Here is a 1,153,433-nt window from a genome sequence, read left to right as displayed (position 1 = left end):
GTCCTGGGTCTGTTCCAAGTCCTTTAAAAATATTAACCCATTTCTTCCCCACAGCAAACCTATGGTGTGAGTAGCAGTATTATGACAGCCACCTTTTTGCCTAAGAGAAAACTGTATCAACAAGAGCCCTCGCCTTTAGGGAGAGTCATCTAGCCCTTTAGGGGGCAGAGTCAGCCCTGGACAGCCTGGATCCAGCACCAAGCTCCCAACCACTGCTCCCCTCTGCCCCTCACAGACAGCAGCAAACCAGCAAACTACTTAGCGCCATGTGCCTGATACGTGTTCAATAAATGTGAGCTGTTACTGAGTTTTCCCTGATCTCTTGGAATCAGGGAGAGCTGAGGGAACAGTCAGTCACGGCCTTTTCTTCTGCCTGAAGCACAAAAGCAGCTTTCAAGAGCAGAGTCAGGAGTTCCCTGGTGGCCCAGAGGTTAAGGATCCACCACTATGGCTCAGACCCCTACTCTGTCTCGGGTTCGATCTATGGCCCCAGAACTTCTGCCTGCCTTGGGTGCAGCCAAAAAAGAAAAAAAACAAACAAAAAAAAAAAACAAAAAACAAAAAAACTGGGAAATAAATACAAGAAATTTTTTTTTTTTTTTTTTAAAGAGTGGAGTCAGGGAGTTACCCTTGTGGCTCAGCGGAAATGAATCTGACTAGTATCCATGAAGATTCAGGTTTGATCCCTGGCCTCACTCAGTGGGTTTAGGATCCGGCGTTGCCGTGAGCTGTGGTGTAGATTAAAGACGTGGCTCGGATCTGGCATTGCTCTGGCTGTGGTGTAGGCTGGCAGCTGCAGCTCTGATTAGACCCCTTGCCTGGGAACTTCCATATGCCACTTGTGGGGCCATAAAAAAAAAAAAAAGAGAGAGAGAGAGTGAGGGAGAGTGGAGTCGGAGTTTCCGCTGTGGCAAAAGGGGATCAGCAGCATCTTGGGAGCGTTGGAACGCAGGTTCAACCCCCAGCCCAGCACAGTGGGTTAAGGATCTGGTGTTGCTGCTGCCTCGGCTTAGGTCAAAACTGCAGGTTGGATCTGATCCCTGGCCCAGGAACTCCATGGGGCAGTCAAAAAAGAAAAAAAGAAAAAAAAATGGCATCAAAACCCCAAACCTGTGGACTTAACTTTCACTCCCTCTCCTGAGCTGACAGATTCTCAGCTGCAGGTTGGGAGACATTCTGCAAAAAGCAGGTGTGTCTTTCAAACTGCCAGGCCACCTCCACCCCTCCCCGCTGCCCTGGGCATAAATTAGGAAAATTGAGCCCATTGGGAAAGCTCTTAAGTTCCATTTCAATTCTGAAATAAAACTTCTGAACAGCCAGAAAAGGGGGGAAAAAAAAACACATAGGCTTTAGGAAGAACCCTCCTTCTTCTTCTTCTTTTTTTTTTTTTTTTTGTCTTTTGTCTTTTCGAGGGCAGCGCCTGTGGCATATGGAAGTTCCCAGGCTAGGGGTCTAATCGGAGCTGTAGCTGCCAGCCTACGCCAGAGCCACAGCAACGCGGGGTCCAAGTAATGTCTGCAACCTACACCACAGCTCACGGCAATGCCGGATCGTTAACCCACTGAGCAAGAGCAGGGATCGAACCCAAAACGTTATAGTTCCTAGTTGGATTCCTTAACCACTGCGCCACGACGGGAACTCCCCCCTCCTTCTTCTTGAGCATCCAATGAGATTACCTTTCCTACCAGCCATCAAACAACCCTTCCCCCCATCCCTCAGGGCCACTAAGGACCCCAGACTGCTCTGGTCAGGTGGGTCAGCACTGGGTCACCAGATGGAGAGGGAGTGAGAAAAGAACTGGGGAAGCCGGTGGCTCTGTTTTCTAGACTGCTCCCTCTGGAGGTGTCTGGGACTCTTCTGTGGGTGCAGAGGCTGTGCAGAACACACCCAGGCAAGCTGCCACTCCTGCTCATGCCCGCAACCACAGGATGATAACACAGAACCCCCTGTAACTGCTTCCTGTTCCAAAGTGCTAAGGACAGACTATGCATTGGGCAAGTACAGGTGCTGGATTAGTTGGTTGGTTGGCTTTGGTTGTAACCACGGCATATGGAAGTTCCTGGGCCAAGGATCAAACACCATAGCAGTGACAACACTAGATCTTTTAAATGCTAGGCCACCCGGGAACTTCCAGAAGCTGGGATTTGGGTCTGGCTGTCCCAATAGGATTGAGAGGACATGGAATTCTAACCATAGATCCAGCAAAGGGTGATGGGGGACCCCATACAGCTCAAAAGCCAGACACCCCTAGATTAAAAGCCTGGCTCAGTTATTTCCTAATTCAGCAGGACCCTTGGAAAGGGGGACAGAGATTCTGTCCTTATCTCCTCTTGGGGGTCCTATGCTTTGCACATAGCAGCCTCTCAATAAATATTGTTCAATGTATGAATAGATAGAAGACATTTCTCAGTGCTCTTCAACCAGCACTGGCTAATAAAAATATAATGAAATTATATGTAATTTTTAATTTTCTAAAAGCCACATTTTAAAAAATTAAAAAAAAACCTGAAATTAATTTTAATATATTTTATTTAATTTGATTTACCTAAACTATCTATCATCTTTTGACATGCAATCAAAGAAACTTTTTTTTTTTTTTTGTCTTTTTAGGGCCGCATCTTCAGCATATGGAAGTTTCCAGGCTAGGTAGGGGTCAAATCAGAGCTGTAGCCTCTGGCCTACACCACAGCCCACAGCAACGCTGGATCCTTAACCCACTGAGTGAGGCCAGGGGTCAAACCTGCATCCTCATGGATACTAGTCATATTCGTTTCTGCTGAGCTACGACGGGAACTCCAAGAAAAAAAATCTTAATGGGAAAAGAATCTGAAAAGGAATTGCTGTAGGAATACGCATAACTGAATTACTTTGCTGTACTCTTGAAAACAATGCAACATTGTAAATCAACTCCACTTCAAGAAAACTTTTTAAAAAATAAAAAAAAATCTTTTCAGGAGTACCCGTCGTGGCTCAGTGGTTAACAAATCTGACTGGGAACGATGAGGTTGCGGGTTCAATCCCTGGCCTTGCTCAGTGGGTTAAGGATCCGGCATTGCCGAAGCTGTGGTGTAGGTTGCAGAAGCGGCTGGGATCCCGTGTTGCTGTGGCTCTGGCGGAGGCCGGCAGCTGTAGCTCCAATTAGACCCCTAGCCTGGAACCTCCATATGCCGAGAGAGTGGCCCTAGAAAAGGCAAAAAGACAAAAAAAAATATATATATGTATATTTTTCCAGTTTTCTCAAAAAAAAAAAAAACCTTAATGGGAAAAGAATCTGAAAAAAAAATGGCTATACATATATGCATAACTGAATCACTTTGTTGTACACCTGAAACTAATATAACATGGTAAATCAACCCTACTACAACAAAACTTTAAAAAATGAAAAAAAAAATTCAGTTTTATCAAAAAAAACCAAAAACAAATTCTTAATGGGGAAAGAATCTGAAAAGGCTCAGCTCTATGTATAGTTATCATTGAATCACTTTGCTGTACACCTGAAACTAACACACATGGTAAGTCAACTCTACTCCAATAAAATTAAAAAAAAAAAAAACCTTACTAACTAGCCCTAACCTCCCATTAGTTTCCTCCATATATTCACCTTCCCACAATGTGCTGCCTCTAGAAGCACAAAGTCCTCTTCCTTTGTTTTATCACTTCTATACACAATGCCTGTCTTTTTTGTTAAGATGCTCTGTAAGCCCAAGTTCTTATCATTGAGCTCTTCCTCGTTCCAGTGCAGTGCACACACTCATCAACCTCTTTGCTTTTCTCTCCCTCCTCTGTCTTCTCTCTGTCTGGTTTTCAGCACTCCCTCCAATGAACCTAGACATCTGCCTTCACGTCCCAGCTGCTCCCGACCCCAGTCTGTGCACCCAGGTCTGAATGTTTAAGCGAGCCCACATAACGAGGGCTTTTTGTCTGATCCAACCTGTGTCTGCATTTCCAAAGAGCTTGCTTTATGACTTCCAAAGAGGTGCCTGTGTAGCTCAGTGAATTCTCTTCATTTGGAGCAATTTCATGAAAAAGTAGACATTTCTAATGCAACAGTGAGAATAGATCAGAGGGGACAAAGGCGAACGGCAGCCCACAGCTCTCTGTTCTCATTAGCTGAGCCTGTTCTGCAGCTTCCAAGAGGTCATTCGCTCCTGTTTGGTCCTGACTAATTTCCGTCTCTTCCCAATTGAAGAGAGTAGCCTGGGCTGTGGGTTATTACTTATCACTGAGGAGAAGTGAGACGGGAGAATGTCAGGCAGTTCGGACTTGGGGAGCAGAGAGAGAAGGATGCTATTTAATGCAAATTCAGGGATGCGGAAGAATTTCTCTCCCCACTATTTCTTCCCTGCTTCTTTGCTGGATTCGTATAGGGACCAGTTACTAACTGGCAAAAGAAGAAATATAAATAATCAACATCTTGAAAATGGTCAAATGATTGCCAACAAAAGCAGTCCATCATTTGTCATCTTCCAAACTGGCAATGATTATTGCTGCAATTGTCTTACTGAAGTGGCTCCGAGTAGGGGAGGGTGTGGGCAGAGAGAAATGACACCACACTGGCTGGTGGGTGTTTAAACATTAGAAACGATCTGGAGAGCAACTGGCGACTTTTAATTTTTTTATTTTATTTTATTACTTTTTTTGTCTTTTTATCTTTTCTAGGGCCACTCCCCGGGCATATAGAGGTTCCCAGGCTAGGGGTCCAATCGGAGCTGTAGCCACCGGCCTACACCAGAGCCACAGCAACTCCAGATACAAGCCCCGTCTGCGACCTACACCACAGCTCACGGCAACGCCAGATCCTTAACCCACTGAGCACGGCCAGGGATGGAACCCTCAACCTCATGGTTCCTAGTCAGATTCGTTAACCACTGAGCCACGATGGGAACTCCTGGCAATTTTTTAGAATGTGGATGAGCTTTCCCAAACATGGATTAACTACCAGAGAAAAGCAGACATAGAAAGAAAAGCAAGAACCAATAAAGGGGGAGTTCCCGTCGTGGCGCAGGTGTTAACGAATCTGACTAGGAACCATGAGGTTGTGGGTTCGATCCCTGGCCTTGCTCAGTGGGTTAAGGATCTGGCGTTGCCGTGAGCTGTGGTGTAGGTCACAGACGGGGCTTGGATCTGGCTTTGCTGTGGCTCTGGAGTAGGCCAGTGGCTACAATTCTGATTGGACCCCTAGCCTGGGAACCTTCATATGCCACAGGTGCGGTCCTAAAAGACAAAAATACCAAAACAAAAAATAATAGTAATAAGAGAGTCCATCTCATGGAAACATGACATACTTATTTTTTGAAATTTTACTGAAGTATAGTTGGTTTACAATGTTGTATTAATTTCTGATCTACTGCAAAGTAACTCAGGCTGCACCTTCAGCATATGGAAGTTTCCAGACTAAGCGTTGAATTGGAGCTGCAACTGCCAGCCTTTGCCACAGCCACAGCAACACTGGATCTCAGCCGCATCTGTGACATACACAGCTGCTCATGGAAACACCGGATCCTTAACCACTGAGCGAGGCCAGGGATCCGATCCACATCCTCGTGGATACTAGTCAGGTTCTTAACCCATTGAGCTACAATGGGAACTACAGTATATATATTCTTTTTCACATTCTTTTCCATTGTGGTTTATCACAGGATGTTGAATGTAGTTCCTTATACTATACAATAAGACTTTTTTTTTTTTTCTTTTTTGGCCTCACCTGCAACATGTGGAAATTCCCGGGCCAGGGATCAAATCTGAGCCACAGCTGCAACCTACACCACAGATGCAGCAATGCCGGATCCTTAACCCACTGCACCACAGTGGGAACTCCAGGATCTTGTTTCCCATCCTATATATAATAGTTGGCTTCTGTTAATCCCAAACACCCAATCCATCCCTCCCTCACCCTCTCCCCACTATACATGTCAAAAATACCCACCCTCGGGAGTTCTCATCGTGGCTCAGTAGAAACAAATTTGACTAGTAACCATGAGGATGCAGGTTCGATCCCTGGCCTTGCTCAGTGGGTTAAGGATCCAGCATTGCCATGCGCTATAATGTAGTTCGAAGATCCGGCATTGCTGTGGCTGTGGTTTAGGGTGGTAGCTGTAGCTCCAATTGGACCCCTAGCCTGGGAACCTCCATGTGCTGTGAGTGTGGCCTTAAAAAGCAAAACAAACAAAACAAAAACAGACTCCCCCACTGAACACATTACTGAAGATGTAAACTGTGGATGAAAATGAGGGTGAAAACCCCAAAGATGTGGGACCCAAGAAATAGCAGAAGCAACATAAGCATCTACTGGACAGAAAACAGAGGTACTGCTGCTGTAAGTGGAGGAGGCAGACATTCAAATTCAGCAGGAAGTCTGTGCTTCACTGGGAAATGTCTGCAAGAAAAATGGAGGGATTTATTTCAGGAAATGGAATGGGGAGAAAACTGGAAATTTTGGGTTTTATGATGTATGTGTACAGCTTTTTAAGTGTCCGTCATAGTTCAATAAAGTGTGTTTAAAAAATAAAGAAACGAAGGAGTTCCCTCTGTGGTGCAATGGGTTAAGGATTCACCATTGCTACAGCTGTGTCATAAGCTGTGGCAGAAAGGAAGGATGGAAGGAAGGAAGGAGAAAGAAAGAAAGAAGAAAGAAAGAAAAGAAAGAAAGAAAAGAAAGAAAAAGAAAGAAAGAAAGAAAGAAAGAAAGAAAGAAAGAAAGAAAGAAAGAAAGAAAGAAAGAAAGAAAGAAAGAAAGAAAGGAAGGAAGAAAAGAAAGAAAGAAAGAAAGAAAAGAAAAACAGGTATTCACATAAAAACTTGTATGTGAATGTTCATGGCAGCACTATTTACAATAGTCAAAAGGTGGAAGTAACCCAAATATTCATACACAGATAGAGAAAATGGCACAAAATGGAATGCTGTACAGTCATGAAAAGAAATCAGATTCTGACACATGCTACAACATGGACAAACCTTGCAAATCCGATACTAACCGAAGGAAGGCAGATTCAGAAGGACCCATAATGTATGATTCCATTTAAATGAAATGTCCAGAATGGGGAAAGCCATAGAGACAGAAGGTAAGTAGTTGTTGTTTGGGGCTGAGAAGAATGGGGAAGAGAAAGCCAAAGGTTATGGGGTTTCTTGGGGGATAATGAAGAGGTAATGCAATGGATTGTTGGGGTACATATACACAATGCAGTAGGACTCAGCCATAAAAAAGAATGAAATAATGCCATTGGCAGCAACATGGATGCACCTAGAGATTCTCCTACTTAGTGAATTAAGTCAGAAAAGAAAGACAGATACCATATGATATCACCTATATCTGGAATCTAATATATGGCACAAATGAACCATATAGAAATAGAAAAGAAATAGACTCACAAACATAGAGAACAGAGTTGTGGTTGTCAAGGGGGAGGGGGAGGGAGTGGGATGGACAGGGAGTTTGAGGTTAGTAGTTGCAAACTATTCCATTTAGAATGGATAGGAAATGGGGTCCTGCTGTACAGCACAGGGAACCATATCCATTGTCTTGGGATAGAACATGATGGGAAATAATATAAGAAAGGGAATGTATATAGATGTATGACTGGGTCACTTTGCCAGCAAAAATTGGCACAAAATCGAACATCAACTATACTTTTAAAAAAAATTTTTTTCAACTCAAAAAATGATTGTGGTGATTGTTGCACAACCCTGTGGATATACTGAAAACCACTGGATTGTACACTTTGAAAAACAGAAGAAGGAGTTCCCACTGTGAGGTAGTGGGTTAATGAGCCAGCTCATCTCTGAGCAGGCACTGGTTCAATTCCCAGTTAAGGGTCACTGGGTTAAGGATCCGGCATTGCCGCAGCTGTGGAGTTAGTTGGTCAAGGGTGGGCTCAGATTCAGTCCCTGGTGCAAGAATGTTAATGTACCAGGGGCGTGGCCAAAAAAGGAAAAGAAAGAAAGAAAAAAAAGGGAGGGAGGGAGGAAGGAAGAAAGAAAAAGAAAAAGAAGAAAACCTGATTGGCTCAGGGCACCTACTAGCTGGGTGGCCGCTAGCAAATTCCTCAGGGAATTTCATCCTCAGTTTGCATCAGCTGTAAAATGGGAAGATGCCCAGCTTCAATGTCACGGGGACGATGTTCTCGTTGAATGCAGGTCAAACACTTAGCCCAGCGCCCAGCTGGTCTAAACAACTCAGAGGATGTTATTAGGAAAATTCTTCATTTCAACAATGAGGAATCACTCGTGTGTCCTTTTTTAGTGGGTTAAGACCAGATAAGAAGACGCTGAGGTGGGCCTCGGGAATATAGCCATGTCTGCAGGCTGCGAATTTTCTTTGAGGATCTGTGTTCAGCAAATTCTACCATTTTGTCTTTGTTCCCGGAAAGAAAGATTGAAGGGGCCGTCCGTCCTGCGGGATCTGTCAGACATCGGTGCCTGGCTGGTGCAGGTTGACAAGTGAAGCCCGAGCCTGCTCTCCTTGTTTCCACGTTGCCGGGAGCTTGCAAAGGGGAATCGACTGCTGGTTGATGTTTCCATTTTTTTGCAAATGATCAAACTTTGGTGTCTCTGGAGAGGAGAAAAATCAACCTCAGCTCTGTGCACCCTTGGCCCATACTGTAAACTCCGGATCTTTTGATCAATCAAAAAGAGCTTTTCCATCAGTAACTATGGTTTTCTGCCTCTCCCTTGTGATGAGAATTACACTCCCTTTGGAGTGCTCTGCTTTTCCCATCAATATCACAGGCTGAGGTTTTCCCCCTTTCTTTAGTTCTGAAAATGATGAATCCAGCAACAGATGTAGTGATTTTCTACGATCTGACCACCTTTCACGGGACTAATAGCATTCACGTTGGCAAAATGCCATTGTGTCCTAGCCATGGAGATATTACTGAGTTCCTTTTCTTTTCTTTTCTTTTCTTTTCTTTCTTTCTTTTTTTTTTTTTTTTTTCTCTCCTTTTTCAGCCACACCCTCTGCATATGGAAGCTCCCAGGCCAGGGATTCAATCTGAGCCACAGCTGCAGCCTAGGCCACTGGATCCTTATCCCAGTGCCCCAGGCTAGCGATCAAACCAGCAACACCATCAAGACAAGCTGGATCATTAACCCACTGCGCCACAGTGGGCACTCTGATATTATCGTGTTCTATTATCAAGAAAGATCTGAGCGTGGCATGTAAATGATCCAGTTGTGAGAAGAGGTCACCCAAACTAGGGGAAAAGGTGTTCCCCTTGTGGCTCAACAGGTAAAGAACCCAACATAGTGTCTCTGAGGTTCCGGGTCCTATCATGGGCCTTGCTCAGTGGGTTAAGAATCCAGTGTTGCCACAAGCTACAGCGCAGGTGGCAGACACAGCTTGGATCCAGTGTTGCTGTGGCTGTGGTGTGGGCCGGCAGCTACAGCTCCTATTCGACCCCTCACCTGGGAACTTCCATATGCCGTGGGTACAGCCTGAAAAACAAGAAAACTAGGGAGGGGACCAGTGATGAACAAATGAAAGCCCAATATGATGGAGGATAACGTGAAAAAAAGAATGTATATATATATATATATGTGTGTGTGTGTGTGTGTGTGTATATATGTGTGTATGTATATGTATGTATGTATAATTGGCTCACTTTGCTGTACAACAGAAATTGACAGAACATTGTAAATCAACTATAACTTTAAAAATTAAAAAAAAAAAAAAAAGCAGATGAAAGCCCAGCAGTGCCCTCATACGTGGGCAAGATGACCTCACTGCTGAGGGCCTCACCCTGGCTCTCCTCCACCTGTATGTTATTACAGCCCAGTTTCTCCCTGAGAAGGAAGCTATTATGGAGTGAATTGTATGCACCTCCCACTCCACCCCCAAATCCATATATTGAGGCCTTAACTCCCTGTCTCTCAGAGTGTGGTTTTTGTCTTTTTTCTTTTCTTTTTAGGCCTACACCCAGATCCAAGCCACGTCTGCAACCTACACTACAGCTCACGGAAACACCAGCTCCTTAACCCACTGAGCGAGGCCAGGGATGGAATGACCATCTGCATGGATACTAGTCGGGTTCTTAGACCACTGAGCCACAAAGAGAACTCCTCTCAGAGTATCTTATTTCGAGATAGGACTTTTAAAGAGATGGAGTTAATGAGACTATTATGATGGCCCCTAATGCCATGTGACTGGTATCCTTAGAAGGAGAGAAAATTCCGTCACACAGAGACACCAGGAATGGGCGCAGAGAAAGGAGCCCCACCTGAAGACCAGGCAAGAAGGTTGCTGTCTGCAAACCAAGGAGGGAGGCCTCAGAAGAAGCCAAATCTGCCAAGACCTTGATCTTGGACATCCAGAACTAGAAAGAAATTAAGTTTCTTTGTTTACTTCTGCCAGCCTTTGGCATTTTTTTTTTTTATGGCAGCCATAGAAAATTAATGCAGGGGCCAACAGGGCATGCCCAGTGGGAGTTTGCCCCCCCAACCCCCAGTACCTGGACCCCAGGTTTCCCTGAACAGTGGCCCCAGGCCCACTTCCAGGCGAGCAAGGGCCTCTACTTGAGGCCAGCCTCCTAAGGGAGCACCATGGGACCTGTGTGCCTAGCCTCGGTCCAGGGGCAGCTGTCCACTGGGGGTCTGAGCAGAGGAAGCTTCCACAGGACAGGTGGCCACCTGTGTGCAGGTAAGTGCCCTGCAAGCTTGGGAGTGAGACATGGGAAGGAACAGGTGGGGGAGGACCAGGACCCTGGCTTTCTCTGTTAGGACACTTATCGAATGTTATTCCAAGGAATTTTTTTTTTTTTAATTGTATGGCCTCACCTGTGGCATATGGAAGTTCCCAGGCTAGGGGTCAAATCGGAGCTGCAGCTACTGACGTATGCCACAGCCACAGCAACATGGGATCCGAGCCACATCTTCAACCTACACCATAGCTTGCGGCAATGCCAGAATCTTAACCCACTGAGCAAGGACAGGGATGGAACCTGTATCCTCATGGATACTAGTCAGGTTCTTAACCCACTGAGCCACAATGGGAACTCCCAGGGAATCATAAGGCTATTCAGTCAAGCCTGGCTGTCTGGGTTGTCATGAAGGTATGGTGTCACAGTTGGGGGATGGCACACATCTTATTTAATATGAGCCTGATCAGTAACCTTTAAACACTCATGCATGCAATGTGGACGTCCATTAACCTTGCTCTGGGGCCCCACAAATGCTGGGGATGAGTCCAGCCCACATGGAAACAGAGCTGGGGACTCCTCTGGTCTTTGATGGCCACATTCTCATCCTCGTGATACTTAGGGAGGGTGGCGGGCAAGAAACAGCAGGTGAATTCTCTCCAGCCGCCTTTCCCATGCTCCTTAAAAGCAAGTCTGCCCACGGGATATTCGTCTTTCTCTGTCTGACTTACTTCATTATATGAGGAATCTAATTTTTTTAAATGACGTAAAGGGGAGTTCCTGTTGTGGCTCAATGGGTTAAGAACCTGACTAGTATCCATGAAGATAAAGGTTCCATCCCTGGTCTCCCTCAGTGGGTTTCGGATCCAGCGTTGCCACAAGCTGTGGTATATGTCACCGACACGACTCAGATCTGGCATTGCTGTGGCTGTGGTGTAAGCTGGCACCTGCCATTCCGATTCAACCCTAGCCCAGAAAACTCCTTATACCACAGGTGGGGTCATAAAAAAGGGAAAAAATGTACTAACAATGATACAAAAGAACTTATTCAGAAAACAGAAATAGACTCAAAGATTTCAAAATCAAACTTCCCAAAGAGGAAACATGGGGTTTGGGGGGGAGGGATAAATTAGGAGGCTAGGATTCACAGATACATACCACTATATATAAAACTGATAACCAGAGATCCTGTCGTGGCTCCGTGTTAACAAACCCGACTAGCATCCATGAAGATGTGGATTCGTTCCCTGGCCTCGCTCAGTGGGTTAAGGATCCAGCATTGCTATGAGCTGTGGTGTAGGTCACAGACGAGGCATGAATCCTGAGTTGCTGTGGCCGTGGTGTAGGCCGATGGCTACAGCTCCGATTCGACCCCTAGCCTGGGAACCTCCATATGCCGTGGGTACGGCTGTAAAAAGACAAAAGATAAATAAATTAATTAATTAATTAAATAGACAACCAACAAGGACCTGCTGAGGAGTCCAGGGAACTCCACTCAATACTCTGTAATAACCTATATGTGAAAAGATTCTGAAAAGGAATGGATGTGTGTATACCTATAGCCGATTCACTTGGCTGCACATCTGAAATTAACACACTGTGGTAAGTTAACTAGTCTCCCACTTCCATAAAGTTAAAAAAAAAAATCTACCCAACATCTTCAAGTTACAAGGGATATTTACTAAAAGCATATTTGGAAATACCAATCGACGATGGCCGACTCAGGGCCCCAAAGCGGGATTTCAGTCAAGGAAGTGAGTCTCGTTCCAAAGAATTGGCCTCTCCTCGTGATTGTCTGTGGTCGGCACTGTTAGCAAACCAGGTTTTCCACGGAAACAGCTTTCAGGTCCTGTGGCCCCATTCAGGTCCTTGTCATCCTCAGTGTCCACATTTTTATTTTATAAATATGTTCGTGTGTTCTAATTATTCGGAGGCTGCTACCTGCATAATTGCTGGCGCCATAAAAGAGTACAGTGTTTCCCGTTCCAAGTGTAACAAGTGCTTTTCTCCGAAACAAGTTCATCCATCCAAGTTCATAGACAGCCCCCAGATGCTCAAAATTCCTTTGCCTCTGCTTCTGGGTATCATCCAGCTGGTCTCCAGGGTAAGGCCACGGTTTCCTGGGGCTTCATTAAGGTTTTCCTTATGTAAGATGAGAGGACAGATTTATACTCTTTATATAAAGTTTATGAATGAGCTTCCCCCCCCCAGCAGAAATATTTACTGAACAAATGCCAAGGATAATACTGGAATCTGCTCAGTTATAAGCATAGGCTTCAGGGTCATATACTTATAATTCAGTTTTCTAAGAATCATAGAAACAGAAGGAGTAGGAACAATGAATTTCCCTTGGAAGCACAAACTTGAGCATAAATATTAAACTTTTGGTGAACTGGCAAAAATATAAATGAATTCCCAGATCTCACAGGGCTTTCCATCCATACCCCTGTGTGTGGAAAAGCAGCTTTCTTTTTTCTTTTCTCTCTCTCTTTATTTCTTTCTTTCTTTTTTTTTTTTTTTTTTTTTTTTTTTTTTTTTTTTTTTTTTGCTTTTTACTTTTTAGGGCCACATTGTAGCATATGGAAATTCCCAGGCTAGGGGGTCAAATTGGAGCTGCAGCTGCCAGCCTATGCCACAGCTCACAGCAACGGTAGATCCTTAACCCACTAACTGAGGCCAGGGATAGAACCCGCATCCTCATGGATACTAGTTGGGTTTGTTTCTGCTGAACCATAACGGGAACTCTGAAAACCAGCTTTGAAAGGAGATGTCTGAACTTAAAAAACGAAGCCAGATTTGGCTGCCTCCAAGGCAACTTTGGACCAGGAACAGCTTTGCCTGGGGTCCGATCCAAGCACAACTTCATTCACATACTCTTCAATGACACCGTGCCTCCTTCAGTCATTGCGTTCCAAAAGAAACATGATGATGTTACTAGCAGAGAGCTGGAAAATTGAGTAGGAGGGAAAACAAATAAGAAAAACAGAATTTAAAAAATCGAGCATCAAACAGAATAAGAAAGGAGACAAGGAGGGAAATATGAATGGGAAGTATGGGCTGATTTATGTAGTAGGCAAGAGTCTTTTGTGTCCAAGAAGTAAGAAATCCAACCTGAAATTAAGAAAGAAAAGGAGGGGAGTGACTAGATGAAAGTGAAAGTCCAGGAAGGAGTTCCCATTGTGGCTCAGCAGGCTAAGGACCTGACATTGCCTCCGTGAGGATAGAGGTTCCATCCCTGGCCTCACTCAGCCTTTTAAGGATCCAGTGTTGCTGCGAGCTGTGGCATAGGTCACAGAGGTAGTAGCTTGGATCCAGGGTTGCTGTGGCTGTGGAGTAAGTCAACAGCTGCAACTCTGATTCAGCCCCTAAGCTGGGAACTTCCATATAGCATGGGTAAAGCTGTAAAAAGAAGACAACAAAATGAAACTCCAGGAAGCTTCAGGCATAGCTGGATCCAGGTGTTCCTATGAAGTCTTCAGATTGTTGTCACTCTCTTGGACTCCCATTTCCGCCTTTCTCTGTACTACTCCACACTCAGGCAAGTAGAAAGAGGGCCACCAGGAGCATAGACTTGCTCTGTAACCTCACATTACCCTCAGTGAAAAGGACCATTCTTTTTGCCAGGCATTCAAACACTCAGAACTGAATCCCTTTAGACCATTGCACTACATGTCCATTTATCAAACCACCACTCTAGAGTATTCGATGCTCTAGTTAGCTGAGTCAAATGCCTACATCCAGAACCAAGGAAAACTCATAAACTGAAAGTGAACTCACTCCCTGAAAAATTATATGGTATTGTTACCAGTAGAGGAGGAAGTGGATGCAGGACTGGGAAAAGCTGAGATTAAGATGGTACAGCTTTGCTAAACAGCTTAGTACTCAGCACATCCATGCCTTTCAGGGGCCATGACAGGGCTCACCTGTGAAGCCAGCGCTGGTCAGGGACACCTTCTTCTGTGTTCAATTCCTCTGCCCAACCAGCACCCAAAGAATAGACACAGCTTTTTTTTTTTTTTTTTTTTTTTTCTTTTTATGGCCACACCTGTGGCATGTGGATGTTCCCAAGATAGGGGTCAAATCGGAGCTGCAGCTGCCGGCCTACACCACAGCCAATGCAACACCAGATCTGAGCTGCATCTGCAACCTATGCTGCAGCTTGCAGCACTGCTAGATCTTTAACCCACTGAGAGAGGCCAGGAATCGAACCTGCATCTTCATGGATACCAGTCAGGTTCTTAACCTGCTGAGCCACAATGGGAACTCCTGGACACAATTTTTAACATGTGCATCTCATTCACTCCTGGGCCTGTACTCCACACACTGACATTAAGAAAATGCTTGGGAGTTCCTGCTGTGGCTCAGTGGAAAGGAACCCAACAAGTATCCGTGAGGAAGCAGGTTTGATCCCAGGCCTCGCCTCGCTCAGTGGGTTAAGAATCCCACGTGGCTGTGGTTGTGGCCATGGTGTAGGCTGGCAGCTGTAACTACGATTTGACCCCTAGCCTGGGAACTTCCATATGCAGCACCTGCAGCCCTTAAAAAAGAAAGAAAGAAAGAAAGAAAATGCTTATGTGTCTGGAGAGAGGATTCAGAAGTTACTGGACAGAAGCAAACATCTGTTTTGTCATTTCTTTTTACCTTTGTTAGTCTTTTCATGGCTTTGACATGTTGTCTTTAAGAAAACGGCAAATCCCTCTTTTCTTCTTCCTTCTCTTCACCCCCACCCCACCACTCTGCTAGCCAAAGGTGCTAGGAAAAGATAAGAAGATCTTGGAGAGTGTATAAATACGTGGGGTTGGAGTAGACGGCTCCGGATGCTGTTGGATACATCAGGTGGGCATTCTGCCTTGTCCCTACGGGGCAACACGGAAAGAGCTGATAAAGTTGTGTTCAGACTTCATCAGAGCAGATAACAACCTCTCCAAAAAGAAAGTAAATCGATAGCAGTTGAAGGCTAGGTCTTCCTGGTTCGGAGACAGAAAATGTTAATAATGTTCTCCTCTCTGATTCCTGTTTACGTCTCTGCAGACAGTGGTGTGGAAGGGTTAGCAGAGGAAGTGGTGTGTTTAGAGAACAGTCCATCAGCCCCGTGGAGATGAGTCTATTTAAGGAGATATTTTCATTTACTGAAACAGCAGGACTCCAAGACACATTTTATACAGTGTTTCTGGAGGCATCAAAATGATAAAAAAAAAAAAAAATCAGGGCTAACTTCTCAGGGTTTTCCTTTGCAAATTTCACACACACACACACGCACACACACACACACACACACAATCCCAGGATCCCATATAGCACACCCCCTACAGAGCCATACAGCAACAAATAAGCAAAAGAAAACAGTCCAGCAGCCAAAAGTACTATTTTAAGACTAGCTTTGGTCTAGTGATCCTATCTATAAAACAGAAGCAGATCACGGCCAAGGAGAGCTGACTTGTGGTTGCTGGGGGAGATGGGGAGTGGGAGTGGGATGGGCAGGCAGTTTGGGGTTGGTGGAGGCAAACTGTTATGCTTGGAATGGATGGGCAATGGGGGTTCCTACTATACAGCACAAGGCACTGTGTATAATTGGGTCACTTCACTGTACAACAGGAACTGCAGAAACATTGTAAATCAACTGTACTTTAATTAAAAAATCAAAGCAAAGTAAATCAAAATCTCTAAAAAAACAAAAAGCAATAAAGGGTGTTTCCACTGTGGCTCAGCAGGTTGTCTGCTGGAGACCCCGGAAAGCTGGTGATGTAATCCTACACCAGGCAAAGGCCTAGGAATTGGGGGCTGATGGTCAGGAATTTACACTCCCCTGACTCCTGTCTAGGCCCTCGGCATGTTGAATGATGCCCCTGCATGCTGTAGAGGGAGATCTTGTTAGTGTCCAGATTCAAAGGCTCACCCTGTCCAGAGATGCCCTCACAGACATGCCCGGAAGTGTGGGCACCAGCTCCCTGCACATCCCTTAGCTCACTCAAAGGGACCCATAACATTAAGCATCCAAGGAGTTCCCTGGTGGCTCAGTGGGTTCAGGATCTGGCTCTGGCTATTGCTGTGGCGACAGTTCCATTCCTGGCCTGGAAATTTCCACATGCCCTGGGAGTGGCCAAAAAAACAAAAAATTTACCATCATAGTCATGAGGCCCACACTTTTTTTTTTAGGGCCACACCTGTAGTGCATGGAAGCTCCTGGGCTAGGGGTCAAATCAGACCTGCAACTGCAGGCCTACACCACAGCCACAGCAACACAGAATCAGAGCTGCATCTGTGATCTACACCACAGCTTGCAGAAATGCTAGATCCTTAACCCACTGAGTGAGGCCAGGGATCGAATCTGCATCTTCATAGACACTGTATCAGGTTCTCAAGCCATTGAGACAAAACAGGAACACCTGAGACCCATCCTTCTAAGTAAAATCAAGGTGAAGATAAGTAATTCTGTTTTTAGGCATGTGTTTAATTGCTAAAAATAGAGTATGAAGGCTGTGTCTAAAAGGTGAGGTGTGGGAGTTCCCATTGTGGCTCAGAGAGAACAAACCCAACTAGTATCCATGAAGATGCAGGTTCAATCCCTGGACCCAGTCATCAAGTGTCTGGCATTGCCACAAGCTGCAGTGTAGGTCGCAGATGCAGCTTAGATCCACGTTGCTGTGACTGTGGCATAGGCCGGCAGCTGCAGTTCCGATTTGACCGATTTGACCGAGCCTGGGCATTTCCACATGCCACACCCATGGCCCTAAAAAGCAATAAATAAATAAATAAAGTGAGGTGTGATTACAGATTTTCATAATGTTTTGCTACAATTTTTCCAGAGTATGGACATTCCCCAGCTCCAAAGTCTACTTTTACACATAAATCTTTTGTTTGATAATTTTCAGGAATTGGGCAAGAAAATGAGGAGGGGCTGCTGGGATGGGGTGCTAGAAGGTTCTAGAATTCAGGTCCACGTTTCCATCGGGTTCTTCAACTCTCTAGTTGTTTAATGTCAGTCAGAAAAACTTAGAGTTTGGGTTGTAATGAATGTGAATTTGAAATCTGTGAAAATGAGAAAACATAATGGGGCAACCATAAAATCTCAATAAAATTTCAATGATCAGCAAAAGTTAAAACAATGTGCGTCTCATAAATGGATCAAGAGTCATATAAATTGAAAGCCGTCAGAGAAAATCAGTCTCCACCTGGGTGCTGTCTACTGACGCATTTTGTTACCATTTTTTGCCAGGGAAACAGAGTTAGCCATCAACGTCAGCTAAGAATCTTAAATGAAATGTCAAGATACCCCAGACCTTCGGAAATGTATGTCTCCCCAAAGGGTAGTGTTCCTAAATTCAAATTCTTACAAAGTCTCAGAGGCAGCAATACCGGTGGTTAGCAAGCATTTCAAAAGGTACTCAAGGAGTTCCCATCATGGCGCAGTGGTTAACGAATCCGACTAGGAACCATGAGGTTGAGGGTTCGATCCCTGCCCTTGCTCAGTGGGTTAAGGATCCGGCGTTGCCTCGAGCTGTGGTGTAGGTTGCAGACACAGCTCGGATCCCTCGTTGCGGTGGCTCTGGCGTAGGCCAGTGGCTACAGCTCCGATTAGACCCCTAGCCTGGGAACCTCCATATGCCGCAGGAGTGGCCCTAGAGAAGGCAAAAGGCCAAAAAAAAAAAAAAAAAGAAAAAGGTACTCGACTCCCCCGAAGAGGCAGAAAATATGCAACTTAAACTATGTGGGGCTCCTCTAGATTGTCAAAGATGACAATTATGTGAAGGTCCCTACACCACTCTCAGCCTTGAAAATAAAACCTGGCAACATAGGATTTTCTTTTTATCATTCCATAATCATGTGTGAACATAGTCAAAAACATCAACATTGTCCCTATTGTAAAATGACCAAGCATCGCCCATCCTGGATAATACATGTCTGACTTGTCTCTATCAGTCACAGTTTTAGCCTCATTCTATCCGGATGGCCTTCTAGATAACACAGGAATTGTTTAAGTGAAGTGTAATCAATCCAACCAGCCTAGCAGAGGGTTGATTCCTGGAAGCTGAATGAAGAACCTGTGACCATCACTGTACCCTCTCTCTACTTTTTTGCAGGTGGAAAAAATTCAGTTGTAGAAGAAAGATTTGTTGCTGAGGGAGTGCCTATTGTGGCTCAGCTTTTATGAACCCGACCCATGTCCATGAGGTTGCTGGTTCGATCCCTGGCCTTGCTCAGTGGGTTAAGGATGCAGTGTTGCTGTGAGCTGTGGTGTAGGCTGCAGACGCGACTCTGATCTGGCATTGCAGTGGCTGTGGTGTAGGCTGGCGGCTGCAACTCTGATTCAACCCTGAGCCTCGGAATTTCTATATGCCACAAGGGCGGCCATAAAAAAAAAGAAGGAGAGAAAGATTTGTTATTGAAGTATCGTTGATTTACAATGTTTCAGGTGTACAGCAAAGTTATGTGTGTATGTGTATATATATATAAGAATATACAAGAATATTTTTTTCTCAGACTATTTTCCATTACAAATTACTGCAAGGTACTGAGTAGAGTTCCCTGTGCTCTGCAATAGGTCCTTGTTTATCTATGTATTCTTTTTTTTTTTTGGCTTTTTAGGGCTGCACCCATAGCATATGAAGGCTCCCAGGCTAGGGGTTGAATTAGAGCTGCAGCTGCCGGCCTACGCCACAGCCACAGCAATGCCAGATCCAAGCCGCATCTGCAACCTATACCACAGCTCTTGGCAATGCCAGATCGGATTCTTAACCTAGTGAGCGAGGCCAGAGATTGAACCCGTGTCCTCATGGATCCTAGTCCGTTTCATTAACTGCCGAGGCACAACGGAAACTTCATTTATTTTATATATAGTAGTATTAATCTCAAATTCTTAATTTATCCTTCTCCACTCCTTTTCCCTTTGGTAACCATAAGTTTGTTTTCTATGTCTGTGAGTTTATTTCTGTTTTGTAAATATGTTCACATCATTTTTTACACTCTGCGTATAGTGATATCATATGGTATTTGTCTTTGTCTGGCTTAGTTCACTTAGCATGATAATCTCTAGGTCCATCCATGTTGCTACAAATGGCATTGTTTCATTATTTTTTATGACTGAGTAGTATTCCATTGTATATATTTACCAGATCTTCTTCATCCATCCATCTATCTATCTATGGACATTTATGTTGTTTCCATGTCTTGGCTATTGTGAATAGTGCTGCATGTATCTTTTTACATTAAAGTTTTTGTCTTTTCCAGACATATGCCCAGAAGTGGGATTTCTGGATCATAAGTTAACTTTATTTTTAATTTTTAAAGGAACTTCCATACTGTTCAGGAAGATTTTTTAAAGCAGGACAAATAACTACATGAAGATTATAATTTCATTTTAGCAAAACTAATCACAATGGGTCCATATATAGCTAAAGCATGAAGGGAAGGTTTTAATCAATGCCAGTGGTTATCTCTTGGTGGGCTGATGTGGGGCAAGGTTATCATTTTCTACTTTATGTATTTTTTCATTTGGATTTTTTGTAGCAAGTATCATCTGAGAACAACAGCAACAAAAAATAAAGATAGGTGATGGGTTTGGGGTATTTCTTTCTCTCTCTTTTTCTCTTTTTAGTGCACTCTCTGCATATGGAAGTTTCCAGGCTAGGGTTTGAATTGAAGCCGGAGCTGCCAGCCTGTTACACCACAACCACAGCAACGCTGGATCTGAGCTGCACCCTCATGGATACTAGTCAGGTTCTTAACCTGCTGAGCCACAACAGGAACACTCATGGGGAGGTTTTAAATTTCGCAAATAAAACCCAGATCCCTCCAGCTCTTGGTCTTCCTATGTTCAGAGTCCTCAGCTGGACGGCACGTGTCTGAAACACCTTGCAAGGCAGTTTGTGAGGTTTAAAGGGATTCATACCCCCAGGCACTCGGCCAAGGGCAGCAGTAACCATCTCCCACCTCCCTCTGCTTCCCCCACACAGGTGTTCATCCTGAACACAACTTTGATTTTGGCAAATTGTCCGCAATTTGCCCCAATACCGCATCCCCATCATTCTCTTTCGAGATGTGTCCTTTTTGGCCCTAAACATCCTTCTCATAGATGTGAGTCAGATGCCTCCGTTAATCAGTTTGGCAAGTCACAGCACCGGTGACCGGTCAGTGCCGGAAACATCAAACAGTCCTCCAGGGGTCTGAAAAGGAAGACCGTCTCCGCCACGAGTCTGCCCTTCCGGAAACCAACATGCTCGGCGGACAGGCTCTGACCTTCACTTGCTTGCTCCGGGGCGGGGCGGGAAGATTCCTCAGGCTGAGCCCAGGGCTCCCGGTGTTGGCTCAGACGTGATTACATCCTACAACCCGGGTCTTATCCAGGTGACCCTCGGCTGGACCCTTCGCTCTTTCCCAGCTTGATAAAACGATGCCAAAAAAAGCCTTTCCCAATCCCACAGAGGAAAACAGATCACAGCCAAACCCACCACCACCACCAGTGAGTTTGGAAAATAAAGCACAGTTTTGTTTTGTTTTTTCCTTTAAATGCAAGACTTTGCCAAGTTTTATGGGGAAGCAGATCTAAGTAACCTCATAGATCATTCCCACCAGGGCCTCGGAAGGAAAGTAAATGCATGGGGGAGCCAGGACGGAGCTCGGCCTCCCAGGAATCTACATTTAGATGGAAAGGGATAAGCAGGCTTGGGGAACATTTTGCACCCGAGGCAAAACTGGTCTCATTACCAAGTAAGGAATTTTCCCTTGTCTTCCACTGTCAATTTTGTCAATGTGGCCAGAAGCAAAAGCAGACTTTTTGGGGTCGTTGTTATCCAACCACAAAAACACGTTGAAAGCCAAAGATATGAGGCTTGAGAAGGGAACAGTTGCCCCTTGAACTGGATGGTGTAGGGGGTGCAGGAGTGGCCTGCAGAGGTGGGCTGATTGGGATCTTACCCCGCCACCATGTGACAGCGACATCCGGAGATGCAGCTGGGCTCAAACAAGCTCCGGCTCAGCACTCTCCCCCCATCCTTTGCTCTTTTTTTTTTTTTTTTTTCCCTTGTCTTTTTGAGGGCCACCCAAAAGAGCCAGCCTTGCCGCCATCCTGACACTGGATGTTCAGCCTCCAGACTGTGAGGGAGGGAGTTTCCATTGTTCTGAGCCACTCTGACGGGTCCCTTGATATGGCAGCCCTGGGGGACTTATACAGCATGAATTCCAGAATTTTTTTAAAAAATTGTCAAATTCCAGAGTTCCCGTCGTGGCGCAGTGGTTAACAAACCCGACTAGGAACCATGAGGTTGCGGGTTTGATCCTTGGCCTTGTTCAGTGAGTTAAGGATCCAGCGTTGCCGTGAGCTGTGGTGTAGGTTGCAGACTCAGCTTGGATCCTGCGTTGCTGTGGCTCTGGCGTAGGCCGGCAGCTACAGCTCCAATTCGACCCCTAGCCTGGGAACCTCCATATGCCGCAGGAGTGGCCCAAGAAATGGCAAAAAGACAAAAACAAACAAAAAAAATTGTCAAATTCCTTACAACAAAGCACAAGGACAGGACTGGGGAGCCTGCCCAGGGACTGGAGGTGGAGGTGGGACGGGAGAAGAAAGACGGCCCCCAGGGCTCTGGAGAAGGCGTGCTGTCACACCCTCCCTCCCAGGCTCAGCTCGCCAGGGACTGGATGGCCAGCAAACCAGTGACCTTCATCATGATAACTACAGTGAAAGCCGCCGGCATGCTCCACTCTCCTCCCAGAACAGAGCCTTTTTTATTGTAGGAAAGGAAATATATAGTTTCTCATTTTAAAGGATTATGGGCCATGGATGCCTGCGTTCCGTATGTTAGGAGCGTATAAAAATGTTTGAGCGGTGGAAGTGAATAACTTGTGGTCTGCATGAGATAAAGTACTTTTACTTTTTAGGATAAAGCAGTTTGGCTTGAGGTGACAAAAAGATGTTAATGTTTGGGAGGGCTGCCATAGTTCCCTTGGTCAAGGACAATGGTTGGTCTCTGGGAGGTCATTTAACTACCTGATTGAGTCTTTGAGTGGAATCTTCACATGAGAACTTGGATGAACTTAGACATCCCAGGGAAAGGGACCTGTGTATCATTATTGTCATATGATACTCTGAGAGAGTGTCCCCAAGGTTGCCCATGAGTTGATCTGTGCACATGCATGCAAAACACACACACACACACACGCACATAAACTCACATGCACACAGACACGTGTGCACATGCATATACCTAGAGACATACATGCACGCATTTATACACAGAGACACACACACACACACACACACACACCTGACAGTCACGGTCCCTACACACATATGCAGATGCACACATATACGCATATACAGCATGAACTGTCATGTTCCCATTCACAGATATGCTGACATATGTGCACACAAACACATAGACGTGCTCACCCATACACAGGCACACACACACACGGCTCTCCCTACTTGGCCGCACACCCCCAGATCTCACCCCAGTTCAGTCTGCTGTGGTGTGACAGTCCCCTCAGGGGTCTGTTACTGGGGACCCCTGGTAAAATGTGGACTTCCTGAGACCCACTGCTGCTCTCTAGTGACTCTGTGGACATCCTCTTGGGGAAAAATCCCATGACATGACATTTCCAGATCCTAACAAATAATGGGGATTCTGCCCCCCCCCTCACCGGAGCCCTGCCCCTACCCCTGGGGAGGTGGGCAAGCAGGAACCTGCCAGTGCAGCTGGGAACCTGAAGATGGAAGGAGTTAGCAGAACGTCAGCCACTGCCCTTCAGTACAGAGAAGGCACCATTCTGACTCCCAGCAGAGTCTGCCTGGGAGATGAAGCCCCTCAGCCTTGGGGCGTAATTTAAAACAATTTTTTTCTAGCAGCTTTATGTGGAATCTCAGTTCCAGACCAAGGATTGAACCCGGACCACATGAGTAAAATCACCGAATCTTAACCACTAGACCACCACCAGGGAGCACCCCTGGTGGAGTAGTTCATGCTCCCTTTTCCATGACGTCTTCCTACCACAAGGGGGCCCTCACAACACCACCTTCTGTGGAGGTGAAGGTCACTGCAGAAAATCAACCACTGTGAGGTGAGCAATTCAGGGGTGTTTTCTTTTTTTTTTTTTTTTTTTTTTTTTGTATTCTTGGGGCTCCGGATATGGTTCCCTAGGTGATCGAGCTGTAACCACTGCCTACACCAGAGCCACCAACGCAATCCACCCGCCCCACCACCCACACCCACCCCTGAGCAACGACCCCCCCCCAGTCACCCACTCGCCCGGGATCAGGGTTTTCTAATGTGCCTCTTGGTGACATCACCTCTGTCAAGGTCCAAAGCAATTTCACCCCCTAAAAGAGAAGCCCTGTGCCCATCCGCCTTCACTCCCCAGTCCTGCCCCCCAGCCCCTTGTTACCCACCAGCTCGCTTTGTGTTCTACTCTGGACATTCCACATAAATGCAGTCATACATCATGTGGCCTTTTGTGTCTGGCTTCCTTCACTGAATATCAGTTTTGAGGTTCACCCATGTCGAACTCTGCACGAGTATTTCATTCCCCTTTATGTCCGAACAGTATTCCAGAGTATGGACATATCACCGTGTATTTATCCATTTATCCGCTGATGGACATCTGGGCTATTTTCAGCTTTTGGCTGTTGTGAATAGAGCTTTCATGAATATTGGTGTAATAGTGTTTTGTTTGAACACCTGTTTTCCATTCTTTCAGGTAGAAACCCAGGAATGGAATTGCTGGGGTTGTATGGCAATTCTGTTTAACTTTTTGAGGGCCTCCCTTTTATTAGTTTAAATGTTTAAGTAATTACATTGAACACAAATACACAACACTGGGAAAAAACAATACATTTTCAATGTATTATTAAATTATAATGTATATGAATTATGTTAAATAAGTCATAAAGTATTATACGAAGAACACCTTGGGAATTACCACGAATACTATACAACCCAGAAGCCCCCCTGTGTGTGCCGCCTGACTGTGTAGTGCCCCCGATCCCCTCATAATCCCATCTGTCCTTGAAAAGTTTGCCCTCAGAGTTCCTGCTGTGGTGAAATGGGATTGGTGGCACCTCTGCCGTGCTGGGACATAGGTTTGATCTCCAGCATGGCTCTTCAGGTTGGGGATGCAGTGCTGCCACAGCTGTGGAGTAGGTCACAAATGTGGCTCGGATCTGATCTCTGGTCTAGGAACTCCATATGCTGCGGGTGGCCAAAAGAAATAAGTTAATTAATAAAAGTAGCCCTATCTTGTCCATCACAGATAAATAAAGATGTGGTACATATACACAATGGACTACTCAGACATAGAAAAGAATGAAATAATAAAGAATAAAATAATGTCATTGGCAACAACATGGATGGACCTAGAGATGATCACCTAAGAAGTAAGTCAGAGAAAAACAAAACCCACATGATATCATTTCTATGTGGAATCTAAAACATGACACAAATGAACCTGCCTACAAAATAGAAAGAGATTCACAGACATAGAGAATAGGCTTGTGGTTGCCAAGGGGGAGGAGTGTGGGGACCCATGGCAGAAATGATGCCCCATGACTTCCAAATTTAGGTCTTAAAAAGAAGGAGTCCCTACTGTGCCGCAATGGGATCGGCCATGTCTTGTGAGAACTGAGACGCAGGTTTGATCCTCAGCTGGGCAGAGTGGGTTAAGGATCCAGTGTTGCCACAACTTCAGCTTAGGAGGCAACTGTGCTCGGATCCGATCCCTGGCCCAGAAACGCCATATGCCTCCAGGCAGCCAAGAAAAGAATACAGTTCCTGCCTGTCTATTTTAGGGCCACATTGTGGCATATGGAGTTTCCCAGGCTATGGATCCAACTGGAGCTGCAGCTGCCAGCCTACACCACAGCCACAGCAATTCGGGATCCAAGCCACATCTGCAACCTACACCACAGCCCATGGCAATGCCAAATCCTTAACCCACTGAGCAAGCCTACAGATTGAACCTGCAACCTCATGGTTCCTAGTTGGATTCGTTTCCGCTGTGCCACGATGGGAACTCCAAGAGATGCTCACTCTTAGGAAGACAGTTGCTTCACCAAACTGTAAGGAAGCCCAAACTGGTGCACGTGGATAGACCTAAGCAAGAGATTGACACAAAGACCACAGGGAGAGACCACATGATACACCCACATGGAGAGGTTCACGTGGAGCTTTTATTTTTTGCTTTTTAGAGCCACACCTGCTGCATATAGACGTTCCCAGGCTAAGGCTAGGGACTGAATCAGAAGTACGGCGCAGGTCTACACCATAGCCACAGCAACACTGGATCCTTAACCCACGGACCAGGGAGTGAAACCGTGTCCTCATGGATACTAGTTTGGGTTTGTTTCCACTGCATTACAAAGGGAACTCCATTTCTTTTTTTTTTTTTTTTTTTTTTCACATGGAGCTTTTTGAAAAAAATTTTATTGAAGCATTGAAGTTTACAATGTTGTGTTAATTTTAAGTTATAGCAAAGGGATTCAGTTATGCATAAAAATAAATTCTTTTTCAGATTCTCTTCCCATATAGGTCATTACAAGATACTGTACAGTTCCCTGTGCTATGCAGATGTCCTTGTTGTTTATCTAATTTATAGTTAGTAGTGTATATCTGTTAATTCTGAACTCCTAATTTATCCCTCACCCCCCTCTTCCCCTTTGGTAACCATAAATTTGTTTCCTTATGTCTGCGAGTCTATTTCTGTTTTGTAAAGAAGTCCATTTGTATCCTTTTTTAGGTTCCACATATAAGTGATATCATAAGTCTTTTTCTTTCTGAATTACTGCACTTAGTATGATCATCTATAGGTCCATTCATGTTGCTGCCAAGGGCATTATTTAGTTATTTTTCATGGCCAAGTAGTAGTCCATTGTGTATATGTACCACATCTTCTTTATCTTACCTGGAGCCTTAGTTGACCTCCCTCTGACTAGAATGGATTTTTTTTTTTTTTGGCTGCCCCAAGGCATATAAAACTCCCAGGCCGGGGATTAAACCCTTGCCCACAACAGCAGCTGAGCCACTGCAGTGATTCTTAACCTGCTGCACCACAAGGGAACTCCTAGAATGGATTCATATTTTCATTCCCAAACCAATCCTGTTGAGCAAAATGGGATTCTCATAACTGGTTTAAGGAAGCTTATGGCTCTGTGGAGGGATGGGCATTAACCCAGTAATGACAGGTTCTTTCCACAAGGCAGGTGGAGCGTTGAAGGAGGCCCCTTGGATACCTACTAGAGGGGAGGGGGCACCGAGGTCAGGCCGAGCTGGTCTTTGAAGGATAAGATGAATGATGGAGAAAGAAAGCATTCCAGGAGAACAGTGTAAGAGTGGGTTCTGCTGAGACTGTTTAAGGCAAAAACCTCCTAAACCTTCCTTACAGACGTGTAAGCGCCCATCCTTTTTCCTGACCAGCATTTTAAGATGTTTGCCCATGTTCAGCATTTTTCCACTTTGATCAGCTGTCCGCCGACTCCTCAGCTGTTTAAGTACCCAGAGAGTGGCACTTCCTTATCTATTAGCGTCCTCAGCAGGGCGACAGAATGTGTGAACCGGATTGAATTTCCCATCGGCCCTGAGCTTCCTCTTAGCCGCAGCCGGGGAGAGAAATCGATGTAGAGGTAATTAAGGATCATGTAGTATAGGGGAAATAATTACAGGGGGTGGGGTGAGACTCCAGATGGTAGTTCTCAGATGTTGTTTCTTGCCAGGTGATTCATCAGCAGCTCAAGACACGAAGATCCGTTTATAAGAAGGAAGAAAAGTGTTCTTGATACAACAATCAGCGCAATTAGAGATGGCACTGGAGGGGTCATTATTATAGGAAAGAAACCACCTTTCTTCACAGAAGGTGTGCAGGAAATTTCACAGGCTTTGTCGTTGGCTGTGAGGATGGCTGAACAGGGTGGGATTTAGAAATATTCAATACTGGAGTTCCCATTGTGGCTCAGAGGGTTAAGAACCCAACATAGGGTCCATGAGGATGCAAGTTCAATCCCTGGCCTTGCTCAGTGGGTTATGGATTCCGAGTTGCCGTGGCCGTGGTGTAGGCTGGCAGCTGCAACTCTGATTCAACCCCTGGGAACTTCCATATGCCAGCGGTGTGACTGTAAAAACAACAACAAAAAGAATATATACATGCATGTGTAAATGTGCATGTGTGTGCAGCATGCATGCATGAGTTGTTAGCCTATGAATTTGTGTATATGAATGTGTGCGTACATGTGTGTTCATTCAAGGATGTGTACATGTATACATGTGCGTGCATGAGTGTGTTTATGTGTTGAGTGCACGTGTCTGTGCATGCGTAAAGAGGCAGTTACTAAGCTCTGCCTATGGCAGCTCCTACTCGATGCAGAATCTGGAGACAAAGGGGGCTTTTATTTTACAGGCTCCGACAGCTGACGTGGCCAGAGCTGCCGCTGGTGGCCGCGGACCAAGCCCGGTCGCCCCCTCCACGGTGAGCCAGGCCACCCCTTTCTGCAGCAGCTGGACCATCGTCTCCGAGGAGATGGCTGAGCAGGCCTGGCATGTGGGTGTGCTAATCTGGCCCTGGCCAACTGCAGCAAGGCTGCCGGAATCATTGTTGCAAGCCCTGGAGTGAAGCAGCATAGAGAGCCCCCACTCTCCACCATCACAGCCCTGATCGTTGGAAACTGGAAGCTGAATGAGGCGTGCCTGCATCTGTGCTTTGGGGACAGGACTGGAGCCTGCGGACCCACAGCAAGAGATACCATTGACCAGAATGCCAAGACTAGTGCCGCCTCTCCTTTCTCCCAGGCATCCTGGAGGTGGCCTGGGGGGAAGGGGACACTCGGGCATTGCCCCAGCTTTGGCCCCTTGCCCCAACTGAAGGCCTGGGCCATGGGTAGCTGTATTCATGGAATTTTTTTTTTTTCTTTTTAGGGCTATAGCCATGGCATATGGAAGTTCCCAGGCTCGGGGTGGAATTTGAGCCACATCTGAGACCTACACCACAGCTTGAGGCAACGCCAGATCCTTAACCCACCGAGCAAGGCCAGGGATGGCACCTGTATCCTCACAGACACTATATTAGGTTCTTAACCCACTGAGCCACAACGGGAACTCCAAGTGGAATTTAATTTGATGGTTCCCTTTTGTCATTTGTCCGAGGTCATGGTTTTCCATTCGAGGCAATGACACAACTTATAGTCAAATAATCCTGTGATGACAGCAACTCCCCTCTCCTGCAAGCCAGGCTCTGATTCCTATCCCCATATTTAATTCTCCCCAGCAGCAGAGGCAGATGCGATTATTCTCATTATGCAACAGAGGCAACAAGCACAGAGAGAGGGATCTCTTTCCTCAGCTAGAAAGCCAAAGAGCAGGAAGTTTCCATCGTGGCTCAGGGGTAATGAATCTGACTAGTGTCCATGAGGATATGGGTTCCATCCGTGGCCTCAATCAGAGGGTTAATGATCCAGTGTTGCCGTGAGCTGTGTTGTAGGTCACAGACGTGGCTTGGATCCCACCTTGCTGTGGCTTTGGTGTAAGCCAGTGGTGGCTACAGCTCTGATTCGACCCCTAGCTGGGAACCTCCATATGCCGAGGGTGCAGCCCTAAAAACACAGAAAACCAAAAAAATAAAATAAAATAAAATAAAAAAAAACAAAAGAGCAGGATTCAATCCCAGGGAATCTGAAAATTTACTCCAACCAGTACTCTCCTCATTCTTATTTAGTCAGGAAAAAAGGATTGGTTTAAAGAAAAATAAGAGTCGTGGGTTGGAGGGAGTCCCCCAGCACGAGGTGGCCAAGTCCTCCCACCCCAGAACCTGTGAATGTGACCTTTTTTGGAGACAGGGTCTCAGCAGATGGAGTCAAGTTCAGATGAGGTCTTGCTGGACGAGGGTGGGCAAACTGTCTCCTGGGCTGAGCCTGTGCTCTGCCCGGCACCGTACTTGGCATTTTCTTTTTATGGCCGCACCCTCAGCATATGGAAGTTCCTGAGCCTGGGGTTGAATCTGAGCCACAGCTGCAGCAACATCGGATCCTTTAACCCACTGCACCAGGCCAGGAATTGAACCTGCACCTCCACAGTGACCTGCACTGCTGCAATCAGATTCTTAACCCACTGTGCCATGGCGAGAACTCCTAAAATCCTGTCTTGAGATCTATTTTCAGATGTAGAGATTTTAAAAATATGAAAATCTCCTCATCTGCCAATATTGAGTGCTTTGAATGATATTCTCCCAAATTCGCAGCTCCTTAGAACCATGGAATGTGACTTTGTTCAGAAATGGGGTCTCTGCAGATGTGAGCAAAGGATGAAAGTGAAATCCTACTGGGTGAGGGTGGCCCCCGATCCAGTGAGTGTCCTTGTAAGAGACAGGAAAGGATTCATAGAGACACAAGCAGAGGCCCTAGAAAGGCAGAGACAGAGGTTGGGGGAGGCAGCCGTGAGCCCCCAGGAGCTGGAAGAGGCAAGAGGGATCCTCCTCTGGGGTCTGTGGAAGAAACACAGCCCCGTGGGCCCCCTGATGCCAGCCTTGTGGCTTCCAGAACAATGAGGGAATTAATTCCATTTGTTTTAAGTCAGCGGCATTCTGTTACAGCAGCCCCAGGAAATGCAAACACTGGGTGAATTTTTTAAAAAATACCCTTCAAGCCGAACATGGTGGAGGCTCAGGACCTTAACCTACCCAGACCACCCCCTCCAGCCCTCAGGGAGGACCACCTCCGTGGAGCCAGCAAGCAGGTCTGGATGCGTGGAACCTGCAGGGGTAAACACGGGTCCCTGAAGAATCTCTTGCCTTAGGAGGTGTTTTTGCAGCTGAAGGAGGGGAGGGGAGACACGCACAAAGAACAGCCCAGGGATTTCCGTTCTTTGTTACCAGGCACTTTCCATCTTGGGAAAAGTCCAAGTGCAAATTAGAGGATTTGTCCGCTCCAGGGCCCTCAAGGAGCAGGTTCTCTTCTTCTTTGCTTTGGGAGTCCCTTGATCCCAGAGGGGTCTTTCTGGAAGGCTCCCAGCCTAGCTGCCACTGTTGCAAAGTGTCCTGGACACTTCTCCCCTTTTGCAAAACCCTCTTGGCTCCAGTAAGTGGGCCAGGGAGCCTCCAGCTTCTTGCCCTGAGTTTTCAGTCTCCACTGTGGGTGTGGGGTTGGGGAGGTAGGGTGGAGGTTGATGCATGGAGATCCACTCAGCACTCATCCTCACTCAGCAGGCCTGGGGAACAGGGAGTGACATAGTGGACAATGGAGGCCTGATGGATGGATCATCCCAGTGTCCCCAGGCAGACAGCTCTGAGATGCATCTCAGAAGGACCCACAGAATCCAGGGCCAGGCACTGCAGTGATGGCAACCAACTCATTTGACTTCTCTGTCACCTGCTTTCTCTTCTCCCAGGTTTCTCTTCCCCGGTCCCCTTTTCTGTTTTGGAATGCCACCCCAGGGAGATGTGGGCTCACAGACCTGGCTGTATTCTTGGAGCTGGCATACAAATCCATCGGAGGCTAAAAAACTGTACATGTGTGCTTTATCTCACAGGCAATGAGGTAACACTGGATCATATTACAAGAGAGGATCTCATGTTCAAGACAGTGAAATAAAGCTAAAGACAAATGCGACATATTCTATTATCTCTAATAAATTCTAGGTAGGTCTCAATACTTAGGCTGACCCCAAGAGGTTTGGGAAAAAAATGACTTGAGTCACTAGTTTCCATACAAGTATTTTGATGGGTTCTATTTTTCTTTTCTACACAGTTTTTAATTTTTCTTTCTTCTCTTCTCTCTCTCTCTTTATTTTTCTTTTTAGGGCTGCACCTGAGGCATATGGAAGTTTCCAGCCTAGGGGTAGAATTGGAGTGGAAGCTGAGGCCTAAGCCACAGCTATAGCCATACCAGATCAGAGCCACATCTACAACTTACACTGCAGCTTGTGGCAATGCCAGATACTTGACCCAATGAGTGAGGCCAGGGATCAAATTAGCATCCCCATGGATGCTAGTTGGATTCTTAACCCACTAAACCACAATGGGAATGCCACATTTTTAAATTTTTTTTGTCTTTTTGCTATTTCTTGGGCCGCTCCTGCGGCATATGGAGGTTCCCAGGCTAGGGGTCGAATCGGAGCTGTAGCCACAGGCCTACGCCAGAGCCACAGCAACGCAGGATCCGAGCCGCATCTGCGACCTACACCACAGCTCACAGCAACACCGGATCGTTAACCCACTGAGCAAGGGCAGGGACTGAACCCACAACCTCATGGTTCCTAGTCGGATTTGTTAACCACTGCGCCACGACGGTAACTCCCACATTTTTTAAAATTAAAATATAATTAATATATGAACTTGTGTAGGTTTAAGGGGTATATGTTGATTTGATATACATATACATTTGTATACTGCAACATGATCACCTCAACCCTTGTAGCATTGGTTAAAAACCTCAGTTTTTAACTAATTATCATTTCTTTTTTTGTGGTTGGGAGCCATTAAGATCTAGCCTCTTACCAACTCTGAAGTTTGTAATACAGTATTGTTGACTATAATTGATATGCTGTGCATTAGACCTTCAGGACATCTACTATCCCTGTGTATACCCTTAAACAATGTGATTTTTTTATCTGAGGCATTCAAGAAAATTTCTTGGCAGTTTTGGAAAATAGCCTGTAGTTCTATTTTCAGCCAATAGGTGGCAAGGCTAACAAGAAATGGTGCACAATTGCCAACAAGAGGGGCCAGGAGGACCACCCTGAGAAAAGGTTTAACTCCCAGTCTTGTCTGCATCCATTTGCCTCCTCACAGGGACATATGATATCCTCTCATCTTGTGCTGTTTTCCAATCATCCTTATGCTTTCTGCAAAGTTATTGTTTGCTTACATGTTTACTATGTCTTCTTGCTCATTGAAGACCCAAGTTCCAGGAGATGTGAGACTGTTGTGTTCACTGCTGCATTCCCCCCCCAGGTTTAAAACAGAGCTGGCAAACAACAGGTGCCTAAGGAGTGTTTGTTGAATGAATCCATGATTGGAGTGAATGAATGACTTCTGATCCATGTGAACAGGTTGCTTCTCCTTCTCTGACTTTGCTGTTTCCAAACGGCATCGTGCCTCAGGGTGAATGATGATTTGCACTTAACATGGTGTCCGGGACATTAGAAAACTGCTGAAACCTGTGGTTTGGTTTATGTCTTTGAAATATCTGAACCCTGAAGAGCAGTAAGCAAGAAGTCCTCTGGGTCTAACTAGCCTGGTTCGGGTTTAAAATTTAAGATGGCATGCATAAATCTACCCGGAGGCTTCTCCAGTCATCCCTGAAATGCGTCCATTCCTGCCCAGCTCCAGGAACGACAAATGGCTCGTACAGGAGGGAAGCTGTGAATCCCCGTGCACAAAGGTTGCTTGAGATAAATTACCTGTTTGCAATGACTCAAAGTGTCTGGGGATTTTGTGGGGCTGGCAGGGAGCACTGGGGATGCCACATCCTGGAAATGAACATGCCCTGAGTAGAGGGATGGAGTTGAGTTCACACAGCAGGGCTGGGGTTAAGGGTGAGGAGAGTCGGGCTGAGTCTTGCAACAGCAAGGGGCTCATGGTCCCTCCCTCCAACTTTAAAGTGAACAACTGAATCACTCTGCCTCTGCTTCATTCTCGGTTGTTCTTTTCTTAGGGCTGCACCTATGGCATATGGAAGTTCCCAGGGTAGGGGCTAACTTGGAGCTGCGGCTGCCAGACAATACCACAGCCAGAGCAATACCAGATTCGAGCTGTGTCTGTGACCTACACCACAGCTCACAGCAACACCAGATCCTTAATCCAGTGAGTGAGGCCAGGAATCGAATCTGCATCCTCATGGATACTAATCGGGTTCTTAACCTGCTGAGCCACAAGAGGAACTCTGTCCTCAATTCTTCTGACTCTGAATCTCCATATATAAGGACCCTTGTAATTCCAAAATCTCTCTCCATCATCCAAGATATTCTATCTCAAGATCCTTAATCACATCTTCATTTTTGTTTTGTTTTTTTGATTGACAATATTGTGCCAATTTCTGCTGCTCAGCAAAGTGACCCAGTCATACATTTATATACATTCTCTTTATATTATCTTTCATCATGTTCTATCCCAAGAGACTGGATATAGTTCCCTGTGCTGTACAGCAGGACCTCATTGCTTATCCATTCTAAATGGAATAGTTTGCATCTACCAACCCCAAACTCCCAGGCCATCCCACTCCCTACCCACCTGCTGTTTTTGTTTTTGCCTTTGTGGCTTTTTTTGTTTTTTTTTGGCTGTGTCCATTCCATGTGAAAGTTCACAGGCCAGGAATTGAACCCAAGCCACAGCAGTGACAACACCAGAACCTTAACTGACTGCCACCAGGGAACTTCCCATCTTCATCCTTGGCCACGTGAGGGAACATATTAATAGGTTACAGGGATCTGAACGTGACATCTCTAGGGACAAATGGTACTCATCTTCACACAAGGCTGAGCTGAATTTTAACCTGCAGTGAATAGAGGATGGAGAAAAAAACTCATGGTCCAGGCCGGCTCCCACGAAATAGCTTTGTTGAAGAGGCCACCTTAAGTGCAGGACCCTGAGCCCCATTTCTAAGTCCAGGGCCCAACCTTGACCCCTCTGTTCCAATCACTGGATGGCCGCTCACTTGTTCATTTAAATGAGGGGGACTTGGAGTTCCCATTGTGGCTCAGCAGTAATGAACTCAACTAGTATCTGTGAGGGCAAGGGTTCAATCCCTGGCCTCACTCAATGGGTTAAGGAACCGGTGCTGCCATGAGCTGTGGTGTAGGTCGTAGAGGCAGCTCAGATCTAGCATTGCTGTGGCTGTGGTGTAGGCTGGCAGCTGCAGCTCTGATTAGCCCCCTAGCCCGGGAACTTCCTTATGTTGTGGGTTCGGCCCTAAAAAGACAAAAAAATGAGGGAGGCCTTGTGGGTGACACATTCTTCCAGACCCAAGGCAGATAGCACCATCCATCTGGGAATGCCCTGGAAGAGACCAAGGTGAGCCTGCCCAGACCAGGAAGGCTAGCCCGGTTTGAGGCCAAAACAAGGGTAGCTCCCAGGGTGTGGTGGCTTCACGGTCACTAACACACTGGCAACCACACCTGCAAAGAGCATGAAGAGATCAAAGACTTAAGTCTGACATGCAGCCACGCTGACTTCGTCATTCCTTTGGGAAGCATCCGTGGGCTTTGATGGTTTCTGTGGCCTGGGCATGGGTGTCTGCCAGGTTTGGGGAGCTGTCCTTTGCAGTTTGGAGCAGGAGAAAAGCCTTATTAACGCTCAAGGGTCTTACTGATAAAGTTGTAAGATAGCTAGAGTGTACACTGTGATGATCTGGTACACCTCAATGAAACGCAACAATCAAAAACTCAAGGAGTTCCCGCTGCAGTGCAACGGAATGGGTGGCATCTCTGCAGCACCAGGATGAAGGTTTGATCCCTGGCCAGCCTAGTGGATTAAAGGATCCCGCATTGCCCCAGCTGTGGTGAAGGTCACATCTGTAGCTCGAATCTGATCCCTGGCCCAAGAACTCCATATGCCCCGGGGGCAGCCAAAACCAAAACAAACAAAAAACCCCCAAAGCCCACCCCCAATAAAATAACACAGGAGGCCCACCTCTTCATTAGGAAAACCCAGTGCCCTGCTGTGTGCTGTCTGGCCCTGCGCTGGCAGGTCCTAGGCCAGCCCCGGGGTGTGTGGCTGGTGTGGCCCCGACTTCGAACCTCAGTTCTGCCTTAAGGACATCACCTCATGGAGTTCCCTGGTGGCTCAGCAGGTTAAGGATCCAGTGTTGTCACCGCTATGGCTCAGATCACTGTGTGGCATGGGTTTGATCCCTGGCCAAGGAAATTCTGCATGCCAGAATGCAACCAAAAAAAAAAAAAAAAATCCGAAATAAATAAATAAAGGTATCAGTTCATAACAGCCCTTGAGTTCCTCTTTCCGGTTTCCCTGATGGATTTTAAACTGCGGTGTGAATGTGAGAAGGGGCTACAGAGAGGAGATGGGCTTCAGAGCAACACGGTTAATAAATGGTTACTTAGCATGCCTTCCTGGGCAGAGTCAAAGTTGAACTTGCAATTGCTATCAATGGCCTGCTGGAACTGTCTTGACTTCAGGGCATACTGGTGTTGAGAATGTAGAAAAATGTAAACCCTGGACCAAACACGACAAGGAAGCAAGGTAATGTGACCATCCTTGTTTTCTGGCCATGTGCCCTGCCCGGTGGCATAGATGGATGATCTGGGTACCGGGTTTTTGAAGGAAATTTGCATTCTTCCTAATCCCATTTTCTACAACAAACAAGTTTCGTTAATGTCCCCACTTATACCCATCAAGTAAATTTTACAGTAATACAGAGTATAAAAATTGATGTCTGAAATACTACATGATATTACTTCTCTCTGGAATCTAAAATAGGGCACAGATGAATCTATCTACAGAACAGAAACAGACTCATGGGGAACAGACTTGTGGTTGTCAAGGGGGAGGGGGAGGGAGTTGGGGGTTGGTAGATGCAAACTATTCCATTTAGAATGGATAAGCAATGAGGTCCTGCTGTACAGCACAGGGAAGTCTACCCAGTCCCTTGGGATAGAACACGATGGAAGATAATACAAGAATAGGAATGTATATCTATGTATGAGTGGCTCACTGTCATGCAGCAGGAATTGACACAACAGTGGAAATCAACTATACTTTAATAAAAATAAAATTAAAAATTTCATGCCTGCATCTGTGCCCCCAGTTTTGTTGGCTATTAGCACTGCCAGAACAGAGGGGAGTGACTTTAGTATTTTTACCAAAAACATGTGGAAACTATTTTGATTTATTATGGACTTCTCCTGGGACAACACACCAAGCTTCTCGCAGTGGCTTCAAAGTTCTGGGATTTTGACGGCCGTTCTGTCATTGTGACAGCAGAATGATGGCCCCACATCCGAACACCTGCAGCATGTGACTGTTACCTCGCGTGGCAGAGACAATGACATTTGATCACAGCTGACTCGGAGATGAGTGGTGACCCTGGACATCTGTGTGCGCCCAGTGTCAGCTCGAGAATCCTTCCAAGTGGAAGAAGGAGGCAGAGAAGGTCAGAGCCATGTGGGTAAGTCAATGGCTTTGCAGGTGGAGGGAGGGGACCCAGGCAACGGAGGTGGGACAGCCTCATGAGGCTGGAAAGGGCAAGAAGTCACCCCTGGAGCCTTCGGGGAGGAACGCAGACTTGCCAAGACCTCGACTGTGGCCCAGTGAGACCTTTAGGTTCCTAACCTGCAGGGCTCTGAGAGAACACGTCTGTTGTTTTCAGCCTCCATGCTGATGCATGTGGTGAGGGCAGCCTTGGCCAGCTGGCCAGCTGCTGGGTTCCTCGAGTTGGGTGAGAGGCAGTAGAAATGCCTTCTCTCCTGGGTCTGGAGGCCGGATGTCTGAGGTCAGGGTGTGGGGGGTCATGCTCCCTGCAGGGTCCAGGGACATTGAGTCCTGCCTCTCAGCCCCTGAGGCCAGCATCCTTGGCTTGTAGAAGCAGCATCCACTGCCTGCCTTTGTTGTCCCAAGTCTGTCCCCTGTGTGTCTCTGTGTCCAAATTTACCTCTTCTCACAAGGACACGGGATTTAGGGCCCCCTTCATAACCTTCCCTTCACTCAACTCCCATCTGCAAAGAGGCCACATTCAGAGGTTGGGGGTGGAGTCCATGCACCCCAGCACTGTGGTCACTGTGTCTTCGCCAGGACACACCTAAGAAGCAGATCTGTTCCCTCACAGCCTTGGGTCTGGGGGCCCGCCTGCCCATGCTGTGCAGTGTGGTGGTGGATACACAGCTTTTCCTCTGTCCTCTTTTCTCCGCCAAGTTTGTGGAGACCCCCATGACCACCACCACCACTACATGGGGGCCCCTCTGGGGAGGTTCAGGCACCTTCCATTGAGGAAGGGCCTTTGAAAACAACCCCAACCATTCTTCTCACTCACCAGACTGGAGCCTGGCCCCCGCTTCCCACCCTGGCAGCAAGAATGCCACTTTGGGATCCCACCAGTTTTCCGTGACCACAACATTCACTTTATGCAGATGCTGTGATTTCCTAAAACTTTCTCATTTCTTTCTTTCTTTTTTTTTTTTTTTGCTTTTCAGGCCCGCACCTGCAGCACGTGGAAGTTCCCTGGCTAGCAGTCAAATCAGAGCTGCAGCTGCCGGCCTACACCACAGCCACAGCAATGCCAGATCCTTAACCCACTGAGCAAGGCCAGGTTTTGAACCTGCATCCTCACAGAGACATCAGGTCCTGAGCCACAACAGGAACTCCAAGACACTGATTTATTTTCAAGAACAACTAATGGCCATCCTCTGAGCATGAGGGAAGAGTTAGGGAAGGATACGGAGAATTATGGGCAAGAGGTCCCATCAGCCCATCCACCTTCAACTCTGCCGCTGGAGTCCCAAGGTCAAGGCAAGGGCTTCACCCAGCATTTCTCACTGCTACTGGCTGCCTCTCCTCTGCTCCTGATCCAACCTGTTTTGCTGGGACTGAGAGTCACAGGAAAGTCATCCCAGCCCCAAGAAGAGAACATGCTTACTGTTGGGTCTCTAGGGTCTGGGAGGAGAAGTCCCTCAGGTCTGGTCTGCACACCTGTCAGCCCTGGTCTGGAGGAGGCACTAACATAGGTGCAGGTCCCTTTCAGCCAATTTGGAAATTAGCGAATGCTGAGTCTCCAGTGTTACCCAGCCTTTTCTGCATCTTGCACTGTTCACTTATCTAATGTGTCCTTGTTTCATAAAGCACCTTTTATGTATTATTTCCTCTAAAAGGCCTTGTTTCCCAAAGAGCGAGGTGTTACATGAACATTTAGAAGTACCTGCTCAAATGACTTCATTCTATTTGAGAACGTCCGTAAACTATCTGGCCGGTCTTAATAAGGGCGAATCACTCAGCGGTGCGCGGCCATTCCGGATTATTACAGCGCTTTGCTCCTCTTTAATGTGCTTCGAGTTCCAAGGGATGGGATTGTTTTGCACCAAGTTGAACAATTTGGTAATACTCAAGATCATCTGTTTTTTACGACCTAGAATTTAAAGAGGTTCACAAAAGGCCCAATGCGATTTTGAAAGGACTTGCCATTTGGGGACTTTGCAGGGTTGTGTAGTCCTGTTGTGCTTCCCCCACCTGCCAAGAAGCGCCCCCCTCCACCAAAATCAGAATGTTAAGGATGCAGGAGGCTCCACGGTCCCCCAAGCCGCGGCAAGTGAGGCAAGACTTGTGGATGGCAGATGCACCACAAAGTCCCCGTCAGAAGCCAAGAGGGTCGGGAGCTCCTGAGAAAGCTCGGCCTTGGTCCAAACCTGCTCTCTATGCCCTCACCCCTGATATTGTGCAGAAATGAAGTCCTATTCTATCTACCCCAGTGTCCTCCACTGGGGCACCAACATCTGCCTCAGGACAGACACTGGCTCAGGACACAATCTAAGTCCCAGGGCAGGCCTGAATTTTCATTAAAATTCCCACAACAGCACGTTGACTTGGGGTATTTATTTACTCCATTGCTGTCTAGTGCAATGGTGAGCCCAACTGCACACTTTCTAAATGCAGGGGAAAAGTTAAAAGGCTGCTGGTTCTTCTACTGACTTTTTTAAGAGTTTCCCCTTGAGAACAGAGGGTGTATCTGGCCTTCCAACTGGACTGATTCCAGCACCCATTCCCCTCCCGATGGTGGGGGGTGGGGGGTTGGGGGATGGACACAGAGGCTGGATGAGGCCCTGGCCCCCACCTGCTGTCCCCATGCGCCCGCACCGCATGGAGCCCAGGGAAGCGCCTGGCTCCCGAGAGGCCCTTTTCCCTTTTATGGCCAATTCCTTACAGAGAAAATGTATTTTCTGACAGCATGGGTTAATGGTTTTCAATATGCAATAGATCCTGAGGACAGAAACTCTATCTCCAGAGGATAATGTATTTCCTAGAGAAGTGCTTTTCACACCCCCACCCCCGCCTTTTTAACCCAAACTCACACCTTCAGCCCCTCTGAGAACTGGTGTTACACTGAGAGACATCTGTCTTCAATCTGTCTGAACCCCAACAGTCAAGATTTCCTTGTATTTTTCTGCAGTTTTTCTATACTTTGAATTACAAAAAAGAAGAAAAAAAGAAACCCCTAAAACGAGTAGGGTTTTGGGCTTGTTTTGTTTTCCCCAAATACAAAACTATATTTTAATACAGAATAGGTTCGAGAACCACTATCTCACAACACTGTAATAAATCAACTATACTTCAATAAAATACATTTTTAAAATAAAACATTTTTTAAAAAGAACCACTATCTCAGAAAACCAAAGAGCCGTGTCAGGAACAGGCGTTTTCCTGCGATTTTCCGTCAGTTCCCAACTCGGGACACTCCACACCTTCTTCATAACGGTTCAGGAACCCTCGAGACATCCATATGCTGATGCCAAACAACAATGACTGCACATATCTCGCAGAGGAGCAGTCAGTGGGTCTCAAATTTGAGGTGCTTTTCTATAACAGAGTTAAACCAAAAATATAGCAACAGATAAAGAATAGTTTATTAAACAAAATGAGAACCTCCACATACACATAAAATACCCCCACCAAAGTCGGTGAGCATCCAGAGTTCAAGTTCACATTATCACTTCCAACCACCTCCAACCACACCCATGCTGTTCAGAAGGGCTCTCTTTCCGACCCTGTGACAGGTTTCCAGGCTCAACAGTACAGAAACGGAATTATGCACAGGACTGACTCAGTAAGGCTTTGAACACACATTAGGGTGCTTTGCAGACTGAGATGGAACCTGTGGTCTTAAATATTGGATGAAATAGCACATTCTTAAGGAAACAACAAAAAAGCAATGTTAATAGTTTAAAAAATAAGTATTATTTGAAGCGGCAGATAAAATATATTCCGTACTGGTACCGGCTTGTACCAAGGAATCTGGCGCTGGCAAGATCTGTGGCTTGTGAAAGAAACCATAGGCATGACTTCTCTACAGGAGCTTTGCAGCATCTAACCACACTTTTACTTCTTAACAAACCCTCCCAGTCCTCAATATGAAGGTAAAAGAAGTAACTGAGATGGTCTTTTATGGAAAAGGAGATAATATTTGTGTTGTTTTTGCTTTCTGGCTGTGCTCATAGCCAAAAACTTCCTGGGCCAGGGATTAAACCTGCGCCATGACAGCGAGCTAAGCCACGGCAGTGACAATGCTGGGTCCTTAACCCACTGAGCCACCAGGGAACTCGAGATATCTGTTTAAAATACTGGATGCCAACCAGTATGGGCGTCATCTCCCGAGACTCTGCATCTGCGTCGGCAAGCATTTGTTGGAGAGGAAACTGGCTGCAGGATTTCCGGGTTCTTGAGTGGTGAGAAGCAATGCATGGCACATCTGCACTTCTGCTCCAGGAAGGCACTTACCTAGGTCACTGGGTAGAAAAGAAACCATCCAGGAATCATGCAAGTTTTAGGAAAGTTAGCCACTGGCGGCCACGTGAAATCCCGCCCACTCTCCGAGCTCCGGCAGCTCCTTCCCCTGGATTTGTTCGTCCAACAGACCTAATGGGTGCAGGAGCCTCAGGTCCTCCTGCCGGTGGGCATGCCGTTCGCTCTTGACCGCTGCCGGTCGTATTTCACAGAAACAATGAGGAAAAGCAGGAGGGTGGCTCCTTGAATAGCAGCCAGAAGAAAAAAATAATAGTTCAAATAGCAGCCATTGATGTTGCCTGGAGAAAAGGAAAGAAAAAGAAGCACAGAAGCTGCATTTAGAGAGAGATGTTGAAAGATTTTTACTTAACTTGGTTTCAACTAAGATCAGGGTGACTTTTAACTGTGGTTATTAAAAGAAAAGAAAAGAGTCCTATCTCTAATTCAAAATACAAGTGGGAGTTCCCGTCATGGTGCAGTGGTTCACGAATCCGACTAGGAGCCATGACCTTGCTCAGTGGGTTAAGGATCCGGCGTTGCCGTGAGCTGTGGTGTAGGTTGCAGACGCGGCTCGGGTCCAGCGTTGCTGTGGCTCTGGTGTAGGCCGGTGGCTATAGCTCCGATTCAGCCCCTAGCCTGGGAACCTCCATATGCCGCGGGAGCGGCCCAAGAAATAGCAAAAAAAAGACAAAAACAAAAACAAAATACACAAGTGTATTGTTTTCAAAGCTGCTGCAGAAACCACCACGAAGTCAGCTGAGTCTCAGCAGGGGCTCTGGGCTGGGGCCTCCTGCTCTACAAGTGCCTGTGTCTTTTGTAAAGCAGGTGCAATTCCCAAGGGAGTGACATGCCCACCTGTGCACACACTCGGGGGAACCACACATGGGCTGACAAGAGCTAAGTACAGATGCAAACTGGGGGACGGCGTAACCCCCTCAGAGGAAGTGACCACGAAACCAAAGACTTTAAGCCTGTCTAGGGAAAATGGGGAAAGTGAAAAAAATCACCTGTGCTCCTGCCACCAGGAACATGTCTATTTCCTTCCAATCTTTCCCCCTCAACCATCTTAAAGGAACTCCCTACATCCAGCTGTGCCGAGGGCAGGACTGAGGCTGCTGAGGGGGGCACATGGATGACAAAGAACACCTGCTTCCTTTACTCTAGGTTGGACCCTTCGTCCCCGGGTCTGGAGTCTGGACACCTGTCAGCATCACACCCCAGGCTGAGATGCCGCCGAGGCTCCTGCCTGATCACCTGACATGAAACACACTCCCAACTGCCATCACGAGCCAGGGCAGACAGCAGAGCACACTCAGCAGGAAGAGTGGGAGTGGAAGACAGAAGTTCGCCTTTTTTTTAAGAGCTGCGTTAAGTTCCCAGAATAGGGGTGGAACTGGGGCTACAGCTGCCAGCCTACATCACAGCCACAGCAACTCGGGATCCGAGCCGCAACCTATACCATAGCTCACAGCAACATCAGTTCCTTAACTCGTTGAGTGGGGCCAGGGATTGAACCTGCATCCTCATGGACACTAGTCAGGTTCTTAGCCTTCTGAGCCACAACAGGAACTCCCATTCTTTTTAATTAGTTAATTTAATGTTTTTTTTTAAACTTTTAAAAAATTATAGTTGATTTACAGTTGTGTCAATTTCTGCTGTACAGCATAGTGACCCAGCCATACATATATATATATACATTTTTTTCTCATAGTATCTTCCATAATGTTCTATCACAAGTGATAGTTCCCAATAAAACCCAAGGAGGCAGAGGCTAAGGTCAAGGAGCTCAACCAACAGGGTTCAAACCCAAGTGTCCTGGCTGCACAGTGGGAGGAAGACGGTGCCCCTGGACAGAGCTGCTGTGAGGGGGGAACACACAGGCAATGTACTTCCAGCACCTGGACACAAGGGGGCTGCTATTAGGGCCCCCACTTGACATGAACTGAGGCTTCCACTGCCACCCACCATGGCCACACTGCACGAGGCACAGGACGGTCTGGGACACGCAGAGCCACTCTGAGCATGCCACCTGGCTCCCTACAGGACAGTGCCACCACCGATTACACCACTGTATCACTGGATGAGGAGGGCTTCTGACATATTTCTAAACAGGGCAGCAGAGGGATGCACTGTGTCAGCAACATCTCTAAAGGAAGCTGGTGTCTTCTAGAGGGGAAAGCTGAACTTCAAAAGCATCTCCAGTTTATTTAAAACACCAGACTTCCTTTCCTGACAGTCTCCGTCAAGCTGGGTAACTCCAGAACTTCCTTCTCCTATATGAACATATGTACTCATTAGGATCAGATGTTTAACACTGCTTTGATTAATAAACAGAATACAATACACATGTTTGTATAATAAGTACTCACATGTCTCTCAAGAATTCTCACTCATTCGGGCTGTAGAAGACAATGATTTATATGGAAGAGATCCAGTTACACCTAGAATTTCCTACCAGAGTGGCTTACTTACTCAACAGATATTTATAAAATAATGGTTTGGCCCTTACTACATGCAGGGCTCTGCCCTGGACACAGGACCCCCTTCCTCCTCCGACTCCCCAATGGAGCTTGGTTCACTGGCGCTGCTGCAGTGCTGGTGGTGTTGGTGCCACGACGACAAGGCTGTTGTCAAAGCATAAATCATGCCATTCTACATGCCAACTCTGATGTGAGTCTCTCAGAATTAGAGAGTCATTTAAAACTTCCAAAGCGTAAAGCCAGCAGCCACACGACCGTATGCTGTGCTTTCCTTGCAGGCAGAGAAATGCACACTGCCCCTTGCCAGGGTGTCCTAGTTTGGGGTTAGGAGGGCACTCAGAATGGGCCCACCACCTAAAAGCGATCAATCACCCATACTTTCTTGGGCGTCTCCACAGACAGAAGGTACTTACACATGAAGACGGTAAACATTGGTTTTTTTCTACCCGAGTGAGACAGACACCGGGCCCCAAGACACAAGCACACGAGTCCACCAACATGTCCCAGAACATGCCCAGCTGCTTTATTCCCAAGCCTCAAACTGGAGACACCACAAACACCACCCACCGCAGTGCAGGTGAATGAGGGTTAGTTGTACAGGGACACTCCACAGAAGTCACATAGACCCAATCGCAGGGGAGACCCCGACAAGTGCTGAGGGAAAGGAGACCACAGCAGAGGACGAGATGCAGAAGGATCACTGAGCCGACTGCAGAACAGCTCATCTTGTGGGGGCCTGGGGGCTAAGAAAGGACCCAGGACACCTTCCCAATAGTTCTGTGTTTGGATCTGAATTAAGGAGACTGGCTGTGCACTAAGGTCAGTGCCCTTCATAGCAGGGCTGTGACCGCCAATCTAAATAAACAATCACAAAGCTGGGGAAAGGGGGAAACAATGAGGAGAATCTGGGTGCCTTTCCCTTTGGGGCTCTCCTGGAGCCTGACACACGTCCATCAGCTCCTCCTCCGCCTCCTCTACTGCAGCGAAACCAGGGCCTGGTGGGGGCAAGGCTGGCAGGAGCTCAGAACAGAGAAGCCATGGGGTCTGGGGTCAGAGTGGCAGCTCCTTCTACACAAGCAAGGACTCTGTGTGGGGGGAGCACCTGGTCCCATTCTCTTCCCAGATCCACCAGCCCCTAAACAGAGGGAGCAGACCCGCCATGTCCTCCTGCACCATGTCTTCATCTCATACCCAGGACACACGAGCTGGCAGGTAGGAGACTCACACGGCCCTCACTGCTGTGGCGAGGAGGCGACACCAGCATCCGGATAGGCAGCTGATCCAGAACACACAGCCAACAGAGAGTTCCCTTCTCACGAAAATAAGGTCAACAGTCAGAGTCCAGGTCCACATCTGTACATGCACCGGACACAGAAGTACCAAAAAGTGTAAAAACTGCCCATCAAAACTAAAGGACGCATGACAGGGAATCTACGAGTTACTGAGCCAGTCATGAGGGGTTACATCACTGGAAAGCAGAGAATGACAAAAGCCAATCAGTCCTTTATGATACATACATTTGCAAGTACAGCATAAACAAAGAAACAGAACCTGAGTCTTAAGAACTGCAAGGGCTTGGTCTCTGTAACAAGCCTCTCTCTGAAGGAGGTCTGTCCTGTACAGATAATGTGACACCAGGACCTCTGTGGAACCGGACATTACCCTCCAGGGGGCGGGGACAAGCAAAGCCCAGATCTGCTGCCCCCTCACCACAATGGCGAGGCTGCCCTACCACTTGCCCACACACCACTCACCCACACGGCTGGACCACAGCCTGACAGTGCCTGAGGCGGATCCTGGAAGTTACACAAGGACTCTATCTAAAGGCCTAAGCTCCACGCAGGACAGGAATTTCACCTGCATCATGGGGAGGCTTTTGGATTTCTGCCATTTCTGAGAAATGTCTAAGCTTTCATCAGAATGTTCAAAGGGATTTTCACCTGCAAGTGGCTTTCAGGGGATAGCAAATGTCACAGGACTGCACATCAAAAGCAACATGGTGGTTTTCACTGGTAAAATATACAAAGAAACTTCCATGTCCTGGGCCTGTTTAAAGGTATCCTAAATCTGCAAACCGCAGAGCTCTCATCTCCTGAGTGGTTTTGTTCAAGATGCCACCTACTGGTATCAGCTGTAAAATTCCACTCTGATCCATGGTGAGTAACATTTGCTTTTAAAAAGGCAGCTCATGGAGTTCCTGCCATGGCTCAGTGGTTAACGAATCCAACTATGAACCATGAGGTTTCGGGCCTTGGCCAGTGGGTTAAGGATCTGGCGTTGCCACGAGCTGTGTGTAGGTTGCAGACATGGCTCAGATCCCACATTGCTGTGGCCGGTGGCTACAGCTCTGATTCGATCCCTAGCCTGGGAACCTCCATATGCTGCGGGAGCGGCCCTAGAAATGGCAAAAAGACAAAAAAAAAAGTAAAAATAAATAAAAAAATAAAAAGGCAGCTTATTATCTATTTCTATGTAACAGAAAACTAAAAGGTACTGACAGGAGAATGAAAGGAAAAAAAAAAAAGAAACCACTTACGAAAAGGTAAATGAAAGGAAATACATATATAGATGTCCTTCACCTCATAAACATAGTGTTGGGCAGGAAGGTGGAGTCTGTTCACCAAACACACTCCGAGGAAACAGCAGCAGCAAAGCTGACCAGGTGTGGCCGAGGCTGAGGGCAGCTCCCAGTTCAGCCTGGTGACACCCAGCACACCCCACCCAGGTGTCCGCAGCCGGGGCCCCCGGCCCTGCTTATTTTCCAGGGGTGGGGGGCACTTACCAAAGTCCGTGTGGCTGCTCATCCACCCTATGGCCTTGAGGGACACCAGCGCCAGCAGCCCTGAGCCCACAAACGATCCAACACCAGAGAAGAAGAAGAACAGGCCCATGATGGCACTCTGCATGGACTTGGGGGCAGCCGAGTATGCAAATTCCAGGCCTGGAAAAGGAAAGCAGAGCATGGGGGTGGGGGGTGGGGGGCTCAGCCCCACCTGCTGAGGCCAGCACCCAGGGCCCTGCAGAATCTCTGGGGCAAGTCACTTCCAGCCCTCACACTGAAAGCAGCTGACTGTCGGAAAAAAAGAGGCAGGAGCAGCAAAAGCCCTCTAGTTCTCAGCTAACAGGAATCTGCAAACAAAGTGCTGTACTGCAGCAGGGAGAGCACTTAGGAACCCCGTCTTAGTGCCTCGCAGCGGCATCGGGAGCTCCGTGCATGAACTCAGTCATTGGTGAAATAACCAGACACGGAGATCTGTTCTACATGAAAGGCCATCCTGTTGATTTATTCCCTCCTCAAATGCGTCAGCCAACTTTGCATGGGTTCTGTGGGAGGTGGGGGGAGTTTGCATCACTGCCCACAGCCCGGTGGCTCCTGGTTATCACTCATTTTCTCCTCCCCTCACTCCCGGGAGCTGGACACAGGCCTGCACAGAATTTGCTTGTCCACAGGGCAGCACAGGGCCTCACGGAGAGGCAAGAGAGGCCTGTGCCAACATGTTTTAACATTAGGTTTGCTCCTTATAAATCTGAAGGCGAGAGCCGGGCTGTGCGGACACCCCGAGGCCTGGCTGCCTCACAGACTGCAGGGCCTGGTAGGAAGCGTCAGACCCAGCCCACCCCGTGGGCTCTTTCTTCTTCTTTCCTCTCCTGTGGAACTTCTACAGTAGTAGAGGAATTCCATGCTGACGTTTCTACTCCAAGAAAGGAACTCTCTGACCAGTTCAGACCCTGAACCACAGCGGCCCACCCAGAGCCGCTAAGTGCTGTGCTGCGCTGTCTTGACACAGCATCATGGAAGGGAATAGCACGGCCTTTACTACGCTGTGACGGGCCTGGGCTCAGATGCCCTGACAGGACCTGTACCTGAGATGCTCGCGAATATTTCACTGATGCCGATCAGCACGTACTGGGGCACCTGCCACCAGATGGGCAAGTCGGCCGCGTAGTAAACAACATTTCCAATGGTCTGGTTAATGGTTTTCTCCTTCACGAGGTCCAGTCTTTTGCTTTCCAAAATTCCTGAAATTCATAAGTAGGTCAGTAGAGCGTTTATTCATTAACATTCGCAATTAAACTAAAAAAGGAGATGCTTGGCACAAGGCATTTATTGATCATTCCGAGAAATACACAAAAGAATAATGGCCAATGGCCCAGCTTCCCCAAAGCCCCGACCTGAGGCACTTCCCCACTTCCAGCTCCATAAGGAGATGATTAAAAAGCAGGGGTCACTTCACACATGTTTCAGGGGGGCATTCTGCAGTGCCGTATAACAGGTGTTCAACACTTTAACATAATCCTCAAATATCTGAACTGCTCACCTAGACTCCTTTTGCTTCCTCTAAAATGAGGAGCAGGGGAAAGCTAAACAGCCCTGCAATAAAAAGATTAATCATGCTATTTACTTACCAGAAGTTAATACATTTTGAGATGCTTTTCCCTTCATGGGAACAGATTTAAGCTGATACACTGATTTATTATCATTACTATTACAACTACCATTGCTGCTAAGAATGCTGGCTTCCTTGGGTGGGCAGGCTTAACCTTATCAGCAAAGTACAGTAGCTCCCCCCCTTATCTGCGGGGGATATGTTCCCAGACCCCCAGTGGGTACCTGAAGCCAAGGATAGTACTGGTCCCTATAGACCCTATGCCTGTTCCTGCACACACGCTTCTGATAAAGTTTAATTTATAAGTCAGGCACAGTAAGAGATTAACAACAGTAACTAGTAATAGAAGAGAACTATAACAACATACTGTAATAAAGGTTATGTGAGTGTGGTCTCTAATATCTTACATCTAGTATCTTACATTAGATTGCGGTTAACCATGGGGTCGCCGAAACCATGGAAAGCAAACCAGAGATAAGGGATTGACTGTAAACCAGACCTCACAAACCACCTTCTGCTCTCAGCAGTGCCAAGATCTCACTGAATTATTGGTCATCTGTCACACAGGACAGAAGGACATGGCAAAATAGGCAAGATCGGAAACAGCTACTCTCTACAAAACAAAAAATAAGCAAATCAAAACAGAGTCTAAAACAATTTATAGGACCATGTCGTTAGGGTAAAGATGTCAATATGTTTTGTTTTTAAAGAATTATAATTGCCAATGAAATAATGGACCCTAATAGCTAACACACACACACACACACCTGTGTGTGTATGTGTTTAAGACATTATGAGAAGGACATGAGTCTGGGTAGAGGACAATGGAATATATATATTAAATATATTTCTTTTAAAACCTGAGTATGAAAAAGGACCCAGTAATGACTGACAGGGTAAAGGATAAATTCTATAATCTATACCCCAAAGCACATCTCAAATGAAATGTACAAACAGAGAAAATACAGCAAAGGACCAAGGTAGAGACCTCCTGGCTCATTTCCATGGGATAAACTGTATCTCCTCCCTGGGGGTGGGCCGAGGGGACCCAGCCTCACCCACTGTCCTCCGACTACAGAGGCTCGTAGACCCCAGTGTGCAGAGGAGTCCACGCAGAGACCCTGGCAGCTCTGGAAAGGGGAATTTGAGGCTTGGCTCAGCGGTTATCTTAGGGTGCTGGTGCTGGCAGTAAGAGCCTATCCACAAGTGACAGCTTTCCTCCCTGGCAGGCCAGCGGGCAGCACCACGGGACAATAGTACTAGCCTGGCTGGTGCACTGTCAAACACAGGATAAAGCGCTGCAGGCTTCCTCTGGGTCAGCCGAGGTCCCTGCTGCTCTGGCAGTTGCTCTCCTACAGGAAGATCACTGCACCAACCCTCCAGCTGGCAGGGCTCTGGTGCAATTCAAGTGCAAAGTCAGGTACAGAAATAGGGAAGAACCTGCTTAGTCTGTTTTGGGGGAATAAATACTGTGGAAAAGACTTCTGTCCTTCACAGGAAAGGCAAGAGAACAGTAAGAAGACACGTGGGGGAGTGGTGGTGGGGGAGTGGTGGTGGTGGAGTGGGGGGAGGTTACTGGTGGGGTCAATACACAGATTTAGTACCAGGAACAAAAAATACACTATTGACCTCTGGCAAGTTCTGGCAAAGAACAAAAGTAAATGGTTGCACAGGATCTGCTCTGTGCTCTTATTAGTTGAGAAAACACAGACTCTGAAGACTGACTCTGAAGGTGAAAAAGTAACCGAAATTAAGGGGTGCTAGAAAGGGGGACACAAATAAAGAGGGTCAAGCCCTAAGAGACAAGATGAGGAAACAAAGCTCCTCTTTGGCAGGACCACTGGAAGGACCTGGGGGTGTGAAGGGTGTGACCAACACTGCGGAGAACAGGGTGGAGGACTGAGCAGGTCCTGAGAAGCCGGTGGAGAACAACAGCCCCGGACGACAGCGGAGGCCCCTGAAGGGCCGGACAGCCCAAGGAGGCCACCCTCAGAGTGGATGATGGAGGCAACCAGGAGCATTACTGTGAATGAACTTAAAGGCAGGTGCTGGGAGAACCAACACAGCTCGAAGTGGGCCAGATTCTTCATTTAGACATAAACTCACATTGGGTCAGAAACAAAAAAAACCCAACAAGGTGGGTGAGATGAGGAAGTGAAGTGTGACACCAGCAAAGGACTCAGGGTTACCAAGAAGGGAGACGTGACAGCCAAAACACAGGGCAGGAGAGAGTCAAGAAAACGCATGAAGATAATGAAGGGCTCTCTGTGCCGATGCAACCCTGTGCCTGCAAGTGCCCAGGTGTCGTCTCATCCGTGCTCACAGTGAGGAAGCGCGGGAGCCAGCAGAGACGGGGACCCCAGAGGCATCAGCTGGGATCCAGTCAGGCCTGAGGGTCCCTCGTGTGTCACCTCCCAGGATAGTATTACTTCCGTGGATGGTGTGTGCCCTCCCTAGGGAGGACGTGAGCCTAAAGCTTCAGGAGTAAAACACTATCACCTGCAGGAAATACAAGTGAGAATCAGAGACACAACTGAGCAAGCAGACGCCAGGTTGCAGACTGAAGCCCTAAGGGCAGAGCTAGATTCTGAACCTCAAGGACACAAATATCCGTACCCTCACCAGGCTTCCATCTAGCACACCCACAATTTTTGAGGGGGTCTGGACAGGACTCGTGTCTCTGGTTCACCAGACCCTGCACAGGGGGCCATCGCCTGGACATACACCAGCCCTGGACCCCGTAACACTGGAGTCCAGGGCTCCTGTTACAAAGGAACTGACACAGCCGACAGCAGGACAACTATGAACCAGCCTACTCAGCATCTACACACATCCTTAAAAAAGTAATCCTGGCCAAAAAGGAAGCCTTGAAACATGATGTAGAATTTCAAAGCCACAATCTTTCCCAATTCCTCAGTTAAAGCTTTTCTTTTTCTTTTTGCTTTTTACGGCTGCACCTGAGGCATATAGAAGTTCCCAAGCTAGGGGTCCAATAGGAGCCACAGCTGCCAGCCTACACCATAGCCACAGCAAAGCCAGATCTGAGCCGCGTCTACAACCTACACCACAGCTCACAGCAACACCGGATCCTTAACCCACTGAGCAAGGCCAGCAATTGAACCCGCAACCTCATCATTCCTAGTCGGATTCATTTCCGATGTGCCACGACAGGAACTCCTAAAGCTTTTCATTAACAAACGGATAAACAAAAATACCAATACTATAAAATGAAAAACATTCTCTAAAATTACTCTTGGATCAAAAAGAATAAAAACAACAGTTTAAATAGTCTTAGAAAACACTACAGCATCAAAGTACATGGGCCTGTGACAAAGCAGCATAACAGGCAAGTCCATACTATTACAAATGGATTTCGCTACCAAACAGGAAAGAATAAATAGAAGTGAAGAATTTAACTCAAGAAAAAAGAAAAAAAGGAGTTCCCACCATGGTGCAGTGGGTTAAGAATCTGATTGCAACAGCTCAGGTAGATGAAGAGGTGTGAGTTTGATATCCAGCCAAGCACAGTGGGTTAAAGGATCTGGCATTGCTGCAGTTGTGGTGTAGGTGGCACCACCACAATTGCAGCTTGGATTCAATCCCTGGCTGGGAACTTCCATATTCCACAAGTGCAGAAGGAAGGAAGAAAGGGAGGGAGGGAAGAAGGAAGGGGAGAGGGAGAGAAAGAGAGAGAGAAAGATAGGAAAAAGGAAAAAAAAAATCACAAAACAAACCCAGAGTAATAGAGGCTAATGTCTTAACTCCTCATATAGAAAACAGAGAAATAATCAAATTCATAAATTCAAGAGATAGTTCCACGGAAAAAAAATCATAAAATATGTAATTTTCGCAAGCCTAAGGAAAAAAAAGAGCACATAAATAAATGAAACTAGAAATGAGGAAGGAAATGCAACAGATTTATTTAAAAGACTATTCCTATCTTCACAATAAAACAATTCTTCTAAAGCTCAATAAATGATTTACCAGGGACATTAAAAAGATAAAAAGCTTAAGTGAGTCAAGAAAAAAGAAGAATTTTACAAAGTTGAGAAAAAAGGTGGGAAAGTTATATTTCCTTTCAGAGAGGTAATGCACTCACACGATTTTCTAGGCAAAGACCTGGAACTTCCTGGGAGCCGAAAGAGAATTTTCATCCTGTTGAAAGACCTCCTGCCTTCAGAAATAGGGAATTTTACCAACCCTTGTGGTGAAGCTGTACAACCCTGACACCAGACTAGAGATGATGTGGCTGGACTCAAGGAAACAGCAGCAGATTCCAACCAACCATCAGAATCACCCTTTAAACAAACTGGGATTTATTTTAGAAATACAAGCACAGTTAAATACCAGAGATTAAAATACAAAAAAAGTGTAAGCAGCCAAAGGTGTGGGGTCAGGGTGGGGAGGCATATAATCCCCTTGGAAACCAAAATAAGATATATAAAAAAATTCAACATCCACTTCTGCCAAAAAACTCAGTAAACTTGAAATAAAGGTTAGGTATTTAATATTGTGACAAATACATATTTCAAACTAAGAGGTGACAGGAACTTGAGCAGCTGGAGATGCTCCCATAGAAGTCAGGGATAAAAAAAAAAAAGAGCATCCATTACCACAAATGGTTAACAGCTTCCGAGAAAGCATAGCAACACTGCCAAATACGGAGAAAGAGGGCGGTGTACCATGAAGAAGAGAAAGGAAAATATTTAATCTGAAGGTGATGGTGATCATTTAAAAATAATTCTTTTTTTTTCTTTTTTGAGACACACCTGCGGCACATGGAGGTTTCCAGGCTAGGAGTTGAATCGGAGTTGCAGCTGCTGGCCTACACCACAGCCACAGCAATGCAAATCCTTAACCCACTGAGTGAGGCCAGGGACCGAACCTGCATTCTCAAGGAGACAACACTAGGTCCTTGACCTGCTGAGCCATAGCGGGAACTCCATAAAAATAATTCACTGGAAACGAAGAATTTCTAAAAAGCTCAGATGTGAGAAACCAAAACTATTAAAAAGTAATTAGGAATAAACCTAACATAAAACATATAGGACCTAAATGAAGAAGTATATAAGACTTTGCAAGATGTCATAAATAAAATTAAAAGAAAAAGGAAAAATATTTCTAAGGTGAGATAAAATTTTAAGTATTAGCAATCTAACACATGTCAACATGAAAAACGCACTAGGCAACTAGGCACAGCACATGGTCTGTACAACAGAAGAGAATGTCTGACACATTTTGGGAAAAAGTCTTAAAGATCACTCACTGATAATATACATTCAAGATATACCATGTTATAAGCCTGAGGCTAAGAGAAGATTAAGAGAAAACAACCACAGCACTGACAAGGGCGCCATTAAGGTCAGACCCGGCACCGGCCCTCTGCTCTAGCACTTTTGCATGAGACCAGTATCATGCACAGACTGGAAGGGCGCACACAGCAATGTGTGAAATAAGGGCAAACTGGCATCAACTATCAGGAAGGGAGGACTGGTTTTTTAAATGATGGTGCATTCCAAAATAGAACACTATGTCATTGTTAAAACCTATAATTGAAATTTATAACTGAGACAGAAAATGGAATATATAAAGTACACAAAAGTAGGTTATAAACTATTGTTCTATTTCTGTTCTTTTTAAAGAGTAATTAAGCTATAACAAAATATTCTAGGAAGACATAAACACAGTTGTAGGAGATGGGAGGGTTAGGAATGAATTTAGGTCTCCTCTCACTTTTATCTATATATTTTTAATGATCATAGGATTGGCTCTGTGATAACAATTTAAAAAATTTGCTGTAGACCAGTGGTTCTTAACTCCTTTCTAATAAAAACTCTGACCCCAAAAAGGTACTCAGATGACCGTGCCTCCATTTCAGGATGCTCTCCCAAAGCTGGAGCAGGACTCCTGCCTAAAACTGCTGTGGCTGACAGAGCAGTTGTGGCACAGCCAAGTGAAGGGGTAGATGCAGGGCAGGTGGATGGGCACCATCAGCCTGGGGTCGTGGGCAGAGTTACCCATCTTCATGGATGATCACCCAGTCAGATACATATGTCAGAAAAGAACGCCTGATTTCACTTCTAGGGACTTCAACGTCACTGCAGTAAGTACCACAACAGTGAAAGTGAGAATCCTAAATATCACCCCAAAGGACTACAGACGAATGTTTGACACAGAAGGATATTCCAGTGTTTTTCTTTTTTAAAGCAGGTGACACACACACATACACACACACACACACATCATTCACAATTTTTCCTGTGCACTTGCAGAATGGAGGCAGAGGATTTCCTTGGGTGTAGAAATATGATGCTTAAATCTGTGTGTGGAGGGGGAGGGAGAGATGGCTTATCTGTATTTTTTTTTTTTTTTAACTTTCCTATACATAACAGGCATAGCTTTTTACTATACTCTTATGGTTTTGTTACATTTAGTTTTTCTTAAGCAGGCTCAAATCTGCTTACACAAGAGGGATTTCATTTTTTCAAAATCAGAAAAGGTGTTATATATTTATATGCACAGACACATGAACAGGATCAGATACACACCAACCCAGGAGCAAGTATCTCTGGGGAAATTACAGCTGATTTTTATTTTCTTCCTTATGTTTTGAAGGTTCCCTTTTCTCCAGTAAGCATCTATTACAGTAATAAGTTAGGAACACATACAATTTTCTTTTTTTTTTTTTTGCTTTTCAGGGCCGCACCCACAGCATACGGAGGTGGAACCAGGCTAGGGTTCAAATTGGAGCTACGGCTGCCGGCCTACACCGCAGCACAGCAACGCAGGATCTGAGCCGTGTCTTTGATCTACACCACAGCTCACGGCAACGCCAGATCCTTTACCTACTGAGTTGAGGCCAGGGATCGAACCACAACCTCATGGTTCCTAGTGGGATTCGTTTGCCCTGCGCCATGATGGGAACTCCCAAGAACACATACAATTTTTTAAGGGGAGAGGAGATCTATCAAATTATAGCACACTTCCTTTTTTCTCAAGCAGACTGGAAGAAAGCCCTTGGACCTGCCTGAATCTCATCTGAGAAACTTGAAGGAAAGAATTATCACCAGCAAGGATGGTCCTCAGTGGAGGATCCTGATTTATTACGGATGAATCAGGGAGCTAAAAGGCAAACAGTCTCTTTTCTATTAAAATTCTGGTTTGCTGTAATGATTTCAGGTCTCTTCAAAGTGCATTCATGTTCCAATTAGATGATATTCACTAGAGCTGGAAATGAATCTGCATGAAACACTGGTCACTGTTTACATTAGATTTAATTGTGCTTAAGTCAAGTTACAAGATATTTAAACTCTGAACCAATGACTGTGAAGCTCTTTCCCAATATCTGGTCACTGAGCAAAGAAAGCACCACCTGCGTGGGAGGTGCCTTCTATGTCTAAGCAGTCAATTCAGATGCTAAAATTCAGAGCAGCCTGGGGTGTACTAGTGCAAAGCGCTGGCACCGCCACCCGCCCCAGGAGCCTTGGCCACAACATGGCCCAACCCTGCTGAGCAAGCTCCCAGCTGCAGCTGCGGTACTGCCAGGACCTTTACTTGGCAGCACCGCCTGCCCAACTCTCGACCTCTGCCCCGAGTTTCCTGCATGAACAGGCACAGAAACCACAGGAATGGCCCTGGGGTCTCAGGGCTGCCCACAGAGGCCAATCAGCCCTTAGTGAAGCAGAGAGAGAAGATGGTAGCAAAGGAAGCCACACCCAGTCTGCTAGAAAATACCTGGGAAACTACGGCCCCCTTCTTTCCCACAGCGAGAGGATGAGGACCCCCTTCTGCACTGTGTGAGTGGCTGGTCCAGGGGCAGAGGGGCCCCCCAGTCCAAGAAGTGGGGGTGCTGAGGTCAAATCGAGCCCCACCTCCAGCATCACCACTGTGCCCTAGGGCGCCTGCCTGTCCCTGATCCTGCGTTCAGAGCCCTGCTGCAATCCGGCTCTTTGCCCTGACAGGTCTGCCCGTGTGCCACAGCCTGGGAGAGGGACGATCACACAGCAGGAACATAACAGAAACCTGCCACAGATATGACCTCCTTTTAATGACTTATTTGATCAAGAGAGGACGTGATTGGCTTCGAAGAAGTCCAAGCTCTGCAATATAGATTTCTTAAGCTTGAGGGCTCATTTCTTTAAATCTATTAAGTACTATCGCAGTACGTTCACTCTGGTGATAGTACATGAAGGCAGCTATGAGGCACCATCGGAGAACATTAAATTCTATCTCAGCAGCGCTTAACACTAAATTCCTCCTAACAGAGATGACATAATGGCGATTCTGGAATATCAGCTTTTCTCGTCTTATTACATAACTGAGCTATTTTATGGTTCAATAATTTTCAAATATTAATGAACGAAAGGCTCCAAAGCAAGGTAAGAAAGCCAGCAATACCTCGGCTTTATCAGCACAAGATACTGCAGATCTTATACTTCAGAATCAAAGAATTATGGAAACAGAATGGAGGCCCCCAAAGGATAATTCCCCTCGTGAGTGCTGGAGTGCTCAGGCAGTAGTTAGTTCTTAACCACTTTCTTTCTCTCTAGGGGATGGAGGCTGGTTATAAACCTGTATCTGATTAACAACAAAAACAAACTTTCTCTCCAGGAAAATGCACGTGAAATATTACATAAAAATGCAAAGAGTCTGGAGTATATAAAGCCAACTGGATGGACCAGACATTAAGAATCACAGCTGTGGAGTTCCCGTCGTGGCGCAGTGGTTAACGAATCCGACTAGGAACCATGAGGTTGCGGGTTCGGTCCCTGCCCTTGTTCAGTGGGTTAAGGATCCGGCGTTGCTGTGAGCTGTGGTGTAGGTTGCAGACGCGGCTCGGATCCTGCGTTGCTGTGGCTCTGGCGTAGGACGGTGGCTACAGTTCCAATTGGACCCCTAGCCTGGGAACCTCCATATGCCTCGGGAAGCGGCCCCGGAAAAAGGCAAAAAAGAAAAAAAAAAAAAATCACAGCTGTGAGGATCACAGAATACCTTTAATTTATAAAAATTCACCTATCCAGCAATCAACAGTTGTCTAAAATCTACATGGGTAAGAGGCAACAGGCCTCCTGTGATTTAACCCAAAGTCACTTTGTACTTCACTGGTTATATTCAGTTCTTAAAAAAAAAAAAAAAATTCATTAGGAAAAAACCTTTAAACTTCATATAACAAAAAACTAGAAAATGCACAACACTCAGGATCAAAATAACCCGTACTCATTCCCTTTTAAAGCACACAAGCTTCCTGAGTGACAGAGAGTGTAACGACCACATTCTCAATTACCCACAACTGCTGGGGTCACTTTTGAGCAGAGAGGAAAACGGCTTCTTACCTGCGGCAAAGGCAGAACACATCACAAAGAACATTCCAACAGCTATCCTTTTTAAAGATGAAGGGAGCAGGCCATTTCTTCTCAAGATGGGATCAACCAGTTTATCTTTTAAGGGAATTAACAGGAGGATAAGCACGGCATCGAACATCGTCAGCCAGGCTGCGGGAAACTAGAATTTTAAAACGCACAAGACACATGCTTACTTTTCTGCAGTGTCAGCAGTCACCTATTTGACAACTAACATCTACATGGGAAAAGTTTATTTGTAGGATAGTTCAGTATAACCTCCTAGGGAAAAAAAAGTCTGTCTCAAGACACTGGAACTGAGAAAACACTTTCTTTTTTCTTTCTTTTTTTTTTTCTTTTTGTCTTTTAGGGCTGCACCAGCGGCATATGGAGGTTCCCAGGGTAGGGGTCCAATCAGAGCTGTAGCCACCAGCCTATGCCAGAGCCACAGCAACGCAGGATCTGGGCCGCATCTGTGACCTACGCCACAGTTCACAGCAACGCCAGATCTGTAACCCACTGAGGGAGGCTAGGGATCGACCACCAGTACACCTGTACACCAGATGGGTTCGTTAACCACTGAGCCACAACAGGAACTCCAAGACTTTCATTTCTAAAGGGATGTGCATCTGTTTTTCTGTGCTTTCTTGCAGGGGCAGGAATCCAGTGAAATATTAATGTTTCATTGACAGTAGTCAACTTAATCTAGTGAATGACATAATCAATGGAAAAATAGTCTCTGAAAGAAGTAAAAATTCCATTTCATTAGGCATGTTATTATTATTATTTGTCTTTTTGCCATTTCTTGGGCCGTTCTCGCGGCATATGGAGGTTCCCAGGCTAGGGGTCGAATTGGAGCCACAGCCACCGGCCTATGCCAGAGCCACAGCAACATGGGATCCAAGCCGCGTTTGCAACCTACACCACAGCTCACAGCAAGGCCCAGATCCTTAACCCACTGAGCAAGGCCAGGGAACGAACCCACAACCTCATGGTTCCTAGTCAGATTCGTTAACCACTGTGCCACATCGGGAACTCCCTAGGCATGTTTTTAGTTCAAGCCAACTGCTATCATTCACCGAGGATCTGCAATTGGTACAAGGAATCCATTTGTTATGTAAACCCACAACAACAAATCTAAAATTCAGTTCAACCCTTCTCACCGTATGAGGATTGGTAGTAACGCTGGAAATTTCTGGAATCTTCAAATGAAGACTCTGTAAAACATACGTGGTCTGCATCTGGGTGTAAAAAGCAGTGTCGTTACATGAGCGCAGCTGTCACACACCTGCAGCCTGTCGCCCCTCCCCCAGACCACTCGGTGATGAGATGAGACTTGCAATGGTCACGTTTGGAAACAGGTGGGTCAATTACTTGGTCACCATAAAAGTCCTCCGGAGATCAAATTTGAAAAAGAAGTAACGCTTATCCCCATGAGAAACCAAATTAAAAGGCGGGGCCTGGAAAATCAGAAGCATCCCCCTTCTTAGCTTTGTTTTTTAAAAGGTTCTCAAAACATTTACATCAGCAAAATGAGTCCGCGACTAAAGACAAGATTCCAAGATCCTTGAGATTCATGGAAAAGAAAGCAGGGAACTCTGTGCACGGCAGTGACAGTCAAAACGAGTGCTGGGGTCACGTTTGTGGGGAGAGAGAGGAAATGAAACCTGTGTGTCACCACTCACTTGAAAATACACTGTCCAGTAAGGTATCAAAGCCAAGAAAACTGGGACAATCTTGACAAGAGCTTTCACATCTTCCACTTTATCTTCTGGGAATGGCCCTCCTCGAGACATCTTACATGAATCAAACAGACTGTTTTTAGAAGATTGCTGAAAGACTCCAATGCCTTCACTTTGGGAGACAAAATGAAGGAATTAGTTTTCTTCAACCCCCAGAAATCCGTTATTTGGTAACAAATTATGTTTGGAGGTAGGAAACCAGTTTGCAGTACTTAATCTGCTTAAACTTCATCCAATTACCTACGAACTGCACCCACCCAGCAGAGCCACCCAGATGTTCCCCAAGCCCGGAAGGCAGGAGGAAGGCGCTGCTGAAGGACGTCCAATCAGAGCCCGGCTGTGGCTACCACTGTTTGTTCCAGGCGAAAGATGGGTAGGACCACAGGTCGCCATCTGAAAGGTGGCTGACCTCACCCCTAGCTGTCACACTGGCCACCAGCCCCGCTGTGCTGAGGAAACCCTGACGCCTCCTCTGAGGCTGGTGACAACTACATCAGCTACATCACTGGATTGGCACTGGAAAAAAATACTGTGTTGGATTGTTTGGATTTTAAATTAGGTAACTTCTCAAATGTCAAGACTTGACAACCAACACAACTTGGTGACAAATCCGAGCTGGTTTTATTGCAGTGTGACTGGGAGGGAAAGAACCAAGAGGGGAAGAGGCAATACTCCTGGTGATGATGATAACTAGATGTTACCTGGGGACAGGTAACAGCATGTGCTCTCCCTCAACCCTGTAAGGCACTCACACTAGCCCCCTGCAAGGAGGAGGAAATCAGGGCACAGAGGGGGTAAGGAAGTGCCCAAGGTAATAAAGCCAGAGAGCTGGGGCAGGGATTTGACCCCAGACAGTCCTGGCTATAAAGCCTGAGGCGCTGACCACTGAAGGACACCTCCTCTCCCTCTGTTCCCACCCTCAGGCATCCCTCAGGCTCAGGCCTAAAGGTCCTGGCTCAGGAACTCTGGTCCTGGTTTCTGTACTGACAGCTTTGCCCTCTCGCTTACTCGGGGCCTGTTTCACTGCTTATAAAAAAGAACAGATCCCAGAGAGTAACTTCAAAATCTTTCCTAGCCCAAAACACCCTGAAGGAGAAGCATGCTCCTAGGGTCTTAGGGGTAAAATACAAAAGGAAAAAAAAAAAAAAAAAGTTTTAATTACACACCATTCTCTAAAGCCAGAAATACCAGAAGATAATTAATTACCATTAAGAATGCTTCCAGTTCTGGGACTTGGATACAAATGGTAGTTGTCTGTTTTCTAGTTCACAGACTCCTGTCCCATTTTACTGAGTTGCCACTATCGTAATTTTTGTCTTGTAACACTGACACTTTAAATCTGTCCTTTCAGAGTAAGGAAAACCAAAAAGATAAAAACTATAACTTAATATTTTAGCCAAATGTTGGACAGAAAAACTAAATTCCATTTAACAAACACTGAGTACCTACTACATGCCTACTTCTGTTCTAACTGGGCACTGAGGATACACAAAGAAGTAAAAAAAAAAAAAAAAAGCATTTCCTATCCTTATGTAGCTGAGTATAGCGGGGGAAAATAATCAGAAAAACACACTCAAAGTGAAACAGTGAATTTCAAAGTAATCTTCATAATTTAATTTGAAAACATTCACAGCTTATCCTTTTTCATTTTTATTTTTTTTGAGCAAAAATTAAATGTAAAGCCCCTGTACACCAAATACAAACTCCATCAGGGATTTACTACAACATACCACCCATGTTTCTCTAATACATTCAAATGTCAAATAACAAACTCATTTCACACACAGAATCATGTGCAGGGGTTGCTGGCTATATTGCTTATGTTTCATATCATTACAATATATTTAAAACTAAGGCAATACACATCTAAAACTTTTTCTAGCTCACACATATCGTTAGTGTATTATTCTGCAACATACAAGGGTCCAACATGGAGCCACGGTCACAAATGACAAAGCACACAGACAGGCACCTGGTAGGTTGATGCGCTTCAGCCCCAGGAGCCTGGGCTCCCAGACTGTCTGCAGAGGCTGTGTGCACAGGTGTGTACCTTCTCCTGGGAGGAGGGGCCATCAGTTCTCACATTCTCCACTCAAAGAGCTAAATATCTCAAAAAGGGTTTCAAACTATTTCCACTCACTCTGATGAACTGAACAGATTACACATGGATTTCATATCTAAAGTCAGCGTAAAATCATCTTCAAAACACAGATCAACCTAGACCAGACAGAAACTGGGACTAGGCTTGATGAAATCACTGCCATAAATAAGGGAACACCGAGTGATGCTCTGCTCCCTTACGCTTCTGGAGCTGACTTTCTGCAAAAGCATCCTCATCAGTGAGTTACATTACCTGGGCTCTTACTGAGGCCTCACAATGATCCTATGAGAAGGCTGCATGAAAAGGAAAAGAAGGCTTTGCAAGGCCATTAACCTGCCCAAGGTCACACAGCCCCAATCTTACGCATAAGGAAAGCAATTTGAGAATTCGCTAGACCAGCAACTTTTTTGCAAGCTGGTCCTTCTTAAATTGTGCCCCCAAAGACTTCCAAAAACAAGCCTAAAGGGAAACCAGATTCCTAAGTCCCAACTGTCTTCATCCTGCCACTTATCCACAAAGCCGTGGTGTCCTCCTGCAGAGGTGTCTACCAGGCACCACCCAGAAAGACACACTGAAACTTTAACAGTGTATTTTGCTAACGGGTATTCAATCTATAGGATAAACACCTAGGATCTGAAACCCTGATTTTGCCTAATTAAAATGAAGCCCTGGCAAAGAACTGGTGCCTGCTGCTGAGGCAACAAGGCTTCAATTTTTAAAAATCCTTTAGCCCACCATTTTCAGTTCTAAATTATGAATCTGAATGCCACCCAGACCCACCAGAATTCTAGGAGGTCACCAGGACAGTTAGGAGATCAGCTAGAATTCCACACAGGGACAGCTGAAGAAACCAGAGATGTTTAGCCTGGAGCCAAGGGGTAGGGCTGAAAGAGCTGTTTTGATACAGCTTCAAATCTACCACGTGGGGGAAACACAGACATCCATTAAGGCTCCAAGGACATAATTAAGACACATGCAGACAAGCCACAAGGAGGCAGATAGATGAGGGGTCAGCTTGCAAATAGTTCTGCGACTGGAGCTGTCCTCGCTGAGGCAAGAGGCCTCACGTGGCTGTCAGCGTCTAGCTCAGGGAGGCCTGGATCCAAATACTCCCTGAGAAGCTGGACTCCAAAGGGCCCACAACTTTTCTGGGATGATGGACATATGCTGACTCCCCACTGCACTATGGTCACACGATGGAATAAATCTGTCAGAATTCCCAGAAGTGGGGGAGTTCCCGTCGTGGCGCAGTGGTTAACGAATCTGACTAGGAACCATGAGGTTGCGGGTTCGGTCCCTGTGCTTGCTCAGTGGGTTAATGATCCGGCGTTGCCGTGAGCTGTGGTGTAGGTTGCAGACGCGGCTCGGATCCTGCGTTGCTGTGGTCTGGCATAGGCCGGTGGCTACAGCTCCGTTTCGACCCCTAGCCTGGGAACCTCCATATGCCGCGGGAGCGGCCCAAGAAATAGCAAAAAAAAAAAAAAAAAGACAAAAAAAGAATTCCCAGAAGTGTACAGCTACATATTAAGTCCTACTTGAGTAAGTAATGACCAAAAAACCCTGAGGTCTCTTCTTGAGCTAAGTTCCAGATTTGTCTTTATTAATCTGCATCTAGTTTGCCCAGGACTTCCCCGGGACCTGGGACTTTCAGCTTTAAAACCCCAGCTTGTGGCATACAGCACTAAAACTGAGAAGTCCCCCGCACATGGGATGCTGGGAGTTCCCTACCTGCATCTCACAACTCTGCTAGCATGTCCTCCTGTCAGAGAGCGGCTGATGTGACTGCTGGATGATGGGCTGGCGCTGACCTGCTCGGCTGTTAGTCCCAAGTGAGAGGCAGCAGCTTACTGCTTAAAGAGCACAGAGAGGCACCTACAAAGTAAGCAACTGCTTGCATTTTTCACTCAAATGACTGTCAAAGCAAAATAAGGAGTGTCATACTATCTTCAATGCTCCCAGTAAATTTCTGCCTTGATCATCATCACACAACAAGCAGCTGGGGAGTTTCCTTGTGGTGCAGTGGGCTGGGGATCTGGTGCTGTCACTGCAGCAGCTCAGGTCACTCTGTGGTGTGGGACTGATCCCTGGCCTGGGAACTTCCACATGCCTGGGGCAAGGCCCAGGATTGGCGGGGGGGAGGGGACAAAATTAAAAAAAACTAAGCAGTGGCGAGCCTTCATCTCAGCAGCAGTGACAGGAAGGCAATGAGCAGGTTAGAAATTAGAAGCACAAACTCGGGAGTGAGGCTGTGGTCATCTTTAGGATGGAGACGGCATTGGCACACCCGGCTCCTGGGGCTGCCGAGAGACATTGACACCTTAGTCCAGTGCTCCCCCCAACCCCACACATAGTAAGCACAGGATAGGCACAAGCCAGCACTCTATCTCTGGTGGTTGCCAAGTACCAGTGAAACAGCCTGTGATGTGAATAACACACTCACCCACTAGGACTGTGTTCTCTGACTCGTTTTTGGGGACGGCACGAATACAGCAGGATCTTGAACATGTCGGTGAAGGCACTGCCATCGGGAGGTTTAGTGATGAAGAAGGTCTGGCCGCAGAGGAAGACCATGAAAGCGACGCCGATACACACAGTAGGGATGACGTAGCCAGTGACAAAGCTGACGTTCTGCTGAATGTAGGCGATGCCTCCCAGCGAGACAATTGCTCCCAGGTTAATGCTCCAATAAAACCAGTTAAAAAATCTTCTCGCAGCTTCTGGACCTCGGTCTTTAACCTAAAATAACAGGAAGGAAAGGGCTTAAAAATGTGATCATCCTTGAGGATGAGAAACATTTGTGATGTTTTTATACATTACAAGCTATATTTTTATTTCAATTACTTCTGTCATCACAGACTTTAAAAAACTCAGCACATGGGAGTTCCCGACGTAGTGCAGTGGTTAACGAACCTGACTAGGAACCATGAGGTTGTGGGTTCAATCCCTGGCCTTGCTCAGTGGGTTAAGGATCTGGTGTTGCTGTGAGCTGTGGTGTAGGTTGCAGACGCGGCTCGGATCCTGCCTTGCTGTGGCTCCAGTGCAGGCCAGCGGCTACAGCTCCGATTCGACCCCTAGCCTGGGAACCTCCATATGCCGCAGGAGCAGCTCAAGAAAAGGCAAAAAGACAAAAAAAAAAAAAAACCCAAAAAAACTCAGCACTTGGATTTCCTGTTGTGGCGCAGTGGAAATGAATCCAACTAGGAACCATGAGGTTGCAGGTTCTACCCCTGGCCTCCACTCAGTGGGTTAAGGATCCAGCATTGCCACGAGCTGTAGCACAGGTCACAAATGCAGCTTGGATCTGAGGTTGCTGTGGCGTTAAGGCCAGCAGCTGTAGCTCTCATTGGACCCCTAGCCTGGGAATCTGCATATGCCATGGGTGGGGCCCTAAAAAGCAAAAAAAATAAAAAAAGAAACAGAGCACAATCAAGATGTCATTTACAGCTATATTCAAGGCAACTCTGACCAAAAAAAAAAAAAAAAAAAAAAAAAAATGTACCTTACACTTTTATTTACTACAGAGTACAGGTAGTGTTGCTCTTAACTACGCTTAAATCCCCCAAATGCTAGAGAGCCTCTCCACATAAGGCCTGTGGACTTCCTCCTGGGGAACCGCCTGGTTAGAGAACAAAGACTCTCAGGAGTTGCTGCCTTGGAACTTTTGTTCTCTCCTCGAGTGACAGGTTATGAAGAGGTTGGACAATTTGTTCCAGTAACAAAGATCTGAACTCTGATCCACATAGCAATCCCCTCTTCTAAGAAACAAAGGAGGTTTTTCAATGGAGGACCAAACAACCAATTACGAGACACTTATCTTCTTAGCAGTCGTATTATGGGATATGACACTTTAACCTCTACTTTTTAAGATTAAAGTACAGGTGTAAATATACAGTCGAAATTGTGCACCCTCCAAAAAAGATTCAACTGAAAATGATTAAACATGGCTATTGTGATGACAAGTAATATGCCTGGAGTAATGATCTGGTAACCACCGTCTCAGACTGAAAATCTGAATTTTTAAAAAAAACACACCTTCTAGGGAACTTAAACTTGACTTCCTTCCACCCATGTCAGGGAAGAGCAGAGGCCCAGAGCCAAATGCTGGCACAACTACTGAATCAACGATGTGTATGGAGCACGTCCTACATCTCTATTTCTAAGACAGACAGCTCTTCATGAGGACACAATGCGTTTAAATGTTACTAAAACGGACTCAAATATTCACGCTATCCTGGAAATAGACCAGAGAGAAGAAAAAACTGTAAGCAGATGAATGGTTACACAGAAAATATATATAACTAAAGATATAAAAAGAAGTAATGGGGGAGAGCAAGCTTAAAAGGGAAGAGGGAGATCCCAGTGTGGCTCAGCAGTAACGAATCAAACTAGTACCCATGAGGATGCGGGTTCAATCCCTGGCCTTATTCAGTGGGTTAAAGGATCTGGCATTGCTGTGGCTATGGCATAGGCCAGCAGCAGCAGCTCCAATTCAATCCCTAGCCTGGGAACTTCCATATGCTTCAGGTGCAGCCCTAAAAACAGCCAGTAAACACAGTATCTAAAATTACCACAGAGGAGTTCCCATCGTGGCTCAGTGGTTAACGAATCTGACTAGGAACCATGAGGTTGTGGGTTCAATCCCTGGCCTTGCTCAGTGGGTTAAGGATCCGGCGTTGCCCTGAGCTGTAGTGTAGGTGGCAGATGCGCCTTGGATCCCATGTTGCTGTGGCTCTGGTGTAGGCCAGCGGCTACAGCTCCGATTAGCCCCCTAGCCTGAGAACCTCCATATGCCGCAGGAGCGGCCGTAGAAAAAGGCGCGGGGGGGGGGGGAAGACAAAAAAAACAAATAAATAAAATAACCTCAGACAACTGAGGTATATTACGGCCCTTCCCATCGTCCACAGTGCACTACACAATTCCTGGCAGATTGGCAGTCAACTTCCTTGAACTTCTAAGTGTAATTCGCCATAATTACTTTAGAAACCTTAGCCTATTACTAAGGCCCTAAATAACCACCTACCAGTCATTTTTTGGAACAAATAGGAAGCTGGCTCCTATAAACTGTAGATCATATGCCTCCGTACCCTGGACTGGCACCTCCCTTCACGTCAGTCACATTACCTCACCACTGTGCGCTGGCCTGGTGCCCTACTCAGCCAAGGGTAAACAAGACTATCACGTGACCAGTCAGAAGACACAGCTGCCGTCAATTCAGAGGTACAACTAAAGGAACAGAACCCTGTGGCGTAAGTCAGTTAGTAAAAAATTCCTTAAAATGCAGGAGCGTGACCTTTTTTCTTCCAGAAAAAAAAAAAATGTATCTTTACTCTCTTTGTAGCCTAAGTTCCTCTTTCAGTTTGCTCTTTCAAATAGGAGTTGCATCCATTTAGAAAGACTGTGACCTTTGAGAAAGGTTAAGCCCTGGGGGGAAAGATGGGGCCGACATGATTTACATCAAAACACATCACCCTCGTAATCTTTGGTGTACGCTTTCTTTCAAAGGTCAGCTGAGGCCTCTTCAGAGCTGCATGGCCTGACCCCATTCACCTCTTACCCAGACTGTTTCCTAGAAGTCTTGTATCACAGACAGGCATGAGTGAGAGAAAAGCATAAAAAGTACCTTAAAAATGTTACTCAGTCATAAAAAAGAGTGAAACAATGCCATCTGCAGCAATATGGATGCACTACTGATTATCACACTACGTGAAGTAAGTCAGATAAGGACAAATACATCGCTTACATGTGGAATCTAAAAAATTATACAAGTGAAGTTATAGACATAGAAAACAAACTTATGGTTACCAAAGGGGAAAGAGGCGGGTAATAAATCAGCAGTTTGGGATTAACAGATACACACCACTATATATGAAGTAGGTAAACAGTAAGACCTACTGTCTAGCACAGGGAATTATCCTCAATACACTGTAATAATCTACAATGGAAAAGAATCTGAAAAAGAACCTACAGCCAAGTGTAACTGAATCACTTGGCTGTTCATCTGAAACTAACATTGGAAAATACTATACTTCAATTAAAAAATAACTATACTTCAATTTAAAAAATTCCTTAAAAACACAAACAGATATCATCAAACTCAGAAGGACCAGGAGATACCAAAAGAACAGGCCATCAGGCCTCATGCCCAGACCTCGGGCTCAGAGCATCAAGTTCCTGCACCCGGCACCCCTGGGGGCTGCCTCTGAAATCCCCCTCAAACACCAGTGGCACCTGGCACAGAGCAAGCACCCTGGCCTAACATTTCCCTTCTAAAATATTTTTCCCAGTGAGATACAATTCTTATACCAAAAAATTCACTCCTTTGAAATGTACAACCCAGTGGTGTTTGGGCTACCCACAGATGTACAACCGTCACCACTGTTTCCACATTTTCATCACACCAGCTTCCCTTCCCCCATCTCCTGACCCCCGACCCCTGAACCAATAATCTAGTCTTAACAGATCTACGAATTCTGGACATTTCATGTAAATGGAATCATATGATATTTGGTGTTTCACGCCTGGCATTTTTCAGTCAGCAGGATGTTTTCAAGGTTCATCCATATTGCAGCAAATATGGTACTTCACTCCTTTTTACTGCTGAAGGATGGTCCACTATATGGAGAGCACATGTGCTTATCCATGCATCCACTGATGGACATCTTTTTGGGGAGTGGGGCGCTCGCCCATGGCACACAGAAGTTCCCTGGTCAGGAGTTGGTATCGTGGCTCAGCATAAACAAACCTGACTAGCATCCATGAGGATGCACGTTTGATCCCTGGCTTTGCTCAGTGGGTTAAGGATCCAGTGAGGTGTGGGGTGGGTCACGACGCAGCTTGGATCTGGCATTGCTGTGGCTGTGGTGCAGGCCTGCGGCTGCAGCTCCAACTCAACCCCAAGACTGGGAACCTCCATATACCATGGTGTGACCCTAAAAAGACCAAAAAAAAAAAAAAAGTTCTCTGGCCAGGAATAGACCCCAAATCACAGAAGTGACAACGCCAGATCTCCAACCTGCTGTACCACCAGAGAACTCCTTCCAAATTTGTTATTTTAAAACAATCTTAAAGACAGAGAAAGTTGAAACAGTAAAGCACACAGTTCTACAGCCTTCATTTACATCCTCAGTTTTTTTTCTACATATATATGAAATATTCTTTTAGGCCTAACCATTTAAAAATAAGTTGCAGGAGTTTCCGTAGTGGTGGGCACAGCAGAAACAAATCCGACTAGAAACCACGAGGTTGTGGGTTCGATCCCTGGCCTTGCTCAGTGGGTTAAGGATCCGGCGTTGCCATGAGCTGTGTTGTAGGTCGCAGACATGGCTCAGATCTGGTGCAGGCTGGCAGCTACAGCTCTGATTGGACCTCTAGCCTGGGATTCTCCATATGCCGTGGGTGTGGCCCTAAAAAGGAAAAATGCAAAAAAAAAAAAAAAAAAAAAGTTGCAGCATCATGACATTTTACCCCAAAGATTTCACTGTGAATCTCCTAAAATAAGGCCATTCTTCTACATGACCACAAACAATCATCACATCTAAGAAAATTAACTTCAGTGCCACTTTACCTAATATGTAGTTTATGATCAAATTACCAGAGTTTCACTGTGGCTCAGAGGGTTAAGAACCCAGCATAGTCTCTATGAGGATGTGGGTTCAGTCCCTGGCCTTGTTCAGTGGGTTAAGGACCCAGTGTTGCTGCGAGCTATGGTGTAGGTAACAGATGCAAGTCAGAGCCAGTGTTGCTGTGGTTGGCAGCAACAGGTCTGATTCAACCTCTAGCCTGGGAACTTCCATAGGCCCCAGGTGCAGTGGTTAAAAAAAGGAAGGGAAAACGAAAAAACAGAAAAAAAAAATCAAATTATCCCAGTTGTTCTGAGAAATGGTTTTTAAAGAAGCTGGGCTCTAATCACAAAGCACTTGTTACATTTGGTTGTCAAATTTCTCTGACAGCTTTGAATCTGGAGTGGTCCTCCTTTCTCCACCCTAGTGTCCCCATTAGAAGAGATGAGGCCAATTCTCTTGCAGAAGAGCCCATCTCGTTTTCTTTTTCTTTTTTCTTTCTTTTTTTTTTTTTTTGTCTTTTGAGGGCCGCACTCGCAGCATATGGAGGTTCCCAGGCTAGGGGTCTAATCAGAGCCATAGGTGCCAGCCTAAGCCACAGCCACAACAATGCCAGATCTGAGCCACATCTGCAACCTATGCCACAGCTCATGGCAATGCCAGATCCTTAACCCACTGAGCAGGGGCAGGGATTGAACCCGCAACCTCATGGTTCCCAGTAGGATTTGTTTCCACTGAGCCACAACGGGAACTCCCCCATCTCGTTTTAATGTTCACATCTAATTACACATCAAGAGGGTATAAGTTCTATCGTGCATTCTAGATAACCTCCACATGATCACTTGTCTATTAAGGAGTATTAATTAATCACTTGTCTATTACACACTAGAGAGCATTAACTTTTAAGTCAGACTTTCCCAAACTCAGCTCCCCTACTCACTTGCTATCATCTTAGGCAGGTCAAACCCTCTAAACCTATTTACTGTAAAACAGGGACAATGAGGGGATAGAAATTGTTGCCAGGTTTAGATAAGACAGCCTAGGAAGAAGAGTTCCCTAGTGGCCTAGTGGGTTAAGGATCTAGAGTTGTCACTACTGTGGTGGGTTCGATCCCTGCCCCAGGAACTTTCACATGCTGTGGACGAATCCAAAAAAAAAAAAAAAAAAAGACAGCCTAGGAGGAGCACTTAACCCACTGACCTCAACACCCAGGGTGCACCTCAGTCCTGCGGCCTGGTCTTTAAAGATGGAGAACTGTACTCTCAGTCCAGTGCCTTCATAGTTGGTCCATGAGCTGAAGGCACCCTAGGGTACACCCATCTCAGTTCAGGTACCCATTACATCAGACCTGGACCCAAACCCTAGCATGACACACTCCTACAGGAGAACAAAATAAATCTCTTTTTGCACCTCTACTTCCTCATTTTAAAACATGGATATGATTCACCTGAGGTTCAAAATCAACTCAAGTATGAAAAGCACATTCCACAATGTAGAGGAAGATGTTAAGAATTCAGGACATTGGGCAACTATTATTTCCAACATCATTATAAGGTGTCACCTTACTGTAATAGGCTTACACAGATATGATTAAAGCTCAGATTCAAAGGTCAGGTTCTTGCATCCTGGCTCAGTCATGCAATAGCTCTGTAACTCTGGGCAAATGATTTAACCTCTCAAGCCTCCATTCCCTCATCTGTAAAATGGGCACAGTGACAGCAGAGGAGCCCTGTGAACTGACAAAGTAGGAGCCTGGATGCATGGTAAGCCCTCCAAAAATGTGCTCTATCAAATAGCTATTTAGGGCAAAGCCCCCTGTACCTCCATAACTCATCCTAAACCCACCATTTCACTCTATGTCCACTGCCCCCATCCTAGTCCCAATCTCTAATCTCTCAGCTGGCCAGTGCAACAGACTCTGATCTGATACACCTGCTGACAGCACCACCCATAGTCCCCAAACTTTTTCTGTGAAGGTGGTTTTCAATTTTAAGTGACAGTCTTGTCACAACTACTCAATTCTGCTATTATACTATGAAAGCATGCATGGCATAGCATAGCCGAGAGGTGACCAGGAATGTGCAGGGCTGTGTTCCAACAAAGCTTTATTCATGAACGATGAAATCTGAGTTTCCTAAGATTGTCATTTGTCACAAAAATATTCACTTTTCTCCAACCATCTGAACCATTTACTTTCTTCCAACCATAAAAACCAGTCTTATTCTTAGCTTGCTGGCCCTCCAAAAACAGGAAGTAGACCAGATTTGGCTGGCAGGCCACAGCTGCCAGGTCCCTGATACAGCTGCTTAATCTTTTAGAAACAGAAATAGGATCATATTACCCCCACTGCTCAAACCCCATAAAGGCTTCCTACTACATTCAAAACAGACCTCAAACTCACATAACCTCACATCATGCAGCCCCTTTCTGCCCCTCAGTTCCCACCTGTTTTTTGTTTGTCTTTTTAGGGCCGCACCCACGGCATATGCATGTTCCCAGGCTAGGGGTCTAATCAGAGCTGTAGCCGCTGGCCTACACCACAGCCACAGCAACTCCTGATCCTTGACCCGCTGAGCGAGGCCAGGGATCAAACCTGCAACCTCATGGTTCCCAGTCAGATTTGTTTCCGCTGCGCCACGACGGGAACTCCTGTTTTTAAGTATACTTGTCACATAAGTTTGAGGTGTACAATACGTGTTGACTTGACACATCTGTATTATTGATTGCAACACGACTGCCATTGTAGATGCTTTGACAACAACATGGGAGTCCCTCTCTTCCCGGCCCCAGGGCCTTTGCACTTGCGGACGCCCAGTCCCTCAACTCCAAAGGCTCCTCCGCAGGAAGGAAGTTACCTCGCTTTGCAGGCCCCCTCGCCAGAGCCCGCCGCACACTTTCCCCGGAGTGTTTGCGTTTCCGGGGCGACCCCGCCCCGCACCTGCTAGGGCCTCACCTGGTCGGCGCCAAAGGGAGTGATGTTGGCCTTGACAGCGCCCACGCCGAGGCCCACGAGCGCCAGCGCTGACAGAGCGGCGGGCGCGCAGTAGCGAGGGGGGGCGTCGGGACATGGCGGCGCAGAGCAGTTGCGGACGCGCGCAGGGCCGGGGACCCCGCAGAGCGCCGTGCGGGTCGAGGGTGCGGCCAGCAACGGGAAGGCCAGCATGCCAAGCAGGTAGAGTGCCAGGCTGAGCAGGATGGCGCGCGCCCGGCCGAGCCGCGCATCAGCCAGCCAGCCGCCGAATGGCGACACCAGATAGGTGAGGCCCATGAAGAGCAGCAGCGCCTGGCTGGCCTGCGCACCCTCCCAGTCGAACGGCGTGCCGTTAAGGAACAGCACTAGGTTGGCCGTGATGCCGTAGAAGGCGGCGCGCTCCAGCAGCTCCGTCAGCAGCACGGCAGCGCACGCCGCGCGCCGGCCCTCGAACGCCGCACGCCGTGCGCCCAGCAGCGGCGCCCGCTCGCCCCCGGCAGCCTCCATGCACCCACTAGCGAACCGCCAGCCCGATGTCCCAGCCGGGTTCTGCCGCCGCCACCGCCCTTCTCGCGAGACTTGCCCCGCCGGCCGCCTCGGCCCGCCCAACGAGCGTCCCTATTGGGCTGGCCAGCCGCAAAGCCGAACGGAACTTCCGGTTCCGATCCGGAAGCCCTCCCTCAGAGATGCCAGAGGGCGGGAGCGTGACCACAGAGAGGTTTTTAAAAGAGAAGTCAGAGGTGGGCGCTCTGAGGTTCCAAACTTGACTAGTGTATTCAGGCTGGCCCCTGCTCCCGCGCCCATCCTCCCGGTCCTCCTGCCCTGGAATGGGGTTTCTCTGTGCTCTGTTGACATTGGGAGCAGATGGTTCTTTGTAGGGTTTGTCCTGTACATTGTAGGATGGTTAATGGCAATCTTGGCCTCTCCTCTCCATTAAATGCAGGTTCTACCCCGCTCCCAGGGTGACAACCAAAACTGTCTCCAGGCATTCCCAAATGATCCCCACTCCCCCGCTCCAAGGAGCAAAATCGCCCGCAATGAAAATCGCAGTCTGAGGAAAAGCCAAGCTCAAAGCTGGTTTCCCTTAAGGATCGGCGTTGCTGTGAGCTGTGGTGTAGGTCGCAGATGCGGCTCGGATCCCGAGTTGTGAGGCTGTGGTGTAGGCCAGCGGCTACAGCTCCGAATGGACCCCTAGCCTGGGAACCTCCGTATGCCGGGGGTGCGGCCCTAGAAAAGACAAAAAGATAAAAAAAAGAAAAAAGAAAAAGAAAACTGGTTTCCTTGTCACATGGATGACCCGTGTCTTCTTTCAGCCTTCAACAGGAATGGTGACTCCTTGTAGGCATTTCTTGACCAAGTCCATCTAAAGTGGATCCCACGCCCATCCATTACCCTGTTTTAATCTCTCCATAGTATCTACCACTTTTTAAAATCTATTCCTTTGTTTTCCAGTTTTTACGTGGTCCCCACAGTTATAAGCTCCATGGCAGCAGGGTTCATGTGTGTCTTGTGCGTGGCACATGGTGGAGCAGAAGAGTGTCCTCCAGAAATGGCTCCCAGCATGGCTCCAGAAATTGGGACCCAGGGCTGCAATGATTCATGTGAAACCATTTCCTCCTCTTCCTCCATCCTTAACTCTAGCCAAAATCAGGATGGAACAGTTGCCTAGGAAGTGGGCTTGCTGGTAGGTCATCTGGGTAAGTATTCCCCCCTTAAAGGCTTGAAATTGGAGTTCCTGTCGTGGCACAGCAGAAAAGAATTAGACTAGGAATGGTGAGGTTGCAGGTTCGATCCCTGGCCTTGCTCAGTGGGTTAAGGATCCTGCATTACAGGGAGCTGTGGTGTAAGCCGCAGATGCGGCTTGGATCCTGTGTTGCTGTAGCTGTGGTGTAGGCCATCAACTACAGAAGGGCTGAAATCACATGGATTAACATGTTTATTTTTTAAAATGTTTAACATCCTCACTGGCTCCTAGCTCAATACTAGCACACACAGGCAGTAGATAAATATTTAATAAATATTTAATGAGGGAATCGTAAATATCAAAATAGGTCTTCCAGGAGTTCCCACAGTGGGTTAAGAATCAGACTGCAGTGGCTTTGGTCCCTGTGGAGGCCTGGATTCAACTCCCTCCCGCAGTGGGTTGAAGATCCTGCATGGCCACAGTCAGATTCAGTCCCTGGCCAGGGAACTTCTATATGCTGCAGGTGTAGCTGAAAAAGAAGAAAAAGCTGAGAGGACTGAGATTTTGTTTGTTTTATCCACTGCTATATTTCTAGAATACAGCACAGCACGTGCCCATGAGAGATATGTGTGGAATTAACTGAATAAATGAATGATTGAATATTTTTTGAATTGTAAATGATCCCAGGAGAACATCTTTATGTTCACCTAATTTTGTCTTGAGACTCCCGTGGTGTTCTATTGCATATATTATATCCTACTTTCACTTAAGATTCCTGCCCAGGATCACACATTGAGAAGACATTAGGACTTAGACTTGATGAATTCACTGGTGGCCTAGTGGTTTAATGATCTGGCATTGTCAGTGCTGTGGCTAGGGGCACTGCTGTGGCTCAGGTCCGATCCCTGACCCAGGAACCACATACCAAGCAGGTGTGGCCAAAGGAAAAAAAAAAAAAAGGCAAATTTGAGCAAAAGCCTCAACTAATTCTTTGGGCAGTGCTTCTTCCATACTCCAGCTGATAGGTAAGTCAGCAACTGAGTATCTGTCCTAGGACTGACAGTATGATACACTCAGGCAAAGAGCAGAATAACATTGGCATTAAACATGAAATGAAAATTAAGCCATCACCTTGAAGATCATGATGACTTGGTGCTGAAGCTCTGCCCCAAACAGAGGTGTGGTTTTGGATGACAGCAAGCTAACCCAACTGGATTTTCTCCAGTGTTTAAGAAGTATGAAGCCAGGAGTTTCCATTGTGGTTCAGTGGTTAACGAATCTGACTAGCATCCATAAGGAAGTGGGTTCGATCCCTGGCCTTGCTCAGTGGGTTGAGGATCCAGTGTTGCTGTGAGCTCTGAGGTAGGTCGCAGCCTGAAGCTTGGATTCTGCATTGCAGTGGCTGTGGTGTAGGCCAGCAGCTACAGCTCTGATTCGACCCCTAGCCTGGGAACTTCACATGCCTCAGATGCGGCACTTAAAAAAAGAAGAAGAAGTAGTATAAAGCCAGGTGTAAAGGGGGATGTGGGGGAGGGGAAGGAAGGCAGTCACAGAGCTCAGGATGTGCACCCAGGACTCCTGAGCACTTGTTTCTGGTATGAGGGAGGTCAGCTGTGCACCACCATCTCTGTTCCCCAGGGGGCTGCAAAGCAAATCCAGTGGGCAGAAGTGTTTTCATTTGGTTGCAGTGTTTGAAAGAAATGAGCCAAGAACCACATTTTGCAAGATTTCATTTGTATGAAACATGCAGCATAGGCAACTGTATATAGAGAGAATGCAGACCCGTATGTGATTGCCCTAGGCTGGGGGTTGGGGAGATTGGGGAGTGTTAAATGCATGAACCATGTGGTATGTGAATTCATTCTCAAAAAAAGCGTAATTGGAGTTGCCGTTGTGGTTCAGCAGTTTCAGAACCTGACTAGTGTTTGTGAGGATGCAGGTTCTATCCCTGGCCTTGCTCAGTGGATTAAGGATCTGGCATTGCCGGGAGCTGCAGCACAGGTCACAGATGCGGCTAGGATCCTAAATTGCTGTGGTTGTGGTGTAGGCTGGCAACTGCAGCTCTAATTCTACCCCTAGCCTGGGAACTTACATATGCTGCAGGTGCAGACAAAAAAAAAAAAAAAAAGCCACTACCAAAAAATATATAAATATACAGGCTAACAGTTAATAATTGGGGGGGGGGTTCACATATTTGGATGCCCTGCCATGTTTGAAAAGACAGAGGAGAGCCCTGGCCACACTGGGACTTAGGGCCGCCTGTGAAGCTAGTGACCATGTCCCCACTCCTGATTGAACCATGCCTCTGGTATTTGTTCCTTTACATATTATTTGCAGGTCACAGTGCCAAAGGGTTGGTTCTGTGACCTCTTTTGGTGAAAAGAATGTGGCAGAAGTGTCCCTGAGCCAGGTCTGGGCGTAAACCTTAAGATGTTCTGGCAGCTTCCACTTTTGTGCCTTGGGAGCCCTGAAGCAGCTCCCTTACTGGAGAAACCCTGTGTTGGGGGAGAGTCTGCAACTACACAGAGAGGGGTTCCCTGCACCCCAGCCTCTCAGCCAACATGCCCACTGAAGGAAAACTCACAAGTAACCACCAGCAAGACTAATAGGAAAAATTGCCCAGCTGAGGCTCAACCCAGACCAAAGAATCCTGAACAAATTAAATAGTCATGATTTGAAATCGCTAAGTCCTGAGGAGGTTTGTTAGGCAATATCAGATCATGAAAACATGCCTGCCTTCCCCCACAGCCATCATCTGCCAATACCAGGTACCTGCCCCTCCCTGTAAATGGGGCACAGGGATCCGTGGATCCCCAGGAAGCAGGTTCGATCCCCTTCCCGGCACAGTGGGTTAAAGGATCCAGCGTTGCTGCAGCTGTGGCACAGGACACAACTGCAGCTCAGATCTGATCCCTGGCCCAGGACCATCATATGCCAGGGGACGGCCAAAAAAAGGAACTTCCCTGGTGATCTAATGGTTAGGATTCCTGCACTTCACCGCTGCAGCCCGGGTTCAGTCCCTGGTCTGGGAACTGAGATCCCACATCAAGCTCTTACAGGCCAAAAAGAAGTAAAAGAAGAATCAGAGGACATTGGATAACAAAAGGTGATGAATCTGACATGGTTTAAGTGACTTTGTTGGCTTTTCTGGTTACTTTTAGCCCAAAACTACTGTGATTTGATCACAAAGTGGGAAAATAAAAAACAGAACTAATCTAGATTCCACTTTAAAAACCTTATTAGGAGGTCCCATCATGGCCCAGTGGTTAACAAATCCGACCAGGAACCATGAGGTTGTGGGTTCGATCCCTGGCCTTGCTCAGTGGGCTAAGGATCTGGCGTTGCTGTGAGCTGTGGTGTAGGTCACAGACGCGTCTCGGATCCCGTGTTGCTATGGCTCTGGCGTAGGCTGGTGGCTACAGCTCCGATTGGACCCCTAGCCTGGGAACCTCCATATGCCGTGGGAAGGGGCCCTAGAAAAGGCAAAAAAAAAAAAAAAAAAAAAGACATGGAGTTCCCGTCGTGGCGCAGTGGTTAACGAATCCGACTAGGAACCATGAGGTTGCGGGTTCGGTCCCTGCCCTTGCTCAGTGGGTTAACGATCCGGCGTTGCCCTGAGCTGTGGTGTAGGTTGCAGACGCGGCTCGGATCCCGCGTTGCTGTGGCTCTGGCGTAGGCCGGTGGCTACAGCTCCGATTCAACCCCTAGCCTGGGAACCTCCATATGCCGCATCAGCGGCCCAAGAAATAGCAACAATAACAACAACAACCAAAAAAAACCAAAAAAAACCCAAAAAAAATAATAATAATAACAAATAAAAAAAATAAAAAAGTAAAAAAAAAAAGTAAAAACCTTATTAGGTAAGTTGTTTGTAAGGATAAAATATTTATTCATTTTTAAAAAATAGAATTGAGGGCAACCTGATTTTTTTCCCCCCACACCTGGCCCAGTTCACTCTTAGAGTTTTCTGTCTGGTCCCTTCAGTCAGTGAGATTTTGCAGCCTGTGCACTGAGCCCCAGTGATTGTCTGGCTAAAGAATGGATGAGAATGGATGTACGTTGAATAACACCACTTTGTTGGGTTTACTTGTAATACATCTCCTGTTCCTAAAAGTAATCATAGGAGTCTCTCCCGTGCACTAAAATGATCAAATAAACGACCTAACTCAGATAGCAGGTAACATTGTCTTAGCAAGTTTTGTGGGTAGAGGACTTCCCGTTGTGGCTCAGCGGAAACAAATCCGACTAGCATCCATGAGGATGAGGGCTCGATTCCTGGCCTCAATCAGTAGGTCAGGGATCCAGCGTTGCCATGAGCTGTGGTGCAGGTCACAGATGCAGCTTGGATCTGGCATTGCTGTGTCTGTGGTGTAGGCCTGCAGCTGCAGCTCCGATTGAACCCCTAGCCTGGGAACTTCCATGTGCTGTGGGTGCAGCCTTAAAAAGAAAAAAAAAAAAGTTTCATGGTAGGAGTTCCCCAGTGGCTCAGCAGGTTAGGATCCAGCATTGTCATTACTGTGGCTTAGGTTGCTGTGGTGTGGATACAACCCCTGACCCTGAAACTTCTGTGTGGCAAAAAGAAACAGAAAAAAGAAAAGGTAGCTTTTTCCCCTCAAGGACCCTCTGGGAAAGAGGACCTTACTTCAAGGATGCTCCACAGTGTAAGCTGAAATTGGAAGTGCACCATTTGCCCAAAATTCAGGGCCCTTCCTTCCTGCTACCACCCTGTGCATTGCTTAGGGCAGAGCTCAGAGAAGATGATCTCTGACACAGGTACTAAGAAACCCTCTGAGGTTGAAGACATGTCAGGGGCTGCCTAATTTCCCTGATATTTTTAGGACATTTCTTCTTGTTTCACATCTGCATTGCTCACCCCTTGCAACCAGACAGTTTCAGCTTCCTCAAAACACTGGTTTGCAAGCAGTCATCATGGACTTTTTTGCACCTCCCCGAACGCCCCCCCATCACTCATTCAGTCAACAAACTGAATACCTTCCACATACGTCATGATGGCTCAGTGTCAGCACTCACAGCCAGTGCTTCTGCTTTTCTGGTTTCCCAGTTCCCTACAGAGGGACTCTTAGGCCCAGCTCATCTTTGTGCATCAGGCCATGGCATGAGTCATTATTAGCCTTATTAGAATCACAGGCCGTGTCATCGATCCTCAGGTACAGGGAGTTGTCAGAAATTCAATTTATTACAGGGCACCCTGGTTGCAACAGTTCTATCTGGCTGCAAATAATCTAGGTAGAAGTAGAAAATGGACTAAAAACAGAGGCAGTGAATGCAATGGAATAAAGTCTTATTTTCTTGAGTCCAAACCAAAGCTGTACCAGCCTGCTTTGTGTGGATTAAATCAGCTCTCCGAATGACTGGTGTTTTATGAAGGATGTGAGAGTGTGTGGCCAGAAGGATGGTTTTTGCTTTGACTTTTTTGGAAGCACCCACTTTATTTGATATTTGGAATAGCAACCTCTACTTCTTGCGTTTTTTCCCTGTTGGGGTTTTAACAACCCACAAGGCATCTGCAAAAGTCATGTATTCACTGAGAGAAGGGGGAGACAGAAGAGGGAATTAGAGAGTGAATGAAAGAAAATGGACTTCTGTTTCCTCCTATTTGAAGGACAAGATGTGAATAAAGTTGGGACCACACCTAATCATTCTCTTTTAAGGACCACTTTTGAAAATTCTTTAGAAATAGCTTAATTTAAATTGCAGTCATAAAATAGATAATTGGTAGTTACAAGCAAATTTATTTTTTAAATTAGATCTTCCAAGAAAGATCAATGGAGATGAATCCAAAGGACAAAAATTGAAGCACATACATAAAATAATTCAGCATATGATAATAAAGGCATGTCCAAGCTTTGAGGAAGAGAATGGATTATTCAGTAAATTCTGTTGAAATAAGTGACTACACGTGGGGAAAACAGTCTTCATATATTGTATCAACACAAATTCCAAAATAACATCATGGACAAATTGAAAAGATAAAAGCGTTCAGGGAAAAAAATGGGCAAATATAAAAATCTTAGGGAGGGGAGTGCTTTTCTAAGCCCAACACTCAAGCCATAAAGGAAAAGTTAATTGATTTGACTCCGTGAAGACCTAAAATTTATTGGTAGAAAAAAAAAAGAATAATTGCAGTTAACAGCAAACAAACTGGAAAAAATAGTTGAAATACATATAACAAGGTTATTGCCCTTGTTTTGTAGAGTTCCTCAGAATCTTGTGAAATTTGTTGGGTAAGCATCCAATAAATATAATGGGCAAAAAAAAAGGTTAAAAAAATTATATATAATGGGCAAAGTGTATGTCCAGGCAGCCCTTTGGGCCATCTCAGCATCTATTCCTCTTGTGACAGCACTTGTAATCAATGCTCCCTCTGAGGTAGGACAGGTTGGTCCCTTAGGCTAGGAGAGATCATGTGACCTAAGCCTATCCAATCAGTTGTAGTCCATTTATTGCACTACAATGATTGGCTTGAAGATGAACGTGAGACCCAAGTTAGTTTTAACCATGACTAGTTTAACCATGATATATTTTTTTTTGGCTCTGCGGAAGGCATGTGGATGTTCCTGAGCTGGGAAATGAACCTGTGCCACAGCGGTGACAACATAGGATCCTTAACCCACTGCACCACCAGGGCACTCCAAACACATTTCTCTTTTTGCTGGATTTGGAATTAGATATAAGCCTGGAGTTACTGGGGACCATCTTGTGAAACCCAAGAATTAAGCAACACAGAAGAAGGTTGAAATGAAGAAAGACCTTGTTTCAAAATGACATTTTCTAAGTCCTGGTTCTGACCCTTAAAGTTGCATTTTTTTCTTTTCCTAGACATTTCAGTTGTGTGCCCCAAAATTCTCACTGTAAACAAGTGTGACTGTCATTTGCGATTGAAAAAGTCCCAGTTAATACAAGCACTACATACACATGCATGCACAGAGAGAAAAGAAAAAACACAAATGCCCTTCATGAAAAAAAAAAATCACATTTCACCAATAATGTAAAAATGCAAAAAGAGGACGTTTTGTCACTTAAAGGAAAAATACCCAATGTTGGCAGTGGTTTGGGAGATGACTGCGTTTGCCAATGACCAAGGCAAAGTAAATTGCACAACTTTTCTGGAAGACAAGTAGTCATTTGCATCAAAACCACATTTGCTTACACTTTGTTCAATTCCACTTTTAGAAACTTAATAATGTGTGCAGAGGCTTAGCTATAAAATGTTCATTGCCATGTTGCTTAAAATAGCAAAAAGATTAGAAACAGCAAAGATGTACACTAAGAAGGCACTGATTAAATTAATTTACAGTGTTTGCATACACTGAAATATTATGTCTTTATTCACATGATACCGTAGAAATAGATTCTGAGAAGTATTGCTGATGTTACCGTATTAGTCTTCTGGGTCCTGTAACGAATGACCACCACTATAGTGGCTCAAACATCACCCACGTATGGCATATTACATCCTTCATGAGCAGCTCTGCATTGGGGAGTCTGGGCGGGGCTAACTGGGTTCTCTGCTTAGGGTCTAAGGATGCTTACGTCAAGGTGTGGGCGGGACTGAGATTTCAAGCTCTCTTACCAGCCTCAATACTTGTGGCCATGTCTGTTTTTTGGCGGGGGGAGTGGGGGTATATGGGAGTGCCCATTTCCTGCTGTTTGGCAGCTGGGGACGGCTCTCAGCCCCTAGTATCCGCCAGCCCTCCTTGCCATGTACCACCCTTATCCCCCAAACCAGCAAGAGAAGATCTCCCTGACATAAGACCTTCTCTCATACTTTGCATCTCTCCAGTATCAGGAAATGATCAGTCCCTTTAAGGAGACAGTTATTGGGTTTGATTCCCTCTGCAGGACCGCCGGTTCTTAAAGGTGACCGATTTGGGAATTTAATCACATTGGCAAACTCTCTTCACAGCATCACCCGGATGGATGTTTGATTGAACTGGGAGAAGGTGTAAAACAGGAGGTAGGAAATCTTGGGAGCCAAGTTAGAATTTTGCCTATCACAATTGAAAAAAGAGCAATTACCAAAAAAAAAAAAATATATATATATATAATATATATATATATATATATATAGAGAGAGAGAGAGGGAGAGAGAGAGAGAGAGGTTCCTATTTTTTTTGCTACTATCACAAATCTAAAGCAGAATAAAAATCAACAATGAAGTACTGAGTTCAAAGCAGAGCCAAGGAATCATAGTAAAGAATCTGCACTGCCTGTGTTACTTTGGGAGGTGTTATAACTTCTGTGTCTCAGTTTCCTCCTCTGCAAAATAGTGAGAACAGTAGTACCTACTTCCTAGGATTAGGATGAGATTGAGGACTAGGGCAGATCCTTAACCTACTGAGCCACCAGGGAACTCCCAAAGTATTAACGGTGCTTATCTCAAGGTAGCAGGATGCTGTGTGATTTTTAAATTCTGTTTTAATAATCTGTATGATTATATAACAAAACTTGGTTAGGTAATAAAAATAAATTGAAAAACTAAAAGAATAATTATGCGCCTCTGCAAACAACAGGTTGTTACTGAAAGCAGTTAAAATAACTTTGCTTTAGGAATTCCTGCTGTGGGGCAGTAGTTTAAGAATCCGACTCCAGCAGCTCAGGTCACTGCTGGAGGTGTGAGTTCTATCCCTGGCCTGGTGAAGTGGGTTAAGAGCTGCAGCTGTGGCGCAGGTCACAGCTGTGGCTTGGTTGGATTCAGTGCCTAGCCGGAGAACTTCCATATGTCATAACATTAAAAAACAAACAAACAAAAAACCTTCCCTTTAGTAAACCTCTGGTGAGCACAGAATTGGACTTGTGTCTCTTGCCTAATTAGAAATAGGAAGTCTTGGAGTTGTCCTGTGGCATGCAGGTTAAGGATTTGCTGGTGTTGCTGCAGCAGCCTGGGTCGCTGCTCTGGGGAGAATTCAATCCCTACACCAGGAACTTCCACATGTGGCAGGCACTGGAAAAAAGAAAAAAAATTAGGAAGCCTTTGCCTTATAACAGTACCAAATTCTGTCAGACTGTGTCTCTTTCAGCAATGAATCTTTGGGGTGAGCACATGTGTGCTGAAAGATTAAATGAGTCTGCCCATCCATCAGGCCAGCGGTGGAAATCAAAGGCCAGCTGCTTTGTATAAGTTCAAAGGGAAAAATCACTTAGTCCTGGTTGACTTCCTTTGTTCACTAAACAGCAGTACAAGGAACTAGTTAATTTTCACCAACAGCTGTTTTTTGTTGTTGTTGTTGTTGTTTTTTGGTTTGTTTGTTTTTTGCATTTGGTCACTTTCAAGTGCTTTCAATGAAAGCCAGGAAAAGGAAACATAACCAGTGCACTTAAATCACAATTCTGCATGTATCTTTTTTTAATGAACATCTCTCGCTGTTTCACACACAGAACATTTGTAGTTCTCAGTACTATGAGGAGGATGGATGGTCCAAAGACAGAAAACTGATGGAAACAAAGGAGAGTGGTTCACTTTATGTTAATGTCATGAAGAGAAAAAAAAAAAAAAGACAAAAAGATATGAAATGCTGGGGTTTATCACAGAGGCTTTTCTTTTCTTTTCTTTTTGGCTGTGCCCACAGCATGCAGAAGTTCCCAGCCCACGGATCAAACCCATGCCACGGCAGTGACCCTAGCCACAGTAGTGACAACATTGGATTCTCACCCCCTGAGCTACCAGGGAACTCCACAGAGCCGTTTCTAAAGTTGACACACCCAAGGTGCCCACCCTTGAAAACATTCTCACCTTCTTTGTCGTTCCTTTTTTGGCCACCCTGTGGCATATGGAACTCCCGGGCCAAGGATGAGATCCAAACTGCAATTGCCTCTGGTGGCAACCTTAACCTGCTGTGCCCGGTGGGGATTGAACCTGTGTCCCCGTGCTCCCAAGATGCTGCCAATTCCCATTGTTCCACAGTGGGAACATCCACTCTCACATTTGTACAGGGTATATAATAAAGTTTCATTTTCCCTGGTGCCAGGAACTAGAGAAATATTCTGAGCAAACACTATGATCAAAGAAAAAAGAAATTTTTGCTTTACATATGTTTTAAAAGCTTTATGTGAGAAGCATCTGGAGAAATCTCCTAAGTGATGCATGCAAACTTTTCTGTTCTGCCACCCCACTCAGTAATTATTTCTACATTATTCAATCATAACACATTTGTCTTTGTACCCTTTTATATTACCTACTTGGGAGAATCATAAAAGACCTCAGCCAAATGAACTAATTAACTATGATACTGTTTATAGTTCTCCTCATTTTACAAATGGGTAAACGGAAGCCATGAAAGGGTAAAGTAATGGGCCCCCAAAGATATGTCAGAATCACTTACCTCATGGAACAGGTGTATTCCAGAAAAATCAAATAAAAGTGAGTTTCAGCCTAGCAAATTCTATCACAGCAGCACTGACTTTCATTAAAAACGCAGGAATGCATTCTCATGGGAATAAGCCTACACAACAGAGCAGATTCAATGATTTCATTTAATTCAGCAAACATCTATTGAGTCCCTACCCTGTGCAGGACATTGTCCAGGGCAAGCAGAGGTTAGAGACTTGGGTGAACTCTGGACCTGGGTGATGGGAGGGGCTGACCACTCCCTAATCCTAAAATAGGCTGGGATCGGTCCAGATGGGTCAGAGAGCATGGAGGGAGGGGAGGTGGAGAACAGTCCCAGATGAGTCATGAGGTGAGGAGGGGGCGGAGCCTTCCTGCTGGACTGGAATATAATAGCTGGAGCTGCAGCTGTCACATTGCACCAAGAGGCCATCATTAAGAATGAAGGCCAGGAGTTTCTGCTGTGGCTCAGTGGTTAATGAATCCGACTAGGAACCATGAGGTTGCAGGTTCGATCCCTGGCCTTGCTCAGTGGGTTAAGGATTTGGCTTTGCCATGAGCTGTGGTATAGGTCACAGATTCGGCTTGGATCCTGTGTTGCTGTGGCTCTGGTGTAGGCTGGCGCCTATAGGTCTGATTTGACCCCTAGCCTGGGAACCTCCATGCCGAGGGAGTGGCCCTAGAAAAGGCAAAAAGACAAAAAAAAAAAAAAAAAAAAGAACGAAGGCCAAACACTATGATGGTGGTGTAGAAAGAGAGAATTCCCAGTCCCTGGTGACTATGGAGCCAAGATATAAGCTTCAACTTCTTCTAAAAACAGGAATACAGGTTGAACTCATATAGGAATTGAATTGTGCCTATGCCCACTGGAGAGCTCAGGTTCCATCTGTTAGACAAGGAGGCCACTTGACTTTAAATGCCATGGTGTGTCCTAAGCAAACCAAAAACCAAAGCTGTAAATGCCTCAAGGTTACGGAATGGAAACCTAAGGACAACCAATCACAAAGAACCAACTAGGCTTTAAGCTATAGCCAATCAATTATTTCCTTACTTTTCTTCTACCTTTTCTATAAAAAAGTCTCTCTTCAGCTCCCCTCTGTGGGGTGCTCCTAGCCACTTCCGGTTTGGTGCTGCCAAACTGGAATGATTTTTTTTTTTTCAAATTAACTTTTCAATATGCCACAGTTTATCTTTCAACTCTAAAGGTGGCAGCTGCTTCTTAGCCAGGTCAGCTTTGGGAATGATGGCCTAATATGGCCAGATCTCTCGTTTTTAGGAGATGTCAGAAATCCCTTGTGGTGGTACCCATGGGAGTGGGCAGTGGTCCTCCTGGTCCCTTTGGGTGTCCACCTGGCCTCCTCTGGTGGGAAGGACTCGTCAGTGACCCCTGGTGCTGCCCCCATGGAAGGGGAGCAGTGGCAACCTGGTCCCCATGTGAGCAATGCATTGCGCGCGCGCATGTGTGAGTGTGTGTGTGTGTGTGTGTGTTGCGGTGGGGGGACCTGTGGCCAACCCTGGTCCCTGTGGGAGGGGATTGTGGCCACCCTCCTCTCATATCAGAGGGAAGGGACCCGAAACCACCTCTGCTGCTGGTCCCCCTGGGAGCAGACCTGTGGCCACCCCAGGATCCTATGGGAGCAGACGCACGGCCACCCTGGGACCTCATGGGAGTCCATCCAGGGTCTCTTCTGGTTCCCAACGGGAGGTGACCCGAGGAAGCCCTGGAGCTGGTCCCCATGGAGGGGCCCCGCGCCCTGCACCACCACCTCCCTCAGACATCCCCGGGCACGCGCCCCCTCGCCTCCTCGCGCGTCCAGGACCCCGGCCCCGGAACCGGCGAGCGTGGGCGCGGCCTGGGGAGCGGCGGGCTCACTCAGGGAGCCCGGACGCCCGCCGCCCCTGCGCCCCAGTCCGCGTCCCCGCTCCGCCCCGGGCCCAGGCGCGGCAGGGCGGTGAATGGCCGGGCGGCGGCGGCGGCGGCGGCGGCATGCGGCTCCTGTTCTTGGCGGTGCTGCGGCGGCACACTGGCAACGCCGTCACGGCCCAGCGCATCCGGTAGGTGCCGCGGCGACCCGGGGGTACCCGGCGGGGACGCGGGGTAAGGTGTAGGGGAGCGGCCCAGCCTCCCCGGACCGCGCGCCCAAACGGACCGGCCGGCGGCGCGGGGAACCTGGGAAGCGCCGGTCGGCAAGGGGCGCGCGGGCCCAGCTCCGGCCCAGGTGCCTGGGCCCCGCCTGGCGCTCGGGTGCAGACGCGCCCCCCGAGGCCACTCGGCCGGTGATGCAGCTGGAGCCGGGGCGCTGGGAGGCAGCGCGGCGGAGGCTGCTCCGCGCTCATCGCTCACGTCTCCGCTGGACCGTCTTCATTGCTGCTTTCAAGAGATCCTGAGCGCCCTAGGTTTGGGGACTCAGCGACGAAACACCAAGTCGGGGCCTCAGGACTCGACATTCAGTGGAGGAGGGAGAGAATAAAAGCACATGGATATATGCAGTGATACCTATAGACATATCCATGTTGGCAAGAGGCAGCTTGTATGCATGTGCTATTTTAAGCAGGATGCTCCAGGGAGGCCTCTCTGTTATTATTATTAATTTTTATCTTATATTGGAGTTAGAGTTGCTTTACAATGTTGTTAGTTTCAGGTGCACAGCAAAGTGATTCAGTTATACATATAAATGTACCTATCCTTTTTCAGATTATTTTCTCTTATAGGTTCCTCAGAATATTGAGTATAGTTCCCTGTGCTCTACAGTAGGTCCTTGTCGATCATCTATTTTATATATAGTCATGTGTATATGTTAATCCCAAACTCCTAATTTATACCCCCAGACCTCCCTGTTAGAATGACATTTGCAAAGAATCTTGGGTGCCTGGTTTTGGGGGAAGGTTCCTTGAAGCTGGGGCATGGTGGGGGAGGGATAAATTAGGAGTCTGGGGGTGGGGTGGGGGTGCACCAAAATATCCAGGCGAGGATGCAGCAAAAGCACAGATCCAGTATTCCTGGATCCTGCCGTCCATAGAACCTTCTCCCTCTCCCTGCCTAGTTATCTTATACAGTTATCTTGTTTTCTAGATTCACTGCTCTAGGTTTTCTCTTCTCCTCCTTGGAATGTAAGCCCTCAGGGCAGGGAGGGAGCTGATGAGGGCATGACGTTTTCCTGGAACCTTTTTTTTTTTTTTTTTTTTAAACAAACTTTGTTTCAGGAAATTTCTCAATTGACATCCCCTCTGTGGGTCTGTCTCCTCATCATGGAAATGAGTAGTTGGGGCTACACTAGCCCTTTCATGTCCCTCCTCCAACATGTTAGTCCTAGAGATCATCATCAAGAGTGACCTTCAGGCTCCATCAGTCTTCTGAAGTTACCATTAGGTTTTTCCTTTGGGGATTGTCACTGTACGGGGTTATCTTAACATCTGAGTTAGCAACACAGCCGCCACTTATTTGGACATATGCAGCCAGGAAGGACTCTGTGGTCTCTGCCTTCATGAGGCGCATTTCAGTGGGTGAGAGAGACTTCGAGGGGGTGGGAGTGTGTCGGGGGGTAGCCAGAAATGAAGGAGGGGATTGGGGCTGTGGGTTTGATTTCAGAGAGACAGCAGTGGGTGATGGCTTGAAGCAAGATCTTCATTCTCTGCTCAGGAGTTGAACCTGAGTAGCCTGGATGAAAACCAGGACTCCTGGCCCCTAGTTAGGGGCTGAAAGCAGAATTGCCCTGATTCTTGCCCCCTGTTGAAGGTAAGAATGTTTCAAGGAGGCAAAGACTGTAAAAATAGGTGTAAAGTTTATTGTTAGAAACACAGTGCAACATGTGGGAGAGCATGAAATATCCAGTATTAGTCTATTTATCTAAGGCAGAAGTAAAGCAGTAATACACACCCAAAGGGGGAGTGAGGGTGCGGATATCCCCCTCAATGAGGAGCACGCCATAAAGGTGACTTAAACCAATTATATGGGGCATTTCTTCTGGGTCTTTGTCTTCCTTTGATCAATTAACTTGTTTTATCTTTCACAGACCCAGGGCCCTCCTGGATTTGTGTGTACATCTTTTGGCCAAGATGGATTCTAAAGCACAGCATGGTGGGAAGGTTATCTGGGCTTATTATGGCCTGGCCCCCCCTTCCCCCTTGTAGACCCAGAGAGGTTTCTCTGCACGTGTGTAGTTGGGGTCTCCCTGACCCTGAGGATGGGGAGTTCATGACCTCTTTGTTCTTCTGTCCAAGCAGGGCTCAGACCCTCTTTGGATCCTGTCATCACATTGTTTAACAAGGTCACAGAAGACAAGGACCAGTTATCTGCCTTGTGCCTTTTATTTCTATCTTGAAATTTAGACAGGTGGCTGGTTGTAAGTGTTTACCCTTGAGCTCATCTATCTCCTTCCTCAGGAAGTGTAAACAAGAGGATAGTCATACCTGTCTCCTGCCTCAAGAGGTGTAAATAAGAGGCTAGTTGCAAATGTCTGTCCTAGAGCCCATCTACCTCTGGCCTCAGGTTCAGAGGAGGGCTCTCTGGGGAGGTGACATTTAAGCAAAGGCCTCTGTGACAGAAGGAGGCAGGCACCCAGGGATCTGGAAGGTCCCAGGATGGAGTAACAGCAAGAACACAGCTCCTGGGGCAGGGAGGCTTGAGGGGTTTGAGAAACAGAAAGAAAGCCATGCTCTCCCGAATACAGCGGAGAAAGGAGGTCAGAGAGGGAGAGGCCAGGCCCAGTGAGCCTGTGCCACTAGTCTGTGCTTAGGAAATTAGCGATAACATCCATTATTTAACATTCTGCTTCTCACCTGAGCTGCACACCAGAGCCCAAGTCTTCCAGAGGCCTGCGCCGACCAAAGGGCCCCAAGCAGAACCAGGCAGGCCCTTCCAGGGACATTAAGCAGGGGTGCAGGGCCATTTGGTCACTTTGTTCTTTGTTTCCCTGGCTGTGCCTGAAACAGAATCAAGATTGTGCTTTGTGCTTTGGTCTCTCTTCAGAACCAGCCTTTCGTGGCCCTTTCTCTCAGGAAGGATTGCTAGGGTAGAGGGGGAGAAAAAGGAAAAAGCGGAAGTTGCTGGAAGACATCATCTGTCTTGTGAAAGCCTAGGTTCCTTGAGGAAATGATACTGGGCGTCCTGAAGGGGAGAGGAGGGAGGTTTCTATGGTGACAGACTTTCCTGGGAGCCAGTTGCCAAGAAGCGGTGAGAACCAGAGCATCTCCTCAAAGTTTCTCTGCAGAAGTCTCCTATGACCCCCAAGTGATTGTGGGAAGCCAGGGAGGGGAGACCCCCTCCCAAAATGAATAGGATGGAGGTTCCCATCACTCTAGTAGGGGAAGGTATCTGAGTTAGCTAAGTTAGATGTTCAAAAAGATGAAAGGGGAGTTACCATTGTGGCTCAGTGGGTTAAGGACGTGACATTGTCTCTGTAAAAATCCGGTATTCACCGATGCAGTTCAGATCTGGTGTTGCCATGGCTATGGCATAGGTCAAAACTGCAGCTCTGATTTGACCTTCCATGTGTCACAGACGCAGCCTTAAAAAAGAAGAAGAAAAGGGCCCATTCTTGCACACTCAAGCGTGTAGTTGTGAATTAACATCTGTTATGTAAGTAGTAATGCTGACGTGGGATAGGCATATCTATTAGGAACCTATAGAATGCTCTGGGAACATATAGGCAAGGGAGCCATCCCAGGCTAGAGATGGGAGAACCTTTCGGGTATCATAAGCTGATAGAAAAACGCAAGTTCCAGGAGTTCCTGTCGTGGCGCAGTGGTTAACAAATCCGACTAGGAACCTTGAGGTTGCGGGTTTGATCCCTGCCCTTGCTCAGTGGGTTAAGGATCCGGCGTTGCCTTGAGCTGTGGTGTAGGTTGCAGATGCGGCTCGGATCCTGCGTTGCTGCGCCTGTGGCATAGGCCCGCAGCTACGGCTCCGATTAGACCCCTAGCCTGGGAACCTCCATATGCCGCGTGAGCAGCCTAAGAAATGGCAAAAAGACAAAAAGGACAAAAAAAAAAAAAAAAAAGAAAGAAAGAAAGAAAGAAAAACGCAAGTTCTGAAACAGACTTCCTGCCTTCACTGGCTTAAAATCCTTAAGATTTATGCTACATAATCGCAGCTCAGACTGGCCTCATTGGCTTGTTATGAGAATCAAACATGAATTGGTACCTTGTCAAGGTTTCGAAACAGGTCTTAGTGCTTAGTATGTGACTGTTCATGAGAATATGAACTGTAGCAGTTGGCGAGGTGGGGAAAGGTCAATGTGAAGGTGGGTGACATGGGCAGAGGGGCAGCAAGTAGGATACAGACAAGAGCTTATCCCTCCTGAAACTGAGTTGTGTGGACTTAGTGTAGAATATTCGCCAGGGATGTTGTTAAATACCTTTTAGTGCAGAGGGCAGCCCCACAATAAAGATGAAAGAAACTCAAAATGTCAGTAGTGCTGGAGTTCCCGCTGTGGCTCAGCAGGTTAAGAACACGACATGGTATGCATGAGGATTTGAGTTCGATCCCTGGCCTCGCTCAGTGCATTCAAGATCCAGTGTTGCTGCAAGGTTGCAGATGCAGCTTGGATCTGCCATTGCTGTGGCTCTGGACTAGGCCAGAAGCTGCAGCTCTGATTCGATCCCTGGCCTGGGAACTTTCATATGCCCACAGGTATGGCCTTAAACAAGAAAATACTGTCAGTAGTACTGAAGCTTACAAACCCTACCCTTGGTGGAGTTAGCCGATGTGGCTGGAGATTAGACAGGACCCAAGTGACACAGGACCTGCAGGGATTTTTTTGTTTTTTTTTGTTGCCAATTTTTGTTTTTGGCATGTGGAAGTTTCTGGGCCAGAGATCGAACCCATGCCGCAGGAGCAAGTCACAGCAGTGACCATGCCAGATCCTTTAACCTCGAGGCCACCAGGAAACTCCAGGACCTGCAGTCTGGTGCCAGGAACAGAAGTAAACCATGCAACCCTATCACATTTATAGGTGATCAAAGATGGTTTGGGCTGCAGCATGAAGGATGGATTAGGAGGGTGGCAGAGGAGATGGTATTTGGAATTGACATATTTGAAAAGTAAAATTTTGGAGTTTCTGCTGTGGCACAGTGGGTTAAGAACCTGACTGCCACTGCAGAGGTGAGGGTTCAATCCCTGGCCTGGCAGAGTGGGTTAAAGGATTCAGCATTGCCACAACTGTGATGTAGGTTGAAAATGCAGTTTGGATTCATAATCTCTGGCCTGGGAACTAACACATGCTGCAAGTGAGGACATTAAAAAAAAAAAAAAAGTAAATACTATTTAGTAGTGTCTGTTGTCCTTTATTGAAGGGAAAACAACAGTAACAACAACTTCAACATCCTTTGTTCAAAGGAAAACAGTCTATGGACTGGGGGGAACAGGGCCTCCCAACCACCCTGTTGAAATCTGAGCTGTGCACGAATGCCAAATAGTAACCCCGAGACAGAGTTGGCGGAAACAGAAGAACTAGCTTGAACGGCCAGGCAAAGAGGGGACACAGCCGGCTTGTGCCTCATGGGCTGTGCCCACCTTGGAGGGGGTAGTGAGGAGTCTTATAGTCTTTGAGGAGCAGGGCGTGCTCAGCTCGTGGACTTTCTCCTGATTGGTGGGTGGTGAGGTCATTGGGAGTCAGCGTCATCAGCCTTCTGCTTCCAATTGGTCTGTGATCTACGTGATTGTGGGCAGTGTCCAGTTGACTTCTTCCACCCGGTGGGGCTTCTGCACCTGCCAAACAGCTCCAAGGACATGGCTCAGCATAGTATCTCTAGTCTTTGAAGAACTAACTGAGGATCCTTGACTTTGTTGAATGGCTAAATTATTATTACTATTTTCTTTTTTCTCTGTATTTTTTTTTTCACTTCTGATTACATCGTTTCTTTGACTAAGGTTTTCCTATAGATAAAAAGGCAGGGGGAAGACGTGGCGGGGGGCACCCTGGGAAGGCCTCCCAGGGTCCTGCTCGGTTACAAGCCTAGCGCACTTCTGAGGGATTTTGGGTGAGACTGAGTTGTACAGAGTCTTGGAAGCAGCAGCTTGGAAACAGGGCTGGCTAGGCCATGGGGATTTCGTTATAAGTAGCAGGTCCTGTTTTCCTGGGTCAGCACCCTAGCGCACGCGGAGCTGGGGTCTGTTACCCGTGTGTGTTCAGTTTCCTTGACAGGGAGGCCCGTCCCTATCACAGAGACTGACTTAGGTTGAGATTTGTGATGTCAGCCGGGCCATAGGCTGGCCTTTATTTTGTGGGTCCCTACCTAGGAATTAACTTCATTAGAAGTGAGGGAGGGAAAGACCCCCGTCACTTCCTTCACAATAGGGGGAAAAATATTGAGAGAATACCAACTGGGGAACATCGGGGTCTTTGTAGTAACTTTAGGCCCCTGCTGGTGTAGAAGTTTTTTAAAGATTTCCCGTTGTGCCTCGGTGGGTTACAAACCTGAACTAGTATCCATGAGGTTGCGGGTTCGATCCCTGGCCTCACTCAGTGGGTTAAGGATCTGGCGCTGCCGCAAGCTGGGGTGTAGGTTGCAGGTTCGGCTTGGCTCCCACATTGTTGTGGCTGTGGTGTAGACCTGCAGCTGTAGCTCTGATTTAACCCCTACCTAGCCTGGGAACTTCCATATGACCCAGGTGCTGCCCTGAAAAAGAATATATATATATATATATATATATATATATTTTTTTTTTTAGAAGGTGTAGGTAATGGAGAAGGCATTTTAGGGGGAAATTTGTCTGGGGCTGGATAACTAGAGGGTGACTGCTTTGATGTCTGTGTGGCCCCTTATCTCCTTTCGTATAATCAGTGTGCCCTGAGTAAGGTAATCTTACCTTTTTTTTTTTTTTAGGGCTGCACCCTCGGCACAGGCTATGGGTCTGGTCAGAGCTGTAGCCACCAGCCTCCACCACAGCCACAGCAACTCGGGATCCGAGCCGCGTCTGCAACCTACACCACAGCTCATAGCAACGCCAGATCTTTAACCCACTGAGCAAGGCCAGGGATCGAACCTGCATCCTCACAGATGCTAGTCAGATTCGTTACCACTGAGCCAGGACAGGAACTCCAAGGTAACCTTACCTTCTAACCCAGGAGCTGTTCACTAGAATTTTAAATATTCTAATCAGGGCCTACTCTCTGGGGTTTTCTCCTAAGTACTCCAAAATTCAGAGACTTACATCAAAGGTTTTGTTCACACATGCTATGGCACAGCATTTGGGAAAGAAGGAGCCATGTTTAGAGTGTGTGGTTGGCTGGCATGGTTACCTGGGCCCTCATGTGGACCTGAATTAGGGAGCCTGCTCTTCACAGCAGCCCTGCCGTCTTCGTCTCCATGTGCTCTCTGTCCCCACTGTGTCACTTGGCTCAGCTAGAAGCCAGAGTTTGGTCCAGCCAGGGCACCATGGTTCCCCACACACCTCTAACCCCTGAAAGACCCAGAAATCCTGAGGATCCTCTGAATGGGGCGAACGGCTTCAACTTGGTTCTCACAGTTAAAGGTAGAACTTTATTTATTTATCTCCTTTTTAGCTGCGCTTGAGGCAGGCAGGAGTCCCTGGGCCAAGGATCAAACTTGAGCCATAGCAGTGATAACACTGAATCCTGAACGGCTAGGTCACCAGGCAACTCCAAAGGTCGACATTTAAATTGCACAAGTAGGAGTTCCTGTCATGGCTCAGCAGTAATGAACCTGACTAGTATCCATGAGGATGCAGGTTTGACCCTTGGCCTCACTCAGTAGGTTAAAGGATCTGGTGTTACCATGAGCTGTGGTGTAGGTCGGATGCTGCTTGGATCCCACCTTGCTGTGGCTGTGGCATTGGCCAGCAGCTACAGCTCTGATTCGACCCCTAGCCTGAGAACCTCCATATGCCACAGCTTCAGCCCTAAAAAGCAAAAAAAAAAAAAAAAAAAAAAATCGCAAATGCTGGATTAAAAAACAAATTTCACCCTGGAGCTTTGGTGATGAAGTAACTGCAAGATCAGAGTTTCAAAGGGCACCTCCTATTAGGCTAAAATAAATAGCAGAGCTGAGCAGTTGGCCAGAAATCATCCACCTGCAAACCCAAAGGTGTTTACTCTCTGGCCATTTCCAGGGAAGGTTTTCTGACCCCAGCTGTGGATGATCAGACACTTGCTAGGTTGAGTCTTAAGTGCAGCTCTGCTAAGGATTCAGGGAAAGGCAGGAAGAGGGACGGGAAAGAAGAAGTAAGGATGTAGGTTTCCTGGGTCCCGAGTAGGGAGATCTGAGGGTCAGCACCGTCCTGGCACGAGCATCCTGGCACTGGAGTGGATGCAGATGTCCCCGTTTTGAGAGTGGGGACTTTGTCCAATGGATGTGAGGTGTGATTGCATGTTCTCCTCTCCCTCCATCCAGAACACCATGTGCAAGAGTTTTTATTTGAATGGGAAGCATTTTAGATAAGGAGGCCTGGTGGAAGCTCACTGGAAGGGAAAAAAATGAAGAAAGGCAAACATCATTGCACCCACTGTAACTCTGACTCTAGTGCCCAGCAACTGTCTGCTGGTGTAAGTCTGAATTCAGTTGTGAGCACCACGCATTTAGGAAGGAGAAAAGCCTCAGCCTTTTCAAGTCATCTCGTTTTTCTCTCTCTTTTATTTTTAAAAATTTTTAAAAGCTATTTTAATTTTTTGCTTTTTAGGGCCACACCCACAGCATATGGAGGTTCCCAGGCTGGGGTGCAATCAGAGTTACACCCACCGGCCTACACCACAGCCACAGCAACTCAGGATCCCAGCTGCGTCTTGCAACCTACATCACAGCCCACTGAGCAAGGCCAGGGATCGAACCTGTGTCCTCATGGATACTAGTCGGATACGATTCCTCTGAGCCACAATAGGAACCCTCTCTCTTTTTTTAAAAATCAGAGCTAATCCCATGACTTGTTCTGGAGTAACCAGGAAAAAACTTTTTTGGCGGGGGGGTTGGGTCCCTGAGGCATATGTAAGTTCTCAGGCCAGGGATTGAACCTGAGCTACAGCAGCAACCTGAGCCACAGCAGTGACAACACAGGATCCTTAACCCCTGGGCCACCAGGGAACTCCTCTAGTTTTTCTTTAGAAGATGTTGAGGAGGAGTTCCCGTTGTGGCGCAGTGGTTAACGAATCCGACTAGGAACCATGAGGTTGTGGGTTTGGTCCCTGCCCTTGCTCAGTGGGTTAAGGATCCAGCATTGCCGTGAGCTGTGGTGTAGGTTGCAGACGTGGCTCGGATCCCGAGTTGCTGGGCTCTGGCGTAGGCTGGCAGCTACAGCTCCAATTCGACCCCTAGCCTGGGAACCTCCATATGCCGTGGGAGCGGCCCAATAAATAGCAAAAAGACAAAAAAAAAAAAAAAAAAAGAAGATGCTGAGGAAACTGCACAGATACATTAGGTCAGTGGGAAGAGGCCATTTCCTTCCCCCTCCCCCAAAGAATAATTGTCAGTTACTGTTGTCATTCAGCAAATATTTATTATCCAGTATCTCCAGTGGGCACAGCTCTGGGAGGGCACTGTAAGGGGAGCTGGCAAGGGACTGGTGAACCTTGCAGAGGCCCGCAGTCATTCAGCCTCCAGATTTCTAGCACATCAGTCAATGCTAAGCCCTGTCATCCAAAAGCAGGTTCCAACCTTCCAGCACAAACATAAAATTGCACAGGTCTTTTTCTTTTCTTTTTTCTTTTCTTTCTTTCTTTTTTTTTTTTTTTTGTCTTTTTGCCTTTTCTTGAGCCGCTCCCGCGGCATATGGAGATTCCCAGGCTAGGGGTCAAATTGGAGCTGTAGCCGCCGGCCTACACCAGAGCCACAGCAACACAGGATCCGAACCGCGTCTGCGACCTACACCACAGCTCATGGCAATGCCAGACCCTTAACCCACTGAGCAAGGGCAGGGATCGAACCTGCAACCTCATGGTTCCTAGTCGGATTCGTTAACCACTGCGCCACGACGGGAACTCCTGCACAGGTCTTTTTAAATGAAATTTACTTATTTTTAATTTTTGGCTACAACCTGCAGTGACTTGATGTGGGAGCTCAGTTCCCAGAGCAGGGATTGGACCCAGGCCACAGAAGTGAAAGTGCCAAGGCCTAACCACTAGACCACCGGGGAACTCCCTACATGGATTATTTAATTACAAATATGATCAGCACTAGGAAGAAGTACAGGGGGGTAGGTCAAGGGACAGACCAAGTTCTTGGGGTCTGGGAGGCTCCACTGAGAAATAGCTTTTTCTTGCTCATTCAATTTTTTTTTATTGAGATATCATTCACATATCATAAAATTCCCCCTTTGAAAGCATCCAATTCAGTGGTTTTTAGTATATTCATAAAGTCATACAACCATCACCACTGTCACATTTCAGAACACTTTCAGCTGTCTCAAAAGACACCCCACACCCATTAGCTTCACCCCCACCTTCCCCTTTCCCCAGTTCTGGACAACCACTAATCTACTTTCTGTTCCCATGGATATGCCTGTTCTGAACATTTCACAGAAATGGAATCATATACTATGTGCTCCTTTTTGAGGACTTTGCATAATGTGTCAGTACTTAATTTTTTTATAGTTGGACAATATATTCCATGGTTGGGCATCATATTTTGCATGTCCATCCATCAGTTTGAAGGACATTTGGGTTGTTTCCACTTACTGTCTACTATGAATAGTAGTCGTTCACTTGGAACTTTTCCATGGGAGAAAAAACTTTTTAAGCTGGGACTTAAAACTTATGGGTTAGCTGAGTGAAGAGGGAGAGAGTTTGGGAACAGCATTCCCAGCCAAGGGACCAGTATGTGTGGAGCCCCTGAGGCAGGAAGGTGCTGGTGGAGTTGAGAAGCAGAGGCAGCCAAAGTGCTGAGATCCAGCAAATGAGAGCAGCTGGCCTGGCAGGTGGAAGCCTAATCCCATCATTGTCATGGTGAAGGTGCTGGATTGAATGCTAACAGGATTGTGGGGAGAGGGACTGAGGTGGCTGACACAGGAAGGAAAGGAGGGTATAGACTTCAAAACAATTTGGAAGGACCTGGGATGCAGCAGAGGGGAGAACATGTCAGCTATCTTTTTATTTTTTATTTTTTTCTTTTTAGGGTCACACTTGCTGCATGTGGAAGTTCCCAGGCTAGGGGTCAAATCAGAGCTGCAGCTGCAGGTCTACACAACAGCCACAGCAACACCAGATCCAAGCTGCATCTGCAACCTACACCACAGCTTGCAGCAACACTGGATCCTTAATCCACTGAGCAAGGCCAGGGATGGAACCCACATCCTCATGGATACTAGTCAGGTTCTTAACCTGCTGAGCCACAATGGGAACTCCAACATATATGATCTTGCACCTGCTTTTTGTTGCTGAGTGAGCAGTGGAGACTTGGGTCCACTTACCCAACATGCAGCAAAGCCCAGCTACTGATACCAGGTTGTGGTGAAGGAAAAGTACAGCATTTATTGCAGGGTGCCAGGCAAGGAGAGTGATAGCTCATGCTCAAAGGACATGAACCACCCCCCCGCCACAAATGGTTTTTTTCTTTTTTTTTCTCCTTAGAGCAGCACCTGTGGCATATGGAAGTTTCCGGGCTAGGAGTTAAATTGGAGCTGCAGCTGCCTGCCAACGCCACAGCCACAGCAATACCAGATCCAATCCATGTCTACACCACAGCTCATGGCAACCCCAGATCCTTAACCCACTGAGCAGGGCCAGGGATCAAACGTGAGTCCTCATGGCTACTAGTCATGTTCGTAACCTACTGAGCCATGATGGGAACTCTTAGGGAAGTGTTTTTAAAGGTAACATTTAGGGTGAGGGCTGCAGGGCACTTTCCTTTCTCCTGATGTGTTGCTGGTGAGGTAACAGGGTGATGTTCCAGGAATCTCAATCATTAGCCTTCAGTCTGGTCCAGGGCTTAGGCTCAGGGTGTAGTCACCATCCTCAGCTGGGTGGGAGGTCTTATTTCCTATAGAACAACTCGGAGGTACACATCAGATTGTCATCTCTGTCCCTTCTGGAGAATCTAGAGTTCTGTTTTATGGCTGAACTACTGTTTCTTGATTGCTTTTCCTCTGTTTCTGCATTCCTTCCTTCCTTAATTCGTAACTGCTTGAGTCTCTGCCCTTTGGGACTCAAGGCAGGTCTAGGAGACTAAAGCCTTTTTCTACAAATAAAAACTGGGGACACGGAGGGGCTGTGGGACCCTCTGAGGTCAGAGGACTGTTGCCTTGGAAGTGATGGAGGGGTATGGGGGAAAGATAACCAGCCATGGTCAGAGACTCAGGTGGCTTCTGAAGAGGTCGATGTGACAAGCGGATTTTATATACATGAACAAGAAAGGCTCTAAGCTGCTGGTCTGTAATCGTGGCAGAGATTTTCAGCCTTACATAATTGAAACCCCAACCCCAATCGGCCTGGACAATGAAGGGGATTTAGCAGCTTATCCTATAAAAAGTATGGAGGTGGGGCCGGCTTCAGGCTTGATTTTGCAGCTTAGACGGTAAGGACAGGTGTGCCCGCTCCCTGTTTCCCGGGTCTGATTCCTGTTCTGGTCAGGTTGGGCAGCCCCAGGTCCCAGAATTGCATACCTCAGGGTGGGAGTATGCATGAGCCTGGGGTTGGGGTAGGGGGTGGTTTGGGAAGAACTGCTTGGATCTCGGGGTTGGGAGTAACCTGCTCAAATGAGTGAAGGCACATTCAAGGCTACAGGAAGGGAGGATGTGAGAATGAATGCTGTGGAGCTAACTCATTTCAGAGTGGAAGCTTTGTTACTTACAAAGGAAAGGGGAAAAGCAGACCCCTGAACTTCTGAAGGCACCAGGGAATAACAAATGTTGTTGACATTGACAGAGCAAGAGATAAACTCGAGGGTGGTGGTTCAAACTGGGAAGTTGTTTTCTGTTTTGTCTTTATTTATTTATTTACTTTTGTCTTTTTAGGGCCGCACCCGCGGCATGTGGAGGTTCCCAGGGTAGGGGTCAAATGGGAGCTGTAGCTGCCAGCCTGCACCACAGCCACAGCAACACTGGATCCCAGCCGCATCTTCGACCTACTCCAAAGCTCATGGCAACTCCGGATCCTTAACCCACTGAATGAGGCCAAGGATTGAACCCGAATCCTCAAGGATACTGGTCAGATTCGGTTCTGCTGAGCCGATGATTTAACTCTGGGAAGTTTTTTTTCATAGAAATTCAGATACCTGGCTTCTCTTGGTGAATCGGTAGAACCGGCCCCTTTGAGAAGCATGTCTACGTGGTACCCACTGTCCAGAGCTCACATGTCCAATGCAGATATAAAGGGAGTCTGCGTGTGCTATTTAAAACTTTCTAGTAGTTGGAGTTCCCATCATATCTCAGCAGGTTAAGAACCTGACTATTATCTATGAGGATATGGGTTTGATCCTTGGCCTCAATCAGTGGGTTAAGGATCTCGTGTTGCCATTTAAAACCTTCTAGTAGTTGGAGTTCCCATCATATCTCAGCAGGTTAAGAACCTGACTATTATCCATGAGGATATGGGTTTGATCCTTGGCCTTGATCAGTGGGTTAAGGATCTGGCATTGCCATGAGCTGTGGTATTGGTTGCAGACATGGCTCAGATCTGGCGTGACTGAGGCATAGGTCAGCAGCTGTAGCTCTGATTCGAGCCCTAGCAAGGGAACTTCCATATGCCATGGGTGCAACCCTAAAGATACAAACAAACAAATAAGCCAAAAAACACCTTCTAGTAGTTACTTTAAGCAAAGCAGAAAGAAACAGATCAAATTAATTTTGATAATACATTCTCATGAAAAGAGTATGTCCAAATATCATTTTGACATGTCCTCAATGCAAAAGTTATAAGTGGGCTGTATGTATATTTTGCCCTTCGCACATCTCTGTTCAGACTTGTCACATTTCCGGTGCTCATTTAGCCCAGTTTGCCTTATTAGACAAAGCAGGACTAAGTTCTGCAGGTGGGACCCTTCCTCCCGTTTGGTGTAGGGCTCCTTCTGTCTTCTGGTCCCCACCCCCTCACCGCCCCCCGAATGCATTTATTTTTGTCAGTCTGAGCTCAGCAGACATTTAGGTTTGAGACGCTTCCTGATGCAGACACTTTGCCTGTTTCATCACTGTATTTTTTGCATTCTTTAATTTTTTTGTTTTTTAGGGCTGCACCTGCCACATATGGAAGTTCCCAGGCTAGGGGTTGAATTGGAGCTGCAGCTGCTGGCCTACACCACAGCCAAAACAACGCCAGATCCTTAACCCACTGAATGAGGCCAGGGATCAAACCCCTATCCACATGGATGCTAGTTGGCTTCTTAACCTGCTGAGCCACAATTCGAACTCCTTGCATTCTTTTGAAAAGAGTGATTTCCAGACCTAGAGAACACACTTGTGATTGCTGGGGTAGGCACAGAGGGAATGGGATGGACTGGGAGTTTGGGGTTATTAGATGCAAACTATTCCATTTAGAATGGATAAGCAATGAGGTCCTGCTGTACAGCACAGGCAGCTATATCCAACCACTGGGATAGACTATGGTGGAAAATAACATGAGAAAAAATGTGTGTATATGTATGACTGTGTCACATTGCTTTAGAGCAGAACTTGACAGGACATCATAAATCAACTGTACTTTAATAAGGAATAAATAAAGTAGTTCCCACTGTGGCGCAACAGGATTGGCTGCATCTTGGGGCATTGGGATGCAGGTTCAGATCCCTGACCTGGCACAGTGGGTTAAGGATCTTGAGTTGCTGCATAAGCGGCTTGAGTTGTAACTATGGCTTTGATCCAATTCTTGGCCTGGGAACTCCATATGCCAAGAGGTGGCCAAAAAACCTGCAAAAAAAAAAAAGAAAAGAAAAATAAATTAAAAAAATCCAAAAATAAAATAAAAAGAGAGATTTCAGAGTTCCCTGGTGGCTCAGCAGGTTAAGGACCTGGCGTTGTTACTGCTGTGGTTCTGGTCGCTGCTGTGGCATGGGTTTGATCCCTGGCCTAGGAACTTCTGTATTCAGAAGGCACAGCCAAAAAAATAATAATAATAATAAAATAAAAAAATCAAAAGAGTGATTTCATAGCAGTTATCTCTTAAGTATATGAATCCTGTAAAAATTGCATTCACAAGTAGATACGCTTTCCGGTTTACAAAATGCACCCACGGGAATAGTATGTGAGGTAACTCAGGTCCTGAAAATGTGTTATTATTCAATAAAGGCAAGTGGAGCCGTGTTCTCTCTAGTTTACCTTTCCGAAGGGGGGCTCAGGAGTTCATGCTGGCGGTCACACAAAGGCCTTCATCTTGCTGAGCTCCAGCACTTCAATACCAGGGTCTTTTTTTTTTTTTTAATCTACTTATTTATCTTACAGTTTCATTGAGAAATAATTGATGGACAGCACAGTAGAAGTTTAAGGTATACGTATACAGCATAATAATTTGACTTACATACATCACGAAATGATTAGCACAGTAAGTTTAGTGAACATCTGTCATCTCATGTAGAAACAAAAAGAAAGAAATAGAAAAACATTTTCTTCTTGTGATAAGAGTTCCCTAAAGCCTAAGAGTTCCCATGGTGGCTCAGTGGTAACAAACCCAACTAGTATCTATGAGGACGCAGGTTTGATTCCTGGCCTCCATCAGTGGGTTAAGGATCCAGTGTTTCGATGAGCTGTGGTGCAGGTCGCAGACAGGACTTGCATCTGACATTGCTGTGGCTGTGGCATAGGATTCAAATGAGACTCAGATCCCGAATTGCTATGGCTGTGACTTAGGCTGGCAGCTGCAGCTCCAGTTCAACCCCTCACCTGGGAACTTCCATATGCCAAGGGTGCAGCCCTAAAAATTAAAAAAAAAAGAAATCAAAAAGAAAAAAGCTTTTGATGATTTATGAGATCGTAAAGCTAGTGTCAAAATGCTCTTTGAAGATATGTTTAATGGGTCAAGGAGAAGCCATTGTCTGAACGTAACCACCCCTATTCCATATACCTTGCCCTCTTGATTCCATATCTGCCAGAAATCTCTCTGGTATGGGTTCCCTAAGTAAAATTCAACCTGTTTTTTTTCCATGCATCAACACATTTGTTTTTGGCTTCTCATTTCTCAGAGTTTGAAGGAGATGGAATAACAATTGTTCATCTATGCTCAGAAGCAGGTCACATTCTAATTTTTTTGTGTGCTGCATAAGTTTACGCTAAAGTGAGCTGATGCCTAGTGGTTTTTTTCCTGGTTCTGCTTAAGAGTTGCCATCAGCGTTTCCAAAGGAGGTGGGGGGTGGGGGTGGGGACAGGCGAACAAGGATTGGCCCGACAAGAACATTGGACATGATAAGATCAAGATACTCAATACGATTCCGTAGCTGAAGGCAACTCAAGTCTCAAGACCTTAGTTTTTCTTTCTTTTAAATAGGGACAGCTGCAGCAGTGTGCATTTAATTTACAGCACAGAGGAGAAAACAGAGAGAGAGAGAAATTTTATCATTCATTTGGCAGTGTAAGTGGTAATTCTATCATATTGTCCAGAGTGGATGCAGGCTTGAAGATCTGATTCTAACGTTTTTTTCTCAGGTCCTGAGTTCCCCTGTGGTTCCTATGATTTAAGCATGTTGGTCATTTTATGATCATTTTGCTTAAAGATTCCAGATCCTTCCTTCTTTTGTTTTTACTCTGAACATTAATATTGTCCCTAATTGTAAGCCAGCTAATTCAGCTGGTGTTCGGGTGGAGGATAACAGTCTTTATTATTGCTGGAGTTAAGGGGAAAAATGGCTGTGTTGGATTGGAACTTTGTACTGTAGTGCCTTTGTTACTGAATTGGCTGACCAATGCTTCGAAACTGTTGCTGCGACTGGAAACAGCACAAGCTTTACTCAGTGGTCAAAGAATGGAGAAGGGGGAACTTAGTTTGCAAATCAACTTCTCAGCCCAATTTGGGTAGAGACTTCAAATACGAAGGAGCGTAGGAGCGTCCAGGTACAAAGGAGGGAGTTGGAAAGAGTGGGAGGATTATTCATGAGTGATCTCAGAACAGGGGTGTGGTAGAGACCTGGTACAGAGGCAGCTCTCCTTTTCAGTCCTTGTAGGGGTTTTTCTGATTGTTGTCATGGCAACTGTCAACTGGTTGTGGTCGCGGTGCTAGTGAGTGTGCCATTTAGCTAATGTATTACACTGAGAGTGTAAAGAAACTCTTGGTCCACTAGAAGTCAAATCCTCTGCCACCTTGGATCTCATTGGCTCTAACTGGTTCCTGTTTGCTGTTGTTGTTTTTCTCTTTGCTGCTGCTTCCTGAAATAGATAAGAGTAATTGGTTTCTATTCAAGGAAGAGGCAGGGGTATGATTCTGGGGTACCAGCCCGTGTCTTCTTCTGGGTGACTTAAGAGATTTTTTTCAAGGGTAATTTTAAGTGTTCTTGATTGTCACCTGGGTGCTGTGTTTTGTTTTTTTTAAAATCTTTTTAGGGCCACACCTGCGGCATATGGAGGTTCCCAGGCTAGGGATCTAATCAGAGCTGTAGCCGCCGGTCTACACCACAGCCACTGCAACTTGGGATCCGAGCCGAGTTTTCGACCTACACCACAGCTCATGGTAACGCCAGATCCTTGACCCACTGAGCATGGCCAGGGATCAAACCCCAAACCTCATGGTTCCTAATCGGATTCGTTAACCACTGAGCCACGACGGGAACTCCTGGGTGCTGATTTTGTAATAGAAGCTGTAAGTACCAGGTGACTCCCTTTTCGTATAAGGGCAGCCCAGAGGGATTGTGGTAGAGACAGGCTCAGAGCACAATGGAAATATTGAGAGGATAGCTATGTTAGGGGCAAGGGCTATTCGATTTCAGTGAAGGAGGCTGGCACTGGGCATGGTCCGGCATGGTCATGGGGCTCAGAAGGTGTGATATGTTGGGCGTCCTATAGGCAGAAGGTCAGGACTGGAGCAGGACTATCAGGGTGGCAGGAGTGGGATATTCCTGGCTCTGGGGGGGATGCAGGCTATGAAGGGTGCTCTGTGCTCATCTTTGGACTTGATCCCAGAGACATATTCAGCCATTAGTTTATTTGGTAAGCAAGACAGATCCAGCCCCCATTCTCATGGGATTGGCAGTTGTGCTGGCTATCCCGAGCCATTTGAGGGTTTTATTCAATAGAGACCTAATTGGATTGGTTGTATATTCATACACATACACGTGCATGCACACACATGCACTCAGAAACCTGAAACAATTATTATTATTATTATTATTATTTGTCCTTTTTTTTGCTATTTCTTGGGCCGCTCCCGCGTCTGCAAACTACACCACAGCTCACAGCAACGCTGGATCGTTAACCCACTAAGCAAGGGCAGGGACCGAACCCGCAACCTCATGGTTCCTAGTCGGATTCGTTAACCGCGCCACAATGGGAACTCCCTCGAAACAATTATAAAAGATAATCTGTGCATCTGGTTAAAATAGCTAGCTGTGCAAAAGGATGTGTGATGAGAAGATAATCTTTCCTCTACCCTGGTCCCTGGTCATCTTTAGATAGAATTGAAAGGTTCCCAGGAGGATGGAGACAGGAGCCCCCCTCCCCCCGCCATCCCCCATCCCCTGCCCCGGCCCAACCTCCAAATGTGGCTGTTCACCTTGGAGATCTGCTGTGGACACCCTCTCCAGGAATGTGGAGGATGCTCAAGTTGGGGAGCAGGAAACAATGGCCTGCGGAAAACAACTGCCTGCATAGATTAACCTCCTACAAGGATTAACTGCCCTCTGTCCTGGGACTCGACCCCCTACCCCTCCCTTGACCTTCCCCTCCCCCTTCTTCATTTTTCCTGCCACAAGTTCCTGCCAGGAACTCCAAGCACAGATTCCCACCAGATCCTTTATAACCTCACAGTCAAGGTTGGCTCCTTCTTGAGCTCAGCCCGTGCCCCTCTGATGCCTTAGTAAATATCTCTGGCTTTGCCAACTTGGCCTTGAGCGTTCCTCCCTCGGCAAACCTAACAAGAATCATTGTTATTTATTTCTTACGTATCCTTCCAGAAATATTCTATACACACTTAATTCTCTTTCCGTTAACAATGTGTCTTGGAGTTCATTCTAAATTACTTCACAGCAATCTGCTTTCTTTTCTTGGCATCAGAACTTGGTGGCTTCATATGCGCCGTAATAGCACTGGTTCCCTATGAGGCACACAGAGGCTGGGTCGTCTTTCTGCTGCTTCACACTCAGCCTTAGTGCTTATTCTTGGGTGCATGTTTTTGCACTCATATCTACGTGTCTCTTTGGAATCAATTCCTAGAAGTGGATTTCTTTGGTTCCAGAGTTTGTGCATTTAAAATATGTTGCTCTTTTGCCCGCGGAAGAGGCTGTACCAGTTTCCCCGGTATAGAAATGTTTATTTCATGAAACCTTAGGCAGACTTTTTGATTTTACAAATAGTCTACCTTAAAAGGATGACCATAGTTGACCATCATTTGTTGTATTTAAAAGCTCAGTTAAAAAGCCCAATTGTAGTTTGGGGTCATCTGTCTTTGGTATGAACTAAACTTTTATGATGATCCCTATTTTTCAATTGGGTTGTTATGTTTTTTCCTTAAGTGATTTCTGAGCACTCTTCTGAGCACACATACACATATATATGTATACAAATATAGTCTTCTTAAGGCTGCACCCGTGGCATATGGAAGTTCCCAGGCTAAGGGTCAAATCGGGGCTGCTGCTGTCTGCCTACACCATAGCCACAGCAACACCAAATCCGAGCTGCTGTGTCTGTGCCCTACAGCACAGCTCATGGCAATGCTGGGTGCTTAACCCACTGAGCCACACGGGAACTCCTAATATTAACTTTTGCTTTAAATAATCCTTTGATTGATTTAACATTTTAACCACAGCAGCAACCTGTGCCCTTTTAATGTCTTTACCGCCTTTTTCTTTCTCCATTTATTTTTTGGCAAAGGGACCATCTAGAAGCTACAGGCCACGTGTGTATTCTGAAAGATGCCTTTGACTTTGGAAGTCCATCTGAAATCGCAAACTTCATCAAGGCTGAGAACCTTGAGGCGGCCGTGGCTCTTCATCTCTATAGAGGAGGCCGACTTGTGCAAGGTAAACCCTCTCTCTTTTCAAAGCTGCAACCCCAGAAATCATGAAAACCAGTGGGCGAGGGAGGGCTGCACTTTTTTTTTTAAATTAAAGAAAAGAAAAGAAAAGAAATCATGATAACCAGAGCACCTATAATGTCAACTTAAAACATAGATGAAACAATTTATCCCATTTATCCATCGCAAAAGTGGAAGGAACAACATCATCTTGCTCTTCTGACTAATGTTCTAAAATGATACAACTACGCCAGCTGAGAATGGATTTATCTATTTAATGATGTAGCTGTCTTTACATCATTAAGGGTATTATCCTGAATGTTTCTGATGTGTATTTCTTAACTCAAAGTATTATTTTCTTTCTTTTTTTCTTTTTTCTTTTTTTTGTCTTTTTAGGGCCACACATGTGGCATATGGAAGTTCCCAGGCTAGGGGTCGCATCAGAGCTACAGCTCCTGGTCTACACCACAGCCATAGCAACACAGGATCCGACCACAGCTCACGGCAATGCCGGATCCTTAACCCATTGATCAAGGCCAGGAATGGAACCTGGGTCCTCACGGATGCTAGTGAGATTTGTTTCCTCTGAGCCATGACAGGAACCCCTCAAAGTATAATTTTCAAAAGGTAAAAATTAAGACTCTTACAAAATACAGAAGTGAGCACAGGAGTTCCATGGTGGCTCAGGGGGTTAAGGATCCAGTGTTGTCACTGCTGTGGCACAGGTTCAATCCCTGGCCTGGCCTGGGAACTTCCACATGCAGCTGCCAAAAAAAAAAGGTGAGCACATAGGAAATGTTTTATTCAACTGATTTATTAATAAGGGAACCAAGATGCTAAAGTCAGTTTAAAGAGCATTTGAGGAAGTTCTTCTTGTGGCTCAGCAATAATGAGTCCGACTAGTATCCATGAGGATATGGGTTTGATCCTGGGCCTCGCTCAGTGGGTTAAGGATCTGGTGTTGCTGAGAGCTGTGGTGTAGGTTGCAGATGTGGCTTGGATTCCAATTTACTGTGGCTCTGGTGTAGGCCGGCAGCTGCAGCTCCGATTCAAACCCCTAGCCTGGGAACTTCCATATGCCACAGGTGAAGCCCTTAAAAGCAAAAATAAATAAATAAATTGAATAAATAGTATTTCAAGGACTGGGAGTTGAGTAGATGATTTAATAAAGAATATTAGAATTATGAAGTTCCTTGGTGGCCTAGCGGTTAAATGTTGTCAGTGCTGTAGCTCAAGTCACTGCTGTAGTGAGGATTTGATCCCTTGCCCAGAAACTTCTGCATGCTGCGGGTGTGGCCAAAAAAAAAATAATTTAAGATTAGGTTGCTAGGTTGGCTGCAGTACTGATGAATGACCAGTGGGGAAATCACCTGTAAACTTTGGGGCTATCTTTTTTTTTTTTTATGGTTGCACCTGTGGCATATGGACGTTCCTGGGCTAAGGGTCCAATCGGAGCTACAACTGCTGGCCTACGCCACAGCCACAGCAACGCTGGATCCTTAACCCACTGAGCGAGGCCAGGGATCTAACCCACAACCTCATGGTTCCTAGTTGGATTCGTTTCTGCTGCGCCATGACGGGAACTCCTACGGGAGAACTTTAAACAGTGCTTCCTTGGACCTTGGAAGGACTTGCATGTAATCATCCTCTTGGCTTTATCTATAATTTTTGGAGATTTCTTCCTTCCCCTCCAAGGCCAGTTTGACTTTGCTGAGCACAGCAGCCTCTCAGAGTGAAGGCAGGGCAGGTAATTCTGCTGTCCTTGAGCCTGAGTGTTTTTTTCCAAACATGAGTTAAATGACACCGTGGCAGTGGTAGCTTTTCAGAAGAGAGTATGTCACTTGAGGCCCCCAGTTATCTCCAGAAATCGTCATACCAGGATAAAACTTCACTCAGCACAATGTGTCACACTTCTGAAATTTTCAGATGTTTCATTGCTAAAGGTGACTTCCTGTTTCTCTTCATGGATCATACCTTGTTTAATCTCCCAGCTCTCGCTCCTGCTTTCTGCATCATGGGAAGTTGGGCCCCCTCTAGACGCTGTCTTCATATATGGACACATTCTGTTTCTATTCTGTTTTTTAGTTTTTAATTCTTCTTATTTATTTTTTATTGTTACTATTTTTTATAGCCACACCCATGGCATATGGAAGTTTCCAGGCTGGGGATTGACTCCGAGTTGCAACTGTGACCTATGCTGCAGCCAGGCAATGTAGGATCCTTAACCCAACTCTGGTGGGGCCAGGAATCGAACCTGAGCCTCTGCAGTGACCTGAGCCGATGCAGTTGGCTTCTTAACCCACTGTGCCACAGAAGAAACTCCTGTTTTTTTAAATTTAGGATGATACCTGCTGAATTCCCATTGTGGCTCAATGGGTTAAGAACCCAACTAGTATCCATGAAGATGTGCGTTCAATCCCTGGCTTCGCTCAGTGGGTTAAGGATCCAGCATTGCCATGAGCTGTGGTGTAGGTTGCAGACATGTCTCGAGTCTGGCGTTGCTGTGGTGTAGGCCGGTAGCTGCAGCTCCAATTTGACCCCTAGCCTGAGAACTTTCATATGCAGTGGGTGCAGCCCTAAAAAGACAAAAAAAAGATACATGCACATGATACAAAAACTACCCCCAGGGTAGAGTGAAATGTAAGCAAATGACATAGCACAAAGAGTCCATTTTTCTCCCACTTCTTGTCCCAACAGTCTAATTCTCATCCCCAGAGGCAACCGCAGTTACCATTTTCTTGGTTGCTCTCCCAGAAATATATCTCCTGTACTAGTTGTCTATTATTGCATAACAAATTGCTCCCTTCCCCTGCAGAGTCAGTAGCTGATAACAAACTCCGTAACAGTTTGCAAATATATCTTATAAACATCTTGCTATAGCAGGGGACTTCTGGAATTCTCAGGTCACAATTATGGAACCATTTGCCACAAACCCAGTGGCTTAAAACAGCACACAATTTATTATCCTTCAGTTGGGAGCATCAGAAAGCTGAAATAGGTCTCCCTAGGCTAAAATTAAGATGGTGCAGGGCTGTGTTCATTATAGGGAGTTCATGTTGGCAAGTCCATTTCCTTGACTTTTCCAGCTTCTGAAGGCACTCACGTTTCTTGGTCCAGGGCTCCTTTGCATCTTCAGAGTCAGCAATGGCCGGTCCAGTCCTTTTGACCTTGCTTCACTCTGGACTTCCTCCTATGCTTCCTTCTTCCACATTTAATGACCCTGTGGTGACATTGGGCCCACCTGATAATCCAGGTCATGTGCCCCCTTACCTATTTATTTATTTTTATGTAAAGAATTTTTTTTTTTTTTTTTTTTTTGCCACATCTGTGGCATGCGGAAATCCCCTGGCCAGTGATTGAACCTGCATCATAGCAGCTACCTAAGCCGCTGCAGTGACAATACCAGGTCCTTAACCTATTTGCACCACAAGGGAACTCTGTCCCCCTTTTTCTTCTTTTTTTAGTTTAAAGATTTATTTACAAACAACCATTGATTCTCTTCTTGGAATTCTGCAGGAATAAATCTAAATGCAAGAGTCAGTTCCAGGATTTTTTTTTTTTATTCCTCAGAATCAAAAAGTCATATTTTTTATCTATCCTGATTTGTATATGATAAATACAATTCGGTAATTGAATATTGCATATCATCATATAATATTTAGTAATAAAATAACTATTTGAATATTAATAAAGTAACTTTCATCTCATTCTCTTTAAAAATTTTATTTTTTTAAAGTAGAGTTGATTTGCAATGTTATGCCTATATCTTTGTTCTTTTTCAGCTGCCCCTTGGCATATGGAACTCCTGGACCAGGGCTCAGATCCGAGCTGCAGTCTCAACCTAAGCTGCCACTGCAGCAGCTCACTTAACCCACTGTGTCGGGGACTGAATCTGAGTCCCAGTGCTCCCGAGATGCCGCCGATCTTGTTTTGCCACAGCAGGAACCCCTCTTTTTTCTTCTTTTTAAAAAAATATTTTTTTACAAACTTTTCTGTTGAGGGCTGACTCTCAGTAGATTGCAGCGAGGGAGCTGCTCTGCTGCTGATGGTTTAGCACCAGGTTCTCAATGAACATGCAGTGATTTGGTGATTTGGTGTGTGACAGGTGAGGGAGCAGCCTCGTTTTCCAGCATGCCCTGTGCCAATTTCTGCTGTATAACAATGTGACCCAGTCATACATACATATATATATATACACACACACATTCTTTTTTTCATACTATCTTCCATTATGTTCTGTCACAAGAGATTTTGATATAGTTCCCAGGTCTCTGCAGTAGGACCTCATTGCTTATCCATTCTTTTTTTTTTGTCTTTTTTTGCTATTTCTTGGGCTTCTCCCGTGGCATATGGAGGTTCCCAGGCTAGGGGTCGAATCGGAGCTGTAGCCGCCGGCCTACACCAGAGCCACAGCAATGCAGGATCCGAGCTGCGTCTGCAACCTACACCACAGGTCACGGCAACACCGGATCGTTAACCCACTGAGCAAGGGCAGGGACTGAACCCGAAACCTCATGGTTCCTAGTTGGATTCGTTAACCACTGCGCCACGATGGGAACTCCTGCTTATCCATTCTAAATGTAAGTTTGCATCTACCAACCCCAAACTCCCAGTCCATCCCACTCCTCCCACCCCCTTTGTGAGGTTAGCTGATTTGCTACTTCGTTTCCACCCACCTTAATTTCCCTTGTCCATGTAACATATTCATATGTTCTAGGAATTAAGGATGAATGTCTTTCAGGGCCTTTATTCTACCAACCTAGACCTTCCTCTGTGGTTCCCCAAAGATTCATGTCCACCCCATGTACTACGATCATTCACTCTAGCTCAGTATCCCCCAAAGGTTAACCCCATGGCAGAAGGTGAATTCTCTATACCAGACAGGGGTATTTTATGCTTTTTGATATCTGTCTGGCTATACATATTTTTGGAAAAGCTCATATCTGGCCATAGTAAGAAATGCAAACCATGTAAAATGTTATAGAGAAAAGTAAGTTACTCTCCCTTCCCAGATCTGTTGTCTTCCAGGTTGTCTTGTCTAGAGCAGCCAGGTTTTTTCGTATATCTTTTGACAGATGTTCTGCGTACACAGAAATGCATGTTTTTCACTTTTATACACACATATTGTGTTCATCCAGAGGCACTTGATTTTTTTCCACTTAAAAAGTTTTTTTTAGGGAGTTCCCTGTTGGTGCAGTGGGTTAAGGATCTGTCATTGTCCCTGCTGTGGCTCAGGTCATTGCTGTGGCGAGTGTTCGATCCCTGGCCAGGGAACTTCCAAATGCCATGGGCGCAGCCAACAAATAAATAAGGAAGGAAGTAAATAAATAAATAAATAAATGTTTTAAAAGTTTCCATATGAGGTTTTTTTTTTTTTAATAATTTTTTTTTTATTTTCCCACTGTACAGCAAGGGGGTCAGGTTATCCTTACATGTATACATTACAATTACATTTTTCCCCCACCCTTTCTTCTGTTGCAACATGAGTATCTAGACAAAGTTCTCAATGCTATTCAGCAGGATCTCCTTGTAAATCTATTCTAAGTTGTGTCTGATAAGCCCAAGTTCCCGATCCCTCCCACTCCCTCCCCCATATGAGGTTTTTACTAACATCCTTTCTATACCTTTATGTGTTACCTGTGGGTTTAGTATCCAGAGGCTGAATTCTTTGTTTTTTTCCCCAATTTTATTGACGTGTACGTGATTTCCAATGTTGTGATCTTTTCTGCTGTACCAGAGACTGAATTCTTAGCAGTGAGAGCCAAAGAGGACTCACTCAAAGAGAAGATAGAATCTGCTCATGTGCATGACAAAACATTTCTAAGGCAAATAAAAAGAAAGATCAGGAGTTCCCATCGTGGGGCAGTGGAAACAAATCCAACTAGGAACAATGAAGTTGCAGGTTTGATCCTTGGCCTCTCTCAGTTGGTTAAGGATTTGGCATTGCTGTGAGCTGTGGTGTAGGTCCCAGATGCGGCTTGGATCCTGCATTGTTGTGGCTGTGGTGTGGCTACAGCTCTGATTGGACTCCTAGCCTGGGAATCTCCATATGCGGGTGCAGCCCTAAAAAGCAAAAAAAAAAAAAAAGGAAAGATCAGTACCTTATGGCTTAAATATTGCATCTTGGTAGAGACAGCTTGCTTGAGAAACCCCTATGTGAACTCAAGTCTCAAGTTAGATCTGGTCTATCTAGTGATTTCCTGGCCGTCATCTCTTTTAATTTTCTTTTTTTTCATGTCTTTTTGGGCTGCACCCACAGCATACGGAGGTTCCCAGGCTAGGGGTTGAATTGGAGTTGTAGCTGCCAGCCTACACCAAAGCAACATAGGATTGGAGCCGCATCTGTGATCTACACCACAGCTCGTAGCAATGCTGATCCTTAACCCACTGACCCAGGAATTGAACCTATATCCTCATGGACACAAGTCTGGTTCATTAACCACTCCACCACGATGCTAACTCCTCTTTTGAAATTTTTAGTTGACTTTTAAAGGTCCTTCTGGGGAGCCCTGTATGATGAGCATGTGGCTTAATTTAATTCGTGAACGCTCGGTGCCTCGTGAAATGACCAAGCCAGGGAGTGTACCTTCCATCAGCACAGTGGCCTTCACTCAGAATAAACATGCTCTTGACACATGCTCTTGACATGCACTTGACACGTGCAGTATCTCAGATATTTTTGGTTCCCATATATTTGTGGGCTCCATGATTTATCATTGCTGTTGTAGTGCACATTCCTTGGAGATGTAATCTCTTCCTCTTTCTCTTTGTTCCTCGCCCACATGGTGCCTGTTATTAAGATCAAACTTCAAAGCCCTCTTTTTCTGTCGTAAACACCAGTAGTTCCAGATTAACCCATTTTCCAGGAACAATAAGCTTGGCTTTAATAGATTGTGGCTGGCATGGGATGGGAGATAAATTAGAAGTTTGGGAGTAATAGATACATGCTGCTATATATAAAATAGATAACTATTTAAGACCTACTGTCTAGCATAGGGAACTGTATTCAATATCTTGTAATAACCTATAATGGAAAAGAATCGCAAAGAAATAGATTTATATATATGTGTGTGTTTTATATATATATATATGTATATATGAATCATTTTGCTGTATACCTAGAACTAGCACAATATTGTAAATCAACTATATTTCAAATTAAAAAATGGCTAAATTGAAAAAGAAAAATTTTGAGCGTCCGCCATGGCATAGTGGGTTGATGATCCGGATTGTCTCTTTGGAGGGGCTGGTTTGATCCCTGGCCCCATACAGTGGGTTAAGGATCCAGCATTGCTGTGACTGTAGCATAGGTCACAGCTCCAGCTTGGATTTAATCCCTAGCCCTGGAACTTCCATGTGCTGTGGGTGTAGTTGAAAAAGAAAAAAAAAAAAAAGGAAAAATTTAAAGCAAATTGATTGAAAATAGCCCTGCCTGGAGTTCCCTGGTGGCTCAGTGGGTTAAGGATCTGATGTCACTGCTGTGGCAAGGGCTTGATTCCTGGCCTGGGAATTTCCACATGCCTTGGGCACAGCCAAAAAAAAAAAAAAAAGTCCTGTGTAATGTGATTAACCCCATGTCATGTTCATAACAGTGATATACCTATTCTGTTCAGGAGAGTTAGATAAAATTATGCAAACAACAAAACATGCTCCATATATTCTGGGAACTTCGGCTATCATTGCTTTGTGGCAGTTAGGGAGGGCTGATTCCGAAGTTAAACTTGGCTTTGTTAATTATTCTGATTTTGCAGGTCATGGAATTCCTTTTGGAATCATCTTTGGTGGAACTGATTTAAATGAAGATGTTAACCACGGAGAAAAAAACAAAGTGATGGGAAAAGTCCTTGAAGAAGCCAGGTAATCCTTAAGAGAATTTCATAGGAGTTAAGCATTTAACCCTTTTGGATGAAATTCATTTCAACAAAGAGACAGGGGAAACCAATAGTTTGGGAGATTTACATCTTCCTCTATAAAGGCAATTTCATTCTTTGATTTCGTTTCATTTTTTTTCTTTCATTTGGCGCATTTTTATTTTGCCATGAGTAGTCCTTGTAAACAAGTGCTCGTGAATAGGTCTTTGACTCTAGTTAATATTGGGTGGACATTCCCAGAATGTTTTACGTGGTAGAAGAGACAGAATTCTTGCCAAGAGATAAGATGGATAAACTCAAGCTTTATTAGCACACAATCAGGGTCAGCTTTGCATCAGGTTTGCCCAAGTAGAATGTTTTTATTTTTCCAGTTTTATTGAGCTATAATTGACATGCAGCCCTGTATACCTTTAAGGTGTGTAGCATAATGATTTAACTTACATATGGCAGGAAGTGATTATCACAGTAAGTTTACTGAACATCCATCTTCTCATATAAACTCTTCAAGAAATAGACAAAAAATGTTTTTCCTTGTGATGAGAACTCTTAGGATTTTGACTTTTTTTTGTCTTTTTGTCTTTTGTTGTTGTTGTTGTTGCTATTTCTTGGGCCGCTCCTGCGGCATATGGAGGTTCCCAGGCTAGGGGTCGGATCGGAGCTGTAGCCTCTGGCCTACGCCAGAGCCACAGCAATGTGGGATCCGAGCCGCGTCTGCAACCTACACCACAGGTCACGGCAACGCCGGATCGTTAACCCACTGAGCAAGGGCAGGGACCGAACCCGCAACCTCATGGTTCCTAGTCGGATTCGTTAACCACTGCGCCACGACGGGAACTCCCAGGATTTTGATTTTGACTTTCATGTATTAATGTACATCAGTGTTCCTTATATGGATCATGTTGTACATTAGGTCCCTAGTACTGTTTATTTTATAACTGGAAGTTTGTACCTTTTGACCACCTTCAGGCAATTCCCCCTCTCCCCACTCCCTGCCTGTGTTAAACACAAATCTGATTTATTTTTCTATTTTAATTTTTTAAATTTTTTTTTGTCTTTTTGCTTTTTCTACACATATAAACACATTCTTTTTTCATATTATCTTCCATCATGTTCTATCCCAAAAGACTGGATATAGTTCCTGTGCTATACAGTAGGACCTCATTGCTTATCCATTCTAAATGCAATAATTTGATCTATTAACCCTTAACTGCACGTCCAGCCCACCCCCTCCCCCTCCCTAATCTTTGGTCTTTTTCTTTCTTTCATTTTTTTTTTTCTTTGAGTTTCTTTAGGGCCACACCTGAGCCATATGGAGGTTCCTAGGCCAGGGGTCCAATCGGAGCTCTAGCTGCCGGCCTGTGCCAGAGCCACAGGAACGAGGGATCCAAGCTGTGTCTGCGACCTACACCACAGCTCTTGGCAGCACTGAATCCTTAGCCCACTGAGTGAGGCCAGGGATCAAACCCACGTCCTCATGGATGCTAGCTGGGCTCATTAACCTCTGGCCCACGTTGGGAACTCCCCTGATCTTTTTCTATGAGTTTGTTTGTTTGGTTTTGAAGTATAATTCAACATCAATCCATGTTAGTTCCTGTTACACAACATAGTGGTTTGATATTTCTATACATTTCAAAATGATCACCACAATAAGTCAAGTTACCATATGTCATCATACAAAGATACTGCAGTTCTTTACTCCTTGTGCTGTATAGAGCAGTCTGTCTCTTTGATTATTTTAACTTGCGGATCTCTTAAGTGCAAACACCTTTCCCATTGCCCTATCTTTTTACTTCCCGCCTGCCACTTTTACTGTCTTTGACATTATATTTTATCTATCTATCTATTTATTTATTTATTTACAGTTGCACCTGCGACATATGGAAGTTCCCAGGCTATGGGTCCAGTCCAGCTTATGCTATAGCCACAGCAATGCCAGATTCGAGTCGCACCTGCGACCTTCACTGCAGCTGTGGCAATGCTAAATCCTTAACCTGAGTGAGGATCAGGTCTCTCCTTATGGGGAGACTATGTGGGGTCCTTAATCCACTGAGCCACAATGGGAACTCCTGGCATTGTATTTTCTATCTTTTGGTTTCATGCATCCCTTAACTACTTATTGTAGGATATGGATGATTTTTGCCAGATTTTGTTTTTTCACCTTCCAACTAGCTTTATACATGGCTGATTCACTGTCTTTACTGTATATTTGCCTTTACCAAATTTTGAGATTTTTTGCTTTTGTAATTTCCATATTACTAGTTGTGTCAAATAGAATCTCTCTCTCTCTCTTTTGTTTTTCTTTTTTAGGGCCGCACCCACGGCATATGGAGGTTCCCAGGCTAGGGGTCTAATCAGAGCTACAGCTGCCAGCCTACACCAGAGCCACAGCAATGCCAGATCAGAGCCGCGTCTGCTACCTACACTACAGCTCATGGCAACCCCGGATCCTTACCCCACTGAGTGAGGCCAGGGATCAAATGGCAACCTCATGGTTCCTAGTCGGATTTGTTTCTGCTGTGCCACGATGGAACTCCATCCTTTCTTTTCTTTTTTTTTTCTTTTAAGGCCTTACCTGCAGCATATGGATGTTCCCAAGCTAAGGGTCAAATCAGAGCTGCAGCTGCAGGCCTATGCCACAGCCACAGCAACATTGGATCTTTAACCTCTTGAGCAAGGCCAGGGATCAAATCCTCATAGATAATAGTCGGATTCATTTCCACTGTGCCACAATGAGAACTCCTGACATTACAAACTTCTGAGCTATACAGAAACCACTGTGAGAGGGGCCACTACGTGGGTTTCTCAAGGGGGTCTCTATGGGCATTGTGGGAGGACTGCCCTGCATATGCCTGACTCTGGACCTTACCCATCAGCAGCACCTGTCCAGGTACTGCAAAAATTGAACACGCCTTCCATATTTCTAGTGCTCAGGATGGGAGTAGTTATTGCCTCCCCGTTGAGAATCCATAGCTATACTTGCCAACCTTTTTCACGTTGAGGCATACTTAGAAAATGATAACATTTGCATAACATTATTTAGTGAACAGGAAGGCTTGGTGGAGGAAAAAAAATCACCCTATTTTCTCTATGTAACAATTACAGTGGTAATAATTAACATAATAATAGCAGCATACAAATTCTCTATGTTCATATAAAAATTGTGAAAAAAAGAGCTAATGAAATCCGTAGAACTACCATATGATCCAGCAATCCCACTCCTGGGCGTATATCTGGACAAAACTACAATTCAAAAAAATATATGCACCTGTATGTTCATAGCAGCACTATTCACAATAGCCAAGACATGGAAACAACATAATGGCCATCGACAGACAGTGGATAAAGATGTGGTACATGTATACAATGGAGTATTAGTCATTAAAAAAAGAATGAAATAATGCCATTTGCATGGATGCAACTAGAGATTCTCATACTAAGTGAATTAAGTCAGAAAGCGAAAGACCACTACCATATGACATCACTTCTGTGTGGAATCGAAAATATGGCACAAGTGAACCTATCTACAATATAGAAACAGACTCACAGACATAGAGAACAGACCCATGAGTGCCAAGGGGGGAGGGAGAAGGGAGTGGAATGAACTGGGAATTTGGTGTTAGTAGATGTAAACTATTCCATTTAGAATGAATAAACAACAGAGTCCTTCTGTATAACACAGGGAACTATATCCAGTCTCCTGGGATAAACCATGATAAAAAATGATTTACAAAAAATATATATATGACTGGGTCACTTTGCTGTACAGCAGAAATTGGCCCAACATCATTAATCGACTATGCTGTAATTAAAAAAAAACTTATGGTTATCAAAGGGAACAGGTGGTGGGGAGAGGGATGGACTAGGGGTTTGGGACTGGCATATGCATGCCATTATACGTGGAATGATTGACCAACAGGGAATTGCTTGCTATATAGCACAGGGAGCTCTACTTAGCATGCTTGCTTACCTATATGGGAAAAGAATCTGAAGAAGAATGGATGTGTGTGTATGTATCACTGAATCACTTTGCTGTACGGCAGAAATGATCACAACATGGTAACTCAACTGTACTTCAATAAAACTTAAAAATAAAAAAGGAGGAGGAGTTCCCATCATGGCTCTGTGGTTAACGAATCTGACTAGGAACCATGAGGTTTCGGGTTCTATCCCTGGCCTTGCTCAGTGGGTTAAGGATCCGACGTTGCCGTGAGCTGTGGTATAGGTCGAAGATGCAGCTCAGATCCTGCATTGCTGTGGCTGTGATGTAGGCCGGCAGCTGTTGCTCCAATTAGACCCCTAGCCTGGGAACCTCCATGTGCTGTGGGTGCGGCCCCAGAAAGGACAAAAAGACAAAAAAAAAAAAAAAAAAAAAAAAAAAAAAAAAAAAAAAAAAGAGGAAATCCTGCCATGTGCAACTATGGGGATGCGCCTGGGGCACATTTATGCTCAGGGCAAACAAGCTAGACACTGAAGGACAAAGACAGTGTGATTCCACTGATATGTGGGGGCTGAAACAGTCCAACTCACAGAAGCAAGAGCAGAATGACAGGGGCGGGGGTGCAGAGGGGAGATGGCACAGTCAAAAGGCACAAAGTTTATGCATAAAGAGGAATAGGTCCTAGAGCTCTCCTGCACAGCAGAGAGCCTACTGATAACAATTTGAGAAGGCAGTTTTTTTTGTTTTTGTTTGTTTTTTTGTACACCCGTGGCACTTGGAAGTTCCAGGGCCAGGGATGGAACCTATGCTCCAGAAGCGACCTGAGCCTTAAATCTTGCTCCTTAGCACTAGGGTTACCATCAGGTGGGCATTGCCTTTCAGGACCCTGCTTCTTCCTGAAAACTTCCTAGATAGATATAAGTGTGGCAATGCCACCTTTTAAAAATCAGGAGTACACTGTGTGTGTCTGTGTGTTTTACAATAAATAAAGGTATTGTAACAGTGTAGGCACACCTTGAAAGGTGATCTATCATTACAGGTTTTCTCCTTGTTGTTCTTGTACCCTAAACATTTATTACCTTTAGATTCCTGCAGTTTGTAATACACTGTCTTATAGAAAGAAAATAATTCTACTTGGGAGAAACAATATTGAGTGAATTCATTTTATGATATTATCATTAGCATTATTCTTTTCGTTGTTATTAAAATGCACATTGATTTTTATTTGGGGCTTATTGAGTGAAGTTATTGGGCAGGAAAGTTGCATGAATCATCGATTCCTTGTCCAACCCACTAGAGCACACTTTTCTAAAACAAGGCATTGAACTTGTTTAGCTTTAGAATGAGAGTTTCATTTTTAATCAAAAGATTTTAAATAGTTATATTTTACCTATAAGGTGTGTTTTGCAACTTTTTTAGTATTTAAAACTTTTTTTCCTTTATGGTATAGTATGCAAACTTATTTTGCCATCTGATTTTTGGCTTGTGAATGTTATAGTAAGTATTTGGTAATTACGAATATCATAATTAAATAAGGAGTATTTGAAATTTGTGGAAATAGTTTATTGAAGATGTTCACCTAGGTGTATATTAGAAAAACTTAGCATTGCCAAGCAAATGAACAAAAGAGGGTTTGTATGAAATGAATTGCATCACAAATACTTTCCCATTTATGACATCTGTAGTGCGTGATAGGTTAAACCTTGTGAAATTACTGTTTCGCAGGTCAGAAACAGTTGAATGTTGGTAATTTAGTATGGTTTTTGAGCTGTAGTGTTACTAAAGTCTTTTTTTTTTTTTATTTTTAGGGCCGCATATGGAGGTTCCCAGGCTAGGGGTTGAGTCAGAGCCATAGCTGCTGGCCTATGCCACAGCCATAGCAATGCAGGATCTGAGCCACATCTGTGACCTATACCACAGCTCAGGGCAATGCCAGATCCTTAAACCACTGAGCAAGGCCAGAAATCGAACCTGCGTCTTCATGGATCCTAGTCAGATTTGTTAACCGCTGAGCCATGACTGGAACTCCACTAAAGGTGTTTTTGACAAACAGAATTTTATGTCAAAGTAAGCAGTTTTGAAATGGCAATATTCAAGCACAGTGCAAAAGTGTTAGTTTTATATTTTTTTCCTAAGAAATGTGTTATTTTATTTATGTTTTTGTTTAGCACATTTTTTTTTCTTTTTCTTTTTTTTTGTCTTTTGTCTTTTTAGGGCTGTACTTGGGCATATGGAGGTTCCCAGGCTAGGGGTCCAATTGGATCTGCAGCTGCTGGCCTACACCACAGCCTCAGCAATGTGAGATCCGAGAAACTAACACAACATTGTAAATCAACTAGACCTCAATAAAAAAAAAAAATTCAAAGGTTAATTCTCTTTTTTTTAGGGCCGCACTTGTGGCAAATGAAGGTTCTCAGGCTAGGGGCCTAATGGGAGCTACACAGCCACAGCACCCTGGGATCTGAGCCACATCTGTGACCTCCACCACAGCTCACGGCAACACCAGATCCTTAACCCACCGAGCGAGGCCAGGGATCGAACCCGAGTCCTCATGGATGCTAGTCAGGTTTGTTAACCACTGAGCCACAGCGGGAAAGCCTGTTATTTTTTATTATTTTTTTTTTATTAAAGTATAGTTAATTTACAACGTTGTACTAATTTGTGCTGTATGGAAAAGTGACTTAGTTATACACATACATACATTCCTTTTTTTTTTTTTTTGGCCATGCTTGTGGCATATGGAAGATCCAAGGCCAGGGATCAAACCTGTGTCACAGCAGTGACAACACCAAGGCTTAACTCACTAGGCCAGTGGGGAAGTCCTATACATTCTTTTTAATATTCCTTTTCATTATGGTTTATCCCAGATTAGATATAGTTCCTGTGCTATACAGTAGGATTTCACTGTCCAGAGAAATGGGTTATTTATGGGGTTCCCTTGTGGCTCAGTAAGTTAAGAATCTGGCTTTGGGAGTTCCCGTCGTGGCTCAGTGGTTAACGAATCCGACTAGGAACCATGAGGTTGTGGGTTCGATCTCTGGCCTCGCTCAGTGGGTTAAGGATCTGGTGTTGCCGTGAGCTGTGGTGTAGGTTGCAGACGCGGCTCGGATCCCACGTTGCTGTGGCTCTGGTGTAGGCCAGCAGCTACAGCTCCGATTCGACCCCTAGCCTGGGAACCTCCACATGCCGTGGGAGCAGGCCTAGAAATGGCAAAAAGACAAAAAAAAAAAAAAAGGAGTTCCCATCGTGGCGCAGTGGTTAACGAATCTGACTAGGAACCATGAGGTTGCAGGTTCGGTCCCTGACCTTGCTCAGTGCGTTAACGATCTGGCGTTGCCGTGAGCTGTGGTGTAGGTTGCAGACGCGGCTCAGATCCTGCGTTGCTGTGGCTCTGGCGTAGGCTGGTGGCTACGGCTCCGATTAAACCCCTAGCCTGGGAACCTCCATATGCCACGGGAGTGGCCCAAGAAATAGCAAAAAAAGACAAAAAAAAAAAAAGAATCTGGCTTTGTCACTGTATCAGCTCAGGTCGCTTCTGTGGCTTGGGTTGGATTCCTGGCTCACGGAACTTTCAGCCAAAAAGAAAAAAAAAGTGTTATTTTGTTCATTTATTTATTTATCTTTTTAGGTTTGCACATATGACATATGGAAGTTCCCAGACTAGGAGTCTGATCATAGCTGCAGCTGCTGGCCTTCACTATAGCTATAGCCATCCCAAAGCCGAGCTGTATCTGCAGCCTACACCGCAGCTTGCAGCAATGCCAGATCTTTAATCCACTGAGTGGGACCAGGGATCAAACCCTCGTCCTCATGGGTACTAATTGGGTTTGTAACCCACTGAGCCACAGCGGGAACTCCAGGAATGTGTTATTTTAAATGTCCCTATTTTCGCAGGATCTTTAGGCTGGGAATCCTTAAAATGTGACCTGTTAGGTGGGTGTAAAGGCAAGGCCACTGTTTCTCTAGGGAGCAGCCACAAGAACAACCTCGGTGGCTCTGGAATAAATGATGTGTGTGCCAAAGTTAACTCAGGTTCACCCCCTGAACCTTTGATGAAAACCTTTTCAAGGCTCTCCTCCTTCCCTGTCATCTTAAACCAGTGCTGTAGCGATGGGTTTTTGTTTGTTTGTTTTGTTTTTTGCTTTTTAGGGCCACAGGTGTGGCATATGGAAGTTCCCAGGCTAGGGATCAAATCAGAGCTGCCGTTGTCAGTCTACACCACAGCCATAGCAACGTGGGATCTGAGCTGCATCTGTGACCTACAGCACAGCTCAGGGCAATGCTGGATCCCGAACAACTGAGTGAGGTCAGGGACTGAACTCGAATCTTTATGGATACTAGTTGGATTCGTTTCCGCTTCGCCACGGTGGGAACTGCTACACTGTTGTGTTAATTTCTGCTGTACAGCAAAGTGATTTAGTGTGTGTGATGTGTGTGTGTATGTTGTTTTTTAAAAATATTCTTTTCCATCATGGTTTATCATAGGACATGAATAGTGTTCTCTGAGCTATGCAGTAGTAGGACTTTGTTGTTTATCCAGTTTGTATCTGCTAACCCCAGCCTCCCAATCCATTCTTCTCCCCCTGCCCCCGACAACTACAAGTCTATTCTCTATGTCTGTGAGTCTGTTTCTGTTTGGTAGATAGGTTCATTTGTGTCATATTTTGGATTCCACATATAAGTGATGTTTTATTTGTCTTTCTCTGTCTGACTTCACTTGGTATGACAATTTCTCGTTCAATTTTGTTGTTTTTGAAAGTTTTAGGCTGTCAAATAGTTTTTTCACTGGCCACATGGGGTGCCCTAACGTCTTGCAGAAGTCCTGGTAGTGAGTGGTGATAGTACTAGTAGAAAATCATAATAGCAGGTGTTTATCAGGTGTTAAATGAACTAGGGACCTGGAACTGTGGCTGGGAGTTGACATGTGTGGTGTTATTTGTTTGATTCTTCCATTTCTCATTTTTGCCATTTCCCACAAAGACAGGTTTCTGCCCTCTCCTTGCAGTGGATATTTAGTTGCTTTTTCTTTCTTTTCACATCCTCATTTCTTGGACTAAAGTTGATGCCTTCGGAATACAGTCCATTTGTGTTTCTTGCCAGTGTTTAGGGGCATGGAGAGTGTCATGCCAGTAGTCTGAGCCCCCCTGGACTCAGATAGAAGGTCTGATGTGGTCTGTTCCTCCTCCCCCATGTTTATTTTATACCCCAGGGGTAGGGTTTCTTGGCTATGTTTGTGATTAGCGGATGGTTTGGAGATGGGGGGGCAGAAAGGGAAGTCTTGGAGAAGACAGAGACCAGGGAACATGAACTCCCCTTTCTAGGTCACACCAGTGGGGAGGAATCACCTGTTGATGGTTCTTTTCTGCAACATTTTTTTTTTTTTCTTTTTATGGCTGGGCTTGAGGCATAAGGAAGTTCCCTGGGCTCAGGGTCAAATCGGAGCTGCTGAGCCACATCTGTGACCTATGCCACAGCCTGCAGCAATGCTGAATCCTTAACTCACCGAGTGAGCCCAGGGATTGAACCCGAATCCTCATGGACACCATGCTGTGTTCTTAACCCACTAAAACCGTGACAGGAATTTTACAATTTTTACTGCACTGTTTGTGTGATGGCGATTTTGTATTTCCACTCCTATGACTATAAGGAAGAGCTATCTTCCTTCTGTTTGATCCCATTTACTTCCATTATTTATTTGCATCAACATGGACTCATGGTTATTTATTTTATTTCACCCTATGGGCCACCTATCACCCCTATGACTTATTTTTGGTGCCCAAATCATCCCAGTGGTGGCCATTGGAGATTTTTTTGGGGGGAGGCAGCCCCTCAGCATGTGGAAATTCCTGGGCAAGGCATCGAAGCCATGCCACAGCAGTGACCTGAGCCACAGTAGTAATGACACCGGATCCTTAAGATACTAAGCCCCAGCCACCAGGGAACTCTGGAAATGATTTGAGTTGACTCCCATATCCTTTCTTCAAGCACTTGCCATTTTTGAGCACTTTCTTCCTTTCTGGCCCCCTAAGATGTTCCTGGTTCATTCCATGTATACCTGGCCCCGCTTCTGGAAACAGCTGCTTCTCAGTGAATGGGGACGTTAACATTCCCAGTGAATGGGGACGTTTACATTCCTTAGCCACAAACATTCAGTAAATCTCTAATAATATAGTTTAGTTGTCCTTTGGTGAAACCAAAAGACAAGACTGCCTGCCCTTTAATATTAAGTTCCTTGGTTCTGTCTCACATCTTGTTTTCAGGTTTATCTGGGCTTCTTTTACCTTCTATGGGAAGAGCAAGAAAAATGGAAGTTGTGAGCTTCACCGGTTTATGTCCTGCATACACAATTTTACTTTGGGGGGGATGTGAATGGGGATGAAATCTCATGACCAATGACCACAACTAACACAGATTGATTGCACTGTAAATTTAGTTACTTTACCTGTCTCTCACAATTTGTTCCAAAGAGTTGTTTCACGGTGATGTTCACTGAATTCTGCCCTAATTGTTTTCATTATTTTTGCTCATGTTGCTAGATTTGCTGTTGCTTTCACGGAGTCCATGAAGGAAATGGCACAAACGCAGTGGGTATGTGTTCATTTTGTGTTATGGTCTGGACTGAGAACAGAACGTTCCCATCGACACTGCCCCTTGTGGCCACAATGGTGTATTACGTTTCCCAGATATTGATGTTTTTTTTTTTTATTTGCGTACTCCTCAGCCTTTAGTGATTTTCTTTTTGATGTTCTTACTGAAGAGCAAAAATAGCCCAATAGCCACATCTTTTAATGCTTTGTGTCTTTTCCTTTTATGTGCTGCTATTGGATGATTTACAGACGACGCTATAAATGTTACAGCAACCTCGTACACTTTGAGAGTAGCAATCCCTTAGGTGGCCCCGGTAGTTTCCTAGATTGAACTATTTGAAGAGCTTAAATAAGTAGAGGGCTTTGTAGCCTCACAAGTTAATGCACTTATTGACTTTTTAAAATTCATTACGAATTGGGGCCAGGGGAAATGAGCTGGCATGAGCCTGAGTCCTCCATGGGGAGTTCTGTAGAGGCATGGCAGAGCCAGTGTCTGCAAAACTAAAGGAAAAGCCAGCCCTGGGAGTTCCCGTCATGGCGCAGCAGAAACGAATCCGACTAGGAACCATGAGGTTGCGATTCAATCTCTGGCCTTGTTCAGTGGGTTAAGGATCCGGTGTTGCTGTGAGCTGTGGTGTAGGTCGAAGCAGTGGCTCGGATCCTGCATTGCTATGGCTGTGGTGTAGGCTGGCAGCTATAGCTCCAATTTGACCCCTAGCCTGGGAACTTCCATACGCCGTGGGTGTGGCCCTAATAAGCCAAAAAAAGAAAAAAAAGAATAAGGAAAAAGCCAACCCAAAGGTTGCTTTCCTCTGGCGGACCATAGGCCCTGGGCTATTTTCTCCAATGTTGAGCCCTGCAAGGAGCCTGTGCAATTAGCATTGCCGGCTCACTGCTGTGCATAGCACTTATGCCTTTGTCGTCTATAGGCATTATTCCTGTAGGTGGGAGTTTACAGGCTCTGCACATTCTTCATATATAGGCTTTCAGTTTGGAAACTCTAACATTTGCAATCAGCTGCAATGGGACAAGGACAAACACAGTCTTGTGTGGGGCTGGTGGACCTTTACCAAACCCCGGAGTACCATGTGCCTGTGAGCGTGAAGATTCACTGTGGCCAGGGTGTGCCTCTTTTTATTTTCCACATCAAACGCCCCAGGCGGAGTCAAGGGTGGATTTTTTTCTCAGTGCAATTTAATGAATGAAAAAACAGCAAGCTTCTTGGCTCCTGGTTTCATGTTTGTATCAGTTTGATGGTCCATCTGCCTTAAGGCAGTTATGTACACCAGTGGTTCTCAAAGGCCAGGGGTGTCCCAGGGCTCTTTTAGGATCTCTACAAAGTCAAATCTATTCTGGTGATAATGCTGAGATTCTTAAAGATGTTGTTAAAGGCCAAGGTCTCTTTCACCATGTGAAGAGCCGTGGTGAGGGAAACAGCGATGCCTTCAACCTCATGAAGGCAGGAAGAACCCCCATCTGCGCTAGGAGCCATCTATTATTTACTGCCATCTACTTGTCATAAGAAAAAAAGGATGTCCTTGATGAAGCAAAAACATTATTAATTTTATCAAATATTTACCTTGGAATGCATGGGTTTTTTACATTGACATCTATTTAACTTACAATGTGTTAATTTCAAGTGTACAGCAAAGTGATTCAGTTATTTATATAAATATATTCTTTTCAGATTCTTTTCTGTTACAAGTTTTTATGATGATGATGAATAATTGCATTACATTATTATATTATAATATTACAAAATTATTAATTTTATTAAGAATTAACCTTTGGAGTTCCTGTCATGGCGCAGCAGAAATGAATTGGCCTAGGAACCACGAGGTTGTGGATTCGATCCCTGGCCTCGCTCAGTGGGTTAAGGATCTGGCATTGCCGTGAGCTGTGGTGTAGGTCCCAGATGCGGCTCTGATCCCAGGTTGCTGTGGCTGTAGCGTAAGCCCGCAGCTGTAACTCCGATTAGACGCCTAGCCTGAGAACCTCCATATGCTGCAGGTGTGGCCCTAAAAAAAGCAAAAAAAAAAAGGAATTTGAATTTTTTTTTTTATCGAGGTCTGGTTGATTTACAATGTTGTGTTAGTTTCAGGTGTATCGCAAAGTTGTTCAATTGTACATATGAGTATGTATTCTTTTTCAGATTCTTTCCATTGAAGGCTTTTATTTTAATATATAATTGTTATTATATTCTAGTATTAGAAAATTATTAATTTTATCAAATATTAACCTGTGAATACATTTAAAACAATTTTTTAAATTTAATTTTTTGCCATGCCCTCTGCATGTTGAAGTTCAGGGCAGGGGTTGAACCCATGCCAAAGTTATGACCCTCGCCACTACAGTGACAGCACTGGACTTTTAACCCTGTGCCACAAGGGAACGCCTCATGGGTTTTTTTAAATTGAAGTGTGGTTTATTGACAATGTTGTGTTAATTTCAGGTATATAGCAAAATGATTCAACTATACATATCTCTATATATTCTTTTTCAGTCTCTTTTCCATTACAGATTGTTATTGTAATAATCATTACAATATATAATTATATGATATATATTATTATAAAATTATAAATTCTTTCAAATATTAACCTTTGGTTATGTGAAGTTTTTTTTTTTTTTTTTTTTTTTTAACGTTCCCTGTGATGAAGCAGGAAGCATGTGTATGCTCTTTCTGTTTCATCAGAATGCAGGATGGGGTTGTCTGGAACAAGGGGACGTTGCTGAGCATTGGAGGTGCCAACTCAGCCAGCCACTTCTTAAAATGATTTTTTTACGTGAAAGACTGGTAGACACACTACGGTGATTCAGACTTGGGCATTTGGCAGTCATTTTCTTAAAAATGAGTGAATTGAGCCAGTCTCTTCAAGAAAAACAACAGGCAGTATTTATTGCCAATGATAATGTTTGACTTTTCAGGCAAAAATTAGAATGTTGTAAGCCACCAGGAGGTTGGTAGCTTCCCCTTAGAAACTTTCCTGATGAGATCAGTGGTCGTGTTAACAAATGTGATTTTTTTCGGGAGGTGGGGGTTGCTATATAATGAAATAGTTTGACATTTGGAAGATCTGTATCACTCAGTGAACCAGTTTTTTCATGTGACTAATACATGGCATTACAGAATCACGCATAGGTAAAGATCCATTAAAGTGTAAGGTAGGCCCCTGGATTTGAATCTGTTAGGGTGTGATATAATTTCAGTTTCCATGTTGCAGTTAACCTTTAAAAAATTAGCATTTATTTTGGTGTCATATCCAAGACTAATACCTATAATGATCTGAAAAAGGCTGCTATTAAAATACTCTTCTCTTTTCTAACGGTATCAGCAAGAGGCAGGACTTTATACACTTCAGCCAGAACAACATAGGCAGACAGATTGAAGGGAGAAGTAAATACGAGAGTTCACCTTCTGCTAAGCCAGATAAAAGGCTTCTACCTATTGATGCATGTTTCGCCTCCATGATTTCCCTCTTTCCCTAACTTCTCCGTTTTCTAATTCTTAAAAAATTTGAGAAATTATAGTCTAGTTGGTTTACAATGTTGTGCCAATTTCTGCCAACCAGCAAAGTGACCCGGTCATATGTATCTACACCTTCCTCTTCTTACATCCTTTCCTTCACTTTTCTCCCCATGTGGCTGTGAGTTCTTTGAGGACAGGGCCAAACTGTGGTTCACTCCTGTATCCCCAGAGGCTATCACACTGCCTCACATTTTTTCCAATTGATATTGCCAGGAATGCATCCTTCTTTAGAACTTTTCTTTTTTTTCTTTTCTTTTTTTTTTTTTTTTGGCTGCCCTGAGGCATATGGAGTTCCCAGACCAGGGTCAGACCAAGCCACAGTTGTGACCTACGCTACAGCTGCGACAGTACCTGATCTTTAACCTATTATGCTATCAATGCCATTATGCCTCAGAGGGAACTCCTAGAACTTTTTATTACAGAAATGTCCAAGTATATACAAAAGTAGGAAGAATAGTAAGGTGAATTCCTTCCTGTGTGCCCATTACCTGCCTAACCATGCTTCAATCCATATTTAATCTACTCTCACCTCCCCTCCTACATACACACACTCTTGAAAAAAAATCATTCTTCTGTCTGTATTTAATCTATTCTCACTTTGCACCCCTCATTCTTAAATACATACACACACTTTTTCTTTTTTTCTGGAATATTTTTGAAGAATCACAGGAACCACCATATGATCCAGCAATTCCAGTCTGGGCATATATCTGGACAAAACTATAATTCAAAAAGATACATACCCCCTTATGTCCATAGCAGCACTATTCACAATAGCCAAGACATGGATACAACCTATCCTAATGTCCAGCGACAGAAGAATGGATTAAGAAGATGTTGTGTAGGAATCCTCATTGTGGATCAGCGAGTTATGAACCTGACTAGTACCCTGAGGATGTGGATTCCATCCTTGGCCTTGCTCAGTGGATTAAGGATCCCGAGTTGCCGTGAGCTGTGGTATAGGTCGCAGACATGGCTCACATCCAGCGTTGCTGTGGCTGTGGTATAGGCCAGCAGCTGCAGCTCTGATTCAACCCCTAGCCTGGGAACTTCCATATGCTGCAGGTTCGGCCCTAAAAGGCCAAAAAAAGATTTTTTTTTTCTTTTTTAGGGCTGCCCTTGTGTCCTAAGATAAGAAAGCTGCATGATGTGTACACCTGTTATGTTCTGGGTGGGCTTGACAGCAATGTGATACTGCCTAGTAGTATCCTGCAGGAAGGGTCATCTTCCAGCTCAGGGTTACATGGACCACTTACCTGTCACCCAGGAGGCCAGTCACACCACATCTACCCTAACCCTGGACTTGCCATCCTTGTTTGCAAGAAAGATTGTTTTCCAAATTTGATAACAAGGCATTTGGAGAAAAAACTAGAGAAGTCAGCAAAAATTCTTTGATCTGGGATGATGATGTCAGAGGCACTGTAATAAAAGCTCATAAAAGAAAGGATGAATTTATTTTTATAGTTCAGAGCGGTGAGGCTTAGTTGTTAAATTTGAATGTGAACCTGTTTTTTTTTTTTAATACAGCTTTTTGTACTTTTTTTTTTGGTGGATGATTTTTCAATGAAGTCAGCTCCATATCTTTAGTTGATTAGTTTTTGCAGATAAAAATGATGTAGAAATAATATAAAGATGTTGTTCAGCCATATTTATGTAGTTCTTTGAGATGGATTTTTGTGGAGAGACTGCTTGTAATCAAGTGTTCTGAACAGTGATACAGTTTTTGAGTAATTGAGTTTTGTTCTTCATTATTGAGCTACCGGCAAACAAAACAAAGCAAAACAAAAATAAAAGGGAGTTCCCTGGTGGCTCAGTGGGTTAAGGATCTGCCATTGTCACTATTGTGGTTCTGGTTACAGCTGTGGTGTGGATTTGATCACTGGCCCAGGAACTTCTGCATACCATGGGTGTGGCCAAAAACAAAACAAAACAAATCAAACTGCCAGTTTTTGTTTCTAATTCTGTATTCTTTATTTTTGATGAGCAGGTTTGGCTCAGGTAGTAGTTTAGTTAATCTTACCTAATTATTATCAAACCAGAATCAAATTCCAGTAATCCCAAATTTATGGCCTTTGCTTCTTATTGCTTTTGTGATTTCATGTAGCATCTATGTAGATAAATCTATGTAGTTTTTGAGCATAAAAGCTGGCTTAAAACTTGTGTTTTCTCCAACTTGATTTATTTAAAAACAGACACACGGAGTTCTATTGTGGCTCAGTGGGTTAAGAACACGACATAGTATTCATGAGGATGTGGGTTCGATACTTGGCCTCAGTCAGTGGGTTAAGGATCCAGCATTGCTGCAAGCTGTGGCATAGATTGCAATGAGGCTTGGATCTGGCATGGTTGTGGCTGTGGCGTAGACCTCAGCTGCAGCTCTGATTTGACCCCTAGTCTGGGGACTTCCAATAGTTGCAGCTGCAGCAGTAAAAATAAAAAACAATAAAAATAAAAAAATAAAAACACAGGGACGCTCCCGATACCAGTATTTTTAACAGAAATACAAGGCAACCTACAAAGGTGAGCCATGGATATAATTTAAAATTTTTTAGTAGCCACATTTTTAAAAGTAGAACAAGGAAAATCAGTTTTTAAAAATATATGTGTGTATATATATATAAATATATATATATTTTTTAGGCCCAGACCCATGGCATATGGAGGGTACCAGGCTAGGGGTTGAATCCGAGCTGCTGCTGCCAGCCTATACCACAGCCACAGTAACATCAGATCCGAGTTGTGTCTGCAACCTACACCACAGCTCACAGCAACGCTGGATCCTTAACACACTGAGTGAGGCCAGGTATCAAACCTGCATCCTCATGGATGTTTTTTCTTCTGAGCCATGATGGGAATTCCTATACATATATTTTAAATTCACCTTCTGGAGTTAGCCAGTCTGCAAAGGATAAGGGTAAGGGTACTGTCCCCAGGACTGCCCCCACTTCTGACACCAACTGCAAGTTTGGGAGTCCCCACAAACACCCTCAAGTATGAGAATGTGCCTGAAGGACTGAAAACCAACTCGGAGTTATTATGTTCATGGTTGTGGTTTATTACTAGGAAAGGATACAGACTAAAACCAGCCAAAGGTAGAGACACCATTGCCCTCTCCCTGGGGGGAACCAAGACATTTAACCCTTTGGTTTTCGAACTTTGATCACTTTAACCTCCAGTTACTGATCTGAGCACAGAGTTTTGCCAGCCCGGGAAGCTTATCCAAGCTTAGTGTCCAAAGTTTTGTTTGGTTTTTAATTTTATTGGAATAGAGGTGATTTACAATGTTGAGTAAGTTTCAGGTGTACAGCAAAGTAAAACAGTTACACATATACTTATAATGTTGTGTTAGTTTCAGGTGTTCAGATTTGCTTCCCATATAGTGTCTGAAGTTTTTACTGGGCTTTTTATGTAGGATTGAGTGATGGTTTGATTGATTGTCAGCATGGTTGAATCCAGTTTCCAGATGGATTGATACCACTAGACATATTTTATGCAGCATATGGAAGTTCCCAGGTTAGGGGTCAAATCGGAGATACAGTGCCACAGCCACACTAGATCCGAGCTGCTTCTCTGATCTACACTGCAGCTTGCGGCAACACCAGATCTTTATTCCACTAAACAAGGCCAAGGATCGAACCTGCCTCCTCATGGGTTCTTAACTGGCTGAGTCACAGTGGAAACTCCATTGTATTATAGTAATTTAAAACTGGTCTAGGAGTTGTCTTGTAGTGCAGTGGGTTAAGGATCCGGCATTATCACTGCTGCAGCTCGGGTCAGTGCTGTGGCATAGATTTGATCCCTGGCCAGGGAACTTCCACATGTCACAAGCAAACAAAACCAAACCAAAGCTAATTCAAATAAGACTTTTAATTTCTTACTACAGTGTGTAATAGCCATTCAGAATGCAAAGGTGGGCACTTCTAATTCTAGTCCACATTTAGAGTGTTTTCTCTAAATTCACCAGATTTTTACCAGAATATGTAACTATTTCACCAAAATAATTAAAAGCAGATTAGGTATATGTATATCTTAATTGAAGGCTTTTCTCTCTGCAGAAGTACTGATTATTGTTTAACTTGTCTCCATTGGGTTCAAAACCCCACAGGCCTATGCAAAATTTAATTGCACTGTTGACACGCTTTTTTCTATTAAGTACTCACTCAGCTAAGGGGACTTTTTCTAAATTCAAATATTTGTTTATGAGCTATTTTAAAAAAAATCTTGGGTTTGAATAAATAGTGCATGACATGGTTTATCTAGTTCAGAAAAGCACAGTGGTAACCAACACAGTACATGGGTACACTTTGCTGAGGTCACTGCTAAGCTAAGCTTCCTGGTATTGTTACTTTTATTTATTTTATATTTTTTATTTTATGGCCCCACCTGCAGCATATGGAAGTTCCTGGTCCAAGGATTGAATCTGAGCCGCAGCTGTGACCTTCAGCAACACTGGATCCTTAACCCACTGCATTTGCACCTAACTGGGGGTTGAACCTGTGTCCTCCCCAGGAACTCAAACCGCTGCAGCAGGATTTTTTTTTTTTTTTTTTTTTTTTGTCTTTTGTCTTTTTAGGGCTGCATCTGCGGCATATGGAAGTTCCCAGGGTAGGGGTCTAATCGGAGCTGTAGTTGCCGACCTACACCACAGCTCATGGCAACGCTGGATCCTTAACCCACTGAGCAAGGCCAGGGATTGAACCCGCAACCTCATGGTTCCTAGACAGATTCATTTCCACTGTGCCACCATGGGAACTCCAATGGGTTTTTTGTTTTTTGTTTTTTGTTTTTTGTCTTGCAGTAGGATTCTGAATCCACTCTGCCAAGGCAGGAACTCCTGTTACTTTTCAGTGATGATGATGATGATGATGATGATGATTGAAACTTGGAAACTTTGGAGTCATTGCCTTTTTAAACCTCATTGATCTACCTTGGGTTTGCACGTGTTAAAGAAAAATAACTTTCTGGAGTTCCTGTTGTGGCTCAGTGGATTAAGAACCTGATATAGCTTCCGTGAGGATATGGGTTCAATCCCTGGCCTTGCTCAGTGGATTAAGGATCCTGCATTGCCACAGCCTCGGCATAGGTTCCAGATGAGGTTCAGATCCAGTGTTGCTGTGGCTGTGGGGTAGCCTGACATCTGCAGCTCCAATGACCCCTAGCCTGGGAACATCCATATGCTGCAGGTGCTGCCATCAAAAGATAAGAAAAAGAAAAAAAAAACTTTCTGGAAGCAGTTGTGTTAGGCAATACTAATGTGTAATTTTACTTTTCGTGGTGTACATCTACTCAGCAAAGGTCTGTCGAACATTGAAATGCAGAAAGCAAGTCATTTCATTGGCAGTCACGTGTGGTTGGTGGCACAGGTGAGCTCTTAAGGCCAGTGCAGGTGTCAGTGTTCTTCTATGCTGAAATGACCTACTTACCCCGGAATTGCTGAAGTACACTGTCCCCCTCAATTACTTACCATTGCTGCTGCTGCTTCCTGCATGGCCCATTGCTCTCGGCTCCTCTCCGGAAATCATGTTGACAGGGGTAGGAGCTGCACAGACTGCCTCTTTATTTAATTTTTATTGAAGTAGACTGGGTTTACAGTGTTGCGAGACTGCATCTTTTATTATAGTTGCTTCTGTAATGGAAACTGTACAACACACGGGTCCTCTGTTTCATCTTTGGACTCCTTAGTCTGTAGGCTGGCCCTTCCCCACAAATCCCCTGTAAGAGAAACTCCAGGGATTGATTGAATCCTAGGAAGCTAATCATTTTTAATAACTTCTAGTAAGATGGGCTTTCTTAGGACATTTCTTCTTGGTTTTTTTTTTTTTAATTTTTTTACTTTTTATCTTTTTTACGGATGCACCCAAGGCATATGGAGGTTCCTAGGCTAGGGGCGAATTGGAGCTATAGCCGCTTGCCTACACCACAGCCACAGCAACGCAGGATCTGAGCCACATCTGCAACCTACACCACAGCTCACAGCAATGCTGGATCCTTAACCCACTGAGTGAGGCCAGGGATTGAACCTGTGTCCTCATGGATGCTAGTCAGTTTCGTTTCCACTGAGCCACGATGAGAACTCCCAGACATTTCTTGATAGGACTGCAAATGTGCTTTGTGTTTTTTTCCCTCCATGAGATAACTGGAAATTGAAACGTTTCACAGGAACTCAAAGGATGGAAAACTCATCAATTCCAGAGAACACAGATTCTCAGTTACCCTTTCCTATGACCTGGGGCACAAACTTCTGGAAATATTTGGAAGCCCTGCTTCTCGTTCATACAGTCACTAAGGCAGAGGAAGCTTTTGAATAGAATCACCAATCAGGAGTTCCTGTCATGGCACAGTAGAAGTGAATCCGACTAGGAACCATGGGGCTGTGGGTTCGATCCCTGGCCTTGCTCAGTGGGTTAAGGATCTGGCGTTACTGTGAGCTGTGGTGTAGGTTGCAGATGTGGCTCAGGTCTGGCATTGCTGTGGCTCTGGCATAGGCTGGCAGCAACAGCTCCAAAGAGACCCCTAGCCTGGGAACCTCCATATGCCGCCAGTGTGGCCCTAAAAGGACAAAAGACATAAAAACAAACAAACAAACAAACAAAAAAAAACCAGCAATCATTCCATGTTATCTGCTCCATAGATTTTGTTTGTTCATTTATCTTTTTTGGCCACCCTGCAGCATATGGACTTCCCGGAGATCAGATCTGAGCCATAGTTGCCACACTGTGCCGGGCTGGGGATTGAACTTGTGTCCTGGCACTGCAGAGATGCCACAGTGATCCCATTGCACCACAGCAGGAACTCCCTCCATAGATTTAACTACTTTAAAAAAGTCTTTCTGGGAATTTTCACATTGGCATTTGTTTCTTGAGTCGCTGGATTAGATTAAGTGTTACCCGCGATCCCTCGATTTAGCCCAGGGTTTTTTCTGTTTGCTTGGTTGTTTAGTTTCATCTTTATGGACTTGCTCCACATCCTATCCCATAGAACAAGATCCCAATTCAGTTTTTGGAGTTCCTATTCATCTCATTTGTGGATTTTTTTTTTTTCCATTTTCTTGAAACATCTCTGTCTCATCCAATTGCAGGAAGTCAGTGGCCCAGTTGTGCCCCCTGCCTTGTTATGTTTTGAGCATTATTTTCTTTCCTTGCTTAAAAACATATTTCTAAGGAGAAAGAGAAAAGGGAGAAAAGAAGAGATCCATGTCCTCTGAAAAGTTCCCAAATTTCTCTGTGTTTTGTGACGTACTTTGAGAGCTTTATATTTATGGGCCATGATTTCTTTTAAGCGATTTGTCACTATTTTCAAAGGATGTTTAACAAAGCCATCCTTGGATGTTGTCCTGTCATTTCAAAATTAAAGTTAGTATTTGTGCCACCCATAGAGGGTGAAATTGTGCATCGATTTAAAAAAATAATACTTATTGTGGTTTCCACTTGCGGAAAATTTAATGTCAGGGGGTTATCTTAATCAAAGAATGGGAAATCTTTTTGTTGTTACCATCTGTCTGCTGCTCCATTATAAAGCATAAATGAACATTTGGGTCTGTTGCAAAGTCACATATATTAATAGGCGTCTAACCAACAGAGCACTGGCTTTTTATATACGGTAGTGGGTCGAATTGTCATGGGTTCTCATAGACTTTAAAAATGGAGAATCCTGGAGTTCCTGTTGTGGCTCAGTGGTAACAAACCCGACTAATACCCATGAGAACTAGGGTTCAATCCCTGGCCTCGCTCAGTGGGTTAAGGATCCAGCGTTGCTGAGATTTGTGGCGTAGGTCTATAGGTTGCCGACGGCTCTGGCATTGCTGTGGCTGTGGTGCAGGCTGGCAGCTGCAGCTCCAATTCGACCCCTAGCCTGGGAACCTCCATATGCTGTGGGTGTGGCCCTAAAAAGACACACACCAAAAAATGGAGAATCCTTCTTCACCCATCCTGCCTGTATACACACACACACACACACACACACACACACACACACACACACACAGAGTCTTCTTTTTCATTTTATGCATCAGCGAGCTAATCTTGCGAGGGGAATGATATATGTAAGGGCTTTGAATCATGCTATGCCAAGGCAAGTGAAACAACAATAAATACTGAGCAACAAAAGCTAATTTGTATTTAGAACATTTTAATATAGAAAATGATTTCGAAATCAATACAAGCCCATTGGTATTTGCCATATCTCTTTTCTTAAAATGATTAAAAATAACCCAGGTTCAGATTTCTTTTATACTGTGACTCTCTTTTCTTGATTTGCTTGGGTAAGATCTTTGAATACAGCTTACGACACATTTCAAATGTCTGTCTAGGACTTGATACTTATATTTTTGAGGGTTTCAATAGATTTGGGGGGGAATAATCCTCAGAGATAGGTAAAGATGAGCAGATAAATCCAGACATTTCCACACGGAGTCAATTTATTCTGTTTATAGAGTTGAGATACCCATTTAATGAATTAAGTTTGGTTTGTGCCCAAAGGAATATTCTTGAAAGGAGTGTTTGAGGTTTATATATTTCTGATTACATGGCATAGTTCTAATGCTAACAGTCACAAGACTCTAAACTCCATTTTGCCTGACCTTCATGAATTGAATTTGTATAGAATTATATTGAATCTATTTTTGTCAAACACTTATATTAACTTTAAAGTTAAAATGCCATCCAGGTATATATGTATTTTTTGCTTTTTTTTTTTTTTTTTTTTTACGTCCAGGTATATTTTTGATGGTGCTTCAATGTCCTTTTTATAGACATTTTTTGAGCCAATGTTTTCAGCTTACGGCTGGTTAGGCTGGTTAAAGAAGAGGTGCCCTTAGCTTGCGCTGCAGTCCAATACAATTTCTTCAGTTTTCCGGTGAAATTATAATTAAACTAAATGAATATTTTAGGGCTTTGAGCTTCAATTTCTAATTCCAAATGGTTGCCATCAGCCATTTCCCCCCACGAAAGTTAACATCTCTTTTAACTAGTAAAGAAGCGATTTTTGAAGCTTTTTGTGGGGGGGGGGAGGCTTGCTATTTTAAGGGCATTTTACTTATTTATTTGTTTTTTTTTAAGTGAAAGTTCAGCATTGGACCATCCCATAGGATATTTTTTTTTCCCACTGTACAGCAAGGGGGTCAGGTTATCCTTACATGTATACATTACAATTACAGTTTTTCCCCCACCCTTTCTTCTGTTGCAACATGAGTATCTAGACTTAGTTCTCAATGCTACTCAGCAGGATCTCCTTGTAAATCTATTCTAAGTTGTGTCTGATAAGCCCAAGCTCCCGATCCCTCCCACTCCCTCCCCCTCCCATCAGGCAGCCACAAGTCTCTTCAAGTCCATGATTTTCTTTTCTGAGGAGATGTTCATTTGTGCTGGATATTAGATTCCAGTTATAAGTGATATCATATGGTATTTGTCTTTGTCTTTCTGGCTCATTTCACTCAGGATGAGATTCTCTAGCTCCATCCATGTTGCTGCAAATGGCATTATGTCATTCTTTTTTATGGCTGAGTAGTATTCCATTGTGTATATATACACCACATCTTCCGAATCCAATCATCTGTCAATGGACATTTGGGTTGTTTCCGTGTCCTGGCTATTGTGAATAGTGCTGCAATGAACATGCGGGTGCACGTGTCTCTTTTAAGTAGAGTTTTGTCCGGATAGATGCCCAAGAGTGGGATTGCGGGGTCATATGGATGTTCTATGTATAGATTTCTAAGGTGTCTCCAAACTGTTCTCCATAGTGGCTGTACCAGTTTACATTCCCACCAACAGTGCAGGAGGGTTCCCTTTTCTCCACAGCCCCTCCAACACTTGTTATTTGTGGATTTATTGATGATGGCCATTCTGACTGGTGTGAGGTGGTATCTCATGGTAGTTTTGATTTGCATTTCTCTAATAATCAGCGATGTTGAGCATTTTTTCATGTGTTTGCCGGCCATCTGTATATCTTCTTTGGAGAAATGTCTATTCAGGTCTTTTGCCCATTTTTCCATTGATTGATTGGCTTTTTTGCTGTTGGGTTGTATAAGTTGTTTATATATTCTAGAGATTAAGTCCTTGTCAGTTGCATCATTTGAAATGATTTTCTCCCATTCTGTAAGTTGTCTTTTTGTTTTCTTTTGGTTTCCTTTGCTGTGCAAAAGCTTTTCAGTTTGATGAGGTCCCATGGGTTTATTTTTGCTCTAGTTTCTATTGCTTTGGGAGACTGACCTGAGAAAATATTCATGATGTTGATGTCAGAGAGTGTTTTGTCTATGTTTTCTTCTAGGAGTTTGAAAAAAACTACTTGAACTGATTAATAAATTCAGCAAAGTAGCAGGATATAAGATTAACATTCAGAAGTCAACTGCATTTCTGTATACCAGCAATGAAATATTAGAAAAGGAATACAAAAATATGATACCTTTTAAAATTGCACCTCACAAAATCAAATACCTCGGAATACACCTGACCAAAGAGGTAAAGGACCTATATGCCGAGAACTATAAAACTTTAATCAAAGAAATCAAAGAAGATGTAAAGAAATGGAAAGATATTCCATGTTCCTGGATTAGAAAAATCAATATTGTAAAAATGGCCATACTACCCAAAGCAATCTACAGATTCAATGCAATCCCTATCAAATTACCCATGACATTTTTCACAGAACTAGAACAAACAATCCAAAAATTTATATGGAACAACAAAAGACCCAGAATCACCAAAGCAATCCTGAGAAACAAAAACCAAGCAGGGGGCATAACTTTTCCAGACTTCAAGAAATATTACAAAGTCACAGTCATCCAAACAGTGTGGTACTGGTATCAAAACAGACAGACAGACCAATGGAACAGAATAGAGAACCCGGAAATAAACCCTGATGCCTATGGTCAATTAATCTTTGACAAGGGAGGCAAGAACATAAAATGGGAAAAAGAAAGTCTATTCAGCAAGCATTGCTGGGAAACCTGGACAGCTGAGTGCAAAGCAATGAAACTAGATCACACCCTCACACCATGCACCAAAATAAACTCAAAATGGCTGAAAGATTTAAGGGCATTTTGAAAGGGAATGCATTCCAGCTCTATGGTGACTTGAGGAGGGTACTTATGTCTTTCAGTGGCCTCAGGTGCTTCTGACGGTTAATATAAAATGTAATTCGGAAGTTCCTGCTATGGCTCAGTGGTAACGAACCTGAGTAGTAGCCATGAGGACGCGGGTTCAATCCCTACCCTCACTCAGTGGGTTAAGGATCTGGCATTGCTGTGAGCTGTGGTATAAGTCACAGATGCAGCTTGGATCCCACATTGCTATGGTTGTGGTGTAGACCAGCAGCTGCAGCTCCAATTTGCCCCTTAGCCTGGGAACTTCCATATGCCGCAAGTGCGGCCCTCAAAAAAAAAAAAAAAAAAAAAAAAAAAAAAAAGTTAACTCTAAAGTCAAAAGCAAAACCAGAGCAAGACTCAGGTCTTTGTACCAGCTTGCATTCAGCAGTCCTCGGATGGTGGGTTTCTGCCCCTCCCACAACATTCCCATCCACCAGGCAGAAGGCAGAGGACCTCCCTCTTCCCCCCATCCATCCCTTGGTGGGACTGCTTCACCTCTAGGTTGTTCCCCAAAACATAAAACTGATTCCAGGTTGCAGGTTATAGTGGATCGGCTGACCACACGCAATACACAGGCTCCCGGTCACCCTAAGGACCACCCGGAGCCCTCCCCACACATTCAAGTAGAGAGAGCGAGGAGGTGAGTTTTCTGTGCTGGCCACTCATTTCAATGCATGGAGCTGATATTTAGGTTACCTGGCCAAAAGAGGCCCCTTTTCAGACTTTTTTTTTTTTTTTTTAAATCAAAATGACCATAGCTTTTTATCACTCTCGAGAAATTCAGCACCAACTTGAACCTGCCGCCATGTCAACAGTGGATTTTTCACTCTGCTCCACCGTTGGGTCCAAACCTGATTTTAAAAGTATATATGACACCACTTCAAAATGACCCCAAGAAATGGATTCATTTTCTCTCTAGTAGTTTTGTGAAGTTCCACCAAAAAACACCACTAGGAATAGTAAGTTTATATCTGGGGACAGGTATCTAGATTAGTCATGCAGGTGTCACTGTGTCCCTTGATGTGAAAGAGGCATTTGGGGAGGTCCTTATAGGGTTCTTGAGACCAAGCCACTCATATCCTGGAAGAATCTGTCTCCTGGGCCTCTTCTCTTGTTTTGCAGCATTTGGGTACCCCTCCTCCTGCTCCATTCCCATCTTTCCTTTCCCTCTTTCTCCTCCATCTTCCTTTCTTCTTCTTCCTTCTCCTCTGTCTCCACCTCACCTCCTCCTTTTCTTCCTCCTCCTCATCTCCTTTCCTCCTCCCTCCTCCCCATCCCCTCCTCCCCTTCCCTCTTGTCCTTTCTTCTCCAAAGTTGGGGGGGGGTGTTCTCTCTCTATTTAAGCATTTGTTTCCCCAAAACTTCTACCTTCAGCTTCAGCTCCGGATGTGCACCTGATGGGCTCCATCCCTGGCATGTTCTCTGAGCTTCAGAATTTTTCTGCTAACATTGTTACTAGAAATTTGTAACATTGCATTATGCCTGATTTAAGGGACATCTTTCTTTGTGCTTCTTACCTTAGAGATGCTGTATTTTTAATGGGCTACCCCCCATTAAAAGCAGAAGTGACTCTTTGCTCTTACAAAGTAACTAGTCTGTGAGTGGCTGTATAGATGATTCTTTGCAATGTCTTCCAAGAGGATTTTTTTTTAATGGCCTTCATTTTATTTCTAAAAAGCAATGGTAATGGATTGTCCAGTTGACTTCTTTTTTTTTTTGTTGTTGTTCTTTCTTCCCTCTTTTCCAAAGCCACACGCTAGGGGTAAGATCTATGTCCAGAATCAAGGTAAGAATTTTTAAGTATACTTGAAAAAAATAGGAGTATTTATCTTTTAGAGACATGTACTGAAATATTGAAGCATTTGTTTCCCCAAATAATAATAAGATGTCTGGGATTCAGTTAAAAATAGCAGAATAGGTACACTTTTGTTTTCTAACACGAAGATAAAAGGTAAATAGGAGAACATTATAAAGAGTAATTTAGGAGTTCCTGTAATGGCTCAGCAGATTAACAATCCAACTAGTAGCCATGAGGATGTGAGTTCAATCCCTGCCTGGCCTTGCTCAGTGGGTTAAGGATCTGGTATTCCTGCAAGCTACGGTGTAGGTCACAGATGCAGCTCTGATCTGGCGTGGCTGTGGCTGTGGCATAGGCCTCAGCTTCAGCTCTGGTCAGAGCCCTAGCCTGGGAGCTTCCATGTGCTGCAGGTGCGACTGTACAAAAAATAAAAATAAAAAAGTAAAAGTGTAATTTAAAATACAGTCACTTAACAGAAGTACACATACCACCAATATCAGTGGTATGTTGACAAAAGGAAAAAGATGAACTTCATTTAAGTTGAATTGAGTTGGGGGCACCCAGGACCCTCTGCCTCCATCTCCAGCCCTTCTTGCCCTCCCTCCCCTAGTCCTGCCCCGTGGTGGCCTCCAACATCCTTTCTTGAGACCCTGAGCTTCTCCTAAACCCAGATAGCAAAACCATGGACCCACATGGTAGAAATCAGGGAAACAGTGGTTCCAAAGAACACAGCTCACTCCAAGCTGAGGTGAGAACCAGTGCTGAACCCAGGGCCACGAGTTCAAGGCCACCTTATCCAGGTCATGTTGCTGAGGTATAAATGTGCTATGGGTATGTGTAAATGGGTCACCATGCTGTACGGTAGAGAAAAAAAGTAATGTATTGGGGAAATAAAAAAATGAAAAAAAAATAAAAATAAATGTGCTAGTGGTTCCCAGGATGCTTATAGCAGCAGAATCACTCATTGAATACACTCTTTTGTGGAGCCCCCATTTAAAAAAAGCTGCGCTGACTCAGAATGTATAAAAGGGGGAAGAGTCAGGGCAGCCTGAGGGTTGGACCACCCATGCATCTGCCGTGGCCTGGTTTAGAGCCACTGAAAACGCTGGTGCAGCAGGAAAAACATAGGCTTTGATGCTGCATTTGGGGCACAGCCTCTCCCACCCACACACTGAGTCATGTCAGACCCCGATTAACCTCTGTGCATGTCAGTTTTCAGCCGGATGAATTGGAGGAATCAACCAGCTTAATAGGACTTAGGCTTTTTGGGGACCATCCCCACTCTCCATTCCAGAGGCTGTCCAGGGCAGGTGTGGGTAAGCACTCCTTACCTAGCTGGCATCGTACCAGTCACTGTGAACGGCAAGCTCAGAGGTGCCTTGAAGAGGTGGTTAGATGATGTGATTTACATGCTATAAAATTTCAGTTCTTTTCTGCTCTCAAGAGAATCCATTTTTTTTTTGACTTTTTAAAAATTAAAGTATAGTTGGAGTTCCCGTTGTGGTTCAGTGGTTAACGAATCCGACCAGGAACCATGAGGTTGCAGGTTCGATCCCTGCCCTTGCTCAGTGGGTTAAGGATCCGGCATTGCCGTGAGCTGTGGTGTAGGTTGCAGATGCGGCTTGGATCCTGAGTTGCTGTGGCTCTGGTGTAGGCCGTCGGCTACAGCTCCAATTAGACCCCTAGCCTGGGAACCTCCATATGCTGCAGGAGTGGCCCAAGAAATGGCAAAAAGACAAAAAAATAAATAATGGTAATAAAGTATAGTTTATATACAATGTTGTGCCAATTTCTGCTGTACAGCAGAGTGACCTAGGGATGCACATACACACATTCTTTTTCTCATATCATCTTCCATCACGGTCTATCCCTGTGCTGTACAGTAGGACCTCATTGCTTATCCATTCTAAATGGGATAGTTTGCGTCTACTAACCCCACCCTCTCAGCCCATCCCACCTCCTCCCCCTTCAAGAGAATCCGTTCAATGTTGCCTCTAGGCTTTCAGACTCTTAAAATGTTCATTTTTTTTTCAGAGAAAAATGACTTACAATGTTTTATGCATTTCTGCCAGCAAAGTGATTCAATTATATGTATATAAACATTCTTTTTAATATTCTTTTCCATTATGATTCACCTCAGGATAATGGATCATATTTCCCGGTGCTCTATCATAGGACCTTGCTATTTATCCCTGCCATGAGATGAGGCATTTTAAATACAGACATAATTTCTGTGTGATTTTTATTAGAGCTTAGTTGGGAATGGTTCAGACACCTCTCACCCAAATGCATTTTTTAGGAACTAGGAACGCAAACTTTCTGTGACCTGGGGACAGTCTGTCCCAGTAACAGAAGCTGGGGGTGAAAGTGATGGATCTCTTCTCCATGGGCGCCCTTTAAGCCTCATGGGCTTGGAGGGATCAAGGAGAATTCAGCCAGATCCTCAGACTGTTGAGTTCTTTACAAGAACTGAGCATGACGGTTATTTAAATGTCAACGGAAAAAAACGGGTTCTGTCTCAACAACACGAACTTTCTCCTCTCTTCCCTTTGGCCCAGGAATTGCAACCGTGCCGAACGCCACCTTTAATTGGAACACCTTTCTTCAGCATTCAGGTAAGAGGTGAAATCCTCTGGTAGGATTTTTTTTTTTTAATGATTTTTGTTTTTTCCATGATAGATGGTGTACAGTGTTCTGTCAGTTTTCTCCTGTACAGCTTCGGTAGAATTTTGATTCAAGTGCATCTTGTCAACATGTGTTAGTCCCTTGCTAGGCTCCCGTGGTTTGGAAGAAGAGGCTGTCAGGGTCAAAGAAGTGGACTCTTTTGGCAGAACAAGGGGAGGGGGCCAGGTACCATTAAAACAAACTTTGTTTTTCCCTGTGGTGACATCAGCGGTGTCATCCTTGGGAGGAATTGCGGCTGGGATGCAGGAGGAAGAGTAGTGCCAGCCTTTTTTTTCTTCCTTTTTTTTTTGGCCACATGCCACCAGAGCCACGGCTGCAGCAGTGCCCATCCTTAACCCACTGTGTTGCAGCGGGAACTCCACAATAGCCTTTCTGATGCTGCTTTTTTTTGGATAAACCTCCCTGATGTGTAGTATCATGTCATGTCTGTTCTTATTAAGGATGCCAATCTCCTGTGTTCATTTGATGTTACTTTATTAACTACACACATAAGTGACCATTGTAAAAAAAAAAGAAGAAAACAGAGGTCAGACTAAGAAACAAGGGTTAAACCACTTGAAATTTCAGCACCAAAAAGGAAAGACTATTAGTATTTTGATGTATCTTTCTCAAAAATTTTACATATATATATAAATGCTTGTTATATACTTATATATAAAAATATACTTATATATTCTTGTGTGACGTCTTTTTTTAATTTTTTGTCTCTTTTTTTAGGGCCACACCTTTGGGATATGGAAGTTCCCAGGCTAGGGGTCAATTGGAACTACAGCTACCGGCCTACACCACAGCCACAACAACGCAGGATCCGAGCCTTGTTTTCAGCCTACACCACAGCTCATAGCAATGCCAGATCCTTAACCCACTGAGCAAGGCCAGGGATTAAACCTGAGTCCTCATGGATACTAGTTGGGTTCTTTAACCACTGAGCCATGATGGGAACTCCTGCGTGGTATCTTTAAGTGTAAAAAGTTCAGCTGTGTGCAAATGAAGCCCGTAAGTGTATGCCATTTGGGATTATAGCTGCCTTAGAGGCTGATCAGCCCAGTCATTCCAGTAAAGATGCTGGAACACCTCACATTGTCTCAGCAAATGCAATTCGAGGCCTAAGAATTCATCTGTTTTAACCTGAGATGTTTTTCCCTAGAGACAACAAGCACATTAGGGGGAGTTGAAGTTACAGGTCCTTCTTGGAAACTTCAGAGAAAAAACCTGAAAATGCAAAATCAGTGTCCCGCCCACGGCAGACAGGAGAACACCCCTGGCCCCTTTTCACTCCCCAAACTTCAAGCAGAACCTCCGCCACGTACTCTGTGTCAGCCTTGGGTTCCTCTGAAAAGAAGAAATTTCCCAGCGTTTGATTAGAAATAATTTCCCAAGTGTTTTCCATCAACCTCAGCAGCCACGGCAGAGCCACTGTCCGCGTTACAAATGAAGCCACGCCGTCCGCCTGCTTTATCATGTCAGAAAGTGTGCGCTGTTATTCAGAGCCAGTGGGCCCATCTTAAGTGGCCTGTTGTAAGGTTATTCCATCTTCCGTCTATCACAGGTCGCCAAGGCGGTGTAACTAAGATTCATAATTTCCAAAAGGAGAGTGATTTGTCATCAAGTCCTCTAGCCTTGTGGTTGCTTGTTCCATCCGTCTTATGGTGGCGTGATTAACGGAACAGCCTGGAGATGTAAAATACTCCATAGGCAGCGCTCCCTCCGGAGATCTTCTTGGCTGCAGTTTAATCTTAATGTGTGCAATTAGAAGCTGTAAACGTATGCAGAATATATGGGCTTTGGGGAGCTAGGGTTGTGACGCCGGCAGCCGGCTCACTTAGATGATGGCTCTGGGGTTAGATGGAGAATTCATGGGCCCTCTGGGTTTTATGATCAGGCGTCTGTTCTCATTTGTATGGCTGTTCGTCTTGGTCGTGTTACAGACTCCAGAGACGGCCTGTCTGCTATCTCACCCCGGGCTCTGGAGCATTCGACACCTGTGATTGTGGTGTGTCATTTCCACTTGGAGCTGGAAATGGTGAAAACAGAACTTACAGTGAATTTGATGCAAACCATTACTGATCAAACACTCACCCTCTGGAGTCTTAGGAATTGTTAACCTTGAAATCAAGGGAGGGTAGTTGATTAGTTCCCAGGGTTTATAGTCTTTTTTTGGCCATGCCCGTGGCATGCAGAAATTCCCAGGCCAGGGATCGAACCTGCCCCACAGCAGTGACAATGCCAGATCCTTAACCTGCTGAGCCACCAAGGAACTCCCAGCACCTTCTTGGGTTTTTTTTTTGGGGGGGGTGCCTTTTTTTTTTTTTTTTTTTTTTTTTTTCAGCTGCGCCTGTGGCATATGGAAGTTCCCAGGCCAGGGGTTGAATCAGTGCTGTAGCTGGGGCCTGTGCCACAGTCATGGCAACACCAGATCTGAGCCCCATCTGTGACCTAAGCCACAGCTTGCAGCAATGCCCAATCCTTAACCCACTGATTGAGGCCAGGGATTGAAACTTCATCCTCACAGAGACAATATCAGGTCCTTAATCTGCTGAGCCATAACAGAAACTCCATTTTTTTTATTTCTGCTTTATTTCTATTTTCATTGTTTATTTAATTCTCTCTCTCTCTTTTGATTTTTAGGGCCACACTTGCTACATATGGAAGTTCCCAGGCTAGGGGCTGAATTGGAATTGGAGCTGCTGCCCTACACCACAGCCATAGCAACTCAGGATCTGAGCTGTGTCTGTGACCTACGGCACTGATGGATCCTGAACCCAACTGTCAAGGCCAGGGATCAAACCCACATTCTCATGGATGCTAGTCAGATTTGTTTCTGCTGTGCCACAATGGGAACTCCCCTCTCTCTTTTTTAAAATTCTGTCTGTATTTTTATATGGAAACTCTACTATGCAAAACTCAGATGGTCGTATTTTTCTTCCTCAGGCTATTCCTAGGAAAACTCACTTGTTTTTCGTAAGGAAAATTAATCTTATTAGGGCCTTCGATTCTTTCACAGCAACCCCCCCATCAGATTTCTCAGCTAAAATTCACTAAGTCTAATCACTCATCAGAAGTCCTTGAATTCTTTCCTCCTTATAATAACACGTGAAAAAATAAATAAATAAACAGAGCTCCTGGAATAGAAAACGGCAAAGAAAGTGGCTTAAAGGAGGATTGGGTTTCTATTCTTGCACCAGCTGATGAGTCACTTAGAAGATTAGGGCATGTGATGCTTAGTCTGTTGGGACCGCTATGGTGCCAGACCACAGAAATGACACATTTTGTTTGGAAGATTAAAAATACCATCCTCCAGGCAACGGTGATGTCGGGAAGACATGCAAACAAATGTGTTTGTAAAGGATGAGTTCAACCTTGGCTCGTATGAATCCCGGATATTAGAGGAAAAGTAAAGAGAAGAAAGATAAGTTTGGGCTTCAAATGAGGAAATGAAATCCACTAAACAAATTAGGTAGGGACCTGCCTCACCTCCAAACCTCTACAGGCTGGTCTCTGGCAGTTCTTTTTAAAAATCTGAGTGTGGAGTTCCCTGGTGGTGCAGCGGGTTAAAAACCCAGCTAGTATCTATGAGGACGCGGGTTTAAGGATCAGCGTTGCTGCAAGCTTCGATGTAGGTCACAGATTTGGCTCTGATCCAGTGTTGCTATGGCTGTGGTGTAGGCTGGCAGCTGCAGTTCTGATTCAGCCTCTAACCTGGGAACTTATGCTTTTTGTGTAGCAGATCTAATATTCTTTAGAACTGTACTGTGTATGTGTGTGTCTGTGGGTCTATGTGTATAAATACTTTTGTTTTGGAGCTCCCTGGTAGTCTAGTGGTTAAGAATCGGGTGTGGTCACTGTTGTGGCTGGGGTCGCTGCTGTGGCACAGATCCCTGTTGGAGGAACTTCTGCATGCCAGGGGTGAGGCCAAACAAACAACCCCCACACCACTTACATCTCACATACGGGGTTGCAATATAAATGTTTACTGTAAATTATGGTCGGAACATTCTAAAGATCAATGCTGTAATTTATGGATTATTCCCTCCCATGATTGGCTTTCGTAAGGGTTCTGGGGTGGAGGTTCATCCAGGGCACTTTTCTCCAGCTTTACCAAACCAGAAGGCCAAGAGGTTTTCTGAAACTGCTTTGTCAGAGGAGCTAACATGTGTCAAATCAGAGTAAAAGAGTAAAGTCAGTTTCCAACACCTGTCCTGATCACAGAGCACAGTAATGAGTTAGATCCAGTCTTTTTACTGAAACATCACATAATTTTTTTTTTTTTTTCCCTTTTAGGGCTGCACATGCAGCATATGGAAATTCCCAGGCTAGGGGTCCAATTGGAGCTACAGCTTCTGGCCCATGCCACAGCCACAGCAATGTGGGATCTGAGCCTCATCTGCAACCTACACCATAGCTCAGGGCAAGGCCAGATCCTTAACCAACTGAGTGAGGCCAGGAATCGAACCTGCATCCTCATGGATACTAATCGGATTTGTTTCCACTGCACCACAATGGCAACTCCCACGTAGATTCTTAAAATAGTGCTTTCTTTGGGTGCTGCCTTTGGGTACCATCTTTGTGTTGGCTTTGGTTTTGTATTTACTGTTTTCAATTCAGTAATATCTATTCTCTGATTTCCTCTTCTTTTTGGTGCTTTTGTGGTTTCTCTTACCTTTTCCCCATCTTTTTCTATTGTTGAGTGGCTATTCCATGTATCATGTACATCATAAGGATGGAGTAAGGGATGTTACCTCCTCACTGCTTCACACCTGGAGACACATAACATCTGCTTCTTCCATCCCTGGTGATTTTTTTTTTTTTTTTTGTCTGCACCTGTGGCATATGGAAATTCTGGGCCAGGGATTGGACCCCCCTTCACAGCAACCCGAGCCACTGCAGTCAGATTCTTAACCCACTGTGTCACAGTGGGAACTCCAAGTGTGCTCTGTTATTAAGGAAAGTGGGTCAGCCTAGAGTCTAGGGCTGGGGAAACTGGTTCCACCTCTTGCCAAGAGGGACCATGAAGAAGGTGGTTATCCACAACTGGTCTAACATAACAGCTTTCAATATGGCAAACCAAAACCTTTTATGTATCTGTGGACATGTTTACATTAAATGCATGCCCCTGTACATGTGTGTACATATATATGGACACAAGAGGGCATTCCTATATAAACCACCTTTCCAGTTTCATAAAGAAAATATTCTTCCTAGCTGAAATTGCATCGAAATCTTTTTGAGAACCCATAGCTCACGTTTCAGTAATAACTGGGACTATATTCTGTTGCCCCATCCTTCTGCATTGCAGCAGAAGCATCTTCATGTTTATTAGGTCAAGTTCAGCTCAGATTGACCCACCAGAAGGAACAGTTAGTTCACGCAGTGAAATGAAGACAAAGGTTAGGCATGGGAGCAGTGGACTGAGAGGTCAGAGCCGAGTGTCCATGGGGTCTTTGTTACTGAGTTATCAAGCCAAGTCCTTTCCATTGACATACCCTGAACTCTTCTGTTGCAGAGATTAACCAAAGTGCTGACAGTCTACACGTGTTTCTCCTGATCTGTGGACTCAGACAAGTGAAAGACCCTCTCTACTTGGTGGAGGCATTCTCGGGTATGTTTCCTACTGGGATCCTTTGGATGTGGAATTCCACCGGGGTCCCTGTCTCCCCATCTCTCTCCTTAGGACTTTGAGTTTTTCTCCTCTTTTGCACATTAGCAGGACTGTTTCTGGATTGTTACTTTGGAAACAACCAGAAAAATAGTCACACTGTGTAGTAATTCCAGTTGTTTCTTACTTTCCTGTGTCCTCAGCTTCAGAGGAAATTGTAAAAAAGAGCCAATAATTAGGAGGCTAAAATACTTTTATCTGGAAATATTTCATACATGCCAATTTGTATGATGCATTTAGAATTTTGTTGCATTTCTTAAGTTAATCTATAGACTCTTCAGTATATTTGAAAGTCCATATTGAGTCATGATGGCATATCCATCCTAATCACATAATCAATTGGACATCTGGATAATGTGTAACATTCTAGTTGAAAAATTTTTTTGGCTGCTCCTGCAGCAATACAGAAATTCCTGGGCCAGGGATCAAACCCATGCCATAGCAGCAACCCAAGCCACAGCAGTGGCAATGCCATATCCTTTAACCACTAGGCCACCAGGAAACTACTAGAAAAAAATTTTTTCCTTAAAATCATAAAATGTCCAATATTTTTATTTAGCGTAAATATAACTTGGGAACTCTGTTCAACGTCCTGTGATAAACCATAGGGGAAAAGAATATGAAAAAGATGCAAATATCTGGATAACTGAATCACTTTGCTATACAGCAAAAATTAACACAATGCTGTAAATCAACTATACTCCAATCAAATAAATTAAAAAATAAATATAAGTTGATGAATATGAATGAATGATATGAAATAATTCATGTTGTAGTGTATTTAATATTAAACTGAATTACGTTTTGAGTTGTGACTTAAAACCCTTGTAAAGGTTTTTTCTTTCTTCTTCCTCTTGAAGAATGGCATCAGGAAGAGCCCAACGTTTACATGGTAATCGTCGGTCCTGAAGTAAGTTGATCTGCATTGATCTCCTCTCTGTTTTCCTCTTCATTCTTTTAATGTATTTCCCAAAATTAGTTTGTGTTACTCTTCTAACCAATTTTCTTTCTTTCTTAAGTCAAATAAGGTCTACTCGCTTAAAAAATAAGGTCTATTGATTTAAAGGAAATGAACACCAGACTAAGGTTAAAGATGATGAGGCTTTCTAAGTCCTTACAATTAATTCATTCCTACAAAGGCTAACTAATGAATTCTTACAGGAATACAGAAGAGTCACATAAAGAAAGTTTGTCTAGAGAGTTCTTATTGTGGCTCAGCAGATTAAGAACCTGACATCGTGTCCATGAGGATATGGGTTCGATCTGTGGCCTTGCTCAGTGGATTGAGGATCCAGCATTGCTGCAAGCTGCGGCATAGGTTGCAGATGAGACTTGGATCTTATGTTGCTGTGGCTGTGGTGCAGGCCAGGAGCCGCAGCTCTAATTTAACCCCTAACCTGGGAACTTCCATATGCCACAGGTGTGGCCCTAAATAAGTAAAAGAAATGCTGAGAACTAATTCAGTAACCACAACTATGTGTGTACATACTCTCTCCCCCCACCACTCTCTTTCTCTCTCTCTTTGCCTCATCGGCCCTAAAAAATGCATCTCTGTTTTCTTTTTTGTAACTTCCAGAGGAAGGCAGTTCTCAGTAGTCTTGAACAAGGGCTGTCATGATTGCCTGATGGGGATCAGGGAACAGATGGGGGCTTGAGCCGGATGAAGCAAAGCAATTTTTCAGGGACCGTGGAAAGGCATGCCTTGGGAAGCTTTAATGCTTTCACAATTTCTACCAGCCCTGCCTCCCTTTCTCCAAGCTAGTCTAATAAACCTGTGATACACCTAAGGACAGGATGCTTGCTGGGCAAATACAGGTCCAGGACAAGTCTCCTGAACCTCCCACCCCCAAGGCCCCCACGGGAGCATTTCCAGAGCTGCATCCAATGGCCGCCGAGTTAGTTTGCTTGTGTAGAATCAAGAACACAAAGCCGCAAGAGAATGAATGAGTGAAAGAGTAGCCGGGAAAGGGAGCTCTTGAGTGAAGAGCTGTGAAGGGTTATGATCTGAGAGTTGCTAGTCCTTACATTCATTGACATGAATTATTAATAATTCTCAAGCACAACTTCCACGAGGCGCTCCGCTGCTCTGCTATCTATAATTAAAAACCCTCTAAGAAATGGGGAAAGGCCTCTTTGGGCTGCAAAATCACCACTTAGCAAAACTAGTTGTAAGCACCTGGCCCTGGGCCACGGGCACACTCAGCCCAGAGCTTTAAGAGATTTGCTCGCTTCTCCTCAGCCGACAAGTGAGACCGGATCTTCCAGATCTAAATCTCCCTGCAGTAATGTAGACAGATATCTTCTCAGGTTTGCACGGACCTGAGTGCAGAAGCAAAGGCTTTGGACTTGGACTCATTTTTTCTTTTCCTTTTTAAGGCTGCACCCGCAGCCTATGAAAGTTCCCAGGCCGGGGGTTGAATTGGAGCTGCAACTGCTGGCCTACACCACAGACACAGCAATACCAGATCTGAGCTGTGTCTATGATCTACAGTGTAGCTCACAGTAACGCTGGGCCCTTAACCCACTGAGCAACGTCATGGATCGAAGCCACATCCTTAAGGATACTATGTCAGGTTCTTAACCTGCTGAGCCACAATGGAAACTACAATGATCTGAAGTTTGGAAATCACTGACTTGGGCCATGCTGGATGGTACGTGTGTATGTGTGACCACTAAATGTATTCCCTCTTGAAAACCAGTGCATTGGCTCCATCCTCCATGAAATTCCCTGCCCAGATCTTGGCCTGGGTCAAATATGCTTCTTCTGACCACTCAATGTAAACAAGCTCTTCCCTATCATCATTATAAGACTTCCAAACATCTCTCAATTTTCAGTGTCAAGAATTCAATTTACTATCACCTTGGAACAGAGAACTAGAAGAAGACTGAACTGATTTTACACTTGAACTTGAGTATTTGCTACAGTGTTACAGGTTAATAGGCTGATCGTTTGGAAATGGATTTGAGAACTGTGTCAGAGGTCAAATGTTTGAACACATTAAAACTCACCTTTCAATCCTTATCTCTTAGAAGAGATTAAACACCCCGAGCACTACCATTATTTTTGACATCTGATGTGGGTACACGCTTCTTCCATTCATTTCTTTCTTTGCTAAGTGCTAAGCTCAATGACTGAATAAATTCTGTACATCTAAATTATACACTTTGGGAAGGCTGTCGCTTTTCCAGGTCACGTGCAGGGCCTCTTAGGACAAAATTGCATTGACTTGGTTAGTTAATATGTCTAGCGGACAAGCTGAGTCTGTTATTAGGGAATAATCACAGTGTAGACAGAGTCTTGTGCATTTCTCTCCATAGAGCCTGGTCCCACAGGAGAGCCCAGCAAAGAAGCTACACAGCTCAGCCAGTGGCCCCTGCCAGCAGCCTCAGACCAACTTCAGCCTGTAACTGAACAGGACCCCAAGGGGTTCCTGGGAACAAAAGCCTTTCTGTGTCCCCATTTCTTGTTCTTAGGAAATGGGCCTCATTCAGCCACTATGACCTTGCCTGAGCTCCAAGGGGCAGGTTCAGACAGTTGCTGATCAGAGAAGGGAGGGGAGGCAGAGACCAGGGAGGAGCAGTCAAGCAACAATAGAGCAGCCCTGGGGCAGGATCCTGGATCCTTCTCAAGGAGACACATAATGTTGTAGGCATCTTAAACACCTAAGAGAAAAGTGATATTCCTTATGTTTCTTTTAGAGATGAATACTTTAAAACTGGACAGCTTCAAGCCCTTCCTTGTGCTTCTCCCTGGCTTAATTGCACCCTAAACACAATCACCCATAAGCTAAAGACGAGGCACCCTGAGCACAACTGCCTGTGGGTGAAAGATGATTAGCACATGAAGGTTTACAGGAACTTTCCTAGTTGGTTCTCATCTCTGATCCACATGCCCTTTCGCAAGTACTGTTACTCTAGGCAATAACCCAGAAGACCACCGTCATGATCATGCTGAGATCTCCTGACTCCAGCTCTGATGACTGAGATTCCCCCAAAGGAAGAAGAATGCACATTTGTCTTGATGCTGATTCCTATCTGAAAACCTGTTTTTCTCCTTTTTACTATAAAACTCTTCACAATTCTTTCCAATGGGGGACACAGTCCTTAAGCCATTAGCCTGCTGTGACCCCCTTTGCCTGGCAAAGCAGTAAAGCTATTTTTTTTTTTTTTCTCTTTACCCAAAACTCTGTCTCTGAGTTTCAGTTGGGCACCAGCAGATAGAGGCTGAATTTCGGCCACAAGCCCAAGGACATTTATTAGGAGATTATAGGAGCTACTAAGAGAACTGTGGGAGAGGTTGCAGACCAGGTCAGGACTGCATCTTCATGGTCTCCGGACCATCACCGTCAGGGTCCACGGTCCAGCATGGGTTACGTCTGCCGTATTGTAAGGAGTGGACCAGACACCTGATTCCACTTCCACCAGACCCCATCCAGTGAGGGGAGGGGAGGAAGACCCCTCCCCCAGAGGAAGCAGAACAGGTGAAATGGAAGCTGAACAGTCAAAGCAAAAAAATCGATGATCACGGCATATTCAGATTCCCTATTTGTTTTTTTATGAATGATCAAACAAGAACTGAAGACTTTTATAGGTCACTTAATGGAAATAAATTGGCCATTATGTTTGGTATCTGGCATTTATTCATTGCATTTCCTTTAGGGAAATGGAAAGAATGCTCTTAGCAGTGAAAATGATGCTCGGCTGTAATTTAGTGCAGTAATTATCCCTTATGGCGTTATCCTTTATGGATATATTGACGTTTATGAGCAAAACTTCAAGAGGACGCTTGGATATCTTCATTTACTTCCTGTTCATTTGCATGAACAATATGTATATATGTACATACATATGTACATGTATGAATACCTATGTATGTATATGTATGTATGTATGTATGTATGTATATTGTCAAGAAGGAAGAAATTTTCCTCATCCTTTCTGGGTTCTTCTGTCTGGTCTGAGAATTAAATTGACACGAGACAGATGAACAGGAGAAAAATCAAACATCAGTTTTTTTCCCTCGTGGCATAGGTAGGTTCCCAGTCTAGGGGTTGAGTCAGAGCTGCAGGCCTATACCACAGCCACAGCAATGTGGGATCTGAGCCGCATCTGCAACCTACACCACAGCTCACAGCAACGCCAGATCCTTGACTCACTGAGCAAGGTCAGGATACAAACCTGCATTCTTATGGATCCTAGTTGGGTTTGTAACTACTGAGCCATGATGGTTACTCCCTCAAACATCAGTTTAATCACAGATATACATAGCAAGAGACCCAGGAAAACTGAACAACTCTCCAAAATGGATGAGATCCTCAACTTAAATACCATCTTCAGCTAAAGACAAAAGAGGATGTTGGGGGTAGGGGTTTGGGACCTCAAAGGGGAGGAACAAATTTCACATGGAAACAGAAAGTAAATGGTTAGTAAGCAAATGTTTGCTCCTCCAGACAGAGACTATGGGACCTGGAGAGGAATTTTTTTTTTTTTTGCTTTTTTTTTTGGCTGAAATTCCCAGGCCAGGGATCAAACCCATGCTGTAGCAGCCACCTAAGCCACAGCAGTGACAATGCTGGCTCCTTAACCCACTGAACCACCAGGAAGCTCCAGAGATGAAAGTAATAAACAGACCTTGCTGGGTTCCCTCTGTCCACAGTCATAGCTCCCTTCCTGGACCAGCTCCTTGATCTACATTCTTTTAGGCAGTTAGGGGAGGTCAGAGGTTCTTCCTGAGTCTTTTGGGCTTTGATTGTTTATAGCTGGAAATAATAAAAAATAATAATCTGCATGCCAGAGAGACATTTTGGGGTGGCAAATTTTGCTCTCCCATTATCTATATAATCCATCATCTATCTTTATCTCTCTCTCTATCCCCTTATTCCTTCCTTCAAGAAATGCTTATCAGGGCCACATGTGGTGGATACGTGGATACATAGCAGTGAGTAGAATAGATGGCCCCTGCTCGCAGGGAGCCTGCAGTTGGGTTAGGAAGATAGATGGGGACAAATAATGCCAGGCTGGAGGTGTGTCTGTCAGGACAGGGGAGCCCTTGGGGCTGGGGTGTATACAGCATTCACGTCTGTTCCTAGTGGGTCCCGTGGCTCAGCTCAGAAGGCACTTCGCACACTCTTCTTTTTTTAATTTAATTTTTATTTTATATTGGAGTATAGTTGATTTACAGTGTTGTGTTAGTTTCAGGTGTACACCAAGGTGATTTGGTTATATGTATACGCATATCCATTCCTTTTCAAATTCTTTTCCCATATAGGTTATTATGGAATATTGAGTGGAGTTCCCTGTGCTGTACTGTAGGGCCGTGTTGTTTCTCTCTCTCTCTCTCTTTTTTTTTTTTTTGTTTTTCTTTCTTTTTTTTTCAGGCCTCACCCACGGCATATGGAGGTTCCCAGGCTAGGGGTCAAATCAGAGTTATAGCTGCTGGTCTACACCACAGCCACAGCAATGCCAGATCTGAGCCACTTCTGCAGTTTACACCACAGCTCACGGCAATGCCAGATCCTTAACCCACTGAGCGAGCCCAGGGATGAAACCCGCATCCTCATGGATACTAGTCAGGTTCATTACCACTGAGGCACAGTGGGAACTCCTTTTTTTTTTTTTTTTTTCATTTTGGGTGCCCCGTGGCATATGGAGTTCCCGGGCTAGGGATCAGATCCTGTCCTTTTATATATAGCAGTGTGTATGTGTTAACCCCAACCTACTAATTTATCCCTCCCCCTGCTGCCCTCATCTTTTGAATATGATTGCTCTGCTTTGCAATTGGCCTTTACCTCTCTACCAACCATTTACAAAATAGTAGGGTGCATGTTCTCAGGTTGCTTGAAAAAAGTGGTGATACTGTGTATGCTTTATTTTTCAGACACCACACCTGTGTTTCCTTTTGTGGTCATTCTTAGCAAGGGCATTTCAAAAGTGAGATCTCTGTGCTCCCAGGAAATCAACCTGCTCCTCCATTACTGCTCACTGCTGGCAAGTTAGTTAACACCTTTGGACCAAGATCACATCATCGGTATGAGGCAGAGGATAGTCCTGCATGGCCCAGGAGTAGAGTGGTTGAGAGCCAGCTGGGTGCACTTCACCTCTATGGGCCTCAGTTTCCCCATCTGTAAAGTAGACGGACTAAGGAACTGCTGCTCGTGAGGCCAAAATGAGTGCACTGTTGCACAGTACCGGGTTTGTAGGAGGCATCCTATGGGCTTTACATGAAAGAACTTTCTGTGCTGATGTTGACATGGTAGGATTCTGTTTTAGCTGCAGGATGGTTTGAGTTAGGCATTGGTTTTCTATTAAAGCTTCTTTGATTTCTCAGTCCGGCCATTCTTGGCAAAGCGTGTAGTTTCTGCTTACAGCGGTGTGTGGAGTGGGGGCATTTGCTGGTACTCTTTGATAAGCAGCGTGGTAGGAACATTCAGTGTGAGCATGACAGGCTTAATGACTTTCCACGATAATTTCTTATATCAAAGATGATTTTCCTTAAGCCTGGGAGTGGAGACAATATATTTTGCTAGAAAATAAATAAGCTCAGACAGGGGAAACGAGAATTTCTTCTTTGCTGCTTGCGGTGCTTTTGCTTTTTAAAATTTCATAACATGGGCTCTCACTAAATAAAAATAGCTACCCTTCTTTTTATTTTCTTTATCTTGTGTTTTGTTCCCCTTGGCTTCACTAAGAGATTCGAAAATGAACTGATGCGGAAGGTAAACCCTGGAAAGCTTAATGCGGTTTGTACTTTCAGCTTGAGAGTTGCTGTTATTCCTTCAGTGAAATTTTAGTTAAAGGGTTAGCTGTTTCAGCTGTCTTGTACAATTTGTTTTTTTCCCCCTTGATGAATTCTTTTCCTCTAGATAGGTAATCATGAGAGCAGAAATGTGTTAGTACCATTAAAAACAGGAGGAATTTCTAACTAAAACGTATCATTAAGTAAAACATGTATGTCAGGAGTTCCCGCTGTGGCACAGTGGATTAAAAATCCAACTACCATGGCTCGCATCACTTCAGAGGTGCAGGTTCGAGCCCAGATGGGGTGCAGTGGGTTAAAGGATCTGGTATTGCTACAGCTGCAGTATAGGTCTCAGTGGTGGCTCAGATTTGATCCCTGGCCTGGGAAGTTCCATATGCCATGGGTGCAGCCATAAAAACAAAACAGCATATGTCAAACTGAATATGTCGTGCCAAAAGAGGGCTTGCATTAGACTGTTTACCTTTTGTGATGGTGTCACCAAAGTGGGGTCTAGCTGCTTGCCACTTGAAAGCTGATACTGGAGAGCGGGGCTGGTGGAAAGGAAAGTTTATTTTGGAGTGCAGCATCCGGGGTGGGGCTTGGGGGTTGGGGAAAGGACTTCTAAAGGCCAACTCCCCATTGTCAGTCAGTGGGCAGGAGCTTTTAAAGGGGGCTTTCAGGGGTGCAAAGGTGGAGGGAGGAGGCTCCATGCAGAAACAGCACAGTCAGCTCTGACTCTGATCTTGAAGCTGGTCATGTGGTGATCTGATCAACATCACCTTGACTGTTTTAAGTACAGTTGATCTCCAGTTTCAGGATGAGTTTGTTCCAGTTCCCTGGAATTGTGGCAGTTTATGTCCTGGCTGCAGTCTGGTCAACATGTAGTTAAGTTCTTCCACCTGGCGGGGAGGGGGTTTCTGTATCTGTAAGACAGCTCACAGGGTGTGGCTCGGAATATGATCTACAGCCCTTGAGGAGGAACCAAAGGTCCTTGACTTTTGCTTAGTGGCTTAAACTATTATTATTTGGTCTCATTTGACTGTTTTACTTTGCTTCTGCACTTTCTCACTTTTCTGATTAAACTTATTCTTTTGAGTAAAGTTTTTCTACAGACAAAAGGCAGATGGAGGATGTGGGGGGAGGATCATAGGGTCCTGCTCTGTTTCAACCTCCCCTTTCCTTTGATGCTCCTCAGTCTTGAGGGACAGGTACAGAACAAGAAAGGGAATAAAGTCTTGGATAAAGAGGTTGATCATAAACTTGGCAGAGGAACTTGGGTTTAGTTCCATCTCTGTTCCAATTTTCCCCACCTCTTTGAGGGAATGGAACGGCGATGGCTCTGGTTACTTCCTGCTGAAATGGGGCATGGTTCTGCCTAATTTGGGGAATGGACATGAAGTTGGAAATAATCTCGAGTTCCAAGCTTAGTGGCAATATTTTGTATTATGAAAAACATTATCTCTCTCTTTGATCACTTTGTCATATAATACGTGGGCAAACATTAGAAAATTAGTAGATGTATTGCAATGAGAATAATCTTCTAAACACACCTTTGTGAGAGTTGCCCTTGTGGCTCAGCAGTAGCAAACCTGACTAGTAACCATGAGAATGTGTGTTTGATCCCTTGCCCCGCTCAGTGGGTTAGGGGTCAGGCATTGCCACAAGCTGAGGCATAGGCTGCAGATGTGGCTTGGATCTGGCATTGCTATGGTTGTGGCATAGGCTGGCAGCTGCAGCTCCAGTTGGACCCTTAGCCTGGGAACTTCCATATGCTGCACCTGCAGCCCTAAAACAAAACAAAACAACCAGAGATGTATCTTTGTGTTATTCTCTGAATTTTTTTTTCTTTGTTTTTTTTGCCATTTCTTGGGCCGCTCTCATGGCATATGGAGGTTCCCGGGCTAGAGTCTAATCGGAGCTGTAGCCACCGGCCTACACCAGAGCCACAGCAACGCGGGATCCTTAACCCACTGAGCAAGGCCAGGGATCGAATCCGCAAGCTCATGGTTCCTAGTCGGATTCGTTAACCACTGCGCCACGATGGGAACTCTTGAATTTTTTTTTCTTTAATGGTGAAAGGAGATGTACAATATATGTTTAATAGTCCACCAACAGGCTGCTTTGATTAGCCTAAAATCCGCATTAAATCATGTGTAAGCCAGAATGACTTCCCATTCTTCAATATGGGAAAAATATCTTCCCTCCTTTTCTCCTTTTAACTGCAAATCTGACCATAGGAAGCATTGATAATAAATATATTTTTCCTACCTTGCCAGAGGGGTGCCTGCTCTGGGTCCATTCATGTCCCTCTGTGCTAGACTTACTTTTTGTTTCCATATTGGCCCAATTGTTCACGTTGGGGGAAATTCATCAGACATAACAAACAAGTACAGAGGTGGGTTGATGGGGAAACATTTTATAGGCTCTACACTTTATCCGTTGTATCCAGTTGTCACACAAATATTGCACATGCACTTCAAGCAGTCAACTTAAAGCCAGAAAATGCAAACTAGTGTATATCTAGGATGGATAAATAAGGTCCTACCGTAGCGCACTGGGAACTGGAGTCAGTTCCAGTGTTCAACCGTAATGGAAAAGAATATGATGTAAATCAACTGTACTTTTTTAAAAAAAAGATACTTAGTCACATTACCCCCCAGATTTGTGCATTTTATTCAGACCCGCTTCTAAAGGAGCCTTTGAAATAGAGGTTCTTAATATGAAATTCAACCTAGGGGAACTGCTGATTTCTCACTGTCTTTAACCAGGGAAAGAAAATAATGGGCCCCATTTTGGATATAAATTGTTGGCTTTGTTCAGTAGGGGCTGAGAATCTGCGGGTAAACCTGGATGGCTGACACTTTAATCAGTTCATTAGTTTTGTATTCAGGGGCATTTTTTGGAAATACCAAACATAAATATTCTGAAAACTTCAAAAAAAAAAAGAAAAGAATGTGAACAATAATGTACATTTATGTATGCATAACTTAATCCCTTTGCCCTGTACCAGAAAGGGACACAACATTGTCAATCAACTATACTTGAATAAAATAAATTTTTTAAAAGGAAGAGTGCGCCCTCTACTGGAGGGGTGAAGAAATGCATTGTTACAGGCCTGTAGGGGCTCTGGGCTCTGGGCTCTGGGCTCTGGGCTCTGGGCTCTGGGTTCTGGGTTATGGACGGGGGTGGGGGGACTGACTCTGGCACACACGCTGTCACAAGTCCACTGAGTTTCTGATTGGCAGATGATCCTTCCAGGGTCTGGGGAAGAAATTGCTCAGAACTTCCAGACAGATCTGCACCTCCAGAGCACAGCTATCCGTGTTCGGCAAAACACAAATGAAGCCCGTTTGGTTGTCCTTTTGGAAGACAGCAGCCTGTGTATGATCTACACCAGATTTGTAACAGATTTGCTAGAGGACATCCAGCCTTCACCCTGAGTACACATGCTTAAGACAACAAAGATGGGAAACATTTCTTTTTTGGGGGGGTCCTTAGGGCTGCACCCATGACATATGGAAGTTCCCAGGCTAGGGGTCGAATCAAAGCTGCATCTACTGGCCTACGCCACAGCCACAGCAACACCAGATCTGAGCCACGTCTGCAACCTACACCACAGCTCACAGCAACGCCAGATCCTTAACCCTCTGAGCAAGGCCAGGGATCGAACCCATGTCCTCATGGACACTAGTCAGGTACTACCACTGAGCCACAATGGAAACTTCCAAGGGAAATTTTCATTCTTTAAACAAAGAAAAAATTCTCTTCTTGTTTGATAGCTCCGAACATTAGATCCCCCAACCCTACCCCATGGAGTCAAAAAGTACCTAAGTGTGTGGAAAAATAAGGGGCAGAAATCAGAGACTGACTGTTTTTTCTGTTTTCATTTGTGTATGAATTTTTAATATAAAAGCAGAGACATTAGGACAGGTCAGAATGTTTTGACAAACAAGTTTCAGAAGTTGAATTTTATGAAAGTTATAGAGAAACCTGTTAAAATATTCTGGATTTTCTTTTTTCTTTTCTTTTTTTTTTGGCCACACCTGCAGCATGCTGAAGTTCCCGGGCCAGGGATCAAAACCCATGCCACAGCAGTAACTAGAGCCACAGCAGTGACAGTGCCAGATCTTAACCCACTGTGCCACAAGGGCGTGCTTGGATTTTCTTGAAACAAATACATTTCTTTTTTTTTAAAAAAAATTTTTTATTGGAGTTCCCATTGCGGCGCAGTGGGTTAAGAATCCAACTGTAGTGGCTGGATTCTGGCCCAGCTCAGTGGGTTAAAGGATTTGGCATTGCTGCACCTGCAGGGTAGGTCACAGCTGTGGCTCAGATTCAGTCCCTGGCCTCCAGATGCCTTGTTTGCAGCCATAAAAAACGAAATCTTATTGAGATATAGCTGATTTACAACATTGTGTTAGTTTCAGGTGTATAAGAAAGTGATTCAGTTATACACACACATATATTATTTTTTAGATTCTTTTTCACGATAGATGATTACAAGATATTGAGTAGCATTTCCTGCGCTATACAGTAGGACCTTGTTGTTTGTCTCTCTTATACATAGTAGGGTGTATCTGTTAATCCCAGATTCCTAATTTATCTCCCACCCCCTTTTCCTCTTTGGTAACCATAAGTTTATTTTCTGGGTCTGTGAGTCTGTTTCTGTTTTGTAAGTAAGTTCATTGTATCATTTTTTTTTTTTTTTTAGATTCCAGGTATAAGCAATATCATATCAAGCAATAGCAAGTAAATTTCTTATTGATGGCAACTAAATAGTGTTTGCAGCATCTTTATTGTACAGCAGATTCCATACATTCATAGCACTTTTCTGAGGTGGCCTACATGCAAGTATATGTGCTTGATTGGGTCTTGTCTTTTGTGCTGTTCCTGCAAGTTTGCTATTAAAGTACGGTAAACTAGAGTTCCCGTCGTGGCACAGTGGAAACGAATCTGACTAGGAACCATGAGGTTGCAGGTTCTATCCCTGGCCTCACTCAGCAGGTTAAGGATCCAGCCTTACCGTGAGCCGTGGTGTAGGTCGCAGATATGGCTCAGGTCTGGCGTTGCTGTGGCATAAGCCAGCAGCTACAGCTCCGATTAGACCCCTAGCCTGGGAACCTCTATGTGCCTCGGGTATGGCCCCAAAACAAAGACAAAAGACAAAAATAAATTTAAAAAAATACAGTGAACCATAAAAAAATTGGGAATAACAAATTTCCTTATGTATCCACATTTACGGTGTTAACCTTCGTAGTGATGTGGTAGTAACTTCAGGGATGTCAGTGAGCTTTGTGTTACCAGCTCCTTGAGATGCCACTGCTAAGAGTCATTTGAAGGATTTGGGGTTCAGCACATGTGCCTGTAAACACACACACACACACACACACACACACACACACACACACACACACACACAGCATTTCCTTGCCAAACAAAACCAAAATGAAGTTCTGGAAAACAGTTATTTCAGTTCGCAAAATAAGCTCTAAGGATGTCATCATATTCATTACACTCACTTGGTTTGTCATTCTAATACCTACTGGTAGAGTGCGAATGAGAAGAGAAATTGAATCTGCTTTCACTTCTAAGCTCATCTTCAGTAACAGGATGAGCCGGCAGACACTGTATTAGTAAAATGTGTTCACACCCTCACCTGCCTCTGTCTTGAAGATGGGTTTAGAATTCTGTGTCACGCTTGCATAAATTTGAGACTATTTGCTCAGTTATTTTAAAATTGTATTCATTGTTAATAAAACCAGTGGAGGGATGGTGCAGGCAAAACCAGTCCACTGGTTGTTGTGTTGAAGAGTTTGCAGTTGGATGAACTAGATGTCATAAAATATATGCTGCAGCTTCCTAAGTAGGCTTATACAAACCCTGTGAAAAGTATCCCTGAAGTTTCCCTTGGTACTGATATGAGTACATTTACCTAAGAAGTGGTCATTTTGTGCCAAGAGTTGTTAGAGTATGGTTTCTGGTTCAGAAACAAGTTCTATTCCTCTGTGGATACAGTGGTTACCTTCATGTGTCCAGATGTCTTTCTCCTGCTGAGATGTCTGGCAGTGTCATTGGGAAAGTATACATTTGAGATTAGGTGTATAGGTATTTTTGTATTTGTGGTGCAATCTGCAGTCTTGTTCTTTCTATTTTTATTTTTATTCTTTTTGTCTTTTTGCCTTTTCTAGGGCTGCTCCCGAGGCATATGGAGGTTCCCAAGGCTAGGGATCTAATTGGAGCTGTAGCTGCCAGCCTACACCACAGCCACAGCAATACCAGATCTGAGCCACATCTGTGACCTACACCACAGCTCACGGCAATGCCAGGTCCTTAACCCACTGAGCAAGGCCAGGGATTGAACCTGCAACCTCTTGGTTCCTAGTCAGATTCGTTAACCACTGTGCCACAACGGGAACTCCTCTCTTACTCTTTCTAGAAGAGTTTTGTTGTTGTTGTTGTTTGGTGGGCTGGTTGGTTTTGATTTGTAGGGCTGCACCTTTGGAATAGTGAAGTTCCCAGGCTAGGGGTCCAATTGGAGCCGTGTCTGTGACCTACAGCACAGCAATGTCAGATCCTTAACCACTAAGCAAGGCCCAGGATCAAACCGGCATCCTCATGCATCCTAGTCGGGTTCATAACCCACTGAGTCCCAAGGCGATCTCCCTTTAGAAGGGTTTTGATTTTTTTCTTTTGCTAGGCAATCCTCTTGAGACTTCCATTCATTTCTGGCTTTTCCTGAAATTCATCTTTGTCTCTCTTCAGGTCGATCCAGTGTTCACAAGGGAAGTCAAAGCCAAAGTCAAGAGGTAAGTACAGGGAGTGAACCAGCAATTTGCAGGAGAGGTGGTCTAGTGTGACCTATAAATGAACCCAGTTCCCAGCACTGAGTGTCCCAGGCTCTGTTCCCAGAGCTCAGTTCCTCCTTTAATCACCTGATGACCCTGTGAGATCCTCGGCGCTGTGGCCTTCCCCTTGCACAGTCCTGGGAACAGAGGCCTTTCCCTGGACAGTGGCAACCCTGACACTCATGCAGCCTCTCTAGTTCAGGGAAATGCCCAGGAAACCCGTTGTCATGTCAGGTTATAATCATCACTGATCGTGTTGGCCAAAACTGAAAAGACTTAAACTATCTGCCAGTGAGGGTGAAAATCGCTGCCAGCCCCTTGGAAAGCAATTTGTCAGGGTATTTGTTATCTGTTGCCTTTGTCTTCCAGCCAGAGACTCACCAAAGCTGGCTTACACACACAGGGCCTTAACTGCTCACTAAAAAAAAATAAATAGGAGTTCCCATCGTGGCTCAGTGGAAACGAATCCGACTAGGAACCATGAGGTTGTAGGTTCCATCCCTGGCCTCCTTCAATGGGTTAAGGATCCGGTGTTGCTGTGAGCTGTGGTGTAGGTCGCAGACGCGGCTCGGATCTGGCATTGCTGTAGCTCTGGCATAGGCCGGCAGCAACAGCTCTGATTAGACCCCTGGCCTGGGAACCTCCATATGCCGTGGGTGTGGGCTTAAGGAAAAAAAAAAAAAATCTGGGAGTTCCCATCGTGGCACAGTGGTTAACGAATCCGACTAGGAACCATGAGGTCGCGGGTTCGGTCCCTGCCCTTGCTCAGTGGGTTAACGGTCCGGCGTTGCTGTGAGCTGTGGTGTAGGTTGCAGACGCGGCTCGGATCCCGCGTTGCTGTGGCTCTGGCGTAGGCCGGTGGCTACAGCTCCCATTCAACCCCTAGCCTGGGAACCTCCATATGCCGTGGGAGCGGCCCAAGAAATAGCAACGACAAAAAGACAAAAAAAAAAAAAAAAAAAAAAAAATCTGAAGGGGAGTTCCTGTTATGGCTCAGCAGGTTACAAACCTGACTAGTAATCCATGAGGATGTGGGATCAATCCCTGGTCTCGCTCCATGAGTTAAGGATCCCGTGTTGCTGTGAGCTATGGTGTAGGCCAGCAGCTGCAGCTCCAATTCAACCCCTAGTCTGGAAGCTTCCATATGCTGCAAGTGCAGCCCTAAAAAGCCAAAAAAAGACAAAGAAAAAGAAAAATCAAGAGACTGGGAGAGAGGCTGGGGGACAGGGAAGAATGTCTTTATTGTTGGGTGAAAAAAATAAAACAAGACAAAACCTCTGTGACCAAGTGTTGGGCACATGGGTATCGGTTGAATTATTCTCTCGATATTACTATTTCCATTTCCAAAGTGATGCCTTTGCCTCTATTTTACGTCTATAATTCTCTCTCGTAGTATCTTTTAAAAAGTATTTGAAAGAAGGTTGAGTTATTAGAAAGATTTGTTTCTAAATCAGATGGAGAAAAATGGTGAGAGCCATATCTCTGACTTCCAGTGTCTGAGAAATGTGTGTCTTCTTTGTCAGATGGATTCAGAATGAAAGCAGACTTGTGAATAGGCCTCCTCCCTCTCTTATCACGGAGGAAATGGAATAGATTCCCAGCCTTGTAAGGTTTTCTGTATTGAACCCTTTATCGTGAGTTCCTGTTGTGGCTTGGTGGTCGATGAACCCAACTAGTATCCATGAGGTGGGTTTGATCCCTGGCCTCGCTCAGTGGGTAAAGGATCCAGCGTTGCTGTGAGCTGTGGTGTAGGTCACAGAAATGGCTTGGATCTGGTGTTGCCGTGGCTGTGGTGCAGGCCAGCACCTGCAGCTCTGATTTGACCCCTAGCCTGGGAACCTCCATATACCTCAGGTGCAGCCCTAAAAAGACAAAAAGACCAAAAAAAACCAAAACAAAACTCTGAGCCAAAGCAGTGACAAATGCCAGATCCTTAACCTGCTGAGCCACCAGGGAACTCTCAATAATGCTTCTTCTTTTTCTTTCACAGCTGCATCTTCAGCATATGGAAGTTCCTGGGGCAGGGGTCAAATCAGAGCTGCAGCTGCCAGTGTACGCCACAGCCACAGCAACACAGGATCTAAGCCGCATCTGTGACCTATGCTGCAGCTTGCAGCAATGCCAGATCCTTAACCCACTGAGTGAAGCCAGGGATCAAACTCGAATGGACACTACATTGGGTCCTTAACCTACTGAGCCACAATGGGAACTCCTTCCTATTTGATCCAGAATGTTTCTCCAAATTTGTCTTTCCTTCCCCCAGCCCCTGCTCTCCATAAGATCCCCAGCCATGGACACGCTGCTCTGTGTCGTTTCAGGACTCCTGGAGTCCGATTGATTGGGGAGATGGCCCAGGAAGATCTCCACGCTGTTGTGAAGAACTGCTTTGCGGTGGTCAACAGCTCCGTGTCCGAAGGCATGTCAGCCGCAATCCTGGAGGTAGTGATGGAACTCTTGTCCTGAAAAGTGGAAATAGGAACTTGCCTGTCACCCCCTTTTTTATTTATGGAGGGGACCTCCTCCAGGCTCAGAGAGCTTTCTTCAGTTCAACAGTTACGCTTTTTTTTTTCTTTTTTGGGCCACCCTGCAGTATATGAAGTTCCCGGGCTGGGGATCAGATCCAAGCCACAGCTGTGACCTACGCTGCTGCCATGGCAACACTGGAGCCTTAACCCACTGTTCCTGTGCTGGGTGGGGGATTGAACCTGTGTCCCAGTGCTCCAGAGATACCGCTAATCCCATTGCACCACTGCGGGAACTCCCCAAAGTAGTTTTGAAGTTCTATTTGTGACTTCAAAATGCTCTTTTCTTTCTCATTGCCATTTCTCCCTGCCTGCTACAAAATGGAATAAAGCTAGAATTGTGTTGCCTCACTGACCCACCAAGTAGCTTCCGTGGAGAGGTGGCTGAGGCTATGAAAGTTCGGGACATAGGATGAAGGTATGTTTTGTAGGAAGCCTCCTTTTGTCTCAGTGTCTCCTCCCTCTTTTCATCATGTCTAGGATCCCAGAATTTAGGGGATAAGGAAGGGCTGGGAGTTCCCTGGTGGCTCAGCTAGTTAAGAATCTGGCATTATCACTGCTGCGGCTCGGGTTCGATACCTGGGGACTTCCATGTGCCGCGGGTATGGCAAAAAAAAAAAAAAAAATGAAGAAGAGAAGGAAGCCTTTGGCTGTTGATCTTCCAAGTCTTTGAAGCACATTTCACATCCCCTTTCTCACAACACTAGGGTCTTACTTCAGGGTCTAGTTAGAGCAATGCTATTATTTTAAGCCTAAGTGTTTGCAATATCCATTTATTCCTTTGGACACTAGTTCAATTTACTGGCCAAAGGTACAATTTGTGAACCTCAGTATTTTGGAGATTGTGGTCAATGAAGCAGGAAAAAAAATAATCCTCCCTGGATTTCCTGTTGTGGCTCTGTGGTAATGAACCTGAATAGCATCCATGAGGACTCGGATTCAATCCCTGGCCCCACTCACTGGGTTAAGGATCCAGCATTGCCGTGAGCTGTGGTGTAGGGTCACAGACATGGCTCAGATCTGGTGTTGCTGTGGCTGTGATATAGGCCAGCAGCTGCAGCTCCCATTTGACCCCTAGCCTGGGAACATTCATACACCATGGGTGCAGCTCTAAAAAGACAAAAAAATTCTCCCTAAATTTAAGCATGAATGATGTCATATGCATGATATTTTCCATTACTGTGGCATCACTTAAAAAAGCAAACATGAGTTCCCTGGCAGCCTATTGGTTAAGGATCTGGTATGGTCACTGCTGTGGTACAGGTTCAATCCCTGGCCTGGGAATTTCTGCATGCCACAGGTGTGGCCCAGAAACAAACAAAAAATTTAAAGAAAAAAAAAAAAACAACAAAGAAAGCCAAAACCAAAACCAAAATAATATGGGCTGGGATAGAAGCTATATAGCTACGCCTGTAATTCCAGTTTTCAAAGCACAGCGTGGTATTCCTCTTTAGATATTCCTCTAGACAAGTGTCAACAGCTTCATCGGTCTATGGCTGTTTAATGATTGGCTTTAATCTCCATTGTGGTTTAAAAATCAGCTTTCGACTGTAGTCGCTGGAGAGATGCATTTTGCTCTCTATATTAACTTTAAAAATGTACATCCCTGCAGCACTCATCCTCAAGCTTTTGCTGAATCGCTCCTTTGTATGTAAATACCCCCTCCCACCACCACCACTGCTGCAACTTCTTGAGAAAAGGTAAAGTCGAATTCGGGGAATGATTTTTATAACCAGCACACACAGCGTTTCATTGCAGATGAAGTGCTGTCAAATCTCATTTACTTCAAAGGAAAGGCAGCTGTTAGCAATTCTGTCTGCCTTCAAATGTCGCCGCCGTGTTCCTTTTGAAAAACTCCAAACTAACCTTTGGGCTGAGGGTTTGGAATGAAACTGAGTTTCGAGGAGTCATCAAGGGTGGATGTCTTTAGAGTCAATTCACATGACCAAAGTGGTTAATCACGGAATATGTGCCTGTCGCTTTTGAAGGAAGGACTCTTTTGACCTTTCAGAATTCGCTTTGTTTTGTCGTGGAAGCATGTCGGAATTGTAACTGAAAGTGCAACCTCTGTACACCAGACCAATGAAGTCTCAGAGACAGAGTTTTGGGGAAGAGAAAGAACAGCTTTCTTGCTCTGCCAGGCCAAGGAGGACTCAGCAGGCTAATGCCTTAAACCCGTGTCCTGTTCCGAGAGCGCAGATAGCAAGGGGTTTTATAGGTTTAGCTCAGAGACAGATTATTGATGAAGGTGTCTATACGATTCTTCAGCTGTAGGTCATTTCAGAGTCGTCAAATCCAGCATCAGTTGGTCTGGTGATGGTTTCTGGTTGTCTTCGGGGTGATAGTTCCTTGACCTTCTCTCTGGAATGAAGATGGCTTAAGGGGAAGGGGTGTTAGGGAGTGTTTCAATTACAAAAGAAAATGCTAGATTCAATGTAACTCTAACTGGAAATTAACCATTAGTAAAAGAAAGCGATTAATCAAGGAAGAGATCTTTGTGAAAAGCCAGACACTAGGTGCAATGTAACTCTTAACTAGAAAGTAAATATTAGTAACAAGTTAGTGCTCTAAGGCAGGACACAACGTCATGGAGACTGATTCAACTAGGTTTTAGCTGTAGCAGTATTTCCTAATCCTTAACTCTTGAGTCAGCTTTTTGAGACTGCGGGGAGGCCTGGGAGCCTAAAGAAAAGGCCTTTTACTTCAGAACATAAAGATATAGGGTCTGGTACACGGTGCGGGGAGGGAGCTGGGGGGAGGTAAAGTCTTCTTCAAGTTGCAGGACAGTCTTTGTGCAGCCAGGAGCTGTGCCCACAATGCCATGGGCCTCCCCGTCAGGAAACGCCCTAACCCCCACGGTGGGAGGTCTGAACGCACAGACCACTTGGAGCAACCGCATCCCCACCTGACAGGCAGTGACCGTGGTGCTGGACACACCCTCAGTCAATGCCAGGAAAATGCAAGCAGACCTCTCTGCAAGGAAATCTGGACCCCAGAGGTTACAACCCAGGGTGTGCCTCCAAATTCCGTCTGAAGCTTGAAACATCAGTACAGGTGACCGAGCCCTTCAAAAATCCTCTTGCCTGTGTTGGTGAGGCTGCACCTCTGAAGGCTGTTCTGTGGTATAGACTAGGGGCCAACTATACTGGAAACCTAAAGATAGTGGACCAGCGATGAAGTTTTTCTTTTTTTTTTAGGGCTGAACCTGTGGCATATGGAAGTTCCTGGGCTTGGGGTTGAATTGGAGCTGCAGTTGCACCCTACACCACAGCCATGGCAAGGCCAGATCCTTAATGCTCTGAATGACACCAGGGATCAAACCTGCATCTTCATGGATGCTAGTCAGGTTCTTGACCTGCTGAGCCACAACGGGGACTCTAACAAAGGTTTTTAAAAAGGTTGAATATGACATTTCCATCCCCCTGATGAAAGGTCGCAAAGCTCACTGGGGGCCACACGAGTCCATGGACTGCAGACTCAGCCGGGGCTTAGCTCTGATGCCTCCTCTTCAGAGTCCCAAAGCCGGCCCCTGATCCCGGCTCTGAGTGCCTCTCTGCCCCAAGTGCCTCCCCCACTGACACCCCCATTCCTTGTTCACGACCAGCAGGAGTTCAGGGGAATTCAGAGGGTGCGGCTCCAAACAGTCTCACCCAAGACCTCAGCCAGGACCGGCTTCCCAGTGCCATTGTGTTCTGGGGCTCTGTCTTTCTTGAAGACACAGTTTGTTTTGAAAGAGGTGATTTCACACCTGAAGAAAGGGAGCTGAGAATCAACCATGCGATTCCTGAATGCCGTGTCTTGGCTGTATGAAAATAGCATTTTCGGGTCCTTATTCTTAAGATGACTCTTTTCTGTTTTCTTTGTTCTCATTTCTTTGTCTTTTATTGAAGTACAGTTGATTTACAATGTTGTGTTAGTTTCCGGTGTGTAGCAAATTAATAACAATGGAAGGTCCTGCTCTTTGCCCTCTGAGATGGGAGCAGGAAAATCACAACTTGGAGATGTTCTGTGACCATGAAACGCCGACATGAGAACCCGTGCTGTCTTGGAAAGGCAGCTGTGCAGCTGAGATTGAGCAGGAGGGCTCCAGTCCCAGGGGCGAGCCAGCTCCTCTACTTTCTCTGATGGTGGGGACAGAATAATCTTGGGGGGGGGAGGAGGAGGGGTGTCCACACTCCCCCAACCTTATCTAAGACCCGGATCTCAAACTCAACATGCACTGGGGAAGATGGAGGTGACACAGAACCAGGGAACCAGGTGAGCTCACCAAGAAAACTGCTAATGATAAGATGGCCAGCGTGGACCACTGACTTAACACGTCATGGTCCATGCACTCGAGTTGGAAAAAGAATTTTGCAGCACAGCCACATGAAGAGAAGGAAAAGTTGATTGAGATAAGAGATGCTGCTGGCGCAGTGGGACAACTTCTTGATAATCAGGGAGAGCCAACCCTCCAGAGAAAGAAGTTTATTGACATGAGAGATTCTGCTGGCACCGTGGAACGACCTCCTGCTGATCAGGGAGAGCCTATACCGAGCATGTGGTCCTGTCTGTTTTTATAGCCCAGAGGAGAGGTCTCAGGATATACCTGCTGACCTACTGATTGGTTAAGGAAAGAGGTGTCTTAATGGTACACTTGCTGGTTGGTTGGAGGCATATGAGGGCCCTGCAGGCTCGAGGCAAGGAGTGGGCCACATGCCTTTCCTAGTAGGGATAGGAAGGAGCAGGCCAGGTTGCTCAAGGTTGGGGAAGGGGCATTACAGTAAGACGGGTGGGGTGATATGGGTCTGGTCATTCTTGTCTCGGCCAGAGGCTTTGCGTTCTATCTCCTTGAGGGGGCCTTGAAGTCCCACATTACAATTTATTTATGTCCAGGTGTTTCTAGAACATTTACTCCACACGTATTGGTTGAACACCTGCTGTGTGTCACGCACATGGCTCTGGGCACTTGGCCATTGGTGGCATCCATGCCATGTGAAACCTTGAGTGTCACAAAGCTCCCCATCATAGTGACTGAGACTGGGTAATTTTACATGTCTGAGAACTCAGTGTCACCTATTTCTTTCTTTCTTTCTTTCTTTTTTTTTTTTTGTCTTTTCTGGGGCCGTTCCCGCAGCATATGGAGGTTCCCAGGCTAGGGGTATAATTGGAGCTGTAGCCACCGGCCTACACCACAGCCACAGCAATACCAGATCTGAGCCGTGTCTGTGACCTACACCACAGCTCATGGCAACGGCAGATCCTTAACCCACTGAGTGAGGCCAGGGACTGACCCCGCAACCTCATAGTTCCTAGTTGGATTCGTTAACCACTGAGCCACGATGGGAACTCCAATGTCACCCCTTTTGTATGAATTGAAATTAGTACCATCTGCAGAATCATAGCACCTAGAACAATCCTTGTACAGAGCAAGAGCCGGATGATTGGTTTGCTGATAATGCCCCTCAGGGCTGCCTCCGGACACCAGACTGTCACCTGCTGAAGACACCTGTCACATAAAAGCTGGGTTGGCCCCTGTGAAAGTAACCACAGGAGATTCGGTGTAGGGAGTAGAAGTAGACGTCAGAAGAGCTGGCCTAATGCTCTACTTTTCTAGGCCTTGCTCCCCCAAACTGAGGAGAGGGCCAGAAAAATGCCCCCTTCCTGGCAGGTGAGGTCAACCTTGCCTGCCCTGCTTTGGGGTATCTTTTTTTCAGCAACACCAGATCCTTAACCCACTGAGTGAGGCCAGGGATTGAACCTGAGTCCTCATGGATACTAGTTGAGTTCATTACTGATGAGTTGCAATGGGAACTCCTGGAGCATCTTTTTGAGGCCTCGATCCCAGGTCGTGCTATGGGGCGCCCTGTGCTGGCTGATCCCAGCCCTTTGAGACTAGAGACTGCTTAGTAAATAATCAGAATGATTAACCGTGTTGCTCCTTGCTGTTCTATGCCTGTCAAAGGGGTGTGTGTGGTCCCAGTGGCATTCGTACAGCTAGTGCTGGAAGCACATTACTCATCAGGGAAGGTAATGACAGTAATTAAAAAGGCAGGGAGTTCCCGTTGTGGCTCGGGGTTAAGAACCCAACATAGTATCTTGCTCAGTGGGTTTAGGATCCTGTATTGCTTCAAGCTGTATCGTAGGTCGCAGATGTGTCTCAGATCTGGTGTTGCTGTGGCTGTGGTGTAGGTTGAAGCTGCAGCTCCAGTTATACCCCTAGCCTGGGAACTTCCATATGTGGCCATAAAAATAAAAACAAAAAGCCAAAAATGTATACTCTGCCATGGAAGAAGAGTCAACCAAACACTTTGAGAGAGGGATTCTTTGTTATGTTGCAGTGGCAATGTCAGACAGACCATTACAGTATATAGTTTTCCAGGACTTGCAAATATAATCAATCATTAAAATTCAGTATGTAGTTGCAAAATCCGGGGTTTGGATTGCGGTATCATTTTCAGCAAGCTCTTTGGGTATTTTTGTGTGGTGCCAGAGGTCCAGTTAACATAAGAAGTTTGGAGTTCCCTGGTGGCTCATTAACATAAGTTTGGGAGTTCCCATTGTAGTTCAGTGGGTTAAGAACCCATCACAGTGTCTGTGAGGATGCAGGTTTGATCTCGGGCCTCACTCAGTAGGTTAAGGATCCAGCATTACCACAAGCTGCAGCATAGGTTGCAGATGCAACTCGGATCTGTCAAAGGGGTGTGTGTGGTCCCGGTGGCATTCGTACAGCTAGTGCTGGAAGCACATTACTTATCAGGGAAGGTGTGGCTGTGGTGTAGGCCAGCAGCTGACATGATCTCTAATGCAGAAACTTCTATATGCCACAGGTGCAGCCATAAAAAAAAATCATTAGAAGTTTGGAGTTCCCTGGTGGATCAGTGGGTTAAGGAATCGGCATTGTCACTGCTGTGGCGTGAGTCACTAACGTGATGTGGGTTCAATCCCTGGCCCGGAACAGCCAAAAATCCGCCTCCCCCAAACTCCAGAATTATTCTCCCGGAAATTGACTTATCCCACCACAGAAGCTCTTAAAATGACTGCCCACCTGTCTCCTTCCTTCTGTACACCCTTTTAGGCAATGGATTTGGAAGTCCCCGTGTTGGCGAGGAACATCCCGGGGAACGCCGCAGTGGTGACGCACGAAGTTACAGGATTGTTGTTTTCCGACCCTCAGGTAAAGGAGAGTGATATCCGTGTTCAGCTGGTCTGGGTTATTTTCTTCTGCATGTCCTTCGGAGTCTGTGACCTGCCTCTTTGTGATTAGCTCTTGGGGTTCCCTTTATAATCAGTAGATACCTGTGTGAAGCACGCTTGTCACAGGGGCAGCCGCCCGGATGTGTGATCCAAAGAAACCTGGGCACGTCCAAGAAACCAGAGGCCTGGGTTCTGTTTCTGATGCCACTGGTGGTGATTATCATGACCTTGACCTTGAGCAAGTCACTTCCCCTTTGAGATGCTTGGCTTTCTGGTTTCAGAATGCGGGTACTCTTCAGATACAATCCTGCACTTCTAGAACACCTGCTGGTGTTCAGAAGACTGTCACATATCTGATCCTTTGTGGTCCCCTCGAAACAACATACCGAAGAGGCAGAGTAGTTGAGTGTACTTGAAATTAAATAAAGGTCAGTGCAGCTGACAGTGGGCACAGCTGGTGGAGCCGTGTCACCAGGGGCACATGTGTGTGAAGGGATCCCGGTCACAAAGTGCTGAGGGTCCAAGGATGTGCCTGTCCTTGAACCTTGGGACCCTGTGCAGGGTGTGTGGCCTTGGCCTGAGTCTCCAAGCTCTATTTTCTCCTCTGGACCCATGAAGGGAATTATAACTCTGATCTTAGAGGAGAGACGTGGGTGGAAGGAGCTGACATGCAGAGCTGAGCAGTGGGCACAGCGATGGTCAGGGCCCTGGGTACCCATTATCACCAAAAGGAGAAGCGTTGCTGCTGCCTATGGCTTGTTTTAGGCGGCAGCAATAAAGAATCTTAAAGAATTCCCTGGAGTTCCCATCGTGGCGCAGTGGTTAACGAATCCGACTAGGAACCATGAGGTTGCGGGTTCGGTCCCTGCCCTTGCTCAGTGGGTTAACGATCCGGCGTTGCCGTGAGCTGTGGTGTAGGTTGCAGACGCGGCTTGGATCCTGCGTTGCTGTGGCTCTGGCGTAGGCCGGTGGCTACAGCTCCGATTCAACCCCTAGCCTGGGAACCTCCATATGCCGCGGGAGCGGCCCAAAAGAAATAGCAACAACAACAAAGAGACAAAAGACAAAAAAAAAAAAAAAAAAAAAAAAAGAGAATTCCCTGGTGGCTCAGCAGGTTAAGGATCTGGCATTGTCACTGCTATGGCTCAGGTTGACCCCTGGCCCAGGAACTTCCACATGCCTTGGGTATGGCCAAAAAAAAAAAATAAAAATAAAAAATAAAAATAAAAAAAAAAAATAAAAAAAAATTTTGGGAGTTTCCATCATGGCTCAATGGTTAAAGAATCCGACTAGGAACCGTGAGGTTTTGGGTTCGATCCCTGCCCTTGCTCAGTGGGTTAAGGATCTGGTGTTGCCATGAGCTGTGGTGTAGGTTGCAGATGCAGCTTGGATCCTGCATGGCTGTGGCTGTGGTGTAGGCCGGTGGCTACAACTCCGATTAGACCCCTAGCCTGGGAACCTCCACATGCCGTGGGAGCGGCACTAGGAAAGGCAAAAAGACAAGAAAAAAAATTTTTTTTTTCCATCCTTTGTTTTTTAAGTTTTTTTTTTTTTTTTTTGGTCTTTTTGCCATTTCTTGGGCTGCTCCTGCGGCATATGGAGGTTCCCAGGCTAGGGGTCCAATCGGAGCTGTAGCCACCGGCCTATACCAGAGCCACAGCAATGCAGGATCCGAGCCGCATCTGCGACCTGCACCACAGCTCACGGCAATGCCGGATCGTTAACCCACTGAGCAAGGGCAGGGACCGAACCTGCAACCTCATGGTTCCTAGTCAGATTCATTAACCACTGTGCCACAACGGGAACTCCATGTTCTTTAAGTCTTTAGATATAAAAATTAGGTTCTAGGATTTCCCTTGTGGTACAGCAGGTTAAGGATCCCAAGTCATTACTGCTGTGGCTCAGGTTCGATCCCTGGATGGGAAACTTCCACAAGCCGCCAGTGTGGCCAAAAAGTAAGTAAGTACAAATGGGGTTCTACTCACCATCATCTTTATTAAGGCACATGCACATGCTGAAATGCAGGGTTTATACTTACAAGCTGCGGTCAACTCAAATATTTGAAATGTCCATGTCTCACATTTCCTCTGGCAGGTGTTTCATCCCAGACTTTCTCCCTGTCCCTTAGTATAAATTATGGGTCACCTCGTTTGACTGCCTGCCTATCCCAGAGTCAACACAAGCAAGATGGGAGTCAGCTTCACTGGACAGGGGTGGGAGGGGGAATGGATTGAAGGAGTCAGGCTGTGCTACCTACAAGGTCCTGTGTGGTTTGCCTTTCTTTAAATAGTAACATCTAAAAGCCAAAACAATACCAGGGCACCACGTACATGGTTGTTCCTTGCTGATGCTCCAGACAAAGGTGTATTGCTTTTTACCACGTTCCACGTCTCTCAAAATCAACACCAGCCAAGCTACAGGTCATAGAATATGGTTTCCACGCGGGCAAAGAGATTTTATTCTCATCTCCCCAAACACAATGTCTATTTATTTTATAGCTCAATTTCAGAGCACTACAATTTTATCACTGAGTGTCTGTATAGCCATCACTTATAAATGGGTATATCAGCCCCACACTGGAATGAGAGCCGTTTGGCTCCCCTGATTTCATTGCATGTTTCTTGTAAGATATTCCTTTTAATATTTGCAAATAACTCTCCTATCTCTGACACATCCAAGTCATCTCTGCCGATTGCCGGCTTCTTATGAAGGTATCAGACACAGCCTCGCAGCTCCCACAAAGTTAAGGTGTGGGTTTATTTTGATTCCAAGGCTTTAACATTAGTTTTACAAAGAATGTTAAAAAAATAGAACACTCTTAGTTTCTTGGGAGCAGGAGTGGCGGGGAGGGTGCATTTTCGACACACTTTGAGAAAGTGCGCTAGACACGGATATCACACATGGCTTTGTTTTATAGTTGTGATCAGACTCAATCTAGCACAGAGTTGGAGCTGTTGCTTCAAAAACAAATATGCAGTTTAGATAAGTCACTGAGTGGGCTTACAGTCGTCTGGCTCTGGAGCTCAGGTGAAATTACCACTGGTTGTTTTCCAGCGTTTGCAAGACTAATTTCAAATGTATATTCAAATATGTATTTGGAGTGGCATCTCATTTATTAAGAAGGGACTTCCATGCCAGGATGTAATATAGATAGATTCATAGATATATCTATAGATACATACATACATACATACATTGATTAGATAGATGAATAGATGGATGGATGGATAGATTGATGGGTGGGTGGATGGATAGATGCATGGACAGATGGATTAATAGGTAGATAGATATTCATACATACATACATACATACATAGGTTAGATAGATACATGGATGGATGGATGGATAGATGGATTGAATGATAGATACATGGATACATAGATTAGATCCATAGATATAAATGTGGATTTCTATATGTCTGTATCTGTATCTATCTATATAATGTATACGTAACTTTTTTTTAACCACAAATGCTGTTCACATCCTTCTAAATCAGTAGTCAGTAGTTCTGCTCGCTTGCTTTTTTAAAAATTTTATGGCCATACCCAAGTCATATGGACATTCCAGGTCAGGGATTGAATCTGAGCCACAGCTGTGGCAACATGGGATCCTTTTACCCACTGCACTGGGCCAGGGATAAAACCTGCACCTCCACAGCGACTTAAGCCACTTTAGTAGGGTACCTAACCCACTGCACCACAGTGGGAATGCCCTGCTTTCATTTTTATTCCCTTATTGAGACAATACAAGGTAGACTGTACATTTCACACCCGCCCTCTCATTTCCTTTCCAAAATGGAAAATGAGTTTTACACAGGTTTTGCCTAAAGGCTATGAATGGTTGTCAAAGTGCCTCCTTTATCCCTTGGTTTCTTTTGCGGACCTGTCTCTAAAACAAAACCGATGGTGCAGCAGACATGTGACTTTCCCCTGCAAACATAGCCTTTTCTCATATTCTTTGATCCTCAGCATTGGGCGGTGTTTTCTGACCACCAGGGCCCTGGGCTCCTGCTCTCCCCTTCCTGGTCCTCAGGCTGCACAGGGAGTGTTCCTGGTGCTCACTTAGTTAGGGCATCACATCCGTCGCCTTTCAGGGTGGAGGATGCTGCGGGCACATGGGGTGCCTGGAGCGCAAGCTCGCCTCCCTTTGACCGGTCTGTTAGGGATCTGCAGCAGGTTCTGTGTGCAAACCAAGCCTCCCAAAGTCCCTGCACTAGCACATGTCTGGCCTCTGAAGGTAAAAGATGATACATCAGCTGTTGCAACCTTAATATGCTAATCAGTGTAGATGGCAGAAGCAAGGTCTTTAGGGAAGAGGTGCATGACAGGCAAACGTGAGCGAGGATCGAGTGGAGGGAATAGAAAAGGAGAAGCCCATTTGAACGTGGCTTGTGCTGGGCCAGGTGGTAGAAGCAATGGTGAAGGAGGGAGGGGGTGAACCGCGCATTCAGGAGACCATGCGCCCTCAGGAAGGAGGTGGCCCTGCTTAGCGCCCCCTGCAGGAACTGCGCATTCCCTCCAAGATCTGAGAGCAGCCCCCCAACCTCTCTGTAGCCAGGAAGAGAAAGGTGATCTTGGTCCCATGACCACAAGCAGCTAGATTTTGGCACCAACCCCATGTGCACTTAAAAAAGGGCCCCGAGCCCATCTTGTAAGATGCTGGTCTGAGGAACCAGCTCAACCAAGCCTGGGGTTCTGACTTATAGAAACCAGGAGACGATAAACACGTGCGTACCCCAAATGTACTCTTAAGTGCGTGGTGGTTAGCTCTGCCCCAAGAGGGAGCTAGGACTGGGAGGAAGGCAAGAGAAGATTTTTTTTTTTTGGTCTTTTTAGGGCCAGGCATATGGAAGTTCCCAGGGGTCAAATCAGAGCGACAGCTGTCGGCATACGCCACAGCCACAGCAATGCCAGATCTGAGCTGCGTCTACAATCTACACCAGAGCTCACGACAATGCTGGATCCTTAACCCACTGAGTGAGGCCAGGGATCAAACCCACATCCTTGTGGATACTAGTTGGGTACGTGACCTTCTGAGCCACAGTGGGAACTCTCCAAGGGAAGATATTAAGGGGAGCCAGTGGAGCTTCTGCAGAGGATGGAGATTTGCAGGTTTTTTTTTTTTAACTTAGTTTTATTGAGATAGAGTTGACTTGGGATGTTGTATTAATTTCAGGTGTACAGCAAAGTGGGTCAGTCATACGTACACATACATCCTCTCTTTTTTCCCATACAGGCTATTCCAAACTATTGAGTAGATTTTCCTGGGCTCTACAATAGGTTCTCATGAATCATCTCTTTTCTACAGTAGTGTGTATATGTTATTTCCACCCTCCCAATTCTTTGCTCCCCAACCCTGAGCTTTTCAGCTCTGGCAGAGGCAGGCTGTCTAGAAAGAGAACGGTTTTGGGTAACTGATGCATCCCATTTGAGATGATGGACGGCATCCAAGGGGATGCCATGGGGTCTTGCTGGGTCTTATACATGTGTCTCTTTTCCCGAAATCCCTGCTCTTGTGTTTCACTCTTCTGGGAGCAGCTGGAAAGATGAATCCATGGTGCAGTTTGATGGGGGGAGCAAGAGACATATATAGCCAACTGCTAAGCACAGGGAGGGACTGGTGATGCCCCTGCTGAGATGCTCCAGTGGAAAGTCCAAGCTTTCACAATAGTCACCAAGCTGGCCTGACCCAGCCCCTGCCTCCCACTCAGTAGACCGTCTCTGTTTCTCCATCTGAAGTGTCTTCCTGGGCTCTTCCTCGGGCTGGATGCTTCTCCTTGGGTGGGTCTCGGTTTGGTGGCTCCTGCTCCATGAGACCTTCCTGATTCCTGTGGAAGATCAGGGAGAAAAAAATCCACGTTTTTCCCTTTTAGTTCCTCCATGGCTTTGATCGCTGTGCCGCTTTGACACACTCAGATGCTTAGACCTGTACTTGTTCCTTCATGGCCGCCTTTCTTCCCCACCCAGTCCCACCTTCATCCCGCTAAAGCGCAGGTCCACACAGGCATTGTCTTCAGCTGTAAATTCAAGATGCCTCCTCTTCAGGATTCTGTGTTGCACATCCCACTGCCCTAGCACCCACAACAGTACCTGGTGCCAAGTGTTTTTTGGCAGATGAACCCAGCTCAGGGAGCTCCCACTGTGGCTCAGTGGGTTAAGGACCCAATGTTGTCTCTGTGAGGATGCAGGTTCAAGGATCTGGCATTTGCCCTAAGCTGTGGTGTAGGCCACAGATGTAGATCAGATCGGGCGTTGCTGTGACTGTGGTGTAGACCAGCAGCTGCAGTTCCGATTCAACCCCTAGCCTGGGAACTCCCCTATGCCACAGGTGCGCCCTAAAAAGACAAAAAAAAAAAAGAGACTATGTCATTTTAAAACGTTGATAGTGTTTTAATGTTCGGAAGAAGCAAAGAAGGTTGGAGAATGCTGAGCCTCCAAACTTCTGTTCTGGCAGAGCTGTGCTTAGATCTTGAGTTTTACCCTTGATCATCTGAGTCGTCCTGGACATGTTTTTCCTTCTTCTGCTCATTCCTTCATCCATGGGGTGGAGATGGTGATGCTCCCCTTTGGGCAATAACAGCAAGCGCGTGGGGCGGAGTCTCATCCTTGGCCTTGCAGCTGACACTCGGCCTCTGTCCACCAAGGCCAAGTAGAAATCCGGAGACAGAGTTTTGGGTAAAAGAGAAAGAAATGGCTTTTATTGCTTTGCCAGGCAAAGGAGGCCATAGCAGCCTAGTGCCTTAAAGACTGTGCCCTCCCTTGGGAAGAACTTCAGGGAGTTTTATAGCAAAAAGAGGTTCAGAATAAGAATCAGAGTTGAGAGCAAATATGCTTTCTTCTTTCTTTGGGGGAATATTAGTTATCCAGGTTGGGGGTCACAAGCGTGGTCTCCCGTTGTGGAGCAGAAGTTCCTGTTGTGGCTCCTGACTGGTATCCATGAGGATGCAGGTCCAATCCTTGGCCTTGCTCAGTCGGTTAAGGATTGTCAATGCCATAAGCTGTGGCATAGGTCGCAGATGGGGCTCGGATCCCGCATTGCTGAAGTTGCAGTGTATCAGCCCCTAGCCTGGGAACTTCCGTGCGCCGTAGGTATGGCCCTAAAAAAAACAAAACCAAAAAAATGACAAAAAAAGAACCCAACTTGCAAAAAGGACATAATGATCAGTGATTAGGGCATCTAGGAAAGTCCCTGAAAAAAACATCTTGTGCTTATAATCTTTGACACACAGGCAGTTTTGCTCAGGGGTCTTAATCTGTAGCTCATGGCTGATTGTGTTTAGGGTTCAGTTAAGCCAGAGAGAAGCACAAGGAAGGACCCTAAGCTATTCAGTTTTGAACTAGTCATTTCTAATAGAAGCGTAAAGAATGTGAGTTTTCTCTTAGGTGTAGGACGGGCCTGCCTCAGCCTCAGGGGAAAGCTGCAGTGACACAGAATCATAGTCTGTCCCTTAGGTGCCGGATAGTCTGCCAAGCTCCTAGGTCTAAGCCCTGGAATCACCATCAGTACAGTGAAACATTCTCCTTGTGGCATTTGGCCAACATTATGCAAATATCATCTCTCCCCCCCTCCTTCTTTTCGTTTTATTAGTTAAAACCATTTTTAAACTTTTTAATCAAACATTTAGAATTCCCAGATGTTAAATGCACCTATGATGTGTAAGCCCCCAGCTAGCCCCTCCAAAATGTAAATTCTCCAATTCAGGGACATCCAGGACTGATTGGATTTCCAGTTAAGCCCAAAGGAGACGCTGGTGTGAATTACATTGGAAGTGAGTCTTAAACATTTATTTGCATTGTTACTGGTAATTATGCTGGGATGTTGCTGCAAATGATGCAGACCTGTGATGAGGCGCGTGGCTGGTATTTGTTAGGGAACAGGCGAGAGATCTATGGGAGATAGCATTTTCTAACAGCAACATTGAAAGAAAATAAAAAAACAGATGAAATTCATATTGGAATTCCTGTTGTGGCTCAGTGGTTAATGAATCCAACTAGGAACCATGAGGTTGCGGGTTCTATCCCTGACCTTGCTCTGTGGGTTACGGATCTGGCGTTGCCGTGAGCTGTGGTGTAGGTTGCAGATGCAGCTCGGATCCCATGGTGCTGTGGCTGTGGCGTAGGTGGCGGCTACAGCTCCGATTAGACCCCTGCCTGGGAACCTCCATATGCCCCAGGAGCAGCCCTAGAAAAGACAAAAAGACAAAAAAAAAAAAAAAAGGAATCCATATCAATGATATATTTTATTTAGCTCTGTCTATCCAGATCCCACCTGTATTTTACATACTAGCTCATCTCAATCTGGAGATTAAATTTATATCCAAATTTGATTTGCATTGAGACTCTATACCTTGGCTTTGCAATACTTGAATGGAGCACCAGTTTTAAAATTTAAATTTAAGTCCATTCAAATGAATAATTAAATATGCATTCCTGGCACTCTGGCCTCATTCAGTGCCCCGGGGTGGAGTGGAGGGGAGTTGTTCTGGGAAGGGAAGGGGGTGTGGGTCTGGGCAGGGCTGACACCCCAAGAGGGTCCCAGCCGGGCCTCCTCTTTGTACTGGCACTGTGGTAGGGACCTTGATCATTTCTCATGGTAATCCTCCCAGGGAAACCTACGAAAGTGTTACCCTAATGATCCCAGAGAGGGTAAGGCCTTTGCCTGAGGAAGCTCAGCTGGAGGGGCAGGGCAGGAACTTGAACCCACAGCTCTATTGCAGAGCCCAACTCTGTCTCTGTCTTTCCTTCTTTCTCCAACTCTGTTTTTCCCCCAAGAGCTTTTGCACACGACTCCCAGTGTGGCTGCCTCTGCCTCTGTGTCTCTCCTTCTCTGTCTCTGTCTCTCCCTTTCTCTGTCTCCCTCTCTCTGTCTTTGTGTGTGTCTCTCTTTTTTCTCCATCTGTCTCTGTGTCTGTCTCTCCCCCTCTGTCTCTGGGTCCTTCTTTCTCTGTCTCTGTTTCTTTTGTTTCTTTCTCTCTTCCTCTCTCTGTGTCTCTCTCTCTCTGTCTCTGTCTCTCCCTTTGTCTCTGTCTCTCCATCTGTATCTCTCCCTTTCTGTCTCTCTCTGTGTCTCTTTCTCTCCCCCTCTGTGTGTCTCCCCATCTTTCTCTCCCCCTCTCTGTGTGTCTGTCTTTCCTTCTGCCTCTATCTCTCCCTTTGTGTCTGTCTCTCCCTCTCTGTCTGTGTGTCTTTCTCTCTGTCTCTATCTACCCCTCTCTGTCCCTGTTTCTCTATCTCCCCTTCTGTATTTCTTCTATGTCTCCCTCTGTTTCTGTGTCTCTCCCTCCCTCCCCTCCTCTCTTGTTTTGGGGAGAAGGGGACACTTCCCCAAGATCATCCCCTGGAAGGACTCTGCTCACCACTGTTTTGCCGGATCCCTGGGGAGAACGGACGTCTTCCTTAGGCCCAGTCCTGCTTGGCTTCATTGCCCGAGGCCTGGTCCCTGGGTCAGAATGATCCAGGTGCTGGGCGGTGAGGGGGGGAGACACCTAAGGTGGGCACAGTGCTGAGCAGCCTGGGAGCCTGGGTGAGGTGAGGACGTGGACAGAGCCACAAGATGGGGCTCACTGCTCAGGAAAGCCCAGACCAGGCCAGGGATGGACCACAAATCAGGGCTGTAGTGTGAGGCCTGTCCCTGCTCTGGCTCCTGTGTTCCCAGGCCAGCAGGCTGCATCTGGAAGTCTCTTAAAACAGGACGAAGAGAGGACAGTTTTTCTTCCAATTGCAGATTCCTCAGCCACGTTCACAGGGCAGGAGACAGCGTCTCAGACTTGACCTTCTGGCCTGACCTCTCGGGCTGTGTTGCTTGTTCCCTGAACACCTGGCCGCACACCCTCTCAGCCTGGGAACAAGCATGGTGTACTTTGTTGTTTTTTTTTTTTCTTGAAAGTGAGAATTTTTAATTACTTCAATTCTATTCAGTTTAAGGGCTTGAACCATCCATAATGAATATGACAGAATAGATAGGTGCTTTAGGAGGGTTCATTGTATTTTGAAATCTCTGCAACCTGAAATAGAATGTGAAGAGTTCCCATTGTGGCTCAGTGAGTTAAGAACCTTCGAGCATTCATGAGGATGCAGGTTTGATCCCTGGCCTTGCTCGGTGAGTTAAGGATCCAGTGTTGCCACAAGTTGTGGTGTAGGTCACAGATGCAGCTCCTATTCGACGCCTAGCCTAGGAACTTCCATATGCCGCAAGTGTAGGCCTAAAGAAAGAAAGAAAGAGAATTTGAAATTAAAAACCAACTGATTTTATTTTGGAGGCTTGCAATTAGGAGGGTGGCCTGAGAGACCCAGCCAGACCACACTGAAGGGACCCTCCCAACCCAGCACTGCTGGCCATCCCCTGCCCATCACTCTGTGAGTCTGTCCCTCTTCCTGGCGGCCTGAGGGCACCTGGTGGACTCTTCTGTTGACTAGATGTCAGGGCAGCCAGTGAGGTCCCCAGCCTGCTCCAGGAACCAGCCCTGGAGGTGCATTTAATATCCTGAAGCTCAGAGCATAGAGATGTTGGTGACTTCTTAGCACTTGCAGAATTCAGGCAAGTGGCCTGTGCAAGATCCTTTGGGGTCTGTAGCTGCCAGGGTGATGCTATAGGAGAAGGTGTGGGACCTGGGTGCTGGCTCAGGCCTCCTCCTGGGGCCTCCTGCCTCCATCTGGGGAGGCACCACTCTTCTGGGCTCTGTCTCCAAAAGTAATGGAGTTCCTGCTGTGGCTTAAGAATCCAGTGTTGTCTCCGAGGTGGCTAGTGTTCGATTTCCACCCTGGCACAGTGGGTTAAGGATCTGGCTTCACTGTAGGTCCTGTGACCTGAGCCGCCGCAGTGACAACGTGGGATCCTTAACCACTAAGCCACCAGGGAACTCCAGATCCTTCCTGTTCTTAGTCATCTCACTGTCTAGACCAGGATGAGTCAATTTCCCATCTTTTTTATTAAAAATAATTTTATATGTATAGTTTTTATAGAAAAGTTAACAACATAAAAAATGAAAATGAAATTAAAAAATATCCAGAGTGGAGATCCCCATTGTGACTCAGAAGGTTAAGAACCTTACCAGTGTCCATGAGGATGTGGGTTCAATCCCTGGCCTCACTCAGTGGGTTAAGGTTCTGGTGCTGCTGCAAGCTGTGGCATAGGTCACGGATATGTCTCAAAGCCTGTGTTGCTGTGTCTGTGGTGTAGGCCGGCAGTTGCAGCTCCAATTCACTTCTGGCCTAAGAACATCCATAGGCTGCAGGTTTGGCCTTAAAAAGAAAAAAAATTATCCAGAGTGTACCATTTGGAGACTCATCTGATGTTTTCAAGACCTTTCTTTTCAGGACAGGTACACAGATGACCTGTCCCTTTTGTCCCAGAAATGAATAGTCCCTTGGTTCATAACACATGTCATCAGCTACTCTCTATCCGCTGTCACAGATCTTGGCCTCAGCAGAGGTGGGAAATCCATCTTGGTTCTTGGTCTCAGAGACGTAGAGATAGTAAAACCTTTATCCCCTGTCCCACCCGGCGTTTACACATGACAGGTAGAAGGTTTTGGTCAGAGCAGACTGTTATTCGGAGGAGGATGACAGTGCCATGATCTTGATGACTGAGTTATTTGTCACCGAGGAATTCTTTTTTTTTTTTTTTTTTTTTTTTTTGGCTTTTTGCCATTTCTAGGGCCGCTCGTGTGGCATATGGAGGTTCCCAGGCTAGGGGTCGAATCAGAGCTGTAGCCATCCGCTTACACCAGAGCCATAGCAACGCAGGATCCGAGCCGTGTCTGCGACCTACACCACAGCTCACGGCAACGCCAGATCCTTAACCCTTGAGCGAGGCCAGGGATCGAACCCACAACCTCATGGTTCCTAGTCGGATTCGTTAACCACTGCGCCACGACAGGACCTCCACCAAGGAATTCTTGTGTTTTATTCCGGCCCTTCCCGCAGCTGGCTGCCATGGAGTTCTTGGGGCCAGAAGGGACAAGTGGCAGCCAAGGCTGGCAAGAAGGAGAGCTCTGCCCACCATGCAAGTTGGGCGGGTCCATGGACATCCATGAGGACAGGGACAGTGGCTATCAGCCAAGGCTCTGGCTTGTAAAATCTCACAGAGGTGGTGTATGGAGTCCGATTGTGGGTTTGGAGGCTGTGGCAGTCATGAGGCCTCTGCAGGAGCGTCTGATCAGGAGGCTTTGAAGATGCTGGGGTTGGACTTTGCCTGGACTCAGAGGTGACCGTCTCTAGATGTTCTCTCCATGGCTTCGCTGAAGTCAGCTTTCCTTGGCTGACACTGCCCATTTGTGTCATGTTCCTGCCAGCTCCCCAGAGAGCATGACTAGGATGACTTAAGTGCAGGTTTACATGCTCATTTCTTGCAGGTTTTGTTGTTTCCCTCTGACTTTTTGTGGCTGGTGACCCTGTGACTGCAGCTCATGTGACCATGGGAACCGCCCCCCCAGAGCCACCTCTTCTCTCCAAGCCTTTCCTCTCTTTCTTCCCTTTCCTTCCTGATGTCCTCTTTGTCCCTGCCTTCCATGCATGCCAGGGTAGCAAGAGCAATTTGCTGGCAGCTCATGTATTTGAAATGATGCTCTGATAAGAACCTGGGAGGCAAGAAAGCCAGAAACAGAATCATCGCTATCCTTGCTTTTAGCTTAATCGGTGGTTCCCAAATCTTATTGATCTCTGTGGTCGCTTTGTGGGTTTGCTTTATTCTCCTGGGAAGCAGCCAAGCCTGGTGGAGAAGGATGTTAGCTCTGGGGCTGCACCGTCTGAGTTTAATTCCCATTTCTTCCACTTATGGCTCTGTTACCTTGGGAAGGTTCCTGGACCTCTCTGTGCTCCCATTTCTTTCTCTCTGAAAAGGAATCACAGTGATGGCACAGCCCCTGGCCCCTTCTCTGCAATTCCAAAATCCACAAAGCCCTAATTTTATTTTTAGTAAGTTGGGTGCCAAAAACTCACTTAGCAGCAAACTTGGATCTGAGCTGATGTGAAGTTATTCATGGCTTTGTTTATCCTGCTTGGCGGGACAATTCACACATTTGATTCAGGAGATCCGGTGCGTTTTTTGTGGGGTGCTGCCTTAAACCACACATCCTTAACATATGGAGGGCATATGTTACTAAAAGGGCACATAAACCACGCTATTAAAAACCCCCAAATCAGGGAGTTCCCATCACGGCTCAGTGGAAACAAATCTGACTGGTATGCATGAGGACGCAGGTTCGATTCCTGGCCTTTCTCAGTGGGTTAAGGATCTGGCATTGCCGTGAACTGTGGCGTAGTTTGCAAATGCGGCTCAGATCCCGAGCTGCTATGGCTGTGGCATATGCTGGCCTAAAAAGACAAATAAATAAATAAATAAATAAATAACCCCCCCAAATCTGGTTAGTAGATGCAAACTATTACATTTAGACTGGATAAGCAATGAGGTCCTACTACAGCACAGGGAACTCTATCCAGTCTCTTGGGATAGAACATGATGGAAGATAAGATGAGAAAAATAATATATATATATATATATATGTATATATATGAATGACTAGGTCACTTGGCTGTATAGCAGAAATTGGTGCAACATTGTGAATCAGCTATACTTTAATAAAAAATGAAAACAAAGCAAAACAAAACAAAAAAAAACCCCAAAGCCTGGATTCTAAAACATGGCCTGTTACCTGGGCATCATCTTGATAAATGTTTAGCTGTTGTTACTGTAAAATTCTGGCTAGTTCTGTCCCCCGAGGGAGGCTCTCAGCCAAAGACCAGCTGTCCTCAATGAGAAGTTAAAGAACAGGTTGGCGCCTCACTGAGGTTTTCTCCTTTTTTTGGGGGCGGCGCACTCATGGCATATGGAGGTTCCCAGGGTAGGGGTCACATTGGAGCTACAGCTGCTGGCCTAACCACAGCCACAGCAATGCCAGATCCTAGCCGTGTCTGTGACCCACACTACAGCTCCTGGCAATGCTGGATCCTTAACCCACTGATCGAGGCCAGGGATCGAACCCTCAACCTCATGGTTTCTAGTCGGATTCCACCGCACCACGATGGGAACTCTGAGGCTTTCTCTTTGACTCAACCAGGCACAAAGGAGAATTGAAAGGGGGTTCACTTTTTCACCAAGTGGTCCATGGTCATTCACTTCCCATTTCCTACTACCTCTCATGGGCCACCCAAGAATGTCAGTCTAGATCTGCTGGATTAGGGGACCCAGTCTGCGAGCTGGCTTGTGGGAGGTGAGTTCATGAATTGTCCCAGAGAAGGACCTAAGCTTGTGGTGTGTGTGAACAGGATCCACAGCTAGACTCTGTAGTGACCAGACTTGGAGTGGACAGCTGGAATGAAACATTCAGACTCCCAGCTGCCACCATTCATGGCCACAGGTCATGGTCAGAGGCCCTGGGTTAAGTATCAGCTCAGACTGCTGCGGAGGCCTGGCTTCAATCCCTGGCCCAGCATGGAAGGTTAAAGGATCTGGCTTTGCCATTGTGACAAAGGTCACAGCTGTGGCTCAAATTCAGTCCCTGGCCTGGGAACTTCCATATGCTGCGAGTGCAGCTATAAAAACCAACAAAAGAAACCAAGAAAAAAAGAAATGATCCATGCACCCCAGTGTTCCTAGCAGCACTATTCACAATACCCAAGATATGGAAACAACCTAAATGTCCATCAATGGAGGAATGGGTAAAGAAGCTGTGGTATAATGCAATATTATTCAGCCATAAAACAGAAGGAAGTAATGTCATTTGCTGCAACATGGATGGACTAGAGATTATCATACTAAGTGAATAAGCCAGGCAGAGGAAAACAAATATCATGTAGTATCACTGATGTGTGGAATCTAAAAAAATGATGCAAATGAACTTATTTACAAAACAGAAATAGACTCACAGACATAGAAAACAAACTTACAGTTACTAAAGGGAAGGTTAGGGAGGGTTAAATTAGGAGTTTGGGACTAGCAGATAGATACTACCGTGTATAAAATAAACAACAAGGACCTACTGTATACCACAGGGAACTGTATTCAATATCCTGTGATAAATCATAATGGGAAAGAATATGCAAAAGAATGTATGTATGTGTATAACTGAAGCCCTTTGTTGTACAGCAAAAACTAACACAACGTTGTAAATCAACTATACTTCAGTTAAAAAAAGAAGATGGGCTGAAGCTTTATGCCGAGGAATTCCCAGACTGTTTGCACATCCTTCTGAGTGGTCCTCCCTTTATCCAACAGCAGGAGTTATCAGGATGCAGATGGTTGAGATTATTGTGTGACCCTGTTACATACACATCACTGTGAACGGTGGCATTTGCCCCTAGCTTCAGACTCGACCAGCAAATGGTGTTGTAAGAAAAATAGGACTGATGCCTGCATGTCACTCTTCAGATGGATCTTGAAGCATGTTCTCACACCTTGCAGTTGTCCGTAAGATGAATCTGTTCTCTGTGCCCTATATTCTCTGGCCAGATAACTTGTGTAGAACAGAGTTGGCACAGTGGTCTGTCTTAGACCAGAGTTTTTCACAGCATGACTCTCCCGAATTGCCTGGGGGAACTGTTAGAAAATATACATGTGGGCCATTCTGCCGTGGTGCAGAGGGTTAAGAATCTGACTACAGTGGCTCTGGTCGCTGTGGAGGTGCAGGTTTGATCCTCGGCCCTGGTGCATTGGATTAAAGGATCCTGTGTAGGTTATAGCTGCAGCTCAGATTCAATCCCTGGCCCTAGAACTTCTATATGCCATGGGTGCAGCCACAGAAAAAAAAAAAAAAGCAGGAATTCCTGCTGTGGCTCAGCAGTAATGAACCCGACTGGTATCCATCAGGTTGTGGGTTCTATCCCTGGCTGAGGTCAATGGGTTAGGGATCCAGCATTGCCATGAGCTGTGGTGTAGGTTGCAGATGTGGCTTGGATCGGCGTTGCTGTGGCTGTGGTGTAGGCTGGAGGCTACAGCTCCAATTTGACCCCTAGCCTAGGAACTTCCATATGCAGTAGGTGTGGCTCTAAAAAAAAAAAGAAAAGAAAAAGCAAGAAAAGAAAATACACATGTGTTATGGAATGAATGTTTGTGCCTCCAGCCACTCACCCCAAATTCCTCTGTTGAAATTTGAACCTCTACAGTTATGGAATTAGGAGGCGGGACCTCTGGGAATTCAATGGGCTATGAAGCTGGAGCCCTCACAAATGGGATTAGGGCCCCAATAAAAGAGACCCTCGAATCTGCCAGCACCTTGATCTTGGACTTCCAGCCTCCAGGACCGTGAGGAATAAATGTCTGCTGTTTATAACCGCCCAGTCTGCGGTGTTTTGTTATAGCAGCTCAAACAGACTAAGACAGCATTCTGCCCCCCACCACCTCCCCAGTCAGAATCTGACAGCAAAGTCTGAGGACCAGAGGCACAGACTAAGCCTTAATTACCCCCAGGGTCCCAGGCATCAAAGCCCGAGGAAAACCAAGATCTTAACAACAGCACATCTGTCCATTTTCAGAAACCTTCCCGTCCACTTCTCCCATCAGTAGCTGGTGGTATTTGAGGCATCTGGAGAAGCAGCTTCAGGGCTGTTTAATGGAATATACATCCCAAGCCTGAAATGCAGAGTTTTTACGTTTCACTTCTCCTGGAAGAATACGTCTCACTCCCAGAAGAATGAGTGCAGCAGGCTTCAAAACCACCCCACATTCAGTCTGCCGGCTCCCTGCTGTGTTCTCTCTGCATGAGGGGCTTTTTTCTCACTGAGGGGTTCCCCTGCCCTGTGGCTTTCAGGGGACACAATGGCGGGAAGGATCCCAACAGGAGTTTAAACATCCAACCTGTGAGACTGACACTGCATCTCATCCCTAGGATCTGGCTGGTGCCTTAGGGAGACAAGGTCAATCCAAAGGATTCAGTGAGGAAAACAAATTTTTTACTTGAAATATAGTTGATTTATTAGTTTCTGGTGTACAACTTAGGGATTTTATATATATATATATATATATATATATGTATATATATATACATATATATATATATATATATATGTATATATATATTCTTTTTTTGAGGTTATGCTTTATTTAAAATTACTAAAAAGGAGCTCCCTGCTGTGGTGCCGTGGGTTAAGGATTTGGTGTTGCTGCAGCAGCTATGGTGTAGGTTGCAGTTCCTGCCGGATTCGATCCCTCGCCTGGGAACTTCCATATGCCTCAGGTGTGGCCAAAAAAGAAAAATTAAAAAAAAAACAAAAGCAATAAAGTGACTATAGAATATTGGCTACATTTCCTGTGCAGTATAATATATCCCGGTAACTTATTTATTTTACACGTAACAATTTGTGCCTCTTCTGCCTTACCCCTGTCTTGCCTCTCTCCTCTCCCCACTGGTGACCACTGGTTTGATTGCTATGTCTGAGTCTGTTTGTTTTGTTATATTTATGCCTCTGTTTTATGCCTAGTCCACAGATAAGGGATAATTTACAGCTTTTGTCTCTCTCTGTCTGACATTTCTCCATGAGAAGTTTTTCCACAAGCAAAGACCACTGTGAAAATGGTCAACTACTAATTCGATAATTGTGAAAACAAAACTATGCTCTTTTGCATGAATTGTTTTTTGTGTGTGTTTTTCGTTTTAGAAATCTATAACCTAAACCAGAGCTTGCACACACGTCTTTTAAGATATGGAATCCCAGTACTTGGTTTCTCTTTTATTGTTTTTGAGTGTGTACTCCTGAATGCTTTATAACTTATCGAGAATATTTTTCCAGGAGTTCCCGTTGTGGCTCAGTGGGTTAAGAACCTGACTAGTACCCATGAAGATACAGGTTCTATCCCTGGACTTGCTCAGTGGGTTAAGGATCCAGCATTGCTGCAAGCTGCGATGTGGGTCACAGATGTAGCTTCGATCCCAAGTTGCTGTGAGCTGTGGTGTAGACTGGCAGCTATAGCTCTGATTTAACCCCTAGTCCCTGGAACTTACATAGGCTACAGGAGCAGCTGTAAAAGGAAGAAAAAAAATTTTGATTGCAAGAGTCTGAGTTCCTGTCGTGGCTCAGTGGTTTAACGAATCTGACTAGGAACCATGAGGTTGCATGTTCGATCCCTGGCCTTGCTCAGTGGGTTAAGGATCTGTGTTGCCATGAGCTGTGGTGTAGGTTGCAGACGTGGCTTATATCCCGTGTCGCTGTAGCTGTGGTGTAGGCTGGCAGCGCAACAGCTCTGATTAGACCCCTAGCCTGGAACCTCCATATGCCCTGGGTGCGGCCCTAGAAAAGACAAAAAGACAAAAAAAAAAAGAAAGAGTTGATCATCACATCATGCAAGGCCCTCGAGGAGGAGAGCCTTCCCACAGTCAGTGCTTGGCCATCAGATGATGAGTGTCCTGGCAAGATCTGCAGCTGATGTTTTGATATTGGCTGGGATGATGATGAACCAGCATTTGTCCTTGTTTCCTGGAGATCTTGCCACAGCATTCACTACACGGTCCACTGGCTGAGCCTCACACATCTGGTCACTGGTCTGCCCAGCAGGCTCTCGTCTTCCAGGAGGCTAACTCTGCCTCCTTTATGCAGTGGCGTCAGGGGTCCAAGATGGTAAGAGTAGGAGCTCTGAGACCTTTTGAAGCTTTGCTTGGAAGTCAAAGTACATCACTTCCGACCTATCCTGTGGGTCAAAACCAGTTCTGGGACGAGCTCAGATTCAGGAGATGGGGAAATAGATGTCCTTCCTGGGAGGAGCAGGCGGGTCCTATTGCCAAGAGACCTGCACATCCTGTTGCAAGGATGGTGGGACCGGGCCACCATCTTGCACCCAGTTGAATGGCAGCCTGGGTCAACGCTCTCTTCTCATTATCCGCAGATTTTCTAGTTGTAGGTGACATTCCATTGATCCCATAAATAATTTCAGAGGATTGCTTTAGTTGTCATGACAGGAGCTGTTTTAGCCCAGAAGGAAAGCATCCCAGGGCCTCAGGAGGGGAGTGACTCTTAACCATTCAGGAGTGGGTTTTTCCTTTTCTTGTCTTTCTTTTCTTTCAGCCACACATCCAGCATTTATTATGCCAAGGCCAAGTGCTTCTACGCCTCACCCAAATCTCTCTTCCTATATTGAACTTGGTGTTTTTTGCTTCATCTTCCATGCAGAGAGAGAGAGAAAAAAAGTGTGCCTTCTTACATCCCTTTTCTTGGAAACTATCATTCAGGATTCTGCTGTAAAATGGCCATGCATTCTGTTGAAATCATAAGCAGAGGGGCTGGGTTTTAGCCAAAGCCTTTGCATCAGATAAATCCAAAATGTGACCAGCATCATAAAAAAATGGACCAGAGCTCTAAGCCTCTCGAATAATTTTAATAAGAATGTTGTTCTCCTCTGAGTTGGAATAAATATGTTGTATTTTTATTATAAAAAGAATACCAATTCACTATAAAGTATGTACAGAATACATAAACATATAATTCCACTCTCTTGTAAATATTGCTATTTATATTGCCAGCTATAAAAATCATTCAACGTTTAATTAACAATAATTTTGAAAGTATGTGGATGTTCCTTTTAAAAAGCAAAGCTTTGTATATTAATCTCAGGCACTGTTGCTTTATTGGAATTTATACAGGTTGGAGAATCACACTCAAAATGATAGCAATGCTGAACTGGGCTCTGCCCCAAGGTCTTTTTATTAACTCATTGAATCTTCTCGACACTGTACAAAACAAGTAGTGGCATTATCCCTTATTTAAAGATGAGGAAACCGTGGCCCAGAGATGTTACAAAATGTACCTAGCCTCGCTCCTTTGAAAGGCAGGGTGTAAATTTAAATGCGGGCCCCCTGGCTGGTGAACCCTGCCTTGACCTCTGTGCAAGCATAATAAAAAAAGCATGTTCCCCTCCTCCCTCTGCATACTCTTTCACCATCAAAATAATTTTAGTTAGTTCCAGTCATGAAGGACTTTGATGTGAAAAAATGCTCAGCAGGGCTGCTTTCTCCACACATCCGTGTCTGTGAGCACCAATAAATATTGAGTAGAGTTCCTGTTGTGGCGCAGTGGTATGGGCTGTGACTCTGGAACGCTGGGATGGGGTTCAGTCCCTGGCCCTGCAGAGTGGGTGAAGGATTTGGCGTTGCCGCAGCTGCAGCCAAAATCTGATCTCTGGCCTGGGAACTCTATAAGCTGAGGGGCAACCAAAAAAAAAAAAAAAACCAATATAGCAGACATCATCCTTCTGAGGCTGAGTGACAGAAGAAACGTCTAGAAAATCTTGGCGCGTTACATTCCTTCTCCCTCCCTTCACCCCATGGAGTCAGGGGCAGGGCTGGACTCACCCATCCATTGCCCCCTGCTCCTTTGGAGATGATCAGTGTGGGGCTTAGAGAGGTTAGCCAGCTTGTCTAAAGCCACACAGCTAAGTCACGTCTCAAAGGATTTGAACCCGGCTCCAAACCAGTGAAAGCCGGGCACTTTCCACTCCACCAGGTAATTCGAAGGCACACTGCATGTGCAGAGTGGACAAAGGAACCAACACAATGGAAAACAAACTGGGCAATGGTAGTATTGTCTAAAGTGTAGGAACTCAGATTCTGGAATAAGACCCAAATTCATATCTCAGCTGATATCCATAAAGCAAGAAAGAAGTGGTGAATCTAGGAATCACTGTAAGAGATAGCAGGTCTGGGCAATCTAGGGAAGAAAGATGGAAGAAGCATCATCGGTGACTTCAGTATTTTTCCATGGATGTTCACCCTAGTATGTGTGTGTGTCTGCATGTGCATGTGTATAATTTTTTACTCAATCCTAATATTTGGGTTAACTCACATCCCTCCCAAAGGCCACTTTCTCCAGAATAAGGGAGGTGAGGGACCAGGATGGAACAAGACACAGGCTTTGGGATGCGTTTGCTACCCCCCTTCCCCAGTCACTTATGTCTGTGTCTCCTCCACCTCCTTCCTGGCAGGAGTTTGTTCGGCTGGCAAAGAGACTGGTCAGTGACCCTGCGTTGGAAAAGGAAATAGTGGCCAATGCAAGGGAGTATGTGAGAGAGCATCACTCATGGCAGGTGGAGAGAAACACCTACAGGCACCTCATCAGGACCCTGCAGAGAAGCATTGAAGACTAAGGGCGCCCACCTGGTGCTGTCCTATGTCCAGCCCTGGGTGCATACCCAGGGGATAGAGCTCTGGGCAGCGGGACCGTCCAGTACAAACCACTGGGATGGCAGATCTTCCAGTCCTAACATAGTCCATCCAACTTGTGCTTCCGGGTAACACCCCTGATGTGTGCCCAGATCCGCCCTTCTCCTGGAGATGCAGAAGCTCGCTGACTCCCTGGGGGGTGGGGGCAGGATAACTGGTTTTAGGGGCAATCAGGAAGAGAGCTGCTTTAGGACTTCCTTGGGACAGTAAGGGCTTATTTGTAAGGTGTCCCTGTGTAGGCATCTCTCCCCTGTCCTGGGATGACCTGGAACCCGTCACTGTCCAGAGAGCAAAAGCAAAAACATGGCAGCCAAGAGAGGTCCTGGTAGCGATTTTAACATGAGACTGACTCTGCAGCAAATCTGGGGCCCCAAAAGATTCGGGATGGGCCCCCAGGCTGGCTTCTGAAGCACTGGATACAGCACTCTGCATTGAGTCCTCCGAATCCTCCATCAGGTAACTCAAGGAGAGTAAGGAGTTCTCTAGATAAGTAGGTGGATCCCATCCCGCAGAGGCTCCACCCACCTCCTGGTTGAACTTGGGTTGAGAACTGGTTGGAAGACGGCCTGGGAGATACTGGAGCCAGCCCTGAGGGTCCGGCATCAGAGATCCAGCATCGGGGACCCACGGGTGAATGTCCACCTGGTCATCAGCCTCCAGCCCATCTCAAGACCCACACTCAGTCCTGCAACCTTATCCAACAAGTGGGGGAGGGGTTGGAATTTAACCAAGTGTCAGCATCCCTGGGACATCCTGGCTGCAGTGTGCAAGGTCCCCCAAACCCCGTGTTTGTTTTTCTGAGTGGCAGTATTTGCTTCTGCTGGATCCTGGAGTCTCTGCTTCCTGGTGGACTTTCCATTCCAACAACTAGGGATGAAATGTTCTGATTCTCTTTTGAGGTGGGAAGCTAGGGGGTCCAGAAGGATGGGGCCCAGAGCCCACCGTGGGAAGTGTTTCCTTAAGGTGTGTTCTGAAGACCCCAGAGGCAGGAGGAGGGACCCATGGCAGCTTTGCCACGGGCTTTGCAACATTGGATTTTTTAAAATTTCCAGCCATCCTTTTTTAAAATACACAGCCAGACCTACATCTTATTTGTAAAAGAACAAACCTCAGATTGTAATATTTTAAACTCTGATGACTTAGGGACCCGGAACAGCACATTTGTAGATTCTGTTCCCGTCACTTCCTGTTCCGTTCTGCGCCTTCATCTCAGAACACGGTCCCTTCCCAGAGGCAGTTCCCTGGAACCTGCAGATGGTCTTCCGCCCAGGATTCACAATCCTGCTAAGAATACCCCTCACTGTCTCCCACCCTCTATTTTTAACATCTGAGAGTCACCAAGGTCAGGGCTCCCCTGTGGCCACAGCGAGGAAAGGGAGGTAAAAGCCGTCCAAATCCTGGGAGACAGCTCCGTCTATCAGGAGTCAGCATTGCCAACCTACGAAAAGGCCCATGTTGGCCTGGGTACCAAGCAGTGATGCTGCGGTTGATAAAATGCCCATGGCTGGGGAAGCCCTGCTCTCTTCCTGGTTGAATGACATTGTACGTGCTCTGCCGTTCTCTACTTCAATCTCATTCATTTATGTCTTTATGGAAACACACCCAGGCCGCCTGCCCTTTGGGGAAGGGCATGTTTTTAAATGAATAAAGTGTCACCGTCCACGGTACAGAAAGATCCCTGTGTGTTCCTATCGTGAGCTTCAGTCTGCAGAAGAAACAGACAGCACCCCCCCTCCCATCCTCGAGCTTGAAAAGGAGGTACACTGGAGCATCTAATGAAGAAGGGTTTAAAATGCAATTGCTATCTTAATACCAAAGTATAGACTTAAAAAAATGCTTTTCTATAAATGTTCAAGGTGCTCTCAGTTTCATACTCGGTTAACTTTATGTTTAAACATTTTGCTTATCGTTTCCAATTTGCTGATGTACAGGTTTGGATGACTTAAAGAGTCAGTTTCCGGAGAGAGCTAAGATACCGTAACCTTCACATCAGAGGGAAAATGCAGCTAATGTAGCAGAGTGTTACCCTGCAAAGTGGCAGCGCTCACACCTGCTTATTATCATGTGATGAGCTTGTGCTTAACAGCTTCTGCTGGAATAGCCCTTCTCACCACTTCCTCATGCTCTCACAGTGAAGTTAAGTATGACAGCATTGGGTTTTTTTTTTTTTGCTTTGTTTTGTTTTATTTGTCTTTTTATGGCCCCACCCTGGGCTTATGAAAGTATTTAGGCTAGGAGTCAAACTGGAGCTGCAGCTGCCAGCCTACACCACAGCCACAGCAATGCCAGGTCCAAGCTGCATCTGCAACCTACACCACAGCTCATGGCAACGCCAGATCCTTAGCCCTCTGAATGAGACCAGGGATTGAATCCTCCCCGTTGTGGGTACTAGTCAGGTTCGTTATCACTGAGCCACAGTGGGAACTCCCAAGACAGCATTGTTTTGATCTGAAAGGTTCATCATATATTTTCAGGTTTCCAAGAGCAGACAGTGTAGGTTTTCCGTCCAGCCAGACACCCTGTGCACACAGCAGACCTGGCATGTGCTGATGGCTGCTCTTACCGTGTTCAATTAAGGATGAGATCTTGGGGAGTTCCCTGGTGTCTTAGCAGTTAAGGTCTGGTGTTTTCACTGCTATTGCACAGGTTCCATCCCTGGCCTGGGATCTTGTGCATGCCACAGATTTGCCCCCCTGCCCAAAAAAGGATGCAATTTGGAAAATGTTTGCACTCTCAGCTGGCATTGTGGTTTCAAGTGCTCACTGCATTTCTATGTCATCCTGGGTAATATTTGGCACAGGCAAAAAACTCTTCCTTGAAGTTTATTTTTGGTACTTGACCTTGCAATTCCTTTATTGCTGCCCACTAGGGGACCTAGGGGACAGGGAGTGTTAGTTCTTGTCTTCTCCCTCTTCTCTCTCCCTGTTCTCCCCCTCCCCACTTCTTATATATATATTTTTTTAATGGCTTCACCTGTGTAGAGAAGCTCCCAGGCTAGGGGTCGAATCGGAGATGCATCTGAGAACCACACCACAGCTTGCAGCAACACCAGATCCTTAACGCACTGAGTGAGGCCAGGGATCGAACCTGCATCCTCTCAGAGATTAGTGAGGTTCTTAACCACCTGTGGCATATGGAAGTTCACAGGCTAGGGGTCAGATCAGAGCTGCAGGTACTGACCTACACCACAGCCACAGCAATGCAGCATCCGAGCCAGGTCTGCTACCTATACCACAGCTCACGGCAATGCCAGATCCCCAACCTGCTGAGAAAAGCCAGGGATCAAACCCACATCTTCATGGATACTAGCTGGATTAGTTTCCGCTACACTACAACGGGAACTCCTAGAAAACCCTGCATCTTTTGCAAGGTTTGCAATTTTATTTTTTAGCTGATTTACCTTGTGTTGGCATTTAAACACTTTGAACATGGAACAGTCATTAAAGGGGGGTCAGCTTTATACTGGTGTGGTGATTGGGAGGGTATTGATTAGGATTAACATTTGGATATGAATGACAGAAAATCCAAAATAACAGTGGCTTCAGCAGAAGACAAACACATTTTTTCCTCTGTCACGTAAAGAGATTAACAAGGCACATGTGGTATTTTGGGGGGTAAGGGACTCAGACCCCTCCGTCTTCAGTATGTGACCATCTTTACCTCATGGTGTAAGATGAGGCTGCCCAAGCTCTGCCATCACACCCAAATCCCAAGCTGCAGGGAGAGGGTAGGGGGAACAAAGATATTTCTTCTCCCTTTCAGGATAATTCTTGTTTCTACTTACATACAGTGTCCATACCCAGTTGCAAGGAAAGCTTAGGAATGCAGGCTTTTCTCCCAGCAGCCCTGTGCCCAGTTAAAAACTATGGGTCTATTATCAAAAGAGGAGAGAAGACCTATTAGGAACAACCTGCAGTGCAGTAGCCATCGTGATAAACTAGTTTAAGATTTCGTAGTGGTTACAGCCGTACTACATCTTAGGCATCACTGAAGACCTTTTAATGCCAAGAGAAGTGTTTTCTGCAAGGTTCTCATTAAGCGTTGAAGGCCGTCCCGACCAGCCCACCTTGTCTCCCCAAGGTCTCATTTGTATACAAGCCCTTACCCAGCGCCATATATTGATTCGGACTTCAACCCCTGCAGCTTCTAAATGAAAAACTCAAGAGTCAAAGGGTACACAGTTTCCCATCTGAATCTCCTCAAGTGTTTCCTGGGTTAGGTGACACACAATCCTGGAACACACAATGAAATGAAGCCTACTGACTCTCTGTCTGTAGTGCTGCCCTTCAGGGTGTCCTCCTGGTTGCCCGGAATGAGGAAGCCCTGCAGTGCTCATGCTGGAACGTCTTGGGAAATAGAAATCATCTGGGAAATGACCTGCGAGTTAGAGTTTGACTGAAGAGAAGCAAGAATTTGCATGAAAAAAACAAGATGTGCCTGGTGTCTAGGTTCTAAAAATAGCATTTAGAGCAAAGGTCTTGCAGGGTCAAAATTAGTCGAGATGACTCCCCACAAGCATAGCATGTTTGTTTGTGTGTTTATAGCCCCGCTCAATCAGTCACCTTCACAGGCAAACATTAGAACTAGGAAACGAGATTAAAGAACATCACCCTCTGAATATCTGGTTATCACATGGTTCTGATTTTCTTTTCTCTTTTTTTAAAAATTGCATTTGCTTTATAATGTTGTGTTAATTTCTGCTGTACACCAAAGTGATTCAGTTGTCCACATACATGCATCCATTCCCATATAGGTTATCGCGGAACAGTGGGTAGAGCTCCCTGTGTTATTCAGCAGGTGCCCCATTCCGTATACCATGGTGTGCATATGCCAGTCCCAAACCCCCAGTCTCTCCCTTCCCCCAACCCTGGCTCTGATTTTAGATATAAATTTATTTATTTATTTATTTATTTATTTTGTCTTTTGTCTTTTGTTGTTGTTGTTGTTGTTGCTATTTCTTGGGCCGCTCCCGCGGCATATGGAGGTTCCCAGGCTAGGGGTTGAATCGGAGCTGTAGCCACAGCAATGCGGGATCCGAGCCACATCTGCAACCTACACCACAGCTCACGGCAACGCCGGATCGTTAACCCACTGAGCGAGGGCAGGGACCGAACCCACAACCTCATGGTTCCTAGTCGGATTTGTTAACCACTGCGCCACGACGGGAACTCCTAGATATAAATTTAATCCCTAGCAGGAAGCAAGAAACACTCTCTAGTTCCCAGTGGGATTTGCGTCATTTTGTTTTCATATTATCTAGCTATTTACTCAGTGAATAGTTCTTTTTTTTTTTTTTAATTGAAGTATAGTTGTGAGTTCCTATTGTGGCTCAGCAGTAACGAATCCAACTAGTATCCATGAAGATGTGGGTTTGATCCCTCACCTCCATCAGTGGGTTAAGGATTCTGAGTTGCTGTGGCTGTGGCATAGGCTGGCAGCTGCAGCTCTGATTTGACCCCTAGCCTGGAAACTTCCATGTGCCACAGATGCAGCCCTGTAAAGCAAAATAATAAACAAACAAATAAATAAATACATTGAAATACAGTCAATGTACAATACTGTATACAAGTTACAGGTGTATAATATAGTAATTCACACTTTCATTTTGGTCTTTTTTTAGGCCACATCCATGGCATATGGAGGTTCCTAGGTGTCAAATTGGAGCTGTAGCCACCAGCCTACACTGTAGCCACAGCAACGCCAGATCCTTAACCCACTGAGCGAGGCCAGGGATCAAACCTGCGTTCTCATGGATGCTAGTCAGATTTGTTTCTGCTGAGTCATGATGGGAACTCCATGATTCACACCTTTTAAAGGTTATACTTCATTTGAGGTTATTCTAAAATGTTGGCTATATTTCCTGTACTGTGCCCTATATCCTTTTAATTTATTTCATACCTAATAATTTGTACCTCTAATTTCCTCACCCTTATATTGCCCCTCTCCTCACTCATAACCACGGGTTTTTTCTCCATATCTGTGGGTCTGCTTCTTTTTGTTCTATTCACTAGTTTGTTGTATTTTTTAGATTCCCCATAGAAGTGCCATCATACAGTATTTGTCTTTGTCTGACTTATTTCACTTATTGTAATGCCCTCCAAATCCATCCTGCTGCAAATGGCAAAATTCCAATCTTTTTCTGTGGCAGAATAGTATTCTGTTGTGTATATGTACCACATCTTCTTCATCCATTCATCATTAGATTTCACATATAAGCAATATCATATGGTATTCGTCTTTGTCTGGCTTACTTCACTTAGTGTGATAATCTCTAGGTCCACTGATGTTGCTCCAAGTGGCATTATTTCATTCTTTTTTATGGCTAAATAGTATTCCATTATATATATGTACCACAACTTCTTTATCCATTCATCCATGGGTAGACACTTAGGCCGTCCCCGTATCATAAGCCAGTCTTTCCTGCAGTAGTTGAGGCAGGCACTGCTCTCTGGCATGGATACAGCAGGCAACACTCTCAGCCCTCATGGGGGTCTTTCCTAGTGGGCTTCACTGTTTGCACAGACCTGGATAGAAGCTATTGCAGGCAGTCAATGAGAGTAGAGCCAACCCTCAGGAAGGGGTTGGGGTCAAAAATCAGTGGGAACACGATCCACAGGGCTGTTACTCCCCCAGAGTTAGAATGAAATCCATACCCAAGGCTACAGGCAATTTCAAAGAGAATCTTAATAGATTATAAAAGAACTTCTGGGAAAAAAATGAATACAAAAACAGCTGTGTGTGGGGGGAGTGTCAGTTAAAAAAAATGACTTCATCTTTATCTGTGGCCACAGTCTATTTTGAAGAGATGATTTTATAATCTACTTCTTTCTTCAAACTCTTAAATAGTCCTGAAAAATCTAGGCTGAGAGAAATATCTCTCCCCCAAATTACACAATTCTGCTAAATTACAAAAGCATTCTCCTTAGGGAAAAAAATTAACTTTGTGATGCCTTTTTCCATAGAAGCCCTTAAAAATCACTCTATGAACTCTAGAAAGCTTCAGCTATTAGGAGAGTCATGCTTCATTTAAAGTGGATTTTCTTCTTTAGCATCTAATATAAAAATATGCTAAGTATTTTCCCCAAAATCAGAGGTTAATAACCAGACATTTGCAAGAAGCTGGAGAGTGAAGAGCCAAGTTATCTTAGGAGACCAACTTTTTGACTTGGTGTTTGGTGAAATTCCTCCATTTTAGAAATAGCTGGAAAAACAGTTCATAGAATCCAGAGATCTGCTAGATTTCTGCTTGCTCAGAAGTCTTGCATCTCTGTGTTACTGAGTCCAAGCTTGTACTGCTTGCCATACAACAGGCCCAAAACAATGAGATTTGGGGGCAAGGAATCGTGACTCTATTCAGAATGCCGGAAGACGGAGAAGGTGGTGGACTAGTGTCCCAAAGACCCCTCTTATATTAATTAGAATTCAGACTTTGTACTAAAAAGGGAGGGGTGTGCCTGGTTGCTGTAAACTTCTTGGTGCAGGAATCCTTTGTTCTTGCAGCGTTGCCTGTATGTCAGGTCAGGATGTTCCTATAAACCTCCAACGAGACAAATGTCATTCTCCATTCTGCAATTTTTTATCTCTATATGAATGGAAAAGCACTAACTCTTTAACCTTGAGGTTGGGCACTCCTGTACATTTCGGGCTCCAGGCAGCCTTTCAGGTGCTTTTACTTAAGGAGCAAGGCCAGTATGACTAAGCATAGGCAACAGAGCACAGGGGTTAGAGCTAAAGGAATAGATCCAAAGCGGTGTCAACTTAAAAAAATACACACAATGTAGGGAGTTCCCATCGTGGCTCAATGGAAACGAACCCGACTAGCACCCATGAAGATGCAGGTTCCATCCCTGGCCTTGCTCTGTGGGTTAAGGGTATGGCATTTCTGTGACCTGTGGTGTAGGTTGCAGATGTGGCTCAGATCTGGGGTTTCTGTGTCTGTGCTGTAGGCCAGCAGCTACAGCTCGGATTCGACCCCTGGCCTGGGAACTTCCATATGCCATGGGGGCCGCCCTAAAAAGATCAAAAAAAAAAAAAAAAAAAAAGAGCATAACTTAAAAGTTGAGAGTTAAGTTTTATTTGGGGCAAAATGGGACTATAGCCCAGGAGGCAGCATTTTAGAAAGCTCTGAGATACTGCGCCAAAGAGGAAGGGGGAAAGGTCATTATATTTGTGACTTTGGCGAAGGGGGAGGTTCACGCAACTGAAGACAGCACGAACGGCCTGAACCCAGCCAGAAATGGGACTTGATCCACGTGCCGGGACTTGAACCCGGCCTAAACTCAGATTGGGACTTAAAGCACAGTTTTAAATTAGAATCATTCACCCTGTGTCTGGACTCACTGGGGCTCTGGTTCTTCAAGTCTCTGCGCAGAAGGAATTCAGCAAGAGACAAAGTGATAGGCAAGAAATAGATTTATTAGAATAGGACACTTGTGAGAGATGCAAGGAGGATCCAGTGGGCTATAGTTTTATCCTCCGAGGGGAGTGGAGGTCGGAAAAGCCCCCCTTTTCCTCTCTAGGAGCATCAGCTCCTCCTTGGTATCTGGTAAGATGTGTATTCAGATCTACAGAAGGGCAGTCCTCAAACTCCTGCCCTTGATCTGAATCTGAATGCAGCCCTCATCCCATTCCCCAGCCAATCACCTGAGGCAATTCTCACACCTCCAATAGTCAAGCAAGCCTGCCTTGTGCTGATGGCTTTCTTGAACCGTTATTAACTTAACAGTGATCTCCCAATGTCCCCTAAGTTTCCCTCTTCGTCTATGGTCCTTTATTGGGACTTCTACAACTACCTGTGCCTACTCCATCCCTATCACAACCAAGCATACATTTTAAGGAAAGTTGCTTCCGAGGAGATGCAAGAATCAGGCTCATAAAATCTCCTGAAAATCTCTAACTATCTGAGATCTGTTCTGCCAGTTTTCCCAGAGCACAGAGGGCCTGACTCCTGGTCTCCACCCTGAGCTCTTTTCAGGGGGTGTTGAGGGTCCAGCAGCTGCAGTGGCTCATGATTCAATCCGTGTAGCAGCCAATGGCCAGGGCCAGTCTCTGGTTTACAAAGGGGTCAGGTTTGTTCTTCTCTGTTTCATCTGTACTTTTTTTTTTTTTTTTTTTTTTTTTTGGTCTTTTTGCCATTTCTTGGGCCACTCCTGTGGCATATGGAGGTTCCCAGGCTAGGGGTCAAATTGGAGTCATAGCCACCGGCCTACACCAGAGCCACAGCAATGAGGGATCTGAGCCGCTTCTGCAACCTACACCACAGCTCACGGCAACGCTGGATCCTTAACCCACTGAACAAGGCCAGGGATCAAACCTGCAACCTCATGGTTCCCAGTCAGATTCATTCACCACTGTGCCAAGACAGGAACTCTTCACCTGTATTTTTTCTATCCTATCTCTCCCAAGGTCTAAATGCATTTAGATCAGTGGGCATATAAACAACAATAATACATGAGGTGATTGAAAAAGCAGCTGCGTTTATGATTTGAAATGGTGTCATTACTCCAATTCTGTCAGTAATCACAAACATTAATTGGACACACTCTCTGTGTGCCAAGCACAGTGATCCCCATGGGCAACCTTGAACTTTACCTGAGCCCTGCCTGATCTGAAGTTTGGCCCTTGCAATCCGCCTCTTACATAGAGTAAAATATGAGCCACTGCAGCTACGAACCTGCAGCACCCAGAGCTCAGGGGAGAGACCAGGAGTGACGCACTCTGTGTTCTAGAAAAACTGGAAGAACAGGTCTTCGGATAGTCAAGATATTTTCAGGAGAAGATATTATGTGCCCAATTCCATTTTTTGTTGTTGTTGTTTTTTTGTTTGTTTGTTTGTTTTTCTGTCATTTCTCGGGCTGATCCTGAGGCATTATGGAGGTTCTCAGGCTAGGGGTCCAGTCGGAGCTGTAGCCTCCGGTCTACACCAGAGCCACAGCAACACAGGATCCGAGCTATGTCTGCAACCTACACCGCAGCTCACAGCAACGCCGGATCCTTAACCCACTGAGCAAGGCCAGGGATCGAACCCGCAACCTCATGGTTCCTAGTCGGATTCGTTAACCACTGAGCCACAGTAGGAACTCCCTATGTGCCCAATTCTTGCATCTCCTCATATCTAGAAAAACATTAAAATCCTTCATGGTGATGTCTGCTCCTTGTGACTGACACTAACCTTCAGCAGATCAGCAACAAGCTTTTGTAAAATGTGTGTGCATTGTAAGATGCGTGTGTGCTGCATGCACCTCCCCCTCCCCCCTATTGTATCCTGATATTCCCCCTTTTCCTCCTTGGGTGGTATTTCAGCCTGGTCTATGGTTAAGGATAAGGACGTCACTGCCCTCTGTAAATGCAGTCACCTCCAAGGAGGAGAGCCAGTGAGTCCTGCAGGCTATGAAAACTCAGGATCCTGGCTCTTATAGCAGAGGAGCATATCAAAGGAAGGATTTCAGCGAGCCCAGGCCTCTTTTGGTCCTGCTCCCTGCCCTTTGTTGCAAAAACTCCTATATATCCTAGCTGCCCCCTCACTGCCTTGGAGCGGTTTCTTGGGGCTACCTGCGTTGCTTAAGTCCTAATTTCACCCCAAATAAAAACTTAACTCTCAACTTTCCCATTGTGGATATTTTTAGTCGACACCTGTGTTCCTGGCAAACAGCAAAGGTTAAGAAATTCCCCCACCAGAGTTGTGGCTCATTGGGTTAAGAACTTGACCTAGTGTCTATGAAGATGCAGGTTTGATTCTTGGCCTCACTCAGTGGACTAAGGATCCAGCGTTGCTCCAAGCTGCAGCATGGGTCACAGAGGCGACTTCGATCTGGCATTGCTGTGGCTGTGGTGTAGACCTGGAGCTGCAGCTCCATACCACCCCTAGCCCAGGAACTTCCATATGCTACAGGTGCAGCCATAAAAAGAAAAACAAATTAAAAGAAAAAAAATCCCCTTATCACTTTTATGTTCCAGGAAATGGTTTATTGCTAAGGACCTCCCTTCCCCACATGACTTAGGTGAACTCAGGGAGGCCCCCATGTGGAGCTCTCTTTCCCCAGGCTCTGGTCCAGCCTCAGCCTGAGCCAGCAGCCAGCCCATCCATAACAGTCCCCACCGCCATCCAATAGGCTGGCCCAGGACACAGCATTCTCCCACCCATCCCACTTACCCACACCTGGCTCTCACTAGCCTGGTTTACTCCACCCTATAAAACAGAAACCCACTTTGCCTAAACCCGTGAGATGCTTGCAGACCTTATTGTCAGGTCGTCTCCATGGCAAGAGTCCCCAAGAATCCTTTTCCACAAAATCTCTCTTTACTAAGGATTTGTTTCTTACGTGACAGTGCCTTATCTGCAATGTCGCCGTCAATCCTCACAACAGCCCCACAATTTTGCAGGTAGGGAGACTGGTCCTGAGTCGCAGAAGGTATACTCAGCTGGGCTGTGTTGACTTAAAAATTATGCACAACCTAAATGTTGAGCTTAAGTTTTATTGGGGGCAAAATGAGGATGATAGCCTGGGAGGCAGCATCTCAGAGAGCTCTGAGAAACCATTCCGGAGAGGTAGGGGCAAGGCCAGTGTATATGTCATTTTGGTGAAGGGGGAGGTACATGCAACCCACATTTTACAGAAGGTTGCAGCTAATCTCCCAAAGGTTATACTGCTCACGAGGAGCCATCTACCTCCTTAAGTACTGAATCATGAACTGCTGCAACTGCTCACTCTCCACGGCCTCTGCAAGCATTCAAGGTGGAGATCAGGAGTGATGTGCTCTAGGCTCTGGGAAAACTGGCAGAACAGGTCTTCAGAGAGTTAGAGATTTTCAAGAGAAAATTTTATGAGCTCAATTCTTGTACCTCCTCGTATCTAGAAAAATCCTTCATGGTGATGGATGTCTGCTCCTCATTACCAGCAGGGACCTTCACCAGATTAGCAGCCATCAGAGTTCCCGCTGTGGCTCAGTGGGTTAAGGACCCAACATAATCTCCATGAGGGTGTGTGTTCAACCCCCGGCCTTACTCAGTGGGTTAAGGGACTGGTGTTGCCACAAGCTGTGGCAGATGCGGCTCAGATCTGGTGTTGCCGTGGCTGTGGCATAGGCCTCAGCTGCATTTCCAATTTGACTCCTAGCCCGGGAACATCCATATGCCGCATAGGCAACCCTAAAAAGAAATAAAAAATAAAAAAAAAAAAAGAGAGAGAGAGAGAGAGACTAGCAGCAATCTTCTGCAAAATGTGAGCCTCCCCCTTCACCAAAATCACCCTCCCCCTGCCTCTTGGGAATGGTTTTTCCGAGCTCTCTGAGATGCTGCCTCCCTAGCTATAGTCCTTATTTTGCCGCACCCCCCCCCCCCCGCCAAAGTTAACTCACAACTTTCATGTTGTACTTTTAAATTTTTTTTATTTTTTATTTTTTGTCTTTTTGCCATTTCTAGGGCCGCACCCATGGCGTATGGAGGTTCACAGGCTGGGGGTCTAATCAGAGCTATAGCCGCCGGCCTACACTACAGCCACAGCAACGTGGGATCTGAGCCACATCTGCGACCTACACCACAGCTCATGGCAATGCCAGATCCTTAACCCACTGAGCAAGGGCAGGGATTGGTTCCTAGTAAGATTCGTTAACCACTGAGCCATGTACTTTTTTTTTTTAGAAGACTCCCTCCAACACTACGTATGACTGTCTCCATATTCCATGCACTTAGCTGTCAGCTATACTCTGAGGAATTTATTTTTGTTTGTTTGTTTGTTTTTTGCTTTTTTCAGGGCTGCACCTGCAGTGTATGGAAGTTTCCAGGCTAGGGGGTGAATCAGAGCTACAGCTGCTGGCCTACACCACAGCTCACAGCAACTCAGGATCCATAACTCACTGAGCAAGGCCAGGAATTAAACCCACATCCTCATGGATACCAGTCAGGTTCATAACCCCCTGAGCCACAATGGGAACTCCCTCTACTCTGAGGAATTTAGTTCGCACCTGAGTTAGACAAGTGTTCAGCCCAAGTCAAAAGGAACTGAAAAGGATTAGAATATGCAACCCAGAGTACCCGATGTGGTGCAGCAGAAACGAATCTGACTAGGAACCATGAGGTTTTGGGTTCGATCCCTGCCCTTGCTTAGTGGGTTATGGATCTGGCGTTGCTGTGAGCTGTGGTGTAGGTTGCAGACGTGGCTCGGATCCCGTGTTGCTGTGGCTGTGGCGTAGGCTGGCGGCTACAGCTCCGATTAAACCCCTAGCCTGGGAACCTCCATATGCTGTGGGTGTGGCCCTAAAAAGACATTAAAAAAAAAAAAAAGAATATGCAACCCCAAATATGGATTATTTTGAGGTCAGTACCAAGATGGGCCATAAACAAACTTTACTAAGTAACTCTTATCTTTCATTAGTTCCCCTTCTATTTCCCTTCCCACACTTTATTACCCTTAAAATCTCAAAACCTTTTTCCTTTATCTTGTCACTTTGAAACAGGAGGGAAGGGGGCAGGGCACAACCCTTGAAAGAATGACCTAGTCCTAGAGAATGTGACAAACTGGTTAGAACCAACTAGGTCCACGATGGTGGGTGATTTGACTTCCAGTGGAACTTGAACTTCATCATATGCTCCCTGTCACACAGTAGCGGAATGACACTCCCACAGGCGCCAGGACAGTTCTGCGATCGACTATAAAAGGCCAAATGTGAGTGGTGACCCAATTCCTGGAAACCTCATCCTTTCCCTGAAATAGCTGGAAACATCCTCCCGCTCATTAGCCAATGAAATTGCCCCGCCCATAATAACTCACCGCTGCCCATTTCGGGGCCCACAGTGTGTCTGGAGTGTTTCTCCCCGGGCCACCCTCTCACCTTCTGAGGTGGCCCACACTTTGTCTCTCAATAAATCTACTTTTTACCTTATGACTTTGCCTCTCACTCAGTTCCTTCTGCGCTGAGGCATAAAGACCCTGAGCTTCAGTAAGTCCTGGCAGCAGGTGTGTGATTTTAATAAAAAGACTATGGGTTCAAGTCCCAGTCTGAGTTTTGGCCAGGTTAGGGTCCCAGCACAGGGGTTCAAGTCTCAAACTGAAGTGTATGGTTTCGACTTCCCCACAAAGGAGAATTTTGGCAAAAGGGTAAGTAAGCCTCCAGGTCTCACTATCTCCATAGGGTTTTCCTTTCATTTCTGTGAGGCTCCATCTGCATATGAAACAAACTTTTTTGTTAGGTTTGCCAAGGGAGAAACATTCAAGGCCAGGTTGGTAAAGCCAGAGAGATTTACTAAGGCATCAGAGGGGCACGGGCTGAGATCCAGATGGGGCGAGCCATGACTGTTAGGAGGTGCTAGGCTTATAAAGGATCTGGTGGGAATCTGTGCTTGGAGTTCCTGGCAGGAACTTGTGGCAGAAACGATGAAGAAGGAGGAGGAGGGGAAGGTCAAGGGAGGGGTAGGGGGTCGAGTCCCAGGACAGAGGGCAGTTAATCCTTGTAGGAGGTTAATCTATGCAGGCAGTTGTCTTCCGCAGGCAGCTGTTTCCCGCTGCCCAACTTGAGCATCCAGATTCCGGGAGAGGGTGTCCACAGCAGGTCTCCAAGGTGAACAGCCACTTTTGGGGGGTGGCAGGGCCCATCTCTGTCCTCCTGGGGACCTATCACTTTTCCTCCTTTTTTTTGGTTTGTTCATTTTTTGTTTTTTTAGGGCCATAACTGCAGCATATGGAGGTTCCCAGGCCAGGGGTCGAATCCAAGCTACAGCTGCTGGCCTATACCACAGCCAGCAATGCTAGATCCAAGCTGTGTCTGCGACCTACACCACAGCTCATGGCAACGCCAGATCCTTAACACACCGAGTGAGGCCAGGGATTGAACCTGCATCCTCACGGATACCAGTCGGGCTTGTTACCACTGAGCCACACGGGAACTTCCTTTTCTTTTTTTCTTTTTAGGGCCTAGTGCAGCATATGGAAGTTTCCACTCTAGGGGTCCAATCAGAGCTGCACCTGCTGGCCTACACCATAGCCATAAGCAACGTCAGATCCGAGCCTGGGCTATGACCTATATCACAGCTTGCGGCAATGCTAGATCCTTAACTGACTGAACGAGGCCAGGGATGGAACCTGCATCCTTATGATGCCGGAAAGATGATGCCACTTCTGGGTTCTTGTTCACGGCGGTTGAAGAATGAACTCCACAAACACACAGGCAGCAAACAAGTAAAATTTTTATTAAAGGAAAGCAGATAGCTCCCAGGGTTCCTGGGAGGGGGAGAAGCGCCCCCCCTTTCTCTATTGTCCTATAGAGGTTTTTATCTCTTAAAGGTGGGGAGAGGCATCAAAGTGGGGTCCAGAGAGATGTGGTCTTCTCCCATTAGCCTTATTCAGTTACCCATATCAGTCCTAGTCCAATAGGGTCCTAGGGGTGGAAATATCCCATAAGTCTCAGTTTCTTTGCCCTTTTCTTACCATAAACTGAGTCACAGGGGGTTAGGGATTAATGTCTGTCTGGGCACAGGTACACTCCCTGTAGTAAACAAGGCCCGTGGGGATGTTACTCCCTGGAGCTCTTAAGCCACAAGTGTTAATCAATGGCCATATCAAAGAAGGCATCAAAGCCCGGGCTCCTACACTGATTACCTGAGTTAATATTCTGCCTCACTTATGGATACTAGTTGGGTTCTTAACCTGCTGAGCCACATCAGGAACTCCCGCCTTTTCCTTCTGTTCATCTGGCTTCCATCAGTTAGACATGCAGGGTCCTGGCTCCTGAACCAAAGGGGGAAGAGAGAAAGATTTTCCCCTACATAAGTTTTAACATCAGCACATTTATTTTCAATGAATAACATAGAAAAATTGTTCTTTGTTGAGAAGTAGAACCCAAGGGGATTTTGATCAATTGTTCTTAAATACAGTGAGACTATTGGCTGCTTATAGAGTGTGTTTCAGTGTTCCAGGAAAACTGTTCTTTGGGTAACCTCATAAGCTATGATGCTGCCTTTGTGTGATTTTTTTTTCTTCTATTTTTTGGTGTCAGAGTAATATACTTTTAGATTAACTAAGTGTATATTTTCACATGCGCACACACAGATGCACACTTAGCTTAGTTCTTGATGAAAATTAGACCATTTCAAGCTGATCGCCTTTTGGGGCTGGAGATGGGCATTGCCAGATTAAATTCAGATATAAAAGAGTCAGATTCTTGGCTTTGAGTTCATGAGGGAGAAAACAACTGTCTCGAAAACCAAGGCTTCTGAATTGCAAACAGGTTTTTTGTTTTTTTGGCTTTTTTTTTTTTTTTTTTAAGAGAAAGAGAAAAGGTTCTGCTGGTCAAAACACAAGGTCTAGACTGTGTATCAGAAGCCAAGTCTTGGAGGATCTGAGGTGAAAGGTCTGTGCTTTAATTATCAGATTGGGAAGAAAATAGGCCCTGAACGTTGGCCCAGGCTTGGAGCTGGTGGTGGTGAGGGTGTTGGGGCGGGAAAAGGGTTGGGAGCAAAGCCTGGAGCACAGATGCTGGTGGAGCAGGATGCGTCTGCCCCACCTCTTCCTTCTGCCCAGCTTGGGATGAAGAAATGCAGGAATCTGGGAATGGGGGCACATAAGGCCCCCTCCTCTGGAGCTTTGGCAGGACAGTGGGCCCCTGAACTCCATCCTGGGCCCCAGTGGGGAGGAAGCTGTGATGGTGTATGGCGCCTGTTCTAAAATACAGTGTGTTGGGGAGTTCCCGTCATGGCGCAGCAGACACGAATCCGAGTAGGAACCATGAGGTTGCGGGTTCGATCCCCTGCCCCGTTAAGCGGGGTTAAGGATCCGGAGTTGCTGTGAGCTGTGGGGTAGGTTGCAGACATGGCTCAGATCCCGAGTTGCTGTGGCTCTGGCGTAGGCCAGTGGCTATAGATCCTATTAGACCCCTAGCCTGGGAACCTGCATATGCCCATGTGTGGCCCTAAAAAGCAATAAATAAATAAATAAATAAATAAATTAAATAAAATACAATGTGTTAGGAATTCCCATTGTGGTGCAGTGAAAATGAACCTGACTAGTATCCATGAGGATGTGGGTTCAATCCCTGGCCTCGCTCAGTGGGTTAAGGATCTGGCGTTGCCATGAGCTGTGGTGTAGATAGCAGATGTGGCTTGGATCCTGCGTTGCTGTGGCTGTGGTATAGGCTGGCAATGGTAGCTCCAGTTCAACCCCTAGCCTGGGAACTTCCATATGCCGCAGGTGCAGCCCTAAAAAGCAAACAATAAAATAAAGTAAAATACATTGTGTTAATAGGTAGTTTGAGGTGTAGTAAAGCAACAAGTCTGCATGTCCAATGCACAGTGAGGCCAAATAAACCTAAGCGTGGGAGTTGGGAACAGAGTAAGATTTATTGCAGGTCCATGCAAGGAGATGGGTGGCTTGCGCCCCCAAAAAGCTTGAATTATGCCCCCCCCCCAATTTTCTTTGAATTTTAAATAACTACATGGTTGGGAGGAGTCACAGGACGTGTGGTCGGCTTGTGCACAGTTCTCTGATTGGCTGATGGCAAGGTCACAGGGTGCGTCACAGGGGTTAACGTTATCAGTCCTTAGGCTCTAGAAGGCCTGAGGGCTATGAGCTCAAGGTCATCAAGTAGTTAATTTCTCCCCTGTGGTAGTGGGTTTAGCATCTGTAAAACAACCTGGGAAATGTGCACCAGATACTGTTAACTTCAGAGGGAGCTTGGTTACGTTGGGCCTCCAGGGAACTCCTTAGCTGCTACTGAAAAGATACTCTTTTACTGTTCCTGGGAGGAGGGGGCACACAAGCACAGCGCATAGAGGATTATGGGGGATGGGGTGGGTGGGGGGATCCCGTGGGTGGGGGGATCCCCATGGCTTGAGGAAGTTCCCTTGACCACATACACCTTTCCACATGTAATACAAACTTCTTGCTTGAGAGAATATGCATATCGTCTTATATGTTTTATGGCCTCCCACTTGGAAAAAATGATAGAGGTGTCAACTTAAAAAAAATGCACAAAGAATTATGAGTTGTTTTATTTTCTTTTTAAAATATTTATTTATTTGTCTTTTTAGGGCTACGTCCATGGCATATGGAGGTTCCCAGGCTACGGGTCAAATCGGAGGTGCAGCTGCCAGCCTACGCCACAGCCACAGCAATGCAGGATCCGAGCTGCATCTGTGACCTACACCACAGCTCACAGTAATGCTGGATCCTTAACCCACTGAGCAAGGCCAGGGATCGAACCTGCGTCCTCATGGATACTAGTTAGGTTCATTTCCACTGAGCCACGATGGGAACTCTCTTTTTCTTTTTTTAAAAAAGGTTTTATTTTTTACTTTTTAAAATTATAGTTGACTAACAATATTCTGCAAATTTCTGCTGTACAGCAAAGTGACCCAGTTATACATACACACACGTATGTATAACTGGGTCACATGTATGTATATATACATGTATGAATGTATATGTGTGTCTATATATACACACATTCTTTTTCTCACATTATCCTCCACCATGTTCTACCGCAAGGCTGTACAGCAGGATGAGTTAAGTTGTATTTGGGGCGAAATGAGGATTGGGGCCCAGGAGAAGCCTCTCAAAGAGCTTTGAGGGACTGCTCCAAAGAGGAAAGGTGGGAGGTCAGTGTACACGGGATTTTGGTGAAGGAGGTACTTGCCATCAAGCACACATTTTGGCAGAAGGTTGCCGCTGGTTGCCAGCAGTGATGTCTCTGTTAATTTTTTTTTAAATTTTAAATTTTTTAAAAATTTTGTTTTCTTGGAGTTCCCATCGTGGCTCAGTGGTTAATGAATCCGACTAGGAACCATGAGGTTGAGGGTTCGATCCCTGCCCTTGCTCAGTGGGTTAATGATCCGGCGTTGCCGTGAGCTGTGGTGTAGGTTGCAGACACGGCTCGGATCCTGCGTTGCTGTGGCTCTGGCGTAGGCTGGTGGCTACAGCTCCGATTAGACCCCTAGCCTGGGAACCTCCATATGCCGCGAGAGCGGCCCAAGAAATAGCAAAAAGACAAAAAAAAAAAAAAAAAAAAAAATTTGTTTTCTTTTTATGGAAATTCCCAGGCTAGGGGTGGAATCAGAGTTGCAGCTGAGCCCTATGCCACAGCCATGCTAAATTCTTAACCCACTGAGCAAGGCCAGGTATCAAACCTGTGACCTCATGGATACTATTGTCAGGTTCTTAACCTGCTGAGCCATGATGGGAACTCCTGTCCTATCTCTTTAACTCTTTTTGCCAGGGCTTCCCTCCCCACCTTTATTCACAACTACCCAGGACACGCAGGTGCATTTGTATCGAGTCAGCTGTTTTGTCGTTTCCACTCTGATAATTGTTCCCATGGCCCCCAACCCACGGGCATGAGTCATATCACGAATAAAGTTTTCAAGGTGTTAAAAACATAATTCTACGAATGAGACTATGTCAGGTTTCATTGAACACATTTATAAGAGAACTGGTGGGAAATCAAAGCCAGTTGAATGGACTTGAAAAGTTGATATCTATGCAGTCAGTGAAATCCTAAAACCTGCGAAATAGGATCAGGTGAAACCATAGTTATTGTGGCTTTCTTCTCTAAATCCTGTGCATTGCAATTTGACAAAAACTGCTTTTAATCTCTGAAGGTTTGGATTTGCAATGTGTGTGAGTCCTCATCAGTTACACACACACACAAAATCTCTTCCTCACATCCTTCCTCTGGCCACAATTAGTTGGTCCAGGAATGAACATTTGATCCAGGATAGGCAATCAGAATCTTTCCCTGAGAATTATGAGCTGGAAAAAGAGAAAAATGCAACAAATGTTAGAGAGAAAAGTGGAATGTGAAATGAGGAGAGAGGAAAAAAGAGTTTTAAGGCATTCAATTTCCAGATTCAGGTTGTTCCTGCTCTCCTTCTTGCCCTTTGGTTTAAAGTGACACTCCTTTTCTTGAAAATAAATTATCTTTTTTGCTTATGTTAGTTTGATTTGGATTGCAATGAAAAATGCAAAGATCTGGGCTGCTTGGAAGTCTGCAAAATCATTAGTCCAGGGCTAAAAGGTCAAGTTTAAGAGTAACTTTTTTTTTTTTTTTTTTTTTTTTGGCCACCCAGTGGCACATGGAGTCCCTGGGCCAGGCATCAGATCCAAGAGATGAAGTTGCTGCCCACAATGCTGGATCCTTAATCCCCTGAGCTGGGCCAGGGATGGAACCTGGGCCTCAGAGCTCCAGAGACTCCCCTGATCCTGTTGTGCTAGAGCAGAAACTCCAAGTTTAAGAGCTCTAAGCTTAGGTCCAGTCTTTGGAAGGCTACTGAGTTTCCTTGATTTGTGGCAGGATCACTCCCGTTGCTGCCTCCTTCACACGGCATCCTCTGTGTCTTTGTGTTTTAGGAGTTGAATCATATCCCTCCAGATTCATATGTCGAAGCCCTAACTCTCCTTGTGACTGTATTTGAAGCTAAGGCATACAGGGAAATGATTAAGTAAAAATCATTTGCATGGGACCCTACTGTAATAGGACTGGGGTCCAAAGAAGACGAAGAGGAGATACCAGAAACCTCTTTTGCTCCCAACATGCCCAGAGGAAAGGCCATGGGAGGACACGGCCAGAAGACGGCCATCTGCCAGCCAGAAAGAGAGCCCTCACCAGAAACCAAGCCTGGTGGTACCTTCACCTTGGACTCCCCACATCCAGAACTGGGAAAATAAATGTGTCTTGTGTAGGTCACCCCATCTGGTATTTTATTATGGCAGCCTGAACAGACAGATGTACTGTGTCTTCTTTTCTCTCTTCTAAAAGGACACTCCTTGTTGGATTTGGAGCTCACCCTTATCCAGGGTGATATCATCTTGAGATTCTCACCTTAATTATATTTACAAAGATGCTTGGTCCAATAGGGTCATGTTCCAGGCTTTCAGGTGGACAGACCTTTGGGAGCCCAATTCAACCTACCCCAACCAGCATATATAATGTTTAGCCAGTTTAAGACTGCCATGTATAAGCCGATGATGGGCTTCCATGTTTATAGACTGTCATGGGCGTGGCACGATCTGGATGCGTGCCACGCATGTGACCTCCTGCACAGACACACACAACTCTCTGTGAATGTGGGTTCTTTAGGCAGCCAGCCACAATGCTGTTAGGAGGGCGGCTGGGTCAATACATGGGGAGTAGGGCAGTGGACACCAAATCCTGCAAGATCAATCAGAGTGCTTGCTCTCAGCCACGTGGAATTAGCAGGCTGGTCCTATGGAAAGGAGGACATCAAAGCTTCTGCTAAAGATGTGACATTTTAAACATCATCAAACAATCATGTACTGCTCCCATGAGTGTCACTGGTGCAAATTTTCTTTAGGACAATTTGGTGAGTTTTTTTTTGTTTTTTGTTTTTTGTTTTTTTTTGCTTTATAGAGCCATACCCGTGGCATATGGAGATTCCCAGACTAGGGGTTGAATCGGAGCTACAGCTGCTGATCTACGCCACAGACAGCAACACCAGATCTGAGCCGCATCCGTGATCTACACCGCAGCTCACGGCAATACCAGATCCTTAACCCACTGAGCGAGGCCAGGGATTGAACCTGCAACTTCATGGTTCCTAGTCGGATTTGTTTCTGCTGTGCCACAATGGGAACTCCCAATTTGGTTTTATATATGTTTATATAAGTATATGCACATATGGTGCAGCACAGAGCACACAGATCATTAACACTGTATTGATTCATTCATTACTTAGCGCTAAGTATATATATATATATATACACACACATAAATATAAATATATATTTCACAGATTTATATGATTTATAAATTATTAGTATGTTTTATGAATCTATTCATAAACTTAAATATAGGCATTAATAATTTATAAGTAATATAATGAAAAATTACCTATAATTAAAAACTAATTTATAAATTTTCTTGGAGTTCCTGTGGTGGCTCAGTCGTTCGAGTCCGACTAGGAACCATGAGAGTATGGATTTAATCCCTGGCCTCACTCAGTGTGTTAAGGATCTGGCGTTGCCATGAGCTGTGGTGTAGATTGCAGACATGGCTCAGATCTGTTGTTGTGGCTGTGGTGTAGGCCATCAGCTATAGCTCCGATTAGACCTCTAGCCTGGGGACCTCCATATGCTGCAGGTGCAGCCCTAGAAAAGACAAAAAAAAAAACCACCTAATTTATATATAATATAAAGCTATAAAGATAAAAATTTTATCTACAATTATTTATAAATAACCAAATACAAACATAAACAATTATTTAAGTATTTTATTCATTGTAGTAAAAATCATCTATGGACAAAAAATTTTGTTATCTATAATGATATATAAAATATATTTTATTTATAAAATATAGTATGTATTATATATACATTTTGTGTATATAAAACCAAATACATAACATAATCTTTGATTTAGCAATCTCACTTCCAGAAATTTATCCCAAAGGCATAGTCAAGGATGATTAAAAGCTTATGTGAAAGAAAATGCTTTTGTGAAGAGTAAATCCATCACAGTGTTAATTATAATGGTCAAATATTTCAAACAATGCAAATATTCACAAATAACTGATCTCTTAATTAAGCTATTATATGGTTTTAACATGAACTAGTGTTCAGCCTTCAGAAATTATAGTGTAAATGCCTTGACAAGGAAACAGAGTCCCCATAGCAGGTGGAAGATGATCTCAGTCATATCAAAACTTCTGCATACAGGAGTTTCCATTGTGACTCAACAGTAATGAATCTGACGAGTAGCCAGGAGGATGCGGGTTCAATCTCTGGCCTTGCTCAGTGGGTTAAGGATCTGGCACTGCCGTGGCTGTGGTGTAGACTAGCAGCTATAGTTCCAGTTCGATCCCTAGCTTGAGAACTTACATATTCTGCACTTGCAGCCCTAAAAAGAAAAACAAAAACTTATGCATATATATTCATAACCAAGAATTTGTAATGGTTCACACACACACACACACACACACACACATGCATGTGTGCACACACAGGTATTTGAGTGATGAGCTTATGGGAACATTAATTTCCTTATGCATTTTTTTCTGTGGCTTTTACATTTCCCAAAATGAACATATATTATTTTCTATAGGTGAAAAATGATATTTAAAAAATAACAATAAAGGACATGAAGCAGGAAAAATAACTACTAAGCCCTGATCTCTCCATCCCTCAGTGTCTGTTTCTAGAGTTCCTGTTAGGCCCAAATCCTAACATGAGAGGCTGAGGTGTTATTTCTGCAATGAAGTAGTTGAGGGCAGGCCAGGAAGTGAAGGGCATCTTCCTCTCTTTTTCCTAGAAGTCTCACTGGAGCTGTCTCTTCAAAAGAGAGTCTTAAAAATCTTCGTGAAAAATGAAAACCATATTTCGTTTAAGTATTTCACAGGCTTCTGGCTTAAGGCTGTGTTTTGGCTTCTTGGATGTAGTTAATAGAATGAGAGCGAAGGAGAAATTGGACACGGATGTAGAGCACACTTCAAACACAGTGCTGGAGGCTGGACGGTTGAAATGTTTATGTCACACGCTGACCAGCACCTGGCTTTGATCTTCGAGGGTACTAAGTACGAGATTTGGAGTCGCTTTCTAGTCAAATATGGCATGATGTGTCAAGGATTGATACAGCCAATGTACTTGTCAAACTATCTTTAATAAGTACGGGAGTTCCAGAGTTCCTGATGTGGCTCAGCGGGTTAAGAACTGGACCAGTATCCATGAGGATGTGGGTTCGATTTCTGGCCTTGCTCTGTGGGTTAAGGATCCGGCATTGCCGTGAGCTGTGGTGTAGGTCACAGATGCGGCTCGGATCCAGTATTGCTGTGGCCATGGTGTAGGCAGGCAGCTACAGCTCTGATATGACCCCTAGCCTGGGAACTTCCATATGCCACAGATGTGGCCCTAAAAAAGACAAAACAAACAAACAAAAACAAAAAACACAAAACAAACCAAAACAAAACAAAAAGCAAAGAATCAGAGTTCCTGCTGAGGTGCAGCGGGTTAAGGATCTGGCATTGTCACTGCTGTGGCTTGAGTCGCTTCTATGGCGCAGGTTCCATCTCTGGCCTGGGAAACTTCTACATATGGCGGGCGCAGCCAAAAAAAGAGAAGAGTAAATAAGAGTTTTATTTAAGCCAATCTGAGGACTAGCCTGGAAGCCCGCTTCCCAGGTTACTCTGAGAAATTACTCTGGAGTATCATGGTTTCCAGCACAGTTTTCTGTCGTGTTAGAACAAAGAACACTACACAAGTCAGGGACACATTTTTAAGGAAAAAAAACCCAACAGATCAGCACACACACAGCAAGTCAGGATGGCCTTGTCACCTGGGAAGGGAGTCTTCTCACCAGAGGACCTACCCTAGCCACACGGGAAGAGACATTTAATTTTTATTTTTAACATAGAGCATCTTTATTTTGGATCGATGTGTTCTTTTCTCTAGTAATTAAAGCAGATGGATCGTGTATGGTTGATAGGCCACAAACAGGCTATTTTACTAGCATAAAATCCAAGTTAACCCATGGAATAAGCCAGAATGTCTTCCCTTCACAGTGCTTGAAGCTTTCCTTGATCACCTTTTTTTTTTTTTTTTTTTCTTTTTACAGTGGCACCTGAGGCACATGGAAGTTCCTGAGACACATGGAAGTTCCTGAGCCAGGGGTCAAATCTAAGCCGCATCTGTGACCTATGCCACAGGGTTCCTTAACAGCAACGCCGGATCCTTAACCCACTGAGAGAGGCCAGGGATCACACTTGCATCCTCATGGATACTGGTCAGGTTCTTAACCCCCTGAGCCACGACAGGAACTCCTGATCATACTTCTTAATTGAAATGAGCCGTTACCGTGACTGTCAGCTAATCAGCCGTGTCAAGTCCACCTAAGACCCTACCCATCCTAACGTTTGGTAGCAGGTGTGCTTGGTGGATTAATTGCAGGTATTTGGGACATCAGCATCAATTCAAAGGTGGCCCAAGTCACCTAAAGATTTAATGGTCGGCCCAGGAGTGCTGAATTAGCCAAATGCAGATGCTTTCTGAACCATGAGAGCTAATCATTCATCATTTCATAACCTCAGCTACTAGAATTTGAAACCTCCAAAAAAAATAAGAGCCCTTATTTTTCCTGATGGAAGGCAGTAGCGGTGAATGACACCAAAAAAGAAAATCGCCCTCTTTCTAGATGAGCGATTTATAATACAGGTCAGCTTGGAAAGCACGTAACGAATACCTTGTTATAATTGGATGCAAAAGCGTCATCCATTCTGAGCTTGCTGGCTCTGCCTCTGGGTGAGTCTCCCTAATGGGTGATCGGTGAAGCTCAACCCACAAGGCTGCAGTTGGGGGAAATCTTTTTTTTTTTTTTTGGCTTATCTTTTTTCACCCCTAATATTTCTATGAAAAAATGAAGAAACCCTTTGTCAAAGGCTTGTCACAGGCCATGGAGGCTTCCATGTGGAAACCAACTATTTAATGCCTCAGTGGGAATCGAGAATTTGTCATTAAGTTGTCCAGTGTAATTTCATCATTCTGGGAAGTATTTCTCTTTCTTCTGTTCTTTTGGGTTGGACAGAAGCCAGCAGCTAGAAAGAAGGCAGCTCTATCTAGGTCCTCTACTGCCCGGTTAGGGCAAAATTCCTGAAGCACGTTCTTCAGATCCATTATGTAGCCCTTTGCTCTCAGCTGATTCACGTGTGTGTTTTTCCATGATGTGTTCTTTCACAGTGGACATTGCTTATTCCCTCCAACTAACAGTCCATTCTGATCCCATCTGAGTTTGCCTCAAATGGGGTTCGTGCATTCATCTATCGTCGGTTCACTCAACAAATAATTTGTGGCCATTTATTAAGGCAACGGATCCAGAAAGATATTGTTAGGACTGATAGTCTTCTCAGTAAATGGTGATGGAAAATTCAGGGCATATTTTTGTATATACCTAAGAGTTAACTTGTATATCCTGTAGTATTGTTTCATTGAGTCCTTTTATCCACACAATGAGACATGAGTTACTATGATGCCCCATTGTGCAGATCAAGAAACTGAGGCACCTGGACATTGAGTTGGGCTCGCAGAGGTGCAGTCTGCAGACCACAATCTCAGTGGTGGCTCCATGCTTGCCATGCTTTTTCTTGGTAGGATTGGAGAGGCCAAGTTGAGCACTGATTAAGAAGTGTCCGGGAGGAGACGGGATTAAGATGGCAGAATAGAAGGACTGGAGCTCAACTTCTCTCCTAAAAACAACAAAATTCACAACTAAAGACTGAGCACACTTCACCAAAATGGACTGGAAACCTTAAAAAAGATACCCTACTCCAGAAGAAAAAGAGGAGGCCACATCAAGAGGTAGGAGGGGTGATTTCGTGATATAAACAACACCATACCTCCTGGGTGGGAAGCTCCACAGACTGGAAACTAACTGGTTCACAGAGACTCACCGACAGGAGTGAGAGTTCTGAGCCACACATCAAACTCTCATGTGTGGGGATCTGGCACAGGGAGAAAGAGCCCTGGAGCATTTGGCATTGAAGGCCAGTGGGGCTTGTGTGCAAGAGCTCCACGGGACTGGGGGAAATGGAGACCCCATTCTTAAAAGGCACACACAGACAACCCAGGTGGGATCACAGCCCCACCCCTCAGTAAACAGGCTACCTAAAGACCCCTCAGGCACACAGCTGCCTCTAATCCCATCCAGAGACTAAGCCCCACCCACGAGAGGGATTAGAATCAGCTCTTCCTACCAGGGGGCAGGCATCAGCCCCTCCCATCAGGAAGCCTACACCAAGCCCCCATACTGACTTCAGCCACAGGGGGGCAGACATCAGAAGTAAGAGAGGCTACAACTCTATTATCTGTAAGAAGGTCACCACACCAAAAACCTATAAAAATGAAAAGGCAGAGGACTATAACTCAGATGAGGGAGAAAGAAAAAACCCCAGAAAAACAGCTAAGCCATGAGGAGATTCTCAGCCTCCAGGAAAAAGACTTTAGACTGTTGATGCTGAAGAAGATACAAGACATTGGAAATAAACTGGAGGCAAAGATGGATAACTTACAGGAAACACTGACAAAGAGATACAAGATATAAAACTTAAACAAGAAGAGGTGCAAAATATAATAAATGAAATAAAAAATTCACTAGAAGCAGAATACAGGAGAATACAGGAGGCAGAAGAACGAATAAGGAGGTGGAGGACAGATTAGTGAAATTACTGATGCAGAACAGAAAAGAGAAAAAAGATTGAAAACAAATGAAGAGAGTCTCAGAGAACTCTGGGACAATGTGAAACGCACCAACATCTGTATTATAGGGTGCCAGAAGGAGAAGAGAGAGAGAAGGAGACAGAAAAAATATTCCAAGAGATAATAGCCGAAATTTCCTAACATGGAAAAGGAATCACTCACTCAAATCCAGGAAGCAACGAGTACCATACAAAATAAACCCAAGGAGGAACACCCCAGACACATACTAATCAAACTGACCAAAATTAAAGACAAAGAGAAAATCTTGAAAGCAGCTAGGGAAAAGAAACAAATAACATACAAGGGAACCCCGATAAGGCTATCAGCAGATTTTTCAACAGAAATTCTGCAGGCCAGAAGGGAGTGGCATGATATACTCAACGTGATGAAAGGAAAAAACCTCCAACCAAGATTACTCTACCCAGCAAGGCTCTCCTTCAGATTTGAAGGAGAAATCAAAACCTTCTCAGATAAGCAAAGCGGAGAGAATTCAGCAACACTAAACCAGCCTTACAACAAATACTAAAGGAACTTCTATAGACAGAAAAGAACAGGAGAAGAAGGAAAGGAAAAAGAGCAGCAAAAACAAATCCAAAGCAATTAACAAAATGGCAATAAGAACATACATATCAATAATTACCTTAAATGTGAATGGACTAAATGCCCCAACCAAAAGACATAGACTGGCTGAATGGATACAAAACAAGACCCATATATATGCTGTCTTCAAGAGACCCACTTCACTTCTAGGGACACATACAAATTGAAAGTGAGAGGATGGGAGAAAATATTTCATGCAAACGGGGATCAAAAGAAAGCTGGAGTAGCAATACTCATATCAGACAAAAAGACTTTAAAATGAAGAATATTTTCAGGGACAAAGAAGGACATTACATAATGATCATAGGATCAATCCAAGAAATGTTATAACAATTTTAAATATCTACGCACCCAACACAGGTTCACCACAATATATAAGGCAACTGCTAACAACCTTAAAAGGAGAAATTGACAATAACACAAGCATAGTGGGGGACTTTAACACCCCACTTACAGCAATGGACAGATCAACCAGACAGAAAATCAATAAGGAAAGACAGGCCCTGAATGAAACATTAAACCAGATGGACTTAATAGATATTTATAGGACATTCCATCCAAAAGCAACAGAATACACATTCTTATCAAGTGCACATGGAACATAGTGAAAGATTGACCATATCCTGGGCTACAAATCCAACCTCAGTAACTTTAAGAAAATTGAAATCATAGCAAGCATCTTTTCCGACCACAATGCTATACAACTGGAAATCAACAACAAGAAAAAAACTGCAAAAAACACAAACACGTGGAGACTCAACAACATGCTACTAAACAACCAATGGATCACTGAAGAAATCCAACAGGAAATTAGAAAATACCTAGCAGCAAATGACAACGAAGATACGACACTCCAAAACCCATGGGATGCAGCAAAAGCTGTTCTAAGAGGAAAGTTTATAACAATACAAGCCCACCTCAGGAAACAAGAAAAAGCCCAAATAAACAAGCTAACTTTACATCTAAAGCAGCTTGAGAGGGAAGAACAGACAAGACCTAAAGTTAGTAGAAGGAAAGAAATCATAAAGATCAGAGCAGAAATCAATGAAATAGAAACAAGGAAAACCATAGAAAAGATCAATGAAACGAAAAGCTGGTTCTTTGAAAAGATCAACAAAATTGATAAACCTCTAGCCAGACTTATCAAGCAAAAAAGAGGACTCAAATCAATAAAACTAGATATGAAAAAGGAGAAGTAACAGCGGACACCACAGAAATACAAAGGATCATAAGAGACTACTATATGCAACTATATGCCAATAAAACGGAAAACCTAGAAGAAATGGACAAATTCTTAGAAAAGTACAATCTGGGAGTTCCCGTCGTGGCGCAGTGGTTAACGAATCCGACTAGGAACCATGAGGTTGAGGGTTTGGTCCCTGCCCTTGCTCAGTGGGTTAACTATCCGGCGTTGCCGTGAGCTGTCGTGTAGGTCACAGACGCGGCTCGGATCCCGTGTTGCTGTGGCTCTGGTGTAGGCCGGCGGCTACAGCTCCGATTCAACCCCTAGCCTGGGAACCTCCATATGCCATGGGAGCAGCCCAAAGAAATAGCAAAAAGACAAAAAAAAAAAAAAAAAAAAAGAAAAGTACAATCTTCCAAGACTAAACCAAGATGAAATAGAAAAGATGAATGGACCCATCACAAGAACTGAAATGGAAACTGTGATTAAAAAACTTCCAACAAACAAAAGTCCAGGACCAGATGGCTTCACAGGCGAATTCTATCAAACATTTAGAGAAGAGCTAACACCTTTCCTTCTGAAACTATTTCAAAAAATTGCAGAAGAAGGGATACTCCCAAACTCATTCTATGAGGCCACCGTCACCCTGGTACCAAAACCAGACAAAGACTCCACAAAAAAAGAAAACTACAGGCCAATATCACTGATGAATATCGATCCAAAAATCCTCAACAAAATACTAGCAAACCGCATCCAACAATACATTAAAAGGATTGTACAACATGATCAAGTGGGATTTATCCCAGGGATGCAAGCGTTCTTCAATATCTGCAAATCCATCCGTGTGATACACCACATTCACAAACTGAAGAATAAAAACCATACGATCCTCTCAATAGATGCGGAAAAAGCCTTTGACAAAATCCAACACCCATTTCTGATAAAAACCCTTCAGAAAGTGGGCATAATGGGAACCTACCTCAACATGATAAAGGCCATATATGACAAACCCACAGCGAACATCATTCTCAATGGTGAAAAGCTGAAAGAGTTCCCGCTGATATCAGGAACAAGACAAGGATGTCCACTCTCGCCACTACTCTTCAACATAGTTCTGGAAGTCCTAGCCACAGCAATCAGAGAAGTAAAGGAAATAAAAGGAATCCAAATTGGAAAGGAAGAAGTAAAACTATCCCTATTTGCAGATGACATGATACTATACCTAGAGAATCCTAAAGACTACCAGAAAACTGTTAGAGCTTATCCGTGAATTTGGCAAAGTTGCAGGATACAAAATCAATACACAGAAATGGACAGCGTTTCTATATACTAACAATGAAAAAGCAGAAAAGGAAATTAGGGAAGCAACCCCGTTTACCATTGAATCCAAAAGAATAAAATACCTAGGAATAAACCTACCTAAAGAAACAAAAGACCTGTACTCTGAAAACTACAAGCCACTGATGAAAGAAATCAAAGATGACACAAATAGATGGAAAGATATACCATGCTCGTGGATTGGAAGAGTTAATATTATCAAAATGACTATACTATCCAAAGCAATCTACAGATTCAATGCAATCCCTATCAAATTACCAAGGACATTTTTCACAGAACTTGAACAAAATATTTTAAAGTTTGTTTGGAATCACAAAAGACCCAGAATAGCCAAAGACATCCTGAAAAAGAAACATGGAGCTGGAGGAATCAGGCTCCCAGACTTCAGACTATACTACAAAGCAACAGTCATCAAAACTGCATGGTACTGGCACAAAGACAGACATATAGATCAGTGGAACAGGACAGAAAGCCCAGAATTAAACCCATGCACTTACAGCCAACTAATCTATGACAAAGGAAGCAAGACTATACAATGGAGAAAGGACAGCTTGTTCAATAAGTGGTGCTGGGAAAACTGGACAGCCACATGGAAAAGAATGAAATTAGAACACTCCCTAACACCATACACAAAAATAAACTCCAAATGGATTAAAGACCTAGATATAAGACCAGACACTATCAAACTCCTAGAGGAAAACATAGGCCAAACACTCTCTGACAAAAACGACAGCAACATCTTCTCAGATCCACCTATCAGAGTATTGACAATAAAAAGAAAAATAAACAAATGGGACCTACTCAAACTTCAAAGTTTCTGCACAGCAAAGGAAACCCTAAACAACACAAAAAGACAACCCACAGAATGGGAAAAAATCTTTGCAAATGAATCGACTGACAAGGGATTAAACTCCAAGATTTATAAACACCTTCTGCAGCTCCATACCAAAAAAACAAACAACCCCATCCAAAAATGGGTGGAAGATCTAAACAGACAGTTCTCCAAAAAAGACATACAGATGGCCAAAAAACACATGAAAAGATGTTCAGCGTCACTCATTATTAGAGAAATGCAGATCAAAACCACTCTGAGGTACCACCTTACACCAGCCAGAATGGCCATCATCCAAAAGTCTACAAACAATAAGTGCTGGAGAGGGTGTGGAGAAAAAGGAACCCTAGAACACTGTTGGTGGGATTGTCAATTGGTGAAACCACTGTGGAAAGCAGTATGGAGATTCCTCAGAAAACTAAACATAGAACTCCCATTTGATCCAGCAATCCCACTCCTGGGCATCTATCCAGAGAAAACCACGACTCTCAAAGACATATGTACTCCAATGTTCATTGCAGCACTATTTACAATAGCCAAGACATGGAAACAACCTAAATGTCCATTGACAGAGGAGTGGATCAAGGAGATGTGGTACATGTACACAATGGAATATTACTCAGCCATCAAAAAGAACGAAATACCAGCATTTTTAGCAACATGGATGGACCTAGAAACTATCATGCTGAGTGAAGTCAGCCATACAATGAGACACCAACATCAAATGCTTTCACTGACATGTGGAATCTGAAAAAAGGGCTGATAGAACTTCTTTGCAGAACAGATGCTGACTCACAGACAATGAAGAAGTGTCCGGGAGTTCCTACTGTGGCTCAGTGGTAATGAACCCAGCCAGAATCCATGAGGACGCAGGTTCAGTCCCTGGCCCCACTCAGTGCATAAAGATCTGACATTGCTAAGAGCTACAGTGTAGGTCACAGATACAGCTTGGATCTCACATTGCTGTGCCTGTGGCTGTGGCATAGACCTGCAGCTGCAACTCCAATTGGACCCCTAGCCTGGGAATTTCCACATGCCCCAAGTGCAGGCCTAAAAAGCAAAACAAACAAAACCTTACAGCATAATGTCTTCAAATCTCTCCCTCTGACCTCTGTCTCTGCCTTCATATCTCTCACTATGACACTCTGTCTTCCTCTTATAAGAATTGGTAATGACATTGAGTGCCCCTGGATAATCCAGGGGCATCTCCTCATCTCTGAATCCTTAACTGAATCACATTTGCAAAGTCTCCGTGGCTGTGGAAGGTCACATAACCACAGGCTCCAGAAATTAGGATGTGGGCATCTTTGAGAGGGGTCATGTTTTATTTACCACATCTAATTCATGAGTTGGAGCAGGTAGGGGAGAGAAGCATAGAACTAAGCTGAATAATCCACATTCCTGGCTTCTACAAATCCACTTATTCCAGGTCTGAGCTGTGAATGGGCTTTTTTTTGGGGGGGGGGTCTTTTTAGGGCTGTACCCTTGACATGTGAAAGTTCCCAGGCATATGAAAATCACAGCTGCAGCTGCCAGCCTATGCTGTAGCCATAGCAACATAGGATATGAGCCTTGTCTGTGACCTACACAACAGCTCATGGCAACGTTGGATCCCTGACGCACTGAACGAGGTCAGGGCTTGAACCCACATCCTCACAGATGCTAGTTGGATTCATTTTCCCTGAACCACAACAGGAACTCTCTGAATGGGGTTTTTTGAGAATCAAGTTGCAAAGTGATCAGTTATTTTCTACTCAATGAACGTTTATTAAATCCTACAGTGCATCTCATGTATGATATCTTGCACTCAGTAGGTTCTTAGTAAGATTTTGTGGAATTTATGAGTGATATTTGTTATAGCTTGTGCTTCCATTGCTCCTCCTTTGTTCCAGGCCCTGGAGTATGTGGATGTGTATATATGTGTGTGTGTGTGTGTGTGTGTGTGTGTGTGTGTGTGTGTGTGTGTGAATATATTATATATAATACATATACTCTTTCTAGGCAGAAGGTAGTAAAAGCTTCCTATGGAGGGTTGTGGGGTTAATATATATTACTGAACTTCCATTTTAACTCATCCTGTTCACTTTTCCCCATTATTTTCAAGAGGTGTTATCTAGAGAATTAACTCCCAATAGTGTTGGGCTTCTCATTTCAGCTTCCTTAGATGACTATTTCCCTGGGAATAGGAGCAAAGATGGAAATTGGGTCTGAACAGTTGGGATGTACCAGATGTCAGCGAACCATTTCCACTCCATAGCTCTTCTGAAAGCCTAATGGTTGTTTTTCCACACTTTGTCTTTCATGAAAACAATCAGCAATGATTTAGGAGAGGAGCCCAAAAGGAGGAGGTAGTGGGGCTGCCAAAGTAGCTTCAGTGTCTTGCCAATGCATTCATCAAGAGTCTATTTCTCGGAGTTCCTGTTGTGGTGCAGCAGAAACAAATCTGACTAGGAACCAGGAGGTTGCGGGTTCGATCCCTGGCCTCACTCAGTGGGTTAAGGATCCAGTGTTGCCGTGAGCTGTGGTGTAGGCCAGCAGCTGTAGCTCTGATTCGACCCTTAGCCTGGGACTCTCCATATGCCATGGGTGTGGCCCTAAAAGTCAAAAAAAAAAAAAAGTGTCTATTTCTCTACCCCTGGGTGGGAGACAATCTGGCCTTTGGACTTGCTTTGGTGAATAGAAGGCAAGGGAACCAGTGTCTTTTTTTGGGGGGGTTAATATCTTTTATTTTTCCCTCTCTTGATACCCATATGCAATCAACCACAATCTACCAACTCTTATTCTAAACTATCTCAAAAATGCATTCATGTTTCCCCATGTCCACTGTCCTTTATTTCAGGCTACCATGATCTCTTGCCTGAATTGTTCGATATATTCTTTTTTTTTTTTTTTTTCTTTTTTTCTTTTTAGGGCCGTACCCGAGGCATATGGAAATTCCCAAGCTAGGGGTTGAATCGGAGCTACAGCTGCTGGCCTACACCACAGCTCCTGGCAACAATGGATCCTTAACCCACCGAGCAAGGCCAAGGTTCGAATCTGCATCCTCATGGATACTAGTCAGATTAATTACTGCTGAGCCACAATAGGAACTCCTCAACATATTTTTATATGTTAAGTATCTAATGCTGCCCTTCTGAACTACCTTTTTTCACATGGAAATCAGCAAGGTTTTTCTATAATGAAAAAGATGTGGGTTCTGTCCACAGCTTTAGCCCTTCATTGGTTTTCTCATTTACTCCCAGGTTAATAATCAATACATTTATAGGAAATCATAATTATAATAGCATTTAATTGGTTTAAAAATTTTTTTAAATTTGGAGTTCCCTTTGTGGCACAGCAGAAACAAAGCTGACTAGGAACCATGAGGTTGTGGATTCAATCCCTGGCCTCACTCAGTGAGTTAAGGATCTGGTGTTGCCTTGAGCTGTGGTGTAGGTCGCAGACACAGCTCAGATCTGGCGTTGCTGTGGCTGTGGCGTAGGCCAGCAGCTGTAGCTCCGATTAGACCCCTAGGCTGGGAACCTCCATGTGCCGCTGGTGTGGCCCTAAAAGGACAAAAGACAAAAAAAAGAAATTTTTAAAATTATAGTTGATTTACAATGTCCTGTCAATTTCTGCTGTACAGTAGACTGACCCAGTTTTACATATATATATACATTCTTTTTCTCACATTATCCTCCATCATGGGGAACCAGTGTCTTAAGGGTCCTTAGTCTGGACCCAAAAAGTGTTGGATGCTGCTGATCATCTTCTTAGAAACCTGCTGAACTGCTCCATAAATAGGCCCAGACTAGCTGGCTGGAGGAAGAGAGCCTTTCGGGGGCAGAGAAGAGCTATTCCAGCTGAGGCCACACTAGACGATTCAGCCTACAGCTGACTGGAGAGTTGACCACAGGGACATGGGTAAGCTCAGCCACCATCACGGAGCATGGCTTAGATCAGTGGAAGCACAGATTTCTGAGCAATAGTTACAATAATTAATACACTGTTGTAATAAATTATAATTTATAACTATATCATATGTTCCAATTAATAAAAACAATACATGGAGTTCCTTCCGTGTTGCAGTGGGTTAAGAATTTGACTGCAGGGAGTTACCCTTGTGGCTCAGCAGTAATGAACCCAGCTAGTATCCATGAGGACGCAGGTTTGATCCCTGGCCTTGCTCGGTGGATTAAGGATCTGATCTGGCTTTGCTGTAAGCTGTGGTGTAGGTGGCAGACGTGGCTCGGATCCCGTGTTGCTGTGGTGTAAGCTAGCAGCTATAGCTCCGATTAGACCCCTAGCCTTGGATTTTCCATATGCTGCAGGTATGGCCCTAAAAAGACAAAAAAGAATCTGACTGCAGCCGCTCAGGTCGCCGCAGAGGCACGGGTTTGATCCCTGGCAGTGGGTTGAATGATCTGGTGTTGCCACAGTTTCTACCTAGGTTGTAGCTGTGGCTTTGGATTCAATCCCTAATCCAGGAACTTCCATGTACTGCAGATGTGGCCATAAAAAAAGCCCAGAAAACCAGTATAGGATAATGAAAAATAAGCCACTTTCATTCTAAGTCACTGACGCTTGCTGTGGTGCTTAATGCAATAATAGATTTTTTAAAAAAGAGAGAAAGAGTAAACTTGAGATTTTCAGGGTGGATCAAAAGAATCACAAAGATGTTGGCAATATGTGGGTCAGCCTTTTCCACAGTTTCAACCATATTGTCTTTAACTAGTTCTTTATTTTTCCCATTATAGTTTTTCACTGGATGTTGATTATAATTTCCTGTGCTAACAGTAGAATCTTGTTGTTTATCCATTCTACATGTAATAGTTTGGATCTATTAATCCCAAACTCCCAATCCATCCCACTCTCCCCGCTTCCCCCGGGTAACCGCAAGTCTATTCTCTATGTCTGTGAGTCTGATTCTGTTTCATAAAATGTTCATTTGTGTCGTATTTTTATTTTTTATTTTATTTTTTTGTCTTTTTAGGGCCATGCCTGCAGCACATGGAGGTTCCCAAGTTAGGGGTTGAATCGGACCTGTAGCTGCTGGCCTACACCACAGTCACAGCAATGCCAGATCTGAGCTGTGTCTGCGACCTACACCAAAACTCACAGCAGTGCCTGATCCTTAACCCTTTGAGCGAGGCCAGGGATCGAACCTGAGTCCTCATGGATGCTAGTCAGATTCGTTCCACTGAGCCACAACAGGAACTCCTGTGTTGTATTTTTAAATTTCACATATAAGTGACATCATTTGGTATTTGTCTTTCTCTTTTTTACTTAGTTCACTTAGTATGAAAAATCTCTAGTTCCATCCATGTTGCTGCAAATGCGTTATTTTGTTCTCTGTTTGTTTTTTGTCTCTTTAGGGATGCACCTGCAGCATATGGAGGTTCCCAGGCTAAAGATCGAATCGGAGTTACAGCTGCCAGCCTATGCCAGAGTCACAGCAATGCCAGATCCGAGCTGCATCTTCGACCTACACCACAACTCATGGCAATGCCAGATCCTTAACCACTGAGCGAGGCCAGGATCGAACCTGCAACCTCATGGTTCCTAGTTTCTGCTGTGCCGTGACAGGAACTCCATGTTTTGTTCTTTTTAACAGTTGAGTAATATTCCACTATGTGTGTATACCACATCTTCTTAATCCATTCCTCTCTCAATGGACACTTGGGTTGCTTCTATGTCTTGCTGTTGTGAATAGTGCTGCAATGAACATAGAGGGTGCATGTATCTTTTTGGATTAGAGTTTTTTTCCAGATATATGCCCAGGAGTGGAATTGCTGGATCATATGGCAACTCTATTTTTAGTTTGACTTAATTAGTTCTAATTCAGAGGTGGTAATGTGATGATACAGTTATTAAAACCAAACTGACCCAATACTTTAAAACAGAAACATCTCAGGGAGTCCTAGTGGTTAGGACTCAGCACTTTAACACTGCTGCCAGGTTCAAACCCTGATCTGGGAATTGAGATCCTCCATCAAGTTGCTACACATTGCGGAAAAAAAAAAATTGAGATGTTTCATAAAGAAATCCTAATTTTTATCTCTTTCTGGAAAACAAAATGCCTTTCGATAGTGAATATGCCTTTACCAAGGGCAGCAACATGCCGCTGTGATTCTCGGCTGCTGCTTCTGTAAGCTGCTTGCACACTTGCCTCCTCACAACCTGGTTCTGATTCCTGTGGTCAGCTGCAGTGTTGAAAAGGAAATTGGATCATGTCAAAATATTGGGTTCTTGCTCCTGGCCCACTTCGCTCATTTAAGGTTGTGCATTTTGTAGCCAGACTGCTTCATCCTGGAGCCCTAGGTCTGCCATTTTCTAGCTGTACTAGTAGACACTGCTCAATCTCTTTATGCCTCGGTTTCCTCATCTGTAAAATGGGGATATGAAGGTAACCCACTTCACAGGTTTGTTGTGAAACTCAAATAACTCCTTTTTTTTTTCTTTTTTCCTTATAGGGCCTTACCTATGGCATATGGAAGTTTCCAGGCTAGGGGTCAAATCAGAGCTGCAGCTGCCAGCCTATACCATAACCATGGCAACTTGGGATCCAAGTCATATATGCAACCTACACTGCAGCTCATGGCAACACCCAGTCCTTAACCCACTGAGCAAGGCCAGGAATCAAACTGGTATCCTGATGGATACTATCAGGTTCTTAACCCAATGAGCCACAACTGGAACTCCTCAAATAACTTCTGACATGCAAAGTGATTTGTCCGGTGCCTGGCACCTTGAGGGCGTTATGTAAAAGTCTGCTCTTGTTATCCTTGTGATGTTCATTATTTTCTGTTTCCTGCAAGGCCCCGTAGGTATGTGAGTTTTCAACTTCTGCTCGGATTCCCTTTTACTGTTTGATTCTTACCCTGTGCTGTGACTCAACACCAGGGAAAAGAAAGGACAGCAGTTTGGAATACAGATTTGGAACATTGTAGGATTCTTTTTTTTTTTTTTTTTTTTTTTTTTGTCTTTTTGCCTTTTCTAGGGCCACACCTGTGGCACATGGAGGTTCCTAAGCTAGGGGTCTAATCGGAGCTGTAGCCACCGGCCTACACCAGAGCCACAGCAACACGGGATCCGAGCCGTGTCTGTGACCTACACCACAGCTCACGGCAACGCTGGATCCTTAACCCACTGAGCAAGGCCAGGGATCAAACCCACAACCTCATGGTTCCTAGTCGGCTTCGTTAACCACTGAGCCATGATGGGAATTCCCTGTAAGAGTCTTAATATATATAAGTTTTCAATTCTCTGTGGAGGTGTCTCATGGACTCCATGGCAGGAAATTTTGAAGGGCGATTTGGCGGAAAATATTGAAAGCAAAGATAAGATACCTTATGACTAGGAAATTCCTCTCCTTAAAAGCCACCCTAGCCCCACTCTCATGGTGGGTGCACAGTCAGGCTAGCATTTGTGCAAGAGTGATGATTTTTTAAATTAATTTAACTTAAAAAATGAACCCAAAATAAAATTGGCTTCCTTTCTGTGTAGAGTTCCATGAATTTTAGCAAAGTATGGATGCATGGAATTAAAACCAGGATCGGGATGCAGAAAATTCCTTGAGTTTTCCTTTAAAACCACATCCTCCCTCTCCAATCCCTTATCTCTGGCGACCACTGTTCTCCAATGATACAGCTTTTTTGGAAGATATCGTAGACATGGACTTGCACATACACCACATAAACTTTTGAAATTTTTAAAGTTTTTTCTTCTTCCTTCCTTCCTCTCCTTCTTTCTTTGATTCTAGCTGTGGCATGTGGAAGTTCCTGGGCCAGGGATCAAACCCTAGCGATAGTAGCAACCCAAGCCACTGCAGTGACAATGCTGGATCCTTAATCCACTGTGCCACCAGGGAACTCCTCTGTCATTATTTTTAATAATGCAAAACTGAAACTAATCTAAAAGTATACCTATAGGGGAATATTTAAATAAACAGTGCATATATCCAATGAAATACCATGAAGCAGTTAAAAAATATAATAGATCTATTTGGGCTAACATTGATAGAATTCCATGACATACTGCAGTGTAAAACATTGCCACAGTACATATTTAGCATATTATCCATTTATGCTAATCCGCTTCCCCATAGATAGGTTCTATGTAAAAAAAGAGCCAAAGGATGAAAAGGAAAGACACCAAGCAGATAACAAGGGCATCTGAGAAGGCTGAAGTCCTATTCCCCATCCTCATCCTGTCCCCTACCCCCCACTGCCTCCACCTCCATCCGCAGCTCTGGGGCCATGTTGAATATTTCCAGTTCTCACAAATTTTGTGGTAGAGCTTGCCAACATGGTATCTGTTGATCCCTGTCATTCTCATCATTGTGTAGTTCCCTCCCACATAGACTAGGTCGAACCCATAGAACCATCTCAAGGTTCCAGCTGGGAAAGACCCAGAAGTTTCTCAGCCCCTTCACCTGACTATTGGTCAGCCTTAGCTTTGTCATATGGTCTCTACAGGACTGCCTCCAGAACCAGCAGTCCAAGAAAGAGAGTCCTAAAGATGGACGCCGATGTCTTTTTATACCCTAAGCCTGGAAGTGACATTACATCCCTTCCGCTACATTCTATCGGTTAGAATGGAGTTGCTAAATCCAGTTCACAAGTAAAGGGGGGGACCACCTAGGCATGGGCACCAGAAGGCAGGGATCACTGGGGGCATTAGAGACTGTGGTCTTAACGGTCACAGAGACCAACGTACATGACCCAAAGCATCTTTCTGCAGTCATTTCTTTTAGAAGCATTCAGAATGTACTGTGGTTTAGAAAGCAGTACTTTATTTGTTTATTTATTTATTTATTTTAGGGTCTCACCTGTAGCATATGGAATTTCCCAGGCTAGGGGTCGAATTGGAGCTGCAGTTGAGGGCTATGCCGCAGTCACAGCAACACCAGATCTGAGCTACATCTGCAAGCTTTACTGCAGCTCACAGCAATGCTGGATCCTTAACCCAGTGAGTAAGGTCAGGGGTCAAACCTGCCTCCTCATGGATAATAGGTAGGTTCTTAACCCACTAAGCCACAACAGAAATTCCTGTTTGCTTGTTTTAAGATTTAACTCCTGGAGTTCCCTGGTAGCTCAGGAGGTTAAGGATCCAGTGTATTCACTGCTATGGCTCTGGTTGCTGCTGTGGCATGCCTGGCCCAGGAATTTTTGCATGCCTTGGCATCGCCAAAAATTCCACTCCTTAAATAAGCAATACATTCACATGGTACCAAAATCATAACCCCTGTGCCCCTTCCTCCCTTCACCCCCAAACTGGTCATTATTTTATGAATTACTGTGTATTGTTACAGAGCATCTTCTTGCAAGCAGAAGCAACTACAGAATGTATACATAGTTTTCCCACTTTTTAATACAAATAGTTGTCCACTGTACACAGTGTTTTGTGACTTGCTTTTTTTCCCCACTGAAATGTGTGTCTACCTCAGTGCACATTTTTCTCTTTCAATTTTTTTTTAGATGTGCAGCATTTGATTATATACTTTGTTGGATAGTGTAATGTAATTTACCCAACAAGTCCCTTCCTGATGGCCATATGGGTTGTTTTCAGTCTTTTGCTGTTACAGAAATAATGCAGCAGTCAACAATCTTATTTACATGCATTCCTGCATGTGCACATATATGGGTGGGCTGTATTCATGGGTCAAAGTTTGTGCATTTGTAGTTTTGATGAACATTGCCAAATGCATCCATATGGAGCTTGTATCAGTTTACATTTTCACCGTCTCTGGAGAAGCGTCTGCCTCCCGCAGCTTCAACAACACAGCATGTTGCCGTGCTTTGGGATTTGTGCCAATCTGCTAGGTTAAAACATGGTATTTCAATCTGCTTCTAATCTATACTTGTGATCCTATGGAGTCATGTTGAACCTTTTTCCATATGTTTGTGAGTAGTTTTTTTTTTTCCCCTTTCTGTGAACTGTCTGTTCACAAATGGCATTTTCCAGTCTCTGTGTTTTCCCGTACCAGGTCTTGAATTAGACTGCCTTTACTTCACTGCAGTTGGGGGTTCCCTCAAAACCACTCTCAAGCTCATGATTCACTAGAATAATTCCCAGAAGTCAGCAAAACTCTTCTACTCATGGTTGTGGTTTATTACAATGAATCAGCAGATAGATGATACATATAAATTAGATACAAAGTTAAAGGGCATATCATGTGTAAGTTGGGTCAACTTAGAGGATGAGTATTTCAACAAGGGCTCTTCAGGGGATTTCCTAGGTGATCCAGTTGAAGACACCTAGAATTTGAGTAGGGGGAACGTGGCATCAGGGCTATGGTATTGGTTAGGCTGGGTTAACTGATGTAAACAGTGGCTAATAGAGTTTGTTTCTTGTTCTTGTTTGGGGAATGTGTATAGTGGGTATCCTTCCACATAGTGACTCAGGGATCCAGGTTCTTTCCATCTTGTGGCTCTGCCCTCCTCTGGGGCTTTTTCATTCAGCTGGTGGATGGAGAAATAGAGAGATCATATCCAGAGGGTTTTGATGCTCCAGGCCTTAATTGGTGCATATCACTTCCACCCACCTTCCACTGACCAAATCTCAGTTATTTGCTTTTTTATTCTTCATTTATTTTATTGGAGTATAGTTGATTTACAATGTTGTCTTGATTTCTGCTATATAGCAAAGTGATTCAGTTTTATGTATACATAAATTCTTTTCCATTACAGTTTATCGCCTTTTTTTTTTTTTTTTTTTTTTTTTTTTTTGCTTTTTAGGGCTGCACTTGCAGCATATGGAAGTTCCCAGCTAGGGGTTGAATCAGAGCTGAAACTGTCAGTCTACACCATAGCCACATCAATGCCAGATCCAAGCTTTGTCTGTGACTTACACTACAGCTCATAGCAACACTGGATCCTTAACCCACTGAGTGAGGCCAGGGATCAAACCTCCAACCTCATGGATACTAGTCTGGTTCATTTCTGCTGAGCCATAATAGGAACTCCCGATTTATCGCTTTTGAATATAGTTCCCTGTGCTATACAGTGGGACCTTGTTTATCCATCTTATATATACTGATTTTCATCTGCTAATCCCAAACTCCCAATCCAACCCTCTACCACCCCCACCAATGCCAACTTGGCAACCACATGTCTTTTCTCGAAGTCTGTGAGTCTGTTTCTCTTTCATAGATAAGTTCATTTGTATCATTTTTTTAAGAGTCTATATATAAGTGATATCATATGGTATTTGTCTTTCTGACTTACTTCTCTTAATATGATAATCTCTAGGTCCATCCATGTTGCTGCAAATGACATTATTTCATTCTTTTTTATTTTTTAGGGCCATACCCAGGGCATATGGATGTTCCCAGGCCAGCGGTCCAATTGGAGCTCTAGTCGCTGGCCTTTTCCAGAGCCACAGCAACGCGGGATCCGAGCTGCGTCTGTGACCCACACCACACCTCAGGGCAACACCGGATCTTTAACCCACTGAGCAAGGTCAGGGATCGAACCTGCAACCTCATGGTTCCTAGTCAGATTCATTAACCACTGAGCCACGATGGGAACTCCTATTTCATTCTTTTTTTATGGTGGAGTAATATTTCTTTATATAATATATATATATAAGGAGGATATATCACATCTTCTTTATCCATTCATCTGTCAGTGGTCATTTAGGTTATTTCCATATTTTGGCAATGGTAAATAGTGCTGCTATGAATATAGAGGTGCATGTATCTTTCTGAATTATAGTTTTGTCTGGACATATGCCCAGGAGTGGGATTGACGCATCATATGGCAGCCTTATGCTTAGTTTTTTTGAGAAACCTCCATACTATTCTCCATGGTGTCAGGTATTTGCTTTATTTAACTGCAAGGGACACTGGGAAATTCAGTTTAGCTGTGTTCCCAAGGGGAAAGGAAATTGGGTTTTGGTGAACCCTCAGCAGCATCTGCTACCGCCACTGAACTCAACAGCTTTATCTTCTTGCTATTCCCTCACTGCTGGGTAAGACTGAGTTCACCTAAGCTTGCTAGCATCGGAAGCTTGGTGTGAGGTCAAGGAGGATAATGACACAGGAGGAATAAAGGCACTTCCAAGCAGGAGGCAGCCAGGCAGCCAGGCAGGTTTCCTGACGAACTAGCAAATGCTGGCTCCGGAGTCTTTACTGGGTCACCTGGAAGTGCATTGCTTGCCACGAAAACTGTTGCTAAGTATTTTTAGCAAGACCAAAAGTTCCCTGAAGCATCATAATTATCTCAGCTGGAGATGTCAGGAGAGTTTACAGTTAAAGAAGGAGCTGGCCTTCCACAAGCCTGATAATAAGGTATCCTCCATGCTGTTTTTATAGCTTCAGGACAGAATTCCCACAGCTGCCTTTACATATGGACTGTGGACTCAATTGTCCTTGGGGGAGCCAAAGAGACATCATTTCTCTTCAGGAGAGCAGGGAAGTTATCCTGACCCACACAGCTCACACCTCAGGAAGGAAGAAAATAAATCAGGACTCTGTGGACAATCTTCCCTCATTAGGCCCGGCTCTGATGAGACCCTGTGCGTCTGGCTGGTCTGAAGGCTTTGTTCACTGGCTGGCTTCTGTAGAAGTACAAGACAACTGAGGTTATACAAGAGAGCTTTCTCAAGAAAATACCTGGAAATAACCCTGCCTAAAGAGAGAAAAGACTTATACTCTGAAAACTATAAGACACTAATGAAAGAAATCAAAGACAACACTGAAACAGATGGAAAGATATACCATGCTCTTGGATTGGAAGACTCAATATTATCAAAATGACTATACTACCCAAGGCAATCTGCAGATTCAGTGCAATCTCTGTCAGATTACCAAGGACATTCTTCACAGAACTAAAACAGAATTTATTTTTTATTTATTATTATTATTATTATTTTTTGTCTTTTTGCCATTTCTAGGGCCGCTCCCATAGCTTATGGAGGTTCCCAGGCTAGGGGTCTAATCAGAGCTGTAGCTACCACCCTACGCCAGAGCCACAGCAGCATGGGATCTGAGCCATGTCTGCAACCTACACCACAGCTCATGGCAATGCTGGATCCTTAACCCACTGAGCAAGGCCAGGGATTGAACCTGCAACCTCATGGTTCCTAGTCAGATTTGTTAATCACTGAGCCACAATGGGAACTCCCCTAGAACAGAATATTTTAAAACTTGTATGGAAACACAAGAGATCCCTAATAGCCAAAGAAATATTGAAAACGAAAAACAGAAATGAAGAAATCAGGCTCCCTGACTTCAAACAATATTATAAAGCTACCGTTATCAAACAGTATGGTACTGTTTCTGTTTTCAAAACAGAAATATAGATCAATGGAACAGAGATAAACTCAAGCACCTATGGCCAGCTAATCTATGACAAAGGAGGCAAGAATATGCAGTGGAGGAGAGACAGCCTCTTCAATAAGTGGTGCTGGGAAAATTGGACAGCCCCATGTAAAAGAATGAAATCAGAACACTCTCTAACATCACACACAAAGATAAACTCAAAAAGGATGAAAGGTCTAAACATAAGGCCATTTACTGTAAAACTCCTAGAGGAAATCACAGGCAGAACGTTCTTTGACCTAAATCACAGTAACGTCTTGTTTGATACACCTCCTACAATAATGACAATAAAAACAGAAATAAGTCCAGGGGACCCAATTAAACTCAAAAGCTTTTGCACCGCAAAGGAAACCATTAAAAACACAAAAAGACAAGAGAGCTTTCTCAGAAACAGGGGCTCATCTGAAGAGCAATCGAATCTGAGAGTTTGGATCCTGGAGAAGGAAGTTGCCTGTTGGAATGAATGGGCTGAGGGAGGGAAGGTTGATTGTGACAATCAAGAGAGTATGTTTGGGGCCAGATCGCTTGGATTTGAGGTCAGATCCTGCCAATGACAAGCTGTGTAACTGTGGGCAAATTTCTTCACCTCTCTGTGCCCCTGTTACCTCTTAGGTAAAGAGGAGGTAACAGGGGCACAGAAGTAAGTCTTCAACTGGCCAGCTGAGGCTGATTGTTTTTCAGGAACACATGACCCCCAGGTCTCAGAGACTTGCAACCACTGAGGTTTATTTCAGGCTCATATCATATATCCATGATGAGAGAGAATGGCCCTTAGCTGAGAGGCTGCTGCTCATGTGGCCAAAGAAGAAGAAAGGTGAGGGCCGTTCAATGGCACATAGACCTTCTTCTGGGAAGTAACAGAGGGCACTTATGCTCATATCCCATTGGCTAAAGCAAGTCATTTTTTATGCATGAAGTCGGTGGGGCCACAGATGGGATCCTCCCACAGAAACTGGTCCTTCAGGGAGGAGCAGGAGTGAGTATTTTATTTTATTTTACTTTATTTTATTTTAGTGTTTTTTCTTTTTAAAAAATTTTCAAAAAATTATAGTTGATTCTCAATGTTGTGCCAATTTCTGCAGTACAGCAAACTGTACATATATATACACACACACATTCTTTTTCTCATATTATCATCCATCATGATCTATCCCAAGAGACTGGATATAGTTCCCTGTGCTTTATAGCAGGACATCATTGCTTATCCATTCTAAATATAATAGTTTGATCTACTAACCCCCAACTCCCAGTCCATCCCACTCCCTCCTCCTAGGAATGAGTATTTTAAACAACTACACCACCTACCACAGGTCCACAATCCTTTATCCAGATCCTTTGGTGCTCGGTTGAACTTCAAGATTTAATGATTTTGGAATTTTTCTCTCTCGCTCTCTCACACACACAGCCTACCTATCTATCTGTATATATAATACATACTCTCTAATATATAATATATATTATTTATAATAATAATATACATTGCATAATATATAGTATAGAATGTATACTATGTAAATATATAAACATATATTAATACTATATATAATTATTGAATAATATATTATACTTATGTAAGTGTTTAGTAGTAGCATATTCATATATTAAATATATTATCTTTATAATATATATTATAGATTACATAAATGTTTGTACATATGTACTTATCTTTGTATCTGCTACATACACACTTTCTCTCTTCCCCGTAATATAATATATATAACATACTCTATATAGAGATACATGCTTCTCTCTTTCCCTGTGATCTATCTCTCTATCTATTACTTACCTATGTATCTATTATCTATCATCTATCTGTTATCTATTACCTACGTATCTAGTATCTGTTACCTATCATTTAACAGTTATCTATCTATTATCTATCTATGTATCTATTATCTATCTAGAAGCTAGGGAGGATAAATGGTTTTTGGTCCTTTTTGGCGGGGGTGGGGGGGAGCTGCACCCACAGCACATGGAGGTTCCCAGGCTAGGGGTTGAATCAGAGCTGTAGCCACAGCCACAGCAATGTGGGATCCGAGCCGTGTCTGCAAGCTACACTGTAGCTCATGGCAACGCTGGATCCTTAACCCATTGAGCAAGGCCAGGGATCGAACCTGTGTCCTCATGGATACTTGTCAGATTCGTTTCTGCTGAGTCACGACGGGAACTCCAGGATAAATGTATATATAATGCTATCCACCTCTGGAGTAGCACCCCATAATAAAATTTTTTAATATGCAGCAAAACATGTAAAACAGTTACAGGAAGTGGGCTCCATGAGAACTTTGTATGGTTCCTCATTAATGACTAGCAATAGTTTTGCTACAAACCTATGAAAACCATTTCTGGGTCTTGGAGATTTGATTTTGGATTTTATGCTGCAGCCAGGTTCAATACCTGGTCTGGGAACGGAGATTCCACATCAAGCTGCTTCACACTGTGGCCAAAAAAAAAAAAAAAAAAAAAAAAAAGGATTTAGCAGTGATTGTCCCAAAATATTCTTTCCCTTTAAGATGTGACCATGGGAGTTCCCGTCGTGGCGCAGTGGTTAACGAATCCGACTAGGAACCATGAGGTTGCGGGTTTGGTCCCTGCCCTTGCTCAGTGGGTTAACGATCCGGCGTTGCCGTGAGCTGTGGTGTAGGTTGCAGACGCGGCTCGGATCCTGCGTTGCTGTGGCTCTGGCGTAGGCTGGCGGCCACAGCTCCGATTCGACCCCTAGCTTGGGAACCTCCATATGCCGCAAGAGCGGCCCAAGAAATAGCAAAAAGACAAAAAAAAAAAAAAAAAAAAAAAAAAAGATGTGACCATGACCAAAGGCTGCTATAAAGTATTCAGAATACGTGTCTGCCTGGGATGTTGTCGGGTGGGGAATCTATGGACTATGACAGATTTAAGGAGCCAAGTACATACAAGTGTAAACTGTGTGTCTGGTGGCTCCACACAGAGGTACCAAATGAGATCACTGGGAGAAATATTTTTGGCTGTCCAGTCATGGACCTTATTGTCCCTCCATTAAAAAAAAAATCAGCCCAAATTAGTTTCTGTTGCTTATACTAGAGGATGCTGACCAAAAAAAAGAAAAAAAAAAATGGAGTAAAAAATCATTCTTTTAAAAAATTTTCGTCTCATTCTATAATTTTTCTTTTTTTTTGGTTACACACCCATGACATGCAGAAGTTCCCAGGGCCAGGGATTGAACCTATGCCACAGCAGTGACCTGAGCCATAGCAGTGACAATGCCAGACCCTTAACCCTCTACACTACCAGGGAACTCTCTCACTCTATTAATTTAAAAAATTGTGATAAATATGTATACCGTAATATTTATCACTTAACCATTCATAAGTGTACAACTCCTTGGCATTACATACATTCACAACATTGCGCAACCATCACCACAGTCTACACCCCAAAAGTTTCATTATCCCCAACAAAAACTCTGAACCCATTAAAAAATAATTCTCCACTCCTCCCTCCCTGCAGCCCCTGGTAACTCTGATTCTACTTTCTGTTCTGTGAATTTGCCTCTTCTGGGTACTTTGTAGCAGTGGAATCATACGATACTTCTCCTTCTGTTATCTGGATTTTTCTATGAAGCACAATGTTTTCAAGTCCACCAATGTTGTGGTAGAATACCAAATTTGCATTCTTTTTAATGGCTGCATAATGTTTTGCTACACATTCATCTCTTGATGGACATTTGGGCTGTTTCCGCTTTTTTATTTTATTTTATTTTATTTTTTTATTACTCAAATGAATTTATCACATCTGTAGTTGTATAATGATCATAACGATCTGATTGTTTCCACTTTTTGAGTGTTGGGAATAATGCTTCTGGGATCTCCGGTACACAATAACTGTGGCGTCTCTGCTTTCAATTCTTCAAAATCATTCTGGCTGATTCCTTACAAAGGCACTGTGCTAAAAAACTTCACAACACACACACACACCTTACACACTCTCTCTCTCGGAGAAAAACAGATTGCACATATTTTCTTATTTCTCTTACTGAACAGGTGTTGATGAATCTGCTGAAGTTAATTATCTCTACTTTTCTTTGGCGTTCTTCTAAACCATTAGTTTTCCAGCAAAGCCCTTTCATTACTTCTGGAAAACGTTATGCTCACGTGTGACTAGGGACCTCAACAAACTCCCTTCCTTCCTGCTACCTTTCCCAATGAAAGCTTACCAGTCCCGTCTGCCACCTCTCCAAGCCTTACTGAGTCATGATGGCCCATCTTACTGAATCAGGTCAAAAACAATGGATTAAAACCACTTTTTCCTGGGAGTCCCATCGTGGTGCAGAGGATACTAGTATCCATGAGGATTCGGGTTTGATCCCTGGCCTCGCTCAGTGGGTCAGTGATCTGGGGTTGGTATGAGCTGTGGTGTAGGTTGCAGACACAGCTCTGATCCCCCACTGCTGTTGCTGTGGTGTAAGCTGGCATCCATAGCTCCGATTCCATCTCAGCTTGAGAACTTCCATATGCTGCAAGTGTTGCCCTAAAAAAGCAAAATAAATAAAATTTTTAAAAAGAAACAAATAAACAAACAAATAAAACCACTCTTTCCTGGAAACACATTTGCATCCACCTAGGACCTGAAATAACTTAAAGCAATGTCAGAGTTTCTGTTGTGGCTCAGCTGCAAGTTGTGACGTAGGTCACAGAGGCAGCTCGGTTCTGGTGTTGGTGTGGCTGTGGTGTAAGCCTGCTCCTGTATCTCTGATTCAACCCCTGGCCTGGGAACTTTTGTGTGCTGCAAGTGTGGACCTAAAAAGGAAAAAAAAAAAAAAAAAAAAAAAAAAAAAGCAATGTTGACTGCAGGCAATTCTGGCATCTAAGCTCCCCAGATGGAGAGAAGGATAATTTGAGTTAAGGACTTTCCTGGCTTAGGAAGCCACCTTGTCACAGTTGACCATCCCTGGGGCTGTCAGTTTTACAGGAAGAAAGACCTGTCTGTTCTCAGCCCCAAAGTCTGCTCCCACCCCTAGCTCTGGTCAGCTGCTGTCATCTGCTTTGCCTACAGATGCTGAGAGAGAAGCTGTTTCTCACAGCCCCTCTCTCCCACTGACAGCCAGAAAATCCACTGAAAGGTCATTTTTGTTTTTGTGTGATGTGACATTTTTTCAGCCAGTTAATGACAAACTGGGGAATTGAAGTGTGCTGGGCTGTGATGCTCAGATCCGGGGAAGACATATGGCTTATATGGGAACCTTGAACTTTGGTGAATGAGCAGGACTCTTCTTCTGCACGCACATGCGAGCGCACACGCACACGGACACACACAAACAGCCAGCTGGGCTCTGAGAGTCACAGCTGGTAGCACGCGGGTGTCAGCTGGTCCTCCCCAAGGTGGGTATTTTGTTTTCCTCTAGAAGTTTCCCTTTCTTTCTTTCTTTCTTTCTTTCTTTCTTTCTTTCTTTCTTTCTTTCTTTCTTTCTTTCCTTTCTTTCTTTCTTCCTTCCTTCCTTCCTTCCTTCCTCCCTCTCTCTCTCTTTCTATCTATCTTTCTTTCTTTCTGCTTTTTAGAGCCACACTTACAACATATGGAAGTTCCCAGGCCAGGGGTCAAATCAGATCTTCAGCTGCCAGCCTACATCACAGCCACAGCAGCCGGATCTGTAACCCACCGAGCAAGGCCAGGGATTGAACCCACATCCCCATGGATACTAGTCAGGTTCATTACTGCTGGGCCACAACGGGAACTCCTAGAAGTTTATTTTAAGTTGCCTTGGTACCTGGTATGGAGACCAGCACATTCTGAAGCAGAGCTTGTATTCTCTGCCTATAAAGCGGGGAGGGGAGTGGGAGAGGCCCCTTTGGGTCCATTCTTGCTCTCCCCTCCACAGCCCGTGCTGCACACAGCACTCAGCACTGTCTTGTATGAGTTGCAAACAAGTCTGTGGCCCATCTGCACCTCTCAGCTTCTCGTACTGAGAATAAAATTCCCACCTCCTAACCCAGCCACCAAGCCCCTGCCTCCACATGTCCCCACATCCTCCCTGCCCCCCTCAGCCCTCTGGCCTTCCTCCTGTCACCTTGGCCAGCGTGCACCTCTCTCCTTTGATAACCTTTGATAACCAGAGGGCCCACCCCCCGCCAATGCCCCAAGCCTGGTTCAAATGTCACATCATTATCCACCTTTTCCAAAGAGCTGGTAATCAGGACTGCACTGTATCACCCAGTTTTATCAACTTCCTGCCAATTGTCACTGTCTGAAATGACCTAGTCTATTGACTGCTTTCCTTGCTAACTGTTTGTACCCAACTACACTGCTTAAAACAAGAGCACCGAAATGGGAATCCACTGCCTTTTTTTTCTTTTTTTTCCTTTTTGGCCATGCCCACAGCATGTGGCATTCCCATTGTGGCTCAGCGGGTTAAGAACCCGACATCATATCCATGAGAATGCAGGTTTGCTCCCTGGCCAGTGGGGACCTACTGTAGAGCACAGGGAACTCTACCCAATATCCTGGGATAATCCATGTGGGAAAGGAATCTGAGAGGGAATGGATGTGTGTCCATGTCTAATTCAGTCCTTGTGCTGTACAGCAGAAATTAGCACAAGATCATAAATCAAATATACTTCAATAAAACTTGAAAAAATATAATTTAAAAAATGAGGGAGGAGGTTTCTCTAGAGCAGCCTATAGTGCTACTGGGAGAGAGAAGAAGTTCTCACGTTTTACCCTAAAATGGAGATCAATAAGAAAGCACTTTGCACCATCAACAGTTCAGCAGTGATATCTCTCCATCTTCTTTGCTTTTTTTTTTTTTAATTTTTTTTTTTTAGGGCTGCACCTGTGGCATATGGAGGTTCCCATATGGAGCTGTAGCCGCTGGCCTACACCAGAGCCAGAGCACTGCCAGATCCGAGCCACGTCTGTGACCTACACTGCGGCTCACGGCAATGCTGGATCCTTAACCCACTGTGAGGGGCCAGGGATCAAACCTGTGTCCTCATGGATACTGGTCAGATTCATTCCTGCTGAGCCACGATGGGAACTCCATATCTCTCAGTCCTCTTTGATTTGCTTCTCTTTTTGTTTGCCACTGCCCGCTGCCACTCAGGCATGTGCATGTACATGCATGTACACACGCACACGTGCATGTACATCCTCTCATCACCAAGACAACACGGGGGAAGTGTTGTCAGAAAAGCTTGCAACTGTTAAGTTTCAAGGTGCTAGATTTTACTTTATTTATTTTATCTTATTAATTTAATTTATTTTTTTTGTCTTTTTGTCTTTTTGTCTTTTTGTCTTTTTAGGGCCGCACCCTCAGCACATGGAGGTTCCCAGGCTAGGGGTCTAATCGGAGCTGTACCTGCCGGCCTACACTACAGCCATAGAAACTCGGGATCTGAACTGTGTCTGCGATCCACACCACAGCTCACGGCAGCGCCAGATCCTTAACTCACTGAGCGAGGGCAGGGATCAAACCCGCAACCTCATGGTTCCTAGTTGGATTCGTTTCCATGGCGCCACAATGGGAACTCCATATTTTCTTATTTTTATAATTTAAATTTAATTTAATTTTATTTTTTGGCCATGCCCACGGCATGTGGGTGTTCCCAGGCCAAGGACTGAACCTGAGCCATAGCCATAATCAGAGCCACAGCAGTGATGATGCTGGATCCTTAAATTGCTGAGCCACCAGGGAGCCCCTCCAGATACCAGATTTTAGTTTGGCAAGTAGAACCCCTGGTGCGTTGCTTTTCTTTGAGCTTAAATACCACCCAGAACATGAGAGGAAAGCTTTTTATTTTTATTTTATTTTTTGCTTTTTAGGGCTGCACCTGTGGCAAATGGAGGTTCCCAGGCTAGGGTTCGAATCAGAGCTGCAGTTACCGGCCTACACCACAGCCACAGCAATGCAGGATCCGAGCCGCATCTGGCAACACCAGATCCTTAACCCACTGAGGGAGGCCGGAGATTGAACCTGAAACCTCATGGTTCCTAGTCGGATTCGTTTCTGCTATACCACAGCAGGAACTCCAAGGAAAGCTTTTTCAGTCTGTCCTGTCTTTCACCCCCACAGAGAGCTCTTCTTTACTCCCACACTTGATTCTTGCCTATTGTGGGGTGAATAAGTACCCCCCCACCCTCACCAAGTCATGTCCACCCAGAACTTAGAATATGCCTTATTTGGACATAGGGTCGTTACAGCTGCCATTATTAAGAATCTTGAGATGAGAACAGTTTTCCTGCACAGTTCTGGAAAAATATTGATTAAACCCTTTGCAAGTCTTATTTAATCTAAGACTACTGTTCTCTGAAGTTCACATTGGCCAGAGCAATTTTTTTTCCCCTTTATGGCTATGCCTGTGGCATATGGAAGTTCCTGTGCTAGAGACTGAATAGGAGCTGCAGCTGAGGCCAACACGTGTTCTTAACCTGCTGAGCCACAATGGGAGCTCCAGAGTAAATATTTTCAACAGACTTTTTATAACATCTTTTTAAAAATAATTTTAAAATTATGATTGATTTAAAAGGTTCTGTCAATTTCTGCTGTCCAGCAAAGTGACCCAGTCATACATACATGTGTATATATACACACACACATTTTTTTCTTACATTATCCTCCATCATGTTCCATCACAAGTGGTTAGATTATATAGTTCCCTGTGCTATACAGCAGGATCCCATTGCCCATCCATTCCAAATGCAACAGTTTTCATTTGCTAACCCCAGATTCCTGATCCATCCCATTCCCTTCCCCTCCCCCCTGGCAAACACGAGTCTGTCCTACAAGTCCATGATCTTTCCTGTTTTGTGGATAGATCATTTGTGCCATATTTTAGACTCCACATATAAGTGATATCATATGGTGTCTGTCTTTCTCTTTCCAACTTACTTCACTCAGTATGAGAATCTCTAGCTTCATACATGTTGCTGCAAATGGCATTGTTTTGTCCTTTTTTGTAGCTGAGTAGTATTCCATTGTATATATGCACCACATCGTCCTAATCCATTTATCTGTCAATGGGCATTTAGGTTGTTTCACGTCTTGGTTATTGTGAATAGTGCTACAATGAATATACATGTGCATGTATATTCAAAGGGCATTTAGGTTGTTTCACGTCTTGGTTATTGTGAATAGTGCTGCAATGAATATACATGTGCATGCATCTTTTTCAATGAAAGTTTTGTATGGATATATGCCCAGGAGTGGGATTGCTGGGTCATATGGAAGTTCTATATTTCCTTTTTTGACACATTTCCATACTGTTTTGCATAGTGGTTGTACCAATTTACATTCCCACCAACAGTGTAGGAGGGTTCCCTTTTCTCCACATCCTCTCCAGCATTTCTTATTTGTTGACTTGTTAATGATGGCTACTCTAACTGGTGTGAGGTGGTACCTCACTGTAGTTTTGATTTGCATTTCTCTAATAATTTGTGATATTGGGCATTTTTTTCATGTGCCTGCTGGCCATCTGTATAGTCTTCTTTGGAGAAATGTCTCTTCTCACTAGATGCAGGAAAAGCTTTTGACAAAATTCAACACCTATTCCTGATTAAAAAAACAACTCTCATGACAAACATCATTCTCAATGGTGAAAAATTGAAAGTATTTCCACTAAGATCAGGTATAAGACAAGGATGTCTTCTTTCACCATTGTTATTCAACATAGTCTTGGAAGTCCTATCCATGGCATTTGGAGAAGAAAAAGAAATAAAAGGAATCCAGGAGTTCCCGTCATGACGCAGTGGTTAATGAATCCAAAGGAACCATGAAGTTGTGGGTTCCATCCCTGGCCTTGCTCAGCGGGTTAAGGATCTGGTGTTGCTGTGAGCTGTGGTGTAGGTTGCAGATGCGGCTTGATCCCGGGCTTGGATCCTGCTGTAGCTGTGGTGCAGGCTGGCGGCTATGGCTCCGATTAGACCCCTGGCCTGGGAACCTCCATATGCCATGGGAAGTAGCCCTAAAAAAAGGCAAAAAGACAAAAAAAAAAAAAAGAAAGAAAGAAAAAAGAAATAAAAGGAATCCAAATTGAAAAAGAAGTAAAACGATCACTGTTTGCAGGTGAGATGATTCTATATCTAGAAAATCCTAAGACATTACCAGAAAACTATTAGAGCTCATCAATAAATTTGGTAAAGTTGCAGGATACAAAATTAATACAAGAAGTTGATTGCATTTCTATGTACTAACAATGAAAGATCAGAAAGAGAAATTAGGGGAACCATCCTATTTACCATTGCATCAAAAAAATAAAATACCTAGGAATAAACCTACCTAAAGAGACAAAAGACTTGTATTCTGAAAACTATAAGACACTGATGAAAGAAATCAAAGAAGAAACAAATAGATGGAAAAATATACCATGTTCTTGTATTGGAAGAATCAATAGAATCAAAATGACAATATTACATAAGCCAATCTGCAGATTCAATACAATCCCTAGCAAATTACCAATGACACTTTTTTACAGAACTAGAACAAAGTATTTTAAAATTTGTATTGAAACACAAAAGACCTTGAATAGCTAAAGCAATATTTAAAAAATGGAACCGAAGGAATCAGGCTCCCTGACTTCAGACTCTACTACAAAGCTATAGTCATCAAAACAGTACAGTACTGGCACAAAACCAGAAATACGTATCAGTGAAACAGGATAGAAAGCCCAGAAATAAGCCCAAACACCTATGGCTAATTAATCTATGTCAAAGGAGGTAAGAACATACAGTGGAAGAAAGATAGTCTCTTCAATACACGGCACTGTGAAAACTGGGCAACTGCATGTAAGAGAATGAAATTAGAATGTTTTCTAACACCTTACACAAAAAATAAACTCGAAATGGATTAAAGATCTGGCCTAAATGTAAGGCCAGATACTATAAAACTCCTAGAGGAAAACATAGGCAGAACACTCTTGGACATAAAGCACAGCAACATCTTGTTTGATCCACCGTCCAGCACAAAGACAATAAAGACGCAAATAAACCAATGGGACCTAATTAAACTCAAAAGCTTCTGCACAGCAAAGGAACCATTAAAAGAAAAGACATCCCACAAAATGGAAGAAAATTTTTGCAAATGACTCCACCGACAAAGGTTTAGTCTGAAAAATATACAAACAACTCATACAACTCAATAACATAAAAAACAAACAATGCAATTGAAAAATGGGCAGAAGACCTAAACAGACAGTTTTATAACATCTTAAGAGTCTCACAGTTATAGAATTTTCTCCCTAGTTGGTATTTCCTGATGCCATAGAGAGGCAGTTTAATCTCATTGATAACTTGTCTCCAAGCTATATTTTCAGGAAGATTTGCTTCAGGAAAGCATTCCAGCAGACTTTTAATTCCATCTGCAGAGTGTGACTTCTTGTTATAACCTCCTGGGTTGATTTATATCATCTCTAAAACATTAGGGGGCTCATCTTTTGGGGTTCATCCAAGGTTCTTTGGTTGCCAGTCACAGAAATTGATTTTGACTAATTCCCCTCCCCCAGGTAAGCTCTCTTATTTTTTTAATTAATTGAAATATAGTTATTTGCAATGTTGTGTTAGTTTCAGTTATAAAGCAAAGTGATTCAGTTATACACACACACACACACACACACACACACACACACACACACACCCTTTTTTTTTCCTTTTTACATGCACTCTCTTGGCATATGGAAGTTTCCGGGCTAAGGGTCAACTCAGAGCTGCATCTGCTGACCTACTCCACAGGCACAACAACACCAGATCTGAGCTGCATTTACAGGCTTTGGGTTCCTAAACAAAAGCCTAAGGAAAATCTTGGCATTGCTGGGGCTGTGAAAAATAGAAAGTCCGAAAAAAGGAGAATTTCTAAAACATTACAGTAAATATAGGGGGAATTTTCAGTTCTACAGAAACACAAAAACTCTGGGAAGTAATAATACTTTACTAGAAGTTGAAAAAAAAAGAGTGGGATTATGCTGTAACTTCTTTTTTTTAAAGGCCGGGCCTTTGGCATATGGAAGTTCCGAATCAGACTGCAGCGTCAAGCCTATGTCACAGCCATGGCAACACACCAGATCCAAGCTTCACCTGAGTCCCAGGCTGCAGCTTGCAGCAACGCCTGATCCTTTTTTTTTTTTTTGGTCTTTTTAGGGCCACAGCCACAGCATATGGAGGTTCCCAGGCTAGGGAGTCAAATTGGATCTGTAGCCGCTGGTCTACACCATAGCCACAGCAACAGAGGATCCAAGCCACGTCTGCGACCTACACCATCGCTCACAGCAACACTGGATCCTTAACCTACTGAGCGAAGCCAGGGATCAAACCCACATTCTCAGGAAGACAACATCAGGTCCTTAACCTGCTGAGCCACATCAGGAACTCCTATCTATTCTTTTTTGATTTAAAGAGAAAACAGCCTTGGAGTTCCCGTCATGGCGCAGTGGTTAACGAATCTGACTAGGATCCATGAGGATGCAAGTTCGATCCCTGGCCTTGCTCAGTGGGTTAAGGATCTGGCGTTGCCATGAGCTGTGATGTGGGTTACAGACGTGGCTCGGATCCCGAGTTGCTGTGGCTCTGGAGTAGGCTGATTAGACCCCTAGCCTGGGAACCTCCATATGCCTCGGGAGCGGCTCAGGAAAAGGCAAAAAGACAAAACAAAACAAAACAAAAACTAACAACAAAAAAGAGAGAAAACAGCCTTTAGTAGAAGGTAATTGTGGTGTCTTAGAAAATAGAAAATTAGACTGAAAACTAGACTTAAAATAGACAGGAAAAGACCAAGGCATCAGAATAGGCATGGGGTGCAGAAACTGTGGATAGCAGCAGGTGGACATCCCTGGAGTGGAGGAGATCCAGGCATGTTGATTGAGAGCTCCACCAGGCTGCATCCAGTAACTGTCTCTTCTAAAGCCAATTTGCCATGGCGTCATCAGGGAAAGGGTGACACCAAGACAGCTAAGCCACGTGACCACCATGCCCTCCCTCTCTTGATGGACGCAGTGGTTGTATACAAAATATTTAATAACTAGGAATTTCCACTGTGGCTCAGTGGGTTAAGGATCTGGCTTGTCTCTCTGGTGGTGCTTGTTCGATCTCTAGCCTGGGAACTTCCATATGCCACAGTTGCAGCCAAAAAAAAAAAAAAAAAAGAGAGAGAGAGAGAGAGAGAAAGAAAGGAAGAAAGGAAGCAAAGAGAGAGAAAATTTTAAAAAATTTAATAACTAGTAAGGGGAGTTCCCATTTGTGGTTCAACAGGTTAAGGACTGACTAGTATCCATGAGGATGCAGGTTTGATCCCTGGCCTTGCCCCATAGGTTAAGGATCCAGCATTGCTGCAAGCTGTGGCATAGATTACAGAGACTGCTCAGATTTGGTGTTGCTGTGGCTGTGGTGTAGGCCTACAGTTGCAGCTCCAATTTGACCCCTAGCCTGGGAGCTTCCATAAACCACAGATGCGGCTGTAAAAAAAAAAAAAAGAAAGAAAGAAAAAGAAAAAGAAAAGAAAGAAAAGATCACCTCGTAGGGACATTAATACCTAGTAGAATCACTGACCAATCAGAGTTGACCTGGTTGTAAACACTTGGGATAGCCCTGCGGGGGTGCAACAGAGAACTTCACACAATTTCATTATTACAGAACTTTTTCTCAGAGTTCCCTGGTGGCTCGTCAGGTTGAGGAGCCAGTGTTGTCACTGCTGTGGCCTGGGTTCCATCCCTGGTCCAGGAAGTTCTGCATGCTGTGGGCATGGCCAAAAAAATTTCCTTTTCCCGGAAAGCTGGAAAAGTAAAAATAAACACACACTAGTTTCTTGTTTGCATCTCCTTCCTTCTCTGTATATTCATCTCTAGATAATTTCAGAGCCAGTGTGTCTAGTGTCTAATGAGATGAGCCCTGGGTTGGGAATTCTGACATTCTGTCAACTCATCTTCTTAAATCATATCTTGTTTCATCTAAGGTCTCAGGATTCCCATTGTAAAACTGGGGTAATTGACCTTTAAATCTAATTGAACTCAACAAAATGTCTTTTTTTGTTGTTGTTGTTGTTTGTTTTTTAGGGGCGCACCAGCGCCATATGGAAGTTCCCAGGCTAGGGGTCAAATTGGAGCTGCAGCCGCCAGCCTGTGCCACAGCCACAGCAACACCAGATCCAAGCCACATCTGCAACCTACACCGCAGCTCACAGCAACACGAGTTCCTCATCCCACTGATTGAGGCCAGGTATTGAACCCGCATCCTCATGAATACTAGTCAGATTCGTTTCCGCTGCACCATAACGGGAACTCCCAAAATATCTTAAAATCCTATTCACCTGGCTTCTCTTGGCAACGAGTGACAAAGTCATTAGCTGTAAAATAAATAAGTAAAAGCAACGCTCCCTGAATGAGATAGCCGCTCAGCTTTCAGCTGTTTCCTTAGATTAAACAGCAAGATCGCCTAGAACTTGAAGATTTCTGTCTCGTATGTGGATGAAAGTTAAAAGTACACACTCTCACTGCTGCGTGTTAGCATCTCTGCTGTCAGAGCACACTTTCCTGGAGAACCCTTCCCCTCCACAAAAAGGAAAGACAGCGCCAAAGCAGGTCTCTTTTCGTCGTGAAGGATAGCAATTTAATTGCCTCAGCCATTTAGAAACCCAACCACTGATAGTTCTCTAATGAAATGTTTCATGCGATTTGGTGCCTTTGAGGGGAGAAAAGAAAAACGCTTGTCCCGATCTATAAATCACGTTAAATAATTTCTGTTCCTTTTGAAGGAAACTTTTGTCACCCTCTGTGTGTTATATTATCTGCATGAAGCAGACACTGGCAGAGGGGGAAGAAAATGACAGGACACTCTAAGCAAATGTAATCAAGTAGTTCCCAATATTGTATCAAAATAAATGAAGTGAATAACACCAGAGCCCTTTCTTGGGTCTCTTTTTGCAACAATAACCATTGTGCGAACCATACACCAGAGGTGATGCAGATGGATGGTTGAGCTTGAAGGCGCCGTGGTAACGTATGAAATCCCGGGAAACAATAGCCAGCTTCAACTGCTGTATTTAATTTCAGCAATTCTTTGCATCCAGGAACTGGGAAGAACTAAGAAGAGAGGGGAGAAGAACTGTAGCCCTTTCGAACCACGTTTTTTCTTTAGATTCCATCAAATAGCTGCAGGTAGGTTCTTGGGTTTTAACTCTTCTGGATCTGCTGGTGGGACTTCTGTTGTCTGTGGCAAGAACATCGTTCAGAAGTTAGTGGTTCCCTGTTGGGGTGGACCTTTGTCATCCTTTGAATGTCCCTTTAGGAAAGCCCTCACTGTATGTGGGTCTCCGCTCAAGCTGAAAAAGTGAGATTCCATCTCTGACAGCTAGGGGTCAGCACATGGCCTGGGCTTGGCCAAGGGGATTCTTCTTTTTATTTTTATTTTTTTAAACCTTATTTATTTATTTATTTTACTTTAAAAAAAAAACTCAAATGAATTTATCACATATGTAATTGTATAATGATCATAACAATCTGATTTCACAGGATTTCCATCCCACAGCCCAAGCACATCCCCCCACCCCCCAAACTGTCTCCTCCGGAGACCATAAGTTTTTCAATGTCTGTGAGTCAGCATCTGTTCTGCAAAGAAGTTCAGTCTGTCTTTTTTTCAGATTCCACATGTCAGTGAAAGCATTGGATGTTGGTGTCTCATTGTATGGCTGAGTTCACTTAGCATGATAGTTTCTAGGTCTATCCATGCTGCAAAAAATGCTGGTATTTCGTTCTTTTTAATGGCTGAGTAATATTCCATTGTGTATATGTACCAGGGGATTCTTCTTTTTAAAATTTATTTTATTGTTATTAAGTTATAGTCGATTTACAGTATTTCTTCAAGTTCTCTTGTACAGCAGAGTGATCCAATCACACACAAAGGCATTCTTTCTGTAAGAATTCTTTTTTTTTTTTTTTTGGTCTTTTTAGGGCTGCACTTGTGGCATATGGAAGTTGCCAGGCAAGGAGTCAAATCAGAGCTTTGGCCTTCAGCATACACCACAGTCACAGAAACGCCAGATCTGAGCCTACATCATGGCTCATAGCAACGCTGTATCCTGAACCCACTGAGCAAGGCCAGGAATCGAACCTTCGTTCTTATGGATACTAGTCGGGTTCATTACCACTGAGCCACAATGGGAACTCCCAAGAATTCTGATTCTTGAGTAACAAATGCAGGGTGGCTGGGGCTATAGGAGGTCACACTTGTAGCAGGAATATAAGTGGCTTGTGTCACCTTTGCTGTGATAGTCAATATCTGGCTCTTAGTAATTCCTTTGGTTCCTGCTCTGTTTTCATGCTTTTAATCCCCTTTTATTCTCTGAGTCCTGATATTTTTGCAATAATAAGTCCATTTCTGTTGCTTGCAACCAAGAAAACAGACTGTCTCCAATAAGCTTCTTAGAAGAAAATTTCACCTTTTTTTTTTTTTTTCCTTTGGGGGAAAAAGAGGTTAAGGACCACATTCCACTGCCTCTCTCAAATGATAAAACTGCCCACACTCAAGATGATGCCAGACAATTAGGCAGATCGGGAAAGCCTCTTACTGCGTGGCCCTAGGGATGCTGGTTTTTTGGCTGGAAAGGTTGAGTTTGGCGTTCCCATGGGTTCCCTCTGCACCCTCTCCAAACAAGGTACCTGAGAGCAGTTCCCCTTCCCTATTGCCAGTTCCCTCTTGCCAGGATTTAGATAGCACTGTGGCTAGAAATATTGTTAATTTGGAAATAACAGAGACGGCTTTTGCTGCTTTTAGCATCTCATCTGGCAGTGTGTGACCTCTGTAAAGATGCTGGCTATACTTGCTGTGCCTGGTCCCTCTCCAGCCTTGCAGTGTTAAGATTCCTCTGTCCAAGGATGCCAGTATGTAGTTATATCACGACCTGGCATATGTGTTAGTTTCTCATTTTTATACAGTCAGTGGACAACACAGTAAAATGCCTCAAATTTTATTCAAAATGGCCTGTGAAATGTGGGAGGTGTGTCTTATTCAAAGCTGTCTTTGAAATCAGAGAAGGCAAAGTTCCCATCATGGCTCAGCAGGGTAAGGACCTGGCACAGTGCCTGTGATGCAGGTTCAATCCCTGACCTCGCTCAGTGGGTTAAGGATACGACGCTTCCATGAGCTGTGGCGTAGGTTGCAGATGCAGCTCAGATCTGGCGTGGCTGTGGCTGTGGTGCAGGACAGCAGCTGCAGTTCTGATTGGACCCCTAGCCTGGGAACTTACATATGCTGCAGGTGCAGCCCCCCCCAAAAAAAAATCAAGAAAGACAATTGTGGGATAGCTTCAGAGTAGCATAGCCAGGGACGCAAGAGGATTGGGTTCCTGCAATGCTGGACAAACAGAATGCCACTGCCAACATTTCCCTTGGGGAAGGAGGAGCCTCTTAGAGTATCACCCTGCAAGTCCTCTGGAATCCATTCATAAAGATATAGCCTTTGCATTTACTGCAGAATTTGTAACTTGTGTAAGATTCATACATCCAATTACTCCTTCCCTCTCCCACCCCAAGCTTCAGCCTCTGTTCTTTGTGGGATGGCTTAAGCTGTATCTAGCTAACTTTTCCCCAGGTATATCTTTTTTGGCTTGGCCGACATCACTCTAATCTTGCAGATTTGGAAATACAACCCAGTTACTCTCACGTGATATTGACTCAGATTCCTCCTCTGCAGAGCAAGTGGAAATAGCAGGTCTCACGTCTGAACCTTCACCTATTTTTTATTCTTTTTTATTTTCCATTGGGTGGGTAAGCACCCGGACAAGCCTATCCTACTGCTTCTACCTTGTTGCAGTAACAACCAAGTTGAGTGAGTTCTGGGCTCAACCTTGTATCATAAATGCGTGATCGCCAGCCCAACCCAGTTAACAGATTGAGAAGCTACAATTAATATGAGAGCTTTTTGCACAGGGCATTTCATCTACAGACATAACTCACAAGGAACACGCATTGTTTTCCACTAAGGTGAACTCAGCTGAATCACTGAGAAGTTATGGCCTCACCGGGACAGACTTGAAAACAAAAAATTGAAGAAGAAATTAGTGAGTCTTATCGGTAGTAGACATACACAGATGGAAGCTGGGATTGCCACCTTGAGTTGCTGTATGTGTGCTAAGTGTGTCTATGTGTGTGTGTGAACGAGTGTTTTGTGTGTGCAAACACACCACATGTAGCTATAAAACAGCGATTAAGAATGCAGGCTGTTGTAATTCCCTCTGTGGTGCAGTGGGTTAATATTCTGACCACAGCAGCTCCAGTTGCTGCAGAGACACAGGGTCAATCCCTAGACCAGGAATTTCCATGTGCTGTGAGTGTGGCCACTAAAGAAAAAAAGAATGCAGGTTCTTGAGGCAGCCTGTCTAATTTCATATCCTGGGTCTGCTGCTCATGAGCTGTATGATCTTGGGCAAGTACCAAGGAACTCAGCCCCCACCCCCCATTTGTTCTGTTTCCATGTATCTGTTTTTGTTTGGTTTGGTTTGGTTGGTTTTGTTTTTAGATTCCATATAGAAGGGAGACAGTGGTATTTGTCTTTCTCTGACATTGCACTCCAGTATTACCCTCTAGATTCATCCATATTGTCACAAATGGCAAGATTTCATAAATTTTTTTTGTTTTTATTTTTATTTTTTTTAGGGCCGTACCTTGGCATATGGAAGTTCCCAGGCTAGGGGTTGAATGAGAGCTACAGCTGCCAGCCTACACCACAGCCACAGCAACGCAGGATTTGAATCACATCTGTGACCTACACCACAGCTCATGGCAATGCTGGAAACTTAACCCACTGAGTGAGGCCAGGGATCAAACCTGGGTCCTCATGGATACTGGCTGGGTTGGTAACCTGCTGAGCCACAATGGGAACTGCCTAGACATTAACTCCTTATTGGATATATGACTTGCAAATATCTTCTCCCTTCCATAGGCTGACTTTTTGTTTTGCTGTGCAAAAAGCTTTTAAGTTTGACGTAATCTCCCTTGTTTATTTTTGCTTTCGCTTCTCTTGCCTGAGGAGACATATCCGAAGAAATATTGCTAAGACCAATGTTTTCTTCTAGGAGTTTTATGGTTTCAGGTGTAATATTTAAGTCTTTAATCCATGTTGTGTTTATTTTTATTTATTTAGTTTACTGATGTATAGTTGATTTACAATATTATGCTGGTTTTACGTGTACAACAGAGAGATTCAGGGTTTTCTGCAGATTATATGCCATTAGAGGTGAAGATATTTAGGTATAAGTCCCTATGCTATACAGTAAATCCTTTTTGCTTATCTATTTTATGTATAGCAGTTTCCATCTGTTCATCCCCTACTCCTAAATTATCCCTCCATTCCTGCCTTTTCCCTTTGGTAACCCTTTTTTCCTATGTCTGTGAGTCTCTTTCTATTTTGTACATAGATACACTTGTATTATTTTTAGATTCCATAGATAAGTGGTATCATATTTTATCTGTCTTTCTATGTCTGACATTTCAGTAAGCCTACTATTCTCTAGGTCCATCCACATTGCTGCAAATGGCAGCATTTCCTTCTTTTTTATGGCTAATATTGCATTATGTATGTGGTGTTTATTTTTGTATATTGTGTGAGAAAGTAGTCCAATTTGATTCTTTTACACATAGCTGTTCATTTCCCCCCACTCCATCTATTAAAGAGGTTGTCCTTTTTTCATTGTATATTCTTGCCTCCTTGGACATAGATTAATTGACCATATAGGGAGTTCCTGTCATGGCTCGGTGGTTAACGAATCCGACTAGGAACCATGAGGTTGCAGGTTTGATCCCTGGCCTTGCTCAGTGGGTTGGGGATCTGGTGTTGCCGTGAGCTGTGGTTTGGGTTGCAGCTGAGGCTCAGATCCCGCGTTGCTCTGTCTCTGGCGTAGGCTGTGGTGTAGACCGGCAGCTGCAGCTCCGATTAGACCCTAGCCTGGGAACCTCCATATGCCACGGTAGCGGCCCTAGAAAATGGCAAAAAAGACCAAAAAAAAAAAATGACCATATAAGTGGTGATTTAGTTACTGGTTTCTTCTGTATCACCCCAATAACATAGTTTTCGACTGAATGTATATCTGATCTAGTCTTTGCATCTGCATGTTTGACTTAACAATGGCACATAGAGTATTCCATACTATGTAGAGACATCCTTCATTCTTTTTAGTCATTTGCATAAACTCCAGTGCATGCAGCTGTCCCTGATGTGAGATGTGATGTAGGCACTCCTGCTAGAGTGATGTCATGCTGATGAACAGGGGGTAGGCAGCTCAGCCAACACCCAAGTTGATTTTTCCAAAGCCACTCATCATGATAACACCCCCTTGATGGCTGTGTTGGCACAGTGGCCAACATCTTTCCCAGAGTCACCTCTTCTGATGATGATGGGAAGGGATTCCTGGGATCCTGTGGTGATTTCTTTTTTTCTTTTATTTTTTTGCTTTTCAGGGCCACACCTGTAAGATATGTAAGTTCCCAAGCTAGGGGTCGAATTGGAGCTACAGCCGCTGGCCTACACCATAGCCACAGCAACACCAGATCTGAGCTCTGTCTGCGACCTACACCACAGCTCACGGAAATACCAGATCCTTAACCCACTGAGCAAGGCCAGGGATTGAACTGAATCCTCATGAATACTAGTCAGATTCATTTCTCCCGCACCACGATGGGAACTACCTGTGGTGATTTCATATGTCCAGGGAACACCCCATGGACCCTGTATAACCATGGAGCCTATAGGATCCTTTGGGACAATAGGAAGCCACACTGATTCTAGAGAGTAAGGAATCATCCTGGTTCCTTACCAAGGTATATCTGTCAGTTACTGCTGTGTAACACAAGCACAAAATCCCATTGCTTAATTGATAAATATTTCTTTAGCCCATGCGTCTGTGCATTGGCTGGACATTTCTTCTGGTCTTGGGTGGGCTTACTGATGTTTCTATATCAGTTGGTGAGTCAGCCATTAGATTGACTCTGCTGATTTTGACCAGGCTTTCTGGCATCCGGGATCTTGACTAGGACAACTGGATTTCCCCTACTGCTCTACATGGCTCATTCTCCGGCGGGCTTGTTGATGGGGAGGCAGAGTTTTAAGGAGTGAGTGGAAGAAGGGCTCTTGAGCCCTGGGAGTGGGACAGGCACAGAGTTGCTTCCACCATATTTTGTGGGCTAAAGCAAGTGACCAGACTAGCTCAAACAGTAAAGGTGGGGAAATACACTCTACCTCTTGAGAGGAAGAGCTGCAAAGTCATTGAAAATGGTGTGCACATAGGGAAGAGAACTGGAGCTCCCTTTTGTAATCAGTGCATCACTCCCGTAGAGTATATTGTCCCAGAAGCCTGGAGACACTTACGGGTCAATAAAAGGCCTTGGAAGCCGGTACTGAACTTGGGGTCTGAGAAGCTGGTCCTAACCCAGAGAGCCAGACACTATAGCCAACTCCCTGTTGATGGACATCTGGATCATTTCCAGTGTTTGGTCACTACAAAGACCCCTGCGAGAAATATCCTTATGCCTCCTTCTGTCTCTGTGCAAATGTGCAGGTCCAGTTGTAGGAAAAATTAGTTTGCTTTTGAAACGGCAGAAATGCATCTGGGGGACTCGAGGAGCTCTGGTTCTTTATATCTCAGCATAGAAAGAATTCAGCGAGAGGCAAATTGATAGATAAGTTATTTATTAGAATTTGACACTTGTGAGGTTGACACATGGGCAGGCTAGGCTAAGAACTTAGTGGTTACAGTTTTATAATCAGAGGAAAAATGGGGAGAGGAGAAGACCACCTTTTTCCTCATTCTTAAGTGGACATCAAGCTTCCATCATCAGCTTCTCCACGTCGGGCAGGAGAGTTTTCTTGTCCCTACGTGGTCAAACTGGGACCATCATGGCGCCACGGAAATGAGCAAAAAGGCAGTAACATACAAAAATATGGAAAATCATCTCAGGTTTCGGCATAACGTCACCTTTCCCTATATTTTTGTTTTTAGCATGCTCAAGGAATCATCAACTTGCTGACCTCACTAGGCAGGATGTGGGTTCATTCCACCATTGTTTTATTGTTTGGGAGTGTGTCTCATGCTTCTGTTGCCTGGCTTTGTTGCTAAGCAAGCCTACTTGGTTTTGATCTTAAGCAAGCCCTCTTTTTGTTTGTTTGTTTGTATGTTTGTTTTTGCTTTTAAGGGCTGCACCTGTGGCCTATGGAGGTTCCCAGGCTAGGGGTCCAATTAGAGCTTCAGCTGCTGGCCTGCACCACAGCCACAGCAACGCAGAATCCGAGCGGCATCTGCAACCTATACCACAGCTCACGGCAATGCCAATCCTTAACTCACAGAGCGAGGCCAGGGATTGCACCCGCATCCTCAGGGATCCTAGTTGGGTTCATAACCAACTGAGCCACAGTGGGAGCTCCAAGCCTGCTTTCTTTTTTCTTTTTTTTTGGGGGGGGGCTTTTTGCCATTTCTTGGGCTGCTCCTGCGGCACATGGAGGTTCCCAGGCTAGGGGTCTAATCGGAGCTGTAGCCGCTGGCCTACGCCAGAGCCGCAGCAATGCCAGATCCAAGCTGCGTCTGCCACAGCTCACAGCAACGCCGGATCTTTAACCCACTGAGCAAGGTCATGGATCGAACCTGCAACCTCGTGGTTCCTAGTCGGATTCGTTAACCACTGAGCCATGATGGGAACTCTACAAGCTTACTTTCTTGAGTGATCATTAACATACAAGGATCTCCCATACTTTTTTTTTTTTTAAACTTACAGTCCCCTAGTAGGATTCACTATTTAATCACCTACTTTGGCCTTTTACTCTGTCCCTATCACTTCAAAGAGAGACTCCTTCTTATTTTTTTTTTTTTTTGGCTGGGGATGGGGGGAGCCCTGGGCAAGGCATCTAAATAACTGCGTGCAAGAACGGAGCTCCTTGAAAACAGAGCTCCTGCTGCTAGAGGCTGATTTATCAATGGAGGCAGCAGCAGCCAGTCTCTGTACCGGAAACAGTGTATAAGCTCTTAAGTCCTTGTGTTTTGAAGGAAGAGGCTTTTCCTTTAGCCTCCCAGGCCTCCCTTCGGTCTCAAAAGGCTGACTGGAGAGTGAATGATGAGGAAATATTGTTACAGCTCAAAACCAGTTAAAACCGTCTCCATGATGTTACCTCCTGCCGTGGCTCACTCACCACCTCTACCTGGCTTTTCACAAATGATTTCTTCCTTGCTTCCTTGCTCTCTTTTACTAATGGTTACTTTCTGGTTAAAGTTAATGGCACCTGGTGTTTTCTTTTCCTTTGAAACACTCCCCACACTCCCTTCCTTTTGTGAGTAACCTTCACTGCAGAGAGAAGGTCAAGGTGCAATAACCCCAAAGACCACCAGAAACTGTCACCCGACCCCCTGACTCTGGCCTCGATGACTTTGACATGATCTATGGAGGGAGAAGAATGCAGGACCCTAATCTCATCAACAGCCCTGTTTTTTCACGCTAAATCTATAAAAAACGTCTTGCTATCCCCTCTCGGGGGAGGACACAGCTTTGAGGCATTATCCTGCTGTGGCCTCCGTTGCCTGGCAGAGCAATAAAGCTGTTCTTTCTGCTTCATCCCAGAGTCTGTGTCTCTGAGACTGCACTGGTGCCGATGTATGGAGGCTGGTTTCGGCTATAGCCCAGCCCTGCTCACACCCCTCCCCAGCACTCAGCTTTGCTCTTCCCTGGAGTATTCCACTGAGTGCTCCTCCTGAGTATCCCTCGGCCGTGCACACAGAGCCAAGGGCTGCATTAAATCAGATCTCTGCTGAACGGCTCAGTAATGCAGAGCATCCTGAATCCAGCGTGCAGGCCAGCACTGCTGTAGAAGGGGAACATTCTCTGCCCATCTCTGACCTTGGAAACCCACCCCACGCCTGCAGGTGAATGCCAAATGCTAAGAGAAGAGCAATTGTTCAGGGCTGGAAGGAGGGAGGACAGCAGAGAGTCATAAATGCTTATTAATGGCTAGAGGGGATGGAGGCTGGGATTTCTGGCATGAAAATAAAAGGGCAGAGAGCAAAGTTAAAGAATCGGGTATAAAATCTCAGAGTTGGACTGTCTGGTTCTCAAACCTGGCTACACATTGGCATCAACTGAGGAAGCTTTTAAAAATACAGACTCCTGGAGTTCCCAATGTGGCTCAGCAGTGATGAACCCAACTAGTATCCATGAGAATGCAGGTTCAGATCCCTGGTCCTGCTCAGAGAGTTACAGGTTCCAGTGTTGTCATGAGCTGTGGTGTAGGCTGGCAGCTGTAGCTCCGATTCAACCCCTAGCCTGGGAGCTTCCATATGCCGCAAGTACAGCCCTAAAAAGCAAACAAACAAACAAATGAAATAATGCCATTTGCATCAACCAGAGACATCATACTAAGTGAAGTCAGTCAGAGAGAGGAAGACAAATACCGTGTGATATCACTTATATGTGGAATCTAAAATATGACACAAACGAACCTATCTGCAGAACAGAAACAGACTCACAGACATGGCGAACAGACTTGTGGTTGCCAAGTGTAGGGGCATTGGGAGAGAGATGCATTGGGAGGCAGGGTTTAGCAGATGTAAGCTGTGATACCTAGAGGATAAACAACAAGCTCCTACTGTAGATCACAGGAACTCTATCCAATGGCCTGTGATCAACAATGGAAAAGAATATTTTAAGGAAAGACTGTATAGCCGTATGACTGAATGAATTTGCTGTACAGCAGAAATTAATACAACATGGTCAATCAACCATACTTTAATAAAAGGAAAAAACTTAAAAAACCCCCACAAGGAGTTCCCGCCGTGGCTCAGTGGTTAAGGAATCCAAATAGGAACCATGAGGTCGCGGGTTCAATCCCTGGCCTTGCTCAGTGGGTTAAGGATCCGGCGTTGCCATGAGCTGTGGTATAGATCGCAGACACAGCTCTGATCCTGAGTTGCTGTGGCTCTGGCGTAGGCCAACGGCTACAGCTCTGATTAAACCCCTAGCCTGGGAACCTCCTTATGCTGCGGGTGTGGCCCTAGAAAAGGCAAAAAGACAAAATAAATAAACAAACAAACAAACCCTGCAAACTCCTAGGCCCTGCTCCAGGCCTAACAAAACTCCTTGGGAGGTGGGCCTTTCAAGCCATATTCTGTAAAATGTCTGCAGGTGGATTTTAGGAGAGTCTGACATGGTCAGCTGCAAGCCACCCCTCATCATCCAGGAAAGATGGAATGAGTGCTGTTCACAACCATGATGAGGGCTGACTGCACCCAGGCAGTGGGCATTATTTCATCATGTCTCCTCCCAACCCTGGCTATATGTGCCATTATACATTTTGTTCTTTTTAGGGCTGCACCTGTGGCATATGAAAGTTCAGGCTTGGGGTCACATCAGAGCTGCAGTTGCTGACCTACACCACAGCCACAGCAATGCCAAATATACAACAGACACCACCTGATTCTTAACTCACTGAGTGAGGCCAGGGATCAAACCTACATCCTCACGGACACTATGTCGGGTTCTTAGCCCACTGAGCCACAACGGGAACTCCTATATGTGCAGTTTTATTCCCATTTTCCACGGAAGACAACTGAAGTTTATAGGGAGGAAATGAACGAAGGCCCATAGCTGGGTACCGAGTGGTAAAGGCCAGGGATGCTGTAAAATATACATGATACACAGGACCTCCTCCTTCCCTAATAAAGAATAATCCAGCATCAAAATAGTGCAGGGGGTGGGGGTGAGAAAGGATGTAATAAATACCTCTATTTTCTTTTTCCTACAAGCTTAACTTGTACCACAATACAGGACTTTATCCAAACATAGGGCATCAAACATCCCCAAAATACTGTGGTTAGATACCATCCTGGGAAACCAGGTAGACCCTTTTATTATCAGGAAGCATAATAGAAAGGACAATTTTTTTGAGATAAGATGTTTGATGGCAGGCAAGAAACGGACTCTCATGAATACAAGCAAAACATAACTTCCCAGAAGGCCACAGAATCCCTGGGGAAATGGGAAGCAGGAGCGACAAAAATAGTCCCAAGTAGGAACAATTTGATGAGTAGCTCCTCATAGTGAAACTGAGCCGGGCCCTGTGGGCTCCTGGGCACACAAGCCTTTCTGTTCTCCCATGTCTTGTTTTTAGGGAATAAACTTCAGCCTCTATGACCTTCCCTGAGTTCCAAAGGGCAGGTTCAAACAGTTGCTGATCAGGGAAGGGAGGGGATGAAGAGACCAGGGAGGGGCAGTCAAGAGACCATAGTGTAGGAGTTCCACAAACAAATCCGACTAGAAACCAAGAGGTTGTGGGTTCGATCCCTGGCCTTGCTCAGTGTGTTAAGGATCTGGTGTTGCCGTGAGCTGTGGTGTAGGTTGCAGATGCGGCTCGGATCTCGTGTTGCTGTGGCTGTGGTGTAGACCGGCCAATTTGACCCCTAGCCTGGGAACCTCCATATGCCACAGGTGCGGCCCTAAAAAGACAAAAAAAAAAAAAAAAGGAAGAGAGAGAGACAATAGTGCAGTCTTTGGGCAGGCAGGGTTCTGGTTCCCCCTCAAGGGATACATATAACAATATCTTTGAGAACTAAACCCCCAACAAATAGATAAGGTTAATGAACATTCTTCATTCTGGAAAGAAGACCACCAGACCACTGAACACCAGCTTTGAAAACAATGCAAGCTTGTCTCTACCGGATCCTTATCTGTGGTCCTATTTTTCATTCCAAAAACTATAAAACCACCTCTCAATCTCTCCTAAGGGAGGCACAGTCTTTGAGGCATTAGCCTGCTGTGACCCTCCTTTGTCTGGCAAAGCAATAAAGTTATTTTTTCTCCTTCACCCAAAACTCTGTCTCTGCATTTCCGTTCGGCACCTGTGAGCAGAGCCAAATTCCAGCAATATTGGGAAGGGTGTATTTCATCTGCTTATTCCTTCCTTTGAGAGTTCATGGCCCTTGAGTGCTGGTTAACCAGGCTTAGCTGTGAGCTCACCTGCTGGATAGGCTATGCAGGACTCTCCAGATGGCCTCTGATATCCGTGGAGAAGGATGGATGTACTGTAACGCCTGCCTGTACTGTCCCACCAAGAAGGAACTCAGTGGAGTGAGGTAATTGTAAAGGAACTTGGGGTGGCAGTAGGAGATGGTGCTGAGTGTGCTTGTTGCCTTAATCCGTGATCACTGGTGTACAAGTGAGGAGAAGAGATTCAGCCTCTGGCTTTGCCACTTACTAGCCATGTGACTCTGAGAAAATCCCTTTGCAGGGGTGGGGGGTGGGGCGAGGACAGCGTGAAGGCTAGAATCTCCAATAATCCACATCCTCCCAAAGTCACTCAGATCCACTCAAGCAGGTGTATAAGATGATTGACAGCTGCTGGTAGCAGATTACCATCCTTGCCAAGATCTATGTATTGACACCAATAGCTCAGGCTAGTTGAGTGTCCAATGATACATCCAAAAAGAAAGAAAAAAAAATTTTTTTTCTGAGGCATGTGAAGTTCCCAGGCCAGGGAACAGATCCAAGCTGCAGATGCAACCTACACCACAGCTGCAGCAATGCCAGATCCTTCAACTCACTGTGCCGGCCAGGGATTGAATCTGTGTCCTGGTGCTTCAGAAAAGCCACCCATCCTGTTGCACCCACAGTGGGAACTCTAAGATGGGAAATTTTATTTGCACATATTGACTTTGTTGCAGGGATCTCAGGGGCAGCGAGTTGGACTGGGAATTATCTTCGAAGGCTTCATATACTTGGAGTTCCCTTGTGGCTCAGCAGGTTAAGGATCTGGCATTGTCACTGCTGTGGTGCAGGCGTGATCCCTGGTCTGGGAAATTCTGCATGCCGCCGTGGGCATGGCCAAAAAAAAAAAAAAAGCCTTCATAAGCTTGAAAGCATCTCAAAAGTTGAAAGAAACAGACTGGGGTCTGCTGTAATGAATAACCCATCCAGCCATAAAGAGGCATCATGCCTTTATCCCATTCTGTATGTCCTGAATTTGAACCACTGATACTCAAGTGTCTGACGAGAGGGGACCAGGGCCAGGAGCAGGCAGGCTGATTTGCTTCAGTCCATTGCCCGCAGGGCTTAGCACCTAACTTCAGAGAAGCTTATCTTTCTTCTCAGGGTGGGGTGGGGTGGGGCTCTAGGACTGAATAAGCAGGGAGAGCCCATGGCTGATATTGGTGGATCTTCTCTGCTCTCTGTCCATTCCCCTCTCTTACGGCAAGAAGAAAGCTCCCCTATCTTTCCCATGAGGATGATGCCACCATCAGCCTTGGCCATGGGATTTGAAGGGGGGTGACTCTACTCTCCTGCTGAGGAGGTGGGGAGAGGGTTGAAGTCTTTCACATCAAAGACTTCCATTATCCCCCGGTCATAAGATGATTGGATAGAGAGTGGGCATTTAACTCAGGTCAGGTCCACGGCTCCATTTCTGAGTTGTTCGAACCATTGGGAAAGATAGGATCCCTTTCCTCGGTAGTTTTCTGAACTGCTGGGTGTAAGCTCATTAACGGGGGAAGGCATTTTTGTTGCTACTTGGAAGACAGCCTCCTGGAGAAGGTGGGAGTAACTGGCCTCCAAGACGGCCTCCCCTGTGACTCTTTTTTTTTTTTTTTTTTTTGCTTTTTAGGGCTGCACCCACAGCATATGGAAGTTCCAAGGCCAGGGGTCCAATGGGGGCTGTAGCTGCTGGCCCACACCACAGCCACAGCAACACAGGATCCAAGCCACATCTGTGACCTACACCACAGCTCATGGCCACTATGGATCCCCAACCCACTGAGTGAGGCCAGGGATAGAACCCACATCCTCATGGATACTAGTTGCATTTGTTTCCACTGAGCCACAATGGGAACTCCTCCCCATGACTCGTGGCTCCTGCCATTAAGGGTCATGTGTGGTTCCCTCCCTTACGGAATAGGACAAGGCTGTATAACGAATAGGATAGTGGAAATGACATTATGTGACTCCCAGCTTGGGTCCTAAAGACAGCACAGCTTCCTTCTTGCTGTCTCTGGAGTCCCTGGCTCTGGGGGAAGCTGCTGCCATGTTGTGAGGTCACTCAAGCAGCCTTTAGCAAGGAGGCTGTTGGCACTAACATGCAGACAAGCGAGTGAGCTTGTATGGTCAAGAAGCATATCATGCAGCACCAGGTGCCCACAGTCCCAGCAAATCTCTGATGCAGTCTTACAAGTGATGGGGAGCCAATATCACCCAGGCAAGCCACTGCCAGATTTCTGACCTTCTGAACATTCATTGATTTAAACTGCTAAGGTTTGGGGTAATTTGTTTTGCAGCCATGACTATCTAACACACGTTATTAGCTTGCACTGTGTCTCATCACCCAGCCCTAGGACATATGGATTTTTTTTTTCAACGTATCATGACACAATTCTTCCAAATGGAGGGGTCCTGGAGATGAATCTCACCGCATCAAATTCTCATTAAAACCCTTTCTCCCTGACACGGTGGTTTGGTTTCTGTCTGTTTCCCTGGAGGAGAGAGTCAGTCCTGAAGTCCTAGAAACAAGGTGGAGCAGGTAGTGGGTTCTTAAGGCCACTGAGTCATTCATTAACCCATGCTCTCTCTTTCTCTCTTTTATTTTTTATTATTATTGTTTTTATTTTTAGGACTACACCCTCGGCACATGGAAGTTCCCAGACTAGGTGTCCAATCAGAGCTGCGGCTGCCAGCCTATGCCACAGCTCACAGCAACACTGGATCCTTAATGCACTGAACGAGACCAGGGATCAAACCTGAGTCCTCATGGTTACTAGTCAGATTCATCACTGCTGAGCCACAGTGGGAACTCCTCTTTCTCTTTTTTTGAACCATAATTATTTTCAAATATCTTAAGGAGAACAGTAAAGTTTTGCATATTCCTTGAGGCTTTTTAAAAACTAGGAGGATTGAGATTTTGTTTATTATTTTTGGAGAGAAATACAATGTGGGAAGGCTTCTCATTTGTAGGTGCCTGAGCTCTGCCCCCAGGGCCCCTCCAGGCTCAGTGTCTGTCCTCTCCATGGTAAATCACAGGTGACAGTCACATCTGGGGAGAACAGCCCATGGGAACACAGAGATTCACACTGAGAGCAGTAAGGGGAGCTTGGGACAGCCTCCAGAGCAGCAGCGGGTGACAGGGCAAGGGACTTGTCCCCTTCAGCACAGAGGGAGCCCAGAATCACCCTGAAGAGTGGAAATGGATGTTTCCCTTTGGGGCCATGGAGATTTGGGACAACTTGAAATATCAGTGGGATATCAAGCTTCATCTGGCGCCTTGATAGATAGTCTTGGGCTTACATTTTCCTAAAATGGTGGGGAAAAAAGAAGAGGCAAAAGGAAAGCAAGGATCTCATCTTCCAGGACCTCGGTCTACTCACTGGGGAGTCAAGAACTCCACTTCCTCCAGGGTCCGTGTTTTCTCTACCGGCTGTGGCACTCCCTCACGTTTTTTGCCGTTGTTGTTTGTTTTTTTCTTTCTCTTTTTTTGTCTTTTGTCTTTTTAGGGCCACACACGTGGCACATGTAAGTTTCCAGGCTAGGGGTTGAATCGGAGCTACACCTGCCAGCCTCCACCACAGCCGCAGCCACAGCAACTTGGGATCTGAGCCACATCTGTGACCTACACCACAGCTCTCGGCAACACTGGATCTTTAACCTACTGAGCGAGGCCAGGGATCGGACCCACGTCCTCATGGATACTAGTTGGTTTTGTTAACCGCTGAGCCATGACGGGAACTCCTCCCTCACCGTTCTAAGGCTGAAATTCCCTGATGTGTCTTGAGAGATGGACACAAGGTTCAAATAGGGCTGGATGGAGACCGAGACCTCTGATAACGCGCTTCCCTGTAGATATGGGGTTAGAGTGTTCATGGGATGAAAGAGAGGCAGGGCCAAGTTCACAGCCAAAGGCAATGCCACCCAGAAGTGTCCCCAAGGAGCCTCCACGTCCAGTTCAAGATGACCACCTTCATAGAGGGCTACTGATGTCCTCATTTCAACAGCTCTTTCTGCATCCACCCCAAGAAGAGCTCGCTACTTGGTGAAGGTCCCGTGGATAACCTTACAAGGTCACTCCAGCTGTCGTTTTTTGTGTATGTTTGTTTGCTTGTTGTTTTTGTTTTCTTTTTATGGCTATACCTGTAGCATATGGAAGTTCCCAGGCTAGGGGTCACTCGGAGCTGCAGCTGCAGGCCTATTGCACAGCCACGTGGGATCTGAGGCGCATCTGTGACCTATGCTGCAGCTTGTGGCAAGGCTGGATCCTTAACCCACTGAGCAAGGCCAGGGATCAAACCTGAATCCTCAGGGAGACGACATCAGATTCTTAACCTGCTGAGCCACAACAGGAATGCCTCACTCCAGCCATCTTAATGGGGTAGCTGGCCTTCTCATGTAATAACCTTGCCTGCACAAAGCTTTGCATCTTGAAACAAAAAGCACAGACTCCAGCCAATGAAATGGGCCTTAGCTGGGGTCCAAGGGCAGGAAGTGGCAGCCAGGAAGGGAGAGTTTCCAGGGCTCGATTATAAAAAGGTGGTGCTCTCAGAGAGCAGCCATGGCCACCAACGAACCAGGGGTGTGGGGTCCATGGAGACCCCTCCAGGCAGGGCCACCATGATGTTGTCAAAATATGGTAGTGCAGGAGTTCACATTATGAGTCAGAGGGTAAAGAACCCAACCAGTATCCATGAGGATGCGGGTTTGATCCCTGGCCTCGCTCAGTGAGTTAAGGATCCCATGTTGCTATGGCTGTGGCTTAGGCTGGCAGCTGCAGGTCTGATTGGACCCCTAGCCTGGGAACTTCCATATGCCACAGGTGCAGCCATAAAAATAAAAAAAATGTGGTGCAGGCTAAGATGTGTCACTTAGCCAGGAGACATTCTGTCCATATTACAGGTGATACAATTGAGGCTGGCTTGTGTCAGTTCCCTGTGTTACCGTATCCGATCTTAGCACCTTGAAACTCTTCCATCACTAATGAGGAGACACAGAAAGCTTTGAGCAACCTCAGCTTTCCACTGAGCTGCTGAGCCCATACCGAGGTCGAAGCCTGGAAGTCCACCCACATCTGCCACTCATAGGCACAGATGTTGGAACAGAGTTCAGTCCTGCTCTTTCCCGACCTTAAGAGGCTTAGCGCATCTCTGAAGCTGGAACAGGAGCTGGGAGGCACAGCTGATTGGAAACGAGCTCCTCAGAACCACAGCACCCACAGCCGCACTTTGAGTTCTGTACTTCAAAGGGTAGACTGGGGAGTTCCTGTTGTGGCTCAGTGATTCAAATCCAATTAGTATCCATGAGGATGTGGGTTCGATCCCTAGCCTCGCTCAGTGGGTTAAGGATCTGGCGTTGCTGGGGCTGTGGTATAGGCCAGCAGCTATAAGCTCCGATTTGACCCCTAGCCTGGGAACTTCCATCTGCTGCAGGTGTGGCCCCAGAAAGCAAAAAGAAAAAGGGTAGTTTGGGAGCAGGGCCATAAGTGGAGCTGGGAGGACTGGCCAGCACAAAGGCCTTTGGGAACACCAGGCTTCTGGGTGACACTGTCACAGACAGAGCAAAGCTGGCTGACGAATTAGCTCCCACCAGCTATAAGGCTGGCCCCAGAAAGTCCCTGGTCAATTTCCTCAGGTTGGTAAAAAGAATCACAGTTAGGCCTCAAGAGACCTCTTGGCTCTCAAGATGCTGAGTTTGTTCCGCTCCTTCAGGCCAAGTTCACGTGGGCAATCAAGTCATGCAGATCCTTAAAGGGGAAAAGGCACCTGGTTTGGCGTGCATCTGGTTCCCCTTGCCTCCGAGTTCTGGCCTTCACAGGAAGGTCTGCCCTCAGGAATCCCGTCATTCAATAAACCAGCATCGACTGAACAACTACTGTAGCCATCAACGCAGTTATGGTCACTGATGAACGCAAGTAGCAGTTAGTGAACAGGAGGAAGGTCTCTTTCTTGTCAGGAAGGGTCTGTGAGGGTCCCATCCTCTCTGGGCCCCAAACCTCCCAGGGTGGCTCAGGGACCTAGGCTCCCTTTAACGTGTGGGACCACACGTCAACATGTGGCTTCCTGGTCACCAAGTTGGGATCAGAGGGATTATGAAGAATTCACGACATTTGTCGTTGACCCCCTCTCTTGGTGGTGGTTTTTTTTTGGGGGGGGGTGCCGCACTAGAGTCATATGGAAGTTCCCAGGCTCGGGGTGGAATCGGAGCTACAGCTGCCGGTCTACACCACAGCCACAGCAACACCAGATGTGAGTCACATCTGCGACCTACACCACAGCTCATGGCAAATGCTGGATCCTTAACCCACTGAGCGAGGGTGGGGATGGAACACACATGCTCATGGATACCAGTCCGGCTCATTACCTGCTGAGCCACAATGGGAACTCCTCGACCGCCCCCCTTTGGAGTAACACCAGTCATTACTTTTCACACTTATTGCCAGAACTCATCATGTGAACTTCCAAGTGAACTGCAAGCAGGCTGGGAAAAGTACTGAGCATGACTGTCTCAGCCCCCACTCCCTCATGTCCAAAAGCCCACAAGTACTTGGGGGCTCAAGATAAAGAAAGGAGCCCCCTTCCTTTCCTGGGGAGATGAAAAAGCCAGGGAAATATCTTTGTCAGTAGATGCTGGACATACTGATTTTATGGAACATAGTTGGCAGGATTCCAGCTATAGTGAACCCCTCCACCCAGTGGGGTTGGTCTGGGAAGAAGAGGAATATTTAATTCTAACCATGCTTCACTCACAGGGGGCTGGACCTTGTGGGTAAGCCAGCCAAGTCTCTATAGAAATAGAGGAGAAGAGGTATTGTCTTCTATGCCCTCTTGAAGTCAGGATTTGGTTGCAACTGACTATTTTTATCTTCCCTGAGGTGACCAAATCTGAAGACTTGTCTATTGGCCCAGGGGAAGATGCTGGGGTCACAACAATATGGTGGTGCAACTAGATTATATATATAGACATATATATAATATATATATGTATGTATAAAGTCCTCTGGAAACAATTAAGTTTATTTCATGGTTCCCACTAAGTGGCCAATTTAATTTATTAGACTCTGCCTTCCACTCACGTTGTGTAAGCTATTCATTGTCCGTCTGCCTGCCCATCAATCCTTCCAAAAATCTATCTATTCTTCCATCCATCCATCCAGTCATCCATCCATCCATTCAGGCATTCATCCAATCATCCATCTATCCATCCATCATCCATCCATCCAAACATCTATCCATTTAAGCACTCATCAAGTCATCTAATCATCCTCTATCTGTCCATCATCCATCCGTCCAAACATATATCCATCCAAACATCCATCCATCCAAGCATCTATTCATCCATCCATCTGCTCATCCATCCAAATATACATTCATCTGTTCAAGCACTTATCCAAGCATCTAATCATCTTCTATCTATCCATCCATCATCCATCCAAACATCTTATCATCCATCCATCCATCCACTCATCCATTCAAATATACACCCATCCATTCAAGCACTCATTCAAGCATCAAATCATCCTCCATCCATCCATCCATTTATCAAAACAAATACTTGTTGACTGCTGACTCTTGCTGGACATGGCTCTAGTCAAGGGGTATATAGCAGAGGACAACTAAGACTAGATCCTTACTCTTCTGGAACTTATAGTCTACTAGACAATCAACAAGAAAGGAAATATTTAGAAAGGACCATACCAGAGTTCTCTAGGAGCTATGACGACTATGAGATGGAAGGATAAGAGAAGGAGGGACTTGAATGGGAGGGGTGTGAGGCTACTCTAAGGTGTTCAGATAGCCTCCCTGAGGAAGGGAGATATGAGCTAAGACCTGAGTCATGAGGGGGAGTCAAACCAGGGACAACATGGGAGAATAGAACTCAAGAAATGACAGACAAAGAGGGCAAAACTTTGAGGTGGGAATGGATCTGTTTTGTTAGAAGAACAAACAGAAGGGAACCAGTGAGGTTGGAGTTAGTGAGCAAGAAGGGCTGCAGCAGGAACTGAGGGTGGAGTACAGGGCAGATCTGTATCACACTGGGCTTATAAGACCATGGTCCTCAGTCCAGATTTCACTCTAGGATTTATGGGCATCTACTGGAGGGTTTTAAGTCCAGGAGTGACATGATTTGAATTATGTTTTTAAAAGGTCGCCCCATTAAGTTTCATTTAGCAAACATTGACTGTCTACTTAGTAGATTCATCTAAGAGCCATGAAATGCTCTGGAGGCAGGGAGAGCAAAGGAGAGAAAGACAGAAGCTTTTAAATTTATAAAACAAACATTGGCCATAGTGCTTTGAATCCATTAGCATAAATGGCACATCTGACTTGATGGAACATCATGGAAAATTGACCATGAGAAATTTAAAGTCCAGCTGCCCTAGAAAGAGGTAGTGACACAGAGAGTCTGATGACCCACAGGACTCTCAGGGGGACCCAGCCAGAGAGAGATGGATGGGTTTCAAGGTGGACTTATGCAGGTTATTTTCTCTTCTTCAGCATGACCCTCAATTTTCTGGGGTCCTTTCTATACAGTTCCAGAATCTTCCCGGATGTCCAGAAAGCAAAGTTTATGGGGCTGGGATGGTGGGGAAACTAGGAAAAGGCAATGAAGGGAGCAGGGGGACCCATTGCTTTGCAGGACCAACATCCATTTTTAAGGCAAAATATCTTGTTTTTCCCTTGAAGTCTGTCCCTTCTCTCTCTGTGTCCCCACGGTGCAAGTGAACACTGATCTGCCTCCACAGGCTCTAGGATTGGAAGGAAACATCTGTGATCAAGGCCTGGACCATTACATCTCCTTGCAACAGATTTGATTTATGTTCAGTTTGTGGCTCCAGCTGTCCAATTAGATCATTTGAGAGACTTTTCCTGATAGTGTCAAGACACTTATTATCTTTACTCTGAGAGTCCTTGCTGTGAAACTACCAAGGCTAGGGCTTCCAGAGGCCACTGTATGGAAAAGTTTTGCCCGAGCCTGAAGTCAAATAGGCAAATGCTGGTCAAGAGTAGGAGAGAGGAAGAGATAGAACCTGGATCCAACCATTCCTGAGGCCAGTTCACCTCCACTTGTTCGGTCCTATGCAATTAATTCTGTCCTTCTGAAGTCCTATTAGATGACACTTTTAAAAGCCACTTACAATGAAAAGATGTTCTCCAATGCAAACATCAAGACAGCACTCCTTCCCATCCAGGGGGACTACTTCCTTCCTGGAGTGGGTAGAATTGGGTCCCTTGAAAGGTGTGTCAAAATCTTAACCTCTGAATCCTAATAAGGTGACTCTGACCTTGTCCGGAAAGAACATCTTTGCAGATACTATCAAGTCCTGATGAGGCCATACTGGAGTAGAGTGGGCCCTAATCCAGTGACTGGCGTCCTTACGAAAAGAGGGAAAATTTAGACCCAGAGACACACAGGAAGAGGCAGCGATGGGAGGGATGCGTCTGAGAGCCAAAGCATTCCAAAGGTTGCCAGCAACCAGCAGAAGCCGGGGAAGAAGCATGGCCCAGATTTTCCTTTGCAGCCAAGGGAAGAACCAACTCTATTAACACCTTCCTGAATAAAATCAAAGGTTATTGATTTTGGACTTCTATCCTCCAGAATGGTGAAGAGGATAAATTCCAGTGCCTTTATGCCCCCAGTTTGTGTCACTTTACAACGGTCGCTCCAGGAAGCCAATGCACCTCCCAAATGACAGCCTCAGGACACCTTCAATTATCCTCTCTACAACCTTCCAACACACAGAGGAGTGTTTAACCCCATTTACACATCTCCTGGGGCCAGATGTAGGGAAAGTATATGATAGAGAACTTGAGGGGAAGGCCTTTGGGCCAGGCAGGGGTCACACTTATATCTGGACCTCTGGCCACCACGCTCCACCCCCACCCCCACCCCCACCCCAACCATCACCCCTCAGTCACAGCCTTGCTAATCCTCGCCATCAATGACCCAATGACCCCTGGACTGGAGGACCTGAGCCATCACAAGGGAGCACCCTTGGATCAACTGCATCCCTGCCAGGACCCCTAGGGCTGCTGCCACAGCAGAGTGGGGGGTTGGGGAGGGACTGGTGAGGCCCTAATGGTAGAATCTTGGGAAGCGACACATGGGGTAATTAATTCCCAGTTCTGAGATTCCCAGAAGGAAAGAGATAAATGACTCACTTGCACTCCCAGGGGATCCTAGCACAGCCTCATTTGTAAAGTGGGTGTGAAACTGAGGGCAAGGCAAGGCTTTTTCCAGATCAGACACATATTCCTGGAACCCTCATACCCTGATCGGTCCATTGAGCATTCAGTGGCCCTTGAAACTGTGTACAAGCTGCCGGGTCCTTGTGCTTTAAGAAAAAGGCTCTTCCTTAGCCTCCCTGCAGTCTCAAACGGCTGACTCGAGTGTGAATGATGAGGAAATATGGATACAGCTAAAAACTAGTTAAAACTGTCTCCATGTTACGTTCTGCATTGGTCCCCTCACTGACTCTACCCGGATTTTCACAAATGGTTTCTTCCTTGCTTCATTGCTCTCTTTTACTAATGCTGGCTTTCTGGTTAGTTACATGGCACCTGGTGTTTTCTTTCCCTTTGAAACACTCCCCACACCCCCTTCCTTTTGCGAGCCATCTTCAGGGCAGAGAGAAGGTCAAAGTTCTATAATCCCGAGGCCACCAGAAACTGTCACCGACCCCCTGATTCTGGCCTTGATGACTTTGAAATGATCTACAGAGGGAGAAGAATGCAGGACCCTAATCCTTATCAACAGCCCTGTTTTCTCAAGCTAAACCCATAAAACCTCTTGCCATCCTCTCTCAGGAGCAGACAGTTTTGAGGGGTTAGCCTGCTATGGCCTCCTTTGCCTGGCAAAGCAATAAAGCTGTTCTTTCTGCTTCACCCTAACCGCTGTCTCTGAGATTTCATTGGTGCTGGCATGCAGAAGTCAGTTTTGGCTACACCCTCCGTCTGCTCACCAGTTCCGCTGTCCAAGACCTCGGTCAGAGGCAAGTGTTTTGGGTCTAGCTGTGCCCCTCAACCTCACACGTTGAAGTCCTAACGCCCAGTACTAGATATGATCTTGTTTGAAAAGAGGGTCTTTTTGGCTCCTTCTAGCTAAGATGATATCATGCTGGAGTAGGGTGGGCGCAGATCCAAATGGCAGGGCGTTTATACAAAAGGGGGAAATTTGGACACTGGGCACAAACACATCACATGGAAAACGCCATCCCATGGACACATCACATGGACACTGGACACATACACATTACGTGGGGGCGGAGATGGGGTGGAGCGTCTGCAGGACAAGGAACAACAAGGGTGTTCCACCAGGAGCCGGGAGGGGCTGGAACAGTCTCCCTCAGAGCCTCAGAAGGAACCACCACCTTATCGGACTTCCAGCCTCCAGCTTGAGACAGCATATGTCTGCTGTTCTGTAGTCCTCAGTCTGTGGGACTTCCTTACGAAAATGAATGTAGCTGGTGAAGGATCACTCAAGTCCGGGGCACTGAAAGCCGCAGGAAGCCATGGCCTCCACTGGGGGGCGCTGGTGATCCTGGTTCCCATGGGCTGGCGGGGTCTGATCTTAGTCAACAGGACTGGAACTTGCTGCCTCCTGCCCTGCAGGGGCTGAAAATGAGGGAGCAGGCCAGGCTAAGAGAAATCAAGCAGCATCACTTATTTTTTTCCCATTCCCAAAGACACGCTGTTGAAATATCAGTTTACTAAGATCTTCATATGTCTTTCCTGGCTCCTGGGTGCAGAGATCGTATTAGGGGTTGTGATGAACACATCTTCGGTTCTGATTTTTTTTTTTTTTTTGCTTTTTAGGGCCACACCCGTGGCACATGGAGGTTCCCAGGCTAGGGGTCTAATTGGAGCTGTAGCCGCCGGCCTACACCAGATCCGAGCCGCATCTGCAACCTACACCACAGCTCATGGCAATGCCAGATCCTTAACCTACTGAGCGAGGTGAGGGATCGAACCCACATCCTCATGGATCCTAGTCAGGTTCGTTAACCGCTGAGCCATGAAGGGAACGCCATCAGTTGTGATCTTTAGACAACATTTTATATTTTCCTGGGAGATGCAGAGGCTCTCTCTTCCATACAACAATATACTTCTCCTAGTTTTGTCTGGAGAACACACAGTTTCCTCCATCTCTGTTTTCTGCCCTTTGGGGTAGGGACATGGCTGGGGAGAAATATTTCGCTATTATAAGAAAAACGGTGAGGCAGTGGCAAAATGAAATTTGCACTCCTGAGTTGGGGAGATGATCTGGGTGTGGGGGGGCTCTCAGGGACCTTGGGCCGTATGGGGGGGCACTCCCATCCTGCCTGGAGGCAACAGCAGCAACCCACAGGGTCCCATTAGGGCCAAGTTGGATTGTAAGCCTCTTTTTGCCGGAGCATCTGAAACTTTTTTTCCTCTTTTTAGGGCCACTCCTTCAGCATATGGGAGTTCCCAGGCTAGGGGTTGAAACAGAGCTACAGTTTCTGGCCTACACCACAGCCACAGCAGCACAGGACCCAAGCCACGTCTGCGACCTACAGCACAGGTCATGGAAATGCTGGATCCTTAACGCACTGATCGAGGACAGGGATCGAACCCATGTCTTCATGGATACTAGTTGGGTTTGTTACCACTGGGCCATGATGGGAACTCCCAAAGAGCGTCTGAATTTTTGAGAGAAGACAGGCATCCAGGGTTTCTAGGTGAAACAGCCAACGTGTTCAATGTTTACTCCATCTTTGTCTGTTCTGTAACCCATCTTCATACAATTTATGACTATCTGCAAATTATCTTGTCTGCTCTTTATCTCCTTCCCCCCTCCCCCTCCACTGGAGGTAAGCTCTTTAAGAGTAAGCACAGGTCTGCCCTATTTACTGATGTTCACCTCCAGTGTTTTCCATAGTTCCTAGCATACAGTAGATGTTTAATAAATACTGGTTGAAAAAGCGAATGATCCATCACTTGATACTCTGCACAAAGATGAGGATTTCATGCAACCTCCTTTTCTGGGGAATCATCTGGGGATTTGATTAATAGAGGAATCTAAAAATCAACTTTTTTTTTTTTCTTAAACTCAGCCCAGAATCACCCTGGGTACATACCTGCCTCAGGAAGCTGACATCTGAATGTACCAGCGAGAGCCAAAGAAATGACAGAGCCCTTTTCCTCTCTGAAGCCCAAAGGGAGGCTGGAATGTTCACTCGCCTGCCATGCTTCTCACTTACCGCCGTCCGTCAGCAGGCTTTTAGCAGAGAATTGCATGTGTGATTTATTTGCAAATCCTTTCAGGTCCTGCAGGAGAGATACTTAGTATACAACATACTCTGTCATCATGTGTCAACATCGCCTCAATGCAGAGAGCAGTGAGCTCTGAATTACATGATGTAATTGGATTGTGCTGGGATCCTTAAATCTGCATTTTCATTTACCCAAAGCCGCAGCTTTGGAGTCATTTGCTGTGGACGCCAGGTCCCCTGGGGGGAGGGGGGGGGTCAGTGTGTTAGAAAGACAAAGGACAGCCATAAAGCCCCGGAAGGCAAACTTTATATTTACAGTCAGTAAGTTTATAAATATATATTACATTCTTACAATCTACAATACATTCTGCACGCAGAGGGACTGGAGACGGGGCAGCGGCTGTGAGATTCAACGGAATATCAGGCGGGAAAGAGTGAATGAAATGGGGGGGGGCGCTGAAAGGAAAGGATTATCATTGAAAAGGGGTGACAGCTTAATCACCCTGCCAGACAGAGAAACTCAACTTGGGGATGGCAGCAGGCGGCTTATGGTAGCTGGAATCCCAGTCTTTGAGCAAACTTACAGCACCGTAGTTTGGGTGACGAGAGTGCTGAGATTCAGGGTAAACTGGTGGCATTGACACCCTTGATCTAAGGAGAATTCAATTATATACAGAAAGAGAGGCACAGAGAGGAGAGACAGAGGAAGCAGAGAGGTTCAGAGAACACAGACACACAGAGGAAGAGAAATTGGAAAAGAAATCAAAAGAGCAGAGAGATAGGAGAAGATACATAGGAGGGAAAATACACACACACACACACACACACACACACACACACACACACTTCAACAGGATGGCTTCCTCTGGGTAACTTCTCCCTTGACCGAAATTCTCAAAACCAGACCTGCTTGGCAATGGTTCCACCATCATTTTCTGCTTTGGAATGAGTGTGGCAAGGGAGTAAGAACCTTCATTTCTCCCCACTTCTGATATATATATATATATATATTTTTTTTTTAAAACAGCTGCACCTGCAGGATATGGAAGTTCCCAGGCCAGGGGCTGAATCAGAGCTGCAGCTGCAGACCTATGCCACAGCCACAGCCACACCAGATCGCAGCCACATCTTCGATCTACACAGAGGCTTGTGGCAACGCCTGATCCTTAACCCACTGAGCGAGGCCAGGGATCAAGCCTGCATCCTCATGGACACTATGTTGGGATCTTAACCCGCTGAGCCACAACAGGCATTCCCCTACCTCTGTTTTCATAAGGCTTCGCAGCATATGAGTGATTTTGGAGATATTCAAGGGTCCTTCTGATTTTAAGCAACATTAACCCTTTGAGGGCTGACATGAGGACCAAACGCTGGCATAACCCAACCCTCCTCCCTGTTCGGCAGCCCCTGGGCCCCCTCCACCTCTCCAAGGTGGAAAAGAAGCCTCGCATTCCACCCACACGGAGCAGGGACAGGCTTCCCCGCCGGGCCCATCTCATCACACACCCCAAGTCCCACCCTCTATCCTCTGCTTGGAGACTCAGCCTGGTCTCCTTAGCCTTGAGCAGCCGACTGGATGGGACTGTGACAGGCCCATCCCCCAAACAGGCCTCTCCTCTCTCTGGAAGAGCAAAGGGGCACGGGCGTTCCTTGGGGCCGAATTCACCGTGAGTGCTGCTGACCCTCAAAGACCAGCCTCTTCAAAGAAAGACACGTGTGGAGGTCACCCACTGGGCCCTCAGTGTAGCCTGTCACCTTGTGGTTGTCACAGAGGCCACAGTGGAAGAGACCCAATGAATGCTGGCTGACACTGCCCCCCCCAGCCCCGCCCACAAGTGACCAACGACTTTTGGAAAGGCGGCGATGCAGGGGATGTGTACAAATGTGAACACTGTTATTTTGCTTAAAAAAAAAAAAAAAAAAAGCAAGCCTGGTTCTTTGAACTCATTTGAAACACTGTACCCAGGACCCCTCGTTTACACACAACAAGAGATGCTCTGAATGGCTCAGAGGGGTTGTGTGTGTGTCTGTGTGTGTGCGTGTGCGTGCGTGCGTGCGCGCGCGTTTGACCTTAGAATCTAGTTACAAATATATTGGTGGCTTATCTGCCCGCTGGTTCCCTTTCAGTCCTTGTCGGCAACTGCCTGGGTTTGTCAAGAACCTGGGCTTGCCTGGACCCAGTCTTGAGAGGACCCATGCCTCCTGAGAGCTGCGGGCTGTGCTGGACTCCGCCTCTGCTCATGCTCACAGCGGGATGTAGGGCACCAGTTGCAAGGACCACTTCTCATCTCTCTGCTTCTGCACAACCTGAGTCTGGTTTTGCACCTGCAGTCTGCAGCGCTGACTCTGGCAGCTGCATGGCTTTGACCATATCCAAACTGATTAGAGATGGGGGGAGAGACTGTTCTTTCTGGAAGCTCTCCAAAGCTTGGTGATTCAGAACTCATTTTGCTTTCAAGTTTTTAAAAAAATCTTGCCATGCATGATGATAAACCTCTCAACACAGACCAAGACACTGTACCCTGCAATGTGGACCTCGATCGAGTCCCACTTGAGGCCTCCCTCTTGGAGCTAAGGTCATTTTCTGGGGCTCTGTGGATAATATCAGCCTTATCTTCTCCTTTTTTTTTTTTTTGCTTTTTTTTGGTCATGCCTATGGTATGCGGAAGTTCCCAGGCCAGGGATTGAACCCTCACCAACAACAGCGACCCTCAGCTGCAGCAGTGGCCACACCAGCTCCTTAACCCACTGAGCCACCAGGGAGCTCCTTGTCCTGTCTTTTTCTTTCCCCCACTGGGGAATGCCACATGTCCCCAAATTAAAGGCCGAAAGGTGAGTGAGAACCAAGGTGCGTGAACGCCCCCGGCTTACACAGCCTCGTGTAAACCTTCCACGTAGCCGCATGACTCTCGACACTCCCCAGGGTCCAGATCCTGGTGGACCCAGTTCATGGTATCCTCCCGACTTGTGGCTATAGAGTTCACGGTGGAGCACCCGTCCTCCGAGGAGATGGTGGTGAAAGTGGTGAACTTCACTCTTTTCCTTTTGGAGGTAGGGGACGTGGGGGGCTCGCTCTTCTGATCCTTCCCATCCGTGAGGGTGGAGCCTGACATTTTGAACAGTTGTCCATTGATGCTCTTTTGGGAACCCGCGCTGAGAAGGTACTTACTTTCTTCAAAATCCATGCCCCTGTCGATGGCGGTGATCTGCTCCTCTTGGGAGGAGGCGAAGTTGATGTGATTCTCCAAGAGTTCGGTCCGGTGGCTCAGTCCAACCCAGTCGTGCGAGTGACTCATACCTTCCTGTTCTTCGAAGGGCACCTGTTTGTGCCTGTACTTAAAGGCAAAGGTCGCGCAGTTTATTAGGAAGACCAGAATGGCCAGGCAGAAGACACCCAACAGGGCGTACATCCCGATTTCCAAGTCGCTCAGCCCCTTGGATGCCTGCGTGGGGTCTTCCGTTTCCCCGTTGCTTCTGGTCAGGTCCACCTGGGCTGGGAAGCTGGTGAGGTCAAAGGGCATGGTTTGCAAATGGCTGTCATCATCCAAAAGGCTCTCCTGGCCCTGGTTCTTCTGGAAGGTGGACTTCTCTGTTGTGGAGGCCCTTCCTTCCATGAGGCCCATGGACGAACTGCCAAAGTACTGGCCCTCGGGACTCCCCCACTCTTGCAAGGGTTTGGGGGGTCTTCTGTTGCTGATGTTATTATCCGGGTGAACTCCCGCCCCCGAGTGTCTGCTGTCACTGGTGTTGGAGTTGGCGTCGTTTTGGCCAAATTTAACGTGGATGTTGGCGGTCCCCACAGCCAGCACGCTCTTCCGCTTGGATTTCTGGCACGATTCACAAATAACCATTTCGACCTTGACCAGAGCTCCCTGTCCTTCGGCTTCGGCAGTGATGATAGGCCACTTGAACTTGGGGTCTTGGTGGATGGAGACCACCTTCTCATCCAGGGATGTGGCCATCAGCGAGAAGTCTTTTGCATCGTAAATATCCAAGGGGGTGACAGAACCATCACTGAACTGGACCCAGCAACTGATGGCTGCCTCCTATTGAAGAGAAAGAAGTAAGTTCATCAAAATGGGTCAAAAGATTACAAAGTCTCAGTAAAGTAAGCACTCTGCAGCAAAATTAATACTGCAAGAACAAAGGAAAATGGTTTAAGCAGTGTAGAAATAAGAGATAAGAAGTACTAAGGGAGGGAGCTCCCCCTGTGGTGCAGTGGGTTAAGAATCCAGCTGCAGAGACTTGGGTTGCTGCAGAGACTTGGGTTGCTGCAGAGGCACGGGTTTGATCCCCAGCATGGTGCAGTGGGTTAAAGGATCTGGCGTTGCCATAGCTGTGGCACAATTGCAGCTGTGGCTCAGATTCAGTCCCTGGACTGGGAACTTCTATATGCTGCAGGTGCGGCCATAAAATTTTTTAAAAATTAAAAAAAAAAAAAAAGTAACAAGGGGAAAAAAAACAAGGGAGTTCCCTGGTGGTTCAGTAGGTTAAACATCCAGCATTGTCACTGCTGTGCCTTGGGTCATTGCAATGGTGCAAGTTCTATCCCTGGCCTGGGAAAATCCTCATGCCAGGAGCTTAGCTAAAAAAAAAAAAAAAAAAAAAAAAAAAGTGCTAAGGGTACGAAAGAAAAATTAAGTCTTGTAAAGAAGCCAAAGAAAACTACAACAGTGAAATGACAATGACAAATCAGGACCAGGAATAAAAACCCCTTAATAACATTTGCTTTCTTTCCCGAGGTGTTGAAAAAAGATGGGTTCTTTCTGTGGTGCAGGATCTACTTCTGCACAGTAATAAATTGCACGTCAAAGGAGATTTACTGGTTAGTGGGATCATTTACAAGTGTTACACGTCTAAATGAAAGCTATTTATTACATTATTTTTAAGTTGCTTTAATACCGAGCCTCCCTGTATTACTCACAACACCGATTAAGGTCCCTTGTTTAGGCAAGGGCGCCCCAGAGGAGCTGTCAGCTGTGGTTGTGTTGGCCCTGCCACATCTGCATCTGGGAATAGGTTTGTGTTGGCTTGAGACACGGTCTTGGCTTGGAGGCCAGGAATAAAACCACCCAGCCAGAGGGAGGAAGCTCATCGCTGGGAAAATCTTTGTCTTTCCATCCCCCTTTTAACACATTGGGGGAAACTGGGAGACGAAAGAGTGGCCAGCGCCAGGGTTGTGTACATTTCAATATCTTGTCTTTTTTGTTGCTTTCTTTTCTTTTCTCTTCTTTTCTTTCCTTTTCCCTTCCTTTTCCTTTCCTTTCCTTTTTTCTTTTCTTTTCTCTCCCTTTCTCCCTATTTCTTTCCTTCCTTCCTTTTCTCTTTTCTTTTTCCTTCATTCCTTCCTCTTTCTTCCTTTTTTCTCTTTCCTTTTTTCTTTTCTTTTCCTTCCCTTCTTTCTTCCTTTCTTCCTTCCTTTCTTTCTTTCTTTCTTTCTTTCTTTCTTTCTTTCTTTCTTTCTTTCTTTCTTTCTTTCTTTCTTTCCTTCCTTCCTTCCTTTTCTTTCTTTCTTTTCTTTCCTTCCTTCCTTTTCTTTTCTCCTTTCTTTTTCCTCCCTTCCTTCCTCTCTCTCTCTCTCTTGCTTTCTTCCTTCTTTTCTTTTCTTGGCTGCACCTGTGGTATATGAAAGTTTCTGGGCCAGGGGCCAAATCAGAATTGCAGCTGCTAGCCTCCACCACAGTCACAAACAGCAATGTCAGATCCAAGCTGCATCTGTGACCTACACCGCAGCTTGTGGCAATACCAGATCCTTAACCCACTAAGCAAGGCCGGGGATTAACCTGCATCCTCATGGAGACAATGTTGGGTTCTAAACCTGCTGAGCCACCATAGGAACGCCTCAAATGCTTTCTAATGCAAACCTTTGTACCAAAGACCATAGTAAAGGGGCAAAGGATTAGGTGACAGCTAGCAGGGGTGCATCTGGCATTGGGTATGGGCTGGGAAAGTGGCAAGCCTCCATGTGTCTTCTGGCTTGAATGTAGTTGCAGCCTCAGCAGGTGCAAGAGGGGGCCCAGATGGGCCTGGGGAGAGAGCTTCCAGGAGGGGCTCCTGACCTATAGGGGAAGCTGCCTCAAAATTCCCTACACGGGCTGCAGACCCTCCTGCAGCCCCACGGAAGGATGGTCCCATCTCAGGGGGAGTAGGAATGAAGAGCCTGAGCCTCCTATCCTTGGTGGTTAAGCTCTACATTCCTTCTACGGAACAATGTTTATCCACCTCTGATGATGGAGGAGAGGAGAGAACATTTGGAGAGTGTCCTTCAGACAGTGCCCATTGTATCAACATACAAGCACTCACAATGACATGTACATATACACACCACACACGTACACACAACACACGTACATAACACAAACATACACACAAACATTCCACACGCACTCTTTCAACACATGCTGGATTCAAATAAAGAGAAAAATGTCACACCTGGTGTGTGATGCCCCCCATGTGTGACCTTACTGATGTGTGACCTCACTTAATGTGCGACCTCACCTGATGTGACCCACCTGATGTGTGACCTTCACCTAATTTGTCACCCACCTGATGTCACCCACCTGTTGTGTGACCCCTCCTAATACATGACCCCTTCCCTACAGTGCCACAGGCCCCACCCCCACACCTGTTTGGGCCTTTGCAGAAGTTCCTGAGCCACTGCAGTGGCGAAGATGGCTCTGTTGCTCCCTGGGCTGAGCTGAAGGGAGAGGGACAGCCCTGTCACCAGTTGGACCCCGAGGTCTGTGATTGTCACCTTCTCGTCCAGCACAGTGATGGTCTTCTCAGCCAAGATGGCATCTGACAGAGGTGACAGGATCTGAAAGGCAGAAGTGACAGAGAGGAAAAGCCTCCTCTTTTATTCCAGAAATCCCTCCAGTGGCATGAAAGATGGCTCCATGAAAAAGAGGGAACAGAGACAGACAGACAAGTCAGAAAGAGCAAGGATGGGTCTTGCCCACTTATGCCTTCTTCTTCTTTTATTTTTTAATTGTCTTTTGTCCCTTTAGGGATGCCCCCATGGCATATGGAGGTTCCCAGGCCAGGGGTCCAATCAGAGCCACAGCTGCCAGCCCATACCAGAGCCACAGCAACGCCAGATCCGAGCCATGTCAGCGACCTACGCCACAGCTCACGGCAACGCCAGATCCTCAACCCACCAAGCAAGGCCAGGTATCGAACCCACAACCCCATGGCTCCCAGTCAGACTTGTTCCACTGCGCCATGATGGAAACTCCTTTTTTTTTTTTTTTTTTTGTCTTTTGGGGGCAGCACCCACAGCATATGGAGGTTCCCAGGCTAGGGGTCAAATCACCACAGCCACAGCAACAAAGGATCTGAGCTGCATCTGCGACCTGCACACCACAGCTCATGGCAACGCCAGATCCTTAACCTGCTGAGTGGTGCCAGGGATCGAACCTGCAACCTCGTGGTTCCCTGTCAGATTTGTTTTCCTGTGCTACGATGGGAGCACCTTGCCTTCTTCTAAAAGATACAGCTTGCTTGTGAAAATATAATACTTTTTTTTTTTTTTTTTTTTTTTGCATGTAGAAGTTCCAGGGCCAGGGATCAAACCTGAGCCACAGCAGTGACAATACTAGATCCATAACCCACTGGCCTACCAGGGAACTCTGAAAATCTAGTGCATTTTTAACCATTTAGGAAGATGAGGTTAGGAGTAGATAGGGTAGTGCTTGGTGCCACAGCCCTAGCCTACAAACAAACTCCCTCACCCATCATGCACCACCTCAGTCCTTGAGAGGAAAAAAAAAATCACATTTTCCTTCATTTGAGCACCATCTGGATGATTCTTCCACAGCATGGATCATTTGTCCTATTACTTAGTGTGCCTTCTGTGTCAAACTATCTTACTTAAATAATTTCTTTTTAAAAACCTCATAGCATCAAAGAAAAATGGTTTCAGAATGCTAGCTATCTATTTCTAGATTTCTCTCTTATAACATAATCCTCAATTACCAGCTGCTCTCAAAGAAGAGTCACTTGGAGTTCCTGTCATGGCTCAGCAGTAGCAAACCCACTAGGATCCATGAGGATTCGGGTTTGATTCCTGGCCTTGTTCAGTGGGTTAGGATCCAGCATTGCTGTGAGCTGCAGAGTAGGTTGCAGATGCAGCTCGGATCTTGCTTTGCCGTGGCTATGGTGCGGGCTGGCAGCCACAGCTCCGATTTGAGCCCTAGCCTGGAAAGCTTCTATATGCTGAGGGTGTGGCCCTAAAAAAGCACAAAACGAAACGAAACGAAACAAACAAACAAACAAAAACAAAAAAGAAGAAGAGACGCTTGGCCCATGCACCACCTAAAGCATCTTGTGTGTCACCAGGAATTAGCGCTCCACACTCTGGGGAATGTGGAGCAGTGAGGTGAGGTCACATATCAGATGACACTCAGCTGCACTTTGGAACGTCAGCTTGCATCCCCTGATAAACTCATCAGTGAGTCCCACCACTGACGCCAGTGTCCCAAAGTCTCCTTTGTCTCTGGATGCCTGTGATGCTCTGGGGAATGAAATTCAAGTTTAATTTAGACCCTGAGGAGGAAATCCTGCTTTGGAAAACATCTATGAAATCATCTCTCCCTCCAGCTTGCCCCTCACCCAAGTTACAGAGGGCTGATTTAGGCTCCTTCCACCCCACCCTCTGCCCATGAATCCTTAACCTTCTGGGTAAAATGGCTTTCTTGTCCTAGTTGTGGGCAATATTTGTGAAGACGTATGTCACGCTAATTTTCCCTGGACTCATTCAATTCCTTTATCAAAGCCCCATATTTCTATCCAAAGACCCTTTTCAATTTCTAAGTCTAGTTAGGACAATTTGAATTGCATGAAGTATGAAATCTGAGTCCCTAGAAGAAAGCAGACAAGGGAATTTATAACTCAGGAAGGCTCAGTGAGAATAAAAGGGAAAAACTAGGGGTCTCAGATACCCCAATAGGACCATTTCCATGTTTCATGCAATAGGGAGCTATGCCACCCCCCCGGGCATCTATCTAGAGAAACCCATAACTCCAAAGATCCATGCACTCCAATGTTCATGGCAGCACTATTCACTTCACTCCAAGACATGGAAGCAATCAAGTGGCCATCAACAGAGGAGTGGATAAAGAAGATGTGGCACATATATACAATGGAATATTACTCAGCCATAAAAAGAATGAAATAATGCCATTTGCAGCAACATGGGTGGAACTAGAGATTATCCCACCAAATGAAGTAAGTCAGTCAGAGAAAGACAAATATATGATATCATTTATATAGAGAATCTAACAAATGATAAAATGAACTTCTTTACAAAACAGAAATATATTCACAGACATAGAGAGCAAACTTACAGTTACCAAAGGGGAAAGGGGGGAAGAGATAAATTAGGAGTTTGGGATTAACATATACATACAACTATGTATAAAATAGATAACCACAAGGTCCTACTATATAGCACAAGGAACTTGGAATTTTTTAGTAACCTCTAAGGGAAAGAATCTGAAAAAAATACTTATATTTACATAAATAATTATATAATTATATGTATAATTATATATTGCATAGATAATATTCAGTTAATATTATATATATTCAGTTAATTATATAACTGAATTACTTTGCTGTACACCTGAAATTAACACAACATTGTCTATCAACTAGATTTCATAAAAATTTTTTATAAATGGCTATTGTTCTAAGTGATGACAAACAGCTGGTTCTCATCTGGGTGGAGATGAGGCAAGGATACAGAAAGTCTTTGCCACCGTGGCGGGGGTGGTTCCTTACCTGAAGGGTGGTCATCCCAAGCTCCTGGCCAATCAGGACTTGCCCCCCCTGCAGCTTGGCGATCCGGGGCTCCTCCACCTGCATGAAGTCATTTACCAGCTCCGTGATGTCCACCTGCCAGTCCGAGCCCAGCAGGTGGGCCAGGTGTGCCCCAGGCTCAGCCGCCTCGGCCACAAACTGAGTCAAGACTCGCACCATGGCATGCTGGTACTGAAGAGTGCAGCCCCGGCCCCTTCTCTCGTCTTCGTCCTCTTCCTCACTGTCCCGAGCTGGCCTGTCAAAGGGTCGGTTCAGTTTACCAGATGCTGATTTGAGGGGTCAGTAGTCAAGGGTGAAGCATGGGAGGGGCTGCAAAGGGTGAGTGGGCATGATCCCTGCCTTCGGAGAGTCCACAGCCCCAGGCGGGCTCAGACAGACATGCAGGGGTCATGTTGAGAATCTCTGACCACTGGTATGGCCTGAGTACTGACCAGTCCAAAGGGACTGGCTTGGTCAGCAAAGCTCTCAGATGTCCCCAACGATCCCCACCTCCAGATTCAATTTGCAAAATTCCTTCTTTTTGCATATGAGCTGGACCTAGGAAGTTTCTTCCAATGAACGATCACAGCAAAAGTGACAGGATGCCGCTTTCAAGATTTGGTTTTCAAAGACTGTGACTTCTGTCTTGGTCAGCACTCTTTTCTTGGTTCTTCTCTCTTGCTTGCCAGTGATGAAGCCAGCGGCTACGTGGTGGGTGGCCCCATGGGGACATCCTATGGCTGGAAACTATGCTGCCTCTGGCCAACAGCCAACGTGGAACTGGAGCCCTCAGCTCAACAGCCAATGAGGAAATGCAGCTCTCAGCTCACTAGCCACTGAGAACTGGGGCCCTCACCTCAACAGCCAACTAGGAAGTGGGGCGCTAATCTCCGCAGCCCGTGAGGAGCTGAGGCCCGATAACATGCACCTGAACTTGGATGCAAATCCTTCCGCACCTGAGCTTGGAGGTAAGACCCCTGCTCCAGCTGACAACTGGATTGCAGCCTGTGAGAAACCCAGCTAATCCTCGCCTGGATTCCAGATCTAGAGAAACTGTGAGATAACACATGCTATTCTTTTAAGCCCCTTGATTTGGTGATAAGCCATTAAATTATGTAGCAATAGATAATTAATATAATCGGGCTATGGATGACTAGTAGAGCCTATAAACCAGGGCACAAAGGAGGTGAGTGTTTAACTCAAGGTAAGCCTCTAAGTAATAATAAGTGTAGAAAGGGCAAGGATGATTTGACCAGGAGGCAGATGTTAGTTTCTCCCCACATCTGAAGAGTTAGGTGCTGTTGGCCCTTCCCAGCAGCACCACTGTTTCCATCAGAACAGTGGCTCCCCTGTCAAACTCACTCTGTTTCCATGATCTTTCCCTGGAAGAAACTTCCTAGGTCCAGCTCATATGCAGAAGAGAAGGGATTTTGCAAAGTGAATCTGGAGGTGGGGATCGTTGGGGACATCTGAGAGCTTTGCTGACCAAGCCAGTCCCTTCAGACTGGTCGGTACTCAGGCCATACCAGCGATCAGAGATTCTCAGCATGACATCCCTGCCATAGCCCAGCTGAGCAGCACCTAGGATGTCCAAGATCAGTTGCAGCCAATTCTTGGCTGAGTCTTTTCCTGCAACTGCCTACCCTCTTAAATCCATTCTCCCAACCCAACACCCGAAACCCCAGTGGTTCGGAAAAGGGTCATCACTGAAACCATCTTCCAACTGGACAGGGGATCTTAACCTTCATTCCTGAAGCCACAGGGGTCACAAGAACTAAAAGAGGTGGGTTGCAAGGGAAGGAATGTAAAAGTTATCCTTCAGATGGGTACCAATTCTCCAGTACCTGCCAAGTACCCAGACCCCAGGACTATTTCCTTGTCTAATGCTGCCCATGCTCATTTTTGACTTTTTATGGGTGACTTGGATACGATTCCTTAAGCAGGGGTTTCTCTGAGATGATGAAGTCTCTGGACAAAGAGCCCAAGCTCTTACAACTCTGTACCCGATGCCCATTTATTTGCCTGATGTGGATGGTGGGGACTTGTCACTCCATCAAACACTGTCAGAGTGATGTGCCAGGTGCACAGGTACAGAGCTTCAGGTTTCATCTCCCCAAGGGAAGGCGATCTCTGAGCTCCTGGGCAGGGGACACAGAAAGACTGCCCAGATCAGGCAGCATCTGTTCAGATGTCTCTCTGGTGGACCTCTGTGCCCTTCCAGAATCAGTCCTCCCCTCTCCTGGTATTGATCCATTGGTTCAGACAGGGTTGACCTCTTTCTCTAGCTCTTCTGGCTCCAGCCAGGAACTGTGGCTAAAGCCTAGCCAGCCAATCAGTGTATTCTATCTCCTCCCCCACCCCCACTTGCCCTGCTTCCCCCTCCCCTCCCCCCCTCCTCCCTCCCTCCTTCTCACCCTCCTCCTCCCCCTCATCTTCTTCCTCCCCCTCCCTCTGTCCTCCTCCCTTCTTCCTCCACCCTCCTCCTCCTCTCCCCTACCCCCTTCTCTTCCTCCTCTTTCCCTCCTCTCCCTCTCCCGACTCCCTCCACCTCCCCTCCAGTGATTAGATCAGGGATAGGCACACAACCCAAATGAGGATAAGCCAGGACTCTTGCAGGAATTACTGGGGAAGAGAGGATGAAATTCTGTAGTCACAGAGAAGACAGAGAGAAAGTCCAGAACCTCATGAGAAAAAGCCTGATGCAAACTGGAGCTGAGAGGGGGAAAGAGAGATGCTGAACCCCTGGAACCAGCCATGCCTGAAGTTAGCTACCCTGTGCATTTCCACCTTTAGCCCAAGCGCACTTGACTTGGGTTCTGCTATGAGCCTTGACCAACACACCCACCTCTTGTTGGAGATGATGGGGACCCTCCAGCCCTTGATCTGGTTGAGCTCGGTGTCCGAGACCTCGATCTGTAGGGGCAGCCGAGGCACCCACACCGTCATCTCCAGAGGACTGCTTAGGTGCTGGTAGGTGAAGTGAACCATCGCGTTCACCTTGCCTTTCATTTCTTTCCCATTGACGAAGACATAGTCACATCTGTCAGAAACCTGAGAGGAAGAGAGACAGGGGCATGGGGATGCCTGAGTTTTTATCATATCCCAAAAGAAAAGCAGAGGAGGAATGGGAAGTGTTGTGGCTTTTGGGGGGTCCTAATGTAGACCCTTTTTTTTTCCTTTTTAGGGCTTCACATGCAGCATATGAAGTTCCCAGGCTAGGAGTTGAATTGGAGCTGCAGCCACCAGCCTACATTACAGCTACAGCAACACCAGATCCTAAACTCACTGAGCAAGGCCAGGGATCAAATCCGCATCCTCATGGATACTAGTTTGGTTCTTAACACAATGAGTCACAAGGGGAACTCCTGGTTTTTGCTTTCTGATGACATTTTGGGAGACATGTTTCTACAATATTTTCTTAGCTTCTCGGTTTCTATTTTCTATGCTAAAAACTCCATCTTGTTCTGCTTTGCTTTACCCCATATTCCTGCTTGAAACACAGTGGCAGTGCTGGTAAATGACTTAAGCTTAAGAACAAAGACCAAAGGCATAAGTTATTCATGTGGTCAGCTGAATGAGGACATAATGCATTGGTCTAGGCATGCCGGACCTGGTCTAGGCATGCCAGACCTGAGTAGATTGGCACGCCCTTTGCACAGCATGATATGTCCTGTTAAAATAAGAGAAGGAGGAACCTCGAGGCCCCAAGTGGTTTATGAGGGGTCATTAGCAGAACATGCATCAGCAAGGAGAACGAGGCGCAAACCTAGGCACACAGGGTTGCCACAGATAGGCATGCTGTTTGCAGAAGCACAATGATGATTTAGATGCTATGCGTAGATGCACAGATAGCTGATGCCAAGCTTCCTCAATGCTAATGACTGTTAAATGCCTAAAGGTCAGAATAAAAGCTTAACCAGATACCGGCTATATGACTTTTAAAATAATAATAATAATAATAATAATAATAATAATAATAATAAACTATACCCTGCACCTATAGCTTCCTCCTCACTTGACCTAATCCCAAAGAGCACAATAAAAGCAATGTGGTTTCTTGAGGTGGGGCTCTTGGTCCCTGAGACCTTAAGTTCCCCGGTTCCCACCTTTAATTAAGATAAATGTCTCTGTGTCTTGTTTTATGTTAACTTTTTTCTTAAGTTTCACAGCACCCGTTCTTCAGCCCTCACCTGCTGAGCTGGTCTCGGCAACGACAAATGCCAAGGAGCCCCCACTGCCACCACTCTTGGGATCTCTGCCTGGCTGGGTGCACTCATCCCCACTTACTGCAGGTGCTTTGCTGACAATTTATACTGTACCTCTTCTGGAGGACCACCCCTAGGTGATGGAGCTGTACCTGCAGTTACTGGGGTGCTAGGTACCTCCCCCCCCCCGTGCTGTGATGAGTTCTGGTTTGCCTCAAGAAGGGGTGAACTGTGTGTAGAGTTCACGACCCAGAGCTCCTCTGGGGATTAGCCAAGCTTCAATTTCATCTGAAAGGGTCCTGCCTCATCTTCTCCCCGTTTCCTGCATCCTGCTTCCCTCACTCCCAACAGATGTCTCCTGAGAAAGTCCTCAGTGAACCATGTGCTGACACCCTCCCATCTCCACTGTGTGGGCAGATGCTGAGCTTCCTTCCTCATGGTTCCTCGGAACTTCTCCATGGGATTCTCCCCGCCTGCCCGCTGCCATGGCAACCAGCTCAATAGCACCTCCCAGTGGTTTCTCTTCCATTCAGCTATCCTGTCCTGCCTCCCAGGCCCTCCCTCTGCTTCCTGGCATCACTTCCCAGATACACCAGCTGCCCTCAAGTCCATGTATCAGGCTTTGCTTTCCAGAGAATCCAGACACATTAACCCAGGCACCTGTTAGCTCAGTCCATCCTCAGAGCAACCCGAGGATTGAGCATTCCCGTTAACCTCATATTCCAAATGAGGAAACTGAGCATCCAGGAGCTTGTCTATGGTGCCCCTGCCCAGGCAGGGCCAGCCATGGTTCGGCCCTGGGGTCTGGCTCTGGAATCTACATTCTCAATTAGTGCCTGTGTATGAGACTGCTCCTCTCTACTGACGTTTGAGAGAAGAGCCAAGTTCAAAGCAAGGACCATTGTTGCCTTGCCTCTGGTTCCTGGCTCTCCAGCAGAGCTCGTGCTCATCCTCAACAAGAATGGGGGCAAAGGGAGTTTCTGTTGTGGCTCAGCGGGTTAAGAACCTGACTAGGAGCCATAAGGATGTGGGTTGGATCCCTGGCCTTGCTCCATAGGTTAAAGGATCTGGCGTTGCCATGAGCTGTGGTGTAGGTCAAAGATGTGGCTCAGATCTGGCGTTGTTGTGGCTGTGGTGTAGGACAGCAGCCGCAGCTCTGATTCAACCCCTACCTGGGAACTTCCATATGCTGCAGGTGCAGCCATAAAAAGAAGGAAAAAAAAAAAAAAAAAGAATGGGGCAAATCCTTGGGGCTGTGTAGTCAAAAGAATGATGATCCCTAAAGGGATCAGGTCCTAATCCCTGGAACTGGTACTGTTATCTTATTTGGGCCCAAAAAGGACTTTGAAGGTAAGATTAAGACTCTTGGGGTGGACAGATTATCTTAGATTATTCGGGTGGGCCCTGAATGTGAGCCGAATGTCCTTATGGGAGAGAAGCATAGGGAGATTCAAGTGCCATGGCAGAGGATGGCTATGTGTCACCAAGGCAGGATGACACGTTCCAGGCTTTGAGGACAGAGGGAGGGGACAAGGACCCCAGGGCACGCATCTCTAAGAGCCAGAAGAGGCAGGAGCATTCTCTCCTAGAGCCTCAGGAGGAAGTGAGGCGCACTGCCACCCTGGGAAACTGATGTTGGACTTCTGGCCTCTGGAACCGTGGGAAAATGAAGTGTGGTTTCAAGCTACCCCATCTGTGGTCCTTACTCCCAGCAGCCACCAGGGGGCGCAGAGAGGTGGAGGAGGATGGACACAGAGGCCGTGAGGGTGCCCTCCTTGTTCTGGGGCCTGGCTGGTTGAACTCAGGGTGGGGGGTAGGCAGGAGCGAGCTGCTGGGTTTATTGAGCATCTACCTTGTGCCCGGCCGAGCGGCTGAGCATGTCACATATGTGACCCCTGTTGGTGGTCACAACAACCCAGGAGGCAGGGGCCATTGCTGTCACTTCACAGAGGATCAACCTGGGGTCTGATACATTAAGGAACATTTCCCCAAGGCCAAACACAGCTGCAAAGCGGCCAAGACCAGACTCAACCCATCAGCCCCCAGCTGCCTCCCTCTCTGGCACGGGCCTCACTCCTGCCCTAATGCTCTCCCGAAGTCTGTCTTAAAGGATGCAAAACCTCCCTCCAGCACTTAGAAGGGCATGAAAAAAAGCAAGGCAGAAATTACTAGGTTGTTCGAACGTTTAAAAAAGAATTGCTGAGGCGTTCTCGCTATGGTGCAGTGGGTTAAGCATCTCACTGCATCGGCTCAGGTCGCTGTGGAGGTGCCAGGATTGCCGGCCAGGTTTAGTGGGTTAAGGTTCTGGTGTTGTCTCAGCTGTGGTGTAGGTCACATAGTCTGCACTACGGTTTGGATTCAATCCCTGGCCTGGGAACTTCCATACGCCACGGGTGTGGCCATTAAAAAAAAGGGAGTTCCTGTTGTGGTGCAATGGAGTCAAAAGTGTCTCTGCAGTGGCAGGGATGCAGGGTGGATGCCTGGCCCGGTGCAGTGGGTTTACGGATCCAGTGTTGCTGAACTGTGGTGTAGTTTGCAGCTATGGTTCAGATTTGATCCCTGGCCCGAGAACTTCTTTACACTGTGGGGCAGCCAAAAAAGAAAAAAGATTATAGGGAGTTGCTATCATGGTCCATCGGAAATGAATCTGACTAGCATCCATGAGGACACGGGTTTGATCCCTGACCTTGTGCAGTGGGTTAAGGATCTGGCATTGCTGTGAGCTGGGATATAGGTGGGTCACAGACGAGGCTTGGATTTAAATTGCTGTGGCTGTGGCCAGCAGCTACAGCTCTGATTTGACTCCTAGCCTGGGAACCTCTATGTGCCGTGGGGAGGCCCTAGAAAGCAAAAAAAAAAAAAAAAAAAAGATCATTGATGACAGCCTCTTATATCTTCCTGGTGAGGCAGCAGGGGTGCAGCACACCCAGAGGGGTGCCAGGAGGGTTGGCGTCCAGTGCATTGTCAGTATCTTGGAGGGATATGCGGACCTGGGTCCATGTATGAGCTGCAGGTGTCTAAGCGTCTGCCAGCAGCAGAAATACTTAAATTTGACTGCAAAGCAGGATGGAACCTGCCTGGGTGGCTTTATTATAATTTGTGTCGTGGCGACAGTCCTTTCTTCAGGGCTGGTGAGTCTTGAATCTTAGGCTTTTTCTTTTTTTTTTTTAAGGGCCGCACCTGTGGCACACGGAAGTTTCTGGGCTAGGGGTCGAATCAGAGCTATAGCTGCCGGCCTAGCCACAGCCACAGCAATGCCAGATCTGAGCTGCCACTTCGACCTACGCCAGAGCTTGTGGCAATGCCAGGTCCTTAACCCACTGAGTGAGGCCAGGGATCAAACCCACATCCTCACAGAGACGAGGCCAGATCCTTAACCTGCTGAGCCATGATTGGAACTCTGGCTTTTTCTTTTCAAGTCTTTCAGTTCTGAATTAGGCTGAATTGTCACAGATAATCGAGAGAGAGGGAATGAAAAGGGAAATACTGATAGGACTTGCTTTCAGAAAAAGAAGCTGTTTCATGATTTTTAGCTTTCTGGACCCTCTTGTCAAACAAGGCGCCTGGTGATTGTCGTGGGCAGGCTTGCCCCCTTACTCCTGCTGAAAGAGGCAGATGCCAGGTGTGCTAGGCATAGTCCTGAGTTTAAAACTAAGTCTTCGTGCATTTTGTTTTCTGTTTTGGAACTCTGTTTTTCTCCTCAAGGTACTAAGAAAAAGTGGGAGCTAGACATTGGTGAAAAGTGGGAGGAAGGAAAGCAGAGGGAGAGCAGGGCTTGACACCTAAGCAGTGTCATCTTAGCGGAAATACGTGGAGGCAGCTGACGCCAGGGACTCGGAATAGCTATGCTGTGTCCACTGAGCAGAGAACTGAGATGGAGAAGCTGCTGTTGATGCTGCTGATGGTGGTGATTATGGTGCTGCTGCTGACGCTGGTGGTGGTAGTGGCAGGGGTGATACTGGTAATGATGGTGGGGGTGGGAGTGGTGGTGACAGTGGTGTGTGTTTGTGTGTGTGTGTGTGTATTTATATCAGGTAATAAGAACAGCAAGTGCATTTGCTAATGTCTAGCCCCAGTCCTGCTGTTCATGCTTTGTGAGTGGAGGCATCAACCCTGTTTGCCAACCACATCTGGTTCTTCTCTGGTGACATAGTAGGACTGTCCTTCTAGCTCACCTGTCATTGGACAAGAATTGCTGGTCTTTTTCTTTTTTTTTCTTTTTGGCTGTGCCCATGACATGCAGAAGTTCCTAGACCAGGGATTGAACCTGCACCACAGCCATGACAACGCTGGATCTTTAGCTGCTAGTCCACCAGCGAACTCCCAGGGATTGCCTGTCTTGACAGGGAGCTGTGAACAAGAGCGAGAGATGGCACCTCCTTGCGGGAACATTGAATTTCCTATGCGGGACCTTCCAGAGGTCCCTCTTCCCCTACCATGGGGACTGGCAATGGGGCAGGCAGTGGCTACCTGGCCAGCCTGGCCTCCTGAGTGCCTGTGACAAACACAACCCCCCAAAAAAGCCTCAAGGACAGGCGACATGGGTGACAGATACACCTTTCTTGTTCAAAGTCACTAATGTGTAGGATGATCCATTACCTCATGTTGGTGGAGATAATTCTGACGGCACCAACATGCACGGACATAGTCTGATTACTGAATTGATAAAAATAGAACCACAAGTCTGTTCTCTACGCCTGTGAGTCTGTTTCTGTTCTGTAGATAGGTTCATATGTGTCGTATTTTAGATTTCACATGTAAACGATACCACATGGTATTTTTCTCTGTCTGACTTACTTCACTCAGTATGATCATCTCTAGGTCCATCCATGTTGCTGCAAATGGCATGATTTCATACTTCAATAAAATAAATTAAAAAAATTAGAATGTACCGAATTCATGGATTTAGCAGGCTAGGGCCGGGTGAATAAGATATATGAGGACAGGTAAGATAATGAGGAAGATGGGAAGATCCTAATTCTTGCAAACACAAAACGAGTCCAGAATGTAATTGGGGTCTGCAAAGGAATGGGCGGGGTGGGGGCAGAGGTCTCTGCCCTAAGCCGTCCACACACAGATCATCCGTGAATGCCAGCTCTTGGAACCTCCCTGCCTCATGCTCATGACCTTAGAAATGACTAAAACTGCACACAAGCAAAATAAATAAAAGTCAAGGAAGAAAGATGCACTGCCTTGCAGGCTGCACTTTGGAAGAGGGTTGAGGCGAAGCTGGAGAAGGATTTGAGTAGAATATAAAGACTGAGGGCTCCTGCGGCAAAGACTTTGGTGATAAGTAATGGGTTTCACTGAGCCTAGGTGCCGGGGAGGTCGGGGGCATGACACCTGCCTGGGGGCACTGATGCTCCTGAATCGGGTGCTTTTGAGACTCTGGTCCCCCAGGGACCTGCGTGTTACCATCCTTACATGGAGGGGACTCCAGCCTGGGAGCCGTCAGGAGCTTGCACTGTGGGTTGTGGCTTAGCCTGGCTGCTGCAAGTTGTGGCTGCCACTGCCTTGTGAGTGCTCCTGGTCTCCTGCTGCTTCCAAATACTTTGGAGTCTGTTCAGAGGAAGCAGCAGGAGGGGAGAGGAGAGGGGAGGGGGAAGAAGAGGGAGAGGAGGAAGAGAGGGAGGGGAAGGGAGAGGGGAAAGGAGGAAGAGGGAGGAGGGGGAAGAGAAGGGGAAGGAGGGGGGAAGGAGGGGAAGAGAAGGAGGAGGTGGAGGGAAAAGAGAAGGAGGAAGGAGGGGGTAGAGGAGGGGGGGAGGGGGAGGGAACTTTGGAAACTTCCCTTGGCTGGTGGGAACTGCTTCACTGGAGATTCCTGATCCCTGGAACCCATCAACGGCATCTTCTACAGAAAAAGCTTTTTTGTGGAGTTCCGGTTGTGGCTCAGTGGTTAACGAATCCGACTAGGAACCAGGAGGTTTCGGGTTTGATCCCTGCCCTTGCTCAGTGGGGTTAAGGATCCGGCGTTGCCATGAGCTGCAGTGTAGGTTGCAGACGCGGCTTGGATCCCATGTTGCTGAGGCTCTGGTGTAGGCCGGTGGCTACAGCTCCAATTCGACCCCTAGCCTGGGAACTTCCATGTGCAGCGGGAGCAGCCCAAGAAATGGCAAAAAGCCAAAAAAAAAAAAAAAAAAAAAAGAAAGAAAAAGCGTTTTTGTGGATGCAATGAAGTTCAGGATTTTGAGATGAGATCCTCCTGATTATGGGCCCCAAATGCCAGCCCAGTGTCCATATCCTTCCAGGAGAGGCAGAGGGAGCCTGGACAGTAAAAGAAGAGCTGGCCACATGGAGAGGAGGCAGGTCAGGCAGACGTGAGGCGGTCACAAGCCAAGGAATGCTGACTGCCAGGAGCCGCCGGAACAGTCCCTCTAGAGCCCCTGACAGAGAGCGACATCAGCCTTCTGGCCTCCAGGACACCGAGAGAAGGCATTTCTGTGGTTTTAAGACCCTGAGCCTGTGGTCACTTTTGACAGTGGCCACAGGAACCTGATATGCCATGCTGGCCCCCCTCTCCCTCTGCTCTGTCCTGCTCCCTCGCTCTCACCCCCTTTCTTCCCAGGGGAGGGTCTTCTTTCTACAACGAATCTCAGGCACACGGTGCCTGATCTCCTGACTTAAAACTGATTGACCTTCAGCCTGCTCCCCCAAGGGCAGACTTGGGCCCTGACCGCATCCTGGGTGTCTGTCCAGGACAGATGAGGTGACACGTATTCCTGCAAGAGCCAATGGGGCAGATCCAGCCCTTCATCCATCTACCCCTCCATCTCCCCTGCCATTGCATTTGAGTGTTAAACATTATTCACTCCCTGGAGTTCTTGATGTGGCACAGTGGTTAATGAATCTGACTAGGAATCATGAGGTTGCAGGTTTGATCCCTGGCCTTGCTCAGTGGGTTAAGGATCTGGCATTGCCATGAGCTGTGGTGTAAGGTATAGATGAGGCTCAGATCCCGAGTTGGTGTGGCTCTGGCGTAGGCTGGTGGCTACAGCTCTGATTAGAACCCTAGCCTGGGAACCTCCATATGCCATAGGGGTGGCCCTAGAAAAGGCAAAAAAACAAAACAAAAAAAATTACACACTCCCTCAAAGAGAGGAAGCAGAGAAATGGGACTGTCTAGGTGAGCTGACAAGACCTGTTCATTCCCTCTTGTTAAAATACAACTGACTGTACACATCTGGTAATTTATTAACTACCACTTTACAGTGCTGAAGGTTTGAAGGAGGGATCTATGAAAACCCTTGAACCCCTTTTGTAATCCATTTCCAGCTGGCTGTACTGTTCCATGATGGGGATGTAGTTAATGTGTCTGCCTCCAGTGTGCATAACCCAGCACTTAGGTGAATTTAATGCCATTTCCTTCTTTTCTGTTTAAATGCTGTATGAGTTTAAATCTTATTTAAATATCACCAACATTCATGGTAAAATTTATGTTCTTCTGATACTTTTCTCTTTCCTATTTTTTTCCCCCAAGAGTGAGAGCTAAGGATATTAAAATTCCATCCCCCTTCCCTTTAAATTTGGCAAAAGGAGACAGCTTGCAGGAATATTTGCATCTGATTCTCAAGCTAGGTATCACTTCCTTGAGATGAGTCTTTATCTCATCAAAAATGATACCGTTAATAATAGCGGTAATGAGAAAAGCAGCAGCTAATATTTATTAAGTGTTTGCTATATGCCATGCGCTTTGCTAGCTATCATTTCATTTAATCCTCACAATAAGTCTATTAGGAATGTGCCATTACTCCAAGTTTCAGAAGAGAAAACGAGGCACGGTGTCCTATCACCATGGCAGACATATTACACTGGGTTCATTCATTGGAAGAGAATTTACAAAGCTCATTGCACCAGGCTAATTTATTGGGAGATGACATTACCTACCTCAGTGGTATCTGTTAATATAAAATAGACACTTTTATGTCAAGAGAAAAGCAAGTTTTATAACACAGTGGAGGAGGAAGAGCCGAGGCAGGGATCCACGGATGTGCCACAGGGGTCCTAAGGCTGATACTGAGGTTGATGGAGATGCCAGGTGTGCAGAGAGCTTAAGAGCTAACTTGAGGAATTCCTTTGTGGCTCAGCTGATTAAGGATCTGGCATTGTCACTGCTGTGACATGGGTTCGACCCCTGGCCTGGGACCTTCTATATGGCATGGGCACAGCCAAAAAAAAAAAAAAAAAAAAAAAAAAAAAAAGCAATGAGGTCCTGCTGTATAGCAGAGAGAACTATATCCAATCTCTTGGGATAGAACATGAAAGAAGAGAATAATGATAAAAGGAATGTATATATGTATGTATGACTGGGTCACTTTGCAATACAGAAGAAATTGACACAATATAGTAAATCAACTCTACTTTAACAAAAAAAAAAAAAAAGAGCTGACTTGAGCATCAGTTGACTCTTTTGCAGGCTGCACTGTGTCCCCCTAGATTTATATAATGAAGCCTAAACCCCAGGACCTCAGAAAGTGACTTCATCAGGACACGGGGTCTTTACAAAGCCTGTTCCATTAAAAGGAGGCCGTTCAGGTGGAAAGGGATTAGGACACAGGCAGAGTCTTCTGGGTGCTCATGGGCTGCGGAAGACCATGTGAGGACACAGCGAAAAACACAGGGCAGAAACCTGCCCTGCTGACACCTCAATCTTGGACTTCCAGCCTCTAGGATGTGAGACCACCTCCTGTGGTCTAAACCCCCTGGTCTGTATTATCTTGTTATGGCATCCTTAACAGACTGATAGAGCCTTCAAGCCAATCTCTAGAGATTGTTTTCCTACTTGAGGAAGAAATGGCCAGCTTGAATGAAGGGGAGGTTAGCAGGTAGCACAGGGGACAGCTGGCTTCCAGGGTGGAGGGAGGAGCTTCATCTATTGGTGACCATTAAAGCCAGAATTGGGGACTTCTATTACCTGGTACCTTTCCAAAGGTCCAAATGCAAGGACTAGTTTCATTCCGACAGCATCCCCAAGGCAAGGAATTATTGTGATACCCACGGTACAGATAAGAAAACTTAATCCCAATGAGATGAGATGAGTTTAAGTTTGCACAGCTAGAAAGTATTAGATCTGTGATTTGAATCCAAGCCATGCTGGCTCTGGAGGTGGCCCTCCTGCTCCTTACATGAGATGATGTGATCATGAGAAGCAGATGCCAGGACAGAAGTTTAATTAGGCAGTGACATCTTTGAAGGAATAAGGATGGGCAGTAAGGCTCTCATATCAGATGCAGACCCGACGACATTTCTCCCAGCTCAATTGAGTGGCTCAGAGCCAAGAGCAGATGCCCAGTGGAGAAGCCCTGCTTTGGTGAAAATGGCCAGACCCTCATACCCTTGTCTTAGCATCTGGGACTCCCCCAAGAAGTGACTCAACTTGAAACTGAGGGGACCCAAGGAGCTAAAAAATAGCTGAGGATGTTGGCTACCAATGCTCCTTGAGGCAGAGCAGAGAGTGTTATTGAACTGAACTTGGGTCTGATCACCCAACGCAAAGAAAAGTCAATCTACTGACCCCAGGTTGCGGTGAAGGAGAGCACAGAGTTTATTGCAGATACCAAACAAGGAGAACAGGCAGCTTGTGTCAAAAGACTCGAACTCTCCGATGGCTTTTAGGAAAGGGATTTTATTTTTATTTTTTCCTTTTCAGGGCTGCAGCTGGGGCATATGGAAGTCCCCAGGCTAGGGGTCTAATTGGAGCTGCAGCTGCCAGCCTACACCACAGTCACGGTTATGCAGGATCTGAGGCACATCTGTGACCTGCATTAGAATTTGCAGCAACAGCAGATCCTTAACCAACCCACTGAGTGAGGCCAGTGACTGAACCCAAATCCTCAGGGACACTGAGTCGGGTTCTTAACCTGCTGAGCCACAAAAGGAACTCCTAGGGAAGGAGTTAAAAAGCAATATTGGGGGTGAAATTTGCAGGGTACCTGATCAGCTCATGGATTGTTTGGTGATGAAGTAACAGGATGATTTTTGAGGAATTTCAATAATTGGTGGTCAGCATGCAGTCAACTTCCTCCACCTGGTGAGGGTTTTAGTAAGGACATGGCTCAGGATATTATCTATAGCCCCCTGAGAAGGAATTAAAGGTCCTTGGCTTTGTTTAATGCCTAAACCATTATTATTTTGTCTTGCTTGACTGTTTTCCTTCGCTTCTATATTTTTTTTCCGTCTCTGATTAAATTTGCTCTTTGGAACTCAGGGAAGGGCTAGGAGGCTAAAGCTTTTCTACAAACAAGAGACAGGGGATACTGCGGGGTCTGCCCCCAGGAAGGCCCTGCAGAGTCTTGCTAGGTTTCAAGAACCTTTTTTATAAGGAGCAGATGGGACCCCTTCCGTGTCACCACAATGGGCTTCTTTTTTATGACACTGAACAGGGCTATTCTGGTGTCTTTAGAATCATCTATACTAGATAGCCTATTTTTTTTTTCTCCTCCAGAAACCTAAATTTAAGTTCCCAAGAAGCTCCGTTATTTTAAAATCAAAACAACATTTTTACACCACCCTCTATTCCCACTTTCATTCTCTCCTTGGTCAGAAGGAATAACACATTCAATGAACATTCTCTCTTAGTTCTTCAAATTATCCACCCCAAGGCCTGGGTCACAAGATCACCGTTGTCTTATCAGAGTTGCCATTCAGCATTCTGTCAGAAAAGACTTTTAATAATGACCAATCCAAGCAGCTCCTGCCCCAGGCCAGCCTCAGCACTATTATCATCTGGGGCCGGATACTTCTTTGCTGCAAAGAGCTGTTCTGGGCACAGTAAGGGGTTTAGCAGCATCCCTGGTCTCCACCCACTAGATGCCAACCTTCCCTCCAGCTGTGACAACAAAACTTGTCTCCGGAGAAAAGGGTACCTTTCTACACTGTTGGTGGGAATGTAAACTGGTACAACCACTATGGAAAACAGTATGGAGGTCCCTCAGAAAACTAAATATAAAACTACCATATGATCCAGCAATCCCACTTCTGGGCATATGTCTGGACAAAACTTTCATTCAAAAAGATACATGCCCCCCTACGTTCACTGCAGCACTATTCACAATAGCCAATACATGGAAACAACCTAAATATGTCCATCAACAGATGAATGGATTAAGACGATGTGGTACATGTACACAATGGAATACTACTTGGCCATAAAAAGAACAAAATAATTCCATTTGCAGCAACATGGATGGAACTAGAGATTCTCATACTAAGTGAAATAGGTCAGAAAGAGAAAGAAAAATACTATATGATATCACTTATGTCTGGAATCTAATGTGTGGCACAAATGAACCTGTCTACAGGAAGGAAACAAACTCATGGACATGGAGAACAGACTTGTGGTTGCCAATGGGAAAGGGGAGGGAGTGGGGTGGACTGGGAGTGCGGGGTTAGTAGATGCAAACTAATGCATTTGGAGTGGATAAGCAATAAGATCCCGCTGTATAGAATAGGGAACTATACATCCAATCCAATACACACACACACACCCCCCCCACACACACCCACACATATGTATGTATAACTGGGTCACTTTGCTGCTGTACATCAGAAATTGACAGAACATTGTAAATCAGCTATAATAATAATAATAAAACAAAAACTTGTTTCCACACATTGTCAAACGTCCCCTGGGCTGCAAAGTCACCCTCACTTAAGACTGTTGGGAATCATTTCTTAAATGGTTTTTTTGAAGAGCACAAAATCCTCTGCCCCACCTGGTAGAACTATCTCCATTTTACAAAGGAGGGAACTATGTCAATGAAGATGCATTTACATATTTCCATCTTTGGCTTTTGAAAACCATGCAGTGATGAGTGTCCTTGTGCATAATCCCCGTGCTCTAATGCAGGTTTTACATATGGAGAAGCATGCCCTGAGGATTCTACCATCTCCTTTTGCTCTTCCCAGCAGTCCTGTGAGGCTAGTGTGATGACATTGCCTTTTTCAGGGGTTGAGAACTTTAAGACTCAAAAAAATGAAAGAACGTGGCAAACTGTATTTTCAAAGGTGGCCACCACTATCTCTCCCAGCTCACGTGTTCTTTCTCCATGGGGGCCTTGCCATGTCCCATTGAAGAGGTGGAGCTTTACTTCCTCTCCTTGAATCTGGATTGGCCTCAAGGACCAAGAGAATGCAATGCAAGTGGCCACCTGTGATGTCTGACACCAGATTGTGAGAAGCCTTCCACCTGGGATTCTTGGAACTCTTGCCCTTAAGATACCCCCTCTCAGAACCCATGTGCAATGTCCTAGGAAGTCCAGGCCAGAGGGAAGGTCGCCTGTGGACCCTCCAGTCGACAGCTCACACTGGGCTCCGAGCTAACCACATACATCTGTTGCCATGTGCATGGGTGCGCCATCTTGGATGTCAGCACAGTTCAGTGTTCAGATAACTCCTTCCAGGCACCTCCCTGATGGCAACAACATGAGGTCATCAAATGGAAACTGCCTCACTGGGCCCAGTCAACCCACAGCACTGTGGTTTGTTGTGCAAACCAAAACAAGAAAATACACTTGGAAAATGTAAAGCTGACCTTGAACCAATTCTCTGTTCTCAGGCCCTAGGATGGGCATCAGCCTAGCTCCAGGCTTGGCTGTGTCGCCTGCCCTAAGGGAGCCCTCTTTCTGGGCTCTCATGGGGGTGTCTCAGGAGTGCAGCATCCTTGTCCCAGTTTCCCATTCCCTACCTGTTCAGCACTTTGCTTCACCACATCCCCCTTTGTGCCAGAAATTCTAGATGATTTGGGGCCCTCATTACTAAATAGTACAAATCAAGGACACGACATTTCTACAGTCTGTGCTAGGTCTTGGAAAGGAGTCTGGGGAAGGGAAGGGACCTCAAGCTTAAGATGCATTGGTTTCATGACAGCTCTGCCTCCGGGTAAGAATGATTACTATCCCCAATTTATAGATGGGGAAATCGAGACATGGTTTATTTGTCTTGAACATATTTATGTCAGCCAGAAGATGACAGAGCCAGACCTCTGTCCCTGGAAGACTAATAATCTGTCAACACTGAGTCACATCCCCTCAAGGCAATGGTCATCTGAGAAGTGACTTTCCCTGGGCAATGGTTTGCTGGTAAATGTAACCACCAGCTCTCTGTAAAATAAAGACGAGCCTCATTTAAAGCATGTTTTAATAGAAATGCTCCTAATTTCATGCTACCAACTTAAAGTCACTGAATGCAGATTTGGGAAGAGACAAGCAAAACTGGGTCCTGCTGGCTGCTACAAGCCACTTCCACTCTCCTACCATTCCTAGGATTCTCCTGTTCACAGGGTCCCCACCATCCCCTGTTGTCTCGTCACCAGCCCTTGGATTTGCAACCTCTGAAAAGGCAGAATTGCCAGAGGGAGAGAATCAGTGATGCAAGCAGCCTCCAAACCCAGATGAGAGAATTGTCTGAGGGAGGAAGTCCTCACGGCCATGAAGAATCACACACGTTTTCCAATGTCAGCCACTACATCGCAGATATGGGATCCGACCCAAAGGTTTTCCCGGCCCTGGCATCCTTGCTCATTTCATTACTTCATGCTGTTTTTCTCCCTAAGCCAGAGCAGCGCAATCCCTCCATCCATTTATCAGGAAAGTGATACTCCAGGGAGAACAGCATTTGTACTGATAGTGAGAAATTGGAGGAAATATGCTGACTGCAATCCAAGTCCTTTGGCAACTTTCTGGTTATAAATGAGAATGAGTAAATACAAAAGATGCCTACAAAAATACAGGGAAAGAACTGGTTTTCTGGTTGTGATTCATAAACCGCATGCACCCTCCCACGCAGGTGATGAAGTCTGTGGATCAAGGTAGCTGCCCTCCCCCTCCCAAGGCATATGGAAATTTCTGGACCAGGGATTGAATGGAAGCTGCAGCTACAGCAATGCCTGATCCTTTAACCTATTGCACCAGCCAGGATCGAACCCTCGCCTCAGCAGGGACCTGAGCTGCTGCAGTTGGATTCTTAACCCACTGCACCACAGCGGGAACTCCCAGCCTGCCCGTTAATAACTAGACTTTAAGAATCAATTCCTTTTCACTTAAAAAAAACTTTGTGCTACTATCAGAGATGGAAAACTATCATCACTATGTGTAAATGGAACTAACTCCTTTTAAATAAGGGCAATGAAACCACATTTGGGTTAGAAGAAACCAGTAGAACTTGTTCAGAATTTCTACAGGGCAGTGAGACTCTTCTGGCCTGAAGGGGCCTGTGCATGTTTTTCCTTCTGGATAAATCCCAAGGTTGTCTAGGGTCATTAGGCTCTGGATCCAGATGTTCTGGTTTTACATTATTCCAGCTCCTTCACTCACTGGCTGTGTGACCTTGGGCAAATCACTTAACCTCTCTGTGCCTTGATTCCCTTATCTGCGAAATGGGGGTAGGATAATAGTACCGGCTTCATGGCTTGAGTAAATGAGTGAATATATGGGCAGTCTGAGGCTTCTGCATGCATACAGCAGACACTCAATAAAGCTATCGACCACTCTCTACCTTACAGTCTAGAAAGGTAGAGATGAGGGCAGCAGAATAGATGCACAGCAGCCGTGAGGAGCACTGTTCAGATCCCCCTTCATTGGGAACCACCATAAGGAATGTCTTTGCTGACAGCTTCTGCCTTACATGGCCCCCAGCATCTGCCAGCCAGTGTCCGAGCATGGTGACAGCAAAAGGTGGTCATTTCCACCTAGTGTAAGCTTTCCGTCTGCTCAACTGCTAGAGGATTCTGAGCTTTGCTGCAGGCAGGGTCCTCCTGTCTTCTCTTTGTCCCCACCCTTCTCCTTTCACAGGGATCAGACCCACATCACATTCTGAAGCTCGCCCTGCTAACTCCCACTCCCTCTCTACTTTATTCTTTCCTCTGATTAGTCTCTTGCACATCTAGCTCTGCCTGATCCTGAAGATGCACACTGACGCTGAGGGTGACCCACATGTTGGGATCAGTGAGCCAGGGCCAAGGGAGGAAACTGAAAATGCTATTACTTCTTCCACCCTTATTTAGAAAATCCACCATTAGTGATTCATTCCTTTGGCGATGGAGGTGTTGGTTCCTGTTAACCACAAAGAGCCACACACACATTAATCTTTAAAAATATTTTTTACCTCATTTTTCTTTTTGGTTGTAAATATAGCATACATACAAATGGATATTAAACACATAAATAAGGTTCTAGGAATAATGATTACACATACTAATATATCACTGAGGCATGAAGTAACTACTCCAGAAGCACTGTGAATACAATACTGCAATAACAATGCCCTCCTTTTCAGTCTTATCAGAAGTTCCTCAGTAAGAAGAGAAGAGGCAGAGAGATCCTGACGGGAACAGGATGCAATGCCTACTCCCTGACTCTGCCCTGTATTTCCCTGTTGGCACAGACCACCTGGGGGCCATGTTGCCCTAGCGGGCCTGTGACCCTTCTTCTGAATGACATCGTTCCTAGCTGGACATGCACCCTGGGCTGCAGACATGACACAGGTAGAGAAAGCGGTGAACAGGTCCTCTGCCTACTGATGTGGAGGGATCCAGGATGGATCCTGAAATGAGGAAAGCAAGAGAGCCAGGGCTGCTACATGCTCAATGCCCTGACTGGCTGATAGATCACTGAAAATCTCCTCGACTGGTTTCTAGATCGTCACTGCTCTCAGTCTCCATGTGGCCTCTGCCACCTTCAGGACCCCTGGGGACCCCTCCCACAGAGCAAGGAAGGGGTTTCTATCTTGGAATCACTCCTGAGGACCCAGCATATAGAAGTCTGTGAAACAGAGCATTCCCGCTGTATCACAACAGGATCAATGGCATCTCTGGAGCACTGGGATGTAGGTTCAATCCCTGGCCCCAATACAGCGGGTTAAAGGGTCTGGTGTTGCCACAGCTGTGGCATAGTATGGCTTGTACCTGATCCCTGGCCTGCGAACTCTATATGCCTTGGGGTGGCCAATACATACATACATACATACATACATACATAAATGTTAAAAAGTGCGTGGTCAAAAGAAATAAGCTATCAGCCAGGCAAAGACATGGAGAAACCTTAAGTGCATGTTCCTAAGTGAAAGAAGCTGATCTGAAAAGGCTACGCAATGTTTGATTCCAACTCTACGACATTCTGGGAAAGGCAAAACTCTGGAGGCAGCAAAAAAAATCAGGGGTTAGGAGGGAGGGATAACTAAACAGAGCACAGAGGATTTTTCGGGCAGTGAAACTATTCTGTATGATGCTATGATGGTGGATACATGTCATCATGCTTTGATCAAAATCCATGGAGGCACAACACAGAAGTTTCACCAAGGGTGAACTCAAGAAAATAAAATAATGCTATTTGCAGCCACATGGGTGAACCTAGAGATGATCATACAAAGTGACATAAATCAGACAAATGTCACATGATGTCACTTATATGTGGAATCTAAAATATGACACAAGTGAACTTATCTACAAAACAGGAACAGACTCACAGACATAGAGAACAGACGTGTGGTTGCCAAGGGCGGGGGTGGGGAGGAATGGCTTGGGAGCACAGGGAACTCTATCCAATCCCCTGTAATAAACCATAGTGGAAAAGAATATAAAAAATAATACACATGTATAACTAAATTGCTTTGCTGTACACTTGAAACTAATACAATGTTGTATATCAATTCTACTCCAATAAAAAAAAAAGAAAGGAAACTATGGGCTTTAGTTATTAATGAAGTATCAAAACTCGTTCAAAACCCCCTAATGTTTATTATAGTATTTTCTTTTTTTAAAATTATAGTTGATTTACTATGTTGGGTCAATTTCCACTGTACAGCAAAGTGACCCAGTTTATAGTATTTTCTATATTCCAAGCACTAAGTGCTTTCCATGTTTTATGTAATCTCCATGACAATACAAGGAGGGAAGTATTGTTATCATGACTGTGTCTTTGAGAGAGGAAACTAAGACATCAAATGGCCCAGGTTATAGCTGGTAGGAACCCAAGGATGCTGGTTTGTGACGCTGCACCTTCAGACATTCTTGCCTGTCATACTTCAATACAGAAAACACCAGTTTGGGAGTTTCCTGGTGGCCTGGAGGTTAAGTATCTGGTGCTGTCACTTCTGTGACTCAGGTTTGATCCCTGGCCTGGGAACTTTCGCATGCCATGGGCATGGTCAAAAAGCTTAAAAAATTTTTTTAAAAAGAAAACACCAGTTAGCTTGCAAATTAACAGCCTAACTTCAGCCTCCATTACCATGAAAAGAAATATTTCTATAATAAGTACAGGTTTCCTTTCAACAGTTTTTTAAAATTCATAAAGCTTTGTCATATGTTAGAAACATTTCAGATTGCCTGCCTTTTAAGTCTGAATACCTCATTGGAGATTTTCTTTTCAACTGTTAATTATCTGGGGGCATAAAAGTGGGACATTGATAGGGGTTTCTGGTGGAAGATTTTATGAGAAAAAGAATGTATGTACATGTATAACTGGGTCATTTGTTGTACAGCAGAAATTGACACAACATTGTAAATCAACTATAATTAAAAAAAAAAAAAAGAAGTCAGGAGTTCCCATTGTAGCTCAGTGGTAATAAATCTGACTAGTACCCATGAAGAGGCAGGTTTGATCCCTGGCCTCAATCAGTGGGTTAAAGATCCGGTGTTGCTGTGGCTGTGGTGTAGACCAGCAGCTGCGGCTCTGATTTGACCCCCAGCCTGGGAATTTCCATATGCCTTGAATGCAGCCCTCGGAAGACAGAAAAAAAAAGTCAGAGGCATTTGAGGTGTAACATAAGCCCCGCCCCCTCCTAGCCTGAGCTCCCCCTGCTCTGCAAGCCTGAAAGTAACCATCATGGCCAGTCTCTTGTGCATCCTTCTAGAAGAGTCTGTGTATGGACAAGCATTTTAAGTACATATTTTCTTGTTAAAAAAAAAAATATGATGGGGAGTTCCCATTGTGGATCAGCAGGTTAAGAACCCGACTAGTAACTATGATGATTTAGGTGCGATCCCTGGCCTTGCTCATTGGGTTAAGGATCTGGTGTTGCTGTGAGCTGCGGTGTAGGTCACAGATGCGGCTCGGATCCCACATTGCTGTGGCTGTGGTGTAGGCCTACAACTGCAGCTCTGATTTGATCCCTAGCCTGAGAACTTCCATCTGCCATGGGTGTGGCACTAAAAACCAAAAAAAAAAAAAAAAAAATTAAATTAAAAAAAAATAATAAAATAAAAGCAAAAGGAAAAAAAAAAATGATGGCCAACATTCTATGGTCTACACTTTTTCCTTAAAAATATAGCTTGTGGGCAGTTCTAAATCCTTGTCAGTAAATTTCAGGTTTCTAGTGATCGAAAGTCTAAGAATCAGGAAGTTCCCTTGTGGCACAGCAGGTTAAGGATCTGGATTTGCCACAGCCGCAGGCTACAACTGTGGCGTGGGTTAGATCCCTGGACCAGGAACATCCACATGCTATGATGGGTGTGGCCAAAAAAAAAAAAAGTCTAAGAATTAAAGTGAAACTTTGGAAGATGATGCTACACCACAGCTCCTGGCAACGCCAGATCCTTAACCCACTGATTGAGGCCAGGGATCGAACACACACCCTCATGATTACTAGTCGGGGTTCGTTACTGCTGAGCCACAGGGGAACCAAAAACAGAAAAGAAAAAAACATACAGTTCAATGGTTTATAGTATATTCCCAGCTGCACAATCATTGATTGTTTTATGCTATGTTTGCCTATTTTGGCTGTCAGGGTTTTGTTTTTTTTAAATATTTTAAATTTTATTGAAGTCTAGTTGCTGTACAGTATTACATGTCAGAGGACTACAATAGTGATTCACAACTTTAAAAAGTTATACTTCATTTATAGTTATAAAATATTTGCTACATTCCATGTATTGTATAATATATCCTTGTAGCTTATTTTCTACTTAATTGTTTGTAACTCTTAATCCCCTACCCTTATATGGCCCCTCCCATTTCTCTTTCTCCACTGGTAACCACTAGTTCGTTCTCTGTATCTGTGAGCCTGCTTCTTTTTTGTTTTATTCACTAGTTTGTTGCATTTTTTAGATTGCACATATAAGTGATATCATACAGTATTTGTCTTTCTCTGTCTGGTTTGTTTCACTTAGCATAATGCCCTCCAGGTCCATCCATGCTGCTGCAAGTATGTTGCCCCTGTTTTCAAGCATATTCTATGAGCTGTTCCATGACAAGAGACTGACTCCAATGATTACAGGAGATGCTGAGGGGGCCCCTAGGAGAGGACAAATTAAAACAGCTGGTAGAATTCCAGCTTGGAGGCCAAGACCTGGAAATGGTGTCTCTTGACCAGATTTTATATGAAGGAATGAAGTTGCCAAGTCTGGAGATGCTAGAATTAGGGGCCCCTCAGAGCCTGAAAAAGGTCAATCGAATCAATGAAATTAACCTCTCCTAGACCTGACACTGGCTAGAGTGATGAACAGGGTACACAGGGTCAAAGGAATTCATTTATCCAAAATTTTTTTTTTATGGCTGCATCTGTGCATATGGAATTTCCCAGGCCTGGGACTGAATCCAAGTCACAGCTGCAACCTATACCACAGCTGCAACAGTGCTGGATCCTTAACCCTCTGTACTACCCAGAATGGAACCCATACCTCAGCTTTGACCTGAGACACTGCAGCTCGATTCTTAACACACTGTGCCACACCAGGAACTCCTATCCAACAAATGTTTCATGAGCACTTTGGGGGGCCAGGTACTGCCCTCGATGTCAGAGATAAAGCAGTAGATGGTAGAGATCAAATTTCTGATTTCAAGCAGCAGATGGTCCCATTGGGGGCAAAGTTGTGCATTCAGATAATGGTAGGATCTGACAATGAAGTAGAATCCCAGGCTATGGAGGGATGAGGGGGAGGGTGCTGGAGGGAGGGGAGGGAGGCAGCAGTGGGAGGCAATGTTTTAGCAGACACCTGAATCTAAAGTCCTGGGTTGGACCCTCAGAAGACTTTAGCTGAGGGTATTTTGAAAAAAAGCAAGTATAAAAGTCGGACAATAGAAACAAGCATGAATCTTGGAGAGATAAAACAAATGCAGGACATGATGGCTGAAGTCGAAGGGAGAAGAGCAATGTGGGTGAGAGGAGATTGGTGGGGCCAGATCATACAAGGACTGGAAGGTTAAGGTGAGGAGGTTAGCTTTCATTAAAAGCATTGCATAAAGCCATTAGGATGCTAGCTGCATGGGAACGATAAGGTCTGATTTACATTTTTGGCCACGGCCATGGCACATGTTAGTTCTCAGGGCCAGAGATGGAACCCAAGCCCACAGCAGCAACGTGAGACACAGCAGTGACAACGTCAGATCCTTAACCCACTGAGCTACCAGGGAACTCCTGATTTACATTTTTAAGGAGCCACTCTGGCTACTTGGTGAGAGTTGGATTGTGGGGAACAAGGTCTGAAGGCAATGTTCACAGGTGGATGCTTATGTCAGTGCATGAATATTTGAAGAGAAGAGGATTTTCAAGGAATCAGAATACTACCCCGAGATTAACTGCAAAGGGAAAAAAGCAAATTCACCGTGGAGAAACCCGGCTGGCATCATCTTAGCCACGGAATCAAAGGTAACGTCACCAGGAAGAAATCATGTTGGCTATCACATCACATCGCATGACTTCTGGGCTGTGCTCACCAGAAAACATAACCTCCATTTAATTGGGAGAAAATATCAGACAGAACTAAACTGAGAAACACTCTGTAACATATTTAACTGGGACTCTTCCAAAATGCCAAGGTTGTGAAAAATGTGGAGGGACGAAGGGATTGTCCACAGTGCTCACCTGGCCCCAGGAGGACCAGTTCCACCCACACCCCTGACCTCCAGTTCTCACCTATATGCAAAGAACTTCCGTTTCAAAGAAAAGTTGAGTCGTAACTTACCGCCTGAATGTGCACACATCTTAACTATCCAACTCAGTGAGTGTCTGCACATGCGCACACCTGTACAGCCCTCCAAACTCCAGACCACCTGTAACCCTCCCAAATCTCCCTCATCCCTCTATCACTCCCCCACTATGAACCATTATTTTGGCCTTCCTTCCCATGGAGGAGTTTCACACCTTCTAGAACTCCATAGAGAAGAAATGGTACTGCATGTCCTCTCTTCTTTCCAGCTTCATCAGCTCACCTTTAGGCTTGTGAGCTGTGCCCATGCTCACTGTTCTTGCTGTGCAACGTTTCACTGTATGAACGCACAATTGTGTGTTTATCTGTCCTCCTGTTGATGGGCGTTAGCTCCTTTCCAGCTTTGGGCATCACACATGATGTGGTTGTGAACATTCTTGAACACAGCTTTTTTTAATCATCTTTTTTTAATTAGAAATTTTTTACTTGGGGTGTAGTTGCTTTACGATGTCGTGTTAGTTTTAGGTGTACAGAAAAGTGATTCAGTTATACATACTTTTACATACATACATATATATTATAGATAATATATATGTTCTTTTTCTGATTCTTTTCCCTTATAGGTCATTACAAGATATTAAATATAGTTCCCTGGGCCATAGGGTACATCTTTGTTGTTTATCTCTTTTATATACAGTAATGTGTGTATGTTAATCCCAAACTCCTAATTTATCCCTCTGTTCCTTTCCCCTTTGGTAAGCAGGAGTTTGTTTTCTATGTCTGTGAGTCTGTTTATGTATTGCGAAGAAGGTCATTTGCATCTTTTTTTTTTTTTTAGATTCCACATATAAGAGATAGCATATTTGTTTTTTTCTGACCGACTTAGCCATAAAAAAGAACGAAATAATGCCATTTGTAGCAACATGGATGGACTGAAAGTTGATCCTACTAAGTGAAGTAAATAGTATATAATTTGTGATGATGCCTGCCTTCATTTTTCTTGGGTGGATTTGCTTGGTTTCGGATAGACCTATGTTTCATCACCAGCACTTCCTCTTCTTTCTTGGCCAATACACTCAGTTTCTGCTCTGGTGCTGGCTATTAATGTCATTACATTTTCCCATCTCCTTACGATTACGTGGCCGCGGCTGTAACACATCCTAAGAAGAGGACAAGAGAATGGACTGTTTACCTTTGGGATGAAGCACATCCTGAGAAGCCCTGGAGGGCGAGGATGCCTGGCATGTATGAGGGATGCTTCATGCTTTTCTGTTGGTTCCCAGAGAGAGATAAGGTGACGTGTTCCTGGACGTATGCTCATTTCCAGAGGGACTATGCATGTGATATTTGAAAAATCTAGATCCTCTGGGACAGTGTGTCCTATAGAAACTGTATCAGAGAAGTTGAGGGCTACATTGTGGAAACTCATCCCTTTCACCCTTCCAGAATTTAGCAAGAAACTAGCTCAGCGGGTCTGAGTTATGCCAACACAAGAATACGATTCTTCCAGTGCAGGGCTCCTTAATCTCTCTGTGATACAGAAAGATATTTTTTTTTCTTTTAATTCCCAGTCTAGCACAGACTAACACCTTTTGTAAAGTACAATAAAACTCCGTCTGGAGGATGTGATGATGTTGAGCTGCTATAAGCCTTTCTAGACCCCCATCCTTAACTTCTGTACCTGTCTCACTGAGTATTTTTAGCAGAGAGTGTGTGGATCTGTGCTGGTCCCTGGACCACCCTGAGCTCACAGTGTTGCGACATGATGCTCTGCTTGGCCAGAACTTTCCTCTTGAAACATTATCGACATGGTGTTCCTTGCCCCTCCCAATCTTCTGCAAATTGACACAGTGTACAGAGGTAGGTCACCTCCTGGAGGACATGCGCAACAAGCAAGTCCTTTTTGTGAGATATGGGGAGCTTGGGGCATTGCATGCATCGAAAAATTTCCCTTTACTTTTGCTCAACTCATCCCAAGAAGTACATGGGCTTTAAAAGTAACCTGGACCAGACATACATATAGAATCTTGAAATGCACTGATATTAATATCTACAAGCTCTCTCTATATTTATATCTATATAACCATATTCATATAAATATTTTTGGTATCTATATGGTGGCATTCCAGAGCCAATTAAAAGATCTTTGTACTCAGCTATAAAAAAGAATGAAATAAGGTCATCTGCAGCAACACAGATGGACCTAAGTGAAGTAAGTCAGAGATGGACAAGTACCATATGATATCACTTATACATGGAATCTAAAAAATGATACAAATGAACTTCTTTGTAATACAGAAACAGACTCACAGACACAGAAAACAAACTCATGCTTACCAAAGGGGAAAGGAGGGGACAGGGATAAATTGGGAGTTTGGGATTCACAGATACCCACTACTGTATATAAAAGAGATAAACAACAAGGACCTACTATATGTCATGGAGAAATATTTAATATCTTGTAATAACCTATAATGGAAAAGAATCTGAAAAAGAATATATATGTGTGTATATATATGTATATATAGTTTTAAACTTTACTCAAATTGAATTTATAATCCCTATGACTTTCCTACATATAAATAACAAAAGGGTGCAGTAAAATTAGCGAATACTAAAATATACTGATAATTTGTTCATTCTCAGTCTGTGGTTATATGTATGTGAGTCACTTCGTCGTACACCTGATTTCTAACACATTGATAGAACTCCTCTTCAATAAAGAATTCTTTCGGTGGTTCTGAGACCTCAAGGACATGGCTTTCTCTCTGGTGACTCCACTTTTTTCTTCTCCAGCAAGGTCCTGTCTGCAGTTTTTGGTTCCCAGACCTCTCCCCCAGCAAAGTTCCTGAAGCACTTAAACACACAGAAAGGAAGGACGGGTGTAAGAAGCAATGAGAAAAGCAGTGAGAGAAGCGGCGAGAAAGTGGTTTTCTTTCCTCTTAGTTTAATGAGTGTGGATCACATCTCCTGTTCAGGAGCCCACTCAAGGCTGCAAGCATCCTAGCAGTATGTAAGGGATTTGGCTATTTGAAGAACAAAAATATACCAGCGCTATTGGGGGGCGTGGGGTGAAAGGTATGGGAATAACTGTCACGATATGTACGCATTTGGCAGGGATTTCGATTAGGGATCGAATCAGTGTTCCTTGAATGGACACAGGGATCTACTTGAATGTGTTTTTCAAGAGTCTGTTAAAATGAGCTAGAGCACAGAGTTTATCTTAGTAGCTCTGGAATTTTAAATGAACAAAGAGCTTTCCTCTTCCTTATTAGCATCAGGCAATTACGAGAGGGGGCCAAGTTCTACAAGAAAGGAGATGGCCTTAGTGCTAACAGAGCTGTCATTGGGATGCTGAAATGCTGAGAGTCAGGAAGAAGGTGTTACATTTGTGGCGATCTGGGGCATGGGATGCCCTACAATTGGGGGTGACATCGAAGGGGTACAGAGTCTGCAGTCCGCACAAGCTGCAGAGAAACATTTAGAGGAAAAACATTTGGTGCCAAGAACTGGCACACTGGCCCATCCAGCAGAGGCCAAGAGAGAGAAGGATGCATAAAATGAATGAACACACTGGCATTAAGGCTGTCCTATACTATTCACGAAAAGTACCAAAGCATGCATTTCTTTGATGAAGTTTTTTTTTTAATTTTTAAAATTACAGTTGATTTACGATATTCTGTCAAATTCTGTTGTATTAAAATGTGTAATGGACTTTTTTTTTTTCTTCTTTTTACAGCCTCACCTGGAGTATATGCAAATTCCCAGGTTAGGGGCAGCCAGATCTTTAACCCAGTGAGCAACTTGATTAAGTTTTTGATGTTTCCCATCGCTTACATCCAAAGAACACTTTTTCCCCTCACCCTACGATCTTTCAGAGAAAGATGGGAGCAGGGTGTGGAGCCTCACACAAACCAACGTCTCCTGTCTCCTCCTGCCAAATGCCTCGCCGGCCCCAAATCCAAATAACCTCAGAGCAGCTGAGGCTAATTTCACGGCCATGGCTGAGACTGGACAGAAGTCAGCGATGGGGATGCTTGACCAGGCCCTGTGGCTTTGGCAGGTCTGGAAGTTTCCCCAAGAGCCACATTTTGGTCCTTGCTTGTGTACAGATGAAAGCAAATAAGCCAAATGCCCAAGAAAATCAGCCACTGAGAGATGTATAAATAGCTGGTACTCCAAGCATTTGCTAAGCACTGGGGCTTTTGAAAACGCTCCTCTTTCTCTTTTACCCTAGATTTTTGGCCAGAAAGCAGAAGGCCACAAATCCTCTCCCTCAAGCCAAGAAAGAAGCAACAGATTTAACCACAGCCAGATTGTTGCCTAGTTGGTGCGTCCACGTTTCTGAATGAAGATGTCTGGCTGAGCAGGAGGGAGAGTAAGGACGGCTGGCACTTTTTTTTGGGGGGGGGGCCACACCCACAGCATTTGGAAGTTCTCAGGGCCAGGGATCGAGCCTACGCCACAGCAGTGAACTGAGCCACAGCAGTGACGATGCTGGATCATTAAGTCGCAGTGCCACAAGGGAACTCCTGGAAGGCTGGCACTTTGTAGTGGACACTTCTTATATCCTGTCCCACATGTGTTCTAACCTTGGAGGTTGTAGCAGGAGTCAGCATCCTGCAGGGGTAGCCCAGAGGCTACAGTGTCTGAAGAATGATATGTCAAGCACGGGGGCGGGGCGTGGAAAGTGAGGCAAGGTGGTCGGGAGGAAGTTCTGGGGAGGGGCCGCTTGCTAAAGAATTGGCAAGTAGGGAGTTCCTGTAGTGGCTCAGTGAAACGAATCTGGCTAGTATCCATGAGGATGCAGGTTCGATCCCTGGCCTTGCTCAGTGGGTTAAGGATCTGGCGTTGCCATGAGCTGTGGTGTAGGTCACAGACTTGCCTCCATTCTGGTGCTGCTGTGGCTGTGGCTGGCAGCTGTAGCTCCGATTTGAGCCCTATCCTGGGAACTTCCATATGCCACAGGCATGGCCCTAAATAAATAAATAAGTAAATAAATAATTGGCAAGTGCTGACTGTCAGTGAACAAATGCATGCTATAGAAATCAGCAAGAACATCACACCTGATGTTATCCTGGATGTGTGCTTAGATGCTCACTTAAACTCAGATTGCTGGGCTGAACCCACAAAACGGTTCTCTACCCATTAGAATCTTGGGGGAGTGGTTTAAAAATGTCAGTTCTTGGTACAACCACTATGGAAAACAGTATGGAAATTCCTCAGAAAACTACATATGGAATTACCATATGATCCAGCAGTCCCACTGCTGAGCATATATTCAGACAAAACTTTAATTCAGAAAGATTCATGCACCCCTATGTTCATAGCAGCACTATTTGCAATAGCCAACACATGGAAACAATGTAAATGTCCATTGACAGATGAATGGATTAAGAAAATGAGGCACATACACACAATGGAATACTACTCAGCCATAAAAAAAAACAAAATAATTCCATTTGCAGCAACATGGATAGAACTAGAGATTCTCATGCTAAGTGAAGTATGTCAGAAAGAGATAAATACCATATGATATCTCATTTGTGGAATCTAAAATGTGGCACAGGTGATCCTATCTACAGAACAGAAACAGATCAGGGACATGGAGAATAGACTTGTGGTTGCCAAGGGGGAGGAGGGAGAGGGAGGGACTGGGAGTTTGAGGTTGGTAGATGCAAACTATTAAGTTTAGAATGGATAAGCAATAGGGTCCTACTATACAGGGCCGGGAACTATGTATAGTCTCTTGGGGTTGAGCATGATGGCAGATGGTATGAGGAAGGGAATGTGTATATATATATGTATAACTGGGTCACTATGCTATACAGCAGAAGTTGACACAACACTGTAAATCGTCTACACTCTAAAAGAAGAAATAAACCAATAGAAATTTAACATGGAAAAAAATGCCAGTTCCCAGGACCCATGCTCAGAGTTTCTGATCCAACTGGACAATATTGCCCGGGCATCAGCATTTTAACAGCCCCTGAGGTGTTTTTATGTGCAGCTGGGCTGACACCAGCCACCCAAACACCCATTTGGTTGATTTATGTGGAAGATCATGACGCACAGATTACAAAAATACTCATGAAAAATCTAAAAGGAAATCATGTCCTTTACATGCAGTTTCATAGGTACATAGTCATGTAAATCACATATGTGATTGCATTTGAATGTATGTGCTCACACACAAGCACATGTGAGGTATTCTATATTTCAGAGCATTTTCCAGATCGGGGTAGGGGGGGTCTACAGGTGGCTGCTTTTGGAGAAGACCTATGTACAAGACACTCCTAAAAATAGCAGGTCATGAACAGGTATAAGAATCTAGCGTATTCAGAGTTCCCATTGTGGATCAGTACAATGGGAACCTGACTAGTATCCATGAGGATGCGTGTTGGATCCCTGGTCTTGCTCGGTGGGTTAAGGTGGTTCAAGGTTGCCTTGAACTGCAGCATTGGTCACAGATGTGGCTTGGATCAGAGACTGCTGTGGCTATGCTGTAGGCTGGCAGCTCTGATTTGACCCCTAGCCCAGAAACTTCCATATGCGGCAGGTGTGGCCCTAAAAAGAAAGGAAAAAAAAAAAATCCAGCATACTCAAAATAGGTTTAGTGAAAAAATCATGAAAAAGGGGTTGTCAAGCAATGCTGATGACTTTATGCTTAAATACCATGCAGCTCTATTTTCCTGAATTTCTGCAGAGACCATTAGACCCCAACAACTCATTCTAATGATTAAATTCCTTTTAAGAGCACACAGTCTTTGCTCTTGGACACTTTCAATGAAATAACCAAAATTAAAAGCAAATATTTTCTTAATATTTTCAAACTTTTGTAGGAGGACAAATACTAAACTTTTAGTTCAAGGCTTCACTTGAATGATTTCAAATTTAGCCAGCCCAAATGGTTGAAATCAAGACGGCAACGATTCATGGGTACAAAGCAATTGTCCTCTGTTTACAAGAGTTAAATTCTAAGTTTTATCCTGCTCTTCACTCTCGTTTTTATTTGCAATGAGTAATTTAAAAAGCATGTTTAAGGGAAAGAAAGCTGGTGCAATCATTTGCTCTTAAAGAAATGTTTTCTTTAAAAATGTGTCAGGAATTCATAAAATAGAAAAGATACATGTATATGTATATGCGAATATATACATGTCCATATAAAATATATAACATCATATACACATAATATACATATAATAAAATACATATTATGTATTATAAATTATATCTACTGTGTATATCATCATATAATGTAATAATATATCCTCTCTATATATGATATATGTGAACTTTATACATCTTAAGTTCCTAAATTTATAAGATTCTGTCTTAAGGAAATAGGAACGTAGTTCTCATACTTAGTAGAATTCTTAAGCAGTTAAATTAGGAATAAGTGTTTCTCTGGTTAAACTAAAAGCAACGATTTCTGTTTTCAAAGACCTTTAACAAAGAGACAAAGAGGAGGTTTTTCTCAAGTCCCCCTGGAGGTTGCAGCCAAATCGACAGATCATTGGGAACCCAGGTTGTGTTCTTCGCTGTTACACATGAGATTCAGGGTTGTGCTATTGGCCTTTATGAGGCATATTTCCAGGGGCCAAAGGAGACTCTGAGCTCAGCAGGGCAGACAGGTGTTGTTTGTGGTTAATAGCCTGACCTTTGGTGATGGACAGACTGGCCCGCTATTGCCATTTGCTATGGGCTGCTGTTGGGCACTTAGGCGAAGACCTAAATGCTTCCTCTCATGGACATATCTTTCATTATCCCACTTCTTCTGGGGGTAGAGCCCATCCTACAGGTGGTATAAGTCTTGGCTGGGGACCGTCACAACACCAGGCCATGGTGACTCGTCCAAGGAGGTACCCTAAACCCAACTGGACCAATCAGAGTCCTGTCATATTTTGCTTCAAAGTAAAGTCTATGAAGAGATATTCTTTCATCCTCCCTGGTCATGGGTCCCCCTGGTGGTGAAATACATGGAATTGCTTGTGGCCACGCTCCCGTGGTGTGGGAGAAGTTTGTTGGGTGTGGGAAGAAATCATTCGAACACAGATAGGAAAGACCTGCCAAGATGGAGAGGCTGGAGACTGAGGACAGTTCCTCTGTCTTTTCCAATTGCTCATGACCTTGAAAGTTCTGGGAGTATTGTTCAATGATTTAGGAGAAGTCCCTTGATTTGCATATGTCTGGTGTTTTCTCATGATTTAATTGAGGTTATGCATTTGGGATGTGCCTTTCTCCTGGGGACATTAGCACTACTTTGAAGCTCTGTTTGAAAACCCTGTACCTATAATTTCCAAATGAAACCTATCATCACCACCACCATCAACACCACTGCCATCACAATCCCCACCTTTCATGATTGCCAACCCTGCGCCAGGTACTGTATGAATTACTTCACAGTCACAGACTCATTAGCTCTCATGAAAATCTGATATGATAGGTACTATTACTACCCTCATGTGCCAAGCGAGAAACTAAGAGCCAGGGAACCTAAGTAGCTTGCTCAAGTAATTAGGTTACACCTTGAATCCAAGTTTCAGTGACTGTATGTCCCATGCTATATTCACTCCTCCTTGAATCTGATGTTCACCCCTTTCTGCCCTTACAGTGTTCAGGGTTGCAATGTGTCTACCTTTCTAAACCCCCCTGAAGGTGCTCATGGTTATGTGGTACCTTTTGGACAACGGGTAATAAGCTGATAGGTTCTGGGAATGCTTTGCTTTCCCGATATAGTCTGTGCCCCCTCCTGCTTCATTCTTTTTCCTGCTTGGAATGTAGATCTGTGGCTGGAAGTATGGCAGCCGTCTTGTGACCATGAGGTAACAGACCTGAGCAAGAAAACCAACATGCTAAAGATGGTGCTGCAAGAGGAAAGAAAGAGGCTGGTCTCTTGTTATCATTGCTGAACAGCTACAACAGCTCTGGATTCCTACCTCGGGACTCCTTGTCACAAGTCCAATCACAAAAGCAGAATTTTGTTTTTGTTTTTGTATATGTTGCTATTGTCAGATCCCCATGACTTTTAGCCATGTGTGATCTTAATTGATCCCCATGCACAAATACAACTTCCTTCTGTTTAAGGCATGCTAGTTTCTAAACATTTTTCTAAAACTTTCAGTTTAGTTTGGAGGTCACCGATGTCAATGGCTACAGAGGGTATATAACAGAATATAAATAATAACATAAATAAATGATTTAGGTATGAACTAGAAAGCTTCCTCCCATGCAGAAGAAGGGAAGCTGTTGGATTATCTGACCTTTGCCTTGTAAAAAAGGTGGTGGTGGAAGGGGTCAGTGCTGCCAGATACTTCATTTTCTTTTCTTTCTTTTCTTTTTGGTCTTTTTGCCTTTTCTTGGGCTGCTCCCGAGGCATATGGAGGTTCCCAGGCTAGGGGTCGAATTGGAGCTGTAGCCACCAGCCTACGCCAGAGCCACAGCAACATGGGATCTGAGCCGCGTCTGCAAACTACACCACAACTCACGGCAACGCTGCACCCCTAACCCGCTGAGCAAGGCCAGGGATCGAACCCGCAACCTCATGGCTCCTAGTCGGATTCGTTAACCACTGAGCCACGACGGGAACTCCAGGTACTTCATTTTCTAAGAGAAGCTATAAATCCTATTTTTAATTTTATTTTTAATTGACGTATAGTTGATTTATAATATTGTATTAGTTCCAGGTGTATAGCAAAGTGATTCAGTATATACACACATATACATGTGCATATGTATGTATGCATATATATACACATGTATATATATGTATATATATTCTTTTTCAGATTATTTTCCTTTATAGGTTATTACAAAATATTGAGCATAGTTCCCTGTGCTCCACAACAGGTCTTTGTTGGTTATTTTTTTTTTTTAATGGCTGCACTTGGGGCATCTGGAAGTTTCTGGGCTGGGAATTGAATTGGAGCTGCAACTGCAGCTTATGCCATAGCCATAGCAACAGCAACACCGGATCTGAGCTGCATCTGCGAACTATGCTTCACTTTGCAGCAATGCTGGATCCTTAACCCACTGAGCAAGGCCAGGGATTGAACCCGCATCCTTACAGACACTGTGTTGGGTTCTTAACCCACTGAGCCACAGTGGGAACTCCTTATCTATTTTATATATAGTAGTATGTATGTATTAACCTCAAACTCCTAATTTAGTAGTAGCCATAATTTTGTTTTCTATGTCTGTGGGTCTATATAAACCTAGCTTTCACATAAATTTTAATGTAACCATTCCAGATTTTAAAATCTTGGCCACTATTCAAAAACTTTAAGGCCAAAGCCAATGCATATATTGGCAACACAGGATCCAAGGACCTCCAATGGGCAAACTCTGACTTAGAATAAAAAACTGACATCATGGTATCTATTTATTTTAGGGATATAGGAGAAGAAAAATGCTGCAAGAAATCAGGCTGGAACTTTTTGATCTTTGAACCAGCAATAAAAACAAACAGCAAAAACAAGTTGACAAATACAATCTTCTCACATGGCGATCGTTCATCAACCCAGAAGCTGGAAACCATGAAATATTGTGGCATGAAGCCCATTTCTCCAGCCTTTGCTGTGTCTCTAGTTGTAGCACCCACACCAATGACCCAGCCTTCATGCTGATGACAAATGGCTGCCCCCAGACTTAACCTTGGATGCTGCTTTCTAGTGCTGGAAATAGCAGCCCTGACTATTTCAGTAAGAGCCCATTAAAATCCTCCCCTTGCCCAAACACTGTAATTTTTTTTTTGCAATATTACTTGAAGCCTGCAAGAAGCAGGAAAGATGAGTCCCAGCGAACAGTTAGGAAAACAGAGAGGGAAAAAATATCAATTCTCCAAGATCCTGCCAGAGCATGTTTGATGTTGCCTGGAGCAAAAGATGGGCAGCATGACCATCAAGTTCCTTCTCTTTCCGCTAGAATTTCTGGCTTCAAAGAAAGTGTGTGTGTGTGTGTGTGTGTGTGTGTGCACGCACATGCGTGTGCACATGCGTGTGTTGGGAGATATGAATGGGTTTTGAGTTGCTGTTACATGCAGTGTTGGGTTTCAGACCCTTCAACCACCATGGTTAGAACGGCCAGCTAACCAATCAGATACAGGCTGTAAACCCTCAGTTCAGGGCCATCCTGCCCAGTATTTACCTTGGACATGACGGACACAAAGGGGCAAAGACAGCAGGAGAGAAAGCAAGCTCATTTACCCAGCCCATTACATTTGCCACTGGTAGGTAACCACACAAAACCACATTTCAAATCTCTCTGCAGCAATTGTTGCCTGGTCCAATAAACAACTGGTTATTCTGAACTTTATAAGCACCTATTTTAGTTTTTTTTTTTTTTTTTTTTTTTACATGTGGCTTCTGGAAGTTCCCGAGCCAGGGGTCAAATTGGAGATGCAGCTGTCGGCCTACACCATAGCCACAGCAACACTGGATCCGAGCCGCACCTGCAACCTTGGGCAATGCTGGAACCTTAACCAACCGAGTGAGGCCAGGAATTGAGCCCACATCCTCATGGATACTATGTCACATCCTTTACCTGCTGAGCCATGATGGGAACTCCTATTTTTCCATATATTTTAAAGTCTGTAGGGATGTATGTGTTTTTCAAAACTGCCATGAGCTTTTCCTTCTTTTTTGTTTATCTGGGTATTATCTCCATACAATAAAATTCAACAATACTAAGCATATGGTTGGATAGATTTTGCTATTTGCATACAATCGTGTGACCACCACACACTCAGGATGCAGAATAATTCTTCATCCTATGAGTTTCCTCAGGTCCCTTCCCCTGGCCAGAAGCAACTACTCATTAACTTCCTGTCATTACTGGTACAGGTACACCCCCCCCACCCCCGGCACCTCGCCCAGAAATTCATACAAACACAATTTTACAGCATGGAATCCTTTATGTTTACTTCTTTCATGTACCATCATGTTTTTGAGATTTATCCTTACGTTTGCCTGGGACAATAAGTTCACTCCTGAAGTTGCTGCCATGGCTCAGTGGTAACGGACCTGACTGGTATACATGAGGACGCAGGTTCGATCCCTGGCCTTGCTCAGTGGGTTAAGGATCCAGCACTGCTATGAGCTGTGGTGTAGGTCACAGATGTGGTTCAGATGCCACAATGTTGTGGCTGTGGTTGTGGCCAGCAGCTGCAGCTCTGATTTGACCCCTAGCCTGGGAACTTCCATATGCGGCAGGTGTGGCCCTAAATATATGTATAGTTCACTCTTTCTGACTGCTGAAAGGCATTCCCTTGTATGTGTATACAATTTTTTTTTTGTCTTTTTAGGGCTGCACCGCGGCATATGGAAGTTCCCAGGATAGGGGTCTAATTGGAGCTACAGCTGCTGGCCCACACCACAGTCACAGCAATGCAGGATCTGAGCCTCATCTGTGACTTACACCACAGCTCACGGCAAAGCTGGATCTTTAACCCACTGAGCGAGTCCAGGGATGGAGCCTGCGTCCTCATGGATACTAGCTGGGTTCATTAACCACTGAGCCATGATGGGAACTCCAGGTGTGTACAATTTTTTTTTTTTATCCAGTCACCTTTCATTGGGCTTATGGGCTGCTTCCAGGTATTGGCTTTTATAGATAATACTGCAAACCTCGCATTTCAGCTTGATTTCTTAGCATGACACATCACACTGATAACCTTGCACTTCTCACTTACAAATATATAAATAGAGGGGTGGAAATAACTTTGCTTTAAACAAGCTCGACATCAGTATCACTGAAACTATGACAGCTCCAAGAACGTCCTGCCCTCAATTTGGATTCGTGATCCTTCTCATGTTCGATGGCCAGGGTGCTTAGATGGGAAATCATTCATTCGGCCAACAGATGTTGAAGCACTTAGAACGTCAAGTTCTGTTCCAGAATTCGGGGACACAACTGTGAATTAGACAGACAAGGTTCTCTTCTTTTGGAGATTACAATTTAAAATAGGGGGTGGGGAGTTCCTGTCGTGGCTCAGCAGAGATGAATCTGACTAGTATCCATGAGGATGCAGGTTCGATCCCTGGTCTCGCTCAGTGGCTTAAGGATCCAGCATTGCCATGAACTGTGGTGTAGGTCGCAGACATTGCTAGTATCCCACGCTGCTATGGTTGTGGCATTGGCCAGAGAATACAGCTCCAATTCAACCCCTAGACTGAGAAGCTCCATATGCTAGAGGTGTGGCTCTAAAAAGACAAAAATAAAATAAAATAAAATAAAATAGGGGGTGGGAGTATCACACTAAGTGAAGTTAAGCCAAAAAGAGAACAAATACCATATGATATGACTTATACGTGGAATCTAAAATATGGAACAATGAACCTAGCTACGGAACGGAAACAGACACACAGACCTGGAGAACAGACTTGTGGTTGCCAAGGGGGAGAGGGAGGGAGTGGGATGGCCTGGGAGTTTGGGGTTAGTAGATACAAACTATTCCACTCAGAATGGGTAAGCAATGAAGTCCTGCTATACAGCACAGGGAACTCTATCCAGTCTCTTGAGATAGACCAGGATGGAAGATACTATGAGAAAAAGAATGTATGTATATGTATGACTGGGTCACTTTGGTTTTTTTTTTTTTGTCTTTCTACCTTTTCTAGGGCTGCTCCTGTGGTGGCATATGGAGGTTCTCAGGCTGGAGTCGAATTGGAGCTGTAGCCGCCGGCCTATGCCACAGCCACAGCACCGCCAGATCCGAGCTGTGTCTGCGACCTCCACTACAGCTCACGGCAACGCTAGATCCTTAACCCACTGAGCAAGGCCAGGGATCGAACCCGCAACCTCATAGTTCCTAGTCGGGTTCGTTAACCACTGTGCCACGACGGGAACTCCTGACTGGGTCACTTTGATGTGCACCAGAAGTTGACACAACACTGTACATCAACTATACTCTAATAAATTTTTTTTTAAAGGATACAATTCTCTATTCTGCAAGTCTTGAACCAGAGACAGGTGGGGTGGCCCATTCAACCCACAAGAACAAATGGGTTATTCTCTCTGTTCCCCATCCCCACCCCCCAAAAAAGAAAGCTCACAGGGAACAGCCAGGCAGAACCAACAACCCTATATTGATAAAAACTGCGGAAATCAGAAGAAATAACAAGTTTGAATTCTGAGTCCGTGGTAGCACATGCCGATAAAAATCTTTTTTTAAAACAGAATTCCTCTACTTTGACACTGCTCTTATTTTTCCCTTGAAAACTTGAATGAAGCCCTTCAGAAGAGAAGTGATCAGGAGACGGGGTTGAATGGCCCCATGACCCTGCCCACTTTGGCGCTCCCAGAGGAAATTCCCCAGACCGTGAATCTGGAGCTGCCTTGTGACAGCTGAGCAGTGCCCTGATCTATTATTTAGCATTTTTCTTGCTGGACCCTTATCTACTCAAAGAGCTGATCAGTGGCCTGAGGACTAAGAGGATACCTTCTTGCCATTCCCTACTTCTAGTACAGAGGCTTCCCTGAAGAATCTCAATTAATGAAGAAGAAAGGTGGGAAGACAGGAAAAGAGTGAGGGAGGCAGGGATGAACCAGGGGAAGGATGAGCCTTAAAACTCAAGAGCAGGGAGTTCCCTTCCTGGCGCGGTGGTGAATGAATACGCCTAGGATCCACGAGGATGCGAGTTCAATCCCTGACCTCGTTCAGTGAAGGATCGGGCGTCGCTGTGGCTGTGGTGTAGGCCGGCAGCTGTAGTCCAATTGGACTCCTAGCCTGGGAATTTCCAGATGCCACAAGTGCAGCCCTAAAAAGCAAAACAAACAAACAAACAAACACAAAAACTCAAGAGCAAGCAGAACATGGAAAATACACACCAGGAGTCACATGCTTGTTGCTCTGTGGTTGAGGTTACGCTAAGGGCCCCTCATCACTCACATCCCCCAATATCCAGATCCTTGGGCAGTCTCTTTCCACACTGGCTCTGGGCTTTGTGCCAAAATGATGATTTTCCAACTCGCTCTGGCAAATGTAACATCAACAAGCATGACACAAAATTCTGCTAGGTGCCTGCCCTTTAGGAAATCAGGTGCCATGTGAGGGAACCCCCCCCTCCCCCCGCGCTGGTCAAGTGGAGAAGGCTGGTGCAGGGGAACTGAGGAGCCCAGTGGACAGCCTAGCTGACTGGCAGACCTGTGAGGGAAGCTTCTGGGACCATTCAGCCCTGTGGAGGACTGCAGCTACTTGTGTGATCAGAGCAGAGATAAGCCCAAATGGCAGTCATACAAGTATTTACATACAAATGATCATTAAGTGAAGGCACTCTGGCTTTTACAATAGATAATGGATACACACTCCATTAGCAACCATCTAAGGCAGTATATGTTTATTTACATACATATCTACACATGTGTGAACTATTTATATGCCTGTATTAGCCTATACATGTATAGGTTGAAACACAGTATTCATATGTAAGCACGTAGAACCAAAATGAAAGGTATAAGAAACAAGACTTGGAGTTCCCATGGTGGCTCAGCAGTAACAAACCCAACTAGGATCCATAAGGATGCGGATTCTATCCCTGGTCTTGCTCAGTGGGTTAAAAATCTGGTGCTGCCGTGAGCTGTGATGTAGGTAGCAGATGTGTTTCAGATCTGGTGTTGCTGTGGCTGTGGTGTAAGCTGGCAGCTGCAGCTCTGATTTGACCCCTAGTCTGGTAACTTCCATAAGCTGTAGGTGTGGCCCTAAAAAAATAAAATAAACAAGTCTTGCTTTTGCTACATGTCATGCATGATAATATTTCCTCTTCCTGTTCCTTTCCTTTCATGCCATTCTTTCTCTTGTTCCCTCTCATCTTCTCTTTCTAACTAATACTGCTTAATAACCCACTAAATTGATTGCACAACCAGCTAATGGCTTGTTACTCACGGTTCAAATCCCTGACCCAGAAAAGAGGTTTTTAACTTGGATGAGGAGGGAGGGGTTGCGGGGACGAATTTCCAGAGGTAGTTCCTTAAATGTATGAGAAGCCTTCTCAGTGCAAGCAGACTTGTGCATTTTCCAGGAGAGGGCCCCAGATTTCATCATATTTAAAGAACACACCACTGATCCTGGGAGTCTCCCGGGTACCCTGCCTAGGTGATGTCATCCACAGTCACATTGCCACCAAGCTGACAGCGATAACCCTGAATACCCATCTCCAACCCTGAGCTCTGGACTCAAAGCCAACAGGATTCTTGATGTTTCCACCCAGAGGTCTCAAAGGCACCCAAACTGATGAGCTTCCAAGCCTTTTCCATTTTTTTTTTTTTTTTACTGTGTGAAATAGTTTTTTTTAGAATTTACATTTTAATTTTTTTAACAAGGGAAATGATGGTATTTATTCCCATTGATAGTTTCTGTTAATTAAAACTATATATACAAAAAGACAACCCACAGAATGGGAGAAAATCTTTGCAAGTGAGTCAACTGACAAGGGATTAATCTCCAAAATTTATAAACACCTTCTGCAGCTCCATATCAAAAAAACAACAACCCCATCCAAAAATGGGCAGAAGATCTTAACAGACAGTTCTCCAAAGAAGACATACGGATGGCCAAAAAACACATGAAAAGATGTTCAACATCACTCATTATTAGAGAAATGCAAATCAAAACCATGATGAGGTACCACCTTACACCAGCCAGAATGACCATCATCCAAAATCTACAAACAATAAGTGCTGGAGAGGGGGTGGAGAAAAAGGAACCCTAGTATACTGTTGGTGGGATTATAAATTGGTGCAACCACTGTGGAAAGCAGTATGGAGATTCCCCAGAAAACTAAACTAGAACTCCCATTTGATCCAGCAATCCCGCTCCTGGGCATCTATCCAGAGAAAACCATGACTCGCAAAGACACATGTACTCCAATGTTCATTGCAGCACTATTTGCAATAGCCAAGACATGGAAACAACCTCAAATGTCCATCCACAGAGGAGTGGATCAAGGAGATGTGGTACATATACACAATGGAATATTACTCAGCCATTAAAAGGAACGAAATACCAGCATTTTTAGCAACATGGATGGACCTAGAAATTATCATGCTAAGTGAAGTCAGCTGTACAATGAGACACCAACATCAAATGCTTTCACTGACATGTGGAATCTGAAAAAAGGACTGACTGAACTTTGCAGAACAGATGCTGACTCACAGACATTGAAAAACCTATGGTCTCTGGAGGAGACAGTTTGGGGGGTGGGGGGATATGCTTGAGTTATGGGATGGAAATCCTGTGAAACTGGATTGTTATGATCATTATACAACTGCAGATGTGATAAATTCATTTGAGTAATAAAAAAACTATGTATATGTTACTTTTTAAAAATGATTTTTTTCCATTATAGATGGTTTACAGTGTTCTGTCAATTTTCTACTGTACAGCAGGGCGACCCAGTCACACATACATAATACATTCTTTTTTCTCACATTATCGTGCTCCATCACAAGTGACTAGATATAGTTCCCAGGGCTACATAGCAGGATCTCATTGCTTATCCATTCCAAAGGCAATAGTTTGCATCTATGAACCCCAAATTCCCAGTCCATCCCACTCCCTCTCCTTCCCCCTTGGCAACCACAAGTCTGTTCTCCATGTCCATGATTTTCTTTTCTGTGGAAGGGTTCATTGGTGCCATATATTAGATCCCAGATATAAGTGACATCATTTTTTTTTAGAATTTAATAGAATTAACACTTTCCCTTTCATTTACACTATCATAAATTACAAAGCTTTGCTCACATCACAAAATAAAACCACTTCTCAATAATATTTTGGACAGTAACAAGAATTACATAAGCCACAACCAATAGATCTGTAGTTGGGAAGAACAGTAACAGACTAGGCAGACCCACTGGAACCCCTGTGTACCAACGGCCCTTGAGATTTTCCAGGATGACAGTTGTATGTTCTCTGCCTCAAACCAGCTCTTTCCTACAAAAGCCAGAAGCCTGGGAAGGCACTGTTTGGTTGTCTGTTTGTTTTGGCCACATTCACGTCATGCAGAGGTTCCCAGGCCAGGGCTCAAACCTGAACCACAGCAGTGACAACCCAAGATCATTAGCCCTCTAGGCCACCAGGGAACTGCAGTGGAAAGGCACCTGCAGCATATGGAGGTTCCCAGGCTAGGGGTCAAAACAGAGCTGCAGCTGCTGGCCTACACCAGAGCCATGGCAGTGACAGATCTGAGCTACATGTTCGACCAACACTGCAGCTCATGGCAATGCCAGATCCTTAACCCACTGAGCAAGGCCAGGGGTTGAACCCGCATCCTCATGGATACTAGCTGGATTCTTAACCTGCCGAGCCACAACAGGAACAGGGAAGGTTTCTCGATGCTTCCTCATCAACCACTAAATCAGTCACTCACACTGTGTTCATTTTATTGATGGTATTTCCTAGACATCTTCAAATCCCTTCTTCCTAGTAGCCTTTCTACAACTTCCCGCGTTCCAATTCTCATTATCTGTCCACTGGATTGTCACCATCCCCATCAACTAATTAGAATGTCATTTCTATTTGTCAGATCCATTTTCTCTCAGGGGCACCAAAGTGGTCTTCCCTGTCTTGACATCATTCACTGAACCTACGTTAATTACCCAAACACCATCCACATTACAGAATAACAGATGATAGAAACTCCTGTGTGTGGGCAAATGGCAGGTTACCATGTGGCCCCAGCTCACCTGGACAACTTAATCCACATATACCCCCCCCCATACTTTATAGCAACATTTCCCTCAATAGGCCATGTTCACAAATCTGCAATGCTCTTCCCTGCATAGCCAGCTCGCAAACTTTTACACATCCTGCTGTGAATAAGGGAAGGATGGCTGTCTTTTCTTTTTTTTCTTTTTATAGCTGCACCTGCAACATATGAAAGTTCTTGGGCTAGGGTTCGAATGGGAGCTGCAGCAGAGGCCTACACCACAGCCACAGTGACACAGGATCTGAGTCACATCTGTGACCTATGCTGCAGCTTATGGCAACACAGGATCCTTAACCCACTGAGCAAGGCCAGGGATCGAACCCACATCCTCATGAATACTAGCTGGATTCTTTTTTTTTTTTTTGTCTTTTTGCCATTTCTTGGGCCGCTCCCGCGGCATATGGAGGTTCCCAGGCTAGGGGTCTAATTGGAGCCGTAGCTGCCAGCCTACCCCAGAGCCACAGCAACGCAGGATCCGAGCCGCGTCTGCGACCTACACCACAGCTCATGGCAATGCCGGATCGTTAACCCACTGAGAAAGGGCAGGGATCGAATCCGCAACCTCGTGGTTCCTAGTCAGATTTGTTTCCACTGCACCATGACAGGAACTCACTAGCTGGATTCTTAACCTCCTGAGCCACAATAGAAACTCCCCTACTAGTTGTTTCTACCTTTGACTTTTCTGTGCTTTTTGTTAATGACTCTCACTGGCTGATGTAGTGAGGCATTTTCATACTTCTAAACAAATACAGTAAATATACCATCTGAAAAATGAATAGGTGCTTTTCAGAACCACTAAATCAGAAGGAAGGTGGCTTTTCTAAGAACCCCAAGCTCAGCTGGTGGTAGCAGCCACAGTAAAACCATGAGTTCTTGGGGACCCCCTCATGTCATCTGAGAGTCAGTGATAGAGGCAGAGGAAACAGGTGGAGTTTATTGGAAAGACTCAGGGGATGGGGGTTGGTGGTCCTGCATCTTTACCTGTGTGCCCTGGAAGATGCTGGCTCTTATTTCATGGTAATCATTTCATGGACTGGAATGCGACATGGGAAATGCATTTTGCAGGCGTGGGTGAAAGTGGGAGATTCAGAACGTTTACTAAGACCATTCAGAACCTTTACTGAGTTTCTGGTTATTCTTTCATTGTTAAAGTTTTCTTGAATTTATAATTAATCATATTTAAAATGCATGATCTGGTCACGTTTCATCGCCTCTTTTTTGACAACCGAGAACAGCCTAAGAGATTGCTGAGTGGACCACAGACCGCATTTTGAGATATTCTGGGGATGCAGTGAAGGGGAGTGAGAGAGAGAGAGGGTGCCGGCAGGATTATAGTTCAGTAGAATAATAGACAGGCAGCTACCAGCATCTAGAGGGCCATGTGTATCATTCAAATTCAAGTTCTGCCTTCCTTCACATTTTTAGAAACCGTGGAAAATATCCTCAAGTTTTCAAATTTTGCAATTTATATTAGGGAGCTGGGATGAGATGACACAGATTTATTCATTAATTCAACAAATATTGACTATTTAGCATCCAAGAGGGTTGAAGATTTACTGAGTTGCGTCAAAGATGGATCCTGATTTTGGGTACTGTTTCTTCAACACTTGGCATCCTCGGATCATGTAATGGATGTCTGTGTGTAAAGCACAAATTCATAAATAAAGCATATTTTAAAACAATAATAATGATACTTATGTCCCTAAGAGGATTGTATTTCTGATATTTCCCAGCAATGTCTTTGAGTCAATGACAGACGGCTTGCACCTTAAGCCATTTGTCCCACTCATCCACTTGGTTACTTTTCTCTGTCTCTGCCTCTCTCTCCCTCTCTCCCTCCCCCCCTTCCTCCCTCCCTCCTTCCCTCCCTCCCTCTGTCCTCCTTGTGTTCCTCTCTCCTTCCTCCCTCCTCCCTGTCCTTCCTTCCTTCTTCCCTACTTCCTTCCTTCTTCTCTCCTTCCTTCTTTCTTCTTCTTGGCTCATCAGGGGCAGCAGCTAGAATTTGCTTGATCCTAACAGTTCTGGATGTTGGAAATGACCACAGACCCAGAGCATTTTGTGTGGCTTTTAATCGCCAAGTATTTCTTAAGAGTTACATAAATTCCTGCCCGTTTTCCAGACATCTCCTGAAAGGACACGTCCCCAGTGTGTCCGTGATCACATTTACACTTTCCTGGTATTCCAGAGTCAAGGTCAGGAAGCATAGTGTTGACCACAAGACAGTGAAGAGAATATGAAGTCATCTAACCTTTCTTTCTCATGCATGCGGAGATCAGCATACACACCGAGAGCTGTTTTGTATGAAATGCACACATCAATGATTTCTTACATTTGTAAAATAAAATATTTGCAAGAATACACAGATACAAGTAATTGCTCTTCCACACAGAAAGCAATCTGATAAAGGAACTTACCAATAGTGCATCACACTCTCTCTCTCCAAGCAGATCTGGCATTCAATTTGCACCTGAATTTGCAAGCTTCTTAGAGCTAGTGTGATACGTATTCATTTTATGCTACAAGGAATACATATGTCTTTGAGGATAATTATGTAGTTCTGTTTCCTTTACCTATAACCATGATGCTAGTTTGGTATAAAAAGCATTATGTTGCTCTGGTTGTAATAGGTTGATTAGAGGTACTTCTTTTGAAATGTTGCAACCATTTCCATGGCTTCCTGTCAGTTTAATAAAATCCAATTTTCGGGGAGTCATTATCATTCTTACTAGTTACTCTTATCTTTTTCATGAAAGTGCATCAGATTTTCAGATTCACTGGCCTCAGTACGTTCAGATCTGCACTTGGGATTTGCTCACTCTTTACATTAATATTGTCATTCTAGATAAAATTCTAGCATTACTATTTTAATCACTAAGTTTAACCTATGCAGTCACTGACCTATTTTTATGAACTCGGAATATGGTGCCAATAGACTAGAGACAATGCACCTTGAAAATCTAACAAATGCAAATGAAACACACATATTATATAAAAATACATTAGCTGATATTAATTCCATCCTGATGACTGAATAGTCACTGGAAATAAAACCCCAGACCATCTGGTCTTTGCAATGTCATCATAACTTGAAATTTTTAATGATTATTAAGAACACAATGTGGTTTCTTTGATAATCACGATTCATCTTATATTTAAAATTTATGACACATGTCATTCCATTGCTTTTTCCTCTGCAGGTGTCAAAGCACTTACTAGATGGCCAGATGTAACTTAAGAAGAGTGGAATTCATAGTATCATGAGTCAATGGCAATGTAGTTCAGTTTGACTGGGGAAATACACCTTGACAGGTGAATGGTGACAAGACGGAGAAAAAGTCAGTGGGCAGGCTGGGAAGTGCCTTGGTACCAGAGGGTGATAAGTAGGGCTTATAATTTAGTGACTTGGAGAGAGTAAAACTGGGCACCCAGGAAGGAGTTCCCATTGTGGCTCAGCAGATTAAGAACCAGACATATTCTCTGTGAGGATGCGGGTTGGATCCCTGGCCTCGCTCAGTGGGTTAAGAATCCAGTGTGGGATGAAGATGCGACTTGGATCCAGTGTTGCTGTGGCTGTGCTGTAGGTGCAGCTATGGGTCCAATTCAACACCCCTAGCCTGGGGACTTCCATATGCCACAGGTATGGCCCTAAAAAGAACAAAAAAACTGGGCATCCAGTGATGATGTAGGGGGTTGCTATAGAAATTCAGTGGAGAGGTGATGGTGGCCTGGCCAAGGAGAGAAGAGGACAGCTTGAAAATATATTAAGGAAGATGTGTTTCAGATGCTAGACTTAGTGGCTGACTCCCAGTGAACAAGCCCATGGATCTGTTTTGCAGGCCTGAGAAAGCAACAGGAAGAAAAGGGAGGAATTGGGAAAGACTCTTGCTTTTGGAACAGAAAACTCAAGTGGATAAAGAGGATTTTGAGGGAAAGTGACGCTTTTGATTCTGGACATCTTGAGCTCAAGTGGTCCACGGCACGAGTGCTCTGGCAGGTGGAACAGACATGAGCCCAGAACACACGATGGGATTGGAATTCCTATTTGAGGATTGTCAGTTGGTGTGGCATTGTATCCATGTGCATTTCATATGGTTACGTGAAACCACAGAAATGGGCGGGATCCCTCAGAGTGAGTGGCATCACAAGAAACGAATAGGCAGAGGATGCAGCATCTACCTTTAAGTCACCAACTAAAGAACGTCACTTGTCAGCTGTCTCTACAGGATTGGCCCATTGCCACTGTGGCCACTGAGCTTCAACACACCCTGAAAGGAGTCTAGGGCACAGAGATCTGGAAGGGGGCCCTCTGAGTTCTGGGAAAAACTGGTAGGATAGGCCTTCAGATGGTTAGGTATTTTCAGGAGCCATTTTTTAATGAACCTGGATTCTTGCATCTTCCCATAGTTAGAAGAGCACTAAAACCATCAACTAGGACTTCCTTCTGACCGCAAGCAACTTTCTACCAAGACATGGGCTTGGTTGCAGGAAACCCCTTTGCCAAAATCACATCTATACTGACCTTCCCCCTTACCTATTTGGAGCAGTTCCTCAGAGCTCTCTGAGAGGCTGTCTCCTGGGCTGTAGTCCTCAGTAGGGCACTGAATAAACCTGACTCACAGCCTTCACAGTGTGTATTTAAAAATCTTTTTAATTAAAGCTTTTCATTAAATTTTTATAGTTGATTTACAATATTGTATCAATTTCTGCTGTACAGCAAAGTGACCCAATCGTGTGTGTGTGTGTGTGTGTGTGTGTGTGTGTTCCCTTTCTTACATTGTCTTCCATCATGGTCTATCCCAAGAGACTAGATATAGTTCCCTGTGCTGTACAGCAGTACCTCATTGCTTATCCATTCTAAATGGAATAGTTTGATGTACTAACCATAAACTCCCAGTCCATCCCACTCCCTCCCCCCGCCCCTTTGGCAACCACGGATCTGTTCTCCATACCTTATGTATCTTTTTTAAGTTGACAAAGTCTTGGCCAGAAGGACAGGAGCCATATGAAGAAACAGGAGAAAAACTGAAAGAATGCATCATGGAATTTCAAGAAAGAGAGTTTTTCAAGGAAGAAAGAGAGGTCAATTTGGTCAAAAGTTGCTGAGACGTCAAGTAGGTTGAGGATGGAAAACTTACCTTTCTTTTTAATAGCAAGTATGTGGTTCTGGGACCCTGGCAAGAGCATTTTTAGCCCAACAACATGATAAACGATGATGGGTTGGGGGCTGAGAGTGAACAGAGGGTCAGAGATGACCTGGTGAGCGCAGATGATGTCTTCAAGATGTTAAGCCCTGAAAAAGCCTGAAACTGGCCACTAGCTGGAGGGAGCACTCTGTATAGAATCCTCCCCCCCCCTTAATGTAAAAGGAATGTAAACATGTTGATGTCTGGGGAAGAAACCCGTTGAGAGAGAGATGTGACATGCAGAATGGAAAAGGGAAAGCTGAAAAGACAAGGAGAGTTGGGATTTATAGAAAATGGGTTCAGCTATGATTCCCTGCAGAGAAAGGCCACCTCATCCACAGAGACAGGAAGGAGAGAAGGTGGAATGACCAGAGACGCAAGTAAGTGGGGTTTCTTGGGAGTTTTTTCATTTTTGTGTTTTGTTTTTTTAGGGAACCTGCAGGATATGGAAGTTCCCGGGGCAGGGGTCAAATCAGAGCTGTAGCTGCTGGCCGACACCACAGCCACAGCAACTGCCTCAGTGACCTATGCCGCAGCTCATGGCAACACCGGATCCTTAACCCACTGAGTGAGGCCAAGGATCGAACCTGCATCCTCATGGGTACTAGTTGGATTATTAACTCGCTGAGCCAAAACAGGTGCTCTGCAGGTGTATGTTTTGATCTGACTCTTTCTGACTTCTCTGTGAAGTAAGGACTGAGATGCTGGCTGGCCCGGGGTGAGGGGGAGGAGGAGGTGGCAGAAGCAGACCAGGAGGACATGGGGCAAGTGTAAACTACCCGCTGTTGAATGTGGAGTGATGTGCTTGTTTGGCAGAGATGAGCTCTGATTTGAGGAATCTGGGACCTTCATCCATTAAACCATGTATCATGGTCGATTGTGTTTTTGAAGGAATCTGCTTCGCCCCTGAGGCAGTTCCTGGTAAATATGTCTTTGTATCTGTTGTTTCAGTCTACACCACAGCCACTGTATCCTATCTGAGTTACAGAATTCCCATTCCTCCTGGGGAACCACCTCTCTCCCACTCTCAGGCCATGTTGTTCAAATCAATCAGCTTAGGAACAGCATGCATCCAGGTCTAACCAGCCAATCAATCCCATTCTGTCTGGTCACACTGATTGGTTCAGAGACGGGCAAGTAACCCAAAATGCACCAATAAGACTCAGTTCTGGGATTTATTTTGAATGACTAGAGAGAAGAATGTCTCTGTTGTGTTGCTGACAGTTGGATCATGTCACTGAACCACTCTGCTTGAGGATAAAGCAGCCAGAGCTGATAGATGGCTAGAGACTGATCCTGATGACAGTGTTTGAACCCCTATATCAAGCTATACCTGATGTCAGAAGCATCCCTGGACTTTTCAGTTACACAAGCTAACAATTCCCTTTGGGGTTAAGTTTCCTGACCTTCTCTACAAAAGAGTTCTGGCTACGACAGAAGAACATGGATGATGGATTTGGACAGGGAAAGGAAAGTTCTTAGTGGCTACTCAAAAAAGAAAGCAAATAGGATTTGACGACTGACTGAATAGGAGAAATGGAGAGAGAGGCGTTTTCCAGTGTGAGTGACTGGAAGGATGGTGAGGCCACTTAGAGAAAATGCAGGTCACAAGTTGAGGGAGATGACAGGTTTGGTTTTAGATGAACTCATCTGAGGTGAGGTCGGGTCCCTGTGGGCAGAAAAATCCATGCCAACATGGCTTTGAGAATTCAGGGCATGTAGGCTTTAATGTAAAAAATTGGTTCATTTCTCTTAGAAATGAGAAGTGAAGCTGCAGGAATGGATCAGTCATCTGAGAGAGGGAGAGAGGGAGAGAGGGAAAGGAATAAAGTGGAAGATAGGACCATGTGAGATGCCTGATTTGGGAGATGAATGGATGGATGCAGAGTAGCCACAGAGGCAGGTGGGAAACCAGGAGCCCTGGGAAGTTGAAGGATGGGAATGGAGCAGATGTTATGAGAGGAAGAGATATTTTACCAACAACACTCAGAAAGATGGGAGAAGACAGGGGGTTGGGGTGATCTGTGGTGGGAACAGGGCAAGGAAAATATGTGGAATCTAACAAAAATGATACAAAGGAAATTATACTAAAAAAACTATAAACAAACTCAAAGATTTCTAAGTCAAACTTAGGGTCACCAAAGGGGTAACCATGGAGAGAGGATACATTAGGAGGATGGGATTAACTCATACCTTCTACTATATATACAAAAGATAACTAATAAGGACCTACTGCAGAGCACAGGGAAGTCTATTCCATACTCTGTAATAACCTATTATGTGCACACGTACATATGCATATGTATGTGTATATGTATAACTGATTCACTTTGCTGTACACCTGGAACTCATATGACATTGTAAATCAACTATACCTCCACACAATTAAAAAAAAAAAAAAAGACTGTAAAGGGCCGAGGAAAGGGACCCAGGCTGAAGTGAAGAGCAGAGGGCACTTGTGTTATGGGATCAGAGGGGCAGGTGCACGTAGTCCTGATGTTAAACAGCTGCAGGCAACTAAAAAGTGGCACAGATTGAAGACAAAATCCAACATGTGTAGAGGCCATCTGTTGTTTCTTTTATTCCCCCGGCTTTATTGAGATGTGATTGACTTACAACATTGGGTAAGTTCAAGGTGTAGAGCGTGATGATTCAATATACGTTTATGTTGCAAAATGATGACCACAAAGAGGTTACCATCTCCACCAACTCGGCTCACGTAGTTATCTTTTCTTTCTGAAGTAAGGAGCTTTAAGAACTATGCGCTTGGCAACATACAAGTATACCATACATTAGTGGTACATTGGTGGTTACAGCCACCAGGCAACATACGTGTACATACTGTGTATATATTGTGTACTTGTATGTTGCCAAGAGTGTGGTTCTTGATCCAGAACTTATCAGTCTTATGACTAGAAGTTTGTACCTTTGGTTCAACATCTCTCCACCCACCCGCTACCCCACGGCTCCTGGCAACCACCAGTCCACTGTGTGTTTCTATGCATTCATTTTTTTTTTTTTTTAGATTACACATACAAGTGACATCTTATAGTATTTACCTTTAACTGATTTATTCCACTTAGAATAATGCCCTCAAGATTCATTAATGTTTCACAAATGGCAGGATTTCCTTCTTTTTATGACTAAATAATATTCCACTGTGTATATATATATTATATATATACAATATATACTATGTGTATATATATTATATATATACAATACACACTATATATACTATAGTATATATATAGTATATATACTATATATTTGCCTAATACCTCACATTTATTTTATATTATATATACAGTATATACTATATATACACACACAATCGCTCTCTTTTGTTTTATATTATATATATGCAAGATATACTATATAGTGTATATACTATATCTATATCTATTTATCTCTCTTTATATAAACACACACACAATTTCTCTCATTTATTTATCTCTTCATGATCCAGGGACACTTAGGTTGTTTCCAGGTCTAGGCTATTGTGAGTAGTGCTGCTATAAACATGGGGGTGCAAATATGTCTTTGAGACAATCCTTTCCTTTCCTGAACTCATTGTAAAATGCACCTTTATTCCTTATGCTTTAAAGAATACGGAAAACAAAAGTAAACAGAAGCATTTAACTAAACACCTTAGGCTTTTAGAATAGACTTAGAAATATCGAAATCCAGAATTTTCTTTATCTTCTATTTTTTTTATTTTTTCTTTTTAGGCCCTCACCCGCAGCATATGGGGGTCTACACCACAGCCATAGCCATGCCGGATCCAAGCTGCATCTGTGACCTATGCCAGATCCTTTAATCCACTGAGCGAGGCCAGGGATTGAATCTACCTCCTCATGGATACTAGTTGGGTTCTTAACCTCCTGGGAGCCACAATGCCAACTCCAAAATCTAGAATTTTCTGGTGAGCCACACTTTCTGCAGATATTTAGCATGAGTACTGATTAATCCCAAGGCGCTATTTCAGAAGCTGGGAAAAGTTTATAATAGATCCTTTTTATGTTAAAACAAAGGCAAGTATATAACAGCTCACTGCTAAACCAATCCTTTATGTGTTTGCAGTAATTTTGGAATCTCTTACATAACTGTTAATATATAAGAAGTTACATCATAACCCCATTCTTTTCTTTCAACTTCCAGTAAAGTATTATTACTTCCTAGAACTTGCTGGGCTTCTGCAGAGCTAAGAGGTTCTCCCTCCGTTTACCTTATCATTTTGGACCATTCCACTTTTCTTTCTGACTTTTTATTTTTCATAGCCCCAGCAACGCCAAAGTTTTTGTTAGGACTTTGTTTAGGAACCTAAAGCTTTGAGAAGATTCTGAGAAGAAAATTTCTTCTCCCATCAAGCACTCAAACCCACTTCCTTTTCGTAGCTAAATCCTGAATCCCTGATTCATAAATGTCTTTTTGTATCTATCTACGACCTGGATCCATTCCCACCTGGCAGCCAGACTAACATGTTGGCTGGCCTTTGTTCCAAGTAATTGGTACTTTGGCCATTCTGGATCATGAACTGTTTTGAATACTAGCTCTCCCGTGTAGGAAAAAAACAACCCCCTTTTCTCTCTCCTCAGGCCCTGGAACTAGGAACTGATGCTTCCTTCTTGAAAAACAGTTGGAATAGACAGGAAACACCTAAATGCCTCTCATTAAGAAACAGATTAAATCAATTGTGATGCATCCACACCACGGAATACTATGAGGTGATTACAACAGAATGAGGCTATGTATTTGTGATACACACCTATGTGTGATTTATCAAAAGAAATATATATTTGGATCACGGGCCCCCAAAACTTTGGAATTTCCTCAGCTATAAGAACAACAGGAGCATCTTTTGTTATAATATTTGGTCTCCTTTCCTCAGTTCCTCAAAACAGCTTCAGAGCCATAAAGATAAAATGGGTATCTCATTATTCATAACAAGCCCCTTTCAACCTCAACAGGGTTTGTGCTAACAAGGTGACTTTTGGAAATCCCCTAAAGATGGGGAGCTGGTTGCCAGGGGAACAAACCCTGAATGGAACTTTCAGTCCAACATCTCTGGTGTCCTGGAGCAAGAGGTAAGGGGGCTGAAGGTTGAATCAATCACCATGGCCAATGGTTTAATCAAATTATGGTTATGTAATGATACCTCTATAAAAGTCCCAAAAGGATGGGGTTCAGAGACCTTCCAGGATGAGGGATCAGAACCCATCTGCATGTCACCTAAACTTCACAAGGACAGAATCCTTTTTTGAGGACCCTGCCTTACATATCTCTTCCTGTGGCTGTTGATTTGTATTATTTATTTATTCATTCGTTTGTTTTCTCTTTAGGGCCGCAACTACAGCATATGGAAGTTCCCAGGCTAGGGGTCAAATTGGAGCTGCAGCTGCCAGCCTACACCACAGACATAGCACAGTGGGATCCGAGATGGGTCTGCAACCTACTCCACAGCTTATGGAAACTCTGGATCTTTAACCCACCAGGGATGGAACCCATATCCTCACAGACACTGTGTTGGGTATTCTTAACCCACTGAGCCTCAACAGGAACTACTGATTCATATCCTTTAAAATACTTTGTAATAAACCAGTAATCTAGTGATAAAACTGATTTCCTGAGCTCTGTGAGCCATGCTAACAAATTAGTTGAACCCAAGCAATAGGTGTAGGAATTTCTGTTTGAGAGACAGTTGATCAAAAGGACAGGTGGCAACCTGGACTTGCAATTGGTGTCTGAAGTGGGATGTGGGTGCCTTGCGGGACTGAGCCCTTCACCTGTGGGATCTGATACTGTCTCCAGGTAGATAGAGCCGGGGTTGAGTTGAACAGTAGGACACCCAGCTGGAATTGCTTGTTGGTGGGCAGCCCATCCCATCCCCTTCCCACAACACAAACACACTGGATTTAGTTCCCAAACTTTTAGTACACTAATCTGGTATGATCTCTGAGTTTTAGGGTTAAATGGAAAAAGCAAGGTGCAGGACCATGTATCAAAGGTACATTCTGTGTATCAAAAATGAGTATGTTGGGGGCAGTTCCTGTTGTGGCTCAGGTTACCTGACCTGACTAGTACCCATGAGGATGAGGGATGGATCCCTGGTCTGGATCAGTGGGTTAAGGACCCAGTATTGTCATCAGCTGCTGTGTAAGTCGCAGAGGTGGTTTGGATCCCGTGTTGCTGTGCTGTGGCTGTGGCCAGCAGCTATAGTTCTGATTCAACCCTTACCCTGGGAACTCCCATGTGCAGGTGTAGCCCCCCCTGTCCCCCAAAAAAGGAGTATGGATAGATATGCAGAGGTGTAGAATTGTATCCAAGCAGGACCTTATGAGACCTTCCCAGAATAGACCTCCACCCATGTCCTCCACCTGCCTTTTGTCTGTAGGAAAACTTCAGTCAAAAAAAAATTAATATAATAAACTTAATCAGAGAAGTGAGAAAATGCAGAGATAAAGGAAAATAATCAATCAAGACAAAATAATCATAATTTAGCCATTTAACAAAGTCAAGAACCTTGAGGACTATAGACACTATTCTGAGCTTTTGAGCTATTCTGCAGATACTGAAACCCTCACCAGGTGGAAGAGGTCAACTGGATGCTGCCCACAAGCATGAAGACCCCCAGACAGGTTGGAACCAGAAGGCTGATGACGCTGGCTCCCAATTATATCACCACCAACCAATCAGAAGAAAGTCCACGAGCTGCTGTAGAGCACAGAGAATTCTACCCAATATTCTGTGATCATCTATGTGGGAAGAGAATCTGAAAGAGAATGGATGTGTGTATATGTATAACTTTGTGGTATAGCAGAAATTATCGCAACCTTGTAAATCACCTATACTTCAAAAAAAAAAACTTTTAAAAATGAAAAAAAGAAGATGTAAACCCCTAAGTGGAAAAAAGCATAATTTACATTCCAAATATTTGAAAATGTTACTAATTATTAGAGAAATGCAAATGCAAACCACAATGAGGTATCACCTCACACCAGTAGAATGGCCATCATCAAAGAATTTTACAAATAATAAATGCTAGAGAGGGTGCAGAGAAAAGGGAACCTGACTACACTGTTAGTAGGAGTGTAAGTTGGTACAAGGACTATGGAAAACTGCATGGCGGTTCCTCAAAAAGCTAAACATAGGACTACCATATGATCCAACGATCCCACTCCTGGGCATCTATCCAGAGAAAACTCTAGTTTTGAAAAGATCCATGCACTCCAATGTTCACAGCAGCACTATTCACAATAGCCAAGACATGGAAGCATCCTAAATATCCATCAACAGAGAAACGGATAAAGAAGATGTGGTACATATACGCAATGGAGTATATTACTCAGCCATAAAAAAAGAATGAAATAATGCCATTTATAGCAACATGGATGATCCTAGAGATGATCATAATAAGTGAAGTAAGTCAGACAAGAGAAAGACATCATAGGATATCACTTATATGTGAAACCTAAAAAAAAAATGATACCAAGACCTTATTTATAAAACAGAAGCAGGCTCACAGACTTCGAAAACAAACTTATGGCTACCAAAGGGGACCCTATGGGGGAGGGATGGACCAGGGGGTTGGGACTGGCATGTGCACACTATTGTATACGGAATGGATGGTCAAAGGGGACCTGTCGTACAGCAGAGGGAATTCTACTCAATATTCTGTAATAACCTGTATGGGAAAAGGATCTGAAAAAGGATGGATATGTGGGTATGTGTAACCGAATCACTTTGTTGTACAGCAGGAATTAACATAATATTGTAAATCAACTCTACTTCAAGAAAATAAAAGACCCCCCAAATGTCAGTCTCCAATCTCCAAACTGTTTCACCTTTTCTCATGCAGTGTGTTACCAGCACTCGATTCGTTCTCGTCCCCTCCTTCCAGACCATGCCTTGTCGCTGGAGTGAAAAATGGTGGCAGGGCAGACCATGCAAGGTGGAGGGGGTACAGGCTGACTTTTTGTCCCCCAACAGCTATTCAAGTGGTTTCCTAAATCCATAAACAATATCCTGAACCCATCTTCTCTCTCCATCCCTCTGCTCGGCAAAGGTGAGCTTGAAGGACCATGGAAATGGTCATCAAATTAGGCCAGCCTCTCTTAGGTCCTCAAGTAGGAGCCACAGCCCCCCTTGAGGATGACCTGCCTTGCTGTACCAGAATCTCACCATTCTGAAAATGGACAAGTAGGAAGCATCTGTAAGCGGGTAAGAAACACGTTTGTGCTGTCCCAAAGCAGGGCCCTATGACACCTCTTTGGTACTAGGGAAGAGGGAGATTCTAAAAAATCGTATGCGGGTATTGAATGACCCAAAGAGGGGGATTTCTCAGGAGTACACAGCTGGTCTGCCCTGGCGATTCAGGATGAGGACAAAAGCCTAAGTTTTGCTGGCGAGTGTGCGGTCTCACCTGAAATGCTATGCTTTGGAGAATAATGGTTTTAGTTTTAGACTGAATTGTGTGTCATCCTCCAACCCCAATTCTTAGGCTAATGTCCTAACCTCCAGTGTATTTGGAGATTGGTCCTTTAAAGAAGTAATTAAGGTCATAAATGTGGGACCTACTCCAATAGGACTGGTGTCCTTAGAAGAGAAGGAAGAGACACCAGGGTGCCCTCTTTCTCTCTCCCTCCTTCCCTCCTTCTGTCCCTCTCTCGCTCCCTCCCTCCCTCCCTTCTTGCATGCACAGAGAGAAGGCCATGTGTGAGGACACAGCCCCCTGCAACACAAGAAGAGAGATACTGGAAAACACCCTTGATGGCACCTTGATCTCAGACATTCAGCCTTCAGGATGGTGAGAAAATAAATTTCTGTTGCGTAAGGTGTCCAATCTGTGTTTTTTTGCAATGCTAGCCAGGGGAGGCTAATGCAGTGAACAGGTGAAGTGAGAGAATGTTGATCTTGGCATCCATGGGGCATTGTGCACACCTGGGACCTGGGCTGGCAAGGTCTCCACCCCATCATCAACCACGTGGCCGTTAGACTCTGTACATCCAGTCCGCAATAGTGACACCCCATGGCTGCAGGCTGCAATGGCAGCTGTGAATCTGTTATCTGGTGCTCTGCATGGGGGGGCTTAAAAACCTCCCCCTGACTTCCCTCTACCCCCCACCTTCCTTGTTCTCTGCAAGCCCCTGTAGTTCTTAGACAATGCGCAAGTGGGTGGCCATTGAAAGGAAGATTTTAGACATCCTGATAATAAGGCAGGTGTGTGCTTAAGAAATTAGTTTGCAACAATACAAGAGGTAATTAATTGTATTTGTGTCCAAGTTGGTGAAGCATTTCATGAGATAACAATGCTAAAGCAGCTGCAGCAGTTATTGTTTTAAATAGCATTTTAATTTCTTCTTCCTACATCTGAGCAACAGCTACTACGAATTCAATGAGCTTTGGGAATGTACCGTGGGTAGTTTTTCTCTTTCTGCCTCTCTGGGTACATTTGCTGCTCTTCCCTGCCCCTGGGCTACCCCAGGAAGCTGATTTCCATGGATTAGATCAACAGATCTCCTTCCCCCACTGAGATTCTGGGCTGGGTTGGCCCAAAGGAAGACAGGGACAGGAAATCAGACCAGGAGCAGGGAAAGTTCAGGGCTTTTATTCCTCCACCTCTTGCTGATTGACACCTGCTGCCTCTAAGTTCCTTGTGCATAGCTTCTCCTGGGGTTATGACCTTGGGGTTCAGCCCCTGCTCCCTCTCCCTGCCTCCCACCTTAGGGCCAAGGAAGCTAGGGGCTTCCTCTGGTTACTCTTTCCTGGTTCTTTGTCATGTCTGCCCATGCCTCTGAAAATGCCCTTCGTTCAATTCTTTTCAGTCCCCTCCACCAGTTTCCTGCTAACCCCAAGTCATAAAGGACAATCGACTCCTTATTTTTCACTCTAGTTCAACCATCTTTACTCCTTTGTCTGCTTCACCTGAAATTGCAATCTACTCTGCAGGAAAGAGAAGCGTGTAGGTGGATTGCTGGATGGAAATGCATACCGAGTGTCTGTCTGCCCTTTCTCCAAGGGTGTGATTAATGTCATGATGCATGGCCTCCTGTGCCCTCCCTGGCTGGGACCAAGGACCTTAACACTCTGACCTTCTCCAGCAACCCAGCTTGTTTCCCAGGGGGCTGCTTGATTAATACGCAAAATCCTCAGGAAGAACCCACGACGCATGCCTGGAGTCTGGAGGCTGACAAGAGATTATTCTAGCCCCTGGCTTTGTGCTCACAAGGACCACATTCCCTGGTCAGCCAGTGGCAAGAACTAGACATGAGGCATCTGCTCTGAACCAGGTCAAGCATTAATGTCCCTGTTGCCCAACAGCTCTGTAACTCGCCAGGTGGCTCCTTCGCTGTGAGGAGCTTCAACTATGCACCCACTGCAGTTAAAGGGGCTAAACATTTTTTTTTTTTTTTTTAGGGTCACACTCACAGCATAGGAAAGTTCCCAAGTTAGGGGTCAAATTGGAGCTGTAGCAGCCAGCCTCTGCCACAGCCACAGCAATATGAAATCCAAACTGCATCTGCAACCTAACTACAGCTCAGGGCGATGCTGGATCCTTCACCCACTGAGCGAGGCCAGGGATCAAACCCATGTCCTCATGGATACCACTGTACCACCACAGTAACTCCCCTAAATGCATCTTTTAAATATTGCTGGAATGTTGTCAAGAATGTGAAGCCAGTGGAACTCAGATTTGGTGGATGGGAAGTCTGGCTGTTTCTAATTATATAAATCAAATCACATACCTAGCTATGACCCAGAAATTATTTTTTTCTTTTTAGGGCTGTACCTGTGGAATGTGGAAGTTCCCAAGCTAGGGATCAAAGCAGAGCTGCATCTGCCAGTCTACACCACTCACAGCAATGCCAGATCTGAGCTGCATCTGTGACCTATGCTGCAGCTTGCAGCAAAGCTGGATCCTTAACCCACTGAGCAAGGCCAGGGATCAAACCAGCATCCTCACGGATACTAGTTGTGTTCTTAACCTGCTGAGCCACAATGGGAACACCTGACCCAGAAATTTTACTCATGTTTACAGGAAAGCAATGAAAATATATAAAGGCTTAGGTATGAATGTTCCTATCGGCACTGACATGAGCTATAATCTAGAAGCATCTTAGGTATCCATCAGCGGGAAAACACACGGACTAATAGTGGCATATCCCTACAATGGAAAACTACACAGCAATTAGAAGGAAAAATGATCATTTCACACAATACCATGAATGAGTCTCAAAAATATTGCATTAAATGAAAAAAGTCTTCCAGACTTTATGTAAATGGATGATTCCATTTATAAGAAAGGTTGAGGCAGGCAAACAAATCTACTGAAAAAAATTTCAGAATGGTGGTTGCTTCTGAAGAGGGCTGGAGTTGCCTGGAAAAGGGGATGGAGAAACTTTCTTGAAGAGTGGAAATGTTCTGGAGTTCCCATTATGGCTCAGTGGGTTAAGAGACTGATTAGTTTCCATGAGGCTGTGGGTTCAATCCCTTGCTTGCTCAGTGGGCTAAGGATCCATTGCTGCCGCAAGTCGCAGCATAGGTTGTGGTTGTGGCTCGGACCTGGTATTGCCATGACTGTGGCATAGGCCAGCAGCTGCACTGCCAATTCAGTCCCTAGCCTGGGAACTTCCATATGCCCCAGGTGCAGCCCTTTAAAAAAAAAAAAAAAAAAAAAAAAGAGCAAGAGAGAGAGAGGAGCGGGGGGAATGTTCTGTCTTGACCGGTGTTTAGGGCACACAGGTATTTCTCAAAATCTATCACCTTGGACTGTTAAGATTTGTGAATTTCATGCAGTAGAAATTTCACTGAAACGTATGAACTGAAAACAAATATTGAACTCTAGTTAATGTACCGAAGTGTCCAAAGGTGAGGTGTACTGATGTCTACAACTAACCTTGAAATATACAAAGAAATATATCAGCAGCTACAGGTATAGACAGACAGAAGAAGTGTGATAAAGTAAGTACAGCACAATATTTTTTTTTCTTTTTATGGCCACATCTGTGGCATATGGAAATTCCCAGGCTAGGGGTTGAATAGGACCTGCAACTGCCAGCCACAGTCACATCCACAGCCATAGCCAAGCCAGATCTGAACCACATCTGAAACCTACACCACAGCTAGTGGCAACACTGGATCCTTAACCCACTGAATGAGGCCAATGATTGAACCTGCATCTTCATGGAGACTATATCAGGTCCTTAACATGCAGAGCCACAATGGGAAATCCCATAGCAAAATATTAATTGCAAAAACTAGACTTTTCCTGACCTGGTTCCTCCAACACAGTTCTCTATATGTACTCCTCCTACCTTCAAAATGGAAAGTGACTGATGTCACAGATGCAGATTTGGCCATGGGCAGGGCAAGGTCATATCCTTTTTTTTTTTTCCCCTGCAGAAGATACGCATCTTAAAACCAAAGCATTATAGGGAGTTCCCTGGTGGCTTAGTAGGTTAAGGATTCAGTGTTGTCACTCCTGTGGCTTGGGTTACTGCTGTGGTACAGGTTTGATCCCTGAACTAGAAACTGCATGTAACTGGCGCAGCCAAACAAACAAACCAAAAACCCAAAGCATTATAGAACGTTAAATAGTGACAACAAGAAAGCCATTCCAGAGAGTCCTGAATTATTCTGACTAGACTTTCCCTAGGTTGTTTCTCTTGATGGAAATAAAAGGAAAAAAAAAAAAATCCCCAAACTGATGCCTGCTTGACCACTGGCAGCATCAAGTACTGCCCTGGGATGCATAATTTATGATCTGATTTCCTTAGAAGAATCATCCTACAGAGTCCTGGTAACTTGACAACAGCTAAAACTAATATCTAAAACCAAAAGATGATGCTCTGTATTATGGATGGAATATTTGTATTCTTCCAAAATGCATGTGTGGAAGCCCTGCCCTAAATGGGATGGTATTAATGAGGCTTTAGAAGGTGATTAGGTTTCGATGAGGTCATGAGAATAGGGACCCTGTGATGGTACCCATGGTCTTATAATAAAGGAAGATTGGCAGAGTCACATTGAGGTATATGGAATGATTGGCCAGTGGGGACCTGCTGTAGAGCACAGGGACCTCTACCCACTATTCCGTGATCATCTATGTGGGAAAAGAACCTGAAGGAGAATGAATGTGTGTCCAGGTAAAACTGAGTCTTTGTTGTATAACAGAAATTATCACAACCCTGTGAATCAACTATACTTCAATAAAGCTTTAAATATATACATATATGTGAAAAAAATAAGAGGCCAGCGCTCTTGCCTTTTCTCCCGCAGGTGAGGTCCACTAGCCAAGAAGAGAGCTCTCACCAGGAACTGAATCTTTCAGGGCTTTGATTTTGGACTTGCCAGCCTCCAGAATGGTGAGAAATAAATGTCTGTTGTTTAAGCCTCCAGGTGTTTACAGCATTTTTTTTTTTTTTTTTGTCTTTTTAATGTTTCTTTGGACCACTCCCGTGGCATATGGAGATTCCCAGGCTAGGGGTCCAATCGGAGCTGTAGCTGCCAGCCTACGCCAGAGCCACAGCAACACGGGATCCGAGCCGCGTCTGCAACCTACACCACAGCTCACGGCAACGCCGGATCCTTAACCCACTGAGCAAGGGCAGGGACCGAACCCACAACCTCATGGTTCCTAGTCGGATTCGTTAACCACTGCGCCACGACGGGAACTCTGACAGCATATTTTTTTTTTTTTTTTTCTTTTTAGGGCCATACCTGCAGCACATGGATATCCTCAGGCTAGGGGTTGAATCGGGGCTGCAGCTGCTGGCTTATACCACAGCCACAGCAACCAATGCCTGATACTTAACCCACTGAGTGAGACCAGGGATTCAACCCACATCCTCATGGATACTAGCCAGGTTCTTGACCTGCTGAGCCACAGTGGGAACTCCTATAGTATTTTGTTATAGCAGCCAGAGGTGATTAAAACACTCATGATATTATTCATAGTGATCATTAATTTTATAGCTTACCATGTGCTGGACACTGATCATACTTACATGCATTATTTTAAAAATATGTATTACATGTTTATTAAGGGTACAACTTTTATGTGAAATTTACATTTTTATGAAAAAATAAAAATATTTACACAATTATGTAAGATTTGCCTTGTTCTAATTACAACTCAAAGTTATAAATAACAATTCTTAAAAACTGTTTATAAATTCTTGTTAAAGAGGCAGCTACAAAGTTTATCACCTAAGCAAGAACCAGCTTGCTAAATACATTTCCCATTGAACACCTATTGGTCTTTTTTATACCATTAATGGATTTTTAAATGAAAAAAAATCAATATAAACTCACATGACGTCAAAATTATAACTTGCACCCAATACAAATTTATGTGTCAACATTTGGTATGAAACCTGTGGTAATTAAATAAGAGCAGAAGTTTAATCACTTCACTATTTTGGACATTTTTAGGTAAAAATTGATTAAAAACAAACATGGTGAATATCATGGTATCTGATTTTATACATATTATTTTAATTCTCACAGCTACCATTTGAAAGCAAGGCTATTCTTATCACTATTTTAAGAGTGATAAAAAGTAGGTTCCATGAGGTTATGTGAGTAGCCTAGTTACAACGTGAATAATTAGGGGGCTAGGACTTGATAACCAGTTTTTAGGATTTTAAACCAGGCATCAGAAACTCAAATGGCTGCAGAGCTCAGGCAGGAAAAAATACCCCGTGGGCTTTGTGTAAAAGGGAACACCTGAAGGGACCCTTCACTCTCACCTGATTCAGTGGTGGGGTTAAATAGGGGCTGGTGGGGACTGTGGCAAAATGGAAGCTCCACCACCCACCCCTCTTGTGCTTAAAGGGCCAAGTCTATTTCAGTTCCAGCTTACTTTGATAGGCATGAATGTAAGCTGGGGTTGCAGGCTTTTTGATATCTTAAGTGAAGACCAAACCTAGATTCTAACTGAATACCTAAATAAATACTTAAATATCAGCAATCAATTCACCATTAAAATGCTATAAATTAGCTGTTGTGTGACTGCTAAAATATAATATTAAAATATAGAAACAAACAATAACAAAAAATGAAACCTTATTCCTGAGCGGAAAGTGGAAAGTCTGGTGTGAACCCCTGGATGTAACAATTTCATCAATGGCCAGATCTTTCTGGTCCTATGCAAAGGACCACTTTTGGGAGGCAGCAGTCAACGGCAGAGACACAGTGCTGCTTCTTGGGATTGTTCCACGCAATTCTTACGAATATTCTTAAAGCAATCTCAGGAACCCTGTATGTTCCCTGGTCAGCAGACTTGCTGGGTCAGTGGCTCCCCCATCACACAGTGGGAGGGACCCAGTAAACTCAGCATCTTATGAGATCAGTGGCTGGCTCTCCTCAGCAGGAGAGGCAGCAAAGTCACCAGCTACCAGGCAGTTAGCTTCCCTGACAACTTCTATAAATAGCTGGCATCTAAAACCAGACTGATAGTATCCAGGTTGTTTCTGGTCTACCAGCTGACAAGGTTGCTTCCCACCTACCAGGTAAAAAGCAGTAGTGGCAGCAGGGGTCAGGGCCCCTCTGCAGGTATCCACCTGCCCTTGGTCTCAGCACATCTCTCTGTGGAAAGATGAAAGGTGGGGGGAACTTGCCTTCTCTTGCTTCCTGAACACATACGGCGTGACATGGCGGAATTTGCTTTAACCCACTTTGTATGATAGTGGACATAACTTAGGTCTATAGGGTGTGTGTCTTTGTAATATTAGAATGATCTAATTTTGTTTTTTTAAATTTGTTTTATTGAGCAGTTGATTTAAAATGTTGGGTTAACTTCTGCTGTACAGGAAAGTGACTCAGTTATACACATATAAATACACGCTCTTTCATAGTCTATTATTATTATTATTATTATTTGTCTTTTTAGGGCCGCACCTGAGGCATATGGAGGTTCCCAGGCTAGGGGTCTAATCTGAGTTGTAGTCTCTGGCCTATGCCACAGCCACAGCAACACAGCATCCGAGCTGCATCTGTGACTTACACCACAGCTCACGGCAATGCTGGATCCTTAATCCACTGAGCAAGGCCAGGGATCGAACCCTCATCCTCATGGATACTAGTCAGAGATCACTAACCACTGAGCCATGATAAGAACTCCTCTTTTCTATTATAGTTGCTGCGTAGGATATTGACTAGAGTTCCGTGTGGTCTACAGTAGGACCTTGTTGTTTGTCCCTTCTATATTCAATAATTTGTATCTGCTAATCTCAAACTCCCACTCCCTCCCCCTCTCCCCTTGGCAGCCACAAGTCTGTTCTCTATGTCTGTGAGTTTGTTTCTGTTTTGTAGGTAAGTTCATCTGTGCCATATTTGAAATCCCAGATATAAGTGATATCATATGGTATTTGTCTTTCTCTTTCCGACTTACTTCACTGCGTATGATCATCTCTAGGTCCATCCAAGTTGCTGCAAATAGCATAAAATAATGTAAGTTTAAATTGAACAGCAGTTTGACAAATTTGGAACCAACCCAGGCTCTACATTTGGCGTTTCTAAGATATGAGAGCTCAAGGAAGTGAGCTCCAATATCATAGAATTACCTTGACCCAGAAGACCACAGAGGCTGCTGTGAGCACCTGGGCTAGTGCACTGTGTGAGGATGGATGGAGTGAACCTTCCAGAAGAAGCAGCCTATCCAAAGGAAAAAAAAAAAGTCTTTGTCCCCTGGTTTCCAAAACAATCAAGCTTCTTGCAAAAGGTGAAAATGAGAGCCAAATTCACAGAGATGAAATGACAGAGCTAATAGAAGAAAAAGTAGCAAGTTGGGATGATTCCTGGAAAAATATATTCTCTTTTGAAAAAAAGTTAAGGTATTAGCAGTGGAAAATGACAGCTCTTTCTACAAAATATAACTGTGATTTCTCAACAGAAAGAAAAGTTCCCATAACAGGTTTTTACTTCGGGGGCTTTGTTCAGGCTTCTCATTTCATCTTCTCCCCCCATCCTTTTTCTCCTCAATAATAGTTTATTGACATATAATTCACATACCATAAACACAACCCTTTTAAAATGTTCAGTGAAGCAGTTTTGAGTATCTTTAGGGTTGTGCAACCATCACGTCCAATTTTCATCACCCCAAATAGAAACCCCAGACCCATTAGGAGTCACTCCTCTTTTCCCCTACCCCTCAGCCCTGGGCAATCAATAATCTATTTTCAATCTCTATGGATTTGCCTCTTCTAGATAATTCACATAAACAGAATCCTACAACATGTGGCTCATCATGTCTGTTGTCCTGCACTTAAGAAAATGTTTTCAGGTTCACTTATGTGGTAATATCCCTAGAGCCATCTCAGGCTTCTCCAGCCTTGGCACCGCTGACATTTGGGGCTGGGGGATTCTTTGTTCCCTGGTGCTGTCCCTTGTATAGTAGGTTGTTTAGCACCATCCCTGTTGTCTTCTCAGTAGATGCTAGCAGCATTCCCTCCCATTTTTGGTGGCAACCAAAAATGTCCCAGATATTGGCACATGTCCCTTGGGGGGAGGAATCACCTCTGGTTGAGAACCACTGATCTAACCCAACCTCTTCTCAAAGCTGCCACCCCTGCCTCCCATTACCATTTTTTTTTTACTTTTTAGGGCTGCACCTGAAGCATATGGAAGTTCCCAGGCTAAGGGTCGAATTGGAGCTGCAGCTGTAGGTCTACACCACAGCCACAGCAATGCAGGATCCAAGCCACATCTGTGAAGTATGCTGCAGCTCATGGCAATGTTGGATCCTTAACCCAAAGACTGAGGCCAGGGATTGAACCTACATCCTCATGGACACTATGTCGGGTTCTTTTTCTTTTCTTTTTTTTTTTTTTTGTCTTTTGCTATTTCTTGGGCCGCTCCCGCGGCATATGGAGGTTCCCAGGCTAGGGGTCGAATCGGAGCTGTAGCCGCTGGCCTACCCCAGAGCCACAGCAACGCGGGATCCGAGCCGCGTCTGCAACCTACACCACAGCTCATGGCAACGCCGGATCCTTAACCCACTGAGCAAGGGCAGGGACCGAACCCGCAACCTCATGGGTCGGATCGTTAACCACTGAGCCACAACGGGAACTCCTATATCGGGTTCTTAACCCACTGAGCCACAATAGAACTCCTCCCATTGCCATTTAAATAAATAAAATTCAGGAGGTTCATTTACTTCCTGACATCCCAGTTAGCTAGTGGCCAAAAGAGGGACCAGAATCCTAGCACTTGATACCTACTTTTTTTTTAGCAATCTACCTTTCACATTTAACTGACTGAAATCAGGCTGCTTTTTACCCAAAGAGCATGTTTCCTAAAGCAGTGGTTTTTAAACTTCACCATGCACCAAGTTATCTGAAGGGCTTGTTAAAATACAGATTGCTGGTCACTACCCTCAGTGTTTTTGATTTGGTAGGTCTGGGAGAGGGGGGCAAGAATTTACGTCTCTATTTAGTTCCCAGGTATTGCTGATGCTGCTAGTCTGGGGATCCCACTTTGAGAACCATCATCTGAAAGTAAGCCCATACTACCCTTTATTATGACTAAGACTCTCAAACACAAATATCTGCTGTGGTAGCCAGGCAGGAGATATAACTTTGAGTCATGGTGGTATAAGGATGGCTGGAGCTGTGGCAGCCATTCTGTGACAGTGAGTATAAAGCTGAGAGACACATTGGAAGCCATGTCGGAGCCCTGATATCAAGGACTGCTGACACAACTACCTCTGGAATTGGCAACCTCTGGGCTTCTTGTCTTATAGAGTAGATCATAACTCCTATTATTAACTATTTTCAGTCAATCGTTCTGTTATTTTTATCTGATAGCATCCTGCAAGGTACATTGCCATCTTAGAATGTAACTCAAGAGAATTACTTCATCAATTTTTTTGTTTATCTCTGTATTTCCATCCTCTAGAAGTGGGTTTAACATGGAGAGGGGATTCAAGATGTATTTATTGAATGAATAAATGAATCAATGAATGAATTTACTGCTGCAACCCTTCTCAAGCTTCAGTCATTTATCTATACCATCTTCATGATTTTTGCCACATATCTTAACACCCCTTCTACGGTTAATATTTTTCACAAAAATACCCTTAACCTTCTTCTAAGCAAAATATATGCAAGCCCAGTTTTGACATGTTATTTATATTTTTCCAACAGATTAAAGGAAACACACAAATATTGCATTTCAAAAGTGTCTGTCCATGTACCACCTAGAATCCCTAAGTTAGCTATGGGTGGTTATGGTCATGTCCACAAGTCAGGATGCCCTGCTGGACTACAGCTATTCTGCAATTGAATCCGGGGTGGCCTGACTTTTTCTTGAATAATCATGACATCTCCAAATCCCTTTCTCATTTAGAACTGCTCCTAGATGCTAGTAGACCTGCTAGGTCATGGGTGAGGCCATGAAGGAAGGTGAGATCAGGGGTGAGACCATGAAGAGAGACTGCTCCCAAATGCTCTTATCATATGCAAATGGTGAATAAATAAAAGATAATGACTTCTGAGGCCAGCAGAGTGGATGCTCCAGGCAATAGATAATTTAACAGATTTAGGGTAAGGATTGCGGTATAGAGAGCAAGCACATAAGCCCAGTAAATATTTGTTGCTATAAAATTAATAAATCTTGCCTCCTCCAAAAGTCTCCAAAATGGACCGTGTTTTAAGGAAAACCTACGCTGAGATGAAGGACCTGATCCTTGGTGCCTCTGGACATTTTTTTTTTTTTAATGTGGTACCTAAAAATTGCAAAAAGGATGTTCCCTAATGAGACATTATTTCTTGGACCAGCTCAAGCTGCCTTTTTCTAGGGCTGATTCTTTTTGTCCAAAACCTGCTTATGTCTCACCAGAGATTTCAGCCTGGGGGACTCTTCACCCTCATGAGCAGATGATCTTTTCAACCCCTGCAGTTTCTGACTCTCATATTGCATTAAACCAATCTTCTTTTGTGATTTCTATTTCTGCCAACGTTCAATTCTACCACCTTCTCCTTCCCACAGCCTCAATTTCCTCTCCAATTCTCTTTGTCCTGATAATACCATTTTTGTAGCTAAGTCATAGGCTGTCACTTTGCATTTATGAACCGAGACCTAAATGTGCTGATTATTTGTATGAATGTCCATAATGATGAATGCCTTGATTGAATCTCTAGAAAGGGGGCCTTAACTTCTACTTAATGGACTGTCCCCACCCTACTCCACCAAATGCTCAGCTTTTTAACAATCCACCTGTGTGGAACAGGTGCTGATAATCTGTCATTCTTTTTCAGGGTGTTCAGATATTGTGAATAAAGGCAAGCCTGCCTCCCAATTGCTTGACTTTCAGAATAATTTTAAGTTGTGGTTCAAGAGAAGAGAGAAATGCACATCTATGTTAATAAAAATTGGACCCAAATGAACTCAGCCTGGCTCTCTATAAATATGCATCCAAAGTCAAAATTAGGCCATCTGACAAAATGATGCTCTGTTTTTCCAAGGGGGATGCAGCATGATGTCCTGATCCCAGCATGTGATACCCGGAGACAGGTTTTGATGTCATCTCCTCCTTGTCCATTTGATATCAGGATCTCATTTAATGTTAGGTATTTCATACACACTACTGTCTGTAAAATAGACCAGTAATGGGAAACTAAGGCATAGCACAGGGAAAATGATATGGGAAAAGAATTTGAAAAGGAATGGTTATGTGTATATGCATAATGGATTCACTTTGCTGCATACCTGAAACTAACACAACATTGTAAGTCAACTATACTCCAATAAAATTAAAAAAAAAACACTACATATTTCAGTTTCCTTATCTGCCTTACCAGTTTTTGCAACTGTGGAGACTATCAGAACCTTGTTCAGAAACATGTCAAGGGCTCTATAAATGAAATCATCGTAATAAGGCAAGACCATCTTGCTGCTGTACTTACCACGTGTCCTTAGTTTGCAAAATTTATTGCTGTTGCAAACGCAATGGTGCTTTGTCTACCTAACTTCCTGGAATTAGTATCCTTTGTTTTCCAGGATGGTTTTGATCATGCCCAAGAACCTTCTGGTTTTTCACAGGACTGAATCTCAAAGAGCAGTTACGATGGAAGACGCAATGTTTTGCAGAGCCTAACTCTCCTTTGCAAACACCTTAGAGCAGCATCCTGCAGGAGCTGGAGACTGTCTCAGAGTAATTCTAACAAGATCACACCTGCTCCCAGCTCTTGAATGGGTCACCATTTCTTCGGTTAAGGACCGTATCCAGTGAAGGGCTTGTGGCAGGGACCATACTAGGTACTGTCAAAAGCTAGTGCAGAAAGCTGCTTGCATCCTGAGAAGTATCTGGGGTGGAAGGTGATGGGAGAAGAGGAGATCCTGGCTCCTTTCTCACATGGCCACAAGGGAGATCCCCCACGCATGGAAGGTGGGTGAAATCTCTTTCTCTCTCTCTCTGTCTATCTATAGGCTGCACCTGTGACATTTAGAAGTTCCCAGGCCAGGGACTGAATCTGCAGCTTCTATCTATGTCACAGATGCAGCAACACCAGATCCTTAACCCACTGCGCCAGGGAATGAACCCACGCCACAGCAGTGACCTGACCGCTGCAGAGACAATGCTGGCTCTTTAATCTGCTGTGCCATGGCAGGAACTCCACTCATTATTTGATTATGATTTCTCTCCCTAAGCTCAGGTATGCACTTGACTTTCCAGGACAAATTCACACACAATGTAGCTTCACATGTGGGTTCAGATGCAGCCACCACAGGGCTTGCCCCAGGTGCTCTTTGGGACTTAGAACTGTAACTTCGGAATTTCAGAAACTCATCCCACCTCCTGGCAAGGCCATGGGAGAATGTGGGCCTCCAGGAGACACGTAAATATTAGCGGCACCGTCTTTTGTTCTTTGTGCCAGAGTGGTGCCTTCTGCAGCTTGCCTTCTCCTAGCCACTTGGCCTGGATGCTTCTCTCCACAACCTGGCAGAGAACACATTTCTTAACATTAAGGGGCCTTACCATCTGTTTTGAGACTTTTGCGGTGGCCTCAGAGAGAGCCTGAAACATCCCACGGTCAGTAATTAGCTTTGCCCAAGGGTAGCCATGTTGGCAGGCCTGGCACCACTCATCACAGGTGTGAGGACAGAGTTTAGGGACCAGCTTCCCAGAAATAAGACGGATTCCCCTTGACACGCGTCTTATTCATTGCCAGGTCCCAGCTGTGACGAAGCAAAGCACCAGGCACGGAGGTGTATTTAACCTGAGATCAAAAGCTGCCATTTGGGAAATAGTCAAACATGCTGGAAGGGAAAAATGCCAATATGGCCAAGGAGAGCCCTCAGTGGTATTGCCCGAACTTCTCATCTAGACCCTTCTCGTTAATGTGGGGCGTGGTTTGGACATTCCTTACTGACAAAGGTGCCCCTAGGCCTGAAATATATCTTGTTGGCAAAATCACAATTGGCAAGACTTCATTCTCAGGAAATTGGGAATTATGGAATAAAAGGAACAAAATGACGTTAAATACTTATAATGGAATCACAAATAAGGGTTACTCTCACTTGTGAGTTGGGTTTTAAATCAACGAATTCATTCATTAAAAGAAATATTTGGAATTCCTCTTGTGGCTCAGTGGTAACAAACCCGACTGGGATCCATGAGGATGCAGGTTCGATCCCTGGCCTTGCTCAGTGGATTAAGGATCTGGCTTTGCCGTGAGCTGTGGTATAGGTCGCAGACACGGCTGCAATCCCGCATTGCTATGGCTATGGTGTAGGCCAGCAGATGTAGCTCCAATTTGACTCCTAGCCCGGGAACTTCCATATGCCACAGGGCCGGCCCTAAAAAGCAAAAAAACAAACAAAACAAAAAAACACAAATATTTTTTGAAAGCCTGACGAGAAATGTCCCCATATGGGCTCAATCAGTCAATATAACACAGAAAAATCCCTGTTCTTATGGGGCATATATTTTACTGAGGGCAGACAGAGAATACATAATCAATATGATAAATTAGTATATTACATAGTAAATGGGAAAGTGATACCCAATGTGGAAAAATGGACCAGAGTAAGGAAGATTGAGAGTCTTAAGTGATTTAAAATAAGATGAGTAACATAGGCTTCCTTGAGGTGATATTTGAGCAGAGACTAAGAGAGGGTGAAATAATGAGAGTTGCCAAAATGACTGTTGAAAGCCTTTAAATTGCTTTGAAAAAAAAATTACAAGGTATGGTCAAATGAAAAACTGGTTGCATGCTCTTTCCATGCAGGTGCATTTGCCACTGGGCTTTGCTGATGCCCCCACCATCATAACATCTTTTTCCTCCCCCCCTTGAACCTGGGTTTGCTCCCATGGCTGCTTTGGCCGTGGGACATTAGCAAAGGTGAAATAAGCAAAGGTTTTGAAAGCATGTGGGCGGTGGGGCGTTCTGCTTGGCTATCCCTACAACCATAGGACCACGGTGGGCATAGCTGGGACTAGCCAGCCTGAAGATAAAAGGCATAACCCCAACAAGTCACACCCACATCTGAGCGGAATGCCAGACCATGGACCCTCCTGCCTCAGATGAGCAGCCAGGTGTCTGCACCCCTGCAGACATCAGCTGAGCTGGACCTGGCGGTTCAAAGAAAAAGTGCCTTTGGCCACACAGGTGGGGATGAGCAAAATGTGGATCCTGGAGGTAGATGGAAAAACCATCAGCAGGAGGAGCGGGATAGATAAGGAGCCAGCAAAAAGGGCATGGTTCCAACAATGACTCAGAAAATCGAAGCCCGAGATTTTAATTTCCCCGTGGCGGGGAAGGGTGGTACCTCTGGTGGGGACCCCTTTTCGAGACGATAAAGCAGCTGGCTTCTCAGGGTGCAGTGCGACAGCTGTAAGGAGTGCCCAGATTCTCTGCTTTGGGAGCCAAGACACGGGGGGCACGGTAGTGGGGAGAGTCCCTGTTGTCATTCTTTGCGGGAGACAAGGAAGCTGGCGTGATTCTCCCTAGCCGTTTCGGATCTGAAGATGTGGAGGGACATGGGTGTCCCTTCCTTTATTGCCATCCTACCCAGGCCACTGAGCAGCTCAGGCTTGCAGAAACCGTAGCTTCTCTCTGTATGCCTAGGAGGCAAACCAACCCACCAGGAACTGTGCAGTTTCTCAGGGGCTTTAGAGTGCTCAAGAAGGAAGCTGCTGAAGCATGAACATGAGTCTGATGAAGACAGGGCAGCTTTTCTGTTGCCACCATCCCCCAGGATAGGGCACCAGGGAGGTCAGGGCACTGTCATAAAATGAAAGAATCTGGACCACTGGAAACCAGCCACTGTCTCTAGACCACTGTCCAGTCAGCACGATTCAACAGATGTCCAGTTTACTCTTAAGCGGCACAAATGGGAGGAGGAAGAGGCAGTCTATACTTAATTTTCTCCACGCTCTCCAGACGTTCCCTCGGTAATGAATCTATTCCCATGGCTTCAATGGCTAACTTATGTGAACACCACTCCAGCTGGACACGGCCAGCCCACACTTCTTTGATGAGCACCCTGACTCACACTGGGTGCCTGTATATGCATCTATTTACTTGTTCTCATGCTCATTCAGCTATTCATTGATGGATGTATTCAATCTTCACATCCTGAGTACCAACTGGGTGCCCGGCACTGTTCTAGGCATTCAGAAGATGAGGAATCCAGGAGTGCCCGTTGTGGCTCAGTGGTAATGAACCCAACTAGTATCTATGAGGACATGGGTTTGATCCCTGACCTTGCTCAGTGGGTTAAGGATCTGGCGTTGCCCCAAGGCCTGTGGAGTTCCCAGGCCAGGGATCTGATCCCAGCCACAATTTGCCACCTATGCTGCCACCATGGCAACTGCTGGATCCTTAATCCACTGTGCCAGGATGGGGATGGAACTTGCATCCTGGTGCTGCAGAGATGCCCCCCATCCTGTTGTACCACAGCTGGAACTCCTAGATTTTTTTTTTTCTAGTGGGATGAGAAGACACTAGAGGACTTCAACAGAGAGTAGACATGATTTGATGGAGCTGAGGGGATCACAGAAGAAAATATGACGATCCAGACGATGGATATTGCAGTTATCCTGGTAAAAGATGCCAGTGGCTGGTTTCAGGTCTTGTTGCAGTGCAGGATGGGGTATGTGAACAGATACAGGAAATGCAGTGGGCACCCCATCCTCATTATAAACAGGCTAAGTTTATTTTCTCTCCAAATTTCTTCCTTCTCTTGCCTCAAGCTCAGGTACCACTATTCTCCTTTGAAAATTCTGGAAGCCCTTTCAAATTCCTTCTCCTCCTTCATTTCCAACACCCAATCCAAGCTTGTGGACCCCATCTCAAATAAAGCCTCTAAAATGTCTTTTTCTCTGTATCCCAACTTTATCATGTCTTTCCCTGACAATCGCAATGACTTCCAAACTGGTCTCCCTGCCTCTGGTTTCTCACTTTGATTGATTCTCCAATATCAGAGAGATTTTTTTCTGAAATGGAAGTCTCGAGACGCCCTTCCATTTCTGAAATCCATTCAAAGACTCCCATCACTGTAGGACAAAGCCTGAACCTTGGCGTGGCCCACACAGGGCTCCCTAGATGGTCCTGTCCCATCTTGTGACCAACCTGCCAGGCATAGAGTCCAGGCTGTTTTTGCCTCTCTGTTTTAGTAAAACCTATTCTCTTTGCCTAGGATGAATTTCCTCTAAACCACATCCTGGGTGAGACCCCATTTAATCTCAGATGCTTCAACTTCAAAGACATCCTCTGACCTTCCTCTTCCTCTGTGGGGCTATGACTAATCCCATCCTGCATGTATCCGCTACTCTCCATTCAATTTTCTATCCTCTCCCATATCATATGGTATTGCATTGACAGGCAAAACTGTTTTTCTTTTGGTGCGCAGATTTCTCTGTTTCCTACTGCCACCAGGTGTTTTATTCATCTCAGTGTCCCCAGCATCTAGTAAAGGGCCTGACACACATCAAACACAGAAGATAGGCAGCGGGAGGGACACGAAAAGGTACGAAGAATTAACCTGCCACCAAGATGAATGAAATGTGGAGCAATAGTCATTGACCTTCCTGTTGGACGGTGCATCTTGCAACTAGAACACATGTAAGACCCAAAGCATCCACACCTGCCGTAGTCAGAGTTCTCTAGAGAAACAGAACCAGTGGGATGTTTGAGTATGTGTCTGTGTTTGTACACATGTATTTATACACATAAAACTATAGATATCTGTGTCAGATGTCTATACCTGATATAGGGTCTGTATCAGATACTTTGCTATATCTATGTATCTATGGACCTATATCTTCATTTTCACTCTCTCTACATATATCTATACCTTTATATCTACATATTTGTACATATATTTGGCAAAGATGTAGACATAGATATAGAGATATTAGCTATACCGATAGAAATATAGCAAAGTATCTGATATAGTCCCTACATCAGATATGCAGATCTCATACAGGTAGATATATCTATTGATGTCAATATCTATCTATCTATCTAGAGAGATTTTGAGGAATTGGCTCATGAAGTTGTGGAGGCTGGTAGAACCAAAGTCTGGTGACCCAGGAGAGAGTTAATGCTGCAGTCTGAGTCCCAAGGAAGTCTGCTGGCAGGATTCTGTCTTCCTTGGGAAAGGTCAGCCTTTTAGCTATAGAGACCTTCACCTAATTAGACGAGGTCCGTCAATGTTATAGAAGGCAATCTCTTCATTCAAAATCTGCTGATTTCAATGTTGCTCTCACCTTAAAAGTAACTTCACAGAAACAGATACAATAACTGTGCCATCGACTGCTTGGGTACTGCGGCCTAGCCAAACTGACACACAAACTTCACCATCACATAAGGGGATGAGATCACCCCCTTGTTTGATTACATCCTGCTGAGCAACACACCATCCCAAAGCTTAGTGGATAAAGCAACAAACATTTACTGTTTCTCAATGTCATGTGGGTTGGCTGGAGTCCATTCAGGTGGCCTTCTGCTGGCCTCCATTGGGGTTCTCATGGGGTTTAGTTAGATGGCAGCATGGCCAGGAGGTTGAGACTCCCCTCTCTCCATGAGGCTACATTAAGCTTTGTCATGGCAGCTGGATTTAAGAGCCAGTGTTCTAGGAGCCAGCCCGTGTATGCACTTATCAAGCCTCAGGTTGCATCACTCTTGTTGAAATCTCATTGGTCAAACCCACCACATGGCCAAGGCCAGCATCCATATGGGAGGGGGCTACATGAGGGTATAAACACCAGGATGGTTAGCTGGGAACATCCAGAGTAACAGTCAACCATGCTGTCAAGGCTAGGATAAGCCAGAGGGGCACGTCACAGGTGGAAGTGGTACCATCTTTGGACGCCCCCTGGATGGAGAACTTCCTGTCACTGGCTTCTAGCCAATGAAAGCGTTCTGTGGCCAAAGGCCTTTCCAGTCTTACAGTCCATTAAGAGCTTACTCATTTTTTCCTGTACCCCCAGGTATATTTCCATTTCCACAGCACTGAATTTCATGGATTACAGAACTTCTAGAATGGACCTTGGGATATTTTAGGGCTGAGGTTGCCTATGGATGGCTTTTCAGCCACATTTGGCTCATGAACTTTTTTTTTTTTTTTAATATGTATCTGCTGCCACTATTTTAAAAAATGAGAGACTTTACTTTCAAATGATGAATGTATAAACAAAACATGGCATGCCTAGATGATGGAATATTATCTGGCCCTAAAAAGGAATGAAGTTCTAACCATACATGCTTGTATCATGCTACAATATGGATGAATCTTGAAAGCACGATGCTAAGGGAAAGAAGTTAGTTGCAAAAATCCCACATACCTTATGATTCCATTTATATGCAATATTCAGAGGAGGAAAATCTACAGAGAAAGAAAGTTGCCTGAGGCTGGAGGCAGGGATGGGAAAATGGGAAGGATGCTAGTTAAAGGGCACAGAGTTCTTCTGAGAGCAAAGAAAGTGTTCAAAAATTCATTGTGGTGGTGGTTTCCTAGCTCTGTGAATGTCCCTAAGACACGGAATTGGACACTTTAAATGGGTGAATTGTACGGTGTATGAATTATATCTCAATAAAGCTATTACCACACAAAAAAAGGGGGGGAGAGATTTTAACTAAAAGTCTAGGTGTCTGGTTTCTCTTGAAGAGATAGCTCTGGCAGTCCTGGCTCAGGCAAAATCCATTCTAAGAAGACACTTGTGGAGTTCCCATTGTGGCTCCGCAATAATGAATCCAACTAGTGTCCATGAGGATGCAGGTTCAATCCTTGGCTTCTCTTAGCAGGTTAAAGATCCCACTTAACAAGCTGCAACATAGGTCACAGATGTGGCTCAGATCCTGCATTGCTGTGGCTGTGGTATAGGTTTGCAGCTGCAGCTCCGATTTGACCCCTGGCCTGGGAACTTCCATATGCTGCAGGTGCAGCCCTAAAAAGCAAAAGAAAAAAAGAAAGAGAGAGAGGAGTCCGTCAAGGTGGCTAAGATGTTGGCAAGGTCACCTGTGGCAGGCAGGACAATGTGTCCCCAAGAATGTCAACATCCTGGTCCCTGGAAGCTGTGTGTGTTGGGTTACACAGCAAAGGGAAATGCGGCTGTAGGGGTTCAATGCTGTCATCAGCTGACTGTGAGACAGGGAGATCATCCTGGATTATTCAGGTGGGCCCAGCTGAGTCAGAGGGCCCTTAGAAGTGAGAGATGGAGGCAGAAAAAGAGAATCAGAGGGAGGTATGACCTTGGAAAGAGACCAGTCAGAAATGCAATCCTGCTGGCTTTCCAGGTGGAGGAAGGGGCCACAGACCAGAAGCTGAGGGCAGCCTTTATTTATTTACTTTTTAAAGGCAGATTTAATTTTTTTTTCTTATTTTCTTTTTAGGGCCACACCTCTGGCATATGAAGTTCCCAAGCTAGGGGTTGAATCAGAGCTGCAGCTGCTGGCCTACCCCACAGCCACAGCAACCCAAGATCTGAGCCGGATCTGCAGCCTATGCTGCAGCTTGCGGCAACACTGGATCCTTAGCCCAACAAGGGACGCCAGGGATTGAACTGGCATCCTCATGGATGACAGTCAGTTTCTTAACCTGCTGAGCCACAATGAGAACTCAAGATTTTTAATTTTTAGTGGGACCGTCTTTGAGGTTTTAGTCAACACCTCCTGCCTTGTGCATTTACACACATATTCCCCGAGGATGGTGGAAAGTTTAAAACAAAACAAAATAAGCTTTTTAAAAGCATTCACCTAAAGCAAACATTATAAGCCTCAGATTCTGTCCCTGAAGGAAGACAGGATTTCAATAGTTCTGAGACTGCTCTTTTCTCTGCCCCATTTGTACCATCTCTGAAACCAGGACACATGTTACAATCAACAGTGCCAGCCTTGGGTCACGTTTTAGCTGTAGCATCTTTCTTTCTTGGTGGTATTTGAAATCGATGTAAAAATCAATGATGGATGAAATCAGATGAAGTATGAACACTGATTTATTCTTTCACACTTATAAGCATTATGAAGACATTATTTTATTTAATTTTCTTCTAGCTTATCATTTTGTTATTACAGCTATTGCAATCTTTTCTGGTTTTACGAGTTTTGCTTTTCATTCAGAGACAAAACTGGATTAACCTCTGGTTTCAATACTAAACCTGTTTTTTGCTAGTCCCCCCCCCGGCTTTGTTGCCATAAACTTGACATAGAACATTGTATAGGTTTAAGGCGTGCTCCATGATGATCTGATACATGTGTATATCGTGACATGACTACCGTGATTAGGTTAGTTAACACCTCCACCATGTCACTGATGATGATGATGAGTTTATTTGTACTGAGAACCTTTAAGACCTAGTCTCGAAAAGAAAAAAAAAAAAAAAAAAAAGGAGTTCCCATTGTGGTTCAGTGGGTTAAGAATTCGACATAGTGTCCAACATAGGGTCCGTGAGTATGTAGGTTTGATCCCTGGTTTCGCTCAGTGGGTTAAGGATCTAGCACTGCTGCAAACTGTGGCACAGGCTGCAGATGTGACTTGGATCCCCTCTTGCTGTGGATGCAGAGTAGGCTGGCATCTGCAGCAAGGATTCGACCCCCTGGCCTGGGGAACTTTCATATGGTGCAGGTGTGGCCCTAAAAAGAAAACAATAAAAACAACCCCCCCTGCAAAACAAAGATCTATTTTCCTAGCACCTTTCAAGTGTATAATACAATATTACTATTTTTTCTATGTGATGTACAGCTTTATTGGGGGGTCTTTTTTTAAATAAAAAAATTAAATTGGAGTTAATTTACAGTGACTCAGGAATAGAGCAAAGTGATTCGGTTTATATATATATATTTTTTTCTTTTTCAGATGCTTTTCCACTATAGATTATTATAAGGTATTGAGTATAGTTCTGTGCTACACAGTAGGTCCATGTTGTATGTGTGTATAATATAGTATTATTTTTAAAGATTTTTATTTTTTCTACTATAGTTGATTTTCAATGTTCTGTCAATTTCTGCTGTACAGCAAAGTGACCCAGTCTCATACACACACACACACACACACACACACACTTTTCCTCACATTATCCTGTATCATGTTCCATCACAAGTGACTAGATATGGTTCCCTGTGCTATACAGTGGGATCTCATTGCTTATCCACTCCAAATGCAATAGTTTGCATCTGCCAACCCCAAACTCCCAGTCCATCCCACTCTCTCTCTGACTCCTTGGCAACCACAAGTCTGTTCTCCAAGTTCTTTCCTGTAGGTAGTTTCATTTGTGTCATATATTGGATTCCAGATATAAGTGATATCATATGGTATTTGTCTTTCTCTTTCTGCCTTACTTCACTTAGTATGAGAATCTCTAGTTCCATCTATAATACAGTATTATTAACTGTAATCCTCAAGCTGACATTAGCTCCCTAGGACTTACTCATCTTATAACTGAAAGTGTGGATAATTTCTTTAGAATATGGGAAAATCAAGGAATAGATTTTCCATTAGAAACAGCCCCAAAGAATGCAGCCCCATTGACCCCTTGATTTCTGCCCAGTGAGATCCACCTTGGCCCTCTAATCTATAAAGCTGTAATGTAATTAATATGGGTTGTTTTAAGCTGATAAATTTGTGTATTTTTTCACAACAGCAATGGAAAACGCATATAGATTTCAAGGGAGTTCAAGCAGCCTGTCGTTGGCTGTCTATTCTCCGCAGCAGCCAGGGAGCTCCTGCCACCTTCAGACAGGTGGCCTCCCTCCTCTGGTCCCACCTCCCCACCCCATCATATAAAGGTATGGTCCTTGCCTCCCCACAGGCCTTCCCCACCCTCCCAGCTCTTCCCCTGATGCTGCCTCGTGCTCAGGCTCTCCAGCAGTGCCCTGTCCCTCCCACACACCTGGGCTTCCACCTCCAGGCCTGCCCTCCCTCTGCTCCCATGGACGTGCTGGCTCAGCCTCTAGATCTGGACCCACAGTCACCCTTTCAGGAAGTGTACACACTTATATATGCACACACATACACCTTGCTGAAAAGGCACAAAGGGAGGAAATATGATATGTATATGAAACTATTATACAGGAGAGAGGACATACATACTACACATATATAGGATAAATATAGACTATCTATAAATGAAAATAGGATAGAGGACATATACACTACATATACATATGTATATATAGGTTGAATATATACTATAGATATGAAAATAGGATATTTATGTATGTGAAACTATTATATAGGATAGAGGACATATACCCTACACAAATGTAGGCTAAATATAGACTATATGTATTAAAATCAGATTTTTATAAATGAAACTATTATTTAGGATAGAGACATATACACTACACATATAAGGGATAAATACAATATATAAGAAAATAGGATATTTATATATGTGAAATATTATATAAGATATAGGAGATATATATATATATACACAATATATATGATATAATATATATGAAGAGACTGTATAGGAAAACACATGAATATAGGATATACAGAACAGTGAAAATATTTATTTTCCTCCTCTATAAAGGACACTGCATATGAAACTTTCTATACAATACAGACAGATTATATATAATATACATATCTATATGTAATAATGTATGTACTATATAAATAAGTAATATGTAAATAGGATATTTACATATATATTCTATTTTTTGCCTCCATGGAGGAAACTATATGTGAAAATATGTGTGTGTGTATATATACATATATTATATACCCATATATATTAAAAATATACAGCATATATAGCTGTCTGTACATGAAACTATATATTATAGGTTATGTAAGATAAACAAATAAATATGTCCCCTACTTTCCTCCTCTGTAAACTGTATATATGACACTATATTTGAGAAGAAATAAATATAAGATATGAGATACATATATGTGAAAATAGGATTTTCTGTCTTCCTTCTTGAACCACGAGGGCAGGGACTTTGCTTTCCTTACAACTAAATCTACAGCATCTGAACCATGCCTTCTATGCATTGAAAACTCAGTAAGTATTTGTTGAATGTTTTATGTTTATAATTAAGCTTTTCATTAGACTAATTAAAAGCATTTCACCATGGTTTTAATTTTGAATTCTATATGGGAGGTTCTATAATATCTTATTTTTTTCACTTTTTTGTTTTTGGGTTTTTTTTTTTTTCTTCTTTTTAAGGCCACAATGACAGCATATGGAAGTTCCCAGGCTAGGGGTCTAATCAGAGCTGCAGCTGCCAGCCTACACCACAGCCACAGCAATGCCAGATCTGAGCTGCATCTGCGACCTACACCACAGCTCAAGGCAACACTACATCTGTAAACGACTGAGCAAGGCCAGGAATCAAACCCTCATCCTCATGGATGCTAGTTGGGTTCTTAACCTGCTGAGCCACAAGGGGAATTCCTATAATATCTTCTGAACTTTAGATCTCTAGGGTCTTAATCTGACTCTGTTAAAAAAATAATAAATAAAAAAAAAAGTATTTCCGTGTATGGGGTGGCTGAATGCTCATCTCTGGGCTTTCCCAATACCTGAGTTTTACCTGGGCTGGGTTGCTACTGTTTCCCATGGCCTGACTTGTGTCTAGGCCCAGTGGGGAGGCCTTATCTGGGCTGGATCTCTGGACCCTCCACTCACTTAATTTGTTGTGAGAAATGTTGCCCAGAGATTGGAGGGTCCAAAGAGGGTCTGCATTTGGGATTTGAACCACACTGATTCTCTTCCTTGACTGTGACCACTGCCTCCAAAGTGAGAAACTCAACTCACTAGGTTTACTGGAAGGGCCCTAAGCTGGGTTTTTGCCTTGGTCACAAATACTGATTATAATCCTGGTACTTTGTCTCTCTCTCTCTCTTCTTGGCTCAAAGACTATTTCCCTTGGGGGAAAGCCAGCAGAAGCTTCTGAAACTAACATTAAAATAAAGATTCTGTGTCAAGACAGAAATGCTCAGTGCCAGGCCCTGAAAGGCAAACAATGAAAAAGAAAAAAAAAACAACTTCGATTAAGTATAATCTTAAGTTTTGAATTCTACATGTATATTTTTGCTGTCCTTCTGCCTCCCCTGTTAAATTTTAATTCTATAGATGCAGAAGATAGGGATGTGCTGTTGGGTTGGTACTAATTATCTACTGATGGCTTCGTTAATGAGAGTTTCTGATGTACGTTGGGGTTTGAATCGCAGCAGGTATGTTATACCTTCAGATATGTTTTAAATGTGATGTGTGAGCTGGTAGCTGCATGCCTCATTTAACCACCAGTGGAGGTTTGAATCCTAAATCATCATGCAAAACACTACTGTCCTTATGCTGAGTTTCAAAAGAACAATGCAGTGACATGCACCCTGTACATGACACACAGCATTTAAATGCCTGAGCATTGAGTCAGAGAATATAAAAGGACTTATAATCTATACCGCATGCCTTAATGCACCTGTTGTGAACATGTTTTTCTTCTTCCTATAACAATGTACTTGTAGTCACAGAATTATAAGTCAAAGAAATAATTTCCATCACAGAAATGGAGGAGAATTAGCCAGACTCACCCTTATATGCCTGTCAGAATACTGGAAGGTACCGTGCCTGCAATTTGGGCTTCTGCCACCAGGTGGTGTCCGTCAAGAAACGTTGGTTCATAAGCATCTGACTGCACATGTGCACAGGTGCTTCTTGGTATCCAGCAAGCAATACATCCCCAATCCAAATTTACACAAAGTATGAGTATTAACAAAAAGGCAAGTTAAGGGAAAATATCATGGGAGGTAAATGGAGGATCTAATACTTTATGCTTCACTGCATGTTTATCACTATTCAACACAAATCTGGGTTTATTTTACCATTAATTCATGCCACAAACTGTTTTTTTGCCCGTGCCCATGGCATTCTGAAGTTCCCAGGCCAGGGACTGAACCCGCGCCACAACAGGGACCTGAGCGGTAGCAGTGAAAACGCTGGATCCTTGCCCCACTGTGCCACCAGGGAACTCCCACAAACATTTACTTAAGTAGCCACACTGTGCCAGAACTTCCATTAAGTCCAAGAACACAGAAAGGAGTCAGACAAGTCCCTAGTCTTGAATTTCTCCAAGTCTATAAATAACTGAGGATGACCATATTCTAAGCACAGTACAGCCACATTTAATCTAAGAGTTAAGGTCTAAAGTAAGGTGCATTCGGAGTTCCCTGGTGGCTCAGTGGGTTAAGGATCTGGCATTGTCACTGCAGTGGCTTGGATCACTGCTATGGTGTGGGTTTGATCCCTGGCACATGCTGCAAGCATGGTCAAAAAAAAAAATGTGCATTCATCTAGAATGAAACTTACTTTTGAAAATCTTTTAAATTGGGGCTTTTTGGACCACAAATGTATTGTTTGACTTCTGAAGTCTTGACATTTGTCATTTTGATCTTTAGCGTCTTGGAAGTAACAGTATATAATCCTCCAGCACAGTCTAATTGCCTGCTCAGAGTCTGAGAAAGAAACACCCAGCCCATGGCTTCTTGTTACCATTTAAGCTGCCAAAGGATCCTAATTAGCTGTCACAGTTCCTTCATGTAGGAAACAGAAAATATGGAGGAGTAGCAATGAGGCTGGATCCCTCTTCTCCTGACCTTGCCTTTACATCCAAGATATTATCTCTACAGCCATTATCATCACACCTTTACTCTTTTCCGAACTGCACTAACAGAGCTATTTTAATGCAATTCTGTTACCATCCAGCCACTCAATATCCATCAACAATTGGAACTCCTGCACGTTTTCCCCTAGTCCTAGAGAAAGTTCCCACCCACTGTCCTTGAAATGATCTTGCTTGTTTATATGAAGGTGCAGGAAAATCCTACTGCACAATGAATATATAGGGGTCTCCTCACCCCAAAGAGGATAATGCTGTTCTGGGTTGTTTACTGATTTTTTTCCTACTGAAGAGAAGTTTCCCTTGGATAGTATAATCTTCCATGTCACAACTGAGGATGGAGCTCTTCCTCCCCATCACTTTGTGACTTTATAGACAAGACCCTTCCTCTCAACAGCTATTGATAGAGCAGCAGGCATTGTTCTAGGCACTGGGAAATCAGTATTTGTTGAAGCAATATGCCCTTGGCTTCCTGGGGGTGGACAATGAACAGATAAGCGAGGTCATGGTGATAAGTTTCAAGAATAAAAATAAATCAGAGAAAGGGGATGGGAAGCGATGGAGGTGTTGCAGGTCTGTGGAGGTCTTGAGGCAGGAGCATGCCTGCAAGGTTCCAGGAATCTCCAGAAGGCAGTATAATTGGAGGGACTGTCAGGAAATGAGGTCAGCTGGTGAGGATGCAGGAAGTAGGATGGGGAGATTGGATGGTGTTGGTGGCAACTGCAAGGAATTTTATTTTGAGGGAGATTGGAAGGCCACAGGAAGATCTTGAGTGGGGAAGTGATGTGACTCACATTTTTAAAGGAATACTTTCACTGCTGAGTTGAGAATAGATTTGGGGGTGGAAGACAAAGCTGAAAGCAGTAAGGTAGGGAAGCTTGTGTGGAAAGTTCATTTTACCTTCCAACTTTGACCCCACTTGCTAAGTCCTAAATTAAACCTGGAAAGATTTTTGTGCGTATATTCCTGAAATGAAGAATGTGGCTACAAGGCACGTTTATACTGTAAATATCTATACCTACTTATAAAACAAATGTGTAAGTGATCAAATTGGCTCTAATAGATTGATCTCCCAATGCAACAGGAGTCAAAGGCATCATAAGAATGTTATATTCATTTTACGACTAAAGAGACTCAGGAACGGAACAGAGAATTTAATTATATAGAGCCAGCTCTCATTTACAAATATCAGAGCCAGGCTTTAAATCCAGGCAGTTTGACACAAATCCCAAACTCTCAAACACCATGTGTACTCTTTTCTTACAGCACTAGTCAGGTAGGATGCAGCATTGGCTGCACCTTAGATCAGACGTGCTCCTTAGTTTGTTGCAGTCCCCACCACTCCCTATTGTCTTTGGGCATTTAAGTCATTGTGTGGATCTTGTATTCTGGGTTTGTGATCCCTGGTCTAAATGTTCTCCAAGATCCTTTACATAAATTCTATGTAAGTGAGGTGACACGGAGAAGATACGTGGTTTCTTTCAAGGTCAGAGATGACAAAGAGGTTTCATCTCTTACACCCATGATGGATGGTGTTGAGAGGGATTACCAGGAGTGTCTGAGCATAATCAAAAGATGTGCTGTATTCGACTGGTGATGTCTGCCATAGGTCTGGTGCTTGTAGGGAGTATCTTGTGTGAGATATATTTGCTGATGCTCCTCTCAGTTAACCCAGGCTAAAAGGTAAGGTTGGCTTGCCCTCTCTGTCCCACTTTGTCCCATTTTCCCTGGCTTCCTCATGTTCCCAGGAGACAGGATCTCTGTCTGTCCTGATTTCGACTATCAAAGAGGAAAGTGATCCAAGCAAGTTCATTCTGACAAAATTTCCGGGAATGGGAATAGATTGTCTCTCCCAGAAGTATTTTTACTTTGACAAAGGAGTGCAGGGAGAATTACTAATTAACTCAGTGGCATGAAGTTTTCTTAGAGGGATTGCATGCATCCATACAGGGAGGAGTTATTTCTGGCTGGGAGTGTGGGCTTCCTGTATGCCATGGTAAATAATCACCCATGAAAAGAAAGGCTTCTCAGAGTTCTTGAACAGAGGTGGGCAATTTTTTTCTGTAGAGAAATGGACGGTAAGTATTCTTGGCTGTGTGGACCATGTAATCCCTCTTACAGTTACTCAACTCTACTGTGGCAGTGCAGAAGTAACCATGCATGTGGAGTTCCCTGGTTGCTCAGTGGCTTAAGGATCCTGCCTTGTCACTGCTGTGGCTTGGGTCACTGCTGTGGAGTGGCTTCCATCCCTATCCTGGGAATATCTGCATGCTTCACGGATGGCCAAAAAAGAAAAAAAAAGTAGCCACGGAGGAGTTCCCCTTGTGGCTCAGCAGTGACAAACCCAACTAGTATCCATGAGGATGCAGATTCAATCCTTGGCCTTGCTTAGCAGGTTAAGGATCTGGTATTGCCACGAGCTGTGGTGCAGGTTGCAGATGTGGCTTGGATTTCATATTGCTGTGGCTGTGGCCAGCAGCTGCAGCTCCGATTCAATCCCTAGTCTGGGAATTTCCATATGCCATGGGTGTGTCCCTAAAAGAAAAAAAAAAAGTAGCCATGGACAAAGGACAATCATAAATGGATGAATATCCTCAACTTGTTACCATGGCAGCCATAGTTTGCCAACCCCTGTCCTAAATGATGAGTGATGGAAGCAAAAACAAAACAGGCCCTGGAAATGAGTACCATCCTCGTTTCAGAGGATGTGTTAAAATTCTGTGTGTTCATAATGGCATTATTCACAACAGCCAAAAGGTGGAAGCAACCCAAGTGTCCATCAATGGATGGTGGAAAAACAAGGTGGTCTGTCCATAAAATGGAATATGATTCAGCCTTGAAAAGGAAGGAAAATCTGACCCAAGCTACAGTATGGATGAACCTCGAGGATGTTATGATCAGCGAAATAAGCCAGACGCTAAGGACAAATATCATATGGCTCCACTTATATGCAGTACCTGGAGCAGTAAAATTCATAGAGACGAGAGTTGAATAGAAGCTACCAGGGGCAGGGGGAAGCGGTGATCAGTGCTTAATGGGTACAGAATTTCAGCTCTGCAAGATGAAGAGAGTTCTGGAGATGGATGGGGGTGACGACTGCCCTAAAATGTGGATGGCTTAACACTACTGTCCTGTACATTTAGAAATAGTTAAGATGATAATCGTATGTAATATGTATTTTGCCACAGTTTAAAAAGAACCTCTTGGTGCCTCGATTTCCTCATCCGAAATATAAAGATAAAAATAATACTATTTCAGGAAGTTGTGAGGATTAAGGAAATGCTCACCGGCTGTGTAATGAACACCCAACACTTACAGAATCATTGGTATTTCTAGTATTATTATTAGTATAATACTTCTCTTTACATCATCTCTGCACCAGGAGTCTAGACCTACTAATAATTCTGAAAGGATGCTTGGATGCTTTATATATTAGAAACTGGATAGGTGGATAGAGAGGAAGAGAATTAGGATCTAAAAGCCAGGTCTCTGTATGAGGAAGAGAAATTTGTTTTCTATAAACTAAAACGTTTATACCCAATCAAGCAATAAAAAATTTCTGACATTAGGAAGTCGAGTTCAGAGAAGGAACACCATTACTTGGTGTCCAGACAGGATGCTATGATAAGAAGAAATAGCACCAGGAGTTCTTGTGGCACAGTGGGGTAAGAATCTGATTGCAGTGGCTCAGGTTGCTGTGGAGGCACAGGTTTGATCCTCTACCCAGTATACTGGGTTAAAGGATCTGGTGTTGATGCAGCTGTGGTAGAGGTTACAGCTGTGGCTTGGATTCAGTCCCTGGCCCAGGAACCTCCATGTGCTGTGGGTGTGGCCATGAAGAAAAGAACAGCACCAGATATATGGGCAGAGTTGATGCAGTACACCCTACAGGCTTTTTTTCTGCCTCCGATGGATGCTTCATTTGCATCCAGTAAGGCCTGGGTCTCCAATGATGGCCAGGGGACAGATATGGGTCCCGTCCGTGCTTCCAGCATCTGGCTTCATCCCCCTCTGTAGCTACAGATTCTATTCCAGTATGAGAGGTTTATTTGAAAAATAACCACCCATTTGCATATAGATGGACTGAAGAAGGGGTCTATTGAGAGACTGAGTCCAACACTCCTGCTGAACAAAAGCACTCAAGAGATAGGTCATTAGCGAATACACAGCGATACACAGTGCATCTTGTGTATCAGCACCTGAAAGGCGTCCACTCATACTTGGAGGACCTGCTTCCGGGAGCTGTTCCCTGGCAAGTGACACAGGAAAAGTCCCCCAAAGAGGCAGCGGGGATGATTGAGAAGGCATTATTCCGGCAACTTCCTGATTCCTTGGCTGGGTATTTAAGAAGCCACTGGGCCAACCTCTCGGGGCGGGGATGAAAATGCTGATCTGCAGTAAAAGATCAGCAGACTGAGAAAGAAAAAGGGACGCAGATGGCTCAGGGAGGTGACATTGGTGAAAACCTTCCCATTCAGGGAACTCCGAGACACTTCAGGACATTGAAAGCGCAAGGGTAACATGATAAAAGCTGATCTTAACTTAGAAAGGAATATGAATTCATCAAGACATAGAAAAGATACCATGCAAAGAAGTCAAGCACTGTTCAAACGATTGTTATCATGATTTAAAAAAAGATGATTTAATTTCCCCAAAAAAAGGACTCAGGAAGGTGCTCCCTCCCTGTGGCTTTCTCTTTGGCGAGCCATCTCCCCACCCCCACCATCCCCTTTCCCTGTGAACAAGGCCACCCAAGGACAAGCCGGAGCCTGAACCCCAGAGGGAGGCCATTCCTGCTTCTCCTCTTTTCCCCTGGTGGTTAAGAGTCTCACTCCAGCCCTGAAATCACCCTCCTCCCCCTGGGGCTATCTGCTGCTGCTGCAAGAACACCTCCACCTTGATCAGTCTCTGGAGAGCGTGCCAGGCTTGAGTAAGCCCAGTTTTCCATGGGTGGGTCTCTGCTGGAGAAGCAGGGTGGTCCCGATGCTGTGGGATCTTATAAGATGAGGAAGCAGGCTCGTTGAGTTCTGCTGTGCTGAGCAGGGGTTAACCTCACTTCACCGGCCTCAGAGGATGTTTCTCTGATTTGGGGGAGACCCTTCTTTGTTGAGGAGCTGTTCGTGAATACTTTAAAAACCACACAGCAGGCATTCCCATCGTACGTAGCTCAGTGGTTAACGAACCCAACTAGTATCCAAGAGGACACCGGTTCGATCCCTGGCCTTGCTCAGTGGGTTAAGGGTTTGGCACTGCTATGAACTGTGGTGTAGGTTGCAGATGCGGCTTGGATCCTGCATTGCTGTGGCGTAGGCCAGCTGCTACAGCTCTGATTGGACCCCTAACCTGGGAACTTCCATATGCCAGGGGTGCGGCCCTAAAAAGACAATAAACAAACAAAAACCACACAGCCAAAAGGGAACCTTCCTACACTGTTGGTGGGAATGTAAATTGGTGCATCCACTATGGAGGACAGTATGGACGTTCCTTAAAAAAAAACCTGAATGTAGAACTACCATATTATCCAGCAATCCCACTCCTGAGCATATATCCAGAGAAAACTCTAGTTTGAAAAGGTACCTATACCCCAATGTTTACAGCAGCACTATTCACAATAGCCAAGACATGGAAGCAACCTAAGAGCCCAGTGACAGATGAATAGGTAAAGAAGATGTAGCATATAAATACAATGGCGTATACTACTCAGCCATTAAAAAGAATGAAATCATGCCATTTGCAGCAACATGGATGGACCTAGAGATGATCGTACTAAGTGAAGTAAGTCAGACACAGAAAGACAAATATCATAGGATATCACGTATACGTAGATTCTTAAAAAAAAGAATGCTACAAATGAACTTCTTTACAGAACAAAAACAGACTTATAGACATAGAAAACAAACTTGTGGTTACCAAAGGGGAAACGGGGTGGGGATAATTTAGGAGTGTGGGATTAACAGCTACACACTACTATATATAAAACAGATTAAAAAGCAAGGACCTACTACTGTATAGCAGAGGGAACTCTATTCAATACCTTCTAATAAACTATAAGGAAAACGAACCTGAAAAAGAATATGTATATATGTATATATAACGGAATCACTTTGCTACACACAAGAAACTAATACAGCATGGTAAATCAACTGTACTGCAATTAAAAAAAGAAACACTCAGCAAGCATTTCAGGAGTGATACTTGAACCCATGCCCATCTTTGCGGTGTATGAAGTGCACTTGGCTTTGCTTCCAGAGGGCAGATTTTTGGGGGGTCTTAAGGGGTCCCTAATCTCCATAGCTCTGTCAGTCCTAAGTGGCTGCAGGGGTGTATGCTGCTTCTGCTGTTGGGAGCCCACAGCCGGACTCTGTGGTAAAAGCACACCGAACTCCCCTGGGGGCCCCCTCCTCCCTCTCTGTTTAGTTTAAGTGCTTTAGGGTGATGTAGGCTTTGGGCAATCCTGAGCTTCAAGGATAAGGCAGTTCTGAGGCTCTATTATGCTCCCACAAGGGCAGCCTCTGTGAGAATGAAATTCATCCAGAAGAAAGTGCCTATAGATGAGGGGTTGGGGGGAGAGAGGGAAAGAGAGAAAGAAAGAGTTCTGGTCTCTTTTGATGTTCTGAATTAAAAGCCCCCATAAACTAGCCTGGACTAAAGCTTTCACTTATATTAGCCACACTTTAAAAAAAAAAACTTATGTCAGTGCGGGTGGGATTTCCTGTTATTTCCAACCCCTAAGAATCACAACTGATATTCGCACCAACATCTGAAATGCATCTGGGAGGGATCTGCTGCCTTCTTAACAGCGCAGCATCCTGGGGGCCCAAGGTAACCATGCCTTCATGTAATTTACAATTCAGTGAGCCTGAGTTCTCCAGTGGATTTCCTGAGAGGGAGTTTTGATATGGATGGAGGAGAATGGGAGAGTGTCCTGGGCCTCTGGTTGGGGAAGGAAGAGAAAGCAAATAAAAATAAAAAGATCGGCGGGGGGGGGGGGGGCAGGCTTTAAAGGCAGACCTGCTGCTCAGAGATGTCCCAGGAGCCTTGGAACAGGTGATTGAGAAGCTTCTCCAAGGATCCATGGGCTTTCTTCCTCAAGGGCTTCCAAATGACACCAAAACATTATCTACACCAAGTGATTCTCTTTTGACATCTGTGATTCACTGAGCAACACGGTGACAGCTGTGTAGGCTCTGGGTTTTGATTTTTAAGTTGTACACCGGGTGGTGAGGCCTGGGGATGGCTGTGAAACCGAATGCAGGGAGCTTTTCCAACTTTTCTTGCATCTCTGCATTTCTGACGGTGATTTCCTGACTCCCAAGATGACTCAAGTCATTCTGAACTCTTTAGGGCACGGATATAAATGTGGACTTGTTGGGTAATTGGCATTATAAATCTCACACAAATTGCTCTGCAGTTTGTGCAGATTGGCCCGTGTTTCAGGGGTGGTGGGATTCAAGCGCTCCAACACTCTCATAAAGGCTTGGTTTTTCTGCGTAGTGGTTCTGGCTTCCTCTGTTGTTTTTAACTCCCTGGAAGGCTCCTTTCTCAAGATGGAACCTGGTAACTCCACCACATCCTCTCAAAGATAGGGAATAAGAACAAAAGGAGAGAAAACAACTTCTCTTGCAGGAGTTATGGCCAGGTCTCAAGATTGCCTCTCCTTGGCTAGGATTGGATACTATGTTTCTCCCTGAGCCAATGGCAGTGCCTGGAGGGATGCAGTGCTTTGATTGGCCACACTAGGTCATGTGACCACTGGAAGCTGGGGTGGACACAATGCCATTTAAATTACATGGATTTAAAATAAATGTGTCATGGGTGTGAAACAGCAGTGTGGGACTAAGGTGTAATATCTTTGTATGGTGACAGATCCTAACTAGACTTAGGGTGAATGTGCTTTGGAATATACAGAAATATCAATTCACAACATTGTGTAACAGGACTTCACATAGTGTTGTAGGTCAATTATACTCCCCAGCCAAACTCATAGGAAAAGAGATTAGATTTGTGGTTACCAGAAGCAAGGAGTGGTGGTAGGTGAAATTGGATGAAGGGAGTCAAAAGGTACCAACTCCTAGTTAGAAGATAAGTAAGTAAAAGGGATATAACACACAACATGATAAATATAATTAACACTGCTGTATGTAAGAGAGTAAATCCTAAGAGTCTTCATCATATGGAAAAAAATTCTATTTCTTTAATTATATGTCTATATGAAGAGATGGATGATCACTACAAAACGTATTGTAATAATCGTTTCATGTAAATCTAATCATTATGCTGTACACCTTAAACATAGACAGGGCTGTACTGTCAATCATATTCCAATAAATCTGCAAGAAAAAAGCAAAATAAATTTAGAAAATTTAAAGTTTTTGAAAAGAAGGAAAACATTTGCATGAATTTACTGCAAAGACATAGTTATAGCTATCTGAGAAAAGGCAAATGGAAGCCAGAGAGACAAGGCATAAATGTCCACTCTGGGAATCAGCAGTGCTTCCCTAAAAGCTGTATAACCAGGAAGAAACTTAGAATGGATGATACACCTAGTTCATAACAAATAACCAACAAAGAGATTTTTCTGGAGTATAAAATGACATGCATGACATTGCAAAGCTGAAGCTAATACAAGTTCCAGTAGTAGACCTCCTGAGGGGGAATTTGTAGTTTTGAGATCTTTCTGTAGGTTCCCCTTCACAGTTTCCCTAGTGCTTTCCTGGGGCCAGGATGTAGAGGGTGCTCAATAAATGATACACTGGGTCAGACTGCATATGATTTCAGAGATAAGAAACAGCAACGTGGGGCAGACTCATCACAGATGACTTCATGGAGGAAGCACATTTTCAGCTGCATCTTAAAAGGTAGGAACATCTTGGATGGACCAGAGCCCAGGATCCCTCACGCCTCTGTCCCACTATCTTACTTTGGAGTCTCTTGAAAGCAGAGCCTGAGACAAGGATTAAGTGCAGGCAGGAAAGTGATTCTTGGCAGCAGAGGAGAGGAAAGTAAGGATGACAAGGAAAGGAAGGGGGAACAAAGGTAAAAGATATGTTGTCCATTTGGTTGCCCCTGGAGTACCTGGGACTCAGCCCTGCCTCTGAGGAACTGGTGGAAGGCACAGACTTTCAGAAGGGATGGAGACGGTGGCGACCATGTTGGTTGAGGGTTACCCCTGCATATGCTAACTCCCCAGAAGGGTTGAGAAAGCTCTCCCAGCTTTCAGAACATCCCCAGGACAGATAAACCAAGAAACTCACCAGACCCTAGAGGTGGGACACTGCCAAAGCACAATGCAGGAACTGTCTATCTCAGTCACAGCTGAAATCACAGGGGACCAAGGGAATGTGGCCACATGGCACAAGGAACATCCCTGACCACCTCCCTTCCCACAGCCATTTCTTCTGCCTACCTTGCCCTTGCATGTCTTTTGTTTGGGGCCACACTTGCAGTATACAGAAATCCCTGGGTCAAGGATCACACCCAAGGCACAGCAGTAACTAGAGACACAGCAGTGACAACACCAGATTCTTACCCACTGATCTACCAGGGAACTCTCCTTTCATGTGTGTATGTGTGTTTTTTGTTTTTTTTTTTTTCTTTGTCAGTCACCTCTATGGCAGGTGGAAGTTCCCAGGCCAGGGATCAAATCCACACTGGAGCTGCAATGAGACCTATGCCACAATTGCAGCAACGCCAGATCCTTAAGCTACTGTGCCACAGCAGAACTCCCTCCCCTTTTATGTGTTTTTCTGGCTGCCTGGATGTATGTTCATCCTTCAGGCCTTAATTTAAACATTTCCCCCGAGAACCCTTCCATGATTCAATTCTGCATTTTCTCTTCACTGTTCCTTATTAATTACTGTGCATTTATTCACTCCACAAACATCTGTTGAGTACCTACTGCATGCCTAGCAGATGGGGATACAGCAGCAAATGAAGGGGACCAAGGTAGCCCTGCCATCATGGAACTTATATCTTGGTAAGACAGTCTGACAATCAATAACATGAACATTTCAAATATAGAACATATTTGAAAATATATAAATGCACAATGTAGAAATAGATAGACTATAATATAGATAACACAGAGGAATAAATAAGATGGATAAGGAGTAAGCAGGGATTGGGAAAGGCAAGGCTGTGGGTAGGTGTGAAAATTTGACAAATGTGGCTCAGGGAAGGCTCTGGAGAGAAGAGAAAGGGAAAGCGAGCAGGGCAGATACCCGGGGGGGGGAGAGTTAGAAGATGGGAGGGGGGAGGGGTCTGAGCCTTTAGAGGAAAAGCAAAAACTCCAGTGTGTCTGGGACAGAGGTAGCAAGCGGAGCGGGAACATAGTAAGAGTAAGGTGTGGAGGCAGGCGTGGCCGGCTGGGCTGTGTTTCCCGTGTCCTTGGGAACACTCTGGCTTTTCCTTTAAGACGGGAGGGAAGCCAAGTGGCTGCTTTTGAGCTGAGGAATGACATCAGCAGGCTTATCCTTGGATCATCCCAGCTGCTGCACTGAAAATCAGAAGCAGGTGGGCAAAGGTGGGCGGCCCCTGGGGGAAACCAGCAAAGAGGTCATCGCCTTGACCGAGGAGCGTTATAGTGGCTTGGGCTGGGGTGGTGGCAGGACATCATGGGAAAGGGTGGGGTCCTGGGTGTCTTCCAAAGGCACTGCCAACAGGATGTGCTAAAGGACTGGATTGGGGGGAGAGAATGAGAAATCAGGGATGAGACAAGATACGGGTCTGAGCCACTGGAGGGATGGATGTGCCACACAATGACGTGAAGGAGCTTCCGGAATAAGTGGACTTCGGGGTGTTATGTAACGTGTCACACAGCTCTGTCATTTTCCCACATCCCTGCTTTCTCTCAGAGCAACGAAGGACTACAGGGAGGAGTCTCTAACTTGAGGTCCTGACATCTGAAATGGGACCTAGCCCTCAGTGGAGATTCAAGCTGCATTTGTCCACTGCCTTCCTGTGGGTGGAAATGCTCCCTGGGGTTCACGTGGGGCAGAGAGATCTGGGGGGCCCTGTGCAAAATGGGCAGGGAGGCTGGGCTCTGACTTGTCCTGGGACCACGAGGATGGGAGTCCCCTTTCTCAGCCCCACCAGCCGCCCTGCACCCCTCGCTATCCTGGGGCATTTGCTGGGAGGCTGGCCCAGGGGATGCACGCCATGCCTTTGCTTCCAGTGTGGATGGTGGCAGCAGAGTGACAAGCTTCTTTCCTCTCTAAGTTGCCTGGCAGAGCAAACTCAGAGTCCCAGAGGGCCTTTGTTTTGGATGGTTTTTGCATTCAATTTAAAACCAGAAAGAAGAAGCCAGAGAGAAAGAAGGGGTCCTTGGCATTAAAATGAGGAACGGCAAGAGCTAGTCACCTCATCCCTAAGTCACAGAGAACTCCACAGGCTGGCTAGAGGGGTAGAGAATGGTTTCTTCTCTTTGTCCGCTGGCCCATGCTGGGAGTCAAAGCTGGGTATAACTGTATACTTTTTTTTTTTCCCTTCTTTTTAGGGCTGCACCTGCGGCACATGGAAGTTCCCAGGCTAGGGGTCAAATCAAAGCTGCAGCTGCTGGTCTACACCACAGCCACAGCAACGAGAGGTCCGAGCTGCATCTGTGACCTACACCACAGTTTACGGCAATGCTGGATCCTTAACCCACTGAGTGAGGCCCGGGATTGAACCTGTGTCCTCATGGATACTAGTCAGGATTGAAACCTATTGAGCCACAATGGGAACTCGAGTAATTGTATACTTTGTACCCCTGCTTTTATACAAACGCTTTGTACTATGGCATCACCTAAGAGCGTCACAGCATACTCATCCACCTGACTTCTTTTTTTTTTTTTTTTTTGCTTTTTTTAGGGCCACACCCATGGCATATGGCGGTTCCCAGGCTAGGGTGCAATCAGAGCTACAGCTGCTGGCCTACACCACAACCACAGCAATGCCAGATCTGAGCCTCGTCTGCGACCTACACCACAGCTCATGGCAATGCTGGATCCTTAACCCATTGAGCAAGGTCAGGGATCAAACCTGCAACCTCATGGTTCCTAGTTGGATTAGTTTCCACTGCACCATGACAAGAACTCCTCATCCACCCAACTTCTGATGCCCCTTCCCCCCTTCCCAGCCTGGCAGTGGGGGGACAGTCACCTCCATTAGGGTGGAGGTCCCTCATCTCACCGCCAGCTCCCCAGCGGTGGGGAAGAGGCCACAAGCATTTGAAAACTCGGGCAGTCAGGGGCCTTCATAGACCAGGACTGCTCCCCACAGCAGTTTCTCATCCTGTCCCATTCCTGGGCAGGGAATGAAGTGACAGGATAACCAGAGCGGGATGGGGGGGTGCCCCCTGGGGACTCCTGTGTCCCAGCCACTCGATAAATATGGATGCTGACATGACAGCGGATTTCTGCGGGGACCCGGCGGTATCAACTTGCCTTAATGACATCATCATCAGACGATCGGCACTGCACAGACTGGAGCAGGTCTGCCACGGTGCCGTCCTCCTCCACGGCGACCACCTTCACCGGCACGGCCACCGTCTTCCCCGTGAGGATGGCCGTGTTCAGGATTTCTGCCTCCTGGAAGACCAAACACACCCTTCCGTCACATCCCTTCCCACCTGCAGAGTGCCTTCCCCAGCCTCCCAGCAAAGAACTCCACCCCTACCCAGGCTCCAAACCTGGTGTTCAGAGAATGTTCTGCCTTCCCCCGGACTTCCGCAGGGAGAAAGTGATGGGGAAGGGACATTGTATTGGAGGGCAAAGGATTAGATGTATCTTTGTGGGTTTTTTTTAATGGCCACACCCATAGCACATGGAATCTTCCCAGCCAGGGGTTGAATCTGAGCCGCAGCTGTGACCTATGCTGCAGCTGCGGCAACACCAGCTCCTTTAACCCACTGCACCGGGCCAGGGTTGGAACCCTTGCCTCCACATCGACCTGAGCCACTGCAATCAGATTCTTGAGCCACTGTGCACAGCGGGAACTCTGAGCAGATTTATCACGAATACTGTGTTTGACAGACCTCAGCCAGTGCCAGGAACTGTCTTGAGCACTTTACAAATATGGACCTGTTAGCTTTCACAGCATCCCAACATGCATCAGTATTAGATCCATTTTGTGGATGGCACAGAAAGGTTTTGTCACCTCCCCAAGGTCACACAGCTAGGAAATCGTGAATCTGGGAGTTGAACCCAGGAAGTTCAACTCCTGAGTCCATGGGTTTGCCATTCCAACTGGCTGAAATTCATACACAATGATTCCAAAGTAAGTAGCCAACTGCTGGCCAGAGGAGCAAGGTGTTTAGTTAGTACTAATACCAGAGTTGGGGGGTGGGAGGACAGGTGGAGGCTGGGACAAACCTTCGCCCTGTACTCTGTCACGCCAGCTTTTTTTCATTTCCTGTCAGTTTTCCAGGCTGGGTCCTGACCTTGTCTGGAATGCGAGAATGGCCTCGATGACACGCCCACAGCCCCACCAATGTGACACACATGTGCACAGCATACACACACACATCCACATACCCAGACATGCATTAATTACGTCCTTCAGAGCTCAGCTCAAAATATGTGTCCTTCGAGATGTACCCATCTGCTTGAGTGATTTGCTTTCAGAGCCCAGAAAATGACAGCCCCTCAGAGCCCAGGAAAGAAAATCATGGCCTCTCCTTTGGGGCACCTGACACAGTTGTTATTTTATTGTTACTTGTAGGTATTCAGTCCTTTTGTTCCCCTTCTAGACTGTGGGCCCCATGGGCCGCACCTGCTTTCTGCTCCCCAGGACCTTGCCCAGGGCCTGTGGAAGGAATGGAGAAGGACCCAGCAAGGGAGGAACTGGAGTCTGCATCACGACATCGTCATCACAATCACCACCATCATTAGAGTTCCCGTCGTGGCTCAGTGGTTAACGAATCCAACTAGGAACCATGAGGTTGCCGGTTCGATCCCTGGCCTTGCTCAGTGGGTTAAGGATCCGGCGTTGCCGTGAGCTGTGGTGTAGGTTGCAGACGAGGCTCGGATCTGGCATTGCTATGGCTGTGGCACAGGCCAGCAGCTGTAGCTCTGATTAGACCCCTGGCCTGGGAACCTCCCTATGCCTCAGGTGCAGCTCTAAAAAGACCGAAAACAAAACAAAACAAAACAATCACCACCAAGATCAGCACCACCACCACCATCATCACATCACATCATCTCCTTGCTCTGTATCTCAGTCCTCTGTGCATGAATCCCTTCTCCCCTTTTATCTTATTTTTTAAACTTGAATTCTAGGGAGTTCCTATTGTGGCTCAGCGGGTTAAGAACCTGACTAGTATCCATGAGCAGGCAGGTTTGATCTCTGGCCCTGCGCAGTGGGTTAAGGATCCAGCGGCATTGCTATGAGCTACACGTAGGTCTGCAGCTACAGCTCCCATTTGACTCCTTGCCCAGGAACTTCCAGAGGCCACAAGTACAGCCCTAAAAAGACACAAATAAATAAATAAGTAAATAAATAAATAAATAAATAAAATTGAAGTCTAGTTGATTTATTATATGTTAGTTTCAGGCATACAGCAAAGTGATTCGGTGACACATACACATATACCCATTCTTTTTCAGATTCCTTTCCATTATAGGTTACTGCAGAATGCTGAGCAGAGTTCTCTGTGCTCTATAGTAGGTCCTTGTTAGTCATCTATTTTATATATAGTCGTGTGTATATGTTAATCCCAAACTTCTAATTTAAACCTCCCTCCCCCCTTCTCCTTTGGAAATCATAGTTTATTCTCTTTTTAAAAATAATAACTACTTTATTTTATTTATGTTTTTGTCATGCCCGCAGCCTGTGAAAGGTCCAGGGCCTGGGGTCGAATCCGAGCCACAGCAGTGACAACCTGAGGAGCTGCCAGGAAACTCCCATAATTTGTTTTCAATGTCTGTGAGTCTGTTTCCGTTTTATAAACAAATTCATTTGTATCATTTGATTGATTCCACATAGAAGCATTATCATATGTTATCCGTCTGCATTCCTGGATTCCTCAAGGCAATCTTCCTTGACGCTGAGCCATAACCCTTACCCTGCACCCCTCCCCCCAGGGCGCCCAGGCCTTCTTCTCTTATCCTTATCCTCTTGTGGTTTGTGAACTGGCACAGTCCTGGGGGATCAGCGAAGCCCATTTCTCAGATGGAAAACTCTGGACCCCAAGAAGCAAGAATCTCACTCCTCTCTGCAGGGATTGACTCCTTGAAACAGAGATCAAAGTCCCCATATAACTGGCCGTCTCCGTATAACAGCACTTCCAAGGTCTAGCCCAGGACATTCTTGGTTCAGTCCTCACCCTGCACACGCCAGCCATGTTCCCAAGAGGTGTGTGTCAGCACACACTTGGAGCATCCTCTGCACGTCTGAACCTGTACGGCTAGCCTTGGTATGGCCACAACCAAACGTCTGCGCGGGCACGAGGAGCTGGCTGGGGAGGCTTTAACATCCCTTAGAGACAGGCTTGCAAAGATGCCTGTTAATTCGATTTTCATGTGAAATCGCAAACGCCTGTTTAGCCGCACGCGCGCCAGAAGAAGGCATAGAAGTTTATCATCTTAAAATTACATAACCACTTTCCTTATGTTAACTTTCTATTTCTTACATAAGATCTTACTTTTCCTTTATAGGACTAGGTTCATTTTATAATTAGCTCATTTGGTGTAGCCTTTGAATATGATTATATATAAATAGACATATATATACACATATACACACATATATATATATATATATGGTTTCATTATTTTATTTCTAAAAGGCAAGACTACAGTTTGTAGCGTTCTTGAATTTCAAAGACTACGCCTCATACTTTCTGAAAATTTGCCTAGGCCTGTCTGAAAATATACCTAGGCCTCCAAATGACCCATTGCTTAGGCACTATTTTTTTCTCTCCTGTGGGTTCTGAGCCTGATTTCATTTTACTTTGAGTATGAACATAGTAAAAGAAAGAAGGAGCCAAGTCAGAATGTGGTGCTACTTCCCGATGCCTCTGGGGAGAAAAAAGGCCAGGCATATTTTTCTACTCGAAAGGGCAGAGATCAAGAGGAACGATTCACACTTTGGGAAGAAGTGGGAAAAGGCATTTTTAAACTCTCAGGCCCAAACTGGCCCATCTCAAGGGGAAAAACAAAAAACAGACTAGAGAATGAGCATGCTGATACAAATTTCGGGGAAAACAATTTTGCACACCTGTGATAGAAAAGAAAAGAGGCTGTCTGCGCCAACAGTGAAACTCAAAAGGCCTTTAAGCATCTGCACATTCAGGTCAGCATCCTAGGAGATGATGCTGAGATAACCAATGGGCAGCTGTGAGCCTGTAGGTATGGGGTGTTTTCTTAGCCTGTGAACAGAACGCAGCATTCTGCCTGCAGAGCCTTGGTGGGGATTAGTGACTGAGCTTTCAGGTGTGATACTTCCCTGCCTTCTTAGTGTTTCCAATTCTTTTTGTTTGTTTGTTTGTTTTTTTGTTTTTTAGGGCCACACTTGCAGCATATGGAAGTTCCCAGGCTAGGGGTCAAATCAGAGCTGCTGGCCTACACCACAGCCACAGCAACGCCAGATCTGAGCCGCGTCTGTGACCTACACAACAGCTCATGGCAGCATCAGATCCTTAACCCACTGAGCAAGCCAGGGATCAAACCCGAGTCTTCATAGATACTAGTCGGGTTCATTAACTGCTGAGCCACAACGAGAATTCCCCATGTCGAGTTCTTAACCGTCTGAGCCACAATGGGAACTCCAAAAAACTTTTTTTTTTTTTCCAAAACCTTTCTCAACATAATAAACTATGGATATGTTTTCATGGAGTTACACACATAATTACCTTATTTGGGGACAGTTTCACGGAATTTCATTGTATGGGTATAACACAATTCATTGAACCAATCCTCATGGATAGATGTTTAGGTAATTTTCACTCTTAGGAGAAGCATTGCTGCCAATGAGAGGGGCAGGCATCTCCTGAGAAAGCGCTGTTGTGGTTCCGATTGGTAGCCCCAGGCTCGCCTTCTGCCTCCTGGACACTGTTCCTGCCAGCAAGGCCTTCCTGCGAATGTGCCAACACAGCTGTGGAACTGCAGGCTGGCACCAGAGGCCAGGAGGAGGCAGAAAGGGAGACGAGAAACTGACTGTGGCCCTGGGAAAAGAGACAACCTCATAAGTGAGGCCATCCATCCTTTTCTTGGAATCTAACTCATTATCGTCTATTGTAAGGAAAGAATAACTGTCCTCATTTTGCTGGAGAAATGCTGACCCATGTCTTAGTTTCAAAAGCCCCCAGAAATAGAGGCTGGGACTAGGATGCAAGGGCCATTTATCTGGGAGGTGCAGGAGACATCCGTAGGGAGTTGGGAAGTGATCTGGGGAAAAAGAGGCAGGCAGTGAATGGGTATGTCCTGCCATGGACCACAGAGGGGCTGGAGCTTAATCCTGGAGGTTGATTTCTATCATGAAATACACCACATATACTATTTTTTATTTTATTTTATTTATTTTTTCTGTTTTTAGAGCTGCACCCGCAGCATATGAAAGTTCCCAGCCAAGGGGTCAAAACTAGTTGAGTTTGTTACTGCTGAGCCACAACGGGAACTCCCACTGTGTAGTTTATGTATTTAAGTATGCTGAAATGTATGAGTGTATATTTCCCCATGGGGAAATGATCTAAAATACACTCCTAAAAATAATTCCACGGAGGGGCGAGGGAGCTGGGGAATTTATACAGCAGCTCCTAGGGGCTGACCATTCTGTGGCAGGTGCCTCCTGCTGCGTGTGCAGGTAAACAGCCTCCTACTGTCCCAGAGAAAGTCCTGGCAGACAGGAGCACTTGGCATTGGTCTGGAGCACCCAGCCATGGCAGGGTGCAAGGGAAATGCATACAGTGCTGACAGTCTGCTGTGACTTAGGTGTGAAATAATTTGTCATACGGAGGTCTGGCGGCTTGGAACCCACACGAGAGTGTTTGTTTGTTTTTAAAAATGTTTCCTCATGCTTCGAGTATCTTGGTTTTCTTTCTGAGCACAGTCATTTATTCACAGGCAGTCTTGAAAATTAATTTTCCGACAGAGGCACAGAGGAGAGGAAATGATGGATACAGGAAAATATTTTATGAGAGGGGGGCTTTCTAAAAACACATCAAAAACAGAAACAGACTCACAGACATAGAAAACAAACTTATGGTTACCAAAGGGAGAAAGGGGGGAGGGATAAAATAGGAGTTTGGGATTAGCATGCACACACTATATAAAAGAGGTAAACAACAAGGACCTACTGTAAAGCACAGGGAACTATATTTGATATCTTGTAATAACCTATAATGAAAAAGAATCTGAAAAAATATACACACACATATAATGTAGATTTATGTATATATGTATAGGTACACACACACACACACACACACACACACACACACACATATCCCGTATATGAAATAGTTAATCAATAGCACAGGGAACTCTACTCAATATTCTATAATATAATAACCAAAATCAGGAAAGCATCTAAAAGAGAATGGATATATGTATATGTACATGAATCACTTTGCTGTACACCTGAAATGAACACAACAATGAAAATCAACTACACTTCAGTAAAGAAAACTTAAAAAACACATCAAGAGGCAGATCTGTGTGTTGGAGACAGTTTGTAGCTCACTAGCGTCCATCCTGCCTTCCTGCCTACCTAACAAAATGTCAACTGTGAGGCTGTAAAATGCCCGGTTGAAATGCTTGCATTTTTTTTCTTTTGGCTGCCCTTAATCTGTGACACACTTCTAGTGCATGAGATATAAATGGCAGTCACTGGGTGAAGCTTCCAGAAAAGTCTGTTTGAAAAATAAAAGCAGATTCTCAGGGGTGTTTTGCATCTTCCCTTATTTCCTGCCCACTATGCATCGATGATGCTGGAGCTGGGGCTGTATCTCATATCCCTGAACTTGGAGGATGCTGTTGAGGGCCACATGGTCCAGGGATGTACCACGGGAAGCTGTGTGGGACCTGTGGGTTCCAATCCCACCTCGGACACCACCCACTGGGTGACCTTGGGCAAAATTTACTGAGCTCTGGATGCCTCCATTTTTTCAACTATAAAATGAGGATCACAGAGCCCACCTCTTGCCTTGGCCCTAGGTTTAGGTGGGTTAATAACTGCAGAATGTTTGGAGTTCCCATCGTGGCGCAGTGGTTAACGAATCTGACTAGGAACCATGAGGTTGCGGGTTCTATCCTTGGCCTTGCTCAGTGGGTTAAGGATCCGGCATTGCTGTGAGCTGTGGTGTAGGTTGTAGTCTCGGCTCAGAACCCGCGTTGCTATGGCTCTGGTGTAGGCCGGCGGCTACAGCTCCGATTAGACCCCTAGCCTGGGAACCTCCATATGCTGCAGGAGAGGCCATAGAAAAGGCAAAAAGATTAAAAAAAAAAAAGAAAAGAAAGAAAAGAGAGTCTTTGCAGATATAATTCGTTAACATGGGTTAGAGTAAGTCCTAATGCAATGACTGGCATCTTCATAGGAAGAGAAAACACAGTCAAAGGCACAGGGGAGGTGGCCCTGTGAAGTCGGAGGCAGAGATGGGGAGGAAGCAGGTACCAGCCCAGGAGCCTCAAAGGTGCCAGCACCACCAGAGGCTGGAAGAGGCAGGAAGGATCCTTGCTGAGAGCCTTCAGAGGGAGCGTGGTCCTGTCAACACGTTGACTTTGGACTTGGGGATTGCTGAACTGTGGGAATTCCATTGTTTCAAGCCACCACATATGGTCCAGCAGCCCCAGGAAACCAGTACAAAGACTGAGCCCCAAATAGAAGCAGCTTGGGTGCTAGCTGCCCCAGAACACAAAGATTGGACAGCTCCCTCCAAACATATCTGGAGAGAAGACTAATATCCTGCCCACTTCCTGTGTGTGTGTGTGTGTGTGTGTGTGTGTGTGTGTGTGTGTCCTGTTACTCTCAGAAAATCACAATCCTATCTGACACCACCTAGAAGGAAGAAATCCTGATCAGTATCCACAGGTCTTAGGCTGAAGCGAGTAACTTAAACTGTTTACTACCCCTAATAAGAAGAAAACAATTTTTGGAGTTCCCGTCGTGGCGCAGTGGTTAACGAATCCGACTAGGAACCATGAGGTTGAGGGTTCGGTCCCTGCCCTTGCTCAGTGGGTTAACGATCCAGTGTTGCCGTGAGCTGTGGTGTAGGTTGCAGACGCGGCTCGGATCCCGCGTTGCTGTGGCTCTGGTGTAGGCCAGTGGCTGCAGCTCCGATTCGACCCCTAGCCTGGGAACCTCCATATGCCGCGGGAGCGGCCCAAAGAAATAGCAAAAAGACAAAAAAAAAAAAAAAAAAAAAAGAAGAAAACAATTTTTACTTTCTTCTTCTACAGCTGCACCTGCAGCATACAGAAGTTCCCAAGCTAGGGATCAAATCAGAGCTGCTGCCACTGGCCTACACCACAGCCACAGCAACACTGGATCCGAGCCACATCTGCAACCTACACCATAGCTTGTGGCAATGGTGGATCCTTAAGCCACCGAGCGAGGCCAGGGATCGAACCTGCATCCTTGTGAATATTAGCTGAGTTCTTAACCGGCTGAGCCACAACGGGAACTCCAGAAGAAAACAATTTTTGGCCTTCAACATTATTGTGAGTTTTGGAGATTATTTTATTTATTTATTTTGACTGGACCCAGGGCATGTGGAAGTTCTCAGGCCAGGGATGGAACCCCAGCCATAGCAGTGACCTGAGCCATAGCAGTGACAATGCTGGATCCTTAACCCACTGAGCCGCCAGGGAACTCCTTTTGGAAATTATTTTAATATGTGGTTCTGAAATGTTAAACTCCAGGAACAAGGTTGTAACAGAATACATGCAGTGTCAAATGCATCCACTGTTCCCTCTCTAAACAAAAGCATTGCAGATGAAGCTTCAAGCATCCCACAGAAAGAGGGCAGGGAAGGCAACGTCCTATAAAACAAAGGAAATGGAGCCCAGATGGAAGCTCCTCTTTGGGTGGTAATGTGGGAAGCGTGGCGTGGGGTGGGCATTTGGGAAAGCTGGTGGCTCCCCAGGTCTCAGCAGTACCAGCCCCAGCCCCTTCTCTCCGAGCAGGGTGTTTCCCATCTTTTAACTCCATGAGAGAGAAATTTGAAAGATGGGCGTTTTGTGGAGGTGGCAATAAAAGTGAACTGCACACTCAGCCCGATTTGACTTGGATTTTACAAAGATAGCGTTTCCTACTTGGGGGGGGTGGTAATGAGGACAGAAGAAGAGAGTCTAAACTCTCCAGCAGATAGGATTTGAGTGATGTATTAAAGACAAGTTCCTTCTAATAGTTTTAAAGGAAAATAATGAGTTCCTGGGATGACAGCCTTTGTTTTGTCCTGCTCCCAACTCCTTCCTCATAACTGGATACCTGTTTTTCCTTTGGAGAAAGCATCTCTTCTCCTTAGAACTGAAAATCATGATAACCTTCCAACCAACCCTGGGCCGGAGAAATTATAATAGTCAGGATCTCTCTCTCTCTCTCTCTCTTTTTTTTTTTTTTTTTAGGGCCACACCCATGGCGTGTGAAAGTTCCCAGGCTAGGGCTTGAATTGGAGCTGCAGCTGCCAGCCTACACCACAGCCACAGCAACAGCAACAGGATTAAAGCTGCATCTGCGACCTACACCACAGCTCTCAGCAACACCGGATCCCTAACCCACTGAGAGAGGCCAGGGATTGAACCCGCATCCTCATGCATGCTAGTTGGGTTCAATACCACTGAGCCACGACAGGAACTCCACAGTCACGCCCTCTTACCCTGGGATTTGAATTTCATTTAAGAAGAGAGGCAAGAATCAAGAATGCTTGGGTTTTGTTGGTTTCACTGGTGGCACCTGGAAAAATCTAGGTTGTCCTGTTCTCTGTATTTCCACTAAGTTTTCTGTCTTTTAAGCTATTTTATCCATTCTTTGTATTCATTTAATAAATTGGGTTTTTTTGTTTGTTTTGTTTTTTGTCTTTTTAGGGCCGAACCTATGACATATGGAAGTTCCCCAGGCTAAGGGTTGAATCAGAACTGCAGCTGCCAGCCTACACCACAGCCACAGCAATGCCGGATCCTTAACCCACTGAGTGGGGCCAGGGATCAAATCTGCATCCTCATGGATACTAATCAGGTCCATTAATGATGAGCCATGATGGGAATTCCCTAAATTCTTCTGCAGAGGCCTGGCCTCCAAGGATTAGCTGACTGAAGGCTGGAAACATGGGTATAAACTCTACACCTGGGCACAGGCTCCCAGGATGTAAGAAGAGCCCTGGGCCAATCCCTGGGAAGTTGTTCGAATGACTCAAAGTGGGACCAGGTCAGGGATGTGCCCAGGGGAAGGGCACCAGACAAAGGATGTGACAGCAGCTCCAGAAATGGCCCCAGGTGTTCCAAAGTTGCCCTCATGTTGAGAGAGAAATTCCCCATGACAAACTCTGGGACAGGGAGCTCCCAATGTGGCTCGGCAGAAATGAACCCAACTAGTATCCATAAGGATGTAGATTTGATCTCAGGCTTTGCCCAGTGGTTTAAGGATCTGGTGTTGCTGCGAACTGTGTTGTAGCTTGTAAACACAGCTTGGATCTGGCTTGGCTATGGCTGTGGTGCAGGCCTGCAATTGTGACTGATTCCCAGCCGGGGAATGTCCATATGCCGAGATGCAGCCCTAAAACAAACAAAGAAACAAACAAAAACTCTGGGATGAGTATTTCACTTAATTTTTGAAAAATGAAACATACCTGGACTTTCTCATTGACATGGAGCTATGTGGCCAGAAATCACACTAATTTAAATAGCAAGTTTCAGAAGGAATGCTTCTTCACTTGTCTGCATATCATCATCCTTGGAGAGACTAAAATACCCACTTAATGAGACCATATCAAATGCTCCACTGAAGCAAAGACCCAAACATGATGGTGAACCTACAGGTCATCAGGATATGAGGGATTCATACACCCTGAATCAGGGACCCACAGTAAGAGAACTGACACCATCTCAGGAGCTGACATTGCACTTTTGGGACCACAGCTTATTTCTGTGGTCCCAAAAGAATTTTTTTTTTTTTTTTTTTTTTTTTTTTTTTGCAGCATGCGGAAATTCCAGGCCAGGGACTGAACCCAAGCCACAGCACAGACCTGAGCCATGGCAGTGACAATGCAAGATCCTGAACCCAGTAAGCTGCCAGGGACCTGGGAGCACAGTTTAGATCACCCTACGAGTTGCAACATTCTTACTCCTTGCTGATACTTCTGCAATTTTCCATAGTGTTAATAGGTACTCAATTTCTTACCATATTTACCCATTCTTCAAGATATCGTAGGAATTCCCATCTTGGCTCAGCAGTAATGAACCTGACTAATATCCATGAGGATGTGGCTTTGATCACGGCCTCCTTCAATGAGTTAAGGATCCTATGTGCCATGAACTTCAGCATATGTCACAGAGGCAGCTCAAATCCAGCGTTGCTGTGGCTGTGGTGTAGGCCAGCAGCTGCAGCTCCGATTCAACCCCTAGCCTGGGAACTTCCATATGCTGCAGGTATAGCCCTAAAAAGATAAATAAATAAATAAGGTATCTTGGAAACAACGTTCAGTCTTGAGAAATAGTGTGTGGGCCAAAGATCTTAGTTGCAGATGACAGAATCCACTATAGCTCATTTCACCTGGAAGGGATTTGCCCAGTGTGGACAGAGCCCTGCATTGTTGACAGGGTTGAAGGAATAGACTCCAGCCCACCTCCCAAGATCAACACCCGGAGCCACACTTTGGGCCCACCATGGACTTCTGTCATGAGTAAGAAGCTGACATATCAGGCAGATGATTCTAGAATCTCAGGGCCTCTTTCCGAATCTCAGGCAGCCAAATGTAGGCCCACATACTTCCTCTTCCTCACGCTGGAAACAATATTGCAGGTGCATTCAACTGGCAGAGATTAAAACACAAGCCTAAACCCTCACACATTTTGCTCTCTCTCAGGGGAGGCTGCATAAGGTAGATTTTTGGAATTTACCTAGAGAAGATGAGATTTACACCACAGGGAGCTCTAAGAATGCAAAAAGCATACCTTTGGGGCAGATACAAATGATGGTTTTCCTACTATATATGTCAACACTACATGCGATGGTATTTTTCTGATGTTAAAATACAAGAAGGCATATTCTGTTAAGTCTGCTAATTCTCTTAAGTTTGATCTTATTGGCATTATTCACCCTCTGCTCTTGATGCCCCTCCAGCGACGCAAACAAATAGTATCTTATGATTCTTTGTCCATGGCAGGCTGAATTCTAGGACACCAAATGTCAAAGGGATATAGGAAGAGAGAATTTAGTTTTCATACTAAAATAAATACACCGCTGAGTTAAAAACAGATGCCCAGATCAGGTACCAAAAAATGATTTTTCCCCTTCCTGCTAAAATATATCATATCCAAAATAACATTTAAAATATGGTGGAGGGACCCTGAAACACTGGTATGGCATGGGTACCAGTCCATCAGAAGAGATGCCTGGTTCATCAGCCTGGACATCGGTGAGTATACCATGCAGGTGAATTTCAGCTTATGCCAAAAAAGGGAAGTCTCAGAAAATACGCCATTTGCTTCCTGTATTTTCCCTATTTTCTACCCCTGGGTTCACATGACTTATGGTTACATGTGAACTTATAGCCACTAAAATGTGAAGGTCAGTGTGGTTTGCCATCTCTGGGTTGAGGCTGTAAAGCTTTCACGCACAATGACCCATTCTTTCTCATCACCTGCCCAGGTCACTGAGGAGGCTGCATGTTCCAGATGGGGCAGCTCCACGATGGCAGCTCCACCCAAGTCAGCGTATGGTGAAGAGCTTCCTGCTGACCCATATAGGACATGAAGCAGGAGTCATTAAAATGCTTTCCTGTCTTAGAGCAATGAGATGTTAGAGATACTCGTTACTGCAGTATAACCTAACACATCCTAATGATGTGACTAATACACAATATATCCCAACTTCAGTTTCAAAAAATGTCTATGTCTATTTGTTGAGTTCTGGACTGTGCCCCAAGCCAAACTCGATTGCTCAGCTATGAAAATTTAACACTGATGGGTGACTGGCCCTCTACCTCCTGGTTAGCTGCCCTGATTTCTGTTGAAATGAGCTTGGGCAGACCCTGCCCAAGTCAGTGCAGGGTCTTAACATCCTTGCTGCTGTGTTCTTCCTCAATGCGATTCCTTCTTAAATCTTTTCAATTCATTCGCCAACAAAGAAAGAATAGTGACTCATCACTCAGTCTTTGTTTCCTGCTTGTTTGGTGGAGCTCTGTTATTCCAGCCCCACACCCCCACCCCACGCCCCACACCCCCACTGACTACTAAACACGCCAATTCATACCACATTAAACGGAGGGCCATGAAATGACCAGAGCCCTCTCCATGGACGCCAATACTCCATCTCATTGGCAATAATGCTGCATCACTGTAAATACCTTTTGTGCTTCTTTTAATAAGCAGAAGCATCCATCAATGTGGTAGCTGTGCTGCACACAAATATGTAAACCTCTTTGTCTCTTTAAGGTACATCTTCCCTTGGGTTTAATGGCTGTGGCATGATAGGAAGAATTATTTTAGCAGCCATAGGGCGGTAAAATAATATTATCCCCCCTCCCATAGGAAGCAGCAAAAGCCATCCATATTACAGCCTGCTCACACCTCTTACCAGTTAGGTTGTCTTCTGGATGCCATTGAGACACAAATCCAATACATGGTGCATTTACTTTTTTATGTGAGTGTAAAAATCTTATAGAGGTGTTCCTGTTGTGGCATAGCAATAATGAACTGACTAGTATCAATGAGGTTGCAGGTTTGATCCCTGGCCTAGCTCAGTGGGTTAAGGGTCCAGCATTGCCATGAGCAGTGGTATAGGTCAGAAATGTGGCTTGGATCCCGCATTGCTGTGGCTGTAGCTATGGTGTAGGCTGGCAGCTGCAGCTCCAACTGGACCCTCAGCCTGAGAACTTCCATATGCTATGGGCGTGGCCCTAAAAAAAAAAAGAAAAGAAATACATAAAAATCTTATTGAGGTCACACAATCTTGTTGTTAAAATATTACGTTTGTGGAAGGGTTTATCATAAAATACCACTAAAAGCCATCCCACCCATTTTTGTTCTCCTCAAGCCATCACTTCTATCTCTTCTACTATGTTATGAAGGCTTTTCCCCATATATCTAAATATTTCAATAATACACTCTCTTAGACATTCTTGATATAGGAAGTTCAAATACTATCTACTGATTTGGGGCATGATAGATAAAAATTTCTCCCTTCATGGTCTCTTCTGTCCCATTCAATACAATTAGATTCCCATTTTGGTTCTCCTATTGGCTATCTTTTAAATTTTAAGCAAACATAAATCAAGAGATAACATGTTGATTCCCAAGTGGATTAAAAGTATGCCTGTGCAGGAGTTCCCACTGTGGGTGCAATGGGTTAAGGATCTGGCACTGCCACAGCTGCAGCTCAGATTCAATCCCTGGCCTGGGAACTTCCATATGCTGTGGGTGTGGCTGAAAAAAGAAAAAAAGAAAAAAGTATGTCTGTGCAGTTTTTGCCCCTCTTCTTATGCAGAGGTGGAGTCTTGGGGCCCTCCCCTTCCAGACAGGTTGGCCTTAGTGACTCACGCCCAAGGCTTAGAGTGTAGTGGAAGAAATGCCCTGTGGTTTCAGAGGCTCCATCATCAAGACAACATAGCTCCCACCTAGTTTTCTTCCTGGGGATGTTTGTTCTTGGAAAGCAGCTGCCATATTGTGAGGAATCCCAAGCCACATGGGGATGCTACGTCATGTAAGTGGTCTGGCCAACAGCTGAAATCTAGCACTGAGCCATCAGATACATCATTGAAGAAGCCTTTTAGGGGACCCTCCCAGCTGAGCAGGAGCCAGCTAGCTGAGTCCCATCGACTCCCAGAACCATGACAGAGAGCAACATAAATGACCCTCACCGAGTGATGCCACAACATGCACTTTCTTATGCATCCAGAGGTAACTGAGACCCCCTCACACACACACACACTTTATGAGACTATTAGCACAGCTTAACCACCCCTTCCGCTCTTTCCACCGCTACGCTGACCTCCCAATTTTTCTCATTTCTCACTTTTCCTTTAATCCTCTCAAGGTTGATGATAGCTACATTGTGTCTGGAAATATAATGAAAACTTCTGTGCTTTGTACAAAGTTTGAAAGTTGCAAACTGGTAATGGATCTATTATACTCATACAAATACTGTTCACGGTGGAGCAGAGGTTCTTCCGCTAGACACTATTGATTTTGGGGGCTGGAAAAGTCTTTGTTCTCTGACTAGTCTGTGCACTTTATCTGTTTAGCAGCATCCCTGGACTCAGCACAGGAGATGCCAGTATCTTCCTTCTGTTGTGATGACTGAAAGTGTCTCGACTTCACCCAATGTCATCCCATTTGAGAACCACCATGGGAGAGCTGACAAATGTAGGACCCACTTCCTTTCCTCCTAATGTTTATGGACGCTGGTGTTCCTGACTGCCGGTCGCTTCTTCGGCTTTTCACAATTTGTCTTTATTGTAACTTAACTGTTGTCAAGCGCTTTACTGACCTCTCCACTCTCCTGGAAAGTCTTCCCAGTGGAACTTTCCATGCTTCTGTTCCCACATTTGTGTTCTCCAAGCCTACCTCATAGATGCAATTTGGAGACTTTATTAGCTCCAGAGTCTAAGAAATATATGCACCAAAGGATGGGAACATTTTTTTGAATGCTAAAGTCAGAGGGAGGGAAATCCTTGATTTTCTTTATGTCAGCAGCAATTACAAAGTCTACTGTGTGCAGGGTTTTGTGTAACCAGAACCGGCTGTCTGCTGTAAATGTAAGCAGAATACAAATACATTTTAAAAATCACATTTTTTTGTGCTAGTGGAAACTCGCTATTAAAAATGATTCTAGGAGTTCCCACTGTGGTGCAAAAGGATAGGCAGCATCTTGGGAGTGCTGGGATGCAGGTTTGATCCCCAGCCCTGTACCATGGGTTAAGGATCCAGCGTTGCTGCAGCTGTGGCTCAAGTTGAAACTGTGGCTTATGTCTGATCCCTGGCCTGGGAACTCCATATGCGGCAGGGTGGCCAAAAAATAAAAATAAAATAATAAAATAAAAATTAAAATGATTCTAAAATGGAAGATCCAAGCCCAGTTCAAATGCTACAACTTTCTTAATCTCTCCAGGTAGAACTAATCACTGTGTTATTATGTATAGTTTTATTATGGCTATTATAGAAAATAAATTATACATGGAGACAGGAGGGCATAGAGCATAGGGTGAAGAAGCTAGACATCCTGGATTTGAACTCCACTTTCCGTATGTACTAGCACTGTGTCTCTAGGCAAACTAGTGCCTGTACTGTGTCTCAGTTTCCTCATCTGTACAATGGAGCTTACAAATGTTCCCATGATATTGGGTTGATGTGAGGATTTTATGTGGGAAATCAGAATTACTGTACTTGGAACCGTGACCGGCTTGTGCCAAACAAAAATACATGCTAGCCATCTCTGGGCAAAACTCTAATTTGAAAAGATACATGTACCACAATGTTCATCGCAGCACTATTCACAAGAGCCAAAACATGGGAAAAATCTAAATATCCATTGATAGAAGACTGGATAAAGGATATGTAATATATACACACACTGGAATATGAGTCATAAAAAAGAATGGAATAATGCCATTTGCAGCAACAAGGGTGGACTTAGAAATGATCATACTAAGTGAAGTAAGTCAGAGAGAGAAAAATATTGTATCACTTATATGTGGAATTTTAAAATAACACAAAAGAACTTACTACAAAACTGAAACAGACTCACAGAGAACAAACATGTGGTTGCCAAAGGGATGAGGGAGTTGGGGGAAGGATGGAATGGGAGGTTGGGGTTAGCAGATGCAAACTAGTATGCATAGGATGGATAAACAACAAGGTCCTACTGTAGAGCACAGGGAACTCTAGTCAATACCCTGGAATAAACCACAATGGAAAATAGTAAGAAAAATGCTATGATCATCCACTCTGCCCGACCCCTTCCAGCCATGACTTGCATCCTGGGAACAGGAGAAAGGGAGCCTGGTTTGAAGGATTTGAGCCCCAGCTTTACACAGCTAGGTGACTTTGGGCACTTCATGTAAGATGTCGGGGAGGGGGGCAAGTTTTCTCATCTTAAAAGAAGATTTAAATGAGCTAAGGTAGAAACCTGGCCCAGGCTCTGGACTCAGGCCTCCTGGGTTTAAATCCCAGCTTTGCTTTGTCCTAGTGGTGTGAATTTGCAAGTTAGTTAAATTCTCTGCACCTTGTTTCTCTCATCTGGGAACAAGATGCTAAACAGTATCTCTCTCAGAAAGTTCTTATGCGGAGCAAAGGAGTTAACGCCTTCAAAGTGTGAAAACAGTGCACGACATTATTAATTTTTCAATAGGTAGTTATTATTAGTAGAATCATGTGATACACACCATGACTTATACATATTCAATACATTCTTGGCAACTGATAAAGCAAGAAAGGGAGGGAGGGAGAGAGGGTGGGATAAGAGTGGAAAAAGACAAAAAAAGCCATGACCTTCAGGGAACTCATGCTCATTGGCTAAGACCACAGAGGCAGGAATTCGAAGTTCCCTCAGTTGCTCTCAGGACCCACAGCACCTCCAGGTGGGAGCATCTTTTTTTTTTTTTTTTTTTCTTCTGCTTTTTAGGGCTGCACTTGCGGCAGGCACCTGGACGTTCCAAGCTGGGGTCGAATCGGAGCTACAGCTGCTGGCCTACACCACAGTCACAACAATGCCAGATCCAAGCTGAGTCTGTGACCTACACCACAGCTCACAGCAATGCCGGATCCCTAACCCACTGAGCGAAGCCAGGGACCAAACCTCATGGTTCCTAGTCGGATTCGATTCCACTGTGCCAGAATGGGAACTCCAGCGGGAGCATCTTTATGGCACTGATAGTAACTCTAGGATTAAAGATCTAATTTTCACACGCAGGCTCATGGAGCCTAAGTCAACAACATTGCTTGGTGCTCACCAAGGACAATGATCTATTTCAACGCTGAAGGAAATTTTTAGAAAAGTAGATTTGGGAGTTCCCGTCGTGGCTCAGTGGTTAACAAATCCGACTAGGAACCATGAGGTTGCAGGTTCGATCCCTGGCCTTGCTCAGTGGGTTAAGGATCTAGCGTTGTGGTGAGCCGTGTTGCAGGTTGCAGACGTGGCTCGGATCCCGCGTTGCTATGGCTGTGGTGTAGGCTGGTGGCTGCAGCTCCAATTCAACCCCTAGCCTGGGAACCTTCATATGCCACAGGAGCAGCCCAAGAAATGGCAAAAGGACAAAAAAAAAAAAAAAAAAAAAAAAAAAGAGTAGATTTGGAAGATTCTAGACTGTATTTTACCAGTGGTTGGAGGAGTTGTCAAGGACCATGTTGACTGCTCACAGGCATCTCAAGGGGTGTGGCCATTCTCATGCAGGTGGCTCTTGCCCTGAGTGGCGAAGGTATCTCCATCCAGACAAACATCCACTAAATGTGGTGCCTCAAGGCATGGTATCAAAGCCCTAGTTTCAACATGGGGCCCCAGAGGTGACGGATGGTAAAACCTGGAGAACCAGGGTCTCACACTGGATTGAAAGTGGGCAGTTCTAGCTCCAGCTAAGGGTTGCCTTGTAGGGACGTGGACCCAGGTCTGCACACTTCCTGATTTTTTTCGAGAGAAACCAAGAATCAATATTTTTATGTGGTTTTTCCGTTTGACTCTCCTTTGGTGAAAACCCCTGGGAAAGCCCAAACAAAGCATGTTTACAGGTTTTGATGACTCTGGGTTCCAATTTCTGATTTCTATCCTAGGAGATAATAATCTCCCCTAACAGGGAAGTCCCTTAAGGGTGAAAAGGGAGATTTTGAACTCTACTTGTTTGCAATCACCAGCAAGGCCAGGATTTTCCCAGGACCCCGATTCCTCTCTCAGGGTCACCCGAGACCCCTGCTGTCTGGGAATAAGGTCTCCTTTATTCTGGGCCACCTAAAGAAATCCCCTAGTGTCACAAAAGCACTGCTTGATTTTGCATTCTTAATTTCAAATCTTATTTAGCATCAAGTTTCAGAATTAAGAAGCTAAGTGACAGGTGTTTAATTAACTCCTTAAGCTGATTAGACAGCATTACCAAAATCCCCTCTAGGAGGAATGTATAACTGGAGGGAGAGCCCAGGGCCGTGTTTTGGCCCCTGTGAGGATTCTATAAGATGCTAAGCTGATTGGCCAAGCATTCTTGATGTCTTTATGGATGTGGTCAAATACAGGGTTTTTTTTTTTTTTTTTTTTTTTTTTTTTTTCCTTTCTTTTTTGGCTGCCCCAGGGCACATGGAGTTTGGGCCAGGGATCAGATCTGGGCTGCAGTTGCAACCTATGCCACAGCTGTGGCAACGGTGGATCCTTTAACCCACTGTACGGGGCCAGGTGTTTGAACCTGTGGTCGCGGTGCTACAGAGATGCCACAGATCCCATTGCCTGTGCCACAGTGAGAAATCCTAGATTTTTATGTATTATATTAACTGTTACAGAAGACTCCAAATCTAACAGTCACACAAACTTCTTTAGATCTGCTAAACAAACAGGCCCTGCATTGAAAAAAAAAAGAAAGAAAACAGACTTGATGGGGGGCTGGGGTTGTCCTCAAAACGCACTTTATGACGTGGAGCAAACCCAAGGGTTTAGTTGTGTTATGTTAGGAGAAGGATGTGGATTAACCCTTGGTCCTTACATAATGGGCTGTGTATCCTCCTCCGGATGCAGAAGACAAAGGCATATGAACAAGTTTAAGACTTTAAGCCAATTTTATCCTTAGGATTTCTGTTTTTTCAAGAGGAACATCCGTGAAAGAGAGGAAATCACAATTTCTTCCTGACTGTAAATGTCAGATGTCAGTCTGAGGCTGGCTAGGCATCTCAGCACTGGAGAAAGGATTCAAGATGATGAATTCCCTTCCCCTCCTTCTTCCTGCCACCCCCCCTTGCACCGTGCTTTTTTTTTTTTTTTTTTTTTTTCCCACTGTACAGCAAGGGGGTCAGGTTATCCTTACATGTATACATTGCAATTACAGTTTTTTCCCCCACCCTTTCTTCTGTTGCAACATGAGTATCTAGACATAGTTCTCAATGCTATTCAGCAGGATCTTCTTGTAAATCTATTCTAAGTTGTGTCGGGAGCTTGGGCTTATCTATCACCCGTGCTTTTTAATCCTTGTCTGGGCAACACTGAGCAGATGGCAAGAAAACACAGAGAGAAGGGAATGTCAAAGATCTTGCAGGCCGAAAGAGAGGCCAAGAGAATAAACTCCCATTTGCTTACATTTTTAGCTATTTATTTAATTGTTAAATTACTATTCTTTTTTTGGCCACTCCCACAACATATGGAAGTTCCTGGGCACCACCGCAGTGACCTGTGCCAGATCCTTAACCTACGAAGCCACCAGGGAACTCCTTGCCAAACCTTTTTAGAAATAGAAGTTTAACTTTTTTTTGTCTTTTTAGGCCTGCACCTGTGGCAGATGAAAGTTTCCAGGTTAGGAATCGAATAGGACCTACAGCTGTGGGCCTATGCCACAGCAATGCAGAATCTGAGCCTTATCTGTGACCTACATTGCAGCTTGAAGCAACAATGGATCTTTAACCCAGGGAGCAAACATGCATCCTCATGGATACTAGTCAGGTTCATAACCCACTGAATAACAACAGTAACTCCCATCATTTTTTTTTTTTTAAAGCAAGCTTCTCTTTGGATCAGATTATAAATCCAGGGATTCACTGCCCTCCTGGATGAGAAAATTCTGACACATGACAAAAATGCCATTGAGTACACTCAACACCTAACAAAGATTGACAACTCTGGATGTTGGTGAGGGTTCTTATAAGAAATTTAAACTTCATTTAGAACCTCCAAAAGGCAATTACATGAAATTCGGCATGAATATTTAATGTATGTCTGATGACAGAATCCTCTTGATACCCTTAAGTACTGGCTCTTAGAAACTGGGGGAGGTATTTGTTTTTGGGTTTTTGTTTTGTTTTGTTTTTTGTCTTTGTAGGGCCGCACCCATGGCATTTGGAAGTCCCCAGGCTATGGGTCAAATCAGAGCTGCAGCTGCCAGCCACAGTCACAGCCACAGCCATGGCAACTCAGGATCTGAGTCAAGTGTCTGCGACCTACACCATAGCTCATGGCAACACTGGATCCCCGACCTCCTGAGTGAGCCCAGGGATCGAACACGAATCCTCATGGATGCTAGTCGGATTCGTTTCTGCTGCACCACAACGGGAGCTCCCTGGGGGAGTGTTGCCTGTAGCCTGGAACTCAACCAGCTGCCGGACCCTCTTCCCTATCACTACAGCAAAAGGCATGTCAAACTGTCAAAGGCGACAGAATTTTCCACAGGCTGGGAGAAGCCGCTTGGTTTTCTGAAACTAAGGAATTAATTTGTAGGAGGAAAAGACATCCAAAATTAAGAAACATGAAAGAGCTGCTCCCAGACTTTGTGGAACGGAATGGGTGCACCCCAAAGTAGGGATTCGTTAGAATCTCCACCCTCGGGGGTTATTGTTGCAGTCCACTGGTAACGAAACTGCCTAGCATCCATGAGGACGAGGGTTCTATCCATGGCCCACCTCAGGGGGTTAGGGATCCAGAGGGACTGTAAGTGGTTCTGAGTGCTTCTGTGACCTTCGAGCCACAGAGATCTCAGCCAGACTTATTGGTGGGGCTTGGAGCCCAGCCTTGATTATCTATGCTAATGAGGATTCAATGATACTGCTAATTTGAAATGGTGTAACGTCCAAAAGTCATTTGCAGTTTGGCCCCCGGAACGCAGTATGTGCTTTTGCTTTTTTGTACCAGACAACTTAATTATGTTTTTCTTAGGCTAATGTAACAATGAATTTGCTTGTCTTGAGCCTAAACTAATTAGGAAGCGGGGGGGGACACAATTAACATCCTTCTGAGAGGCAGGGGAAAGTCTATCTGGGATTTTAAATTGGCCACAGTCACCCAAGCATGGGCTTCAGCCCCATAAGGTCCTGGCCATGGAAATGCTTTCCAGGCATCTCCTTTTCTTTCTTGGTGGTGGTAGTGGCCGGTGTTACCTTTGAAAGGGACAAAATTAGCATTCTCTGCTGCTCCCCCTGCCTGAGCCTTTAGATCCCTCAGTCTCCTCTAGGTCTGTAAGCTTCTGATTCTATGATTCCTGGGGGCGGCTGTCCTAATGTCAGAAAGACAGATGAAAGTCACAGGGGCATAACACAAATGATAATTCCAGACCCTCTGTGGTCAAGCTCTGTCATCAAGCCTCATGGACACCGGTTTTACCCTCAACCTGTCAGAGAATACAGAGAAACGCGTGTTTGAGCAAAGCAGTTCCATTTATCAGGGTATCTGTGGGGCCACGTTGCCGTGGAAGACCAGACTCTAGAAGGTGAGGTCATCCAGTCCTGGGGTTTTCCCATTCTGTTCATTTCCAGATTTCCATCTCCAGTTCTGACTGTTCCCATGAGCTCCCGACAAAGGTGCTCCCTGTGGATGGGACCTCTCCAACCAGGGAGTCTCAGACTCTTCTGGGTCCAACATGGAACTTCTGATAACCTCCCTCGAACCTGCTCCTCTTTCAGTGTTCTTCTTTGTTTCTTTTGGTTTTTTGGCCACACCCACTTCATGCAGAAGTTCCTGGGCCAGAGGTGATATGAAGCAGAGCCCTGTGGGGCTCCTAGGCAAAAAATCCTTTCTTTTTTCTTTTTCTTTTTCTTTTGATCCTGGGCCAGGATCAGATCTGAGCTGCAGCTGTGACCTAAGCCGCAGCTATGGCAATTCTGGATCTTTAACCCCCTGTGCCAGGTCAGAAATTGAACCTGCATCCCAGCACTCCCAAGATGCTGCAGATTCTGTAGTACCCCAGTGGGAACTCCAAAAGAGCCTTTCTGTGTTCCTCATCCTGTAGGAAACAGGTTTCATTCAGCCTCCATGAGCTTCCCCAAGTTCCAAAGGACAGGTTCAAACAGTTGCTAATCAGGGAAGGGAGGGGATGAAGAGACCAGGGCGGGGCAGTCAAGAGACAATAGTGCAGGGGAGTTCCCGTCGTGGCGCAGTGGTTAACGAATCCGACTAGAAACCATGAGGTTGTGGGTTCGGTCCCTGCCCTTGCTCAGTGGGTTACGGATCTGGCGTTGCCGTGAGCTGTGGTGTAGGTTGCAGATGTGGCTCGGATCTGATGTTGCTGTGGCTCTGGTGTAGGCCGGTAGCTACAGCTCCAATTAGACCCCTAGCCTGGGAACCTCCATATGCCACGGGAGTGGCCCAAGAAATAGCAAAAAAGACAAAAAAAAAAAAAAAAAAAAGAGAGACAATAGTGCAGCCTTGGGGCAGGGTCCTGGTTCTTCCTCAAGGTATCTGCATCGCAAATTTTTTAGCTCTTCTGCAGAACTAATACCTCCAATGAATGGAAGAGGTAACTACTCAATGAAGACTTCATTCCAGAAAGAAGGAGGACCACTAGAACCAGTCCTGGGGCCACTAAACAGCAGCTTCGAAGAAGAACGAAAGCTTGTATCTATCCTGATCCTTATCTGTGGCCCTATTTTCCACTCCCCAAACTAGAAAACCACTTCCTATTCTCTTCCAAAGAAGAGCAGCACAGTCTTTAGCACATTAGCCTGCTGTGGCCTTCCATGTTTGGCAAAGAAATAAAGCTATTTTTTTTCTCCTTTGCCCAAAACTCTGTCTCTGCATTTCCATTTGGCACCGATGGACAGAGGCCGAGTTTTGGCAACAAGGATTGAACCCAAGCCACAGTGGTGACAAAGCTAGATCCTTAATCGGCTGAGCCACATGGGAACTCTCTCTTTTGGTGCTCTGAATAGTAAATTGTGCCACTGGGCACCTGGTCACTCCAGCCAGAACCTCAAGAGTCATCATTCATTTCTTCTTTAGCTCAGCCTCCATGGCACCTCCATCCATGATGCACTGGCCATGGGAATGCTTGTTAGTCCTGTCCCAACACGTTCTGCCAACCCAGCCACCTCCTTCCACCTCCACTGACATCACCTTAAATGTGAAAAAGCCTCCGAAACCCCCCATATAGTTTATTTTACTCTATCAGTGCAAACTTTGTCATGCTCAAAAATCATGTTTTCCCCTATGATTTTATTGCCTTTTCAACCACTTCAGAATACAAGTTCCAGAAAGGCAGGGCTTTTGTGTGGCTCCATACTCAGTCCAGACCTAACTGTGGGACTTCAAGTCCCCTTCGAGGAGATAGAACTCAAAACCTCTGGCCAATACAAGAATGGCCAGACCCTTATCATTGCCCCACACAAATGATTGTAATGCCCCCTCCCCCACCCTGAGCAAACTGGCCAGCTCCTTCCTGCCCCTACTAGGAAAGGTATGTGACCCACTCCTCACCCTGCCCCTATAGGGCCCTTATATGTCCCCAGCAAGTGTATTGTAAGACCCCTCTTTCCCCAGCCAATGAGCAGGTCAGCAGGTGTATCCTGAGACCTCTCCTCTCCCTGGGCTACAAAAACAGACATGACCAGATGCTCGGGGTCCACTGTGATCATCAGGAAGTTCTCCCACTATGCTAGCAGCATCTCTTATCTCGATAAACTTATCTTGCATCTCTTATCTCAGTAAACTTATCTTTTTTTTCCAGCCTGCTCTGAGTCTGGAAAACTCTTTTTCCAACCTGCACCCACAGACCAGGACACTAACTTTAGGACGCAAGTGGCACTTATGCTTCAGACTACTGAGGGTCATCTGTTTAATGCCAGACTCATCAGCATTCCTCCAACTGGTGTCCAAGTCCATCCCATCCACGTCCATCTTCAGCAGACTCTCTGCATTTTACCCATGTTCTCTTTGATACTTTGTTCTCCAGTAAGAGCTAAATATACTCTTGGTGTATCCCTGTAGTAATCTCTAGCTCGCCACACTGACCAGCTGGAATTGGAGAATCTTGTCCCATCCATAGGGCTTGAAGTGAAAGAGGAATCACATGTGTAAGGCAAGCAGACTATCTCATTCGAGCAAGAACAGAAGGCAATGATGCTTCCTTGGCTGGGATCTCCACACTGTCACCACCTTGGGTGCCATTATTATCATGATTTTTTTATTTAATTAAGCTGGCCTTAGGCAGAAGTGTTCTAATGGATGGGCAGCCAAAGAAGCATCTGCCATTGATTAGTACAGCTGGTTGGAGCATGCTGTTAATGAGTCCAAGGCCATGGGTCAATGCCCACCTGGCTGCAGGTTTGCTCAAAATTAGCAGATTGCGATGGTAACCCTAAGTCTGGCCAACAGCTTAATATGTACAAGAGAAAGAATGGACACATCAGAGCCAACCATCCTTTTTTTTTTTTTTTTTTTTTTTACAACATGTGGAAGCTCCCAGGCCAAGGATGGAAGATGTGCCACAGCAGCAACCAGAGCTGCTGCAGTGACAACTTGGGATCCTGAACCTGCTGAGCCACCAAGGAATTCTGGGAGACAAATCACCTTGTCTTCCTAAGGCACTGGGATATCCAAGGTTTGGTCCAGAGCACTGATTCTCAAAGGCTACAAAGGATGGTCCTGCAGAGAAAAATACCAATGCCAGGAACCCACCTCAAACCAATTATATCACCATCTCCAGGGAGTGGGACCCAGTTATCATTACATTTTTTTTAAAACATCTTCATCAGTGATCTCTAACCTGACAGTCCTCAAACTTTGTTGCCCATTGGAATCACCTGGGGAGATTAAATAGTACCGATGCTAGATGCTCTGGGATTCTGATTTAATTGGGATGGGTTGCAGTTTGGACCTTAGGAGTTTTCAAATCTCCCCAGTGATTCACCTATGCAAAGCCAATGTTGTGACCATCACTTTGTCCACAAAGGATGGTCACTTTCCTTAGTGATTCAAAAGCACCCTCCACTCTGTCGGATCTAGAAAACACGTGTGCACACCAACTTGGCCTAAGACAAATGACTGAACACAGAGGGCAATCAGCAAACCCAGGTGAGGCAGAAGGTTTACTGCTCAATGTTTAAGGAATATTAAAAGAGAGTGATGGTGCCATAAAGTAAACACAGAAGCAAGGGAGGTCAGCTGGGCGAGGAGCTAAATCCAGGAACAACCACGTGGCCTCTGACTTGCCTGGAGGACAGCCATCTGGTCCAGAGATTCCAAGCTGCAGTCCAGGGGATGCAGGATATCCCAGGCAGGGCACAAGCTTCTGGCTCTAGCTCTTCTTTCACATTTCCACTCCAATATCCTCTTCCATTCCAATTTCATTGCCTCCAAGGCTCCTCTTCTCAGAATGATCTCCTATTGGTTGCCTGGGGCTCCCAGCTCACAACTACCTCCCCAATCCTTCCCCATTATGACTGCCTCTGATTTTTATACATATTTAGTGGTTTTAATATATGTGGTTTATTGCACCCGCTTGATATACGTATTTAGTTTTAAGTTTTAATTTATTAAATTAAATGTTATTGGCATTCTTGCTGTGGCTCAGCTGGTTAAAAACCCGACTTGGTGTCCGTGAGGATGTGGGTTCGATTCTCGGCCTCGATCAGTGGGTTAAGGATCTGGTGTTGCCACAAGCTGTGGGTCTCAGATGCAGCTCAGATCCCACATTGCTGTGGCTGTGGGCATAGGCCTGAAGCTGCAGCTCCAATTCATCCCCTAGCTGGGGAACTTCTATATGCCACAGGTGTGGCCCTAGAAAGAAAAAATAAAGGAAAAAGAAAAATGATCGAATAATTAAGATGAATAATTTAAACTTTTAAAATTATCTATCTCCAACTCAGATTTTTTTCTTTTTCTTTCTTTTTTCTTTTTTGGCTGCACCTGCAGTATGTGAAAGTTCCCTGGCCAGGGATGGAACCCATGATAGCAGTAACCAGAGCCACAGCAGTGACAACATCAGATCCTTAACCCACTGAGTCACAAGGGAATTCCCTACTCTGGACTTAAGATGTATGAGCATAAGGATCATGTGTGTTTTGTTCACTGCTCTGATCCCATGAAACTGAGCAGGGCATGTGTGATTCCTGGGCACAAAAGCCTTTGTGTTCCCCGTTTCTTGTCTGTAGGGAATTAACTTCAGCCTCACGAGTTCCCTGAGTTCCAAAGGGTGGGTTCAAACAGTTGCTCATCAAGGAAGGGAGGGGATGCAGAGACCAGGGAGGGGCAGTCAAGAGACAATAGTGCAGCCTTGGGGCAGGGTCCTGGTTCCCCCTCAAGGGGTACACAGAACAAGATCTTTTGAGTTCTCCTGCAGAACTAAAACTCTCACCAAGTGGAAGATATACTACTTGATGAAGCCTTCTTCATTCCAGAAAGGAGGACCACCAGATTTGGTCCTGAGGCCACTAAACACCAACTTTGAAGAATGCAAGCTCACATCTACTGTGATCCTTATCCGTGGCCCTATTTTCCACTCCGAAACTATAAGGCCACCTCCTATTCTCTCCCAAGGGAGGGCACAGCCTTTAAGGCATTAGCCTGCTGTGACCTTCCTTTGCCGGGCAGAGCAATAAATGCTATCTTTTTCTCCTTCACCTCCAAACTCTCTCTGTGTTTCTATTCGGCACTGGTGGACAGAGGCTGCGTTTCAGCAACACCATCACATGATGTAGTGACACACAGCGCTGACTTTCAATCATCCTTGAATGACTGGATGGATGGATGTTACTGAAGTTTCTAGAAAAAAAGGTTCTTTTCTTTCCTAGAGTTATTCTTCTTTTTCATACTCAAACCCCCCAAATGGCAATTTATCTTTTAAAAGTTATGTCCTGCTAGAGTGGCTCCGAAAGCTCTTATATCCTAGCTCATTATAGGATATATTTTTGGTGAAAGCAGGATTGATTCTACGAAATATGCTTCCTAGGATATTGGAGAAACTCTGAAGCAAACAGGGTGATAAATACCATTGCAACTTGGGAGAATAAACTGAAATTGCAAACTGATATCCTTAAATTATTTTTTAACATGATTGGGTCTCAATATTTCCAAGGGTCAAAGGATTAAAATAAAAACAGCCAACCATGTATTTAAAAAAATCACAACCATGCTAATTTGGGGTCTAAATGCTCTAAGCAAAACAGAAAGAAAGCAAATTCCATCAAATATCAATCTTTAAGGAGGGCTGTAAAGACTACTTTGTTTCCTAACCCTGAAATCCCTTTGTGCATAAATACAGGTTTTGAAATGTAAATTCTACTCTGCCTGTGGTAAAATAGAACTTTAGGAATTTGGTCATTGAGAAGAATTTGTAGGAGTTCCTGTTGTGGCTCAGTGGTTAACGAACCGACTAGTAGAAGAACCCGACTAGTATCTACTATCACTAGTATCCCTGAGGACGAAGGTTTGATCCCTGGCCTCCCTCTGTGGGTTAAGGATCCAGCGTTGCCATGAGCTGTGCTGTGGGCCAGCAGCTGCTGCTATAATTCTACCCCTAGCCCAGGAATTTCCATATGCCACTAAATATAGAAAAAAAAAAAAAAAAAAAAAAAAAAGGAAAAGAAGAATTTGTAAAATGACTGTAGGAGAAAAAAAACATAGTTTTTTTATTGCAATGCAGGAGGGTGATGAGGAAATTAAAAAAAATGGAAATTAAAATAAGGAAAAACCATGAAGACTATGCTGCTGGTCATTTGCAAATCTAGGAAGGTTTGGAAATGGGGTCTCCAAGAAGCCGTTCTGAAGAGGCATGATAATGCCTTGTGATAATATTTTTTGAAAAAAAGGCAGGTCAAGGCTTCCAAGCCTTTCTCATTGTAGGCTCTGTGGCAACTGTTAAACAGCTAATCTTTCCCAACTGGTTCCAAGAGAATTTATGTTAATGTCTATTCTGTGCTCAAGAAAATAAATCTGGGCTTGACTTGGGCTTTCAAAGCCAGTGCCGTGAAAAATCTACATTTCTCCGAAATGTGATTTATAATGACCCGCAGTCCTGTTCTCACCTGCCCCAAACACAAAACCAGTATTTCTTCTCTGCCTCTTGACCAGAATGCAGTACATTTCATGAGATTTCCTATTTTATCTACATGTCTTTAAAACACCACAGGCCCACAGTATCACAGATCCATAAAGAGTGCCAATAGTAATGACTTCTGGTGTTAATTGGATAGGTTTTTAATAACTGATAGAAATATAAGTCCTATTTTTGTGGGTGAGTATAATGGTTTTTATTCACAAAGGCAATCTATGGGAGTGAAATCCATTATCTTAAAAGTATTTTGATAAGGATAAATCTATGTAGAAAGGGCTATGCATCTTGCCTGCAATTGTTAAACTCCATTAAACATGCTTAATAATTAGTTGGCCGAAGAAGCTCATTAGATGTACATTAAATGTGTATTTAAGGCATATTTGAGACACTTCATTAAGAGTGACACAGTAAGCTTTACTGAATAACTTTGAAAAAAATTCTAGTCAAATTAAAACTTGAAATTATGCTCACTCTTACTCTTTCTTTGAGAATAGAATATTGCCTTGAATTCCTTTTTTTTTTTTCTTTTCTTGATGGAGCAGTGTCGGCCACCATGCATATTTTAATTTTTTAATTTTTATTTTTTATGGGCCAACCATATAACATATGGAAGTTCCCGGGGCCAAGGATTGAATCTGAGCTATAGCTGTGGCAATGCAGGATCATTTAACCACTTTGATCTGGCCAGGATTTGAACCCATGCCTCCGCAGCAACACTCAGCAGTGACAATGCTGGATCCTTAACCCAATGTGCTGCAAGAGAACTCCGAGGCATTATTTTTTGAGTCCCTTTGATGTCTCTGTGTGGCTATAGTATTGGAGTAATCTTGGTCTCATAACGTAAATGGTAATACTGTTTCTAATTTTCCAAAGAGATTGTGTAGGATTGGGATGGTTTAATTTTTTTAAATTAAACACCTTCCTTGAGGTATATTTGTTATGTAGTCAGCCAGACATATTTAAAGGTAAGTATTTAAGGAGTTCCCACTGTGGTTCAGTGGGTTAAGGATCTGACACTGATGCAGCTGTGGTCATGGATGCAGATGTAGCTTGGATTGGATCCCTGGCTTGGGAAATTCCACATGCCACTGGTACAGCCGATAATTAAATGTTTATATGTAGACACCAGTGCCACCTCCACTACAATCCATGTAATAAACATATTCATCAGCCTCAAAATTTCCTTGTGACCCTTGGTCAGCCTTGCTTCCTTACCCCCCTGCTATATCCTCTCTTCCGCATCCTGTCTCCTGGCAAGAATGATCTGCTCTCTGCCACTGCAGATTCGTTGGCATTTTCTAGACTTTTATATCAATGGAAGCATTGATAAGTATTGTTGTAACTACAACCAAGTTTGAGAAAACCTGTACTGAGGGTTGAACTGAGACCCACCCCTGCCGCCCCACAGAAGCTATGTTCCAATCCTAATCCTCAGTATCTGTGAATCTGATTGGGAAAGAGGGGGTCTCTGAATACATAAGTGAGCCGCAATGACCTCCTAGTGAATGAGGGTGGACCCTGATCCAATGGCTGGTATCCTTATAATAAAAGGGAAATTTGGACACTGATGCAGAAAGGGGGGGGGGTGCCATGTGATCTCCAAGGCAGAGATCGGAGTAACACATCTAGAAGCCAAAGGATGCCAAGGATTTCAGCCACTAGGTGCTAGGGAGAGGCCAGGAAGGCAGCTTGCCTAGAGCCTCAGGGAGCATGGTCCCATGGACACCTTGATTCAGACTTCTGCTTCTGGAACAGTGAGAGAGTAATTTTCTGTTGTTTTAAGCCATCCAAGCATGTGCTCATTGGTCAAGGCAGCCTGAAGTCACTAATACACTTCATTTGGAACAACTGCCATTTCGGCCCCCTGGGTGTGGACCCAGATTTCCTGAACATATTCCTTCTCAACTCTCAACAGTTTAACAACATTGGTCTTCTCTTGAGGCAGGAGATAGCTGGGCTCCAGGATATTTATTTATTTATTGTCTTTTTGCCTTTTCTAGGGCTGCTCCTGCGGCATATGGAGGTTCCCAGTCTAGGGGTCTAATCGGAGCTGTAGCCACCAGCCTACACCATGGCCACAGCAATGTGAGATCCGAGCCGTGTCTGTGACCTACACCACAGCTCACGGCAATGCCGGATCCTTAACCCACTGAGCAAGGGCAGGGACCAAACCCACAACCTCATGGTTCCTAGTCGGATTCATTAACCACTGCGCCACAATGGGAACTCCCAGAACAGACATTTAAAACGAGCCACTGTCTATACTTCAGGATAGAAGTAACAACAGACACAGGGCAAGTAACTGGGACCTGTTTTCTGCAAACTTGTTAAACAACAGAAATGACAGGGGAAGAGACGGGCTGAGCCCTGCTTGGGCAAAAGATCAAGAGGTCACTTATTTCCTATCCTCAGGGTCAGGGAGACTCCCAAATGCACATGCACAGAAAGACCTCTCTGGGTCAGAAAGGGCGAGAGTGCCATTGCATAGTAACTTCTGTTAACCATTCCAGAATCTTTTGCTCCGGAATCCATCTTGGCCAAAAGATGCAAACGCCTGTGGGGGAGGGTCCTGGGTTGGTCAGGATAATTGGCCAAAGAATGACAAAGACCGAAAAGAACCGTCCTATGTAAGGAATTTAAATCACCTCTCTTGTGAGTTCCTTATGGGGGGGGGACGCCCACACCCTCCCTCCTCCTTTGGGTGTGTATTACCGCCTTGCTTCTGCCTTGGATAAATAGACGACTTCTCTGGGTGCGCTCCGCTCCACACGTTGTATTTCTTTGTACCAGTTTTCACAGTCTTTGCCTCCTTGAAACAGTCTTGCTTTCAATGGGGAGCCAGAATCAGGGCAATTCTGCTTTTAGCTTCTAGCTAGTCTAGAGGCTAGGAGTCCTGCTTTTCACCCAGGCTGCCCAGGTTCAACTCCTGAGCAGAGAATGAAGATCTCGATTCAAGCCACCACTCACGGCTCTCTCTCCAAAATAGACTCTTGGCAAGGAAAAGGGAGAAATGGCTGTTAGGTCAGCCATCAGGGGTGTCTGCCTCCCCATCCAAAAAGGTGGACATCCATTCTTTGGCATTAGAGATAAAAGTTAACAGCATTATTGCACAACATTTGGAAAATACATATGTGCATAAAGAAGAAAATAGACAGAAAAGAAAAGAAAAGAAAAAAATACCTACACACACATATATGTGTGTGTGTATAATAGGAAAAAAATAGACATAAGCAGGAAGCCCACCACCCAGACAGAATCACTATTAAAGTGTCATTGCATAACCTCCAGGACTTTTCCCAGTATCTCCGTATATTTGTTTGTTTTATGTATAAAATGACTCCCTAGCTTGCTTGTATCACCGTGGATATCTCTCACTTCCTATTGTGATGCTAATGTTAACATTTGCTTGATCCTGGTCCAGTAAATTGTTTTGAATTTCCCCCAGGGTAGTGATGCTTATGATGCTCAAGCAGACATTACATCACGGAGGGGCTGAGGTAGCTGAGACGCGGTCACTTCTCAGAACATTTGTGGTGAATGAATAAGAAATTCAGAATTGTCCCAAATAAGAATGCATCCATCTAGACATTATAATGCTTCTAAACTACAACGTCAAGAGGCAGAAGAATGAGGGAAGTGCCAGCACGCAGAAGAGCTTCTTGATTTAAAAAAGCTTTGTGATTTTGAGCATCGAATGCACCTGTGTCATCATTATATTTTTATGGATATTTTCTCCCCCAGACTGAACTCTTCAAGTCGAGGCACTTGGCCTTGCTGATGTTTGTACTAATGCTCAATTGCTAGGGTACTGTCCTCAAGTTTACCATGTGCATACCTAAGCTGATGAACTTCTCCCATGAACTTGGTCCACTTCAGTTTTTCTCATCTTAAAGATGGGCATGACCTTCTCTCCATGTTCCGACTCTCAGCCTGGGAAGCTTGCAGACTGCTCTTCAACCTCCCTGTCCATCCATCACTGTCCTCCAGCCAGAAAACTCCTTCCTATCTGTGGGTTCCCCATGGCCCTGCCCTTCACCATCCCTGGCCCCCAAACCAACTTCACTCCTTGCCTTTGCTCTTGGAACAGCCCAGCAAAAACTTCCTTGACCTGGCCCACAAGGTTCTGGGTGATACAGCCATGTGCACCCTCTTCCTATACAATTTATGACACTCTGTTCTCCAGCCAGAGTCCTGCTCCCTGCATCTCTGCATAATGCTCCTTCTTGCCCCAGATTCTGTGCAGGTGCTACTCCCTCCACCTGATACACTGTCCTACCCCTGTGAACCCAGTTCCCTCCGATCCACCCTTTTGATCTCTAAGTACCACTTCCTTGGAGAAAGTTCCTCCACCTTCTCTTAATAAGCCAACCACGGTACTGTAGCTCTTCTGGCATGTTCTAGCTCTACTGCATAGCACTTGTCAGAGATAAATGGTTGTATTTATTTGTGTAATTATTCGATTAAGATCTCTCTTGCTCACCCGATTCTGTGCTCCCCGGGGGCAGAGAACATGTGTGTTTCGTTTTTATTTTCTGCTCCTCACGGAGTGCATGGAAAACAGCAGATGACCAAAAGTATTTCCTGAATGGATGAGGCATAGAAGGTGCCAATAATTATAAAGATGAATGCACGGAGGAGTTCCCGTTGTGGCGTAGCAGAAACAAATCCGACTAGGAACCATGAGGTTGTAAGTTTGATCCCTGGCCTTGCTCAGTGGGTTAAGGATCTGGCATTGCCGTGAGCTGTGGTGTAGGTTGCAGATGCGGCTCAGATCCTGTGTTGCTGTGGCTGTGGCTGTGGCCGGCAGCTGTAACTCCTAGCCTGGAACTTCCATATGCCTCGAGTGCGGCCCTTTTAGCAAAGCAAAAAAAAAAAAAAAAAAAAAAAAAAGTGAATGCATGGAGGGAGAATGACCAAACTTGTTTAAGGAGAGAGAAAAAAAAAAAAACAATCTGTTCTGAAGGGGACAGAGAGAAAGAGAGAGGGAGGGAAGAATAGAGAGAGGGAGAGATACTTTGAAGACTGATTCACTGATCCCAGGCATTTGGTCAAGGGGTGCTTTGCGACATCCATTCCTAGTGTTCGAATGGGTCTCAGGTGGGACACTAGAGTCCATCAATCAAAATGTCATTCCAGAAAACATCTGTCCTCCCTGTTCTTTTCTATCTCTGGAGAATGGGTCTTTACAGTGTTCCTATTGACCAGGTCTAGAGTTCAATCCTCCCTCATTCAAAAAGGTTTCCTTACGTCTAATCACTTTGCTGGTTATCCTATGTGAGGAGTAGGGTTTTGGAAGCTTATTATTTTTGGGGAAATACCTATGCATGCAGAAAGGATATAGAAGGAAGTCCCTGGCAGCCTAGCCATTAAAGATCCAATATTGTCACTGCTATGGTGCAGGTTTGATCCCTGGCCAGGGAACTTCCTCATGCTGTGGGTGCAGCCAAAACAATAAAAGGGGGTATAGAATGTGTGTAATATGGATACATGGATAGAAAGAGAATGTTTTTAGGTCCACTTATATTTTTTGCTTCAAAATCTGTCTCACTTGAGAGTTATATAGACACAGGGTCATTCCTTTGGCTACGATTGGCTTGGTATATAATTTTCCAGCCTTCTACTTTCTTTCTGTGCCCTTCCTTTTTAGATGTGTATGTGTGTTTAATAAAAGCATACAGCTGAAGTACTATATTTTTTAAGTTTAGTCTGACAATCTTGGTCTTTGAATTGCAGAGTTTAACTCATTTTCATTGGTTACCATTACCTTTATATCTGAATTATTTATTTTGTGCCGTATATATTTTGTGCTTTGTATTTGTCCAGGCTTTTAAAATTTGACCTCTTTTAAAATTTTATTTCTTCTCATCTTGTCTCTCTCTCTCTCTTTTTTTTTTTTTTTTTTTCAGTTTTTGGCTTCGTGTTTTGGCTGTTATTTTCTCCCTTCTTTTGATTTTTCCTCCTCATCTATTTTCTCGACCCTCATCCTCCCCCCGCCACTTTCAGTAATTACTCCAGAGATTTGATTTTATTTTTAATGGTCCATCGATTTGTTCTTTAATCATTTAATTGTTATTGAGCTGTGACAAAATGCCAGAGAGCAGGAGTGTGAAAGTGAAGAGAGCATCCTTGAGGAAGTATGGTCCAGTGAGAGAGGCAATAATTTTAAATCAGGGTCCACAAGAGCAGCCTGAGGGCTGGCTTTCCTCTATCTCGTGAATGGAAAGCACTCTTCATGGAAGGCAAAATCTAGACTCTGCTTCATGATTGTGTTCAAAACCAATGGTTGGATTTAGCCCTCCAGCACTGCAAGTCAAAGCAAAGCAAAGCAAGCACATGCATGCACACGCACATATTCTCGCACATACAGGCTTTGGCTACCTCTAATCAGAAGAGATAAACCATTATGCAAGTCACTAAATGCTTTTTTGAATGTGATGTAAGCATATGGCAGTTTCTAGTTGTAGTTAAAAATCGCTTTTACTTGCTCACAGCTTTTCCTCTTGGTAATTCCTCTTCCTTCCTTCCTTCCTTCCTTCCTTTCTTTCCTTTGCTTCTTAGGGCTGCAGGTGAGGCATATGGAAGTTCCCAGGCTAGGGGTCGAATCAGAGCTGCAGCTGCAGCCTACACCACAACCACAGCAACACGAGACCTGAGTCATGTCTACGACCTACACCACAGCTCATGGCAACTCTGGGATCCTTAACCCATTGAGCAAGGCCAGGGATCGAACCTGCATCCTCATGAATACCATTTGGATTCGTTTCTGCTTCACCACGACGGGAACTCCAGTGGTAGGTATTTCTGATTCAGTTTTACAGATGAGGACTTGAGAGTGTGGTAGTCAGGGGATTTGGACCCAAGATTTACAAACAAATCTGGCACTCTTTCTACGTCAACTGAAAAAAGAAATAGCACAACCTAAAAGTTGAGAGTTATGTTTTATTTGGTGGACAAATCTAAGAATGGAAGCCTGGGACAGCGCATCTCAGATAACTCTGAGGGACCTCTCTGAAGAGGCAAGGGGGGAACTGAGAGGTAGGAGTTTTTGAAACAAGGACCAGGTAGTCAGAACATCAAAAGATTTCTGTTAATTACTGAAAACCAGTCATCTCAAGTTAGGCATTTAGCACTTTTCTATGTATGAGAACATACAAGAGTTTGGGCTCACCGAAACCATTCCTTTTGTGAACTGGAGCCTTGCACCTGCCATCTGCCTCTATACAGATTGAATCATGAGCCACTGCAGCTGCCGATCCTCAAAGCCCCCTGAAAGGAGCTCAGGGTGGAGACCAGGAGTCAGGCCCTCTGTGCTATGGGAAAACTGGCTTCAGATAGTTGGAGATTTTTAGGAGAAGATATTATGAGCCCAAGTCTTACATCTCCTTGTATGTAGAAAAACACAAACATCCTTCATGGTGACGTCTGCTCCTCGTGACTGGCAGTGACCTTCATAAGACCAGCAGTAACCTTCTGCAAAATGTGTGCTTGGGGAGTTCCCACTGTGGCTCAGCGGTAACAAATCTGACTAGTATCCATGAGGATGCAGGTTTGATCCCTGGCCTTGCTCAGTGGGGTAAGGATCTGGTGTTGCTGTGGCTGTGGTGTAGGCAGGAAGCTGCAGCTCTGATTTGACCCCTAGCCTGGGAACTTCCATGCGCCATGGGTGCGGCCCCTAAAAAGAAAAAAAAAAAAATGTGTGCTTGGTTGCATGTACCTGTCCTTTCACCGAAATCACATATGTACTGACCTTCCCCCTGACTCTTGGGAGCACTATCTCAGAGCTCTCTGAAATGCCACCTCCTGGGCTATAGTCCTCTCTGCCCCCAAATAAAACTTAACTCTCAACTTTCAGGTTATGCATATTTTTAAGTAGACATTTTGTTATGTACCTTAGCTATCTGGGGCCAGAATCCTGCTTTTCTCCATCCTGCACCAAGGTTGGGGGTCCGGCTGCAGCAGGTGACTGCTAGATGGTGGGCGTCCTGTTTCTATCCTGAGTTCCCTCGGGGTTTGCCCTTGGGGTGGCTGTAATGTGATGGCTTGATGGCTGCACTCATTCACACTGCCCTGCAGTGACTGGATAAATACAATTTGCACTCATGACATATTTCGGTGATATTTGTCTTGTCCTTTTTTTTTTTTTTTTTTTTTTTTTTACTGCCGCGCCTGTGGCATTTATTAGTTCCCAGGGGTTGAAGTGGAGCTGCAGCTGCCAGCCTATGCCACAGCCATGGTAACACCAGATCTGTGACCTACGCCACAGCTTTTGGCAATGCTGGATTCTTAACCCACTGAGAGAGGCCAGGGATCAAACCTGCATCCTCATGGACACAATATCGGGTTCTTAACCTGCTGATACACAGTGGAAGCTCCAATATTTGCCTTGTTGTTTGTAGGTTGTAAATGTTTCTGTGGATTAGAAGCCCTGAGTGGGGGGAAGGAAGGTTGCAAAAGCTGGTTAACCTGGTTCTACTTTTCGCACATGCATGCAGCTGCTGAACCAAGACAATTTTGCGGCCCAGATGGGAACAGCTGGAAAGAGTGCCACCTTCGGCTGATTTCTTTGTCAACACAGAGCTGCACCTCCAGGTATTTTCTGAGTCCCATCATTATCATCGGGCGAGATTTGATTTCAATTCTTGTAAAGGTGAGGTTAATGCAAGGCAAATTTGATTCTTTAATGGGATTTTCTTTAGCATGAATGAGAAATATAAAATGTCAATATCAAATAGCAAATTATTCTTGATTAATTTTAAATGGGTTTTACCAACAACCGATTGACTACATCTTAGATAATTGCTTCTATGACTCCCGCATCTTGGAATTTTGATTAACTGTTGAAATGTTCTGTTTTGACTGATTTCGTTTTCTTGAGTAAACGAAGCAGGTAACTGGCTTAGGTTTACATCTGGAATCTTAACACCTCTCAGGGGATGCAGTGGGGGGGACTCCTATGTCATAGGCACTTTTCTCATAAGGATAGGGACAGCTGTGAGCAGGGAGGGAAGTCACAGAAAGTGACTGCCACTGACCATGAAACAAAGGATAAACACTTCACGTGTCTGCGTGCATTTTGACTTGATCGTATAGAAACTAGAAAGGGGCAAGGAATGCATTGGAAACTAGAAAAAAATGAAGAGGGCACACTTAGGAAGGTTGATTTATAACACCAGAAAGTCAAAATCTAAAGAGCAGCTTTAGGAGTTCCCGCTGTGGCTAAGTAGGTTAAGGACCCGATGTTGTCTATGGGAGGATGTGAGTTCGATCCTTGGCCTCTTTCAGTGGATTAAAGAGCAGGCGTAGGTCACATGCGGATGCAGCTTGGATCCAGCATTGCTGTGGCTCTGGGCGAAGCTGGCAGCTGCAGCTCGGATCAGACCTCTAGTCTGGGAACCTCCATATGTATGACCATAAACAAACAAACAAAAAATAATAAAATTAAAAAATGCAGAGTTGTTGAAAAATACTCCATTGTCTGCATGTGTCTTAGTGCATTTATTCACCTTCCAAAGAACATCTTGGTTGCTTCCAACTGGGGGTCAATTACATGAATAAAATGACAATAAACGCGCAGTTCATTTGTATTATATTAGAGAACATTTTTCTGATTAAAGAGAGTTCTTGCCGTTGGTTGATTTCTGATGTCAGTTGATAAATTAGTAACTTTTACTCCCTGTATTTTTAGGGGGTTATGTGGTGTGTTTGTAAAGGACAGTGACAGCAGATGACGTGGGAGATAGGGCATGGCTGTGGGCTACAAAGCAAGCAGCAGGCAAAGTGGTAGAGAGAGAAGGAAATTGATACAATAAAGAACAATATGTGAAAACCGGCCTTCCAGAAGCCAGACCCGGCCCACAGATGACTTCTGTTTGCCGGCCTGGTGTTTAAAGAAAGAAAAAAAAAAGCAGAGTTGCTTGCCAGCCTTTAAAAATCAGGAAGTTCCAGAGTGCTACAGCAGGATCAGCCAAGTCTCTGCAGCACCAGGACGCAGGTTCGATACTCGGCCTTGCACAGTGGATTAAGGATCTGGCATAGGTCACAACTGTGACCTAGTGATCCCTGGCCTGGGAGTTCCATATTCCTCTGGGTGGTCCAAAAAGAAAAGAAAAGAAAAAGGAAGAAAGAAAGAAAAAAAAATCAGGAGGTTTCACAGAAAACTACAGAACTATGGCTTTTTTGGGGGGAAAAACTGGAAAAACTGCCAATTGTGCCAGGACATTTGATTGAGTTGAGAGGCAGCTGCCCTCCCCCATAGCCAGAATGTGTATTGGCTGGTCCATCATATTTCCTGCCTGGCCCTCTTCATACTTACGCTGGCTCCTATAGGCATTTTTTTTTTTTTTTTGGTCTTTTTAGGGGCACACTCGCAGCATATGGAGGTTCCCAGGCTAGGGGTCAAATTGGAGCTGCAGCTGCTGGCCTACACCACAGCCACAGCAACACCAGATCTGAGTTGATCTACACTGCAGCTCATGGCAAGCCTAGATCCTTAACCTACTGGGCGAGGCCAGGGATGGAACCCAAATCCTCGTGGTTACCAGTCAGGTTAGTTACCGCTGAGTCACAACAGGAGCTAAGTTTTTTATCTCACCGAACAGATTACCATGTTCACAAAGAAGTCTCTCAATGCAAAGATTGTAAAGCAATTTAAGTTCTTTTCGAGGAAAGACACAAAAGCAGAAAGGATGGTGCACTGCGGCAGAAGCATCAAGCCTGCTTTTTCTTTTCAACATACAAACCAAAGCTGATAGAAAAAGCAACAGAAGCCAATGGAAAGAGCGGAGATCATAGCTTGACTAGGTCACAGATGAGACTGTATGCCATGGGGTTAAAAGTTCTCATGCCCTACACAGGAGATGTCTACATTGCTATATTCATTTGAGAAGGTTAATATTCTATTTTCTTTTTTCTTCTTCTTTTTTTTTTTTTGGCCACACCCATGGCATGCAGAAATTCCCAGGCCAGGGATCGAACCCAAGGTGCAGTAGCAACCCAAGCCACTCTGCAGTGAAAATGCTGGGCCCTTAACCCACTAAGCCACCAGGGAACTCCCTCCATTTTCTAATAACATGGGAATAAGCATTTTCTAAAAATATTATTAGAGTTGGTTTAGTTAAAATAGTCACTAGCTCTCAGGAAAATTCCCTCCTCACCATCTCAAATCAAAGTGAAGGGGTGGGGACTGTGGTAACATTAGGTGAGTCTGCGTGGCTAGAAGAATGTCACTGAGGAGTTCCCGTTGTGACTCAGTGGGTTAAGAACCTGATATACTGTCTCTGAGAATGCAAGTTCCATCCCTGGCCTCGATCGGTGGGTTAAGGATCTGGCATTGCAGAAAGCTGTGGTGTAGGTTCATGTTGCTGTGGTGTAGGCCAGAGGGTACAGCTCTGATTCGACCCCTAGCCTGAGAACTTCCTTATGCTACATGAGTGGCCCTAAAAAAAGAAAAACTGTCACTGAAATTGGAGGTTTCCAGCCTCCAAGAGAAGTTTTTCAGGATACAAACTTGAAAGAATAAGAAACAAGTGCTTTGAAGCCACAAAGTTCCAAGCCAGCAGTGACATCTTAATAGATAAATAAGATCACATTGATTGAATATTGATGTAGCGGTAACATAAAATCGAAGTCAAATCTATAATTATTCTCGAGCCTGAGATCATGGAGCTAAACTTCTGCCAGTCTATTTGCAAAGAAGGGCAAAGTGTTTGCAGATAAAATTACAATAGCTAATCATTCTAATCAGATTTGACTTGTGATTTCGAGACAGAGGATGAACTGCTTCTTTTTTTCTTTTTAGGGCCACAGCCAAGGCACATGGAAGTTCCCAGATTAGGGGTCGAATCGTATCTACAGCCACTGGCCTACAGCACAGCCCCAGCAATGCGGGATCCGAGCCACATCTGTGACCTATACCACAGCTCACAGCAATACCGGATCCTTAACTCACTGAGTGAGGCCAGGGATTGAACCCACATCCTCAAGGATACTAGTTGTGTTTGTTTCCACTGAGCCACAACGGGAACTCCCGAAGGATGAACTGTTGAGGGAACCCCATGGGTTGAAATGTTTGCTGGAGCAAAGAGCATTCATTCACTTCACGCTGACACTGTGTCATTGATGCTGGATCTCCCCATCAAAGCTGTGGCAGAACTCAATACAGTCCTCTGATCTCACACCAATTAATTCAGCTATCACGAAAGGGTGCAGTAGACACTCTCAACATTATAAAATAGCAAAGTGATTCCTCCTTGAAAAATTAGAAGATAATTCTAATAGATTAATTTCAAAATTGAATTCAAAATCTCATTGTGGTACGGCATAGAAATTGCTGTAAGTGCTAACTGAGGACCACATAAATTGATATTTACCGCCACACCAAGGACTTAAAACTAATGAGAGCAGATTTTTTTAAAAATTAAAATATCTGTTTTAAATTTTCTTTTCAGACAGATGGATTATTATAAAAGCTACTCAACTCTAATCCACGATGCTAGAAGACAGCTCATTAAGGGTAATAAAATCATGTAGGATCATGCTTTGTCATGTTTCAGGATACTGAATGGGTACTGAATTAAATTTAAAGACCATGTTTATTAGAGAATGGACTTGGGGCAGCCAAGGGGGAGGGAGAAGGGCAGGGAGTAGGACGGACTGGGAGTTTGGGGTTGGTAGATGCGAACTATTCTGTTTAAAATGGATAAGCAGTGAGGTCCTATTGTACAGCACAGGGAACCATATCCAGTCTCTTGAGATAGACCAGGATGGAAGATAAATTGAGAAAAAGAATGTGTATATATGTATGACTGGATCATTTTGCTGTATAGCAGAAATTGGCCCAACATTGTAAATCAACTATACTTTATTTTTTAAAAAAGTAAAAGAAAAATCATGTTTATAATCAGTGCTTCCTGAGGATGTCCTATAATGCTTTCCAAATCTTTGACTCCCTAAAGTACCCTGTCACATCCGGTATCTAGCAGTTGCTTCAAGAAGGTCTTCTTAGGAGTTCCCATCGTGGCAGCAGAAATGAACGCAACTAGTATTCCTGAGGACACAGGTTGGATCCCTGGCCTTGCTCAGTGGGTTAAGTAAGGATCTGGTGTTGCTGTTGCTGTGGCTGTGGCACAGGCCGGCAGTTGCAGCTCTAATTTGACTCCTAGCTTGAGAACTTCCATATGCCGCAGGTGCAGCCCTAAAAAGCCAAAAAAAAAAAAAAAAAAAAAAAGTCTTCTTAGTACTTAGAACTACCTGCATTTATGATGTCCTTGTATTAGTTTTCTCATTATCTGACTTGCCCACTCCCACCAGGTGGTGCCAACAAGAAGAGGCTGGAGAGTACACCTGTGAAGGGATGGAAGGCAGCTGCTATACCCAGAGGCTGCCCTATGACAGGGGTGTGGCTGTGGTCCTGGCTGCCCAGTCTCCTTCTAGCTGCCTCCACTGACTTTCTTCCACATCCCTTTCTAGATGGAATCCCCCTCTCCTCGGGGGTGGCCTGGATGGTGACTGGGATGGAGACCCTTGGCCCTACTGGCTTCTGGTTTGGTTCCTTGATGGGTTCAGCCAATGGGAAGAGCCAGAGAAGATCCAACAGAAGGAAGTTAGCACCTGGTCCTCCAGCTTGAAGGGTGTCCCCTGATGGCTCCATGCATTTTACTGAAGGTCTCAGTAGCTCTATATGAGCCTTCTCCACACCACCCTCTCTTGTCTCCTAGTCTTGGTAATTAATTTTTCCTTCACCCAGTCAGGCCTCACAGCTCTGCTATCACTGCCCTTATCACACCTTTCAAATATCTTCCCTAAGGGCTTTGTTAAATTTGCCTCAAATTCTCCTAATGTGAGTAAGCCATCTTTTTTTCTTCTGGGACCCCAAAGAATTCACTGTCTATATGCTAAATGTGGTTCTAGGGTTCTCCCCATGATTCTTTGAGCCATCAGCAACCTTTAACCTAAATTCTCTTCTGTCTTTATCAGCCAAGGTAAGTATCTGTTGCAACTGAGAGCCCTGAGGGACACAGCGATTAGTCACTACACATGGCACATGACCCTGGCCCATCGTACCTGCACCCGTTATGGGGACTGGCACACAGTAGGAACTGAGCATATGTTTGTTGAATAACTGAAGAATGTGGCCAATGAAAGAGACTGATGGATGGTTCAAGAAATATCACAATGATATGCAATGCATTCAGGGACCTTTAGAGTAATGCCCCTGGAAAGTCCTCGATTTATTTCATTGCTCAAAATATTCTTGGAAAATGATGTAACTGATAAGGGTTTAATTTCCAAAATACACAAACATTTCACACAGCTCCAAAACAAACAAAAAAACTCAATCAAGAATGGGCAGAAGACCTAAATAGACATTTCTCCAAAGAAGACATACAGACAGCACATGAAAAGATGCTCAACATTGCTAACTAGGAGACAAATGCAAATCAAACTAAATGAGGTATCACTTCACATTGGTCAGAATGACCATCACCAAAAACTATACAAATAATAAGTGGAGAAAAAAGAGACCCTCCTATATTGTTGGTAGGAATGTAAGTGTATGAACAGTTTGGAAGTTCCTTGAAAACTAAAAATAGATCCAGCAATCCCACTCCCAGGCATACAACTGAAGAAAAATCTAATTTGAAAAGATACAGGCACCCCTATGCTCATGGCAACACTATTTACAATAGCCAAGACATGGAAGTAACCTAAATGTCTACTGATAGATGAATGGATAAAGAAGATGTGGTACATACATACAATGGGCTATTACTCAGTCATAAAAAGAATGAAATATTGCCATTTTCAGCAACATGGATGGAACTAGAGACGATCATGCTAAGTGAGGTAAGTTAGAAAGAGAAAGACATATTATGTCATATCACTTATCTATGATAATCTAAAAAATGATACAAATGAACAGACTCACAGACATAGAAAACAAACTTAGCGTTACCAAAGGGAAAAAAGGTGGGGGAGGGATAAATTAGGAGTTTCAGATGAGCAGATACAAACTACTATATATAAAAAAGATAAACGACAAGGACCTACTGTACAGCACAGGAAACTATATTCAATATCTTGTAATAAAGTATAATGGAAAAAAATCTGAAATGGAATCACTTTGCTGTACACCAGAAACTAACACAACACTGTAAATCAACTAAACTTCAGTAAAAAAGAATTCTTGGAAACTCTTCCTTTGGAATTACCTTTAGAGTAAAACGGTTCACGACTTGTGTAAATTGCATGGAGAGAAGTGCTTATTTCAATTTGCTCAACAGCATGAATCCTTCTCGAGTCCCATCCTCCTGCACCTCAGACAAGTGTTTGAGGCAGACAGAGCACTTCTGTGCCGAGTGAATAAGAAAAGCCAGGAGGTCCCAGAGCTACTCTTAGATTAATGGTCCCTCTTAGACCAAATGTCTATTCATGCTTAATGCAGTGAGTGATTCATTCATTTTCTCTATGGAGTGATTTAAAATGATTTAATGACAGAGATGCCCACATTTCTCAAGAGCACCTGGGACATGTGTGGGCTGGTGCTAGTGGCTGACCAGTCCTCCAAAGACAAGAATACAAGCCCGACCAGGGTCGGGCTCTGGGCTTTTGGGGGCTGTTCCAAAAGAGGAAACAGTGTGAGAGGGTGGGAGAGTGTGAGATACGAACTCAGAGTATTTCCACCCCAGATTTCCTAGTACAAAGAATTGTATTTTACACAAGAGGTAGTTTACGTCAGCAGGTGCATAAGGTAAAACTGTGTGTAACCAAAGTTGCCCATGAATTTCAACTACCATGGTTTAATGTGTGCAGCCCTGCACAGCCATTCTTATGCACACTGATGTTGGATGCACTGAGCAAGACCAAAGGAAGAAGTGGAAAGGCAACTCCCATGTGGATCCTTAATAATCGAAACTCCTCTGTCTTGAGGTTAAACATCAAATCCCTTTCATGGATGAGAGATAGATAAATAATTCTTTTTTTTTTGTCTTTTTAGGGCCAAGCTCCACAACATATGGAGGTTCCCAGGCTAGGGGTCAATTGGAGCTGTAGCCACTGGTCTACACCATAGCCACAGCAATGCCAGATCCAAGCCACATCTGAGACCTACACCACAGCTCACGGCAACGCCAGGTCTGTAATCCAATGAGTGAGGCCAGGGATCGAACTTGCATCCTCATGGGATCCTAGCTTCCACTGAGTCATGACAGGAACTCCTGGATAAATAATTCTTAAGCATGCCTGCTTGTCCTCAGTCCTGCAGGAAGTCCTTCATTTTACCTTATATCAAGCCTCTAAAAATTTACATTTTTTCTTGAAGACTAAACGAGATATAGAGGCTACATGTGGTATTAAAGTGTTAAGTTCAGAATTTTTGGCACAGACTCTGGCCTTCGCTCTCCCCTTTTTCTGGGACACAAGGCTGGACTACATTTCCCAGCTTCCCTTGCTGCTAGGTGTGGTCATGTGACTCAGAATTGCCAATGGATTGAGATGGAATAATGGAGAGCAAGTGTGCCTGTTCTGGGTTCTTCATTGACTTGTGTGCCTGGACCTCAGAAGCCATGACTCCATGGAGATGGCAGAGCCACAAGGTAGAAGGAACCTGGGCCCCTAAATCATTTTTTAGAATAAGAGCATCTTGGTAGCTGTTAAGTGTAACCCTGTACTTTTATGTGAGATAATTATGGTTGAGCCACTGCATTGGGGGCCTTACTCATTATAGCAGTTTAGTCTACTTAAGTAATAAAAAGTGGTCAAATCATTCACATGTTCATACTACATCCATATGATGAGTAGAGCCGAGACTCAGATGCCTATATTTCAAAGTTACAAAAATCTTAGAAGACAAGGGGATGGTTTAGAAAGGAACATAGGAAAATCATAATGTGGACAGAATTATTTGTCCAAAAGCAAGGGACTGGGTGTGGGATTTGCTCCTCCCCCTGAGATGGAAGGGCTGTATCCCTGGATGCCAGTGGGGGGAGGCGGGGGGATGCAGAGGGGTGGGGGTGGGGATGGGGCACCAAGACAGAAGATGATTTTTTTTTTTTTTGGCTCTGCCTGCAGCATGTGGAAGTTCTTGGGCCAGGGAGTGAACCCGGGCCACAGCAGTGATCCAAGCCACTGCAGTGACAATGCTGGATCCTTAGCCCACTGTGCCACAAGGGAACTCTAGCCAAGATGATTTTTGCCTCCACCTCTGGGGAAGCAGTGGGAATCCACAGAAGCGACTGGTGGTGAAGCTGGGCAGATAAGACCACGGGTCACCTTCCGGAAAGATTCCAGGTTCCCAAGCATTGCCAGGAAACCTCAAAGAGACCTCAGTTCATACAGCCGGGGTGACTGAGGCAATGGCTGCCCAGCAGGGACCAGACTGGGTGGGGATCTGAGAACCTGACGGACCCACCCTGCCCAAAGTCCTGGTACTATGAGCTCATTCACCACAACCTTTAAACGACCTCAGAATCAAACAAAATGACACTGGGGTTAATTTTCCTGCTGAATCGTAAATAATGGGGTCTTGGAAAAGTAATTAAGTTGAGTTACAGCAAAACAAAGAAATAAATATTTCTTGACTAACTGAGCCTGTCCACTGAGATTTATACCCACTAAAGTCAGGTTTTGGATGTTGAACAAAACAGAGAACTCAGGTCTCCTGGCCACAAGTGAAACCAAGCAGGCCCTGTGGGCCCCTGGGCACACAAGGCTTTCTGTGTCTCCCATTTTTTGTTTTTATGAAATAAGCTTCAGCCTCCATGACCTTCCCTGAGTTCCAAAGGACAGGATCAAATACTTCCTAATCAGGCAAAGGAGGGGATGCAGAGACAAGGGGGAGCAGTCAAGCAACAACAGTCTAGGAGTTCCCGTTGTGGCTCAGTGGGTTAAGAATCCAACTAGTATCCATGAGGATGCGGCTTCAACCCCTGGCTTTGCTCAATGGGTTAAGGATCTGCATTGCCACAAGCTGCAGCATAGGTCACAGATGTGGCTCGGATCCTGGGTTGCTGGGGTGTAGACTGGCAGCTGCAGCTCCGATGTGACCCCTAGCCTGGGAACTTCCATATGCCACAGATGTGACCCTAAAAAGTATAAAAGAAAAAAAAAAAGAAAAAGAAAAAGAAAAAGAAACAATAGGACAGCCTTGGGGCAGGGTTTTGTTTCCTCCTCAAGGAATGTTCATAATGAGATCTTTGAGCTTTTCTGCAGAACTAAAACTCCCACCAAATGGAAGATGTTAACTACTTGATGAAGCCGTCATTCCAGAAAGTAAGTCACTGTACAATACTCTCAACGACCACCAAAACCAGTCCTGGGACTGCCGGACATCCGCCTTTTTGGTTTTTTTTGTGGGTGGGGCGGAATGCCCGTGGCATGTGGAAGTTCCTGGGCCGATCAAAACTACGCCACAGCAGTGACCTGAGTCCCTCCAGTGACAACACCAGATCCTTAACCTGCTGGGCCACCAGGGAACTCCAAATGATGCTGATAGGTATGGAGCAGGATAGTTACACAAGTAGGCATGGAAGTCTCAGTACGGGACCACAGATTGAGAGGGAAACCTAGGCAGACCACGGTAAGTTAATGACTCCTCAAGAAAGCCATCCGAACGTTGTGGAACAAAGAAGCTTTGCTTAACCTTAAAATCATAAGTAAAAGCACAAGATACACCTCTGGTCTTTAAGTGAAAGATAGTATGAGGCCTGCATTCAAGTCGAGCATGGTAATGACCCTTAGGACCACGGGGAGAAATTTAAGGGAAAGATGACATTCCAAAATAGGAGACCCTCATTTTGCGGAAATCTGAGATGATGCAACACCATCTGGCATCTGTCACCATCCCTCTGCTAATGTGAATAAGCACCATGACAGCCCAAGTTTGACCTCATAGGGTCAAATACTCTAATTTGAAGGAGGAGCTATTGATGTGAGCCTCACGTCCACAGAAAGAATGAGGAAGGCGGTGGGCTTTTCCCCTCCCCACTTTCCTTGGATGATAAAAGTGTAGCCAACCTGATCCTGGGGGCAGAGCCTCCTCACCTGCCCACCTGCATTTCTCAGAAGCCTCCTAGCTTAATAAATCGATTTCTTGCCTATCACCGTGTCTCTCTCTGAGTTCCTTCTGTGCTGAGACACAAAGAGCCTGAGCCTCAGGAAGTCCAGACACCAGGTGAGTGATTCTAATTAAAAAACCAAAACGTGGGTTCAAGTCCCACTCTGGGTTTAGACTGGGTTCGAGGCAGAGGTGTTGCAGTTTCAACACCAGCCCAAAGCTCTGTCTCCAGGTTTCTATTCAGCACCAGTGGACAGAGGTTGAGTTTTGGCAACAGGACTGAGTTTTCTGTTCCGTGTCTCAGCTGAACTCAGCCGCCTGTGAGGGGTGGGCGTCTTGCAAAGCAAGGAGAAGGCACTGGAAGAAAGCGCAGGTTCAGCGGGCTCCATCCTGGTGCAATCTGGGGGCTGCCTCTTTTGTTTTCACTTCTCTTTGTGGGAGGAGGGGGGACCTACTTTCCTGCTAACTCAAAGACGCCCAGCTGAGTGGATATGCTTCCAGGTGCGATGGGATCTGGTTATTCTTCCCACAGCAATAATTAGGAAGAGAAATAAAGGCACAGTTGTGAAAAATTAATTTCCTTCTGAAGAAGTTTGAATCGAAAAATCTCTTTGAAAGGAACTGGGAGTCAGTGGGCAAAAAATGAAAGCTCAAAACAAACCCCAACTTCCTCCCAGTCTCTCAGAAGGGGTGGGATTTTGGGAGGCTGACTTTCTTGGCAGAAGCAGAGGAACTGCTGTAGCCATAAGGCCAGTTATTATTTCATTGTGGGAGGTCTGGTGCCAGAAAGAACTGAAGGCTCGAATTCTTTGGCCAGAACATCTTCATTGGGTCGGGAATTTGTGGGAAACTCCCCAAGGTGGGAGTTGCCTGTAATCAAAATTGAGGAGGGTTATTAAAATGATGCCTGTGGAGTTCCTGTTGTGGCTCAGGAGGTTAAGAACCTGACATAGTGTCTGTGAGGATGTGGGTTCCGTTCCTGGCCTCACTCAGTGGGTTAAGGATCCAGCGTTGCTGTTGCTGTGGTGTCGGCTGTAGCTGCAGTTCCAATTCAACCCCTAGCCCAGGAACATCCACAGGCTGCAGGTGTGGATATAAAAAGAAAAAGAAAATAGTGCCTGTGCTTCAGAGCATCCCTTAGAAGGATAGAGAGTTTAAATAGGAGCATGGGTTAGGTGGCCTAGGTTCAATCCCCAGCTCTGCTGCTTACTGAATTGGTGACTTTGGCAAATTAATCACTCTCTGATTAATTTCTCAGGTCCCTCAATCAAATGGGAGTAAATAAGAGTATCTAAATTGTACAGCTGCAGGGAGGATTCAATTAGATCATGTCTGTAAAGAGCTTATTGCAGGGCCTGGAGCATTCAAAGGACTCAATAAATGTTATGGGGTTTTGTTTTTCCTAAGAGGGGCACACAAGTCACAGGCAAGGCTCTTCTGACCATTTCTAGAATAGGCGCTACCCAGGGACACTTCTGTGAGTCTCCTTTCTCATTCTTCCCCACCATCTGCATCTTCTTCAGGTTTACTCATATCTTTATTTATGTTAACCAGGTTGCGGTCCAGTCTTTCTAGCCTTAAAGTCTCACCTCTCCTTCTACCCTGTCCATGGGCAGTGGTCAGAACTCTTTGGTTGCAAGCCACAGAAAACTCAACTCAAGCCTAATCTGAAAGGGAATTTATTGTTTTTATAACTGATACATTCAGGAAGGCTTGATCCAGGGGCTCAAACTGTGTCTCCCTGTAGGGACCTGATTCACCCCATCTCAAAGTGAGGGCTTGATAGAGTTGTAAGAATTAGCAAATAAAAATACTGAATTTCAGGAGTTCCCGTCGTGGCTCAGTGGTTAACAAATCCAATTAGGAACCATGAGGTTTCAGGTTCAATCCCTGGCCTTGCTCAGTGGGTTAAGGATCCGGCGTTGCTGTGAGCTGTGGTGTAGGTCGAAAATGCGGCTTGGATCCTGCATTGCTGTGGCTCTGGCATAGGCTGGTGCTACAGCTCCTATTAGACCCCTAGCCTGGGAACCTCCATATGCCACAGGAGTGGCCCTAGAAAAAGCAAAAAGACAAAAAAATAAAAAACTTAAAAAAATAAAAATACTGAATTTCAGATAAATATTTTTTTTTTAGTAAAATTATGTTCAACTATTATATAGGATATACCTATACTAAAAATTACTTGTTTATCTGGCAATCTTTTGGCTTTATTGGTCCTAAGTTTCTAAGAGATGCCAGTGGATTTAAATCTAGGAGGACTGAACTTGAACTTGAAGTACTGGGGCCATTCTGACACTACATGGTATTGTCTGAGAATGGAGCCAGCCCAAGAGATGGAGAGAAAAGCAGACCCTAGAGACCTTGTTTGAGTTCCTGGATCCAGCCACACCTGAAGTCAGTGCTCAAGGACTGTCCTATTACATGTTATTTACATGAGATGTAGAGTTTACATGAGCCTTTTCTGCCTGAGCCATTTAGGACTAGGTTATCTACCTCTTGCAACAATTTAGAGAGGATGCACTGCCCGCACTGTTTCAATAGGACACTTTTCCCTGTAGAGCTGGACGCATGCATTTGCATTATATTTCAATCCCTTCTGGATGACTGATCTTGGGCAGTCATTTAAACTCTCTGAGCTTCAGTATCCCCATTTATAAAGCTGGGCTAGATCCCACCTAATTTAGAGAGTTGTTTTAAGGATTCAATGAAGCCATCTGTATAATCAGACAGTACATATATGAGCCATAGTCAGAACACCCTATCAAAGATAATTATTATTATTAGCAACATCATTGTTAATAGTAATTGGAGTATCAAACATGCGTGTATATAGGGTGATTCTATTCTTGATCTTTCCTGCCAAAGTGGAAAAGAAAGGCACGTTCCATGCCTATAAGTTGCTCATCCTCAAACCATGGAATAAATCATTCCTGATATATTTTGGCTTATAGACAGCCATTGGGAGTAATCATTTCTGAATGGCGAAGTTATGGGACAGTCCTAAATGAGTTCCGATTGACATCTGCAAGGGAAGGATAATGGTCCCGGCCATGTGTTCACTCTTTGCCTTTGTGCCAAAAGACAATCAATTTGCTACTCAGTCACGGAAGATAAGTTGCCTACTTCATATGCATTCATTTGTCCAATTTTTCATTTTCTTACGGAATGTTTCTGGGCACCCATTATCCACCCAGCACGGTCCTGGGCTTGAATGGCATTGGACATGGATCACCGACTTTCAAAGAATTTAGAGTGAGAGGAAAGGACAGCAAGTCAGCAAACAAATGGGTCAATGGGATCATTCAGAGAACGATGAGTGCTGTAAAGTAAATAAATAAGGCAATAAGATAATGTGTGTCTTTGGTCCAGTTTTCTAGAAGCAGAGCCTGAGGTGGGGATTTGGAATGTGTGCCTTATCGTGGGAGCAAACACCTATCATGAGGGAAACATGAGCAAGAAGGTGTCTCTGGTGGAGCCCAGGCTTGGGAGAGCCTCCTGCGCCCCTGGAGCATCAATCACTCAGCATGAATCACATATCTGCCTATCATTGGCTCCGGGCTGCCCTCGGACCACTGCCTCCCAGGTGAAGCGCTTTTCGACATGAAGGGTCATTCTCCAGAGCAGGCAGGAAGCCAACACTGACCGCTGGGGGGCTTAGGCTGAGTGCCACCAGCATCCCCACCATGAGTGCTTTAAGTTAGTCTCATCAGCATCCTTGCATTGGCTGTGTGTGAGATGCCCCAAAGGAAAAGAACCATGACAAGATCTCAGGAGTATGGAAAACAGTATGGAGGTTCCACAAAAAACTAAAAACAGAAGTACCATATGATCTTGCAATCCACTCCTAGGCTTAAGTCTGGTGAGAACTCTAATTTGAAAAGATACACACACCAGATGTTCATAGCAGCACTGTTTTTTTTTTTTTTTTCTTCTTTCTTTAGGGTCTCTCCTGTGGCATATGGAAGTTTCCACGTCTGTGACCTACAGCTCACGGTGATGCAGGATCCTTAACCCAATGAGTGAGGCTAGGGATCAAACCCATGTCCTCATGTATACCAGTCTGGTTCATTTCCACTGAGCCACCATGGGAACTCAATCGAAGTCCTATTCACAATAGGCCGAACATGGAAGCAACCTAAGTGTCCATCCACAGAGGGAGTGATTTCAACATACGAATTTGAAGATGCCATTCAGTCCACTCCAGGATAGTAGAGCATATTTTCTTAATGATACAAATGAGAGAAACTGATGACTTGAGAGAGAGAAGGAACTCTCAGGTGAACATGTCCTTAGGCAGGTAAGCAGGGATGGGTCCAGGGGGGCCAGCACAGGGGCTGATCTTTTCTCGGAACTTTCTGTAGCTGAAACATCCCCTCCAGAGCTTACCCTTGCATATTTCTGCCTGTCATGGCTGCTCATGTACTATTTGTGTAAAGGATGCACCGAATAAAGCAGAGTTTCAGCTAATTTCTTATGGTAATATCCTTGATCAAGGCAAAAGACCTTAATTGAATACGCAATTAGCTTTGAAAATATTAGAGCACAGAAAGGCATAACAATGAATGTTCTAATTATTCTTCCCTGCCAGAAGCATCAGCTGTTTTGGTCTTTGACAGGAACCTTATCACCCTCATAGCTCCTCGATTTCTACTGAATTCCAGGCATGCTACAGGTACAAGGCAGATGTTCCAAACACAAGTGTCTCCTGAGTTGGGAAGGTAGGGATGGGGTCAATAACCACAGAGAGAGTAAAAGTCGCGGAATTCTGGAATGTGTGTACTGCGACTAAAGAAACTGCAGGCGTGGTGGAAGAACATGGGTTCAGGGCTACCTGACTGGCCTTTCAGAAAAAGGCAACAGGACCTGGGAAAAAACACGAGTGTTTCCTCACTGATATGACCTTAGAGGCTCCAGTTTGCAACCTCTGGCCTGGTGTACCCTGCCCCTTCCAGAGGCTCATGGTCTGTGTGGAGAATGGTGGGATGGTTGGCAAAGTCCCTGCCTGAGGGGCAGGACCAAAGGACAATGGTGACCCATCCTTGTGTTCTGGGTACCTCATCCTCCAGGCTCGTCCCACCCTCCCCACTCTCCTCAGAACCTGGAGGCTGCCCAGCATGGCTCTCCAGGGCTCCTTGGCCTTGGGTTTCCATTTGGGTCAGTCCAATGGGGAGCTCTAGCAACAGCCCAGAGAGAAGGCACAAAGGAAATCTGAGATCTCCTTCCCCATGCCCCTCAGCACCTACTCTCACAGGGTCTCTGTGGGCTGGCCATGTCCTCTGTCCAAGGCCACTGCTGCTGCCCAGTGGCCCTCTCCACATGGTATCTCTCTGGGTTAGACTTCTGCACCCTCTACTTATTTCCTGAGATGTACAGGGGAATGGCTTTTTGCCATTACTAATCCTGACATGCTACACTGTGCTTTGTTGTTGTTTTTTTAGAATTTTAAAAAATTGAAGTATAGTTTTACAATGATTTACAATGTTTTATAAGTTACTGATGCATAGCAAAGTGATTCAGTTATCTATTATCTATCTATCTATCATATATATACCTATCTGTCTATCTATCTATGCACCTATCTATATTCCTTTTTTTGGGGCTGCACCAGTGGCATATGGAAGTTCCCAGGCCAGGGGTAGAATCAGGGCTACAGCTGCCAGCCTACACTTCAGCCACAGCAATGTCAGATCTGAGCTGCACCTGCAACCTACAACATAGCTCATGGCAACGCCAGATCCTTAACCCACTGAGTGAGGCCAGGGATTGAACCCACATCCTCATAGATACTAGTCAGGTTCTTAACTCAGTGGGAACTCCTGTTCCCTCTTCTAACTGTACTTTTTCCTGATCCTTCATAACGGGCTCTTCCATCTGACTCCGATCTCAGTGTATGTCAGGGTGAAACTTCCAGAGCCTCTGGCCCAAGGGGGTCTGTCCCACTGCATTACCCTGTGTCCTTTCCTGTACAGTGTTTATTCTGATATTCACCCCCCTCCCTTTGTCCTCCCTCCCCTCCTTCCTTTGGATGTTTGCTCCACTCGACCGTCAAGTTATACGAAAGCAGGGGTTTTGCCAACTTTGGGCTCTGTGCCATCTATCAGCCTACAACAGTGTTTCCTATGTGGCAGATACTCAATTAATATTTGTTGAGTGAATGTATGCATGAATGGACTTGTTCAGTGGTCATGTGGCAGGCAGAACCGGGAGATGGGTTATTAGGACAGGATGACTGCAGCAGAGGGGGAAGAGAGAAGCCTGGCAACTACATACTTAACAGAATCCCCAGGGCCCCTTGCTCTCGGCTCTGCTCTGCTTCAGCTCCTTTCCCCTCAGTCCCACTGGCAGGCTGGTCCTTTGTGTTTCATTATTGGGTCAGAGTTAGGTGGGGTTTCCTCTGAGCAGAGACTAGATCTAATTTTCATGCTGTATGCAGAAGCCAGCATCATGTTAGTGACAGTGCCAGAACAACAAGGGCTTCAGCTACTGCCACTCAGTGATGGATAGGATGTGACCAGGATCCTCCGAAAGGGAGGGCAGAGGCATGAACTCGGGGTGCCATCTGATGAGTGAGTGACAATGACAGCTGGACCAGAATGGGAAAACCCAGCAATCCAGTAGGGAAAAGCCAAGGAAGACAGGAAAGGGTCTCAGAGGAATCTGATACGTTCTGCCTTTTCAGAGTCGCAATTTGTTAAGTCTGGATTCTTGGTGCCCGTGTCCTGCATGCAGACAAAATTATGCTGGTTCTTCCTTTGTTCTTTTCTCATTTTCTTTCCCAGCAATGATTTATCATCTACGCCTCTGCCAGAAAGGTAACTGTTGTCAAGAGCAGGTTCCTGTCACCACAGCTAAATAACCAGGACCAGAATCTGGGCCTGTCTGGCCTGGTTACCATAGAAACCACCTAGAACACAGGGTACCACCTGAGTTTAAATTCTCAGACTGAAGAGTCAAGAAGGACTTCTGGAAAAGGAAGGTATTTGGACAATCTAGCCAAGAACTGTTTGCAGCATTAAGCAAGCCGGCGCTAGTCTGCATGTGTCATCCTATCACATGTTCCCCGTGAAAACAAAGCTTTGAGATGTACCCTACTTAAATGCCATGAGAATCACGTCTAGACAAATCTCCATCAAGTGACAGGATATGAAATGCAACTGCATATGTGGAAGGTTTCCCTTGATCTTTGGAAGTGCCTTAAGGTCCTCCACAGTCAAAATCCCACATTGCTGGCGGGTGAGCGTGTGTATCAAGAGAATGGGCGTGTGAGGCAGCTTATGGCTCAAGGCAAGTCGGAAAAATATGTATGTTTTGTTTCACTGTGCAAGCGAGGTTCTAAAGAGTTCCGTTAACAAAAGGCTGAGCCGCTTTCAAATTAGCTCTCAACTTGCGAGTTGGTCACACGTCAAAACATGAGCATCCCTTCGGAATTCATCACAGATAATTACGGTCATGTCAAGGTTTAACTTGCACTTGAAAACTGGTTGTTGTTGAGTATCTCAGTAGCATCTGTGGGCCTGGCTTTCTGATAGGCAGGAAGGTTTTTGCATCCATGGCAGCAGTTCCCCACGACAGCTGCCTCAAAGGCTTCATTCTAAAGACCATGTAAAGGACTAATGCTTGTTGTGTTTTACAACACCCCAGACATTCGTTCACATGTTTTTTTGTTGTTGTTTGGTCGATTTGTTTGTTTGTTTGTTTTTGGAATTTTGGAGTGATTTTCCCTAAAGCTGTAGCTTTTAAGTCCTGTTTGTTTGTTTACGGCTGCTCTCGTGGCATACGGAAGTTCCTGGGCCAGGGATTGAATCCCAGTGGCAGCTGCAAACCTACACCACAGCCCTGGCAAGACCAGATTCTTTTTTTAATCTTTTCTCTTTTTCTTTTCAGGGCTGCGCAGACTAGGGGTTCAGTTGGAGGCACAGCCTACAGCCACAGCAACACTGGATCCGAGCTGCATCTGGGACCTACACCAAAGCTGTGGCAACACCGGATCCTTAACCCGCTGATCGAGCCCAGAGATTGAACCCAATCCTCAGGGATACCAGTCGGGTTCTTAACCTACTGAGCCATAATGGGGACTCCAACTCTAGATCTTTTAACCCACTGCATCTACTGCACTCGCCCAGAGACTGAATCCACACCTCTGCAGTCGGATTCTTAGTTGTATTCTTAACCCATTGCACCACAGTGGGAACTCCCTTGAGTCCTTTTTGTGAAGGTGATTTGGAAAAAAAAAAAAAAAAGACCAAGTCATGTTTAGCTGGGGTTGACTGATGCTGGCAGGGAAAAGAAGACCAAAACAAACAAACAAAAATAAAGCAGAGAACTGGCTCTTGATAGATTGGGGAGCTCCCTTTAGTGGGTTTTCAAGAAGACTGTTATTCTTAGCTTTTAACTTTTTTTTTTTTTTTTCATTTTAGGACTACACATGCAGCATGTGGAAGTTCCCAGGCTAGGGGTTAAATTGAAGCTGCAGTCGAAGGCCTCCACCACAGCCACAGCAACATCAGATCCGAGCCATGGCTGGCGACCTACACCACGGCTCTCAGCAATGCCAGATCCTTAACCCACTGAGCAAGGCCAGTGATGGAACCTGAGTTCTCATGGATACTAGCTGGATTGTTTCCACTGAGCCATGACGGAAACTCCTATTCTCAGCTGTGTAACACCAAAGCTAAATAAAAGCAGGCAAAGAGTCTTCCTGCAGTGGTCTCACTGGAAAAATTATACCTCTTCAGTGATAGGAGAAATCTCATGAAGATTTTTCATCCTCAAAGTTGGGGTGGTTGAATGCCAGGTACTTAAACATTTCAAGGGTGACAGTAAAATAGAGCAGGACCCTGTGGGTCCTTCCCAGCTCCACTACCCTGCCATGTCCTCCACCTGCCTTTTGTCTGTAGAAAAACTATTCGAAGAATAAGTTTAATCAGAGAAGTGAGAAAATGCAGAGGCAAAGGAGAACAATCAAACAGGGCAAAACAATAATAGTTTAGCAAAGTCAAGGACCTTTAGTTCCTCCTCGAGGGCTATAGATCATATTCGAGCATGTCCTGTGAGCTGTCTCATAGATACTGAAACCCCACCAGGTGGAAGAAGTTAACTACATGATGACCAGACTGCAGCCAGGACATAAGCTGCCACAATTCTGAGAACTGGCCTCAAGGAAATGGGAAAAAAACCAACCCTGGAGCTGAAGATGCCTCACACAGGAGGTTAAGGTTCTAAAACTGCCTCCGCTGCAGTGGAGGTTGCAACTGCGGCTCAGATCTGATCCCTGGCCCAGGAACTCCATATGCTGTGGGGCAGCCAAAAATAAATAAATAAATAAATAGAAGGGAGGGGGACTTCCTGTGGTGTCTCAGAGGGTTAAGAACTTGACTAGTATCCAGGAGGATGTGGGTTTGATCCCTGGCCTTGCTCTGTGGATTAAGGATGTAGCATTGCTGCAATTGGTGGCATAGGTCGAAGATGTAGCTTGGATCTGGTGTGGTGTGGCTGTGGCTGTGGCGTAGGCTGGCAGCTGCAGCTCCGATTCAACCCCTAGCCTGGGAACTTCCACAAGCTGCAGGTGTGGCCCTAAAAAATAGAAGAGTTGGCCTTTGGACAGGAGTCTACCTTCCCCATTATCAGTTGCCTCCAAAATAAGGCAAACTTTCCTTTCCACCAGCATTACCTCTTTATTGGCTTTAGAGTAGGGAGCAGCCAGATCCCCTCTTTCAGTAACAATAGGACGTGAAAGCAAAGGACACCCAAGCCACAGAGCCCTTGGCTCTTCCAAGGAGGGTCCTTGGGGCACCAGAAGTAACACCTTCTGCAGCTTGTTAGGAATGCAGAGTCCCAGGCTCACTCTAGACCAATGCAGTCATAGTCTTCATTGTAACCAGATCGCCAGGTCATCTGTGTGCACATCAGATCTAAGAAGTTCTTCTCCAACGAGGCAGGGGACCAGGTCACCAAACGGGTCACCAAAAACCTTGACCATAACATCACAGGCTTGCCTCCCAGCCTCCTTAGGTGAATGCATGAGAAACATGATTAATTATTAAATCTGTAATTGGAACTTGACACATTTTAACTCTGGGGTCCCATGGTGTTCCACACAAATGGGACATTTCTTTACTCTGGAGACACAGCCCTGCTCTGAAGCCTGTGTGCATCTGACTCGAATCCCAGATTCCCGATGTCTTTATTTTGCAGGTTATGGATACGGGGAGAGCAGACCTAGACCTATTTATTTATTTATTTATTTATTTAGGGCCACTGCTGCAGCATGTAGAAGTTCCCAGCAGCTTGAGGCATCACCCAATCTTTAACCTACTAAGCCAGGCCAGGGATAGAACCCGCATCCTCACAGACCCTATGTTGGCTTCTTAACCTCCTGAGCCACAAGGGGAACTCCAGCAGAGCTAATTTAACCACATCCTGCACTTACCACAGTAAAGAACAGACAGTTCCTTTCATGTGGATCCTGTCCTGGTGAAATAGAGAGAATGAACAGATTTCCTCTAAAAATAGGGGGTTGGGCATGAATGTTGAAAGGGATGGGGGCTGCTTTGTTGCCACTGCCTCTCCAATCCAGGGGAATACTTTTACTTAAAACTGTGGGCTCTTAGAGTTCCCACTGTGGCTCAGAGGAAACGCATCTGACTAGCAACCATGAGAAGGCAGGTTCCATCCCTGGCTTCACTCAGTGGGTTAAGGGTCCGGGGTTGCCAAGAGCTGTGGTGTAGGTCACAGATGTGGCTCGGATCCTACATTGCTGTGGTGTAGGCCGGTAGCTGTAGCTTGGATTCAACTCCTAGCCTGGGAACCTCCATATGCCGAAAGTATGGGCCTAAAAAGACAAAACAAACAAACAAACTGTGTTTTAAACTTATAGAACACAGGACAGAGTCGATCTAATAGAAGATGCCATTGCACTGGAATTCTTGGGTCCAGAGTTAATCAGAGGGTGGCCCTGGGGGAGGTTAGTGCATGCATATAGCATGAAAGTGACAAGCCGTAGGCAGCAAGGCTCCACCTCAATGCTCTCTCAGTGGTTCTGAGGATGCTACAGAGTTGATGTCACTTTGATGCTGTGTGACTTGACCATTTTTCCAATGTGGCCAAGCCCCTCTCCATCTTTTTCTTTCTTTCTTTCTTTCTTTTTTTTTTTCCTTTTAACATAGACCAAGAGGCCTCTTCCTGGCAAAGAGATGCACTGGGATTGTTTGTTTCTAATAGAGCTCTTTTTACAGTTACTTTATTGCAAGCAACAGAGCAATAAAAGTGATATAAGGTATCTGGAAAAACACATTTATTAAATGAAAAGTTGAGTCTGTTTGAAGAAGAGCAGGAAGCTGTTAGCAGAAGCAGGAACACAGAAAAATCCCCAAATCGGGCAGGTTGTACTTGAATGACTGAAATTGGGGCAATGCTGCTGTAATTTAAGCAATACTGTGTTTATCCCATTATTTAGTATCAGTTTATTTCGGTGCCACTTGCCAGCTTTGAAAAGAAGCTAAAAAAGTGCAAACCCATGTGCTCAGAAAACTCAGACCCCATGTCGAGTTGAGTTCCCAAAATAAACAAATCAAAGGATTATTCCCCAAATAAATCATTCCAGAGGGACACAGGGCAGCTCAAGCACCCCAGGGGATGGGAGGACCCAGAGATCAAGGTCGGGGGAGGTGTGTTCCATCTTTGTTCGTGCTGCCACCGTTTTCAGAGTCCTCCCGGGTCGCAGGTCCCTTGTGAGTCACTGAAGCCATGCTTGAGATCAGAGAACTTTCCTGCCCCGGAAGAGACGGTCTTCGAGGGTGTGAGGTTAACTGCTGAAGGGATTGTTCAGACTCTGTCCATTTAGGAAAAGCAAGTCTCCATCACTCACTGATCATTCCTCCATGCAAAATTTCTCTTGGTATTATTAGCCAAAGATAAAATGTTTGCTACCCAAGGCACCGTTTTGTTGAATAGCAGCTTTTAGGGGGAACTCAGTCACTGGCGACTCCGAGAACCAAACCGTCCAACTATGGGGAATGTGCACATTTTTTTTTTTAAGAGATAGCTTTCAAGGACACTGACGATAAATCTATGAAAAGAGAGCTACTTACAAGCCAGGGATTTATGGAATTTGCCAGTTATTTATGTCTTTGCTTTTGTCAATAGCACTACGATTTGCTGTTGGTACTGAATTAGCCACTGACCTAAATCCTAGCAAGTGATCAAAATCTGTTTCTCAGATCAAGTCGTGCAGGAGTGTGATACATTTATCAGAGCCAGGCACGCGGCCACTCCATAGAGGAGGACTGTTTGCATCTTCTTTCAGCTTCAGACAAAGCGGGGAATCAGGGATAAATCATAACCCACTTACGCTGAGAGTTTTCAACAATTACTAAGCGCTCATGGTTTAACAAGTACAATAACAGAATCACTGTCTCTTGGTTTCCTGCAAACTTTTGAAGGATAATGACGCCCCATTTGTTTACCTAATGCATAACCCCGAGAATTACTGACAAGGCCAATGTGATTTATTGTTCTCACATTACGCAAAGGGTTCTGGGTAAGATCATGCCTCATTATGCAAAATCAAAAACCATTGCTGTTCACTTGGATGAATTGCAATGTGTCACTGCCAGGTGCCCTTGGTGACTGGCAGTGCTGTTTGTCAGCGTCCCTCTGCCTAAGAGTTCAAGGCAAGACTGCGAGGCAAGCATTGTCTTTTGCCAGGAGATGCCAATGTGGACCAAAGGCTGGGGTTCCAAAGTCAGCTTGAATAGAGCAGCACCTTCTCTGCTTAATTATAAAAAGGTGAACTTAAGGTCTTAGAACACGAAAGGGAGAGAAAAAGGAGGGTGTGTATAAAACAAAAACTTTAGAAACAAGCCTGGCTTTCTCCCCCTTTTTTAAAATTTTCACTTTTCTTAAGGGCACACCTGCAGCATATGGAAGTTCCCGGGCTAGGGGTCAAATCGGAGCTGCTGCTGCCAGCCTGCACCACAGCCGTGGCTATGCATCTGAGCCGCAGCTGCAACCTATGCCACAGCTTGCCACAATGCTGGACCTTTAACCCACTGAGTGAGGCCAGGGATTGAACGTGCATCCTCACAGACACTATGTTGGGTTCTTAACCCACTGAGCCACAATGAGAATTCCTCTCCCTTTATTCTATTTTTCTGGCTAGAGGGGTTTGGTCTTGTGTGTCTGTGAGTCTCTTTTAAAAAAGAGATTTATTCTTCACCACCAACCCAAATCTTAGCAGGATCTGTGTCAGATTGGAGCTTCTTTGTTACTTTGAAATATTTGATATTAAAAAATGTTCTATTTGATTAGCGATCTACTCAGATTATCACAAGAAACTTCAACATTCAATTTGTCAAGGGGAAAAAAGGAGGTAGTTTCAACTATTGTAAATGTTTGAATGCTTGTAAAAAATGATTTAAACATGTCTTTTTATCACCTACTCACCAATGCTATCAAGAATTTGAAAAGCTCATTAAAAAAGATTTGATGTGGCCATTTCAAGAATAAAACCAGATATGTAAATGTTATGCTCAGGCGTGCAAGCTAAAGTTTCTCATTAAGAGATGCAAAAGGTTGTATTTAGGAGCTACAAGCAAATTCAGTACCTAATGTTTTTCTTTTTCTTTGTTTTTTCTTTTTATGGCACACCTGGAGGATATGGAAGTTCTTGTGCTAGAAGGTGAAGCAGAGTTGCAGCTGCAGCCTACACCACAGCCACAGCAACGCCAGATCCGAGTGGCATCTGCCACCTACACCACAGCTCATGGCAACACCGGATCCTTAACCCATTGAGTGGGGCCAGGGATCAAACCTGCATCCTCAAGGACACTATGTCCAGTTCTTAACATGCTGAGCCACAACGAGAACTCAATGTTTTTCTTGATTGCTTCTGTTTTGTTTTTCTTATCATAACCACATAATTATAATAAATACATTACTTATTCAGGGACCTTTGTGGATGCTCTAGAGACTTTCTCAATCCCCGCAGGGCTGCTCCAGTTTGTAAGGATATAAAGCTTGGGACAAGCTGACCCCAAGGATGATTCCCTAAGGGTGAGAACTCCCGTCTCCTAATATCATTTGGCAGGGAGCGAGTCTTCAGTATGTGAAAGTTCCTGGGCCAAGGATCAAGCTGAATCACAGCAGCAACCTGAGCCACCGCAGTGACAACACTGTATCCTTGACCTGCTGAGCCAACAGGGAAATCCACATCATCTTTTAAAATAATAAATATTTTCCAAAATGGAGCAAGTTGTCCATGCCCATGACACTTGTCCTGTCTTCTGCAAATGTCTCTGTATTTCTTGTTACCCTCTAGACCATTCAGGGCTGGCTAGTAGGACTTCATGGTAGATTTCTTTGAAGGCAGGAAAGCATATAACCCTCTCCTGAGCCGCTGCAGTGACAACCCACTGAGCTGCCAGGGAACTTCGACCCTCTTCTTTTTGTACAAAGAATCCCAGCCACAGTGAAAGATCAGAGAACTCAGGAACAGATGAGGGCAGTAGGAGGATTGGGGCCAACAACAGGGCCCCCTCAAGGCAGACCTGGTCTTGGGCCAGCTTGAGTCTTAATGGCTTACCCCTTGCACACCCCTCACCCCTCCAAGCTCTCAGCTGACATACAGGCCATCACGGCACATTTACTTGAGTTCCCTATGGCTTCTATGAGTTCAACACAGCAGCAAACTCATAGCACAGTGATGGACATCATATGAGTGATGACTCAGAGCTGGGGAAGGGGGATTCAGGGACCATCATTCCTGGGAATGACCCAATGGACACATGTGGCCTTGATCGCTCCTGGGACCTGCTGCTATGTTACTGCTGGCTGAGTGGAAAAGGTCATGAAAAACTGGGGGAGGAAGGAGTTCCTGCTGTGGCACAGTGGGTTAAGAATCTGACTGCAGCAGGTGAAGAACCTGACTATAGCGACTTGGGTCGCTGTGGGGGCATGGGTTTGATCCCTGGCTTGCTGCAGTGGGTTAAAAGTCGCAGCTGCAGCTCAGATTCAGTCCCTGGTTTGGGAAATTCCATATACTGCAGGTGGGGCTTAAAAAAAAATGATTCCCTTGGAGTTCCCACTGTGGCTCAGCAGCTTAAGAATCTGACTAGTATCCATGAGGATATAGGTTCGAACCTGGCTTCACTCAGTAAGCTAAGGATCTGGCATTGCTGCAAGCTTCAGTGTAGGTCACAGATGGGGCTCAGATCCCGAGTTGCTGTGGCTGTGGTATAGATTGGCAGCTGCAGCACTGATTCTATCCCTAGCCTGGGAATTTCCATACGCTGCAGGTGTGGCCCTAAGAAAAAAAAATGGGGGAGGAAGTCTTCAAAGAAGGGAACGGATTAGTTCAGAAGGGAGCAATCATGCTTTCACTCCAGGCCAAGCACTCAAAGACTCCTACTCAAACCCAGTCTTTCATCTGGGTCCCAGCCATGCTTGGAGAGGAGAGGGCAACACTTGACATTCAGGGTCAAGTAGTCCTTCAACTGCGTTTAGAGTCCTCTTTAGGAAGGAGGAGAACTAATGCTATTTGAAAAAGGCACCTGTAGCACCAAGGGCTTATGTGGCCTTTGGCTCTGGGAGGAATAAAGAGAACTTGACTTTTAAAAGGACTATGCTTTCCCCCCTTCAAAGAAATCTACCTGGAGTCCTACTACCCAGCCCTGAATGGTCCAGAGGGTAAAAAGTAATGCAGAGACATTAGCAGAAGACAGGATAAGTGTCATAGGCATAAACAACTTGCTCCATTTTGGACAATATTCATTTAGACCTCATTTTGTTGTTGCTGTTTAGACCAGAGGACTCTCACAAATGCCTGATAGAGCCAAAAATAGAGTGGAATGGGCCAGTCCTGTGGCCAGCTGGAAAATGCAGTGTATGAATGGAAAACTGGCTATTAACAAGCAGGGTTCCCACCTGTACATCAGCTTCTCATTTAACAAGAGGACTCAGACAACCAGAATTGACATAAAATTTGCTGATGTGAAGTTTAATTTCTTATTTTAGAAAAAAAAAATCCCTGTGAGTAAGTAATCAAGATGCCCATCAATAGGAGAATGGATAAAGAAGTGTGGTAAATAATGAAATGTTATTCAGTGCTAAAAAGAAATGAGCTATCAAGCCACAACAAGACCTGGAGGCACCTCAAATGCATATTACTAGGTGAAAGGAGGAATCTGAAAAGGCTACATACTGCTATATGTATGATTTCAGCTATATGACATGGAAAAGGCAAAAGTGTGGAGATGAGAAAGATGGAAAGGTTGCCAGAGGTGGATGGAGTGGGAGGGATGAATAGGCACAGCCCAGAGGATGCTTAAGGCAGTGAAAATCCTCCACAAGAGGAGTTCCCGTCATGGCGCGGTGGTTAACAAATCCGCTAGGAACCATGAGGTTGTGGGTTCGATCCCTGGCCTTGCTCAGTGGGTTAAGGATCCGGCATTGCCGTGAGCTGTGGTGTACGTTGCAGATGCGGCTTGGATCCCACGTTACTGGGGCTCTGGTGTAGGCCGGTGGCTACAGTTCCAATTCAACCCCTAACCTGGGAACCTCCATATGCTGTGGGAAGTGGCCCTAGAAAAGGCAAAAAGACAAAAAAAAAAAAAAAAAAACCTCCATAAGAGACCATAATCATGGATACATTTCATTATACATTTGTCCAAACCCACAGAAGGCACAACATACACACGAACCCTAATATAAACTATGGGCTTATGGATTTCTGGTGACGATGGATGTCCATGTAGGTCATCAATCTAAGAAATGTACTATTTGGGGGGAATGTTGAGCGTGGGGGTTATGTATATGTAGGAGCAGGGGCTGAGGGGGAATCTCTGTTCCTTCCATTTGGCTCTGAACATAAAATTGCTCTTAAAAAATAGTCAGAAAAAAAAAAGGTCCTATGTAGCCCAAGCACAACATACCGACTCATGGGGACACCTATCTGCAGATGTTGATTCAAAGGGAGAAGTCATTATCATCTAATTAGTGCTGAAGTAAGACAGTTAAGAAAACTAGGATTTTCTCTTGTGGGGATCATGGTCAGTACTTAAAACTTGGTGAACTCAACAGCACATTATGTAAGTGTAAATCTAATGGACCTTGGCAAAATAATAAATGTTGTGGCACGAGATTTTTTTCCACTTTTTTTGCTTCCTAAAGAAACTCTGAGGAATGAAGACTTCTGTTCTCATTTAGTAGATAATTGCCCAAGAAGTTCCAGCCATTTGTGAAACATCCTTGCTAAAGTGGCAAACCTGGAACAGAAATTGTAATCACATTTCACGTTGCTTGAAAAAAAGGTCTGAGAATTCCCCAATGGCTACAGTCTTGAATATTTGATTCCTTCATCTTTTTTTTTTTTTCCCCTATAGGAAAACCACAAACCCAGAAAATCTTTTAGCAAGAGATTAAATAATGAATTAAAGCCAATTCTTCAAGGGCGTTAAGTTGCTGGGAATCCCACCGTCTTAAAAGATGGCGCGTTTGGCCTCATGCGTCAAAACGGAGAAATCCTGAAAACCATTTTCTGTCCATCCTTCCCCAAGGCCCTGCCACACAACTTGGAAAAATCGCTAAGTGTACAGGCCTCAAAGGATGAGCTCATTTTTTTACTCAGCTGCATCCATTCACTTCTAAGCGACACGACTTCATAAAGGACAGAGTCAGATAATTCTATTGTTTCTGAAGTCAAGTACGTTAATGTAGCCTGAATTAATTTTCTCAGTGTTAAAGTGCAAACTGGGCTCATAAAAGTGACACATTGACTTTTCTAGAGACTAATGTGCGGCTTATGAGGAATGGCGGCGTAAATGAAAATTAGCCTCAAGACAATGTTAATTATCCTCTATCCATTAGGAGGAGGGGAATTGAATTACTCATTTTACAGCAAAGAAAACCCTGCTGGCTTCATAAAGTGAAACTATAGTATTTAATGTTCTAATTAAGGCTAACAGTGTAGTTGTACACAGAGAAGAGAAAGTGAAATACGCATAGTATAGTCAAGATGCCAACTGTGAGTGCCATCTTGTTGAGTTCTTTTGACACCCTCATCATCCCTCTGATTTTTTTTTTTTATTATAGTTGATTTAGAAGTTCCCACTGTGGCTCAATGGGTTAAGAACCTGACTAGTATCCGTAAGGATGCGGGTTTGATCTCTCGCCTCCCTCAGTGGGTTTAAGGATCCAGCATTGTCACAAGCTGCAGCATAGGTCAAATCTGGCATTGCTGTGGTGTAGGCTGGCAGCTGCAGCTCCAATTCAATCCCTAGCCTGGGAACTTCCATATATTGCAGGTATGGCCCTAAAAAGAAAAAAAAAGTGTATTTGATTTATAATGTTATGCCAATTTCTGCTGTACAGAAAACTGACCCAGTCATACATAGATATACAATCCTTTCTTAAATTATTTTTCATCATGTTCTATCCTAAGAGACTGGATATAATTCCCTGCTGTATAGTAGACGTCATTGCTTATCCATTCTAAATGGAATAGTTTGTATCTACTAATACCAGATTCCCAGTCCATCCCATCCCTCACCCCCACTCTGATTTGTAAGTAATGATGTGAGCTATTTCATAAAAGGCATTCAAGACAGGTCCTGTGATGGGAGTCACAGCCATCACACACACAGTGACTCTAGGAACAGACCAAGCTGGCACATGGTTGTTCATATAGTTTAAACCAAGAGCATTGTGTTTACAGTAGAATCCTAATATGGCATTTGTCTTTTCAAAAACAACAAACCCTGAAAATCAAATTTTGAATTTTGAATTATGAATTCATGAATTTGAATTATGAATTTTTTACACCAACCAGATATTTCCAAGTCCAAGTCCCTACTCTGCTGGAGAACTTGAGAAATCAGTTGGGAGGGGTTCATGCCAAGGCTTCTTGGGCCTATGTACTGACTCCCCCCCAATGGCGTGACCCTGAATTTTGTTGCTGGAGAGGCATTTGGCAGAATTTGGAATACGTGGCTCATCTAGACTATAGACTCATTGAGAACGGAAAGAAGTTTCTTGATGCCCCACTGGTTCACCATAGCACTCACATGTACCCAATTATCTTCCACTTCCAGATACTTGGGACCATTAAGCCCCTATTCCAACCTTGAACCTGCTCTGGAGGTTGGCTAATAGCTCACAGCACAGGAATCCCCTGAGAACTGCTAATAGCTCACAGCACAGGAATCCCCTGAGAACTGCCTTTGGCGATGGGATCTGTCTCTCCTGGTATTATCTGGAAGGTTCTGAAAGCCACTGAAAACCACCCCAAACCACTATCCATGCCTGACTGATAGGTATGGGATTCCAAGGCCTCTCCAATGAAATAAACTCAAAGAGTCTCAGGGTGTCAATGTTGCCAGGATGAAAATTACCAGATTTTCATTGCCCCTTTGGTCCCATTGCAATTGTTAGAAAGTTTTTGAGCCCCTTCTGAGCAACCTGGCCTACTTCACTCCTGCCCCATATAAAGAGAGGTATTAGGCCCACTCCTCTCTCTGACCCTATAGGAAAGAATACATCCCCAAGCAATCAGCAAATGTACTCTAAAGACCTCGCCCCCTCCTTTGTTCCTGGTCTATAAAAACAGATGAAGAACTCCTGAGCATCAGGAAGTCATCCCACTGTGCTAGCAGCACTTCTTATCCAATAAAATCGTCTTTCTCTTCATCCTGCTCTGAGTCTGGAAATTCTTTTCCAATCTGTGGCAGACCACAACAATAGGGAAGACAAAAGACCGTCTTCCTTGCTCAAGGGGGCTCTGCACAGAGTTCCTGCTGTGGCTCAGCAGCTTAAGAACCTGACTAGTGTCCATGAGGATGCACGTTCGATCCTTCGCCTCACTCAGTGGGTTAAGGATCCAGCGGTACCACAAGCTGCAGTGTAGGTCACAGAGACAGCTCGGATCTAATGCTGCTGTGGTTGTGATGTAGGCCTGCAGCTGTAGCTCCATTCAGCCCCTAGCCCGGGAAGTTCCATATGCTGTCAGTGCACCCTAAAAAGCAAAAAAGTAAAAAATTAAAAAAAATTGTCTTGAGATTCAGTTCTACGTTGGTGCACAGAGGCTGAGTTTTGGCAACACCTGGAGGTTGGTGACTTCCTTTGAGCACAATGTATGACTTGACAATAAGAGCTCATGGAAATTTTTTCTCCTTTTTATGGCCACACCTGCAGTGTGTGAAAGTTCCTGGGCCAGGGGCTCAATCGGAATTGCAACTGCTGGCCTTCGCCACAGCCACAGCCATGCAGGATCCAAGCCACATCTGGGACCTACACTACATCTGCTTTTAGCAATGCCAGATTCTTAACCCATTGAGCGAGGCCAGGGATCAAACCCGCATCCTCATGGGCACTATGTCAGGTTTTTAACCCACTGAGCCACAATGGGAACTCCAGTCCATGGAGTTTATACTGGAGCCTGGAGAGGTGTGAGTTCAGACTTGCAATCACCTGTGATGTAGGTAGAATGCAGAAAAAATGAAAATCAAGAATTAGAAAATGAGATAAATTTACCTTTCTTTTTTTCTTTGTCTTTTTAGGGCCACACCCATGGCATATGGAGGTCCCAGGCTAGGGGTCCAATTGGAGCTGTAGCCACCAGCCTACACCACAGCCACAGGAATGGTCTGTGACCCACACCACAGCTCACGGTGACGCTGGATCCTTAACCCAGTGAGTGAGGCCAGGGATCAAACCGTGTCCTTGTGGATGCTAGTCGGGTTTGTTGTGGATGCTAGTCAGGTTCGTTAACCACTGAGCCATGAAGGGAACTCCCTAAATTTACATTTCTTGTCTAGCTATGTTATTGGGATGATAGTTATACCCGGTAGGCTTCGAAAGCATTTCAGATCACGATAACCCATTGGCTGCTAGGGCCCCAGAGCACAAGCAGTGAAAGAAAAATATCTAAACTATGAAGACCCGGGCTGGGGTTGCCTTTCCATCAGTGAGGCCCAATGAAAACGCCTTGGTCAGTCTTGTGGGTATAATGTTAACATTCCGGGGAACGTGTGTCTGAATGTGTGAGTTTCCTGAGCGCAAGACAAAAAATATCCTTGATTCTCAGGTCTTTTCAGAAGCTCTATTGACAGAGTAGCAGAGAGGAATTGTCAGGCAGGAGCTGACAGCTGTAGATCTATCATTCTCTTAATCATTCACCCAGGCATTCATGAATCAAACGGCTGTTTACTGGGTACCCGCTATAAATTAGATATTCTTATCAGCTTTAGGCATTTACCAGTGATAACAGCAGAAAGGGAATCCCTCTCATAGAGATTACATTCTAGGGGAGAGGAAAGACAATACATCAATATATTATCAATATATATAATTTTAGTGATAGTGCTCTGAAAACGATCATCTGTATTTCCTATGTGCCGCACTCTCATGAGTGTTTTATAGGATTCACTCAGTCATGATGGAAACCTCATGAGATACATGAAACTTGTCCTAATTTTTAATATTTTTTATTTTTTTTATTTTTTAGGGCCGCACTTATGGAAGTTTCCAGGCTAGGGGTCGAATCACAGCTGCCAGCCTTTGCCACAGCCACGGCAATGCAGGATCCAATTGCAACTCACACCGCAGACTACAGCAATGCCAGATCCTTAACCCACTGAGCAGGGCCAGGGATTGAACCTGCATCCTCATGGATACTAGTTGGGTTCTAAATCCACTGAGCGACAACAGGAGCTCCCGGTTGTTGTTCTAATTTAATCAAAGCAGAAATGGAGGGGCAGTGAGGTAAGAGATCTGCCCAAGGTCATCATTAGGAAGTGGTGGAACGTAGTTTGCAATCCAGATGGTGTAGTTTCAGGGTCCACTTGACTGGTAGGCTGGAACCAGCCTGGCATTATATGGTGATCATATTATAGATCTGCCTCGCTGCACTGTTACACTGCTACACACTCAGCAGGACAGGACAGTGTCGCAGAGGGAACCAAATGATGGAGTCAGACAGGGAGGACCTCTTCAGATAAGAAGAGCCTGTCCAAGGAGAGGACCTGCAATCTGGAATCTAAACCATGCCAGAGAAGTAACCTTTGAGCTATCACCCCGCTGTCTTCCAGGTGACATCGAAAGGAAAATACTCCAGGCAAAGGAAATATCAAATCAAAACCCCCTAACATGGGCATGAGCTTGGCATCTTAGCAGAATGGGAAAAGAGGGCTTCACACCAATGCTTCTCTACAATGAGAAAGTTCTCAGTAATGGACCCATTCCTCCCCCAAACTATAGGAATCTCGCACCTTTACCTTCTTGGACACAATAGGGATTTATGTGGTTCATGTGTTTGATCTGAATCATGCACCTCATGCACTTTCTTTATTTTGGCTGAGCCCATGGCTTGTGGAAGTTCTTGGGCCAGGAATCAAGCCAAAGCCACAGCAATGGTAATGCTGAATCTTTAACCGCTAGGCAACCATAGAACTCCCCTCTTGGTGTGCTAGAAATCTTTCCAAATTGTCCAAGTTAATCACTTTTCCTCCTGCGGCATATGGAAGTTCCCAGGCTAGGGGCCGAATCAGAGCTGCAGCTGCCAGCCTATGCCACAGCCACAGCAAGGCAGGATCCCAGCAGCATCTGTGACCTACACCACAGCTCATGGCAACGCTGGATCCTTAACCCACTCGAGGCCAGGGATCAAACATGCATCCTCATGGATATAAGTTGGATTTGTTTCTGCTGAGCCACAATGGGAACTCCCTCCTCTTATTTCTTAAATGGGATTATCGTGGTTGCATACACATAAAAAAAATACCTTCAACTAGAGATGTTTTTCCTAAAGTTACTGAATGATTTTCAAAATATCTCTTTGATGGAAAGACTGACCAACAGGGAATTGCTACAGAGCACAGGGAACTCTACCCAATATTTTGTGATCATCTAGATAGGAAAAGAAACTGAAAGAGAATGAATGTGTGTGTATATATGTAACAGAATCACTTTGTTGTACAGCAGAAATTAACACAACCTTGCAAATCAATTTTACTTCAATAAAACTTAAAAAAAAAGAAGAAGAAAAAATATCTCTTTGAAAAGGGAATTGTTCCTCATTTCCCAAGAAGGAGAGAGAATGCTAGTGGCCACAGGAGGTTAACTGGCTGGGCTTCTGTACTCCAAAACTCTCAGGCCACTTAACCAGATGAGGATAATAGTTACTCCAATGATGGAGATCTCCTTTCCAAACAATTCATGCTCCTTCAATGATATCATACCTTGGGGGTTACTGAGTCTTCAAAGGCAGCACCCCCCCCCCAGAAATTCCTCATCTCTCTGTACATACACGTGGTGGAGGAGGAACTACTTTATCCCCATGCTCCCAACCTGAATATGAACTTGCCCTGTGATTTTTTTATTTTTTATTTTTTTGCTTTATAGGGCCACACTTGCAGCATATGGAAGTTCCCAGGCTAGGGGTCCAATCGGAGCTGTAGCTGCCAGCCTGCACCACAGCCACAGCAACGCTGGATCTTAGCTGAGTCTGCTACCTATACCAGAGCTCATGGCAACACCAGATCCTTAACCCACTGAATGAGGGTAGGGATTAAATCCGCATCCTCATGGATCCTAGTCAGGCTTGCTACTGCTGGGCCACAATGGATGTGTTGATAGTACAATGTGTTGACCAATAGAATGTGTTGACATGACATGTGAGGCCATAAGAAGATGAGCAGCTCTGCTTCCTTTTTCTTGAAACTCAGCTCTAAATGCCCCCACCCAGCACCCAGCCACCACGCAGTGAGAAGCCCTGGTCAGGGAAAGGACGTGAAGGAGAACTGAAGGCTGTGCAACACAGCCATGACTCAGCTGGATGTCATGTGACATCCAGGCGTGCAAGTGACATTTCAGTCTAATCCAGCACTTGGATGAACGAGCCCTCACCTACATCACTTAAAGCAGAAAACCCACTCAGTTTGTCCCGATCATCTTACAGAGCCACGAGAGATCAGAAAACAGCTGTTGTTTGAAGGCATTCAGCCACAGAGAGCTAAAACAACCCCTTAATGTCAAATGCTGTGTCTGAACAGACAGAAGGCTGAGGGTTCTCTGAGCTTGAAAACCATGGCTTCCACCATGCAGGCATCCAGGTCAGAAAGCAATGGAACATAGACTTGACCTCTTAATTCCACTGCTATGTGGACACCCCAAGGAACGGACAACGGACAATCAAACAAATCTATGCCCATGCATGTTCATGGCAGCACAATTCACAACAGTCACAAATGCCCATCAGAAGATGAATGGATTAGCAAGATGAGATCCATCCATACAATGGAATATGATTCCCATCAAAAGGGTATGAAGTACTGACAGGTGCTCCAATGTAGATGGACCTCAAAGACATCACACTAAGTGAAAGAAGTTGCCTACCCTCTGATTCTATTTCTATGAAATGGTCATAATAGACAATTCCTTTGAGACAGCATGCAGATTGGTGAGAGAAGGGAGTGGAGAGAAACTACTTCCTGGGCATGGGGTTGCCCTTTGGGATGGTGGAAGTGTTTTGGAAGTCCATAGACATGGTTGTACACCATTGTGACCGCAACTGAAACTGTTCACTTAAATGGTTAATTTTATGCCATTTCAATTTCACCTCCATAAATTATTTTTAGAAGCAGTTCTATTACCTTCATGCCACTAAGGCAGTATCCTTTTTCTATACTGTTTTATCGGGGTATAGTTGATTAATAGCATTGTGCTAATTTCAGGGGTATATCATATGCATATGATTCAGTTATACATATACATATATCCCTTCTTTTTTAGATTCTTTTCCCATAGAGTTTATTACAGAATTATTTTTGGGTGTCTTTTTTAGGGCTGCACCCGTGCCATACGGAGGTTTCCAGGCTAGGGGTCACATCGGCAATGCAGCTGCCACCCACAGCCACAGCCACAGTAACTGGGATCCGAGACGAGTCTGCAACCTACACCACAGCTCATGAGCGAGGCCAGGGATCGAACCCGCATCCTCATGGATACTGGTCCGGTTGGTTAAACACTGGGCCATGATGGGAATTCCTATTGCAGAATATTGAGCAGAGTTCCCTGGGTGATACAGTAGGTCCTTGTTGGTTATCTATTTCATATATGGTTGTGTGTATGTGTTAACCCAAACTCCTAATTTCTCCCTCTCCCCTACATTTCCCCTTTGGTAAGCACACATTTGATTTCGAGATATGTATGTTTCTGTTTTGTAAATAAATTTGTTTGTATCATTTTTACAGATGACCCACACATAAGTGATATCATATGGTATTTGTCTTTCTCTGTCTGACTTAACTTCACTTAGTAGAATCATCTCTAGGTCCATCCATGTTGCTATAAGACAGTATCCTTAAGTGGCGACATGGCCCTTTGTAGAGGAGGATCTGTTATATCTCAGATGGGGACGTAATGAAGGAACAGAGCAACAGTCCATCAGTGGAAAAGTACCTTTCTGATTCCAGAAACTGGAAAAGCAACCCCAGGTCACGACTCTTTGGTATATGACATAGCTAGAGAAGAATATGTTATCATAAAAGAGAAATGATTGAAATTTACTTTCATCTTAATGTCCCCAAATAAGTTTCTATTTTGATATGGTGTAGCCACTTATATTTAAATCAAGTTGCCTAAAATATAGGTGTGAAAAGTACCTTCTTTCTCCTTCCATCATTATAAAAAAATGTCACCTCAGTCTAACTCACTTTTCCTACACCAGTGATAGTCTCCCTTCTGCTTGTCAGAGAGACTTCTAATCTAGATTTTTCTTTAGCCATAGTTTGTTGTAGAAATGATGTAACTTTACTAACGACATCTCACAGTTTCATATTTCTATTTATTCAGACAAGATCTTTTTTTTAAAGATGCTTTTTTTTAGGAAAAAAAAAAAAAACCTATGTTATGAAAGCCTCTGATTTTCTTCTTGCTAACCAGAGAGGTTTATTTTAAATGAACAGTTTATGGAAGGCTGTGGCCACCAAGCCCTGAGTCCAATTACGGAGAGAAGGGTTCTTTAGTTTGGGATTCATTAGGAGGAGAAGTCAAACTAAAAATAAGATAACTAGAGTCAGAGTTTCAGACACACCAGCTTGCCACAAGCCACTTTAGATCATTATACAGGGAAAACAGCTGAGGACAAACCCAGAGAGAGTGCAGAACCCAAAATATCTATGTGGGCCATGGTGTGTCACTTGCAGTGGTGAATACAATTTGGAAAACTTGTCACCATGGCCATATTTGAAGCCGTCCTGATCTTCTTATAGATCAGCTGAGATAGTTTTTAGTGACAAGGAGTGTGGATAATCTACTGGGAATGTGACCAGGAGACAGGCTTGAAGGAGTACCTTGTGGGGTTATTTTTAAGAGTGAAAAGTTGGAAGCACAAGACGTTGTTAAATAAATAGAGGGCTCAGCACACAAAGCAGTGCTACGGTGATGGCAACAAGGTTGCATGATTAGCACATGGCACCCTCCACCTGGGCACAGAGAACAGAAACTTTCTCCTTCCTCCTATTCTTATGCTGGGAGCTGGCAATGGGGAATGAAAGCAGAGGGTAAGACATTGTTTCTGTTCAGTAGTGGCAAAGAGCAAGTGTATGCCCCTAGGACCCTGGTCATGGAGCCTAAATAACATCGCCAATAAAAGGAAGCTTGGAGAAACGGCAGATCGCAGTCTTGGTGACATGAATAGCACAAGATGAGCCTGGGACCTCTTCTGGTGGTGGAAAATTTAGAAAGTGTTTAAAAAAGGCGGTGGTGGGGGGAGCTGGTGGTATTCTGAAAGGATAGAGGACTAACTGGAAGCATTTAATTAATTAATTTATGTATTTATTAGGGCTGCACCTGCAGCGCATGGAAGTTCCTGGGCTAAGGGTCAAATTGGAGCTGCAGCTGCCAGCCTACACCACAGCCACAGCAACACAGGATCTCAGTTGCAAGTGCCACCTACACCACAGCTTGTGGCAATGCCAGATCCTTAACCCACTGAGTGAGGCCAGGGATTGAACCTGCATCCTTATGGATACTAGTTGGGTTCTTAACTGGCTGAGCCACGATGGGAACTCCTATTTTTTAAGATTTTATTTTTAAAATTTTATTTATTTATTTATTTCGGCCATGGTGTGTGGCAGCTTGATGTGGGATCTTAGTTCCCAGACCAGGGATTGAGCCTGGGATGCAGTGGTAAAAGCCACAGGAATCCGAATCACGAGACCTCTAGGGTACTCCCTGGAAGCATTTTAAATGGATAAATATGGGATCATTTGAGCAAGAAAATAAACAATGACAAAGAGGATTACATTTCACAAAAGAAAAGAACTATCCAGGAGTCCATACCTGATGTAAACACATAATTGAATAAATTGTATTTAATAAATTAATAACAGTTAATACATTGAATTAATTGCAATTGCAATTAATAAACAAAGGAGGAATGATGGGAATAGAAAATCTGCAGGAGCAAACACTACCATGATGATTGTTTCAGAGCAGAATTATTAAAGGATGCTACCATTTGTGGGCAAAGTCTGACAATTAATAGGATATTGACATAGTCTCAAAGTATCTCCATAGTTATCTAACGCAGAGGGGAAAACAGAAATGTCACAGTTGATAAATCTGGCAGATGCCATCTTAACCAAAGGCCTCAAGCTACAACCTCACCTGGAACGGCATATAATGACATGATCTACCTACCAAGACAGCACATTGAGAAAGGCACGGCATACTTTCCATGGTCATTCATGCCAAAAAAAGCATGTCCTGAATTCAGTTACAAGGAAACATTAGCCAAACCCAAAGTGAGGCACACTTCACAAAATAATTGGCCTGGACTCATTAAAAATGGCAAGGTCATGAAAAACTAAGACAGAATAAGGAACTACCCCAAGCAGGCCAGAAAATGGCATTAATGGAACAACTGGTGGAATTCAAATAGGTCTGTATTTATTCATCATTCTGGATCCATGTTTATTTCCTGGTGTTGCTCATTACCATGTGGTTATGTAACATGTTCACATTTAGGGAAGTTTATTTTTGCAATATATATATATATATATATATATACCATATATATATAATACATATATGTGACAATATAACCATATTTATTTCAGTAATGCAAGGATTATTTACTCTCAGAAAGTGTATAGTATTGAATCAATATACCCCAAAAAATCGACTGTATTTTTGATAGATTTGATATACCTTTCAAAGGCATTTGAAATAAATCCACATCACTTTTTTTTTTTTTTTTTTTTTTTTTGGTCTTTTTGCCTTTTCTAGGGCGTCTCCCGCGGCATATGAGGTTCCCAGGCTAGGGGTCGAATCGGAGCTGTAGCTGCCAGCCTACGCCAGAGCCACAGCAATGCAGGATCCAACCTGCGTCTGTTTAACCCACTGAGCGAGGCCAGGGATCGAACCTGAAACCTCATGGTTCCTAGTCAGATTCGTTAACCACTGAGCCACGACGGGAACTTCCCACATCACTTTCTGATGACAATTCTAAACTAAGACTAACACATTTTCTTGATATGCTTAAGAGGTTTTTTTTTTTTCCCCAAAAAAGCAATCAGACCATAGTTAAGTAAAACCCAGCTGTATTTCCACTGAAGTTTGCTCTTATATTCTTTTTTAAAATTGAAGTATAGTTGATTTACATGTCATGTTAATTTCAGGTGTACAGCACACCAATGAATACATAGGGGAAACAGAATAATCTACATATTATACCTACATATAATGTATATATGTGTGTGTATGTATATGTATATATTTATTCTTCTCCAGATTCTCTTCCTTTATAGGATATTATAAAATATTGAATATAGTTCTCCATTTGCAACATATTTTTAAGCCTAAACTTCTTTCAAAATAAAAAGTGACCAAATAACCATGTGTTTGTTTCCTCCAACCGACTCTTTCCTTTCCACGTTATTCCTGGAAACCATGCATTGAGGTGGAAGCATCACGATGTGGAAAAAGCTTGGTTCCCTGAGTCACTGGATGAAAAAGCTCCTTGCAAGCTGATGTTAACTCTGCATGACTGAGACATAAGTTTTTGCTGTGCTAGGACTTTGTGCTTTCAAGGAACACTTGTTACTGTAATATAACCTACCTCATTCTGATTAACTTAACTGTATGACAGCTGACAGGAATAGCTGATCCTACGTGGAGAGGCCTGGGAAGATCTCTAGAAACACAGCTGATTAAGAAGAAAGGAAGTTGTAAAACAATCGCTTCCAGATGACAGTTACTATGCTGAGATAAAATCTCAGAAATTCATTATACAGGTGTCACCTGTGCATGAATCTGTAGGTAAAGGAAATGTGGATGAATGTGTAGAAAATGAGTATGTTTTACAAGTGCATGGATGTGTATATAACCTTCCAAGACAGAAGAAGGTTGAGAAGGACACACAATTGAATCCATGGTAATTCTGGATGAGGAAGAAGGCATCAGAAGGTAGGATGTGGTTCCCCACTGTAGTGCATTGGGTTAAGGATGTGGTGTTGTTGCAGCTGTGGCAGGTGCAGCTTGGATTTGATCCCTGGCTGGGGAACTTCTATGTGCTTCAGGTGTGGCAGAAAAAAAAAAAAAAGAATGCAGAATGGGAATCTTATCTATAATATTTAAAATATGATAATATATTCAGAAATCATTTTTGTAATTAAAATTCACCATAAAAGTGGGCAGTCTGTTAAGTTGTTGACCTCCACGAAATGATTTGTAAACCCATGGCAAAGATGCATTTTCATTACAGACATCATTAATCTGGTAGAGCCAGACTCTCTATTTCCTGTATAATAAAGTTGCATTTTCCCAGAAGATTAAGTCTCAGAGTCAGAGCTAAAGGCAGAAATTGCATGAAATGTATTACTCTTAAAATTTTCCTTAAATTGTCCATAAAGTACAGTGTAGATGGTCCCACCCCCACCCCAGCCAATGTTAAGTATACGATCCCTATTAGTCAATGGGGAAAGATTATACAAAAGACAGAGTCTCTGTTAAGAAAAGCCCAGTGAAGTGAAGCTGGGCTTCATTGCAAAGGAAAGTTGGGCTGTAATTACTTTAACTTACTATCTTTAGAAATGAACCCCAGAAAGATGAAACTTCATTATTTTACTGAATTCTCCAACAATGGACACATCTATTAACGTGTCTTAAACCAGAGACACGAAACATTAAAAACGAAGTAGAAGAAATGATACATGGATGTTTTTCCAGCCACACCACCAATTATCCTTGGTAGAGATGGACCTAGAGAAATGCAAGTAGAACCATTTAAGGAGTCCAGTTGGAATTACCGTGGGTTATAAAGACATTAATATTATTATTATTATTATTTTGGGGGGGTGACGCACCTGTGGCATATGGAAGCTCCCAGGCTAGGGGATGAAGTGGAGCCCCATCTGCTACCTACACTATAGTTTGTAGCAATGCTGGATCCTTAACCCACCGAGGGAGGCCAGGGATCAAACATACATCCCCACAGAGACTGTGTTGGTTCTTAACCCTCTGAGCCACAACAGGAACTCCCATAAAAGACATTATTTTTAATAATATACAATATAATTAAGACCACTGCAGATATACCCATGACTAATTATGCCACAGTGTGGGATGAGCTGTGTGAATAAAAAGTAGAGAAGAAAGCAAAAGAAGGAGAGAAAAATCTGTTCCTGGCTTTTTTGATTTCCAAAAGTCTACACTGGAATAGAAGAAAAATACAGCCAATGTTGAGATTAGAAGGAATACTCTGTAAGTAATAGCAAGGGTCCTTTACTTTCCTGAATTTGCTTTTTCAACCTAAAAGGAGGGGATGATGGGAAGAGGCAGGTTGGGTGGTTTTGCATCGAGTCTTGGGCTTCAAGCTAAGCAGAGATAGGGTCCAAGAGCAGAAAAGCTACCCTGTTACTTGCTCCCTGAGATGAGGTCCCAGGGGCAGGGAGAGTCTCCAGAGAGATAGTTTGCCTGAGATGTCACAAATTGGATGCAGTCAGATGTCCCCATCTGTATATGCTTTGGAAACCTACCTTGGATCATCCCACAATGTCAACAGCCCAACAAGAAAAGGGGTGGTGGGACAGATGGAATTCCCGGGCCGGGGATTGGATCCGAGACCTAGTTGCCACCTACCCTGCAGCTGCGCCAATGCCAGAGCCTTAACCTACTGTGCCAGGCTGGGAATTGAACCTGTGTCCCAGTGCTCCCTAGACGCAGCCACCGATCCTGTTTCCCCACAGCAGGAACTGACATTAGAGTTTCAGCAACTAGCCTAGCAGAAAGCTGAAAGAAATTGAGTCATAGAAAAGTAATAAAAATACTTATTTTGCCTCCTTAAGTTTATAGCTTGGGACACTATTTGCATGGAAGGATCATGAACATTTATGTCACTGGAATAGGATGAATTACATGGACTCACGTTCAGTGTTTCTACCATGATTCATAAGACACTTCGAGATGCTGAAACACCTGGAATACCCGTTATGGGTATGGGGAGTCAATGGCTGGCAGATCATTATGTCTGTTCCCTAATCTGGAAAACAAGGTCACTAGATGAGCTATTTTAGAAAATGAAACAGTGCAATGAAGATGATCATAAAATCATCCATCATCTGCCCTGGGTTAGTAATGTGGGGTTTCAAACAAGGAACGATCATGGGGAGGCATTTCACCTGGGTGTGTGAAGACATTTAGAAAAGCCCCTCCCCAGAGTTCCCTGGTGGTGCAGTGCATTAAGGATCTGCGGTCGTCACCGCTGTGGCTCCGGTTTGATTCCTGGCCCTAGAACGTCCGCATGCCACAGGTGCAGCCACAAATAAATAAGTAAATGAACAAATAAATAAACAAGGAGGTTGCTGGTGTGTCAGGGGGTTTGGGATCCAGCACCACCACTGCTGCAGCTTGGGAAACTGCTATGGCTCAGGTTCATCCCTAGCCTGGGAACTTCTGTATGCTGTGGATGCAGTCAAAAACAAACAAATGGGGGAGGGGGAAGAGGTGGGATGGACTGGGAGTTTGGGGTTAGAAGATGCAAACTACTGCATTTGGCATGGATAAGCAAGAGATCTGCTGTAAAGCTCAAAGAACTATATCCAATCACTTGTGAAAGAACATGACGGAAGATAATGTGAGAAAAAGAATGTACATTCATAAGGAATGTATATATATATACATTCATATATGACAGGGTCACTTTGCTTTAGAGCAGAAATGACAGAACATTGTAAATCAACTATAATAGAAAAAATAAAAATCTTACCAAAACCAAATAAATAAATAAACATAGCATTTAGAAGTGTCCCCTGCTCTGTAGGGCTCCACCCTGCCCCTCGGCAGGGCCAGAGCCCTTCTCACTAACCTTATCCAGACAGCCAATCTTCAGTCTCACAGTGGGATAGTGAGGGCTTGGTGGACAGGTGACATTAGCAAGGGCTGTGGGGGAAGGGGGGAGGATAGCTCTGGAAGGGCTGAGTGGTTCTTATATATGATTTCAACCTGTCTTCCTGTTTTCAGGTCCCCCTCACACTGCTTTCCAAGATAGCTGGAACCTCCAAGTGCTAAGCATTTTTATTCCACCCCCCCTTAATCAATATATTCCTTCCACCCTCTGCAAATGGTAGCTACTTCTGGTCTGCTCCTTCAGTTACCACCTGACGGTCTTCTTTCCACCTTCCAATATTTCATTGAAATATCTTTTGACTGTTTACCTTTCTCTTCAGTGTGATGAAAAAAATAATTTCTCACTGTTGCAATGGTTCATCTTCTGTATCAGCTTGGTTGGGCTACCAGTCAAACCTGGGCTGTTGTCTGGTGAGACTGTGAGAATTAACCAGGTGAGGGTCACCCAGCACAGTTACATGAGTAACTGATACAAATTCAAAATTTTTTTTTTGGCCTCAACCTCAGCATGTGGCAGTTCCAGGGCCAGGGATCAAACCCAGGCCGTAGCAGTGACCTGAGCCACAGCAGTGACAATGCTGGATCCTTAACCTGCTATGCCATGAGGGCACTCTTAAATTCCTTAGTCCAGCTCTCTTACCCGCCCTCCAAAGGCCATGCTGGGTGGTCCTGGCCTGGTGAAATCTCACAGTGGGGACAAGGCAAGGTATTCACTATAGAAAATAGAAAGCAACTTTGCATCATGCAACCATGGCAGGGGTTTATAGGAAAGATGCCAGGGATGGACACAAGGATTGAAAGGACAACTGAGAACGCAGGTGTTCAGAAGGACGAGATCTCTTACATGCAGGGGATGCACAGTAGCGGGATTCCTGGATCTGTTGTTGCTGAGATTTTCTTTTCAAGTTGAAAATTCTGGGAGAGAATCTGATGGGTTCAGCCTGCCTGGGGTGTGTCCATGCCTCAATTGCTCAGCTGAGGACAGGGCACGGTAACTGGATGAAACATATTCCCATTGGAATCCTGCATCAGTCTGGATAAGCTAGGATCTGCAGAAAAAACAAGCAGCCCCATTGTCTGGTGCTTTAATGAAGATTTTCTTCTCCCCAACACCATTCACCTGTCACCGGATGGGCTCTCCCTATTCTGGGAACCAGACTATAAAGGGGGGGGCATGTCAGACGTCATATAAGACATCATCAGACATAAAGCCAGAAAGACTGGGCTGGAGGTTTCTGAATGGGTAATTCAAGATTCTTTGGCAAGAATGAGTCCAACAGCCCTACCAGTTGCAAGGGGCAAAGGAAAGGTAGGTCCACAGTGGAAGTGGAGAGTAATGGAAACATTTGGCGAACAATGTTAATTAATACCACAACACCTGGGAGCCTTGGATAGGGTCATTTCCCATGGAAGATGAAAGAAGTACCAAGATGCAAACTATTCCACACAGAATGGATAAACAACAAGGTCCTACTGTAGAGCACAGGGAACTCTGTCCAATAGCTTGAGATAAACTGTAACGGAAAAGAACATAAAAAAGAATAGGGATGTATATTTATATGTAAGTATGCAAACATATTCTTTTTATATTATATATTTACATCTAAAACATATATGTATATATAACTGAATCACTTTGCTGTACAGCAGAAATTAATACAACATCACAAATCAACTATACTTCAGCAAAATAAATTATTCTGTATTAAAATAAGTGCCAAGTGGACCAAATGATCCATGGCTATTGCAGCAACAAGAGGCTTGAGGAAGATCAATGTAGCTCAGACTTCTAGAGCTCAGGTAAACCTATAGCTTATCAGGTTACATTTCTACTTTTAATCAACGGCAGAGCTGGGGCCAGACCCTAGGTAACTGTCAGGCTAAAGTTCCCCTGCATATGGGCTCATTATCACATGTCCAGTATGCCTAGTTTCAGCATGGGGCTTAAAAAAGATATGAGCATTGCAAGGTAACTGGTGGAGTTGTTGCCTTTCAAACCAATTCTTCCAAGTTGAGGAGGCATCAGACCCTCAACTGTCCTTCACGGAGCCAACTTCATTCTACTTTCAGGCCCTGTGCTTCGGAAAGAAGTCCAGATGTAGATACGAGACTCTAGTGTGGCCCACCAGTGACAAGTGGTGAAGGAACAATTTCTGAATGAGTTGATAACAGCCAATAAAGGGTCATGAGATATTGCCTGAGGCTCTTGGGAGATGGGTCTATGGGGACTGTGAGTGGTAAAAATAATGTGAACTTGGAGATGCAGGGGTCAGTCTGTGAAGGCTGACATGACAAACACAGGGGAATCCGGCTAAATGAGAGAGCAAAACTGGCCCTGATCCTACTGTTTAAGGTCCTGGATCAAGCCATACTGAAATCTATTTACAGACTTTTTCTTACAGAAGTTAACAAATACCTCTTTTCTGTTTCACACACTTGAACTGGGTTTTCTGCCACTTGCAACAAAGAGTTTTAAGTTTCACACTGGACAGATGTTTTTCCAAGGCACATTTTGGTACAAAACCGCAGAAAGAATCATTTTCAGAGAGTGAGGCAGCTCAGAAAATGTTATACATGTGACAACTCATGAGTCTCCCCCACCCCACCTCTCATTAAAACTGGACTTAGTGAAGAATCAACATTTTAAAAAGAAACTCTCGGAACATGCAGACATTATTAATAATAAAATATCATTTCACTTCTTCATTGGCAGTAGATTTAATTCACTGCTGAGACAAAAGGGAAGCAGGCACTACATCTTTCTCAGATGTCCTTCAGGATGTTCTCATAGTGGTGGTAAAGAGGAAGCTATCATTTCTATCAACCTTTTGTGCTGTAAAGTTAAACAGATTCTTCAATGAGCCATCCAGGCTTGCCTGTTCTCTATCCGCTAAATCATTTTCATAGGCAAGCTTCAAACCTCAAGCACCTTCTGGTGCTTTCAAAATCTGAAATTAGTCAAACACACAAAGATAACTCGAGTGCTTTAAAGGTTGACAAAAAAAAAGAGGTGCAAAAATGAAGAAAAAAAAATAAAACCTCACACCTTTCAATTTTTTTTGAGTCTCTGCACATTTGGAGCTTGGGCACCAAGAAGATGCATAGAAGAATGACTGTTTTAATGGGCCTATCAAAACGTACCGGGGTGCCAACTAATTTTAGAGGTGACGCTGAATACTTGAGCAGCTACTTAATAAAGATGCAAGAGTGTGCGGTGTGCGTCCATACCCCCAAGGCCAATCAATGCTCAGAGAAGCTATTAACCCGCAGAACAAGGCATGCCGCCAGGCAGTTATCCTATAAAAGGAGACAAGTCTGAGAGAGTCATAAAAATGGGGATGTCATTGACCCATTCAAGTAAAAAGACATTTCAGTAGTTGGGTAGCCAGGGCTAGAGATGGCAAAACAGGGTTACCGATCATCACTGGGGACCTGCCAAACTTCAGAGCTCATACCCATGCAGTCACCCATTTAAGGACCTGTGTCCATCTCCTGTTGCTGCTGGAACCCAACAGCACAAGCCTGGTGGCTCAGCACAGAGCCAATGGATTCTCTTTCGCTTTTGCAAGTCCCCCAGGAGAAAAGCAAGGTGTCAGGAAGGTATGTCCTTCTGGAGGCTGCAGGGGAGAATCTGTCCCCTGGCCTTGCCAAAAGCCTAGAAGCTGCCAGCACTCCATGGCTTGTGGCCCCTTCCAGCTTCACTCCAATCTGTCACCTCTCTCCAACCTCCTTGGAAAAATCCTCCCATGCATGTCCTCCTGTGGCCAATTCTCCCTCTGCTTTTCTCTTACATCAGGGCATCCGTGGTCACATCCTTAGGGAGGATGAGGGCAGCCTCCTCATTTCACAGCCTTGACTACAAAGCCTGTGGTTTTGCAAAGCCTCCTTGGCCTATATGACATCCCCAGGTTCCAGAATTAAAGATGTGGCATCTTGGGGGCTATTATTTATCCCATGCAGTCTTTTAATTTTCTTTTTAGGACCACACTTGAGGCATGTGGAAATTCCCAGGCTAGGAGTCGAATCAGGACTACAGCTGCTGGTCTATGCACAGCCACAGCAACGCCAGATCCTGGCCGAATCTGCAACTTGTGCCCCAAGCCGCATCTGCAACCTATGCTGCAGCTTGTAGCAACAGTGGATCCTTAACCCACTGGCCAGGGATTGAACCAGCATCCTTGGGGACACTATGTGGGGTTCTTATTGTTGCTGAGCAACAATAGGAACTCCCACACAGTTTTGAAAGCAGATGATGAAAGCAAAGCGCAAACTCCCATTCCAGGAAGGACTATCCCATTAGAGCAAACACTGGGTTTTGCTGTCAATAATTCAAGCTTCTTGCTACTGTTCAACTTTTCTCAGAGTTTGGTTTCTTAGGTCTTCGGATTATAAAAGTCTGAATCCTCTTCCCGATGTTTGTATCCAGTACATCCTTGTATAGAGCTGAGTGTGTGCGTGTGTGTGTGTGTGTGTGTGTGTGTGTGTGTATTGGGGGGTGGGGGTCCTGGCACTGTCCTACCCTCCATCTCCCCTTCTTTACCTCTTAACATTTATGCAGTCAATTTTTTTTTTTCTTTTTACAGCTGCACTTGCAGCATATGGAAGTTCCCAGGCCAGGGGTCGAATTAAAGCTACATCTGCAACCTACACTGCAGCCATGGCAACACCAGCTCGGAGCCATATCTGTGACCTACACTGCAGCTTGCAGCAAAGCCAGATATCAGACCTACTGAGCAAGGCCAGGGATTGAACCCACATCCTCAGAGAGACAACATCGGTCCTTAACCCACTGAGTCACAATGGGAACTCCTATGCAGTAAATGTTGAGCAAAGATCCTTTGGGGAATGTTTAAAGAAAATAAACTCATACAGGACATTGAAGGGTCCACAGTAATTTACCTCCTCATCAAACTTGCTAGCATTGACATTCTTCTTATTTTCCAGATTGGGAACCAATGACCAGTTGGGTTAGAATCTAGCCCTTCACTTTCATCCAGAGCAGAAACAGCAGTGGTCACAGCCACCCCACAGCAGAGCGGCTAACACTTAGTGAACATACCTGTTGTATTAAGCATGGTTCTAAGGGGCTTTTATGTATCATTTAATTAAATCTCCCCTCCTCCCCAAGCTCAGTGGGTGGGTATCACTGCCTCATTTAGCAAAGGAGGAAACTGAGGTCTGGGGAGATTAAATTGAATTAAATACCCAACACCAAGAGGGAGTAAATGGTAGATACAGAATTACTGTCACTACAATCTGATTTCCAGGCTCCACCTCTACGCGCCATATTCTATTATCTCAGACAATGATGTCGGTGGGAAGAAACATAATATTTTAGGCAGATACATAGTTAAAGACTTCCAAAGCACCAAAAGACCCAGAGGGTTCTCAATTTTTTTCCCCCCTTTTTCCTTTTTGGCTGTCCCAGTGCATATGGACTTCCCAGGCCAGGGATCAGAGCCTATTTACACTACACTTGCAGCTGGATCCTTAACCCACTGTGCCTGGTGGGGATGGAACCTGCATCCCAGCTCCAGAGGCTCTGCAATCCTGTTGGACCACAGCAGGAACTCCTCAATTCTTTTCTACCTCCTATCTGCAGCATTATCTAAAGGGCATTAACTGTAGCCACTGTGAATCCTAGCAGATTTCCAGGCTCCAAAGACTTTGCTTAAGAAAAGTCAGGAGTTATCCATATTCATAAGCGGCGTCTGCCACACTTCCTACAGGGCGGGGGCTGGGTGTGCCTCTGAAGGGCTCTGCCTTGGTTAGCCAGCAGCGTAGGATGCAAAGCATTTATTCTCAGCATTTCTGATGTGAGGGTCCGCTCATATGTTCCCCTTCAGGCTGTGGGTCATCTGGCTCAGAAGGACCCCAGGACTTAGCTCCAGATGGGGCTCAGATTGGCTCCACAGGGCTTTCCTTCTTCCGGGACCACCAGACCCCATGGCACATTTTTCTCATAATTAAGGCAGAAGCACAAGAGGGCAAACCTGGCCACGTAAACCCGTTCTAAAACCTGCTCCGCCTACCTCCACTACATCACCTTGGCCAAAGCAGGTCACATGGCTAAGCTCAAAGTCAGTGGGGGAGAAGGTGAACTCCACTCGCCAGGAAGGCAGGGGTACAGCTATAAGTATAGGATGGAGAGCTGGGATCCCAGTGCGATCTCCCACAGGCTGTCCCTTCTAGTTTGGTTTTCCTGACAGTGATTCCCTCACTTGTACACTGCTTTGATGGAGGAGGAACCAAAAAATAATACCCAATGTCCCCTACCCGACTTACAAGTTCTTGTGCCTAATTCCTTCCTTCCACTCCTCCAAGACATTGAATCCATCACCAAGCATCAAGCATCAATGTTACCACTTGCATGCCACCCTCTTCTTTGTTTTCACTGACAGCAGCCCACTGGATCATCACCCATTTCTCAGAGCTCTGAAGCAGTGTCACTGATGCTATATGTTCCCTCTGTCTTCACACACTGGCTGGGGTAATCTTTGAAAGTGTAAACTCCGAATCTTACTGCTCTGCATGTAGGATAAAATTCCCATTCCAGGTCATGCCCTAAAAGACCCCATCTCCTCCAAGGCCCAGCCAACCTCTCTCGCTTCATCTTGGTACAGTCCCCCACCTGGACTTCATGTCCCAGAGCATACCTGGGTCTTCCAATTTGTGGTTAAAACTTGCTGTTCTCATTGTCTGGTGCCTGGTGACCCTCTTGGTGGATAATCTGTGTTGGTCCTTCTTTTTTTTTTTTTTTTGCTTTTTATGAATGTCTTAGAGGCTAATAGAAGATCCCAGGCCAGGGGCTGAATCAGAGCTGCAGTTGCAGCTCTATGCCACAGCCACAGCAATCAATGAGGGATCCTTAACTCATGGAGTGAGACCAGGGATCAAACCCAGAGCCTCATGGATAATAGTTGGATCCTTGACCCGCTGAACCACAACAGGAACTTCCTGGTCCTTCTTGATATCCAGGTCTAACTAGGTCACCTACAGAAGGGCACACCCTCCCCACGTCCACCAGGAACTAAACTGCTCTTATTTATTTCACTTGGGCAATGCCAGCATCCTCTTCATAAAGGAATTTAAGAGCAAGGACTGTAATAGCCCAGTTCAGCACTGTACCCCTTGACTGCCCATTTCCATGATGTCCTGGTTTCTTCTTGTTCAAATTTGTGCCACTATATTTTGCATTTATAATCCTTTGGTATTATATTCTTTTATAGATTTGCTCTTTTATAAATGATGTGTAGTTTCCTACCATCCTCCCTTCTGGAATGCCTATGACATCTGGATGCCTCTGGTGCAATATAAGCACAGCACCAGCTTATATTAATGGCTCCTTCCATATTGTGTTGAATTTAAAAATGAGCAAACAAGACATCTGAACAAGAAACTCGCATGTGCTCCAGAAAGCTGGAGAAAGTGATGTTTTGTAGAGAAATACTGCTAAGGATCCGAGTTGCTAATCAACCTCAGCACATCTCTGGTATTTGGGAAGCTTGAAAGTTTCAGAGTCCAAGGGCTACTGTCTGTCCTGGGGCTGAGCCAGCCTCCAAAGACCAGGAGGTCAAGTTATGTGTTAGTTACAAAGTCAAGGTAAAAGAACCAGGCATGAATGTCTGTAAGTGATGTATTGCAACATCACTTGGGATCTGAGCTCTGGAGCTAGCAACATCACTTGGGATTCTGAGTTAGAATCTGGACAAGTTTCTTAACCTTTTGTAACCTCAGTCTCGCCATCATTAAAATGGGGATGCTATTAGTACCTACCTCCCAGGTTATCGTGAAGATGAAATGGGTCAGTGCATGCAAAGCCCTTGCGAGCGGGGCTTGGTACATAGAAAGCAATCCATCTGGGGTGGCTATTATTAGTATAAATAAATATTAATTTGGACCAAATTGGAGATACAAAGCGGGGAAAGAGAGAGAGGAAGAAAGTCATAATTAGAGCTGTTAAATAACACTTGTTATAATTTCCCCATGGTGCCTGCTCAAAATAAGGTCTTCTGTAAATGCCACTTCAAATCTCAGAGCTCAGCAGCTCACCCACTAGCCAGCTGTCGGAGAGTGGGTTTAACTCATGGAAATGGTTTGGTTCAGCCATTTTTTTTTCTCTGATAATGTTATCTCAGGGTTACCCAGTAGAAAAGTTACACTGCTTATTATAACCACAGTACCCACAAGTCCTGGAAATTTACATAACACCTTGGTTACCAAAAGCTTAAAAAGCACATCTAAGTGATGCAGTTCTGTCTATTTTCACAACATCCATGCAAAATTAAGAGAGTTTGACAATGGGAGTCCCCGTTGTGGCTCAGAGAGCTAAGAACTCAGCTAATCTCTATGAGGATGCAGGTTCGATCCCTGCCCTCACTCAGTGTGTCAAGGATCCGGCGTTGCCATGAGCTGTGGTGTAGGTCACAGATGTGGCTCGGATCTGGTGTTGCTATGGCTGTCATGTAGGCTGGCAGCTGCAGCTATGATTCAACCCCTAGCCTGGGACGTTCCATATACTGTGGGTACGGCCCTAAAAAGCGGAACAAAAAAAAAAAAAAAAAAAAAAGGTCTGAAAACCAATGTCAGCATAGCAACACTTCCAGAATTTACCCAACTTTACATTTTGTTTAAACTTACATTTCACCTCTTTCCAAACAAAAAAAGAAAAATAATAAAAAGAAGGAACTGGAAATATATTTAATACAAGTTAAATATCCCAAACTGCATTCCATGGAACAATTATAGACAGCAGTGATCGTGACTTGGGAAAAATCCATTGGCAAATAGGATTCCAAGGTGAAGAAAATCTGGGGGAAACAGTATCTTAATCCTCCCTCATGCAGAAAATGATCCTTATTTACGGTTCTGAGTGGCCCTACCTCAGAGAAGCCTGCTAACTTTGGTTCAGCCCAGCACTTTGCCTTCCTGGCAAAGCATTTCCTAAAATACAAAATCAATAACATCCAGAGCGTCCGTGTGCCAGGGAGCATCTGTTTATGAAATGCTGATTTGAGGGAATCATGGTGCAGAGAAAAACGAGGATGAGAATGAGAAATCCAGGGTCAGGCAGTGCACCTGAGTCCAGACCGTCGCCATCTCTGCATCCAGCTACCGCAGGCCAGCCGCAAACGTGGCTGTCAGCATCTTCCTGGCCAAAGGAAAGGTAGGAATACAAGTGGACCTAAGGATCAGCTAATGAACACTAGGTAAATCTGGAAACAGGTAGTTTGGAGGGGTTTAGTGAGCTTTTAACCTGGACTTCTTCAAATATTCTAAGATTTGAAATAAAGAAGGAACACAGGACAGTGAGCAAAGACTACCCTGGATTTTTTTTCCCCCTAAGTAAATTTAGCTATTCCAAATGCAACTTGTGACATTCATAGAGGTACTATTTAAAATTGTTTTAAAATTAGTGCCACTAGTTTGAAAATGGAGTTTATATGTTAATGTAGAAAGATTTCAGAGAGTTTCTAAGAGAAGTAGAGAGAAACTCAAAAACACCATGGAAAAGATAGAGTTTATATAAATGACAGCAACTATAAGGTCCCTATCGTGCACCTAATAGAGAGCGGGCATTCAGAAAATTATTATTAGTTATTATTACTGATACTGAAAAAAGACATCAGTGGAAACACCACAGCTTAAGCTTCAAGGTTGTACTTTGTTGGTACTTCAAGCCTAGAGACTCTTTTTAGCAACGAACCTATGATTTATGTGAAGGTCATAACCTTAGCTCTTCTTCCTGTTTCTCAGACATCCCCACACTTACATATTCAAAACTAAATTATTTCCAACAACAAAAAACCAAACAACCCAATCCAAAAATGTGTAGAAGACCTAAATAGATATTCCTCCAAAGAAGGCCTATAGATGGCCAGTAGGTATATACAAAAAAAAAAGGTTAACATCACAAATTATTAGAGAAATGCAAACCCAAACTACAATGAGGTACCACCTCACACTGGTCAGAATGGCCATCATTAACAAAGTTTAAAAATAACAAATGCTGGAGAGGGTGTGGAGAAAAGGGAACCTTCCTTCACCGTTGGTGGGAATGTAAATTGGTACAACCACTATGAAGGGCAGTATGGAGGGCCTTAAAAAACTAAATATAGAACTGCCATATGATCCAGCAATCCCGTTCCTGAGTATATTTCCAGACAAAACTTTCATTGAAAAAGATCCATGCACCCCTATGTTCACTGCAGCACTATTCACAATAGCCAAGACATGGAAACAACCTGCCTAAATGTCCATTGACTGGAGAATGGATTAAAGATGTGGTACATATAAACAATAAATGCATATATTTATTGTAAAAAATAAATTAAAAATCCATAAAAAAGAATGAAATAATGCCATTTGCAGCAACCTGGATGCAACTGGAGATTCTCATACTAAGTGAAGTAAGTCAGAAAGAGAAAGACAAATACCATATGATATCACTTTTATGTGGAATCTAAAATAGAGCACAAATGAATGTATCTACAAAACAGAAACAGACTCACAGACTTAAGAGAACAGACTTGTGGTGGCCAAGGGGGAGGGGGAGGGAGAGGGATGGACCGGGAGTTTTGGGTTGGTAAATGAAAACTGTTACATTTAGAATGGATACACTAGAGGTCCTGCTGTATGGCACAGGGAGCTCCAATCACTTAGGATCGAACATGATAGAAGATAGTATGAGAAAAAGAATATGTGTGTACGTGTGTGTGTGTATGCACACATACTCATATATATAAGACTGGGTCACTATCCTGTACAGCAGAAATTGACAGAACACTGTAAATCAACTAAATTCTAACAAAATAAATAAGTAAAATACATTTACATGTGGGAAAAAAACCCTAAACATTTCATTTCTCCTTGAACCATTCCATTCCCTTCTTCACCTCTTCAGTTTACAGCAAGTGCCTCCCTCTTTCCATTTGTTTGAAGTCAGACACAGACATATCAGGATCCTCTTCTTTCTCTCCATGCCCACATGACCACCCACCAGCGCATCTCCACAGCTCTTCCTCACCAGTATAGCCTCACAAGTCTTGACTCCACCCCCTCTCACTGCCCCTCCCCCTTCCATCCTTTCTTAGCCGGATGCTGCAAAGTCCTCTGAAAGTAGTCTTGCCACCTCCATCTCTCCTCTCCTCCCATACAATCTCCACTCCCAAAGTACTTAAAAACAATAAAATATATTTAAAATTTTATCTCACTGACATCCCCAAATTCTAACCATTGCACTTGGACTTAAATCTAGACACCCTCTTCAAACTCACCTTGAGACATTTTTCTCTGACTCCTTATCTTATGGCCACCCTGGCCACTTTGAGTCCTTTTTTGTCTTAGAGCCCACTTGCAGAAGGCTCCTTCCATCGGCAGCGCCCGCATCCCCTGCATTTTGCATAACCGACATCTCTTTACTCTGTAAGTCTCAGTTTAAACACCACCTCCTTAGAGCTGACCTTCCGTGATCTTCCAAACCATGTGTCCCTCCCTTCCCCAATCCTTAATTCTCTATAATGATTATTCTGTTTGATATTTTATAGCACATTGTTTCATAGTGCAGTTTTTATTTATTTATTTACCTGTTATCTGTCTCCTACATCTTTACTGCTAGAGTGGGATCTGTCTGTTTTTGTTTATTTTATTTACCAAACTTTTCACTTATCTGATACATTCAAGGCACACACACACACATATTAATATGTACACATACATAGTATATACATATACATACAAAATATATACATATATGCATACATACATATACATACAATATGTATACATATATACATGTGTGTATATATATGTGTGTCTGTATATTTATATAGAGAGTAGAATCTATGCCTGATTGAATGAATGAGGAAAACTCCACAAAAGATTCTTTATGAAAAAGGGATGTAATTCGAATGTATGATACATTTTGTAAACAATTTGCAAAACATCCATGAAAGGACGATTCATTAACTAATTCCCTTTCACTTTTTCTGCCACAGAACCGCTTTGGCCAACATATCAAAATACAGGCAGGGTTTGCTGTCCATCATTTCCCTTAAAAATAATCAATGACCCCTTGCCTTGTTTAGAAATCCTAAATTGATTATAGCAGCAAAATGAAATGATACTTCAGAAAGAGCAAAATACCTCTTAGTTAATTCTCAAATGAATAATAATACACAATAAATGGCCTATGGCATTTAGATGGAAGACGGATTTATTACCTAGGCTTTGGGAAAAGAAAGAGCAGTCGTAATTCAGCCATTCTTTCTGGACCAATCCCAGGTACACATGAGCAGAGAATATTCAATGGAATAAAAATGTCCTAGGTAAGGGGTCTCTTTTCTGCCAGGAAGAGGTCAATAGCAGAGCCTGGGTGGATATTGATCGAGTCACCATTTTAGATGTTAATCTAAATGACATTCTTAGAGGTTCTATAAGAGAAGTAGGTAACCGTAGCTTCTAGTAAAAAATCCAAAGGGAAGCTATACAAAAGCATGAAGCAATGTTATCTGGAGCCATGAGGATGGACCTGGAAATGATCACATTAAGTAAGTCAGAGAGAGAAAGACAAATACCGTATGATATCACTTATGTGAGGGAATCTAAAATATGACTCAGTGGAGAGTTCCAGCTGTGGCTAAGCGAGTTATGAACCTGACTGGTATCCATGAAGATATGGCTTTTCGCTCAGTGGGTTAGGATCTGACATTGCTGTGACTGTGGTGTAGGCTGGTGGCTATAGCTCTGATTCGATCCCTAGCCTGGGAACTTCCATATGCTGCGGGATTAAGAGATGCACACTACTATCTACAAAATAGATAAACAAGGACCTACTGTACAGCACGGGGAACTCTACTCAATACCTTGTTATAACCTATAATGGAAAAGAATCTGAAAAAGTATGTATATGTTTATATGTGTGTGTGTGTGTGTATATATATATATGCACACAGATATATACAAAATACATAATATATATACAAAACTTATACAAAAATAAAAGAATTTTTAAACCTTACCTACATCTTTTTTTAAAAAATTAAGTAATGATAGTATTCAGAAAACATACAAAAAAACCAAAATCGCAAGAAAAGTACTGAAGGGGTAAGCTGCTTATGTTAGGGGAGAGCCAGAGAGACTCTGTCTTGAAGGCACACAAGATGCTCTTCACAGCCTCGGCCGACCCATCCATTGAAGAGATGTTTAACTCTCCATCTCTCTGTGTCACGTGTGTAACTTCCTGAACGAACACATTCACAAGCCCACCAAGTAGCATGGCTGTCAACAGCGGAATCCATCATCCATATCTTCGCTAAAGAGGGAGCTCTTTCGAGGTCCCCCATTATATCTTTCCCCTGGTTCTTTTTGAAAGCTGAGTTGATTTTTAATGTTCCTTTTATGGTTGCTGGTGACATTTTTGTTGCTGCTGTTAAACGCAGAGGAAACAAATTGTCCAATTACCTATCTAATTAGTAGTTCAGTAATTACTTTATCACTACTTAGGCACCAAATTATCTAAACAGCTTTTGTTCCAAGATTTGTCTGTACAGTCCTCTTGGATTTGTCTCTTTAACATACTTTTGGCCTTATCTTTTTCCTCTCCTTAATGGTACCCTGGGGTGGGTGGAGTTCTTAGGGATGAAAGTTGGCTTGAGACTGGTGAGTTAAGTGGTTAAAGATGCTAACGCAGATGATGGCCCAATTTCTTTTTCTTTTTTTTTTCTTTTCATGGAAGCACCTGCAGCATATGGAAGTTTCAGGGCTAAGGACTGAATTGAAGCTGCAGCTATGGCCTATGCCACAGCCATGGCAATATATCTGAGATACTTCTGCAGCCTGTGCCACAGCTTCTGGCAATGCTGGATCCTTAACCCACTGAGCAACGCCAGGGATCAAACCCACATCCTCATGGACACTATGTTGGGTTCCTAACCTGCTGAGCCACAGTGGGAACGCTGGATAGTCTATTTTCAAAAGCAACCCCAGTCTGACCATCTAGAGGAGAGCTGGGCTTAATGCAGGCCCATGAACTGTGTTCTTCTCCTTGGCTTATATTTGCTAATTTGCCCACACACATTAAGAGGACAGAGAGTCTTATAGACTGAACAATGAAGATGTGCTCAGTGAAGCTCTCATTGCAAAAAGAAACACAGGGCATTTCAAACTCACTGGAGGTTAAGAGGTGGTAAAACCAGATAATCAAGAAATCCTGCAGAAAAAAAAAAAAAAAAAGTGAAGCTAGATCTCAGAAAACGCTAAGAAAACTGCCCCTAAAATCTAGATCCGAATCATCCTTTACAGCTGGAAAGTTCCCACGGGCCATCTGGCTGAGCTGGAAGTGGCCAGTGGGAAAAAGTCACTTGTCACCAAGCAGGGTTTCAGAAGGAAGCTAGATTTCTAAAAATTTTGAGAAAAGAGAAAAAAAAAAGTTATATGGACAGAAAATCTTGATGAGATCCGGCCAAGGGGGAAAAGTGAAATTCTGACTTCACTAAAGCAAATGATTGCCAGAGGAAGAAAAGTCTAAACCCTCAGGGAAGGGACAGCCAAGAGGTGTGTGGTGAGAAGTGGGGTTTTTTTTGAGGGAGGATTCCTAGGGATTCAGGCAGAAAAGAGGAGGCAGAATTGCTACCACACCACAGTAGGTTATTCACACCACAGCTCTGCTCCCTCATTTTCCATTTTGCAGATATATTTATCTAGGACCATGGCCTGAGGTTCAACTTTACCATCCATCCATGTGTGGGATCAAAGTTTTACATTTTCTTGCCTTCGGGAACACAGATGTGTCTCAGATCCTGCATCCCCCTTCAGAGGGCAAGTAACGTTTCTGCATATTCTTACTGAACTCTGATGGTTAACAATTACAAGAACCTTCTAGCCATATGACATTCAGTAACTTGTTTTCTTTCCACTAGTCTCAGTTTTCCCATCTGAAAAATGGCCATGATGCCTTTCATGTTATTGAAAAGCATAAATAAGGAGTTCTGGAGTTCCCATTCTGGCTCAGTGGGTTATGAACCCAACATATTCTCTGTGAGGATGCAGGTTCAATCCCTGGCCTCGCTCGATGGATTAAGTATCCAGAGTTTCTGCAAGCTGCAGCGTAAGTCAAAGATGTGGCTCCTATTTGGTGTTCCCTGCACTACCTGTTGCTCATATCTGGTTGTGGCACAGGCCTGCAGTTGCAGCTCCAATTCTACCCTTACCCCAGGCACTTCCATATGCTGCATGTGAGGCTTTAAAAAAAAAAGTAGGTTCTGTAAAGAGTCTACATGACAAGTCAGATAACAAAATAATTACCTAGGTACTCAATAAAGAAGACAATCTGTTTCTTTTGTGGTATTGAGCTCTCTGCTCAGTAATTGTATGTTTATTAATATCCCCCAATGCCAGTACAACAAAGAGAATTTCTTTAAATCAAGGACAGATTTTTCCAGAAAGACACGGGACCTGAGTTCCATCATATACCTTCATTTATACGCTCGAAGGTTAAATTTGCCACGTGCCTCGTATCTCAGAAATGAGCTCAACATCCCCCCCCCTTTTTTAAAAAGATGAATCTGTTGGACACAGTAAGAGGTAGGTAATACCCAACCCTCTTACATTCCTTAAAAGAATTAACTGGCTGATCACACACTTTTAATATGGAAATGCAAGATTTATGGATAGAACTCTCAGATCTCTGGTAACATGCTTAGAAAAACCCTTTTTCTTAATCATTCCATGGCTTTTCCATATGTTATCTTATTATACTTGCATATCACTACGAAGTCATAAGAACCAATAGCCTCCATTTCCATTTAAAAATTGTCAGGAAAACAGATCTACATGGAACACGTAGAGCTGTTTAAATACTTCCTTCCCCCACAGTTCATTACTGACAAGTTTAGGACAAATCAGTTCTGTTAAAAAAGTCACTTTGGCTGTAACTACCACATCCCTCAGGCAGTAATTTTGAAGAATTCTGCCGCAGGGCAGTCACTCTGCTGTTTTATGGTACAGCTATCTTTTTACATAGGACATAAAAAAGCCCCTTCTTCCTATTACTGTCAATATCTTTCATGTTTTTACAATTAAAAAAGCTGAAGTAGTTAGCTTTTCCCATCATACTGATCTAGTCATAATATACTTTTTTTTTTCTTTTTACGGCTGTACCTACAGTATATGCAAGTTCCCATGCTGGGGTCGGAGCTGAAGGCCTAAGCCAGAGCCACAGCAACACTGGATCGGAGCCATATTGGTAACTAACCTATACCATAAATTATGGAAACTCTGGATCCTTAACTTGATGAGCAAGGCCAGGGATCAAACCTTCATCCTCATGGATACTAACTGGGTTCTTTTTTTTCTTTTAAGGGCTGCACTAGTGGCATATGGAGGTTCCAGGCTAGGGGTCTAATCGGAGCTACAGCTGCTGACCTACACCACAGCCACAGCAATGCAGCGTCCGAGCCACATCTGTGACCTACACCACAGCTCATGGCAACACTGGATCCTTAACCCACTGATCGAGCCCAGGGATCAAACCTGCAACCTCATGGTCCCTAGTCAGATTTGTTTCCACTGCGCCATGATGGGAACTCCACTAGTCGGGTTCTTAACCCACTGAGCCACAGTGGGAAATCACTAATCATGATATTCTTTGACACACACAGTCATTCTATTAGTAGAAAAGCAGATACACATCCACTTGCTATGGCCTTGGGGATTAATACTAGGCCTTCTGAACATATTCCAAACAGAGAAATAAACAACATGCAGCATTAGATGAATTAATAAACCAAAGATTTGCTACCAGTGAGCCATAGAGAATTAAATTGAGTCTAAAGAAGAGTGCTGATTTTTTACAAAAATGTGATTAGAGGTAGTTTAGACTCGAGTTTAAGACTGTCAAATTACTCTGGCACATGTTGGTTAAAATCCTTTTGGGATTAACCTATACACACTACTGTATATAAAATAGATAGGAAGTTCCCTTGTGGTGCATCGGGTTAAGGATTCAGCATTGGCACAGCTGTGGTGCAGCTCACAACTCTGTCCTGCGTCAGTTCCTGGCCTGGGAACTTCCAAGTGCCGGGGGTGTGGCCAAAAAAATAAAAATAAAGTAGATAATCAACAAGGCCCTACTGTATAGCACAGGGAACTCTACTTAATATTCTGCAACAACCAATATGGAGAAAGAACTTGCAAGAGAATGGATATGTGTATATGAAGCACTTGGGTGTATACCTGAAACCAACACAAGGATGGTACATCAATTATACTCCAATGTAAAATGAAAACTTAAACAACTATTTATTTATTTATTCCTTTTTAGGGCCACGTCTGAGGCATATATGGAAGTTCCCAGGCTAAGGGTTGAATCAGAGCTACAGCTGCCGGCCTACATCACAGCCACAGCAACGCCAGATCCAAGACTTGTCTGCAGCCTACACCACAGCTCACATCAATGCTGGATCCTTACCCCACTGAGGGAGGTCAGGGATTGAACCCAAATCTCTATGGAAACAAGTCAGGTACTTAACCTGGTGAGCCACAATGGGAACTCCTATTTTGATTTTTCAAGCACCTTTTCTATAGGAAGTTTGTCATTGTTGTTGAAGGTTTTAAGATTGGCTTGGCAAATGATGTGAGAGGCAGTTATCACCTTTTACTCGAAACCCTATGCAATCACATTTGTTCTGTATTTTTCTGCTGGGGATTTTTCTAAGTAACCCCCATAGAGGTTCGTGTTCCCGTTCCTTCTTCTCTCCTTCCCATTAGAAACCTGGTTTTATCCAAGTATCCCTCCATACCTATGTTGCTGAAATTCGGCCTCTGTCTGCCGATGCCAAGTTGAACTCAGAGACAGAGTTTTGGGTAAAGGAGGAAAAAAATAGCTTTATTGCTCTGCCAGGCAAAGAGGGGGTCACAGCAGGGAATGCCCTAAAGACTGTATCCCCCAATGGAAGGAACTGCTAGGAGTTTTATAGTAAAAAAGAAAAACAGGTTTTCAGATAGGAATCAGCTTTGGGACAGACACGCATTCTTTCTTTGGGGGAATCTTAGTCCTCAAAGCTGGAGTCGGGAGATCTCAGCATGATCTTGGTGGTGGTCTTCTGGGTTATTGCCTAGAGTAACAGTACTTGCGAAAAGGGAACATTGATCAGAGATGAGAACAAACTAAGAAAGTTCCTGAAAACCATCATGTGCTAATCATCTTTCACCCACAGGCAACTGTGTTCAGGGTGCCTCGTCTTTAGCTTACGGGGGATTGTGTTTAGGATGCAATTAAGCCAGGGAGAAGGACAAGGAAGGACTCTAAGCTGTTCAGTTTTGAAGTATTCATTTCTAAAAGAAGCATAAGGAATATCACTTTTCTCTTAGGCATATTAGGGGTCCCTTGAGAGGGAACCAGGATCCTGCCCCAAGGCTGCACTACTGTCTCTGGACTGCCTCTCCCTAGTCTATGCATCCCCTCCCTTCCCTGATCAGCAACTGTCTGAACCTGTCCCTTGGAACTCAGGGAAGGTCATGGTGGCTGAATGAGGCCCGTTTCCTAAGAACAAGAAACAGGGGACACAGAAAGATTTCTGTGCCCAGGAGCCCCACAGGGCCCTGCTTGGTTACACTTAGAGCCCACACTTAAAGCCTATGGATTCAGGAAAGGCTGATGCCATCCGCCATTCCAGCCAAGCCTCTCGGTTGTGATGAGGTTAGGAAGGCTGCCTTAGGCTTTTCAGAGTTTCTGGTAATGGATTTGTGGCAAGGGATGACCTGGTCTGGCAAGGACTGATTAAGAGGATGGATTTCCATTGAAGAGCTGGAAGAGAGCCATTCTTTCTCTGGTTGAATGTAGACAAGAGTCCCTTTGCCCCAGTGGTAGATGATAACCATAAAGGGAGCATGGAGGCAAGACCAAGCGGCAGCAGAGGTGGACCGCTGGCTCCTGATAAATGCCATAATAAAATCCTTAGGGATCCCACCATCCGCTCTTCACAAGCTGCAGGCCCAGGAAAGCTGGTGGCGTTAAGTCCTGTCTGAGTCTGAAAGCTGGTGCTTTAAGTCCCAGTCTGAGAGCAGGATGAGCTGAGATGTCCCAGCTTATGCAGGGAGGTGGGGGAAGAGGGGCACATTTCTTCCTTTTCTTAGCATACAATATTTTTGGCTCCACCTGCAGAAGTTCCCATGCCAGGGATTGAACCTGTGCCATAGCAGCAACCTGAGCTGCAGCAGTGACAATGATGGATCCTTAACCTGCTGAGTCACCAGGGAACTCCAGCATATAATATTAATATAATATAATGTAAGCTGAGAAAAGGAGAGTAATAACATATATAATGAGATATTTCTATCTCTCCAAATATATATATGTATTATAATATACATTTCTTTCTTTTTTTTTTTTTTTTTTGGTCTTTTTTGCTATTTCTTTTGGGCCTCTCCTGTGGCATATGGAGGTTCCCAGGCTAGGGGTCTTATCGGAGCTGTAGCCGCTGGCCTACGCCAGAGCCACAGCAACTCGGGATCCGAGCCGCGTCTGCAACCTACACCACAGCTCACGGCAACGCCGGATCGTTAACCCACTGAGCAAGGGCAGGGACCGAACCCGCAACCTCATGGTTCCTAGTCGGATTCGTTAACCACTGCGCCACGACGGGAACTCCTATAATATACATTTCTATTAAACGGTTTTATTTCTCTGGAGAACCCTGACTAATACAGGAGGATAGGAAGGCATAGGGGAGAGAGGGGAGAGAGAAGAGAAAGAGAGGAAAATATAGTCTCTTTGGGGAGTTCCCATTGTGGAGGAGCAGAAACAAATCCAACTAGTATCCGTGAGGATGCGGGTTTGATCCCTGGCCTCGCTCAGTGGGTTAAGGATCTGGCGTTGCTGTGAGCTGTGGTGTAGGTCTCAGATGTGGCTCTGATCCCATGTTACTGTGGCTGTGGGTGTAGGCCGGCAGCTGCAGCTCTGAGTCGACATCTAGCTTAGGAATTTCCACATGCCACAGGTGTGGCCCTAAAAAAGAAAAAAAAAAAGAAAAAAAAAAAAGATAGTCTTTTTTACTAAAGGAAGAGCAGGGAAGCAATGTCTTCATCATTTGCATTCATAATCTCCTCTACGAAGCAAAAGAGAAACTGAGTTGAAGGATAAATCAATCATGTTTGCTTAGGCTCAATGTAATGGATAACTTAGCCCCACAACTGAAAAAGACTGGTTTATATCAACTGAAGTGTTTTTTTTTTTTTTAATACCAAACCATAGGTTTTTTTCTTTTCCAACTTGCCCATATTGTAAATGTCTCATTCTGCATTTACCACCCGTCACACAAAGATGAATAAAGAGCTTGTGGAACTGTTATTTAAAATGGAGTTTTCTTCAACTTTACACCAACTCAAATTTCAACAGCTATTGAAATTTCCAGTGTTCTTAGCAGCTGTCAAGAAAATAATGTTCTTTGTTGATACTTTCTGAGTTAAAGAACACTGGGAAAATAGTTAAGTCTCATTTTGTGACAATAAATTTTAATGTCCTCTTTGAAAAAAATTTTTTTGGGGGGCCATGCCTGAGGCATGCAGAAGTTCCTGGGCCAGGGAATGAACCCACACCACAGTAGTGACAACACCATGTCCTTAACTGCTAGACCACCAGGGAACTCCTCACAAATTTTAATAAAAATTTTGTCTCATTATGACCAGTACGTAGTTACCAACATGTTTATATTTAAGTTCTTCACGATTTATTTGAAATGGGAGTTCTCTACTTCTCCATATACTTAATTTTTTTAAATTTATATTTTTAATCGATAGCTTGATTTTGCTTTTTAGGGTTGCACCCGCAGCATTTGGAGGTTCCCAGGCTAGGGGTCTAATCAGAGCTACAGCTGCTGGCCTACGTCACAGCAATGCAGGATCTGAGCCGAGTCTGCGACCCACACCATAGCTCACGGCAATGCCATAACCTTAACCCACTGAGCGAGGCCAGGGATTGAACCCACAATCCTCATTGTCAGATTCGTTGCCACTGCGCCACGATGGAAACTCCTCCATATGCTTTACAACCAACACTGGTGAATGCTGATCAGCTTCTTATCTAAGATAAACATCGTCTCAGAGAAAGAAACTAAGGTTCCCTGGAGATTGACTTATTTGGGGCTGTTCTTCATCTGCTACTCTATTACACAACATCTGCATTTTAAAGTCTTGAGTTCTGGAGTTCTTGTCGTGGTGCAGTGGTTAATGAATCTGACTAGGAACCATGAGGTTGCAGGTTCGATCCCTGGCCTTGCTCAGTGGGTTAAGGATCTGGTGTTGCCGTGAGCTGTGGTATAGGTCGCAGACATGGCTAGGGTTCCGCGTTGCTGTGGCTCTGGCGTAGGCTGGAGGCTGCAGCTCCAATCAGGCCCCTAGTCTGGGAACCTCCATATGCCGTGGGAGCAGCCCTAGAAAAGACAAAAAAATAAAATTAAATAAAAATTAAAAAAAAAAATAAATAAAGTCTTGAGTTCTTATTAAAAAGACAATACATGCTTCATTCATGTCTTGACAATACTTGTGTATGGTGCAAGTCACCAGGTTGTGCAGGAGTTCAGTAGTCAGACATCTGCATTCTCAATCTTGTCTATGAGTTTGCACGCTTCTTTGCAGAGCATACCGGAGAAATCCATGAGCGTTCCCCTTTACTGGGCAAAATAAAAGCACAGTGGGGAGTTCCCGTCGTGGCGCAGTGGTTAACGAATCCGACTAGGAACCATGAGGTTGTGGGTTCGGTCCCTGCCCTTGCTCAGTGGGTTAACGATCTGGCGTTGCCATGAGCTGTGGTGTGGGTTGCAGACACGGCTCGGATCCCGAGTTGCTGTGGCTCTGGTGTAGGCCAGTGGCTACAGCTCCGATTCAACTCCTAGCCTGGGAACCTCCATATGCCGCGGGAACGGCCCAAAGAAATAGCAAAAAGACCAAAACAAAACAAAACAAAACAAAACAAAAAACAGTGGAATTCACTAGCACCCTTTGCAGCATTCATTTCTTTCTTCTCCCCTTAACAGCTACAGATATTTCTTTGCGGAATTATTTCTTTTCCCTTGGATTGGGAAAAATGAGGATGTGGGGCCTGCATAGTCGACAACATTTTGCTACTGAGAGGGGAATCTGCCTGAGGGTGAAGCAGGTTCTTGGTTGAGAATATGAAGGAGTTTCAGGGAAGCAGATCTTGAGTAATATCTGGAGTAAAACTGGTTTGAAACCAGCCTTTGGATCTTGAGGCTGTCTGTGTCTGGAGGACATGGCTGATTACTCAGAACATCTGGTCTACCCATTTCCTTAGTACTAGAGGCTCAATTTTATTTATTTATTTTTATTATTTTTATTTGAAGAATAGTTGATCTACAATATTGTGTTAGTTTCTGCTGTACAGCAAAGTGATATATATATATATACATATATATGTCATACACACACACATATATATACACACATTCTTTTTAAAAAATATTCTTTCCCATTATGGTTTATCATAGAACATTGACTGTAGTTCTCTTGCTATACAGTAGGACTTTGTTGTTTATCCCCTCTGTGTATAAAAGCTTATACCTACTAACTCCAATCTCCCACTCCACCCCTCCCCCAACCCCCTTCCCTTGGCAACCACAAGTCGGTTCTCCTTGCCCATGAATCTGTTTCTGTTTCATAGGCAAGTTCATTTGTGTCATATTTTAGATTCCACATATAAGTGATATCATATGATATTTGTCTTTCTCTTTCTGACTTACTTCACTTAGTATGAGAATCTCCAGTTGTATCCGTGTTGCTGCACATGGCATTATTTCATTATTTCTTGTATCTGAATAGTATTCCATTGGGTATATGTACCATGCTTTCTTTATCCATTCCTTTGTTGATGGGCATTTAGGTTGTCTCTGTGTCTTGGCTATTGTGAACAGTGCTATGAACACAGGGGCACATGTGTCTTTTGGAAATGTAGTTTTGTCCGGATATATGCCCAGGAGTGGGACTGCTGGATCATATGGTAGCTCTAACCTTAGCTTTCTGAGGAACCTCCATACTCTTTCCCATAGTGGTAGAGTCTCAATTTTATTCACATGCAGACTGGCTGTACTGCACACTCCTAGAGTTGTACTATGACGCAGCCCTCTTTAGCAGCCTCTGCACTCAGCCCAAAGACTTTGTTTCCCAGCACTTTGAGGTACGATCACGCGATTATGTCCTGACCAATAAGATGTAGGCAGAAGTGTAGGGGGAGGCTCCCAGGAAGCCAGGCTCCTATCAGGCGAATATTTGGTTCCTTTCCTACTTCCTCTTTAAGTCTATCACTCATACTTGATGGATGGAGCTTCACTAACCATTCTGGATCAGGAGGTGATTTGAGAATGGAGTCTCAAGGGAAGAAAGACACAACTGGTGGATCCTGGGTCCCTGATAGATGGCGAAGCCACCATGTTTGTCTCGGAGTGCCTACCTCTAGACTTCTCTCCTATGCAAAAGTGATAAACTTCCATTGCTGTTAAAGTGGTTGTGTTCTGAGGTCTCTTTAACATAGTCAAGTGAATCCCATTTTACACAGTGGGCCAATACATTCTTATTTCTGCATACATCAGTTTGGATTGAATTTGAAAATGTCCTAAAAGATTCACTGCTTTCATTCTGCACCTGCCTAACAGGTCAGCTAAGGCTTCCTGTATAGAACTTAGCCATTATTCATTACTTCTTTGTTTTCTTATTTTTTTCATTGACATATAGTTGATTTACAAGGTTGTGTTTGTTTCGGGTCTGCAGCAAAGTGATTCAGTGATACATATATACACATAACTATATAACCTACTATTTAAAATGTTGTAAGTTTTTTGAGTCATCTAATGCTTACAGAACATTCAAAGTTATTTTTCCTTAATTTCTTGGAAAGAAAAAAATTTTTAACAGCTGCACCTATGGCATATGGAAGTTCTTGGGAGCTGCAGCAGCTGGCCTATGCCACGGTCACGGCAACGCAGGATCTGAGTTGCATCTGCAACCTACACTGCAATTTGTGGCAATGCCAGATCCTTAACCCACTGAGCAAGGCCGGGGATCAAATCCACAACCTCAAGGACACTATGTCCGGTTCTTAACCCACTGAGGCACAATGGGAACTCCATTCCATTTCTTGGAAAACTTGTACAGGAAGAATATGGCAAAAAACAGCAACTGCTTCAATATTTTATGCTCATATCCCCAAATGTACCTTTTTTTCTCATTGTTGTTGCTACTAATAGCAACAAGAATGTTATGGTGCAGCCACTAAGTGCAGACACTGTGCCACATGTTTTACTTTGACTCATTAAATTTTAGGTTGCCCCATGAGGTAAAATTCCATTATTTATCCCCATTTTACAAGTAAGAAGAATGTGGTGCAAAGAGGTAATTTAAATGGCATAAGGTCCACACAGTTATAAACGCTCAAGCCTGGGATATTAATTCCGCTCCATCTGATGCTTTCTACACCAGCATTATGTTTATGGAGCTTCTCCTGTGGGTCGGACACTGGTCTAAATGATAGAAATACAGCATGAACCTCACTGGCAATGCCCCTATTTTGGTGTTTGTAGGCTGAACAATGTCCCTCTGTGAAATGTTAGGTATCCAAAGTACCACGGAGAATGAAAAATGAAGATAAGGAGATGAGAATGAAGGAGCCATCTCTTCTGATAGGGTGATTGGTTGGGAAAAGCCTTTCCGATGAAGTTGGGATTTATGGACCATGATCTTGACCACAGGCTATAGACCACCAAGCTGTGACCCTAACGTAAGCCAGGTGGAGCTGTATGGTATCTTAAACCACTTGGGTCCTGAGAGTTTTCCAAAATTTTGAGTTGGGTTTGGGTGGTCTCTCTTGTGAGAAAGAGAACACATTGCACAAATATGAGAAACCACGGTGGGCTTAGCAGTTGGTGTAAATGCCTGAAATGCCTATGGATCACTCAGGCGAGCCTGCTTTTCTGCGAGGTGTTTTCACCTTCTGGCAAATGCTGCCAAGGTTCAGAGGTCTTGGAGAAAGCCAGCCTTTAGAAAATGATTCAAGAGGCAAGGGAAGGTGGCCTAAGCTCATTGGATCTGGGATTTAGAGGCAAGCATACTCTTTTTTTTTTTTTTTTTTTTTTTTTTTTTTTTGTCTTTTTGCCATTTCTAGGGCCACTCCCACGGCATGTGGAGGTTCCCAGGCTAGGAGTCGAATCGGAGCTGCAGCTGCTGCCTACACCACAGCCATAGCAATGCAAGATCTGAGCTGCATCTGCAACCTACACCACAGCAGGTTACGAACCAGACCCAGTATCCATGAGGACGCAGGTTCGATCCCTGGTCTTGCTCAATAGGTTAAGGATCTGGCGTTGCTGTGGCTGTGGCAAGGCCAGGAGCTGTAGCTCGGATTCTACCCCTAGCCTGGGAAACCTCCATACACCGTGGGTGTGGCCCTAAAAAGAATAAATATCTTGAGTGTGGGGGATCTCCCAGGACTCTGAAAAGAGGGAAGGCATTTATTTGACTGTAAATGTCAAACCATCAGAAGAGTTTGTTCAAGAGGGAAATTTAACAAGTACAGGGCTGAGCTGTCTATACTGAGATGCTGAGAGCATAATCAAGCCTCAGACTACCTGTGCTGGCTAACGCGGACCTCCCTGGAGTGGAGTACAGTGGGAAAGGTTTCCCTGTTTGCTGTGGAAAATACACTCTTCTAGTGATCATTTTACTTTTTTTTTTAAGGGCCACACATGCAGCATATGGAGGTTTCCAGGCCAGGTGTCAGATTCGAGCTGCAGCTGCTGGCCTACCCTACAGCCTCAGCAATGCCCGATCCGAGCCGTGTCTGTGACCTACACCACAGCTCACGACAATGCTGGATCCTTAACCCACTGAGGTAGCCCAGGGATTGAACCAGAGTCCTCATGGATACAGTCAGTATTGTTACCACTGAGCTACAACAGGAATTCCATCATGGTCGTTTTTAAGTTTGTTTTTCTTGTTAGAGAAGCCTTCGTTCAAGGTGATCCAGCTTTATATCATGATTGGACCACACAGGAAGGATGTGCTCAGCCCCCTGAAAGGAGAAACTGAGACAAAGACGAGAAAAGGTTAGGTCCACTTTAGGCCAGGGATGGGCAAATTACGGGCTGTCATTTTTGTATAGCCTGCTGCTAAGAATAGTTTTTATGTTTGGGAGAAAAAAATAGCTTTTACATTTGGACAAAAATCAAAAGAAGCACGCTTTTTTGGGTGACACATGTATATTATATAAAATTCAAATTTCAATGCCCAGAAATAGTTCTACTGGAACCCAGCCACGCCCTTTTGCTTACTTGTTCTGGCTGCTTTTGAGCCACAAAAGTGGGCCTAGGTGGTTGTGATGGGGACTGCAAGACCTGCAAACCTGCAAATATTTACTATCCATGCCCCCACAGAAAAGAGTTGCTGCTGCCACTGTTTTCAGCCCCATTTGAGATATTGCTCCTTTTATATAACAAATTAAGTAGGGCTGACTTTATTACCCTGAAATAAAAACCATAATGAATATAATCTACCAACACACATGCTTAAAGAAAATCAGTATTATGTCTTAGGTGGCTTTTGAATTATAAAAGGAGCAATAGAAGCAAATCATTTATAATGAAATAATAGGTATTTCAATGCATGCATTTGGGCGCAGGAACTATACAACAAAACATAATAGTGCATTCAGATACTTTCGCCTAATTGTAGGAGGATGTGAATGAGATAACCATCAGCGTAGATGGACATGAATGCTTGTTATTTGTAACACAAACTCCACAACTGGTATTACGGCTGTTCTTTGACCAGAATGACAGGAACTGATGTTACTGATAGAGTAACATGGCCATTTAGAAACTGTGGCATGGAGTCCCCATTGTGGCTCAGTGGGTCAAGAATCCAACTAGTATCCACGAGAGTGTGGGTTCAATCCCTGGTCTCACTCAGTAGGTTAAGGATCTGGCATTGCCCAAGCTGAAGCATAGGTCACAGAAGCGGCTTGAATCTGGTGTTGCTGTGGTTGTGGTGTAGGCTGGCAGCTGAAGCCCCAATTTGGCCCCTAGCCTGGGAGCTTCCATTTGCTGCAAGTTCAGCCCTGAAAACAAAGAAAGAAAGAGGGAAAGAAAGGAAGGAAGGAGGGAGGGAGGGAGGGAGGAAGGAAGGAAAGAAGGAAAGAGAGAAAGAGAGAAAGGAAGAAAGGAAGAAAGGAAGAAAGGAAGGAAGGAAGGAAGAAAGAAAGAAAGAAAGAAAGAAAGAAAGAAAGAAAGAAAGAAAGAAAGAAAGAAAGAAAGAAAGAAAGAAAGACAGACAGACAGACTGTGGCCCATGAGGGAGGGAAGGAGGGGGATCAAAATCCAACCTTTATCCATTCGCCTATCGATGGACACTTAGGTTGCTTCTTCCACGTCTTGGCTAGTAAATAGGGCTGCTATGAACATTAGGGTGCAGGTATCTTCAGATTCTAGTTTTCTCTGGATATATGCCTCGGAGTGGGACTGAGGATCATATGGTAGTTCTATTTTTTAATTTTTAAAGGAACCTCTATCCTATTCTCCATAGTGGTTGGATATGGAATATTATTCAGCCATAAAGAAGAATAAAACAATGCCATTTGCAGCAACATGGGTGGACCTAGAGATTATCTTACTAAGTGAAGTAAGCGAGACAAAGACAAATATCATATATTGCTCATATGTGGACTCTTAAAAAAAGATACAAGTGGACTTATTTACAAAACAGAAATAGATCCATAGACATAGAAAACAAACTTATGGTTACCAAAGGGGAAAGAAGGAGTGAAGGATAAATTAAGAGTTTTAAATTAACACATGTACACTACTATATATAAAATAGATAACAAACAAGGACCTACATTCGTAATAACCTACAAGGGAAAAAAGAATCTGAAAATGAATATAACTGAATCACTGTGCTATACATGTGAAACTAATACAACATTATAAATACATTATATTTCAATAAAAACAAACAAACAAACAAAAAAAACAAATCGACTCCACCAACCTTTCTCTTCAACCCATGGCCAATCTCCCAATGCCTTCCAATGTCTGGGCCCAACCAGAATCCAGGGAACAAGGCAGTCTGTTTGAGGCAATCCATTCAGGAAAAACTCAAGGGGCACAGCTCAGGGTGCAGAAGACTGGAGGGTGGGTCTATGAAGCATGTGGAGAATGTGCAGACCACCAACTCAGAAAGTAGCATGACAGCCACCCTCAGATTCCCAAGCCCAAACTTCAACACCTTACTGTCTCATTTGAGAGCCAGTAGCTCATATGGCTAGTTAAAGTTAAATTAATTAGATTACATAAAAAATTCAGTTCCTTGGGGATACTAGTCACCTTTCCAGAACTCAATAACCACATGTGGCCATGGCCACCATATTGGATATTTCTGATTACAGAATATTTATGTCATCTCAGAAAATTCTGTTGGATGGTACTGTCTAATCAGATAATGGGTCTGATAAAAGGTTTCATGAAACAGACCAGAGGACTAGATACAAAGTCAAAAGTTCCAAATGAGCAAGGCAAAGGGCACAGACAAAGCACTCTTCCCCAAGGTCCATGTCAGCCTAGGACCATCCTACCAGCGGCGAGGCAAGCTCTTGGGTGGCTGGGTGGCTTTTGAGTTCTGTTGAGGAATCATGCTGATCTTCAGGAGTTGGCTGCTTGCCTACTTTTTCTTGATGGCCATGAATTTGGTTAGGTTTTCATTTACTTTCACTACATTTTTAGCCATGTGCTGAATGACCTTCATTCTCTGTGTATCCAGAGTAGGAGCTGTGTTAAGCTATCTCTCCCAGGAGTTCCCGTTGTGGCTCAGCAGGTTAAGAGCCCAACACAGTGTTCATGAAGATGCGGGTTCAATCCCTGGCCTCACTCAGTGGGTTAAGGATCTGGTGTTGCCTTAAGCTACAGCATAAGTCGCAGAGGTAGCTCAGAACTGGTGTTGCCATGGCTGTGGCGTAGGCTTCAGCTGAAGCTCCAATTCAACCCCTAGCCTGGGATTCCATATGCTGCAGGTGAGGCCATAAAAACAGAAGGAAAACACATTCCTTGTCCTATCTATAAGCAGGTTCTGGTGGCTCTACTTAGAAAGGACATCCTGAGACCTTCCATTTGTCTTCTACATTGCCATCATCCTAGTCCAAGTTCTCATCCCTTTCCCCCGGACCATTAAAGTAGCCCCCAATGTGATCTTTCCATTTCCATTGTTAGCCCCTCCCCAAAATCTGTTCCCCTCCAAAATGGATTCCTTCCTTGGGGTTCAGAGCGGTATTTCAAAGTAAATCCTGAATCAAAGGAGATTTAGAAATCTTACTGCACATAATATGGCAGGCAAGGGTCTACCTCATTCAGTGCCTGCCTGCTCTTACCTCATCCTCCCATCTCACTATTTCCCCAGCATCACTGGACCTTCTCCCTTCTAAAGCACACCGAGCTGGCCCTGCTTTAGGCTCTGGCATCCACCTTCCCTTTGTCCGGAAAGCCAGCGCATCTCAGATCTCTCCACATGGGATCCTTCTTGACATTTGGCTCAGCGCAAATGTCACCTCAGCAGAGACAACCCAGTCTCAAAGAGTTCACCCAGCTGGTCCTTCTTCTCAACATCCTATTTCCTTCCAAACATAGACCAACTTCAAATTCATCATGCTCAATTATTTATTTATTTATTACTTATTTACCAGCCACCTCCTTTGAGTGGGATGTGAGCTCTGTTAGCACCTCTACACAAAAGCACGTAAGGGGAACTCAGAAAAATGTCTCGTAAAAGGGCTGCCTCATTGTAGTGTCTACAGAATGAGTTACATCACGAGAACTTGTTTCACCGAGAGCGACTTGTTGTACCATCGCTGGTAATAACCACACAATGAACCACAATAGCAATAAGTCTCCTGACCTGTTTAAGTGTCGTGTACCTTTAAAAGCACTGAGGAGCAGCGCTGCTGTCTCATTATAAATCACCTCTGGAGAGAACAACTCATTAGGGAACATCAAAGACAGCCGAGTGGGCTGAAAAAGAAAAGGCAGTGGCTTTGTACGTAATAAATAATTCATTTTCGGATGACTTTTCCTATTTCAGAAAGACTTCTCAATTTCAGATTTTCACGAGCGTGCTTTCTGGCATTTGCATTTCCCAAAGATCTTTTTGCCTCTCTAGGTGATCAACAGCCTTAATTCTGTTTTCACTTAGGAGGGTTGGTACAGTGGACTGATTGCAAGCATGGACTCTGGAGCCCATCTATCTTGAAGCTGATTCCAGCTCAGCTTCTCAGCTGAATCACTTGGGGCCATTCTTTAAAGACAGTGTGATTTCAACCCACCTGTGAAATGGGGATAAGAATCATAGCAATGTCCGCGGGTCTCTGTTAAAATGGAATGGGATAGTATCTATAAGGAGGGACCTAGAGCCATACCTGGTACGTACTAAAGTCAGTATGGTGTCTTTGCTACAGATGCTCTTTAGGGGGGCCGCGGCCACTCGGCAGATGCATAAGGCAAGACTGCGTCTTGGAGCAGAGATTTTTCTCAAGGGCTGTTGGAGCATCTTAATTTGCACTTGGTTGAGAAAGTATAAAAATGAAAGCAGTAGTGTGTTATCCAATGTGACTGCATTTTCAAAAAGTCTGAGTGCAAAACAACAGAGGGTAGCTGGCATATTAATTAACAGCCTGACACGGGGAAAGGATATCGAAGAAAGTCAAATAAAAAAGAGTCCAGAGTCTTCCAGCAGAAATGATCACAACCTGATAAATCAACCATACTTCAATAAAACTTGAAAAAATGAAGAAAAAAAAAAAGAGCCAAGAGTTTGCTTTTATGTCAAAAACCACAAGAAATTTCATTCTGGGAGCCAGGAAAGATGACTTCCTTCCACAATTTGCGGGTCTTTTCTCAAGTTCTGATCTTGGAAGGGGACCGTCATGGAACATGACCTGTGCTAATGACACAATGGATGGGGCATGAAGCAGCCTGGGTGACCTAGCTTCATAGACACAGCTGTATGCATTCCAGTGGGTGATAATACTGTTCTCTGGGCTTCTCCTGTGGGTGTCACCATGCCTTCTGCTGGCTGTACAAAGATGAAGGGGACATGGTTTGATGACAATCACAGTGTTGGGAGCTGATAAGCAAGGCAAGATGAGTGTGCCAGGAGATTAAGACCCAAAGGTTCTAAATATTTGGGGAAGGAGCGGTGGATGAACAGGAACCGTCACTTCATTTAAGAAGAGAAAATGTGTTCCATCGAGGAAAGTGTATTTAAGAGGCATTTATTTCATCAGAAGTTTCACAATAGTAAATTACATGGTTATGAAAATGTGGATGAGTTTTGTCTCTGACGTTTACAGAAATGGAACATCTACTGAATACTAGACTTAGGGGAACATGTCCGGATCTGTAAGATTTAAGAAGATGCAAATGAGACAAGGAGGGAAGAGGTTATTTGATGATTGCTTTCTTGACATCCCAAGAATTAGAGAAGAAAGAACTTAGGATTTGGTCAAGTAAAGGAAGAATCTGGCGAATTCTAAACTGTTGGGCTCAGACCTGCCATTGTCTGTGTTAGAGGAGCCATTAACTCAAGATCATGACAAGAAGGAAGGCTTTTGAATTGGACATAAATGGTAAGTCAGCAGTGGTGCCACGGAGTCGAGGAGTAGATCTTGGAGATCAGAAAGATCCGAATCAAACAACAAGAATAGGGTTCAAATAATAAGATGACAGAAGGAAGGACCTGGAAAGTCCATAAAGAGACATCCTGAGCTGAGATCTTCCTATGCATCTTGGGTACAGCTTTGGCCCATTTTGGCTTCCAGTGGTGTTGATCTCAACCAGCAAAAAATAACTCAAAATGGTCTGAATCTCTCAACTTGACTGCGGGCAAGGAAATCACTGGGAAGACAGAACAGAAGGGTCAAGGAGAATTGCATTTGGCTGTGAAGATCCAGGAGGACTCCCTGGAGGAGGTGGCACAAGAGATGGGCTCTACAGAGAATTCTCAGCAGGATCTGTGCTCCCGTCAGTGTCGGGTGAAGAGAGGCTTGAAATATATCAAATGGCACTTGACAAAGAGCACATGGCACATCAAACTCTTTGATTTTGATTAAATACAGTGTGAGTGCTTTCTCAAGCATCTGCTGGACTGGGTCTGGCAGACACTTCTATACTGTTCTTTTTTATTTTTATTTTTTGCCCTTTTTTAGGGCCACACCCATGGCATATGGAAGTTCCCAGGCTAGGGGTCAAATCGGAGCCTCAGCCACCGGGCTATGCCACAGCCACATGGGATCAGAGCCACATCTGCAACCTACAGCACAGCTTGCAAGGCCAGGGACAGAACCCACATCCTCATGGACACTAGTTGGGTTCTTAACCCACTGAGCCACAATTAGAACTCCCACTTCTGCACTCTTATGTGACCTTATGTCAATACCATGACATGTCACCGTCACCAAGTCATTTAGGATGAGAGACACAGCAAAATGAGGAACTGCTCAGAAATCCAATACCAGAGGAGAGCGTATCCTTATAGTCCATAGCAGAGCTGGGTCAGTCCAGTCCATCTCACCCTTAGAACAGTAGCCACTGTTCTGGTACCCAATGGCCATGGGTACCAGAAACGAATGAAACAAATGAAAACACGTTTGTTTTATTTTAAGATAAAGAGCACACTTTCATATGTTTTAAAGCCACTACGGCACTCAAACTGATGAACATCAGTATCATCATCTCTGAATCCTGGAGGAAACTTAAAGCACTGTTTACACCAAAATTCAGGAGGCAGGAAGGAGAGAAGAATGATGAAGAGCCTTGAGAAACTGGGGGCTCCCCCACCCCAGAAGGAGGTGTTCCGACTCTTCTAGGAAATGCAAACACGGCTCCCAGAATCTGACACTGGCATGCAGTTACAGATATGCACTGATTAGATTAATGGTAATGCTTATTTAATAACCTTTGCCTCAGAATTTTCTCCCGAAGGATGAAAAAAAATTGATTTACCTATGAGATACTAAGGTATCATTTTCCAAACAGAAAAAAAAGAATAATGTAATAAAAATCATAGAGATACATGAACAGATTAAAAAAGAGAGAGAGAGATGTCAGGAAAAAATATGCAAAATATTGAGGAACAAATCAATGTCTTTTGGAAAACTAGCTTTGAATGGAAGTGTTTAACCGCATGTCATTTCAAAGCTTTCCTGGGGGTGGAATTCTACATCCCACAAAGAATGGAGGGGCCAGGTGTGTCCCTCCAAGTTGATCTCAAATCCCTAATAAGAGTATAAGGAATCACAGCTACATTTACTTTTAGCATTATTTTCTGAAGATTATAGGCCTACCTATTCAAATGTGCCATGTGTGCATATTCTCATATTTCATTTTAGAAGAACACATAGAACAAACATGTTTTTTCCCTCTTGGTTATAATTAGGGGGAGAGGGAATTCCTGTTGTGATGCAGTGGAATCAAATCCTATTAGTATCCATGAGGATGTGGGTTTGATCCCTGGCCTTGCTCAGTGAGTTAAGGATCCAGTGTTGTTGTGAGCTGTGGTGTCAACTGCAGCTCCAGTTCCACCTCTAGCCTGGGAATGTCCATATGGCATGAGTACAGCCCTAAAAAGCAAAAAATAAGTAAATCAATCAATCAATCAATCAATAGGAATTCCTGTAGTTGTGCAGCGGAAGTGAATCTGACTAGGAACCATGAGGTTGCGGGCTTGATCCCTGGCCTTGCTCAGTGGGTTAAGGATCTGGTGTTGCCGTGAGCTGTGGTGGAGGTCGCAGACTCGGCTTGGATCTGGTGTTGCTGTGGCTGTGGCATAGACCAGCAGCAACAGCTGTGATTAGACCCCTAGCCTGGGAACCTCCATATGCCGCGAGTGCCTCTAAAAAAGAGACAAAAGACAAAATAATAATACTAATAATTAGGGGGAGAGGAAGGGCTTCCATTATGGAAAGGACCAATAGATCTGACTACATTAAAATTAAACAAATATCCCCAAACTTCGGCATGGCTAAAATATACGATCAGTGACATCCAAGGGCAGATGTTAAGTTGGGGAGAATGTACCAGCTGTATGTCAGTCAAAATGCTAGTGTCAATTAACACATGAAAATAGAAAGCAGAAGGTGGTTTCCAAGGGCTGGGAGGAGGGGGAGAGGGCAACACTGTTCAGTGGGTATAGTTTCAGGGTTGCCAGATAAAAACAGCTGGAGCCCTGTTGCACAACAATGTTAATATATTTAACTCTAATACACTGTACAGGTAAAAGTGATCAAGACAGCACATTTGATGTCACAGGGTTTTTTTACCCATAATAAAAAATATTTTAAGACAAAGTAAGAAGTTGCCCTTCCAATAGGAAAAAAACAAAAAAACAAAACAAAACAAAACAAAAAAACGGGCTAAGAACAAATGTTTAAGAAGGCCATTTAGAACAATGTAAACAAAAAAGGGCAAATCAAAGCAACCCAGATAACATTTTGGCTTAAACTGTCTCTTCTTTTCATGTTAATATTCTGGGTTGGTGAAGTTGCAGGGAAATGGGTATCATTATACACAGCGGGTAGAAGAGTAAATTGGTTCAACTTTCCGGAAGGCAGTTTGGTGACTGTTATCAAAAAAATGTGACAGTGTTACAAGTGCTTTGATTCACAGCCTTTGATTCACATTTATCTCTAAAGATTTCTCTTGGGGAGTTCATCAGAGATGTGTGCAAAGGTTGGAGGGGAGGGGCAACCATGTCAACCCTGGGCTCTTTTATTGCAGGGAATCTTTTTTTTTTTTTTTTTTTTTTTTTTTGTCTTTTGTCTTTTTGTTGTTGTTGTTGTTGCTATTTCTTGGGCCGCTCCCGCGGCATATGGAGGTTCCCAGGCTAGGGGTTGAATCGGAGCTGTAGCCACCGGCCTATGCCAGAGCCACAGCAACGCGGGATCCGAGCCGCATCTGCAACCTACACCACAGCTCATGGCAACCCACTGAGCAAGGGCAGGGATCGAACCCGCAACCTCATGGTTCCTAGTCGGATTCGTTAACCACTGCGCCACGACGGGAACTCCTATTGCAGGGAATCTTAAACATGTAAAGTTTGTGTGGGGGTGTCAGGAAGACATATGGGCATTTGGGGGTTGGGTCCAAAACTAGGACTCATCTTTTTTCTCCCATCTTTGCTTCACACCTATATCTAATGTGTTGAAAAGTCCTATCACCTACCCACTATGATGACACCTGTATCTAATGCACTGAGAAACCCTATCACCTATCTGCTATGACGTATCTTAAGATGACCTATCTCTCCATTTCTCGACTGGGATTATGGGGGTCCCCTGGGCTGATCCAGGTTAGCCTTGGTGGTCCCCCACACGTGTTCACTCCTTCCTTCTTCCACCACAACATGTCTATAGCAGAACACATGGCCTCCTGGGATAAAGCTTGCTATCCCAGCTTCCCTTGCAGCTAGACTAGACATGGTCACTCTGCTGAGTTCCTGGGCTGATGGGATTCAGAGAAAGGCCATGCCCTGCATGGAGATGAGCACACCTTCCCACCATACCCTTGTCCTACTGCTGTTGGCTGCCACAATATTTATGGTTATTATTAATTCGGGGCCATGAGGATGAGCTTAGGATCTTTAGGGTCTCTTGGCAACAAGACAAAAGGATGTCTTACCCCCAGAGCCACCCAATAAGGCTACTCACATTTAGAGAGGAGATAAGCAGATGCCAAGCTTCTTAGGTCAGGGTTATTTACAGCAGCGTGAGCATAATCCCTCACCTTCCCCGATGCCCCCTCACCCTCCCAAATCCACTCTCAGCAGTCAACCTGAGTGCTCTTCTAAAAGGAGACATCAGTGCAGTGGGGACCATGCTGAAAGCCTTCCAGAGGCTCCCCATCACACATAAAGATCCAACTCCTCCACACCAGGTTACAAGCCCCCAAGCGACCCTGATCACAGCTTGAGTATTCTCTCCTCATGGCCTCATCATGGTCCATGTGACCTGGCCTTCCTACTGCCTCATTAACATTGCAAGAATGTGTAACATAAGGAATTCCCGTTGTGGCTCAGAAGGTTAAGAACCTGATCTAGGAGATCCCGCTGTGGTGCAACATGACTGGCAGCACCTTGGGAGCGGTGGGACATGGATCCAATCCCTGGCCTGGCACAGTGGGTTAAGGATCCAGTGTTGCTACAGCTGTAGCTTAGTTCTCAGCTTGGCTCGGTTCTGATCCCTGGCCTGGGAACTCCATAGGCCAAAAAAAAGAACCCGACATCATGTCTGTGAGGATGTGGGTTTGATCCCTGGCCTCAGTCAGTGGGTGAAGGATCTGGGGTGGCTGTAGCTGCGGTGTAGGCCTGTAGCTGCAGCTCTGATTCAACCCCTAGCTTGGGAATTTTCATATGCCACAGGTGCAGCCTTAAAAAGAAAAAAAAAAAAGAATGTGTAACATAAATGAGTAGATACACAGATGCCTTGATATCAGAGCTCTTAGAACATCTCTCAATGACTGTATAGGGAACAAAACCAAAACAGAAATGAAATGGCAAAAGGTCTATTTCAAGAAGGGAACTCCCTTAAAAATGACAAAAATTCTTTTACCCATCAAGTCAAAGGTGAAATAAAATGACTTTCTCTGGAAAAGGGACCCAGAGCATTCCAGATACAAAAGACCAGAGGTCAGGACTCTAAAGACTTTACTCTTAGTTCCATAGAGGATTAGTAAAAACTCATTGGACCAAATGTGTTTTAATGCAATTCATTCATTTAGGTTCAACGATCAGCGAGCATCCCCTTATGTTCAGAGCAGCACTATTCACAATAGCCAAGACATGGAAGCAACCTAAGTGTCCATCAACAGAGGAATGGATAAAGAGGATGTGGTGCATATATACAATGGAGTATTACTCAGCCATAAAAGAGAATGAACACCATTTGCAGCAACATGGGTTCTATAAAATACAGTTAACAAATGAATATAATAAAAATAGAAGCAGACTCTCAGACCCCCCCCCCCCACAACTTACCTCTGGGGAGAGGTAGGGGATGGGCAATATAGGGGTGGGAGCGGGAGGAACAAAGTATTGGGTGTAAGATAAGCTCAAGGATGTAGTATACAACACGGGGACTATTTTGTAGTAACTGTAAATGGAAAGCAAACTTTAAAATTGTATTTAAAAACAAGAGACAACCTACACAATGGGAGAAAATAGTTTCAAATGATGCAATGGACAAGGGCTTAATCTTTAGGATATACAAGCAACTTATACAATGCGACAGCAAAAAAGCCAACCACCCAATGGAAAAATGTGCAAAAGATCTGAATACACCATTCTCTAAGGAAGATATACAGATGGCCAACAAGCACATGAAAAAATGCTCAACATCTCTGATTATTAGAGAAATGCAAATCAAAACTACCATGAGATAACCACCTCATACCAGTCAGAACGGCCATCATTAATAAGTCCACAAATAACAAGTGCTGGAGGGGGTGTGGAGAAAAGGGAACCCTCCTGCACTGTTGGTGGGAATGTAAGCTGGTACAGCCACTATGGAGAACAGTATGGAGGTACCTTAGAAATCTATACATAGAACTACCATATGACCCAGCAGTCCCACTCTTGGGCATATATCCAGACAAAACCTTCCTTAAAAGAGACACATGCACCCGCATGTTCACTGCAGCACTATTCACAATAGCCAGGACATGGAAACAACCTACATGTCCATCGACAGTCAATTGGATTAGGAAGATGTGGTATATATACACAATGGAATACTATTTATCCTTAAAAAAGAACAAAATAATGCCATTTGCAGCAACATGGATGGAACTAGAGACTCTCATACTGAGTAAAATAAGCCAGAAAGAGAAAGATAAATACCATATGATATCACTTATAACTGGAATCTAATATACAGCGCAAATGAACCTTTCCACAGAAAAGAAAATCATGGACTTGGAGAATAGACTTGTGGCTGCCTGGGGGGAGAGGGAGGGATTGGGAGCTTGGGGTTAAAGGATGCAAACTATTGCTCTTGGAATGGATTTTCAATGAGATCCTGCTGTGTAGCATTGAGAACTATGTTTAGATACTCACATTACAACACAACAATGGGAGGAAAAAGCACATATACATGTGTGTGTAACTTGGTCCCCATGCTGTACAGTGGAAAAAAAATAAATTTAAAAAACGAACAACAATGACAACAACAAAAAACCGGTGAGTACCGATGCAGTGCCTAGCACTCTTCTTATCTCGGAAAAATGGGGGCCTGGATGATTCTCTTTCATGAAAGAATTTACAGCATAATTGCCAGGTATTGTTTATCCTTTGCATTCAGTAATTAAGTAATCGTAATAGAAGCTCTTATATTTGACTGTACTGGGCACTCTTACAAGCCCTCTTGAATTCTCATTGTATCCTTACATCAACCTTATAAGTATTACACCCTTTATAGATGAGGAAACTGAGGCATGGTGAAGTTAATAGGGGAAACTAAGATATAGGTATATGATTTTTGCCTCCTAGGAGGTTCATAAAGACTAATATAGAATGGAAAACACCCAAGGGCCGCGATCAGGGACCTCTCTGAGCTGGGATGTGTTTCCTCAAGTGAAAATGGAGAAGGATTGGTGCAAATACTGCTCTCTGCCTTGCAATATCTAATCTCCTGCTTCCGTGTAACAGAACAATGCGCCATGCTAAAGAATAAGCCAGATCTATCAGTTTTTCTTCCAACTAAGTATAGCCACATGTCCGAGTCCTTGTCAATTGGATAGGACCAGAAATATTATGTTGGATTCTTGTAAAGACTTCTTGAAAGGGAAAAGGAATGAACCCAGTTTGATCTTCCGCATCTGCCACTTTTTCTGGGCTTCAGAATGTGGATATGCTGGGTGGCATTCCAGCAGCCACCTTGGACCAGGAGGTAACCAGGAGGATGGAATCCATGCCCTCGACTGCTGAAGCGGTGATAACGATGGTGCTGAGTCTCAGATAGCAAGGGGCACCATACCACCCCTAGACCACCAACCTTGGGGTTCTTTTACATGAAAGAAGAAGAAACACACTTATGTTAAAGTTACTAATGGCTGCGGGAGGGTGGAGTGAGTGGGGAAGGCACTTTTGCTTTTAGCCAAATGCAACTCCTAACTGATAAGAGCATCTACTAGGTCTTAGCAGAGATTCTTTGTAGCTCCCCTATTATGCACTCTCTACACTACATGTATCATAGAAAGATGATGTGTCATAGTCCGAAAGGTGATGTAAGGAGAGAATGACGGGGTTTGGAACAGGTAACAGGCGCTCAGGGACAGACAAGGCAGGAGAGATCCTGAGTGCCAGAAACCAAACAGACCAACACTGAGCTAAGCCAATAGAAGCCGCCCAGTGTTTTGCTAAAAGCTCATCAGACTAAAGGTGCTGAAAAGGACACATTCAAATAATTACTTATTACAGACAAGTGGTCCTGCCATCCCCAGTAATAGAAACACTAATAGCCTAAACGAAGGTGTGCTCCTGTCACCCATGAAATAATGTACCAGGGGAGGCTCCATGCTTTTAAATAAAAGAAAGAGTTAATAAGAGCCCTGATCAACTGCAGGACCCCAGCACCTTTACATTTCCTAATGAACAGCATAATAACTAACTTCTGTTCACTAGGCAACAGTCTGTGTTGCCTTGTATTGAAAGATTGATTCCTGATGTCCTTTTACCACCCCGTAATCACACTTGTCAATAGTTCCTAATAGATGGTGAAGGGGAGACACCAGGCTGTCAACGGATAGGTCAACCCATCCTTCACTCTGGGCAGAAAAAGTACTTTTGCAACAGGAGAAATCTCAAATTCCTGTCAGCCAACTCAAAGGCTCAAGCATTTGCATTGTGAAAATTCTCATGAAGAAAATGCATTACTCTTTTGTAGAGAGACCACAGGGGTTGGGGGGGGGAGGCGGAGCTAGACAGGGCCTTGGTGTGTTTTCAGTGAACCTAGGTGATTAGTCTTCCCAGGCAAAGTATTCTGCTGCTTAGCAACCAGGAGGCGGCTCCTTTTGAGGATGAAAACCCATCTCTGTTTCACAAATCCCAGGAAACACATGCACAGACTTAAAGTCCTAAATCTTTTAGATGACAAGTTATATAAATAGATGGCCTATGAATAGATTATAGTTAACTCTTTCCTAAATAGGTTTGATTTTTTTTTTTTAAATTAGCTCCAAAAGGAACAAGCTGATGTTTCACGTTAAAAAAACATTGATGGCTTTTCTTGAATCAGTACCTCTTTAAGAATTCAGAATCTGGCTAGGCTTTCCTGCATGGCAAACATTGGCTGGTGCCTTTTCACTGGGGAAGTGTTTGTCAAGTCACATTTCACCCATATACTTGATTTGTTTTGGTCTCTGCCAGTGTATGTATTTGACATCCTTGAATAGTCTCCCGTGTGTCATACAAACACTGTGATTAAACTGTCGGCACTTTTCACATAGTAGAAGACCCAAATCTAACGCCTGGATTTGGATTATTTTCTAAACAATACCTTAAGAATAAAGGCTATTTAGAAAATAATGTCTTTATTTAATTATATTTTTATGCTAAAGATATTATTTTAAAAACTTTTTTTAAAATTTAAGAATTGGCGATTTGCAGGAACTTCATGGTTCTGGGCTCACTGGCATTTCCCCACCATGTTTGGGTCATGGGTCATGGTGTGGTGCCTTGCCTTTGCCCAAGGTCTGTATTAACAGCCCAGGGCAGGGACATTCTTACCATGGCCAGTGGGACGATACCAATCAGGTCCTTTTGACTCACGTAGATCTTGGATACGCCCAAGTCAGATGTGATTCCTCCTGGATATTCAACCTGCCAGGTGACAAGCTGTGTGGCTGGTGGGTCACTGGGCTCTTCAATTTCTACATCGATCTGCATGACTTCATAGGAGGAGCCATCCACCCTGCAGAGAAAGAGGGAACAGCTTTGAGGACTCAGGTGGGTGTGCACAGCAGGTAACTGACTATTTCACATGTGTGTTCTCATCATCCCTGTGAAGAGCTTGTCAGAGACACGATCCCCAATGTCCATCTACAGAGGACTGGATAAAGAAGACGTGGTACATACATACAGTGAAATATTACTCAGTCACAAAAAGAACAGAATAATGCAATTGGCAGCGACATGGATGGACCTAGAGATTCTCATACTAAGTGGAGTCAGAGAAAGCCAAACATCATATGATATCACTTATATGTGGAATCTAAAAACAATGATACAAATAAACTTATTTACAAAATAAAAATAGTCTCACAGACATAGAAAACAAACATGTGGTTACCAAAGGGGAAAGGGGGTTGGGAGAGATAAATTAGGAGTTTGGGGTTAACAGATACACACTACTATATGTAGAATAGAAAAGCAACAAGGATTTACTAGGATTTACTGTATAGCACAGGGAACTATATTCATTATCTTGTAAAAACTATAATGGAAAATACTATCTATATCTATACTTATCTATCCATCTATCTATCAACTGAATCACTTTGCTGTATGCCTGAAACTATCATGACCTTGTAAATCAACTATGCTTTGATTTTTAAAAACAAAGAAAAGACATAGAACATGATGGAAGATAGTATGAGAAAAAGAATACAAACACACACACACACACACACACGTATGCCTGGGTCACTATGCTATATGGCAGAAACTGGCACAACATTGTAGATCAATTATACTTTTATTTTGGAGTTCCCATGGTGGCTCAGCAGGTTAAGAACCACCTAATATCCATGAGGATGTGGGTTCAATCCCTGGCCTCACTCAGTGGGTTAAGGATCTGGAGTGCCCCAAGCTGTGCCATTGCTGTGGCTGCAGTGCAGGACGGCAGCTACAGCTCTGATTCAACCCCTAGCCACAGGTGCAGCTGTAAAAAAAAAAAAAAAAAAAAAAACCAAACCCCCAAAACTATAATTTAAAAAAAGAAAAGAAAAGAAACGCCATCTCCAGAGAATAAACTACCTTTAACAAGATTCTCAGCCTTGGCTTGGCCATGAACACCTTCACTCAAGCTTCTCAACTTCTATTTTTTGTGAGCTGCTGAGAGTCCCCAGGACAGGTGTTTGTGGATAATTACAGGAAATGGTGATTGAATTTCCTAAATGCTTTCTTCCCTGTGCTCCATCTAGGAGGATAGGCTTCTTTCCTTCCCTCCCAGAAATCTCTATGCTGCCTGTATTGGACTTTCCAAAGCCACAGTCTATTCAAGTCAGGTGCACAGGATTTTAAAGGTGTCTGAGGGTGAGGTGGCTTTTTTATGTGGGGGGGCAGGGGTGACACAGAATTGCAGAGAATCCTAGGTGAGGCACGAGGGGGGGATCCACACTGATAAGCAAGGGGAAGTAGTCAGATGTTATTTGGAAACTGGAGTGATTATGAAAATGATTAGTTTTTAGATATTCTGGGTTTTCTATAAACATGTATCTGGAAATAAAGCCAAGTTAGAGTACCAGGATTATTAAAAAAATTTTTTTCCCCAGGCTAAGAGTCAAATTGGAGCTGCAGCTGCCAGCCTACGCCACAGCCACAGCAATGTGGGATCCAAGCTGCATCTGTGTGACCTATGCTGCAGCTTGCAGCTACTCCAGATCTTTAACCCACTGAGCGAGGCCAGGGATTGAACCCACATCCTCACAGACACTATGTCAGGTTCTTAACCTGCTGAACCACATCAGGAACTCTCTCAGGATGATTTTTGCAGCTAATTTTGTTTGCTTAATTTCCTGGCTATCTCTTTTTCTTTTTCTTCGTCAGCTTTTATAAAATGTCTGTTCTTCTCAGTGAAAGGTGAGGAGTTCCCATTGTTGCTCAGCAGGTTACGAACCTGATACAGTATCCATGAGGATATGAGTTCTATCCGTGGCCTCACTTAGTGTGTTAAGGATCCAGTGTTGCTGTGGCTGTGGTGTAGGCCAGCAGCTCCAATTCGACCCCTAATCCGGGAACTTCTATAAGCTGCCGGTGCAACCGTAAAAAGAAAAGGAGAAAAAGGGACAGGTGAAAAAAAGACAGGTGTCATGTCAGCCAGTCCCTGAGGGAAGTGAGGAACTGCAGGTGAGGCAGGGAGGAGAGAGATTTTCTAACCCTTGGTGACCAAAGCAACTTCTGCCTATCACATCCATCTCTAGAGATCTGAATTTCACATTGTTGAAATCATCTCTGACTCTGGCATTTAGGAGGATAAGGCTTGGCCTTTTTCTGTATGACAAAGCTATTGAAACATCTTTATCATACCATCAAACCCAAGGAAATTTATTGATCAGACGCTCAGAGATAAATGGTGAGGATCCCGAGAAGCTTCTTTCTTTCTTTTTTTTTTTTTTGAATACTGACATATAGCTGACAACAATATTGAGTGAGCTTCAGGTGTACAGCAAAGTGATTCAGGTATTAGATTTTTCAGAATCTTTCAGATACTTTTCCATTGTAGGTTATTACAAGGTATCTAAAATAGTTCCCTGTGCTCTACAGTAGATCTTTGTTGGTTGTCTACTACCTGGAGATCCATTTATTTATTTATTTATTTATTTATTTTCCTTTTTAGTGCTGCACCAGTGGCATATGAGATTTCTCAGGCCAGGGGCTGAATCAGAACTGTATCTGCTGGTCTACACAGCAGCCACAGCAGCACCAGATCCAAGCCGCGTCTGTGACCTACATCACAGCTCATGGCAATGCTGGATCCTTAACCCACTGAATAGGGCCAGGGATAGAACCCACAACCTTGTGGTTCCTAGTTGGGTTCATTAACTGCTGAGCCACAAAGGGAAACTCTGGGAGATTCCTTCTTAAAGTAAGAGACGAAGCGGAATACTAGCATGTCAGGGGTGACCAGAGTCAAAGGAGGAAGGGAGGGAAGAAGGGAAGGGGAAGGGAAGGAGGAAGAAAGGGAGGGAGGAAGGAAACAGGAAGAGGAGAAAGAGGAGGAGCAAGAGGAGGAAGGCAAGAAACAGAGGAGGAAATGAGAACAGCCCAAAGAGGGAAGCCCAGGTTACAGAGGCTATGCCTCTGCACAAGCTGCAACCTCTTGCACAGAACAGGAGTAGCTACACTGGGCTGTGACCCATGACTAGAACAAAATGGAGAAACAGCAGCTGTGATAAGAACTGGAAACAGAATCATGTCAGTGCCTGTGGACTGAACCACTCTCTGAGCTTCCTTTTCCTAAGACACATGCTGTTGTCTTTTTGGAATTTGGAACTGGGGTTTCCACAATTTAGAAAACTTGGGCTTGAGATGCTAGAATGCATCTTTGCCTTTGTATATTTTAAACATTATTTTATTGAAGCATAGTTGATTTAAAGTGTTGTGTTCATTTCTGCTGTATAGCAAAGTGATTCAGTTGTACATATATTTCATTTTCTTTTCCATTGTGGTTTATCACAGGATACTGAATAGAGTTCCCTGTATGACCTTGTTGTTAATCCACCCTATATATAATAGTTTGTATCCGCTAATCACAAACTCCCAATCCATTCCTCTCCCCCTTCCCCTTGGCAACAAGAAGTCTGTTCTCTGTGTTTGTGAGTCTGTTTCTGTTTCACAGATAAATTCATTTGTGTCATATTTTAGATTCCACATAGAAGTGACATCTATCATATGATATTTGTCTTTGGCTTATTTAACTTAGTATGATCATCTCCAGGTCCATGCATGTGGCTACAAATGGCATTATTTCATTCTTTTTTATGGCTGAGTAGTATTCCATTGTATATATGTACCACATCCTCTTTATCCATTCTTCTGTGGGTGAACACTTAGGTTGTTTCCATGTGTTGGCTGTTGTGAATAGTTCTGGTATGAACAGTGGGGTGCATGTATCTTTCTGAATTAGAGTTTTGTCTGGATAGATACCCAGGAGTGGGATTGCTGGATCATATGGCAATTCCATTTTCAGCTTTTTGAGGACCTCCATACTGTTTTCCATTTTGTTTTTATATTTGGGGTTTGCAATAATTTTGTTATTACTTTCTCATTCATAAAATGGGATCATCCTTCTTTTGGCTGTCCTGAGACTTGCCTTCTATGTTAAGTCACAAGGAAAGGGAGATTGACAGAATAGCACTGGTAAATGCTGAATTCAGAAATTCAGTGCTACAATGAAGGTGTCTGGGAATCCCTTCAGAGCTGTAATTCCTCACCTGCAGTTACATGACCCTACTCCATACCTTACACCATTCTCTACGCCCATTTCCTTGCAGATGCCAGAACCGCAAGCAAACTGAACAATCATGGTTTCACCAGGATATAGGACTTTTTGAATCCCCACATTCCCACATTGTACTTATGGAGCTCACGTTATCAGAAACACTTTTATAAACATCTCTCCATCTATTCACATTCTTCCCATTCTGCAAGACCTCCCTATAACAACATCAGCAATGACTTTTTAAGTGCTCTATTTACTTCATCTAATTTTACTCCTTCAATAACCTTACATAGTTGTCCATTTACATGTGATCTCTTTTCCCTTAGATCCCTCGCCTGGCCAAGATGTAAAGGAAACACAGTCTCCTTTGAGCTGATTTTCCTCTTTGATGTGCTGATGAAAACCCTCTAAATTGGGAATTCTTCACCTCTTGGTCACAGCCAACTTTAGGAAGGTTGTGTATCCTGAAATTGTGTTTTTCTTGGGCTTCTCAAGATTTCTGATGCAGGAATTCCCCTTGTGGCTCACTGGAAATGAACTCGACTAGTCTCCATGAGGATGCAGGTTCGATCCCTGGCCTCGCTCAGTGGTTTAAGGATCGGACTTGCCATGAGCTGTGGTGTGGGCTGCACATACAGCTTGGATCTGGCATTGCTGTGGCTGTGTGGTGTAGGCTGACAGCTGCAGCTTCGCTATGACACCTATCCTAGAACATGCTGTACCTGCAGCCCTAAAAAGAAAAAAAAAAAATCTGATACAGTAGAGTGCGACCGTGTTCCTAGCAGTTTCCTCTGTAAATTCTGCATATGGTGATCTAACTTTGGAATAACTCATCCTGTGTGTCTTGGCGAGGTAGTGGAAATTTGGATTTTAATACCTTTTTGTAAATATTTAGCACTTGAGAGCTTCCAGAACTCTTGCATGTTTGGCAATATTTATCACTTCTTCATGTTTAACTGGAAAGCCATGGACTGTACCTTTGCAAGTTTGAGAGTCAGCATATTAGACTAAAAAGAGTAGCCATGCTTATCTGGTTCCAAGTGTGCCCAGCGCAGAGGGTAACATCTGGTATTCATCAGAAGGGAATCTACTAGGTTATAGGAGATAAATACAGTAGCCTAAATAGAAATTTATAAAATATGTCTACATATTTGTACTCCACCTTGCCCAGGCATTAGAATTGCCTGGAGGAATTTTACAAATAATACCAATAACAGGCACCATTCACACAGATTTCTGATTGTTCCTGACTGGGGCCAGGCACTTGTTTTTTCTATGTCTATCTGTCTGTCTTCTTCCTTCCTTTCTTCTTTCTTTCTTTCCTTCTTTCTTTTCTTTCTTTCTTCCTCTCTCCCTTCCTTTCTTTTTTCTTTCTTTCTCTCTTCTTTCTCCCTTCTTTCTCCCTCTTTTCCTTCCCTCCCTCCCTCCTTCCTTTTCTTTCTCTCTTCCTTCCTTCCTCCCTCCCTCTCTTTGTCTCTTCCTTCCTTCTTTCCTTCATAATCTTTCTTTCTCTCGCTCTCTTTTATTTTGTGTTTCTTTCTTTTTCATCCAGGTGATTTTATTATGCAGCCAGGGTTGTGAACGATTGCATTAGAGGGCTATAAAAAAATTAATCATGTGGCTATCAGTGCTCTTAGAAGTATTCCGTATATAAAAGTATTAGAAATAGTATGTACTATGCAGATTTAGGAAATATGATCAGCAAAATCTGTAAAGATACAGGCAAATGAAGAAAAATAAAAATTCAGGGATTTTGATGTCCATGAATATGAGAGTGAGGAGGGACAAGAACAGAGTTCCAGCCAAGGGGTCTGGGGTCTGGATAAGCATAAAGCATTCAGATGCCATTTCTGGTGGCCCTATACACAGCCCTACCCACCCAGGCTCCCTCCACTGCTCCCCCCATAGGCAAGTCAAATAATTAGCAATACAGATCTGGGCAACACTTGATGTGTGAGCTTGATTTGGAAGGCAGCACTGCTGTTGAGTGCTGTTGAGTTTGGGCAGGGTTTGCAAGGAAAACAGTGCAGTCGCCCAAGGAGAGGCTCAATGGGGATCTTACTTACAGACCTGAGACCCCTCAGGGCATGGAGGTACCTGCAGCTTTGGCTTCTCCCACTTCTGTGGCTGCTACTGGCACAGGGAAACCGAGAAGCCCTCTTCCTGCCCTGTCTTGCTTGCAGGTGTCCTTTGTATGGACAACAGACATGGAAGCAGAGGAGGGAGTGCAGCCTCCCGTGGGCCCCTACTGACTGGTTCCACACTTGTAGGTTTGGAGGCTTATTTTATTTTATTTTAGTCTTTTTAGGGCAGCACGTATAGCATATGGAAGTTTCCAGGCCAGAGTTGAATCGGAGCTGCAGCTGTCAGCCTACACTACAGCCACAGCAACTCGGCATCTGAGCCGCATCAGTAATCTATGCTGCCTCTTGCGTCAACGCCAGATCCTTATCCCACTGAGCAAGGCCAGGGATCAAACCCGCATCCTCATGGATACTAGTCAGGTTCTTAACCTGCTGGGGCACTACAACTCTTTTAGTAACCTGTCCTCTTTCACAGAGAGGATAAATAACGTGGCCTTGATTTGAAGAGCTCTTCTCATTTTCCAATAACTTTCCCCTTTGTGCACTGGCTTCAAAAATCTAAGCCTCTGAGCTAAGCCACAAAGATATACTGTGGAGTGCAGGGAATTAGATGCATTATCTTGTAACAGCCTATAATGGAATATAACCTGCAAAAATACTGAATCACTATGCTCTACACTTGACACTAACACAATATTGTAAATCAACTATAGTTTAACAATAAAAAAAAATCTAGGCTTTTTTCACACAGAAGTTCTTCCTTTAAACAAAGACACATGGTTGGAGACATAGCCAGAGGCTTCCTCCAATTTCAGGAAAATAAAATGCCCTTTCAGGAAACAAAGACTGTGGGTCATCGCAAGCACAGGCAGTAATCACATCCTCTGGGGCCACAACTCAGGAACCCAAGAAAGAAAACTAAACATGAGGCTTTGCAGAACCACCTCAGTGCATCCCAGGGCCGAAAAAAAAAAAAAAAAAAGAAAGAAAGAAAGTATTGTATTATTTGGGGATTGGCATGCTTCTTCTTTTTTCCAGAGTGATGGAACAAGTAACCTTCATTGTATATTTTTAATGTGCTAGGTGCTATTTTAAGAGGTTTTTATGTCTTATGCCTATAATCTTCACAGTATTTCAATAAATCACTGCTATTTACTCCTAGCTTGTAGACAAGAAACTTGGGCTCAAGGAGGTAAACTGTTTGTCTAGTAACCAGCTACAGAGTGAAGGAGCCAGGAGGTCTGACTACAGAATGCCCATTCATTAAAAACAAATGAACAAACAAACAAACTTATTTTGGAGTTCCCATTGTGGCTCAGTGGGTTATGAACTTGACTAGTATCCATGAAGATGCAGGTTTGATCCCTGGCCTTGAGCAGTGGGTTAAGGAGCTGGCTGTGGTGAGCTGTGGTGTAGATTGCAGACACCGCTCAGATCCTGAGTTGCTGTGGCTGTGGTGTAGGCCTGCAGCTGCAGTTCCGATTTGACCCCTAGCCTGGGAACTTCCGTATGCTATGGGTGCAGCCATAAAAAGCAAAAATAAACAAAAAACAACTACAACAAAAAAAATCCAGCTAATTTTATTGAAGTATAGTTGATTCAAAATGTTGTGTTAATTTCTACTGTATAGCAAAGTGATTCAATTACATATATATGAAATAAATATATATATGTTCTTTTTTATATATTTCCATTATGGTTTATTACAAGATATTAAATATAGTTTCCTGCGCTATATAATAGGACTTCATTTTTTTATCTATCTTATACATACTAATTTGCATCTTCTAACCACAAACCTCCAATTCATCCTTCCCCCACCATCCCCTTCCCATTGGCAACCACAAGTCTGTTCTCTATGTCTCTGAGTCTGTTTCTGTCTTGTAAATAAGTTCACTTGTGTCATATCTGGATTCCGCATATAAGTGATATCACATGATATTTGTCTTTCTCTTTCTGGCTTACTTCACTTAGTATGACCATCTCTAGTTCCACTCATGTTGCTGCAAATGCAGAATGTTCACTTTTTTTTTTTGCTTTTTAGGGCCACACCTACAGCATATGGACATTCCCAGTCTAAGGGTCGAATTGGAGCTGCAGCTGCCCGCCCACACCACAGCCACAGTAACACCAGATCTGAGCCATACACTATAGCTCATGGCAACACCGGATCCTTAACCCACTGAGCAAGGCCAGGGATTGAACCCAAGTCCTCATGGATACTTAGGTTCATTTTTGCTGAGCCACAATGGGAACTCCTGCAGAATGCTCACTCTTGATCACAGGGTTATAAACCCCACCTCTTTTTTCAGAGCAAGGACCAGCATGCTTATTAGCAATGAAGATCATTAAAGACCCTTCTCATCCCCCAGTGGAAACACTGGTCAAGACACTACACAGGGCTTATTCGAAACCCAGAAACGATGTTTCAAGTGAATTCTGCACAAGCAGAGCTAAGACATTTTCGTGACAAGATGCTTTGAGATTAGCTTGCCTTTAGATTCTACTGCCAACACTTAAAGTTCCACGATGTGTCTATAAATCAAATTAGGGATGTGGAAACAAGAGCATTAGATACAGAAGCCTACCATTCCTTTGGAGAGATGAGAAAGTGTGTAGACATGGACCTGCTAGCAGTAGTATAGCTCAAAGCTAAGTATTTGAGATATAAGTCAATGCATCTTAAAACTACCTGTATTTCTTTTCCCGATTATAAGGCCAACATATAATGGTAGGTCCTTAAAAAAGCATGCCAATGATCAGGCTGCATTTTGCAACCACCCATGTGGGCAACTGGCTTCCACCTCCAGCGTGAGTGTTGGAGGCTAAGCGGGCAGGGTAGGTGGGGGGACGCAGGGAGTGCAATTCCATTTCCAGCTAAGCCATACCATTTTTCTACATGGTACTCAAAAAGACAAAAGGGCAAAATTTCTGGAAACAAAGCTAGAAAGAGGGTGAAGGTACTAAGTGAAGGGCCATGCCCTTGGGAAACAGTTTGAGATGTATTCCAAAAACCTCATATGCTTTCTAGAGATCCTGGGAAAGAGAGCCAGTTCTTAAAGGCGGCACAAAAGGCAACTGACAAATGCTATGTGGAAGATTCTAGCAATGAAAGAGAAACAAGGGATGAGTGAAGGGGCGGCGGCGGTGGGGGGGGCGCAGGTCTGGTACTGAGCCTTCCTCGCTCCACTCAGAGGAATCCTCGTGACCAAGCCAACATTGGTCTGCAATGGCGTTTTGGAAATTTGCATCAGACACAGACAAAACTGATGTCTACCAAATGCAGGAGTCCTCCTTTCCTCCCCCTCCCTTCACATCTTATTTTCAAGATTAAAATAAGGATAGATTTCAAATAAATGGTTTCTTTTAAGACCAGATCACAGGAATAAAGTTTTTCATTAGTGACATCTTTTTTCCCCCCCTAACATCCTCATTAGCATTTTCAGGATAAAAACCTTTCACTATGAACTAAAACATATGATCACTTTAATGTATGTATTCTAATGGGATCTTTTTTTTTTTTTTGGTTGCTATAAATTTTCTCATGTCATTTGTTTCCACCTTATCATATACTCTGAGGTCTGGTCATGGGGGTTGTTCTGGAGAAGAAAATGTAAAAGTTGAAGCTTGAACCAAATCATGCTGCATTTTTTTCCTTTTATTTCGGTGCTCCATTGCTCTCCATCCCAATATTTCATTCATTCAAGAGATATTTCTGGAATTCTTGTTATTTGCTGGATGCTCTTCTGGGAGATGCAGATACAAAGGTTAGCTTAGAAAGCTGGAGACCTAGTGGTGGCCCAAACTACGCTGATTCTGAGCATCCTTTTCCACCATTACATGGCAGGACATCCTTTTGGTAGCTTGACATGGACTGGGGGAGGTAGGCATTTATACCATGGAAATTGGCAACTGCTGTAGTGCAGGGTTTTCTCCACCCCACCCCCCCAAGGCAGATGGTTGAACATACTTGCTCTTCTCAAGCATATAGTTTAGTGGGGAAGATGGACACTGAATAAATTACCACATCTACAATTGTAAATGGACAACTGTAAGAAGAGGTGAGAAGCAGATGTAGCTGGGGAGATGAGGGCTATGTTAGAGGACCCTCGTGTTGTCAAGGAGACAAAGACGCATTTCTTGGGGCAGCAAGCCTTGGGCTGTATTCCCTTTACTGGATAGTTATCAGGAAGAAGGAACTGCACATATAGATGCCCTTTTCTTGGAGGGAGCAGGATGGGTTGAAGGAAACAAAAGAAATCAGTTTGGCTGGGAACTGCAGAGAGGCTGGAATTGAGATGCAGATTGGGGGTGGGTAGAGGGACACCATGCAAGTCCTTGTAGCCACATTCACAGCTGGTTTTTGTCAGAGTCAGCAAATGATAGCTGGTAGGTCAAATCCAGCCATAGCTTGTCTAGGCATAGATCCTAAGCTGAAAGCAGCTTTTACATTTTTTAACCATTGTCAAGAAAGAAAGAAAAAAAGAATATGCATGCTAGAAAGCAAATGGCCTGTAAAGCTGATATTTACTATCTCCTTACAGGAAAAGCTTACAAATCTCTGCTCTTTATCATGAGAGAAATGGGAAATTATTAAACCTTTAAAAAAAACAACAAACTGACCTTGATTGCAATATGTAAATGCTTGGAAATAGTGTCACTATAAGACAGCGTGAGGTGGTCAAATATTTATTCCTACCGATGAAAAAAAATAAATTGGATATAAGAGTTGATCTAAGACTGAATTAAGAAGAGCAGGAAATGAAAGAATACAAGATGTAGGTGCAACTCTCGAATAAAAACTGCAACTAGAATAAGAATTCATAGGCTTAACTTATTTGTATAAGACTAAGAGAAGGACAGAATGACTTTGAGCTAGGAATGATAGGGATAGGTCTCAAGTCAAATTATAGACGGCTGTAGTGGCGGGGGGTAAAGGTGGAATTCTTTCAGATGAGTTATGAATCCTGCAAAAATATCTGCAGAACATTTGAATTTCAAACCCAGTAAAGGACATTCTTCACCATGTGTCATCCTGGGCCCTGTCCTACAAGTGCCAAAAGCCAACCCCAATTACGATGACAGTCAAACCACACCCAACAATCTCTAAAGAGAAGCCTAGACTGCTGTGTGTGTTTAATCCTTTGTCTCATTTATCTGTTCTTAGAGGGTCCTTCTCTGAACCAGGTGGGGCTCAGAACTGGTCATTGCCTTTCTTTCTTCCAGCCTCACACCCTGTTTTTAGCCCCAAGATCCTCCGTGTAAAAGGAAGAGTGCAAGGTCAGTGGGGATGAAAGTGGGGGGTGGATGGAACAAAAGGAGGAATTCTGCTGAGGCCTCTGGATGCAGAAAGGGGTGGGGGCAGGCAGTGGATACTTACTTTTTTCACAGTGGGGGGATGGGACAAGCTCCCCTGAAGCTGGTGACCACACCCACCCTCCATCTGACTGCTCAGTTCAGTTTCTTGACCTGGGCATGCTGGGTGGGTGGGCAGTGGAGATGCTTTAGGGGAGTTTTCCAGGTCAGTCCACCAATGGGCAGAGGTCAGGATAGGCTGCCCTAAGGAAGTCAACCCACAAAGGGCTGAGGTCGACCCTGGAAACACGGCCACCACCTTCTTGGCCGAGCACTTCCTCATCCCTCACCTGGATGTCTCCCACTGCGACTTGGGCTTTTGCCTTCCTTGTTCTTTTTTTTTTTTTTTTTTTTTTTTCCCACTGTACAGCAAGGGGGTCAGGTTATCCTTAGATGTATACATTGCAATTACAGTTTTTTCCCCCACCCTTTCTTCTGTTGCAACATGAGTATCTAGACATAGTTCTCATGCCTTCCTTGTTCTGATGACAAAAGTGGCACGTGGAGTCTGCATTTCAGCACATAGCTCCTTCCTAGATAGGTCCACTGCTGGATCCCTGATGGAGGGGATCCTAGGGGTCAAGCAGTCAATCCATGAATGAGTTTGTCCTTGACTAGAAACACAGATGCAGTTTCGGTCATCTTCAAGGCGTCCTGGGGCACACCAGGACATTGCCACATGCAGAAGCAGCCTGAGAGTCCTACCCATCTAAGTGGGAGTCCACCTGAGCATTCTCAGCAAAAGGTGAAGGGTCTGAAAACATCATGATGGCTACGGTGTTGGGAACAGATCAGAGCTGGACCAGAGAATAGCAGGCAGAAGTTCAAATCAAATAAGGCTGTAGGAGATACTCACTGGAGCTTGGGTGGGCAGTGGAAGAATTTGTAGTAGCGATGCACTACTGTATATACATGTATATATGAACTTGTGTTTTGATTTTTTTTTTTCTTTTTAGGGCCACACTGTGGCATATGGAAGGTCCCGGCTAGGGGTATAATTGGAGCTGCAGCTGCAGACCTACTCCACAGCCATGCAACACGGATCCAAGCCACATCTGTGACCTATGCTGCAGCTTGTGGCAACGACGGATCTTTAACCCACTGAGTGAAGCCAGGGATTGAACCCACATCCTCAAAGAGACAGCTTTGGGTTCTTAACCCACTGAGCCACAACAGGAACTCCTGTTTGATTTTTTAAAGCTCCTGTTGGTAGAGTTACCATCTTCCTGTCCAGCGACTGTCTTCACTGGTTACTATCTATGACTGCAGATTTGCAAGAAAACGAACACAACATAAATGTATTCACTGCTCCTATAACCACAAAGACACCAAAGTGTTTATAAAGATCATCTTTCCCCGCAGCAAGGAAAGGTAAATAAAGAAACAGAAATCAGGGGAGACATTTGAAGAAATATAGAGGCTCCTTGTATCTGAATAAGGAGTATGTGATGTACCCTGGGTAGAACCCTAGACCTCATTCAATGATGTCTCCTTACTCAGCATTTGCATCCTAAATGTCCATCATAAACGCCATTGTTTTTTTTTTTGTTTGTTTTGTTTTTTTTGTCTTTTGTCTTTTTGTTGTTGTTGTTGCTATTTCTTGGCCGCTCCGCGGCATATGGAGGTTCCCAGGCTTGTCGAATCGGAGCTGTAGCCACCGGCCTACGCCAGAGCCACGGCAACGCGGGATCCGAGCCGCGTCTGCAACCTACACCACAGCTCACGGCAACGCCGGATCGTTAACCCACTGAGCAAGGGCAGGGACCAAACCCGCAACCTCATGGTTCCTAGTCGGATTCGTTAACCACTGCGCCACGACGGGAACTCCATAAATGCCATTGTTATGCAAACTGTTAGATATGCGACATGGATAAACAGCAAGGACCTACTGTATAGCACAGGGAACTATATTCAATATCCTGCGATAAATTATAATAGAAAAGAATACAAAAAGGAATGTATATATGTATGACTACTTTGCTGCACAGCAGAAATTAATGTTGTAAATCAACTATACTTCAATAAGAAAGTAGAAAAAAAGACTGAAGTTTAAAAAAATTATCGTGGATTGCTATTTGTGTACAGAATGTAAGCACATGCAAATGCCACGCAAATTAACCGTCAAGGGATATTTCTAATCTTTGAAAAGAGGTCATATTTTATGAAATCCACCAATGGAATCTTGGAGAGAACTTCTGGAAGTACTTGATTCACATATGAAATGACTGACAAATGGTGGACATAGCCGAGTTAAACACGCTAGTGTTTAGAAAGGAGAGAAATCAACAGAGATGATGACAATTCAGGAACTTCAAACACATGTGAGGTGACTCACAAAAGCACAAGATAAGCACTTTGAGAAACGTTGATGAAGACCTAGATGACTTTTTCAAAACTGATCAAAACCGAAAGTTTTTTTTTTCCTCCCCTCTGAAAGACTACCTCTGTCACCCAATCAATACTGGTTGCAGACTTTATCAGAGAGTAAGAACATCATTCTAATGATAGCTTTGGCTTATTTAAGGTGAAATAACCTGATCGTCTCTGTCTTAAGCTTCATTTATAAATGGTAAGTTCCAAATCAAACTCATTTGTAACCACTTGTATTACGACATTTTAACCTCTCTTCTACATAGATTGACTTCAAATGATTTTGTAAAGAGTATTATCCTCAGCTAGTGAGAACTTCCAACATTCATAGTAAAAGAGAGATGGGGCTGAAGTGGGAGGGCTGAAGCATCAGAAACCACCAAGGGCTTCAGGCTCATAGACAGGACAGAAAGGGGATATTCTATTTCAAAGTGAGACGCTCTCGGAACGATGCTGGAATTGCCACCCCTCACTCGCCCCCATCAGAAAGTGTTTTCCACATGTGTACTGGCCCTTCTGCTGCAGACAAACAGATAAAGAAAAATAAAGCCAACTCTTTCATCTCCACCTCATGACATTCTCTTAAAACTCATTCACTTGGAGAAATATTTTAATTCATAGATTTCTTTCGTTAGGAGTTTTTTAAACTGAAAAAAAATACAACTTGTATGCTGCCAAAGACACATTAGCAACTTTGCCAGGGCTGCCGCTGTTCAAGATCACATCTTGTCTGCATAAACAGGTAACGGGGACACCATCAACTCCTCTGCTCAGCATCTGATGAAAAGAAACCCTAGATGCGTCTTGGACAGAACGCACAAAATCATAATGCAGTGGGGACTTGGTGAGCAAGCCAATTATGTACAATTAGCTCCTGGTTATCTCAATATCTCCTCTCTGGGGACTGGAAAGAGGGTCTGTCTTTGAAGCACCAGCTCAGCATATTACTCTCCAAATTTGACAAGTGTACATGACACAGAGTTTTGCCCTAGACTTTGCTCTTGACAATTTTTTTAATTTAAAAATTTCCTCTGCGATTTCCTGTCTAGCACAGGAGACTCTACACAATATGTTTAATAAGCTATAATGGAAAAGAATCTGAAAAGACTATATATACTACAGTTCAGTAAAAAAAAATCAGTATTTCGAAACATCAAAAAATTTCCTTAACTCCTCCACTTTTATGTATGTATGTATTTTTATTGATGCATAGTTGGTTTACAATGGTGCGTTAGTTTCAGATGTACAGCAAAGTGATTCAGTTATACATTTAAATATATAACCTATATAATATATATATATTCTTTTTAAGATTCTTTTCTCACATAGGTTATTATAAAATATTGAGTATAGGTCTCTGTGCTATATAGTAAGTCCTTGTTTATCTATTTTATCTATAATAGTGTATATCTGTTACTCCCAAATTACTAATTTATCCTTCCCTCCCCTTCCTATTTGGTAATCTTAAGTTTGTTTTCTATGACTGTGAGGCTGTTTCTATTTTGTGAATAAGTTCATTGGCATCATATTTTAGATTCCACATGTAAGTGACATGTGGTATTTGTCTTTCTCTGTCTTACTTAGTATAATCACCTCTAGGTCCATCCATGTTGCTGCAAATGGCATGATTTCAATCTTATTATGGCTGAGTAGTATTCCATTATATATATGTACCACACTTCTTCATCCATTCCTCTGTCAGTGGAAACTTAGACTGTTTCCAAACGTTGGTTATTGTAAATAGTGCTGCTATGAACATTGAGGCATGGATCTTTTCGAGTTATGGTTTTCACCAGGAGTGGGATTGCTGGATCACGTGGTAGTTCTATTTTTAGTTTTTTGTTTTTTTTTTTTTTAAGGAAATGCCATATTGTTCTCCATAGTGGTTATACCCATTGACATTCCCACTAACAATGCAGGAGGGTTCCCTTTTCTCCTATGTATTTATTTATTTACTTTTTAAGAGAGAATAGAATGAGAAGACATCCTCTAATAAGACTCCATTGGAGTTCCCGTCGTGGCGCAGTGGTTAACGAATCCGACTAGGAACCGTGAGGTTGTGGGTTTGATCCCTGACCTTGCTCTGTGGGTTAAGGATCCGGCGTTGCCGTGATCTGTGGTGTAGGTTGCAGATGCAGCTCGGATCCCGCGTTGCTGTGGCTCTGGCGTAGGCTGGCGGCTACAGCTCTGATTAGACCCCTATCCTGGGAACCTCCATATGCCGTGGGAGGGGCCCAAGAAATGGCAGAAGGACAAAAAAAAAAAAAAAAGACTCCATCTTAGCAGACTACGTCAGCAGACAGGTCAAAGGAAGACAGTTTGGGATGACATTCTGTGTGTCTTGACAAGGGTTTTTTGGTACCTCAGCAAAGGGAGGCACTATGGCTTACAGGTGATCACCAAAGAACTATCTCCAATGGGAAGGTGAGGTTGCTGCCCTAAACATCCAACCCTGAAAGCTAAATTGCATGTGATATCTTGAAGACAAAAATCTAACATCGTCAGCTTGATCCTGGAATAAACGGCAAACAAAGATGAATTTTCTCTATCTAGTGGTGACAGAGACTTAGATTTTAGATTTTCAACTTCAGCCGAATTGCTCTCGGTTCATGTGAAAATTCAAACAGGATTATTAGTAGATAGAGATGATCTGTGCTAGCTCTCCCAGTGGTTTTTCACAACTCCCGCCTGACATGACAAAGGAAATGCTGAGAGGCTCAGATGTATTATTCTTCTGCAATAAAAAAAATCAAATATATATCTAGTTCATTCCTCCTGGGAAAGGGATGATTCTGTTTCTTTAGGCTTAGCTGTTAGGCTCCCACCTACACGAGCCATACCATATCCCGTGATCAATACATAAATGTGCTTCAGCCCTCAAGTGCTCCAGGTCTGAGGCTAAAGAATTAATTTGCTGGTTAAGGTTAATGGAATGTCAATGAATTTCTTGGTATAAATGTCAATACATTCAGTTAAGCTTCATGATTTAAATATAATTAAAGATAAACTTTAAGTCAATGTTGCCTTTCTGGTTTGGGGCATGATGGGTAATTTTGCGAAAATTGCACAAAGCTGCTGGGAAGGAAAATTTCATTAAGATGTTTGTTTTTCTCATACAAGTGGTTAGATGTGTTTGTTACCGGTTTCATGTAAGGAAATAGAAATTACTGCCCCTTATTTTATCGAAGGCTTCAAACATCCACCTATTAACCTTACAGTTCAGGTCACTGCCAAAGAGATTTTACAGCGTGAAAGTTTATCTGGGTTTCGTGAACATTCTTGACATGAGAGAGTAGCTATTAGCAATGAAACATGGTGGTTGAGAGAATGGATTTTGGAGTATATGACACCCAGTACTGGATCCTGATTATGTCACTAGTTATCTACCACTTAATCTACTACTATTTTAAGCTACTACTTATCTACTATTTAGTCTCCTCAAGCCTCAAGTTTCTCAATTATAAAATAGTAGATAATCACAACCATTTCTGTACAAATGATCCCATTTAATCATCTCCAGCGCTAGAACTGCCTCATACATCTGTGCAGGCTGTGCACTGCTCAACTCAGACACATCACACAGACTATGTGAAAGGTGCCCCTAGAATTGTTCAGTGGGTCATCTACACAATGTACTCAGAGGGCTGAAGACCGTACAAAGAGATGGATGTTATTACTGTAAATTACCTATTTTCGTATCTCTTTCTCCTAGCAGAAAGTGAATGTTTGGAGGACAGAAAGTATTCCTTTCCCACCCTCTTATTCCCCTTCCTTCCCTCCCTCTTTCCCTTCCTCCTTTCTTTTCTTTCTTCCTTAATTCTTTCTTTCCTTTCTTCTTTCCTTTGTTCCTTCCCTCCTTCTTTGCTTTTGTCTATCTTTCCTTCCTTCCTTCCTCCCTCTGTCTCTTCTGTCTTTCATTTCTTTCCTTTTAACTATTTATTTTACTCAAACTTTATAGGCCCCCATAGATTCTAGGTTCTTAGTAGATGAGTATTCAATTAGGTAGTGATTCAATAACCATGTGACCAATGCTGGATTTACTCAAAATCCATTGCCCCTTCCTCCTCACCAGTTCAATCTGTTTGAGGTAGAAATACCTGCTCCCTGTGAACAAAAATTAACTCACTGGGAAGATAGGTCATGTGTATATTTCTGGCCAAGGAGATACAAGCAGAAATCTATTTTGTGGAGCTTCCAGGAAACAAGATTTTCCTCTGATAGAGAGGTGGAGTTTCAGACAGCAGATGATTTTAACCTTCCCTCCCTTCTCTTTCCTGCCTGGGATACTGATGTGATATCTGAAGGTGCAGCTGCCATCTTATGAAATTGAGGTGGCAGAGCAGGAAGATAGAAGGAGACCCCACTGCACCATTTAACCATATACCAGCCACAGAGTACCTACCTACATTTTCCCCTTGTTTGGGATACACAAACCTCAATGTTTTAAAGGTACTTACATTTGGGCTTTGGTTACCTGCAGCTGAATGCCATCCTAACAGTACAGAGAAGGTGTATACTTCTCGTCGTGTGTATTGAGGTGTCTGTGTGAAGGTCTGCTGGGATACAGGAAAAGAAATGTTTGCTTTGCGGACAGAATGTGACAATCAGAATGCCCACTGCCCATCTCCTTAATCAATGACCTACTTTAAAAAAATCTAACTTGATAAAAATTATCTGTTTTTCGTGCTTTTTTTTAAATTTAAAAATCAGTCCTGCTGTTGTAGCAATTCTGTGTGTGTGTGTGTGTGTGTGTGTGTGTGTGTGTTTTAAGGACGCACTTGTGGCATATGGAAGTTCCCAGGCTAGGGGTCGAATCGGAGCTGCAGCTGCCGGCTTACACCACAGCCACAAAAACACAGGATCCAAGTCGAAATCTGCGACCTCCACCACAGCTCACCAAAATACCAGATCCTTAACTTACTGAGCAGGGCCGGGGATCAAACACCCATCCTCATGGAGCCTAGTGGGGTTCATTACCGCTGAGCCACAACAGGAACTCCCTGTTCTAGCAATTCTATATCTGAGTCTGTTCAGGTTAATGAGGCCAGAAACTGATGGAATTTAGCTGATGGCACACTATTCTAATCCCCTCTAGAATGCTGGAGAACACAATCGCAAGATTACATGACCAGATTTAAATACTCACAGGTAGCCGGCTCTGATCCACAGGAGCCAGTAATCTCCTGTCATTTATTCTTTAAAACAGCCCGCCTAGCTGTTGAGAGGTAACTTGGGGCAGATCTAAACAGTTAGGGCTCTCTCTGCCAGAAGAGTAATTTGCAAAGATCGCCGCATGATAAAAGTGACTTGAGGCAGGACAACTGAATTTACCAGCAGCAAAGAGCATAGCCGAAGGCATGAACAGTCATCTTAAGCTACAAGCAGGGAAAGAGAGGGGAAGAGTTTCTCTTAAAAAGAGATTAAAGCCAGGTGAGATCAAGCAATTTTAGCATCCTTGTAAACTCTCTTTATCTTTGATACGTATAAGGACATAGTACTGAGAAAGAGATTTCCAGTTTCAAACACCGCCAAGGCCAAGCAGGTCCCAGAATAAGGAATGCAGCCTGGTGGAGGAAAGCAGCAGCTTCAAGGACTGTCACAAACCACAGAAGATTCTTGAAAAAAATGCAGTACTGGCAGATCTTCAGATACTTTTATTTATTTATTTGTCTTTAAGGCCACACCTGTGGCATATGGAGGTTCCCAGGCTAGGGGTCTAATCGGAGCTACGGCTGCCAGCCTATGCCATAGACACAGCCATGCGGGAACTGAGCTGAGTCTGCGACCTACAACACAGCTCATGGCAACGCCGGATCCTTAACCCACCAAGTGAGGCCAGGGATCAAACCCGCAACCTCATGGTTCCTAGTTGGATTCGTTTCTGCGACACCATGAGGGGAACTCCTCCTCAGATACTTTTAAAAAGAAAAAAAATTTTAAAAGACATTCATCCATTTTTAAAATCTGAAAGCTCCTGATTATTACACATTGACAATTAATTCCAAATTTCTGAGAACCACCATGTAGGCCAAACAAATATGTTTTCGGACCAGGTTTGGCAGAAATGTTTTGCATGGCTTCAAGGAAACTTAAGAGACTGGATGTTTCATCCTTTACTGCCATGAAGCTGTGACAATGATAAAGGTTTCTGGAGAATCCTTTTGATTTTTGACATCCATGGTTTATGAGCCGAGCTGGCCTGTGTGGTGCTGTATGAATTAGTTCATTGCCCCTTCTCTCTAGACTGATAGCTCATGCCAGACACGTCATTTGGCAAGAGGCATAAAGTTGGGGTTCAGAACCCTTTGCATGAAGATGAGCTTGAATATCAGCCATGTCCATAAGGGGCCTCCATTAGGTCTTAATCTTAGTGTATAAGGTATATTCTCTTTTCTCCAGAATGTATGTATGAGTCCACTTTTCTTCATAATGACTTCACAAAATAAAGTAACACTGACCATCAGACCTTTAAAGTGATGATTTTGATGATGATGACAAAGGTGATGATAAAGATGAAGATGATGGTGATTATGGTGGTGATAATGACAGCAGTGATTGGGGTGATGAAGGTAGTGATTATAAAGATGATGGTGATGGCGGTGAGAGTATTGATGATGGTGGTGATGATGATGATGGTGACGATGGTGATGATGATGATGGTGATGGTGGTGATGATGGTAATGATGATGGTGATGACGATGATGATGATGGTGGTGATGGTGATGGTGATGATGATGGTGATGATGGTGATGGCGATGACGATGATGATGATGGTGGTGATGGTGACGATGGTGATGATGATGATGATAATGATGGTGATGGTGGTGATGGTGACGATGGTGATGATGATGATGATGATGATGGTGGTGATGGTGATGGTGACAATGGTGATGATGATGATGATGATAATGAGTGGGGAATTGATCAGAAAAGGAAAACTTGGAGTTCCCGTCATGGCTCAGTGGTTAACAAACCCGACTAGCATCCATGAGGATGTAGGTTTGATCCTTGGCCTTGCTCCGGGGGTTAAGGATCCGGTGTTGCCGTGAGCTGTGGTGTAGGTTGCAGACAGAGGCTTGGATCCCGCATTGCTGTGGCTCTGGCGTGGGCCAGCAGCTACAGCTCTGATCTGACTCCTAGCCTGGGAACCTCCATATGCCACGGGTGCAACCCTAAAAAGACATTAAAAAAAAAAAAAAGAAAAAGAAAAAAGAAAGAAAGAAAAGAAATGGAAAACTCCTGAAGTCTATACATATCTGTACTTGTCTGCTAAACGTAGTACAGTGTTGTGGGGGTATCAGAAGACCACAACTCAACCGCCCCCCCCATTTCCTTGTCACATCATGATCACGACTGAGAGGGCGCTTGCTGTTGGGCCAACATACACTCGGCAGCCCCAGATCCTGACTATACCAACATGCTTGTTTCCGTGGTAGTTACTGTGTGGGCCAGTATTCATTGGTCAGTCCCAGCTTATGACACTGTGTATCCCTCAGTTGTTAAGAAAAAAGAAGGGGCTGTTGCAGTCAGCCTCTGGCCAGCCCTGGGCAGCAGGGAAGGTTTGCTGCTGCCTTTGGACGGGGGTCACGAGTGAAGACCACGGGGCCTGTAGCAAAGAATGCATTCCTGCCGTTTATCTTTTTCTCTATCACATCCCCAGTATTCCTTTCAGCTAAGAACCAGTGTGGTCAGCTAAATAATGACCCCCTAAAGATATCCACATCCTAATCCACAGAACCTGTAAATGCTACCTTATATGGCAAAAAAGACTTTGGAGCTGTGATTAAGTTAAGGCTCTTGAGATGAAGAGATTATCCTGGATTATCCAGCTGGACTCTAAATATCATTACACGTGCCCCCGTAAGAGGGAGATTTTGCCACAGGCCATGTGACAATGACAGAAACAGAAATTGGAGGGGTGAGCTTTGAGGATGGAAGGACGGGTGAGACCCCAAGGAACAGAGCTAGGTTCTAGAAGCCCAAAACGACAAGGAAACATTCTCCACCAGCCTGTCCAGAGGAGCCTAGGCCTGGTGACATCCAGAGAAAATTATTTCAGACTCCTGACTTGCAGTGAGCGAATGAATTTATCTTGCTTTTTTTTTTTTTTTTTCCTCCCCTTTTTGGCTGCCCTGTAGCATATGGATTTCCCGGTTCAGGGATTAGATCCAAGCTGAAATTGCGACCTATGCCACTACTGTCGAATATCACAAAATTCATGTGTTAAAACCAAGCCCCTGATGGGATGGTATTAGGAGGTGGGAAACAGGGGGAAGTGATTAGGTTCTGGGGATAGAGCCCCTGGGAATGGGTTCATGCCCTTCTAAAAGACCCACTCTGTGAGGATACAAACAAGATAGCCACCTGTGAACCAGGAGGAGAATCCTCACCAGACACTGAATATACCAGTGCCTGGATCTTAGACTTCCCGTGTCCCCATCAGTGAAAGAGAAACATGTGTGGTTTGAGCTACCCAGACTACGCTATTTTGTTATAGCAGCCTGAGTGGACTAGGACACTAAGTTTCTTTTAATAGGGATACGTGCGTCTGAATGCTAAGTGTTTGTAATAGGCATTGAGGAAAGGGACTTTATGACTTTCATGAACAAATTGTTCTAGCCTAATTTATTACCCCAACACCACCCCATGTTTAGAAGAGGCCTACTCAGGACTTCCTGTCATGGCGCAACGGTTAACAAATACGACTAGGAACCACGGGGTTGCGGGTTCAATCCCTGGCCTTGCTCAGTGGGTTAAGGATCCAGCGTTGCCATGAGCTGTGGCTTAGGCCAGTGGCTACAGCTCGGATTAGACCCCTAGCCTGGGAACCTCCATAAGGCACGGGTGCAGCTCTAGAAGAGACAAAAACAAAACAAAACAAAACAAAAAAAGCCCTATTCCAATCATAACATATTTATTTATTTATTTATTTATTTATTTATTTTTATGGCGGCACCTGCAGTATATGGTAATTCCTGGGCCAGGGGTCAAATTGGGGCTGCAGCTGCTGCCTTCACCACAGCAACGCCAGATCCGGGCCTCATCTGTGACCTATACTGCAGCTTGTGGGTATGCTGAATTCTTAACCCAATCAGCAAGTCCAGCGATCAGACCTGCATCCTCACAGAGACATGTCGAGTCCTTAACCAGATGAGCTACAAAAGGAACTTCGTAATACTTGTATTTAAATGATGAAAGTTTGGGCTTCATTAAAAAAGAGAAACAGATTAGGACCTTGCTCTGAGCATCATGAATACACACACACACACACACACACACACACACGTACACATACATTTTAAAAGCAGGTAGGAAATTTCTTTTTTAAATTAAAAAAAAATTATTATAGTTGATTTACAATGTTCTGCCAATTTCTGCTGTACAGTAAAGTGATCCTGTTATACATATATATGCATTCTTTTTCTCACGTTATCCTCCATCGTGTTTCATTATGAGTGATTAGATATAGTTCCAGAAGTTTCTTGGCATGTAAATAAACACTTATTTTCTGGGAGTTCCCTGGTGCTGCAGTGATTAAGGATCCGATGTTGTCATTGCTGTGGCTCTGGTTGCTGCTATGGTGTGGGTTCTGTCCCTGGGAACTTCCATATGGCAAAAAAGTAAAAGAAAAGAAAAAAAGAAAAAAAGCCTGCTTCCTATTTTCTGTTGATGTCACATGGGTCACAGTTATGTTAACTCTATAAGGCAAAGAGCCGGCTCATCCTTAAGGACTTCGAGGTATAAAATAAGCCAAGCCACCTGAGGATTAGGGTGGGGTAACATTTTTTAAAAAAATTAACTTATTTTCCTTCTTCCTTTCCTCTCTGAGTTCAGGCAGAGAGGCTAGGTGGTGCTGAGTGCTTCTGGGAAGCCAGAAAACGTGGAGTTTTTCAAATGTCCAGGATCTAAGGGAAATACCAAATTCATAAATAAATAAAGAGAGGAAAATCTCAAAGACTGTGTAAGAGAACAGTCCAACAAGCTTTCCTTCCAGGCAGTGGGGGCTGCTGAAGCAGAACATCACAGATGGGGCGGCTTCAGCAATAGAAACCTATTTCTCATGGTTCTGGAGACGGGCAGTCCCAGCTCAGGTCTGGTTCAGGTGAGAGCCCACGTCTTGGCTTCCAGACGGCTGCCTTTCCTCCGTGTCCACATGGGGTACAGAGAGATATTGCTCTCCTTTTTCTTATAAGGAAAGTAATCCTATCAGATTAGGGCTCCACTCTAATGACCTCATTTAACCTTCATTACCACCTAAGAGCCGGGTCTCCAAATAGTCACACGGCGGGTAAGGGCTTCAACGTGAATTCTGGCGAGGGAGACACAATTCTGTCCATAGCAAATGCCTTGGGCTGGGAGTGGAAGGGGATTCAGGGACAGTAGGAAGAAGAGGTCTCGAGGTGAGAAGCAAGAGCCAGTGCTGAGGAGAACAGGCAGAGGGGGAACAGAGGCACAGAACAGACTTGCAGCCTGGTTTTGAGAAAACCGAGGCAAACATGGATGCAAGACCTTTGCTGGGCATTTTCATGTTGCCTGTGAGTATTTCCTTTTGGGGACTGCAGCTCAGAGGCGGGTGAGGGACAGCAGGAAGGACACTAATTTTTGCCCCAAGACGGCAGAATACAGTCTGGCTTATGCTGCTGAAACTCAGCCTCCGTCCACAGGTGCCAAATAGAAATGCAGAGAGTTTGGGATAAAGGAGAAAAAATAGCTTTATTGCTTTGCCAGGCAAAGGAGGGTCACAGCAGGCTAATGCCTTAAAGACTGTGCCCTCCCCTGGGAGAGCTTAGGAAGTGGTTTTCTGGTTTGGGAGCAGAAAATAGGACCACAGATCAGGATCAGGATAGATGCAAGCTTTCATTCTTCTTCAAAGTTGGTGTTTAGTGGCCCCAGGACTGGTTCTGGTGGTCCTCCTCTCTGGTATTCCTTTGTTGGGGGCTTTAGTTCTGCAGAAGATATTGCTGTGTATATTCCTTGAGCAGGAACCTGGACCTTGTCCCAAGGCTGCACTATTGTCTCTTGACTGCCTAGGACCCCACAGGGCTCTGCTCTGTTTCATTTACTCAAGGTAAACAACCCATTGACCCAACAATAGTTCAGAAAGTTGGTAGGGCAGCAGGAAGCATAATGCTTCAAAAACTACTTGGCTGGGGCTTCAGGTCACCCCTTGGGGAACCAGGAAAATGTACCCTAGCTCCAGGAAACATCACGATGACCCCCACCTGGCGCTTTCCCTACCTGGGGAGACCTACCCTACTCCAGCCACTTAGAAAAGCCATGCCCTTGTGCATGGCTGACCAGAGGGATTCTCAAAGTGCCGTGACCCAATGCACAGCTTCTTTTTTACCTCTTATCATTTCTGCCAGAACAAATCCAACAGTCACAGACCACTTTATGTAAAGAAGATGATAAACCAACATCAAATATGTTATGCTCATCCTTATACTAATTCAATAAATTATTCAGTACAGCAGTCAGTAAACACAGAGCAATTTACAAATAGCCCAATCACGAGAGATTGTGATTCAGGCAACACATCTGTAGTTGTGTCTACATGGCAGACTCAAAGTTGGTGTCATTTTAGGACAGAGTTTTATGATGCTGGCTACATGTTGGGGATTACCTGCATTACGAGGTAATATGGATGCTGAAATGCCATCTCCCATTGAGTTTGATTCAATTCGTCTGGGGTGTGTACTGGGCATGCCTTTGGGTTAAAAAATTACCTTGCATGATTCAAATATAAAGTCATGATTGAGAACCACCATTTGTGAGTGCAAGGAAATTGCTTGGGGCAGTTAATCGGATTTGGGGAGGAACTGAGGAGAGACCATTTAAATCAATATCCTCACCTGCACAGCATAGTAAAATCATTTGGATCAGTTGAATCCTCTGGTGAATAGAAGGTCAGTGTCTCCCTTTCCCCATTCCTTCCTCCCCCACTTCCTAATAGTAAGTTCCCCAAAGCCTCCCCAGGAAAATTTATGCATCCAACTCTCTTGCTTAGAGTCCATTTCAGGGGAACCCTATCTAAGAGAAAAGCTCTGAAGAATACATGACGAAGGGAAGGGAAGAGACAGAGCTTCCACTTTTGATACGGTAGGCACAGAAGGTGTTACGGGCTGAATTCTATCCCCTCAATATTCATATATGGAAGTCCTACCCTCTCCAGTACTTCAGAATGTTACTCTTTGGGGAGATATGGTCTTTAAAGAAGTCATTAAGCTTGAACAAGGATTTTGGGCTGGGCTCTAATCCAAAATGACTGGTGTCCTTCTAAAATGAGAAGACTGGGAAACAGACATACACAGACACCCTGTGAGGACGGAGCGAGAAATGGGCCCGCTACAAGCCAAGAAGGGAGGCTTCAGAAGAAATCAACCCTTGAGCTCAAATTTCTAGCCTCTAGAACTATGAGAAGATTACTTCCTGTTGTTGAAGCCTCCCAGTCTGTGATCATCTGCAGTGCTGGCCCAAGCAAACTAATACAGAAGACTTCTCTGGGAACTGGCCATTTCAAACAAGTCGTAATTCAAGAGAGGGGTGAGCCATGGGGACGTCTTGGAGAAGAGCATTCCAGGAAAGAGAAGAGAAAATGCATTAAGCTCTCAACCGGCATTGAAAAATGTTAAAAGAAATGGTAAAATACACATTATTCTTCCTAATTGTTGAGATATTGCCAAGGGCAAGGTCTGCCATATTGCACAATATCCCTTGTCTGGGATCAACAAAAAGGCATCTACTCAGTCAGGTCTTGTTGCCAAGAGAAATCATGCATCTCCCGAGTAACTGGTTTGGCTCTATTTTGTGGTTACTTTGAATCTTTTACTTGATTGCATTCTTTGGTCTGCTGACCACTAAGACTTTTGGAAAGAAACCTCTGTTCTACCCTCTTGCAAGTGTGCAGAACCTCATGGTGTGAATTCCCACTATGAATCCTCACTTGACTGTTCTGCTTCTATCCATGTTTCCCTTTTATGTGGACCCCCTAATTATTTTATTTTTCTCCTCTACAGTTCACTAGGGTAAACAAAGCCACTTCAAGTCATTTGTGGAATGAAGTAGATATGAACTATGAAGTATTCCTAGTGTTGCTATGTTCAAAATATGGTCTTTGTCTTCAAAGTCAATACATCACATTATTTTGTAATCTTGTCAGTTTCTGCTACTATGGGACAATGCCCTGAAATATTTGCGCACACATCTTTTCATGACATTTAATAATCACCGTACCTCTTTTCTTTCTGAAGTCACATCAAAATGGTCACTTCCCCAAAGTGAAACTTTAAAATATAGTGAAGAACAATTAGGTGTCCTGTGGCTCAAAGGGTATTTTAATTAAAAGCTGTGAAGGTATTTTAAAGGAGAGAACAAGGCACATCATACGTCCAGTTCTGTAGAGGTAGGTAAGTCCAGGCTTTGAGGCTACCCTCAATGTCTAACAGGGATATTCCAAAGTTGATCAAAGCAACTTTACTTTCAGTGATCCAGCACTTTGGGAACGGTTCTGCTACTCAGCACCGTGGAAGCTAATTGAAAGCTGTGGTCAGGCTGTATTCTGAAACACAGACACTTTCAAAGCTCTCAATAGCTAAGAGTAGATTTCTCAGGAGCTAATCAAAGGTTTGGAGTTGGCGGGGGTGGGGGAACCTGAGACAAATAATTTCAAGGCAGCTGAAAGCTAAAGAGCTTTGGCTGAAAGAGAAAATTAAATAATGGGATCTCTCCATGCTTTGCTAGCTCCTTCTCAGGGCTGTCTTCCCTGAAGCAGAACAGGCCAGCTCTAAATGGAAGAATGCCGCCCCCATTCCCCATTCAGCTACTTACAGCATCCCATTTTCTAGCTATCGAGGCTTGGTGTACGGTGGCAGTGCCAAGCTATTTTAAAATGTAGCCATCAGCACCATTATTGCTTTCTGTACTTTTCCAGTGAGAACTCGGATGCCATTGGAAAGCTCAGCCTCCACAAGTGGCAGAGGTTGAGGGAGTAAATTTTGAAATAAATGTCTTAAGGAGCTTCAGAGACAGAAACAAATATAAGCTCTGAGTGTTATTTTCAATCACCAACATGATTTTGGATGTTGTCAGGAGCTAATCGCCTGGGAAAACTGGAGCACTTCATCAAATAGGTCTCTTGAGACTATGCTTTTAATTCTATCAATGGATTACATTTAATGAACCTGATTATGGGTAATAAACATGGAAATGTGTGATCCTGGGGAGGGCTTTCATTCTAACATGGGATTTAATGTTGTGGAAATACTCTTTCAGTCCTGTTTCAGCGTCTTATCTTATATGGTCACAGCTCCACTGTCAATTAGACACACACACATACAGACAAGCATAGGTGATTATATTACAGGTTTGATCATTTGTACTCAATGAGAATAGAAGGAAAGGAAGACCCTTTGTAGAGGTTTTAGAGCTGCACCTGTTGTGCAGGTGGCAGGAATCATTAAAGGTGAATCAGTGAATGAATGAATGAAAGAATGAATGAAACTGTGATAAAGATGTCTCTTTTCACCATCAGGCATTTAGATTGATAACTGGGAAATACATATAATTTGAAAAGCTACATACATCCCAATGTTCACTGCAGCACTATTTACAACAGCCAAGACATGGAAGCCACTTAAATGTCCATTGACAGATGAATGGATAAGGAAGATGTGTAAAGAAGATACACACACACAAACACACACACACAATGGAACATTACTCAGCCATAAAGAGAATGAAATAATGCCATTTGCAGCAACATGGTTGGGCCTAGAGATGATCCTACTACGTAGAGTAAGTCTGACCAAGAAAGACAAACATCGTGTGATATTGCTTATACGTGGAATCTAAAAAAAAATTAAAAAAAGATAAAAATAAACTTATTTATGAAGCAGAAATAGACCCATAGACATAGAAAACAAACATGATTATCAGAGGGGAAGGGGGGAGGGATAAATTAGGAGTTTGGGATTAACACACTCTCACTATTATATCTGAGAGAGATAATCAACAAGGACTAAGTACGACAACAAGTACAACAGAAGGAACTACATTCAGTATCTTGTAATGATCTATAATGGAAAAGAATCTGAAAAATACATATATAAATGAATCACGTTGCTGTACACCTGAAACGAATACAACATTGCAAATCAACTATACTTTAATTTTAAAAAAATAGGTGGGAAATACAACTGCTAAAACTGTGATTTAATCACAAACCTACATTATCAGAACAACTGTGGTGGTAATTAAAAATGCCCAGTTGCCAGCATTCCTCTCCTGGTATAGTTGTGTTTTGATTTAAAAAAAAATGCCGCAAAAATGTGTTTTATGAAAGGTAACTGACAACAAGTTTTTCCACTTAAATTGAGATGTTACAGAAGGAGAAATATTTGCATATAGACACAGCCCATGAGCCCTGCTGAACTTTATAGTTTATTTCCTTGCAGTGCACGTACTAAACCAAAGTTACCCTAACGTTGCTTTATGAGATCTTTATGTTTGTTTTCTTCTCTCTCTCTTTTTTTTTAAAAGCCCCAACTGGGGCATATGGAAGTTCCCAGGTCAGGTTTTGAATCCGAGCTGCAGTTGCAACTTAGACCACAGCTGCAGCAATGCCAGATCCTTTAACCCACTGCACCCAGCCAGGGATCAGACCCACACTTCAGCAGTGACCTGAGCTGCGGCTGTCAGATTCTTAACCTACTGCACCACAGCGGGTACTCCAAGATCTCTATCTTTATAGTATTCCCAAGACCCCCAAAATAGCAGGTTCCTTGAAGAGACACACCTAGCAGGTTCCTTGAAGAGACACTTCTTCATTTCATGAGTTCTAAGTGCCCTTTTCTCCTCTTTAACATTCTAACCTCTTTGAAATAGGCAAGATGATCTTGTCTTTGTGAATGTGTGAACTTGCTTGTTTCATGGGTGGTATACCTGGACAAACGCCACTCTCCCCAGTTTTTAGTCAACAACCCACTTTGAGAGACAGTTGAGGAAAGAACATGAGTCCTGGTTGTGGTTCAAAAACCTTTCATTGACATCAGCTGCAAATATCAAGAAAGTATTAAAATCAAGTATTGACATGGAGTTCCCATTGTGGCTCATAGGGTTAAGAACATCACACAGTGTCCATGAGAATATGGGTTCAATCCCTGGCCTTGCTCAGTGGGTTGAGGATCCAGTGTTGCTGTGAGCTGTGGTGTAGGTCACAGATGCAGCTCGGATCTCCTCATGGCTGCGGCTGTGGCATAGGCCAGCAGCTGCAGCTCCAATTTGACCCCTAGCTTGGGAACTAGCCACAGGTGGGGTGTAAAAAAAAAAAATATGCTTGCCTCTTGAAGGTGAGAGAGTGGTACTCTTGAAAAATGGGGCTATTGGTAACTCAGAGTTGATGTGATTCAAAGAAGTCAGGCTAAATAGGAGTAGGTTAGAAATGCCATAGTCAATTTATTTTGCCTTATCTTGCTTTATGTGATTAAAACCTGAATCCAGGAGTTCCTGTCATGACTCAGTGGTTAACAAATCTTACTAGGAACCATGAGGTTGCAGGTTCGATCCCTGGCCTCTCTCTGTGGGTTAAGGATCCGCCATTGCCGTGAGCTATGGTGTAGGTCACAGACTCGGCTGGGTTCCTGAGTTGCCGTGGCTGTGGTGTAGGCCGGCGGCTACAGCTCCGATTAGACCCCTAGCCTGGGAACTTCCATATGCTGCAGGAGTGGCCCTAGAAAAGTCAAAAAGACAAAAATAAAATAAAATAAAATAAAATAAAACGCCTGAATCCAAATGAGTCTAAAAGAGATCTCTCATTTAACATAAAAAATTATGAAGAAGAAGATGTCATCCCTTAAATGGCATAGCTTTTTTTCATGGCAATCAACATATTAAAACATTTTACAATCTGAGGCCCTTTGGCTCTAATAGAATATGGTAACAACAACATCCACTTATATGAGGATGCAATTAATAAAGTACATTTTATTTTATTTTATTTTTGGCCACTCCCAAAGGACAAAGAAGATTTCAGACAAGGTATCAAACCCATGCCACAGCAGTAATCTGAGCTGCTGCAGTGACAACACCAGACCCTTAACCCACTGTGCCTCAAGGGAACACCCTGAGATGCATTTAAAAAAAAATACTAGACAAATATGTAATAAACTGGTAATTACCTTGAGGATTTACTTAGCAGGCAAACATATAAAGCAGAGAAGAAAAGTTTCCATTTCTTACAGGAAATATATATTTTTTTTTGTCTTTTTTTTTGCTATTTCTTTGGGCCGCTTCCGCGGCATATGGAGGTTCCAGGCTAGGGGTCGAATCCGAGCTGTAGCCCCCGGCCTACACCAGAGCCACAGCAACTCGGGATCCGAGCCGCGTCGGCGACCTACACCACAGCTCACGGCAACACCGGATCGTTAACCCACTGAGCAAGGGCAGGGACCGAACCCGCAACCTCATGGTTCCTAGTCGGATTCGCTAACCACTGCGCCATGACGGGAACTCCAGGAAATATTTTTAAATGTTCAATACACATTTATGGTACTAACAATTATTAGGTTTTTTTTTCTTTTTGGCCATGCCCCTGGCATGTGGAAGTTTCCAGGCCAGGGACTGAACCTGTATCACAGTAGTGATCCAAGCCACAACCGTGACAATGCCAGATCCTTCACCACTTGGACACCAGAGAACACCAGACAATTAAGTATTTTTCATTTATATTTATATTGATATAATTGTAGTTTCATGTATTAAAAGAAATAATAAAGACCCACTTTACCCAGTTTCTCCCAATGATAATATCTGTGCAATCTCACAATCAGGATCCTTTTTTTTTGTTTTGTTTTGTTTTACTTTTTAGGGCCGCACCTGCAGCATATGGAGGTTCCCAGGCTAGGGGTCAAATTGGAGCAATAGCTGCCGGCCACAGCCACAGCCACAGCAACTTCAGATCCGAGCCGTGTCTGTGACCTGCACCACAGCTCATGGCAACGCCTGATCCTTAGCCCACTGAGCGAGGTCAGGGATCGAACCAGCATCCTCATGGATACTAGTCAGATTTTTTTCCTCTGAGCCACAGCAGGAACTCCTCACCATCAGGATCTCGGCATCGATATGGTCCACTGGCCTTATCCAGTTTCCCAGGTTTGTACTCATTTGTGTGTTTTGTATATTTGGTTCTCTATAATCACAAGCATTGGTTGTGTATCCATCACCACAGCTCCAGTACTGAGCAATGCATCTTTCATGTCGCCCTTTCATGACTACACCCACTTCCTTCCTGCCTCCCAAACCCCCATCCTTAATCCCTGGCAACCACTCTTTTGTTCCCCATATCTAAAATGTTATCACTTCAAAAATGTTATATAAATGGAATCATAAAGCATGTAACCTTTTAGGATAGGATTTTTCTCCCACCGAGCCTAAGTTTCTGAAGATCCTTCCAAGTTATTGCATGTACTAATAGTTCATTCCTTTTTATTGCTAAATTGTTTTTTGACAAAGAAAATGGATATTGAATCCTTTGAGGATTGTTTGGAGTGGGTATTTAGATAAGTATATAAAGACCGTCATTTGTACAATCTTCCTAAAAGGTAGAGGTGAGCTTCAAGCTCAGCAGTGGCAACTTTGATATAAATCACTGCAGCCATTTGATCACTCCTGTGAAGTGATAAAAGGGGTGGGAGATACAGCTGAAGCTCACAGGTAGTTCCAGAAGCTTATAGTATTCAAAATCACCCTTTCAACACGTGCATTTTCCTTTTACAACAAAGTTATTTCTAAATATGACTATGCCTTTCGGTATTTGATTTCTGGTTTCTTTCCTCCTACAGACTCATGGATATATAGACAGAGAGTGATAAAGTTGCCCCGAAAACCTCGCAAAGGAGGGAGACTGGGCTCCAGAATGGCTCACAAAAGGATAATCTGCCTTTGAGAAGATTGGGACTCACTTCGATCCTTTCAAATAATCAACCGACTCAGAATTACCGCCTTTCATTGCAATTAGGTTTGGAACATCCTCTCTGTTTTTTTTTTTTTTTTTTTTTTTTAAGAATTTATTTAACAAACTCTTCTAGAGTGTCTGTTGCCATTTCTGAGGCAGTTTTCATTTTTTTCTTTTTTTGATGATTCCTATTGTGCATATGAGGAAATAGAAACCCAGCACGGTTATAAGAGTTTCCCACATTTTGTGGCTTTTAACTGAAAACCCAGTATCTGATTCCAGGCAGTCTGACTCTGGAGTTGCACCAACTCTTTTTTAATTGTTTAAACTTTTCTTTCTTTCTTTCTTTCTTTCTTTCTTTCTTCCTTCCTTCCTTCCTTCCTTCCTTCCTTCCTTCCTTCCTTCCTTTCTCTTTTCTTTTCTTTTCTTGTCTTTTGTCCTTTTAGGGCCGCACCTGCGGCATATGGAGGTTCCCAGGCTAGGGGTGTAATCGGAGCTATTGCTCCGCCACAGCCACAGCCACAGCCACAGCAACAGCCACAGCTACTGCCACAGCAACTCGGGATCCGAGCTACGTCTTCGACCTGCACCACAGCTCACGGCAATGCCAGATCCTTAACCCACTGAGCGAAGCCAGGGATCGAACCCGCAACCTCATGGTTCCTAGTCGGATTCGTTTCCGCTGCACCGTGATGGGAACTCCAAAACTTTTCTTATTTTTTTAAAAAACTTTTTGACTGCACCTATGGCATGCAAAGTTCCCAGGCCGGGAGTCAAACCCACGCCACAGCAGTGACCCAAGCCACAGCAGTGACAATGCTGGATCTGCTGAGCCACCAGGGGACTCCAAATTGCTTAAACCTTTCATTGAAGTATATGCTCCCGACAGGAAAGTCCACATGGTATATGTGCAGAGCTTGACAAATCTTCACAAAATGAATTTGTCTTGTAATTAGTCACTGGATCTAATAATGGTAAATCAACAACATCCTAGGAGTTCCTTTCCAGATACTGCCTTTTCACCTAACAGTAGCTATTTATCTGGCTTCTCAAAGCATTGATTAGTTTTGCCTGTTGTGGTACTTGATGTAAATGGAATTACACAAAGTGTACTCTCCTATGTCTGGTTCTTTTCATTTAATATGAGCTCATCCATATTGTTGAGAACAACTGTGCGTCATTCATTGTCAGAGCAGTATTGTATTCCACTGTGTGAATGAATTGGAATTTATCCATTCTACTCCTGAAGAGTATCTGAGTTGTTCACCACTTGTGCCCATGTTCTATGAACATTCTAGCACATATCTTTTAGAAACCTATATGTGCTCCTTTCTTTGGCAGTATAATTCACCCAGGGCTGTAATGTTGGATCAGAATCCATAATTTTAAACACCATCATGTTCTCAGGTTCAAGTATGATGAAAGACTATGAAATTTTAGTAACAATTGGAATTTCCATCCAGCTACTGAAAAAGTACTTAGGCATTAAAATATTTGGGAGTCAATTTAAATATCAAACCCTCCCACTTCTATCTGGTCATCGAACATCAACTCAGAAGCTGGTTTATAAGACTCTTTCTTTGAAATTTACCACCTTTCAAGCCACAGTCATCTTAATGGAGATTAGAACATCTGATCACAATTTTTTGAGCACTTAAATTCCTTCCAGTCCATTAAGCTGACAAGGGGTACTCAATTACCAAGTATTACTATAATCATTACTGGAAAAACGTCTTGAGGCAATACTTACAGTAGAGAGACTTGCTCCAGCAAAAATAATAATCATTTTCTGTCTATCAGATCGAAAGGCAGTGCTGGACCCCAGATCTCTCTAACAGAGCAGTTACAGATAAGGGGGCCTATGAAGTGGAAAAGTGCAGCCTACCCACCGCTGCAATTCTGATAGCAGAAAACATAAAGTCCTAAATCTCAAGTGTAAATGAAAATATTGACTCAATTGAGCCAGAAAGAAGAGAAGAGAGACCCTAATTATTAACGCTGAGAAGGGCTAATAACTAGAAATCATTACTTTTTCATGATTGCATGCATCATTTTCATCATAGGCGAAAATGCTAACCAAGGTCAATTTTTACACCATGGCATCTTGAGTTTGTCAACCTTGCATGGAACTTAGAACCTGGCCTCTTTCCATGATATGCAGTATTTTCTGAAGGAGTAAAATGTGAGAATTGGGAGGAAAACATTTTTACAACTCGGTCTGTTCTGAGAGCCAGGGGTCCAAGGACAGAAGAAATCTTAGTTTTCTTTTATGGCTGTTAGTGCTGTTGGAGTCAGATTCCCCTTTTGGTAGAATTATCATTACATCTATAATTTCCTTTTTTAAAAAAAGTTTGGTGTATAGTTGACTTACAGTGTTGTGCTAGTTTTGGGTGTACTGCAAAGTGAATCAGTTGTACATACACATATATCCTTTCTTTATCAGATTCTTTTCCCATATAAGCCACCACAGAATACTGAGTAGATTTCCTTGTGCTACACAGTAGATCCTTGATACTTATCTATTTTACATACAGTAGTGTTTATATGCCAATTCTAACCTCTCAATTTGTCCCTTCCCCCCAAATTTCCTCTTTGCTAACCATAAGTTTAGTTTTGTAATCTTTGAGTCTGTTTCTATTTCATGAACAACTTCTTCTGTATAATTTTTTCTTAGACTCCACATATTAGTGATCTTATATGGTTTTGCCTTTGTCTCACTTACCTCACTTAGTATGATAATGTCTAGGTCCATCCATGTTGCTGCAAATGGCATTATTTTATTCTTTTTTTTTTTTTTTCGTCTTTTTAGGGCCACACCTACGGCATATGGAGGTTCCCAGGCTAGGGGTCTAATCGGAGCTGTAGTTGCCGACCTACACCACAGCCACAGCAACACCAGATCCTAGCTGAGTCTGTGACCTACACCACAGCTCATGGCAATGCCAGATCCTTAACCCACTGAGCAAGGCCAGGGATTGAGTCCACAACCTTATGGTTCCTAGTCGGATTCGTTTCCCCTGCACCAAGATGGGAATTCCTATTTTGTTCTTTTTTTTACAGCTGAGTAACATTCCACTGTATATATGTACCACATCTTCATACAGATTGAATATGAAGGGATGGAAGACGATATCCCATGCAAATAGAAGTCAAAAGAAAGCTGGAGTGGCAATTCTCAGACAAAACAGACATTAAAATATAGAATGTTCTGGGGTTAATAGATGCAAGCTATTGCATTCGGAATGATATGCAATGAGATCCTGCTGTACAGCACTGGGAACTATATCTAGTCACTTGTGATGGAGCATGATGGAGGATAATCTAAGAAAAAGAATGTATATATGTGTGTGTGTGTGTGACTGGGTCAATTTGCTGTACAGTAGGAAATTGACAGAACACTGTAAACCAACTATAATGGAAAAAATGAAAATCACTAAAAAATATTGAATGTTAGGAAGTTCCTAACACAGGGTTAAGGATGTGGCATTGCCACAGCTGTGGTGCAGGTCACAAATGCAGCAGAGTTTGATCCCCGGCCCAAAAACTTCCATATGCCACAGGTGTGGCCAAAAAATAAAAATAAAGAGTGTTACAAGAGACAAACAAGGACACTAAATGATAATCAAGGAATCAATTCAAGAAGAAGATCTAGCAACTATAAATGTATATGCAACCAATATAGGAGCACCTCAATATATAAGGTAACTACCAATAGCCATAAAAGGAGAAACTGACAATAACACAATAATAGTGGGGGTTTTAACACCCCCCCTTACATTAATGGACAGATCATCCAGACAGAAAATCAATAAAGAAACACAGGCCTTAAATGACATTAGACCAGACAGATTTAATTATTTATAATTTCTTGTTTGTGATTTCTGTTGCGCTGGGTTTAGTTTCCTTGGACAGAACCCCCCCCCCTTTTTTTTTAATTTGGGCTGTTAATGACATTGGGATACCTAAAAGACAGTCTAGACTGAGTTCCTAGCTTCTGGGAATAATTACCAAAGCCACATCACAGAACTCGACCATCAAGGAGCTACTACCTCACCCCAATCAGAGAGCTGTCAAGTCAGCAGGCTACCAGCCAAACCACTTGCCTCCCTTGACCTGCCAGCTCCAGGCTGCACCAGCAACAGAAGGAGCCCCATGCCTTGCCACTCTCACGATATGATCCAGTTCCAAATCCAAATTTGCAAGAGTGCATCTGATTGGCAACCTGCATCACACCCAGAAATCCTCACTGCAAGACCATCTGGAAATGCAGTTCTCAGTAGCTCCCCAAAAGGGCAGAATGCAAACCAAGCCCACCAGCCCGCATCGTGTAGCATTTAGGAATATTATCAATAGAAACTTGGATGAGACCATTTTATCACCTCATGTCAACTCTATACTTTTAAATCTTCAGTCAACTTTATAGACAAACTTGGCTGAGGTTAAGATTTCCATTATTCAGAACAGTGGTTCTCTGCCTTCACTGTGCATCAGATTCATACAGACACCCCGAAAAAAATGCAGAGAGCTGGGTCCCAACTCCCCAGATCCCAGAGATTTTGAGTCACTCAGTCTAGGTGGCTGAGGATACCCTTAGATAATTCTCATATGCAGCCAGAGGTGAGCAACACTGGATTTGAAGATACTGTGATTACCCTGGTATCTTATGAAAACCTCTGGTATCTTATGAAAACCATCGAATTTCACGGATGTAGAAGATTATCATCAGGCTCAGGACCACATGGCAAGTAAAGATGACACACACAAACACAAAATAAAAGAGAGACTGGAGAACATGCTCCAACCACTCCTACAGCACAGGCTTACCACGAGAAACAAGAAGGTGCGGCCAAAGAGTTGCATTAAAATTGTTTCAGGGGGAGTTTGATGAGTAAAACCTTATGTATAAAAGAAAGATGAAAATGAACAGTCACAGCTAGCAAGTCAATGACAGAAAATTTAAAAGAGCTTATTGAAACTTTAAGAGTGAGTTAAACAATACAAAACAAACAATGAAAAACAGACAAAAGACAGCTGGCCACAAATTGCATCACAATAGGATGGGATCCACAAAGCTGTCTAGGGGTAAATCTCCAAGAAATTAACATTCAGGAGGACTCCTGGGGATTTAGACCATGGTTTTGTCTTTCCTGTAGATAAAACTGTCTCAAAATTCAAGGTTATACCTGGGTTCCCAGAAAACAAATGAAACAATGACAATTGGCTTTCCTGGCTCTATTTTTACATAAAGGGTCTGCCCCAGGTTATCAATCCACTTCTTCCTCAAGGACAAAACCTGGCTGCTTACTCAATGTGTGGTCCAGAGACCAGCATCTCTTAGAACTGGCTGGAAAGAACACTCTCACGCCCACCTCAGACCTCCTATATCAGAATCTGTTTTTTAACCCCGTCTCCAGGTGATTGATATGAACATGACAGTCTTAGAAACCCCGGGGAAAAAATTTCCTATATCCCCTACTACATTAGGCTATAAGTGTTTTTGTTTCTATTTTATTTAATTTTTATTTAATTTTTTTTTTTTAAGAGCCGCACCTGTGGCATATAGAGGTTCCTAGGCTAGGGGTCTAATCGGAGCTGTAGATGCCGGCCTACACCACAGTCACAGCAATGCCAGATCCAAGCTGTGTCCACGACCTACATCACAGCTCATGGCGACGCCGGATCCTTAACCCACTGAGCGAAGCCAGGGATCGAACCCGCAACCTCACGGTTCCTAGTCAGATTTGTTTCTGCTGTGCCACATCAGGAACTCTCCAGTGAACATTTTAAATGGTTGAAGTGCTTCTTAAACTTATTGGATTATAGATTTATTGGGACATTCAGGGAAAAATAGTTTTGTACCTTGGTTATTCCCAGTGACCTGAAAATAAACAGCTTATTCATTCACCTCCTGCTTACCAATATGGCTCAGTAGTTGATCTCTTACTGTCTGGTTGGTTTTTTTTAAGAGAACAAGACTGCAATTTCCCTTTTCTTTAAATATGCAGCAAGAATTAGTTGGAAACACAAATCAAGTCTCCCATGCACTGACAGGAGAGTTAGGAGTCAAGATTAACTGCTAAAAATGTCTCTCCATCTTATCTTCAGGTTTAATAATTTAGAGCTTGAATTGTTTGCTCAGAAGGCAAACAATATCTTCTGTTGCATATTTTATGACTGTGTATTAGAGAGAGCAGCGGGCCAGCAGACAAACCACTGGTGCACACTTAACGGACTCCCTGGAGAAAGAAACTGTATTAGGAAAGAAGAGGAAGAGGCTGGGATCAACCCTGACATGCGCCCGCGCAGAGGCTGGGAGAGGAGCAGCACAGCAGAGTGAGCCTTAGAACCTCTTAATTAATTTCCACCGGAGACAGGCCACTTTGTGGCGTACACGGTTCCCTGGTTGTTCCCGCAAGCGCCCAACTCTGATATTCTCGTTACCAACTGGCCAATTAGGATGACACTTCCCTGAAAATTCACTGTGGCTCATTCCTGTGTGATCAAAGCTTCATGGGATGCATGCAGCCAGAAGCCCTCCTTAGGTCAGACTATCTGACAGTGGGAATGGAACATGCTCCTGCCCAACTATGGAAACTGTAACCAAAGCATCAAGCGACTGTCTGTTCCCCAGGGCTGCAGACACTAACCCTGACCCTAACCCCAACATGAATGCTAATACTAATCTTGACCCTAAAAGGGACACTAACATTACTACTAACCCTGACCTTAAACTGCAAAACTAAGTCTGACCCTAACTCTAATAGTAATACTAATACTCACCCTGTCCTTGAACCTAATCCTAACCCTGACACTAAACCTAAGGCTAATATTAATATGGACCCTGACCCTACACCTAACACTAATAGTAATACTCATCCTGACCCTAACTGTAACACTAATACGGATACTCACCCTGACACTAACCCAAAGACTAATACTCACCCTGACCTTAACCCCAACATGAATACTGACTGGGATCAACCCTATTAGTACTAATACTAATACTCACCCTGACACTAACCCTAATACTGACTCTGACAATAATACTACCAATACCGACCCTGACCCTAACCCTAACAGTAATACTCATTCTAACCCTGATCCTAAATCTAACACTAATTCTAACCCTGACCCCAAATCTAGAGCTAATGCTAATGCCGACCCTGGTCTAATCCTAACACTAATACTAATACTAACCCCGACTCTAACACTGATATTAATTCCAACCCTGATGCAAAACCTAACACTAACACTACTGCTGACTCTGACCTAACCCTAACTCTAACCCTGACCCTAACTCTAACAGTAATACTAATTTTCACCCTGACCCTAATTCCAACACTGATACGAATACTGACCTCAAACCAAACACTAACACTAATGCTAGCCCTAATACTGACCTCATCTTAACCGTCAACACTAATACCAATGCTAACAGTAACCACAGCACTAACATAATGCAGTTACTACCACTAACTCTGATACTTCCACAGATATTAACCCTAATACTAAGAGCAATATTAATACTAGCACTCCCACTAACCCCAACCCTCACACTAATAGTAACACTACCCTTAACGCTAACATGAATACAAATACCAACCCTGACTAGCCCTGACCCTAACTCTAGCAGTAATACTAACCCTAATATGAACCTTAACCTAAGCCTACCACTAATACAACTAACACTGACTCTAACCCTGACCCTAACCCCAATACTAATGCCAATGTTAATACTGTTCTAGGTTCATACTAATATGAATAATAATACCATAGTAACACTGATACTAATACTAGTCTATAAATAAAATAACAAGAGCTAAGATACATCGAACATTTACTATGTGTTCTAAGCTCTAGGGTACTTACTCATTCAATTCCTAAAAACCTCTTTGAAGTAGGGAGATTACCACGTCCAGGGATGGGTGAAGAAACTGAAGCAGAGAGTGGCCAGGCTCCTTGTCCAAGGTCAAAATCTGATGAAGAGCTAATATTTGAGAACAGGCAATCTCAGACTTGAGGGGGAATTTCAGGTGTGAACGCCACCCATAGGTTTCTGGGAAATGCCATATGGAGACCATTGCTATAGCGAGCACTGGGACCTCCTTCTACAGCATAAGGACCCTGCCTTCCACATCTGAACCTCACCACTGGTTGCGATGCTGAAGGACCAGCTGGGGAGGAAAATGATTGTGTGACACTGGTTATCAGCACTGGTGTGGATGCACGGATGGCTCTGTACTTTCCTACACCAAGAAACTGTCTTTTAAATTAAAGTATAGCTGATTTAAAATGTTGTGCCAATTTCTGCTGTATAGCATAGTGACCCAGTCATACATATACACACATTCCCTTTCTTATATTATCATACATCGTGGTCTATCCCAAGGGATGGGACATATAGTTTCCTGTGCTATACAGTAGGACCTTACTGCTTATCCATTCTAAATGGAATAGTTTGCTTCTACAAACTCCCTGTCCATCCCACTCCTTCCCCCCTCCCCCTTGGCAATCATAAGTCTATTCTCTATGTCTGTGAGTCTGTTTCTGTTCTGTAGATAAGTTCATTTGTGCCATATTTTAGACTCCATGTACAAGTGATATCATGTGGTATTTCTCTTTCTGACTTACTTCACTTCGTATGAGAATCTCTAGTTGCATCCACGTTGCTGCCAATGGCATTATTCCATTCTTTTTTATGGCTGAGTAGTATTCCAACTTTTCTAGAGTGTAGTCTACACCAGAGGCAAACAAACTATAGCCTACGGCCAAGTCAGGCCTATCTCTGTTTTTGTACATAAAGTTTTACTGGAATGCAGCCTCCCCACCTAGTCACAGATTATCTATGGCTCTTTAGAGTCACCATGACTGAGATGAGTAGTGGTCATTAAACAAAAGAGTTTTACTCTCCGACCGTTTTCCAGTCTACAGTTCCCTCCTGGACATCCATACCCCTTCACTCCCTCTTTCCCCATGACAATCTGGAGTCCACATCACTGATCAGAAACAGGTTTCCAGTATTTCTGAAGCTTCTAGGAAGCTGTGGATAAAAGGCACGGACAAGTCAACTCAAAGTGGTGTCAACCACAAAGACGGCATTATTGCTTTTTGTAACAAAATGTTCCATTTGATCCTGGCCTCAGATAGAGACAGGACCAGAGGTTCGGGATGACCTCTGGTCTCTACATGGCTGAGCCATGAGTCAGGGCAATTCTCTATAGGAGAACCCAGGTGGGTTCGGATGCTGGTAGACAACCGATACAGTTGTCTAGTATCACCTTCTATTTGCTGATTTCCAAGTACTGTTCTTGGTCTCCATGCTGCTTCTTCCTGGTGACTGTGCAAACCCCAGTTCTCTCCATCTTGTCACCTGATCTTAGCTGCGTCAAATCGAGAGTAGAACACACTGAGGATGTAGATGCAGGAGCCAGACTGGGGCCTTATCCCAACTCCATACTACGAGTGGGGTGTTGAGAAAATTACTTAAATTCTCCACATCTTCATTCATTTGTAAAATGTGGTTCCTAATATTACCTATCTCATAGGATTTGTGTGATTTTTGTTTAATACCTGCTAATACTCATACACATATATGCACTATATATATAGTACATTGTAAGTTCTATATCTCTCAATTATTGTGTCTGTTGATTAATAAGATCATTATTCTTTCCATGGCTACCTTTTTCCCCTTACCCAGAGAAAGTTAATCCCAAGGTTCTGCCATTAGCATGCTTCTTGTAACTTCACTATTTTCCTTAAGTCAACTCACTTCTACTTGAAGAATGACACAATAATGACATGATAATGAAATGATTGGCACATGACATGTGCTGGCAATACACCTGTTCTAATATTTTGATGCATTATCTAAGCTGTTGACAAAGCCCTCCCCACAAAGGGATTTTCTCAAAACAAGATCCCCAGGTCAGCTGCATAAGAGTCACCAGGAATTTGTCAGAAACAAATCCTTGGGCCCGTAACCACATATACCAAATCAGAAACTCTGGGTGGGGCTCACGATCTTTGCTGTAACAAGGCACACCCCCAATTTTCACCCCTTAGGTGTATTTGATGCACATAAAATTGGAAGACCATTGTGATGTGTTAACCCTATTTGAGAACATACACACTGTTGTACCAAGTGTGACAAAATGAAATGCTTATAAGGCCCGGACAGGTAGTTCAAGGGAAGAGACTGGGCCAAAAAATAGTAAGACAAGGTGGATGACTCATAGCACTCCCCTCCATGTTGAGATAAGCATCAGAGGGAGGGATGTGGTTACCTGGAGGTGAACCCCACCTGAAGACAGCAATCTCTACTCATCTCCAATCTATGTTACAGATGTCTTTGACTTTTCAAAATGCTAGAAGCCCAGATGGTTAGGTAAAAGCACTTGAGTTTTCAAATAAGACGTGTAAATAATTTTCATTTAAACAGGGTTCAAACCCCATCCTATGGGAGAATCACAGAGTTATCTGTAGGACAGGTTCAGCCCAATGGCTATGAGTTTCTGATTTCTGGTCTAGAAGGTGAAATTTCCTGGAAAAACGGCTTTGTTGCTTGCAGCATCTTTGCCCAGTGTGTGTGACTGCAGAGGCACAGAATGGTGTCCATTGACTAAATGAATGAATTTTAGTATATGTGCTGCCGAAGTGAGCACTGAATGAATGAATGAATGAATGAGTAAACCAACATGGGCACTGTCCAGCTCTTTGTTAAAAATGTCAATCAACCTTGGAGTTCCCATCGTGGCTCAGTGGTTAACGAATCCGACTAGGAACCATGAGGTTGTGGGTTCGATCCCTGGCCTTGCTCAGTGGGTTAAGGATCCGGCGTTGCTGTGAGCTGTGGTGTAGGTTGCAGACGTGGCTTGGATCCCAAATTGCTGTGGCTCTGGTGTAGGCCGGCAGCTACAGCTCCGATTGGACCCCTAGCCTGGGAGCCTCCATATGCCGCGGGAGTGGCCCTAGAAAAGGCAAAAAGACCAAAAAAAAAAAAAAAAAAAAGTCAATCAACCTTGGTGTGCCAATTTGTTTTGATTGGTTAAAATTTAGATGCAATGACGACCTAGGGAATTTTTCCCATATCTCTTTCCAGGATGGCAGAGGCTGTGTCTGAAGAGTGGCTAAGAGTATGTTAAGTAGTTTTTGAAGACATGCTTAACCTTCTTCCAGTTTGGATGGCATGAGGCCACACTGCAGCCTTAATGTTCTGGTTGCTTCGTGGGGAGCAAAGTTCACGTAGCTGCCTTAGGCTGCTTCTCAGAAACTTGGCTCAGTTGAAAATGACTATTTTACCGGTCCGAGGAAATTTTCAAAAGCCGTTCTGGACAAGTCTTGAGTGACTTGGCTCTGCTGAAGATAAATAGATTTAGCTAGCTGAACACCTCAGCCAGCAACTCATGGCAAACTGAAGGGGCTTCCCTCTTACATCCATCACTCAGAAATGCCCATCACAACCCACAGTGACACATGGACATGGAAAGGATAAAGCAATGCTCCCCAAGTACTGACCATGGTTGGGCTCTTCCCCAGAACTCAGTCATACCCGCCAGGCTTCTCCAAAGAGATATCCACCTCCTGACCAAGCAGAAATATTTTTCTTGACAGTATCATCATTGAAATTCATATTTAAATCAGCAACAAAGCTTTTCATCACCACTACTTCCTCCTTAACAAGGCAGAATTACAAATTGAATTCAACAGCTTCCATCGCAGAGCAGCTTCATGGTGTTGCACATTTTTCAGTAACAAGCCAAGAAGCCTAAGCCATTGATCAAACTCTGTAATCTCAGAATGAGGGGCGGGGGGAGGAAAAAGAAAACTGACCCCTGAGCTGGGAGTTGCAGCTATTACTGTCCGTTACAGTTTCTGCCAAGAAACATGAAGAGATTTTATCCTTGCTGGCTGCTGCTTCTTTCAATACATTTTTGTAAGAACTGGGAATACAACCCTGAGCATGAAAGGAGGTCATTAGGATGGCCTGCTAGGCTGCAATACCACCCAGAAACTCAAGGATTGGAACCGATTGGTCCACAGAACTACTGAGATCGGTTGGCTTAGGAATGACAATAAGTGTTTTTCTCACTCTTCCCTAACTAAAGAAACAGCTAGATCTTGGAGGGCCTGCATTGTTTCTTGGAAACTTTCATGGGCAGTTCTTGGGATAAAAGACCCCTACATCTGGGCCCTCCTAGAGCTGGGGGGAGTCAGAAGGGGTATCTTGAGAAAAGGAGTTTAGAAGCAGGGATAGGAGTTCCCATTGTGGCTCAGTGGGTTAAGGACTCAACATATCTCTGTGAGGATGCAGGTTCAATGCCTGGCCTCTCTCAGTGGGTTAAGGATCTGGTGTTGCCACAAGCTGTGGTGTAAGTCACAGACGAGGCTCAGATCTGGTGTTGCTGTGGTTGTGACATAGGCTGGCAGCTGCAGCTCCAATTTGACCCCTGGCCTGGGAAACTACATATGCCATAGGTTTGGCTGTAGAAAGAAAAACAAAAACAAAAACAAAAAACCCAAGAAGAAGGGGTGGGGTAAGTGGCACAGCAGTGCAGCATCTGAAGACAATCTGGGCTTGGTGCCTCTGATAGGCTAAACTGTGTACATAAGATGCCCCCAATACACTCAACGACATGTCACATCATACCAGCTGGAAATACAATACTGAAAGGACTGCATATTATGATTGCACATATATGAAATGTCCAGAAAAGGCAAATCTCTAGACAGAAAGTATGTATATAGCTGCTTGGGGCTGGTGGTGGGAAGAGAGAGTGACTGCAAAGATAGTGATGTTTTGAGGGTGATGGAAGTGTTTTAACATTGGATTATGGTGTTGGTTACACAACTCTGTAAATATGCCTAAAGTCAATGAATGGTACACTCAAAATAAGGGAACTTTGGAGTTCCCTGGTGGGCTAGCAGTTAAGGTTCTGGAATTGTCACTGCAGCAGTTTGGGTCACTGCTATAGCATGGGTTCAATCTCTGGCCCAAGAACTTCCACATGCCCTGGGCACAGCCAAAAAAAAAAAAAAAAAAAAAAAAAAACCAACCAACCAACCAACCAACCAACCAACCAACCAACCAAACAAACAAACAAACCTACAGGGGAACTTCATGAAATGTAAGTTATACATCTATTAAGCTCTGTAAAAACCATGACACTAAGGACTCTGTCATCCATCCACTGAGTTCTATGGAAGCACCCCTCCAAATGTATGGGTACCCCCAAATCATTTAAATGTTTCTAACCATTAAGAAAACTGTAAGGCTCAAAATGGAAATTACCTTTTATTATGAAACATTACAGGTACCATTTTCTACCCATTAGGTGGGTACAGACTGTGATGTCTGACAATAAGAACGGGAGCAAGAATTAGGGAACACTATTCTAGTGTAAGGCTGGTGGGGTGTTGAGCTGCTAAAGCCACTTGGGAGAGGAATTTGGCTGTATGTGGTATAACAGAAAACATTCATGACCTAGTCTAAAAACACTCTAGTGTATATGAAACTCTTTTTCTTTTCTTCCTTCCTTCCTTCCTTTTTTTCCTTTTCTTATTTTTTTTTTTTTTTTTTACTGTCACACCTGCCACTTATGGAAATTCTCAGGCTAGGGGTCAAATCAGAGCTGCAGTTACAGGCTACACCACAACCACAGCAACACCGGATCCAAGCTCTATCTGCAGCCTACACAGCTTGTGGCAATGCCTGATCCTTAACCCACTGAGCAAGGCCAGGGATCAAACCTGCATCTTCACGGACACTGTGTCAGTCATAACCCTGATCCACAATGGGAACTCCTGAAACTCTTTTTCATGCACTCATGGCGATATGCACAAAGATGTCCATTGCAATAATGCTGATCCCGGTGAAAAAAACTACAAAAATATCCCAATAAGCAACCATGCAAAGAAGGACATATTTTTAGAGTGAAATATTATTTAATAGTTAAAAATAACCAGATGCATGTAGATACAGTATATTTATATGTGCATATGAATATATATTCACATGTATGTGAATGTGGGCATGCATTAACCTCAAGAAAAACATTCGGGTGAAGAAAAAATTGCCAAATGATATATATGTTCAGCATCATTATTCGTGTAAAATGAAAATAAACACACATTGATGTAAAATTTCAAGATGTGCAGCAAACCAAGGGCGGAAGTGCATCATGGGACAGTGGGGAATGGGATGAGACTGGAGGAGGCAGTTTGGGCAGAAACTGCTAATTATTTCCCACATTTCGTTTCCTTTCTTACTTTTAATAACAGGAATCTCTGATTCATGACTTGAGCTTATCACCTGTTATAGCCATTTGCATCATACCAGGTGGCTGGGGTGGACATGTGGCAAATGTGTGTCCACTGGGAAGATGAGAAAAACTCATTTGTGCAGTACCCAGGTCACATCCCTAAGTGAAATTTGCTTGTTGGCTGCCTGTTCTTTCCCTTTCCTACTAACGAAAATGAAAGAAGGACTTGATGGGGCTGGACCATTTATGTCCATGTGGACAATGGCACCATTCTAGAAAATAAGACAATAAAAGGGGCCTGGGTCTTGGACAACCTTTAGAATGGACCTGCCTTCCTTATCCTGGTGACTTGGCAGCTTGGATTTCTGTAGGAGAGATGAATCAATCTCTTACCTTCTTTACATTGTTAATGATTCTTTCTTTTACTTTTTTGGCCATGCACTCGGCATGTGGAAGTTCCTGAGTCAGAGATCGGACCTGGACCACAGCAGCAACCTGAGCCACTGCAGTAACAATGCTGGATCCTTCCCCTGCTGAACCACAAACGAACTCCACTGATGATTCTTTCTTTTTATTGAAAAAAATTTTTTTAACTTTTTTAAATTTTAGTCTTTTTAGGTCTGCACCTATGGCATAAGGAGGTTCCCAGGCTAGGGGTCTAATCGGAGCTATAGCAGCTGACCTATGCCACAGCCACAGCCATGCTAGGTCCAAGCCATGTCTGTGACCTACACCACAGTTCATGGCAACATGGGATCCTTAATCCACTGGCAAGGCCAGGGATCAAACCTGCCACATGGAACTAGTCAGATTCATTTCCACTGAGCCACAACAGGACCCCCTAAAAATATTTTTTTCAAGTGTACTTGGTTTACAATGTTGTATCAATTTCTGCTGTACAGAAAAGTGACCTGGTCATATATGCATATACATTCTTTTTCACCTATTATCTTCCATCATTGTCTATCCTAAGATTGGATATAGTTCCCTATTGTATAGCAGTACTTCATTCCAAATGTAATAGCTTACATCTACTTTATAATCCCAAACTCCCCTTCCATCCCGCTCCCTTCTTAAAGAACCTGTACTCAACACTCTACACAAGGTTGCATGTAAGGATGAATTATATCTGAACATTTCAATTTCTTAACAAATCCAAGAGCAAATATGATAAAACCATATTGTTCATTATTACAGCGGTAAGACATGGCTACACAGTAATTTCTATGTCTGTGTTAGTTTTTGTGCTTTCCTGAAACTTTTAAATTTATCCAAGAAAATATAAAGACTGTCGACATCGCTTGGGTACCCCAAGCTGTGACTTAAGATCTTTTCCACAAGGGATCTATTATATCACATAAACACACTTATTTGGTTTGCAGGTGGATTTATTTATTTAATATCTCATATGTTCTCCCAAGTCCTGGGCAAAGAATAACCCCATTCTTAACCTTCTAGGAATACTGACACTTTGCTCCAAGTTCTTCAGTGCCCAGGTCTCTGCAGAGCCCACCGTCCACTTTCAGCATCTCACATCACACAGTGCATCTCAGTGCAGAAAACGCAATGGATGTTTACGAACCTCTTCAAATGGCCTTTTCTAATGTTCTACTTTGCCCTGTGAGGTTTCGGAGGAGTCTTGGTGGTCTGCGAGATGGAGCTGGTCATGCCTATTGCTCACCAAGTGTGTGGCTGCCACTGAGGGTCAGAAGAACAAGGGTCTTTATGATCACTATGGGTTGGCTGAGTGGTTTTCCCATCGACAAATAAATCTACTATTCTAACTCTGACAACATTTTTCATTCCCCCAATGGCTTAGATTGGAAAGCAAAGCTTCATAGTGACATCCAGTCTTGAGGAGTCACCTCTGCTCTAGCTACATGGAGATCTATTTTGGTCCATCTCTGGCTGTGGAACCAGCAATCTTCCAAGAAAGCAAAAGTTAACCCATAGACAAAGAGTTTTCAGACTCTTGCCACCAGGGCTTGTATTTAGGGCCAATGCTTTGGTTCCTCCATGTGAACACCCTGGAGAAAGAGTGTATATAGTACCTGAAAGTCACAGGGGATGAGAGGAGAGAAGCTTGGAGAACCTTGTACCCTAGGAGTTATAATGGGGACCCAGAATGCAGACTAGAGCAAAGGCCAAGTTCAGGATTATTGGGGACAAATGCTTAAGGCCAAATCTCCAGAAGTATTATCCAGATGCAGATGCATTAGTCAACAGAGTATCTTTTCAGTTTGAACTTGTAATTAACTGATGCTGGGAAGTCTAGTTCTGCCAATGGGATAACGTGGTCCACGTCCCTCTTTAGATGCAGAGGCACCTGGGCTCTGTCGGCCATGAAATCAATTCATTCTGTATCTCCAAGATCCAATAAATGAACCTCAGGGTCCAATCCACTCAACACTGATGTTTTCAAATCAGGATGATGGAGAGGGAGCTGTATAATTTGCAGTTTCTGGAAGAAAAATTCTTGGGGAAAATATATAATCCCAACGCCAAGTTAAATAAGTAATATTTTTTGCATTAACTCTCAGTTGTTCCCTTTGAGTGGGAAAACTACCAAGATCTTTGTGGGAAAAAAGTGTGAGTCACAGCATGTTGGTCATTTAGAAATTATTCAATGAAGGAAAAGTATTGCATGATTTATCATGATGTGATTTCCCAAATGTGAACAAAGTTCAGTGCATGTGTGAAGTCTCCTTAGGGCTTTTCCCCATCTATAGACCTTGGGTGTTATTTCTCCTATCTCCAGTGCACCCCTGAGGTTTTTACTGAACACCACTGTCAGTTTAGTTTTTCAGCACCGAATCTGGCCATGATGAAGCCGTGTGATTTAAGGCTGTAGAATGAATGATCTCATTCTGACACTGTTGCTGCTCCACCATCACAATTCATTTATGGGGAAACAGTGAAAAGGCTCAGGATTCAGTAGAGCCCTAGAGGAAACATAAAAGCAATGGTTGCTGGGCCACCCAGGCTACCAGTGTTCTAAGATATGCTTTACACACTCTAACCCATTTAATCCTCATCTGGACCATATAAAGTAGGAAGGCTATTATTCTGCACTTCACAGAAGAGCAGGTGGGGGCACAGAGAGGCTAAGCAACCTCTCCTAGGTCACACAGGTAATGAGCTGGGATTGGAGCCTGGCCTTCCAGCTCAAATCTGTGTACCTTCCCTCCACTCCTCAACCTCTTCTTTTCCAGCCTCCTTACCCGCACAGTCCTGCACCCTCTGGACACACTTTCATGTTTAAGGATGGGAGCTGACCCATCAAAGTCAGCCTGTGCAATGACACCCTTCCTCGCCTCTCTCTCTCTTTTCTTTCGAATTTTTTTTTTCTTTTTAGTGCTGCACCTGTGGCATATGGAAGTTGCCAGGCTAGGGATCAAATCAGAGCTGCAGCTGCAGGCCTACACCACAGCCACAGCAATGCTAGATCCAAGCCACGTCTGTGACTTTCACTGCAGCTCACAGCAATGCTGATCCTTACTTAACCCACTGATGGAGGCCATGGAACCCGAGTCCTCATGGATACAAGTCAGGTTCTTAATTCACTGAGCCACAATGGGAACTTCAGCACTTCTTCTCTTGATGCATCCACTGGCCCTGTGATGCTGGGTGCCGGAACTGGAGGACCACCATGGGAAGCAGACAGAGGGCAAGGAGTTAATGGAGAAGCGCAGCCACAGAGGCTCCATTTCCATCCATTTCTACAACCCAATGTGTCTGTGTCCAAGGACAGAAAGCAAGTGCCCCAGGCTGCCTGGGGGGAAATGTGCATCTACCAGTCTGCTTTTCCCTTTCTGCATTTCCCATCTACTTTTGGAACTTGTGAGGACTTCTTTTTTTTTGGCTGTGCCCATAGCATGCAGAAGTTTCAGGGCCAGGGATTGAACCTGCACTACAGCTGGGACCCCAAGCCACAGCAGTGACAATGTCATATCCTTAACCCATTGAGCCACAAGGGAACTCCTAGCATTTGTTTTTTTGTTGATGATCTGGAGAATGACAAAGAAAGATGGAAAACTCTTTGGAGAGCTTCGTTGTCCTACAACTTTCCTAGAAACCTGCCTCTAAGACTTTATAAGAGAAATCACGTTCACATGGTCTCTAGAATCCTACATTCATCTGAGCCTGTACAGCTCTGGGTCAATGACATTTCCATTAGGGACCAAAAGGAAGATGGTAGAATTGCCATTGTAGCTCAGTGGGTTAAGAATCCAGCTATTATCCATGAGGACGTGGGGTTCGATCCCTGGCCTCGCTCAGTGGGTTAAGGATCCCGAATTGCTGTGGCCATGGTGTAGGCTGGTAGCTGCAGTTCCCATTCAAACCCTAGCCTAAGAATTTCCATATGCCTCAGGTACGGCCCTAAAAAAGAAAGAAAAAGAAAACAAAAGGAAGATGGGCTGTAACTGCCCTTCCAAGTGCCTCTGATGAGATGCCCAGGAGGTATGGTCACTGCCCACCACAGGGGTCTATGAGACCTCCTCACCCAGGTATTCACAGGAAATGTTAAAGCTCAACTCATCAACATGACTCAGCCTTTTAGTTCAAGGATGGGATGCGGTGCATCTATTTCTTTTCTTTCTTTCTTTCTTTCTTTTTTTATTTTTAGGGCCACACCTGTGCCATATGGAAGTTCCCAGGCTAAGGATCTAATTGGAGCTACAGCTGCTGGTCTACACCACAGCAACAGCGATGTGGGAATTGAGCCATGTCTGGGACCTACACCATGGCTCAAGGCAATGCCGGATCCTCAACCCATGAAGCAAGGCCAGGGATCAAACCTGCATCCTCATGGATAGCAGTCAGGTTTGTTACTGATGAGACACAGTAGGAATTCCCATCTATTTCATTTTTGACTGATGGAGTAGAAAAAGTCTTTCTTTCCCATTAGTCATGGTGCTACGAAGATGGGTGGGGAGTCTGGTCGGACAGGTGGTGAAGAGGAGAGAGACTGAGGCTCTGGTCCTGCGGGGATTTCTCTCAGCATCAGCCTTCTTACTGAATGTCCACTTACATACATTGATGAATTCTCCTTTGTCTTACGGGATTGTATTGTGTTTTCAGCCATGGCTTATCAAAGAAGACCCATCCAATAGAATTATTTACTATGATAATGGTAGGCCCTTCAACTGTTCCAACTCAGTGCTAAAGACAAATTATTAAAGGACTTCATTATAAATAAATAATAGTCTTCACTGAGAAGGCCTTTCGAAGCCACCTCAGGACCCAAAGGTAAAGTTCCCATGGCTTATGCAAGTCTATTGCTTGTTACCAAAGACATGTCAGGCAAGGGGACTGCTACTGAGTCTCAGTGAAATGAGAAGTTTCATCTAGAATGCTGAAAAGTAGCAAGTGGCTTTAGAAAATTCTCCTAGGGGTGCTCCTGTTGTGGCACAGCGGAAACAAACCCAACTAGTATTCGTGAGGATGCAGGTTCAATCCCCGGCTACGCTCAGTGGGTTAAGGATTCAGTGTTGCTGAGAGCAGTGGTGTAGGTCACAGATGCAGCTCAGATCCCACGTTGTTGTGGCTGTGGTGTAGGCCGGCAGCTGCAGCTCCAATTCAACCCCTGGCCTGGGAACTTCCATATGCAGAAGGTGTAGCTCTAGAAAAAAAGAAAATATTCCCAGGGATGTCTCTCTTAGGAAGATCTAGAGACATCCTTTAGAACACACACATCTCCCTGAAAAAAGACAGTGTAGCAAGGACTAAACTCACAAAACAGATGTTCAGAGTGACTGCAAAGCATTCACAAGAGGTGAGCAGTCTCAAATAGGGAAACCACATTAATGAATTTTAAACAGATTTTGATCTGCGAAAATTCAGCTCACACATAACTTTTGAGGAACACATCTGTTGTGGAAAGTGCAATGCACTTGCAGTAGGGAAAAAAAGAAATCAGGCAAAAGCAAGGACCCAGCTGAACAATTTCTCCGTGTTCATTTACGTGGCCAATTACCATCTCCGGGGTTCTACTGTGTATCAGGCACAGGGTAGTAGCAACTGCAGATACAGAGGAAAGTAAGAGAGATAAGTCCTCTGCTATAGGCCTTGAGTGACGAAAGCTTAATTTTTTTGTTTGTTTGTTTTTACACAGCCGCACCTGCAGCATATGGAAGTTCCCAGGTTAAGGGGCAAATCGGACATGTAGCTATGGTTTACTCCACAATCATAGCAACTCGGGATCTGAGGCTCATCTGTGACTTATGCCACAGCTTGCTGCAATGCTGGAACTTTAACCCACTGCGTGAGGCCAGGGATTGAACCCATGTCCTCACAGACCCTATGTCAGGTTCTTAACCCACTGAGCCACAATAGGAACTCATAAAAAACTATTTTAAACCTCACAAAAGAGAAACAGACTCAAAGATTTTGAAATCAGGGAGTTTCCGTTGTGGCTCAGTGGTTAACGAATCCGACTAGGAACCATGAGGTTGTGGGTTCGATCCCTGGCCTTGCTTAGCGGGTTAAGGATCCGGCATTGCTGTGAGCTGTGGTGTAGGTTGCAGACTCAACTCAGATCCTGCATTTCTGTGGCTCTGGCACTGGCTGATGGCTACAGCTCTGATTGGACCCCCAGCCTGGGAACCTCCATGTGCTGTGGGAAGCGGCCCTAGAAAAGGCAAAAAGACAAAAAAAAAAAAAAAAAAAAAAAAAAAAAAAAAAAAAGAAAGAAAGAAAAGATTTTGAAATCAAATTTCTAGCCAAAAAAAAAAACTTACAAAACAAAAATCCCCCTAAATTCAGGAGATCCCACTATGGTGCAGTGGCTTATGAATCTGGCTGCAGTGGCTCAGGTCGCTGTGCAGGCACGGGTTCAATCCCCAGCCCAGTGCAATGGGTTAAAAGACCCAGCATTTCCGCAACTGTGGCGCAGGTCACAACTGCCCTTCGAATTGGATCCCTGGCCCTGGAACTTCCATATGCTGCAGGTGTGGCCAAAAAAAAAAAAGAAACTAGATTCATGATGATGGTACCTGTTATAAAGTGGATGAAGAGTAACGAGGATATTAATTAGGAAGTTTGAAGTTTGGTCAGGAAAGGCTCTTTGTAAGGTCAAGTTCAAGCAAAAGATCTGAATGAAGTGAGAGAGGTCGCTAAGGGATGTCAAAGAGAAGCATGTTCCAGGTCGGCAGGGGGGAGGGCAGAAGCAAAGGCCCTAAGGTTGGCATCTGCTGAGTGTGTTTGGGAGATGAAGCCAGCGAGAAAATGACCCAAAAGGTGTATGGCTTTTCTCCTGGATCAAGATTTTGGATTTTATTCTGAGTCACATAGGAAGTTGCTGGAAGTTCTTTAGCAGAGAGGCTATTGGACTCACATGTTGAAAAGAGCATTTTTACAGAGAAAGACAGATATCATATGATATCACTTCTATGTGATAAATAAAAATGATACAAATGAACTGATTTAGAAATAGAAACAGACTCATAGATTTCTAAAACAAATTTATGGTTACCGAAGGAGAAACGGGGGTGGAGATAAATTAGAAGTTTGGGATTAACACATACACAAGACTATACATAAAAGAGATAATCAATAAGGACCTGGAATATAGCATAGACCATTCTACTCAATGTTCTGTAATAACCTGTATGCGAAAAGAATCTGAAAAAGAATGGATATATGTATATGTATAATTGATTCACTCTGCTGTATACCTGAAACTAACACAACATTGTTAGTCAACTGTAACAAACCCAAAATATACATACAACCTATAATTTAATGCAGTAAAATCCAGATTTTTTTTTTTTTGACTGCACCTATGGCATGTGAAAGTTCCCAGGCCAGGAATCGGACCCGTACCACAGTAGAAATCAGAGCCATAGCAATGACAATGCCAGATCATTAACTGCTAGGCCACCAGGAAACTCTGACTGTTTAAATGTTAAAAAAGAGTATCTTTTAAAAATGTAAAGATGGATGTAATATAGGAATAAAGACATACAACCTAATCATGGGACCATGGTATGGATGTTAATTAAATGGGGACATGTCTTCATGTATACCTTCACGAAATTTTTTTTGCTTTAATTTATTTCAAAAAAGTTTGTTAGACTATAGCATAGTTGAATTACAGCATTGTATCCATTTCTGCTATACAGTCTACTGACAGATGAATGGATTAAGAAGATGTGGTACATATATACAATGGAATACTACTCAGCCATAAAAAATAAACTAGTGCTATTTGAAGCACCATGGATGCAACTACAGATTCTCATACTAAGTGAAGTAAGTCAGAAAGGCAAAGACAGATACCAAGTGATATCATTTATATGTTGTATCTAAAATATGGGACAAATGAACCTACCCATATCATTTTGATTTTTGGAAAATTTAATGTTATGGAAAACTCCCAGACATATGGGAACCTCCCTGGCTTCCAGGGCTGAAGACCAGGCTGTAGGGCTGAGGGCAGAAGCAAGGAGTGATGTTGGGAGGAGCTGGCAAAGTGGCCAGATTCAGAATTTCTTCTGGAGAGTAGACCCAACTGCATTTGTGGACGGGTCCAGGTAGGTCTTGGGTTGGAAGGAAAGAAATCAAGGATGGCTCCTTCAAAGCCAGTCCTGTTTCTGTAAGAAGACGAATCCCTTTCCCCACCCACCACCCTCCCATGGATGATCACTTGTAGGGGTAGAGACTTCCCTTGAATCATTAAAAAGGAGAAAGAATGAGAGAAGAGAGAGGAAACAAGAGTCTATCAAAGATATCAGATCTTTTTCTTTAGTATTTTGTTGTTGTTGTTCTGAAAGAGAAATTTTAAGTTCCTACTCATTTTTTAGATAATGGTGCATTAGGCAAGTTAAACCCAATTCACTGATTCACTTAGAAACCCCATGAAAAACAGAAATAGCCTTCTTTATCAATATATAAATTGATATATATATATATCAATTTCACGCTGTCATTACTACAGCAGAGTATTTGTGTTTTTTAGAGTAATTCAACTTTAGCTTCACAACCTATACTTTTTTTTTTTTCTTTTTATGACTGCACCTTGGAACCCCTAGCCTAGTTCCCAAGCCAGGGGTTGAATCGGAGCGTCATGCCTACACCACAGCCACAGCAACACCGGATCCAAGCTGCATCTGCGACCTACATCACAGCTTGCAGCAGCCCTAGATCCTTAATCCACTGAGTGAAGCCAGGGATGGAATCTGCATCCTCACAGACACTCTGTCAGGTTCTTCTTAACCCACCGGACCATGATGGGAACTCCACAACCTATACTTTTTGAAAACAGTGCCTATTCATATACTTTAACCAAAGGTAAATTAGAAACAACGTTTCTTAAGCAGACTACATGCACATATATACAAGTATTTATATATACACATACAAACAGGTATGTACATGCATGTGCACATATGCGTGCAAATGTTTTGCATGTGCTAATGCATACAGGCATGTTTATGCACGCACCATACACATACACCACACACTGGGCACACATATGAACTTTCAGTGATGACATGGCAGAGACTGGGTTTTCTCATATGACCCATGGGTTGTGTGTTGTATAATCAGACTCTTGCCTGAATGGCAGCCTACACCCCAGTCACCCCAAACTATACCATAAGCAACCTACCCTCCCTGGAGTAGCTCTTTCAGATAGAGACACAGAATATTTGACTTCTGTGTCCAGCCTATTAATTTTTCTCCTTGCCTTGTTTTTCTCTGCCTCCAACACACCCTGCATATTAATGACAACATTTTCTTTTAACAAAAGAAATGATCCCTATTAGATAAAGCAAAGGTTCCTTAAGCAAAGAAAAAAGGGTACAGGAAAAGGCGAGTTTTCCAAGTTTTCCTTGCCTTGAAGTGACTTTATTTGTTTATTTATTTAGGTTACACCCAAATGACATGGGGAAATTCCCGGGCCAGGGATCAAATCCACATCCCGGCAGTGACCCTAGCCACAGCCGTAATAACGCTACATCCTTAACCCTCTGAGCCACCAGGGAACTCTAACTCTTCTTAAAATAGGGTCCAACATTTCAAAATCAACAATGAAAATATTTTTTTGCTATCTATGGTAAACACACCCCGTTTTTCATTTTTTTTTTTTTGGGTCTTTTTGCCTTTTCGAGGGCCGCTGCTGCAGCATGTGGATGTTCCCAGGCTAGGGGTCTAATCAGAGCTGTAGCCGCTGGACTACTCCAGAGCCACAGCAATGCAGGATCCAAGTCACATCTGCAACCTACACCACAGCTCACAGCAATGCTGGATCCTTAACCCACTGAGTGAGGCCAGGGATTGAACCCGCAACCTCACAGTTCCTAGTTGGATTCGTTAACCACTGAGCCATGACGGGAACTCCCCGTTTTTCATTTTTAAAGGTTTTATTGAAGTATAGTTGGTTGACAATGTTGTACCCATACTCTGCTATTCAGCAAAGTTGACCCAGTTATACATTCTTTTTCTTACATTATCTTCTATCAAGGAGGTTGGATTAAGCCCTGATTTATGAAGCTAAAGTTATTCAAATAAGTGTGCATCACATCATTTCAGCAAAATTTAGGTTCCAATTGCAACTATGGACCAATTCTTAGGAGAAACAAAGAATGCAAGTTAACACATTTTCTAATTAACGCAATTTATACAGAGGTTAAAATGTTAATTTGTTAACTATAAACCTTTAAGATGCAACACGACAATTGTAACTTACTTTGCCATTTCTTCATTGGAAAGAATCATGGAATCCATGAAAATGAGAAGTGGCTTCAGCCTCTATCAATCTCCAAAAAGCTCAGAGAAAAAAGGCATACGGTGGAACTTCATATATTTATTTTATTAGAAACGGGTAATAAAAGTCCTAAACAACCATGGTGGAGTGATTTCAAATGTCACCATTAATAGATGGTAAATTATTAAAATATGCAAGTCCGTGATTGGATTTTAAAGATCTGTGCCCTTGATCTATCTTGCTCAGAGAAACCTTTGCTGGCAACCCAACCATTTAATGTGGCATCCTCCTCTCCTCAGCCATTATGCCTCACCACACGCTGTTTTATTCTTACCATCGTTCTTATCTATAAGATAAGCATCTCCATCCTTTGTCCACATATTACATCTTGGCTTGCTTTCTTTCTCTTCCTTTCTTTTTTTTTTTTTTTTCTTCTTAGCTTGGCACCTACAGCATGTGGAAGTTTCCAGGCTAGGGGTCAAATCAGAGCTGCAGCTGCCGGCCTAAACTACAGCCACAGCAACTCGGGATCCGAGTAGCATCTTCAGCCAACACCGCAGCTTGTGGCAACAATGGACACTTAACCCACTGAGTGAGGCCAGGGATCAAACCTGCATCCTCGTGGACATGGGGTCGGGTTCTTAACCCGTTGAGCCACAATAGGAACTCCTTGGCTTTCTTGCTTACTGCTAGCATTAGGATAGTGCCTGACATGATATACACTCACTGAATATGATTTTTTTTCCACTAACCACTCCTTTATCAGCATCATGTAGGTATAAGCATGTAGCATGTAATTTATTCGGAATCTGTGTCTTCCTTCATCACTTCTCTTTTATGAAATATTTTGGCTCTTTAGAGTATTTGTTCTTCTGGATGAATTTGAGAATGATTTTGTTATTTTTCTGCACACCCGGTTAGGATTTTAATGAGCGTAATATTGCATTTATCAATTAATTGGTGGCCAATCAACCACTTTTTGAGATCAGCTTTTTTTTACCATCTAGGAATATGGAATGCTATTCCAATTACTTAAGGCTTGTTTCTTATCCCTATGCTGAGTTTGGGAATTTTCTCCATATTGTTGCCAAACAAAGGCTTGAGTTTATTCTTGGGTAGTTTACATTTTTACTCAAGGCTGCTTAATACTACTGAGAGATGTTCAGAAGAAAAATATTAAAGTATGCCCTGGGTCACTGGCTCCAAATGTTTTTGGGTCATGGATTTCTTTGAGAAAATGATAAAGTTTATGACATTTATAAGGTCTCTGTACATATGAGTATATGCATGTGGGCCTATGTTTACACATATGCCTGCATATCATACTGGGTCTGAGATTCTTGGGTTCCATGACCATAAGTGAAGTAAACCTGCAACAACTTTTCTTTTTCTTTTTAGGGCTGCACCTATAGCATATGGAAGTTTCTGGCTAGGGGTTGAATAGGAGCCGCAGCTACCGGCCTATGCTACAGCCACAACAATGCCAGATCTGAACCACATCTTCGACCTAGACCAAAGCTTGTGGCAATGCCAGATCCTTAAGCCACTGATCAAGACCAGGGATCAAACTCACATCTTCACCTAGACGTCAGGTCCTTAACCTACTGAGGCACAATGGAAACTCCCTGTAACGACTTTTTAAGTAGAGAAATTCTTTTTTTTTTTTTTTTTTTTTTTGTCTTTTTAGGGCTGCACCCGTGGCATATGGAGGTTCCCAGGCTAGGGGTCTAATTGGAGCTGTGGCTGCCGGCCTACACCACAGCCACAGCAATGCAGGATCCAAGCTGCATCTGCGACCTACACCACAGCTCACAGCAACACTGGATCCTTAACCCACTGAGTGAGGCTAAGGATTGAACACGCAACCTCATGGTTCCGTGTCAGATTCATTTCCGCTGAGCCACAACAGGAGCTCCTAAGTAGAGAAATTGATACACATTCAGAAAGAAATTCTTTTTTATTTAATGTGATCATTATGTACATATGTCTGTATTCAAACTTACTTATGTCTCTTTTGGGAAGTAGAAAGTGTGACATTCTCTCATACACACATTATAATACCTCCCATGCACTCACACACGTGTGCACACACATGCACTCACGCACAGGCACACATGTGAGTGCACCCAGGTCCAGATGAGGACAAGCAAGGCAGTATGAACATTTTACCAAGTCTTCTCAGAGAGCACATAAAAAAAATTTTTTTTTGAGGGCCACACCCATGGCATATGGAAGTTCCCAGGCTAAGGGTCAAATCAGAGCTGTAGCTGCTAGCCTATACTACAGCCACAGCCACGCAGGATCCAAGCTGCATTTGCGACCTACATACATCACAGCTCATGGCAACACCGGATTCTTAACCCACTGAGCAAGGCCAGGGATTGAACCTGAGGCCTCATGGATGCTAGTCGGGTTTACTAACCATTGAGCCATGATGGGAACTCCCACATAAAAGCTTTCTTGGTCTTTAATCATTTCTGTTCCAGCCACAAAGCCACCATGGGAGAAGATATTTCATCCCGTGAATACCAAGAACCTGTCGGGTGAACCCCTTGTGTAAATTGTGAATGGCCACCTTCAGCAAAATTTTGGGAAGCTAATTTGTCATCCACGTTATGGAACTCCCCTATGTGGTTTTAACTTCCGTAAAATAAACAGAAGCATTTCTTTACATATGGAGTGTGAAAGCACTGGGTGCCTAGAAATAGTAAATACACATATTTGAAAACTATGTGATTTCATATTTAGATGTTACAGGGCTCAGACTGTGGAGCTTAATAGTGCATATAGAATAGTAAACTGCATTCATTCAATTTGATAAATGCACAAAAACACAACCCAGATGTCTGAATGGTCTGGAAAGTGGAGCATGTTTTTAAAAGCAGAGACAAGCATTAGAGGGTTGAAAACTGTTAACCTTGGGAAGGCTCGGGAATGCTGGTAATCTGGGAACCTGGGATTCTTTTAGAAGAACTCTTTGTATTTTTATACATTTTTATTTTTGAATACTTTTTTTTTCTTTTCATTTTTTTTTTCAGCCAGCCTGCTGCATGCAGAAATTCTAGAGCCAGGGATCAAACCCACTGCAAGAGTGACCCAAGCCACAGCAATAACGATGCAGGATCCTTAATTCACTGAGCCACCAGGGAACTCTTATTTTTAAATACTCTTCCTAATGAACATGCAAATAATAAAATCATCATCAGAAACAGACTCACAGACCTTGAAAAACGTATGGTTACCAAAGGGGACAGGTGGAAGGGGAGGAATTTACTGGGGGTTTGGGATTGGCATATGCACACTGAGGTATATGCAATGACTGGCCAATGGGAACCTGCTGTAGAGTACAGGGAACTCTACCCAATACTCTATGTTAGTCTATGTGGGAAAAGACTCTGAAAGAGAATGAACATGTGAATGAGCATAACTAAATCACTTTGTTGTACAGTGGAAATTATCACAACATGGTGAATCAACTATACTTCAACACAATTTTTAAAAAATCCATAATCATCAATAAGCAATAAAGTAATTTCCACTTGGAGAGAAAAAAGCAAACTATCATAAGATACGAAAATTCATGTGAATGGACTAGATTAATCTTAGGGGAAAAAATCTCTATATAATTAGATCATTGGCCAATATTACCTGGATGGAGCCAGATATAATTGCATCACTCTTGTTTTCTCAGGATACAGCCCTTAATTTTAGGTTACCCACCACCCACACACAAGCTGACCTACCAGTTGACTATATTGTGCTTCCAGATGCTATGAGTTCTTGACAAAATTCCAGGACTGTCATCCTGGGAATGGCTTGACAATAGTAAAGGGTGCACAGCAGTCCAAACCCAAGCCCAGTGTGAGTGGAAGTGCATTTGGAAAGAACTGATGTTGGCATGGCTGCTTTTAAAAGCACCCTTTCAGAGTTCCCATTGTGGCTTAGTGTCCCCAGCTTAGTGTCCGTGAGGATGTGGGTTTGATCCCTGGCCTCCCTCAGTGGGTTAAGGATCAGGCAATGCTGCAAGCTGTGGTGTAGGTCACAAATACGGCTCACATCTGATATTGCTGTGGCTGTGGCATAGGCCAGCAGCTGCAGCTCCGATTCAGCCCCTAGCCTGGGAACTTCCATATGCTGCAGGTACAGCCCTAAAAAGTAAAAGGGGAAAAAAAAATCACCCTTTCTGCACTCAGATATCTCACTTGAAACACTGGGTTTCGGTTAATAAAGATGCCAGTGAATATGTTGTGATTAATTAAAGGCAGGATGCCTTTATCCTTTCCTTTCCTATGGACTGACTGTCCCTTTATGGGATTTTGTGTTCTCTGTACTCTGATGACCTAGTGGGATCACCTATCATGCTTGTTTTCAGACAACGATACTGAGGTGTGCATTGTCTTTGTAACTCACCTCAAATACAAGTTGATTCTCTCATTTTCCCAGTGAAACTATTTCTCCAAAGTATTTTCCACCTAATTGGATATATCTACTTTTTTTTTTCTTTTTTGGCTGCCCCATGGCATATGGAGTTCCTGGGCCAGGGATCAGATCTGAGCCACAGTTGTGACCTAGGCCACAGCTGCAGCAACACCAGATCCTTTAACCCACTGTGCCGGAGATCAAAATTGTGACCTGGCATTGCAGAGATGCTGTTGATCCTATTGTGCCACAGCAGGGACTCCAGGCTATGTCTATATTTATATCTATATCTACAGGATATTTATAAGCCTTTAAGGATATAAGTAAACTCCTCAAATACTCAATTATACAAACATCTTTAAAATCACACAATTTTATATGCAGATTTTAATTTTAACCTTTAAAATTACTCAATTTTAATATTTAATTTATAATTGAAAATTTGAATTACAATTTAATTAATTTTTAATTTAATATTCAAAATGTAACATATTAAAACTGTATCACTGTGATATCTTGATTTAGAAATGTGTATTTTTTCCTGTGCTGAAATTTTATAATTTTGTACCAACTCTCCACATGTCTTTGCAACATAGCTGTCTTTGTCACAGACATTTTTAAGTGATTCAGTATTTTTATAGACTATACTCCATTTAAAGTTGTTAGAAAATATTGGCTATATTCTCTGTGCTATAGAATATATCCTTGTAGCTTATTTATTTCATACATAGTAGGTTGAACCTCTGAATCCCCTACCCCTATCATGACCCTCCCTCTTCCCTCTGCCCACTGGTAACCACTAGTTTCTTTCTTTATAAAGCTGTTTTTGTTTTGTTGTATTCATTCCTTTGTTTCATTTTTTTTTTTTAGATTACACCTATAAGTGATAATTCGTCTGTGTGATTTACTTCACTAAGCCTAAAACCCTCCAGGTGTATCATCCTTGCTGCTGCAAGTAACAAAATTTCCTTTTTATGACTGAGTAGTATTCCATTACGTCTATGTATATGTGTGTTTGTGTGTATGTGCATACTCTCTCATCTGCCAGACATCGTTTTTTTCTTTCCTTTTTTAAAAAAAGATTTTTAGAGTATAGTTGATTTATAGCACTGTGCCAATTTCTGCTGAACAGCAAAGTGACCCAGTCATACATATACATATATGTATGTACGTATGTATACAGTCATGCATATACATATGTGTATGCATGTATGTATACACATTCCCTTTCTCAAATAATCTCCCGTCATGTTCTATCCCAAGAGGCTGGTACATAGTTCCCTGTGCTGTAGAGTAGGACTTGTTTATCCATTCTAAATGGAATACTTTGCATCTACTAACCCCAAACTCCCAGTCCAACTCCCCGCTTCCTCCTTGGAAGCCACAAGTCTATTCTCTATGTCTGTGTCTGCCTGCCTGCCTGCCTTCCTTCCTTCCTTTCTTTCTTTTTCTTCCTTTCTTCCTTTCTCCCTTTCTCTCTCTCTCTCTTTCTTTCTTTCGTCTTTCTGCCTTTTCTAGGGCTGCTCCCGCGGCATATGGAGGTTCCCAGGCTAGGGGTCCAATCAGAGCTGTAGCCACTGGCCTACGCCAGAGCCACAGCAATGCAGGATCTGAACCACGTCTGCAACCTATACCACAGCTCACGGCAATGCCGGATCCCTAACCCACTGAGCAAGGCCAGGGATCGAACCTGCAACCTCATGGTTCCTAGTCAGATTCGTTAACCACCGAGCCACGATGGGAACTCCTGTGTCTTTCTTTTTTAAAATTAAAGTATAGTTGATTTGCAATGTTGTGTCGGATTTTATTTATTCATTTATTTATTTATTTATTGGCTGAACCCATGGCTTGTGGAAGTTCCCAGGCCAGGGACTGAATCTGGGCCGGAGCTGCCACCTACGCCAGTTGCAGCGATGCTGGATCCTTAACCCACTGTGGCACAGTGGGAACCCCCAGATATCATTTTTTAACCACAGCTTTTTAACCACCATTTTTCAGAGCTGTCACCCCCATGGAGGTTGTTTGAGGACACATGTAACCACTTACGATGTAAATTTTGCTCCCATTGTGAGAACTCATCCATGTAATATTTGAACAGTTGACGTCCTCATTTATCCTGTAGGTGCAGGTACATGAACCTTAAAAAGGAACCACTTACTGTATTGCTTTTTAGATTAAATCTTCTAAGTCCTGTTTGCAACCATGAAGTCATTTCCTTCGAAATATTAATTTGTTACATTCATCTCTCCCCTTGTCTCTCCAATTATTGTAAAATCAGTTCTGTTTTAAGCTCTATAAACTTCTAAAACCAGCATTGGCTGAGTGAGGTTGAGCAGATATGTCTTCCCCAGATGGTTACTAGCAAGTAAACAGGAGGGTTTCAGAGGCTCCCCCCTTTCCAGAACTCTGGCCATAATGCCACTAAGCAGTATTTCTTTTGAAAATCTTTGTGTTCACAGGCACACAGAGCTACAGTGTTTTTCCCATAAGCAATCATGTTTAGCACAATATGATCCTTGATTTTCACCTTGACTGCCGTCTCAGAGCAATACACTTAAAACCAATCATTTTGGTATGTGTCCAAAAATTAAATGTCATGTAAGAAACATCTTAAGGACTTCAGTGAAAGAACCCTCCCTCTTTTCTGAAGTATGATGCTAAGGGAAAAAATGCATATATTGTTCATGTAAGTGGCAGACACCTGAATTAACCCAAGATTTTTGACTCCAAAAGTTTTGCTTTCCTAATCATACAGCCACGAGCTATCCAAGCACTCGAAAATGTGGCCAGTTCAACTGAGGGACAGAATTTTTAGTTTTATTTCTTTTTAGCTTAAACAGCCACAGGTGACCGGGGTGTCCTTACTGGACAGTGTCAGAGTTCACGTCTATGTAACCATTCATGAGAAGCAAGAAAACAAAGACCACATGCAATTTAAAATACCTGGTTGATTCTGCCCCTGAATTTAGTGAATTCCTCTATTTTGGTGAAATGGCTCTCACACTAGCTTTCTGCCAGCGCTTAGGGAGCCATAAGCTCTCTGAGGTTCCGAGGGACACACAGCCCCTCGGCTGTCACTACACCTGCCATCATACTCTCCCCCTCCCACAAAGACCTCGACCTTCCCTCCTCCCAGAGCCCCATCCTCAGAATTTCTCTGTTGTGTGTTCATAATCTTTTCACTTCCTTTCTATGTTTTAAATGATAGCTTGGCAGGGAAGGATGTAAATATGTTTGCATAATTGTCTCCTTAAACTAGATTTTTTTTTTCTTTTTTGGCCACCCCATATGTGGCATATGCAAGTTCCGAGGCCAGGGACTGAATCAAAGCTGCAGCTTCAACTTACACCACAGCTGCGGCAAGGCCGGATCCTAACTCACTGTGCTGCACTGGAGATCGAACCAGCAATGCCACAGAGACAAGCCAGATCATTAGCCCACTGCACCACATGGGGAACTCCTCCTTTAACTAGATTTAACAAACGAGAAGTTAACTGAACAATAATACTCACATCCAAGCATCTACTTTTGTTTATTTGTTTTGAAAACCAGTTTTTAATCAATAATCTGAATTGGAACAATTAGCCAAAATATCAGAAAACCTCATTTCAAAGAGTCTAAATATAGACATATATATGTGTATCTATCTATATATATATAGCTTCAGTTTTATACTTAAAAATAAATAAATTTAATATACATACAAAGTGTACAAGTATGACAGAATATCATATACATAAAACTTCAAATTTATATTTAAAATATAAATATATTTAATGTACATATAGTGTACATATATATGACAGAATATCATATGTGTGTGTGTATATATACAGACAATCAGATACTATGGTAAAGACTGTAATGGTTTTAGATGGTGAGCTAAAATTTACAAAAACACTCATTGCTTTTGCAGAGTATGAATTCTTGTTTTTAGGAAAATAAAGTATGACTTGGTTCTCGCCTCAAAGCATGAACAGCTTGAATAAATTGACTTGTTCATTCAGGAACCCTCTGTGGATGGCATTGCGAGTCGCCTCTCCAAAATTCATATCCCCTTTTCTCCTTTATTGTAAGAACCTCCCTTTGGCTTAGCTTGGCAGTGATCCAAGCCTTCACAAACCCAAACAACGACTCCCCTTGCTTTTAGGGAGGCCAGGGCACAGTTCTGCCTAGTATTGCAAATGCAGAAGTCAGCTGGGGATCCTGAAAACACTTTGCTTTCCTGCTCTAAGTGTCACCCCTGCCTTGTTCCTCCTTCAAAGAAGGGAAAAAGAGCTGTCTCAAATCCAAGAGGGAGAAAACCACGCTTTGGGGATGGAACAGTGGAAATATGGACATGGAAAATAGTGAGGAGATGATGCCTTAGACCCGGACAGTCTTCATCTGCACTAAATTATTTTTTTCTTTTCTTTTTATGCCACACCTATGGCATATGTAAGTTTCCAGGCTAGGGGTTGAATTGGAGCTACAGCTGCCAGCCTGCACCACAGACACAGCAACTTGGGATCCGAGCTGCATCTGTGACCTACACCACAGCTCACAGCAATGCTGGATCCTTCACCCACTGATCAAAGCCAGGGAACAAATCTGCATCCTCAAGGACTCTATGTCAGGTTCTTAACCCGCTGAGCCACAATGGGAATGCCTAGGTGAAAATTTTTTTATTGAGAAAAATATAATCCTCTATCGGGTTAAATGGGTTTAATGACAGTAGTCCAGTTACTGCCACACAGATTCAAACAATACCTAATCAATGCACATTTCTGGATATTTAATATTACTCTCTTGAGACTGAAAATGTCCACAGAAATTTTCTCTGCCATTTCCTACAGTTTGGGCATAAAAAACTCATTTGAGAGGACGGGGTAGATTTTCACTCCCTAGAGAAATATAATAGACTATATTGGAAAAAAATGATGCTTTTTCAGCAAGCATCATTCTAGAACCTTCTGACTTTGGAAGATGAAAATACATCCCCAAGGTTTCAAGTTCCACACATATTTGTTGCACGCCAAATGTTTTGCTAAGTGCAAAACCAAGAGGAAACTCTTAGCTTGATCTTGGAGAGATCACATGCTGTCTATTCTGAGAGAGAGACAATTAAATAAGATTGTAAATACTGTGATAGGGGTTTGGGCTAGTGATCTATCGAAATACAAAAGAAGGAGTAATTATTCCTTCTGTGAAGTATACAAATGAAGTATTAGGAACATCTTAGCTGAGCATGAATTCAGCACATCTTCTACTCCACATGCACTCCCAAAATATTTTCTAAATGGAATTAAAACATTTCACTATACCTCTCACGAGAACACAACCCACACACTTCGAGGGCCCTGGCACTGCGATGCTTTATTGTAAAGAATCACTATCAAGTCACTACATCTGAACTTGTGTGCCTGGCTGACTCCTACTCAGCCTGCATCTGAAAGCCTTCCTGAATCTTGTACCATAAATTACTTACTCTTTGTCCTGACACCAAACACCTTTTCCTCTTAGCATTTACTACCATTTGAAGTGTAGTGTTTGCTCTGTGTTTATTTCTCATGTCTGCTATTCAAACAATACTGGAACCTTCCCCAGGGAAGGGAATGGATCTTTGGCCCCTTATTTTTCCCTAGCATACAGAACACACTCAACAACCATGTAAGAGAATGAATTTCAGAGTTACTGTGAACATGTGATAGCAATTTTTTAAATTTTACATTAAGAAGTCATGTCTTCCTTTTCAAAGAGAAGGTCTGGTGTGACATAGAGACTGATCATGATAGAGAAATGTCAAGACAGAAAGGGAGTTCTATCTTTATAATTTGAATAATATCTTATACACAGGTGAGTAGACATGGAGAACTCATTTTCTGCAGGAGACTAGATGTACTTCCCAATACTGCCTCTGACCCAGAAGAGCTGTGACTCAGGAGACACCTGCTGAACCAGCTTTAAAGTGTAAATGCCACTCTGGAAAGCAGGGTCCCCCTGGGCACCTGGCCTGCAGTCCTCACATTAATGTCTAGGTGGCGCCATAGGAGCCAGCTCTTTTGCAATGACATTCTGTTCACCAGTCAAGTCACAAAGAGCACAAGCCAAGACATGGAAACAACCTAAATGTCCATCGACACATGAATGGATTAAGAAGATGTGGTACATATATACACAATGGAATACTACTCAGCTATATAAAAGAAGAAATAATACCACTTGCAGTAACATGGTTACAACTAGAGATTCTCACACTAAGTGAAGTAAGTCAGAAAGAAAAAGACAAATATCATATAATATCACTTATATGTGGAATTTTTAAAACAGGGCACAAGTGAACCTATCTACAAAAGAGACTCACAGACATAGAGAACAGACCTGTGGTTGACAAGGAGGAGCGGGGAGGGAGTGGGAGGGACTGGGATTTTGGGGTTAGTAGATGCAAACTGCTCCATTTAGAATGGATAAGCAATGAGGTCCTTCTGTACAGCACAGGGAACTCTAGCCAGTCTCCTGTGATAGACCATGATGGAAGATGATATGAGAAAACAAAGGTGTGTGTGTGTGTGTGTGTGTGTGTGTGTGTGATATGTGATATGTAAGGTTGTGTGTGTGTGTGTGTGTGTGTGTGTGTGTGATATGTATGATCCCTGGCCTCACTCAGTGAGTGTAGTATCTGGCATTGCCATGAGCTGTGGGGTAGGTCACAGAGGAGGCTTGGATCCTGCCTCGCTGTGGCTGTGGTGTAGACTGGCAGCTGTAGCTCAGATTCAACCCCTAGCCTGGGAACTTCTATATGCCTTGGGAGAAGAAGAAGAAAGAAGAAAGAAGAAGGAAGAAAGAAGAAAGAAGAAGGAAGAAAGAAGAAAGAAGAAGAAGAGGAAGAAGAGGAAGAGGAAGAGGAAGAAGAAGAAGAAGGTTCTGAGTTCATGAAAACTCGGGGAAAGTGTGTGGTTAGTTATGATGCCTAATATGTGACTAGAGAGGAGAAAACTAGCTTGAATATCATCCCTGGCTAAAAGCGTAGGGCCAAGATGCTGTATATTATACTCTTTGACTCTCACAAACAACATTCTGCAGCTCATTTTAAATGGTTACAGATTGGGAGGGGGGGAATGTCTGGGTCACCGGCATTTTCGGGAAGACCTGTCAACAACCGCCACACATACTCTTGTCACTGACAGGCTCTCCTAGCTTCTACATGAATGCTGACAGGTTCCAAACCATCTCTAAAATAGCCCAGCATTAAGTTCCCTCTGCCCAGCATCACGGCAGACCTGTGAAATAAATGAAGAAAACAGCAGGGGAAAAAATTCGAGCCAACAGGACAGCCAGCACAATAGAAAGAAAACTATTTCTTTTGCTGGATTGTTGGTGAGTTCTCTCTCCGACCTCAAGTCCTGCTGGAAGTCACAAAGACGGATGATTAATCCCTGCTGCCAAAGATCTGTCATCACCAGTGGCAAAAAGGTGAAGGAGAAAGCCCCCCAGCGGTCACACCTGTTTCTGCCTCCCTCCAAAGTCTGTCTCCAACTAAGCCAAAACACTGTAACTGTAACTTCCAATATTTTTTATTTTTTTCTGAGGACGGACACAGGATACCCAGTATTAACCTACTAACTGGTGAAAGATTCCAGGCATGTTTTTACATTTCCATGGTTCATTACCTAAGGTGTCTGATGTGGGTTTCGGGTATATATATATATGTATATATATATATATATATATTTTTTTTTTTTTTTTGGCTTTTTAGGGCCACACCTGCAGCATATGGAAGTTCCCAGGCTAGGTGCTGAATCGGAGCTGAAGCTGCAAGCCCATGCCACAGGCACAACCAACACGAGATCTGAGCCACGTCTGTGACCTATGCCGAAGCTTGCAGCAATGCCGGATCCTTAACCCACTGAGTGAGGCCACGGATGGAACTGGCATCCTCACGGACACCATGTCAGGTTCTTAACCCGCTGAGCCACAAGGGGAACAAAAGTTTGGGGTATACACTCTTCATCTAGTTAAGAACATTCTCATCCATTCCTATAATTTGAGCTATTTGTGTATCTATTTTAAAAATCAAGAAATGGCATTCAATTTTGAGACATCTTTTTTTTTTTTTCTTTTTAGGGCTGGACCTGTGGCCTATGGAAGTTCCCAGGCTAGGGGCTGAATCAGAGCTGCAGCTGCCAGCCTACGCCATGGCTCATGTCAATGCTGGATTCCTGACCCATTGATGGAGGCCAGGGATTGAACCCTCAGCTTCATGAACACTAGTCGGGTTCGTTACTGCTGAGCCACAATGGGGAACTCCTCAATTTTGAGATATCTAATTTAGATGTCTATGCAACATCCATTGAGATGATCCTGTGTTTTTTCATTTATTCTGCTAACCAGTTACATGGCAAGAGAATCCCCTGGTTCTCATTGGGTGAGATTTTGCCTCCCAGAGGGCATTTGGCAATTTCTGGAGATATTTTTGATTGTCCTATCTGATGGAGGAGGGTGCAGTGACACCTCGTGGGTAGAGACCAGAAATGCCACTAAAAATCCTACAGTGCACCGGACAGCATGATCCCCACCTCTCGACGAGGAATTATTGACTCCAAAGGGCCAACAGTGCTGAGACTCACACAGCTGTCTCAATAGATTCCTAACGCTGACCCTGAGGTCCTAATGAGTTACATTCCAAGATCATCTCTACTTGGTCATATCTTTAATACACTGTTGGGTTTGATTTACTAATATTTTATGTGGGACTTGTGCACCTACGTTGATAAGTGATGTGACATGTAATTTTCTTTGTTTTTCAGCTATGGTGCAATGTTGGCATCAAGGGTAGAGCTAGACTCATAGAAGAGTTGGGAATCTTTTCTCCTAAAATTTATTTATTTATTTTTTTACTTAACGTGTAGCACAGCTCCCTCCTATGGTGTGTGTTTCTATGAATTTGGACAAGAGCATGGGGTGATGTGACCATCACAACAGTAATGACACAGGACAGTTCCATCAGCATCCCCTACCCCCAAATTCCCTTGGGGATGCTCTTGTCCTGCCCCTTCACAGTCAAATCCTCCCTCAACTAACCTAGTCCCCTCATTTCCTCCTTCCCTCCTTCCTCATCTTCTCTTTCTCACTCCTTCCTTCCTTCTTTCCTTTCTTACTCTTTCTTTCTTCATTTGTCCTTCTTTCTTCCTTCCTCCTTTCTCTTTCTTTCTTTCCTTCTGTCCTTCCTCCCTCCCTCTCTTTCTCTCCTCCCTTCCCTTCTCCGTCTTTCTTCAATTCTTTTTCTCTCCCCTTCCTTCCTTTCTTCTTCCCTCTTTCTTTCTCTCTCCTTCCTTCCTCCCTCCCTTCCTTCCTCTTTTTCCTATATTTTTCATTTTAAAATTAATTTCTGCTCATTGCAATTAATCTTTAACCTTATTGCCATGTTAAAAATTCTTTCTTTCCTACCTCCCTACTGGCATAATGGTAATATTTAAGAGCATATTTACATCTCTAGAGTATTAACATATTTACAGCCTATGTAAGAGGCAGAAATTAAGAGTCATATCATTTAAAAAGTTGGTCAAAGTCATCAGAAACAGAACCAAAAGAGGGAGGCAGGGTTGCTCTATCACTGTGGGCAAATGTTGCCCATTCACTTCATGGGAGGAGAGTGTGGACAATGGATAAGACAAAGACAAACAACAAGACACGAAAGCATTCGCAGAGGGTACCAGCAGACAAGTCACAAAAGAGAAGCTGCCAAAGGCCAGGGAACATCTGGAAAATGCTTTTCCTCATTAGCAGTCAAGTACATGCAAAATAAAATCACAAAGATAACATTTTCTCTCATCAGATTGGCAAGAAATAAGCGAACATCTATGTCTGTAGAGGTGATTGGTAAATAAGTGCTTTGACAAAACGTTGTCAGACAAAGGAATTGCTTCCACATTCTGAAAATTAATCTGGCCATGTCTGTTATCATAAAAAAACTCACATAGTCTGTGGCCCATAAATCACACTTGGGAATCTACCTACAGGAATAAAGTCACTAGGAGGTAAGGATGTGTGCAGAATTATTCCTACTGACAAAAATACCGGCAAGAGGCTAACCAGTCAAGAGGGGAATGAATGGTTGAGTCTGTTATGGTAAAATTATTCTTTTTATGATAATGCCCTTTTTACAATTCAATGAATCTTATTATATTTATAGTTGTACAGCCATCACCACAACCTAATTTTAGAACATTTCCATCCCATATATATATGTGTGTGTGTGTATACACACATTAATACATACATCATATATATATATATATAAAATGCCTTTTTATAAAAAAAGAATTCAGGGAGTTCCCATTCTGACTCAGCAGGTTACAAACCTAACTAGCATCCATGGGGATGTGGGTTCCACTGCTGGACTCACTCAGTGAGTTAAGGATCCAGTGTTGCCATGGCTGTGGTGTAGGCCAGCAGCTGCAGCTTTGATTTGACCTCTAGCCTGGGAACTTCCACATGCTGCATGTGTATAGCCCTAAAAAGCAAAAGAAATAAGGGGGGGGCGGGTTCATTACATATGTATTGATCCGGGAAAATATGCAGAACACACCTTTAGGTAAAAAATTTATCAATCCCTGAATGAAAAAATATGCACACAAATACAAACACTCATTTAGACAAGTGTGGCTGACATTTTAAGTCAGAAATGATCATTTGAGGATTTCCATTCTTTGATTTTCCTCTCCAGCCTGTAAATTCCCAAAGGGCTCCACAAATCAGCACCCAACTAAGGGTGAAAATAAGACACAGTGGACTAACATGATTGAGTGCATTGCAAATCTTTGCACTGGTGACCATCACTGTACTGGCCCTGTCTTGTCAGGGGAAATACAGTCTCTTCTACAGCATTTTGGTGACATTCTCATCAGGGGACCTGATTCTTCGAGAGCTGGCTTGGCAAATGGATTTGACTTTAAGAAACAAATGTGGGTGATGGGTAGCGGCAGCCAGGAGCCATGTTAATGCTTGATGAACGAGCACCATGATTAATTACTGAAGCCTTCCACGGTGAGGAAGGGGACCATGAATGAAAGTCTGCCGACTGCCAACCTAGTTCCGGATGCTGCTCAAGACAGGTGTTTTGCGATAGGAAATGGAAGCCCTTGTGCCCATCACTGGAAGGAACTAGTACCCTAAAGTGGCAGATGCATAATGTTTTCATAAATGAATATTAACTTCTAATAGTATTGACAGTAATATGGGTTGACTTGAAAGAGAAAGATGTCACAACTTTTGACAAGGAAAACCCACGGCATCCTAATTTTTTAACAATACATTTTCCGAGGAGAGCAATTTAGGGCATGAAATTCAATTCATTAAAGCCAAACAAATCAAAAGTCTAATATTTCCTACAACTCCTCTCAGCCTCATCGGTAGATCATCAGGGCAGCTTTGGCTGAGAAAATATTTGCCCTTTTTAGAAAATTACATTTAAAATGGTTGAACCTTTAAAAAAAATCATCTCCAACAAGATATACTATTTTCTACAAGGATTTTATATGTTTGGAACTCATGACAGTTGGATGATGATAATGATGATGAGAATGGAATTTAGGAGCATCTCTGTGCGTGGATGATTTATGTTCCAAAAACCTACTTATAAGGGCTTTTTTTTGGTTTGTACCTAAGGTGAGTCTATGACAAAACTTCCACAAGCAGGGTTTCCACTGTTGTCACCATGAAGTTTCCCCGAGAAAGTCACAGCTTTCTCCCGAATTCACTCCAAGAAGATAGGTGTTAAATATTGGGGCTGACTGTCCAGTAGAACACAATGTCTTCCACCCCATCATCTTCTCCTTGCCTTGCCCTGATTTTGGTTTAGCAAAGGCCACCTCTTATATGGTATACTCTTTAACCTTCAGAATTCATCCTGTTTTCTAATGACTCATCTCAAAAATACATGAAGAATTCTTCACTTTAAAACTGCTTTCCAGGAGTTCCCATCGTGGCTCAGTGGTCAATGAATCCGACTAGGAACCACGAGGTTATGGGTTTGATCCCTGGCCTCACTCAGTGGGTTAAGGATCTGGCGTTGCTGTGATCTGTGGTATGGGTCACGGACACAGCTCAGATCCCACATTGCTGTGGTGGTGGTGAAGGCTGGCAGCTGCAGCTCCGATGAGAGCCCTAGCCTGAGAACCTCCATATGCCACGGGTGCGACCCTAGAAAAGACAAAAAAAGGCTAAAATAAAATAAAATAAAACTGCTTTCAGCTTTAAAATATTTTACTGAAGTACATTTTAAATAGTATTGAGTTCAACCATTGCTGGCATACATGTCAATTGTTTTAATTACATTTACCAAGGTGTGCAACCATGCAACCATCATCATAGATCAATTTGAGGTTAGTTCCATCATCTTGCAAGATCCCTCATGCCCAGAGACAGTTAATCTCCCTTTCTACCATAAGCCCCTGGCAACCACTAATCTACCTTCTGTCTCTGTAGATTTGCCTTCTCTGGCTATTTCATATAAATGGGATCATGCCATATGTAGCCTTGTGTCTGCTTCTTTCACTTAGGATAAAGGTTTTGAGGTTCAGCTATGGTGCAGTACATAGCAACACGCCATTCCTGTTTATTGCATCATTTCTTTGTATGAATGAATATACCACATTGTACTTATCCACTCACTGGCTGATAGACATTTGTGCTATTTCCAATCGTTAATAAATGGTGCTAAAATCATTCAGGTGCAGACTTGTGGTTGCCAAGAAGGAGGGTAGGGACAGGAGTTTGGGGTTAGTAGAAGCAAACTATAGCATTTGGGGTGGATATGCAATGAGATCCAGCTGTACAGCACAGGGAACTATATCCAATCACTTGTGATGGAACATGATGGAGAATAATGTGAAAAAAAGAATGCGTGTGTGTATATACATATATATAGCAAAAAAATTTTAAAAAATCATTCATGTGCAAGTCTTTGTGAGGATGTGTGATTTCATTTCTCTTTGTCTAGTGGTAAAATTGCTGGGTTGCATGGTTAATTTAGGTTTAGCATTTTAAGAGAAAGATTTCCAAAGTTGCTTCATTCCTACCAGCAGGATAGGAGAGCTTCTGTTTTCCACAAGCAGCTTGTATGGTAGGTTTTTTTCAGTCCCTCTATTTGTTTCATCATAATAGGAGCTTTTACATTCCAGTTGTTTTTACTCTGACATTATAAGATTAAGATAATACACCCCAATGTCTGTGGTAGCACTATTTACAATTGCCAAGGTGTGGAAGAAACTCAAGTGCCCATCAACAGACAACTGGATTAAGACATTTTATACACACACACACACACACACACACACACACACACACACACACACACACAATGGAATGTTACTTAGCTATAAAAAGAACAAAATAATGCCACTTGCAGCATGGATGGATTTAGAGAATATTATGCTTAGTGTAATAAACCAAAGACAAATATGATATCACTTATATGTAGAATCTAAAAAATAATACAAATGAATCCACATGCAAAACAGAAATAGACTCACAGACATAGAAAACAAATTTGTGGTTACCAAAGGGGAGAGGGAAGGAGAGAGAGGCAAAATAAGGGAGTGGGGTTAACAGAATCAAATTACTATACATAAAATAGATCAGCAATAAGACTTCCCATATAGCAGAGAACTCTACCCATTACCTTGTAATAACCCATAATGGAATCTAATCTGCAAAAATACTGAATCACTATGCTGTACACCTAAAGCGAACACAATATTGTAAGGCAACTATACCTCAATAAAACACTAATCTCTCTCTCTTTTTTTCTTTTTAGGCCGCACTCTTGGCATATGGAAGTTCCCGGGCCAGGCATCAAACCTAAGCTGCAGCTGCAACCCATGCCACAGCTGTGGCAATGCCAGATCCTTAACCCACTGCATCACAGCGGGAACTCAAAAAGAAAATTAACCTCTTTTGGCCAACACTTTGGAAACACAACCTGCAGATGTCTAATGAACATGATGGTCAAGAATAAAATGACCACTCACCCTCCCTGATACATCTTAACCACACCCTTCTTTCTGAAGTAGAACTGTGTTCCTCTTTATGCAGTCAACAATTAGGAGTGATTCTGTGATACTGACACAAGGGACAGTATGCGGTATTCATAGCTGACACTTATTGAACTTTTTCCAAAACCAGGCACCTACTGGGGTCATTTCCACCTTATTGTGTATAATTGATAAAGATTCAGGGAAGCAGCTTCAACTGTCTCCATCTCTAGGCTTGAAGACTAATGTTTGGAAAAGTTGAGTAGATTCCTCGGGGCCATGCAGGCAGCAAAGGACCGAATGAGCTGACATGTGAACCCCTGCTTGTTCCATCAGGGCTTTTTTCATCAGATCTTTGGGAGGATGGAGTGATAGTTGGCACACATTTGAGGAAGAATAGGATACTGCTGTGCATAATGCACAGATTTTCAAGGGCCCGTGAAACTGGCAGCAGAGAGATACCCATCTCTCCATCTAGATCCACTGAAGGTCACTGTTAGACCAGACATTGTGTTCAGGTGCCTGTAACTATATCCAGAGGTGCGATTCATTTTGCTCAAACAGTAGCAAGTCTAGAAGCAGGTACTCCAGCTTTGCTCCATGAGGTACCCTTCCTGGTGCCTGGATGGCTTTCATGCTATGACTGCCTTATGGTCACACGACGGCTGCACCACCTCCCTCCATCTAACAATATAATTCAGGAAGGGAGACTACGAAGAAGAAAACAACAAGGAGAAAGGAGTCTCCCTGAGCCTGGAAGTAAAACCTTTCCAGAAACCTCTTGGGAGCTGTTTCATATGATCCCACGTACTTTTCTGACCCCTTCTACAAGCAGAAGAGGCTCAGAAATGTAGTCTTAGAGCTGGGATGGTTATTCCTCAGGCACAGTCAGGATTCTGTAATAAGAAGGAGGCAAGATGGAGGGTGGGGAAGGCAGTGAGCAATAGTGGCCCCATTAATGTCTAAATGTCTCACTGTACTGAGATGCTAAAAGACAACCTCTTCAATCCTGTCTTAAATAGTTAAAATATTGGAAGAATTTGCTGAGCATGAAATTCTAAATTATAATAATAATGACAGCAGCAGTAGTTAACACATGGCACTTACCCTTGACTAGGTACTCTTCTAAGTGTTTTACATATATTGATGGTGAAATCCCACAGCAATCACATGATCAAAGTCTATCATCACCACCATTATTCAAATGGGGAAACCGAGGCACAGAGAGGTTGGGTAATTTGCCCCAAGCCGCACAGTCAGGAGACAGCCTGTCTCGAACATGCGTGTTTCATTCATCCAGACCCATGGCCTCTCACAGGCAGAACATATGGTCTCCACCAGGGACCCACAACCTTTTAAAAGATGCATGACCTTGGGTAAGTCACCTTTCTCATGCTGAGGCTTGTGAAATGTGGGTGATGACACAAACCTCAGAGGATGTTTGTGAGTAATAAATGAAATCTTCTCCCGGAAGCATGCATACTGAAAATCCTCGCCTTATCAGTGCTTTTTGCTGAAATGTTTACCATCTGGGCAGATGTGAATCTCATGCAGGGTCAGAACAAAGATGTGTGGATGGTAAGAGATAAGGAGACAGACAATCTAGGCGGTAAATTTGCAAGGTCTGGCAGAGGATAAGAAGGCTCTATCATTTCTTCTCTTGTTCAGAATATGAAGTCTGTCAGCAGGTTTAGAACCTAAGCAGTATCCAGGAGGATGCAGGTTCAATCCGTAGCCTCCCTCAGTGGGTTAAGCATCCGGTGTTGCCATAAGCTGCAGTGTAGGTTGCAAATGGGACTCGGAACCTGTGTTGCTGTGGCTGTGGTGTGGGCTGGCAGCTGCAGCTCCAATTCGACCCCTAGTCTGGAAGCTTCCATATATCACGGGAGTGAAGGATGGAAGGGAGGAAGGAGAGATAAGAAAGAATATGAGGCCTAATATTCAGGAAGCATTCTGTGCTTTTAGTTTGATCCTGGTCATTTTGACTCACTATGCATCCCCATTTTTGTCAGAAAAAATGTAAAATTAAGATGTACTTTAAAAGAATAATTGCATTTCTGGAAGAAAGTCAATCCTGTAAATTTCCTACAGGAGAAAAACAAAATTATGGGTCTTAGGATACTGCAATGCAATAGATATTTAAGTCTTTGATTTTACTTCAAGAGGTATTTTCACTTTAATTGCTGTATTAACAGATTTCTCAGGGATTAAGTCCCGCTGAGCTGATCCCAACCTCTCTTTCCCATCTTATTTCTGCTCTTATGGCTGTGTTTTCAATTCTCTCTAGGATTAATGCACATTTTTGGATGGGGCATTTAAGCTTCTGTAAAAATGTATTCACACCAGTAAATGTTTTCACCCACCTGATAAACAGAAACACAAAAATCCATGGCAGGAAGAGTGAACGCAGGAACCAAAAAAGCAAAAGCAGAAACACAAAAAAGAGAAAACCGAGAACATGGAAGGTTAAATGTGACATAATCAGGTTTAAGAAATCAGTTTTGGAGTTCCCGTTGTGGATCAGTGGTTAACAAATCTGACTAGGAACCATGAGGTTGCGGGTTCGGTCCCTGGCCTCGCTCAGTGAGTTGAGGATCTGACGTGAGCTGTGGTGTGGGTCGCAGATGTGGCTTGGATCTGGTGTTTCTGTGGTTGTGGTGTAGGCTGGCAGCTACAGCTTGGATTCGACCCCTAGCCTGGGAAGCTCCATATGCCGGGGTGTGGCCCTAGAAAAGACAAAAAAAAAAAAAAAAAAAAAAGAAAAAAGAAAGAAATCAGTTTCTTTTATGTGAATTTATAAATCAATTTTTAAATTGAGTAATTCAGTGTCCAGATGTGCTTTACAGATATGTCACAGACAACAGCATCTTATTTACAGAACATTAAAACACCTTACCTTTGAAACAAAAGCAAAAGCAAAAGCGGAAAAAAAAAAAAGGCCCTTCAGGACCCGAGTGTGAAATTTAAATGATGAAAAGCAAAGAGGGGAAGCCTTCAAATTTGCATTTATCTATTTTGTGAAATGTTGTGGTTCATGCGATCCATGTTCAAGAATTCTTAACATGTGTTATTATTTGGATGAGGGATCTCATTGCTTATATATGACAGAGAGGGTTCAAACAGAAAATCTGATTTTTATTTATTTTTTTTAGCCCTAGGACAAAAGCTAGTTTTCTTTGGCAGAGAAACAGATTAGCCATGGTCCGTTCTCAATTTTACATATTCATAGAGGCTGAAATACAACAATATTTTGCCAAAAAAAAAAAAAAGCCCAACTCAAAACCAAACGAGAAAAGGAAAAAAAAAATATTGAGCTTCAGGTGGCATTGTGCTTGTTATGCAAATGCATGACTTGGACCTTTTCTCAAGGGAACAGCTCTTACTTTTTATCAACTCACCCTCACTCCTTAAGAATGCACTTGATCTCTACTTGCATCCATGTTGCCATCAATGGCCTTATTTCGTTCTTTTTTAGGGATGAGTAATACTCCTTTGTGTGTATGGACCACATCTTTTTAACCTATTCCTTTGTTAATGGATGTGTGTGTTGTTTCCATGTCTTGGCTATTGTGACGAAGAGCAATGAACATAGGGGTGCACCTGTCTCTTTGAATTACAGTTTTGTCTGGATATATGCCCAGGAGTGTGATTGCTGGATCATATGGTATAGATTCTCATACTAAGTGAAGTCAGAAATAGAAAGACAAATAACTTATATCATTTATATGTGGCATCGAAAGTATGGCACAAACGAACCTATCTACAAAACAGAAAAAGACTCACAGACACAGACAACGGACTTGTGGTTGCCAAGGGGGAGGGAGGAGGGAGTGGGATGGACGGGGAGTTTGGGGTTGGTAAATACAAACTATTACATTTAGAATGAAAAACTACAAGGTCCTACTGTACAGCACAGGGAACGCTACCCAGTCTCTTGGGATAGAACATGATGGAAGATTATATAAGAAAAAGAATGCATTATTTATATATGAATGACTGGGTCACTTTGCTGTGCAGCAGAAAGTGGCCCAACATTGTAAATCAACTATAATAAAAAAATAAACAGAAACAAGAAAAGAAAAAGAACACATTTGATGAGAACACTGAATTCCTTTTACCACTTAGGGGAGGGGACAGAAAAGTGGCATCAGCAATGGCTGGAGGTTTTCCTTTGGAAACACACGTCTCCTTGGGAATAGCTGAAGCAGAGTGAATGTTGCCTCTTAATTGTAATGTAGTTCAAAATCACTTATGGGGAATCTCTTAGGCTGGTCTGACCGAGTCTTTGGGAACTGTGCCCTAATTTCTACGGGGAGATGAGTTAGATGGGCCAGTTCTGTCAGTTGGGGTACAGCTGTCATTCACCAAACCCCCCTCCCAGAGGGGAGGAGAAAGGCGGTTAATAGATGGGATTACTTTACAAAACTGGCCCCAGGCTGGCATTCAGGAACAACTCCAAGGACAAGCTCTGGGAAGAGGACCACCTAGCGAGAGGCTGCTGCCTTTGCTAATTAAAAATCTGGAAATTTAGGAAACACTGTCCCACCAGTGCTCCTGGAACACGCTTCACTATCGCTGGGGAGTTCTGTTGGATCCAGAACTAAGTCTATACCAGGAGAATGATGCCTTTTGTGCCTTTTGACGGTGTTTCCCAGGATCTGGTTGACAGATCCTTCATCAGCAAGATCCTGGCTGCCAGGGAGGAGGGGCAGTATGGCTTTTAGTTTTTCCTTCTTTAAAGTCTCAGAGGATGTTGAGTGAGCCAGCTGACCATTTCTACCCCATCTGGTTTTAAATCCACTTCTGCACTTTGTCTGTTGGACAGCCCTAGGCAGCACTCAGCTTTAGTTTGCTCATCTGTAAATAGGGAGAAAAGTCATCCTTCTCATAGGGTTGATGGTGAGAATTAAAAAAAATCTCTATACGAGTTCCCTGGTGGCAGAGTGGATTAAGGATCCGGCTTGTCACATGGTTGACACTGCTGTGGCTTGGCTCCCTGCTGTGGCTCAGGTTCGATCCCTGGCCCGGAACTTCTGCTGTGGGTGTGGCCAAAAAATGGTTAGGAGAGTATATTTAAGAGGAAAAAAAAAGAATCCCTGTAAAATCCTGGACAACTTTCTTTTCTTTTCTTTTTTTTTAGGGCAGTACCTGCAGCATATGTAAGTTCCTGAGCTAGGGGTCGAATTGAAGGTGAAGCTGCTGGCATACAACACAGTCACAGTGACATCAGATCCGAGCAGCGTCTGCGACCCCCACCACACTTTGTGGCCATTTGGGATCCTTAATCCACTGAGGGAGGCCAGGGATCAAACCCAAATCCTCATGGAAACTATGTCAGGGTCTTAACCCTCTGAGCCACAACAGGAACTCCTCCCAGGTAACTTTCAAACACAATAAATGTTGGTTTTCCGTGACTCCCCTGACCTTTCCTGTGGGTACAATTCCCCAGTTGCCAACAAGGGCAGTCTATGAGATGGTGACTCATGGAAAGGAAAATGCACTGGTGTCGGCTCCTTGAGCTTGGGGAGGTATGTGGGGAATTGCCAAGGGGAACGCAGGAGATAGGCTTGCTTCTCATTAGGCTGAATACCTAGGCAGGCTCTGGCTGGGCTTTGGGATGCATGCTTGGTGGAGGAACCTGGCCTGTGATTAAGTGTCAGTGCTGGCCAGCGGGTCAGTCCCAGGAGCTCAAGCTCACCTGCTTCTGCCTTATTTTGGGGAGCTACCAAGGAGGGGAGCTGGAGCTGCACATTGTTATGACTGTGAGAGGGATGGATGCTCCCCACCTCTATCTCACTGGGTCCTCGCAACATCCCCTTGTGGGGGCTACTGTCCTCAGCCCCTATTTGTGGAAAAGGACACTGAGTTTCCGAAAGATTCAGCTACCTATCCAACAATCCCAGTGGCTGGGTGAAGAGTTGGCACTTTCACACTTCAGCCTGCTGTCTTCCTGGATTTCCCAAAGAATTCTTCCTCTTGGCTTCAGATTTTCCAGAAAGCCAACTTTCTGCCTGTTTACCTCTCCCAAGAGATACAGGGCAATGACACATCTGTCACATCTGGGCTGCGAGCCTGAGAACCCAGCTGCCTGGAGCATCTCTCGTCATCTCCAGAACCGTGGGTCTGGAAGTCCTTTTGGGTATTGGGTTTCAACCTCTGGACCCTGCTTTACAAACCAGAGCCAGGTCCCAAATGCATTTTACCACCTTTATCCCTCCAGCTCTGGTCCAAGCCTCAGTCACCTCCCTATTGGACAATTATGAGAGCCTAACTGGCCATCCTGGTCCACCCTGACTCTACAATTTTCTTTCTTTCTTTTTTTTTTTTTTTGCATTTTAGGGCCACGCCATTGGCATATGGAGGTTCCCAGGCTAAGGGTCCAATAGGAGTTGCAGCTGCTACACCACAGCCACAGCAACATCAGATCTGAGCCACCTCTGCGAACTAGACCACAGCTCATGGCAACGCCAGATCCTTAACCCACTGAGTGAGGCCAGGAATTGAACCCGAAACCTCATGGACACTAGTCGGGTTCGTTACTGCTGAACCACAACAGGAACTGAGAAAACACTTCTTACAAGAGCATAGATAGATACCTCTCGCTGACACTAAGAGTATATACTCTATGACTCCATTTATGTGATATTCAATAACTAGCTTATGGGGAGAGAGATCAGAGTGACTCTTCCCCTCCAGTGAAGGTGGGTCCTGGCACGGACGGGCCAGAGCATGTGTTGGGATGATGGAATGGGTCTGCTTTTAGATAAGGAGGGTTGGGGACCTGTCTGCATATGTAACATTTCATCACAGTGGACACTTAAGACTTACAGGTTTCCTGAATATGTTAGAACTTGATAATTTTTAAAAATCTGTATCATACCACCAGTCAATTAGGTGTTGAACAGAAATAAACTGTCATCAAAGATTAACTCAGGAGTTCCCGTTGTGACTCAGCAGGTTAAGTACCTGACTAGTATCGATAAAGATAGAGGTTTGATCCCTGGCCTCGATCAGTGGGTTAAAGGATCTGGCTTATGCTGCAAGCTGCTGTGTAGGTTGCAGACACAGCTCAGATCTGGCGTTGCTGTGGCTGTGGTGTAGGCTGGCAGCTCCAGCTCCAATTGTACCCCTAGCCTGGGAACTTCCATATGCCGCAGGTGCAACCAGGGGGAAAAAAAGTTAACTCAAACATAATATCGCAGAGCAGTATGTGTTTTCAGAATCAGTTTACTTGACAGTTCATGTACAGAAAGCTTGCCATATGGAATCCCCTTTGAAATTTGTTTGTTTGTTTTAATTGCAATTCTCAACAAATCGCTTTTGCCATAGCTTCTGGTCACTAGTTCCTCATCCCAAATCCCCAGATCTTATGCCTGGCGGAGGATTAAAAAGAGACCAAATGGTTACAGGATTCATGACTTGCTTTCAAGGCTTTCCTCCTAGAAACAACGCTGCAGGAAGTTATGTGGAAAGGACACCGAAGCAGCACTTGGGACTTTGGGGATTACTGAATACGAGGGAGTTAATATTAAATATCTGAAACTGGAAATGCACAAAGTTAATCAGGTTTACCTTCAGGAGCAGGTTCCTTTCTCTGGGGGCTCTGTAAAGCAGTAAGGGAGCTTCTGTTTGGAACATTTATCCCCATCTGGTAACAGAAAAATCCCTCTAAGAATAAGGTCAATCCAAACGCCTGATGGACAGTGCTCTGTTTGCATGAATCACCATGTTTTTTTGGATTGGTTTTGTTTTTCAACATCATCTCCACTCCCTGCCTTTTCTTCTTTATCAGCTTTCTCGCCACCATTCATGCATAAGCAAGTCTATCCTGTTCTTAATGTTCAGCCTCAGGGCAGACACAGACTGTTTTCCAGGCACTGGCATTTTAAAAAGTGTGATAGATTATTCTACAATTTTCAAAGGCCTGATGGCCCTCGCTGCAGTAGGATTCTGCTTTCCCACCGATGGATGTCAGGCTTGGACATGTGATTTGCTTGAACCCAGGACATGCGAGCAGAACTGACAGGGACACTTGTGGGCAGCAGCTTGAAGAGTTACAATGCAGTTCCAAGATCTCTCCTTTCGCCAGGACACACCTGTCCTGGATAACAGTGGCTCCTTTGTTTTTCTCCCAGAATGCAAAAGAGATGGCCCAAAGCTAAATGTCACCACACATGGGCTGGCAGGGAGGGCAACAATCAAGCTTTGGTGGGTACGAGCCTGAGACCTCATGGTCACCTGTTACCTAAGCTGACTTTTACAAAATATAGATGTCCTGGGAAACGGGAAACATCAGGTGCCTATAGAAGTGATGGATTTTGGAGCATCCATGATAACATGAGTGGAGTTTCCTGTCCTCAAGACAAAAATGCTTATACATAGACATTTTCAAATAAATGTATGAGGTAGATGTTGGAAAGGAAAAGCAAGGACTGAGTCGAGATTGCGGATGTCTGAACAGAATGGCCACATCTGTCTCCCTAAGTCTCGGGGAGAGAAGGTCGTAGACAATGAAGGGATTTAGGGCAGAAGAGCCAAGGAGAATGTGATTCATCTCTCAAATAGAAGTAGGAACACAGGAGTTCCCGCTGTGGCTCAGTGGTAAAGAATCCGAGTAGTATCAGCGAGGATGTGGGTTCGATCCCTGGCCTCGCTCAGCGAGGTAAGGATCCGGTGGTGTAGTGAGCTGTGGTGTAGCTCACAGACTCAGCTGGGATCCTGAGGTGCCATGGCTATGACTGTGGCTGGCAGCTGTAGCTCTGATTTGACCCCTAGCCTGGGAACTTCCTTATGCTGCGGGTGTGCCCCTCCCCCCTGGAAAAAAACCCAGAAGAGAAAGTAAGAGCCCAGAGAGGAAATGATTGTGTGGTGTAAAGAGGCAAAGGGCTCCAACTACAGAGGTGGGGAGGGGAGTTGGTCCAGATGCAGTGATGTAAAGGCATAATGATAAATCTCTCACATGTCCCATAGAAGCACAGGGGTCCCTAAGAGGCACCTCCATGCACATAAGACTTGAAGGTGACTATAGAGGGAAAGATTCATGATGGAAAAAAAAAAAACCAGGGCATACCCACACCTGAAGCCCAGGCAGAACTTAGGCATCTCAAGGAGATGTCAGGTGGCTAAATGGTGGCCAAATCCAGATTTCTCTTGAACCCTTGGCAACTGGGCATCACTCAAAACGTCCATGCAATTGTGCAAAAAACTGGAAGCCGGGATCGGCAGAGTGAGGATGTGAGTGAACTTGAGGTGAATGAGATGGACGTGCCTTCATCCCACAGAAGGAAAGTTTCAAATAAATATTAAGCTCAACTATAGGAGTTCCCACTATGGCACAGTGGGTTAAGAATCAGACTGAAGCAGCTCAGGATGCTGCAGAAGTGCAGGTTTAATCCCCAACCGTGTGCAGTTGGTCAAAAGACCCAGCATTGCTGCAGCTGTGGTATAGGTTGCAGCTGCAGCTCAGATTTGATCCCTATCCTGGGAACTTCCATATGCCATAGGGAGAGCCATTAAAAAAAAAAAAAGATCAACTATAGAAAAGTAACATTAGGTCTTGCTCATATAAGTTTTTATATTTGAATTTGTAGCCATCACTATTCTATTCACCAATCATCTTTTACGTCTTCATTAATCTAGCTTTGATTAGTGATTTTATGGATATAGAGTCCAGTCAGGAAAACACAGATTTTGTCTGGCGTTTCATGGTGAATTTAATCCAGGGGACTAGTTTAAAAGAAGTTGGATGGTCGTGAAGCTGTCCAAAATTATATGAACTTATCTATATACATAATAGATTTCAATAAAAACTTAAAAAGGTATCAGCTATAATGGAAAAAAAATCATTACATAAAACATAAATTAATTAAAATTAAAAATAAAAAGTAGGAAACAAACAAACAAACAAAAAAGGTATCAGAAGAACCAAAAATCATAAGGCAACCTAGGGGTCAGTGATCACAGGAAATAACCCACATCTCTAGGGATGGAGGCAACTAAGAGGACGTGGTCTTACCAGTGCCAGAAACTGAAGCCACCTGATAGGAGCATGGCGGAAGCCCTTTGGTATGAGATGGAGCTACAGGGGAGGCATGACCACTGAGTGAGATGCTGCCCAAAGCAGGGGGGAGCAGGGAGAGAGGAGGATAGATAGATGATAGACAGACAGATAGATAGATAGATAGATAGATAGATAGATAGATAGATAGATAGATAGATAGATATGTATGTATGTATGTATCATACATACATACTCTGGGTTCTCCTTCTTCCCTGCTTTCAAATCTCCTAATTTTACCTGCAATCAGTGTGCAAAAGGGAGCCTGAGAAACAGAATTTGGAGCAATCCATGCTTTGTGATTGGGAGTAGAACAGGGAAAGTGTAAAGGAGGGGTCTGTGAGAAACTTGCCAGAAATGGCTGGTTCTATATCAGCCCAAATAACTAGCTCAGTCATTCTTGGGAGAGAGCTCCATGCTTCCATGTTAAGCAGAAATGATCCTGGACTTGGGGGCGGGGTGGGAGTCCCCAGACTCTTCCCTTTCCCTGCTATGTAGCCCTACAAAAGTCACTGAGCATTTCTCCCATACTGAGGGATACAAGCCAGGACACACAAAGCTGAGAGAGAGTGGTGGGGTCTCTTGGTTATCCACCGAATTCCCCTGCCTTTCTGTTGGTGCCTGTTGAGTGTCATGGATGGATTTGGAACAAGAAGCTGGAAATGGCTGGGGTTTCAAAGCACAGTGGAACACCAAACACACAGTCATGGTTGATGATGCCAGCATGCATACCCAATGTGGTTCGTGTCACATTTAGATAAGCCTGGGGGCTTTCCTTCCTTGAACACTGTCCAAACAAGGACAAGGAATGAGTTACATGCATTCGTGACCCAAAGTCCTTCCAACCCTGACCTTTACTCATCTTGGTGTATGACAAGAGACAGCCTTGTGGATGCTGTGGGATGCTGCCACTTCCAGATGAAGGCAATGGGGGTGGACAACATCTGAGATCGCCCCCAGAAGATGGGAGGTCACCTCTCCTGGGGTCATGCTCCCTCCAGGGTCAGGGTGGATACAAGTTCTGGTACTGTGGTTTCACCCCAGCCCCAGAGCTCCCACTGAGATGGGCTGAGACCTTTGTGGAAACCACATTGGATATGGCCAGTCCTGCTTCCTCTGTAAGCTTTTCCCAAGGACACGCCCCAAACACTTCCTGCACACATGGATGTCCATCTCAGAGCCTGTTTCTCCAGAAACCCTGCCTGAGAGAAGTATGCATTTCAGCCATGAGACCCTCAAGGTTATCCACCTCTTCCAATGTCTCCCACACCTCAAAGTCTCCCTAAATCTGAGGGCACGGCAGAACTGTCGGATTTGAATTGATACACCCCATTCTGATACCATCCAGAGCCGTTTCACATGCTCTCAGATCTGATGATAAATATGGAAAGATAAAAGGGAAGCTTGGTGAGCAATGACGCATCGCCAGGATTAGACACCCAGGTGTCCTTGGACACTGTCTCTCATGGTCTCCCTCCCTTCTGCTTCCTTGTCTTGTCCTCACTCTGCCTACGCCTCTTCCCCCACTCCCTCTCTAGACATTCATTCTATTTCCCTTCTCCCTCATCTCTTTTCCTCTTCCCTCCGTCCCCACTGCAGTTAACACTTAATTTCCCTTTTCTAGCTCACAGCTTCTCTCTTCTCCTTGAGAGGTGCCCTCCGCTACCATTAGTCCACGTAGTCTAGAAGCCATGTAATGCTTTCCTCCTCACATCCAGAAATGAGCATATCAACCAGGCATCGTCAGGAAATACATTTCATGTTCTTTGTCCACCATGATGCTTTCAGCTTGACCATTTGACCCAAATGACTACAATGATCTGAGTCCAGAGTTTTTTTTTTTTCTTTTTTTTTTTTCTGAACTGACACAGGAAAGATGCTCGTTTTTTAAGACTCCAAAGTACTAGGATCTAAACCTCCAGTTTCCAAAGGCCATCTTCTCACTGTCTGAGGTGTTTGCCTGAGACTGAAGCAACCCAGAGGAAAGAGGAGACAAAGGTGGGAAGAGGTTAAACTATGTCCTCACATGAACTACTGGATCCAGCTATATCTGAAGGTTTCCCACCCCAGATTTTTCAGTTTATGAGTCAATCAATTGCCTACTAGGCCTAAATTGACATGGATCCCAGGTGCTGAGTTTGCCTTTCACAGACACAAACTGACAATTTCTTTATTTCTCTTCTCATCTCCCTGACACTGGGAAAGTGACTCTATGGCACATAAGGCCCTGAATGCAGGCTCCATTTGCTTTTTCAAAGACTATTCAAAACCCAGCCCTTTCTCCACTTAAGGTCCTGGAGTTCATACAGATCAATCACAGCAAAACTCACAGCATAGCCTACATGGGGCATTTTTACTCCCTTGTTCCAGTAATGTTACTGGAATAAATATCTGTAGGGGAATCAAGGAAGCAGGATTGGGCAGAGTGAAAAATCAAATTGTGATGCAGCCTTATGGAGGCTGTCCCCATATGGAACTTGGGTGGGCTTTTTAGGGTTCCTCCAAACTGAAACCAGGGCCTCAGCCTTCATATAGCTGTGCCTTCCAGTCACTGGACAGGAAAGGAGCTGGACCTTGGATGCTACTCAGGACAAATCCAGAAAAGGGGCTAAGTTGGTAGGTACTGGCTGCCCTCGCCCTCTCCTAGCAGCTGGTAGGGGAAGAATCTCAGGGGTGGAGCATAAGATCTGGGGGTGCACCAAGACACCCCCCACTGGTGCACTGAGTTCTGAGGACATAGAGAATGGGAGATCTTGGAGAGAATATGGCATGACTTGGCCAGTCCTTCTACCCCTAATTCCCAGGACTGCAGGATGGCTGCTTTAACTTGGCCCAGTGTGACTTCCAGGGGCTCCCTCTAGAGCTCTGCACCATAGCTGCCCTGCTGATTCCCATGCAGAAACGACTTAGCTGTTCATTACAAGCTATCTATTGAGAATCCAAATCTCAGATGTGGGAGGTATGGCAGTGAGGGAGGGAGACAAGATCCTTGCCCTCATATGGAATAAGACATTCAATCAGCCCACGAATGAACCGATGTATTTATATTAATTGATGCTCAATGTCTGCCTTTTACATGAACATTTCTCAGCTCTCTGCCCTTACAGAGCCCAGTCCTTCCCTGCCTTTGAGCAGCAATAAAATACCCAGGGCATCCTTGTTACACAGGCTGCGGCTGAGGCAGGTGCTGCATGAAACTGATGAAAAGGACTTGCAAGTTGCTGTCCATGGTATCTTTAGGCTTTGTTTTTTTCACAATTTCTCCTTCTTTTACCTTAAGAAGGAAAACGCTGGATGGGGGGTGGGAGGGGCAGGTGAGTTCTTTATTAGAAATAGCAATTGCCCCTTTAAAGTTTTAATAGGGCATTAACTGTCTCTAGGAAAGAAATGCCTCAGAGTTTGAGCATATGATTAGCACACAGCAAAGTTCCCAAGTGGACTGCACTTGGCATTATTTAACTATCATTTTGAATCTAAAATAGGCTAATCTGCAGAGATAAAAACCTGCTGCTCCAGGATCCCAGGTACTGAGTTTGCCCTTCACAGACACAAACTGACAATTTCCTTATTTCTCTTCTCATCTCCCTGACACTGGGAAAGTGACTCTATGGCACCTAAGGCCCTGAACGAAGGCTCCATTTACTTTTTTCAAAGACTATTCAAAACCCAGCCCTTTCTCCAATTTTATCTTTTCTTTCAAGAGTTATTTTTAGCTCAGTAAATAGTCTGGCTCAGGGATTTTTCTGCTTCAGTCATTCTGGAATGTGATGTTTGCTCGACTGCAGGCAACCAGCACTCTTATGCAAACTTAGTATTGTATTATATGGACTTGCTTTCTTGACTTAAATACATTCATTTGGAAAGGAAGCTTTATCGCACGACTATTAAAGGGAAACTGTGTCATTTACCATAAAGAGGAGGCAGTCATAAACACAACCGAGGAGAAAATAAACAACACGATTAATTCTAACTGTATACTGTTGCCTGCCAAAGACTCTGCCTCTGACTTGCACTTCACTGTGAAGAATGAAGGATGCAAATATTGGGATTTAAAGACATCCTAGTATGAATGGATTAAAAAGTTGTGAGATATCTATACATCTATATATATATATATACATAGATATAATGGAATATTACTCTACCATAAAAAAGAATGAAATATGTCATCTGCAGCAACATGGATGGATCTAGAGATGATCATACTAAGTGAAGTAAGCCAGACAAAGACAAATACCACATAATATCACTGATATGTGGAATCTAGTAAAGATTATACAAATGAACTTATTTACAAAACAGAAACAAACAGAGAAGACAAACTTATGGTTACCAAAGGGGACAGAGGGGTGGGGGAGAGATGGAGAATGGGATTAACATATATATACTACTAAATATAAAATAGACAAACAACAAGGGCCTACTATATAGGATAGAGATATATAATCAGTACTTTGTAATAACCCACAAGGGAAAAAAATCTGAAAAAGAACATTAAAAAAGAATATATATTTGGACACTTATAACCATATTGCAATTAAATAAATTAAGACATTCTGGGAGTTCCTGCTGTGAAAAAGTGGGCTGAGAATCAGTGCTCTGGTCACTGCAGAGGTGTGGGTTTGAGTCCCAGCCCAGTGCAGTGGGTGAAAGGATCTGTGTTGTTACAGCTGCAGCATAGGTTGCAGCTGTGACTTGGATTGAATCTCTGACCAGGGAACTTCATATGCCTTGGGCGTGGCCAGGAAAGGAATAAAGAAAGAAAGGAAGAAAGGAAGAAAGGAAGAAAGGAAGAAAGAAAGAAAGAAAGAAAGAAAGAAAGAAAGAAAGAAGAAAGAAAGAAAGGAAGGAAAGAAGAAGAGAGAGAAAGGAAGGAAGGAAAGAAGGAAGGAAGGGAGAAAGAAAGAAAGACCTCCCACTATCAAATAGAGCCTTTCTCCATGAGGAAATCCACATGGTTGGAAAAGAAGTGAAAAGAGGTTCACTCTGTTGCCATGTGAACCACTGTTATCCACAGCTGTGTCTGTGTACCAGCGACACGAGCTCACTGTCTTCCAGGGAGCACTTTGGCAGCTTCAGCTCTCTAGATTTACAATAAAGTAAACACACGGTTGCTCATTTGGTGATGTGGAAACAGCACCAGGGCTAGAACATCTTGGTTCCTTGTCTCTGCCACTCTCTGGCTGTGTGAAGCTACCCAACCACCTTGCCTGTCTAGGGACCACTCATCTGAGCTGGAATACTCTGGAAGGCTGGCTGCCAGCAAACCGTGAGCTCCTGGAAGATGAGAACAAGTCCACTGATACCTCCAGGATAGGCATTGAAAGAGATGAGGTCAGACATGGAAGACAAACTTATGGCTGTCAAAGGGGAAAAGGGGAGGGAGGGATAAATTAGGAGTTTGGAATTAACAGATACACATTCCTATGTATAAAATAGATAATCAGAGAAAGACAGATATCATGGGAGATCATTAATATGTGGAATCTAATAAAAATGACACAAGAGAATTTATTCACAAAATAGAAACAAACTCAAAGATTTCGAAACAAAATTTATGGTTGCCAAAGGGGAAACAGCGGTGGGAGGGATAAATTAGGAGGGTGGGATTAACATATACACACTACTGTATATAACATAGATAACAAGAACCTACCATAGAGCACAGGGAAATCTACTCAATACTGTGTAATAATCTACATGGGAAAAGAATAGATATATGGATAAAGATATGATTCACTTTGGTATACCCGAAACTAACACAAAATTATAAGTCAACTGTACTCCAAAATGTTTAACAAAATTTAAAAAAATCTTACAAACTGTCACATTTAGAATGGATAAACAACGAGATCCTGCTGTAGGGCAGAAGGATCTATATCCAGTCTCTTGAGATAGAACATGATGGAGGATAATATAAGACAGGGAATGTGTATACACACACACACACACACACACACACGACTGGGTCACCATGTTGTACAGCAGAAATTGACAAAACTATAAATCAACTATACTTTAATAAAAATAGATAAATAAAAATATCTAATTTTTTAAAAATAGAAACTTTAAAAATTAAAAATAATTAAAAAATTTAAAAAAATGGATATCCAACAAGGACCTACCATATGGTGCAGGGAATTATATTCAAGATCTTGTAATAAGCTATAACAGAAAAAAACCTGAAAAAGAGTAGATTTAGATATCTATGCACATCTGAATCATCTTGCTGTACACCTGAAACTAACACAACATTGTAAATCAATTGTACTTTCATTAAAAGTAAATAAAGGGGGAAACTGCAATGGCTTATAACAACAAAAACAGACACAAGATCTGCAGAACTTTCAGTAAAATAGTTGGCACATTGTAGGTACTCAATGAACTTATGTGGAAAAAAGGAATAAAAACATTCTTTGCCCCAGGCACTGACATAGTAATCTTTTGATTCTCCACAATTATACAAAAGAGTGTTCATTCCATGTATTTTACAGATGAGGAAATGGAGGCTCACTTTGGTTAAGTAACTTCTTTAAAGGACATAATGGTATATGATGAGGTATCTATGCTTTTAAACTTTTTTGTTTTGAAACACTTCCAGGCTACAGGAAAATCAGAGGGAATGACCTACTGAAATCTGTACACCTTCCACATGCATATAAATGGTGGTTGGTGCTTTGCCATATTTGCTTCACCGCATGCAGAAAGGCGAGAGAGTACTTAGAAGTAACAGAGCAGTTTGTTATTAATTCCTACCCTATGCTCACTGCCCGAGACAGAATGTTTGTGTCCTCTCCCCAAAAAAAATTCACATGTTGAAACGAGATGCCCAAGGTGATGGTGTCAGAAGGTGGGGTCTTTTGGAGGTGATGAGGTCAGGAGGGTGGAGCCCCCAGGAATGGGATTAGCGCCCTTAGAAAAGAGGCCTGAGAACTCCCTCTCCCCTTCCACCATGTGTAGACATGGCAAGATGTTGGCTGTGCCACCCTGAAAAAGGCTGTCACCAGATTCACCCTCCCTGAACCTCGATCTTGAACTTCCAGCCTCTAGACTTGTGAGAACTATATTTCCATCCTTTTAAGCCACTGAGTCTGTGGTACTTTGCTAGAGCAGCCCAAACAGACAAAGCTACAATTTGACATGGTGCCAGGAACACATCACAAATCAAGTATTTTCAATGGACCAAAGGTAAGAAAGAAAATTAAAAAAAAAAAAAAAAACAGAAAGATAAGGTGCCTTGGTAGTCCATCTCATCATTAGTATCCCATAAAATAGTGGTGAAGATTTTGGAGCTTTCTCTACCGGCAGGCTGACTGCCTCCTTTTTATTGTCTGATAAATGAGATTTCATTGTCCACAATGGGAATGGAGTTTGGTTGGGGTTGGCAGCAGGGGGGTGGGGGGAGAGTGTAAGAAAGAGCATGACCATTGGCGTTGGGAGATCCAAGGCTCAAATTCCAGGTCAGTCACTTGATTACTCTTGGGTCTTCATCTATTAAACAGTCGCAATTTTAAGAAGTCAACTTCGGAGTTCTGTCGTGGCTTAGCAGTAAGGAAGCAGACTAGTATCCATGAGGTTGCAGGTTCGATCCCTGGCCTCACTCAGTGGGTTAAGGATCTAGTGTTGCCATGAGCTGTGGTGTAAGTCACAGATGTGATTCAGATCCTGCGTTGCTGTGGCTGTGGTGTAGGCTGGCGGCTACAGCTCTTATTTGACCCCTAGCCTGAGAACTTGCAATATGCCATGGGTGAGGCCCTAAAAAGACCAAAAAAAAAAAAAAAAGTCAACTTCATCAAAATGCTTGGAGAATAAGTTAGTTGATGACAATGCCTAACAATGTCCAGTGTTAAATTAAGGAGGAATTGACCAGTCCAACTTCTAATGACCATGCAGAGGTAGGTAAGACGGCAGGGTGACTTTCCATCACAACCACTGGGGTGTCTGGGGTTTAGAAGAAGGCTCTGAGGTGTAACACATCTTTTACACACTCAGATTTTGTTGGGAAAGCAAGTGTTATGGGATCCTGTGGTCCCAATCAGCATGCTAAGCATGGAACATTCCTTAGATGAAGGCCAGGTGCTGCGTGTGTTGCTTGATGCAGCCTCTTCTTCCATTTCAGGAGGAACCTTCCCACTGTTCCAGGCACACAGTGAACCTCACCGTATCTGCCCAGCAAGTGGTCCTATAGCACTTGGCCAGCCCCACCAGTATCCCCGCCGAGCTTGGGCAGGAAGGAGTTCTCCATCTGCAGCATGAGAAGCATGCCTGCAGAATCTTGCTGGATATGGACCACTGGGGAGGACCTGTCACTTTTCCTTTATGTGAGGCAAGTGTTGTGCTAAACTGGTGCCTCGTGTGATGAACCCTCCTTGGCATCTCCAAGCCTGGAGAAGAAGCAGTGGTCCCAGGTCTGTGCATCATGACCCTGATCTTGGTCCTCTATGTGGTGGGAGGCCACACTTGAGGTTGGCAGGTGGATCTTCCTGCCTCCCCCTGGCCATTCTAGACCCCAACACAGGTCTTGTGGAATCTCAGCATGCATATTGTTACTTATACAAATGCAGCTTTTAAAAAATTTAAATGATTTTTATTTTTTCCATTATAGCTGGTTTACGGTGTTCTATCAATTTTCTTCTGTACAGCAAGGTGGCCCAGTCAGACATACATGTATACATTCTTTTTTTCTTGCATTCTCATGCTCCATCATAAGTGACTAGATATAGTTCCCAGTGCTATACAGCAGGATCTCATTGCTTATCCATTCCAAAGGCAATAGGTCACATACATTAACCCCAAATTCCCAATCCATCCCACTCCTTCTCCCTCCCACTTGGCAAACACAAGTCTGTTCTCCATGTCCATGATTTTCTTTTCTGTGGAAAGGTCCATTTGTACCAAATATTAGGTTCCAGATATAAGTGATATCATATGGTACAAATGCAGCTTTGAAGGGTGTTGACAACCAGGCTGCCCATCCCTCCAGCTGGTCAGCACCTTGGAGAGGTATGAGTTTGGACTATGCTGTCTTCTAGAAACTCACAATGTGAAAAGTCTTGGCACGAAAAGTAGGAGTCTAGGCTTTGGAAATTTATATTTTCCTCCAGCACAGCCCTCAGTGTCTGCCAGCGAGCCACTTCCTTGGGTATTCCAATGAAGCAAAGAAATACTCCCGAGACAGAAACTGCACTCTTCTCAGGGCTGGCAGATACACGGATATGTCTGATTTGTTCAAAGTGGGTAATATTGGTCTTGTGGTGAGGGATTTTCAAAAATGACTTTGACGTTAAGTGATTTTCAATAATGCTTTGATCTCAGTCTGATCCTTATGTAAGTTAAGATTCCAGGTATGATTTTTAAGTAGAAGAGAAGTGCACTCCTATCAGAAAAGGAAAAAGAAAAAAACAAGCAGCACTATGTTTTGAAAAATTATTGACGATAATGCGCTGATAGTAGCATCAACAGGAAAACCAGCACTTATAAGCTCGTCTGTTTCTCTGCAACACGCAGGTACTAGGGCTCATTAAAGAAATCACCTGGCATCCAGATAGGTGTTTCTGCACTGGGAAGTTTCCAGAACTTTTTTTTTTATCAGAGTGGAGTTGATTCACAGTGTTGTGTCAATTTCTGCTGTACAGCATAGAGACCCATATGAATGACTGGATCACTTTTTCTCATACTGTCTTCCATCGTGTTCTACCCCTGGGAGACTGGAATAGCTCCCTGGTGCTGTCACTAGGACCTCATTGCTTATCCATTCTGAATGTAATAGTTTGCATCTACCAACCCCAAACTCCCAGGCCATCCCACTCCCTCCTCCTACCCCTTGACCACCACAAATCTGTTCTCTATGTTTGTGAGTCTGTTTCTGTTTTGTAGATAGGTTAATCTGTGCCATATTTTAGATTCCACATATGAGTGATAGCATATGGTATTTGTCTTTCTCTTTCTGACTTACTTCACTTAGTATGATAAGCTGTAGTTACATCCATGTTGCTGCAAATGGCATTATTTTGTTCTTTTTAATGGCCGAGTAGTATTCCACTATGTATATGGACCACATCTTCTTAACTTCTTATCAAGGCTCCGTGGCTCTCTGGCAAATGTGTCTGGCTTCTGCTTCCTGATGCACTGAAATTCAAATCATGGTCCACAGATGCTCTGTGCTTCAGGAATCCTCACTGCCTGCGTTTCCTACAGAGTGACTGAAGCTCCTCAGCGTTGTCAAGGAAAACAAAATACACAGAGGCTGGCGAGGAGGTCTTCATAAATATACATCAGAAAAATCTGCCAGAATTTACCCAGCTGGCAACACAAAACTCTGATAAACAGGCATTAATCATGGCAGAAGCATTGTTAAAACTCAGATCCGCATGACTGCATAGCTGCACCCCAATTTAGGCATCTTGTTTCCTGGAGTAAAGTTTTTGCTGCATATCGGGGGCCAGCAGAGGGAACATTCATTATAGCCCCTACGGAACTCACATAGAGGTTTGAGTGACAATCACAGGGTCATAAAGCGAGTAAATAATGAAATGTTCAGAAAGAAGGGGACATTATACTGATTACCCAGCAAAACTATGATGCAAATATACATCCGGCCAAAGAATCAACTTTAAGAATGAAGCCAAAGTAAAGTGAATTAATTAAAGATGTCAAAAGTCAGGCATGTGGCTACAGAGCTTTGTAACTGTCTCCATGGGACCTGTCCAGTGGGGTTTTTTCTTGTGCAACAGGAAATCCAGATAATGGACAGTCAGGACTAGACAGGAGCTCTCTCTCTCTCTCTCTTTTTTTTTTGGCCCACACCTGCGGCAAATGGAAGTTCCCAGGCTCGGGGGATTCAATTGGAGCGACAGCTGCCAGCCTATGCCACAGCCACAGCAACTCAGGATCTGAGCCATGTCCTCGACCTACACCACAGCTCACGGCCACACCTGATCCTCTCACCCACGGAGCAAGGCCAGGGATCAAAACCCGCATCCTCATGGATACTAGCTAGGTTGGTAACCTGCTGAGCCATAATGGGAACTCCCCGTCCGCACTGACTCTTCAGAATGATGTCCCCTGCCTCCTCAGCGGCAGAGAAGCCTGGGAGGGTGGTTTCACCTAGAACACGGCTCCCTCACACCAACAGCGGGGAGGAAGGGCAGAATCAATATTAGGCAGACAAATTGCCATCTGCCATAGTGATACAGGAGCTGGAACAAACAGTTCATCTTGAATCTGGGATCCTGGAGGTCAGTTTAAAGAGATGAAATCCTATCTCCCACAGCTCTGGCGAAGGTTTCCCTTTGCTCATTTCCTCCAAGACACGGCCCGGGAACCATGATGGATGATCCCTCTGCACCATCGTATTTGGATCGTTTTTCAGAGCAGCGAGGAGAATTATTGGATTCTGCCTGAAGTGGCGGGCGGGGGGTGTGGGGACTGTGGGGAACAGCTCCTGCTTGGGGAGGGGGAGAGGCGTGCAGGCCGTGGGGAGAAATTCTCTGGGTTCATTGTGAGGAAACGCGTCAATGGACGTGGCTTGACAGATGGACAGCCAAAGTCTTCAAACTCGCTTTCTTATCGATAAACCTCGAAGCCAGCCCTAAAGGGAAGGAGGCTGCGACACCGTCTCCATTCACCACGGCATGCTGGTCACGTTCCTTCCTCTTGCTTTTAGTGGATACTGACTTAACTCTTGTCGGGTTATGATCTTCATTGCAACCCAGGGGCCCAAGCCTGCAATTGCGTTGCCAGCCACCGTCCGGGAAAACAAAACGGTGTGCAAGTGGACCGAAGCATTATTGTATCAGCAGCCTCCTGGGAATCCATAAGTTGATCATCTTTCTTTTTAAACCTTGATTGATCCATGGCTTCTGAATATTTTTAAAAAGAAAGAAAGGGAGGAGGGAGGGACGGGGAGGGGAGGGAGAGAAATCTATTCCCTGCCTATTTGCTAACTTAGGCTTTGTCCCCTATGACACCCACCTGGCGCAACCTTTTAACCAGGAAACAGTGTAGACAGGCTTTTGCAACATTGTAGGATTATCTTGGTATTCTAGCTCTTAGAACAAACCCAGGCATACTGCAGAGGATCTAAAAAAAAAAAAAATCTTTGCAGACTAAGTGAGAGTCCATATCTGTTTTCCCCCCACCTCTTGGCTCTGCGTGTGTTGTCCTTTGCCTGGAATTCCCTCCCACAATATCCCATCCTTTCTAAACACATGTTGTGTTCAAAGAAAGGGTTAAAACTGCTTCTTCCGATTGGACAGGACCCTTTCTAATAATAATTCATTTTCATCCCAGTTGAAGGCAAATAATAGACACCTCGAACTAACTAAAGCCAACAATAATTTATAGAAGGATGTATTCACAGGCAATAAGATAGTCTAGTGGCGGCTGGACTTGGGGGTTCTAACCAGGATGAGGCTCAGGTGTTTTTTGGGGGTTATTGTCTAGCTTTCTTGGGGCATCACCGATGAAGAAAGTCATCATGAAGCGTACAACGTGGTGATTCCTCCAGCTGTGGCCTGGGCTGTCTTCTCTGTGACTTCACTCTGGCCCCTGGACCAGCCCCGGGAGGCTCCAGGCTTCCATGTTCAGTGCCTGGAAGCCCAGGGCATTGGGATCGGCTCTTCCTGGATCACCTCCCAAGAGTGCAGAACTGAGTCCCATCTTGTCTCCTGGACTTGGCTTGGGTCCTACATCCACTCTGAAACTCGTCACTGTCACTACTGTGTATCTCTGTGTGTCTGTGTGTATATGTCTGTGTGTATCTGTGTGTGTCTATATGTAACTGTGTGAATCTGTGTGCATGTGTATCTGTGTGTGTGCATGTGTGTACCTGTATGTCTGTGTATATGTGTCTGCATATATGTGTGTGTCTGTGTATCTGTGCATCTGTGTCTAGGTGTGAATCTATGTCTATGTTTGTATCTCTCTGTGTCTCTGTGTATCTGTGTGTGCACACGTGTGACTGTATGTACCTTATGTATGTATATGTCTGTATATATGTGTGTGTCTGTATCTGTGTTATGTGTGTCTGTGCAGGTATCTCTGTGTGCGTCTGTGTTTATGTGTGTGTACCTGACTGAGTTTGTGTGTCTGTGTGTGTCTATGTCTATATGTGTGTATCTGTGGCTGTGGGTATCTGTGTCTGTCTGTGCGTTTGATGCTGTTTGCATTCCGCTTGTTCTCCTTTCTCCCCTTGGAAGCAGCATCCTGTCAGTTACTCCTCAACTGCACAAGATGACAGTAAAGGAGGTCTGGCTGGAGTTCTAGTTCTAAAACAGATACTAAAGAGCAACTCTAACAGTCCCTCTCCAATACTGCCCGTGCTGCACTTTGTATTATAAATCTCTGTATAGTTCGATTATCCTTCAGGCCAGAACATAATTTCTTGAGGTCACACTCTGTGTCTTTGAGCTTCGTTTCCTGCCAGCGCTAAACAGGGCTCATGACTGTTATGCATTTCACCGAATGACGGTTTTGAGCATTACTATGACTAGTGAGCAAGAAGAGTCAACCCTTCCTGAGCTGTGGAATAAGAGACATTAAATTACGATGAGTGTTGAAAACACACTCTGGAGTTTTGGAAAAGATTAGACTCCAGGAGTAGGGCTCTGGGTATAAGGCATCTCTTCAACACCTAGTGTTCTGTTCCCCATGTGGGTGGAGCAGTGGGCGTGGTGAGGGCTGTGGACGTGGGAAGCAAAGCCAACAGGAACAATATCTGGGAAGCACTCAAAGTAGGCTGCTGCGAAAACCTTTCCTGGTGAGAACATCGTATATGGGTGTGCACTTGACTTTAAGGTGTCTTCCAGCTGGTGGATGAAGGGGTTCTGAGACGGTTGATCAAAGGCAGTCTAGACACAAGGATACTCCAATAGCAAGTGAAAAATGTCTTTACCAAGATGCAAGACCAAAGGATCCTTCAGTTGATGTGTTAGACAAGCTTAGGACACATTGCACTGCCTCTTAAAAATGGTAAGAGCTTTCTCCCCAGAAATCACTTCTTCAGTCACGACCTTAGCCAAGGATGATATGGTCTAAGAAGGAGCTGATTCTCCCACAAGATGGTGTACTTCCCGTCTCTCTCTCCTCCCTTCTCTTCAGTTTGTCAACACTTTGTTCTGAGCCACTGTCTGCAATTATCATTGCAATCCAAGATAGGTGCCAGCCTGTCCGCTTGTTTGTTTTCCTCCAAGAACTCCATGGTTGCAAGCACTGGGATGACTTCCATCTCTAATGCATGACCATCAAAGTTGAGTGCAAGGATTTCCCATCTCTAATGCATGACCATCAAAGTTGAGTGCAAGAAATCCAGCTCATTAACAGTAGGCCTTTAGAGATTTTGAAAAGACTCCAAAAGACAAAGAGCACTCATAACCCAGCTCCATTGCCTGGAATCACAAGGCAACATGTCAAAAGTAAACAGATGTGCGTATAGGTGACCAAAAGCTCAGAGGGTCCATCAATTAATATCATCAAGGGTCTGGGCTCTGGCTGCAGATTCCAAGAGGGAAACTGCATTTATCCAATAAACATGTATTTGGGTTCTGGTAGGTTCTAGAATGATGTGCAGGGTAGTCAAGGATAAGCATATAAAGCCATGGGGATATAACCCACAGAGGGCTGAGGCTCGTGACTCTATAGAGCAGTAAGAGTGAGCAAAGCTTGGGTGGTTAACTTCTTGGCTTCAAACCCAACTCCAGCACTACAAAGCTGTGCATCCTTGGACAGAGTAATTAACCTTTTGGAGCCTTCATTTTCCCAACTTTAACTGAGGATAATCACAGCCATTTGTCTCACAGGTTTTTTGTTGTTGTTGTTGTTGTTTTGCTTTGTCTTATCTTGTTTCGCTAGTACTACAGGAGATAATATGAATGACTGAGTTGCTGCTTTAAAGATTTCAGATTTGAGGTGGAAGCTGACTTCAGCAATGTGATTACAATACATTGTGATAAGAAACATACTGAGTAGAAAGGTCAGGAAAGAGAGGACAAATGGTTTCAGGGGAGGGGGCTAGGGAAGGTTTAGTAAGGTGTGCATCATTTCCTTGGGTCTTAATTATTTCTAGGAATTTTCCATGGGGAGAAAAGATGAAGGGAGCTGCAGGCAGAAATCAGAGCACATGCAAAGCCACTGTATGTCCCGGAAGAGGTTGGATGCACAGCTGCAGCTTAAAGATCAGGAAGCTGTGGCTCAGGAGAAGATGCTGGTGAGGTGGGTTTCAAGCTCCTTGTAAGGACCCTGCCTGATGCAGAAAGGAGACTGAACTTGTCTTCTGGGGAGCAGGCAGGTTTTAGTTCTGAGTGACACAGTGGCTATGTTTTCCGGGGAGGACAGCTCCACTCTTTGTGTGTTGAAGGGACTCACAAGGAGGAGCAGAAGCAGACAAGGAGATGATTTAAGAGCCCATTGCAATCATCCAGGCAGGACAATGTGGGAGGTGAAGAGTTCAAGAGATGCTTGGTAGATGGGACACACAGAACCACATGATTTGATCAGATGTGCCAAAAGGACATTGCAGAAGTTAAGAGAAAAACCTCCAGACTGAAAAACCACCTGCTTCAGATCTTGATTTTTTTCCCCTAATCACTCGGTGTGTTTATATGGTTATGCCTGCTGACACTGTTTCCTCTTTTCTAAACTGGAGATCATTTGAGTGACCCTTGTTTAGGACCACCATAATGATAAAATAAAAGAACACACAAAAGCTGTTAGCATACAGTTGGATACATGGGAAGCATTCAGTAAAGGATAGTGGCTGTTATCACTGACTTTATTACTGTCATCATTATAATGATCGAAATGATGCTGGAAGAGAAGGAAACACACTGAGGTCTGAGTTCTCCCCATGCCTGGTTAGCTGTCCCAGTGGTCCTCTGGCTGAGATCCCAATCCCAGCATCTTCCCTTCTTTCCAATCACTGACCCCCAGGGCCTGCCAGAAATTTCCTGGGGCAAATGGAGCTGGCTTTCCAGATGGCCCTCCTGCTGCAGATAAAATATACTCCTCAGAGTTCTCTGGTGATGCATCAGGTTAAGGACCTGGCATTGTCACTGCAGTGGCTTGGGTCAGTGTTGTGGTGAGGGTTAGATCCCTGGCACAGGAACTTCTGCATGCTGTGGGTGTGGCCAAAAAAACCTCACGAATAGTCTTGTGCACAAAATCAAAACTTTGTGTTCGCCACTGAAAAATAAAGTTGCTTATAGTTTTGTCTGGATATATGATTCAAAAAGATACATGCATCCCTATGTTCATAGCAGTACTATTCGCAATAGCCAAGACATGGAAAGAAACTAAATGTCCATCGACAGATGAATGGATTAAGAAGATGTGGTACATATGTACAATGCAATACTACTCAGTCATAAAAAGAAAGACATAATGCCATTGGCAGCAACATGGATGTAACTAGAGATTCTCTTAGTAAAAGTGAAGTAAGTCAGAGAAAGACAAATACCATATGATATCACTTATATGTGGAATCTAAAATATGGCACAAATGAACCTATCTACAAAACAGAAACAGACTCACAGACATAAAGAACAGACTTGTGGTTGCCAAGGGGGAGGAGAAAGGGAGTGGGATGGATGGGGAGTTTGGGGTTAATAGATGCAAACTATTCTATTTAGAATGGATAAGCAATGAGGTCCTGCTATACAGCACAGGGAACTATATCCAATCTCCTAGAACAGAGCACGACAGAAGATAATATAAGAAAAGGAATATATATATGGCTGGGTCACTATGCTATACAGCAGAAATAGGTACATTTAATTTTTTTTTTTTAATGTTAAAAAAGGAGAAAAGGAAAAATGAAGTGGCAGGGCAACCAAACATTTTCTTTTTAGCTGTAAACAAAGGCTTTGCCATCTTTCATCACCTTCGTCACCTTTATCAATAAATGATCCATACAGCTGAGTTTTCTCTATTTATATCTCCCCTTACCTACCCATCTGCCACCCCAGATTCACTCCCTTCCTTCTGTTCGTCTCTGGGACCCCGCGGGGCTCCACTCCCAGGATCCCTTATTTTCTGGCTTTTGTTTGGTTTTGGACAAAGGATAGAAGAAGAGAGGAGAAGGGGTGTTTATTCTCCAATTCTTCCCTGATCCATTGCCTGATTTCTAACAGGAGCTGCACCTCACCCTCTGCGGCGAGAGCCCTTATCCATGGACCCTTCCTCCAGGGGTCCAGCCTGACCTGCACTCTGATGGGATCTTTTCCTCCCTCTGTCCTCCAGACCCTGGGGGGTGAGAGCCTCCTGCTGCTGGTCATCACTTACTGGGTCTTTCTTACTGCCTCCACCTCAGTCCATGATCTCCCCTTATCTCTCCCGCCACACCCTCCCTGCATATCTCCTCTGCTTCCTGCTGAGACCTCAGCTGTAACAATACAGGGGGCAAAAGCTCAACAGGGCTGGTTAGTCTTTGGGTATAAGCCCTCCCTCTCCACTGCAAAGGATACTAAGTGAAGTAAGCCAGAAAGAGAAAGACAAATACCGTATGATATCGCTTATATGTGGCATCTAAAACATGGCACAAACGAACCTATCTTCAAAACAGAAAGAGACTTACAGACGTAGAGAACAGACTTGTAGTTGCCAAGGTGGGGGGTGGGAGAGGGATGGACGGGGAGTTTGAGGTTAGTAGATGCAAACTATTCCATTTAGAACTGATATGCAATGAGGTCCTGCTGTACAGCACAGGGAACTATGTCCAATCTCTTGGGACAGAACATGATGGGAGATAATATGAGAAGAAGAGTGTCTGTGTATGTATGACTGGGTCACTATGCTGCACAGCAGAAATTGACACACCACTGTAAATCGACTATACTCTATTTTTTTTTTTAAGTACAACAAAAAAATAATGGTGTTGCTATTTCACAAGCTAGTATTTGCCTCATTTCTGAGCAAGAAGAAGTCTGTGTTTTCCTTTGTTCTTTTTATTTTCAAGACAGGGTTTGAGTCCAGGGAAAATGATACCAGGAGATGCCAGCTATATTCATTACAATTTTCTGCCTTTTCTATTCAAAGACTTTCTGAAGTGGTTTAATCAGATACCTCTGATAAGGATAATTACACAGCGAGCCTTGGGCATCACACAGAGAAAGAAATGGAACTGAGAGAAGTGCTAATGAAACGCATTCCCAAGGGGATTTGAACTCACAGCCTTCCAACCAGTAGTGAGACATTTCGGGGCAAAGGCAACAGGCTAAACAATGGGGTTCAGAAGGAACACTGTTCAGGTGCTAAATGATTGCCCAGAGACGCCCACGGCAGTCTTGACATTCAGCAGACACCACCTGCAGTAAGACTGGAATTGACCACACATACACATTGACTCTCTCCTTTTTTTTTTTTTTTTTTTTTTTTTTTTTTTGAGCTGCCCTCACGGCATATGGAAGTTTCCAGGCTAGGGGTCGAAGGTCGAATTGGAGCTACAGCTGCCGGCCTACCATAGCCACAGCAAAATAGGTTCCAAGCTGCATCTGTCACCTACATCACAGCTCATGGCAATGCCAGATCCTTAACCCACTGAGCAAGGCCAGGGATCGAACCCACGTCCTCAAGGACACTGGTCTGGTTCATTATGCTAAGCCATGACACGAATTCCTGACTCTCTACTTCTGACACAATTTCACCCAGTGAAGTGGAAAGAGATGACCCCCAGCTCAGGGCTGGTAGGTAGGACCCACTGAGTCATGGACCTGGAAGCTGGAAGGCGGATCAGAAGCAGAGATCTCCCCTCTCTCCCTTTCCACAGAAAAGGGCAAGACATTTTTCTCAATTATCAAGAAAGAGCCTAAGGCTAGTGTTTGCTGTCTGAGGTTTGGGACATCAGAAGTTTCCTCACGATTAGGACATGAGGGCCCTGTGCTCAGCAGATTTTCATGACACCAGAAACACCTCCTTGCTGAAGGTGTTCCCTGAAGATCTTCAGTGACTTCCCCTTCACCTCTGGGTGACATCCTGCTGGGTGGATGTCCTGGGGCAGCCCAGGGAAGCATGCAGAAATCAGGACAGGCTGTGGACCAACCATCCTGTTGGTGTCTATAAAAGGGGCCCTTCTGTGCTCAAGACAGCATCTGTTTTGCTCAATGACTGGTATCAGAACACTCTTTCCTAGTTTGCAATGCTTTGTTTTTGCCCACTTTAAAAGATGGGTCATGTTAATTTACTCATGGAGCCATCAGATGTTTATTGAGAGCCTATAACTTGCTGGGAGCCGTTCTTGCTGCTGATGTGAGGTGGTGGACAAGGCAGACAAGTCCTTGTCTCACGAAGGTTCCATGCAGGTGGATGACACAGACCATAAGCAAGATGATTTCTGTTTGTGATAGGAATATATATGCTACAAAATGTTAATTGTATGGCTAGAGATTTTCTAGAGTACAAGTTAAAAGCAGGACTGCATCCAGGCTGGTATTCTGCATTCTGGAGCAATGTGAATATTTGGCACTTGAAAAAGAGAAATGGAAATTCTTGGAATGCTCAGAGGATTTTGGAAATCATAGGTTATTCTTAAAATAGTCTAGCACTCTTCACATTCTTTACTCATTGTCATGGGTAAATAAAGTGTGTCTCATAAGTATTTGATTTAGTTGCATTTACAAATAACAGCCCAGAGTGAATATTCCAACACTAGAAAATACCAGCAAACATTTTGGGGTAGTAACCCTAAGATTTCATAACAAGGTTAATGGCAATCACAGAACTGGGTACTGAAACCACCACCTGAAGGACTGACTTTATTTCGAAGATGTATTATTTCTTGATATATCATCTCAAGGGTTGATATAAAGTACACTGTGAGTATAAGCACATTGTCATTCCTTTTATTAGCAATCATGACTCATTGTTCACAGAAAACAGGGCCATCAGAGACATTGTAAGGGACACAGCTACAAGCAAGACTCATTGGATCACAGGGGTTTCACTCCTACACACTGTGGCCTCCCCAAATATCCACCTTGTCCCCCAGTGACTCTTGGTGTTTCTGCCTTTTTTTTTTCCTTGACTTTGATGGATTTGTCTGAAATTGTTGTTGTTATTGTTGTTTTAATGGTTGTACAACACATGGAAGTTCCTGGGCCAGGGACTGAATTGGAGCTGCAGCTGCGACCTGTGTCACAGCTGGCAACACTGAATCCTTTAACCCACTGCTCCAGACTGTGGATAGAACCCATGCCTCTACAGTGATCTGAGACTCTGGAGTAGAATTCTTAACCCACTGTGCAATAGTGGGAACTCCCTCCCCAAGGCTTTTCTTCTAAGGGTAGTCCTCAAGCTGAAGAGGTAGGAGAAAAGAGAAATTCACCAAGTGGGAACTAAATCTCTGGAGTGAGACCACTGCAGGGGCAGCTCGTTTTGAAAGTTTAAAGAGAGGGACGAGGGAGAGGTACTGATTAAAGAAGTGCATCCCGCTGGAGGAGAGAGAAAGAGAGATATGCACAGACAGAGAGACTGATGGAAGGAGGCAGAGATAGAAAAACAGAGGGGGGGCACAGGGAGGAAATCCACAAGAAAGGAAGGAGGCTTGATTTTCATCTTAAAATGAACAATGACTTTTAAAAATTGAAATGGTATCACAGACCAGAAAAAAAAAAGTGTTACAGTCTGAGTTGTAATTTTCACATTTGTATGATTGAAGTAAAATGGTGCTTAGGACGGGGTTTTATGGCTGCACTTGCAAAGGAAATTATTATGAAATCTATGTGGTTAATAAACACTCTCCCAGCCCTCTGACTATTGTGGGGGTCGAAGCATAACACACCCAATTAATTTTACAACGGCACTAAATATCTCTCTTTGTTAGACAGAAATTGCCTGCACAAACAAGCCTCCAGCAATTAAATTTTGGCTTCCCTTGGGATACGGTAATAAAGAATTCTTTTGTCCAATTAGCAATTTCAATCTGATTATAAACGGGACTTTGAGAACCAGAGGTCAAGGCAATAGAGAATTAACCCATTGGATTCCAAGCCCTTGATGGAATGAGACATATAGTTCCTACCTTATCCATCTTGTGTCCACTGTATGAGAACGGAGGTCTTGGCAAAGACAGAGGCAGGCTCTATCGCCTTTAATTCGCAGAACCCAACCCAGGAATTCTCGAAGCCCGTGGCACGCCCCAAAGATCTCACACTAATAAACATTTGAAATTCTTATATTAAGAAATCTGGGAGTTCCCATTGTGACGCAATGGAAACAAACCCAACTAGTATCCATGAGGATATGGGTTCAATCCCTGGCCTCGTTCAGTGGGTTGGGGATCCAGCGTTGCTGTGAGCTGCACTGTAGGTCACAGACGAAGCTTGGATCTGGCATTGCCGTGGCTGTGTTGTAGGCCAGCAGATGTAGCTCTGATTTGACCCCTAGCCTGGGAACTTCCATATGCTGTGGGTACAGCCTTAAGAAAAAGAAAGAAAGAAAGAAAGAGAGAGAGAGAGAGAGAGAAAGAGAGAAAGAGAGAAAGAGAGAAAGAGAGAAAGAAAGAAAGAAAGAAAGAAAGAAAGAAAGAAAGAAAGAAAGAAAGAAAGAAAGAAAGAAAGAAAGAAAGAGAAATCTGATTCAAGGGACACACAAAAGGACATTGGGTCCAGCCAACATCACTTGTTCCTGAGATGCTGTCAGTCAGATTGTTTTGGACAAGAGCTCTGAATGGGGAGACTGTCCTTCTTGGGATGAAATTCTGGTTTTTCCTCCTACCAGCCTTGGAGTCAGCATCTCCACTTAACATCTGAATGAACTTGGTCAAGTTGTCTAACCCCTGTTAGCCCCATTTTACTCTTTTAAAAGGTGGGGCTATGCACAGTTTCTATGTCACTGGATTGATGTCAACAGTGATTGACACAATGCAAGTACACTGCTTAGCACAACTCCTAGCACAGAGAAAGCGCTGCACAAATAACAAATCTCTGTTACTAAGAATACTTTCACTATCATTTTCTACATGCCCAATTCAATCAAATGACAAAGGCTGTCATGTCTGGTGTCTCATTCAAAGTCACTGGAAAGTTGGGCAGGTGTAGCAGTGCTTGGTTGAGTAGCTGTTTTCTTTTCATATAATAATTTATTTCTCTGCACCTCAATGAATCATTCCTTCTTATGGTAGCTGTTAGGAATCTTCTACTATCTACGACAGCACTTGACAATCACTTTCATTCATTAACTCACTCCCTCAATGAACACTTATTCAATACATTCTCTGAGGAAAGCAATGCTCTGTAGGTATTTCAGAGGTCAACTGGGAATCCTGGACAGTTTTCCTGCCAGGATGATTATGTGTATTTCCGCAACTCACTACGCATGCTCTTATTTGTGCTCATTTCCTTAGCCTGGAATGCTTAGTCCCTTGTGGCCTGTGTAGGAAGCTCCTATTCATTCTTCAACAGTCTGCTCCAATGTCACCACCTCCAAGAAGTCAGTTCAGATAGATCTAGGGTGGCATGAAAAAAGTAGATTCTCTGAAGTGCCTACAGAGCTACTTTGCACTGCTGTAATCTTGTATATCTCTCCCTTTAGTTGGATCATAGGCCCTTAAAAAGGTAGGAACCATTCTTAGTGCCAAATAGGGAATCTGAAAGATACTTCATTAAAATGTATATTAAATGAATATTTGAGAATAAAATTTTAAATACGCATCCACAATTCCAATCCAGCCAAGAAAATAAGTACTACTACTTTTATAAGTACTTGAATGGAAAAGTCAGTAAGCAACTCTGGCTTAGACCAAAAAAAAAAAAAAAGGATTATATTTCTGGGAAATTAAAATAGTGGGTCTTGAGCCAGACCTGGCTGAATCCAGAGTTTAAACTTTGTCGTCAGGACAAGCTTTTCACCCCACTTTTCTCCATCTCAAAGATGGTAATGGGCAGTTCCAGGCTTAAGTGATATCAGTGCCATACCCTTCCTAGAAACAGAGCTATTTTCCTAACAACTCTTGCCAAAGTCCTGGGATAGAATCTCATTGGCCATGCTTGAGTCATATGACCACCCCCAACCAATCACTGTGGCCCAGGGGATGGGCTGTTCTGATTGGCTTGGGCTGGGTTACTTGTCTGTACCTGTGAGAGGGAGCAGGTTCCCATCACACAGTCAAGGTGTATTAGGGGAAGAAGAGAAAGAGATGATGGGCATCCAGAAGAGCAGACCTCCTCTTTATGAATCTTGTTGAGAAAATGAGATGCATCATAGGAATTTGGAAATGATAACAGGGCAGGCATGGAGGGATCAAGGTGTTTGTACTTGGCCTTCGAACCAGGAAGAATTTAGTTTTTGAGGAAACTCCATACTGGTTTCCATAATGGTTGTACCCATTTATACTCCCACCAACAGTGTAGGAGGGCTCTCTTTTCTCCCCACCTTCTCCAGCATTTATTGTTTGTAGACTTTTTGATGATAGTCATTCTGTCTGGTGTGTAAGGTGGTACCTCATAGTGGTTTTGATTTGCACTTCTCTATTAATTGGCAATTAATTGAGCATTTTTTCGTGTTTTCTGGCCATCTGTTTGTCTTCTCTGGAGAAATGTCTATTTAGATCTGCACATTTTTGGATTGGGTTGTTTGGTTTTTTTTTTTTTTATATTGAACTGTTTGAGTTGTTTGTATATTTTGGAGATTAATCCCTTGTCAAATGCCTCATTCACAAATATCTCCCCCCTATTCTGTAGTTTGTTTTTTGTTTTGCTTATGGTTTCCTTTGCTGTGCAAAGACTTTTAAGTTTAATTAGGTCCCATTTGTTTATTTTTGTTTTTATTTTCATTACTCTAGGAGGAGATATTGTTGTAGTTTATGTCAGAGAGTGTTCGGCTTATGTTTTCCTCTAAGAGTTTTGTAGTATCTGATTTTACATTTAGGTCTTTCATCCATTTTGAGTTTATTTTTATGTATGGTGTTAGAGAATTTCATTCTTTTAAATGTAGCTGTCCAGTTTTCTGAGCAGCACTTATTGAAGAGACTCTTTTCTCTGTAGTATATTCTTGCCTCTTTTGACATGTATTAGTTGACCATAGGTGTGAAACCAGGAGGAATTTAGACACATAGACAGGAATTTTATGGGAAGGCACAGCAGGATGACACATCTAGTTTGGAAATCCACTTTAGAACAAGCTCCCAAAAGGCCTCCGGTGCTGGACTGCAGGAGATGTAATGCTGTCAGAAGCCAGTGGAGCTTTTCCATTGGAAGGATGCTGGACCCGATTCTTGCTTTAGGAAGACCCATTGGGCAGCTGAGTATGAAGTGCCCTGGGTGAGCGTGAAGAGAGGGTTTCAGTCATCCAGGTAACAGATAAGGAGGGTCAGGTGTTCTAAGAAGAACACGAAGGGGGACAAAAGAATTCAGGAGCAGCTAGGAAGGGATGGTGGCTTCTGAGGTAGTTTTTCCACCCAAGCCAGCTCCTCTCTTCAGCCACTAGGCATCTGGGGATATCACTGGAGAGACAAAGCAAAGACCTTTTCAAGGACTATTCTTACTAGGCATGACCCACAACTGCATCTTTTTTGGGCTTCTGCCTCCAGCAGGTTACTCTCTCTTTCTTTTGTCCTTTTTTTCCTGTATTTTGTTTAGTTTTGTTTTTTTTAGGGCCGCACCCACAGCATATGGAAGTTCCTGGGCTAGGGGTCAAATCAGAGCTGCAGCTGCCAACATACACCACATCTCATGGCAACGCTGGATCCTTAACCCACTGAGCAAGGCCAGGGATCGAACCTGCATCCTCATGGATACTAGCTGGGTTCATGACAGATGAGCCACAATGGCAGCTCACAACCTTTTCTTTCTTTTATTGGAGGGAAAGAGGGTGGTGAGCCAGGAAGGGGAGTTCCATCCCACTCTGACCCTGAGTGAGGCTGCTGTTGGCTGATTCCTCTGCACCATGATGAATGGAGACATAGAAGGCAGAAAACCATGTCCCTGGGGCCCTTCCTGGATGCACACACATTAGCTCTCATTACTGCAAAGGAGATGTAGAAGCCACTGATGCAAATATGACCGCTGCATCACGCCTGCATTCACAGGACAATGAAACAGATAGAACTTGTCCCCACCTCCCAGCATCTCCCCAGCCTCCAGAGACCTCCAGTCAACAGATTTTGGTTTTTGTTTTGGCTTTCCAAAAAATGCAAGTCCTTAAGCCTTAATCCAAAATGCAAGTCTATTCATAAATATTTTCCCAATTGTATGTCGGTGATTACACTTCTTTGAAACTCCCCTTGGCAGCTTCTCTTTCTCTCTTCACACTTCATAAAACAATATTTTACGTATTGTATTTTGCATTCTGTTCTTCCCCCCGACAGCCGTATATTTCTAATTACTCCAAGGCAAGGGTACGTGCTGCATTTTATTTTGCTTTATCTTTATGATGAGATAAATCAATTTTAATGTTACGCCTTTAAAATCTGGCTTCTTCCAGATGGAAACAGATGTTTTGCTTTCTTGACGGTGTGTGTTTTAATGGGGCGTTCTCTGAAAGAGGCCCACGTGGGAAGGCAGGCCACTTAAGCTCTCGTCTCTAAGACTGAGCTTCAAGCCTGCATGTCACCTAACACATTAAGACAATCAGAGAACAAAACTTTTCTTCCCTGAATTAATAAAGAAAAGTGGCCTGAAAATAAGGGAACTTAGGATCAAAACAAAACAAAACAAAAAAAGAGCTCAGTTGAATGCTGTAAAGATAGAAGAGACTGTATCCTTTTTATTATTATCATTATTATTTTTTTTCTTTCCCTTTTAGGGCTGCACCTGTGTGTGGCACATGGAAGTTCTCAAGTTAGGGGTCGAATCAGAGCTGCAGCTGCCAGCCTACACTACAGCCACGGCAATACTGGATCCTTTTTTTTTTTTTGCCTTTTCTTGGGCGGCTCCCACGGCATATGGAGGTTCCCAGGCTAGGGATCTAATCGGAGCTGTGGCCGCCGGCCTACACCACAGCCACAGCAATGCAGGATCCGAGCCACGTCTGCAACCTACACCACAGCTCACGGTAACGCTGGATCCTTAACCCACTGAGCAAGGCCAGGGACTGAACACACAACCTCATGGTTCTTAGTCGGATTCGTTAACCACTGCGCCACGACGGGAACTCCAAAATTGAATCCTTAGCCCTGTGAGTGGGGCCAGGGATTAAACCCACATCCTCATGGACACTACATGGGTTTCTTAACCCACTGAGCCACAACAGGAACTCCCTTTTTAAATTTTTTTAATTTTTGTTTTTATTTCAGAGTAATGTATGGTAATTGTAGAAAATTAGGCAAGTGCAAATAAGTAAAAAGAAGAAACAAGAATCAGCCACAAATATAGGGTGTGTGTACTTTTTTTTTTTTTAACTGTAAAATAATTTGGGTGTGTCCTTTTATACTCGAAACTATGTACATGTGTAATCTATCTGCATACCTGTCTATCACCTACTTCTCCGGAAATATTGTCAGACTATATATACTGTTGGATATACATATATATCTTTTTTCATCAAACAATATATCATAAATATCTTCAGAAGATTTACTTTCAAGTAGTTCTTTTCCACCTTCCCCTTTTGAGAATGATTTGACAGCTCTTTAATACTGTACCTTCATTTATTTTTTTGCTTTTTGCTTTTTAGGGCTGTGCATGCAGCATATGAAAGTTCCCAGGCTAGGGGTCAAATCAGAGCTGCAGCTGCCAGCCTAGACCACAGCCACAGCAACTTGGGATCCGAGCCATGTCTACAACCTACACCAAAGCGCACAGCAATGCCAGATCCCAGACACATTGAGCGAGGCCAGGGATTGAACCCATGTCCTCATGGATACTCGTTGGGTTCATTCCCGCTGAGTCACAATGGGAACTCCCCTTAATTTATTTTGAATTATTTATTTATTTATTTATTTGGTCGCACCTATGTCATGTGGAAGTTCCTGGGCCAGGAATCAAATTCACACCACAGCATCGACCCAAGCCACCGCAATGACAATATCGGATTCTTAACCGGCAGCATGACAAGGGAATTCTGATGTGATCTGATATGATCTTTTTAAAATGTTTTTTCAGCAGCCTCATACTAAGTTCAATTGGTTTACAGAGAATTTTAAGAGAAAGTGGCAAGGCAGGCAACGAAAGCAGAAGCAAAATTACAAAGGCAGATGTGTTAACTGGAACCAAAGTAATATTTTTTTAAATTTTTTCTCCTGATTTTTAAATAAAAACAAAGCACTCCAATTCCTAACTTGTCTCAGAGCTCTTGTGACTTATATTTCAATTCAACTTCAATTATTCATAAATTGGTATTGTAATTGCATGCCTGTGGGTGAACACGGGCCTGCATTTTCACAGAATGATTGCTTTTTAGATATTTATTGCATGTTTCATCCATAAAAGACTATGTAGATCCTAAGAGAAAGCCAGATTGCTACTTTTTTTGTCTTCCATTAGTGTAGCAGGCATTTATTCGTTGCCTCAAATCAAGAGATTAAAAATGTCTGTCTTGACGAATGGATAAGGAAGATATGTATATATATACACAATGGAATATTACTCAGTCATAATAAAGAACGAACTAATGCCTTTTGCAGCAACATGGGTGGATCTAGAGATATCACACTAAGTGAAGTAAGTCAGACAGAGAAAGACAAATATCATATGATATACCTTATATGTATAATTTTTAAAGTGATACAAATAAACTTATATACAAATCAGAAATGGTCCCACAGATACAGAAAACAAAGTTAGGGCTACCAAAGGGGAAAAGAGGGGGAGGGTTAAGTTAGGAGTTTGGAATAAACATGTACATACTACTACAGTTAGTTAGATAACTAACAAGGACCCAGGGTACAGCACAGGGAACTCTATTCAATATTTTTAATAACCCCAAAGGGAAAAGAATCCAAAAAAAGAACACACTCACACATATAACTGAATCACATTGCTGTACACTTGAATCTAATAGAACATTGTAAATCAACTATATTTCGATTTTAAAAAGTCTTATCTTTTCTCATTGCTATGCATGCAAGACTTTTTTGCTTTTGAGTCTACAAGTTCTTAAAACATTTAGGGGGATAACACGTGATAAGATTTCTTAAAATGTGTCCCCACCACCCCCCGGAAGCTCGTTAGAAATTCAATTTGTCCAGACCTGTCGAATCACAAATTCAGAGAGGGGGCCCAGCAATCTGTAGTTTAGCAAGCCCTCTAGGTGACTCTGGTAAGTGTTAAAATTGGAGAGCTACTCCTGCAGAGTAACTGAGAAATTAAAAAAAAAAATTCAAAAGGTCTAATAAGAGAAGAGAATGTTCATTCCATTCACCACCCAAGGAATCACTGATCACCTATTCAGTTCAAGACATACGACCTTGCCTACCCCAGGGGGGCACAGAGAGTGAGAATAATGCTCATCATGATTGCTGGTGGAGTACATCTCTGGCTTTCTGACAAAGTCAAATGGAATGACCCTTGGATGCTTCTAAAATTCACTGCAATGCCTTCAGATTACAAAGTGCCAAACACTGCGGGCTTCCCCACTGGGGCAAGCCTGTGTTAAAGGGAAATAAGATGTTCCCCTCAAGAAGCTGAGTGGACAAACTTCAACCTGAGTCTTTGATTTTGTCATTTGCCACCTCTGTCAAAGATCAAACCCACAGAAACACCTCTAAAGTGGAATCACAGAAAATGTTTTGCCAGGTGATGCTAAGAAATGGGAAACTGAATTTCCCGGCCCCCACTGGAAGCAAAGATAACCTGTGTGAATTGCTTGCTCCCCTTCTCACTGGGGTCATATTCCCCTTCAAGCCTTTATAAGAACTGCTCAGAGGAAAAGGTATTGACTGCGTAATTTTGATGAGGGATGGAGGGTGGCTGCCTGGCCTGTGTATCGTATGTGAATCAACCTGGAATCTATAGATGGAAAGATATTGGGTTGATCAATCTTTATTCCTAGGCCATCAAGCAAGGTAGCATCTTCAGCTCTCTCCAGAGACAGCTCATAAAATGGGGGTATTGATCAAGGGGTCTAAATTTGTAGGTTAGACTATAAAAGCAATTTGTTTTTGTGGAATGGTCATATAAGATGAAGGCATTGGGGGTTATTAACTTCAAAAACAATTCCTCTGAGTAACTTGGCAAGGCTTTGAAGAGGGTTTCTTTGTGAAGTTACCAAGCAGTTTTCAAGTATTTTTATGTGTGTGTGTGTGTGTTTAAATTATTTCAGGTGATTGAAGCACCTACCAACAGGTCTGGAAGTGTAATTCATACAGAAGATATTTTGTGATCTTCTGAATGACATGAACTGGCATTTATTTAGGGTTCCCTACTTTGTGTCAGGCATATAAAGGGGGCTTTGCTTATGATTCCCAATTTAATATATCCTCCTGATAACAGTCTGTGGGAGGGGGAGGTATGTGGTGTTTTGTTCTTATTCTTCAGATGAGGGAATTATTGATCACAGCAGTGAAGGCACATGCTCAAGGACATACAGCTAGTAAGTCAAGGATGGACTCAGAGCTGTTCATCTCTCAGCCCTATATTCCTTAAGGGGGTTGCAAGTGGAAACTGTACAGGGAGGGTTCCAGGGCACAGCACAGCATGCAATGAATGATGGCCGCAATTCTAGACATAAGCTTCTGCCCCCAGAGATGGACATTTACTAAACCAGTTGCTCTTTCAAGAGCCTAAAACTGGTCCATAAGTTCTCTCCGTGCCTTTTGTTCCTACAAAAGCAGGGGAAGGCTGTCATTTGTTAGGAGCATTTTTAGGTAACCAAGGGTGTGTGTAAGTCAATAAATGACCAGAGAGCTAGCCTGCAGGTTGGAAGAAAGAGGAAGGATGTAATAGAGGTAACAGAACATGAGGACCCAGAGAGACTCAGAGATTTGAGAAAGGAGGTATCTGAGAATGTTCTCGACCTCTGAGAGCTCATCATACCTCTTCCACCCATTTTTTTTTCTTTGTCTTTTTGTGTTTTTAGGGCAGCACCCACAGCATATGGAGGATTCCAGGCTAGGGGCTGAATGGAAGCTGTAGCCGTCGGCCTACGCCACAGCTACAGCAATGCCAGATGCAAGCCGAGTCTGTGACCTGCACCACAGCTCATAGCAATGCTGGATCCTTAAGCCACTGAGAGAGGCCAGGGATCAAAACTGCATCCTCATGGATACTAAGCAGGTTTGTAACCCACTGAGCCATGATGGGAACTCCCCACTACTTTTTAAGTATCTGGATGTTTTTCATAAATCCTTCATAATATAAGCAAGCATTCACAAGTTTCTCCTTATGATTAAATATCCACTTAACTAGGATGTAAGCTACTGTCCAGATCAAATACCCACTTAATTAGGATATAAACTACAGTCTAGATCAAAAACCCACTTAAGTAGGATGTAAGCTACAGTCTACATCAAATACACACTTACTTAGGATATAAGCTACAGTCCAGATCAACTATCCACTTAACTAGAATGTAAGCTCCAGTCTAGATGAAATATCCACTTAACTAGGATGTAAGCTATAGTCCAGATCAAATGCCCAGTTAACTAGGATGTAAGCTACGGCCTAGACCAACATGTATAATTATAAACTGAGTAACTGCTATTAACAGATTGAGTCTTGAGACAGAGAATACCAGGGGGACCCATTAGTTAGGTGATCAAGAAAGATGACATTAACTTAGATGAAAAGAGTAAGCAGTGAGGGGCTGGGAAGCAGTGAGGCGCTGGCACTGATGAAGGTCCTGGAGCAGAAATGGCTTGGAATTTCAGGAACCTCAAGGAAAGCCACTGTGACTGGACTTTTGCAGAAGATGAGAAGGTGGTATGCTGGAGTGAGGTAAGAGTCTCTCATCTTGCATCCCTGTGTTTAGTCATCCTGTGTTTACTACTCTTCACACAGAAGGAAGGACCTACAGGAACAGGCTTCTTTCCACAAACTGCTTCCTCAATTCAGGGAAGACAGGAAAACACACACACACACACACACACACACACACACACACACACACACAAGACACAGAGTCGGAAACTAATGGGGTCAGACCTTCTTGAGAAAAACAGACTTGTATTTAATTGGGCCACGGCAGTATTTTCAAGGCCCCCTCTTCATGACAAATATTTTGTTTTGTCCTCTTTCATTTCTAAAATGAAATTCACAGATAATATGATTATCTGCATCCATAATTCAAAAGAAATGTAATGACTTAACCATGATGTGATTACTGGAAAGTGGTTTCTAATGAGACACTCCACTGTGAAGACGCACCCTGTGACTACTGTGAAAGGCACAATGAAGACGTCAAAGGCGTTTGCCTTTTGAAGGGATATCATGCATGCGACACTGTGTAGAGTCACAGAATTCTCTGGAAAGTTGAATGGCTTTTGAAAAAGTTCTGAACTCAACGGAATGCAATTGTGTTTTGATTTGCCCAGTGATTGCATCCTCAAAAGTTGGTGTATATTAAAGCTATGCAAAATACAGTGTATTTATATACTGAATGGCAACAAGTACCAAGGTCAAACACTTATAAGGAGGCTTTCCTATTTACCATCACCATTGTCCTCTAGGGCATTTGAAAATTGTATGTACACACAGAACTCAATTCTTTTTAGGAGGGACAGGCTCCAAGGCTGTAGGACATTAAACATCCCTGGGTTTTGTCCACTAAACACTAGTGACAGATCCCAGCAAGGGCATCAGCCAAAAATAACACTTCCCATACATTAATAAATGTCCCCTAGGCGTGTGTGTGTGTCTGTGTGTGTGTGTGTCTGTGTGTGTATCTCTGCATATATTCAGTGGGAAGGATTGTTATGGAAATTTGGGGGGGGTGTTGCTTTGGGTTGGGGATCACCATTCTGAGAAATAGCTGCCTATGACTAGAATGAAGAGCAAGTGAGGATGACTTCCCAAATTGTACACCCACATTTAAATATATTTGTGTACCCATCAAGGAAAAAGAAAAGAAACATGATGAATGGAAGGTTATATTCCTGAAAGGGAAAATTCATCATTTCAAAGACGTCTGTCCCGCAGCCCCCTCCATTAATTAATCTATAAATTCATTACAATCCCAATCCACATAGGAAGAGTATTTATTAGGAGATTCTCCAAGACGATTTTTTTTTAATTTGCTTTTTAGGGCTGCACAGCAGCATATGGAGGTTCCCAGGCTAGGGGGTCGAATTGGAGCTGCAGCTGCTGGCCTACACCACAGCCACAGTGATGTAAGATCTGAGCCATGTCTTCGACCTACACCACAGCTCACGGCAATGCTGGATCCTTAACCCACTGGGCGACGCCAGGGATTGAACCCACATCCTCATGGATGCTAGTCGGGTTCGTTAACCGCTGAGCCACAACGGGAACTCCTCCAAGATGATTTTTAAATCCACCTGAAGGAAGAATCTGCAACATTAACCTCCAAGACTTGGCAAACGGTGAACCATTATGAAGGAAGTGTGATACCTACTATAAAACACAAGTACCAAGTTCACACTATTAAAAGAATGTGATGTTTGTTCAGTGGGTGGCGGGGGGAGGTGGTGGAGGATAAAACAGAAAATGGAGTCCAGAAAAAGATGGATTGGATTCAGATATAGAGCTTTAGTACACAACAAAGTTGGACATTTCAGATCAGCAGAAGAATTAAGACCATTTTTTTCAGTAAATGGTCCTAGAACGTTTGGATATCCACAGCACAACTGGTCGAGGGGACTCTTTAAAGTGTCTCTGAGTTCAAATAGAAAAAGTAAGAAAATGCAAACCAAAGGATTATATAAACATGGTTACTGTAAACACAATGAGTACAATAATGGTAGACTACAATAGTAGATTCCATGCCAAGAATGACCCCTCTTCTCCAAATAAGCCGATGTTGGAATTCAGGATGAAAAGCAACATGATGACTAAAGGTTGCAGTGTTCTGACTTTCTTTCTTTCTCCCTTTATTTCCTTCTCTCTTTCTTCCTTTTCTATTTTTTTTTTCTTTTTGCTTTTTAGGGCCACACTTGCTGCAAATGAAAGTTCCCAGGCTACTGGTCAAACCAGAGCTGCAAAGGCCAGTCTATGCCACAGCAACTCAGGATCCGAGCCACATCTGTGACCTACACAGAAGCTCACGGCAATGCCGGATCCTTAACCCACTGATGGAGGCCAGGGATTGAATCCGAATCCTCATGGATACTAGTTGGGTTCACTGTCACTGAGCCACAATGGGAACTCATCATTTTTTCAGTAAATACTCAAATTTCCTCTCAAAAAGAAATTAATTAACTAATTTATTCATTTGTGGATCCAGTGCACAAACACCAAATTAACTCCCAAAGTGCCGTCTCTTTGACTGTGGGAGCCCCCCCCGCCACTTTGCTTAGGTAACAGAACTGCTCTGATGCCCAGAACCTGGCCCAGGTTACCATGACCTTCATCTTCCCATCACTAACTGGGGCCAGTGGATGGCACTTGCCACTCAGTTTGATGCTAAAGCTCAACATTCTCTAAATTAATGAAGAGCACATCTCTGCGCTTACCATGGTGAAAGACGGCCAGGACCAGTTTCTCAGCCTGGACATTTGGGTCCCGATAATTCTTTGTTTTGCGAAGCCATCCTTCACATTGTGAGGTGTTTAGCAGCAGCCCTGGCCTCTACCCATTCGCTGTCAGAAGTAAACCTGTCTCCTATCAAAAATGTCTCCAGAATCAGTCATATCTACCCAGGCTGAAAACCACTGATGGAAGACATGATGTTGGACTTCTCTTGGTCGTCATATGAAAAGAAGGTAGCAGACTCTTCAGCTGCCCTAGGGTACCTCCTGCACTTTATAAGCTTGGCGTACAGAAATCATCTATGTTAACTCTCATGCATGCCCCAGGCCCAAATGGAGAGGCCCAGAAAGAGACCGAAAAACCAGCAAGATTTTCTAAGTCTTGCCTTTTCCTCACTAGATCTTTGACTTCATTCCAAAAATATCACCTCTTTTAAAAAATTTTTTATTGTAGTTGATTTATAATGTTCTGTCCACTTATGCTATACAGCAAAGTGACCCAGTAAGACACACACACAAATATATATATATTCTTTTCTCATATAATCTTCCATCATGTTCTATCCCAAGTGATTGTATGTATATCTCCTCCTCTTAAACCTTGCCTCTTAAACCTTCAAGGTCTAAGGATGGAGAGAATCAGGTGAAAAAAATATATTCGACCAAACTGACAAGGCTGGGGCTAGAAGTACTTTTTTGTCTGCAGTGTGGTTCAGAACATGCAGGCAAGTATTTCATTTGGAACTAGATCGAGGCACCCAGTGGTGTCTCTCCAGTCCACATGGCAAACCTCCTTCAGTTTGCTGAAAGAATCTCCCTCTCTGTTTCAAAATTAGCCAGGTAGGTAGCTGCTTCCAAAATATCTTGTTAAATGGGCAAATATCAGAGGCTGGTAAATGCTCTTAGACTCCCCCCCCCCACCCTGAACCCTGAAATCCAAGAGAGAGGGTATAGGATGCTGACTTCAAACTTTAGAATCTGATGGCGTTCCCTTGTCAAGTGCAGTGTTAAACATCTGGCATTGCAGAGACAGATCACAGACATGGAGAACAGACTTGTGGTTGCCAAGAGAGGTGGGGGAGTCGGGTAGACAGGGTTGGTTGAGTAGACGCAAACTATTCCATTTAGAATGGATAAGCAATGAGGTCCTGCTGTACAGCACAAGGAACTCTATCCAGTCTCTTGGATATAAAATGATGGAAGATCGTATGAGAAAAAGAATGTATGTATGAATGGGTCACTCTGCTGTACAGCAGGAATTGACATACCACTGTAAATCAACTATACCCTAACAAAAATGAAATGAAATAAAAGATCTGGCATTGTCATCGTTGTGGCCCATGTTACTACCCTGGCACAGGTTCGATCCCTGGCCTGGAAACTTCCACATGTCATGGGTGCAGAAAAAAAAAAAAAAAAAAAAAAAAAAAAAAAAAAAAATTCAGAATCTGAGCTTCATGAAGTTTTCTTTGAATGAAGCTACAATAAAATATGACTCCCTGACTCTTTTTTTTTTTTTCCTTAAGGATTTGGCATTATGTCCTCTCAACCTCACAATGACTTAAAATGTGTTAGAAATGCACAAAGAAAGCTACGCATATGGATGAGGACATTCTCACTGAGCACACTTAATTGTCCCCTCCTCTCTGCTCTGCAGGATTTCCAGGGCACGAACTTTTGCTTTACATCTGGTTTGATGGGATCATCTCAACAACTCAGCATTGAGATGAAACTCTTTCAGATAAGGGAGTTCTTTTAATCGCCTTTGAATCCCCAGCAACCAATAAAGTAGGTGAAGTGAATTTTTAGATGTTTTAGAAAATTTTATTAAAGCATAGCTGATTTACAGTGTTGTGTTAATTTCTTCTGTACGGAAAAGTAACACAGTTACACTTACACACACACACACACACACACACACACACACACACACACGGTCTTATTCATATTTTTTTCTGCTATGGCTTGTCACATGATATTGAATGTAGTTCCCTATGCTATAAAGAACTTTGTTGATTATCTATCCTATATATAATAGTTTGTATCTGCTGATCCCAAACTCTCAATCCTTCCTTCTCCCACTCCCCTCCACCTTGGCAACCACAAGTCTGTTCTCTATGTAAGTTTTTGTTTTGTAGACATGTTAATTTGTATCTTATTTTAGATTCCACATATAAGTGTTGTCATATGGTGTTTGTCTTTCTCTGTCTGACTTACTTCACTTAGTATGATAATCTCTAGGTCTATTCATGTTGCAAATGGCATTATTTCATTCCTTTTTATGGCTGCATAATATTCCATTGTGTGTGTGTGTGTGTGTGTGTGTGTGTGTGTGTGTGTGTGTGTGTGTGTGTGTGTATACTACATCTTCTTTATCCATTCATCTCTTGATGAACATTTAGGATGCTTCCATGTCTTGGCTATTGTAAACAGTGCTGCTATGAACATTACAGTGCAGGTATCTTCAAATTATGGTTTTCGCTGGATAGATGCCCAGGAGTAGGATTACTGGATCATATGGCAACTCTACTGTTAGTTTTTTAAGGAACTTCCACATTGTCCTCCTTGTGCATATTCTTGTAGACCACAGTGGAGACTTTGCCTCTGACCCTGAGTGATGTGAGGCAGCATCAGGGATCTGGAGTAGAGGAGGGACATGATCTGATTTCAACAGCATCCTTCTGGCTACTGTTTGAAACTGCAGGGGGCCACGAAGGAAGGAGACTAGCCAGGAGGCTCCTATATTCATCTAGTGGGAGATGCTCTGTGCACCAGCCAAATCCTCTAAGGGTCCCTAGCAGAGGTCTGAGAGTTGCTGCCCAATAGAACTTTCTGCGACAGAAATGTTCTCTGATATATGATCATCACATCCTGATCGCATCTTTGCAATCTCACATTCCAACACTTCTTTCAGGTCAGGGGGTGGAGATTGTGGATTTCCAGCGTCTAGATAAATCTGTGGCAAAATTTAGAAAATGGAATAATGCTATGTGTTGGCGAGATCATGGGGAAAGTGGACCTGCCCTGCAGAGCAAGCTGGATGGACTTGCTGGAATGAAGCAGACACACTTCCTCCACCTTGGCAAGCCACTTCTGAGACACACCTGGAAGGATGCTCATGCAGGTGTATGTGTGAGGCTTCGGGTGCAGCAGGGCTCTGGAGCCTGCCTGGTGCCCTCCATGGGGAACGGGCAAGCAGAATGTGGTCCATGAGCTCTATGGACTATTATCCAACAGGCAGAGTTAACTCACCAGAAATACACACAGCAGTGCGGGTGGACTGTAAAATTACAGCTTGTCATGATTAAGGTAAGAATCAGAAGAGGGTCTAGGCTACATTTGAAGTCAAGAGATCTAAAACAGGTGGTTCCTACTGAACCAGGACCCAAAGAAGAGCTTCATACCCAAAAAGATTCCATGAAACTATATGACAACAACCTTTATATAAAAGGAGAAAATGATGAAAAAAGCTCACAGAAGGAGAAATTCAATGGACTGACAAAGGAGTGAGAAGATTCTCAATCTTAGTCATGGTAAAGGAAATGAAAACTCTAGGTGGGAAAAGAATCTGAAAGAGAATGGATGTGTGTGTATACATAACACTTTGTTGTACAGCAGAAATGATCTCAATGCTGTCAATCAATTCTACGTCAATAAAACCTTAAAAAATGAAAAAAAACTTTAAAAAATGAAAAAAGAAATCTTGCCACAGCTCTTAAAAAGATAGCAGTTTTCACCTAAAACACTGTCAAATTTTAAAAATCAACATTTAGTCTGTGCATCAATTTAGGAAATGAGCTCTCATATGTTGCTGGTGATAATGTTAATGGCCACACCTTTGGGGAAGGTGATTTGACTGATGTCGACTAAGATGAAAACCGCATATATCCTTTGACCTAGTAAGACTGCTTTTCGGTGGCCCCTGATGAACCATTTCTCCCAGTAGTCACAAAATTCTGTACTCACCCCCTGCAACATACACACACGGATGCTGGACTTGACCATGAACTTGCTTTGGCCAATGGGACTGGAGGAAGTGACATATGCAGAGGCTCAGATCACTCCCTCTTGGAAACCTGAGACCACCATGTCGTCAGAAACTTCAGCTAGAAGTTCCCATGATGGCTCAGTGGTAACAAACCTGACTAGTATCCATGAAAATGTGGTTCGATCCCTGGCCTCACTCAGTGGGTTAAGGATCTGGCATTGTCATGAGCCGTAGCGTAGGTGGTAGATTTGGCTCAGATCTTACATTGCAATGACTGTGGTGTAGGCTGGCAGCTACAGCTCCAATTCGACTGCTAGCCTGGGAGCTTCCATATGACTCAGGGGCAGCCCTAAAAAGACCAAAAAAAAAAAAAAAAAAAAAAAAAGAAAGAAAGAAAGAAAGAAAGAAAAAGAAACTCCAGCTGCATTAGGAGATCTAAAGAGCCCAGGTGACCAACCAGAATGAGGTCCCAGGCCCACAATCTTAGCAGAGCTGTGTCAGCCAAACCCTAGCCATTCAAACAATCCCAGCTAAGACCTTGGATGTCAAGGAGCAGAACTGAACCATCTCCTCCATGGCTGTATCATTACTGCAGCGAGTGGAGTGATGAACACTAGAGGCCACCAGGGTGTCCACCCACAGGGGAATGATGGACGGATTGCACTGCATCCATCCTGCAGACGCATGTGTGAGGACCACAGTGAGAAAAACCTACACCTGCCCACCTAAACACATACCCTCCTAGCATAAGGGAAAATGTAAACAGCAGCCTCGTGAATGATCTCAGTTTTAGAAAAAGACGTTTAAACCCTTAAATAAATGAGAAAGAAATGTGTGTGGGAGCAGGAAAAAAAGTGGAAGACAGCGCTGGGTGGTTGACACTCATTATTTCAGGAGGATGGGAGGGAGAATGTGGCGAGGTGATTATTGACTTTTTAAATGTGTTTTTAAAGTAATGCACTCATTACACACACTACTCCAGTAATTAAAGAAAATCTAATGAGAAAAATGAGAGTGCAAGACAGTTTTTTTTTTAAAGATCAGCATCTGAAAAAATCAACATCAAAAAGTGCAGAGAGTAAAGCTGAGAGCGCCTGCAAGAGGTTCTCTCACTAATTTTAAAGGCAACATCATTTCTTGTTTGTTTTGCCAGCCTTAGGTTCATATTAATTCTTTTTTTTTTTTTTTTTTTTTTTTTTTTTGGCTTTTTGCCTTTTTCTTGGGCCGCTCCTGCAGCATATGGAGGTTCTCAGTCTAGGAGTCGAATCGGAGCTGTAGTCACCAGCCTACACCAGAGCCACAGCAACACGGGATCCAAGCCGCATTTGTGATCTACACCACAGCTCACAGCAACGCCGGATCCTTAACCCACTGAGCAAGGCCAGGGATTGAACCCGAAACCTCATGGTTCCTAGTCGGATTCATTAACCACTGTGCCATGTCGGGATCTCCATGGTTCACATTAATTCTGCGAAAATTTTCAGTAGCCTTTTTCTACCTGGGTTTTCAAGACTCATTTAATATGATTATCTGGCATTCTTCCTACCAAGTTCCATTGGAAAGTGCAAATATCTGGTTTTATTTCTGGGAACATGCTTATCCTGTGTGTGTGTCTGAGTGTGCCTGTGTCTGTGTATCTGTGTGTTGCAAGAGGTAAGCTAAACGATCGCACCTTCAAAAATTCCTTTTGCTCTGGAATTCGAATGACCTGAAACCTGAAAATAGATCTTGTTTTCTACACATCATACTCATTAAACAAATGGTCAAAAAATGCTGCTGTCAAATACCTGTCGTTGTGTTTCTTCTTTGAGAGAAACTTTTGCATGCATAATAGAATCTGGACAAATTCATGACAGTATGCTTGACTTTTCCCTTCTTTTGTCTAACCCTGTGGTTCTCAACTTTGCCGTCCCATCAGAATCTTCCAGAAGGCTCCAGAATACGCATGCCCAGGTCCCACCCAGAGATTTTAAATTTGGACGAAGCTTGAACATGAGGATATAAGATGCAAACCTCAGGTGATTTTAATCTGCACCCAGTGCTGAGAAACATTGGTTTCACAATGAGTATGAGCAATAGCCATTCTCAATGAACACAACACATTCTTTTTTTTTTTTTCCTGTTTTTTTAGGGCTGCACTGCGGCATATGGAGGTTCCCAGGCTAGAGGTCGAATTGGAGCTGCAGCTGCTGGCCTACACCACAGCCACAGCCAACACTAGATCCGAGCCATGTCTTCGACCTACACCACAGCTCACGGCAATGCTGGATCCTAAACCCACTGGGTGAGGCCAGGGATTGAACCCACATCTTCATGGATGCTAATCGGGTTCGTTAACCGCTGAGCCACAACAGGAACTCCTGAACACAACACGTTCTTAATTCTTTTGAAGCAGTGACACATGGGATTATATTTCATTTGGTTTTAATATGAACTGCACTTCATGGAAGTTATGTTGTTTGAAAGTAAATAAAAGAAACATCATTTCATTAAAAAATTCTGGAGTTCCCATTGTGGCTCAATGGGTTAGGAACCTGACCAGTATCCATGAGGATGTGAGTTGGATCCCTGGTCTCACTCAATGGGTTGAGGATCTGGCATTGCCATGAGCTGCGGTGTAGGTTGCAGACGCAGCTTGGATCCTGCGTTGCTGTGGCTGTGGTGTAGGCCAACAGCTGCAGCTCCCATTTGACGCCTAGCCTGGGAACTTCCAAATGCTGTGGGTGTGGCCCTAAAATGCAAAAAAAAATAAAAAAATAAAAATAAAAATTCTGCTAACCAGGAACATCCTTTAGAGAAAGCACAAGCCCTGTGCGAATGCAAGAGGCTTTCAGAGGCTGGCCTGTGTGTCTCCATGTCAAAATACTAAGCTCTGCTTGATACCAACATAAGATATAATGTTCAGAACACAGCGCTATAATTAGGTGGTGTTTCATAGCTCTGTTGTAAGATCTTTTCCAAGGCTGTAGCATTTCATTCACAAAATTCCTTTGGAAGGCATGAAAATAGCTACATTTCTCTATGATTTTTTTTTCTAATTTAGTTTGTACCTGCCAAAATATATGTGGACAAACTCAATTTTTTAAAAATGTATTTTATGGACCTACATTAATTTATGATGTTGTGCTAATTTCTGCTGTACAGCTAAGTGATGCAGTTACATGCATATATACATAATTTTTCATATTTTTTCAATTATGGTTTATCTCAAGATATTGAATACAGTTCCTTCTGCTTTACAGTAGGACCTTGTTTATTCATCCTATAGATAATAGTTTGCATGTGCTAATATCAAATTTCCAATCCAGTCCTCCCCTACTTGGCAATTACAAGTCTGTTCTCAGGACAAGCTCCCTTTAAAATTATGAACTTTTCTGAATTATATTTAGTCAGTTCTTTGTTTATTATTATTATTATTTGATGTTTACAGCTGCACCTGCAGCATATGGAAGTTTCTAAGTTAGGCGTTGAATCAGAGCAGCAGCTGGCAGCCTACACCACAGCCATAGCAACACAAGATCCGAGCTGCATCTGTGACCTACACCACAGCTCATGGCAATGCTGGATCCTTAACCCACTAACGGAGGCCAGGAATTGAACCTGCAGCCTTCAGGGACACTATGTCAGGTTCTTAACCCACTGTGCCACAACGGGAACCCTCAGTTCTTTATTTTTAAAACTATTTTTGAGCACTAGATTTACTCTCTCAAATGCTATTAAATTCTTCACCTGGACCATCGACTTCTCCAGAGAACAGGAAGTTTATGTTCACAGTGCTGGGCACATGACCAGGTAATTAAATGTCTGCTTCCCTGGCTCATATTTTTGCTTGGCAATTTTGTTTGCTATAAAATATCATCCCATGCGCTAGAAAGGTCGCAAAGATTCTGGCATATTGGAGGAAAAGTCATAAGCTCTCTGGGGGTTTCATAAGTAGTATATTGACCCTACAAGTGGCGAGACAGACTTTGCCTTGCTGCTCTTCTCCAAAGTCCCGTGTTCTCTTGCAACCCTTGTGTCTTCATCAGCCCAGAAGACTGTAACCAGGTACCGCAGACTGGGTAGCTTCTAAACTATAGACATTGGTTTCTTACAATCCTGGAGGCTGGAAGTCTCAGATCTGGGTACCAGTGTGGTTGGGACCTGGTGAGAGCCCCCTTCTAGATTGAAGCCTTCTAGATGTGTCCTCTCATGGCTGAAAGAGAGGTCTCTGGCCTCCTCTTATAAGGGCACGAATCCCATTCGTGGAGGCTCCAACCTCATGAACTAATCATCGTCCAAATGCCCCACCTTCCAACACCATCATACTGGGGATTTTGACAATGGCTTCTGGGGCGGGGGACCCAAACATTCAACCCCTAACATTCTGACATGGGGGAGAAATGGAATCCACTCTCTCCTCTGCTTTCTGCCCCCAGGTTCTGAGAAATTTAGAGGCTAGTTAGTATTCTCAGCTCCTTTACCCAGTGCTTTCAATGAAATCTTTGAGGAAGTTTAAGCACTAAAATCACCCCTATACACAGCTTTCTTCTATGTATTAGAAATAGCTGGGAAGTTTCCATTGTGGCTCAGTGGGATAAGAACCCAACATAGTATCCATGAGGATACAGATTTGATCTCTGGGCTCGCTCAGTGGGTTAAGGATCCGGTGTTGGCATGGCTATGGTGTAGGATGGCAGCTGCAGCTCTAATTTGACCCCTAGCCTGGGAACTTCCATATGCCACAGGTGCAGCCCTAAAAAGAAGAAAGAAAGCAAACATAGCTGGCGTGTATGGGAAAGAATCTCATAAGAATTCAAAAGATTTGGGTTTTGAAAATGTGACAATAATAATGACAAGTACCACTGGCTGGGCTCTTGCTAAGTTACAAGTAAGGGTGCTTCTGGCCCCAGACCCTATGTTTTCATTGTTCAATCACTGGGGCTTTTATTAGTCTACTAAGGTCACTTTAATAAAATACTGCAGACCAGGTATTGTAAACAAGACAAAACTATTTCCTCACAGTTCTGGAGGCTAGAAATCCAAGATCAAGGTGTCCTGAGGTTTGATTCCTCCTGAGGCTTCTCTCCTGAGCTTGCGGGTGGATACCCTCTCGCCGTGTCCTCACATGGCCTTTACTCTGTCTGTAATGTGCCCCTGGTGTTTCTTCTTTTCATATTAAAGTATATTTGATTTACAATGTCGTGCCAACTTCTGCTGTGCAGCAAAGTGACTAAGTCCTACATATATATGTATACACATATATATTCTTCTCTTTACATACTATCTTCCATCATGTTCCACCCAAGGAGAATGGATATAGTTCCCTATGCTGTACAGCAGGACCTCATTGCTTATCCATTCTAAATGTAGTAATTTGCATCTACTAACCCCAAACTCCTCAGTCCCTCCCACTCCCCTTTGGCAACTATGAGTCTGTTCTCTATGTCTGTGAGTCTCTTTCTGTTTTGTAGATAGGTTCATTTGTGCCTTATTTTAGAATCCATATATAAATGATATCACATGGTCTTTGTTTTTCTCTGTGTGACTTACTTTACTCAGTATGATAATTTCTAGTTGCATCCATGTGTTGCTGCAAATGACATTATTTCATCCTTTTTTATGGCTGAGTAGTATCCCATTGTATATATGTACCACATCTTTATTCATTCATCTGTTCATGGACATTTAGGTTGTTTCCATGTCTTGGCTATTGTGAAGAGTGCTGCAATGGATACAGGGGTACATGTATATTTTTGAATCATAGTTTTGTCCAGATATATGCCCAGGAGGGGGATTAAATCTATGGTAGTTCCAGATTTAATTTTCCAAGGAAACTCCATAACGTTTTCCATAATGATCGTATCAATTTACATTCCCACTAATGGTGTAGGAGGGTTCCCTTTTCTCCATACCCTCTCCAGCATTTGTTATTTGTGGACTTATTATTGATGGCCATTCTGACTGGTATGAGGTGGTACCTCATTGTAGCTTTCCCAGATGTGTTTTTAAAAGACCCTGTTTTGTCTCTCCCCAAAGAGGATCACCTGGAACTTGTGACTCCTTTATAGACCATATTCTGGGAACCCAGGTACATTAAGACCACGAGATAAGTATGTGAGTGTTCAATTTGGAAGGTCACCCCAAGAACGAATGCAGAGGACTATGGGAGTTAGAGGGGAAGGAGGCCAATATATGGTGTGTCACAGGGCATGGGAATCACTGTGGGCAATTCCACTGGGGAACCCCTTAGAACTCGCCCCAGAAAACCCAACATACATGAGTCAGGGAGCAGAGTGGAAGCAGCTCTTGGTGGCATTAACCAACCCCCACCAACACGTCCAGCCTGCCCCACAGATGAGCTGAATGGACCCAAACCATCAAAAAAAAAAAAAAAAAAAAAAAGAAAAAGAAAAAAAGGAAAGTCACATGCAATTGCATTTGGCAGCTGTGAGGTCAGCTTCCAGGGAGGGCAGTGGGGCTACATGTCAGGCATTGTCAGCATCTTCCAGTGGGTGACCCTCAGATGTGTTGTCCCAATGGACCGAGGCCACTTCCATGTCTGCACACCCCTCCTCCCTGAGTCCAGCCTCCTGAGAATGGACCCACACTGCCTGCATGTTGACAGCTGGACCCGAGGGGTGGCCAGGGGGCAGGAAGCTCTTTGCAAAGGGTCCCAGAGGACTATCCAAATGCCTGTGTGTGCCCCTCGTGGTTGGCGAGGCAATAACAGGGGGAAGATGGCCCAGGCTGGTTGTCCCATGGGAGGCAGATCTGAAGGCTCAAGTCCAATTCCAGATTCTAACTTGGCATCTCAGGTATAGTTGTCATAGTGGGAGGACCGAACATCTTTTATTTATCAGTTTGTTAGCTCGATTTACAGCACTTGAGCACTGAGACATATGTTGTCTGCAGCAGATGCTATGGGCCCCCCTCCCCCATTCCCTGGGCTTCCCCACTCAGGTGTGCTCAGCCCGACTTCCAACTGCCAAATCTGCTTCTCTGTGCCTCAGGGCTTCTGGTTGCTGTTGGCGTCTGCTTTGCTGGCAGCACAGCAGGCAGAGCATGCAGATGAACAAGGCTTCAGGGAGCAACTTTCAAGAGAAGACCGATGGGTGTTGGAAGAGACATACCCTTGGGTTCCTCTCCCTGGGGTGGGCGTGTTCAGAGTTTCGCCATCAGGGGGGAGGCTGCAGTCATCCATGGGAGTGATGATGTCTTTTATTGGCTCTATTCCCTTCCCTGTCTTACTTCCTGGTGTTTTCCTTCATGTTCACAACAATATCTGCACCCCAGCGCTAGTCTCAGCACCTGCTCTGGGGAGAATCCAAACCAAGATGGCGCATGGGCCTCCATTGGTGCATTTGTCCCAGGCCTACAAATGGGAGGGGTGGGCCTCATGTGTCCACTTTGTCCCACTCATCCTACTCCTCCCCTTCAGCCAAATGGAGAAGGTTATGATGATCTGCATTTGAAAAGGCTACGCACGTGAAAGTCATTTGCTCAAAGTCCCAAACTAAGAGCTACGATAATAATAAAAAATGCTTATGACCTCAGTCTGTCCCTTTCTTGCTGCTGAGCATCCCTGTGCAGGTGGCATCTAGCGCTCATGATGGGGAATGATGGGAATGATGGGAAAGTCATATTCTCCAGACATATTTACTGGGTTGTTGCTAAGGTCCAGGGAGATATTCACAGCAAGAGATCAAATATAAACCAGGCACTCTAAACCATGCAATGGATGTCAGGATTATTTTGTGTACACTGCCATAATCTCAGGACCAAAGAATTGGGCTCCCACTGCATCTCTACTTGCTTCTCAATTTCTTATTTCAGGAGTTCCCGTCGTGGCTAAGCGGTTAACAAACCCGACTAGTATCCAAGAGGTCACAGGTTCGATCTCTGGCCTTGCTCAGTGGGTTAAGGATCTGGCGTTGCTGTGAGCTGTGGTGTAGGTCACAGATGCCGTTCGGATCCCATGTGGCTGTGGCTGTGGCATACGCTGGCAGCTACAGCTCCAACTGGACTCCCAGCCTGGGAATCTCCACATGCCGTTGGTGCGGCCCTAAAAAAACAAAAAACAAAATTTTCTTATTTCATCCTTCCTTTCCTCCCTTCCTTCCTTTCTGTGGACTGAGTGATAAGAATGAGGACTTCTTATTTTATGAAAATAAAAATTATTTTGAAGGAGGAATTTTTCTTCTAGAAGCAAGGGAAAAATAATAAGACAAAATTTTCTCCTTCAATGTCCTTCCTTCTCAGGGTCACTTCAGCTCAACAAATACTAAGGTCTTTACTCTGGACTCAGTGCTGTGTCAGAACCATGGAATCATCTGACATTGGACTTCCTACTCAAAGCGTCTACAGGGTCTTGGGAATGCATGTCATCTTTAATCAATGTCTACTGGGTCTCAAACAGTGTTTGAGGCACTGAGAGAAAACAAAGGTATACTGTGGTGCTATCTTATTTAAAATAAAATAAGTATATGCATCATATATGCATATGCATCACTCTCTGGCCCTATGGTATTGTTAATTGCAGCTGTAAATGTTATTTGGCCTTGGCTTTTAAAAGAGGCCATTTTTTACAAGTTTTATTCCTAGGAGATCATTTGAGGGAAACGGAAATTATTCTAGTAGAACATAATTATCTTTTTTAAAACTTTCATTATTTTCAAAAAAACATACAGTGTTTCTAAATAGTAGATGAGTTCATAATTACAGATATGCAAGCGGATTTTTTTTTCTTTTTAGGAATTTCCCAGGTTAGGGGCTCAATGAGAGCTACAGCTGCCAGACCACGTCACAGCCACACCAATGCAGGATCCAAGCATCGTCTGAAACCTACACCACAGCTCACAGCAACGCCCCATCCCCGACCCACTGAACAAGGCTGGGATCAAACCCACATCCTTGTGGCTACTAGTCAGATTTGTTTCCCCTGCGCCGCAACAGAAACTCCCCCACTTCAATTTTTTAAATGCGTTATTTTATTTAATAGCTAACGCCTGGGCACAATACATATTTAATAGGCCATAAACAGGTGGTTTTATTTAGCCTAAAGTTCAAGTTAAATCATGTGGAAGCCAGACTGACTTATCCATACCCCAATATGTGAAAATGTCTTCCATCGATAGTTTGTCATGTCTGACAGATTATCAAGTTAAAAAACTTCCTGGATTTAGTTAGGAGTTTCTTTTCTTTTTCTGTCTTTCTTTCTTTCTTTTTGAGTTAAAATTAGTAAGAAAAATTAGCAAGCGTCAGTTTCAAGCCAATTAAGAATAGTTCTGGTTCCCAATGCAGTACTTGGAAACTGACTGATTATGAAATACTTCCTGGGAGACACATCTTCTTGCCCACAGAGTTCGCTGAGAAGCAATTAATTTTTATTTTAAGAAAACATGAGAGAGCTTTTCCATACAAAGAGATCATGAAAGAAATTTGTCCATAAAGTGATAAAACATAAGTACACTTAGTTGTATAGCAGAGAACATCTAATTATATACTATATCATTAAATGCACTATAATAGAATCACAACTGGTTCAGAGAATATAACTCTACGCAGCCCCCGGTTTTCTACATCATGTTGCACAATCATTACTTAATACGACTTGTAATTATTTTTCTTCTTTTTTACGTTCACACCTGCACCATATGGAAGTTCCCGAGCTCGGGGTCAAATCGGAGCTGCAGCTGCAACCTATGCCACAGTCACAGCAACACTGGATCAGAGCAGTAGCTTTGACCTATGCCAAAGCTTGCAGCAATGCCAGATCCTTAGCCCACGGAGCGAGACCAGGGATCAAACCCACATCCTCATGGAAACTATGTCAGATTAACTGGTTGAGCCACAATGGGAACTCCCATCTTGTAATTTTCTTTCTGCCACTTTACTCATCGGGAGGCCTTTTTTCCTCAGATGGCCAGAGGAAATGCAATGTATACACAAGACAAAGGTGACTTTGCCCTTTCATGTAATGACAGCCCCATTTTCGGCCATGACACCCTACATGTTGGGGGCAGGGTGGTTATCCATTTCCCATTTACATAACTGAGGGTAGAGGCTGCCCTACCCTCAGTTGTATACATGTGCCACGAACCAAGCCTGGGCAGTTGGGCCTGTCCGTACCCTAAGGCTCAAAGGGACACATGGCCCAATCCAGACCAGAAAGGCGCACATCTAGAACTTTTGCCGGGACCGTTTGAGAGTTAGCAACCCCCTTTTTCCCTGAGATTATTATCTATGCAATAATCAGCTGGCGCCTCCTGGAAATAACGAAGCTGATGTGAAGACTGCTGAGTCCAGTGGTGGGAAAGCCACGCCCTCATGACACCATTTGTGTCCACGTACCCAGCTGTACCTGAAGCTACATGTTATGTACTTCCAGGTCCTTGAGCCAATAAATGTGCTTTCTCTCTCTCTCTCTCCTCTCTCTCATTTTGTTTTTGTTTGTTTAATTTTGAGCTGGGGTTCTACAACTTGCAAAGAGTTCAAATTAATGCAGCAGTGAATGGAAAAATATTTTCTTATAGCTACCATTACTAAGAGTCTATTATATGATAAGCATCTCAAACTTGGTAATGAATAAGCCCACGTGAATATCCAAAACAGTATCAAGGATGATCGCAGTTAACATTTAGTAGGTGTTTGCTGTATGCTGGGCAGTACTCTAAGTAATTTTCATGGTTGGAATAGTAATAGATCCATATTGTTGAAACATTCAAGCAGCAAAAACTGGCACACAGTTAAAAGTAAGTCTCCTCACTCTCCAGGCTTCATTCCTCACTTCTCTTCCTTAGAGTCAATAAGATAGCCAGTTACTCTGTAACCTCTCAGGAACAGTCTATATAAATCAATGTGCATTATCATAAAATGCACAGATCCGTGATGTGAGGGTGTGCTCATTTTCAACACAACAACAACATCTAAAGTGAACTGACTGGTTATCATGTACTAGGTACAAATTTAAACACATGACACTTATTATCTTATTTCATTCTCATGATACTTGCAACGTGAGTCATCCTATGAGGAAGATGAGGCATAGATAAATCAGGGAAACCAAGAAGACGGCCGCCTTCAGAGCACGAAGTCTAAGCAGCCACCCTGATCTGTGGAAGTGTTAGGGGATCGATCAATAACATCGCAGTTCTCCGCCCGAGTTTGCAAGAAATTAAGGACTGAAACTTGGCTCCTGCCAACTTGTGATCAGGGTAAGGTTGCAGGACACGGCTCAGGAACACCATCCGGGGGCACTGTAAAATCTTCCCTTCCCACTCAGAGAAAAGGGAATGCACATGCACCGATGGTGGGAATGTCAACTGGGGCAGCCACGAGAGAAAACACCATGGAGGTTCCTTGAAAAACTAAAAATAGAATTACCACCTGTCTCAGCAATGCCACTCTTGGGTATATACATCTGAAGAAAATGAAAACACAGAATCAAAAAGGTACATGCATCCCCATGTTCCTAGTAGCATATTTACAATAGCCAAGGCATGGAAACAATGCCAGTGGCCATCAATGGACAACTGGATTAAGAGGATGTATGTGTGTATACATGCAATTTAAAAAAAGTACGATAAATGGCAGCAAATAGACAGATCTAGAGAATGTTATGTGTAGGGAAATAAGTCAGAGAAAGACATATACTATATGTTATCACTTATATGTAGAATCTAAAAACTGATACAAATGGAGGTGTACACAAAACAGAAACAGATTCACAGACAGAGAAAACAAGCTTGTGGTTACCAAAGGGGAGAGGGCTGAGCAAATTAGGGACACAGGGTTAATAGATACAAACTCCTCAGTATAAAATCAACAAGCCATAAGGATTTACTGCACAGCACAAGGAATTATATGCTCAGTATCTTACAATAACCTATAATGGAACATCATCTGCAAAAATACTGAATCACTATGCTCTACTACATACAATACTGTAAATCAACTATGCTTCCATAAAACCTACACCTCCATGGAGTTCCCATCGTGGCTCAGCAGTAATGACACCGACTCGTATCCATGAGGATGTGGGTTCGATCCCTGGTCCTGCTCAGTAGGTTAAGGATCCAACGTTGCCGTGAGCTGTGGTGCAGTTTGCAGACATGGCTTGGACCTCGAGTTGCTGTAGCTGTGGTGTAGGTCAGCAGCTGTAGCTCTGATTCAAAGCCTAGCCTGGGAACTCCCATACGCCACAGGTTTGGCCCTAAAAAGCCGAAAGAAAAATCTTCCCCTCTTTGTCCCACTCCCACCATCCAGTCTAGAGTTTGAGGCAGACCACCTGCTAGAAAGTTAGCATCAACAGATGCAAACCCATCCAAACTCCCTGCCTCACACAGTTGGGAGTGGAGAGGAAAATGAAGAGACAAAATCCCCATGGTTCAGGCATTTAAAAGAAACTTGAATTTAGGTGGCAAATTGGGTGGATGTCACCTGCCTAGTCAATAAGAGGCCAGGAATGCTCCTCTACTGCCTGTATATGGGTCCAGGATGGGCAAGGGACTCATGTTTTCTTTAGCATCTTTATTCAGTTTATGGGGAATTAAAGATCAGAGGAGTTAAGGAAAAACAGATAAGGTCACACAGCTAAGTGTCAGGGCTGGAAAATCTCTGGCTCCAGACTGTCTGTGCCTTCATTGCCCTAAGACACACTGCATGGAAACGCAGGGGCTGCCTACCTGTCGGCACACCTTTTCTTTTGAACACAACTCATGCATCCACTTTTCTTAACATTGCAAGCACAGGCCTGCCCTGTCAAGAGGATATGTTAATGACTTGTTTACACTTGCATATTAAGAAATGTACAAAGCAGTATACATCAACTTATATGCCATAGATTTTTTTGGCTTTCATCACTGGCATTGCCTCAATTTTTATCCCTGTGCCTCTGCTGGTTTGGATAATATTTTATTGTAGAACACTTACCCTCTCCCTTTAAAAGAAAAAAAAAGGCCAAAGATCGGCATGTCTCTCCTCAGCCTGTCCAATATTTTCCCATCAGGAAATCACATCGGATGTCTGAGGCCTGGCCTCTTTCCTTCCTCACTCTCTCCCTCGCTTTCTCCCAGCTTCAAGCATTCCAGCCTCCTGCTGATTCTTGGACACTTCAGTGGTATCTCCTGCACTCAAGAGTGGCTGTCCGGTGTCTAAAACAAGTGCTTGGCCCAGGGTACATGCTCAGAAATTATCAGCTGGACGAATGGGCAAGAATTTCCAGGTGAGGTAATGAGCATCCATAAAGGCCTAGCATTTGAGGTGAGCATGGCGAATGGGAAGAAAGAGATCTGAATGGCCTCCTCTAGAGAAAGGGAGTGGGCAGAGGTGGGCTTAAGTATATTTTGAAAAGCCTCATTTTCTTAACCAAGGGGTAAGGAATTTCGCCATAAAATAACATACATTGTTAGCTCGTCAAATCAGATTCGCACAAAAAAAGAGCTCAGAGCCCTTAGCACGTTTAACCAGTAATTTCAAGGATGCAAATAGTTGCTGGACATGGGCCAGGTGGGAACATGTGTCCCAGAAGGACAACGGGGGCAGACATCCAGATCTTTCTCCTCACTTGGAGCACAGCTGGCCCAGCTTAACCTCTGAGGTCTCCAAGTGGTGTGTACACAATGCATGTCCCTTAGAAGAAAGCTGGCTGTCACCAAGCATCTCTGTTTTATATGCAGACGGTCACACAGCTGACGTGCTCTTCCTGTGAGCCATAACTCAGAACTCCACTGATTCCAGGTTTATGTGGACAAAGAATGGCTCCTGCCATTTTGATAAACAAGACATGGCGGCTGTCAAGTCACCCTTGCCACCCCTGACGGGAATTCAGGATGGAGAAAAGCAGGCCCTAGGTAGTTAAGGTACATATCAAAGGAATCATTTCAATAAGCCCAGACTCTTGCATCTTCCCATATAAAGAAAAGTATTAAAAGCATTACCTTGAGAGGTTTGTTTTTTGTGATTAGCAGTAATCTTTTGATGTTTGACTACATTTTTCCCCCCAACGAAACTCCTATATATCCTGGCTCCTCCCTGACCTCTTTGGAGCAGTTCCTCCGAGCAGTTTGGGAGTCTGTTTCCCAAATTTAAGTCCTCAGTAAGATCCCCCCAAAAAACATAATTCTCAACCTTTCAGTTGTGCTTTTCTCTTTCAGTCAATATTTACAATGAGCAATCTTGGGCTAAAACATTACTAAGATAAGGACACCCCTGCCAGCTGATTGCCAGGAGGCCTGTCATTATCTGAATAGGTCAACTGAACCTGGGTGGGGGTTCTGGCCTGGACCAGACGGCCTGTCTCAGCCATGGAGATTCTTTTCTCACTTGCATTTGCACTGCCAATAAGGAAACAACGCCAAGACTGGAACAGCACAAACTTTACTCAGGGTCAACGAATGGAGAAGTGGGACTGAAAATCAACTTCTCAACCCAACTAGGGCAGAAACATCTATAGATCTTTTTAATCTGATGGGTGCTGGGGTTGTTTCCATGTCTTGACTATTGTAAATATGCTGCAAGGAACATTTGGTGCATGTTATCTTTTTGATTTAGTGTTTTCAGTTACTTCGGATGTATACTCAAGAGTGGCACTGCTGAGTCATATGGTAATTCTATTTTTAATTATTTGAGGAACCTCCATGCTGTTTTCCATGCATCTCCATGTATGTGTATGCACGCACACACACACACACACGCACGCACGCACGCACACGCGCGCGCGCGCGCGCGTGCGCACAGGTCAAGGGTAAAAGGGAGGGATTGAGAAAGACTAGGAAGTACATTCATGACTTATCCAAGACCAAAGATGTGGTCTGGACCCAGAACTGATGCAACTTTCCCTTTCAGTCCTCAAATGAGCTTTTCTGGTTGCTGTCATGGCAACTGTCTTGGCACTGGTGGGTGTGTCACTGCTAAAGCATTACAATGGGCGTATAATAAGGCTCAAGGTTCAAGGGAAGTCAAATCTGCAGTCCTCTTGGACCTCACTGGTTCTAACCAGTTCTTGTTTATCTCTTTGCTGCTCCCTCCTAAAACTTAGATCAGAGGAATTGGTTTCTATTTGAGGAAGGGGCAGGGGTGTGATCCTGGGGCAACAGCCTTGGTAAAAGCGGACAGGAGGTGAGACAGAATCAGCGGCCTTCCTTCTTTCTGGAGGTGTTTCCACCCTCTCTGCTACCCTGAGGGAAAGACTGTGGACTGGCTGGTTAAGTCTTTCTCAAACCAGAAAGTGATGGAGAGCTTTAAAGGGCTTTAAATTGGGAGTGACACGTGACAACGATGAGCCTGTCTTTGTATTAAGGAGTTGCTTCTGATCACCACCCAAAGAGAGGAGCCTGGTTTAACACCCTTGAGGTGAGGCCCATGGCTCAGGTTTCTTTGAACCTCATTCCACCTGGGATAGAGTGGCCCACCACTCCACAAATGTTTTTTGATGTGATACCAAAATAAAGAGGAGTTTCATTTTGACATTTACCAATAAGATTTGATACACAGAAAAACACAGTAAGGAGGGCATCAAGAAATTCACCAGGCAAAAAAAAAAAAAATTTCACCATGAACACAAAAAGAACAATACACAGCCTTTTTTTTTTTTTTTTTTTTGCAAGAGATTTGTCTGGAGGCTCTGACTAAATTGTTTCATTCACCACCACACCCATCACACATGGTATAATAAATCCATACAATTAATATTTTCTTGAATGAATTTATTGAGTAACTACAAAATAGAAAAAAATCTAAGCTGTTGAGGAGAGCTGCTATATTTAGAAATGCACATGGGGGGGCAGGAATAAGATATATATAAGATATATATATGTATATATATATATATACACACACATATTCAGAGAACATGACTAAATCGTTTAGGAGAGACTCTTAAAAATCAGGAAAGACATTCCAAACTGGTTTTATCAAGTGATAGAAAAAAATATCACTAATGATGACAAGACTGTTTGGTTGAAGAAAGTGTTTGGCTGACTCAGTCTGGACCCCCTGATGTGTAAAGAGTAAGGGTTTAAGCAGATCACAAAGGAGGAAATTACACTAGTCAACGTGGGAAATGATGTTGGCATGAATAATAATCAAGGTAAGGATATATTCTGGAAACGTTCCAAAGATGACAATAGGCAACTCCCCAGCCAGAAATATTCACGTGGGAAGAAAAGAAAATATGGGTCTCAGAAGTAATAATATTATTATATTTCCCAATTGCAACGAATAGTGTGGGGGACGGTCAGAACCACCAGTAGGAGAGGAAGAAGAAAATCCCAAAGGTTTCAATGGCTTTCTCAAGATGAACACATGCATTGACCAAAACTGGATGTAGAAGACTATTGAAAACCATGGTGTAATGATTATTTTCTATTTGCCTCCCCTCCTGCTCAAGGTTCATTCTCCACCTCCTGTGAACCCAGGGGCTGACTCTGATGGATGGCATCCCCGGGTCCCATCAGGGTCTCCCTTGGCCTTTAGCTTCCAATGGGTTCGCCAATGGGACTTCCAGGCCTGAGACTAAAAAACAGGAGGATAGGCTTGGGTTTTCTTTCCCACTCCTCTGCTGGATTCCAGATTGTAGATGGTGGCTGTATTTCTTCAAAAGTCTAGTTTGTGACACGTGGGCCCTTATCTGGCTCCTGACATTTTTTTTTTTTTTTTTTAGGGCTGGACCTGCAGCATATGGAAGTTCTCAGGCTAGAGGTCGAAGTGGAGCTGCAGCTGCAGGACAATGTCACAGTCATAGCACCTCTGGTTCTGAGCTGAATCTGTAATGTATGCCAAAGCTGGCATCAACACAGGATCCTTAACCCACTGAGTGAAGCCAGGGATCAAATCCTTATCTTCATGGATCGTAGTCAGGTTCTTAACCCACTGAGCCACAATGGGTACTCTGGAGACCCCCCCTCTTACTGAGCCCAGGAACTCTATTCTCTCTTCCCTTGTCAACTCAGGCCAAGAGATAATTATGGTTTTCTACTCTTGGGGTCTCCAGGGCACCAACAATGCCATTACTTATCTTAATCCTGCTCACATCTCACTCTTCACCAAAGTCTCTCCATTCTAACCATCTGGAGTTTCCTGCTGGAACCCTGGCTCATACAAAACACTTCAGATGATCTCCTAAGGTATTTGAATAAATGGAGAATTCCAGAATGACCCAGGAGTGTCAAATGGCAGGGAATACAGGGAAGAAACCAACTGTCCACTGGCTTTCAGAAAGTATTAGAAAATTCCCTTCTTTAAGGCTCTTTCTTCTTATTGAGCCACACACAATACAAATTTCCTAGGCTATCTTGTTGTTTTTTCCCCTCTGAACAGTGAAAATTAAGGAGATAAAAAAGAGAAATCACATTAATACCATTCCCCCATGGTTCTTCTTTCCATGTGAACCCAGAGAGAAAAGAGGACATTAGAAGCCCAGTAATAAAATGCTGCTGTGGCGTCTCAGGGGGATAAATATTTTCAGGCCCCAACAGAATGCATAACTGCAGGGGCATCCTATCAGCTTCAAGAGGAGACACAGCCTTCCAACATCTTGAGGTCTAGAAACAATGCTAATTGCAATCTCCCACCTCTTTCTCCCTCTCTGAACCTTATTGGTTGGCCTGGCTCAGAATGCAGAGTTTGGGGTACTTAGCAACCCCAATACACCTTTAGGCAGATGAAATATTCAACTCAATCACAGCAAAGTCTCTATTGCACATCTCTTGTTTGCCTTTACTGGTTAAGGTTCTTTGGTAGCAAGGAAGAGAATTTGATTCAAAGTTATGTAAGATGATGTAAGATAATATAAGAAAGGGAATGTTTGTGTATATATATATATATATATATACACACACACAAACACATAAATATATATAATATATATATGACTGTGTCACTGTACCGTACAGCAGAAATTGGCACAACATTGTAAATCAACTGTATTTTAATAAGAAATTTAAAAAAATTTTTAAAAACCAAAGTTATGTAAGAAGAAAGAAGTCACATAGGAGGATACAGAACCATCCTATGGACTCTAAGGCTAGGATATACCAGGACTCAAAAAAGAATTGAAATTAACAGCCCATACAGCCAGGGCTCTCTCTCTCCTCACCTCTGCTGCCCCTCAGGCATCACTTTCATTCTCTCTCTATTCTCTATCATCATCTTGTTTCTTTGCCTTTGAAAAATATGCCTGCCAAATATAGTACATTGCCAGCTTGCCTCTATCCATTCATTCATTTAAAATATTTATAGATCCTGGAGTTTCCGTTGTGGCGCAGAAGGGATGAATCCCACTAGTACCCATGAGGATGTGAGTTCAATCCCTGGCCTTGCTCATGGCAACACCAGATCCTTAACCACTGAGTGAGGCAAGGGGTTGAACCCCGTCCTCGTGGATACTAGTCGGGTTTGTTATTGCTGAGCCGTGACGGGAACTCTGGGAAGAGTTATTTTGGTCACTGTGCTGTCTTTGATGTTTCCCCCACAGTGAGTCAAAAGCCACATGAGACCCAAGTGGGGAAGCAACTCATGTGACCTCATCTGTCCCCTTGTTTCCGACTCCCCGCTTGGAGGAAAGAGATCACGCCAGCCACTTGATGCTTGTACTGGGTTGCATGGACCACCAACAGCTGTGAAGTCTGCCTCTCTCTCCTTGTTGCTGTTAAAAGAGGTAAAACACAACCAGAAGACATGGGGTGGGGTCTGCCCCAGACACAGTGAGACATTTAAATGCCTAGTCCAAATTTTTTTTTTTTTTTTTTTTTTTTTTTGGTCTTTTTAGGGCCATATGCACAGCACATGGAAGCTCCCAGGCTAGGGGTCAAATCAGAGCTGTGGCTTCTGGTCACACCACAGCCACAGAAATGCAGGATCTAAGCCACACCTGTGACCTGCATCACAGCTCACGGCAACACTGGATCCTTAACTTCCTGAGTGAGGCCAGGGATCGAACCCACATCCTTATGGATACTAGCCAGGTTTGTTACTGCTAAGCCACAACCTTTAATGAAGAAAATATGCTGTTACATATACATATGCTCAACCTCACCCACAATGCCCCCACTTTGCCTCTCTCCCGGCTCCAGATGGACAAAGAGAACTTCTCTCATGGTTCCCCAGGCACATGTGTCCTGAAAGCAGCTTTTGCCCCTTTCCTGTTTGCCCATTTCTGTTCCCCTCTAACCTTAAAAGAGATTAATTACAGGAATGAGATCTCTGGGCAGTATAACCTAACTCCTGAGTTATGCTCTTCTGAATGCACACCATGCCTTGTCTAACCTGTTGATTCTGTCCCTAGATTAAAAAAAGTAAGAATTAAGAATTAAGCAGTTAGTGAGTTCCCTGAGGCTTGATCCCTGGCCTCGCTCAGTGGGTTAAGGATCTAGTGTTGCCACTATCTGTGATGTAGGCTTGGAACTGGTGTTGCTGTGGCTGTTGTGTAGGTCACAACTGCAGCTCCAATTCCACCCCTAGCATGGTGACTTTCATATGCTACAGGAGCAGCCCTAAAAAGACAAAACCAAAAACCGAAAAATTAAGCAGTTAGAAAATGACTAGCTCTGGACCCTCAACAGCCCCCTTAGCGATTCTACAGGCAGATCACATGGGCAAGGTACCATCTGAAGAGAGAGCCAGCCATTCTGCCCACAATGGAAGAGGATACAGACGTCAACCTCCTGCTTCAATGATTCACTGAGATTTCTCCCCCCACCCTTTCCCTTTAAAAACTGTCACCACTGAGCAGTATCTTCAGAGTTGGTCTCAGGACACAGGTCCACGTTCTCGCCGGATTGCTGGCTTTCCCAATTAAAGCATCCTTCCTTTACTGACACTTGCCTCTCAAATGACTGCCTTTTGAGCAGCAAGCAACCAAACCTGAGTTCAGGAACACCACCTGCTCCTGAGCTGGCTCCTTCTTGACAGAAAACTGGACATTCAGCTCCTGAATGGCCGCTGTGATCTGAATGCTTAATTGTGTTTGTGTTGTGATGCATCCCATTTCCTGCACTGATGACCCTGGTCCTTTGGGGGCATCTGATCAAACATCCCAGAGGGCCATAGTGAGAGTTTTACGACAATACCAATGCTTTACAAGCAAACTGGGCAAGTAAAAGAGTTCCGCTTCAAAACATGGTTAATTTCCATCATGACTGCATTTGTTTCTTTCCTGTTTTCTCCCTATAGTTTCCCCTGTAAATGAGGGTACAATTTAAGCATCTTTGGTCTACCCCAAAGCACAACTCTGTTAATAAAGAACAGAACCTCGAAATTGCAACTTCAAAGTAAAATTCAATTTCTGGCTACAGGAAGAGGTGCAAAACGAAATAAAGCTTCCAGGATTAAGGGGAAATTCATACTTAAAATGACAACCAAAGCCAAAATCATTTCACCGAGATGGAAAGACTTAAGATCTATCTCCTCCGATTAGAAAAACAAGGCTGGGAGGAGAAATGGAGGTTTACTTAGACAGTCCGAAAATACAATCTCACGTCTCATGATTTCCGAGGCTGCTAAGAAAAGTAGCTTGGGGAACCACCCTGCAATTTCTCTTCTGAAAAAAAAAATCTGATTATATCAGAGAGACGTGTGCATTTCTCATTTAAAAATTTTCTAAAACGATCAGCCTTCCAGAATATCCTCAAAGCAATACATGGAAAGAACTATCAAAAGCTTGCAGCAGATTCTAAATTCAACTAAGACGACTTCCCAAATGGGCGCTGGTGAGAATAACTGCGTTGAACATCCTGAGACCTGAGTTCTGACGATGCAGGCTCAGAACCATTTTTTCTCCATCTGTGAAATGTATGTCTCGGACCAAACAATCTCTACTCCCAATTTCTGTGATTTTCTTAATTCAAGTGATGTTGGGGACCACTGGGGAGCTTGAGTGTCAAGTTATTGGGTCATGAGTTCTCAATTTGGCAAAAGATGTGAAATCAGAGAATAACAGATGTTCACATACTCCCCATTTGAAGCCACAGGTCAAATAAGGACAGAGTCCCCATCGTGGCTCAGCGGAAATGAATTTTGACTAGCATCCATGAGGACGCAGGTTCAATACCTGGCCTTGCTCAGTGGGTCAATGATCCTGTTTTGCCTTGAGCTGTGCTGTAGGTCACAGATCTGGTGTTGCTGTGGTTGTGGTGCAGGCTGGCAGCTGCAGCTCCGATTTGACCCCTAGCCTGGGAACCTCCATATACCACGGGGGTGGTCTAAAAAGACAAAAAACAAAACAAATAAGAAGATACTCAGAGAGCACCCTCCCAAAGACATAAAACTTTTGATATACGCAGTATCCATATTTAGAAGCCGAGTAATCTCAAGCTCTCTATATTTAGTCCTTTTAGATAAACGCTTTTACACAGTGGCTGGAACTAGAAGCTCTTCTTCTTGTGCCATTTTTTGCAATTCTGAGACATATATTATAAAATTTGAAAAAATTTTTTGGCCACACCTAGGGCATGTGAACATTCACAGGCAAGGGATCAAATCCATGCCACAACAGTGACAATGCCAGATCCTTAACCTGCCAAGCCACCAGGGAACTCCCAAAATTTGAAAATTTTACGCTAACAGTAATAGTCAGAACTGCAACCTAGTGTATAAGGCAGGTCTGCCAACGGGAGAAACCCAGATGTGACTGGTTTTAGCAAATAGACATTCTTGGCTCATGTATGTGACAAGCCTAGGGAGAACACCGCCTTCAGGCAGAGCTGGATCTAGGTGTAAAACATGGCCATAAGACATATGGGCTTCGCCTTCAATTGGATGCTTTTCTTCTGTGCATACTCTTCTCAGGCAGAGTTATACCACATTATGGCAAGTTAACCACCAAGTTTGCATCCTACAATTCCAGGCAGTAAGAGCAGAAAGAAAAAAAAAAAAAAGCTTATTTCCCATGAAGATCCTAGGATTGATATTCATTGGGTCCACATATCTGTCTCTCACTTATCTATGGACCTACCTGTACATGTGTCCAGGGGAATTAGCTAGATTTGGACCACATCACTGACTCCTCTAGGGTTGGAGGATGGAGTTGGCTGTACCCCAAGCAAATGAACTGAGAATTGGGGAGGACTGGTCCCAATCTTACTTAATTATATTCTTGTTTGTTTTTTGGCCACAGGGAAGTTCCTGGGCCGGGGATCAAACCCGCACCACAGCAGTGACAATGCTGGATTCTTAATCACTAAAGCCATGAAAAAACTCCCTTAGTTGTGTGTTAGTCTGTCTATTTCTGCTACAATATAAACTCCATGAGGGCAGGAAACCTTGTTGGTCTTATTTACCAGTGAATCCTATAATACCAACATCACATAGTAGGTGCAAAAGAAAGAATTCATGAATGAATGAAAAGGAGACTGGATAATAGTAAGCAGAAAGCAATAGAAGTCCAAGACCCTAGGAAAATTCTTATGTAACTTCATGATAATTAGGGAGTATCTGTTCGCAGTCAATATATCTGAAACTCGAGAGTGATTTTATGTTTAGAATTTTCCAACTGCCTTCATGTTTGTGTGTCACATGCAGACCCTACAAAGGAAGTCTATAAAGATTCCTCACATCTGGAGAAGGAGATAAAAATCCAAAATAGCTGGAGTTCCTGTTGTGCCGCAGTAGGTTAAAAATCTGACTGCAGTGGCTTGGGTCTCTAAGGAGGCTCAGGTTCTATCCCTGGCCCAGCCCAGTTGGTTAAAGGATCTGGCATTGCTGGGGCTTTGGTGCAGGTCACAGCTGGGGATCAGATTCAATCCCTGGCCCAGGAACTTCCATATGCCATGGGTGTGGCCATGAAAAAAAAAAAAAAAAAAAAAAAACCGGAGTTCTCATCATGGCTCAGTGGTTAACGAACCTGACTAGTATCCATGAGGTCATAAGTTTGATCCCTGGCCTCGCTCAGTGGGTTAAGGATCCGGCATTGCTGTGACCTGTGGCGTAGGTTGCAGATGCGGCTTGGATCCTGAATTGCTGTAGCTGTGGTGTAGGCCGGCAGCTGCAGCTCCGATTCAGGATATACACAACCTTTATGATTCAGTTTAAATGGCCCCATTTCTGGGAGTCTCTGATCTCCTGGGAATTTCCATATGCCATAGGTGCAGCCCTAAAAAGACAAAAGACACACACACACACAAAAAAAAATCCAAAAAAGCAATATATCTTCACTACTAAGTATAAAATAAACAACACAGACCTACAGTATAGCATCATGAACTGTATTCAATGTCTTGTAATAACCTATAATGGAAAAGAATATGAATATATATATATATATATACACACACACAGATAACTGAATTACTTTGCTGTACACATGAAGCTAACACAGCATTGTATATTAATTATATTTCAATTAAAAATGGTTTAAGAAAATCCAGAACAGCAAAAGAACTATGGACAGAGCCTTACAGGAACAAAGAGAGAGAGAGACAGATGGTCTCATCTTTGTTCAAGGGTCTGGAGATCAGAGACTCCCAGAAATGGGGCCATTTAAACTGAATCATAAAGGCTGTGTATATTTGAATAGGCAGAGAAAGGAGGGAAGGACATAGCAGACAAAGGAAACAGCATATGTAAAGGCACAGAGGATTTTTTTTTTAAATCATAAATATTTTGTTCACATATTTTAAATCTGGGAACTGCAGCTGTATTACAGATTGCATTTCACATCACCAGAACTTAGCCCAAACAGGGCATCTGTCTCCTGAGTGAGAGTCAGGATCATCTGTAAAGTCAACTTTTTAAAAAACATAGTTAATCAATCCTAACAATACTAGGAGATATGGGTAAGGAAAGATGAGATACACGGAGTTCCCATTGTGGCTCAGTGGTTAACAAATCCGACTAGGAACCATGAGGTTGCAGGTTTGATTCCTGGCTTCGCTCAGTGGGTTAAGGATCTGGCACTACTGTGAGCTGTGGTGTAAGGTCTCAGAGGAGGCTTGGATCTGGCATTGCTGTGGCTGTGGTGTAGACTGGCAGCTGTAGTTCTGATTGGACCCCTAGGCTGGGAATCTCCATGTGCCATGGGTGTGGCTCTAGAAAAGACAAAAAGAAAAAAAAGTAAAGAAAGATGGGAGACAGTCAAAAAGATGGACCCAAGCTTCCGGAATGTTTTTTTTTCTCTTTGCACCCAAGATTCCAGTAGGTGGTCCTTATTTTCCCTCTGTTTTGAAACAGAATGATCCAGATTCCCTTTGTCCTCCTCTTTTTTTTTTTTCTTTTTTTCTTTTTAGGGCCGTGCCGACCCTGAGGCATATGGAGGTTCCCGGGCTAGGGGTTGGATCAGAGCTGCAGCTGCCAGCCTACACCACAGCTCATGGCAATGCCAGATCCTTAACCCACTGATAGAGGCCAGGGATCAACCCTGCATCCTCATGGATACTAGTTGGGTTTGTAACTTCCTGAGCCACAACAGGACCCTCCCTCCTCCTCCTTCTTGTTCTCCTTCCCTTCCTCCTTCAAAATCTGAGCCCTTATCTGACTGTTCTCTTATCTCTCTGGAGCTCCAAAGCTTCTACACCCACTGCAAATTCATCTAAAAGCCCAGACTCTGACATTTAACGCTGCACCACTATGACCCGTTCCTCTCTAGCTCTTTCTGGAGCCATATTCTATTTGTTCCAATGCCAGTGGGCATGGTGGCCTTCATGCTGCCCCTGCTCTGTGAACTCTTAAATATGCAATACAACCCACCAGCCTGTGAATGACTGTTCTACCCTCTCCTCTGAGAGGATGGGAGCAGCCGTGATGCCTCTTATTTAATTTGGAACCAGCAAGTGGTGATGATGGCATCTGTGGACCAAACATGCTGACCAGACAGACAGACAGAAGCTAGCAGCATCCTTAAGCATTTTGGTTATAATATACAACAGTCTTTCTGCTTTTTAAAATGCTATATTGTAGGTGAAGGTAATACTTTGAATCACTTTTTGCAAGGGTTGGCGTGGAAGGAATATTTGATTTAAAAAACATAAAAACTAGGAATATTTGAGGAGGGAATCAATTCAGTCCAATGACAATGATGACACTTAAGCACTGCCTATGCGCAGACTAGAGCCCTGAATAAAGCAAGGCAGGAACGAAAAAAGGGAATGGACATTGAGTAAGCTTTTCTTCTCCTTCTCCTTCTTCTTCTGCCAAACCTGTGGCATATGGAAGTTCCCAGGCCAGGAATCGAACCTGAGCTACAGCTGCAGCCTACACCACAGCTGCCACAATGCTGGATCCTTAACCCAATGTGCCTGGCTAGGGAATGAACCAGCACTGCCACAGAGACAAGTCGGATCACTAACCTAACTGCACCACAGCTCGAAATCCAGTACATTTTTATTTGAAAATAATTCTCTCCTCCTCTCCACACCCCTTCCTCTTCTTCAGTCTCCTCCTTTTCACTATTAAGAAATATTACAGAAGTGCAGGAGCCAGTTCGAATTCTAGATCTAGAAATTCCTAGCACTGGGACCTTGGCAAGGTTGCTTCATTTATTGGCTGATGTGTTCTCTATTGTAAAAAAAGGAAATAAGATTATCTATTCTGCAGGAATTGTTTTAGAAATGAGAGGAGATGCTGTATATATCAAATTGCCTGTAAATGCATACCCAGAACCACATATACCAAAGAAGCTAAGGGTCTTAAGAAAAGACCCATGGGGTGTAAGCAGGCTCAGGTACACCTCAGAGATGCAGCAGGTTGAGTTTCAAACCACCACAATAAAGCAAATACTACAGTAAAGTGAATCACAACTATGTTTTGGTTTCCCAGTGCATATAAAAGTTACCTTTACACTATACTGCAGCATTATGTCTTAAAACAACAATGTACCTACCTAAATTTAAAATGCTTTATTGCTAAAAAGGTCTACCCATCTTCTGAGCCTTCAGTGAATTGTAATCTTTTCTTTTTTCTTTTTTGTTAAGGCTGCACCTGCAGCCTATGGAAGTTCCCAGGCAAGGGGTGGAATCACAGCTGCAGCTTCAGTCTACACCACAGCCACAGCAATACCAGATCCAAGTCAAATCTGCGACCTACACCATAGCTTGTGGCAACGCCGGATCCTTAACTCACTGAGTGAGGCCAGGGATCAAACCCGCATCCTCAGGGACACTATGTCAGGTTCTTAACCTGCTGAGCCACGATGGAAACTCCTTGCAAATCAAAATATTTCTGTGATTGTTGCATGACAGATCATGGATCACAGATCACGTAACAGACACAACCATAATGAAAAGGCTTGAAATATTGGGCGAATTACCAAAAATGTGACTGAGAGACACAAAGTGAGCCAAGGTTGTTGGAAAAATGGCACCGGGAGACTTGCTCAATGCAGAGTTGCCACCAACTTTCATTTGTGAAAAACACATCTGTGAGGTGCAACAAAGCAAAGCTCAATAGGAGTTCCCATTGTGGTGCAGTGGTTAATGAATCCAACTAGGAACCATGAGGTTGTGGGTTCGATCCCTGGCCTTGCTCAGTGGGTTAAGGATCCGGCGTTGCCGTGAGTTGTGGTGTGGGTCACAGACGCGGTTCGGATCCCGCATTGCTGTGGCTCTGGCGTAGGCTGGCAGCTACAGCTCCGATTCAACCCCTAGCCTGGGAACCTCCATGTGCTGCGGGAGTGGCCCAAGAAATAGCAAAAAGACAAAAAAAAAAAAAAAAAAAAAAAAAAAAAGCAAGGCTCAATAAAACGAGGTCTGCCAGTGATTAAAAATGAGGGGTGGGTCCTGGGCCTTGGGGTGGTATATGGAGGCAAACCTGATTGTGATTCCTCGTATAAAGAGCACCCACGTCACTCTCACTGATTGTAGCTGCAGCCCAGCAGACCCAGTGCTGGAGATTATAGCGAATTGCATGAGAAACAAAGGTCTGCATTCTGGATGTAAAATTTTTCAATTCTAAAGCCCAGTGTGGGCGAAATAAAACATACACGGGGAGCCCTGATCTGGCCTTCGGTTCACCAGATTGTCACCCTTGATTACACAGATATTGTTTATTGAAGCTACCGCTTTGGGCAATCAGACCAATTGAATGAGTCAGGATCTCCCCGCCTCCCATACAGAAATGTATAAAGCTGCAGGAGCTCAAACTCTTGGAGGCAGTTTTACTTTCTTTTTTAAAATTTTTTTATTAAAGTATAGTTGATTTACAAGGTTCCTTCAATTCCTGAGGCCATTTTCGAGGACTTGGTTTCTCCTACCCCTCGCCAGAAGGCCATTTGAAACCCTTGGAAGGTCAAATGAGGCCACAGTTCAATGTTAATTTACTTTTCAATGAAATGTATTGAAGTACAATTTGCCTATAATGCCAGGCACCCACTTGCAGCCTAGAGCTGGCTGAATTTTGACAAATGTATAGAGTCATGTATCCACAATCAAGTTAGAGAAAATATCCATCAATGCAAAGAGTCCCTCGGGAATCTATGGAGTCAATTCCCAACCTCTCCTCTGCCCTAGGGAACCCCTAACAGACTTAGATTTGCCATTTATTGAATTTCGTATAAATGGAACAGTACACTCTATACTCATTTGTTGCTGGCTTCTTTTACTCAGCAAAGTGGTTTGGGGATGTATCCATATTGTGTGTGTCAGGATTTTGTTCCTTTCATTTTTTTTTTAATTAGAGTAGAGTTGATTCACAATGTTGTGCCAATTTCTGTTGTACAGCAAAGTGACCCAGTCATACGTATATATATATATATATATATATATACAAATTCCCTTTTTGTGTGTGTGTGTGTGTGTGTGTGTGTGTGTGTGTGTGTGTTTAGGGCCGCACCCGCAGCATATGGAGGTTCCCAGGCTAGGGGTTTAATCGGAGCTACAACTGCCGGCCTCCACCAGAGCCACAGCAACGCCAGATCTGAGTCTCATCTGCAAACTACACCACAGCTCATAGTAACACCAGATCCTTTACCCACTGAGTGAGGCCAGGGATCAAACCCGCGACCTCATGGTTGCTGGTCGGATTCATTTCCGCTGCGCCATGATGGAACTCCAAATTCCCTTTCTTATATTATCTTCCATCATGTTCTATCCCAAGAGACTGGATAGAGTTCCCTGTGCTGTACAGTAGGACCTCAGTGCTTATTCTTTTAATTTTTGAGTCTTATTCCATTTACAGATACATGGAAGTGTGTTCATCACCACACCTGATGGTGGACCCTGGAGTTATTGGGAATAAAGCTGTGGTGAATAGGTTAAGTTTAAGTCTATCCATCTTTTTAAATCCATCCATTCTAGGCGATGTGTAGAGATACCTCACTGTAGTTTAAACCTGTGTTTCTTTGATAACTAATAGTGTTGAATATCTTGTCATGTGTTTATTTACCCTCTGCCTATCTTATTTTGTGAAACCTCTGTTGAAATGTTTTGCCCATTTTTTAAAAATTGGGTCATTTATCTTCTCTTTTGTATACCAGTCCTTTGTCAGCAATATGATTTGCCAGTATTTTCTCCCAGTGTGTGAACTCAGTTTTAATATTGAAAAGCATATTCTATATTTTATCTAGGGTTTCCGCACCCATCACTTCATTTCATCCTTAGGAAGAAAGTGGCCAAGGCAAGAAGAGACAGGTTGTCTCTTAATTTTTCAGACAAAGAAAATAAGAGAAGAAAATGACTTATTCTATGTCACACAGCTGAACAGCTGTGACAGTTGACAACTATCAGACCATTAGTTAGATGTGCAGTGGTTTTAACCACCTCAGAATTCATTCACTGAAATGTAAGCAATGTGAAAAAGGAAAATGTTATGCTTTTTTGTTTTCCTGATATATCTCCAGGGCTTAGAAAATGTACCTGGCACACAGCAGCCGCTGCAATAGTTACTGACTAAATTCCTCTCTTATCATAAGAAGACTATGGTCGGACGGATAGAAAATAGCCTCTCACACAACCTTTCTGTGTTTCACCCAAGGAATGGCTATTCTGCTCTCTCCATCATGCGACCTAAATCCCAGCCACAGAGATTGGTCCAGAGAGAGGCACACGACCAAGCCTGGAACAATCAGAGGAAACCCCAGGAGTTCTGGAGGAATTAACCCGAGAAACGCTTTACCACACCTTTCCTGCTGGATTGGGAAATGGGAATGCTGAGCTGTGGGAACTGCTGGAACCAGTTTGCCTTGAAGAGAGGTGACCTCTCTGAAACCACACACAGCACAAAAGTGCCAAGTGACAGAAAGACATTCAGTACTGATGCCATCTTTGAAACTGCACCTCCAGATTGGGTAACCAAACAGCAGTGAGTATTTATCCTCCTCATGTTCTCTGAGGTCAGAGATTTCGGAGCAGCGTAGTTGTGTTGTTTTGGCTCAGGGCCTCTCCTGAGGCTGCCATCAGGCTGCAGCCGGGGCTGTGGGCATCCGAAAGCTTGACGGGGGCTGGAGGATTTGCTTCTGAGGTGGCTCAGGCACAAGGCTGGTGGGTCGGTGTTGGCCGTGGCAGGAGCCCTGGCGTTCAACCCCATAGGACCTCTCCATGGGTTACTTGAGTTCCACTTGCCATGGCAGCCGGCTGGCTTGTCCCAGAGTGAACATTTCCACAAAGAGCAAAGCAGACGTGGTGACGTCATTGACAATCTAGTTTCAATCACTCTGCAATGCTGTGGTCATTAGAGGCGAGTAACTAAGTCTGACCCACACATAAAGGGAGGGATCTTAGACTCCCATCTTTTTTTTTTTTTTTTTTTTTTCCTTCTTTCTTTGACCACGCCTGTGGTGTGTGGAAGTTCCTTTGCCAGGGATCAAACTCATGCCATAGCAGTGACCTGAGCTTTTTAAAGCACAATGCCAGATCCCTTGCACCACAAGGGAACTCTTAGACTGCATCTTTAGAAGGGAGGAAGATCAAAGAATTTCTAGACCCTCTTTTTTTTTTTTTTTCAGTCTTTTTAGGGCTGTACCTGTGGCATATAGAGGCTCCCAGGCTAGCTAGGGGTCAAATCGGAGCTGTAGCCACTGGCCTATGCCACAGCCACACCAGATCCAAGCCACATCTGCGACCTACACTACAGCTCACAGCAACACCAGATCCTTAGCCCACTGAGAGAGGCCAGGGACCGAACCTGTGTCCTCATGGATACTAGTCCGATTTGTTTCCACTGAGCCACAATGGGAACTCCTCTAGACCTATTTTTAAAATGTATTTTATTGAAGTATAGTTGATTTACAAGGCTGTGTTAATTTCTGCTGTACGGCAAAGCTATTCAATGATACATATGTGTTATTTTTCAGATTCTCTTCCATTATGGTTGATCACAGGCTATGGGACACAGTTCTCTGTGTTGTATAGCAGGACCTTCTTGTTCATCCATTCTATATATACTCGTTTACATCTGTGAACCCCAAACTCCCAGTCTCTCCTGCCTCCACCCCCTCCTCCAGGCAACTGCAAGTCTGTTTCTAGACATATTTTGAAACCACCACAGCAGTTATACTTGAAGGTCTACAGTCAAGACTTTTTTGTTTCATGAGCTCCTAATGCTACCACCGTCACCACGACCACCACTCTCTCCATCAAATCTCCTAGTTTATTTTTTTTTCTGTGTGCTTTGAGTAAACTAGCTGGATCGGGGCTTTCTGGTCTTTTTCAGAAGAAAAAGAGAATTCAGCTGATAGAGAAATCAGAAATGCCTTCTTCTCACTCTAAATGTAGTGTTCCGTCTGACACACCACAGCTGTCAAATTACAGTCTGATTTCTGACACTGAAGGGCTAGATTTTTACGTTTGTATCGAACAGCACGGCTTCTTGGAAAAAAAAAAAAAACCCATAGTAAGTGCATACACCTCTCATCTTGCTTACCTCAACGAAATGACGTGATTAATCTGTGTCTGCCAGCTGCATGAATGTGCAGGGACTGTGTTTTATTCTCTTTGCCTCCCCCCGCCCCCGTGCCTAGCCCAGTGCCAGCTGCAAATGAGAAGCGTAATATGCATTTGCAGAACAGGACAGACCTCACTGAATTTAAGTGCTTGAAATGAATGTTAGTATTTAAGGTGGTTAGAATTCTGTTTTATGACGCATTCTTTATTTCTTTTATAAAAAATTTTTATTAAAGTATAGTTGATTTACAATGTTCTGTCAACTTCTGCTGGAAAGCAAAGTGACCCAGTCTCATATATATATATATATATATATATATATATATATATATGTATGTATGTATGTATGTATATGTATATATGTATATGTATATATATTCCTGTTCTCATATTGTCTTCCATCATGTTCTAGCACAAGTGATTGAATATAGTTCCCTGTGCTATACAATAGGACCTCATTGCTTAGCCACTTTGAATGTAATAGTTTGTATCTACTAATCCCAAACTCCCAGTCTATTCCATTCCCTCCCCATCCCCTTTGACAACCACAAGTCTGTTCTCTATGTCTGTGAGTCTGTGTCTGTTTTGGAGACAGGTTCATCTGTGCCACGTTTTAGATTCCACATGTAAGTGATATCCTATGGTATTCGTCTTTCTCTTTCTGAACGTACTTAGTATGAGACTCTCTAGTTGCATTATGATGCCATCTTTTAATAGCTATGATTTGTTGGAAGCTGGAGCTCTCCACCAGGAATGCGACCCTCCATTTGCAGCCCTGATCTCACAGGAAAATATGGTCCGGTGTAAAACAATACCCTCCATGATTAGGGATGCTCCAGAAGGTCCACTGATGGCAAACGAGGTCTGCCCATTAGTCATTCAGAAAGACTCATTTAATCACAGTCTTCCAGTATCAACTGCTGCTTTACACCAAGAAAGCCTCTTTCCAAAGAACATCAACTCTTGCTTCTCCTCAGAACCCCAATTCAGCATGTTCAGAAATCAGAATTGACCCCATTGGCCCTGTAGACCCAATCCTACCTACTTTAATTTTAACTTACTTATCTCTTTACCAAGATGCCCATCAGTGCTTCCAGGAGGAAGCCAGGTGACCACACACATAACTCTCCCCAGAAGTCACAACTCTGTGTCTCATTGCCATGTGTCTCTGTGTCTCATTTCTCATTTCAGTCAATTGGTTTTCAGCTTTTTATGGTCCTTTAAACTCATGTCAGGATAGAAGTTTTGTACCCACAGCTCCCTTCACATACTAGTTACAAATAATGACTATGAATGAATGAATGAGTGAAGAGTCCGAGAAACACAACTGATATTTTTTTTGCCTTGCTTTTTTTTTCTTTTCTTTTTGGCTGCCCTGCCGCATATGGAGTTCCCAGGCCAAGGATCAGCTCTGAGCCACGGCTGTGACCTATGTCGCAGCTGCAACAACACCAGATCCCTAACCCAGAGATTGAACCTGTGTCCCAATGCTCCAGAGACACTGCTGATCCTGTTGTGCCACAGCAGAAATGCCACATGATTGAAATTTGATATCTGAAACTGTAATTGGCCTTACAAAGTCGTGGAGTGCCTTCTGCTACTAAATATGACAATGAGACACGAATCAGGCCAAGTGCCTTTTCATGCATCAAGTTCTTCCACCCTCAGGACCCCTAAAGGCTTGTCACTATTATATCCATGTCACAGAGGACACTGAAGATGTTGGCCACAGTGCAGATTGGGGGTCACAGATCTTGGCCAATGCCACACAGCTGACAGGTGCCAGGGCATGGACCCTTGAATCCTCATTACCACTCACTTCGCCACTAAGCTTTCCTATCTCCAGGGGCCTGACTTGAGTCAAAGGATCTTTAAGGACAGCATGGCAGCAAAGAGCTCAAGCTTGGGACCCGTCACCCTTGGGTTCGAAACCCATTCTACCATGACTGCAGGACTGAACACAAGGGAAGTGCACTAGATTCCTGTTGCTACTGTAAATGACCTCAACCTTAGGGGCCTAAGCCATACACATCTACTCTTTTAAAGTTCTGGAGATCAGACGTCTGAGGTCAAGGGTCAGCTGGGCTGCTTCTTTCTGGAGACCTCAGAGGAAAGTCCATTGCCTTGCCTGGTTCAGCTTTTAGAGGTTGCCTTCATTGCTCGACTCCCTGCCCCTTTTTGGAAGCCATCAAATCTGATTCCATTGTCACCTCACTACTTCTCTCTACTCCCTTCTCTGTGGAAGGACCACTGTAGCCACACTGGGTCTATCAGGATAACTCAGGAAAGTCTCCCTCTCGAAAGATCCCTAATGTAACCACATCTGCAAAGTCCTTTTACCCTGTAAGGTCACCTCTTCACAGAATCCAGGAATTAGGACATAGATAGAGTCTGTGGAGAGGGACTGGGGGAGGCGTAATTCGGCCTACTCCAGGGAGTCATTTGGGTTACCTAGATTTTGCTGGGTCTCTGTTTCATGATCCATAAAATGGGGATGCAGTTTGTGCCTTTAATGTTAGGAGAAGGAATCAAACGAGTCAAATGTAGAGTCGTTGTAAGAAAACACTTAGATGATGCTGGAACATGTTCATCTCTTAATAAGTGGAAGATCTTAGCTGTCAAATTACTGCTTGCAGGTGTCCAAAAGTAGCCATTATACTGGAAGGGAAAGGGGCTAATGTGAGGTCCTGAGAAGGTCTAAAAATGGAGAAGGAGTTCCCGTCATGGCACAGCGGAAATGAATCCAACTAGGAACCATGAGGTTGTGGGTTCGATCCCTGGCCTCACTCAGTGGCTTAAGGATCCAGCGTTGCCGCGAGCTGTGGTGGAGGCTGCAGACTCAGCTCGGATCCCGTGTCACTGTGGGTGTGGTGTAGGCTGGTGGTTGCGGCTCCGATTAGACCCCTAGTACCCTGGGAACCTCCACATGCCATGGATGCAGCCCCCCCCAAAAAATAAAAATAAAAATGGAGGAGAGGAGGGGGGGATAAAGATGGCAAAGTTAGGGTCAGAGGGACCACAAATGCCCACTCAGGGTAGGGTAGAGCTGAGGGTCATCCTCAAGGGTTTCAAGCCGTTTCATTGCCTTAGGTTCAAACAGCACCTGACAATAAATACTAAATGAAATGTTCCTTGCCCATGCAAAATTCAATTCACATCTTCTCATAAATCCTGCCTAAGGCTTCTGCGACAATTTCTTAGGCTCGTAACCCCATCACAAGGTCACTCTGAAATTAGTTTGGAGGCAGTTTTCTCTGCAGCAGGCATGGGTGAATAAGGAATGGGGGAAATTACGCTTGGATTTGTGTAAATATAAATATATATATATTTGTGTTTTAAGAAGAAAATTCAACTTCTGATACCATCGTGTGAATCAGAACTTGTTGATTTTCCTTATTTTTAAATAACTTTGATACACACACACACACACACACACACACACACACACATCCTAAGAGTATTATGTTAGAGATCAAGTCTAATTTATCTTACTGAAAGACTGGCAACACCCATGATATTTCATAAGCACTGCAGATATTTTCATTATTCCAATCCAAAGTGAATTTAGCTGCATGCACTTAACTGTAAACATGCCTAAAAAATGTACAATGTATATAATTGCTCAGATAGTCAGAAGGCAATCATTTTTCAAAGACAGTTCTTTATCCTAGGAGAGTAAACAATTTCATGAATACCTTGACAGCTCCCGTCAGGCTGACCCTGATTTTCATCTTGAAGGAAATATGTGTATTGCTCTATGGCAAGTTTAAAATAACAATAGAAGAATGAAAACTTCTGGATTTTTTTTGTAATGAATAAAAGTAATATATGCTTATTATAGAGATTAGTAAATGTCAACAAACGAAAGGCAGACTTTAAGATCCACAGGAACAGATAGCCTGTTTTAACTTTGAACCCATGTATGACAGAATACCCAGCACATGCTAGGTTCTCAAATAAAGTGTATGGTTTGGGTTCAGAAGAAAATAACTATCACTCATCATCTCACTGTGATGAGACGGTTCATGTTTAGCCTTTTGACTGTGTTGTATGTGTGTGAACATACCAGTCAATTGAGAGCATTTCTTCCTCCCAGTAAATCTTTAAAATAGCATTTTCTTGGCCCTGTCACACTCTGCTATGTGAATACGCTCAAGTTTTTTAATCACCTCCCTATCCTTACCTACTTAGGGTATTCCAAAATTTTTATTATTAATTAAAGTGTCGGAGTTCCCATCGTGGTTCCCATCATGCTAGCAAACCTGACTAGCATCCATGATGACTTGAGTTCGATCCCTGGCCTTGCTCCGTGGGTTAAGGATCTGGTGTTGCCATGAGCTGTGGTGTAGGTCACAGATGCGGCTCGGATCCCGCATTACTGTGGCTCTGACAAAGGCCGGCAGCTACAGTTCCCACTGGAGCCCCTAGTCTGGGAACTTCCATATGCCATAGGTGCAGCCCTAAAAAGACAAAAACAAAACAAAACAAAAAAAAAAGTGTGAAGATCATGCTTGGGATATTTCTAATTCATTATTTAAGATAAGTTCCTAGAATATAGGACCAAAAGGTTATTAAACATTTTAACAAGTCTTGACACATAGAGATATATTGCTTTTCTGTATGGGAGGTTCTATGAAGACTTTCTGGGTTTTTGGGGTTTTTTTTACAATTATATTCATGCGAAGTTGTACTAAAATATACTGATTTTAAATGTAGCATAGAGAGGCACAGGCTTGGACATGTTACAAATATTTGGACCCTTAATTATGTTTCACTCTGTTTCAAGAGACCTGAACTTTTTTAAAGGAAGGAGTTATTGATCTGGTATCCATGGAGATGGAATTCAGAGGTCTTTGATGGAAAAATGCCTATTTACATTTTAATTTATTTATTATTTTAGGCTTGAACTGAAATTTAGCCTATCCTTCGAAAATGAATATAGGAACAGCCAGATTAGTGGTGACAAGGATCTCCACCAGTAGAAGTCACAGTGATCTTCATGTCATATTGCATTTGTGACAGAGACTTGGAAATACAGCCTGCCCTTAACACTTTTTTTTGAAATCACAGTATTTATCAGACATGCTGAGAGGCTTCCTTCTCAGGGTTTTATGAAGGAAGCATGTATGTCCTGTCACAATGAAAAATATTTTGGAAAGTACATTTCAATATAATCCCATTCCTCCCTATTCTTAAGAATTTTATTTTATGAAACTGAAAACATTATTCTGAGAAAAGATTCCTGTGCATCAGAGAGCTGCCAATATGGTCGATGGCACCAAAAAATGAGACGGACCCCTGATTTAAAGACAGCAATGGAACAATCAGGATAAAACAAGCTTCCTGGGTAACACACACAGTGCAAATTGTAAAGGGCTCTCGGAATGTGTGTACCACATGCCACTGTAACTACACAAGAGTGTCAGCCTATACCTAACACGATTTTGAGTGCTTACGCAGGCTAAATACTAGATAACACATACGAAACAAGTAACACTATTCCATCTTTCCTTCAGTCCTTTTGATTCCCTTAAGGACAAAGCCCTCAGTTTGGTGCAGAGCTGTCTTTAATATAGGCAGACCTTGGCGATGTTTCAGGTTCAGTTCCAGAACACTGTAAGAAAGTGGGTAATAAAGCAAGCTACATGAATTTTTAGGTTTCACAGTGCATATAAAACAATGAGGAGGGACCCTGTTAAGTATAAACATAACTAGTCTATGATGTGTGCCATAGCATTATGTTGAAAAAAAATTACACACTTGAATTAAAAATTACTTTCTTGCTAAAAAAGCCACGCACCCCAATGTTCACTACAGCACTATTCACAATAGCAAAGTTATGGAAGCAACCTAAATGTCCATTGACAGATGAATGGATTAAGAAGATGTGGTACATATATACAATGGAATAGTACTCAGCCATTAAAAAATAAAATAACGCCATTTGCAACAATGTGCGTGGACCTAAAGATGATCATACGAAGTGAAATAAGTCAAGACAGAGGAAGACAAATCCCATATGACATCACTTATATGTGGAATCTCAGATATGGCACTAATGAACCTGTCTACAAAACAGAAACAGACTTTGAGACATACAGAACAAATTTATGGTCACCAAACAGTGAAGGGGGAGAGATAAATTAGGGGTTTGGAATTAGCATATATACAATACTATATATAAAATAAACAAGGCCCTACTGTCGGAACACAGTAGGGAGCTCTACTCCATATCTTGTAATAACCTATAATGGAAAAGAATCTGAAAATATATATATACGTGTATGTGTGTGGATACACACATACAGCAATGTCCACCTGCAATTCAATAATATTAACTTCTCTCATTGTTTGAATTTCAGTTAACTTCTGGATCCAAGTTATCCTGGTTATCTGTTTTGGACAAAATAAGCTCCCTTTTAATATATTTACTTACATTTAAGAATGTAAGAATTTAAAGAAGTAGGCAGGTAATCCTGCAGGCTAAGGAGAGATTCGGTAAAAATTGTGAAAACAATATGTTAACATCAGAACTTTGGGAAACCTGGACCAATCTCAACCATAGTTATTTGGAGGTGTTCCATTGTGGCTCAGTGGGTTAAGAACCCAATATAGTGTCCATGAGGATGTAGGTTCAATCCCTGGCTTCGGTCAGAGGATTAAGGATCTGGCATTGCTGCAAGCTGTGGCATAGATTACAGATGTAGCTCAGAACTGGTGCTTCTGTGGTTGTGCTGAGGCTGGCAGCTACAGGGCCGATTCAACCCCTAGCCAGGGAACTTCCACATGCTGCAGGCGCAGCTATAAAAAAAAGTAATTTGGATACAAAGGCTGAACACAATACAGAACAATGAGATATTTACTGAGTAACTCCTATGCATTATATACTCGCTAGGTGCTGTGGGTGATTTAAAAAATGTGAATAAAATCCACGAATTAACTGGAGGAATGGTGTATACATTCAAGAACACAAGCTGATGTGAACCTAAATAAGTGAGCAGAATCTGATGAGAGACCTTAAGAGAGCTAGATTTATGGTAAGGGTGGAATAAATGTACAGAGATGGTTAAAGAAAATTGGGGCTGATCAGAGACCGTGGAGAAGCTGTAGCTGGTGCTTTAACAATGACAGTCTGGTGGAGCAGGAAAGGAGGAGAGACAGCACTCTGAGTAAGGAAGGGACAGAAGCAAAGTGAAGAATTAGGTCGTGAAAAGGGGTCCATGGTCCATTGGTGCCATGGTCCTCCCCCGCCCCCGTGTCCTCCACCTACCTCTGGTCTATAGAAAAACTTTAGCCAAAGAGTAAGTTTAATCAGAGAAGTGAGAAAACACACACACAGAAAAAGGAAAAGGAAAGCAGTCAGACAAGACCAAATAATAATAGTTTAACCACTAAACAAAGTCAAGGCCTTCAGTTCCTCCTCCAGGGCTATATATCATGTTGAACCGCAACCTGTGAGCTGTCTTATAGAGACGGAAGCCCCCACCAGGTGGAAGAAGTTAACTCCGTGATGACCAGATTATAGCCAGGACATAAACTGCCGCAATTCTGAGACCTGGCCTCAAAGAAATGGGAACAAGCTGACCCTGGAACTGAAGAGGAACTGTTCTTATAACAATCAAGATGACGCTGATCAGACCACACCATGACCGACTTCAAGAAGACTGGCGGAGCTGACTGTGCTGTTCTGCGCACAGCCCCCTCCTTCCACCTGTACACCCCTGAAATTCCCCTTTAAAAGCTCTTGCCCACTGACTGTCAGGGGAGGAGTCAGCCCTCGTACACAAGTCTGCCCTCTCCCCCAGAAACTGGCCTCCAAAATAAAGCAGACTTGCCTTTCCACCCATCTTGTCTCTCGACTATTGGCTTTAGAGCAGCAAGCAGTCAAACCCCATTTTTGGTAGCAATAGTTACTAATACAATAAATGAGGTTGGGATTTGAACCTGGAAAGTCTGGTCCTGACTCTCATTAGGGTAAGAGGTAAGACGGAACATATCAAATTTGTGGCAGCCTTGAATTTGGGCACAGTGATTTGACTTAAACTTTGTAGGTACCTGGGGATTTACTGAATGTGATTTTCTTGCCTTTCTACTGTGAATATTAGCAGCTGCTTTAATATTGGAAAAGAGAATTCTGAGTGGAGAAAACCTGGTTTACTGAAACAATGGTCTTGTAAATTACCAAGTAATGGGAAGTAACTTTTTTACCTTTTGAAATTATAATCTATCTTCCTTTCCTCCCTCCCTCCCTCCCTTCTTTCCTTGCCACAGGTATGGCATATGGCAGTTCCCAGGCTAGGGGTCCAATCAGAGCTACAGCTGCTGGCCTACACCACAGCCACAGCAAAGTGGGATCCAAGCTGCATCGTGCCCCACACCACTGCTTGTGGCAACACTGTATCCTTAACCCACTGAGAAAGGCCAGGGATTGAACCTGCATCCTCATGGATACTGGTTGGGTTCGTTTCTGCCTTGCCATGATGGGAGGTCCTGAATTTGTAATGTTTTAAAAAATTTATTTTATTGAACTATAGTTGGTTTACAATGTGTTAATTTCTGCTGTAAGGCAAAGTGATTCAGTTATACATATTATATATCATATTATATATACATACATTTCTTTTTCATATTCGTTTCCATTATGGTTTACTATGGGATAATGAATGTAGTTCCCTGTGCCATATACAGTGGGACCTTGCTATTTATCCATTCCATACATTATAGTGTGCATCGGAGTTTCCGTCGTGGCTCAGTAGAAACGAATCTGACTAGTATCCATGAGGACACTGGTTCAATCCCTGGCCTTGCTCAGTGGGTTAAGGATATGGTGTTGCCATGAGCTGTGGTGTGGGTCATAAATGCGGCATGGATCCCACTTTGCTGTGGCTTTGGTGTAGGCCAGCAGTTGTAGCTATTCTCCATATCTATGAGTCTGTTTCTGCCTCACATATAAGTTTACAAGGAAAGTGCTGAGTGGTTATAGACAAACACAAAACCCATGACCAAAGCCAATGTCAAATGAATTCATATGTTGAGAAAGTCCCATGTGATTTCTGCACATCTTTTCTTTTATTATTTTTTAAGTAAAGTATAGCTGATTTACAATATTGTGCCAATTTCTGCTGTACCCAGTGACACAGTTATACATACATATATATTCACTTGCTTATATCATCTCCCATCATGGTCTATCACAAGAGACTGGATAGAGTTCCTTGTGCTATACAGTAAGACCTCATTGCTTATTCATTCTAAATGGAATAGTTTGCATCTACCAATCCCAAACTCCCTGTCCATCCCACTCCCTCCCCATCAGCAACCACAGTATATTCTCTATGTCTGTGAGTCTTTTTTTTTTTTTTGCTTTTTTTAGGGCTGCACCCAAGGCACATGGAAGTTCCCAGACTACGAGTCAAATCAGAGCTACAGCTGCCGGCTTAGGCCATAGCCACAGCAACAATGCAGGGTCCAAGATGCATCTGCAAATTACACCGCAGCTCACAGCAACACTGGATCCCTTACCCAGCAACACTGGATCCCTTACCCACTGAGCGAGGCCAAGGATCGAACCTACGTCCTCATGGATATTAGTTGGATCCGTTTCCTCCGAGCCACAATAGGAACTCTAAGTCTGTGAGTCTGTTTCTGTTTTGTAGATAGGTTCATTTGTGCCACATTTTAGATTCCACATATAAGTGATATTGTATGGTATTTGTCTTTCTGACTTATTTCGCCTAATATTGTTAAAATGGCCATAATACCCAAAGCAACCTACAGATTTAAAGTGATCCCTATCAAACCGCCCATGACAGTTTTCACAGAACCAGAACAAATAACGCAAAAAATTTATATGGAACCATAAAAGACCCAGAACTGCCAAAGCAAACCTAGAGGAAAGAGAAAACAAAAACAAAAACAGGAGGTGTAACTGTCCTGGACTGCTGACAATATTACCAAGCGACAGTAATCAAGACAGTGTGGGACTGGTACAAAAACAGACATATGGATCAATGGAACAGAATAGAGAGTCAAGAAATAAACCCATATATCTATAGTCTATTGATCTTTGACAAAAGAGGCAAGAATATAAAACGGGAAAAAGACAGTCTCTTTAGCAAGTGGTTCAGGGAAAACTGGACAGCTGCATGTAAATCGATATCTGCACATTGTGAAGTTGATCCTAACACAGTTACATTCTCTATAGCTAATCTGGTCCACAACTGAATAAGAAAAAAATATTTTTCCCTCTGGTATATTTCAGACTTCAGATTATAGGAAAGCGATCACTGACCTTGTAATGTGAGTTGAGGTCATCCTTAACATCTTATTACTATGGTATAAAAACTGGATCTGCCCTTATGACAAAGATGAATGATGTAGAGTCCCCTGCATTTATTGATTGGCATCTTCTGTTTAAAGAAATAAACCTCTTCAGAATAGTAAGCTGAAGAAAGCTTTTAATGCTGCCTGTAATTAGAATGGCTGATCTGTGGGTCGTTTCTTCTCCTGATGATAACAGAGCATTTAAATGGAAGGGTTCCTTTGAGAGAAAGTTCTTAAAACTTATAAAAGAGCAAGTTTATATAAAAATAAAAGGAAAATAAATTCAGAAAGAATTCAAGTCATCTGGCGCCTGATAACTTAATGGATCCCAGTGAGGAACAGAAAATCAATTAATTTAAAATGAGATCTAGGGAACTGTGTCCAATCTCTCGGGATAGAATATGATGGAAGACATTGTAAGAAAAAGAATGTATATATGTGTATGACTGGGTTACCATGCTGTACAGGAGAAACTGACACAACACTGTAAATCAACTATACTTTAATGAAAATAATATAATAAAATGAGATCTAAAACTGTATTGATAGTCACCCCTCAGTATCTGTGGGGATTCATTCCCACCCCACCCCAATACTACAATCCAAGATGCTCAAGTCTCTTTAGTGCAGTATTTGCATATAATCACGCACATCATCCTATATATTTTAAATCATCTATGGATTAATTATAATACCTAAAACAATGTAAATGTTATGTAAATAGTTGTAAATGCTAGGTAAATAGTTGTATGAGAGCAACTTCAAGTTTTGTTTTTTGGAACTTTCTGGAACTTTTTTAAATTTTAATTTATTTTTTATCAACTATATAGTTGATTTACAGTTGATTTACTTTTAGGTGTACATCAAAGTGAATCAGTCATATATATAAATATATCTATTCTTTTTTCTCATATAGGTTATTACAAACCATTGAGTAGATTTTCCTGTGCTCTACAGTAGGTTCTAATTAATCATCTATTTTATACAGTAGTGTGTAATGTTATTCCCACCCTTTCAATTCTTCCCTTCCCCCAATGGTTTCGCCTATGGTAACCATATATCCAGAGAAAACCACAATTTGAAAAGACACATGCACCCAATGTTTATTGCAGCACCATCTACAGCAGCCAAGACATGGAAATAACATAAATGTCCACCAACAGAGGAGTGAAAATGGCGTTCCCGTCGTGGCTCAGTGGTTAACAAATCCAACTAGAAACCATGAGGTTGCAGGTTTGATCCCTAGCATCGCTCAGTGGGTTAAGGATCTGGTGTTGCCATGAGCTGTGGTGTAGGTCACAGACGTGGCTCGGATCTGGCCTTGCTGTGGCTCTGGTGTAGGCTGGCAGCTATAGCTCCGATTAGACCCCCTAGCCTGGGAACCTTCATATGCCATGGATGCGGCCCTAGAAAAGACAAAAACAAAAGCAAAAAACAAAAAACAGAGGAGTGAATAAAAAAGATGTGGTGCATATACACAGTGGAATATTACTTAGTCATAAAAAAGAATGAAATAATGTCATTTGCAGCTATATGGCTGGACCCAGAGATTATCATACTGCATGAAGTAAGTTGGACAGAGAAAGACAAACATCACATAATATCACTTATATGTGGAATCTAAAAAAATGATGAAAGGAACTTATTTTGAAAACAGAAACAAACTTTCAGATTTAAAAACCACTCATGGAATTTTTTTGAAAAAAATATTTTCAATCTGCTATTGCTTGGATTTGTAAATATGGAAGTTGCAAATATGGAGAACCTACTATCAGTGGGCCCAGAGAATATGTCATCTCATGCGACTGGCTCCTTACACTAAGTATAATATTTCTGAGCTTTGTCCACATTTTTTCACAGATCAGTAGGGTGGTTCCTTTTCATCGCTGCATACTATTCCATTGCTAAAATGTAGCACTTTTTAAAATCCATTCACCAATTGATTGATATTTGGGTTATTTCCAGCTTAGGCTATTATGGCGAAGGAACCATTATGGATTCAGAAAAGGGACAAGTAGTTGCCTGGAACTAGGGAAGAAGTGGGAATTCACAGCAAACGGATTAAAAGGGACTTTTCCCACAGATGGAAGTGTTCTCAAAAGAGATAGAGGTGAGGAGTTCCCATCATGGCACAGTGGTTAACAAATCTGACTAGGAACCATGAGGTTGCAGGTTCGATCCCTGGCCTTGCTCAGTGGGTTAAGGATCCGGCATTGCTGTGAGCTGTGGCGTAGGTCGAAGACACAGCTCGGATCCTGAGTTGTTCTGGCTCTGGCCTAGGCCAGCGGCTACAGCTCTGATTAGACCCCTAGCCTGGGAACCTCCATATGTCACGGGGGCAGCCCTAGGAAAGGTAAAAAGACAAAAAAAAAAAAAAAAAAAAAAAAAAAAAAAAGAGAGAGAGAGAGAAGTAATAGCTGAACAACAAAACGAATTTTCTATATTTATTTTTTGCTTTTTAGGGCCACACCCATGGCATATGGAAATTCCCAGTCTAGAGGCTGAATTGGAGTTACACCTGCCAGCCTACGCCACAGCCACAGCAGTGCAGGATCTGAGCCATGTCTGCACTCTACACCACAGCTCATGGCAACTCAGGATCCTTAACCCACTGAGTGAGGCCAGGGATTGAACCTGCATCTTCATGGATACTAGTTGGATTCATTTCCACTGCACCACAATGGAAATTCCCAAAATAAATTTTCTAAAACTCATTTAACTGCATACTTAAAATTGGCGAATTTTATGTTATATAATTTATAACTCAAAACCTGTAACAAATAAAAGAACTCTAAGTAGGAGTATAAAGTTCCTTGCCCTCATTGTTAATTTCTCCGACTACATCTAAGTTCAAGTACCATTCCTAAGAGAGAAAGTCCACGAGGCTAACTGCGGACAAAATCAATCACCAGGGTTAAAAGACTAAGAAATCACCAAAGAAACTTCTTGAACTACCTGGCACACAGCATGGAAGATGACAACTGTCAGAGAAAGGCACTTTTAGAAACGACAGAAAATCCAAAATAGGTACACTTAAAAATAAAATAAGACATCCCAACCAAGAGAACAATAATCAGAGTGAAATTTTTAGAACATAAGAAACAAGATGATAGTTTTCACAGTTGGACTGTAAATAATGCTTCTTTGGATGGATTCCATAATTTTCTTTTCTTTTTCTTTTTCTTTTTTATTTTTTTACTATCCATGAAATACTGTTATCTTTCTAAACCGCTCCCCAAGCACTCTTCAAGAAACAGATAATCCAAATACGGCATTTGCTCCATCAAGCTAAGCACACCAGGGAAATCAGGTAATTTCAGCATGTTTGGTAGGATGCTTACAGCAAAGATGGTCATGGGGAATGAAGACACAGATCAGAGATTCTGGAAGCCTGTATAACTCAACTCTAAAAATAACTTTTTCAAAGAATGTCACCTGTCACTGTCAAAAACATCCAAGGTATGCAGAAATCTGTGCACCTGCTTTTACAATGGACACTCATCAAAACAAATATCTTTAAAAGCAAAAACAAAAGCTCCTGACCTTTGTATTTTTTTCTTTTTTGAAAAATTTGTTTTGTAATTGAAGTATAGTTGATTTGAATATTGTGTTAATTCCTGCTATAGAGCAAAGTGATTCAGTTATACATACGTGTGTGTCTTCTTTTTTATATTCTTTTCCATTATGGTTTATCATAGGGCATTGAACATAGTTCTCTGTACCATACAGTAGGTCCTTGTTGTTTAGCCCTTGCATGTATAATAGTTTACATCTGTTAAACCCAACCTCCCATTCCATCCCTCTCCCAAACCCCTCCTCCTTGGCAACCACAAGTCTGTTCTCCATGTCTATGAATCTGTTTCTGTCGTGTAGATGGGTTCATCTGTGTCATATTTTAGATTCCACATGTAAGTGATATCATACGGTATTTGTCTTTCTCTGACTTATTTCACTTAGTATGAGAATCTCTAGTTCCATCCATGTTGCTGCAAATGGCAGTATTTCATTTTTTTAATGGATGAGTAATATTCCATTGTCTATATGTGCCACATCTTCTTTATCCATTCCTCTGTAGATGGACATTTAGGTTGCTTCTGTGCCTTGGCTATAGTGAACAGCACTGCTATGAACATAGGGGTGCATGTATCTTTTTGAATTATAGTTTTTAATGACCCTTTTAAAATAAAAAATAATTTATATTTTTATAATTATAATTTATATTTATAATTTATACATTTTTAATTTATATATTTATAATTTATACTTTGCATTGTGCATATATATTATGCATATATATTTATAATAGGCATGATACAGATAAGTTAAAGATATGAGTATGGATATAAATCTAGAGGAAAAAAATATACAAATATATAGGTAGCGAGTTAGATACAGATGGAATTTTTTTCTGTAGGGCGTTTCCTGTTGTTGTTTTCCACGTTTGGAATGGAGGACACCAAGGGCTCTGCACACATGGCTGTAAACACACACACATACACTCAGGTGCACACATACATATTCATTGACGTTTCAAGCTCAGAAATTTGGATAAAGACAAAGAGCAGCTCATGTTTTTCGCAATGGATGTTACGTGTCACATCAGATACTTCTGCTACTGCAGACATTTTTGGTAATTCCAGTGAATGAAGAGGCAATATGACAATGGGTTGGTAGGGCTCTACGAAATCACAAACCCACAACAACCACACATTAGCTATGATCTACAACACCACAGTGTGTTTATGAAGTAATTTTGATGAACAGCAGCAAGTGGCATAAGATAATTATTGTTTCTATTAGATTATTATTTATGCCACGTTTGTTACTTCTGTAGCTCTGGCAGAAAAGCCAGTCAATGTTTTAGTATTATTGCAGTGCTCTGGAGATCCTATGGAAAGCAAAGGAAATTTCCCCAGTAAAGACGTGCAACAGTAACTCACTGCTGTTACCCACTGAAAGTGGGTGTTAAATAATTTAATTCTAAATTTGGTACTCTGCTTGGAAATGGGAGATGTTAAATACCAAATATATGGATGCCATAAAAGTAAAGCAACACAAGGGTAAATTAAGGCAAACCTCACACTGCCCCGGGCTACCATATAATGGGATTGGATTAGCGTCAGAAAGTGGTAAAGGAGTCAGCCCCAGGTATCATTTCCTAGGGAGTCAGGCTCATAATTCCCTGAACCTGTAATATCATGTGTTTGAATTATCGCTGCCTCCTCTCTTAGCCTATATGTTGCTAATGGAAGCGAGACAAATAAGCTTACATCTCCCCCTCGGAACACAACTTGGTGCTGTTTCAGGAAGATTTTTTTGGCCACGCCCACTGCATGCAGAAGTCCCCGGGCCAGGGGTGGAACCCATGCCACAGCAGTGACAATGCCAGATTCTTAACTGCTAGGCCACCAGGGAACTCCTTTAGGAAGTTGTTTTTGTTTTTCAGTTTTTTTTTTTTCTTTTTAGGGCTGCACCAGTGGCATATGGAGGTTCCTAGGGGAGGGGTCGAATCAGAGTTGCAGCTGCCGGCCTACACCACAGCTCATGGCAACACCGGATCTTTACCCCACTGAGCGAAGCCAGGGATCGAACCTGAAACCTCATGGTTACTAGTTGGATTCATTTCCACTGAGCCCCAAAGGGAACTCCATTCTTTAGGAAGATTTTTAAAGCCCTTTCCTCCACCATGACTGACCTACATCCTTGCACACTGTCCTTTGGGTTGTGGCTCAAATGTTGGTCTTTTAAGTAGCAGCCATCTCTCATCCCATTAAATCTGTATTAATTTAAAAATGTGTAAAAATCCACATTTTTCTGTGGGTCTCTTCTTAGAATTACCTGGATGGTATCACACTGCATATGTTGTTAGTCAAGTTTCCCACTCCCCTGAAGATTACATTTTCAAACTACTGTTGATAAACATTAGTAATTATAGGTAGGCAGTTCTTCATAATTGCTGCGTAAGTTTCAATTATATGAATTACCATTTTTAAATCAATTCACCTTTTGATGGGTATACAGATTGCTTTCAACAGTTAGCTATTATTTTAAATGCGGAATGAACACTCTTGTACACATCTCTTCATATCCATGGCTACGCTTTTATCTGGAGTGGATGTACCCACAACTGTGATTTCAGGATCATATGGGTGCAAGTTTTTGTTGTTGTTGTTTGTTTGTTTGTTTGTTTGTTTTAAACAGCCGTACCTATAGCATATGGAAGTTCCAAATCTAGGGATCTAATGGGCGCTGCAGCCACAGGCCTATGCCACTGCAGTGGCAACACCAGATCTGAGCTACATCTTCGACCTACGCCACAACTTGTGGCAACACTGGACCCTTAACCCAGTGGGCGAGTCCAGGGATGGAACTCGCATCCTCATGGACCCTACGTTGGGTCCTTAACCCAGTGAGGAGCATTGGAAACTCATGGATGCACGTTTGGAAAGTCATTAGCTAGGTATTGACAATTCTCTTCCCAAAGTATACGAACCACTTTGAACCACTTTATAATTCCCCCAACGCTGTGTGAGGATTCTGCGTTTTCCCTCATTCTCAGAAGAACCTGTTATTACTTGCATCTTTTTTTTTTTTTTTTTTTTGCCAATATGATTAGGAGAAATGACATCTCCTAGTAAGGGAAATAATACCTTGGTCTACTGTATCTCTAATGCAGAAGTTATTAAAACAAACTTGAATGGAAATGATCCTGACAGAGTCAAAACTTAAAACACAATGGGAAAACTTTGTTCATACCCAATACAGGCTCTACATACAACTGATGTAATTCACCTGGTTCTCTGGGAAATTTTCCACTAGGCTATGGAAATAAAGTCTAATCTTTCATGATTTAGGAGGCCTTGGGTGTAGGGGGCATATTACTACACAGTCATTTTAACAATCTAAGAATGATTAATAGGTGGGATTTCTTTAACTGGCACTCTGGATTATTTCCAAGTGTGTCTGTTCACATGTAGGATTAGATGAGAGTCTCATCATAGTCCAGCCAAGGTGGACACTATTAGGCTGATATTACAGAATAGGATGTTTTAACCTCTTATTCCCTGTCTGGTGAAATTCGAGGTGGCCAGCATTAAAATGAGAAATGAATATTAGATTTCCTGAATCTTACGCCCATGTCCTTTCTTGTAAAAGAATCATCATTCAGATGATAATATGTATGTCTATTATAATCCATAAGAGCCAATGATAAAGATACTGGAAGCATTTAAGGCATCAAAAAAAAAATCCCATTGGTCACAGGAAAGACATAACATTTTGATAACTTTATACCATTGTCTCAGGGTTTTTTTTTGTTTTGTTTATTTGTTTGTTTTGGTTTTGCTTTTTAGGGCCATATCGGAGACAATTGGAAGTTCCCAAGCTAAGGGTTAAATCGGAGCCTCACATACCGGTCTACACCACAGTCACAGCAACATGGGATCCGAGCTGCATCGGCGAACTACACCACAGCTCATGGCAATGCCGGATTCCCGACCCACCAAGTAAGGCCAGGGATCAACCCCACATCCTTATGGATACTAGTCAGATTCATTTCCACTGGACCACAATGGGAACTCCCTGTCTCAGGTTTTGCTGTTGCTAAACTCAGGTTCTGGATGTCAGTAGAGCTGAACTGTCTCGTCGAAGACAGATTGCTAGAAAATGCCTCTAATCAAATTATTACATTAATTAAAAAAACTTCAAGATCTTTTTTTTCCCCATCACTTACTCTGTCATCTTGACACAGTCAAGCAGCAATAAACTGCAATCACTAAAGCCGCTTTCTAAAGCAAATCAGAACATGGTTAAACAATCTATAATATCTCCATTACGAGTAACTTTTGCCTGAAATAAACAAAACGAAAAGGGCCAGATCTTTCTGACTTCAAATTTAGTCAAGTCAGCAGATGAAGAAAGCATCCCCAAATTGTCAGTATTCCACTCAGCAATTACAAGGACAGATGTCCAGGACTCAATTAAACCGTTTTCCCAGCCGAAGTGCATTACAACTTTCTTTGGTTTGCTTTCCCTATCTTATCTCTTCCTAGTTTTTTTTTTTTTTTTTTTAAAAGCCATGTTCACAACGGGAATTTTCAGATATACATATTGAGCAAATGAAGGCGATATTACGCATCACAAGTAATATCACCATCTGGGGATGAGCATGGCCAACATCCTGATGGAACATCTCCTCAATTTTCCCTGCCCTCTATTTATAAGCCGAATTGGCGTTATCGTGTAAGCTCTTTTGTGTTCAAGTGATGTATAACAGATTTATTAAGATATGAGTCAAAGGCTATAAAAGTCACCATCCATCTCAACGTTTACCCATCGTGGTTTTTAGCTTCTTTGCAGAATTGAACAGCCATCACCACTAACTTATTTTGAAACAGTTGTATTACTTCCCAAAGAAATTCCATATCCATTACCAGAATATCTCCATTCTCCCCTCCCCAGGCAACCACTAATCTACTTTTTTGTGTCTAAGAATTTGCCTCTTCTGGGAGTTACTGTTGTGGCTTAGCAGGTTAAGGACCCAACATACTGTCCATGAGGATGCGGGTTCAACCCCTCATGGGTTGAGGATCCAGCATTGCCATGACCTGTGGTGTAGGTCACAGATGCAGCTCAGATCCAGTGTTGCTGTGGCTGTGGTGTAGACCCTAGCTGTAGCTCTGCTTTGACTCCTAGCCCAGGAACTTCCATATGCCATGGGTGCAGGTGTAAAAAAAAAAAAAAAAAGAAAAGCCTCTTTTGGACGTTGCATATAAATAGAATCATACAATGCGTGGTCATTTACATCTGGCTTATTTTTCATAGTACAATGATTTTAAGGTTCATCTGTGTGGTGGTACCTATTAGCACTTCTTCCCTGTTTATGGCTGAATAATATTCCAGTGCATGGAGTATCACAAGTTTATCCACTCATCTTTTGGTTGTCATGACAACCACTACTGTGAACACGTGTGTACAATGTCTTTGAGTGGACATTTGCTTTCAGTTCTCTTGAGGGTAGAACTAGTGGGACCTTATTGATGACCAGGTAATCTCTACCTGTTCATATAGTCCTTCTTTCCATATACTCTTGCTTGACTGGTTTTCAAGGATTTCCCTTTCTTACTTTCACTTCTTTCTCAGTCTCTCCTCCGAAGTTTCTCCTCCTAAAGTTTTTTCTCAACTTCACTGATTTCATTTTCTACAGCAGCAAATCCAATAGCCATTATATTTCTCACCTTTTCCCCATCTTTCTTATCTCAGACGGCTTCTCAGCCTTGCTGGTTTCATTTTTCTTTGACGATACTGTGCTTATGTTGAATCTGAGAACACTGATGAATGTTTAAAATCATCTCTACTGAATGAGTGTTTAAAAGCATCTCTACTGAACCCTAACCCTAACCCTAACACTAACCCTAATGAATTCTGTTTGTCTCTGATTTTTAAGAATTTTTCTCCAATTCTTAAGACGATATTTTCCTAAGTCTATGGGTTTTCTGCCTATTTGAGCACCTGCTTCAAAGGTGCACTCCTTGCCCACTAAGTGCCTTTTATTGTTACCAGTCCAGAGAAGGAATCTTGCTGCCTTTGACATGTTCATAGCCATCTGTATCACCCACTCCTGTAGATTTTTAGGAGACAGTCTTGATTTTTTTTGTTTAATGCCTGGGTCTCCCTCGCTCACATTCTTGGTCCTTTACTTTTTAAGGCACAATTGAGACTGGTGATCTTTGCATCCTCCTTCAACCCAGTCCTGCACCTTACACAAACACTTCTCTCTGTGTCTAACACATGCATGATAACGTTGCTAGTGCACTGCTAATGTGAGTCTTCACACCCTTATCATATTTCACTGGAGATGTCCACAGAAACCGGGTAGAATGAGATAGGTACCATTCTCTTTCCTTCATCCCATTAGAAATCCCACAATGTACTGTTTATTCTTTTTTTTTTTTTTTTGTCTTTTTGTCTTTTCTAGGGCTGTTCCCTCCCTCGGCATGTGGAGGTTCCCAGGCTAGGGGTCTAATCGGAGCCACAGCTGCCGGCCTCCACCAGAGCCACAGCAATGCCAGATCCGAGCCATGCCTGCGACCTACACCACAGCTCATGATCCTTAACCCACTGAGCGAGGCCAAGGACCGAACCCGCAACCTCATGGTTCCTAGTCGGATCCGTTAACCACTGCGCCATGACGGGAACTCCTGTTTATTCTTTATAAATTGCTAAGATAGAGGTTTCTGATTGCCCAGGCTGTCCAGTCTGCTCTTCTATTTTTGGAACAGAAAATGGATTCTGAGCTAAGCACATGGTTGCCTGTAATCAATGATGTTTCCTACTTTTCTTTGAAGTCTGGTGTGGCCATGTGATTAAGTCCTGACCAGTGAGAGGCAAAGGAGTATGGGGGGCTGGCATGAGCGTCTAAGAAAGTTGCTTAAAGGGAGATCTGGTAGAGAAGGCCCTTTTCTGTCAGTTTTCTTTAGCCTGCAATACAGATGTGATGGCTAGCACTCCAGCAGCCATCTTAATCCATGAGGATGAAAGCCATGCAGTAATACAGTGTTGAAGAAAAATAGGTGCCCAGGACCCTGATGATGCTGAGGAGCTGCCATACCAGCCATGGGCCTGCCTACAGTGGGGCTTCTACTATGTGACAGAGAAATAGACTTTCAATTTGTTTAAGTCATTCTAATTGGTTAAGTCACTCTTATTAAATAATCAAACCCAACCCTAACAAATATAGTATAAGGTGGATTTCTCAATGCCGGCATATTCTAACTTTGAACATACATTCACATTTGTGATCACATCCATATATATTTGAAATATTATTTTTTATTTATGGTACCTCATGTGATTCAATTATATTTGTTTTAAAATGAAACATATTGTAAGGGGGAAGAACAAATCTGTCTCTATGTTGGATCTGTTTCTTTTACTTTAACCTCTGTATTTCATTGCTTTTCCTACAAATTAAGAAAGTCGCCTACAGCCTGAAATATACAGGATAGCCCAGGCCAAACACTCTGACCTTAAAGGTATAACACTTTTGCATTCATATAGAGATAAAAAGTTGCAGAAAGAGTAGCATTTGTCTTTTTTGGAGGTTTTCAGGAATGTGGTGATCTGACCTAGGTGGACAGCTGCAAGAACAATGGATTCCAGCACCAAGAAGTTTGCAACAACCCACCACATCCCCTCCCCTTTTACTAGAAAAACTGCCTGAATTCTCTAAGTCAGGTGAGATGGTTCTTTAGGACATTCATCTACCACCTTCTTGGTCTGCTGCCTTTCTGAATGAAGTCATCGTTCCTTGTGCTGACAACTCGTTTCTTGATCTATTGGCCTATTGTGTGGTGCGTAGTAGGAGCTTGAACTCTGTAACAAAATTACCTACAATAAATGGAAATTCAATCTCGCATGATGTAAACAGATGATAATCATGAAAAAAGATTAACTACGTCCTCCTGCTTGTCTACAATCTATTAGCAAAGGATGGAGACTTTAAAGATATATTAGTCTCTAAAAGAGATGAATTTCTCTTCAATCAGAAGTCTTGCTGGAGAACTGGAAAGCACATAAGTTTCTGTTCATTCAAGTTTATTTGACCCCATTTCTTTGTATGGCCTAAAGTCATTTAAATAGCAACTGTGGCAAACTGGAAAACACTCATCTAGGCAGAGAAGAGCAAAGATATAAAAAGCACATGGCTTTTGTTACACATTGACTAAGTTTACATAGTGCTAGAGTGAGCAAGATTCGGAAAATGCCAAGTGGAATTTGACGGATGGAGCATAATTAGTTATTCTGCTTCTGTTCCGTAATATTTCCCTGCCATGCTTAGTCAAAACAGATCTGATAGCTGTGGATAACATTCATATGTTAATACTGGGATGATGAGGTTTTCGGCAACCGAACTTCTTCAAAAGAAGGATGGATGTATTTCAACTTAGATAAGAGGTCTTCACTCGCTCCTGTGGAGTTCATCACTAGCATGCGTGTCTCCTTAATCCATAAAATTACACCTGTCACAGTGCCTTAACTTCATTAACGCAACTTTGTGATCCATGGTGAATTATTAGCAAGACAAAATCCATAACTCTCAAGCTAATTAAGACTCCCTCCTTTGCATTCCGATGATCTGATTCTTGACTTGTAAGAATAACTGAAAAGCATTCAAAGAGAGTAGGAAGACTGTATAAAGCAAAATAGCTGCTGAAGCAAAACCTACTAATATTAAAACATCTACTCCATAATATGTCCTCCAATTAGCCTTTAAAGAAAGAGAAAAAGAGCTCCTCTTGGTCCACTCATTAACCCAAAGAGCAGAGCATGATTTTTCTTTATTTAATTCCATAAAGACAGAAAGGAAATAAAAAATTCTGAAGTGAGGATAAAAGTTGAACCTATAAATGAATATATCATATTCCAGAAAGTCTATTTTAACCGTGTATATAATATTAAATGGTAATACATGCACATAGTAAAAAAATTCATAGTCCAAATGGCTCACAGTAAAAAAGTAATTTACATGCAGTCTTCTCCCCCGACTTCCCAGCTCCTCCCAGTAGAAATCACAGTTGCCAGTCCTTCTGCTCAAAAAGTCTCCTTCTCTGCACTTTCCCCAAATGGGGCTTCAATATAGATGCTGTTATGCACCTTATGTTTTTGAACAGGTGTGTCAGAGACAACTTAATACGTGTATGTATGGGTTTGCATCATAATGTATATAGTATATATAATGGAACAGAGATATAGTCTAATTCTAGAATATCATTAAGCAAATATTTATGGAGATCCCCCTGTGTACCAGATGCGACTCTAGGGGCTGGAAACAGCTGCAAACCAGACAGACATGGTTTCCCAACTAAAAGAGCTTACATTCTATAGCTTCCAAATTAAGCAAATGCTTCCTGGCAGTGTAGAACTGGATTAAAAAAAAAAAAAGAATAAAGCTCTGCATCAACACATATATGTGTATATAAATCACATAAAATAATACATGTACATATATGTACATTTTAAATGCCCATATCATATGTGTTCTATATATACATACACAGGCAAACACTGTATATGCACATCCATATATAATATTCCACATACACACATAACATTACATATGTAGGCATATTTACATGCATTTATGTAGTCTATGTGTGCATGTACCATTTTTTCCATCATCTGGACCCATAGTAGGAAGTAGAAAACCGAAATCAGAATTCACAAAGGGATTAGGAATATTCTCCTTAGTGAATCGCGTTATGATATCAGATCTTTGAAGGAGTAGCTTGATATTCCATTCAGAGTACTTGTTTCTTAAAGAAGATGATGCAGATGAAAGGGAGAAAATTATAAGCACCGTACATTTTTATGTTTTGAGATATGTTCTGGAGCTGTTGAGTTTCTGATTTATTTAAGGACGTGTTAAAACCCCTGGGAGAGCCTGCCTTATTTGATCCATAAAAAGTCAGCTTACACCTAACCCCCTAACAGTACCCTTGAAAAGTTTCCTGACTTCTCCATGCTCAAGATGAACTGAATGCATTCTTAGCCAGACATCCAATAAAATGTCTCAAATTCTTCAAATCGCTTTGAATTTCGCACATAACACCACAATCACTATTGCTAATTTACAGAGTAGAAAGAAGAGAACAAGAGGGGAAAAAAAAAGCACATTGGTTGAGATTCTTACTCCAAATCTCCACCCACCCCCCACCTCCACCCTGCCTTTCTGGTAAAGAATAAAATACCTGCCTACCCATGTATCTATCTACCTACCTACCTGCCTACCTATCTATCCTTTCTAATTTTTACTAACTTCGTAACACAAAGGAAACCTTTAATTGAGGTAGCATCTTATTTCCCAAGCCATGTCACTGGCACAGACACCTTTGGATGCGTGTTTATTTTTAAGCAAATGAAGGCACTCCGCATGATGCACCATTGCTATATAAACATGTAGGGCAGAACTCAGATATAGATTGCTTCTTTTCCCCTCTTATTGGCTCTACTAGCAAATCTTTAAGGAAAAAAGTCTTAGAAACACTGGTCACCAAAGGAAAGGCACAATGCCAGAGCTTGACAATTGATAACCCAAACCCTGGTGCACCCACATGAGACAAAGGAGCACATAGAGAAGTCCAGGTCACGCCACCCCCAAATTGGTGTCAAACACACTTTGGAAATAACCATTAGCTGAGATCCACAACCTCTGTATTAGAATAAGTAATGCCAAATAAAGATATTTTCCAAACATTGAGCTCTGACGTTTAAAAAGACAGACTCCTGAAATAAGGTTCAATCCTGGAATTGATCCATGCATTAGTGTTTCAATTGCCGATAACATAAGGAGCAAAAAGCAACCAACCTGGAGTTCCTGTTGTGGCTCTGCAGTAACAAACTTGACTAGGATCCATGAGGATGTGGGTTCGAACCCTGGCCTTGCTTAGTGCGTTGAGCTCAGTGCCTTGAGCTGTGGTATAGGTCAAAGACACAGCTCAGAACTTATGTTGCTGAGGCTGCAGCATAGGCCAACAGCTGCAGCTCCGCTTGGACCTCTTGCCTGGGAACGTCATTGCCATGGGTGCAGACTTAAAAAGACCAAAAAAAAAGGCAACCAACCTAAAAGCGACAAAGACAGGTGACTAGACTAGAAATCCTCTGGAGCCACACATATGAGGGTTCAAAAAACAGAAATACATCAAGAACCACTGAGTTTCCGAGTCTCTCTGCCCAGCTGTGAAATGGACTATTTCTCACTTGGTGGGCACCAGACACAGAGGCACAATTTCCTACAGCTGCAAAGCAGATCGTTCACTGGACTGTCAGACAATGGCCACCTGCAAATACAATCCATGTATTTCATTTAAATCTATTCAGCAACTGTGGAAGGTTCCTTCGTGCGCCGAGAGACCACCCAACTCTTGTTTGTAACATTTGCAAAACAGGCCATGTTAATCAGAGCTGCCCAGTCTTTTCATTTGACCCAATCATAGGGACCAGAAAGAGGGTGTGCTGCCACACGACATCATTTGTAGACAAATTCCCTCTGCGTGGAGTTGTCCCTGCAGGTGATCAGGAGCTGTGCTGGGATTTTAAGTAGGTCCACTGTGAGTAATAGCCCACCTCTTCCAAATAAGGGAGTCTGTCCATCTTACCTCGAAAGCACTAATGCGACAGACCACACACCCCCAAGTGCAAACCGCAGCGAACAGGGTTGTTAGCAAATCTGGAGGAAAAGCAGGCCACCGTCGCAGCTAATCTGAATATACTGCAGGCCATTGGGACTCACCGGTTTTCTGAGCCAGCAGATTTCTTCTGACACATGATGACAGCTGGCGTGTACTTCCCCGTGTAATCCGTGCTCTCCTTGACCTCCCACATGGAAGGGCTGCTGGCTCTCACCCCAATGATGTTCATGCCTTTCATCACCTTTGCCCTGTTGGAGACAGCAAGCGTACAGCTGAGACGGCTCTGGACACCCCCAGGTTACCACTGCTGCTGCTGGGAACACAGGGGACTTAATGGCACACTGTCGCCTAGCAGGTGGATGCTCATGTTTAATAGAATTTGATCACATATTTGCAATCACCTACCAGTCCATCCGTCCTAATTTTTTCCCCAGTTATTCCTTCCTTTAAAAGAGGAGCTCGAAATAGTTCACTGACATAGGCAAGCATGAGTGACATAAAGAAATAAGGTTACGCTAGCGGATGGCTTTAATTAAAAAAAGAATTACCTGAATACCATTAGACTGTTGAAGCTAGAAAGAGGACATTCATCAAAACTGTAAAAGTACTTTGAAAACAAAGTTATAGTCACCAAAGGGGAGAGGTGGGTGGAGAGATAGACTGGGGGTTTGGAACTGACATATGCACACTGTGTATATGGAATGACTGGCCAACGGGGGACCTGCTGTATAGCCCAGGGAACTCTACCCAAAATCCTGTGACCATCTACATGGGAAGAAATTCTGAAAAAGAACGGATGTGTGTACAGGTGTAACTGAATCTTTCTGTGGTCCAGCAGAAAAGATCACAACACGGTAAGTCAACTCTACTTCAATAAGCCTTTCAACATGGAAAAAACTGCAAAAGTAAAATTAAAAATAACAATGCACATCCCTGGAATGTCTTTTCCATGCCAGGCACTGATAGACCCTAAATCAGTATTCTCTCATCTGATTTCCTAGGCAATGTTCCAAGTTCAAAAGGGAGAGGCTGCAGCTCAGACAGGATCAGGAATCACGACGGTTCATAGGCAAAGAGAGATGCTGATAGGCACGCGAATCGGTCTGGTTTCTACCTCTGTGCTCTTCCTGCTACCCCATCACTGTCATTGTCATCACCACCACCAGGACCATCACCCCATCACCACCACTATCATTATCGATTACTTACCACGGATCAGGCACTCTTCCAAGTACGTTACAGTTCTCTCCCGTTTCCCTCTCACCCACGCCCTCTGAGCTCAGTAACATCTTCATTTTCACTGAGAGGCTGAGCAACCCAGGGAGCAGACACCTCATGAGCAGATGACCCAGGATTTGAAATGGCTCCTGATCACCATACCAGGTGAACCAAGCTCGGCGCTCTCCTTGGCATCACATAAAACTTTCTGTGCCGAAGCCACGTATTTGATCCCGCTCACATCCTTTGTTACCCAATGCTGGTCAGGACCTGTCGCGAGATCTAACATCTGCTCAGATGTTAGGCAAAGAGAACTTTGCCCAAGCAAAGTGTGCCCTCCATCACAGACTTTGCTTATTATTTCTATCCTCCATCCACGCCTGCCAACCTTCCTTCCTTCCTTCCTCCCTCCCTCCCTTCTTGGAAAAAGACGGATGATATGCTCATAGGCTTTTTTCCCAAGATATCAGAGAAGCCAGATGCTAGAGGCAGCAGGATGCACAGCAGAACTGGTTTCCTCGTATGTCTTATTTTTCTCTCAGGGATTTCAAGTGAAAAAAAAAAAACTACATGGGATGGAAAGGATAGAGTACAACGACAAGTGTCAGGACATGGCCAACAGTCAGAGGTACAAACTGCTGGGACAAGTTCTGCTTCCCATTGCGTTTTCTTTTCTTAGTCCCTTGAGGAAAATATAAAGGATTTGGAAGCAAGAATGCTAGGGGACAGATGGGGCAGGTGGATGGGTGGCCAGGTGGGAGAGTGGCAGCCTCTGTCCCCAGATTTACAACGGTAGTACCTGTATGAACACAGAGGCAAGGAGGTGGGTCCTGAGTCTCCATCTTTAAAATCTTGTTCTTATCATCAGAGGAGATGAGCCAGACCACCCCCTGCTATTAGGAGTAGGGAGAGAGGAAAAGATGATGCTTTTAGGACTAGGGCTTGGAGAGGAAAGGAGATGTCTGCAAGCATTAGGGATGCTATTTCCCATGGAAACAACTTTTAAAAAATACTGGAGAGTTCCTGTCGTGGCACAGTGGAAATGAATCCAACTAGGAACCATGAGGCTTTGGGTTTGATCCTTGGCCTCGCCCAGTAGGTTAAGGACCTGGAGTTTCCATGAGCTGTGGTGTAGGTTGCAGACACGGCTCAGAACTGGTGTTACTGTGGCTGTGGTGTAGGCCAGCAGCTATAGCTCTGATTAGGCCCCTAGCCTGGGAACCTCCATATGCCATGACTGCGGCCCTAAAAAGCATAAGCAAAAAAATATTGGGCAATAGCCAAGACATGGAAGCAACCTAAGTGTCCACCAGCAGAGGATGGAATAAAGAAGATGTGGTGAATACACGTACAATGGAATATTAATCAGTCATCAAAAAGAATGAAATAATGCCATTCATTGGTAGCAACATGGATGGACCTAGAGATGATCATACTGAGTAAAGTTAGATGAAGACTAATATCATAGGATATCATTTCTATGTGGAATCTAATAAAAATGATACAAAATAACTTATTTGTGAAACAGAAACAAACAGAATTTCAAAATCAAAGTTATGGTCACCAAAGGGGGAACCATGGAGGTGGAGGGATAAATTAGGTTGGGATTAACATGCTACTATATATAAAATAGATGACTAGCAAGGACTGGCTGTATAGCACAGGGAACTCTACTCAATATTCCAAAATAATCTACATGGGAAAAAAAGAATGGCTATATGTACACGTATAACTGAATCACTTTGCTGGGCATCTGAAACTAATACAACATTGTAAGTCAACTGTATTCCAATAAGTTTTTTTTTCCATAAAAATAAAAGCATATTGTGCAGAAAAGAGTGAACATAGTAAGTCTGAGATTGCCATCGATAAAGGCAGGCTTGCAAAGCTGGTCCTGGACTGGCACGTGGGAACTTGGATTTCAGGAAGGTTCCCCCAAGTCCCTAATAAGAGAAGTTCTCTGAGCCTACCTTTTTTTTTTTTTTTTTTTGGCTTTTTAGGGCTGCATCTGTGGCATATGGACGGACGTTCCCAGACTAGGGATCGAATCAGAGCTACAGCTACCGGCCTACACCACAGCCACAGCGATGCAGGATCCGAGCTTTGTCTGTGACCTACACCACAGCTCAAAGCAATGCTGGATCCCCATTAAGCAAGGCCAGGGTTCAAACCCGCAACCTCATGTATACTAGTCAGATTCATTTCCGCTGAGCCATGATGGGAACTCCTGAGCCTAAACTTTTGTACAAACAATATAGTTTATGCCGGACACCTGCTCTCTTTCTGGTGGCCTGGAATTTCAGTGCCTGCCAGGCAGACGGTGCCTAGGGCTCCCCAGTAAAAACTCTTAGCCCCCAGGCTCAGTGAGTTTTCCGGGAAGACAACAGTTCACACGTGTTGTCACAACACTTGCTGGAAGAATCAAGTGGCTTTTCCCTTGTGCTTGGTTCCCCCAGACTCTGCTCCATGTGCCTTTTCCCTTGGCTGAATTTGCTTTCCGTCCTTTAGGTGCAATCAATCTTACCCATGAATCTGACTCTACACCGAGCCCTAGGAGTTTTCCTAATAAGTCATCAAACCCAGGGATGGTCTTGGGGACCCCAAAATATGCTGGTTTGACAGGTCTACCAAGAGAAGAGGTATCACTTTTCACATATGACCCTCGTCCCACCCAGTGCTAAAGTTGGCATTTTTAGAAGGCGAACGCCCTGTATAGCATTGTTTCTAGAGGAAAAAAATTAAAATATTTCCTGTTATAAATAATCCTCACCCAAGCTAACATCTTGAATGCTGTCATTTATAAAGTGGGAATTGCAGGCACAGGCCAGAAACCACCTAAACTTCTGGACACTTGTGCTATGCCCTCCGCCTTGCAGGGACTCATTCTAATTGTAAGAAAGCAAGATGGGTGATTAAAAAAAAAAAAAAAGAGTTCAATTCCCTATGGACAGCTGCTATCATATTAAAATGAATTCTAAGGGCTGTCCCAATTACTGTGCAGTGGAATTTTATTGAATCAAATTGACTTTAAATAAATAGGTCATCAACCTGGATTTGGCAATCTTTTTATTAATAGATACTGGTGCCTAGGCCTTTTCTGATATAGAATGGGCTCCTATTTTTCCTAAATTTTCTTCATAGCGAGGTCATTTGGAGTTCAGGTAATGTTTGTCCACTGAATCATTTTAAAGGTCTTAGGAAAGAACATGGTTGCTTATTTAACCCACAAAGTACCCACTGTCTGTTGCTAAAAATTCTACTGCAACTACATGAAGCTATAATTGACAGCATTATTTCAAAGGAGAGATTCTTTCTGAAATTTAGTGCAGGGCACCCGGAAATTACCTTTTGTAGGCCTAGGATATGTTCCATTAGAGAAGACACATTTCTATAGCATATTTCAGATGTTCTGAACTGGGTAAGGGGATCTTTGTGCAAGAGTCATCACTGAATAGAGTGTGTACATCGAGAATGAATGTGTGCAAGAAACTGGCTGGTTATTTCTCAGAGGCACATCTATGGAGTATACTGAGTGAGGTTTGTATTTGGGTTAATAATTTTGAAACACTTATCTCAGGACTCTAAGTGGCAGTGTTTTGGAGCCATTAAGATAATCCTTGGAACACGTGGAACTTGGCTTCGCTGGGTCTGAACCAAATGCAAATTCTTTCTTTTGTTTATGATAACTGAGTTATTACATTCATTAGTGGAAGTTTTATAACCTACTTGTGGTTCAATAAATACAGGTTACACTGGCAGCTTCATTACACAGAGATAAACATAGCACTTGATTTCCAAAGACATTTGCTATATATTTATACTTAATAATATATCTACCACAGTGATTGAGAAAAAAGGCATAATTTTCCCCCCATAGAATGCATATACACTGTGGCTTGGAATAAATAAACACAGCTAGGCTTAAGAGTAAGTAAGTTTTTAAATCAGAGCAGAACTATAGTACACACACATATACACATATGTAGACATATACACACATGTACACATATAAACATATACACAAATATACAGACATATACATACATACATATATACCTCTATGGGCATGTATATGCAATAGCCACACATATATGCACATGTACACACATATATACACATAGGCATATATGCACACACATAAACACACACCTATATATGCACATTTACACATACCTATACAAACATATGTACACGGACATGTATATGCACACACATAAACACATAATGCACTCATATACATGCATACACACATATACATATATCTACATATAGATATTCGTATACATATATGTGTACGTACATGCATATGTGTGTGCATGTATGTAGTCCAAGTACATTATCCAGTAACAAGTGAAACAGCCAGCAACCTGGGACCAGAACCATGGTATACATCTGTTATATCTGTTCCCCATATCCAATCTCTCCTATTCTGGGTAACAGAAGGATGCAACGCACTTACAAGCACTGTGGAGTTGGTTAGTGGCATCCTTCCCAACTAGCTAATGGAAACCTCTTTCCCCACTGGTTCACCATCCAACGAAACTCCTTTGGGTCAAAACAAAGCTGTTTCAAATTCCTTCCCGTCTCCTCACTTGTCTTCTCTCATTAACGGTGGGAAAGAATAGGTACGTTCTGTTTTCTCTTATGCAGTAACTACACTGTGATATTTCGCAATCACTCATTGCTTCTAATTTCTATTTGACCAGGACCAATTTATGACTGTACCACTTTATGGCAGTATGCTTCTCACCTGTGCTGCATAGCATACAACATTTCATTTAAGGACCATGTTCAGCCCTCTCTTTATATGTTGGCCCTGCCCCAGCCAACAATTATTTTAATGTGCTTGTACATGATATTATTAGCAGTTCATTGCTAATCGTGTCCTACTTTCCCCTTCCTGTGACAATGAGTCCCCTTCCTATCACCGGAATGACTTTGCTAAGTCTCTCGGTCATCGTTTAGGACTAACCACTGAAACTAACAGTGCTACAGAACAGCTGATCTTAGCTAAAGTAAGAGTCTAAATTGAAAGGTTCTAAATACTTTAAAAAAAAAATCAGGCACTCATAGCAGTAAATTATTTTTTAGATTTCAACCTTAATACAGGTATATTTATTTATCAGATTTACACTTGGACTATAAATCACACACAAAATATTAAAAGATGAGGTTCCAAATAAACATGTCAAGAAGTCCTATTTTTTCCATTGCTTCCATGAAACATTTTGCATAACCCTCGCAGCACCTCCCCCCCCCACTTAAAGAGAACTGCTCAAAATTGCTGGAACCGTTAGTTCTCAAGCATTGGATGGATAAACTCAATGAGCAAAAGTCATGTGACAAGGAAGCAGGTAAATGGATATTAACAAGAAGCTTAAACTCTACTGCCAGCTCTGTGAGTTTCTACCTTTATGAGTATGAAGGAATCTCTTTTCAAGGACCATTTAGAGGGTAAAGTTAAATTTAGAAAGAAGGCCAGTCACTTGAAGATGAGCCATTTTTCATGGCTTCTATTGGGAGGCACTGCAAGTGCTAGAGGGGCACAGGACGTGGGCAGCTCATACCGGCTGTCAAAGGCACCATCCTTGGGAGATTAAAGAGCAGAAGATCAAATACAGAGAGAAGTTAGTTCACACCTGAAGGGTGGGCACCAAGGCTCCTGGAAGAGCCAAGAGTGGAGGAAGAGGAGGCGTGGCCTCCGGGATGCAGGACCCACAGCCAGTCAGGTGGGAGGGAGGCGGGCACTTTTCAGTCATTGGCTGATTAATTGAACATTCAAAGGCCCTGGCGGTGGAAATGATGTCATTCCTCTTAAAGTGCCAACTAAACTAGGGTTTGAAGTCGCAAACTGTGAGCACAGACCGGGTGTTGCCAAATCTTTACAACATCGAAGGGAGGACAGAAATTCTCAGTTTTATGTGAAATCCTACACATTTAAAAAACTGCCCTGGGGAAGCAAAGCGATTGAGGATTGGAAACAGCCCAGCGTCATCAGTTTGTGACTTCTGTTAGCTGGAATGTAGAAAGATCCATCCATGCTGAATGAGTCAATGAATCAATGATTCAATCAGGGATGTGAAGGCGTCATGCGCAAGTGTCATGTTACCAGGGGTGTGGTGGGGGTGTAACTGGGATATCCAAGGGCATTAAAACACGCCTGTCCCCTGCATGCACATAGGCATGCTCATGCACACGCACACACACACCCACACCCACACAAACACACATGATGTGATGATAGCTTGATCACTTTTTTTTTTCCCAATTAAGGGATTGGAATATGCTCATTGCGGAAAAAGACTAATGCACAAAGATATAAGGAAAAAAGTAAAAATCATCTGAACTTCCTTCACACTGAACCTAAATCATCAAAGTTTTTGTCATTATCCTTCTATGTACTGGTTTATTCACAACCGTGGACAACGTCACCTGCCATTTCAGTAAACAAAGGATGCTGAGGCCATCAAGCCATCAGCCACTGCAGCAGCCCAGGATGGTGTACACTGAGGAAATTCAAGAAGAAAAATAGGAGTTTCCCTCATGGCTCAGCAGAAACAAATCTTACAGCATCCACTAGGACGCAGGTTTGATCCCTGGCCTTGTTCAGCGGGTTAAGGATCCGGCGTTGCCATGAGCTGAGGTATAGGTTGCAGACAAGGCTTGGATGCCACGTTGCTGTTGCTGTGGTGTAGGCCAGCGGCTACAGCTCCGACTTGACCGCTAGCCTGGGAGCCTCCATATGCCAAGAATGTAGCCCTAAAAAAAGACACACAAAAAAAGAAGAAAAACAGACTACCCTTCCCACACTGTTAAGGTGCATATCAAAGGAATGATTTCAATGAGCCCAGACTCCTGCATCTTCCCACACATAAAAAGGCACTAAAATCATTAACTTGGGATGTCTGTTTGTGTGTTTAGCTATGATCTTCTGATGTTCACATTTTTTCCCCCAGCAAAAACTCCTATCTATCCCAGCTTCTCCCTGATCTCTTTGGAAGAGTCCCTCAGACTGAATCAGTGTGTTCGTGGGAGGTAGAGGATAGAGATTCAAACTCCACATAGGTCTAAGACATCTCAGATTTCACCAAGTTACTCATCTCAGCAGAGCCAGCAAGATGAAGATTTGCAGGACAGCAAGTCTGGACGGCCTTCCGACTAGTGTCTGGGGACACGAGGCTCCCTTCCCCGTTCCCAGGGCACCGAGATGCATTGGGTGCTGGAATGTGTCTGTTTCCCAGGGTTTGGGATAAGACCTAATTTTACTGTCTGTTATGAGCCCCAACCCTCTAATTTCACTACGGCACATAATAGAACTGGATTGCTGTTTTCTCCAGGCTTCAAGGTTACTGCTGTCTTAGAGGGATGGTTTAAATACACGCCTTTAATTAAGGAAAACATTCTAAATCAAAAGCAGAACTGTGCTTAAGAAACATTTTCAGGGACCATGTTTTGAGGGGTTGTTACTTTTTTATTGAAGGGTAGCTGATTTGCAATGTTGTGTTCGTTTCTGGTGTATAGGAAAGTGATTCAGTTATACAGATATGTATACTTTTTAATATTCTTTTCCATTATGGTTTGTCTCAGGATATCGAATGTAGTTCCCTGTGCTCTACAGTAGGACCTTGTTGTTTGTCCATTCCATATGTATTGCCTAACTGAGGGGGTATTACTTTTTAATTAACACTTTTTTTTCATTGAAATTGATCAAATAACATGTTGGTAAATATTCATGTATTACAAATAGGGATACCTGAAAAGTTTCACTGCAAAACTCTTATTCTCCTACGTCCCCCCAGTTTAGTGCCCGTTTTCTGGGAGATAACACAGAAATGTAAATTTTTACAAAATACCAGTGGGAGTTCCTGCTGTTGCCCAGTGGGTTAAGAATCTGACTGCAGTGGCTCTGGCCACTGCTCAGGTGTAGGTTCAATCCCCGCCTGGTGCAGTGGGTTAAGGGACTTGGTGTTTCCACATCTGCAGCATAGGTTGCAGCTGCAGCTTGGATTTGATGCCTAGCCTAGGAACTTCTATATGCCGCAGGTGTGGCCCTAAAATTAAATATATTCATATACCAATGGCAACCCACTGTACACACTTTTATGCACCTTATATATGCATAAAAACCATATCTCATAGCATGTCTCTTTCAGCATTTATAGATCTGTTTCATTCTTATTTTACAACTGCATTACTATTCCGGTGTATAAATATATTTGAACAAAATCTAACTGCCTGTGGCCCATGCGAATGGACGCACAGGTGGTTTCCAATCTTGGCTCCTACAATCAGTGCTTCTGAGAATTTCCATACATGCATAGTTTTGTATGCACACAAGCATGTCTACAGTATAAACTCCTAAAAGAGAAATTACCAAGCCAAAAGAGATTGCTCATGTTCAATTTTGATAGAACTTGCGAAATTACCACTCAGAGACTCTACCAATGTGTGCCTTCACTAAGAGTGTCTTAATCACAGCAGATCTGATAAATATAAATAGTATTTCATTAAGTCAAAGGGGTGTGGACTACTTTTCCATCTACCTATAACCATTTAAACTGGTCTTCACATCCTTTATCCATTTCTCTATTGCTTTGATGGCCTTGCTTTTAAGGTTTACCAGAAAATTGATTAGTAAGGAAATCAATCCCTTGATCCATTTGGAATTTATTTTAGTGTGAGAAGTGAGTGAAAGAGAGAGCCAGCTTAATTTTTTCCCCACATGGAAAATCCATGCACTATTTATTCAATGATTCACCCAGTACCTGTTAATTTAAAACGCCATCTTTACTATGCACTCATGAATTTAGGCTGATTTTTTGGCCTCTTCATGTGCTTTTATTAATCTCTCTGCCTTCTCTTGCATCAGTACCCAAAAGTTTTATTATTTACTTATTTATTTAGCTTTTTAAAAATTTTTTTAGGGCTGCAACCAGGGCATATGGAGGTTCCCAGGCTAGGGGTCCTCTCTGAGCTACAGCTGCCGGCCTAGGCCACAGCCACAGCAACACCAGATCCGAGCCCCATCTTCAACTTACACCACAGCTCACCACATCGCCAGATTCCCAGCCCACTGGGCGACCCCAGGGATCAAACCCACAACCTCATGGTTCCTAGTCGGATTCTTCTCCGCTGCGCCATGACGGGAACTCCAGTACCCAAATGTTTTAAACACCATAGCTTGGGACATTTTATTATCTAGTAGGGCTATCTCCTTCTTATTTCCCCCCTTTCTTCAGGAATATCTTGATGCGTATTTCAAAGAAAATCATTTCCGTCAGCACATTTTCAAAGGTAGGCTTTCAGTTTTCAGGAAAAGGAAAGAAAAAAGGTGCCCCGACAGTAAAACTCACACATTATCAATCAGTTATGGCGGACGAAGGCCAAAAGTAGAAGTTATAGCTTTTGGAAAAATAATTTCGAGTGTGTAGTCACGAGGTCCAGTGTGACTGCTGGATCCAGACAAGACCCTGGCTGCTTCACACACAAGGTTCTTTATGACCATGAGAGCCTTCTGCAGATTCGTGGTTTGCCTTGGAAGTGTGTCCATGTGTCAGATGGGGTCAGCCTCAGCCAATCAGCACTCTTCTTCCTTTCCGTCACAGTGGTCTGGTCCAATCAGACTGAAGGGCTCAGCAATTTTCCCAGAGCTCCAAGAAAAGATAGCCTTTACTTCTCTAGTTCCTCACCAGAGTCTTGGGAGGATGTGAGATGTGAACTATTGAGATGTGAAGGGACAAAGCTGGACGTGAGCCTGGGAACCTGGCAGAGAGAGATGGAGTCTGGCTGATCTTGGAGTCCTGACTCCAACAGTTAAAATATAATATAGTATGATAGAGTGGAGATCAGACCTGAAGATTGCCCAAGTAGACAAAAACATGTAGTTCTATCAGCAAATGAAATGCAGCGACTTTCATGAATGTGAGCAAAAGTGAACTTACGCTTTCTTCTTGTAAGTGCCTCACACAAAAGAAAGTTAAGTCATCTTCCTAAAAGTGGTATAAGATAATCACTTTGAACTGACCCCCTGCCATCTGGGAACCCCCATGGTAAAAACCAATCATTGCAAAGGTTAAACTATCCTCACGTTCACAACAAGCCATCTTGTACCGTCATGCCTCTGAGCTTCACATTCACCTGGAATTTGAAAGCTCTCAGTTGGAAAACTGCTCCTACATGCACGATAAACTCTTACTAAATACTATTCGATTGAGCTGGTGGTTTTAATTTGCTATTTCTGGATTTTTGACCCAACCAGGTCGAAACAAGATCTACGTTTGTCTGCCTGTTACCACTTGCCCATTAGTTACCACAGGTCCAGTCTCCCACTGATCCACATTTTAAATTTTGTTTTAATCATTTTAGGTTTGGGGCTTTTTTACATTTTCATTTTTACTTTTTTTCAAAAAATATAAGAACACTTTTGAGATCTACTCGTCAACACATTTTTAAGGGCACAGCGGGGTATTGTATTCATTATGTCTGCAAAGACTCAATTTTCCAAGTAAGTTGCATCCACAGTAACTGGGGGTTAGGAATTTGGGGGGAACAGAACTCAATGCACAGCAAGGTCATTTCAGTGGGTTCCCTGCAAACTCAAGCCTTTTATCACTGCAATTCCACCCAAACATGATGGACAATTAAAATGTGTTCTAAACAATACTCGTCTACTAAAAATGGACTAGAAAGCATCCTGTGAATAAGTTTTGGTGAAAGTATCTCTGCCTAAAACCTAAATGTTGAAACATCACTTCTTCAAAATTAATAAACTTTATATTTTAGAGCAATTGTAGGTTCACAGCAAAACTGAGTGGAAAGTATGGAGCTTTCCCATGTACCCCCTTGAACCCCCATCACACACACCACACCCAACCTCCCCCACTACCAACATCCCACAGTGCAGTGGAAGGACCTAAACCCACACATCAGCATTATCACGTCTCTTACTGGGTTTCTGGAGGGAAAGCATCTTGTCTGGACAATGGTATCCTTCAGCAAAAGCTGTTCTAGAGACAAGTTATAGCTCCATTTTACAGATGAAGACCCTGAAGCACAGAGAAGTTGGGCAAGTTACTTAAGGTCACACAGCTAACAAATGGTAAGAGCCCTTCTCTTACCCACTCTGTTCTATTGTGACTCTTCTATCCCTGTAGGATGCCTTTTGGGTAACTTGACAGTCCCTGCCCTCAGCTATCTCCCCTGACCCTCTAAGGGCACATGGGGACTTGATATGTGGAAACCTGTGTGTGCCTCACAATTACAATCAGGCTGACATCAATTTAGACCTTACTTCATCAAACGCTGATGATGAAGTCATTATGTAATCAACCCATGAAGCGGTCTCCTTCCAGAACCCAAGTTACGTGCTAGCAGAGGCCCTTCTGAACTTGGAGTTGCCCATGACTTTTCTGGCAGCTCACCCTCTTGCTACTGCTTTTGGACCCTTTCTTCTTTCCAAGATCCCTCAAACCCTTGTTTATGTCCTCAGAGGTGGGATCTGGCTTTTTTACATCCTCTTCTCTGCCTCCCGGCCCCTGCAGTTCAACACGATCTATGGATTTAATTTGTCAGACCTCCCTGGTGCTATGTTAAAAAGGGAGTGGGGTAAGGAAGATTTTCAAGAGAATCTGTTCTCCCTCCCTAAAACCTGGCTTTCCAAGGGACTATCTCTCTGAGCACAAGAGAATCCCATTTTGGAAATCAGAACCTGAATATAGACCCTTTTTATTCTTTTGACTTCTAGCTGTACAACCCTACCCCACAGACACCAGCAGATGGCGCCACATTGACTCTTCAAGCTCCTCCCTGAATTCCACAGCCGTCACTTCCCCTCACATTTTATTGGACAAAGCAAGTCAGGTGACCATATCTGTGTCAAGGTGGGCATGGGAAGAGTTGGTTTTATCCTCTGCTCTCCCTAGGCAAGCAGATCCCTTGAATCTACATCACAGCTGTAGCAATGCCTCATCCTTTAACCCACTGTGCTGGGCAGGGATCAAAACTGCATCTATCTCTGCAGTGACCTGAGACCTGCAGTTCGATTCTTAGCCCACTGCACCCAGTGGGGAACTCCTTTCCTATATTTTTATTTTAAAAAAGTCCTGATAGAGAAACCTGTTGACTTTGTGGCCTCAGGAGTGGAGGGTGAGGGCTCAATCCCTCTGCTTTCGCAACTGGGAAGTGAGGTTTCTTGAACAAGGGAGGCTCAGGGTTCCTCCTCTCTGATACCCCTTGAAGATGATTCCTTCCTGCTGTAACTCCTGAGACTCTTGAGTGACACCAAAGCAGAACCCTCGGAGGCACCCTCTGAACTAGCTCCTCTGTTGACACAGCGTCGTGGCCCTTCACAGCCTACATGCTGTCACACGGGTATTTGTCAGCAGCCAGCTGTTCCACTTTCTACAACACTTAAGTAACAATTTCACAGCCATTACCAGCCCACAATAATGACACCAGCTGAAAGCTAAGTGCTAAGCTGGTTGTAAACTACAAAGAAAACCCAGGGAGGTGAAGACAGACACTTTGGTAAATAAGAAGGGACAGCTTGTACCTTTGTAACGGGTGGATTTAAATCTCCATTTGGCTTCTCTTTCATCACCTCAGTCCACCTGGTGTTTAGCAGATATGGGAGATCGTGTTTTCCCAAGACCACCCATCGGCACCTCTCTCCTGTCCCTCCCGCCCTCCTACACTGGGACCTTGTCTCTCAAGGAGGAAGCCTTGTGCCTAGGGTGAAAGAGATGCTATGAGATGTGTGGACTGAGTTATAAAAGGGTAATCAGCTTCCCATGGTCTTCCCGTGATGCTGACCCACCCCTGCGCAGTGCGAGGCCACCATGCTGTGAGGCAGCCCCACTGATAAGGCCACATGCTGAGACTCTGGCTGACAAGCCCCCCTGAGGTCCCGGCAAGAGCTGGCATCCACCACCAGACATGTTTGCAGTGAGCCTGCAGAGGATTCCTGCCATCGGTGTACCTGTCACCTCTTTCAAGCCTTCCCAGCTGAAGCCCCAAGCAGAAACATTTACTCCAGATATGCTGCTTCCCAATTTCTGAATCACAGAATCCAAGAACATAAGAAAATCCTTGTTTTTTAGAGCATGAAGTTTGTTATGTAGCAAGCGAAAATGCAACAACAATGTTCTGATGTAAAACTGTCCTTGGTTTCCACTGGGGGCTAGGCTCTGCCTGGGAAGGTGGGACTCTTCCAGCAAAGGATACATGGAAGCTCACTGGCTGAATTTAGCCTCTACATCTCCAGCCTGGCATACCTTTATGTCATTTGGATCACTGAGCCAAAAAATCTTTAAAAAATCCACACCATTGGCTTGTCTTGAAACACAGGACAGTAATACTTGATCTGCTGCCTTACACACCAAGCAGCTGAGGCTGCCAGCTGTCCACAGTACAGGTGTTCTTCAGTTTTCTCTGGTCTTCACCATTCCCTAGTGCATCTCCAAACACAAACATCTCCCTTACGCCCAACCTGAATTAATTCACTCCGCACCTGCCTGTCCCATGAAGGCGGTTGAGTCTGGGACCCCTGCTTTTGCTCTTGGAATTAACAAAGGGTCCAAAGTTGCTTGTGGGTCAGTAACCACAGAGCCTAATAGTTTAATACAGTCCTGTGACATTCAACAACAAAGAGAACGCAACAGCTGGTATTTTGGTTGAGGTGATGAATATATTACCGGAGAGATAGCAGTAACATATATGGGCAGAAACAAAGTCCTTGGAAAGTCTTTGTTCAGGGATTAGTGAGGTTTCTCTCCAGCTCTAAATTCCTTCCCATAATATTAGAAAAGAGTATGTCTGTGGAGGCCTGAGAGTAAATGAATGAACAGTGTTCTGAAAGAAACAGCAAAGTCACGAAGAAGGTGCACCGAGGTGTTCCATGGGTAACTTCCAACCAAACCACTTCAAGGCATATAGATGGGCAAGTGAGAGATTGAATTTGCAACAGCAAAGTCATACTGCAATTGTGTTTTCTCCTATGTTAAATTTTACCTACCTGACCATTTAACCATCTGTCTGTCTTACTATCATGTTCTATGTATCTACCTGTGTATCTATGTGTCTGTCTATCTCCAACCTATCAATCATCTATCTTTAGCTATCTGTCTGTGTGTCTATCTATATATCATCTTTCCCTTCTAGCTTCACACATACTCTTTAATTAACACTCTCTTTTCTGAGTCAAAAATCCTGATGACTTGCCCATCTATTACAACCTTCTCTTTGCCATCCCTTAGACAGAGACCTAGAAAATGGGACTTGTGTTGGCTTTGACATTGCCCAGCAAGTAACTCTGCTTTGCAGGGAAGAGAAGCCTGGAGACCTGCTTCCAGGAGGAATCTAACCAGCACTCCCATAGGAGGTTAATGGTGCATGAGATGGGCGACATTTGAGTCCAATGTCCAAAAATTTCTCAAGAATGTGAGCTCCAGCTCAGTCAGACCCTCAAGTCACCACTCTCATGTTGCTGAGATATTGAGGGCCTGGTCTCCTCTGATGCTTTCTCCCTATTCCTGATTGAGCTCTAGTCACTTGAATAATTATCTCCTCTAGCCCTACTGTGACTTAAAACTTCCAGCCTTCCAAGCTGTATAGTCTCCCCAGCTATGTTACTGTCCCTCTCAGTGCTTCCAAAACATCAAATAACCTGCCAATTTTTAGGCTGCAAACAAGGACAATAAGAATGGCATCACATCCCTAAAACCATCACAATGTCTTCTTGTCCACATTGGAAACAGAAGTGGATTATACAGAACTTAGGTCTTAGGTGACCTCATTGTTTACCATGGCATTGACATAGCTGTAGCAGCTAGATTGAATGCATAAGAATACATTAAACCTACAATAGAATGTATTTGAAGTTAAGGATGTCCTAATGAAAAGAGAGGTCTGTTCCAGCAGTACCTTTCAAAGAACAAGCCTCCGGGTGGCATGAACCTGGGGTGTGCAGCCGCAGAATTACCCAGGATTAATCTCTTAGCAGGACGGTAACTTGAGAAGAGTTCATTGTCTACTGGGCAGAATAAGTGTCAGGCCTTGTGAAATATACACACAAAAAAGCTGGGGAAATAGCAGACATTATTTCAAAGACATTAATCTGTAAAAGGACATAGAGAGTTATCAGAAGAAAAAAAAAGTTTTTGGACCTTTGAAAATGTATTTTGTAGTTCATATTTTATTTATATTTCAAATTAATTAGCAGAAGAATGTGGCCATTTTGAGCTGTCAGTGCCCAGGACTTTTTTTTTTTTTTTTCTTTTTATGGCTGCACCTGCAGCATATGGAAGTTCCCAGGCCAGGGGTTGAACTGGAGCTGGAGCTGCAGCTGCAGCGTATGTCATAGCTATGGCAACAATGGATCCTTAACCCACTGAGTAAGGACAGGGATCGAATCCACATCCTCATGGAGACTATATCAGGTTCTTTTTTTTTTTGTTAATGCCTCTCTTTTTTAAAAATTAATTAATTAATTAATTTAAATTATGCAAATGAATTTATCATATCTGTAGTTGTATAATGATCATAACAATCTGATTTCACAGGATTTCCATCCCACAGCCCAAGTACATCCCCCTGCCCCCCAAACTGTCTCCTCCAGAGACCCTAAGTTTTTCAATGTCTGTGACTCAGCATCTGTTGTGTATATCAGGTTCTTAACCCACTGCAACAACTGAAACTAGAGTGCCTAGGACTTTTAAAGTCCTCCTGACTCCAAATCTACTTCATATCTCCCCTAGACTCTGAGTAAAGTGAAAGCCAAAAGTAAAAATAAAGAAAATAAACTTGTTTATAATATATAAGTGAACAGGTTTTCTTTTTTTTTTTTAATTGAAGTATAGTTGGTTTACAATGTTCTGTTAGTTTCAGGTGTACAGCAAAATGATTCATATATATATATATATATATGATATATATATATATGATATATATCATATATATATATATATATATATATCAGATTCTTACAGGTTATTACCAAATGTGGAGTATAGCTCCCTGTGCTACAGAATAGGCCTTTGTCATTTATCTATTTTATTTATAATAGTTTGTATACGAACAGATTTTCTGACATTGCAGTTTTACTTATTTATGCTCCTCCCTGTAGATACTACGGACCAAACTATAGATATGTATAAGAAAGCTGGAAAACTGTGTCCAATTTTGAGAGTTAAATCTTAGGCGACTGGGTTACAAGTGATTTACATTTTCTGCTTTGTATTTTCTCCACTGAGACACCAGTTTTCTATCATGAATATGCATGAATTCCTTAGTAAGACAAAGTTGAGACGATGTCACATGGAGTTTTACATTTCCTTTTCGCCTTCATTCCTTGCATATCCAATTGGCCCGAGTGCAGCCTTGAGGAATGTGCAAAGCATCGAGGAAAACATGCATTTGTTTTCGGAGGTATTAATCCTCTAACGTAAACCTCTAGAGCCGTCCATCCCACCCATCACTTGTCCCTGTATCACGAAAGTGGGAAGAAAAGTGGTCTCGGCCACTAGGGCTACCAACACCTGACCGCCTGGCACTTAATTTGCATTGGGCTGCAAAGAGGTCCATGAGATTCTCCGCCCCCCCGGCCCCTGATCAGTCCAAGCCCCTCCAAATCGTGACATATCACTCATCACAATGGAGGTACCTCTGGTGTCCTCCTCTCTCAATGGAGTGGGGCTTCATCTTCTGAAGGTGCCAAGGTGAGAAACACAAGGTTGTCTTTGTGGTGGTTAAGAACTGCTGGAAAGAGCTCGCATGCTACTGTAACAGGTGGCCCTTCTTTTAAGGCAGCTAATGGAAATAATCTCACAATTTTACCTGGACCTGTTTTACATCTGATGGCCCAGGAACCTAGTTGCCTTGCTTGCATAGTCTTGGAAAATGTACTGTCCAGAAAGGTACCCCCTGGTCCTGTGAATCTATTTAAATTTAAAATAGTAAAGATAAGGGAGTTCCCTGGTGGCTCAGGGGGTTAAGGAGCTGGTGTCGTCACTGCTATGGCTCGGGGTTGATCCCTGGCCTGGGAACTTGTGCCTGCCATGGGCGTGGCCAAGAGTAAAGATAAAATAAAATACGTTCAGTTCCTTAGTGCTGTAGCCACAACTTGAGAATGTAATAGCCATATGCAGATAAGGGCTTTGCTGTCGGGCAGGGCAGGTATAGAAAATCATCCTAGAAAATTTCCTGCAATGCTCTAGGATAATTTTTACAAAACTATGCATCCCCAGGTACATTTTAAAGTTGACATTTGAAACTTTCCTTCCTCAGCAGCAAAGGTTGAAATTTTCAGTATATTGTAACTATTGACATTTTAAAATTAAACTGTTATGTCATTCTTTTAAAAGTAGTCACTGGAATCCAAATACCATGGTGATTTGACACCCACCATTATTTGCTTTCAAAAAGTACACAGACAACCCCTTCTTTACCAGACTTGAATTTTATATTTCTCTTTTTTCTCTTTTAGCTTGCGTATCTATTTTTTTCATCTCACAGCATTTTACTCTGTGTTCTATTTTTATGTCTGAAAGTCTTATTGATCACTCTGTCATGCTTCTCTGCAACAAATATATGTATGCTACATTCAAATTTATTTTTCCCTGTGTCCATAAGTCTCTAAATGTGGTTTTTAAAATTCCAGATAGAGATGCATTACAATTCTGTTCAGTATACCCTTAAGAAAAAAAATATGTATAACTTTGAGAGAATAATTATTCAACATAAGGTAGTGAAAGATGATCAGAAATGCATTAATTAATAACGGGAGGAGGGTCACGTAGTCAGGAGAGTCTACGTTATGCTAATGTAGCAAATAACCTTGACTTTTCCTGGCTCAAAGTCACAGATTTATTTTTTGCTCAGATTTGACATTCTATTTGGATAGGCAGGCATTCAGACTGATGGAACCCATATTATGTGGGTGCCATCACTGCCTGGCGCTTCAGAGTTTTCCAACCCAAGGAAAAGCATGAGATATCACCGCATGTCTCACACATGCTTCTACGTGGAAGTAACATACGTCATTTTGGCCAAACCAAGTCACATGAGCACAGCCTATTTCCTGGAACCAGGGAAATGCAACCCTCCTCTAGGGCCCCACCTGGGTAGAAAAACTGAAGCAACTCGAGACTATTGCGAGTGGAAGACATTTAATATGAGGATGCAAAAACTACTGGCAAGCCAGAAGTAAGGGCTGGGAGGCCCCTTCTAACCATTTCCACCATGTGCTGCCCCAAAGTGGATGATGTCCAGCATTAGCTCCCCAGATGCTGCAAATCTCAACCATCCCAGAGAAATCACAGGAGAACAATGCCTCATCTTTGCTACTTTTCACATCCTCAGGCCTCCCTTGGCAGACTCTAACCCAGAACCACAGGGGCAAAGGGAGTCTGGGGAGGGGTGGGTGCAGATTTCTGCCCTGAGATGCAATAAGTATCAAGTGAGGCAAACTGATAACAGATATTCTAGTTTGGGAAACTTCTTCCCCAGTTAGGACATGTCAGTGGATCATGAGACATCTTTCACGTATTGCAGGAATGAGACGGGATCAGCCTCCATGCCAGTCCTTCATCTCAATATTCTAGATGTGGTCCAGGGCTCGGTTACAGCAGCATCCCTCATTTCTCTCAACTCTTCATAGGAGAAAGATGACATCACCATCCATCATCAGAAAGAATGTGTAAAGATCTGACTATTTGATCAGGTCCTCCTTTTTCTGCTTTGTTGAGAGCAAAGAATTAGAGACTCTGTGGTTGACAAAGGGATTTGTTATCTCATCATTAGAGTAATCTGCTTTCTCAAAGGCACCGACATCACTAAATTGTCTGCAGGTTGTCAGCCCACAGCTTTTTCCTACCAGAGCCATCTATCACTGTGAGATCTTAGATGGGTGAGCAGAACAAATAAGAAGCTGACTACTTTGATGGGTGCTTTCTTGGCAGCTTAACTTTAGGAAAGACAATAGAAGGAAGTAGAGAGCTCAGAAAAACAGATTCTCTTAAAATGACTTAAATCTATAGACTCCTTGAATAGCTTGGCATGACACTAGACATACAGTGCCCCAGTTTGAAGACCCCACAATTTTTTTAAGTATAGTTGACTTACAATGGTGTGCCGATTTCTGCTGTACAACAAAGTGACCCAGTGACGCATTATATACACACACACACACACACATTCTTTCTAGATACATTCTATATACATTTATACATACATATACAATATATATACACTATATATATATATGTATATATATATACACACACACACACACATTCTTTTTCTTATATTATCTTCCACCATGTTCTAACCCAAGAGATTGGCTATAGTGCCCCATGCTATACAGCAGGACCTCACTGCTTACCCATTCTTTATGGAATAGTTTTCATCTACCAACCCCAATTCCCAGTCCATCCCACTCCCTCCCCTCTCCCCCTTGGCAACCATGAGTCTGTTCTCTATGGAAGACCTTTACAATTAAAAAAAATTTTTTTCAGTCCAAAAGGGACATAGAGTTCAGGGAGATGAATAATCACAACATGACCCACCAACACACCACTGAACACACCAGATATTTTTTTTTTTTTCCAGAAGCTACAAAGACTATGGGTTTTCTGCATGTGCAATATTTCCTATGACTTGAGAGGTTACATGAGAGACTAGATAGGAAATCTATTTTAATTTCATTTGTCTTCACCTAACATGCAGAGGCTACTATTTAACCTAGATTTCCTCTTCCTCCCTAAATCAGAAGTGTTTATTAATAGTCTTTCTACCTTGGGCTTTCTGTTGGAAGACACATTGAAAAAGTCAACAGAACAGATTCTTTGATGTCAAGCCCACCTTAAGACTTCCATTTCTCTATATTTTTTTGATGTAGAAAGAACAGGCATAACCACATTTTCTGTCATCGTGTGAAACCAATCTAAATCCAAAAAACACAAGGAAAATTTTCATACCAGAAATCTACTGGTAAAATAAGAAAAGACACAGGCACTGGCTTTAAGGAAAATGAGAAGTGTGAAGTGGAGGGAAATGAACATGTGTGGAGGCCAGAGAAAAGTATAAACACTAAAAGAAGGTGGATCTGGGTTCAACAGGAAGAGGGTCAGAGCACTCAAAGCTAACTGAAGCTTAGGGGGGCAAACTTAGGAGGTGCAGTGGCAAGAAAGATTTTCCATTATCCCTGATGATCCATTGATGAACACTGCACGAAAGAGTGAGGGTCTTACGTGATACATTTAAAACACTTAAGATGCATCATCCATGTGCCTGGCACTTGTTAACTGTTAGGGATATAGCAGAGCAAAAACAGTTCTAGTTCATACTCTTATGGCGCTTATCACCTAAGCGGGAATGAATCGGTCAGGTTAACGCATGATATGCTGCAGTAACAAATAACATCTATGAAAGAAACAGCATGTGTTTATTTCTCATTTGTTCACTTGCTCACCTGGAGGCAGTGACTTCCTTGCTCAGGGAAGGCCAAGAAAGGCTGTATGATCTAGAATGCTGCTGGCCCTCCACAGGAGAAGAAAAGATGGAAGTTTTTTCATGACAGGTTTTACTTGAATTCACCTCAGAGTGGCATGTCCCTTTTGCTTATTTATCCTTAGAAAAAATCATATAGCATACCTAGCTTCTCGATGATGGAGAAATAGAACTCACATCTCTTCCTAGGGTGGATATCCGTGGATGGTAGCCATGGCCAATAAAGAGGGACAGATGATAAGCACATGGTAGTATGATGACAGGTCATGGTGAGTGTGATGAAGTCTAAGGCACCAGAAGAAAGTAAATAAGGGGTCTAAAGGAGGTTGAAGGATTCAAAGAGTGCCTCTCCAATGGGCAGACGCTTAATTTGGGATGGAAAGGACCAAATAGGTTAAGAATCTAAAAATCCTGTCCCACTTTGAGTCAATGACCTATCATTCTAACTAGACCAGGAGTGTTCATCCTGCCTAATTCAGGATGAACACTCTGAACCACCCATCCAACCAATGTCTGTGCACCTACTATGTGAAGATCATTCCCAATACCTGTGCATGAAAGCCCAGTCATCCTCCCTGCCCATTCTGTGATTCACTGGAGACAGACAGCAAGGCTACTTTCTCCAGAACTAATCTCATTTATGGAACACTAGGCATGGAATCAGTGCTGTTCTTCATAGAAGGCGGCTCAGTTTCTTCATGTCACACTAACAGTTTCACTGATGGAAAATCCGCAGCAGACAAGAACCAGGAGTCCCTGAGATACTGCTGGAGTTGGAATAATTTACGGAGGGCAGTCTAGCACAGCATAAGCTATTTAAAGCTGCATAATATACCCACAGACTCTTATTAAGGGCTGGGGTTTTCAACCCTATGAGACATAAACTAGTTATCGTTATGCATCACCATGAAAGCAGATTAAAATTAAATCAATTTGTTTATCTCTGGATTCTCTGCCCAATTAAGAGTTGGGAAAGAAAAGCATTCCAACCGGATACCAGGACAACCCTCATTCAAATCAAAATATTGAAGATAAAAATCCCAGGAGGTTTCAGAGCTGAATTTAATCATCAAAAGGGGTTGGGTCTCAGTTGGGTCTCAGCATTTCAATGGTTAGTGCTTTGGGTTAGAGCTGGAATTCTGGGACACCGTCTACTTGAATGGAAAAGGTAGATGAACAGTTTCTACATAAAATAATTCAGACCATAAGTGCATTTCTCTCCAGAAATAGAAATGCCACTTAATTCTGATGGCTTTTGTGTGTGTGTATATATTTTTTTTCAAGTATACATAAATATACGCTTGAAAATGTATACATACATTTCTTGAAAAATATTTTACAGTGAAACAGTGAAACATTTGGTAGAATATTCTATGTGCTTATTGCTAAATTCAGAAGATTTATGGAGGACTTCGGCTTCAACTAACCAAGGATCTCCTCGAAGCTCCAAGTATCGGAATCAAAGGCCCCTGCCTCTGAGAGTGGATAATCTGATACAGCTTGATTTTCTTTTCTTTTCTTTTTTATTAAAGTGTAGTTGATTTACAGTGTTGTGTCAATTTCTGCTTATGGCTTGATTTTCAACTGCACGATCCAAGTCCAGGTAATTCTTGGAGTGCCAAATCATGTGTTTGGAAGGTGACATTCAATATAGCAATGTTTCCATAACAGAATGTAGTAGATTGGGAGCATTATCTATTCTCGGCCAAAAAGAAAATGCTGCTACAGACCAATTAACCCAATTTAAAGAGCCCTCCCTACTAGCCAGCAACCCTACTTTTCATCAAGTCAGTGAAGAAATCACTCAGACAGATAATCAGACACAAGAGAACAGATTAGAGAACAGGCTGGCACAGAGAAACTGTGAGCAAGCCCTGAGTCCCCCATACCTCTGGAATCTGGTGGCGTAGTAGGAATCCTCATCCTAGCTGAAGGAAGACCTGGATTCCAGCTTAAGACAGTCTTCCACTAGCTCTTTTTTCTTGGACAATGAGCCTGATAATCTCCCTGAACCTCAGTGTTCTCTTTTGAGATAACCCACCTTCAGGGTTATCTCAAGTTATTCTAAAGAATCAGCAAGACCCATGCATGTACAAACCTTAACCATGGCATTCTCTGCTGTCCCCCCAATTACCCCACACTTCCAGATGTGTGTCAAAAGGCCTATGGTCTTTCTTGGTCTAGAGTATTCTTCAGCCTTTTCCTCACCTGGATAAATATTATGCTTCCTTTGTGACTGTTTTTAGAAAGTCCTCTAATGAAGTCATTCCTGATTTACTTTTGTTTTGTTTTATTTTGTTTTCTTTTTAAGTAGCATCTGCAGCATGTGGAACTTCCCAGGCAAGGGGTTGAATTGGAGCTGTAGCTGCTGGCCTACACCACAGCCACAGCCAACACCAGATGCAAGCTACATTGGTCACCTATGCAACACCCTGGCGCAAGGCCAAATCCTTAACCTACAGAGCAAGACCAGGGATTGAACTAATATCCTCATGGACACTATATCAGGTTCTTAACCCACTGAGCCACAATGGCAATGCCCTGCTTTTTTTTTGAGCAAGTCAGATAAACCAGGCCTGTACTCCAGCAGCACTCTGTAAATATTTGTATTATGGTACCTACAACTTTGCCTGTAATTGACATGAAATCAATATGTAATTTATCATATTAAATAGCAAGCTCCTTTACCCATGGACTTTTCATCAAGATGGCTTTCTGTATTGTAGGTGCTCAATTAATAGGGCGACATCACATATATTATTTTGGAGGGTGCTTCCATTTACCATAGTTACAAATGGATGCTAAAATTATCTTCGCTGAAATCAGAAATTTTTCAAGAGTCAGAAACATGTTGGAGGAGTTCTCCTCATGGCGCAGTTGAAACTAATCCAACTAGGAGCCATGAGGTTGCAGGTTCAGTCCTTGGCCTCAATCAGTGGGTTATGGATCTGGTGTTGCCATGAACTGTGGTGTAGGTCACAGTCATGGCTCGAATCCTGTGTTGCTGTGGCTGTGGTGTAGGTTGGCAGCTGCAGCTGCTATTGGACCCCTAGCCTGGGCACTTCCATATGCCGAGGGTGCAGCCCTAAAAAAAAATTAAAAAGGCCAAAAAAAAAAAAAAAAAAAAGAGAGAGAGAGAGAGAGAGAATAACTGCAAGATACAACTTCCCCAAATACCATCTAAACATACAATATTTCTCTGTTCTCTCCACTACTCTGTCCATCTCTATAAAACTTCCAAGACCTTGTTTAAGGACCATGGTGATATAAATTTCTACCTTCCTAACAGGTTGACATAAATGTCCACTTTTCCAGAATGCACACAGCTTTTGTTTGTTCTCTGACATTTATTTTTGATCCTCAGTGCTTTGGTTCTGCTTACGGGTTTACCTGGGCATAGCTAAAGGTATATCGAGATGCTTTTTTCTCGTCCTTCTTTCTTTTATCCCCATCTTAAGCTCTCTTGAGGGGTAGAGGGAAGAGTGTGCTACAGAGACAGAGAATCGGTCAGCATGATAGACCAGTTACCCTACGAGGAAGCTGATAAGAGAGATGTTCATTTTTCTGATAGATATCTCAGTTTTGTAAAATCTGAAGGACTTAAGCCTCCTCTTGCACTGAACTGTCATAGATCCAATCAAGTTGTCCTTTCACGGTGAATTCAGGACCCTGGGGGCAGAAGAGCCTAAATGGAAAGAGAGGTAGGATTGTCAGGGAGCGAAGAGAGAAGGTTAACAAAGAGCGGAGACATGAAACCTTTATCTGAATGCCCACCTGAGAGGGAGCCTTGGATCCAGGGGCAAGAATAATTAAATCGTTTTTGAGGAATAATAATAAATTTCAATTTTAAATAATAATCCAAGGATTTTTAACAATGGGTACATTACCAAAACCAGTCAGAATAGCCATGAATTCTTCTTGAGCTGTTCCTGACCTGGGATGGGGGCGGGGGGGGGGGGGTGGGGGTGGAGTGGGGGGTGGAGCAGGGTTGGGAGGGACGAAGTAAAAGGAAATGAAACCAAAGACAGAATCAAATCCTTGGCCAGTCTGATAGGAAGTAGACACCTATTTTTGAAGATTATGAGAGCTACTTCTACACACGGCAGTATTTCAGCTTTACTGCCAGAAAACAGACCACAAGGAACTTAATATAACAGCCTAAGGTATTTCACAGGATTTTCACTTACCTTGCCCAGAGAATCTGGTATAGACAACAATTTAGCAATTATCTAGTCAACCTGCCTCATTTTTATTTATTTATTTTTTTCTTTCTATGGTGCATCTATGGCATGTGGAAGTTCCCAGGATAGGGGTTGAATTGGACCTGCAGTTGTGACCTAAGCCACAGCAACAGCAATGCCAGATCCAAGTCACATCTGCAACCCACACTGGCTTGCTGCAGTGCCAGATCCTTAACTGCCTAGCAAGGCCAGGGATCGACCCCGCACTCTCACGGATACCAGCTGGGTTCTTAACCTGCTGAGCCACAATGGGAACTCTCTTATTTTATTTTTATTTTATTCTTTTTTCTTTTTTTCTTTTTTTTTTTTTTCTTTTTTTTGGCTGCCCTGAGGCATATGGAAATTCCTGGACCAGGGATCAAATCCTCTGGAGCTGCAACCTAGACCACAGCTGCAGCAGTGCCAGATCCTTAACCCCCTGTGGTAGGCTGGGGATCAAACCCATGTCTCTGCCACTGCGGAGACACCATCCAGCCTGTTGCACCAAATCAGGAACTCCTTTTTTCCACTTTTTCAAGTTTTATGGAACCTGCCTTATTTTTCAGATGAGAAGGAGACAGAGGTAAAGTAAAATTGCCCAGTCAGGGGCAGCTCTGGTCTTAGGATCTGACTCTCCTTGACTTGCTGAACTGATGAAAATAAAACCAGGTTTTGGGGGATGTGTCATGTGACACAGTTCCTCCTTAGCACGTGGGAGAAAGCTGCCTAGGACCTGCATAAGAAGGCTGTGGTCAGAGGATCTGACAGAGTTTACAGACTAAAATGAACCTATCACAACAGCCCGGCGCCTCGGGGAAGGACAGGGCTTGAAGCATTTGGGCCCAGGTCATCCTCTGAGCTCCTCAAGAACTCTGTGCACAAAATGCCCATAGCCTCCTTGGACATCTGCTATTTTGCCACTCAACCTGCTTTGACTCTTCTTTTGTTAAAGCAGCGCAGTGCAGTTTTGTTCCTCCACAGAACATCGTCATCTCCACTCTCCAGCCCTGTGGCTTGGGTGGAAATGACTAGTTACCAGAGGGTTTCTTTCTTATTTTTTCTTTTTCTTTTTTTTTTTTTTTTGTGACAACATGAATGGATTTTGTTGGGGGTGGGTGCGCACTAACTGCATATGGAAGTTCCCAGGCTAGGGGTTGAGTCAGAGCTGCAGCTGCCAGGCTGCACCACAGCCATGGCAACACCAGATCTGAGCCACATATGTGACCTACACTTCAGCTTTTGGCAACACTGGAACCTTAATCCACTGATCAAGGCCAGGGATCGAACCTGCATTCTCACAGACGCTATGTAAGGTTCTTAACCTGCTGAACCACAGTGGGAACTCCTCTTTTTTTTTTTTTTTTTTTAATGCACAATGCTCAGTTTTTTAAAAGTATAGTTGATTTACAACAAGAGGGACTTTTTTTTTTTTTTCCTGTCTTTTTAGGGCTGCACCTGTGGTACATGGAAGTTCCCAGGCCAGGGACTGAATCAGAGCTGCAGGTGCCAGCCTAAAGAACAGCCACAGCCATGCAAGATTCAAGCCGAGTCTGAAACATACACCACAGCTCCCAGCAATGCCAGATCCTCAACACACTGAGTGAGGCCGGGGATCAACCTGAGTCCTCATGGACGATAGTCAGGTTCATTACTGCTGAGCCATAATGGGAACGCCACAGGAGGGTTTCTTGATGGCTCACACCAGTGATTCTCAAAGTATAGCCTGGGAAGCCCTGGGGAACCCCCAAAATGCTTCCAGGGAAACTGCAAAATCCAAACTGTTTTCATGATCAAACCAAGAGGCTATTCAAATTTTTGTACGATGTTGTCATTCCCACTAACAGTGCAAAGGCAACAGTGAGTAAAGTTGTTGTCACCTTAGCACAAATCAGGGCAATGAAATCAACCTGATCTCTAGTAATGATATTTTTCACTGTCACACACTCACAAAGTAAAAAAGTGCCAGTTTTACCGAAGGTTACCTTTTAAAAAAATTTTTTTAATTTCTTTATATATATATTTTTTCTACTGCATAGCATGGTGACCCAGTTATTTTTTAATTGAAATTCAGTTGATTTATAATGTTGAGTTAGTTTCAGGTGCCCAGCAAAATGATCCAGTTATACATATATTTATATATATGTATATAAGTATAAATATACATAAATACATATATAAATATACTCTTTTTTAGATTATTTTCCATCATAGATTATTATAAAATACTGAGTGTAGTTTCCCATGCTAGACAGTGGGTCTTTGTTGGTTACCTATTTTATATACAGTAGTGTGTATCTATTAATCCCAGACTCCTAATTTATCCTCCCCCTCCTTTCACCTTTGGTAAAGGATATCCTTGCTGGAACAGTAAAAAATGATTTTTATTAAATATGCGTCCTTGAATACATGTCTTTTTAATTGTCTAATGTGACAAAAACATATAAACTTGTACTACATCCTGAGTCCTCATGGCTTTGTTGGGGAAACCTATGCATGTTATTCTTTGAGCTTCGAGCTGAGCTGACTACTTTTTCGCCTGAAGCATCATTTTCACTTAAAAAGAAAAAACTAGCAAACTATGGGTATTCAATTTAGTTCACTGACAAACAAGAATGAACAAAAAGTGAGCCTGCCACTTCAAGAAAAACATCTGACCAGATTGGTTACCCGTGATAATTAGAGCTTGCAAGCAAAAAGTAGAATATTTGGAAAACTGGTATATTCTGAACGCTTCTCAATGGTTGCAGGCTTTTTCTGATGAGATTGGTACCGCTGTTCAAAAGAAGATGCGGGTTTCGATATTGTGTGATGAAATGGGTCATCATTTGAAAGCTGTCCATAGCCAGGGAATCCGTATTTTCCACATAACCAATGGAGAATGTTGTCAGTCACACTTAGGTAAGGGAGTCACTCAAAAGTTTCAGTATCCACACTGCAACCAAAAGAAGCTACATCACAAGTTTCGGCGTAGCATTATTAAAACATTCCTTTCTTAAGTTTGGGGTTGGTAGATGCAAACTATTCCATTCAGAATGGATGAGCAATGAGGTCCTACTGCACAGCACAGGGAATTCTATCCAGTCTCTTGGGATAGACCATGATGGGAGATAATATGAGATAAAGAATGTATATACATATGTATGACTGATTGGGTCACTATGCTGTACAACAGAATTTGCCACAACACTGTAAATCAATGATACTTTAATAAAAAATAAAATATTCTTCTCTTTTTGTTTTTTTTGTTTGTTTGTTCAGCATATGGAGGTTCCCAGGCTAGGGGTCGAATTGGAGCTGTAGCTGCCGGCCTACACCAGAGCCACAGCAGCGCAGGATCTGAACTGCGTCTGCCACTACACCACGGCTCACAGCAACAAACACTGGATCCTTATCCCACTGAGCGAAGCCAGGGATTGAACCTGCATCCTCATGGATGCTAGTCATATTCTTTAACCACTGAGCCACAATGGGAACTCCGTTTTCTCTTTTCTAATTACATATATACCTGTGAAATCAAACTATGCCTATACTTCAGTAAAAATAATACTATCACCACAGACTGAATTCAGGAGTCAATATGAGTATCCAGCCCTCATCTGTGAAGCCAGACATTTAAAAACTTTGCAAAAAAAATGGAAAACAGTTGCCTTTCTCATGAATTTTATTTTGGCTTGAGAAGCTATAATTGTATTTCATAAAAATGATACCATTATTTTATTGTGTGGTGGCTTTACAGTGGTTTGTTAAATTTTTTTTCCTTAGGGCTATAAGCTCAGCATATAGAAATTCCCAGGTTAGGGTTCTAATCGAAGCTACAGCTGCTGGCCTAAGCCACAGCAACAGTAACTCTGGATCTGAGCCATGTCTGTGCCCTACACCACAGCTCATGGCAATGCCAGATCCTTAACCCACTGAGCAAGGCCAGGGATCAAATCTATATCCTCATGGATACTAGTTGGGTTTGTTACTGCTGAACCACAGTGGGAATTCCTACAGTGGTTTGCTTAAAACAAATCCACAAAGCCACATTTTTTTGTGTTCCTCAGTTTTAATTTCTAAAAAAATAAGTATTAATGGGTATAGCCTAAATGAACAAACTTCTTGGGAGTCCTTGATAATTTTATTTTATTTTATTTTATTTTTTTTTGTCTTTTTGCCATTTTTCTTGGGCCGCTCCCGCGGCATATGGAGGTTCCCAGGCTAGGGGTCCAATCGGAGCTGTAGCCACTGGCCTACGCCAGAGCCACAGCAACGCGGGATCCGAGCTGCGTCTGCAACCTACACCACAGCTCACGGCAACGCCGGATCTTTAACCCACTGAGTAAGGGCAGGGACCGAACCCGCAACCTCATGGTTCCTAGTCGGATTCGTTAACCACTGCGCCACGACGGGAACTCCTCCTTGATAATTTTAAAGAGGGTGCAGGGAACCAGAGCAAAAAGCTTGAGACCTTTAAGCACGTTAGGAGATCTCAACGTCTGCATATTGCAGGTAGCCTTTCAGGGATGTACCTGTGACCTGAAGAGAGAAAGAGTTAAGATGGTGTTCTTTTTGGATGCAAACTGTGGTATTTGGAATGGATGTGCACAGGGAACTCTGTGTGACTGGGTCATTTTGCTGTACGAAAGAAACTGAAGAAACACTGTACAGCAACTATACCTTAAAAAAAAAAAAAAAGATGCTATTTGGGAGTTTGCGTTGTGACTCATGGGGTTAAGAATCCAACATGGCATCCCTGAGGATATGGGTTCAGTCCCTGGCCTCGCTCAGTGGGTTAAGGATCTGGCATTGCTGTAAGCTGTGGTGTAGGTCTCAGACGCAGCTGAGATCTGGCACTGCTGTGGCTGTGGCCTAGGCAGGCAGCTGCAGCTCCAATTCGACCCCTAGCCTGGGAACGTCCATATGCTGCAGGGTGTGGCAGTAAAAAGAAAAAAAAAAAAAAAAAAAAAAGATGATGTTCTGGTATGTTCTAAAGAGCAAAGAATTAATTTTATCCCCCACTAGGGCTTCCAGTAGGGGTTTGTTATGGGAACTTCAAGGGGAAAGCCTACAGTTGCTTGGGTGCTTCACCGAGAATCTGGAACAGCCAAGTCCAAAAGCAGAGTTCTTGGGGATATTGTTTGAAAGGCTGAATTGAACCTCTCTAAAAGTTTCTTGCATTTGGAATTTTCAAGTTCACAGGGCATATATTGTATTTACTGTGCAATCAGTTTAAGCATTTTCTATCACTTGCGACCAGACCCTAACTTACACAACTACCCTGGGTGACAGCTTACACTCAACAGCCAATGGTTCGGGGCACTGACACATTAACGTCCCTTCTGCTAGAACGCGGGGAGAGTCTTATTTCTTGGCAAGCAGACACATCCTCAAAGTACACATAAAGCATTATTTTATGACATAATTTTCTGATTGTTTGTTGGACATTAACTTTGATCACATTGATACCATTATATCTGAAGGTATCTGTTGTACTGAAAAACCTCAGGAGTTCACGTTCTGGCTCAGTGGTAACAAACCTAACTAGTATCCACGAGGATGCAGGTTCGATCCCTGGCCTTACTCCGTGGGGTTAAGCATCTGGCATTGCCTTGAACTGTGGTGTAGATCACAGACACGGCTAGAATCCTGCGCTGCTGTGGCTGTAGTGTAGGCCGGCAGATGCAGTTTCGATTCAGCCTCTAGCCTGGGAACTTCCATTTGCCAAGGGTGCAGCCCTAGAAAAAATTGAAAAAAGTTAAAATAAGAAAAATCTCAAATCAAACTGTTTCCTTCCCTAAGAAGTCCCACCGCACATCTACAGAAAGGCAGATCATTTTCTAAAATATTTGTTTCCAAAAAAAAAAAAAAATTCTCAGGAATTCCCATGCGGCTCGGGGCTTAAGGATCCAGCATTGCCACTGCAGCAGCTTCGGTCACTGCTGTGATGCAGCCAAAAAAAAAAAAAAAAAAAAAAATCCTTCGAACACATTAAGCAATGCATTAAGCAGTAGAAACTTATGTTTCTTTCATTATTTTATTGTATTTCATATTAGTTATGTAAATATATTATTATTACTGTTATAGTAGCAGAATCTTAAGTTATATTTGTATCTCTAATCTGTTATCTTATGTTTAAAGAGAATCTGAATGCTTTTTGTTTTCTTTTCCAGGTTATTCAATAGAAATGAAAACAAAGCAGGTACACGTTGACCTGTAGACTTCGAGAGTAACTGCTTCCACAGGTCAGGAAGATATACAACTTTCTTATAAATAAGGACGCACTATCCACTCCTAAAGCAGTGGTTCTCAAACCCTGGCACACACTAAAGGTATCACATCACAGAAGGCTGGGTCCCACTGTCAGAGACTCTGACTCAGGAAGGCTGATCACCTGCCTCCATTGCCAGGTGATCCTGAAGCTGCTGGCCCAGGGGCCACACTTTAAGAACCACCGTCCCAGAGTAACAGAGAGTGACATGGCCCAGGTAGTTTTTAGCCATTAAAGCTTCTAACAGCTAGATGTGAAAACATGAGAGCAGTAAGAACATTTGATGTAGGGGACAAGCATCTTCATTCAATAACCAGATCAATAAGATTTCACATGGATGGTCTTCTGATTATAAAATAATGGCAATCATCTGACTGTGATCAATTTACCTATCCTGCCAGCAGCACTGCAAGTGCAAAAAGGACCGACTGTATAGCATAGGGAAAAATACTCAATATCTTGTAATAACCTAAAGTGGAAAAGAATCTGAAAAAGAATATGTATAACTAAATTTCTTTGCTGTACACCTGAAACTAACACTAAATCAACTGTACTATAATTTTTTTTTTTGGTCTTTTTTTAGGGCCACACGCTCAGCATATGGAAATTCCCAGACTAGGAGTCGAATCAGAGCTATAGCTGCCAGCCTACTCCACAGTCACAGCAACAAGGGATCTGAGTCACATCTGTGACCTACACCACAGCTCACAGCAATGTGGGATCCTTAACCCACTAGTGAGGCTAGGAATGGAACCTGTGTCCTCATGAATATTAGCTGGGTTCATTACCACTATGCCACAATGAGAACTCCTTTTTTATTTTTATTAGGGCTGCAGCTGAGGTACATATATTTCATTGTTTTAAAAAAAAAACCCACAAATTAAACTAATAAAAAGAGAAAAGTGATTCATGGAGTTGCCACTATGGTACAGTGGGTTAAGGGCCCAGCATTGCTGCAGCTGCAGCTGTGGCAGAGGTGGCAGCTTCGGCTCAGATTCAATCCCAGCAGGGAATTTCCATATGCCTTGAGTTTGGCCAAAAAAGAAAAAAAAAAAAAAGTAATTTAAAACATTATGTGATTATCCCATTGTTAAAAGAGCATAGAAAATCACAGCAATTGATAATTGTATGATTGCGTCTTTTTCTCTCTCAAAATATTTTCTTTACTCTTGTTAATGCCCATCCCAACTTTTCAGAAGTTTACTAAACTTCATATTGAACAAAGAAAAAAAAAAAAAGTCCATAGAAAGCAGAGGTTGAAAGAGAAGTGAAGGTAAACTTGGATATCTGTGGACCATTTCATTACACAGGTACAAACAATAGAAAATAGTTTGCAGATCAGTATTACAGTATAACACTTGCGACCAGCCATAGCAATTATACAGATGTCACCATCTTTTTAGTTTCTTTTTACGGCCGCACCTGAAGCATATGGAAGTTCCCAGGCTAGGGGTCAAATAGGAACTGCAGCTGAAGCCTACACCACAGCCACAGCAACACCGGATCCAAGCCACATCTGCAACCTATGCCTCGGCTTGCAGCAATGCCAGATCTGTAACCCACTGAGCAAGGCCAGGGTTGGAACCTTCATCCTCGTGGAGAAAATGTCAGGTTCTTAACCCACTGAGCCTCAACGGAAACTCCCATCTCCCAGATTTGATCAGTGATTTCCATGCTGGCAGATACTCTCCTGTGGGCTCAATGCTCTAGGAAGTGTGAGGTGACAGAGACATGAATGTGCATAAAAGCCTTTTTCCTCTGTATTATACTGTAGAATGAAAATAGTTTAGTATTCAAAAATTTAAATACAGGTTTATTTGACTTTCCAGAACCACATTTGTATTGCTCAAGGCTGTACAACATGCCAATTTCTGGGACACCCATCAAAGCTGAACCTGCAGGCTTTCCAAGAAATGGCTTCCTATCACCAAGCTCCCCTGTGAGATGGCTGGCTGCTGGAAACTGAGATCTGGGAACAAAACTCAAGGTCAATTATCAACCAGTTGCTGCTACCATATTGGGAGGAGGGACCTTTTGATGCTCACATTTGGGTTTTCGTAGTCAGCGGATGGAAGTTTACACTGAGCACTTTTAATTAAAGTGGACCTAGCTTACGTCAGCTCTAAATCCCTGTAAAGCAGTTGGTGTGTGATTTTTTTTCCTGGATGGCAAATAAAGCCAGCTGTTTCTTCAACTCTAAAGGAAGGAGCAGGGTGACAGAATACATTTTTAATATGTTTCTGTTGGCTAAATAAAGCCACCCAGAAATGACTTAGTAGTGACAAGGGTAGGACCAGAAGACCAAAGCAACAGGAGTACATCCGTTAGGATGCTTTGGCTTGAAGTAACAAAAGACCAGCTATCCATTGCTTAGATAAATAAGGGGTTTATCATCTTGCAAATCAAGGGGAAGAGCAGTATCAGGGTTGATTCATTTTGCAGCCCAGGTAAGACTCATCTTTTCCACCATCTACGCCTGTGGGTTTCTTCTTAAAGTTTCAAGATGACTATGGTACCTCCAAGTATCTCAAGGGGGCGCAATGACATCTGTCTTATTTTAGTTTTGTCTAAAAATATACTTCGAGGCAACACTCATTGAACCCGCATCCTAGGGAGCTCCTGTCGTGGTTAACGAATCCAACTAGGAACCATGAGGTTGTGGGTTTGATCCCTGGCCTTGCTCAGTGGGTTAAGGATCCAGCGTTGCCACGAACTGTGGTGTAGGTCGAAGACGTGGCGTGGATCCCATGTTGCAGTGGCTGTGGTGTAGGCCAGGGGCTGCAGCTCCGATTAGACCCCTAGCCTGGGAACCTCCCTGTGCTGTGAGTGTGGCCCTAGAAAAGGCAAAAAAAAAAAAAAGACAAAAAAAAAGAACTCGTGTCCTCATGGATGCTAGTCGGGTTCATTAACCACTGAGCCACAACAGGAACTCCCTCCAGGTACATTATTAAGTCAGCTATTACATGAAACTTTAGGTAATCCTGCTGGGAACCCAGAGTGAAACACACAGCCCTGGCACAGATATTGAATATGGTGGCTACCCCTGGAAGTACTAATTCTACAGCAGTTCTGGTCCCCAGAGGGATGGGCAAAGTAAGCACTAATGGCCAAAATGGTCCCCAGATGAGGAAGTGAAGATGCTGGCTGCTGATGTTGGATGAGAGTGTACCAAAACAATAAGAGCAAAGAAATGTGGTCCAGGCACCAACAGGACCTGTTAAAACATCCATCAGATTAAGAAGGTGTGTCACCTATACACAACAGAATACTACTTAGCCATAAAAAATGAAATAATACCATGGGCAACTACATGGATGCAGCTAGGGATTCTCATACTAAATGAAGTAAATCAGAAAGAGAAGGACAAATACCACATGATATCACTTACATGTGGAATCTAAAATATGGCACAAATGAACCTATCTGCAGAACAGAAACAGACTCATGGACATGGAGAACAGGCTTGTGGTTGCCAAGGAGTAGGGGGAGGAAGTCGGATGGATTGGGAATTTGGGATTAGTAGATGCAAACTATTACGTTCAGAATGGGTAAGCAATGAGGTCTTGCTATGTAACACAGGGATCTATATCCAGTCTCTTGGGATAGACCATGATGGAAGATAACACAAAAAAGAGAATGTATGTATAATATGTGTGACTGGGTCACTTTGCTGTGCAGCAGAAATTGTTACAACATTGTAAATCAACTATTCTTTAACACAAAATTTAAAAAAAAATCCATCAGAGATGAAAAATGTTCCCTCCCACAGGCTTTACAGTTGAGGTGGCTGGTGATTATACTCTTGATATTGTGAAAGGGAAAACCCCTTCTCACAAGTGTCTCAGGTCACATGCTCAAACTGCACCCATCATGGCAAGGACAGCCAGATCACTGAGGCTGGCTTACCAAACCATGAGGGAACCTTGGGGCTGGAAGGGGGCCTACTCCCCTGGGGCAAGGCAACAGAGAGAATGCCCACAGAGATGACCAGGGTTCTGCAGTCACCAAGGAGAAAGGACAGAAGGGCTAATGTCAGATTTCCATCGTGTTTGCATTACACGATGTTAGGGAGGATTTCATTCCTTTTTTTTTTTTTTTTTTTTCTTTTGGCCATACCAGCAACATATGGAAGTTCCTGGGCCCGGGATTGAATCCGATCTAAGCCCCAGCTACAACCTATGCCACAGCTGCAGCAATGCCAAGATTTCATTCCACTGAAACGTAATCAGAGGAGAAGACATCTTCTCTGTCTCCAGATGGACACTGTTAAATAGAAACTTAATTCCTACTACAGGGTGGCCAAAACTCCCTATGGAAGCTTGAAGTTATTTGCAGATTACTCTTCATTTTCCACTCAAATATTAATTTAAAATTTAAAAACTATGTGGAGAACAGAAGGGGGAGATGTTTATACATTGGGAAGCAGATACACCCCAGAGCACTCATAAACCATTAATTCCTGACATCATTTTCCCTACGGTTGTTTCTTCGACATTAACTTTGATCATATCGACACCATTATATGTGAAAGCATCTGTTGTATTGAAAAACCTCACATCAAATTGTTCTCTTCCCTATGAAGTCCCACTGCACATCTGCAGAAAGGCAGCTCATTTCCTTAAAAAATCTGTCTAAAAAAAAAAATCTTTCAAACATATTAAGCAATGCATTAAGCAACAGAAAAATCTTATATTTGTTTCACTATTTCATTGTATTTTACATTTATTATATTACTATGTTATTGTTAATATTTTTTTTTTTTGTCTTTTTTCTGGGGCCGCACCTGCGGCACATGGAGATTCCCAGGCTAGGGGTCGAATCGGAGTTGTAGCCACCGGCCTACACCACAGCCACAGCAGCGCAGGATCCGAGCCTCGTCTGTGATCTACACCACAGCTCATGGCAATGCCAGATCCTTGACCCACTGAGCAAGGCCAAGGATGGAACCCACAACCTCATGGTTCCTAGTCGGATTCGTTAACCACTGAGCCATGATGGGAACTCCTATTGTTAATATTAATATTAACATAACCTTGTGTTATTTTATTTGCATCACCAATCTGGGAGTAGCTTGCATAAGAATTTAGTGGTCATTTGGGAGTTCCCGCTGTGGTGCGGTGGGTTAAGAACCTGACTGTAGCAGTTCGGGTCACTGTAGAGTCATGGATTTGATCCCTGACTGGGTGCGGTGGGGTTAAGGATACAGTGTTGCTGCAGTTGCAACATAGATCGTAGCTGCGGCTCCCCTGAAACTTTCATAAGCCAAGGATACGACCAAATACAAATGGAATTTAGTGGTCAATTTGAACAATGGCCAATGACAAAGCTCATCTCTGTAAATCTAGGGAGTGACCGTTTAGAAGTAAACTGATCCCATTCTTAATCTGATATTTCGAATGGAAAAGGAGGGTACTACCCACCACCCCAGAGAAGGGAGAAAGGCACTGCCAATAAGGAGAAACTTGAGAAAACAGGTGACCCCTCACTACAGATTTTAGATAGTACAAATCAAGAGAATTCACTCCTATTATTGGGAGATGAAGATGTCAGTCAAGAAACACAACAGCTGGGAGTTCCTGTTGTGGCTCAGTGGTAATGAATCAGACTAGAATCCATGAGGACGTGGGTTTGATCCCTGGCCTCACTCAGTGGGTGAAGGATCTGGCATTGCCATGAGCTGTGGTGTAGGAAGGCAATTGCAGCTGATTAGACTGCTAGCCTGGGAACTTCCATATGCTGCAGTGCAGCCTTAAAAAGCAAAGCAAAAAAAAAAAAAAAAAAAAAAAGGCAAAATGAAACACAATAGCTAAAAGCAATAGGCCGTCCCTGTGGATTATGTAGATGGGTTTGGTCAAAATGACTTTCTGGCCCAAGACAGAGCCACCCAGCCCAGGGTGCCTGTCAGCAAATCAAAACTTAAGCAACTTTCACATCTCTGTAAACGCTCCCTTTAAACTAGATATGCAGTATATCCAGACAGCCAATCAAGAAATGCCAAGGCAACTTGGGTTTTCTCGCCCCAAACAAGGGTGAGTCTGTGGCCCCAGGCAACTGATATCTTCTGTTATTCTCTCTCTCTTTTTTTTCTCTTTATTCTTGATCCTATAAAAGCTTCCTGGAGTTCCTGCTGTGGCGTGGTGGGTTAAGAATCCGATGGCAGTGGCTCAGGTCACTGCAGATGTGCAGGTTTGATCTCCGGCCCAGTACAGTGGGTTAAAAGATCCTACATAGGTCACATCTGCAGCTCAGATTCAATCTCTGGCCAGGGAACTTCCATGTGCCATGGGCTTGGCCATAAGAAGAACCAGAACCAGAAGAAGAGTAAGAACAAGAAAAAAGTTCTTGCCTTCCACCTCGTTTTCAGTTCTCTGAAAGGAGACTGTCCACTTCATGAACTGTTAACTAAAATTTGCTTGCGTCACTTAAATTGCCTTCTTTTTTTTTTTTTTGCTATTTCTTGGGCCGCTCCCGCGGCACATGGAGGTTCCCAGGCTAGGGGTCGAATCGGAGCTGTAGCCACCGGCCTACACCAGAGCCACAGCAACGCGGGTTCTGAGCCGAGACTACAACCTACACCACAGCTCACAGCAACGCCGGATCGTTAACCCACTGAGCAAGGCCAGGGACCAAACCCGCAACCTCATGGTTCCTAGTCGGATTCGTTCACCACTGCCCCACAACGGGAACTCCTAAATTGCCTTCTTTAATCATTTTTTTTAACAAAGTATAAGAGGAAGAGGTAGACAAGGAGACATGTCCTGGAGCTGCTCCCTCCAGCTGCACAGAACCTAGAATACTAAACTCAGCTCTACTGGAGACAACACCAGCCATGGACCACAGTGAGCCTAGGTGCTCCTCTCATAGTCACCCCAGAGTGTCACCCACACTGACTCAGACAGGGGGGACACAGTTATATTTTCCATGAACTTGAATTCTGTGAATTCAAGCCTTGCTGTACTCACAATATTTGAAAGAGCATTGAACTGATTTGACACAATGATGTGGGGCTGGAGGGTACAAGGACGGACCTGAACAGACAAGCAGGGTGTCCCAGACGGTGTCTGCAGATTGGAATGGGAAGGTGCGTGGAATCTGGGAAGACACTTATGGATTGAGGGCAGAGGGCTCTGTTGATGAACTGGTGGTACCCACAGGGAGACTTCCACTGGGAAATACTCTTCCTGGGATTCTGGGGAAAGCCAGTTTGGAAAGCCCGTCAAAGTGTTTTCTAAATTAGTCTGATGGCCTCAAGAGAGCAAAGCAGCTCCATGGGGGGTGGGAAGTCCTGGAATAACTTAATATCCAGGGTGACAGCTTGGAGACACCACACCTCTATGGGGTGGCTGGTTCTTATTAGGGGCTGATGCTTCAGCCAGCAAGCCAGAGTCATTACCATAAGGAATAGTCCACAGCATGGCTGGGGATGATGAAGGGCCGGAGAGCACTGAGGTGTGCAATTCTAGAGAGAACTAAGCCTGAAGCTTCTGTTTTCCTATGTGGAACCAGAAAAGCCTGACCGGAGGAAAGGGAGAGGCTTGATGTTGTCACTGCCCCAGTCACCTTTATCAAGAACCTAGTAGCTTCAACTTAATGGAGTACCCACCATGTGCAATTCATATGTCAGGATCAGCAACATTATATTTCACTTTCACAATGACAGCCTAGTCCTTGTCAACTCTGTTTGTAACTCAGGAAGCTGTGATGGCTGAGGCTGAGTGGCCAGCCCAGAGGAGACTAGCCCCCTTTAGTAAGTGGAAGAGGGGGCATTTCCCTGTAGGTGTCTCTGACACCAATATCTGAAGTCCACATTCTTCACCTACGTGTTTAAAAATAAAACTATGGATCATGACAGTTTGGAGGGTGTGTTATGAATTTCCCTTCTTCAAATATTCATCGTAGCTTTCCTTTTAATTGTCCCAAATGGAAACAGGCCAGCTGTTCCAAGAGGAGCATGGATAAACAGTTGATGGTACTTTCAAACAATGAAAAATTACCGAGTGATAAAAGTACAGATATACAGAACTGTGGATGAATCTCAAAATATTATTCTGAGTCAGGGAAGCATTCCTCATGCAAGAGTGTGTGTGGTGTGGTTCCAATTATAAGACACTCGAGATGACACAAATGTGATCTGTGACGGAAAAACATAAAACAAGGATAGAGTCTAGTAGGGTAGGGATGGGACTGACCAGGAAGGAACTTTGTGGGGCGATGGTAATTATCTCTCTCTCTCTCTCTTTTTTTTTTTGTTTTTTGTTTTTTGTTTTGCTTTTTTGGGCCACACCTGCAGCATATGGAAGTTCCCAAGCTAGGGATCCAATCAGAACTGCAGCTGCCAGCCTAGACCATAGACACACCAATGCGGGATCCAAGCCAAATCTGTGACCTAGGACACAGCAAACGGCAATGCAGGATCCCCAACCCACTGAGTGAGGGCAGGGATCGAATCTGCATCCTCATGGATACTAGTCAGAGTCATTGCTGTTGAAGCACAATGGCAACTCCAAATCTCAGAGACTTAAAAAAAAAAAAAAAATCTAACAAGAGGCAAAGACTCTATACACACCGGAATTTGGATTTCTGTTTTTCTGGGGAGGGAACATGAACAGGGGTGGCAGCTGTGTGCAGAGGAAAACACATTACGGAATATGATGACGACCATTCCTTGTCTCACAGGACAGGGGTGAGACGTTATTGATGCCCTTTTGAGTGAGGAGGAAGCGGAAGCTCATAGGAGGAAAGTGATATGTCCAAACACACAGCAACTCAGCCTTTGAGTTAGCATGGAAATCTAAGAATCTGGTCCGGGGTTCTCTCCCATATTTTGGAAATCTGAGGTTCACCATATCCCTCAGAGTTTTCAGATTTCAAATGACAGATGACGGGATCCAAAATGAGGCAAATGAAAAAGAACTCCAACTAAGGAAATGGCCAGATCAAGAAGGAGAGAAGAGAGGAAGATGCTTGATGCCAGAGAAGGCAAGATACAAATGCCAACATTCCACCAAGTGTAGCCGCCTCCATGCAGATGCAGCCAGAAACACAGGGGAGCCAAAACTCTACAGCAAGCAGCTCATTTCCTCATTACATCTGCAGGAGGTACAGTTTAAGTCTAAAGCATTCTCTTTGCCACCCAGAGTGTGCAAGGAGACTTTTTCAGAAGAACTGGGAAAAAAAAAAAAAAAAAAAAAAAAACTATAACATTTAGAATGGATGAGGAATAAGGTCCTACTGTACAGCCCAGGGAACTATATCCAGTCTCTTGGGATAGAACATGATGGAAGATAATATAAGAAAAGGAATGTGTGTGTATATTTACGCGTGTGTGTGTGTGTGTGTGTGTGTGTGTGTGTGTGACTGGCTCATTTTGCTGTACAGCAGAAATTGGCTCAACATTGTAAATCAAGTATACTTTAATAAAAAAAATTTTTTTAAGAAGAACTAGTTGTTGAGATGGAGATGCCCAGCTTCCCAGACCATTTTCATCACATGAGCATGGTTAATGGTCCCCGGCATTATTAAGGCTCCCCAACGGCTATTCATTGAAACTAGTCAATGCTCTTAGCTTTCCTGCCAGTGCTGGCAACCTTGCCCTAAATTAGTGACTAGAATAATTCTTTATGGTCAAAAGTGAGATGATTACAGGAGCTGGTTGGTGATACAAAGGGGCTGAAGAGCTGGACAAACTGAAAAAATGCACAGATTGCTAAAGCCAACTGGTTGGCGCCAACAAAATATGGATGTAGTATTGTCTGATCTGCTTTTCCAATGAAAGAAAAAATCCAGTCTTACATGAAATCTGTACATGCATCAGAGATTAGTTCAAAGACACACACCTGTAGGTATACTTGAACATTTTCTGGCCAACTGTCCCATGTGTGGGTCAATGTCAACCCAAGGACCTGTGCGTGCAAACTGTCATCTCTTCTTGAGAAACATGTCATATACACTCTGTGAGACTTAGTTGTCTTCACAATGACACTACCTCACAAACCAAACCACAAAGCAGCAGCTCAAAACAACAGTCATTTTTCTCGAATGTTGCCTGAGGGTCTTTCGCAATGATTTTTTTAATCAATTTTTCTTAATTTATTATTGAAACAGCCTTGCAGAATGAGCTCCCTGAAAAGAGCAACCCTGTCCTCTTACCACCGTAGGCTCATTATCTAGAACAGCACTTAGTAGTAGGTGCTGAATATTTGTTGAAAAACGAAATACGTACATGCCTCTGTGATTTTAAGTACAAATTTTTTTTCCCCAGGGAAAAATACATTTTCAGCATAAATGCTGATCCCATCCCATTTTCTCCCCCTTTTAAAGGGAGAAACACTGAATTTACTAACAGCGCTATCGCAAGAGGAAACAGGAATGATGTCAACATTTACCTTCTTTCACACGTTCTGAACGTTTACAGAGAATTTTTCCCAGCAGAGGTATTTTAGCCGAAACTGCTCCAAAAAGAAAGTCTAGGATGAAGTCTGAGATGAGTGGTTGCCTTTGACAGCATGATCTCCAGGTTTGGACTGAGGAACAGAGACATGAGGGGGAGAGTGAGCATGCGGTGTGTTATCAGATTGACCATCAAAGAGACAGTGGTTGCCAGACCAGGGGACCTTCTGGAAGACCTCATGGGGTCAGGGCAAAGCCATCGCTGGAGAGAAGAACAGGGAAGGATTGATGTGTTGGCTCCAGCCCTGTGGTCATTCAAGCGTTTCCCATGAGACACTTCCTCTCCCACATTTCCGAGAACCGTGCACCTGAATGCCAAGTGGTCCCTTCAAGGAGAAAAACTTTGAGGTAGAAAGTAGTACACATACACACTACATGCCTGAACTTAGAAATGGTCAGATTGCGCCTGGATGGATCCAGGCGAAGCCTGTGCCGAACTGATCCTCATGTCCGTGCCTGGAATGAGTTGAACTTGGCAGGACTGGAAGTAGTGCCCCAAAGGTATCCAATCCACAAATGCCTTGTGCTATAAAATGAACGTCCCCTAAATAAAATATTGGGGGGAGGTTTGGAGGAAACTAGGATAATCTTTTTTGTAATATAATGATTATTTTTTTGTTTTCATTATAGTCAGTTTACAATGTTCTGTTAATTTTGTACTCTACAGCAAGGTGACCCAGTTACACATACAAGTATACATTCTTTTTTCTCACATTATCATGCTCCATCGTAAGTGAATAGACAGTTCCCAGAGCTACACAGCAGGATCTCATTGCTTATCTATAATCTTTGATTAATTTTTTTTTTTTTTTTTTTTTTTGCTTTTTAGGGCTACACCTGCAGCATATGGAAGTTTCCAGGCTAGGGGGTCAAATCAGAGCTGTAGCTGCCGGCCTACACCACAGCCACAGCCACGCCAGATCCTTACCCCACTGAGTGAGGCCAGGGATCAAACCCACATCCTCATGGGTACTAGGCGGATTCGTTTCCAATGCACCTCAACAGGAACTCCCAGGATAATCTTAATTTAGAAGTAGAAGTCTACATATTTCCGAGCATCATCTTACAAATCTCAAAAATATGAATACCGGAGTTTCCGTTGTGGCTCCCATTGTGGTTCAGGTTAAAGAACCCGACTAGTATCTGTGAGGATGCAGGTCTGATCCCTTGCCTCGCTCAGCAGGTTAAGGATCTGGCATTGCTGAAAACTGCAGCATAGGTCACAGATGAGGCTCGGATCTAGTGTTGCTGCGGCTGTGGAGCAGGCCTGTAGCTGCAGCTCTAATTCCACCCCTAGCCTGGGAACGTCCATATGCCACAAGTGCGGCTGTAAAAAGAAGAAAGAAAATCACTAAGATTCTGGAAAGACTCCCAGTTTGTCTCAACCTTTTTGCTGTTAGTGTAAATTAGACTGACACAGACCATCACTGATGTTCAAACATTTCAAATTATGGGCAGGATCCCGGTGTGAAAAATCACCTGTAAACTGGCAGTAGATAGACAATGGACTGATGTTCTAAGGATTGATGTTGCTAACAAGAGATGGTTCCAGATTTCTCGAGCTGGGTCATTCCTCAGTGCACTCTGACAACATTTGTAGCTAATCACAAACTTTGCTTTAACATCAGTTCTCGGCCATTCCCGGTACCCAGGACGGCATGGGAAGGGACGACCTGGACAAAAGCATCTCTGCTGATGGAAGAACATCAGCCAGGTAGAGCTGCCCAAAGCAAGTGCTAGTATTGGCTGAGTTATGCCAAAAGGCTCATACTTGCTTTAGATGGAGTAGTGAGACAGCCCTCTCTGAAAAGAAATCAAGCTCAGACCAAAAGACTAGAAAGAACCAGCCAGGTTGCAGAATGGGGCAAAGAACATGACAGCTTTGCCACACTTTTACCAATACTTTGAGTTTTCTCATTTAACAATGTGTTTCCCGAGTCAATAACCCACAGGGGGGAAAAATGGTAGTTGTCTTTGTTTTGTTACTCTTTTTTCATTATTGGTTCAACAGACCATCCTTGCACATTTTCTCTGTTGTAAATAAACATTTCATTTTCCGAAACTCAATAGCTTTTATTCAATGTGGAGAATTAAATTTTCGTATAGCTTTGAATAAACATGGCATAAAGGTTAGAATGTTTAAAGCACACACAAAAGCAAGAACTAATAAATAATTAGTTGATAAAAATTTATCCTAAATTTTTTCTTTCTCTCTTTTTTCTTTATATAGCTACACCTGTGGCATATGGAGGTTCCAGGCCAGGGGTCTAAAGGAGTTGCAGCTGCCAACCTACACCACAGCCATGGCCACACCGGATCCGAGCTGCATCTATAATCTATGCTGCAGCTTGCCAAAATGTCAGATCCTTAACCAACCTCTTGAGGCCAGGGATCGAACCCACACCCTCATAAACACTATCTCAGGTTCTTAATCTGCTGGGCCACAATGGGAACTCCCTTTTTGCATTTTTTAAATTTGTATTGAAGTAGAGTTGATTTACAATGTTGCGATGATTTCTGCTGTACAACAGAGTGAGTCGGTTGTTTGAGTAGACACATTCATTCCTTTTTTGAGTTTTGACTGAAGGAGCATGTAGCAAGAAATTCAGATTGTCAAAAAGGTGCAAAGGAGAAAAATAAAACTCTTTTCTCTTCTGCCAATCTTCAGATGCAACTTCTATTTCTAGTTTATTATTAACTAAGCGAGAGCTTTCTCACATCTTTTTTTTTTTCACTTAATAACATACCTTAGAGATTGATTCAGATCAGTCGAGTTATACACTGATGCTTTTCCCCTTTCTGCACACTAACCCATTTTTAAGGCAGACCACCATTTACCGAAGGAGTTCTTTTTAAATAAGCATTCAGTTGCCTTTGAAAGTGTAAATGATGCTACAGTGAGTGTCCCTGTAGAGAAGCTTTGCTCGAGTAGGCTACAGGCTGTGTCCCTAACAATGGGATTTCTGAGTGAACAAGGGTGTTTCTTTGAAAAATACTAATGGATGTCAAATTGTCCTTCAACATGATGGTACCAATTTCAAGTCCCAAAAACCAGGTGAAGAGAGCCTTCTTTAGTACACGATGGTCAACACTTTTCTTTATCCAGAACTTGGATCCTTTAACTGTTGGATGAAAATCGACATAGTTTTTCTGAGTTAAGTACCTGTTCGATGCTTTAAGCTGTTTTGTAGATTATTATTAAATTTTTTTCTTCTGTCAGATGACTATTTTTTTAATATTTGACAGAAGTGGCATTTTATTTTATTTTTTATAATGATTTTTATTTTTTCTGTTATAGCTGACTTACAGTGTTGTGTCAATTTTCTACTGTATAGCAAGGTGACCCAGTTACACATACATGTATAATACACTCTTTTTTCATAAGTGACTAGAAACGGTTCCTAGTCCTAAGCAGCAGGATCTCCTTGGTTATCCATTCCAAAGGCAATAGTCTGCATCTATTAACCCCAAGTTCCCAATCCATACCGCTCCCTCCCCCTCTCTCTTGGCAACTACAAGTCTGTTCTCCAAAAAAATATGGAACACTTCACGAATTTGCCTGTCATCCTTGCACCGGGGCCATGCCAATCTTCTCTGTATCGTTCCAATTTTAGTATATGTGATGCCGAAGCGAGCACTGTTTTTTTTTATATTGAATTGTTAGTGGTTTTCTTACTGATATTTTAGCTAATATTTAGTTCTTAATAATGAAATCAGCCCTTTCATCTCATATTTGCATGTGACAGTCACTTGAATGCACTCAGTTAAAGGTTATGATCACCTCACTCAAGCCCATTCTGCAGCCCTTCTGATTTACAAGTTTTATGTCAAGAGTCAGCCAGTTATGAATCAATGGGTCAAATCCATCTGACCACCCACCTTTTTAAATTTTTAAACATTTATTTACTTATTTATTTACTTACTTGTCTTTTTATGGCCTCATTCAGGGCATATGGAGGTTCCCAGGCTAGGGGTCAAATCAGAGCTACAGTGGCCAGCCTACACCAGAGCCAGAGCAACACCAGATCTAAGCCTTGTCTGCAACCTACACCTCAGCTCATGGCAATGCCAGATCCTTAACCCACTGAGCGAGGTCAGGGATCGAACCTGCGTCCTCATGGATGCTAGTCGGGTTCACTAACCACTGAGCCACGACGGGAACTCCCCATTTATTTCTTTATTTATTTGGAGTTTTTTTAGGACCCCACCCACGGCATATGGAAGTTCCCAGGCTAGGGGTTGAATCAGAGCTGCAGTTGCCCGTCTCTGCCACAGCAAAGTGGGATCCAAGCCACCTCTGCAACCTACACCACATCTCTCTGCAACACTGGATCCTTAACCCATTGATCGAGGCCTGAGATCAAACCCACATCCTCATGGATATTAGTTGGATTCAATTTCCCTGAGCCACTAATCGAACTCCCCTTACCTCCCGCCCCCCCCCCCCAGCTTTTTTTAAAATGGCAGCACCTGCAACAGATCAAGTTCCCAGTCAGGGACTGGATCCGAGCCACCATTGCAACCTAATCCAGGGATCAAACCTGCACCTCCACAGCGACCCAAGCCACTGCAGTTGGATTCTTAACCCACTACACAACATTAGAAACTGCTGAACACCTGTCTTTTGACAGCCTGGAAACTAAATTTTTTTAGTATTACCTTTTTTAATGCTTGAAGAAAATCAAAAGAAGAGAAATACTTCAGGACATATGTCATTCAAATTGAAACATCCATCAATAAAGTTTTATTGGAATGATAGCCACGTCTGTTCCCGTGTTGTCTCCAGCTGCTTTCCTGCTACAAGCACAGAGTTAAATAGCTGCCATGTAGACCGTATGGCTCCCAAAGCCTAAAAAGTATGGCTTTCTGGCCTTTTACAGTGTATATTACTGGAGAGAGGAATATAAAAGTGAGCTTGGTACTTTTTCTAGTTGAGTAGGAATTGTAGATAGACTCAGTTTCAAAACGTTTCTAGGGAGACATTACCTATTGGTCAAGCTGAAGACAAATGATAAAACTCATCGCCACCCAGGTCTAGGATTAACTCTTTCTGTCCTTTCTTTTCATTGTTCTAGAAATTTTCATACATGGAAAGTTTTAAAATAATCTGTTTTGAGACAAACCTGAACGTGTGTTAAAACACAGTATAGTCATCTTGCAGGAAATCTCCTATTGACTTAAATACAAAGTCTTCCAATTAACTTTCTCACTTTTATTTTATTTTAATTTTTTGTCTTTTCTGTCTTTTTAGGGCCGCTCCTGCGGCATATGGAGGTTCCCAGGCTAGGGGCCTAATAGGAGCTGTAGCTGCCGGCCTATGCCAGAGCCACAGCAATGCCAGATCCGAGCCGCGTCTGCGACCTACACCACAGCTTTCTCACTTTTAGATGTCTTTCTTCCTCAGGATGTTCCCCTAACTTACCAAGATGAAAATTTTCTTTGATTAAGGACATTTTTTTTCTTTTTTTCCTTTTCAGGGCCCCACCCACGGCATATGGAAGTCTAGGGGTCTAATCAGAGCTGCAGCCGCCAGCCTACACCACAGCCACGGCAACACAAGATCTGAGCCACATCTGCGGCCTATACTGAAGCTCGAGGCAATGCTAGATACTTAACCCACAGCAACATGGGATCTGAGCTGCATCTGCAGTGGTTTGTGGCAGTGCCAGATCCTTAACTTCCTAAGCAAGGCCAGAGATCAAACCCACCTCCTCACAGAGACAACGTCAGGTTCTTAACCCACTGAGCCACATTAGGAACTCTGATTAAGGAAATATTTGTGAGGAAGAAATCCGTCTTATTCACCACAATCTGAAGATATTTTCAGAAATCTAGATTTTTAAAAAAAAAAAAGTTTTGTCTTCTGATGTGCAACTAAGGGTCTTTTTCAATGGATGTTTTCCAAAATAATATTTTTACTTTGATATTAGAAAAGGAACTGTCCACAGTGACAAAACATAAGATCTACCATCTCTGAATCTCTGCCATTGAAACAAACACAACGGGGAATTCCCGTTGTGGCTCAATGGGTTAGGGACTCGACTAGTATCCATGAGGACGTGAGTTCGATCCCCAGCCTCATCAGTGGGTTAAAGATCCAGTGTTGCCACGAGCTATGGTGTGGGTCACAGACGCAGCTAGGATGCCGCGTTGCTGTGGCTGTGGCGCAGGCCAGCAGCTGTAGCTCTGATTTGACCCCTAGCCTGGGACCCTCCATATGCTGCAGGTGCAGCCCTAAAAAGGCGAAGGAAGGAAGAGAGGGAGGGAAGGAGGAAGGGAGGATGGAAGGAGGAGAGAAAGAAAGAAAAGAAATAGACACAATGGATTCAATATTTTAAACAAATGTCTGGAAAAGAGGTAATAAAATGCCACAGACCTATGAATTTAATGCACTTTCCGTGTAGGCTGCCATTAGTATATTGAGATGTGAATCCTCACCTGGTTACTCTGATTATTACCATCTAGACACTGTTTCACAGCAATTTACTCTATGTGAAGAGGAAAAGCAACACACATCATTCAGGTACTTTCTCACCTCTATCACCTTCCCAACCCACAGGAAAGGTTTCCTCAAGAAACAGTTTTTACATTGCTTTTTAAAATTCTATTAGCGTTTTCTCTTCCTCTCTGAGAAAGACATTTTCTGCTCCTTCGGACAAAGCTTGCTCCCTGTCACTGAGTTATGTAGAAATAATATCTTTACAATGGCAAAATGGAAGACTGTCACAGGTTTTTAACCTTACTGTTTAAGAGAATAATGAACAGTTTAATATTTTTAACTTTGAGATTTTGTGATTGTTTTAAGGAAGTGTCTGGAATAATGGATCTTTTTGTTTTTTGGGTTTTTTTTTTTTTTTTTTTTGTCTTTTCTAGGGCTGCACCCACAGCATATGGAGGTTCCCAGGCTAAGGGTCAAATCAGAGCTACAGCTGCAGGCCTACGCCAGAGCCACAGCAACGCCAGATCCGAGCCGTATCTGCTACCTACACCACAGCTCATGGCAACACCGAATCCTTAACCCACTGATCGAGGCCAGGGATCGAACCTGCAACCTCATGGTTCCTAGTTGGATTCGTTAACCACCGAGCCATGATGGGAACTCCCGGAATAATGCATCTTAAAGGAGAATGAAGAAACTTTGAAAAGCATCCTTCCATGGGCTCCCATCAAGTAAAATTTCAGAAAAAAAAAATTTCCAAAAAGAACTGGCAGAGAAGCACCTTATTAGAAACAACAAAAATACTTTTATTCCCTGTTATCAAGTCTTATATCTTTCCTCTCTTCATGAACTCACTATAGTGAACCATGAATACTGGCATCTTGTCGGATTTGGTTATTGGTGATTCAGGAACTAGTTTAGGCGTTGTATTCACATTCATATTTATTGTTTTACTGATACTCCAATATGTTTAGCTTAGGGAAATTTGTCTGTATTTTTAAAATTCCAAGGATAGTTTTGGTATTGTTCCTGAAATGAGTCTATGGTACATGAAATTACTGTTTATCAATAACCTTCCACTCGCTCCACAGAAGAGGCATACTTTGCACCTTATTGATCATTGACCTTGGCTACATGAAGTCCTCCAGCCTCATGTGGATGGAGGCCGCTTCCCCATCCCCTGCCTTTGGGCTCTGCCATGTGATGGGCTTTAACCAATGGGCTGTGAGCAGGTGTGATGTAAGCAGGCCTGAAACAGGTTGTGGTGACTGGGAGCCATGAGGCTTGGCTCCAAGCTATAAGTTGGGTTCACTGCCTTGATTCAAATGATGTTCAAAGACTGGAATGTTCCAGGAGACCATAGGAAAGGTCAAGGCTTTCTCCAGTCATCCAATATTTATCATGAGATAGTTAATGGTGAAAAGAAAGAGTAGCTCTGAATCTCTGGGTAAGCTCCACAAAGAGAAAAGCAAGGGCCTCCCATTCCATGAGTGGAAGGAGAGTGAGAACAGAGCTGGAGTATTCAGAACCAAATCCTGGCTCTGAGCTGGAGGTTTGAGAGAACTTGTGAAATTATTGCAGGTGCGTCCATTTCCACACCTGGAAAATGGTGAAAGTAATAATACCTGCTTAATAAATGGATCTGAGGATGAAATACATTGATGCAAATAAAATGATTAGAATGGGGTTGGCATTGAATGCACGCTTAATAAAGAGCAGCTTTGTTGTTATCATTATGAATTAGAGGCTTAATTAGTCATCCAAGAGGACTTCACCTATATTAAAGGAACGTGTGTGAACATTTGAGTAGCAGAGAAGTTTAAACACGATTTCAATAAGATGCATGAAAAGGCTTATATGCTCCTAATACGAGTGGAATATTTGAACACCAACTGCAGTCTGCTTGAAAAAAAGAGTCAAAGGTAATAAAGACACACTGCCATGCCCGTGTCTTGCATGTGGTGGGGGTGACGTTCCGAGAGAGAAAGAAAACACATCCTTATGCTCTCGAACCAATTGGTTTGTTCTGGACCACTATTCAGGCATCTGCAAACAAGATGAGCAGTTTTTCAAAACACTGAAAGTGGAGCAAACACATGGCAGGCAGCCAGCTCTGCTATGTGTTGGACAGACATTAGGCCATGTGTCCCTGTGCATGATTTATCTCGAGGAAGGCATCTGCAGGAATGACTGACACGTCATAATCTGCCCCCAGTGACTCTTCAGATGCGCAAAAGTGACGCCCGATGCACGGGGTGATTGGCTGGCATGGATTTCCACCTTTGATTTCTTTCTATTCCATTACATCATTATGAGCACAGGCTAAATGTCCCCAGAATTCTTTCCCAAGGGACTGCAGATGAAGATTTTGGAAGTTTTCATTTTCAAACTAGCAGCATCTGGAGGAAAAGGTAAATGACATACAGATGTTGATGTCCCCTGCCCCATGAAAATAGAAATGTAATGCATTTCCAATCCAAATGCCGATGAGATTGTATGTGTGGGGGGGTGTAGAGACTATTTTGATAATTTTATTTAATAAATGTATTTGCATAAGAAAAGCCAAGACTATTTAGGGGGAAAAAAAAGACATAAAAGAAAAATATTCCCTGCGGTATGTCAAAATGTACCGGAAAATTATGATAATAGTAATTAAGAGAGAATTGTGTTGAAATAAGGATAAATAGTTCTTTGGAACAAAACGGGGCATCTAGGACCAGAGCCGTGTATGCACTGATCTAGGGTAGAGCTACTGGTGTATGTGCACCATACCTTCTTCTCTCCTCGTACCTACAAGATGAACAAAATTCTCAAGCTCCCTTGCAATTCCGCTGGGAACATGCAACTGGGTTTTGCCTATGGAACATGGTGGAAGCCACCTAAGGCGTGCCTAGGCTTAGCACTTTTGCCTTCAACCCTCCAGCCCATTTCTGTTCCATAGCATCCTCCTTGAAGGCCATCTCTTCGTCTCCTGCAAATGGCATGACTTCAACATAGGCAGGTGTCCCGTGACCAACCTCAGACTGTGCTGCACGTTGCAAACACAAGTTTATTGTGTCATGCTGACGATTTGATTTTCAAAGCTTCTGGGCTACAAGACCACGCCATTGCCTATCTTGACTGATACAGATATAAAACATGTAATAAAGAGCACGATAGCATTTACCATGAATAAGGAAAGAATAGATGACTCAAGAGATGGTGTTCAAATAATTAGCCGTCCCTTTGAAAATGAGACAATGTGAGATAGAAACGGACGACCAATCACAAAAATTAATTCCGTTGGTTTCACGCAATAGAAATGTATTCATTCCTCCCAGTGCCGTCAGAGAGAGGTCTAACGACCACGAAACACGTTGGAAAATGCTAGTTAAATGTCAAATTAAAAATACAGATTTTACTTATTTATTTGGCTGTGCCCGCAGCATGCGAAAGTTCCTGGACCAGGGATCAAACCCGAGCCACAGCAGTGACAACCCCAAATTCTTAACCATTAGGTCACCACGGGGCATTGCTGCAGGCTTCAGTGTAGGTCACAGATGCGGTTCTGATACCGCATTGCTGTGGCTGCGGCACAGGCAGATTCAAAACCTAGCCGGGAATTTCTATAAGCTACAGGAGTGGCCCTAAAAAGAAAAAAAAAAAAAAAAGAAAGAAAGAAAGACAAAGTAACTAGAAAGAAAAAAAACATATATGCAAGGGGTCAGGAACTCTCATCCGTGGTGTATTAGTCTCCTGTTGCTGCTGTAAAAAAATAACCACAAACTCTGTGGCTTACACAACACAAATTGGCCATCGCACAGCTCTGGAGGTCAGAAGTCCAAAATCAGTCTCAGTAAGTTAAGAGAAAGGTTGCATTCTTTTTGGAAGGGCTAGGAGAAAACCCATTTCCTTGCCTTTCCTAGAAGCTAGAGGCACCTCATCCCTTGGCTTGTGGCCTCATATCACTTTGACCTCTACTCCTCTCATGACCTCTCCTTCTCTGACCTCTCTGCCTCCCTTTCATAAGGGACCTTGTCTTTTTAAGCATCCACTCCATAATTCAGGATAATTTTCCATCTCAACATCCTTGATCATTATTCAAAATAGCCAAGAACTGGAAACAACCTAAATGTCCACTGACAGGTGACTGGATTAAGAAGATATAGTACATGTACACAATGGAATACTATTCAGCCATAAAAATGACAAAAATAATGCCATTGGCAGCAACATGGCTGCAATTAGAAGATCTCATATGAAGTAAAGTAAGTCAGGAAAAGAAAGACAAATATTATATGATATCACTTATGGGTGGAAACTAAATGTAGCACAGATGGACCAATCTGCAGAACAGAAAAAGACTCACAGACATGGAGCACAGAATCGTGGTTGCCAAAAAGGAAGGGGAGGGAGTGGGATGGACAGGGAGTTTTGGTATTAGTAGATGCCAACTATTCCACTTAGAATGGATAAGCAATGAGGTCCTGCTGTAGAGCACAGGGAATTGTGTCTAGTCTCTTGGGACAGACCAGGATAGGGGATGATGCGAGAAAGGGAATACACACACACACACACACACACACACACACACACACACACATATTTACATGTATATATGAATGACTGGGTCACTTGGCCGTACAGCATAAATTGACGCAATATTGTAAATCAATTACACTTTAAATAAAAATACCAAAAAAAATACACACACAAGAAAAATCCTTGATCACATCCGCAAAGTCTCTTTCACCACCTAAGGTAACATATTCCCAGGTTCCAGAGATGAGGACATGGCAACCTTAGCACTGCTGTTTCTCAACTTACACAGTAGGCTAGATTCACTCACTAAGTGGCCAACACGACACACATGTGCTCTAGAAAAATTCAAAAATCTTAGGCTCTTGAAACCAGAATCACTTAACAAATACTCACAATTAAAAATGCTAAGTTTGCAGTAACAGGGTATCTACCCTGGTACAAACATAAGCACTTTAAGGTAAATAAAAGAAATGGAAGAGGAAGTTCCCATCATGGCTCAGTGGTTAACAAATTCGACTAATAAATATATATATATATTTTTTTTTTTTTTGGTCTTTTTGCCTTTTCTAGAGCTGCTCCCACGCCATATGGAGGTTCCCAGGCCAGGGGTCTAATTGGAGCTGTAGCCGCTGGCCTACGCCAGAGCCACAGCAACGTGGGATCTGAGCTGCATCTGCAACCTACACCACAGCTCAAGGCAACACCGGATCCTTAACCCACTGAACAAGGCCAGGGATCAAACCTGCAACCTCATGGTTCCTAGTCAGATTCATTAACCACTGCGCCACGATGGGAACTCCGATTTCATATATTTTTATTTATTTTATTTATTTTTGGACCAATTTGTTTTTAAGAATATACACTTGTATACATATATTTTATATACCTATAATGTATGAGTTTTATTTTATTTTTTAATTGAAGTATTGTTGATTTACAATGTTGTGTTAGTTTCTGGTGTATAGCAAAGTGATTCAGTTTATATATGTATATATATAAAATCTAAATCAGTTTATATATGTATATATATAAAACCTAAAAATTTTTTAGGTTCTTTTCCATTATTATTTGTTATATTTGTTATATTCCATTATATTGAATATAGTTCACAGTACTATATAGTAAATCCTTTTTGTTTACCTATTTTATAAATAGCATGTATCTGTTAATCCTAAAGTCTTAATTATCTACCCCCACCTTTCCCCTTTGGTAACCATAAGTTTGTTTTCTATGTCTATGAAGCTATTTCTGGTTTTGTAGATAAGTTCATTTTTATCACTTTTTTATATATCCCACATATAAGTGATATCATATGATATTTGTCTTTATCTGTCATACTTACTTCACTTAGTATGAATATCTCTCATCAATTAGTTGCTGCAAATGGCATTATTTCATTCTCTCTTCTGGCTACTAGTCCATGGTATATAGGTACCACAACTTCTTTATCCATTCCTCTGTCAATGGACATTTAGCTTGTTTGCTTATTTTGGCTCTTGTGAATAGTGCTGCTATGAACACTGTGGTGCATGGATCTTTCTGCATTCGAGTTTTCTCCAGAAGTTCTTTATCTTGGGGAAGGGACAGGGAGGAACTGGTACCTGGCTACAGATGCAAGAACAAATGCTCCAGACATAAAGATAAACATGGATGTCTGGCTGTGCTTTTTCTCTATGTCCTTTCTAAGTCTAGATCCTTATACTGACTTCTGCAATTAACTACCACCGCAGGGGAAGAAAAGTGAAACAGATAATATACATTCTTCAGGACAGACTCTGATTTCCAGGTGGTTCTTCTGGGCAGGTGGAACAGGCTAATATTTATGGCTGATTAAGTAAATTTACTGCCATAGGCCTGCAGTGAGCAGAGAATGACCACATCTCAACATAAAAAAAAAACATTTATTCCACTCTACCAATAGGACTTAGCCCACTAAGCAGTGAATCTTCTGCTGCAAGACAAGTGTGGTGCCACGAATTTCACCTCCTGAATTGTCCCCCTGGAACTTTACAGCACATTTCTCTTTTTTATTTTATTTTATCTTTGTCTTTTTAGGGCCGCACCCACAGCATATGGAGGTTCCCAGGTTAGGGGTCCAATCAGAGCTGCAGCTGCAGGTCTACACTGCAGCCACAGCAACGCGGGATCCGAGCTGCCTCTGTGAACTACACCACAGCTCATGGCAACACTGGATCCTTAACCCTCTGAGCAAGGCCAGGGATCGAACTCATATCCTCATGGAAACTAGTTGGGTTCATTACTAATGAGCCACAACAGGAACTTCGCATTTCTCTTTTTTAAATTTCACTGTTTTTAGTCCTTGAGACGACATTCAATGTTGCCCTTTTGTCTTTCTGCTTCTACCCTTTCAAATACATTATCTTCATGTTCCCTTTTAGATACCACTTAGCCACGAGACACATATTTATTTGGTTTAATCTTCTTTCGTAAATCAACTTCTTCAGAATCTTGAGTAATATGCTATTCTTTTTTATTTTGGCTGCACCCATGGCACACAGGTGTTCCTGGGCCAGGACTCAAACCCAGGCAACAGCAGTGACTGACCCATTGCAGTGACAACAGTGAACCTGCTGAGCCACCAGGGAATTTCTCTTCTTTTCATTTTTAATTATTTTTTTCCTTCCTCTACAAACCCCTTCCAATTTGTGTGTGGTTCTCTGATAATAAGGGGTCAGGAATGAAATGCATTTTTCCAGCTTCTCCTTCTTTGGTGAGGCTGAGATGAGCACACCCTTACCCATAGCTCTTTGCCACAGATCCCAAGACACCAAGAAATGCCAGATCAGGGAGTTCCCACTGTGCCTCAGCACTAACAAACCCGACTAGCATCCATGAGGTTGTGGGTTCCATCCTTGGCCTCGCTCAGTGGGTTAAGCATCCAGTGTTGCTGTGAGCTGTGGTGCAGGTCGAAGACATGGCCCCAATCCTGCATTGCTGTGGCTTTGGTGTAGGCCAGCAGCTGTAGCTCCAATTCAACCCCTAGCCTGAGAACTTCCATATGCCATGGGTACAGCCTTAAAACGGCAAAAGAAAGAAGGAAGGAAGGAAGGAAGGAGGAAGGAAGGAAGGAAGGAAGGAAGGAAGGAAGGAAGGAAGGGAGGAAGGAAGGGAGGAAGGAAGGAAGGAAAGAAGGAAAGAGAAAGAAATGCCAGATCAGGATGGTCCCTTTTCTGATACAGCCACCATGGAAATTGATCTCTTCAGTACCCAGACACCCTGAAGTCCCTTTGAAAGCACACGAGGCCCTTGTCCCTTCCAATCACCCATTTTGCACATCACCATTCTCACAGGTACCCTTTAAGGTGCAAATTTTTCTACATGCTGTTTCCCTTTTTTGGCTCCTCTTTCTCTTAATTCTTGCCAGAGTCTGGCAGGAGGTCCAAAGGAGATGACAAGACATTTTACTACCGTTCCTCTTAGCTGGCTGGGTGAAGGACAGATGAGGATTGGATTTACTTAGGGAAGAGTTTCAGGGGCTGCAGGGGAGACAGTTATGGTGACTTCCTTAAAAGAGCAGTTCATTTCTCACCCTGTGTGAGCGACCTAGCACTCAGGGGATTGTTCAGTGGTGATGGGGTTTGGGGTCCTTATAGCTGCATGCCCCTTACTGTTGTGTCCAGGCCAGCTCCCTTCCACATCCTCATTCTAACCAGCACAAAGGAGGCAGCAAGTCTTGTGGGCTTATCTCCTTTTTATGGCACTTTTAAAAAAATATTATTGGAGTAGAGTTGACTTACAATATTGTGGTAGTTTCAGGTGTACAATAAAGTGATTCAGTTATACATAGACATACATCCATTCTTTTTTTCAGATTCTTTTCCCTTAAAGGTTATTCCTGCCCCCTACAGTAGGTCTTTGTTACTTATCTATTTTATATACAGTAGTGTGTACATGTTAATCCCAAACTCCTAATTTATCCCTCCCCCCAACATTTCCAGTTAAGTTTGGTTTCAAAATATGTGAGTCTGTTTCTATTTTGTGAACAAGTTCTTGTGAGTTCTTTTTTTTTCTCTCTCTCTCTTTTTAGGGCCGTACCTGCCATACATGGAAGCTTCCAGGCTAGGAGTCGAATCGGAGCTGCAGCTGGAGGCCTACACCACAGCCATAGCAACACTGGATCCAAGCCACATCTGTCCACTATACAGCCATCTGTGGCAACACCAGATCCTTAACTCACTGAACGAGGCCAGGCATCTAACCCACATCCTCAAGGACACTATGTTCAGGTTCTTAACCCACTGAGCCACAGATGGGGACTCCTGAGTAGGTTCTTTTGTTTTTATCATTTTCTATGGCATAATTTGAAAACTGTATACGTGGTCTCCACCACACGGCACATGGCATCACCCAGCAAAAAGGGAAGTTAAAACATCCAGTTTTTATCATGGGGGTCAGGTGACCAGGAGACGTTGTGGTTGTGTGATGAGGAGGAGGAAGAAGAAAAACAAAGACTATTAAGGATAACTAGGAATCCCAAGAATCCACAAGGGGGGTCCGGGTGAGATACCTTCAGATCAACAGGAAGGGAGGGAGAGGTAAACAAACTCTGAAGAGCAGGGGAAAGCTCTGGAAGGAAGTTGAGGGGAAGAAACATTGGTGAAGGTCCTGGCACATGAGCTTCTCCCCTTGGCATTCTACAAGTTCCTGATTCACCTGGAAATGACAACATTACGTATCTGCTCCAGGTCTTCTTTCTGAGGATGGCTGTAGTGGGGCAAGTCCTACAGCATGCATCCTGTATAGCACAAAACATCACCATGTGGCAGCATCAGCTAGAAAATCATGCTTGGGGAGTGGCTTAACAAGAAATGAACATGTGGGGCATTTTGCTAGATTACGATACATCAAGAATGCTCTAATCAAGAACAGCATTCATGTGAAATAGAATTAATGCCATCATTCAATCAGCATTTGGAATAAGATTGGTTTTGGATATTGGTTTTGCGTTTGCTGAACTAGGATGAGGCCATAAAGGTGTTTATCAAGTGTCTAGTAGTCTAGTATGAGACAGCCACTGAAGGTAAAATGAAGTCATCCTCAAGGATACTGTCAGGTTCTTAACCAACTGAGCCACAACAGGAACTCCTGATCAGCTTTCTAGATGGAACAGGACATAGTGAGAAAAAGTAAAAGGCATTCTCAAATTACAGGCCATTAAAATATTACTCTTGCCTATCCCAAGTCCAATGAAATTAGTCTTTCTTTGGAATTTCCCATTTTATGGGTTAACCCAATCATCCTACAGAATTTGGAAATACCTTTCCTTTGACCCAACTTCTAAGATGTTATTAGGCAGATATGTTTCCAGAGGTCTGAAATGATGTATATACAAGAACATTCTACAGTATTATGTGAAATGAAGACTGGAAACAAGCTAAATATCCAACAGCAGGGGACCGATTACATTCATCATGGTACATCTGCCCAACAAAACACCATGCACCCATTAAAAAAAAGGAGCCAGCTCCATATGTTCTAATATGGAACTTTCTCTATCTTTTTGTCTTGTTGTTGTTGTTGTTCTGCTGCATATGGAGGTGCCCAGACAAGGGGTCGAATTGGAGCTACAGCTGCAGGCCTATGTCACAGCCACAGCCACGGTGGATTCAAGCCATATCTTCAAACTACACCACAGCTCTTGGCAATGCTGGATCCTTAACCCACTGAGTGAGGCCAGGGATTGAACCCTCAACCTCATGGATATGAGTCAGGTTCATTACCACTGAGCCATGACAGGAACTCCATTCTTAATGGACACATAGCAAGATGCAGAACTGTGTTTCATGTATATCCATGAAGACAGAACAAGGATTATACAATAGAGTTGACCCTGGAACAATGCAAAAGTTCCATACAGTCAAAAATCTGCAGATAACTTAGTGAATCCTCCATATCCACAGTCCCTCTACAACCTTGGATTCAGCCAACCACTGCATAGCACTGTAGTATTTCCTATTGAAAAATTCCACATATAAGTGGATCCATGCAGTTCAAATCCATGTTGTTCAAGGGGCAACTGTATGCACCATGATATCATTTTCTGTCATCCATATATATAATAAGGATCATATGTAGGTAAAAGCAGAGGTCTCAAAGGAGATCAGGGGAAAAGAGACAGCTCAGAAACTGAGTTGTTGGGAGACATTAGAAAGAAGATTATTTTAATAGCACATGTCTTTGTACTTTGTAATTTTTTTATGTACATATATTGCCTATGCAATAATGATGATGGTAAGGAGGAGGATGGGGAAGAGATGGAGGGGGGATGAAAGCCAGAATACACTCCTAAACAATCATACTAAGTGAAGTTGCTCAGGAAGGGAAAGACAACATCATATGTCACTTACATGTGGCATCTTAAAAAAGGATATGAGTGAACTTATTTGCAGAACAGAAACAGACTCATCAACTTTGAAAACAAACTTATGGTAACCCAAAGGGGTAGAGGGGAGGGATGGACTGGTGGTTTTGTCCTGGCATGTGCACACTGTGGTATTTGGAATGATGATTGGTCAATGGGGACCTGCTGTAGAGCACAGGGAACTCTACCCAATATTCTGTGATTATCTATATGGGAAAAGAAACTGAAAGAGAACAGATGTGTGTTTATCTATAACTGAATCACTTTGCTGTACAGCAGAAATTATCGCAACTTTGTAAGTCAACCACACTCCAATAAAACTTTAACAAGTGAAAAAAGAAAAGAAAGCCAGAACACATTCCTAAACTGATGTGACATCAGTTGTCAAGAAGTATATGGAGCCCTTTGAGGTTTTGGTCTCTTGAACACTTCTTCCCACAGGCAGGATACACATTTCATACGACTAATCACTATGAGAAAAGCTCAACTGGTTAGAAACAAGGGTACATATTGGGTCAAGGATATTAAATGCTTGAACTGTCTCCTGTTCTGTCTTGCAACGCAGAGGCTGGCAGGACCCCAGGCTGCCCAATGATGGTGAAGGAAGATTTCCTTAACAACACGCTGGTCAAACTACACCAACTTAGGGAAAGACGATGAAAATGCCACATGACCCCAGATATTTTATTACACCATAAAAATTCCATTACCAGCAAGGGAGAAAGGGGAGTAACACTGGTCACGTACGTTGGCTGAATTCAAGCGTGTTTTAATACACATCAATGAAATAAATCGGGTCTCAGACACTTGAAAGTCGGGAAAGGCTTTGGCTGATTTTTAATGGATGGCAAAGTGGATGAGTGGCAGGCGGGAGGATGGGGCAAAGGCTGAGTGAACAGGAAAAATACTGATGCCAAACACTAACCAACTGTGGATTTGGCTTTGGGGAAAGACCAGCAATTGTCATCAAGGAATTAAGGGCAACTTCTGAGGGGAAGATTTTTTTTTTTTCCCTTTACTTGTTCCACAGTCAATATTGTAGGCTAAAACAAACTACCATAGTGCTGAATCTAAAGGCTATACTTTCTAACTTAACTTATCAGGAGTATAAGTTAAGTACAGCTGTGATCAAATATCATAGGGAACGCCTCTGCTTAACATGGAAATTTCCAAAATATAAGTGCTGTACAGCTTCCAGGGGTTTTTAAGCTTGTATGATTTACTGTTCATCAGAGCTTTTCTTTGCCCCCGACCTTGCACCCATCACCCTGCTCTCAAGGCACCTCCTATTATGTCTCTATCATTTTATGTCAGATGAAGAAAAATCCGTAGTGGCCCCATTTTGACAGATTTCCAAGGCATCCTGCCAAAAACAAGGAGCTTGTTTCTGGGCTCTCGTGGTTCGTGGTTAAGCCACGAGGATGTAAGGTCATGTCCTTTTGACCTGTGGATACCCTAAGGAATCAGCAATGGCTTAATACCACACACACAGAGCACTTCATAGGGCTTCCCCCGTGGTACTCAGAAGTGGTTTTAAAAGCTTTTCTAAGCGGATTCAGCTTAGTCACCCATAAGCCACCTGGCCTCATTTGAGACAATGATCCGCTTCTAGGTGATTTGTACGTTTAAGGTTCATCAAGAGATTTTCTTGACAGTTGTCGGCTAGACCACCAGCTAAACCAACGTTAATGTCCACAGCCAAGGGAAATTAATATGCTGTTTCCTAACTGACCTGGAGAAGCGATGGTCAAGAGAGGTTCTCGACCAGGTGACACAGCAAGCTGCCTTCAGTTGTCACTAGAATAAGTGTAAGAAGGGACCTATCACTTACGATAGTAAGCTGACATATAAAGAAATTTGCAAGTATGACATCCAATCAAAAACTGGCTAGGAGTTCCCCTTGTGGTTCAGTGAGTTAAGGACCCAGCTAGTATCCATGAGGATGTCGGTTCAATCCCTGGCCTCGCTCAGTGGGTTAAGGAACCGGTGTTGCCGTGAGCTGTGCTGTAGGTCGGCAGCTGCAGCTCCTATTCAACCCTAGCCTGGGAACTTGCATATGCCATGGGTGCAGCCCTAAAAAGAAAAAAAAAAAAAATTGGCTACAATAGTTTTCCACTAAGATTAGAGAAGGTGCATAGTCAGACACAATCTCGGCAAACATCTTCAAACTTGCACCAATGTCTTCAGAATTTTCCTAAACCCTGTGGAAGTTCTTTCTGGACTGTACACCCAACCTTTTCACACTGAGGTCTCACATTTGCTTCTATTCTTGTAAGGTCCTTGGAGCAGATTCCTTGCCTTCCTAGTATATCATGTCTTCCACCTCAAACACGTACATGTGTACACAGTACAAACATAACTGACACTTGCTGAAAAGCTTTCGATACCTGGACTGCTGCTCAGATTGTGGACATACTGCTTCCTAAGGCTCTCAGAACAGAAGCAATGTAAATTTACCTTATTCAATAGACTCGGGATCTGTAATCAGAGACGGGGAGAGCTGAAAGCAAATTCTGAAGCCGTACACGATAATGGCTTCTTTTTACAGATAAAGAAAGGAAGGCTGGAGAGAATGAACATTGCTCCTAGATACAGATCATGTGAACAGCGGACCCTGGATGAGAAACCTGAACTCCTAATTAATTCACAGTGAAATCACACAATACGCAAACATGGATGTGAATAGAAGCTGACATTTAAGCTTGTCATTAATTCAACAACGCAACATCAAGTGCCTGCTTTGTACCTATGCTGTTTCAGATCCTGAGGGTAGATTTACGGATCTTATACTCTAGGGATGCGGGCAGTGCACAGGTAGACAAGATCAGCTTTAGGAAATAAAATGCAGTGACGTAACGAGGATGCCTACGGTCGACACTACTTCAGAGAGGGACCACCTCTGGGGGGCACTTCAGATGAACTGAGAGGAAGGAGTCGGCAAAGACGGCAGTTTGACTTCGACATACTGGACTCAATTAATTCTTCACTTGTCCCAGGATTCACGACCTTTGCCATATGACTTCACAGCTCCTCCCGTGAAAGGAGCGGGGCCACTTCTCCACCCCTCAACCCTGAATTCAGCCCATGGGACACAGTTTGGTCAACAGAATGAGGCGTGCATGACTTTGAACCTGTCCCCAAGAAGTCTGGGGCCACAAGTAGCGGGGTCCTTCCTACTGTACAGTACAGGAAACTGTGCACAGTCTCTTGGGTTAGAACATGATGGAAGACAGTATGACAAAAAATGTATATATGTGTATGTATGGCTGGATCACTTTGCTGTACAGAAGAAATTGAAGGAACATTGTAAATCAACTAGTCTTTAACAATTTTTTTTAAAGAAACGATGGTTTGTTTGGGCTTATCTGCATTAAAATGTTTTATTTTTTAATTTTTTTATTATGGTTGATTTACAGCGTTCTGTCAATTTCGGCTGTGCAGAAAAGTTACAGTTATACATATATATGCAACTCTTTTTCTCACATTATCCTCCATCATGTTCCATCGCAAGATATAGTTAGTTCCCTGTGCTGTACAGCAGGATCTTAGGCCACACCTCTGGCATGTGGGAGTTCCGAGGCTAGAGGCTGAACCAGAGCTACAGCTGCTGGCCTACATCACAACCACAGCAACACAGGATCCAAACCTCACATACACTACAGCAGGGCCAGGGATCGAACCTGCATCCTCATGGATACTAGTCAGAGTCATTTTTGCTGTGCCACAGCAGGAACTCCTACATTAAAGCATTTTAATTGAAATCTTTTTCAACCAGTAATTTTTGACTGGTCCAGGTAAAAATAATCAATATTTTTCATTTGCATTATCCTTTATATTTTTCAAATTTCTTCAATGTATGTCCATCTCATTTGGACCTTAAAACATTCCCATAAAATATGCAAATAAAGTATTATTACTGTCAAAAAAAAAAAAAAGAAGTCTGGGGCATGTCCATCTTTGGCTGCGGCCATGGGAACATCCCTGGGCAGGTGGCTGACACCAGGAGCAAGCTGAGAGGCAGGCAGAGAAAGGCCAGCTCCCAATGAGCCGACTGGCTGCAGATGTGTGAGTGAGCCCAGCCTAGAGAGACCAGCAGAGTCACCAAGTCCAGGCTAGCCTGCATCACCCCATCTCCAGCTAACCCCCAACTATCAAGTGACATCAGATCGATAGAAAGGCTGACTCCCTTGTGCTGCCCATCTTTGGGGGGGCGGAGTGCCATATGGAACCCTGTGCAGCCACAGCTCACTGATATCCTAGGGAGGAATTTGCAAACTGACTTCAAATCCTCTAAGGAAGATACAGGTCAGATGTGAAGGATCAGAAAGGCATCCAGTGTGACTGAGCAGCTCATTCTCAATGTGTGACAGCTGGCAGAACATGGTTCCAAACAAGCAAGAAGGGCTAGATTGAGGGTGGCCCTGTGGGACGCGGTGGAGATGTTATCATGACTACGATGGAAGAACACTGGAAAGTCATAAAACAAGGAACTGACACCACCTGTTCATCTTGTTGATAGGTAATTAACGCTGTAGGGCAAAGGACACATGGAGGTGAGAAGAGAGGCAGGTAGATAAAATGAGGCTATTCCAATAGTTGTCATGAAACCATATAGTTCTTTGTGTTCCTGAAGAAGTATATTATACATGGGATATATGTGTGCATATGTGCAGGTGTTATAGCATACATATATATGTAAATACATGTGTACATGTATATATGTGTGTATACAGCATATATGCATACTATATATACGTATAACCAGACTTAATTATATGACATATCATACATATCACATATATATGTACATGTCTCTATATATCTCTGTATCTATTTATCCTTCTCTCTCTCTCTCTCTCTCTCTCTTTTAGTAGATTAGAAGAGTTGTATTGAGTACACTGCTAATGGAAGGAGTTCTCCTACCAACTGTGGTCGGAGTTCTGCTCTGGAGTAGTGGTTTGGGCTCTTTTTACAAGGAAATGAAACATGGTTCTTCTGTCTCTCTATCCACCTAATAATGGGTAATATTTTCAAGATAGTGGACCACAGTTGCCCTGATATCAACCAAAGGAATATTAAAAAGAAGAGCAAGATGATACAGCCCAAGTTATTTGCATAAATTGGTCATCAGAACGTTATGAAGTATTTTCTCAGGTACTGAAATGTTAAAAAGGTACCTTCTGAAATAAAATATAGCCCGATCTCCTGCAATGAACACCCAGTATTTACATAACACAGAGCTGCAGCACTTCCCAGGGTGATAAGTCAAATGATTTTACAAAGAGCAATGTTCCATCAGAATTCCCCAGAAGCAAATAACACATCCACACAGCACAGGTAGGAATGTCCCCTGAGAAAGCAGAATTACCTCTCAACCCATTCTATAAGCACAGGTCCCCTCAGGCAGCCCAAGGATGAAAATGTCATTCCCCTAAGAGAAACATGGAAAATTTATTTTAAAAATAGAAATGACTACTGGAGTTGCCTGGTGGCTCATTAAGTTAAGAATCTGGTGTGTTGTCACTGCTGTGGTACAAGTTTGATCTCTGGCCTGGGAACTTCTAAATGCTGGGAGTGCAGCCAAAAAATAAAATAAAATAAAAATGTATAGCTGAGAAATCCAAATATCATGTTCAGATTCTCATCTGCATTTCAACTATGATGTAGCTTTTAGAACTTGTAGCTACATTGGCTGAACCATTCACTGCAGATCACAGAATACCCCAAAGATGAGCCTGCCATTATCGATGGACTAATCATTTCCCACTGAGCTTTGCTTGGTGGAGGAGCTCAAACAGTCCTATAATCCTCCCCCGACCCCACCCCTGAATTCAAACTGGATGTGCTTTATTGGGGCAGGGGTGGTGCTGGATCCATTCAAACATGAGTTTGTTTGTTTGTTTTAAATGCCATCTGAATAGGCTGGAAGCCTATTGGAATTCCTTTGAAAGCAGTGAGGAATCTGAGGAATCGAGAAGATGGTCAAAGGTAGGAACCCAGCCATGATGTTCTTTGCAAAAAAACAAAACAAAACAAAACAAAAAAAAAAAAACTACAATGAAATTCTATCACAAATAGACATCATGTACATTTGAGAGGGGTAGAATCCTGGCACACTGCAAGCCAGATTCCTAGGGCAGATTCTTAAGAAACACTGGAGTGTTTTCACACATTTCATTTTCCATAAGGAACATTCATCCTACATGATGGGGATGCTCTTTATTCCTTCCTGGGCTGTGAAGGAGCATAATGAACCTTAGAATGACACTCAGGAGGGGCTGCAAGAGAGCTGGAAAGACAGACAGGCTACTGGTCAACCTCCCAGTCTGACATTGACATCTGAGCAAAGCACTGGGATCCTGGTTTTTCCTCACCCCACATAGAATCATCATTCTCTTCCTCTCAGCAATATGTTTCTACCTCTATAGCAAAACTGAAAATAGATGTTCTATGTGTTTGTATTTTCTATTGATGCTATAGTTCTAGCTTTGCATTGGCAATCATGGCAGAAAATAAGCAAGAAATGGTATAATCATGATACATACAAGCTGAAGGAATACCACCAAGAGAAGAAAAATAAAAACAACAACGAAAAAAAAATTTTGCATGGAAAAGTCACAGCTTACAAAACAACTGCAATGATTTCTAAATCATGTTGGTAATGAATATTGGATATTAGCTGTACTGCCTTCCAAGAATCTGTTCCATCTTAATCTGATGTCAGAAGCTATATGTCCACCTCTTCTTCATCCAAATTCCATGTGGGTTGGTGAGTTACTTCTATCCCAAGCTAAGCTGGGCATTAGACTGAGGCCTGGCCAGTCATACCATTTGATAGCCTTGCATCATATCTGACTCACAGATGGATACTTGATGTGATCGAACCAGCCACAGAAAGTCCCTGGGCTTCTGGGGAGTATTCTCTCTCCCCTAAGATTGCTCAGGGACAGAATGCGGGCTTGGAGTTTCTGGAAGCCACATTTTCAACAAGGACAGGAACCAGTGGAGAACAGAAAACAGGGCTGAGAAATAGAGAAAGATTTACTGCCATTGGCTCTGTTTTAATCCTAGAACCAGCCATGCATGAAGGGGGGCCACCCTTGGAATTCCCAGTTTTATAAACCAATAAATTTCTCATTCTGCCTAATCTGGTTTCAGTAGGGTTTCTGTCCCTTGCAATTAATGCATTCACAACTGATATGTTTTGGTGCGTGTATTTGCAATTCTTTGTTTATAATCTCGGGCAGAAGTAATAATACCTATGTGACTTGGAATTATAGAAGCTTTAAATATCAGTGAGAATAACACCTTCATACAAAAAAATCCCTCCCAGTGAAACAGAAAAGAATTTAAATCCAAAACATGAGTACCCATATCACATAATTTGTCTCATCAGTTAGAATGTATCATTGCTCCGAAGTTGCCACATTTTAAACATAACCTCAGAACCATGAAAAAAAAGTTTCACTGTCATGGATTAGCAGAATTCATGTATTTTATAATTCATGCACTTTAAATGTTCCATCCATATCTTGTGAATGTTTTCATGATCCCTTGTATTGAATGGAATCACAATTATTTATTTCTGGTCTCTCCACTGGAATCTATTTACGCTTGTAACTTCAGTACCGAGGACAGTGCCGGACAAAGGCTATGCTAGGTCAGCAGAATGGCGGTAAGGGCCAATTGATAACATGAAAAGCCATTACGGAGAATGACGAAAGGTGAAAGATGGGCAGCCCGTCTCCAACTATTACAATTACACTGTAGTTTAAGACTATGCAAACATTTACCCATATCTTAACATCCCATCTTCCCATAAACAGGGGAAACAAAAACCAAAGTCTGATACCAAGACATATTAGTGTAGTTATCAATGATCTCTTTATATTTTTCTTCTAAAGGAAAGAGCAGGAATGCTTGGCATACCACTGGCTTATATAAACAAAGGGAGGAGACAATGATAACCTGAAAAGTATGAGAAAAAATAAGAAAAAAATAATTGAAGACTAGGGAAAAAAAAAACATAGGAGGGGGAAAGGGAAGTCAAGATAAAATCATAGGTTGATACCAGTCACCTCCCATGACATCAACGTTGTGACCTAGTTTCTGCATTTCTGTGGACCTACTATTGATTTCAGTCACATGGGCATATGCCATTTTTGATTCAGAACCTCGCAGATGTCATCATTTCCAGACCTGACCCAACTGTCTAGCCTCTGGTAATTGTTTTCAGTTGAATTAGGAAAGAAAAGATGCATTCAAATCACTATAAAGCAGCTAACCAATTGGAAAATGACAGATAGGGGGGAAAAAAAAGAAACACCTCCCTCCCTCATGCCTGAGGCATTATCATACTTAGATGCTGAAGCATGAGATTTAATTATCATTATCATTATCTAAGCTTGACTAGCTGCAAATGAATTCCAAGTTCCAGGTACCCAGTCAAGGCACAAAATTAAGATGCTGTTAGCAGACTTAATATTAAACAATACAAATGCATACCTTCCTAAGAAAACAGTTCTAATTAAAACAGCCTTGCCCTTGGGGGAGAAAGGCTGGTGCATACATGGAGATGTGAGATATCAATTTTAGAACAAAGATATATTTCCCCCACTGGAGTGACCTATCCAGATATTAATTTTAATTTTTTTCTTTTCAGAGTGTAGATATTTATAAAGATGAATCATTTACCCTTAAAATAGACTAGAGATATAAATCCAAGATGACCTTGATAGGGCTCACTCTTAAGGTTCTCATCATCGGTCCCCTTTCAGATTTCCTTCCCACATACTTTGTAGTCTGTGCTCCGCTCTATTGCACACAAAAACACATCAGTGTGTCACAGAAGACTTAAACATGATGGATGTGATTATAAAAATGATGTGCACTTGTGGAGACATTCTTTTTCTCACAGCATTGTCGATTTCCTCTCTTACCAGTTCATCCCTAAAAGCGTGTGTACAAAATACACAGTAAGAGGCAAGTGGAGAAGGACCCAGATGCCTTGTTTTGAATCCTCAACATTCTATGAAGGTTCTATAGTCTCTCTTATATCCAAGGGAACAAAAAGGACCTTGTCTCATCTTCTCCTTGATTGACCCTTGGATCTCAGGGCTAGAAAACTCACTAGTTTCTCTTGCGATAACTTCACGCCTCCTACACAGTCTTTCAATGATGATGGGCAATTAGGGCTTCATAGATAATATCTGCAGTTAGGGAGAAAATGTGCTGATTAGCAAACTCTCCTTTGGAATCCTGGATAGTCACATTTCCTATGGTAACTTAATAGACAGGCAATGGGATTTTTTATCCATCCTTGTTTTAATGGATCAGAATTCTTGGATGCTGCAACAGCAGCCATATTGGAACTGCAAGGGCCAGATAAACAGGCTAAGTTGCTCAGAAGCCAGAAACAAGGCAGCCAGGAAAAAAGGCTCAACTCTACCAGAAAACTGTTGTAGCAACAATACCACAGCAGATGCTATGAGTTCTGTGCAGCTGTCTGTGCTAAGGACTGAATGACACACACGCCAACAAAGCTGAGTAGGAAGGACTAGACCCTCAGCCAGAGTGTTTGATGATTTCTCCACACAGGGCCACCTGCCCTTGTATTTCCCTCCTCCCTCTCAGTCTTGTGAGTGGTATCTTCTTGGCACAACAAGTTACAGATGGAACCCCAGCTAATAAGGTCTTTGGGAAATGTCATTTTACTTGACAATAGTATAAAAGGAAAGATGGAAGGGAGATGGAGTGGTTAGGGATGGAGTCGATCCATAGATGCCTCCACAGACTTTCTTGAGTAAAACCTGGAGAAATGGAGGAAAATGGCCAAGAAGATGTAGAAGGATGAGACAGGTCAGTCACATCTAGGTAAAGAGACCCTAAGATAGCTTCTGAATTTGTCACAGGCCCATAGCCATGTGGGAAAGCTGCTAAAATATGCCTCTATCCATGAGATGGTATGGATAACTCAATTACCAACTCAGACAGAAGCTTGGAGAGAAACAGAGTAAGAACATAGCTTTGATGGGAGAGGATGCACAGCCAAGGACCAGGCTTAAGAAGATGGACCCATGACCATACTACACCCTACATCACTCCAACCCGAGACAGGCACTACACAACTGCCTGAAACTTAAGAAAAGACTTTTTGGAAAAGGAAAAGAGAACACAGAACTGACCATAGTGAATGACCTGTGACTGATTGAGATGAATTTTATGCCACTTGGGTAAAAAGCAGGGGCAAGAAAGAGAAATTACATTAAATTTGGAGGAATACAACTGCATTTCTTACACACTTTAGTTTATCATCTGACAGAAGCAACCTCTACAAAAATCCTTGGTGTGTAGTTTCACACTCAGGATGCAGCCTTATTCCAAAGAATGAAAAGCAAGTAACTACCACTGTACCCTTGTATTTCCCACGAGCATTTATTATGCTTTTTTGTGATCACTGATTTCCTTGTCTCTTTTGAAAATGAAGACAGAGACTTTTGTCCTCACCTCTGTGTCTCCAGTGCTAACATAGCTCCTGGCTTTTTGATCAGGTACTGAAATAGAGGAGGTCCCCAATTTTTTCCTGAACAAGAATTCACTAGAACAACCCAGCAAACTCAGTAAAATTGTTATGCTTAAGGTTATGGTGTATGACAGTAAAAGGGCACAGATTAAAATCAGCAAAGAGGAAAGATGCACAAGGTCGGGATCCAGCAGAGACCAGATGTAGGACTTGCTGTGGTCCTCTCCCAGCAGAGCCGAGCAGACAGTGCCTACCTGTCCCATCAGTGATATGGGATATTATGTAAGGAGCACTGCCAACCAGGGACACTCACCCAAAACTTGGTGACCAGAGATTTTATTGGAGTTTGGTCCTCTAGACATGGCTGGCCACCTGCCTGGCTGATTTTAGTTCCCAGCTGGTCCAAAGATGGAGTTGTTGTTTTTCGGATCATGGGCCCCTCTATAAATCATACTGTTGACACTGACTATCTGGCATGGCCCAAGGTCCCCAGGTAAACAAAGCCTCTTCTCAGGTAGCAAATTCCAAGGGCATAAAGATTAACTCCCTTACCCCATCCCCAGAACCTGGGGACCAAGGACCAAAACTGTCCTCTGGTAAGGTTAATCTTTTAGGGCACAATTCAATGTTTGTTGAATAAATAGGATGGCTGATGAAGGCAGAAAGGAAGGGAGGGAGGGAGGGTGGGAGGGAGGAGGAAGAGGGGAGGAATGAAGACCAATTCCAAAATAAATTAAATAAGCAATTTAAGTGCTTGCTCACCTTTATTTGTGAACATGGAGATTTCATACAGGCTCTCCCCTACAACTCTCAAAAGATGTAGAGGCTGCTTACGGAGTTGTTCATGGCAGGAATTCAACTTTTAATTCCACCCATCAGCTTATAACATACTTTTCATGGCTGGAATCCCACCGCCCAAGTGTACCGTACCAGATAATGATACCCAGCCCCCAGGGGATGTGCTGACTAGGGTGGAGGAGGCTGACAGATGAGGAGTTGTTTCTGCTAGATTCTGTGAAATATTGATTGCTATGGGGGAAACAGATAACATACCACAAGAACAGAATGATCACTCCGGCGTTTAAACGAAAATCACTGTGAAGGAACAGTGAAGGGTGTTTTAAGGGGTTTTAATTCAGCCCTCCTGACCCTGCAGCAGCAGAAATAAGAACGCTGATGTTTATTCACTTGAAACACCCTGGCTTTCCACTTAACAGACCAGAGAAGTTGGCAAAGGCTAACCAAAGGCTGGCTCTTCTGCAGGGGGTGGGCTGTGACGCCCGGCTGAGGAGACTAAAAGTGCTCTTTCCAAACCCATCTTCACTCCATTCAGGTCTAGAGTTGTTTTTCCTCTGCAAAGAAGGGGGAGCCTAAATATGTCCATGATGGATAAAGGTTCAGATGTCACTAGAAACAGTAAGAAAGCCATGAGGCAGGACAGCTCTAAAGCTCACATCTGACCAATGACAGACACTGTTAAGGAGAGACCAGTTTGTTCACTGGATGGAAATGCCATCGATGTGCTTTTTAAAAACCTGTTCTGAGTGTCCTTTTTAGTGACTCTGATTCTGGGGGTGGGGTGGAGGGGGAAATGCTGAGTTTACAGGTAAAGAACAAAACTACATGCCCTGGAGAAAAACAAGTGACTCCTGTTAATGGATTAAACCCAAAATATCAAAGTCAATGTACTGACCCATCAGTTCCCGTCTTTCTCCCTCTCTGGGCATCATCCTTACTCTTTCTCATTCCACAGTTTCCAAACAACTCTTGCCCTACTTTGGCTGCAAAGAAACCTACTGGAGAAGTGTTTCTCAAAGTTCAAGGGTACCCAACCACATGGTGGGCTTGTTAAAGCGCAGATTGCTGGATCCTACCCACAAATTTTCCAACTGGAGTAGGTGTGTGTTGGGACCTCCAAATTTTCTTTCTTTTTTTTTTTTTTTTTTTTTGCATTTTAGGGCCACACTTGTAGAATATGGAAGTTCCTAGGCTCAGGGGCAAATCAGAGCTGCAGCTGCCAGCCACAGCCACAGCCACAGCAATGCAGGATCCGAGCCACATCTATGACCTATACTGCAGCTCACGGCAACACCGGATCCTCAACCCATTGAGCAAGGCCAGGGATCGAACCCACATCCTCCTGGATACTAGTCGGGTTTGTTACCACTGAGTCATGATGGGAACTCCTTTTTTTTTTTTTTTCTTTGCTTTAAAATGAGTCTGTGTTGACCAGCCTTGAAACTTCATCATCATGAAAAGAGTTTGTCACAAGGAGTTTTATAGAAACATACAAACCAAACCCCTTTGGGCAGAGTTCAGAAATCAGTAGGTTTCTGACTTTGAATAAGTTACCTCACCTCTGAGTCTGAATAACAAGGAAAATAACACAGGATTTAAATCTCATTGAGCAAGTGCTCTTGGATGAATGGATAAACAAGATGTGCGATTTACAAATGATGGACTACTATTCAGTCGTAAAAAGAAAGGAAATTCTGCAGTGGGCAAAGAATCTGACTGCAGTGTCTTGGGTTGCTACAGAGGCTGGGGTTTGATCCCCAACCTGGCCCAGTGGGGTAAAGGATCTGGCATTGCTGCAGCTGCGGTGTAGGTTGTAGCTGTGGCTTGGATTCCACTGCTGGCCTGGGAACTTCCATATGGCTCGGGTGGCCATTAAAAAAAAAACAAAAACAGAGTGAAGGAAGGAAGAGAGGAAGGGAGGGAGGGATGAAAGAAGTAAGAAAGGCAGAAAGGAAGGAAATTCGGACATAGGCTACAACATGAATGAAACTTCAAATCAGTATACGAGAGAAATAAGCCAGACCCTAAAGGACAAATTGTATGGTTCCACTTACATGAGGTCCCTAAGAGCAGTCACATTCATAGGAACAGAAAATAGAACGGTGGTTGCCAGGGGAAAGAACAAATGAAGAATTATTGTTTAATGGGTACAGAGTCACCCTTTGGGGTGATGAAAATGTTCTGGAAATGGACAGTAGTGATGATTGCCTAACAGTGTGAAAGTGCCTTATGACACTACACTGTACATTTAAAAACAGTTAAAATGGTCAGTTTTATGCAAAGTCTATTTTATCACAATAAAAAACTTGGTGAATTCAATGAGAAGAGGCATGTGATGAGCCAGCATTCAAGAGGTAACAGGTGGAGCTCCTGTTGTCATTGCGCAGTGGAAATGAATATGACTAGTAACCATGAGGTTGCGGGTTCGATCCCTGACCTCACTCAGTAGGTTAAGGATCCAGCGTTGCCATGAGCTGTGGTGTAAGTTGCAAAAGCGGCTCAGATCTGATGTTGCTGTGGCTGTGGCTGTGGCTGTGGTCAGCAGTTATAGATCTGATTCAACCTCTAGTCTGAGAACCTCCACATGCCACAGGTGTAGCCCTAAAAAGCCAAAAAAAAAAAAAAAAAGAAAAAAAGAAAAGAAAAAAAGAAAAAAGAAAAAGAAAGAAACATGTAACGCCAATTCCTCTAAACAGCTTCACCAACAATATCCCCTGATATATTAATGGATCCTGTTACAATAAAAATCTCCCACTTCTATTCCTTCTTTGTCATCTAACTCAATAAAACATTAAAACAACTCAAAACACCCGAGTGTTTTTTTTGGGGTTTTTTTGTTTGTTTGTTTGTTTGTTTGTGTTAATGGCTGCACAGGCTGCATATGGAAATTCCTGGGTTAGAGAGAGAATCCAAGCTACAGCTTTGCCTACGTATGCCACGGCTGCAGCAATGCTGGATCTTGAACCCACTGCATTGGGCCAGGGTCAAACCCAGGCCTCTATATTGACCCGAGCTGCTACAATCAGATTCTTAACTCACTGTGCCACAGCCAGAACTCCCTGAGTATCTTTTTCAATTTTTTTTTTTTTAATTTTTATTTTTGGCCATACCCACAGCATGTGGAAATTCCCAGGCCAAGGATGGAATGCAAGCCACAGCAGCAAACGTGAGCCACAACAATGACAATGCAGGATCCTTAGCCCCCTGTGCCACAAGAGAACTTTTGAAGGTCTTTTTTTTAGACATTGAGCTATATCCTGGAGGCTTGGGGAGTCTGTGGAAGGTGCTCTGAGAAGCTAACATCTAGCCAATCAGAAGGGAACAAACAGTTCTGCTCCCTTCTGTCCACAGGTACATACCCAGCATCACTTAAAATCTCAAATGTGTGAATTGGCGGTGGCAGGCGGGGGGGAAGGGAGAACGGTGGTGCTGTATTCCTGGGGTTGCAAGCAGGTAGGCAATTGATGGTGCTAACAGGAAAACAAAAAACAAAAAAGCAACAACAAAAAAAAACCTATTAGAAGGCAGCTCTGTTCGTCCATGAGGGAATTACAAATGTGTTCTTAGGACACGTTAGGAAATAAACAGCACATAATCAGAGGGATTTACAGGGTGATTAGGCTAAGTACCCACAAAAGAGCGTTAGTGTGACACTGCACTAATGTTCTGATAACAGACTTAAGAAGAGGCACTGGTCCAGAGGCCCCCCAGGGAAAAGCTGCATTCACCTAGATCCAGGCAGAATGGCAATGCTCATTAATCCCCAATCTCCCCATCTCAGCTGCACCCCTGATGACATTCCAGGAGTCAAAATCTGTGGCAGAATTCAAAGCAAGATTGCTTGTAAAGTATTAGAGGATTCCCCGCTCTCTCTCCCCCTCCCTCTCCCTCCTTCTTTTTCTCTCTCCCCCTTCTCTTTCCCCCTCTCCTCTCCCTCCCCTCCCCTCCCCCCTCCTCCTCCCCCCACCTCTCTCTGCATTTACCATGAATCAGATACTGTCTAAAGCTTCCTAAGTACTTTATATCATCCTTACAACACCCCTGAGCTAGACACTATTACTCTCTAGATTTCACTTCAAAGGAAACTCAGGCCTGCAGAGGAAGAATCCCTTGCTGGATCAAGACCACAGAGCTGGTGTATTTTTAGGGTAATGAACATCAACTGTCCTCACACTTGACGCCCTGACAGGGCTATCCTATCTGGGAGGGAGTCTCTGGCTGTAATCGATATTTGCTCCTGGGTTTGCATCCTGGCAGGGTTTCCTCTCCATTATCCTCCATGTACATCTGAAATGAACTTGACCAACTTGGAGAGCCGCACAACTTTCAAAGCCTGTTCCTTATTCCGGGAAGCTTGGGGGCCCGAGGTTTATTTTAAGCCCAACACAACAGAACTTTCGTTCTCGCTTCACACTAGGTCCGACGTGTGTTGACTGGAGCTCTCCTCCATCTGGTGATTCAACGACTCAGGCTCCCTCCATCCTGTGATGCCAGCCTAGCAACACATGGCTTTCAAGTTCATTCCATCGTGGGAAGAGAAGGATGGAGGAGGCACATGGATGCTGAATTCCCTGGACCACTGTGCCTGGGATCTGAGGTGATGTGCTATTTACTTCACATCCCTACCTGCCAGAACTCAGTCCCACGGCCCCACATCAGATCACGAGGGAGGCTGGGGATGTAGGGAGGCACGTGGACCTCGGATGGGTACAGTCATCTCAGCAATATCTAAGATGCAGAAAAGCCAGCATCTAACCCAGGTCATATGGCTGCAGAACCAATGCTCTTAGACATTAAGCAGTTAGTGGTGTTCTTGGGTACAAACAGCAGAAATAGGTCTTGAGTGGCTTAACCAAAGATGCACATATTTTTGTTTGTTTTTTTCTCATATAACAGAAGATCCAGAAACAAGCTATTTCTGTGATAATTTCAATAGCTCAGTGATGTCAGGGCCAGACCGCATCAGTCCAGCTGTGAAAAGGCTGGAAAGACAGGTAAAAGCTTCGTCACAAGTTGCCTGGATTAACCAGAGTTCGGAAGCAGAGGACCCAGGCTGCAAAGAACCCACAACGTCACGTCGGGTACGGTCTGAGAACAGACTGAGACCTGACATCCACGCTTGTGGGGCCTGGCCCACAGGGGAGTACCAATGGGATGAAGCAGGGACAGGGTACCAGCTGCTCTGGCATTCTGGAAACTTCCACTTTTAAGGCTAACCCGGCAAATGAATGGTGGAAAGATGAAAAGAATCTGTGAAAAGCTTCTAGATCCCAGACTTGGGGGAGCAAGGTTCATTTACAGAAAGTCACTCACCATTCCAGTCATCGCTGCCGCCAGGCCTCAGATCTTCCCTTCACCCTCCTATAAGCCCTTCTCCATCTATGGCTTTGGGAAAAGATGGGCTTCATTTCAAATCTCAGGTCTGACACATCCTGACACCTCCCAGCTACGTGGCCTTGGCAAGTCCCTTTATTTCCCTGGGTGTTAACATCCCAGCCTGTAATAAAAACTATACCTACTTTGTAGTGTTGTTATGAGGACGGCAGGCAATGAAGGGAACCAGCCCCAAACAGTGCCTGCAGGTGGCTTTTTTTTTTTTTTTCTTTCTTCCTTTTTAAGGCTGCACCTGATACATATGAAAGTTCCCAGGCTAGGGGTCTAGTTAAAGATGCAGCTGCCAGCCTACGCCACAGCCACAGCAACTCCAGATCCGAGCCACATCTGCGACCTACACCACAGCTCATGGTAACACCGGATCCTTAACCTGCTAAAGGGGGCCAGGAATTGAACCCGCATCCTCATGGATACTAGTTGAGTTCTTAACCTGCTGAGCAACAACAGGAACTCCCCAGGAGGTGATTTTTAAATGAGAGAAAAAAATTCAAAAGGCTGCAAGTAGGAAAGATACGAGTGCCAAGGTCTTTTTCCACTCAGTTTTTCCAAGATCAGGCTCACCTGTTAGACTCTGGACCCGTAAATATCTAAAACTATTTTAAAATAAATAAAACAAAAATAGCAGTGCCCTGGTGGCCTAGCAATTAAGGATCCAGCTTGTAAATGCTGTTGTGGCACAGGTTCGATACCTGGCCCAGGAAATTCCACATGCCACAGGTGTGGCAAAAAATAAATAAATAAAAGGAAAAATAATAATAATCAAGCTTTAGACATCTTAAAAACACTGACGGCAAACTAAACTCTATCCTCCTATGAAATGTACCTGATGTGTTTGCTCATTTAATGGATGTCTGTTTAGTTCTAAGTCAGTGTTTTCTACCTCATGGTCTGGCAAACTTCTCCTGCTCCGGAAAAGTCAATTATCTTTGGTCTTGTCAGCTCGGTGGTCTCTGTTGCAAATACTTACTTCAAATCCAGCTAAACTCAATAACTAGGAGAGAAGACTGTCTAAACACAGAGATTCAATACCTTAAAATTTGTGTGGCTTCAATGATCATTAAAAGCAACTTTTTTTTTCTTAGTATTCAGTAAGTTTGCTATTATTTTTATTTTTTAAATTCTTATTAAAAGATATTTGATTGAAAATGTTGTGTTAGTTTCAGGTGTACAGCAAAATGATTCAGATACATATATATATATATATATGCGCATGTGTGTGTGTATATGTATATATGTGTGTGTGTGTGTGTGTGTATATATATATACATAGTCTTTTCCAGATTATTTTGCATTATAGGCTATCACAAGGTATTGAGTACAGTTCCCTGAGCTGTACAGTGGTCTTTGTTGTTTATCTCTCTTATAGATAGTAGCACGTATCTAATCCCAAACTCCAAATTTATCCCTCCCCCCTTTGTACGTTTGTTTTCTACGTCAGGGAGTCTTTTTCTGTTTTCTAAATAAGTTTATTTGCATCTTTTTTTTTTTTTTTCCTTTTTATGGCCACACCTATGGCATACAGAAGTTCCTAGGCTAGGGGTCAAATCAGAGCTTCGGTTGCAGGCCTACACCACAGCAACACTAAATCCAAGTCACATCTGCAACCTCCACTGAAGCTCGCAACAGTGCCAGATCCTTAACCCACTGAGCCAGGCCAGGGATCAAACCTGCATCCTCATAGACATTACGTCAGGTTCTTAACCCACTGAGACACAATGGAAACTCTTGGATCTTTTTTTTTTTTTTTTTTTTTTTTCTCTTTTTAGGGCCTCACCTGAGGCATATGAAAGTTCCCAGCCTAGGGGTTGAATTGGAGCTACAGCTGCCGCCTACACCCAGCCACAGCAACGCCAGGTCAGAGCCAAATCTGTGACCTACACCACAGCTCAAGGCAACTCTGGATTCTTAACCCACTGAGTGGGGCCAGAGATCAAACCCATGTCCTTATGGATACCAGGTTGATTACTGCTGAGCCATGACAGGAACTCCTCCTGGATCATTTTTTTTAAGGCAACATGGATTTAAGATATTAAAATACACACACACACACACACGAACAGAATATACATATGTCCCCACTGAAATTCACTTATAAACATGGCCCCCTACAAGGGACAAGGTTTTCTGTTTTGTTGACACCCACGTCACATCTAGCAGAGGACACTCCTGAGAAAAAAATATACCTGCAGGAATGTGCCTGCCAACGAAGGGCTTATTACCTAATTAAATATGGAAACACTCAGCCAACTGTCCCTATGTTTGGCTAATATCCCAAAGTGTTCCTATTCCTCAGACATGCATCTGTCCTGGGTTAGCCCGTCCCCTTGGCTGCCATTTGATTTTTTACCTTCAGCCAAACTGCCTTCTATGTAAAGTCAATTAACTTTTGAAAGGAAAGGTATCCCCCATAATCCCTTTTGCTGAACTACATTCTCTTAATGTTCCCATTACCAATATCTGCTCTCAGTGTTTTAAATGTGAGGACCATCTGACATTTGGTATAAAGGTCTCCATCGGCAGTGCTAATGAAAATCGTTAAACAACTTTCTTGGACTCAGACTGAGCTTCAGTAATCACTTTCTTAAACACCATCAAGATTTTTTTTAAGGACATTTCATTTTACAATTGAGTGCATTTGCCCTAACAGGAGAGAGACATTTAGGATATAAAAAAAAAAACAAACTCCCCTCTAGAAAGACATTCAGAATTAGTCGTATTTGATTACAGAACCCTAAAATAGCCCATAGTTACTCAAGCCAAGTCAGCAGTATCTCTAGTCTATTCATATCCATGTCTGCTTTGCCCCCAACCCTGCTCCTCCTACAAGAGCTATCTGCCAAATCTTTGGGGACATCTTTTTTTTTTTTGGCTGCACCCATGGCATGCAGAAGTTCTAGGGCCAGGGATGGAACCTAAGCCACAGCAGTGACAATGCTGACTCGTTAAGCTGCCGTGCCACAAGGGAATTCCTGGGGGTCCTCTTTTTTAAAAATTTCATTTGGTTAAAGGATAGATGATTGACAATAAGTGCCAATTGCTACTGTATAGCAAAGTGATTCAGTTTTACACATAAATATTCTTTTGCATATTCTTTTCCATTATGGTTTATTCCAGGATATTAAATAGAGTTCCCTGTGCTCTACAATAGGACCTTGTTGTTTACGCATCCTATATATATAGTACTATATATAATAGTTTGCATCTTGGGCTCTGCTCTTCCTTTCAAGCTCACAACCAACTCACTGGCAAGTTCTGGCAACTCAACCTTTGAGGCTTACCCAACATCCACAGCCACCTGTGACCGCCGCCCCTGTCTCCACCAAGGAGAGCCACTTTTCCCTCTGATCTAGACTCTCACTGCAACAGACTCTTCTACTCTGCACACAGAAGCCAGCGGCATCCTTCTAAAATATGCTAGGCCAGGTCATCATCCAGAGCCAAGACAACAATGGCCTCCCATAATGCTCAGAGTGAAGGTTGAGGTCAAGGTCAAAGTCTCTCCTGAGGCTTCACTGGCCCCTGGGTTCTTGCCCATCCCTGCCTCTCTCATCATTTCTCTCCCCTCTTTTTCTTACTCCAGCCATACCAGCCTCCTTGAATTCTCCAAGGTCCCAAGCACATACCATTCTCTGAGCTGTTGCTGCAGCTGATCCTACTGCCTGGAGGACTGTGATGCCACCTATCCCAGCTCTGCCCATCAAGGAGGCCTTTCCTGTCCAGACTGTCCAAACATAGAGCATCCCCGTCCCTTCCACCACCCAGACCTTCCTACACTGGTATAGTTCTCTCCAGTGCATGTAGAAACATGTCTTGCTAGAGAATGTGTCAGGGAGAAAGATGGTATTCTTTCCCCTTCTGGGTTCTTACTGCTGATCTACTCATGAAATGGACATGAGACAGATGAACAGGAGGAAAATCACACAAAAGTTTAATCACCCAGGAAAACTAAGTTGCCAGCATGGCTAAAGCCCTCTCCTTCCATACCATCTTTAGCTAAAGGCAAAAGAGGACGATGGGGTAGTGCTTTAGGACCTCAGAACGGAGGAAGGCAATCGACATGGAGCTGGAAAGCAAACGTTTGGTAAACAACGGTTCTCTGGGCCAGGCAGAGACAAGGGGACACAGAGTGGACCTCCAATCTCTCCCCATCATATCCAGCCCATTTTCTTCACATATATCAGTGGTCATTGCTCTATTTCAGAGAGAGACCCTCCATCTAAATTCTTTTTTTTTTTTTTTTTTTTTTTGTCTTTTGTCTTTTTAGGGCTGCACCCTCGGCATACGGAGGTTCCCAGGCCAGGGGTCTAATTGGAGCTGTAGCCGCCGGCCTACACCACAGCCACAGCAACTCGGGATCCGAGCTGCATCTGCAACCTACACCACAGTTCACGGCAACGCCGGATCCTTAACCCACTGAGCAAGGCCAGGGATTGAACCCTCAACCTCATGGTTCCTAGTCGAACTCATTTCCGCTGCGCCACGACGGGAATTCTTTTAGGCAGTTAAGAGAGAGGTCAAAGTTTCTTCCTGAGTCTTTTGGGTCTTGAGTGTTTTCAGCTCAAAATAATCCACATGCCAAAAAGACATTTTGGGAGTGACAAGTTTTTTTTCCATACAAACCATTCACATGTTTATTTTCTCTCTCAGCTAGAATGCACATTTCATGAGGCAGGACTTGGCCTGTCTTTTGACTACTGCATCACCACTGGCCACAATTGCATGCTTGGCACCATGTCCATAACTCAACACATGATGCACATGAATGAGGCCCCTGGTCCCCAGCTTAAGCATACTTGAAAAGTAAGCCCATCCTGAGGGCATGCTAGCAATTGCCGGGCATGGTTCCGAGTCCCTAAAAGATTAACACTTTACATCTTCCAGCTACGTAAGGTAGGTCTGTTGTCCTATTTATGCGCAGAGTCTGAGGCCCAGAGAGGCAACATAACTTGCCTGAGGACACACAGCTGCTTGACAGAGGCAGACTTTGAACCAGGTGGCCTGGGTTCAGGCTCCCATGCGTGACTGCTCATGGTCACTCCTGCAGAGTGCTGTTGTTTTATTTCTTTATCTATTTATTAGATTAGTCTAGGCTATGGTCCATCCTCTATCCAGCACCCACTTGACTTATTGGGAAAGTGAAGAAGCTGGTGCCCTCTCTGATTTTAAATCCTGTGGAGTTCCCACTGTGGCTTAGTGGAAACAAACCTGACTGGGATCCATGTCTGATCCCTGGTCTCACTCAGTAAGTTAAGGATCCGGCATTTGCCGCAAGCCCTGGTGTAGGTTGCAGGCACAGCTCAGATCCTGCATTGCTATGGCTGCGGTATAGGCTGGCAGCTACAACTCTGATTTGACCCCTAACATGGGAACTTCCATATGCCACAGGGACAGCCATAAAAAGCACACACACACACACACACACACACACACACACACACACACAAACATCCTGAAAGGTCATCCATCCTCAGGAGAATGACTTCTTTTCTCAGAAAGATGCACTGGTCCATGGAGAATGACATGCAATGTGAAGTCCAGTGAACGTGGGAATGTTAGGAACCACCTTCTGCAGGAGTCTGCTAGACCCTGGGGGTACAGTACCATCAGGGGAGGCAGGCTCTGTCCCCAGTGAATTTCAGTCCCTGGTGGGAGATGAGGACCAGAAACCTGCAAATACATTAAAAATGGTGGCATCTCTGGGAGTCTACGGAGCCGAGAGATGCTCTATACACAACTGTAGTAGAATCCTTGAAAATCTTAATGTGCCATATAGGCAATTGAATGTGAATAAATCTGGAGGAAAGTATACTTAGGAAAAGGTGCAAAGGTCAGACAATGAAATGATGCTCTGATGTCCCGCATCCTACACCCTACAGCTGATCCAGCTTTTCAAAATATAGAAAAGACCCAGCTAAGGCTCCACAGCCCTCACGTGGAGGAGGTCCCATAACTGTATCAGCAAATAGGGCTTTCCCTCTCCTCGGCACTCGTGTACTAAATGCTATTATAAATGCACTGTATTATAATTTATAAATTATATTATAATAGAGCTATTATCTATTTCTACATAGATGGAGTAGTGCTTTATCTCCCAGCATCCCTGTCTTATCTGTGTGGTCCCAGGGGAGATGTCAATCATGGCACCCTACTGGTTAGTTTCAGAAGTGACCATGTGACACAGGATGGCCATTCAGAATAACCTGTTCTCATTGCCCTGGTGCATGGCTAGGAGATGGATAAATGACCTAATCCAGGACTGCAAGAAGGCTCCTTTCGACTGTGTTACAGCGTGGGCATAAAATTTAAGGCTGGAATAGGCATCTTCCCAGGATATATGATGCAATGTAAGTTCATCTCCAATACAGCAAAATGAAAATCACACACAGAGGAAATCAGAGCTGAGAGGAAGGTGAGGAGACAGAGGAAGAGGGTGGGGCTGGGGGAGGAATCTAATGATAACACTTGATTAACTGGATCCAGCTGTCCCTGAAGCCAGAAGCATGCTTTTGGCTGAAACCAGTTGGATTTGAGTTTTCTCTCTTATTTAATAATAACAAAATCCTGACTACGAATTTTAGGTAACACTTTAATGTTAGTGTGTTGTCTCTCTTGGTGGCTTCTCAGCTTCTTAAAAAACAACAGACTCAAAGTATACTTTTGTATATCTCTCCAACCCAACCTCAACACACAGCACAATTTCCTGCCTGCCTATGGGCTTTTTTTTTTTTTTTTTGGCTTTTAGGGCCACACCAACAGCATATGGAAGCTCCCAGGCCAGGCTAGGGGTCAAACAGGAGCTGCTGTTTGACCTACACCACAGCCACAGTAACTCGGGATCCAAGCTGTGCCAGCAACCCATACCACAGCTTGTGGGAACGCCTGATCCTTAACCCACTGAGCAAGGCCAGGGATGGAACCTGCATCCTCATGGATATTTTAGTCATGTTTCTTACCACTGAGCCACAATATGAACTCCTATAGGCTTTTGTTGAATAAAATATTTAACAAAATATGATAAATATGTGGTTGAATAATCCAATACATGAATGAGTTCATTCCACTCTCTTATCTTTGTTTATCTTATCATGCTCTCTGGGAAAACAATATTGCAGAAAAGATGTAATTTTTAATTATACAAACATATCGAACTTTAATTATCCTCTCTTGATGGACATGTAGCTTGTTTAGAATATTTCAGCTTTATAACGCTATTAGGATTATCCTCTCCATGTGTTTTTGGGGCCAATGCCAATGGTTCTCTATAAACATGAATTCTAGGGTCACGGGGACTACAGGCCTTTAGCTGTTCTTCAAGGTTCTGGGAGGAAAAAGCTGGAATATCCCAAGTGGAAATTGAAAAGGGTTTCATGAAGAGCCTATTCACAGAGATTAGGGACAAAGGGAGGGGGTAGTTACTAGGATTCATAAAGACCAGCAGAAATGATTCTGTAATCTTGGGCATGTTTCCAGAGATAACTGCAATTTGATAAGATACCTGCACCCCAGTATTCATAGCAGCACTACTTACAATTGCCAAGGTTATGGAAGTAACCTAAGTGTCCATCAACAGATGAATGGATGAAGAAGATGTGGTACATATATACAATGGAATACTACTCAGTCATAAAAAAGAATGAAATAATACTATTTGCAGCGGCATGGATGCAACCAGAGATGATCATACTAAGTGAAGTCAGACAGAGAAAGACAAATACCATATGATATCACCTACATGTGAAGTCTGCAAACATTACACAAATGAACTTATTTACAAAATTGAAACAGACTCGTAGACATAGAAAAGAAACTTTACCAAAGGACAAAGGGGGAGAGGGATAAAAGAAGAGTGTGGGATTAACAGATACACAGTGCTGTATGAAAAATACATAATCTTCAGGAAAAATAATTAAAAAATTAAAGAAGAAAAATACATAATCAACAAGGACCTACCGTATAACATAGGGAATTCTCCTTAATATTCTGTAATAATCTATATTGGAAAAGAATCTAAAAGAGAATATGTGTGTGTATGTATATAAATATATGTGTGGGGGGGATATGTACATATATGTACACATATACACACACAAATATATATAACTGAATCCATTTGCCATACACCTGAAACTAACACAACACTGTAAATCAACTACATTCACATGATGGAAGATAATATGAGAAAAACAACACATAAGTATGTATGACTGGGTCATTTTGCTGTACAGCAGAGACTGGTGCAACATTATACATTAGTAAAATTGTTTTAAGTGCTGAAAAAAAAATCAACTGTTATTTCAATTAATTTTTTTTGTTAAAAAGACCAGTAGGAAACATGGCAAATGCAGAGGCTTCCAAGAAGGAAAGCAACCTTTGTCAACTCATAGCCCATCAAGGAGGACAACAGGGGAACAGTGCCAGGGATGCACCTTCTCTCTAACCTCAGATCTCCTGCTAATGGGCCCACTGGCTGGATGCCCCAGAAACCCTAGGGCAAGCGAGCCCATTGCTTTACCCCACCCTGCCATCCTCTCCAGGCACAGAGCAGAGAGGAGAACGGAGGAGGAGGGATGCGGTGGGGCCAAGCGGGATGCCCGTGCAATGTTGCTGGAACTCTATTTTCCACAGCAACACAGGAGAGCCCCCAGCCTTCCACACCTCATGGTACTCAGTCCCATTGCTGGCACAGGAAGAAGTCTTAGCGTCTGCCAACTGGATACGTAACGATACTGCCTCACAGGGTATCTTATTTCTAAGTGAACCTGACTATCTCTCAGGTTGACCACGTTTTCCTAGTCTCACAAGCTATTCCAATATCCTCTTCGTGACTGCCCATTCATACCCTTTGCTCACTTTTCTTTTGGGCATTTCCATTGATTGCAAGGTTTTCCTATGTTCTAGATTCTACTTAGCCATCCTGTTCAAGGTCATACACTTCTGGCACTGGTACCCAATGTTTTCCTAAAGTTTAAGAAAAAGATACAAAAATCTAAGCTTCCCCAATCAAGCGACATTATTCTTTGAAGCTTTCACTTTTTAAACAGTGTTCTCACACTCCCAAGGTTTGTTTCTGTCAGGTCAATACCGAGAGGAACAGGCGAAGGGTCAAAACAAAAGTGGAGAAGCCAGCTCTGTCTCAAGGATCAATATGTGCCCAGGCTCTGTTCACTCCAATAATGAACACCCTCTCTGTTCCAGACTGATGTGATTCCTACAGCTTTGCAGACTGCTTCAGCCCGCAGACCTGCAAAGCAATGACCATATCTCCAACAGTGAGAGTAAGGATGAAATCTGCTATGCTTTAGAAATACCAGTCAAACATGAGGTAGTTCAAAGAAAGCCCTGCATAGTTGTTGCAGCATCTAACGACAGGATTTATTACCCACAACACAAATTACTGCCTGTACACCCACAGGAATTTCTTGCACACACCCCCAGCCCCGCTTGCGAGGCTGCATTTAAATAACACCCACGCAGAGGGGGTAGGTGAAGTCTCAATTTGGGATGCTTAAAGATGATTGCTGTTGTGGCAAATTACACAAATAACTCTACCTAACTTTAAACAATTTAACTTGGAGAACTGCTCTTCACTGCGGAAAAAGTATATAATTCACTGTAAGCTGTAAGTGGTCCATGGCTATTACAAACTTATCAACTTACAGTTGTTTACCAATTGTGTCTCCTGGAACACTAGCTTCTAATGGAATTTTAATCAGTATTAGGCTGAAAACAAAGAAGCTCCATGGTCTATTAATTTTGAGAAACACTAGGTTAAATAAAATTAAACAGGCTTCTCCTCTGCACGCCTTCTCAGCAGTTCTACTGGTCCAGGGCTTTGAGATGCTCCAGGAGGGAGAAAAATGAGGCGGTGTTGATGACCTGTGTTATGGGCTGCATGTGTCCCCCCAGATATGATTTTTCTTCTTCTTAAGGTCACATCTATGACATATGGAAGTTCGTGGGCTAGGAGTCAAATCAGAGCCACGGCTGCTGGCCTGTGCCACAGCCACAGCCATGCCAGATCCGAGCCTCCTCTGCAACCTACACCACAGCTCACGGCGACGCTGGATCCCTAACCCACTGAACAAGGCCAGGGACCAAACCCACATCCTTATGGATACTAATCAGGTTCATTACCAGTGAGCCATAACAGGAACTCTGAATCTTGGTTCTATCACATTTCTGTTCTCATCACTTCCTCCCTCCCTCCCTCTCTCTCTCTCTCTCTCTCACACAGACACACAGACACACAGACACACACACACACACACTCATTCTGTTTCTCCCTCCATCACTCCTTCAGTTCCAGCCAAGCCCAAGCTCCCCTGCTTCCACCACAGTGCCTTTGCACATGGCGTGCCCTCCATCTAGCATATGCTTCCCTCCTTTCTCCCCCTAAATAGGCTCCTTATCGTTCACATCTTGCCTAGATCCCTTCGGCCCCAGAAAGTGCCTCTTCACACTTCCTTGCACCTTCTCAGAGTATCGGTAAGGCTCCTTGGTAGCAATTACCCGAGTTATGATAGTGATTTCTATTCACATGTGCATTTTGTCTATTCATCACGTCCAGAGAGTAGGTAGGCTGCAATCTAGCCTAGAGCAGCACATGACAGAAAGTTATGCTTGACAAGTTTTTGATGAATAAATCCATCAGAGCTCAGCTCAGGAGTCTCCTCCAACCCCCCTCCTCCCACCAGGAAGACATCAAATTAATCCCCTTATTTATCTCTGCCTCTTCCACCACATCCATCTGCCACATGCTTCCCTAGAGTTGCTGAAGCTCATGTCTTACTTCTATGACTTTATGTGTGCTATTGAATTTACTTAAGAGTTAGGTCCTCCAGTGAATGGATAAGAAAGAAAAAGCTGTACAATCAGATTCATCCTTGAAAATCCCCTAGGTGACCCACAATGTCAGTGTTTATGACTTTGTACCCAAACCTGTGACAGTGTACTGTCTCTAAGTGTGACCACAGAGAGGAGGCAGGCTGCTGTTTTTTGCTAGAGCACCAGACAGTGTAGGGTGGTTTGTGTTTGGGATACGCTTTGCATATAAATATGAGCACATAGAGTTGAATTTTTGAAGTTAACTAACTGTTTGGTAAAAGCACAATGTATTCAAGGGGGAGGGGCAAATTAGGGGTCTAGGATTACCAGATACAAACTACTACATATAAAACAGAAAAGCAGATAAGCAACAAGGATATATTGTCAGCCCAGGGAATTAGAGCTATTACCTTATAATAACTTTTAGTGGCCTATAATCCGTAAAAATACTGAATCACTATGCTCTCTACCTGAAACTAACATAATACTGTAAATCAACTACACCTCAATTAAAAGTGCAGTGTATTCTTGAAGGACAAGATTTGTTTGTGATTTATCTTTGGATTTAGACAGCAAATGAAAATGAGCTTTGCCCATAGCAGGCAGTTAATGCCTATCTGCTGGGTGGTTGGTTAAATCGTTTTTAAAAAGTGGCGTGTTTGGCTAGACACCCAGTACAAAAATGGGTTTGCATGTGAGCTCGCCGTGTCAATTTTCCAGATGTCCCAGCTGGCCTGGGAGCCCTGGTTGACTCTTGTTGACTGGCTATAATAATGAATGCTGTCCATTTTCAATTTCAAAGTGTTCGTTTGGAACAGGAATTAGATGTGGCATGTGCATGTTGGAGGAAAACAGGCAGATGGAAACAGCGTGACTCAATGGTTTACATTTAGAGTTCAGGGCAGCAGACGCGGAGGAAAAAAAAAAAGAAAAAGGAAACCTCATCGCAAAGATGCAGAAGACACCTTGGAATCAGATGGTACACTGCATTGGCTGTTCATCCTCTGTACAGGGATCATCTTGGAATAAATAAAAGGGGTCGGAACATGTCCTGTGTCCTATAGAAATCAGGTCTCCTGGAACATTTCGAGGACAGAAGACTTGGAAATACTGAAGGAAAGTCAACAGAGAGGGGCAGTTAGCCTGACGCAGCAACTGCCATCAAATGTGTCATTCTTGCCATCATGCTAGTGATCAGTAAGAGCCGGTATTTACTGAAAGCGCATGACGTGCCACGGCACACAGTGCATCCACCCCAGGGTTGTTCTTTTATAGTGACTATACAGAGTAGAGTGCTTTAATTATGATCATCATACCCACTTTATTTTTTTATTTATTTATTTTATTTTTTGTCTTTTGTCTTTTGTCTCTTTTGTTGTTGTTGTTGTTGTTGCTATTTCTTGGGCCGCTCCCGCGGCATATGGAGGTTCCCAGGCTAGGGGTTGAATCGGAGCTGTAGCCACCGGCCTACACCAGAGCCACAGCAACGCGGGATCCGAGCCGCGTCTGCGACCTACACCACAGGTCACGGCAACGCCGGATCGTTAACCCACTGAGCAAGGGCAGGGACCGAACCCGCAACCTCATGGTTCCTAGTCGGATTCGTTAACCACTGCGCCACGACGGGAACTCCGTCATACCCACTTTATAGATGAAAATACTGGGGCTCAGAGCTGTTCATCTACTTGCCCAGAGTAGGAGGCGAAAAGCTGGGATTCAGCTCAGGGCCGTGATGTCAGAACCTGCTTCCTTCTGTGCTTCTGTATCCATCCTCCTTCATAAAGGCACAGGTGCTCCTGGATGGAGGTTACAGACCTCTGCGCCCGAAGCCCTGCACCTTCCTGATCTAAGCAGCTCTTTACAGGAAACCTCCCTCAGCAGGAAGCCCCTTATCTTGTCACTTTAGCAAAGTTACGTTGTAATTAACTTATGAATTTTTTTATTAAAGTCTAGTTGATTTGCTGTACTCTCATGCTGTGGCGCAGTGTGTTAAGGATCCAACTGCGGTGGCAAGGGTCACCACTGCAGAGGAGCAGGTGTGATCCCAAGCCCCAGGCAGTGCGTGTTAAAGGATCAAGTGTTGCCCCAGCTGTGGCGTAGGTCACAGCTATGGCTCAGATTCGACCTCTGGCCCAGGAACTTCCCTGTGCCATGGGTACAGCCATCATAACAGTAACATTAAAAGTATAGTTGATTTATAATGTTGTGCTGATTTCTGCAGGACAGCAACATGACTCAGTTATACACATGTACGTTCTTTTTTATATTCTTTCCCATCCCAGGAGATTGGATGGAGTTCCCTGAGCGGTACAGCAAGACCTCATTGCTTATGCATTCTAAATGTAACTCTCAGACCCTCCCTCCCCAGGGTCCCTCCCCCTTGGCAGCCACAAGTTTGTTCTCTATTGCAACTTCCAAACCAGGCGCCCCCATGCAGGACTAATCTCTGGCCCTACCACACTTTTCAGATCTTTTAATCACATGGTACCTTCCCCAGACTGTTGGCTCTTTACATCAATCAAAGAAGCAGGAATGAAGAATAAGTCAAGAACATGATACCGGAAAGATGATACTGGAATCCAGGTTCTTGTTCACGGCAGTCAAAGAATAAACTCCGCAAACACACAGGCAGCAAGCAAGCAAAGTCTTTATTACAGGAAAGCAAATAGCTCCCAGGGCTGCTGGGAGAGGGGAGAAGAGCCTCCTTTTTTATTGTCCTATAGAGATTTTTATCTCTTACAGGTGGGGAGGGGCACCAGCGTGGGGTCCAGAAAGATGTGGTTTGCTCCCATTGGCCTTGCCCAGTTACCCATATCAGTCCTGGTCCAATAGGGCTTCCAGGGCTGGAAATGTCTCCTAAGTTTTATGGTTTCTTTGTCCTTTTCTTTCCTTAGGTTAAGTCACCATTCCTCTCATTCCTTTTGTATCAGTTGAGGAGTGGGCTAGAGATTTGCATTTCCTACAGTAAACAAAGCCTGTGGGGAATGTGCATTTTCTATAATAAAGCAAGGCCTGTGGAGGTGTTATTCCCTGGAGCCCTTAAACCACAAATGTTAATCCATATCCATATCAAAGAATGTACCGAGCCCATGCTCCTACACTGACTAACTACCTGGGTTAGTATTCTGTCCTCAAACAGAGGACCAGTTAGTTCTCTTCTCTACCTTCCCCCTCAGTCATCTCCTGAACAAACCATGTGACCAGACCGTGTGATCAACAGCATCTAGAAAAAGACCACCGAGTCCACGTGCCTGCACCTAGCAGGGGGGGTGATGACTCTGACCCCCTCTCTCAAGGATTAACTGAGATGACTTCCTGTCTTCCCTTTAAAACATTCGTGGCCCAGAAGCATCTTCAGAGGGGATTTGCGGGACCCTGAGTCCACCATCTCCCCCGTGAGCCGGCCTTCTGATTAAAGAAACATTTCCTTTCTACCATCCGTGAGTGTGTACATGATTCTGGGAGGGGTTAGCAGTGAAATCCGATTCTTTGGTAACATCCTGACTGTCTCAGCCAGGACCACCTCTTGAAAAGGACCAGAAAGCAGCCAAGTCCAACCTCAAGACGAAAGGCTTCGTCTGACCATCAAAAAATAAAGATTAAAAAAAAAAAAAAAGGAGCAGAAAGGATGCCACACCTCCAAACTCATAGAAGAAAAGGATTCAGACATGGCTTTAGAAATATGTTACATGTTACATGTTAACCTACTAAGAAATTCATGTCGCAGTAGAAAGATGGGGAGGGGGGGATTCTAAGCATCCAAACCAAAGGTTTAAGCTCCTCCTATAACCAAGCAGGGCCCTGTGGGGCTCCTCTGCACAAAGGCCTTTCTGTGTCCCCATTTCTTGTTCCTAGGAAATGGGCCTCCTTCAGTCTCCATTACCTTCCCTGAGTTCCAAGGGGCAGGTTCAGACAGTTGCTGATCAGGGAAGGGAGGGGAGGCAGAGACCAGGGAGGAGCAGTCAAGCGACAATAGAGCAGCCCTGGGGCAGGGTCCTGGTTCCCTCTCAAGGAAGACGCAGAAAGACAGAGGCACCTTATACACCTAAGAGAAGAGTGCTATTCCTTATGCTTCTTTTTTTCTTTTAGAAATGAATACTTTAAAGCTGAACAGCTTGGAGACCCTCCTTGTGCTTCTCCCTCATTTGATTGTTCCCTAAACACAATCACCCATAATCTACAGATTAGGCACTCTGAACCCTATTGCCTGTGGGTGGAAGATTATTAGCACATGATTTTTTCAGGAACTTTCCCAGTCAGTTCTAATCTCTGATCAATACACCCTTTTTGCAAGCAGTGTTCTAGGCAATAACCCAAAAGACCACCACCAGGACCATGTCAAGATCTCCTGACTCCAGCTTTGATGACTGAGATCCCCCCCAAAGAAAGAAGAACGTGAATCTGCCCCTATCCTTATTCTTATCTGAAACCCCGTTTTTCCCCTTTTAGACAATAAAACTCCCTGTAATTTTTCCCCAAGGGAGGGCACAGTCTTTAAGGCATGAGTTTGCTGTGGCTTCCTTTGCCTGGCAAAGCAAGGGAAGCTATTTTTTTCTCCTTCACTCAAAACTCTTGTCTCCGCATTTCTGTTCGGCACTGGTGGACAGAGGAGGAATTTCGGCCACCCTCACACATGTAGGAAAGCAAAGAAGTTCTCCAGGAAAGAGGTAAAGGCAGGTGGGGAGGAAATCCCAGGATCCCTGGTAATAGATGTGACAAACTCCTAGCTGGGAAAAGATCACTGAGAGAAAAAAGAAGATGTGAGAATTCTGCAATGTCTTGCCTCCCAGACAAATGAATCTTCGGTGAAGAGAAGCCAAGTTGCTCCTATCTTTCTGATGGACAAGCAGAGGGATGCAATGGTTAGCCTTGTCCTTGTTAATGGCTATGAATGTGACTTGTGGACAAAGAATGCCCCAGTCTTTCGAGGAAACCAAGTATGCAATGGCCATAAAACCATCAGCCTCAGCAGCTGCCCACCCGCTTGGTGCAGCCAGAGGGGAGTTCGAGATGGCGAAAAACAGGATACAGGGCCTAGCTAGTTAGGATGCCTATCAAAGGAATAATTTCCAGGAGTCCAGACTCTGGGATCTTCCCATTGCTGACAAAAAATTAGTAAATCTAAGAAAGAAACGGAAATTTTTATGTGAGCCAAATGCGAGGATTATAACCAGAGAAGAGCATCTCAGAAATGTCTAAGAACTATTCCGCCCATTAGAAGTCCAGGCACAGTTATAGAAGGTTTTTTTGTTTTTGTTTTTTTAAAGACAGAGGGACTTCAAATATACCAAATGACATCAAATGACATATTATTGACAGTCTACACAATCCAGACCTAGATGTCACTGTGGTAGGTGAGGTGGCCCCTTGCAAGATCAAGAAAGGATTATCTTTTAAGGAGTTGTGGATGCTTCTAGGAGAGTATTGCCCTTCATGGTTGAGCAGTTATTTCTGCCAATGGGGGAGGCTGGTAAATGCATAATGCAGATACACAATGCACAGCATGGGGAGAGAGGAGGCCAAAGAGCTGAGAAAAAATTATTTTATGTTTAAATTTTTCTTGTCTTATCATAAATATATAAATTTTATTTTACAATTTCCCCCTGCTCATCATGAATTTTTCTTTCTTTCTTTCTTTTTTTTTCATACCCCTCCTGTGGCATATGGCAGTTTCCAGGCCAGGGGTCGAACTGGAGCTACAGATGCCATAGCCACAGCCACAGCAATGTGGGATCTGAGCGGTGTCTGCAACCTTACACAGCAACTTGCGGCAATGCCGGATCTTTAACCCATTGAGCGAGGGCAGGGATCAAACCTGCATCCTCATGGATACAAGTTTGGTTCTTAACCCACTGAGCCACGAGCCACAAGGGGAACTCCTGATCATGAATCTTTTAACAGGAAGCATTAAGCGATCAAATATTTAGCCCCTCGGAGCCAAGGGTGGTTGCTATCCAAATACATCACACCTTAGAATTTAAGACTATTAATTCAACACATAATAAAATCAGCAACTATTTCAAGGAATAAATAAAAGCCAAAGTAAACTGTCCAAAAATATCCCCTACGGCATTATTTATAACAGGAGAACCAAGCAAGCATCATAAATGCACTGTGATTACGAGGAAGAATCTGCAAGTATTTGGGGGCTTACTCAGGAAAGATTATTAAGAGTACTGAAAATTATAATTAGGAAGTTAGTTTAGCACAATTGGGAAATAGAGATGTTATGTTGGGTTACACATCAATGAAAAAAGCCAGACCTCGACTGTGTCTGCATATCATTATGACGAGGTAAAAAATCCTGCCCCTAGTGGCCAAGGACTGCCAGAGCAAGAGAACGTGGAACAAATGCAAAGTTTGCCCAGTCTGAGTGGTAGGATCAGAGGTTTTATCTATTTTTCCCTAATGCTTTTAAGCAAAAGGAAGAAAGAGAGAGAGATGGGGAAAACAAGGGGAGGAAGGAAGAGGGAGGGAGGGCAGGAGGGAGGGAGGAAGGATGGAAAAAGAAGAAATACTATGCTCAGCTCTGATGAGATTAATCCTCAATTCAAAATTCATTTATGGGAGTTCCCGCTGTGGCACAGTGGGTTAAGAATCCGACTGCAGCAGGTCAGGTCACTGTGGAAGAATGGGTTTGATCCCCAGCCCAACACAGGGAGTTAAAGGACCCCGTGTTGCTGCAGCTGTGGCTCAGATTCTATCCCTGGCCTGGTAACTTCCATATGTTTTAGGTGCAGGCATGAAAAATAAAAAGATAGATAAATAAATAAGTAAAGAATTCATATGATCCTCTGTTTCCCCCACTTCCCACAGAGGGAGAGCCAGCCTTTGAAGCTCAGCCTCCAAGCGATTAAAATAAAGAGCCAGTCTGTCTTTTATTGTATCTCCTGTTTTCATCCTGACTGTGTTTCACTTCCCTTGGATCTGCCTCAAGGCCACGGGACAAGGGTTTCTTACCCTGGGCACTTTGCTGGTCCCTGGTAGGAGGTCACCCCATCTGCTCTTATTCTCTATTGTCAGCTATGGAAATCCTACGAAACCATCAAAGTCATCTTAAGACTCTTCTATGAACCCCTTCTCCTGTTAATCCCAGCCCACAACCTTCATCTCTTGCCGTATCCATAGCTAAGGTCACTCTCGATGATTTTAGTCTAGACACTGGATTCACTCATTCATAGCCCCGGAGTTTCTCCTGCACTCTGTTCCCCTGTCAACACTCCTGAGTAGACTGCAAACCCCATGGTCACATCTGAGCGCTTCAAATCCTGCAGAGGGACAAGTAGGAAACTTGGTTTAGAACAGACGTTTTCTGTATCAAATACTATTGAGCTTTTAACAGAACCATCATCCAGCCTCCAAACTGGAGCCACAAACCCCACATTGCCACTGTCAGAGAGCAAGGAATTTTCCTCTCCCCTTCTCGGTTCTTCTGGCTGGCCTAAGAATTATATTGACATGAGACAGGTGAACAGGAGAAAACCACACAAAAGTTTAATGACATGCAGACACGGGAGAGACATAGCAAAACTGAGTAAAGGAGTTTCCATTGCGGCTCAGCAGAAATGAACCCAACTAGTATCCGTAAGGATGCAGGTTCGATCCTTGGCCACACTCAGTGGATTAAGGATCCAGCGTTGCTGAGAGCTGTGGTGCAGGTTGAAAATGTGGCTCAGATATGGCATCTGACCCCTAGTCTGGGAACTTCCATATGCTACAGATGCAGCCCTAGAAAAAAAGAAAAAAAATACCTGAGTGAATCACCAACATGGCTGAAGCCCTCCCCATAAATAACACCTTCAGAGAAAATCAAAAGAGGATGCTGGGGGGAAAAAAAAAAAAAAGGAATTCCCCATGGTGGCTCAGCAGAAATGAATCTGACTAGGAACCACGGGGTTGTAGATTCAATCCCCAGTCTCGCTTAGCGGGTTAAGGATCCGGTGTTGCCGTGAGCTGTGATGTAGGTCACAGATGCGGCTCGGATCTGGTGTTGCTGTGGTTGTAGTGCAGGTCAGCACCTGTGGCTGCAATTCAATCCCTAGCCTGGAATCTCCATATGCCGAGAGTGTGGCCCTAAAAAGCAAAAAAAAAAAAAAAAAAAAATGCTGGGGATGGTGGTTTAGGACCTCAAATAGGGAAGAAGGCAACAAGAAAAGCCAATGTTTCAGAAAGAAGTGTTTGCTGGGCCAGGCAGAGACAATGGGACAGAGCATGGCCTCTGATCTCTGGGCCCTGTTCCCTACCACACCCAACCCACACTCTTTTCAAGTATCTCTCTGAATATGGTATGTCTGAAAACACACCCTCTACTGAAGATATTTTAGTCAGTCAGAGAGAAGGTCAAAACTTCTTTTGAGTCTTTTGGGGCCTTGACCGTTGTCAGCTTGAAATAATCTGCAGGCCAAAGAGACTTTGGGGAGGCAAACTTGGCTTCCCTCCACCACGACATCAAAAACAAAGCAAAATTCTGTACCAAGAGATAAGCATCTTTCACACAGGCTTTGGCCCACTTCTCCCCTGTATTTTTTTTCCCCAATATCGCACAATACTTAATGCATTACGGATCAACCATCCATGGGTATTTTGAAACCAGGCAAATCAGGCAAATCCAAAGTTCTCAAAAATCCCATTGCTTTCCATCCTTCTTCTCCTCTTCCTTTTCCTCTTCTTTTTTTGTTGGACCCGAGGCATATGGAGTTCCTGGGCCAGGGATCAGATCTGAGCCAACGTCGCCACCTACACTGCAGTTGCAGCAACGCCTGACCCTTTAACCCACTGTACCAGGCCAGGGATCGAACCTATGTCCTGGCACTGCAGAGACGCCACCGATCCCACTGCCCCACAGTGGGAACTCCCCATCCTTTCCCATTCTTCTAAAGAGTTTCTATCTGTTTACATTCAAGAAACAATATAAACCCAGTGAGCTGACTTTTGTACCAATTAGAGAAATACTGGAGGCTGGTGGGAGAAAGCTGATCTATGACATTCCTGGCCAATACCTCGGCCAAGAAAACCCATTACATCTTTTATATTTGTCTCCAGAAGCGTGAAGGATCTGAATTCCACGGGAAACGGCGCCTACTAAGGGTTCTGTGAATGGAAACTCGGTGGCTTGTGTCCTTCTTCCTGGGCGTTAATCCCCTTCAAAGTCCAGGGGACTGGGATACACAGCCTGAGCCATCCCCAACTAGAGTCATCGTATCAGCTCTTTGAGAATTTAAGTACCACCAAGTGACATCTCCCATTCTTGGTGGAAGTGTGATGGATGAGAGCAGGGGCTCGGCAAAGCAACCAGCTCACAGGCTGTCAGGGCACATCACACTCCCCATCCATCTCCTGTTTACTCCCGGGCCTGACAGCCTTCCTTCAAATTGCTTCATCTTCTTATTGCCCGAGAACCACTAATAATACATGCTTTGAGGGGAACTCAGGAGCAACAGAAACACCATGGCTTTGGAGGCGTTTTTGCCCCTGAAACTTAAACATACAACATCCAAAGCAGTTAAGCTAATCTCTTCTGAGTCTTGAGTCCTCATCTGAGTTACTAGAACAATATTAAAAAAACAAAACAGAAAAAAACCTCAAAAAACCTTCTCCCAGAGATCTGTCTCTGTTGCAGAGGAAGCAATGAACTTATGCTGAAATGGTGGCGAGTCTCAGAACATATGTCCGTTCTGCCTGTTCCCATTCCAACCACCCACCTCTCTCACTGTCCCTGAGGCTGTCGCCCTCCCTGAGGTCCGAGTGGGGGTCTTTGTGGCTGTGCACCACTTGTGTTCAAGTCAGTACTTCAAACTTACTAGGTGCTAATGAAATTGTCCAGCATGGTCAATTTTTTCTTTTTTTTTTTTTAGGGCCACACTTGTGGCATATGCATGTTTCCAGGCTAGGGGTCTAATGGGAGCTACAGCCACCAGCCTACACCACAGCCACAACCACAGCAACATGGGATCCAAGCTGCATCTGAGACTTACATCACAGCTCATGGCAATGCCAGATCCTTAACCCACTGAGTGAGGCCAGGGACCGAAGCTGCATCCTCACGGACACTATATCAGGTTCTGAACCCGCTGAGCCACAATGGGAACTCCCAGAATGGTCAATTTTTTAAAAGTTCAAAGTTTATGCAATCACCTGTCGAACCTTAATTCTATTGGAACCTAGAGTGCAAACCTGATGCTTTTTACATTTCCTTCTTGGGTTTTACTAAATGGTTCATGGGATTGATCGTCTTGTATTAAATGAAAATGTCAGACAAGGAAAGCAAAATCTCCATGTGTCAAAATTAGACCATTTTATTTTTACTTGGCTGTATCTGAAGCATGTGGAAGTTCCCCAGGCCAGGGATCAAATCTGAGTCAGGCTGCAACCCACGCCACAGCTGTGGCAAACACTGGATCCATAACCCACTGTGCCAGCCAGGGATCACAGCCACACCTCAGCAGCGACCCCCAGCTGCTGCAGAGACAACCTCAGATCCTTAACCCATTATGCCACAGGAGTAACTCCCAGGAATATTTTATTTTTAAAAATTTGTTTAAGCAGGAGTTCCCTGGTGGTGCAGTGGGTTGAGGATCCAGCATTGTCACTGCTGTGGCTCAGGTTACTGCTGTGATGTGGGTTCATTCCCTGGGAACTTGTACATGCCATCGGCATACCCAAAAACAAAAAAAGAAAATATTCGTTTAAGGTATTTTGTTTTATAGAAAAAGCTGCATCTTTCTGGTCTTCTTAGTATTTTCTGCACTGACACATTAAAGAGAAAACAAAGAGGTTTTGCTTTTTTAAATGTGCATTAGAGTTTCCTTAAGGGCTAAGAGATTACGCAAATAGATAATTTTAAGCCACTAATCTCTGCTTTGCAATTTACTTGTTTAAAAATGTTATGCTGCTTTGGGCACCAGAAACCAAGGCTGTGTAAGAATTTGTACCTCCTGGGCTTCTTCTATGGCTCCGTTCTTGAAATCTTAGAATTTCCAAACCAACTCTACAACTGTAATAAAATGCTTTCCCATAACATAGCTATCTAGTTGCATTTGAATATGCATAACGTAGATTTAATTATGAAAGAGAACATTTCTAAACCTTAGATTTGATTGCTATACTCATCTTCCCTCAAGGTCCCAGCAACAGTGAATTCGGATGTGGCAGCTACATGATCTGCCTAAAAATGTTGAACCCTGGAGCACCCCTTGTGGCTCAGCGGGTTAAGAACCCAACGCAGCGTCCTTGAGGATGCAGGTTCCATCCCTGGCCTCACTCAGTGCGTGAAGGATCTGGCATTGCCACAAGCTACTTCATAGGTCGCAGAAGTGGCTCGGATCTGGCATTGCTGTGGCTGTAGTATAGGCCTTAGCTGTAGCTGTGATTCCACCCCTAGCCAGGAACCTCCATATGCCCCAGGTGCACCAAAAAAAGAAAAAGAAAGTTGGAGGCTGAGCTCTTGAGTCATTTTATCCTTGCCGATATCCCTATAACAGGAAATCCTCAAAAGCACTCAAGCAAGTGGAAAAGAGAGGGTCCCTGACACAGAGATGGAGGCAAAGAGTGGGAAAGCAGCCTAAGAGAAAAGGAAGAGGGACCGGGAGAGTCACCTGTCTGTCCCCAGGTCCTCAGTTCTGGGCAGGCAGGCACGCCCCATGGCAGCACACACCTTCACGCCAGGCAGCAGCTAACATGGAAACTGGTGGTCAGAAGACGGGCACTTAGTCCTCGCCTTAGGTGGCACTGAAGCCCTCAAGACTCAAAGCCAGTTTTAGTCGATTACCTTTGGCAGAGATGACAATTAATGATGTGGAGAAGTAGTCTGTCAAGGCAGAGTGTTGTCCAAATTCCTGACTTGGTTATTCTGTGGCATCTTTCCAGAGGGGAAGCAAGTGACTTGGTACAGATGAGAGAGAGAGAGTGAGTGTGTGTGTGTGTGTGTGTGTGTGTGTGTGTGTGTGTGTGTCTGGTTGTGTGTACGTGTGTCTGGTTTTGTGTGTGTGTGTGTGTGTGTGTGTGTTTGTCTGGGTGGGTGGGTGGGTGGATGTGTGTGAGACAGAGAGAATGTGACACAGACAGAGTGGAGGTGAAAGGGCAGGGAGGTGGTAGCTTGGATGCAAAAGTCAAAGGTGGCAAAAAGGAAACCACAAGCTCAAGATGGAGCCATGGATGTGAGGCCAACAAGCTGGGGTTTCCTATCTAACCCCACTGAAGCTCTAACTCCCCCTGAATTGTAGTTTCTTATGTTTGTTCTATTTTTCTGCAGTCATGGCATATGGAAGGTCCCGGACCAGGGATGGAACCCACACCAGAGCAGCGACCCGAGTCACAGCAGTGACAACATCAGATGTTTAAGCTGCTGCATCATCCGGGAACCCCCCAGAAATGAAGTCTTAACCTGTCAGTCTGGAATTTCCTGTTCAGCACCAAGGAGGTCCCCTGTCACATGCTCCCCCTCCATCCCCTGAAGGAAGATGAAGTGTCTGCCACCAAGATCCCCTTCCTTGCCCAGGAGGTAGGTTACCAAAGCCCGAAATGCCCTTTTTGGTTGATGATTTCCTCAGCTTGCCTTTAAAAACCTTTCCCTTTCTGCAGCCCTTTGGAGTCTGCCCCATTCATGAATTGTTCAACAAAGCCAATGAGATCTTGAAAATCTGCTTGGGTTAATTTTTTAATTTTTTTGTCTTTTTAAGGCCACACCCAAGGCACATGGAAGTTTCTGGGCTCGAAGTCGAATTGGAGCTACACCTGCCAGCCTACACCACAGTCACAGCAATGTGGGATCTGAGCCACATCTTCAGCCTACACCACAGCTCATGGCAATGCTGGATCCTTAACCCACTGAGTGGGGCCAGGGATCGAACTTGAGTCCTCATGGTAACGCTGGGTTCGTTACCACTGAGCCATAGTGGTAATTCCTGCTTGGATTAATTTTGTTTTTTAACAAAAGTCAGAACTGGACCGCCTTTTCATTCAGAGTGAATTTCTCCTGCTTTTTTTTTGACAATCGAAGACCACGTCAAGACTTAGGACAACAGTGGATCAGACAACTATGACAGAGGTTTGCATTTATAAAGTGCCTGTAATGACGAATGACTTCAAAGATGCCAGAGGCATAAAACCACTGTGTACCACATCCTCGACACTGACACATGCAGAATGCTGCCACATGTATTTCTTAACAGGAAATAGAAGAACATACACAAATCAAATTTCCAAAGCAAAGGTGACTCGGGCACACATAACCCTAACTGCTTTGGATAAAATCCTCACATCACCTACAATAGCTTTTTATTTCTCAAAAACACCTTTTATTTAACTAAAATATCCTTTTTTTTTTTTTTTGGTCAAGTTTCTTCTCTCCCTATGCAAGTGACTCAGCCATTTTTTAAGTCAGTCACTCTGTATTCAAATCTACACTTTTCCTCTAAGATTTACACTGAAAAATAAGTTTATGAACCTGCTTTGCTCTTACATTTTTTATAAAGGGAATTATTTGAATACATTGGGAAGATCATTACAGCAGAGGAAACTGAATAGGTGTTATTCTTTTTCTTTTTTCTTTTTTACTCTAAAGAAACTATGGGTTAAACTGATAATCACTCTCTAATTCACTTTTCGCAAAGATCCAAAACCTTCTAGGATCAGATCTGCACATTTTGTGGCAGCCATTGTTCTGCTGCTCGGTGACCCAGAAAGTTTCATGCCTGCCTCAACTTGGCTATACCTTAGCCAGGCTCCCCCAGTCCTTACTGAATCCAGACAGCCTATCCACAGAGCCCCCTCTCTCCCTTTTTTAAAGCATTTACTTTAGGAAGAAACTCGTCACCAGTAAGTTCTTTCTCTGCCCCTTCAAGACCTAAATCTTTAAAAATTTCTTACCAAAAGGTACATGTATGTATGTATGTATGTATGACTGGGTCATATTGCCGTACAGCAGAAATTGGAACAACATTGTAAATCAATTATAAAAAAAATTGTTTAAAATTTTAAAAAAAGAAGTTCCCATCATGGCCCAGCAGTAACTAATCCAACTAATATCCATGAGGATGCAGGTTCGATCCCTGGCCTCACTCAGTGGGTTAAGGATCCAGCATTACCCTGGTTGTGGTGTAGGTCGCAGATGTGGCTAGGATCTGGGGTGGCTATGGCTGTGGCCAGCAGCAGCAGCTCCAATTCGACTCCCAGCCTAGGAACTTCCAGGTGCTGTGGGTGTGGCCCTAAAAAGATAAAAGGAAGGAAGGAAAAAAAAAATCCTCCCAGAGATGTCTTTTTCAAGGACCTGGGCTCTGTGAAAAGTAACTTCAAGGAAGACAGCGCCCCGCCTCCCAGTCGCCTAGGATGGGAGGAGCCTCAGGTGGGTGAGAACCCTGCTCTGAGTTGTCAATCTCCCTCCTATTGGGAAGATGGGAGAAACTTCACTTTTCTTTGGGTAAAGTTGATTAGCATACACAGCTGGCCCCAAATCCCCCATCCTAGTTCTTACAAACCCCTCCACCTCTCTCTCTCTTTTTTTTTTTTTTTTTTTTTTTTTTTGGTTTTTAAGGCTGCACCGGCAGCATATGGGAGTTCTCTGGCTAGGGGATCGAATCAGAGCTGCAAATGCTGGCCTACACCACAGCCATAGCAACTCGAGATCCGAGCCGAGTCTGTGACCTACACCACAGATCATGGCAACGCCAGATCTTTAGCCCACTGAGCAAGGCCAAGGATCCAACCCGGATCCTCATGGATCCTAGTCAGGTTAGTTAATCGCTGAGCCGTGAAAGGAACTCCCTCTCCACCTTTCTTTAGGGGAGCTGAACTCAGATTGCATCCTGACCTCTCTCTTCTCTGTTGCAATAGCTTTGAATAAAGTATTCTAGCTTACTGGAGTTCCTGCTGTGACTCAAGGGGATAGGTGGCATCTTGGGAGCCCTGGGACACAGGTTCAATCAATCGCTGGTCTGGCACACTGAGTTAAGAATCCCGGCTTGCCACAGCCGTGGCTTAGGTCGAAAACTATGGCCTGAATCTGATCCCTGGCCTATATGCCAGGAACTCCATATGCCATGGGGCTCCAGAAAAAGAAAAAAGAAGGGAAAAAAGGAAGAAAAACGGCTTCCATCTGTTTAATTCCATCCGATGGAACATTTTTGTATTGATACCTGTCTTAGTTCATCCACTACAAAATTGTGATCTAAGTTTCTCCATTTTAGAGGTCAGGGGTCATGACAGACCCCAGGTCCTACCCGGTGTAACTACTGGGATTCTCCAGGCTGAGATTCAAATTCCAGAGCAGACTTCTTAGCCCAAATATAGTAAGAAGACATGTTCCCCTGGAAATACTTTACAGGTTCCATTTCCTTCTGTTTTTTGGGGGGGGTCTTTTTTAGGGCTGCACCCACAGCATATGGAGGTTCCCAGGCTAGCCGTCGAATTGAGCTGTAGCTGCCAGCCTACACCACAGCCACAGCAACGCAGGATCTGAGCCGCGTCTGCAACCTACACGGGCTCACGGCAACGCCGGATCCTTAACCCATTCAGCGAGGCCAGGGATTGAACCTGCATCCTCATAGATGCTAGTCAGATTCATTTCCATTGAGCCACGAGAGGAACTCCCAGGCTCAATTTCTTAATTCTAACACTTAAGCAAACTCCTTCACTGTAAATGCCAACAGCCATTTCTCTTCATTTGCAAAATCTGTGGTGAAAAAAATCAACAAGAGCTATGACTCTGCCATGCTTTTACTGAAAAGAGCCTGAAACAGCTCTGCTGCCTTTTATAGACTTTGAGAAAAGGACTGAATATGATGCCACTTCTCAAAGAACTTCTCTGTACCTGAAATGACACAAGGGTCAGCCCTGCTAGCCAGGTACTAAGAGACAGTCTCTATGCACCCATAGAAATTTCAAAGCAACACAATATAGCAAAAAGAAGGTGGAGATAAGCAATGAGATCCTGTTGTATAGCACTGGGAATTACATCTAGTCATTTATGATGGAGCATGATAATGTGAGAAAAAAGAATGTATGCATGTATGTCTGACTGGGTCACCTTGCTGCACAGTAGAAAATTGACAGAACACTGTAAACCAGCTATAATGGAAAAAATAAAAATCATTATAAAAGGATCTCAAAAAAAAGAAAAAGGTGGCAAAATAGCTAGAACCTTATATCCTTAGTTGCTTTTCTTGGTTTTTGTTTGTTTGTTTACTTTGTGTGTGTGTTTTATGGCCACACCTGGGGCATATGGACGTTCCTGGGTCGAATCGGAGGTGCAGTGAGGACTATGCCATAGCCATGGCAACACCAGATCTGAGTCATACCTGTGAGCTATGCCAACAGCTTGGGGCAAGGCCAGATCCTCAACTGACTGAGCAAGCCAAGGACTGAACCTGCATTCTCATGGATACTATACCAGGTTCTTAACCCACTGAGCCACAACAGGAATTCCTTTACTTGCCTTATTAAGTTGATCTTACACCACCATCATCTTCATTTCAAAACAGTAGGGATCCCTACATGAAACAGCTCCAATAAGTGAGAGCCGATCAGATGGCAAAGTTATCTGAGATCCCCAGTCCTTCATCCTTCCTGGCTGTAAATTCCATGACGCTGCACATTGTAATAAAGGAAAATGAAACACCTGCGTTTGAGGATGATTTCTCCTACCACAGCAGGGGCATAGAATCAACCCCACATTGTATGGGAAGCCCAGATCTGCTGTCGAATGGCTGAGCCCCAACCTTCACCCACAAATACTAGGACACATCCAGCATAGGAAGGGCATTGTTCTAGATGCAGCCCAACCAGCCAGATGACTGTGTGTGAATAAAGGGGATGCGAAGACCACACCTGGAATTTTAAAATTACATTTCCTTTTTCAGCGCCATAAATTTAACAAAAAATATTATTCCTGAATGACTGACAGCATATGGAAAATGGAACTATCAAATCTTTCAGCAGTTGTGGATCCCGTCGGTACCTCTTTATGTAATGTTTTCTCGGCTTCAGCAGGGGAAGTTATCAACTATGCAGGTGTGATGTTTGTGAACATCATTCCCACATAAGCCTAATGTGATAAGTGGTCCCTGCAATTATGTGTCTGAAAGGTAATTAACGCTAAAGGTGTCCACATTGCCTCCTCATTTAATGGCAAGTGTGTAGGCATATTAGATTAAATGGAGACGCACGGAGCACTGGCAAAGCCAGGAGTTCCAAATGGCACCGAACAAAACAAATAAATAAAACAAAACAAAGCAAACCCACAAAACACAAAGAAGTTGATGTGTCAAAGAGAGAATGTATTTTTTAAAAATTATTTTTTTGAAGTATAGTTGATTCACAATGTTGTTTTAATTTCTGCTGTACAGCAGAGGGATTCATAGATAGATAGATAGATAGATAGATAGATAGATAGATAGACAGACAGACAGACAGACAGGGATATTCATATTATTTTCCATTACGTTTATCACAGGATGTTGATTATAGTTTCCTTGCTGTATAGTAGGACCTTGTGTTTATCCATTCTGTATATAATAGTATATATCCGTTAATCTCAAACTCCCAATCCATCCCTCCTCCAACCCCCTTCCCCCGTGGCAACCACAAGTCTGTTTTCTACGTCTGTAAGTCCGTTTCATGTCTGTTGAGTCTGTTTCTGTTTCATAGACAGGTTCATTTCCGTCATATTTTAGATTCCACTTACCAGTGGTGTCACATGGTATTTGTCTTCCTATCTGGCTTACTTCCGTTCGTATGAGAATCTCTAGGTCCACTCAGGTTACTACAAATGGCATTATTTCATTTTTTTTTATGGCTGAGTGGTGTTCCATTGTATATATGTAGAGAAGATGGATTTTTAATCATCAAAGTCAGGTATCAAAAAGACCGCCGCAATAAATTTCCATCTGATCCATCAGTTTCTACTGCTGTATGAAGAATACTAATTTGGAGATATGCTATCTGTTAGAAACACTGATTTCTATTGTTTCAATAGGTACGTGCGCAGAATGTCCTTTTTGGAGCTCCTGGTCATTTTTCCCTCTTGACAGCCACTCTGCCCAGCTCACTGTCCCCATGGCTTGGACTGATGACAGAACATCCCACCTGGGGTCTGCATTTGCACACTGGTGGCCCTAAAGACCATTTTCTACAGGGTGAGCAGAGCAAGCAACATCTTAAAACACATATATCAAATCACATGTCTACCTTGCTCGAAAAAGTGGCTCCTCTTCATCCTTTTTTTTTTTTTTTTTGCTTTTTAGAGCTGCACTGGAAGTTCCCAGGCTAGGGGTCGAATCAGAACTATAGCTGCCGGCCTATACCACAGCCACAGCAATAAGGGATCTGAGCCACATCTGCAAACTACACCACAGCTCATGGCGTTGCCAGATCCCTGTTCCACCAGCATCCTCATGGACACTAGCTGGATTCGTCTCCGCTGTGCCACGATGGGAACTCCCCTACTTTCCATAATATCCAAACTCCTTGATATGGTGACATGACAGGCACTGTGAGATTTGGGTAACTGTGAATCAGACAGTCATCACAGCAACGGACAGAAGAAAGTCCCCAAAATAACAAAACCCACTCTGTATCAGAGACATAAAACTGCTATGTATCAAAATGCTCCCATGTTGACATAATGCAAGATGCTGCCACACATATTTCTTACCATGAAATACAATTATCACACACAAACACACACACACACACACACACCCCAAATGTTCCCTTGGTGTGACTTCTTATCATTATGCAACTGTCAGCGCTCACATGTTCCCGCTCTGGACCACATTATCCAAAGTCCTCCCAACACTCCCATCCCAGAACTTCACAGACAGCTGCTGGGGAAAGAATCATGACCATATAGATTACCTGCAGCCCTTGGAATCTAGGAAAGATGGGGAGGGGTTAGACACCCACTATTCAGGACCCACTGTATTCCTTTATCCCTCTGTGATGCACAGATACTATTCCCCACATCAGGCAAGATAAGAAGATATAGACCCTATGATATCGCTTGTGTGTGGAATCGAAAACATCACACAAATGGACCTAGCTACAAAACAGAAAGAGACTCACAGACATAGAGAACAGACTTGAGATTGCCAAGGGGGAGCGATTTAGAAGAGGGTGGGAGTGGGAGGTGGGGGTTAGCAGCTCTAGGCCATGATACACGGAGGGGGATAAACAGCAAGGTCCTACTGTACAGCCCAGAGAACTACATTCAGTGTCCTATGATAAACCACCACGGAAAAGAATATTTTCAAAAAGCGGGTATCTATATATGTCTAACTGAATCACTTTGCTATACAGCAGAAATTAACATTGTAAATCATCTATACCTCAATTTAAAATAAAAAAAGAAGGTGATTAGGAAATCCTGCTCGGTTACATCACTCTTTTTAAAAGTTTAGCACTCATGACTTCTGCCTTTATCGTACTTTCATCCATGACTTCATTCATTCTCAACTCTGCTAGAAAGTTACATTCCATGAAGGCGATCACTTCATCTGTTTTATCACCAGAGCCCGGAACAATGCTCAGTCCATAAAACGTTTTCAAAAAATACTAAATGAATGAATCCAGCAAGCAGCAGAAGGCTATTATCCGAAAGAGTCCACGAGATGCTATTAAGGCGCATTGATACAACTTTCAAAACGAATCCATTCGTCTCCTGCATTCATGTGATTTCCAATGAAGCTGTGGAGGTCAAGACCCAGCAGGAAACTCTGTCCCATTGGGCGTCCTGGTTCAAGTCAGTTTGGTGCAGAGGAACCTGATGTGGCCACAGGCTCTCAGGCCCCTCCCTCCCCTGCACCTGCTCTGCCTGGGCCCCTGTGACACGGAGCCCTAAGACACCCATCCAAACAGCCAGTGTCAGGACTTCTGGAGCAGAGTGGGGTGGGGGTGGGGCAAGACAGGCCGAGGGTCACTCCACTGCACTTGCACTTCTCTTTCAGAGGAGTTCGAGTAGCTCGGAAGAGGCTTTCCCTTGTACAGTAACAAGTCCTGCAGTGATGCTTTTAAAGAGCCCATTATTTCATTTTCAGATTTTAACTGTGTAAATGTCTCCTCGCAGCTCATTTTGGAGCTTACTGGGCTGTGTTATATCATGAAAATCCTCCGAGTAAAAACCGAACCTGTTTCGGAGAACGCTATGACAGCCCCATTCCATCTTAAACCAAGCAGAAAATCCAGTAGTTCAGAGATGGGGGGACTGCGGAACTGCTAGTGGACAGGGAATGGCTAAGGCTACATGGTCAGAGGCTAATTGAGCAGCTCTGAATTGCAGGGGTCTCTGCTGTCGGCAGAGCGAGAGAGAGACAGAGAGACAGGTGAGATTTCATTACAGTCTTCGAACAGTTACAACAGCCAATGTGTGCTTAGTTCACCTTCTTGAACCAAAGAAAATACTCTCGAGTTCCACTTTCTGTGGTTCCTGAAAACAAACTCATCAGATCCCAGGCAAGAGAGGGCAAAAGGCCCTCATATATGGCAAATACTGTGATAGATGTCAGCCCAAGAAACAACACGGGGGCTGGTTCGTGGCCACTGAGAAAGAGCCCCTGGGGGAAAGTACAGTAAACCACTGATTGTCGCCAGCGTTGCTGCTGTACAGATGCTCGGACAGACTGGACCAGCTTCCTCATTCCATCTTCTCACGGAGCTGTGTCCACTTCGAACCCCTGGGTCCAGCTCATCCTGTGTTCTCTAAACATCCAATCTCAGGCCCAGCGTCTAGACCCAGCTCAGCAACCAATGCTCTCTTGAAGACTGATTTGTTCCTAATTAGCCCCATAGTTTGCAATTGGCACCTTGCTCGGAGCTTTAACTCCCAGAAAAGGTGATATTTGGACAAGAACTGTGTCTTTCATATCTCAGATATTCAGGTAGACTCTTCATGAATTTTTTTAGCATGTATATATCACCAATATTGTGCTATACTAAATACTGACCTTGAACTCACTTTAGAAAAAAAAAATCCATGTATGTTGAAAAGAAACCTCGCATGATTACTGTAAACTGAACCTCATTAGCACGCTAGAAAAAGTCTTAGGTTGGTAGTGATTATGTCACGGACATCTATCTTTGCTGAAATCAGAAATTTTTCAAGAATCAGAAACATGTCAGAGTTCCCTGGCACCTGGTGGTTAAGGATTCAGCATCATCACTACGGTGGATCGGGTTCGATCCCTGGTCTGGGAACTTCTGCATGCTGTGGGCATGGTGAAAAACAAAAATTTTTCCAAAAAGAGTTAAGATGGTATGAAAAAAATGTATATATGTGTGTGACCAGGTCACTCTGCTGTACAGGAGAAATGGAAGGAACAATGTAAATCAACTATCCTTTAATAAAAAAATTTTTAAAGAGTTGGAAACATGTTAAACACATCCTGACTACAATTGAGTATTTCTCCTTGCCATCACCGAAAGGACTCACAAATAATTTGGAAAGGAATTACTTTCTCAGCTCTGGGCTCAAATATTATGTGTGCTGGAGTTCCCTTTGTGGCACAGTGGAAACAAATCTATCTAGTATCCATGAGGACCCAGGTTCGATCCCTGGCCTCACTCAGTGGGTCAGGGATCCAGTGTTGCTGGGACTGTGGTGTTAAGCCGGCAGCAGCAGCTCTAATTCAACCCTTGGCCTGGAAACTTCCATATGCCATGGGTGCGGGCCTAAAAAAAAAAAATATATATATATATATATATGTATATATATATATATATATTTATGTATATAAAATGTGTGCTGAGTCACTGTACCACGTAAAATCATTTCACACACCCTGATGAAGAGGTTGGCAAACTACAGCCCACCCATTCAATCCTGCTCACCGCCTGCATTTGTAAAGGCACTTTTATGTATTTTCTGTGGCTGCTTCCTCTACACTATGGCAAACAAGCAGTCACAGTAGAAACCGCATGACCCACAAGGCCAAAAATGCTGACCATCTGGCTTTTTATAGAATGTGGGTCCATCCCTGCCCTGGTGGATGGACATCATTCTTAGATCATCACTGTATCTATGAGGTTCCTTTCCAAGGTGTATAAAGCTCCTCCTCTTTGTTCCTTGAACACACTTCTGTTACAGCTGCATCACTGCCTTAATTGTCCATACACCTTGTGGCTTTAATAGACTCTCAGTTCCACAAAGACAACAGGACTCAGAAAGAGTGTTACCATGGCAATCAGAGAGCCTGAAATAGTGTGAACATGGACAAGTTAGACACTTTCAGGAGATGAAGTCTGGTTCCTTATCACAAAAGGAGGAATTATAACACCGATTAAAACAATCAGAGAATGAGACAGATGTGGAGAAAACTCTAATTGGAAAAGATCTATGCACCCTAACGTTCATAGAAGCACTATTTACAATAGCCAAGACATGGACACAACCTAAATGTCCCTCCACAGAGGAATGGATAAAGAAGGTGTGGTACATATATACAATGGAATACTACTCAGCCATAAAAAAGAATGAGGAGTTCTCACTGTGATGCAGGGATTAAGAATCCAACTGCAGCAGCATGGGTAGCTGCAGAGCCATGGGTTCAATCCCCAGCCTGGTGCAGTGGGTTAAGGGATCCCACATGGCTGAGGTGAATCCAGCTATGGCTTCAATTCAGTCCCTGGCTCAAGAACTTCCATATGCCACAGGTGCAGCCAAAAAAAAAAAAAAAAAAAAAAAAAAAAAAAAAAAAAAAAAAAAGAATGCAATAATGCCATTTGCAGCAACAAGGAAAGACCTAGAGATTATCGTACTAAGTAAGTAAGTCAGAGAAAGAAACACCATATGATACCACTTATATGTGGAATCTAAAAAATATGATACAGATGAACTTATTTACAAAACAAATAGACTCACAGACATAGAAAACATATGGTCACAAAGGGGAAAGGAGGAAGAAGGATAAATTAGGAGTTTGGGATTAACATATACACACAGTTGTATATAAAATAGACAACCAACAAGGATTTACTGTCTAGCACAGGGAACTATATTCAATATCTTGTAATAATGTATAATGGAAAAGAATCTGAAAAAGTATGTATATAACTTAATCACTTTGCTGTACACCTGAAACAAACACAACATTGTAAATTAACTGTAATTCGATTTAAAAAATGGTTTTTTAAAAAAGAATAATATAGGTAAACTACCAAGCACATCCTGTCATACTCAGTGAGTATTTCTGAGAATGAACAAATCCATCACCAATGTATTTTTAACACACTGATTTTTCTCTTGTTCCATGTTTAAAGACCTTAAATCTATTAGTAATTATAACCCACCAGCATTAGCATAGTTCTCCAGGGATACAATGTCCAGTAAATTAGGTGCTGGTCAAGGAGATGCAGGCCTCTTCTTCACTGAGCTGTGCTCTGAGTGTAAAACCCACTGGATTTCAAAGACATAGTAAAAAAAGAAGGATGTATCATTAATATTTGTACACTGATTGTATGCTGCAATGACCATAATTTAGATTCCCTGGATTAGACAAACTGTATTATTAAAATTATTTTATTGTTTGTTTTTATTTGTTTTTTAGCATGGCTATATGGATGGACCTAGAAATGATCATACTAAGTGAAGTTAGTCAGACAGTGAAAGACAAACATCATATGATATCCCTTACATGTGGAATCTAAAAAAAGGATACACATGAACTTATCTGCAGAATAGAAACAGACTCACAGACTTTGAAAACAAAGTTATGGTTACCAAAGGGTCAGGGAGTAGGAAGGGACAGACTGGGGGCTTGGAATTGGCACAAGCACATTGGGGTTTATGGAGAATGATTGGCCAACAGGGATTCGCCCAATAGTCCATGATAATCTTTGTGGGGAAAGAATCTGAAAGAGAATGGCTATGTGTACAAGTATCACTGGATCACTTTGTGGCATGGCAGAAACGATCACAACTTTGTAAATCAACTCTCTTTCAACATAACTTCAAAAAATGGGGGTGGGGAAGAAATTCTACATTATATATGTGGCACGCATTTGTGGCTCACATTATTTTTCTCTTGGGCAGCCCTGCTTCCGAGCTGACAAAGTGCATTTCTCCTTTATTCCCCACAACTTCCCTTGAGCAGGAATGATCTTCCCCACCTGGCAGAGGACAATGCTGGGTGTCCAAGAGGGTAAATATCCCGAGGGGGGCCTTGCTAGGAACTGCCAGTGCCTGGACTCCCACCCCTGACCTTTCTACCACATCACAAAGCTTCTCCTGGTCCTAATGCGAGGCACTTCCTAGCACTTGTTACAGCATCTCCTCATATCAAAGTAAGGGAGGGGTAAAGGCTTTAGTATCAGGGACTATTTCAATAATACAAAAGATGTATTATAACGTATAATAACATAATGAACATCTAGGTCCCCATCACCCAGTTTAAGAGATAAACACTCTTCCCAGAACCCACTGGACCCTCTCCATCCCTCATGGTAATGAATCTCATAAAATTGCAATTATCACCATGAACTTGTGTGTATCACTCCTAGATGTGTTCATAAAAAATATATGCATGCATGTAAATAAATGTATATTTATATAATATGTGCACATACACATACATATATGTACAGCTTTTAGTATACATACACACACACCAAACAGTGGTTTTTTGGGGGTTTTTTTGCTTTTTTTACTTTTTAGGGCTGCACCTGTGGCATGTGGAGGTTCCCAGGCTAGGGGTCTAATCAGAGCTACAGCTGCTGGCCTACACCACAGCTACAGCAATGCGGGATCCCAGCCACGTCTGCAACCTACACCACAGCTCACGGCAATACCGGATTCTTAACCCACTGAGCGAGGCCAGGGATCGAACCCAAAACCTCATGGTTCCTAGTCGGATTTGTTTCGGCTGTGCCACAACAGGAACTTCCCAAACATAGTATTGCTTTGCATATTTTTCAAAGTGTTATAGGGTCAAATCACGGTTTTTCTGTGACTTGTTTATTTGCTGACTCTGTGGGCTAGTTGGGGAGGATTTTTCCATTTTGAGGCATGAGCTCTACTTTAACTCTCTGCATTGCACTACTGCATGCATAAGCTGTAAGGTGTGTATCCACTTCTTTCCTTGATGAAAGTTTAGATTGTTTCTAATCTTTCTCTGTTACCATCCATGAACTTCTTTGTAGCTGCCTCTGGTTTCAGATGCAGAGAATTTCAAAGGTGTCTGTCTAGCAGAAGGACTGCCAAGTCATGGAGGAAGAGGACCCTCTGCTTTGCTTGATGTTGATGTTGATAAATTGCTTTCCTGAGTGGATGGAGCAATTTACATGCCCACCCCTGGGGAACGTTCATTCCCATTATCCCCTTTCTTATCAGAATTTACCTTCCTGCCAATATGATAAATGTGGAACAGTGTCCTATGTTTTGTATTTCTCTGATTCCTGGAGACACAGAACATCTTTTTTACATTTATTGACTGGTTACATTCTTTCTTCGGAGAATTGCTTATTCATGCCCTTTGCTAAATGCTCTATCGTTCTTCAGCTTCTTCTTACTGATTTGCATGAGATCTTTAACGATTCTGATCTTAAGTTATTCTTTATTGTTTTAGGCTCAGCCTGCTTTATGATTCTCTTGTCATATACTTTGCACACAGGACTGTGTCAAGTACACAGCCTGTGCTTTAAAAAGTATTAATGATTAATGGGTTTCACCCTTAAGGATCTAACTATTTATGTTCAACTGTGATACAAGTTGATTTTATTTGCAGCAAATCATCAATGTCCTGTCTAAACAACTGTATTTTATTAACACAATTTGATTTCAATGAATAATGCATCAAATAAATGGGAAATCCCTCTCTAAAATTTTCATGACACATTTTCACTCACATAAAATTTATTTTAATAGGGTTTTACCTTTATAAATTTGTGTATAATTGGTAAATTAAAACCTCAGAATGAATTAACTACAGAATGCAAAGCAAAACAAATGAGTCCCCACAACCTCATGGTAAACACATTTCATATGGTCTCACTCTGGGTCACTTTGCTGGACAGCAGAAATTGGCACAACATAGTAGGATGCCAGGAAGGGAGAGAAAAACATCCATGAAGGTGGACACAACTCTGCATGTCTTAGGCTCATTCTTTCATTTAATCCTTGCTATAATCCTGTAGGGAAGTGTTGGGGCAATCTGGGGTAGCCCCTCCTGCAAATGTGCCTCAATGGCATAGTGATTATTTTGAATCAAAGTTACTTAAGAAACAGCCAATGCAAGAAACATAAGGTGAAGAAATTTCCCATGTGAAAGGGGCCCTTCCTGTGTCTGGAGGTAGAAGGATGGCCTTAGGATATTTTTTTTTCTTTTCCTTTTCAGGGCAACACCTGCAGCATGGGTAAGTTCCCAGACTAGGGGTCAAATTGGAGCGGCAGCTGCCAACCTACGCCACAGCCAAAGCAATGTGGGATCAGAGCCATGTCTGCAATCTACACTGCAGCTTGCAGCAACACTGGGTCCTCAACACACTGAGCAAGGCCAGGGATCAAACTCACATCCCCACAGATAATATGTCAGAATCTTAACCTGCTGGGCCATAATGGGACCTACAGGATCCCCTTATCACCCGATATGGGGAACTCAAGCCAAGAAACCTCCATAAACAAACCTTGTTACTGCTTTAATTGACTATGCCAAGCCCAAACTGTTTAGATTCCTCCCTTACTGAGCACCTAAGTCTCTTGGCCCTGTCAACTCTTCACCAATGTATTGTTTCCTTGTCTAAAAATTATAAAAGCTGCCTGCTTTGACCACTTCCTTTTCAAAAAACTTTCTATCAAAGTATAGCTGATTTACTATGTTGTGCCAATTTCTGCTGTCCAGCAAAGTGACCCAGACGTATGTATATACATTCCTTTTCTCATAGTATCTTCCATCGTGGTCTATCCCAAGAGACTGGATATAGTTCCCCGTGCTGTACAGTAGGACCTCATTGCTTAACCATTTTAAATGGAATAGTTTGCCTCTACTAACCCCAAACTCCCTATCCAACCCTCCTCCCTCCCCCCTCCACCTCTGGCAACCACAAGTCTGTTCTCCATGTCTGTGAGTCTGTTTCTGTTTTGTAGATAGGTTCATTTGTGCCGTACTTTAGATTCCACATATAAGTGATATCATACAGTATTCGCCTTTCTCTTTCCTAAAGTCACACCATGAGTAATGGACTCAAGACTCACACTCAGATCTCTTGTCTCTTATTCAACAAGAATTTGCTTCCAGTGCACCAGAAACTGAGTTCTGACAAGACAGGTCAATAAGGTATCATCACTGAACTAGCTTCCAAATAAATGCTTTCTCTTAGGACCCATTCCCAGATGTTGAGGTTGGCAGAGGGTACCTTGGAGTTGCATTGTCAGATGTAAACTGCCTTCTGCCCCCTCTCCCCCCAAAGTCATCAATTAGCTAAATACCAACATAAGCATAGGAAAGCCCTCCAAAAAGTAAGCAAGGGCACAAAAGTGAGATGGAAACCATCTCTACCACTGGATGGTGAATCTGTCATCAAGCATCACTCTACCTTCTCTGCAAAAGAATTCAATAATTATGACTATAAGTATTTTTCTCTCGTCTCTAGAGAAACCTGAACTCTAAAAAAATTTGGTTTCCATTATATTCTTTATTAAATTGGTAAACTGTTTCAGATATACAGTAAGACATAAGTACCTAAGGCTTAGCTGAAGAAATAAAATATTACAAATCCAACCAAAGTCCCCACGTAATTCCTCTCCTGCTGTTTGCTTCACCTCGTGTACTCTGCCTCCAGGGATCTCTCTCCTTTCCTGCACTTGGAGTTGTCATTTATCTTATATAATTACACCCTCAAAATACATATAAATCTACACCTGTGTTTATAAATAACTGTTTTGCAAGTTTATGGAAAGTACATCACACTGTACATGCCAACCTAGAATGTGATCTTTTTTCTATGTGTGCGATATCAACCCCTTTGTAGTGTATTCATTTTCTCTGCTGCAGTAAACACATTGAATGGGAGTTCCCAGTGTGTCTCAGAGGAAACGAATCTGGCTACTATCCATGAGGATGCAGGTTCAATCCCTGGCCTCTCTCAATGGGTGAAGGATCCAGCGTTGCTGTGAGTTGTGGTATAGGACATAGATATGGCTCAGATCCAGCCTTGCTGTGACTGTGGTGTAGGCTGGTGGCTACAGCTCCGATTCGACCCCTAGCCTGGGAACCTCCATGTGCTATGGGTACGACCCTAAAAAGACCCCCAAAAAACCCCACATTGAATGATCATTTCATAACTTAGAGATGCATTCTTTTTCATAAACATGTATGTTGTTTTATAGTAAAAGTAATGCTGAGTTTTTTGTTTTGTTTTGTTTTGTTTCACTGTGCCTGTAGCATCCAGAAGTTCCCAGGCCAGGGATCAAACCTGCTCCACTGCAGTGAATTGAGCCACAGCAGTGAGAACACCAGATCCTTAACCCACTGAGTCCCCAGTCTCCAAGTAATGCTGTTTCTTTCTCTCTCTCTCTCTCTTTTTTTTTTTTTTGCCTTTTCTAGGGCCGCTCTCACAGCATATGGAGATTCCCAGTCTAGGGGTCTAATCAGAGCCATAGCCACCAGCCTACACCACAGCTCACGGCAACGCCGGATCCTTAACCCACTGAGCAAGGCCAGGGATCGAACCCGCAACCTCATGGTTCTTAGTCGGATTCATTAACCACTGCGCCACGATGGGAACTCCCAAGTAATGCTGTTTTAAACCGTCTTATATTAACCCTAGTTTAGAAGAGTGAAAGCTTCCTCCAGGATAGATAATTAAAAAAAAAAAAAAAAAAAAGGAACGACTGGGTCATTTGGCAGATCAGACATCTTCATATCGAATCCACATGACCAAATCACTTTTCAAATAGTTGTAACATTCCATCTTCTCACTGGTGGAATATGAGCGTCCCTACCGTTCCATCCACCCCACACAGCACTGTCACACTTATTCATCATCAATCTAACTGATGTAAAAAAATAGCACCTTGATCTGGTTTCAATTATCCATTTCCACGACTTTATTTCCCCTCATTTCTTTGTGAAATTGAGCATCTTTTCTACGGCCATTGATGAGCAGTTTCCTCTCAAGAGTAACCTGTTCAGGTGTTTTGTTTTGTTTCCATTGTATTTCGAATTACTCTTCACAACAGAGCAGCTGCTAATGACCTGTACACCTCGAACATTTTCTAAGTAACTTTCGACTACTCTCTTTGTGCCCGAATGTTGGCTGACTCCTGGGTAGTCAGGGAAATCAGAAAGTAGCATATGGCCAACAAATACATGAAAAAATGCTCAACATCGCTGGTTATAAGAGAAATGCAAATCAAAACTACCATGAGATACCACCTCACACCAGTCAGAATGGCCATCATTAATAAATCCACAAATAACAAGTGCTGGAGGGGCTGTGGAGAAAAGGGAACCCTCCCGCACTGCTGGTGGGAATGTAAACTGGTAGAGCCACTGTGGAGAACAGTTTGGAGATACCTTAGAAATCTATACATAGAACTTCCATATTACCCTGCAATCCCACTCTTGGGCATCTATCCGGACAAAACTCTACTTAAAAGAGACACATGCACCCGCATGTTCATTGCAGCACTATTCACAATAGCCAGGACGTGGAAACAATCCAAATGTCCATCGACAGAGGATTGGATTCGGAAGATGTGGTATATATACACAATGGAATACTACTCAGCCATAAAAAAGGATGACATAATGCCATTTGCAGCAACATGGATGGAACTAGAGAATCTCATCCTGAGTGAAATGAGCCAGAAAGACAAAGACAAATACCATATGATATCACTTATAACTGGAATCTAATATCCAGCACAAATGAACATCTCCTCAGAAAAGAAAATCATGGACTTGGAGAAGAGACTTGTGGTTGCCTGATGGGAGGGGGAGGGAGTGGGAGGGATCGGGAGCTTGGGCTTATCAGACACAACCTAGAATAGATTTACAAGGAGATCCTGCTGAATAGCATTGAGAACTATGTCTAGAAACTCATGTTGCAACAGAAGAAAGGATGGGGGAAAAACTGTAATTGTAATGTATACATGTAAGGATAACCTGACCCCCTTGCTGTACAGTGGGAACATAAAAAAAAAAAAAAAAAAAAAAGAAAGTAGCATATACAAACACCCACAGCTCTCAAAAACCACATTTTCTTCTACTGATACCGCCCAGGATCCTTGGCCTCCTTAATCAATACAAACTAATAAGAAGCCAGACAAGAAAATTCAGGCAAGGCCTGGGAGTTCCCGTCATGGCGCAGTGGTTTACGAATCCGACTAGGAACCATGAGGTTTCGGGTTCGGTCCCTGGTCTTGCTCAGTGGGTTAAGGATCCAGCATGGCCATGAGCTGTGGTGTAGGTCGCAGACTTGGCTCAGATCCCGTGTTGCTGTGGCTGTGGTGTAGGCCGGCGGCTACAGCTCCAATTAGACCCCTAGACCCCTAGGCTGGGAACCTCCATATGCCACGGGAGCGGACTTAGAAAAGGCAAAAAAAAAAAAAAAAAAAAAGAAGAAAAGAAAATTCAGGCAAGGCTTTACTGGGGTCCCTGCTGCAGCAGAGCGGGAGTGAAAACAAGTAACAGATTTCCTTGCTCACTCTCTCTAATCACTCTGAAGGGGGTGTTGATTCCTTATATGGGCTGAGGGGAGGGGCAGGTCTAGGGGTCAAGCCAGAAGGGAGGCTTTGGTGGTCTGCCCACCCCTCTGGCGGTGGTGTGGGCAGGGGGCAGGCATAGTTTCCTGCTTTTGCTGTAGGCTCTTCAGAAGCAGCAGTTGCCTTTTTTTAAAAATCTTTTTGCATCTTCCTGTCCATAATTTGCCACAACGGTGCTTGCACAGAGTTATTTTTAGACCCTTAGAGTATTTTGTTGCTGGAGGAGATGTTTGTCCAGGTGCAAACACTGCAGCCACTGCAGCCAAGGTCCCAGGTCCCAGATCCCAGCCTGTCTCACTAATGTCCTAGCACAGAGCCCAACCCAGCATCCCCGCATATGTATTAGCACCTGCTCGTGGTGTCCTTATCTATTCTCCAATCTCAGGCAATCAATGAGATTTTTCCCTACTCACCATATTCCTTTCTGAATGTGCCACTATGCTTGCATGCTTGTGATCATTTTGAGTATTTAACCCTCTCCCCCAGTAGGAGAGTGTCACTGTGATGCCGAAAACAAGGACTTAATCACTTTGATTCAAAGATATAATATCCCCGTGTTAGCTGCAGCCATTATCTTCCTTTGTGACTGAGCCTCATTAATGTTCTAAGGCAGGGGAGTTACATGAGGACAGCGTGCACCCGTGGTTCCCAATTTATTTTTAATCTTGGTTCATTCAGACAAAACAAAAGATCCATTTCTTAGCCTGTCTCCCCACCATTTCCTACTGCCCAATGGGGGAAGGAGGTGAGGATTGAACTAGCCAAAGTAAGCACAATTTTGGAAAATATATATTATACATATATTTAATATATATTTGATGTGATATATATTACATATGTAATATAACATAATATATTATAATACATATTTCCACAAATTGTGCTTACTTACCCATATATATTGTGCTTATATTTATATACATATCCCCAAGCAAAGGAGATACAAAAACTGTTTTTTGTTGTTGTTGCTGTTGTTGTTTTTGGCTATAACCGCACCACACACAAGCTCCCGTGCAAGGGACCAAACCCACACCACGGCAGCGACCTGAGACACAGCAGTGACAATGCCAGATCCTTTAACCCTAGGCTACCAAGGAACTTCAAAAACCATTATATTTAAACCACAGCATGTCTCTGACTGTAACTAATGGCAAGTTCCAGGCTATTAAAGAAATAGTTTCTCCAGCATCTCAGTCACTCTAAAGTTCAAGAAACCCCAAACAAATTAAGTTGATAACATTGAGGATAAAATAAGCAGAGTCATTCATAACTGAGAAGCAAGAAAAGCAACAACTGAAAACTGCAAACAACTCTGGACATCTTCTCCTGGCTGTTGCCTGGACGCACCTGCACACAGTAGGGGCTTTGCAATATTGCAGGGGTTGTGGTGTATCCTTAATAGTAGACTAACAAGGTTTTCAGCCCACTGCAGCCAAATACTGATTTCAGTCTTTGAATTCAAAATGTCTGTAACTTTGAGAAATCACTTAGCAGCATCCTAGGAGTCGCCTTTAGACGCAAGTAAACATGGGGTCAGTGGCTTTGCAAACCATGTACCTGTAAAAACCAAAGCAAGGGTGTGCTGATCCTTTGGTTCATTCAGCCTCTAAGCGGGCTCTGATCATCTCCACTAGTGCTTTGATGTCCAGTTTATGCATCACCAGTGTAACCCATTCTTTGAATCAAGTTAATCCACTGGAATCCCTTCTCGGTTCTCTCCACAGAGAAGAGGGTCATTTACTTTCTGATAAAGTTCAGCAGGAAGCTGTGGGGCCCACCTCTACCTAACAACTTTGGATGGAGAAAAGTCATTCATGAGTTCCTTGGTGGCACAGCAGGTTAAGAGTCCAGAGTTGTCACTGCTGTGGCTCTGGTTCCTGCTTGGCTCAGGTTTCATCCCTGGCCCGGGAACTTGCACGGGCCACAGGTGGGGCCAAAAGAAAAAAAGAAAACTCATTCATTCACTTACTTATTCATTCATTCAACAATTCTATTTTGAACACTACTGGTAAGCAGAAAAATGACCCCCAAGTGACATCCATGTCCTTTTCCCAGGAACCTGAGACCGTGGTATGCTACTAGACAAGGGGGATTATAAAGGTTGCAAACAGAATTTGTTGCTACCCAGCTGGCCTTCATGTAAGATGATCCTGGGTTACCCGGGCAGCCTGATAAAGCCCAAGGGCCCTTTATACGTACAAGAGGGAGGCAAAAAGTCAGAGTCAGAGAGAAAGTCAAAGATGTTACTCTGCTGGGTTTTGAGATGAAGGAAGGGGCTACAAGCCAAGGAATATAGACAGCCTTGTACTTTTTTCATTTTTGAAAAATCAAGGATTTAGGGGAAAAAATGTATACATGTAAGAGTAACTTGATCCCCATGCTGTACAGCGGGGGAAAAAAATTAAAAATAAATAAATAATAAAAAAAATCAAGTATAGTTGATTTACAGTGTTACAGCAATTTCTGCTCTACAGGGAAGTGACTCAGTCATTCATACATACACATTCTTTTTCTCATATTATCTTCCAACCATGTTCCATCACAAGTGTTTGGACCTAGTTCCCTGTGCTGTACAGCAAGACCTCATTGCTTATCCATCCTAAATGGAATAGTTTGTATATACTAACCCCACCCTCCGAGTCCATCCCACTTCCTCCCCACCTCCCTTGGCAACCACAAGTCTGTTCTCCATTAGATGGCCTTTTAGAAGCGAAGAAACAAATTCTTCCCCAGACCTTCTAGGAAATAAAATACACCCCTGCTCACACCTTGATGTTAGCCCAGTGAGAACCATTCACTTCTCATCTACAGAACTGTAAGGTATTAAATTAGTTGTTTCAAGCCGCCACGCTTTGTGGTCATTTGTGACAGCAGCAAAAACTAAACTAATACAAGCCTCACTGCTTGGCAGGCATGTGCTAGGGGCTGGGTGCAGAGTAATGAAGCCAATGGGTCTATTTACATGTCTCCGCCCTAGACCCCACTGTCAGCCCACAGTCCAAGATAGTAATTGAGAAAACAAGCCATCATAGATATTTTAAATTGCCTCAAGTCTTTATAAGAAGTGAACCTGATGCCTAATATTCTCTGAAGGAAAAAACTGTGTTGACACATTTTTTAAGTAAAATTATTTTTTATAGTTGATTTACAATGTTGTGCCAATTTCTGCTGTACAGCAGTGACCCAGTCATACATATATACATTCCTTTTCTTATATTATCTTTCATCATATTCTATCCCAAGACATCAAACACAGTTTCTACACAATACACCACGACCTCATTGCTTATCGATTCTAAATGGAATAGTTTGCATCTACTAATCCCAAGCTCCCAGTCCATCCCACTCCCTCCCCCATCCCCCTTGGCAACCACAAGTCTCTTCTCCATGTCTGTGAGTCAATTTCTGTTCTGTAAGTAGGTTCACTGATGCCATATTGAGTCGACACATTTTAAGTGAGATAGTCATGGTGGCATTTAAGGCAACCAGGTGAAGAGAAGAGATAGGTGAGTCCAGTAGGAGGTCACGATGGTTAGGCACTCAAGGGGGAAAACTGCCCGAATGGAGCTGGAGAGGTAGGCAGGGCCCAGATCATACCAGTTTACGTGCAATGAAGCCCTGGGACAACGTCACCTGATCGCCAGCCACAGGTGCAGGACAGGCGACCAAGTGCATCACGAAAGACAGCTCTTTCGGAAAAGAGCCTCACATTTTCTTAAAGTTCCTTCTATTTTGCTACTTTTTTACTTTAACACCAAATGACCACAGGAGAACACCAAAAGGAGGTACACTTGGATAAGATTAATTCATATCATAAAAAGCTAGCTAGGTAACTTCAGGTCTGCAGCTGAATACAGGTCTCACCAGTATACATGGTGCCTCCAATTAAAACCAGCTGTGTTTCTCCCTGTCCCTGTACACGAGTTTCTCAACCCTTAATTGTTCATTATCATTCCCTGGGGAGACCTTTTTTAAAAATAAACTTCATAAAATTTTAGAACCATTTCAGAAAAATGGCTAAGAGAGTACAGGATGTTCTCATCTATCCACTTTCTCCTATGTTAGCATCTTCTATTCCTACAGTACACACGTCACAATTCATGAACCAATACTGGTACATGATTAACTGAGTCCATCAGGTATTTAGCTTTCCTTCGTTTTTAGCTAACATTTTTTTTTTCCCTATTCCAGGATCCCATCCAGGGTACCATGTGGCATTTACTCATCAAATCTCTTTAGGCTTCTTTTGGCTAGTCCTCAGACTTCTTTCTTTTTGATGACTTTGAGTTTTGACAAGTACTAATCAGGTATTTTGTACCATGCCCCTTAATTGGAGTTTGATGTTTTTCTCATGATTAGACTGGAGTGAAGTATCTTTGGAAGGAAGTCAATACATGTAAAGTGGCATTTCCTTTGCATCACATCAAAGGTACATGCCCAGCGTTGGCCATTGGGAGCTGGGACTCCTATGCCTGTGGCATATTTCCATCTGCGGTGTGTGTGTATGTGTGTGTGTGTGTGTCTGTGAATGAGCTCGTCTTCCTTTCTGCCATTACAGCATGCTTCAGGTCTAAGAAGCTTTGTCACACATGTATTTCCTAATCACTTTCCCCCACGAGATGGTAAGGAGCCTAGATGTACTGCATATCTGTTAAGTACTCTAAATATATCTGTATTTTCTTACATAATAAGAGCAAGGTTCTTTTTACTCCCCCAAGAACCAATTATTGAACCCTTGGGGGACAATTTCAACTGCATTAAAAATGCATGACCTATACCTACATTTACCCCCCATGTCCACAGCATGCTGAAGTCCCGGGCCAGAGGTCAAACCCAAGCCATAGCAGCAACCTGAGCTCCAGCAGTGACAATGGCAGATCCTTTTACATTAGGCCACCAGGGAACACCTGCATTTACACTTTTAAAAAATTAAAAAAAAAAAATCACAACGGTGGTGCAATGGTGGTGGGTCGCCATATATAATTTCCAGGCTGCTCCTTGCTAGGAAGACAACTGGAAAAATGCTTGACTCCTGTCCAATTTACAACTGTTTTTTTAAAGGGCTGCTCGAAGACTCAGGATGTTTGACATTTGATATGCGGGGAAATATATGTATTTGAGAAACATGAGAAGAGTACCACTGAAATGGAGGCAGAGATTCTAAAAACTAAACCAACGCACCCACCAACCACTGTCCTTTTGTCCTAAAACACGTTCCTTCCATTTTTGTCTCCTTTCATTTCCTTGAATTCCCTGCCTACTTGTCTTTCAGTGTTGGACGACTCTGAGTTTTCAAACTTCACATAAGAACACTGAGAGCTGACTTCACAAATGGCGAGCAGCCGTGCTCATCCCCCCAGCATGGCAGCAAAGCCCTTCATTTCCTCTGTAATGAGCTGCTGGCAGCTGAACCAGAAAACAGCATCATCTTGAAAGAGCCCTTTCTGGGATGGGGCTGCTTTTTGTCTCTCTGGATAATGCCATATTCTGAAGAGGAGCAAAGGTGGTGACCTCCTACAGGATTGAACCCTCTGGTTACAGGTGCAAAAGCAGCCACAGAGGTACAATTTTAAGTGACCAAACTTCTGGTCAGGGTCTTAGTTTCTTTCAAGACTAATGGCAGGCTGGCCAGATGCCACAAACAGTCAGCAGATGGGCTCCTGTGAACCCAGGCCCCCAGGGTGCCCCAGTCCCAAGCCAGCCTCCAAAGAGTTGGCTCTGATGCCTTAAGCAACAATGGAATAGCTACCTTCTCACCATCAATAGGGAAATAAACAAGGTTTCTATGCAGCCCCTTAACCATCCATCAAACATATTTTTTGCATTTAAAATAAATTCTGAAGGTCATCATTTCAGAAGGCAGACTCCCCTTCGAAGCAACAAGGCCTTGAGGTCTATAAAACTGCATGGACAGAGTTCCCGTTGTGGTTCAGTAGGGTTAAGAAACCAACGAGTATCCATAAGGATGCGGATTCAATCCCTGGCCCCACTCAATGGGTTAAGGATCCCGCGTTGCCATGAGCTGAGGGTGTAGGTCACAGACACAGCTCAGATCCCGCATTGCTGTGGCTGTGGTATAGGCCGGCAGCTACAGCTCCGATTCGACCCCCAGCCTGGGAATGTCCCTTTGCCACAGGTGCGGCCCTAAAAAGCAAAAAAAGAGAAAAACCTGCATGGATAAGTTAAGAGCAATGTAAAGGGCCATTTGGCTTTCTCTCATGTTAAAAGCACTGGGCATCTGGTCATGGGTGGGGATGGACTTTAGGGAAAACAGCTGTGGTTAAAGGCAGGGAAACCAGAAACTGAGATGCTAAGTGATCCACACGGGCCACTGATAAACAGACAATTATTCTGAGCTTCCGGACACATCACACAGGCTTCTGAAAAGGAGGCTTAGTAGCTGGCATTGTCCTTTGTGTGATCAACTATTAATTCAGGACATCACTAATCTGGACACAGTTCTCAGTTGTAAACCAATCAACCAGTTCTAGAGCAGCATGGGAGAGAGGATCACTGCAATCAAACACTCTACGCAAATAATGCAACTTCAGACAGTGACACGTGCTGGAGAGAACAACCAGCAAAGTGTCTCGAAGCAAGTGACACTCTGGAATGAGACCAGCTCCAGGACAAAGCACAAACTATGCAAAGAGGACAAGCTTCCTAAAGAAAGGAATCCACCAGAATGGATTAATACCTGGTGGTGACAAATAACCACTTGTTTGAGCAATTTTTTTTTTTTTTTCCATTTTTAGGTGTCCTACGTCATATGGAATTCCCGGGCCAGGGATCAGATCTGAGCCACAGTCATGACCTAAGGCACAGGTGCAGCAGCACCAGATCTTTAGCACCAGATCTTTAACCCACTGTGCCAGGTTGGGAGTCAAACCTGCGACCCACTGCTCCTAAGATGGCGACAATCCCCTAGTGCCACAGCGGGAACTCCTAGTTTGAGCAATTTAGATAAACAGTTCCAAAGAACTCAGAGGGGCTTAGAATGTCTTTTTTCATTTCCCCCACAAAATTTCAATAAGTCCCCATAGTCTAATAGAGGATTTATTCTTTGTCGTTACTCCACAATTCATAGTTTATGCTCTTCCCCTAAATGTATTCCTTAGTTTCAAGCCTTGGCATCTTATAAATACCAGCTTCACAGATCAGCACTTCAGACCATTGGGGAAACGACAGTAGCAAACATCAAGCAGTCGATTAAAGAGGGCTACAGATTCTTTGCTACTCCTTCCATTGAAAGGTCATGTCTTATTCCTTTGCTCTGAAACCTGGGGTGACTTCTGTGAATTGCTCAACAGATGAATTGCTTGATGGATGACTTCAGAAGCGAGATCCTAAGAAGGCCTGAAGTTTCGGGTTGCTTCCTTGAAATCCATGCATGATGGGAAGCCAACCACTAGGTAAGGAGTTTAGGAGTCAACTTGGCCATGGGGCCCCTCCATCAGATGTCCCAGTTAATGCCACCTGCAGCTGAGATAAACCTCCCAGCTGAGTCCTGAGTTTCCAACACAAAGAACTGTCAACAAATTGAAAGCCGTTTTAAGCCACTAAGTTTGGGACAATTCTTTATATAGTAATAGATATTCAGTATATAACTTTTCATCAAGAATCCCAACATTTGGAAGTTCCTATTGTGGAGCAGCAGAAACGAATCTGACTAGAATCCCTGAGGATGTTGGTTCGATCCCTGCCCTTGGTCAGTGGGTTAAGGATCCAGAGTTGCCGTAAGCTATGGTGTAGGCCTGCAGCTGCAGCTCACATTTGACCCTAGCCTGGGAACTTCCATATGCTGTGAGTGCAGCCCTAAACACACACACACACACACACACACACACACACACACACACAAGAATCCCAGCATGATCAGATTGATGGCTATATTGTGCTACCACTCAAAAGGAAACTTTCTAAGATGTTTGGCATGGGGGAAAAAAGATTTTTTTTCTTAGATTCCATCTACTTAGAAATTCTCAAAAACCAGTGTTTACTCACTTCCCCTGTTCCTATAAACTGTAAAGGAGTAGCCAGCTTGAAAGGCTGTTATTTTGAGAATTGAGAGCAACTTTTTTTTTTTTTAGGGCTGCACCCCCAGCATACAGAGGCTCCCAGGCTAGGAGCCCAACTGGAGCTACAGTTGCTGGTCTACCCCACAGCCACAGCAACTAGGGATCCAAGCCACATCTTCAAACCACACCACAGCTCACGGCAATGCCGGATCCTTAACCCACTGAGTGAGGCCAGGGATCAAAGCCAAGTCCTCATGGATGCTAGTGGGGTTCGTTAACTGCTGAGCCACGACAGGAACTCCTGAGAACAACTTGATTTTTCTCCTAATAATGGGTAAAAAAAAATAGGTGAATAAACAAAACAAACATAAATAAAAACATAAACGCTGCTGTTCTTCTCTAAGTTTTGTGCAATTAGTCTTAAGAATACAGGATACCTTTTTTGTAGATTATTGTAAATGGCTTTTGCCATATCATACTACACGACAGGGTAGAGGAGATTTTGATTATGACCATTTTCTTATGAAAGGCAATTCAGCTCTTTACAAATAATCACTATTTCAGAGAATGATTCAGCTGGACTTACTGAATGGTGTTCTCTAAATCTTCAAAGTAGGTATCATTGTCAAGGTGAAAACCAAGACATTTTATGTGGGCATGCCTGTGAGGTAAGAAATAAGAGTGGAAGAGATTACCAGGAGGCATCAAAGAGGTGGGCTTGGAAAGAGGGTCACCAGAATTGTCAGAGGAATTACTGCTGAGTCATGATTCAGAATCGCCATCCTTCTTCCCAGCAGGTTGTGGTGTAGGTTGCAGATGTGGCTCAGATCTGGCATTGCTGTGGTTGTGGTGTAGACAGGCAGCTGCAGCTTCCATTCAACCCCTAGCCTGGGAACTTTCACGTGCTACAGGTGCAGCCATAAAAAGAAAAAAAATAAATAAATAAAACTCATTGATAAGGCCTTCCTTGATAGCCAACCAGTCTGCATTTTGTTGGCTTCTGTATTGATTCCAAACTCTGGTCCAGTCAAATGTGCCAGAATCAAAGGCTCATGTAGCATGATGCCTGAGGGCTACTTACTGCCTTCCCTGAGGAGCAGCTCAAGTTTGGGGGTGCAAGAGTTACTGTGGTCAAAATGGGCCACATTTTTTAAAATAACTTTTTATTATTAATGTATAGTTGATTTACAAGGTTTTTCCAATTTCTGCTGTACAGCAAAGTGACCCAGTCATACGCGCGTGTGCGCACACACACACACACCCATTCTTTTTCTTATATTATCTTCCATCATGTTCTATCCCAGGAGATTGGATATATAGCTCCCTGTGCTATACAGCAGGACCTCAATGTGTATCCATGTTAAATGGAACAGTTTGCATCTACTAAGCCCAAACTTCCCATCCATCCCACTCCCTCCCCCCTCCTCCCTCTTGGCAACCACAAGTCTCTTCTCTACGCAAAATGGACCATTTTGCTACCCCTTGCTGGCGGTGCTGAGGCTCCCCCAGGTATTGGGAGAAGATACACCCATGGGTTCTGGCAAATGAGACTCCATAATAGATGACTTCTGTCTCATTTTCTCAAGTTGACATCCTCTTGACACCGTTTGGTGAGAGCATCACTAATGCCATCATCCAGACGAAGGAGGTAGCTTAGAGGACTAAAACACACTACCACCGACATCTCTGGACTAAGAATGTCACCCACCCTATCAACAAATAAGCCCTTAGCCACTGCTGCTGCCTCGCCCCCAACTGTGCACTCTGAGGGGACTCGGGGTGGAAAAGAACAAGATACTGACACCAGAGAGCTAAGGTGCATGTCAAAGGAATGATGGCAAGAAACCCAGACCCTTGCATGTCCCCATGCATAGAAAAGTGTCAAATCCAATAACTTGAGCTGCCTAGTTTTTTTTTAATGAACACTAACCTCTGATGTTCCAGCTACCTGGTTTTTGTTGCAAAACGCCCAATCTATCCTGGCTCCTCCCTTCCCTCTTTGGAGTGGCCCCTCAGAGTCCTCCGAGAAGTTGCCTCCAGGGGCAGAGACCTCAGAAAGCCCTAGGAATAAACTAGAGTTCTCAACTTTTTTTTTTTTCCCAGTTAACATCTCCTACCACATTTATTTTCCCACAGACCAATTTATTTCCCAAGTCTTTGTGGAACATGCAAACACCACTGCTAAAATCTAAGTCATCGTGGAGCAAGTGGAGGAAGCAGTATCTAAAAAAAGAAAAGAAAAGGAGTTCCCATTGTAGTGCAGTGGTAATGAATCCAACTAGTATCCATGAGGATGCGGTTTGATCCCTGCCCTCCCTCAGTGGGCAGAGGATCCGGCGTTGCCATGAGCTGTGGTGTAGGTCACAGATACAGCTTGGATCCGGCGTGGCTGTGGCTGTGGCGTAGGCCAGCAGCTGCAGCTCAGATTCAACCCCTAGCCTGGGAACATCTATATGCTGTGGGTGCGACCCTAAAAAGGGCAATAAACAAATACATAAATAAATAAATAAGAAAAGAAGTTCCTGGTAGGAGAAGTGGTTTCCATGGTCTGGGTTAAAGTGGATCTCCCACCTGTGGCCATTTGTAAACAATGTCTTTGGAGCTGGTGTTTGAAAGCCATAGACATTTGAGTGGCTTTCCCAGAGCCAGGACATTTTAATGGAAATGAATTTGCCAAAGGTTCGCTTCTGTTGTTCAGCGGCTCCTGGAGTTATCCAATACAAAGAAACTCCCTGAAAATCTAATTTTCACAGATCGTGAAACACATTTCAACAATGGAGAAGGGGAAGGCGGAAAGGTTATTTGGTGCTTGGAAAATACAGCTCTTGGGGATGCACTAAGCTTAGTCCCTGCAGCCTCATTAGTCAGGAAAGTAGACCTGGACTTCCTCCCTCCATAAAGGCCAAACTGTAGACAACATCCCCACCACTCAAAGGCGATTTGATGAATCGGACAGTCATCTCCAATTGTAGGTGAAAGCACAGCTCCACTTGCCTTTAAAACATTCTCTCCAGCTGGATCTCTCTGTCCCAGTTTTACCTCTGAACGTGGCCGTACTGCTCAATGCATAAAGAATCAAAGCAAATGCTTGCTTGCATATCTATGTGTATATACGCATACGGTGAGACTTGATAGGGATGGAGTAGGATAGTCACACAGGCAGCTGCAGAAGTCCCAGGAGGGGGCCACAGATAGAGAGGGAAACCTAGGGGACTCTGGGAGATCACTGTAAGTTCATAGTCACTCAAGAAAGCCATCAGCACGTCGTGGAACAAAGCAGGCTTGCTTAACTATAACACCATAAATAAAAGTAGGAGACATGCCTCAGGTCATTAAGTGAAAGAGAAAATGTGGCCTGCATTCAAGTTCAGCAAGATAATGACCCTTAGGACCAAGGGCAGGAATTTAAGGGAAAGACGACATTCCAAAGTAGGAGACCCTCCTTATAAGGAAACCTGAGATGATTCAACCTAGTTTAGCATCTGTTACCACCCTTCTGCTGATCTGAATAAGCACCAGGACAGTCCTGGTCTGACCTCATAGGGTCAAATACTCTCCTACCTGATGTGAAGGAGGAGCTAGTGATGTAAGCCTGACGTGTACTTGAAGAGAAGAAGGCACTCTTTCCCACCCCCTTGGATGATAAATCTGTAGCCCACCTGATCCTCGGGGCAGAGCCTCCTCACCTGCCCTCTTGCATCTCTCACAAGCCTCCTATTTTAAAAAATCAATTTCTTGCCTATCACTGTGTCTCTCACTGAATTCCTTCTGTGCTGAGACACAAAGAACCTGAACTTCAGGAAGTCCAGACACCAGGTGAGTGATTCTAATTAAAAAATTGTGGGGAGTTCCCGTCGTGGCGCAGTGGTTAACGAATCCGACTAGGAACCATGAGGTTGAGGGTTCGATCCCTGCCCTTGCTCAGTGGGTTAACGATCCAGCGTTGCCGTGAGCTGTGGTGTAGGTCGCAGATGCGGCTTGGATCTGGCGTCGCTGTGGCTTGGTGTAGGCCAGCAGCTACAGCTCTGATTGGACCCCTAGCCTGGGAACCTCCACATGCCATGGGAGCGGCCCCAGAAAAGGCAAAAAGACAAAAGACAAAAACAACAACAACAAAAAACGTGAGTTCAAGTCTCAATCTGCATTTTGGCTGGGTTAGGGTCAGAAGTGTTTTCGGTTTCAAGCTGATAAGTCACCAAAGCTTTTTAGTACACTCTGGCCAAAAACAGGCTCCCCTATGTTTACACGCTCCAGGTCACCAAGAGTAAGGAAAAAGAGAAATACAATAGCAAGGCAGCAAAGATGGAGTTTTCTCTCTTTTACTTCATGAATATGCCCCTCATTGGAATGATCAGAGAAGATAATTTGACTGAGTCCAAACATCAGTTCCAGGCTAGGCATGACCTATGGGATATCCAAGTTGTAGAAAAAGTCTACGCATGGATACCAAACTGGAAGGATAAATAAAATTATTATTTGAGGAGTTCCCACTGTGGCGCAGTGGTTAATGAATCCGACTAGGAACCATGAGGTTGCGGGTTCGGTTCCTGCCCTTGCTCAGTGGGTTAACGATCTGGCGTTGCCGTGAGCTGTGGTGTAGGTTGCAGACGCGGCTCGGATCCCGCGTTGCTGTGGCTCTGGCATAGGCCGGTGGCTACAGCTCCGATTCGACCCCTAGCCTGGGAACCTCCATATGCCGCGGGAGCGGCCCAAGAAATAGCAAAAAAAAGAAAAAAAAATTATTATTTGAGAAACTCAGAAACAAGCTCGAGCACGTGGTACAGATCAGAAGTGTCATAAGAGTTCAGGTGAGGGAGTGTTCTCGGGTGACAGAAGGTGGGTTAACCATTCTGGCAGGACACTCGCTGAGATCAAACACGATCTAGGAGCTGGACTAAGTCTGAGCCTCCCCCTCTGTGGTACCCAGGGCGTGCATCTCACAAAGAAAATGAGGCTATGACTAACTCTCACCTTAAATTCAGAAGTCCCTTTGGATGGAAGACAGCACCAACCCAGCCTTAAGTTGGGGTGAAAGTGTTTCCACCAAATAGAATTTGCTGGATCATCTATTTGTGGATGGTCTCTTCTGCCTCCGCTCCCTGAATGACTTACCAAGAGCAGCCAGGTTCAAGCATGTCACTCTTGGGATTCAAGAAATCTAATGACCTAGGTGAAGAGAATACACAACCTTGGCTTTTTGTGCCCAAGGCTCAGATCTATTGACCTAATAAGGCAGGTAAAACACAAGTCATGAACAATTAGGACTGCATCAGGCTTGAACCACAGTGGTTGAAAAAAAGCGAGAAAGAGAGATTGTTTTCCCCCCCATGTAAAAGAACTCCAGATGAAGACTGGAGGCAGGCTAGAGCCATGGACTAAAGAAGTTATCAAGGACCCACGCTCCTTCTGGTTTCCTGCTACCACTTCTAGATCATGACTGTCAGCTCGCCAGTTTTATTCTCTGCATCCATTCTTAGGCCTCTGTGCCAAGAAAGAAGGAGAAAGGCAGAAAGCATGTCCTGGCTATTCCTGCCCTTTTTAACCAAGACAAGAATAGTTCCCCAAGGAATCTCTTGCAGCGATCTCCATGTAGATCTCACCAGAACATACTGGACCATACAGTCAACTTTAACCACTTCACTGGGAAGTGAAGTATTTTTTTTTTTTAATGTAGCAAGTAAAAAAATATATGTATTTTGGAATTCCCTGATGGCCTAGCAGTGAAGGAGGAAGGATCTGGGGTTGTCACCGCTGTGGTAAGGGTCTGATCCTTGGCCAGAGAATTTCTGCATGCCACCAGTGTGGCAAAACAAACAAACGAACAAAAACTAATAAAAGTGTTTTACATTTCAGTTATATTTGAAGTATAACTGACCTCCAACATTATGTTGGTTAGAGGTGCACAACTTAGTGATTTGATATTTCCAAAATATCACAGTGATTTGACATATCCAAAAAGGGGGGGGGAGTTCCCTTTGTGGCTCAGTGGTTAATGAATCCAACTAGGAACCATGAGGTTGCGGGTCTGATCCCTGGCCTCGCTCAGTGGGTTAAGGATCCAGCGTTGCCATGAGCTGTGGTGTAGGTCACAGACGTGGCTTGGATCTGGCATTGCTGTGGCTCTGGTGTAGGCTGGCAGCTATGGCTCCGATTCGACCCCTAGCCTGGGAACCTCCATATGCCACGCATGCGGCCCTGGAAAAGAAAAAAAAAAAAAGACGTTGTTAAGACCAAAGTCAAAGGGCTTACTCCCTATGATTTCTTCTAGGTGTTTTATGGTTTTCAGGTCTTATATTTAGGTCTTTAATCCATTGTGAATTTATTTTTTTATAAGGTGTAAGAAAGTAGTTTCGGGTAATTCTGCGTGTAGCTGGTGAGTAGGGTTGGGTCTCAGCGTGGCTGGCTGCATGGTCCTGGGAATGGAGGGACTGGGGTCGACCAGCTGATGGGAAGGCAAGCCCCCTGCACTAAGAGGCTAGAAAGAGGGCCATACAATGGTGCTTGTCAGCACCAATGTCCTCAGGATCAAAGGAGTTCCCCAAACAGCTGCCACCAACATCCATGTCCCCAGGGAAAGTCTCACAGTCTCCTGCCTTGCAGGGAATCTCTCCAAGATCAGCAGGTGTGTCTGACCCAGGCTCCTTTCAAATCACTGGCTCTGAGCTGGGACTTAGAGCATATGAGATTTTGCGTGAGTCCTTGAAAAGAAGACCCTGGAGTTCCCCATGTGACTCAGCGGGTTAAGGACCTGATGTTTCTGTGAGAATGTGGGTTTGATCCCTGGCCTTGCTCAGTGGGTTAAGGATCTGGTATTGCTGCAAGCTGCGGTGTAGGTCAAAGACGCAGCTCAGATCTGGCATTGCCATGGCTGTGGCGTAGGCCAACAGCTCTAGCTCTGATTCAACCCCTGGCCTGGGAATTTCCATATGCTGTGGGTGCAGCCCTAAAAAGAAAAAAAAAAGTGCAGATTCTCTGTTTCCTACAGCCCTCCAGCTCTCCCATATGCAAGTCTCCCTGACCTTCAAGACAGATGTTCTGGAATCAGATGATCCTGTCTTCTTGGTTAGGGGACCCTGGGCTGGGGAGCCCAATGTAGGGCTTGAACCCCTGGCTCCTTGGGGAGAACCCCTGCAATGGTAATTATCCTTTTGTTTGCTGATCACTGGTACCAGAGGTGTAAGTCTTGACTCGACAGTGTCTCTGCCCCTCCTACGTGCCTTGTTGTGGTTCCTCTTTGATATCTTTTTTTTTAGGTTTTATTGAAGTATAGTCAATTTACAAGGTTGTGATAACTTCTGCTCTACAACAGTGATGCAGTTATACCTGTATCCATATCTAGTCTCTTTCAGATTCTTTTTCCACATAAATGATCATAGCATACTGGGCAGAGTGCTCTATACTCTATAGCAGGCCCCCTCGGCCAATCCCTCCATATACTTCAGTGTGCGGATGCCAATCCAAAGCCCCCAGTCCACCCCTTCCTTTAGTGATGGAAGACCTGTTCTACTGACCTTCGGGTCATTCTCATCAATAGAGTCTCACTAACAAACATGGAGAACAGACCTGTGGTTGCCAAGAGGGAGTGGCGGGGAACTGGGATGGACTGGGAGTTTGAGGTAAGCAGACACAAACTATTCCATTTAGAATGGATAAGCAATGAGGTCCTGCTGTACAGCACAGGGAACTCTATCCAGTCTCTTGGGATAGAACATGACGGAAGAGAATATGAGAAAAAGAATGTGACTGGGTCACTTTGCTGTACAGCAGAAATTGACAGAACACTGCAAATTCACTCTAGTAAAAATTTTTAAAAAATAAAGAGGAGTTCCTGTGGTGGCACAGCGGAAACAAATCCAGCTAGGAACCATGAGGGTGCAGGTTCAATCCCTGGCCTTGCTCAGTGGATTAAGGACCTGGCCTTGCCATGAGCTGTGGTGTGGGTCGTAGATGCGGCTCAGAACTGGCGTTGCTGTGGTTGTGGTGCAGGCCACCAGCTGTAGCTCTGATTGGACCCCTAGCCTGGGACCCTTCATATGCAAAAATAAAATAAAATAAAATATAAACAGATGGACAGAGTGGGGGGGGGAATGGAGGCGTAAAGCTGCTCTATAAATAGTAGCAATTGGTGCCCATGGGAGGAGGTGAGCTCGGGGTCTTTCTTCTCCACCACCGTGGCCACATTGGAAAGTAAAGATTTTAACAGGACCCTTGCCCTCCTGAATAGAGTCAGAAATCTATCAGCAAGGAATAGAGGGGGAAGCAGACATTGGCTAGGCAGCTAGTGGCTTCTGGCAGAATGACCAAGAATTAATTCTGAATAATTGATGGCAAATCAACATGCTGTCCATCTGTGACTATCCAAGTTCAGGAATGAAAGGAGAAGAGAGACTTTTAATCCATGGCAATGAATACGCCCCCTCCCCCAAGTATTTATGAGGTTCCTTGGGGAAAACTGTCCTCCATGAAATCATTCAGTGCTTTTTATTTTCTCTTCTCATAGGTGCAAATCATATGGAATGAAGTGACTTGGACAGTTCATCTCCAATTAGTAAAAATCAGTATTTGGGGGCCTCTTTCAAAAGTGAGCCTAGAATATTTGTCTTTGTCTGACTTATGTCCCTTGGCAGACCCTGGCCCTCCAAGTTGCTGCCAATGACAAACCTTTGTTCTTTTTTAATGGCTGAGGTGCAGCCGTAAAAAAATGCAAATACCGGGGAGGGATGGACTGAGGGTGTGGGATTGGCATGGCCCCACTGTGGTATAAGGAACAACTGGCCAGCAGGGCCCTGCTGTAGAGCACAGGGAACTCTACCCAATATTCTGTGATCATCTATGTGGGAAAAGAATCTGGAAGAGAACGGGTGTGGCTATATGTATAACTGAATCACTTTGCTGTAAGGTAGAAATTATCACAACCTTGTAAATCAACTACACGTCAATGAAACTTTAAAAATTGCAAATACTGGAGTTCCTGTCGTGGCGCAGTGGTTAACGAATCCGACTAGGAACCATGAGGTTGCGGGTTCGATCCCTGCCCTTGCTCAGTGGGTTAAGGATCCGGCGTTGCCGTGAGCTGTGGTGTAGGTCGCAGATGCAGCTCGGATCCACATTGCTGCGGCTCTGGCGTAGGCTGGCAGCTGCAGCAGCGATTAGACCCTTAGCCTGGGAACCTCCATATGACATGGTTGTGGCCCAAGAAATGGCAGAGAAGACAAAAAAAAAAAATTGCAAATACCATGTGACATTCCTTGTATGTGGACTCTAACAGCAGACAACAAACTAGGGAATTTAACAAAAAAGAAGCAGACTCACAGAGAACAAATTAGTGGTTATCAGCGGGGTGAGGGAAGGGGGAGGGGCAAGACAGAGGGAGAGGACTAACAGCTACAAACTACTACATACGAATGAATAAGCTACAAGGATATACTGTATAGCACAAGGGATAGAGACAGCTATTTTAAAACATTTTTATTTTTTAAAAACATTAGTGCATACATTGAGGAGAAGAGGGGAGAAATGCAATGTTTACACATCTCTTGCAAGGAGATATTTGTGACTGGAAATCATCCTCTCTTGATTTTTCTGACTTCTATTACAGGAAAAATATAATAGCGAGAAGGTAGCCATCAGACTTTCAGTGGAGGTAAGAAAACTGTGACTGGAAGTCATCAAGGACCCACGAGCGCAATCCTGAGAAAATCAGTACACGATCTGGGAGCACAGCCCTCCTGGAAGGGTGGCTGACCTCTCTCCACACCCCTGGCTCAGGTCAACAGTCCCCAAACCTTCCGGACAATGAAAGAATTCCACCTTCAAGGGCTGCGTGAGTGGGAACCAGCTCTAACATAGAAACACATCTGTCAGGCAATAAGGGAATTTGCAATTAAAGTAACTAAATCCCCTTGAACTGCTTTTTGTTTCTCAATGTTAATGCAGTTTTCACCAGAAGAATGTAAAAAACAAAAACGAAAACAAAAAACCTCAAGGAGTTCCCGTTGTAGACCCATGGGTTAAGAACCCCGAGTGGTAGACGTGAGGATGAGGATTCACTCCCTGTCCTTACTCACTGGATAAAGGATCTGGTGTTGCTATAAGTTGCAGCATTTAGGTCAAAGCTGTGGCTCAGATACGGTATTGCTGTGGCTGTGGTATAGGCCAGCAGCTGAAGCTCTGATTCACCCCTAGCCTGGGAACTTCCATATGACATGGGTGTGGCCATAAAAATTAAAAAAAAAAAAAATCTCAAAAAAGAAGACTTTTTCAGAGAAGTACGAAGCCTCAATATTGGTCAGCCCTGAGACACTTTGGAATAAAACTAAAGACACAAAAATCACTAGATCCATGAACACAACAATGACAGCAATAACAGGACAACTAACACTTACCAAGCACTGCAGCACTTGCTATGTGCAGGGCACTGTTAACAGTTATTTGTATGCATTCATCACCACAGGGGTAGATGCTGTAATTGTTCCTACTTGGAGGTTGAGGAATCAGATGTGTTCAGAGGACCCAGGGAGTCTGAACTCTTTTTTTCTGGCCATGCCTGTGGCAGGTGGAAGTGCCTGGGCCAGGGACTGAAATCTTGCCACAGCAGTGACAACATTGGATCCTTAACCTACTATGCTACCAGGGAACTACTCAAAAAACATTTCCTAAATAGATTTCCTGAAAAAAAAAAAAATACACAGACTGATAAGTTGCAGCCCCACAGGGATCACTAACTGTTTTTTTTGGACTTCTAATTTCTGTTTTAATCTTTTTAGGGATGCACCTGAGGCTATGGGTCAAATCAGATCTGCAGCTGCTGGCCTATACCACAACCACAGCAACTTGGGATCATAGCCACATCTTCAACCTACACCACAGCTCATGGCAACACTTAACCCACTGAGCGAGGCCAGGGATCGAACCTGCATGCTCATGGATACTAGCTGGGTTCCTAATCACTGAGCCACACAGGAACTCTGACATCACCTTCTTTCCACACAGAAATACAGCTAGCCCTTGCCACCTGTAAGGACGCCAGCAGCCTCTGTATATAAGAACAAGCATGATGTAGGTCCCAAACTTTATCCTCTTCCACACCCCAGGGGTACCTCCAGCTTGGCTGATGGGCCACCTTAGGTGTAGGGATCTGACACAATCTAAACAGCAGCAGTGATGCTCCAGGCAGGCTGAGCCAAATCTAAGCAAGTAGAAAATGAAGAACCAGACAGATGCTGAGAGGTATTCACCTTGGGAGCTGCTGGTATCACCAAGGGAATGGGCAATCCTGAGTGATGCAAGCAGGCCTTAGTATCTACCAGATAAACAGGAGCGAAACGCAAGGAACCAGGGCACTTGCAAGATGAGCTAGGACAAAAGGCAGCACGACATGGTACCCATGGAAAATCAGAAGTAGAAGGCAGAGGGATGCAAAGAGGGAACTGCGTTGTTTTAACGCTCTACTTAAAATCTTGATCTCTTTCAGACACAGAATTATTGAACACTTTATCATTTGCTGAGTCATTTGAAAATAGTTTCATGAGTTTTTAAACTTCCTAAGATGTGACCATCTCTATGCGCAGAGATTAGTTATATTACCCTTTTCCTATATATCATATATATAATCTTATATATATCCTAATATATATATATTACACAATGCACAGAGCTGTAACATACGTGATTTTCGCACAGTGATAGGCATATAGTAGATATTCAAATACATTTTGATGCATTGCCTCATAGTTAAGAACTTCAAGGCACTAATCTGTTTTGGCACATTTTGAAAAAAATCTGCAAAATCCATATTCAATGCCTTTCTTCCGTATTTGAGAACCACCTAGGATGATCTGGGAAGTCTTTAGGGACCTTCAATCACTCTCTCTTCTTAGATGAAGTACATTCTATTTAATTCCCTTGAACAAACTTTACAAAGAAATAAAACTCATTTCTCTCTTAGGCACACTTCTGAAAAAAATGGCTCAGAAGTCCTCCGCGTGGTAGACCAGAAGTAAGTTTGAGCCAGAGGGAGCCACAAGTTGGGGGAATATTGGGAAGACACACATGTTCACATTTGGCAGGAGTTTGTGCCATATTTCTTGCCCATTTGCAAAAGCAAAAAATTGAATTTGGAAGCTTTTGTTTAAGGAACCTTGGAACTATTTCCAATGTTTCCTTCCCCATGGAATGTGGAGGGACTGAAAATTTATTTTGGCAAGAGAGAGAGGAAACAAAGAAAAGGTAAACGCTGAGACAATACATAAAACTATCGTTTCATAATATTCCTAGCAAAGAAAATAGAAGAGTAAAAAATATTTGTGACCAGAGGAAAGGAGCCGCATGTGGGACATTTTTCATATTTAGGAATTTATATTACTCTACAAGGAAGAGAAGCAACTCAAAAGATCACTTTGTGGAAGAGATGAGCTCCAAGCTCTGGTGAAATGGTTGTTTCCAAAAGATTTCCAATGTTAAATCAAAAACGGGTTTCCTCTATATTCAGTATCCCTTAATAAACCATCATGGAAAAGGATATGGAAATACACAAACATACATGCATATGTATGTGCATGTATATGTCATACACACACACACACACATACATATACAATATGTGTAGGAGTTCCCGTCATGGATCAGTGGTTAACAAATCTGACTAGGAACCATGAGGTTGCAGGTTCGATCCCTGGCCTTGCTTAAGGGGTTAAGAATCCGGCGTTGCTGTGAGCTGTGGTGTAGACAGCAGATACAGTTCGGATCTGGCATTGCTGTGGCTCTGGTGTAGGCCGGCTGCTGCAGCTCTGATTAGACTCCTAACCTAGGAACCTCCATATGCCATGGGTGCGGACCCAGAAAAAAACAAAACAAAACAAAAAAGAGACAATATATATACATATATATTTATATACATACATATACACACATATATACACATACACACATACATATATATACTGAATCACTGTGCTACATACCAGAAACAAACACAACATTGTAAATCTATTCTTCAAATTAAAAAGAAATTTCCTGGCACTCCTGCTGTGATGCAAAGGGATCAGCAGCGTCACGGGAGCACTGGGACACGGGTTCGATCCCCTGCCTGGCACAGTGGGTTAAGGATCTAAACCTCAGCCACAGCCGTGGGGAGGCCAAAAATGAAGAAAAAAAAAAAAAGAAAAAAGAAATTTCCTTGATAAAAAATGCATCCCAGGAGTTCCCTGGTGGCTCAGTGGGTTAAGGATCCTATGTTGTCACTGCTATGGCTCTGGTTAGAGCTGTGACGCAGTTTCAATCCATGGCCAGGGAACTTCCGCATGCCACAGGTATAGCCAAAATAAAATGAAACAAAATGCATATCTATCCTTCATTAAAAAATGCACCCCAATAAATTAAAAGTGAGTGCATTTTCAGATAGAAAGAAGTAAATATAACCAGCACCTTGGCCAGAAAAGCCTTCATCATTGCTCTCAGAAACTGCAAGACCAGCTGATTAAGTTAGTTTTAAGAATGTGGAATATTAGTTAAGTACCAGTGGGAATATAAGAAAGTGAGAAAACCAAGCTGGTTGAAGGGGGAAGGAAAGACTACATGGAAAAGATAAAATTGTGGGGCTGAAGGGGTTAAACAATTTGGAGCAAGGCTGGGGAACAAAGCATGATCAGGAAGTGGCTGGGTCAGGGCACAGGGGAGAGAAACCCCCAAAGAAACAATTCTGAATGGAGGGCAGCCCGTGGCGTCAGGGAAGGGGAGAGGCACCAATACTAGCTATGGGGACAAATACAAAGAGTTAATTTCTAAATTGGAGAGAAACTGTAGCTCATCCGACCTGGAAGAAGAGAGATGAAAAAGCAAACTGGCGTAACAAGAGCGGTCCTGGGCTCATGGCTTGTATTCCTCTACATCCCAAGCCTAAGGCTGGACTGCAGAAGAGTGAGGATCAGACCACAGAAGACCACGGTTAAAGTAAAAAGAAATGTTGAAGTGCAGGACAGACATTTCCCACTCCAGGACTCCAGGCTGCTCTAGTGACAGTATTCCCATGGCCACCACAGCGGCGGCGGGGAATGCAAAAGAGGCAGACTGTGATGAAGGGTAAAGTGCCAGGTTATCTACCTTTGAAGTCCAAGAATTAAACCATGAGGGATGTGAGAGAGGCTGCCAGGGACCAAACCAGCCCCATCTGAGCACACAGCCAGGCCTCTTGTTTCCATGGCCACAGAGTGATATCGAACCACATGACCAATGGCATCTGGCCAATAGGATGTGGACAAAAGTGATGTCCATTTCCAGGATGGTCAACACTCCCTACAGGACCCTCTACGCTCTCACTTCCTACCTAGTGGCTGGAAGCGAGGGACCTCAAGTCCTACAGGATGCAGGGTCTCCGGGGAGCCTGGGCTCCCACATTCTCCGTGGATGCTTCCTAGGGAACACTGGACTTTGAGCAGGAAGCACACATGTACTGCAGGAAGGATGTGAGATGTAGGGGTTGGTTTGTTACAGCATCTGGAGACACCGACTCTAATACAAAGCAGAAGATGGATTTAGGTAACCGAAGGAACCAACCAGAGCCTGAATTCTTGGGAAGAGTCAAAAGCAGATCATCTGGGTGAGGGTGACAGTAGCAACGTCAGTGCAGTCAGATTAAAAAAAAAAAAAAAAAGTGGGGTTTAAAATGGATAGTGCTTCATACAATTAAATTCATCCATTTGACAGGGTTGTTGAGTTCTGACAATTTTACAGACCCGTGTAATCGTGCGATCTACATGCATGTGCATCTGTATGTCTGTATATGGATATAAATATGTTGCCGTATGTTTCTATGAGTTTTCCGACCTGCATCAATTTCCACAACCACCCCTACAATCAAGTCCCAGAAGTTTCATCACCTCAAAGCCTCCCTTGTGTTTTCCCTTTTCAGTCAAAACATCTCTCTTCTCAATCGCTAGCAACCGCTGACCAATTTCCCATCCTCATACTTTGCCAGGATATCACATAAATGGAATCACACAAGATGCAGCCTTTTGGGGCTGGCGTCTTTCACTCAGTGGATTGCCTTGAAAGCCGATTTTTTAAAAATGCTATGAGACGGGGAAAATGACACAAGGGTGGGAAAGGCTGGTAGCTGATGGATCTGGGCCACTGGTTCACAGAGGTTCATTATTTCATTCCCTCTTTTTGCATAATTTGGGAAATTTCAATAATAAAAAGGTTTTGAATGTTGAAATCGTAATGTCTCTTATTTCCTCTGGTTGTATTATAAGTGTTGCCACTTAAAAGGAATCCAAAGAAATCAAAGACCTCAGACAGAAAAAAAAAATCTGGACTGGCTCAGCCTAGACAACCTGGTCTTGGAACAATGTTGGTCTCCTTACAAGAGGCAGGGAGTAAACAATGGATAGTTTCTTTGCTTTTCTTTTTTTATTAGAGTAGAGCTGATACAGCGTTGTGTCACTTTCTGTTGTACAGCCTAGTGAACCAGTCATACATATACACACATTCATTTTCTCCTGTTATATGTGGAATCTAAAATACGGCAAGATGAACCCATCCACAAAACAGAAACAGACTCACAGATATGGAGAACAGACTCACAGACGTGGAGCACAGACTCACAGATGTGGAGCACAGACTCACAGACATGGAGCCCAGACTCACAGACATGGAGCACAGACTTGTGGTTGCCAAGGGGGAGGGGAGAGGAAGTGCAATCGATAGTTTCTGAGTCTGCATTTTCAGGATCTGACAGTTTCCAACATCTAAAGAAACCAAGAAGCCGTGTCCTATTTCTCCAGAAAAAGCCAATATCAAACCTTTGCTCTGGACCAATCTGAGCATCCCTTAAGTTTCTGATGCAGAGGCTCAATAGCACAGAAATAGGCCAGTTCATTCTCCAAGATAAAACTTGCCTAAAATGAGGGAACCTACTGTAAAAAAATTGGATTTGGCCCCTTTTCCAAGGCGACACAGGTCTGGTAGGAGACAAGACCTAATTTGAGGCATGGGTACAGTCACCCCATCGGCGCAGCAGAAGACTCCCTCCAGCAGACTGCGGATGACACAGGAAGGCTTAAATCTTCCCCTCTCCATTTGTACTTGTCGGAAATATAAGCTCCCCTGAGTATTCCTGGCTGTTAATATAGTCAAGAGTTTGAAAAGTAGAATTAAAATAAATCTACCTCAAATCAACGGAAAAGGGCATCAGGTGCTAATTTTGGAGGCATCAAGGAATTGAATGAAGCTTTGGAAAGGGCACATTTTTCTGAGCAGCATGTTGGAAATCCAGGCAGCCCTGCCCTAGATGTCCCTTCTGGCAAAGAAAATGGGTAAATTCACCTTAAGAAAAGGCGGCTTTTCTTATACTGCGATTTTACTTAGAGTGACAAAAACTTTCTTTTCTTCTGAGAACCTATATTTCCATTTACCAAAGTAACCCCATTTTCAGAAATCTTTTCCCAACAAATCAGATCCGTAGTAACAAGATGATTCTCTTGTTTGATTAATTCTTGGTTTAAAAGATACTCAAGACCAAACTCTGAACTCACCATTTAGATGATGGGTTAATCCTACACCACACCCATTCCAGGGAATTTTCTTTCTTCCTTCCTTTCTTTCTTTTTTCTTTCTTTCTTTCTTTCTTTCTTTCTTTCTTTCTTTCTTTCTTTCTTTCTTCCTTCCTTCCTTCCTTCCTTCCTTTCCTTCCTTCCTCTCTCTCTCTCTCTCTCTCTCTCTCTCTTTCTTTCTTTTAACCTGCAGCATATGGAAGTTCCCAGGCTAGGGGTCAAATGGGAGCTGCAGCTGCCAGGCTATGCCACAGCCACAGCAATGTCGGATCCAAGCCGCATCTTCAACCTACCCTGCAACTTGCAGCAACACCAGATACTGAACCCACAGAGAGAGGCCAGGGATCGAACCTGTATCCTCAAGAACAATGGCAGGTCCTTAATCCACTGAGCCACAACAGGAAATTCCTGGGGAATTTTCCACATAGACTGTGTTGCTGTGCTTTATGATAGAGAATTAACATTATTCTCTTAGATTCTGGTTGCTTTCAGCATGTGTGTTTTGGTCCCTCAACAAACAGATTCTTCTGTTTCTTTTGTTTTCTCTGCACAGCATCTAGGAAGTGGTAACACACTTGTCTTCAGAGCCTAAAAACACCGTCTACCAGTAAGGAATGAAGAGTTCCCATTGTGGCTCAGATTAAGAACCCAACTAGTATCCATGAGGATGCAGGTTCAATCCCTGGTTTCACTCAGTAGGTTAAGGATCCGGCATTGCCATGAGCTGCAGCATAGGTTGCAGATGTAGCTCAGATCTTGTATTGTTGTGGCTGTGGGGTAGGCCTCAGCTGCAGCTCCCACTGGACCCCTAGCCTGGGGACTTCCATATGCCCCAAGTGCAGCATTAAAAAAAGAGAAAGAAATGCCTAGAAAACACTGGGAGATTATGGAGGAAGAATTTAAACCTGGAGCCAAAGAATCAGTAAGAAGGTAGGTATAAACTTCATTAAAAATTACTGTGTACATTGGAAAGAGAGTCTGGAATTCAACTATATTTCATTCCATGATAAGAAGGAAAAGTTTCCTTAGGATAATGGCCTCAGCGGGGGGTAATCTGCCCCCCAGGGAGACACTGGGCAATGTCTGGAGACACTGGTTGATGTCACAGCTGAAGCAGGAGGAAGGTTACCAGTGAGCAAAGGATAGGCGCGTTGCTCAAAATCCTACAGCCACTGGAAATCCTATAAATCTTAGAACACCCTCTCCCCCCATCAGACACAGAGAGAGAGAGAGACAGAGAACAAAGTATTCAGTCCAGACAGTTGTGCTGGGAAACCTGCCTTAGGAGAAGAGCTGGGAACGAAAGGTAACCGGATCTGAGACACAGGGCCCCAGGTAAAAGGTCATTCTGCTTTCACATCGGCAAACCTGGGCTCCATCAACACACAGAGAGCCTTCTGGGGCTTTGAAATCGGTCATGATCTTTGACTTTAAATTAATCACCAAGTATGTACCAGGGTCGCTCACTGCGGCTTTGAGGATGCACAAGAAAGGAAAGAGGTCTGCTCACGTGGCCCTCACAGACGGCAAGACTGAGAGGGTCAAAGCACAATGATTTGAACAGCCGAATGCCAAGTGGTGGTGCAGTTTTATTAGAGAACAAATTAAAGCAAAATGATGAGGAGGAAGGGAGGGACCCTACCTGAGATGAAATAGTTAAAGGAGACTCACCAATACCTATGTATCTATGTATCTAGACAGCCAGCCATCATTCAGCCACCCATCTATGTAACCATTTACCCATGTATCTTTGTAGCTACCTGTCTACCTACCTATCTACCTATACGTCCATCCGCCCATCCACCCACCCATCCCCTATCATTTATCCATCCATTCATCATCTATGTATCTATGTATCTACTCAACTCTCATTCACCTGCCTTTCCACCCATCCATCTGTCCATCCACTCATCTATCTATCTATCCAGCGATCATCCATTATGTATCAATTATCTAGCTAGCCAGGTAGCTTTCCATCCATTTGTACTATCCCATCTTTGCCTTTCCACTTTTCTCACCTAATGTTGTTGAAAACTTTCATAGCAGAAAAGCTATACAGTATTCTTTTTAATTTTTCTTTTTCAGTCACACCTGCAGCATATGGAAGTTCCCAGGCCAGGGATCGATCGAATCTGAGCCACCACAGAGACAACCTCAGATCCTTAATCCACCGTGCCACAGCGGGAACTCCAGTATGCTGTGAATAGTATTACGTGAATGTAAATAATCAGTATCCCTTTAATGAGCACTTGAGTGATTTGTCGCTATGGTTCTGTTATCTTCTGCGTTGAAGGGCATGGGATGTTACCGTGGAAAATCTAAAAACAGTCTGAATGTTTCCTCCTGCTAAGTGACAAGTGACTCGCTTTTTCCTTACAAAAGGTTTTAAAATCTGGCACGTATCACTCACTCACATACACACACACACACACACACGTATATACAAATCATTAACTGAAATGAGATTTATGTAGTTTAAAGAAAAGAGTATATATCATACATAAACATTTTAAAAGACAAAAATGAACACTTAGGTATTAGCCCCCTGGCTAAGAACTAAAATTAACCCAGTATCTTTGAAGCCCCGTGCAAGTTTCCTCCCATGAATATCCTCACCCTCCCCACCAAGACCTACTAGTCTAAATTTTGTCTTCATCTCTTTGTTAATTCTTACAGTTTTACCTCAGTGAATGTGTGTATCCATCATCCAAGAACATGTTGTTAATTTGATGCCTCATTTTTAGTTTTGATTTTATGTACACATATTTTTCTGAAGCTTTCATCTACATTTAATAGTATACATCAGAGATCACCTACGTGGATGTCACTGAATCATTTTCATGAATATATGGGATTCCACTGTGGAAATACGCCAACATTCAGTTATCCATTAGCCTCTCCATGGTCATTTGGGACACTTCCATTTTTTTGCTATTAAAACAGTGCTGCTATGAATATTTCTAGATGCCTTCCAGAGAACAAACACAAGGGTTTCTCTAGATTCTATATCTTGGAAGGGGAAATTCTGGGTCATGGTGTATGCATATCTTTGATACTACTGGAAGATTTCCAATTATTTTCTAAAAAGGTTGTACCAATTTTGCCCTCCAGCAATAAATAGGCGCTTCCTCTGCTCCATATTCTCCACAACTCATGATATTATCAGACTGCCTGACTTTTGGCAATGTGGTAAAAATGAAATTAAAATACATAATTTGTTTGTTTGTTTATATGGAAGCTCCCAGGCTAGCGATCAAATCAGAGCTGCAGCTGCCAGGCTACGGCACAGCCACGGCAAAGTCAGATCTGAGGCACATCTGCAACCTGCACCACAGCTCAAAGCAACACCAGACCCTTAACCCACTGAGCGAGGCCAGGGATCAAACCTGCACCCTCATGGATACTAGTAGAGTTCTTAACTTGAGCCACAATGAGAACTCCCATAAAAATCATAAAAATGTATAATAGTTTTAATTTTTCTCTGATTTCTAGTAAGATGGGCTATCTTTTCTATTTATTGGCTACTTTGTTTTTCTTCTGTGAAATGTCTGCTCATATTTTTTGCCCATTTTTATTTTTGAATTATAGGTATACTTTATATATCCTGCATCCTAATTCTTTGTTGGTCTTTCTGTACTACAAATACCTCTTTCCATTATGGTTTGTTTTTTAATATAAAAAAGTACTTATTTTACTTTATTATTTATTGATTAATTGTCTTTTTAGGGCCACACCCTCGGCATATGAAGGTTCCCAGGCTAGGGGTCAAAAAGGAGCTGTAGCCAATGGCCTACACCACAGCCACAGCAATGCAGGATCCAAGCCACATGTGCGACCTACACCACAGCTCATGGCAATACTGGATCCTTAACCCACTGAGAGAGGCCAGGGATGGAACCCATGACCTCATGGATACTAGTCAGGTTCATTCCCATTGAGCCATGATGGGAACTCCTCCATCTTTTTCTATATAGACCAATAATACCCGCTTTCACTATGTTTACTCTGCTCCTTGTTTTTAATTTCTATTTTACAGTGCTTGGGTCTTCATTTCATGTGTTACTTTTTTGTTTCCTTTCTATATTTGAAATCTTCATTTATTAGGTTCAGTCCTCTTAAAAAATTCCTACTCATTTAGACACAGAGAAAAAATTTTTTTGGTTTGTTTCTTTCCAAATAAATTCTTCCTCCCTCTTATGTCTTTGTATTTTCTTCCTTCCTTCTGTCTTCCTTCTTCCCTTCCCTTCTGCAATATATTTACATAGATATACTGCCATTTCTTTTTATTTTTCTTCTTGTTTTTCTTTTTCAGCTGCACCAATGGCATATGGAAGTTCCTGGGCCAAGGATACAGTCTGAGCCACAGCTTCGCCCTGCACAGCGTCTGCAGCAATGCTAGATTCTTTACCTACTGTGCGGGGCTGGGGATCGAACTGGCGCCACCACAGAGACAAGCCAGCTCATTATCCCACAGTGCCACTGTGGGAACTCCTGCTATTTCTCTTTTCATCTGCTTCATGCCCAATGTGAACAACTCTGACCCACACCCAGGCTTTTCTATGTGTGTGAAGGCAACGGGGATGAATTCGACTTGACATGCTTTGTCTCACAAAATACACATCAACACTTAGAGTTTTCAACAACCTGGGATCACGGAGAGAGGAAGAAGGCTCAGTCAGGACTTTGAGGGATGAAATTAGGACGTGTCCCTCCTTTTTGTAGTTTTTCAGACTCTGCACCAGCATTCACTCAAGTGTGTGTGTGTGTGTGTGTGTGTGTGTGTGTGTGTGTGTGTGTGTGTGTTAAGACAGAGAAATGGAAGATGAGCGCGTTCATATTATACTTCTTCCATCTTCTAAGATAACTCTGGGCTTCAGATTATCCCTCCGGTTCATCTCTGGATCTGGGACACTTGCTTTGATAACGACAGGCATCCCTGGATGATCTCTTTGACCATCACCAATCCTTCAACTGCCCAGACGAGAAAGGGAAAAAGAAACACAGACATTGATTTTTCACCTTTGCATGAAGCATTCACAGCCTGGAGAGAAAAATATTATCTCACTCCTGTGTGTTCTCTTTCTTCTGCCTCTGAGTCATCTCAAACTTGTTATCTTATTTATGATGATTTCTGTTTGGGTAAATTCATCTCTGCCTTACCTCTGACCCTTCCGTCTTTGCTCCCAGCTGGGACTGACACAAGGGACAAACCCTGGTGACTGGCCCTGGTTCTCGCACAGTGTGGAGTGGATCAGTAGAGACATTCTGCTGGCATAAAAATTATCTTTGCAAACGGCTGTATCCACAGGGTCAAGTCAGCAAAGAGAATCCACAGCAGATAACTGACCAGAAGCACTTTAATACAGAGGATGAGGTACAGAGGGGCTGAAATTGCTGACAGAACAACTAGATGATGGTGATGCAGCCCAGATATTAATAACGGCAGGAAGTCTTGTCTCCTCAGCCCAGAAGGGCAAAGTAAGGTGGCCAAAACCAGTCAAAGAGGCCAAAACCAGTCTCCCTGTAGGCACTGGAGCTGTGCACGGGCCTGCCTGGTGGGAGGTGGAACCAGAGATGAAGGAGATTTCTGTCCAGAGTAGGGGACCAGGGAGCAAGAGAGAAAATCATCTGACTTCTCATCACCATGATTCCTACTGTTGGGTCTCATTGGCCAAACCCCATCAGAAGCCAAATCTGGGTAGGACAGGGCATCTGGGAAATGCAGGCGACAGAGGTGGACCTCCTGAGAATCACAGCACAGCAGGAGAAGGGTGAGGAATAAACCACAGAGCAAGTACCCCCAGGGCACCCACCCACCTCTGTTCTTTTGCAAGCAGGGCTTATTGATGAATTTTTATTTATTTTATTTTATTTTTGCTTTCTAGGGCTGCATCTGTGGCATACCGAAGTTCCCAGGCTAGGGGTCAAATCAGAGCTGCAGCTGCAGGCCTACACCACAGCCACAGCAAAGCCAGATCCAAACCGAGTCTGCAACCTACACCACAGTTTGCAGCAAAGCCACATCCATAACCCACTAATCGAAGGGCCTCATCGCACAATGGTTATGGGACCTCTGACTCCATAACCCACTGAGCAAGGCCAGGGATCGAACCTGTATCCTTATGGATACTAGTTGGGTCTGTAACCTGCTGAGCCACAACAGAAACTCCCTGAAATTTTGCTTGATTACTAATGACAACTTATGATCCCACCTATCTCTTGCTACCTAACAAACCACCCCAATATTAAGGGCCGAGAACACCACCGTTGTGTCATCCATCGTGATTTTACGTACTGGGAATATGAGCAAGGCTCAGCTAATGAGATGCTAGTTATTAGAGAAATGCAAATCCAAACTACAATGAGGTACCACCTCACACTGGTCAGAACGGCCATCATTAATAAGTCTGCAAATAACAAATGCTGGAGAGGATGTGGAGAAAAGGGAACCCTCCGCTACTATTGGTGGGAAGGTAAATTGGTACAACCACTATAGAGAACAGTATGGAGGTTTCCCGGAAAAAATAAATATAGAACTATCATAGGACCCAGCAATCCCACTCCTGGGCATCTAACCAGACAAAACTATAATTCAAAAAGATACATGAACCCCTATGTTCATAGCAGCACTATTCACAATAGCCAAGACATGGAAACAATATAAATTTCCATTGACAGGTGACTGGATTAAGAAGACGTGGTACACATCTTCTGAGTAGTATACACAATGGAATGCTACTCAGCCATAAAAAAGAAGAAAATAATGTCATTCTTAGCAACATGGATGCAACTAGAGATTCTCATACTAAGTGAAGTAAGTCAGAAAGAGAAAGACAAATACCGTATCACTTATACATGGAATCTAAAATACGGCACAAATTAACCTATCTACAAAACAAAAATAAACTCATAGACATGGAGAATAGACTTGTGGTTGCCAAGGGGGAGGGGAAGGGAGTGGGATGGACTGGGTTTTAGGGTTAGTAGCTACAAACTATTTCATTTAGAATGGATAAGCAATGGGGTCCTCCTGTATAGCACAGGGAACTCTACTCAGTCTCTTGAGCCAGACCATGACGGAAGATAATCTAAGAAAAGGAACACATATATACTATGACTGGGTCACTTTGCTGTACAGCAGAGCTAGGCACAGCACTGTAAATCAACTATACTTTAATAAAAAAAAAAAAAAAGCCAGTGATAGGTCAGGCTGGGAGTATATGCCCTTGATATGACGCAGTGAAAAGGGCAATTTATCTCTGTGGTTTTTGACCCTCAGACCCATGGCTTTAGTCTCATCATGAGAAAAATGTCAGACAAATCCCAAATGAGGGACAGTTCCCCATAAGGTCTAAACAGGAAGTCTTGAAGTTGTCAAGGTCAACAAAAACAAAGAAAGTCTGAGAAATGGTAACACTCAAGAGAAGTTAAAAAGACAAGATTACTTGTCTGGAACAGAAATGGGTGTTCTGGGAGTTCCCACTGTGGCACAACAGAAACAAATCCAACTAGTATCCATAAGGACACAGGTTCAATCCCTGGCCTCGCTCAGTGGGTTAAGGATCCAGTGTTGCTGAGAGTTGTGGCATAAGTCGCAGATGCAGCTCAGATCCCACATTGCTGTGGCCGTGGTATAGACCCACAGTTACAGCTGTGATTCAACCCCTAGCCTGGGAACTTCCATATGTGTAGGTGAGGTCCTAAAAAGACCAAAAAAAAAAAAAAAAAAAAAAAGATCAAGGGAATTTCACTAAGTGTAGGCTTTAGCAATTGATTAATTGTTACAAATTAATCATCCCAATGTAAGATATTAATAACAGGGGGAAACTAGCCTTGAGGCATGTGGCATTGTCCAGTACTGATTTCATAAGTTTTTGGCAAATCTAGGTCTATTCTCTAATAGAAGTTTTATTGAAAACAGATGGAACACACTCTCTTCTCTGTCTGCCTCTCACTCCACTCAGCTTCAGAAACAACTCCATTTATCCCCACTGGATGACCACAGGAGATTATAGTAAGAACAGAGGGAATTATTGAAGGAATTCACTGTGCTAGGCAGGGAAGAGGTGCTGGGGAAGCAGGCCGTCACATCTAAACCAAGGGCACCCCACCCACCCCAACCCTAATACTGTGCACTGCCAAGGCCAGCACTCCCATCGCTTATGAATTCTTGAGACCCACAATATACGTCTAACCAACCTTTTATTTATTTATTTTTCTTTGTTTTCTCTGCTGAGCCCAAGGCATGTGGAAGTTTCTGGGCCAGGGACTGAACCTACACCATAGCAGTGCTAACGCCAGATCCTTAACCACCAGGCCACTAGGGAACTTCTATTTATTTTCTTAAATTAGTCAGACTGGGATGTATTTCCAGTAACCAAGAATATTATTGGCTACCCCAGGGCATACTATACCTGAAACAGAATAAGGAGAGATCCTATCCTGGTTCAAGGCAAGTCCAAAGACTGCATCATTCAAGTGAATGAAGCTCCATATATTATTTCTTTTTCTTTTCCTTTAGGGCTATACCTGTGGCCTATGGAAGTTCCCAGGCTAGGGGTTGAATTGCAGCTGCAGCTGCTGGCCTATGTCACAGTCACAGCAATGCCAGATCCAAGCCACATCCGTGACCTATGCCACAGCTTGCAACAACGCTGGATCCTTAACCCACTGAGCAAGGCCAAGGACTGCACCTGCATCCTCGTGGAGACTATGTCAGGTTCTTAACCCGCTGAGCCACAATGGGAACTCCACACCTGTTATTTCTTTTTCTTTTTTTTTTTTTTTTTTTTTTTTTTTTTTTTTTTGTCTTTTTGCTATTTCTTTGGGCCGCCCCCGCGGCATATGGAGGTTCCCAGGCTAGGGGTCGAATCGGAGCTGTAGCCACCGGCCTACGCCAGAGCCACAGCAACGCGGGATCCGAGCCGCGTCTGCAACCTACACCACAGCTCACGGCAACGCCGGATCGTTAACCCACTGAGCAAGGGCAGGGACCGAACCCGCAACCTCATGGTTCCTAGTCGGATTCGTTAACCACTGTGCCACGACGGGAACTCCCACACCTGTTATTTCTAACAAGCTCAAAACCTTCGGCAAAGTGAATTTCCCAAACCACCAAAGTCTATGTTGTGGACCTTATGAACCTCAGGCCCACACTGTACTTTTGTCAAATATTCTTATTTTATTCCCTTTCTCTTTTATAACTCTCCCCTTGGCAAGAACACCTACTTGATAATAATGCCTTATATGGAGATGGCTTTAGATCAGACCACAGTGCTGGGCACCAATTCTTTATTAATCCTTGAGTATTTAGCATTTCAAACTGTAAAGACTGCAGCCAAGTAAATATATTGGTTACTGATTAACACTATGTCCATTCATTCATTCAACCAATCTAAGAATATCTCTGCCATGGACAAAAGCACCCAGGCTTCTGAGTGCCGTGCCCCTGTTCTGCACCTTTCCACCTGCGTCTCCTGGAGTGTCCAAAAACCACGCTAATGCTGTGCAAATATGTGGCTCCAGATCTAACAACCAGAACTCCTTTGAAACTGACTTCCTGCGGGAAAAAGCAATGGAAGAAGAGATGCGGAGGATGAGCAAGAAAGAGCTCTGGAGTTCTTTTATTCTCCAGACGCATCATCAGGTAATGAAAGACTGAGGATGCTGCTGAAATTGGCTCTCTGTAGGGGAAGGAAAAGGGACCGAGTGGTGAGAACGTGGAAGAAAGGGCCCAAGTGCTGTGGGATGCTTCAGTTGTCCACTGGAAGGAACACATTTTCTGAAATTAAAAGGGACCCTTAGATGTCTAAGGAATGAAAGCATTTTCCTTTGTTTCCTTTGTGGAGGTCTGCTTTGGAAGGCACAAGCTCCAGGAACGAACAGAATTTCTAAGATGACAAACAGCCCCATCGGGGTTTCCCTCTTTGCAACGGTAAACACACAGGCGCACACACAACCAGCTATTTTTTCCAAACTGCCCTTATGGATAACTTGCATGACAAACCTTGAAATGAAACCGAGAATGAAAACCAAGCCCCTGTGTGCAGCCACGGGGTCACCGGGAGATCACAGGCACAGCGGTGATAGGCAGGTGGCAGTGGGTGGTCAATCACTGCGTGCATAGAACTTGAATTGCAGCTGCAGCAGGAGCCGATCTGAACAGGCTCCTTCCTGTTGGCGGCAGTTAATGTGGTCGCCTCCCTACCCTGGCCATCCTTAAGTAGCGATCGATGGCCGGCTGACAGCTGACCTACTAAACATGAACCCACCTCTGAACCACGTTAGCACTGTCACCCCTGAGTCTAGCAACAAAGTCAACATTTCAGAGGAAAGCACCCAAGGATACTTGACTGCATCTCTCAGGGTTATTTATAGCAGATGGCCAGATAGAGCAGGCCCCAGCTAATTCTAAATATTTGGAAGCTATGCTAAATTAGTGTCAAATTGACTTCATTAAAAAAGATATACAGTTTCATTATTTTCTGATTATGAGAATTCAAACTAAAGGCTGATGACATTGCCAGATCCAAGTTCCCTGCCAGCTGTCTTCATAAACAGATAAGACTTACTTGTAATTAGTGCATGTTAAGCATCCAGCAAGCACATTATTAATGAATGCCAGCTTTTAAAGAGATTGAAAACTGTGCCACCTTACCACGCTAAACACATGTTCATGAAATACTTACTGATTTCCCTTCCTATTGTTTTAGCCAGAAAAAATAGATTAAAACACACACACACACACACACACACACACACATTTCTAATTGATGGACTCTGAAAAATGCACTCCGGCGATCACCCCAAAATTTTCCAGTCTTTTGACTTTACAAGTGGAGCCACCAAATCTAGATGCTTCACAGGCCTCTGTTTCTGAATCTGCCAAGATTTGGATCCTTCAGACTCTGCAGCCCAGCAGAGCCAACTTCTATAGGTTGTGCCACAGCTTGCAGAGGTTGGGGCCACCCTCAGAACTCAGATGAACACGTTTAGCAGGCAATCACTTGTGGCCAGATGCACAGCTTTCGGTGAAATTTAATTCTACACCTACAACTGCTTCCCCCCAAAAAACGGGATGTGGAGATCATCTCCTGGAGAGTTAAAGCTTCAAGGAGAGTCTGGCTTTCAACCCAGGGTCCAGGAAATCAACCAGCTGTAGGTGGCCAATGGAAAAAAATGGCAGAGCATGAAATCCTGTGAATTCCCCTTATTTAAAACCTTTCATTCCCATCAGCAAAATGTTCCTGGAGATGAGCAACCATCTTCACTGAGAATATTATATAAGAGTGTTAAACCTGGAAAATCCAAGCACAGAGCCAGGACACCATGCAGAGGGCCCATGAGCAGCTGAACCTAGGTCTGATTTCCAAAGGACAGAAGGACAAGATCATGAGGACTCAGTCCCACAGGTTTGCCTATGACCCAAAATCCCCATGTTTAATCCACAGATGCACTCTCAATATCAACCAAAGGTTTCACCTGCCAACAATCAGCCAAGTTCAATCCTTAGGTTAATTCTATCCACTGGTTCTGTTTCTTTGGTTGAGATTAAGAGGGAGTTCCCAACACTAGGTCACAATCAACAAAACTGAAATGTGCAAGAGAATGATTTCTTTCTTCCTTTTCTTTTCTTTTTGTTCTGTTTAAGGCAGCACCTGTGACACATGGAAGTTCCCAGGCTAGGGGTCAAATCAGAGCTGCAGCTGCCAGCCTACACACAGCCATGGCAACACTGGATACAAGCCGCATCTGTGACCTACAGTACGCCGTATCCTTAGCCCACTAATCGAGGCCAGGGATCAAACCCACATCCTCATGGACACTATGATGGATTCTTAACCTAGCCACAACAGGAACTCAAAGAATGATTCCCTTCTTCAACTCGTCTACCCCTTAATGAACACAGAAAGAAAGAAGTTTTTATTAAAAAAAGAAAGAAAGAAAAAATGTAGCTATTGAGCCCAGATGGAGAGGGAAAAGAGGGACTAATCATTATGGGATGAACTTTAAACCCCACATATATGAGTTCCCTGGTGGCTCACTGGGTTAAGGACCTGGTGTTGTCACTGCAGTGGCTCTGGTTGTTTCTGTGGTGTGGGTTCAGTCCCTGCCCAGAGAAATTCCACATGCCATGGGCATGGCAAAAAAACCAAAAACAAAACAAAAAACAAAACCCAAACTGCAGGTAAACATATCCCATGTCCAGTAACACTATGTTCAGGAATCATAACAAATTTGATTGGATCAAATTTGCTATTAGATCAAATGTCAGATAATGTAGCAATGTTAGGTCATATTTAGAGACCCAATAACCCTTAAACCAAATAGCTGTTACAATCAGACTTGTCTGTGTTTAAAACAAACCAAACAAAAAACAATCAAACCAAGGGAAGCAGCTTTTCTCACACACCATTTTCCAAAGAGAAACACACCCATTTTTTTTTTTTCTCCTAAAGCCCACAGTTACTCATCTTAAATGCCTCATCTTCAGTATAAGCTTAAGTAAGACACTCAACGAATTCTACCGTACATCCTTCACACTGTCTGCTCTTTTATAGGTTGCACACTAGGTTCTATTTCCAGAGAGAAACAAAATGATAAGTCTGAGGTTGGTACCACAGCATACTTAGAACTCTCGTGTTTGGAAGAGATTTTGAGTTGGCAAAACTGTATTCTCTATCCTTGCCGACAACTGTCGCCATCCCATTTGCAGACTCATTTCAACCATGAGCCATTCCAGTCTCCCAGAACCCGCAGAGAACCCCTAAGCTTAGGCAAAGGCAGAACATCAGCATCTCCTTGGTGGTTCTGGGATGGCCAGAAAAAAAACCCAATAATAAAAATATCTTCCCCACCCAACTGCCAACCCAGAGAGAGCCAACTGGCCTCTCTGTTTGACAGTGAAAATGGAGTTTGTAAAAGCTGGTGGGAGGCTTCGACCCGGGACAGCGCCAAAGCAGCTCTCTGGATGAAATAGACGGCGTCCCAGAATCACCCCTGACCTTGGCGCTCCTACAGGGAGACTCCCAAGGAACTCACCTCAGGGTGAAGCGGTCCTCGGTGGAGTTTCTGGAGATGGAAATGGGAAAAGTCAGCACATCTCCTTGCCTGACCGTCTTTGGCACGTACTGGACGGCCACGTTGTTATCCAAACGTAGTTCTCTCAGGGCTGGCCGGCTGTGGGTCTGGTAAAGAAACACACTCCCGATCCTCTGCAAGGGAGGCCCCGATTCATCGACATCCGGACGCATCCCTCCAGCTTTCCTGGCTTCGTCCTTGACACAGTCTCCACGCTCGTCCCAGTCCCCCGGCTGCACAGTGTAGTAGAGTTCCACGGGGCTGCCCTCGGAGGGCTCCAGCGACTTCTTCCTCCCGGCCACCACCGTCGGGGGGCTGAACCAGCTGGCCAGGAGCTCCAGCTGCGCCACGCACAGCCCCAGGGCCCCTTGCAGCCGGCAGCTGCCCCGCACCTCCCGGGTCTCCCGGAAAGCAAACACCCGCAGGCAGGGCAGCTTCTGCGCCTGCGCGGGGCCGGGGTCATCCCAGTCCCTGCCCACCACGTGGAACAGCACCTGCACCCGCGGCCGGCTCAGGTACACCTTGTCCCGCAGGATGTGCGCTTTCAGCTTCCAGTTCAGAGAAAATTTGCTGGTGAATCCAAAAGGGCTGGAAGGCAGCATCAAGTCCTGGGGTACCACTTGCTCAATGGCGAAAGGCCCATAGCTGGCATTCAGGACCGGGAGCCTCTTGGATTTGTAAATCAGGAAGGACTCCACGCGCGACTGCAGGCTGGAGTTTCTCATGATGTCCTGGTTGGCTTCCTTCAGGAAGAAGGACACGTCGGCGTGGTGGATGTGGTAGGTCACCGGAAGGTAGGTGGGCAGCAAGGAAAACCTCTGGATGCTTTCCAGGATGCCTCGGCTTTCCGCCACTGTCAGAAGGAATGGGGTTCAGGTGTTAGAAATTCTAGGGCAGGGTGAGCAGTACTGTAAGTGTCCCTGCACCCCCTTTGTAACTGACTGCTGTCTTTACACTAATTATGCAATTCTTTTTCCACAATGTCTTACTTAACTAATCTTGTTTTATTTGGGGGCCATACCTCCAGCATGTGGAAGTTCCTGCATGGGATCAGGGATCAAACCCACTGCCACAGCAGCGACCCAGGTGCTGCAGTGACAACGCCCAGTCTTTAACCAGAGGAGCCACCAGGGAACACCAAAATCAACTCATTTTATATTAGATATATTTCTTTAAAAATTTTTGATGCCACTGGAGTAAGCAGACAACAGGTATCATTGGCCATAGACAGAAGTTGAGCGTGCAAACAAAATTTAAAGTAATGCCTTTAGCAATGAAGTCCTACTGTACAGCACAGGGAACTATATCCAATCTCTTTGGATAGAGACCATGATGAAAGATAATATAAGAAAGGGAATGTACATACATGTATGACTGGGGCACTTTGCTGTGCAGAAGAAATTGGCACAACATTGTAAATCAACTACACTTTAATTCAAAAAAATCATTAAGGAGTTCCTGCCGTGGCTCAGCAGAAACGAATCTGACTAGTATCCACGAGGACGCATGTTTGATCCTTGGCCTCGCTCAGTGAGTAAAGGATCCACATTGCTGTGAGCTGTGGTGTATGTTGCAGATGCAGCTCGGATCCCGCGTTGCTGTGACTGTGGCTGTGGCTGGCAGCTGCAGCTCCCATTCGATCCCTAGCCTGGGAACTTCCATATGCCAAGGATGTGGCGGTAAAAAGACAAAAATAAATAAATAAATAATCATTGAAATTAAAAAAAAGAGAGATCCTCATGAGAAAGGTCTCAAGAATCCACTGGCATCCAAAAGACAAGGGTTTTCCCCTGAACTCAACCAGACAGACTGAGACTGGAAACAGGAATGACTTTCTCAGCATGTGGTTGGATGCCGCTGCGTCGCTATTCTAACTGACACCATTTCATGGTCTGGCAGATACACATGCTGCACTTAAAGACACACTGATCATTGGGAAATGACAAAAGATGTTAAGACGGTCCATCCTAAGTCACTTGGACATCATGGACTTTCCCCAGGGTAAAGCTGACCCATAGCAAGAAAAGACTTTGGTAGGGCAATGCTAGGAGGAACCCTCCAGAAAGAATGATGACGAGCTGACCACATCATGTGGCCTCCACGTGTCCCTACAACCCAAGAATCAGGGGAGCCCATCTCTTTCATGACAACCACATCCTTTGAAAAAGCTGTGTTGACACAAGGCACAGAAAGCATTCTTTTTTTTTTTTTCCCCCTCCCCGAATGTACCCTTCCCTCAGAGGGAAAAAAATCCAACATGTTGTTTTTCACAGTGTGCCTTACAGTCAGTAAGAAAAACACAAACATAGAAATTGCATAATTCAAGGACCAACTTAACAGGTCTTAGAAATGGAAACCATTGGCTCTGGGAACACTGGCTTTCTAGGCAAAGCTCCACAAGGTGTGAAGCCCTTCTCATGAATAGCCATGTAATTATCTCTGGTTATTTTGCAAGAAAAGCAACACAAGCCCTGGCATTCCCACGGCCAACCTGTTTCAGAGCCACACCTGAGCACGTTTTCTGATGCATGAGGCTTACTTGAGTCTGGACCCCTCTTGGCAGTTGTGTGTAAGCAGAGAAATTCAAGAATCAGAGAAAGAGTCTTGACTGTGGCTTTGCTGCACAGATCTCAAGAGAGAGCACTCAGGTCACTGAACCTTTCTGCTGGGCTGGTCTGTAGACACAGGTCATGGACTAGAGCTTGGAAACCCCAGCCAGTTCTAACAGTACAGAGCGCTATGCTGTGATCCATCCCACTTCCAGACAAGAAGCCAGCGTGATGTACACTCACCATGAGTTAACGGACAGCCCCAAGAGATGGGCTCTTTCAATCCCACGGCATCACTAAACTCAGGCCAGGCTGAGCCCCAGTTCAGCAATGAAGGCTTCTATGGTGCAGAACCATTGGAAACCTCCAATATCTGAGCAGTTTTCATTCACTCTCTCAGCGATTTCATACAATTCAAGCTAATAAACAGGAATTTCTTCTTTACCTGTCTTTTTAGGGCCACACCTGCGGCATATGTAAGTTTCTAAGCTAGGGGTCAAATTGGAACTACAGCTGCCAGCCTACACCACAGCCGCAGCAATGCCAGATCTGAGCCATGTCTGCGACCTACACCACAGCTCATGGCAACACCGATCCTTAAACCAGTGAGTGGGGCCAGAGAGCAAATCCAAATCCTCATGGATACTAGTCAGGTTCTGAACCCGCTGAGCCACAACAGAACTCTGGAATTTCTTTTTCAAAAATCAAAATATCGTAGACCTAACAAAAGACCTTCTCTGGATCACATTTTCCTTTATGTTCTAGAAATCGCTCAGGATTTATATTTATACATTATATATATATTATATATATATATATTATATATAATTATATATATATAATTATATATATATTTATATATATATTTTAATAAGCTCATATTTTTACATGTGAGTTTTCGTGAAAGCAAAGAACAGGCAGTGAATTTCACACTGATGATCTGGGTTCAAGTTGTCTCCTTCATCCCTTCTCTGGGTACCACCTCCCCTCGCCCACTTTGCTAACTACATTCCTTAGGATTTGATGGAAAAGGCACTTCTCTGGAATGCTGCCTTTGACTGTGTGATTCTGAGTCCTATGCCCCACTGATGACCTTCTGTATGTCCTGCTCTTCCCCATCATAGGGCTTTATGCTCTGCTGTAATTCCCTTTATGTCCCCGTGAATTATATGAAGTGAGCAGAGATGACATATGGGCCTTTTCTCCATTGTATTCATAATCCTTAGGAGAGCACCTGGCAAAGATTAGGTACTCAGTCAATATTCGATAAACAAATGATGCTTTCAGTATTACAAAAGGCAGATGATATTTTCATATCAGGATTTTATAGGTAGTCTCCTCTTCTTCCATCAGTCTATAATTAGACTCCTCCATCCTTTTATCCTATGTACGAGCTCCATATAATCTTAGGAATATGGGACTCAAGAAGGTAGGCACTTCTCTAGGTCCCTAAAAGACTTAAATCCATTACACAGTGGCCGTGATTCTTAAAAATACATCTTGGTGTCATGGGAGTGAAAAAGGTAGGCACAATGAGGTCCTTAAAAGACCTACAACCTGGGAGTTCCCGTTGTGGTACAGTGGTTAACGAATCCTACTAGGAACCACGAGGTTGTGGGTTTGATCCCTGGCCTTGCTCAGTGGGTTAAGGATCCGGCGTTGCCGTGAGATGTGGTGTAGGTCACAGACGCGGCTCGGATCTGGCGTTGCTGTGGCTCTGGTGTAGGCCGGCAGCTACAGCTCTGGTTGGACCCCTAGCCTGGGAACCTCCACATGCCGCGGGAAGCGGCCCTAGAAAAGGCAAAAAGACACACACACACAAAAAGACCTACAACCTGGAGTTCTCCTGCGCAGGAGGTTAAGGATCTGGATCTGTCACTGCTGTGGCTCAGGTTGCTGCTTGTGGTGCAGGTGAGATCCCTGGCCCAGGAACTTCCACATGCTGTAGGCAAAGCCAAAAAAAAAAAAAAAAAGACCTACACCCATCATACCCATTACACACCATCCCCTGAGTCTTAAAAATACATCTTGGCAACGCTCAGAACAATTACTTTGGGTTGTCATCACACCAGCCTGTCATTCACTGTAGATCCTGCAGAAGCCTAATAACTAGCTTGTAGATAGTTAAACATTAATCCCAGATGCAGAAGTTCTGTGAACTTTTCTGTTGAACATCTGACGCCTACTACTTGAGGGCTCCTACCTTAACTGTGCAACTAATTACACATTCTAAAGGCAGTGGCTTTGGGTCCTCTGACTTTATTTGGGAAAACAGTAAGGGGGTCACCATAGGCATCATGCAAAAGGAAGTGATTCTTAAGGTTTATTCTACAAACGACCTGTTTGTCTTTTCACCTGATATCTGACCTAATTGTTTATTGCCTAAAATTGCTCCGAGGATAAGCAATGAAGTCCTACTGTATGGCACAACAGGGAACTATATCCAGTCTCTTGGAGTAGACTGTGATGAAAGATAATATGAGAAAGGGAATGTAGGAGTTCCCCTTGTGGCTCGGCAGGTAAAGAACCCAAAAAAGTCCATGAGGATGCAGGTTCGATCCCTGGCCTTGCTCAGTGGGTTAAGGATCCCAGATTGCTGCAAACTGTGGTGTAGGTCACAGATGCAACTTGGACCTGGTGTTACTGTGGTGTAGGCTGCAGCTGCCATTCCCATTCAATGCCCAGCCTGGGAATTTTCAAATGCCACAGGTGCAGGCATAAAAAGAAAGAAAAGAAAATGAATACATATATATATATATATATATGTATGACTGGGTCGCTTTGCTGTACAGCAGAAATCGGCACAATGTTGTAAATCAACTATACTTTAATAAAAGCATTTTTTTTTAATTTTAAAAAAATGCTCCAAGGAGTTCCCTGGTGGCTCAGTGCATTAAGAATCCAGCATTGTCAATGCTGTGGCCAGGGTTCAATCCCTTCCCAGGGGACTTCTGAATGCCGAGGGCACAGCCAAAAACAAAACAAAACAAAACAAATGCGCCAAGTTGACCTAAAGCAAGTGCGATTTCCTTTATCTTTTTTTTTTTTTTTTTTAGGCCCCACCTGAGGCATATGGAAGTTCCCAGGCTAGGGGTCGAATCAGAGCCACAGCCGCCAGCCTACACCACAGCCACAGCAATGCCAGATCTAAGCCACGTCTGCAACCTACACCACAGCTCACGGCAACATCGGGTCCTTAACCCACTGAGGGATCAAACCCACATCCTCATGGATACTAGTCAGGTTCGTTACCACTGAGCCACAACGGAAACTCCCTAATTTCCTTTTTCTATCATTCCTTTTTTTTTTTTAAAACAAAACTCAAAAAATACAGTTCCACAATGCAGAGGATGGACAAGAGTAAAACTCATTATCCTTGAATCCCTACATGGATGGGGAGGACATTATTATAACCTAAGAACACCAATCCCACATAAAAAAAAGAGCAAGGGGTCAACAAAGAAGCTGCACGTGGTAAATCTCAGTTAATAACCCATGAAGAAAGAAAATTACATTGGATTTTGGTGCCTTGGCTTTAGAAGCTTATGTGAGAGAAACTGACATATTCACATCTTTAAGAAACTCAGTGGCCTCCCAGAGATTTTGGATTAACATTTCGAAAAGATAATTTCCTCTAAATAATACTTTTAAGAAACATGAAGAAGATGGCAATCTGAGCACAGACCTTTAAAGTTTCCCCTGAGTGGACTCAAAAGCAATAACTAAGGGAACGTGATAATAAGCAAAAATCTGCTCCTGTGCTGAAAAATCAGTGCAAAGTGCACGCCTTGGATTGCGAGATTTCCTGAGAAATCATAGGAGATGCAAACCCTCCCGTAGAAAATAGAGCACAGTTAGGGTTGCCACGGAAAATACAGAAACCCAGTTATGCTTCCATTTCTAATTAATGGAAATGTTGCATGGGGCATGCTTATCATTTAAAAAACAAACAAATGAGGAGCTCCCACTGCGGTGCAACACAATTGGTGGTGTCTTAGGAATGCTGAGACTCGGGTTCGATCCTGGGCCAGCACAGTGGGTTAAGGATTCGGCGTTGCTGTAGCTTAGGTCAAGACAGTGGCTCAGATCTGATTCCTGGCCCAGGAGCTCCATTTGCTGGGGGGGCAGCCAAAAATGAAAAAAAAAAGAAAAAGTTTGTTATTAATCTGAAATATGAATGCAGCAGAGCCTCCTGTACCACTGTTGGCTAAATCTAGGACCCCTAAGCATGATGTCATAGAAAGAAGATACTAGCCTGGTAGAACTACCCCAGTATTTCTAAGAGCAAAGGCTATGCATTCCAGGAATGACCCGCCCTTGGTAATAGTCCTGATGCTGGTTGCCAATGATGTTTGTAATCAGGTGAATTGAAGGACTCAAGAGTGAGTCGGAAATACCATATGATATCACTTATATGTGGAATCAAAAATATGACACAGATGAACCTATCTACAGAACAGATTCTCAGGCATAGAGAACAGACTTGTGGTTGCCAAGGGGGAGGAGGAGGTAGTGGAAAGCAATGGAGTTTGAAGTAACTTACAGTTAGAATGGATAAGCAATGAGATCCTACTGTATAGAACAGGGAACTCTATCCAGTCTCTTGGGATAGACCATGAAGGAAGATACTGGAAGAAAGGAATTGGGAGTTCCCATTGTGGCTCCGGGGGTTAAGAACCCAACTAGCATCCATGAGGATGCGGGTCCAATCCCTGGCCTCTCTCAGTGGGTTAAGGATCTGGCACTGCCCCAAGCTGTGGTGCAAGTTGCAGATTCAGCTTGGATCTCGTGTTGCTGTGGTTGTGGTGTAGGCCTGTAGCTGCAGCTCCAATCCATCTGTAGCCTGGGAACCTCCATATGCCACAGGGGCAGCAGTAAAAAGAAAAGAAAAGAAAGAAAGGAAGGAAGAAAGGAGGGAGGGGAGAAGCAAGAAAGGAAGAAAGGGAATGTATGTATATATATGACTGGGTCACTTTGCTGAACAGCAGAAATTGGCACAACATTGCAAATCAACTATACTTTGATTTTTTAAAAATCCAACTAAAAAATACATGAAAAGAAAAAAAAGAGTGAGTCTGACCACACCCCATAGAGAACCCCAGAGTCAGGGTGTCTTGCAGACTTGGAGACACTGGAGAGACACCGTCTCACCATGGACTGACCCCAGGCCAAACCAAAATGATGTACAGGAAACTGGTCCCCAGTGTTGCAGCTGCACCAAACTGAGTGAAAAGGTTTTACAGTTGTGATCTGGGAATATCAGCAAATCCAATGCATCCCACACTCCTCAGGCTAGCGTCACAGGCATGGCAATGTTGGGCCAGTGGCCCTTCCCAGTGGATGTTTCCTGTGCAATTATTATTTTACACATTTTTTTGGCCATGCCTACGGCAAGCAAAAGTTTCCAGGCCAGAGACTGAACCTGCACCACAGCTGTAACCAGAACCACAGCGTGACAACACCAGATCCTTAACCCACTGAGCCACCAGGGAACTCCTCCTATGCAACTTTTAACTATAAAGAAAATGCAAACTAAATGGAAAGAAGAGGAATCCACTCCATGGTGTGTGGGAAATTCCAGTGCACTAGCGGCCACCCTCGTTCAAAGACAGCTAAAGAGAAGGCAAATGCAGAAAAAAGAAAAAAAAAAAAAAAAAAACAGAAGACGAAGGAAATGTTTCAGAAATAAAAACTTACAAAAGCAAAGAAAGACATTTTAAAGAGCATTTGGAAGGTAGAGGAACAACAGGCCTTTGAAGAGTGATGACCACACTACTGCAGTGTAGTTTACACAGGATAACTTTTAAGCTCTCCATAATCAAGAAAGTGCAGGCTCTTTGTTGTTTTAGAATAAAATAAGACTAAGACAGAAGCACCTTTGGCAGTATTAAAAGTAAGGGATTTCAAATAATTTCAGAAGCAATGAAAGAGATATGAAAAAGCAGAAAATTGAATTTCACCTATGAGAAGGAGAATTTGAGAAGCTTTCCCAAAGCTAAATGGAAAAAACAAGAAATGAAAATGGTCAGTGGCAGGCTGCAAACATGAGACCTTATTAGACAGAGATAATGGGGATTCTAAGAAAAATACCAGAAATGAGAAAGAAGCATCAGTAAAAGACAAGAGAGAAAAGAAAACAGTCCTGGAGTAAAAATAAATAAATAGGTATTTCCCTGAATTCCAAGGAAAACAGGAAATACCACTCTTTAGACATTTCCTGAAGACATTTCCTATGGTTAAGGATAAATAAATAATTCTGTAAGTGCTTATTTAAACTAAAAGTTTAAAAAAGAAAAAAAAAATCAAACTGGCCTCAGTTATGTCTACTGTGCAAAATTAAGTATTAAAAAATAAATCTGGAGTTCCTGTTGTGGCTCAGAGTGTTAAGAACCTGACTAGTATCCATGAGGATTCTGGTTCAATCCCTGGCCTCACTCAGCAGGTTAATGATCTGGCATTGCCGTGAGCTGTGGTGTAAGTCTCAGATGGGCTCGGATCTGGCATTGCTGTGGCTGCAGTGTAGGCTGGCATCTTCAGCTCTGATTCGACTCCTAGTCTGGGAACCTCCATATGCCACAGGTGTGCCCTAAGAAAAGAAAAAAAAAAAAGAAAAAAAATCTGATGAGGAGTGTTCTAATTGAACAATTCTCGAACCTAGAGATTTCCCTGCTAATATGTGAGGCCAACAGAAAGATACAAGTTTACAGCCTATCTATCCTTCCTTAAAAAAACAAGACAAGATCACAGAAGCATGTTATTCAGGCAGCCAGGAGGTAAATCAAAGTGTAATATTTAAGAACAGGAAAGTCACGGCATAAACATGAAAACATTTAAGCCTAGAATAAATTAAAGTTCTAAATGTAGGCAAAACCAAAAAGGTCAAAATAGTTATTAATTAAAAAAAGAGTCATAATCCAAAGATTGTATCATTTTAGAATCATAAACTTGGTAAAAATGCCAAAAGAAACATGAAAAGAAAAAAAAGTGTGCTACCGATTTTGTATAGTTATAGAAGTGGTTTATTTTTGTCAATGGTACCCAAATAAATAAATATTCAACTAAACTTTTCTGTAAGATTAAAATCTGATTGGCTTACAAAATTGGGAAGGGAGAGGGAAAGAAAGAAAAACGGAATAGCTCCTTGAGTGATATATTGAAAATACAGAACTTTGATAGTCAAAAAGAAAAATTACAGCATAAAATTCGATGGAAGGAGTAAGAACATATCTTCCGTGAAAAGACAAAAGCTGTCAGGATGACTCAAAATTATAAGAATATAAGTTAAAAATGTCTGCAGGAGAACTCCTAAAATAAAATGACTGGGAGATTTTTTTAAAAACATTTATTTACTGGAGTTCCCCTCGTGGCTCAGCAGTAACAAACCTGATTAGTATCCATGAGGATGTGGGTTCCATCCCTGGCCTTGCTCAGTGGGGTAAGGATCCCACGTTGCCATGAGCTGTGGTGTAGGTTGCAGATGCGGCTTGGATCTCATGTTGCTGTGGCTGTGGTGTAGGCCTGAAGCTGCAGCTCCAATTGAACCCCTAGCCTGGGAACTTTCATGTGCTGCAGGTGCGGCCCTAAAAAAAAATATATATATATATACACATATATATATATAATTTATGTATTTATTTATTTATTCATTTAGCCATGCCCATGGCATGCAGAAATTCCCAGACCAAGGATAAGACCCATGCCACAGCAGTGACAATGCCAGATCCTTAGCCAGTTGAGCCACCAGAGAAATTCTGAGAGGTTTTAAAAGTTAAAAACAAAATCTGAGCATAAATATTCCACAGGAACAAAACAAAAGGCTGGAGTCACAACTTTAATATCAGAGCATAAAGTAAAATTTAAGAACAAAAATTACTCCCTGGGTTCAAGGTCTTAACTATGGAATGACGCAACTCATAGTGTATCTATAGTAATCAATAATTCTTACAAAAATATATCTCCAAAATTAATGTAATAAACCTCTTAAGGTTACAATTAGAAATTGATAGTAAATAGATTTTGTTTGAAAATGTTATATACTTTCTTTCACAGTTGCTGACTTATGAAGGATGGAAAAGTAAGGATATGAAGATATAAATAATACGAATTATGAGGTTGTAGTCTCTACAGACACTATAAATAAATAAATAAAAACTTTTAATTACACTATATCTACAAATCACTAATAATGACAACAGTACATATCAAACAAAACATAGGTGAAGCAGCCAACGATGTAGTCAAAAACTAATTCACACAGTCGCCAATACTATCGGTATTAAACAAAACAGAATGAAATTGATAAACTAAGCATTCCACTCAAGGAAATAAAAATCTAAAACAATTGAGAATTAAGCCAAAGAAATGTTCAATTAAATTTTCAAAAAACCATGGAGTTCCCATTGTGACTCAGTGATTAACGAACCTGACTAATATCCATAAGGACACGGGTTTGATTCCTGGCCTCACTCAGTGGGTTAAGAATCCGGTGTTGCCGTGAGCTGTGCTGTAGGTCACAGACTCAGCTAGGATCCTGCGTTGCTGTGGCTGTGGTGTAGGCTGGAAGCTGTAGCTCTGATTGGACTCCTACCTTGGGAACCTCCATATGCCGCAGGTTTGGCCCCCCCCAAAAAAAAAGACAAAAAAAAAAAAACCTTATAAAATCAGTTGTTACAGAAGGCAAACTAAGGCCATTCATTTACATATTCTTCCCCAGAAAATTCCTCGAAAAGAAAAAGCTGGTGTAAATCTGGGAAGCAAAAATAAGGACAGGATCAATGGGTCAGAGATATTGATGAGGTTCTAAAAGACATCACAGACAGCATGAATTGGTTCCATATCGGATCATTTGGTAATTGTAGATTTAGTTTTCTTATTTCCTGTCTTATTTTTGTCTGCCGTATTTGTCAGCGTCTGAGAAAGATGTGTTAGTTTTTCCCAGGGATTTTGAATGGTTAGGTTCTTGTATTTCAAACAGTTAACCAAACCGGTGTTCAATCTGTTGGTCACGACATAAGGAATCATGACCATCCTATTTTCCTGTGTATTATGTCTCCTTTTGCCAATATTAAAAACTTTCCTTTGATCCTTCTCAATGCTTTTGGCTTTTAATTGTATTTTTTTCCCTGAGATTAAGACAGCCATCCCTCTCCACCTTTGCTGTGCACTTTGTTAAGCATTTTCTTAGTGCAACTTTTTGCCTGCTTTTATTTTCAGTGATTTTGAGTCACTTTTCTTTGGTGTCAGTGTCTAAATAGATTTTGATTGTAAGCCTGTGCCTGATAGATGTGTTTGGATTTATTCCTGCTATCTTATTTTATGCTTAAATGTCCCACCATTGTGTGTGTGTTTCATTTCTTCTCTTTCCCTGGATTGATTTTTATATGCTCCTTTTTACTTTCTAGCAATTGGCAAATACTGCAGACGTTCCTTATTGTCAAGGGGAAAATATGCATTCAATCTGACTAATGATCAAGCAGAAAATACACAGATTTGAATAGATTCATACCTTATTACCATGGGAAACTATTCTGGAGTTTCTGTTGAATAAATCCAAATGAAGTCACGTTCCCTCCACGTCATTCCTCTCCCTTACAAGTCATTGACAACAATAAGAACATCTTACATAAAAGAGAGAAATTCTCCCATCTCCGATAAAGCAAGAAGAATACGGTCCAAAAACTCAAAATCATGAAGAATGTCCAACCCAGCATGAATTAAACCGCTTTTCCCAAGAGTGCATGAAGGTTATTTCATGGACTGGAAGGGTCTAATTGGACTACACAAGACCTAAAGATGTGGAAAAGCCCACAACCAGAAACCCTATTGGCACTTCCTGTTTCCTGTGATGTCACGTGGTCACAGGTGTGAGTGTCAGAGATGAGATGAAGGAAAGCAGATAGATGAGAGATGTGCCCTCTAGGAATTTAGATTAGAGGGTATTCCAGACAGAAGCCCAAATCAAATTTCCTAACTTTCCCAGCTCTCTCTCCTGCTCCTTCCAGCTCCCAGATACCAGAGGGGCTGCCCTATGCAGAGATGAATAATCAAGAGTCAAACCCCCTACCTGTCACTCAACCCCTCAAGCATGCTCCACTGATGACTTGCACTTCATTCAGGAAATGGACTCCATCTTCCCTCCAGCAAATCTGTCAGCCACTTAGCCTTTGCTACCCATCTTGGCCTCTGATGATAAGTGTCTCCTGTTCCTTCAAAAACCAGTCCTTAAGCCCAGCAACTTTTCCTTCTCAAACTTCCACATCATCTATTTCTCCCTCTCAACTGGATAACTCCCCTCAGCTTAAAAACCCAGGATGGACAGGGAGTTTGGGGTTAGTAGATGCAAACTATTACATTTAGGATGGATAATCAATGAGGTCCTACTGTACAGCACAGGGAACTATATTCAGTCTCCTGGGATAGATCATGATGGAAGATAATCAAAGAAAAAGAATGCCTCTTTATATACCTTTAAAGAGACATTCTTTTTCTCACATTATCCTCCATCATGTTCCATCACAAGTGATCACATATAGCACATCGTAAAGCAACTACAATAAAAAATTTCTTAAAAAGACAAATACAGATACTACTATTAATATGCTTGTAGACATGTTTATGTCAATGATTACAGAAAACTTCCAAGACACATGCACACACACACAGTTGTCTAGTTGTCTGTGGCCATGGTAGTGGGCGAAATAATGCCTCCTTCCAAGGATATCTACGACTTAATCTCAGAAACCTTGGAGTTCCCGTCGTAGCGCAGTGGTTAACGAATCCGACTAGGAACCATGAGGTCGCGGGTTCGGTCCCTGCCCTTGCTCAGTGGGTTAATGATCCAGCGTTGCCGTGACCTGTGGTGAAGGTTGCAGACGCGGCTCGGATCCCGCGTTGCTGTGGCTCTGGCGTAGGCCGGTGGCTACAGCTCCGATTCAACCCCTAGCCTGGGAACCTCCATATGCCGCAGAAGCGGCCCAAGAGATAGCAACAACAACAAAACACAAAAGACAAAAAAAAAAAAAAAAAAAAAAAGAAAGAAACCTGTGAATATGTGACTTTTATGGCTGAAGAGGCTTTGTAGGTGTGATTAAGTTAAACATTTTGAGATGGCAGATGATCCTGATCTATTCGGTAAGACCAATGTCATCACAAGGGTCTTTTTTAAGAGAATGGCTGAAGGTCACAAAGGAAGAAGATGCTTCTTACTGGCTTTGAAGAGGAAGGAAGGGACAGTGAACTAAGCCATGCGGGCAGCTTCTACAAGCTGGAAAGGCAGGGAAACAATTGTCCTCTGGAGCCTCTGGAAGGAACACTGGCCTACAGAACAATTTTAGTCTTCTGACCTCAATGCCTTTCTCTTTTAGTAACTGGAAGTGTCATTTCTGCTGCTTTATATTATTTTCCTCTTTTTATAGATAAGGAAACCAAGAGTCAAAGGGATCCACAACTTGACTGAGGTTGGCAAAGCTAGTCAGCACCCCAGAGGGTTGGAAGGGGATCTAGGTCAATGGTGTACTATACCTGGCAGGTGCAGCTCACAGGAACTGATGCTATGCATCTTTCTCCCAGCTCCACATTCAGTGACTTCCGGTGGGTAGATGCCAATCACCCATGGTGGGAGTGTTTACACTATAGGCATTGGCAAACCCTGGAAACCAGGTGTCTGTCCCTCCCTACCACAGCAAGTTATTAAACATATACTCTGTTGGTCTGCTGCCTGGGTTTGAATTCAACACACTCCCCAATAAGCCTATCACCTTTTCTGTTATTGTTAAAGATTTCCTTGGCTCTCCAGTGACCCCCTTATAAAATTCACATTCTACAGTTCAGCATCCAAAACCTCCTGGTGGAGTTCCCATTGTGGCTCATCGGGTTAAGAACACAACATAGTGTTCATGAAGGGGTGGATTCAAACCCTGGCCTCACTCAGTGGATTAAGGATCAGGCATTGTCACAAGTTGCAGCACAGATTGAAGATGTAGCTGGGATCCAGTGCTGCTGTGGCTGTGGCTCTGATTTGACCCCTAGCTGGGGAACTTCCATATGCTGCAGGTGAGGCCATAAGAAAAAACAAAAAGAAACAAACTAACAAAAACTTCCTGGTATTCATAGCCTTCCTTCCTCCCCAGCCTCAGGATCTTGCTAACAGCTGCATCTAACCTGCACTCCAATCCATAACCTGTACTCCAACCCAACTGAACACTGGCCATTCACGAAATGCTACCCCTAGGTTCCCTCTTCTGCTGCTTTCAGTCTCCAGGTTGTCATACCCTCTCCCCCAAAGCAAATCTCTAACAGGAAAGTTACCATCTGTTCTATGTCACTGCACATTACAGCCTCCAGTGTTAAGAACCCTCTCTACACACACCAGCCAAATGGGCTCTCCATGCCTATGCAATATTTTGATTCTGTGTTTCTCCTTGGGTGGTAGCAAATTCTGCTTTGTATGGCAGTTAAGTTAGTGTGTTTCCTCTGCCAAATTATTTATTTAATAATTACACTTCAGAGTTCCTGTTGTGGCTCGGTGGTAATGAACCTGACTAGTGTCTATGAAGATGTGGGTTTGATCCCTAGCCTCGCTCAGTGGGTTAAGCATCCAGCATTGCTGTGGGCTGTGGTGTAGGTACTAGATACAGCTCAGATCTGGCGTTGCTGTGGCTGTGGTATAGGCCGGCAACTGTAGCTCTGATTTGACCCCTAGCCTGGGAACCTCCGTATGCCACGGGTGCAGCCCTAAAAAAAAAAAAAAAAACAGTTGCTCTCAATTCACAAAATAACAGCCTATGCTGCGAGTGTGGCCCTTTAAAAAAAATTAAGCTTACTTTGCTCTGGACACTGGCCTATAGGCTCTAGAATGATGAATGAACACAATACTTCCAGCAACGCCATGCAAGGACCCAACCCCGTGGCATTCATCTTTCCATGTTAAATCATGCTTTTCCTAGAATGTGTCATGAGTGTCAATGGCACCTCTCTTGATTAACTCCCAGTGGCACACAGAAAAACCTATTTTTAAACATCCTAATTGGCCATGCATCTGTCTTAATGAATATTGGAAAAATATAATTCTGACATCAAGCCCAAGATGTGTGACTGACTGTTACTGCTGAGGATGCTACAAAAGCAGGTACTTGGTGGTGATCCATGGACAGTGGCTGCTTGAATTTCTGGTCCAAGACTTAGAGGACATGCTGTTGCAGCAAAAATTGGGAAATGGCAACAGTGATGCCCGCAGAACCCAGCACATGATGGGGAGCTTGCCATGTACTCTTTAAGTGACAGCATGTTAGCTCTGGGGAAAGATCCATGTGGTTCCTTGGGACCTGTGTCAATAAAAGGACAATTTTTGAGGATTTTAAAAAGAAGTGCATCCCCTGTTTACCCCCTAGAACCCCTGAATTACAAGAGAAAGGTCTGGAGATGAAGATGAACACCTTTCAATACTTGGTTCTTTTTTGTTCATTTGTTTGTTTAGGGCTGCACCCATGTCATACGGAGGTTCTCAGGCTAAGGGCAGAATCGGAGCTATAGCGGCTGGCCTACACTCCAGCCACAGCAATGCCAGATCGAAGCCCTGTCTGTGACCTACACCACAGGTCATGGCAACACTGGATCCTTAACCCACTGAGCAAGGCTGGGGATCAAACCTGCATCCTCACGGATGCTAGTCAGATTCGTTTCCGCCGAGCCACGACAGGAACTCCTAAACACACGGCTCTTAATTTGCTTCTAAAACATTGAATTTTGTTGCTTCCAATAGCTCAGATACTGTCTTCATTTCTCAAGCCCATTTCCATACCTCGAATGATTCAGGAAAAGGGCATTTGACTGCAGCTTCCCAAAGCAGCTTGACAACTAAGGAACGTAGCCAGTGATAAAAGCAGCAGATTTAACTGTTCATTTAAGTGTGAGAAGCACTCTAGCTTAAAGAATAACTTGTTATGAGAATGTGTTTGGAGGCTTGTGAAGGTCTCTTAAAAGCAAGATAGTTTTGGTATCCATTCATCTCGTCATCCAGGCATGAATATTTGTGCCCAGGCGCTGTCCGAGGTGCTGAAGAGACAAGCTTCAACAGAACAAACAAGATCCCTAGCCTCAGGTGTCTGGCATCCTAAGGAGAAGGGCAGATTAAAACACCAGTAAAGAAAGAAACCCATGTCATGTAATTTCACACAGCAGTAAGTGCCATTAAGAAAAATAAACCAGGGTGCACAGATTGAAGAATAGCCAGTTAGGTAGGTCTGCAGCCTGAGACAAGGAGGCTGGGAGCAGAGTTATAGGTTCCCATATACATTAATCATATTTAGTCCCTGTCAGCCTATCCACTTCACCAGCTAAACGCAAATGCCTGGAAACAAAACAGAAATTTAGACAGTCTCAACCACAGACTCTCAACCCTAGGACCACTGAGGATCTTTGTGGCAGGAGGTTGTTTCGTGCATTGTTGAATATTTCTTGACGTCAACACACTAGATGCCAATAGAAATCCCCTGCCCAGTTATGAAAATCATACATGTCTCCAGACATAGCCAAATGCCCCTCAGGATAAAGTTGCCAGATAAATACAGGGCACGCATTGAAATCTGAGTTTCAGAATCATAGTGAATACTTTTTTTTTTTTTTTAGAGTCACACCTTTGGCATAGGGAAGTTCTCAGGCCAGGGGTGGAACTGGAGCTGCAGCTGCCAGCCTACATCACAGCCAGGGCAACACTTGATCCTTAACTCGCTGAGCAAGACCAGGGATCAAACCTGCAACCTCATAGACCCACTGAGCCATGATGGGAGCTTTGCAAATAATTTTCTGAGAGTGAGTGTTCCCCAATTATTGCATGGAACATTCACTGTTTATCTGAAAAATCAACTGAACTGGACATTCTGTATTTTTACTGGCTGTACCTGGCTACTCTAATTGGAAATCAAAAACCATTCCTACTAGAGAACCACCACCCCACTCCAGTTTGCAATTTAGGAAACTGTACATACTAATGCTATGTACATATACATGCATGCATGCATGCTTCTCATGGATATATATGTTGAAAGTCTTCATCAAATCCTCTGACCATGAAGACTAATGAAGGCACAACTGCAATGTCCCTAAAGGATCCAGCCCCTATTACCTCTGTGACCTTGCCCAGGGCCCCCTCTCCTTTTATTCCTAATTTTTTTTTAAAAAAAACTGATTATGTACAGCAGAAATTGACAGAATATTGTAAATCCACTATAATAATTTTTTTTTAATTGCAAGACTACTGCAAATAATGTAAGTGGAAGAGATTTGTGCTTCTAGAAGAAGCACAAATAGATCCAAGGCAATTTTAAAAACTATAACCAGCCAGGCATACCAGACAATCTGATCAGATTTGGCCCCATCTTCACCTGCCATGTTTCACTTGAGCTTCAGCATCTAAATTCCATAGCTACTCTAAGGGTCTTCTCTGGTAACTGTGGCTGAGAGGGAGGTGGGTGAGTTCTGGCCATGATTTTTGAGATGGCAAAGATCAAACCCAGAGAAACAAAACCTTCCTGCTGTCATTGGCTGTGGTGCTTCTCACCCTCTGGCTGGCATCAAAATCACTTAGAAGACTTGCAGTGGTGGGGCCTCACCCCAGAGCTTCTGACACAGTAGGTCTGGGGTGGTACCCAAGAATCTGCATTCTAACAAGATGCAGCTGATCCAGGGGCGACCCTCTGGAAACCATGTGCTTATTGCCCCGAAGACCTGAAAAGTCACCCCAGAACTGTTAAGAAAGAGGAGATGGATGGACAAAGCAGATACCTCAAGATGCCATAGAAGGCCATGTACAAAGTCTTGCATGACGAAGCTGACCTCTCTCTATGATGACCCCCTGGCCCTTGGCTCTCCATGCACACTGCCCTTCATGACATTTCTCGAGTGCACCATGCCAGCTCCTGCCTCAGGACCTTTTGCACTGGCCCCTCCTTCTCGCTGAAATGCTATTTTGCAAGCCTGCTGCATAGCTCTTTCTCCAGGTCCAGGTCTCAGCATAAGAGGCACCTTGAAGCAGCCTGAAATCGCCCTGCCTCATGCCCTGTTTAGTTTCTTCCCATCTTAAATGGACTCTTCTATTTGTTTTGTTGATTAAACCTGAAGATCCCTCCTTCTTTGCTGGGTCCTTGGAGGCAAGGATCTGAATGGACCTGGTCATGATTCTAGGTTCAGGGCCAAGAGCAACAAGCAGGACACAGAAGGACATTAGGTAAATGCACGACTGAAAGAAGAAACAAATGGATAAAATGAAAAGATACTGGGCAAACAGCTCAAAACCAATCTCTCTGTCTCATTACCCCCAGACTAGCCCTTCCTGAAACCCCACTAAGATAAAATCTAGTGAGGAAGAGGCAGCCTGAACACAGAGCATTCATTTTATTTTTAACCTCTGACCTCACCATCCCTGAGCGACCCCAGCAGCCCGGCTGCACATGCTCCACATCCAGAGGGGGGGACTTCATTAAGTTTCTTATATTAAAACTGGAGGAGTTCCCGTTATGGCTCAGCAGGTTAAGAGCGTGACTAGTATCCATGAGGAGGAGGGTTCAATCCCTGGCCTCACTCAGTGGGTTAAGGAACCAGTTACCGCAAGGGAGGTGTAGGTCGCAGACACGGCTCAGATCCAGTGTTGCTGTGGCTGTGGTGTAGACCGGCAACTGTAGCTCTGATTCGATCCCTAGCCTGGGAACTTCCATATGCCACAGGTGCAGCTCTCAAAAGAAAGAAAAAAAAAAATGGTAGAGTGGCACGCCTCAAAACTTTAAAAAATTGTTTCTATTAATGTTTAATTAGTTCAGGGATTAAAGGCCCCACAAACTTGTTTCTCCCTCTCCATTTTCTGAGGGTGAAGTTGTTTGAGTGATTTAATCAATATACTGAATTCTCTGCAAGAAGGAAAGAGACAGAGGAAAAGAAAAGGCAAGAAGAAGGAAGGGGGAGGAGGCGGGGGGGGGGGGAGTAGGGAAGGAGAGAAGGAGGAAGGGAGGAGGGGAGGAAGGGTGAGAAGGGAGAAGGAGGGAGGAGGGGGAGGAGAGAGTGTGGGGAGGAGGAGGAGGGAGAGGGGAGACAGAGCAAGCAAAAGATTGCCAATGGGAATCCAAGGGCAGAGGTAAGTCAACACTGCTGTTCAGAGGAGAGTTTATCTAGCAGGAAGGGGGCCAAAGCAAAAAATCTGTTTCAGCGGAAAAGACACACACACACCATTTGAGGTTTTCAGATTCAGATTCTAAGGGAGCTGTTTTACAAGGCTGCAGATAACTGGGAGGAATTCAAAATAATTCTTGCCTATAGGTATGCAAATCAGTTCTCTCCAGAGGTAGGAGGAGCCTCCCCCCACTGGCCTGAAAGGTCAGTTTCACATCAGCAGGGAGGCCATTCAACAGGCTTTCTGTGCTTCTTGGCCTCCTCTTTGGAGCAGCCATCCTATCTGCCTGATGTCCTGTTTCCTTAATGAATTAAATAAAAATTTTAACATGTGTTTCATTTGATATCTGTGGGAGAGTCATGATTTTGCCTCCTTCTGAAAATTATCTTTTAATGGAGAAGAAGAGGAGTCGGGGGGTGGGGGTTGGAGGGAGGCGTCTTCTAGGTCCCATGCCTGTGAGGATGGGAGGTTCGGTTCAGCTCTGCTCACATCTGCACTCTCCCTAAACTGCTCACTTAGGTACCACCAGAATGTTCCAAGAAGACCCAGCACAGGATCAAATAGAGAAAGAGATTTGGGACGTATAGCACCTATGTTGAAACTGTAACCAAGCAGGTCCCCGTGGGGCTCCTGGACACGAAAGCCTTTCCATGTCCCCCATTTCTTGTTCTTAGAAGACAGGCCTCATTCAGCCTCCAGGACCTTTCCTGAGTTCAAGGGTCAGGTTCAGACAGTTGCTGATCAGGGAAGGAAGGGGATCCGGAGACCAGCGAGGAGCAGTCAAGCAACAATAGTGTGGCCTTGGGGCAGCAGGGCCCAGGTTCCCTCTCAAGGGAGACACATAATGATGTAAGCATCTTATACACCTAAGAGAAAAGTGATATTCCCTATGCTTCTTTCAGAAATGAACACTTTAAAACTGAACAGCTTAGGGTCCTTCCTTGTCCTTTTCCCTGGCTTAACTGCACCCTAAACGCAATCACCCATAAGCTAAAGATTAGGCACCCAGAACACAATTGCCTGTGGGTTGAAGATTATGAGCAAATGATATTTTTCAGGAACTTTCCTAGTTTGTTCTCATCTCTGATCAATATGCCCTTTTCAGAAGTACTGTTACTCTAGGCAATAACCCAGAAGACCACCACCAGGATCTAGCCAAGATCTCCTGACTCCAGCTTTGAGGACTAAGATTCCCCCAAAGGAAGAAGAATGCATGTCTGCCCCAATCCCGATTCCTATCTGAAAACCTCTTTTTCCCCTTGTTTACTATAAAACCCGGAGCAATTCTTCCCAATGGATGGCACAGTCTTAAAGGCATTAGCCTGCTATAGCCTCCTTTGCCTGGCAAAGCAATAAAAGCTATTTTTTTTTTCCTTCAACGAGAACTGTCTTCATGTTTCTGTTCAGCTCCTGTGGACAGAAGCCAAGTTTCAGCACCAAAACCATCCATGATGATCCCAAGGGAAAGTAAAAACCTCATCTGAAGAGCGGGACTAATCCATTTGCAGGCAGAAAATGATCATTATTTCTCACCTTTTGATGTCCAAGTTCCCAGAGGTAAAATCTCCTAATTTTCACAGGGGAAATACAGCAAGATGACCCAGACAGATGCCATCTCAGAAAGATTAGGGAACCACTTCTGTATTCCTAGCAGCTCCAGATTTGCAGTCTCAGGTGTTATCTGAATGCAACTGCAAAACCAGGACACTTGTACAGACTGCAAACAAGGCGGCCAGGGAAAGGGCTGCCCCCTGGATCAAGGGACATGAGATGATACATGAGAGCCTCCAAAACCGGTGTTCTGACTCAGTTACCTGGAAAGTCAGATGAGTTCTGATTGCCCAGGTACAGAGACAAAAGCTCCAGGGAGGGAGTGGGGCTGCCTGTATTTGGGTAACAGAATTTCTCCTTGAAAAGTTAAACTTGAGAGTGCATCTGCATCTGCTCAGAAACAAGGTCCTCTGAATTTTAAAATATTAAAATAAGTCCTGGAGTTCCTGTTGAGTGTCAGCAGGTTGAGAAGCCGACATAGTATCTGTGAGGATGTGGCTCTGATCCCTGGCCTGCATCAGTGGGTTAAGGATCCAGCATTGCTGCAAGCTGTGGCATAGGTCACAGATGGGGCCCAGATCCTGTGTTGCTGTGGCTGTGGCAGAGGCCACAGCTACAGCTCTGATTTGACCCCTAGCCAGGGAACTTCCATATGTCACAGGTGTGGCTGTAAAACACAAAATACACAAGAAAACAATTTTTTAATTAAAAAAAATAAATAAAACATGGGTGTTTCTGTCGTGGTGCAGTGGAAATGAATCCGACTAGGAATCACAAGGTTGCAGGTTCAAACCCTGGCCTCACTCAATGGATCAAGGATCCAGCATTGCCATGAGCTGTGGTGTATGTCACAGACTTGGCTTGGATCCTGTGTTGCTGCGGCTGTGGCACAGGCTGACGGCTACAGCTTCAATTAGCCTGGGAACTTCCATATGCTGCAGGTGCAGCCCTAAAAAGACAAAAGACCAAAAAAAAAAAAAGCCTAGAATAATTGACCAAATTTTCTAAAAAGTGTGTGGTAGGCAGAATTATGTCCCCCGAGATGCTCACCTCCTGACCCCAGAACCTGCAAATATGCAAATGACACAGTAAAAGGAACTCTGAAGATGTGATTATGGTAAGAACAAGGAGATGGAAGCTCACCTTGGACCACCTGAGTAGGCTCATTGCAATCACAGGGGTCCCTAAAAGTGGAAGAGGGATGCTCTTCCACTGTTGGAAGTACATGGGGTGTTAAACTCTCCTACTACTATTGTGTTACTATCAATTTTTCCCTTTACATCCTGTCATCTTTGCCTTAGTTATTTAGGTGACTGCCAGTATACAGAAGCAACCTAAGTGTCCATCAACAAATAAATGGATAAAGGCTAAAGAAGATGTGGTGTATACACACTGGAATATTACTCAGCCATCAGAAAAGAATGAAATTTTGCAATTTTCAACAACATGGATGGACTTGGAAGGTATTATGCTAAGTGAAGTATGTCAGACAGAGAAAGACAAACACTGTGTGATATCACGTATATGTGGAATCTAAAAAATACATCAGACCCTAGTGAATATAACAAAAAACATGTAGACTCACAGATGTATAGAGAACTAATGGTTATGTGGGGTTGGGGATGGGGGGAGTATTGTAAGGCTTGGGGAGAAAAAGGTACAACTATTAGGTATAAATAAGCTACAAGGATATCCTGTACAACAGAGGGAATATAGCTGATATTTTAAAACTATAAACAGAATTTGACCTTTAAAAATTGTGAATCGGAGTTCCCGTCATGGCGCAGTGGTTAACGAATCCAACTAGGAACCATGAGGTTGTGGTTCAGTCCCTGGCCTTGCTCAGTGGGTTAAGGATCCGGCGTTGCTGTGAGCTGTGGTGTAGGTTGCAGACGCAGCTCAGATCCTGCGCTGCTGTGGCTCTGGCGTAGGCTGGAGGCTACAGCTCCGATTTGACCCCTAGCCTGGGAACCTCCATATGCCTCGGGAGCGGCCCAAAGAAGTAGCAGAAAGACAAAAAAAAAAAAAAAAAAAAAATTGTGAATCGCTATTTTTTTCTTTTGTAAGGATTTTTTTCAATTTTCTACCGTACAGCAAAGTGACCCAGTCACACATATATGTATACATTCTTTTTCTCACATCATCCTCCATCACGCTGCGTCCAAGTGACTATGCAGAGAATCATTATATTGTACACCCATAACCTATGTAATATCGTACAGCAACCATATAAACTGAGTCCATTTACCTACAGCAGAAATTGGCATAACACTGTAAATCAACTATACTTTAAAAAAATATTTTAGATTAAAAAAATAGTCAGGATCCAGGTGCACCAGCAGCACTGTTTCTTGCATCTGTTTCCTCCAAAATTAATGGATCAATCTTCAGTTTGTCTCATTCATGTTCACACCTCTAGAAGCTCCTGACTCTTCTCCCAGGGTCCAATCCTGTGAAAATAGTAGCTTTGCTTCTTAAACCAATAAAAACCCCAGACCTGATGATCATTGGCCCAACGTGGGTCAGGCACTCATGACTAAGCCAATCACAGTGGCCAAGGAAATGAAATATGCTAATTGGCCAGGCCTGGGCCACACCTCCACCCTGATACTGGTGTGGATTCAGTCCCACTCACATCCTGGATTAGGAAATTCCCCACAGGATGTCACGGACATAATAAAAACAGCAGGGTCTAATATGTCATGTTGTGAAAGTTTCATTCCCAGTTAAATAAGAGCTGAGCAGGCTTGCTGTCCTTATTTTAACCTGATAGTCACCCTTTTGCATTTTGGTTTCTTTGGAAGCCAGTTTACTTATAAAGATGTTTCTCAGAGTTCCCACTGTGGCACATCAGAAATGAGTATGACTAGTATCCATGAGGACTTGGGTTTGATCCTTGGTCTCGCTCGGTGGGTTGATTGGGTGTTGCCGTGAGCTGTGGTGTAAGTTGCAGACGAGGCTCGGATCCCTCGTTGCTGTGGCTCTGGTGAAGGCCGGCAGCTGTAGCTCTGATTGGATCCCTAGCCTGGGAACTTCCACATGCCACGGGTGCAACCCTAAAAAGCCAAAAAAAAAAAAAAGATGTTTCACAGGAAAAGTGAGGAAGAGACGGAAGGGGGTAAGTAATATCTATTGTGTTTCTGCCAAATGCCGGTCACTTTTTATTTATTGTTTTGTTCAGTGTTCATGAAGGACCAGGGTAAGCTGTTTACTATCCCCACTTAGCAGCCAGGAAAATTAAGGCCGAGAGAACTACAGATGTTTGGCCCACTGAGCTACCAAGTGCCAGAGCATGGATCTGAAGGAGCCTGATTCCAGAATGTGTGTTCTTTCCCCTGAAATGCCCGGCTGCACAGCAAAATGGAAACTGATTTACTATAAAAGCATTAATTAGGGTATTAGAGAGAAGAAGAAATTTCCTTTTACGCGTCTCTGAGGATAAATAGGAGTTAGAGAAACCTCCACGCCCCAACACACAAATTCTTAATTTATTTTCCTCTTAATTTATGTTCTTTTAATAAAACAAGAAATAAACAGCCAATAATTAACTCATTTTCTCCCACCACTTTGAGAAAAAGAGAACATGAAAATCAGGCAGTAAAGCAGAAAGTTAAGGAATAAGCTTTAGGTCAGGGTTTATGGCCAGTATGACCACTCAATGTATAACTTTAGGAAATCATTTACTCATTCTTAGCCTCAGTTTCCTCATCTAGAAAATGGGGATAATAACCGCATGTGCCTCCTGCAGTGGTTGAGAGAATTCCGCAAGTTATTTTATGTAATGTATGAGTTAGTACATTATTAATTTAACTGTTTTCAGAAATGGCATTCTAGCCATTCCGATGAAGAAAGCCACCCACAGCTGCCAACATACTCAAGAGGTAGCCTAAAAAAATAGAGAGGTGGGAGTTCCCGTCGTGGCGCAGTGGCTGACGAATCCAACTAGGAACCATGAGGTTGAGGGTTCGGTCCCTGCCCTTGCTCAGTGGGTTAAGGATCCGGCATTGTGAGCTGTGGTGTAGGTTGCAGACGAGGCTCAGATCCCGAGATGCTGTGGCTCCGGCGTAGGCCACTGGCTATGGATCCGCTTAGACCCCTAGCCTGGGAATCTCCATGTGCCGCGGGAGGGGCCTAAGAAATAGCAAAAAGACAAAAAAAAAAAAAAAAAAAGAGGTGAAAATTGTCACATCCAGCTCAGTTCCATCCAGTTTTCTAGTGAAAAATGTATTTCCTAGAAAGGAAAAAAAAAAAAAAAAAAATGCTCGAGTCTAAAAACCCAACTAGAGGCATAGTGTGATTTATCACACATTTACAAAATATTTTTCAATAGTTCTCTCTAGGAAGGTCTGAATCCACATGAATGACAGCTGCAAGGGAAAACTTTAATTGCTTATTTTTACCATCAGATATTTCTTCATATAGGACACGTTTCTGTGAGCCTCAGGAAACTCAGGAGTGTTCCCCACAGGCAAAGCACTTTTTAAAGCAGTGAATTCTGTAAACATCAGGTAGCTCAGCTGCTTTGAAAATGATTCCATTATTTATTCTACCAGAAAGTGTTTATTTGAGAGCCCTGGGTTCTTCCCTAGTATTTGTCTAAAACAGTACCCACCATCATTTTAAACTTCTGATTAAATGTTATGCCTCTCGATGACAAGTTTATTTCACCCTGACAAAGAAAATATCTGGTTCTAAATGTATAGGAGTTTTTTAAACAAGGCTTGGGGGAGTTACTTATTTGGTTTACTGCCTCCTTCAAAGCTATTTAATGGCTGGAATTTGCCAATCACATTTTATAACCAGTGGTCTGGGACCCTTATCCCACCAAAAAAAAAAAAAAAAAAAAAAAAAGTTTCGAGTGGGCCTTTAAGGATTTATAATCAAGACTACATACAGTAAGTGTTCTAATAGGACTACATTTTGGAGTCATCCTCGGTGTGGAATAGATCCATGTCAGATGTGTGATACGCTGTTAAAGACGAGGTTTTTCATAAAAACGCTGCACACGTGAACGATGTCAGGCAAACCACAACAATGTTCTAAATGAACTAAAGGGTTTAAATGACCGATGGTCCTGGTAACTCAGGTGTGTGAAGAACACATCCACGCCCAGGACTGTCCTGTTCCTTGAAGAATCCAACCACAAGAGGGTTGTGTCCAAATAGTGCTTCGCAGGGAATTTGATAGGAAATAATAGGAAATAAGAGAACAAGATGTTCTGATATTGCCAAGTGACAGGGAAGAACAAATCTGCTATCTGACTCCATATTAGACCAGCTTTTTTTTTTTCTTTCTTTCCTTTTTTTTTTTTTTTTTTTTTTAGGGCTGTACCCACGGCATATTGAACTTCCCAGGCTAGGGGTTAAATCAGAGCTGCAGCTGAGGCCTAAGCACAACCACAGCAACGTGGAATCCGAGCCATGTCTTTGAGCTATGCTGCAGCTTGCAACACCACCAGATCCTTAATCCAGAGTAAAGTCTGGGATCGAACCTGCATCCTCGTGGATACCAGTCAGATCCTTAACCAGTGGAGCCATAATGGGAACTTCTAGATCAGCTTCTTTTACTTTACCTTTGCATCCTATTGTTTTCGCGGTAAATTTCCTAGAGCCCGAAATATACAAGAGAGCCTATTCTCAAGACTCTGACCTTTAAGGGTGTGACCCCTTTCCATTCATATGGAGATAAAAAGTTGCACAACAGAGAATAACACTCGCCTTGTGGGAGATGCACAGGAACATAGTGACGTGACCTATGTGGACAGCCGCACGAACAAAGGATTCCGACACCAAGAGGTCTGCAACAACCAACCAACCATGCCCTTCCCTCATCTTGCCTTTAAAAAAGGGCTCTGCTGATGGGGTCCTACTGTACAGTACAGGGAACTCTCCTGGGATAGACCATGATGAAAGATAATATAAGAAAGGGAATGTATATATATATATATATATGTATGACTGGGTCGCTTTGCTACACAGCAGAAATTGGTCTAACAAAGTAAATCAACCAAATCTAATTTAAAAATATGTGCATCAAAAAAAATTAAAAAATAAAAACAAAAATATTACAGAGGGGATGGCATTATTCCGCCATGTTATATAAATCACTGATAAATTAAGTTTAAAAATTAAAATTAAACAAAATGTAAAAAAGGACCCTAAAAGTGCTTTCCTTAATCCCTTCAGGGCTTTTGGGGCTTGGGGCACGAGCTCCCAGAGTCCTTGAATGGCCCTGCAACAAGACTTTCTCTGCTCCAAAACTACAACGTTTCAGTTTATTTGCCCTCACTGTGCGTCAGACACATCAACTTGCATTCAGTAATGGTCACTTCTTCTTGGTGCTCAGAAATAATCCATGTCGCCATGTTTCTAAAACCAAGAACCTATTTAGGGTTCTGCCCAGAGACGGGAGGGTCATTCTAGTGAGTCCCTGAATCTTACTAGTGGAATCTAACTGGGTGGGGGGCTCCATGGCCAAGGGGTGCTCTGCTGAAGCTCATAGATGAATCTCCTCCCCATCAGTACCCAGATGATCGCCAAGAACTGGGTTCTGAGTTTGCCACCTGGGAAGCTTTCATGACAAGTGACTATGCGGGGTAGAGGAGTGAGACAGGCAGAACTTCTGACCTATCGTGCATCCTTCACGTATAGACCCTCAGGACAAAGCCCTGGTGGTGACACAGATGTGAACAACCATAAGTAAATGCATTCCATTAGAGGGTCCACTTGAGAGAACTTCCCGCTGGAAGGGTCCTCCCACTGGGCTCTCCCGTCCAACCTACCAGGCGACCATGCTTCTTCTGCAGAAGGAATAAAATTTAACATCACAAACTTGGGTCCCTGGGAATCTGATTTGTTTGTTTGTTTTTACATATATTTTTACTTTTTATTAAAGTATAGTTGATTTACAATGCTCTGTCAATTTCTGCTGTACAGAAAAGTGACCCAGTCATACATATATATACATTCTCCTTCTCATATTATCTTCTATCATGTTCTATCACAAGTTAGCCAATATAGTTCCCTGTGCTATATTGCAGGGAAATCTGATTTTCTTTTTCTTTTTTTTTTTTTTTTTAGGGCTGCACATGCAGCATATAGAAGTTCCCATGCTAGGGGTAGAATCAGAGCTGCAACTGCCAGCCTACACCATAGCCACAGCAACTGAGGATCCGAGCTTCATCTGCGACCTACACCACAGCTCATGGCAACACTGGATCCTTAACCCACTGAGCAAGGCCAGGGATTGAACCAGAGTCCTCATGGATACTAGTGGGGTTTGCTACTGCTGAGCAACAACAGAAACTCCCTGATTTTTTTAATTTGTCTAAAACACAACTGAATTGCCTCTGTAAGTCCTCATTGTGTTACATGGTCTAAATGGAATTCTAACAGCTCCCACCACGGCACAGTGAAAATGAATCTGACTAGGAACCGTGAGCTTGCAGGTTCAATCCTTGGCCTCGCTCAGTGGGTTAAGGATCTGTTATTACTGTGAGCTGTGATGTAGGTCACAGACGCAGCTAGGATCCTACATTGCTGTGATATAGGCCAGCAGCTGTAGTTCTGATGCGACCCCTAGCCTGGGAACCTCCATATGCTGCCAGTGTGGCACTAAAAAAGACAAAAAAAAAAAAAAATGGAATTCCAGAGATCTGTAGTTTCCCCACGTTGAGTCCAGGCTCAGGTGACTAAAGCCTCAAGAACCCAAAAGACTAATCATCTATTTTGATTCCAGGCTGCTTTTTGTATGTTGACGAATCTGATTGATTTCTCCCTCTCCCATAACAGTAAGCCATTCGTTTCCTAATTCTTCCTTGCCAGGGAGACACTAGGGGACCTCTAGGGCAGGCTAGAGTTGAAAACACGTGATTTTTGGCTGTGAGAATCCAGCCAGACCAGGCACAGAGCACCACTTGCTCCTGGCTGTAGCATCACTGGCTCCTGGCTGTAGATGAGGTCAGACACAGCCATGGACCAGAGCAGGAGAGGTTGTCCAGGCCATCATGAAGACGTTGGACTTTATTCTGAGTGTCTGGAAGACCTTGAAGCATTTGGAGCCTGAATGAAGTGACTGAATTTATGAACAAAAGGGTTTCTTACTGGGCAGGCAGCCCAGTTAGCAAGCAACAGCAGCAATGAACCCCAGGGGCTTAGTGTAGATGGTGTAGTGGTAAAAAGTCCTTGAATATGGCAAATTTGGCAAACTGTGGGAGGAGGTCTGGACCCTTCCTTAGCTGAACATATTTGGCCAAAGAACAAGAGTTCCATCATCAGCTTCTACCCTGAGTATCAGCATCCTTGATCCCTTTCTTTTTTCTTTTTTTTCTTTGTTGGATGCACCTGCAGCATATGGCAGTTCCCAGGCCAGGGATGGAATCCAAGCCAGAGCGGTGACCCACAAAACAGCTGCGGGAACAGCAGATCCTTAACCCATTGCACTGAGTTGAGGATAGAACCAGGGCCTCCATAGAGACAAGCTGCATCACTAATACTGTGCCACAGCAGGAACTCTAGCAGCTAGAGTTCTGAGCCATAAAAGGATTCTCTTTAAGCAGCTTTAAAGAAATAGTAGTACCCACCCACCCCATGCCTGTGTTGACTTCTTTGTATGAATGTGGCCCAAACACAGAATTTTTTTTTTTAATTTTCCAGGTGATCCTGAATTGTGGTTAGGTGCAGTAATACTCTTGAGATTCCTTTTTCCATCTCTTAATTCAACAAGGTGATTGTCTTTATTTTAGTGACTCAGAGACCAAGACTGAAAACAGAAAAAGCTGGACAAATTAATGGGGGTAGGGAGTTCCCGTTGTGGCTCAGCAGCAGAGAATTCAACTAGTATCCATGAGGATGCGGGTTCGATCACCACCTCTGCTCAGTGGGTTAAGGATCTGGGGTTGTTGTGGCTGTGGTGTAGGCCAGTAGCTACAACTCCGATTTGACCCCTGGCCTGGGAACTTCTATATGCCACAGGTGTAGCCCTAAAAAGAAAAGAAAAATGGGGATAGGTATGTCCAGGTCAGAGAGAATAAGAGGGCTGGCTGGAACCATGTAAGTCTCTTCACCCCTGGACCACGTTAAGTTCCCCAAAAGCATCTATCACTAGGAGCTGGTTACTCAGCATGAGACTTTTTTCTTAATTTTTTCTGAAGTGACTTTATAATTAAATTAAACGAACAACTCAAACGTGGAACATAAAGTGTGGGTGGATTAAGAGGTATCGCTGGAAGAAAACTGGAAACTGCAACCTTAAGAACCTTACATGTTTTTTGAACTGATGGAAAAGAAAAGGAGCTAAGAGGCAGGGCAGACAGCTAACTTTTGGCCAGGTTTATGGAATGTCTTTACCCACCCTCTCCCATCCTTTTCAATCAGGAAACTATATTCTTTTCTGATCCAACTTGTCAGCATTTCTCTACCAGGATCATTATGCTGCCTCTCTTTCTGCATCTCTTCTGCATAACATGTTAAAAAAATTGTTTTTGGCGAAGTTCCAGGGAGAGGGATAGAACCCACACCACAGCAGCAAACTGAGCCACTGTAGTAACAATGCTGGATCCTTAACCCACTGTACCACAAGGGAACTCCAAAAAAATTGTTTAGGATAAGGGTTAGAAACCAGAAGGATGGAAGCTCATTGAAGATACTATTGGGGTGGGGGAGTGAAGCGGGGTCTCTCAAGAGTCCCTCTCTTCATTCCACCATAAAAGAAGAATATAGACAAAGAATGTAAAAAATGCAAATGGGAGTTCCCTTTGGGGTGCAGTGGGTTAAGAACCAGACTAGTATCCATGAGGATGCAGGTTCAATCCCTGGCCTCGCTTAGCTGGTTAAAGCATCAGTGTTGCCTAGAGCTAAGGCATAGGTCAAAGACATGGCTCAGATCTGGTGGTGTTGTTACTGTGGTGTAGGCTGGCAGCAACAGCAGCTCTGATTCACCCCTTGCCTGGGAACGTCTATACAGGCTGTCATTTAAGAAAAAAAAAAGAATGCAACATGACAAGATGCCAGAGGAAATCATCAGTACAAGAGCTTTGCTAAAATCAGAAGAGACATAAAATAAGCCCTCTTTTCTTTAAAGCATTAGCAAAGATATTCACAATGAATAACATTTTTTCTTGTTTCTCAATTCATTTGCCAACAAGTTTTGTTTCTGAGTGAGCAAGCTCAGAGTTCTCCTCTCTAATAGGAATAATTATAATTAATGTGCAGTCCACTCAGTTTTGCCTGCAAAATCTTTCTCCATGAGCAATCAGCCGCTTTCTCTCATGAGAGTCCAGAAGGAAATCTTAGGAGAACCAGCACAACCTGTGAGACTTGGTCCTCAGAGGCAGGTCAGAGGCCTGGCCAGCAGTGACACTTTAACTTTTCCAAGTAAATTCTGTTTCTCCACGTTCAACTTGTGGCCGTTTGGAAGAAAAAAGAACCAGTTTCAATTTCCCTTTAAAAATTCTACTTATTAGAAGTAGAAGACCTAACTAGACATTTCTCCGAAGAAGACATACAGATGGCCACAGGCACATGAAAAGATGCTCAACATCTCTAGTTATTAGAGAAATGCAAATCAAGACCCCAGTGGGGTACCACCTCACATCTGTCAGAATGGTCATTATCTACAAATAATAAACGCTGGAGAGGGGGTGGAGAAAAGGGAACCCTCTTACACTGTTGGTGGCAACGTAAGATCATGCAGCCACTATGGCAAACAGTATGGAGGTTCCTTAAAAAACTAAAAATAGATACCATATGATCCTGTAGTTGTACTTGTGGGCAGATATCCAGAAAAGGTGAAAACACTAATTCAAAAAGATATATGCGCCCCAGTGTTCATAGCTGCATTATTTATAACAGCCAAGACATGGAAGCAACCTAAATGCCCAGTGACAGAGGAATGGATAAAGAGGATGTGGTATCTATCTATCTATCTATCTACATCTACACACACCCACCCACACACACACACTGGAATACTATGCAGCTATAAAAAATTACATAATGCCCTTTGCAGCAACATGGATGCACCCAGAGATTATCATGCCAAGTGAAGTAAGCCAGATAGAGAAAAAGAAATATCATATGATATTTATATGTGGGATCTCAAAAAATGATACAAGTGAACTTATTAACAAAACAAAAATAGACTCACAGACATAGAAAACAAACTTCATTACCAAAGGGGAAAGGAGGAAGGGATAAATTAGGAGTTTGGGATTAACAGATACCCACTACTGTGTATAAAATAAACAACAAGGATCTACTATCTAGTACAGGGAACTATATTCAATGTCCTGTAATAATCTGCAATGGAAAAGAGTCTGAAAAACAATGGATATATGTACATGTGTCTTCATATAACGGAGTCACTTTGAGATATACCTGAAACTAACATGACACTACAAAACAACTATACATCAATAAAAAGTTGTTTTGAAAATAATCATTCTGCTTTATAAAATCCCAGGGCTTCTTTCATCTGGCAAAGGGACATGTGCAGTTATAAAGAGAGAAAAAGGGGCACTGGTTCTACAGCATCTAAGAGAAACCTGTCATTCCCCAAACACGTGTTTAGGAGGAAGTCCAGGTAGAATGGCACCCCACAGGTCCTTCTCTTACTTCTTCTTTTTTTTTTTTTTTTTTTTTTTTTTTTTTGTCTTTTTGCCTTTTCTAGGGCCGCACCCACGGCATATGGAGGTTCCCAGGCTAGGGATCGAATCAGAGCTGTAGCTGCCGTCCTACACCACAGCCACAGCAACGCCGGATCTGAAGTCTGAGCCACGTGTGCAACCTACACCACAGCTTACGGCAACACCGGATCCTTAACCCACTGAGCAAGGCCACGGATCGATCCTGCAACCTCATGGTTCCTAGTCGGATTCGTTAACCACTGCGCCACCATGGGAACTCCAACTTCTTTCTTTTTTAAATTCTCCCTACTGCCCACAGCAGATGTTATAAACTGGGCTGAATCTGGCTCCAATGACTGTTTTCCTTGATTCTGCATGATATTATAGAAATACATAATTAGCTTGTAAGGCCAATATTGATAAAACAGAACATTTCACATAAAAATCCTGACGCTCAGTTTTTCTTTAAAACATTGCAAGAGGGAGTTACCATTGTGGTTCGGGGGTTAAGAAACCGACTAGTACACATGAGGATGCAGATTTCATCCCTGGCCTCGCTCAGTGGGTTAAAGGATCTGACATTACCTCAAGCTTCAGTGTAGGTCGCAGAAGCCACTGAGATCCACTGTTGCTATGGCTGTGGCGTAAGCCCGTAGCTGCAGCTCTGATTCGACCCCTAACGTGGGAACTTCCATATGCTGCAGGAGCAGCCCTTAAAAAAAGCAAAAAAAAAAAAAACCAACATTGCAAGAGATGACAAATTTGTGAATCCGTCACCCCACTACAACCAACCACAAAGCTGTAAACTTGAAATGGGGTAAGAGTTCAGTAGTTGGCCTCTGTCCCCACCCAGCCCTTATGCATCATTTACATCCCATCCCCCAGTAGGCATTTGCTTTTTAATCTCTAGGTTGTAGAATCATTCACAAACCCCAGATGTTAAAAATGACCATCCTGACTAATATAGAGAAGGGTAGGGAAGGAAGGATGAAGAAGAAGGATGAATGAGAGGGTATGGCACTGATGGAGGTGAGAGATGATGGCAGCTCGGGCCAGGACCAGCTTGGCAGCAGAGCCAGTCATGAGAAGAGGCTACAAGATGGATATGGTTCAAGGTGGAAATTCTGCTGAAGGATGCACGTAGGAGTTATAGCCAAGCCAATCTTGCCTATTTTACCTCTCATTCCATTCTCCTCTTTTATCTTCTTCCATCATGAAGCATGATGGAAGCTAAAAGTGGAGCAGCTGACAAAGTCAACGTCAGAGACGATGACTCAGTTGGGCACTAAGAACATCAGCCATTTATGAATGAACAAGGATGCCATTGACCAGTAAGCAGAAACCCAATGCCAACTCCCCTTGAAGAATAAAAAATCGGGACACCCAATTACCCTTAGTTAAGTATCATGCTTATTCTCTTTATGCTGCCCTGGATTTGGCACAGATGAAAATGGAAGCTATCATGGATAAAGAAAATATATTGACAAAAGCCACAAATAATGTCCAAAAAAACCCCAAAACCCAAACCCTTCTCTACTGCTTTAGGGTGTTCCAAACACTTAAAATGAGCTTCTTCCCCTTTAACCAAAATTGTTGTCAAAATACTAAGCCTCAGGTCAAATTCCATCTCCTCAGTGGAGCTTTCTTTCTGATCACCCCCCATTTGATCCCATTTTTCTCTAAACTTCTACAGCAGTTATTATTTGTTCAGTTCATTGTGCAATTAGCTGTCGCGTTGCATGTGACATCCCCTCTATTATTCTGGAACTGCTATTTAGATTATGAATTGTGATGAACAACAGAATACTCTATCAAATCCATAACCCTATAAACTCAATCAAAATGAATTTTACCCCAAAAGAGATCTTATATTCTTTGGGCACACTGATTACAAAAGAAAAACACTTCCCTCTTTTAGCAAAAAATAGAGATGATTTTGTTTACCTTAGAATTTAATTCCCAGCAAATTCTCCATTCTTGTCTACACCCCCACCCCTGGTGTTCTTAGGACTAAAAACAAAAGAGGATAAGGAGTTCCTGCTGTATCACAATGGGATCCACAGAGTCTCTGAAGAACTGGGACAAAGGTTCAATTCCCAGCCTGGCACAGCGGGTTAAGGATCCAGCAATGCTGCAGCTATGGCACAGGTCACAGATGCAGCTCAGATCTGATCCCTGCCCTGGGAATTTTGTACGATGTGGGGACCAGAAAAGAAAAAAAAAAAAAAAAGGGGAGGATGAAACTCTAAAATTTGGAGACTTAAAGGAGTTCCCATCGTGGTGCAGCGGAAACGAATCTGACTAGGAACCATGAGGTTGCGGGTTCCATCCCCGGCCTCACTCAGTGGGTTAAGGATCCACTGTGGTGCTGGTCACAGATACGGCTCGGATCCCGAATTGCTGTGGCTGTGGTGTAGGCTGGCAACTGTAGCTCCAATTTGACCCCTAGCCTGGGAACTTCCACATGCCACAGCTGTTGCCCTAAAAAGACAAAAAAAAATTTTTTTTAACTTTTTTTAAATGAAGTTTGGAGACTTTAGAGTCTTTAATCACGGAAAGTTAGCTTCCTACGTAAGGCAATGTAACACTAAATTTCTGAATCCAAACCAATATCCAATTTCTCAGTGGTAATATAGTACAGAGACCAAGAGACAGTCAAGGAACAAAGTAATTCTAATCCTCATAAATTAAAAATATCAAAAATCAATGTTATTTCCACAGCTGCTAAACTATTAAAATGCTAGAATAAGTCTGACCCACCCATATGACAGCATGACAACAAAAACAACAACAAAAAATTAAAAGTTGGAGTTCCCATCTTGGCTCAGTGGAAAAGAATCTCACTAGTAACCATGAGGACACGAATTCGATTCCTGGCCTTGCTCAGTGGGTTAAGGATCTGGTTTTGCCGTGAGCTGTGATATAGGTCGAAGATACAGCTCGGATCTGGCATTGCTGTGGCTGTGGTGCAGGGCAGCAGCTGTAGCTCTGATTTGACCCCTAGCCTGGGAACCTCCACATGCTGAAGGTGTGGCCCCAAAAAGTCAAAAAAAAAAAACAAAAAAAACTACAAGTTAAAGGCTAGAAGGATTGGAAAGTTCCCCATCCCAAATATTACAATTCAGAAAAAAAAAAGACAATCTTGCCACGGCCTAATTACAAGGCAGCGGGAACTCGTTAATGAAATGGTGTTAACATTCCCCATGGTTTTTCGTTTCATTTTGTTTTTTTGTCTTTTTTTAGGGCCTCACCCATGGCACATGGATATTCCCAGGCTAGGGGTGGAATCGGAACTGTAGCTGCCCAGCCTACACCACAGCCACAGCAATGCCGTCTTCTAGCCACATGTGAGACCTACACCACAGCTGGCAGCAATGCCAGATTCTTAACTCACTGAGCAAGGCCAGGGATTGAACCAGAGTCCTCATGCATATTAGTGGGGTTTGTTACCGAGAAGCCACAAGGCAACTCCCACGTTTTGCATTCTTGCTTATTTAGTTATCTGTGAAGGGCAAGACCTTTATCCTGCTCACTGTTTATCCCCAGATTTTAGCACAGTGTCTGATGTTTAGAGAGCCTGATCCAGGACATAGTTGTGGGGTAAAGCACAATGGTTATATAACTTAGGCAGCTGCTTAAAAGACACATCAGAATAAAAACATGTAAACATGTGATGGTCTGGGAATTTCATCATACATATATGTACAAATAGCCCTGTGCACGTAGGCCTACCAACAAGGCTAAAAGAAAAAAATAGCAACAAGACTAAAAAAAACAATAATAAGTTAGGCAAACGATGGGACCAGATGTTAGCACCCTACAGAAAACTCTTGAACCTCATGTAATGAGTGTAGGAAGTTACACACAAACAGCTACAGAGTGTGGGATGCCATTTGCAAAAAATTCAAGAACAGGTGAAACCCAGACATGGAGAACAGACTCCTGGTTGCCAAGGGAGAGGGGGCGAGGGAGTGGGATGGATGGGAGTTTGGGGTGAGTAGATGCAAACTATTCCATTTAGAATAGACATGCAATGAGGTCCTGCTGTACAGCACAGGGAACCATATCCAGTCTCTTTTGATGGAACATGATGGGAGGTAACATGAGAAAAAGAATGTATATGTATGTATGACCAGGTCACGTTGCTCTGCAGTAGAAATTGACATGACATTGTACGTCAACTATAATAAAAATTTCTACAAAAAAAAAGAGAACAGGGGAAACCAATATATGTTCAGGTGGAGGGTGACCTTTGAGTAAAGGAGAAAGTGACCAGGAGTGAGTGACAGGAGGTTCTAAGATGCCAAAGATGTTCTATTTTTTCTTGTCTTTTTCAGCTTTATGGAGGTATAATCCAGAAATAAAATTGTAAGGCATTAGAAACCTACCTCGTTATGAGTTGATACATGTGTACATTATGAAAGGACTTCTCCCACCCAGTTAACTGATACACTCATCACCTCAGGTACTTATTTATATACAAGTAATAAGTATATTTACTTATATGTAATTAAACACATATGTGAACATTTAAGTTCTACTCTCTCAGCAAATTTCAATAATGTCATACAATGTTATCCATAGTCACTATTGCATTAGCGCCTCGATTATTGTTTTATTTTATTATTATTAAATTATTTTGTTTTTTTAGGACTGCACCCATGGCTTATGGAGGTTCCCTGGCTAGGGGTGGAATTGAAGCTGCAGCCACTGGCCTACACCACAGCCACAGCAACTCCAGATCCAAGCTGCGTCTGCAACCTACACCACGGATCACGGCAATGCCGGATCCTTAACCCACTGACTGAGGCCAGGGATCGAACCTGCATTCTCATGGATCCTAGTCAGATTTGTTTCTCCCTCAATTACTATTTTATGTTAGATCCTCAAACCTTATTTATCTTGTAGCTAAAAGTCTGTACCCTTTGCCCACCCTCTCCCTACTTCTCCAGCCCTCAGCCCCCAGCAACTACTTTTATCTTTTGATCATGGGTATATTAATTATGTATAACAATTCATTTGTTCTATTTTCTTTATAGACATCATACTTCAATAAATAATATGTATTTAAAACTACTGCTATGGGTTCTCATTGGGAATCAAATTTATGTTTAATTGCTTAATTGGTTGATTTTCTTACTTGGCTCATCTTTTTTGTTTTCTATTTTCTCTTTGTTCCTTTCTTTTTTTCTTTTTAAGACTGCACCTGAAGCATATGGAAGCTCCCAGGCTACAGATCAAATCAGAACTGCAGCTGAGGCCGACACAACAACCACAGAAAGACCAGATCCGAGCCACATCTGCGACCTGCACCACAACTGTGGCCATGCCAGGTCCTTAACCCACAGAGCCAGGCCAGGGATGGAACCTGCATCCTCACGGAGACAAGGTCGCGTCCTTAACCCACCAAACCACAATGGGAACTCCTCTATTTTCTTTTCTTTTCTATTTTTTCTTAATAACATTGTTGTAACAAATGTCCCTTTATAGGTATCTTTGTATACTGTGTTAATTGTTCTCCAAGTATTGCTTTTAGTATTATGTCTCCATGATATTAGGAGTATTTTTATTTTAATTAGAGCATTTTAGACTGCTAAAAGTCCCATGGATCACTGTATCAAGGAAGCAACAACCCACCGGAACAGCTTCACTGTGACTTCTTTGCTTTTGTTTTGCTTTTTAGGGCAGCACCTGCAGCATATGGAAGTTCCCTGGCTAGGAAGTCGAAACAGAGCTGCAGCTGCAGGCCTATACCAGAGCCACAGCAATGGACCGATCTGCACCGCGTCTGCGACCTATACCACAGCTCACGGCCAAGGTGGATCCTGAACCCACTGAGCCAAGTCAGGGACCGAACCCACATCCTCATGGATACCAGTCGGGCTCATTACCACTAAGCCACAAGGGGAACTTCCTACCGTAAAGTTTTTAATGCAGCAAAACCCACCCCAAGGGGGATGCAGTACTCAAGGTCAGCACTAGAGGGAGCTACCATTGCACGGGAAGAGAGCCCCATGAGATGCCCAGAAGCATTAAGCTGACCTCTTTCTCTTCCCTCCTGCACCCCATAAGGATCATCCTCCTGGGACACCAGACAGAGGAAGGCAGGAAAGTGACTATGAAGCAGCAAACAGAACGCAACCATTCCCACTGCGTGGAATTGCTGCGTGGCTCCAAATGCTCCTCTTCTCTGTGTCCTTATAAACAACTGGGAGCCCCATCTCTCTCTCTTTATCTCTCTCCCTCTCTTTCTCTCTCTCCTCTTAACGTCATCTCGCTCTCCTCAGCATTTCTACTCTTACAAGCACTTTTCTCTTCGGTGTCCAATTTTTTGTTCTCTTTGCGTAATAGACCACCTTGAAAACAAACTGTCTCTATTGCTGTTTCTCTAAAGAGGTATGTGCCCAACAGAAGTCACCCTCTTTATCGACTGCTCATTTATAATTGCGTCATCCTTCTTTTTTATGGCACTTCTAGTTTCCCTTGATGTTGGTTTCACAGAAGCAAGAATAAATATTCCTTTACTGGCTGGAGCAGTACAACTCACATGGAGAGAGATATATTTCGTATGTGAAATATTGTTCTCCCCAAGTATTTTCATAAGCACTTTACACATAATATAAAAGAGCAGTTCATTCTGAAACAAATATACCATGTTCCAGGGGTAGCCAAGAGAAGAGCAGGAAAAGCGATCAGGTCACTGCTCAGTGAGGAAGAAAGTTGGCAGAGGGATGGAGCTACAGGCTTCCTGAGGAATTACTGTTCCAACAGAAAACAAGAGTAAGCATTTTTTAAATTTTATTGAAGTATAGTTGATTTACAACATCATGTTAATTTCTGCTATACAGCAAAGTAACTCAGTTATACACATATACACATTCTTTTTCATATTCTTTTCTATTATGGTTTATCATGGGATATTGAATAGAATTCCCTGTGCTCTACAAAAGGTCCTTGTATATAATGAAAGATTTTATATTTTAAAAAAACTGAAATTTGCCACATTAAATTCTAAGATAAAAAAAAAATGCTATGAGACAGACAAAAATGGCCTCCCTTTATGGAAAAATTGAATTTGAAATTCTTTTTTTTTTTGTCTTTTTTTTGGGGGGGCGCACCCACAGTATATGGAGGTTCCCAGGCTAGGGGTCGAATCGGAGCTGTACCTCTGGCCTACACCACAGCCACAGCAACGAAGGATCTAAGCCGCATCTGCGACCTACACCGCAGCTCACAGTGACTCCAATCCTTAACCCCCTGAGCAAGGCCAGGGATCAAACCTGCATCCTCATGGAAGCTAGTCAGATTTGTTCCCACTAAGCCACTATAGGAATTCCTGAATTTGAAATTCTTAGAAAGAAAATCTTGGGCATAAATATTTAGAGAAACATTAATGTGTTGGGTGGCCCTTGCGCTAAGGCAACCTAAGATGTGGTTTCTCAACCCAACAAGACTGACATTTGGGCTGGATAATTCCTCACTGTGGGGGCTGTTCTGTGTAATGTAGGATGTTTAACAGCATCTCTGGCCTCTACCCCAAGGCCATCAACATCTTCTCCAGGTGTGACAACAAAAAAGTCTTTGCTAAATATCCTTTTAATATTTTCTGGGGAGTTCTCTTCGTGGCTCAGCAATTAAGGAACCCAACTAGGATCCATGAGGATGTGGCTTCGATCCCTAACCTTGCTCAGTGGGTTAAGGATCCAGTATTGCTGTGAGCTGTGGTGTAGGTCGCAGATGCAGCCCGGATCCCAAGTTGCTCTTGCTATGGTGTAGGCCAGCAGCTGTACCTCTGATTCGACCTCTAGCCTGGGAACTTCCATGTGCTGCAGATGCGGCCCTAAAAAGCCAAAAAAAAAAAAAAAAAAAAAAAAAAAAAATCTAATAAGTTGCCAACACTGAACATTTGGGATATTTCAAGTGAAATCAAATTTTTTTTCTATCTCTTGAGTTATCAGAAGATAAAGAATCTCTGAGGCATTCCCGTCAAGGCTGAGTGGTTAAAGAATCCAACTAGGAACCACGAGGTTGCGGGTTCGATCCCTGGCCTTGCTCAGTGAATGAATGATCTGGTGTTGCTGTGAGCTATGGTGTAAGTTGCAGACATGGCTCGGATCCCGAGTTGCAGTGGCTCTGGTGTAGGCTGGCGGCTGCAGCTCTGATTAGATCCCTAGCCTGAATCCATATGCCACGGGAGCGGCCCAAGAAATGGCAAAAAGACAAAATAAAATAAAAATTTTTTTAAAAAGTTAAAAAAAAAAAAAAGAATCTCTGAACTTAGGCTGCACTGTTGGATTAACTGGTTTGACACAACCAGCAGCCCTCTTTAGAGGATACCCAATCTCATTTTCCCACAGTCCACACCACTCCCTATAGCTCCTCAGCAACTGTGCCCATTGCCACATAGCCGCATAGCCACATACCATGGGGTTGACACTATGCCTTCCATCTTACACTTGTTAGTTTCACTCAAATAGAATTCACCTCCAGCCCCTGTAGAATCCAAATTGGCCGCATCTACCCCAACTGCAAAGGACTTAGACATTTCCGCTATGAACAAAAGAACTAATTTTTGGCAAGTAAAATACAAACAGAAGTAAAGGGAGTTACCTAAAGATCAACATTAAAAACAGTCAAGTCTCACCAAGGCCCGGGCCTCATGTGACCTGCTGATCTGATCTGTTGAGCGAAAACTACTCTATTCCTCTCTTTGGTTTATAGGCACTGCAGCAACATCACCAAGACTCACCTGCCACCAAAAGTGAATTTTTTTTTTTTTAAATTGGCTGCCCTCTGATCATCTACAGGGTCATCCATCAGGAGACAAAGTCCACAGCATTTCTATAGCCAATAATGCACTGTATTGATCGGCCTTTACTGAACAAGCAGATTAAATGACTCCTCTGATCATTTATCAAAATCTTATTTAAGTCATCTCAGCTATCATATCCTACCAAATACCAAGAAAAATCAATGAGATTAGAGATCTTGCTGCAAAACCTAAGTGGCCACGTTAGTCCTTGCTGCCTAATGGATGAAATTTAAATAACAGTCCCACCAGACACAAAAGCAACGATGCTTTTGCTTTTGCAGGAGAAAGAAGGAGGAGCGGGAAGGAAGGAGGGAAGCTGTGTGATTCCTGATTTGCAGCCTTATACTAAAGACTCCAGAGATGCAAAAGAAAGGATGAACATCCCAAGACATGAGAGCAAAACACGGGAACACCCACGTGGAAGGATAAGACTTAAATCTTCAGCGGCTATTGGCAGAAGGAATTAGAAACCGTAAGAGCTCTCCCTGGACCTGTCCTAAAAGACTCAGTCAGACCCACTCTCGCTGATTTTCCATCTTGTATGTCGAAGGCAGACCCAGGTCAAAGGCAGATTCTGAGCACAGTCAGAGCAGGATTTTGATTCCCAAAAGAATATGGTCAATGCCATTTGAACAACAGAACTTGCTTTCCTTCTGCAAGATAACTCTATTAGGAGACAGTGACCCCCTAGCCTCATCAGCCTGGTTCACCCCCACGTGACCTGGCGGGGGGGGGAGGGCAGCCAGAGCCGGTAGGGATCTCGGTTTGTCCTAGTCCTCCTCCCCCAGGTCTAGTGGCGGAGGGATGGCTCCCTCTTTCTGAGGGAGGGGGCACAGGGTTCCAACCCCATGGCAGAGCTTGCAGATAGACGAACAGAAGGACCGCCTCCACCTCGGCCCCGCCCAGTCCCAGGACCAGGGAGTGAATGCGTGGGTGGGTCCTCCGCAGTTGCACAAGCCCAGGCTTCACTCCTGCCCGCTTCCGCTTTGGCTTCTCACCTAGGCTACCAAAGACCGGCTTCAACCACGCCTGATTCACACTAAGGGAGACACAGGAGGGGGAGACCCAGGAAGGGAGAATTCCTGCCTCCCAAAGACCTGATGAGCCCCCAACCAACACAAGGGGAGGGGGGCTGCACATGTGAACAGCAAGGTGGTGGCGGCACCAGTCCCGCCCTGGTCCCTGTGGGGAGAGCGGGGAGGAGGCAAAGGGAGAAGGAGAGAAATGTGGACAAGCCCATTCCCTTAGAATTCTCATACAACAGAGGAAAAATAACCCTTTATTGGGAACAGAGGTGGGACTTCCTGGGCTGTCTGGGTCCCTTGAAATTCACATGCAGCGAGTTCCACTTCCCAGGCAGCATTAGGAAGCTCCACGTGGTTAACCATCCCAGCCCCTGGAGATGAATGTCTTGCTGGACCATTCACACGTGGGCCCCACAGGCCCGCTCTGTATGGTCGCCTTCAGCCTCTGCTTCAGCTGAGTTCAGGCAGTGGAAGGCACCAGGAGATCCAGAGCGGGGTAGCAAAGGAAACGGGGAATTTCTTCTGTGTTCACGCCTGTCTGTGCCCCAGCTCTTCTCATGTTCCCCCCACCTACCCCCTCTTCCCCCAAGGAGCAGTGACTCACTCCTCCCTACTCCTGCTGTCCCAGGATTTGGTCCTTTAACTCAGATCACGTCTCAGTCATGAATCCCATCAACAAACTCCCTGTACTGTAGGAGAAAATGTGCCAATAAAAAGGTAGAAAGGAGACACCCCGGCCATGATGACTAAGCAAAGTCCAGCCGGCTGCCCCAACCACCCCCGCCACACATCCGCTTCTGTAAACTTGCTTCTGAATCTACTACCTTGCCTGTCCTCACTCCAGTCCGTCCCGCCAAGCACAGACCCACAAGAACTAGCCCACAAAAGCCTTGTGAAACCCTTCCTCGGGACTCAGACTCCAGAGAGCAATGTCCTCTGAGCCCGCCGGCAATAAACCTGAGTTCTCCAACTCTCCAAGTGCTCGCTTGGTTTCTGGCCGGGTGAAAGAGCTGATAGACTGCAGCCACAGAGCTGCTGGAGCTGAATCACTGTGGCCACAGGGCTGCAGCACAGCGGCCATAACAGTACAACTGGACTATACTGCCCATTTCCTACTAGAATTTTGACTCATGCCCTCATGCAGAAGAATTTTGTGACTTTCATCATTTAAGCTTCTAAGATATTCACATATCTCATCAACACTTCCATTATATATATTATATATATATATGTGTGTGTGTGTGTGTGTCTGTGTGTGTATAGTCTTTTAGGGCTGCACCTGCAGAATATGGAGGTTCCCAGGCTAGGGTCGAATCAGAGCTACAGCTGCTGGCCTATGTCACAGCCACAGCAACAGGGGATCTAAGCCGCATCTGCAACCTGCACCACAGCTCACAGCAACGCCAGATCCTTAACCCACTGATGGAGGCCAGGGATCGAACCCATCTCCTCATGGATGCTAGTCGAGTTCGTTAACCACTGAGCCATGACGGGAACTCCAACACTTCTGTAATTCACTCAGCAAACACTCACGCTGTTATTCCACACCAGGCATCATGGTTGGACCCTGGAAATTCAAATGTATAAGGCAGGGTACCTGCCTGAAGGTAGTCACCTTCTATGCTAGAAATAGCTCTCGTTTCTACTCTAGCAGCTGCAGAAGTTTTAATCACTGTAAGTGTCAGCATCCTTTCTACTCTTACACACACTGACTCTGAGGACTGACACCTAATTATAGACGACTACAAAAATATTCGAGGGCTTTTGAAGAGCTCATGTACCCAACACAACAGAACATAAATGAAAGCATGATAGAAAAAAAATAGATTATTTTCTGGCTTGTGCTACAAAGTCTTTTTGTGTACACTGAAAAATCATTTCAAAACCACTCAACTCCTTGAAAAAAGAGGAAGGTGATACTATTATATAAGATGAACACAGGGTTCATGCTGGTAAAGTAAACTGATGGGATGGGAATGTTCTTGTACTTTTCTGCTACTTTCTGTTATTTCAAGAAATTTTTTTTTTCTGCACCCACCTCATTAGCAAGTTCCAGAGCCAGGGACTGAAGCCACGCCACACAGTGACAAGACCAGATCCATAACCCACTGAGCCACCAGGGAACCCCCCCCCCTTCAAGGATTCATTCAATATACCATTCAGTTAGCCTCAGATTTTTCCAATTTAATTATGACATTAAAGACAGAATTTTTATATGTGGGGGCCCTGAATTACATCCAACATACAGCCTTGTTGAAGAGCTTTAGAAAAATTATGATTTGTATCCAATCAGCCTAAGTGTCTAAAAGAATTCTTTATCTCCCAAAGAATTTCTACTCCAGCTTTTTTTTTTTTTTTTTTTTTTTTTTTTTTTTTGTCTTTGTTGTTGTTGTTGTTGCTATTTCTTGGGCCGCTCCCGCAGCATATGGAGGTTCCCAGGCTAGGGGTCTAATCGGAGCTGTAGCCACCGGCCTACGCCAGAGCCACAGCAACGCGGGATCCGAGCCGCGTCTGCAACCTACACCACAGCTCACGGCAACGCCGGATCGTTAACCCACTGAGCAAGGGCAGGGACCGAACCCGCAACCTCATGGTTCCTAGTCGGATTCATTAACCACTGCGCCACGACAGGAACTCCTACTCCAGCTTTTGATGTAAAATGTTCCCCAGGTGGCAGAGGACAAATTATTATTATTATTTTTTGTGGGGACGGGGCAGGCGCACCTGTGGCATGAAGAAGTTCCTGAGCAAGGGACTAATCCTGCACTACAGCAGTGGCCTGTGCTGCAGTAGTGACAATGCCAGATCCTTAACCCACTGAGCCACCAAGGAACTCCTTTATTTAATTTTTACAATTGTTGAAATACTGATGGACATTACTTCCTATCCCACAAACAAAAACACACAGGGCAGGTGGGGCAGGATAATATTGGAAATATGAAGTGATCCCTCCTCCCAGTGCCTGGAAACCCTGGGGACCCTGGGCTGCCATGTTCCAGCAAATCATTTCCTGCTCAAGTCTCAGATGAAGGCAGAGCCTGACAGTTTCCTTCTTGTTTTTGATCGTTAAAGGGAAGAGTCCTTGAAAAGACAGGACTGTTCACGGTGTCCACCACAGACGATGCGTGTCAATGAGGATTTTGGGGGACAGAGACGGAAGCAACAGTGCACAGACATTGAAGGGGTCCCCCAGAAGGGATCTGGCCCAGGCCCCATGGAGTAAGCCAGGCCACAGCATGGACGCCTGTGTTTTGAATCAGGGTAGACCCCAGGGTGGGAGGCAGCCAAAGATTCAGAGAGGCCATGGCAGCCAGTGGTTGAAGAGCCTCCTAGATCATCTCCTGCCTTAAGCAAGAATCCATCTGAGAAAGGCACTAGATCTGAAAGGGCCTTGTGCAAACAAGGGGCAGGTCAACAGGAACCCACATGGATGCAGGTGCAAGGATGAGGGGGGAGAATGCACCTTTCAGGAGATACGAGTGTAGGCGAATGACACGGGGAACCCAGGCAGCCACCCCAGATACTCTGGGCACCGTGCACATCCCCCACCACCACCACCTCAGAACTGGGACAAAGCCTCAGCACCAGGCCAGCTGGGGGCCCATTTCTTCCACCCCCGAAACAAGGAGTTTGGATCAGAAGTTGATTCACAGTGAGGAAATGCCTGGGGCAGTCAGATCCTGAGCTCCCGCCTTCACATCTCCCCTCCAGCTCTTGTCTGAGCTGTTGAGTTTAACGACCTGCCTTGACCTCTCGGACCTGGTTTTCTCCTCTGTCAACTCTGGGTCTTATCCAAAACCACAGCCTCAGGTTGATGGATTTGGTGTGCTGATTGCTGAAAACCAGTGCCTGGCATTTTGTTGGCCCTCAGTAAATAGAAGCTGTTGTTACAGAATAAAGACAGACACATTCCTTTACCAGCTGCTCCCCATGTGAGAAAGAGATGAACAGGGTCTTCAGAGATTCTTAAATCAGAAATAAGACCCTGATGGAGATCAAAGTCAAGGCACAGTGGCACCAAGCGTGGAGAAGAGCATCATCTCTCTCAATGGCAGGAACACAGGAGGGAGGAGGAAGCCTCAACTTGTAATTCTGCAAAATGGCCACCCGGTCAGAGGCTGACCTCAGCCATCAGGGTCAAGTGCTTTTGCAAAGTTCACCGAATTAGAACTTAGGAACTGTGGAGTTCCCACTGTGGCACAGTGGGTTAAGGACCTGACCGCGATGGCTCAGGTCATTGAAGAGGTCTGCCTCAGCCCAGCACAGTGGATTAAGGATTCAGCTTGTATTCAGTCCCTGGCCCAAATACTTCCATATGCCACTGGTGCAGCCAAATAAAAATAATAATAAAATGAAATTCTAAAAGAGAAATTAAGAAATATGATTTTAAGTCCTGTCTCGGTCTCTTTGGAAGAGTCATGAAAAGTCCTGGGGACCTGTGCAGCTTAGCTACAAAATGAGGGCAATCTTCAAGGGGCCATTTTAGCTTTCAATATCGGACATATCGACACATGGGGCAGACCCTCGTCCTAAGGATTTTATGCTCGAGAGACAATGGCAACTGACCACAGCTGACCTCAGAGACTTTTAAAGAAAGCCAATCTCGGACCATGACTGGGATCATTATTTGTTCCTAAACTAACAGCATCCTTATCATTAGCATACAAGGTGTACAAAATGATGACTTGAGTGTATTCGTCAGGGTGCTCCAGAGAAAGAGAACCAACAGGAGGAAGATAGATTATAGATAACAGATGATGGCTGGCTGGCTGGATGGATGGAGAGATGATGGACAGATGAATGGATGGATGGATAGATACATATATACATACATACACATATACATAGACAGATACATAGATACATAGATAGATTATAGACAATAGATGATGGATGGATGGATAGAGAGATGATGGATTCATGAATGGATGGATTGGTAAATGATAGACAAATATATAGATATATAGATAACATACATACATACTCATGTACATAGTACAAAGATTATAGAGTATAGAAGATGGATAGATGATGGATTGATGAATAGATATATCTCTATAGATAGATAATTGATATATAATAGATGATGGATGGATAGATATAGATAGATAGGTAGATAGACAGATAGATAAAGAAACAGATCTAGAAGACAGAGACTGATTAACGGAGTTGGCTCCTATGATTGGAAGTCCCAATGATCTGCCTTTGCAAGTTGGAGATCCAGGAAAGCGGGTGGGGTAATTCATGCTAGGTCAGGACGTCTGAGAACTGGGTGCGCTGATGTCTGAGGACAGGAGAACATGGATGTTTCAGCTCCAGCCCAGCAAGAAGGGTTCTGTCTTTTTGTTTGGTTCAGGCGCTTGAAGGAAGAAGATGCCTGCCCAGTACGCAGGTAAGAGCTTCTTTACTCAGTTCACCAATGCAAATGCCCATCTCTTCCAGAGACACCCTCCCAGACCCACCCAGAAGTCCTGGCTTCCCAGCCTCCCAGGCCCAGGCCAGCTGACACAGAACATCAACCATCACACTGGGTAAGGGGAATGCTCAGTGCTTTGCTGGGGGCTCTTCTTTCAAAGGTCGGTGTGGCAGGTACACCAGAATGACTTCCAACAACAAATTTTTAAGGTTCAAATACTGCAGAGTTTCCACGACAGCTTTCTGAGAAAAAGAGGCTCTATAGAAAAGCTGCTCCTTCTTTTTGCTTTTTTTTTTTTTTTCTTTTTTCTTTTTAGGGCCACACCCACGGCATATGGAAGTTCCCAGACTAGGGGTCAAATCAGAGCTGCAACAGCCAGCCTACACCACAGCCACAGAAATGCCAAATCCTTAACCCACTGAGCGAGGCCAGGGATCAAACACGCATCCCCATGGATCTAGCTGGATTTTTTTCCCCGCTGTGCCACAGTGGGAACTCCTGAAATGCCATTCCTTCTGGGATCTTAAACAATTAAAGTTTGCTCCTGGTATGGCTGCAGAAAATGTATCCCACTCTTAACAAATCCAGCAATGTGTTCCACGAGGAGTCAACTTCCCAGGGGGTACCTGTGATCTTTAGTCCCTCAGAACGCTTTAAAACAAACTGCCACGTGCAGGCCAGGGGTCCGAAGCAGCCTTGCGTTCTCCAACTCTGTGACTGCCTATGGCCTCCATCCCTGAGACTGAAAGTGATGGAACCCTGTTCTTTGAAGCACTGAAATGCAAGAATTTCATCAATTTCAATTGCCTTCTGGCTTCCAGAACAGGAACCCACTGTGTAAGCAAGCAGGGCCCTATGGGGCTCCTGGGAATACAAACCTTTCTGTTCCCCTATTTCTTGTTTTTAGGGATAAACTTCAGCCTCCATGACCTTCCCTGAGTTCCAAAGGGCAATTACTAAATCAGGGAAGGGAGGGGATGCAGAGACCAGGGAGGAGCAGTCAAGAGACCATAGTGCAGCCTTGGGACAGGGTCCAGATGCCTCCTCAAGGAACCTACAAAACAGTATCTTTGAGCCCTTCTGCAGAAAACCCCACAAATGGGAGAACTACTTGATGAAGCAGTCTTCATTCCAAGAAGAAGGAGGACCACCAGAACCAGTCCTGGGGCCACTAAACACCACCTTTGAAAGACAGTGCAAGCTTGCCTCTACCCTGATCCTTATCTGAAGCCTTATTTCTCACTCCCAAACTATAAAACCACCTCCTAATCTCTCCCAAGGGGGGCACAGTCTTCAAGGCATTAGCCTGCTCTGGCCTCTTTGCCTGGCAGAGCAATAAAACTATCTTTTTCTCCTTCACCCCAAACTCTGTCTCCACATTTCTATTCAGCACCTGTGGACAAAGGCCGAGTTTCAGCAACAACTGGGAAGTTAGAGCAAGGACTCTGACCCTGCAAAACAGAAAATGAACACACCACCTTTGTTGAAAGTGACCGCAGAGCCACTGGGGGAATCATGCTGTGAAAGCATGCCCGAGAAAGCTTCCAGGAAGTTGCCTCCAATCCCAGAGTTATAACCCAACCTCTTGGCCACAGCCTTCGATTACAACCACCTCTGCTGACCCTGGTTCCATGGTCTGCTTTCCACGTCTCTGTTTATGATAAGAAAACCTTCCCACATCCAGGCAACCTCTCTCCTGTTTTGGAAAGTTCTGATTGTGTAATTGATAGATTCCCAGAAGGATGGGAACAGACCCCAACCCCACCCCCCACCCCCCACCCCCTGAGTGTGGCCCTTCACCTTGGAGACCTCCTGTGGACATGGGTACCCCCATCGCAAGATTTACACCCCCTCCTGGCACGTGGGTGCTCAAGTTGGGCAGCAGAAAACAATTGCCTGAGGAAAACAACTGCCTGCTTAGATGAACTGCCTTCAAGGATTAACTGCCCTCTGTCATGGGACTCGACCCCCACCTCTTCCTAGACCTTCCCCTCCTCCTCCTTCGTTGTTCCTGCCACAGGTTCCCACCATGAACTCCTGCTTTGAATCCTTTATAAGCCTAGCATCTCCTAGAGTCAGTGCTGGTGCCATCTCGAGCTCAGCCCATCTGCTTCGGATGCCTTAACACATTTCTCTTGCTTTACCAACTTGGCCTTGAGTGTTCCTCCCTCAGCAAACTTAACAGCTCTTAGGGATTAGAGGAGACAGGATGATGTCTCCCCTCTCTTCCATCCAAGATCTCCATATTCAAATCCTCAGAGCTTGTGCATATGTTATATTACAGGGCAAAGGGGGTTCTGCAGAGATGACTGAGTCAAGGATCTTGGGATGGGAGATGACTCTGGATCATCAGGGCTGATTCCACGTGATCTTAAGGGTCCTTAGCAGAGGGAGGCAAAAAGGAGGTACAACCAATGGACCAGGAAGACAGAGAAGGACCAGGAACCAGAGGGCAGCCCCGAGAAGCTGGAAAAGGCAAGGAAACACTGCCCTGGACCACCCCCACCCCCCTGGAAGCAACACCGCCCTACTGACACCTTGATTTTAGCTCAGACTTCCAGCCTCCAGGAGTACAAGAGGGAAAAAAAAGTATATGTTTTAAGGCATTACATTTGTGGAAATTTGTTACCAACCAAAATAGGTAATGAATCCAGGTATCTACCATATTGTAAGTTGTCTGTGTGCTGATGGAGCCAGACTCTAATAATTTCACCATCAGTATGTGTGTGCGCGCGTGTGAGTGTGTGTGTGTGTGTGTGTGTGTGAATATTATGCAGCCATGAAAAAGAATGCCATAATGCCATTTGCAGCAACATGGATACACTTAGAGATGATCATACTAAGCGAAGTAAGTCAAACAGAAAGACAAATGTTTGATATCATTTATATGTGGAATCTAAAAATATGATACAAAAGAATTTATTTGCAAAACAGAAAGAGATCCATGGACATACAAAACAAACTTATGGTCACCAAAGATGAAAAGGGGGGGAGAAGAAGGGATAAATTAGGAGTTTGGGATTAACAGCAACACATCACTATATGCAAGAGTTTAAAACAACAAGGATCTACTATATAGCACAGGAAATTATACTTACTTAATACCTTGTAATAATCTATAATAGAAAAGAATATGATAAAGAGTTTATACATGTGTGTGTATATATATATATATATATATATATATTTTTTTTTTTTTCCTTTTCAGGGTTTATTTCATCTGCTAACATTTATCTTGACCTAGACAAAAACAATTAGATAATTATGACTCACTTTTTCATCATCATCATATATAGGTTATATACATATTATATATTATACAGCATATATTACATTATATATTATATATGTGTGTGTATGAATTCACACACACATACATATATATATGAGAATGACTTTGCTGTATACCTGAAACTAACACATAGTAAATCAACTATACCTCAATTTAAAAAAAAAAAAATCATCTTCCTCATCTATGCTATGGGGGTAAGAGCAGTTGCTAGTTCATGGGTTATTTTAAAAAGATTATTACGCTTAAAACAATACCCAGCACATAGCAAGCATGAAATAAATGTCGGCCTTTCCTATCATACTGAATGTCAATTTTTAACTGCTTAATATTGCAAATGCTACAAAGGTAACATAGCTCCCAAGATGTGCTTTCTTAACTCACAGCAGAAAATGTTATTGTTACATTGAAAAGATTCTATTCCAGAATCTCATGTTTCTGGAAGTCCCCTACTTAATTATTAAAAGCGGTGGGGAGGGAGATTTTATATTGCCCACAGCAAGAGGAGACAGGCTGAAATGGAGCCTGTGACAAATATACATGCCCATGGGTAATTGGAAAGAGTAGTTCTAAGTGTAGAGATTATATATTTGCAGCCCTGTCTATATTCCAGTGTCTTAAAGCTCTTCAGCTTCTAGCACAGGCAGGGCTGGACTAGGGTGAGCAAAGTCACAGGCCCAGGGCTCAAAATATAAGGAGGTACTTGCTCTCCAGCACCATCCCTGATCTGCAGGAGCTGGACTGAGCACCCCATTTGCTTCCCCCTGGTTCCACCCTGAGCAGACCCCAGTGAAGAGGAAACCCTCAAAGTAGAGGCTGGTGAAGACCTAGGGGAGAACACACAAAGGCATCAAGGCAGAGAAGTTCAATTAATCTATGCAACATCACCTTCAAAACCATCATGAGGACTGGCTGGAAGTGCTGGGAAAGCAAAGTTCTACCCCATAGCATGTGCTCATCTTTAGACATTTCCTTGCAATATTGACACTTTCAGATGGATGATAGATGACAGATAGGTAGGTAGGTAGGTAGATAGATAAAGATAGATAAATAGATAGACAGATGAGACAGATGATGATGATAGATAGATAGATAGATAGATAGATGAGACAGATAGATAGATGAGACAGATGATAGATGATAGATAGGTAGATAGATGATAGATGAGACAGATGATAGATAGAAAGGTAGGTAGATAGATAGATAGATAGACAGACAGATAGATGATAGATAGATGAGACAGATGATAGATAGATAGATAGATAGATAGATAGATAGATAGAGACAGATAGATAGGTAAGTAGATAGCTATCTAGCTAACAGATGGATAAAGGATGGACAGATAAATAATAGGTGATGGATGGATAGATATATCTATCAATAGAACAAAGAGACAATATGTAGTAGATGGTGGATGGGTGGATAGATAGATAACGATAGAACACCCACAAATGCAGCTTTGGTCATTGTTCCAAAACCTCAGGTGGTCATAAATCTGGGAGTGTCTTATAGATTGTGTGGGACTTGCCACCTTCTCACAACCTGCCCACCTGGATGGTCCTCTCATCTGCCCATCCCCGAGCATCTCCTGGTCCTTCTGCTCTAACCTGAGAGATGGAGCCCCAGCTTGCCTGGGTGCAAACCCTCCATCTCTCTTACTCATCTCCCCATGGCTCATCTTCTTCTCTTCAAAGCGGAAATCCTAACAGTAGTAAGATGACACCACCTGAGTTCACATCTGCCTTGGGTCTGGTCTGCGAAGGACAGCTGGGAAGTGTCAGTGATGCTTTTTGCCACGCACAAGAGCAGCAGTGCTGCTCCCGCCCACAGGTCCCTCAGGACACAGAACAAGGTAGACACACAGTAGGACTTTGGTAAATGAATAAAACAAGACACAAAGGGATGAGCTTGAGGAACAACTTTCAAAGGGAAGGATGATGTAAATCATTCACCTGTGTAGAGTTAAGGTCTGTGAATCCACCTCTGGTCCGTAAACCATCCTTCCCCAGACCCACCCAGCCCTACTGATTGAGAATGCTGGGGGACCTCTTAGGTGGGCCAGGAGGGTATGGGTGTGGGCAGAGCTCACAGAGGGAATGCCCATCAGTCAGGGACCTGCCTCAGCAGACAGAGCCAAGCCAAGGAAGGAGCTTTCCAGGACCCAGAACAACATTTCCAGATGAATGAAAAAAAGTCAACTACAGGAGTTCCCATTGCAGCGTAGCAGAAATGAATCCAACTAGGAACCATAAGGTGGTGGGTTCAATCCCTGGCCTCGCCCAGTGGGTGAAGGACCCGGCATTGACATGAGCTGTAGTGTAGGTCGCAGACACAGCTCGGATCCTGCCTTGCTGGGGTTGTGGTGGAGGTCCGCAGCTACAGCTCCGATGTGACCTCTAGCCTGGGAACTTCCATAGGCTGTGGGTGCGGCCCTAAAAAGAAAAAAAAAAAAGTCAGCAAGTCAACTTTCCAGGTAGAGGAGCAACACTCACAGGGGCCTTGGTGAAACAAGAGGTTTGAAGGATCCAATCAGGGAAAGCTGTGTAACTGGAGCAAAACAAGGCAGGCTGGGTACACATCATGCACAACCGTTCAGGTCAAGAACCTGCCTCTTCTCTAAGCTGCCCTGAAATGATCAAAGGATTTCAAGCTGGAGAATGATTTGAATGCATCTGCACTGAAGATCACTCTTGCCACTGTGGCGATGGGGAAAGACTTGCAAGGAGCCAGGAGCAGAATTGGGTGGGGGGGAAATGTGGAGGACACTGACAAGGAAAAAGACGTGACGTCATGACAGCGTCCTGGACCTGCGTAGGGAAGGTAGAGATGCAAAGATGTTATCAGGCTCAAAATACAGGAAGATGAGTTCAGGCCTAGAAAAGAAGGGGAAAGCATGGGTGTGGGCAGTGGGTTGGAGTGCTTTGTAATACTGAACAAAGAATGATCTATTTTTTTCACTCTCAATAAAAAAAAAAAAAACACTCTCTTTTATATATACACACAAACCCTTCTTACAGAGAAGAAAAAGATGTCATCATGTATTTAATCCTTCATAGAGGACCTCCCAAGGCATTTGGTGATGAGGATAAGATGCTTTATTAGGTTAAAGAGGAGATCCTGTTGTGGCTCAGCAGTAAGGAACCGAACTAGTATCCACGAGGATGAGGGTTTGATCCCTGGCCTCGCTCAGTGGGTTAAAGGAAACAGCGTTGCCGGGAGCTGTGGTGTAGGTTGCAGACTCAGCATGGATCCTGTGTTGCTGTGGCTGAAACACAGCCTGGCAGCTGCAGCTCTGATTGGACCCCTAGCCTGGGAACTTCCACATGCTGTGGGTGCAGCTCTAAAAAGACAAAAACAAACAAAAAACAAAGATGCTTTACATCTTAAAGAAGCCCTGGGTGGAGGGGGTGACCCATAGTTAAAGGAATTTTATAATCCTGGTCTCCCCACTCCTGAACCTGCTTCGTCTGCAGCCTCCCCAACTCCATAGACAGAACCCTACACTCCCCTTGGTCAGGGCCCTAAAAGACCTGTGTCTTGGGCTCCTTGTCCGATTTATCATCCAAATCCCCATAGTTCATCAGCCTGCTTCCTCCACAGCTATACCCGACAGGTACTTTCTCACTTCCACACTTTTCATTTTTTATTTTTATTTCATTTTTTACATTTTATGGAAGTATAGTTGATTTACAATGTTGTGATCATTTCTGTAGTGATTAAGTTAGACACATACACATGCATTCTTTTTTAGACTCATTTCCCATACAGGTTATCACAGCCTATTGGGTAGAGTTCCCTGTGCTCTAGAGCAGGTCATAGTTGGCCAATCATTCTGTATACCTCAATGTCACTTCCACATATTTTAAATGCACACATACACACTTTTTTTTTTTTTTGTCTTTTTGCTATTTCTTGGGCCGCTCCCATGGCATATGGAGGTTCCCAGGCTAGGGGTCCAATCAGAGCTGTAGCCGCCAGCCTACGCCAGAGCCACAGCAATGCAGGAGCCGAGCCACGTCTGCAACCTACACCACAGCTCACGGCAAGCCAGATCCTTAACCCACTGAGCAAGGGCAGGGACCGAACCCGCGACCTCATGGTTCCTAGTCGGATTCGTTAACCACTGCGCCACGACGGGAACTCCACACACATACACACTTTAACACACCTCCCTGCTTTATTTTTCTACCTAAGATTTTCACCCTATAGATACAGATACACAGATACAGATAGAGTAAGTATGAGTTTAAACATGGGTTTAAACTGCAAGGGTCCACTTATACACAGATCTTTTTCAACAACTGATATTACAGGACTACAAGATCCTTGATTGGTTGAATCTGCTGGTGCAGAAAAGCAGATATGAAGGGCGGGCGACTATGAGCTACTTAAAGTTATATGCAAATTTTCAACTTTGAGGAAGGTTGGCACTCAGAACTCCTGCCGCCTTGTTGTTCAAGGGTCAACAAAAGTACGTGTATGTATATTATATATATATATAGAGAGAGAGAGATTTATTTTATCTATTCATTGTCTGGTCCTCATCAAGATGTCATCTCCACAACCAACTGCAAGAACCTGTATCCTGTGCATCTTAGAACTGGGCTTGGCACATGGCACATGCTCAATAAATATTTGTAGAATAAATGAGTCACTATTTGGAACAAAGTAAGAAACAAAAAAGGAGCATGGAAATCAATACCGCATAGAGTACCAGCGAATTGCTCTGCCTGTTGAAAGAATGTTGCAAAAGACAATTGGGTCTGAGTTACCTTAACAGTGGTGCTGACCTGCCTCTCCCTGATGATCAGGAATGTTGAGCATCTTTTCGTGTATCTGTTGGCCATCTGGATGTCTCCTGGTTAACTTTTTTTTAAAAGGCCAAACCTGTGGCATCTGGAAGTTCCCAGGGTAGGGGTCAAACCTAAACTGCAGCTGCAGGCCTACACCACCGCCAAAGCAACACTGGATCTGAGCTGTATCTGTGACCTACACTATAACTCATGGAAACGCCAGACCCTATCCCACTGAGCAAGGCCAGGGATCAAACCTGCATCCTCGTGGAGAATGTCAGGTTCTTAAGCAGCTGAGCCACAATGGGAACTTCATGGTTAACTTTTAAAAAACAAGAGATTTGCATTGAGAAAACTCATCAGGGCCTCACTCATGCTCAGCGAGGACTGAACACCAGCTACTTTCTTGAGATGAAGGGCAAATTCCTCCATCTTTCACTTGTCCCATCACTTCCCAGTCTTTCCCCATCTCCCTGCAGGCCTCAGCCTCCTTGGAGGCATGGATTCAGGAACCTGAATTAAAACGCTGATTGACACAAGGAGGTAACTTTGGAAGTCATTTGCTTTCAGACCACTTTAGCCAAGCCTACAGACTATACCTTGATCACACTGATGCAATTTTTTGTGCATTAAATATAGACTGTCTGACAAGACCACATCTGCATCTACTGACCAGGATTTGCAACTTCCCTAGTAATGTGACGTGACGGTTTTGTATTCTGTTGAAGGGTTTCCATGAGAAAACTTAAAAGGCAGTTCCAAATAGCTTTGCTGGACAGAAAGCTGGTTTTAGTATAATTTCACTCTTGGACTTTGCTGTCCTCTCATTACTTACTCTTCCTTGGGATCTTAATTAAAACTAATCTCATCAGAGACTAATTCATGCAAAATTAATCTTGCTTGTCACCAAGCTTCATCATTCTTTGCTTAACAAAAATCCCAATTCTATAAAATTATGAAAAGGAAAACATAAATTTGAAACTGCTCTGTGCCCCGCCCTCCCACTACTGTGAAGACTTTTTTTTTTTTCTTTTTAGGGCCCCATCCGCAGCATATGGGAAGTTCCCAGGCTAGAGGTCTGTGACCTACACCACAGCTCACGGCAATGCCGGATCCTTAACCCACTGAGCGAGGCCAGGGATCAAACCATCGTCCTCATGGATACTAGTCAGGTTTGTTACCGCTGAGCCACACAGCAACTCCTACTTTGAAGATTTTAAGTGGATTATATTCTGACCCTGTCAGATGTGGAAGAAACACTAGATGGGGTTCAGTATTTTTTTAATGTTAAAAAGGGGTAGGAGTTCCCTTCATGGTTCAGTGGTTAACGAACCCGACAAGGATCCAAGAGGATGTGGGTTCAATCCCTGGCTTTGCTCCATGGGTTAAGGATCCAGTGTTGCCGTGAGCTCTGGTGTAGTTGGAGGATGTGGCTTGGATCCCAAGTTGCTGTGGCTGTGGTGTAGGCCGGCAGCTGCAGCTCCAATTCAATCCCTAGCCTAGGAACTTCCATATGCCACAGATGTGGCCCTTAAAAAAAGGGAAAAAATTTTGCTATGTTTTAAATGTTTATGTTTACAGTTTTACACCACTACACACACACACACACACACACACACACACACACACACACACACACACACACACGCAATGCATGTATTCCATCACAGGAAGGTAATTCAAAATACCAAATGTAAGAAACTCCAGTGGAGTTCCTTGGTGGCCTTGTGGCTAGGACTCAGGGCTTTCATAGCTGTGGCCCGGAATCAAGCCTGAGTCTTGGAACCAAGATCCCACATCAAGCTACTCCATGCTGGCATGCTGTAGCAAAAACAAACAAACAAACAAACAAAACAAAACAAACAAACAAGCAAGCAGAGTAAAGAAACTCCAAGAATGTGACAATACCCAATGACGATTGGTATGTACTACTGATAGGCACAGATTAGGATAGTTACACGGGTAGCTGGAGAAGTCCCCGTAGGGGACCACAGATAGAGAGGGAAACCTAGGGGATTTTGGGAGATCACTGTAAGTTCATAATCGCCCAGGAAAGTTATCAGCACACCTTGGAACGAAGCAGGCTTGCTTAACTATAAAACCATAAAAAGGGAGTTCCTGCCATGGCTCAGCGATTAACAAACCCAACTAGCATCCATGAGGACGCAGGTTCAATCCTCGGCCTTGCTCAACAGGTTAAGGATCCGGCGTTGCTGTGAGCTGTGGTGTAGGTCGAAGATGTGGCTTGGATCTCGAGTTGCTGTGGTGTAGGCCGGCGACTACAGCTTTAATTAGTCCCCTAGCCTGGGAATGGGAATCTCCATATGCTGCAGGTACGGCCCTAAAAAGACAAAAAAAGACACACATACAACCATTAAAAAAAAAAAAAAAAAAAAACATAAAAGCACAAGATATGCTTCAGGTCATTAATTGAAAGATAAAATGAGGCCTGCCTTCAAGTTCAGCAAGGTCTTTAGGACCAAGGACAGGACTTTAAGGGAAAGATGACGTTCCAAAGTAGGAGACCCTCCTTATAAGAAAACCTGAGATGATTCAACCTAGTTTAGCATCTGTTACCACCCTTCTCCTGATCTGAATAAGCACCAGGACAGTCCTGGTTTCACTAGATAGGGTCAAATACGCTCTTAGCCAATATGAAGGAAGAGCTAGTGATGTAAGCCTGATGTCTACTCATAATAAGGAAGAAGTGACTTTTCCCAACCCTACTTCCCTTGGATGATAAACGTGTAGCCCACCTAATCCTCCCTCCAGGCAGAGCCTCCTTGTCTGCCCATCTGCATCTCTCACAAGCATCCTATCTTAATAAATCTATTTCTTGCCTATCACTTTGTCCCTCACTGAATTCCCCCTGTGCGGAATCTCAGTAAGTCCAGAAACCAGATGAGTGATTCTAATTAAAAAACCATGGGTCCAAGGATTTAGCCTGGGTTGGAGTCAGAGGTGTTTTGGTTTCACTATTCTCCCTTACACCTTAAGAAAGGACTCTGATTCTGTCCAAGTCTTGATAGCAGAATTTTCACCTGGAAGAGCCAGCAAACCAAACTTTCATACATCAGAACACTGTGGAAAATAAGCCTTAAAAACTCTTTGTGGCCAGATAAGCTCTATCAAAATATTCTATGCAATTTGGAAATTTCTAGATTCTAATTCTGCCTCCAGAGGGTTTTGTCTGCTCATACACAACTCAGGGCTCTTCAGCTGCAAGCAGGAGCAACGGTGCTGCTAAACTGCAATTCAGGGAGATTTTTAGAAGGCTATGGGGGGTTGGTCACGGGGATGTTGTTATTTATAGGAAGGAAAATGTATTTGGTCTTTGTCCCCATTTCTGGCATAGAGCTCCTAAAACGCTGGGAATTTCCGGTTAGGAGAGCTACCAAGGTGTCTTTCGGTATATTAATAAAGTGACCTTTGGACCACAGCTAATGGTGGGGGCCCGTTGACAGTGGGGCAGCCCCTCTGATTAAAGGGTAGGGACTTGCAGTTATTACTCCCATCCCCCCACCCTCACCCTGACCTCAGAGAAGGGGAGAGGGGTTGAATCAGTCTTCAAAGGTCTGTGATTTAATCCATCACGCCTCTGTAAAGAAGCCTCCATAGAAGCCTAAGAGGATGAGCCTGGGAGAACTTCCGGGCTGGTGAACAGGTGGAGACGTGGGCAGAAGGGTGGTTCTGAAGCGCTGAGCGCTCCCCCCATTTTTGCCCCCAGCATCAGTCTTCCATCAGGCTGTTCCTGAGTTATGCCCTTTTATAATAAACTGGTAATCTGGTGAGTTAAATATTTCTCTGAGTTCTGGGAGCCACTCTTGCAAATGAATCAGACCCAATGAAGGGGGTCATTGGAACCTACAGTCTATAGCTGGTAGGTCGGGGTAGTCTTTTGGGACTGAGCCCTGGACCTGTGGGATCTGAGGCTCTCTCCTGGTAGACAGGGTCAGAACTGAGTTGAGGAGTTCCCTGGTGGCCTAACTGGTTAAGGATTTGGCATGGATTCAATCTCTGTTCTAGGAGCTTCCACATGCCACAGGGCAGCCCCCTCCCTCACAAAAAAAAAGAACTGAGTTGAACTGCAGGACCTCCAGCTGGAGTGGGACATTGCTTGGCCATATGGGAATATGCCCCTCACCCCTTCAAACACTCCTTGAAACTGGTCCCAGAACAGTAGACACTGAAACAAAACTCAACATGGAAAGGACAGAGCCCTGGAGTTCCCGTCGTGGTGCAGTGGTTAATAATCCGACTAGGAACCATGAGGTTGCGGGTTCGATCCCTGGCCTTGCTCAGTGGGTTAAGGATCTGGCTTGCCGTGAGCTGTGGTGTAGGTCACAGACACGGCTCAGATCCCACATTGCTGTGGCTCTGGCGTAGGCCTGTGACCACCACTCCGATTCGACCCCTAGCCTGGGAACCTCCATATGCCATGGGAGCAGCCCAAGAAATGGCAAAAAGACCAAAAAAAAAAAAAAAAAAAAAAAAAAAAAAAGAAAGAAAGAAAGGACAGAGCCCTGAGCAGCTTTAGGGATTCAGGCTTGAGAAGAGAAAGAAATCATCTCCAAGATGCCTCAGTTGCGATAAATACATTCCCACCATTTCTGGGTTTGGGGCCCCTGCACTGTGAAGAACCATCTGATGGGCCCAGTAAGGGCAGGACCACCTGCTGGCCAGGAAAGGTAAGAGATATCAACCGAATTTTCCCACAAGCCCTCATCCAAAGGAGGAAGGATGGTACCCAAAGCAACCTGGGCAGGAGGCTGTTAGAGGAACGGAGCATGGATGCTGGGCAGGCAAAAGCCTACAAATGATATGTTATGTGTAACTTTCAGGACCACGGCCATGGTCACCTGTTCTTGATGGGGATGCACTTAGGGCAAGTAGAGTGAAATTTACCTCTCAAGAAGCTGGAGATGGTTGTGCAAATGTAGGCTTCTCTATAAACCTAGATTTACTTAAAATTTTCCATTAGGACCTAAGGATGAAATTCTTCCAAATTCCCTTTGATCTGGCCCCACATTAGTATCAAGACCCCACAGAAGGAACATCCCACAGGCATCCTTTCTCATCACTCTTGTCTGAGAAGCGCCAACGGGGCTGCGATATGGAAACATACACATAACACGATGTAATATATAAAGTCCTTTAAGGCCAATAGCGCATGCATGATTCAGATCTGAAAGAAATCAGAAAGAATCTTTTCCCCTAAACTTCACCCAATTGATTAAAGGAAAGAATTGTTTTTTATCAGCTTTCCCAGTGTTCTCCGAATTACAAAGTGATTCCGGTAAAAACACTGCAGAGCAAATCCTGGATTTTCACAAATCAGTAGGCACATTCATTTAAACAATTTAGAATAATTTGAAATGCTTTCTTTTCCTGAAAAATAAGGGTAGACTGACAAGTTAATTGAAAAAAGACATACACACTCATACACAATCACATGATATTTAGCAAGTACTGGAAATGACACACTTAAAACTTCATCAATTTCAACAAAAAGGAAATTAAAGGAGCACATTTCCTGGGTGTTTTTTTATTATATAAGGTACATTAGTCCACTCCGTGACTATACATTACTCCCTGTTGGTACAAGCCACTGTGCTAACTGCAGTACGAAAAAAATTTAACTATTACGTGATCTTGCCCTTCCGTTTACTTCTTGTCTAACCCTTGTCATAATCTTTTACTTTATTCCTTCTCCTCATGTCCCTCCCCCATCATTCCTCCATCAGACCCTGATTCTCCCAGGTCTCAAACTCCCCTTTACGTTGGAGCATAAATGCAAAGAATAAAAGCAACTCTTGGCTTGGAGTGTGAAAACCAAGGGCCACTCTATGCAAAAGATTTTGAAGACTATGTGCTTTCTTCAAACTCTCAGAGCCTAATTCTTTCCGAGAAAGAAAGAGGAAGGGGAAGAGTTACAAAGAGAAAAAGACGAAAATAGATGCTGGAAAGAGATGGGATGAAACGGTACTTTATGCTGCCTGCTCCTCAGAACTGTCTCCATGGGAAGTTGGGGTGATGGATGCTAGAACCCCTCTCCCCTCCAGATATACTGGGAGGTCCCAGAGCAGAAGCAATCTGTGCCTTAAATTGCCATGTAGAATCTTGGGCGTCCAAACCTACCAGAGCCTCCCACAGCTCCATGGCAAGAAAACCAGAGAACTGAAAGGAATGGCTTGAAGTCAGGATGCTTGAGAAATGGAGGCAGTGGAGTTCCTGCTGTGGCACAACAGGATAGGCAGGTCTCTGCAGTGCCAGACATAGGTTGGATCCCCAGCCAGCACAGTGAAATAAGGATCCCGAGTTGTTGCAGCTGTGGTGTGGGCCACAACTGTGGCTTGGATCTGATCCCGGCCTGGGAACTCCATATACCACAGGGTGGCCAAAAAAAAAAAAGAAAGAAAGAAATGGAAGCCACACCATCAAGAATCTGGTGACCCCAAAGAACAGAAGTGCTATTTTCCGAGGGGGGATGGTGGGTCTGGATGAAGGGACCCAGTGGTAGAACAGATTCTGGACCAGCCAGGCAGAAAGCAGATGAGAAGATGGCAACTTCAGAAGATGCTGATATGGATGGAGAGGTGGGATAATGTGTGTCAAGCGGAAGCCCCATGACCAGGCACTCAGATCCCTTGGGCGGGGGGGATGCGCTAGAAAATTCTCCAAGATTAAGTTTAAATGGCAGCACTTTTATACTTGATCAAGTAGCCTGAAAAACACCACCCATGGGGGTGGGGTTAACCTAAAGACTAAAGAGACAGCAATTCTTCTTCCAGCAGTGTATCTATCATCCAGACAGACTTAGCTCTTAAAAGAGAGAAACATTCCCCCAAAAAGGAACTTTAAATGCAGTCCCAGTTTACCAGCAGGCAGACCCTGCCATTATTTCAAAAATTAATGGCACCTGTGGGATGATAGCTCCTAATGCTAAAGAATCACCCAGTGTATGATGTCTTCTTTTCTTCTTTTATCTCATGCTTTTGCAGAGGGGTCACTGCTTAAAGGCTGCCAATTTTGGTTGTTCTGACTATATATTTGCGGTTTCAAATACCATCTATATGCCAATGACTCAAAAATCCATATTCTCAGCCAAAATCCTGCCACTGAGCTCCAGACCCTTGTCTCTCGCTGCCTACTTAACAGCTCCATTTGGATGTCTTACCAGCATCCCAAACTCAACTTGTCCAAAGTCAGCCTCGGGATCGTTCCCGCCCCCACCTGCTTCTAAGTTTGATGTCTTAGCAGGGGTGGGAATCTCCGCTACAGCCTAGTCATGTCCTTCTCTTTCAACCTCAAAGTCATTCATTTGCCAGGTTACTTAAATCTGTCCACTCTTCTCCACTGCTACCAGCCTAAACTTTGTCACCTCCTAAATCAACCCCACCGTCCTTCTTGAAATGACTCCATGCATCAAGAGTACACTGTTGTTTGTTTCTTTTAGATGCAAACATAATCACATCTCAGTTTTGTGGAAAAGCCTCCAACAGGATTCCATAGCTCAGGAAAAATCCAAGAGGTGTCCATCCAGGGGCTCCCTCTCTTCATCCTTCTCAACACCCTCTCCCCTGCCCTCTCTCTGTGTTATCCATATGATCTTCTATATTTTGTGTTTTGTTAATGACACCAGGCTTCTTCCTGCCCCAAAGTCTTTCCAGATGTTACTCACTCTGCCTCGTGGAATTGCCTTCCTCCTTTACAACTGTGTGATTCTTCCTCCTTCCTTATGATCCCGTCACCACGGCATGAACTCAAGAAATATTTCCTTATCCTCAGGAACAGAGCAGATTCTACTGCTGGAAGCTCTTTTAGCACTACTGACCCTAAATGTGCTACAGCTGAAATTCATTGTGCATGTGACTAGTTTTACTTGGTGTCGGCTTCCTACACTTGAAAAACACTCAGTAAGGCCCCCCCCCCTTTTTTTTCCCTAAGGGCCACACCTGCAGTATATGGACATTCCTAGGCTAGGGATCAAATCAGAACTGCAGCTGCCAGCCTACACCACAGCCACAGCAATGAGGGATCCAAGCCATGTCTGCTATCTATACCGCAGCTCCTGGCAACACCGGATCCTTAACACACTGAGCAAGGCCAGGTATCAAATCCACATCTTCATGGATACTAGTCGGGTTCATTACCACTGAGTCACAACAGAAACTCCAAGGGATCATGCTTGTTTAACTCACATCTGTTTCCCAGAACATCCCAAAGCCCGTCAATAGACAGCCCTAATATATATATAGCTGTTATATAACAACAAATATTTGTTATATGATTATGTTAATGCATGATTATAACATAGAGGGGAGTGCCAATTCTTCTAATGACAGATATGAAATTTCATTCATTGGGCAGCTTTTGTACTTGTTTAAAAATCTTTTCAACCTCAGTATTTTCTGGAAGGGTACAGAATTAGAAATATTGGAATTTGAATGCCTTGGAAGTTTCTATTCTTATTCTTATTACTATTATTATTTTATCTTTTTAGGGCCACACCCTCAGCATATGGAAGTTCCCAGACTAGGGGTCGAATTGGAGCTGCAGCTGCCAGCCTACACCACAGCTGCAGCAACACCAGATCCAAGCCGACTCTAAGACCTACACCTACACCAGAGGTCACAGTAACGCTGAATCCTTAACCCACTGAGCGAAGCTGGGGATCGAACCCGCATCCTCATGATACTAGTCTGGTTCATTACCACTGAGCCACAATGGGAACTCCAGAAGTTTCTATTCTTTTTTTTTTTTTTTTTAATTTTTTTTTCTCTTTTTGTCTTTTGTTGTTGTTGTTGTTGTTGTTGTTGCTATTTCTTGGGCTGCTCCCGCGGCATATGGAGGTTCCCAGGCTAGGGGTTGAATCGGAGCTGTAGCCACCAGCCTACGCTAGAGCCACAGCAAGAAGTTTCTATTCTTAATTACCATTTTTAGAAGATATTTGGGGAACTTCTGAGCATTTCTAACCTCAAATCATTTGAGGTGACCTACCAATTTTATCAATGTATAAACTGAAGCAACAGAAGAGCAATGAGTCTTAAGTAAATCTGTCTTGTACTTGTTTAATTTCTCAGTCACTGAGCTATGTTCTCACATTGGAACTACTCATCTGGACAAAACTGAAGGAAAAAAATGTGTTGGAATTGGGTCTTCAATCATTTTTAGGTGCTGTTGAAAGAGTGTGTGTTAATACAATCTTTCTGAAAAAGAAACTGGCTCAGAAGTCCAGTTTCTTTGAATCAGCACTGAGAGTGGAAGATTTGCCCTCAGGAGTTGAGAGTTCAAAGGCTGGTTAGGCTCATCTGTAAAATGGAGATTATTATAATGTCTTGCTCATTAAATGAGAGAGTATCTAAAAATTCCAGACAAACCTAAGAATGAAAGTTTGGTGATTATTTTTATCACTCCTCCATCTAGGAATTTATCCAAAAGGAAAAATCAAAGATAAGCAAAAGTTGACATGTATCACCATGGTTACTGACACCCCACTGACAACAGCAAAACATCAGACACAACAGCACTTTTAGGTTAATAAACTAGTGAGACAGAAGACAAGGTAAACCACTGAAATCAGGCTCCCCCAAAACCAGTAAATGGGGCTGTGGACCATAACATTGCCTCTCTCTGGACAGACAAGAAGTCCACTCTGAGATTCAGATGGGTCATATGTCCCAAGTTTAGCCCATGGAGTGGACGAGGAAGTGATCAAGACAGTTCCAAACTTGGTCCTTCTAAGCATGCTCTTTTGTTCCTTAAAAAACTAAAAACAGAGTTGTCACATGATGCATAATCCCACTCCTGCGCATATATCCAGACAAAACCGTAATTCAAAAAGATCTGTGCACGCCTATGTTCATAGCAGCACTATTCACAATAGCCAAGACATGGAAACAACCTAAATGTCCATCAACAGATGAATGGATTAAGAAGATGTGGTCATATATATAATGGAATACTACTCAGCCATTAAAAAGAGTGAAATAATGCCATTTGCATAAACAAGGATGGACCTAGAGATGATTACACTAAGTACATCAGAAAGAGAAAGACAAATACCATATGATATCACTTATATGTGGAATCTAAACTATGATAGAAATGAACTCAACTTCAAAAAAGAAACAGTCACAGACATAGAGAACAGACTTGTGGTTGCCAAGAGGGTGAGGGGTAGAGAAGGGATGCATTGGGAGTTGGGGTTAGCAGATGCAGTCTACTATAATGAATACAGGATAGATAAACAACAAGGTCCTGCTGCATAGCACAGAGAACTCTATTCAATACTCTGATAAACCATAATGAAAAAAATACAAAAAAGATATAAAACTGAATCACTCTGCTGTACAGTAGAAACTAATACAATATTATAAATCAACTATACTTCAATAAAATATCAACTAGAAAAAAAAAGACACACCCCTTTTTTTTCCTTTTTCTTTTTTGGTCTTTTTAGGGCCACACCTGGGGCGTATGGAGCTGCCCAGGCCAGAGGTCAAATCAGAGCTGTCCACCGGCCTATACCACAGCCACAGCAACGCCAGATCCGAGCCAAGTCTGCGACCTATACCACAGCTCACGGCAACACTGGATCCCTAACCCACTGAGCAAGGCCAGGGATCGAACCTGTGTCCTCATGGATGCTAGTCGGATTCGTTTCTGCTGAGCCACAACAGGAACTCCCAACCACGCCCTTTTAGATTTCCAACTCTTTTTTTTTTCACATTGCTCCCAGAGCCCTATATTCCAGATGGATCATTATATGATTCAAGCAGTCCACATCCCGGATTCAGAGGGTGGAGGAATTCCTCAGAAGACATCCCTCAAGCAGGAATTTTATACAAAAGAGACTTCTCATGTTGAAGAAATATATATTTGCTATATAAGTCTACAAATAGGTGCAATTTATGTATTATCACAACCAAGCCTATCCTATCTTGACTAATGGTTATGCCAAAATGCATACATAAAATGGAAAGTAAATAAGTGCCTCTGATCCAGATAAATAAAAATCCATAAATATGCATAGAAAAAGGGGAAAGTTATTCACCAAAGTGTCAACAGTCACTGTATCTGAATATAATACTAAATAACTTTTACTGTCTTCTTCATTTTTTTTTCCGTATTATAATCCTTGTCTATGATCCTATGGATAATTTTCATAAACCCTATTTAATTTCAAAATAAATTTTAAAATAATAAAAGCATGTATCATCAAACAGCCAAATTCACTCCAGGGGTTAGATTTTTTGGCATTGAATTTATCCTGATCCTTAGGATGTTAGGGCACATTGAAAGAAATTATGCATGTGGCTATTTATGAGTATGTGGTGGGGAGGAAGATACACTTTAAATATAGGAATTGGGAGTGCAGCAGAAATGAATCTGACTAGGAACCATGAAGTTTTGGCTTTGATCCCTGGCATCGTTCAGTGGGTTAAGGATCCGGCGTTGCTGTGAGCTGTAGTATAGGTCACAGACAGGGCTCTGATCCGACGTGGCGTTGCTGTGGCTGCGGCAAAGGCCAGCAGCTATAGCTCTGATTCGATCCCTAGCCTGGGAACCTCCATGTGCCTTGGGTGCGGCCCTACAAAGCAAAAAAATTTTAAAAATAAAAATAAATAAATATAGGAATTGAAGTACCAAAATAAACATACACACCCTGAGCCCATTTGTGTAAGTGTATTTAACAGCATCTGGTATAGCATCTAAAGGCATTAGGGAACACTAATCATCCTATGGTTTGTATAGCTTTACTCTTTTATCCATTAGGGGATAAATGCCTTATAAAGGGTAAGAGAATAACTCAGTAAACATGGGTTGAAGGACCCAGTTGTAGCCTCTAAACATTGTGTTACATACATCTGCTGTGATGTTAGCAGAAAGAGCCAGCTGCATTCCAGAGCAGACACTCCCACTGTTCAGCATGGCTTGGCAGCCTCCCACACAAGGCCAAGTTCACGGGCCCTCCTTCTGGAACATCTTCAGATTGGGTCCACAAGCCTGACCTCTTTGCCCAGTGCCACGGCCGCCCCCTCCCATCTCAGAGCTCGGGATGACCCCCTGGGCTGTACTAACCCAGATGAACCTGGAGGATATGGCTTCCCCCACCACCTCTCAATTCAGATGCAACAGCATCATGGATCTTGCTTCCAAAGCATCTGCCTGGAAGCGCTGATAACAGCCTGGAATTGCAGAGGCACTTTGTTCAGTGGTATTTGGGAGTCATTAAGGAACCGAAAAAAAGATCCATCTCCATCCTCCCCACCCTAATACACATACATAAAAATGACAGCATGCAAGCTGTGTCTCAGGGTCTACCTTCTAGGGAAGCTGTGCTGACAACCCCTGAGCATCCACTTCTCCCCAGGTTCCTTTTTAACTTCTGTCTGCAACTACAGCAGCTTCCTGGAAGCTGAGTCCACATCCCTTCCTCAGAAATGAACCTACAGACCTAAGCTCAGTCATCCAACTATTGCAATTTCCTGCCAACAGTGACGGGTGCCCAAACAAGCCCGTGGCCAACATGGATCCCAAAAGAGTGAACATCAAGACACACTTTTCAAACACTGGACTCAAGGGCTTGCTTCTCCTTAGGACTAGAGTCAACACAGAAGTTTTTCTGCAGTGAGAAACTCCAGCCTGAGTATGAAACTGACACCTAGATGAGAACACAACTGGGACAAGCAGAGAGGAGTGAAGCCAGAGCTCCCATTATATGGTTAAACCCCTGGATCAATCTGTACCTGATGCCTTCCATCCCTAAATGTTTCAATTACATGTTCCAATTTTCTTCTCATCGTGTCACCCAGTTCAATCTGTCTTCTCCGTTACTGGCAAACAAGCCATCCTCACTGAGGTAGGGATGGATATGTGATTGCCTCAAATAGTTCAATTCTAATGTCCTATTCCCATCAATCACAGGAGCTGATGTTCTTTGCCTGCTTAAGATGGGCAGATGGAGTTGCTTTTTGTTTTTTGTTTAATCAGCTATTGTTTTTCCAAAAGGGTTTTTTTTTTTAATCCCAGAATCAGGCTATATTATAATGACAATTCAAAATGAGTGCAGAGAATTATTTCAATGAGGCTCAAAGGCCCTGTCCTATGTAGGTATTTTGACTCTGTCTTCTTTCCACTCTCCTTGAAGTCAAAGGCAGTTATACTCATTTTAAGTGCAGCATTAGCATTCTGCCTTCATAAGCAAGTGGGTGAGACAGACAGTGCTAATGGCTGAAGATGCCTCATCCAAACTGCAAACTCCTGGGACCTCCTGTCATGCATACCTTCTCCTGACACAGAACCTTGCCCCATTCACCAGAGCCAGGTCTTCTGTTTCTGGAGTCTTTAACCATTTATTGTGCAAAGCAACTGCTTTATCCCTGTTTGAAGAGAGGGGTGGAAAAGATATTGCTGTCACTCTTACATTACCAGGCATCAAGTCCCTGAAAAAGCCAGCCAAGATGTTCTGTGCCACCCATGCACATACACTAGGGTGGGTGGAAATACATCAACTGAACTCTGTAGTTGTTGTTTTCCCTACACCTTGCTGGAAAAGTACAAAAGGATCCATTTCGTGCATGTGGAATTAACAGCCCACTAACTCACAACTCCAAAGCACTTTTTTTTTTTTAGGGCCACACCCACAGCATATGGAAGTTCCTAGGCTAGGGTTCAAATCTGAGCTACCTATGCTACAGCAATGCCAGATCCTTAAGCCACTGAGACCAGGGATCGAACCTGCATCCTCATGGACACTAGTCACGTTCTTAACCCACTGAGGCACAATGGGAACTCCTCCAAGGTACATTTTCTTTTTTTCAACCAATGACATTTATAAGGAGAAACACAACTCACAGTCACCAAACCGAAGGTTGTAAACTGCACTCCCAGGGCTTAAGTGCATCTCTATTAATGCTTTTTTTTTTTTAGTGTGAGAACTCAACTTTTTAAATGAGAAATTCCAAGTGAGAATCTAGATGTCTGGCTTCCCCCCACCAATTATGATAACATCAGCAGCTCTGGGCGTGGCATCTAGAATGCCAATCACTAGCAGACACTGAGCACTATGTCCTCTTAATTCCCACATCTTAAAACAGACTGCTTTACACATGTGGGTCATCTAACTGGGCCACAAAGTTATCTGACTTTGTAAAACTCTTTGCTGTGGTGGTGGTGGTGGGGGTGTGCCACATCCACAGTATATGAAGTTCCCAAGCCAGGGACTGAATCTGAGCCACAGCTACAACCTACGCCCCAGCTGCAGCAATGCCAGATCCTTAACCCACTGTGCCACAGCAGGAACTCCTTTTAAAGCAGGTTCCATTTTTGCTATTGTTTTTAGATTTTGAGACATCTGACTGCCCTTGAAAAGTTTTCCCAGTAGGACATTACAGTGTCAAGAAGTGCTTTGAATAATATAAACCCTCTATGTTTAGAGTGTAAACTATGATCATCTCATCACCTTGGTTTTTTTTCTTTCTTTTGCCTTCAAAGAATTAGAAGTATATAATCTATATTAATACAACACATAAGAAAGCAGGAAAGGAAACTAGGAAACCATAAAGTCTCTTTTCCCCTCCTGAATTTCCACCCCAAATCCAAACTATAAGAAAATAGGAGGGTCAATGAAGGTGAAAAAGCAAAATGACTTCAGCAGTGCAGGGAAATAACTTGAAAAAGAGCTTCACAAATTATCGGTCGTTTCTCATCAGTGGTCCTTCTATGGATATAAACAGGTTACACATATTCCAGTAACAATCAGAGTGTGAGAAGTCAATGGCACGGTCCCTGCTGAGAAAGCGCTAACAGCGTCCATGCTTACACACACACATAAATTCACATGTGCGTGTAGGTATGTGATGAGGTAACACGGCACACATATTCACCGCCTCCTAATAATCAAGCTCCGCCACTTCCTTGAAAATTGATGCCCTGTGTATTCAGGTGGTGAGGAAGAATCCAACACATCTCAGGTAGCTGTTAGCCCTACATCAGCCCCACTGGTCTAATCTGATTACTGATCTAACCCAATCATGAAGGCCCATTCTTCTTGGCCTATGACTGGTCTAAAGGTCTAAACCAACATGACTGGTTCCTGGCTACAGGAATCAGGAAAGCACGTGTGCCTCACTGGTGAAGAGTGTACTGTCTAGATTCAAGTGGGCACCCCTGGGGTCAGCTGTTTCTAAGGGAGCTATTTCGCAACCCTGGAGGTAGGTTGTAAATGACTTGCACGGACTAGCATCCACTCCCATTCACCAATAAAATGGCAAAGTCTTTCTTTAGGAGAATGGCCTGTATGTGTGTTTCTATGTTATTTTATTTTCCTTTATTATCCTATTCTATTCTATTATTTTATTTATCATGGCCGTACTCACAGCATACAGAAATTCCTTTGCCAGGGATTGAATCCAAGCTGCAGCTGTGGGCAAGGGCACAGATTCTTGAATCCACTGCGCCACGATGGAGATAGAACCTGCACCTCCGCCACGACCTGGGCTGCTTCAGTTGGATTCTTAATCCATTGTGTCAGAGGGAACTCCCGTTTTTTTTTTTAATTGTGGTGGAATACACAATACACATATAAAACCTGCCATTTTAACCTTTTTTTTTTTTTTTTTGGTCTTTTTGGCATTTCTTGGGCCGCTCCCGCGGCATATGGAGGTTCCCAGGCTAGGGGTCTAATCGGAGCTGTAGCCACCAGCCTATGCCAGAGCCACAGCAACGCAGGATCTGAGCCACATCTGCAACCTACACCACAGCTCACGGCAACGCCAGATCGTTAACCCACTGAGCAAGGCCAGGGACCGAACCCGCAACCCCGTGGTTCCTAGTCGGATTCGTTAACCACTGCGCCACGACGGGAACTCCCATTTTAACCATTTTGAAGTGTGTAATTCAATGGCATGAAGTACATTCACATTGTTGTACAACCATCACATCCATCTCCAACTCTTTTCATCTTGCAAAACTGAAACTCTGTCCCCATTAAATGTTAACTACCCACTGTCCCTGCCCCTGGTCCCCACCATTCTTTTCTGTTTCTATGAATCGGACTATCTCTGGGATCGTCACATAAGCATTGGTCCTTTGTATCTGGTTTATTTCACTTAGCATAGTGTCTTCCGGATTCATTCATTTTAGAGCACGTGTCAGAATTTCCTTCCTTTTTTAAAACTTTTTACGGCTGTACCTGTGGCATATGGAAGTTCCCAGGATAGGGGTCAAATTGGAGCTTGAGCTGCACCTGCAGGCCTAAACCACAGCTACAGAAGGATCCCAGCCATATCTGCGACCTACGCCATGGCTTGTGGCAATGCCAGATCCTTAACACACTGAGCGAGGCCAGGGATCAAACCCGTATCATCGTGGAGACTATATCGGGTTCTTAACCCACTAAGCCGCAATGTGAACTCCAAAATTTCCTTCCTTTTTAAGTCTGAATAATATTCCATTGTACAGAGAGACGACATTCTGTAATCCATTCCTCTGTTGATGGATACTTGGGTTGCTTCTACATTTCAGTGACTGGGAATAGTGTCGCTACTGTGAATGTGAGCAGGCAAGTATCTCTGTGTCCCCAATTTCGATGATTTGGGGTATATAACCAGAAGTGGGACTGCTGGTTCTTAGGTTTTATTTTCCTTTTTTTTTTTTTTTCTTTTTGTGGCTGCACCTGCAGCATATGGAAATTCCTAGGCTGGGGTCAAATTGGAGCTGCAGCTGCCAGCCAATGCCACAGCAACACGGAATCCGAGACCTGTCTGCGACCTACACTTTAGCTTGTGGGAACGCTGGATCCTTAACCCACTGAGCGAGGCCAGGGATCATACCCATACCCTCATGAATGCTAGTCAAGTTTTTTTTTTTTTTTTGGTCTTTTTGTCTTTTTAGGGCTGCATCCGTGGCATATGGAAGTTCCCAGGCTAGGGGTCCAATTGCAGCTGCAGCTGCCGGCCACAGCCACAGCAACACGGAATCCAAGCTGTGTCTTTGACCTATACCACAGCTCACAGCAACTCCAGATCCTTAACCCACTGATCGAGGCCAGGGATTGAACCCGAGTCCTCATGGATGGTAGTCAGGTTTGCTAACCACAGAACCACGACAGGAACTCCTATATTTAGGTTTTTGAGGAGCCACCATAAAACTATCCATGGAGGCTTCCGCAATTTACATTCCCCTGAATACTGCACAAGGCTTCCGCGTCCTTCCCATCTTTCCAACACTCGTTGTTTCATTTCTTTTCAATAGTGCCCATCCTGACAGGTGAGAGGTGGTCTCTCCTTGTCACCAGGTTTTTCTGCCTGAGAGTGCATCCATCTTTTTTTTTTTTTTTTTTTTTTTTTTTTTTTGTCTTTTTGCCTTTTCTTGGGCCGCTCCCGCGGCATATGGAGGTTCTCAGGCTAGGGGTCGAATCAGAACTGTAGCCACCGGCCTATGCCAGAGCCACAGCAACGCGGGATCCGAGCCGCGTCTGCAACCTACACCACAGCTCACGGCAACGCCGGATCGTTAACCCACTGAGCAAGGACAGGGACCGAACCCGCAACCTCATGGTTCCTAGTCGGATTCGTTAACCACTGCGCCACGACGGGAACTCCGCATCCATCATTTTGAAATGGCGACGTGACAAGGATGAGGAAGACACCAACACAGGGGTGGAGCCTGGAAGGTGACAAACCATCAACAGCAACCATGATGCTAGCCACCACCTCCCTCCAGACTTCTGTGAGGATAGGAAAATGCACTTCGATGTGCTGAAGTCACCCATGAATGGGGCTTTCTGGGATTTTTCAGCCAAAAGCATTCATCAGGTGATACAGATCTATTGTGGATTTTCAGCCAATGTTTAAGACATGTTAGGATTATCTCCTATGTTGGCAATTTGTTTCTTGAAACAACAGGCAGGGAGAAAAATCACACTTGTTTCCAATTATCTTTGAAACTCTCCTCCAACCATACATAAAATACACTAAACATGGTGGACATAAGCAAGACTATAGATTTGGCTGTTGTGGAGGAAAAGATTACAGACTTGGTATTTGAGAAAAAAAAAAAAGACCTTTTCATCTTAAAACAACTGTGCTAATAGGAGGAAGAAGGAGGTGCTCCTCAGAAGCTGGTGTCCCCTCTCCTGAGTCCCTAAAACACCAATTTCAGACTTTCTTATTCCCTAAGGAGTCAAGACTCCTCTTCAAGAGCTGCCTTGATCAGGGAGGGAAGCAAGTTCTCCTGACATTTTGACAAAGAAGATGAGGATTGGAGCTCTTGTCCTGGCTCAGCGGAAACGAATCTGATGAGTATCCATGAGGACACAGGTTCGATCCCTGGCCTCGTTCAGTGGGTTAAGGATCTGGTGTTGACGCATGGGTGGTGTAGGTTGTAGATGTGGCTCAGATCTGGTGTTGCTGTGGCTGTGGCATAGGCCAGGAGCTGTAGCTCTGATTTGACCCCTAGCTTGGGAACCACCATATACCATAGGTTATGCCCTAAAAAAAAAAAGAAGAAGAAGAAGAAGATGAGGACTTGGGATGGACTCCTTTGGAAAGTAACAAATCCTAGGAAGACCATTAGGAAGGGACGCTAACCGTATGCATCTGAAGAGGGTTCAGTATTTGTCCAGGAAGTTTTGGTCAGAATGGCCATCATTAATAAGTCTACAAATAACAAATGCTGGAGAGGATGTGGAGAAAAGGGAACCCTCCTCTACTATTGGTGGGAATGTAAATTGGTACAACCACTACAGAAAACAGTACAGAGGTTCCTCAGAAAACTAAACATAGAACTACCATATGATCCAGTAGTCCCAGTCCTGCGCATTTCTCCAAAAACAACTACAGTTCAAAAGATACCTGCACCCCTATGTTCATAGCAGCGCTACTCACAATAGCCAAGACATGGAAGCCACCTAAATGTCCATCAACAGATGAATGGATTAAGCAGATGTAGCACATATACACAATAGAATATACTGCTCAGCCATAAAAAGGGTGAAATAATGCCATTTGCAGCAACATGGATGCCCTAGAGAGTCTCACACTAAGTAGTCAGAAAGAGAAAGACAAACACCATATGATATCACATATGTGGAATCTAAATATGAACCTATCTACAAAACAGAAACAGACTCATGTCTGATTCTTAAGTGCTCATATCAAAACCACCAAGTTTCTTAACACTGAAGGTCCCAGGAACAAGAAGGACATCAAATTCATCCCATGATCTCTTGAATCTAGCTCCAGATACCAAGCCACTTTTATATACTTATTTATTTATTTTCCTTTTCAGCCACCTCCATGGCATAAGGAAGTTCCTAGGCCAGGGATCAAATCCAAGCCAGAGCTATGACCTACACACAGTTGCAGCCATGCTGGATCCACCCTTAGCCCACTGCGCTGTACCAGGAATTGAACCAATTGCTTCTACAGAAACAAGCCAGATCATTTAACCTACTCCACCACAGCAGGAACTCCCCCGAGAATCCCCTTAACCAGTAAGTTTCTACTAGCTTCATGTCATACAGAGTGTGAAATTCTCCGATAATGAGGATTAGGATAAACCTACCAATCATATCCATACACACACACAAAAGTTTTATAAAAAATGCTTAGGGAGTTCCCGTGGTGGCGCAGTGGTTAACGAATCCGACTAGGAACCATGAGGTTGCGGGTTCGATCCCTGCCCTTGCTCAGCGGGTTAACGATCCGGCGTTGCCATGATCTGTGGTGTAGGTCGCAGACATGGCTCGGATTCTGCGTTGCTGTGGCTCTGGCGTAGGCTGGTGGCTACAGCTCCGATTCGACCTCTAGCCTGGGAACCTCCATATGCCGAGGGAGCGGCCCAAGAAAAGGCAAAAAGACAAAAAAAAAAAAAAAAAAAAAAAAAAAAAAAAAGAAAAACAACAACAAAAAAAAACGCTTAGTCCTTAACAAACATCAGCTCATCAATTTGTACAACTCACTACTATTATCCCATTTCCTCAAGTGACAACCAAAGTCACACACACAATGGACAGCCCTGATGCCTGACCAAGACAGGAGGGACTGCACTTCCACTCTCAGCACAGGATGGGAGAACATGGCTCTTTGTGATTCACAAATGGGGTCCCACTGGGACAGGAAACGCATCTTCATTTCACCGAATATGTCCAAAAACTATTTCTATGGGAGAAATAAAATTAATAAATTGAATAGAAATAGAAATTATAAATGGCCTGATTCTTTTGAAATGGTGCATCATATTCCAAAGTATGATCGCAATAGGTTTTTTTTTTTTTTTTTTGAGTCATTTCCTAGATATTTCCATTGAAATTTATTAGGACCTGTGTCCAAAATTAATTTTTTGATAAATTTGGAGATTCGTATGGTAAAACTGTACAGCTTTTGTAAGAAGACAAACTGTAAAGTTTTTTCTGTTGGCCATGCCCATAGCATGCAGAAGTTCCCCAGGGCCAGGGATCAAACCCATGCCACAGCAGTGGCCCAAGCCACTGCAGTGACAATTCTGGCTCCTTAACCCACTGCACCACAAGCAAACTCCCTAATGTGTTTTGTTTGGTTTTGCTTTTTTAACGATTTGGATTCCATATACTTGGAGTCACTTGGACCATTAATTTGAAAAAGGAGTCACAGGATCAAAGAAGGAGACGAGTGAAGGATTTCCAAGAAAGTGAATGTATATATTCAGTCTACATCTTAAATACCTAAATCCTGCCCATGACTTGCACACAGGGCTTCACACCAACACAAGAGTTACATGCAGTTTCCTACAGGAAATAAATCTAGAAGCACTGTCTGAAGAGGATCCCTGAAGACTCAGCTCTCAGACAGCACACATGTGGATAAACCACGTTACTGTCTCTTCCCACTTCTTTTTCCATTTCCCATAATAACAGAATCTAGATTTTTTTTTTTTTTTTTTTTAGGCCCACACCTGCAGCATATGGAAATTCCCAGGCCAGGGGTCAAATTGGAGTGGCAGATGCCGACCTATGCCACAGCCACAGCAACACCAGACCTGAGCCGCCTCTGCAACCTACACCACAGCTCACAGCAACGCCAGAACCTTAACCCACTGATCGAGGCTGGGGATCAAACCCTCGTCCCCATGGACACTATTCAGGTTCGTTACCACTGAGCCACGAGGAGAACTCCCCGGAATCTAGATATTTCTAAAAGGAACAGAAAGTCCTCTCAGATCCGGCAGCAGAAGCCCAGGACTGTGTAATTACCGTGTTGCTTGACAATTCCAAGAGCGGGATGTGCCCAGGCCCCAGACCTGTAAGGACGAAAGAGCGGTGCACTTAAGCGCATTGGAGCTGGGACTTCTTCCCTATCATTTATCTTCCTTAGCGTCTTTGAGGAACGGAGAAGACACAGATGCTGACAAAGTGCACAAGATTCATTGCTGTGCCACTAAGAAAAGGAAGTAAGAGGAAACAGAACTCTTTTCATCTCTGCGGGGCAGGATGGCACCAGGGAAGAGGCAAGGGATTGTTCCCGCGAGCCTGCAGGGAACACAGGCTGCTTTTCTGTCCATCGGCCACGCTGGGTGCCTGGGGATCCTCTGCAAAAATATCCCTCTGGGCAGAATAATCCCATCCCTAGGGGACTGATTCTAATGAAGTAATTGAATACAATTTTTTTTAAAGGTGTAGCCAATCCCTTAATCACGCATTTAATGTGGAATGCCTACTGTGTGCTGTGCATTGTACCAGTGAGCAGACAGAGATGCTGCAGTGGAGGAAGGGAGGTGGAAAAGGAGGAGGAAGTAGCAACAGAGAGGATGCTAAGTGCTCTTAAGATAACATAAGATGGTAAAACCACAGTAGCAGGTAAGAACAGCAGACTTCGATTGACTCAAGAAAGCGTTGATGGAGAGGTGAAATCTGAGGTGAGGGCTGTCTATCAAGAAAGAGTTGGGTGAGGAGTTCCCATTATGTCTCAGTGTTAACAAATCCGACTAGGAACCATCAGTTTGCAGGTTCGATCCCTGGCCTTGCTCAGTGGGTTAAGGATCCAGTGTTGCTGTGAGCTGTGGTGTAGGTCACAGACGGATCCTGTGTCACTGTGGCTGTGTAGTAGGCCGGCAGCTACAGCTCTGATTTGACCCCTAGCCTGGGAACTTCCATGTGCCATGGGTGCAGTCCTAAAAACAAAAAAAAAAAAAAAAAAGAGAAAGAAAGAGTTGGGTGAGAGTTCCCTGGTGACTCAGCTGGTGAAGGATCCAGTGGTGTCACAGCTGTGGCTTGGATTATTGCTGTGGTGCAGGTTCAAACTTCCTCATGCTATGGATGTGGCCAAAGAAAAAGAAAGAAAAAAAAAATGAGTTGGGTGAGTGAAGATATGGCAGTATCAGAATATTACAGCCAAGGGAACAGCTAGTGCAAAGGCCCTGTGGTGGACATAAGATTGTCTTCTCTCAAGAACATAAAGAAGGCTTGAGTGGCTGGAATGTGTACGTTGTGTACATCTTTGTACATCTCCAAAGATGTTCAGAGCAGGATGGTTCAGCCTAAGGAAGAATGGAAACAGCCTAAATGTTCATGAATGCAACAATGGTTAAAAAAATAAAGGAAAAAAAATCTCAAATGTATGTATCTCATTGTTCTCTGCTTCTCATATATTCTATTCATTAACCTAATCCTCTCAGTCCTGTGAGGTAGATGCTGTCATTACCCCCACTTTTGCAGATGAGGAAACTGAGGCCCAGAGATCACTCAGCTTGGCCAAGGCCATGCTGCAGGAAACAGCAGGGACACACTAGAATCCAAACAGGCTGATTGCAGAGGGTGAGCCAGTAACAAATCCCGTGCAATAGTGCGTCTCCCCTTTCTACCCATTCCTTCCTAGTCTTTGTCCACATCTGGTCATATTTTATTGTAGCCTCGACCCTTGTACATGTTAGTTTGCTTTCTTCTTTTGTTTTCTTCCCATTTTATCATTTCTGTTTTTATTATAAATCCTATGTCACTACAGCAGTCATATGCTTAGAGGGTCTGTCCAGGTTATACGTGTAACTCCCTAATTTTTTTTCTCTTTTCACAGCCTCACTTGCCATAAAAAGAAAATTTCAAGCTAGGGGTTGAATCAGAGCAGCAGCTGCCAGCCTGGGATCCACGCCACATCTGCGTCAACCTTCACCGCAGCTTGTGGCAATGCCAGAGCCTTAACCCAGTGAGCAAGGCCAAGGATCAAACCTGCATCCTCATGGATAGCAGTCAGGTTCTTAGCCTACTTAGCCACAATGGGAACTCCCAGTATTCACCTGGAAAGCTCTGGGTCAATATTATCCATTACTCTTAGAGCCACAGGATTGGACTGCAGCTTCCTTTCTTTCCTTAAGTTTTTCTTTTTTGGTTTTCAAGACAGAAAGAACACTCTCCACAAATGCTTAACCTTAACTCCTGCAAAAAGTTAAATAATCCCCAAGAGGAAAAGACAAGTATTCTGCAGCTGTGGACTAGAGAGATATTGCTATAGTTCTGATTGTGTGTGTGGGTGTGTGTATGTCTTTTTAGGGCCACACCTGCAGCACATGGAGCTTCCAAGGCTAGGGGTCGAATTGGAGTTGTAGCTGCTGGCCTACACCACAGCCACAGGGGATCTTGCCAGATCCTTAACCCACTGAGTATGGCCAGGGATCAAACCCAAGTCCTTCTGGATGCTAGTCGGGTTCATTATCGCTGAGCCACGCTGGGAATTCTGCTACAATTCTGATTTATATCCTGTCTCTATGCAAGACATCCCTCCTTTTCTCAGGCATTCTTTCCCATCCCACATCCCCAATTTTCTACAACTGGAGCTTTGTACAACCACCACCCCCAGCAAAATAAACATCTGGGTTCAACCTATCTGACTGCACCATAGCGGCAGAATACAGGCATTGACCTTGCAAAGTATCCTGCTGAAGGGAACCTCCTAATTCACCAAAGAATCAGCCTGCTGAAACCCACCCAGGATGGACAGAGGAGGGATCGCTCTTGGGCTGCTGGAAAGAGGTACAAATGCCCTCTGTTCCCTGCTTCGTGTTGCTAAGGGATTCTAGGGGGCTGTCACATTTCTGCCACCGTTAGCATTTCTGTGACAGAAACTGAGGCCAATTAACAACGCGACGGAAAGCAACCCCATTCTTTCTGGGTAGATAAATACAAAAGGGTTTTAGCGCTCCCGCCCTGTTTGAAGAGGAAGTCAGGATGCTGCTGATCATTACACAGAAGCTAGACAACTTTTTCCCTATGTGACATTGACAGATCAAACCTCAGTGCTCATGGCTACTAGTCAGGTCTGTTATTGCTGAGCCACACTGGGAACTCCTGATACATTTTTTTTTATGGTAATTGATCCAAACTTTAAAAAACAAACAAGCAAACAAAACCTCTGGTGGGGTGAATAAAATACATCCGTGAACTAGATGCAGCCTGCAAATTCTCACTTCCAATCTCTGAACAGTCTCTCCACTGGACCAGAAGAGCTTCCCAGTCTGCCTCATTCTACCTTTGCCTTTCCATCATCACTGCCACTAAAGAATAGCATAGGAGTTTCTACTGTGGCACAGTGGGTCAAAGGATCCAGTGTTGCCATGGCTGTGGCGTAGGTCACAGCTGCAGCTTAGATTTGCTCCCTGGCCCTGGGAACTCCCATATGCTATGGGTGCGTCAATAATTTTTTTTAAAGAAAAGAATAACTATAGAACATCTTGTGAATATGGTACCATTTGGGAACTTAATAAAGCAACTTTAAAGGACCTTCCTCTTTTAATTTACTGATTTCTTATCACCCTTTCATAAAATACACAAGTATCATCAACTAACACTAAGGGATTCTGGTAGATAAATACAAAAAGTTAAAAACACAGAAGATCAAGGAAGTGAGGATAAAAATCACATAAAGGAGTTCCTGTTGTGGCTTGGAGGAAATGAATTTGACCAGTATCCATGAGGATGCAGGTTCGATTCTTGGCCCCGCTCACCAGGTTAAAGATCCAGCATTGCCATGAGCTGTGGTGTATGTCACAGACACAGCTCAGATCCAGCGTTGCTGTGGCTGTGTTATAGGCCAGCGGCTATAGCACCAATTCCACCCCTAGCTTGGGAACCTCCACATTGCCTCAGGTGTGGCCCTAAAAAGACCAAAAAAAAAAAAAATCACATAAATAATGTCAAGTGGCCCTCTGTTAAAAGTGACTTCATTCTGGTCCTGAGGGACATCCCTCCCTCTGCACTCTTGCAGCATAGGGGCTACTAGAGGCATTAACTCTGTTGCATAAAGGTGTTTCCACTGTGGCACAATGGTTAATGATCTGGCTTGTCTCTTCAGCGTTGCTGGTTCAGTGCCCTGTGTGGTGGGTAGAGGATCTGGTGTTGCCATGGGTATGGCGAAAAATGGAAAACATCAATTAAAAAAAAAGAAGCAAATGACTTTGTTGCATGAAAACACATACCATTTGAAATACACACATACATACACACACACACAAATATATATATACCCGTACAAAAATACACACATATACATGCATCCATATCTGTGTATATATGTGTGTGTGTGTGTGTCTATGGTGTGTATACACACACATACATACATATGTATGTTTCTTTGATGCTGAGTACTCTATGCTACATGGTTTCAATAATAAGGAAGAAAATTAACTTCTCTCTGGATGAGAAGCCAAGATACAACAAGTAATGAGCCTTAAAACTGAGCTGTAATGAATTCTGTATTTGTGCCGTGACTTGAAAAACATCATTCCAGGAAGATTGAGAAAGTGGTATACCTTTAAACCCTTGGCTCCATAAAAGTGAAATCTTGGGAAAGAAGGAAAGGTTGATATTCCTGTGTTGGGACAGCTTGAGTCCTGTTCTTAACACCAATTACTCCATAACCCCAATGACTTCAATCCCAGGGAAATAAGAAACACTGAGAGGGCACAAACTCTGCCCCCAGGGCACCTGTTTTTAACACATCCGATGCTTGAGTTCAAAGGGCTGCTTCTTAGAATGGATAAGCAATGAGGTCCTGCTATACAGCACAGGAAACTATATCCAATTTCTTAGGATAGATGGAACATGTGGGATAAAAAGAATGTGTATATATATATATATATATATATATATATATATATGATACGTATGACTGGGTCACTTTGCTGGTACAGTAGAAATTGACAGAATACTATCAACTATAATAAAAAAAATTTAAAGAAAGAAAGGACTACTACTGAAGAGAATTCTAGGACTGCTGTTTGGGAACCTGCCCCCCCCCTTTTTAGGTCAGTCTGTAAGGTCAGAATTAACCTTTCTTTTAAATCTTTTTAGGGCTGCCCCCTCGGCATATGGAAGTTCCCAGGCTAGGGATCGAATCGGAGCTTATAGCTGCCAGTCTCCACCACAGCCACAGCAATGCAGGATCCCAGCCAAGTCTTCGACCTACACCACAGCTCACGGCAACGCCGGATCGTTAACCCACTGAGCAAGGGCAGGGATCGAACCCGCAACCTCATGGTTCCTAGTCGGATTCGTTAACCACTGCGCCACGACGGGAACTCCCCCTTTCATTATTTTCAAATGCTAGTGGCCCCCGACACCTTCACCTGACCCCAGTTCCCCGAAATCTCCCTCTTCTGGTTCCTTCTCAGGAACCAGTGATTGACTGTGGAGTGAGTTCAGGTCTGATCTGAAGACTTCCTGGCTATCAGCTACCAGTTAAGGAGGTCATTCCTTAGCCATCACAGAAAAATGGCAGCCTTACCTTGCTGCTTATATTTTGTCAGCTGTTTTGTAAAAAACTGCTCAATTCATTTTTTTTAAGCAGCCGCATACTTGGTGATAAACATATTTAAATTGGATACTTAAGAAGGAAAAGGCTGTGTTCCTTCATCATTTATGCAAGTTCTTGCTTCTTAACTAGGAAAAAAGTAACAAGAACAACTTGTCAGGTCTGTAAGCTACATTTCTAGATAATAGGCTTCAAACAAAAATTCCCTTTCTTTCCAGGGAGGGGAAAAAAAAAAGACAACCTCTTTAATCAAGCCCATTGCTTCTTTTGCTGTTTTTAATCGACCTCTACACACTTGAGTAGGAAAGTAAATCTATACCTTTGAGTAGCAGCATTTCCAACAACAAAGTCAGACGCTGGGATGTCTCTTTTTATTAAGGTGTTTTTAAAGACCTACCATATATATATGTTCGATTCAGTCTTTTTTTTTTTTTTTAAACAACATGACTCAGTTATTAAAACTCAGTCCTGTTCATTTTATTTTTATTTTATTTTATGGGCTGAAAACACGACATATGGACATTCCCAGGCCAGGGATGGAATCTGAGGCACAGCAGCAACCAGAGCTGCGGCAGTGACAATGCCAGAGCCTTAACCCACTACGGCACAAAAGAGCACCCTGATTCAGTCATTTTAGAAAATCCTACAGAATAGCTGAGCTGGCTCTATACGTTGTAGGCCTTCCCCAGGGTGCAGTGTCATTTCTTACTGGTATTTCAGGCGGCATTTAGCTAAGCAGGAATGGGAAGCCCAGACTCCTAGGGTTTCAGGGTCAGTCCAATAGCATGAATGGGAAAACTTCAGTGGGGCAGGAACTGCAGGCTTTTGGAATTCCTGCCCTGTTTTAAGAGGAAGTCAGGATGCTGCTGATCATGATACAGAAGCTAGACAATTTCCTTCCTATGTGACATTGATAGATTTGTTTAAAAAATGGTAATTAATCCAAACTTTAAAAAACAAACATATCAAAAAACTGGTGAGGTGAACAACAAGAACTAGATGCAGCCTGCAAATTCTCACTTCCAACCTCTGAACAGTCTCTCCACTGGACCAGAAGAGCCACCTAGTCTGCCTCATCCCACCTTTGCCTTTCCATCATCACTGCCACCAAAGAGTAACCATCAGAGTTCCCACTGTGGTGCAGTGAGTTAAAGGATCCGGAGTCGCCATGGCTGTGACGTAGGTCACAGCTGCAGCTTAGATTTGCTCCCTGGCCCCAGGAACTTCCATAAGCTGTGGGTGTGGCAATGATTTTTTTTTTAAAAAAGAATAACTATAGAAGATCTTGTGAATATGGTCCCATTTGGGAACTGTATAACTTTATAAAACAACTTTAAAGGACCTTCCTCTTTTCTTTTAATTTACCCATTTCTTATCACCCAAAATTTCATAAATTACAAGGGCATCATCAACTCTCTCTAGGAACACCCCAAATATCAAAACAGTATCTCAAAGCAAAGAAATTTAAATTTCCTTTAATGTCAAAAACAAAATGAAGAACAAGTTAAAATCACTCTACAGGTATGTATAATTATAAACCTAATTTACTGTGCAAATTCCACCACTCAGATTACATTGTTCTCAAGCCTGATGCTCCACAACCCAGGGCAGAACTGGGCTCAACCGTATAAACCTAATGTAATCTAATAGACGGCATAAATGAACCTTTACACAGAAAAGAAAATCACGGATTTGGAGAACAGACCTGTGGTTGCCGAGGGGGAGGGAGAGGGAGTGTGATGGACTGGGAATTTGGGGTTAACGGATGCAAACTATCGTCTTTGGAATGGATGAGCAATGAGATCCTACTATACAGCACTAGGAGCTATATCTAGTCATTTATGATGGAGCATGATGGAGGATAATGTGAGATAAAGAATCTCTATATATGTATGTGTGTCTGGGTCACCTTTCCATACAGTAGAAAATTGACAGAACACCATAAACCAGCTATAATGGAAAAAATAAAAATCATTTTTTAAAAACTGTAAAAACGAAAAAAAGATACTTTTTTAAAAAATGATTTTTATTTTATTTATTATAGTTGGTAGAAGATGCTTTTGAGGGTGTTTCTGTTGAGGTTCAGCAGAAACAAATCTGACTAGAATCCATGAGGATGCGTGTTCAATCCCTGGCCTCGCTCAGCAGGTTAAGCATCCGGTTTTGCCGTAAGCCGTGGTGTAGGTCGCAGACTTGGCTTGGATCCTGAGTTGTGGCTGTGGTGTAGGTCAGCAGGTGCAGCTCCAACTCAATCCCCTAACCTGGGAACTTCCATATGCTGCAGGTGTGGCCCTAAAAAGCAAAGAGGGGGAGGGGGGGAGATGCTTTTGAAAACTGCAAGTTGCTGTTGAACTGGGATAATTTTAGACAATTGGGGACTTTTACACTCAATAAATGTGTGGAACGGGTGACTGCGAAAAATAGTAGCTTAAACTCTGACCCATACACTGCTTTATCATTACTCATTTGGAGATACAATGCTGTATGGAGCAGATTGCTATTATCCTAAAAGTGAGGAGCTTAAGTTTCTACATATTTTTTAGTTGGGGGGACTCCAAATATCTCTTTCAACCACACCTGGATTGGCCCATCATCATTAGATCCATATGCTGCACATGACAATCGATTCAGTTTGTGGATAAAAGGATATAGTAATGGCCACACAGACAAAAAAATCAAAAATTAAAAAAAAAGCATGTTTAACAAGTTTAACAAGTTTGTCATGTAAATGCCATCTAGTGCTAAGCTTTCTAGGACTGGAATTGTGCCTTCATGACAAAAAGGGGACCTGGCTCCTTCCATCTTTTCCCACCTATGTCTTTAAAAATTGTCTTGAAACATAGTGGTTGCATCAGCTCCAGCCATCACAGCCAAAATCCAGATAGAAAGGAGGGTAGAAGATTAAAGAAAGGCACTTGCATCTTAAGGACACATCCATTGGCCACTTCTTCTTGCAATCAAATGGCTACACCTAGCGACAACGAAGTACAGTTTTTACTTTAGGTGGCCATGTGCTTATTTTAAATCAAGAGTCCTATTTTTAAGGAAGGAGAACAGATACAGGGAGAGACCTTGAGAAGACTCTGACTCAGTAAGGGTCCCAGCCATTTTCAATCACAGCCCCTGTTCTGGCAGGTCTCATTAAACTTAGGGTTCAATATCATTACTATTAATGATCGAACATTGTGGGACTGTGTGCATTTACATATAATTCTTACAACCCTCCTCCAAGGTGGCACTTTCAGCAAAGAGCAAAGAAGGATCAGAAGCCCAGAATCTGGAGTTGCCCAAGGAGATTGAGCAGGTTGTGTAAAGGGCTCAGTGTTCCCCTCTGCTGCCTCTGAGATGGGGCTTTCTGATGATTATTGTCCTCACATACCAGGGCTGCAAACGGGTGGAGATGCAGCCCACCCAGCCTGTCCAAACCTGAGAACTCACTGCGTTTCTTTTCTCTATTTTTCTTTTTACAGCTGCACCTGCAGCATTTGGAAGTTCCCAGGCTAGGGGTCGAATCAGAGCTGCAGCTGCCGGCCTATACCACAGCCACAGCAAAACCAGATCTGAGCTGCATCTGCAACTTATGCCACTGCTTGCAGCAAGGCTGGATCCTTAACCCACTGAGCAAGGCTAGGAATAAAACCCACATCCTCACAGACAATGTTGGGTCTTAACCCAGAACCACAAGGGACTTCCCTCACTGCTTTTTTGACATTTAGGTATCACATACCTAGCCTCACTTGAAAGATGTGATTCAAGCCATCAATTACTCAGTCCTATTGTATGCAGGGCACTGTGATGAGCTTCAACCCCTTCTGCCCACTAGACATTTGTGGGCCAGCAGGTCTTAAAGAGGCAGCCAGGGGTTTTGGTTTTTGGCCACACCCGCAGCATGTGGAAGTTTCGGGGCTGGCGACCAAACCTGCAACTGAGCTGCTGCAGTGACAATGCTAGATCCTTAACCCTATAAGCTACAAGAGAACTCCAGCCAGGATTTTCATTTCGCTTACACTTTTTTGGGGGGAGGAGGAAGCCAAGGGGCCAAAATGTTTTAAAATCTTTGTGAAGATTACTTATTAACCTTTAAAAATCAGAAGTGTCTCATTAAAATCTGAATGTCTGTCTTCTCTTGGGAAAGGAGAAGGTCTAGTAACCTGGGCCCACATTTCCACTCAGGATGGAGAACCAGCTGCTTCCTGTAGCCAGGATGCATTGCCATGGAGACCACGCTTCCACCTGGTCTGCTTCACTTAAATTGACTCTACCTGCCTGGCTCTGGGGGCATTTGAGTTTATGACCCGTGGGAAGTGGGGGGAAATGGTACAGAGAGTTAAGCTCCAGGCAAAGGCTGTAATAACTGAATCTCAAGCTTCCACAAGTCCCTGTACCTGCTACATAGATAAATAACTAAAAAGAACCTTGGGGCTATTAATCCAGGACCTTTTATCATCATTAAATTGAACAGAAAATTGAAACAGTGGCTGGAATCTCTCTTTGATCTTTAGCAAAGGGATGTTAATAACCATGTTTCTGGGGAAGAGCACTGATTAACACAGAACTTAGTGGTGTTCCTGTAACAGCCATTATCAGGAAAGTTCCTAATAAAAAAAAACTTCTGACAAGCGCGTGAATATATGAATGAGAGGTTCCTTTGGGTTGCTATGGACATTCACTCTTGGCAAGTGAAGGCATCTTGAGCTTTGTGAGCTCAAAAGCATATTTGTGGGGGCGGTGCAACATGAACCACGAAGCTGTATTTAGTCAAAGGCTCTGCTGCAAAATGCATTTTTTAAATCTATAACATCCTAAGGTCAAGGTTTGGTTTTAAAGTTTCTTAAGAATCCCAATAGCGGAGTTTCTGTCGTGGCACAGTGGAAAAGAATTTGACTAGGAAGCCTGAGGTTGCAGGTTCGATCCCTGGCCTCGCTCAATGGGTTAAGGATCCGGTGTTGCCATGAGCTGTGGTATAAGGTCACAGATGAGGCTCGGACCCTGCGTTGCTCTGGCTGTGGCGTAGGCTGGCAGCTGTAGCTCTGACTGAACCCCTGGCCTGGGAACATCCATATGCCACAGGTGCAACCCTTAAAAAAAAAAAAAAAAAAAAAAAAAAAAAAAAAGAATCCCAGTAGATAAAAACAATACAGAAATTATGACATTTGTCTTTCTTGGCCCTTCATCTATGAATATTAAAGTGGCTCATCTGTCTTAAACCATAGACACCTCACAATATTTCTGACTTGTGTGTCCTAGAAATAGTTCCAAGCATGAAATGAGACATACTTTGCAAAGAAGCCTGGACAATTCTATGGATGGCCAAATATGAGACATATTTCTGAGTGTGTTAGTTGAGGTACCATAAAAACTGACGCCAAAATACAGCAGCTTATACAAGGCACAAGTTTACATTTTTTTCTCATGTAGAGGAAAAAAATGGGCTAGTAGGGCAATTCTAAACTCTCACCATGTGGATTCTACGTCTGAGTCCAAAGTGGCTGCTTCAGTTCCCACCATCACATCTACATCCCAGCCAGTGGGAAGCTAAGATCCATGAAGCAGTTTTTAAAAGAAAGGCCCAAGTGTTACAGAAAGGTTATGGGTATTTTGAAATTTTGTGTTTTAAATCCAGGAAGATCCCCCTTCTCTAGTGTGGATGTGACTGCTAATACCTTATCAAATCCTTTCTCCCCTTCATCTTTTAATACTATAACTCCCAAGTTTGGGCTGTGCAATTGGATATAGCACAAAGCTACATTTCCTGACCTTTTTGCAGTTGGGGGAGCCCATGGGACTTATAAGCTCTTGCCAGTGAGCAGTGAAAAGTGATTTATGTAACACTTGGGCCTTTCTTGGCAAACAGATGGAGGGGGCACCCACCAAGAGATTAATGCATCATGTGATCCCCAGGGTAAAAATATGTGTCGACGTGTAGCACAGTTCAGACCACAGACTCTGTGGTTGGACACTCTGTAAGGTGGTTAGTAGATGTTTGGTCCTGTCCAAACATCCATGAGGAATGTGGTCCACAGCAAAAGATCCTTGATATTTGGTCTTGTCCAAAACATTCTGCACAAACCAAATATGCACATGGACATTGCAGACATGACCAAATTTCAATGACCTTTTCGTGTGAATTGGAGACTGAATTTCAAAGACCTTTTCTTATGGACATGTTGGACAGAACCAAAAGTCCTGCAAGGTGTATCTGAATTCTGCTTCGACTCTTCTAGCTGTTTGGCTTTGGGCAAATGATTCAATCTCCCTGTCCTTTTGTTCTTTACTGGCAAAAAATGGGATAGATACAGTATCCATCTCAGGGGGACAGAGTGAGAATTCAATGACATATGCTTGTCAAACTATAAAATCATGCTTGGCTTCAGCCCCCAGCACCCTGCCTGCATCCTAGACAGTGGAAAAGAAGGGGAGATTCAGGAGAACCCATGCTTAATCCTTGAGCTCACATCTTTTTTTTTTTTTTTTTTTTTTGCTTTCTAGGGCCGCCCCCGAGGCATATGGGAATTTCCAGGCTAGGGATCTAATTGGAGCTGAAGCTGCCAGCCTATGCCACAGCCACAGCAATGTCAGATACAAGCCACACCTGTGACCTAGACCATAGCTCACAGCAACGCTGGATCCTTAACACACTGAGCAAGGTCAAGGATTGAACCCGCATCTTCATGGGTACTATTGGGTTTGTTACCAGTGAGCCACAAGGGGAACTCCAACACTCACATTTTAGTGGCCAGAAATTAGCCACACAGTTTCACATAGCTGCAAGGAAGGCTGGGAAATGAAGTCTTAGCGCATATTGAGCCCTGAAAATTCCAACTGAGAGGCAGCTCAATTCCCATTCCCTGGGACCCCCGATCCTATTTCCAGAGCTGGGTGCCTTTTTTGTTTGTTTCTGTTGTCACGGTCATTGCGGTCAGTAGATGAAGTCTTTCCTAGTAAGTGTCCCCCTAAATTTGGAAACCAAATAAATATCTTTCTGATGCTCTGAAGCGGTCACTCCAGTTTCTTAAAGCTTTGAGATCTGAAGAAAACTAGATATTCTCCTTGGATGTAGCTCAAAGCTACATTTCCTGACCCTTCTGCAGCTGGGTGAGCCCATGGGACTTATAAGCTTGAAGTTATACTAAGTGAGGTTAAGTCAGAAAGAGAAAGACAAGTACCATATGACATCACTTCTATGTGGAATCTAAAATATGGCACAAAGGAACCTATCTACGAAACAGAAACAGGAGTTCCTGTCGTGGCACAGCAGAAACAAATCCCACTAGGAACTGTGAGGTTGCGGGTTCGATCCCTGGTCTCGCTCAGTGGGTTAGGGATCCGGCGTTGCCATGAGCTGTTGTGTAGGTTGCAGACGTGGCTTGGATCCCACGTTGCTGTGGCTCTGGCATAGGCTGGCAGCTACAGCTCCAATTTGACCCCTAAGCTGGGAACCTCCATGTGCCACGGGTGCAGCCCTAAAAAGACAAAAGAAAAAAAAAAAAAAAAAACAGAGACAGACAGAGCAGACATGTGGTCACCTAGGGATAAGAGAGAAAGAGAGGGATGGACTGGGAGATTGAGGTTAGCAGATGTAAACTATTACACAACAAGAAGGGATACACAACAAGGTCTTTCTGTACAGCACAGAGATCTGTATTCAATGTCCTGTGATAAACCATAACGGAAAAGAATATAAAGAGAGAAAGTGTGTCTGCACCACTTTGCTGTATAGCAGGAATTAACACAACAATGTAAACCAATGATATCAGTTGTTAAAAAGTATATAGTAACTGAAGCAAAAAGGAGATAAAAGAGAAAAAAAAAAAAGACTAATGCAAGAGCTTTCTGGGAAGAACCATCCTATTAGATTCACAGGGCTTTGTTCATTTTTTTTTTTTATTTCCAAAGCCCTCCTAACATACAACTCTGAGAGCCCCAAGATAGGTCTGATTTAAGGTTTGAAGCTAAGTGAAAACTGGTGAGCTTTGGTCTTGCCTCAGAGGGTCAGCAGGGTTAATAAAGTACTAAAAAAAGTCCTATGTTCAGAGATGCAAATGGTCCAAAACAGGGTCATAAATATGATCTCGTTCTGCAAAGAATGTTGCTGATAATAAACTGCTTTCCTCCGCATCGGTGGTTTATTCTCAGAACCCTCCACAGACGTCCTACAGTACCTGGAAGTGACTTTTTCTTTTCTTTCTGTCTTTTTTTTTTTTTTTTTTTTGCATTACTAAGTGTCTTTTTAAAAGTTTTATTTTATTGAAGTATAGTTGATTTACAGTGTTATATTAATTTCTGCTGTACAGTCAAGTGATTCGGTTGTACATATATACTGTTTTTCCTATTCTTTTCCCTTATGGTTGATCACAGGGTGTTGAATACAGTTCCCTGTGCTCTACAGCAGGACCTTCTTTACAAATTCTATACATGCTAATTTGCATCTGTTAATCCCAAACTCCCAATCCATCCCTCCTCTACCGCCCCTCCTTGGAACTGCCTTTTTCTTATACAAGGTCACAGAGTTTATGTGTGGCCGAACCAGAAGTATATTCCAGGTTTACATATATTCACTGTAGGATGCAGATATGCAGGGAAAGTGTGGCAGACAAACGCAACGGGGAAAACAGGTCTTTTGGATTCAACTTCTGATTCAAGTGGTTTACACTTCCAATCCCGTGTTTGGAATAACCTCAATTTTGATATTTTGGTGGAAGTCAAAAGCTGAGTATTTGAGGAGTTTCTGTTGCGCACAGAGGAAACAAGTCTGACTACTATTCATGGGGATTCAGGTTTGATCTCTGGACTAGCTCAACGGGTCATGGATCTGGTGTTGCTGTGAGCTGTGGTGTAGGTCGCAGACATGGCAGGATCTGGTGTTGCTGTGGCTGGGTTCGATTTGACCCCTAGCCTGGGAACTTTCATATGTTAAGAGTGCAGCCCTAAAAAGACCAAAAAAAAAAAAAAAAACCCTCAGTATTTGGTTTTATGAAAGATGAAGTCAGTGGATAAACAAGAGGAATGTTCAAAATGTTTAACAATGGGTGAAATGGCACCTGCTGGTATCCCCTGCTAGGCCTATCAGCAAGGATCGCTTCTGTCTTTGAAGCAAGAAATGGTCACAAATTATCTTTGCAATCTCCCAGCAATACACAACCTTGTCAATGATCAGAATGTCTTTCAGTGATTCCAGTAGAGTCGGAATCTTCAGGTTTACTTTTATTCACTTCTTCCCTCTTGCAAGATCAGAGGAGATCTGTGTTTCTTGAGAAGAGTCCTAGGTAAAGTCACTGGCTGGCACTTAGTGTTCACTTTGTAGGGAAAAACTCATCTTAAAATCCTAAAATTACTCTCTGAGTCACAGGAAGCTCATTCTAGGAATGTTAAGTGGAAACTTACTATCAAAACAGAGGAAGATATGGAGTTCCCACTGTGGCTCAGCAGCAATGAACCTGACCAGTATCCAGAGGATATGGGTTCAATCCTGGCCTCACTCAGTGGGTTAAGGATCTGGCATTGCTGTGAACTGTGGTCAAAGATGTGGCTTGGATCTGGCGTTGCTGTGGCTGTGGCATAGGCTGGCAGCTGCAGCTCCGATTTGACCCTTGGCTTGGGAACTTCCATATGCCTTGGGTGTGGGCCTAAAAAAAGAAAAAAACAAACAAAACAGTAAAATAAAGCATCTTCTATCCATGTGCAAAGGCTATAATGTGTGCTCAGGTGTAATTGCCCTCATTGGTGGTTTTTATTTTTTTTCTTCTGCTTTCCTTTTTCAATTCTTAAATTTACTCTTAAAAATCCAGTTAATTCATCATTAATGTTTTTTAAAAGTATTTACTCTCACAGTATGGCAGAAAAGGCTAGCAGGCAAGATTCTTTTTCCTCCTTGGAGCTAAGGTAACGAGCCCACTTCCAGCCCATGTGCCAGCCAACAACTGCTACAGAGCCAGGCAATATCCCCCCTCTTCTCTTTCTCTCATCTTTGTCTTGTCTTTGTTTTGATCAGGCAAGCCAGATCCTCTGAAAGTACATATTAAACTTAAAGTCCAGTAAGCTGTAAAGTGTGATTTAATTCCCTCCTATTAGTGAACAACCTCTGGGTGAGTTGAAGGTCGATCCTTCTACCCAACTTCTTTTTTTCTTTTTCTTTCTCTCTCTTTCTTTCCTTCCTTCCTTATTATGGTAACACCTGCAGCATATGGAAGTTCCCGGGCTAGGGGTCAAATTGGAGCTGCAGCTGACAGCCCACATCACAGCCACAACAACGCAGGGTCTGAACCAAATCTGCAACCTATGCTGCAGCTTGCAGCAACTCAGAATCCTTAACCCACTGAGTGAGGCCAGGGATCAAACTTGCATCCTCAGGGACACTGTGTCACCTTCTTAACCCGCTGTGCCACCGGGGGAACTCCCTACCCAAACTCTAATGGAGGCTTATCCTGCAGGGAATATCCATAGGGGCCCAGAGTAGGGGGCTTGCATTTCAACCCCATAAACCCCTGAAGGTCAGTAAGCCATCGTATACAAAATGTCACATGGCTTGTGCACAAGCAACTCTCTGAAGGATGGTCTACCACTTTCTAGCTAAACCTCAAAGGCATCTCTGGCACCAGCCATTTATCACAAAGGATAAACACTGGCAGTGTGAATTTCATGAGACTCCCATTGTTTCTGCCAGAATAAGGTATTATCAGCCCATGTGGTGGCAAGTTTATCTTTGTTGCCACCAATACCTTGTCAGCTTTTAAAATCACGCTGTCTCACAAGACAATCCAAATTCCTTTTTGCAGCCTCAGAGCTCTCCTTTAGTGAAGATTCATCAGGCACCTGCTGTGTGCCAGGCCCTGTCCTAGGTGCTGAAATTGCAGCCCTGAGCTGAGCAGAGGGCAGGCTCAGGAAGCCCCTAGCCTGGCTGCTACATCCAGCCTGATTCACTCCTTTAGACTTCCTTGCTCTGTTCCTGTCTGACCCTGAAAACAGCCACTGTAGGTTCTGAGGTCAGCCCTGCTACACAGTGGGCATAATTTTGGGTGCACATGACCATTAGGAGAACAAATCTTCTTACAAGTAAAATGGAAATAATAATATCTACCTCCAGGGACTTTGTTGGAATTAAGATAACACACAGGGCTACCTGGTATACAGAAGGTGCTACTTAAGAGGTGGGTTTTTGTTTTGGTTTGAGTTTGGGTCTTTTTAGGGCCATACCCACAACATATGAAAGTTCCCAGGCTAGGGGTCGAATCAGAGCTACAGCTGCCAGCCACAGCCACAGCCACAGCCACAGCCACAGCCACGTGAGATCCAAGCTGCATCTGTGACCTACACCACAGCTCATGGCAAGCCAGATCCTTTAACCCACTGTGCCGGCCTGGGGAAATCTGAACCGGAGACCCAGAGCTCCCAAGATGCCACCAATCCCGTTTTGCCACAGCAGGAGGTCCCCCAGGGAAGATTTTAAGTGGAAAAGTTAAACCTATGCTTACATTTTAAAAGGATGAATGAACCACTGCTCTTAGAGATTGAGTTGAGTGAAGTTGGAAAGAGAAAACAATGTTACAAAAACCCAAGCCTGGGAGTTTCCATCGTGGTTCAGTGGTTAACGAATCTGACTAGGAACCATGAGGTTGCGGGTTCAATCCCTGGCCTTGCTCAGTGAGTTGGGGATCTGGCGTTGCTGTGAGCTGTGGTGTAGGTTGCAGACGCGGCTCAGATCCTGCATTGCTGTGGCTCTGGCGTAGGCTGGCAGCTATAGCTCCAATTCGATCCTTAGCCTGGGAACCACCATATGCCATGGAGCGGCCCTAGAGAAAGCAAAAAAAAAAGCTAAGCCTGAACCCACAACACTGGAGGGTGAGAAAAGCATAAATTACAAAGCTCCTCTGTGAACAATAATAAAATAGAAGGTGATGGGGCTGGTGTACCCGGAAAGCTATGCTTTTGCACCAGTTCTAAGAAACAACAGGAGGCTTTAGACATAGAGGATTTTGTCCTGAAGGTGATTTGCATAACGACAAAAGCTCCAGCCCATCTTTCTGTCTTAGTGGGACCAGCTCACTGCAGGAATGCAGGCATCCAAAGGTCCCCGAGATTAGAAGATTCCGTTTTCTTCTGTCTTGGCAGCACATAAAATCCCTAGGATACAGGAAAACACGACCTGCTCCACAAACCTTTCAATATGAACCTGACACCTCCAGGAAATCAGAAATGAAGTTAATTTTTACTGAATCTCCTGACAGCCGGCTACATCGAGTTGCTTTTTTTTTAATTTTACTGACTCTATTTATTACATACTTCCACTAGTGTATCAGCATCTATTTTATCTATCAGAAATTTGCGGGTTTGAAGTTTCATGGCTGAGGCTTGTCCATCAGAGCTGCCAAGGCAGGGAACGGAGCTCACGGCCCAGAAAGAAACCTCCAGAAAAGGCACTTTCCCTTCATCAGTTCCCTGACAGGAGCAAAGACAAACTTCCACAGGCACTATGTCCTCCTGCCGTGTTCCTTCCTCCACTCCAGGGCCAGGAAATGTGCGACACCCAGCTGGATGGTATCCTACTGTCACATAAAAGAGAGGGAAGAAAAACAGAGTAGTCGGAGCTCAAAGCACATCAGTGTGGGAGGGGCAAATTACACAAGGATAAGACCCCGGCCAGGCCACTGGGGTCCCTGCCGACACAAGGAAAGACGGGGGAACCGGTAGCAGTCACAGTGGATGGGTGAATCCTGAACTGTAGGTGGCTTTGGAAAGCTTTGCCCACCCCAAAGTAGGCGAAGTTCAATCGAGGAAATGCTTCCCTTCCTCCTTCCAAACTCTACCCCCCACCCCCATTTGACCATGTTACTCCAACAGGCCTTCATTTGAGTAAGGCTTGATCCTCAACTTACAGATATTAACATTTTGGCTACTTGTGACCTGATGGAAGGAAGGAAGGAAGGAGGGAGGGGGAGACGATGGAGGGAAGGAAAAAACCCTAAATTAAAATATTTTTCTTCTGTATTCTATTTATTTTATTTATTTGTTTATGTATTTTGTCTTTTGGGGCCACACCCGCGGCATATGGAGGTTCCCAGGCTGGGGTCCAATCAGAGCTGTAGCTGCCAGCCTACGCCACAGCCACAGCAACGCCAGATCCAAGGGGCATCTGCCACCTACACCACAGCTCACGGCAACACCAGATCCTTAACCCACTAAGCGAGGCCAGGGATCGAACCTGCAACCTCATGGTTCCTAGTCAGATTTGTTTCCACTGTGCCATGACAGGAGCTCCTCTTCTGTATTCTAAAGTATGGGAGTTCAAGACAATGACAATTTTCTTTTTTTTTTAAACAAGTGGCCACACCTGCAGCATGTGGAAGTTCCCGAGCCACAGCCACCATAGAAGCAACGCTGAGTAGTTATGCTGTGAGCCACACGGGAAGTCCACAATGACAATTTTTTAAGCCATGTAAAACCTTTTTCTCCACCTCTCCTGCTTGGCAGGGGAGGGAGGGAGGGAAGAAGGAAGGAAGGAAGGAAGAGGAGGATGGAACGAGGGAAGTAAAAACATTTTCCGTAGGAAGAGCCTTCCTCCTTTTATAGATGCTATTAGGATTCCCCAAACTCCAGCACCAGCTCAGCTTAAGACTAGCTTTGCCACCCTGGGGATCTGTTCTCTTCTCTGGGCCTGTTTCCTCCCGGTATATGGAAGCACTGCACTGAATGGTCTGCAAAAATTCTGTAGTTCAAATCTCATCACACAAAAAAGTCAAAGTTTTACTTGTCCAAACTGACCTGAAAGTAGCAATGACATTTATTTGATTTCCCCTAAAACCCCAGTCCTAGGCATTTCAAGAAGAGCTACTTTCCTCCAAAGAGGAAAAACCATCCCAGATGCTTTTCATAAAGCCTGAAGTAAACCAAGGGTTTGTCTAGGTTCCTGCTCCCTACCCCCACCCCTATTAACAGGACAAAATGGAATTCCAGTAGGAAAAGGACGAAGGCCACCAGGACAAAGAGAAGGCAGGAGAGACAGCATCAGATATACGGTCCCTCCTTGGTGGGTGGCGCGGGGGGGGGGGGGGGATAAAACACTGATGAAGTGGGGCGACTGTGTTTGTGTTTCTGGAGCATTGGAAGCAGCCACTTAAATGCCTGCAGAGAGGGCCAGCGCTGGAGGAGAGAGCAGACGGTCCCTGCTCATCCCAGAAATGCCCAGACACAGACACATCCTGTCCCCAGGGAGGTGGGGGTGGGGGCAAGGCAGGACCTGAGGACAGCATTGTACCCCAACCCAGACCTCAAGGTCGACCTCCCTCCCCAGGCACCCAGGTAACTGCCCTTCCCAGACCTAACCACTCAGAAAGCAAGGAATTTATCCAAATTTGAGTACAAAGGAAACCAAGGCATTCAAATGCCTTCTCTGAACTCTTCACCAGCTGGTGAAGCAAAGCCATGACAGATGCTCAGCACACTGTTGGAACTGGGTATTTCTTTTCTCTGTTTTATGCCCACAGATATTCATGATTGGATTTTCTTGAAGAGCAGCCAGAGTAGAACCCCTCTAGAATTCTTCATGTAAACTCCTATGTCCTGTGTTCTAATGAAAGCCCCTGGGATCAATCGCAAATATGAGAGGAGAAGTTTTGTGAGAGTGGAAATTTTGTCTTTGAGGTACTTGCATCTTCCCAAAGCATGCAGCTTGAGAGCCTGTATGAAGTTGTAGAAAATAGGAAGGATGAATCACAGATTGGAGGTTCAAGGATCAAGGATGGGCGATTCCGGCCCAGCCTATTTTTCAAAAGAAAAAAATCAGTATTTTTCAGCAAGATCGATAAAATACATACACACATACATACAGATCTCGCCATACTCAAAGTAGAGGGGCATCCATTCAGCCATTTCAAGTCTTCAAGAAGGTTTTAGGAGTTCCTTTCGTGGCTCAGTGGTTGATGAATCCAACTAGGAACCATGAGGTTGCAGGTTCAATCCCTGGCCTCGCTCACTGAGTTAAGGATCTGGCATTGCCATGAGCTTTGGTGTAGGTTGCAGACACGGCTCGAATCTGGCATTGATGTGGCTGTGGCGTAGGCTGGCAGCTGTAGTTCCAATTGGACCCCTAGCCTGGGAACCTCCATATGCTGCTGGTGTGGCCCTAGAAAAGACAAAAAGACAAAAAAAAAAGGGTTTAGCACACCAAATAGCCAACCAAAACATGAGTAAACTCAGGAGGGAGGAGTTCCCACTGTGGTGCAGCGGGTTAAGGATCCAGCATTGCCCTAGCTATAGTTAGGTCGCAGCTGTGGCTCAGATTCAATCCCTGGCTGGGAACTTCCATGTGCCACAGTGGCCAAACAAACAACCCCCCCTGCCCCAACACACACACAAAACTCAGGAGGGAGAAATACGACTACAGCATGGATTGGCTCATCCACTGAACAAACATTCATGGAGCGTGTACTCTGAATCAGACACTGCGCTAGGTTTGGGGGAAGATTCAGCAGCAGGCACCTCAAGGAAGTAACATTCTCTGGGTTGTTGATACATGACGTAAAGGACAAGGAGTCAAACTAGGGAAGAACCCGGAGAAACGACTTCCTAGTTGGATGGAAGAGCAAACAGACAGGAGCTTGGCATCCGAGGGGAAAAGAGAGCAGACCAGTGGGGCTGGATGGTTGTGAGTGATGAGCAAATGATAGGAGAAGTTCGTGGGATAAAAAGAGATCAGCTCCGGTAGTGAGTCACAGCAAGGAGTCTGAATTTTGTGCTAAATATGATTGCAAACCATGGGAGGGTTTTAATCAAGAATCTGCAATCTTCGTATGTTTGTGCAATGACAGATCTTTTCAATGACTGATTAGAGATGAGTGGAGGACAAGGTTTGCGGCAAGGAGGCTCGGGCACTAACCAGGCAAGAACGTGGTGGCTTGGAGATAGATGGGGTCATGGAGACAGGGACAGGCCAACGGATTGAGGATGCATCCAGAAGGACCGTGGGAGTTCCTGTTATGATTCAGGAGGTTAAGAACCCAAGTCCAGGCAGTCCCATATGCCACAGGTGTAGCAGTAAAAAGCAAAAAACAAAAACAAAAAAGGACCATGGATGTTTTCTACGTTTTTGCCCTATCCCCACAAAACAAGCAGCCTCGAAATCTCTTTTTTAAATTGAAGTATAGTTGATTTACAATGTTGTGTTAGTTTCAGGTGTACCACAAAATGATTCAGTTGTGTGTGTGTGTGTATACACACAAACAGCACTTACAAGGGAAAAGAACCTGAAAACAGACACATTTCTTTTAAGATTCTTTTCCCTTATAAGTTATTACAAATGCTGAGTAGAGTTCCCTGTGCTATAAGTAGGTCCTTGTTGGTTATCTCTTTTATATACAGTGGTGCTTATATTGTTAATCCCAAACTCCTAATTTATCCCTCTCTCAAAATCCAGTAACCATGGGAATTTCTCAATAACCATTCAAAATCCACTAAGAAAGAGAATTAGTCCTTCATCATGGGTCGTATATTATAGGACAGCACATGTCTAGGTTTCGCACTGGCTATGCTATCGTCTTAATTTTGTCTTCTCTACAAATAAACATCTTGTGTCCCCCACAGCAAGCACAGTGCCTGAAACAAAAAAGAATGGTTAGCAGTTGACGTGCATCATAATCACTTTCCCAACATTCATACTATCTTGATTTAGGATTTTCTGAATTTGTTTTCAACAGGAAAAAAATATTTTTAAATTGGCAATCATCAAAGGGCCAAAGGTATCAAGACCTTTAATCTAATATTTCATTTCTTTTTTTTTTTTAATTCTTTTAACAGCTGCACCTGCAGCATACGGAAGTTCCCAGGCTAGGGGTCGGATCGGAGCTTCAGCTTCAGACCAACATCACAGCTGATCCTAGCCACATCTGCAACCTACGATGCAGCTTGCAGCAATGCTGGATCCTTAACCCAGTGAGCGAGGCTGGGGATCAAACCTGTATCCTCCCAGAGACAACATCAGGTCCTTAATCCACTGAGCCGCAGTGCGAATGCTTAATATTTCATTTTTGATATCTATATTCTGATGACATTCCCATTACACTCTCCACCAGAGGTGTCTTAAGTTTAATATAAACTGAATATGCTTCCTTAACTTCAATAGCTTGCATAAACTGCCCAGCAAGATACAATCAAATTAGCAGTGTCTAGTCAAAGGCAATGGAACAGACAAGGGGGTGAAATCAAGAGTCCTGTCTCATTAGAATCACAATTATGAGTTGCTTCAGGAAACAAGGTCTGAAATATAGTAATCTTAAAAGCAAAATGGGAACAAAACACATGGAAATATACCTGCAGACTGACAACAAAAGAGAAATTGACCTTTAACAATTAATTATGTGGCACATTGGAAGAGTATAGAAAATGATATAATCTGTTTCATCTTTGTAAAAATAAATGCCGCTTCTAGAGCAAAGTAGCGGAGAGAAATGAAGCTATTCATTCTGTCTTGCTGCCAGGCAAGAGAGGTGGTGAAAAAGGTTCTATGTGGCTTAAAAATGATCATTGCCTTGAACTCTGACCACTTTAGAATTCAAAAGAAAAATATTTTAATTTAGTTTCTTTTTTCCCATCCAATCACAAGCATTCTACTCCTTGGAAGGAACAGACCGAATTAACCCCCACAGTAAGCAATCTGTGCTTCCCCACACATTTCTAAGAACCAAGGTTGTGATTTTGCAGAATCTAATTACACAATGAATCTTTCCATTTCAGCCCAGCCTTGAGTTTTTTCAGCCACTGATGTCTGGAATCTTGGCTGAAAAAAAAAAAAATCAATTTGAAAAGCAAATCGTCTAACAGCCATCAGCAGAATTAGATAATCCACAGATCTGCTTTTTAGAATGTATGCCTGATACACCCGCTATATTGCTACACGTTGGGGCAAAGACCGAAAGAGGCTACGGAACCTCCTTTTCTGACAGCCTGCCTTGGGAAGGAGAGATACCCCATTTTAATTTTTCCAGGCTGCTGGAAAAGGATCTGTTATCTGTTAACAGTGCTACACTACAGGTGTAAGTCCCCTTGACCTCTCAGGGGGCCATTCAGACTCCAAAGCAAATGTTTGCACTACTCTGGGTAGGAAGTCCCATGTTACTGATTTCTGGATGACTAACATCTCAGGATAAGCAGTGATCTCGCCAGGGGAGGGGGAGGGACTATGAGGGACTGGGAGTTTGTGGTTGGTAGATGCAAATTATTACATTTATTTATTTGTTTGTTTGTTTGTTTATTGCTTTTTAGGACCACATCCATGGCACATGGAAGTTTCCAGGCTAGGGGTGGAATCAGCTGCAGCAACAGCAACACAGGATCTGAGCTGCGTCTGTGACCTACACCACCGCTCAGGGCAACGCCAGATCCTTAATCTACTGAGCAAGGCCAGGGATTGAACCATGGTTCCTAGTCAGGTTTGTTACTGCTGAGCCATGACAGGAACTCCCAAACTATTACATTAATAGTAATAAACTTTATTTCGTGTGAACAGGCAGGCTGAAGGCAAGTGGCTCTGGCACCAGTATATACACATTTATTTGAGTAATCTAACCTTGTACATGTATTACCTTTATCATTATTTTTTTTTTCCTTTTTTGACCACGCCGAGGCATATAGAGTTCCTAGCCAGGGGTCAAATCTGAGCCGCAGTTGCGATCTATGCCGCAGCTGTGGCAACTCTAGATCCTTGAACCCACTGTACCAGGCTGGGGATCGAACCTGCGTCCTGGTGCTGCAGGGACACCACTGATCCCATTGCACCGTGGCGGGAACTCAACCTTTACTATTTTTTAACATGAAGGTGGTTTACCTAAGGGAGGTGAATTATTGCCTTATATCATGGTCTTTATACTTCTTTGCATTAAAACCATTAACAGCAACCTATGATCCACCCTCATCCCTTCCGGTGGCAAGTCTGATCCTTTCTTGACTTGCTGCATTGACTGTAATACAGATTCTTGACTGTTTCTAGCCCCAGCCCTGACAGGGGATGTTCACAAGCCAGAGCATCCCCAGGCACCCACTGCACAGCTGCTGAAACACAGCGTCTCCCAGGTGCAAGCTGCATCTCACACCTGAAAAAGTGTACAAGATCACAGCCATATCCCACCGTATCCTCTACAGTAACTCACTCAGAGACAGTGATAAATATGAACAGTAATTCAAAAATCGTTTTGACCGACCTCACAAGCGATTCTAACAAAAGTATCTCATGGCACCAAAGCTGCTGGCCTCACCTAATGAAAGCATTGCTAAATCCCTGTGTTCACAATGGGCATCCTTTATCGGGCTGTTGCTTATACTTTGCCATTCCATGTAACAAAGCTACTGGACTCAGAGGGATACTGTGTATAACATTCCTGGGAGAGCATCATCCTATTCTGATCATCCTCCTTCTCTTTCTTTAAATCAAAATTGTTGTTGACATATATCAAGAAGTCACCTTTACCTTTCAAAAAACTAAAAATAGAGCTATGATCCAGCAATCCCACTACTCTGCATACCTCTGGAAAAAACTCTAATTTGAAAAGATACCTGCACTCCAATGTTCACTACAGCACTATTTACAATAGCCAAGACATGGAAACAACCTAAATGTCCATCCACAGATGAATGAATAAAGATGTAGTGTGTGTACATATACATGATGGAATACTACTCAGCCATAAAAAAGAATGAAATGATGTCATTTGCAGCAACAGGGAGGGACCTAGAGATTATTATCCTAAATGAACTAAATCAAAGAATGACAAATATCATGTGGTATCACTTATGTGTGGAATCTAAAAAAAGATACAAATAAACTTTTTTATAAAACAGAAACAGACTCACAGACATAGGAAGCAAATTTACCGTTACCAAAGGGGAAGGTGGGGGCAGGGGGAGAGGGATAAATTAGGAGTTTGGGACTAACATATCCACACTACAACATATAAAATAGATAAACAACAAGGACCTACTGTATAGTATAAGCAACTATGTTCAATTTCTTGTAATAACTTATGTGGGAAAAGAGTCTGAAAAGTGATTATATATATTAATATGTAGCTAAATCACTTTGCTACACACCTGGAAGTAAGAGAACACTGTAAATTGACTGTATTTCAATAAATAAATTTTAAAAAGGCACCCTGAATAACACATTTCTTAATATTATATCATTCTTGAAGGTTTTTAAAACTTTGGGTTTTATTAATGTATTGTGTTACTCCACTTGACATGTTAGTATTTTACTAGAGACTTTTACAACTATCTTTATGGATGAGATTTTTCTTTCTAGTAAAATAGTAATATGATAGTAGTAAGTAAAAAATTTCTTTCACTATCTTTTCAGCTTTTCATTTGAGGATTACATTGGCCTCATAAGATTCACTAAAAGACCTTTACTTTTGCCTATGTCTTATTTATTTCTGTTTATATCCACTGGAAATGAACATTCCTTTAAAAACCACAAGAAAACATCCTATCAAACCATTTAGACCCAATCTTTTTCTTCTTCAGGGGAGGAGGGTTTTAATAATACGTCAAGTTTTTTTCCCCTACATACTTGTTACAATTTGTGTTTTTGCTCTTGAAACAAAACAAAACAAAAACAAAAACAAAAAAAACCTTTACTTACAACAGCATTTACTGCTTCTGTAGGTTTCACTTCTTCCCCCCCACTTTTTAGGGCCACACCCGAGGCATATGGAAGTTCCCAGGCTAGGGGTCCAATTGGAGCTGCAGCTGCCAGCCTACACCACAGCCACAGCAATGCCAGATCTGCTCCCTGCAGGTGTCTGCAACTTTGCCACAACTTGTGGCAATGCAGGATCCTTGACCCACAGAGCAATGTCAGGAATCAAACCTGAATCCTCATGGATACTAGTTGGGTTCTTAGCCCACTGAGCCACAATGGAAACCCCCTATAGTTTTCATGCCTATACACTTTTCCTATCAAGCCAGCTCTTTTCATTCTTGCTTTCCCCAATTCATCTAATTCTGCTACCTTATCTCAACCTCCACTTCTTACTTTCTTTTTTTTGTCTTTTTGCCATTTCTTGGGCCACTGCAGAGGCATATGGAGGTTCCCAGGCTAGGGGTCTAATCGGAGCTGTAGCCACCAGCCTAAGCCAGAGCCACAGCAATGCGGGATCTGAGCCGCATCTGCGACCTACACCCCAGCTCACGGCAACACTGGATCCCCACTGAGCAAGGCCAGGGATCGAACCTGCAACCTCATAGTTCCTAGTTGGATTCGTTAACCACTGCGCCACAATGGGAACTCCTCCACTTCTTACTTTCTAAAGCCTGTCTTTCTCAAAGGTTAACCAAACATTTTCTTATTCTATCAACACTTCCTCTCAAAAGCACACACACCCTCTTCCTCTTTAGCACCATACTCTCCCCCCTGTGATATCACCATACGGTCTCATTCTGCTCCTGTTTCTCTCTTCAACCTTGATGAAAATTTCTATCCATCCCAGGTGCCATTTGAGAGATGGACGCTCTTTGAAGGAAGATATTTTACTCTTCTCCACTTTGCTTTTAGTTCCCCCACTGACACCTTGAGCCAAAGGGCTGACCCACTTTAAATGTTTTCGGAGCATCTGTGGCCCTTGGGAATAACTCCCTAATCCCACTGCCTGGTACTCCTTTGAGAAATGTTCATTTCCCAGCAACATGACCAATGACTGTCAGGCACTCCCTGCTCCAGAGCACTGACAGCATACTGTTCACATGGACCTTCTTGCTTCACCCCTTCCTGTGGCTGCCTGTGCCTCTGTCTGCCTGCATGGATGCTTCATTACACTGCTGACTATAATCTCGCATTCATATTAATGAGGATTGCTGGGTCGGGGAGGCAAGGTAGGAGACATGCCTCCTAAGGTTCTCAAAGTAGTCGCTGTGCACTTATCATTAAAGACACTGTATATCTCTAGGGGGCTTGTTAGAAATTATCGCAACATTATAAATCAACTATCCTTGAATATTACATTTAAAAATGAAAAAAAGATGGTAGATTTCAGGCTTCTTTGGGATGCAGGAAGTTCAGGTAATACTGGGGTTGGATGCCATGAGGTACCTCTCAGCTCTCACCTGGGGACAGTGAATTCTGCCCCCAGTGGGCCCCCCACACAGTGGAGCCAAACAAACCAACACGTGGGAATGTGGAGCTGAGAAAAGTTTACTGCAGGGCCATGCAAGGAAAAGGGTAACTTATGCCCTTAAAATATCCCCAACTCTCCAAACCAAAATTGTAAAGTATTTTTAAAAGCTATACTACTCAGTCATAAAAAGAACAAAATAATGCCATTTGCAGCAACATGGATACAACTAGAGATTTTCATACTAAGTGAAGTACGTCAGAAAGAGAAAGACAAACACCACGTGATATCACTAATATGTGGGATTTAGAATACGGCACAAATGAACCTATCACAGAACGGGAACAGACACACAGACATACAGGACAGACTTGTGGTTGTCAAGGGGAAGGGGGAGGGAGTGGGATGGCCTGGGAGTTTGGGGCTGGTAGATACAACTATTCCATTCAGAATGGATATGCAATGAGGTCCTGCTGTGCAGCACAGGGAACCCTCTACAGTCTCTTGGGATAGAACACGATGGAAAATAATGTGAGAAAAAGAATGTGTGTGTGTGTGTGTATGTATATATGCATATATGTATACATGCGTGTACATATATGTATAGCTGGGTCATTTTACAGCAGAAATTGGCACAATATTGTAAATCAACTATAATTTTAAAAAGCACTAACAAATAAAAGCTAGGTAAGGGAGAGGGTTACAGGGTAAGTGATCAGTTGGTGCACAGTTCTCAGATTGGCTGATGGGGAGGTCACAGGGCAGTGTCACAGGGGTTAACATGATCAATCCTTACGCTCCAGGAGGCCTGGGGGCTATAAACCCATGCTCATCATCTATTGGGGGGGTGATGTTTCACATTTGAAAAATAACTCAGGAAACATGCATCCGATACTGTTATCCAGGTTCTTCAGGAACCTAAAGCAGAGGATAAGGGGGAAGGGTCCCCCCCACCTCACCCCCCAAGGCCCCCTAGGGTTCTGCTCCAGGACAGACCCAGCGCCCTCCAATGCCTGATTCCTCCACATCGGCCCAGTTTCGAGTCACTGGGTCTTAACCCTGCCCCCTTTGCTCAGCCTGGTCCTTATGGGGAAGAGGGTTTTCCATTCCCGATGCAGAAGAATCTGGAGGCCTTGATGCTGAGGGTTACCAGGGCAATGAGGGTTTAGTGCTGTCCAGAAAGCAGTGAACCCTCTTCCCCGACACCCGCCCCCGCTACTGGGAGACTGACACCAGGAGGGGTGGCGTGTGTCCTCTGAAGGTCCTTTGCGCTCAGCTCTGCAGCCCCGGGACTCAGACTGTGCCCTTCTTAGGAGGCTTTTCATATTGCTGTCAAAACTCATTTCACCCTGAAATGCTGGCACAAAAAAACGTCCTGGTCGCGGGACACCTTGCCTTGGGCTTCCGGGTTCATTCATTCTACCAGCTTTAGAATGAAAACCAGCCTTGGCAATCAGCAAACTCTAAAAAAGCTTCTACAGGACAGGAGGCCCAACCCTCAAAACATCTCCCTATTGTGCCTGAACTTTCCCACAAAGAAAGGCCATTAGCAGAATTCCCGTTGTGGCTCATCGGAAATGCATCTGACTAGTATCCACGAGATTGTGGGTTCGATCCCTGGCCTCACTCAGTGGGTGAAGGATCTGGCGTTACCGTGAGCTGTGGTGTGGGTCACAGATGTGGTTTGGATCTGGCATCGCTGAGGCTGTGGCATAAGCCAGCAGCTGCAGCCCCAGTTCGACCCCTAGTCTGGGAACCTCCATATGCCACGAAAGAAAGAGAGAAAGAGAGAAAGAGAGAAAGAAAGAGAGAAAGAAAGAAAGAAGGAAAGAAAGAAAGAAAGAAAGAAAGAAAGAAAGAAAGAAAGAGCAAGCCAGCCCATTATCATGTCATTGAATATGCAGCTGGAGATAAATATCCCCTAGAAATGCTATGATACAAACTTCCAGAGGGGAAGCATCTTGCTATTATTAGAGGACCTTTTCCCATATTGAGAAGACATACATATTCCCGCTTATGCCTGAGTTAACTTGAATTTCATGCTAACCCAAACAGCCTGTTTGTGGCCAACCAAACACACATTGTCCCTCTGCTTTAATTATTAAAGAAAAGGGCGTGCTGAGCAGAAGGAAAGGATGTCCGTGTTAAAAATAAAGATTAAATGCCTCCCTTCCTGGGACACCAATGCTGGGTCTCCTTCGACGATAAGACTCCCTTCCCAAGGGCCAAGGCCATCCCGCCTCGCTGTGCACATGACCTTTATTTGTTGATTTATTTTAGAGATCTTAAAGGAAGGTATCCCTGTCTTGTTTGATGTTCTGTGTTCTAACAATGAGGCAGAAAGTCGATGGGTCCCAGGCAGGGCAACTGGGATCTGTCCCCCGCGGCAGATATTTCAAGATGAAGATTAGGGCAGCAACCGCGAGGAGCTGTGTCCTGCTTGGGTAAAAGGTAGAGACCACATGTTTCTCATTCTTGAGGTCACGTGGGCAGAAAGGCTCCTGGGGAGGGGGGGTCAGAGAAGGGAGGGTCGTCAGATCATAATACATCCGGTCAACATCCCAGAGACCCTTGCGCTAGAATCATCTTGGCTAAAAGATGGGCACACACTGGGGAGGGCTCTGGGTCAGGCCAAATGTGGGCTCGAGGCCAGATGAAGCAAGATGATTGTCCAGAGGAAGCCCGGAAGGACGGCCCCCACGCAAGTGATTGAAACCACCTCCAAAGCACAGGTCGCTCTTCTCCTCTCTAGCTTCTCTCCGTCTTTATCCCTCTCTCTGCGCTCCCCTCCATCCAACACCCCCACCCCGCCCCTGCCATGCTTCTTTGACACCTCTCTTCCTTTTTTTTTTTTTTGGCTTTTTTGTTAGGGCCACACCCATGGCACATGGAAGTTTCCAGGCCAGAGATGGAATCAGAGCTGCAGCTGCTGGCCTACACCAGTCACAGCAATGCAGGATCCTAGCTGCATCTGTGCCTACACCCCAGCTCACAGCAACGCCGGATCCTTAACCCACTGACCGAGGCCAGGAATCCAACCCGCATCCTCATGGATGCCAGCCACAGGGGGAACTCCTCTCTCTCCTCTCTGGGGAAACAGACTCTTTATTTGCCTCACCACCCTCAGTCTCTTGGCTGAACTTGTTCTCCAAAGAGTCAAGGACTGGGGCCCTACATCAAGCTGTACGGCCCTTGTGGTCTAGGGGTTAGGGTTCAGCGCTTTCACCCCACGGCCACTCAAGAACAACAAGACATAGAACTGTGCTGAAAACCACACTTCTCTGGAGCAGATCTTCAGAATAACCTGAGAGGCTTGCTTTCCAGGCTAGAAGCCTCAGCCTGGCTCAAAAAAAGACCAACCAACCAACCAAACAAACAAAAAAACACGCTTTTTTCTGCTTTTTATAGATTTCTTACTGATTATTTTCCTCAACATTCCTCATCTTTCTAAGACGTTACCAGGGGTGGGGGAGGGAGTGCGGAGAAGTGTGCAAAGGAAGAAGGTGTGTTTAGAACCAAAACGTAGAGTCTAGACTTAGGGGGCAGGGAGGGTTTATAAAGGATGCCAAGGATAGAGACAACAGACGATTAAAACAGCAAAGGGGAAAAATATGTTTATTTTTCAATGATTCCATATTGAGACTATGACCTGAGCTAGATGCTGAGTGCACCACCCCCCATCCCGGGCCCCCCCAGACTCCTGGGTCTCTCTCTTCATAGAGTTGTCTGGTTATGACTCCAGTACAGAGCAAGCAATGCCATCTCGTCTATGGTACAAATAGGGGAGAAGGGGTATGTTAAAGCCTGTGATGGGGCAACCATGTTTAGGGGTTCAAGGAAGGAGTAACACGTACACACCACCCCCCTGAACAACCTGACAACAGCCAGGACACACCCTGGCCTTTTATCAGCAGAGCTACATGGACCTACAGAGGTATCTGAGCATGCACACTACTGGTTAACAGTGGGTCTCCCCCTCTTTTTGTTTAATATAATTGCCAGATGAAAAATCAAGAGGTTTTTACAAGAAAATGCAGATTTTCTGAGTTCTCCTGGCAAGCAAAAAGGAAAGACCCAAACATGACTGGACATCAATTCAAGGTGAACTGTCACCCGCCTTCTGTAGCCCTGGACAGCCTGCTCCAAGGAATGCAGGCCCCTCCCATTCCCAGCCCCTCCCTCTGGACCCTGTTCAGCACCCCGTTACCTGCTTGCGCAGGAGGTGTTGTGAGTCTGGAGACCTGCCTTCAATGGTCCCCTAAGGTGGCTTTCACCAAAGCGGCCTCCTTATGCTGATCTCTCCACTGAAACTGACAGATGGACACGCTTTTCCATCCCCGACGCCCACCACACCCAATCTCCACACAACCTTATGGGAAAAAACTAAAAACGACATTCTTTCTCAAGTGGCCACATTTTGCACGGCTTCTCTCTCACAACCTTCGTGTATAAACTACTCGTATGTGGCACTGCGGCTGTCGGCTTTGATAGCTTATTTCTGCAACGTTAAGAGAAGATGTAATATTGGTTGTTCAAAGCTGTCTTTGGTCTTTCGTGGTCTTCTACCTGAAAGCAGTGCCTACCCGCAAAAGGCAGGCAGGTTGAACCGATTCTGATTAGGATGGACCCACCGAGGTGAAGATAGTGTGTGATGATTGAGGTCCACCAGTAGCTGATAAACAACCAAATACCCATTCACCTCCAGCAGCCCGACCTTATTCCATGACCCCTCCTTTTAAAGCAATCTATGCTACCTTAGATAACACTCTGGCTTAATATGCAGCATCTTTCCTGGAGGTTTACTTAAGGATGCCCATTTACACAGAACAATGAGCTCCAAAGCAGCAGGGAGTCTTGAGAGTTAGCAGGAGAAAAACCTTAAAAACGTAACTATTTTGGCTAACAGAACTCACAGAGTCAGTCTTGGCATCTGATGTAATACCATGTCCTTACAAAATACAGGACTCTATTTAGGAAACAATGATTTCGATTTTCAGCTGGAAGGAACGAGGTGCCTGTTGAATATGATCACGAGTGGTGAAAGAAATTTAAATCACACAAATATTGTACAGCACGGCTTAATCACAGACATCGACACCTTAAGCCTCCTACCTTTTCTGCCTAATGAATTCTATTTTTTAGTTAAATCACGGGAATAGCAGAATTCAATACTATTAGATCTAGACTATAGATGCAGAATAAAAACAGTGAACCCAGGTTACCATAACTCACCTACTGAAAGAAAAATGCTCTCAAATTGGGTCAGAAAACAAAAATCTACCTCTCCACAGAAACTGGAAAGGGCAAAAAGAAAGATTGGGCCCGAATCAATCAAGAAAGCAGGGGTTGAAACAATAGCGTGAGAAAAAAAGTTAAATTCAAGGTAAAAAGAACAAAAAGAGGAAGAAACAGTTTCTGAATCCAAAGAGTAAAATTGGACAGTGTAGACACAATGATTATGAACTCTTAAGGGCTTAGTTGCATAGCACTGAAACGTAAAAAACAGAATTATATATTGAATATAAATTGAAAGTTGATTGGAGTTCCCACTGGGGCTCAGTGGAAACAAATCTGACTAGCATCTGTGAGTATCCATGAGGATGCAGGATCCCAAGCCTCACTCAGTGGGTTGGGGATCCAGCATTACCGTGAGCTGTGGTGTAGGTCACAGACGCGGCTCAGATCCCTAGTGGCTATGGCTGTGGTGTAGGCTGGCAGCTGCAGCTCCAATTCAAGCCCTAGCCTGGGAACCTCCATATGCCAAGGGTTCGGCCCTAGAAGAAAAGCAAAAAAAAAGCAAAAGTTGATCAACAGAAATAAGGAGACACTGGACAGAACCCAATAGAAATGAGAAACCATCAACATACTACTTCTACTTTTGCATTTTCCATGCATGAAGACTGGAAGGAAGAAAAGAGCTACAGAGAATGTGAAAAATGTAAGGAACAAAGTTCATTTAATCATTTTGTCTACACATAAAATTAAACATAAAATTCTCAAGACCAAACTGTTTCCTTTTTTTTTTTCCTTTGGCTGCACCCACAGCATGTATAAGCTCCTGGGCCAGGTCACGCTCAAGCCACAGCAGTAACCAGAGCCACAGCAGTGACCATGCCAAGACCTTAAAACCATACTTTTTCAAATGCGCATAACCACTTAGAAAAAAAAGGTCCACAAGAAACGTCAGTAGTTCCCTGAAGAGGAAACAAGTCAGGAAATTTCTGGACCACAATCTAGCAATATTGAAAGCAGCTCTTTTGCCCATTTCCTGTTTGCCCATTTCTGTTCCCCTCTAACCTTAAAAGCACCTGATGATAGGAATGAGATCACTAACCCAACTCCTGACTTTTGCTCTCCTGCACACACCATGCCTGGCCTAACCTGCTGATTCTTTTCCTAGATGAAAAGAAGTAAGGACGAAGAATTAAGCAATTAAAGAATGACTAGGGCTCTCTCTCCAGTGGCCCCCTTAGCGATCCTGCAGGCAAGGAAGAAGGATGCAGAACCTAACCTCCTGCCTCGGTGATTCATAGAGATTCTTTCCCACATTTTCTTTCATGTATTTACTTTTGTTTCCTCTAAAAACTATCATGGCTGGAGTTCCGTTATGGCTCAGCGGGTTATAAACCTCACTAACATACATGAGGATGCAAGTTCAGTCCCTGGCCTCAATCGGTGGGTTAGGAATATGGCACTGCCATGAGCTGTGGTGTAGGTTGCACACATGGCTCAGATGCCACCTTGCTGTGGCTGTGATGCGGGCTGGCAGGTGTAGCTCCAATTCGACCGCTAGCCCAGGAACTTCCCTGTGCCTGGGATAAGGCCCTAAAAAGCAAACAACAAATAAATAAATAAACAAACAAACAAACATATATCATGGTTGAGCAGATCTTCAGAGTGGGTTTTGAGGACATGAGTCAGTCTTCTCCCCAAATTGCCACCCTTCTGGTTAAAGCAACTTCCCTTTCTACCAACACTTGCCTCCAGTATTAGCTTTTGAGAAGCAAGCACCTGAACCTGAGTTTGGCAACAAGATTACACTCTTTTAAAACAGGAAGAAAATAATAGCAACAAGCCAACCACCGAGACATTTGTGAATTCTTCAAGCAAATCTTGGGTCAAGCTGAAATCGAAGGCATAGTGCAGACTGGCTGATAAAACCTGCAAATGAGAACAGAATGGATGAGGTCTTGCAGCCAACATCCTGGGCAGCCAGCTTTGTGAGTCACTGAAGGCGAGGGGGTGGGGTGCCCATATTGGCCGGAGGACCACCTCCTGCTGAGAAGTAGAGTAGCCTTTTTCTCCCTAACACTTAAGTGTCTAATGAACTCATCATCGAACTCATCATCAATATTATCAAGTCCTCTGTTTTTGAAAACCTACTGAGCTCAGTTTCTAAAGTAGATTTGAGACTCTGGGGAAAACGGCAGCAGATGTGCTTTTTTTTTTTAAAGAATCATGTGGCAAGACACTAATAAAAAATGAGAAGCTTCCAGTTAACCTAATCTAGGAATGTGAGCAGAAAAAATAAATGATGAAAATTAAAAATGAAAGAGGGCAAATAAACACAGATGCTCAGGAAATTTAAAGGCTTATAATACTGTATAAATTAACCCAATGTTAATAAATTTGAAAATCTGGAGCAAAGGGATGTTTCTAGGAAATTCGAAAGTATAAAAAATGGACTCTGGAAAAAAGATGAGATTAAAGTGGAAAAATGGATGTCTAATAAATTAGAAAAGTTCTCAAGGAGTTATCCCTAAGAAAAAAGCATTTGGAATTAGAAGGAAAAGGGCCTAATTAACCAATTACAGAAGACAATTTTCCCACCTGGGATCTACCAAAATTTAAGCCAAAATTTAACTTAATGGTGAAATAGTACCGGCACTTTTTATTTATATCTGGACCTGAGGCATGTGGAGGTTCCCAGGCTAGGGGTTGGATGGGAGCTGCAGCTGCTGGCCTACACCAGAGCCACAGCAATGCCAGATCCAAGACATGTCTGTGACCTATGTCACAGCTCACGGGAATGCCAGATCCTTAACCCACTGGCAAGGTTAGGGATCAAACCCACATCCTCACAGACACTATGTCGGGTTCTTAACCTCCTGAGCCATCACAGGAACTCCAGTACTGGCATTTTTATCAGGAAGAAGGGCAGAATAGCTCCATCGCCAACATTTATTACTAGAGATCGAGTAAATACATAAAAGATATACAGATTCAGAAAAAAGAAAAATACTGTCCTTTGCAGACAAAACATCCACAATTTTCTTTTTTAGCTGCACCAGAACTGTGCAGAAGTTCCCTGACTGGGGATGGAACCTGTGCCACAGCAGCAACCTGAGCCACAGCAATAACAGCACCAGATCCTTAACCCATTGCACCACTAGGGGACTACCTTTAAAAGTCTAAGACACTTCAGGAGTTCCCGTCATGGCTCAGTGGTTAACGAACCCAACTAGTATCCATGAGGACACAGGTTCAATCCCTGGCTTTGCTCAGTGGGTTAAGGATCGATCCGGCATGGCCGTGAGCTGTGATGCAGGCTGCAGACGAGGCTCGGAGCTACAGCTCCAATTCGACCCCTAGCTTGGGAAATTCCCTATGCCACAGGTGCGGCCCTAAAAGACAAAAGACAAAAAAAAAAAGTCTAAGACACTCCAGAAACCTGAAATAGTCTATTTTTCTTCTGTAACAAACAAAAAGAAAAATCTAAATAAAAAAAAAACACAAAATGTTAGTATTTCTATATCCGGAATGGCCAATAAATGACTGCTGATTTCTGATTTTGTGTGTGTGTTGTGTGTGTGTGTCCCCAAAAAGGGGCAGAGGGATAATGAAATCAGACCTTTTTGGTGGTTTCAAATGTAAACTGTTTCACATATTCAAGGAAATAAACACACACAGGCACTGTGTGAACAGTTGAACCTGTTCCTTAGCACACAGAAAGAGGAGGGTTCTAGAATAATACCAATACAGAAGTGTATCAAAAATAGGACTTAACCGGCACATTATAAATCAACTGTACTTGAATTTAAAAAATAGGACTTAAATAAAATGTTTAAATATTTATATCTAATTTTAGCAGGAGTAGGTCTAAGTGGAATCATTCTAGGAATAAAAAGAGAAACATTAAAACATTTACTAATTTATTATTCAGAACATTAATAGAATGAAGAAGAAAAATATAGAACCATCTTGAGTGCTGCCTAAAAGATCCATTTAAGGAAAGTCAAAATTATCCCAACTGAAAATTCTCAAGCAAAATAAAATAGTTATTCTTAAACAAACAAACAAAAAAGATTGCAGAGTTCCCATTGTGGCTCAGCAGGTTAAGAACCCAACCAAGTGTCCATGAGGATGCAGGTTTGATCTGTGGCCTCGCTCAGGGGGTTAAAGTTCTGGCGTTGTCACAAGGTGCAGCATAGACTGCAGAGGCGGCTCAGATGCGGTGTTGCTGTGGCTGTGGTGTAAGGCCTCAGTTGCACCTCTGATTCAACCCCTAGCCTCGAAAGTATGCCATATGCCACAACTTTGGCCTTAAAAAAATGAAAAAAAAAAGGGAAAAAATAACCCTATTGATATTTAGCACTAATGACACTGCATGCCTAGAAAATCCAACCAAAACTATAGGAAAATGTCATTGCATATCTTTCAATATTGTTATAAGCTATAATGGAAAATGACTTTATATATATAAAACTGAATCACTTTACTATACTCCTGAAACTAATAACTATAAACTAAATCAACTATATGTCCAAAAAAAAAAAAAAAAAAAACCCAAACAGGAAAACAATCTTAAATGGTAGGAGCATTCAAGAAGGAGACTGTTGACATAATTAAAACACAAAACACAAAATTAGGGACTTCTTATAAGACTCTATAACCAGTTATAAATGCAAAGATGGAAAGATACCATCTATAATTTTCAAAGAAATATACAGTATCCCTGAGTAGATTAACAAGAAATGTGTCAGACCTCTTTAATAAAATGTTTACACCGAGGAAAATACAATGTGGGGGGAAAAAAAAAAAAGACAGCAACTCCTTTTTAATCTGTTGGTTCCTACACTTAGTCTTCCTTGGGCAGGGACTGGGGACAGCTTTGTCCTACACCCCCATGCCCTTCCTCTGAGGCTCACACCAGCGGGTGTCCCCCCACCTCCCGTGCTGGGTACCCTCTCCATCCCTGCTTCAACATACTCAAGCCACGTGATCCTCAATGCCTGTGGACATTCTCAGTAACCTCAGCATCACAAAGGTGATCCTCCGCCCTGTGGAAGGACTCCCATTTCCTTCACTCCACCTTCACCTTCTGGGGGTGGGCAGAATGTGGGGGTCCCAGAAGATTCCTGCTCTAATCCCGGAGAATATAATTATGATGAGATACCCCCTTTGAATATGGTACCTTCCATGGCAAGAAGGATTTTGCAGGTGTGATGAAGGTTACTAGTCAACTGTCCTTAAGGTAGGATGTCATTCTGGATCCTCTGGGTGGACTCAATGTCATCATGGGAACCCTTTTTTCTTTTTTTTTTTGGCTGCACCTGAGGCAGAAGTTCCTGGGCCAGGGATGGAACCTACAACACAGCAGCGACCCCAAGCACTGCAATGACAAGGTTAGATCCTTAACCCACTGAGCCGCCAGGGAACTCCTCACAGGAACCCTTAAAAGCAAGTGCAGGAGCTGAAGCCAGGCTGAAAAGAATGTAGAAAGGCACAAGTGCCATGGCTGGCTTTGAAGACGGAGGCAGGAACGTGGGTGACCCCAGCAAGTAAACAGGGACCTTGGTCCCGTGTTTCCAAGAAACTGGATTTTTCCAACAGCCTACATCTGGAAGCAGACTCCCCCGAAGCCTCTAGCTGAGAGCCCAGCCTGGCAGACACCTGGGTCTCTGCCTTTTGAGACAGAAAACCCAGCTGGACCCAACAGGACCACTGATGCATAAAACTGGGAGTAACACCCTTGGGAAATCTTATCCACTCTGCCGTTCCTTCCCACTCTGTCTTCATCAGAAACTGCACCAGATCCAAATGCCCACACTCTCACCACCAAGGCTCAGTCTAATTTCCCTCCCTCCTCCAGCACCCACCCCTCTTCTGCCTTGACAGAGCGAATTGCTCCATCACAGTGCTGTTGCCACGGAAGGGGGCTGTGTGGTGTCACTGAGCCTATTTCCTGGCTGTGTAGTTTCATCAACCACCCTGCAGCCCTCGAAGTTTCTGGGAACCACATATGGTTCTTTTTTAAAAAGCTTCTCTGAGTCCCCAGTGCGGCTCAGCTTAAGGACCTGACGTTGTCTCTGTGAGGATGAAGGTTGAATCCCTGGCCTCATTCAGTGGGTTAATAAGGATCTAGTGTTGCCGTGGCTATGGGTCAGGCCTGCAGCTGCAGCTCCAATTAGACCCCAAGCCTGGGAACGTCCATATGCCGCAGGTGCAGCCATAAAAAGGAAAAAAAAAAAAAGTTTTTCTGGAGTTCTCGCTGTGACACAGTGCGTTAAGGATCCAGTGTTGATGCAGCTGTGGTGCAGGCCACAGGTTCAGCTCAGATTTGATCCCTGACCCAGGAATTTCCATATGCCACGGGTACAGCCAAAAATGAACAAAAATGGTCTTCTGCCTAAAGTTACCACTGCAACTTTTCTCAGTAGTATCAAAGCACCTGACTAATACAATCATGTTTTACTATTATGCACCTTCAAAAGACTCCTTTTCCCTTTTGCAATTCCCTTCTTCATCAAACCGCTCTAAGAATTGTCTCCGGGAGTAGTCTCCATTTCCTTCAGCTCAGTCCTCAGGACTTTCCAATTTGGTTCCTGTCTTCACCACAGCCCTGAAACGCTGCTTCCCAGATGACCAGTTATCTCTGTCTCTGAATCAAAGGGCCAGGATCTCTCCATGGGGACCTGTCAACACCATTCAACAGGGCTGCACAGAAGCATCCCTGTCTCGAGGTACCACCTCTTCTCCCTGCACTGAAGCGTCCTTCTCTCCAGGCACCACCAACTCCTGCTGCTCCTTTGAACTCTCGGGCCACCTCTCAATCTCTTTTCCCAGATAATCCTCTGCCAGGCAACTATTAAACGTTGGAATTGCTCACGACTTCTATTTTCTCCCCCCACTGTCTCCCTAGGAGAGCTCCTCCACCTCCAGACCCTAACACCATCCAGACATGGTCCCCTCCTAATTAAACAGCTATGCCTAGGCCTAGCTTCACGAGACCCTTCAAGAACACTTCCACGAGACCCAGGTTTGCAGAGCCAATGCCTACTCTGCAGAGCCATTCAGACGTCACACAAGTTTCTCCAATGCCCCAAACTGAGCTGATGCTCTTGCCTCCTAACCTTGTTCTTTCCGCTTTTCCCATCTCAGTGCAGGGCGCCACCTTAAAGACAGGTGCTCCAACCAGGAACATTTGAGTCACTCTCGATTGCTTCATTCCCTTCACCCCTCCCACTCAATCTTTCAGGAAATCTGGTTCGCATCACTTGCTAAGCACCTCCCCAGTCTGTCCGTGTCTCTGGAGACCCAATCATCCTCACAGTCTGGGTCCCACTCATCACTTTTGTGGACCAAAGAGATACCACTGGTTTCTTTGCTTCCTCCCTTTCCTCCAATCCAGACTTCCTCAGTGTGAGCTAAGATCATCTCGCTTCCTGTTTAAAACTCTTCCCCGGCTTTCTGTTTTATTGTGAAGACAATCTAAAGTCCCTGGTCCAATGAACCTACGTGTTCTGAACGCTAGCTTGGTCCCCCAGGGGCTTTTCCAAGGTCAATGTCTTTTCCAGCCATCACCCCCTGTACTGGCTAAGAGCTGGCCACGCTGGCCAGCATTCAGTCCCTCTCACCACCCTCTTCCTTCACCCTGGACCCACCTCAAAGATCTGCTCAGCGTGACAGTTTTAAAAGGGGAGAAAAGGGGGTGGGGGGAAGAACCTCAGTGAATCACGGAGGCAGGAGGTTGGGTTCTGCATCCTTCTTCCTTGCCTGCAGGACCGCTAAAAGGGCCACTGGAGGTAGAAAGCTAGTTATTCTTTAATTGCTTAATACTTCATCCTTACTTCTTTTCATCTAGGAAAAGAATCAGCAGGTTAGGCCAGGGGTGGTGTACACGTCAGGAGTTAGGTTAAACTGCCCAGAGATCTCATTCCTATAATTAGGTTCTTTTAAGGTTAATGAGGAACAGTGGATTCCTGTTGTGGCTCATCAGGTAATGAACCTGACTAGTATCCATGAGGATTCGAGTTCGATCCCTGGTCTCATTCAGTGGGTTAGGGATCTGGTGTGGCCATGGGCTGTTGTGTAGGTCACAGACGTGGCTTAGATTCTGAGTTGCAGTGGCTGTGGTGTAGGCTCACAGCCCCTAACCTGGGAACTTCCATATACCACAGGTTTGGCTGTAAAAAGAAAAGAAAAAAAAAAAAAAAAAAAAGACAGGAGCCAGGACCAGCAAAGCCACCAAGGTTAGGGGTGAACAGAATTGGACAAACAGAAAAAAGGCAAAAGAGCTGCTTTCAATACTACTAGACTGTGGTCCAAAAATGTATTTATTTATTTATTTTTGCATTTTAGGGCCGCACTCTCGGCATATGGAGGTTCCCAGGCCAGGGGTTGAATTGGAGCAACAGCTGCTGGCCACAGCCACAGCAACGCAAGATTCAAGCCACGTCTGCAACCTACACCACAGCCCACGGCAATGCCAGATCCTTAACCCACTGAGCAAGGCCAGGGATCGAACCCGCAACCTCATGGTTCCTAGTTGGATTCATTTCTGCTGAGCCACAATGGGAACTCCTGTGTTCCAAAAAATTTACTGTCTTGTTTCCTCCTCAGGGAACTATTGACATTTCTTGTGGACACTTTCTTCTAAATGGCTTTGCACACTTGAAAAGATATGGTCTTGGGAATTCCCTGGTGGCTGTGCTCTTATTGTAAGACACATTTCTCCTGCTGTTCGTTCAAGTGACACCTTTGCATCTTCCACAATTCAGTTTAAACCACTATCACACAGGCTGTTTCAAACAAGCCTATCTCAAGCCCCTCCATCACCTCTCATTCTGCACCCAATGACCTTATCATTTCCTTCCACTTGTAATTACAGGCTTCCCTGTTTGTCGTCAGACCTCCCCACCAGTCTAAGAGTCCCATGAGATTGGAGACTGTTCCTAGAACACCCTAGATGCTTACTATCTTAAGATGTAAACCAGGGCCTTAATTGCGGTGGAGTAATGAACCTAAGGGCATGTGTTAAGTAAAGCTTAGTACATACCCACACTGCGTGAATATGTAGCCATTTAAGAGAATGATTTAGTTCCTGGTCCTACAAGAACATGTCAGAATCCAGAATATATTGTTGAAGGAAAAGAGCAGGTTGCCAAAGAGTGAATATGATAGGACTGGGACTTCCAGGCACTGCTTGGGAGAGTTGTTAAGCAACATAATACATAAATAAGGCCCTGCCACCTCTCTGGATGGACCACACATGTACACAGTAATCACGACCAGTCCCAGCCTGCAGCTATGCTGATGGGTGAATGTGCCAGGTGCTGGCCCAGATACCAAACCATTTGGCCTATAAGCTGACAGACCATTCTCAGTATTTCTTTTCAATTAGCTGCAGAGGCAATACTTACCTAAGACTTAATTTTTATTTAGAAGCATTTGTGTGTGTCTGTCTGTCCATGTGACTCCAGAAACCTCCCCCCCCAAGCATAAGTGGTATTTTCTCAGGTAATGGAATTTCAGGTACTATTCATCTTCAGCTTCAGGCTCGTCTGCACTGTCTAAAAATCCGAGTCCTTTTCTTTAGGAAACAGAGACACATCCAGTGATGGAGAAGTGGTTTGAATTCAGTGTAGGTTTTTTGGTTTGTTTGTTTTTTGGTTTTGGTTTTTTAGGGCCGTACCCTCGGCATATGAGGTTCCCAGGCTAGGGGTCCAATCGAAGCTACAGCTGCAGGCCTGCACCACAGCCACAGCAATGTGGGATCTGAGCTGCATCTTCAACCTGCACCATAGCTCACAGCAACACTGGATCCTCAACCCACTGAGTGAGGCCAGGAATCAAACCCTCAACCTCATGGTTCCTAGTCAGATTTGTTTCTGCTGCGCCCAAACAGGAACTTCTGAATTCAGTATAGGGAAGCTACTGATCACTAAGAGACATCAGTTGGTCCGTGTAAACCAGACGATTCATGGCCTGGGGCTCCCTCTGGTTTTCTCTCTCCTCCCTTCCCATACATTGGGGTACACTGGAGCTGGAAAGTGGGTGCAGGATTCCTGCTCTGCCCAAGATTCGTTCTTGCCTAACATGTACCTTTATGGGAACCATAAAACCTGCCAAGCAGGCAGCCAAGGGCCTTAAAAAAAAAACAAAAACAAACTGCCTCCGTTCTACCGCAATACTCCAAAATATGTTTCCAAGCACCCTGGCCCTCTTTTGTAAGAATGTAAAAAATATCAGCAAAACGTAAACATCTGTGCACACATGACTATAAATAAAAACTTCACCCTTTCTTTTTCTTTTTTGGCCACTCCGAAGCATATGGAGTTCCCGGACCAGGGATCAGATCCAAGCGGAAGTTTGGACCTAAGCTGCAGCAACACCAGATCCTTAACCCACTGTGCCAGGCCAGGGATTGAACCTGTGTCCCACTGCTCCCAAGACACCTCAGATCCAAGTGAACCACAGAGGGAACTCCCCATATCGTCACCATTTTAAAAGGATAATTTGCATTTCTTGCCATGTGTTAGAATATCCGTAATTTTGGACGCCCCACACTGAGGCGAGTGGGACTCAGGGTGGTATCAGCTCCATTTTCCAGATAGAAAAACTGAGCTTACTTTGTAAGTGAGCGAACCAGGCTCCCTTCTTAGACACCGTTATTGCAAAAGGCCTCCTCCACCTTCCACCCTGCTTGCATCCAAGAGATACCAAATATTAATTACAGGAAAACGGGCATAAAATAAAACACACACAAATGGAAAAAGTCAAAATCCAAAAGAAGCAAATTCTATCTTTGAGCCCATAAAAGGAAGATAAAAATGATGAATACCACAATTAGGATGAAGAAGGAGAAAGATCTATTTCATAATCACCAGCCTTCCTGGGTCTGGGGGAAAAGGTTTCTTTTCAAGACACATGTCACAACAGCCCTGTGAGTTCATGTTCAGACCCCTTACAGCTTAGGTCTCCTCTCCAATGTGAGGTCTTCGATTACAGCATCTGCCAAAACGCATGCAGATGAGGTTCTCATGCGTGAATGAGTATTTCTAAAATACTGAGATAGTTTCATCAGAGACCAAAACAATCTGGAAAATAATCACAAACAGGAACATAAAGAGATACCAGATTTTCCTATTCAAATAATAAGTCAGCTTTTATGACAGTCATTCAATTTGATCCAAGAATAGCGCTTGGCTAATTAGACAGGAGTCAGTTTAATAACCAGCTGACATTAATACGAATAGACATGGATTACATGCTAAATTGGTTACGACTGCAAAAGATCGGTAAAAGCGGGTTCATTATTGGATGAAATTGGAGGGATCCTAAGTTCACTTCTTGGCTACCTTTAAAATTCCTGGCAGTGAAAGTGTCACTGAACCTTCATATATTCATGCCTTCCTTCAGTGGACGTATAGTTACTGAAGACCTACTAAGTGTCAGCCACTTAGAGTTTTTTGGTAGTGACACAGATGTTTTATTTCCACAGGGGACAAGGATCTGGGAGCTTGACGAGCACACAGAGCAGCCGGCGACCACTAACTTCTCGGTCATCATCCTTCACTGAAATGATCAGAAGCAGAAGAGATAACAAGAGGCAGAGGTTCGCAAATCCAGTCTCTGCATTGAAGAGCTTGGGCAAATCAAGCCTGGCTCTTGACCACCAAGCCATTTCTAGCTATAATTCTGAAGGCTCTATCTGCGGAGCCTCGGAAAGTTCGCCCTGTTATCAGTTTGAGAAATGAAGGAGAGGACCTTTCAGCCAACAGGAAGAATGAAAGGAATCAGGCCAAAAACTCAAGATAAGAAGACATGTGTGTTTATGTATTTTTCCAAGATGGTGGGTTCAGGCCAACCTGCCACCTTGGAATTGGAGTCTTCAGTGCATGAGGACTGTCCTGGTGAATGTTTGCCCTTGTGTACACACACTGCAGCGGTGCTCACGGGGCACGAGGAAGAGCATGTTGTTTTCATTCCTTAGGAGCTACTGGAAGTCACATAACAGCCCCTCCTCTGCCGACTACACAGCCCCTGCCTTGCTGGAGAAAGTCTTCAAGTGGAACAAAAACATAGGTTCATTCCCAAAGTGCTTTCTTGGACTATAAATAAATTCCTTAAAGATGGGAGTTCCCATTGTGGCTCAGCAGGTTACGAACCCAACTAGTGTCCATGAAGATGTGGGTTCAATCCCTGGCCTCACTCAGTGGGTTAAGGATCTGGCGTTGCCACAAGTAGGTCACAGACGTGCTCAGATCTGGTGTTGCTGGGGTTGTGGTGTAGGCCAACAACTGCAGCTCCGATTTGACCCCTAGCCTGGGAACGTCCATAGGCCACAGGTGTGGCCCTAAAGAGCAAAAAGCAAAAAAAAAAAAAGAAGAAAGAACAGGAGCCAGAGAGGAGAGTTGCCTCTAGTTTCACCTTTCATTACAAAATAACTGGGTAAATAAAATAGGTTTAAAAAAATCCTAATATCATGTAGACCTTAACTTAGATGCTAGATAGGGTCCCTAGCTCTTGAGACCTAGAGAGAATCAGTTCAGGCCAATTCCACCAGATATTAAGGTACAACTCCATCCTAAAGAAAGGTGTGTGTGTGTGTGTGTGTGTGTGTGTGTGTGTACCATACAGGCACAGCAACGTGGGATCCAAGCGGTGTCTGCGACCTACACACCACAGCTCAGGGCATCGCCGAATCCTTAACCCACTGAGCAAGGCCAGAGACCCAAGAAATGGCAAAAAGACAAAAAAAAAAAAAACCATTACTATGATTATCACTTATTTAATTCTCTATTTTCCTCTGAGTCTGGCATGTTTTTGTTTTGTTCGGTATTTGTTTTTCCTTTTTAGGGCCGCACCTGTGGCATGTGGAAATTCTTGGCTAGGGGTCAAATTGGAGCTGCAGCTGCAGGACTACACCATAGCCATGGCAACACCGAATTCGAGCCACATCTGCAAGCTACATCACAGCTTGTGGCAACACCCAGATCCTTAACCCACTGAGTGAGGCCAGGGATCGAACCTGCATCCTCATGGACACTATGTCGGATTCCGAACTCACTGAGCTACAACAAGAACTCCTGGGCATGTTTTTTGAAATTATCAAAAAGGAAGTGCTGCTCACCTAAAATATTCATGAGCGTGATACACAGTATTTGCAGGCTGAGGCTGGAGGTAGGAAGGAATTCCAAGGTTACCTGGGAGCAGACAGTCCCAGTGATACCCCAGGCCACTCCTGCTCTCAGAATGACTCCCCCTAAAGCCCCTCTTAGGCTTTCCTCCATGAAGAGCCTCCTTCCTCTCCTGCTTCCTCTCTCCTCTCATCTCTTCCCTCTCCTCTCACTCCCAATCTCTCTCATCTCTGAGATCTTGGCCACAGGAGAAACCAGCTCCTTCAATTGCCTGAATGCTTTTCAAGAGTTTGCCCCACCCCCAAGGATCACTCTCCCCCTACCAGGAATTCAAGGGCCAGTTGTTGGAAACAACGCATTTCGACCTCATTGTAAGTATGAACAAAGCTCTTTCCCTCCACTGCTTCCTTGGCATCTCCATCCAACAACCCTGTCAGGTCAGTGGGGATCAAGGATGCCCCTGGACAGGTAAGGGAGCCAAAGGCGGGGAGTCCAAGGGGCTGACTCTGGTGTGGCAGAACTATGGCATGAACTCAGGCCTCTGCATGCAAATCTGGTCTTGGTTTCCACTCTGGAACACTGACCCATAGATTCTACATATATCAAGGTCAGATTGGGCCACCAGATTCTCTAAGTAGAATGTTCGTATTTCATTGGAGGTAGACCAGAAATCCATTCGACTCAAAATATACTGCTGTTCGTAGGGATGCACCTGTGGCATATGGAAGTTCCCAGCCTAAGGGTGGAATTGGAGCTCCATCTTTCACCTACATCACAGCCACAGCAACACCAGATCCTTAACCCACTGAGCGAGGCCAGGGATCAAACCCGCATCCCCACAGATACAATGTTGGATTCTTAACCCAATGAGCCACAATGGGAACTCCAGGGGATCCTTTTTTAAAATCAAAATTGTATCTATGTAAGGTATACAATGTGACGATTTGACATACAGAGTAAAATGATCACTGCTGTCCAGGTAATTAACCTGCCTTCTCTTGACACAGGTTCCATTTAGAGGGCACTGAGACCACCTGAAGTCCACCCTCCTGGTAAATTTCCAGTATTCGCTACAGTGTTATGACCACAGCCCATATCCTCTCTAGACTCATCCATCCTATCCAACAGCAACTTTGCAGCCTGTGACCAACTAGCATCTCTCCATCACCCACCCCCAGGATGGGTCATGGGGTCGGGGAACCAGCCATGAGAAGGAGGGACGAGGTCAAACAGGACAAATAGAAACCTATCTATGAACTACATGTGAAAGGAAGAGGCAAAGGCAGTTTGAAGATTTTTCTCAGAAGTTATTTGAATAAATGAATCATGATATCACATATGTGGAATCTGTATTTTTAAAAAAAGGATACAAAGAACTTATTTGAAGAACAAAAACATATTCACAGACTTTGAAAAACTTTTAGTTACCAAAGGGGACAGGTGAGGAGGAGGGATGGACTGGGGGTTTGTGATTGGCATGTGCACACTGTGATATATGGAATGACTGGCCAACAGGGTCCTGCTGTAGAGCACAGGGAACTCTACCCAATACGCTGTGATCATCTATATGGAAAAAGAATCTGAAAGAGAATGGATGTGTGTACATGCATAACTGAGTCATTCTGTTATACAGTAGAAATTATCACAACCTTGTAAGTCAACTCTACTTCAATAAATTTAAAAGACACACACACATAAATACATACCAAAAAAAAAAAAAAAAAAAAAAAAGGAGGCAGGGGCTCTGCTAACAGCTTTATTCTAAACATGAGCATGTGAGAAGTTCCCGTTGTGGCTCAGCAGGTTACAAACCTGACTAGTATCCATGAGGATGCAGGTTCAATCCCTGGCCTCGCTCAGAGGGTTAAGGATCCAGCATTGCCATGAGCTGTGGTGTAGGTCAAAGATGTGGCTTGGATCTAGCATTGCTGGGGCTGGGGCGTAGGCTGGCAGCTGTAGCTCCAATTTGATCCCTAGCCTGGGAACCTCCATATGCCACAGGTGTGGCCATAAAAAGCAAAATAAATAAATAAATAGATAAGCGAGCATGTGATGAAATATGAAAAATTTGAGGACCACAATATGGTCATTATTTGGCAGCCCATCAGGCAATTGACTATCTCACAGCAATGAATGTTAATGCCTGGAGGTAACGATGGAGAACTTCTCTCCCTTTGCGCTTATGCTAAGCTCTTTGCATGCCTGACCTCCTTAAATCCCTACTGGAATTCTGAAAGAAGCAGGACCCCACGGTTCTTCCCCTCCTTGGCCTGTACCTGCCTTTTGTCAGTGGAAAAAACTTGAGTCAAAGAATACGTTTAATCAGAAAAGAGAGAAAATGCAGAAGTAATGGAAAACAGTCAACAGAGACCAAATAATAATAGTTTCATCCATCAGCCAAGTCAGGGACCTTTAGTTCCTCCTCCAGGGCTAGAGGTCATCTTGAGCCACGTCCTGTGAGCTGTCTTGTAGATACTGAAACCCCCACCGGTAAGTGGAAGAAGTTAACTATGTGATGACCAGACTGTAGCAGGACCTAAGCTGCCACAATTCTAAGAACTGGCCTCAGAGAAATGGGAACACACCGGCCCTGGAACTGAAGACGAACTGAACTTAAAACAGTCAAGGTGACACTGATCAGACTGATAGGGATGGAGTGGGACAGTTACACAGGCAGTTATAAAAGTCCCCATAGGGGACCACAGATAGAGAGAGAAACCTAGGGAACTTTGGGGGACCACAGTAAATTAATAATGGCTCAATAAAGCCATCAGGATGAAGCAGGCTTGTCTCAAATAAAAGCACGAGATACACCTCAGGTCACTACCCTTAGGACCAAGGGCAGGAGTTTAAGGACAGCTCTTCTGCTGATTTAAATAAGCACCTTGACAGGCCTAGTTTCACCTTATAGGGTCAAATACTCTTTTAGTGGATACCGAGGAGGAGCTACTACTGAAGAAAGAGAAAAAGAGGAGTTCCCGTTGTGGCTCAGTGGTTAAAGAATCATGAGGTTAATCAACCATGAGGTTGCCGGTTCGATCCCTGGCCTTGCTCAGTGGGTTAAGGATCTGGTGTTGCCATGAGCTGTGGTGTAGGTCACAGACTCGGCTCGGATCCAGCGTTGCTGTGGCTCTGGCGTAGGCTGGTGACTACAGCTCCAATTTGACCCCTAGCCTGGGAACCTCCATATGCTACAGGAGGGGCCCTAGAGAAGGCAAAAGACAAAAAAAAAAAAAAAAAAGAAAGATAGCAACAATAACAACAACAACAAAAAAAAAAAAGACAAAAGACAAAAAAAAAAAAAAAAGAAAGAGAAAGAGGTGGTCTTCTCCCACTCCTCCTCCCAGCTTGCATCTCTCACAAGCATCCTCTCTTTTTAATACATTTATTTCTTGCCTATCACTTTGTCTCTCACTGAATTCCTTCTGCGGAGGCAAAAAGACCTGAACCTCAGTAACTCCAGATACCTGGTGAATCTAATTTAAAAGCCGTGGGTTCAAGTCCCAGTCTAGGTTTAGGCTGGGTTCAAGTCCCAAATCTGTGTTCTGGCTGAGTGTGAGTCATAAGGGCTGTCAGTTTCACGACCACCATGGGACCAACTTCAAGATGACTGTCAGAGCTGACTGTGCTGTTTGTTCCACACGTAGCCCCCTCCCTCTGCCTATAAAAGCTCTTACCCACTGGTTATCAGTTGGGGGGAGCTGGCCTTTGGACAGATGTCCACCCTCCGCCTCGATGCTGGCCTCTCAAATAAGTCAAACCTTCCTTCCCACCAAACTTGCCTCTTTATTGGCTTTTAGAGCAGCCAGCAGACAGACCCTACTTTCGATACCAATCCTACAAAATAAATACTATTACGTGTATCCCCATTCTCACCTGAAGAGACTGAAGTGTGAAGAAACAATGTAACTTGCCCAATGGTATAAAGTTAACAATAGTAGAGTCTAGTCTTTCTTGGCCCCCAATTCATGCTTTTAAATGGTCAAGGATGACTGAGAACTCCGGAACACTGGAGAAAAAACATCAACAGCTGTACCAATACTGCCTTATTTTTCCTCTACCTGGTTATAAGCAAAGAGCAGAATTTGCAAGATACAACTTGATGCGATCTTAGCTTTACGGTTTATCGAATCGTGTCCTCGGTCATTTCTGTCCTTCCTAATTTTGGGTTGTTGGAACATACATTCTGAGCAGGTACCACCAAGGAAGCACTTCTTGTTTCCTATGTTGGCATTTTGCTAAATTGCATTTTAAAACAGTCCTTGCTGTAGACGGAGACATTCTTAACCAATGCATTAGAACAAGACTCGAGTGTAAAAAGGTATCTGAGGAAGTTTGTCCCTGGAAGAAAAAAGCTCATTTTTAACACCCCCTCACCTCAATTAAGAGTATTCTGAGCTAACAGATGCAAAGTGCCTGGAATTATGTTTTTAATGTGAATATGGAAACTGAGAAAGCACATCCATTGAAAAATAAAATATGTATAAGCGGCCTGCTACATTCACTAAGTGATTAAAAACGTAATCTTCCTGAAGAAATGTGCCACATATTTGTTTATATTAATGTTAATAACTTGCTAACTAATGATAAATGTATGATAATTTATTCTAAGTGAAATGAAGTGTGCCCTCAAGACAGACTCTGTAAATGAAAGCTTATGCTCACCCGGGTTTAGAGCAAGCACATTAATAACTATATTCTTTTACTGCAGTGAAAATGACTGTATGCAAATTATATGCAAAGGTACCCACAGACGCCAAATAATGGCAAAGTTGGGGGTCCTGGGAAGCAGAAATGACTGCAAAGGCTCTGTGAAATGATCTTGGCCTCTTTGCAAGGCAGAGGAATTTTCTTGAGCCGCTTCTTTGGGCATATTTAAGAGTCAGGATTCTCCGTCTTGGCTTCTCCCTCCATAAATAGCATTAATAAAAGCCACCTAATGTTATATTGCATGCATTTAGAAATCATTAAGCCAAACGATTTCTGTGCACTTAGAAATTATACAATTATCTGTATAAATAATGGTAACAATTCTCATGTATCCATGCAGATAAATCTCAAACCATCTATCACCATTCACAACAGCCTTGCCTCCCCTCCCAACATCATAGCGATCATCTAGGATATTGGTACCATACGATGCTCAGATTAAACCCATGGGGTTGTTTGCGGCAGGCAGACGTGGTGGCTGAGCAGCCCAAAGACCTTTATCTTTTCTTTTTGGTTGGAGGAAGGAAGGAAGGGAGAGAAAGAGGGGGAGGGGAGGAGGAAGGGAAGGAAAGAGGGAAGGAGGAGGGAGGAAGGGAGGACAGAGGGAAGGAGGAGGGAGGGAAGGGAAGGGGAGAAGGTGGGAAGAATGCGAGCACTCACGCTATTGCATCAAACCCCATTCAACACTCCAGCTAAAACCCCAGGCTCTAAGCGTGTCTCCTTGACGGGTTGTATCTCATTTCTTACTTGTGAAAAAGAACCTGGAGTGTGATCTAAATAAGCTCCATGCTTCTCAGGGGCAGAGTGGTCCAGAGGTCGGGCTCCATTACCTGGGGGGCACCTGCATTTCCAACTGCAAATCTGGGGTGATAAGAGTGTCTGTGCCATGCGGTTATTGGATGGAGTGAAAGAAGAGACAGAGAAGGAGACACATGTCTTCTAGAACCACACGTGGAATATAGACAGTATTTTATCAGGGTTAGTTATTATAATTACAAAGGTCTTCACAAAAACTGAAACCTGAGTGCTTTTAATCAACATTTTCAGTAGGTGGTGACAGAAGAGTCAACTTCATTGGACATCAGCTAGAAGTGACTTTTACTGCTACTTTAATCTCTAAGTACCTAAGAAAGAATTCACATGTCCAAATGGTCTTACTCTCTCTCTCTCTCTCTCTCCCCCTCCCTCCCTCATTTTTTCCCCACTGCTTCCGCCCAGCCTCACACTGTGAGTCAACTCCATTCACAAGGAGCCCCTTGCTACCTTGACCTTGGAGAGCTCAAGGTCAAGGAAGACATAAGAGGGACTTGTATGTGATTTGCAAAAAAAAAAAAAAAAAAAAAAAAAAAGTGATGATCGAGCCCTTTATGGGAAAACTTTGTGGACCCCTGCACTAAACCCTGGGGAGCCTGTTTCCTCATGAAAACAGGAATTAAATCTGCCCAATTTTGGTCACAGAATCAAGCCAGATGACATCGATGAAAGCGTTGTGTGGCTTACCCAACACCTCCTCCTTCGGGATCTGCATATTCCATATATTCGCGCCCTGCGATACAAACAGCTGATGAGACAGGTTCAGAAGCAGCCAAGTCTGCAGCCATGGTGTGTTCAGGTCTGCCTGTCACCATTGCCTCCAAACCCTGCCACGATCCTGCAGATGGCTTCCTTTATTGACTTGCCACATCTCCTGGTCCCGGAAGTCCATCCTTGGTGATGCCACCAAAGAGCCCACTCCACCTGTTGGCGAGCTTCTCTCTATGTGCTTCGGCTCTTCCATTGCACTTCTACCTTACCAAGGACTAGAAAGCTCCCCTGATGCTTTCTTCCCTTTCACATCTACCCCGACTCCAGCTGGGAACTGGCAGAAAATTGCCCTCAATACACAAGATGCCACACACTAATGTCCCTTGCAAATTTCAAGGCTCTTGCAGATTTCCAGACTTTATTCTTCAAAATTCTCGTGCCTTAGTTTAGGCTGTCCTCTGTGTTAGGTGTACGTTGACCCCTGAGACACCTCCCTAATTAAAGCCAACCTAGGAGTTCCTGCTGTGGTGCAATAGGTTAAGAATCCAATTGCAATGGCTAGGGGCACTTCAGAGGCACAGGTTCAATCCCTGGCCTGGCACAGTGGGTTAAAGGATCCGATGTTGCTGCAGCTGCAACTTGGATTCAGTCCCTGGCCTGGGAACAACCATATGCCACAGGTACAGCCACAAAAAAAAATTAACAATAAAAAAGCCTACCTAGAGTTTCTTTATGAAATTTGCAATTGAATTCTTTTAATTTTTTTTTTTTTGGCTTTTTAAGGCCACACCCACGGCATATGGAGGTTCCCAGGCTAGGGGTCAAATCAGAGCTACAGCTGCCGGCCTACACCACAGCCACAGCAACGCCAGATCCAAGCCTCATCTTTGACCTACATCACAACTCATGGCAAGGCCGGATCCTTAACCCACTGAGTGAGGCCAGGGATGGAACCCTCAACCTCATGGTTCCTAGTCGGATTCGTTTCCACTATGCCACAATGGGAACTCCCTGAATTCTTTTTAATACAAACCATTAGTAAAACACGCCCCTTCACACACAAAGCTATTCTCTCACCTCACCATTAAAGGATGTTCTGTTTGATTCATTTATATATCTTAATGTTAATGGTAATTAGTGTTTTTAAAATAATTTTTTATTAAAGTATAGTTGATTTTCAATGTGGCACCACTTTCTGCTGTACAGCAAAGTGACCCAGTCATACATGTATATACATTCTTTTTCTCATATTAGCTTCCATCATATTCTCTCCCGAGACTGGATATAGCTCCCTGCGCTGTACAGCAGGACCTCCTTGCTTATCCATTCTAAATGGAATAGTCTGCATCTACTAACCCCCACTCCAAACCCATCCCACCTCCTCCCCGCTTCCCCTTGGCAACCACAAGTCTCTTCTCCACTTCTGTGAGTCTGCTTCTGCATTTTAGTGCTTCTTATGGAGAATAAAATGATGCCAATGACAAGTCCACAGCCCAGCCCCACAGATACCTTCCTTACACACAGCTTCTAATTCCCACCCTCTCCCCTCAGGCAACACATCAAATCATTGTGGGTGTGTCTTAGAGAAATATACACTTCACAGCCAAATACAAAAACTACGTCTGTGGATCCCCACTGGTGTCTCCAAATGCCCACATCCCTAAAAATAATGCGAGGTTTACAAAAGATTCCTGCTTGCTGCATAAAGGGGTGGGGATGGGGTGTTCCCAAGATTCTTCCCTGTTATACAAGCTCTCCAGATGATTCTGCTGCCTGGCCTCATTTTGGAATCACTGATGTAGGGGTCAGCCTGATTGTCCCCTCCCCAGTGGGCCTTTGGGGGCCAAGTCAGAGTCCAAAGCTTGTCTGGAGCTTTGTCTGCACTAAAGGCAGTAAGTAGATGGAGGGGGTCACACAAGAGAGCCACAGATGAAACCAGTCCAGAGGGGCTATGGGCCAGCACAGCATTCCTGTTTTTGTTTTTGTTTTGTTTTTGGTCACCGACAGCATGTGGAAGTTCCCGGGCCAGGGATCAAACCCACGCCACAGCAGTGACTCGAACCACAGCAGTGACCATGCCAGATCCTTAACCACTGAGCCACCAGGGAGCTCCCCGGCACAGTGAATCCATCCATCGTACATGGAAATCACATGCTCCAGCGCTCCATGAGCTATGAATTGGACCATTTCATTCCTCAGAACCTAAAGCTTTTCCAGGACGTGATAAACACAGCAAATGAATGCTATGGAAAACTGAACACAAGTTAGATGAGTAACAGCATATGCCTCAGTATTAAAATATATCTACTGCTGAGTGAAACAGTAAGACGCTGAAGCAAGGATGCAGTGTGACAGCCATCAAATTCGTTAACACGTCGCTACAAACAATGACTGTTGATTTTACAAAGATACCTCATATTTGAAGCTCGGTACCAAAGGATTAGATGGGCACCCAGAGGGAAGAGAGAGGGACTATGGTTAGGAGGTAAGGGAAAAGCAGAAAATAAGCAAGAAGGGGTCTTGTTCAGGGTGCACGACAGTCTAACCTCACACTATTTTTTTTTTTTTTTGTCTTTTTGCGTTTCTCTAGGGCCCCTCCTGTGGCATATGGAGGTTCCCAGGCTAGGGGTCGAATCGGAGCCACAGCCGCCGGCCTACACCAGAGCCACAGCAACTCGGGATCCGAACCGCGTCTGCAACCTACACCACGGCTCATGGAAACGCCGGGTCCTTAACCCACTGAGCAAGCCCGGGATTGAACCCGCAACCTCATGGTTCCTAGTCGGATTTGTCAACCACTGCACCACGACGGGAACTCCCTAACCTCACACTATTAACCCGATTTTCCATATGCGGATTTTTCAGTCTGTTTTGATTAAGACTCTTCTTTGGAGCAGCTTTAGGGTCCCAGCAAAATAGAGAAGAGGGTACAGAAATTTCACTGTCCACTGCCTCGCCATGGGCACAGCACCCCCGCCCCATCAACAGCCCCCACCAGACGAAGCATTTGTTACAACTGCTGAACCTACATTGACATCAGTCACCCAGGATCCGGAGTTTATATTAGAATTCATTCTTGGTGTGGCAGAGTCTGTGAGTGTGGACAAGTGCATATACTGCCCCATGTGATGAATAATGACACCATTAAGGCCTCATGCAGACTCTTGTCACTAGTTTTGCCCTAAACACCCTCTGGTTTCCCCACCCCAGGAACCACCTGTCTTTTTCCTGGGGCCATCATTTTGACTTTTCCAGAATGTCCTAGGGTTGGAATCATACAGCGTGTACCCTTTTCAGGGGAGCTTCTTTCACTCTGTAACATGTGTTCTATAGAAGGTTTAAAAAAAAAAAATCAGGAGTTCCCGTCGTGGCTCAGTGGTTGACAAATCTGATTAGGAACCATGAGGCTGCCAGTTCCATCCCTGGCCTTAATCAGTGGGTTAAGGATCCAGTGTTGCTGTGGGCTATGGTGTAGGTCGCAGACGCAGCTCGGATCCCCCGTTGCTGTGGCTGTGGTGTAGGCCAGCGGCTACAGCTCCGATTAGACCCCCAGCCTGGGAACCTCCATATGCCAGTGGGTTTCATATGTTTGATAAGACAGGTAAGCATGGGGGCTGCAAAGTCCATAAAAGTCTCCACTTACCATTATCTCATACCTGGCAGAATTCACTGCCTCCGTCACCTCCCTGCTCTCTGTGACCAACCACTGGGGCTGGGATCTCATTAGCCTGGGGTCCTCTGGGGCCATGAGAGAGAGTTTTCCATCCACTGGCTCTCAATAGCTATACATTGTTTCACCGTGTCAGGGAATTGTTATTTAAGAACGAAAGAGTTCCTGTAATGGTGTGCATTGCTTGTGGCTGCAGGAATGGAATACGGACTGTGCGGGTGTGCGTGTTGTGTGTGTGCACGTGTGCATGCACATTCTGCATTTCCTAAATGTAAAGACGTACACATTAGCCCTTTTTCAAGCAAAGGTAGCGCTTACCTAACAACATAATGACACTGCCTTCTAGGCGCATAAAATAAACACTTCCCATGAATCATTAAAATCAGAAAGCGGGTCCCCTCCCCAACACCATAAAAAGAGATGAATTACTGCAGTAAAAAGATTCCCTGGCTGTCTGTTAATGTTTACACACGGTGAGTAAAACACAGCAATCTGAGACAAGGATTATTGCACTGCTAACTCCGCAAACCTAAAGATTTGGGCAGCTTTTAAAAAATTACTTCGCGGCTCTAGCTATTAACAGACAAATTAAGGCAACCTTTAACAAATCTATTCCCCTCACTGATTCCAAATTTTGCAAAGCAAAGAAGAAAAAGCAAATGGGGGGGGGGTCTATTCTTCGCCCAGAGGGAAAAGGAATTTGGTTCGAAGACATTTGCTAGGAAAGAGAAGAATGACTTCAGTGTTTGATGTGTGTCACCGATGCCACTTAAAGTAATGTCTCCGAGGGGAAGTTATGTAATTTATACAGCAACAGATGTGCCGCCTAAATCTAATAATTATTTTTATTTTTTATGGGCGCTGCTTGCTTCATTTGGAATATGCATATTTGTGCAAATGCTTTCTGATAATTTTCTCATTTGACATCTCCCCAAAGAGTTGATTCTCAAGAATACTACTTTTTTTATGGGAAATAAACTCAGAAATACCCCAAATAAATTCAAGCCCTGAGTGTTATTTCCAAGGTGGGGAGTTTGGGAGTTTAGGAATTTAGGTAGAAAATTCACACACGCAAAGGAATATAATTAAATTACTAGATTTACAAACACGATGCCTTCCAAAGCTTTCTGTAGCGGAATCACATTCAAAAATAGCACCTTGATTTTCTCTTCCTCAACGAGGCAAGTTTTCTAAATAGAAGCAACTACACTTTTACGGACCAGGAAAGAAAGAAGAAACACCACATATTCCTACTCCAAACTTTCTCAGATCTTGCTAATAGTGAATTTTCCCACCAAACAAAAAGCTTTTGGGGTTTTTGATTGGTCAATATTTTTAACCCAAAACATAAATGCCAACAATTTCTTCCCCCACCACGTGCCATGTCTGCTTCAGGACAAATGGGCTGTGACCTCACATTACTTCTTAGGCTTTTCTGGCTCTTTGGAGCCCATGAAATATACATGAAATTGTTTCATGCCACCTGCAAATAAATGAAAAAGTCAAGTAAAATTTACAAGTTGGAGGCAAAACTCCAAAAACCCTGGTAAGGTTAATTTAATACATCTGTCATATACAATTACACACAAAATGGAATCCAAAACATCTATCTTTTTTTTTTCTCTCTTCAGACAAAAATAAAGCCATTGCCCCTATTTGGAATTAAACATCTGCCCTACCAAACAAAGATACTCACCTCTGACATTCTTATGAACTAATAACATTTGATCATTCAGTGTGCCTTTTGGGGGCGGTGGCTTTCTCCATTACAGAAATTGCTACACTGGATTTCTAGTCTAAAACCATGGCCATAAATCAGGATGAAAAGCCAGGGGTGAGCTGCTGTTAACTCAGAGATGTCAATATTGTCTTCCCTAAATCACTCATCAGCCCAGAGAAAAACAGTAAATAAGGCTGCTCTGTGGTATCCTCTACAATAGGAAAGCCCTTTCTTTTTTTTTTTTTTTTTTTTTTTCAGGGCCACAGCTGTGACATATTGAACTTCCCAGACCCCAACTTGCTGCTAGCCTACGCCATGAACACAGCAACTTAGGATCTGAGCCACATCTGTGACCTAACACCACAGCTCACGGCAATGCCAGATCCCTGACCCTCTGATCCAGGCCAGGGATGGAACTCACTTCCTCATGGATACTAGTGGATTCATTACCCCTAGCCACAACAGGAACTCCAGGAAAGCCCTTTTGTTTTGTTTTGGTTTTTGTTTTTTGCCATTTTCTAGGGCCGCTCTTGCGGCATATGGAGGTTCCCAGGCTAGGGGTCGAATCGGAGTTGTAGCCGCCGGCCTACACCAGAGCCACAGCAACGTGGCATCCAAGCCGCATCTGCAACCTATGCCACAGCTCACGGCAACGCCAGATCCTTAACCCACTGAGCAAGGCCAGGGATCAAACCCGCAATCTCATGGTTCCTAGTTGGATTCGTTAACCACTGAGCCATGACAGGAACTCCAGGAAAGCCCTTTTTAATCCTCTTCCTAAACTTTCAAGCGAAAGAGTGTATTTTGTCCAGCTCGAATGTGAGTGAATTCAACCATCTCTGCCTATGCAGAACCAGAGGCCATACCCCAGAACCCCACCTGCAGGAACTACAAATCCAAGCTCTGCCATCTCTCCTGCGTCTGATCCCTCATCTGTCACTCAAATGTTCAATCAGTCTCCTCCACACTGAATTCCAAGGGAGGGGAATAAAAAAAGACTGGTTTAACATAGGAATGGCTCCACAGTTCTTGCCAAGCTGTGTAAAGAAAAAAAAAAATCTGTAATATATTTGATAAAAGTTGTCCCCAGTGTAAAACAGCTAGCTCTACTCAGTATTCTATATCAACCTATATGGGAAAAGAATCTGAAAAAGAATGGACATATGGAAAAGAATCAAAACATTATATATGTAACATTCAGTTATATATAACTGATTCACTTTACTGTACACCTGAAACCAACATAACACTGCACATCAACTCAACTCCAATATAAAGTAAAAATTACATTAAAAATTTTTTTAAAAACACGAACACCCCAACACTAAAAAGTCTACATAGGAAATGAACATGTAAAGTTGATTCTCAAAAGGAAAGAAGCAAAGGGGGAAAAACCAGTAAGAAAGTGATTTCACCTAAGAGCGATCAAAGAGATGAAAATGAAAAGAAGAAAGAGAAGTTCTTTTTCCTCTGCAGTTGCCAGACCCACTGCAGCCAAGGTCACAGGAAGTCACTGCAACTTTCTGGAGGCCAATGGAGAACAGGATCTTCCAAGTTTAAAAAGCAAAGGTTTTTGCTAAGTGAAGTAAGTCAGAAAGGGAAAGATAAATACCATATGATTCCACTTATATGTGGAATCTAAAATCTGGCACAAACGAACCTATCTGCAGAACAGAAACAGACTCACAGACATGGCGAACAGACTTCTTGTTGCCAAGGGGGAGGGGGAGGGAGTGGGATGGATGGGGTCGGAGGGTGGGCAGATGCAAACTATTCCATTTAGAATGGATAAGCAATGAGGTCCTGCTGTACAGCACAGGGAACTCTATCCAATCTGCTGAGATAAACCATAATTGAAAATAATATAAAAAAGAATGTAAAAAATAAATAAAATTGCAACTCAATATTCAAAAAAATAAAACAAAATTAAAGCCTTTTACAAATACTCTTGGCCCAAAAATCCCACTTTAGGAAAATGCTTTTTTTTGGACCGCAGGTGCGGCACATGGAGGTTCCCAGGCTAGGGGTCAAATCAGAGCTACATGCCCGCCTACACCACAGCCACAGCAACACAGGATCCAAGCCATGTCTGTGACCTACACCACAGTTCAGGGCAACGCCAGATCCTTAACCCACTGAGCAAGGCCAGGGATGGAACACACATCCTCATGGATACTCGTAAGGTTTGTTACTGCTGAGACACTATATGAACTCCAGGAAAATGCCTTTTAAAAAGATTGCACAAATGTTAAAAAAATATGGATATAAGGGGAGTTATCACAGCACAACTGCAGAAACAGGAGAAAACATTCTGCCCAGCTGCAGGAGGTCACTTGGAAGGTGTGAAGGGAGAGAAAATGAGCCATGCCTCCAGGATCTCCTACATATATACAGAGCAGGTACTCAAACCAGTGTTTCCTGCCCAGGGTGCATCTGAATTCAGGGATGAAAAATGGGAGGATAAACCAAGACCAACTGCCACACAAAGTTAAAGTTCCCTGAGTTCTGGACTCACACACCAGGCCAGCAAGGGTTCAACCCACCAGCTTCTGCATTTTTCACTGCACAATCAAATGCACCCTGGGCAGAGTTCCCGTCATGGCATTGCCGTGGCGCTGCCGTGAGCTGTGGTGCAGGTCAGGGGCTACAGCTCCGATTCGACCCCTAGCCTGGGAACCTCCGTAGGCCACAAGTACGGCCCTGAAAAGATGAAACATTAAAAAAAAAAAAAAATGCACCCTGGGCAATAAGCCATATTTTCAGTACCCACTGTGTATACATATCTATCTATCTATATAGATATGTATTATGAACTTATCCTCACACCTCAGTAAATATATAAGTGGATATATATATATATATATTACGTATAACACATATATCAATGCAGGAGTATATTAGTGCAGCGGTAGGTGTGTGTACATAATTCACATGTAAGTAATATTTATATATCTATACACTATATATTTGTATACTGTATATTCTGTACTATATATGCATATAATGTATACTTATATATATTTTTCCTTGTGTGAATGAGGTACACAAAGTACCATAATAAGATATTATGTTCATTATAAAATGTAATCTCAGAGTTCCCTGGTGGCCTAGCAGCTAAGGAATCTGGCATTGTGGCCTGGGTTTAATCCCTGGTCCAGGAACTTCGGCAGGCCACGGGCACAGTCAAAAATAAATAAATAAAAATAATATGTACTCTCAAAACTTTTTCTATCCTGTGATTAAACCATCATGAAATATGAATATGAAAAAGAATATGAATTAAGAATATGAAAAAGAAAAGTGTACAACTGAAGCACTTTGTAGAAATTAACACAATACTGTAACTCAACAATACTTCAATAAAGTCAATTTTAAAAACTTTTTCTCAACTTTGTTTAAGGTAGTGTATAAATTACACATAAGGAGAAGCTCCACTCTTTTCCTTCCACATACATGTCCACCCACCACCCCGGGCATCACCTTCTTTTGAGTCCTTGGCTCAGAAAGGCCCACCTTCTCCTTTTGAATGTAACTCATGTCCTGAAAAGGGGTAGGGTTGGGAGAGGAAGTGACCTGACCATCGAAACAGCCTTGGGCAGTGACCCCCAGCCCCTGGCTTCAGTCCCCTCACCCATCAGGGTCCAAGACAGCACCCGCGTCACAGGCCTGGATAAGTGACACAGGTAGGTCAGGTTCTTGGAGCCTGAAGATGGGTTCCTTCATTTGAATAGTGCCCAGTGGTGTGTCACTGTACATTCTCAGTACATAATGAGTGCAAATAAAAACCCCAAACCTTCCAAGTTCAACACAGGAAGCAAATTATCCTTGGACAAAAGTAAAAACAGAGGGATAACCCAGACTTTCCAAAGTGCACAACTGAAAATAAAAAGTCCGGTTCAGTGTGTTGTACAAATGGCCCCAGCAGGAGGCTCATGATGCAAACCCTCTCCCAACTGCAGGCCTGGGTCCAGTTTGCCCCTCACGGCCCAGGGACTGGACAAGCTCCCTCTGTCCCCTGTCTGTCAGCATGGACAACAAAGACTAGCTCCCCTAGAGGACTGTGGTGACAGTGAAGTAAGACAACACTGGAAGGACCTCTATCCAGCACAGGGAACTATATTCAACAACTTGTAATAACCAATAATGGAACAGAATCTGAAAAAGAACATATATATGTATGCATAACTAAATCATTTTGCTGCACACCTGAAACTAACACAACATTGTAAATCGACTCCAATTATTTATTTATTTATTTATTGTTTTTTTGCCTTTTTCTAGGGCCGCACCCACGGCATATGGAGGTTCCCAGGCTAGGGGCTGAATCGGAGCTGTAGCCACCGGCCTACGCCAGAACCACAGCAACGTGGGATCCGAGCTGCGTCTGCAACCTACACCACAGCTTACAGCAACGCCAGATCCTTAACCCACTGAGCAAGGCCAGGGACTTAACCCGCAACCTCATGGTTCCTAGTCGGATTCGCTAACCACTGCGCCACGACGGGAACTCCTCTACTTCAATTTTTAAAAAGGGTTATTGGGCTTAAAAAAAAAAAAAGAACTGGAGTTCCCATTGTAACTCAACGGTAACAAACTCAACTAGTATCCATGAGGACACAGGTTTGATCCCTGGCCTTGCTCAGTGGGTTAAGGACCCAGCTTTGCTGTCAGCTGTGGTGTAGGTCGAAGACACAGCTCAGATCCCGAGTTGCTACAGCTGTGACATAGGGCCACGGCAGCAGCTCTGATTCAACCCCTAGCCAAAAAAAAAAAAAAAAAAAAAGGACAAGGGTTGACATGCGCTAAATGCTTAAACACTTGAAAGCATTCCTGTTAAGATAATCACTAAATGTAAGAACATTAGTTGACTGTGGAGTTCCCGCTGCAGCACAGTGGGTAAAGACCCTGGCCTTGTTGCAGGTGTGGCTCAAACTGGATCCCTGGCCTGGGAATGTCCATATGCCATGTGTGCGGCCAAAAAAGAAAAAAAAAAAAAAAAAAAGATTACCTAAGTGTGCTGTATGATCTTAAAACTGAGTCTTTAGAAATAATATAGCTTAAGTTTATTCAACTTTATCATAATGCAGAGGTACAAATATGGGAATATATATGTACATATATAACATACATGATTGCATAGTACATATGTATGTACTTATACGCACACACATTTTTGTGTATGTGTATATATGCATATATATATATGTTTATATGAATACATAAAAGTTTTAAAACTCTCAATAATGCAGTTCCCAAGTTTTCAAGGAGCTAGGAATCATGTGCTTCCTCCTTGGAGAGTACCAAATCTCAACTGGAAGAAAAAAATATTTTGAAAGTCCACTTCTGAGATTAAAAGAAGAAAAAAAACCTCACCATAGGTGGGTATTTCAAAGCCCCCATAAGATTGTCTAATTCGACTGAATGACTTTCTATCTCCCTCATCAGAGCTGAGAGATGCTGAAGTCCCAGTTTAATCAACCCTAAGCCCCCCTGCTCCTCTGAGGGAACTTTTTCTTCAAAGCCATGAACTTCAGCCAAGAGCGTGTTAATTTTACCTTTTGTGTTTCCTGCCCTCCTCTGTGGTAATCATGAGGTGCACTGAAATGTGAATGCTATTTGGAATTTGCATTTAAACTCTTTCTTAAACTTTTGCCCTATTTTCCCTCCTTTTAATAGATAAAGTTCTTTCATAGGGAGAGGCAAAGAGAGAAAGAAGAAAGTGGAAACAATGAGAGCAATGAGAGTCGAATAGATGAATCCATCAACACTACAACATTCACTGTATTTAAATGAGAAGTCCCCCCAAATACCAGAGTAATAATCTCAGGAATATTCCTTTGAATCAATAGATCTCTAGTTTCTTTTCCTTTTCTTTTTTCTTTCTTTTCTTTTTTTTTTTTTTGTCATTTTAGGGCCACACTCATGGCATATGGAGGTTGCCAGGCTAGGGGTCTAATCAGAATTGTTGCTGCCGGCCTACCCCACAGCCACAGCAACATGGGATCCGAGCCACGTCTGCAACCTACACCACAGCTCACGGCAACGCCAGATCCTTAACCCATTGAGCAAGGCCAGGGACCGAACCTGCAACCTCATGGCTCCTAGTCGGATTCATTAACCACTGCGCCATGACGGGTACTCCAACATTGGATCCTTAGCCCCGTGGGTGGGGCCAGGGATTAAATCCACATCCTCATGGACACTATATTGGTTTCTTAACCCACTGAGCCACGACAGAAACTCCTCCCTGGTGCATTTTAACTTCTTTAGCTTGAGTATGTTTGACTCAAAAATCACAGCATCCAGTTTTCCCACGGAGTCTGATGGACACCCCTGAGGGTCCACTCAGAGGTTTCACAGGTAGGTCACAAACTGGCATCAAATAGGATAGGTGCCACCAGGAAGAAGTTATTCTCTTTTCCTTGTCTTTTCCACCCTACAGATTTACATCCAGAGAGCAACCCATTTCCAGAGCTACTGTATCTCTGGCAGCTGGTTGCTCACCTGCCCTTTGAATAAAGACCGAACAGGTGGAGTTCCCGTCGTGGCGCAGTGGTTAACGAATCCGACTAGGAACCATGAGGTTGCGGGTTCGGTCCCTGCCCTTGCTCAGTGGGTTAACGATCCAGCGTTGCCGTGAGCTGTGGTGTAGGTTGCAGACGCGGCTCGGATCCTGCGTTGCTGTGGCTCTGGTGTAGGCCAGTGGCTACAGCTCCGATTCAACCTCTAGCCTGGGAACCTCCATATGCCGCGGGAGCGGCCCAAGAAATAGCAAAAAGACCAAAAAAAAAAAAAAAAAAAGACCGAACAGGTAACAGTATCTAGTCAGAGAATCTTCACACTGTTTTCTTTCACTGTGTTTCATTTTTATTTCTATTGTTCAGAAGTAATTCAGGTTTCCTGATTATAATATAAATGTGTACCATAAAATAAAATTTACAATATAAATGTGTACTTTAAAATAATCTCTTTACAGAGCAGACTTGTGGTTGCCATGGGGTGAAGGATAGAGAAGGGATGGACTGGGAGTTGAGATAAGCAGAGGCAAACTATTCTATGCAGAGTGGAGAAACAGTAAGGTCCTACTGTGCAGCACAGGCAACCATATTCAATATCCTGTGATCAACCATAACGGGAAAGAATATGAACGAGAATGTACATGTATAACTGAGTCATGTTCCTGTACAGCAGAAATTAACACAACATTGTAAATCAACCATACTTCGATAAAAAACAAAACTCAAGTATCTCTTTACCAAAAAAGAACATTAAGCAAACAAGTGTACTCTTGGTTCTAGATACGGCAAATATTATAAAAGTGAGACACACCTAACTCAAGTTTGGAAATCCTTGGCAATGCCCATGAACGTGGGTAATCTCTGAAAAGTACTGTCTTCAAAAGACTCCTTAACTCTAATCGCATTTCTTCCATGTCTTTGAGGGCAAGGACCCATTTTCCTTTAGATACATTAAAGAATCTCCAAAGACGGACCTAAACAATGTCTCAAATCAGTTCCCATAAGACTTTCATTAGAATTTAAAAACAAAAATGAGAACATGTTTTAAATTAAAAGAGGGAACAACTCAATAATAAAGATTTTCAAGAAGATGTCTATTGGAAATATTGAATTCTACAAACACCGAGATTTTCAAACATCTATCACATTCCTACCATAATGGAATAGTTAAAAACCATGACACGAGTCTAGCCTGTAAGTCATTATGATTTCATTGGAAACACAGGATACAAATCAAATACAGGGAACGAAGAACAACAGGGGAAAAAAAAAAAGCACCAAAAATCATCAAAAGCTAAAATGAATGATATTGACAAAGTACTTATATAATCAAAAAGGAAAAGGATCCAAATTACCTGAAGAAACAAACAAAAATCAGAGAAGAATGTCTGGGGTCTGTGGGCGAGATGCTTGGAAAAGAAAAGGCGAAGCTCAGGATTTGATAAGTTTTTGCCTCAGCTTTTGTACTTTTAAACCTCTCCGGGAGTTCCCACTGTAGTTCAGAGGGTTAAGAATCCAACTGCGGCAGCTCCAGTCACTGCTGAGGCACAGGTTCCATCCCCAGCCCACCACGGTGGGTTAAAGGATCTGTCATGACTGCAGCTACAGATTGGGCTCAATCCCTAGCCCAGAACTTCCATGTGCCATGGGTTCAGCCATTCAAAAAATAAAAAACTCTCCGTTTTCCACTTGCGCAAAATATTTAGTCAAATCTAGGCTGTGTTTGTGCAGGTATGGACACTTCCTGAACAACATAAAGAAGTGCTGTCCCTTGGGGAGTTCCCGTCATGGCTCAGCGGTTAACGAATCCGACTAGGAACCATGAGGTTTCAGGTTCAATCCCTGGCCTTGCTCAGTGGGTTAAGGATCCGGTATTGCCATGAGCCGTGGTGTGGGTTGCAGACGTGGCTTGGATCTGGCATTGCTGTGGCTCTGGCGTAGGACGGTGGCTACAGCTCAGATTCGACCCCTAGCCTGGGAACCTCCATATGCCACGGGAGCGGCCCTAGGGAAAAAAAAAAAAAAAAAAAAGAAAAGAAAAGGAAGAAGTGCTGCCCCTTGTCTGAGCAGGAACAGAGACCACGTACAGGATGGGCCCATGTGACAGTTTCTGTGTATTTTACAATTTTTATAATGCAAATAGATCGCTGTTGTTATAAGAAGACACCACCCCAATTACACACAAAAAATTACTACTGATAAAGAAAAGAGAGTGAAAGATACTTTCATGACCATCTAAGTAATGCATCCCTGGAATTGATCAGAATGTATCTTTTCCATGCAATGGGCATCCTTTTTCATCTTGTCATTATTAAGATGCACGTGGCAACCTATCTGAGAATGGGATACATCCTGGAAGATGATAGCTTATTTTCAATGAAATAGAGCAACTTAAACCAATTCCATTTTTATGTGCTTGTAAAAATTGAGAAGGAAAGTAAGGAGCAGAGGAGGGGAAAAAGGCAGAATAATTTAAAATAAATTTTTTATTATAGTTGATTTACGACAGAAGGCAGAATAATTTAAAGGATGCAGATATGCCTGCAAGTTAGTCTCCTACATGACTGTGAGATGGGGACACTCTTTTCTGCCCTTCTTTTCAGACTCCTGGTAACCCCGACACCTCTCATAAGGCAGGTATCTTGCTGAGACAGGCGTGATTCCAATGTTTAGGGATATAATTTTATCACTATGAAAAGATCCAACCTTTTAACCTGATGCTCATCCAAAGATAGTGGGATCTTCTCCAGTTTTGAAAGAAAGCCTTCCTGTCCTGGACCCTCTGAGGAGGGCATGTGAGCCTCAAACAGACTTTTTTAAAAGTTGGGGAGTTCCCTCTGTGGCTTGGCAGGTTAAGGACCCAACAATGTCTCTGTGAGGATACAGGTTCCATCCCTGACCTTGCTCACTGGGTTAAGGATCTGGCGTTTGTGGCAATGGATCTGGTGTTGCCATGGCTGTAGTTAAGGCCACAGCTGTAGCTCTGATTCAATCTCTAGCCCAGGAACTTCCACATGCTGTGGGGCTGAAAAAAGAAGAAAAAAAAAAAATGGAGTTCCCAATGTGGCTCAATGGGTTGAGGACCCACCAGTGTCCATGAGAATGTGGGTTCAACCCCTGGCCTCGCTCACCTGGTCAAGATCTGGTGTTGCCACAAGCTGTGGAGCAGATCTCAGATGCGGCTCAGATCTGGTATTGCCATGACTGTGGTGTAGGCCAGCAGCTGCAACTCTGGTTCTACCCCTAGCCTGGTAACTTCTATATGCCGCAGTGCGGCCGTTTAAAACAAACAAACAAACAAACAAATCCTCCCATGTAAGAAACTGAAAAAATCATGAAAGCACTACCTTTCCCTGTTTTCTCAAAAATAAGATTACCTGTTGGTAGCTAGAGAGTGGCTGAGATCAGCCACTTTCCTTATTCATTATTTTTCAATATCTAGAAGGGCAATATATTCAAACGACCTGAGGGAAATAAATGTGAAACTGAATATATATATTTTAAACACGCATCCATCGCAAATCTGTTTTGTGGCTAATATTCCAGGGATGGCTAATAATCAAAACAGTGCTTTCCTATAAGAATGTTTAGATACAAAATAAATGGCTGAAAAATAGGCAAATCTGAAAGCAGCTTCTAAAAACAAGAGAAAACATGAAAGTTTTTCCCAGTGTCACTGTTCTAGCAGCATAGAGATCAGCACGTCCCATCTTAATCAGAAATCATTTTATATTGGTTTGGGGAAAGCAAAACTTTAAAGACTAGAAGGACTGCACTAATCACCACCACCACTGGCCCTCTATCTTAATAGATTTAAATCCTGCATATATTGTATTCAAATGTCATTCCACAGGGGCCCATCTGCTGCCCATGGGAAAGACACGCCTCCAAAGTTACAAGTTCATATTACATTGATCCCAAATTAAAATGACTCTTGGAGTTCCCACTGCGGCACAGTAGGTTAAGAATCTGACCTCAGCAGCTCAGATGGCTGTGGAGGTGGTGGGGCAGGGATTCGATCCCAGCCCAGCGCAGTGGGGTAAAGGCTCCAGCACTGCCATAGCTATGGTGTAGGTCACAGCTGCAGCTTGGATTTAATCCCTGGCCTGGGAATGTCCCTATGCCCCAGGTGTGGCCATTTAAAAATGTCAAGAGCACAAATCACCAGGTCATAAACAGGCTTTAGCAAAATTCAAACAAAACGACCCTAAAAGGTTTTTCATTATTCCTTTGTGTGGTCAGTTGAGGATTCACATATTTAACCATCACCCTTTACTGCTTCCTGCTTTTGTCTGCTTCACTCTGGGGTCATGGTCCTTCTATGTATGTGAAAAATACCTTTCCGTCTCCCTTTCACTGAAGGTCTGCAGTGACAAATTCCGTTTCTGTTTCTCAGAAAACATCAGTATTTCATCTTCAGTTTTTACAGTCGTATTTTTTTATATGTAGAATTCTAGGTCCTAACAGTTATTTTTCCTCCTGCCTTTAAAATATGTGGTTCCACTGTCTTCCGAGTTTTACTTCTGTTAATAGTCAACTATAAGTCTTACTGTTGCTGCTTTCAAGTTAAATGTCATTTTTCTCTTTTTAGCAGTTTTATGATGATATATTTGGATGTGAGTTTCTTTCTATTTATGCTGGGGGGGTGGTTATAGCGCTTCCTGAACCTGTATCTGCAGACTCATGTTTTTCACCAATTTATAATACTAACTCTCTCGTCTTCGCTCTCTCTCCTCTTTGCTCTTCAGAATATTTTCTGCTGACCTATACATGTTCCAATTCACATCTCCACATTTTCTCTTAAACCAATTTATTATTTTCTTTTTTAATTGAAGTATAGTTAATTTACAATGCTGTGTTCGTTTCACATGTCCGGCAAAGGGATTCAGTTTTATACACACACACACACACACACACACTTTTCATACTTTTCCATTATCGTTTATCACAGGATATTGAATATAGTTCTCTGTGCTCTACAGTAGGACCTTATTGTTTATTTATTTATATATAGTATTGTGTAGCTGTTAACCCCAAACTCCTAATTTATCCCCCCTCCCTCCCTTTCCTCTTAGGTAACCGTTAAGTTTGTTTTCTATGTCTGTGAGTCTGTTTCTGTTTATTTGTATATTTCAGATTCCACATATAAGTGATATCATATGGCATTTGTCTTTCTCTGTCTGACTTCACTTGGGATGATCATCTCTAGGTCCATCAACTTATTATGTTCTCATTTTAGTTACTCTATTACTTGTCTCTTGAACTGTCACTCAATTATTTTATACATATTTTAATTCCCTGCTAAGTCTCGCCATCCACATGACATCTATTTCTTTTTTTTTTTTTTTTTTTTTTTTTTTTTTGTCTTTTTGTCTTTTTGCCATTTCTTGGGCTGCTCTCACAGCATATGGAGGTTCCCAGGCTAGGGTCGAATAGGAGCTCTAGCTGCCAGCCTACACTAGAGCCACAGCAATGCCAGATCCGAGCCGTGTCTGCAACCTACACCACAGCTCACGGCAACGCCAGATCTTTAACCCACTGAGCAAGGCCAGGGATCGAACCCGCAACCTCATAGCTCCTAGTCAGATTCGTTAACCACTGAGCCATGATGGGAACTCCATGACATCTATTTTCTTGCATATACTTGTCAGACTTTTTTTTTTTTTTTTTTTTGTCTTTTTTGTTGTTGTTGTTGTTATTGTTGCTATTTCTTGGGCCGCTGCCGCGGCATATGGAGGTTCCCAGGCTAGGGGTCGGATCGGAGCTGTAGCCACTGGCCTACGCCAGAGCCACAGCAACGCGGGATCCGAGCCGCGTCTGCAACCTACACCACAGCTCACGGCAACGCCGGATCGTTAACCCACTGAGCAAGGGCAGGGATCGAACCCGCAACCTCATGGTTCCTAGTCGGATTTGTTAACCACTGCGCCACGACGGGAACTCCCCCAGACTTTTTTTTTGGCCATGCCCATGGCATGCACAAGTTTTGGGCCAGGGATCAAACCTGAGCCATGGCAGGGACAACACCAGATCCTTATCCACTAGGCCACCAGGGAACTCCCTCAGTATTTCTAAATCCATTATGAAAATCCCAGTCTCTGGATCACCCTGGGTCTGTTTCTGTCCCCTCTGCCAGTGGTCCTGGCTTCTGGTGTGCTTAGCAATTTTTGATTGAATGCCAGACAATGCATATGAAAAGCTATAAAGGCTCTGAATTATGTGAATTTCCCCTAAGGAGGATTTATTTTGCTTCATGTAGACAAGCAGAGTAAGGGGACATGATCTCAATCTAGCTTGCATTGAACAATCTCAAAGCCGGTTTTGAGTTTTTGTGAGGATTTATCTATTACTGGTTTACCCTTATTCTTGGCCTCTGATCCCTTAGGGATTCCAACTAAAAGCCTGCATGTTTATGGGCCCAGGTTCCTTGCTAGGTCCTGAACTGCATTTCTGTCTCTCCTGAGTAGATGTATAATGAAATTGCCAAGAGCCCTAGCCTATCAGCTCATCAGCCACTTAGCTGCCACCTTCTCTCCAATTCCTTAGCCTTTCAGCTGCTGCTATTCATTGGCAAATACTTCGAGAAACAGCAAAAACCATGATGCAGAATGTTGGGCTGACTTCTATGCTTTTTCCTTCTCTCTGGGTTCTTAATCTCAGTCCCCGATGTCTCCTAATCTTGAGCTCCAATTTTTTATCTTTCCAGATCTGTCTGATGAGCTACCAATAGCTCTGATCTACTTTGTTCGCTCTTAGCTGTGGCTCAAAATCTGCACCTGCCCTGAGTCAGAAAGTGGTTTAGAGCATCAGGAATGCTTGGTGCATGATGGCACGTCTCTTCCATGACAGGTTACAGATATCTTCACACTCCTCCCATGAAGAGGTGAGGTCTGCCCTTGAAGCTGGGGAGGTCTGTGACCTGCTTTGACCTACAGACTATGGATGATGTGATGGTCTGCCAAGATCCAAGCTCAAGCTTTAAGAGCCTGGTAGCTTCTCCTTCCTGTCTCTTGGAATACTTGCTCTGGAAGAAGAGATGCCTCATTTAAAAAAAAAAGTTGGATTGCCCCCTCAGTCGGATTGCCCAAGCTAGCCATGTGGAGAGGCTATGTGGCGTCACCCAGCCTGGGAGCCAGACAGCGTGGAGAAGACTTTGCTAACTCCAGCCTTGGCACCAGCATCTGCCTACAGTGATCATGGAGACCCCAAGGAAGAATGACCCAGATGAACCCATCAACTGCAAGATCCACACAGGATAATGAAAATGATTGTGACTTCCTTCTCTGCATCAGATGACCATCTTCTTTCTTTCAGTTTTGCCTGCCTGGTAGCCCCATTTGTTTTGCATCTAGACATTCTTATAGGAAAGCACTGTTTTGATCATTAATAATCCCTGGAATATTAGCCATAAAACAGACTTGCCATGGATGTGTGTTTAAAATATATATATATTCACCTGTGGGAGCAAAACCAACGCCTGCCTCTGAGCAGCAGCAGCAGTACCATGGCCGTCAAGGGTTTCTCTGGCCAGTGATGCTCCCAGCGGTCTACAGCATGGGGGATCATCTTTGCAAACCTCTTCAAGAGCCTTTTTGGGAAGACGGAAATGCGTATTCTCATGGTGGGTCTAGATGCTGCAGGAAAGACCACCATCCTGTACAAACTGAAGCTGGGGGAAAACGTGACCACCATTCCTGCTCCAGGCTTCAACGTGGAGACTGTGGAGCATGAGAGTATCAGCTTCACCGTGTGGGTCGAGGGCGGCCAGGACAAGATCCGGCCACTGTGACGCCACTCCTTCCAGCACATGCAATGTCTCATCTTTGCAGTTAATGGTAATGACAGAGAGCGTGTGAAGGAGGCCCGAGAGGAGCTCATGAGGATGCTGGCAGACGACGAGCTCAGAGACGCTGTTCTGCTCATGTTTGCTAACAAACAGAAGTGCCCCGATGCCATGAATGCAGCTGAGATCACTGACAAGCTGGGCCTACACTCTCTGCGCCACAGGAACTGGTACCTCCAGTCCACCTGTGCCACCAGTGGTGATAGGCTCTATGAGGGACTGGACTGGCTGTGCCATCAGCTCCGGAACCAGAAGTGAGCTGTACTCCTCTCTCCTCCCCTCTCACTCCCTCCTTCCACCCTCGCTTTACGCTCAGGTGGCAAACGTGCCCCTGTGGTGTGAGTGCCAGACGCTGTCTCCGTGGACAGTCACAGTGTGCTTCAACATGCTGTAAATGTGCAAACACAGCCTGCAATTGGATTATTTAATGTAAATAGTTTTTGCTTCCAATGAGGCCGTTTCTGGTACTCCTATGCAATGTTACTCAGCTTTTTTATTGTAAAAAGAAAACCAAGCCACTGTTTAGCACTGAGAAGGAATTTTAGGCACACGGGTCATCTAGGAGCCACTGTGTCAGACAGACCCAATCCTCCTTCTCTGGGCTTTAGATCTGTGTTAATATCCATTTTTGTTTTTAACCCAAACTCAGTGCATTTTTAAAAAATAGTTGCAAATACAAGATAAGGAGAACACTTGAACACCCAGCAGGGAGAAATGCGCCTAGTGTAGGTTCTGCAGTAATGGCCTGAGTCCAGTCCACTGGTGGTCTGATGCCCGTTGGGAACATGAAATGGAGCAGAACTAGCCATGATCCATGCTGCATGGTCACCACAGGAACCCGCTGATTCGCTCTATCTCTGCTCCCCCCACACCCCACTACATTTTTGCTTGTATTTGTGCTCACTTGGCCGCCCAGGAGCCATGGAGGAACCCCTTGGAGGAATCCCAGCCTTTTCTTGAGTCAACATGGGCACTTTGGTTGGAACGCTCTGGCTGGAGCGGAAGCCTTGCAGTCCCCTTGCTGGCCTGCTCCGGGCTCTCTGGGGTCTCACCAGCGGAAGCATGGGTGGTCATCCTAGAGCCCCAGCCCCTTGGAGCCCCTGTCTACATGGGCTTTCACTTCCTCAGCCCACAGGGGTCGGATTTGCCATCGAAAATGATATCCTCTACTTTTTTCTTTTGTATTTTGATAAACACTGAAGAAGCTGGAGCTGTTAAATTTTATCTTGGGGAAAACCTCAGAACTGGTTTATTTGGTGTTGTGGAACCTCTTACTGCTTTCAATACACGATTAGTAATCAAATCATATCAAATATATATATTCAGTTTTGAGTTTATTTCCCTCAGGTAGTCTGAATATATTGTACTTCTAGATATTGAAAAAATAATGAATAAGGAAAGTGGGTGTGTATGTGTGGGTGTGTAAAATATTATTCCATGTCACTGCTTGTCCTCAGTAACAGATCCAGACCAATTTGAGACAGCCTAACACACAGCTAGAAATAGAAGTTGTGCCCATTACAATAAGAAACCCTATGTTTGTACATGCACATTAATGTTCAGGGCATTAGATGTGGAAGCAACCTAAATGTCCATCAACAGAGGAATTAAGAAGAGATATACATATATATTCCATATATATATATATATATATATATATATATATATATATATATATGGAATATTACTCAGCCATGAAAAAGACCATCATAATGCCATGTGCAGCAACATGGATGGAAGTAGAGATGATCATACTGAGTAAAGTAAGCCAGACAAAGACAAATACCATCTGATGTCACTTATACGTGAAAAATCTAAAATATGACACCAATGAGAAATAGACTCAAGGACAAGGAGAATAGATTTGTGGTTGTTAAGGTGGAGGGGGTGGGGAAAGAATGGATTGGGAGTTTGGGATTAACAGATGCAAACTAGTATATGTAGGCTGGATAAACAACAAAGACCTACTGTACAGCACAGAATACTATATTCTATGTCTTATGGTAAACCATAATGGAAAAAAATATATTAAAAACAGGAGTTCCCATTGTGGCTCAGCAGAAACAAACCCAACTAGTATCCATAAGGTTCGATCCCTGGCCTCACTTAGTGGGTTAAGGATCCAGCATTGCTGTGAGCTATGGTATAGGTCGCAGACACAGCTCAGATCCCGCATTGCTGTGTCTGTAGTGTAGCCAGCAGCTATAGCTCTGATTTAACCCCCTAGCCTGGGAACTTCCCTATGCTGTGGGTGTGGCCCTAAAACACACACACACACACACACACACACACACACATACACACACACACACATACACACACACACACACACACACACACACAAGACGTTGTGCCCATTACAACCATCCAATCATTCATTAAGCCTTAAATGCAATAGCCAACTTTTGTTGTATCAGGGTAACACAGACAGATCCTCATGGGCTGGTCTCCTCACTTAATCCGGGCCTCTCATCTGATTATCCTCAGAGATGCACTTCTCAACCCTCCGCTGCTGAACAAGATCCTCTGTCATTTTCCATCCTCTCACCATCTTTAGCTTTCTTCTTCATGGCATTCATCACAACATCATCCCACCTTTGGACTTCTCCCTTCTGCAAGGTCACTTCCATAAGTGTTGCGTGACAGTCTTTAAGGCTCTTCACAGTGTCTGGTTCCCCTTGTCCTTCTGGGCACACGCTAGGAACCTACTATCCTACCCAGACACTACATGCACATATGTCCACACGGTTGGTTGTGGCCAATGAAAGGTGAGAAAGTAAACATGTCCCTGCAGCCTGAGGAGACAAGGACACTTTGCTACCCTCTCTTTCTTTCCACCCCATGAGCAGTGATGTTCAGGGGGTGAATGAACACTCCTTCCCTCAGCCTGGATCCAGAGTGAGAATGGTGCCAGGTGGACCTCACAGAGGAAACTCAATGGATGTGCAGGGTGAAGAGACGTAATCATTGTTTTAAACCCCAGACATGCAGGGGGCTATTCATTACTGTAGCATAGCACAGCCCATCCTGACTGCATTAAGTGGAACTTTCTGTATTAGATCATCAGTGCTGGATCATTGGTGCCTTAGTACCTAGAAGTATCTGAAGATGGTGAACAAACTTAAGGAATTCTCACCCCAATGGATTTAACATGTAACTCAGTTTTAATGAAGACAAATAATTATCTGCAGGACATACTTCAAGCCTAAGAAGAATTTCACAGAAAATCACCCATCCCTGTGTTTACTATCATTAGTAAAAAGATCAGGATTTTATTCACCGGCAAATAATGATCCGAACATGACATTTCCTCCAAAGCAAGTCAGTCACCTTCACTCATCCAAATGATCATGCTTTTAAAGAAGGAAAAAAGACTATTATCTGACCCGGGGGTATGCTGGCTCCAAAGCGGAAGCATTACATGTCATGTGTGGCTTGACAATGACTTTGCATCACTAGCAGATTGTTAATCTACTCAATTAACTTGTAAATAAGTGAAAGTTGGTGCCCTCTGGATGGACTCTGAGCATCACAGTTCATTCCAGTAGGATTTCCCCACTGAACTGAGGCCATTTTTTTGTATTTGATATCTGAAATACTCCAAAATCATTTCCTAAAGCTTCCTCTGAAAATTATCACAGCATTTTTGTAAAGACTTCAGGTACAAATGGCCCCTTAAGGATATGCCCTTAAAGGAAACGGAGGAATCTGGACACGGAAGTGACAATTTTTGTTCCTTGATACATAAAAAGAACTGTCACCTGGTACATAAATACTTGAGCTTGGTCTTGAGATAAAAATGGCTTGTTTTGATAAGTTGGTCCTAGCAGCAAGATTTGAAAATCAAAAAATACCCTTGGTTCCAATGAGAAAAATATCTTAAGAAAGTAAAATACTCTACATGACTCTTAGCAAGGACTATGGCATTGGGTAACAGCATGGAACAGGCATCTGCAAATGAAAAATTTTATTTTTAGGAAGATTTGAGCACTTTATTTTTTTTCCTTGGGCTTGTCTCTTTGATTAGTTACTTCAATCTCTCCCTTGAGAAACTGAAATTCTGAATCACGAAGATTAAAAATAATTTTGAGGGATCATTTGAATCATCACTCTCAAAGACTCAACAGACTCCTTGAGTATTCTGAGATGAAATCAACCAGTTTTAAGGTCCCTTCACCCGTGCAGGTCAGCACATCCCTGAAGCAAGGAGTCTACAGTGGAAGAGAATTTAATTCTCATATTCTCACACATCTTTTTTTTTTTTCTTTTGGCTTTGCTCAATTCTATCCGTCTGACCCTGTTAACACTCTCTTTCTCGTTACACCCCATCCAACTTTCTTCTCATCCATGCCTCTCGTCTAATTGCAAAGTATCATTCTCTTCTCCTGGTCTTGTTTTCAAACTTTTTTTTAATTAAAGTATAGTTGATTGACAATGTTGTGCCAACTTCTGCTATACAAATCATCATTCTTGGATTGCAAATCATTCACTCCCTACACTGGAGTGTAGACCCAGTAATTTAAAGGCAAATGCTCCAGAGAAAAACACATTCTACCGACACAGTCATGAACAGGAGTTTCTAATGCAACAAATCAGACTGTAAGCATCTCTGGTTTTCCAGCTTCCATCTTTCCCAAAGGACATAAAGTCTCCAGGATGGTGGAGGATGCTATGTTCAATCCATTCTCATTTTCTAAATCCAAAGTTATTTCATGTTATTACTTATCTGTTTAAACATATAGGTTACAAAAAAACATTATTTTTAAACATCCAAACAAGCTCTTCTAAAGTGTAGAACTAAACAGCAAGCAAATATAACCATAAAACCATACTTCTGGCGGGGGGGAGGAGGCGGGTTAAGGGGGAAGAAATCCTCCCTTAGTTTGAGTCATCAATCTAAAACCAAAACCTAGACCAAAAATCTGGGGATGGAGTTTGTTCTGACTTTACAAAAAGCAGACCAGGAGTTCCCGTCGTGGCGCAGTGGTTAACGAATCCGACTAGGAACCATGAGGTTGCGGGTTCAATCCCTGCCCTTGCTCAGTGGGTTAAGGATCCGGCGTTGCCGTGAGCTGTGGTGTAGGTTGCAGACGCGGCTCGGATCCCGCGTTGCTGTGGCTCTGGCATAGGCCGGTGGCTACAGCTCCAATTAGACCCCTAGCCTGGGAACCTCCATATGCCACAGGAGCGGCCCAAGAAATAGCAACAATAACAACAACAACAACAACAAAGACAAAAAAAAAAAAAAGCAGACCACTTTGTCACTATAATAATAAATTAGAATTTACTTTTTTTTCTTTTTAGGGCTGCACCTGTGGCATATGGAAGTTCCCAGGCTAGGGGTCTAATCAGAGCTGCAGCTGCTGGCCTACACCACAGCCATAGCAATGCAGGATCCAAGCCACATCTGGAACCTACACTGCATTCTCGGCAACGCCAGATCCTTAACCCACTGAGCAAGGCCAGGGATCGAACCCAGGTCCTCATGGATACTGGGCAGGTTCATTATTGCTGAGCCACAATGGGAATTCCCAATCAGATTAGAATTTACTACAGTTATGTGGATACAGTCACCCATGACGAATACATATACAATAAAATTACTACATTACAGCACCACTGACCGCACCCCCCAAAGAATGATATCACTTCAACATTTAGAAAAACTATTTGGTCTAGTTGTCACTTTGAGAATGTTACTGATAGGGAAGCTGGGAACAAAAGAGGGGGAGGGAAATGACCTTTACTGAGGTCACCTTCTTGCCAGGCACCATGCTTGGTATTTCCCACGTGCTATCTCATTTGAATCGTGCAACGTGACTATGACTGTAATATCAGAACACCCATTATGCAGATAAAAGAACTGAGTCAGAAAACGTTCAGGTTGGATAGTTAATCAATAAGCAGAGCTGAATCATCAAATCATGGAAACAACCTAAATGCCCATCAACAGAGGAATGGATAAAGAAGTGGCACATACATACAATGGAACACTACTCAGTCATAAAAAAGAATGTGCAACATGGACCTAACTAGAGATGATCATACTAAGCAAAGTAAGTCATAAAAAGAAAGATAAGTATCACATATCACTTCCACATGGAATCTAAATATGACACAAATGAACTTATCTATGAAACAGAAACAGACTCCCAGACATAGAGAACAGATTGGCAGTCACCAAGGGAGAGAGGGGTAGGGAAGAGAAGGATTGGGAGTTTAGGATTAGCAGAGGCAACTTGTTATATATAGGGTGGAGAAACAACAAGGTCCTACTGTAGAGCACAGGAGATTTTATTCAATATCCTGTAAAATATGAAAAAGTATATATATATACATATGTATATATATATAATTGAATCACTTTGCTGCACACTTGAAAATAATACAACATTGGAAATCAACAATGCTTTGATAAAATAAATTTTTTAAAAAATAAGCAGAGCTGAAATCTTACCTTTATTGTGTTTTTGGTTTGTTGTTTTGTTTTTTGCTTTTTAGGGCCGCACCCAAAGCATATGGAAGTTCCCAGGTTAGGGGTTGATTCGGAGCTACAGCTGCTGGCCCACACAACAGCCATAGCAACTCGGGATCTGAGCCACATCTGTGACCTACACCACAGCTCAAGCAATGCCAGATCCTTAACCCACTGAGGGAGGCCAGGGATTGAACCCACATTTCCATGGATGCTAGCTGGGTTCATTACCACTGAGCCACAATGGGAACTCCTGAAATTCTACCTTGTCTCTGAATGACGACCTGTAAACACATGCCAGGTGCTTCACCAGGCCAGCACACCCCACTACCTAGCCTGGCAAATAGCAATATCTGGAAATATTCATAAAAGCCAAGAGGAAAATGCTCAAGCCATAACAATGACCTTCTGTTTGGTAAAAGCTTCCAAATAGAACAACGTGGAATTCCCAAATATTAGTGGACCTGAGCTTTGAAAGCTCTGACCACGACTTAATTTGGGGAGTTCTTTAAAGTGAGAACAAAGGAAGGTATAGGCCCAGGTTTGAAAACAGAGGAAGCTCTCTTCCAGCACTCACCGTGACTTTGGTGGGGCCATGATGGGAACATGAGAGAGCAAGAGAGAGGAAGAAGCAGACCGGAGGGGTTCCCACCAGAGTTCTTTCTGGACAGAGAAGGCTCCAGAACAATTCACCTTGGAACCTATCCATAAATCTACCATTTAAATGGGCTAGGCCAGCCCTTCCAAAGACATATAGAAGTTGCTTTTTTGAAAACTTGTGGATTATATATAGAATGGAGAAACAACAAGGACCTACTATAGAGCACAGGAAACTAGTCACTATCTTGTAATGAACTGTAATGGAAAAGAACATGAAAAAGCTTTTTCATATTCTTTTATATATATAACCATTATTTTATATAACTATATATAACACATTCTTCTACATGTGATATATATATATATCATGCATATAACTATATCTCTCTCTATATATATATATATACCACATATATATATATATAACTGAATCACTTTGCTGGATGCCAGAAACTAACACAGCACTGTACATTAACTATATGGCAATAGAACAAAATTTTTTTAAAAGTTTATGGGGAAACTCACCATACAAATATGAAACACAGTAAGGGGATATGAATAGGGCAGAAAAATCACCCAAAAGTGACATCAAGTTTACGAAAATATGAAATGTACACTGCTTGGTGTTTGGGGTAATGTTTGGGGTAGTGGTGGTTGAACTATAAATATTGTTTTGGAAAGTTGCCATCGGCACTCAGCAGTAATGAGCCCAACTAGCATCCATGAGGATGAAGGTTCAATCCCTGGCCTCGCTCAGTGGGTTAAGGATCCGGTGTTGCCATGAGCTGTGGTGTAGGTCAAAGACAAGGCTTAGATCTGGCATTGCTGTGGCTGTGGCATAGGCTCCAGCTGCAGCTCTGATTTGACCCCTAGCCTGGACACTTCCACATGCTGCAAGTACAGCCCTAAAAAAAAAAAAAATTGTTTTGATTTTTCTTTTTTTTCTTTTTCTTTTTTTTTTTTTTTTTTTTTTTTTTTGCCTCCCTGTGGTATGCAGAAATTCTCAGGCCAGGAATCAAACACATGCCACAGCAGTGACCATGTAGGATCCCTAACCACTAGGCAACCAGGCAACTCTATTCATTTCTTTTCAACAGAAAAGGCCATTAGCAAACAGCAGCCACCTGGATAGGTTTCTAGCAGATTCCATCAGGATGAAAACCAATTTTGCAAGAAATTCTGGTGTGTGTCTGTCTCAGCATTGAATTAAGCAAGAGACTAAGGTCAATATTTACTTCAGAGGGAACAGCCTCTCCATAGTCATGCAAATATTAGCTGCATTCGGGAAGATGCATGCTGTATTCAGGATTCTGTGGTCCAGACCTCTCACAGTGATGTAGACAAAGGCAGCTGTTGCTACCCATAGGGAAAACCAACTTCTACAGAGTGAGTCAGGATCCAATTTCCATAGGAAGCTAAGCCAAGCACGTGCAATGCTCTATTTTCTCCATGCTGAATAGTTTCCCGATCATTTGGAAATGAGGAAATGAGGTGACTTGCGTTTCCCATTTAGGATTTGAAAATCTCCCAAACCATTACAGACTTTTGTTGTTGTTGTTCTTAACCAGTCAGAGGCGATCTTCCTCGCTCAGGCTGCCGCCATAAATATTAAATTGAAAAATTGTTCATTTATCACCAGTTGCCACATGGTGGATGAAACAGTACACATGCTTGCATTGACACGGCTCTCAGTTGGAGATCGCTGTAACTTGGGGAACAGGCAAAAGCCTGTCTGATAGGACAAGGCTGTTTCCTACAGCGTTATTTGCAATAGTGAAAAATTAGAGGCAACCAAAGTGCCAGCCATGATAAAATAAACTCCAGGATGCTGGCATTGTTTTATTTTGTAAAGTATGTGTGTGGCTGTGTGCTGCTCCTGTACAGCTGTGCATGCTGTGCACTGCACAACTCCAGGGAGCATCCACATCACAATCCATACCAGGGGCAGCAACTCTCTCTGTAAAGGGTCAGAGAGTCAAGATTTTAGGCTTTCCCAGCCATCAGGTCAATGCCACAGCTGCTCCACTCTGACGCTGTAGTAAACGGCAGCCAAAAACATAACTGAACGACGGTGGGTGCCTTCCAATAAAACTTTGTATTTGAGAGTTCCTGTCGTGGCGCAGCAGAAACGAATCCGACTAGGAACCATGAGGTTGCGGGTTCCATTCCTGGCCTTGCTCACTAGGTTAAGGATCCAGCGTTGCCATGAGCTGTGATATAGGTCGCAGACGTGGCTTGGATCCCTCATTGCTGTGGCTCTGGTGTAGGCTGGTGGCTACAGCTCCAATTAGACCCCTAGCCTGGAAACCTCCACATGCCATGGCCCTAAAAAGACAAAAAACAAAACAAAACAAAACAAAACAAAAAACAAACACTTTCTATCTGAACATCAACATTAGAATTTCATATAATTTCTTCATGGCAGGAAGTATCATTCTTCTTTGTTTTTTGTTTTTCTTTTTAAGGCCTCACCTACTGCATATGGAAGTTCCCAAGCTAGAGGTTGAATCGGGGCTGCAGCTTAGGTCTACACCACAGCCACAGAAACGCCAGATCCAAGCTGCATCTGCGACCTACATCGCAGCTTGTGGAACACAGGATCCTTAACTCAAAGAGTGAAGCCGAGGATTGAACCCGATGGAAAATCAAAGCAAAGCCTTCTTCAAACTTCACTGGGCTGGGGTGGGGAGTAAAGAACACCCTCCCCCGCACTCCGTTCATTCCTTGAAGGGCCTGCTTTGGGGTTGGTTGACTGGGTATCTGCAAATACGAGAGCCTTTGGGAGTTTCCTTGAATTGATCCCTTCCAAAGGACCATCAGCAGCTGTGAAGGAGGGTGGATGACCAACTGCCAGCCCACAAGCCTGCCTACCCCTCTGGTCCTCTGCCCCACCCTCAGTGCCTTCCAGATCCAATTACGTATTTCATCCTCTGGGCTAGTTTTTAAAATCACTGCAGACTCATTGGTACTTCTGTCTTTTCTTACAATTATTCACATGATTTACCTTCTGTCTTTCGTTTTTGGGGGGGGGTTTGTTTGTTTGTTTGTTTTTGTCTTTTTTTGCCATTTCTAGGGCCACTCCCATGGCATCTGGAGGTTCCCAGGCTAGAGGTGGAATCAGAGCTGTAGCTGCCGGCCTACACCACAGCCACAGCAACACAGGATCCAGCCTCGTCTGCGACTTACACCACAGCTCACGGCAACGCTGGATCCTTAACCTAGTGAGCAAGGCCAGGAATGGAACCCGCAACCTCATGGTTCCTAGTCGAATTTGTTAACCACTGAGCCATGACGGGAACTTCAACCTTCTCTCTTTCTGAAAGTAACTCAGGGTCCTATTGTTGGTGACCACTTGGTGATTATGTGCTAGGCAGCTGAGGGTTAAGTGTGACTCCAAATCTATTTTTCTTTTTCTCTCTGTGTATCTGACATCTCCCTACATTTGATTACTCTCGCTCTGCTGTCCCTCTTTCTAATTCTAACCTTTCTCAGCATGTATCTGTATGAACATCTCATTGCCTGTGTTTTTTTTTTTTATTATTTTTTACTTTTTGGTCTTTTTGTCTTTTTAGGGCCACACTCACAGCATATGGAGGTTCCCAGTCTAGGGGTCCAATCAGAGCTGTAGCCACCAGCCTACACCACAGCCACAGCCATGCGGGATCCGAGCCGCATCTGCGACCTACACCACAGCTCACAGCAACACCGGATCCTTAGCCCAATGAGCAAGGGCAGGGATCGAACCAGAGTTCTCATAGAGGCTAGTTAGGTTCGCTAACTGCTGAGCCACAACAGGAACTCCAAGCCTGTGTTTAGAGATCTTTATTTTTTTTGGCTGCCTCCATGGCATATGGAAGCTTCTGGGCCAGGGATGGAATCTGAGCTGCAGCTGTGACCTATACCACAGCTGCAGCCTTGCTGCATTTCACCACTTCACCAGGACAGGAACTCCTTAAGGGCTTTTCCTGAGAGAACCAATCTCTCTCTCTGTCTCTCTCTCCCTCCCTCCTCCTCATCCCTCCTTCTCCCTTTCCTCTCCCTCTTCTTCCTCTCTCTGGTTCTCCAATCTCCCACTCAAGATTGCAGATGTAGTAAACTGCCTGAATTTCCCAGGGGAGTAGTTTTGTTCCAGGTCTTCAGAATGAGCATCATGTTTTAACTTCAACAAATAAACAATCCATAGAATGTAAGTAAGGAGTTTTAGAAAAGTGGGAGGAAACTCTGCACAGCCTTAAAGCAGAACACAGATAAAGGTTCCAGAACAGAGCTGGACAACCTTTGGTTCTGCAGCTTTCATCTTTTAGGATGTTTTCTGATTTTCCAATATGGAGAGATCCCAGACTTGAATATTCCTAAAATCCAGAGTTCCCATCATGGCACAGTGGAAAGGAACCTGACTGGTATCCATGAGGACTCAGGTTCAATCCCTGGCCTCGCTCAGTGGGTTAAGGATCCAGCCTTGCCATGAGCTGTGGTGTAGGCCAGCAGGTGCAGTTCCAATTCTACCCTTAGCCTGAGAACTTCCATATGAAGAACCTCCATATGCCACAGGTACAGCCATTAAGAAAAAAAAAAAAAAAAACTAAAATTTTTTCCCTACAGGAAAAAAGAATAAATTCCCTTTATTTCCTAGGACAGCTGTGTGAATAGGGCCCCCAAAGTTTAACGTGTAAAGTGGAGGAGAGAGGAGAGATTCCAAAGTGAGGGCTTAAGGTAAAAATTATATATACTCAAGATTATCTTGGAAAATCCCTTAAGCTTCCAATAACGCACAGTACATGCTCTAGTATAGAATTCTTCTGCCTCCTGATGTGTCAGAACCACAGCTAGACAAAAGAAGGCTTATATACAGATACCCTGCAGCTAACCTCTACCCTAACCTGGCTGTCACTGCCTGGGGTGATCTCGGGTGACAGACACTTGAGCTGGCCGGCTTGACCTGAAGTTTTCACGTGTTCTGCTTTATCCCGAAGCTTCGATATAACCTGAAGTCCTGTTTCCAGATTCTTTTTTTTTTTTTTTTTTGGCCGTACCAACAGCATATGCAAGTTCCCAGGCCAGGAACTGAATCCGAGCCGCAACTGCAGCAACCTACACCGCAACTGCAGCAATGCTGAATCCCTTAACCCACTGTGCCAAGCCAGGGATCAAACCCCAGGTCTGTAGTCAGATTCTTAACCCACTGAGCCACAGTAGGAACTCCCTGGCATTTTTTAATTGGGATATTTCCCATAAACACTAGGATTGACAGTTTCCCATGGACAGGTTGGAATTTCCAGCCACAAAGCATTCACAATGCACTTGGGAACAAGCCCTTGGCCTTGGGAAGTGGCTGCCCCACCCGATCTGCCCCCCACCCACCCCATTTCCATCACCCATCACCCTGTCTGCCTTTGAAGAAGGCAATCTGTTAAGACAAATCCTGCATGCACGGTTCAGAAACAAGGCAACAAGCTCAGCGCATGCCCTTTCAAAGTTACATGAGAACATGCAACAACCCCACCGAAATGTCACGGGTTCCTCTAGGGAAAGGGGACTCTGTTGGACTTACTATTTAGTATTGATTAGGCCCAGACTCTGTAACTGGAGATTTAACTGGTAGAGGATTAATAAGCTGCAAACAACTTCTGTCCAGGAGAGATGCAAATTATCTCTGCCTCGTGGAAAAGAAAACCTCAGGGGTTACTGTTTTACTGCCCACAGGTCGGCCAACTTTGTAATTCTATTCCAGCATGCTTTTACTTTTTCCACTGAATGTGTGTGTGGTTATCAGTTTCTCACAATCCGTCTTCACTCCAGCTGCACCAAGTTACTGACTCCAACAAATTAAACAGTATTTGGCTTACTTTGTTACATTATGTTTTAAACTTGCAAAAATGTTTACAACCTCAAATGTTGAAATCATTACACTCTGACAAGCCTTTGACTCTTCCAGTGGGAGAAGCTTAGGAATGCTCTGCCTAGCAGAGCTGCTCTTTTTGCCTTCTTCTTTTTTGGCCACCCTGTGGCATAGGGAGTTCCCAGATCTGAGCAGTAGTTTCAACCTATGCCGCAGCTGAGGCAACACCCAATCTTTAACCCACTGTGCTGGCCGGGGATCGAACCTGCAACCCAGGAGTCCAGAAACACCTTAGGTCCCGTTGTACCACAACGGGAACTCCTTTCAAAAGACTGACTCGGAAAGCCACAAACTGCAGACATAGTCCTCCCTACCTTTCAAGCACCCAAATCAGGTGGGGATGTCAAGTTCAATGCCAACCAGGGAAACTGCATCCTTGCTGGAGACCTGCCAGCGATCTCCCTGCCCCATGAAATGACAGGAAACAGACTCGCCTTTTGGAACAAGGGGCCCCCAGCATCTCTGAAGAGCTGTACATTATGACACTGTCAACGCATGGGCCTCTCTCTGCCCGTAAAGCGCCAGACACACCTGCCCTTTCTATTCATTCTGAGCCACTAGTTCAATCTCTTCCATCTGTGCTGTCTGAACTTTTCATTTCCAATAGATTCAGACTAATTCACCGCCACCACGGAGGTTGACGGCCTGTGCCTTCCTGTGACATCCTGGGGGCTACCTGCTGACACACTTAAAAGAATTTAGAAATAAATCTAATAGAGGGCCTTTCATGCCAGAGAGCTGTTTATTTGAATTTCATCAAGATGGGACACAAGTATAATCAGAGACTGGGTATGGGATTCAAAAGCACTTAGCTAAGCCATTTACCCACAACTGCCTGCAATCATTACATTATAATAAAATAAAAACACCACTGACCATGGACACGGCCTAGGCAACATGCTTGACGCCTAAAGAAGGCAGATGAGCTTAGTTTAAAAAAAAAAAAAAAAGCCACAGCAATCAAAGAACCAGAGGCCCCCCCAACACACCCTGCATTTGTGTGTGTGTGTGTCTTTTTAGGGCCACACCCATGGCATGTGGAAGTTGCCGGGCTAGGGGTCAAATCAGAGCTGTAGCCACTGGCCTATGCCACAGCCACAGCCACACCAGATCTGAGCCACGTCTATGACCTGCTTGCAGCAACGCCGGATCCTTAACCCACTAAGCAAGGCCAGGGATCAAACTCGCCTCCTCATGGATACTAGTCAGGTTCATTATTGCTGAGCCACAACATGAACTCCCACACCTTGCATCTTGATGGAAGGAGAGGATGCTGGCGGTGTAGACCCGCCCTCTGCAGCAAGGGAGGAATTCCATGGCAGATTTAAACAGGGATTCGCCACTCATCAATCTATTCAAAGAACGGAGCCACGGAACATGTGGAGGAGCCTGGACTTGAAAACAGGCTGATCATCAGACAAACACAGGCTCTGTCACAGGAAGGACACTAATTTTCGGCTTGGGCAAGAGTTACAAATCCTGGTGTCTGTCTTGGAAGCTGAGTTTAAAAGGAAGTTTTTCATCTATGGGAATGCTAGCAGGGAACAGTGAAATTCTCTAGGGGTTGATTCTGGACCATGGCTAAGGCTCCAGCCCACAGGAGTAGAAACCAGCAGGTGCCCAGATGCAAAGTCGCATCCTTCCCTAGGGACTGAAGGTGCAAACCTTCCTCCCTGAGAAGTTACCCCTGCAGAGACTGGGTGCAGAGAGTGTGACATTTCACGTTAAAATGGGAGTTCCAGCTGTGGCACAGTGGGTTGAGGATCTGGCATTGCCGCAGCTGTGGCTTGGATTCAACCCCTAGCCTGGGTGCAGCTGAAAAAGAAAAGAAAAGGGAGGGGCGGAATCTACTATTTTAAGTAACTTGTTGGTCAGGTTTTTGTTTTCGTTTTTTTGTTTGTAAAATGAAGCATCCTTATTTTGCACAGCTTAATTTCTCCACTTTACAAGGATGCATTTTTGGTTTTTTATGTCTATCCAGTTCACTAAAGCAGCCCTAACACATTCATGTCGAAGCAAAATGTTCACGAGCCTGGCTAGTATGGCCTTCGGGATAACACTTGCGTCCTAAGAGCTACTAGGAAACAAGAGTACAGGGAGCAATACGTAAGAGCTTGTAATAATCTAGAAGGGAAAAAAATGTGAGAAAGGGAGTTCCCATCGTGGCGCAGTGGTTAACGAATCCGACTAGGAACCATGAGGTTGCGGGTTCGGTCCCTGCCCTTGCTCAGTGGGTTAACGATCCGGCGTTGCCGTGAGCTGTGGTGTAGGTTGCAGACGTGGCTCGGATCCCGCATTGCTGTGGCTCTGGCGTAGGCTGGTGGCTACAGCTCCGATTCAACCCCTAGCCTGGGAACCTCCATATGCCGCGGGAGCGGCCCAAGAAATAGCAACAACAAAAAGACAAAAGACAAAAAAAAAAAAAAAAAAAAAAAATGTGAGAAAGAATATATGTGTGTGTATATATACCTGAATCACTTTGCTGGACACCAGAAACTAACAGAGCATTGTAAATCAACTATAGTGCAACTAAAATAAATTTGGAGTTCCTGTTGTGGCTCAGCAAGTTAAGAACCTCACATAGTGTCCATGAAGATGCAGGTTTGATTCCTGACCTTGCTCTGTGGATTAAGGATCTGGTGTTGCCGCAAGCTGTGGTGTAGGTGGCAGACACGGCTTGGATCTGGCATTGCTGCAGCTACAGTGTAGGACAGCAGCTGCAGCTCCGATTCAACCCCCCCAGCCTGAGAATTTCCATATGCCAGAAGTGTGGCCATAAAAAAATAAAATAAATTTTAAAAGTAAAAAAAAAAAAAAAAATTGGGATTAGTATAAAATCAGTGGCTTTTCCCCAGAGAAGAATAAAGTCGCCTGTAGTCCCAGCATATTTTTAACACATAAAATACCAGTGTGATAATATCTGGGCTTTATTGGGGGGGGGGTGGACAGAGGAGAGCACAACAGAATATTTTCTGTCCTCTCCTGGTGACAGGGCCCCCAGGAACCAGTACAGCCACCCCTCAACAATAAGCCTGGTCCAGCAACTGTGATGAGCCTCCGGTGGTGGTGGCTTTGAAGTATATCTACAAATTCTTCTGCCACTCATTCTTTTAAAGCGTCAGCCTAACTGCAGGACTGCCAGCCCCAGTACAAGGCTGGAACCACTGTTCACTCCTAAAGACTAGCACAGAGTGGAGGTGATGGTGCTGGTGACCCCAGCAGAGGTCACAAGGGACACTGCTATTCCCAACCTGCCCCTCTCCGGATTGCTCTCTCTGGGGAAGCCAGTGTCATCTTTTTTTTTTTTTTTTCCAACTTAAATGCTGTACCCGCCTCATATGGAAGTTCCAGGCTACGGACTGAATCTGAGCCACAGCTGCAACCTGCACCTACACCACAGATGCAGCAACACCGGATCCTTTAACCCACTACACTGGACTGGAGAGCAAACCCATACCTCAGCACCACCCCGAGCCGCTACAGTGAGATTCTTAACACAATCCACCAAGGCAGGATCTCTAAACCAGTGCCATCTTGCAAGGAGGCTAAAAGCCTTAAGAAGTGGCCCATTTGGGAAGAAACCAAAGGCAGTCTTAGGAGAGCACCTCCTTGGAATGATTCTTCAGCCCGGTCCAGCCTTCAAATGAGTTTACACTTTGACCTTCAAGTCCCCCAGCTGAGGCCCCCGACATCACAAAGCAAAGTCAAGCCACCCCCACAGGGCTCTGCCTGAATTTCTGTCCTTTTGAAACTAAAATGATAGGTATCTTCCTTTACATCATTATCACCATCCAGTGCTTGCTGGTTCTAGAGCAACTGATAACTAATACAAGGCACATGGCCACAGGCAAGCTGGTAAGACTCAGAGAGGGCCCTTTGCTTGTAACCACTGGAAAAGAGAAAGTGGTTTTCCTGCTGAACAGGACACTTGGAGAGATAAACAACAGGAGCTGCTGGAGGCCACCATGTGAGCAGATTGCCTGAGGGAAAAAAACCAATCTGTAAGATAGAAACAGGAGATGAGGAGAGACTGAGTGCAGATGATGTGATTTGAGTCCCTGGATCAAGCTATGCCTGAAGTCTACACAGGAACTTTCATTTTCTTTTATTTTTTATTAAAGTATAGTTGATTTACAATGTTGTGCCAATTTCTGTTGTACAGCAAAGTGACCCAGTCATACATATATATATACATTATTTTTCTCATCTTCCATCATGGTCTATCTCAAGAGACTGAATAGAGTTCCCTATGCTATATAGCAGAACCTCACTGCTTATTCATTCTACACATAATAGTTTGCATCTACTAACCCCAAACTCCCCTTCCATCCCACTCCCTCCCTCTCCTCCTTGGTGACCACAATTCTATCCTCCATGTGCATGAGTCTCTTTCTGTTCTGTAGATAGGTTCATTGTGCCATATTTGAAATCCCAGATATAAGTGATGTCATATGGTATTTGTCTTTCTCTTTCAGACTTACTTCACTTAGTATGATCGTCTCACCCTGGAACTTTTCGTTGTTTGAGACAATTAACCTTCCCACCACCTCTGTTTTTTACCTGGAGTCAGTCTGGGTTGGATTTCTCTCATTAGGTGTTCAAAAACCCGACTTTATTCATTCAGTAATCCCTGCACTGCTTCTAGCATGTTACACTAGAGAGTCCACTTGCTGCACTAGGAGAGAGATGGGTAGATCCCAAGGTATGGAGCAAAAACAATCTTGCTACTTTTGGCCACAGCCGGTAGACTAAAGATTAGGGAAAGGCAATCCAACAAGGGAAGGCATACCCAACCCAGTGAGTTCATCAGGGAGCCTGCTAGCATGAGCTGCTGATCTTTGCAGGGTCTCCTACTGTGACTGAGCAGGACCCTGGAGGCCTTCCCAGGGTGGACCCCCTCCCACTCACATCCTCCCCCTGCCTTTTTATCTGGAGAAAAACTTTAGTCAAAGAACCAATGTAATTGGAGAAGTGTGGAAAAAAATACAGAGAAAAAAGAAAATAGTAATTTAGCCATTCAGCAAAGTCAAGGACCCTCAGTGCTTCAAAGACTATAAGTACTATTCTGAGCCATGTCTTTGGAGCTGTTTGGCAGGTGCTGAAGCCCTACTGGGTGGAAGAAGTCAACTGAACGCTGCCCACAGGCATGCAGATCAACAACCAGTTGGGACCAGAAGATTGATGACGCTGACTCCCAATGACCTCACCACCCACCAATCAGGAGAGAGTCCATGAGCTGACCACGCCCCACTCCTCAAAGACTATAAGATTCCTCACTACCCCCTCCAAGGGGGACAGAGTCCTTGAGGCACAAGCCGGCTGTGTCTCCTCTTTGCCTAGCCATTCAAGCTATTTTTTCTGTTTCCTCCAACTCTGTCTTCGCATTTCTATTTGGCATTGGGGAGAGAGGCAGCCAATATTTCGGCAACACTATGACAGAACTTATTTCCTGGTGGGAGGCATTGGAAATTCAGACTATAAACAGACACATAGGAATTCCCGCTGTGGTGCAATGGAATCGGCGGCGTCTCTGGAGAGCTGGGACACAGGTTCAAGCTCCGGCCTGGCAGAGTGGGTTAAGAATCTATCGTTGCTGCAACTGCAGCTTGGATCTGATCCCTCACCTGGGAACTCCATATGCCACTGGGTGGCCAAAAAAGAAAAAAATTAAAAATTAAAAAAAATAGGGAGTTCCTGTCGTGGCACAGTGGTTGATGAATCCGACTAGGAACCATGAGGTTGCGGGTTCGATCCCTGACCTTGCTCAGTGGTTTAACGATGTGGCGTTGACGTGAGCTGTGGTGTAGGTCGCAGACGCGGCTCGGATCCCATGTTGCTGTGGCTCTGGCGTAGGCTGGTGGCTACAGTCCCAATTCCACCCCTAGCCTGGGAACCTCTATATGCCACGGGAGCGGCCCAAGAAATGGCAAAAAGACAAAAAAAAATAAAGACTAATCTGGGTGTTCCCATTGTGGCTCCGCAGGTTAAGAACCCAACTAGTATCCATGAGGATGTGAACCCGCTCAGTGGGTTAAGGATCTGGTGTTGCCATGAGCTGTGGCGTAGGTGGCAGATGTAGCTTGGATCTGGCGTTGCTGTGGCTGTGATGTAGGCCAGTGGCTACAACAGCTCCAAGTCGACCCTTAACCTAGAACCTCCATATGCTGCGGGTGTGGCCCTAAAAACACTAAATAAATAAATAAAACAAACACAAATCTTCTTAAAAATTAAAAAAAAAATAAAGACACAGAGACACACAAGATAATTCATAATGAGTGTCAGGAAACAGGAGGGAATGAGGCCCCCCAGAGAGCTACGTGCACAGACTGGGCCAGAAAGATCCCTCTCACTGCATGACAATCAAGATGACACCAAATGCAAAGGTGTGAAGGCAGAGGGGACAGCAGATGCAAACACCATGAAAAGGAAATGAATTGAAGGTAGGGTTCCAGGAGCATAAAAACAAGTCTGGTGTGGCCTGAGCATAAAGCCCGGGTGGGGGTTGGGGGTATAAGGAGCTGAGTCAAAGTGAAGAGGTCCAGGAAGCTGAGTGAGGTGGGTGCTGGTCTGCCCTGCATTTTCTCTGCACATCCTGGCTGCTGTGTGAAAAATGCACTGCCAGAGCCCTGGGTTGAAGACACAGGAGGCACTGTCTCATCACACGCCATGGGATGACTGGGGCTTCTTCTGTGCAGCACTGCTCCAAGATCGTTACAGCTACCATCTCATTTCATTCTCACAACCCCAAGAAGCACAGATTTTATCATTTGCACTTGGAACTCTAAGGAATGGAGGAAAGCCTTGGCCGCGCAGTCAGATGGCTAGTGGGTTGAGGGGCCTGGATTTGAACCTGGGAAGTCTGGCTCCAGACCTCCATCCCCAGGTGATACTGGCTGTGTTATGAGACCAGGATTATCTTGCTGTTTCAGTCTGTGTCTTTCAACAATTGTTATGGGTTGGGCTGGGTTTTCCTATCCCACCACTGTGGCTCCATTCAACATGCCTGGGGTTAAAAACGTATATTCACTGGTGATAGAACATGATGGAAGATGATATGAGAGAAAGAATGTATATATACATATATACATATATAACTGAGTCACTTTGCTCGACAGCAGAAATTGCTACACATTGTAAATCAAGTATGATAAAAAAATTTTTTTAAAGTATGTTCAAGTCAAAATCAGACCTATAGTGATAAACAGGAGCAGCCTCAGGCCAGGAATGGGGAGGGGCTGACTTCAAGTGCATTAAAGGTACTTCTTGGGATGATAAAAATCATCTTTAGCTTAACTGTGACAATGCTGACACGTATACATTAGTCAAAAAAATTACTAACTATACACTTAAAATGGGTGTGTTAGATTGTATGCAAATCACACCTCAATAAAATTGATTTACAAGGTGTTAAGTCTGTATTCACTTCAGTAGATAACATCTTATTCAGATTTCAGTGAGTATATCCCATCTACACAATGAAAAGCCACCTTACAGCCTCCAGGGGGACCTCCTGGAAGACACATGCATGAGAAAAGCCTGCTTCTGGAGCTCTCATTGTGGCTCATTGGATTAAGAACTGAACTTAGTGTCCGTGAGGATACGGGTTGGATACCTGGCCTCGTCCAGTGGGTTAAGGTTCCAGCATTGTTGTGGCTGCAACTCCCATTCAACCACTAGCCTGGGGACTTCCATATGCCGTAGGTGCAGCCAGAAAAGAAAAAGAAAAAGGCTGCTTTAGTTCAGTTCCTGTAGTCCGGGCAAACCTCATTAATACAGGAATTCCTGGAGCAAAAGCATCTGGGCTGCTATAGCCCCTCCCACCTCCTCCGTCCTGCAGGCCCGTAGGCAGGTGCCAGCTGATCACACAGCTGACACAAGTAAAACCTGAGCAGATGTTTCAGAACCACCGAGACTGCACGACTGGCCTTCTCAGGTTGAAACAAGTCGATCCTCCAGAAGTTTCCCCAGCAGCTCAGGACACAACAGAGTCCCTCTCACCTCCACCCACCCTCCCATCCCGCCCACTTGGGCTGCTCTCAGCTAGAAGTGAGCTCATAAAAAGGTGGGGAGCAAGGACAGAGTGACACCAGCTTCACATCAAAGATCCAGGCTTCCAAAGACCTAGGACCCGCTTCATCTCTGGGTTGTGAAATGACCACCTCCTCACCATCTAAGGCTGGCCCTTAGAATTATTTTCTCAGGCATCAGAGCATTTCTGTTTTGTGTTTTCTTGCTTATTTTTGAATGTGTCTTTTTTTTATTTTAATTTTTTTTTTTGGCGTGTATAAGTTCCTGGGCCAAGGACTGAACACACACCACAGCAGTGACCCAAGCCACAGCAGTAACATTGCCAGGCCCTTAATCACTAGGCCACCAGGGAACTCCCTGAATGGGTTTGTTTTTTTTTTTTTTCTTCTTTTTACAGCCTCACCTGCAGCTTATGGAAGTTCCCAGGCTAAGGGCCGAATTGGAGCTGCAGCTGCCGGCCTACGCTACAGCCACGGCAACACCAGATCCAACGCCATCTGTGACCTACGGCATCGCTGGATCCTAACCCACTGAGCAAGACCAGGGATCAAACCCTATCCTCACCGACACTATGTTGGGTTCTTAACTTGCTGTACTACCATAGGAACTCCTCCAAATATCTTTAGGCAAGACAAAAACCTCCAATTCCCACTGCAAGCCCACTATATTTTGTCCTGTGCCATAATTCCCATAATAAAACACCTCCAGGGGCCTAAAGATTTGTCCTGTCAACTTTGTTTGAGACAAAGTTGAATATCTGCTTAAGATTGGTACCAAGGCATGGAATGGCCTGTCTTTTCCGGCTTAATTTTATGCACCTAATTAAATATAGTAAACTAGAAAAAGTAATTATTTTCCAAAGCAGGCACGAAAATCCTTTTTCATCTGAATTAGGAGCAATTACTTTGCTATGCTTCTTGAGCTCTGCATTACCAAGGGGAGATTTATGTGAGAAAGGGTTTTGTGAATAAATGTTCCACCAATGGGTTTGCAGCATGAGATGAGTATACATACATATCTGTATCTGTATCTGTCCTACCCACACCTATATCCATATCTGGTATAAGAAAGACACTGTCTGGTCTGTCTGGGTTCTTATCACTGAGCTTCAGAAACCCATGGGATTTTTCTCAGCGATAAAAGGCTTTGTTACTCAAAGGAGTTTATGCTAATGAGGTGACTCCCCATAGATAAAGTCCAGGGAGGGGCAGACCACCCCAGAAACGCAAAGCAGGTAAGGAGAGGGATTTTCGGCTCACACTCCAATCTCTGGGAGATAAGTAGGCTGATGCTGTGGCCAACTCCATACAAAAACCCCAAACCTCTACACTCTGTGGAGCCTTCTGATGAGTGAACACATCCAAAGCTGAGAAGGTCAACGGCCCAGATTCCACGAGGAGAGTTGATAAAACTTCTGGGCCCACCCTCCAGACCTTGTCCTGTGCCTCTCTTCCATTTGTCTGCTCCTGAGTTGTGTATTTTTGTTGTTGTTGTTTTATTTTTAAGGGTTGCACCTGAGGCATAGAGAATTTCCCAGGCTAGGGGTCAAAGTGGAGCTGCAGCTGCCAGCCTACATCACAGCCACAGCAACGCCAGATCCGAGCAGCATCTGCAACTTCCCCCACAGCTCATAGCAACACTGGTTCCTTCACCTGCTAAGCGAGGCCAGGGACTGAACCTGTGTCCTCATGGTTACTAGTCAGATTCGTTTCCACTGAGCCATGACCAGGAACTCCTGAGTTGTGTTCTTTATAATAAAACCTATCCTTGTAAGTACAGTGTTCCAGTGAGTTCTGTGAGTTGTTCTAGCAAGTTATAAAACCTAAAGGGGGTGTCATGGGAACCCCTGAATGTGCAGCCAAGGCTGTCAGAAGTGCCTGGGGACCTCACTTACAGCCAACAGCAGAAATAAGCACCTTTCTGGTTGGAACTGAGCTCTTAACTGTTGGCCTTGGAAGAGATTGAACTCAAAGCCTCTGGCCAAGACAAGAATCACCAGGCCCTCCCTTATCATTGCCCCCCCCCCCCCCCCCCCCGCCACCGGTCTCATTGTAATGCCCCCTCCCCCATCTTGAGGAACCTAGCCTACTCCTTTTTCTGCCCATACTAGCAAAGGTATGTAGCCCACTCCTCACCCTACCCCTATAGGGCTTTATACACCCCCAACCAATCAGCAAGTGTATCATAAAACCCTATCTTTTCCCAACCAATCAGCAGGTCAGCAGGTGTATCCTGAGACCTCTCCTCTCCCTGAGTTATAAAAATGGACGTGACCACCTGCTCGGTGTAGGCTCTCCCTAATCATCAGGTAGTCATCCTGTAGCTTGCAGCATCTCTCATCTTAAACTCTGCCTTCTCTTTGGGGTCAGCTCTCCATCTCTTATCTCAATAAACTCTCTCCACCTCAACATGCTCAATAAACTCCTCTTTCTTTTCACCACGATATGAATTGGGAAATTCTTTTCTGACCCGTGTGCACAGACCATGACATTAACCTGTGGGGTCTGCGCTGACTCTGGGGAGTTAGACAGGATCAGATTGAACTGAAGGACATCCAGTTGGCATCAAGGAGTTGGTGTCTAAAACATTATTCATACCTACATCTATATGAAGACAGGGAAGTTGTTTTGAGGCCGCTAAGGCTGCCATCCCCAGAATTTGGGCCCTGTGACACACACTCACAGCTATTCTGAATTATCCTGGGTCTCCTGGGACCCAGGAGCTGAGGAACTCTACTGTTCATCCCTGTGCAGCTTCCACTTGGGCCTTGGGCCAGAGACAATTCATCATGGAACCAACAATGATTCACAGCAAAACCAATGAGAGGCAAGTCTGAAACTCTTGGGAGCGCTTCAGAGCAAAGGAGTGTTGGCTTTCTTTCCTGCTGAAGTTGCTGAAGAGATAGAATGCAGCCCTGGAAGTGGTGAAGAGTCACTTAGCCACCATGATGGCAGGTCTGCCCAAGAATGAAGCCAACATAAAATAAAACAGTGCCAAGATGACAGAGATGGAGTAGGATAGCTACACAGGGGGTTGTAGAAGTCCCAATAAGGGATCATAGATAGAGAGGGAAACCTAAGGAACTTTGGGAGATCACTATAAGTTAATAATCACTCAAGAAATCCATCTGACCGAGTTCCCTTTGGGGCGTAGTGGAAACAAATCCAACTAGGAACCATGAGGTTGCAGGTTTGATCCATGGCCTCGCTCAGTGGGTTAAGCATCTGGCATTGCCATGAACTGTGGCGTAGGTCACAGACATGGCACAGATCCTGCATGGCTGTGGCTGTGGTGTAGGCCGGCAGCTACAGCTCCGTTTTGACCCCTAGCCTGAGGACCTCCATATGCCATAGGTGTGGCCCCAAAAAAGCCAAAAAAAAAAAAAAAAAGGGAAAGCCAGCTGAATGAAGCAGGCTTGCTTTAATTATAAAACCATAAATAAAAGTATGAGATGCTGCAAGTCATTAAGTCAAAGATAAAATGAGGCCTGCATTCAAGTTCAGCAAGACAATGACCCTTAGGACCCAGGACAGGAATTTCAGGGAAAGATGACATTCCAAAGTAGGAGGCCATGGGAGTTCCCGTCGTGGCGCAGTGGTTAACGAATCCGACTAGGAACCATGAGGTTGCGGGTTCGATCCCTGCCCTTGCTCAGGGAGTTAAGGATCCGGGGCTGTGAGCTGGGGTATAGGTTGCAGACGCGGCTCGGATCCCGCATTGCTGTGGCTCTGGTGTAGGCCAGCAGCTGCAGCTCCGATTCGACCCCTAGCCTGGGAACCTCCATATGCCGTGGGAGCAGCCCAAGAAATGCCAAAAGACCCCCCCCTCAAAAAAAAAGAGTTGAGGGGAAAAAAAAACAAAAAAACAAAGTAGGAGGCCTTTATTATAGCAAAACCTGAGCTTATTCAACCTATTTTAGCATCTGTTACCACCCTTCTGCTGATCTGAGTAAGCACCACGACAGTCCTAGTTTGACCTCATAGGATCAAATACTCTTTTACTAGATATGAAGGAGGAGCTAACATGTAAGTAAGCCTGAGGTCTAATCAAAGAACAAGGAAAAAGCTGGTGCCCCCCCCCCACTCCCCTTGGATTACAAAAAGGTTGCCTACTTAATCCCCAGGGCAGAGGATCTATTTCTTGCCTATTACTCTCTCTCTCTCTCATTGAATTCCTTCTGTGCTGAGACACAAAGAACCTCAGCCTCAGTAAGTCCAGACACCAGATGAGTGATTCTATTAAAAAAATCTTGAGTTCAAGTCCCAATCTGGGTTCTGGCTGGGTTTAAGTCACAATTGTCATCAGTTTCAAAGAGAAGAAAAGAGTGAATCCTGAAGCACCTTCTGTGGTCCCTACATCAGGTGCTGGGCCAAGATGCAAAGGACCCCTGGTCTCTTAGTTAAGAAAATCAGTAAGTATCCCTTTCTATGTTTGGCAGTTTGAAGTTTCTGTCACTTGTATGCAATGAGCCCTGAAAAGTACACCAGGTTGAAATCCACTTAAACTTTTCCAACAAACAGGGGCAACTCAAAAAGCCTCTCAATATTGTTCTATTCAGCTGGAACAGCTCACACCAGCTTTCAGGAACCAACTGTTAAATCTTCAGGAATTTTTGCAAGTCAGTTGTTTGCAATTAGCCACACAGGGGTGAGAACCAATTGCTAAACATTTACCAGCAAATCGCTGGTTCCAGTTCTTGAACCAAAAAAACTATCTTCAGAGGTGATGGGATGGTTCAAGGCCAGTCTTTGAACCTCCACAAAACCCCCTGCCCAACTGAGCCTCCCCAGCTTTGATGTTCCCTTCCCTTTCCAGCCTCAATAGTTCAGGCCCCAGGAACTGGAGGAGAAAGTGGTGGATAGAAAATCAGTCTTCTCTCCACATCTGTTGGATCTACATTCACTGTTGAGCTGCCACACCCATGGCATATACAAGTTGCCAAGCTAGGGACTGAACTGAAGCTGCAGCTGCTGGCATACACCACAGCCAGGGCAACGCCAGATCAGAGCCACATCTGCTACCTACACCGCATCAGCTCACTATGAAACCGAGCAAGGTCCTGAGCACATAAGCTTTTCTGTGTCCCCCATTTCTTGTTTTTACGGAATGGGCTTCAGCCTCCATAACCTTCCCTAAGTTCCAAAAGGGAGGTTCAAACAGAGGCTGATCAGGGAAGGGAGGGGATGCAGAGACCAGGGAGGGGCAGTCAAGAGACAATAGTGCAGCCTTGGGACAGGGTCCTGGCTCCCCCTCAAGGAATATACACAGCAATATCTTCTGCAGAACTAAAGCCCCCAGCAAACAACTACCAGAGAGGAGGACCACCAGAACCGGGCCTGGGGCCACTAAACACCAACTCTGAAGAAGAACAAAAGCTTCCCTCTATCCTGATCCTTATCTGCAGTCCTATTTTCTGCTCCCAAACTATAAAACCACTTCCTAATCTCTCCCAAGGAGGGGCACAATCTTTAAGGCATTAGCCTGCTGTGGCCTCCTTTGCCTGGCAAAGCAATAAAGCTTTTTTTTTTTTTTTAATCTCCTTGGCCCAAAACTCTGTCTCCGCAATTCTATTCGGCACCGATGGACAAAGGCTGAGTTTCAGCAGCACAGGCTTGACTCCGACAAGGAAACTCGCTCCTGGAGGTTATCAGATCCTTCAAAGCCCCCTAGGTACATGCCGCCCAGCTTCTTCCAGCAACTTCCATCAGAGACCCACACAAGACTGCTTTCTAATTGAGGGACTTCTCAGCGTGGACAGTGGGAACACAGATAGGATTACATCCCGCTCCTGAGTTGTGGAGGAAACAGACAGCAGAGCCCATTTCAATACCTGGTCTCTACCTTCCCCCCATAGGAAGAACGCTCCCCACGAAAAAAGGCACAAAATCCCTAATCCAGTTTTTTACAGGAAGTGGAAAAATGGAAAGCATTTACACCATGGAGAACATGAACCTTCTGATCACACAGCCTTGATCTCCAAGAGGAACAACACAATCCACTGTCCTCCGCTCCGGCTCCCCAACTGTGATATTATCGCTTCCGCATTAGCTGTGCAAAAAGACTTTTTATCTGACTGCAGAATATCTAAGGATGAATCCTCCTCTCAGGCTAAAAGCTTTAAAGGTCAAGTCTGCTCCCCCAGGAAAAAAACAAATATGAGGAAGTTATTTAGAAGCCTGTTGTGGGTACTATGTGTCCATTGAAGCCAAAACGGTTCCATTTTCACAGCCAAAGCCAATGAAAGGGTCTCCGTGCACCCTGTCCAAACCCCTGTGTCCACCGGGCGTAACCTCAAGGACAAATTTTTGGATTAAACGCTGAGCAAGGACGTTGACAGTTCACGCTTGGCTGGCTAAGGAAATGTCTATCAGGTCAACAAATCCATTAATAAAAGATGTACTTTGTGCGAGATTCAAATACATCGGCACTGAATGTGAACTTGGAAATGATGTAGTTCATCCTTCACGCCATACGGATACAGAAAGAGAGACCCAGGTGCCTTGCTAGAAACCTCAGGAAGCACATTCCACTGAGGCAAAGGTTTCTTCTTTCTTTTTTTTCTTTTTAATTTTTTTTTTGAGGAGGCCACACCCGCAGTATATGGAGGTTCTCAGGCTAGGGGTTGAATCGGAGCTTCAGCCACCGGCCGACAATGCAGCCACAGCAACAGCGATCCTGCACCACAGCTAAGGGCAGCACCAGATCCCCAACCCACTGAGCGAGGCCAGGGATCAAACCTACATCCTCATGGGTACTGGTCAGGTTCTTAACCCAGTGAGCCACAGCGGGAACTCCCAAGGTTTCCTCTCTCAAAACAGAGTAGGCAGTGCTCCTAGGAACACCTAAATCTTAATTTTTGCCTTGTTGGAAGGCCCTAAGCCAGTCACATTTCTGGCCTCTGACTGCTCTATCACAGAAAGAAAGAGGGGGCAACACCTAACATTTTTCTATTGCAACTGTCATAGAGGAGCCCCTATTCTGATTGAATGGTTCAGATGGTTATTTTTCCTTTACTTCCTTGCCTCAGACAGGCAACAAAGACTATTTATCTTCCAATCTCTGTGTCTCCCCTTCTAAGATCTGATGGAAGTGGGCCCTCCAAGCAGATGCATTATTCTGACTGTGATTAACAAAATGGAAAGGAACACGGCACGCCAAGAGGGGAAAAAAGCTGTTGGGATTGTCATTATCACACCATTTCCCTGATTTACTGCAACTCCAATAAAGGCAGAAATGAAGACAATTAAAAGAGAAACCAGACTGCCATTGCCTACGTTATTATAAAAAACAAACAATAGGAATTTAAGCTGATTTGTCAAAAGCAGCAGGAAGCATCAGCAACAGAATTTTTTAAATCCTGGCTCTTTGCTAAACCACCCCAATGGTTAGACATGAAACCAGCGGGAACCCCTCGCACAAAGGAGTCATATCCTCGAGATGCTACTGCCTTGTTTCAAATTAGCTCTTTGAGCAGATAAACTACAGAGAAGCAAATCCACCCAAAATCGAACTCACAAAGACCCAACTTCACAAGGGCAAAATACGTACTCTGTTTTCCTTTTTGTGGGTAGGAAAAAAAAAAAAACCCACAGGTTCTTTTTGAGAATACATTCCATATCATTTGTAAGAGAAAAGTATTCCAGAGAGACTGAGAGTTGATGAGATTGTAAATTTTGTGAATATAAATTGGATCACATCCCTGTTTTTTAAAAACATCATCCCACTGCCCATCAATTAACCTTCCGTGAACTGTGCTTTACCTGCATCTCGGATACCACTCCCTACTGCTTTCCCTGCTGGTCACATCCCACCCCCAGCAACCTGCTTACAACAGGGGTTAGGGAACCAGGGCTCCTAGATGCAATCCAGACCATCTGTATCCATACAGCTGCAATGTGAAAATGGGTTTTCCCTTTTTTTTGTGGGGGGAGGTTTGTCCGAGGCATGTAGACATCCCCGAGCCAGGGATCAAACCCATGCCACAGCAGTAATCAGAGCTGTAGCAGGGACAATGCTGGATCCTTAAGCCACTGAGCCACCAGGGGAAAAAAAAAGATTTCATGGCCTATGAAAAACATATGAAATTTTGATATTAGTGATTATAAATAAAGCTTTCTTGGAACAGAGGCAGGGACATTTTGTTTACATAATGTCTGGTTGCTCTCCCACTGCATTGACACAGCTGATTGGTTGTGACAGAGATGGCAGGGCCTGCATAGCATCCCATACATGCAAGTTTGCTGAACCTGGCTTAGAACATCCTTCCACTGGGATGCTAGAAAATTCTGGCCCCAGAGAGCCTCCCCAGCGCCTCAGGTTCAGGCTGCTGTGACAAAGCACCATAGATAACGTGGCTTAGAAAGATCAAAAATTTGTTCCTTACAGTTCTGGAAGCTCAAGTCCAAGATGAGGGCACCAGCATGGTAGGGTTCTGGTGAAGACACTCTTCCTGGTTGCAGATGGCTGGCTTCTCACCGAATTCAGGCAGAGAGAAGGAAGCAAGTCCCCTGCAATGGGTGAGGGCACTAACCCCAGCCATGAGGGCCCCATCCTCACGACCTCACTGAACCCTAATCACCTCCCAAAGGCTCCACCTCCTAGGACCATGATGTAGGAGGAGGGGTTTCAACATAGGAACCTGGGGGAAAAAACTAACATAACAGGTCTCTACTTAAATGTCACCTTCCCTGACCACCTCCATCCACAGCCCATCCCAACTCACTCTTTATTCACTCCATGTTATGTGCTTCCTAGCACACAGCATTGCCAACAAAATTATTCTTTTCTCTTTTTTTTTTCTTTTTAGGGCCACACCTGTGGCATATGGAAGTTCCCAGGCTAGGGGTTGAATCGGAGCTGCAGCAGCTGGCCTACACCACAGCCACAGCAACACCGGATCTGAGCCACATCTGTGACCTACGCTGTAGCTCACAGCAACACCAGATCCTTAACCCACTGAGCAAGGCCAGGGATCGAACCTGCATTCTCATGGATACTAGTCGGGTTCTTAACCCACAGAGCCACAATGGGAACTCCCCGAAATTATTCTATATATCCCATTTCTGTTGTCTAGCCCCCTGCCCCAGAGTAGAAGCTCTATCTATTCGGGCAGACACTTCTCTGCTGTTCACCACAGTGCCCTGCACAAGTAGCCATTCACCAAATACTGAATGGATGATGAATGAATGAACTTAGAGCTGAGAAAACACCAGGAGGACTATCTGCCCTGAACTTCCTGTTTCCAAAGGACCTCCTGGGAAGATAACCATTTAATATTGTTTACAAATGAGATCTTAAAGGCTTATATTATGTTTATATATGTATAGTGTAAGCACTATAGCAAAGTGAATTATTATATGTAAATGTCAAATGCAAACATTTGGGGTCTTTCTTCTTCTGCTTCTAGTTCTATCTTCTTAAATGTAATAATAGACTCAAAAAACAATGAAACCATGCTGTCCCGACTCACACTTAGCCTTGTAGGTTCAAATTAAGACCACGTTAAAGGGAAGACATGGGACACCCAGTGGGCGCAGCTCGGAAGAGAGGCACTGCCTGCCAGGCCACTAGACTGGGTTCAAGGGTGGGGCAGGTCACAAAATAAGGCAAGAGGGTGGGACACTGGCCCTGCCCAGACTTCCAAACTTCAAGAGTCACCAGAAATCCAGAGTTTCTGTTGAAGCTCAGAGGGTTAAGGACCCGAAGAGTACCCATGAGAATATGGGTTCGATCCCTGGTCTCACTCAGTGGGTTAAGGATATCATCATATTGCTGTGGCTGTGGTGTAGGCTGGCAGCTACAGCTCCCACTCAACCCCTAGCCCAAGAACTTCCATATGCTGTGGGTGGGGCCCTAAAAAGACAAAACAAAAAAAATTTTTAAAAAGTCACCAGAAATTCAAATGCACTTGAATTCTCCTGAGTCGAAAATGCTGACAATTTAAGTAAGAAAACACGGAGTTCCCTGGTGGCTCAGCAGGTTAAGGCCTGGGTGTTGTCACTGTTGTGCCTGCCTCCTCCACCCAAAAAAGGAACAAAAGAAAACAACAAAAATCTATTGATCAAACACAAGCCCACAGGGAATGTTTGCCCTGCCAGCTACCATTCTCTGGCCTGGAGATTTCCAAAGTAATCAATGCTACAGTGCTCACTCATTCATTCATTATTTACAAAAGCTTTGGAAATATTCTTATGCTACATTCTCAGCACTGTTAAGCGGGGTTCCTTGTGTTGTGTGTGAATTTTCACCACTGAAAGGGCAAGAAGTGAGGCCATAAGTGCCCATTCCATGCTGAATAAAAGTATTTGGTGATCTGAACTCAGCCCTTAGCAACCTCAACACTAAATCCACTTATTTATTTATTTATTTTCCTCTTTAGGGCCACACCCAAGGCATATGGAAGTTCCCAGACTATTGGTCAAATAGGAGCTGCAACTGCCAGCCTATACCACAGCCAGAGCAACAAGGGATCCAAGCCACATCTGCAACCTACACCACAGCTCACGGCAATGCCGGATCCTTAACCCACCGAGTGCAGCCAGGGATCAAATTCATGTCCTCATGGATACTAGTCAGGCTCATTACTGCTGAGCCACAATGGGAACTCTGAAAGTTGCAGTTTTAAATACAGTGGTCTGAGCTCCTAAATCCATTCATTTAGAGCAAGGACTTCCAATGTGATCCTAGCAAAGTCCAAAGGAAGGGCGATCAAATCAAAATTATTTCCAACTCAGCAAGAGCTCTCCACTTAGAAGCTTGTTTTGAGCAGCAGTAAAAAATCACAGCTGGGGATTCCGTGGCTGACTGGCCCTTCTCATGGCTGTCTCCATGGCCATGGCTATACTCCTCCCATGAGTATATTCCTCAGGACACTTCCAGCAACAAATGACACAAACTGAAATCAAATCAGCTGAAAGAAAAAAAAAAAACAAAAAACAAAAAACAGAGTTCCCGTTGTGGCTCAGCAGGTTAAGAACCCGACACAGTGTCTGTGAGGATGTGGGTTCGATCCCTGGCTTTGATCAGTGGGTTAAGGATCAGCATAGGCCAAAGATGCAGCTTGGATCTCGTGTTGCCATGGCTGTGGTGTAGGCCTGGAGCTTCAGCTCTGATTCGACCCCTAACCTGGGAACTTGCACATGCTGCAGGCGTGGCTGTTAAAAAAAAAGAAAAGAGAGAGAGAGAGAAAGAGAAAGAGGGAGAGAGATTTTACTGAATCATATAACTGAACAGCTTTGGGGTCCAGCTGGTGGGTTCAGGCACCGCTGCTGGATCAAGCCATCATGTTTGCCTTCTCTCTGTGTCTTTGTGTTGACTTCATTCTTGAGCTCTCAATGAGACAGCTCCCAGCAGCCCCAACTTGCATCACCTTCACTGTCATTCATCCCCACAAGAGGTAACCTTATCTTTGCCAAGGTTTCCACCAAAAGTCAGGAATTAGATCAGGTACCAAGCCTCGACTCAATCACGGTGGTCAGGTGGATGGTATGTGGTGATCGCTTCCCTCCTGCTTCCTCTGGCATCAGCCTCACTCTATGGATACAGTGGGAGGGGTGGTTTCCCCAAAAGGACACAAGATGATGCTGTGAGAAGTGGGATGGAGGCTGGGTGTGCAAACACACTTTCTGTCCACTCCAGTGAGCGTGAATCTTCTCCCACCCCCACCCTCCTGCCCAGTATGCATTATACCTCAATGAAGAAGCCCCTTCTGACCTTGTAAACAAAGAACAAAAGGAAACTAAAACGCCTGTTCTACAGCTGAGACAGTGAAGGAAAATATTCGCTACGACTAAGGTGTAGACCCATTCAGAGAACCACACAGAGGCGAAATGAACTACAGAAAGGTGTTCATGACCTTTCCTCAACCCCCACACACTTGCCAGACCCAGGAACCCAGGTGATCAAGAGTCCACTCTCAGGGACCCTTGCTGATGAATGAAGGCTGGTACCTCTCACTTTGATCTGCTGAAAAACATCCTTAAATATCTTAGGAAAAACAAGGTCAAAGAGTGTCATTCGTCTGCCTCCCGGGGCCAGCCCACTAATAGACACGGGTAAAACAGCAGGCACAACTACTGGAGAACGGCAGCCTAACTCTACCTGTTAACCAAATACACACACACACACACACACACACACACACACACCCTAAAGCCTCATCCCGAAGCTTCCCTGCAGAGCTATTAGGAACTGATGACAGCCCATTTCAGAAAGCTGACTCCTAGGTGTCTGCAAACTGGCACAGAGGTGGCTGTCTCTCGTCCAAGCCCACCAGGATAAGTTAGTTAATCTAACACCTTCCTATTAACCACTCCCTGTAAGGCACATGTGAGACACTGCATGGATTTCTCTCCGACCCTGGAATGAAGGCTGAAGCCTAGACTCAGTCTCACACAGATGGGGGGTCAGAGTCTGTCCATTTTGGCCCTAAGAACAGAGACCACCTGTATCCCCAAAGCATAACCAACAAGACTGAAAACAAAGAGCATCTCTATCAAAACAACTCCACGATCTGATCCAGGATATTCCTGCCCAGGAAGGTATGACCGTGAGATGATCAACACTGTCGGCTTCAGGAAATTTCTGAAAACTGATTTATGGAAACGATCTATTGCTCACCTGGCAAAGAGGTCCCTTTTCAGACTGACCAGGGGCTCACCTGGACCCAAAGCTCACTTATAAAATAACTGCAGATCCTTGCTGAGGCTTGGGTCGCTGCTGTGGCGTGGCTTAGATTCCTGGCCTGGGAACTCCCACATGCCATGAGCAAGGCCAAAAAATACATATATAAATATGGGAGATCCCGCTGTGGAAAAGTAGGTTAAGAATCTGGTGAAGGTTTGATCCCCAGCCCGGCGCGGTGGGTTAAGAATCCAGCATTGCTATAGATGCAGCTCGGAGCTGATCCCTGGCCCAGGAACTTCCACATGCTGTGGGCACAGGCAAAAAAAAAATAAAAATTAAAAAAAAAAATCACCTGAAAAGTTTTTAGAACTAGACTTAGGTCTGGGTCCCCTTGCAAGGCAAATAGATCAGAATCTCTGGGTCTGCGTTTTTCTACATTTTGCCTCAAATGTAGAAAACTGGGAAAAGCACTGCTCCCACTGTAACAGTAATAACAACAACAAAACACTGGATAAACTACAGACTAATGGGGTTTCTTCAACATATCAAAAAGCTAAGGTTGCAGAGACACGAATTAGCCTGAAATCCAAGAAAAGAGAAGTTCCTTCAGGAAGACAAGAGACTGTAGAGCAGAAATTAACACAACATTATAAATCAATCACATTTCAATAAAATTTAAAAGAAATAAAAAAGACAAGGGAGTTCCCATTGAGGTGAAGTGGAAATGAATCTGACTAGGAACCATGAGGTTTTGGGTTCAATCCCTGGCCTCACTCAGTGGGTTAAGGATCTGGCATTGCCCTGAGCTGTGGTGTAGGCCACAGAAATGGCTTAGATCCTGCATTGCTGTGGCTGTGGTGTAGGCTGGCAGCTGTAGCTTCAATTCAACCCTTAGCCTAGGAACCTCCATACACCATGGGAGCGGCCCTAAAAAGCAAAAAAAATAAAATAAAAATAACAAATAATTAAAAAGACAAGAGCCACTGGCTCCCCGGGGCCAGAGCTCGGGTGGAAGAGACTCCAAGTGCATGCAGATTCTTTGTTTTATTTTTCTTTTGACAGCTGCATCTGCAGCCTATGGAAGTTCCTGGGCTAGTGGTCAATTGGGAGCTTCCAGCTGAGACCTACGCTACAGCCATGGCAACACGGGATCCGAGCCACATCTTAGACCTATGCCGTCGCTTGCAGCAATGCCGGATCTTTAACCCACTGAGCGAGGCTAAGGATGGAATTGGCATCCTCATGGATACCATATTGGGTTCCTAATCTGCTAAGCCATAACAGGAACTCCACAAGTAGATTCTGATGAAAAAGGTAAACAACTTCATGACCAGAGGGGTGATTTTGGCAGAGATGGAAACTTTGAAAATATCAGAAGGAAAAGTTAGAAATAACATAATCATAAAAAGCCCACAGAGAGATGAAGCCTATCTTTTTTTTCTTTGCTTTGTTTCTGTTTTTTCTTTTTTTTTTTTACTAAATTTTATGAGATGAAGCATATCTTCAGTGGGCTTATTCCGAGACTGAAAATGGCTAAGGGAAGAGTCAGCAATAGGAAAACAGGACAACAGAAGTTATAGAAACTGAAACACTACGAGAAAACAGGAGTGAGAAAACAGAGGAACCATGGAACACCATGAAAACACCCAGGGAGTTTCCACTGTGGCTCAGCAGAAATGAATCCAACTAATATCCATGAGGCTGTGGGTTTGATCCCCGGCCTCGCTCAGTAGGTTAAGGATGTGGCACTGATGTGAGCTGGGGTGTAGGTCACAGACGTGGCTCAGATCTGGTGTGGCTGTGGCTGTGGTGTTAGCTGGAGGCTGCAGCTCTGATTCGACCCCTAGCCTGGGAACTTCCATATACTACAAGTAGGGCCCCTAAAAAAAGACAAAAAAGGAAGAAAGAAAGAAAAGAAAAAAATCCAGCATATGTGTAATTGGAATCCCAGGAGGAAGAGAGAGCAATATCTGAAAAAGCAATGAGTGCTATTTTCCCCCAACAGTGCAAGTTATCAAACTACAGACTGAGAAGCTCAGAGAATCCCAAGCAGGATAAGTAAATTCAAAAAAGCACATCTAGACACCTCATATCCCAACTGCTGAAAAAGAAACAGAAAGAGAAAATCTTGAGGGCAGCCCAAGAGAAAAGACAGATTACATAGAGAAGATCAAAGATAAAGATTTCAGCAGACCTCTTGTCAGAAGCTACATAAGCCAGGAGACAGCAAAGTAACACCTTTAAGTAAATATTTTCAGAGATAAACATAAAGGTATTTTCAGAAAAGTAAGCCAGAAGTGCATGGCTATCGGATCTCAGATACACTAAATATGTTAAAGGAGGTTCTTCACGAGGAAAGAATATATGACCAGGCAGAAACTTAGACCTACACAAAGAGATAAAGACTTCTGGAAATGGCTAAAATATACATAGATAAAAAATCCATTTTTTTTCTTATTTATAATTGCTCTAAAAGATGATTGACTGCATAAAGCAAAAATAATAACACTACCTTGTGGGTTCAAAGTATGTGTAAAAATTAAAAAATGACATTAATAGAAATAAAAGTGGGAGAGAAGGAGTGGAAATATACAATTTAGAGGTTCTTATACACCATATATGAAGTGGTGTAATACTGTTTGGAAAACAGATTGACATAAATTAATAGCCTATATTGAAAACTCTAGGGCAATCAACTGCGATCATTTTTTTTCTTTTCCTTTTTGACAACCCGGTGGTATACAGGGTTCCTGATTCAGGGATCAGATTTGAGCCACAGTTGTGACCTATGGCACAGCTGTGGCAATGCCAGATCATTTTAACCCACCACACCAGGCTGGGATCAAACCTGCATCCCAGTGCTCCAGAGACACTGCCGACCCTGATGCACTACAGCAGGAATTCCAACTGCAGTGATTTTATTTTACTTTTTGTCTTATTAGGGCCACACCTTCTGCATATGGAGGTTCCCAGGCTAGGGGTTGAATCGGAGCTGCAGCTGCTAGCCTATACCACAGCCACAGCAACACCAGATTTGAGCCACGTCTGTGACCCACACCACAGCTCATGCCACTGCCGAATGTAAACCCACTGAGCAAGGCCAGGGATGGAAGCTGCATCTTCATGGATACTAGTCAGATTCATTTCCACTGAGCCACAACATGAACTCCCCAAATGCAGTGAATTTAAAAAGGGACAAGTAATAGCCCAGTAGTAGAGATAAAATAGAATTATAAATAATATTCTATTAACTAAAAACAAAGGGGGCACAAAGAACAGGAAGAATATCATACAACTAGGAAGACAGTAGATCTTAACCCAAATGTGTATAAAATTATATGACATATAAATTGTCTAAACATACCAATTAAAAAAACAGTAAGACAGGAGTTCCCACTATGGCTCAGAAGTTAATGAACCTGACTAGTATCCATGAAGATGTGGGTTCGATCCCCGGTCTCACTCAGTGGGTTAAGGATCCAGAATTGCCATGAGCTGCAGTGTAGGTTTCAGACTTGGCTTGGATCCCTCATTGCTGTAGCTATGGTACAGGTGGACAGCTACAGCTCCAATTCGACCCCTAGCCTGGAAACCTCCAAATGCCATGAGTGTGGCCCTAAAAAGACAGACAGACAGACAGACAGAAAGAAACCTACAACATCACAGTTAATGATATAAGACTGAGTGTCTCTCTCCTAAAATTGGGAACAGGGCAAGGATGTCAGCTCTCACCACTGTTATTTAACATCATACAGGAGGTTCTAGCCAGTGCAAAGGGAACAGAGGGGAAAGGCATATAGATCAAAAAGTAGGTAATAAAACTATATTCACAAAGACATGACTGTCCATATAAAATGTCCCCAAGAGTCTATCAAAAAAAAAAAAAAAAAACAAAGCTAATAAAACAAATAAGTTTAGGACATAATGTCAATAGGAGAAATCAACTTTGTTCTCTACATTTGCAATAAAGTTCATAAATTCACATTTTAAAAAGAATACTAGGAGTTCCAGTCGTGGTGCAGTGGAAACAAATCTGACTAGGAACCATGAGGTTGTAGGTTCGATTCCTGGCCTTGCTTAGTGGGTTAACAATCCGGCCTTGCCATGAGCTGTGGTGTAGGTTGCAGACATGGCTCGGATCCCGCATTACTGTGGCTGTGGTGTAGGCCAGCAGCTGTAGCTCCAATTAGACCCCTAGCCTGGGAACCTCCATATGCCGTGGGAGTGGCCCCAAAAAGCCAAAAATTTTAAAAATAAAAATAAAAAGAATACTATTCACCAATGTAACCCAAAAATCTGAAACACTTTGGTATAAATCTAAAACTTAGTGCAACACCCATATACTAAAAACTATACAATAGTGATGATAAAAATCAAAGAAAGGTATAAAAAAGAAGGAAATTTTGCCATTTACGTCCACATGGTGGACTTGAAGGGCATTATGCTAAGTGAAATAAGTCAAACAGAGAAAGTCAAGTACTGTGTGATATCACTTGTATGTGCAACCTAAATACAATAAATTAGTGAATAATGTATTAAAAAAAAGAAGACTCACAGATGGAGAACAAACAGGTACTTATGAGGTGGGGAAGGAAAGGCAATATAGGGGTGGGGGACTGGGAGGTACAAACTATTGGGTGTAAGACTACATGGATTTATGTACCACATAAGGAATATGACAATATTTTATATTAACCATAAATGTAGTATAACTTTTAAAAATTGTATAAAAATTTTAAAATTTAAACTTCATAAAAATCATGAACGGGTCTAATTGGAGCTACAGCTGCTGGCTACAGCTGCTGGCCTAAATAAATTGTCAGATGTACCATGTTCATGGATTACAGAATTCATTGTGACTAAGATGACAGTTCTCATTATCACGAAGGTGTATTTTCAGCAAAGCCAATGCAATTCCAATCAAATCACAATAGGATCTTTTTTTAGAAATTGAGAAGCCAGTTCCAAAATCTATATTGCAATCAAAGGAACTAGAACAGCCAAAATGTTTTTGAAAATGAACAAATTTGGATGATTCATATTACCTGACTGAAAGATTTATTATAAAGAACAGTAACCAAGACAGAGTGGTATTGGCGGAAAAAAAAAACAGACATATAAATCAGGGGAACAGGATAAAGACTCTGGAATAGGCTACCATGCATAGTCAAATGATCTCAACAAAAATATAAAAGCCAATTTAAGAGAGAAACAATAGTCTTTTTTAACAGTAAATGATCCCAGAACAATTGGGCATTCATATGTAAAAAATTAAAACTTGACCCATACATGGCACCACATAAAAAAATTAACTCAAAGTGAACCACACACCTCAACATAAAACCTAAAACTATTACACTTATTAGAAAAACAAAGAAGGGAAAAGCTTTGTGACCCTTACTTTTGACAAAGATTACTAAGATAAGAAAACAAAAGCAAATTCACTTAAAAATAAAGAAAGTAAATAGGACTTCATCAAGATAAAGAAGTCTGTTCTACCAAACATCTGCTAGTAGAAGAAATGGCATACTATAGATTAGGAAAAAATTATTTTCAAACACATACATAAAAAGATATACATACAATTCTCAAAACTAAGACAACCCAAATTAGTTGCCCCCCCCCCTTTTTTTTTTGTCTTTTTAGGGCTGAACCCACGGCACATGGAGGTTCCCAGGCTAGGGGTCTAATTGGAGCTGTTGCTACTGGCCTAGGTCAGAGCCACGGCAATGCTGGATCTGAGCTGCTCACTGCAAAGATGGATCCTTAACCCACTGAGCGAGGCCAGGGATCAAACCCGAAACCTCATGGTTCCTAGTCGGATTTGTTAACCACTGAGCCACGACGGGAACTCCTAGTTGCCCATTTTAAAACAGCAAAGGATCTGAACACATACTTTACCAAAAAAAAGATATACAGATGGCAAATAAGCCACTAAACACTGCTCAACATCATTAGTAATTAGGGAAATGCAAATTAAAGTCACCATGAGATACCATTACACGTGTATTAGAAAAGGCTAAAATCAAACTACAACGTGAAAACATCAAGTGTTGGCAAGGATGTGGAACAGCTGGAACATTACAGAGGGCTGGTACAAACGCCAAATGGTTCGACAATTTTGCAAAACACTTTGGCAGGGTCTTATAAACATGTTACACGTGCAGGTTCCACATTACCCAGCAGTCCTATTCCCAGGTATTTATCCACAATGAAATGAAAATATAGATTCACACCAAAACTTGTCCACCACCATGTATAGAGACTTTATTCCTAACAGCCAAAACTCTTAGACACTCTGGCATCTATTATCTGGCAAATGGATCAACAAACTCTGATATATCCCTGCTATGACATACTACCCAGCAGAAAGGAACTCCTGACATAACTGTTACAGAGATGGATCTATCCTAAACTTTGTACTCTGTTGTTTGAGCTGGCTCTGCACCTTTGTCTTGTCCATCAGTAAAAGAACATTGCCTAGAGCCTGAAATATACTTAATAGCCCTTTCTCAAGGCTCTGCATCCCAGGCGTGACCTTTAAAGGTATAAATAACACTTTATAGTCATATATAGATAAAAAGTTGCAGAACAGAAAATAACAACAGTCAGGGCTGAACATTGTGACCAGACCTACAAGGACAGCTGTGGGAACAAAGGATTATCACATCCCCGCCAGGTCTGGATGGACCAGGAAGTCTGCACCGACCATCCACATCTCTTTCCCTCTTAGAATACAGATGTTGACCAGGAAGCAGAGAAAAGGGAACCCTTGTACATTTGCGGAAAGCAGTATGGAGGTTTCTCAAAAACACACACACGAAAACTAAATATAGAACTACCATGTGATCCAGCAGCTGTACTCCTGTGTATACATCCAGAAAAAAAACAAAAGTACTAATTGGAAGATACATGCACTTCAATGTTCAGAGCAGCATTATTTCAATTGCCAAGTTATGGAGACAGTCTAGGTGTCCAGTGTGTACATACAATGGGACACTACTCAGCCCCCCCAAAAAAATAAAATGCAGTTTTGCCATTTGCAACTAAATGGATGGACTTGGAGGGCACTATGCTAAGTGAAGTAAGTCAGACAGAGAAAGACAAAAACTGTGGGGCTATCATTTATATGTGCAATCTAAAAAATACGACAAACTAGTGAATATCACAAAAAGGGACACACAGATAAAGAGAACAAACTAGTGGTTAACAGTGGGGAGAGATGGAGTTTCCATCGTGGCTCAGCAGAAACGAAATCTGACTAGCATCCATGAGGACGCAGGTTCAATTCCTGGCCTAGCTCAGTGGGTTTAAGGATCCAGCGTTGCCATGAGCTGTGGTGTGGGTCACAGACAAGGCTTGGATTTGACATTGCTGTGGCTGTGGTGTAGGCCAGTAGCTACAGCTCCAATTCACCCCTAAGCTGGGAACTTCCATATGCACTGGTGCAGCCCTAAAAAGTCCAAAAAAACCCCAAAAAAAGGTGGGGAGAGGTAAGGGGGGGCAATATAGATTTGGAAGAGTGGGAGGTACAAATTATTAGATATAGAAAAAACTACAAGGATATATTACACAATACAGGGAACATAGCCAATACTTTATAATAACTATAAATGGAGTATACTCTTCAGAAGTTGTGAATCACTATATTTTATACCTGGAACTTAAATAATAGTATACAGCAGATATACTTCAATAAACAATTAAAGTTTATTAAGATTTGTTTCATTAAATTTTTTTTTTTTTTTTTTTGTCTTTTTGCTATTTCTTCAGTCGCTCCCGCGGCATATGGAGGTTCCCAGGCTAGAGGTCGAATCGGAGCTGTAGCCGCCGGCCTACACCAGAGCCACAGCAACGCAGGATCCGAGTCGCGTCTGCGACCTACACCACAGCTCACGGCAACGCCAGATCGTTAACCCATTGAGCAAGGGCAGGGACCGAACCCGCAACCTCATGGTTCCTAGTCGGATTCGTTAACCACTGCGCCACGACGGGAACTCCTCATTAAAAATTTTTAATTAAATTTTTTTAAGTTTTAATTACGAAAAAAATTTTTTGTCTTTTCACAACTGCATGCATCTGCGGCATATGGAGGTTCCAGGGCTAAGGGTCGAATCAGGGCTTCAGCTGCAGGCCTTCACCACAGCCACAACAATGCCAGATCCAAGCCACATCTGTGACCTAGACCACAGCTCACAACAATGCCAGATCCTTTAATCCACTGAGCAAGGCCAGGGGATCGAACCTGCAGCCTCATGAATACTAGTCAAATTCTTAACCCATTTTTTTAAAAAGAAGACAGCTGAATTCTAACTCTGTTAAGATGCTTTAGGACACTAACTCAGTCTGCTGACTTTTCGCATAAAGTCGCTATTCCTTGCCCCAACACCTTGTCTCTCAATTTACTGGCCTGTTGTGTGGTAAGCAGTACTAGTCTGGACTTTATAGCATATATCTTAACACCTGAAGAAGGTTCACTGCATCGGGCTAAGTAAAATAAGTCTATCTCAAAAAGTTACATATGACATAACGCCATTCAGCTAACACTCTGGAAAATGCGAAACTTTAGGGATGGGAAACAGAGCCAGCTGGTTCCCCACCTCCACCTGCCAGGGGAGGCAGGTGGAAGTGGAGGACCAGTGCTGGAGGAGTAGAAGAAAGCTTTGGGGGGTGAAGGAAATGTTCTCTAACCTGAATGCATCAGCGGTCAATATAGAAGACTATGTGCGTTTGTTAAATTTCATTTCTGACTATGTACAGAAATAGGAATGCTACCCCATGCAAATGTACTATAATTCATCCCCAGTACCTTTTCAGGAGATTCCAGTATGTGGCCAGCAGTCAGAATCTCCCTTCTCCAAGGCACACATGCCTTCCTTCCATGGCTTCACTTTCTGGTTCTAAGCCTCGATTTCATATCAGATTCAGCTGTGTGAGCTTTCAAAACTACCAACTCCTGGGTGTGCCCCCAGGATATTGTAATAGAATGTTGAAAACCTTGACAGAGAATTCTACCGTGTAACATGGGCTCCAAATGACTATTTAAAAGACAGAGGAGTTCCCTTTGTGGCTCAGAGGGTTAAGGACCCAACGTCGTCTCTATGAGGATGAGGGTTTGGATCCCTGGCCTCACTCAGGGGGTTAAGGATCCAGTGTAGCCACGAGCTGCTGCGCAGGTCACAGATGCAGCTCAGATACCAAGCTGCTGTGGCTGTGGTGCAGGGCCCCAGGTGCAGCTCTGTTTCGGCCCCTAGCCTGGGAACTTCCATATGCTGCAGGTGCAGGCCTTTTTTTTCTTTTTTTACGGTTGGTAATACCAGCTCCTTAGCCCACTGAGTGAGGCCAGGGATCGAACCTGCATCCTCATGGTTACCAGTCAGGTTCTTAAACTGCTGAGTCACAACAGCAACTCCCAAAAAGCTAAGCTCTTCCAAGAGGATTGTTTCTCTCTCTCCTGAGAGAAAACTTCTAAAACTATGTACCCACTCGCACATTTAAAATCTGCTACCTAATATTTTTCATCAGAGTTTGAATAGTTGCTAAGGATAAAGTTTCTAAGTGTACTGTAAATCCTGACATTTAAAATGAAACTCTTACATCACTTTTTTAAATGCATCCATTGAAATATAAATAACAGAATGACTTGACACCCACCATTATCCATTTATAAAATCTAACAATCAGAAATGTTACATTGTTCCTTTTTCCCCTAAACTCACATTTCCATTCTGATTCCCTTACAGAATTTTATCCTAACTTAATATACTTCTAAACTTGAAAGTAATGTACTCATGATCCCATTATATCTTCCTACAACAGCAACATAGGTGTGTATACACTGAAATTAAACTTTTTCATTTCCTGGAGTTCCCATCGTGGCACAGTGGTTAACGAATCCAACTAGGAACCATGAGGTTGCGGGTTCGATCCCTGGCCTTGCTCAGTGGGTTAACGATCCGGCGTTGCCGTGAGCTGTGGTGTAGGTTGCAGACGCAGCTCGGATCCCGCGTTGCTGTGGCTCTGGCGTAGGCTGGCGGCTACAGCTCCGGATTCTTGGGAGCGGCCCAAGAAATAGCAAAAAAAGACACACACAAAAAACTTTTTCATTTCCTTTCTTTCTCTCTCTCTTTTTGGCCACACCCACAGCATGCAGCAGTTTCCAGGCCGGGGATCGAACCCTAGCCACCATAGTGAAAACACAGGATCCTTAACCCACTGAGCCACCAGGGAACTCCTAGTTTCTCCTTACTGTAAGATTCTCAGGATTCAAAAACTTCATCAAGTTGGTGTTGTTACAGATCTGATTACCACACCAAACAACATAAACATATTACATATTTTAATAATTTTTTTAAAAATAAAAAGTAATTCTCTTCTTGTAAATGCACCTTTTAATGAGCTATAGGGTGGGTGTGTTACGTTCCTTGATTAAACTGTAATTACTAATTGTACTTGGGAGACTGTGGAGGTTTTAACACCTGGGAGAAATGAATCATAATAAGACACTAGATGGATGAGAGGTACTTTTCTCTTGTAAAATCAAAGAAGTGTGTGTATGTGACAGAAACAGGATGAACAGGATAATTGTAAATTAATTTAGAGAGACCAAATTTAAGAGCAAATACATACGTAACTGGAGGATTTATAAATACATCCCCCTTTTTTTTTCCTTTTTGTTTTTGTTTTTTAAAGGGCCGCATCTGCAGCATATGGAAGCTCCCAGGCTAGGGGCTGAATTAGAGCTGCAGCTGCCGGCCTACACCACAGCCACAGCAATGCCAGATTCAAGCCGCATCTGTGACGTACACCACAGCTCATAGCAACGCTGGACCCTTAACCCACTGACCAAGGCCAGGGATCAAACCCACATCCTCATGGATACTACTCAGGTTCGTTACTGCTGAGCCATGATGGGAATGCCAGTGCATCCCTCTTTTAATTTTTTTTTTTTTCTTTTTGAGAGCCATAACTGTGGCATATGGAAGTTCCCAGGCTAGGGGTCGCATCAGAGCTGCAGCTGCCGGTCTACACCACAGCCATAGCGCAGATCTGAGCGGCATCTGTGACCTACACCACAGCCTGCAGCAATGCCAGATCCTTAACCCACTGAGTAAGGCCAGGGATCAAAGCTGCATCCTCATGGACACTATGTCAAGTTCTTAACCCACTGAGCCACAACGGGAAGTCCTCCCTTTTCTTTTTTCTTTTGGCTGCACCTGAAGCATGCAAAAGTTCCCAGATCCAAGCTGCACCACAGCAGTGACACCAGATCTCTAACCACAAGGACACCAGGGAACTCTTAATGCATCCCTTTTAAAATATCCCCACTCACATATCCCTCGGAAGGTCTTTACAGGACACCCACCACCCCACCCATTCATATATCCTGCTGTCAAGGGCACTACTCCAAATAAATCAATCATGGGAGTTCCTGTTGTGGCTCCCTAGCTAGTGTCCATGAGGATGTGGGTTCAATCCCTGGCCTTGCTCAGTGGGTTAAGGATCCAGCATTGCTGCAAGCTGTGGTGTAGGTCACAGATGCCGGATCCACTGTTGCTTTGGCTGTGGCGTAGACCGACTGCTGCAGCTCTGATTAGGCCCCTAGCCTGGGAACTTCCACATGCCGTGGGTACAGCCCTAAAAAGTAAATAAATAAATAAAGTAAAACCAAAGCAATAAACAAAAATCCAGCAATTTCTGGAAATTAAAGCTCAATATTATCCAGCAAGGGTTGTCAACTCACACATCACCAGGACCCAGAGAAATAATATAAATTAGTGAACCTGTGCAGATTCAAGCAAAACAGGGATTCCTGCCCATAGTTCATTTCCCCACTCTTTTTTTGGCTGCACCCAAGGCATGTGGAAGTTCCCCGGCCAGGGACTGAACCCAGACCACCGCAGTAACCAGCATCACTGCAGGGATGATATCAGATCATTAACCCACTGAGCCACCACGTAACTCTCATTTGCCCACTTTTGACAGATACCCAAGCCCAGAGCAGTAGTCCTCTAGTAGTTCAAGCTCAAGGAAAATCTAACTATCAGGGGGAAAGACAGATGTAATAACATGGACCCCGTGCAGACCGCTGGCTCTGCCCTGTCTGGTGGAGGCAGCAGCTGCCCGGCTCTGGCCTATTGTTAACACGCAGAAATCTCAGGGCCGCTCGCCACAGAAACAGGGAAATCCACACTTTTATGAAAATCTCCTGATCTCAAAATATTGACAACACATCCACCTGGGACCCTACATAAAACATATTTGCAGGCCATGGTTGTCCACCTGACACTACCTGTCAATCAAAAGCTACACTGCTGACATCCAACCACAGGAGGAAACCTGAAGGCTTTTAAAATGCATTTAAAAAAAAAAGAGTTCCCGTCGTGGCTCAGTGGCTAACGAATCCGACTAGGAACCATGAGGTTGCAAGTTTGATCCCTGGCCTCGCTCAGTGGGTTAAGGATCCAGCGTTGCCGTGAGCTGTGCTGTAGGTAGCAGACATGGCTCAGATCCTGCGTTGCTGTGGCTGTGACTGGACCTGTGGCCTGGAACCTCTATGTCCTGTAGGTGTAGCCCTGAAAAGACCAAAAAAATAAATAAATAAAAATAAAAATCATTTCTTCTCCCTTATAAACTAAAGGCATATTGCACCCTATTGGTTTTTTTTTTTTTTTCCCCTTTTCCAATTCACAATTCCTGCGGCATATGGAAGTTCCCAGGTAGGCGTCGCATCAGAGTTGCAGCTGCTGTCCTGTACCACAGCCACAGCAATGTGGGATCCAAGCCAGGTCTGTGACCTATACCACAGCTTGGGGCAACAATGGATCTTTAACTCACTGAGTGAAGCGAGGAATTGAACCCACATCCTCACAGACACTATGCTGGGTCCTTAACCTGCTAAGCAACAAAACCGGAACTTCCCTCATTACTTTGTTTTGCATCCTTCAGATTCACAAGGCCAATTTTTAAACTTCAGGCTTAAAAGAACAGTAATGATGTCCTTTACTTTATCAAAAATCTTTTTAGCACATCCAAAAGAATCCCAGGAAAACTACTTTCGGAAAGTAAAATAGTGACTTCTGGCCCAAATGTGCACTGCATGTGCACTGCAAGCTTTTTGGCCTTTACAAAATGTAAATATTAGGTTATCTGTAAAACTGGAATATCCTGGAAACTGTTCTTCCCCATTGTTTTGTTTTGGGGTTTTTTTGTTGGTTTTTGTTTTCTGTTTTTGGTGGGTTTTTTGGTTTTTTTTTTTTTGCTTTTTAGGGCCACACTAGCGGCATATGGAGGTTCCCAGGCTAGGGGTCCAATGGGAGCTACAGCTGCCGGCCTAGGCCACAGCCACAGCAATGCCAGATCTGAGCCGCGTATGCAAGCTACACCAGAGCTTGCAGCAACGCGGGATCCTTAACCCACTGAGCGAGGCCAGGGATTGAACTTTCATCCTCATGGTTCCTAGTCGGATTCATTTCTGCTTCGCCACAATGGGAACTCCCGTCATTGTCGTAAGGTTACCCTTATCTGAAAGTGCAAGCAAAACTCAACTCCCTAGTTAATGAAATTAAGCCAATCACTCGCATTATGGGAACCAGATATGCAGAACTTAAAGGGCTAAGACAGGACCCCACAGCAAGCTGCCTTTACATTTCTGTACATCAAAATCACTGTTCTCCCTCCTTTCATTGACATGGTTCCCCTGCAAATGCAAATAGTATTATTTAAGCTGTTCTCTCTCCCTTTCAATAGAATTATCCGTCGTTTCACTGATCTCACATTTCAAAATATTGAATGCTTGTAAAACAAGCAATTGTGTATTTTGATGCTTGCTTTTAACAGCACATAATGCAAATATTTATTCACAACAGTAATTTCCATTGTGCATAGTTTTTACATCTAATTAGGGCCTCTGAAAAATTACAATCATGGAACACAAAAGCGTACATTACATCTAAACAGACGTTCAAAGGATAAAGTAACTTCTCTGAGAGGGGACAATTCTGTCCTGGGACTTGTTGTCTGGGCATGAATACAAAATTCTATTTAAGGTTAACGATGAGAGAACATGTGAATATTTTTCATATTAGGTTTAAGATGAAAATGATCTTAGGGTTCCCGTTGCGGCTCGGCGGGTTAAGAACCCAACTAGTATTCATGAGGATGTGGGTTTGATCCCTGGCTTCGCTCAGTGGGTTAAGGATCCGGTGTTGCCATGAGCTACACACAGTGTAGGTTGCAGATGTGGCTCAGATCTGGCTTTGCTGTGACTGTGGTGTAGGCGGCAGCTGCAGCTCCGATTCAACCCCTAGCCTGAGAATTTCCATATGCTGCAGGTGCCACCCTAAAAAAATAAAAAAAAGAAAAGAAAATGATCATAAGAATCAAATATTGGAATATTGTCATGTCGTCAACCATCGAGTATCCATTGCTCCCTTTTCCAGTACTTCAAATTATTCTGCATCACTTGCTTCCCCCACCCCATTTTCATAGCAGGTGGTTGGGAGGGGCTTCCTACTCCAGGCTCCAAAGAAGAAGCTTACTAGCTCAACTTGAGCCAATCAGCCTGCACCTAACCCATCCTTCTATGCTGATTCAGGACAGGCTTATGGAGCAACATGGGCCTTTAAGAGGCAGAACTTTGATGGAACTCTTACGAAAAATGCTCTACTTACTGAATTTATTTATTTATTTATTTATTTTTTTTTTGTCTTTTGTCTTTTTGTCTGTTGTTGTTGTTGTTGCTATTTCTTGGGCCGCTCCCGCGGCATATGGAGGTTCCCAGGCTAGGGGTCGAATCGGAGCTGTAGCCACCGGCCTACGCCAGAGCCACAGCAACGCGGGATCCGAGCTGCGTCTGCAACCTACATCACAACTCACGGCAACGCCGGATCGTTAACCCACTGAGCAAGGGCAGGGACCGAACCCGCAACCTCATGGTTCCTAGTCGGATTCGTTAACCACTGCGCCACGACGGGAACTCCTACTTACTGAATTTAGAGTAAAAAGGTGTAACTCTGAGCTAAGGAAGCACCTCATGTAAATGAATGTCAATGTGTCTTCGAATAGAACCAATACAGTTAAAGAGGTACAAGGAGACTCTACGTCCCTTTGGCATCATGTGAGCACCTGGATCAAGCCTCGCCTGATACCAGAATGCCCCCAGAATTCCAGCTATGTGAACAAGTATGTTTCCATTTTCCTTTAGGCAGAGACGTTAATGTTTACTTCCACATTATCTGTTGACTGAGGTTCTCTTCACAAAGCATCCCTGGGAGCACCCACTGTAACCAACTCTGCATCTTCTTCACCAGCCACAGGCTTTGTGACCTCATCCACTCCAACTTCCTCAGCCTTCAAGAGGCAAATCATCCCGGGGCATAGGACCACACTTGCAGGAAAACAGCTTCGGGGCCTTAGAAGTCACATCCTCCACGTGTTTTGAATACTTTCCAGAGACAACAAGGTGCTCGGCAAGGTTGTTGGGCAGAGCAGGCACCGACACTGCCATCGCTACGAGCATCAGGGTTTAAGGAAATAGATGCTTTCATGTATCGCTAATACCTGTAGCAAATGGTGCAGCCCCTTTGGAAAAGAACTTGGCAGCAAAACTCTAGCCAGACTCTTTGGCCCAGTAATTAAATGACAGTGACTCAAAGAAAGTCACACAAAGCAAAAATTGTGCACAAAGACAATAATTTCCTCACAATGGCAGAAAACTATAAATTATGTAATTGTCCGGCAAGAGATGAAAATTTAAAGCTATGGCACAGACATTAAAAATATATTTGTGATGCATTTTTAAAACATGAGGAAATGCTTATATAAACACATGAACTCAAAAAAAGTCCGAAACCAATTATGTGTCCCAGAGACAATGTGAACACAACTGTTTTAAAAATTCATAGAAAAACAACGAGGACAAAAGACATCAAAATGTGAGGCAGTCATCTTTGGGTAGTGAAGTTATTTTTTTTTTTTTTTTTTACCTCTCCCTCATGTCAGGATTACTTTGAAGTAGCTTACAAAAAAGAAACATATTGGGCTAGAATAAGAAGGCAAGGAGGCAGACAAGAGAGACAGAATAAGGAAAATAAAATAAAGCCAAGGATGAAGCTGAGTCACAAGATGTGTCTCTTAAGTTCCTAGACTTATAAATAGCAAATCTGGCTCTGAGACTCCGAGGAGTTGAAGCAAAGACAAACACTTCGAAATTCACTTAGAAAATTCATGGTGTTCATAGGATAAAGTGTAAACGATTTCCCGGTATAAACACAGCTTTTTTTTTTTTCCTGGTACTAAGGTCTAGGAAGCATTTCTTAGAAAAGGACCTTGGAGAAGCGAATGTTTTAATAGATAAAGTCTTCAAGGTGTCTCTCCACTTTGTCTTTGCACCTGCCACTCTCCAGCTCCTGTCTGCTGTGCTTCCCCTGCTGGCATCTATGGCCCCACGTTCAGTGGGATGCATGTACCCATTTATCTCCTGTGTTAGACTGTTCTAACCTCTGATCTTTCCCAATGCAAGGCTGCCACATAGCACCCTCACCATCTATGTGTGTATCTGCCATTCTCAGGCTACTCTCAGGAATAGGCATCCCATTGCTATCACATCCAGCCTCTGATAGAAAGGTCCATTTGGGAAAGGCTGGGATGGAGTCCTGGGACAATGGAACCCTCCGATTATGCTCCAGGTTGACATTAGCTACCTGCCACCATCTGACACCTACGATCCACCAAAGCTCATTGCCACCAGGACATGTTCATCCAGCATCTTGACAAGCATGCTGGAGCAAACGCAAACTCGGTCCCCACCTCTGGAGAGCAAGAAAAGCAGGTATCTTTCTTTTTATGGGATGGGATTTCATTTCTCTTTGGATTCCCCATTTCACCCAGTAGCCTAACAATGGCTCTAGTATCATGGCCTTCCACCTCGAATTATTACTTCCACCTCCAATTAGGGATCGCATGTAAGTTCTGAAAGGTTCAAAGTGCCCAGAACAGCCAGAAGGGTTCACTCCAACTCCAGACTTTGGTCCAAATAGCATCCAGTCTCCTGAGCTCAGTCCATGCAGACTACAGAGATGCCTCCATGGACTTAACCTCAAGGCCTCCTTAGGTTGATTGGGCTTCCTCTGCCATGTCTGCACCAGCTCCCTCAGCTGACCAGGAAAACACTCTGCCATTCCCAGCACCTGGCTAGAGCTCACTGCCCACTCAGCACACGCACACATTTCTTCTGCTTCTCCCTCCAGCAATTTACAGCAGTTTCCCTTCATCTATGAATCTCCAAATATACTGGGGAAATCTATCTTATATCCCTCTAATTCATCTTAGGGATGGAGAGACACAGAGCATCTCCAAACACTGTCATCTGAGCTCATCTCTATATTTGCTTCCTCTCTCCCTCAATGGCTCCTCTTTCAATAGTTACTGATTTGAGAAAGAAGAGAAAGAGGCCACGAAAGCATATGCCTGGGAACCTATGTTTTTCCAAATCTTTTGCTCTCGAAATCAAAAGTCAAGAATCTAGGAGTTCCCTTTGTGGATCAGTGGATTAAGAAACCGACATAGCCTCTGTGAGGAATCGGGTTCGATCCCTGGCTTTACTCAGTGGGTTAAGGATCCAGTGTTGCCATAAGCAGTGATATAGATCGAAGATGCGTCTCAGATTCAACCTCTGGCATAGGAACATTCATATGCAGCAGATGGGGCCCTAAAAAGACCAAAAAAAAAAAAAAAAAGACCCCAGCTTCAGGCTGTTCAGTGCTCCTCTAAAGTCTTTCTGGATTGTTCTTTTGGCCGCACCCATGGCATACATAAGTTTTGGGGCCAGAGATGGGACCTGCATCACAGTGGTAACCCAAGACACAACAGAGACAATGCCAGATCCTAAACCCACTGTGCCACCAGGGAACTCTTTTTCTAGATACTTTTTAAAGCAGATTTTTAAGAATAAATGACAAAAGTAATAAAGAACTTTCCTGAGTCTTTGGTGTCATCTCACAGCAAATCCATGCTGCTTTCCTGTGATCACTGCTCCTGTTTGCTGGGGGCCCCACAATATTCTCTCCACAAGTGATTCATTCTTTTTCTTTTTCTGTTTTTTTAGGGCCACACCTGGGACATAGGGAAGTTCCTAGGCTAGGGTTCAAATCGGAGCTGTAGTTGCTGGCCCGCATGACAGACACAGCAACACCAAATGGGAGCCTCCTCTATGACCTACACCACAGCTCACTGCAATGCCGGATCCTTAACCACTGAGTGAGGCCAGGGATAGAACCTGAGTCCTCATGGATAATAGTCAGGTTGGTTACAATGAGCCACAAGGGGAACTCTAAGTCATTCACTCTTGTCTGGCATCAAAAGTCAAACTCATCTATCCCTAGATTGACAGAACCTAACATTCTCCTTTCAGAAACAGGGAAAATATCGTCTGCCTTCAATCTATCTGCTTCTTCCTAGTTCTTTACAATTTCAGTAAAGATCCACCCCAACTCTCAATCCTGGGGGAACCAAGGCCACCGCAGGCTGCCCCTCACCCAGGGTGCCTGCGTGCTAGTGAAGCAGAAGGATCCAGGGATCTGGAGTCATGGCCCAGGGAGCACAATTACAGGATCGTAAGCATCCTGGCTTTGGCAGCAACCATACCCATTTCCCATCCTCAGACCACCTCCTCCACCTCTGCACTGTCTTGGGATTAAAATCTACATTTTAGTCCCTTTTCCATATCATTGTCCATTGATGGACATTGATGGAAAATGAGGGTGGAAAACATTAGAGAACAGGACGTCCCTGTATCCACTCATCTAACAAAATACTGAGCACCAACCACATCCAAGGCTCACAGCTCTCCACCCTGACCTCTCAGCCCTCAAACATCACCATGTATAATTTTTGCCTGATACATGGATTTGTTTATAGTTACTATATATAATCAAGAGCAGACTGTAAAATGGCTAACAGTCTCAGAATTCCAGTTCCGCCACTTCTTAGTTGTAAGATCTTGGACAAGTTTCTTCACTTCTCTGAGTTTCAATTTCTGCATCTGTAACATGGGGTAAATAGCAAAACCGACCCCAGTGGGCTTATCTGCAAATGCACAAAAATCATTTCCATCAGTCACTCATGCAATGCCTAGTATGTAGTGACTTTAAAATCTGATGTTATTATTATCAACCAAAGTATTTCTGGCAGCACTTTGAATGGGAGCGGGGCGGGGGGGGGGGGCGGAACAGCATTAAACCATTTTAGTGTTGCACAAAATTTCTTTTAGCAATAGTCTACACTCTTAAGGATACTTAAACATGTATGCAGCCCCTGCAATGTCCAAATACTATACTAAATATTGGAGAGAAACCAAAGATGGATAGAAAAATATACAGATGTTGTCTCTAGAGGTACTTAAAATTTAACAGAGAAGGAGTTCCCTTTGCAGTGCAGTGGAAACAAATCCAACTAGTAACCACAAGGGCACAGGTTTGATCCCTGGCCTCTCTCAGGGGGTTAAGGATCTGGTGTTACCATGAGCTGTGGTGTAGGTTGCAGATGCAGCTCGGATCCCGCATTGCTGTGGCCGTGGTATAGGTGTAGGTCAGCGGCTACAGCTCTGATTAGACCTTAGCCTGGGAACCTCCATATGCCGCAGGTGAGGCCCTGAAAAGACAAAAAAAAAAAAAAAAAAAAAGAGAGAGAGAAAAAAGAAAAAGAAAAACAAGAGGATGATTGCAGCGATATTGTTCTAAGGTAAGGCCCGCAACCCATCATCAGAAGCTCCAGAACGTGCCACAACTCTCCTGCCAACACCTTGATTGAGGCCCCGAGACAGTGACTTTGGACTTCTGGCCTCCAGAGCTGGAACTGTGTGAGAATGAAGTTCTGTTGTCTTAAGTTTCCATGGCATGTGATAAGGCAGCCAGAGGAAATTTATAGACCCTCTGATTAAAATCCATTCCTGTCCTTCCTCTTCTCCTCAACAGGGCAGAGGAAAGGGCGGCTGCAGAATTCATCATTTGCTGGGACAGTTTTGAGGGGGAAAGAGATGCTCTTACTATCCTCACCAGGACGACGTGGGTGACGGGCTGATGCAGGCAAACCAGGACATGCCATGGGTAGCTCCACAGCCTACCTGACCACTGCCTGTCCCCGATTCAGTGTGGTCACTCACTATTCTGTCCCTTTGTGCAGAACCACAAGTTCCAGTGCTCTCTGGGCATGTGTGCACACACGCGTGTGTGCATGCACCCTCCCTCTTAGGGACATCCCCTCCCTGTTAATACCACCCCATCACTCAGATGCTCTAAGTCAAATGCTGACATACCTGCACTTCCAGATGCTCACTCCATCCCTCTAGGGCATACAGTTGAACTTCACATTCCTTTATATAATATTACATTTTATATAATATACAGTTACATTTTATGTAATTAATATCTTCCTCTATCTCCTCTATAAACTGCTAGTTCTGGGAGTGTGGTAACCGTATCACTGTGGGATTTTCTCACTACTGCAATCCCTATGACCAGCATGGAGGAGGGTATGTGGTTGGTGGTCAAAAGGCAGTTACTGTGACACAATGAGGAAGGGGAGGGGATGGAGAAAACCAGAGGAGGAAAAGGAATCGGGAACTGAACCCAGAACTGGGGGGTTTTGAGCTCAGGGCTTAAAACCACGGATGATTTTTGCACTTTACGCACCAGAAGAATGACTAGCAGTAAATAAACCATCCTGGATCTAAGGACACTTTAGTACCTTCCTTAACCCTGTGTTCTGAGAACACCGGCAAATAGTAATTCCTGCAGTTTCAGGCTCACTGAAGCCTGTGGCCTTCGATATTTGTTGAATGAACACATTTTATGGATTTATGCATGAACAGATGGATGGATGGATGGATGGATGGATGGATGGATGGATGGGTGAGTGGATGGATGGGTGGGTGGGTGGATGGATACATGGATACATGGATAAAGGATGGATGGATGGAAGAGTACATAGATGGATGGATGATGATTGGTTGAAGAAATGGGTGAATAGATAAATGACACATGAATTTAAAATATAGGGCAGTATAAGCTTCTGCAGTAGGGTATTCTTGGAGTTTTTGTTTTGTTTTCCATTTTCTCTTGACTTTCAGAATTGAACTAAATTAAATGGACCTTGATACTTGGAATTCTAACTTTCTATGCATAGAGGTATTTTTTTTTTTATAAAAGCATATTTAGTACTTAACTCTTGAATTCAGGAAAAAAGTAAATTTCATGGTCTCCCCATTCCGTAGCCTTTTCTTTTGATAGTGTTTAAATCTAAGCAATAAAGTCTCATCTCTCTGTCTCTCAAACACACACACACACACACACACACACACACACACACACACACACCACACCCCATACCAATGTGCTCTCTCCTGAATATTCCTTCCTCCCTTGAAAGCCTGGATAAGCTGTCACTATAAACTGAAGCACCTGCGGTCCAGAGCTACAGATGGATATTTCCTAAATTAGAGGTGGTGCTACACCCTTCAGATGCTTCACCTCTGATCTAAGAGGAAGGCTAATCAAGGTGGAAACACTTTGCAGGAAGGTGCCCTCGCAAAGCTGTGCCCCAGGAAGCTGGCTGGACTCTGCTGGACGCAGGCAGAACACGTGGCTGGCATAGCCCGGAGGGCCCCATCACTGCAGCCAGCGGCTCCTCTTGCAGGATCCCAAGCCTCTGTGAGTGTCTGCTTCTCAAAAAGCATTTGCAAGAGAACACAACCGGGGGATGCAGGGAAGGGTCAGGACAAGCAGCCTGAATGAGGCAGCCTTCCTGATTTAGGACTGAAACCTGCCTGACTCTGCGTGCGCATCTCCAGTCTCATCCTTAATTGGTCTTCGCTCCCCCCCCCCAACACACACTTTCCTGGCTCCTGCCTCCTCCCATGAAGTGAACAGCAATGTATAAAATACATCTGCAAGCCGGCACAGCTGTAAGCTGCATCCCTAAGGAAGCCTAGACCCGAAAACAGAAGCCACAAGCTCACAGACAACTTGATATGAGGCCATTCACCAGGAAGGTTTTGGGGACCACCTGACAACAGTGCCAGTAAAATTCTCTGTTTCATCGTAAAGTTTCCAGGCTCCAAGGGATTGAAGTGCAAGCAGTAACATTTTATTTTGATTTGATTTTTCCAAGATCTGCATCAAGTTGCTCTATGACCAATCACTTCCTGCTCATAAAATGTAAACAGAGGTGAGGTTCAAAGACATGAACTTGGTTTCCAAATGTGTACAGCAAAGGGTATTTTACTCAGTCCTGTGTGGTGGCCTGTATGGGAAAATAATCTGAAAAGGAATGGATTATATGTATATAAACAGCACGTTGCGCTACAACTGAAACTGATACAATTTTGGAAACCAACTTTAATAAAATTTATTTTTAAAAAATGGGCACATCTTTTCATTTGAAGCTTCATAGGTAGAAAGAACTAAGGCAGTACAGTAAAAACAATAATATGCTGAAGCATATAGTTAATATTTGGTAATAATCTCCATGTTTCCATCAGACCCAGACAAATTAGGCATTTTAGAGCATGTGTATCTATGCATGTTTGCTTCCAGTTAAAATCTTCTGAAATACAATCCACCTTGGATTTCAAGCTGGTTTAGAACTTTGGCCGGAGGCTCCGAGAGGGGAAAGTGATTTGAACACACTGGAAAAAGCACTAAAAGGTCCCTGCATTTAGAAATTACATCTGCACCATGAAACTGTACACAACCTGATGGTTTTAGGGGTGTTAAGCTCAAAATATGTCAGAGGTTGGACTTACAGCATCCTTCTACAAGCTGAGACCTCCACATCTGCGTTCCTCATTTTAAGGACATTTTCAGTGTTTCTACTTGAAAAAGTTCACAAGTATCAGGGGAAATGCAGTTCTCTGCAGCACCTCTCAGTCTAACAGAGAAATCAGTTAAGGGACCTATGTACCTTAACGGAGAAAACACACCAGTTAGGTCACATTTACAATGCTATTCTGTACCTTTCTTAATAAAACTTGTTATGGCAGCATAAAAACAGAGTAGCCTATTCCGACGAACAAACCAAGTGACAACCAATAAAAAAGCACGCCTCGTAGCAATAGGCAAGTCTGCGGGGCTGTTGTTGCTGCTGTGGATTTGGGGTTTTTTTTTTGGTAACCTCACGTCTGCTGGGTTGGATTCACTGAATTCATCAACCTTTTCTTCCGTCTCTCTCAAGCACAACATAAACCCCCCCGAGGCTCCGGTCCTCAGAACTGTTCTAACTCATAATGAGGAGCTGTGAGCCCATGACGTCCGCACTTGAAAAGACAGCCAAGAAGGGTGGGCACAGGTTCCCCCCCTCCTTTCTAAATCACTCTCCAGCACAAAAACCCGGCGAGTGAACTATTGTCAGATCTAAAGCAATGTAACCTCCATGATGAGCTCAGAGAACAGAAAATTCCTGTAATTAAAAGGCTCTGAGCATGATAATTGGCTTTGAAGTTTCTAAGAGAGATTTCATCTCGAATAGCTTCTCAGAAAAAAATGTTTACAGGGATCAGGGCCCCATGCTAGAGCTGATTAAGATGCTCCACTTCTCTCCTCATCTATTTCTCTGAAGGTAAGAAGCTGGGGTGGGGGGTGGGAGGAACCACACACAAATATAGAGTCCTGCTCAGTAAGAAGAAAGAACTGCTGGTCCTTCCAACCATCTCCTGTGTGAATCCAATCATCTCCCTTCAAGGAATTCGTGTCCTGAGCTTGCAAACTTGCTGTTCCAATGACAGACAGGAATGGTGACAGAAGGCAAGGCAAGCAGATGGGGAATCCCTGCTTTCCTCACAGCTGCAAGTCAGGGGCTCTGCTGGGACAACTCAGGTACAAGTGTGGTTTAAACTCCGTGTCTAACCTGCACGGATGCTACCACGGGCAAATAGCCACAGATGCCCCCTCTCCCTCCAAAACCTCTCTTAGAGAAACTCAAAACCACCTCTCCTAGCTCCGTGACATAGGAATGCACTCTACAGCATTCCCATACAGAACAGTGCTCTGGAATCATTTCCTAACGGGTCCGTGGCAGCAGGAAAAGTCAAGTCTCAATTCCAGAACCTTTCAAGGAAGTCCTTTCAATCCCTTCCTCTGACTTCTTGCTCAGCCCTCCCAGCGCCCACCTCTCCTTTCAAGATTTTCCACCGCCTTCCCCGAATTGAAAACGCAGTGGGGTGGACGGGCTATTTTTCTTCCCTTTGCGGTCTCATCCAGGGCCTCCCACCCAAGTCTTCCGGGGAGGCATGTGGTGCCAAGGGGCTTCGGAGGACCTTGGCCGCCGCACGCGCGCGCGTGCACAAGCACGAACACACACACACACACACCCCACGCCCTCTCTCCCCGCCACCCCCACACACATGCGCACCCTCCCACACGCTCACTCCCAGCAAAGTTCGTCTCGGGGCCCGAGGTGGCGGCGGCATCCCCTTACCTTTGGAGAAGAGGGCGGCCAGGCTGATGAGAACGGGGGACCAATGGTGCCACAGCGTCCCCATCTCAGACGTGCACATCGCGGAGACCCGGAGCGAAGATCCCCTGCTCCCCAGCGCCGTCTGGGCGAAGAAGACGCAGTCACCAAGCCCCCAGAGGACCGGAGCGGGCGGAAGGATGAGGGAATGCCGGGCTAGGGGCGAGAGCAGCGGCGGCGCCCTGCGCCCTCCTCCCGCCAGTCCATGGTCGGCCGGGAGGCGACACCGTGCGCCGCTCTGGAGTTGCTCTCCGAGTCCAACGCGCGCGCAGGCAAACCCCACCTCCCCTTCACCCCCACCAGGATATTTTTATTTTCATCCACGAGGATCTGCTCCTTTCCGTTTACCCAGCGAGGACTGGACCCCAAGTGGCCCCTAAAGGGCGCCTCCGGGAGCGCGGGGACGCTGGTGGGTGGCTCCGGGTGGGCTAGCGCTCGCGGGCTGCGGGGCAGCGGGGCTGCGGCGCCCGGGGCGCGGGCGGAGGCGGCACGGGGGTCCCCGGCCGGGTGGCGCGGCGCGGGGCGCCCGGGCGCACGGCCCCCATCCCGCCCGGCCGCGCCCCGGGGCGCGCGCCAGAGCCCAAAGTTTGGCGGGGCGCAGCTGCTTCCTGCGCTGCCCGCCTCAGACCTGCTCCGGCCCCGGCCCGGGCTCGCGGGGCCCTAGGCGAGCGGCGCGCACGGCCGGCTCCGGGGACGCAGAGCTGCCCCCGGCGCTGGGGGAAGGCGGGCCAGCGGCGCGCGGAGGAGGACCCGCGGGCCCGAGGACCTCGCCGCCCGCGCGCCGGCCCCGCTCTGCCGAAACTGCATCCGGCAACGGACGCGAGCGCCACGATGCCCCGTGCTGGCTTGGGGTCTGCCTTAAAAAATTGTCGTTTTTTTAAAAAGCCCCACCCTTTCGGAGTGACAGCTGTGAGCCCCAATCCGCACAGTCAATCCCACCTCCCCCCGGTCTGCCCCGCACCCACCCTCCCGGCCACCCCTCCCTGCGCGCGCCAGTCGGAGGGGGCTTCTGGGAGGCGGGCGAGTACCCGGCCGGCACTGCCAGCTCAGAGGATGCCAGAGAGAGCGTCCTGTTCTCCCAACAGGTGTCAAAAAGGCCATTTGCCTTCTCTTTCTCTTTAAACCTCAAGCTAAGGGCAAGTCCTCCAGCCTGGGGATTCTGAGGCTCTTCGCCTGCCAGTCAACACAAAGATGGCTGTAGAGGGGCCCTCACCACGCACTGATTTTTCCCCAACAATCCCTGGGTAGGAGGGCCTCTGACATGTCATCCAAGGATCATGCTGGTCCCCTCAACCCCATCCCGGGGTGACCACCAAGTCAGCGATTCTAAAAGAATCCCATCTTGACTCCCCGCTGGCCTAGGAATGGATCTGTTAAAGGCGAACGTGGCCTTGAGAAGATGAGAAAAAACAAACTCTTTATTTACAGTTCCTGAAACCCAAATGAAGATATCCAGCAAACTAAAGCCACAAAGCATCATCCTATGATTTTAGCCCAAGGACTGCACTTCTCCATCGGAGCCTCTGAATTAACTAGATCAGAAATCAAAACGAGGGAAAGAGTTCTGATTATTTAAAGAATATCATAAACCAACAGCAGCCCAATCAAATGAGGTGGATTTACCTCGAGTAGGTAAAAACAGGTCGTCCTCAACATCTGAACTTGGGAGCCACAGATGTTTTATTCTCCATGACCGGGGTTGCAAAACCATACCAAAGCTTTAAGAGTTTTATGCTTTCGGAGTTCCTGCTGTGGCTGCAACGGGATGGGTGGCATCTCTGCAGCACCAGGACACAGGTTTCATCCCTGGCTGGACACAATGGGTTAAAGGATACAGTGGTTGCCATAGCTGCCTCTTAGGTCGCAACTGTGGCTGGGATCTGATTGCTGGCAGGAGAACTTTTTTAACAGGAGAGCCAAAAAAGGGCAGGAGGAGAGTTTTTAGCTTTCGGAGTCTCAAAGGATTAGCTATCTGGGTTTCACTCTGTGGAACTTTATTCTGTGTTTAATTTTATGAATGTCTTTCTGTTTTTCTTTCTTAAACTTCCTGCCTTTTCTCTTTGTATCACTCTCCTTTAAAATTCTAAAGAGTCGGGAGTTCCCATCATGGCGCAGCGGAGATGAATCCAACCAGGAACCAAGAGCTTGCGATTTGATCCCTAACCTCGCTCAGTGGGTTAAGGATCTGGCGTTGCTGTGAGCCGTGGTGTAGGTCACAGATGCAACTCGGATGCCAGGTTGCTATTGTCTGTGGTGTAGGCCGGCAGCTGTAGCTCTGTAGAGCCCATTCTACTCTAGCCTAGGAACCTCCATATGCCACGGGTGTGGCCCTTAAAACAAAAAAAAATTATGAAGAGTCAATGCAGCAAAGAACCTAAGGGAGAATGCATTTTGCATTTCAGTGCTTCCAAAACTTGAGTAACTATCAGCATCACCTGGGACACTGAGCCTACCCACCCACCCCCAGCCTCGGATCCAGCAGGTGTAGGTGGTACCCAAGAATCTGCATTCCTGGAGTTCTCCTTGTGGCTCAGTGGGTTAAAAATCTGACATAGTATCCACGAGGATGCAGGTTTGATCCCTGGCCTCGTTCAGTGGGTTACAGATCCAGTGTGCCACAAGCTGCAGTGTAAGTCACAGATCTGCCCCAGATCCCAGGTTGCTGTGGCTATGGCATAGGCCAGCAGCTCCAGCTCTGATTCAGCCCTTAGCCTGGGAACTTCCATATGCCAGGGGTGTAGCCATAAAAAAAAAAAAATTAAAAAAATAAAAATCTGCATCCCTAACAATATCTGGGTGATGCTGATGCCTCCCATCCAAGGACCACTGGTCTGAGACACTATCCCCCTCCACCCCAATGATGGGAAAACTGAGGGTTAGTACCTGGCATCCCTTCACCTGGCCTCTTAATGGCAGAGCTAGTAAACTGCACAAAATGCCAATTCCCACTCACCAAAGTCAGTTTTACTGTGAAATCTAGTCTATTTTTAAAACAATTTTCAAATTGACTAGGAACTAATGATCCTTATTCTTGATTAAACGCAAAGGTTTTGGAGTTCCTATTGTGGCTCAGCAGGTTAAGGACCTGATGTTTTCTCTGTGAGGATGTGGGTTCCATCCCTGGCCTCGCTCAGTGGGTCAAGGATCAAACATTGCTGTAATCTGTAGCATAGGTGGCAGATGTGGTCCAGATCCAGTGTTGCTATGACTGTGGTGTAGGCTGGCACCTGTAGCTCTGGCTCGACCCCTACCCCGGGAACTTCCATATGCCACAGGTGTGGCCATAAAAAGAAAAGAAAACAAAACAAAACAAATATTTTCCCCTCAGAATTGCAATCATCAGATACCTTCTTTGCGGGGAGCATATATCATTGCAAAAGATTTTCTCTATCTGTGTCCTCAAGTCAAAAAGCGGCCAACAGATTCTATGTTAAACTATTTCTCCAGGAGTTCTCCTGTGGCGTATTGGGTTAAGGATCAGGCATTGTCACTTCGGATGCATAGGTTGCTGCTGTGGCTTGAGTTTGATCCCTGGCCTGGGGACTTCCCTATGCCGCAAGGGCTGCCAAAAAAATAAATTAAAATTAAAAACTATTTATTTAAAAAAAAAAAAAAGCACTGTTTCAAGGCAGGTTCATGATACCTGGCCTTGCTCAGTGGGTTAAGGATCCGTGGTTGCTGTGAGCTGTGGTGTAGGTCGCAAATGTGGCTCAGATCCAGCATTGCTGTGACTGTGGCATAGACTAGCAGCTGCAGCTCCAATTTGACCCCTAGCCTGGGAATTTCCATATGCCACAGGCCCAGTCCTAAAAAGCAAAAGCAAAAGAAAACAAACACAAAAAACTATTTCCCCGTTTTGCATGGTTGGCTGGACAGTTTTTTCTACTCTTTGGTGTGGAAGCTTTGGGGGGAATCTGCAACTCTAGATACCTGAGGAGTGGAGAAAATAAGATGTCAGCATGGCTACTCACCCTCCAGTATGCTGTTCTAGCAAATACATCTAATCTTCTTTGGGTAATTAGCACAGCTAATCCTGGGAGAAGCAGTGCCTTAGGAAGCCGTGGAGAAGTGGGCTGAGGACTGCCAGGTCCTTAGCCACAATCCATGCCTTTGGGACAACTTCCCACCAGAAGCGCCTGCCTTGTCTCTTTCAAATTAATTGTGAGAAATCTGCTTTCCTCTAAGAATATGTGTTTCATCTGCAAGGCCGTAAATCAATTTGTAAGCCGAGTTTTGTCAGTAATTAAATAGTACTAATTGTCCGTGCTGTGTGGATTAAGCTTTTACAACCAGGCAGTTTGGGTGGTTATCTTTCAATAAAACAAAACATTTTCTGCAGCAGTTTCCAGAGAGATCAGCTTTATCCGGGAGATGGTAAAGCTGGAATTCCAGGATTGAAGGCAACTGTCCCATTGGTGGGTAGAAGAAGCTTTAGGGTACCACAAAGATGGGACATTATTTAAAACTGGATCAACCCAGGAGTCCCCATTGTGGTTCAGTGGGTTAAGAACCCAACTAGTCTCCATTAGGATGCAGGTTTGATTCCTGACCTCGCTCAGTGGGTTAAGGATTCAGCATTGCTACAAGCTGCAGTGTAGGTCACAGATGTGGCTTGGATTGGTGTGTCTCTGGCTGTGACCTCGGCTGGCAGCCCCAGCTCCAATTCAGCCCCACGTCTAGGAACTTCCATATGCTGCCAGTGTGGCCCTAAAAAGAAAAGAAAAAAAAAAAAACAAAAACAAAAAACTGAAACAACCCTGGAGTTCCCTGGTGGCCTAGCGGTTAAGGATCCAGCACTGGCACTGCTGCAGCTTGGGTTTGATCTCTGGCCTGGGAACTTCTGCTTCTGCATACCTTGCAGTGTGGCAAAAAAAAAAAAAAAAAAAAAAAAAAAAAATACTGAGTCAATCTTCTTTCAACTCTTCTGATCACATCAAGGAGGAAAGGGCAGGTCTGAGCAACTCTGGAACAACTTTTCACGATTGCAAAAGCCCTTGCGTTTAAAACAGAGGCTATGTCTTTCTGCTCAGAGTGGCAGTGTCTCTCTAGAATTTATTAACTTCAGTTTATGTTCTTACCATGATAATTAATATTTTTGATTTCTCAGTTTCCCTTGAGTGGTAGAAGTTGACTTTTCAGTTCGGTTACCCGAGTGTTTGAAGAATGGATTGGTTTCAAGGAAAACAGTAAACTACCACTGATGCCAGGGCGCTTATCTTCCTCCCTTGACAAAATTCGTGAAGATGCTGAGAGATACCGGAAGTCTGAGAGAGACCAGGATGAAATGTGAGCTCCCAGATCAATTTCTTCTGTGGGTGCAGGAGAGCCTTTTTTTTTATTTCACTCTTTTTTTTTTCTAAGTTTGATTGAAGTATAGGTGATTTACAAGGTTGTAATCATTTCTACTGTACAACAAAGTGATTCAGTTATACATATACATCCATTCTTTTTTATTTTATTTATTTATTTTTTTTGTCTTTTTGTCTTTTTTGTTGTTGTTGTTGTTGTTGTTGCTATTTCTTGGGCCGCTCCTGTGGCATATGGAGGTTCCCAGGCTAGGGATTGAATCGGAGCTTTAGCCACCGGCCTACGCCAGAGCCACAGCAATGCGGGATCCGAGCCACATCTGCAACCTACACCGCAGCCCACGGCAACGCCGGATCTTTAACCCACTGAGCAAGGGCAGGGACCAAACCTGCAACCTCATGGTTCCTAGTCGGATTCGTTAACCACTGTGCCATGATGGGAACTCCCCATCCATTCTTTTTTAATTTTAATTTTAATTTTTTGTCTTTTGTCTTTTTAGGGTTGCACCCGTGGCGTATGGAGGTTCCCAGGCTAGGGGTCTAGTCAGAGCTGTAGCCACCGGCCTACACCAGAGCCACAGCAATGCCAGATCAGAGCCAATCTGCGACCCACAACATAGCTCGCGGCAACGCCGGATCCTTAACCCACTGAACATTCGAGGCCAGGGATCGAACCCGAAACCTCATGGTTCCTAGTCGGATTCATTTCTGCTGTGCCATGACGGGAACTCCCCATTCTTTTTTTTTTTTTAATGGCTACAGCCTTGGCATATGGAAGTTCCTGGGCCAGGGATTGAATCCAAACTGCACCTGTGAACTATGCCACAACTGCGGCAATGCCAGATACTTTAACCCACTTTGCCAGGCTGAGAATCGAACCTATACCTCATCAGTGACCTAAGCCACTGCAGTTGGATTCTTAACCCACTGTGCCACAGTGGGAACTCCCAATCTATTTTTCAGATTTTTTTCCCACAGAGATTATCACAATATTAGGGGGGACTCTTTGAAACTTTTCCTCTCAATTTCCCCCAGTTCACGGAGTGGCCAGGACAGAGAAAGGCCAAATCCAAGTGCCCATCTCTTTCAAGGACAGTTAACCTGTCATCGTGGGGGGTGCCTCCCCAATGAGGCCGAGCGAGGGCCTCCCTCCAGACAGAGTACCCCCAGGACCCCAGGAAGTGCCTTTGAGAATGCTGCAGGATCCCGCACGTGGGTGGGTGGATGGCGATGCTGCTCAGCTCCCTTGCAGGGGACCAATCAAATGTGAGCAGATGTGATGAGGGCACTTCCAAGATGGGGCAGTGACAAGCCCACCTGTGATTCTCCACTCTGCTCCTCCCCTCACCCCAGTGCGGGGAGTGGGGGAAGAGAGCTGTGCTTGAGGGGGCGCAGCTGCTCCAAGACAGTGGGACTCCCATCAGTCAGCCCAGCAGACAGCTAGGGAGACAGACCGGCCCACCCCAGCCCACAGGAGACACCCATCAGGGGGAAGGAATCCTCACTGTGTTAAGTGGCTGCGGTTCTGGGTCCTTCCAGGTCACTGTAGTGAAATCTAGACCCTTCTTCTCTCTCTCTCCTCTGATTCACCTCCTCCCATGGGTCCACAAGCAGATGTTAAAAACCCGGGGAAAAAAAAAAGCATATGTGAACCACTAACTCCTGACCCCTACGACCTCTGGCCTTTTCATGTTACTCCTAGCTGAACCAAAAGGAAGAGACTCTTGGAAATATCAGTAGTAAATTGCACCTTTTGCCTTATTTTATTGATCCGTGGATCAATACAGAAAATTCAACGGGCCTTAAATAGTCTTCTTTGAAATTTCTTGCCTCTAAGAAAGCCTGCATTTCTACCTGTAGCCTCACCAGCCTCCTGGGGGCGAGGGGCCTCAGTCATGAGGGAGGCTTCTACCAGGGGGACAAGGAGAAGCTGCAAACCTGTCTCTGCCATTCGCTTGTTCATTCATAGGAGACTATGAGACATGCTCCACGTTTGCTAAAACCCACTCCTTCGACCTGCAGCCCAGCCACGCGTCCTGGCCTTCCTAAGGCTAAGTGTGGCTGTAGGTTGAGTTGGGGCCAAAAGAATACACGTGGAAACGAGGCCTGTCCCTTCCAGGAAGAGCCTGCGAAACCTCCCTCAGCCATGATCCTCCAAACTTTCTCTCCACATCCTCCAGCTGGAGGCAGAAGTCCAGTAGGCACTTCCCAGCAAAGGCAGAGGGAAGCCGGCTCTCCAAGTGTGAAAGGTCACCATCTAGCCCTGGATTTGGGGCCAGCAAGAAAGAAGATTGTATTGTGTTAAGTCCCTGGAGTTTGAGGGTTGGTTTGTTTCGACAGCTGATGTGAGTATTTCTAAACAATACACCCCCATTGACTCGGATGGCTCTGCAGAAGCAGGGGTGGGATACAGGCAGAGCATCAAACAAAATCCACCCCCCTTCAACTCTATTCACCAAGAAATGGCTTGTGGTCCAGTGGAGGGAGAAACGGGGGTGCCTATAACCACAACTAAGCTTTGGATCATTTATCTTTTTTTTTTTTTTTTTTTCAGGGCCGCACCTGGAGCATACGAAAGTTCCCTGGCTAGGGGTCAGATGAGAGCTGCAGCTGCCAGCCTACGCCACAGCCATAGCAATGCTGGATCCAAGCTGCACCTGCAGCCTACAGCTTGCAGCAACACGAGATCCTTAACCCACTAAGTGAGGCTAGGGATTGAACCTGCATCCTCATGGATACTTGTTGGCTTCTAAACTCACTGAGCCATGACAGGAACTCCTGGAACATTTATGATCCATATCGGGAGAGCTTCAAGGATGGGGCTGGTTTTGCACCAAGTGATGGCTGTGCCAACCACACTCATTAATGAGCATGCACCCAGGCAGCGTGCAAATGGTATGGAGCTCCACGCTGCCTTTAAAGAGCTTAGAGTGTATTGCAGAGAAGAAGTGCTGGGACTTCCAAGGGAGGGTCCTCACAGGCTGGGGTACTCAGAGGGACAGGATTTACAGGGATCCTGAACACCATTCAATCCATTTACTCCTTGCCTATTATCGACCAGGCACTGAAGGTTTAGCAAGGGACAAACCACCCCTGAGCTTATATTTTCTTGAGGACACACAGACAGGAAACAAGCAAATAGAGAACAAGATACTTTCAGAAAGAGCCCAAGAAAAAACTCCAGCAGAACAGCATTTGTGTTTCCTGAGGTTGTCTGAGAAGGTGGCATTAGGAAGGGGACCTCACAGGTGAGAAGGACCCTGTGCATGCAGATTCGGGTCCCAACCATATCTGGTAGAGGGAATGGCATGTGCAAAGGCCCTGAGGTTGTGAAAAAGCTAGGAGGATCAGAAAGAAGACAGTATATGAGGCCAAGTGAGCCAGGGAGCGCAAGGAAGGAGGTGAGTCAGGGGACTGCAGGAGACAGATGCACACCCTCGTGGGGACTGGGATTGGAGTCAGGAAACTGAGAGGCTGGCGTAGGAGGTCAAGTCATTTCTAGGAGATCTCCCAGTGTTCCAAGAGCACCTAAGAGACAGGGGCCAATCATGAGCATGCCAGCCTCTCCTCCCCTCCTGGAGCACCTGCCTTCCTGCCTCCAGGACACAGGGGCTTCTGTGTGGCCACATGGGTGCCAGGGAGGCTGGTGAGCTAAGACTCACACTACCACAGAGTCCCCACCATGGTGTAGAGGGTTGAGAATCCGACTTCAGGAGTTCAGTTATGGCTCCGTGGAAACAAACCCAACTAGTATTCATGAGAACGCAGGTTGTATCCCTGGCCTCACTCAGTGGGTTAAGGATCCAGCGTTGCCATGAGCTGCAGTGTAGGTTGCAGATGCAGCCAGAATCTGGCGTTGCTGTAGCTGTGGCGTGGCATAAGCCAGCTGCTGCAGCTCCCATTATACCCCTAGCCTAGGAACTTCCACATGCCGTGGGTGTGGCCTAAAAAAAAATCCAACTGCAGCAGCTCCGGTTGCTGCAAAGGCTCAGGTTCAATTCCTCAGAACTTCCATACGCCCACTGGTGGGGTTGTAAAAGGGAAAGAAAAAAAAAAAAATCACACACCCAGAGCTAGAATTGGCTCTGGGGAGCTGATGTGGACGGGCCCTCAGCACGCTGAGCCCTTTCCTACTTCCCTAATTTCTGGTCCCAGTTTTCTAGCTTGAAAACACCTTTCCTCTTCTGACAAGTGTGGATCATGGGCTTTCATACAGGCCCTGCACCAGCTATATTACTCTCTGGGGCAGGACAAAGAGGCCAGCGGGTCTGATTGGCATTGGAACCCAGGCCAAACCGGAAATCTGTCTGACATCGCTGGACTGGCAGCCGCCACCCCCAGTTTGGAGCTTCCACCTCTGTGATCCTTGAGAAGCGCCACTGGTGAGAAGAGGCTCTTCCACTGACAGTGGGCTGCTGACACACAATCGACAAAAAAAGGGGTGTTGGTTTGAAGGTCTTAATCCAGAGGGCATCCTTCCCAGAGAAAGATCTAGCCGCTGCCTAATGCTTCAAGAGCACTTGACCACAGACAAAAAGAGAACACTGGTGAGCTCCCTGGTGGCTCAGCAGGTTGAGGATCTGGCATTGTCACTGCAGTGGCTCAGGTTGCTGCTGTAGCTCTGGTTCAGTCCCTGGCTCTGGGAACTTCTGCATGCTGCAGGCGCAGACAAGAGAGAGAGAGAAAGAGAGAACACTGGCATCTGTGTGGCCCGAGTCAGGCTCCCATGATGAGACTAATGCATTGAAAGGACCCGTTTACTTTTCTGAGCTCCTGCACCAGCAAGATCTGATTTCTTTAGCCCCTTTGAAATAGGTGTTTCCAATGGGCTTGAAAGGGTAGGTCTCGGGGTTTAGATACCTTTGTCAGGAGTGAGTTAACCCCTTTTGTGGACCTTTAATCCCAGGGTTGTGATGGAAAAAAAAAATGGCTCCCACCCCGGCCAAAAAAAAAATGTTTATGAAAGTTACACAGAGGGAGTTGATCCTGCCCCCAAGGAACCCGGAGCAGCCACGGAGGGAAACGCTTTATCTGGCAATTTGTAGAGTTTGCCAACATCAAAGAGAAGGTTAGCGCCGCCAGTTTGTTACAAGCGAACATTCCAGAGCTTCAAAGCTGAAATCAGAGGATGTTTTCAACGGCCTAATTTGGAAGTTATTTAAGGGCGCTTTAGGGAATAAACAAATGGAAATAATAGGGCTGGGAAGACTTCCTGGCTTAGATGAACTCTCCTTTCTCCTCTTAATCAAAATCCTCTAAGTTCACCGAGTAAATCAGGTGTACATTCCAATTTCTTTACGGCAGCTAGCTTTTCTCAACAGTACAGTGTTCTCTGCTTGGGATTTCAATAACTTACATTGGTTCTCTTATGGCTCATAAAAATGGGAGGTAGGGTCTCCACCATAAATAGTCACAAAAATCTTTAAAAAGATTATTTCTAACAGTTCTCAAATACCTGTTTCTCTTTCCTTTTTTTTTTTCCCCTTAGGGCACCCGTGGAATATGGAGGTTCCCAGGCTAGGAGTCGAATTGGAGCTGTAGCTGCCGGCCTAAACCACAGCCACAGCAATGCCAGATCCGAGCCGCATCTGTGACCTACATCACAGTTCCTGGAAAGGCTGGATCCTTAACCCACTGATCAAGGCCAGGGATTGAACCTGTGCCCTCGTGGATGCTAGTCAGATTCATTGCCACTGAGCCATGAAGGGAACACATCAAATACCTGTTTTTCATCTTGTCAGAAGGTAAGCTGATCAACATAGGAGTCATTCAATGTGATTAAATATGATCAGTCATTTGTAAGTTGATCTTTCATCAGATGAGACAGGTCCATCTGGAGAAACTGACCGGTGACATCAATGAGCTCTTTGAGTCTAAAAGTAAACTCAGTGGTAGATGATGTTGTATCTTTGGAGGGTTGGTTTAAAAAATCTTTTTTTTTTGTCTTTTCTAGGGCCGAACCCATGACATATGGAGGTTCCCAGGCTAGGGGTCTAATCGGAGCTACAGCTGCCAGCCTACACCACAGCCACAGCCATGCGGGATCCAAGCTGCGTCTGCGACTTGCACCGCAGCTCACGGCAATGCCGGATCCTCAAACTGCTGAGCAAGGCCAGGGATGGAACCCAAAACCTCATGGTTCCTAGTTGGATTCATTAACCACTGAGCCACGACGGGAACTCCTAAAAAAATCATTTAAAATTGTTACCCCCAAATCGTAAAATATATGTGACACTGGATAAATGTTATTTTTATTATTTTAATGCATCAGAAGGGCTGCAAAGCAGCACCTGGAGATGGGACCCTCTCAAACCTTTCTTTTTGCACAGCCAGCAAGCACAGCAGTGCAGAACTGCGGTCCTGGGGGCACCCAGGCAGCTGGTTGAAGGGCCGCTCGGACTTACAGCTTCAGTGGACCTGCAGCGACCCCTAGTGCTAAAGAGAGGGCAGCTCAAGACACCTGTTTTCCCATATCAGATGAAATGCTTTCTCTCCTGCTCCAACCAAGTTGAGTAAGTCAGTTATATGTTTAAAATCGGGAAATATTTCTTATCACGTATTTTAACAAACAAAGTAGGGGATCAAGCCTGCGCACTGTCACAGAGGAAATTCTGAGGCTGGAAATTCTTTCAGGAAATTCTGAAAGCCACCACCTTGCACCTTATATGTTCCTAAACATGTAAATAAAAACATCGTGGAATCGACTTAAAAATGAAAATATAAGCATTTTTACTGTGTTAACCCTCCCTAATACTTGAGTTGACACTGCTTTGTTCTTTAAAATCTGCCAAGCAACTGCTCATTTTTAAACGGATGTGGGCACCCACATTAATTATACAGATGGATGTTTCCAAAAGAGCTTGCTGAGGGCATCCTCCACTTTCTCAGGCTCAAATAATACTCTTAAGTATTAATACTCTCAAGAATTATTACTTAAAGCAATAATATTAAGTATATAAGTAATACTTATATATAATATGTAATAATATATAAATAACAAAAGTATTACTCTCAAGTAATAATACTCTTAAGCAAAGGTAGGAAACCCTGGCTCCTTTGAAGGAGTTTAAAGAGTTGCATAAGAAAGAGATTTCAGATTGGGAGCATCCTGGGTCCTACTCCTGAAGAGGAGAATTTTACTTGTGATTTAAAGACAAGTCCGTTTGGGAGACGTCCAGAGTCATACCAGCGTCATTGACAATGGCAGGGACTAGTTAAAATAGAGAATCCTAGCACCGAGGCATCCTGGCCATGCCCTATTTCCATCCTCCCATTTTGGATTTCTGAAAATGAAAATTAGAATGAGGGAATTCTGGATTTCCCATTGTGATTCAGTGGATTAAGAACTACACTAGTCTCCAGGAGGATGCAGGTTCAATTCCTGGCTTTGCTACTGTGGGTTAAGGATCCAGTTTGCCGCAAGCTTTGGTGTAGGTCACAGATGTGGCTCAGATCTGGCGTTGCTGTGGCTGTGGCACAGGCTGGCAGCTGCAGCTCCGATTTGACCCTGCGCCTGGGAACCTCCATATGCTGCAACATTAACTTAGTTGTTGTTACCTTCTAAGACCATTACCACAAGGATGAAATAATGTAGGAAGTAGAAATCTGAGAATAAATCACTTCTGACAGTCAAAATTGGCCCCTCCTAGTCATCGTTTTCAGCTACATCTAAAAATTGTCTACTCGGGAGCATCTAGCTGTGGCTGTTACTCAGTGATATGTTTCAAATAAACTAAAATACAGATTGTTGGGTTTCTTTTTCTTTTCTTTTTCTTTTGTTCTGGCATTTCTGTACTGGGACCACTATGGAAATGGCTTCTAGAAAATCAGTTATGAGAAATCTGTGCTTAAAACAAATCTAGCTATCAAATATTTCCCATTCCTTTCCCAAATTGTCCTTTGGAAAAGCACTGTCTGGATAAAATTTCCATGCTAGCAAAACCAGAGTTATTTGCGTAGGCACCCATCATGACTGGATGCTTTTGAATAACTGGCTGGGTTTCAAACCACTTACATTGTTGCCAAATCTGGCACCATTGTGTGTCAACTACAAAACTGTGGTCCTGATCATGATGACTGCCTGGAGGGGACGCCTAAGCCAGACCCACCATAGCCCTGCCCCAGGACACTGGCACCTCCCTTTGGAGACCTAAGATACAAGATGCAACATAGAGACTTTGCTGATCATGTGGCCACTACCTAATGTTTTGGAGACGTGGAAGAAGCAGTCCAAGGGGAACAGATTTAAGAGACAAAGTTTGGCTACCCTGCTAGTCCCTAATTCTTGTCATTTCTCACTTTCCATGGAACAGTTTCATTTCCACATAAATTCCACTTTTTTCTTTGTTTTTTTTTTTTTTAGAAAAGTGAAATGTTATATTACTAGCAGGAAGGACATACTGCATGTAAAACAACTGAAATCAACATAGAAGAGCATGATAATAAAAATATTGCTAGAGTAGGGAGCAAGACAACGAGCTTTGGCGTCATTCCATTTTGAAGCGTCGTACCCACTCTTTCTGGACAAAAAACAAATTTTTTTTTAAAAAAAAGAAAGACAAGAGTTCCTGTTGTGGCTCAGCAGGCTAAGAACCCAAATAGTGTCGATTAAGATGCAAGTTTGTCTTTTTTTTTTTGCTATTTCTTGGGCTGCTCCAGCGGCATATGGAGATTCCCAGGCTAGGGGTCCAATCAGAGCTGTAGCCATCGGCCTACACCAGAGCCACAGCAACACTGGATCCAAGCCGCGCCTGCAACCTACAACACAGCTCACGGCAATGCCGGATCCTTAACCCACTGAGCAAGGGCAGGGATCGAACCTGCAACCTCATGGTTCCTAGTCGGATTCGTTAACCACTGCGCCACGACGGGAACTCCAAGATGCAGGTTTGATCCCTGGCCGTACCTAGTTGGTTAAGGATACAGCATTGCTGCAAGCAGCAGTGTAGGTCACAGACGCTGCTAGGATCACAAGTCGCTATGACTGTGGTATAGGCCTGCAGCTGCAGCTCCGGTTTGACTGCTAGCTTGGGAACTGCAACATATAAACCCTGCCCCTGATGCAGAGCCTCCATACAGACTATTCCCTCTGCCTGGAACATGCTTCCCTCACATGCCCACAGGGTTAATTCCTTCTGGTCCAGCTAAATACAGTATTCTAACAGCAGCCCCCATGGCCTTCTCTCCTCTTACCCTGCTTTGTGTTTCCTTTCGTTTGTCAACACCTGAATACCATGAATACCTGTCTTTCTCACTGCCTGGAATATCAGGTCTCTGGGAATGAGAGCTGTGTTTTGCTCACTGGTCTAAATTTGTGGTCCAGAACAGGGCAGAATAACGCAGTCCCCTCTGTAACATTTTTTCTTGCTTGCTTGCTTGCTTTGTAGGGCTGCACCCGCGGCATATGGAAGTTCCCAGGCTAGGTGTCGAATCGGAGCCACAGATGCCAGCCACAGCCACGGCAACACCAGATCCAAGCCTCGTCTGCAATGTACACCACAGCTCAGGGCAACAATGGATCATTAATCCACTGAGTGAGACCAGGGATCAAACCCAAAACCTCATGGTTCCTAGTCAGATTCATTTCTGCTGTGCCACAACGGAAACTCTGAGTTTTCTTTATTTTTTGATGCACATAGTTTTTAATTACAGTTGATTTACAATGTTTGCTAATTTCCGCTGTACAGCAAAATGACTCATTCATAACTTTAGATATATTCTTTTTCTTCATATTATCTTCCCTCATGGTCTGTCCCAAGAGATTGGATAGAGTTCCCTGTGCTGTACAGCAGGACCTCATTTCTTATCCTTTCTGAATGGAATAGTTTGCATCTACAAACCCCAAACTCCCAGTCCATCTCACTCCCTCCCCTTCCCCCTTGGTAACCATGAATCTGTTTTCTATGTCTATGAGTCTGTTTCTGTTTTGTAAATAGGTTCTTTTTGCCATATTTTATTTTATTTTTTTGTCTTTTAGGGCCACATCCATGGCATATGGAGGTTCCCAGGCGAGGGTTGAATCAGAGCTGAAGATACTAGCCTACACAACAGCCGCAGCAATGTGGAATCTGAGTTGTTTCTGTGACCTACACCACAGCTCACGGCAATGTGGGATCCTTAAGCCACTGAGCGAGGCAAGGGATAGAACCTGCATCTTCTTGGATGCTAGTCAGATTTGTTTCTGTTGAACCACAATGGAACTTGACATTTTGCCGTATTTTAGATTCCACGTATAAGTGATATCTTATGATATTTGTCTTTGTCTAACTTACTTCACTTAGTATGAGAATCTCTAGTTGTATCCATGTGGCTGCAAATGGCATTATCTCATTCTTTTTTATGGCTGAGTAGTATTCCATTGTGTATATGTACCACATCTTCTTAATCCACTCATCTGTCAATGAACACTTAGGTTACTTCCATGTCTTGGTTATTGTGAGTAGTGCTGCTACAAACATAGGGACACGTGTATCTTTTTGAATTATAGTTTTGTCTGGTTAGATGCCCAGGAGAGGGATTGCTGGATGATATGATAGTTTTATATTTAGTTTTCTGAGGAACCACCATACCATTTTCCGTAGTGGTTGTACCCTCTGTAGCATTTTTAAAATTAAGGAATGAATTGGTGACTTCTGCCCCCACCTCCCTGCCTCTGCTATTCTGAGGGAAAATGTGTTCTCCAGCCTATTTAAAGAGGACACGGCTTGGGTACTATTTACCTGCTATCTTTGGGCAGAACAACTGCTCAGCTTAACGAATTTAACATTGAACTCCAGCTTGAAGCGCAGTTAAACAGCCACTCGTTTAGCTGGTGGATACCTAGAGGAGTGATGTGATCTGCTTGACTGTATTTTCTTTTTTTGACTTTAATATGAAACTTACTACAACTGGTTATCTCCCAGTTCTCCTGTCCACCGGATGCCCTTCTGAGGCAGTGTGATGGAGTGGTTAGGGAGACACCTCTGCTTAGGTTTGAATTAATAGCTGTGTGACCTTGGCCAAGTTACCAAACCCCTCTGAGCCTCAGTTTCCTTATTTATTTATTTATTTATCTTTTTACCTTTTCTAGGGCTGCTCCTGTGGCATATGGAGGTTCCCGGGCTAGGGGTCTAATTGGGGCTGTAGCCACTGGCCTACGCCAGAGCCACAGCAACTTGGGATCTGAGCCTTGTCTGCAGCTTACACCACAGCTCATGGCAACGCCAGATCCTCAATCCACTGAGCAAGGTCAGGGATCGAACCTGCAACCTCATGGTTCCTAGTCGGATTCATTAACCACTGAGCCATGATGGGAACTCCTCAGTTTCCTTATCTTAAAAAATGTAGGATATACTCTCACCTAACATGTTGGGCTGTTTCAGAATTAACTGAGGACACCCATATAAAGCACCCACATGGTACCTGGCATCCGAGCATACAGTTAGCATTAAAAAACAGAGCAATTGTTAGTTACTGTTCTCTGCAAGAACAGAAAGTACATTGTTCAAAATGTTGTATTTTTCTTTGTCTGGTTCCCTAGTTGAGTATTTGCATAATTAATTGGGTTTCATGCAGAGCCAAGGCCGGGACCAGATTTTCTTAGCATGATGTTAAATGGTCTCCGTGAGGATCAAACTTACAAATGGAAGACTTGTTGGAATTCCCATTGTAGCTCAGCAGGTTAAGAATGTGACTAGTATCCATGAGGATGTGGGTTCAATCCCTGGCCTTGCTCAGTGGGTTAAGGATCTGGTGTTGCAGTGAGCTATGGTGTAGGTCACAGATGCAGCTTGGATCCGGTGTTGCTGTGGCTGTGGTGTAGCCTGCAGCTGCAGCTCTGATTCGACCCCTAGCCTGAGAACTTCCATATGCCACAGGTGCAGCCCTAAAAAGACAAAAAGAAAAGAAAATATTGCTATTATGCTCATAGCAGATCTTTAAAACATCAGTAATTAAGAAATCAGAGAAATAGTGCTTACGAATCAACTTTACTCATCCTGGGGTTTAAAATAAGACTCTTGCTCTTTTTGCGTTAAAGTTTTTCCTTTCGGGGCACAAAAAATTCCAAGGCTTGGAAAAAGAAAAAAAAAAAAGAGCCACAAAAAAGACACCTTATATAATTGCAAATTTTTCTGTGATGAAGAGCCTAAAGGTGTAAGTTCTGTTTGTTGGTTTTTCATTTTGGTGTACAGGGTTAGGAAAAAGTGCTGACTGAGATAGAAACCATTCTGTCACCCATGCATAACATTTTCAGGCTTTGTTCTTGAGTTGTTGCAACTCCAAGTTCAAGTTGAGTGTCAGACTTACCATTTTAAAAGGGTGTTGCTGGGGTGTTTATATAACTTTAGCAGCCCACCTAGAAGACAGAGCTGCTCTCCTGGGCTGGGGGATGGTGCCCTTTCCAGAGCTCAAGGCCAGGCCCTGCGCCCAAGGTCAAATGACTCAGTGGAGGAAGGAACAGGGGCCCTTCATCTCCTTCCAAGATCAGTGCCAGTGCCTGCTCCCCTCTTCCTCCTCTAAGGCACCCTTGCCCATGAACCTCTGTCTTCAGGCTATGTTGGGGACAGCAACACCACTTGAGCTAAAGCTAATCAATAATAAATAATCAGGAATTCCCACTGTGGCTCAGTGGTTCAATCCCTGGCCTGGCTCAGTGGGTCAATCCCTGGCCTGGCTCAGTGGGTTAAGGATCCAGCATTGCCGTGAGCTATGGTGTAGCTTGCAGACCCAGCTCGGATCTGGTGTTGCTATGGCTGTGGTATAGGTCAGCAGCTGCAGCTTTGATTCAGCCCCTAGCCTGGGAACTTCCATATGCCAAGGATGCGGCCCTAAAAAGACATACACACACAAAAATCAATAATCATTGCTAATTCCAATCATTTACCTCATATAATATTGTCAATCTCTTCCCACCACCCTCCAAATAAATATCCTTTCCCAAATTACAGTGCTGTGTTTTTTTCCTTTTTTTTTTAGGGCTTCACCTGCAACAGGTGGAAGTTCCTGAGCTCAGGGTTGAATCAGAGCTGCAGCTGCCTGCCTACACCACAGCCACAGCAATGCCAGATCGAAGCCATGTCTGCAGCCTACGCTGTATCTCGAGGTGATGCCAGATCCTTTAACCCACTGAGCATGGCCAGAGATGGAATCCACATCCTCATGGATACTAGTCAGGTTCTTAACCCACTGAGCCACCACAGAATCTCCCATGATGATGCTGTATTTTCCAAAGATGGTCCCAAAGTTTTCTCCCAACCATCTTCTCTTCCCAATGTCATCTTAACACACCCCATCAGGACATGGGGGCTCTGTCCCCTTTCCTGGAATCTACCTGGACTTGTGCCTCACCAGTAACCAAGAGAAAAGTGATGCCAGGTGACTTCTGAGGCAGGTCAGAGAAAGAAGGTTGTCCTGCTTGCTGGAGCCCTTGTTCATGGAGGCTTGAGTTGCCCTGGAAGAAGTCTGACTGCCTGGGGGAGGGGCCAGCCAAGTCACATGGAGGGACCACACGCATCAGTGTTTCAGGCAGCCGCCCTAATCTTCAGGGTCTCCAGCTGAGGCCCCAAGTAGGCAAGTCCAAGAGCCTTCAGATAATGCCAGTCCTTGGCTAACTGGTCACCTCCTGTTCAAGGATTCTACTTTTTTTTTTTGGTTACCCCGCAGCTTATGGAAGTTGCTGGGCCTGGGCCAGGGATCAGATCCAAGCTGCAAGCTGCAGTTGTGACCTATGCCATAGCTGCAACAACACTGGATCCTTCAATCCCCTGTGCCGTTCGGGGATAGAACATGCATCCAGAGACACTGCTGATTCCCATTTTGACAGAGAGGGAACTCCACGGCTTTTTTTTTTTTTAATGCCACTGGAGTAGAGTTGACTTACAATGTTGTATCAGTTTCAGGTATGCAGCAAAATGAATCAGTTATACATAGTGACTCTTTTTTCCCATATAGGTTATTACAAACCACTGAGTGGATTGCCCTGTACTATAGGTTCTTGTTAATTATCTATTTTATACAGTAGTGTGTATATATTATTCCCATCCTCCTAATTCATCCCTCCCTTGCCACAGTTTCCCCTGTTATAACCATAAATTTGATTTTGACATCTATGAGTTCATTTCTTTCCTTCATTTTGTGTGTGTGTGTGTGTGTGTGTGTGTGTGCGTGTGTGCGTGTGTGCGTGTGTGCGTGTGTGTGTGTGTGTGTGTGTGTGTGTGTGTGTGTGTGTGTCTTTTTAGGGCTGAACCTGTGGCCTATGGAAGTTCCTGGGCTAGGGGTTGAAGCTACACCACAGCCATGGCCATACTGGATCCTAGCCGCATCTACAACCTATACTGTAAGTTTTGGCAACAACAGAGCCTTAACCCACTGAGAAAGGCCAGGGATTACACCTGCATCCTCATGGATACTAGTCAGGTTCTTAACCACTGAGCCACAATGGGAATTTCCAGTTTGTTTCTGTTTTATAAATAAGTTCTTTTGTGTTATTCTTATTAGATTCCACATGTAATGATATCATGATATTTGTCTTTCTCTGGCTTACTTCACTTAGTATCATCATCTCTAGGTCCATCCACAGCCTCAGCAACACTGGATCTGAGCCCCATCTGTGATGTGCCATAGCTCACGGCATTGCTGGATCCTTAACCCACTTATCGAGGCCAGGGATCAAACCCACATCCTCACAGAGACAATGGCAAGTCCTTAACCAGCTAAATCACAATCTTAACTCCCTTCCCTAAGAATTTTCAAACTGGATCTTGAAAATAGAAGCCCTTATTTCTCCTTGCTGAAAAGCTGAGACTCCATGAGACCTGGAGCCACTAGTAACAGTGTCCCCCATCTTGGAGAAAGCAAATCCGAGAAAATTAAGTCTACAGTGAGTGAAAGGAAATCCAGAGGGCATCTGTCAGCCTGGTTCCAGTTTTTTTCTTGACACCAGATCTATGCTTGCACTTTAAACAATTTTATAATGTGAACCAATGAATTACCATTTTGCTTGAGCTATTTAGAGATGGACTTCCACTGATTTATGGCTCACACAGAGGAATCTTCTCCAATTCTATCCAAGAAACGACTCCTAGGGAGTGCCTGCAGGGGCTCAGGTTGCTTCGGAGGCCCAGGTTTGAGCCCGTGCCCGGCACAGTGGATTAAAGTATCCAGCATTGCCACAGGTGTGGCATAAATTGTAGCTGTGGCTCACATTCAGTCCCTGGCCAGGGAACTTCCATATGCAGTGGGTGTGGCCGTAAGGAAAGAAAGAGAAAGAAAAAAAGAAAGAAAGAGAAAGAAACAAGTGACAAGTAAGGGAAGAGCTAAAAAAGTGAAATTTGAGCAATAGCATCCATGGACCCATTTGTTGTCAGGGACACAGGGACCCCGGAGTTATAAGGATAGATGAAATGAAACAAAATATGTAACATTTCTGGCTCCTAAGAGTTAATAAATATTACTTCTTTTTATTATATTTATCACACATATAAGTACCTGCAATTTGCCTCCGCAATAGACTTCTCTCAAAGGACATTGCCATTCCATGGGCTTTGAAAACTACAGTTCCAACTACAACAAGTGTTCAATTCTGACTGTTAATTTTGTCATTATTCTGTGTGTCGAATGTTAAATCTTCTGAAGAGCAGAGGACTCATTTGTTAATTGGTCATGGAGTGCAAATAACCATTTATCCTTCATTGCTAGAATTTAGGGTTCCTGTTGAAAATATCTCTGTCTGCCAATACGAAATAGATTTTTTATTCTTCAGCCCCCTGCCATGTATCTTTCCACCATCAGTGTACGGAAACCGTTTCCAGTAGTGTCGCAGGTGACCTGCTAATTGAAAATCTCAAGGATGTGTTTAATTCCCCATCTGTCTTATTTCTCTGTAACACTTAACACTATCCACTGCTTTTCTCCTGAGGCTGTTATCTCATGGTTTTGTAAAGTTTTTTCTTTTTTTTTTTCCTCTCTCTTTGAGATTCCTCCTTAGTTTTACTCTGCTTTCTGCTTTATCTACCTCTCGAGAATCCTCTGGGAATAGATCCTTTTTTCAATGCTAGGGTACCTTCCTTGGCATCTTATGGGCACTCCAGCAACCATGAAGAGATGGCCCCAGAGCTACCCAAGAAACTGCTCTGAGATCCAGACTGAATTCCTCAGGGCCTCTTGGACAACTTCTACAGGCAATTAAAATTTAGTATTTTATAATGTCATAAAATATATAGCTTCTGTCCTCTTTTTCTGTCCCTCATATCTCACAGACACTTTTTTTTAAAGACTTCACCTGCGGCATATGGAGGTTCCCAGGCTAGGGGTTGAATCAGAACTGCAGCCGCCGGCCTACATCACAGCCACAGCGACACTGGATCCTTAACCCATTGGGCAAGGCCAGGGATCAAACCTGCATCCTCATGGATACTAGTAGGGTTTGTAACCCACTGAGTCACAATGGGAACTCCCTGCATTCAGATTCTTAACCCACTGTACCATAGTGGGAACTCCCAGGGTGTTAATATTTTAAAAGTGGCTTTCACTTGATAGTTGAAAAGTTATTTCTCATTATTTTAGATTGTTTTTACTTTTATTTATTTATTTTTTTGTTTTCACTATCAATAAGCATAAAGTTTTTCACCTATTTTCAGTCCTGTTTGGTCACTTACCTACTGACAATTTTTCCACATTTCTTCAATAATGTGCTATATGTTTAAGGTATTGAGTATAAATCCTTAATAAGATACGAATGCTTTATTGTACATCGTCAGTATTTACCCCTAGTGGTTCATTAGCTCGTTATTTAAGTATTTTTTGGCCACATCCTTGGCACATAGAAATTCCTGGGCCAGGGATTCAACCTGCGACACAGCAGTGACCTGAACGGCTGCAGGGACAACACCAGATCCTTAACCTGCTGCGGCGTAACAAGGGAGATTCTAATTAGCTCTTTAATTTTATTTATGGTCTTTGGGGGATATAGTAATTTGTTTTTGTTTTCTCGAAGTTGAAACCATCAACTTTGAAGTTTCCTCCTTTGCTCTCAGGCTTGGGAGAGCTAACTTCACACCGAAACTGGCTAATTAACCATCTCTGTTTTCTCCGTTTAATTTCCTTAAATTTAATTCTTTAATTTATCTGAAATCCATTGCACTCTATGGTGTGAGGTGAAGATGTAATTAATTCCCTTCTACGTCAATAGCTAATTGTCCCAATGCCAGTGGTGAAGCAGTCTTTGTCTCCCCTCTGAACTGAAATACAAACAGAATATTTAAACTTCCTAAGAGACTTGAAAACAGCTTTTGTGAGATCATAGGAATTACGAGGCAATAAGTCACAATTTTCCTTAGGCATTAACTCGTCTTAATTGTGAGAAAATGTAATTATAGACATAGGCTGAGTGTATTTTATCTGCAATTGTACTTCATATGCGTGATTGGGAGTTCAATATTTGGCAGCCAATCCAAAACCCACCCATTTTGTTTTTCTAGTCTACAACTCTTAGATGAATAAGGTTACTCATGAAAAGGAATTGCTTTCTTTCAAGGAATACAGCCTTTGCTACGATGCAGCGTGAACACATAATAGCAGAATCTTTTTGTATTTCATGGCATTTTAATCAAAGCCATTTCACATGCAATGGCAGAACTCAAGCTTTTCTTCTAGCCCCCCCATTGCAGAATTTTAATGGCCACACTGAATCTTAGCTTAATAAGAAAAAATCCCCCCACCCCCCAAAATTTACTAGTGCCATCAGAAAGCGCTGTGGGATCTTGTTACATTATTAAGGTTTTATATTGATCGGACACAAGGCTGGTAAATGGTGCAATAAAAAAGTTTTCATTAAAATAAGGAGGTACCTCGCAAGGTAAACGGTGTCTTATTGCCATTTTTATTTTATTTATTACACATTTATGTTTCCAAGTGTATTTATTTATTTCCTCATTCCATGGCAAATGGGGAGGAGGGGATGCTGGCTTTGGAGAAAAGTGGGCTTTGCCCTGGGAGCTCTTAATCCAAATGGAGAATGACCTGGTAGAAGAGGTTTATGAGAGCCGTGGGCATTTACAGCCTGGCCCACGAGCCTCATGAATAATGCAGGCCACTTTCTCACACTCACCCACTGTCTCAGGCTCCCCTGGGGCTTCTGCGCTACACTCCAGTGCAGTCCCTTGGACCCCAGTGTGCCTGGCGTCTTCTCAGGACATCTCTTCCCCTCTTTTCCTCTCCCACTTCTTCCTTCACCTTGGTCTCCTCCAAGATACATCCTTTGAGGTATCAACACAGGGAGGTCCAAAGGTTCCTTTGGCCATGTCCTGCCACGCAGAAGTTCCCACACCAGCGATCAAGCCCCCGCCACAGCAGTGACAATGCCAGGTCCTTAACCCACCGGGCCACTAGGGAGCTCAAAAGACTCCTTTATCCTGTCTCCACATGGTGGGGTCTTGGTGACCGATGTCCACTTTCTCCATTGACCACTGGTCTTTTCTTTTTTCTTTTTCCTTTTTAGGGCCGCACCTGAGGCATATGGAGGTTCCCAGACTAGGGGTTGAATCAGAGCTGCAGCTGCCGGCCTACACCACAGCCACAGTGATGGTAGATCTGAGCCACGTCTGCAACCTGCATTGCAGCTTGCGGCGACACCAGATCCTTAGCCCACTGAGCGAGGCCAGAGATCAAACCTGCATCCTCATGGACACTAGCCACGGGGTCTTAACCTGCTGAACCACAGCGGGAACCCCCCCATTGTCCGCTGTTGACTGGACCATTGGCAGGTCACTGTGACAAGCTAGACCCACCAGAGAGCTTCTCCTGAAAGCATCTTAGGCCCTGCTGACAGGTGCCTTCTGTCTGCCCCAGGAGACCAGCCACAAATGAAGGCACATTACAGGCAAAGAAAAACAGAACTCAGGGGCACAGAGCAGTAGACACAAAGGTTTCCAGTTCCCAGTTCTTATCAGCCAGCAGAGCGCTTACAGTTGCATTCCGCAGAAAACTCCTGGGCATATAGTTTATATTTGCTTATATTCTCATGAGGTTTCCGTTGCCTCCATCCAAATGCACAAAATCCCCCCGCCAAATCTTCCCACCCTAAAATGATCACCTCGGCTTACTTATTTATAGGGAGGATATTAGAATTATTAGAAAGAATGATGGAGATCATCAAATCTACATTTTGTAGATTTTATTGCTGTGTGAAGAGACTATTCCATTGTAGTCTAGATGAGGGTTTATGTACATATTTACTCAAATCAGATAAACTGTCCTCCGGAGACTTAGAGATATGAAGTTCAATAGTAGACAAAAAATAAAACGTATCATCTAATAGGTAAAAATAAAATTTAAAAATAGCAATGGATTAAGAGCTTGGGTTTAGTAGATGCAAACTATTGCCTTTGGAGTGGATAAGCAATGAGCTCCTGCTGTGTAGCTGAGGGAACTCTATCCAATCACTTGTGATGGGACATGACAGAGGATGTGAGAATAAGAATGTATATACGTGTATGTATGACTGGGTCACTTTGCTGTACAACAGAAATTGACAGAACATTGTAAATCAACTATAATAAATTTTTTTTAAAAATAGTGATGGCCTGAGGGTTTGGGGTTAGTAGCTGCCAATGAATCCATTTAGAATGGATAAGCAATGGGATCCTGCTCTATAGCACAGGGAACTCTATCCAGTCTCTTGGGATAGACCATGATGGGAGATAAAATAAGGAAAGGAATGTGTGTGTGTGTGTATATATATATATATATATTATTATTATTGAGCTTCATGTCTCTAAGTCTCCAGAGGACAGTTTATCTGATTTGAATACATATGTATACACACACACACACACACACACACACACACACACACATTCCCTTTCTTATAACTGGGTCACTTTGCTGTACAGCAAAATTTGGCACAACATTGTAAATAAAAATAAAATAAATAAAATAATAAATAAATAATAGCAAGAAATAATATCTTAGAAAGGGAAAAAGACAAAGGAACCAGACAAGGATGTGGCATGGTTGGAAATCTCATACATTCATGGTAGGATTTTTAAATGGTACATATGTGGAATTCCCTGGTGGCTTAGCTGGTTAAGGATCTGGTATTGTCAGTGCTGTGGCATGGGTTCAATTTCTGGCCTGGGAACTTCTGCATGCCTAGGGCATGGCCAAAAATAAAATAAAATAAAATAAAATAAAATAAAATAAAATAAAATAAAATAAAATAAAATAAAAGAGTTCCAGTTGTGGTACAGTGGAAATGAATCCGACTGGTATCCATGAGAATGAGGGTTCAATCTCTGGCCTCACTTAGTGGGTCAGGGATCCATTGTTGCTGTGGCTGTGGTATGGGCTGGCAGCTGAAGCTCTGATTAGACCCCCTAGCCTGGGAACCTCCATATGCTGTGAGTACAGCCCTAAAAAATAGCAAAACACAAAACAAAACAAAAACCAAAACCGTGTTTTGGGAGTTCCCATTGTGGCTCAATGGAAGCCAGTCCATGAGGACGAAGGTTCAAAACCTGGCCTTGCTCAATGAGTTAAGGATCCAGCGATGCTGAGAGTTGTGGTGTAGGTTGCAGACACAGCTCAGATCCCTCGTTGCTGTGGATATGACTTCCGTATGCTGCAGATGTGGCCCTAAAAAGACAAAAAATAAAATAAAATAAAATAGTGCAGAGAGTTCCTGCTGTGGCACAGTGGGTTAAGAATTCAACTCAGGAGTTCCCACCGTGGCTCAGTGGTTAACAAATCTGACTAGGAACCATGAGGTTTCGGGTTTGATCCCTGGCCTTGCTCAGTGGGTTGAAGATCTGGTGTTGCTGTGAGCTGTGGTATAGGTTGCAGACTCGGCTTGGATCCCACGTTGCTGTGGCTCTGGCGTAGGTTGGTGGCTATAGCTCCGATTGGACCCCTAGCCTGGGAACCCCCATATGCTGCACATGTGGCCCTAGAAAAAGCCAAAAAAAAAAAAAAAAAAAAGAATTCGACTGCATAGGCTTGGGTCTCTGTGGTGGCGAGGGTTCAATCCCTGGCCCATATGCTGCGGGTGCAGCCATAAAAAAAATCATGCAGATGCTTTAGCTATAAAAAGAAATGAAGCCCCGACACAGTCCACAACATAGACAAACGTGGAAAACACCATGCTGAATGGAAGAAGCCAGATGCAAAAGGCCCCCTACTGTAGGATTCCATTTATATGAAATGTCCAGAATAGCTAAATCCACAGAGAGAGAAGATAAATTAGTGGTTGCCAGGAGTCAGAGGTAGTGTGGGGGAAGTGGCAAGTGAGTGCTAATGGGTATGGGGTTCCTTTGGGGGTGATGAAAATGTTCTGGAATTACATAGTGATGATTGTACCACCCTCTAAATATGCTAAAAGCACCAAATTGTACACTTTAACAAAATGGTGAATTTTATTTTATGTAAATTGCATCTCAATTCCAAAATAGAAAAAGAAAGCAGCCAGGAAGGAAGAATAAATGCTAGTTGCCCGTTGGACTGAGCCCGCTGACAACTCTCTCTGCTCAAGAGTTTTCTGTCCGCAGTTTATCATGGGATAGCCTTTCCCAACCTCCCTCCTAGGAGAGTCTGCCTTTCTTTTTTCTTTCTTTTTTTTTTTTTTTTTTTTTTTGTCTTTTTGCCATTTCTTGGGCCGCTCCTGTGGCATATGGAGGTTCCCAGGCTAGGGGTCGAATTGCAGCTATAGCCGCTGGCCTACGCCAGAGCCACAGCAGCACAGGATCCGGGCCGTGTCTGCGACCTACACCACAGCTCATGGCAACACCGGATCGTTAACCCACTGAGCAAGGGCAGGGATCGAACCTGCAACCTCATGGTTCCCAGTCAGATTCGTTAACCACTGCGCCACCACGGGAACTCCATGCTGTTCATGATAGCTGGGGTGTGAGGTCCTTGAGGTCAGAGCTATATCAGTACCTACCAACACCATGTTAAAGCAAGACAATTGGTGTCCGTTTGTTGATTGATTGTTGATCGACTAGTTGTCGATTGACTCTTGTGTCTGTGTGTTAAGTGACTGATTCTGTGACAGTCATAAACGCCTAGCCACTCTGAGGAGGAAAAAGTGGCAGCATCAGGCAGAAGGAGCATATTTCCTTGGTAGTCAGGAGAATCCAAAGAAAAAGATAGGTTCTTTGGGCTGGAAGTAAAAAACAGAAAACATCAACAAGGAACAAACTTCTCCCAGACCCAGACAGATGCTGGGCTAGGAAAAAGATGGCGTATCCAAGACAAGTGAATCTTCATGAAAGAATTGTCAGTATCTTGGAATTTCCTTGTGGCTCAGTGGGTTAAGGGTTGGCCTTGTCACTGCTGTGGCTCAGGTTAGATCCCTACCCTGGAAACTTCTGCATGCAGTGGGTGTGGCCCCCCCCCCAAAAAAAAATGTCTGTATCTTGAAATGTGTGCCTGTATGTATTTTCTTCCTTGTTTAACTGGACTTGTAGTAAAGATGTCTCTGTGTACTTTATTTAATTAACTAGCTAGGAAATGGGCTGGGGTTAATGTCCTGCCTCTAAGGAGAAAGGTGAGAGGGGAAGAAAAGGGTCTCACTTCTGTATCTCCAACTCCTTTTCTCCCCAAGAGGCTCCTCAAGTCTTTAAGCCATAGTTGCAGAAATGACAAGTTAAAAAAATAGAGATCTCACATCTGGGATTTCATCACAGCTTCCATTCAACCACCTTAAGAACAGCGGCCGTGGTGAATCATGCATGGAACACACTAAACCCCAAAAAGGTAAGATAATTAATTCTCCACCTGCATCCCCAGACAATGGAGATTGCTAGAACCTTCTTGGGAGAGTGACTCAAACACTGAGAGCAGAGGATATAATCAGAAGTGACACACATTATCAACAAGTTTCTCAAGGAGCCCCCCTTTGTGACTTAGTAGGTTAAGAACCCGACTAGTATCCATGAAGATGTGGGTTAGATCCCTGGGCTTGGTCAGCAGGTTAAGGACTCATCATTGCCAAATTCTGCGGCTCGGATCCTGTGTGGCTTTGGCTGTGGCTGTGGCTGTGGTGTAGGCCAGCAGCTGCAGCTCTAACTCAACCCCTGGCCTGGGAACTTCCATATGCTGTAGATTCAGTCCTAAAAAGCAAAAAATAAACCAAACCAAAACAAACACCCCCCACCCCAAGTTTCTCTAAAGTCAACAAGTGAACCCTTAGGTGTCTTGTCTTGCATTCTTTTAGGACAACATACTTCACCCAGGCAAGCCAAGTGGTTTGAATTGTTCCGACTTCGGCTCTGGCCCTGGGATGGTTGAATGGTCCAGGGATGGCTGATCAAAGCATCACACTCCTTGGCTGCAGTGATTGGTTGAAGGATGGGCATGTGACCTCATCAAAGCCCATCACACCCCTCCTAGGTCTTTTCCTGGAGCCACTGGATGGAAAGGCATTAAGAGATTACCTTAGTAATCTTGGTTACTAAGATTTGAACTGCTTGGTTTGGCATTAAAACCTCATGAGGTGATATGCTGCTGGGAACACAACCCAGAAGACTGGAGAGTTTAGTGGTGAAAAGATATCTCCATTGATTGAGCACCTGAATCCCGCCATACCTGAAGCTAACACTTCCTACCAACTCTATGATTTTGGGAACCAAATTCCTTTTTTTGCTTCTGTCGGTTTGAATTGTATTTCTTTTTATTTATTTATTTTTTGGCCAAGCCAGAGGCATGCAGAAATTCAGCTGGGGATCAGATTGAACCCACACCACAGCAGTGACAATGCCAGTCCTTAACCCGCTTGGCCACCAGAGAACTCATGAATTGCACTTCTGTCATTTGCAATCCAGAGTCCTATGTAATAAACCACCAAATTGCCCATGGGCATTTAGAACAAAACGGGTTGCAGGATCACCAGGTGACATTGTACCCTTCTTCAGAAATAGCTCAAAAACACTTCTACAGCTATATTTCTTCTTTGGTTTACAAAATAAAATTTTACCTGGTCCTTATGATTTGTCAGTCTCCATGGTATATTCAGAGGAGATGAATTAAAATAACAGAATTTGGAAAGGCCAGAGCCAGCTGTGAGCTTGTACCTCTTTCTTACCCATATCAAAAAGATATGGTGAGAATAAAAAGATCATATTTATTATTATCATTTTTAATGGCTGTACCCACATCATACGGAAGTTCCTAGGCCAGGGATTAAATCCAAACCACAGCTTAGACCTATGCTACAGCTGCAGCAATGCTAGACCCTTTAAACCCACTGTGCCAAGCCAGGGATTGAACCTGTGCCTCTGCAGTGACCTGAGCCGCTGGAATTCCACAGCAGGAACTCTAATCAGATCATATTTGTAATCCACTTACATAGAGTTTACACCCCTTAAATGTTAGCCAGTATTTTTTTGTTTGTTTGTTTTTTTAGGGCCTCACCAGTGGCACATGGAGGTTCCCAGGCTAGGGGTCGAATAGAAACTGCAATTGCCAGCCTACACCACAGCCACAGCAATGCCAGATCCGAGCCACATTTGCAACCTACGCCACAGCTCATGGCAATGCCAGATCTTTAACTCACTGAGCAAGGCCAGGGATTGAACCCACATCCTTATGCTGAGCTGCAATGTTACATTACGCTGAGCCACAATGGAAACTCCCATAGCCAGTATTCTTTAAACGTTCAAAATGTGGTCCCTGCTTTCAAGCAGTGTACAATCTAGGAAACACTTTTGTGTGAAATAATTACATTCAATTTCATTGACAAAAAAAAAAAAAAAGCCATGTATGGATTTCAAAGCATCCATACAATCATTTATCTTAACAAAAGCTATTACCATAAATGAAACAGAATCTAGAAAAAAATAAATATTAAATATTAAGCCAACTGTTAATGAGATATCTGTTGTATTTCATTTAGGGATGGCTAATTGACTTCTGGCAGCCTTAATAAAGGAGGAGAAAATGACACACAGCCTCAACATAATCAAACTCCCTCAAAATTAAACAATTCCATGAATAATTCCCTCTCACATCTGTTTCGTAGGACTAAAAAACAGCAAACAATGGTCTGTTTCCCAAATGACATCAGACATGCACAGAAAACACCCCAGATATCAAATTAAATAAGCACCATTAATAAATAATTTGAATTAATTTGCCTACTGTGTTGAATAAACAGAATTTGCATCCAGAAAGCTCAGGGGCCCTCAGTGAGCTAAGAAAAGAAGGAAATTCAGATTCTGTGGGGCATGGTTTCTATTTTAATAATGTATGACCATAAACACTGCATTTTCCTTTTCTATTTAATTATTATCTAATAACAAAACATGTGGGCACTCTTGGGATTTTCAAAATTCATTTTTCTTGAATTGTAACCCTTCCACCCAGACCTCTTATTTTCAGGCGGAGAATTGAATTCAAGTCTTTCCAGAACCAAGTGTGATTCTCCACACCCTGCCGTCCTCAATCCTGAACCACGGACCCTGCCTTTGGTTCCAGTCCTGGCCCCTTGCCTTCCCTCCTCTGCATCCGTGAGGCTTGAACCTGGAAGTTTACCTGTCTGAGGATCCCTGGCCACCTGGTTTCTGATGAGGCTGGGCAACAGGGGCTCAGGTGGCAGGAAAGATGTCCCCATGTCACCAGTTCTTTCAGGGGACCTCAGGACGGTCGCCTCCCTCCATGTCCTTCCAGCCCTAGGACTTCTGGTTTCCTCACATCCTCAATTTGGCTTTTCCTCTCTGTCAATAATTTGGGCCCTGGTTTAAATCTCTCTTCCAGTAGTTGGTTTGGATGCTCCTCACGACCAGACTCTGACTAAGATACCCACTCATTTTCCTCTTCTGCCCACACTTATCTCCTTCCACCTCCTGATGCCTGGGGATCATAAGATGCTACTTCTTCCTCCCTTGAGACCTGCATCTTCCCTGGAAACACTGCCTCCTGAGAGCCCTCCAGACTGGACCTCTAGCCAATGATCCTAGAAGGGTGTCTTTCATCTCCTGGTTCACGGGGTTCAGACCAAAAACTTCTGCAGAAGCTCATGCTGCCATGTTCTCTACCCAGCCTGGTGTCTTGTAAATTTTGACCTTTGAGACAATCCACCAGATTTGTTTTCTTTTTTAATTGAAGTACAATTTGTTTACAATATTGTGTTAATTTCTACTCTACTGCCAAGGGATTCAGTTATACATATGCTTGTTCATGTTCTTTTCCATTATGGTTGATTACTGGATATTGAATAGAGTTCTCTGTGCTGGTTGGTAGGACCTTGTTGTTTATTCATCCTGTGTGTACTAGTTTGCATCTGCTAATCCCAAACTTCTAATCCACCCCTCCCTGTCCCCTTTGGCAACCACAAGTCTGTTCTCTATGTCTGCAAGTCTCTTTCTGTTTTACAGATAACTTTGTTTGTGTCATATTTTAAATTTCACATAGAAATAATATCATATGGTATTTGTCCTTTTCTTTATTTTCCTTTCTGACTGACTTCACTTAATATGAGAATCTCTGTGTCCATCTATGTTGCTGAAATGTCATTATTTCATTCTCTTTAATGGCTGAGTAGTATTCCATTGCATCTATGTACCACATCCTTTTTTTTTTTTCTTTTTTCTTTCAGGGCTGCATCTGTGGTACACAGAAGTTCCCAGGCTAGGGGACAAATTGGAGCTTCAGCCGCCAGCCTATAGCACAGCCACAGCAACTCAGGATACAAGCTGTTTCTGAGAACTACACCACAGCTCATGGCAATGCTGGATCCTTAACCCACTGAGCAAGGCCGGGGATCGAACCTGTGTCCTCATGGATATTAGTCAGTTTTGTTACCACTGAGCTACCAGGGGAACTCCAGCATCACTTCTTCTTAATCCATTCATCTGCTGATGGACACTTAGGTTGCTTCCATGTCTTAGCTACTGTGAATGAACAGAGGGGTGCATGTATCTTTGTGAATTATAGTTTTGTCTGGATATATACCTAGGAGTGGAATTGCTGGATCGCATGGCAGTTCTAGTTTTAGGTTTTTTTGTTTTTTTGTTTTGTCTTTTTGCCTTTTCTAGGGCTGCTCCTATGGCATAAGGAGGTTCCCAGGCTAGGGGTCGAATTGGAGCTGGAGCTGCCAGCCTACACCATAGCCACAGCAACACGGGATCTCCGAGCCGCGTTTGCAACCCACACCACAGCTCACGGCAACGCCGGATCCTTAACCCACTGAGCGAGGCCAGGGACCGAACCCGCAACCCCATGGTTCTTAGTCAGACTTGTTAACCACTGTGCCATGACGGGAACTCCCCTCTAGTTTTAAGTTTTTAAGGAATTTTCATACCATTCTCCATAGTGGTTGCACCAATTTATATTCTCACCAACAGTGCAGGGGGCTACCTTTTTCTCCATACCCTCTACAGATTTTTTTTTTTTTGGTAGATTTTTTTTTATGATGGTCATTTTGACTGGTGTGAGGTGTTACCTCATTGCAATTTTGATTTGCATTTCTCTAGCAATTATGTTGAGCATTTTTCATTTGCCTGTTGTATGTCTTCTTGTATGTCTTTCATTTGCTGTCTGTATGTCTTCTTTGACAATCCACCAGTTTTATTGAGAACTAATCCACTGCATTTCTTTTCTGCTATAATTTCCAGCGCTGCCTTGGGGCAACTTCCATCTGGGAGTCTCATGCAATGCTCTGTCCTCTTTTTCCCTTTACATCCTCACAGCCTAGAGATTATAAAGAGGAAACCTTCATTCCAGCTCTACTCTATATGAGTGTGTGATTTTGAGCAAGTTAATATCTTGATCCTGATGTCCTCATTCTTACACCAAATTATTCCTGAGGTCCTACAATGCACAAGGGAAATGGTAGCAAACAAGATCACATAAGTCATATCTTAATGCAGTTAATAGTCTAGCAGAGGAGGAGTTCCCAGGTGATGCAGAGGCTTGTGTTGCTGTGGCATGGGTTCGATCCCTGGCCCAAGAACTTCCACATGCTATGCGCATGGCCAAAAAAAAAAAATTCTAGTGGAAGAAAGCATCAGTAATAATTAACTTTCCCTATGATGCTACTAATGACTTAGTTATTGTTGTGATAATTAACACAAGGGAGCAATGTAAGAGTATATCACAGGGAGAAAGACAACACACACACACATATAAATATACATTTTAATATGATATATAAATATATTTACAGTATTTATTATTTATTATTTTAGGCAATATATAAGTGTATATTTAATATTAAATATTTATATAAATATCTTTATTTAAATGAAGCCACCATCTTCTCCCTTGGGCCTTCAAAACTTCTTGTCATTTATAAATTAGGGTGAAAGCAAACCAGGCTTGATGCATTGTTGCCTTATGGCTGAATAGTGTAGCTCTTGGTACAAACCAATGTCTGCCCTCAAGCACAGTGATATCCCTGCTTAGATCTCTCCTTGAGGTGAGCTCGAGGGATAAGATTGCAAACGTCAGGTGGCAAAAGCTCTCTCATAATAATTAACACAAAGGCCATTTAACACATAAATGGGCTGCCTTTTCTCCATTGTGTTAAATATTTCAAGCCAAGTATAATTTTTGCCTTTTGATGCTTCACTTAGAAAAGAAACTTTTACAACTCAACCCAAAATCGCATGAGGAAAAAGATAATTTATTGGACCATGTAACTGAAAAGACTCAGATCTGTTTACACATGGCTTAATCTGAGGTCAATTGATTTCACGGAAATCTGATTTTTCTCTCTCCCTCTTGGCTGTACTTTGGCAGACTCTGTTCTCAGCCAAGCGCTCTCCTCCTGGGGTCACCGAAGTTGCTGAAGCTTCGCCCACATCCTCCCAAATTCAGACTAAAGTGATCAGAAGTAGTCTTCTCTGATGGAGCACATGAAGGCCTGAGCCTCATTCTGATTGGACCTGGTTAACTCACACACCCATGCCTGAGCCAATCAGCACGACTGGAGGAAGCTGTGCTTGATCCCCTGGACCATTTGAACTGAAACTGACAGAAAGGGAATTGGGGGGCTTTTGGTAACATATAGGGGTCTAGAAAGCCCAGTCAAAATAACCTTCTCAGCCTCAAAAAAGCATGATGGCGGAAAATTTCACCATTACTTATGCAAAGTTCGCAACGTCTAAAAAAAATAAGCAGCCACAAATTAATCAAGCAGTCTTTTATATGAATATGACATCATATATAATACATATATATCATCAAGTCTGGCTCTTATGTGGTAAGTTGTCACTGTCACTGAACTTCCGATCAGAGAATGGGCTGTTTATACTTCTTCACTCTAAGCTCAGCTGAAACATCGGAGCAGCCCATAAAACCCATACAGCAAACCACCTCTTTAAAAAGGCATCACCTGTTCCCTCCTGACCTTTGAAGGATGTAAGCAATTAATTCACACAATTTTCTGGACAATTAATCTTACGGACAGGTTCAGAAAGTCTGCCTGCTTGCCGGAGTCAGAAAAAAGAACTTGTAAAAAACAAACAAAACTAACCTTTAATGTATACTAAAGTTCCCCCAACTTCTGTAGTTGCATACATCATCTATTCTGTGAGAGGAGTTCCAGAGGCTGTATTCGTTTGCAAGGACTGCTGTAACAAAGTAACATGAGAAATGTGTTTTCTGGAATTCCCATCATGGCTCAGTGGTTAGCAAACGCGACTAGCATCCAAAAGGACGCAGGTTCTATCCCTGGCCCCCCTTAGTGGGTTAAGGATCCAGCGTTCCCCTGAGCTGTGGTATATTTGGGTCACAGATGCAGCTCGGATCCCGAGTTGCTGTGGCTGTGGTGCAGGCCAGCAGCTACAGCTCCTATTGGACCCCTAGCCTGGGAACCTCCATATGCTACTGGTGCAGCCCTAAAAAGACCAAAAAAAAAAAAAAAGGAAAAAAAATGTATTTTCTCACATTTCTAGAAGTGTGGGCACAGTTGATTTCTTCTGAGACTGCGCTCCTTGGCCCACCATTTTCTCCCTGTGTTCTGTAAGTCTGTGTCAGAATTTCCTCTCCTTCTAGGACGCCTGTTATATTGGATTTAACCACCTCTACGACCTCCTACCTTAATTACCTTTATAAAGACCCTATCTCAAAATACTGTCACATCCAGAGGCATCAAGTGTTAAGACCTCAACATATGAATTTGGGGAGGTGACACACAGTGGCACACAGGTGGCATACAGTCCAACCCATACCAGGGACCTAGAACTGTTGCTGTAAAGAACAGTACTCTTTCAGAATTCCCTGGTGGCCTAGCAATTAAGGATCTGGTTCTGTAACTGCTGCAGCACGGGTTACTGCTGTGGTATGGGTTTGATCCCTGGCCTGGGAACTTCTGCATGTCCCAGGAATGGTGCGCGCGCACACACACACAAACAAACACAAAACAGTACCCTGTATAAATGAAAATGTGACTTCGAAGTGTACAAAAATCCTAGAGGTGCATATTATTGATTTTGCCTTCAAAATGTGAACATATATATATTTTTGGCCATGCCCACAGTATGCAGAAATTTCCAGGCCAGGGATGGAACCTGCATTATAGCAGTGACAATACAGGGTCTTAACCACTAGGCCACCAGGAAACTCCAAAACATGAATGTATTTTAACCACTCTCTCCCCAAGAGATATTGCAAGGGACCTAAGGAAATTCAGATTCAGAAACATGGAACCTTCAGTGGGATGTGGGGCCAGGAAGGGAAGGGCCTGAGTGGACCACTGTTGTGTGTGCCCGTCCTGCATTTCTCCCATCTGCTCAGGGAGAAGCACCTGTTTTCTGTGGAAAAACTCCCCTTCCCCATTGCACACGGCCTCAGCAGGCCTATAACTCAGGCTAAACACAAGACATCATCTCTTCTGGGAATCCTGATCTTGAGCTCAGTGACAAAGATGAGAGGTGGTGGGGTGGTTCCATGTCCAAGGGCCTATCATGATCATGGGCCTTTGTCCTCTTAAAGCCACCTTCTCTGACTTTTTAACAGCTCTTTTTTTTAATACTCTTTTTCAGATTCTTTTCCATGATGGTGGATCACAGGATATTGAATAGAGTTTCCTGTGCTCTACAGTAGGTCCTTGTTAGTTCTGGTTTGTCTTTGCTAATCCCAAACTCCCTGACCTTCCCTCCCCCACCCACCTCCCTCTGGCAACCACAAGCCTTCACAGCTCTTTCGAGCTGCCTGTAGGAAATCATTCGTACACATGTGCATTTCCATCCCTTCATGTTGGGCGTAGTGCACCCTCGCACCCTAACTACCTCTGTGTACTTTACACCAGGAGACTCCAGGGCCGGCAGAACCCACATTAGCGAAAGGTGGGGAAGGACCTGTCTCTTTGTAGGAAAGTGTCTCTGGTATTTGTCTTAAAGAGCAGCACAGAGGGAATTCCTGTTGTGGCTTAATAGGTTAAAAACCCAACAAATAGGAGTTCTTATAGTGGCTCAGCAGTTATCGAACCTGACTAGCATCCATGAGGATGCAGGTTCAATCCCTGGCCTTGCTCAGTGGGTTGGGGATCCAGCATTGCCATGAGCTGTGGTATAGGTCACAGACATGGCTCAGATCCTGCATTGCTGTTGCTGTGATGTAGGCTGGCAGCTTCAGGTCCGATTCAACCCCTGGCCTGGAAACCGCCATATGCTGAGGGTGCGGGGGACAAACAAACAAACAAACAAACAAAACAACCCAACAAATATCCTCGAGGATGTGAATTCGATCCCTGGCCTCGTTCAGTGGGTTAAATATCCAGCGTTGCTGCAAGCTGCTGTGTAGATCGCAGATGTGGCTTGGATCTGGTGTTGCTAGGGCTGTGGCATAGGCCTGAGCTGCAGCTCTGATTCTGGTCCAGTGCCGTGAGATGCCTACAAAGGAAAAGTCCCAGAACCTGAGAAGGAATGTTCTAGAATGGGGTTCTCGCCCACAGGTGTGTCCCTCTTAAGCCTGGAATGAATTGATGGGGTTGCAGGGGGAGGCTAAGGTAGATGGGAAGAGGGGAAAGGGCATTTAGTATCGTGGTCCTCAAGAATTTTCAGACACGGAGAGGAGTGAGGAGAGAGATGAGTTTATTGAGATAAGAAACGTGGCTAGCGCAGTGGGATGGCTTCCTGGTGGTTGGGAAAAGCCGACCCTTATAAAAGTTGGCTGCTTCTTCTTATTTTTATTTTTTATTTTATTTTATTTTTTAAGGTCATACTCGTGACATATGGAGGGTCCGAGGCTAGGGGTCAAATTGGAGCTGTAGCCACGGGCCTACACCACAGCCACAGCCACAGCAATGCCACATCTGAGCCACATCTGCCACCTACACCACAGCTCATGGCAAACCCAGATCCTTAACCCACTGAGCGATCCAGGGATTGAACCTGCATCCTCATGGATACTAGTCAGATTCGTTTCTGCTGAGCCACAGCAGGAACTCTGGTTGCTTCTTTTTATAGCTAGAGAGTAAGATATTGACTTAAACAAAAAAACAAAAAAACAAAAAAAAAAAGCTCAACCTACAAGTTGATAGTAAAGTTTTATTTTGGGCAAAATGAGGACTTAAGCCCAGGAGGCAGCATCTCAAGTAACCCTGGGAAAACTGCTCCATTGAGGTGAGGGCGGGACCAGGATATATAGGAGTTTTTGCTGCAAAGGGCAGGTAATAGGAACAAAAGATTACTGCTACTAACAGAAAACCAGATGGCTCAAGTTAAGGAATTTAGTACTTTTCTATGGGATGATGTAAAATCCAGGCTCAATGAAATCATTCTTTTGATAAGCACCTCAGCTATTAGGGGCCAGTATCCTGTGTTTTCACAGCCCGAGTTCCTTCAGGAGTGGCTGCAGTGTGATGGCTGCTAGATGGCAGGTATTCTTTCTTTCCTTCCCGAGTTCCCTCACTGGCTCACCCTTTGGGGTGGCTGCACTGGCTGAAAACTGTGGCATCCTTTGTTTTTTTTTTTTAAAAAAACAATAGCCTGGAGCGTGGCAGTGGTGTTTTAGATAGCCCTGAAATACTGCTCCAGAGAGGCAGGGGAAATAATATCAGCGTGTGTGTGATAAAGGCGAGGGGGGAGGTGCCTGCAGCCAAACACACATTTTACAAAAGTTTGCTGCTGGTCTCGTGAAGGTGACTACTAGTCACGAGGTGTAGACATCACCATGCAGGAGTTTCGTGTTTTTCTAGATGCGAGGAGATGCAAGAATTGGGATCATAATGTCTTCTCCTGAAAATCTCTAACTCTCTGAAGATCTGTTCTGCTAGTTTTCCCAGAGCACAGAGGGCCTGACTCCTGGTCTCCACCCTGCGCTCCTTTCAGGAGGCGTTGAGGGTCAGCAGCTGCAGTGGCTCATGATTCAATCCGCATAGAGGCAGATGGCAAGGGCCAGTCTCTGATTCAGAAAGGGAAAGGGTGGTGTGGTTTTACTGATTAGCTGGGGGCCTGAAACCATCCTCATTCCTGATAAGGGCCCGCTTGGTGTCAGGTTTGCTGAGGGAGGAACACTCAAGGCCAAGTTGGTAAAGCAAGAGAAATGTGTTAAGGCATCCGAAGCAGATGGGCTGAGCTCGAGATGGCACCAGCACTGACTCTAGGAGATGCTAGGCTTATAAAGGATTCAAGGCAGGAGTTCATGGTGGGAACCTGTGGCAGGAACAACGAAGGAGGAGGAGGGGAAGGTCTAGGAAGAGGTGGGGGGTCGAGTCCCATGACAGAGGGCAGTTAATCCTTGAAGGCAGTTCATCTAAGCAGGCAGTTGTTTTCCTCAGGCAATTGTTTCCTGCTGCCCAACTTGAGCATCTAGATTCTGGGAGGGGGAAATCTTGTGATGGGTGGTACCCATGTCCACAGGAGGTCTCCAAGGTGAAAGGCTATTTGGGACGGTCTGGGGGGTGGTCTGTCACCATCCCCCTGGGAACCTATTGAGGCAGAATAATAACTCAGGGAGTCAGTGTAGGAGCAAGGGCTTCCATGCATTCTTTCATACGGCTATTGATTAACATTTGTGGTTTAAGGGCTCCAGAGAGTAATTCCCCACAGGCCTTATTTACTATAGGGAGTGTACTTATGCCCAGATGGACCTTAATCTCTCATTCACTCCTCAACTGAAAGAAAAGGAAAGAGAGGAATGGTGACTGAGGGAAGAGAAGGGCAAAGAAACCAGAAAACTTACGGGACATTTCCACCCCTAAGATCCCTGTTGGAGAAGGACTGACGTAGGTAAATGGGCAAGGCCAGTGGGGAGAAACATCTTTCTGGACTCCATGTTTGTACCCCTTTAGGGATAAAAACCCCTATAGGACAACAGCGAGGGGGGGCTCTTCTCCCCCCTCCCAGGAGCCCTGGGAACTATTTGCTTTCCTGTAATAAAGATTTTGCTTGCTTGCTGCCTGTGTGTTTGCTGAGTTCATTCTTCCGCTACGTGAACCCAGATTCCGGTAACATCTTTCTGGCATCACTAGAGAGCTTTCTAAGGCAGATTACTTCTTTATTGCAGCATCAGATCCAGATTTTGTCAGCTTCAGGTTTTGTGTTTGAGCCGATATGCTGTGGCTCGAGTTCCACAATTAGGACTAAAATAAAGATCAGGCCATGGGAGTCTGGACACACCACTTCTATTATTTCACGTGTTCCCAGAAACCATACGATGAAGGGTCCTCTGTCTTCACGCTGCCTCCCTTCAGAGACACTAGTTCACCAGCTGGTCCTCCTCCATCTCCACCTTCACCCACCACGGCTGCCACTCATCTTGCTGGAGCTTCTCCTTCATCCTCAAGGGTAAGATGGATCCCCAGGCACTCCGCATGGATATTCAAGCATCTCTCTTTATCTGCTGCCTCCTGGACAGGCTCCCTGCTTTAATTAGGACCCATAGCTCCAGCTTTCGGAGTGCAAGTCACCCTTGGGTAGACTGAAAAAAAATGCACAACATAGAAGTTGGTAATTTTTTTTCTTTTTATGGTCATACCTGTGGCACATGGAAGTAGTTCCTGAGCTAGGGGTCAAATCGGAGCTGCAGCTGCCAGCCTACGCTCAGCCACAGCAATGCAGGATCTGATCCAAGCTGCATCTGTGACCTACACCATAGTATGCAGCAACGCCATATATTTAACCCACTGAGGGAGGCCATGGATCAAACCTGCACCCTCACGAATACTAGTTGTGTTCTTAACCCGCTGAGCCACAATGGGAACTCCGAGAGTTATGTTTCATTTGGCAGGCAAAACTGAGGACTTAAACACAGGACATAGCATCTCAGAAAACTCACAGAGGCTGCTCGGAAGAGGCGAGGGTTTGGGGAGGGGTGGGGTAGGGGGAGCCAGGACATATAGGAATTTTTCCAACAGAGACCAGGTAGTGAGAACATTAAAAGTTTACTGTTAATTAAAGAAAACCAGATATCTCAACTTAAGGAATTTAGCACCTTTCTGTACCTAAAGATGCAAGAGTTTGGGCTCATTGAAAATCATTCCTTTGATATGTACCTTAGCTATCTGAGGCCAGAATTCTGCTTTTCTCCATCCTGAGTCCCATCAAGGTGCACCAGGGTGGGGTGGGGCTGCAGGAAGTGACTACTAGATGGCAGGTGTCCTGTTTCTATCCTGAGTTCCCTCAGGCCTCACCCTCAGGGCAGCTGTAATGTGATGGCTTGATGGCTGCAACATCCTTTGTTTACCGATATGGCAGGTAATATTTTTCACTAACACCCTTAAGCTTTGTGGGAGCAGGAACCTGGGTCTGAGTTCTAATTCTACCTCTTACGGGCTGTGTGACCCTGAACAAGTCATCTGACATCTCTGAGCTTAGTTTCCTCAAGTTCAAAATGGGAATGATGAAGTTCTTGTTATAGCTCGGTGGTAATGGACCCAACTAGTATCCATAAGGACGTGAGTTCAATTCCTGGCCTCCCTCAGTGGGTTAAGGATCCAGCATTGCTGCAAGCTTCGGTATAGGTTGAAGATGCTGATCTGGCATTGCCATGGCTGTGCAGTAAGCTAGCAGCTGCAGCTCTGAATCAACCCCTAGCCTGGGAACTTCCAGTTGCCACAGATGTGGCCCTTCAGAGACAAAAAAAAAAAGGAAATGATAACAGTACCTTCAGATTCAATGAGGAAGCATTAATTGCTAATGACTTATTGTTATGAATATTATCCAGTTTTCTTATATTACACAGCAGTGCAATAAAATAACCGACTGTTTGTATCACTTTCTTCCCTGGAGGGATTCTAATAAGTCACCTGGTTCCTAGGAAGGGCTCGGAAGACTTTTAAGGTAAACAGGGAACTTTCCAGTTGAACCACAGGAGAGTTACAGCTTTTCAAGTCAGCTGTAGACTTGCTCTTACATATAAACCATACATATGATAAAGAACCCCAGGAATGCTTCAGCAGAGAAACTTGGATTCCAGACCTGGGGGAAAAAAAAGAGAAAACCCATGTTGCCCAAGCTGGCAATAGATTTACGTTGGAACCAGCAAAAATGTCTGAAAAACAAACAAGGGCCCCTACACCAATTTCCGAACTGCACCGCAGTGTACTGGAACCGTGAAAGATAATTCATCATCATAAAAACAAACATCCATTTTACACTCGCACTGCAATGAGGATGCTCTTATTTGCATAATGATGATGATTTGCATAGGATAAAATTTTGCCTGAGTGAGACTTGAGCTCGAAATACATTCCAAAACGATACCGTTGGTACAATTTTCTCAAGGATACCAATTTAATATTATTTATCTAATGAAAGGAAAAATAAATAAATACTGGCTGTAATATCCCATTATGCTCAAGACTTGGTTTTAAATTACACTTAAGTACGTGAATGAGTGCGTGTGTGGCGTTTCCCTTTCCTTATGGGTTGTGTTAGAAAGCTAAGACTATTTTCTATAGGTGAGAATTTCTCTGCTGCAAATGGAGTCTTTCAGCCACAGGCATGCAAAATTATCTGCAGTGAGCATTTGGTCCATGAACACGACGCTTCCACTCTACCTTAGGCATGAGTCAAGAGCAGGATGTGTGCCTAGAAGATGGAGGTCCTCAAGAAAAGGAAAGAAAAGCAGAAGACAAAGGGAAAGGAAAGGGAAAGGAAAGGAAAGGAAGGAAAAGAAGAGAAGAGAAAAGAAAAGGAAAGAAAAGAAAGGGAAGGAAAAGAAAAAAATACCCTCAAGGTGTGTAAAAGCTGCATTACTTTCAAACCTGCTGCACAGGCAGGAACAGAGTTACAGCTGAAGTGTTTCTAGGTTCCATGTCTGAAGAGTGAACGGTATTAGAAACTACCTCCCCTCTGGCTCAGCAAAATAGAGAAATGCAGTGTGCCTCTTTGGAAGTTTTCCATGTGGCTGTCTCAAAGCTGCTGTGGGTCCCTCTTGGCTTCCTCCCATCTCTGAGGATGTGGACAGAGCCTTTAATTTCCATATCCAAGACAGGGTCTCTGGTGCAATCAAAACCAGAATAGTATTTGCCTAATGCCCACATGCATATAGCACAAGGCTGGCGACTGCACACAATTAGCAACACTCTTTCCCGCTCAGACCGAATGTTGCTGGTGGTGATGTTCTCTGCCTGTAGCTGGGGCAGGGGTGGGGGCAGGGGGAGTCCTTTCCATATAATATATGCCATTCACATCAATTGTCTTTTACATTTTTGGACTGCAACCCATCTAAGAAATTTGATATCACCTGAAACATACAGATGGGTGCATGTGGTGTGTGCGCTAGCGCCCACATGCACAACTGAAACAAAACTTCAGAAAATGATACTTAATCTACTACCTTTGTTATATGTAAACCATCTTGTTATTTTCTATCCCATCCTGTCCTGTACTACGTGAGTTATGCCCTGGTATGTGATGGTCTCTCATTTGTTTTAAAATGATGATCACATCCCGCTACATTAATTTCAACACTCACTAATGGACTGAAACAATCCTGAGTGAGATTCTAAAAGACAGGGAGAAAAAAAAAATCTCAGGACTTATGAGTTAAGGACCCTATTACAAATGTTTCAGGTTTGTCTCTGCTTTCCACTGTTTCCTTCTTCTCTGCCTTAAAAAGTCAATTATTTGAACCTATTATCTGTGAATAATTGAAATTCGGTGCAGTTCTTATGAGAAAATGAAGGTTTACACGTAGAGAAATGAGATGATGGCTTAACAAAGGTATAGAAAAATAATTAAACAAAGAGCTCCTTAACCAGCACCGAGGTACAAGTGTAAGAAGTTGCCTGTGGATTTGAGACATAATTTGGGCTTTTATCATTAAAGGAAAGTGCTGTTTGAGCCGATAAATGAGAAATGTTCCTGTCAACTCTAGTTTAAATATCTGTTACATAAAACAAACCTATTGACCTAAGCATCTAAAACTGCTTAAGGCTATTCCAAAGGTGTCAAATTTGTGAGATGCATGATGCTATTTCTCACCCCTCCATCCATGGCAGACAGCAATAGGAGCTCACACTACTCATGGATTCTGAGTCCAGATTAGACTTTGGAATCCTTCTCAACATAGGCTCCCTGGAAGTCCCCGCCTGCCAATCTTAGTTGGAAATGTGGATGAAATGTACCTGGCCCTCATGTCTACACAAAGACAAGTGTGAGGACTTCCAAGTAAACATCCAGATGGGTGACTAGCCCTTACGTAAGTGAATAATTCACTTTTCATCTGGGTGATTCTAGGGTTGATTAATCATGGCCAATGTCTGAAATGTCTTTTTCATTTTTGAAGAGGAACAGAGAAAAAGACTGGATTACTTTTAAAGTTCTGGGTGAAAAAGAAATATTAAATATCACTGGAGGTTATTCTGTTTTACCCATCCTCACCATTGACACATCTAGAAATAATGTGTAACTTCATATCTGGGCATCCTGTTTCAGATTACACATGTGTATAAAATATGTATATATGTTTATATATAATATGCACATGTGTCACATATAGAGAATATATTATACATAGATTACATATCACATATACAGAAAATATACATAGAGTACATATTCATATATAGAAAATATATCATATATAGGGAGTACCCATTGTGGTGCAGCAGAAACGAATCCGACTAGGAACCATGAGGTTGCAGCAGATTCCATCCCTGGCCTCGCTTGGTGGGTGGAGGATCTGGTGTTGCCATGAGCTGTGGTGTAGGTCACAGATGCAGCTTGGATCTGGCGTTGCTGTGGCTGTGGTGTAGGCCGGCAGCAACAACTCCACTGAGACCCCTAGCCTGGGAACTTCCATATGCCGGGGGTGCAGCCCTAGGAAAAAAAAGGACAAAAAAAATTATATATAGAATTTATCACATATAGAATATATGTATCATATGTAGAAAAAATATATAGAATATATCATTACAGAATATCATAGAATATATTTCATATATCATGCAGAATACATATCATATACACATGTCATATATGTACCATGTAGAATAAATATATCACATATAGAATACAAATCATACAGAATATATGATAAGCACTCTGTATATGATATGCATTCTATATATTATATGTATATTCTATTGGTCTGTTTCTTTGGAGAACCCTGAATATATACCTCCTTTGCTAAAAAGAACCCTGTACCTTCTGTCTCATGTAGCATAAAATCCAAATTCCATGAGTTCCTGTTGTGGCTCAGTGGTTAACGAATCCAACTAGGAACCATGAGGTTGGAGGATCCATCCCTGGCTTCACTCAGTGGGCTAAGGATCCGGCGTTGCCCTGAGCTGTGGTGTAGGTTGCAGATGTGGCTTGGATCCCACGTTGCTGTGGCTCTGGCGTAGGCTGGCGGCTACAGCTCCAATTCGACCCCTAGCCTGGGAATCTCCATATGCTGCGGGAGCGGCCCTAGAAAAGGCCAAAAGACAAAAACACAAACACAAAAACAAACAAAAACAAAAACAAACAAACAAAAAAACCCCACCAAATTCCGTACAATGATCCACATGGCCCGACATAACGTCCCTCCCACCACCTTGAGGACCTCACCTCCACCACACTCCTCCGTGTGCCCCCCCCTTGCATTCCATCTCCCTCTCTTTCCCCTAAGCTCCTTCTCACCCTTTTCAACTTTTTATCAAATGCCACCCTGATGTAAAATATCCCCAGGACCTAAGAACAGCATCTCACCATGACAGGGGCCTTTCTAATAGGTTTACCAGGCAATTGCTACACTTGCATCTTTTGAGGCCATCTGGGCAGCCTCTGAGTCACACACACTCCCAAGCCGAGGTTTACAGTTCCACCACAACAAAGAGTATAAAGAGTTGCCTACTTCTTTCGCCTTTTATTAAAATGAAAACACTCTTGAGCTAACAAATTATTTAGCATGCTATTTCCTTAACACTCGGGAAGAAAGATTATGTTAGATAATATTTTCCTAAGGAAGCTTGAGAGGGAAGTGTAAAAACCAACCTTGTCTCTTCCCCAAGAAAGATAGTATATTGTTTCTATTTTACAAGTTTGTGTAGAGTAGATTCTAACTTTTCAAGCTCAGTGATTTTATTTATTTATTTATTTAATTTTTTACAGCTGCACTTGCTGCATATGGAGGTTCCCAGGCTAGGGGTCTAATTGAAGCTGTAGCCACAAGCCTACACCACAGCCACAGCAACACGGGATTCGAGCCACATCTGTGACTTACACCACAGCTCACGGCAATGCCAGATCCTTAACCCACTGAGCAAGGCCAGGGATGGAACCTGCATCCTCATGGATACTAGTTGGATTTGTTACTGCTGAACCACAATGGGAACTCCTGTCTTACTTTTATTTTATTTTCAGCATTGAAGATATCACTGGAATTATTAAATAGGTACCCAAGAAGATTGTTCTGAAAGGGACAGCCACCTTTTGGCAATATTGTTTATTTCTGACACATTCATTTAGAAATATGTCCCCATTATCTTGTGGTCACAGCTTTTATAAATAAAAAAGCCAGGGAGTTCCCGTTGAGGCTCAGTGGAAATGAATCCTGCTAGTATCCATGAGGATGCGGGTTTGATCCCTGGCATTGCTCGGTGGGTGGAGCTGTGGTATAGGTCGTAGATGTGGCTTGGATTCTGTGTTGCTATGGCTGTGGTATAGCCCAGCAGTTGCAGCTCCGATTGGACCCCTAGCCTGGGAACTTCCACATGCCGCGGTGCTGCCCGCCCCCCAAAAGCTAAATAAAGAAAAGAAATAAAAAATAAAAAAGCCATTAAACTCTTAATGTGGTTTGAGTATTTCCAGGATCCTTCCTCCAGTGGCCATTTATGTTTCAGGAATAGAAATGAATATAATACAAGGTTGCAACAGAACATAGGTAATTTTAATATGTAGGTGTTTGATGTGACTGGCTTTTGGAACAAGATGCCAAAGAGAGAAATCACAAAAGAGAACATATGGGTAGGATAGCTTGAATAAAATCTACCTTTTTCTGGGAGTTCCTGTCTTGGCTCAGCAGAAATGAATATGACTAGCATCCATGAGAAATCAGGTTTGATACCTGGCCTCGATCTGTGGGTTAAGGATCTGGCATTGCCATGAGCTGTGGTGTAGGTTGCAGATGCAGCTCCGATCTCGTGTTGCTATGGCTGTGGTGTAGGCCAGCAGCTACAGTTCCCATTAAATCCCTAGCCTGAACTTTCATATGCCAGGGTGCGGCCCTAAAAAGACAAAAAAAAAAACCAACCTACCTTTTTCTGAATGTCAAGACACACATATGCACACAGAAATACACACACACTAATAAGGCAAATGAACAGTGGGGGAAATATTTGCATAAGAAAAGATTAATATTTTGCAAATTGATAAGTAAAAGGGGATGCAGATAGAGGTTTTGCAAATTTAGGGGTATTTTTATCAGTAAATCTGCAGTTCTATCTTAAGTTAGCTGTGGTTTTCAACTGCTAACATTTTGTTTGGCAATCTCAAATTAATGTTACTTTGGCTTCATTATTATCCATTGAGTTTTATACTGAGTTTTTTAAATTTATTTCATTTATTATACATTTATTTGGGGGAAGCAAATGGTCTAAATTTTCATATACTACTTAGATTGTCACCAGGAAAAGGTGAATCTTTTTTTTTTTCTTTCATTTCTTAAAGTTTTACGAAAGTAGAATTGATTTACAATGTTGTGATAATTGCTGCTGTACAACAAAGTGATTCAGTTATACATGGACACATACCCGTTCTTTTTCATATTCTTTTAACTGAACAATCATTGATTTACAATACCGTGTTAATTTCTGCTGCACGGTAAAGTGATTCAGTTATACATACATATATGTACTGCATACACACACGTATTCTTTTCTATATTCTTTCCCATTATGGTTTATTACAGGATATTGAATCTAGTTCCCTGTACTCTACAGTAGGACATTGTTGTTTATCCTCCCTATATATATATTAGTTTTCATCTGTTAACTCCAAACCCCCAATCTCCCCCTCCCCCTATTGAATTTTGATTGACTTCACCATACCTGTTAAAGCATAATTGAGTATTTTGGCCTATATTTTTTAGTAACCAAAGTTGGAGGTATTCATACATCCATTTATAACTCATTTATGCATTTAAGCTGATGCATAAACATTCATATTCTCATGTTATCCCAAATATACTTGTACAGTGGTATTTTATTGGTAATTTAGGTCTGTATTATTTAAGCTTGTGATATATTATTTTTAAATTATATTTAAACATAAAAAAATTTTAGGTCTGTATTGTTTAAGCTTGTGATATGTTGTTTTTAAATTATATTTAAACATAATTAAAAAAATTTTTTTTATGGCCACATTCAAGGCATGTGGAAATTCCCAGACCAGGGACTGGATCTGAGCTGCAGCTACAGCAACTGCAGCTGGGCCCAGCCAGGGATTAAAACCATACCTCTGCAGTGAACCAAGCCACTGCAGTTAGTTTCTTAACCTATTGCACCACAGTAGGAACTCCTAAATATAATTGAATAAAGGCACAGAGGTTTATTATTTATTTATTGTCTTTTTTTTTTTTTGCCATTTCTTGGGCCACTCCAGTGGCATATGGAGGTTCCCAGGCTAGGGATCGAATTGGAGCTGTAGCCGCCGGCCCACACCAGAGCCACAGCAATGTGGGATCCGAGCCACATCTGCAACCTACACCACAGCTCAGGGCAACACCGGATCCTTAACCCCCTGAGCAAGGGCAGGGACCGAACCTGCAACCTCATGGTTCCTAATCGGATTTGTTAACCACTGAGCCACGACGGGAACTCTAGAGGTTTCTTTTTTTTAAACTTGTAGTCATAATAATGTCTAACACACAACACTTACTAAAGTACATCATTTGGTTGTTTGATTCTTACAGCTCCATCAGGTAGATGATTCTATTTTTTTTTTTTTTTTCCATGTGAAGGTTAAGGAAACTGAAGCACAGAGTATTTCAATAACTTATCCAGGGTCACCAAACCAGAAAGTGTCAGCAGAGCAAAGCCAGGATTTCTAGCTGCAGAGCCTGGACTTTCAACTGTATATGATTCTGCTCCTCTTACACTTTTCTAGTAGATGATCAGGTGCTCGAGATACACCATCATTTCAGAAACTCGAATAACACTTGGTTCAGGGAGTTCCCGTCGTGGCGCAGTGGTTAACGAATCCGACTAGGAACCATGAGGTTGCGGGTTCGGTCCCTGCCCTTGCTCAGTGGGTTAACGATCCGGCGTTGCCGTGAGCTGTGGTGTAGGTTGCAGACGCGGCTCGGATCCCGCGTTGCTGTGGCTCTGGCGTAGGCCGGTGGCTACAGCTCCGATTCGACCCCTAGCCTGGGAACCTCCATATGCCGCGGGAGCGGCCCAAGAAATAGCAACAACAACAACAACAACAAAAAGACAAAAGACAAAAAAAAAAACAAAAAAAACACTTGGTTCAGTAATGTTCCTCTTCAGTTCTTTCTTCAGTCACCAGATTCCTTTTCTACTGGAAAGCAAACTTGAGGCAAGGATTTGCACGTGGATTTACACACTACAGTGGCCTTATGACAATGAATGAAGTTTCACCTGTCGGGGTCCCCCGTGCTCTGCTTCCAGGCAGCCTCGCTAACTTCTCAGGTTGGTGGCCAGATGCCCTCCTGCTCTTCCTTTCTTCTGGAAGGAGGAGGTCCACTGTTCCCAGGCATGGCAGGAGGAGTCTCAGGACTCCCAAGCTGAGCTGGCCACATCATCATATCCATCCAGTCTCAACCTTCCTGTCCCTGAGGCTCACTGCTTCTCTTCTGTGGACAAGAAGACTTTTTCCTGAATTGCCCTCGCGATACCCTGGGCACGCAGCCTGGCCACATCATTAACTCAGTGGCCTGAGCACCTGTCACCATGGAGATTCACTGAGCCCTCCTAGGCAGACCTTGCATGTTCACTAACGGGACACCATGCGCTCCCCCAGGTGTTCACATCCTGTCATCAGGCGGATTGACTTCAGGTTTATTAGTGTAAAAGAGAGCAATCAGCTGAAACCCCGGCATCTTCGGGCATGAAATCGATGTTTCTATGTTTAGACCAGATGAGAGCCGATTCAGCCAAACCAAATGCACATGACCGTGGACATACGTGCCAGCGATGTGCTGGACACTCCACCTTTCTCTTTCATTATTTACCAACTTGGAAAAACAACTGCTCAAGCTAGACTCTGAGCAGGGCCCCTGTGGATAGTGAATGTAGAAAGCAACTCATAATAAGAAACGAGGGCAAATAACACCTACCGGACATCATTGGGAAATGCAGCTTTCATATCCTGCCCTGAGCTCTGTTAAACCTGTCCAGTGGCTGGCTCTTGATTCCTATATAAAGGGACATTATGTGCCAGACGTGATGCCCTCCTGACGGTCCTTGCTCACACTTGGGTCATTAGAGCTCTATGTCAGTGGCATGGATGCTCTGCCAAATCCCTGGTCCTCAGGGGGTGTTTGTGAATTTATCCTTCATTCAGCACAATGGATGTTAATGGACAACTTGAGCAAGGCAGCTGGATAAGTGTTTGCAGCGAACAATCGGATTTCTTCCAGTTTTATTGAAGTATGAATGGCAAATAAAAATTGGGTGCGTTTCTAGTCATACAACATGATGTTCTGGAACACATCATGGCATGATGACCGTAATCAAGCTACTTAACACATCCATATTTTCACATAATTACCCTTTTTGGTGCTGAGAACACTTGCAATCTCTTGGTGAGATTTATTAGGCTTGCAACCAACAGAAAGGAAGTCTGGCTGACTGAAGCAGAAAAGAGGTTTATGGAGAGAATCTTGGGTAACTCATAGGAGCTCTGTACATCAAAGCCACACAGGCAGCAGTGCCACCCAAAGTGCTTTTGGGGACAAGGTGTGGGAAGGCACGAGTGTCCCAGTGACCGTGCAGATGCAGTTCTGCCTGTGGCGGCCAGGGCGCCATCTCTGATCCACCACAGATTGGAGACCTATCTTTTTTTTTTTGTTTGTCTTTTTTTCTGTTCAGGGCCGAACCTGCGGCATACGAAAGTTCCCAGGCTAAGAGTAAATCAGAGCTACAGCTGCTGGCCTATGCCACAGCCACAGCCACCCCGGATCCAAGCTGCTTCTGTGACCTACGCCGCAGCTCATGGCAAAACCAGATCCTTAACCCAACTGATGGAGGCCAGGGATGGAACCCACATCCTCATGGATACTAGTTGTGTTCTTAACCCTCTGAGCCACAACGGGAACTCCTGTTTTAAACCTCTCTTCCTGGAGCCACGCAGCCTGCCTTTGGGCATGCTAACCTCACTCCAGCAAGACTTCTCATCAGGGCTCCAGCTAGCTGTTGGCTGACCTCTCTTTTTTGGAGTGATGGGCACAAGTACGCTTCCTAACCTCTCCTGAAACTAGCTCTGGCCACGTGCCTGAATAGCAGCCAAGGAAAGGTGGGGAACTGGCATACATGCCTCCAGGCATGTGCCTTAAACGCTGCTGAACTTGACCCCCAGGCACGTGCCATATACGCTGCTGAACTTGATATTCTTTCCCCATCTCCCCACACTGGCCCAGGAAGAGGATCTGGAAGAAGATAGAGCCACAGCTGCGAAGGACGTGGGTCACCGAGTATCTTTCAGGAAAAAGGCTCTCTGCCAACACACGTTGGACTGTGACATAAAAGAAATAGACCTATTTTGTTACGACACTGAGATATGATTGTTTATCTGTTATACCAGCCACAGTATTTATCTTTATTAATACAGAAACATCATTGGAAGGAACCTATTCTATATACCAAAAAGTTCACAGGTTTTTTCTTTTTTTCCTCTTTTTTGGCTGCCCTGTGGTACATGAGTTCCCAGGCCAGGGATCAGCTCCACACTGCAGTTGTGACCTACTCCACAGCTGTGGCAACGTGGAATCTTTAACCCACTGTGCTGGGCTGGGGATCGAACCTGCATTTCAGCTCTCCAGAGATACTGCCGATCCTGTTGCACCACAACGGGAACTCCAAGTTCAAGATTCTTGTTCTTTTATTTTTTTCAGTTACAGATTACCAATCGCTGATATATATTTTCCTCTGAGTTTTCTGGATTCTTTCTAAGGGAAGTGTTTTCAAATACAGGGAAAGTCTTATTATGAGGTTGGTTATGCAGAGTTTGCAGCGACATTCATTAAGCAATTACTATATTCTTGATATCCTATTACTCTGTAATGGAAAAACAAATAATAACCTTCATTGAAAGTTTAAAAAGGCATAAAAGAGACCCCCTTCCTCCCACCAAAAGTAATAATATAGGAACACAAGATACTTGAGACATTAAGAAATCCATGGAGGAGTTCCCATTGTGGCTTAGTGGTAAGGAGCCTCCACCAGTATCCATGAGGACTTGGTTCCATCCCTGGCTCCATTCAATGGGTTAAGGATCCTGGATTGTTGTGAGCTGTGGTGTAGTTTGCAGATGTGGCTCAGATTCTGAGTTTGCTGTGGCTGTGGTATAGGCCAACAGCTGCAGCTCCAATTCAACCCCTAATCTGGGACTTTCCATATGCCACAGATACAGCCCTAAAAAAAGGGAAAGAAAGAAAGAAATCCATGGAGATTTCAGCAAGAAAGTATTAAACTAACGTGATATTGAGACTTGGACCAGGTTAAAAAAACTCTATGATTCCATTATATATATATAATCTCCGTTAAAATATTACAAATATTTGAGTTCCCTGATGGCTCAGCAAGTTAAGGATCTGGCATTGTCACTGCTGTGGCTTGGGTCACTGTTGTGGCATGAGTTCAGTCCCTGGCCAAGGAACTTCCACATGCTGCAAGCACGGCCAAAAAATATATATTACTAACATCTATTAAAATAATTGGAGGCAGAATTCCTGTCGTGGCTCAGTGGAAACTAATCTGACTAGCACCCATGAGAATGCAGGTTCATTCCCTGGCTTTTCTCAGTGAGTTAAGGATCTGGTGTTGCCATGAGCTGTGGTGTAGGTCGCAGATGTGGCTTGGATCCCATATTGCTGTGACTAGGGCATAGGCTGGCAGCCACAGCTCTGATTCAGCCCCCAGCCAGGGAATTTCCATATGCCACGGGTGCAGCCCTAAAAAGACAACAAAATAAATTAAAATAAAATAACTAGAGGCATTTCTGTAGTAGTCAATGTTAACTGATGGCTTTGTGAGACCAATACAAAAAAAGATTACCAGTATTCACTTCACACCTGAGAATTTGTTTTTATTATCTATTTACTCTTCATAATGCCATTTAGTTAACCCCAAATCCATTTCCAAATTCCCTTTCTGCCACTGCTTTCAACTAAGGATGGAAAACCAAATATCCCTTTTCCTACAGCCAGAAGAGGCCTTAGAACACAATATTGACCAATAACATGTAAATCGAAATTTAGAGGGTAGGGAAGAGGCAAGTCTGGTAAAGCTTGTATTTTCTTTTTAAAAAGTAAAAATTTGGGAGAAAGGGGAAGGAACGGAATGGCACAGCTACCACCATCCCCAATTTATTCCTGCCTTGAACACCGATATGATGGCATGAGCTGCAGCAGCTATGCTGTAACTGTGAGGTAAAGATTAGCAGAATCATAGACATAGTCTTGGACATGACTAAGCCACTGAATTGATACCTCAGGACTTGCTCATTGTGAGAAAAGAAATGTCCTACTTGCATAAACTACTAGCAATGATGTGTTTCTAATTGATACATCTTATCTCCATAGTACAGATGAGGAAATTGAGGCACTGAAAGATTAAGTGACTTTCCCAAGCTAGTGACCAAGGCTGTCTGAATCCAGAATATGTATAATTAATTACCACCCTATACTACAGAAAGAGCAGAATAGGCAGTCAGGAATATGAGCATTTGTTCAGTCCTGTTTAGGGGCAAATTATGTTAACTTAGGTAAAAATTCGATTATAGAAATACTTCTTTATATGAAGCAGGAGAAATTCGTCAGATAGTCTTTCAGAGACTGGATGAAACATCCCTCAGGATAACCCACCCTCCCATCTGTCCCTGCTCCATGTGTACCAGACTTCTCTGAGGATGGATTAACCTGGGATATGGCAGGCAGGGAGGCATGGGCTTCTAGAAAGTTCTGGAACATCACGAATGAGCTTTCTGATGTATTTGGAGCCCTTCTGTCAGGTTGTCACTGGATGCGTTGATTTTTTTTTTTTTTTTTTTTTGGTCTTTTTTTGCTATTTCTTTGGGCTGCTCCCACGGCACATGGAGGTTCCCAGGCTAGGTGTCTAATCGGAGCTGTAGCCCCCGGCCCACGCCAGAGCCACAGCAACGCAGGATCCGAGCCGCGTCTGCAACCTACACCACAGCTCACGGCAATGCCGGATCGTTAACCCACTGAGCAAGGGCAGGGACCGAACCCACAACCTCATGGTTCCTAGTCGGATTCGTTAACCACTGCACCACGATGGGAACTCCCGAGTTGATTTTTTTTTTAATCAAAGCTGAGAAGCAGAACATGACAGAGAAAACCACCTCCCTGGGTTTCTCCCCACCCCCACCCCCCAGGAAACAAGGCTGTGCGTCCTCAGTGCATCTGAAACAAAGGAAAGTGACAGTTCTAAGGCAGTGCTGGTCTAGGACATTCTGGCACGAAGGAATTGGACTGTAGGCACAGAGCCACTCTTTTACACTTTCCTTGAGCATAATACATAATCCAATTTGTATTTCATAAAGATGAAGTGATGTTGGTGTGTTCGGCAGAGGCACCATAACCTTGAACGTGTTAAAGTACTTAGTTGGCTTCTCTTACATCTTTTCTTGCCAAAAACGCTGGAATTCTCAAAGGCACCAGGGGTTGCTCTGCCTTGGCTCAGGTTCCAGACACAAGGGTAGAAGGGGTTGTGGGCAGTGACTTCGTTATAGGAGGAGACCTTCTCCTAGTCTCTACATCCACGCTCCTATGATGGGGTTTGCTGGAGTCCTTAAATTAGTCAGGGCTCCCTTCTGCAAGATGGGGCCCATATTGGCTTATGGACGCTCACGAAGGGGTAGGCTACTAAACAGGAAGGGTGGAAATGTCAGGAAAGTCAGAAGAAGGAATGGGAAACCACTTGGACTCTTTCTTCTATGTCTCATCCCTCTCTAAGCAAATCATTTTTTTTTTTTTTTTGGCTGCACCCAAGACATGCAGAAGTTCCCAGGCCAGGGATCGCACCTGAGCCACAGTAATGACCCGAGCCACAGCAGTGACAACGCTGGATCCTTAACCCACTGCCCCACCAGGGATTTCTGCACATCAGTTTTATTCTTTCTTGCTGGTGACCTGAACTCTTTGTTCAGTGGGAAATGTGGCTATCGACAGCTCCCAGGTTTTATGGATCATGGTTCTGCCACGATCTGGGATTCTTCCCCAGCTCTAAATGTCCTTCTCTGATGGGCTTCAATTGGGTCGACTGGCCGCCATGGACAATGTGACAGCATGGAGGAATGGCCATGCGAAAACGTGACCGCTTCTCTGAAACCATGTGGTGTGGCAGGTTCTGGGAGGAACTTGTTGCTTCCAGAACCAGGGGAGGTGCTGATGGCAAAACCAAGGGTCTCTTGATCCCCTGAGGTGGGGGACAAGCCAGGTGAGCCCCTTTCCCACTCTTCCCTCCGTCCCCATCCCCCACCTCACAGCTCTTCTGCTCCCATTTGTCTCTGGGCTAAGCTCACAGGGATTGCTGAGTGGATTCAACCTTGGCACACAAAGGTGACAAGCGTTAGCAGCTTGTGTTGACTGAACAATTTCCAGAAAGCCCTTAGCCAGTAAGAAGAAAACATCTTGGGAGTTCCCACTGTGGCTCAGAGGGTTATGAACCTGACCAGGATCCATGAGGATGTGGGTTCGATCCCTGGCCTCGCTCAGTGAGTTAAGGATCTGGTGTTACTGTGACTGTGGCTTAGGCTGGCAGCTGCAGCTCCAATTCAACCCCTTGCTTGGGAACTTCCATATGCTGCAGGTGCAGCTGTAAAAAGAAAGAAGAAGAAGAGAAAGGCAGAATAGGAGTGTGACATCTTAAGATGGCATTGCCATTTTCTCCCTCACCCACACGTATGCACTAACGTTTGGTTTTCTGATTTATTTTACTATTATTTTTGGCCAAGACTGCAGCATGTGGAAGTTCCTAGGCCAGGGATCAAACCTGAGCCACAGTAGTGACCTGAGCCACAGCAGTGACAATGCCAGATCCTTAACCTGCTGACCCACCAGGGAACTCTTTGTTCTCTTTCTCTCTTTCTGGTTTTTTTTTCTTTTTCTTTTCTTTTTTTTTTTGGCTGTACCCACAGCATGTGGAAGTTTTCAGGCCATGGTTCCAATATGAGCCACAGCTACAGAAACACCATATCCTTAACTCACCATGCCGTAGCAGGAACTTCTGTTTTCTGATTTGTAGTAATAGCATTTTAAAATTAAGGTTTTTTGTTTGTTTGCTTTTTAGGGCTGCCCCCACAGCATATGGAAGTTCCCAGGCTAGGGGTCGAATCAGAGCTACAGCTACCAGCGTACACCACAGCCACAGCAACACCAGATCGAAGCTGTGTCTGCGACCTACGCCACAGCTCACAGCAACGCCAGATCCTTAACCCACTGAGCGAGGCCAGGAATCAAACTGGCAACCTCATGGTTCCTAGTCAGATTTGTTTCCGCTGCGCCACCATAGGAACTCCCCAAATTAAGTTTTAATTGCACCAGAAATACAGGCATATATTCTCCTTTGTAAGATCCTGAAATTCAAGGGTAACACTGAAGTTCTCATCTGCTTCTACATCAAATCCAGATTCCTTTCCTCCTTCCCCCAAAAGAAGCATTAATTCCTATTTGTTTTGTATCTGCTTGGAATTTTTTTCTATGAAATTCTATACATGTATTGGAGCAGGAGACTTGAGATTTGTTGTATGTATCAGTGTAGGTTTTTTTCATGAAAAGTCAACAAACTTAGTATCTTTACATAAATATTTTATTCAAAAATATATCATGGAAATATTTATACATTATTATGCATAGGTTTGCCTTATTCTTTTAAATTGCATTTTCTCAATGGAAATTTTATTGTTTCCAGTTTTCCCTAACCTATACTGAAATAAATATCCTTGTGTGTGGAGGGCAGAATTTCTCTAGTGGAAATTTCTATGATATGGAATTGGTATATGCTTTCAAAATTCCAATGTATGTTCATACTAATGGTATAAAAAATTACCCATTTCCAGTACATTCACCAACATATGATAGTAACAATCCTTTTAACTTTTTATTATCGTTTCCTCAAAGGACACTTTTAATAACTGAAATATGATCCATGAACGGCAGGTTTGTACATTATAGGCAGTTGATGGTCACTTATAAGACAGGACAATGGTTTGAACAAAGCACAGCATTTTCTTAACAAAAGCTGACTTTTACTATTTACAATCGCCAAGACAGGGAAGCAATCTAAATGTTCACTGACAAGTAAATGGATAAACAAGATGTGGTACATATATACAATGGAATATGACTCAGCCATAAAAAGAACAAAATCATGCCATTTGCAACCACATGGATGGACCTAGAGATGATCATGCTAAGTGAAGTAAGTCAGACAGAGAAAGCCCACTACCATATGATATCACTATATGTGGAATCTAAAAATACTACACAAACGAACCCATCTACGGAACAGAAGCAGACTCACAGACAGAGCGAACAGACTTGTGGTTGCTAAGGGGATTGGGGAGGGAGGGATTGGGAGTTTGGGATTAGCAGATGCAAACTAGTATATACAGAATTGGATAATGTATGGTTATCCACAATAACTTAAGGTTACCAAAGGTTATAATGGTGAGGGGTGGGGGGAGGATAAATTAGGAGTTTGGGATTAACATATACACATTACTGTATAAAAATAGATGAAGAACAAAGATCTATTATATAGCACAGGGAAATAACCACAGTACCTTGTAATAATCTATAATGGAAAAGAATCTGAAAAAGAATATCTATTTATGCAACTGAATCACTTTTCTGTACACCTGAAACTAACACCACATTGTAAATTAACAACACTTGAATAAAAATAAATTAATTAAAAAATTAAAAAACCTCCCAAATCTGACTTTTAAAATCAAATGACCATGGGAGTTCCCCTGTGGTACAGTAGGTTAAGGATCCGGCATTGTCACTGAAGCAGCCTGAGTCACTGCTATGGCAGGGTTTTGATCCCTGGCCCAGGAACTTCCACATGCTAAAGGCTCAGTCCAAAATAAATAACTAAATGATCTAATATTTGCAGGACTTTAGCCATTCACTCACCTTAACAATTTTTTATAAAATTGACAGATTTTGTAAGTGATATACACTTAGATTCCAAACGAGGTGTCATGAAGAGGCTTCATTTTATGTGCATGATGGAACAGCTCACAAAAGAAAAGTATTTTTTTAAGTGTTTAAAATTAATGTCAAGAAAACATTCACAGACATGATTCTGTTATAAATGGCACTTTGAATTCACGTGTTGGGTAGCTAATTGGACTGGAAGAAGTTTAAAATCTCTTCCAACTTTGAGAGCCTGTGTGTCTGTGATTCATTTGGTGACTCTTGATCACAAGGATGACTCATTCATTCAGTGAATTTTGATTTCTTTCCTGCCACCTGCCAGCCTTGCTCTGGATGCGGGGAGAGGAGCAGAGAACAAAATGGAGGCAAACACCTGCTCTCGTGTGTCTTCCTGGCTGGAGAGGTGAACGGGCAGCTATCACCTGAGATAACGCACACACCAGATAATTTCAGAGCAGGGACTGCTAGGAGGACACATGCAGGTTGTTATGATGGATAGAGACAGGAGGGGGAGTTTAGGAAGCAAGGTCAGGAAAGGGCACTCAAGCTCAGCTTGTGACAAGAGATCCATCTGGAAAGATTCAAAGGACCTAAATTCTGGGATGAAGTCCTGAGGGTGGATCTGGAGCCCATCTTCCAGGATGGGGAGGACCATCAATCCGTCTAAAGGCAGGGGATGGGATAGAGTGACTTTGCAGCTTCCCTTCCAGCTTTGGAGTTTTCAGCTCTCTAAAATATCAGCCAGTACTTTTTTTTTTGTCTTTATGGAGGTTCCCAGGCTAGGGGTTGAATGGGAGCTGTAGCCACTGGCCTAACCCACAGCCATAGCAGCATGGGATCCGAGCCTCGTCTTTGACCTACATCACAGCTCACAGCACACGGGATCCTTAACCCACTGAGCAAGGCCAGAGATCAAACCCACATCCTCATGGATTCTGGTTGGGCTCATTAACCACTGAGCCACGAAGGGAACTCCAAGCCAGTCTTAAACCTTAGCTTTTCTCTCTGTGGACCTAGGAGTCCACAGATCTGAATGACATGGGCAGCTCAGCAGAAGTTGGAGGAGAGGTCCCTGGGCATCACCAGCTTAGCCCTGATTGTGGACATCACTGAAAACTTATGTGCCAAAGCAACAGCTTTCTTTGTGTTTAATGGGCTTATTCAGTTTGGTAAGGCCTTCTCATTTCCATCTCTACGAGTGATAGAAGAGTATCCTGAGAACTGAGAGCCACATGACTTTACTAGCCAAACGACCTTGGGGAAGACTTTTCAGGGCCTCAGTTTTCCCATGTAAGGCACTGGATGTCTGGCACTCAGCAGGCACTTAATACAAGCTAGCTTTTCTCATCGTGGGGGAACCTGCTCCTATGTCCAACACGGCATCAAGGTTCCTTGGTGGTGGAACATACAGGGCCCAGGTAGGTGGTCCTTTCTCTTGTGCCCACCAAGGTGGCTTCTGAGATGAATGCTGAGGGGGTGGGCATTTCCCTCCAGGCCCACCCTTGGCACAGGGCTGTCCATCCAAGAGTCTGCCCATGGTCTGCCAGGGTGCCATCTTCCTTCCTTCTCTGGGGTCTTGACACCTTCACATCAATGCCCAGAGGCACCTATAGCCCTTGGGTGGTGGAGAAAGCCCCCCATGGTCCTCTGCTTCTGAATTCCATAGTGTTGCTCCCCAAGTCCTCTCTCCACCTGGGGCGGGGCGGTGGGGGGGCTGGCGATGGTGCAGATCCAAGCGGTTTCCCGGGCCATTTCTGCTCTCTTCCCCGTCAAGTCCTGAGACATTGAATTTAGAGCTGACTTTCAGCTTGGGGGGAAGGGCCAGGAGGGCAGAGCTGGCACTCCAAAGGGGAGATTGGAAAAGGGACCATGGCTGAAGGTGGAGGCAAGATCATAGGAACCAACCAACCTAACAAATAAAAACACCGGGAGACCAGCAGTGGGAGAGCCCCTAGGCTGCCTCAGGTTCTGCAAGGACAAGGTGTCTCCTCTGCCAGGGCTGAGGCTCCGTGAAAAGTTGCAGCCAACAGACAGTGACCCTGCAGGGGAAACGGAGTCCCTGGAGGCACAGGGCAGTGGAGAAGAATCTGGAAGGACAAATGGGAACTGTCCCGTTCAACAAGCTTCTAATCTGCTCTGAAATCATGAAGGCTGCGGCCTTCTCTTCAGGAAAGAGTTTTTGTCACACTTCATGGAATGTATACCTTCAGGGGGACAGACAGAGACATTCAACCTCTGCACACTCATGACTCCCACTTGCTGCTAGTTGATCAGTGGGGGCGTTCCTGTTGTGGCTCAGCGGTAATAAACCCGACGCGTATCCCTGAGGACGCAGGTCTGATCCCTCGCCTGGCCTCGCTCAGTGGCTTAAGGATCCAGGGTTTCGGTGAGCTGCAGTGTAGTTCACAGATATGGCTTGGATCTGGCGTTGCAGTCGCTGTGGTGTAGGCTGGCAGCTGCAGCTCCGATTCAACCCCTAGCCTGGGAACTTCCATATATGCTGCGGGTGTGGCCCTAAAAAGCAAAAATAAATAAATAAATAATGCAATACAATACAATGAAAGATGATCAATGGATTAATATACATGTTCAGGGAAAATACCACCTTGGTGATATCGCTGCCCTGAATGGGGGAAAAGCGGCAGCTGCCAAATGCTGGCAGGTAGTGGTGAACGATATTGTCTGAGGCATGGGCTTTCTCTGCCCATTGAATCCTAAGCTTGAGAGAAGATTTTTGCTACCTCACATAGCATCCCTAAATTATCCCAGTGTACTTAAGAGTCAGGTTCATTGATTTATAACACAGTTCATTTATAAAAACCCAACTTATTTCACAGATGACAGCAGCTGCTTGAAACGCTCTTTAAAGAGAGGGTGGCCTACAAATTCTCCAGCGGTTTCAATGGACACGAATTATTCACGAGGAGTGCAGCGTCAGCAGCCAAGAGGCTACATATTAATCCCTGACAGGATGAGACCATCTCAGTATCTGATAATTATTTCAACACTTCAAGATGGGAACACACCAATCTGAGAGGGAAAGGGGAGTGCCCAGGGAGGTGACAGATCCTTGTAGCTGAGAAATGTCATGCATAATATATGGTCATAAAACAGCCTTGCATGGGCTACTGATTTTCTTCCTACAAGAGGCAAAGTTGGTATATCAATTGCTTTGTAACAAATTTGTATGGATGTAGCACCTAAACTTTGCTGTACAGCAGAAATTAACACAACATCGTAAATCAACTATACTTCAATAAAATGTTTTAAAAATGGAAGCTCCTATTGTGGCTCAGTGGGGTAAGAACCTGACAAGTATCCAAGGATTCAGGTTAGATCCCTGGCCTCGCTTAGTGGGTTAAGGATCCAGCATTGTCATGAGCTGTGGCATAGGTCTCAGATGTGGCTTTGATCTGGCGTTCCTGTGGCTGTGGCGTAGGCTGGCAGTGGCAGCTCCGATTGGACCCCTAGCCTGGGAACTTTCATATGCCACGGGTGCAGCCCTAGAAAAACAAATGTTTTTTTTTTAAATGAAAAAAACCCCAAATCCACACTTCTATTATCTCACAGTTTCTGTGAGAAGTATGGATGTAGCTGGGCTGAGCCCTCTAGAATGTAATCAAGGTGTCGTGTGTGTGTGTGTGTGTGTGGTCTCACCCGAGTGCCTGGTGGGGAAGGGTCTGTTTCCAAGCTCACCCTGTGTGTCAGCAGAGGTTGTTGCTCGCTGCCCTCAGTTCCCTACCTTATGTGTCCCCAGCACGGTCACTTGCTTCATCAAGCCCACAGCAGGATCTTAGCAAGATGGGTGTCACAACGTTCTATAATCGGAACATATACATCCCGTCACTTGGCCGTCTGCTGTTGGTGAGAAGCAGGTTGCAGTCCCCACCTCCCACACTCAGAGAGGGGATCACACAAGGTTTGAGGAAAAGCCACCTGAAGGATCTGCTACAACAAGGAAACAAAAAAATGCCATTGGGGGAGGACAAGGAAGCAGAGAAGAGAAAAAGTGACAGAGATGAAAGTTGCAAGGAAATAGCCCCAAACTGGTCATTTCTGGATATTCGAAACTCTGGCGCAAAGTCAGGGAATAAAATGTCACTCTTAACAAACACCAGGAAGAAATGTTCAGCTCTTATTTTATTTTTTAAATGTATATGTATTTTAATTTTGCTTTCTTTCAGGGCCATACCTGTGGCATATGGTAGTTTCCAGGCTAGGGGGCCAATCGGAGATGCAGCTACCAGCCTGCACCCCAGGCACGGCAACACCAGATCCAAGTCACATCTGTGACCTATACCACAGCTCATGGCATCGCCAGATCCTTAACCTACTGAGAAAGGCCAAGGATAGAACCCACATCCTCATGGATGCCAGTTGGGTTCTTAACCCACTGAGCCACAACAGGAACTCCTCCTTATTTTATCTAGTGTAAAACAGATGGACACCAAGTGGTAACCAAAGAAGATCCCATTGACTTCAAAGGAAAGAGCTTTTGTCTCTTTCTTCCCAAGAAAGCCCAGTCAAAGATGATTTCCCTCACTGGTTTGTATTTGCAGCTCAGCCTTCCCAGAGGGGCACACGGGCTCCAATCAAGCAGCCCTGCCCCTTCTGATCTCCTGTAATAGCTGAGTGCTTCTGCCTCAGAGTGACACAGGGGGCCTTTGGGCGAGGCTGCTGATGGAAACACCTAAGCTGTCTTCTGAGGTGTTCATGGAGTTGTTGACGGGGAGGTCCATTAGCCTGGCCCCTGGAGGCTTGCAGCGTCCAGCTGGTGACAGAGGAAGAGGAGGTGAGGACATAAAAGGATACTGTGAGTGTCCACGGAAAGCCCGGAGAGGGAGAAAGAGCTGGCAGGGCACAGAGAGCAGTAGGGAAGAGGCTGGGAGAGGATGGTAGAAACAAAGTGTCCTAGCTGAGAGCCAGCCAGACGTCCCATCCCCAGTCTGGGCTACTGACTTAGTGACCTAACTTGAAAGAGTTCCAGGCTGGGAGTTCCCCTTGTGGCTCAGTGGGTTAAGAACGCAACATAGTGTCCATGAGGATGTGGGTTCCATCCCTGGCCTCGATCAGTGGGTTAAGGATCTGGCGTTGCTATGGCTGTGGTGTAGGTGGCAGCAGCAGCTCCTATGCAACTCCTAGCCTGGGAACTTCCATATGCTGCAGGTGAGGTCTTAACAAAAAAGAAAAAAAAAAAGAGAGAGAAAAAAGAAAGAGTTTCAGGCTGATCAACCCAGCTCTGTCAAAACAGCAAGAGAAATAACCCCTCCGCCCCCGCCCACCCCACCCCCCGCATGTCACTCCCCTAATAAGGGGAGGCTTGAGAACTTTATCCCTTCATGACCACTGGTGGCCACTCCAAAGGGCTTCACTTCAGGAAGATGGCTTCCAGGGAGCTCCCTTTCTCACCAAACCCTGAGAGGAAAATCAGGATATCATCACCCCAAAGCAGGACCATGCACCTCTGAGTCTATGTGAGACGACTGCATCACACAGAGAAAAAAGTTTTCCTAGTAAACCCTCTAATGAATCCAATGACTGAAAGGGGAGCTTGGCTCCCTGGGGACACATTCAATAGCTAGAACTGCAGATCTGGTCTCTGTGTCACAACCCAGAAATCAGTCATGTCACAAGACCAGAGAATCCCCCACCTTGTTTTCTCCAACCTACTAACCCCCTTTAAAAGAGAAAATGTTAGAGTTCCTGCTGTGATACAGAGGATTAAGGATCTGGCATTGTCTCTGTGGAAGCTCAGGTTTGATCCCTTCCCTGTCCCAGTGGGCTGTGGATCTAGCATTGCTGCAGCTTTGTGTGGGTCGAAGCTGTGGCTTGGATCTGATCCCTGGCCCGGGAACTTCCATATAGTATGGGCATAGCCATTAAAAAAAAAGAGCAAGATAAAATGTCTTTCAACGTTGATTCTATGGGCAACTCAAAATTAAGCATGGAATTCATTTATTGTGGCTAAGGCATGCCCTTGGCAGGGGTTTTGGAGCAGGTGAACAGATCCATGCATCTTCTCTGAGCAATACTAGGAATGGTTGAGTTGGGTGGTTATGACAGGAAATTGACAATTACAAGGTCATTCACATACAAACCCATTTCTTTTATTATTATTATTATTATTTATTTGTCTTTTTGCCTTTTCTAGGGCCGCTCCCGAGGCATATGGAGGTTCCCAGGCTAGGGGTCTAATCGGAGTTGTAGCCGCCAGCCTACACCAGAGCCACAGAAACATGGGATCCGAGCCACATCTGCAACCTACACCACAGCTCACGGCAATGCCAGATTGTTAATCCACTGAGCAAGGCCAGGGATCGAACCCGCAACCTCATGGTTCCTAGTCGGATTCGTTAACCACTGCGCCACGACGGGAATTCCCAAACCCATTTCTTTTGTCAGATAGCTTTTTCAGAGGTTGAAATGTGCATACACATGCATCATGTGTCACAAGAGGGCCAGTACATGAATGGCCTGCTGTGACTCAGCCAACAAGGGTAAGATAACTCCCCATTGAAAGTCATTCTTCAATCCCCTTCATCAGGCATAGAGGGAAGCCCATTGGCTATTTCATCTCAGTGGTGGCGTAATGGAGAGGATAGTTTTCAGTGGTGTCCAGGAGGAGGACATGAACTGTCGTTAGGGGATAATTTCATGCCAATGGGGTGTGTCCTGTGGGCAGAATCAACCCAAAGAGCAAGATGGGAGGCACAGGGATCATTGTCCAATATCACTTCCTATTGCTTCTGTGCAGTTAAGCATTCAAATTCAAGCTCAAAGTGTCTAGAGCAATGGTGGCTACGTTAAAAAAATTTTTTTTATTATAGTTGATTTACATTGTTCTATCATTTTCTGCTGTGCAGCAAAGTGACCCAGTCATACATATACAGACACACTCTCTTTCTCATATTATCTTTCATCATGTTCCATCACAAATGATTGGGTATAGTTCCCCGCGCTATACAGCAGGACCTCTTTGCTTATCCATTCTTAATTTATTTTGCATTTATTAACCCCCAACTCCCAGTCCACCCCTTCCTCTCCCTCCCCCTTGGCAACCGCAAGTCTGTTCTCTGTGTCTGTGAGTCTGTTTCTGTTTTGTAGATAGGTTCATCTGTGCCATCTTTTAGATTCCACATATAAGTGATATCGTATGGTATCTGTCTCTCTCTTTCTGACTTACTTTACTTAGTATGAGAATCTCTAGTTCCATCCATGTTGCTGCAATTGGCCTTATTTTGTTTTTTTTATGGCTGAGTAGTATTCCATTGTGTGTATGTATCACATCTTCTTAATCCATTCTTCTGTTGGTAGACATTTAGGTTGTTTCCACATCTTGGCTCTTGCGAATAGTACTGCTGTGAACATAGGGGTGCATGAGTCTTTTTTTTTTTTTTTTTTGTCTTTTGTCTTTTTGTTGTTGTTGTTGCTATTTCTTGGGCCGCTCCCACAGCATATGGAGGTTCCCAGGCTAGGGGTTGAATCGGAGCCATAGCCATCGGCCTACGCCAGAGCCACAGCAATGCGGGATCCGAGCCGCATCTGTAACCTACACCACAGCTCACGGCAACGCCGGATCGTTAACCCACTGAGCAAGGGCAGGGACCGAACCCGCAACCTCATGGTTCCTAGTCGGATTCGTTAACCACTGCGCCACAATGGGAACTCCTTTTTTTTTCTTTCTTTTTTTGTCTTTTGTCTTTTTGTTGTTGTTGTTTGAATCTTTTTGAATGAAAGTTTTGTCTGGATATATGCCCAGGAGTGGGGTTGCTGGATCACATGGTAGTACTATACTTAGTTTTCTGAGGAAAATCCATATTATTTCCATAGTGGTTGTACCAATTTATATTCTGGGGGCTACAGTTTTTAAACACTGTGGAAGAAACCCATTTTACCATCACCCCTAGTCTCCTGTAAGGCTAGATCTGCTTTCCAAGCACAGGAGAGGCCTTGCCCTTCCTGACCTCTCATGTTTGGGGGATCCAAAGATGCCCACTTCTGACCAAGCACCAGTGCCAGCGGGGACCTTCCGGTCATGGCCATATTGGGCAGGAGAGTTGGCAATGCCATTGATAACACACCCAGCATTGGAAATATGCCCACACTACACTGACTCACAGAAAATGGGCTGGCATCCATAGCCACACAGTAGGAAATTAAACATTAAAGTAATGTCACCGTAAGGGATGCTTGGAATAAAATCCATTCAATTATTGCAAGTTCAACTTTAATCTGAAAGAAGCTTCTTAATTGCCTTGGCTGGACAGCAGGTGCGGGAGAGGTTAAATTGGCTTCAGACTTTTATTTTATTCATTGTGAGCTAACTGATTTCAAATATTGAACTTCCTTCAGAGGAACAATAAATTACTTTTTGAAATATAGATTATGCCAATAATGGATGAGTTAGATATAAATGGAATTCCAACATCTTCGGAAGGTATCTTGTGTGCATTTTTCTAGAAATTAGGAGAGTGCTACTGCCATGAAATAAAACCGTATCACTGATATATCGTTGTGCACTCTCTAAAAACAAGGGGCCAGTGGGTTGTGCTGATTAAACAGAAGCACAGAAATTGAGTATCTCCCAACAGATGAAAACTTTAAAAGAATGAAGAAAAGCATTAACTCTTCCTATTTATGAAAAAATGGAGTGCCACCCCCAAGACTATTAAAGGTAGTTCTGTTCTGGGCTTGCAGAGCTAGACAGGGTCCTGAGAAAACACAGAAGGTAAATTTAGTGGCTTCTATGGCCAGGCCCTCAGCTTCGCCATTTTATTCTGCTTTCCGAAGAAGTACGGTGACAACAGAAGAGGAAAATATTTTCTCAAAAGAGCACCCAATGGGTGTCCAATTTTCTCCACGGATGCAGGCAGAATCCATCCGTGGAATGTGTCGTTTCTTTACTTGATTCGAGAGTAACACTTAAGTAGTTCTTGTGGACAAGAGTGAAGCCCGGCTTTTATTTTAGAAATAAGAAGCAGAGATAGAGGCGCCAAAGTACTTTGCTTAAAATTTTATTTTAGTCAGCCAAGAAATATTTTCTGAGTGCCTCTTGTATTCTTGAGCACTTCTTCACACACTAGGGGAAAGGCAGGACACAGAATGAACCTCTGAAGCTTATCTCCTACTGGGATGGAAATAACATCAATGCGAAAGTGTCTTAGTGTGTTACAAGGGGATAGATGCTATGTAAAAAGATGTATTGGAAAAGGGTACTGGGAGCGTTGGGATGAAGGTAGAGTTGCAACTTTAGATGAGATGGGAAGATCTCTCTGATGAGAGGATATTCAAGTAAACATTTTAAGTTGGTGTATTAACTTAAATTTCATTAAGAAACCCGAGGGAGAAGTTCCCGTCGTGGCGCAGTGGTTAACGAACCTGACTAGGAACCATGAGGTTCCGGGTTCGGTCCCTGGCCTTGCTCAGTGGGTTAAGGATCCGGCATTGCCATGAGCTGTGGTGTAGGTTGCAGATGTGGCTCAGATCCTGTGTTGCTGTGGCTGTGGTGTAGGCCGGCGGCTGCAGCTCCAATTCGACCTCTAGCCTGGAAACCTCCATACGCTGAGGGAGTGGCCATAGAAAAGGCAAAAAGACAAAAAAAAAAAAAAAGAAAGAAAGAAAAAAAGAAACCCGAGGGAATAGATTTTGCAGATGGACACAGGTTTTCTCAAACTTGGCACTCTTGTGGGGGGCGGGGGACTGTCCTATGCATTGTAGACATTTCCTAGCATCTCTGTTTGGCATCTGCTCCATTCCAATGGCATCTCTCCCCAGATGTGACAAAAATATCTCCAGACATTGCAAAAGGGCCCTTGGGAGGTAACATCACCCTTGCTTGAGAGGCAAGGAAGCCTGACTCACGTTTTCCAGGAGCAACACGGAGGGTGGTTTACTAGAGTTGAGAGAGCAAGAGAGACTCATAGGAGATGAGGTCAGCAAGATGATGGAGGAACACACCGAAGGACCCGAGAGCCACAATAAGACATTGCCTTCTCTCCTGCGTGAGACGAAAAGCCACTGGGAGGCTTTTTGTGGAACGATGCCCTGATCTGCGTTACATTTTACCTGCACCACCCAGGCTGCTGTGCCAATAAATGGTAGAGGTACAAGAGTGAAAACAGCCCAGGATGGAGGCTCTGAAAAAAACTCGAGAGGAGGAGTTCCCGTCGTGGCGCAGTGGTTAACGAATCCTACTAGGAACCATGAGGTTGCAGGTTTGGTCCCTGCCCTTGCTCAGTGGGTTGACAATCCGGCGTTGCCGTGAGCTGTGGTGTAGGTTGCAGACGCGGCTCGGATCCCGCGTTGCTGTGGCTCTGGCGTAGGCCAGCGGCTACAGCTCCGATTCGACCCCTAGCCTGGGAACCTCCATATGCCGCGGGAGCGGCCCAAGAAATAGCAAAAAGACAAAAAAAAAAAAAAAAAAAAAAAAAGACAAAAAAAACCTCGAGAGGAGATGGAGGTGACTTGGAGTTTGGTGGTGACAGTGGAGGAGGTGAGAAATGGGCAGTTCTCAGACAGATTCAGAGCAAGAGCAGGTGGGAATTTCAGATGAATATTACTGTGAGGCTGACTTCCTGGTGGAGTCTTCATGTCTTTGATAGGAAAGATTGATCTTATGGACTTCTGGATCAAAAACTGTCAGAGAGGTGGGGCAGAGGAGGGGTGGACTGGGGGTTTGGGATGGAAATATTCTAAAATTAGGTTGTGGAGTTCCCATTATGGCTCAGCAGGTTAAGAACCTCACATAGTGTCCCTGAGGATGTGGGTTTGATCCCTAGCCTTGCTCCATGGGTTAAGGATCTGGGGTCACCGTGGCTGTGGTGTAGAGCAGCAGCTGCAGCTCCAATTCGACCCTTAGCCTGGGAACTTCCATATGCCCCAGGTGCGGCTGTAAAAAGACAAAACAAACAAACTAAAAACTAAAATTAGATTGTTGATGATGGTTGTATGACTACAAATATAACAAATTTTTTTAAAAAATGTAGATGAATGGATGAAAAAACAAAACAAACAAACAAAAAAACCCCAGAACAGTTAGAGGAACAAGAGAGTAAAAGTTCTCAGGTTGTGGTAGCTGATGGGACGCCAAGAGGGCCTGAGGGGCCTGAGGGGCTTTGAGGGGGTGTTTATGAGCAGTGAGATTTCATTTTAAAACCTGACCTTTTGTTGCCCCTCATGCAGAGCCAGACACAGGCTGCCATTGCTCCACAGGGTCCCAGCTCTGAAGGGCTCACCCTTGAACATGTAGAAACATCTCACCAATCCCAAGGGAGAGATGATCCCACAGTTCATCTCCCTTCTGTGACAAGTTGAATTCTGTCATCCCCCCAACAAATCTATGTTCAAATCCCAACCGCTGGTACCGTAAATGTGGCCATATTTTGACATAGGTCCTTTGCAGGTGTAATCAAGCTAAGATAAAGTCATATTAGGTTAGGGTACACTCTTATCCAATGACTGGTGTTCTTATAAGAGGCATTTTTGAGAGTTCCTGTTGTGGCTTATCGGGTTAAGGACACAACTAGTATCCATGCGGCTGTGGTGTAGGCCAGCAGGTGCAGCTCCGATTCAACTCTTATCCAGGGACTGTTGTCCTTGGAGGAAGAGGCATTTTGGGAGTTCCCGTTGTGGCTCAGTGGGTTAAGGACCCAACTAGTACCCATGAGGATGTGGGTTTGATCTCTGGTCTCGCTCAGTAGGTTAAGGATCCAGTGTTGCCGTGAGCTGTGGTATATGCTGCAGAGGGGTTCGGATCTGGAGATTCTATGGCTATGGGGTAGGCTGGCGGCTCAGCTCTGATTCCACCTCTAGCCTGGGAACCTCCATATGCCTCAGGTGCAGCCCTTGATGTTAATGCAGTTTTCACCAGAAGAATGTAAAAAAAAAACCCAAGGAGTCCCCGATGAGGCTCAGTGAGTTAAGAACTCAGCATGGTGTCCATGAGGATTCGGGTTCAATCCCTGACCTCGATCAGTGAGTTAAGGATCTGGCATTGCCGTGAGCTGTGGTATAAGTCACAGACATGGCTTGGATATGACATCACTGTGGCTGTGGCGCGGGGCCTGCAGCTGTAGCTCTGATTCGACCCCTAGCCTGGGAACCTCCATATGCCACAGGTGCGGCCCTAAAAAGATAAATAAATAAATAAATAAAGCCACCCTGTCCAGGTTCTGGTACCACTTCCTTCCCTTGCCCCTCCAGGTACAAGGATGGTAATAGCTCCCCCAAGTCAAAGGTCCCTTAGCACCACCCACCCCCTCCCCTGTTGGTTTCTTTTGATCCTCTCCATTCCCTGTTTCACAGTATCTATGTCATGTGTCTTCTGTTTCCTTCTGGGACCGTGGATTAATGCAACTCTTGTGCATTCATTTCATGCATTTTCTAAACCTAGAAAAGCTTGGGGAGGACCGCTTACTTTACCGTTTTTCCCAGGGTTTAGTCCAGCCAGAAGGCCGTGGTTTACGTCTCCTTCTTCGCCCAGATGCTGCTAGCTTCAGAATTTTCTTAAAGAAGCAGACAGAAGCACACAAGAAAGAAACACGCTTGGCTTTTAAAATAAACCTTGTTAAATAAAAAGGTTTCCAACACCTTCTGTAGCTAGAGGCCTTCCTCCATATATTGACAGGCAACAGAAACGCCACGGCAGCTGTTTCTCAAGTTTGCAGCCTTTCTGACTTCTACGGGGGCTGGCAGCGTGACTGACATTGTGTCTGCAACCTGCGACAGGGCAGAGTGTTTCCCTTTTGTGTCTGCTGCATTCTAATTCCAAACGCCATCATCAAAGGCCTGAAAAAAAAAAAAAATGAAAGCAGGAATTAGAGTGACCTCCCATAGACAGGTAATTTGTGCAGAGAGATTTAGATTGAAGGTTTGGGAAAGAATCTAATGGTTTAAAGTCCCCAGGGAAAGTATGGACCAGGCGTTTGATTTTTTCCTAACAGAACCCAAAGGAGCCATAAGACAAGGGGGAAGCACTGGCAATGTAATAACGACACAAGCTTCTTTGAGCCCAGAAAGATGAGGACGTGTTAGAAAAGGAGAGACTATTATTATGATTATTGTTTGTCTTTTCAGGACCATAGGTGGGGCATATGGAGGTTCCCAGGCTAGGGGCCGAATCGGAGCTGTAGCTGCTGGTCTACACCATAGCCAAGCAACGCCAGATCCGAGCCACATCTGTGACCTACAGCACAGCTCAGGGCAATGCCGGACCCTTAAGCCACTGAGCGAGGCCAGGGATTGAACCCTCATCCTCATGGATACTCGTTGGGTTCACTACGGCTGAACCATGACAGGAACTCCCAGGAGAGACTATTGTTCATATCACCTAGTATTTTCTGACCATTCGACATGTATATTTCCACTTCCGGAAAGATGGATTAGGTGTACTTTTCCCTCTTCCTCCTTCTAAGTACTGCTAAATTCCACAGATGTTACATATGCAACAAACACAAAGGGAGTCTGAATGGTCAAGAGAAGAAGGCAGATTTCATAAGGCCCAAAGATCAAGAGAATGGTTATTTTCCTGGGTTTTCTTTATGCCTCATAGACACCAGATTGCTCAGTACTAAAGGAACTGACAACCAGACATGCCAGTGGGAGTTCCCGTGTAGCTCAGTAGGTTAAGAGCTGGACCTGGTGTTCTGTGAAGATGTGGACCTCACTCAGTGGGTTAAGGATGCGGCATTGCCATGAGTAGTGGCGTAGGTTGGAGATGCGGTTGGATCTGGTATTACCATATGCTGCGGGTGTGGCTCTAAAAAGAAAGAAAAAAAAAAAAAGAATCCAGTTTGCTGTTCCAGATGAAATTCCTTATCTTTTCCATTGTCCAAAGTATCACGTGTGTCAGAGACAGAGACAGAGACAGAGATGATAAGAGTGTTGAAGATGAGGCTGTGGTCAAAGTCACAGAAGGATGGAGAGATTAGGAGGCCGGAAAGGGAGTTCCCAACGTGGTGCAGCAGAGTTGGTGGCATCTCTGGAGCGCTGGAGCTTGGGTTCAATCCTCTGTCCAGCCCAGCAGATTAAGGATCCCGCACTGTGGCATAGGTCACAATTGCTGCTTGGATCTGATCCCTGGCCTGGGAATGCCACATGCAACCAGGCAGCCAAAAAAGGAAAAAAAAAAAAGACAGAGAGAGAGAGACAGGAAAAAAAAGCTCACAGTAATCCATCTATTTTTATCTGTCTGTCCAGCTCCCATTTCCTCTCCTTCTGGAATCACTTCTGGTTGGGATAACTCATACGAGAAGGCACTTTGCCCACTGCTGGGCCCCTAACACCCAGAATAGTACCTGGAGCTCAAATTTTTTTAAATTTAATTTTATTTTTGGCCTCAGCCGTGGCATGTAGAAGTTCCCGAGAGGGATCGAACCTGCTCCACAGCAATGACAACTCTAGATCCTTAAACTGCTGCACCACGAGGGAACTCCATTTCTTAAAAGGATTTCCTGAATAAGTACCCAGACTGACAAGCCACAGCCCTACAGGGATCACTAATTTTATTTTTTAGATCCTTAATTTGTAAATCACTCCTCTGTGGCTGCTTGGGTGAATCTTGAACTCTGTTATAAAGCTCCCACCTTAGAGCCCAAGAACAAAGCTTCTCCCTGCTGTAGTCCTCTCCACAAGTGTACTGACAGCTCTCTCAGGCTTGGTTCAGAAAATAATTACATGCTGGTTTCCACCCCGCCAAGATCCAAAGAAGCCAATTTAGCCAGCGTCATTGTCCTTTTAGGTCTGATACTCACTCTGCCTTTTTCCCCTATTGAGTGAATCCCTCAATTAGCAAAATGCACCTCTTTGTTGCTGGATTTACATGTTTTTCATGAGGCTTGGAGGAAGAAGACTTGCAGAGCTGAACTGGTTTAGTCCCTGCCCCATTATGAAAGGGGGGCTGGCTGGTTCCCTGGCTGCCCGATAGGGCAGCCTCGCTGTGATCCTTGGCCTCTGACTCTCCTGTGTTCTATTAGGGCCACCCATGTGGGGTCAGCCATCCGCTGAGGGTAAGGGAGCCCATCCATCCGTCTTCCCAGGCGAGCTGAAATTGAGGTCAGCTCTGGACCAGAGGTGGAGAAATAGAAAGGCTCCCAGCTGCCCGGGGAATACAGTGACTCTGGACATGGGCCGCTCCCAGGTCCCGCCAGCCACAAACAGCCCTGTTCTATCCCCAGCCAACAGCCCCCAAGCCTCCTAGTGATTTGTCTCAAAGGGAGACTTTTTTGTTTCCTTTAGGCGGTCATTTCTCTCGCTGCAGCGGTTCTGCTTTTGTGATGCAAAACGGTCCTCGGCTGCCAAGTCCCGTCCCTGTAAACTTCCAGCGCAGCCAATTTAAGAAATGAAATGACGGGAATCAAAACTGGAGGAGGCAGAAACGCGAGGCTGGGAGAAGAGAACAAAACCCCAGCATCGCTTTTCTCCACCCCCCCTTCCGAGAAGATCCTGGAATTTGCAGAAACGTGTTTTTCTGTGTGTGTGTGAAGGGGGCGAGACGTTCCCTCTCGGTAATTTGAAGCCAAACAGCACCTTGCTTTCAAGCCCATAATAGTCAGAGTCTTGAGGAGCCACGGCTCTTGTGTCTGTGAAATGAAGGCTGTCGGATTTGGGAAAGAAAGCATCTTCACATCCCTCACCACACCCGAAATAATAGAGATGGTTTCGAGAGGCGATTCAAAAGCAACACGCTCTTGCGGAAGCGGTTGGTGGCTGTATGTGTTGCCACCAAGTAACGAAGAGTAAGGAAAGGGGCTCGACCAGGAATTCTGCTCTGCGGGCCAGAGCCCCCTGACCCCGAAATCCCCTCCCATCAGAACCCCAAGCTCGGTGTGAGATGGTCCAGGTCTAAGATCTTCAAAGAAAGGTAAACAATTGGCTCCAAATTCAAACGCGGGGAGTTCCTGTTGTGGGTCAAAGGAAGCAAATCCGACCAGTATCCATGAAGATGCTGGTTCAATCCCTACCCCACTCAGTGGGTTGAGGATCCTGGCGTTGGGCCGTGAGCTGTGGTGTAGGTCGCAGACGCGGCTCCGATCTGGCATTGCTGTGACTGGCAGCTGTAGCTCTGATTCCACCCTCTAGCCCGGGAACTTCCATGTGCTGCATGTGAGGCCCTAAAAAGTAAACTAATTAATTAATTAATTAATTCAAAAGCCACCATAAGCTGGGGTGGGGGTGGGGCGCTAATTTGCCTGGCATGTTCTGTAAGACCTTCTGTGACAATGTGGTTTAGACTAAGAAATAAACATTTGGGGAGTTCCCATCATGGCTCAGTGGTTAACGAATCCAACTAGGAACCATGGGGTTGAGGGTTCGATCCCTGCCCTTGCTCAGTGGGTTAAGGATCTGGTGTTGCTGTGAGCTGTGGTGTAGGTTGCAGACAAGGCTCGGATCCTGCGTTGCTGTGGCTCTGGCGAAGGCCGATGGCTACAGCTCCGATTGGACCCCTAGCCTGGGAACCTCCATATGCTACGGAAGCAGCCCTAGAAATGGCAAAAAGACAAAAAAAAAGAAAAAGAAAAGAAATAAACATTTGGTCTCTGTCCCCATTCGTGGCACAGAGCTACTATAACCCTTGGCCTGTCAGGTGATGGGAGCCTTAAGGGTGTCTTTTGTTATGTTAATGAATCAACTTTTGGAAAGCTTCTGAGTCTGGGGGCTGGCTACTCGTGGAGCCCCTGGGAATCCACTTTTAGCTTCACCCCTTGACCCCCTGGGAAGGAAAGAGGCTGGAGGCTGATTCAGCCACTAATGGCCAATGATTTAATCAATGGTGCCCTCCATAAAAATACAGAAAGAACCCCCCAAGGGAGCTTCCGCGTTGTCGAACCTGTAGGGATTTGGGGAGCCTGGCACCCAGAGCATGGACGCTCCAGGCCTTTTCCCCATATCTTGTCCTCTGCACCTTTTCCATCTAGGTTTCCTGAGTTTTACCCTTTAATTTAGTAACATAACTGAGCAGGGCCCTCTTAGGCCGCTGGGCGCAAAAGCCTGTGTCCCCCCCCCCCGCCCCCCCATTTCTTATTTTTAGAAAATGGGCCTCATTCAGCCTCTTTGGCCTTCCCTGAGTTCCGAGGGATAGGTTTAGACTTTAAAAAAAAAAAAGCACAACCCAAAAGTTGACAGCGTTAAGTTTTGTGTGGGGCAAAATTCAGCCTTAAGCCCAGGAGACCGCATCCCAGGTTGTCCTGAGAAACTGCTCTGAGGAGGCAAGTGGGGCTCTAGGATATATGGCATAAAGATGAAGGGGGAGGTACCTGCAGCCAAACACATATTTTACAAACGTTTGCTGCTGGCCTCGTGAAGGTGGCTGCCAGTCATGAGGTGTAGACATCACCATGCAGGAGTTTAGTGTTTTTCTAGATATGAAGAGATGCAAGAATTGGGCTCATCAAATCTTCTCCTGAAAAATCTCTAACTCTCTGAAGGTCTGTTCTGCTAGTTTCCTCGGAGCGCAGAGGGCCTCAGTCCCGATCTCCACCCTGAACCCCTTTCAGGGGGCGTGGAGGGTCGGCAGCTGCAGTGGCTCATGATTCAATCTGTGTAGAGGCAGATGGCCAGGGCCAGTCTCCAGTTCAGAAGAGGGAACCAGGATCCTGCCCCAAGGCTGAACTATTGTTTCTTGACTGTTGCTCCCTGGTCTTTGCATCCCCTTGTGAACTGGAGGGCAGCACACAACTCTCGACTTCCAGGGTGTGCGTTTTTTCAATCAATACTTTCAAGGAATACACATAATGACATAGGCGTCTTATGTACCTAAGAGAAAAGTTATGTTCCTTGCACTTCTTTTACTTTAAAATTAAACAGCTTAGAGTCCTTTCCTTTTGCTTCTCCCTGGCTTAATTGTACCCTAAACACAATCATTGGTGAACTACAGATGAGACACCCTGAGCACAACTGCCTGTGGGTCAAATAAGCGTGATTTTTTTTTTTAGGGACTTTCTCAAATTGCCCTAATCTCCGACCATTATGCCCTTCCTTGCCCAATATGCAAGTATTTTTATTTTAGGAAAAATTGACATCCAATAACCCAGAAGACCAGTAGGATCATGCTGAGATCTCATGACACCGACCTGGATGACTAAGATTCCCCCAAAGAAAGAAGAAGGCGTATTTGCCCTCAACCTTGATACTTACCCAGAACCCTATTTTTCTCCTTTTTGCTATAAAACTCCCTGATGTTCTTCCCAATGGGAGACACAGTCCTTAAGGCATTAGACTCCTGTGACCCTCCTGTGCCTAGGAAAGTAATGAAGCTATTTGTTTTCTTCTTCACCCATAACTCTGTCTCTGCATTTCTCTTTGGCACCGGTGGACAAAGGCCGAATTTCGGCAGCAGTAAGTAAAACGTTTCTCTGAATTCTGTGAGCCGCTTTAACAAATTAATCACACCCAAGCAGGAGGTCGTAAAACCTCTAATCTCTAGTCAGTAGGTGAGAAGCTCAGGTGACAAACTGGGCTTGTGTCTGGTGTGTGTGGGGGAGGGGTGGTCTTGTAGGACCAAGCCCTCAACCTGGGGGGTCTGAGACTGCTTCTGAATGGACAGTATCAGAACTGAGTTGTATTGTTGAACACCCCGCTGGCATCGGAGAATTGCTTAGTGCTGGGGAAAAACCCACACATTGTAATTGGTGTCAGAATTGGATCTTCTATGATGAAGAAAAGGAAATCTGAGTCTTTCTTTTTCTTTTTAGGGCCGCACCTGCTGCATATGGACGTTCTCAGGGTAGGGGTCAAATCAGAGCTGCTGCTGCTGGCCTACACCACGGCCACGGCAACGTGGAATCCAAGACTCATGCCACCTACAGCTCATGGCAACACCAGATCCTTAACCCACTGAGCGAGGCCAGGGATCAAACCTGCATCCCCATGGATACTAGTCAGGTTTGTTACAGGACAGGAACTCCTGGATCATTTTCAATGGGGTTCTGAAGGCAGAATGAAGAATTTTAGTCATGAAAGATTGCCTAGGAATTACACTTAAGAAGGTGGGGATGGTGGGAAGAGATTCCAAAGGGTCTTGGCTGAAGGATGGGGATGCAATGGGGGTAGGGGTGGGAAGACAAAAAAAAAAAAAAAGAAAGAAAGAAAAAAGAAATCTCCTCTCATGTCTTATTCTTTCTTCTGTGTTTTTTTTTTTTGTTTTTTTGTTTTTTGGTTTTTTTTGGCAGTTTTAAAGAAACCAGACTCTGAAGAGAAAGGCAATTCAGACACAGAAACTCAAGTTACATGTATTTCCTTGGTGGGGGGCGGGGGAGGTGGCAATTCAAACCCAACAGAAAATCCTGTGGGAAACCTTTACCTGTAATGTTCTAATAGAAATAATAGGCATGGTGAGATCCCCTTGTGGCTCAGCAGGTGAAGAATTGGACGTTGTCTCTGTGAGGACGTGCGTTCTATCCCTGGCCTCGTTCAGTGGGTTAAGGATCCGGCGTTGCCATGAGCTGTGGTGTAGGACACAGACGCAGCTTGGATCCGGTGTTGCTGTGGCTGGGGTGTAGGCCGGCAGCTGCAGCTCCAATTTTACCCCTAGCCTGAGAACCTCCATATGCCATGGAGGCAGCCCTAAAAAAATAACAGACATGGAACTAACTTTCCCAGGACAGAAACAAACACCAGAGTTTAACAACCAACCAGCTTCCGGAATATTTCAACTCTGGCTGGAGATCCCCGTTCCTTCCAAAATACTGAATGAAGATTGAATAAGTAAATACATGCATATTTAAGTTCAAACAAATAAAATTTACTCTCATCTTTGATGAGTCTTATTTGAGTTCAGGTTAATCCCATTATTATTTCATTAGAATCATCATCTCTGCTATGATTTCCTATTCTGTCACATTCAGGACACAGAAGACATGTTTTTCTCACCGCATTTTGCCAAATCTCCCATTATTTTCAGACAACTCCTGGAATGACAATTTCACTTCGGCCAGCTAGGCTCCACCTTTGTGGGTGTTTCCTGATGAGCAATTGTAGAGCAATTTCAAAATCATCATAATGAAATGAACCCTCTATCATTTTCCTGCTTATTTTTACTAGAGTCACTTTGAAACTTCATTTGTTTAGACAAAGCAAAAACCACTTACTGCACAAACTTTTCCCTCCAAGCACATGATCGTAGTGGAAATTTGGCGGAGGGCCGGGGGGATGTCGACAGCACATGCAGTTAATGGAGGAACCAGGGGACTCCAGGAAATCAATGAGCTGAAATACTGTCAGACAAATGGTGCACAGACATTAACTACATACTCCATTATGGATAACACAGAACAGCAGCCTCCTCTGGAGGTGATTAGTGACTGCGACGCTACTACCTTTAATTATGCCTCGGTTGTCTACTCCGGAACACTAGCTCTTTAGAAAAGGAATGCATGGAAATTCTTTGTTAATCCCCCGTGGGAGATGTGCCTGCCCAAGCAGTGGTTGTAGTTTGTTAATGCGTTTTACTTCCAAAGTCTTGCAACCTGCTAAGAAATCTACCTAGGAGAAAAGCGTCTGACGGTTAACCTCAAATTCACTCTAACTGTGGCAGACAGCGGGGGGCGGGGGGCGGGGAGAGCATGTCCAGTCCATAAATCCACTGTGGGAAGACTGTCTACTGGATATTTTTACGTTTGCCCAAGTTCATGTGCGTGACACACAGTGAGGCCGAACAAATTGAAACATCAGCCTTTGGGGCAGAGAAGGATTTATTGCAGAGTCCAGCAAGGAGACGGGTGGCTCAGCCCCCCTCCAAAACCCAAACTCCCTGAACCAAAATTGTAGAGCATTTTAAAAAGCCACATGGGAGTTCCTGCTGGGGCTCAGTTGTAATGAACCCAACCAATCCATGAAGACCCGTGTTCGATCCCCTGCCTTGCTCAGTGGGTTAAGGATCAGGCGTTACAGAGAGCTGTGGTGTAGGTTGTGGATGAGGCTGGGATCCCACGTTGCTGTGGCTGTGGTGTAGGCTGGCAGCTGTAGCTCTGATTCCACCTCTAGCCTGGGAACCTCCATATGCCCTGGGTGTGGCCCTAAAACACAAAACAAAAAGCAAAAACAAAAACAAAAAAAAGCCATGTTGAGGTTGGGAGATCACAGGGTGTGCAGTCTGCTCATGCACAATTATCTGATTGGTTGAGGGTGAGGTAACAGGGTGGTGTTGCAGGGGTTAACATAATCAATCCTTAGGTGCCGCTAGGTCTAAGGGCTGTGGGCTCAGGGTCACCAAGAAGTTAACATCTTCCATTTGGTGACAGTTTTATTTATTTATTTATTTAGTCTTTTCTAGGGCTGCAGCCTTGGCATATGGAGGTTCCCAGGCTAGGGGTCTAATTGGAGCTGTTGCCACCGGCCTACACCAGAGCCACAGCAACGTGGGATCCGAGCCCATCTGTGACCTACACCACAGCTCACGGCAACACCGGATCCTTAACCTACTAGCGAGGCTAGGGATGGAACCCTCAACTTCATGGTTCCTAGTCGGGTTTGTTAACCACTGAGCCACAATGGGAACTCCTGGTGACAGTTTTAGCATCTGTAAAACAACTCAGGAAATGTTCATCAAATACTTTTTCTGGTTTGTCTGTTTGTATTTTTGTCTGTACCCACCACATATGGCAGTTCCCAGGTCAGGGATTAAATCTGAGCTTCAGCTTCGGTGTAGGTCCACGCTGGGTCCTTTAAACCACTGCACTGGGCCGAGATCAAACTCCTACCTCTGCAGTCATCTAAGTAGCTGCAGTTGATTCTTAACCCCCTGAGCCACAACAGGAACTCACTGATACTGTTATCTAGGTACTTCAGAGAGGAGCTAAAGCAGAAGATGTGGGGGAAGGTGTCGTGGGGTCCTGCTTGGTTCCATTCACAGGAAGGCCTGTTACTGCATCAGAGCTGGGGGATGAACAGTTGCTGGGGAGGGGAGCACAGTCTCACTGGGATGTCACCGACTGAATTCACACCCAAGACTGTTTCATCACCAGTTAAATGGAAGCAGGTGGATGTGAATAACTCAATGACACCTTCCCTGTTCAGAAATGGTAGGATTATTATAATAATAATAATTATTATTATTATAATATAATTATTATTATAATTATTATTATTATTGCTTTTGGGGGCTACACCTGTAGCATATGGAGGTTCCCAGGCTAGGGATCTAATCAGAGCTGTAGCTGCTGGCCTACAAAACAGCCACACAATGCTGGATCCAAGCTGTATCTGTGACCCACACCACAGCTCTCTACAATGCCAGATCCTTAACCCACTGAGCAAGGCCAGGGATCAAACCCACATCCTCATGGATGCTAGTCGGGTTTGTTACTGCTGAGCCTCAACAGGAACTCCTTGAAGGAGCTGTATAAAGCAGTTGTGTGTATGAGAGAAAGAGGAGGTGAAATGGGAATTTGGGGCAGCTTGTGGGAAGGTGATTTCATTATTGCAGAGGAATAAGAAAAATGGTCTTTATTTTTATTTTATCTTTTTAGGGCTGCACCTGAGGCATGTAGAAGTTTCCCGGCTAGGGGTCGGATCAGAGCTGCAGCTGCAGCCTGCACCACAGCCACAGCAGCACCAGATATGAGATGCCTCTGTGACCTACACCACGGCTCATGGCAACACTGGATCCTTAACCCAATGAGCGAGGCCAGGGATTGAACCTAAGTCCTCATGGTTACTCGTTGGGTTCATAACCTGCTGAGTTACAATGGAAACTCTGAGAAGTGGTCTGTAAAAGAGAATGGAGGATAACGAAACATGACAATTTGATGAATGAAGCCTCCAAGGCGTAATTAGAAGCAATGCACGAGATATGACACAGCGAATTGTTTTTTTCCAAAGTTGGCTTTAATGACTATCCTTTCCATATAATTGTCTACACGAGGTCCTGGCCACTCATACATGAGATGTCATCAATTTCCTTCTCTGGTTGAAACACTTTTGGAGCCCTTAGCCACCAGCTAAGAAACTGACTGTTGTGAGGACGCCTTGTGTGTAGGCATGTAGGCAGCAGTCCCAGTCCTCATGCCAGACGCCAGGCTTGAGATCCAGCTCCTGCTCCTGGCCTTAAAGTCTTCCCAGGCAGGGACCCAGACATTTCAGAGCAGAGAAAAGCCATCTTTGTGGCACCCCCATCTGAATTCCTGGCCCACAGAACCCAGTGCTGTGGCCCATGCATTGAGGCAAAGAGAAAGACAAGTTTACTGAGATAAGATATGCTGCTAGCACAGCAGGACAACTTCCGGATGATCGGGGATAGCCTTTTTGTTTATTTTTATAGACCAGGAACAAAGGAGGTGGGGGGCGAGGTCTTAGAGCATGTTTGCTGATTGGTTGGGAACGTATACTTTCCTAGAGGGTCAGGGAGAGAAGTGGGCCTAATACCTTTCCTTATATGGGGCAGGAGTGAAGTAGGCCAGGTTGCTCAGGAGGGGCTCAAGGACTTTGTAACACTTACAGCGGGGCAGAAGGGGAGATGAGGATCTGGTCACTTTTATCCCAGCAATATTAACATCCTGAGACTCTTTGAGTTTACCTCTGGAGAGGCCTTGGAGTCCCACACCCAGGAGCACCACAAAAGAGGTTTTTGTTTGTCTTTTAGGGCTGCATATGGAGGCTAGGGGAAAATGAGCTGCAGCTGGAGGCCTATACCACCACCACAGCAATGCCAGATGTGAGCTGCATCTTTAACCTGTGCTGCAGCTTGTGGCAACATCAGATCCTTAACCCACTGAGTGAGACCAGGGATTGAACCCATGTCCTCATGGATACTAGTTGGGTTCTTAACCCAATGAGCCACAACAGGAACTCCCGAGTTTTGTTTTAAGCTGATCAGTTTTGCAGTAATTTGCTGCTAAGATGTAGTACCTGTAACTTGGGGATCTCCAATCTTGCCAAGACAGAAGGAACTGAGGTTGTTTGGGAGAGCCTTGTAACATACGTTCATGTCTCAGGCCAGTAGATTATAAATTCAAGACGACAACATTGTTGGAGGGAGGGGAGGCAGGAGGTGGTTCAAAAGTTTTTGAATGCTCTAGAAGATTTTCAGGTGAATTAGGGGAAGTTTAAATCTGGCTTGAATCTTTGATGCTATGATGAAATTAAAATTACTTTTGATAAGGGTGATAATGATTCCATCTTTATCCCCAGGAGATGCCTGCGTGAGGATTAAGAGGTAAAGCAGCCTGTGTCCTGATGTCCGCTGTTTCCTTCCAAGTGGTTCAACATCAGCAACGAATTTGAAGAGAGGGAGAGCATGAGGGGAAGAGGAGGAGAAGGGAATGGGAGAGGAAAAAGGCAATATGGTAAAATGTTGACAAGCCTTAGATCTAGATGAAAGGTATTTGGGATGTGAGTAAAATGCAGAAGAGAAAAAAGGGAAAGAGGAGAAAACAACTTTCCATGGACCTTTCAGAATCATGAGAAACAAAACAATGAAGAAGACTCTGGAACGGGAGGGAAGATGAAAGACTCTCATAGAATTCCTATTCGTCTTGGTCCAACATGCTGATCAGTTTCTTTGGAACCAAGATGACAGGCCATTAGCTGTGTTGATAGCACCAGGAATTTAGCAAAGTAGCCAATTTATTCAATAGCAGTAATGATAATAAAAAAAAGGGCGGGGTTTTCTCTCTCTGCTCAGGATTATGCAACCGCACATTGGAAAGCTTATAGACAGGGGCTAGGAAAATACCCAAAATGAGGGAGTTGAGAAAGTTTAGATAATAAGGAAGGAAAAGCTGATGTTCTGCCTGTGTAGAAGCAGCCTGCATGCAGTGCCAGCCCACTGTGGCCATTTAGGGACAAAGGCCAATTGTGGTTCTGTCTATTTTTTTTTTTTTTTTGTCTTTTTGCCATTTCTTGGGCCGCTCCTGCGGCATATGGAGGTTCCCAGGCTAGGGGTGTAATTGGAGCTGTAGCCACCGGCCTACGCCAGAGCCACAGCAACTCGGGATCCGAGCCACATATGCAACCTACACCACAGCTCACGGCAACGCCAGATCGTTAACCCACTGAGCAAGGGCAGGGACCGAACCCGCAACCTCATGGTTCCTAGTCGGATTCGCTAACCACTGCGCCGCGACGGGAACTCCTCTATTTTTTCTTTAGGAGCTAGAAATCAGAATTGTTAGGTGAGCACTTAGGATTTTTAAATGCCAAAAAATGACCTTACATACTACTCAGCCATAAAAAAGAACAAAACCATGCCATTTGCAGCCACATGGATGAAACTAGATTCTCATACTAAGAGAAGTAAGTCAGAAAGAGAAAGGCAAATACCATATGACATCACATCTATAATGGAATCTAAAATACAACACAAATGAATTTTTATGGAAAAAAAACAGATTCACAGACATAGAGAACAGACCTGTGGTTGCCAAGGGGGAGAGAGTCGGGAAAGGAAAGATTGCAAGTTAGGGACTGGCTGATGCAAACTAGTACATACACGAAGGATAAACCACAAGGTCCTACTGCAGAGCACAGAGAACTGGATTCAATATCCTGTGAAAAACCGGACTGGAAAAGTATATAAAAAAGAATGTATGTATGTGTATAACTGAGTCGCTTTGCTGTACAGCAGAAATTAACACAGCCCTATAACTCAACTGCACCTCCACTAAAAAAAAAAAAAAATAATATGCCTCTGAGGAAAAAAAATGAATTTACAAATGTGAAAATACAGGGCAGGTGCTCTCTTTGGCAGCACATATACTAAAATTGCAACAACACAGAGAAGATTAGCATGGCCCCTGAACAAGGATAACATGTCAGTTATATGGAATATGGAAGCGTTCCATATTTTCTGGGGGTTTGGTGTTAGTAGCTGCAAACCTATTGCATTTGGAGTGGATAAGGAATGAGATCTTCCTGTATGGCCCAGGGAGCTATATCTAGTCACTTGTGATGGAACATGGTGGAGGATAATGTGAGAAAAAGAATTACATTTATATGTATGACGGAGTCACTGCTGTGCAGCAGAAATTGACAGAACACTGTAAATCAACTATAATAAAAAAATTTTAAAAAGACACAAAAATGGAAAGAAAAAAGAAAAGAAAAAGAAAGAAAGAAAGAAAAAATACAGCACAGACCAAATAAAATATGTTTCCATGTCTTCTTTTGCCCAGAAACTATTAATTTGGGAATTTGGCTGAATTAAGTTGTGGCTGATAGGTTGGTCAGGTTTATCCTCCCTTCCCCCATGGCTAAAATTACAAATGTCTAGGCTGAAGGGATGGCTGCATTGGTGTGCTATCCTGTTGTGCTCTCATAATGGTATCTATCTCCCTGAGGGATAGAAGGAGAGACACTTTCCAGATTCAGCTTCCCTCACTTATAGGTCCAGGATTCTTCTTCTCTCCATAACATCTTCCCACCAAATGTCCAGGACCCCACCCCCTCTGAGGGCTTATCTCATCCTGGAGGGGACATTCCCACCCAGGGTAATTTGAGCCAAGCCTTGGGGAACAACAGGCAGGCTTGTGGGATGGATGGAGGAAAGATGCTGAGATTAGATGTAGTTGTGGATGCCTGATGGGAATGGGATGCTCTTTCTAGCTCTGAGAGGAGGATTTTGGCTCATAACTCTGTCTCCCTTGTCACCTCTCTTTGCTCCCTTCTGCCCCAGGAAAACGTTGCCTATCCTGGAATGAAATCTAGATGTGATGTATTTTGTTCATTTTATACCCTGACTCCCCTCACAGCCCAGGCTCTAAGGTTCAGATTCTTTTCTGCTGCGACATCCTTTCTCTGAATCAACACCAGTTGCAATCAATACCAGTTGTTCAAATTCTTTCTTCTGCTGCAAACTTCCTCCTCTGAATCAACACCAGTTGCATTCAACACCAGTTGCACCCCAACCAAAGACCAAGTTCAAGGAGGAAGGAAACAAAATGAAGAAAAAAATCAGTATATAAAACATATTGTCCTATATGTAATATAGCATAAACATGAACAGAATAGATGAAGGGAACAAGGGCTTTTGAAACAGAGAAGTCAAGAGGAGAGATTCTTAGAATTCACCACGTGGGACTTTCCGTCCTGGCACAGTGGAAACGAATCCGACTAGGAACCATGAGGTTGCAGGTTCGATTCCTGGCCTCGATCAGTGGGTTAAGGATCTGGTGTTGCTGTGAGCTGTGGTGTAGGTCGCAGACATGGCTCGGATCTGGCGTTGCTGTGGCTCTGGCATAGTCCGGCAGCTATAGCTCTAATTGGACCCCTAGCCTGGGAATTGCCATATGCTGCAGGTGTGGCCCTAAAAAGACAAAAAACAAATAAACAAAAAGAATTTATCAAGGGATCCAGAGGAGAGATTAGTCCACAGAAATCCTCCCTGTGATTATCATCTTGGGACCAACCATCAAGATACCCATAAGATTTCTGGAATCTGCATTAACCCATCATGAGGTCAAGCTTCATGTCAATGCTTCTCTCTCCTCTGGATAGAAGTCAGGCTCCAAGTAGCTTGCTGAGCAAAACTCGAGGGATGTAGAATTGGACAATGGTTATAACTTGCTGTTTGCTGCCTTTTTTGTGGTGTTGTTTTTCTTTGCTTGGAGAAGCAGTGGCTGGTTGCTACAATGGTCTTAAGTGGGAGTCCAGAGATGAGAGGTGGCTTGGTCCCTGCTGAAGGGGTTGGGGAGGGGCAAGCTCTTAGGCAAGGGCTATAGAGCCATTAGGTATTAGGATACCTTGGTTCGACAACACAACCAGTTCAAACCTAGATTTATCCATCAACTTTGTGATTGGTATTAGGTGGCTTTGCCCTCTATGATGAATGCCCTAGTCAACAACCATGCTTCATGGGGTACTGATGGATCCAGTCTTCAAGGAGGTGTGGCCCTACTTGTTCAGACATGAAAATGGTAAGGTTGCTGTGAATTTAGCCCTTTGTTCCTGGAGCCAGAAGCAACAAAACTTCAACTTACACTCACAAACCACACAGCTGGTTTCCATGTCCACTGTCAAGTTCTAGCACTGGCCCAATCACTACAAGATTTCATTCCATCTGGGAACTGAAGGTGTGGGGTAAGAACAGACCCGCCTCTGTGCCTTTCTGATGCTGAGCTTATGGTTACATTTCCCATCATGCATTTGTAATAGACCTCATGAATTACTGCTTTTACAGAGAGACACTAAATTCCATTAAGATAAATACATAGACATTGTTTCGCTTCCATGTTTCATTATGGGTGAAGTGGAGGGTATGGGCGGCCATGTTGGTGAGAGGGAAGGTTTGAATGACCATGTTGGTGAGGAGAGGATTTGGGTTAATATTTACAATGTCTTAATCACATCGGGCTCACATCCCCCTACCTAGCCTGCCCCCGTCCTCTTTTCTTACTAAAGTTGAAGTTGCTGATGTTGCAGTCTTCTTGCAACCACAATATCTCTGCTTTGATCATCCTTTTGAGAGAAGAGTGCTAGGAGGGGCCTGTAGGTACCACCGTGAAGGTCACCCAAATGATGATAAAATGCTCTGTAGAAATCGCAGAGCTCCTAAGAGAACAGAGAGTACCAAGCAGCTCTTACAGAAGGGACTAATAAACCAGTAAATGGTTGACCCTGGCCTCATCTCTCCAGCCTATTTGTTGCACAGGTGATGGAGAAGATTTGATATTTGCAATGGCAGGTAGCAAACCCCAGACTAATGGGGACCAGGACAGAGGCTGTGCTGATGTCTGGAATGTGACACTTGGTGGCTTTGCTCTGCCTCAGGTAGAGAACGCCAACAAAAAAGTTTCTTCTGAGGCACGAGTCAGCAAACTTTTTCTGGAAGGGGCCAGAAAGTACATGTTTAGGCTTTAAAGTCTCTGCCACAACTACTCTGATGGCTGTAGCACAAGGACAACCACAGGTATTAGGTAAACAAATGTGCATGGCTGGGTGCCAATAAAACTTTATTTATAAATATATATTTATAAAGGCAGGGGTTCCTATCTAGTCTGGTCATATGTTACTTATTCCTGTTCTAAGACTCAACTAACTTCAAGATCTTTTAAGGAGGTGTGTATGTTTTCAGGTCTCACCCAGCTGAGCTGTACTGTATGAAGGGTAGACAGCACAGCTGGTAAACATATGTGTGACAGGATAATAGTTTGATTTTTTGTGTATTTATACTGTGGCCTTCATCTGTTCAGAGAGTGAGACTAAGTCATCCATCACCTGGGGTGCAGTGAGGTTATTACAACAGAAATAAATAACAGAGATACATTCTTAGTTGTTTTTTCCTTCTTCTTTTGAAGTTTAATCTTCGAAACTATTATTTTCCTTTTCACAGCCACACCTTTGACATACAGAGATTCCCAGGCTAGGGGTCAAACAGCCACAGCAATGCCAGATCCAAACCACATCTGAGACCTACTCCATAGCCTGTGACAATGGTGGGTCTTTAATCCACTGATCGAGGTCAGAGATCAAGTCCACATCCTCATGGAACCTATGTTGGGTCCTTAACCCCTTGGGCCAAAATGGGAACTCCCTGGAACTTTTTTTTTTTTTTTTGCAGCTGCATCTGCAGCATATGGAAGTTCCCAAGCTAGTGGTCAAAATGGAGCTGCAGCTGAGCCTAAACCACAGCTATGGCAACACCGTGTCTGAGCAATATCTGTGACCTATACCACAATTTGCAGCAATGCTGAATCCTTAACCCACTGAGCAAGGCCAGGGATCAAACCTGCATCCTCATGGAGACAAGGTCAGGTCCTTAACCTGATGAACTACAACAGGAACTCCTGGAACTTTTGGAACTTTTTTTTTTTTTTTTTTATTTAATGACAAAAGTGATGTTCTCAGGGATAGCAACAGTGGTGTAGCTGCCATGAAAAATGAGGGCTCCTCTTCCTCATCTGGCCAGGGTTGGTTTGGGTGGAGGGCTAAGATGTCAGAGAAAAAAAAAAAGTAGACTTGCATTTCCTGGAGAAAGAAGACTTCAAGGCGTTTCTTCTGAACACTGGGCCAGTGAGGATGAGGATGAAAGTGCTTATGTTTGGGAGCAATGGCCTCATAAAGTATGTCCATTTCCATGGTTAGAGCTGAATTAAGAAACACGGTACAAGACAGAGGCCTCAGAGCCTCCAGCAGAAGGACTGAAATGATCTGAAGTTGAGCTATTTATTAATGCTAAGACAGAAGACTTGGGATGGGACATTTCAACAAATACGTTTACTTGGTTATCTGCTAGAATGTATTATGGTATTATAAAATAAGATTTTATCTAGAAAATAATAGTGAAATAATGTACACTATTTTTAAGAAAGGAATATATATTTACATTCTTAGTTTTTGAGTTCAACCTGAAGTCTAGTTGCAGGCACAGAGAATGGTAAGCATTACTGGAGAGTATGTCTCATCTTCTTCCTGCTTCCCATGGTGCTTATATGTCCCATGAATTATTATTTTTTTTTGTCTTTTTGTCTTTTTAGGGCTGCACCCATGGCATATGGAGGTTCCCAGGCTAGGGGTCTACTCAGAGCTGTAGCCACTGGCCTATGCCACAGCCACAGCAACGCCAGATCTGAGCCTGTGTCTGCGAACTACACCACAGCTCACGGCAATGCCGGATCCTTAAGCCACTGAGTGAGGTCAGAGATCGAAGCTGCGTCTTCATGGTTCCTAGTTGGATTTATTTCTGCTGTGCCTGTCCTATGAATTGAGGAGAAAAAGAAAACAGAGAGGAAGGATGAGCCAGTTCTTCAAATTTGAGTCATAGCTGATGACTAGGAAGAGAGGCTGCTGCCACCTCTATAACATGCCTGGTTCTTTCTTTTTCTTTCTTTTTTTTTTTTTTTTTTTTGCTATTTCTTTGGGCCGCTCCCACGGCATATGGAGGTTCCTGGGCTAGGGGTCGAATCGGAGCTGTAGCCACCGGCCTACGCCAGAGACACAGCAACGCGGGATCCGAGCCGCGTCTGCAACCTACACCACAGCTCACGGCAACGCCGGATCTTTAACCCACTGAGCAAGGGCAGGGACTGAACCTGCAACCTCATGGTTCCTAGTCGGATTCGTTAACCACTGCGCCACGACGGGAACTCCTGCCTGGTTATTTCTATTGTTAGAAAGTACGACTGCAGAGTGACAGCTATGGGAGTCAGATCAGTCAGCCTAAGCTAGGTTGTGCTGCAGTAACAAATAGCACCAGAACTTGATTAGCAAATACTAAGCCCTCGACCATATCACACACCTGCCTTAGTCAGCTGCAGAATCTCTCCAATGCTCTTCAGTTGGAACAAGCAGTCTCTGAGAGCAAAGACAGCATGGCAGAGCCACGGCATGTTTCTTAGAATTTTTCACTGGACATGGTGTGAATTGCTTTTACTCAGATTTCATTGGACAACTACATGATCATGCCTGCCCTCAGTGGTGTAAAAATAGCAGAGCTGTAGCTGCTGACCTACACTATTGCCACAGCAATGTCAGATCTGAGCCATGTCTATGACCCACACCACAGCTCATGGCAATGCTGGATCCCTAACCCACTCAGCGAGGCCAGGAAGCAAACCTGTGTCCTCAGGGACACTAGTCAGATATGCTTCTGCTGAGCCATGTTGGGAACTCCACTATTGTCTTTTTATAATTGGCTACTAATTCCCATTTTGAATGGGCTCATGCTGTCAAAGGCCCCAGGAAAAAAATAGTAAATTGTTGATTTTCATCACTAATACAAACCAGATGAAGTCATCAGAATCAGAGTGTAGAAAAGTCAATGACTTCGGTCTACATCTACATCCTGGTTAGGGAGTGGGAATCTCAGACTTTCTAAGTGTTGTCCAGGTACAAATGGTCCCCAGTGCCTGCATCTGCCTGGACAGAATTGCACTCAGCCTGGCCTCTGAAATTAATCTCACTGTGACAAACAGGAAATCCTCAGAGTAAGGCAGTCTATAAGATAGAAGTAGAGCTTTTGTGTGTGTGTTTTCTCCTTATTTTGCAAAATTAGTTGGCCATGTGCCTGTGTGTGTCATGCCATTGATGATAATTCATGGGAGAAAGAATGTCACTTTTCATAATTCAGAGGCTAGGATGATTACACTGTTCCTCCAAAAGATGAATATTCCCAACCATTATGCAAGTATAATGGCATTTGACAGATGCACGGGAAACACCACAGAACCAAAGAGTCATTTGTCATGGCTGGCATTTCAATTCTCAGAGTCTGGGAGTTCTGTTGGACCTTAACATTTTGATTCTGATTAGAAACAATAAAATGAAAAAGCGCTGTGTTAACAGAAGTACAGGAACCCACAGAAATGTACAAGTGTCCTACTTTTCCCAAAACCTACAAGGAAAACCCACATGTGCATGGGGATGGTTCCAGTTTAGAGTCTGAGTTCTGAAGCCATTGTAAGCACTGTTCTTGGTGGGTGCCTGGCTCCTTTGGGGATCAGGTCCGGGACATTCTTGGCTGTGGCCACCAGTGAGCCCAGAAAAGACCTCTTTATAGGCAAGAGAAGACTCCAGGGATCTAGGGATGGAAAGAACCCTAGTATACCCAGATAGACACTTGGAATATGGAAGACGGGTACGAGGAGGAGGAGAAGGTAGCATGGTATCAACAACAGGGCCTGTTTACTATTTCTGCGATACTGAGAAATTCCCTGTTTTCATTTTCTCACTTTGGAGGCAGAGGATGTGAAGGTGTTTGAACATTTGCAATGGGATAGATGGGTCTATGGGATCAGAATTACCTTCATTTACTCTTGTCTTGTAGGACCTATGGTGAGTTTGTGGAGCCAGGTAGAGTGGTGTCTGGAGGACTTAGTGATGGTCAGGGAGGCACTAGCAAAAGGCTTGGAGCTGAGGTGCATCACATCACCCTTATCGTCTTTGTCATCCCTATCCCATCATCACATTTTTCATTTCCATCAATATCTCCCTTATCTTCACTATCATCATCTCCATCAGCACCTTCTCCATATTATCAGCATCATATCATCTCCCTCATCAACATTATCATCATCTCCATCATCACCTTCTCCACATCACCATCACCACCATCATCTCCCTCATCACCATCATTTCCTTCACTATCGTCATCATCATCATCGCCTTCTCCATCTCCATCATTGTCACCACCAACATATGTTGTACATCAATTGTACTTCAATAAATTTTTTTTTAATTAAAAAGTGAGGTGTTCCTGTTGTGGCTTAGCAGTCCAACTAGTATTCATGAGGACATGGTTTGATCCCTGGCCTCACTCAATGGGTTAAGGATCTGGCATTGCCGTGAGCTGTGGTGTAGGTCGCAGATGCAGCTCAGATCTGGTGTTGCTGTGGCTCTGGCGTAGGCCAGCAGCTACGGTTCCGATTCATTCCCTAGCCTGGGAAACTCCATATGCCGTGGGTGTGGCCCTAAAAAAAGAGAGGAAAAAAAAAATTAAAAAGTGATACAGAGTAAAAAAAAAAAAAAAAAAAAGAATAGAATTTTAATTCAATCCGTTCAAGATTCAAGGTTTCTGTTCCCTTCTCTGCTTCACAGAAACAAAAGTATTTTCCCCATAATCAAATCAGCAATAATATTTAAAAGATATATTATCCAATCATATGACAAATAAATGAGAACCTTACGGAAGAGTTGTTCTATATTCTTAATGGAGAAATGGCCTTTCTAGGTTGGACAGATAAATTTAACTGTTTATGCAAACAACATCAAATGACAAATGACAAAATGGGGTAAATTTATATTTCACAAATATAAAAGTAAGGTTGGATATACCATTGTGGCTCAGCGGGTTATGAACCCGACTAGTATCCATGAGGATGTGGGTTTGATCCCTTGCCTCCTTCGGTGGGTTAAATATCTGGTGTTGCTGTGAGCTGTGGTGTAGGTGGTAGACATGGCTTGGATCCCATATTGCTGTGGCTGTGGCATGGGCTGGCAGCAGCAGCTCTGATTTGACCCCTGGCCTGAGAAATTCCTTATGCCCCAAGTGTGGCCCAAAAAGGGGGGAAAAAAAGGCTAAGTCTCTCCTGTATAAATATCTTTTACTAATCAATAAAAAACAAAAAAGGCCAGAATCCCAATAAGGCCATTACACTGGGGTGATTCAAATGGAGAACATACATGCTCTTCAGGACAACACACGTACATGAGGCAGGTATTTGCATCCATCTCCACAAAATGGGGATTGTGGTGGCTTTCCTTTGAACTTATGGGTCTCTGTGCAGGGCAACATGGGCTAGAGAAAATCAGTTATTCCTCTGGGGAAGATGTTTGAACTTTTGGCTACTCCATGCCACCACTGGTTTCCCAGATGGAAAAAAAAATCTCATTCTGGGGCCAGTGAGAAATCCAGATGCCAGAGCTAAACTCTAGAATGGAGAGCTTTAGCCAAACTGTGTATTGTCCATAAGGCACACCAGCTGATTGCACTTGTCTCTTGGCTGCAAGTTACTTGGCTGCAAGTATTGGATGTTCAGATGCTGTGGAACACAGCCTGAATCTGAACCTCGGGGCAAAACCCAACCAGGCCGCTGGAGCCATGATGGGTGACAGGGCTGGCATCAAAGCCAAAGCCAGTTCTTGATGAGACAGCACTCGGAAGCCGAAATGGGCTTCAGGACATTGATGCCCGCCTGTGTTTTTTCTTCAGTAGTTCATGCGCTCAGTGTTCAAATGTTGGCAAGTTCCCCTGCGGCACCTGTCCCCGCCCCTGCCACTGCTCCCCAGTGCCTTTTTACCTTTGCATAAACATGGAGATCTCCATTTGGAATAAAGTCCCTCCGTCTTCTGACTGTCTAGCCCCATCTGACATCCACTTGGCTGTCCCAAGCTATATTCCCCCTTCTGTTTGCAACAGAATTCTTAAGGTTTCACTGAGAACAAAGCTACTCTGCTGGTAAAGAATGTTTATTCTCACCTTCTTGCAAATAGGCATGGCCATCCTATCCCACAGTCTGGTCCATGGTAAACAAGAGGAAGCCATAAGCAATCTTTGGGTCTTGTCATTACAAGCAAGAGGTATGTGACAGATGCTCTGGGGCCTTTACCATCTCCTTTTCTGGACTGAAAGCTCCCAGGTGAGTCTCCCCACCTCTCCCCGCTCCCCCGCTAGGAATTATTCCCAGCCTCAGGGGTCTGCCTCTCCCACATCGCACCCCCAGCCCACGTCCAGTGACTGGTCAGCCTCAAAATACAGGAGTCCAGCCTGCTTCCCCAATTCCAGCCAACTCCAGATGTCTGGATCCACTTAGGACTCTCTCATCCTAAAGCAATTTCCTTTTCTGCCTGTTTCTGCTTCCTTCGATGCCTCCTAGGTTCTACTTTCGAGAACACCCCTGGGAAACTGCCTACACTCACATCTTTAGCTCAGTGTCTTGCCCTCAGGGAAGCTGATCTAAGAAAGGCAGTATCTTCTCTTTGTTCTTCATCTGTGTGTAGAGATAGCCAAGATAAAAGGAGTTGGGTGTCTCTAACCCCATAAGGCCACCTTAACAGTTCTGGAAGAGACGCTCAGAATGGCACATGGTGAGAGAAAGAAACTACTAGTTTCTCCCTGTATTTTGGGTTGCCTAGGCTGGACACATTGATAAAACTGGCCTCAAAAATAACCTCACCTCAACCCCACAGGCACCACTAACTAAGGATTTTTTCATAAGAATTTACACAACAATGGGGCCCACTCTTCATTATTCTGTGTAATCAGGGATGGTCTCTTGTTTGTTGTCCTAAGCCAGTCAGCTCATTGGGCTAGACCCTCGTTTTGTTCAACGTCTGTAATCCTAGCTCCTCCTAGCTCAAAAATAATGCTCCATAAATGTTTCATGACTGAATGATTGTCTTTCTCTAACCCAGGGTCTCCTCAGAACCCCCATCCAAATGTGCTGATGTAAGCAGAGATGCACATTGATAAGCCTCTCTTGGTTCCCTGTCGCATTGAAGAAAAATCAATAAACATCAAGAACCCAATATTTGCAGAGGGCACATTATGTGACTTGATCTTATTTCCATCTTATAACAATCCTAAGAAGTCAGTTCACATCCACATTGTCAGACGAGGAAACAAGTTCAGAGGAAGGTAAATATGATGAGCCAGCCAGGCAAGAGGAAGATTTGAACTCAGATGTGATAAATTGCAGAGTCCAAGTGTGCAATGCTGTCTTCTAAGCTCTGACAGGCTCCTTCACGTCATCTGTAAGTCTCCCCAGCACACATCATTGAAACCCACAGAGTGAAGTTCTAATGACGATGTTTCCAACACAAGAGCGGGTGTTTTAGCAGAGAGAACACCTCTGTGATTGCACCAGCCCAGAGCTACCCTTGTACATATAGTTGAAAGCCAAATTTCACAAGCCACAGTCTTTCAAAAGATATCCAGCCTAGGAGTTCCTATCATGGCTGACTAGCATCCTTGAGGAGGCAAATTCAATCCCTGACCTCCCTTAGTGGGTTAAGGATCCAGCATTGCCGTGAGCTGGGGCATAGGTTGCAGATGTGGCTCTGATCCTGTGTTGCTGTGGCTATGGTGTAGGCCAGAGGCTACAGCTTCGATTCAGCCCCTAGCCTGGGAACCCCTATATGCCGTGGACGTGGCCCTAAAAAAAAGACACACACACATAAAAAAGATACCCAGCATAGATACTGATCTCTTTAATACAGACCTCATCTTAATATCAATCTCAGTGTAATTAATGCTAGCCACCGCAATAGATAAGCCTGAAATTTCAGTGGCTTAACACAACCTTGCAAGTCACCTATACTCCAATAAAATGTATTTATTTATTTTTTTAATTTAGGGTCTCACCTGCGACATATGGAGGTTCTTAGACTAGGGATCAAATCAGAACTTCAGCTGCCCACCTGCACTCAGCCACAGCAATAGCAATGTGGATCCGAGCCGAACCTGCAACCTACACCACTGCTCATGGCAATGCTGGACGCTTAACACAAGAAGCAGGGCCAGGGACTGAACACTCAGCCTCACGGATACTGGTTGGGTTTGTTTCCGCTGAGCCACAAAGGGAACAGCAATAAAATTTATTCAAAAAAAAAAAAAATAAGGTGGTAATTCCCATTGTGGCTCAGTGGTTAGCGAATCCAACTAGGAACCATGAGGTTGCAGGTTCGATGCCTGGCCTCGCTCAGTGGGTTAAGGATCCGGCGTTGCCGTGAGCTGTGGTGTAGGTCACAGATGTGGCTCGGATCCCGTGTTGCTGTGGCTATGGTGTAGGCCGGTGGCCACAGCTCCAATTCGACCCCTAGCCTGGGAACCTCCATACGCCCTGGATGTGGCCCTAGAAAAGACAAAATAAATAAAATAAAAATAAGGTGGAAAATGTGGATTTATTTTTCTTTTAAAAATAATTCAGTGGCTTGACACAACAAATGCTCATTGTTGCTCATCCGAATCAAATGCAAGTCACAGTTTCCATGTGGTAACTCAGTGATCTTAGTGTCTCCCTTATGGAACATGTAGGTTTCCAAGTTCATAATTGCAATGCTGGAGCAGCTTGCAACATGCTTTAAAGGGCCAGGCCTGGAATGGACCACATCACCTTTGGAAGGTATGAGTCACATGACCTCACCCAGGTGGGAGCCAGGGAACAGAAAGGGGTATGTGGCCATCTGGTGTCTTGGAGACAAAACTCACAGGGAAGATAGGGACCACGTCCCTGGGTCTCTGCTTCTTTGTCCCCATCCAAGAGTCATCCCTGAGAATGGATATCAAAATGACCCAGAGATCGTCTCAAGGAAGGTTTTGGGGACAGTATAATGGTTCAATGTAAGAAATGGGATATGGTTTCATCAACAGGAATGACACCAAGGAAGATGTATTTGTACCCCAGACTGCCATAAAGAAGAATGACCGCAGGAAGTCCCTTCGCAGTGTAGGAGATGGAGAGACTGCGGAGTTTGATGTTGAAGGAGAAAAGCCTGCGGAGGCAGCAAATGTTACACGCCCTGGTGAAGTTCCAGAGCAAGGCAGTAAATATGCAGCAAACCGTAACCATTATAGATGCTATCCACGTCGCAGGGGTCCTCCACGCAATTACCAGTAGAATTACCAGAATAGTGAGCGCGGGGAAAAGAATGAGGGATCAGAGAGTGTCCTGAAGGCCAGGCACAGCGCTGGCCCTACCGCGGGTGAAGGTTCCCACCTTACTACATGGGGAGAGCCTATGGGCGTGGACCACAGTATTCCAACCCTCCTGTGCAGGGAGAAGGGATGGAGTGCTGACAAGCAGGGTGCAGGAGAACAAGGTAGACCAGTGAGACAGAGTGTGCATCGGGCACACTGCCCGAGAGAGCACGCTGCCGCAGGGGCCCTCCTCGCCCAAGACAAGCCAGAGAGGACAGCCATGAGGAAGATAAGGAAAATCAAGGAGATGAGACCTAGGGTCAGCAGCCACCTCCACGTGGGTACCACCGCAACTTCAATTACCGGTGTAGATGCCCAGAAAACCCTAAACCACAAGATGGAAAAGAGACAAAAGCACCCGATCCACAGCTGAGAATTCGTCCGCTCCCAGAGGCAGAGCAGAGCAGGGCTGAGTAAATGCCGGCTTACCAATTCTACCATCATCTGGTTTAGCCATCCAACAAGAAGAAATGAATAGGAAATTCCAGCAATAAGAAATGAACAAAAGATTGGAGCTGAAGATCTTAAGTGCTTGCTTTTTGCCTGTTGACCAAATAACTAGAACTATCTGCATTATCTATGCAGCATGGGGTTTTTATTATTTTTACCTAAACATGTCTCGTTTTGATAATGACAAATGTGTTAAAAAAAAAAAGGCCTGGTTTGTCTCAATACATCTTTAATGGTTTTTAAATTGTTTCATATCTGGTCAAGTTGAGATTTTTAAGAACCTAATTTTTAATTTGTAATAAAAGTTTACAGCTTGATTTTTTTCAAAAAAAAAAAAAAAAGGCAACAAACTGCAAGCACCTATTAATAAAGTTCTTAAATAATGGGCGGGGAAAAAAAAAAAAATGTCCCAGAGAGCTTCCCTCAAAATTTAATTCCAAGAGGTCACCTGGAATGGAGTCTTGGTGTTTCTGACTCTCAGGCACAATTGAGGTTGAGAAAAATTAAACTCGGTGATTTTTATGTATTTATTTAATTGTCCTTTTAGGGCTGCACCTATGGCATATGGAAATTCCCAGGCTGGGGATCAAATCAGAGTTGCAGCTGCTGGCCTACACCACAGCCAGTTCCAAGCCACATTGGAGCTGGTGGCAATGCTAGATCCTTGACCCACTGAGTGAGGCCAGGGGTTGAACTCATATCCTCCCAGACACTATGTCAGGTTCTTAACCTGCTGAGCCACAATGGGAATTCCAAACTAAGTGATTTCTAAACCTTCTTTCATTGCTCAAGTTCTTTAATTCTGTGGTTTTCTTTTTCTTTCCTTAAATTAATCTGCTTTCCCCTTTCCCTTTCTTTCTTTTCTTCCTTCCTTTCTTTCTCTCTCTCTTTCTTTCTTTCTTCTTTCCTTCTTTCTATTTATTTACTCATGTATTTATTTACTCACTTACTGGCCACGTCTGCCATATGTGCAAGTTCCTGAGCCAGGGATGACACCAAACCACAGCAGAGACCTGAGCCACACCTGTGACAATGCTGGATCCTTAACCTGCTGTGCCACAAGAGAACTAATGTGGTTTTCTTTTTAACTCTACAGGTAGAAAAACAAGCAGATCAGACTCCTGTCCTGTACCTCCTTTGCCACCAGATTCCCAGGAGACTGTTGTATAAGGATTCTGGGTCCCTGCCTCATAGAATCTCCCTAAGATTGCCATATCAGATCCTCTAAAGGTCATTCTTCTGACCTCACCCTTTTTTATCTTTCGCTTAGTTCCCCAAAGCCCCACCCAATGCCTTTGTACCAGAATCCTACCTGGAAAACAAGTACCCCCAACACCTACACTCTTTTGTAGGACCTTAAATTAATCTGCTTTCCTCTTTCCCTTTGAAGGGTTTCATAGCTATTAATAGGCGTTTAACCCTCTGGATCTAAAATATTGGCATATCAACATCATCTTGTTCAAAAAGATTCATAGAGAACTTTCTTATTTTGTTAAGAAAGTCAGTTTCATAAAACTTTCCTTGAATTGATAGAAAATTGGCACAAAATGATAACGGAGGCTGTGCTGAGTCAGAAGAAAATGGTGGTTTAAAATTTTTTTAATTAAAATTTTTTTTTTTTTTTTTTTTTTTTGCTTTTTAGGGCCGTACCCGCGGCATACGGAGTTTCCCAGGCTTGGGATCAACTTGGAGATGCAGCTGCTGGCTTACACCACAGTCACAGCAATGGGGGATCCAAGCCATATCTTCGACCTACACCACAGCTCATGGCAACACTGGATTCTTAACCCACTGAGCAAGCCAAGGATCAAATCTGCATCCTCATGGATTCTAGTTGGGTTCGTTAACTGCTGAGCCACAAGGAGAACTCTGGTCATTTTTTTTTTTTTTTTTTTGACCTGAAACTCTCTGAAAGAGTTTGGCCTGTTCCCTACAACATTTTCTATCATTGAATTAAGTCCCCAATAGGCACTAAGACCAAAATGAGGAGAGAGAGAGAGTTAGGAAGGGGAAGGCCAGGCTGATTTAGGACTATTTCATAAGAAGACCTGTCTGGGTTCTAGGAAGCTCTCGCTGAAAAATTGAATCTGAGAATTAACGATGAGAAGATGTTGGCATGGAGGAAAGTGGGTGGGATGGAGCTTAGGCTGGTTGCCTGTTTACCTTCAGTCTTATTCCTATCTTTGTGCTTGGCTTCATTGCAGGGGGTCGACTGTCTGAAAACTACATTTCCGGACCTCCTTACAGCCACTTCCTGTTCGGTTCTGCCAGTGGAGGGCAGTGATGGGCAACTAAATGGTAGGAATAAGAGAAATGATTTTCCTCCTGTTCCTTTCCTGGCTGCGTCTAGAGACAGAACATTCGTGGCAACCACAGAAGGTCTCTTGACGTGGGACTCTGAGGGGGGCTGAAGAATATTGGCCACCATGACCCCTTTGCATGCTGATTTCATAAGCATCTGAAACAACACAACCACCAGGGCACAAGTGGACATGTTCAAATTGATGACTGAAGGATATTCTGTTCCCATGACCTACCCTCCCACACATTTTATTCTTCCAGGTTTGGTTCATTCTGTAGAGATATTTTCTGAAAGATACCTCAACATGGAAGAAAAACAAGAATGACTTATGGGGACTAGATGCAGCAGATATGCATGGAAGAGCTATTTGGATGGAGGAAAATTGGCACTGAAGATACATAGGAACCTGACTTCTCTGGCTCCCATTTCTTCACCGACTGAAAGGTAAAATACAACACCACACATGAGTAATGTGTGGATCCAATGTGATAACACTTGCACATAGCAGATGCTCAATAAATGGAAGCTGAATTATAAATCACTTTTTAAAACATTGAATCGTTGATAGCCTGATGTCAGTTTCTCTGACTGAAAACAGTTCAAACTTCTTTAGAGGCCAGTTAATTGAAAAATCAATGGCTATAATGATTCAGACCCTCCCACATTGTCCCTAGAACTCAATCTTTTGACACGTCACAGCTCTCCTGTCCCCGTATGGGTTTCATCCCAACGTTCCACGTGGCAGCTAGATGGCAGCCAGTAGCTCACAACCAAAGCCATCCAGGTCAAGTCTGGAGAGAGGTGTGTGGTGTGGTGAACGGTACAGAGTGTGTGTTTCTTTCTCAGTAGTACCCCAAATACCTCAAAACCTCAACAAAGTAAATTCACTTTATGCCCTAGGTTCTAACTGATTGCATTGCTTATCCCTGAACCAGTCATTATCCTTGAGGGGATGTGATGTTCTGATCCATCAGATCTGAGTCATGTGACACACCCTGGAACAGGGGTAGGGGTTGACTCAACCCAGTACCCATGAACCAACTGAGTGAGAGAGAAGAAAAGATGAGCTCCACAGAAGTCAGATCCCTCCCCTGTGGAGAAGAAGGAATGGATGATGGAAACTATTATCAGCCCTCATCAGCCCTCCGCAAAACACTCCACCCACAGAAAGAGTGGTACGGATATACATATTTGTCTGCATTACAGTTCCCTCTGTCTAAGAGCAGTTACCCCTTTTGGGAAGTAAGCCCCTCTCTGGAAATATTCTCTTTGCTGCCCGCCCTTGAATTTGACTTGCATGGCAGTTGACGTGTTCTTACGGGACCTGTGGGCACCTGGGTGTAACTATGCCCATAAAGCTCGTCCCCCCAGATTGTATACTTAAAAGGAAGAAAATCCAGTGAATCTGTCTTGCAATGACTAAAGTTTTAAGGTATTAGTCATCGGAACAGTTGACATCCAAGTGGAGAAATTGTACAGAAAGAATAACAAGTAAGGCTGACACATAGCATACAAAGCACAGTCAAGGAAAGGCAACAACAATGAAAAATACATCATCCGTGTCCACAGAATGGTAGGTAAATGCAGATCATGGATTGTTCAGAGGTGGTTTTATTTGTGTCTTGACCCAGTTTTGAGACCCTGGCTCAAACTTCCACTTCTTGAACTTAGTCAGTGGGAAAATATATTTAGCATGCTCTTCTCTAAGCTCCTCTTTGTGAGAAAAAAAAAAAGTTCTCAATTCAGACAGTGGAAAGATTTTTAATATATCTTTACATTTTATTCCTTTAAAATTTGAGAGACAGAAGAAATCATGCTTATGGTGTACTCTTCTAAGAATCTGACAAGTGTCCACAGTTGAATAACAATTGCCAGAAACGAAATATAAGAATTCCACCAGCTTCACACTTTCACTCTTGCTGCCCTTTTAAAATCAGTCCCTCAGAGTTTCCACTGTGGCACAATAGGATTGGTAGCGTCTCTGCAGCACCAGGACGAAGGTTTGATCCCTAGCCCAGCACCGTGGGTTAAAGGATCTGGTGTTGCCGCAGGTGTGGCATGGGTCACAACCGTGGCTTGGATCTGATCCCTGGCCCAGAAATTCCATATGCTGTGGGGTGGCCAAAAAAGAAAAAATTAATAAATCCCTCTCCAGCTCTTGGCAAACTCTAATTTTTTTTTTTTAAGGTGCTATACATTTGCCTTTCCTGTAGTGTCACATAAATGGGATTGTACAGCATGTAGCTTTTTTTCAGCCTGGCACCTTTCACCTGCACTATACATTTGAAATTCGGTGTTGTCGTGTATATGAGAAGTACATTCTTTTTATAGCTGAGTAGTATTCCACGGCATGTCCGCATCATGGTTAATTTATCTATCAGACGAAAGACAGGAAAATGGGAATAGGATGCGTCACTCCAGGGGGATGCGAATAGCACAGAGTGAGTCCGAGTTTGTCCAGAGCCCCCTACTACATCTGTGCCTGCAGTTGGCAGTGGGCAGGGGGATTTGTTAAATGGACACCAGTGGTGGGCGGAGGGTTCTGGTTTCCAACCCAGTATCCATCCCTCTCCCCATTTCTTTCTTCCCATCAGAGCCCGGCAGGCAGATACCTAGAGGATCAAGTTATTCCTGACTTCTCTCATTTACTCGTTTCCACTTGGTCCTGTGCCTTGGTTTGGCCACTGCTGCCCCGTCACTCACAGCACAGCTGTTTATTAAGCTATTATGTGTATAAAGTGTCACCGGAGATGCTGGGGGCAAAACAGTGACCGAGAGAGGCTGGGGCTTTGCTTGCTGGATTACGCAGCCCAGAAGGGAAGGGACTTCTAGCCAGGCAAGTGATAAACATCACAGGACCACTGTGGGGGCATCTCAAAACATCCTCTGTTTCAGGGACCAAAATGCTTTTTTTTTTTTTCTAACTGTACCCAAGACATGTGGAAGTTCCCGGGCCAGGGACCGAACCACACCACGGCAGCGACGTGAGCCTCTGCAGTGACAACACGGGATCCTTAACCTTCTGGGCCACCAGAGAATTCCCCAAAATGCTTTTAAGGTCACCATTTCAGGAAGTTAGCAGCCCCATTTGCTCTGTTCTTTTGAAGACCTAAGGAGGTAGATTTTATTTCCACGCAGATGATCTGACAACAACCAACCCAACGATTTCTTTTTCTTAAAAGCATCGTAAAGGAAGTAAGCTCAGGTCGTTATGGAAACCCCACCCGAAGTTCTGACACATCCCAGGCAGCAAGACAAACACTAGAAACTCCCTTTGTCTGGTCCCCGTCCCAGAATGGGCTGGGATGGGGTGATGGTGCCAGTGGCTAGAGCAGCAGGCGGGTGGCTTTCCTGGAGCCTCACCTGGAGAGAGGCCCCAAGTGGTCCAGGTCCTGAGCCATCAGTAGGGTCAACAAGCTCCAATGTGTGCCATCGCTGTGGGAGCTACTCATCTGCCTCACAGTCAAACACATGCAGAGAAGCAAAAATGCAGCAGAAAGAAACTTCTCTGGGAAAAGCCCAGGCTGACCACTACCTAGTCAGACAGGGGACCATTTTCAGAGATAATTAGGGACCGAAAACCAAGTAGCTTCAATGGGGCACCATTTCTCTAGACGCCATGGGACTGAAAATTCTCTAGTGCGAAGAATCCAAGACCAGGAGTTCCCATTGTAGCTCAGTGGGTTAAGGATCTGGCATTGCCATGAGCTATGGTGCAAGTTGTACATGCAGCTTGGATCTGGTGTGACTGTGGCTGTGGTGTAGCCTTTAGCTGCAGCTCTGATTTGACCCCTCGCTTGGGAAATTCCATATGCTGCAAGTGCAGCCATAAAAAAAAAAAAAAGAATCCCAGGTGATGTGCCATCAGCCACCTGATCAGTACCAAGGGAACCTTCACAGGTGACCAAGCCTCTCTGATACCCACCCTCCCCAATCTTGCTAGGCTCAGAACACAGAGTTCCTGATAACACTGTTTTTCATTTGCTTTTTTTCTTTTCTTTTTACAGCCACACCCAAAGCATATGGAAATTCCCAGGCTAGGGGTCGAATCAAAGCAATAGCTGCCAGCCTACACCACAGCCACAGCAACACCGATCCGAGCCACATCTTCAACATATGCTGCAGCTTGCGGCAACGCCAGATTCTTAACCCACTGAGCAGGGGCATGGATCTAACACACAATGTCATGAATACTCATCAGGTTTATAACTCACTCAGGCACAAAGGGAACTCCCCGATAGCACTGTTGTAAAAGCCCTCTTCCAGCACTTTCTTCATTCCCGCAGTTTGCTCAGCCCTCTCTGTGGACCATGATCTCTATCTTGGCAGCAATCCAGTGACTTAGGTAACTTTATCACCCCTATTTGCCCAGGGGGGTGTCCCCATTTACCCCTGTGGCCTCAGTGTGATTATTGAGGGTGTTCCATGGGCCTCTTAGAAGGGTTCCAGTTGAGAGGATAAATTGTGCATCGTCCTCATTATTACCCCATGTTATTTTATTTATTTACTTAGTTAGTTAGTTTTTTTAGACAGGTTCCCAGGCTAGGGGTCTAATTGGAGCTGCAGCCGCTCACCTACACCACAGCCACAGTAACAGCAAGTAGAGGTCTGAGCTGCACCTGGGATCTACACCACAGCTCACCCTAACGCCAGGTCCCTGACCCACTGAGAGAGGCCAGGGATGGAACCTGTGTCCTCATGGATACCAGTGGGGTTTGTTACCACT

The 1,153,433-nt window shown here is 44.0% G+C and overlaps 3 protein-coding genes and 2 pseudogenes across 5 annotated transcripts; 3 read left to right on the top strand and 2 right to left on the bottom strand.

Moving 5' to 3' along the window:
• SLC15A4 (solute carrier family 15 member 4) lies at positions 40,135-72,187 on the bottom strand. Of its 2 annotated transcripts, XM_003359076.4 has the most exons (9): positions 71,595-72,187; positions 63,523-63,818; positions 58,925-59,093; positions 58,403-58,480; positions 57,234-57,402; positions 47,378-47,533; positions 46,296-46,454; positions 41,166-41,332; positions 40,135-41,035 (listed from the first exon to the last, which is right to left on the bottom strand). In XM_003359076.4, the coding sequence occupies exons 1-8, from the start codon at positions 72,117-72,119 to the stop codon at positions 41,184-41,186; spliced, it is 1,701 nt and encodes a 566-aa protein (XP_003359124.4). In that variant the 5' UTR covers positions 72,120-72,187; the 3' UTR covers positions 40,135-41,035; positions 41,166-41,183.
• Positions 85,116-195,915, top strand: GLT1D1 (glycosyltransferase 1 domain containing 1). Of its 2 annotated transcripts, none has more exons than XM_021072862.1 (12): positions 85,116-85,699; positions 105,531-105,679; positions 113,424-113,529; positions 124,017-124,068; positions 140,426-140,462; positions 143,033-143,089; positions 148,663-148,758; positions 149,676-149,725; positions 163,316-163,359; positions 165,717-165,837; positions 172,978-173,076; positions 192,090-193,162. In XM_021072862.1, the coding sequence occupies exons 1-12, from the start codon at positions 85,632-85,634 to the stop codon at positions 192,264-192,266; spliced, it is 1,056 nt and encodes a 351-aa protein (XP_020928521.1). In that variant the 5' UTR covers positions 85,116-85,631; the 3' UTR covers positions 192,267-193,162. The 2 variants fall into 2 exon arrangements, with proteins under 2 accessions (XP_020928521.1, XP_020928522.1); XM_021072863.1 differs by lacking the exon at positions 192,090-193,162 and adding an exon at positions 194,002-195,915 and having other exon boundaries at positions 85,132-85,699.
• TMEM132D (transmembrane protein 132D) lies at positions 275,531-1,050,109 on the bottom strand. The gene is made up of 9 exons (XM_021072330.1): positions 1,049,842-1,050,109; positions 842,269-843,160; positions 686,557-686,703; positions 506,013-506,196; positions 385,098-385,241; positions 291,494-291,699; positions 288,631-288,904; positions 285,476-285,667; positions 275,531-282,896 (listed from the first exon to the last, which is right to left on the bottom strand). The coding sequence occupies exons 1-9, from the start codon at positions 1,049,918-1,049,920 to the stop codon at positions 281,718-281,720; spliced, it is 3,297 nt and encodes a 1,098-aa protein (XP_020927989.1). The 5' UTR covers positions 1,049,921-1,050,109; the 3' UTR covers positions 275,531-281,717.
• On the top strand, positions 989,852-993,359 carry LOC110256601 (annotated as a pseudogene).
• LOC100514370 lies at positions 1,140,386-1,146,372 on the top strand (annotated as a pseudogene).

The sequence above is a fragment of the Sus scrofa genome, chromosome 14 (genome assembly GCF_000003025.6).
Source record: "Sus scrofa isolate TJ Tabasco breed Duroc chromosome 14, Sscrofa11.1, whole genome shotgun sequence".
NCBI lineage: Eukaryota > Metazoa > Chordata > Mammalia > Artiodactyla > Suidae > Sus > Sus scrofa.
This window is presented reverse-complemented; position numbering and strand designations above follow the sequence as displayed.

Excerpts from the sequence above, each read along its gene's own strand:
- SLC15A4 (XM_003359076.4), bottom strand. The coding sequence starts at position 72,119 with ATGGAGGCTGCCGGGGGCGAGCGGGCGCCGCTGCTGGGCGCACGGCGT. Across the intron at positions 63,819-71,594 it reads CTCCCTTTGGCGCCGACCAG|GTTAAAGACCGAGGTCCAGA; the intron begins GTGAGGCCCTAG and ends CTGTTATTTTAG. Across the intron at positions 59,094-63,522 it reads AGAGAACACAGTCCTAGTGG|TGAAGGCATTGGAGTCTTTC; the intron begins GTGAGTGTGTTA and ends TGTCTCCCAAAG.
- GLT1D1 (XM_021072862.1), top strand. The coding sequence starts at position 85,632 with ATGCGGCTCCTGTTCTTGGCGGTGCTGCGGCGGCACACTGGCAACGCC. Across the intron at positions 85,700-105,530 it reads GTCACGGCCCAGCGCATCCG|GGACCATCTAGAAGCTACAG; the intron begins GTAGGTGCCGCG and ends TTTTTGGCAAAG. Across the intron at positions 163,360-165,716 it reads GTCAAAGCCAAAGTCAAGAG|GACTCCTGGAGTCCGATTGA; the intron begins GTAAGTACAGGG and ends GTGTCGTTTCAG.
- TMEM132D (XM_021072330.1), bottom strand. The coding sequence starts at position 1,049,920 with ATGTGCACGTCTGAGATGGGGACGCTGTGGCACCATTGGTCCCCCGTT. Across the intron at positions 843,161-1,049,841 it reads GGCCGCCCTCTTCTCCAAAG|TGGCGGAAAGCCGAGGCATC; the intron begins GTAAGGGGATGC and ends TCCTTCTGACAG. Across the intron at positions 291,700-385,097 it reads CTGATGATGATGTCATTAAG|GTTTCTGACAGATGTGACTA; the intron begins GCAAGTTGATAC and ends TCTTCCTCTCAG.